General features: G+C 38.4%; 2 protein-coding genes across 6 annotated transcripts; one reads left to right on the forward strand and one right to left on the reverse strand.

Moving 5' to 3' along the window:
• The first annotated feature begins 53,580 nt into the window (after positions 1 to 53,580).
• PACRGL (parkin coregulated like) lies at positions 53,581 to 75,642 on the forward strand. Of its 2 annotated transcripts, none has more exons than XM_056130368.1 (9): positions 53,581 to 53,692; positions 55,568 to 55,631; positions 55,799 to 55,953; positions 59,328 to 59,395; positions 60,875 to 60,965; positions 67,756 to 67,890; positions 68,716 to 68,823; positions 72,630 to 72,710; positions 75,360 to 75,642. In XM_056130368.1, exons 2-9 carry the CDS (start codon positions 55,580 to 55,582, stop codon positions 75,414 to 75,416), a joined length of 747 nt encoding a protein of 248 aa, XP_055986343.1. In that variant the 5' UTR covers positions 53,581 to 53,692; positions 55,568 to 55,579; the 3' UTR covers positions 75,417 to 75,642. The 2 variants fall into 2 exon arrangements, with proteins under 2 accessions (XP_055986343.1, XP_055986342.1); XM_056130367.1 differs by lacking the exon at positions 53,581 to 53,692 and adding an exon at positions 54,094 to 54,206.
• A 3,178-nt stretch (positions 75,643 to 78,820) lies between these two features.
• Positions 78,821 to 639,285, reverse strand: KCNIP4 (potassium voltage-gated channel interacting protein 4). Of its 4 annotated transcripts, none has more exons than XM_056130347.1 (8): positions 639,104 to 639,285; positions 209,718 to 209,842; positions 113,240 to 113,309; positions 102,263 to 102,333; positions 87,583 to 87,690; positions 83,239 to 83,343; positions 81,558 to 81,620; positions 78,821 to 79,374 (listed from the first exon to the last, which is right to left on the reverse strand). In XM_056130347.1, the coding sequence occupies exons 1-8, from the start codon at positions 639,201 to 639,203 to the stop codon at positions 79,327 to 79,329; spliced, it is 690 nt and encodes a 229-aa protein (XP_055986322.1). In that variant the 5' UTR covers positions 639,204 to 639,285; the 3' UTR covers positions 78,821 to 79,326. The 4 variants fall into 4 exon arrangements, with proteins under 4 accessions (XP_055986322.1, XP_055986321.1, XP_055986324.1 ...); XM_056130346.1 differs by lacking the exon at positions 639,104 to 639,285 and adding an exon at positions 326,302 to 326,828; XM_056130349.1 differs by lacking the exon at positions 639,104 to 639,285 and adding an exon at positions 240,281 to 240,378.
• Positions 639,286 to 1,153,433: the final 514,148 nt, after the last annotated feature.

Consider the following 1,153,433-nt stretch of genomic DNA (forward strand, 5'->3'; position numbering starts at 1 on the left):
GGATCGAGTTGTGTTGGTCTGTTGGTTTACCTTGATGTCTGAGGGCGGGTGGGTGCAGCCTTACTGGCCTGGACCTTTGCAGAGAGGGTAGAAAGTCTGCATGTGAGCTGCTCATTGTACAGAAAGAAGCAGCTCCCTCTGCAGCCTAGTCCCCCCAGAGCCCCCAGAACAGAAACGGTGTGTAGCAGTCAACACTAGCCAGTAGATCTTTTACAAATGAAGATTTCCTTGACGTTTTTTGCCCTTTGAGGGGAGCCGGGTGGGAAGACAAAAGGCTGTAATGTCAAGAACTGTGATTTTTCTTTCCAATAAAGCTCCTTGATGACCCAGATGTTCCCATGTTAACATGTTTGCTGCTAAGTTACAGCGTAGCATTGCTCATGATTCATAGTGGACTGTGCTATTCCCTCATTAAAATCCCAGGGTGCCCCGTGAAGAGGCAGATGTTTCTTTCCCAAAACTTTTTTATGAAGAGAATTAGCTGTAAATGTATAATTCAGGATGCTTTGTCTTACTCCAGACTAATATCAGTTCCACTTCTGATGTTTGTACATTAAACAGATATTTACTTCATTGCCCAGCTTGGTGCTTTTTTTAGCAATTGCCTAGTATTTAAAGCTCCCACCTTAAGAATCTGCTCATCACAGTAGTACAGAAAAGCCTAGACCTTTTGTTTGCCCTTGGTTTGAGATGATTCCGCTCTTCCGTCTTGAGATTTTGGAGTGGTCTGGCAATAGGGGTTGATAGGACAACACCCCCTCTGCTAAGAAAATGAACACCTTCAAGTAATGTCCTGCCAGGGAAATTCTAAGTTAAAATATATCTAAACCATGAATGGCAATTTAGTCTGCTCCCTGCTACCCCAGCCCAGTTGAAACCAGCTAGAAAATGATGCATCCAAAATAGAGTGCCTTCATCCCCAGGAAAGAGTTGGTAATGCCAATGCCAATGTATACTCTTTCAAACAGGGGGACAGTGCTGGTTGGGTTGAGTATATGACTCATCCCACCATAGGAAGATTGCTTCGTTAAACGTTGGAAAGGCATGTCACACACACCCCGAGACACAGGCACTGTCACTGTCACTGGCATAGTGCAATGTGAACATTAGTTTATTTATTTTTACACTTATATTTTGGGGCCCAAGAGAGCTCATTGGGCTGCGTGAATGCTTTGTATGCAGGAGACCTGTGTCCATTCCCTGGTAGCATCATTTCCCGAAAGTCATCAGGACCAAACCCCAACCAAGCACAGGGCTGGAAGCATCCCCAATACCGATAGTGTAGTGCTCCTTCCTTCAAAAAATAAAATTTCTACTTTTGAGCTATGGAAATAGTCATCATAAAAAAAAAAGTATCCCCTTGACTACTTCTTCATGGGCTTACCATTTGTTCATGGAGCACAGGAATATCTGCAAAAATGGAACAACTTTGACTAGTGTTTACAGGTAAGTTGTCTGGAAAGTCACTGGTTTGGGAGGGTTGTTTTTGTTTGTTTGTTACATTTTTGTGCCAGGCACCAGGCCACAGGATGCTGATGAAATGTCTCACTCATTTTTCACACAAACCTATGGGACAGTGTTCCCTGCTTTACACAGACATAAACAACTCAAAAACAGAAGCCGAAATCCACCTGGGGACTTTCAGACTTTAGCAATTATATTTAAGAGATAAAGGCCGCTGCTCATGAGGGCACTTTTCATCTTGGAGCTTTATTTCTGCAGCACCATTTCTTCCTGATCATATCAACTTAAGACTTTTAGACTCCATGTTTGCTTTGGTTCTGTTTTTGACGGGAACATCATACTAGTTTTCAGGCTGTATTCTTTTTCCTTCCTGCTATAAAGGCAAAATGTAGAATTGGGTTTACATGGATTGGGCTGAGTTAGCAAGTTTTGTAGGGCATTGCTTGCCTTGTGATGAGACTACATTTCGCTTATGAGCTCTTCAGTGACAAAATCCAATAGACAAATAATTACTAGCAAATGAGACAAATTTAGGGCAATTATTCATGTTCCAAAAGGCTCCTTAGAAAGCCTTACCTATAGGAATACTTTAAATACCAAATGAGTCCAGAATATTTTTCCAACAGAATACAGCAATTTCACAAAAATCTTTTATAAAAATGTTTCAGAACCCAAACTACCACTCAGGAGAATATGCATATACAGAGTGAAAGATAAAGTGATTAAATATCTCGAATGTGTTTAAATTCTCATTTAGGTGATGCACCAACAAAAATGCCCACGGGGGAGGGGAGCCTGATGTGTTCCATTTCAGATGTGCTCATTAAATAATAATGATCTTAACTTTTGAGATCAGTTTCCACAACAGCCTTTCTAAAATTAGGGCCCCTTATTGACCATGGTTTTGGAATTTCTCTCAATCATCGCTCTAAATAGTTTGTTATTATCAGCAGCGATTATTTTGGCAACATAACAAAAAAATCCATTATAATTGATTCAAGACGTCAAGAATTTGAGCTTTCTAGTACTCTCTGCTCACATGGTGACCACTGTTTTAAAAGTAATGTTTGTGAGAGTACAAAGAACATACAAATTCTTAGCATCTTATATGCAAATATAAAGTCATGCTTAATATATGAGCCATTTCCATTCTTAATCCTCTCTGTGTATTAGAAGGAATATAATCACACATTTTTGTTCCCTATATCTTAGGAAGTATGAAATTCTGCCAAACTTTTGCTATGTCTTTTTGGATGAAACAGCTCCTGGTGTTTTGCTTCAGAGCAAACACTATGCAATTGGATTTGAGATGGTGGTGAGCAAGTGCATACAAGTAACCAAACTACTATACAATTTCAGAATGTTACAGATGCCCTTGTATACATACACACATGTGACAGTTCCAATAGAAACATAATGGATGGTGAGAAAGTGATTCAGAGGAAGTAACATTGAAGTCTAATCACGTGATGAAGTAGGCACTATAATATAACGGCAGATGGAAATGTGAGTAGGCCTTTCCCTCAAGTACATCCTCTGTATGGACTTGAGGGAAAGAGCTCTTATCTGCAAGGAAAGGAAAGACATAGTCTGGGCAAAGTAAGGCAAACACTTATTTCCTGTGTATTACAGAGCAGTGTGCCATTGACTCATCTCAGAATGCCCATGTGCTGGATTTGATTGAAAATTGAAACTGGTTAATTGTCTTCAATTCATTTCATCTCTACTTTAAAATGAGATACTGCTGCATATCTCAAAAATAGGAACTCTTAAAATAGCACCAGAAGTTAGGAATAATTAAGCATTACATTTCCAGGATCTCAAAGGAATATTCAAGAATGGAAAATCTGATGATTCTGGAATCAAAGGGACAGCTTCCCCATAGGTCAAAAGTTGTGGTTTTCCAAAGTGCACAGAGTCCTGCACTTGAACCCACTGCCCCAGAGTGTGACAGGAGAGTTTCCAGCCCTCAGAAGTTGAGGTTTCCCAGAGAGGAATCTCCCTTCCCTCCATATCCTAGAAGGACCAGACCTGTAAGGACCTCTTACAGGTCAGCTTGAACATCCCCACCACTCCGGGCTAATAGCATCTTAGCCCTAGCTGCAATCACTGTTGCTTCCAAAACCCACAAAAGTAGCTAGCGAGAAGTAATAGACACCTAACTTCAGAGTAGCAGCAAGTTCAGTACATAGAAAATATTCCTGGCACCAATACAAAAGTCTCTAGACAGCTACATAGTAAACATAAATTTCAACTTTGACAGGGAAGAAAGAGGCCACCAAAGGCTGAGTTCCCCCAGAGACCTCCCCAGGAGTGGGAAGGGATACTGACAGTGAAGTGAAAAGATTCGCCTCCAGACTGCGAAAGGAACGAAGGAAAAGCAGCCCGGAACTCCATCACTGTAGTGGGCAAAGACAGTAGCCGTGAAGACATAGTCAGTAATAACCACTTATATAATCTCTCTGAAAAGGACTTCAGAAAGGAAATTCTTAGGATATTTAACCAGCTCAAAGAAACTGTGGAACGGAACAGCTGCTGGTTAATCTATGCTTTGAAACTCAAGTACATTCCTTTTTCTGGACACCAATGCCACTCAGGAAATAACAAAACAGGAAGCTAGCAGAAATAATCTGTGCCTAAAGTTTTATATCAAGGGGGCTACTGCTCAATACCAAAGAAGTAATTTTTTAACCTACTAGGGTTCTTCAATTTTTATGAAGGGAATTAAAACAGTGCAAGAAATACTAATAAGACTGTTAGTGTTATATTGACCCTTGAGAGATGAAGTCTCAACAATTAAGTCATTGCAGATATAGCTCAAGCCCTTAAGAAAAGTGGATGCTTAAAATGATGGAGGGGGAAAAAGTGCTTTCTCAAATCAGAAAAAAAAATGCATTATATCCATTTATGATTAAGTTCATATAACAGTTGAGCAAAAATAAGGATGATGTAAATATAAAGGTCTTTTTGAGAAGAGGGAGCTTTTAAGTTCAAAGTTCATTGGTTGCCAAATAGAAATCTATTAGGATTGTTGAGTAAGATAACAGTTATTCTTGTTTTAGAGTCATTTTAGAGGGCAACACAGGTTAAAATGTATTGATCAGATGACATCTTTTCACAAAAGGTTAAAGTCCAGAATAAAAAATAGAAATAAATGCAAAATTAAAATAAATTATTGATTCAAAAGCAGCTACAATAGAAGAATTAGTCATTCATATGACAGTTTAGGGGCAACAAAGGAGGAGAGTTATAGGACTTACCTATTTTCAAAGTGGGAGAACTGAAACCTGGGATTGGTGATTACAGAGAGGCCTGACATCTAGAGATTCACAGACACTGAACAAGAAATTCAGAATTCAGCCCTCAACTCGACCTCTCTGTTGAATGAACATAACACATTCTTCTATGTCTTGAAAGGAATCTTTAATCAACAACTTTTTGTGTGTGTGTTTGGACCACACATGACGGTGTTCAGGGCTTCTTGCTCTGCACTCAGATCACTCCGGGCTGCTTCATGGATGTCAGGGATCGAACCCAGGTTAGTCACATGCAAGGCAAATGTCCAACCCACTGTACTACTGCTCTGGCTTCTAATCAACTGTTGTAGGAAAAAATCAAACTGTTAGTGTGAGATTCTAGATCTCTCCTCCGGTGACCTCTTCAAACCTACAGCACAGGCTCTTTATTTGACATTTAAAGGCTAGGATAGGATATTTTAAAAGCAAGGTTTGAACTGGGGTTCTAAAACTAGATAGGTTTATCCACAAAGAAATGTCATTGAAACAAACAAACAAAATGGATACATTCATTCGATGACATGAAAGAGTGAGCTTGATAGAGAAGGGAGCACCAAATAAAGGTGTTGGGAGGATCCTCCCAGGATGGGAGATGCATGCTGAAAGTAGACTATAGACTGAACATGATTGCCACTCAATGCAAACCACAGCACCCAAAAGGAGAGAGAGAACAAAAGGGAATGCCCTGCCACAGAGGCAGGGGGGGATGGGGGGATGGGTGTGGGAGGGATACTAGGATCAGTGGTGGTAGAAAATGGGCACTGGTGAAAGGATGGGTACTTGATCGTTGTATAATTGAAACACAAGCACAAAAATTTGTAAGTCTACAACTGTACCTCATGGTGTTTCACTAATAATTTTTTTTTTAAAAAAGTTTCTAACCAAGTTAAAAACAAAAAAAAAAGGAAGAAAGAGTGAGCTTGACCAAAGGAATAAGACCCAACTTTACATAGTAGGTAGTGAGCAGACATCTAGAATGGAAATATTCCAGGATAAAAATGAAGAAAAAGTGTTTCTAAAAGAGTGAGGAGGCAACAGCTGGGTAGCCCTAATTTGGGGGAGAGAAGTTGCAAACAATAGCACTCTTCACATGTCTGGTAGCAAAACTGGAGGAGAGTAAGAATAGCACCTGGAAGAAACAGTGAGGCTGTGGGTTCTCATTCAGTGAGTCAATCGCCTTTATGGTGGCAGCTTTTACAAGTGCGGGTGGATAACAGGCGGATAGTGGGGCAATAAATAGGTCAAGCTAGGGGAACAAGACTAAATTGGATCAATTATATGGCTCAGGGGAAGAATGAGAGATAAAAAGTAGAACCCAGGCACAGAGTGTTTGATGGAGCTTGATTATGAAGAGCAAGAGGGAAAGGAGAGGAAGACTCAATCCTCATCTGCATGACAGATCAGCAAGATTCCCCTTCCACCCGCCCAAGACGCTTGTCGTGTCTGGACTTAATTCACCTAAGTGGAAACCTGGCCACACTGCATTTAGAACTAGTTTCATCTTTGCATCCATGGGGGGTGGGGGAGAACGGGGCGGGGAGGGCAGTAGCTAAACTTAAAGAAAGTCAAACATAAAACACCTACACACAAAACAAAGGTAACATGCTGAAGCAGGGAAAAAACTCGCTATCATTAATCTTACTCTCTCTTTTTGAAGTGCCCAGAATTATTTTCATTTTTTTTCCTTTTACATAGATTGTGGCAGAGAGATTAAGCGACTTGCCCAAGGTCACACACCTCAGATCTCCTGACTCCAGCCATAATGCAATATTGATTTCCCAGGAATTGATAGACATAGTCTGTGCATGACCTCAAGTGGTTACACTGCAGGCATAAGTGTTTCTCAAGGGAAGGTATTTTGGAGATGGTGGTATTCGGTTGATATATATATGTATATATATATGGATACCACTTTATATATATATGGATACATATATATGATATATATGGATACTTTATATATATATACATATATATGGATACCACTTTCTTACTCAATAAAAATGCACTTTAATCTTTGTATAGCTCTCATTTGTTAAATGAATAATGAATAAATATAAATACACAAATAAATATTAAAATAATAAATACAAATAAATAGTACTTTTTTAGTGGAACTATGTTCCAGAAACTGAAGTGGGAGCATTAGAATTGTGACTTCTCCAGCATTTGGGGCCACTTTTTTGGGTCGGGGAATCTTGAATGAGCAGGAATGAGCGCACTTGTATTCAATTGCTAATAGCATCCCAAGGACAGGCTAGAACATGCATTAGCCCAGTTTTTATCAGAGGCAAAGTCAGTCATGGACTCATTGTATAACTCAAGGCTTCCTTTGTAAGGGGGATGGTGGGGGGAGGGGGACGGGGAAACAAATCATGGGGGGGGAATAGAGAGCATTTTTTTTTAATGATATGTCTGATAACATCCTTGTCCACAATCTCAGAGGCTTGCAGTATCACAGAGAGAGAAAGATGCATATCTGTGAATTACCTCCCCTGGCAGTGACTTGAACCTCCATGGCTTCTGCTCACAGTATTACCATTCAATTACCTCGACCACCAGCTCTTACTTTCAATTACATCTTCACATTGATTTTTTTTCACTCCTATTATTCCTATGTTAGGTACAATTCTTCTCTTCTGATGTCTGTCAACTTCTCCTGGGAGCTGTGAAATGAGCAGGAACACATTTCTGAATGACACAATGCTCTGGTTCATTAGGAAATAAATCTTATCATTTGGCCAAAAAAAGCAAAGAAACGTGGTGGTCTCACAGCTCAGAAAAAGAAATGGAAATTTCTATATCTCTTATATAATCCTGGTTTCCTCTCTGCTCATATAATCCTGGTTTCCTCTCTGCCCTTTTCTTTTAAATGATTCCATATTCTAAAAAACATTAACACACAACTGTATCAGTAGGAAGATATCCTGGCAATCGAGAGTTTTTAGAGTGTGACAATTCACCTCCCAGCTGTGATGACAACCTTGGACATGCATGGGTCAAGCACATACAATGAACCAGAGGCTAGACTGATTCAATGTAGTCAAACTGAGAGCAGCTTCTTGGGTGTATACATGCGTGTGTGTGTGTGTGTGTGTGTGTGTCTGTCTGTCTGTCTGTCTGTCTGTCTGTGTGTCTGTGTGTTATTTCTGAGAACAAAATTTTATATAAATACAGTAGCTCTAAACTTATAATAAACAGAGGAAAATACCTTGGTATCTCATAATCTAATCTCTCCTTTTACTTATTTAGGTAACACCCAATACTTTATACAACTGTATATATTTTAGGGGTATGATTTTATGTGTTTTTGAAATAAATGTTATCACACCACTGAGCTTTAAGTCCCAGCTAAGAACCTACATATGTAAATATTTCAGAGGTTCCAGTTCACAGACCACATTCCTCGACCAGAGATCTTAAGACCAACCCTTACCCTTTCACTATCTCCCTATAAGTTTCTTTAGTCTCCACTTTCACAAGTCAAGATTTTGCTGGAGCGGGCCCAGTAATGTCTCCATTGGAGACTGTGTTGTTACTGTGTTTGGCATACCGAATACATCACGGGGAGCTTGCCAGGCTCTGGTGTGCAGGCGAGATCCTCTCGGTAGCTTGCCGGGCTCTCCAAGAGGGGCGGAGGAATCGAACTCGGGTCAGCCATGTCGGCTGCATGCAAGGCAAACGCCCTACCACTGTGCTGAGCTCCAGTGGTGCAATCGGTTAGCGCGTGGTACTTATACGGCAGTATGTGCACGAGCCAAGAAATAGAGATTTCCTTCTCCTCACCGTAGACAAAGCTTCATCTTTACCCAAGGTCCTGACTTGGTCACCCCAAGACTTTCTACAAATCAGTGTTTCATTCCTTCAAGAGTAAGAAAGGAATTATCTAGGGTCTTAGCCTCATAACGTAATATAATAGAACCTGTTATAACAAAAGAGCATGGACTGGCAGCTTCAATAATAAACATCTGGGAACTGAGCAATAGTACAACTGGGTAGGGCACTCGGCATGCACGAGGCCTACGTACAGGCTCAATACCCGGCATCCCCAGCACTGGCCAGAGTGATCTCTGACCTCAGAGACTGGAGTAACCCCTGAGCACTGTAATTTGTGGCCCAAAAACAAACAGACAAAAAAAATAGACACCTGTGTCTTAAGTTATGTACGGTGAGAAGTCCAAGGCCCCGCTGCCAGCCAATTTCATTTCTGATCAAAGTTCTCTAATTGATTTATGCATGATCACCTCTCTTCTGTGTACTATCCTGGTCTTTGCTCTGGGTGCAGATGGTGCAAGAGACAGAGAATGGTCTGGACTCCATTGGGTCTCTAATCCCATTTTGAGGAGCCCATTCCCATGATCTCATCTGATAGTATTTCCCAAAGGCCCCAAGGTCAAATACCATCACATGGGATCTTACAGCTTACACCTATGGATTTGAGGGAAACACCCATGTTCAGTTCAGATATCTGTCGTATCTCATGAGAAAATAGACAGAAATCAAATCCTCCAGACCTTGTGTAGACCCTAAGCAGCTAGCATTGGTCTCAAGCATCACTGAAATAAGGATGCACAGGTAAAATGCTTTATGCTTACTGCTCTAGATTCCAGAGAGTTACAAGAAATCATCATTTTGTGACAAATCATTGCAGTGAAATTGACAGATCTCCCCAGAATTTAGTAGCTTAAAAATACCCATGCTCAGTTTTCTATTGGGCAGCATTGGGAAGAAACTTATTTACTAACCCTCATTGGTTGGAACTATGATCATCTGAAAGCTCTCGTGAGCTGGCAGAGGGTTAGAGGCCTCCTGTATCCTGCATATAATTTTTATCAGAGTGGCTTGATTATCATCTTTTACTGATGAATAACTTTTTTCTCTGAGAAAGAAAACTAAGATGTAGCACTGGAATGTATCATGAGACCTAGTCTTGAAAGTCATACTCCATCACTGTCACTGTCACTGTCCTCCCGTTGTTCATCAATTTGCTGGAGCGGGCCCAGCAACGTCTCCATTGAAGACTTTGTTGTTACTGTGTTTGGCATATTGAATACGTCACGGGGAGCTTGCCAGGCTCTGCCGTGCGGGCGAGATCCTCTCGGTAGCTTGCCGGGCTCTCCGAGAGGGGCGGAGGAATCGAACTCGGGTCGGCCATGTTGGCTGCGTGCAAGGCAAATGCCCTACCTCCGTGCTATCACTCCAGCCCCATACTCCATCAGTCTTGAAATATTTAAAACAAGGTTCAGTTCAGTGAGGACACTATAAAATGACGTGAACACCAAGGGGGGGGCGGGGGAGGGCAGTCACTGGTGCCATCTTGAAGCCTGACTTAGATGTCTAAGATAAATATTTGCAGTTAGTAACTATTTGCAGGATTGGACCAAAATAGTACAGTGGATGGCGCGGTTCTATGAAGTGTGGCTCACCTAGACTCTATCTCCAGAACAAAATATGGTGCCCTGATTACTCAGGAGCATACAGCCAGTAGTAAGCCCAAAGTACTGCTTAAGGAGTTAGCCCTGAGCATTGGTTGATGTGGCCAAAAAAAAAAAAAAAGGAAAAAGGAAAAAGAAAAAAGAAAAAAAAAAAACAAAGAAAAAAGTTAATCACTTGCAAAAAAAAATGCCACAGAAGCTACTGGTTAGCCGCTAATAATGGAAAGAGATATAGTCCATAAGATTAACCCAGCCCCTAGTGAAGGGAGAGACATTAAAAATAAAGATCAATTTTATGGACAATAATTGACTCAGTCATATCTACATCACAAATTGCAGGTAAAAACTTATGACAGAAGACCTCAGTTGAGTTTTCTGATTGGATGTGAGGGACTTAAAAAAAATGTAAGAAGCTGGAGTGGTAGCACAGGGGGTAGCGCCTTGCACGCAGTCGACCCGGGTTTGATTCCCAGCTTCCCATATGGTCCCCCACACATCTCCAGGAGTAATTCCTGAGTGCAGAGCTAGGAGTAACCCCTGTACCTCATTGGATGTGATGCAAATAAATAAAGAAAAGAAAGAAAAAAATAAAGTAAAGAAATCTGAGTCTGGTATTTTGCCATAACACATGTAGTTCCACACCATGGTGATTTAGTGTGAGTCTTTATTGAGCTCTTAACTATTTAGAAGTCCTCCTTCATTTAATTATTTGCTATTTAATACACATGCATCTTTTCACTCAAGACTGAGGAAAATCCTAATATGTAGTTATTCGATAGACTTGAGTGTCCCTTTGGGCTAGGAACTGGATATATAAAGTATAGGACAAAAAAGGAGGTAGTTTCTCCCCTTGTAGAACTTACATTCTAGTGGATAATGCAAAAAGTGAAATAAACCAACGAATAATTTTAAAGTGCCATCATTTCTGGAATGGATACTGGATAGAAAATAGAAAAGAAGTTGATGAACTCCATGGGTGCAAGGAGAGAGATGGTCACTTTCTCCTGATCTACCTCTGCCAACCAGTTGGGAAGACTAGAACTGATGAAGTGTTCACTGAGCCCTGCTTGACAGGGGCTTGAGCCCCACCATCCCCACCAGATGGCTGCCAAGTCAATACCTGACATCCCCTGGTCTTCTCAGTATGGGAGTTGATCTCTGTCACTAGATTTCCCGGGGAGTCACGGAATCAGGTTGGAGTGAAGATTTGCTCCTTGCAGGAAAGGAAAGTCAGTCCCAGTTCTGACCCAGGGTTTCAGGGTTCTTGTCTCGCCTGGCAGAAAAGAATTTCAGGAGTAGACAGGCAGGGTGAAACTGATGCCATGACAGGCTGCAGAAATGAAAAAACTCAGGTGGGCCTCAGGTTCAGTTCCTGGAACTGAAACAGGTTCAGTTTCCCAGCAATGCATAACTAGTCAACCTAGACCCACCTGGAAAGTTCCTGGGCCCAGCAACTGGGCTCAATTAATCAATTCTCACAATGTCCCAGAAGTTGCTTTTTGCTAACTCTAAAAGAATGAGAAGTCTATGTCATCATAAAATTGGTACCGATACTGGAAATTATTGTTTAACTGTTGTCTAACCACTGTTACCCTGGACACTTACTTTTGTTTGGTAACTAAGATTCTTTTCTGAAACAATAAGGCATGCGCTGCTTATGTAATCAAATCCTATATAAACTGCTTGCTGCCTGAAATCAGGGTCCCTATCAAGAGACCACTCTGTGGGTGAGATAGTTGACCGCTGTATATTGGAATAAAATTCCTACTGCTTTTGCAATATCGAGTTAAATGTTTCTGTCCATCTTGCCACTTGGGAACCCATAGTCCCGCGCTTAACAAAGTAAAACAGATTTTTATCTGGAGGTTTTAGGAAGAAGGAGAGAGAGGAAAAGTCAGAGGGGGAGAGTAAGACATTCAAGAATAAACATGGGCTTCTCCCAGTGTCAGAGAAGGGCCTCGAATTGGACTTTTGGACCGGCTTAGATACGGGTATCTTCTCAGAATGCCTTGGCCTGGAATCTTCTGGATTCTTCCTCAGGGTACACAGGAAAAATTAATCAGATTAAGGGAGGAGGTCAAGGGCTCTCAAGGATTTTCCTTCAGGCCTTTTCCACGAGGAGGGATCCAGTCCCCTCAGGGTCGGATGCTCAAGGTTTTATCAGGTCTTACTTTCTGTGTCCACAAGGTGGGTCAGATTTAGGATTTTACTTCCCAGAAATTTTATTGTAATCCCAGGTGGCTTAATTTCCCAGAGGCCCTTCCCTGTCTATCTACCAGATTACATACAAAGGAGGGCCATGACTGGCCTCCTTAATCATGTTTGGATTGTTTGTTTAAATAAATAGAAAATCATTGAACACTTTTAAGAGATAGGTGGAACATTCAATAAAAGTGTAGTGACTTCGGGGCTGGAGTGATAGCACAGTGGGTAGGGCGTTTGCCTTGCACATGGCCCAACTCGGGTTCGATTCCCAGCATCCCACATGGTCCCCCGAGCACAGCCAGGAGTAATTCCTGAGTGCCTGAGCCAGGAGTAAGCCCTGAGTATCGCTGGGTGTAACCCAAAAGGGAAAAAAAAATGTAGTGACTTCTCAAATAATTTTGCTTGTAGTCTATGAAAGACATCAGCTTTCTGCAACTGCCAACTCCTACCTCCATCTTGGCCTGTCCCTGTCCCCTTCAAGGAACCCTTTACTTCCTTTTCCTTCCACCCACTACAGGCAGATTTTCTCTTCTCCGGAACTCACCTGTTGTAAATCCAGTGTTTCTGCTACTGAATAAAGCTGAGATTTTGGTGGGGGCACCAGGAGATGAGGAAGAACTGGACATAGGTCCTAACAGAGTGCTTCTTGCTCCTCTGAAGAAACCCTGTCAGTCCTCAGACTACAGGTTACCCAAAAGATGAAGTTTAGTCATCATAATATTGCAGGTATTTCCTCCTACTTTTCATTCCATATCCATATTTTATCTGCCCCTAAAGTCAGTGTCAGCTTAGCTGTTCAAAATGGTCAATATGCAAGATCTGGGATGCTGCATATTTTTTTCCGTAAATAGCAAGATTGCAAATATTTTTAGCTCTGAGGCCATATGGTCTTTTTTGCTACCACTCAACTCTGCCATTGTTAATCTGTAAAAAAATAGGTTCAGATAAAGGATAAATAAATGAGAGGCAGCGTCCCAACATATCTGATTATGTACACTGAATTTTTTTACTTCATGTGATTTTCCATTTTATATGTCAGGAAATATCACTCTTCTTTTGATTCCCACCTCACCCTACCCCCACCACCACCACAAATTTTTAAAATTGTCCAAATCATTCTTAGATCATAGGTCATACTTTAAAAAAAAAAAAACTTTGATCTTTACAGCATACAGCCGGAAGAGAAGGGCCACATGGAGGGCGGGACTCACAGCTCCCGGAGAAAAGGAAAAAAACAGGTTCCAAAAAGAGTTGAGATCATCAGGAAGTCCCAGATGGGGTAGGTACCGCATCCCGCCTCCCGCAGATGGAACCCCGGTGACCAGAAGCCTCTACAAGCACAGCTCGAGTATGCGGGAACTAGGACTTTTCCTCAAAACCACGCGGCTGCTTATGCGGCCGCGCGACATCTCTCTATATACAAAGTGATCAATGGGAAGTAAACCACCCAACGTTTCTCCCTGAAAATCAGAGTTAAGTTTGGAGCACGGCCACAGTCCCAGAAACATAAGGACTTAATGCAGAACCCAGCAGCTTGGAGCAGAAAAGTGAACGGACTATGCGTTAATCCAGGCCATCATGTCTGCCCGGAGGGGAAAGGGTGTTGCTCCCTTCCGCCCTCCTCCCTCTGGAAAGAAAGATGGCGGCCACACGGGAGCCTTGTGGACAGCAGGTATGAGCCGGGGGTGTGGGGGCGACTAAAACCTCATGGGAAGGGGGGCGTTCCGGTCCGTCCTTCACGCCCTACCGAGGTCACCAGGTGCCCCCCACGAGCAGCTCTCCAGCACGGCCACAGCCCCAGAAGCACAAGGACGTAATGCAGAATCCAGCAGCTTGGAGCAGAAAAGTGAACGAACTATGTGTTAATCCAGACCATCATGTCTGCCCGGAGGGGAAAGGGTGTTGCCCCATTCGCCCTCTCTTCTCTGGAAAGAAGGATGGCGGCCGCATGGGAGCCTTGTGGACAGCAGGTATGAGCCGGGGGTGTGGGGGCGACTAAAACCTCATGGGAAGGGGGGCGTTCCGGTCCGTCCTTCACGCCCTACTGAGGTCACTTGTTGCCCCCCGCGAGCGGCTCTCCAGCACAGCCACGGCCCCAGAAGCACAAGGACTTAATGCAGAACCTGGCAGCTTGGAGCAGAAAAGTGAACGGACTATGCGTTAATCCAGGCCATCATGTCTGTCCGGAGGGGAAAGGGTGTTGCCCCATTCGCTCTCTCCTCTCTGGAAAAAAAGATGGCAGCCGCAAGTGGAGCCTTGTGGACAGCAGGTATGAGCCGGGGGTGTGGGGGCGACTAAAAACTCATGGGAAGGGGGGCGTTTCGGTCCACCCTTCACGCCCTACCGAGGCCACCAGTTGTCCCCCACGAGCGGCTCTCCAGCACGGCCACAACTCCAGAGCACAGAAACCAATATCTTAACTATCTGACTTTCAGTAGAAATACTTCCAGGGTCAATAAGTAAAATAGCAGAAATCCAAAACCAACATTTAATTCTTGAACCCAGCTGTAGAAAGCAAATCACTTCACAATGCTTTCTCAGCATGTCTGATTTGGGGGGGGGGTGTTAAACTCTATATAATAGTGGTGAATTTTTTAATGAAACAATGAATCTAATCAAAGCAGATAGAGTGTTAACTAGAATTCATCTGCCTCACAGGGACTGGGAGGGGTGGGGGTGGGGTCTTATTGGGGTTCTTCATGGTAAAAAATAAGTATTGGTAAAGGGAAATGTGTTTGATATTTGCATGACTGAGACCTAAACCTGAAAGCTTTGTAACCTTTCCCACAGTGATTCAATAAATAAATTAATTTTAAAAAAAGAACTTTTAAATTCACTTCATGTGTCTTAGTTTATCCACCCCCGTCCTGCATCAAAAGGAGAGCCGCAACTAACACCTGTCCTAGATAATTGGTAGAACTGTAGCACTGTCCTGCCATAGTTCATTGATTTGCTTGAGTGGGCACCAGTAACGTCTCTTTTGTGATACTTGTTGTTACAATTTTTGGCATGTCGAATATGCCACAGGGAGCTTACCAGGCTCTGCCATGCAGCCGGGATACTCTCAGTACCTTGCCAGACTCTCCAAGAGGGATGGAGGAATTGAACCCAGGTTGGCCACGTGCAAGGCAAACATCCTACCCGTTGTGCTCCAGCCCAGATAATTGGTACACAAAATAAATAATTAATACAAAGTAAATAAAGAAAGAGCTAACAGTCATAGTGAAGACATGACACTTGATCAAGCTGCTGCCCATAATGTGACAAATACCAGTGACACAGCGTAGACAAAAATCTGCAGAACATCAAGCAATTACTTTCAATTCAATTCAAACTTTCTGTCCCTGGATCCTCTTCTTTGCTGTAGCCTTGGCATAGCAGGTTTTCTGGTTCAATAAATACGAACTGAACTAATTAATAACAAAACCCTTATGGATATTTTTCTTTCATTTTTTATTGAGCTTCTGCAGTTTAGAATGTTATTAATAATGGTACCTCATGCACATAGTTGAATCACCAGTGTACCTCCTCCCTCTTTCCAAGGATTCCTCCCTTTTTTAAACCTCCTTGCACCCAACTCAAGTGTGTGGCCAGTTCTCCAATCACATTGCCTTTGATCTTCTGATTTCACCTTACTGTGTATCGTTAAGTACCACATATGGGTCTCTACAAGTGATCTGATAGCTGGAAATGAATGTGCTACAATAGAGCTTGTACAACTTGACTTCTGCGCACTTCCCATTTTCAGCTGGGGCTCCTCAAAGCGGGGGGGAAGCAGATAATTAAAATATTTTAACAATATTCTGTGGCAAAAAATATCAAAAATATAATTTGATATATTTAGAGTTCTTTGGACATATTGCTGTAATTCATCTCTAATATATCAGTTTTCTGTCGTTCCACCGAGGTACTGGTATAAAATTGATATATTGGCTTTGCACTCAGGGGTCAATCTTGGTGGGACTTGGGTGACTAACTAGGTTGCTGGGGATTAAACCGGATTGACCATGTGTAAGGCAAGTGCTTTACCTCACTCCATCCCAACTACAACATTTTTGTGGAAAAAAATATATCCATGGTTTCCTGTTGAGTTATTTCTTTGTTTGTCCTATGGAAAAAAACAGAGCATTAACCTTAAAGAAAGTCATTTGGGAGAAAAAAACAAGAAGGAACCCTTCCTCAGTCAAGATTTTCACTGAGCTTTTATATTGCTTAGATTTGCAACTGACTTTTTAAGAGGATACAATAAATGACAAATGTGTAGGGAGTTCCTGAGCCATTTGAGAAACGGTTAGGTAAGATGCAACATTTTAATTCCATTTTGTCTGGCTCCTCAGATCATTCTTAAGGGATTCTCATCATTAATCACCCAAAGCCTTTGTGTCTCCGTACAGGCTGCTGTCTCTGGGAAAGTGATATATCTTGAATTTTAAAGTCACAGCCATAGTCCCCCCAGATATCGGAATACTGATTTTTTGTCATTATCCACCCAGTCAACATTTCAAGACCTGTGGGACAGTAGCCATTTTCTCTCCTGGGTTATGACTTTGCATAAATATGCATGTAAGCATAATAGGACTTTGCAAGGAAAGAAGTGGCTGCAGGACCCAGACTCCATATTTCCATGAAGGAGGAATGCATCTTGGACCACAGTAGCAGCTCTCAATCCTGTGGAGTCAATTCCCTGGTATTCAAAACTCAGGAAGTAATGTCCAGATAAAAGAAAATAAAATAATAAAAAGACTTCACCTCCTGGGTCACTCATCCTCCCTTCTCCCTAACCACCATCAGCTGCTTCCCCACCGACCCCCACTCTCCTTCCTCCAGACCTCTCTCTTGGTTTTCATCTTGGATCAGCACCAAACAAATGGAGTAGCTGCCAAAGGAAGTCATCACTCTGCATTGCAGAGTTCTGGTTGCAAGGCCAAAGGATGAAGAAGACGAAAGAAAGTTGGGGTTTTTTATTGGAGAGAACCAAAGGAAGTTCTAGGACCATTAGGACCTTTGGGCCATGGTCATGACAAAGATTCTTTTCTTCGCCCAACTTTAGTCAGAGTTCTTAGTGTCCTCTTCTTTGCTGGGTCTTATCCTCTGCCTACTGAGCTCAATTTGGACAAAGAATCCTGCTAAGGTAGTTTAGCAAGAGTCCACTCCTCCTCTGACAGTCAAACAAGCTTCCCGTTCCACACTTCAGATCTCTAATCAAGTTCAGGCCAGGTTCAGGTGCTGCCCTTGCCTTGTTTGTGGCTGACACAGACTAGGCTTCCTTATGACTAGGAGTTTCCAGAAGAAAGGAATACTCTGTATAAATAAATCTGAGGTCAAAGAAGACCAAGGAAAGATGGGGTAACAGATACCCTACTCTCCACTCCGGGCTGGAGCGATAGCACAGCAGGTAAGGCATTTGCCTTGCATGCGGACGACCTGGTCGACCCAGGTTCCATTCCTCCGCTCCTCTTGGAAAGCCTGGTAAGCTACCAAGAGTATCTCGCCCACATGGCAGAGCCTGGCAAGCTACCCGTGGTGTATTCGATATGCCAAACACAGTAACAAGTGTCACAATGGAGATGTTACTGGGCCCGCTTGAGCAAATCAATGAACAACAGGACAGTGACAGTGACCCCCCCAACTCCATACCCTTGATAATCACCCCCAATACACACACACACATACACACATACACACACACACACACACACACACATACACACACACTCCAAGTCACTGGGGTATTATTGTAACATCTCGTCCCCTCTTGATACAAACTCCATCACATGAGGGAATACGCAAGGTATTAAAATTAGCACATTCCAAGTGTTCACGGCTAACTGAGGCTTATAGGAATCTGAGGCTTTTTAGACAGAATGTGTCTAGTAAGTGCAGAGTAAGAACATTTTGATGGTTACAGAAAATTGTAGGGGAAGGTTTAAGTAATAGCCAGTGCTTTGAATAACAATTCAGTCAAAATAGAGAGTGCCTTGGGCAGGGAAGGCAACATGATGGGAGAACTGATTCACAGAGTAGATTTGGATCCTTGGGTCTTTGGCTTCTTGAGGTGGTTACACAGGTGATGGGCGCGGTGTTAAAATTATGTGAATGAGAAACCATTATTATATTGAAAGATAAGGATATTGTTTATCCTGGGGAATTGGTGCTTTGAAATGTATGCCGGTGGAGGGATGGATGTTGGAACACTGTATGACTGAAACCCACTCATGAGCAGCTTTGTAATGGCTATCTGACAGTGCTTCAATTAAAAACTTTTGTAAATTTGGAGCGATAGCACAGCGGGTAGGGCGATCGCCTTACAAGCGGCCAACATGGCCGACCCGAGTTTGATTCTTCCGCCCCTCTCGGAGATCCCGGCAAGCTACCGAGAGTATTCGATATGCCAGACACAGTAACAACAAAGTCTCCAATGGAGACGTTACTGGGCCTGCTCGAGCAAATCGTCGATCAACAGGAGGGCCTTTACCTTTACCTTTACCTTAATCATAAAAAGGTTGGAAAGAAGCTTAGTTTCCTGAAAGATGAGGGTCCTCAAAAGACTATAAACTTGAAGGCAATTGCGTTAAATAGTCATTATCATAATAATTGTAGCAGCTAATGAAACATTTTCCCAGGTTCCATATTTACATGCATTCACTTATTCAGTATTTATGATCACTATGAAATAAATTTTATAATGATCCCCCCTTGATAGGAAAATAGATTACCTTTGCAAAAACAAAAACAAAAATTTCCCAATATCTGAAGCTTTTCACAATAGAAGCTAATTTCTCACTAAAGTTAATTCAGTATAAGTTTTTCTTTTTTTAAATTATTTTAATTTTTATTAGTGAGACACCATGAGGTACACTTGTAGACTTACAAATTTTTGTGTTTGGGTTTCAATTATACAATGATCGAGTACCCATCCCTCCACCAGTGCCCATTTTCCACCACCACTGATCCCAGCATCCCTCCCACCTCCCACCCCCTCATCCCACCCTGCCTCTACAAGTTTTTAATGAGCATGGAGTTCTCCTAATCAAGAACTCAACTCCTTCTACCTTGGGGTTCTGCCTTGGTCCAAAGACTTGATGTTTACCTGCTTCTCCTTGGAGAAACCAGCGTTCTCCATGGAGGGTTTGACAGACCTGCCCAAAAAAGCATTTCCTGCCAGTGGTTCTAATGACTTTCCATTGAATAGAACCTAGCTAGAATCTAGTTAGAACCCAGCTAGAACAAATCTAATTTCTAGAAAAACAAGAATTGAAAGCAAACTGTTTCCTTGGAAAGAGAGAAAATAGATTTGAGAAAAGGGTCGCTAGTTTCTGCAACATTAGGCAATTATAATGGGCATCTATAAATGTTAATGGGAGGATTTGATATGAGATTTTCTGTTTATTATCGGTATAAAGGATGCTGTCTGTGCACAAAGAGGTCAAGATTAGGTCATGGTAGCACTGTCCTCCCATTGTTCATTGATTTGCTCGAGCGGGCACCAGTAACATCTCCATTGTGAGCCTTGTTGTTACTGTTTTTGGCATATTGAATATGGCACGGGGAGCTTTCCAGGCTTTGCCGTGTGGGCAGGACACTCTCGGTAGCTCTCCAAGAGGGATGGAGGAATCAAACCCGGTTGGCCATGTGCAAGGCAAATGCCCTAACCCACTGTGCTATCATTCCAGTCCAAGGTGTTTACAATTAATTGATCACAGCAAGTTAAGGAATCCATAAGAAATGTAATTTCTGGATAAATTAATGAATAAATGAGTGAATGAATGAATGAGCATATCCTTTAAAACTCTGCTTCCAAAAGCAAACACTCTAATGTTTGCAAAAGAATCCAAAAACCAACAGAGAAAATATTGCCATTTTCGGTTAGTTAATTTTTTTATCCTGTTTTGTTTCTGTTTGTTTCACAATGAATGTACTTTCCAAGTATTACATGGATTTAATCTATCAATAAATGAGTTTTAAATGTAATGTTTATCAAGTGTCCTAAAAGTGTGTTTTAATTTATATGATGAGGAAACTTTGGACATCTCTGTTTCAGGTAATCATCTGTGAATACTTATTATGTTTTATCACAGTTCATCTTTAGATAAGAATTGCCTAGCAAGCTACTAAGTTACTCTCTTCAGAATTTTCATTCTTCTTGCTCTTGGAACTATGAGAAGTTTATAGATTACTGATAATTTACTTAAATAGAGTGTTTGTATTTAAATTTCACAAATGCAGCTGAGCAACCATGTGCAGCAAATAATGATGTGGTCCAGTACGGTTTTTTTTTTCCAGAGTCAAATGGCATTGCTCTTAAGGTGGTGGGTACCCTAGCCTGGTTGTCTGATGGCATTGATCCTCTTACTTTGTTATTTCCACTGTTATCCAGCTTATTCATTCCTTCCTGGGGAAGTTTCTCTCCAACCAGATAAAATATTATGCCAAATAATTACCGATTCCTTAAGGCTATTATTATTCCATCATAATGGAACTGCTAAGATATACAAGATCTATGATTTGTGGGGGGAAAAAAGAGTACATGCCAAAGAAAATGAAACACAATGATAAGACAAAATTCAATTATCTTCTTCACCTTGGAGTGAAACCCCTAAGAAATGATCTAGAAGAAATGTTGATTGAAGGAAGCTGTCTGTAGTATCACACTGTAGTGGGATCCACTGCAAAATGGTGGCTGTTGGTTGGTTCCCTTGTCTGATGTTCAGTTTCAAGTTCTGCCATGTGTCCTGGAGTGACCTTGGACAAGTCCAACTATCCTCTCAATGTCTCTATTTCCTCATATGTGAATTCCAGCTTTTTTTTTACATGGTTGTGATGATACAATGACTTATACTATACTCAGTAAATATTTAGCTTTTAGTATAATAAATACTGTATTCTAAAAAAATATTTTGGAGTTAAATGTTTTTATTCACAAGAGCGATTCCAAACCCAACCAGGACATGTAAGAGAAGCGACATCCAGCCCTTTGGTTACTATATTGAAACTACCTCTGTTCTTTGGTTTCCTCCTGAATCAAAACCACCCTCCTATTTTTTTTCAGAATTCCTGGGCAACTAAGTTTCCCACTAACCACATACACATCTGTTTCTTCTAGTCTCCTCCGTGTGTCTAAGCCTAGTCCCTGCCACATGCGCTGTTAAGGATGACATGATGCAGAGGTCTCTTTCTCTGTTCAAGCCCTCTGGACCACACAGCCATGCTGTCTCCCTTCCAAACCTCACCCCAAACTTTCCACTTGGCTTCACATGTTGCTGATGGCTCAATTCTCTCCACTTGAACTCTGCTTCTATATCCAGCTTCTTCATTCTTCTTGGAATTGAGCTGGGAGATGATTTGAATTTTCTCCTTTGCAGTGTTCCTTTTGCTTGCTTTGACAGTATGTAGAGTCAGCTATTTTCTTAAAGTTTCTAAATAACACTTTGTCTTTCTCTATTGGGACCAGATTAGGAAATGCTTTCAATATGAACTAAGAATTAAACTTAATGACCCATTAAGTCTGTTGGTGCTGGCTTCATGGTGTGTCACGTGTCGGAATTCCACTGGGCTCTCACATCCAGGTCAAGAGCTAGACTCAACAACTCTTCACTTGCAGGAATCTTTAGAGTTAGAAAGAATCATTATTAAAATTGCAGCTTTTCTTCAATAATGTAGCCCCCACATCCAAGTCATCCTAATAAGGATTTTAATTAGAATTCTAATAAAATCATATGTATCAGGTAGGGCACTTGTCTTACATGCAACTAACTTGGGTTCAATCTCTGGTCCCAGGAGTGTCGTACCTTGAGACTTGCCAGGAGTGTTATCCCTGAGCACAGAGCCAGGAGCAAACTCTTGAACCTCAGTGGGTGGTCCCCAAACAAACAAAAAAATCATAGATATCCTGACATTACAGGAAAAGGACATGAGCTTTCAATCCTTAATTACTAGCAAAGGAAACAGGGAGTCTTTCCCTTTTCCTAAGCCCTGGTTCTGCCCAGCCATGTCTGTGTCACGGACCTGGACGGAATTCATGATAAGATGAGTGAGATACCCAGAATAAAGACAGATATGCCAAAAGTGCTTAACAAAGACTTATGATTCTTTGTGATTTTTTGGGGGGAAGGTGTAATTTATTTTCTTAGCATGAGTCTGCACTTTTCTTCCCTTTGGACTGAAATTTGTGAGAATGGTTATCTCATGCTGACCAAACGCTGTGATCAGCCGTTATAGATGTCTGTACTTGCAGTGGAAAAAATAAATTATTTTGAGATGTATCATGAAGCAAATCTTGCACCCGATAAAGCCCATAGGTGAAAAATTACACAGGGAGTGATGACAAGTGGATGTTATTAAGGAGCCAGGGTGTTGGATTCACTGAACATGAGCAAGCTTGGAAACTGCTCTGAGACTAGGTTTCATCCTCTGGGAGGGGTGTGGAGGGGAGAGTGTCTTGCACAGACTCATGATGATAATGCACTTTGAGATCATGCAGAAAGTTCCTAGCACTGGGCGCTAGTCACAGTAGGCTTCCAACAAATATTCGCATCTTCACTCCTTCATTATGGCCAGATGGTGGGAACCACCATTGTGTCCCCTCACCCACTCATTAATGCAAATATGTCTAGGAAGGTATTTCAGATGGAAAATGGCAGTATCATGGATCATTACTAGCAGGTGATTAGGTTAGACTGCGGTCCAGGAGATGCACTGCCTACTCCCATAAACATCATTAATCTTGCCGCTCTGTCCCGATTTGCTTAAGAGGCAGCCCCTCTCAAAATCCCTCCAAAGTCTGTTCATGACTCCCCCCTTCACCCACCCTGCATATATTTAACTTGCAAAATGGACTTTGCTTCTGCTAAGTTTAGCCCGACCGTGCTCAGCTGGCTACCAACGTGCCTCTCACACTGACAGGCTCCTAAAATCCTCGTGAAGCTTTTTATGTGTCCATCAGCGTCCTAAATCTCCCCTTTCTGCACTTGAGAGAGAAGTGCCTCTGAGAGCTGAGGGAGGCGTATGTTGGGGAAAAGCGTCCGAATGATCCTGACTGAATTGGGGTTTTGCTTCAATCTTTGATCTTGGATGCAGTGAAGTGTCAGCCAGACCAAAGTGTCATCTCTCTCTCTCTCTCCCTCTCTCTCTCTCTCTTTCTCTCTCTTTCTATATATATGTATATATATATATATATGCTCTCTCTATATATTCTAAGTGAATAGAAGGACTTCATGATTAATTGATTAAAATCTTCAAAAAGAAGGTACAAGATCAAAGGGAGACATGAGCTAGTTTTGTATTTCTCTGGGGTCCCACAGCCCTTGTGACTGACACAAATGACATTGGGTGTGAGACTCTTCAAAGGCTTCTATTTGCTTATTTTTTTTATTCTGACATTGTGGTTTATTCCCAGCATTGTCTGAGGCAGGTTGCATAGTGGACTCTATCCCCAGCCTCTGTTCCAGGAGACCTTCCCAGGGACAGGGACTCTGAGTAGGAGGGAATGACCCTGTCTTGTCACCACCAGCCCTTCTTTCTGCCAAACCCCAAGAAAACAGGGCCCATTATGTTACTGGAATGCAACGACCACAGTCTTCCCTGTCTCACTATTTTTTTCCCGCAAATTTCCAGTAAGAGTCAAAAAGAGGTTCATAAAGTGCAGGGTCAGTCCCTGGCACAGACCAAAGAGAGAAAAGGCAATTTCTTTTTATTGGCACTGTCCTGAAATGATGGGCAGGAATCTACTGGACAAACATTGTAAAATGGTTTTCCAATGACAGGAAACTGATACAGAAGGAAGAAGTGATGTGATAGCATCTGCCATCCAGGGAGCATCAGAAAGTATCTTGGGGACAAGGAGCCTTCCCTGGAAGAGAGACAGCCACAGTCTCTCCAGTAGTTGCTCCAGGAAAAGCTCCCAGTGCAACATCTCCTCAGACCTTTCTTCTCATGGACACACATATACGTACACTGGCTGAGACCAGTGAATTGAGATGATTCACCCAGTGGCAGGTTGAAGCTGACGTTTGCATCAGGGTTGCCTAACTCTGAAGTCTACCTCTGGTTACTTGCCCTCATGGACTCACTCTTGCCTACCCTACAGTCACCCCCAAGCCAAATTCATATGTTGAAGTCCTAGGCCCCTCTGGGACCTCAGAAGGTGGCCCTATATGTGGACATAGTATCTTCAAAGAGGTGACTAAGTTAAAAGGGCTCAGGTGCATGAGCCCTAATATAACTTGTTCTGAGATAATTTGGTAATTTGGACAGAGAGTGGCCCAGGTAAAGACCACTGGAAGAGGCAAGAAGAAGATGGCTGTCTCTAAGCCAAGGAGAGAGACTGCCAAGAGAACCTGAACTGACCACCCCCTGATGCCTGATCTTCCCATGGATTCTTGATTATCTTGAGAAGTAAATTTCTGTTCTTTAAGCCATTTTAGCAATTTTTATTCTTTACTGCCCATAGGTGGTGACTTGTTATGGCAGCCCTAATGAGCCACTAGATATTCCTGAGGTTTGTTGCATTTTCGAGAGAGAGAGAGGTGGGAGGGAGGCACAGGATATACAACTGCCTCCCCACACACACACATACACCATGATCTTCTTCTACATTTTCTGTGTAAGACACATCCCAAAAATCTGTGGAAAAGTTGGGTTTTTATTTTGAGGCCATCCTTGGTGGTATTCAGGGCTCTGTACTGGCTCTGTACTCAGGGATCACTCCTGGATTTGCTCAGGGATCTTATGGGGTTCCAGGGATCGAACTCAAGTAGATCTTATGCAAGGCAAACATTCTCCTTGCTGTACTATCACTCCAGCCCCCAGGACTTACATTTTTTGATAAGAATTGAATCTGCATAGTTACTACTGAAAGAACAATAGTAAATTTCCTGGTTCTTTTTATCAGGAAAGCTGGGTCACAATACAGAATATAATGGCTGAGAAATTTTCATCCTGTGAGGTTCTAACATCACATCTCCAGTAAATGGCCATGAGTCTCCAATTGGGAACAGCAAAACCTGATTCTCGGTTTCTTCTTAGCCCTCACCATCGCCCTTTCCTGAGTTTACCACTTGAGCTCTCTGCATGCTATATCATACATTCTTTGAGGTCTTGCATTCCTTTGTCTTTCCAGGACCAAGCAAATGCCTTTTTTCAGTAGCATGGGTTAAAAAAAAAAAAACTCCATGATCACCTGCCATGACCAACTGTCCTGCTAGTTAGTTCGGGATGAGACTTCTGCAACTGGAAGAGAAACAGGAAGGAGGCAGTCAAGGTCCTTAGTGAGTCTGAGGGAGAGGCTGGTCTCGGCTGATCTTGACTCAGTGAGCAGGAGAGAGGCTGCAACCCAAAAAATGCAGGCACGAGGGCTTGGAGAAAAACAGCAAAGAGGCTTTCAAGGGCTCCGGTTGTGGGTGAACAGGTATGGGTCGAAGGGACTTAACAGAAATGAACAGGCCAGCAGGACAAGCCCCCAGATTGGGGCACCAACTCACACAGTCTGTCCCAGTGAGCTGTGATTTTAGAGAGGTTGAAGCAGCTTGCTTATTTTCCTTCCTTCCCTTCTTTTTCTTCCTTTCCCTTGCTTGCATTTTGACTTTACTCCTCCCTTTCCTTTGTCCTTAAATTGTCATGCATGTTCCGTCTCCTTTTGAATGTAGTAAACTTGGTGCTAAAATAAGGCCAGTCTGCATTGCTTCACCTCTGTAAAGATCACCCACAAATAGGGGCAGTGTTGACATCAAGCCAGGCTTATTTAAAGGATGACTCTGAGAAGTGTCACCTCCAAGGAAGCATCACGCCTGCTTTTGTCTCTTAAATGACAACCACAAATTGTTCACTGCTAAAAATCTTGTGGTGGGCCTGGAGCAATAGAACAGAGGGTAGGGGTTTGCCTTGCATGCGTCTGACTTGGTTCAATCCCCTGCATCCCATATGGTCCCCTGAGCACTGCCAGGAGTAATTACTGAATGCAGAGCCAGGACTAACACCTGAGCATTGGTGGGTGTGAACCAAATAGCAAAATAAATAAGACCAGTAGAAGAAGTAGTAGTTCTCCCGTTGTTCATCGATTTGCTCGAGCGGGCCCAGTAACATCTCCATTTTTTTTGAGACTTGTTGTTACTGTGTTTGGCATATTGAATACGACATGGGTAGCTTGCCAGGCTCTGCAGTGCGGGCGAGATACTCTCGGTAGCCTGCCGGGCTCTCCGAGAGGGGCGGAGGAATCGAACCTGGCTCGGCCAGGCTGGCTGCGTGCAAGGCAAATGCCCTACCGCTGTGCTATAGCTCTAGCCCAAGGTCACGGTCACGGTCCTCCCATTGTTCATCGATTTGCTTGAGCGGGCCCAGTAACGTCTCCATCGTGAGACTTGTTATTACTGTGTTTGGCATATTGAATATGTCACGGGTAGCTTGCCAGGCTCTGTCATGCGGGCGAGATATGCCGTGCGGGCGAGATACTCTCAGTAGCTTGCCAGGCTCTCCGAGAGGGGCAGAGGAATCGAACTTGGGTTGGCCATATTGGCTGCGTGCAAGGCAAACGCCCTACCGCTGTGCTATCGCTAAATAGATAGATAAATAAAATAGAAAGTGTTTTCTATTTCTATAAAATAGAAAATATTAAAAGTCCTGTGCTTTATCTTAATAAAGGTGAGTCTGTCCTTTAGAATGGAAATCAGTGATCCAAGTTTCATATTCTGAGTAGCTTAGGAAGGTTTGTCAGATGACTTTGGACTATTATTAATTTAATGTCACTTAGTATATGAATGACATAACTTTGGGGACAGGAGACACTGAGGTAGGGTGTTTGCCTTGTTTGCAGCCAACACAAATTTGATCCCTAGCACCATATGTGTTCATTTGAGCCCTGCCAATTGTGATCCTTGAACAATGTTATGTATGATGTCCCCCACAAAAAGACAGTTTTTGAGATACTTTTCTTTCTCATGTGACTCTATTCCAATCTTTTTCCAAACTAGAATATTTAGTTTATGCACTACACCTTGATATGTCATGTTTTTTCTTCTTAGTACCAAAATTTAGCAAGGGAGAAAATGCAATGATCTTCAGGCTCAACCCAATGCATATGACTTATTTTTTTTATTAATGGAAAGGCAACTTGTAGACCACATACTATCGCCAAGAGGCCATGAGTACCATAATCCCTCTCATCAATCTAGCTACCAGAAAAATATGCACTGTTGGCCTGTTCCGTTGGCCCTAGTAGATTCACTGACAAGCAAAAGGTACCAAGAAGCACAACAGATGCAGATTCTCATAGCAAGCAAGCCAGAGATGAAGACTCAAAGTTCTAAAGAGCCTTAAGCATGCAAGAGTTAAGTAACTAAACTTCAGAAGTAGAAGTTTCTATATAAAAACAGGATTTTGTGTGAGGAAGGAATATAATATAGGGCTTCAGGATAGGGTTTACTTTAATGCTTCTTCTTGTCACTCTTGCTGCCTGGAAGAGCAGGGGGTCAGAGAGATGGCACACAAGGTAAGGCACTTGCCTTGCATGATGCTGACTTGGTTTCAATCACCACCACCACATGGTCCCGGAAACACTGAAGGACCCCTAAGCATTTAGCTAGGGGCAAGCTCTGAGCACTGTGAGGTATGACTGGATTCCTCTTTTTTAAAATTAATTTTTATTAAAAACACCATGATTTATAAAGTTTTTTGTTTTATAGTTGTTTCAAGCATTTAGTGTTCCAACACTACTAGTGTGATGGATAGGTATTTCATTATTATTATTTTAATATAATAATATTTATATAATATTAGGGGCTGGAGCAATAGCACAGCGGTAGGGCGTTTGCCTTGCACGCAGCCAACATGGCCGACCCGAGTTCGATTCCTCCGCCCCTCTCGGAGAGCCCGGCAAGCTGCCAAGAGTATCTCGCCCGCATGGCAGAGCCTGGCAAGCTCCCCGTGACGTATTCGATATGCCAAACACAGTAACAACAAAGTCTGCAATGGAGACGTTACTGGGCCCGCTCGAGCAAATCGATGATCAATGGAAGGGCCTTTTACTTACTTACTTACTAATATTTAATATAATAATTATTCTTTTAATATAATAATTGTAATATAATTATTTAATATAATAATTGAATCACAGTAATATACGCATTTATAAAGTTGTTCACAATTGGACTTTAGTCATATAATGTACCAACTCCCATCCCTTCTCCGGTGTACTTTCCCCACCATCAATGGTCTCAGTTTCCCTCCAGCCCCACCATGCCAGGCACTTCTCTCTCTCTCTCTCTCTCTCTCTCTCTCTCTCTCTCTCTCTCTCTCTCTCTATCAGGCCTTATGGTTTGCAATACATATAATGAAATGTTATCAGGTATATCCCTTTACCTGTGCCCTTCACCCCTACACACTCTTGTGGCAAGTTTCCAAGTTACTTTAAACAGTCCACAAAGAATGAGTGTTGGCAGGATGTGGTGCAAAAGAAACCCCCAGACACTGTTGATGAGTTTGCCAGTTGGTTCTGTCTCTGTGTCAAACAGTATGGAGAATTATCAGTTTTTAAAACTTTAAGAGAGCTTCCTGGGCCCACAGCAATAGTATAGCAGATCGTGTGCTTGCTCTGCATGTGACTGACCCGAGTTTGATCCCCAGCACTTCATATAGTTACTGAGCCCACCAGGAGTGATTCCTGAGCACAGAACCAGGAGTAAACCTTGAACATATCCAGGTGTGGTCCCAAGACAAAAACAAACACACAAAAGAGCTTCCAGAAAACCCAGCAATGTCATCTATCTTGATCAGAGTCATAGGATTATTCTTCACCTTTTTCCAGACTTTGTCTTTAGGAGTAAAGTCTTAAATCGAACATTTTAATAAATGGTTAAAAACACGAATTTTCAAATCCTTTAAGTCACTGTCTCTTCCCAACCAGGAGAGACTGGGAGGCAGTTCTCTTGTCAAAGGCTCGCTGGTGAATTCCTCGGGGTTGCTCTTACGGCTCACAGAGCTATTCATCATTTTAGCAAGCATCCTCGGAGGGCCCTTGATGATTTACATGCTCCAGATAAATTATGATGCCTCTCATGATGTTATCATCATTTCGGCTCACAGATTCCAACACTTTCTGGGAGAGGATTTTTTTCTCATCCTTTCTTAAATGATGAACAACTCCTAGACAGATTATATTGTAGTTGTCAACTAAAAAGATATAGGTATGTTTTCTTAAAGATAAACAACTCAGCCACCACGGTTATTTGGCCTAGCAACAGGGAAGCATCCAGCAAGAGCTCACTGTTTACCCCACCTGCAAGACATCTTCGGACTTGTGAGATCTTTTATGTACTTTCTTGTACAGTTTTGCCAAGCTGGTCCATATGTAATAGAGGATGGTTTAAACAAAGCAAAAAAAAATATCTGTTTCTCCATTATGATAAAGCTGCAGGATATCAAAGCCACGGCCAGCTTTGATTTTGACCTTGAGAATTCTTGTCGGCTGCCCTGTCCTGTCTACAGATGAATCGATGAAACAGATGTTTTCCTCTCAAGTCTGCCTTGTAATTTTCATGTGGCTTCTCTGGGTGGTGCATGCCACAAAGTTTTGTAGCTCTGGATCATAAACTTGAATGAGTCTTAGGGGCAAAACAATTCCTTCCTTTCTGACAGGCTCTCATCCTAATTCAGGGAACCTATGGGATGTTATCATCTGTCTAAGGCAGTGTGTGTGGAATGGGGAGAATGTAGAGAAATTAAGATTGCTAATTAGCTGACTTTGAAATGGGTAAAGTATCTTGGATTATCCAAATGGGTCCAATGTAATCCCCAAGATCCTTAAAAGTGAAAAAGGAGAGAGCATAGAGATAGTACAATAGGTAGGGCAAGCATCTGGTCCCTTGAGCACTGTTGAATGATCCCTGAACACAGAGCCCGGAAAAAAACTCAAGCACAGCTAGGTGTGCCCTGCCCACAAAAATGGAGGGAGGTAGAACCATCTGTTAACAGTGATGGAGTGTGAGAAAGGTCTAACTGGGTAGTGCTGCTCTGAAAGAATGCAATAAGCCAAGGAAAGCAGGCATTCATTCATTTATTTTTGGGTCACAACCACTTGTACTCAGGGCTGACTCCTGTCTCTGCACTCAGCAAACACTTCTGACAAGGTTCTAGGGACCATAGCAAGTGCCAGGGACCAACGTGCAAGACAAGAACCTTACACAGACTATCACTCTGAACCCTCTAGAACCCTTTAATCACTGTGGAGAATGTGGCCTCTGGCAGTAATAAGTGTATATTTAAATCTTTATTAGGAAGAGCGATAGAATTTTTACCTAGTGGAGAAGAAACTTCTGTCATAATGCCTTGAACAATGGGAAGACAAAACATTTTATTTTTGAATTGCTTTTCACTTAGACAAACAGCCAGTACATTGCTAGAGAAATGTGAAGTCTTTTGAGATGTAAAGTTGTTAGCTCCATGGTAGGATATTAATATTCTGTTCAGCATAGACATTGTACGTGTTTGCGTTTTTCTTTAGTATAAAGGGAAGTAAGAGAAAAACAAGATCCCTAAAGTTATTAAAGTGTGTTTTAACTGATGGAATTGTTAAAATGATTGGCTTGAGGCACTAGATTCAATAAAAAAAACATTGCCACCATAATTTATATTTTCTCATATTGGTTGAAATCTCTTTGAAGCAAGCATAGCTTAAGAGGAAGGGTTAAGGTCAAATTTCTAAAACTTGACAAACTGACCTGGAGGATTATTTTGGCAGTCCTCATCATTGATCTCTCTGTGTCATTCAGAATTAATCAGGAAAAAATGCAGGAAATCAGATCAGCTGAGCCTGAGTCTAGTTCGATGACTGTTTGTGACTTGGCTAGAGATTTATTTTCTGCACATGCCATGTTCACTGATCATCAACCAAAGAGGAAGTATTGAGGTTTTCCCTATGGAACTGTGATGAAGACAGGAAGGAAGGGGAGCCGGATTTGACTTGCATTGGTGCATAAAGGTAGAAGTAACTGAACAGTCTGCAATGAATGATATCACAGAGGCTGCTTGCTGGATATTGTTGGGTCCATCATTTGAAACTAGCAGTCGTAATGATATTCTTGTCTGGGATGAATGAAATGTTCCTATGGAATTTAGTTCTTTTATGATGAACTTCTCATAAAGATGTAAGGACTTATGCATCTCACAAAAAAAATTATTCTGACTAATATGGGTGTAAGGAAATCTTTGTTAAAAATAAGTTCAGATTCAGGCCCTCAGCAGCTGCATTCTAAGATTGATAGATTTCACATAGAAAAGTATAGAACATTCAATTCAATTTAAATTTCAGGTAAACCAGGATTTTTATTTTTTAATATGCCTCTCGTATTTCATGCAACTGAAAAAAAATATTTATGTGTTATTTAAATGTAACAGGATCTATTTAAATATAATTAAACCGTTTAGTTCATAAAGCAAACTTCACTCATACTACCTGGAATATTCTGTTTTTAGTGGCTTTAAACAACAGTTCAATAGCAAGTATGTGAACCCAAGGCAATGTCCTTTTAATGACCATCTTTAATTATCTGATTAGTGGAATTATCATTTAAAGGATGATAAATAAGGATGAAGTCTCTAATGTGTTTACTAAAAAGTTAGTAAGTATAGTTTGGAAAGAAGATGACACTAAGTAATGACTCTGGGAATTGTGCTGGAAAAATTTATGACAGTTGCATTGTACTTTGTATTTCATTTGATATATGATATGGGATTACTGCCATACACGGAAATGAAAAATATACCTCTTGGATATTTTGGTAGCTGAGATGATAGAGTGAGCTTGTTTGAGGAAGTGTGGGAGTCAAGGAAAAAGCTTATGGTTGAAGTTCATCAGAATAGCAATTACCCAAGTGGGTCGACTTTTTGTAAGAAAATAGATTTTGATCATTCAAGTCCAGGAGGAAACCACCTGGTTATCCAAAATAACCTTCAAAATGCAAATACCCAAGTGATTTATATCATTTTTAAAACTCTTTATCTCTAGTTAATGGCTATTCTCTGGATTATTTGCCAAAAGGAAAAAAAATCCCAGCTGGCTCTTATAATTATTATTGTGAGATTTGAATTGATTAAAAGTAGACACTGTTCTTTTCAACAAATCTAATGAACCTCCATAAACAGCCTGTCCCCTCCACCCCAAGGCCTCCTACTATCTTGTCATTACCCCAGTTTTAATCATAGGATCTGTGTATTTCACTTGAGAGTCCAGCCAAATAGCCAAATATTTAGGGAGTCATCTGGAGGGCCTCTCTACAGGATTCCAAATATTTTTAAAAAATTTTTGTTTTGGAGTGAGATCAAAATGGATTAAAGACCTCAACATCAGACCAGAATCCATAAGGTATATTGAAGAAAGGGTTGAAAAAACCCTCCACAATATTGAGGCTAGCGGTTTCTTCAAAAATGACATGCCACTGACCAACCAAGTGGGAACAGAGATAAACAAATGGGACTATATTAAACTAAGAAGCTTTTGCACTACAAAAGATACAATGACCAAAATACAAAGACAATCTACAGAACGGGAAAGGACATTCACCCAATACCCATCTGATAAGGGGTTGATATCAAGGATATACAAAGCACTGGTTGAACTCCACAAGAAGAAAACATTCAACCCCATCAAAAAATGGGGTGATAAAATAAACAGAAACTTTCTCAAAGAAGAAATCTGAATGGCTAAAAGGCACATGAGAAAATACTTTACATCACTAATCATCAGGGAGATGCAGATCAAAACAGCAATGAGATATCATCTCACACCATAGAGACTGGACCACATCCAAAAGAACAAAAGCAACTGGTGTTGGCACGGATGTGGCGAGAAAGGGACCCTCCTTCACTGCTGATGGGAATGCTAACTGGTTCAGCCTTTCTGGGAAACAGGATACACAATTCTCAAAATATTAGAAATTGAGCTCCCATTTGACCCAGCAATACCATTCCTGGGAATTTATATCCTCGAGAGGCAAAAAAGTATAGTCAAAATGACATCTGCACTAGTATGTTCATTGGTGCACTGTTCACAATAGCCAAAATATGGAAAAAACCCAAGTGCCCGAGAACAAATGACTGGTTAAAGAAACTTTGGTACATCTACACAATGGAATACTATGCAGCAGTTGGAAAGGATGAAGTCATGAAATTTGAAAACAGGTGGTTCTAGATGGAATGTATCATGCTAAGTGAAATGAGTCAGAAAGTAAAGGGTGTTTCGGGGACTCGCTCGGGATGTGAGATACGTGCTGAAAGTAGACTATAGACCGAACACGATGGTCACTCAATACCTCCATTGCAAAGCACAACACCCTAAAGGAAAGGGAGAGCAAAAGGGAGTGCCCTGCCATAGAGGTGAGGTGGGGTGGGGGAGGATGGAGGGGTGGGAGGGATACTGGGTTCATTGGTGGTGGAGAATGGGCACTGGTGGAGGGATGGGTACTTGATCACTGTATAACTGAAACACAAACACAAAAATATGTAAGTCTACAACTGTACCTAATGGTGTTTCACAAAAAAAAAAAAAAAGGAAAAAAAATTTTTTTTTTTTGTTTTGGGCCATGACCAGGAGAGGTTTTCTGTTTTTGTTTTGCTTTTCATTGAGAATACTCAGACTTATACAGACTAAGAGGTAAATTCACAGGCCCAAAAGAAACCTGGAAATACTAAGGATTCCCTCACTTATATTTTTTGTTTGCTTTGTTTTTAGGAATGGGCCTGCACTCTCTTCACTCTCTTCAATATTTATCACCACCCTTGGTTTCCACCTCCAAAAAATTGGAGGTTCTTCATCTTCCAGTGGTGAGGGTGTCCAGATTTTGCCAAGTGGCCCCTAGGGCGGGGGAGTGGGGTGGCAACTGAGCACTATCGATTTATGCTATCTGAGGAAACGGAGAGTTTCCTCCCTGAGCTGTACCAACTAGCATGGTAGTTCGTGCCTGGGCCATGGAGATAACTCCCCCTGGTGGTAGAGTGCGTGCCTAGCATTTGCAAGGCCCTGGATTTAATGCCTGGAAACACATGCATTAAACACATGCTCCTTCCAGGGGCGACCCCTTGAGAGCCCCAGGGTTCTGGTAAGTGTCTTTTATAAAGTTGTGCTTAAACTGGGGAAGGTTAGGGCTGGAGCGATAGCACAGTAGGTAGGTCATTTGCCTTGCACGCTGTCAACCCGGGTTCAATTCCCAGCATCCCATATGGTCCCCTGAGCACTGCCAGGAGTAATTCCTTAGTGCATGAGCCACGAGTAACCCCTGAGCATCGCCTGGAGTGACCCAAAAAGCAAAAAAAAAAAACCCTGAGGAAGGTAATAGAGTGGGATGAGATCAGGTAGTGAATAGTGAAAGATCACATCATTGACTGAAAGCCCAGCTCTTTCATATTCATTCATTCACTCTTTCAGGCATGCCTCATTCATGAATTTATTCAACCTCTATGTTTTGAGAAAACATTAAACAGAAAAAATAACTGCTTAGTGGGTTGGGGATTTAATAGGAAGTAAGCACAAATTCTCTCTCAAAGACTTTACTTTTAATGTAAGAAGAGGACAATGAGTATAGGGTGCTATCACATCACTGAGAAGTCATAGTGCAGGGAAGGCCCTGACAGTACAGAGGGTCAGACTGACCAGGGTTGGATCCCTGGCACCACGTATGGTCCCCTAAACCTTGCCAAAGGGTCATCCATGAGCACAGAGTCAGGAGTAAGCCCTGAGCTCCTCCAGGGGTGGAAGAAGGACAAGGAGGAGGAGAGGGGTGGGGAGGGGAAGGAGAAGGAGAGGTTAAGAATGTAGACAACAAAGCAATTTTAGCAGTAAAAACATTGTATAGACAATGATTGTCCAGGTACTGGTATATGCCTCCTTACCCCAACTCCTGTCAGGCTCCTTGCAGCGCCTCCTGCTGGCAGAGTTTAATAGGGAACCTGCTGCTTAGAAGAAAGGCTTAGCCTAGCGACAGGGGAGAGAGAGAAAGACAGAGACAGAGACAGAGAGAGAAAAAGAGACAGAGACAGAGACAGGCTGGAGCTGAGAGAGAGCCTCACAACAAGCACAGCAAGGCTGTTTCTGTTTTTGTTTTGTTTGTTTGGGGGCATACACCCAGCGATGCTCAGCACTTACTCCTGGCTCTGCACTCACAGTGACTCCTAGCAGGCTTGGAGGACCATATGAGGCGCCAGCGGTTGAACCCGTGTTAGCTGTGTGGAAGGTTAACTCCCCACCCACTGTACTATCTATCACACCAGCTTTAGAGGAGGTCTTTTGTACCTTCCAATCCTGCTTCAGAGAATTTCTTGGTGATTTTAATCTGTGCATACATGTGCCTCGAAAGAGTTCAGACATTGTTTTATAAACGCCTCCAAGCAGAGGTATGCTGGCGCCTTACCATATCACGAAATAGGAAGTAAATGAACACAGGATGCTTTTAACATAATACTATTTCACCAAATAACTTCTTTAATATTAAAGTCTTGTAAATAGATATCATGGAAATAACTCAAGCATAGCTGAATCTTGCCCACCCCGATAAGATTGTAGAAATAATCACGTTTTCAGTCTGTGTTCTGTTAATTAACAGCCGTGTGTGTGTGTACTTCTATTTAATCTCATTCAGTAAATATTAACTAGGTGTCCACTAAATACGAACCTCTGTGTCAGATGCTATATAGAACATGAAAGAATTAAACCCCATCCCTAGAGGACTCAAAATATTGATTTCTAGTTGTGCCATCTGGCACATATCACTATTTTAAAAAAGGTCTTTTCTTTGATTTATTGCATCTCTTGAACCCTATTCTTTTGTTTTTAAATAAATTAATAATCTAGCCTGCTGCTACTTCAGCATCCAGCTTCATCTCTCTCATGAACAGAATAATAGAGACTTTCTCCAAGAAGAAACCCGTTGGTAGTAATTGTCTAAAGGGAGAAATGAACTCTTTCAGATTCCCAGAGCGCTTTTGCTCAATGTTCTAGAAAACTCCTTCCTAATTACTATCTGGAGAGATTTGACATGGAGGAAAGTAGAGAAATGGTAGCCAAATACAGATACCTTAATTTTATTCTCGGTTATCTCAAAGAGGGACATGAGTTCAACTCATCATTATGGAAAGAAGGAAGCCTTTCCAAGATGCTTAGTCATAAATAAGAATAGAGGAATGCTGTGGGCTAGGGAATTCTAGTTGCCTAACAGAATGCTAAAGTTCACCTCCTTGGATTACTTAAGTACTGACTTCACTACAGAACGGAGGCAGAGAGACTAGGGGGTGATGAAGTGACCCCTTATGACTAAATTTTAGAGGTGACCTTCCTTAGCACAGCTCTAAAAAATTCTGATAAATCTGTCAAATGCTGACAACCCTGCATCTCGCCTCTTCTCCTTTAGGGAAGCAATCTGGTGAACATAAACACTTTCTTCCCCTGTGCTTACAACACAGTTCCAAGAGCCAAGAAGTCCTTGCTCAACATTTTGGGGGGTTAGTATTCTGTAGGCTGAGCTTTTAGAGAGGAATGGCACCATATTCATTGCATGGCTTCACTATTGGTATTCCCAAGATCGTCTCCACTTATCAAAAATCTTGATGCATTTTAAATTTGGAATTCTGTCTCTGGAAATGTCTTTTAAAAATAAGAACATTATTATGTTCCATGTGATATTTAACTTGCGCTGTATCTTGCAATCAGTTCCTCATGGAAAGACCACTATAGACACGTTAAAGGTCTTACATAGGTTACAGGAAAGTCTAGTTTAAGTATAATCCAAAAGGACACGCAGGGACAAAATTGAAACCCATGGCCCCCAGACAAATAGTCTTCGGGGGACTCTTCTCTTTACTTGGAGGCAAAGATCTACTGCAGAAAAAAGTCTCTTTTGACATTTGTAAACTCTGGTATTATTCCTGGGTCCAGGAATCACAACAGCTAACGGTCATTACATGTGGTCCAAAACAATTTTTCAAAGTAGTTCAGCAGATGTATTATGTTATAGTCATTCCTCTCCACGTATTATTTGTTCAAAATAAGCATTCCCAGTCAATGCTGATTGCATTTAGCCTAGCCATATTTTTTTGCCCGTGTTTCAGTCCTGATCCTATTTTCTGCTTTTAACTGTACAAATATAGGACAATAAAGAAAATTATTTTTCCAGCAATTGAATTACAAAATGTGTTCAGTTCTCCATTAATAAATCCTCTATCTTGTTCCACATCATCAGTAAATAGCCTTTATATTTTTCCGGTCTTCAATTTGCCAGCTGACAATAGAAAACAACTTAGGTTGAAGGCTGCAGTGCCAAGTAAATAAATAAATAAATGAGAGATAGTTAGTTAGTGCCATCTACTGGCTAAGACTTAAAATATGACCAAAGTTTTTGATTCTCCCTTTAACAGAGAAGCAAATTCTGGGGACATTTCATCTGTATATTTTAAAGTATTTTTTGATTCTTTTAAAACAAAATAAACATATAAATTTAATTTATTTTAAAATATAACATATAAATTTAATTTTATTTTGACTCAGGATTTATCTTTCATCAATAACTACTCTGGTGAGATTATCTCTGTGGCTCAACCTGGGAAAACAGGAATTGAAAGTTAGCCGAACAGCCTTCCCAGTAAAGACAACTTTTCAGCAATGCTTCATTATAACTGTCTTTTCGGTTTTCATCAAGAAATATATAAACGTCGCTTCTGAACCTCTACTCTGCTCTTTGGGCTTACTCATTTAAACCCAGCACTGATTTCATTCTCTAAAACACAGGAAAATACAGAACAAATTCAGCCACCTTCTCTCCAAAAGGAACAAGTATTTCCCATGTAGTTGAGAGTTAAAAATTGGAATCACTGATTGACACATTCATAAAACTTATATATTGCGTGCCACGGTTCCCCCATAAACAACTGGAATGCATGCCTCAGCAAGGAGAAATCAGGTCTGTTTCCCAGAAAACAGAGCCATTAGGAGATATTTGTAATGGGATGATTGATAGAAGTGGGGGAGCTTCACTCTTGTAAGTTTTACAGGTTGGGCCAACAGGCTGGAGAACCTAGATATGGCCAATAATGCTCTTCAAGTCCAAAGGGTTTCTAGAGCATCATTTTCTCTTGCATGGAGAAATTTTTGTTAGAGTTAACTTGGCTCTTCAATAATTCATTGCGGCCCACTCACATTGTAGCATCCAATAAGCTTTACTCAACATCCACTTACATATTTGAATGTATTCATATGTGTGTTATAATACAATGTAACATAACATTTGTGTAAGATTAACTCATCCAAAAAGACACTTACAGAAACTTCCAGAACTCTGACTACAAAGTTGGATGAACCAACTGAGCTGATACAGAGAACAAATCATCACTTCAGATATAATGTACTCAAGGGAACTAAGGATATGTGATGATTTGGGGACATTTTTAAAATCTGCTCATTGTCTACCTCAATGAGAGCATTGCTTTGGGTCAGAGGATCTACCTAACATCTCTCACACCTCTCTTTTTTGTTTTGTTTTGTGTGTTTGTGAGGGAGGATGTATCTGGCTCTGCGGTTTATGAGCATTCCCTGCTGGTGCTTGGGTGACCATATGGTGTTGGGAATCTAATCCAAGCTTTCTGAATGCAAAGCACATGTTCAGTCTGTGAGCTATTTCTCCAGTTCCCATCATCTCTGTTTGACATTTTCTATAGGCACTATTTGGTCTGATGGACCCAATTTTATCTGTAGCACAGCTTTATCTTTTTCTGGACCCACCCAGCTTTTTAAGCTCATTCAGCATATGGACCAGAGTAATACACCCTAATGACAACTATGTTGCATTGTCTATGCAAAGTAACATGTGATACACTATGCACCTTTGGGAGTTATAGGAAGGATCATCTGCACCAGCTTATTTTCATCTTCAGAGGAAGATCTCAATGGGTCCGATACCCTTGAACTAGAAAGTCACTGTAAAGAACATCTCTAAATGTTGGTTGAGTTTATTTACTACCCATTGACAAAAAAAAAAATGTCTTGCCAATAAGTCTAGAGTAGCTGATACTTCTTGTTGAGTTCAATCAACATTTCCCTGTTAATGCAATAGGCCAGCGGAATGTCTTGTGGAAAAGAAAGGGGATCACATTCCTTGTAGATCAAAAATTGAGATAGAAGCTGTTATGCCTTGAAAGAGTGAGGTAAATTTCAGTTGTTGACCTTTCCAGCTGAGAGAAATCAATTCTGGTGGGTTACCTGGACTTTATGAAGGGAAGGGGTTTTCTAGATCAATATCTGCATACCAGAAACAAGAGGATCTGTTAATTGCTCAGCCAATGAAACTACATCTAGTTCACCTGCTTAAGTGTATGGCCATCCATTGTCTTTCTCCAAGAGCCATCTATTTGCTGCCCAGGTCAAGCAGATGATCTGAATGAGTATATGGTGAGAATCAGCCACCCAGGATTTAAGTTCTCAATAATGTATAAATCCCTGATAATCCTCTAAATATATAGTGCTGTTTTCAACTATTGTCTTGATAAACATTGTTCTGGTGGTCTCTACTTGGTCTTTTCCACTATGATCTCCCTGATCTCCCTGACTTCATTGTTCAGAGAAATAATGTACTTCTCTTCATTTCTAAAAGATATCTAGTCCAATGATGCATTCCACAACTGAAGAAATAACCAGTAATGGATCGCGAGACTCATTGGATATATATATATATATATATATATATCCAATGAGTTGGATGATACTTGGATCTTCTGGAATCAGCCTCACTGCCCAGTAGTACTGAACAGTATCATCTCATTTTCACAGTGATCATTTAGTGAATGGTCAATTTGTAAGTTCATGGGAGAGAAAACTTGGGGGAAGATCAGCAGTTTGGATTTTGAGTATGGTGAGGTTCAACCTTGGAAGGACTCATGCTGTCCTTCAGCCAGTGGGTCATTCGAGTTCTGCAAAATGTCTGTAGTTTGAGAAGTGATGGAGGGGCTATAGATCTTGGTATTGGTGTTTTGGTTTATGCTTCTGATCCTTTGCCCTATAAACTCTTCCACTTACACATAGCAGGTGAGTATTTGGGAGATTGCCATGGTCAAGTAATCAATGTGCTGGGGCTTTGAGATGAGAAGGGCTATTATGAACACTGGTAAGACTCAACTCATGGTGACTCTGTGCCCTTTGCCATCAATTGTTCGGTGGGACTATGTGACCCTACCTCCCTGAAATCTAATCATCCACCTTTGTATTTGAGGATCTAGATTTAATAGCACCAGTCTCCACTGTGATTGATGAACTGCAAAGTGTGACTACAAAATTCTCCCAAGAATGTTGGGTGTTCCCTCACAAATTTATTTCTTCTATTCATGGTAAAATGGCAGAGGATAGCACAGCAGCTAGGGCATTTGCCTTGCATGCGGTCGACCCGAGTTCGATTCCTCCATTCCCCCTCGGAGAGCCTGGCAAGCTACCGAGTATCCTACCCGCATGGCAAAGCCTGGCAAGCTCCCCATGGCATATTCAATATGCCAAAAACAGTAACAACAAATCTCACAACAGAGACGTTACTGGTGCCCATTTGAACAAATTGATGAACAACAGGAGGACAGTGCTACTCATGGTAAGAAAGTGTGTCTGACATGCCAAGTAAATTTCACCACTCTTTCAGGAGAGTTGAGCAGCATTTACATATTAAATCCACATTAATATTCACATTAACATTAATATTTAGGTATCCTTAACATTATGGATACCTTCCTCTTCGAGGCAGTCCTGGTATTCGAATGTTGTTTATCGTAGAATATCTTTCAGTCAATGTTTCAACCTCCCAAATGGTAGCACTTATAACTTATGAAACTATAACCAGATTCAAGAACTGACTGCACAAATAGGTAAGAAAACTTTTATTTTTCTTTCTCAAAGATTTTTTTTTGAGGGGCGGAGGGATCACACCTGGCAATGCACAGGGGTTACTCCTGGCTCTGCACTCAGGAATTACTCCTGGTGGTGCTCAGGGGACCATATGGGATGCTGGGAATCAAATGCCCTACTCGCTGTGCTATCGCTTCAACCCCTCTCAATGACTTTTTAATTAATTTTTATTTGAACTATTATTTATTGGGCACTTAAATGTATACTCTGATTATATAGTCTGCTTTGTAGGAGAAAAAAATATTCACTGCCTTCTCTGTTTTGCCTAGAAAATAAACTTTTTAAAACTTTATTTAAACACTGTGGTTTGCAAAGCTTTTCATAATAAAGTTATTATGGGCATTTAATGTTCCAACGTCAATCCCATCACCAGTTGACCTTCCCTTCACCATTGTCCCCGGTTTCCTACCCATGCTCCTAAAACTTCCCCCCTAAGCAGGCACAAAATCATTTATTTTGTATTGCTTGTTACAGTTAGATGGCTACTGGAATCATCAAAAAATACTTCAGTTAAAGAAAATTTGTGAAAATTATTATATTTCACCATGGGGCCATTAAATCATAGTCTGAAAGTTTACTAAGCTGTTCGTTATTTGGGCCTTCTGGTATTGTTTCTTGAGGTTATTTGGCTTCTATGATACTTCCCCATCTAATTTTGTGTGCTCCTACTGGACCATCAGCATAGTGGAACCTGGAGATGTCCCAAGGCTGCATGTGGAGTCACGCACCTGGAACTCCAGGATCTGTGGAACTAGGCCCATGAGTTCATATGTGGCTCTTATAGGATGTGCTTATGGCTTTGGGGCTTCAGGAAGTACAAGGATATACGTTTGGGGGAGGTTGCCACCCCACTCTGAGAAGACCCTAAGTTTTCAGCCTGAAGACTGCTGTAACTAAAATTTTCATTGGTTGGTGTCTCTGCAGAGATTAGTCATAAAGCAGTGGGATTAGCATGGTGGCCACTGTGGGGTGTGGGTGCAGCTGCCAGGGCTTGGCTGGTGGGGAATCAGCCTGCACTTCTCTTCAGGGTACAAAATAAGACTTTGGGGAGTCAGAGAGATAGTATGGTGGGTAGAGTGTTTGCCTTGTTTGCAGTCAAACTGCAATGGAACCCTGGTGTCCCATATGGTTTCCTGAATTCACCAGGAGTAATTCCCGAGTGCAGAACCAGGAGTAGCCCCTGAACACTACAATGTATGGTCCCAACCGCCTGAAAAAAAGAGGAAGAAAGAAAAATCAATAAAAGAAGACTTTTATGTCATATTTTGTTTTCAAGAGTCTATTATCTTTTGTGCCCTTTATATCTTCTATTTTGCCTGTTTTTTTCTTTTGTTTGTTTTGGGGTCATACCCAGCGATGCTCAGGGCCGACTCCCGGCTCTATGCTCAGGGATGACTCCCAATGGGATTAGTGGTACCCTATGGGATGTTGGGAACCTGGGTCAGCTGTGTGCAAGGCAAGTGCTCTACTGACTGGACAATCTATCTGGCCCCTGTCCTGAAATCTGTGTAAACAAAAATTTTGAAAAATTTAAAATCCTTCTATATCTGTTGACTTGATTTAAATATTGCCAGTCTGTTAGGATTGTTTTTATGTATTTTGCATTGCTCTGTTTTTGTAACACATCCAGCAGAACTTAGGCCTTACTCTTGCCTCTGTGCTCAGAGCTGACTCCTGGTGCTCTGTGCGCTGTGGTGAATGGGATCTAATAGTCATTGACCAAATGCAAGAAAAGTACCTTAACCCCTGTACTGACTCTTCATCCCCAAACACTACCAGTCTAAATTAAAGCTGTAATCATTTCCTTCACCTAGAATATTAATAAATTTTGGTCATTTTTTTACTATTCATAGTTCTTTTTATTATTTTCTTTGCCAAATTCAGATCCAGAGTCAGAATAACCATTTTTTAAAGTGTGCCTTTTGTTGACAGTTTGACAGTTTTTGGTTAGCTCTGGGTTTGTTTTCTTCCTCCTATTATTAAGAAAGAATATTAGAAAAATAATTTTAAGATCCATAGAAATAGTACATGAGTAAGGAACTTGCCTTGCTTGTGGCCAACCTACACTCTAATACCAGTACCCAGATGGTCCCAAGCACTGCCAGGAGTAATCTCTGAGCAAAGAGCCAGGAATAAGCCTGAGCACCACCAGGAGTGGCCCCAAAACCAGAGCAAATAACTTCAAAATGTTGATTAACTTCAAAATGCTTATATATGTATGTATATACATATACATACATATATATACCTTAGAGTATAAGAATTTAAACAAAGATAATTTCCATTCATCTTGGCTTGATTATATAGAGATTGTTGTAACTAGGGTGTTCACTTAATCAAGTATACCAATATAATCCATGGCAAGAGAAAAAGGAGGTCTTTATTATACCAGCTTATCAGACTGATGGGTCTAGACTAGGCAAGTACCTGAAGCCTTAGAAGAGCTTCTGTTTGTATAGGGCAACACTGCAAACTCATCATCACTTTGCTTCCTGTTGGAGCAATGCGGGGGCGTGCACACCTGATGGCAGCTTCTCAGTATGGCTACAGGGAGTTTCCTAAAATCAGCATTTTTCTAGCTTGGAACAGGGAAGTTCATTCTGATGTAGTCAGGTAGACAGGGAAGGCCCCTTCCCTAGGCAATGACAAAAGCCAGCCCTGCAGAAAATAGGAAAACAGGAACTAAGGCTTAATAAGATCCTCACTTGGCTCCAGCAACAGACCCATAGAAGTTCCTACAGGAACAAAAGGCCAGGAAAGGAACTTCAAAGAAGATCATCACCACTCCCATCCTCCCTGGTAACCTCCTTAGCAACGGACTTTTACCTGGGAAGAAGCCCCACATGGGGGCAGGTTGGAGAAAGGCGACCTTGAACAAAGAAAAGGCGCACATATGCTGCCTGAGCCCACGTGGCCGAGCACATGTGGACTGAGCACATATGTCGCCTGCATCTCCCCTCTTGAAATGTGTACTTTAATGCTTTCGTGTCTAATGATAGGATGTGTGTAGGGGTTCTCTCTGCCCTTGGAGAAGCCCGTGTTCTCTCTTGAGTACATTACTCTCTCTCTCTCCGTCCACAACTTAAAACTCCTCCAAATAAAATCTATTTGTTTCACTGCTTGTCTACTCCCGAAATTCCTTTCTGCGAGGCAAGACAAGAACCCAGTAACCCTGGGTCCTGGGTGGCAGAGGCGGTTGGGGAGAAAGTGACTGTCTTTCTCCTCCCACTTCACATAAGTCACCCGTGGGGCCCACCGACATCAATTCCATCTGCAGACAGAGTGGGCATCTTTTTAATACTTTTTACCACAAGCAAAATCATCTCTGTTAAGCACAATCTATAAATCAATTCTGAAACCAAAGATACATATAATAAATTTCCATCATAACAATTAAATGACAAAATATTACCAATATAAATACATTTCAGCAACTGTGTGATTGTCTGATTGCTTGAAAGTGCTTAGTTTTTTCCAATGTTCAAAGACTGCCAAGTTTCTCTCACGTTTTTTTCCCAAGAGAAGTTGTTTCTAGGTTTTCTGAGACCTTTTCTACAAAAAACGATCACAATACACATAGTCACGAATCACGACCATCCTGTTATTCGTCGATTGCCTCGAGCAGGCCCCAGTAGCGTCTCCTTCATCCTAGCCCTGAGATTTTTAAGAAAGTGCTATATTCAAGGCTCTTTAGGAGAATGAGACCCATCATTGTTACTGGTATTTGGCATATTGGGTATGCCACGGGAAGTTTGCCAGACTCTGCCGTGTGGGCAGGTTACATTCGGTAGCCTACCAGTTTGTCCAAAGCAGGAATGAGATAATAAGATGACATAATAAGATGTCATGCGGCCGCGCGGTTCTGGGAGCTGGTTTTCATAGTCTCTGAGTCTTGGCTGTTGATGGGATTACAGCGCCAGGGGGCCAGTTGGTGGGTATGACCTCCCCCTCCCCCTGCCTACTGGAATTTGGAGGATCTGGGTGGAGGATGCTCAACCCCCATCCGAGTAGGCTTGGAGATCTCAGCCCCAGGACCTGCTTGCCTTTGTTCCTTTGCCAGCACCTTCAGATCTGTGGAGAGTGGTCTCAGCATGGTGGTGGCTGGTCCTGGAGGTCTTTGGCTGCTGGAGCCCTAGTCGGGGCGGGGAGGAAAGCTCAACCTGCTCCCCTCCAAGGGGCCCCGGTGAGGACAGTCAGGCGCGGGGGCAGGAGACTGCACTGTTCTCTTCTGGGAGCTGGTTTTTATAGTCTCTGAGTCTTGGCCATTGGTGGGATTACACGGCGCCAGGGGGCCAGTTGGTGGGTGTGACCCCTGCCTACTGGGAGATGGAGGATCTGGGTGGAGGATGCTCAGCCCCGATCCGAGCAGGCTTGGAGATCTCAGCCCTGGGACCCGCTTGCCTTTGTTCCTCTGCCGGTACCTTCAGGTGTGCGGAGTGTGGTCTCAGCATGGTGGTGGCTGGTCCTGGGGGTCTTCGGCTGCCGGAGCCCTGGTCGGGGTGGGGAGGAAAGCTCAACCCACTCCCCTCCAAGGGGCCATACACATAGTGTCTGGGCTAAATTAGAGATGAATGAGAGACTTGGAGGGTTTTTCAAAATTCGGTACCAGCTGGCAGAATTGCCTTGCCAGCACAGACAATAGAGGGAACTTCCTGTTCCTGAGGTGGTGGGTGGTTCTGGAGGGGGGTTACTTGAGGCCCCTGATATAAAAATAACATAGGGTGGGAATAACAAATGATCAAAGACAATGGAACCAGGGCCTGAATGATAATATAATAAGTATGGAATTTTCCTTGCACACGATTGACTCTGATTTGATCCTCAGCACCACATCAAATCCCCAGAACCCATCCAAGAGTGATCCCTGAGGGCAGAGCTTGGAGTCATCCCTGAGCACAGGTGAGTGTGGCACAAAAACAAAACAACAACAAAATACAAATCTGAAACCTGAAAACTGATATACAGAACCCAATTTACTGTCAGCAGGGATGTTTGGTTGGCTGGGAAGGATCCAGAGATAATGGTGGAGGGAAGTGGACACTGGTGGAGATTGTGTTGTTGGAATGTTCATGATAGGTTGTTCACATATCATGAACAGTACTGTAAATCATTGTGCTTTAAACTTTTATGTGATATATAAAAAGGCCCTCCCGTTGATTGTCGATTTGCTCGAGTGGGCCCAGTAACGTCTCCATTGGAGACTTTGTTGTTACTGTGTCTGGCATATCGAATACTCTCGGTAGCTTGCCGGGCTCTCCGAGAGGGGCGGAGGAATCGAACTCCGGTCGGCCATGTTGGCCACTTGTAAGGCGAACACCCTACCGCTGTGCTATCGCTCCAGCCCATAATGCATAATATATATTTATGATATATATAGTTATATATGCCTCATTGTAGAATTGTATTCTATTTTATTTTAATATTGTGCTTTCATAATCATTTAGAAGGACAGAATTTCAATAACAGTACTCCCTCAAGTACTTCTACATTAGTGTTTAAACTGAAAAGTTCATTTCCTCAACTGGTAAAGTGCAGAATTTGACCCAGTGGACTTTGGGTCGGGCCTGAAATTTTATATGGCTAAAAAGCTCCTAGATGTTTGTGGTGATGTTGATGTTGATGATGATGATGACGAGAAAAGGACACTAGCAATAGAGGCAAAATGTGATTTGAGCTGTGCCAAATATTCATCATATTCTTGATATAGGATAACAAGTAAGGAAGCTAATGCACCACAGCCATTTCATATTGGCAATGTTTTAGACAGACTGGAACATTTCAATATAAAAATACATCATTTATGAAAAATTGTAAATCATGGTGCTTTAGTAAAAATAAATTTTAAAAAACTGTAGTTAAACAAAATACTAGCAAATAAATTCAACAGCTCATCAAAAGATCATACACCATGAACAAGTGGGATTCATTCCGGGGATCATTGCAAGGATGATTTAACATTCAGAAATCAGAAATCAATCGACATAATCCATCATATATCAACAAAAGAAAAGATAAAAACCATATGATCATATCAATAGATGCTGAGAAAGCATTTGACAAGATCCAGCACCCGTTTATGATGAAAAACCTCACCAAAATGGGTATAGAAGGGACTTTCCTCAATATAGTTGAAGCCATCTACCACAAACCTATGGCATGCATCATCCTCTATGGGGAAAAATTGAGAGCCTTCCCTCTAAGATCAGGGGCGAGACAAGGATGCCCACTCTTTCCAATACTGTTCAATATAGTACTGGGAGTACTTGCAATAGCGGTTAGGCAAGAAAAAGATATTAATGACATTCAGGTAGGAAAGGAAGAAATCAAGCTCTTACTATTTGCAGATGATATGATACTATACTTAGAGAACCCTAAAGCCTCTACCAAGAAACTCCTAGAAACAATAGACTTGTATAGTAAAGTGGCAGGCTATAAAACAAATACCCAAAAGTCCATGGTTTTCCATATGCAAATAGTGAGAGAGAATAAAGTGACATGAAAAAAACAATCCTGTTCACAATTGTACCCCAGAAAAACAAGTACCTAGGAATCAGCTTAATAAGGAAATAAAAGACCCATACAAAGAAAACTACAAAATGCTACTTCAGGAAATAAAAGAGGGCATGAGAAAATGTAAAGATATCCCCTACTCATGAATCAGGAGAATTAACATTTCAAAATGGCAATACTCCCCAAAGCATTGTACAAATTCAATGCAAACCCTATAATGATACCCATGATATTCTTCAAAGAAACGGAGCAAACACTCCTGAAATTCCTGAAATGGAACAAGAAGCACCCATGAATAGCTAAAGCAATTCTTGGGGAAAAAAATTGGGAGGAATCAACCTCTCTAACTTCAAACTCTACTACAAAGCAGTAATAATTAAAACAACATGGTACTGGAATAAAGGCAGAGCTGCAGCCCAATGGAACAAGGTTGAATATACTGACATCTCCCCCCAAACATATGATCATCTAATCTTTGATAAGGGAACAAGAAATGTGAAGTGGAGCAAGGAAAGCCTCTTTAACAATTGTGCTGGCAAAACTGGACAGCTATATGCAAAAAAAATTGTACAAAAGTAAGATCAAAATGGATTAAAGACCTCAATATCAGACCGGAATCCATATGGTACATTGAAGACAAGCTTGGCAAAACCGTCCATGACATTGAAGCTAACAGTATCTTCAAAGATGACACACCACTGGCCAAGCAAGTGAAAACAGAGATAGACAAATGGGACTATTTTAAACTAAGAAGCTTCTGCACCTCAAAAGAAACAGTGAACAAAATACAAAGAGTCTACAAAATGGGAAAGGATATTTGCCCAATACCCATCTGACAAGGGGTTGATATCAAGGTTATACAAAGTACTGGTTGAACTCTACAAGAAGAAAACATCCAACCCCAACAAAAAATGGGGTGATGAAATGAACAGAAACTTTCACAAAGAAGAAATCCGAATGGCAAAAAGGCACATGAAAAAAGGCAGCTCAGATAGAGAAGGGAGCACCAAGTAAAGGGTGTTGGGAGGATCCTCCCAGGATGGGAGATGCATGCTGAAAGTAGACTATAGACCGAACATGATTGCCATTCAAATGCCTCTTTTGCAAACCACAACACCCAAAGGAGAGAGAGAACAAAAGGGAATGCCCTGCCACAGAGGTGGGGTGGGATGTGAGGACTGGGGGGCTGGGAGGGATACTGGGATCATTGGTGGTGGAGAATGGGCACTGGTGGAGGGATGGGTACTCGATCATTGTATAACTGAAACCCAAGCACAAAAATTTGTAAATCTACAACTGCACCTCATGGTGTTTCACTAATAAAATTTTTTTAAAAAATTAAAACTGTAATTAGCTGTATTTATTTTTATTTTTTAAAAAGTGTACCTAAGGGATATTCATGGAATGTGTGAGGTCCTGAGTTTGACTCCCTGCATCCTCAAAATAAAATCATATACCTGGAACTGGAGAGAGCTCAATAACTGACAAGAAGTGACCCCAAACATTGCCAGTAGTATAAAAAAAACTAAAACAAAAATGTGTCTGCTATGAAATTTTAGGTTTCATATGTGATTCAGTTTTCACATCAACTGCCCTACCTACTCTTTCATATTAATCTCATTTGCATCCATCATCAGAACTTTTTTCCCCATGTGGAAAACAAGTAGATGAAAATCTTTCTTTTTCCATATGGAGACTCAATAATTAAACACTGATGTCATTGAGCAGTTTCTAACAGGGTGTACTTGAAATTACCTAGAAAATGTTGTATACTCATTTTCTGATAGTTGAGAATGATCACCCAACCTGTAAGTTAAACAAACAAAAAGAAAACCACATTTTCTTAAAAGAAATTGAGGCCTAGCTGGTAAAACCTTTGATATTTTCTTCAAATGCTTGTTGATGAAACAACATACTTAAGAGTCACAAGTGAAATAGGAATCCGCAGTAAGAAAAAGCACTAATATTTGAAATGCGATGAAATTTAGTTTGTAATTAATAAATAAATAATCCTCACATGACTATTATTATCTATGATCAGTGTGTGACATTTATTTATTTATTTATCACAAGATTTTTATTTTGAAATTTTGAATAAACCTCTGAACTCTTGGGCTTGAAAGATATTAAAACCTTTAAAGCACTTTTCTTGAAAGCTTCTGCAGCCAAGATATCGAACCCCTGAGTACTGCCACGTGTATGTCTTCCACAACCCCTATCCACTCCACAAAAAAAGCACTCTTCCTTAGAACAGTTAACGAATCAAATCAAAAACAACAGACTAGAATTATAGGCATCTCTTGGAATCCTAAAGTTGTTTTGTTTTATACCAGAGGTGTTCGGGATCATTTTCTGTGAGACTTGCGGGACCATGCAATAATAGGGATGGAGCCTGGGGCTCCAGCATGCAAAGCCTATGCTCTCATCCTTTGAGGCCATCCCCCCAGCACCATCACCCCTTTCCTGCCAACTTCCTTCTTTCCATAAATACTAAAAGCTGGAAGACAAATCTTTTTCAAAAATGATCTTGTAGCAGACATTACAGTACAGTGAGTAAGGATGTTAGCCTTGAATGTGAGTGACTCAGCTTTGATTACCCACACCCCAGATGGTCCCCTGAGCACCGCCAGCAGTGATCTCTTGAGTGCACAGCCAGGCAAACCCTGAGCACCAACAGGTGTGGCTCCAAAACAAAAATCTTTTTAAAGTACTCTTGATTTGTTTTAATGTAGGAGTAATTCTATTTATTCAGCCATTGCTTAGCTGATTGAATTGTGCATGAACTCCACTTTACTTTTTTTTTCCATTTTTTATAATTTTATTTATTGAATCACGATGAGAGCAGTTACAAAGCTTTCGGGTCTAAGTCTCGGTCATACAATGAAACACCCGTACCTTCACCAGTGCCCCATTCTCCACCACCAAAAACCCCAGTATATCCCCATCCCCACCCTCCCCCTACCTGTGGGGCAGATGATTTCCACATTGCCCTCTCTCTCTCACATTACTCTCTCACATTGAATATTTCGACACCAGACCCACCATTATTATTTGACTTTACCCCAACACTCAGATCTGCTGAAAAGGCAACAGTAGACAATTTGTGTTCTACTACTGGTTATGAATAACATACGATGTCGCGTGGCTGCAGTAGGACCATGTGATTTTGAAATTCCGAAATTTTAACATTTAAATCTGGAGGGATTTCTGCCAAAAGCCACTGGGCTTTGAGATTTGCTCCTCAGTCTCTGGGATCATGGCCGTTGAGCAGCTTGATCAGGAGCCAGAGAGGCCGTTTGTGGGAGATGACTTGGGGTCTCGTTGGGGTGGGGAGGGCAGGCCCATCTCCCGTGAGGTCCCACAAGTTTTGTCACTGTGGGCCCAAGCCTGACTGTTCAATGGCCTCTGGAGGATGATGGCCACCGAGCCACCAAGGGGGAGCAGGCAGAGGGGCAGCACCCCTTCCCCCCGGGGTGGCCCGGCAACAGTAATGTACTGTGGGGTCTTGACGCATTTCTGCAAAAGCCACTCGGTTTCGAGATTTGTTTCTGAGTCTCTGAGATCATGGCCATTAAGCAGTTCAATCAGGAACCAGAGAGGCCATGTCTCCAATAATATAGCTGAGCCGGAGGTGGTTTGTGAGTGTGTCTCCCACAGACCTAACTTTTGGCCATTTACTTTCTTGGTAAACTTTGTCCCAAGTTTTTGGGGTCTGGAAAAAGGCACAGCAGCAATTTGGGGGTATCTGAAAGTCTGACGGTGCCATCAGGCTGCTGATGCACTTGCCTCACAGGTACAGATTGACCTGCTGGCGGCACCATACCCCCTAGTGTGTGACATTTAAAGGAACAAAGCTTTATTTACAGAGCAGAGGAACCTCAGGAACATTACATTATCAAAGTTCTATCTTAGATTTCACACATTTAGTCCTTGAGTTGGTCACTTCAAAGGAAGGTGCCGTTTCCACAGGGAGGAACTAGTTCCAAGGAAATACCTCCAGCTCCCAAGGAGGAGAAAAATAGTTTAACTTTCCTCTGTCCTCCACCATTGTCCATTTTCCTCTGGGAGCTTGTCATGGCCAGATCCAGATGGACTTCAGTGGGCGTCAAAGTCTTGTTGATATTAATCCATTCAGATCACTTCTGGAGTTGAGAAGGGTGGGGAATAAGAAGAGTAGATCTGTAGGGATAAAGGGGAGATACATGCATGCAAAGACAAGATTGTGTCTTTTCAGAACCATTTATAATAATTGTAGATACATAGAAGAACCTCCTCAACCTCCTGCCTTGCTCCCTCCCCCACCCCCCCAAAATATCAAACCTTAAAGCATGCTCCCTCTTTTCAGCTTCTCACATGTGACAGGTGATCTCAGAAGTACCGGCCTGTCCCTCTGGCCTCGGTTACTATAAAAATACCTTTGCCTAGCCCTGCCCTGACACTCCATTCCTTTTTAAATTTTAAGGTGTAAATTTATTTTTATATGATTTTACTATTGATTACACTCCATTCTTAATGGGCATACCCAACTCTCTCCTAGTTAGCTTTGCCTAGATATCTCCAAGGCTTCTCAAACTCCTGTATGCGAGTGCATTCACTATCTACTGCATTCTCTGAGAAGCTAAGATGCCCAGGAACAGTTTTTATTTCTAAGGTGAGGACAGAGGGCCTCGATGAAAAGGGCAGTGTCGAGAGTGCCTCCCTCGCTGGTCAGGAGTTCAAAGCCCGGGCTCCACGTGTAGCAATTAAAATCCTGGCAGCTCTGCAGACCAAGGCAGCTCCTCCCTGGCAAGAGATTTTTAGCTATATCATAGCTGTGAGTTTTAAGCGTGACTAAAAGGGGTGTGGCTTTTGTCAAGCAAGACTTAGATGGAAGATGTAGGCGACACCCGCGGGAAGTGCGACCTCTGGTGGCCACGTGTGCGCGCGCTGCAGTTCTCACTTTACCCGCGTGTTCCTTTACCTGGGTGCTTCTACCCAGTGAAGTGAGTGGAACCCCAAGCAAGAGGGTTTGCGGAGAGAACCCCGCAGCAGCCGAGTGTGTCGGCTCCGAAACCCGCCTCTTCGGAATGGGAACTGCGTCTTTTTGTTTCCTCAGCAATTGAGTGGGACTCAGAAAATGCTTTTTGCCGCAACAATTTTATTAAAATAACCTGGAGCTTTAAAACACGCATGCTTTTCATTGCTGAAATGGAGTTAAGGAAACGGCATCTGAAGCAATTAAGCGAGGACCCGGAGCAAATCCCACAGCTGGGCACCAGGTTCTTCTCCCCTCAAGACTTCACCGTCCTCAGCTCTCAAGGCAAGATAACTGAACGCGGAGCGTTTTAACGTACGAGCTCAGGGTAAGAATTAAGAACGCGCCTTAGGAAGAGGCTGTGGCCCTGGTACCTAGAGCCAGTGCATCTCCTGTGCTCCTCAGACTCCTTGTTTATTGATTGATTTTTAAATTTTAATTTTTTTAATTGAGTCACCGTGGATAGTTATAAGGCTGATCATGACCAGGTTTCAGTTATACAACGATCCAACCGACCCCTTATTGGAAAAAAAAAAAATTCTGCACCTGGAGCCCCTATGGAACTAGAAATCAGCACCTGGAACCCAGAGCCACCCCTTGCCGCCCGGCGTCTCGTTGCCAAGGCAACGCCCCTCGCCGTCGTCTTTCCGCTTTCTTCCTATTGGCTCAAAGGACGTCGCGTGCGCGTGACGTCAATGCCCGGCGCCATCGGATCCGGGCGCCGCGCGAGGCTTCGCGTCGCTTTTCCGCGGGCGGCTGGTGGTGGCCACAGTGGCTGGGTGGGCGCCGCCGTCGCTTCCGAAAGCCCCGCCCGGGGGGCGTGGCAGTGTGTGGACCTCGGCGGCGGGAGAGCGGCGCGGTAGGGTCGGGGTCCCCGAGGCGGCGGTCGCGGGCGGCCGCGCTGGCCTGTTGCTAGGGCCGCCGGTCCCCGTTGCTAAGGACCTGGGGATGCTCGGATCCCCCGACCGGTCCTCGGGTTCTTGGGGTTGGGCTTTGGCTTCGAGAAGCTTTCCTGAGCAATCACTGTAACCCCGTCCCCTCGGTCCCCTCCCCCCATCTCTGGTTTTCTTAATTTTTCTAATTTTCACAACTGTTTTGAGATACTTGGAAATGGTGTTGCAGTGGCACGTACCTGGAAAAGTGCAAAAAACTTTTTTTCATCTTAATACTGACCCTTCGGATTTACTTTATGGGGGGGAGTGGGGTGGGGAGGGCAGCATTGTCTTTGCTGGCCGTGGACTTTCGAGAGAGTTCTAGAGAGGGCATCCAGGCTGCGCTAGCGGGACGCCCCTTACTTTTTGGAACTTTCCAGGCGCTCTGTTAACAGTCGGAAATCAAGTTTCTGGAAGCTGCGTTGAGCTTTTTAGCCCTCGGTTTAGTGCGGTGACCCCCCCCCCCCCCGTTCCCCCGCCCCGGCAGGAGGCTGGAGCCGCGGGCGACCAGGGAAAGAAAGGCTCAGTAGGCTGATCAAAACATCGACAGTTCTTCCCTAACCCTGGAGCCTTGTGGGTACCCTGCAGCCTCCAAGGAAACCCAGGGACAAAAGGAGGGCTCCACAAGTGGGTCTATAATTGATCTGTATGCTCGATGAGATTGTAACTTGTTAAATGAGTTTATGGGTTCTGGTGTGTCTGTGTAGGGACTGACCTCGTTTTGTAAAAGGATGATACACTCCTACTAAGCTAGCTTAGCTTATGCTTTTAGTGTTATGTAATATTTTAGACGAAAATGTGAATCTTTTTAGTTTCTTCCACCTACGTCGTTTTACTTTCACACCTGTTTGCTTACTAGTAACAAATCACACAGAGAGTAGTTGAGTGTGAGGATTTTTCAGCCCTTTTACCAGCAGCCCTTGCTCCAGGTGTGTTGTCAGCTCCTAGATGATGGCTTTTGTTTTCCTTTTCAGTTGAGCACAATTTGTTCACGAAGGGTGCTACTTTTAGCAATAGGGAGAGTCGATTGTTTGGGGAAGAAACGCTGGAGAATTAGGGTATTTTTAAAGTGAACATAGAGGTGTCTGCATTGACATGGTGCTGCGGAAAGTTGCCTGTTGCACATTCAAACCGCCCTGTAGTTGGAAAATCTTCGGAAACTCCAGCTTGAGCATTTTAAAAAGCGAGTGAGGTTCAGCGACTTTAGGAAGTCATGCAAAAAAGCATCAAAATACTTTCTCAGCAGCAACATTTTGAGAGAAAGGGAAACATTCAGCTGCTCCAGCACAAACCTGAGCATGGTGGGTTGACAAGTCACACATGAGCCTTACGTGGCTAACTATGCACTTTTCATGCCCGTAAACAGGCATCTGTCTTCAGCTCTGGCAGCTATTTTCAGCCAAAAGAAACAGTGTAAAGAACCATTTATGGTAGAGCTCAAATTATTAAACAGTGTTCAGAGGGGGCCTTGAGCCGCTCCCAGTGACTCGTAGCTACCTGAGGGTCCTGTGCTGCCAGCTGTCACATTATCACGGCTGGAGGGGCTGAACAGGAGGGATGGAATGGAGGGACTTCCAGGGGCCACCTGGTTGTGCTTTGGGATCTTCCGGGCTGCACCTTTTGATGTTGGGGGGACTGATGGGGTACTGGGGGATTGAAATGGGGTGAGGCAGAACCTCTCCACTATCTGTCTTATTGCCTTCGACTCTTATTTTCTATTCTATTCTAGTTATGTCTTTATATTGTTGATGAACGCCCCCACCCCCATGGCCCCCCAGATTTTGAAATTCTGTTTCCTTTAGCTGCAGGAAGCAATGCAGAAATCAGAGTGCCATGGAGGGGTGCCGTGCAGAAACAGAGTGGCAGGTACAGAACTTGGTTTTTAAACAAAGCAGTGAAATTTTTAAGTTTGTTAGTGGCACATTCTCTTGCAGAGGCAGTTATGGGGCAGAGCCTTACTGCTTTCACCTCCCTTTTTTTTTCTTCTTCTTTTTTTTTTTTTTTTTTTGTTGTTGATGATCTGTTTGGTCCAGGTACCTGTGATCCAAGAACATCATCAAGCACCCAGATAAAGCCCAGGACTCCACTTCAACAAAGCAAGTCTCCATCATCAACCAGTTCTCCAGAATCTTCCAGAAAGCTTCATCCTCGACCAAGTGATAAACTTAACCCCAAAACAATTAACCCAGTAGGTACAAAAGGCATTTGTGACTCAGTAGAGTTAGGAGACTGTTGAACTGTGTTGAGTGTTGCGCCTCATTTCGTAGTTTTCAACTTCTAATGCTGTCAGGGTGTAGTTAATGATGCGATGATGTGGGGTACGAGTGTGAGGGTGAGAAGACAGAGAGACAAACCAGCTTTTGGTTGTCCTTTTTCATTCATGAATGGGTGCTGTAGCATGTAACATGTATTGCTTAGCCACTTGAATTTTTTAATTTACACTGTATTTGATTTCCTAATAACAGCGTATCCTAATATCACTGGTATTCAGTTGCATGCTGCCATTAGTTACATAAAGGTCTGGGCATTTCTTGCTGAAGTACAAATTAGGTCCATGAGAAATCCTGACTATAGTAATTTAACCAGATTGAACAGTCCTGTTCTTCTAAAATTGCACAATTATAGGAAATAGACCTAGATAAATGAGACATTACTGTGGATCATTTCTGACGTGATCCAGGTTTTGAGGTTTTTTTTTTTTATGTAGGACTACTGCTATTTATTCAGCCACTGATTAGCTGATTGAATTGAGCATGAACTCCACCTTACGTTTTTTTTCATAGTTTTATTTATTTATTTTTCTTATATTTATGTATTGAATCACTGTGGGAAAAGTTACGAAGCTTTCAGGTTTAAGTCTCAGTCATACAATGATCAAACACCTCTCCCTTCAGTACTCATTTTTCACCACCAAGAACCCCAAAATACCCCCCTGCCACCCCTCCCAATGCCTGTAAAGCAGATGATTTCCACTTAACTCTCCTCTACATTGATTACATTCATTATTTCGACAAAAGATCCACCATTATTGTTTAGAATTTCCCCCACAACAATCAGAATTGCTGAAAAGGCATTGTGAAATACTTTGTTTTCTATAGCCGGTTATGAGAATCATATAATGATTTTGGATTTCTGCAAAGAGCCAGATAATTATGAGATTGGTTTCTGTGTGTCTGGTGTTATGGCCCTGCCGGAGAGCTGCTCGTGGGGGGCAACTCGTGACCTCGGTAGGGCATGAAGGATGAGCTGGTACTGCCCCCCTTCCCTTGAGACTGCAGTTGCCCCATCACTGCCGGCTCTTACCTGGCTTTCCTATAAGCTCTGAGGCGGTGGCCACCTTGCTGCCGGGCAGGAGGGGGGAAGTGGAAGGGAGCAACACCCTTTCCCTCCCAGGGAGGCATGGCGCTGTAGTTGAACGCATGGTCCATTCACTTTTCTGCTGCAAGCTGCTGGGTTCTGGATTAAGTCCTTTTGCCTCTGGAGCCATGGTCATGCCAGAGAGTCACTTGTCGGGGGCAACTCTTGACCTTGGTAGGGTGTGAAGGACGAGCCGGTACCATCCCCCTTCCCATGAGACTGCAGTTTCCCCATCACCACTGGCTCATACCTGGCTTTCCAATAAGCTCTGAGGTGGTGGCCACCTTGCTGCCGGGGTGGGGGAGGGGCTGGGGAGGTGGAAGGAAGCAACACCCTTTCTCTCCCAGGGAGGCATGGCGCTGTAGTTTAACACATGGTCCATTCACTTTTCTGCCGCAAGCTCTCGGGCTTTGGATTGAGTACTTTTGCTTCTAGAGCCATGGCTGTGCCGGAGAACCACTCGTGGGGGGCAACTTGTGACATCGGTAGGGCGTGAAGGATGAGCCGGTACCACCTCCCTTCCCATGAGACTGCAGTTGCCCCATCACCGCTGGCTCACACCTGGCTTTCCAATAAGCTCTGAGGCGGCGGCCACCTTGTATGCAGTCCAGATGCATTTCTGCCAAAAGCTGCTGAGTTTCAAGATTTGTTTCTGAGTCTCTGGGATCATGGCCATTAATCAGCTTGATCAGGAGCCAGAGAGGCCATTTGTAGGCAGCGACTCGGGGTCACGCTGGGATGGGGAGGAAAGGGCCGGTTTCACCTCCATCTGGTGAGGGCGCCCCCCCCCCCCCCCCCCCCCCCCCGTGTCTCGTCACTGCAAGCCCAAACCTGACTGTCCAGTGGCCTCTGAAGGATGGCAGTCACCATGCCGCCAAGGGGAACAGGCCAAGGCACGAAACCTATTCCCACCTGGAGTGGCCCAGCCCCAGTAACCTACTGTAGGAACAGGACACATTTCTGTCAAAAGCCTTTGAGTTCCGAGATTTGTTTCTGAGTCTCTGGGATCATAGCCGTTAAGCAGTTCGATTAGGAATGAGAGACGGCATGCCTCCAATTATATAGCTGAGCCGGAGGTGGTTTGTGGGTGTGTCTCCCACAGACCTAACTTTTGGCCATTTACTTTCTTGGTAAACTTTGCCCCAAGTTTTTGGGGTCTGGCCAAAGGCACAGCAGCAATTTTGGGGTATCTGAAAGTCTGATGGTGCCATCAGGCTGCTGATACACTCGCCTCACAGGTACAGATTGACCTGCTGGTGGCACCATACCTCCTGGTTTTGAGTTTTTTAAATAAATTTTTAAATACAGTATTTTCGTGACATTTCACTTACATAATTTGACTTAAAACTTTTGTCTTTTCGGGGCTGGAGCAATAGCACAGTGGGTAGGGCATTTGCCTTGCACGCGGCCGACCCTGGTTCCATTCCCAGCATCCCATATGGTCCCCCGAGCACTGCCAGGAGTGATTCCCAAGTGCAAAGCCAGGAGTAACCCCTGAGCGTCACTGGGTGTGACCCAAAAAGAAATAAAAACAACTTTTGTCTTTTACAAATCTACTTTCCCTGTGCCTGCCACCACTTCTGCCTCTAGCTCTCACCTCAAAGCTTATAGCAGGTGAAGAGATGGGAGGGTGTACTGTCATTACTCTATTTCATTCTTGTATTTATACTTAATATATTTGGGCTGGAACGGTAGCACAGTGGGTAGGGTGTTTGCCTTCCACGGGGCTGACCCAACTTCGATTCTTCTGTCCCCCTCAGAGAGCCCAGAAAGCAGCTGAGAGTATCCTACCTGAATGGCAAAGCCTGGCAAGCCCCCCCCTCCTTCCCCCGTGGTGTATTCTATATGCCAAAAACAGTAACAGCAAGTCTAGATGTTACTGGTGCCCATTCGAGCAAATCGATGAACGACAGGACGACAGTGCTACAGTTCAGTGCTATACTTGTATTGCATTCGATTTTTGGTACCTTCAAGTCTCCTAAAACCACTTACCGTGAAAAAAGTAAATACACAGACTATCTTTGTGTTTGTGATTTCTGAAAACTGTCTCGGACTGGTTCTGGGTAATTAATATGCTTGTTGCCTGTGCAGTGCCTTTGCAGAGTGTCTGCCTCTGACCCCCGGAGGATTAAAATTGATTATCAATATCACATCGTGGCGGGAATAGCAATATTTATTGTATCTTTGTTATTTCTTTGATTTCAGTTTGGTGAACAGTCACGAGCCCCTTCTGCGTTTGCGGCTATTTACTCGAAAGGGGGTATTCCTTGCAGGTAAAATCAATACAAGTTGTAACTGACCGTTTTAGTCAGAATAGCTGAGTAAGATCAATACAATATTCAGTGTAAGTAAATTGAAAGTTTTATTGAGGGAGATTGAAATAAAAGTGACTTATTCGCATTTTGCTAGATTATTATAGATCCTGGAATATTGCTGAAGAAAAGCATTTTCATTCCAAAATAGAATTACTAATAGATCTCCAGTGAACCACCAAATAATTTAATAAATTGACTGACTTTTCTAAAATAACTTAAGCACTCCCTGGCTTGGGCACGTTGTGAATAAGTAATCCTATTTTGCTTGTCAACTGAAGGCTGACATTTTCATTTGTTTTGTTATTTTTTGAAATCATATTACAGAAATACAAAAATATCCAAATTGTGTTTCTCGTGTGTGTGTGTGTGTGTGTGTGTATTGAAATACTTTTCTTTAAAGAAATTCACCTAGAGAAATGTAAGAGGAGAGAAAGAGATATGTGTCTAAGACCTGGGCCTCCCTGGAGTACAAAAAGCTACAACAGTATTTGTTTATTTCTCGGTCACTGTGGAGAGCTCACAAGTGGTGCTGGGCCAGTGTTGCCGACCTGACCCCAGGGCCCTGCACATGTGCTCTAGCTTGAGCCAGATGAAGCCAATGCAGTGGAAGAGAAACTCAAGACACATTCCACTTTGTCTTTCCTTTTACAGTTAGCATCGACTCTCAGAGCTGGAGCCTCATTTTAAGAATTTTCAGCTCCTTCCCGTGCTTGGGACTGTGTTTTTTTTTTTTTTACTGTAGCTATAAAATAGAATGTTAGCCTGGCCTCTTGTGGTTATGAAAACAGCACTAAAAAGGGAGACAGAGAGTCATGAAGGGGGGGGGGGGGGAGTTGATAAAACGACACGTTTACAGTTTAAATATGTGCAGCTTAGGCCATGTCTGTTGCGGTAAAGGCTGCAAACCAGCAGCTGCAGTGACTGACCCAGGGACTGCTTTGCGTCCCTGGGGCTGGCCTTCTCCTCTTTGACTCACTTCATGCCCGGAGTGTGCAGGTTAAGACAAGGGCCCCAGGGACAAGGCGCTTCTAGGATGGGTTATAATTTCTAAGAGCACATTGTCTGTCCACATGTTTCATGTTCTTTTCTGCCTCCTTCCTCTCTTGGAATCCTTACTGAAGAGAAACAAATGTGTCCCTTGCATTAAGACATACAGTAGCAACACATCTGGGCTTCAAAACCACAGACTGAACAAATGCATGGTAGTTTCATTTTGCCACCAAGAGTCTTGCTGAAAAATAAGACTTCGTAAGATGATAGGTATTGCATTATAAGATTTCTTTAGAGTTTATTTAAAACCACAGCATTCCTACATGTTAAAAAATATAGTTTAATACTATTATGTCCTATAAAATATGTGTATATTCATTATTGCTTTACATAGAGTACATCATGCATCCTCTTTTCCTCGTTGCTGTCACTGCTTTTCTGTTTTAGGTTGGTCCATGGTTCCGTGAAGCACAGGCTGCGGTGGGAATGCCCTCCAGAGACTCTTGCATTTGATCCTCTTCTTATTACTTTAGCAGAGGTAAATTAACTTTGTATCATTTCTGAGTGTTTTTGGAAATAAATCTCTTCAAATTGCATTCAATTTTACATTATAACTTATTACTAAACTTGAATTTTGAAGAAAAAAAAACAGCTGAACGTAAGTGTTTTTCAAAATGCCAGCTTCTGTGCCCGAGCAATAGAACAGTGGGTAGGGCATTTGCCTTCTAGGCGGCAAAACCAGGTCACATCTCTGCCACCCATGTGGTACGCCAAATCTATGCAAGTGTGATCCCTGAGCACCACTTAGTGTGTCCCCAAAACCAACCAACCAAACAAACAAACTGAATTTTACATAAACAAAAACTGTGGTGATAACTTTGACATGTATCTCAGAGGGCATAAGAAAGTAGAGCAGGTAGGGTGCTTGCCTTTTACAAGGCTATCCTGGGCACAGTCGCTAGCATTCCATATGGTCCCCTGAGCCCTGTGAGGGTCATCCCAGAGTGCAGAATTAGGAGTATCCCTGAGCACTGCTGGGCATGAGCCAAAAAACCAAAAACAGAAAGAAAAAAATATGAAAAAACAGTCCAGCTATTTACAAGGAAGGCTAAGTGCTTCCACAAAGGAATCCTAAAGCTTCAGTTAGGCTGCCTGAAATTACCCCTGTTTTCCAAACACCGATATTTTTATTTCTGCCTTGAGTTGTGTTTTAACCTTCCCCTCTATGCGTGTAATATAATGGGAGGCACTGACAGAACCCGAACTAGTAAATTCACATAACTGGGGGCTGGAGCAATAGGACCGCTGGGGGAGGTGCCTGTCGTGCAAGCTGCCAACCTTTGTTCGATCCCCGGCACCCCATGTAGTCCCCGAGCCATGCCAAGGGTGATTTCTGAGCATAGAGCCAGGAAGAATCCCAGAGCACAAGTGAAAACCTTGGTGTTGCCGAAAAGACAAAAATCAGAAGAAAAGTTTTTCATTTCCTTTTGACCTGAGATTCCTCATCTCTAAGATGAGCAGAATCTGGATGCTGCAGGTTTCACAGTCTGCTTTTCTAAGTAAGTGCGAGTGTCCGAGCATAGTTTCCTGAAACTTGAGAGCATTCAGGAAAGGAAACAAACGGCTTTTTATTGTCAATAAGCAACTTGAAGCAAAGAGTTTACTATTGAAGCAAATGCTGTTCAATCCAAACGGCAAAGTGACTGGACAATATATTTTCAGATCTTACTGTAGTTGGACTTATTCATGGATAATTAATAATGAGATTAACTGAGGGATCTTGACACAAGGGGTCATAAATAATAAATCATAAATGATCTTAATGCATCTAGGGTAAAAGGTATATTGAGAAACAATATCTTTCTTCATATTCTAATTTCACATTCCAGTGTGACCAATGATGTGAAATAGTGAAAGATTTGTCTTCTATATATTTTAGTATGTGGTAATAAAACATGTAAATAGCGCTGTAGCACTGTCCTCCCATTATTCATTGATTTGCTTGAGTGGGCACCAATAACATCTCCATTGTGAGACTTGTTGTTACTGTGTTTGGCATATCGAATACTCCATGGGGAGCTTGCCAGGCTTTGCCGTGCAGGTAGGATACTCTCAGTAGCTTGCTGGACTCTCCGAGAGGAATGGAGGAATCAAACCTGGCTCGGCCACGTGCAAGGCAAACACTCTACCTGCTGTAAGAAAAAGATAGTAGCATTATATCTCTTTTGAATCATATAAAAAGCATTTGCTCTTAAGAGATAATTTGGGGTTATATGTTTCTTTATTTCATTATTCTAGCTCAACAGTTTTCAAAATGTGATCCACAAGCTCCCGGAAATTCCAGTTTCCTCAAGCAAATACTTAATATCTATTTTCCTTCATATTTAATTACCATTACATATTTTAATACCAGCCACGGCCATTTTGGGACCACTCTCCACACGTCCGGACGGGCCTCATGCATGGAAGAACTGGCAGAGGAACCCATGCATGTGGGTCCCGGGGCTGAGGTCTCCAAGCCTACTCGGATTGGGACTGGGCCTTCTCCACCTAGACCCTCAGTCTTCCAGTAGGTAGGTGTCACACCCACCAGCTGCCGCCAGTGCCAGGTTGGTCCCATCAATGACCAAGACACAGAGACTATAAAACCCAGCTCCCAGAAGCGCGAGGCCACAAATGCAGCCACGCGACATCTTATTATCTTATCTTTCCTTTGGAGAACCTGGCAGGCTACCAAAAGTATCCTGCCCGCACGGCAGAGTCTGGCAAACTTCCCGTGTCGTACTCAATATGCTGAATACCAGTAACAATGATGGGTCTCATTCTCCTAATCCTGAAAGAGCATTGAAATGGCTCTTTTAAAATCTCAGGGCTAGAAAGAAGGAGACATTACTGGTGCCCGCTTGAGGAAATCGACATACAACAGGATGATCGTGATTTTAATACCAAGACCATCCATGGTAACTCACAGTTCCAAAAGGCTAAACATTGGACATGGGAGTCTCATAGTGGACGGTTCCACAATGAAATAGACCACATCATATTCAATCAGTGGTTTTGCCTAACCGATGTTGCTGTTGTCCCAAAATTCCAAATGGAATCGGACCACCATCCCCTTCGTGCAAAATTCTACCTCACAGAATGGGGAGAAAAGAATGTAAAGTTTAAGAAGAGATCTCCCAGAACGACCACCAACTGGGAGCTCTTTGGCTCTGTTACGGCAACATGGGAAGATGCCGTCATTGACAACATTGATGAGGAATATGATCGAATGATTCAGCACCTCCATGATTGTGCAAGGAATGCCAAGAGAGAGATAACCACACACACAAAAAAAACACCTTTCTTCGAACACTCTTGAACTTATTCACCAATGTGGCTTGGCACATGCCTCAGGCAATCGGAAGCGAACTTCCGAGCTGGCAGTGGAGAAAAGTGATCAAGGATGACCTCAAAGACAGGAGAGCAGCAGTGCCGGTAGATGCGGCAGAAGCTGGGAAAAGCATTCGTAATGCCCGCCTGTCCTTCACCAACTACAAGACCAAGATGACTGCCGTCCGACATCCTGATGGATCTATCACATTTCTAGAAGGGCAATGGAGAAGATTATTCATGACTTCTACTCATATCTCTTTAATAGCCATATCTACTTGCCCACATACCAAATTCCGCAGGATGGATATGTTGTTCCCAATGTTCTCCCTTCCGAAATCCAACATGCCATCTTGTCGGTAAAGAAACAAAGAGCACCTGGCCCAGACAAGGTCAGACTTGAACACCTGAAGAACTTACCGTCAGTACTCATCAATACACTGGCTCAGCTCTTCACACGCTACCTGTCTGAATGCAAGGTTCCATCCCAATGGAAAACCAGCAGGACTGTACTACTATACAAGAAGGGAGACATCCACGACATTGGCAACTATCGCCCAATCTGCCTATTGTCTGTCATCTACAAACTGTTCACTCGAGTCATCCTGAATAGGATTGGCAGAACACTAGATGAAGGACAACCATGCAAACAAGCCGGGTTCCGAAAAGGATTCAGCACCATCGACCATATCCACATGATAACCAAGCTCATTGAGGTTTCTCAGGAGTTCAAGATGCTGCTCTGTCTAATGTTCATTAATTTAAAGAAGGCCTTTTGTAGGATAACATTGTTTTGTCCTTCTTCCACAAGAAGCTTAGGTTTATCTGGTTACACCCATCAGTCTGGTTACACCCATCACAGTGTTCCTGAAGCACTTCCACTTCCATTGTAAACAGTCTTCCCTATGCTCTCCTTCCCACCCAGTTAATCAGCTTTCCCCTTAATCAGACAGTTAATTTGTAAGATCAGTTTCCCAGAAATCTATGATTTTATATGTATGAGTGAAATATTGCCTTTCTCCTCTCCTTATGCCTTATGAGCAGTTTACCTTAAAGTAATATCCTTTTTGTATAGATACAGGAAGACCGTTAACATTATGCTTTGTAATTTAGGATTTGATTGGCTTTGAATATTATTCACTCCCAGGCATCTGCTTTCTCGACTTAAGCCTCAGTTCCCCTTAGTTCCTAACACCCCCAAAGCAGGGTCCTGACGAGGGACTGAATGGACCCAGGGCAAGCAGTGAGCAACCCTGGGATCAAAATGGGCCAGGCCAAAGTGCCACGGTTCTTAACTATAAGAGTTTGATCATAGACAAATGCTGTCATGATCCAAAGGTAACGACGAGACTAGGATCCTGCTAGGAATGGGAAAGACTATCTGGCCTGAGCACTGTAGTCTGAGATCAAGATGGCCCTAGGAGAGCAATTCTATAAGTTTAAGATATTTCTTACTGTATCCATACAAAATGATTTATATCATTTAGGCTTATATGCTTGTTGGACAAGGAGAGGAGAGACACACCCATAGTATTCAGCTCTAGGGTGGGTCCTCATGCTGAGAGAGGATCTGTCCTAGGAGCGGCTTTCCCTGAGGCTAAGAGTTCTACCCCTATTGATTGTGACCACACCTACGTGTAATTGTTCCCCCAATTCCTCTTGGAGAGAGATATAATGAGACTGTAGATTGGGCATAGGGGAGCAGAGACAGACAAGAGAGACTGGTGTAGATGGAGAGAGGAATGAAATAAACTGCTACTAATACCAACCAGCCTGGCCCTCGTTTCCTTCCTCCGCCTGACCATCGCCATCGGCCTCCCTGGGGGGAAGAAGGGTGAGACTACCGAACGTGGGCGGCGGGAGAGATAGAGCCACCGCCACTGTGTGCCGTGCCCCCCCTTTGTGTGAGTTTACACAGCCTTTGATTCTGTTGAGACGGAAGCCGTCATGGAAGCCCTAGCCAATCGGCATACAAACTCAATACATCAGGATCCTCTGTGAGCTCTATTACGGATACACTACCAGGATCTCACCATTCTACAAAGAAGTAATCATCCATATCAAGAGAGGCGTTCAGCAGGGTGATACCATTTCACCAAAACTCTTCAGTGCCACCCTTGAGAACATCATGCGATGACTGGAATGGGAAGAAATTGGAGTAAAGATAGATGGTCGGCAACTACACCACCTCTGCTTTGCTGATGACATCGTTCTAATAACACCAAACATCAGCCAAGCAGCACAAATGCTGACCAACTTCGACCGAGAGTGTGGAAAGGTCGGATTACAACTGAATCTCACAAAGACAATGTTCAGTCTTGTTCCCGATGTTCCATTCACTCTCAATGGAACCACCATCTCCGAATGCAACAGTTATATATATACCTAGGTCGAGAAATCAACATGATGAATGATCTGGCACCTGAGTTACGCAGGAGGAAGAGAGCGGCTTGGAATGCCTTCAAGAGCGTTGAAGAAATTACTAAGAGGACAAAGAACCTTTAACTCTGAGCACATCTCTTCGATTCCTCTGTTCTTCCTGCATTAACATATTCCTCAGAGACCTGGCCCCTACGTGAACTGGATGAGAACGCTATTCGGGTCTCCCAAAGAGGAATGGAAAGAGCTATGCTTGGAGTATCACGCTTCACTCAAATGAGAGATAGAATCCGGAGTTCTGATCTCCGTTAACGCTCAAGAATCAGGGATGCTGTCTCATTTGCCAAGGCATCAAAAATCAGATGGGCTGGACACATAATGAGATTTAGAGACGACTGCTGGACTAGAGCCATTACCGATGGATTCCACAGGACGTCGAAAGATCGTGTGTACGCCCACCTACAAGATGGTCAGATTTCTTCGTCAAGACCCTGAATGATTGGTTTGAGGCTCTGCATGTTCCTAGAATGAGCAGATGCCATTGGGCTATGCTAGCACGCAACAGGGATAAATGGAGACGTTACTGGCACCCACTTGAGTAAATTGATGAGTAACGGGGTAGCAAGTGATCAAGTGATTTTAATTCTTATGTGACCAAATCCCAGTGAATGTAAGAAATGTGCAACATTATTATTTGAACAGAGAAATGGCTGTTCAAAGTTGATAAACTAAGTGAACAAAACATTTGTCTCTCTCCATCTCTCAAAATCTTGGCATCATACTCAGTAATGCTGGGACTACTCCCATTTTAGTGCTTGAGGATGTTTAAATATGAAAAATATTTTATAATCGAGAAAAATGTACATTTGCCATATGGTAGGGAATCTCTGCTATAGTGATATATTCATAAAGTGGCATTGATTAACATGTATTTTAGTAACTTGCTGTGTTTCAAGCAAAGTTTGGAAAAATTGATAAAATAATTTTAGTATCCTGATGAATTTTTATCTTTTCTCTCATTAGCTTTCCTCTCCCTTCTCCTTCTCTCTTCATATTTTATTTTTTATTTTAAAAAAGTTTTTGCTTGCCATTCCTTTCCTGTTCCTTTTATTATTTTTCTTTCCCCTTCCTTCGTTTCTTAGGGGGTAGAAATCCTAACTGTCCCACATATGTCTTTAGTCTCATGTTTTCTTTCTTTCTTTTTTTTTTTTTTTTTGCTTTGTGGGCCACACCCAGCGATGCTCAGGGGTTACTCCTGGTTCTGCACTCAGCAATTACTCCTGGCGGTGCTCAGGGGACCATATGGGATGCTGGGAATCGAACCTGGGTTGGCCGCGTGCAAGGCAAACGCCCTACCAGCTGTGCTATCACTCCAGCCCTAGTCTCATGTTTTCTAAGTTTAATTGAAATTATAATTATTGAAATTATATGTGACAATTATAAAACAAGAGTAATATATGAGTTTCATCTAGACTAATAAGGATTTAAACTTTTAGTTACCCGAATGGGTAGTCCATAGGATAGTAAACCATACTGTATTGTGTTTTTTAGTTTGTTTTTGGTTTTGTCTTCTGCAGGGCCTGAGAGAGACCAGACATCCATACACCTTTGTATCAAAGGAGGGTTTTCGAGAACTGCTTTTGGTGCCCGGTGCTCTTGAGAAAGCAGTGCCTTTGCTTCCTAGGATGATTCCTGTGCTAAAGGCTGCACTGGTAGGAACTTGATTTATTTGGACTTTTTGTGCTTCACTGAGGTTTCTTTTTATATAAATAGCAAAATTGCATTTGAAAATTGGATTTCAAAATTATATGCAAATTCTCTACCTATACTGTTGGTGTTTATGTTCTATTAGGCCTCTATGATGCAGGACTTATGCAGGACTTAATGATTATATAAAGTAATTCTTTAGGGGATGTTATAAGGTAAAAAAAAAACTGAATAGAAAAATAATGAACAATGATTGGTGACTAGAAAAAATAACCAATCTTTCTGTATAAATCTAGTCTAGGTACGGTTCAGGTCAAGGCAAAATTGTGTTCTCAGCTTCTCGATGTTCTATATTAAAGTTACTTATTTTTTTTTACAGTGCTATTTTTATTTTATTATTATTTTTCTTTTTTTATTAGTGAAACACCATGAGGTACAGTTATAGGTTTACAAATTTTGTGCTTGGGTTTCAGTTATACAGTGATCAAGTGCCCATCCCTCCACCAGTGCCCGTCATCCATCACCACGGGTCCCAGCATCCCACCCCACCCCCCGTCCCATCCTGCCTCTGTGGCAGGGTATTCCCCCTTGGTCTCTCTCTCTTCTTTTGGGTACTGTGTTTTGCAAGAGAGGCTTTGAGTGGCAATCATGTTTGGTCTATCGACTACTTTTAACTCATGTTAGCTTGATTTTCTTTTGATTTTGAATGATGAATCCTTCCTTTTTTTAATCCCCCCCTTGCTGCTTTCCTCCCTGCTTTCCTCCCTGCTTCCTCCCCTTTCTCCTCATTCCCTTCCTGCCCTTCTTCCCTGATCAACCCACGACTGCAGGTTCACTCGGATGATGAAGTGTTTGAGAGAGGACTGGATGCTCTTGTTCAGTTAAGTGTCACTGTCGGCCCTTTTCTTACGGATCATCTGAAACACCTGCTCACGAGTGTAAGTCCTAGGAAGACTATAAAGTAGTTGTGTGCATGTGTCTTATACTGCCCGTGTCTCCTCTTCCTAATGGCTTTTAAATGATTTGGAATGATTAAATACCTTATTCACCCTAATTCAAAGTATAGAAACAAAATCTAGTTCTTCATATGACGTTTTATTAGTAGAGTAGCACTGTAGCGCTGTCCTCCTGTTGTTCATCAGTTTGCTCGAGCGGGCCCAGTAACATCTCCGTTGTGATTTAAAAATACTTTTTTGATGGTAAAGTGCCTACAAGAGCAGATTGATATTTGTAATAAGTGGAATGGGCAAAAAATAATGATTGGGATACTGGCATGAAACGTGTGTTGATTAGCTATGAGCTGAGAGCAGAGCATTTCAACCCTCTTGTTATAATAATATACTGCCACAGCCGTGTTTCTTACGGTTTTGTTGTTGCTGTTTGGGTGAGTTCTCAGGTGTTTTTGTAAGGAGCATTCTGGAGAAGCTTCCCAGTCGGTGTAGTTTTAACCCTTCCCACAGATCTACATGGACACACTACAGTTTAGAAAGGCCCCAAGATCACCCAGAGATTGAAGTTTCTCAGGACTCAGAAAAACTGTTAGGACTCTTAGAGTTTATTGAATGAGTGAATATAGGCCTAACTAAGCACTGGGTACAGGGGAGACTGGGGATGGGACTGCCTGGATGTCCCCCGCTTGCTGATGCCTGGCAGTGACCTCTGGAAGGAAACCCTTCACACTCCCCCCCCCCCCCCATCTCTCCAGTCCCCCTGGCCATCTGAGATGCTGTGAGGATTTGCTGTCTGCAAGGAAGGAAAGTCCTGGATCTTACCCAGGCTTCCAGGTCCCTTGCTTTGCTTTGCAGAAAAGAATTTTGAGAGAAGACAGACAATGTACAATGTACACACTGGTAAAAACTGCTTTTATTTGGGGGAGGGGGTGAAGAAGTGATGGGGTGGGGAGAAGAGGGAGGGGAAGGAGAGTTGGGAAGGAGGGAGGGAGGAAGATGAGGAAAGGGAGAGGGAATTGGTGTGCTTGCTGGCTTTAGAGTTTTCTCCCAAGCTGCCCCAGGTGGAAGAGCCCACCTAGTTAAGAGTCCATCTCTGTGGGCCAGGCCGTTGTCAAGACGAATTGGAAACTGTTGGCGGTCCTCTTCCCTGTCCTTATCATGACCCTTGGTTACTGCTGGCGCTCTGAGAGGGGGCCCAGCCTTCTCTGGGCCTGTGCTGTCCCAGCAGGAGCCATATCAGAGCTCCGTTCCTCTCTCTCTGCCTGCTTTGCTCTGAAGTCATGGATGATAAAACGGCAAGGTGGCCGTTTCAGTCATGCTGGGTCTGTGGCACATGCAGAAAGCGTTAGCAGCCATGGATATGCCCCTGATGGGCAGTGCGCAGGGTTTGACTAGGGGCCTGTCACACTGGCAGCCTGCCCCCTTCCTCGGTCTCCTAGTCCCTCGCCTTTCCAGCAGTGGAACTGCCGTTCTTCTCTGCCCCGAGACTCTCCAAGGCTCTCCCTGTGCTTCACTGTTTGCTTAGACACCGCTAGGGCCCCAGTGCCCAGGACACAGAGCCCACATTAACAGCCAGGGGGAGGGGTTCGTGCAGACCTTTCTGTCTGTAAAGCCAATCCTTGATTGTTCACAGGATATGGTGGATTAAGTCCTCAGCACTTTCCAACAGCGGGGACTCTGCACCCTTCTGTTCAGAGATGAGGGGTTCCTACAACTCCACTTGTTTTCTCCTGAACTGCCCACCCAAAAGGTCCTCGAACTAGAACATTTCACTGTGATGGCAGGTGACAGCACCCAGGCACCACCAGTAGGGTGGGAATGAGGACCATGGCGGATCTAGGGCGAGGGCTGCGCAGAGATTAGGAATGGTGGGAGGAGGAATCCCCACCAGTAGGAAGAAGACAAGGAGAGTAGATTCAGGAGCAAAATGAGAATCTTGGCAGAAGCTTGCAGGTCACCTTCATATGCCCCTTGGGACGGGGCTGAGTCAGGACCAGAATTTCGGAATTAGTGTGTTGGGGGACTGGGGGACTGGCCTTAGGTTGCTGGCTTCACTCTAACGAACATAGCGGAACGCCAGTCTGCTGCCCTGGGCCGACTATTGTGTGCTGGAAATCATGCTGGACAGTGGGAACATAATGCTGAGCACAAGTAGAGGACACTGTCAGCCCTCGCGGTGACTAGTCTTTGGTGTGGGGAAGAGCAAAATCACAGGATGCCTGTGGAGAGAAAGATGGGCCAGAAGGGAAATAGAAAGGAACGAAGTCACATTGGGTCCTTAGACCCAGTGTTGAGCAAGGCCCAGAATATTTGACTTGGCCACCGAGGCAGGTTCGCCTTGATATTCCTTGCATCTTGCTGGGGCAGCAGTGCAGTGTCTATTCTGTTCTCCTCCCCAGCGCCCTCCTTTCCCTGAGGGAGGAATCACTGCCAGGGAAGAGTCCACCCCGGTCAGCAGGGCTATTAGCAACATAGCAGCCCCATTGTGGCCCACTTCTCAGTGGTCTGCATGAGATTGCTCCCCTTTTACAAAGGGACATTCACAGCCACTTACCAAGCCTAAGTGGGGTCTCTTTGTGGTCTCATTGTTGTCACATGCAAAGCAAGTGCAGTCCCTCCTGGGCTCCATTCAGTTCTGACTGAGAGCCCCCTGGCTGGGTCAGTGATCTTCAAGCTTGGAAGACCAGAGAGAGGACCTGGAATCCTGTTCAGATGACCCCGCCAAGATTTTAGCCCTGAGATTCTGCTTGGCTCAGAATGGGAAGAGCCCCTAAATTTACATTCCTCAGTGAATATTGTAAGATGATTCTGTGACACTCCTGGGATCTGCTGGTGGCAGCTCCAGATGACAATCTGAAAATCACCTACAGCAGAGCTGTCCAAAGGCCTTCCTATATGCCTGAGGCAATGCTAGGTTCTGCCCGCCCCTCCTTTGGCAACTGCTTTTCTCCATTTTAATTTTTGGGTTTTTTTTTTTCTGGCCCTCTGTAACCTTTGGTCCGCTGAAGGAACCTATTATTTGATACTCCCAGATTAGTGTCATATCTAGAAAGAGGGAAAACAGGTAGAGTTCAGGGCCCTTGTAGGGTCTCGTCAGTGCTTCATTTTTACCCAGACGTTCTTCGTATTCCCAGAAAGTCAAATCAAGAGCTCTGCCCACTTAGCTACTGGGTCGCGGGCACGTGTGCGCGTGCACGCGCACACACACACACACACACACACACACACACACACACACACACAGAAAGTGGCTGTGTACAGCCATGCTTCTGGGACAGATTAAGAAGGGAATCACACTTTTCCCTTTTCCTCTCCTGGGATTCTGTCATCACTTACCTTGGTTCCAGCTGTCCCACCGAGATGCCCTCAGGACATACCTGGAGCTAGGCGGATGCACTTCTAGTCTGAGCCTGCAGCTGCCACTGAATTATTCATGCGAAACACCTCTGCTCATTTTGAGTTGCTATCTCTTCTCTTTATTTCTGTTGAAAGGGATGGATGTGTTTTCTATTTAACCTATTCTTTAGTCAAGTTTTTCCTATTTTTATGATGAATCTTTTTTTTATCTGTTTTTGTTTCTGGTTTTGGGTTACACCCAGCAGTGCTCAAGGCCTCCTCCTGACTCTGTTCGTAAGAGTCCAGAGGCAGGGCTCTGGGGACCCTACGGGGGTTCTGGGGATAATCCAGTTTGGCCACATGTAAGGCAAGTGGTCTACTTGCTGAACTATTGCTTTGGTAATGAATATTGTTATTTTTTCCCAAATCATTTCATTTATCCAATTTTATTTTTTAAGCTTTCCAAGCGGCTAAGAAACAAAAAGTTCAAGGAGCCAATCACCAGCGCATTACAGAAGCTAGAGCAGCATGGTGGAAGCGTAAGTAGACTATTCTTCCCCTGCTAATGGTTTTCCAGTGCTGACCATTTTACCAAACTACAAAGATGTTTAATCTTTAGTGGTAGTACATGATCACTGCATACTTTTACAATGTCTAATTTCAGCCACAATTAAGCATATTGAGTGGATAATGATCATTTTTGTTTGGCGTCTGGGAAGCGCAACTTCCAAGTTCAGGAGTCCCAGAGATCAACTGGGCCGGGAAGTTCAGTGCTTGGGCCTGAAATGTATGCCGGGACTGCGGAGGCCAGCCGAACTAGTGTGCTGGGAGCGTCCAGGGCTCGCCCTGACTCGGAACATGCGATCCTGCAGGGCGTGTGCTCTGAGGGAGCTCCCAGGGCTCCTGCTCTGCTCTCTCAGCTTGCCTGTCCTTTGCAGATGCGCAGATTGAGGGTGGAAGTTCTGCTGGACACCTTCAAAGTACTTAATGTAACTTTTCAAATGGTGTGGCTTTGCAGCTTTTTTTTTTTTTTACCATGAAAACTTTAGGAAAGCTAAGATTTAAGTTCATTGAAGAGAGAGTTCTTTTAATTTTTTTGCTTACTATCTTTCTGCTTAAAAGATATAGTTCATCAAAAGTAAAAAATGAGATTTTCGTGTAGCTGCCTTAGGATGTCAAGCACTGTATGTGCACGCACACAACACACACACACACACACACACACACACACACACACACACGAATGATTCAGTTGACAATCCAATTTTCAGGAATATGTCAGAATAGTAATCAGGGGGATTTCGCTAGTATATTGTATCAAAGAGGCTAATTGGCATTATATCATTTGAAGAATTCACATAATCTAATATTTCCATAAAAATTTCCTCTCGTATTTTTCGGAGGTGGGGTGAGGTTTTTGGTTTTGGTTTTGTGGGCCCTCCTTGAGGGTGGTTGGGTTCCTCCTGGATTGCACTCAGGAATTACTCCTGGTGGTGCTCTGGGATGCCAGGGAATTGAACCCAGACTGGCTGAGTGCAAGGCAAGTACCTACGCTCTGTTCTATTGCTCCAGCTCCAATTTCCTGTCTTGTTTTAGAGATGGCATTTCATCAGATCTTAATGAGGGAATTCACATGCTTATCTTAATATTAGAGAACTTAGTGTCATTCTCAGTGCTTTCTAAAGGAATTTAACGAAACTTGTGTGATTATATGTAATTTTAGGATGGCAGATGTTTTAGTTCGTCTTTGCTTAACTCCTCTAATGTGACCAATTTCAGTGACTTTTACAATTGACCAGATTCTGTGATGATTGCCTCAAATAAAGTGAGGGGGAAGTCGGTCCTTACACTAGTAGTTAGGGGCCCTCAATGGAGGTGTATGGGCAAGCCCTTCCCTCCCCATCTCTGCTCTCCACAGGAGGAAATTCTCCTCTGAGAAGTGGCTGGTGAAGTGCCTTTGCTGTTTCCTTCCTTATGCAGGTCCAGTAACAGACACTCCATCACGGCAGCCCATCATGGGTGACGCTCACACATCCTGGGGATGGGGTGGGGGGACTGGCGTGAGAGGAATGGGCAGATCCTAATGAGCCTCCCCTCCTTAGAGCCATCTCCTCCTTAGAGTCCTCCTCCTTAGAGTCATGGAAGAGGGACGATCATTTGTCTATGCGTCAGTGATGTGTGGAAGTAGTCACTGAGTTTGGGAGAGAGAGAGGAGTTAGCTTCTCTAATAGAGGGGAGGGAAATAACAGGCCGGTCCTGCATCTGTGCCACCTGGTTTCATGTCGTACTAATCTAAATGAAAAAGATTTGCACATTTATGGAGACTATTGCGTTCATTTACTTCCTTCAGATTTCCCTTTTCTTTTTCTTCATTCCTTTAGTTTATGTAATATTCTAATAAAAATGGATGCCACGGTTATGCTAGGGCATTGCAGTTACATGTGTTTCCCTTGGCTCAGTAACTCTGCTTATTACTGATACTTCGTCATCCTACATGATGTTAATAAATGCTCTCCTTTCCCCTTTAAATAGTTGGCACTTAAATATCTTGAATATTGACCTAATTTTTTGGAAGATCATTTTCAGTCTTGTTAGCTTCCCATTCCTAGGCCCTGTGTCTATCACAGTGATGGCAAGAGTCATCTTCTGGGGAAACACAAATAACACTTAGAGGTAGACACAAGTTCCTTCTCTCTTAACTGATCACCTTAGTACTTGCCTGCAATTGAGAGTCATTCATTGTCAGCCTAATTTGATTTCCTTTCTAAGTGCTATATATATTTGTCTCTGGAAGAGGTTTCCCAGTGCAGTTTTTATTGAGCCAGATGGGAACTGCCTTGCTTGGTGCACTGTTGAGCAGACTTTGAATCAAACTGTGTAACTGTGTGATCATTAATGCAATCTTCACTTTTTGAATTAAGTTTTGTTTTTATTTCACTTTAATGATTTAAGAACTGAGATCCAGAGAATTTTTTTTTCTAGTTAAATATTTCTGAAAAAAAAAAAGTGAAACCACCTATATTTTATTTAATTTAGGAAAACATTCTCACTTCTTATTGTTTTGTCATTCTGTTCTCATTCTTGTTTGAATTTGGGACCAGTTTTCAGACTTGCTCATGCAGATGCAATCAAAATCTATTAAGAAAATTCTGTATGAAACTAATAAAGTTTTTTTTTTCTGTTGACAGGGAAGCCTTATCATCATCAAATCTAAAATTCCAACATATTGCTCCATTTGTTGTTAAATAGGGAATCAGCAAAGATCATCTCACTACCTGGTAACAGATTTTTAAACACTGACTACAGAAACCATGGGAATTTTCAGATGCAGCTCATTTTGTTCTCTTAAAATCATAGACAACATTCATTATTTGCTATTTAATGTGAGTTTATACAGTTCCACTGAATCATAGTAAAAGTTCGTAATGAGCCAAAAAAAATAGTTAATAATGGTAAGCTATTAAAAACAGTTCCATAATGTATTTTGTGGGGTTTATCTTTTTATATTTCTATGGTTTGTACAAATAGCAGTTATTGGTTGGTTTTACAGTAGATGTGGCCATGCTGGGACCACTCTCCACACACTTGGATGAGCCTCACGCATAAAAGAACTGGCAGAGGAACTCAGGTGTGTGGGACCCGGGGCTGAGATCTCCAAGCCTGCACGGTTTGGGACTCGACCTGCCAGTAGCTAGACAGTTACACCCACCAACTGCCGTGTAACCCCAACAACGGCCAGGATCCAGAGATTATCACACTCAGCTCCCGGGAGAGAACAAGGCAGAGTCTTCTACCCTGTGCCTGACTGTCTCCACCAGGGCCCAACAGCTGAAGACCTCTGGGCCCCAGCCAAGACCATGCTGGGAGCACTCTCCACACACTTGGATGAGCCTCACGCATAAAAGAACTGGCAGAGGAACCCAGGTGTGTGGGACCCGGGGCTGAGATCTCCAAGCCTGCACGGTTTGGGACTCGACCTGCCAGTAGCTAGACAGTTACACCCATCAACTGCCGTGTAACCCCAACAACGGCCAGGATCCAGAGATTATCGCACTCAGCTCCCGGAAGCTTATCATCTTATCATCTCATTCCTACTTTGGACAAACTGGCAGGCTACCGAATGTAACCTGCCCACACGGCAGAGTCTGGCAAACTCCCCGTGGTATACCCAATATGCCAAATACCAGTAACAATGATGGGTCTCATTCTCCTAACCCTGAAAGAGCCTTGAATATGGCACTTTTAGAAAAAATCTCAGGGCTAGGATGAAGGAGACGTTACTGGGGCCTGCTCGAGGCAATCGACGAACAACAGGATGGTCGTGATGATCGCGATCGTGTTATTATTTGTTATTTATTTTTGAACTATTTATAACATCCTTTGCAATCACTTTATAACTATGTACTTAAAACCTTTTGACATTTTTTAATTTATGTTTATCAAGGCCCTGGAAATTTAATCACTGTCACTGTCTTCCCATTGTTCATCGATTTGCTCGAGTGGGCCCAGTTAACGTCACCATTGTGAGACTTGTTACTGTGTTTGGCGTATCGAATACATCATGGGTAGCTTGCCAGGCTTTGCAACAAACATTTTGAGAATTCACTATTATTATTTGAAAATATGTATTTAATATATAGAATTCTTGGGAAGACTTTCATAATGTTGTAGTTAAAATGTATTTTAAATGTGTAAATTCTCTTACATGTTGTTTATTACAACTCATTAAATTTACCTAAATTTTAGGTATTAATTATATTTAGGTAAATATTATTTTTGTATTTTTGCAGTCTGAAGGTACTGAAGTTACTCAGTACATGAAAATACCCAGAAGTTAAGATATTAAAATTTATTTTCTTTGCTTACAGTTAATCCTCTTTATAAGAGCTTTATGTTATAATTTTCAGGCATAGTTCTGAGTACTATTGTTGAAACTGACTGGATTGTTCAAGAGAAAGGAATAGAGGAAGAGATGGAAGCAGGACTTTCAATGTAGAACAAGCAGAGGGCCACATCAATCTAAAGTAGACTATTGAAAGGGTGGAAATAAGGTGTCTTTCTTCCCTGTGGGAGTTCGCTTACACTGGAAAACACCTTTCCTTCTTCCATTCCTCACACTCTTGGAAGGAGCTGCAGTTGAAGAACTATAATTACAGGCATGGTTGACCTCCCTCAAAGCTTCTCTCTCTCTCTCTCTCTCTCTCAACTCTCTCCCTCCCTCCTTTCCCCTCTCTCTCTTCCTCCCTCTCTCCTTATTCCTCCCTCCCTTTCTCTTCCGGTCCCTGTCCCTCCCTCCCTCCCCCCTCTCCCTCCCTCTCTCTCCCTCCCTTCTTTCCTTCTTCCCCCTTCCTCCCTCTCTCCCTCCCTACCTCTCTCCTTCTCTCTCTCTTCTCTCTCTCTCTCTCTCTCTCATTGCATCCTCAGATCATTGCAGCTAAAACTGACACTCGCCACTGTTCGTGCACGTTTTACTACTAAATCATGGATGTGGGCACCAGAATGATAGCACAGTGGGCATGTCATTTGCCTTACACTTGACAGACCTAGGTTTGATCCCCAGGAGGAAAGATTTCCGAGCGCAGCGCCTGGAGTGAGCTGTGAACACTGCTGGGTGCCCTACTCCCTTGCCCTCTCCCCCAAATAATCATAGGTATGTACAAACTAGGAAATGCCAAAGGTAAAATACATAATTTTAAATCAGTAATTTTTTGTTGGAATGAAGTATTATAACATGAATAGGTAGAGTTATAAACATTTTATTTGCTTTTATTTATTTTTTTTGAAATACAAAATGTGCACGTTGAGTTTACACAAACACGTGATGACAAGTCTCAGTGTACATGTACTGTACTACTTGTAATTTCTACACTGGTGATAGCAGGGCAGCTCTCAACATCCTCTCTCTACACCAGAATAGATCACCTGATTGATTGTTGCAAAGCCTGTTGTGAATCACTTCCTACAGTGGCCTCTTTTTGTGCGTGTGATAGATAGTTCTGCAAAACCGGAAAGGTGTATGGTATCTTCAGTTACGTGGCAGCACTATAATTTCGGCTTAAAATCATTAAAAACAATCTGAATCATTGGAGCTTCATGATGAATGAAATCAAAATACAGTCCGGATGAGCTGACTAACACAAACACTCATTTTCTACTGCATTGGCATTGTGGTTCTTAGTACAAATGGAATCACTAGTGCTCTCAAAGGGGATGCTGCTACTCTTGCTTCTAGGAGGCAGAGGGCTAGGCAAGGTCTCAGTCCCTGAATGACATGTGGAAAACAAGCTGGGAGGACATCAGGGAAGGACAGAGCAGGCCTGTGATGCTGCTAGGGAGGACTGATTCCAACAGTGCTCCTCCTGACGGGGCAGTCACCCTTTGCGTCTGCCCAGAAACATCCTTCCTTTGTTTTCACTCGAAGACACACTAGAAAACATTCAACTGATGGGACTGAACATGTTCAAAACTATACACATCTTGTAGGCCTAGACTATCATGTACGTTAAAATAATCAAATACTCATTAAATAAACTTGATTGGCTGTATGCTGACATCTGATGATAAACTCAACTTGCTCAATGTTATAAAAGAGCCAAATAAATTAATTCTTGTAACAGAAGGCAGCAAATCCAGTGAAATTGGGAATGGGTTTTTTTGTTTGCTTTTTGTTTTTTTAATTGTAGCAGTCTTGTTTACTTAAAGTTTATAAATGGAATTACCGCATACAAACATGAAAGCTAATTTCTGGAAATTAAATGCAGATGCTAATAGTTTAGAAAACTATTTAAAATTCTGGGACTTAATACAAGTGAGTAGCAAAAAACACTGATACTTTAAAATCATTGATAATGTGAAAGCCTCAGTAGTCCCATGGCTAAAGAATCAATAAAGCTATGTGCCAGATTCTATTAGTTCTGCGTATCCATAGGGTATGAAATGACTTAGAACGTCTCATGGACTCAGTGGCATTAGGAAAAGGATGCAGATTTATAGCTGGAAAACAATCTTTTGGGAATTGCTTTATATTAAAAAGAAGCTTGTTTGCATAATGTGCCTCAGTGTAAAAGCTGAGCAGTCTATGCTAAAGGTGGTAGCTCCAACTGTAATGTAGAATAGTTCACATTTTTCTGCTTGATTGATGAGCTATTTGACAAGTTAAATCACGTTTTCAAAGAGCTGCATGGAGCGCATTATGTTTTCGTCCTAGAAGGGGGAAAACAGCACAGTCAGTTTCAGCATCATCTGGGAGGGAACTAGCTGCTAGTCAGCCCTAAGCACCCCCCTCCCCCCCCAACACAGGAACGTTCTAAGTGCTTGCAAATGTAAATACCATCCTACCCACAGAGATAATTATAGAATGTCCATTTTATGTTTTGTTAACACTAAGGCTCAAAAAATTTCATTGAAACACCTCTTTTTCTTTTTGGTTTGTTTTGCTGTGGAGTCACTCCTGGTAGGGTGCTCAGAGTTTACTCCTGGGACTGTCCTTAGGGATCACCCCTGGTGAGGCTCAAGAGCATATATGGTGCCATGGATCAGTATCCAGGTTGGTCATGTGCAAAGCAACCTGTACTGTCGCTCTGGCCCATTACTTGATTTGAATAGAGGGTATTCCCCAGTCAGAATATTGGGATGAAAACTAGAGAGGCACAGAGGTTGGGATAAAGTGAATAAATGTGAATTTTGGCTTTCCAGGGAGTTACAGTCTGATCTCCGGGTACCTGCAGATAGGAACAGGTTTTGTATATAAGCTAAAAGCTACTTCCCCAAGATTGGAGCATGGATTTGAGAGCCACCTTTGCAATAATTACACCTCTCTTTCTGGTTCTCTTAAGGGCTAAGTCTGCATGTCCCTTGGGAACCCTTAAAAATGAGTGGCCTCTCAGTACATGAAAAAGGACTGGGGGGAAAATTGCTTGGTGGTTATGTTAGATGTAGCCTGTTGATAAAGTTTGTGGGGACAGGTTTACTTGGGGCTTTGGAGATTGTGTGCAAATGGCACTCAGTGAGTTAGTAATAACTGGTGCTCCGGCTACTGATGGCTTTCACTGTTGGAGCCAAGGAACAAACATCACTGGTGTGGTTTTTAGTGCCTTAAAAAGACACAGGACCTTGGCAGGCTTAGAATCTCCTTGCTGGGATAATCCGCTGTGCCCCCCAGTTCTAGAATCAGCCTAGGCACTCCTACCTGATCCATTTGGCCAGTGAGATGTACATTCTGTGCCTTTGCTACCAAAATTTCTGGAACTGACCATACTGCTCCCTTCCAGGATAGGCTAAAATTACCATATGTGCATTTTCCTATCTTTATATGATTGGCTCAGGACATCTTAATATATAGATTCAAACTATAGTTGTTAAATCTCTATTTCTTATCCTTTAAATGTGATTGGCTCAGGCTATTTTACACAGTTTTTTTTCTCCTCAACATTGAATGTACTTCTCCTGCTTGTCCCCTCCCAGAACAAAGTAGTCTGTAGAAAGAAGAAGCTTCCTGCTGAAAGCTCCCCCACATACTATCAAAAGTGTTCCCTAAGGATGCTGTGCAGACTCTTTGGAGGCCTCCACTGTGTCACTGTGCTATTTCTTGTCAATAAACTGCTCTTGCTAAGTTCTTTTACTACCCTGTGGCTCAGCCCCACTGGAGTCTGGGCTTGAGCACCTCCTCCTAACTCTTCCTAAACTACGATCATCACCAAGTTAGTTTTCTCCGAGACCAGTATATTTCAATTCAATTGGGTGCCAGGAAAGATGGTAAAGTTCGTTTCAGTCTAAAAGTTGGTGTTTTAGAAAAACTAAAACACCAACAAACATTTTACATCACAATTGCGATTCTATCTACACATCAGATCAATTTAGGTAAACTATAATTGATGTCCCATAAGATGACAAATGAACCTCCTAGAATTATTTTTTTTCTGAGTCTTTCTGTGCTGTATTTTTGAGAGACTTGAAGAAATTACTTATTTAGTAAAAAAATAAAATGTCAAATCTTGGTCACAAACTCTAGTAGATTTTTTTTCTTTTTTTAAGAAATCAGATTTTAGGATTATATGGGTGGAGTTGTAAGAGATGATATAAACGTTATTTGCTAAATCTAGGCTAAAAGCTAGACAAGTCTCCAATATCTTATCCTCAATTATAAATTCCCTCCTAAGAAACAGTAAATTAGGACATCTGTATGGCCTGTCTCCTGGCAGACTCTATCAGGCTGAGCCTCAGATGTGGGAACTGGTGACTCTTCAGAGTGGTGGGTGTATCTCGCTGTGTAGAGGCAGTAAGCCTGTGCATCTGGATGTTCTCGTTTGCTCAGGTGAAATGTACCTAGCAATATTTTTAGTTCTTATAAAAACAAAAGGGAAAATTCTTAAATACTCATTGCTTACTTTTTGGCAACTTTCGATGAACTCATCAATGGTAACAACTCCATCTTTGTTTTTGTCCATTTTCTGTTTAGAAAGGAAAAAGGAAAAATCTTTGTTCAGACTTACCCTTGGTGACAGTCAGATCCACCAAATGAACAAGAAGCTGATGGAGTGAAAACCCCATCGGCATGTTATGGTAACGGGCCTTTTAGAATGCAGGTTAGGGATTTCTTTGCAATGAGAATCAGGGGAAACTTTCAAGTTTCTATGGTATTGCCTTTCTCAGTACAACAGCGTGGATCTCATATACGGCCCACAGAAAAATCCTGCTTTCTTTCTGTGACACAGCTTAAGGCAATTTGCTTTCAGAGCCTTGGTTTGCCATCTGCAAAATGGGGCTAATGAGGATTTGTAACCTGATCATATAGTTGAGAGAATTGAAAAAAGAAATGTAAGACAAATGAAAAAAGTGCTCATTATCACTCATGATTAGGAAAATGTAAATAAACACAACAGGATTTCATCTCATGCCTGTCAAAGTGGCACATATGTAAATGTCTAGAAATAGTGGTGAGAATGGAACCCTCATTCACTTGTGGTGATGTTTTCTGGTTCAGCCTCTATGAAAAGAGTTATGGAGATCTATCAAAACAGGTATAGAACTACTGCATGACCTGGCTCCACTTCTTGACATCTCTCCCCAAAACACAAAGACATACATGTGAAAGGCTATATTCATACCTATGTTCATCGCCACACTTAGTACAGTAGCCAAATGCTCAACCATGAATAAATGGATCAAGAAGTTGTTTTGATGCATTATGGAATATGATGCATCTCAAAGAACAAAATCACGCAACATGGATGGTGCTGGGGAATGTACTAAGTCAGAGAGAAGGGTTGATGCAGAAGGATCGCTCGAGATGGGACTTGCAGATACCCAGAAGGGAGCACCAAAGGGCCAAAGGCAACTTAGTAGGAGATCTCATCCACCCAATTGATTTGTTCAGGGAGGGGCAGTTGAAATGGGGGAGGGGCGTTAGAGTCTGAGGGAGGGAGGTAGATACATTGGTGATGAGTGTGGTGTTGGAATTATACTCAGGTATAATTAAAGATGTTGCAAACCACAAAATCTCAAAAAAGTAAAATAACTGTCCCCATTCCCCCCACAAGTGTGTGTAAAACATGGCAATTGCTTACTGTTCTGCCTAGTGAGTGTTTAGTAAGTGTAGTTAACCAGCCTTACGATAAATTTAAATCCAGAATCGTTACTTGGGGTGGAGAATATTGTTGTTTGGGGGCTGTGCTCTGGCTCTTTGCTCAGGGATCTTTCCTGGCAGTGCTTGGGGGACCATATGCAGTGCTACAGCTCAAACCGGGCCAGCTGATTCAAGACAAGCACCTGAGCCCTGCTACTCTCTCCAGTTTCTCTTTCAGAAACTTAGTCTCTGCATTCTTTTAACTTTTGAGACTTGGCAAATATCACAAAATTTTCTCAACGTTGTCTCATCTTTTTATTTTAGAGGGGGTACACACCCAAAAGTGGACAGATCCTACAGCTGACTGTGCTCAGGGATCACTCCTGGTGGTGTTTGGGGGACCATAGGGGGTGCCAGGGTCAGCTGCATGCAGGGCAAATACCCTGCCCCCTGTATTATCACTCTGGCCTCTGTTTTCTCTCCACTTGTATTTGCATTCCTACCTGGAAAAATGTTTCCACATGCTGTCTAGGAGCGTCTTCCTTGAGGACAGGATATGTGCATTTACCCATCATGTCATAGATCGCCTTCATTATATCAAGCATTTCCTGCAAAGTGAAAGACACACAAGGCAGCAAAACTATACATGGCAGGCAGACTGCAAATTTGCCAGATTTTTCCTATCAGATCACTCAACTGCAAAACCTTGACTTGCCTTTGAATCTTAATCCATTGCCTTGGTTGTCTCAGAAAGCCAACAGTTTTGTGCTTAAAAAACAAAATCAGAATCTAAGAACTTTGATACTGGTTTTAAGTAAATTTCCACACATCAGGAAGGGAATATTCTGGTTTTTTTTTTTGGGGGGGGGAATGGGCAAGAGATATGCTCTTGAGCAGTGCTCAGGGAGTCCAAGGACTAGTCCAGGCAGTATTTGGCCAACCAAATACTTTGTTCAATGTAGGAACCTGAAGGTGTGTGATGCTGGTTGGACTCTCCTCTGCGCGGCACCACGAAGACCATCCCGGTGGTACCTGGGCTATAGCAAAAACACGCTGGGAGAGCACCTTGAGATTTTCTTATTTTTATTCAGATCTATTTATTGACTTATTTTCCATTATTGACTTATTTTCCATCTTAGTAAAAGGTAGTATCTTTTAGAAATTTATTGTGCCATTTGTTTCCTTCACGTAAAAATCTATGGGTTAAGTTAATGGGCAGTCCAGGAGAAACAATGCTGAATCTTTGCGGAACCCGGCTTGCTCGCATGGTTGTTCTTCATCTAGTGTTCTGCCAATCCTATTCAGGATGACTCAAGTGAACAGCTTGTAGACACTGTAGACACCAGACAACAGGCAGATCAGGTGATAGTTGCCAGTGTTGTGGATGTCTCCCTTCTTGTACAGCAGTACAGTCCTGCTGGTTTTCCATTGCGATGGAACCTTGCATTCAGACAGGTAGTGTGTGAAGAGCCGAGCCAGTGTATTGATGAGTACTGACAGCAGAGTCTTCAGGTGTTCAGGTCTGACCTTGTCTGGGCCAGGTGCTGTTCATTTCTTTATCAACGAAATGGTGTGTCGGATTTCGGAAAGGAGAACGTTGGGAACGACATATCCATCCTGCGGAATTTGGTATGTGGGCAGGTGGATGTGGCTATAGAAGAGATCCAAGTAGAAGTCATGAATAATCTTCTTCATTGCCCTTCTGGAGGATGTGATGTATCCATCAGGACGTCGGAGGGTAGTCATCTTGGTCTTGTAGTTGGCGAAGGACAGGTGGGCATTGAGAATGCTTTTCCCGACTTCTGCCGCATCTGCCAGCACTGCTGCTCTTCTCTTTTTGAGGTCTTCCTTGATCGCTTCGCTACACTGCTTTGCGAGCTTGGATATTCACTTGTGGTTGCTTGAGGCTTGCGCCAAGCCACGTTAGCAAATAAACTCAAGAGTTTTTGAAGACAGGCGTCTTTTTGTGGCTATCTCTCTCTTGGCGTTCCTCGCACAATCATGGAGGTGCTGAACCAGTGGATTGTATTCCTTGCCAATGTTGTCAACACGGCATCTTCCTATGTTGCCATAATAGTGCCAAAGAGCTTCCAGTTAGTGGTTGTTCTGGCAGTTTTCTTCTTAAACCTTGCAACCCTTTCTTCCCGCTCTGTGAAGTAGAATTTTGCACGAAGGAGACGGTAGTCCAATCCCATTTGGAATTTTGGGACAACAGCGACATCAGTCAAGCAAAACTGTAGATTGAATTATGATGTGGTCAGTTTCGTTGTGGAACTGTCCACCAGGAGACTCCCAAGTCCAATGTTTAGATTCAGCCTTCTGGAACTGTGAGTTACCATGGATTATCTTGGTCAACATGATGAACTCAGACAGTCTCTCACCCCGTTCGTTCTATTCTAGGCCATGAGACCCAATTGGAGTTCTTCAGCTGATCTTTTCGGTCCTATCTTGGCATTAAAATCACCAACAATGATCTTGTAGAAGGTGTGGTCTTCTTTATAGAACTTCTCCAGCTCCATGTAGAACTTCTCAATTTTTCCATCATAACTGGTGCATAGACAACAAAGACAGAAACTGCCAGTAGTGAGCCACATCTATTCAAGTGTAATTGTCCGATTCAGGTTGTTAGGCATTCGAATAAATTAATGCTCATGGCCAAGTTCGTTTTGACAAAGACAACGACACCTCCGACACCTCTTTTGTTGCATGATCCGAGGAACAGTTCTTCTCCAGTGTTGAAAACTGCATGATGTGTTTGATGCCTTCTTGGCTTGGTCAGACCTATGATGTTGTACTTGATCTTTTGTGCTTGTTCCATCAGGTCCTTGATGGATGCATCTGATGCCAGCGTACGTGCATTGAAAGTATAGACAGTCATTTTTGTCTTTCTTCATTTTGGCAGCCTAGTTCGGCCTTGAGATTTTATCAGCCTCTCCATCCTCATCCTTCTTAACACTGCCGTATTGGTGGCTCTTTCAGGGTCAGGGGAATGAGACCCATTGTATTTACTGGTTTTGGCATATCGAATTCGCCACAGATAGATTGCCAGGCTCTGCTGTGTAGGCAGGAAACTCTCAGTAGCTTGCCAGGCTCTTCAAGAGGGATAGAGGCTTTTAGGGTGGTCTCTAATCACACTTGCAGGTGTTCCCATGGTTCAAACCATATTTGAACCCCATCAAATATGGTGCAGCAATCCTGGAAGATGGGTATTAAGTGTCTTATTATGTGTTGCGTGGCTGCTTTGCAGCCGCGTGGTCCAGAAAGCATCCTGGAGTGTGGCAGTGACTGGATAGTGGAGGTCTGCTGGTGAGGTATTTATCTGGTACCGGTAGGATGGGTCTTCTGTGTGTAATCCCTGGGTCCCTGGCTGTTGGTGGAAGCTGACAGAGTAGAGTAGGGTGGGGCTCCTCGTTTTAATCCCTTGGTCACCTGAGGTTGGTGGGAGCAGGCAGAGGATCTCTGTTTCCGGGTCTGTTGAGGCTGGAGTCCAAGGTCTCAGAGTTCCGCTTATCTGGTTCTGTGGGGCTTCACTCATGCGTGAGTCTCAGCCCAAGCATCCGGAAAGCGTCCTGGAGCATGGTGGCAGCTGGGTAGTGGAAGTAGTGGAGGTAGTAGAGATCTGCTGGTGGTAGATGTCTGGTTCCGGTAGGGTGAGTCATCTGTGTGTAAGCAGAACTCTGATACCTTGGACTCCAGGCTCAATGGACCTGGAAACAGAGATCCTCTGCCTGCTCCCACCATCCTCAGGTGACCAAGGGATTAAAACCAGGAGCCCCACCCTACCCTGCCCTGTCTGCTTCCACCAATGCTGGTGACCCAAGGATTGTTTTGTTTAGGGTTGTTTTATTGTTGTTTTTGCTCAGTATGTATTTTCGTGGAAAGCAAATGAGGCAATGAGAAGACGGAGGTATGAACATTGAATCCCTTCCTCTCCACTCCCCAGCCAGGATCCAGGCACCAATATAGTCCATCAACCTTGCTTATTCTGACTTAAGTTTATAACCATAGTCTAGGGATGGGAATTTTTTTTTCTGCCAAGGGCCATTTGGATATTTTAGCATTTCAGACCATACAATATGTGTAGCTAATCTTGGGAGATGGTCAGAAGCTTTCTTGTCTGTCCCATCATGTTCTAGGCTCAGACCACAAGATTTCACAGGACAAGTGATTTCCCACCCCTGATTTATCCCATTGCTCTCCCTTGCTTCTTTGTTTTGAGTTGGCTCATGAAGGCATCTAAAAGGGTGGGGATGCATATACTGCCCACCCCTCTGGCTCAGTCCCCAGCACAAAAGCCCCCTCCCCACTCCAGCCTCACCAAGTAGATTCTTAATGCTACCCAGCACAGCCTCTGAGTAACACTAGGAAGCCGCCAAAGTAAGTGTACTAACCCATAAAATATGACTCTCTTATTTCAGCCTATAACCTTCTTTAAGATAACTTGTCTTGAAGTATATCACACCATGTAATTTCCTATGCAGTGTAACATCATTAATAATGATAGTAAAATTGACTTTGTTTCTAGGGGGAAAATGATTTTAAGTCAAATTTTGTAACATAGTTTGGCACATTTTCTTCTCATATATTACATTCACTATCTTTATTTCAATTACGGTATTTAGTAAAATGTCATTGTAAGGTAATAATGCACTCTTCATGTTACATTTTTACGTTGGAGATTAACCATGAATTCGTCTTACACATGACAAATTTTATTTTATATTTAAATACGTAATCCACTAACATAATATTTTGGGTTTTCTGAACAAAAGTGTTTCCTTTTAGTAATGACATTCATTTTAACATTGTGAAGTTAAAAAACAATGGAAGTACTGGTGATTTCTTACCTCCTTAGTGATATACCCGTCTTTGTTGATGTCATACAAATTAAATGCCCAGTTGAGTTTTTCTTGTACTGTCCCCCGAAGCAAAATGGAAAGACCCTTGATGAAATCCTTAAAAAAAAAAAACAACCAAATTTTATGACATTTCTAAAAGAGTAAAACAAAAATCAATACATTCTCAAATGATAGAAGATCAAGTATACTCTGGACTTTGAATCAATTATTTAGTAGATGATCTATCTATTCCTGATCATCTGTTTCTCAAGATTTTTTTGAGGATATAAGCACACTCCTTTGTTGTAAATATTGTCATCTTCTGACTGGAAATCTTGATTCAAATCAGTTGTGAAACTAGAATTATTGTCAGAACAGACCCTCTAGTGGTGTGACATACATGATTAAGTGTAGAAGTGTATAAGTAGTTTAACACTGCAGGTACACAGAGCACTTTCCTGAAAAGAATGTCACGCTGTATCTTAAACATACAAGCAGACATACAGAACACACTTCCCTCACAACCATCTGCTAACAAGAAATAACAAGAGTGGCGACATGGCTGGGTGGTAGTGTGCCTGCAATATGCGAGGGTTTGGGTTCCATCCCAGGCCAAAATAACCCAGAAAAAAATGGTAAGAAATGTGGAATGGTCCTTAAGATAGGAGCCATTGTGTGTTCTTTTCTTAGATATCAAATGATAATGTGATGTGGGCTGGAGTGATAGCACAGTGGTAGGGCCTTTGCCTTGCATGCAGCCAGCCTGGCCGATCCGGGTTCAATTCCTCCGCGCCTCTTGGAGAGCCCAGCAAGCTACCAAGAGTACCCGTAACATATTCAATATGCCAAAAACAGTAACAGCAAGTCTCAAAATGGAGACGTTACTTGGCCCACACAGGCAAATTGATGAACAATGGGAGGACAGTTTGGACAGTTTGTGAGTGTGTAAGAGTCTGGAGAGGGAAGCAGAATGACTCCTCCATGTACAAATGATGAGAAATGGAGGCTTGCTGAAAGGGTCGGAGCCACTAGGTGAGAAGTTTAGAGGGAGATGGTTCTCCTTCAAAGTATTTTCCCTGTCACCTGCTGGGGGGAAATTACAAAATACACAAATGTATTTCACAGTAGACTCAAGTGTGATGGCACTTTTTGGAGTTGTGCATCTCAAAATTTTACATAGAACAGACTATATTTCCTGGGGTTTATTAAATTCCAGGCACCAGCTGCTCTTCTTGATGAAGGAAGGGATAGTTAGCATCTTTTTCTCCCTGGAAGTACTATTCCATTTTTCTTTCTTTTTTTTTTTTTCTTTCTAATGGACATTCCCATTGAGTTCTCTGTAAAACTCTGACCCCAACCTGAGAGTGATATGTATTTGGAAGACAAGGCTGGTAGCATCTGAATAATCTCATTTTAACTGCACCAAATTTTGTCTCTCTGGTCACTGGCTTTAGACAGCAAATACTGGGACATGGGTTTGGTAACCCATGGGAGCTCTTTTCAGAGACACAGCCTACCAAAATGTGTTGTTGAGACCACTTGAGCAGGCTTTTAGACTGAACCTATTCAAAGCCTATCTCTAGACCTTTAGGATTCTGGTGGGTTAATATGGAGATCGAGTCAGGTAGTGGTACCTAGGGTGGACCTCCTTTACCGGGTCAAGGTATTGAATTTGGGATTTCTGCTTTTCTCTCAGATATCCCCGGGCCCTCTGTAAGGGAGGCCAGTTCTAGATCTTACCAGGAAATTCCTCAGCCTGTGAAAGAATGATAAATCCATGGTCAAAATGTTTGAATATTGTGAGGGATGGGTACTGAATTTTAGCTTCTGCTGTGTTAGAATTAAGGCAAAAGAAGGAAGACGGCATTATGAATCGACTTACTGGACCCATTCTTGTTTAGAAGTGAGTTGTAGTTATCTACCAAATTTCTCCTTAAAGTCTCTGCAGGTCACTGTGCCAGGGACGTTGGATCTACTGCCTTCCTGCCTGGATCCAACCCCACTGTGGTACAGCTGTACCCAACAATGCTTGGGGGCCATGTGGTATTAGGGATTCAGGGTCACTGCATGCAAGACATTCACCTTAGCCCCTGGACTATCTCCCATGATATTTTCCACATTCTAGTTTGAGCTCCCTTGGAGGATTAAACCTCCACAGTGGCTGAACAAGACTTTAAGGGAGTTGAAATATATCATTTCACATACCACCTAAACTTTGTGTTACTTTACAACTGATAATGATATCAACATGTCCCCGAAACAACAAGGAATTTGATCCCCAAGATTTCTACATTGGTTTGACCACATAGAAGAGACAGTATACTTCTCCTGATGGAAAACAATACTAGCAATAAGGGAAATTTAGTGTTTTTTAAAAATAAACACTAAATTGGCATAGTACAATAGTACTAGGATAGTACACGGGCCAAAGAGAGAGCCTGGACCATGGGTAGGGCATTTGCCTTGCACCACCTGACCTGGGTTCTATCCCTGGAATCCCAAGCACCAGCAGGAGTGATCCCTGAGAGCAGAGTCTGAAGTAATCCCTGAACATCACTAGATATGACCCCCAAGCCAAACCAAAACAAAATAGCCTAGCCACAGTCACAGGAAGTCAATAGAAAAGAAAAAGTTCTTTAGATTGATGTCACTGGAGACTTAATGATGATGAATATTTATTTGTTTATTGACTTTTAGAGTCACACCCAGTGGTACTGGACGCTCTTTCTGGCCCTGTGCTCAGGGCTTACTCCTGATAGTGCTCAGAGGGCCATGCAATGCTAGGATCAAACCTTGTTTCCTTGCATGCAAAGAATGTGCTCAGCATGTTGATCTACCTCTCTGGCCCCCCAAATTTATGAATATATACATATATAATTGTACAATACTTATATGTAAATACAGTCCTTAATTTATATAAAATTTACAGAAATTTTCAGTTAAACAATCCTATCCTATATCTATTGAGCATTTGCATCATTTCATTTGTGCATGCCTTAGCATATATTTATAGCAAAGGTGAAATGAATATATATTCATATACAAATAAATACATATTCTGTATATGAAATTGGAAGCACTTAAGAGAATTTTCCCATATTACTGGAAATTCATTGTGGCATCACTTAAAAAGCACTTATTAGATGGAACCCTATGAAATTGCCAATTTAATTTTTATCTGTCAAAGATAGTAATTTTATAGTGCTTAATCTAATAATGCTATTTCAGTGACTTTCAAACATTTTGGGATCAAAATCTCATGAGAATTACATTTTAAAGGGAACCTAGTCCACACACACACACACACACACACACACACACACACACACACCAAAAACCAATTTATTTTTTCATTAACTTAAAAAGATTCAAATCATTAACTATCTAGTTGATTTTACCATCTACTAGAGTGCATCCTGGGGACTGAAACCACACTTTGTCATATGGATATAGTATAGAGCAGTTAACCATTATTACCCTTTGCTGGGTAAAAATTAGTTTAAATTTTTCTTTATGATAAATAATTTTGTGGCAAATATTTTCTCTATCATGATTTTGACTTTCCGAAAGAAGCACATTTCCTAGGCTAAGGGATCTTAATTTAATACTGTGACTCCAGATTTCTGATTTGTGTATAGAACCCATGTTGCCGAAATAATGCCAAAGAGCTCCCAGTTGGTGGTCATTCTGGGAGTTCTCATCTTAAACTTTGCAGCCCTTTCTCCCTGCTTCGTGAAGTAGAATTTTGCACAAACGGGACGGTGGTCTTATCCCATTTGGAATTTTGGGACAACAGCGACATCGGTCAGGCAAAACCGTCAATTGAATATGATGTGGTCAATTTCATTGTGAAACTGTCTACCGGGAGATTTTCATGTCCAATGTTTAGATTGGACCTTCTGGAACTGTGAGTTACCGTGGATAGATAGCCTTGGTCAACATGATAAACTCAGTCTCTCACCCTGTTCGTTCCATTATAGGCCATGGGTCCCGATGTGGAGTTCTTTGGCTGATCTTCTCAGTCCTATCTTGATGTTAAAATCACCAACAATGATTTTGTAGAAGGTGTGGTCTTCTTTATAGAACTTCTCTTGATCCATGTACAACTTCTCAATTTCTTCATTGTAATTGGATGTTGGTGCATAGACAACAAAGATAAAAACTGCCAGCAGTGAGCCACATCTATTCAAGTGTAATCGTCTGATTTCGGTTTTTAGGCATTTGAATGAATTAGTGCTCAAGGTCAAGTTCGTGTTGACAAGGACACTGACACCACCGATGCCTCTTTTGTTGCATGTTCCAAGGAACAGTTCTTCTCCAGTGTCAAAAATGGCTTGATGTGCTTGATGCCTTCTCGTCTCAGTCAGACCAGTGATGTCATACTTGATCTTTTGCGCTTCCATCATCAGATCCTCGATGGATGTATCCGATGCCAGCATACATGCATTGAAAGTACAGACTTAGCACTATTGTGGCAACATGGGAAGATGCTGTCATTGACAATATTGACAAAGAATACAATCAACTGGTTCAGCACCTCCATGATTATGTGAGGAACGCTGAGAGAGAGATAGCCAAAAAAGACACCAGTCTTCGAAAACTCGAGCTTATTCGCCAACATGGCTTGGCACAGGCCTCAGGCAACCACAAACAAACTTCTGAGCTCGAAAAGCAGTGCAGAAAAGTGATCAAGGAAGACCTCAAAGAGAGAAGAACAGCAGTGCAGGCAGATGCAGCAGAAGCTGGGAAAAGCATTCACAATGCCCGCCTGTCCTTCGCCAACTACAAGACCAAGATGACTGCCCTCCAACATCTTGTTCAATCTATCACCTCTTCCAGAAGGGCAATGGAGAAGATTATCTATGACTTCTACCCGGATCTCTTTTATAGTCACATCCACCTGCCCACATACCAAGTTCCACAGGATGGATATGTTGTTCCGAATGTTCTCCCTTCTGAAATCTGACATGCCATTTCATCAGTAAAGAAGTGAAGAGCACCCAGACCAGACAAGGTCAGACCCAAACACCTGAAGAACCTGCCATCACTACTCATCAATACACTGCTCAGCTCTTCTACCTGTCTGAATGCAAGATTCCATCCCAGGGGAAAGCCAGCAGGACTGTACTACAGTACAAGAAGGGAGACATCCACGACATTGGCAACTATTGCCTGATCTGTCTGTTGTCTGGTGTCTACAAGCTGTTCACTCAAGTCATCCTGAATAGGATTGGCAGAACACTAGATGAAGGACAACCATGCAAGCAAGCTGGGTTCCAAAAAGGATTCGGCACCATCAACCATATCCACAAGATAACCAAGGTCATTGAGGTTTCTTGGGAGTTCAATATGCTCTCTGTCTAATGTTTATTGATTTAAAGAAGGCCTTTGATTCTGTTGAGACTGAAGCAGTTGTCGAAGCCCTAGCCAAATAGGGCATTCAAACTCAATACATTAGGATTCACTACCAGGATCTCACCATTCTACAAGGAAGTGATCATCCATGTCAAGAGAGGGGTTCGGCTGGGTGATACTTTTTCACCAAAACTCTTCAGTGCCACCCTCAAGAACATCATGCGATGGCTGGAATGGGAAGGAATGGGAGTGAAGATAGACTGTCAGTAACTACACCACCTCTGCTTCACTGTTGACATTGTTCTAATAACACCAAACACTAAGCAGCACAAATGCTGGCCAACTTCGACCATGAGCGTGGAAAGGTCAGCCTAATGCTGAATCTCATGAAGACAATGTTTAAGAGAAATGGACTCATTCCTGATGTTCCATTTGCTCTCAACGGAATGAACATTTATGAATGCAACAGTTATGTATACCTAGGTCGAGAACTCAACATGACAAATGATCTGGCACCTGAGTTGTGCAGGAGGAAGAGAGTGGCTTGGAACACCTTCAAGAGCATCTAAGAAATAGCTAAGAGAATGAAGAACCTCTGGCTTCAGGCACATCTCTTCGATTCCACTGTTCTTTCTGCATTAACATACACCCCAGAGACCTGGGCTCTACGAAAACAGGATGAGAATGCTATTCGGGTCTCCCAAAGAAGAATAGAAAGAGCTATGCTTGGAGTATCATGCTTCACTCAAGTGAGATAAAGAATCCAGAGTTCCAACCTCCATCGACAATTGAGAATTAGGGATGCTGTCTCGTTTGCCAAGGCATCGAAAATCAGATGGGCTGGACACATGATGCAATTTGGAGACGACCGCTGGACTAGAGCCGTTACCACTGCTTATGTGTTACTCCTGGTTCTGTGCCCCAGGGATCACTCTTGGCACTTTCAGTGGATCATACAGGGTTCAGGGGGTCAACCCAGGTAGCTGTGTGCAAGGCAAGTGCCCTATACACCATAATATCTCTGTGGCCTCTTCCAAACATTATTTCTTGTCAGCCACACATAGCAAGAGGGACAGATAATGGTTTTATGTTATAGACAGATATTCAGAGAAATATAGCAGGTAGCAAGTTAGTATTGGAGCTGGAACTGGGAGTTTGATTGGAATTGATGTGTGAGCATCTGTGATTATACAGACACTATGATTTTAGCACCTGACATTTTTGTACCATGGACCATAAATTGTGAGCTTATATGAAACAGACTCATCGGTATTGCAGTTCAGTTGCTTATTAATATTTGTAGCAATTTGCAAGTATAGGTAAACCATCACTAACAATATTATAAACCACAGAATCTCAATAAAATATATTTTAAAGCTTCACTTTTTAAAATATGGCAGTAGCTTCTTCTCATGGAAGCTTTATATTATTTCCCAAAATGATTGAGCCACCTTCCATTCCCATCAAGAGTATATCATCAGGATTCCCTTTTCCCACACCCTGTCCAGTTCTTGATCTTGTTGCATGTGAATTATATAGGCCCTTTATTTATTTATTTGCAGTTCACCTTCAATTTTTTTGCATCAATTTAAAAATAAAATCACTTCCTATAAAGACAGAAAAGAGATGCATTTTTGGTGCTAGAACTCAATTCCCAAACCTGACATAAATAGGCATCAACCTTTTCTAAATATCTATTACTCCATCTACTAATCTACTGGTATTTCTCACACTAACCCAAAGTGAGCTCTTCACCCATCCTAGAGACTTAGCTTAAAACCTATAGTGACCCCCAGAGGTGGGTTGTGAGCTCTGTTTCATTCAATCCTTTCCGAGGTCCCAGCTCCTTCCACTGAGCAAGTGAAATAAGGAAGTTCAGACGTTACTGGGGCCTGCTCAAGGCAATCAATGAACAACAGGATGATTGTGATCATGATCTCATGCCTTGACAAGAAGGCACTCTATCTGTTCCCCCATAACAGTAGAAACCCTGAGTTTAAATACTCCACCCAGAATTTACAATCACTTGAAGACAAAGTGGGGATTAGGACCCCTCCTGGTCTTGCTCACTTTTCCTTTTGGGTTTAGGCAAGTTAAATAGAAAGCTTCATTTATTGTTGAATCAGTATATTCTCTGCAGTCCATCCCAAGATATTATTACTGCTCAAAATACATCCAATTAGTTCTAGTATCTAGCCCCTTTCTGGTCTAGAAATATAGAACTATCAGTTTACATAAATGCCTGAGCTTTAAATTTGATGGTGATTTATCATTTGTGAATTTAGTCATTAGTCTGCCTTTAAATCTATTCACCAACATGCTCATTCTATATAGCCATTACAAGTAATTTCCCAAATTATAATCAACAGCCATCACCATTACTAGACGTTTACATAAATATTGTAAGAGCAGTGTTACACTGCTGTATTATTAACACCACACTAAATTTGCATATAAAATTGGTTGCATTATGCTATAGGTAATTGATGGTGTGTTTCTAAATACATAGTTCATTTCAGTAATAAAATTACTAGGAGTTTTTGCCCGACATTCTCTGCCAACTAGCTATAGAAAGATGTAGCAGGTGACTTTGACTTTTTGACTCTTGACATTAGGGACTCCATCTTTATTCCTCTCTTAGCTTATCAGAGGATGGGAACTCCTTTCCGTTGTTCCAAGAGGCAGATGTAACCCCTTAACAAGTACAGCCCATAAACAAACTGTTCAGCTCCCAGAATCACTGCCTCCCTAAAGGCGACTGTCCTCCATAACTGCCAGCCAGTTGTTCTCCATGGCCATAAGCCAGTTGAGCATTAACTAACTTATTTTGCTTCTGTAACTTGCTTTGCTGATCACAACTTCGACAGCCCATTGTCTCACTAGGATGTAATTTTTGCCTCTTACAAAGTCATCCCTGATGTGCTCACGCCCATGAGTTCTTTGCCTGTGGTCATCAACTTCTGTAATTCAGCTCCCAATTTGGCTTCTCTGGTGCTTATCTGAGTCCACGAAACTCCCTTACTGCAAAATCTCAACTGAGACTGTGCTGGAATTCATCTGGCAAAGTAAACACGGGCCAGGGATGAGAGCAGGGATAACTGAAGCAGACAGAAAGGCAAATGGGGCAAAGGCCCCCACTATGGCAATGAGTTCTTGGGAGGTAATAAAACCAATAACCCCAAGGGTGCTCAAAATTCACCATGTGGACACAGGAACTCAGGCCCGATTCGACTTTATCTGGCACCAGCACAAACCCACAGAAGCCTGAATATGCCGTTGAGAGAAACTTTAGGAGGAAGGAAGGCCAGGGAAGGAATACTAAAGAAGACTGTCAACTACTCCCAACTCTACCCACTTGGCAACCACCCCAGCAATGGACTCTCATCTACGAAGAAAGCCCCACGTGGGGCAGGTTGGGAGAAAGCCTGTAAAAACTAATTTAAATCAAGGAAGCATGGGCATATGCTATCTGAGCCCATGTGCTGCTGTGCCCAGGGGTACCTGAGTGCACATCACCCGCATCTCCCCTCTTGGGATGTGCACTTGATAATTTCATATCTGATTCTGCCAGGTGTACTAGCTCCCTCTCCACTCTGGAGAAGCCCACATTTTCTCTTAAGCATGATGCATACTTGCTCTCTCTGTCTCTATCTAAGCATGATGCTCTCTCTCTCTCTCTCTCTCTCCCTCTCTCTCTCCCCCCCACACAGACATTCCCCCCCCCCCACCTCAAAACTTCCAAATAAAGCCTGTTTTAACTTCACTGCTCATCTTTTCCTGAACTTATTTTCTGTGTGGGGAAAGACAGAACCCAAAAGGCCTGGGAAGGTCTTAGGACAAACTTTCCTTGGTCAAGTCGAGCAAACATGGACCAGGTATGAGAACCGGGCTGTCCATCAGGGGACAACCAGAAGAAAAATATTTCAGGGATCTAGCAACTGCAAAATTATGAACTGCTTCTCACTGTTATGTTCACAGACAGGACAACTGCCTTCACCTTGCCCGTGACAGGCTCCTTACCCCTGCCCTCTGTTTAGTCATTCCAGCTTTGACTCTTTGGAGTGACGCTTCTTGGTTGGGTTAGATGACGTGGCCAACAGAGGTGCTTGGCCCAGTATGCCTAGGACAGGGCCCTGTCTGCATGAGGCTCTTTGTGTCCTGGAACCCGTGACATATGTCTCTGCGAGTGACCCATTTTTGGCTCATTTTGTCCCCACTAAGCCCTTGTGTTTGAAGAACTACAGTCTTGAACTTCCCATTCCTAAGCGGGATTTTACTGAAATGAGGAATGTGGTTGCTTCCCACTTCTCACTTCATTGCCTTCCACTCCTGTCTTCCTTTCCTTGCCAATGTTTTCACAGCAACTAGTTTCTCATCACCTCCTGTCTGGCCTCCTGGAACAGGGCGGCTGACCCCTGTCTTGTTTTTAGGAAAGCAGCTGTGATACCTCGATTTCCCTGTGAAAAAAATTCAACAACTTCTCACCTTTTACAAGAAGGTCTAGCTAGCCTGTGCATTATCCTTCCTTGGAGGTGTCAGCCCCTAGATGTACCTCTTACTCAGCTATCTGTGAGGGGAAGGGGGGGTTGGAATGGAAGGTAGTGAGTTGGAGGAGGGGTTGGGGGAAGGCCTTCCCTTTGTTCTCTAACTTCCAAGGGGCTTTGCAAATGCCTTCTCTTTGCAAACTCTCTTTGCAAATGCAAGATGGGAGAGGAAAGGGCCGGCTCCACCCCCATCCCATGAGGACCCACTTGTCTCATCACTGTAGGCCCAAACCTGACTGTCCAGAGCCTCTGGCAGATGGTGACCACCGAGCCACCTAGGGGGAGCCGGCAGAGGGACAGCACCCTTTCCCCTCTGGGATGGCCCAGCGACAGTAATCTACTGCAAGGTCCAGACGCATTTCTGCCAAAAGCCGCTGGGTTTCAAGATTTGTTTCTGAGTCCCTGGGATCATGGCTGTTAAGCAGCTTGATCAAGAGCCAGAGAGGTCATTTGTGGGCGGTGACTCAGGATCTTGTTGGGATGGGGAGGAAAGGGCTGGCTCCACCCCCATCCCATGAGGCCCCACGTGTCTTGTCACTGCGGGTCCAAACCTGACTGTCCAGTGGCCTCTGGAGGATGGCAGCCACCGGCCGTGAGGGGGAACAGGCCAAGAAATGCCTTCTCTGGGCTTTGCCTTGTCTCTGCACCAGACTCCATTGCTCCTATACTGATGCCCGATTCTCCCTTTAACTTCATTCATTTATTCCAGTGATAATTTTGCAGGCAGGAAAAGTGGGGGGACCAGGGAAATATGTGTTGGGGAGAACAGTGTCTGAAACCCAAATTACCTGAAGGCATGGCGGCCTTTGAGACAAAAGATTCATCTCAGAAGCCCTGGAAGCCACCAAGAGGCAGAATTCCAGACCAACGCACAGATGGATGCCTGAGAGGCTCCAGGAGGCACCGCACAGGTTCTTACAGGAACTCGGGACAGATCACTTGCAGTTCACGGCTTTATTTCCCTGGGAAAGCCCCATTCACTTCTACTTGGGAAAGAATTTGGGACAAAGAATGGGTGGAAAATATCTAGACTTAACCATTTCCAAGATGGTACCCGGACCTCAGTCCTTTCTGGAGAGGCCTGTGTTGTCTCCGAGTGTCTGCCATGCAGGGACTCACAGGAGACTCTCATCAGCCCTAAAGGCTCCTGGGAACTTCCCCAGTGACAGAGGTGGGGACAGTGAGTAGTATGTTTCCTTCTCAGATGCTGCCAACCCTCTCTTCCTCACTGTTCCTAAGCCCGAAGGGAAGATTCACACCAACATAACATCAATTTGCAAGAGCATAGATGTTAATATGCTTGGCGGTTATTGTGGGTTTATTGTTCTGACCAGCTCCTGCCTATCCTTCAGACTTTGTTGCAAGTCCATGGGGAAGCTTCTCTGATAGTGAAAGAGGAAGCCTCAGTTTACCCTTGCCAGCTGCAGTGAGCAGTCCTCTTTTTGACTGGCCAGCCTACATTTTTTGATTTCTTGCAAATTCCTGGTTTTTTTTAAACTCTTTTTTGTTCTTTTTGGGTCAGATTCTCCTGGCTATCACCTATTTTCTTGAGAAGAGGTGAGATCCCAGAGTCATCTAATTAACATGACAAAAGGTACTTTCCTTGCTCTCACATCTTAAAACCTAAGGTTTTTTTGGAGCTCTTATCCAGAAACTAAGATCAAGCATATATTTCTTAGTACAAAAATCATACTGATGTAGGCAGGTAGACAGGGAGGGCCCCCTCCCCTCCCGAGGCAACGACAAAAGCCAGCCCTGCAGAAAATAGGAAAACAGGAACTAAGGCTAGATGACCCTCACCTGGCTCCAGCAACAGACCCAAAGAAGCTCCTCTAGGAACAAAAGGCCAGGAAAGGAATTTCAAAGAAGACCATCACCACTCCCATCCTGCCTGGTAACCTCCTTAGCAACGGGACATTTACCTGGGAAGAAGCCCCACGTGGGGGCAGGTTGGAGGAACCCTATAAAGGCCACCTTGAACAAAGGAAGTGCACGCATATGCTGCTTGAGCCCATGTGCTGCTTGCGCCCACGTGGCCGAGCACATGTGGTTCCCGAGCACATGTGTCGCCCGCATCTCCCCTCTTGAGATGTATACTTTCATGCTTTCGTGTCTAACTTTACTCTCTCACTCTCTCTCCCTCCCTCCATACCTAAAAATCCTCCAAATAAAATCTATTTACTTCACTGCTTGTCTACTCCTGAAATTCCTTTCTGCGAGGCGAGACAAGAACCCAGCAACCCTGGGTCCCGAGTGGCAGAGGCGGATGGGGAGAGAGTGACTGTCCTTCTCCTCCCCGCTTCACATAAGTCACCCGTGGGACCCACCGACATCACTGGGAATCAAACCCAGGTCAGCCGCATGCAAGGCAAACGCCATACCGCTGTGCTATCACTCCAGAAGGGTTTTGAAAATTTAAATACTGACAAACCCTAGGCTAGACTAAAACAAAACATAAGGCAGTAATCAAAGAGAGGACATTATAACTGATGCCATAGGAAAAGAAAGAAAAATTGTGAGAGGCTTCTAGAAGTAATTTCCTATCAATATGCTGGATAACCTAGAAAAAAGTGATTCATTTTTAGAAATTTAGAACTTACAAACTATAATGTGAATAAATAGGATGTCTAGACATATCTACGATCTGGGTATTGAATCAAAAACTGCAACAAGAAAAATCCAGGACTAAATTGCTTTCATTGGCTAATTCTGCCAAATAATAAAAAAAGCTAACACAATCTTTCTAAATGCTCCAAAATTTTAAAGAGAAAAGAATACTTCCAAACAAATGTGTGAGTTTATTATGCTGCTATGAAAGTCAGATAAAAAACCATCACAAGTAAAGGAAACTAGATATTCCAGATAAATATGCCAGCAAAAATTCTAAAAAAAAAATACATTTGTAAGCACATTAAAAGGATCGTCTACCATGAAGAAGTGGAATTTATCCTTTTCCCCTGTTTCTGTTATTTGCTTTTAGGCCACATCTGGCAGTGTTCAGGGCTTATTCCTGGCTCTGCACTCAAGAATTACTCCTGGTGGGGCTCGGGGAACCATCTGAGTTGCCAGAAATCGAACCAAGGTTGGCCATATGCAAGGCAAGTGCCCTACCAGCTGTACTGTTGCTCTGGCCTCAGAAGTGGAATTTATTTTTTGGATACAAATATGGCTCACCATATGAAAATAAATTAATGTGATAGATCAGATTAACAATAAAGGATTAAAAGCACCATGATAAGGGGCTGGAGAGATAGTAGAGGGTGCAGTCCTCTATGACCCTATCAGGAGTAAAGCCTATCAGGAGTAAAGATAGTAGAGGGTGCAATCCCTGGCATGCTGTATCCTGACCCTACCAGGAGTAAAGCCCTGAGCACAGCCAGGTGTGGCCCCAAATAAACAAGCCCTCCAGAACAACAACAACAACAACAACAACAACAAAACTTGCATTATTAGAAAACATGAATAAATCTTCAGGATATTAAGCTATTAAGCTTTCACAGAACGACAAAAACTGCATAATTACATTTACATGGGCAGACACAGAGTTTTGGAAAGATAGCATAGAAGCGGAGTTGTCAGACCTTGGATTGGAAGGTCAAATGGGAGGCTGCCAATATAAAGTTTCAGTTAAAATGAATATATTCTAGAGATGTGTTATATAGTGTTACATCAACATTCAGCAATAATTCATTGTGTACCTAAAAATTGTGAGGAAAGATACTATGTCAGGTATTCCTTTGATAATAAGAATGATTTTTTTTTTCTTTTTGGGTCATACCTGGCGACGCACAGGGGTTACTCAACGGCCAAGACTCAGAGACTATAAAATCCAGCTCCCGGACGAGAACAGTGCAGTCTGCCCCCGCGCCTGGCTGTTCCTTGCCGGGGCCCGTTGGAGGGGAGCGGGTTGAGCTTTCCTCCCCGCCCCGACCAGGCCTCCGGCAGCCGAAGACCTCCAGGACCAGCCACCACCATGCTGAGACCACTCTCCGCACACATGAAGGTACTGGCAGAGGGACAAATCCACGAGGGTTCCGGGGCCGAGATCTCCAAGCTTACTCGGATTGGAGTCGAGCATCCTCCACCCAGATCCTCCAAATTCCAGTAGGCGGGGGTCACACCCACCACCTGGCCCCCTGGCGCCCTGTAATCCCATCAACGGCCAAGACTCAGAGACTATAAAATCCAGCTCCCCGGAACCGCGCGGCCGCGCGACATCTTATCAGGACATCTTTTTATGACATCTTATTATCTCATTCCTACTTTGGACAAACTTGCAGGCTATCAAATGTAGCCTGCCCACAAGGCAGAGTCTGGCAAACTCCCCATCGCGTACCAAATATGCCAAATACCATTAACAATGATGGGTCTCATTCTCCTAAAGAGCCTTGAATATAATCTCAGGGTTAGGATGAAAGAGCCGTTACTGGGGCCTGCTCGAGGCAATCGACGAATAACAGGATGATGAAATGAAAAATGAAAATGAAATTTTAAAAACTATAAAACCACTAAATCAAAATTTCCCACTAAAAAGGTTCAATTCCTTTTAGTGGGTCTAAAGTCAAGCACTTTTTTTTTCTTTTTGGGTCACACCCAGCAATGCACAGGGGTTACTCTTGGCCTCTTGGCTCTTACACTCAGGAATTACTCTTGGCAGTGCTTGGGGGACCATATGGGATGCTGGGAATCGAACCCAGGTCAGCTGCATGCAAGGCAAATGCCGTACCCACTGTGCTATCGCTACAGCCCCATAAAGTCAAGCAATATTTTTAAAAGCACTTAGGACTTACCTCAAAACTCACAGCTCCGTTGTGGTCTGTATCAAAAGCGTTGAACAGAAAATGTGCGTATGTTGTAGAGTCTGAAATATTGGGAAGGACATATCGTTAATTTTTCCATATCCTTTTCAGAAACGTTTATTATATTTCCTTTAACTTGTGCTGCCTTTCCTGACGCCCATCTTCTTTGAGTAGGTGATTTTAAATGTCAGATTCACAGGAATGAGTCACCAACACAAAAACCATTGATGAGAGGCATTCTCCTGCATTTCTATTGAAATGCTATTGACCTCTGGGGTACTCCTGCTGAAATGTTACTGTCACAAAGGTGAGTGTGAAGACTGAGAGGACTGTGGGAATTGTTTCATGATTGGCGGAGACTCTCTGTAGAAATGGAATAAGAAAACTACTAATAATTAGACAAGGATGAATTGCTGTGAGTAGTGTTGTGATCATTGGTTCAATAATTTTACAACTCAGGTATTAATATTAAAGCTCAGAGAGATGAAGAAATTTGCCTTAAGTCATGTAGATGGTAAAAAGTGGAGAAACATAATTTGTTTTTCTGAACAGTAAAGGAAGACCAAAGTCACTGATACTGACTGATAAAGCAGGGAAGGCTCTGGTGAGGGTCTGTGGCTAAGTTTCAAGGAAACTTGTTTGGTCCTAAAGGTCACCATTATTGTGCACTGGGAAACCCTGATCAGCCAGGCTGTCCTTGACCATCTCCATGATGCTAAACATTCCAGACCCAGCTCAGTTCCCAAAGCCTTCCCAAATTGCCCTGGCCATTTGAGTACTCTGAAACCGGATCCCACTCCCTGATTTGCTTCCTACAGTATTTTTATCCTGTATTTTCCCCTTACTTCCTCTACTGCCTCTTCTTTGTTCCCTAATCTCTCAGCTTCCTGCCTTTTGATATTAAAATTACATATCCTTTCTTATTTTTTCATTTTCCTAATACACTGTTTTCATTTTTAAGTGCTCTTCTGTATTTGGCCCTTGATCAAATTTACCCGATTATTTTAAATGTTTCATCTCAGGGGTTTTAGCCTTTTATTTTAACCTTTTTATATTAAAAAAAGTAACCTTTTCGCCCATTGGTTCTAGTCTTTTATCTTCGTCTAAAATCTTATCTATGTCTATTTTATGTTTTAACCTTTATTTTTATATGGATTTAAGGCAACTTCTGTTCACCTATTATGAGTCACTTTTTAAAGACAATCAAGAAACTAAGTTAGAGTAACAGGAGTAAGAAACTGACCGCTTCAAATGAGAGATCAGAGGTCATGTAAACTTGTCCCAAGTTCTAATTGCTCATAGCACTCCCTTGTCCTGCGTTCTTCACCCCATTGGCCAATACTATTAAATGCCACACATTCTTCGAGATGATTATACAATCAGTTTCTACAAAGAGTGGTGACATTTCCTTTCACCTCTTACCTTTGATACATTATCAGTATCCAATTTTAAATACATGAATTATTGACACCATTCTCAATAAACTAAACAGGTAACATAATTCGTTCTAAATAATATGTAATATAGTTATGAGAAGAGTAGATGCCCACCTTGAATCATGGGCTGCTTTTGATCCACACCAGGGGTTTAATTGCAATGGAGTTCACAGACTTCTAGAATGTTCCAGTAGAGAGTTACTAAGACCTGGCCGTCTATTTTTATCTACGAAGTTGTTTTGCTCTCAGTAGTACTTTTCCCCAGATTTCTTGAACTCTTTAATGTTCTTTGGAGATAAGAGTTGACAGGTGGTATGTTAAATGTATTTTGAGTAGAGAACAAAAAGAAGAGATCTTGCTAATTTTATAGTCAGCTTCATTAAGCAGGTCTCTTGTTACTCTATTTATATAATCAGGGTAAATTCCTCTACCTTAGCAAGCAGAACTCACTATGAAGTCCCAGAATAAGCAATGTTGGCATTTTTTTTAAACTGAAAAAGAAAATCACCAACCAAACAAAAACCCCAAACCTAAGATAACATATACACATAATACAATATATTATTCAAATGGGGTTACTCAAGCTTTAATGCAGGACAGGGAGGACATATACTATCAAAGTTTGTGCTTATATAGTATTATAGTACATATTATTTCTTCTTCCATTAATCATATCTGGCTCCATCACCCCCCCCCCCTTTTTTTTGAAGTCAAGCCAGTTTCCTAACTTAGACCTTCTTGAGAGCAGTCATTACTGGTGTAGTGGAATTAGAAAACCCAAATTTGAATTTTAGCTCTTCCAAACATTAACTAAATAATGTAGAGCAAGTTGTCTAGCCTCTTTGTGACTCAGTTTCTTCTGATCCTAGAGTGTTCATTGCATCATAATGAAAAGATGAAGAGGGTTTATAATAGTCCAATGATATATTAAAATCAATAAATATTAAAGTTCCTGTTTTTAATGAGATATCTATTTTATACCTGAGTGGATTATGATTCAATGGAACTTCAACTTCAATGAAGAATAGTAAAATTGCATCGTGAAATGCATACTGAGTATTCTGATAGAGTTTGCATTTATCCTGGAAGGCATTTGGAGATAGAAAACATTTGTAAAAGAACAGAGTCATGTGATGGGCTACTTTTAATTGGTTGAAAGGAAGGAGCTGAGACACTGGAAAAGCCTGGTGGGCACAGAACTAGATACTATGAGGAAAGGAAAAATCATCTACAAAAGTTATTTTCTAGATCTTACTTTTTTCCAACTGTATTCTCTTTAAATATTCAACAACTGGGGCTGGAGCAATTGCACTGTGGGTAGGGCATTTGCCTTGCACATGGCCAACCCGGGTTCAATTCCCAGAATCCCATATGGTCCCCTGAGCACCACTAGGAATATTCCTGAGTGCAATATTCCTGAGTGCATGAGCCAGGAGTAACCCCTGCGCATTGCTGGGCACGACCCAAAAAAGAAAAAAAATCATTAACTATTTGCTAAATTTGCTAAATTCATAGCCAGTTTCTGGATTTTAGATTTTAGTATAATTAGGACTGAAAAGATTTAATGCTTTATCTTCTCTTCATGTGATTTGTGCTCTGCTTTGTTCTTCATCAAAAAATGTCCTGAGTTATCCTCCCAGGAGGGGAAATGCATGTTGAACATGATTGCCACTCAATGCCTCTTTTGCAGACCACAACACCCAAAAGGAGAGAGAGAACAAAGGGGAATGCCCTGCCACAGAGGCAGGGTGGGAGGGGAGGTGGGGGGAAATGGGCACTGGTGGAGGGATGGATATTTGATCATTGTATGACCGAAACTAAAGCACAAAGATTTGTAAATCTACAACTGTACCTCATGGTGCTTCACTAATAAAAAAAAAAATGTCCTGAGTTAAGAATAGCAGATTGCTGTGTTGCTGATAAATTAACTTGTGAAGTTGAAAATTATAGGTAGACAATTTATGGTAGTGGATGTGATTTATGGATTCTTAGGATGAATTGGGATTTCAGATATTCTTCATCCATTTATCAATGTGTATTAAAGGTAGAAAGAAAGATGTCAGTACTTTAAGTGACTTTTCCAAGATCATGCAGCTAGTTATTGTTTGAGAAGTATAGCACTGTTTAGAGATAACACTGTCCTCCCGTTGTTCATCGATTTGCTCGAGCAGGCCCAGTCTCCATCGTGAGACTTGTTGTTACTGTATTTGGTATATTGAATATGTCACAGGGAGTTTGCCAGGCTTTGCCATGTGGGCAAGATTCTTGGTAGCTTGCCAGGCTCTCCGAGAGGGGCAGGGGAATTGAACCAGGCTCGGCCAGGCCGACTGTGCACAAGGCAAACGCCCTACCACCGTGCTATCGCTCCAGCCTTCTTAGTGCAGTAGGCCACACATCAGTCTCATAATCTGAAGGTAGAGAAGTATGAAATCAAGATATTCCTATAACAACTTTAAAAATAAAGGATGTTATACTAGAAAGAAAATCGAAGATCCTTTATGTTACATTTCATAGATGGTGTATAATTAATACTGTTCCTCATTTTATAGCAGACTAACCAGAGGAGAAAGAAGCTACTAGAACCTTATACCTTGGTGGTTGCAATTTATCCACAAGTGCAGAGCTCTTTATATAGTCTAGTGTCCTTAACTCAATTATCTCCAAACCCTAATGAGGATACTAACTACTCCTCTTATTAAAACCTCTATAAAACCAGACATTTCAGAATATCAGAATTAATAATTTTGATTATCATGTTCCAAATCCATAGACTGAAATCACTCTGGATGACTTCTTTCTTCCTGCCCCAAATTTCTGTTCCCATTTACAGTCCAGCAAAAGCTTAATGCATTTGGATGTACAATTCATAGGATCAAGCTCTGGGGAGGCAGATTTGTATACATGAATAGTATTTTCTGCTCAATAGTTTCTCTATAAATTACCCAGAAATTTTAGAATATTGCCCAAGAATAAGAATACTCAATGGACAGAGGTTTTTGTTTTCTTTTACAAATTTCTGTCTTTATGTCCATAGAACATGACCTATCCCCTCTGTTGCTTAAATTCAGTAGCTTCTCAACCAAAATTTGTTGACTTAAATTCTTCTGATTAGTTTATTCATTTACCACTTTAATAGGTGGGCATCAGATACTTGGTATAGTCAAAGTAATTGCCAATTTCCTACAATAAAAGCAAGTCACCCAGGAAACTGCAGTTTTCATGAGCTTTTAAAATAATTAGTGTGCTAAGAGCTTCCATAGTCTCATTGTATGTGGAGTTTAAAAACAACAGCAACCCAGTATTGCTGTAAGTATACAGATAATAGCATCAACAAGCCATTTCTTTTTGGCTTTGGTAGGCATGCTTTATTCCCTATAAACAAAAAGGCTTCTGTTCAATCTATTTGTGCTGACATCTGGAACACTAAACAACTTGTGCTTGGTAAAGCATCTTGCTAAGCAGTAGAGAAAACAAAAGCACTTGACAATACAGCCTTGCATGGGGTTCTGTAGATAAGACAATGCATTTTCCTGGAGGAAATGGTGAGATGTTATGATTTATGGACCAATCATTGTTACTGCTCATAATGCAAGAAACTTGTTGCTTTCAGACCATAAACCTTAGAAAAAAATAACTTCATTGAAGTGTAAAGTCATAACATGAATTTGCCTGCTATGGAAGATTCTTCCTTGAGATATTTTCTTTTTCTACCAGTGCTGCAAGATATAGCTTGCATGCATGATATGAATTTTTAAAATTGCAAGTCATCATTCTTTAAAATATTTCCTTTCTTTCAGCAATGCTTGGTATTATTAGATTTATGCATTCAATTAACATGAATAATCCAAGAATTTTTAAGAGAATAAAATTGATTTTCCCTCAAATACCTTTGGATTTTTCTAACAAGAATCCTTTGGAAAGGATTGTGCTTAACGAAAATGTTCTTCAGTACCAAATGTTATTTTTCAAATAAAGATTCATTTCTTTTAAAGGTAGAACTATATCCAACTTGCAGCCTGTTGCACCTTTAATTTTAGAAAATTAAAGAATAATTTGAAGATATCATGTGTGCTGGGGTATACTGGCAGGGATTTAGAAATATGGTAAATGCTACTATTATTTTAAAACCCCATAGTTATAAGATGATTTAGAAATATATAAGATAACCAAATGATGTTTCAAGTTGTTCATTTACATAGTCAATTGTCTCGTTGAATTCCTGGTGTCAAGTACTATGACCAGTGACCTGTATGTGGACAGTTATTAATGAATTGGGCAGTGGGGACATATTCATCCATGATATATCCAAGTACATGTAATAATGGGTCACCTTGTGTTTTCTCAGAATTTTGCTTTGTGTCTTTTTTTTTTTTAAATTTTGTCTTTTTGGGTCACATCTGGCAATGCTCACAGTTTACTCTTTGCTCAGGAATTACTCCTGGTGGTGCAAAGGAGACCATATGGGATGCCGGGGATAAAACCCTGGTTGACCACATGCAAGGCAAATGCCCTCCCCGCTGCACTATCTATCTCTCAAGCCCCTTGTTTTGTGTCTTAAAAGATCATATTTAATAGAAGTTCCCAAAATTTGAGAACCCATCTATGAAACTGTCTTCAACCCACTGAAATTTCAAAACCCAAATGGATCGAAAACTTAAAGAGAATCTATTTTTTGGATAGTAAACATGTAATAATTAATTCTTGATATCGCAAAGTGCCTTTTGCAACAATTACTGCATTGCAATTTTAAAGTCACCATGTGAAAAGAGCGCCATTGATTCATGCATGGATGTTCTCATTTATGTTATATTTACCAAATACTGCCTGTCAATCACTGTCCCAGGACCTATGTATACATTAGTGAATAAACCAGACAGAAACCTCTGTTCTCTTAGGGATGACATTTTGGTGAGGAAGTAAATACTAAACAACAACAAACACAGGTAAACTATATGTTAGTAGCTTCTCTTGATTGCTATAAGAAACTGAAGGGCCATGGGGATATATAAGGAATATATATATATATATATATATATACCATTCTACAAAGAAGTAATCATCCATATCAAGAGAGGGGTTCGGCAGGGTGATATCATTTCACCAAAACTCTTCAGTGCCACCCTCGAGAACATCATGCGACGACTGGAATGGGAAAACATGGGAGTGAAGATAGATGGTCGGCAACTACACCACCTCCACTTTGCTGATGACATCGTTCTAATAACACCAAACATCAGCCAAGCGGCACAAATGCTGAACGACTTTGACCGTGAATGTGGAAAGGTCGGACTACAGCTGAATCTTACGAAGACAATGTTTATGAGTAACAGCCTTGTTCCTGACGCTCCATTCGCTCTCAATGGAACCACCATCTCCGAATGCAACAGTTATATATACCTAGGTTGAGAAATCAACATGATGAATGACCTGGCACCTGAGTTGCGCAGGAGGAAGAGAGCGGCTTGGAATGCCTTCAAGAACGTTGAAGAAATAACTAAAAGGACAAAGAACCTCCAGCTACGAGCACATCTCTTTGATTCCACTGTTCTTCCTGCATTAACATATGCCTCAGAGACCTGGACCCTACGAAAACAGGATGAGAACGCTATTCGGGTCTCTCAAAGAGGAATCGAAAGAGCTATGCTAGGAATATCACGATTCACTCAAATGAGAGAATCCAGAGTTCTGATCTTCGTCAACGCTCAAGAATCAGGGATGCTGTCTCATTTGCCAAGACATCAAAAATCAGATGGGCTGGACACTTAATAAGGTTTACAGACAACCGCTGGACTAGAGCCATTACTGATTGGATTCCACGGGACATCAAAAGATCACGTGGACGCCCACCTACTAGATGGTCAGACTTCTTCGTCAAGACCCTGAATGATCGGTTTGAGGCTCTGCATGTTCCTAGAACGAACAGATACCATTGGGCGACGCTAGCATGCAACCGGGATGAATGGAGACGTTACTGGCACCTGCTCGAGTAAATCGATGAATAATGGGGATTAAGTGATTAAGTGATATATAGATATATAAGGAATATATATATATATATTTCTAGTTTAGGAAGTTAATCAGGATAAGCTTCCACAAGAAGGTGAACCTGAAGAGAGGTGGTGTAATATTGAAATGTGTTGGGGAAATTTAAAATAGAGGAAATTTGAAATAGAGGGAAGAGCAAGTGCAAAGTCCCAGAAGCAACAGTATGACTGAGACATTGGTGGAATAACTATAAGGCTGATGTGGTTGGGACATCAAGAATCAAGGTGGAGAGTAGGTAAGGATGAGTAATAAGTGTGACCATATCTTGTAGGTAATACTGGTGATGATTGATGAGATGCAATTTTTCGAACAGAGAAATGACATTTGAGCCTTCCATTTGAAGGCTCACTCTGGCTCATGTTTAGAACAAACTTTAGTGGGGAATCAAGAAGGAGGTCTAGAACCACAAAGATATTGTTTCAATTATTTTAGCATTCAGTGATGGTGATAACTGTTGGATATGAACCCTAAGTGCTTTAGGCTTCTTCAGTGAATTGCCCCCTTCCTTCTCCCAGCAAAGCTTACAGTGCTCTTGTGAGCATCTTTAATCCCCTGAGTTTATCTTTAACCTTCCCTTTGTGTTTTACACCTCATTGTCACAGTTCCCCAAGTCAATCTTGGTTATTTATAAGCCAAAACTTTATGGTAATTCTGGATTTTGTATTTGCAGTGAATTACTTGCTTTTCTATTTCCCTGATAGCCTTTTCATATTTTACTATAGAACCATGCTCTTTGCTTAAACGCAGAAAGATCTTAATGTTATGCTCCTAATATTTGGGAGTTTATTGACTCTGAAATATACTACTCCTGGGCATAATTACTTGGTCATAATTACTTGACTCAGGCTTCAGTTACTATAGTTCTTAACACCCAAAAAGTGAGGTCCCGCTGTGGGACTGGGATGGACCCAGGGTGAGTGGCAAAGCTATCCTGGCATAGAAATGGGACAGTCTAGAAAGTATAAATGCATGGTCTTGATGCAAGCTGTTATGACTTCAGAGACAGGAACCCCATGGGGAAGGACAAGCTGAACTGACCTGAGGACTCAGTCTGGGATTTACGGTAAAAACCTTGCTTGCTCTCAGAGTCCAGAGAACTAAGTTTTGGGACCTTTATCTCTTGCCATGTCTATCCAGATGATTGCAAGTATTGGTAAGAAGTAGAATGAATTGACTAACTGTTTGACTTAATTGCTTGACATGTACGACTGGAAGGAAAGAGAAAAGCAATATAGATATTCCTGGGGACAGAGCGTCTCTTTGAGTTTATCTCCCCTATAGACTTGCCTCTGCTGGAATGTTTTATCTCTGTAAATCATGGACATGCAGTCCTACACCTCTGACCCCTTCAGATGTCCTTTAAGTATGCTAACAGGTCTGCACTAAATAGGCAATTTTCACCATCAGGCTGTGGTCCCCATCTCTCTGTCTCTTTGCTGGGGAGCCCTGGGAAGGATGGGAGGCGGACCTCAGCCACCAAACGTACATGCGTTATCACATCACATGCACGCTGCCATGTGAACTCACAGATATCTTTACGGAAAAACAGCCAAAATGATGATGGCAAGTAAAGGGATGAAAGCTCTGCATGCCAGTTCCACAGTCATAGAAAATGAAGACCATAGTTAAGCTATTAAAAGATTATGAAAAATCATGCATGCCGGGATTAGGGACACACTTCATCATTGGGGATGATTGGACACTTTGTGTATGGGGTTGATTCAATTAGTGAGTTCAGTTTAGTTGCATAGTGCTTTTGATTTATTCCCTGCCTTCCAGTTGGCCTCCTTGTGCCTGTAACACTATCTATTTAAAATCCCTCTCTTCCCACCTATACGTAAGACTGCTCATCTGTGGTTCTTTGCTCCAACATTCTTTTGAGTAGGTACCATGTTCTATTCCTCTGATTTCTCTTACTTATTTGTACCTAACACTTTGCTGGGCACACAGCAGTTTGTGTGACATATTTGAGCTAGTTCCCTATTGAAAGGAGAAAATTTTTGAGTCCAGAAGCAAATTTATTTCTTCGCTCAACCCTAACACATATGTTATGAAAGTGAAGCATCATTATGCTCGCCTTGTTTTCTTTTCCATTTAAGCAATATCCTTTACAGCACTCAGTGTACTATTCAATAGTCAGGTTTCCTTAGATGTGAGGCAAGGCTGCATGGAGCTGGGATAGACTGTGTTCAGGTTCTCACCCTGTTTTCACTACAAAGAATCTGTGTTCTCACATTAAAATAAAACCAGACTAAGTTATCATTGCAGGTGGTGGTAGCAGCGGGGGAGTGGGGGATGGGGCTGTGGCCAAACCAGGTCATACTCAGGGCTTTTACAGCTCTGTGCTCAGGATTGAGTGGTCTCTGGTAGTATTAGGAGGCCACTCAGTACTGGGACTAAATCTGACCCTGGCTGCATATTAGGAAAGCACTTTTCCTCCTGATATAGCTCTCTTGCCCTTTAAAACATTTTTATTTGAGCAGTTAGAAATGCAGAGGAGAGATGTTTACATGAAAGGAAATTCAGCAGAAGACAGACTAAGCTCATGCCAAAATAAAAACCTGTGCTAACTCATCACCAACTTTTCCCCTCATTAAACAAACGAAACAAAATTGGTTTTAGGGCTGTCCTCAGCAGTGCTCAGAGCTTTCTTCTGGCTCTTTACTTAAGGTCCATATGATGCTGGGAATTAAACCCAGGTTGGTCACATGCAAGATAAGCCCCTAATCTCTGAACTACCTCTCAAACTCCTCCCCCCCCCCCATTTTAATACCTAAAATAACACCGAGGAAAGGAGATTGAACATGCAAGGAGGTGAATGTGGAAGTGTGCTCTGTGCACCTGGCCCATGATCCTAATAATTTAGCTTCCCATCACTACATGGGAACATGTTTCTCTTCCCTCTGTGCCATTGTTTGAGAGCCAGCTAAGCATCACCCTGTCGTTCATGCTTGTCCATGAGCTTGCCTGAGTCTCTCCTTGACCTAGTGTCAATTTCCATTTACCCCAAGTTCTAGCACAGTGAAGAGTTAGAGGAAGAGAGATGGCAGAAAGAACGCCCAGGAAAGGGAGAGGAAAATCTAGGTTCTGACCCAGATCTGCTACACAGTGGATCAGTGACCCTGAGAAAATAGCTTGACTTTGCAGAGTCCCAGATTTCACATCTGGAAATTGAGGGTAATTATATTTGTCCCAATTTGGAGAGTTGGAAAAGGAAGATGAGACCTATATAAAACATAAAGTATGAATTTCATTGGAGAACAAGGGCTCAAGACAGCAGAAATACTACATGTTGTAAATTGGAGTGCATGTTAGCTATTTGATCTCTTGCAACAAGTTAGTTCACTTTACAATACAATTTACATACTTGCCTGCAAATCTTTTTCAAGAAGATTAAAAATGTGCAGCCATGAAACTATGACCCAAATCAAGGCTGCAAGAATAATTCTAACAGAGATTCTCTTAACTAACCCATGTCTGTACTCACCTCCCTGTGGAAAGAACTGCGAGTAAATCTCTTTGAAGGTTTCTTCATTAACAACTCCGCTGGGGCATTCCTACGAAGAAGTGGTAGAAAAACAATATGAGCAAATTGTTTATAGATCTGAGTTTTGTTTCCAAAATTTAAAACAAAACTGTTTATCCTCTAAAGCTTCACCAGCCACACCCTGTCTCACACTAAAAAGTGAGGTCTTATTATTAAAAAGTGAGGTCTGTTATTACAAAGAGAATAAAAGCACCCTATAAGTTTTCAGCTGCAGTTCTCAGAAAAAGAAAATACAAATGCATATGCAAAAAAGTTGGCATAGAAGTGTCAAAGGGGTCTGGCATATATGAAAAAAGATACCATAAAAAACCCTGCTGGGGGCTGGAGAGAGAGTAAAGCAGGTATAGTATTTACGTTGCATGTAGCCAACCTGGATTCATCCTATCTGGTCTACCAAGTACTACCAGGAGTGATCCCTGAGCACTGAACTGGAGTTAGCTGGGTGTTTATCATCAATAGGGGAAATGGAAATAAGGTGTTTTTCATACAGCAAGGATACTGCAAAATGTTTACACATGGTCTTTGCTGAATCTTGGGGCTATATCCTTTAAAGGTTTGTTGGACCCACAAAATCTTTACCTTGGTTAGAAAATGAGGGTGTCCTATTTGAGTCCATCCAAGGGTGCCCTTAAAGTTGAATGCATGAATAATAATTCAATTCCTACTAAACAGTTACAAATGTACAATGACATAAATTTTAAGAAATAAACTTTTATTTTTATAGTTTTTATCACACATTGACAATAATGGCCAATTTTTGGTCACTGTATTCTGTTACTGCAACTCAACACCACCAAAGCATCTAAGATTCTCCACCAAAGTCTTTAAACCAGAGACTTTAAGTGAGTCAGGATTTCAAGGGATACTGGGAACATTGGTGGTGGAAAATGGCACTGGTGAAGGGATGAGTGTTCAATCATTGTATGACTGAAACTCAATCATGAAAGTTTTGTAACTGTATCTCATGGTGATTCAGTAAAATTAAATTAAATTAAATTAAATTAAAAAAAAGAACTCATTCATTGCAGCACTCTTTACAATAGCCAGAATCTGGAAAAAACCTGAGTGCCCGAGAACAGATGACTGGTTAAAGAAACTTTGGTACATTTACACAATGGAGTACTATGTAGCTGTTAGAAAAGATGAAGTTATGAAATTTACATACAAGTGGTACTACATGGAAAGTATCATGTTACGTGAAAGGAGTCAGAAAGAGTGGGATAGACACAGAAAGATTGCATTCATCTGGGGAACATAAAGCAACAAAATGGGAGACTAACACCCAGGAATGGCTGAGATTAGTACCAGGAATTTTGCTCCATGACTTGAAGGCCAGCCACACGTGCTAGGTGAAAAGGAAGCTCAGATAGAGAAGAGAGCACCAAATAAAGGGTGTTGTGAGGACCCTCCCAGGGTGGGAGAAGCATGCTAAAAGTAGTTTATAGACCAAACATGATTGCCACTCAAGGCCTCTCTTGCAAAACACAGTACCCAAAAGAAGAGAGAGAGAACAAGGGGGAATGCCCTGCCACAGAGGCAGGGTGGGATGGGGGGATGGGGGGTGGGAGGGATGCTGGGACCTGTGGTGGTGGATGATGGGCACTGGCGGAGGGATGGGTACTTGATCATTGTATAACTGAAACCCAAACACAAAAATTTATAAGTCTATAACTGTACCTCATTGTGTTTCACTAATAAAAAAATAAAAATAAAAAAAATTTTAAAAAGGCAATAAAACCAGATAAATATAAAAATATAAAAAAATAAAAAAAGAACTTCTCAATGTCTGGAGAGAAGGGCCTGAGAATCACTAGCCCTGGGGGTAATGACTTCCCACCTTGGTCCCCTGTAGAGTAATTTAAGACATGGAAGCTTTGGGGACTAGGAAACTATAGACTAGACACTCTAGGACCGGGGATGGGCTTCCAATCACTACTCACGGTCCCTCAGGGCAACTCACAATAGCCAATGGGGCAGGGTGACTTAATGCTTCGACTCGGGAGTAGGATTCTGCTAAGGCATTAGGGAGCAACCTTGGAGTCTTGTACATGCTGGGCTTATGCCCCAATCTGTGAGCTCTCTCCCTGCATCCTTGAGCCTGGCATCATTTATATTTTATCTTACTTTTTTACTTTCGGGACCACACCTGGCAATGCTCAGGGGTTACGCTTACGCCTGGTATCATTTTTTAAAAATAGAGAAATTACATGAAATTGTCAGCTAGGTCTTGCTGTGGAATCTTGAATCTTGCTGTGAAAAGGAGGACAGAGAAAGCTAACCATAGAGCAAAGTGAGTGTATACACTCTCCAGGCTTTGAAAGAACAGTAGCTCTGCATCAGAGGTGAGCTATGCCTGCAGCAACTTCAAACTTAATAATCCAACCTGAGGTCGCATGAGATGCTCAAGGTACATTGAAGATGGGAATGCGAAGCCCTGTCTGGTTGTTAGAGTAGTGTCTCAAGAACAGCCCTGTCTCACCTGGGGTCTCTTTGCTTCAGTTGTCACAGCACCCCCACTACTTGACATCCCTTCAGGATTCATGGGCACAGGATCTGGGCCTGCCCACTTTCTTTACTTTCAACCTTGGAAGAAAATTCTGTGAACTTTAACTTTGAGACTGTGGGATCTTCAAACATCATGTGCTGTGGTCTTGCAAGCTTCTCTGAATCCTTAATGTCCTTGTCCTCCCCGGAAGACACTTCCTTTAGTTATCTGTCCTTTATTCTATGTGCCCACAGCTGTAACATGCTTCACAGGAGGGCATTTCTATTTCCTTATTGTTGGTTTTAAGAGTAGGACTCTGATACATAAACTAAACTTTGAACCATAGTTTCAACATGAATGTGTATTCACAGAGATGGGCATTCTATAGTTCTGTCATTTGATCCTAAAAATAATTTAAGGTGGATCTAGTGCCAGGGTAGAACTGGAGGTTTCAGGGAAAATTGCTAGTCAGTGGGTGTGCTGGGTTGCAGGCTTGGGACAACAAGAGGTTCTGGTTTTGATAAATGCTGTAGAAGCAATAATAACCTCAAGGATCTAAGAAGACTAGAAAAAAAATAATTGTCCCCAAATCAAACAAACCATAATGGTTAATTTTATCTGTCAACTTTCCTGAGTCATGAGACCTATGCAAATGATCAGACATAACTCTGGAAGTTTCTGCCAGGGTGTTTTTGAAGAGATTAACATTTGAAGAAAGATAAATACTGAATAATTTTATTCAGAGTTGCATAGAAAGAAACAAAGCAAGAGAATAAACAGTGTGTAATGAAACCAAAACCTTAGACTATAGAACTGAGATTGTCAAGTGTATTTGTGTGGGGCTGGGTGGATTGAAAGGGTCCTGTGGACTGCAGTGAAAGGATATTAGCATATAATGACTGTGGTGTGGTAACACTGAACCCCTAAAGTGTGCCAACATTACACTCATATAAAGCAATGTTACCTCAATAAAGACAGATGAATGAGTCAGTGGAGTATAGTAAGTTTCCCTCCAAGGGCAGGAGCGATAGCACAGTGGGTAGGGCGTTCGCCTTACAAGCGGCCAACACGGCTGACCCGAGTTCGATCCCTCTGCCCCTCTCGGAGAGCCCGGCAAGCTACCGAGAGTATTCGATATGCCAGACACAGTAACAACAAAGTCTCCAATGGAGACGTTACTGGGCCCGCTCGAGCAAATCGATGATCAACGGGAGGGCCTTTACCTTTACCTTTACTGTTGGTGGACCAAATGTAATCAGTGGAAAGCTTTGATTGAACAAGAGATTGACCCTCCCCAAACAAGAAGGTACACTCTAGCATAGACTCTGAACTTAATTCTCAGCCACTGTTCTTCTGGTTCCTGAGCAAAAGACCAATGGACTTCATTTTCAATCTAAGTTCTTCCTAATTCTACAACACACTGCCTTCAAATTTGAACTTCAACTTTTTTCAGTGTCTCTTCTTCTGAAGTCTTTTCTATCCAAATCCATCAGGTCTAGATCTAGTCACAAAAATCCCATGATTAGATTCCTTAAAATAAAGTTCTTTCTGTTTATGACCTCATGACATGTTTGTGCTCCTCTGCAGAATCCTGACTAATATATCCCCAAACGAATAATCCATGACTTCAAATAGGAAAGAAGAGGGCCTTTAGAGAGTTAATCCCGCAACGGCTTTTGCTAGATTCATCATCTAGTTTTGGATGGTCATGTAGATAGATCAAATAACTCCCATCGGCAGCAACAGCAGCAATTTTAAGAACAAATAAGCATTTTGTAGTTGGAAACCCTCACACATGGCAATTGTGATTTATGGCTATTTATAGCCGAACCATCTGCTTGGGGTGGGAAGAAGAGAGCAGGGAGATGGCTCGCTGCCACCAGGTGCTGAATTTGTACAAGGTCAGAGCCTCCGAGATGAAATGATTCTAGCAAGAGATGAAGATGGGAAGTGAAGGGAAAGCTGTCCACAGCAAGCTGGTTGGCTGGCTTTGATTTCTAACTACAATTGGAGCAGCATCAAAGACAAGTCTAAGATCCTGCCCTATGGGATCTATATCCAAGTAGAAAAACAAAACAGGTTAAAAATCTCAATCCAAAGAGTGATGATCTTTTATGTATTCTAATTATTTCTTATATGAAATACTGCAGTTTACTGCATTTGGTTCAGAACTTGTAACCTGATTCTTTATCTTTTAGACTTTAGTACCTACAAAGGAAGACAAAAGATAAACTATCACCTTTTTCTAAATTCTTTGGTAGGGTGGTTTGTTCACAAAGATGGTTCCCCTATATTTCATTCAAGAGTGAGTTTGGATAGGCTGTGGGTAGGGCAGATGTATATCAACAATGTGGCAGTATTCACTATACTAAGTCTTGCTGCTTTCACAAACACACTTCACAACTGGTAACAGTTTGGAAAGTCTACAGTCTACCTCTTGTGTATCTAACCTTCTTGGGTGATGCACTGATAATGCCTGCATCTCCTGTGAGTCACTGAGAGACAGGGGCTAATGAAAAATTGACCACGTTTGTGTGTTTTCTAACATTCCCATGACTTTAATCCAAATGAAGGAGAAAGAACCCTGAAGAGTCTGAATTATGGTGTTTAGGGCGGAAAAACTCAGGAGTGTGCATATTCGGTGTTTAGAGTCCAGTCTTGTGTGGTACACATCACTGAAGATTCGCTGTATTTGTCCCCCTCGAACAACGTGGAAAAGCTCATGCACTCAGGGAGAAGACAAAAGCACCCATCTGGTGAACGGTTGGCAATTGGAGTTTCTTGGGACAAAAACTAATGCAAATCAAGTAACAATTTAGCAAAAAGAAAGGAGCTCTAAAAAAGTTGTACAAAGGTGAAAGACTTATAGACAGAAGGGAGCAGTAAGAAGGAAATTGTAACTAGGAAGATTTAAAAAAAAGTGGGTTATTGCCAGAATTCTTTCCTTAGGGTATGGTGGGGATCTTATAGTCTGGTGACCTAACTAGTATTGCTCAGGTACTTCTGATTGATTAGTTTAATATTACACATCAGGGGGAGCTAACACTGTAATTCAGTCTAGTTTGGTAAGATGAGACTTAGCATAAATGACTCCATTTTGGTTGTCTTGTTTTAACAGATGCTGAATATCTCTCTCTCTCTCTCTCTCTCTCTCTCTCTCTTTCTCCTACAAATGAACAAATTAATTTAGAGAGAAATTACCCACATTCCCATAATTAGAGCTAGGAAGAATAGAGTCTATTTCTCACAGAATCAGAAAGTAGAGCATTAAAGCAGCTTTAGAGATAATCCAGTTTAATGCCATCCTTGAGCTTGAAAGGTTCAGGAATTGCCCATGAACCACAAGGTGGGTTTCTGAGCTTTACTCTGAGCCTGACTTTTCTGAGGTCTAAAGTGATGTGTCAATCTCACAAATGCTTCTGTCTGTAAAGTGGTTTATATATTCTGTCAGGTGGTATTTAGAGTAATCTAGTGAAACACTTATGCTCCTGTGCTCTGGATTTAAATAGAAGACCTGGATTAAAACTATGCTGTGTGATTTTAAAACTATCCTTTCAGGTACATTGCTTAACTGAAGTTTCATTGTTCTCGCAGCAACAAGGGGATAAGTATTAATCTTAAAAGGTTGTTATGAGAATTAGTAAGATAATGTATGTTGTTATTACCTTGACCTTCTTTGCCCATTTTACTTGCTCATTGAACATTAGCTGTTAGCATAAGAGCAATAATCCAAAATTTGGCAAGCCAGTCTCCATCACACAGGACAAATCACTCTAATATCCACGTGGCTACACCAGGGTTAAATTAAATTCCTCATATTGGGTGAGCCCAGTAGAGCGCACGTTGGATATAATTCAATGGGTGTTATGAAGCATATATGAGTTATGCCTCCAACTCTAGCATTATAAATTGAATCTACTCTATCTAATACTTTCAGAGTTTACTCTCAAAGGCAGGGGAATAACTGTGATTGTAAATGACAGCGGGGAAGAATAAAGGCCACCATACTGGAAATAAATGTCAGTAGACACCCAGGAGCCTTTTATTCATTTATTTCAAGGAAAATTTTCCCTAGTAATGCTTAGCTGATTGTGTAAGAAATTCAGTAGTTCATGAAACACGTGGGAAAAGTGCTTTGAAGAGAGATCTGTGTTCACATAGGAAACTGCTAAATTATTTTCGAGGTGCATCATGACTTTTATATTTTACCTTATAAAAAATGTCTTTCAATATTTACTTGAAATCTTTCAGAGATCTGGTAGAATACGTTAGAAGTGGTTATAAGAATGTGCAAGCCAATGCATTTTCTTAATGTTTGTCCAGTCTGCCAGATACTATCTCCCATTTTATTAAATCACCTTGTTCTGGACTATATCATCTACTCAGGTTCGAAACTTTCATTGACTCTTTTAGCGATAGCTCTTCAGAAATTAAGGAAAAATCCTGGCAACAATGTATCAGGGGGTAAACAAAATGATTAAGTGTTTTTGAAAAGAAATAAAGGTGTTTTTGAAAAAATTGGTTCTTTGGGGGTTCTTTTATGACATCAATTGACATTAAACAATTATGTAATTCATCAGCTTCCATCCCCAACTCTATTGCGAAGGAGTTTATACCTGCCAATGATTTTGAAGTGCTTTAACTTAAAATCTTTGGGTTTCTATCAACAGAAGTTTCATGGTACTACGTTTGGGTTAATATCTGTCCATTTAGTTATTCTTACTGACAAAAGAAATACTTTCACCTTTTTGATAAAAATATTGTGGGCAAAACTATAGAAAGAGAATATTAATACTGAGTATTAATATTGGGCACTCAAATGGGAGAAGAAAAAAGGAGATTCATATCACTCCCCCTATAAAACGAGAAGGGATTCCCCTGGCAAAACAGGTGTCAGGTAATTTGACTGTCCTTAGAGGAGGTTACTTTCTTGAGGAGCTGAAGTGATAGTACAGTGGGTAGATCATTTTCCTTGCACGCGGCCGACCTGGGTTTGATCCCTGGCATCCCGTATGGCCCATTGAGCACCACAGAAGTAATTCCTGAGAACGGAGCCAGGAGTAACCCCTGAGCATCAATAAGTGTGACACAAAAAGCCAAAAAAGAAAAATAGAGGAATTTGCTTTCTAAAACGAATAATTCAAATTCTATACTTAAATGGGCTATGCACAAGTTTGTAAAAATAAGCTAACAAGCATTCACAACATTTCAAAATAAGGTTTTTTTTTTTATAAGGTGGTTCACAATATTTGATTGCAGTTAACATTCAAACACCAATCCCACCACCTTTACACCTTCCTACCACCAAATTTGGGATGTTTTCATCCCAAGCCCCAATCCCTGAACAAAGCACAACCAAAATAAATATATTTTGTAATGTCTGTTATGGAAATGTGTCTTATGATGTGTTGTGCAGCTGCAAATGTGGCCACGTGGTCCAGGAGTATGTTCACTCATAAGTGAGGCTTGGCCCAAGTGTATGGGAAATGGCCTGGAGTGTGTTGGCGGTTGGGTTCTGGAGGTTTTCAACTGCCAGGTCTGGGTCCCATGGGATGGGGAGGGCTCTTACCCGCCCCCCTCTGGGGCACCCCGAGTGAAAAAGCCTGGTGTGGAGTCCGGTGGCATGGCTATGGTGGGCATCATGTTGCTTCCTTCCGGGAGAAAAATCCGTGTGATCTGGATGGTGGCCAAAGAGGAGATTACCTGATGTCGGCAGGAGGTGGCTTATGGGCATGACCCCTTGGTCATTGGAGACTGGGGGGAAACAGGCAGAGGATCTCTGTTCCCAGTCCCATTGATCCCAGAGTCCAAGGTCACAAAGTTCCATATTACCTGGGTTTTGTCAGACTTCACTCATGTGTGAGGCTTGGCCCGAGTGTGGGCAACAGCCTTACGCATGTCAGTGGTTGGGTTTTGGAAGTTTTCAGCTGTTGGGGCTGGGTCCCTTGGGGTGGGGAGTGCTCTCACCCACTCCCCTCTGGGGCAATCCAAGCATTCACATTTTGAAGACAATGTAACTGCAACCCATGGCTACATAAAAAAGGAATAGCTGAGTAGGTTGAGGCCAGGAAACCAGAATTCCATATGCCCAGTCTTTAGAACTAGTTTTCAATTAGTCCTTCTGTTTTTGGAACACAGAGGCAGAGTGTTCAGGGACCCAGGGTTTCTGGGTCCCTGAAGCCAAATGCTTCCCAATGAATACAAAACAGAAGGGACATTGAGATACTATGACTTACAAAAATATCTATACTTGGTATTCTTCCTAATTTCTGGCAAAGACCTTCTAAATTTCCTTGAATTTCCTAAATGGCAAGAGAAAAACAAAGGGATCTCTTGTGTTCTAGGAGGTGTCATGGGAACAGGGCACAGAACCACATGATGAGGGGACTGGGATGCTGAAGATGAAGATTTAGACACTCATGGCTTGGTACTGAATTCTCCACCCAAACCCAAAAGGATGAAATTCAGAGAGCTTCTGGGTTGTGAACAGAACAGAAATTAGAGGGAAGAAGAGCACAAGAAGACATCAAAACACATTTTCCTTCTGCCTTGTCCTACAAATGTAACTGATTCTCTTTATTATAACAAATAGGTAATCTAGTGAGATGGAGGGTGGTTATCTGAGTTTATTTGCCAATAAATTAAACTTAAGGGAATTGGCATTAGAAAACTCTGATTTATCGACAGGTGGCCAGAAGCACAGGTACCCAAAAACCTGGGTGTGTGATTGTCATTAAACATAGAGAGTGGTCTTAACGTTTGCAAGTTGTCACTATCTCCACTCTTTCCAGGTAGATAGAATCAGTTGAATTGTAGGACTTCCCAATGGTGTCGAAAATTGCTTGGTGTTGCAAGGAACCATGTTTTGTTCCTATCAGAACTGTGATCAAAATCTTTGTAGACGAGGCACTTGAGCTTTATAGCATTTTATTGGTGATAACAGACATGCCGAAGCTCTCTTGCCTCCCTGAAGAAGCAACCAGCAGAGAGATAGTGGCTGCCCCATCAGTAGGAATTTTTGCAGACATCAGCAAACAAAAATCTCTGCTTACCAGACAGGCATAACGAGCAGGAATGAGAAATCTATGCCTTAGCACTTGTAGCCACTGTGATTTTGCTATTGACTGATATTCTGACAGTCATGTGAGGAAAGGATAAAAACAATTCTTTGTATCTATAATGCCTAAGTAGTTTTGCTGTGTACATGTTGAAGGAATATATGGAATTTATCTGATAATGCAACTGTCTGCATAAAACATGAATATATTTAAGTAAATTTAATCATAAACCATGAAGCTTTTATTTTGTGTATTTCTTCTACTGTTTATTATTTACCCTTTTTCAAAATCAGAACTTAAAATGACTTGCCAATTTTCAAGTCAGTTACACATAGGCACTATTCAATTACTATAGTTAAATTCTGACATATGAGTGTCCCCCATAACCCACCTACCCGCTCAGTCAACCCATAATGGTTAGCATAATAACTTTTTCTTGGTTACATGCTATTAGCATATTCTATAACTTTTGGTATATATTTGATATTTGGGAAAAATGGATTTTATTTTCTACATTTCTAAAATAGTAGCTCACCAAACAGAGTTTTAGCATACAATTTTTATAGCAAACAAAACGTTCTATCTTTTGTGATTTTCTTCATATCTCCCATTCATGAGCTGATTGAATTGTTAAAACATAACACCCCAGCCCCTTCCACAAAGATGCCTTTCACAAGACAGATGAATTGAATTTTCCCATACTATAGAGTTGATGGATGGGAGGTTTCATTCACAGAGACCTATAATCAGAAAGCATGACTATCTTTACATATTATTCCGCCCCGCTTCATACCTGATCCAATTGGGGAAGCATAGGGTCTTTCAAATTAAATTTCCATTTCTCCACGTCCCTCATTTGAAATGAGGCTTGCTCTGAAAAGTCACTCTCTTAGCGTGACAAGAAAGATGTCACTAGCATTCTACAATTGGAGGATTTTCACCAAGTAAATGGTGGCCTGCCCTACTCAAACGTCTGATATTACTGTGGATGTCCTGCTCCTTTTAAATCTAGGTTAATGCTTGGAAGGTGGGGATCAATCTTTACAGAGCCCCAGAGATGTTTAGAAAAGAGAGCATTGGGGAATGGAGAGATGTATAGAAAAGAGAGCATTGGGAATGGAGTGATAGCACAGCGGGTAGGGTGTTTGCCTTGTAGCCGACCTGGGTTTGATTCTCAGCATCCCATATGGTCCCCTGAGCAGCACAAGAGGTAATTCCTGAGTGCAGAGCCAGGAGTAACCCCTGTGCATCGTCAGGTGTGACCCCAAAAAAGCAAAAAAAAAGCATAGAAAAGAGAGCATTAATAATGTTGATCCTGGAAGGATATTCCACCACAGTTTTTATTTACTTTCAAGAAATTGAAAATAGGGGTCAGAGAGATAACACAGAGGGTAAGGCACTTGCTTTGCACAGATCTGACCCATGTTTGATCACTGGCATCCCATTTGGTCCTTGAAGCCCACCAGAGATGATTCTTGAGTGCAGAGCCAGGCGTAAGGTCTGAGCACACTGTGTGTGCTCCCCCCTCAACAACAACAACAAAAAACATTAGAAAATAAACCTGTCCTGACAGCTTTTGTGAAAAACCAGGTGCACGATTTTCGAGCTCCATGTAGTTCAAAGCTGGTGATTCTTCTCCTCTGCCTACCCATTTATCAGCGCCCTGTGCTATGCTGTTGGAACCCCCCACCTCCCTCACACGTGTCTGTCCTGGCTACTACCAGAGACAGCCCATGGTTATGAAGAACGCTGGGTTCAAGCTTGCCCCTGGCAGAGTCAGAGTTAAGTCTAATATGTCCCTTGAACTGAAGTCCCATGACAATGATCCCCTTACTGTCACAGTAGTCACACACGGTCAGTCTTTCTATCTTTAGGGTTCACAGTACTTTGTCTACTCTCTGATCTTCAGAAATCTTTATCACAACTCTGATCACCAGAGTGATAAAAGACCACTTGGGAGAAAAGAAACCCTCCAACGTCCACATAAACGGGAAATAAAAAGCCTTCCTGGGTTTGACACAATATATGCAGGTTCATTCGCAACTCACAGGGCTAGTGCCTCAGTTTTCCAAGTATCAAAGCTAATCCCTCATGCTGGCCTGCAAAGGGAACCCCCACACCTCCATCTCCTGGATTCTTTCCAAGCTGAGCAGGTCATCAAAACAGTAGCAGGTAGGTGAGCAGAGCAACATTCGAGTTACTAACACATGCAGGAAGAATCTTTATGGCAGTAAATTCTACAAAAATAGGGTGGGTCCAGGCTATCCCTCTCATGTTTCATGACCTAGGGCCTCACTGTTAGGAAGACTGCACATACAAGGCCATGACCAGTCTTTAAGAAAGTACAGCTGAGTTTCTCAGGGAGGACCCGTTCACTGGTAAACTTCTGGTCCCTGATAGTCTTTTTCGTCAGAAAGCGGGGAGCAGAGATTGCTTCCATTTAGGAAAGGCAAAGGCTGAGACGGGAAAGGACTTTGCTCATCCTATAAAGACTTCAGGGATCAAAACCATCTGCGTTCCTTGGTTAGTAGGACAGACTATGTGAGGTCCACAGAGCTTTGGTCTATCCGGAGTTTCTGTGTCAAGGTGATAGTAACTGAAACAGGCCGACTCGGGGCATCCTTAGGAAAGCTGATCTTTTGGGAGACCCACCTCACAGTAAGAACCAGGACTAGCTTGCAATTTCTATTTAATGCTTCACAACGTTCAAATGCGTGAACGATGATCCTCTCTTTATTCAACATTCCTCATATTCAGAACAACTCCCCCAAACACTGGAATACCCATTAAGTAAAACAGAAAAAATTAAAATATACAGTGCATGGGGGAAAAAATGAACTTGACGGATCAGAGAGAGAGCTTAATGGGATGAACACAAGCTTTGTGTACAGATGGCCCAGGTCCAATCCCTACACTGTCCCATCCCCTGAGCATAGCTGAGAGTCCTCCCTGCCCAGGTCTAGAGCCAGGAGTAAGCCCTTAGCACTCCTGGATACGACTTAAACTTCAAAACAAAAGCCCCAAAGTCAAAGCTGGAAATATCATGTTGAATATTTTGTTACTTCTAAATTCACATTAAACACCTTCTGTGTTCTCTAATACTCTCCTGGGGTCAAAGTAGTTAAATCTGGGGAGCAAAAGGACGTGGGTGACTCATGATAAACCCACATTTTCACCAGCAGCTGGGATGTCCCTCGATATCACCAGCTTTCAGTTATTTTCCTGTATTATGCAGGCAAATCTTTCTATCTATCTATCTATCTATCTATCTATCTATCTATCTATTATGGTAGTGGGGATGGGGAAGATGGAGAAGACACACCCAACAGTGTTCAGGACTTACTCTTGACTCTGTGCTCAGGGATCACTTCTGGTGGGCTTGCAGGATAAAAATGGTGTGTCAGGGATCAAATTAGCTCAGCTATATGAAAGGCAAGTGCCCTACCCACTGTACTATTGCTCCAGTCCTTTCCCTACTATTTATTTTTTAACTAATATCACAATTTATACCAAAAGATCAAATGATTTTCTGAATATTATGAACAAGACAAAAATGTACATTTTTACCATTCCTTTTCCAACATCCTATAGAGGTCTTAATCACCATTATAGACAAGGCAATAAAGATGTATAGATTTGGAAAGAAGAAATAAATTATTTCTACTTACAAAGTTCATGATTATCCACACAGAAAAATTCCAAATGAAATATATTTTTGAAAAAGCTACTAGAAGGAATAAGTGACTTTACAAGATCATAGGACATAAGGGCAATAAATATAAATCAACTATATTTTTATAAACTTACAATGAGCATTTTAAAAAATGACAAAAATGAATGTAACACCAAATGTTTAAATATTTAAGTATAAGTCTGACAAAATAAGTACAAGACCTGCATGTTCAACCATAATGAGAAAGACTGAAGAAGATATAAATGAAATTTGATCACAAATTTAGAAGAGTCACTTGACTTAAAAATTTAGATAAAGCAACATTACATCCTGAAGTTTCTGAATCTTGCAGCTGTGTACCTCTAAATTCCACAGTACTGGAATTTCATAAAAGCACACCAAATTATATGGGAAAGTAACGTAAAAGTTAACTAAACTCAACAAACAAAAACTGTAACACAGAGAGCTCAACTATCAATGAATAGTTTAGCAAATCCTCAAACACTTAACAAACCTGTGATGAAGGAGAGAGAGAGAACAAAAGGGAGTGCCCTGCCACAGAGGCAGGGCTGGATGGGGGATGGGGCATGGGAGGGATACTGCGATGGGTGGGGGTGGAGAATGGGCACTGGTGGAGGGATGGGTACTCAATCATCATATAACTGAAACCCAAGCACAACAACTTGTAAGTCTACAACAGTACCTCATGGTGTTTCACTAATAAAACAAAAACAAAAACAAAAAAGAATCAATTTTTAAAAATGTGTCATTTTACCACAAATTTAAAAAAAAAGAAAATTTGTGAAAACTGTTTTATCCTACTATTTTTTTCCACTGTGAAATTTATATTTAAACCAGGAGACCGAAATCTTGGGGGCAAGAGCAATGGTATAGCAGTTAGGGTACTTGCCTCGCATGTGGCTAACTCTGGTTTGATCTTGGGTATCCCACTGGTCCCCTGAGCAATGCCAGGAGCAATTCCTGGGTACAGAGACAGGGGCAACCCCCGAGCATTGCTAGATGTGGCCCCCAAACAACAAACAAATCATAACTTGTGCAAATTTTGTGCTATCTTGAACAAAACTGGTGCCTATACTACCAGTTAAATCTGGAAGGAAAGGGTCCTGCCAAACAATGTTCAGAAGTGTACAGAACCAGTTGTGACCTAAAACACATAGTTTTTTTTTTTTATGAAAAGCACAGGTGGAATTTGATATTCTGAGGTCTTCCTCATCCATACTTATTTCTTCAATCACCAAGGTCACTATGCAGATTTTCTGAACTAACTATATCATTTTCAAATTGGCATGACATTAGCCTAATGATACTAATTTTATGAATTCATTATATCACTCTCAAATTGACATGGCATTAGCCTAATGATATTGGAAAAAAATAAAATCTGCTTAGAAGAATCATGCAATGTTTCATTCATCAGGAATAAAACACTAAGATGATGATAGATATGTCTATGCATAAACAGGCACCATTGTACAAGGATATGTGTCCTTGAGCTTTGCAACTATCTTCTCTCTGCTTGGTTTTCCTCATTTACTGAACTGGCTAGATTTTAGCTCTTTGAGGGGTTCTTCATGTTTATGGCCTTTTTTTGTTTGTTTGTTTGTTTTTGGGTTATATCTGTCAATGCTCAGGGGTTACTCCTGGATTTGCACTCAGGAGTTACTACTGGTATTGCTTGGGAGACCAGGTGGGGTGCTGGGGATTGAACCTGGGTCGGCTGCATGCAAGACATACACCCTACTTGCTGTACTATCGCTCTAGCCCTGGCCTCTTGGCTTCTTTGTGAGTGGTCACATGTCCCTCATTGTATCTGCCTCATGAACTTGTTAGATTTTAGTTCCTGATGTTCAAGGAGAGTAATAGCCCTCTTGTTCTTTGATGACTTTCTCGACAGAAGGAGAAAGTGAAGTTTACTTTCTTGTCGGCTGACAAATATGGTAGAAGAGCTACTGGGCCAACAATTTAAATCTTGGTTTTACAGATGTGCTTAAGTTGTTGATTGGTTTAATTCAGATTTTTTTTTAAAAATCTGTTCAAAGGTGTATGCAGAGAAGTTTAAAGAGAGGTGGTGGAAGACCACGACAAGTCATGTTGAATGTTAACACGTGGCATGCTGGGCACTGAATCAGCCTATGCAGGAGATCTGGATTCTCATCAAGCCCTCTAACAAGTGGAACAAGTGAACGAATAATAATATGAGAGAGGTGGGGTTTTTTTTTTTGGTTGTTGTTTTTGGCTTTTTGGATCACACCCAGGGATGCACAGGGGTTACTCCTGGCTCATGCACTCAGGAATTACTCCTGGCGGTGCTGGAGATCATATGGGATGCTGGAAATCAAATTCGGGTTGGTTGCGTGCAAGGCAAATGCCCTACCTGCTGTGCTATGTCGCTCCAACCCCAGTATGAGAGAGCTTTAAGAAATGTCTCCAATTTCAGACTCAAGCCAGGCAGTTGGACTGGGACTTAAATGTGAAATTCATGGTGAAGCACTTCCTCAGTTGCCTTCATATAAGGCAAGTGCGAAAACAAAAATAAATAGGGGAGCTCATGGGGGCGGGAGGGCTGGAGAGATGGTATAGCAGGCAGAGCACTTGCCTCGCACAGGGACAGTTCAGGACCAACCCCTGACATATATGCTTCCCTGCCCGCTTCTCCAGGAATGAACCCTGAGCACTGAGCCAGAGGAATCCTTGAGCAGCATCAGGTGTGGTCCCCAAATGGAGTCCAACATAAATAAAACCGGACCAATGGAATTTTCTGCTAATATTATCCACCCCCCCCTCCACCTTCCTCCCACCTAAATCATTCGTTGTTTATTCATGTTTATTCAACAACTATTCTCAGACCAAGCAAGATGCTCCCCATTCACAGGGGACTTGACTCTCTCGATGGGGAATGAGACACTCATACAAACAAATACATTATCAACTCTCTTTCAGGGTAAGCAGCATGGTCAATAGAATTTCTTTTCTGCATTTTTAACATAGTTCAAGCAATATGATTATATCCCCATTAAAGTTCATAGCCTTGATGTACATACAAAGTGATTGTACACCACCACCTAAATGTCCCCATCCCTCTGTCCCTATCCCCAATACCTTTGCTCACATCCCCTGGCTCCAACTCATAATGCTTGGTAATTAGTTTTGCTATTCAAGACCAAGAATTTGTCATTGTTGAAAATCAAATTGCTCCTAATGGAAGAAATCAAACGCCACCAGAAGCAGATACATGCTAGCACGTTGCAGGCCTGAGGCCTTGCTTGCATGAGGAAGGCTCGTGTGCAAACCCAGCTCTCTGCACTCGGAGGTCTGTTTCTTTCCCTTTGCACAGGAAAATCCTGAGTCTCCCTCACACATCTGCCTCTCGGAAGTTACACATCGAGCCTTAGCCGAAGGATGCATGTTCTAGTCAATCAAATTCTGTTGGTGGCAAGTTCTTGATAGTCTCTGCTCTTTTTGCCTTCGAATGATTGTTCTCCAAAGAACTCAATGAACAAGGGGCATAAAAACGGCCTGAGTAGACAGTTATGCCCCAACTATAGTGCTTCAGAAGCTCCATCCAGGGCTGAGGAGGCCCCTCCTGCCCCGAGAATTGCCAGTTCTTTTTCAGGAGCTCAGGAGAACTCCAGAGGACTTGGAGCAAAGTCTGAGGAACAAAGCGAACCACCTCGTGCTTCTCTGCTCTGTTACAGTATCAAGACACACGGGGGCAGCAGTGCCCTCTGATAACCAGCAGCTCCAGTTTCCGTTCAGGTTCTGCCACATTCTTTCCTGAAACAGGGTATTGACTATTTTCCCTTTATCAAAGGTGACCAGGAACACTTCTGCAGCCTCAAGGGGGAATTAACTCTTTCAGGGAAAGAGATCACTCACAATTTTCTCATCTATTCTGTATATCAGATGGGAAGCAAGTCAGCCTAACATGACAGCATATTCTTCTTTTTTTTTTTTATTTTATTGAATCACTGTGAGCTAGTTACAAGCTTTTATTTTTGTTACAATCACACAATGATCAAACACCCCTCCCTCTACCAGTGCACATTCCCCACCACCAATATCCCCGGTATACCCCTCCCTTCCCACCCTCCCTCTGACTCCATGGCAGACAACCTTCCCCATACTCTCTCTCTACTTTTGGGCATTGTTTTGCTATATAGCTACTGAGAGGCCATCATGCCTGGTCCTTTATCTGCTTTCTGCACATATCTCCCATCTCGACCAATTCCTCCAGCCATCGTTGTCTCAGTGATCCTTTCTCTATTCCAGCTGCCTTCTCCCCTTTGCTCATGAGGCAGGCTTCCAGCTATGGGGAAATCTACCTGCCCCGTGTGTTTACTGTTCTTAGACAACCTCTTCTTTGGCACTGGCATCACCCTTAAATTCAGTCACCGGTAGCAGTGGATTATAGGTCCAGGGAAACAAACAGTAAAGGAACCATGAAAGTCCAAAGTTTGAATTGGGAAATCTTGCATTTTTTTTTCCTATAGAAATGCTTTAAGAAAGATTAATGAACTTATCTCATGGTTTTCATAAAAAATGTCTATACATAGAATTATTCTTAGCACTTACTAGACAGGCTCACTAGAATGTTTGGGGGTAATCATTAAGAACCTATTTAGATTTTAGGTTTTTTTTTACTTACAAAGTTTACTTTTCCTTATTAAAAATTAACTGCTTATTTAATCTCAGAGGTTATTTTCTTTTTATCAGCCCCAAACAGTCTTCCACTCTCTTAGTGATTTATTGTCCCACGGAATTTGACTTCGCTAGCTTGAAACACACTCATGCCACATACCAAGTTAGGAACTTAGTTGTTTAATTTCTGTCTCGGAGTTTTGCTTCTGTTCCTCTGTTTATCACATATTAACAAATATATATGGTATAAAGTGTCAAAAGAATTAGGGATAAAGCAATAAGGCATATGAAGTGCCTCAAGGGGAGTTTAGAGTCTATTAGAGAAGGCACATCCCAAACAGACTGTTGTGCAGTGATGGCAGGCAGGAATTACAAATGTCTGGAAGGAAGAAAGGAGGCCCTCGCCAAGACTCTGGTGCAGAAAGATTTGCCCAAGAGAATCACTGTAGCACTGTAGCACTGTCCTCCCATCGTTCATCGAGTTGCTTGAGTGGGCACTACTAATGTCTCCATTGTGAGACTTGTCGTTACTGTTTTTTTTTTTGTTTTTTTGCATATAGAATATGCCACGGGGAGCTTGCCAGGCTTTGCTGTGGGGGCAGAGTACTCTTGTTAGCTTGCTAGGCTCTCCAAGAGGGGCGGAGGAATCAAATCCGGCTTGGTCACAGGCAAGGCAAATGCCCTACCCGCTCTGCTATCACTCAGTTAAGGGAATTGTATGCAGATACCCAAAGGTTGTGCAGAAACTTTTTGGAGCACCGAGGGAGAATCCAAGGTCCTGTGTAAAAGGTTCTGTGTAAAAGGGAGAATCCAAGGTCTTGTTGGACTCCAAGTCTAAAGAGATGGTCAATGTGTCAGGGCTGATGGTCTCATGGTGGTCTCAGAGTTAGTCAAGGTCTGTCAGAGGTTAAGGACCAAGGTCTAGGATGGGGATTATAAGAAGCCTGTTTCTCAGTGCTCTGGAGGGAATTGGATAAAACTCACAAAACATCCTAAAAAAGACCTAATCACATTTGATGCAATCACAATCACTCTCTCCTCTTTATCCTGTCAGAGCTGAATTTCTAACTCTGGGAGAGTTTTTACTCTGTACACAATGACAGCAGAAACTCGACCCCAGGCTTTCTGCTATCCACGGACCAGCATGGAGCAGGGGAAGGAGAGCTGCTCAGGCTCTTGACTCGATGCTTCTCTGCTCCTCAGCTATAACGTCATGTGTATGCATGACCTTATTTTGGTTCCACAAGAGTTTCAACATAGTGAGAATTAAAGCTCCTAGCCTCTATTACTGAAAAATAGAAAAAACAGAATTAACTCAATTTGTGCTGGATTACAATGCAAATAACTCAATATTGTTACTTTAAAAGTCAGTGTTACTTCCACATTTTTCTTTGGTAAAACAGATAAAAAATGATGAAAATTTCTATAATGCATTTTTGTGCATAATACAGCTGATAAAGATGGAGTCTGAAAGCCTCTATGTTATTATTTGTGGAGCTAGCATCTTTCTACAGGGTTGTAAGTTTGACAAACTATTAAGGACCTAAGGCAAGTTTGGATACATTTACTTTAGAAATCAATTTACTCCCTTATTCTGCTCAACTTTCCTTTTCAACATGACATATATATGCCATATAAAAACCTTGACTTCTCAACAGTGTTCCTGACATACAAAAGAACCATTACACCATAAAGAATCAACCAGTATTACTTCAGGAAACAAAAGAGGACACGAAGAAATGGAAAAATATCCCCTGTTCATGGATGGGGAGAATTAACATTGTCAAAATGGCAATACTTCCCAAAGCACTGTACAAATTCAACGCAATCCCTATTAGGATACCCATGACATTCTTCAAAGAAATGGAGCAAACACTCCTGAAATTTATATAGAACAATAAGCCCCCATGAATAGCTAAAGGAATTCTTGGGTAAAAGAAAATGGGAGGAATCAGCCTCCCTAACTTCAAACTCGACTACAAAGCAGTAATAATTAAAACAGCACAGTACTGGAACAAAGGCAGAGCTGTAGTCTAATGGAACAGGGTTAAATATACTGACATATCCCCCAAGCATATGATCATCTAATCTTTGATAAGGAGGAAAGAAAAGTGAAGTGGAGCAAGGAAAGCCTCTTTAACAAATTGTGCTGGAAAAACTGGATGGCTACATGCAAAAAAGTGGGCTCAGTCACTGTCCTCCCGTTGTTCATCGATTTGCTCAAGCGGGCCCAGTAACGTCTCCATTGGAGACTTTGTTGTTACTGTGTCTGGCATATCGAATACGTCACAGGGAGCTTGCCAGGCTCTGCCGTGCAGGCGAGATACTCTCGGTAGCTTGCCGGGCTCTCCGAGAGGGGCAGAGGAATCGAACTCAGGTCGGCCATGTTGGCTGCGTGCAAGGCAAACGCCCTACCGCTTTGCTATCGCTCCAGCCCTCTCTGCCTAAACCATGTACAAAAGTAAGATCAAGGTGGATTAAAGACCTCAATATCAGACTGGAATCCATAAGGTACACTGAAGAAAAAATTGGCAAAACCCTCCATGACACTGAGGCTAATGGTGTCTTCAAAGATGTCACGCCACTGGCCAAACAAGTGAAAACAGAGATAGACAAATGGGACTATCTTAAACTAAGAAGCTTCTGCACCTCAAAAGAAACAGTGACCAAAATACAAACACAGTCTACAGAATGGGAAAGAATATTCGCCGAATACACATCCGACAAAGGGTTGATATCAAGGATATACAAAGTACTGGTTGAACTCCACAAAAAGAAAACATCCAACCCCATCAAAAAATGGGGCAAGGAAATGAACAGAAACTTTCTCAAAGAAGAAAGTCAAGTGGCTAAAAGACACATGAAAAAATGCTCCATATCATTAATTATTCGGGAGATGCAGATCAAAACCACAAAGAGATACATCTCACACCTCAGAGACTGACCCACATCCACAAGAACAAAAACAACTGGTGCTGGTGCAGATGTGGTGAGAAAGGAACCCTCCTTCACTGCTGGTGGGAATGCCGAATGGTTCAGCCCTTTTCGAAAACAGTATGGACGATTCTCAAAAAATTAGAAATTGAGCTCTCATTTGACCCAGCAATAGCACTCTTGAGAATATATCCCAGAGAGGCAAAAAAGAATAGTCGAAGTGACATCTGCACTTTTTTGTTCATTGCAGCACTCTTTACAATAGCCAGAATCTGGAAAAAATCTGAGTGCCCGAGAACAGATGACTGGTTAAAGAAACTTTGGTACATTTACACAATGGAGTACTATGCAGCTGTTAGAAAAGACAAAATCATGAAATTTACATACAGGTGGTACTACATGGAAAGTATCAGGTTAAGCGAAATGAGTCAGAAAGATAGGGATAGACATAGAAAAATTGCATTCATCTGGGGAACATAAAGTAGCAAAATAGGAGACTAACACCCAAGAGTGGCCGAGATTAGTGCCAAGAATTTTGCTCCATGGCTTGGAGGCCAGCCACACATGCTAGGGTAAAAGGCAGCTCAGATAGAGAAGGAGCACCAAATAAAGGGTGTTGGGAAGATCCTCCCAGGATGGGAGAAGCATGCTGAAAGTAGACTCTACACCAAACATGATTACCACTCAATGCCTCTTTTGCGAACCACAACACCGAAAAGGAGAGAAAGAACAGAGGGGAATGCCCTGTCACAGAGGGATGGGGGGGATGAGGGGTGGGAGGGATACTGGGGACCGTGGTGGTGGGAAATGGGCACTGGTGGAGGGATGGGTATTTGACCATTGTATAATTGAAACCCAAGCACAAAGTTTGTAAGTCTACAACTGTACCTCATGGTGTCTCACTAATAAAAATTTTTTAAAAATTTTTAAAAAATCAACCATTATTATTATTTATTTACATCTGCATATTCTTTCCTTCTAGAGTTGGTGGGTTTTAGAACATTTATTTGAAAATAAGATATCATTTTAATCTGCAAGAGTGTGTGTTTGTGATAACAATTTTTATTCTGCCTAGTGATGTATAAAACTACAGACTTTATGTTCTTTCCACACAGTGAAGGAGGAAAATGCATCTAGATATCACAGATATTTTCAATTTCTGGTTGTTGGCTGTTAACTTTAGTGATTCTCTGGAAGAGATTAGTGATTGAATTTTACAGTAACTTTACATTATACTTTCTATTTCTGTTATCATTGTTGGGACATGGGAATCTGGAATCCTTTGGCTTCCCTATACGCTCCTCAAAGATTCCTCTGTACATGTGGTTTTTCAGCTTTCAGGAAGCAGTAAAGAAGTGAATAAAGAGAACTATTGATTCATATCAGGCCTGGTCTTTTGCCATAGGAGAATTTTGATAGGATATACCACCCTAATTCCCCAATTACTATAACCAACACATACTTATATATTTTTGCATCTGTAATTCACTTTATGGAGAGAAAGAGAATTCTGTTATTTAGTGGGATACCCTCAAAACCTCCACATGTGTCCTCATAAAAGTGAAGCAGAAAGCTTTGACAGACAGCAGGGGAGAAAGCAACGTGATGGTGAAGCATTGCTATGAAGTGCTGGCCTTGAGAATGTGGGAGCACAGACACCAGAATGATACCCCATAGCAACTACAAGAGACAAGGAAAAGCTTCTCCCCTAGAGATTCTGGCCTTGTGAATTCTGACCTTGGGGACACAGATACCAGAATGACACCCCACAGTAACTATAAGAGACAAGAAAAAGCTTCTCCCCTAGAGATCTGGAAGGAGCAGAGCTCTGCCAACACTTGATCTGGGCTCAATATTATTGATTTAGGACTGTGGCATTCTAGATGGTGAAAGAAAAAAAATTCTGCTTTGTTACAACACACTGTGCAGTAGATTTTTTAGTCCCCAGGGAATTAAAAAAATGATGTGAATGTAGGAAAAGAGGAAGGGACTAAGGATGCTCAAGAGGTGATCCATCTACAGCATGGATTATTGTAGAAGTGTGGAAACTAAGGAAGGATAAGAAGGAGTCACACCATTGGCAAAGTCATGGCAAGAGATTTAGGACTCAAGTCAGGGGACCACATGGAAGTTATTGACAAAATAATGAGGTCATATTTTAAGACTTCAGCAGTCAAACAGTTTATGCAGTGATGGATCTATGTTATGCCAGGCAGAGTGACAAAGCTCTAGAAAAGCAAGCGTTCTTAGAAAAGGAAGAATCTCTGACACCCACCTAAGTGTCAGAAGTTAGGTCAACTTCCTAGCTTCCTAGCTTCCTTGCTTTTGATCAAGAGCATTTCTAGGTCAAGGATCAAAGTTTTGCTTGTGTTTGAGTTCATGGATCTGGAAGTGACAATAGGAGATTGTCAAGATTCATTGTCTATGGCTTTGTTCTGTTCTTCTCTCTTCTCAGCTTCAGGAAGAAACCACGCCCTTTGTTTCATGTAATACTGGTGACCGCTCAGTCACACGGCCCAGCATTTTCCCTAGCCCAGGTGATAGATACAAGCTTTCACAGGGGATACAGACTTGTTCAAGAAAAATTCTCCATCTCCCAAGCCACAGTGATTGATTTAGGTATATCATGCGACCAAAGTCAGAGTTTTTCTTGCTGAAGCTCCAGAGTTCTGAGAGGAAGGGGGAAAGAGGAAATCCCTCTAATGCTGGAGCATAGGGCCATTATCCAACTGTGCCTGATGGTATTAAGTATTCTCATCTCTCAGTGATGTGAATCTGTGAAGGTGTTTTTTTTTAAACTTATGAAACTTTGAATTGCACTGTAAGAATAACACTCTACAACAAGGTGATACAAGAAAGGCAAATTGCGAAGGAAAACAGAAAACTATCTTAGCTCACAGATGACATGATCATTTATGCATAAGATCTGAGCAAACAAAATCATTCCTGCAACTAATAAAAAATGATGGCAAACTTTCAGGATAAGAAGTTACTATGCAGAAGATAATTGCTTTCTTATATAACAATAACAAGTAGAAATGAAAAACAATATGATTTCATTTATCTGTATCCCCTAGAATGAAATATTTAGTTTCAGTTAACAAATGCATACAATATTTAAATGAGAAAATTACAGAACTCTGGCAAACAAATAAAAGAACCAAAGCATACAGAGAGATAGTCTCAGATCCTGGATAGAGAAATTCAAAATGGTAGAGACGCTACTTTTTTCCAACTTGATCTAGGAATTCAATGCAGTCTCAATCCCAGAGGCTTTTTAGGAATATTGACCAATTCATTCTAAAGTTTCTATTTAAAGACAAACTATTCAGAATAGCTAACATGGTATTCGAGGAGAAGAACCAAGTTAAAGAAGAATCCTGAGTTTAAGACTTAGTTAAAATCCCAGTAATCAAGACAGTGTATAATTAACAATAAAATAGACCAATGAAATAAAAAGTGTCCAGCAATAGACTGATATAAATATAGTCTACTAGTTCTTTGACAAAGGACACAGGCAAAAAAGAGTGAAGATAATGTCAGTAATTAACAAATGGAAAATAAATCCATGCACAAAGCTTGCACCCTTGACGAGCATTGACTAAAGAGGTGTCATAGACCTAACTATAAAACATACAGAACTATAAAACTTGTAGAAGAAAACAAGAGAAAATCTAGATGATTTTGAGTATGGTAATGACTTTTAAGATATAATACAAAAGACATCAAAGAAATAATTGATAAACTGAACTTCATTAAAGTTAAAAATATTAGGGCTGGAGTGATAGCACAGTGGGTAGGGCATTTGCCTTGCACGTAGCCAACCTGGGTTCGATTCCCAGCATCCCATATGGTCCCCCAAGCACCGCCAGGAGTGATTCCTGAGTGTAGAGCCAGAAGTAACCCCTTGAGCATCACCGGGTGTGACCCAAAAAAGCTAAAAAGTTAAAAATATTTACTATTGAGACAGGAATGTGACTCATTGGAGGAGTACATTTTAGCATGTAAGAAAACATAAGATTGAGCCATGTATCAGTAAGTACATTTCCTGACAACATCACCAACACACACACACACACACACACACACACACACACACACACACCCAAAACTATCTTTTGCCTGGCAAAATACAATGTCAAGAATTAAGAAAAGCAACTGATAAAAAGAACACATTTCATAAGCACTTTAGAGAGGATTCTATATTCTTCTGGGACTATTTCCTGAGCACAGCAGGGTGTTACCTTAAAACAAAAGGGACATATTCAAATTATACCAATAACTTTTATTCATTTGTTTTGGGGTCATACCCAGCAGTGATCAGAGTTACTTTTAGCTATGTGCCCATTTCTGGCAGTGCTTATGGGATTGGACCCGGGTGAGGTGCATGTAAGGCAGACACTTTACCCACTGTACTATCTCTCCAGCCCCATACAAAGAACTCTTAAACCTCAACAATAGAAAGACAAATCACCAGATTGAAAAATGGATTGAAGACAATAAAAGCACAGCCTTCCAAAAACAGTACCCAGATGAAAAACAATTATATGAAAAGATGCTGCACATCATAAGTCATTATAGAAATTCAGAATGAAATCACTAGTACCAGCTCATACTTATAAAAATGATCAACATCTGAAGCTTAGGCAACACCAGGAACAGTAACTCATGAAGTGCTGGTAGGAATGCAAAACAGTACAAATGTTTTAGAAGACAGTTTGAGGTGGTATTTATTTTATTTTTACAAAATGTAACATTCTTATCCTAGGATTCAGTTATCACATCCCTTCGTATTTACCAAAACAAGATGATAGCATGTCCACATAAAAACCTGCACATGGATTTTGACAGCAAGATTATCCATAATTGCCAAATTCAGAAGCAACAAAGATATTTTTTCAATAGAAGAATGGATAAGGAAACGGATATATCCACTCAATGGAATATTATTCAGCTCTAAAAAAAGAAATAACCTATCATATCATGAAAATGCACGGAGAAATCTTAAATGCATGTTAATAAGTAAAAGGAGTGAATAAAATAAAACTACATATTGCTTAATTGCAAATGAATTACATTTGTATCACTATGATGATAGTAAAAAAGACCAATAATTGCTAAGGGTAATAAAAGAGAGATGAATAGGTAGAACACGGAGGAACTTTAAGGACAATGAAAAGACTTTGTATTTTATATTGGGCTGGAGAAATATTACAGAGGGTAAGGGGCTTTCCTTGCATTTGTCTGACCCAATTTAATCCCAGACCTTATACGGACCCTCAAACCCACCAGGAGTGATTCTTGAGTGCAGAGCCAGGAGTAAGCCCTAAATGACTGCTAGATGTGGACCCAACGAATAAACATAACCCCAAACAAAACCAGAAAATACACTGTATATTATAATGGTAGATACATGTAATTATAAATCTGACCAAATCCACAGAAAATATAATCCCCAGAAGGGAGCTCTAAAATGAAAATGGACTTTGGGTGATTCTGATGTGCTAATATTGGTTTATCTTTGCATCAAAGGCACTGTGTTTTGTGTACGTTGCTGTAAAAGGGAAGGCTAGGTATGAATGAAGGGAAGGGATCTTATAGAAAATCTCTGTACCTTCCTCTCAACATTTTTATGAATACAATATTTTTCTAAAAACATGAAGAAAAGAAAATACATTGAATTAGGCTGTTATCCTATATTCTCCAGTCTATTCCAGTCTATGCTAGGATGGTATTTTTCTCCTTGCCCTTGCTTTTGAAGGATGGCTACAAATAAATAAATGTTTCATTATTGGTGTGCTTTTGGTGCTTCGGGAGATAATAATCAGATAAATGAGGAAAGAGTTCATATGTTTTCTTGGTTATTGTTTTAGTCTATGACCCTCGACATAAGAAATGATATATTAGTTTATTTTATGAACTTTATCTTCACAATCAGAAGGCTTGAGCTTTAGAACAGTATTTAAAAAAACTGTAGGGAACTGAGATGATGCCAGCAACATACCCCAGAAATACACCAACTACATCAACAAGCATGTTAGAAATTTCAAAAACATTCAGTTTCTCAGTTGTTCTCATTCAAGTACTTAACAAATTCAAGCATTTAACTAGTTAACATTCAATTCCTACTTAACCAGGTACATATAAATAAATAAGATCAACAATATGACTTGACTTCTCATTACAACCTAATAATTATATGGACTTCTTTGAAAAAGCACAGTAGATACTGAAGTAGAAGTTCTAATCTACTATAAATTATGCACAGGGAAATATTGATATGCATAAATATTGAGAGTTATGTTAAAATAAGATGCTGGATAACTGCCATTCAGATCCTTTTAAAGTTAGCTTAACTTTATTACTTTATTCGTTACTTGTTTTCAATGTTTGCTTCTCCTAAGAGTACTCTGGTATGGTCTTCTCCCTGTGATTCACAGTTAACCAAGCCATCAACTGATAGACTAAACGGTGGGAAGCTGTGATGCTTCCTGACCCCAGCAGGGCCTGGGATTACCCAGGAACTGGTTCAGGGCTTTCAGAACTGCAGCTGATTATGCTTCAGGGCCAATATAGTGCCGGGAATTGAACAAATGACCTCAGTTGGTTGCATGCAAGTGTCTTTACCCACTGTATTATCACTGCAGTCCCAGTTCCTGCTGAATTCCTAACTTTACTCACAAATGGAGAGTTCACATGTTCTTACCAGAAAACTGCAACAAATCTATTCCAAAGGCAATATTTTTGTGAGCCCCTACCATATAACTGGCACCGGACTAGGCAAAAGTCACTGAAGAATGAAGGGTCAGTTCCTACTCTAGGCTTCTTGGGGCAGATCAGGGGACTCACTGTGGCATTGCAAGAAATACCAAATCTACTCTATTTAGTAGGTGATAAAACTCACACATAGGTCTTCTCAAGGATAAGCAGTTAGACCATTCTTTAATGGTCTGGTTATTTTATTTTGTCATTCCAAAATGCAGTTCCTAATACCTGACCAGTTTGTATTGAAATAATTAAGATTTATGACCTCAAGATCAGTTTGTTGGCATTAGGCAGTCTCATCCTGGGATGTCAAATGGATCAGTAGTACCAGACACTAATTCCCAGCCATGTTTTATGCTGTGGAAGTTAGACATCAACAAAGAAATGTGGTTTTTCTATACTTTGAATGCCCATTTTATTTCTTTATCAATGTCCAAGACAGAGGGGCAAAATAGTTTCTTAGGTTTGTGGTGATGGGGTTCTCAAAGCTGTGAAATCTAGGATAATGTGTGCTATAAGACTGGAACTCTCAACTCTAGTCTAGCAGTACTTTTTTGTTTTATTTTTATTTTTTAAAATATGCATAATTATTTTATTAAATTTATTCTTTGAGAATAAACATTATGTTCTAAAAAGGACAATAGCATAAATAATAAGTGTAGAGTCAGTTCATTTCCAGGTCTACTGTCCAATTGTTTGGGAGAGAGACCTGGTTCCTTACATATTTATGGACTCACCACTTTATATCCAACTTCTGTAAGCTTCATCTACTATATATTTGCCACATCAATCCATCTCACTTAATCTCCAGAGATACCAACCTAATGCATATCATTTTTCTCTTACATTAATATTTACAGCAGTATCATCCTAAGTAGTTCACCTGCCCCTCTATGGCACTATAATCATCCATTCTCCTCACTGCAGTCCAAACGACTCCTTTAGTTTCTAGAGGTGTTTTGAATTATTAAAGAAAGGGTCTTCCTTTTACTTTTTATTTCTTCTCTACTTTATGTTCCCTTTGTTATGCCTCTTAAAAAATTCTTTTATTATACGTTGATTCCACATGAAGTCAGTGAGTGTGTGGAGCATGACTGTGGGCTCAGGAGTAATCAATATGAGTAAGGCACACTTCCTGCCTTTAAGGGCTCACGGCCTGCTGCAGAATGGGGATTGTGTGCTCTGGTCTCCGGTGAAAGGTTCACTCTTTACTGGAGAGGCCAGGGGCCAAGGAAGAATTTCTACAGCCAAGAAAATACCTGAAGGTTTGTTAGGATTTGTTCAGATTTTGAAATAAACAAAGGCTTTTCGGAATGAAGAACTCTCAGCGGCAAAGTCAAAGAGTCTTTTCTGTAGTCTGCTCTGCTTCCACTCAGTAGCATCTGGGACTGTCTATCAGGAGAAGATAGTTTGGAAGATAAGAAACATCATCAGACTACTTCCCTCACACCTGCTTCTCAACAGTAAGTAAAAACAGCAAAATACTGATGAAGAAAGTTGGAAATGATCACTCTGGACAAGAACTGAATGCTAAAAGGAAGTAAAGGGATATACACGATAACCTTTCAATACCTGCATTGGAGAGAGAGAGAGGAAGAGAGAGAGAGGAGAGAAGTATGATACAGAAAGGAAAGAGGAGTGAGATAGCAGAGAGATAGAGGATGGAGGGGGGGAGAGAGAGGCGGGGCAGGTGGCAAACTAGGGATATTGGTGGTGGGAAATGTACACTGGGGAAGGGATGGGTGTTGAACATTACATGACTGAAACCCTACTACGAAAAACTTTCTAACTGTGCAACACACGATGATTAAAAACAAAAAGAGTGAAAGACCATCAATGTGGGAAGATGACAATGGGGCAAGAGGTGGAAGGAGGACAGGATGCAGAGGTAAGGTTCTAATTCTTCCCTGAAGGTTAACACTTAGCGAGGGCCTACTCTTCTCTGTGCAAATGCACTTGCTCTATAGATGAAGACTCAGCACTTCTCTTCGCTTTTTCTGACGACACGCCTTTTTGACCACTGCTGTCAATCTTGAAAATTTATGATCCACTGTCTTCTCAAATGATGTAGAAACCACACAGGAAGGGAAGATTAGCATGTCCTGATGGAAAAGTAACACAGTCCAAAAACTATTATCTGGGGTGATCTCTGCTGATGGAGCTGGCAATGAACTCAGATCACTAGGAGTCTATTTGACAAGGCCCAGAGTGCTCACAAACCTTGGTTTTTAAGTTGAGTGAGATGATTTCAGAACACAATCAGGTAATGGAGTTTGAATTCATCTAATGGGCATTTTGTATGAGTTTGAGAAAAATGCTAAGTCTCTGGCTGATCCTTCAAGGAAAAATCACAATAGAGGATAGAATGCAGTGAGTAAATTCTAATTTTCTTTATTATAGTTGTTTCTATTTTTCCATCTTTCATAATGAACATGAACTAGTTTTATACTTAAAACAGATTAAATCTCATTATAAATGTAATAACATCACCGCCAGCACCAACAAACTCACTGTGGTAAGTTTCCATCATCTTCCCTTCTGAAAGTTGCAAAGATATAAACATTTCTTCCTTCCTTCTCTGGAACTTACAGTTTGGGTATCTGAAGTGTGTCTGATTATTGGAAATTCTTGCCAGTGTATTTCTATATTTGTCTTTTGCTTATATGGGGGATGTCTTGAAGAGATTAAAAGAAGACAATCATGTGGTGAAGAACAACTATTTGGCTGAAGACAGAGGATCAAGATTATTGTTCGGTACCATTTCCATCTATTATATGACCTCAGAGAAAGACTTTATTAATGCAGTATGTGTTTTTAGGTAAGATAGGTCTAATACCTTCCCAGCACTATCTAACAGGGTGGCCTCAAAGTATAAATATAACATAAACTGAGCTGCTATTTCCATGTATTTTGTTTCTAAGAGTAATTATTCCATAATAAATATTGCTTAAATATTTAAATTTCTTGTGGCCCTTTTCCATGGGGGAGATTGCTTTCCAAGTGGTACTCAAGACACCCTGGGCTTGATCAACCAACTGGTGATTTAACATAAGGGTTGGAGCCTGTGCTGCTGGGGATCCTCAGGGCTTCTGGTGCTTCTTACAATGATGCCCAGAGAACCACGAAGTGCTTGAGATTGAATCAGGGCTGGCTGCATGCCAGGTTAATAACATTAACTCCTGTGCTATGTCTTGGACCCCTCCAGACATTCTTTCACCGTACAATCAACAAAGAACATCTTTAAAAAATTAAAGTATAGGTAGGCAATTAAGATGCATGTTACTAGAAATGATCTAACTTTAATATCTTTATGTCCTCCTATTTTGCATTTGGAAAAGCAGTTACATGTGTCATCATAATAATCACATTTAAGCTATACTTATTTCCCTTTAAAATGCCTATGTCTCCCAATTGAGTGCTTCCAGTAGTTTTCCTTCAGACCATTTAATTCAGATAGCAATAATTTATTTGGAAACTGTGGAGTGCTACGTGTGATTGCTACATAAGTGTATATAATGATGCACTGTATTTCTGATGCTTTTAAAAGGTTTTCTTTTATGCTTGAAATTTTATTTTCTTTAAAAGTTTTTTTTCTAGCAACTGGTATTGGCACATATGTAGCAAGAAAGGGACCCTCCTTAATTGCTGGTGGGAATGCCGAATGGTTCAGCCCTTTTGGAAAACAGTATGGACGATTCTCAAAAAATCAGAAATCGAAAAAAATTAGAAATTGAGCTCCCATTTGACCCAGCAATATCACTCCTGGGAGTATATCCCAGAGAGGCGAAAAAGTATAGTCGAAGTGACATCTGCACTTGTTTGTTCATTGCAGCACTCTTTACAATAGCCAGAATCTGGAAAAAATCTGAGTGCCCGAGAACAGATGACTGGATAAAGAAACTTTGGTACATCTACACAATGGAGTACTATATAGCTGTTAGAAAAGATGAAGTCAGAGGAAAGGGCTATTCAGATAGAGAAGGGAGCACCAAATAAAGGATGTTTGGAGGATCCTCCCAGGAGGGGAGATGCATGTCGAAAGTAGACTATGGACTGAACATGTTTGCCACTCAATGCCTCTTTTGCAGACCACAACACCCAAAAGGAGAGAGAGAACACAGGGGATTGCCCTGCCACAGAGACGGGGGGATGCGGGGATGGGGGTGGGAGGGATATTATCCATGGTGGTGGAAAATGGGCACTGGTGGAGGGATGGGTATCTGATCATTGTATAATTGAAACCAAAGCACAAAAAATTGTAAATCTACAACTTTAAAAAAAATAAAATAAAATAAAGGGGAAAAAAAAAAGAAGAAAAGATGAAGTCATGAAATTTACATACAAGTGGTACAACATAGAAAGTATCATGTTAAGTGAAATGAGTCAGAAAGAGAGGGGTAGACATAGAAATATTGCATTCATCTGGGGAACATAAAGTAACAAAATAGGAGACTGATACCCAAGAATAGCTGAGATAAATACCAGGAAGTTCACTCCATGGCTTGGAGGCCAGCCACACATGCTAGGGGAAAAGGCAGCTCAGATACAGAAGGGAGAACCCAATAAAAGGTGTTGGGAGTAATCGCCCAGAATGGGAGATGCATGCTGAAAGTAGACTATAGACCAAACATGATTGCCACTCAATTCTTCTTATGCAAACCACAGCACCCAAAAGGAGAGAGAGAGAGTACAAGGGGGAATGCCCTGCCACAGAGGAAGGGTGGGATGGGGGGATGGTGGTTGGGAGGGATACTGGGATTAGTGGTGGTGGAGAATGAGCACTGGTGGAGGGATGGGTACTTGATCATTGTATAACTGAAACCCAAGCACAAAAATTTGTAAGTCTACAACTATACCTCAAGGTGTTTCACTAATAAAAATTTAAAAAAAATAATAAATTTTTTTTACTCTTCTTACATTGATTTTATTTTGTAGTACCATAAAGAAGTGCTCAGTGAAAAATGGTTTTGGGGATTCAGTAGATAAATATACAGCTACATTTATATAAAATTTTAAAATGTGTTTAATTTTATTGGAAGACTATGGTATAATGATTCATATTCTACCCAAATTCTAATTCTTACTGAGTCTATAAATACATTTTATTGATTTTTGAGTGGTGAGGTTATTAGAAATTTGATGAATGTTACCCATAATTTACCTTTACGTTTACAATGTTAAAATTGCTGAGAAGCCATTTACTTTTATTTCCCACAAAATTGGTTTTTAATGAAAATTCCCATTTAGAACTTTTTTTCATTCAAAAGCAAGTATGGAATAATGATTCAGTGTCCATTTGTGCATTTTTTTAACAAAGTAAAAAAAATGAATATCTGGTTATATTCTAAAACAGACTATTCTGTCACATTATAAAATTTTCCTCTTCCTCATAAGGATTTTACTAAACTTCCTCCCACAATCTTTTATTCTTCTTTTACACATGTGTCACTCAGCATTGTGATTGCTCACTTTCTCGTATATATAGCTCACTAGAATATAAACTCTGCAGAGAAAGGAAGTTTTTGTATATCATGCTCACTGTCCTATTTCTACTTTAGCGAAGTGTCTAATTAGTAAGACTGTCAAGTATCTGTTTTTCTAGGCCTCCCCAATTGTGCTTGGGCCCTGGGGTCAATCCTGGTACATTCATCTGGTGATGCAGGCCTGATGCTAACTAAGATTCCTCAGGATCACTGATGTGGTGGTACTTGAATTTGCAGTGTGTGTGTGTGGGGGGGGGCACCAGAATTATACTCGTTCATGCTGAGTGGCGAGCATGCAGTCCAAGGAATCAAACCCAGGGCCTCACCCATGCAAGATACGTGCACTTCCCCCCTTTGGAGTTTTCTCAGCATCTCTATTAAATACGTTGAATTAATGAAGGAGTCATAAGCAAAAGAGACCAGGGAAGAGATGGGTAGATAATTATATGGAGATTTCATTCACACGATGAAATTTTCATTGTGTCTAATGAAAATGTTTCAGTAATTTAAAACTGATTACATTAGACACAATGTCTAATTAATTTTGTTTGGGGGTTCATGCTTGGTGGTGCTCAAGGTTTATTCCTGACTCTATGCTCAAGGATTACTCCTGGTGGTGTTTGGGACAACATATGTGGTGCCAGGGATCAAAGTTGGGTCAGCCATTTGCAGGGCAAACTCCTGAGCCAGTGCACTGTTTCTTCAGGACTCCCAGAACAAAATATTTTAAATGATTATCCAGAAAATATTATTTCTATTTTTCTAAACATTGGACATGGGAGTCTCCTGGTGGACGGTTCCACAACAAAATTGACCACATCATATTCAATTGACGGTTTTGCCTGACCAACGTCGCTGTTGTTCCAAAATTCCAAATGGGATCGGACCACTGTCTCCTTTGTGCAAAATTCTACTTCACAGAGTGGGGAGAAAGGACTGCAAAGTTTAAGAAGAGAACTCCCAGAATGACCACCAACATGGGAAGATGCTGTCATTGGCAACATTGACGAGGAATACGATCTACTGGTTCAGCACATCCATGATTGTGTGAGGAATGCTAAGAGAGAGATAGCCACAAAGAAAACACCGGTCTTCAAAAACTCTTGAACTTATTTGCCAATGTGGTTTGGCGCAAGCCTCAGGTAACCACAAGCGAACTTCTGAGCTCTCAAAGCAGTGCAGAGAAGCAATCAAGGAAAACCTCAAAGAGAGAAGAGCAGCAGTGCTGGCAGATGTGGCAGAGGCCAGGAAAAGCATTCGTAACACCCTCCTGTCCTTCACCAACCACAAGACCGATATGACTGCCTTCCAACATCCTGATGGATATATCACATCTTCCAGAAGGGCAATGGAGAAAATTATTCATGACTTCTACTCAGATCTCTTTGATAGCCACATCCACCTGCCCACATACCAAATTCTGCAGGATGGATATGTTGTTCCGAATGTTCTCCCTTCCAAAATCTGACATGCCATTTCATCAGTAAAGAAGTGAAGAGCACCTGGCCCAGACAAGGTCAGACCCAAACACCTGAAGAACCTGCTGTCAGTACTCATCACTACACTGGCTCGGCTCTTCACACGCTACCTGTCTGAATGCAAGGTTCCATCCCAATGGAAAACCAGCAGGACTGTACTATTGTACAAGAAGGGAGACATCCACAACATTGGCAACTATCGCCCAATCTGCCTGTTGTCTGTTGTCTACAAGCAGTTCACTATAATCATCCTAAATAGGATTGGCAGAACATTAGATGAAGGACAACCATGTGAGCAAGCTGGGTTCCGCAAAGGATTCAGCACCATCGACCATATCCACACAATAACCAAGCGCATTGAGGTTCTTGGGAGTTCAAGATGCCGCTCTATCTAATGTTCATTGATTTAAAGAAGGCCTTTGATTCTGTTGAGACAGAAGCAGTCATTGAAGCTCTAGCTAAACAGGCGTTCAAACTCAATATATCAGGATCCTCTGTGAGCTGTATTACAGATTCAGGATCTCAGGATCTCACCATTCTACAAGAAGTGATCATTGACGTCAAGAGAGGGGTTTGGTAGGGTGATACCATTCAACCGAAACTCTTCAGTGCCACCCTCGAGAACGTCATGCGATGACTGGAATAGGAAGGAATGGGAGTGAAGTTAGATGGTCGGCAACTACACAACCTCCGCTTTGCTGATGATATCGTTCTAATAACACCAAACATTAGCCAAGCAGCACAAATGCTGGCCGACTTCGACAGTGAGTGTGAAAAGGTTAGAAAACAGCTGAATCTCATGAAGGCAATGTTTATTTGAAACAGCCTTGTTCCTGATGCTCCATTTGCTCTCAACGGAACGACCTGAATGCAACAGTTATGTGTACCTAGGTCGAGAAGTCAACATGACAAATGACCTGACACATGAGGCAGGAGGAAGATAGCAGCTTAGAACACCTTCAAGAGCATCGAAAAAATAGCTAAGAGGATGAAGAACCTCGACTATGGGCACATCTCTTTGATTCCACTGCCCCAGAAACCTGGGTCCTACGAAAACAGGATGAGAATGCTATTCGGGTCTCCCAAAGAGGAGTGGAAAGAGGTATGCTTGGTGTATCATGCTTCACTTAAGTGAGAGAAAGAATCCGGAGTTCCGACCTCTGTTGATGATCAACAATCAGTGATGCTGTCTCATTTGCCAAGGTGTCGAAAATCAGATGGGCTGAACATGTAATGAGATTTGGAGATGACCACTGGACTAGAGCCATTATGGACTGGATTCTATGGGATGTCAAAAGATCGCATGGCTGCCCACCTACGACATGGTCAAGACCCTGAACGATCAGTTTGAGGCTCTTCGCATTCCTAGAATGAGCAGAAACTATTGGGCTACACAAGCACGCGACAGGGATGAATGGAGACGTTACTGGTGCCCACTCGAGCAAATCGATGGGTAATGGGATGTCAAGTGTTCAAGTGATTTTTTCCATATAAAGTGGAATATGTTTGTTCTAAATCTGAGTTCTACCGATTCCAGTCTACTGAATTCTATTACCTTCTAAATTATATCCAATCTATTGGACTCTACATTTCTCTTCAAAAGAGCAAATTTTAACCTTATTATGGTAGCTCAGGGTAGAAGATGAGCTTAATACACCCAGGGCTTGAATCCTCTTAAGGATTCTAAGTGAAGTTCAGCTAAGAGAATAAAGTAAAAGTTGTCCAAGCAGGGTAGATCATAAGAGAAGTCTAGCATATTACTAAGAATATTGAAGGAAAGCAAAGACCCTAAACTAATGGAGTTAGAAATTGTCTGTGTTCACAGAGGACCCTAAATAAATTCAGAAGGAAAGACTAGGATAGTTCAGCAAATAATCAGGAAGTTCTGGCTTTTAATTTAATTAATTTTAAAGATTATAGTTTAGGCCATGTGTTTACAGTAGCATTATTGCTTATGATTTTCATGCACATAGTTACCACACCTCAACACACCAAAGTGCCCAAGATGCTCTACCATATATTCAATGATCTTATGTCACTTCCTGTACAAATTTTTCATCCCTCCCTTCTGCAGTTTCACTTGGTAAACTCCACTCTGTAATCCAGGGATGAAGAGTTCTTATTATTTGATGTTTTATATTTCCTCATTTTGTTTCTCTCTGTATACAGGTATGTGAGATCACCTTGTATTTGTCTTTCTCCATTTGACTTACTTCTGAATTGTCTGAAAAGAAAAGCCAGGTCGTAATGATGTGGCTTGGTGGTACAGCATCTGCCCATGTGAGTACAGAAGGTTCATCTCTAACACCACTCCATATGCCAAGTGTGATATTTGCCACTGCTGTTGTGATCCCAGGCAGCACATCCTTTTTGGCAATCAGCAGGCAACCATGTGTGAGGGTGTCACAACTTCGTGTGAGCATAAGGACCAAGAGTTTGAATATGGTGCATTGTGGCCAAGTGTGTGATTTCTGGACATTAGCAGAGAAGGAAAGGGAGGGTGGGTAATATATATATATATATATCAATCAATCAATCACAACCTTTCTGTTATTCGCCGATTGCCTCGAGCAGGCCCCAGTAATGTCTCCTTCGTCCTAGCCTGAGATTTTTTTAGAAAGTGCCATATATAAAAGAAAGAAAGAAAGAAAGAAAGAAAGAAAGAAAGAAAGAAAGAAAGAAAAAGCCCAAAGAAATTTTGAGAAGACAGGTTACCCAGAAAACACTGCAATAGATACTTGGTACAATTAGAGAAAAGAATATTGGAAATGTAGTACCTTAAGGAGCACATTATTTTTCAGTCACACAAAATAAGGATTTGCTAAAATAGGAGATTAATACCCAAGAATAGCCGAGATCAGTACCAGGAGGATTACTCCATGGCTTAGAGGCCAGTCGGGCATTCTAGGGGAAAGGACAGTTCAGATAGAGAAGGGAGCACCAAATAAAGGGTGTTTGGAGAATTTTCCCAAGAGGGGAGATGCAGGTTGAAAGTAGACTATGGACTGAATATGATTGCCACTCAATGCCTCTTTTGCAGACCACAACACCCAAAAGGAGAGAGAGAACAAAAAGGGAATGCCCTGCCACAGAGGCAGGGTGGGATGGGGGGGATGGGGGTGGGAGGGATACTGGGATCCATGGTGGTGGAAAATGGGCACTGATGGAGGGATGGGTATTTGATCATTGTATAATTGAAACCCAAGCACAAAAATTTGTAAATCTACAAAAAAAATTCAAAAAAAATAAGGAGTTACTAAGGGTTTAAATAAACAAACAATATACAATACAAGAACCCTGATTATTGGGTATTAAATTTTGTTTCTAAAAATGTCTTTAGGTTAAATAAAGCCAATATTTCTACTATAAAAATAAAGGAAGATAGTATTAATAAAATATTGGCCATACTCCTCATCAATTGTGTGTCCAGTAAAGATAAGTTATTTGCCGTTCTTTAGCATTCCTACTGCTGATGTTATTCAGATCTTTCTCAGTGGTTAATAAATGGATATATTTTACAAAGAACAACTTTGTTGTTCTTTTAATCCAAAGAAATCTTTGGATTAATATCATAAAATCAATAAAGACATTTTAAATATATATCTAGGAAAATGATACTTGAACTAAGTATTTATACCTAAATTCGTCATGATGTGCCCTCATCCACAGATTTTGCTCCATTTTAAAGACTACAGTATTACATAGTTTTTGAATTTATTGAATTGTGAGAATTCAATAAACACACATTAAAAATAAAAATATATTAGTAACATGTGTTATTTTATGTGTTTTTTATCCATTTGACTTTAGGACTGCGAATCCAGAGATAAGTTTACTGTGAAGAACACATTTTAAAATTCAATTTAGAAAAAGATGTTATTTTGATAAATATTCAGTCATTTAATATTTACTCTGACAAACATTTTTCATCTTGGAGTAGTTAATCACCTCATGTCCCTTCCTAGAAAGAGTCATAAATGAGTCTTTAAAAGGATATATTTTAATTAATAATTCTTTATAGGATGCTGGATGATCAAATGCATGTATTGACTATAGAGATAGTACTGTAGTTAAGACATGCGCTTGCATGCAGACAGGCCTGGTTTGAACTCCTGAGTACTTCCAGGATGATGCCTGAACAGTGAGCCAGGGGCAAGCCCTGAACAGCACTGTGTGTAGCCCAACCAATCCAGCTCCCCAGATATATTCATAATATGTAGTCTTTTTGGGCTGAATAGTGAGTTTGGGGAGCACAGATGAACCTAACATTTTACCATGTATAATAATAATGTCTGAAAAGACTCTATCTTCCCTTCAATTTCTCTTTATATATCTATGTCCATAATAGCTTTCTGGATATTTTTGCCACTTCATGAACAAAAATGTATTGAAGACTTAAAATTGTAGAGCTGACAAGGATGATAGAAAATTAAAGAATAACCTCTTAAAGTGTAGAGTTTTGATTTAAGTGACCAGATTGGCTAAATAAAATGATGGTTATATGAATAAATCAACTTTCAAGCTTATTCTTGCTGTTAGTAGATTTTAGTTCCTGCTGTTACTGAGTTTCCAATTCACTTGCTGACAACAAGGGATGACTCATAGTAGACCGCATAAGGTCTAGCCCTCTCCATCCAATAAACCAACATGAGAAAAACAACGAGGACCCAAGTTTTTCTGACTTCTTCTTTCAGTGGATAAAAAGAGCTCCCTACTTTGAGAATTTACAATTAAGGAAACCCACCAAAATAATGGTCCTGATTTATAGTCAATTGGTCTACCATGTCATATAACATTCCCTAATCACAGAATAAAGTCCATCAAATTCAGACAGCACATGTTCACAAGGGGGTAGGAAATCTTGGGGACTAACTTAACTTTGTTTATGCTGTACCCCGAAAGACTCTATTACTGTAAACTCTCAAGCATTCTAGAGTGCTGCACAATCTCGGAGGAATTTTACATTCCCAGGCATGCCTGATTATTATGCTGGAAAATCTTAGGGTTCAAAATGAATAGATCATTTTCTTTTCTCTTTGTGGTTTTAAAAATATACTTGCTGACCTTGTATCCATGCACTTCTGAAATAGCATCTCCAAGACAGAGAAAAACCCTATTACCTCCTAACATTAAATGCGAGTAGAATACAAACAGTAGACAAAACCAGAAAATATCCCCTTAGAAAACTCCAGTGAGACTTAAGCCCTTCTCAGCTTGTAGCAGGGAAATTGAGTTTTTATATTTGTCATAACAGTTGGCAAAGGGAAACATTATTACACAACACAAAGTCAGTTAGGCCGAAGTGTCTGCCCTCTTAGTATTCCAGTAATAGAGGCCATCACTTGGCAGGAGAGAAATGGAAAATACAGACTTGCTATTTATTTCAGAATTTTGCATCTGAACAAGGGACTGGGTTCTCTGAAGATAGATGTCATAAAAATGGCTATGGACTGAAATAGCTGCTATTTAAGAAACCAACCTATAATGTTCACTTATTCACTTATGAATGCATCCATTAAGTGCCTACTTTGTGCTGGTCTCTAAGTGAGAATTTAAAATTACAAGAAACTTTTTAATTTACAAGGCAATTTCATAGTCCATATCCTAAAGACCATTATTGGGATGCTGGAACATATCCAGTGTTGCAATACTAACCCTACTACTCCCCTTCCCAGATATGACCAAAACCACATAGCGTAGATACTCTGCAAGTTGGAATGCCTTGAAACAATTAAATGTACAGTTTTGAAGCTTACTGAAAAACTTGGAGAACTTATGAAAAAAATGTTGTTATCTACATTTTAAAAATGAAAGATACAGAGCTGAAGGAACAGTACAGTGGATAAGCAATGTGGCTGGTCTGGGCTCAATTTCTGCACACATGTGGTCCCCTGAGCTCCACCTGAGTAGCAAGCCAGGTCTAAGCCCAGAACATCACTGAGTGTGGGCCCCAAAATAGAAATGAGGTTTTTTTTCTTTTTGGGTCACACCCAGAGATGCTCAGGGGTCATTCCTGGCTCTACACTCAGGAATGACCCCTGGCGATGCTCAGGGGACCATATGGAATGCTGGGAATCAAACCCAGGTCGGCCACCTGCAAGGCAAACGCCCTACCTGTGTGCCATCGCTCCAGCCCCAGAAATGAGTTTTTAAGGTAGTTAATGACGGTATTTCAGTCTAAGATTTTGACTGTCTCACAAGCTTACTGAAATTTTCTTGTACTTTTCCCAAATATGCCTAGAAGTTCCAACCACAGTATCCCAAGCCACATAATTAATGACTCCTCCTCCATTCCCTCAGCCAAAAGATGCAGAGACACACAGGAAACTTCCTAGGGGTTGCTGTCAGCTAATGTTTCTCAGCTGTGCTGATGTCCACTCCATCTGTTATACAAGCCACACACAGCTGGGGAAATGAAATCCCTGGACAGCTCTGGGGTTTGCTTATTAGACTAGGAGAGTAAAAAATTAATATAGCTCAGCTCAACATTAAGTTTTATTCTGGAGCAAGAGAAAATATTGGTGGCCAAGGGCCAGGCATATAGTAACATCTTTAGGAAGCAGATGAGACAAAATACAGATAGAATTCTACACAGATGCCTGACTCTTCAGGGAAATATGGAACATCTCTTTCTTTCCTTTCCTTTCATCCATCTATTTCCCTTCTTTTTCCCAATCTCTATTCCCTCAGTTCTCTGTCTCTCCAGTTTTCCCTCTCATGTATTTAATGATTTATTTTTTGAGGGGGAGGTCCCAAATTATAGTATTGAGAAGGATATGAACTGACAGGGCTATTCTATGCCTCTGCTGGACTATGTGCTGCCAATGTGCATGCCAAATTAGGAATTCAATTGTGCCAGCCCAATGAGCCCAAATATCTGTCCTTTGTACTGCTTTTGCACTCACTCAAATTTCTCCAAGTGTGGTCCCCAGTCTAGCAGTCTCCAGCACTTCTGGAACTTATTAGCAATGCAAATCCCCAGGTCTCCCACAGACCTAATGAGTCAAAATCTCTGGAGGTGGGGTTGTGACATGGGGTCCCACCAGGAGACCCTGCACAGACGCTAATTGATCTCTCAGCCTCCAGGGTTAACCTTGTCCATTTGCAGTTCTAATTGTACCATTTTCCTCCATAAAGTGTGACACTGATGTCTAGTGTCTAATCTAGTATCTACTTTCCTTCAATGCTTATCATGCAAGCTTATTCCACCAATATTTGCCAATAGAGATATGTCTTTCCCAAGGCCTATGCTCTCTTGATACTCTGTGTTGCTCCACTCTATCCCTAGTCCTTCCTCAGAGCCTTCCTCCATACACCATCAGGCTTGGTTTCCATATTAGGTTCTCAAACCCTTGGGTCTTACTAATTGTTTTACTTTTTAAAAAGAGCCCACTTGGTAATTTTAAAATACAGGGCAATCATTGGTAATTTTTGGGTGGGAGGAGGACTTTTTTCCATACCTGGTGTTGCTCAGTTTTTTTGGGGGGGGGGTCATACCCGGTGATGCACAGGCGTTACTCCTGGCTCTGCACTCAGGAATTACTCCTGGCAGTGCTCAGGGGACCATATGGGATGCAGGAACTGAACCTGGGTCGGCCGCATGCAAGGCAAACTCCTTGCCTGCTGTACTATTAGTTCAGCATGGCCAGTTGTCACCCCCAAAGCAGAAACAGAAAGAAAGAAAGAAAGAAAGAAAGAAAGAAAGAAAGAAAGAAAGAAGGAAGAGAAAGAAAGAGAGAAAGAAAAAGAAAGAGAGAGAAGGAAAGAGTCAGCGATATAGTACAGGTGTTAAGGTGTTTTTTTTCTATTCTTTTTTTTTACATTTTCTACAATAAGCATTTATTGAATGAGAAAGTGTGCTTCTTATAAACCTGAAACTCAGTTCAGATGCACTAAGACTTCTCTAAACCTCCCAACTCAAATTGTCATATATATATATATATACAATATATATATACACACATATATATACACACATATGTATATACATACATATATATCTCCTTATCAAGAGGATCTGTCCCCTCCTTGGCAGGGGGAAGGCTTTGATGACAATCTCTTGATTGCCTTTATCCCTCTATCCCTACATTCATCCCACACCTTCTCTACTACTCTAGGGTCCAGGAGGAAGCTATAGTCCAGGAGGTGTTCTGGCATTGCAAAAAGTTTACTCATCTAATTTAAAAAACACCCAAGATGCTCTGCCCTGAATTTTAAGCAGCACATGTACTTTCTGATTCCATGTTCAAAGGCATCAGGTGAGCCCTGCGGTTAGCAGCTAACATACCTTTCACGAGCTACTGGATCCCCTCAGACCTGCAAGTCCTGCATTTCCGGGGGTTGTGAAAGTCCATCTTTGGGATTTCTAGCAGCATCTCATCAACGGGCCATCTCTGTTCCTGGTTTAATTAGGTCCCCAGAAGCTCCTTCTTGGTCTCAGAGTCCATGAAAGTGATTCTATCATTGCCGTGATGATAATGCCCAGGGCAAAGATGTCAGCCGTGACTGCGTAGTATCCTTCCCAGACTTCTGGGGTGGGGGGGGGGGGGGGGGGCGGGGGAGGGAGTCATGTAGAAGTCTGAACCGCAGGCTGAGAATAACCAGCATTTATTCATATCCACTTCTTTAAATTTTTTTTTATTGAATCACTGTGAGATAGAACCTCACAAAGCTATTCATGATTAGGTTTCAGTCATACAATGCTCCAAAACCTATTCTTATACCAGTTACATTTAGAGCACCAGTGTCCTCAATTTCCCTTTCATCACACCCATCCCATGCCCACCTGCCTCTATGGCAGACATTTCTCTCTCTCTCTCTCTCTCTCTCTCTCTCTCTCTCTCTCTCTCTCTCTCTCTCTAGACATTGTGGTTTGCAGTAGCGATACTGATAGGTTGCTGTGTATATCCCTTCACCTACTTTTAAGGCTCAGTTCTTGTCCAGCATGATCATTTCCAACTATTATTGTCTAGGAGAACTGGTCTATGGTTGGAATCTACCACATTCACATTTATTTTTTGTCTTGATTGCTCTCTTTGCCTCGGGGTCCAAGGCTGCACAGACTTTGCATCCAATAGCCCTCTCTGGTTTGCTGGTACCACATAAGGTCTTTGAGCAATGCCTGCAAGCGATACTTGGTATAGATCCAGAAGTAAGCCCTGAACACGTAGATTCCAATGGCATCCCACAAAAATGTGAGTCAGCGAAGCGAATTTTCGAGAGTCTTTGGAGTTTTAATCCCAAGTTTATCTTTCCATTGATGTCTTAATATCAGTATCATCAATATAAAGATGAGATTGCAGATTCTAGAAATAAGGAAGCTGCCTAAATTTGAGAATGTCCCTTAGTATCCTTCCCTGGAACGGGGAGCTGCAGAGTAGCCCCATTTACACCAGTGAACACCTTGCTGCCCCACTGGCGTTACCTGGTTTACTGGAAAACAAGTTCACACCTATTTAGCCGCATCAGTGCGAGTGAACATGGCTTCCATCTTGGAAGTGTGCATAGTACTTGGGGGGGGGGGGGAATGATAATAAATACATTGAAAACCAAACCAAATCAAAACACCTACTGTGTTCTGTTGGGCAAGCAATACTTCGGCTGCTGGAGAAAACTTCTCTATTCACATGGTGCAAACGTGACAGACACTTGGGCCATCACAACCCATCAATGGTATGTATATCAGTCACTAGTCAGAGCTGGCATCTCAGCCTGCTTTTAGTCCGAGGCAATTACAGAACTCTCGAGAAAGACCAATCAGAGTAATTTTTAATTCCTACGCATAAAGCAACATAATTACATTTATTAATTCATCCAATCAATTATCCTTTATTAGGGACTCTTGAGATTCCTGTCTTACCCCAGTTCTTGATAGTTCATTGCATCAAACTGAAGTACCTTCAGCCTGAAGACTTCTTAGAAGGTGGCCTGAGATGCTGAAACTTGCTTTTTATTCAAGAAATCTATGTGAGAAAATTCTGCCGTCATTGGTTAAAGCACAGCTCCATTCAAGGTTTACAGAGACAGTTTCATATACAGAGTCACAAGGTATACAAGGAGACTGAAAAGAGATATTTGAAGACTCTTCTTCTCTTCTTTCCCTGGATACACAGAACTCTTTCCTGACAGCTCAAGTCAACTTAGATTCTAAAATCAGCTGTCAATGATTTTTCTGTCTTAAGCCACCTACATTTTTTGTCCTTTCTCCTCTTGGCAATGCTGATGAGTTTCTGGGGGTAAAGGGCTCATCTTTGCATTTCCAGTCCTTAATTGAGTTTCCCTCCCCACCCCGAGCAGAGCTCTGGCAGCCAAAAACCTCCAGAACCAGCCACAACCATGCTGAGACCACTCTCCACAAGCATGAAGATACTGGCAGAGGAACAAAGGCATGCAGGTCCCAGGGCTGAGATCTCCAAGCCTGCTCCAATCAGGGCTGAGCATCCTCCACCCAGATCCTCCATCTTCCAGTAGGCAGAGGTCACACCCACCAACGGATCCCCTGGCGCCGTGTAATCACATCAATGGCCAAGACCCAGAGACTATAAAACACAGTTCCTGGACATCTTATTATCTCATTATTACTTTGGACAACCTGGCAGGCTACCGAATGTAAACTGCCCACACGGCAGAGTCTGGCAAACTTCCCGTGGCATACCCAATATGCCAAACACCAGTAACAATGATGGGTCTTATTCTCCTAACCCTGAAAGGGCCTTGGATATGGCAATTTAAAATCTCAGGGCTAGGACGAAGGAGATGTTACTGTTGTCTCCTTGAGGCAATCGATGAACAACAGGATGATCGTGATCGTGATCGTGAATTGAGTGATTGCATGAAGAGGCATCTGCTTCCCCACACAGAGAGCTCAAAGGATTTTATGGCCATCACCAGAGCCCTTCAAAGGAGGCAAATTCACGTATTCTTGTTGGGATGTATTTGACAGTAGAGTCCATACTTAAAAACCAAAGTGCCAAGAATTCTTGTCAATGAAAGGAAACCAATAACCCAGAACCATACACATGATTCAGTGCAATAGCAATATGGGCACATTGTGAGATTAAGGGAGGAAGGAAACACATGAGACTTTGGAGAATAAATTCTTGTTATTTGCCTTTGTTAAATCTCTCCACACTCCAGGAGACCACACACAAGTCCATGGTTAGCACTGGAAGAACTTGCCTTATAGAATTTCCCTATCTCTTGCTTCTCCATCTTTTACCCTCCCCTTACTCCAATCAATTAATCAATTCTCAATGACCCTGGATGTACATTTTCTCTCTGTTCCAGCCATGGTGTCATTATCAGAATGAGTTAGAATCACTGTCATTCTGCAAGATACATCTTGGTCCCTATAATGAGGAATATTCGGGTAATATATTTTGGCTATACATCATTTATGGCCATTTTATATAAAATATTTCCCTAAAACATTAAGCTCTCACTATTTTAGGTTGCTTCATATAAGCTCAACTTAGATGGGTTGTTAGTATACACACTGTTTATTCTTACCTACGTGTTCCACAGTGGGCAGGTACGCAGCCCTCACTTCTAAATGAGAGTTTCAGAGGGTACTGCCTGCAGTATGCCCACAAACATGCTGTTTAGGACAGAAGCTAAGTCAGAGAAGTCTGATGCCTTAGGAAGTGCTCTCCCTCCCTCCCTCCCTCCTTCCTCTTTCTTTCTTTCTTTCTTTCTTTCTTTCTTTCTTTCTTTCTTTCTTTCTTTCTTTCTTTCTTTTCCCCCCTCCCCTCCCCTCTCTTTCCCTTCCCTCCCCATCCTCTCCCCTCCCCTGTCTCCATTCTTTCCTTCCTTCTCCTTCTTCTTATTTTGTTTTTGGGTCATACCCAGTGACGCTCAGGGGCTACTTCTGGCTCTGTACTCAGGAATTACTCCTGGAAGGCTCTGAGGACCATATGGGATAGCGGGGATTGAACCCAGGTTGGCTGTTTGCTAAGCAAACACTCTACCCGCTGTACTATGACTCTGGCCCTTCAGCACTGCTTCTTGATCAGGAACTCCTGTGAAGTGGGTCTGACTCACTCAGTTAATCAGACCTTGTCAGTGGTGGTGACCAACTGAAGCATACAAGTATATCCACCCCTATTGAGCAACGGGGTTAATCTGCTTCTTTGTGTTCTTAGCACAGATAGTTCATCACTTGAAACAATTTCCTTCATTTCTCTCATTGCAGTTGTTATTGAAGAGCAAAGACAACAAAAGCAAACCATTGTTCATGCTACAACTAGTGTGTGTGTGTGTGTGTGTGTGTTGTGTGTGTGTGTGGTGATTGCACCAGCACCAGTTCCTTTGTCCTTTATTTTATCATGCCCTATGGCATCCATTAATGGATCTGATTTGAATTTCTTTTTGAATCTATTTTTGATAACCTCAGGTCAGAGACAATATCAAAATCAGTGTGCTTTGTTCGGTGGACTTATTTAAGTTGATAGAAGAAGGTCTAAGAAATGCAAAGGAAGGGCTGATACACACACACACACACACACACACACACAGACTGAGACAGACAGAAGAGTGTACAGCTAATTCTAAATCTAATTCTGTACAAAAATGATAAATGATTCCAAATTCTGTTTTCTCAATAACACTGTTTACAATGTAACAATAAACTTAAATATTCAGTCTAACCATAGTATTTCACAATCCAATAATACTTTATTCCACTTTCAAAATGAATAGGAAAGGTTGGAATTCGGAGGAAAGAATGGGTAGGCAGCCCATAACAGGAGTTAACAAGAGAGCCATTGGTCAGTGAAGTCGTACATTTTTTTAAAAATTTTTATTAGTGAGACACCATGAGTTACAGTTGTAGACTTACAAATTTGTGCTTGGGTTTCAATTATACAATGATCAAATACCCATCCCCCCACCAGTGCCCATTTTCCACCACCACGGATACCAGTATCCCTCCCACCACCCATCCCCCCATTCCACCCTGCCTCTGTGGCAGGGCATTACCCTCTGTTCTCTCTCTCCTTTTGGGTGTTGTGGTTTGCAAAAGAGGCATTGAGTGAAAATCATTTTTTATAGTAAGTATTTGATATTAAGTTTTAGGAAATACAATTTATTTTATTTTGTTGAAGTGAACTTGCTTCAGGTATGGATCATTGGAAATAAACACATACACACTAAACAAATGTATTTGTACAAAGACTTTGGATTGCTCCTTTGTGTAATTGTCTTAAACATTTCAACTGTGCTTTTATTGGAACTTTGGCATGCTTTCCTTAAATGCAGCTGTGTGTTGGTTAAACTCCATGGCATGGGCACTTCCATGGAAAGGGGAAGTTGGAACTTCAAAATCAAGGTCACCACAGATGATGGCTGAAGATTGTGAAGTAATGAAGAAAATAAGCTCTATTTATGTATATATAGGAAACAATTATGTCACCTAGAAACTTGGGGGTGTGGAATATTACCTTAATTTAGGGAGATAAAATAGAACATAAGTCTACTTTTTTTCCCTAGACTTTGATACTCAAATTCTATAATTTCCCCAAACATCCAAAATGATGGGTCATTCCTGGCAGTGCTCAGGGGTTACTTTTAGCTCTGTGCTCAAGGATCACTCTTGACAGGTCTCAGAGGACTATATGTTGTTATCAGGGCTTGAATCTATGTCAGAAGTTAAACCCATTGGAAGGAAGCTGACAAGGTGGCACCTTACCTAGTCTACTATATCTCCCTACTGTACTTATAAAAGGTAGTAAAAAAAAATGTGCCAGAACCTATTTTGGGCAAATTAAGCTGTTTATAGGGAAACTTTAATAAGCGCATGGACTGAGTGATATTTGGTTTAATTTTCATCCCTACTATGTACACATTAAAAAAATTCTTCCCTATAGAGGGGAAGGGGCTGGAGCAATAGCACAGCGGGTAGGGCCTTTGCCTTGCACGCAGCCAACATGACTGAACAGAGTTCGATTCCTCCACCCCTCTGGAAGAGCCTGGCAAGCTGCCGAGAGTATCTCACCCACATGGCAAAGCCTGGCAAGCTACCTATGATGTATTTGATATGCCAAATACAGTAACAAGTCTCACAATGTTACTGGACCCACTCGAGCAAATCAATGAACAACGGGAGGACAGTGACAGTGACAGTGATAGAGGAGAAGAAAACCAGCACAATTATTAAGTTGATAAAATAGATACAAATTCAAAAGATGAGGGCATTTATATTCAGTTGAAATTTTTTATCTTTCTAATGTCCATGACTTCAGATTTTAATATGCATGTAAGATTGCATGTAAGGATGCATGTAAGGATCCATGTTAAAATATACATTTTCAGGGTCTAGAGAAATAGTGTAGTGGGTAAGGTGCTTGTCTTGCACACAGTTATCCTAGTTTCAATCTCCAGCACCCCATACAATCACCCAACTCCCTCCAGGAGTGATCACTGAGCACAGAGCCATTATTAAGTGTATGGCCTCAATACAGAATAAGCAAATATAATAAGTAATACAAAATAAGCAAACACACACATACATTCTTATCCCAGCTAATTGTAATTATTTTATTATGGTGTTGTGGTAATTTGATTTTAAGCTTGTGCTCTAGGTGGTCTGATGAAGATTTTACAGGGGCCATTTTTGGCTTGTTTTGTGAAGAGCTTTCATAAGCTCTTAAGAAAGTTTTATAAATATATATATAAATATATATTACTTTTTGGGTCATACCCAGGGGTGCACAGGGGTTACTCCTGGCTCATGAATTCAGGAGTTACTCCTGGTGGTGTTTAGGGTACCACATGGGATGTTGGGAATTGAATTTGGGTCAGCTGCGTGCAAGGCAAACACCCTACCTGCTGTGCTATTGCTCCAGCCCTGAAAGTTTTATATATATATATGTATATGTATATATATGTATATATATATATATATTGCTTTTAGTGTCACACCTGGCAATGCACAGGGGTTACTCCTGGCTCTGCACTCAGTAATTACCCCTGGCGTTGCTCAGGGGACCATATGGGATGCTGGAAATAGAACCTGGGATGGCCGTGTGCAAGGCAAATGCCCTACCCGCTGTGCTATCACTCCAGCCCCTGAAAGTTATATATTTAAATATAGGAGTGGTGCATCTACATTGCATGTGTACACATTTAACAATCATACTATTATAAATTGTGAGATTCTGGTAACAGGATGTTTTGGAGAGAGACACACTGCTGATCTGGTTTTAATCTCCAGCACCCCATGTGGCACCCCATACATATATGTATGTATATGTATACATGTATATCATATATATGTATGTGTATAGATATAATGGAATACTATTCAGTTATAAAACTATACAATTTTGCATTTTTCTGTAACTTGGATAGAACTGTACAGTGCCACTTAAGCAAAATGAGTCTAACGAAAAAGGATAAATACTCAAAGTTTTCACTCATATGTAAAATATAAAAAACAATACAAGGAAACAGGAAATGATCAAAGTAACCCCTATTCCCACCATGGGGCTCTGTCAGCAGAACTGAATTTACCTTGTAAGCATTGAGGTGGGGTTTGGGGTGAGATGAGAAGGGACGTAGGGACAGTGGAAGAGGGGTGCTAGCCTTCTGGCCATATGAGTGGCACAGCTACAATGCAGGTGTACACATTTAATATTAATACTATTATAAATTGTGATTGCTCACCTTTTTTTTAAAAAAGGAAGTGTTTAACAGATGGAGATACAATGGAAAGCCCTGCATGATACATTGTTCAGTGATAGTGATGAATACTGCATAGCCACTTGCCTCAAGCTGCCCACAATCTGGTGAAGGCAGATTTGATACATAAGGCAGACATGGAGAAGTTAAAAAAGTGGGTGGTGCACAGGCTGGGCGTTTACAGATGCAGACATTTGCAGTGTGATTTGGACCACCGAAGAACCCCAATGAGATAAAGAAAGGTCCAAAAAGAATGATTATTAAATTCTGTAGAGTTTGGTACTACTGCACTTACTTTGCCAGTAGGACAAGATGCTGGGATGTATAGAGTTATAGGAGTGAATGGAAAGAAAATCAGTGCATAAAGTATTGATAAGTTTTATGGATTTGTGTGTGTGTGTGTGTGTGTGTGTGTAAATAAAATCAGAACAGAAAGAGTAATTTGAAGACATTACAGGACTGAGGAAAGGCTAGCTTTTATTCTGTTTTGCTTTGATAAATTCTTGTAAGCAGGAAAATATTTGAAGAAAAAGGGGAAAGAGAAATTGAAAACTGGAGAAAGTGATCCTTTATGAGGTTGTGAGACATAGGAAATGTGGGACCAAGTTGGCGATGAGGTAAAGAATCTGATCTTAGAAAGTGAAAAGTCATAAAGTTGAAGAAAGGGATGACCAGCTGGTACTTCAGAGCTAAGAAGGAGCAGTAGAGAAAGAGAAACTAGAATTAGGAAAATGAGTTCTATTCTGTAGCATGCCTACCAAAAGGTAAGGGTACACCTTCTTCTGTAGTCTGTAAACTATTTACATGTGGTAATGTGCTTTAAAATGGTTAGGCCTTTCCTTGTCCCAAAGAATGAGCTGTGATAGACCTAAACTCAATCTGACTAGGCATGTCCCTTTTCTGTTGCTGGTGAAAGAGTGAGTGAGCAACCAACATTTGGGCAAATATTTGTTAAGGAGAACATGGATTTAATTCAGAGAAAAATTCAAGAAAAATCTTGAGCAAACATCTCCCTAATATATATTTATTTGTCCATGAGAACATGGTGTTTCAAAGGAGGGACTCAGCTTGCTGTTATTTTTTGTGAGGAAAAAATAGGTAAAATTGATTTTACTTGGCATTTTACATTTTAATCATGCTATAAAAGATGGGGCAGTAATTTGTCCGTGAGCTCCTCTGCAAGCCAGGAGCATAAAAGTTGTTGACACACATAAGAAATATTGCCAAATAAATATATCTCCAAGTGTAACACTATGCTTAGAGAAATCATTAACATATAATATTTATAATATAAGATGTATGAAAATTCTCATTATGCATATATGTTTCTTCCAAGATGCATTAGACAAAAAACTAAAATAAAAATTATAGCACACAACATCCCATGTAGCGTAACAAAACAAAATCCAAATAATTTGGCTGCCAGCTGCACCCCCTGGACTATTTTCCAGTCCCCTATTTTGTTTTAACCAGCATGTGCTCTTTGTTTAGCTGGGCCAGCAAGCTGTTGTAGGTGTAGTTATTCAACTTTTCACTGGATTGGGTAGAAAGACAAATACAGAGGAGTGAGCCTGCCAAGTAACCAGCTTTCTGTGCAGCTGTGAGTCAGGTCCAAATGCCAAGAATTCTTACTGCTTCAATGTCCCCGGTTTGTTTTTTTTTCGTAAATTTCATCCTCGTAGTGTGTTTTCATGATAAAAATTGAAAGTGCGGGTTTTATGGGAGACTTTGCTAGCAATGCAGATTCTTGGGTCCCCCTGTAGGTCAGTTGAAGCAGAAGCTGCTTTTTGCTGTGACTCCTGGGGATGTGCAAGCATGTTGATGGGAGAGGCACTTCTCTGAAGGGTTTGTCTGTGACCCTCAAGTGATAGGTAGAGAATTATGGTTTTTTTTCCCCTAAGGCCCTCACATTTCCTAATTGTCTTTTCCTGCCCTTACACGCGGTCTCACAGCCTCATACTCTCACAATGTGTTCGCTGGAAACCACCCATAGTCAGCAGTGAGCTCTGCTTTGGACTACTTTGATGAAAGAACAACAAAGCTCTGGGAGGTGGTATAAACTTGTCTGTCCTACAGCATGGGTTTGTTCCAGGCTCTGCTTCGTAGGAGTTAACTGGCCAAGGACAAATGAACCCAACTCTGTGAGGGCATTACTTCCCCATGACAATTCATAGCAAGAGCCTCTGCTAAACTCATCTTTACTGAAATTCACTTGTATTTTTGTGCTTGTGACTTCTTACAAATACCTTTATCCAGCTAGTTATCTTTTTTTAATCCCTCCTTTTATACCTCAATCCATATGTTGTGTTAAATTCCTTAAGTTCACAGTTTTGATCAAGTAATAAATGAATGTTATTGTTATTTCTATAATTAGACTAACAACATCACTTTGATAGCTGGAATCCTTTCTACACCAGCCCACCCTGCCATTAGTAACTAAGAGTAATTCTCAAAACCCAAACAACTATCTGGATGTTTTCAATGATGAGTTGATTCCAGTAGAATCCAGTTAAAGCTAAGCATGTCTACCATTACTGTGTATGGCAGTATTTGCCACACAGAACATATTTCATGTGGCAACCACTAGGCCAGGAGAGAAGTAATGGTCACAATTTCCAGGACTTTCATGTACCATAGTACTTAAATTCTCAGAAGCTCTAACTGAAGTCAGGATTGTCAACTCAGTGTCTATGAGACAAAAGAATGAATCTAAGATAGCAAAAACTCTGGGTCCTATTTCCATCTATGGGTATTTGTACAATATAGTATAGCTCCAAACTTGCAGAACCTCATTTTAGCAGGAGTCTAATCCCAGAAATCCAGGTACTAAAATAATCCAAATCTCTTCTTGAGATAATGACTTTTTGGAAATGTTAAGCTCTTTGCAGGTAAATATTTGACAAAGAGCACTAGAAGATGTTTATTATTATTGATAGTACTAAAAATAACTGCCAGTATTTTGAAACACAGGCTTACTAATACTGCTTGGAAAATCACAAAGGCTTGTGAACATAGTGCCCTGATCATAGGATCACTTGAACAAAAGTAGAACACTATTTAATTGTTGCCCTACTGAAATGTCTCATGCTCACTTTTTGAGAAAGTGGGAAGAAGGCTTAAGGGTGATACTGTCTCTTCAGAGATAAGACTGATCAAGAGTAGAAGGTGCCCAGGGCGCTTCCATCAAAGCAAGGTCTGGGCGAAGCAGGCCAGGCAGATGAAGGGTTTTACCAGTAGCTATGAAATATTAAATAACTTTGTCTCCTCCTGGCAAGTGTCTGACTGCAAAGAAGAATCCAGCATCATTATTTCTAGTGTATTCAGTGGGGAAAGTGCTCCCAATAGAGACCGACTCATTTTCAGAGTTAAAGACCCTTTAGCAATTCTCTCATCTTGAGAATTTAGGAACTCAATAGTTTTTATTCAAGGGAAATCAGATTTTCCTTTTGCAAATAATAGAGGTATTTTCTCTTTGAAAGTTTTAAGCAAAACTTAAATGACTATGGAAATGTTTAAGCCATTTGCATTATTTTAATCGGTTGGAGAAGGTCCATGTATAGGAACTCTGGAATAAATGTCATCTTTTCCTAGGGAAGGATCAGTTCTAAGACTCAGGTAAGCAGTCTATGGTTCTTTTAAAAAATGTATGTTGGCCTGTGAAACACAGATTATCAAAAGTAATTTTAAGCAGAGAAAACCCCCCTTACATTCTGATTTCCAGGACAATGCTACAAAGAGAGTAGTTCAAAAGCTTTAAAAGACGTTGTTAGGAAGAAAACATTCCACTTTTGTGTTAATTATTCTATGAACAAATGGCTTGAGGTCAGGGAATCTGGCAGCAAATAAAACTAATATCACAAAGGTTTACCCATCACTAGGAGAGGACGGAGAATCCATATAAGACAACAACATTTACATATGTAGCCAAATCTTACTAGCGGACGTCCAAGCCACCATGGAATGTGTGACATTTGCCCAAGCTTGTCTTTGCAGTGGAGTCTTTATATCTCAAGCCATGTTTCTTGGCAGATTTCAAATGCTGTGTTTAGGGAGATTTCCTAAATTCTAATGATGAGCATAAATTCCTTTCTGTTCAGTTTCCATAATCCTTTTGAGCTGCTAATCCCAACCCCATGCAGTTCCTATCCTCCTGGGCTAAATCCTATATTATCCAATTGCCCTTTCCTTGAGGGAATATGGTGTAAGAATTTAAATCCTAAATCAAGTATCACCTTTCCCAGGTCCCTTTTTATTTCTCTAACCTAATCTGTAAGCTTAACTATTTCCACTACTTCATTTCTGCTTAGCCTGGTTTATCATGGTTTACCATGATATCATTTAATTCTTTCCATTTTGGTTACAATTCTTTCCAGGGGACTCTTCTTATCTCTTTGGTCAACGTCCAAAATTGGTTAAGTAATGGGGGCTGGAGAGAAAGTACAGGTAGTAGGGATGTCTTACATGAGGCTGAGTTCGATCCCCAGCATCCCATATGATTCACTGAGAACATCCAGAAGTAATTCCCAAGTGCAGAACTAGAAGTAATCTCTGAGCATTGCAGGGTGTGACTTTAAAAAAAGAAAAGAAAAAAATCCAAACCAAAACAAAATTTGCTAAGTGATGGAATAAACCTATTAGTATGATAATGTAATCACTGCAGATTCTTAAATCTAAAACCAAATTATTATACTTGTTAGACAATCAGATATTGTCCCTGAAAATTTATTCTTGTGCTATTCTGTGGCTCCTTTGAGGGTTGGTATTAGACAATGGTGGACCAGCTGAGGCTCACTATTCACCACTATCATAAATCCAATCTTTTGAATTGTGACAAAAAGAAAGCAAACCAAACCAAACAAACACCACGGCAATGCAAACAGAAGTAATTCTTTAGCTCCAGGGATATGCATTCCTCATGACTTGGTATTCACAGGCTTAATGGAAAATGCATGAGTCCTGCTTCTATTGAGCATCTCAAAGTGGGAGCAAGTTATGTATTTTTACTAACAAGATTTATGAAGTTTTCTCAAGTATAAGATTTCTAATGATTGCCATTAGAAATATCTGCATATGAGACATTAAAGGCCTAGTTTTACATATGGAAATCTGAGATTGAAAGATAATCAGATGGTCTTTTCTCACCCTCAGCCAGGCTTCTCCCCCAATTCCCTTCTCTTTGTTGTTGTGCACTGAAAACCATGTGGTTGGTTTAGCGTTGAGGTGCGGTACAATTGGTCATGTTATTAAGGACCATGGTGGTGAGCCAGTGATCAGCAATGTGGATATGATGCCAGAGATCAAATTCAAAGACGCAACCATAATAAGCAGGTCCTTTACCACTGAGGCTCTTCTTTGGATCCCTCAAATGATGTTTTTCATGCCAAATGTATACCAGTCAAAAGCAGTTGGTTATAGTCCTTGGTGTGAGCAGCCAGAGGATTGTCTCTGCTCTCTTAATAGCATCATCCCCTACAAACAGAATTCTTGGAAAAATTACTGCGACCAGAGGAGCTGTGCAGTGACAGATCAACTAGTGCTAAGGTCTGGGTTGCAAGAAGGAAGCCCCAAGACAAGAGCAGAAGACCACTGGTACTCTCATCGCAAAGAATCTTGGTGTTCCAACCTGAAAGAAATTGACTGCTAGTTACAACCTTAATTCAGTAAAATACCTATAGTTGGAAACCTCTGTGTAATGTGCAATGACATAAAGCTGCATCATAGCCCGTGTTCAAACAAGAATTCAGATGAGAGAACACTATGCATTTTTTGCATTGCCTTTTATTGAACACTCTGATGTAAATGGTATAGGATCATTGAAGACAGTCCAACATTTTGGGATATTTACAATGTATCAGACATTTACTATGCTAAGCATTGATTATTTATTTTAATTTAAAAAATTTTTTTGAGTCACCATGCGATAGTTATAAGCTTTCATGTTTGGGTTACAATCACACAATGATCAAACACCCATCCCTCCACCAGTGCACATTCGACACCACCAACATCTCCATATAACCCCCTTTTGCTACCTTCCCTTTGCCTCCATGGCAGACATGATTCCCCATGATCTCTCTCTACTTTTGGGCGTTATGGTTTGCAACACAGACCCTGAGAGGTTATCATGTTCGGTCCTTTATCCACCTTCTGCACAAATCTCCCATCCTTACCGATTCCTCCAGCCATCTTTTTCTTAGTGATCCCTTCTCTATTCCAGCTGCCTTCTCCCCTTTGGTCATGAGGCAGGCTTTTAGCTATGGAGTCATCTATCTGTCCCGTGTATCTACTGTCCTTAGGTGTCAGCCTCTTGTTATGTTGTTTTATACTCCACAAATGAGTGCAGTCCTTCTATGTCTGTCCCTCTCTTTCTGACTCATTTCACTTAGCATGATACTCTCCATGTCTATCCATTTATAAGCAAAGTTCATGACTTCATCTCTCCTGACAGTTGCATAGTATTCCATTGTGTAGATGTACCAAAATTTCTTTAACCAGTCATCCGTTCTAGGGCACTTGGGTTTTTTCCAGATTTTGGCTATTGTGAACAGTACTGCAATGGACATATAGGTACAGATGTCATCCCTACTGTGCCTTTTATGCATCCTCGGGATATATTCCCAGAAGTGGTATTGTGGGGTCATATAGAAGCTCAATTTCTAGCTTTTGAAGGACTGTCCATATTGTTTTCTAGAAAGGCTGGATTAGTGGGCATTCCCACCAACAGTGAAAGAGCGTCCCTTTTCCTCCACATCCACACTAGCACTGGTTGCTTTTGTTCTTTTGAATGTGGTCCAGTCTCTGTGGTGTGAGATGATATCTCATTGTTTTGATTTGCATTGCCCTGATGACTAGCGGTGTGGAGCATTTTTTCATGTGCCTTTTGGCCATTTGTATTTTTTAAGGAAACTTCTGTTCATTTATTCTCCCCATTTTTTAATGAAGTTGGAGGTTTTTTTTTTCTTGAACAATTCTACTAGTGTATTGAATATTCTGGATATTAATCACTTATCAGATGGGTATTGGGTAAATATTCTTTCCCATTCTGTAGGCTCTTTCTGTATTTTGGTCACTGTTTCTGTTGAAGTGCAGAAGCTTCTTAGTTTGATGTAGTCCCATTTGTTTATGTATGCTTCCACTTGCATGGTCAGTGCTATTTCATCCTTAAAGATGTTTTTAGCTTCAATGTCGTGGAGAGTTCTGCCTACATTTTCCTCTATGTACATTATGAATTCATGTCTGATATTGAGGTCTTTAATCCACTTTGATCTGACTTTTGTGCCTGGCATTAGACAGAGGTCAAAGTTCACTTTTTTTTTTTGCAGGTAGCTATCCAGTTTTCCCAGTACCACTTGTTGAAGAAGCTTTCCTTGTTCCACTTCACATTTCTTGCTCCTTTGTCAAAGATTAAGCGGTCATATATTTGGGGGTCTGTGACAGAATATTCAACTCTGTTCCATTGGTCTGCAGGTCTGTTTCTAGCCCAGTACCATGCTGTCTGAATTACTACTGCTTTGTAATACAGTTTGAAGTTGGGGAGGGTGATGCCACCCATATTCTTTTTCCCAAGTATTCTTTGAGCTACTCATGGGGGTTCATTGTTCCATATGAATTTCAGAAGTGTTTTGTCTATTTCTAGCATTGGTTATTTAAATCAATATCTAAAGTCTCATTTAACCTTTCCACAATTGATGACAGACTAGACATTAGATCATCATCATCCCATTTTTCATCATCCCATTTTTACCATTAAGACAACACATTTTTTAGTGTAAGTAGAACTAGCACTCAGACTATACAGTGCTGATCTGATCTATGAATTCATCATTTAAAAGCTTAAGACCAAGAAGGAACACATGAAGTGACCTCATATTATGATAGCAAAATGGACAAATGAGCCAACTATATAAAACAGCCAAAATGACTGTAAGAGAGGTACAAAGATAGCGATGGAAGTTTGGAGGAGTAGAGAGAAGCCTCCCTAAACATCTGAAACTTGGGGTGCTGAATGGAATGGCTGATTGAAAAGAATCAAATCACAAAGTTGACAAGAAAAAATATCACAGCTCTTGGGCAGAATGTTTCCTGTTCTTAAGTGACTGAAAAAATAAATATTTGATTAAAACATAAAAGAATCAGAAAACCACAAGTAATGGGGTGGGAATACAAGAAAGGCCACATCCTGAAGAACTTTGAATGTCATGAATTTTATGAAAAAGAAGAGAGTCATCAAAGGACATAAACAGTAACAAAGGAAGATCACTTTGGTTAAAGTATAGTAGGTAGAGTGGCGATGTTGAAACTAGTAAGGAGAATACTAATTAAAATGTTTGAAATTTAAAGTCTTGGAATTGAGGATGATTGATGAAACTGGAGAGAATGCATTTGAAATGTTAGAGAGCACAGCCTAATAGATAAGTATCTCCACTCTGGCCTGACTTCCTAGCTCTGCCACCTTCCACCTATATGTTCATAGGTAATTGCCCCTCTCTTTTTGATTTTGAGTTTCTTTTTGATTTTGTAGAAGTAGAGAATAATGGCATGCACTTCAGAGCATTTTGCAAATTAATGTCCATTGGTGTATAGTAATAATACATTGAGCATTATCATTTCATATTATTGGACAATTAATGTAAAGTGCTTAAATAAAATACTCAGTCCAAAAAAAGAAGAGTTAAATAAAATACTCAGTCCAAAAGAAAGAAGAGTTATGAGACATTTGAAAAATTAAAACTGCATTTTTTTATCTTATCCTTAAAAGGGTACAGCTTAGTTATTCTATTATGGTAAAGTTGTGTCCTGAAGCAAATTTAATTTCCTAAAATGAAACTCAGACTAACAAAATACAAAATATTACACTGGTTTAGAATTGCAAATTTGTATAGAAAGGAAAAGGGTAATAACTCAATTCAGTGCTTATATTTGTGTGGTCCTTTGAGGTTTTATAGTGCATGGTGCAATGAGTTTGAAATAATGCTCTAGAACAGGAAGTATGAAAGTATAAACATCGTTTTTTATTATTATTACTACCCAATACCTATAAAATGTATATAGTGACAGAAGATTCAGTCCTCAAAGACTATTAATTTACAATTAAATATATCATTACCCTAAATTTGATTAGATCATGTATTTGAATTTACTAATCTCTGGGTTCTGTATGCTTGGATATTTTTAATTTGTTTTAAAACAAAATATAAGACCATGCACTAAGGAGTCTTATTTCTGACAGTGTTTTGGAACTAAATTTCCATTAGTATCACATCTCATTCCCCAGTGGCTTAGCAGGGAAAACTTCAGAAGCAAACTAAATACCTTTGCTCAGGGACATGGAAAGTTGAGTCTTCATGACCAAAAATTAATTAGAAAAGATTTAATTTTTGCAATCTATTGTCCCAGTCGGCTTTTGTATTTTACTTGTAAGATCAGGTGCTTGGGAGAAAAATTGATTCTAATTAGACAATAGAGGTTTGAAGACTAATTTGAACATTCCCAGAAAGTTCCTAAGACTGATGATATAGTTTTGAGCCACAAAATACAGGACTGCATGAAGAGGAAGAATAGATTTGAGAAAGTATTTGAAAAAGAAATCAAATAGATGAGGTGAGTGGTTGGATAGAGGTCATTACCCCCATTGTGTAGAAGGTCATGAAATACCAAAAACAGACACTGTAGGTGAAATACTTGGGGTATAAATTACAGCATGTATACTTTTATACATATTGAATTTTGGACGTCTATACTAGAATATGTCAGAGAAATAAACAGATAAAGCATGGACAGCTTCATCGAGACATGGATTAATCTAAATCCATGGATTGATATTTATTGACATAGGTTGTATACTTGTGAATGAACATGAATTCGATCCTCTTGGGAGCAAGTAAATCAAAAAGAATAGGTCAAGGCAAGAACTTCAAAGGAAAAGAGTGGAGATGAAAGAATTTTGGATTGGAGAGACATCTTGCTGTCTTGTGAACATGGAAAGTCCAAAGTAGCAAACAAGGAAAACCTAGTCTGTGTAATAACATGTGTAGGAAGACAAATACTGAAAAACTTTTGGCATATATTTAAAATGGGAAAACATTTCATAACTAATTCCAGACAGATTTAGTGAAACATTAGATGTGACACTGTAGCAAGTTAAGAAATTAATCCTCAATAAAAATATGGAGTTAGGGAAAATAGACTCAACTTCCAAGACTTTTTGTTGAAAAGAGGAGAAGAAAGAGTAACGTTACAGAAGTGGCAGCTTTCAGCTTCCAGACATGAGTGAACTTTGAATAGGAGCAAAACTATTTCTTATCAGGGTCTGCAGGAAAGGAGCAAAATAAATCCCTATAGTAAATTACTATACAGCTGTCACGTATAGTATTATTATTAACAAGGAAGAAAACTCTTAGAGTTAACACTTGGTAATATCATTTTTCTCAGAATGTAGGAAACAAGATCTTATTAAAAGAAGTTGAAGAGGTATTTACAAGAGGAGCTGAAAAAGGGTCTCACTTTTTCCGGGGGGCAGCACACTTTGTAGTTCTCAGAGCTTGCTCCTACCTCTACATTCAGGGATCACTCTGGCAGGGCTTAGGGAACTAGATGTGTTGCTAGGGAATGATAACACATCATTAACATGCAACTCACTGTACTATTGTTCCAGTTCTACAAGTATGTTGGGACCCATAGTAGGTCCTCTTCATTGATGGTGACCATTAATGATATCACTTCCTGCAAATATAACCCACATAGCACACACAGCAAGGTCATATGTTTTCTTGTGGTCAACGGAGCACAGAAGCAATGTCACTTCTGTCACTCTTTTTCTCTTGATTTTTGGGCCATACCTGGCAGTGCACAAGCCTAACTCCTTGCTCTGCAATCAGCGATCACTCCTGGCAGTGCTGAGGAGACCATCAGTAGTAACAAGGGGAGAAATTATGTCAGGCATGTGCAAGGCAAGCACCCTACCTGCTATACTATCTTGCCCTCCCAGAAGCAATGTCATTTCTACAGCACTGGTGGATTTCCTTTGCTTTTAGATGTCAGCCACATAAGAGGTTCCTTTACTCTAAGACCACCAGACTGTGAAAAAAACCCAACCAGTTGTGTGTGCATATTCTAGGGCTCCTGTAACAAAATACAACAGAGAGTAAGTGACTCAATTAACATTTGCTTCCTCACACTGTGGAGGCTGGCAGTTCATGTTCAAGCTTCCCACATGTTGGTTTGCTCTGTGACCTCTCTCCTTGTTTTGCAGAGGGTTGTCCTTGTCCCAGGGCTGTTCTCTGAGTATGAACTTCGGCTCACTTCTCTTGACATTAAAAACATTTTGGGGGGCTGGAGGTAGTTTAGACCTGGCTGTGCTCAGGGATAACTTCTGGCAGCAGGGGTTAGGGTATTATATATGATGCTAGGGATTAAACTCAAATTGGCTGTGTGTAAGTCAAGCGTCTTACCCACTGTATACTATCTCTCTGGCTCTCTCTCCCTTTTGTTATTATACCAGTCAGATTGGATTATTGACCCACTGTAGACTTCACCTTTCAATTTACTCACCTTGTAAAGACATTTTCCCAAATACGTTTATATTTTGGGGATTTAGGAGTTGAAACTCCAAAATGTGAACTTGGAGTATGGGTGACACATGTAAGTCATGAGTAGAGGCCGAAGAAAATAGAGATTCTCAATTATTTACTACTTAATGGTCCCAACTGAGAACTGAGTGAATAAAGAAGCCAAGGAGGGATCACACTTCTGAGAAACAAGGGAAAATGAACCACTTCCTCTGAGCTCACAGCTTGAAAAACTTATCGAATTCACAGTCTGAAAATTCCCACTTTTCTGTATCTCAGATCATAATTGGAAAATCAGCACATTCTCCAAAGCTGATAATCTTATTCTCTCCTTTTAAAATATTCCTTTAGTTTTTGGAGCAACATGAATTCTAGTTTCTTCTGTTTTCTTTGTTATTTCTTATTTCTTGTTCATTGAATTAAAAAACAACAACCATCAACATCCTTCCCTATGTAAATGCTTAACACAAGGAATAAAGAATTATGATTAGGTAGAGGGAGAAGAAAGAAAGAAGAGAGAGCCGAGAAATAGATTTTTTTCTGTTGCCCAAACTTGCAAGAAAAAAAGACAGTAGTGTCTTGGTACTAATCTCAGCCACTCTTGGAGAGAGAGAACAAAAGGCAATGCCCTGCCACAGAGGCAGGGTGGGATGGGAGGATGGGGGTGGGAGGGATACTGGGACCCATGATGGTGGAAAATGGGCACTGGTGGAGGGATGGGTACTTGATCATTGTATAACTGAAACCCAAGCACAAAAATTTGTTAGTCTGCAACTGTACCTCATGGTGTTTCACTAATAAAAACTAAAACAAAATATAGTGTCTTAAAAAAAATGTTTACCAGAAATTTGTCTTACTTTCTCTTTTGTTATTGATTCTACTGTTTCAATAGTGGTGGTAGATTGTGCTGGGGATCCAGAGAATAAGTGAAGGTAAAATTAGAGTATATATTTGAAAATGGGTAAGGATTTATTTATAAATCATGGTGAAATATGTCTTGACTGAGTTAAGGATGAAACTTGTTTCTTCCTTTGTAAGGCCAGAGGCACAATTTCCAAGAGAAAGACAAAGCTCTGTCATCTTTTTCCTGGCCCTGCAGCCATTTTACTTTATTTTTTATTGAAGCTCCAATTATATTTATTTTTCACTATAACTGAATTGTACTACAATTAAGTTTTTCTTTGCATTGCCATGGTTACAGCTGTTGTTTCTCATCATTGTGAGGTGAATTACTGCAGTAAGTTCCAAGCTGTTCTACTAGCCTTTCCTCTCATTCTTCTCTCTGCTCGGTCAGAAAGATATTTCTGAAACGTAAATCTAACCATTGTGCTTACTTCCTTGTTGAGCTCATTCAGTTTAATGGAACTAAATTTGATTTAGCTATTCAGGTCACTAATATTTTTTTCTAAGTCTGGATTTCCCCCCTTGAAATAGATATGACTACTTACTCCATAACTCTCCTCACTGTCTACAAGTGTCCTAAATTCCAAACATTATAAGGCTCCTGATCTTTAGTCTGTCAGAATGTCAACCTATTCTCCTTAGTGCTTAGACAAAAAAGGTCAGAGCCATCTTTTAATAAAGCTACAGAGAAGGTAAATGGTGTCGTCAAGTTCATGAGCAAGTGAGTAGCAGAATCAGGATGTGATCCCAAGTGGTGTTGCTAAAAGTTCTATTTACTTTGACTCTCTTTTCTGTTTTAAGATGTTTCATTGTGAGAGTGGGTTGGAATTTTATGATGTGAACTAGGTGTGTCTGTTATAATACCATCTGAACTATTTGGCCATGGGAACCAACCTCCCTTCCTTCCTTTTTTTCTAGAATTTTCTCTGAGCCAGAACCTGAAGATTTCTACACCTGCCTGGCCACATGCAAGGACTGTAATTTATGTCATCTTTTCTGTACTCATGCCCCCAGTTTAAATAAATTATAGTCCTTGCAGAAAGAAGTCAGCACATAAAACAAAATGTGAACACGAATGAATGAGTAAATGAATGAACACTGATATTTAATATACAAAAGAACACAAAAATAAACCCATTCTGTGTCTGTATAAAATCCAGACTTGGGAGGTTGTTGAAAAGGGCCCTCCAGGGAAGTCTAAGTTCTGCACCCAGACCCAGCATTGTTGGATCATTCATGGGAATTTTGCAAATCTCTGGATGTTATAATTACCAGGTTAAATAATATCATCCATACAATAAATACTCCATATTATATAGCATTAATATAGAAAAATTAATTTCAATATAAAGTTACCTTTTCTTTAAGGGAAAGAGTCACAAATTTTTACTTACTGTCCATTACCTAAGTAGTTATGGAAGTACTTTTGCAGAAAATTAAGAAGTATGGGTGAATTCCTTGTTAAAAATTTCTTGATTTCATAGGAGGTATAGGCAAGATACCTTAGCACGCCTGATGAAGTTTAATACAATGGAAAGAGTTCTAAAGAGGTAAAGACATCGTCCAAAGTAAAGAAGGCAAGTATTTCATTACTTCATTGACTATTTCATAGATCATTTGATTTCAGGACAATAATCATGTGTATCAAAATATTAGTATATACCTTTGCAGGATGTGGAGAAAGTGAAATTAGCTGATCTATAGGCATGCTAACATAACTTTGGCAGTATTATTTACTTTTTCAAAAAAAACCCCAGAGAGTACCAGTATGGACTTATTCATTTGTATTAGACCCATTCAACAAAAGACTTTTGGCACACAGAACTATTATTTACTAGTAGAACTACCTCCATTAGCCATTCCTACATTTAAATACTTTAATCCACTAAGACCGCTCTGAGTAGAAAATATTATTCCCACTAACAAAGAAGGAAACTAAGATTCATTAAAGTTTCCCAGGGTAAAAAATGTAAAAGCAAGAAAGTTAAAAGGGAAAAAGTGTCAGAGCTGGGTTAGCAATCAGAACTAAGTGGCTTTCAATTTCCCCCCTCTGCATTGACTGCACATCTGCCTCGAATGTCCCAGACCATAATGGCAATTTAGGGCAAGGTCAGGTGCTACTGGAGATGACCTCACTTTGCATCAGGTTCATCCAACTTTAGCTGAGATTATAGTGAGCTGCAGAATATTCTAGTCACATCAAATTCTAATTAATTAAGAAAAGCTGGTAATTAACCGCATGCTCCCATTTGCTTTCAATAAATATAATCTATTCAATAAATCAGCATCACTTATTAATGATAATACAAAGTGTGTTCATAATAGGCTTGCCTTTCATTAGGGAACTAATCTAGGGTTTTATGTGGAGTTCCAGAAGAAACCAAGTAAGCGTTATTAGTATTCTCATCATAGCACAGATTACATGGTGCCTGGAGTATACTACTGATAGCAGTGCATTGCTTAGCTGCATATAGAGTATTAAAATGCAATCTATGAGCTGGAGAGATAACAAAGATTTATGTGCTTGCCTTGCATGTATGCAGCTAGGCCATTTTATTTCTGGCATCACGTATGTTCCGCTGAGCACCATCAGGAGTGATCCCTGAGCACATAGCCAGGCGTAAGCCCTGAGCATGGTGTAAAATAAAGTAAAGGCCCTCCCGTTGATCATCGATTTGCTCGAGCGGGCCCAGTAACGTCTCCATTGGAGACTTTGTTGTTACTGTGTCTGGCATATCGAATACTCTCGGTAGCTTGCCGGGCTCTCTGAGAGGGGCGGAGGAATCGAACTCGGGTCGGCCATGTTGGCTGCGTCAAGGCAAACACCCTACCGCTATGCTATCGCTCCAGCCCCTGCTATCGCTCCAGCCCAGTGTTACTTCCAAACAAACAAAAATGCAATATGCTCTTAGTTCCTGGAGTAACATTACTGCTCCCTTCCCAATCACTATGTATAGGGACTCAGTTACTGAAAATAATTATAGCTCATAGCTGTAATAACAAACCATACAGAAATCAATAATGTTTTTTTAAAATTTTTATTAGTGAAACACCATGAGGTACAGTTGTGCTTGGGTTTCAGTTATACAATGATTGAGAACCCATTCTTCCACTAGTGCCCATTCCCCACCTCCAGTGCTCCCGGAATCCCTTCCACCCCCTCATCCCACCCTGCCTCTGTGGCAGGGAATTCCCTTTTGTTTTCTCTCTCCTTTTGGGTGCTGTGGTTTGCAAAAGAGGCATTGAGTGGCAATCATGTTAGGTCTATAATCTACTTTCAGCATGCATCTCTCATCCTTGGAGGATCCTCCCAACACCCTTTATTTGGTGCTCTCTTCTCTATCTGAGATCGGGCGCGTTCAGGGTGGTATGGCCGTCTGAGGGCTGGAGCGATAGCACAGCGGGTAGGGTGTTCGCCTTACAAGCGGCCAACTATGGCCGACCCGAGTTCGATTCCTCCGCCCCTCTCGGAGAGCCTGGCAAGCTACCGAGAGTATTCAATATGCCAGACACAGTAACAACAAGGTCTCCAATGGAGACGTTACTGGGCCCGCTCGAGCAAATCGACGATCAACGGGAGGGCCTTTACCTTTACCTTTACCTTCTCTATCTGAGCTGCCTTTTCCCCTAGCATGTGCGGCTGGCCTCCAAGCCTTGGAGTGAAACTCCTGGTACTTATCTCAGCTATTCTTGGGTGCTAATATCCTATTTCGTTACTTTATATGATTGATAATGTTTTATCATGAAATGTGTTCATTTAAAACTGTGCTTATATCATAGATCACTCTGTATTGAAACATATTTCTAATGATAAGATGCAGTTTATGGGACAGGAGTGATAGTACAGTGGGTAAGGTCGCGACTTGTATATGGCTGCCTTGGTTGTGACTCCTGGTACCATATATGGTCCCCTGAGCCCCACCAGAAATAATTCTGTAAGTGTGGCCCGACACGTGCAATGTCTGCCCTCTAAAAAAAGTACAATCTGGATTTCAACTACAAATTTATTTCTCATTTTAATGCACCAAGTTGCTGCTTAGAATATTTTTTTGTTCTTTTTCCTAGACACTTCAACAAATATATTTTCTTTTATTTTTATGGGACAAGACAGGGTTTACTGATTTAGAAAGGTGTATAGACTAAAGGACTAGATAATTATATAATATTAAGGTGATAGAACCAGGAAGCATGGTTAGAAAATTAAATTTATATAACAATGTGTCACTGATCCATTTATCCAAAGCCAGAAAAAACAAATGAGTAAAAAAAATGCTGAAGAGTTGGCTCTGAAAAGCCGAAAATTAAATGTAAAACTAAAGATTTGTGAACTGAATTGCCTACACTTTTTCCCTGCCGTCACCGAGGACATATATTTTGTTATTTTGTTATTTATGTGTGTTATATACAAGTAAGTTTTGTCTGAATTTATTGAAAATCAATAAGTGATATATCAAAGATGAAAATAGAACGTAGTTTGTACATTATTTTACCTGTAATGGTTTCAAAAGTCACATTGGAAAAATAAGATTTTGGTTATTTCTGTGTTGACCAATTAAAGATTTCAAGTTTTCCTTTGTTAACCAAAGATACTGAGCAGTGGAAAGAAGTACTTGAGGGCAATCTCTTGATCAACCAACTCTAGAGAACTGAGAACTGACCTCGTCATAATCCCCAATGATTTATAATGCACACTTTCTTTTTATTTTCTGGAGATCACATTGTTTGAAGTTTGTTGTGCAAAGAGCAGAGGTTATGATGACAATGGACTGGAAGAATTATGAGTCCTGGTTCTGTCACCCAATTGCTTTTGATTCTGGGTCACTCTTACAAATGGGATGACCCTATTCCCTTTTCCACTAAATCTCTTATCCACTTAATATCTCTCTAATTGTAGCTTTGAAATGAGATGACCTAATATATGTGAAAGCATTTTTCATTAAAGAGTTATACAGCCAACTTTATTAACATATTAACAATATGTTCCAGTTGGTGAAATGTTTTTCTTTTTTGTAATGATAGTTTAGTGATAATTTTTAGAACGGTTATGGTTCACATTTTCCCCCTGCTTGTTTTTCAGTCTTGCTTCTCACCCCTAAAATCTACCACTATTTATTAACTGTAATATATTTCTATCATTTCTCAAAGTGGCTTTAGACCACAGTGATTCCTTGGTTATACATAAATGTTAATTTTTTGTTGCTATCCTTTTTTTCCTGCTGACCTACAATGAAGCCAGGATATTGAAAAGTATATATATATATATGTTTCATTCATTCATCATCCTGTTAATCGTCGATTGCCTCGAGCAGGCCCCAGTAACGTCTCTTTCATCCTAGCCCTGAGATTATATTCACGGCTCTTTAGGAGAATGAGACCCATCATTGTTACTGGTATTTGGCATATTTGGTAGGCCACGGGGAGTTTGCCAGACTCTGCCCTGTGGGCAGGCTACATTCGGATAGCCTGCAAGTTTGTCCAAAGTAGGAATGAGGTAATAAGATGTCACGCGGCCGCAAATGCGGCCGCGCGGTTCCGGGATCTGGATTTTATAGTCTCTGAGTCTTGGCCGCTGATGGGATTACACGGCGCCAGGGGGCCAGGTGGTGGGTGTGACCCCCGCCTACTGGAATTTGGAGGATCTGGGTGGAAGATGCTCGACTCCAATTCGAGTAGGCTTGGAGGTCTCGGCCCCGGAACCCACGTGGCTTTGTCCCTCTGCCAGTACCTTCATGTGTACGCACATTGCAGGGTGTGATCCACAAAGGGGAGAGAAAAAAAAAGGTGTGGCTGAGAGCAATACACAGCTGAGTAAAATCAAGTCTTACACTCTGGGCACATGCTCTGATGTCTGTAAGTGGTTGTCAATCTGTGATTGGCTAGAGAGGCATAGTGACTACCTTTCTATGAGCTCACCCACTGTAATAGGGCTGTCTCATTCCCTCTCACTCACTCCGCTCCACATGGCCCTTCTCTTTTCTTGGCCAATCACAGCCAAAGTCCCATTAGCTCTAGCCAAATGCAAGCCTCTCCCCTGTCAGCCCTGAAATAACCCTGTGAAATCCTCAGAGCACAGCACTGAACTGAAATGATGCAGGTTTCCTGTCGGTCACAGAGTCCCTCAAAACTCACCTAGGGGCCAGAGCTATAGTATAGCAGGTAGGGCGTTTACCTGGCATGCAGTCAACTCAGGTTCAGTTCAATGCATCCCAGATGATTCCCCAAACCCTCAAGGAGTGATTCCCGAAAGCAGAGCCAGGAGTAATCCCTGAATAAGCCAGGTGTGCCCCCCAAAGCCAAAAACAAACAAAAACACCTATACCTGGACGGGCTAGTCAGGATCTAAAGGAGACAATAGCAATTCATTTAGAGATGAATGAAACAAGGAAAGGCAATCATTTGCTCTAGTTCGAGAGACAAAGAGTCATATAAGAATTTAGAGATGTCACTTCTCCTAGGATTTCCTGGTGGCCAAGGGTTTGGGATTTGCACTTAAACTGAAATAAAATAGCTCTGCAGAGAGATTATCACACTCATTTCACAAAGAAGGAAACTGCATTCTTACCTTTCAGCAGTGCCCTTCCCCTCAAGCCCATCATGCATATATATATGTATAAATATGTATTTATACGGGGCTGGAGTGATAGCACAGCAGGTAGGGCGTTTGCCTTGCACGCAGCCAACATGGCCGACCCAAGTTCAATTCCTCCGCCCCTCTTGGAGAGCCCGGCAAGCTACCGAGAGTATCTCACCCGCACGGCAAAGCCTGGCAAGCTACCCATGATATATTCAATATGCCAAACACAGTAACAAGAAGTCTCAAAATGGAGATGTTACTGGGCCCGCTCGAGCAAATTGATGAACAATTGGAGGACGGTGACTGTGATGTATTTATACATATATATTTACAAAGTATCTGTTAGGTATTTTCAGACAGATGATTGAAACCTGTTCATTTATACTTTAGTAATTCCCATTTGTAGCGTATTACTTTTTGCAACTGTTCTGTGAAACATTTGAAAATGGAAGGTGCATGTTTAACCTTCGCATATTCCATTCCAAACTATTCTATAGACATGCACAGCCAGAGAATCACCTCTAAACTAGGTGCTTGGTGGAGAGGGGAGGAGTCCTTTGGAGGCTGCTGACCATAGGATTCAAGAATTCCTGTGATATGGCTTGTGAGGCCCAGAGTATAGTATATATGTCCCCACAGAGTTCATCTGAAAGATGGAACAGAACCTGCGTGAAGAAACAAGACTGAAAGCAGGAATTCCTAACACAGCAAGCAAATTACAAAGGGAAAAGTTAGTCTTAAGGAATTCTTAGTGCTTGAGATTGGCCCTGGAGTATTTACCAGTATTCACAGCCCTGCCCAAGGTCAGGCTGACAATTATTTATGACAGTCTTGAAAAGCATCATTGACTTAACCAATAGGTACCCATTAAGCCCAGAATGTACTAGAAATATAACTGGGGACTGGAAATATACAGGGGGAAGCCAAACACCAGAGGTCAGATCCTTATTAACACAGCATCATATGGTGATTTAGATTTAAATTAATTTATTTAGACAATGGTAACCAAAAGAAGGAAGCACACTAGATGCAGTGCTAGAGCATACTTTGGAGTAGTCACATATAATTGGGTGGGGGGTGACATTTATGAAGACAGTGAAGCATGAGAAGGGGAAGATGACCAAATATAGGTGAGGGATGTTCTGGCAAATAGCATGTGACCAGACCCTAGGAAAAGGAAAAGCCAGAAAATCATAAGGTAGTTTTTATAGTGTGGGTGGGAGGGCATACCCAGAAAGTACACAGGGGCTAGTCCGTGTTCTGAGCTCAGGAATGACCCCTGGAAAAGCTTAGGGGACCATATTTGGTGCTGGAGATTTGAACTGGAGTTAGCCACATAAAAGGTAGCAATGTGCCTCCTGTACTGTCTCTCTGGCCCTCTATGTGATCCCACCACATTCCAATGGTGAATTTAGAAAAAAAAAAAGAAATCATACAAAGGAGGTTGCGTGCTCCTGGTTTTCAGCTAGAGCACAACTTCTTCTCTTCTAAGAGTCACGTTTGAGACATTTATCTAAAGGTAAGACATGTTTAGGAAAATGAATCCAGCAGAAGTACAACATAGGAAATGACGGTGAATAACCAAGAAATGAAGGTGAATAGCCTGATCATGCTTTATTTCAATAAATATTCTGGTCACCATCATTAGTTTACTGCTTACTGGCTACCTGGAGCACTCCAGGTGCTTTTTCTCTTACAAAGCCTGGACATTTAAGTTTCCTGAACTGTCCTATTGTGGGAGCATGTGCGTTTGGTTTGGATTTAATCCATGCTGCACAGATGATGCACAGATGCACAGAACTTCAAGAAAAAAACTTGTTAGTCAGTCTAGGTTCCTGTTACTCACCATCAATGAGCCTCAATGGTACAACTATTTCTTTGCCCTTTTTTCACTTGCTGGCTAAGCCTTAGTCAACATATTACTGACTTCCTTGAGGAACACTGTCTCAGGGATTTTTGAGAAACCTCATACTCCTGGCTTCTTTGTCTATCTCTTCTCTTCTTTTTGTATTTTTTAAGAATTGATGGCTCCTCCTCTTTTATTCACTTTTTAATATGCTAGCCCCCCCCCACTTTTAAGACTTGAATTACCTCTTTGAATCATTCTCAGCTAACAGTGTGGGCTTAATTCAATCCCCAGATTTGCCACCTCCTAGGATTGAAAGTAGAAAAAAAAATTACACTCGCAATTTAAATGACCTGTAATAACATGGGAATGGAGGTTTACTATCAATTGTAACAAAAATTGTGTTTACTGAATGCACATAGCAAACTCAGTTTTGCTCGGTGTACTTTAAATGTAATTAATTGCTAACAAGAAGTAATCAATACCTGATCAATCTTCCACATATGACTATAGAAAATATCAACAACCAGGAGGAGCTTGAGATGGGAAGTTTTATCTCAACCTCCTAAATTCTAGGGGTGTGGAAATGTCATCTGCTAAATCTAATTTATTAGATGTGCATTGATGTGAAAGTACAGATTCTTTCTCATTGTCCTTTGACATATTTCTTTGTATTTCTCTCTAATAAAGTTAACCAACACAGATTTAAGATTCATAGTCTACTAAAATGTAGCAGTGGAAAGACTTCCAAAGTTTTGCCAACTTATTTTATTTTAATGAATATCTGAATGCCTGCCAGGATCACTAGAATAATTGCTAGTTAGGTTTATATTTAATGAACACTCTTAAGTGGGAGCTGTAAAAAAGGGGTGAAAGATATGATTTTATGGGGCAGGTTCACTGCCAGCAGCTTACAGTGATGAATGGTGTCCTAGATCTGTTTTTGCTTTTAACACAAAACATCCAAGTGGAACAGCAGGCTCTTTAAGAAACATGTACTAAATTTGAAAAAAGTATTTATTGGGTGCCCAGTGATATAGTTTTGTGAACCAATTAGTTCTTTCATAAAGAAAGAGGAGGAGAAACCCTGTTAAAGTTGATTTGCACAGCAGTCTCCACCACTCCTTTGTGGGGCTCGGTTCCAGGAGTAACAATTCATCCCAGCAAGCCTTGGAGGAGGCTGCTTGTGAAATTGTTACAGATCCACATCCGATCTACAGAGACAGAATAGTAGGAGACATCATCACATTCAGAAGTGGGTGATTTTCATACTTTTGGGTTCTCCATATGGTGTAAGAGTTTGATGCACAGACTTTGATTTAGTTGATAACATTGCTCACAGACCACACAAGATGTCTTTGGAGGACTAAGCAAAACTACTTTTAATCTTAAAAGACCTTCTCAAGGAAATTCCGCCAAAGGAAGTTGACTTGACTTTTCCACATTACTAGTCTGACATGTGCTCTAGCTTTTCCTTCCTATGTGCATTCAAACTGTTTGACCAGGAACAATATTTTGTTATTTACCATGGAATGGGCAGTCCATGTGACTCATGGAGTGATGTGAATTAAAGTGGTGTGTATAATTTTGTATTATCTCTAAATTAAGACAAGTGGCTTGTATTTGGATCATACTTTTTTTCACCTGAACATGAAAAAGACATGGACAGGAGAGTGAACTGGTTCACCTAGCATCAAAGGGAACCAAGAAAGAGCAAGGTGCTGTGCTGGAAGAATTCTGAATGTTCAACTGGTGCAGAATTACCCCACAATCTTGATAAAACTACCTGTAACTTGAGAGTAAAATAAAAATTGATATATCTTTCTTATTATAGATGAATGGATTTTAAAAGTTCTCAAAAGAGTTAGAAATGGAAATTTTTGCTTTATATAATAAATGATTATATTTATATATGGTTTAAAAATATTACTTGCTCTGTAGCTCGCAATATGTATTGCAAAACCACTTCTTTTGCTTTTCAAGTATTCTAGTGAGAAATATATTATGAGAGAGACTATGCATGTTTCCTTAAGAATTCAATAGACAGAGTAAAAGTGAACTACAATGAGGCATGCTGTTTTCAAATTGGTCTCTAGGTAAGGGCTGGAAGCAAAGACATTTTAAGAATAAACTTGCAGCAAATAATAAAATTCATGGGAGCAATGTGATGTTGGTGCTAATAATGACAATGGTAACAGGAATAATGATAACCAGAGTGACATTTTGAGAGCTACTGTGATTCTGTGCTTCATAGTCATTATCTTTGCCAAGCATCTCTGAGATGCTGTTTTTCCAGTTTCACAAATGAGATCAATGGAGCACAGAGAGGTCAGGTGTCTTGCTCAAGTTTAGTCAGAAGTGGAATATAATCACAAGTCATTTATACTCTAAACTTTGTATGTACTGGGTAGAAAATAGTTCCTAGTGCAGGACAAAGACTTTATTTATTTATTTATTTATTTATTTATTGCTTTTTGGTTCATACCCGGCAATGCACAGGGGTTACTACTGGCTCTGTACTCAGGAATTACCCCCTGGCGGTGCTCAGGGAACCATATGGGATGCTGGGAATCAAACCTAGGTCGGCAGCATGCAAGGCACGCTGTGCTATTGCTGTGCTATTGCTCCAGCCCCCATAAGACTTTAGATAGGCTGATGTGCCAGGCTGGCTCTTGACAGGTTTATGAGTCTGTTAGGGGTTACCAAAAATATATCACCAATTGGATTCAATGACATATATTTGAGAAGTTATTTCAAGGTTGTCAATGGACAAGCTGCCCATAAAGTTGGATCTCTGGAGGACTCTCTCTATAGTTAAATGATACCTGTACTTTCCCAATGTCATCAAATGTATTATTTTCTTTGATATTGCATCCATAGTGTCTCCTTTCTTTCTTTCTTCCTTTCTTTCTTTCTTTCTTTCTTTCTTTCTTTCTTTCTTTCTTTCTTTCTTTCTTTCTTCATTGGAGGAGGTCTGGTGAATGGAAAACACCTAGCAATGCTCAGGGATGATTTCTGCAGTGCGCAGGTGACTACACGCAGTGACAGGGAACGAGCCAGGGTCAGTCATTGCAAGGCAAGGGCCTTACCCCAGGTATTATCTGTTTGGTCCTTTTCCTCTTCTAATAAAGTTAAAAGTTTCACTGGATGAGCTCACCCTTATGGAGCCATAAAACTTTTATGACCTTTGAAAAGGACCTATCTCCAAATAGAGTCAATTGAGCTCAGAGTATGAGCATATAAATTTTGGAGGACTACAATTTAGTCCAAAGAATAGGAGATTTGGGACATTTAAGTATGGGAGAGTTCCCTCTATTGCTGGTAAGTATTGCTCCCTATATGTAAATGAAATTTTCAAACAATATGGTTTATACAAAATATTAGCTTTGCTTCTGGAGGTCTTCAATTTTGATCCATTCTTTACAGACTTTGGTACCAAGTATCCCATGACCTTTGTTGATAGATAACAATTCGTATGTATTCACATGTGAAGCTCGTTCCTGAAGATATTAAACATACCCCATGTGACTGCACTGGAAAAGGATTACTGGAAGTTTGTTTCTAGTTTCTACTAGGTGATCATCATGTACTTTCCCTCTCTGATGATTTTGCTTTTGCAACTTTTCTTGTGGGTTGGAGTGATAGCACAGCGGGTAGGGCATTTGCCTTGCACGCGGCTGACAAGGCAGATGCAAATTGAATTCCTCCGCCCCTCTCGGAGAGCTCAGCAAGCTACTGAGAGCATCTCGCCGGCACGGCAAAGCCTGGCAAGCTACCCGTGACATATTCGATATGCCAAACGCAGTAACAAGTCTCACAATGTTACTGGGCCCAATCGAGAAAATCGATGAACAACGGGAGGACAGTGACAGTGATAGATGGAAGATTGTTCCCAACAAATGGGTGGATAGAGTCCCATATTGGACCTAACTCTTATGAATTCACATAAAATTGCGAGATGAGAAAAAAGTTTGTATTTAGCCACTGAAACACTGAACTCTGTATAATATCTCTGAGTACATTAAAGATACTATTGCCAATTTTCTTTGCTTCAATTCTTGAAATATATTGCTCTTTTGAAACAAGATCTTGAGCTACAAAGATTCAGTTATATGTTTGATATGATATTTGTGGAATCTTAAATAATACAAATAAGTTATTGGGTAAAAACTCCAGATACTTTCACAATAGAAAAGGTATTCTTTATTATTGGATGAAAGTTCTTTCAATACTTTATAATAGCACTTAGTGAACCCAATAAATATGTCAAGCTATTATATCTGCTTCTTATCCCTTATATTTTATTTCCCCCAAAGCAAATTAATAGCATTCTGGTCCTCTAAGGCAGCAAAGGAGGGAATTGAAAATGAAGTGAGGACAGATAAAAAAATTATCTACAAGTGTCCCCTGAATTTTTCTTTGGGTATCTTGTTTACAAGAATAATCTAGAAATACTGGATCCAAGAGAGAACAGTGGCTGTGTTCACAGAACTTACAGGATGGGAAAGGGAATGTGGAAAGAGGAAGTCCTAAATCAGCGCAAAGATTGGGAATGAGCTAGAAATGGCTAGCTTTCTACATGCAAGCATGTCAACACAAACTCAGAACTCAGTTTCAGTCTCCTCTATCCTCACCTATCAATGCTGTCAGTCAGTAAGGCCTCTGCCGTATCCTAATATATCTTCTATGGTCTTCTAGAATGTGATGCCTGTCTTCCTCTCTTGTTACCTTTCTTATCTAAGCCGCACTTCCTTATCTCTGAAATAAGTTGCCTAAGGCCATCTCCATGTTTCACTTGAGCCCTTGAGTTCATTTTACTTCGACAATCCTGCCAGAGCTGTCTTAAACCAACCAACCACCAACCAACCAACCAACCAACCAACCAACCAACCAACCTACCAACCAACTAACCAACAAAAACATAACTTTAGAAAGTATCTGACCCACACAATTGAGTTTTTGCGGGGGGTGGGGTAGGGTAGGGATTGAAATAGAGGGGTTTGGGGTCCTAAGGTAAGGTAAGTGGGTACACTGGTGATGGGTCTGGCATTAGAATTAAATGTATGGGAAATTATCATTAGTAGTGTCACAGAACCACAATCAATAAAAAAAATTAAAACGAAGAAACTAAAAATGTAAAAAAAGTACAATAAATATTTATTGTTTTAGGAATGAATTAATTGAAATAACCTATTATTTTAGAAAGTGTCTGAATCCACATTTTCGTTTACCTATTGAGCCACATTCTGTAATGCTTAAAAACTGACCACACTCAATGCTTGGAGACCACTCCTGGCAGTGGTCAGGGGACCAGAGAAATCACACTCTGGTCTCCTCTGAGAGCAAAGCATGCTCTCTAGTCCATTTTCACTATGTTCTCCCATTCACTGTGCTCTTTAGTCCATTTCACAAACTTCCTGCTCTCAAGTTTTATCTTCCTTTATTTTTGTTGTGATTGTTATTTGGGGACCACATCTGGCTGTGAGAATCACAAAAATATTGGAAATCATACAGTCAGTGTAAGATTGGAAGAATCAATATTGATTTTTTTTTATTATTAGTGAATCACCGTGAGGTACAGTTACAGACTTACAAACTTTTGTGCTTGCATTTCAGTCACACAATGATCAAGTACCCATCCCTCCACCAGTGCACATTCTCCACCACCAATGATCCCAATATTCCTCCCACCACTTCTACCCTATCCCCCCCACCCCCACTCCGCCTCTGTGGCAGGGCGTTCCCTTTTGTTCTTTCTCTCCTTTTGGGTGTTGTGGTTTGCAGTAGAGGTATTTAGTGGCCATTGTATTTAATCTATAGTTTACTATTGGCATGTGTTTCCCATCCCGAGTAGGTCCTATGAACACCCTTTAGTTGGTGTTCCCTTCTCTTTCGGAGCTGCCTTTTCCCCTACCATGTGAAGCCAGCTTCCATGCCATGGAACAAACCTCCTGGTACTTATCTCTACTATTATTGGGTGTTAGTCTTCCATTCTGTTACTTTATATGGAATCAATATTTTTTAAAACAATTTTATTAGTGAAACACCATGAGATGCAGTTGTAGACTTACACATGTTTGTGCTTGGATTTTAGTTATACAATGATCGAGTACCCATCCCTCCACCAGTGCCCATTCTCCACTACCACTAATCAATATTATTAACATCACTATCTTACTGGTTTTTATATGGATTCAATATGATCCCCATTCAATTCAGCCAATATTGAAGAACCTAAAAAAATCAGTAATGAAATTTGTATGAAATCAGAAGAGACCATGAGTATAGGGAAGAGAAGGACAGAGAAAGAATAAAATTGCAGGAGGAAAAAAAAGATGAGAAAGAAAAGTGACAGTAAAACAGGTACACAGGTGATGGGAGGAGTGGTGTAACTATATCCGAAGCACAAATCAACAACACTGAAAACAAAAGATCCAGTAAAAGTACAAACTTTAAAATGTGCCTGTCAAGGTGGCAGACTGTGAAAAGGAGGGAGTGTGGTAGGGTGGTGGGTGACGGGTGGTGGGCAGGAAGGAACTTGGGAACACTGGTGGAGGGAAGTTGGTGCTGGTGTTGGGATTGGTACTACATTATGCGCCTAAAACTCAACTATCAATAACTTTATAAATCGTGGTTCTTTAAATAAAAATGTTTAAAAATAAAAATTTAAAATAACAAGAAAAATTAAAGCAAAACATTTAAGTAATCATTGAAAAATTTAAAGCCCAAGCACTGTATAAATGCAACAAAATATATTTAACATACACTCATACTTAAGGTAATATACCTTATAATCAAATTTTAAACTTAAGATAGTACTCCTGAGCTAAATCTCATGTGTTTTCATTATAAATTTTGGTTACTTATATAGTTAGAGGAATGAGATGAAAGAATAGAATGGTTCTTTTATGTCTATTGACAACACCCCATAAAAGTGATAGACATGTTTACGATCCAGCTGGAAAATAATATCCAAAAACTTCCAAGAAGAATTTCATGTTCAACTTCCTGAGAAAGATAGGAAATGATACTTAAAATGTTTGGATTCAAAACAGGTTTGATTCCTAGCATCCCCAAAATTTACTCCAAACCTGCCAGGAGTGATTCCTGTGTAGAGAGTAAGGATTAAGCCCTGAACATCACAAAGTGTGACCCCAACTCCAAAATCTAAAGAAAAATAATAAAATAAAATGTTCAAACCCAGGGGCTAGAGTGATAGTACAGCGGGTAGGGCATTTGCCTTTCCACATGGCCAAACTGGGTTCGATTCCTCTATTTCTCTCGGAAAGCCCAGCAAGCTACTGAATGTATCCCACCCATACGACAGTGCCTGGCAAGCTCCCTGTGGCATATTCAATATGCCAAAACCAGTAACTAGTCTCACAATAGAGAAGTTACTGGTGCCCGCTTGAACAAATCAATGAACAGAAGGACAGTCCTACAGTGGATAGTGTTCAAACCCAGAAAGCAGTGGCAGTGTGTTAGTCCATGGAAATTAGAATATCTGGAGCAGCCACATTTACCTATTTCTACCTGTAGTCAACCATTCTCTTGGAAAGCTGCCTTGCTTTTGGGGTATCTGACAGAAAACTTTGCTTGAGCACAGAGAATAATAACATTTTATCTCAGTTCTTAGACCTGGATTCTAAAGTGTATGAGTGATACTTTGCACTTAAGGAAGATCTTTTATCTGAGTCTTTCAAGAGCGAAACAAAACCAATTATTACCCGCCACCCTTCACGATTGGAAGAGAAGATCTTAATCCCTAATTTGCTGAAAGAAAGACAGAAGGCTCCAGGGATAAAGTGGTTTACTAAAAGTCACACAATCAGTCCATAAAAGCCTCCAAATATCATTGAGGGCTCACCACAAGAGCAACTTTTTCAGAGGAGCAAATTTTTACAATTATTGCTTATTTCTCTATCTCCCTGTTTGATCCCACTCTTTCCCACACATATGCTACACACTCCATGTATCCCTCTCCAACAACCTTGGCATATTTTTATGCAAAAATACTGTCAAAAATGTAGATCCTGTTGATCTAACCTTCAGTTTCTTTTTATCTCTTTTAAAAGATTTTGGTGATGAAGTTCTCGAACACTTCAAGTGAGGTGGAAAAAATTGATAAAAAAAAAAAAAACCTCCTATATCTTATTCATTCTTTTAGCCACAACATAAAACTGCTTGCAGATATTAAAAAAAAGTTTGATGACAAAATGCCCAAGGAGATGTCTGAATTACCAGCACAACACTCTAGGTTTGTGAGTGTGTGTGTGGGGGGAGGTGACTGTGCTTGAGGTGTGACTTGAGATCAAATTTAGGGGGTTACTCCAGGTTCCTGTCTCCTCACTAATAGTATTGTGAAGGACATGTGGGGTGACTCTCCAAAATCTAATCCTTTCTAAGGATCCTGCCTTGCAAACCAGGATAGGCAAAGAGGGTGAAGAAAAGCTAGATGCCTTGTACAGGATTAGTTTGCATAAAAGAACTTAGAGGGTTGGAAGAGTAGAAAGATTTTCAAAGGTGAATGTTGAGGAAGTGAATGACCATGTTATGGGAGAAATTTTGATATGACCACTGGCAAGGAGCTATGGGAAATATTTAAGAAACCAGTGGCCCCCATTTTCCACTCAGCCACTCAGAGTAGCAATCTTAAAAATGAAACCACGAGGAACCGAATTCTGGTAGTAAATAAATGTCTTCAGTTTTAGTTAAGGAGATAGTAACACTTGCAATTTAATAGAAGGAACGTTACTATATAAGTAGTTAAGAGGTTGCTAACAGATATATTTTTTTTTTCTTTTGGGTTCACACCCAGAAATACTCAGGGATTACTCCTGGCTCTGTATTTAGAAATCACTCCTGGGGGTGCTTGGGGGACCATAGGGAATGCTGTGGATTGAATCCAGGTCAGCTGCAAGCAAGGCAAACATCCGACCGGCTGTACTATCACTCTAGCCTCCACTATTTTAAATTTAAAGTCTGTGTTGATGTAATTCAATTTAAAGTAGTCAAAGGGTACTTCCACTACCCAGCCGTCACCACACTCCAGGACGCTTTCCGGACCCGCGTGGCAGCTCCGGCCGAGACCCACGCACAACTGAAGACCCACAGAACAAGATAAGCGGAACTCTCTGAGACCTTGGACTCCAGGCTCGGCGGACCCAGGGACAGAGCTTCTCTGCTTGCTCCCACCACCACAGGTGACAAAGGGATTCTAATCAGGAGCCCCACCCTACCCTGCCCTGTCTGCTTCCATCAACCACCCAGGGATCGAATTGTGCACAGGAGACCCACCCTACCCAGATAAATACCCCACTGGCAGACTTCCCCTCTCGACACTACTTCCACTACCCAGCCGTCGCCACACTCCAGGACCCTTTCCGGACCCGCACGGCCGCTTGCTGCCGCGCAGACACATCATAAGACACTAAATACCCATCTTCCGGAATTGTCGTACCATATTTGATAGGGTTCAAATATGGTAACACCTACAAGGGTGATTAGAGGTCGCCCCAAAAGCCTCTATCCCTCTCGGAAAGACTGGCAAGCTATCTGCTGTGTATTCGATATGCCAAAACCGGTAACTACAACTGGTCTCATTCACCTGACCCTGAAGGCTTCACCGACATGGCAGCACTGAGAAGTATGAGAAAGGAGAGGCCGACAAAATCTCAAGGTCGACCTAGGCTGCCACAATGAAGGAAGACAAAAATGATCGTCTGTACTTTCAATGCACGTACGCTAGCATCAGATGCATCCATCGAGGACCTGATGGTACAAGCGCGAATGATCAAGTACGACATCATTGGTCTGACCGAGACAAGAAGGCACGAATCTCACCATGTCGTTTTCGACACTGGAGAAGAATTGTTCCTCGGAACATGCGATAAAAGAGGTGTTGGAGGCGTCGGTGTCCTTGTCAACACAAACTTGGCCAAGAGCATTGATTCATTCGAATGCCTAATAACCCGAATAGGACGTTTACATTTGAATAGATGTGGCTCACTGCCTGCAGTTTCTATCTTCGTTGTCTACACACCAACATCTCATTATGATGAAAGAGAAATCGAGAAGTTCTACATGGAGCTAGAGAAGTTCTATAAAGAAGATCACACCTTCTACAAGATCATTGTGGGTGATTTTAATGCCAAGATAGGACCGAGAAGATCAGCTGAAGAACTTCACATTGGGACCCATGGCCTAGAATGGAACGAACAGGGTGAGAGACTGTCTGAGTTCATCATGTCGACCAAGACCATTCATGGTAACTCACAGTTCCAGAAGGCAGAATCTAAACGATGGACATGGGAGTCTCCTGGTGGACGATTCCACAACGAAATACACCACATTATATTCAATCGATGGTTTTGCCTGACTGATGTCGCTGTTGTCCCAAAATTTCGAACGGGATTGGACCACCGTCTCCTTCGTGCAAAATTCTACTTCACAGAGCGGGGAGAAAGGGCTGCAAAGTTCAAAAAGAGAACTCCCAGAATGACCACCAACTGGGAACTCTTTGGTACTATTGCGGCAACATGGGAAGATGCCATTGTTGACAACATTGACGAGGAATACGATCGACTGGTTCAGCACCTCCATGAATGTGCGAGGAATGCCAAGAAAGAGATAGCCACAAAAAATCGCCTATCTTCGAAAACTCTTGAGCTAATTCACCAGCGTGGTTTGGCGCATGCCTCAGGCAACCGCAAGCTAACGTCCGAGCTCGCAAAGCAGTGCAGAGATGCGATCAAGGAAGACCTCAAAGAGAGAAGAGCAGAAGTACTGGTAGATGCGGCAGAAGCCGGGAAAAGTATTCCTAATGCCCGCCTGTCCTTCGCCAACTATAAGACCAAGATGACTGCCCTCCGACGTCCTGATGGATCCATCACATCCTCCAGAACGGCAATGGAGAAGATTATCCATGACTTCTATTCAAATCTCTTCGATAGCCATGTCCACTTGCCCACATACCACATACCACATGATGGATATGTCGTTCCCAATGTTCTCCCTTCCGAAATCCGACACGCCATTTCCTTGGTAAAGAAACAAACAGCACCCGGCCCAGACAAGGTCAGACCTGAACACCTGAAGAACCTGCCGTCAGTACTCATCAATACACTGGCTCGGCTCTTCACTCGCTACCTATCTGAATGCAAGGTTCCGTCCCAATGGAAAACCAGCAGGACCGTACTACTGTTCAAGAAGGGAGACATCCATGACATTGACAACTATCACCCGATCTGCCTATTGTCTGTCATCTACAAGTTATTCACTCGAGTCATCCTAAATAGGATTGGCAGAACACTAGATGAAGGACAACCATGCGAGCAAGCAGGGTTCCGCAAAGGATTCAGCACCATCGACCATATCCACACAATAATCAAGCTCATTGAGGTTTCTCCGGAGTTCAAGATGCCGCTCTGTTTAACGTTCATTGATTTAAAGAAGGCCTTTGATTCTGTTGAGACGGAAGCAGTCATTGAAGCCCTAGCCAATCAGGGCATTCAAGCCCAATACATCAGGATCCTCCGTGAGCTGTATTGCGGATTCACTACCAGGATCTCACCATTCTACAAAGAAGTGATCGTTGATGTCAAGAGAGGGGTGCGGCAGGGTGATACCATTTCACCGAAACTCTTCAGTGCCACCCTCGAGAACATCATGCAACAACTGGAATGGGAAGGAATGGGAGTGAAGATAGATGGTCGGCAACTACATCACCTCCGCTTTGCTGATGACATTGTTTTAATAACACCAAAAATCAGCCAAGCGGCACAAATGCTGGCCGACTTTGACCGTGAGTGTGGAAAGGTAGGACTACAGCTGAATCTTACGAAGACAATGTTTATGAGAAACAGCCTTGTTCCTGATGCCCCATTCGCTCTCAATGGAACGACCATCTCCGAATGCAACAACTATGTGTACCTAGGTCGAGAAGTCAACATGACAAATGACCTGGCACCCGAGCTGCGCAGGAGGAAGAGAGCAGGTTGGAATGCCCTCAAGAACGTCGAAGAAATAGCTAAGAGGACGAAGAACCTCCGGCTCCAGGCACATCTCTTTGATTCCACTATTCTTCCTGCATTAACATATGCCTCAGAGACCTGGGCCCTACACAAACAAGATGAGAATGCTATTCAGGTCTCCCAAAGAAGAATAGAAAGAGCTATGCTTGGAATATCACGTTTCACTCAAATGAGAGAAAGAATCCGGAGTTCTGACATCCGTCGACGATCAAGGATCAGGGACGCTGTCTCATTTGCCAAGTTGTCGAAAATCAGATGGGCTGGTCACGTAATGAGATTTAAAGACGACCGTTGGACTAGAGCTGTTACTGACTGGATTCCACGGGATGTCAAAAGACCGCGTGGCCGCCCACCTACCAGATGGTCAGACTTCTTCCTCAAGATCATGAACGATCGGTTTGAGGCCCTTCATGCTCCCGGAGCGAACAGATGCCATTGGGCTACACTAGCACGCGACAGGGACAAATGGAGACGTTACTGGCGCCCGCTCAAGCAAATCGACGACTAACGGGAAGTTAAGTGATTAAGTGATTAAAGGGAAGGAAACAGGGAGAGATTTGGGACAGAAGACACCACTCATCCAATGTGTCTTGATCTCCCTACCCAAACTGTCCCTGTTAGGGAGGCAGGTTGCTGGGTCAGAGGGAAACTTGGTGTAGGGAAGTTGACACTGGTGGGTGGTGGACTTGATGTTGAAACAAAATGGAACTGAAACACTATTACATACATTTTTGTAAATTTTGGTGCCTCAATGATAAAATGTTTGTTTTTTTTTTTTATATAGGAGTATTGCTATTCAGCCACTGATTAGCTGATTAAATTGGGCATGAACTCCACTTTACTTTCTTTTTCATTTTTTATAATTTTATTTATTGAATCACCGTGAGAGCAGTTACAAAGCTTTTGGTTTTAAGTCTCAGTCATACAATGAAACACCTGTACCTTCACCAGTGCCCCTCCTCCACCACCAAAACCCCCAGTATACCCACATCCCACACCCTCCCCCTACCTGTGGGGCAGATGATTTCCACATTACTCTCTCTCTACTTTGATTACACTCAATATTTTGACACCAGACCCACCATTATTATTTTGGATTTTACTCCAACATTCAGATCTACTGAAAAGGCAACAGTAGACAATTTGTTTTCTACTGCTGGTTATGAATAACATATGATGTCATGTGGCTGTAGCAGTGGCTGTACAATTTTGAAATTCGGAAACCTTAACAATTAAATCTGGAGGGATTTCTGCCAAAACATGCTGGGTTCCGTGATTTGTTCCTGAGTCTCTTGGATCATGGCCGTTAAGCAACTTGATCAGGAGCCAGAAAGGCCATTTGTGGGCAGCGACTCGGGGTCTTGTTGGGACAGAGAGGAAAGGGCCGGCTCCACCCCATCCCATGAAGCCCCGTGTGTCTCATCGCTGAGGGCCCAAACCTGACTGTCCAATGGCCTCTGTAGGATGGTGGCCACCGAGCCGCCTAGGGGGAGCAGACAGAGGAATAGCATCCTTTCCCCCCTGGGGTGGCCTGACGACAGCAACCTACTGCGCAGTCCGGATACATTTCTGCCAAAAGCCACTGGGTTTCAAGATTTGTTTCTGAGTCTCCGGTATCATGGCTGTTAATCAGCTTAATCAGGAGCCAGAGAGGCCGTTTATAGGAGGCGACTGGAGGTCTCGTTGGGATGGGGAGAAAGTGTCGGCTCCATGCCCATGTGGTGAGGCCCCATGTGTCTCGTCACTGGAGGCCCAAACCTGACTGTCCAGTGGCCTCTGGAGGATGGTGGTCACCAGGCGGCCAGGGGGAACAAGCCAAGGCATGAAACCTATTCCCACCTGGAGTGGCCCAGCGCCAGTAACCTATTGCAGGAACAGGACGCATTTCTGCCAAAAGCCTTTGGGTTTTGAGATTTGTTTCTGAGTCTCTGGGATCATGGCTATTAAGCAGTTTGATCAGGAACCAGAGACGCCATGTCCCCAATTATATAGCTGATCCGGAGGTGCTTTGTGGGTGTGTTTCCCACATACCTAACTTTTGGCCATTTACTTTCTTGGTAAACTTTGCCCCAAGTTCTTTGGGTCTGGCCAAAGGCACAGCAGCAATTTTGGGGTATCTGGAAGTCTGAAGGCACCATCGGGCTGCTGATGCACTTGCCTCACAGGTACAGCAGGCACATTTTTAAGCTTGGGTGTTGTAGTTTGGATTGCATGTTTTCAGTGTGGCTAGCTCTGTGGTTTGCATCTATAGCTACGTCACCCCTGCATGTTACCAATGTACCTGAGGACCTGACCCCTGCTCCCCATTACTTCCTGTTATACAGATTGACCTGCTGGCAGCACCATACCCCCGAGGTTAATATTTTTGGAGCCACACTATAATAAATCATTTCATGATATTTTGTACTTAAAAAGAAACACCTAAAACTCTGCATTGGTGGTTGACAACATTATCCTAAGTCGTCAACAGTAGAATGCAGACCACTGATTTGTAGGAGACCGCCTAAAACAATCAAGATAGGGAATTGAGTCTGAGTGCCACCAAAGTTCATGATGCCTACACTAATGATATGTTACTGTGTCCCCAAACCAGCACTTTCTGCATTGCTTGGGAATTTGTGAGAAATGCAAATACTCTATCTGGATTTCAGGTTTATCCAATCATGTTCTCTGAGTTAGGACCATTAACAATATTTGTTTGGTATTAGTAAATCTTTTAGATGACTGAGTAGCACTAAAGAATGAGAAACACTGCACTACTGTAATCTCCAGTTCTCTCTGCTGCCTTCTTTCAGATGCTCTATTCAGCATGTAGAGTAGGTAATAAAAATGTGGGCAGGACTCAGTATGGAAGACTCGGTAAAGGGCTGAGAAATTTCATCTTCCATTCTAGATGAACAGTCTAAGCTGGGGGTGAGCATCATTATCAAAGAAATCGTACTGGAAAAATACTAGGGGGTTCTGACTGTCTACTTATTAGGATGTTTTTCCAGGTTGAGCCAGTTTCCGACATGGATGTCTCTTTAAGAAGCAAAGAGCAGGAAAACTGGTCTTCAGTGGAAGCTTAAATCTGGAGCACGGGTCAGGAATGGGAGATAAATTAGGGGAAGGGAAAAATTGGACTTGGGGGAGGAGAAAAGTTCCTGCCACACAGGCAAAATGGGGAATTGTGTGGGAGGGAAACAGGACACTGGTGGAGGAGAGTGGGCACTCATGGAGAGATTAGCTTGGAACAATATATGCCTGACAGTCAATTGTAACTTTGTAATTCACAGTGATTCAATAAAAATAATAAATTAAAAAGGAGTTGATGGATAATTTTCCTAGTAATTCAAAATATGTGGGGTGTGAAAGGTCTCATTTAAAAATAAAAATCCAAATTGGTTCCGGAAAATAAGTTTTTGCACCTCCCTAGAAATCTTCTTCATTCTGGGTTCACTCACAGAGGTGCTTGGTCATATGGGCTGAAAAGTTCAATGCTTGTATCCAAGAGTGCAAGTTGTTCCGATCTAGAGATGGGGGCCACCAGGGCTAACCTTAGAGTTTAGGGGCCAATGGGGGTATCTATCCAGTCGTGTATGGGATAAGGTGTAGAGTACGGGGAACTATTCTGGACTTTGTGCATGCAAAGCATGTTCTCTTATTGTTTGAGTTCCATGTCTGGCCCAGAAAATGATTGCTTTGTTTTAAAGTGTTAAAAATAATTTGTTTTTCAGGAAACCAAGGGTAGTTGGTTTGCTTCCTCTTGTGCTCTACTGGTTTAGATTGCTTTCATCCTTTAAAATATTTTTGTTGATTTGCTGCAATTTTTCATGCTACCTTCTAGGGCATATTAATTAGCGTGCACTTGATAGAGAAAGAAGCAAAAATAAAATGACCAATCTGGCACTTGCAGATATTAATTTCTTTTATGGGGCAAGGGCTGGAGCAATAGCACAGCGGTAGGGCATTTGCCTTGCGCGCAGCCAGGCTGGTCGAGCCAGGTTCAATTCCTCCGCCCCTCTCGGAGAGCCCGGCAAGCTACTGAGAGTATTTTGCCTGCATGGCAAAGTCTGGCAAGCTACCCATGACATATTTAATATGCCAAACACAGTAACAATAAGTCTCAAAATGGAGACATTACTGGGTCTGCTCGAGCAAATCAATGAACAATGGGAGGACAGTGTGTTATGGGGCAAGATGGAATGAACGGGTAGAAAACAATGATGTGAAAAGAAAAAAGTACAAGTAAAAGAGGAAAGAAGAGAATGAATTAAAAATAAAGGAGAAGATAATTGACAAGGAGGAAGAGAGAAAGAAAAGAACAAGAATGAAGAGACAGGAAGGAGGCATGAAGAAGTGAATAAGGTATAAGGGAGTAGAAAATGGGAAGAGAAAAGAGAAAAAAAGGGTAGAACAAGAAGAAAGGAGAAAAACAGGAAAACAAAAAAATAAAGCAATGAACATAGACTAAGGAGCTGGGCAATTTTTTGTGAAGTACCACTTGTAAGAGACATACTGTAGAGATGCCGGTTCCAGAGGTTAATGACGGCAGTAATCATGATTCCAATTTGCAACAAAAAGGATGGAAGGCAATTGGACCCCAGATGGAGAGACCCACAGAGATGGTCATAGAGTCATAATGAAGCGGCGGTGGGAGAGGAAAGAGGCTGAGAGGCTGTCTGGAGATCTTTCTTTTTCTTTTTTTATTTGACACCCATTTTGCATCTGATGCAAAATGGAATGCTTTCAAGAAGTGTGTGTGCTTAGTACAAGCTCTCTGAATTAGAGAAAAGAAGCCTAGATGTCCACGGATATGCTTCTGAAGTTTGTGTCTGTGATTCTTCTCCCCTAAGCATTTCTTTTGACCAGTACTTGGTCTCTTTTACACTCTCTCTTTCCCCATCCTGGCCACTCACTGGTGTTCTGTTGCCAACATCACTGCAGCTTGCACGCTGCAGAGAGGCTGATGAATTGCTAACCTCCTTTTCAAAAATCTCCCCTTCTCTTTATGCATGTTTCTTAACATTTTTCTCTTTCTCTTTCTTCCTCCTTTCCCCTTCCTTCCTTCATTCCCTCCTTCCTTCCTTTATCCTCCCTCCCTCCCTCCCTCCCTCCCTCCCTCCCTCCCTCCCTCCCTTCTTCCTTCCTTCCTTCCTTCCTTCCTTCCTTCCTTCCTTCCTTCCTTTATTTCTTTCCTCTTTTCTTTTTTTTGGGGGGGCTACACCCAGCAGTTTCAGGGTTTTCTCCTGGCTCTGCTCAGGGATCACTCCTGGTGGGCTACAGGGACCACATGAGCTGCTGAGGATTGAACAATGGTCAGTCATGTCCAAGGCAAACACCCTACCCACTGTCCTATTGTTTGGGCCTCTATTTACATATTCAATCTTCCCAGACTATATCTCATGGATCCATTCCATCAAAGTCCTGTCTGTGTGCGGTGAGCTTCTATTTCCTCAATATCTCTCCCTTCCACACTCTCAAGTTTACCTGCATAGAAGTTTGGGTGTTAGCAGAATAGCGGAGCTCCAGATTTCTAAAGAAGGAGAGAATAATTCGAAAAGCTCAGGTAAGAAATGTGGGGAGAGTCAGTGATTATTCAAATCCGGAACTTGACTTTCCCTGAGTACATGCCCCAGGTATCCTCTAAGACCGTGAGATGCTCACCATCACCGAGACTCTTCCTGTTCATCTCCAATGCTGTGCCTGGTCTTCTTCCTCCCCCAGGTCAGTCATTATTCGAACCTGGGTCTTGGCTTTCCCTGCGTATGCACCCCAGGTATCCTCTAGGACCCTGGGATGCTCACCATCCCTGAGCCTCTTCCTGTTCATACCCAATGCTGTGTCCAGTCTTCTTCCTCCCCCAGCTCAATCATTATTTGAACCTGAGACTTGGCTTTCCCTGCTTATGTATCCCAGGCATCCTCTAGGACCCTGGGACGTTCACCATCCCTGAGCCTCTTCCTATTTGTCCCCAATGCTGTGCCCAGGTTGTACCCCCCTCCCCCCACACAAAACAGGTACCCATAGGGGGTGTGCTTCTTCGGAAGTGGGCATGGCCTCTGTAGAAGTGGGTGTGGCCTAATTTTGGGCCTGTGGACACTCATGAGGCCTCAGGTAATTTGCAGCAATCTTGTGTTACATCTCAGTCTCTATACCTCCACACCAGCATGAAGAAACAACGCAAATCCTGAAGGTGAGGATGATGAAAAGAGACCAGAAGTCTCATTAGGTGCTACTCATCTAAGGGACCTCTCTGAGAAAGAATTCAGATATGAACTAATGAAGATGATCAATGAACTCAATGAAACAGTGAGACAGACATCCAGTAAATTAAAGGAGGACATGAGAAAAACAATCGAGAAAATACAGGAAGAAATGAGAGCAGAAATTGGAAAGCTACGCACAGAAATATCACGAATAAAAGATTCTGTAGATGAAATAAAAAAACTCAGTCTGTGCCCTCAACAGTAGAACGGCCACAGCTGAAGACAGAATCAGTGAGCTGGAAGATCAGTTGCACGAAGCCAGCAGGCAACAACAAACAATGGCAAGAGACCTCAAAATAGTTCTAGAGTGAATCAGAGTCTTAGGAGATGATTCCAAGAGGAAAAACATTAGATTCATTGGAGAACCAGAAGGTCAGGGAAACAATCCCGATGAAAAAGCCACGGTTAAACAAATCATTTCTTAAAAGTTCCCAGAGCTGGACAATGCAGCCATTCAGATTCAAGGAGCCTGAAGGGTGCCAGCTAAAAGAGACCCTAGCAAAAATACTCCAAGACATATCATAGTGATGGATACCATAGATAGAGACACAATACTGCAAGCAGCAATGTCAAAGAAGGAAATCATACAAAGGAGCACCCCTTAGATTCACAGCAAACCTATCAGAGGAAACCCTCCAAGCCAAAGGCAATGGTGGGATATAGTGAAAAAACTCACTGAAATGAAGGCTTCACCAAGAATACTCTATCTGGCTAAACTCTCATTCAGACTTGAAGGAACGGTACACTATTTTGTGGACAAACAGCAGCTCAGGGACTTTATAGACTCAAAAACCAAACATAAAGAGGGGGTAAAGGGGCTCCTATAAGACAAGACAAACCCTACAATCACAACAAATCCTTACTGAAAGATGACACAAAACCCCATCACAATAATATCTCTCAATGTCAGTGGTCTAAAATCACCAATTAAGAGACACAGATGGCAAAATGGATGCAGAGACAGAACCCAAAATTCTGCTGTCTACAAGATACTCACCTGAACAGTCAGAGCAAACACAGACTCAAAGTTAAAGGACAGAAAACAATCCTGCAAGCAAACAGCTCCCTCAAAAAATTTGGGGTGGCCATACTAGTATCTGACAACATAAATTTCAGGTTAAAAAAGATTAGAAGGGACAGTGAAGGCCATTTTCTATTTATCAAGGGATAGGTACAACAGGAAGAAACCACACTCTTAAATGTATAAGTACTAATGAGGGTAAAGGTAAAAGGTAAAGGTAAAGGCCCTCCCGTTGATCGTCGATTTGCTAGAGCGGGCCCCGTAACATCTCCATTGGAGACTTTGTTGTTACTGTGTTTGGCATATCAAATACTCTCGGTAGCTTGCCGGGCTCTCCGAGAGGGGCGGAGAAACAACTAAATATTTAAAACAATAATAACAGATGTAAGGAGGACATTGCTAGCAACACAACCATAGCTGGAGACTTCAACATCGCCTTAACACCTCTGGATAGATCAACAAGAACAAAACTCAGCAAGGAAACATTGACTTTGAAGGAAGAAATAGAAAAGAGAGGGCTTATAGACCTTTACAGGGCTTTACACGCCCAAAAGAAAGAATACACATTCTTCTCCAGTGCACACAGAACATTTTCCAAAATAAACCATGTGCTAGGTCACAAAACATACCTCAATAGAATCAAAAAGATAGAAATAGTATCAACAATCTTTTCAGGCGATGATGCATTGTGTGTGAAGTGAATCACACACAGACATGGAGAAACAAACCAAACATGTGGAAATTGAACAAATTCAATGTTGAACAATGAGTGGGTAAGGAAGGATGTCAAGGAAGAAATCAAAAGATACCTGGAAACAAATGAGAATAAAGACACGAGATACCAGAACCTATGGGATGTAGCTAAAGCCATGTTAGGGGGAAAATTTATAGCTCTGTAAGCATTTCCCAGGAAGGAAGAAAGGGCCCACATAAACAACTTGACTTCACATCTCAAGATCTTAGAAAAGGACCAACAAAAGGAGCCCAAACCAGGCAGAAGGAAAGAGATCATAAAACTTAGAGCAGAAATTAATGATATGAAAACCAGCTAAAAAAAAATCCGAAGATCTATGAAACCAAGAGGTAGTTCTTTGAGAAAATAAACAAGATAGATAAACCACTAGCAACACTCACAAAGAAACAGAGAAAGAGAACCCTAATAAACCGAATCAGAAATGAGAAAGGGGATATCACAACAGAAGCCAAAGCAATTCAAAAGATCATCAGAGACTACTTTGAAAGTCTGTATGCCACAAAACAAGAGAACTTAGAAGAAATGGATAAATTCCTTGATTCCTATAATCTCCCAAGGCTGAATCAAGAAGATCTAGAGTAACTGAATAGTCCTATTAACACCAAGGAAATTGAAACTGTAATCAAAAGTCTTCCCAAAATCCAAATGGATTCACTAGATAATTTTTCCAAACATTTAAAGAGGACCTATTGCCAGTTCTTCTCAAGCTTTTCCAGGAAATTGAAGAAACAGAAACACTCCCAAACAGTTACTATAAAGCTCATATCTCTCTAATACCAAAAGTAAACAAAGACACCGCAAGAAAAGAAAACTACAGGCCAATATCCCTGATGAACACAGATGCGAAGATTCTCAAAAAAAAAATACTAGCAAATAGAATTCAATAACTCATCAAAGAGATCATACACCATGACCAAGTGGGATTCATCCCAGGAATGCAAGGATGGTTTAACATTCGGAAATCAACATAATCCATCATATCAACAAAGCACTGTAGCATTGTGCTCCCTTTGTTCATCGATTTGCTCGAGTGGGCACCAGTAACGTCTCCATTGTGAGACTTGTTGTTACTGATTTTGGCATATTGAATATGCCACGGGGAGTTTGCCAGGCCCTGCTGTGTGGACGGGATACTCTCAGTAGTTTGCCAGGCTTTCCGAGAGGGACAGAGGAATCGAACCCGGGTCAGCTGCATGCAAGGCAAATACCCCACCTGCTGTGCTACTGCTCGGGCCCAATATCAACAAAAGAAAAGATAAAAACCATATGATCATATCAATAGATGCAGATAAAGCATTTGACAAGATCCAGCACCCGCTTATGATGAAAAGCCTCGCTAAAATGGGTATAGAGGGGGACTTTCCTCAATATAGGTAAAGCCATCTACCACAAGCCTACAGAAAGAATCATCCTCAATGGGAAAAAAAACTGAGAGCCTTCCCTCTAAGATCAGGGATGAGACAAGGATGCACAGTTTCTCCACTGCTATTCAATACAGTATGGAAAGTACTTCCAATAGCGGTTAGACAAGTAAAACATATTAAGGGCATTCAGGTAGGAAAGGAGAAATCAAGCTCTCACTATTCGCAGATGATATGATACTTTACTTAGAGAACCATAAAACCTCCACCAAGAAACTCCTAGAAAAAATAGACTGTATAGTAAAGCTGCAGGCTATAAAATCAATACCCAAAAGTCCATGGCTTTCCTATACACGAATAAGAGAGAAGAAAGTGATATAAAAAAACAATCCTGTTCACAATTGTTCCCCAGAAAACCAAGTGCCTAGGAATCAGCTTAACTAAGGAAGTAAAGGACCTGTACAAAGTAAACTACAAAACACGACTTCAGGAAATAAAAGAGGGCACGAGAAAATGGAAAGACATCCCCTGCTCACGGATCGGGAGAATTAACATTGTCAAAATGGCAATACTCCCCAAAGCACTGTACAAATTCAATGTGAACACTATAACGATACCCATGACATTCTCAAAGAAATGGAGCAAACACTCCTGTAATTCATATGGAACAATAAGCTCCCACAAATAGCTAAAGCAATTCTTGGGAAAAAGAAAATAGGAGGAATCAAACTCCCTAACTTCAAAACTCTACTACAAAGCAGTAATAGTTAAAACAGCATGGTACTGGAACAAAGGCAGAGCTGCAACACAATGGAACAGAGTTAAACATCTACCCCCAAACATAGATCATCTAATCTTTCATAAAGGAACAAGAAATGTGAAGTGGAGTAAGGAAAACCTCTTTAATAAATTGTGCTGAAAAAACTGGATGGCTACATGCAAAAAATGGGTTCAGAACTCTGCCTAACTCCATGTACAAAAGTAAGATCAAAATGGATTAAAGACCTCAACATCAGACTAGAATCCAGAAGGTACATTTAAGACAAAGTTGGCAAAAAGCTCCATGACTTTGAAGCTAATGGTATCTTCAAAGAAGTCACGCCACTGGCCAAGCAAGTGAAAACAGAGTTAGACAAATGGGACTATCTTAAACTAAGAAGCTTCTGCACCTCAAAAGAAACAGTGACAAAAATACAAAGACAGTCCACAGAATGGGAAAGAATATTCACTGAATACACATCCAACAAGGGATCGATATCAAGGATATACAAAGTACTGGTTGAACTCCACAAGAAGAAAACATCCAACCCCATCAAAAATGGGGTGAGGAAATGAAAATAAACTTTCTCAAAGAAGAATCTGAATGGCAAAATGGCACATGAAAAAATGCTCTACATCATTAATCATCAGGGAGATGCAGATCAAAACAACAATGAGGTATCATCTCACACCACAGAGACTGACCTACATCCAAAAACACAAAAGCAACCGGTGCTGGCACGGATGTGGCGAGAAAGAGACCCTCCTTCACTGCTGGTGGAAATGCCGACTGGTTCAGTCCTTTTGGAAAACAGTATGGACGATTCTTAAAAAATTAGAAATTGAGCTCCCATTTGACCCAGCAATAGCACCCTTGGGAATATATCCCAGAGAGGCAAAAAAGTATAGTCGAAGTGACATCTGCACTTGTTTGTTCATGGCAGCACTGTTCACAATAGCCAGAATCTGGAAAAAACCTGAATGCCTGAGAACAGATGACTGGTTAAAGAAACTTTGGTACATCTACACAACAGAATACTATGTAGCTGTTAGAAAAGAGAAAGTTATGAAATTTACATACAAGTGGTACTACATGGAAAGTATCATGTTAAGCGAAATGAGACAGAAAGAGAGGTACAGATATTGAAAGATTGCATTCTTCTTGGGAACATAAAGTAACAAAATAGGAGACTAACAACCAAGAATAACTGAGATAAGTACCAGGAGGTTTACTCCATGGCTTGGAGGCCATCCACACTTGCTAGGGGAAAAGGCAGCTCAGATAGAGAAGGGAGCACCAAATAAAGGGTGTTGGGAGGATCCTCTCAGGATAGGAGAAGCATGCTGAAAGTAGACTATAGACCAAACATGATTGTCACTCAATGCCTCTATTGCAAACCACAGCACCCAAAGGGAGAGAGATAACAAAAGGGAATGACTTGCCACAGAGGCAGGGTGGGACTGGGGAGATAGGGGGTGGGAGGGATACTGGAATCTGTGGTGGTGGAAAATGCTCACTGGTGGAGGGATGGGTACTTGTTCATTGTATAATTGAAATCCAAGCACAAAAATTTATAACTGTACCTCATGGTGTTTCACTAATAAAAATTTTAAAAAAGAAAGAAATTAGACTATAGACTGAACACGATGGCCACTCAAAACCTCTATTGCAAACTACAACACCCTAAGGGCAAGAGTAAGCCAAAGGGAATGCCCTGCCACAGAGGCGGGGTGGGGTAGGGGGGATGGGGTGTGGGGGTCGGAGGGCTACTAGGATCATTGTTGGTAGAGAATGGGCACTGGTGGAGGGTTGGGTACTTGATCATTGTATAACTGAAACCCAAGCACGAAAGTTTGTAAGTCTACAACTGTACCCCATGGTGTTTCACTAATAAAAGAAATAATAAAAAAATAAAAATATTTATTGGAAAAATATGTGGGGAGGAGTGGAAATGGTAGGGACAGACTCCATGGCATCAAATAAATGGAAGTTGTGTGTCAAAATACAGCCTAACAAGGCATCCTGGGAAAGATTTTGAAAATCAACAGCTTTCCATAACGTGTGAATGTGTGTGTGCACGCATGCATCTGAGTTTACCATAGTAGAGGACAAACTTTTCACCTAGCGTGTCTGCATTAGGTTAGACAGAGATGCCACCTGACACAATCGTATTTGCAGAGCTGGTGTAGCAGAAGCCTTTATAGTTGATCTATAGGTGTCTACAGGCCATGAAATAGGTGCTCTCTAGACTTAGGGAAAGACTAAAGCAATTAGTCTTTAATTAGGCTCTGAAGGGGTATTCTAACTTCTGTTTGACAAGTGTGAAAAGACACAATGCATGAAAGCTGTGTGTGATGTTTAATACAGAAACTCTTAATACTTTTGAGGTATGCAGGTAGAGGGTAGAACCATAAAAAGGTAGAAAGTTTATATACCTATGGTTTAGACTACTGACAGAGCAGTTTTTCAGAGGATTGTGTTTAGATACTAAGGTGATATTATAATAGAAATATTATATTTAATACATAACGTTAAATAATGTACAGTGACATTTCTCAATGGAATTCCCTAATGGGGCCTTTCTGAGAAAATTATTACTAAGATTCAAGTCAAACACAGAATATAGTTCACAAATAAAGAGACAATAGGAGCTCATTAAAATGATGCCATTAAAATGGGCCAGAGAAATCGTAAGGCACTTGTGTTGTACACTTTTGACCCTAGTTTGATCCCCAACACCACGTATGGTCCCCTGAGTGTGGTTAGGAATGACCCCCTAAACATAGAGTAGCCCCTGAGCATTGCCAGATGAGACCCATACCCTCTCCCTTCCAAAATAAAATATAAAGTAAAGTGCTCTTAGAATTGAAGAAAGAAAAAACCCAACTAAGAATAGAATCAAATAAATCTTTCTCTCATGAACTTTGCCTTATTTAATATGCTACTAAAACTCATGATCATTGTTATATCAGAGTGAGTCAAAGTCCCAATGAATGTCATCAATATTGAATCTAGGGAAGGGAAATATGAAAAGCACATTTTGTGTGGCTTGCCCAGAACGCTCATTTCCCCCCTTTCCCTTCTTAAACCTCAGTACTCCTTAGAGGGGTGAATGGAGGTGAAATAAAACAGAAGAACTCACATTCTTGAATCCTCGGTAGAGGATCTGGAGCTCCTTCTTAGTAAATTTACTCTGGGCTTCCAGCAGCTCCAGAGCCTCCGGCCGGTGCCTGACAGTGGCCATCTCCAGCTCATCTTCCACGCTGTCTGTGGAGGAAGCAACAGAAAAGTTCTTTAGTCCAGTCTCTTCCCATCACCACACACTCACAGTCACACAGAAAACCATGGAATGAAATGGCCATGGGAGGGCTGGAATTCTTCCAGAGGAAAGGTTTCACACAACAGGAATGGTGTCTCCATTGCCCAAAGGTTAGTATGTAAAATGAAGACAGTTCTACATAACATTCTTTTCTTTTTCATAAATTCTAGTGCTAAACATAGTAAAATATGAGCATTTGTACAATTTGGGAAGCATTAAAAATCACAATTATTAGAATCCAGTATAGGTGTGGACACACCAAGTATTGGCTACAAAAGTGACAGTTTAGTCAAGTAATATTCTGAAAGTGTGACACATGTGCAACGATAAGACAGATAGCTGATACACTCCAAGAAATCATTTTGCTTGGGGCTACAATAATCAGATTAGGGGCTGACATGAGTCAAGGAACCAGCCCTCAGTTTGTCACAGTGCTCCTTAGCTAAATTAGGACTAAGGGAAACTTCTAACTAGAATCTATTTTGTCATCTAGGAAGTCCATTGCTATAGATATATTCTAAAATACTATGCCTCACTTTGTGGATAGGCTTTCTCAAAGATATTCAATATAAAAAGAATTTTGTGGCCATGCAAATGTGAAAAATCCTTCAATGGTAATATTCTGTCAGCAGAATACTAGAAGGCCATGGTGTTGAGAGAATCTACAACAAATAATTTGCTTTCTTAACCCAAAAATGTATGTCCATAAAACACTTTCTCCTGACAAGTAACATCTGGTAACATTTGCATATTTGCCCCAGGCTCAGGTAGAACACAAGGCAGGGAAATGTCAGGATGTATTATGATCTCTGAATGTAACATCTGTTACAACATTTATTTAGTTTCTTGGAAATGGGATCCAATGGAGATTTAAGGAATTCTCCTGGCTACAGGCCATAGTTTAGCCCACACACGAGCTAAGGGAGCCCTTCGAAACAGATGCATGCTGGCCCAGTGTTAAAACCATGGTTTGACTGCTTTCTGTCACTCTCTCAGCTTCAGATGCTCAACTCAGAGAAGCGAGGCTCTAGAAAACAACTTCTCTTGAACTCTGGTACAAGGACAATAGTCTAAATTCCATCTTCTCTTGGAAATTTTTATTTATTTATTTATTTATTATTTTTTTTCTTTTTGGGTCACACCCGGCAATGCACAGGGGTTACTCCTGGCTCTGCACTCAGGAGTTACGCCTGGCGATGCTCAGAGGACCACGTGGGATGCTGGGAATCGAACCCAGGTCAGCTGCGTGCAAGGCAATTGCCCTACCCGCTGTGCTATCTCTCAAACCCCACTCTGTTGGAATTTTTTAAGTCCACCAGTCACTTCATCTGTGATACTTAATAATGCTGCCTCTTACTGAGAACTGTTCGTACCGACTGCTTTGTCTCATTGAGTGCCACTGAGTGTCACAGGGGCCGGTACCCTCAATGATAGGAAAGAAGGGCACTGGAAATATCATCCAGGCATGTCCTAATCACTGGCTCAAGGAATTTACAAAATACCAACAGGAGTGATGAAAAAAGTACTCGGAAGGATTGTGCCTGTCAGACTGCAACAGGAACTAGAAATAAAATATTGGCTTTATGCTTTCCATTGAATAAATACGGGAAGCTGTAGAATAGTGACTGATAGAGTGGAATAACAAAAGGGACATAGAAAGATGAGAAAGCCAAGAATAATCTCGGGCTATTAAAGATCAACATGAGAAAGGCAGTGAAGGGTGGCCTGAAGAGATGTGGAAAGGGCTAAAAGTAGCTGGAAAATATGACAGATCCACCTCACCAGATTTTATGGGGACAGAAAAGCCCTCCAAAGCCCAAATGAGGCTCCTTCTATTTTCTTCTCTATTCGATGGAATGAATGAGTAGATTTCACTCATGAACTGGAGAAGTTGAAGGAACAAGGTACCTCCTTGGATGGTATCTGACATAAGGAATTGAACTCTGTTCTGGGTACTGTAGCTCCCAATGCCAAAATAAATGCCAGAGAATAGACTTGATATAAGTAAAAAACTAGAAAAAAAACCTGTGCTTTCTTAGAAGTGTCTTCAGATTTACTCCCTTAGAATCACTAATAGTACAAATCCCTGTTCCTTTTCATATTTTCTGATCCAGTTCAATTATGGCTTTGTGGTTTGCCATGCCTGACAGAGGGTTCAACCCTAACTTCCTCTCACATAACCTAACAGATCATCATGGCATGTTCCTATTTGTTTTATCTGTTGCAGTGTCCCCTTGAAGACAGACTTAATGTCTCGTAGGCTGGAACAACGTATAATCTGGTATCTAATACACATTCCAGAATTATTGCTGCATGAGTCAATGAACCAATACAAGTTTCCATTTCTCAGCAGCACCCTAAATATTTTTTTTTCTTTTTGAGTCACACCAGGCAATGCACAGGGTTTACTCTTGGCTCTGCACTCAGGAATTACTTCTGGCAGTGCTCGGGGGACCATATGTGATGCTGGGAACCGAACCCAGGTTGGCATCATGCAAGGCAAACACTCTACCCACTGTGCTATCACTCTAGCCCACACTCTAAATCTTAAGTTACCCCTAGAAAATTTCTCAGACCAAGATTTGCAGACCACTAGTGGACCTTAAATATTTGCTTTGGAAATGCTGTCCTCTCTGTTCATTGTTCTCAGGCAGACAGCATAGAAAAAAGTAGAGGGAATTTTAATCAGATTTTCTCAGCAGCCTTTCAATCATGGCATAACCTCGTCTTAGATCTAGTGACCCTTCCTTGGGAAGGAAACAAAACAGCACATTAACTTCTCGGCCTTTGTAACCACACAGCAGTCTGATTCCCACCAACACAGCTTCTTTCTCCAGCTGTCGCACACTTACAGACTGAGCCTGAGACAAAAGACCCGGGGCTGGAGGGTCAGTGTAATTGAATTAAGCATGTGTGATAGGAAGATCATCACAGACAATATTCAAAGCGCCATGCTTGATGTGTCTCCCTGCGGGTGTGCTTGTTTTCCCACCTGACTGGTACCTTACTTCTTAATGACTGCTCGCTGCCAAGGGGCTGCTTCTATTTCTGAGGAGGCTGCCAGGCTCTAGAAACATACCTGAAATCATCAGCAATCACCAGCATATTATAAGTCAAAAAAGCAGCACCACTTAACCCAATCAAGGCTCTGATTCCTGGAGACAGACTCTGTGGAGAGCACAGCATGGTTCTGCAGGGACCTTGGAGTTCGCGGTGTGACTCAGACGCCATTGAAATCCCGCACTAAGGTGATTCTAAGTGGGGCTGAACATCTATTGAGCTCCTGTTACGAGCCAGGGTGACAGCAAGGTGCTGTACTGACTTCATCCTAGTTCTCCAAGAACTCCACCGTCAAGTATCTATCACTGTTCATTCTCAACGAGGGAAGAAGTGGCCAGATGTTACACAGAACAGGTCAAAACGGGATTCATCATCATGTCTTTGATGTCAAGCTTATGTTCTGTTTGAGTGTGTGTGTATGTGTGTGCGTGTATTTCTGTGTCGTTACATGCTCTCATCTCACTCTTAGGTTCACATATATCAACAGTAATCACAATGAGAGAAATAAGAATAGCCTCTCTCCTCTTAAGTGCTGTCAATTGCCTCAGAGATTCGACTAGATCCACTGAGACCTCTTTCCATCTGAACTTCTCCTATTTCTACACACTAGTAAGAAGATAAATTTATGCTGTTAATGGACTTGGTCTGTGGCATTTGTTGGTGGCTGTCTAAAACTCACAGACATCTTTCTCTATTCAAGTGGCGTGCAATGTCAATAAAAGTACATTTTATTATTATTCTGGTGAGTGCTGGGCAGTGTGCTAGTACATCATATTACTTCTTTCTGTCTGTCCTCCTGTTGTTCATAGATTTGCTCGAGCGGGCCCAGTAACGTCTCCATTGTGAGACTTCTTGTTACTGTGTTTGGCATATTGAATACACTTGGTAGCTTGCCAGGCTCTCCGAGAGGGGCGGAGGAATCGAACCCGGCTCAGCCGGGCTGGCTGTGTGCAAGGCAAACACCCTACCGCTGTGCTATCACTCCTCCTCACTTAATCTAATAAAACCTTTCAGGAGAGAGGGCTATACTTCTAACTTCACTTTATTTAAAATTTTGTTTTTGTTTTTTGGGCTACATCCAGTGGTGTTCAGGGTTTACTACTAGCTCTATTTTCAGGGATCAATTCTGCCAGGGCTTGAGGACCTTTTGGGGCATCAGGGACCAAATCTGAGTCAGTTGTGTACAAGGCAAGTCCAAGACCCAACGTACTATCTCTCCAGCCTTATCATCCCAATTTTCTGATTGAGACAATTGAGATATAGAAGATCTAATTTGTTCAAGGTCAAACAGTGAGATGACAAGGATGCAGACAGATATCTTTGTCACCTTAAAGTCCAACTCTAAGCCTTCTACTAAAATGGTTGATAAAAACAACCCCCTGATTAAGAACTTAAAAAACAATATATCTGATCTTATTAGAATACCAACAAAAATCCTGTCAGATAACCAATATTGCACTTATTGTATATAGAAAAAACCTGGAATTCCCAGAGCTTAAACAATTTACTCAAGGTGACACAGCTAGTGAGTGACAGAGCTGGAATTTGATCCCTGGCTTTTTGACATCAAAGATCATAGGCTTAGTCAATATGCTATTTTAAGAGATGGGAACAGTTATATAATTTGTTCCCAAATCCTAGGGGATCAACGATTTCACACTATAAATCAGGGGGTTACAGAACTCCCAATGTTTTGGGAAATACCTGTTTGAGCACACTGAATGATCACCATGATACTTATGAGGGTGGGCCTGCTGTCCGGATTGGAAGCCTATAGAATAAGGCCTGAAAATGATAGGTTCCTGGGTCCAGAAAGGACACAGAAGGGGACTTCCTTTTATGAAATGTTCTTTTCTGAATTTTTCTTAAGTTGAGGTTGTAAAAAGCTAAGGATTAACTGTTTTGTCTAAGAAGCAAAACCAGTAAGATACTGCAGCAGTTAAGGAATTTATGTGCATGTGGCCACACTGGGTTCAATTCCCAGCCAGGAGTGTTTTCTAAGCACAGAGTCAGGAGTAAACACTGAGCATAGCCCAGTGTGGCCTGAAACCACAAAATTAAAAAAAAAAAATCCTCAGGTTAGCAAGACTCTGGCCTCTGGCCTCCTAAACCTTAACACACAGATATCTTCAGTGTATAGCTACAGACAACTGCTGATTCATATACAGCCAGGGATAGGCAGAAAACAAGTCATGTTTTTAACAGATGTATCTTATAACCCATTTCATTTCAATCAGACAGCAAATCTCCAATCCTAGACTCCTTTGATTTGCTGGCTAGTTTATTTTGTTCTTTTTGTCAGATTTAAGTCTCTCTGGAATAAAGTTGTCCAATGTCTGAGTCAATGGTCCCCTCAGGCCTTGACACCATTGGACTAGAAATTGGAATTCAAATCTCTTGGGAACTACAGAATGACTTTTAAAAATAGGCACTTTTCTCCTTTTTCTCATAAGTGCTCTTAAAATGCTGAGGTGCCCAACTTCGTTTATTTGAATTTGACTCCCTTTAGAGGTCAGACCATAACTACAATAAAAAACTACAGTACAGCTTACTTGAGAGAAGCACAAATGTGAGGCATTCCTTCTAATACAGGCTTGTGTAAACAAGCCCAGTAGGGCTGAAATGAATAATGAAAAGTTTAATGTGACTTCTTTCAGTTTATCCAGAACCCAAGCCTTGTACATGGAGATGAATCTTTGTCTTTACACCAACCTGGGGTCAAGGTCTTTGCCATACATACTCAGTACAATCTGTGAAATCAACGAGTAGAGCATTATAAGCATACAAGTGGAGTAAGACTCTACAAAAATATATAATCACAGTGGTGAACTTTATGGAGCATAAGCAGACATCATTTTATAATGGTTCACACCCCAAACGCAAAATATTATATTGTAATGTTACTTCAATTTGAGTGCTGGAGCGATAGCACAGTGGTAGGGCGTTTGCCTTGCACGCAGCCAACATGGCTGACCCTAGTTCGATTCCTCCGCCCCTCTCGGAGAGCCGGGCAAGCTACCAAGAGGATCTCACCTGCACGGGAAAGCCTGGCAAGCTCACCGTGATGTATTTGATATGCCAAACGCAGTAACAACAAAGTCTCTAATGGAGACGTTACTGGGCCCTCTTGAGAAAATTGATGAACAACGGGAGGACAGTGACAGTGACTTCAATTTGAAAAGTAGGGTGCCATGGGAGGAGTTAAGAAACTCATATGTGGAAAACTCAGGCTTGATCCTAGGTACCTCATATGGTACTGTGGGAACAGTGTCAGGAGTGAGCACAGAAGCACCAGGAAGAAGACCTGAGCGTACTGCGTGTGCTGCCCCCAACCAAACCAAAACTAAAACCAAAAAACTCTGAATAATCATAAGAACAATTATTTAAGTATTTTATTTGAGTGAATATTGACTCATCTAGCTAAAAATTCACTTGGCTTGTTTTATATTGCTTTATCTCATTTATTTAAAAGATGTATTTACTCCTGTATACTCTTTATTATACTGGCTGAGCAATTACTTTTTTGATATACCTTTATGGTAATGATGATGCATACTAAATATATAAAGTTTGTTCCAGTGACCAGTATTAGAGGAGGATTTAGCTAACTTTGCCCTAGGATTTAGCTACACTTTAAAGAGTGCTGGGAGATAATTGACTATAGAATCAGACACTATAGCTCAAAACTTGTGAAATAGAAGATGTGATTGCTTGTGCAATGTTCAAGTCTGACACAGCAGGATAACTTCACCCAAGGGAAGATTTCCATAGCTACTGTATGCAGTATCAATGTAATATTTTCTTCTCTTCGACTCTAAAAATATGTATAGACATTGATAAAAGTCCATAGACTCAGAGAATTCTATTCTCAGTTCCACCCTTCACAATGTTCAAAATCAAATAAAAGGCTAGCGTGATAATTATTTGAGGAAATTGTTTTAGAGACTAGAAATGTTTTTAAAGCTCACATACTAGGGGCTGAAGTGATAGCACAGTGGTAGGGTGTTTGTCTTGCACCCGGTCGACCTGGGTTCAATTCCCAGGGTCCCATAAGGTACCCCGAGTACCACCAGGAGTAATTTCTGAGTGCATAAGCCAGGAGTAATCCTGGCGCATCGCTGACCCAAAAAACAAAAGCAAAAAAAAAAATTCACACACTTGCACAGTCAATAAATACAGCAACTTGGGATATAGAATGAGCCTGTCATTCTTCTTCTTGTGCTCATCATTTGATTTTTCTGGATGGAGAGTTCAAAGAGGGGCCAGACTCCCGGAAACGACTCTTTCAACTTTACCAACTTCAAATGCCCTAGCTCAGCAATGTGCAGGCCTGGGAGGTCTTTTCACTTCGCCTGTCTTCATAAGCACTCACCTATCCACCCACTAGGAACTATTTTCAGTTGCACATGGGGAGTATCTGAGCAATTAACTCCAAGTTGATCATGCACAGCCCACGATGAGAAAGAATCAATCCATCCCAAATACTGCTGGAGTCTGGACATTTCTCAGACCACTGGAACATTGGGATCTGGCCCTTTCACTCCTAAATTTTGGTTGTAAGACATTTTTTTAAAACCCTTACCCTGAAAGTACATGGGAACTAAAAAGCTCCTTTATAAATAGTACCTTATCCTGTTTAATATTCATATATCACACAGAGAATGAAAAGTACGTTGAAAACAGCCAATTATTTTGAACGTCTTCTGTTAGAGGTGGCTGTTGGCAATTTCCATTACAGAAGAACTTGAGTTATTTTGCAATTTCATGATTGAATTCAATCACATAAATTATTTCTACTTGAAGGAGAGTTTCTGAAACTATTTCCTCATAGGACTTATGAATGAATTGTCTCTACCTTGTGTATAAGCATAAATAATTCTTTATACAAACTTAGATACAAACTTTATACAAACTAGTTGGAATGCTTGTTATTAGTATTTACTCTGCTACCACTGAAGCAAGCCATAAATAGCCTGTTACGATGGGAATTATCATTTTATTAGTGTCAGGGTCTTGTCTTCTGGTCAATGAGGAAACTGACCAATAAAAAGTATATTGCCAGTCATTATATGTCAACTCTACAACAGAAATGCCAGGGTAGGAGAATACTGAAACAGAAATAGGATCTAACTCACAAATCAGAAAGATAAAAATGAAAATGATTGATATTCAAGTGAGGAAAGCAACTACTGAGACAGATTGTGATCAAAGTGAAAATCAAAAGTATGGCCTGTGGAGAAAGATGAGAAAAGATACCCTGTAATGGCTTGCTAAATTAAAAATGCTCTAACAAAAGGATGTTTCCCGAAATTTGATAAGATTTCTCCTTTGGTCTGAAAAAATCTAATAATAATAGCAAGCCTTTTTTTATAGCCTTTGCTTAGTGCAAACACATACCTATAGTAACTCATAATACCGTTGTCAGCACACAACACATGCTCCAGTTTGTTCTACAGTTGAAGACACTCGCAAGGATAAATGAAAAAAAACTTGCCTCTGGCTTCACTATAGCAGAACCAGGGTATCAGTTCTGGAAAGTCCCCTTCCAAATTTGTTTCATTAACTCATCTACTCTTCTATTTCCCACAGTGAAGGAGCGGGGCATAGGCTTCGCTTTCCTAGAAGTCACAGACTCATCCTATTATCAGAAAAGTAGAAGACAAGGGACCCTATACAGAAAACAGAGCCACATAACAATTGAGAGTAGCCTTGGATCCAGTTGCCTAACTTTGCCCTTGCGTATTCAAATGCAGACTCCTCCATAAGGTTGCAAGTCAAAGCATACCAATGGCACAACTGGGCTGCCACCTTAGATTCCCTGGACTCTAGTGAATCTCCTTACCTAAGACCTGTCACAAAGCCCTTTGTCAAAAAGACTATTACCATCGTTAGTGTAGCCACCATTACAATAAATTTCTGACTACATAAGAAGCAGGGAAGAGTTGGTTGGAGTCTAAGCAATAATACTTGCATTGCATGCAACAGATTCAGTGGGTTCATGTGACGGACTCAGCCAGGAATAAAACCAAAACAGTGGGTCTGTGTGGCCCTCAAACTAACCCAAAACAAAGTGTGTGTGTGTGTGTGTGTGTGTGTGTGTGTGTGTGTGTGTGTTGGCGGGGACAAGTGGGAGCCACGATAATAAAATCTAGCCACTTTAAATATTGAAACTTCATTTTTACTTTTATTTTTCAATATCTTCATTACCCATGTACAAATATCATTTTGATTTTGTAACAGAGGAATTGGGATTGAAACACTGGTGACTTTCCAGAGAACATAGGTTGTGCTGGGAATCAATCCTGGGTTAGTTGGAGAGATAGTACAGTGGGTAAGGAACTTTTCTTGCATGCAGCTGACCCAGATTTGATCCCAGACATCTCATATGGTCCTCTAAGCCTACCAGAAGTGATCCCTGAGCACAAAGCCAGGAGTAAACTCTGAGCCAGCTGAATGTGATCCCAAAACAAACCAAAAAATGTTATTGCTTCCCCTTATGTCTTTACCCAACTTTGATACTATACAATATACTTAGCTTCTTCCAACTCCAATTTTTTAACCTATAAATAGGAGGTGAAACTTATATCAACTTTACAAATTTGTTTTAAGATAACATTTGAATTCTTAATTTAATTGATAAACTGGAATATTATGATTGATGCATTATTGTTTATTGCCAGAGAGGCATTGTTCTAAGATGCTCAGGAATAATCACATTATACTTGATGTTCGGGAATAAACACTTATATTACTTGGTGAATCTTAAGACTTTTATTAGCTGTGTGACCTTAAGCACATAGTTTGCATCTCAGTTTCCTTATTGGTAAAAAAGGGAACCAATAATTGAACTTGCCACAAAGGGCTGTAACAAAATTGAAACGCAGTATATATAGCATTTTACATACAGCTTGGCCCTCCCATTGATCATCGATTTGCTCGAGTGGGCCCAGTAACGTCTCCATTGGAGACTTTGTTGTTACTGTGTTTGGCATATCGAATACGTCATGGGGGGCTCGCCAGGCTCTGCCATGCGGGCGAGATACTCTCAGTAGCTTGCTGGGCTCTCCGAGAGGGGCGGAGGAATCGAACTTGGGTCGGCCATGTTGGCTGCGTGCAAGGCAAACGCCCTACCGCTGTGCTATCGCTCCAGCCCATACAGCATGGCACATAATGTTTATAATAGTAGTTATTTTTTAAAATCTAGTTTAACTATTAAAATATCTTTTGAGGAAGTATTTTGCTCATTTTAGATACATATATTTCGGTACAGGGAGATTGGATAAATTCAGTCACCAAAGTCCATTCCTAAAACTTGTAATTTTACTGTGTTTTGGTTTATGGTTTTGATTTTTATAGGGTCTCTGCACATACAGTGAGTTTCACTGTAAACTCACTGTATGTGCAGAAACTATAGTTCCCTTTGGAACCCTTTATACTCCCACTTTTAGACCATTTTGGGGGAATAGAATCTAAGGGAATAAATCAGCTTTATTGCTTGTCATTCCCTCCTACAGTTCTTATGATTTAATATCCTGTGCAATTTGCTATACTCTCAACAAAGGCTGAATTGTCAACTTTAATCCCATGCTCACACTATCTTCTCTACGTGGCCTTGCCTTTTTCCTCACCCTCTTTCTATTCTCCTTAAGACCCAGCTGAATGGGGATAGTACTTTGTAGCTGAGACTTTAATCACACTGGCACATAACATGTATACATATCTATTGCCAATGATGATTGTATGAATAGTATTAATATACATGAATGCATGAATAGCTGTCATTTATTCTAGGATGGGAAGAGCGAGATCTATGTATTTTGTCATCATCAGTGCATAGCAGGGCTCTGAATATTAGTGACATCCAGGAATTAGAACTCAGTCAGTATCAATTGCCTGTTAGCCAGACCCTGTGAACACTGGAATGATGATAAAAAAAAAAGACAGAATTCTTGCCTCAAGGAACTTAAATTTAATTTTAAAGGTGCAAATTGGACACCCAAGTAGAATTGTCACCTGACATGATGGATGTGGTTTGGAGTTGAGTTGAGAAGGACAGTCAGGGTGGCCTAACTCTGATGACTAAAGTCAGCACCCCCCTTGTCAAATTTAATATCATGAAGTTTAATGATATCACTAAGAGGGTAATCATTGGCAGAGGATAATTAGTCCTCATATTGAAGAAAGGGGTTTGTGAACTATCTCTAAGGGCCAGAGGCTAGCACGAATTCCAGATAGGCAAACCTAGGGTGGAATATTCCAGAATTAATTAGAAAAAAATTACTTTTGTTTGTGAATATGTCTTTTTAGGAGCATGTCTCAAAGTTTTCTGCTCTTGTCTGTGTTTATCAAGAAGAAATAACTGGATTTAACGGATAGCTGTAACATTCATGGAACACAGATACAATTCTCACAATGGCCTTCATGTATTCATTATATTTTAAAAGCATTTATTCATAGAGAAGTAATATCTCTTTTCAAGATCATTATTTCTCAGTTCAGCTTAGTTGTAATTATGCTTCCCAAATAACTGCACCAAAATGAACATTGATAATGATGGGATCAAGGTGCAACCATTGTACCAAAAATCACAGACACCAAACAGAAGAGTTGAATGTGACCTGAGAGAAGTAGGGAACAAATATGTGAAGAAACAAGCATGGACGTTATTGGAAACAGGCTCTTCCCTGGCTTCATTAGACTAGAAGCTGCTGGTAGATGAAATCTGTGTTTCAGTTGTTTGTGGTCTCACCGAAGATAATGCCTGCCATATAGCAGGGGATGATAAAGTCAGCTCATCCGCAGTAGACACATCCCTTAGAAACCCTAAATCCTGAGTCACTTCACCCTCAAAATGGTGATTATGCTAGCATTGGATCAATAGCATTCCACCATTACATGGTAGAATGCCTATATAAGATTTTACATCATCTATGACTCACATACGAGCTTTCTTTCTATTATCACAGGATGATTTTGTACAATCCTTCTAACAGTGGCTCACCTAGATTAAAATTCATCTCATACTGTCATTGAGGTGTGAATGAATGGATTGGAATCCTTTTTATTTCCAGGAGTATTCACTGGAGTACAGCTCTGCTTCCAGGCAGACATAGAGAACACTTCAATGTACTGGCGATGGCAATGTTTTCCTATTCAAGCTTCAAACAAAAATGGTTCAATGCAAGGTGATAAGGTTTCCTTTGTAAAGCCACTTCCAGAATCTGTGTTTTCATTATTGCTCTCTTTTCTCTCATAAAAACTCTGCAAGCAATGATGGGCCAGTGTTTCTGCAAAGAACTTCTCCCATCACACTTTATCTTCCATACCCCCTGGCAAGACGACAATTTGAAAGTGTGAAACTTAAATTTTAATCCTGCCATCTAAGCAGCTCACATTGCAATTTTCTGTATTTTATAGAGTTGGTAGAATATAAAATTGAGTCTTAAAGTGCATGACTTCTGTTTCAGTGTCTACGAGGAAAACAAAGAAATCAACACTGAGTTGATTCAGGTTCTGCCCAAATATTACTCTTTTGTGAATAAAAGGGGGAAAGAGTTATTTATGAATCTTGTCAGAAACTGCTATTGATCAATCATGCAATTGTAAAAGAAAAAAGGAGAATGTTTTTATTTATCGAAACGTCTATGTAGTTTCTTATCTGTAGTGCCCATTTTATCTCATGGCCCTAAATAACATTGAGAAACTTAATAAATGAAGCAGAATGAAAAAAAATTATCATGAATGCCACTTTAATAAAAGTTAAAAAATAACTCATTAATAAAGTTTATTTTAAGAATGACTTGTGTTCTTTTAAGCCAACATATCTGAAACAAAATCTTTTCCTAATCTACTTCCATGGCTTTTGCTTAATGCCACACTTACACTTTTGGTAGAATCACCTTGTCCCTTTCTTATTTGATTCCACATTGTCACTTATTGCTCCATGTTTTTAAGTACACCTTTACCATATGTTTCGCATTCATCTTCTTCCTTCCATTATGATTGCGTGAATTTAGACTCTGTCCTACACTGCAGCAGTAGGGGACAGAGGTCAACATTGGCATTCTGCCGCCTAAGGTTAAACCTGCTTTGACACTTCATCATTATAGACACCTGGTCCTACTAATTTAGCTTATTTATTTAGTTTTCTCATCCAAGGGAGGATTATAACTGTGTTTTTCTCAGTGGCCTGAATATTTGTAATATGTTTAGGCTTATAAAAGCATTGGGCTGGAGCGATAGCACAGTGGTAGGGCGTTTGCCTTGTGCACAGCCACCCGGCTGAGCCGGGTTTGATTCCTCCACCCCTCTCGGAGAGCCCGGCAAGCTAACCGAGAGTATCTTGCCCGCACTGCAAAGCCTGGCAAGCTACCCGTGACGTATTCAATATACCAAACACAGTAATAATTGTCACAATGGAGATGTTACAGGGCCCGCTCGAGCAAATCGATGAACAATGGGAGGACAGTGACAGTATAATAGCACTATGATCAGTAAGAGTTAGCTATTTCTTGCACTGAATATTTTTCATTTTGGGCCACAGTTTACACTGTTTCATGACTTTTCCTGACCTAGAGTAGCTGATGGTAGTGTGTGTGTGTGTGTGTGTGTGTGTGTGTGTGTTCGTTTGGTGTGTGTGTGTTGCTCTCTGAAGTACATGTGGGGTCATGAGGTTTCAAGAATAAAATTCAGGCCTCTCTCCTCCTTATCATATGATCCATCCATTTGAGCTGTCTACCCAAACAGTGATGTTTTAAATAGTTCTTCAGCTGATTTTTATTTTTTAATTTTTTTCTTCAACATCCTGCCTGTTTTTCTGATATATATATATATATATATATATATATATATATATCTGTGTGTATGTGCCATTTTTTCACTGAGTTTTAGTTTATTAGTTTAGAAAGTCAATTTTCAACTATTCTATCAAAGCTAGCTGACATCATGTCTGTGTTTTGTATTCAAGTGTTGCTATGGTTCTTTGAATAGTCTTTTCTCCTACTTCAAATTTATCATCAACTCTCTAAGGTTAGACTGGTATTCTTTTTCTTCAATAATTGCATGTCTCTATCCAGCTCAAAACCCACTAAAACAAAGAACTACTTCCTTTTGTGATTCAACAATCCCATTTCAGGACATATTCAAAGCACAAGAAGATAGGATAACATGGTATTTGGATTCCCAGGACTTTTACAGAATTATTCACAACAGGCTAGGCAGGGAAATAATTAAAGGTCCATCCATGGGAAGATGCATTGAGATAATGTGATTTACATCTACATACAATGGAATGTATGAATTTGTGATACTCTTAATTGAAGCTAAAGACATTAAAATAAAGAAAATAGCCAAAACAGAGGGAAATAAATACTTAGTATTATTTATAGGTAGAATAGTTAACTCAAAAAAAAGTGGTTAAGACAGACTGTGGTGTGGAAGGAAACCGAGAAGCCTAGGTTAAAGAGTACACCTCCTCAAATACTAGCTGAATAAAGTTTGCGTACTAAATTCAAATTGTGAATTTGAATTTATCAACTTAAGTTGATAATATGCAGTGCATTCTCATGATACAATGATAGCCTAATGATAATGTATGACACCATTGAAAAAAATTTCTAAGAGTTCAAATTTAAGTGCTCTCACACTTACGAAAGGTAAGTATGTGGTGTGATGTGGGACTCTCTTCACAATTTGTATAATTCTCAAATTACTGTGACATATACTTTAAGTAGCATACTTTTGTATAGCAATGAGAAGTGAATAAATCAGAAATGAAAAATAAAATTTATGGGCAGCTCCCCACTGCCTTCCTTTATCAGACTGTGCTGGTGAAAAAATGCTCAAATTCTAGGTAAGGAAATCCCATACTCATCTTAATATGTTTACAATGGAAAAGATTTTGGTTTTGGAGAATTTATTTGGTTATTGTTCAGTTTATTATTTTTCACATGATGAAATGTTTTTGTTGTTGTATTGAACCATGTAGTTGCAGCTTAATTATGTATGTATATACACATACGTCACTATGACTATCACCCTGTTGTTCATTGATTCACTCGAGTGGGCCCAGTAACATCTCCATCCATCCCTGTTACGTGCTAGTGTAACTCGATGACATACTGGGGGCTCCTTCAAGATCAGGGGAATGAGGACCATTCATTGTTACTGTTTTTTGACATATCGAGTACGCCACGGGTAGCTTGACAGGCTCCGTCGTGGGAGCGGGATACTCTCGGCAGCTTGCCGGGCTCTCCTAGATGGATGGAAGCTTTTAGGGCAGCCTCTAATCACCTTTACAGGTGTTCCTAGTCAGGCATATAGGTGAGTATGATACTCTCAGTAGCCTGCCGGGTTCTCTGAGAGTGAGAACTAGAGAATAAAAGGTTGTGCGCTGCGCTTCCGGGAGCTTGGTTTTAGGGTCTCTGCATCTTGGCCATTGATGGGGTTACATGGCAGTTGGTGAGTGTAACTGTCTAGCCTCTGGAAGGTGGGGGAGCTGAGTGGGGGAGGCCCAGTCCCGAATCAAGCAGGCTTGGAGATCTCAGCCCTGAGTCTCGCACACTTGGGTTCCTCTGTCGGTTCCTCATCCAAGCATGTGGAGAGTGGTCTCAGCATGGCTTTGGCTGGGTTCCATAGGTATATATATGTGTATATATGCACACACACACATATATATATATATACATATATATATATAGTATATATGGATCAGATGGAATGCATACTCAGGAGCACACCTGGAGGTACTTTGGGGTCCATGATGCTTAGGATTGAATTTACCACCACACACATTGTAGGCAAATACTCTATCACTTGAGCTCTCATCTCCTTGGCTCTATTTTAAGCTACTTTTTTTCATGAGCCCACAGAACTCTGCCTGCATTTTTTCCCATCAGGTAAAATGGTAGTTTTTATACAAAGGGTCCTGCTGAAATACTGTCTGTTAACTAAATGCACCAAGGGGAGATTCACTGTCTTTGGCATAATTATATTATTTGTTTTCATTACTACTAATGGGATAAAAATTAGTAGAATAACAGCCTCAGCAGCCCACATGTACTTAGTTTCTGTTGTAAACAATTCACTTGCTCATTTAATCCTTTGAGCAAATTTAAAACATTTGCTGCTCTCATCTTCACTTTGCCAGTGAGAAAACTGAAGCTTAAAAAAGGTTAACAAACTTCCTAAGGTTTCTATAGTTAGTTGTGGAACAAGGATCTGGAGCAAATGGGATAGGTGCAGATTTTCCCATTCTCAATGTCTTTGCTTCAGTTCCTCCCTAGGATTACCCCTCTCAATATTTTACTTACACCTGCTCTCTCTGAGTGGTCTATGTACATGTCTGTTTATTTGGGCACAATGACAGCGTTAGTGATCGACCCATTTCTTTGTGCCTGGTCCTATAACTTTTCAAACAGTTAATGCTTCATTACCATCTTCCCCACTGAAGTAAAATCCACTACATCTGCCACCAGGAAGCAGCTTTTCCAAACTCCTGCCTCTGACTTTCCTACAGAAGATTCATTCATGATTTAATGAAGAATTCTAATAGATGTGTGATGAGCCAGTAAAGAGAATGTCAGTTTTCCCACTTGCCACTCAACAGTTAAGTGACTTTGGATAAACCTCTTCATCTGTTTATCAGTTTGTGAAAAGGAGAGTCTAACCTTTAGGACCTGTCATTCTCCTAAGACTTTTATGAGAATATACCAAGATAGTCGAGAGAAAGAATTTTATGCCTTTTAAAAACATACAAAAGGAAGGGACAAATATTCTAATCAGTAAAAGTCAATTTTCTATAAGCTAATGACAGCTCCAGTTGACATTATATCTGGGTTGAGTTTCTACTTTTTCCTCTTTCCTGCTTTTCAAAGTTAATGAAATTCCCCATGAAGAGAAAATCTTGTTATTTTTCAAAATATTCACCATTTGTCACTGCAAGAAACAAGAAATTCTGTGTCAGATGACACTGTGCTAGATTTGAAGGAGAGAAGAGGTATAGCTGATGCTTCTCATAGTAGATGATGAGAGTCAGATCCTGGAAAGATGCATTCATTCAAGGGGCCACTAATGGCCCCTGCAACAAGAGTCTATACTGGGGTACCCTATGCTGTTCAAGAAAGAGGCCAAAGAACCTCTTGCCTTTTTAAAAAATGTTAAGCAAAACATTGATCACAACTACATAACTAAATAAGCACAAAAATGCTGGAGTCGTACTACTCAAACCAACCCCTTCTTTTGTCTCTATAACTCTAATGGATGTAACGCAGATAAGCTCATTCTGCCCTCTTCTTTGCAAAGTGGAGTAATAAAGACTGACAATAAAATAGAATGATTATGTTTTCATATAGGCAGTTTCACTATGCAAGTATGAAGAACTGTCCCAGTCACTTAGTAATAGATGTTCATTACAAGAGTAAATAAAAACAGCAGAGAAGTTGAACTTTTTATAGAACTTATAAATATGATGAAATTGAAGGTCTTGCTTTTTAATTTTACTTGAAAATTAATTTTTTAAGCATTCATTGATTGTGGTTTTCCCATCCAAAGATTTTCCTGTCTATATAACCTAGGTGAGAGCTTTTAGTGAAGTCACTAAGGATTTAGTATGAGATTAATTAATTACCAGAAGCTTAAATATTTTCTTTCTCTTTCTGGGAGGTTACTGTTGTATTTTTAATTGGCAGCATGTTGACTGTTAAAGTCCCTTTTTGCAAACAATTTTCCAATAGCCAAGTGTTGATGGTGTCTCTGCCAAGAGAAGCATTTAAAACTTTCCATAATCAATTCGCTATGGGGAAAAAAATACACTGAAGTGTTACACTGTACTTGACACCAAAAATCTAAAGTTAGGAGATTATGTTTTGCAATTATCCAAGGCAGTGTACTGCTGACGGTTTATCAGTTATTAGCCTAACCTCACAAGAACCTTGTCATTTTTGCTCCCCTGTGTCTGCTCAGCTCGACAACAAAAACCCCTAGAATGAAGTTTTAATTTAGTGAATCTGTTATTTTGATTGAATGAGGACACTGAGACTTTGCTAGTAGATCCTATTAAAAGGCATATTTCACACATTCATATAAATATAAATACACATAAATATAAACACATATAATCAAGTGTTTAATATTTTAACCTTTGCATCAGTTCTCATTATCTAGTAAGCAATCCTTTTGCTATTATAATGTCCTTTGGATAAATCAGGAAAATGATTCCTTTATAAAATAAACTAGATTATAGAGAGATAAAGTGAATTACTCAATACCACCCAATGAGAAACTGCAGTATTTGTTTTTACGTAGAATATAGTAGTTAGGGATTTCTTGATACTAAGCCATTCATGTAATAGTTTGTAAATTTATCTTAGAGACAGGAAAGAGTATAAAAGGAAGGGAGAGAACTTGCCTTACACATGACCTGGTTCAATCCCCAGCACCCCAGAGGGTCGCCTGAGCACTGCCACAAATGATCCCTGAGTTCCCATTACCTACTAAGACATAATGTCCTTTGAGTAAGTCAGGAAAATGATTACTTTAGAACAATAAACTGGAGCATCAAGAGATAAAGTGAATTACTCAGCATGATCTAAATGGGAACTTCCTGAGTGCAGAGCTAGGAGTAAACCCTGAGCAGCCTGTGATGTGTCCCCTAAACCAACAAAACAAAACACAAACAAGTAAACAAGTAAATTCTTTCATTTTATATCTATACAATATCAATAAACATTTGTGAACCAGTTGTCGGTCTCCAAAATATGACATTACAACAGATTTTTCAAGAATGACTCAGGATGACTGAGACTTAAAACTGTTATTGGTTTTGTTACAATTCTTGATTTACAGGATATACAGAATTTGGAAAAAATTTTCACTTGACCTCCTGAACACCCTCTGCATTGAAATAACTCCTTATTGAGGTTGGTCAATGGTAATGTAGAGAGGAGATCTCAGAGGAGGGAAAACAAGAGGTTGGGATTTCTGTTTTTTGGGACTCCCTCCTTGGTAAAGTTTGAGCCGATAGAGGTTGTATTCCTTTTCAAAGAGTCAAATTTCTACTGAGTATACTTTAATGATGGTTACAGTTATGACTATGGCTTCCTTCATTCTCAGGTAAGGATCAACCCAAAGAGGCCAACTTTCACAGTAGTTTTGCACTGGATACGTCATCAGTCTTATTGGGTCCAAGAAGTCTAACTCTACGTTTTGAAATAGATCCTTCTGTAAACTCTCTCCCACTGTCACATTTAAATATACTTTCTGTTTTCTGCCTTGACTGGGATGTACCAAACCAGAACACAACAAAGTTAAAATATGGATTTGGAGCCACATTTCAGATTTTAAAAAATTGTGATTTTGAGCAAATGAAATATTTCTCTGAATTGCAATATTTTAGTCTTATCAAATAAGCTGTATTCCTTCCTTATTAAAAACCCCCTACCATTATAGTTTTTATTACTATGCTCTATAAAACTTAGTGCATTCAAAATACAATGACCATCATTTGTTTAGAGAAAGCATGTAGTCCAAGGACCATTCTATTCTGTGCCACTCTACAAAATTAGTCTTTTATTTTTGAACAATTTTTGTCCTTTATTTCACCTTGACTCTTTCCACTAAACCACTATGTATTGATGGAACTATTTTATATCTTAAATTTATTCAATAAATAGGTCCATACATCTATACCTAGCGACATTTAGATGGGGATTTTGTCAGTCAGGTGATTGTGCTCTAAGGGTTATGATCTTGATAGGCACCGGTTGCCTCTCTTGTAGAGATATAAGGCCTGCCTTTTTGAAAGCAACACAGATCTAACACTTTCTCATGCTCCTTCAGTGGTAAGAAAGACTTCTGATTTACATTTGACAAAGAATTGTAACCAGACATTCAGAGGGGTTTTAGTGTAGCTCAGACTAGTAAAGTGATAAAGAAAGTGGGTTTTGGAGTTAGAATTCCTGCTCTGTCAACTTGCAAAGCTACTTTATTTTTCTGTCCTCAGTTTTCTCATCTACTATAAGGACTATAATTACCTCTCTCAAAAGGTATTTGGCAGAATCATCTTCAGTAATGCTTGTCACATATTTGTACAGGCAATGCTTAGTGTACTAAGTACTGGAAATAACATATCTTGCTGAATCTTGAAATTAACCTGTTTTTTCTGATGATCATGAACACCTTTCATTGTACACTACTAATCAATTGTTCTCAGCCACATACTTTCTGTTTCCTCTTTGTCTAATTCTTCACACTTATATTTCTGGTTTTCTCTGGTTTTAGGGTTCCAAATGCAAGTGATCCCAACAGAAGTTCTTCCTCCACACATCCTTTTTCAGCATACTTGTTGAGATTTTTGTTTGCATCGAGCGGGCCCAGTAACATCTCCATTGGAGACTTTTGTTGTTACTGTGTCTGGCATATCGAATACGTCATGGGGAGCTTGCCAGGCTCTGCCGTGCGGGCGAGATACTCTCGGTAGCTTGCCGGGCTCTCCGAGAGGGGCGGAGGAATCGAACTCGGGTCGGCCATGTTGGCTGTCTGCAAGGCAAACGCCTTACCCGCTGTGCTATCGCTCCCCAATGGAGACGTTACTGGGCCCGCTCGAGCAAATTGATGATCAACGGGAGGGCCTTTACTTTACTTTACTTTACTTTACTTTACTTTACTTTGTTTGCATATTTATCATCTTTCCTCCCATATAAACTCAATGGAGGCAGTGAACTGCTATGTATGTTTCCTTACTATAATGCCAACAACTAGGATCATGCCTGCTACACAGGTCCTACATGAAAGAAATATTGTAGAATGAATGATTACATAAAACGTAATCTATGGGAGTAGAAACTATTGGAGTAGAAAATAATACAAATGGCTTTTTTATACAAGAGTAGAGAAATTAATAAATGACAAATTACATAAATGTACTTTGTTTAGTAAGATCTTGGCAAGAAAACACTAAAATCCTCTCTGTTTCCATTATTTCTTTCCATATCTCTGGTAAGAAATAATAAAGATGAGAATGAGTCAAAGCATAAGAGAATTTTGAAATATGTTAATTAAAAAAGACACTTGGGGAAGAGGGGCAGAGAGATAGTACAGTGGTTAGGGTGCTTGCTTTGCATAAGAGAGGGTTAAATTTAACCAGGGTTAAGTACCAGTGTCGAACACCTGAGTCCACCAGAAGTGACCTGATGGTGCAGAGTCAGGAGAGAGTTCTGTGCACAGCTGGGTGTGACCCCAAAAAGAAAATAAAAAAGGTAATAGAGAGACAACTCACAAGAGATTAGTTATAGATATGAGGATATGATATCCATATGATGGACCAATAAATATAAAGTGTCAAAAATCGTCTATTTTTGATAATTCAGGAGTTACACATAAGAAAGTCATGAATGGGATTGGTTGATGATGATTAGATTACTATATCTTATGGTGCCCTGATAGTCACCTTGAGATGAATTTAAGAGATGGGGACCATAAGCTTGAACAAGCTAATTCTTAACTCAAACCCCAAGTATCATCAGTTCAGTCTCTATTTATCATTTGTATTGGGGGTCATATAGAAGAGATTCTAAACCTTATATTCTTTATTAACAGATTATTTCTGTTATTCTCATTTAACTATGAGCCAGGCTACTCCTTTGAATACCAGTCACCTCCTTCTCCAAGTCATGTTTGCTATTTCTAATACCTTTTGAGTTTAATTTAATTTAAATTTTTGTCTTGAGGCCACACCCGGGGATCTTCAAGGTTTACACCTATTTCTGTGCTCAGGAATCACTACTGGCAGGTGTGAGGGAACGTATGGGATTGAACCCAGGTTGGCTGTGTGCAAGGCAAGTGCCTTTTTCTGCTGCCCTATCGCTCTGGTTCTCTAAGACCTTTCTAAAGTTGTCTCTAAGACTTTGATAATTGTCTGCTGATCTTCTTAAATACCAAACTCAGTTTTGGGGGTTTAACTTTTGGGGATTTGGGAGCTAATAATATTTTTCCCTTTTAAAAAATGTGAGTAGTATTTGATTTTCAAAAATTTTAGAAATTCTGAAGAATAAATTTAAGGGGAAAAAATGAGTGCCAAGAGAGATAGGATAGAGGTTGAGGCACTTGCCATGTCTACAGAACTGTGGTCCTAACAGTAATTTGGCTCTTTCAGGTGCTCTCTGAGCACAAAGGCACTATGATCCCTTAGCACAGAGCCAGCTTTGGTCCTCGGGTCCTACTGGGTGTGACCCATCTCCTCAAAACCTTAGATACATTTAAGACTGTGTTCTCATGCTGGTAAATTTTGTTATGTGCTACAAATAATACTTTTGTTATAGGCACACAATTAAAAACCAATATTTAAATATATCATTTAAGTGAATGACTCTAAAATATATGGTTGAGGGTATTAAGTGCATGAAACTAGAGAGATATTGTGAAGGATGTGTTTAAGTAACTGAAAAATCATCTCGGACAACTAATAACTCTCAGATAAGTTTTCATTCATGTAAGTTAACTCTTTCATCCCTATAATTTCCAAACCTAGACAAAAAAAATTTACAATGTATACTAACTTAATGCACAGAGATGCTGATTAAATTTTATATACATTCTTGGGGAAAGGGGCAAAACTTTATACATAAGCCAAGGAATAGCTTATTATAAATACACAATAGTATATTTTATTTCATGAAGAGTCTTGATAGTAAGGTTAAAACGTATGAAAGTACACACTATAAACATGTAAGACTGTAGTACTTTGATTTCACTAAAACACACACATTGGTGCAAAACAATAAAGGTATTTCTAGGTAGTTACTTCAAGGTAGAGAAGAAGAGCAGCATTGTGATAAAATGACGTGTTATGTGAGGGGCATCAGTGTGGTGGTGGTTATGTGTGTGATCTTTTAAAATAATTCCACCACTTTCCAAATTACTGATCTGAGCATGAGTGGCTTGTAAAGAAAATCCTTCCTAGAGAAGTGTGCACCCATCAGAAAAGGAAAAGCAACAGAACAATCTAAAGGGAATGATAAGAATAAGAAAAGACCATTGACAAAGCAAGACTTTTCCTGGGGAAATGCCCCCAATTAACTTTTATCTACAAGAAGGACTCTGGGCCAAGACAATATGGAGGAATTGCATACAATCTCCTCCCAAAAGCCATTCCATGCTTTTTCCCTCTGGAGAAGACCACGTTCTATGCTAAACACGGATTTTTTCCCTCTACCATCACATCTCTCTCTCTCTCTCTCTCCCCCCCTCTCTCTCCCTCTCTCCAACCAACAAAGAGAAAGAGAGTCCCATTCTCCCCAAAGATAAAAACTCTCTTTCTCTCTCTCCACGCTCCCTCCCTCTCTCTCTCTCAATTTCTTTCAACAAAAATGTTTTTTCTTCACAAATGTAAGGAAAGAAAAGAGAAAAAAAGAAAAAGAAAAATCCTTCACCTTTTAAATTCAAAGAGTTTGAGTTGTGAGAGAATAGTGTCTGACTGGAGTTTGCAAGAAGCAAAGACTTTAGCTTCTCCTCAGCATAGCATATGGAGCAATATAGTTAGAAGTCAAAGAGAAGGTGTGAAATAGAATTCTCTGTAATGTTTCAGTGACCAAACAAGTGATTTCCTGATGAAACTGTGCTGTTCCCCTTGATGACTATGTGATCTAGCTGTGAAACGTGATTATCCCATATCTTCCTATATTTCTCTCAATTTGCTTGCGCTTTCCAATTCTGCGAGTTCACCACAGTTAGCTATGTAAATGGCTCTCCCTACTATTTGAGCATACATGCCACACATTTTTAATGATTCATATAATGGCAGTACTCTATTTGGCTATTACTCAGAGAAATGAGGCAAATGTTCCATCACAAATCAGGAGTTTGGGCTGGTCTGCAGGTTTTTCTTCTTCTTTTTTGTTGGATGCAAAATATTAATGAAACTCAGATATCCCTGTCTTGAGGTATTAAGACTTCCTTTTCTGACTTACCAGAAGAAGAAAATGGAACTTAGAGTGAGTATTAGACGGTGATATTTTGAACCACCTTCCAGCTCCCTTACCATGTGTGAGGCTATGCATGGTGTGGTAGAATATTTCTTGAGCTATTGTGCTGGGCTTTCAAGTCCTGGTCTAGACCAGTCAAGTGAGCTTCACTATATCATATGGTTTTTATCTTTGGGGAGAATGGGACTCTCTCTCATTGTTGGTTGGAATGCTGACTGGTCCAACCTTTTTGGAAAACAATATGGGCATTCCTTAAAATACTAAGAATTGAGTTTCCATATGACCCTACAATACCACTTCTGGGAATATATCCCGAAGGCGCAAAAAAGCAATGTAGAAATGACATCTGCGCCTGTATGTTCATTGTAGCACTGTTCACAATAGCCAGAATCTGGAAACAACCCAAGTGCCCGAGGACAGACAGCTGGTTAAATAAACTTTGGTGCATCTACACAATGGAATACTATGCAGCTGTTAGGAAAGATGAATTCATAAAATTTGCTTATAAGTGGATGTTCATGGAGAGTATCATGCTAAGTGAAAGAAGTCAGAGAGGGACAGACATAGAAGGACTGCATTCATTTGTGGAGTATAAAATAACATGAGGCTGACACCCAAGGACAGTAGACACAAAGGCCAGGAATATTGCCCCATAGTTGGAAGTTTGCCTCATAAACTGGGGGAGAAGGCATCTGGAATAGATCTGGGCTCACTAAGTCAATGATGGTTGGAGGAATCGATTGGAGTGGGAGATGTGTGCTGAAAGTAGATAAAGGACCAATACTGATACCTCTCAGTATCTGTATTGCAAACAATAATGCCCAAAAGTAGAGAGAGAGTATGGAGGAAATTGTCTGCCACTGAGGGGGAAAGTTGGAATGGTAGGGATACTGGGGACATTAATCACTTATCACTTAATCACTTAATCCCCGTTATTCATCGATTTATTCGAGCGGGTGCCAGTAACGTCTCCATTCATCCCGGTTGCGTGCTAGCGTAGCCCAATGGTATCTGTTCGTTCTAGGAACATGCAGAGCTTCAAACCGATCATTTCTGGTCTTGACGAAGAAGTCTGACCATCTTATAGGTGGGCATCCACGTGATCTTTTGATGTCCCGTGGAATCCAATCAGTAATGGCTCTAGTCCAGCGGTTGTCTGTAAACCTCATTACGTGTCCAGCCCATCTGATTTTTGATGTCTTGGCAAATGAGACAGCGTCCCTGATTCTTGAGCGTTGACGAAGATCAGAACTCCGGATTCTATCTCTCATTTGAGTGAATCGTGATATTCCAAGCATAGTTCTTTCGATTCCTCTTTGAGAGACCCGAATAGCGTTCTCATCCTGTTTTTGTAGGGTCCAGGTCTCTGAGGCATATGTTAATGCAGGAAGAATAGTGGAATCAAAGAGATGTGCTCGTAGCTGGAGGTTCTTTGTCCTTTTAGTTATTTCTTCAACGTTCTTGAAGGCATTCCAAGCCGTTCTCTTCCTCCTGTGCAACTCAGGTGCCAGGTCATTCATCATGTTGATTTCTCGACCTAGGTATATATAACTGTTGCATTCGGAGATGGTGGTTCCATTGAGAGCGAATGGAGCGTCAGGAACAAGGCTGTTACTCATAAACATTGTCTTCGTAAGATTCAGCTGTAGTCCGACCTTTCCACATTCACGGTCAAAGTCGTTCAGCATTTGTGTCGCTTGGCTGATGTTTGGTGTTATTAGAACGATGTCATCAGCAAAGTGGAGGTGGTGTAGTTGCCGACCATCTATCTTCACTCCCATGTTTTCCCATTCCAGTCGTCGCATGATGTTCTCGAGGGTGGCACTGAAGAGTTTTGGTGAAATGGTATCACCCTGCCGAACCCCTCTCTTGATATGGATGATTACTTCTTTGTAGAATGGTGAGATCTTGGTAGTGAATCCGCAATAGAGCTCATGAAGGATCCTGATGTATTGAGTTTGTACGCCCTGATTGGCTAGGGCTTCCATGACCGCTTCCATCTCAACAGAATCAAAGGCCTTCTTTAAATCAATGAACGTTAGACAGAGCGGCATCTTGAACTCCCGAGATACCTCAATGAGTTTGGTTATTGTGTGGATATGGTCGATGGTACTGAATCCTTTTCAGAATCCAGCTTGTTCACATGGTTGTCCTTCATCTAGTGTTCTGCTAATCCTATTCAGGATGACTCGAGTGAATAGTTTGTAGATGACAGACAATAGGCAGATTGGGCGATAGTTGCCAATGTCGTGGATGTCTCCTTTCTTGTATAGTAGTACAGTCCTGCTGGTTTTCCATTGGGATGGAACCTTGCATTCAGACAGGTAGCGTGTGAAGAGTCGAGCCAATGTATTGATGAGTACTGATGGTAAGTTTTTCAGGAGTTCAGGTCTGATCTTGTCTGGGCCAGGTGCTCTTTGTTTCTTTACCGACAAAATGGCATGTTGGATTTCGGAAGGGAGAACATTGGGAACGACATATCCATCATGTGGTATGTGGTATGTGGGCAAGTGGATGTGGCTATTAAAGAGATCTGAGTAGAAGTCATGAATAATCTTCTCCATTGCCCTTCTGGAAGATGTGATAGATCCATCATGATGTCGGAGGGCAGTCATCTTGGTTTTGTAGTTGGTGAAGGACAGGCGGGCATTACGAATGTTTTTCCCAGCTTCTGCTGCATCTACCAGTACTGCTGCTCTCCTGTTTTTGAGGTCATCCTTGATGGCTTCTCTGCACTGTTTTGCCAGTTCGGATGTTCAATTGTGGTTGCCTGAGCCATGTGCCAAGCCACGTTGGCGAATAAGTTCAAGAGTGTTCGAAAAAAGACGTTTTTTTGTGGTTATCTCTCTCTTGGCATTCCTTGCACAATCATGGAGGTGCTGAATCATTCGATTGTATTCCTCATCAATGTTGTCAATGACGGCATCTTCCCATGTTGCTGCAATAGAGCCAAAGAGCTCCCAGCTGGTGGTTGTTCTGGGAGTCCTCTTCTTAAACCTTGCATTCTTTTCTCCTCGTTCTGTGAGGTAGAATTTTGCACGAAGAAGACGGTGGTCTGATCCCGTTTGGAATTTTGGGACAACAGCAACATCGGTTAGGCAAAACTGCCGATTGAATATGATGTGGTCTATTTCATTGTGGAACCGTCCATCGGGAGACTCCCATGTCCAACGTTTAGATTCAGCCTTTTGGAATTGTGAGTTACCATGGAAAGTTTTGGTTGACATGATGAACTCATACAGTCTGTCACCCTGTTCGTTCCATTCCAGGTCATGGGTTCCGATGTGGAGTTCATCGACTGATCTTCTTGGTCCTATCTTGGCATTAAAATCACCGACAATGATCTTGTAGAAGGTGTGATCTTCTTTATAGAACTTCTCCAGCTCCATGTAGAATTTCTCAGTTTCTCTTTCACCATAACTGGGGACATTGGTGGTGGAAAATGTACATTGGTGGAGGGATGGGTGTTCAATCATTGTATGACTGAAACTCAAACAAGAAAGCTTTGTAATTGTACCTCATGGTGATTCAGTTAAAAAAAAGTGAGCTTCACTCTAAGGTGCCTTGGAGTTAGTTATCAGACATCGGTGTCTGACACTGGTGGCATGCTTCTTTCTCAGGAGACTAATGATGGATGCTACTGGGTTTCTGACTCTTTTCACTGTCTCGTCTCACGTTTGCAAACTCGTTTCAGTCCTAGCACATTCACATTAGGGCCCAAATCATGAACCAGGATTGGGGATTGACTAAATTAGGGATTGGTTAAAAGCCTCTTTCTAATATAGCAATAGAATGAACATGTTCTTTCTCAGTGATCTACTTTTACCTGCTGAGGATTTCTTGTAGCTAATGAAGATGATGTAGAAGAACGTGCCTGAGAAAAGAATTTATACCTGTAAGCCTTGTAGAGTCCACAAATCATGGGACACAGCTAATGCTGGTGTGTGTCAGTCAGTTTTATGAAACCATATTTGTAAGAATAAGTCTTTAGTTTTGTAAATGAGTCATTCTGTTCATTTTTAGGATCTTTTATGATTTCATTTTCATTTCTCCTTAAGAATCTTGAGTCCAAAATTGCACTGCAGCCTCCATAAACTTTTATTTGGCTCTTGGCTTGATCTGGTATTGGTGATGGAGAGTGCTAATAGGCCATGATATTTCTAGTCTTCACTAAGTGAATATGGAACAGATCTACTTGAAAGGTACAGTTTGCCTGTCTGCACTGTACAAATGACGATGGGCTCAGGAAATACGTGGCAAATAGGCAATTTCTATTTTAACTTGAAGGCAGAGAAGCAATGGTTCTAATAAACATTCACTGACAAATAGCAGCAATAACAGTGTCTGCAGATTCAATATGTGTGGGATTAGAACCTTAGAATTATTCTGGAGTACAGCCTTCCAGGTTGCACTTGACAAATTAAGTTTGTGAAATGGTGTGTGTGTGTGTGTGTGTGTGTGTGTGTGTGTGTGTGCAATGAAGGGAAGAAAAAAATCAGATCAATATATCTTAATTATAATTTCAATTTTTTGTATATATTATTATGACTATAAATAGTATTTCATACTTCTCCCCTCTAGAGAATGCAAACTTTATATCAGAGGACTTTTGCCTCATGTGTTATTTATTTGTACAGGGTAAGAATTAACAGATGATTAATATGTATGTGCTGACTAAACAAATGCATTTTTGGGGGGAGAGTTTGGGCTACACCTGGTACTCAGGGTTTTCTTCTGGCTCTGTGCTCAGGAATCATTGCTGATGGGGCTTGGGAACCATATGGGTTGCCAGAGTTTAAAACTGGTTCAACCACATGCAAAGCAAATGCCTTACCTGCTGTACTATCTGTCCAGCCCCTGAGAAAAGGAATTTTTTCATATATTATTATATATTAACTATATTCAGAGTCACTGAAATATTTTGGCACTCTACTCTGGGATTATGATAAAATATCTGGCTTACTTGTGGTATTTTACACATATTCTCCATGTATGTTGTGGAAACATACAATTTTAAGACATACATATTTTAAAATCACTAATTGAATCCATCAGTTCCTACACGGATGTGTGGAAGAATACAAAGATAGAAAAGATAGGAGTTATAACTCACCACCTAGAATGTTTAAAAAATTTTCTAAATGCTATTTCCTCCATAGTGAACTGTACTCTGAATCTAACAGTTGTGTGATGCTTGAAAAAATTGGTGTGAAAGAATGTTTGTAAATGAAATCTGTTTGTGAATCTTCTTTGTATATTAGATGTAGCAATTTTACAGAATATATAGAGAATTTCCCCTTAGAGATTACAATCTGCTCACTTTAGAATGTCACAAAGGAGAGAATGAAAAGATGGGCAGACAAAATCTCAGGCTTTCTGAAGAAGAATGAATTCTGATTCAAGACTGCAACTGAGGGCCATAAACATAGTACAATGGGCAGGGGACTTGCTATGCATGTAGCCAACCCCAGTTTAACTCCGGGTACCCCATATGGTCTCCTCTCACCACAAGGAGTGATCCCTGGGTGCAGAGCCAGAACTAAGCTTTGAGCATTGTTGGGTGTGAGCTCCCAAACCAAAATAAATAAATGAATAAATAATATTAAAAAAAGCTAAATCAAGACCATATAAATCAACTATTTCAGTTTGCCCTCACTCTTAAATATACAAACCATTTCCTTAAAAAATTCCTCTGTACATGGTAGTATACATTCATTTGTGTGCTTGTGTATACATTATAAATTTGTGGTATGAGTATATATTTGCATATGTATGTGTATAAAAAGTTTATGTGAATGCATATATTGATTCTGTTTGCCTAGGGAACTTGGAAGTGAGAGAGTAAGCAGAGAAGAAAATATTCTAACTTCTCTAAATATTTTCTACTTCATCAGAGTTTTTTAAGCCGAGTAATTTTTCTGAAACTTGACATTATGGAAATTGCCTACCAAGTGCACCGTGAGTTAGAAAAAAAAGACAATTTTGAAACAGATACTTGCTCTTCAAGCAGGGCAGGACCAGAGCTGCCCTCCTGGGATCTGAATCTTAGTCCCTACTCCTGACAGCAAACAAATCTGCAGAACTCTGAAAACTCATGCTCTGTGGCTAGCAGTGTGCTGTCGGTGAGCCAAACGGGAAGTTCTCAAAATTCACCCCAAGTTCGTCGGGCATGTAGATGTGCAGATGTACAGATGTTCTGTTGAATCTGGGCATTTGGATGCAACAGAACTTTTTTTCTAGGATGTACTGGATCGAATCTGTTTCACAGCGGACAACTGCAATGCATGCAGACCTACACCAACGAAATACACACACACAGTTTGGGGATAACAGACAAATAAAACTTGCTTTGAACAGCAGGAGACGATGTTTTGGCAGCTGAGCAGGGCAAGAGCTTCAGGAGCCGCTCTTTAATGCTGCGCTTGGTGCTGTTTTGAGAGTACAGGAAACCTAGAAGACAGCGAGGTTTCTGTTAACGCTGCGCGCGGGGCTGCGGCTTCGTCAGCGGGAACAAGGCAGGCAGGGTGAGATGCAGCATCAGCTTAAGCAATCGCAGGCAGGGGATGGAGACCCACAAGGAAAAATATTCAATCCCATCCCCCCTTCTGCTTGCTGTTATTCTCCCCTCCCCGATTTTTATTTTATTTATTTATTTATTTTGCTTTTCGGGTCACACCTAGAGATGCTCAGGGGTTACTCCTGGCTTTGCACTCAGAAATCACTCCTGGCAGCGCTCAGGGGACCAAATGGGATGCTGGGATTCGAACCCGGGTCTGCCCCGTGCAAGGCGAACACCCTACCCGCTGTGCTATCACTCCAGCCCCATGATTTTTTTTTTGATGTTGCATTGGAGACTGATTACGTCAGTCTCCAATCATGCAAATCTATCTTTTGATGAGCAAAAGTTAACATTCGGTGGGCTTTTCTGGATGAGGACAGTTAGATTAGGTTCAAAACAAATATTAAAAGATTTAGCTGGATTGAAATTTTAATATTCAAACCAGCCTTGAGGTTTTTTTAGACTTTTGATTATGGAGAGCTAGATGTGTCCCATAAATCATTCACACCACAATCACCTGTTAGAACCTTTGCCTTCCCTGAAAGTGAGAAATGGAGATCTTTGATATGTACCTTCATTTGCATAAGCTGAGATGCCCAGAGGTGTGACAGCCATGTGAACTTTTTTCATTTTTCACATGTGGACATTAAGGGGAAAATGTACTCAAGTGGAAAGACTCAAAAGAAGCAAGGGATGTTTGTCAACTGTTAACCCAGAAGCAGTGTTGGTAATTTCAGGTGACTAGAGAGGACTCAAGAAAAATCAACAGTATGGACAAGAGGGTAGGCTAGTAAATACTCAAAGAAATGGCTGCCCTGGTGCTCAATTTTCCCACCCCCAGGCTCAGGATGCTGAATTCAAATGTTGACATAAATCAGACTAAAAGTTATCAAATATAAAGCAACAGCAAGAAAAAGCTACTTAAATGGAGGCAAGTCTGTCTTTATAATACAAAAGTGACAAATTTATTAGCTATTTCTTTTTCCATCTATAACTCCTTCCTGGTAATTATAAACAGTCCTGACCTCAGTCTGCAGATCTATTTCCCTGTGGGATCTTCCACCCAAATGCCAATGTCTATTAGTAAAAGAACCTGATGTATCTCTTGCATGATGTATGACAACGAACTAGCAGCGACATAAGCTAGATCAGAGCATTTTTTTTTTTGCTAAAACACTTCAAATTTTCATGATGTGGTTGGGAAAAATAAAGCCACCGTCTCTAATGAAACCCCCAATTTCTACATGATCTGATCTGCTTGTCTCTGACATCTTGAAACCACCCTGCCTATTGTCTGACCATAAACTATTGATTGTACTCCCCTTCTTGCCTTTGTTGGAACACATGAATCACACCCTTCCCAGGCCAAAGCGATAGTACAGCAGGTAGGGCACTTGTCTCCATCCCATACAGTCCCCTGAGTCTGCCAGGAGAGATTCTTGAATGCAGTCAGATGTAATATCCGAGAACTGCCTTGTGTGATCAAAAGACTGTCCTCCCATTGTTCATCGATTTGCTCGAGCAGGTCCAGTAACGTCTCCATTGTGAGACTTGTTGTTACTGTGTTTGGCATACTGAATACTTCACACGTAGCTTGCCAGGCTTTGCCGTGCATGCAAGATACTCTCAGTAGTTTACCAGGCTCTCAAAGAGGGGCGGAGGACTTGAACCCGGCTCATGGCCGGGACAGTGTGCAAAGCAAATGCCCTACCGCTGTGCTATCACTCCAAGAACAAAAACAAAAACAAATCCAGTTTTGATCCCCGGCACCTCATACAGTCTCCTGAGCACTGCTAGGTGTAACCTTTGAGTACAGAGCCATGAGTAAGCCCTAAGTATAACCATGTGTACCTCAAAACAACACACACACATACACACACTCACACACATGTGCACACTATTAAACTCAATTCAAACACACTTGCCTCCAGTAAGTATCTGCTGTTAGACCTTGCAATTTCCCTGAGGGAAGAAAGATCTCTCCTGCAATATCCTCTGTGTTCTCCCTTATTCTGTCATCATATCCTATACTTTTAGGCATTACTCTCTATTGCAGAGATACTTGTTTGACAAGGAACGAGAGAGAGTGAGAGAGAGAGAAAGAGAGAGAGAGAGGTTTTAAAAGTCATCTGGAGCAGGATAGACTTAGATTTACCTCTTAATTAGATCCCTAACTACAGATCTGAGTAGCCTAACTTTACAGTAGTCCCCATATTTCCAAAACTGGCCCATGGCAAAAGTTCCAAAAATATTTGCTGGTTGCTTGAGTTCCTCCCCTCCTTTTAGGTTCTGATAGCTTTCAAATGCATATCCTGTATTCCTGGCTCTGCACTCAGGAATTACTCCTGGCGGTGCTCCAAATGGGATGCTGGGAATTGAACCCGTTAGCCGCGTGCAAGGTAAATGCCTACCCGCTGTGCTATTACTCCAGTCACCACAAGCATCTGCTTTCCAAGAACCCCCAGGCCTATCCTCTACCCTCTACACTGCCTCCAACTTGGATTTCTTCCCTAGAACAGGTTTTGAACTGAATTTGAGACTAAAGCACAAATGTTGCTGTTTTTATTAGGATTAAGAAATTCCAGATTTTAGAACATAAAGTAACAAAATAGGAGACTAACATCCAAGAGTGGCCGAGATTAGTACCAGGAATTTTGCTCCATGGCTTGGAGGCCAGCCACACATGCAAGGGGAAAAGGCAGCTCAGATAGAGAAGGGAGCACCAAATAAAGGGTGTTGGGAGGATCCTCCCAGGATGGGAGAAGCATGCTGAAATTAGACTATAGACCAAACATGATTGCCACTGAATGCCTCTTTTGCAAACCACAGCACCCAAAAGGAGAGAAAGAACAGAGGGGAATGCCCTGCCACAGAGGCAGGATGGGACGGAGGGGATGGGGGGGGGGTGGGTGGGAGGGATACTGGGATCCGTGGTGGTGGGAAATGGGCACTGGTGGAGGGATGAGTATTTGATCATTGTATAATTGAAACCCAAGCATAAAATTTGTAAGTCTACAACTGTACCTCATAGTGTCTCATTAATAAAAAAATAAATAAAATAAAATAAAATAAAAATTTTAAAAAAGAAAGAAATCCTAGATTTTAGCCTCTGTTGTTTAAATGCAGTGACTTTGGGTAAGTTTTGAGAGTTTTGAAAGTTCTCTGCTGTTGCTTTGAAAAATAAAGGAATTTATGATAAAGCATTTTTTTAATAAACTTCATATGTCTGCTACCATTTTTTAAAAAGTGGTTTCTCATGAGAAAGATGTCCAGCTTGTAAACTAATGGTGGGAATATCATTTAATCCTGCTGGCCCCTCTCTCCCATTATGCTTCTACTATTGATTCTTTGATTCTTTCCCTCTCCTACTGTCACTGTCACTATCCTCCCATTGTTCATTGATTTGCTCAAGCGGGTCCAGTAACATCTCCATTGTGACACTTATTACTGTGTTTGGAATATCAAATACGTCATGCGTAGCTTGTCAGGCTTTGCCATGAGGGCGAGATACTCTCGGTAGCTTGCCAGGCTCTCCGAGAGGGGAGGAGGAATTGAACCTGGGTTGGCCAGGTCGGCCCCATGCAAAGCAAACGCCCTACCCACTGTGCAATTGCTCCAGCCCTCTCCAACAATGGTGGTTAAATGTTCAATTCCTCTTTTGCAAACCACAGCACCCAAAGGAGAGAGAGAACAAAAGGGAATGCCCTACCACAGAGGCAGGATGGGATGGGGGGAATGGGAGGATGGGAGGGATACTGGGACCCATGGTGGTGGGAAATGAGCACTGGTGGAGGGATGGGTACTCGATCATTGCATAACTGAAACCCAAGTACAAAAATTTGTAAGTCTACAACTGTACCTCATGGTGTTTCACTAATAAAAATTAAAAATAAATAAATGAATAAATGTTCAAGAACAAAAAAGCCAAAAAACCCAGCTTGGATTGAGATGCCAGTTTCATATGAACTTGGATAATAAAGTTAACTAAATGATGCCTGCTCAGTGATCAAATACTTAGCAAAAGAAATGGTGGAAGAGCCTAGAATTAATTGGAAATATTCAAGGTCAGGCCATACTGGGAGATTTTGAAAAAAAAAAGTAAGGAAGGAAGAAGGGAGGAAGAAGGGGATGAGGTGGATGAAGGGAAGGAGGGAGGGTGAAAAGGGGGAGGGAAGGAAGGAAGGAAGGTTGGAAGGAAGGTAGCAAGGAAGGAAGAAGGAAGGATGGAAAAACGTAGGAAGAAAGTGCTATACTGAGAATCTTATGTAGGAAAAAACTGCTATACTGATCATTTAATCTACTCACAGTAGAATTTCTTTGGCAGGGTGGAGGTTTGGGCTACACCCACTGTTACTCAGGGCTTAATCCTGACTGTGCTCAAGAAACATTTCTCACAGTTCTCAGGGACCCGGGAAGATATTCATTCAATAACTAATATGCGGTTGTGGGATTGAACCTGTGTGGGTTGTGTGCAGGACCAGCACCTCAATCCTTTTAATATTTCTCTGTGTCTGAAAGACTATGCTTTAAGATTCAGGGCCACCTTTTAGTTAAGTGCAAAAGCAGAATTCACCGATGTTGACAAATAATGGAAATAAAGTTAACAAAAAACACTGTCTTCCCATGGTTCATCAGTTTGCTCGAGCGGGCCCAGTAGCGTCTCCATTGTGAGATTTCTTGTTACTGTGTTTGGCATATTGAATACTCTCAGTAGCTTGCCAGGCTCTCCAAGAGGGATGGAGGAATCGAACCCGGCTCGGCCAGGCTGGCTGCGCGCAAGGCAAATGCCCTACTGCTGTGCTATCACTCTGGAAATAAAGTTAGCATGGCAAAATGATATACTATTAACAATTGAATACCTTCTAGAATTATATTCAATACACTTGAAAAAGAAAACAATTTGCTGCTGAGTAATGTTCAGAAACAAAACCAAAAACAAAAAAAGATTTTAAGGACAAAGATGGCTATAAGTCAAATTTCAAACAAAAAAAGAACCCCAAGGGTAAAGAATAGATTTGCACTGCTGAAGATGCTTTTCACAAATTGAAACAATGTTAACTCTAAGTAATTTATAATAAATAGAAGACACTATAATCTGTAAATGCAAGGAAACAAGTAAAGATGGTAAAAGGAGGCAAAACAAAAAGTGTGACTGCGAACTAAAAATGGAACTAAACTGAAACTAATTAACCCAAGTAAACCAGGATTAAAAGAGTAGAGAAATAAAAGAATGGATGGGATGGGAGATTTGTGCTGAAAGCAGGATGTGGGGTGGGGTGGGGTGGTGGGAGGTATACTGGGACATTGGTGATGAAAAATGTACACTGGCGGAGGGGTGGGTTTGGATCATTGTATTACTGAAACTCATGAAAGCTTTGTAACTGTATCTCATGGTGATTCAATATAAAAAATAAATAAGACAAAATAAAAAAAAAACAAAGAATAGACAGGTTAAGTTGAAGATAAAGAAAATAAGATGGAAGACATAATCATATTGTGTACTCAAATACCGAACCCATCTTATTCTTTACTGTATACCCAATGCCTACACACTGCCTGACACATCCAAAGCATCCAACCAAAATCTACTGAAAACATAGCACTGTAGCACTGTCCTCCCGTTGTTCATCGATTTGCTCGAGCGGGGCCAGTAACATCTCCATTGTGAAACTTGTTACTGTGTTTGGCACATCGAATACGTTGCAGGTAGCTTGCCAGGCTTTGATGTGCGGGCGAGATACTCTCAGTAGCTTGCTGGGCTCTCCGAGAGGGGTGGAGAAACTGAACCTGGGTCGGCTCGGCCTGCTGCGTGCAAGGCAAATGTCCTACTGCTGTGCTATCACTCTAGCCCTGAAAACATAAACCGACTATTTATCTTAAATGACCGTCTTACCTTATATGACTTATATGACTGGCTCATCGTAATTTGCCAATGCATTTGCCACCTGCACTGTTTGCTTCCTTACAGCATGTTAAGCAATTTCATGCCCACAAACTCATGGACAGTCATGTGTGAATACACACCATCACTGATGATATTGACTGAGCTCCCCAGTGAACAGCAGGAAGATAAAATTGATGTTGGAAGATAAAGAAGTCAGGAGCAAAGTGCTTTAGCACAGAGGGCCTTTCATCACATAGATACAAAGCTTTACTTGATAGATAATTGCCTTATACAATTCAAATATTTGTTCACTTAATCATATATATATATATTTATATATATATAGCTTTTTGGGTCACACCTGGTAATGCACAGGGGTTACTCCTGACTGTGTACTCAGGAGTTACTCCTGGCGGTGCTCGGGGGGGGGGGGTATGCTAGGAATTGAATCTGGGTCAGCTGCGTGCAAGGCAAACGCCCTACCCTCTATGCTATCTCTCCAGCCCCTGAATCAGATATTTTTATTATGATGCATATATGAAACATATTACAAATCATATTTGTTACAGCACATCTGACACTCAACGGTGCTTCAGTTAGGGATCTGAGGGTCATTTTTGCTAGTGTTGAGTGGGTGTAAGGGAGGGGTGTGTGTGTGTGTGTGTGTGTGTGTGTGTGTGTGTGTGTGTGTGTGTGTGTTTGGATGGGGGGGGACACCATGTCATAATTGGAAATAAATCTGACCTTCTACATGCAAAGCACAGACTTCAGTCTTTTGAGCCATCTCCCCAATTTAAGGAAAGTTTTAACCTAGTTTTGATTATTGGCAACTACTACAGTTTGTTAACTATATCAGACCCAGAGTCCAATGATCTAACAATGAATCTATTATTGCCATACAAATAAAACTTAAATGAACTTCACTGACTTGTGTTGGCCTCCAAAATTGAACTAGATCATGAGTGCACTAGCAAATCATGAAACCAAGTAATAAAAAAAAACACAAAATAAGAATGCAAATAAGTAAACTAACTTCTATTATGATATAATTGAAGGAAAATTCATTCTAGTTGCTTTATCAATGGGAAACATTTACAAAGCCTGTTTCCAGAAGACAAATTCTCACTGTGGTTGCTCCCAGCCTGTGACCTCACATTTCAATAGTTGTATATACCAAATGCTCATTTTTTTCACTAGCTGCTTTTCCTGTTATGTAAGATATGTCAGTTCATGTGAATGTCAGGTGTCATGGTGAGTGACAGACCATGAATTATGAATTTAACAAGTAATGGGAATGGGAATGGAAGTGGTAATTTCACCATAATGAGAACTACGCTAATCTCCCTGCATTTTTGCAGAACAGCTGATAGCAAAAATGAATATTTGCCTTGGCTTTGCCTGGGAACAAAGATTCCTCCTCTGTAATTCATGGCTCTGTTCAGCTTCTATCTTGCACATTTGAATGAATAATGGACAAATATCTGTCTCCCTAAACCCCAAGTCTGTGCATGTCTGGTGGAGGGAAATGGCTAATAATGTTTTCACAGAGGGTGTCTACCCATGAATCAATAACGGTGACAAAAACCACTGTGATACACTCTGTGTTTCCTTTGCTTCGGTGATAAATTGATGAGCTGTGACTTGATCCTGGGACTGGTGGAGACATTCTTCACTAATTGCCAATAGGAATTTATCTCTCTGCATGTCTAATTTTTCAGATGGACCTGTAAGTGCACACTTTATTTTGTATCGTCAAATTTATTCCTTAAAATCTAGAGCCCCAGATCATTTGGGGTTAATAGGATGGTGACAATTTTCAATGGAAGTTGCTGCCAACCAGACCAACCGTTGTCAGATCCTGCAGAGATACCAGTTTGTAATTGCTTGCCATTAAGGAGGAGTTTGGGATGGCTGAAAATAAGGGGGAAATATTTACATGAAATATTGAAACTTTATACATTTTGAAATCGGAATAGTGACCTTCCCAAGTGACCTGCTTTGTGTTGCCTGTGAAAGAGCTTCTTTCTTTATCAATAGGCTAATCCTGAAGGAAATGCTTGAATTTGCATGAAACAATCAAGCACATCAAAATGGAAATGGAGTAAATTGGCATCTACTCAGCATACTACTAGAGAAACATACTGCTCATCAAATGTTCACTGTTTGCTAGTCCTTTATCTCTCTCTTTCTCCCTCTCTTCTTCTCCCTCTTCCCCACTGTCTCCCGAAGACTTTTCTCTCTTTTTCCATCCTTCTTGTTTCCTTATCTGTGTCTCCTTTTTTTGAGCTTTTCTCTGTTATCCCTCCTGGTTTAGTTTTTCTTTGTCACCTGTGTCAGTCTCTTTGACTCAGTCTCTCAAGAATCAATACAGATGCCCATTTGATCTGCTTTAGGGCAATTATGTGCCTCATAAAAAGTTGAGAGTGTCAGCTGGGTCCAGGATAATTATTGTACTTTACTGCTTGGCAACTGCTAGTAGTTGGTTTGATGGTCAAAGGCTCCAATGCTTTCCAAACCAGCAATTGGGACTTGTTGCTTCCCAAGCCCAATTGTGATTGTCTACACTGCTGCTGTATTGGCAGAATCACCTAGAAAAACCCTGAAAAAAACTACAACATAGGCATCAGTTTTCTTTGGGATCCTATCAGATTCAGCATAGAAACTCAATTTTCCTTTGCTTCTCTGCAAAAATAAACAAACAAAAAACAACAGCAACAACAACAGCAACAACAACAAACACCACAACTGCTTAGGGAGCAAAATCTTTTGCATACAACTTTGGAAATGATTTAGCGTTCCCTATGATTAGGGTAACCAGATCTCTGGTTTGCACAGAACAATGCCAATTATTGACAGTTGTCTAGAGGATCACATGCAAGAAAACCCTTTTCATGTTCAAGGCATGGGGGGTGGGAGGGATACTGGGACCCGGGGTGGTGGAAAATGGGCACTGGTGGAGGGATGGGTGTTTGATCATTGTACAGTTGAAACCCAAGCACAAAAAAATTGTAAATCTACAACTGTACCTCATGGTGTTTCACTAACAAAAATTTTTAAAAAATGTAAATGATGGACAATGGGCACTGGTGGAGGGATGGGTACTGGATCATTGTATAACTGAAACCCAAGCACAAAAATTTGTAAGTCTACAACTGTACTTCATGGTGTTTCACTAATAAAAATTAAAAAAAAAAAGATTGTTCTGTCTCATATGATAAGGTCTTGGTCCTCCCTCTGATGAGCCAGTTTGATCTGCACCCATGAAACAATGTACAATCTTTTACCAAATGGACATTTCCTTACACAGCACTAGTTATTTTTAAAAGGTAGTTGAAAATTTGTTGGCAGGATGAAATATTTTTAAAAAAGAGAGCTGAAGTGTAGTATTTCTAGTCAATGGGATATTATTCAGCTTAGAAAGAGAAGGAAGCTGAGCTACGTTTGACAACATGGGCTAAGGGTTTCAGACTAAGGTGAGGGTTTCAGCCTAAAGTGGAATAAGCCAGTCGCACATGAAAAAAGAAGTACAGTTCCATTTTTATGTGGTCTCAAATAATACCATTTATAAAAGCAAAACATATAATGATAGTCACCAGGGGTGATGAGGAAATGGGAAGATGTTATTCAACTGGCATAAAGTTTTAGTTATGGGGGCCAGAGAGATTGCACAGTTCATAGGGCATTTGCCTTACACGTGACTGATGCAGGTTTGATTCCTTCATATCCCATAAGATCCCTCAAGCACCACCAGGAATAATTCCTAAGTGCAGAGCCAGGAATAATCCCTGAGCATTGCCAGGCATGGACCAAAACAATAACAATGAACACCCCCCCCCCCAAAAAAAAAAAACAATAACTGCACTGCACTGTCCTCTCATTGCTCATTGATTTGCTCGAGCAGGCCCAGTAACTTCTCCATTGTGAGACTTGTTGTTACTGTGTTTGACATATCGAATATGTCATGGGTAGCCTGCCAGACTTTGCCGTGCAGGCGAGATATTCTCGGTAGCTTGCCAGGCTCTGCAAGAGGGACGGAGGAATCAAACTCAGGTCAAATAGGTCGGCCAAGTCAGCCAAGTCTGCCCTGTGCAAGGCAAATGCCCTACCCACTGTGCTATTGCTCCAGCCCAACAAACAATAACAAAACAAAGTTTTTGTTATGCCAGATAAGTTAAGTTTTTGAGATCTGCCTTGCAAAATGGTGTTTTGTAGGATAACATTGCTTTGTCCTTTCTCCCTTGCCACAAGGTGCTTAGATTTATCAGGTCACTCCAATTCTTTTGTTTATCTATAACCAATTCTCTAAGCTCTCTTCCCCAAACATTTAACACTCAGCTTATTCCCCTAACTTGTTTCTGTTAATTTGTAAGGTCAGATCTTTCTAGGACACTGAATTTATATTGTAAGTTAATATTGCTTTTCTCCTCTCCTATGTCTTTTGAATAGTTTACTTTAAAGCAATGTCCTTTTGTATAGACACAAGAAGATAATGAATATTATGCTTTTGTAACTTGGGATTTAATTGGCTTTGAATATTATTCATTCCTGGCATCTGCTTTCTCAACTTAAACCTGTTGCCCTCTCTACCTAGCACCCCCCAAAGCAGGGTCCCGATGAGGGACTGGATGGAACCAGGGCAAGCGGTAAGCTATGTGCTACCCTGGCATTGAGATGGGCCTGGCCAAAGCGCCACAATTCTTAACTATAAGAGCTTGATCATGACAAATGTTGTCATGATCCAAAAGTAACGACAAGACTAGGACCCTGCTAGCGATAGGAAAGACTAATCTGGCCTAAGCACTGTAATCTGAGATCAAGATGAGGAAAGAGGGGTCCAGAATGGGGCCCAGAAGAGAAGGAGAGAGAGAGAGACAGACAGACAGGAGTGAATGGGGATGAGAATAGAATAAACTGCATCTGATCAACCAGCTGGCTTGGCCCTTGTCTCCTCCGCCATCTATCTGCCCCATGGCCCGGGCCGCCCAGACTGGGAGGGTAGCCCGGGTCCCCCAGAACCTGGGCAGCCAGGGGAAGAGCCTTTGGGGCCACCTCCTGGCCTCCCTCGAGTTTTTTTTTATAGTGTTTCACTTAACAATAGTAGATTATGCACTTAAAATTAAGGGGTCTGTATTCTTACCAACAATCAAAAAGGAAAATAACTAAAGGTACTTTAACGGCAGATTTGGAATATTGACATCAGAAAGAATTGGTTAGAATCTAAGCTTTGTCACTAATTGTTTATGAGAATTTTTTCACCGAACCTCTGATCTCACCCAGATGATGAATAATAACAATAATTCCAGGTTTTCATGTTTCATGTCTCATGAGGAAGGTAGGAGGTTCAAATGAGGTTACAAAAATAAGTACTGGCTACTGTTCTCTTCCCATAAACAGTCGATGTTGTAAAAATACGTTCAAGAATCTTCATTTCTTGCAGAAACGGTATTTCAAAAATGACAGCAGAAACTTTTTGGTGTAAAGACAATCAATTAATGCCATGCCCAAGAAGCTATCTTGAATATTGCCTACTTAAAGGGCTGATTGGAACAATGAATTAAACATAAATCTTACTTCGCTATTTATTTTCTTTATGCTTATATAAATAATATTTAATATAAATAATTTACCATTTTTAATAATTAAGCAATTCAATTTAAAATTTTCCTTTGGGATAAGGAAATTATGTTTGTGAAACAAGAAAGTTATTTGCAATTGAGTGAAGTTGTTTTTTATGGTGACAAGAAAATGCGAATATAATTTTAAACTGAGTTTCAATAAGGTTTGGAATTCTTAAGTTTATTTCTTATTAAAGAGTATTTTTCCATTGCCTAGTCTACACTGTTCATTTTTGGCTCATCAATATCTGACTATTGGCCCTAAAAATTCTCTTAAAATGACCTACAACATGTTTCCTTTTGTTTGCTCTATTTTTCTTTTCAAAGCATGAAATCCTATAGTGTTTCAGAGTCCATTAAAGGATCCTTGATTTTTACTTAAAGTATGCAGAAAACAAGATTTTTGAGCAAAGCAGTATTGTCATGTATTTTGAATTTTATTTATGGAACATTTTTTTTGTCTCCTACTGGGCACTGGCAAAAATGAATCGAGGACCAGTTGTCATAAAACTTATAATATAATGGGAAAGTGAGAACAAATAAATTATTAATGAATGAAACAAAAGTGTTCGTTAGATTTAATTTGAACTTGAACTTGCACTAAGATGAAGTTAAACATACACCTATCACTGCGACTGTCACTCCCATTGTTCATCGAGCAGGCCTAGTAACGTCTCCATTGTGACACTTGCTACTGTGTTTGGCATATCAAATATGTCACGGGTAGCTTGCCAGGCTTAAAAAATGTTAAACATCAGTGACTTTTCCTATATCAAGTGCTTTAAAGTAAAACATATTCTATTAATAGTGGCTCATAAATAATTAGACTCTTTCACTTATTGGATATGTTGAATTGAGTCATCTTTGGCTATAGACTATTTGTCTCATCTTGTCAAGTTTTCATTTTATTCCCTTTCCCTCAATCAGGCTTCTGATATCATCCTATCTTGGACAGAACACTAAAAACTTGGTGACCTGTATTACTTTGTGAGAGATACTGCCTCTAATTCAATTTTCTGTAGGACATCCATCAAATTCCTGGTGGTATTAAAAAATCATAATGGAGCTGAAGAGAATACTGTACCAGGAGATCCAATTTCTTCATCTGAAAAATGGGAGTAATAATACGTGACATTTACTAATCTGAAGAAGTTAGGAGATGAATGAAATAACTGTTTCTGCAAAGTTCTTCAAATGCTAGAAGAAATAACATATAATCCATTATAACTTCCATCATGAAGCATCATTCTTCTATTTTGGAAGATCAGCGGATTTAATATTAATATTTCAACAATGTATTCATTCTAGAAAATAATTTATTCAAAATCTAACAATAAGTATTGAGTACTTATTGATAAGACAGACCCTCTACTAGGCATTGGAATGAATCATGTTAGAAATGCAATCAAGCTCAAATATTTATAATTTTGCAAATTTCAATCACTTGTTTCTGGCTATTAGAGTAAACAGAATGGTTATATAAAAATAGCTATGCTTGATCACTTCAGACCAATAAAATCAGGCAACTCAAGTTTACAAAGAGCCCTTGATCTCTTTTGTCATAATCCTTTTTTTTAACAGACAGGTTTTTCTAAGAACCGTAGCTTTGTAGTTTTAATTTTGCAAAGACATACAGATTTTTCAAGGGCACCATACAATTTTGAGTATTGTTTTTCAAAGTTCATGTTCAAAATTCAATCTCAGAATAATAATCATATTTTATTGGTAGAGTCTTGAGAGATGTAACTAAGATGAGGTCATACTGAATTTGGGTGAACCCTAGATCGAATGACTGCTTGTGTCCTCTGCCTCCTACCACACTACCCCCACTCCACATCCTTAGAGGAATAAAAAACATGTGGAGCTACACATTTAGGAGTAGTGGAGTGATGTCAACCACCAGGAAAAAAAGTACCAGCATGATTCAGAAGTCCCTCCAAATGTTCAGAAGGAATTGAGCACCTTAATTTCAGAATTCTGGATCCTAAACCATGATGAAATAACACTTTTATGTAGTTTGAAGTTACACCATCTATGGTCATTTATTATAGTAGCTTCTAGAGTGACATAAAATACTAAATTCTCAGGAACAAATAACTCAAATGATATCATCACTGCATTATCATATAGGAGCTCCTCAAAATAAAAACTATGATACTGATCTGTAAACAGTCTTATTAGTATTTGTAGCTCTTGCAAGCTGCTATAAAGTGTATTGAGCCTAGGTACAAGAATCCACTACACACTATAAGTGTATTTCTTTGGTTGTTGTTGTGTTTGTGGCCACACTTCGCAGTTCTCAGGGCTTACTCCTGACTCTGAGCTCAGGGACCACTCCTGGTGGGTTTGCAGGTAGGGTGTGGGTGGATATATGATGCCTGGGATAGAACTGAGGTGGACCACATACTAGGCAAATGTCCTGTACTATCTCTGTGGCTGCTGAGTGTATTTCTGAGTCAAACTTTCCCATTCTATATTCTGTCATAAGGGTTAGACAGAGCTCTGTAAAGGATAAGAATTTACAAAAATATGAAATCAAGATAAGTATCTTTGTTTTTGCTTCAAATAAAATCAATGAGATAATTATTGAATAGCAGTCTATTTTCAATGTCACTGAGACTGATAACAGAATTTGTTCTTATGATGTGTGTACAGTTCTCCCTCCAACATTCATCTTTTAACTCTGCTTTTACTCCTCTTCTGTCCTTGCCATGTATAAATTTCTCTGCGCGAAACTTCCTTATCTCAAATATCCTCAATGTCCTTCTCTCACTTCCTCAGATATATTCTCCAGTGTTACCATCGCAGTGAAATGTCTATGATACCTTGATATATTTACTTTTATTTTGTGTTCTATTAACACTATTGGTTTATAGTCTGATGGAATTTCAGGGTGCTCGCTTCACACTTTTCTATATTCACTTTTGGACTACCAAAGTTCTAGAGACTTCTGAACATTAAAAAGTCCTTTCTGTCATTCTTTCCACACATCCTCACTCACTTGCCCTCCAGTAACCACCACCATTTTAACAGTATATAAGAGTCAGTTTTGTTGGATTTTATTAGAGGCATTGCCTTGGTTATTTACATTTCATGCGTGAATGAAAGCATCGGGTAATTATCTTTCATTTCCTCATTTATTTCTCCTCTGGTCCCATTCATTTTTTGCCCAAAGTCATAATTTTCTCTTTTTTAAATGAATGCATTTTCTTCCATTGACTGGGTCACAGCTCCATTCAATCAACTGTCCACCAAGGGGCTTTATCAAAATTAGAGCAGGTCAGACAACTGCCTTACACACAGTTGACCCAGGTTTAATCCCAGGCACCTCGTATCATCCCCCAAGCAAGCAGTGTCACATGTGATCACTGAATGCAGAGCCCTGAGCACGGTGGGGTTTTCCCCTCCCCTCAAAAAATAAAACCTCAAAATGAACCCCTCAAAACCCCATCTGCCCCTGAGCATTTAAGTTGATTCTATGCTTTGGCTACTGTGAATATTGCATCTATAAATATATGAATATGCATGGATGAACAATAAAGATCTCTTTCAGTGTTTTTATGTGCCTAATGTAAATTTCTGGGCGAAATTGATGGATTATATGGAATTCCCATTTTAACTATCTTAAGAAAACATCATACCATTTTTCATCAATATGCACTAATTTGTATTACCCAACAATCTACTATTATTCTTCCTGTCCTCCATAGCCCAGGCTGTGTTCATCTTATTTATTTATTTATTTATTTGTTTATTTACCGGGCCATGCTCAGTGGTTACTTCTGGCTTTGCACTCAGGAATTACTCCTGGTGATACTCGGGGGAACTAATGGGATGTTGGGACTAGGAGCTGGGTTAGCTGTGTACAAGGGAAGCACCCAATCCACTGCATTATCTCTCCAACCCCTGTTCATTCTATTTAAAACTGGACCCTCAACTGATAATTCATTAATCTTCTGTCTTTTCTACCCATTAACTCATTTATGCTATAGGCTAAATTTCATTCCCCTTCCCGACTTATGCTGGAGACCTAATTTCAATCAAGTACTTCAGAAAGTGATACCTTTGGAGACAGAACATTCAAAGAGAGAATTAGCACAAAATGAGATCATTAGGGTAGAATCTAATTATGTTTTACTGATGTTTTACAAAATGAAAAGATTTTAAGAGTTTGTGAACACAGAGGAAAAGAGAAGACATGGTGAGGAAGGAAGATCTTCAAACCAAGGAGAAAAGATAGAGGATTCAAGTTGCCAGACCTACCTATTTTATACCTGTTACATGCTAGACTACATACTTAGCACTTTACATCTGTTATTTCCCAGTTTTACAACAATTTGTTATCTGTTATGATACTTATTTTACATTCAAAGAATTTAGTAATCACAAAGATTTCACATCATTTCTTCTATAAGCTCCATATGAAAAGAATTATTCAAAACCCAGTCTCTCAGTGACAAAGGATAAATTATAAAATAACATAAATTCAGGTTTCTGGCTCATCAAATGCAACAAAATGATTAATACTCACAGTCAAAATAATGTACATGTTATGATTCAAATGTTATCTTCATATTGTATCAACATGGGTTCAGGATAAGTCATATTTAGTTAAACAGTATAGAAGAAATGAGCCCCAATCTTTTAATCTTGAATTCTCTATCAAAACTACAGAAAAATCAAGGACAACAAATCAATGTCTCTGAGATGAATAATACTGACTCTTTCTGCTAATTTAATTTTTAGTAACTAATACTTTAAACTGACATACAATGTGAAATATCGTCCTTGAAAATAGACCACTCTGTCTGCTGCTCAATCTTTTTATTTATTACTCTGAGTCAGGAAACTCCAATGTAAAAATTTATAACTGTCACTGAAGAAAATGCCATGCCAATTTATAGGTGTTGTCCAATACCATTTTATAAGTAACTACCATGACTCTATAAAAAATGTTGTTCTTTTGAATTATATAAGGTCACCGCTGGCATGCATATTTAAAATGGTGTCATATAAACAGGGTGTCACACCATGTGCGAACTTGGAAATAATGCTCAAACTTTGGGTGTTTTTGTCAAGAATTTTATGACTTCTATCCGGTAAGCTATTTAGTTGTAATGGACATTCTGGCTTTTCTTTTGAGCATTATAGAAACATCCAGTCAAAATCTGAAATTACTTGAGGTCACCAAGAAATGTTTTTCAAGTAAAACACAATCAATCCATCCATAATTCACACTAGCCAGATTTCATCTTAAACACAGCAGGACCAAAATGTTAATCCTGAAAATTCTAGCATCACACAATTCAATTCAGTTCTGCTGCCTTAGACTCATTAAATGCCCTGTTATACTTTCACTTCTCAGGCATCTTAGGGTGTTATTGATGAGAAGGTCAACTTATAAGAAACAAAACTGAAATAGTTTAGAAAAAGCATTGCTTCACTCCATAGACTGAGGTTGTCCCTATTCAAAACTACTCAAACTATGCTAAATCAATTGGATTCCCTGGTTCTGTTCCTACAGGTTTCGATAGAGCAGAATATAGGATTGATTAAGAAATCAAGACCTACATAGTTTTCAAAATCTGCTAAGATAAAACATTGTAAAAAGGCACATAATGAATACTATCACATAAAAATTATACACATTGCTTAAGAAGGAAGAAATTGAATTCAGAAATGTTTCTGCTTTAGATCAGATATCTAAAAAAGTGATGATATGGGTCTATAAACTTGGTACAAAGACCATGAGACCACACATATACTATGTATGATCCATTCATTCATCTGTCTACCAAAATCTTACACAATACACATTTGTTAAATGAATGAATGGATGTTGATTGATTTCCAAAATCTCCATATTATGAATAACTCATGATTTGTTTAAGTTATCCAAAACTGTCATTGCATGTGACAATCTGCTTTTGGGGCATGGTGTGGGAGGCTGGGCAGGTTGGGCCAATATGGTGGTGATTCCATACTTAGGAGTGCCTTGACCATATGCAGTGGTGGTGATCAAGCCAGCTTGGTTGCATGCAAGTCAATCTATCTCTCTACTTTTCTACATGTGACAATGTGAAGTTCCTGATAAATTCATCTGTCACTTGGAGCTAGAGAGGTTTAGAAAGCTGAACCCTGAAATCTTACAGATCCAATGCTTCCTTAATAGCCTTTATAACTAGATTGCTGGTTACAAGGAGTTGGAGGGTAGAGATGGGGTGGTGGCTTAGAATTTTCAACATATATTTTCAGTCTGAGAAAACAGCAATATTACATGATAGCCTGATGATATATAGTGATATATCAGTGATACAAAAGTGAGAAAATATATCTTGATGGAGAAAAAGCAATATTGTGCTCTCAGGGTAAAACTTCATGGGATGCTTGTGAAAAACACTTCCTGGGTATGAAAAATTCTAGATCTTATATTATTGTCTGGATAAATAAAGCTGTTGAATTCAATCTGACCTCATGATCACATGTTCACAGAATAGAGTAGAGCAATTTGTCTGGTAAACATTTTATCTGAGTCTTACTAGACTTCAGGGGGACATCGAACTGAACAAATTTGAACTTTCTCTGTATTAATGATGATAGCCACAAATACATTTGCTCTGATGAGGAGATTAATTTTGTAAAGTACCATCCAATTTGATTGCTAAACTATTTCTGTGAGATAAGAAAAATTGATAACATAGACTAAGTTTGATAAATAAAAACATGGGGAACTATAGAAAATATGCAGCTCAATTACTTGCTGTCAAACTCAGATTCTATTCCAGGTCTTCTCACAGTCAGTAATTATTTTCCTTTAGCTCTTACTACTGAAAATAGGGTACTAAGACCATCTGGGATCTTATTAGAAATGCAGACTCTTTGGACCCTTCGAGAACTACTGCATCAGATTTCCATTTTAATATAGTCCTCAGAAGTGTTATATCCACATACAAATGTGAGAAACCTCATATACTTCATGCTATATTAGTCACTGGAGTATCTAAGTTTTGGGAATTTTATCTCACTTTATTAGGAATGAGTGGGTATATGGAGAGCATATTATTCTTATTCTAAAAATAAGCTTACAGGGGGCTGGAGCGATAGCAGATCAGGTACAGTGTTTACGTTGCATGCAGCCAACCTGGGTTCGATTCCCAGCATTGCATATGGACCCCCGAACACCGCCAGGAGTAATTCCTGAGTGAAGAGCCGGGAGTAACCCCTGCGCATCACTGGGTGTGACCCAAAAAGAAAAAAACAACAACGAAGGGAATAAGCTTACAATCTAATAACCTCAAAACATTATGATGTTTATTTAAAAAAGAAAAAAAATATTTTATTATAGTTCAGGTGATGGGGTTACAACAATGCAGCAAAATCAGAAAAGTGAACAGTATTGATGTCCACCCCAGCCACTGCAGTGCACTTGACCCTCCCCTTCATATCTGTGTCCACTCTAGACAATTGAACCATTATTTGTTACCTGACAGTTATGGTTCTGATGCATGCTGTTGCTTCCCTTAGCACAATCCATGTGCTAGAGACCTACTTGGCTACCATGTCACTTCCTGGATGCCTGTTTATTCTCACCCTTCTCAACCTAGCACTCTCATATCTGTATTCTACTATCCAAGGTTTGTTATCAATTGACATTGTTATATCCTTGGTTTGTCTCTCTTTTAATCACAGATAAGTGGGATGATCCTATAATTTTACTTTTGCCTCTGGCTTATTTCATTCAGCATACCTTCCAATTCTATCCAAGTTGATACAAACTTCATGACTATTTTTTCTAGTGGCTGCATAGTATATGTGTACATATACCACAGCTTCTTCATCCATTCATCTCTTGCTGAACATCTGGGTTGCTTAATATTCTGGCTATTGTACTAAGTCTTACAATGAACATAGAAGTCCACATATCTCCTCAGATTGATGTTTCCCTGTTTTGGGGTATAGATACCAAAAAGTGAGAAAACTGGGTCAAATAGGATCTCCGTTTCTATTTTTTTTTGAGAAATGTACATAGTAATTACTATAGAGGTTGGAGCAGGTGATATTTCTGGAGGCAGTGAATGAGGGTTTCTTTATAAACCAACATTTGTGAAACATAATCATATTTAAATCATTTTGATGACACCATTAATATTGCTATAGTACTGGTTTTGCCATTTACAGTGTGATACTGGAGACATTCCTTAACTAAACTTAAGCTTTGTTTTTTTAAATGAGGGTTTATTTGGAAACAAAATAGAAGAAAAGGAAAGACAGTATGTTCATGGTGATGCTATCCTAATGTCTCTCCAACTACTATCTTATGATACCTCAGATTTATCAGTCACTTAATTGTACAGGAAAAGGAAACATGGGAAAACCGCAAGGAATTACAGGTTATTCTCTTTTCTAATATGTGTGTGGTGGGTGAGGTCAGTGTTGGTGTAACACTAGACTCCCTCTCTTTTATATGACGCTCTCTTAATGTTGAAAACTATAAAATAAATAAATAAGGTCAGAGCTATGGAGATTTGTTTCATTTTGGTGTTGGTGAACCCCACAGGTGGCTCACGTAAGTCGGGAGGAGAGGAAGACCATCACCTTCTCCCGATCTGCCTCTGCCATCTGGAGCCCAAGTTTACTGGGTTCTTGTCTCACCTCACAGAAAAGAATTTCAGGAGTAGACAAGCAGTGAGTGAAACATTTTGTTTGCAGGTTCTGAAGGGAAGGAAGAAGAGAAAGTGGAGAGAGTGGAGAGTAAAGTACTCAAGAGAGAACCCAGGCTTCTCCAAGGGCGGAGAGAGCCCATACACATATCCCAGCATTAGGAAGACATGAAAGTCCACATTTCAAGAGGGGAGATGCGGGTACCACATGTGCTCAGGGAACAGATGTGCTCGGTCATGTGGGAACAGCAGCAATTGGGCTTGGGCAGCATATACTAAACTTGTTTCTCTTACAAAAAAGAAGAACAATAGGCTTTCCAACATCACAAGGTTTCTGTGCAGGTTAAACTAAAGAATACTCAGAATTGGTGTTTTATGAGTACACAGGAATGCTCATTATTTTAACTATGCTACATAAGATATATATTGATTTATATATAATCTAAAAATATATTTTATAGGCTTTTCAACTGAGGAATTATTCATTTTTATCTATACTCTAATTTAAGGTCAAAACTAACAGGAAAATCTTAGGGGTGTAGTGACAGTATAGCAGATAGAGCACCTGCCCTGCACATGGTCAACTCGGGTATGATTTATGGCACCCATGTGGTCCCCCAAGTCTGCAGTATTGGTCCCTGAGCATAACACCAAGAGAAAGCGCTAAATACCACAAGGTATAGACCAAAAGCATACACACACACACAACACACACACACACACACAACACTCTCTCTCTCTCTCACTTGCTCTCTCTCTCGCAGGCTGTTTTCTAATTATTAGGTATTACTCAGTATCACTTGTCATCCCGTTGCTCATCCATTTGCTTGCATGGGCACCAGTAACGTCTCCATTTGTCCCTGCTGCGTGCTAGTGTAACCCAATGGCATCTGCTCACTCCAGGAACATGAAGTGAGGTATGTTATTGTTACTGTCTTTGGCATATCGACTATACCACGGGTAACTTGTTAGGCTCTGCCATTCGGGCAGCATCATCTTGATAGCTTGCTAGGCTCTCTGAGAGGGATGGAGGAATTGAAGCCGGGTCGTCTGCGTGCAACGCAAACACCCTATCAGCTATGCTATTTTTATAATTATTTTGTAGGCATTATGAGAAGAACACGATTTGGTAGCTATTTTATATGGGTGTCTTAGGATCTGTAAATCTTGTTTTTGTAGCAATTAATGAAGTTCAAATGAATTCTTAAAATTTGTCGGACAAATGAAAATTCCAGATATGTTTTCTTCTTAAGGAATCTGAAGGTGAGAAAACGGAAGCAGGTAATGTGTTGGTGCTAAGAGCTACAAGAAAGCTGCAGGAACTGAGTTCCAGGAAAATGAATCTATCACAGCAAGGTGAGATGAAAGCAAGGAACCCTGGGCTCCTCAATTCAGTGCCGAGCCCCGGTCTGCTGGTAGATCAGGGTACTTAAAGAAAAGAACTGAGATTATGTAAACTGGCCGTGTTGTTTCTGGCACATGGGGTAGAGACAAAATGAAGAACTTACATTTATTCTGAATGAGACAAGGAACAGTGGAAATCCTATATTAAAATGTGCTGGAGAGCAGAGTCATTATTAGCTAAAATTGCCCTATTGTTGCTCTTACGGAAAGTGTTTCTTAGTCTCAATTTGTGGCTTACAATTTAAAATTAAACATTGCAAGTCACTAGTATGAAAGTTTATGAAGCTAATACCACTATGAGGCTCCTCAATGTGGAATTCTTTATAAAGCTAGAAAATACTTTGAAGACAGGTTAAAAGCAAGGAGTCGAAAGTAGCAGACAGTGGCAAAGACATACAATAAATTTAATAGTCCAAGACAGAATTTAAGTAGAATACGTTAAACCCTCTTTGTGCTTTTCCTTCTGAACTTCCAACTGGTATCTTTCTGTTGATTTTTATTTTGTACACTATTTGATGCAGCACAGCTAACTCTATGCTGATTTCCACAGGGAGGATATTAGGGAGGGTACCGCCAGAGTGAGGATTTAAGGCTAGTCTTTCCTGCCAGGATCATTCGCTCCACACCAGTTCAGAGCCTCCCAGTCTTGGTAGGGGCTATGTATAATTGCCCAAAGGCAAAATATAAAACAGAACAGAACCTTCTTTCACTGTTGAATTTTTAAAATATAAATAAAAAATTATAGACCACAGACTTTTCTCTAAGATTGCTAAGATGAGATTTCTATTTTCAAAAGGAAAATGGGTATTTCCTTCAGAAAATAAAAATCTGAACAGAACTTTCAGTGTGTCTCTCATTTTTGTTTGTTTTAAAGCCACACCTGGTGGTGCTCAGGGATCACTCCTGGAGGGGTTCAGGGTCCATTTGGGGTGCTGAGATTGAATCCTGGTGGTCACAACAAGTTAAGCACACTACTTGCTGTGTTATCTTTCCAGCCCTTGTCTCTAGCTTTTAAAGGGTCAAGGATCATTCACAGCGTTTTATTCATAGTCATTTGCAACTGTTTTTAGCTATTAAAAAATATCTACCCTCTCTATTTTTGTGTGTTTTGTGGTCATACCTGGCAGTGCAGAGGACTTACTCCTGGCTATGATTTTTAACTTTTACATTTTAAAATTTCTTTGAGCCTTTAACTTCATTGAATTGTTTGGCCTTTATTTGGTTTATACTGAAAATTTGTCTTATTTTATCTCTTTTTTGATTTATGTGTGCCTATTTCCTCTGTCCAATTTATTATTTTTAACATTTTTCACCATGTTTTTAAAAATGTTTCTCCATTATTTTATTATCTTTCTTTTTATAGCTTATATATAATTTTTATATTTATCATTTCAGCCTGATATTCACTCTTATTATTAAGAAGCCCTTTAATAATTGCTTTCCCAGTGTCTGGCATATTCTATGCTAACTGATGAATAAAAAACAGGCATTGTAGGAAAGTTATAGCTTTAAAAAGAGGTTGATGGGCTGGAGAGACAGCATAGCAAGGAAATGCTTGCCTTTCATGTGGCAGACCTGGGTCTTTGGAGGAGTTATCTGTGAGCACAGAGTCAGGAGTAAATCCTGAGCACTATTGGGTGTGACTCCAAGACCAAAAAGCTAAAAAAGCACCATACCAAAATCAAAAAGAGGTTTATGCACTAACTAAACTAAGACATAAAACATTTATGTGTGAAATCTCCTACGTAAATCATTGTTGGGTAGGTAAACATAGAAAAGCCTGGGACTTATACAGGAAGTCCAAAACAAACTGCACTGTTGATTGCCTGAGACAATTCCTTAGAGAAAAATCTCACAACCCCTCTTTGGTCTGAAACAGAGCTTGCTGCCCCACTTGATTAGATTTTCAATTTTCAATTAAAAAAAAGCATCAGGCGCTGTCTGATTTCTTGCTGGATCCAGTTTCCCAAAGATTTATGAAAGCATTATTATTATTATTATTATTGTTATTATTATTACTTTTGCTTTTATGAGTCACACCCGGTGAGGCACAGGGCTTACTCCTGGCTCTGCAGTCAGGAATTACTCCTGGCAATGTTGGGGGATCATATGGGATGCTGGGAATTGAACCTGGGTTGGCAGCATGTAAGGCAAACACCCTACCCGCTGTGCTATCGCTCCAGCCCGGGAAGCATTATTTTAAAAAGAATTTTCCCATTGAGTTTTCTTCTCAGAATTCCATCATCGTTCTTTAGCCCAGAGAACAAAAACGAGAATGAAGCACTGAATCAATTAAGTAAGAATGTTCTCCATTTCCCTATGTGACATACTGCCTTCGTTTAGTAGAATAACTACACTGGTGCTCAAGCGGTTCAATTGGAATTTATATCTAAGAATTGAATGTATTTATATATGCTTAATTTCATATAGTATAATTTTTTTAAGATTATATGCAATCCCAGCAAAATCTCATCAGTAATAAATCCTTTGAATGCTTTTGGTTTAATGTGTTGATTTCAAAGCCATGTAGAATCTTCTGACTACAAGTAATTAAATAATACTGACATTTCTATTTTAAAGGTAAAGCTCTCACAGGTTTCAGAATAAACCACATTTTTAGAGGTTTAAAATTTATTATAAAGTTTACTTAACTGAGTCAAAGCACTGAATTACATTCTTATTTTTTCTAGCATCCTTGATTAGAAATCCTTAATTATATAATAAGTACAACTTTTTTTCTAAATCCTAATTAGAAAATATTCAACTAATAATGTGATCTTTAAAAAGCCAATAATATTCTTAAGTGTATAAATTTCAAGCAAGAATTCATGTTTCAAATTTAATTTTTATGTATAAACAAATCTACGAGATTATAAATCTATTCATGTTTATCTTTAGTCATCTGAAAATTTAATAATGGGCAGAACTTACAAGATCTTTGATGAAGGGAAAAGAGAAGGAAGGGAAAGAGGAAGGTGGTGGAAGAATAGGAGGAAGTGGAGGAGGAAGAATGTTGAAAATTGACAAAAAAACAAAATCCCAAATAAACCCAAGGTCAGGATAGTGCCTGGGTAGGACAAGACTAGATGGTTTAAAACACGAGGGAAGCAAACTTACACTCAGACCAAAACAGACTAAGATATTACCATGACTTTACTACTAGATTATAAAGGTGCTTGCTCATTGTATATTGCCCTATGGTCACAGCTATGTAAATATTGTGGTCCTTATTCTTAAAGTACCTGCTCCTTACTTTAATGCACCTGTTAATGAAATGAATGATGGCTCACGTGTCAGGGTGGGAGAGCAGAAATTCTGCTCAATAGATGGCCAGATTACCCTCTTGTTTAGGGCTACTCAAACTAGCTGGCAACCAGTACAACTTTTTTTGGGGGGGGGATAGATCCTGCTGAACAGAGCCTAATGTTGCCAATCAATCCAATTGGCTTATTGTGGTAAATCACTCCAGTGGAGTAGGAAATGTAAATCTTGGATGATACCAAGTGTGTTTCAGTGATACCAAGTGGGCTTCAGAAGTAAAATTGTTCCCATTACTGAAAAGGCATTTGATGTATAAGTGATGTTTTAGTTTGGTGGATCTCCCTCCCCTCCCCCTTCCTTTCCCGTCCCTTCTCCTCTCCTCTCTTCCCCCCTTCCGTCTTTCCCTTCCTTCCTCATTTCCTTCGTCTTCCTTCCCTCCTTCCCTCCCTTCCTCCTCCCTTCTTTTCTACCTCCCTTCCTTCTTTCCTACCTCCCTTCCTCCCTTCCCTACCCTTCCCTCCCTTCCTTCTGTCTTTTCTTCCTCCCTTCCTTCTTCCCTTCCTCTCTTCCTCCCTTCCTTGGTTTGGGGTAGAGGGGTGGGGGATAAGATTAGGGACACAGCCAGTGGTGCTCAGGAATTGTTCTTGTCTCTGTGCTCACGAGTGACCCCTGAAGGTGATCAGTGACAGTGTCAGGGATCCAACATACTGAGTTGAAGGAAGGCAAGTGCACTATCTATTGCTCTGGCCCTAGAAATTTATTTTCTAACTGTTCTGAAATCTGGAAATTTAAGAACAATGTCTCAGCAGTGTTTTAGTAAATTTTTCAAATTTGTGCTATTTTTTCTAGACCTGTACCTGGCGGCTCTGCCGTTATATGACTTTTCTTCTGTACAAGAGGTCATTGGAGTCTCTGTCTCTTCTAAAAGGACACCATTCAGATTGGACTGGTTTCCACCCCGATGACCTCACTGTAACAAAATAAACCCTTCAAATGCGTCATTTCCAAATACAGTTGCCTTCTGAGGAATTAGGGTGAGGGCATCAGAATACAAATTTTGTAGGTGATACAGTTTGACTCATAATAGGGTTTTTTAAAAAATGAATTATTTGCCTCTAGATATGGGATAAATGCCCAGCAACAGGGAGAATATATTGATTGTGAGAGTTGCTCTTCAATGCTATGCATTAAAGTGATGGTTAAGTGGTTTGGATCAGGTCATTTGGGATCAGGTCATTATCTAAAGGTCTATGTTATTTTATCTTCTGATCCTTCTTGATTTAATTATGACAGCGATGTTACAACTTATTGCCCAGACTTATCTAAGTTTCACATAGCCATAGATAGGTCTTTCTAGAGCATTGATCCATCATAGCTAGCTCACTCTCGTTCCTGGCAACTCACACTCAGACGCATGCTTTCCAGTGTCACACTACCAAACACCACAGAAGCAAGACAAAGTCAAAACTTCTCACTGCTTTCCATTGCTTGCTAGAAATCCAAATTCCCTAATTTGGAATTTAGTATCACTCAGTATTTAGACTTTACTCACTTTTCAAAGCTTCACCTCAAATATCCCTATGATTTAACTTCAAAAGTTATTTTTTTCCATATCTTAAAACTTTTAACTTTTAGCCTTGTATCTCTAGCTTGCCCTCTACCACTTGCATATCAGAAATGAACCACGTCCTTCCATTTCAGTTTTAGGTTTTATGTTATACACTATATATTTATATATATATATATAAAATTTTATTTTTCAATTTAAAGCCTGGCAAGCTACCTGTGACATATTCGATAAGCCAAAAATAGTAACAACAAGTCTCACAATTTGTTGTGAGACATTACTGGTGCCCACTCACTTGAGTAAAATCCATGAACGATGAGAGGACAGTGGTCAGTGCTACACTGGAGTGAGATTTTCTGTTTAATAATTTAAGCATTTCTTGGTTGACCATCTGGGTGGAATGAGAGGAAACCATTCAATGGAGACAAAGAAAGATGTCACATTCAGTGTAGGAAGCTTTATGAAAGCATATTGATTTGATCTGCTTATTAGTTTAGTTCCTTGAAAAGATTCTGTCACATGGTAACAATCATCTAGCTTAATGAATACATGCTTGGCAATTAAAAAAATGATACTAGCCAAAAGTCATGAAGAGTCAGGGAGAACCTATTTATTTCAAAAGATTCACAAATATAACAAAGTCTCAGCACTACAAAAGGAATAACTACCCAGAAGTTCATTTTAATGGAAATTGATGTGTAATTGCTAATTCAGGTTAGATGTAAAGTGATTTATTATGTCATTATGTAAACCAAAAGAATCATTATGATTTTTGGAGCTAATTAAATATATTAATTTGAGAATTTTAACTAAAAGTTTAGCCCTCAGTCTAGTTCTATTAGTCATTTCATCTTCAAATTTGATTAAGTTACTAAGCAGATATTCTTAATTCTATATAAAATATGGAGTCAGCATATATCACGTGATTATTGATTATAAAAAGCCAATGAGATAATATGGACACACTTAAAACATCAAATATTACATACGCTTGAAGTACTAAGGCTAACTGACATAATATTTTTAAGAAAAATCTGCTATTGGCAAATTTGATTAGATAATGTAATTTATTTTAATAAAGTGGATTCATTAGGAATTTAAGAGAGATTGAAAACTTGATGATTTACATACATGACAAATTAATTTCCCATTGTGTTATATCTGGAATTTAAGAAAGTTTAAAAATCAAATTTCTTTGAACAAGCGGATTTTTTCAAACAGACGACATGATATGATTATTTACTCACAACAACTTGTTCTGATGAAGGAGGTAGTATATAAAAAATACTGTATACTTTATAGTAACCTCAGTACCTGAATATAATACAACTGAAAAAAAAATTTGATGTAACTATTCTAAGAGGGGCCCTTTTGCCACTCTTTTTGAAAGCCTAATAGCTTTAATGCTTCCTATTATCATTACTATATTCAAATTCTATTATGATGAACTTGGTTTAAACCTGCTTTGTCACTATGACCCTAAAATCCCCTTAAATGTTCACTTATTGTAAAAATGATAAGATCACCTCTTAAATGGATAGATTAAGAGTAATATCTGTCTCTTCAAGAAATGGGTGTTGAGAGAACTGGCTAGTGACATGCAAAGAAACAAGGCTGAAGCTCGTTTTAGCCCTATACACAAAAGTAGATTCACTGGGTATAAGACCTCAAATCACAAAGAACCTAAAAGTTAGCATAGGTGAAATGTTCAGTGATATCTATTTTGAGGATATTTTTAGGATTTCAACCTCAAAAGCAAAGGAAAGTAAAAAAAATAATAATATGTAAAGTTTGTGTTCAGCTAACAAAAAGACAGAAAATAGAAAAACAAAAGAGACAGCCTAATGAATAGGGAAAAATACTTGCACATCATCCATGTGAGAACAGGTTAATATTCAAGATTTATAAGAAAATCCTACAAATTAATTTCACCACTAAAAAATAATACTCAAAACACAATACAAATAAGCAGGTGAATAAATAGACATTGAGTTGTCTCCAAACAGGATTTACAGATAGGCCACAGGAGCCCAAAAATCACTATCAGGGAAATGTCAAGTAAAATCACAATGAAGTTTTGCTTCACACTGGAGACTCTAGCTTTAATCAAAAGGAACACATGTGGGAGAAAGTGTGAAAATAAGGAATGCATCTGCATTCTTGGTAGGAAGGCAAATAGGTACAAACATTTTGGAAGATGCTATGGTACTTCCTTCAGAAGTAAAAAATGAAGCTACCATGATGATTCAGCAACCCAGCAATCCACTTTCTAGGTATCTATTCAAATAGTTATTTTGTGTGTGTGTGTGTGTGTGTGTGTGTGTTGGGAATTGAATCCTGAGGCTCACACAGGCAAAGAAGCTGCTCTACAACGAGCCATATCCCTAACCCCCATCTGAAGGATGAAAATATTATGATTAAATAGTATGTATGTACTTTAATTGTATTGCATTCTTTATGATAGCACAAATATGGAAGTAACTTAATGCCCATCGAATTTGACAGATTATTAGATGTGGTACATATGTACAATAGAAACTATTCAGTTATGAAAACATAAAATTTTGTTATTCAAAATGAAAATAGAAAGAGCTTGAGGGGATTGTGTGAAGCATAGTATAACAGAAGGGAGAGAAAAGTAGTGGTTTATTTCATGCATGCCTGTCTTACAAGGATATAGTATAAATGAACAGACAAACACAAAGAAAAAATAAACGAGTTACATTAACAGTAGAACTAAATTCCCAAAGAAAATAATTTCAATGGCATAGGAAACAGAACTGGAGGTAGGAAATGCCTAGAAACAGTTAGTGAGTAAAAAATATAGCTGATATATAATTAAGTCTTCAAAGAGATGACATAGTGGAAATGGGGGCTTAAATAGAAATCTCTAAGGATAATTTTCAGTGTGTTTCCTAAACAGAAATGTGGTCTAATGAATGCTCTTATTAAAAATATTCATATCAAATGGGTGCAACTCTGCTATTTTTAACACAAAACAAATAGGGGTACTTTTGCAGTTGCAAGAATGATCTACTGATATCTAAGTGAAGTCTTCCCTCGTACTCTTCTTCACATGTGGAATTGATCATGTTTTCTAACAGTTGACTTTTGTGATGCTCTTAACAAACAAATGCTGGTTCTAGAGATAGAGCCATGTTGCTTGGTTGGGTGAGGTGCTCAGTTGGCCAGGCAGCCATGCTGTTGGCCACGGATCAGTCTGTTATAGAATACATATTCGCATGGGAAAATGCAAAGAAAAAATATAATCTACAAATATTTTGCTCGTAGAATACATTGGAAAATGACATGCCCAAATGTTACTAGTGGTTATCTTTGGGTGGTAACACATATTGTTACTCTTCTTTGTTAACTTAGTTTTACATTTTCCTTCGTTCTTCATTATTTTTCATACTTTGCTATTAGTCTTATTGAGAAAAACTGTAAGAAATATATAATGCATGCCATTCTATCCAATATTTCCCATAGATATCCATATACTGTCAAATGGGCTGTACATATCACCTTGGTCTGTCCCAGAAGCTTGAGATTTTATAAAATACATCTCACTGAATTGTAAAACCAAACACAACACAGAGGCAATAATTCCTTTTACTCATCTAAATAGACACTCTCCTAGTAGTGTGACCAATCATGGGTGCAATAAACCAGAATGCACTCCTATCCCTGTTAGGCATTATGCCATTTGGGACATTGGTTTGGCCATATTTATAATCATCTATTGCAACTTTCTTTTCCCCTTGATTCCTCCACTATAATGATGGGAAAAACTTATGTACCCTGACATTTTTTCTCATTCAGAATTAGTAAATTAGTACAGTGACCCATTTATCAATGTCTGTTTTGTTAGAGTGGAAGTCTATGCATTCCTGATGAAATTACAGTTGCCTCCCTTCCTACTTGCCTCACAGCACTTCCTTTACAGTCAAGAGCAAAGGGACAAAAGATTCTCACAGATGCCGGCTTTGTGGCCTATCATTGGGCCACTCATGGTCTAGAAAAACTTCCAATTTCTGCAAAGTCTCAAGTTGAGGATCACTACCTCATGAAGGTTTAAGTAATTACCAAGTGGGATTAAGAAATACTATAACATCACAAATTTGTAATTGACGCATAATCCTTACTTAATCCCACTCAGTTCTAGAATTTATTGGTTTTCTTTTTGTGGCATTTACCAAACATAGAATCATGAGAGAGAGAGAGAGAGAGAGAGAGAGAGAGAGAGAGAGAGAGAGAGAGAGAGAGAGAGAGAGAGAGAGAGAGAGAGGGAGGGGGAGAAAGAGAGAGAGAGAGGAGAGAGGGTGAGAAAGAAAGAGAGGGAGAAAGGGAGGGGGAGAAAGAGGGGGAGGGAAGGAGGAGGGAGGAAAGGAGGGAGGGAAGGAGGGAGGGAGGGAGGGGGAGACAGGCATAGAGACAGAGAAACCAGGAGCTTGTGATCATCATCTATACATTCTGCCCACCCTTTTCAAGCATCGCAACCTTCAGATCTACTACACTATTCTGTAACCATCTTTTTTTCAGGCTAGAGCAATAGTACAGCAGGTAGGGGTTCAATCCCTGGCATTCCCTTTGATACCCTAAGCACTGCTAGGATTAATTCCTGAGTGCAGAGCCAGGAGTAACCCTAGAGCAATGCTGGGTGTGACCCAAAAAGCTGAAAAAAAATTGAGACATCTCTCTGTCATCTCTCTATCTTTTCTTCTGGCAGTACAGACTTGATTATGACCTCAGACTCTAAAGCCTATGGCATTTTACTCAGGGCATAGATAATTCACATAAAATGATCTATTTCCACATAATTACTTTATCTGATTCTACCTTTCAAATGCCACTCCCCCCTTCCCTATTACTGGTTGAAAAGCAGTACTGGTTGTGCTGCACTGAAAATAACAATTGCTTTTAGTCTTTTGAGTCTCAGGCCTGGCTCACACTGCTCTTAGAGTGACATTGGTCCCAGGGGCAGATTTGGGCGCTGGTTATTCAGGGAAGTCCTGCCTCTGTGGGGAGGGAACATTTGATTTCCTTTGCTGGAGAAGGTGTGTGCATCTTTAACATTCTGGGAATCTCACAAGGAAGATTTTGACTCAAAAAGGGAAATAATGAGCTGTAGTGCAAACCCTATTTCTAGCTCAAGAAAAAATCTTCTTAGAAAGATTAGGAGAGAAGCAGAATTCTGGTTACATTGCAACAGGATTTTCTGTTTATGTCTCACAAATCATCCTCTCACTAAACAAAAAAAAGGGCTCACTGGCATCTGAAAATTATAAATCATTCTTAGTCATACATTTATGAATTTTTATGATCAAGATTTCAAGGTAGAATAATGACCATCAGAGAAACTCTTAAATAAATATCCACTTAAGAACAATATAAATTTTGTTTGCTCTTAGCACTTGCTCTGTGTTTGGGCTCCCTGATTCACTCTTTAAGAGCCACAAACTGTTGCTTTATAAATCTTACAGAACCAAAGGAACCTTAACAAGATAGAAATAGAAATAGGTTAATATTTTTAAATTCTGTCTACTGCCTTGAGAAGGGCTTAATTCATTTGCAAAGATTCTGTACGCGCAGAGAAGTTGCAGGGACATGGATGGTGATAGTTCACAGCTTCAGCATTTTTGGATGCCGTGAGGCATTGGCAGGGATGAATGCAGTGAGGAGACTGAATCACAGTGCTCTCTCCTCCATCTGACATCTTAAGGACCGAGGCTGGCAGCCATGAGCTGAAGCTTTGCTCCTAAGATGTTTCCTATGCTCGCTTGCAGATAAGTCAGGACAGAAATGGTTTTGACTTATTGTGGCTCCATACTAGTTGGGCGCATCAAACACATTTAAAACAGCATTTTTGTTGTTGTTTCCATGAACTGATAAACAAGATGCTGAGCCTATTACCTATGAAATGAATCTAAGATTGAGAACCGCATTCCTAAAGTTCAGAAAACAGAAAATGGGACATCATTATTAAAAAAAAAGTTTTTCTTTCAATTAGTTGATTGTATGAATACAGACTAAAGTTTCAAAAGCAATAGTCTGGTCAGATCCTAAGCCAGATGATAATAATCAATGTTTCCTCAGTTGCACTCTGCTTTGTAAAATGCCCTCCCTTCATTCTGCCCCTTGTCTACTTGTTATGTCTTATCTGCTGCTACACAACCTAATTTAGGTTTTGATAATCTGTCACTTTTGTTATAAAGCAGGTCATTTTACATTCCCTGAACTATAATTATTCCTTTTGTCTATCCTGCACTTTAAGGTTTACATATATTTCAAAACTAGGATTTGTGTCTTGGAAAGGAAGAAGTAAAACCTTCTCTATTTTCAGAAAATAAAATGACATAGTCATTTGAATTATTGAAATATTCCTTACTGTTGGTAGGAAAATAAAATGGTACAGAGTTCATAAAACAGTTCATATGTTTCTCAAAAAGTAAAATATGGTTACTATATGCCAACTCATTCCAATTTATAGTATTTTGAAAACATATATTCACACAAAAATCTATGCTAATGATAACCTGTGAATAGACATAACAGCATTGCTAATGGTAAATATTACACAATCCTATTTCTATAATTAAACCGGAAAGCTGTATATTTTCAAACAGTGGGATTTATGATATGTGAATCATATCTTAATTCTAACTTTGTTGGGAAGCCTTCCAAATACTGTTCAGGGAGCTTTAGGTCCACTCCCAGAGATACTTGGTCTGGCAATGCAGGCCTGAAAGTTGGGGCTCAGATACAGTGATATACTCTAAGGCGTGGCAGTGCCAGGGGTGGAATACAGGGTTTCAACATGCAAAGATGTGTTTAAGTCCTTTGAGCTCCATTCTTGGCCCCTATACATATATATCAATTTTTATTTATTTATTTATTTATTTATTCATTTTTAGTATTTGTTTCCCTTCCATCAACTTTATTTATTTATTCTCTTGGGGTCACACCCAGCAATGTTCAGGGGTTACTCCTGGTTCTGCACTCATGAATCACTCTAGCAATACTAGAATGACCATATGGGATACTAGGGATCAAACCCAGGTCAGTCGCATGCAAGGCAAGTGTCCTACCTGTTGTTCTATCACTATGGCCCTATGTATCAACTTAAAAAAAACTCAGATGAACTACTCACTACTTTAGTGAATGATTAGCTTCTAAGTCTGCTCCCATTGGTCAATCCATGGTCATACCCCTGATAGGCCATTAGTACATCGGTTAAGTGGCTAGAGTGTAGTGCCTTTCTTAAAATTGCTCTTTATTTGCATGACTCTGGGTAATTTATCGAATCTCACTGGGACTCATTTACTTCATCTGTAAAATGGTAATAATATATTTAACTCACTACTTGTTAGAATTGTTGTTATTACTTGAATTGCTATTGTGAAACACTTGGAATCCAACTAAGCATTCAATAAGAACTCAATATATTTATTACGCTCATTAAAGAAATTGCATTATGGTCCTCATCCACGGTCTCCTCAGCACTGTACTCCTTTATCTTTAGCACGGTCATCACTTGGATTCTTTTTGTTTCCCTTCACTTATACCCAGTGCTAATTAGTACCCCACCAAGTTTCTTCAAAGTCAATCAATCCAATACAAAAAGGGAAAGTTATCTTCAGGCAAATAATATTAAGGGTCAGGATGGTGATTAGTTCAGTTGGTGAAACAACAGACAAAACTGTTGCCATCCTGCATCTTCTAAAAAGCTACATTTAACCTTGTGCTCACACAGCTACTTGCCTGTTTTCCACCAGACTCTATCAAAATAACAAGAAAGCATGATCGATAGTTCTCCCAGAAGGCCGAGACATTTAGAATTGTTAAAAGATGGCTTGTTTACACATCCTCACTGAGAGAGTCTAAGAAGAAAAATAGTTGTGTAGTAGTCTGTAATCCCTGTCCTGTAGTTTTCTCTCTCTGAATGACTATTTCTATCATTAGTTTATAATCTTCCAGCATGACAAACCTTTTTTAGTGTGCCAGCAAATGTTGCTTTACTCTCTACGTGAATATATTTTTTATGACCCAGGAAAGAAAATATTTGAATGAGCTTAGTTTCTTATCTTCTTTACCAGGCTTTGCAAGGCAGCCTATAGTACCGCTCTTTGAAGTTTTCCCCCTGATGTACAGGCAGGAGAGCTAAGTAAAATGGAAACGTGACTCATTACTTATTTGGGGGGCGGGGGAGGAGGAATTCAAAAAAAATATAATCATGCAGATATTTTATTTGCATTATATATTTTCAAAATATATGATTCATGTAAACTTTATAGATAGCTTAATAAAACTACATAAGATAATATGGCATCTTTTTTTTCAGAAATGAAAAGGTTTATATCGTAAATTCTGTTTCTAAAATATCATTCCACTAAAATAAGTTTCTTGTCTATATGGGCTAGAGCTATAGCACAGCAGGTAGGGCGTTTGCCTTGCACACAGTCGACCAGGTTTAATTCCTCCACCCCACTTGGGGAGCCTGGCAAGCTACAGAGAGTATCTGGCCCACATAGCAAAGCCTGGCAAGCTTCCCATGACGTATTTGATATGCCAAAAACAGTAACAACAAGTCTCACAATTTCTTGTGAGACATTACTGGTGCCCGCTCGAGCAAATCGATGAAGAATGGGAGGACAGTGCTACAATGCTACAGTCTATATGGAAAATAATGCACTTTTTTCTTTGTTTGAATAAAGAATTTAAGGTCTAATATAGAACAAAGAAGAAAATACCTACCTCCATCTATTTGCTCGAGCGGGCCCAGTAACATCTTCAGTTTGAGACTTGTTGTTACTGTGTCTGGCATATCAAATATGTCATGGGTAGCTTGCCAGGCTTTGCCATGCAGGCTACTCTCAGTAGCTTGCTGGGCTCTCAGAGAGGGGTGGAGGAGTCGAAACCGGCTGGGCCGGGCTGGCTACGTGCAAGGCAAATGCTCTACCGCTGTGCTATTGCTCCAGCCCACCTACCTCCATATATGAGTTATATAAGAATATATATTATATAATGGATTTGAAACAATTTGCTCGAGCGGGCCCAGTAACGTCTCCATTGGAGACTTTGTTGTTACTGTGTCTGGCATATCGGATACTCTCGGTAGCTTGCCGGGCTCTCCGAGAGGGGCGGAGGAATCGAACTCGGCTTGGCCATGTTGGCCGCTTGTAAGGCGAACGCCCTACCCGCTGTGCTATCGCTCCAGCCCACTAGTCAGTGAAGAAGTAAATATTTTATAATTTTACTTTCAGCATTTAGTATCCTTTTGCCATTCCCAATATCTGATCTCTTCTTCTTTACAAAGAAGCACAAGAAAATTTAACATTACAAAAACTCAGAGAATATTTCTTTAATATCTCAAATAATCTAAATATATTAGAGTTGATTTGCCTTTTGAATGGAAATTTTAGCTTATGACTTTATATTATTTTGTAGTAAGACTTGATGAGGCAATTTTGTTTTATTCCCTAATCTATATGACTTGGGGTGTGAGTGCATGTCTTGAGCTTCCTCCTGAGGCAGACTATTTATTTGTTTAGGGAAAAGAATGAGTGTATTTCATTTGCAATATCCCTCCTAACCCTGTCATCTGTGGTTGCTTTGTGGTCATGCTGTAATCAATTCTGTCCTCTTTTCAGAATATCTCTATCATAAGATGTTTTTTCACTTAAAAATTTTCTGACTATGCCTGACCCCCACAAATTTCTGTCTTCCACTAACATATCCTGTCTGATCCCGGGGTGATTTTTCAGAAATGCTTACATTTATGTGGCTGCCATGATACACTTGGCTGATCCTGTGAAAGAGGAGTGATGCCTATTTCTTACATGAGAGATTTAGTAGATTAGCCTACCAAACAAAAATGTATCTGTGGCTTCTGTGTGTAGCCCAGAGCGGAAGGAAGAACAGCTTGATAAAATAAATAGAAGAGAGAAACAGTGAGGAGGGAGGAGTGAATTTTCCATGAAGAGATGAGTTTGAGATTTTAGACTTTTTAATTGGTAGCCCTGAGCCTTAACTGAATCATAAATATTACTTATAATCACAGCATGTGCTGGATGAAGTTTACATTAGTGAAATAGAAATCTTGTTTAAAATTTCTTCCTTCCTATCTCCCAAAGCTGAGGGCAAAGTATGCTTTCTCCTGCAGCAACAGTTAAGCCAATTCTATAATGGACTGTCCCTTTTCTAATCATCTCTAATATGATTAGCTTCTCCAATGTGCTTGGTGAAATTGGTTAAACCGTTTTTGCTTAACCTGTGTCAATTTTACTTGTGTTTGAACTCTGCTGGCTTTTAGCTTTTCAGATTTTCTTTTCCCCCACCCCCATCCCACCCTTGGGTGGATGAGGGCATGGTCTGTGTCTTCACCCATGTTGTTTTTATCACTTATATTTGAAAGATTAGGGGTTGGGCTGAAGTGATAGCACAGCAGGTAGGGTGTTTGCCTTGCATGCAGCTGACCCGGATTCCATTCCTTCATCCTTCTCGGAGAGCCCGACCAACTACTGAGAGTATTCCACCTGCACGGCAGAGCCTGGCAAGCTACTGGTATCGTATTTGATATGCCAAAAATAGTAACAAGTCTCACAGTGGAGACGTTACTGGTGCCTGCTTGAGCAAATCAATGAACAACAGGAGGGCAGTGCTACAGTGTTATTGGGGTTTCTCATATCAACACCCATAGCTTTGAGACCACTTTTCCCTCTGAGCCAACAATTGTCCACCCAATAAAAAGGAGCTGAGTTTTGCTACATGAAGCACCTTTTCCAGACGACTTTTTCACAGCCATGTTTATAGTACCATAGTGGCACAATGTCCTGAAAGAAAAGGAATAGTTTCTGAGAAAGAACAAGACACCAAAAGGATCTGGAGTGATGATGTATTGATGACCTGTTGGGACTGAGTATGTTAAGAATGAAAGCATAAATCAGCTGGAAGCCCATGCTCGCTTGCTTCTTAGATATTAGTCATAAACCCTGTTTATTATGACAGGGGCTCTTCCATCAGCCCCTCCTTCCCTTCCCAACTTCCTGTTCTCTTAAATACTCTTGGATTTTTCTTTTCTTCTTTCTGGTTCTTGGGCCTGTCTTTGCTCCTGACACTGGTCTTTGTACTGCTCTTCCTTTCTCTGGAAGGATCTGCATCAAATGTCTGATCCACTGGATTCTTTGTCTAGTCATGTGTCTGTTTCTGGTTTTTTTTGGGGGGGGTCACGCCCGGCCATGAAAAGGGGTTACTCCTGGCTCTGCATTCAGGAATTACTCCTGGCAGTGCTCATGGGACCATATGGGATGCTGGGAATCGAACCCGGGTAGGTAGGCCTACCCGCTGTGCTCTTGCTCCAGCCCCATGTCTCTGTTCCTTAAAGAGACCCTCCTGGGCAATGCGGGAAACCAACACTTAGATGCAGGCCCCAAGATAAGGGAATATCTACGGTTAAACAAGCCCAAGGGAAAGCGTTGGCCTAAGGAGGAAATGTCCTGCTGGCAAAGCACAGGCCTTAGAAAGGCTAGAAACAGTTCTAAGATAGAAACAGTTCTAGCAGAAAAAGTTCTGGTAGGGAAAGTACAAACCAAGGCAGATTTATGGGGTCCGCGACGCAGACTGCCTGCCAGGAAGAATTATGTCAGGACACGCAGAGCATCCCTTTAATCCCAAGGCTGTTGCTGATCTACCTTGCATCCCAGCTCAGAATTGGAAAACTCATTCTGAATACTGTGATGAAAGGGAAGAAGGACATAGAGATTATACCTAATAAAAAGGCCAACACGCCCTTTGTTCGGAGCTGCTGGGGCTGCCTTGGTACCTGGGCAAGTCACTGTGGCTGCTTCATTCTTTGTGATGGACCCTGATGGCCAGAGGTCAGAAGTGCCAGTGGAACTGGATTTATTGTGGTCAATCACCCCAGGGCACTATTATGAGTCCTATGTACTGCTCTCTCTAGTTCCAAAGCATCTTTTTCACTTGTCCTGGCTTGTTCTCACCCCAGCATTCATTTGAACATTGTTTGAAATCAGCAAGTCAGAGTTTAAAGGGAGGTGAAAGCCCCCATGAGGTCTTGAGATATTGCCTTCAGAAAGGAGGAGTGTAATAAACAGTAAAATGGAGATGCAGCTAATTTGATAGAAAAATCCTCTGTAAAATGTTCCTGTGCTTCACCACCTTTTTACCAGAAAGCTATTGAACATCTTCATTCTGGCACTTTCAATCTATATCATACTTTAAGTATGTTTTAGTTGAGAATCTCTTTCTTACTAGATAGTTCATTTTGTGATACAAAGGGAAATAGGGGCACTGGAGGTGGCACATGGGTGGCACGGACTGATATTGAGCCAAATCCATCTTTTGTAAAAGTATATTCTAGGTAAAAGGTAAAAAGGTAAAGGCCCTCCCGCTGATCATCGATTTGCTCCAGCGGGCCCAGTAACGTCTCCATTGGAGACTTTGTTGTTACTGTGTTTGGCATATCGAATACGTCACGGGGAGCTTGCCAGGCTCTGCCGTGTGGGCTTGGGCCTATACCAAGCAGTGCTCAGGACTTCCCCCGGCTTCTGTAAGCAGAAATAACTCCTGGGAGACTCAGAGTATCATATGGGGTAGCAGGGATTGAACCCGGGTCAGGCTGCATGGAGAGAAATTGCCCTATTCACTGTACTATTCCCCTGGTCCTCTATTACACTTTAAAAACAGATAGAAAAGGGTCAGGGCTGTAGTAAAGGGTTGGAGTGGATACTTCACAGGTAAATGGCCCCCAATTCAATTCTGGGCATCTCATGGCCTCACAGTACTAAACAGGCAGAAAAACTATTGGTAGAAGTAAGCCTTAAGCACTGTGGGGAGATTACAAAATTAATCAAATAAGAACTGGTTGAATCAACAAGTTCATTAGAAGAAGACAAATTTGAACTTGAAAGCAATGTGAGGGTAGAAATATTTGCTAATTACGCAAGTTCCTCGTGTACTTCATGTCACATAATCAATAAAGATGGATGGGATAAATGAAACAATTTATAGTTTACTCTCAAATCCAATGGTAATTAACCACAACACCTTAGAATTAATTTTTTCAAGCAACTGCCCCATCTCTAACTAACTCAGGGTAAAAATTGGCACCAGGGGTGGGTATTGAGTCCTGCTGTCATTCTGAGGTCCCAGAACTGATGTAAAGTAGGAAGCACCCAGATGGAGAGCTATATGTCTGCTTACCCAGGCACCCTCTCATCTCTATCTGCCTCGCTACCTCCAAAGATTTCTTTTTTAATTTTTATTTTTTGTGTTTTGGGGCCACAGCTTCCTATGTTTAGTGCTAACTCCTGGCTCTACAGTCAGGGATCAATCACTTCTGCCAGGGCTCAGGGGACCATATTCGACGTCAGGGATGTGACACAGGTTGACTGTGTACAGGCAAGTGTCTTACCCACTTGTACCATGTTTCCAGCCCAAAAGATTTCTTTGCATCTAAATATGCATGTCTTGGCACTGCTTTGAGGATCAAATGAGGGCACCCGGGACATGGAAAGGTGCTCAGTTAATGTGCTTGTAAAGCATCGTCATTACATTACACTCTACTCCACCATCAAATTTTACTGAAACTGATGCAGAATTTCAATGGCAGTATGGAGTTGATAGTCCTCATTCTGGAGGATCTTTTTTTTTAATTAAATTTATTTATTTATTTTGAATACCCATCCCTCCACCAGTAACCATTTCCCACCACCACGAATCCCAGTAACGCTCCCATCCCCCATTCCATCCCCATCCCACCCTGCCTCTGTGGCAGGGCATTCCCTTTTGTTCTCTCTTTCCTATTCGGTGTTGGATCTTATTTTGAAGTTCAAGGTTTGAAGCTGATTCTCTACTTATTTTAGTCACAGAGGTGTTTATCAAAGGGACTTTGACAATTTTGAAAAAAGTGAAAAAAATAAAATATATAGTATCATTAGACCATTCTTAACTAATTTCAGAATGTAAATCTCATAGCCCCAAATTTATAGTATCAAATTATTTGCAGTTATAAGTAATTATAAGTTATAACAGTAACAATGATGGTCCTCATTCCCCTGATCCTGAAAAAGCCCACATTATGTCATCGGGCTACACTAGCACATGATAGTGACGAATGGAGACGTTACTGGGCCTGCTTGGGCAAATCGATGAACAACGGAGTGATAGTGATAAGTAATTTATAAGAAATAATTAGGGAGATATTTTTGAATCTTCTGCTTCACCAATTATTCAGTAAAATTATTTAACTCATAAGATTCTGGTGGAATAAATTAAATAATCAGTATTTCTTTACATTTTTAAACTGTGATCTATTTTCTTCCAGTGGGCACATACTACAAGTTGGCCCCTAGTTTCATGTTGTGCCACCACCCATTTATTTAATTTTCACTGTGGTCTCATTGTAATACCTTGGGAGCACACTGGGGACATATGAGCCCAGTTGAAAAATGCTGCTAGAGCCAGGAATTAAAAAATAATCAATTGTCTAGGCTAAGATATTAGAAATGATTAAGGTTTGTAAAATAATAATAATACTTTACAAATCCTCTTCTTATTGTGAAGTGCTTTTATTTTTACCTGGACATAGTCCGGTTGCATTAAGAACATCCTGCATGGAAAAATTAGCCTAGTATAGACTTAAGATTACTTAAAGATATATTTGTAAAAGTATTGTGAAATTTGTAGTAGCTAGGGCAAAAATATACAGTATGAAAAGCATGTCTAGCCTATAATTAGGTCCAGTAGATTTTGGTGGGTCATACATGATATATGGAAGAGTTTGGACTTAAAAACTAAGGACTTAGAAAATGTAACATTCATAAAAATGATTATGTTGTACTTACAGCAAAAAATAATTCTTGCAGCAGAGGTAGAGAGTGAATAAGAAAAATACAAACTCACAGAAATATGAATACTAAAAAAGAATTTGCTTCTGTATTACTGTTAAAAAAGACATTAAGAAATGTGACAACATAATAAAGAAAATGTTTTCTTTTTTTTCTTTTTATGTTTTGAGGGATGGTTTGGGCCACACCTGACAGTGGTCAGGGCTTATTCCTAACTCTTTGGTCAGAGATCTCTCTTGATGGGTCAAGGAGGATGACATGGGATCATGGGATGACGGGGATTAAATGTGTGCAATGCAAATGCCCTACCCTCTGTTTTTATGGCTTCGACCTTCTGTTTCCAATATTTTATTGAAAATAATGGAGTACTATGTAGCTGTTAGAAAAGATGAAGTCATGAAATTTACATACAAGTGGTACTACATGGAAAGTATCATGTTAAGCGAAATGAGTCAGAAAGAGAGGGACAGACATAGAAAGATTGCATTCATCTGGGGAACATAAAGTAACAAAATAGGAGACTAACACCCAAGAGTGGCTGAGATTAGTACCAGGAATTTTGCTCCATGGCTTGTAGGCCAGCCACACAAGCTAGGGAAAAAGGGAGCTCAGATAGAGAAGGGAGCACCAAATAAAGGGTGTTGGGAGGACCCTCCCAGGATGGGAGAAGCATACTGAAAGTAGACTATAGACCAAACTTGATTGTCACTCAATGCCTCTTTTGCAAACCACAACACCCAAAAGGAGAGAGAGAACAAAAGGGTATGCCCTGCCACAGAGGCAGGGTGGGATGGGGGGAGATAGGGAGTGGGAGGGATACTGGGATTCGTGGTGGTGGTGGGAAATGGGTACTGGTGGAGGGATGGGTATTTGATCATTGTATAATTGAAACCCAAGCACAAAAATTTGTAAGTCTACAACTGTACCTTATGGTGTTTCACTAATAAAAATTAAAAAAAAATAAAATCACCAACAATAAATAAATATATTAATGGAAAAAATTCAAAATTTCTACCACTTAAGAAATGTAATAATTTATAGTAGGTGCAAATTTATGTTTTCAGTTAGAGTCACTTGACATAATGAACATTTAAATAACGAATAAAGTCACTTATTTTTAAATATCTATATTAACAATATATTGGAATTTAGAATAGAATCACAGTTAAATTTATAAATTATAATGAAAATACTCTAGATCTCATTAATAACTGTAAATATACACAGTTGCTCAAGATTCATTTAAGAGAGAGAAGAAAAAATGAGTATTGACTAAAAATAATGTGTTCAGAACACCATCATTTCATATCTGATTTAGAGACATTTTAGGTCTCATAGCATTAATAAATTTAATTACCATCTCTGAGCAGCAATTTCTATATCTGAAAAATGAAATTTGTTATAAACATAAACAATAAGGAAATCTAAAATTTCTGAAGTTCTCTAGAAGTATAAAAGAATAAAAATATAAAAGTATATAGAAATATAAAGATATAAAACTTAGGGCCAAAGAAATACTACAAGGGTAAATCATATACCTTGTATGTGGCCAATCCAGGTTTGATCCACAGCAACTCATACAGGCGCCTGAGCACCACTAGGAACTCCCTGAGCACAAAGCCAGGAGTAAGCTCTGAAAACCACTGAGAGTGGGCCCAAGCCAAATATAGATATATATCCAACAACAAGTACAACTCTCTGAAAATGCTTTTTAACAAGATTTCTAAACCCCAAGATGCAGAATTCTTTCAACTGAATACAGGTTCTTTTAAAATATCACTTATATAATTTTCAATGACTTTTAAGTGTGGCTACAAAATAAGAAGGTTGATTTTCTCTCTTGGTTCATAAACAGGCTCTATAATGATCTCAAAAGAGTAATTTATCATAAAATTCTGTCAGTGTCATCAAAATCAGAAAACAAAATCTTAAGGTCATTTCGGTAAAGTCTAAGAATCATTTACATATATAAATTCTGTTGTGTTTGCAATAAAACTGTCTCTATCTTACAGTCACTAGTTATTTTTATATTTCCTCATTTAGTTACAAGAGAAAACAACCCCAAGACACACCCAGCACAAAATTAACACCACGAGCAGACCAGTAACAAGGTGATATTTGAAACGAATTAGAAATTCGCTCAAGGAACCCAACTTCAATTGTGTCAGCTTGTCAATCTTATACTACTCCTCTAATTTTCTTGTCATTTTTTTTTCTCTAGTTTCGGAAATGAGATCTCTGCAGAGAACTGAATCATCAATTCACAGCACGTTGTCTAACTCCTTCACTGTATAAGCACATCATAAAAACACCTACAAATACTTCATCATTTGCAAGGATGACTCTAAAATGGTTTTGGGGAAAGATATTCTCAGAGTAGCAATTTGAATAAAGCAAAGGGTTGCATTTTTGGAAACAATCAGTTTATGAGTCTTGCTTTTCAGCTTTATACCAACCATAGTGAATGAATAAAAAAATTATACTACAAAACCAAATATTAGAAGTAGCAGTCCAGTTCAAGCCTTCTAATTTGGAATACCACTTTCATCTGTGACTCTTTTTTCATGCTTACAGATGGCTAGCATGCCTCTAGACTCCGTACCCACATTGCATTCAAGAACAAAGGGGAAATATGAATAGGAAAAAAATGCCAACTGAGTGTATTTATCTTTTTCCTTTTCCTTCCCTTCTTTAAGTAGGAAAATAATATCACCATTGGAATTTTCATCTAGTACTAAAAGGCTAGTTATTTTTTCTCATAACTTTTGTTTCAATGGTGTCAAATAGCCACTCCTAACAGTGAGAAACTGAATCGAGGACTATTTTCTCTAGGCATGTTGCTGCTCCAGTTAAAAACGGTGTTTTCTGTTGATGAAAAAAGGAGGAGGCTGGGCAAAAACATTGTCTAGCTCTCTCATGCTTAACAGTATGCAGTGTAGCACTGTCCTCCTGTTGTTCATCAATTTGCTCCAGCGGGCACCAGTAACACCTCCATTGTGAGACTTGTTACTACTTTTAGCTTGCTAGGCTCTCTGAAAGGGATGGAGGAATCGACTCCGGGTCAGCTGTGTGCAAGGCAAATGTCTTACCCTCTGTGCTGTCACTCCAGCCCTTTTAAGAAACGTTTCCAAACTCCAGTGCACTCTGACACTCCAAGATATTCAATACGTTCCAAGTTGGTGGCATTTGTAATGTTCTCAATTGTATAAATCTCTTGTAAATCCAAAGATGACATTTATTTATAAATGTGTATCTCCTAGCACATAGTAAGTATTTTATTCCTGATAGGTTTTTTTAATTAGTTGTGTATCACTATTACTCTAGGATATATTAAAATAATCAATATATTTCTATTGACTTTTGAGAATGTATAATTTAAATCATTAGGATATTTAATCATTGGATATCCTAAACTACCAGCTAAACAGTCTTGTAACTTCTGCACTTCAAATTTAATTACCTTCATTGGATAAAACAATATATGACAGTCCATGATTAACAAATTATTAACATATGACAATATAAAACATATTTGTATTATACTAGATTATTAAAACATAATCTAGTATGGAAAATGTGCTGCTATTGGAAGGCAAACCACACTCATCACTTAGGAATTCATGAAAGAGTCACCGATGAAAGTGGTATTCCAAATCAGAAGGCTTGAACTGGACTGCTACTTCTAACATTTGGTTTTGTAGTATAATTTTTTTTATTCATTCACTATGGTTGGTATAAAGCTGAAAAGCAAGTTCAAAACCCAAGTTCCCCTATGATAAAAGTCAACCTTGGAGGTGAATCTTTCTAGAATGGCACACATAGGTCTGTATGTTAACAACTTTCAACACAAGGGAAACACCAGGCCTTTCCTGTGGAGCATGACTTAAGGGAAAGTTGGGAGGCACAAAGGGTACAGGAAGCAGAGCAGGAAGACTGGAGTCTATCTTATCTCCCCAATTCCTAGAAGAAGTTGATGAAAATTTTAGCATTGCATGGATTTGCTCTATCATCAGTTGGTCTTCCCCTTTGATCATGCTGCTCATCACATTATTAGTTAAAGAGTGAACAAGATGATGCCAAAATCCAATATACAAAAGTCCAGTGTATTGCAAAACATGTGTTGCATTCCTGAAAAGCACCCGTGTTTTAGGCTCCTTTGTTTTTTAAGCAGTGGAGCATGAAATTTAAAACCAGCCCCCATAGAACGCACTGGGTTAGTTCTGTAGAACATCTCCAAAGCTCACTTATTTACTCATTCATCCTGTAACTTCAGCGTTTAGTGGCTTGGGTGAGATTTTGTAAAGTAAGGCACAGTGGTGAGGTATTTGAACACTGTGTAAAGAATTCCCTTTCAGTAGAGTCACATTGAACTTTGTGGACATTACTTAGAAAAATGACTCTAAGATTTCTTGCTATAATCATGTGGTATTTGTGTTTTCCACTTAGCTTCTCCTACTCAAATAATTTAGCTTTTGGCCACTGGAAATAATTATATAGCTGAAAATAAATCCTTACACCTCAAATACACAAGAAATTATAAATCAACAATTAGTATCAAAATACAACCTTATTGCATTTTTCTGAAGCTATTCTTAACTGACTTTATTTTTGGTACTGTGACTAGATGGCCTTTATCCAAGAAAGTGAGTGATTATATTTTAGTGAGCAAAAGCAAAGAGAGAAGTGTGTGGGAATACAATATTTAAATTGTTGTTTTCTTTGCAGTGCCTGTAACTGGTGAACTACAATATTAGAATTCAAGGATGTTTATTATTCTCTTAAAATATTTTCTTGAGCATAATGTTTTGTATTTGCAGTTCTTTAAAACATAGCAGTTGATTAAAAGTTAAAAGGTTTTTTTCCTTGATGCATTATTTAATCTCTTCTTAGAGTAGCTTTATTAAGAAAAGAAAAAAAAATGAAGGAAAACATGTGTTTTTTTTGCTAGCAACTTGAATTCTGGAGGAGGATTTGAGACAGAATTCTAGCTGTTTGTTTTCAATATTTATTGCAGTTTAAGTGAAAATGTGTGGGATTCAGTTATAATGTCCTAGTACCTCCTCAGTTTTATACAATAGAGCAATTTCAATGCCACAGAAAAGGCCACTTTTGGCTATATTTTTAACAGTGTACTTTTAAAGCTAGTAAACAATATAGAAACTTGTTTTATTAGGCAAAACAAGATATTGTTTGTCTAACTTGTGTCATATTGAAATATATTATTTTTAGGACTTATTAATAACTGAAGACATGATTTTGTTGCCAGAGGACTAACAATCCTATGAGGAGCAAAAGACAAAAATTAGATAAAAATCTAGAAGTTTTAGTAAAACTTTGTGTATGCATGTTTGTGTGTCTAATCTCTGGACAAAGACATGGAGAAGCATATAACATACTGGTTAGTATGGTTAGTATTTTTTCCAACATATATGCTAGTACATAGCATCGTGCTATCATTTTAAAGACTCTATATGAACATGGACTATATTATTGAATATTTAGAAAATGCATATTTTTCTGAGTTGACTGTAAAATGTTATTCTCTACTTAAAATTATAGTTTAAGTAGGGGATGGAGGAATGTTACAGTTGGGTAGGGAATTTTGCTTGCATGTGGCCAACTTGAGTTCTATCCTGGGTACCCCAAGCCATGCCAAGAGCAATTCTTGAGTGCAGAGCCAGGAGTAAGCTCTAAAAACTGCTGGACCTGGGCCTTAGTTTCCAAATGATCATTTATGTAGTTGCAAGCGTGTTAAAGTTTATTGTATCAGTAGATAAAATTACTCAACCTACCATCCACAACATATCCGTGGAATTCTACCACTGTGCTCAAGTTTCTTCTGCTCTTCTCTTGTCTCCCTCATCCCTACCCCCATTGTTTGGTAAACATTCTGTATTTCAACACCAAGGATTTGCCATTGTTCAATATTATCTATAAGTGTTTCTTTTTTTTTTTTGAATAGAAACTAACTCATTGCTTCCGTACAGATTTAATCTTCAGCTTTCTGAGTGCTTCATTACGTGGGTATTTTCATAAATTAATATAAATGAATAAAGTACCGGGTTTTAATAAATATGTCATAATATAATCCTTGTTCTTCAAACACACATCTGCTTCACTGAAATATAGATAAATCCTCATAGATTATTTCTTGTCCTGTCTGGAACCCTCATTTACAAAAAAATTAAACCAAAACAACAGAGCTTAATTTATACTACAAGTGTCTATTAAATTCCTAGCAAGAATATAATATCTTTTTATCATCAGATCTTATGTTCCAGTGGAAGATAATATAGGTAAATGAATGTGTAGAATACAACCTGGCAAATGCATTGTTCTAAGTTCATAAGAATGTTTTAAAAATTAATTGATTGGGCACCAGAGCCTAACAGGTCAAAGATATGTTTGTAAAGACTTTTCTAAAGAGGTAAAAGCAATTAGGCCATTACACAAACCATGTAATCAATGTATAACTTACAATTATCCACAATTCAAAAGAACCTAATACCAATTTCTAAATATAAATAGATGTAGTATTAACAAATGTTCAATAAACACCATGGATTTATGAACAGTATGTTCATAAACACTGGATTTAGGCTAGACAATAATTTCAATGTTCCCGATCCTCACTTCTTGATAACTGCAGAAATTTTGTCTAGTTAAATAGAAGAAAGAAATGTAGTTCTGACTTTAAGTGAATGAAAAATGTAGAAAATAGAATGGCCACCATTCCTGTTTTGTTTCTGGTTTTAAAACCCTATGTTCCAGGGAAATAGAATAGTTAGACCCCTGCTCATGGATTCTGCACAAATGCTGGGCTGCATTGCTTCCTTTCTATCCACACATGTGTACTGAAGTAGGAAGAAGTTTGGCAGAGGGAAGATAATCTAAAGAATCAGAAACAAGCACTTACTTGAAATAAGTTTGGAAAACATCCCCACAACAGATTTTCTTACATAAATTCTAAAAATTTTAGGAAGCAACTCTAAGAAGACACAAGGGAAGTATATGGGAAATTAAAGGTGAAACTGGAGTTCCTAAGATAGATACATGGCTTTTTCTTCTTAAATTTTCTGCAGTCATACTCTGTATACACACAAACATGCACACACATATTAGATCCCTCTTATATTAAAAACATCATTTGTTACCCAGTCTGTTGTCATGTGACATCAGAAATCCAAGCTTATGTCCCTGGAAGATCTCCTACAATGTTCCAGAATTCCCTTTATCTTCTAAATTTTTAGATCACTTATGCTACTAGGTACTATATCTTGTTTTAATTTCTGCCATCTCATAATTTATTGACACCTAATCTTCTTTATTTCCCTCTAAAAACATCTAAGTAATTTTTTTCTCAGATTCACTTAGATTCATTTTATTTCTAATACCTGTAGTAGAGTATTCTTGACTTGTTTCTTTTTTATTTTTCATTTTGCTTTTTGGGTCACACCAAGCAATGCACAGGGGTTACTCCTAGCTCTGCACTCAGAAATTACTCCTGGTGGTGCTCAGGGGACCATATGGGGTGCTGAGAATTGAACCTTGGTCGGCCACATGCAAGGTAAATGCCCTACCTGCTATACTATTGCTCCAGCCCAGACTTGTATCTTTTAAAATTTTTTTTAAAGTTTTTATTAGTGAATCACTCTACATGTACAATTACAAACTTACAACTTTTGTAATTTCAGTCGTACAATAATTGTTTACCTATTCCTCCACCAGTGCCCATTATCCTCCACCAGTATTCCCAATATCCTTCCCAACACCCCCACCCAACCTCCCCCCCCACCTCTGTGGTAGGGCATTCCCTCAATCTTTCTTATATGGCAAAAATTATTGTGTAAGGAGAAAAGCAATAAAAACTGTAGCTTATGAACGAACACTGAAGCAATCCATTTGAGCTAGAGAAGGAATATCAGGGATTAAAAACCCTCCAACCTCAGGGGAGGACAGAAACATGCACGTAAGTTAGCATTACATCTGAAGATCAGGAACACTTCCAAAAACATAATTCCAAGATTCACAGTACCTATGTCTAGGACTGCGGCTTAATCACAGCTCTGAAAAACAAGCCCATTACCACCAACACATTAATGAATTTGTATATAGATAACTGAAGTAGAGTAGAAAACTGAAGTAGAGTAGATAACTGAACTGGAGTAGAAAATGAATGCAAAGAATAGAAACAGGACCAAGAAGTGAGCATGTGTTGGGAAAAACAACAACAACAGAAAAAGTAACCCGTACTATAAACATAAGGTTTCGCCACAGACTTTGGGGGAAGGGAGGGGCAAAGCACATGCAAGTTTTCAGGGCTTACTCCTTACATTGATCTCAAGAATCACTCTGGGGGCCAGAGAATAATACAACAGATTCGATCCTTGGCACTCCATATGGGCACTGAGCCTGCCAGAAGTGATCCCTGAGTGCAGGGCCAGGAGCAAGTTCTGAGAACTGCTGGGTGTGCCCCCAAACAAAAACAAATCATTTCTGCTGGTTCTGAAGGCACAATATGGGATGTTGGAGACTGAACCCACATCAGCCGGGTGCAAAGCATGTATCTCCCTTGCACTGTACTATCTCTCTGGCCCCTACACTAGAGGAATTTGATTCTCTAGAGCTGTGTTTCTCAACCAGGGGCCGTATAGTCCCCAGCTCCTCAGGATATTCCAGGTAAATATCCACAAAAATTGCACAAATGAGGGGACACAAGACAAGACTAAAGATCTAACTGGCACCCATAGACTTGTATCTTTTTTAATCCATACATTTTAGATATTGCTGATATAATAGTAGATTGAAACAGCAATTTCAAGATCTGTACCACTATGAAACTTAAATTTACAATGAATGGAAATAGATAGGTTTGATTTTCCACATGGTCCCACAAGCCCCCAAGGTTTGACCCCTGAGCACATAGTCAGAAATAAGCCCTGAGAACACCTGGTGTGGCCCAAACACAATACAAAAATAAAACAAAAGAAGAGGTCATAATATTTAATAAGTTTCCGTAGTAACTTCCTGTAAACAAAATGGCTTAAAAATAACAGAAATTTATTCAATCGTTTCCCCCCTTCCCTGCTCCTTCTATTTTTCTGAAATCTGCAGTCAAGCTATTGGAGAAAATAATTCCTTGTTTCATTGAGTGCTACAAGAATTTATATACAATCTCTGTTCCTGAAATCAGGTGGGTTTTCTCAGATGTGCCTGTTTCCTTTATGCCTCTGTCCAAATCTCCCTGGTCATATATGGACACCGACCATTAGCTATAGGAATCATCCTAGTCCAATATGGCACCATCATAATCTGACTGGATTTTAAAAATCTTAATTTCAAATAAGGTCAGGTTCACATCCTGGGTGTACATGGATCATTTTCTGAGACATTATTCTACCTACTGTAGAGTCTAAGAAATGTAGGTTTTACAGGGAGACGGGAAAGATGAAAGCATAAATATATATTGAACATTTTAGAGGTAAAGGTGCCTGCATACCTTGTAAGGTTGTTCTTATTCTGTGCTAGGTCAACCCAGAAAGACATGCTGGGGGTTCTGGTCAAAGTTGGCATCAACGAGGTTTGGGAAAGAATTTTATGTTTGAAACAAAAGTAAGGAATGATTGTAAGGAAATTATAATGCTATATTCCCTTACAAATTATATCTTTACCTGGAAGTGATTTGCAGTATCTCGGGGAAAATATAACCATTCCTTTTATTTATTTTATTTTATTAAACTGCAGAAACTTTGAACATAGCTTGACTTGGAATAAAAGTTAGAAACAATCTCGAATGCAAATTCTGCCACTCTTAGTAATGTTATTTCCTGTTTACAGTATATCTTTGATTTATTCTAGGAATATCCTAGGGTATTTCATAGATTAATAGGCTATAAATATACGAAAAAGTATTTGGCCTAATTAATAAACCATAAAGGGTTGTAACTCTATCTCATGGTGATTTTAAAAAAAAGTCCTTAAAAAATAAACCATAAATTTAATCTTCCTTTAAGTCTGTCTTGACAATAATGATTTTCAGGAGCAATTTTTTTTCTCTTAAAATTTTTGTAAGAGTTTAGAGTTGGTTTTAATGTATTCAGTTTCAAATCACTACAAAAGAAACAACAGTCCAAGTTTAAATAGACTTTTCCACAAATACACATCTTCAAGTTCCCAAGAGATGTAAGACACACAAATGTCACCTTGAATGTTAAATGAAGCTTTTGATGTGCTTACATAGAATCTTCTTCAGGTTTTTCACTCCAGAGATTTTGTAAGTGCATTTTTAAAATATAAGTTTACTGTTTATAGAGGATGGCATGGATCAATAAGAGTCAGTGAAAACCCAACGTGCTTGCTTCTGGTACTTACTTCAACTGAAACTCCACTCGTCTAGTTGTCTAGTCCTCTTTTCAACCAGATTTTTTCATTTGTTATTAAAACACAGCACAGGTATATTTTTCCCTAGTAAAACCTCCTTGTCCTTTCCAAATTAAATGAGATGCCATATCTCAGTAGTTTTACAAAGGTCAACTATCATATTTGTCACTTAACTGCTTTTTATTTTTTAATTTTTTAATTTTTTTTAATTTTTAGTGAAACACCATGAGGTACAGTTGTAGATTTACAATTTTTTTGTGCTTGGGTTTCAATTTTACAATGATCAAATACCCATCCCTCCACCAGTGCCCATTTTCCATCACCATGGATAATATCCCTCCCACCCCCATCCCTCCCATCTCACCCTGCCTCTGTGGCAGGGCAATCCCTTGTGTTATCTCTCTCCTTTTGAGTGTTGTGGTCTGCAAAAGAGGCTTTGAGTGGCAAACATGTTCAGTCCATAGTCTACTTTCAACATGCATCTCCCCTCCTGGGAGGATCCTCCAAACACCCTTTATTTGGTGCTCCCTTCTCATCTGAGCTGCCCTTTCCCCTAGAATGCCTGGCTGGCCTCTGAGCTATGGAGTAATTCTCCTGGTGTTGATCTCAGCTATTCTTGGGTATTAATCTCATATTTTGTTTCTTTATATTCCCCAGATGAATGCAATCTTTCTATGTCTATCCCTCTCTTTCAGACTCATTTCGCTTAGCATGATACTTTCCATGTTGTACCACTTGTATGTAAATTTCATGACTTCATTTTTTTTCTAACTGCTACATAGTACTCCATTGTGTAGATGTACCAAAGTTTCTTTAACCAGTCATCTGTTCTTGGGTATTCAGGTTTCTTCCAGGTTCTGGCTATTGTAAAGAGTGCTACAATGAACAAACAAGTGCAGATATCACTTCGACTATACATTTTTGCCTCTCTGGGATATATTCCCAGGAGTGGTATTGCTGGGTCAAATGGGAGCTCAATTTCTAATTTTTTGAGAATCGTCCATACTGTTTTCCAGAAAGGCTGAACCAGTCGACATTCCCACCAACAGTGAAACAGTGTCCCTTTCTCTCCACATCCTCGCCAGCATCGGTTGCTTTTGTTCTTTTGGATGTGTGGGCCAATCTCTGAGGTGTGAGATGGTATCTCATTGTGGTTTTGATCTGCATCTCCCTGATAATTAATGATGTAGAACATTTTCTCATGTGCTTTTTTGCCATTTGGATTTCTTCTTTGAGAAAGTTTCTGTTCATTTCATTGCCCCATTTTTTGATGGGTTGGATGTTTTCTTCTTGTGGAGTTCAACCAGTATTTTGTATATCCTTGATATCAACCCTTTGTCAGATATGTGTTCGGCGAATATCCTTTCCCATTCTGTAGACTGTCTTTGTGTTTTGGTCACTGTTTCTTTTGAGGTGCAGAAGCTTCTTAGTTTAAGATAGTCCCATTTATCTATCTCTGTTTTCACTTGCTCGGCCAGTGGCGTGGCATCTTTGAAGATACCATTAGCTTCAATGTCATGGAGGGTTTTGCCAACTTTGTCTTCAATGTACCTTATGGTTTCTGGTCTGATGTTGAGGTCTTTAATCCATTTTGATCTTACATTTGTACATGGTGTTAGGCAGAGTTCTGAGCCCACTTTTTTGCAGGTAGCCGTCCAGTGATGCCATATCTGCTTTTTATTTATCTGCTCTTTTATTTGTCAAGAAATCTGTAAATTCTTTGATAGAATAACTGATTTCATTCATGCAGGTACTCCAAGCTCTCCCACGGAGCCACACACAAAGTAAAACAAAAGACAAATAAAAATGTAGAAGGCAGTAACTTTTATCTTATCCATGAAAAACAGGGATAATATAGAGTCTATGTCAAGAGGTTGAGTATTATGAAGAACCTTATTTCTGTTATCTTCTCATATTTATTTTAAGTGTTCAAAATATAAAGCCCGTGAAATACATTTTATGTAGGTCTTTCCTCGGAAGGATTTTTAGGTTTTTGCTCATTTATTAGTAAGAGAAATTATTTTAGAATAAGCTTCTTTAGAGTATGATCTAATTGAGACTCTGGTCTCCTTAACCAACCATTTAACTCAGGGCACAACCTTTCATCCAAAGGACTGTTTCTACTATTTACTTCACCAAACACTGATCTATTATTTTGCTTCCACCAAAGGCCAATCATTAGCAGAGAACACAGACATTGGCAACTATAGGAAAGCAGGGCCAGAGTATCAAGAAGTTGGACTTAGAAATATCTATACATAGTTCTGGTGCATATGATAAACTTAGTGAATGTTGAATCAAGTTTCTAAATCACTCTAGGCCTCATTACATCCTCTTTTAAAATGAGAATAACAGTGCTATACTATAAGAATATTGTGAGAGTTCACCAGCTTATGCCTTTAAAATATTTGTCATGAGTGAATTCAGTCAGAACGAAATGAATAGAGAAATGATCTCACTCATTTGTGGGACTTAAAAATACACAGCAAAGTATCATCGAAGATCTAAAGGCAACACAGTGTTAGATCTTATCTACACAATTGAGTTGAGGAGATAGGAGTTCAAGAGAGAGTTTGTTAGGTCCTTGGGAGAGGGATGTGGATATAGTGGTGATGGGCATGGTATTGGAATTGTGTGCATGAGAAAGACTTATTAATGATATTGAAAATCACAAATTTCAATCAATAAAATTAAGACATAAAATATCTGTCATAATAATTGTATTTGTTTTCTCTAATTAAAATTAGCACACAGAACTAGATAAATACTCAAAGAACTAAACACACGTTTGACTGTTTCAATGATTTGCATGCTCTCTAATTATATTAACTCATGTAATGAGAACTTGTCAAAAGTAAGATTCTCAAATGTAAGTAATATGATAGGAATTTTTCCCTGCCTGGCTTATAATCTTATTTCTGCTTTGCTTGGCTGGTTTCCCAAAGTTTCTTACTTCACTGTACAAAAGTAGAAATTGGATGAACTTATTATAATTGTTAAAGAAAAGAACTACCCTCAAGTAAAGTTACAGAAGTTGCATATCCTTAATAGAAAGACTAACACAGACAGAAAGTTGCAGCAAGGACATTATGTTTTCAAAGGAATAGAGTAATCAGGACAAGAGGTGAGACACTTTAAGAGATAGAAAGTTTCTTGTTATAAAGACTGATTATTTAAGCCAGGTTAGTTATTTGAGACTAAGGACCTGTTGATTTAATATAGCAAACAACAAAATGATGCAGCTAATTAGACATCCAGTGAAATGCCACATTGAAAGGTTAACTATCTTAAAGAATACATGTATTCTTGTATCTAAAATGTCATTGTTATTAAAGTCAAAAGAGCTCACTGACAAAGCAGGAATGAAGCCTTGTTATACAGAAAGAGGTAGAAGTATATTTATTATTTATCCAATATATAATAACATGAAAGAGAACACCCTAGGTTTAAAACACTCATATTTGACCATATCTATGATGATTTATTGCCAGAATTATCTTGGTTTGTGCAGCTCTGACCCCCTGGAATATTTGAAAACAACATTGTCAGTTAGGGGGGTCCATTTTATACCAAGTACTGCACTGGACTATAAATTCAAGAACTCGGAAAAAAGAGTCAACAAAACAACGACCCTGGGACCCTGGAGGTGCCATGTTAATGGAGGAAGACTTACAGTAGGAAAATGAAATTAAATGTGAAGCCTGCAGCAATGGGTAGATGAAGACAGGGAGCAGAACTTGGAGGCCGCTGTTTCCCTGAGCATACACTGCCATCATAAAGGGGTTCAGGTAAAGTTCCTGTGAAGAGGTGAGATTTGAGAAGAGCAGGGATTAGCAAGTAGATATCTCAGCCAAGACTATCAGGCAGAAGCAAAACCGTGGTTGTGGCTCTCCTTACTGCAGTTGTTGCCATTACAGCTATGGGTGGAAAAGTGGGGAGAAAAATAAGATTTCATGTTCTGAGCACTGGGCAAGCCACATGATAAATGCCATCTCATTTTCCCATCTTAAACAATCTGAACATCAGTTCTCACTCCCTCCTTTCTCCAGAAAATTTAAGAGGCTTCATGAAATAGAAGGTAACTATAAAGAGTCTCTGAGTCAGTGAATTGTTATTAATCCAGTTCTCAACTCAGAGTCTTCACAACACAGACACAATACAGAGACTATAACAATACGGTAAGATACTTATAACAGAACAGCAACCCTTAGGAGATCAGACAATGTTTTCTATGTAATATCCCTTCGTTGTTCTGTACACTTCTATGAGATAAGGTGTTTTAAAAAAACAGATTATATTGCTTTATGACTGATTAACATTACTATCTGCCTTTTTGGAGAACAATATCACATTTGGAAATGTGTATATGCTTAACCCAGTCCTGTATTTATCCTTTGTATCTCGTCCTACCATCCTCCTTCACTTTCTCCTCTTTTAAACCCCATAGTTCACACAGAGGAAGATGGGCTGCTATTATTTACAATGCTGAGATCAAGAAGCAGAGCTTAGAAAGGAAGAACTTGTCTGGAGTGACAACAGACACATAATAAAGTTAATTCTAGTGACCTACTTCTAAGGATCTCAGGCAGCCTTCTGAGGTAGCTGATTTCCACTCAAACTCAGGATCAAAATGCTCGACTCAGAAAGGCCTTTGTGAAAATAACCAAATCCCCAAGTAGAGATGTAGAAGGTATAAATTTAGGTGTTGCATTTATTTTATTTTTTGATTCAGCTTATAATTATTCATATAATCATTTCAGGCTGTCATTTATTATTAGATTTCCCTTAAAATAGAACCAGCTGAATATATTTGGTGAGAAATTCAGTGGGGTGATATAGGCCTCTGTTCTTCTGAAGAGGCTGCCAAGACACTTGTTTGTTGAGCCTCAGCTGCAAGTACTCTTAGAAAGCAGCAACGTGTCTGCCAACCAGGGCACATTCTCTAGTGCCTTAGTATCTTCTTATGGATGTTGTGAATCTGTAGCCAGAGCTCCCATTTGAAGTAGAAGCAACATTTTAGTGATTAAGTGTTGTTCCTGTTCTTGCTCTACGGTTTATTACAATTTATTTGCTGCTTTCTGCAGCGTTCTTTGTTGTTGTTAAATGCTCGTGATGTTGCCGAATGCTCATTATGAGCCAGGGACTATTCCACGCACTTTACGTTTTATCTTACTCACAGTCCCATAATGGATCATAGCACCATTTTATGAAGAAGCAAGCTGATCTCAGAGAGAGAGAAAAAGAAATTGTTAATGGCCTTCCAACCAATAAGCTGCAAGGCATTCATCTGAACCCTAGGTATCTGTGATTGAACAAGTCTGCATTTCTTCATCTATAGAACACTGTAAGACTTGGGGGGGGGCGGGGATGCGATTACAGATAAAACAAAAAACAAAACCTCCTTTTCAGTTGGACATAATGCACGATCACATATAACACTAGCAACACATGTTTTCTGAATTCTCTCAAGTGATTGATTTTGATTAGTAATCCAGTCTAAAATCAAATGTGCCAGGGACATTTTCTTGGGAGTATTAGAAAAAGCATGTATTAGAGAGAAGGATTGAATATATTTGATTTAAATTGCTAGGATAGAAATTGAACGCCCTATGAAACTATCACCCTAATGATCTGCCCTTGATTAGTAGGAATCAAGATATTTGTATGTCCACACCAGTTGCTCCATCTATTGTTTAATTTCCTGCTTATTCTGTATGATGATTATAAACTTTAACTCACTGATTGGTTGCAAACATGCTTGTAAAAATAATTACAGCACTTGTGTCCATTTTCGTATATAGGGATTCATCAAGTCCCCATCAAACACTCTCCATCATTCCCAGCTGTAGTGATACGTTTGGCCTAGCCACATCAACCTGTGTAACTGAGGCTAATAGCTCCATGTTGAACATGACTTCCTTTCCAGGGAGTGGTCCTGAGAAAATAAGAGACACACCTCGAATGTGATTTCAGCTGCATTTCCATAAAGTGAGGGCCATTTCCTGCTAAAAGTAGTCCTGTCAATTTCACTCACTGTGACTAGTGGACAGTCCAAGAGAATTATATATCCTTCTGTGATTGAGGACTCAGGCACTGACAAGGCATAATGGAAAACCCACTTTACTTCACTAGATGATGAAAAACAAAAATGCAATGATTTATTTTCTCTTTATCAGTCCAGACATTTGTTTCCAAAATGCAAATTCACAGAGGCTGGTTCAGTCTGACAATGTCTGCACTCATCCTGGCAGAGACAGGAGGCTTGAGGGAATGCTTCCTTCCAGATTTCACAAGAAAAGCCAGGATTGGACACAGTCTGCCCATCTGCTATCCCATAGCCTTTCCTCTGCTTCCTCCTAAGACTCACCAAGATAAAATTAAGCCAGCAAGGTACAGAGACAATATCTTTACTTGTGTGTAAAAATGACACTTCTGGAAAACTCAAATTCTCATTCCAAAGATCTGGTGTGCAAATTAAAATTACCCTTCCCTGCTAACCCTCCATGATGTATTGCCTCTTCAGGCTCACTGAACCTCATGAATCACCTGAATCAGACTAAGTAGCTTCCCCAAAGATCAGAGCTTAAACGGAATATTTAAGAACATTCTGGGAGAACATTCTTAGTATCTGAATTATAGTAGATTGAGTAACACTTCTTCAATTCCATGATATGACACTGAATCTCAGGAGATCTTCGCTCATTCAGTCTTTCAGTTCAAAGCTTCACCTTGAAATACAACCCATGAATAAGCAATTTGAATATCACCTGGGAACAATGAATAATTATTAAAAATGCAGAGTAGCAGAACCAGGTTCAGGACTGCCATGTGACATAGCCCCCAGGTGATCCATTACACATTTAATTTTGAGAAGTATTGTCTTAGAGATTATTTTCCAAGAAAATACTTTCAGGAAAGTCAACTGAGTCTCATCAAGTGACTTTCTAAAACACTCCATGGAAGAATTTGGTTTAGATTGCAGGATTCCCATTAGCAGTGTATACTTTGATACTCTCACAAATCTCTTCAGGTCTTTGATTCCATAGATACAAAAAGTGTAACTTACAAGGGTCTTTCCTCTTCAGTATAAAATGTAACTTTTACAAAAGCAACTCATTTGATGAGTTGTAAGCAAATGTGTATCCTGTGATAGCAAAGCGATCTTAAATCCTCAAAGCCTCTATGTATGTGTGTATGAGTGCTGGGTACAGAACTGGGCCACATATGACACATTTTGCCCTACTCAATTTAGAACATAACCTAATTCTGACGAGTGGCCCAAAAAAGAATTCTTTCTCTTCTAAATCTCAGAAGAGCTCTTAAAATGGATGGGTCCTCTGGGGCTCTCTGACATGTTTTTGTTATCACAGAGTCTAGAGAGCCTGAGAATCAAAGCCCCTGATCAGGGGGCTCTTTACCCAGTGGTCTGGGGTGATGAACTCAAGGGAATAGACAAGAGATGAATGGCAGCCCCTGTTCTTTCTATTAAATTCCAGAGAATCACTTACATCAATTGTTTTTAGTGCAAAAGAGATAAGAAAATAAAAAGACTAAGGGACAAGGAAGGAGATAGGCAGAAAGGAGGGAGGGTCCTGCTGGAGCACCCAGCCTTTCTTTAAACAAATCATAGATATTTCTCTGTTAGAGACCCCGAAGAAGGTATTTGGTACCCAGGCTGCTGAGGGCCAGGAGGATGTTGTCCTTGGATGTCATATTATTCAGGGATAGTAGGAAAAGAGGCAGCCAAGGATAATCAAAAAAATAAGGGTGGAGGGGAAGTTTGGATCATAAAAAAATACTTTGAGGGACAAAGGGATTGGGGGTGGGTATGTGATCTGCTTGTGATTTCATGGTCAGGATGACTACACTGAGATGAAAATTCAAGAGTGATTTTAAAGACAGGAAGTAGATAAGGAAAAATGCTTCCAGATCAATGCCTAGGCTCCCAGGTAAGAATGAGTTTGTGGGAGTTTTGAGGGGCAGAGATAAGGGCGATGAGCAAAGAAGGTCAGAAAGATTGACCTAATTCAATTCACATCGGGCCTAGTGGGTCATGTTCACAATTATGGAATTCAGTGATATTCACTGAAAGAGGAATACCAGTCTTAGCCTCTCAGCCCAGCCTCACAAGATCCTACACAAAGAAAAACTAGGCGAGTGGTAGAATCTTCCATCAGTCTTTCTGCTTTCAACCGATCATCCTTATGCATGTTTATCAAGTACTCATATGTCAGCTTGTGGGGCTCCTGAGCTTGCATGTTGAATAATTTTCTTATGTAGCTCAGTTCATTTCAATATATTATTCCCAGATACTTAATCCAAGATAATACATGGTGCTCTGTTGAGAAGACCAAATTCCAACTTTGGTTTGTTAGACTATACAACTTTCCACATGTGTAAGAGGATCCCATCATTCCATCTATCTAGACTCAATAAGCCCATGTAAGGGTGGATCTGTCTACCTGTATTTTAAACATTCTGAAAATGTTTAAGATCTCACCCCCACCTCCTCTTGTGTCTCTCTGGAGACGGTTTCCTTTAGCAGCGCTCAGTCTTCTGAGATTCAATGTCTCTGTAATTCTTTATGGCCATCTTTGATTTGTGGTGCTCTATATGTTTGTCCTGTATATTCAGGACAGTTTAGGAAGATCTTTACTATTAGCCTCCCCACTTGGAAGTTAATGCACGAGGACTTCAACCAATTTTCATTTATTCTCTGTAGTCTCTAGAATTTTACCCAGTAAAATCATATGAAATAGTTACAACTGATGATAAACATAATCACAATACAGAATAGCCTTGAAAAGCTAGATGAACTCTGAACTTTTCCCCAGTTCCCTCTGGGGTGAAGAGAAATATAATTACAACTCTGACAACAAAGGCATTGACAATGGTAGGTGTTTATGTGCATTTCAGTCACTGAGATAACTCAGGCATCTCTCAAGAGTGTAATTCTTCCCTCATCACTTCTTCCCTACCTGTACTTCTCTGATTTTGATTTTTAGCAGTCCAGCTTCAGAGAAGGTACCTTTAGTAAATTGGCCTTGAGTAAACTTGGACATTAGTGTTCATCCAAGCCCTCATTAGCAAAGGAGTACTTTGCCAGCTGTCTTCATTTCAGCTTATGCATTAGCAAAAATGGGAGCATAAACCATTATTTTTTCCTTTTCTAGTACTGCTATGATAAAACAAGAAACTATAGTATATGCCATACTAATGTGGGAAAGGACAGACATAGAAACAGAGACAAAAAGTGATTCTGCTTCCTATAATAATATTGCAATGATTGCAGTAGAATCCTGAGTCAACAACAGTTTACTTTCCTGATCCAAAATTGAATTGGATCTTAGATATTTGCAACATTACGATGTTACTGAAGTCATCTCAGAATAGGTCATAAGCAAAAGGGAGTTACATGCACTGCAACTTTTGGAGACCGAAAAGGTCAGAAAGCAAAATTCAATAAGAATTGATGCAGGTCATTCATGTCCAGTTTTCTTTGATAATAACTTTTATTCTCCAAATAATTAAGCTAGCATTTCTCCGAGTCAAAAGCTGGGCTGGATTTGTTAGGGTACCATGTCAACCTCTGTGTCTGTGCCTCTTTCCTACGTTCTGCTTAAGAGGGCTTCTTTCTTTGGAGTATGAAAAATCCACAGCTAAGATTTCAAATGAGCATTCGAGGTAGTTTTTACTTTCTACTCAACATTGTGAATCCAAGTCAAGAGAAAAGAGAATAAGTTACTGAGATTCTAGGGAGTTCCATTACATAATGGCTATAAATGTGTCCGAGATGTGTCCATCTGTCCGACAGACTATTTATCTGTTACTGCGTGGTGACTGGTTGCTCAGGAAGGGAATCACTCTCTGTGGAAGCTGCCTTTCTGCCAGGGAAGCTCCATTTAAACATTTAAACAATGCAGGTGGTACTTCTTTCCCAAAGGTCCCCTAAGGAAAAATAGGTATATTATTATTTGAGCTGTATCAGGAAAATTTTATTTGCTTTCTTCTCAATGACTGGGGTTTGAAATTTCATTAGTGGAGATGAATCCATTTATTTTCTTCTGTTTCCTTTTTCAATAAAGGCAATGTCTCTGAAAACAATACCATGTTAAGTATTGGTACCTAAATACTTAAATAGGACCAAGTTAGTAACTGGCCTTTTTTTTTTTCAGACAGAAAGTAGCTTACAGGATCATTTCAGAGCCTGTGAAAAGACCTTTAACTGCTTCATATCAGTGAATGCCCATGTCATCTCTTGCCTGTAGTAATGGATATCAGTGCTGGTGAATTATATCTATTTAATAGGTGGCTTGAATATGTGTCTTTGTGTAAATCAGGCTTTGATTCTTCTGTTTCTGTCAGTCCTACAAATAAAATGATATTTTAATACTAATTGATTGGATGGCTGGGAGAGGCTGAGATTAGGGCTACTCTGAAAATATAAACTTGTAAAGCCTGAAACAACTAAAAATAATATCTGAGCAATAAAGACTGAGACCTTTGAAGTCCTGAGTAGAAAGCATTCTTATACTGGATTTAAAAAATAGTTTCAGGTGTCCCTTCTAGTGACTCAAACATACACTTGGTGGCAAAAATAATGAGAGGGGTATTTCTTTAGCCAGTCCTCTTTTGTGGTTCACTAATCGGTAAGGTTATCTGCAACCATCAAGATGCCAATTTTTTTTCTATACAGGGGAGAAGGAGATACACAGGTGAAAGTCTTCTTTTCCTCAGACATTTATAGCCATTATGTAATGGAACTCCCCTAGAATCTCAGTAACTTATTCTCTTTTCTCTTGACTTGGATTCACAATGTTGAGTAGAAAGTAAAAACTACCTCGAATGCTCATTTGAAATCTTAACTGTGGATTTTTCATTCTGTCCATATCTCCTTGCTACAAACCTGAATTCCTTTTAATCTCTATTGCTGTTTGCTGCTATTGAAAAGCAATCCATTTTCAGCCATTTTGCAATCAAAATCCCCAAAGCATGGAGGGGAGATCTAACTAGATTTTTTGGTGGCAATTTAGTTCTAAGTTGATGCAATCAATACTCTGTATAGGCAAGTGTGATACCATTAGAGACTTTCCCCGTTGGTAGGGTAACACACTTAGCTGTTCTAAGCAGTGGGATGGCATGTGAGAGTGAAGTCAATGAGATTAGAGCCTCCGAATCAAATTTTGTACTTATTAATGCAATCATAGCATTTCTCCAGGAGTCTTACAAACCCAACTTGACTTCCCCTAAACCAATTTGTTGTTGGACTACTCAAGGAGAAAACTAAGATTAAATGCAGTGTGCACATTTTGGATACAGCATTCTAGGTTGCTTTTGCACTTCCTCCTTTTGGATCTACATTGCAAAACACTCATATTTAGTTAAAGAATATATGTGTGTACAGTGGTGTATGGAATATGTTAGTGATGAAGTGCCTGTGTCACATGTTTTCACATGTCGAAACTCTCATTCCTAGTGTAATTTACCAGGAGATTTTAGGGGTGGGGGCCTACAAATTAAGGAAGTACTCCAAATTAAGGGAGTACTCCAAATTAAGGGAGTACTTCAAATTAAGGGAATACTCCAAATTATTTAAGTACTCCAAATTAAAGGGCACTATAATTAGGGTTAAAAAAGATCACAAGGTTGGGAAACCTGATCCCAAAGGGCTAGAGTCTATGAGATGAGAGACCAGTAAGTACTCTTCCCCTGCCCCTCTGCCCCTACCCATGGAGGACATAGCGAAAATGAAGCTATTTTGAAAAGGTTGGTAAGAAAAAAGGAGAGCCTCCACAGAAACCAGACTGATAATCCCATCCTGGATTTTTGTCTTCAGAACTAGGAGAGAATATATTTTTTGATGCTTAAGCCACTCAGTCCTTGACATTTGTGGCAGCCTGTGTTTACTAAGACACTATTGATGGGGGGAGGGGTGGATGACACATTTTATTCAATTTGGTATAGTGTTAGATGAATAATTTTTAAATCCTTGGTAATTTATTAATAATAAGAATTAAGTTATCTATTACTATTAAATGAGAAGTACTGAGAAAACAATTGACTAATTAGAAATGATTAAGCAAGGATGCCAAAGCGCAGTGGTGGTACATCTGATTCCGGAAATGATGAAGCAAATCATCTGGTTTTTTTTCTTTGCTGTAATGTCTTAAATGAAAACCGGTCGCTTCTGATCACAGACCTTTATACTCAATATGATCAGAAGTTGCTGGTTTTTATTTACTACCTTCCCAAATTGCCTCTCTCAAACACATTCATATACTTTTCTTTTTCAACTGGAATAAATTTCTTTATATTAGACTCTAAAGTCACATCACATTTGATCCTTTTGAGTGTTGGGTCTGTCTCACTGTACCTTTCTGAATTAACAAATTTGCTTAACAAATTAACTTTTCTGATGGAAGAAAGCAAAACAATGTAAGAAGAAAAATGTGAACTAAATTAAGTAGCTGAAGTTAGCTCAATGGATTTGAAAATTAAGCACCAGGATAGTGATGGCTTTCTTGGTCAATAGCTTTTTCCTTGTAAGCTTGAGACAAATACCCCCTCACTCCTCCCCCCATTTTATTAACAACAACAAGGAAAAGGAAAGGAAAAAATGTAGTTAGGGCCAGGGAAATAGCCCAGAATTCTGTTCTTGGTAATTTGTAGCTATCTCTGAAAATTGTTATCTATAGCCACACTCAGCGATTATTAGGGGTTACTCTTGGCTGTGAAATCAGAAATTACTCCTGATAGTGCTTGGGGTCCATATGGGATGAAGGGGATTGAACCCAGGTTGGCCGCGTGCTAGGCAAGTGCCCTATCTGCTATGCTATTGCTCCAGCCCCAATTTGACTTCTCAGGAGTCTATAAACATGATCAAAACTTTGTTTTCATATAGGATGCTTGAGGAAATCCGTTTAAAATTTTAATCTCAGTAGACCTGAGAGCATGGCATCTGGTATTATGAGTAATAAACTAATGATTTTGATGAAATGATTGATATTCCAAAGTAAAATCAATAGATATAAATTCAATGTAAATCAATTAGGGGACAGAATTTAGTAATGATGAAATTCTCAATTTATTTTGCTTTATTCAATAAGGCATGTTCAACATAATAGTACAAAGAAATAACCAAGTTATACCTAGGGGCCATGGTGATAGTTCAAAAAGCTGGGGTGTATATAGTGCATGTTAGAGTCTCAAGTTTCATTTCTGACACTGAATAGCTCCATGAGTACCACCAAAAGTGACCTCTAAGCACTGAGTAAGGAACAGCCCCTGGGAAGTGTGGGGTGGAGAAAAAAAAAGCCAAACCCACCCAAAAAACCTATCTACATTTATACTATACTTACGGCATCAACAATTTTACAAGAATATAAATAGCATCAAATGTTTTTCCAGGCATTGTGAGATAATGTGCTAACCAGGTTGCTTCACCAACAACTTATTTATATGATCTATCATGCCCAAATTTCTGGAAGAGATCATTAATTCGGATTACTATTTAACAATTTTCATTTGACTTAATCACTCATATATGTTACAATGCTTCTAACAGTTGACAATTAGTCAACATGGGTTTTAATTTTGAAATTGAGTTTCTTCATTGCCAAAGCAAGTAGAAAAACATAACTTTCGTCAAAATACAATTAATACCCAAGAATAGCCGAGATCAGTACCAGGAGGATTACTCCATGGCTTAGAGACCAGCCGGGCATTCTAGGGGAAAGGGCAGCTCAGATAGAGAAGGGAGCACCAAATAAAGGGTGTTTGGAGGATCCTCCCAGGAGGGGAGATGCAGGTTGAAAGTAGACTATGGACTGAACATGATTGTCATTCAATGCCTCTCTTGCAGACCACAACACCCAAAAGGAGAGAGAGAACAAAAGGGAATGCCCTGCCACAGAGGCAGGGTGGGATGGGGGGATGGGTGTGGAAGGGACACTGGGATCCATGGTGGTGGAAAATGGGCACTGGTGGAGGGATGGGTATTTGATCATTGTATAATCGAAACCCAAGCACAAAAATTTGTAAATCTACAACTGTCCCTCATGGTGTTTCACTAATAAAAAAAAAGATAAAAATAAATACAGTGCATATTGCATACAAATCAATAAGGTTGGGTTGGAGAGAGAGTAAAACAAATAGGGCACTGGCCTTGTATGCTGCTGATCCCAGCTTTGAGCTCTGACTCTCCAAACAATCTCTTGAGCTTCGCCAGGAATGATTTATGAGCACAGGGCCAGGAGCTAACTCCTGAGCATCACCAAGTATGGCCCCCAAACCAAAAACGAACAAAAATTAACAAGGTGTTTATTGCTAAAACAGAGTGGAGTGAGTGGTATATTGGATGGAGCACCTAACGGAAGCAAAGAATAAGACAAATACTAACATTTGAATAGCATCTATAACAAGAAATGTGATATATTTAAAGTTCAACTACACTTTAAGCTTCAACTTTTTACCACCTGCAACCTGAATTTTACAATCCTGGACTTCGTGCCTATGGCTTTTGCTATGGTTAATGATCTAGGCCAATCCTATCATAAAGCATTATTGAGGCAAATAATAAAATTTATGTAGCAGATCCCTGGAATGTTATGGTCATTACAACGATATTAATTGCATTGTATCCTAATTATACTAATAATTATAGTTTACTCACCCAAATGAAAAATTATATAGGTCTATCTAAAAGTAATTGTCTGTTTTGAATGTGGTCAGAAATACTATGGATATTCTCAAACTCTCAGAGTATTCTTGTTTTTTACTTCAAATCCCTATAAGGTTGCAGTCTGCCTGAGGTGAAAAGGACCTGAATCTTTTATCAGTGACCATGTGAGAAAAAAATGTAGTAAAATGTGTTCCAACTATTTCTTTTGAGAAAATTAAGAATTTAAATACTTAAGTACGGTAAGGATTCATTTATGGTTTGTGAAGCTTTATACAAGTTGGCTCTAACCGGACCTCTGGTTTCCTGAATATTTTTCTCAAGAAGCATTTATGGGAAAGAGTCTGAATAGATGTATTGCAGGAAGTGCCCGCGTGAGAATCAGTGGACTGAGATTTTACTTTTATGGCTCAGAGAATGTGAGGGGCAGGGTTCCTAATTGCCAGTGAACTCTTGCCTCAGGAGAACACAAATTTAATGTGATATCTACAAAACCTTCTATTGTGCTCATCCCTTCAGCTGTAAAATAGGATCTATAATGGAGAAGAGTAGAGAAAAGGAAGACTTCTCAGGTCAAAAGCAATTGAAACCCACATACTTTCTAACAAATGTACACTGTTGACTAAGCCAGTAAAGTTACAGATGCCTCTAGAGGCTAGAATAAGGACAGGCTTTTACTGTATAATAACAAATGATGAGAAGCAATCCCAAAAGATGTGGTTTCTATCTAGGTAGATTTACAGAAATATATCATTACCAATGGAATGACTTTTCATGAAATTGAGAGAAAATATGAGACTTTGGATCAACATTTTTCTAAATGCCACTTACTTTGCAAAGGTCTGAAACATCATTTTTTCTTAGAAGTATATTTATATATAAAGGCACCTCTAAATAAGCTCTAAGTGAAATCAGTAATTATCTGTAGCTGTCAGAACAAATAAGGTTACTAAATACCGCCCTTCATCTTTGACATAAAAGTGCATCTGGGAGACATGTTGATTTTCACCAGCAGAAATGCCAAAAATCGCAGTATAGCTATTATGGAAAATATCAAAATCAAAAGTGATCAAAATGAAAATAAAAATCTCCAAGTGATTGCTTTGACCAGATACCTTTAATCCATTTACTGCCTATTATAATTCAGGGAGTTTCATTGATGATACTCCAGAGGGAAGGGTGGTTTAAAATAAGATATCTTCTAAGTAATTAGGGTCATTTCTCAATAAAATATGGAAGAGAATAGTCATAAGACCAAATTCATGACATTGCCCTCCTCTTTGCTCCTGAAAACAGGTGATCAAAGTAGTGTCTATTTTTGTCAATTCTCGTTAACAGTGTGAGCTCATTTTATTTTATTCTACATAATATTTATCACTTAGATGATTATTAACTTTATATGGTTTAAGAGATTTATATCTTAATTTATAAATAAACTTAGGTTAAGATTTAGATTCAAAATGTTCAATCTGCATTTATAAAAAAGAAAACATAAAAGAGAAATTATTGAAAAGTAGTACAGTCTAATTTCCTGTCCTCCTGTGTTCAGTCACTACCTCCTTCCTCCACCTCAAAAACAATCATTCCTGGAATCCCACTATCCTTGCTCTCTGAAGTTTTCACCAGCTCTAGTAAATGGATATTTTCCCTTGTCCTCTATTACCATCGTACCACTTTCTTCACATTCTTTTCTGTTTATAACTCTCTTTTCCTACCTTGAGTGCTTTGCAGGAAACCTTATCTTTAACAGATGTGGTAAGCAGCTTCTAAAATAAGTTTTGACTTTTACACTGAAAAAGAAGCTACCACAAATCCAAAAGGTCAATCTTGTAACTGGATGAATATATTTGAATATCATCCATCTGTCAAGGAGTTAATATTAAAAATAGATATATGTATATAAAACTCATAACAGCAACAGAAAAACAAGAAATTCAAAAAATAGGGAACATAACTAATTACGTCCTTCTTCAGAGATGATATGCATATGGTCCACAGATACACTGATAACAAAAAAACACCTCAACATCACTTAGGAATAGGGATATCAAAACCACAGAGGTTACCTCACACCCAGGAGAAACATCTCTGTCAAAAAGATTGAAAGCAAGTACTGATAAGGATGCAGAAGTTAAGGAGCCCAGGCGAAGTGTTGATAGAATTACAAATTGTTGGTGTGGTCTCAGTGTGAACTGGATGGAGATTCTTAATAAAATTCAACATTCCATATGATGCAACAATGGCATTCTTAGGCATGTGTTCAAAGGATATGAAAAGAATAACTTTAAAAGTATATTTATACTCCTATGTTCTTAGCAAAATTAGTCACAACGTAGACTCCTCAGTCTACATTTACGTCAATAGATAAGCTAAACTGCCACTTTACAGAAAATAAGATGCTTTTGGGGAGATAAAAGATGACTTGGGTCATAAGGTGATCATGCTAAGTGAAACACAAAATGAAAGGATCGAGAGTTATCTTATGAGTGCCCTCACATGAGGAAGAGCAATTTAAGCACAAGAATGAAGAAATGTGCAAAGTATTTCAATGGGAACATCTGCTTTGTTGAGGTACATCCAGATTTAAACAGGATAACGACAACTAAAATGCTTGTAAAGCACCAGACCCTGTTAAATATTTGCCATCATTTCTTTGTAGAGAAACCATTTTCTTGCTTAATGTCAGTCACAAAGTCAATACATTATGATCGTGTATAAAAATAACACATTTTATAATAGGAATGCAGTTTTAAGTGCTTATCTTTTTCCTGTTTCTTTTGTCTATTCTTCAGAGCATTATAAAGCAATAAGAAGTATATTTTTAGGAGATTAATACCCAAGAATAGCCGAGATCAGTACCAGGAGGATTACTCCATGGCTTAGAGACCAGCCGGGCATTCTAGGGGAAAGGGCAGCTCAGATAGAGAAGGGAGCACCAAATAAAGGGTGTTTGGAGGATCCTCCCAGGAGGGGAGATGCAGGTTGAAAGTAGACTATGGACTGAACATGATTGCATTCAATGCCTCTCTTGCAGACCACAACACCCAAAAGGAGAGAGAGAACAAAAGGGAATGTCCTGCCGCAGAGGCAGGGTGTGATGGGGGGGATGAGTGTGGGAGGGATACTGGGATCCATGGTGGTGGAAAATGGGCACTGGTGGAGGGATGGATACTTGATCATTGTATAATCGAAACCCAAGCACAAAAATTTGTAAATCTACAACTGTACCTAATGGTATTTTACTAGTAAAAAAAAAACCCTAAAACAATGTATGTATACTAAAAAAAAAGTATATTTTGATGAATAGTATTTTTTTTCAGAGACTGAACTTGAATACCTTTATGTTCCCAATTTGAGTTTCTTCAATAAGCCTCCAATATTTTCTAAATGATTTTACAAGTTAGCAAGTGTATTTATCAACACACCTTTACTTTATAGAGTTCTAAAATGGAATATAGGCAAGGAAGTGTAGATACGGTTGGTCAGTAGTGTATTAAATGACTTTCTTCAGAAACACTTAGACAAAATTAGATAGAGCCTGGGAAGCAATAAAGAATCTGCTCTCTCTCATTCCCTGAAAACTCCATTAGCTGGACTCTCTTGTGTTCTGGGTGGGGACACTTGGTGCACGTTCCAGCTGTGACTGTAATGTGTACCTGTCTGGCAGTGAATGCCCCAGAAAAGATTTCATCATCTTCCTAGGAAGCAATGATCAAGGTGGTGCAATATGTGGGGCTTCATGCAAGTCTGGAACTTGACAGGAATCTCAATAGTCTTCTAAGCAGAGGCTACAACTCATGAAAAGTCTGATGCAAATATACTGATTCCTTTGCCTTCATCACTCATGTGATGAGTTTCACTGGGAATTTCTGTCTTGATTTTGTGACCAGAGGAATAAGAGTGACCACTCCAGAAGTAAATATAGAATAAGAACAAATAAATTTGAAAGCAAAAAACTGCCATGGGAGGAAAAAAAGTACAGAAAATGGACTTGACTAGTGATGCTTGAAACATTATTGGAGTTATGCAGTCTTTATTTATTTTTTATTTTTTTGCTTTTTGGGTCACACCCGGTGATGCACAGGGGTAACTCCTGGCTCTGCACTCAGGAATTACTCCTGGTGGTGCTCAGGGGACCATATGGGATGCTGGAAATCAAACCCGGGCTTGGCTACATGCAAGGCAAACAAATGCCCTATCTGCCAGACTATCGCTCCAGCCCGGAGTTTATGCAGTCTGTAAAGAGGTCAGAAGAAGCTTATGAGGGGAGCTCAGATTTTTGTTCATGTGTGAGATGTACTGAAAGCCCCGCCCCCATTTATATACTGAAACCCTAATCCCAATATGACAGTATTTGGAAATGGTGTCTGGAAGGAAGTAATAGCATAATTTCATAAAAAAGAATACTTTTAAAACTAATACTTTTTAAATATCAAAGACTATTTTCCATTGCTTTGAAACTTAATAGTCATCCTTTCTTCAAACAAAAAATATATAGGGGGTGCAAGAAAAAATAACATAGAACTTTATATCAAGTAGCTGTTCTGTTAAAAATCTACAGGAAATCATAAAATGTTGGGACTGGAAAGAAAGTACAGCGGATAAACCTCTTGTCTATCGTATGGCTGATTCAGGTATGATCCCTGGCAGCCCATAAAGCACCATGAGCCTCACTGGGAGTGATCCCTGAGTGCAGAGCTAGGAGGAAAACCCTGAGCAGAACTGGCTGTGGCTCCAAAATGAAACAAAACAGAAAAAAAGATAAGGAGAAATGAATACAATGACCTGTGTAACATGACTGCTCCCAAACTCATCAGAAGGAATGAGTGAAACTATAAGAAATGAACACACAGCATACAGTAGCGATACAAAATTTAAAAAACTGGACACTGTAACTCAGTTTTCTATTACTGCTTTAAATGATTTTAAATGTATGGCAGTCACCTAGGTACTTTTTAAGCATTCAAAGAGCTAGACCGAATCCCAAGAAATGAATTTTAAAAGAGAATTAGGGAATCTCCATGAGAATCAAACACCCAGGAGACTCAAGTCCCAGGAATCTCAGATTCAAAAAAACAATTTTTCTACAAGACAAAGAATAACAAAGTAAAAAAAAATTCATTTCAATATAAGAAAATATTAAATCACAGCGTTCACATAGAACAAAACATTTCGAAGATAAACGGTTTTAAAATTAGCAATCCATGGGTGTTAGATCAAACTCATAAACTCTGACACTTTGAATTTTATCCAGAGGTCCACAACTCTTTTGCATCTTTTAATCCCACACACAACATTGTTCCTCAAGCACCTTAGCACCACCTGAGTCTCACCCTGCAGAGAAATGACTTCTCTGGATCACTTTCTTCTTCAGTTCAGTTTTGCTGCCTGATTTTCTGCAGCAAAGAGTCTGCAAAGATTAGGATCCTCTCATGTTCTTCCAAGCTTAAGTCTCCTGGGATGCTCTGCCTTTCCCAGACTGTGGGATGCCAGATTCATCCTGGAAACACTACCTGCAGCTAAAAGCTCTCCCCTGGAACGAGTCAGCTGACCCGTGTTGTTTTCCCACTAGTCTACTATCTCTCTTAACAGAACATTTTGACTCTGTAGCCTCGACTCCAGCCTTTGTTCTTATCCTTTAGAACAAAGTAGGTTTTAAAAAGGTGTTATTTGTCTGCTTTCTTCCAACACCTAGAGTAATAAAAGGGTTATTTTCATATATACATATGGAGAGGAGCAGCAATATACATCCAACAGAGAAACAAACAGGATATGTTAGTTCCTTTTATTTGAAACATATTTAATATTTTAAATTCACTTTAGATATTAAAACCTAAAGAAAAATGAATCTAAAGCAAAACATTCAATCCAAGACATATTAAAATGTCCAAAAATACATGAATAAAAGTGCATAGATAGTGATAATATGCTTTAAAAGTAATTAATTTTCAGCTTTAAATATGTTTACTCAAATCTTTAAAGTGTCACTCAACTCATCTATTATCCATCTGAGTGGATCTATAATTAAAAAAATATACTTAGAGTATTTTGATTGAACAGTACTGGGAAGTCACTTAATTTTATTAAAAATTCAGTTTGTTCTATAAAATGGGGATAGAATTCACATCGTCATCACAGATTTCAAAATGGCAGTAAGCATAATAGTTTGTATAAAAACAAAAATAATAAGTCATTGAAGGTTCTTTTACGAGTCAGTGTTCCTTTCTTAAAGAAAGTGATTTTTTTACGTATGAAATTTCATGCATAAGTCATGTAGCTCTGTTAAATGCATTTTTTTCTGATTAAATCAACAATTAAATGTTGGTGAAATGTTACACACATATGGAAGGTGCTCTATGAGCTATGGACAAAGAAGAAACAGCTCTTACTTCCTGTAGTCAAGATGATGTTATGTAAGACAAGAGGTGCAACTAACAAGCTGGGAGTAAACCAGTAAAAAGAGAACAGAAGAATGAATTTCGTGCGGAGGAAAGTTAAAAAATAAAGTCTTGGTTCAAAGAACTTAAAATTTTTGTTTGTCTTAGTTCATCACACTGCAGTGCTCAGGGACTATTGCCCCTCGTGTGGTGCTCAGGGGAGCTCTCAGCAGTGCTCAGTGGATCATGCTGGGGATTATACCTGAGATGTCCACATGGTAACTGTGTGCTTCAGTCTCTTGAACTATCTCCCTAGACCAAAGCTTGATTTTAAAGGCATCCTAGACTCAGATGATGACGAAGAGAATAGGCGGGTAATTTCAGTGATATAGACACAAGGAAGGGGGATCAGATGGAGTAAGCTGTGGACTCCCTGTGAGTGGAAAGGAAATAGAGTGCTGTAATATATAGCAAACAGGAGCATATGACTCCCTATCCTCAATGAAGCGTTTGTTAAGAATGTAGCAAAAATGGGTTATAAGACATCCTGGGCCTGAGTACAGCAGGTAGGACATTTGCATGCAGCTGACCTGAATTCAACCCCTAGCATCTCACATGGTCCTCTGAACATCCCCAAGAGGAATTCCTGAGTGCAGAGCCAGGAGTAACCCCTGAGCATCACCAGCGTTATGTGATCCAAAAAGAAAAAAAAAACTCTAGTATTGTTTAGACCAATACTCTTGGTAACTCAGAGTTTCTAATTCATCAGCAACTTTGGTGTGGCTCATGATTCATTGCATAAGTTAAGTGAAAGGGCAAAGAGAAAGACCTTACACAGAAATATCCCCAACACCATTTGTAGCAAAATATGTGAAAGTTTTCTAAGATAAAAAAGTTCATGGTATGGATGACATGCATAAATTCTTAAGCCAGCCCTATGTGGCTTAAATTTCCCCTCTCCTACCTGTTGTTAATAGATTTTTCTTAAATAATTATTCAGGATAGCAGCTGCATCCTAAGAAAACAGACACATTCTGCAGTCCCTCGGAGGGTGGTAGGCTGATTTTGGCCTTCATGGAAAACTTTCTCCATTCACCTTTGATAGTCATTGGCAATAAAGATTCATGATATTGTACAATGTGTTTATTTGAAACACAGTATCAAGACAGACCAACTCTGTATTTTACAGAGATTTTGCAGTTTTGAATTCCTTTGCTGATCTTGCATTTCCCCTTGAATACACCTATAAAATGCTAGGCTTTTTATGTTGTCTTATTGTTGATGTATATAGAGATATACAATGATCCTGAAGCAAGCTTACTATTTTGAGCATTGTATTTTTAGCTTAAAAATCTTGTTAGTGAGCAGAAGATTTTGCAAACATCTAACAAGGAACATTTTGAAAGAGTTAGCTACACAACTCTATTGTCAGGAAGGAAACGATTGCTCAGTTCTCTCAGTTCTCTCGAAACTTTGTGTGGTTTCCAGTGAAGTGTTGTTTAGAAGCCTCTCTAATTTCTTTTTTAATGCACCAGTGATATTTAGGAAATGCAAGTACAATAAAGACAAATGTGGGGTTTCAGTATCCAGGTGCCTCAATTTTTAATGATTTCATTATCCATTTCCCCTCATAATTTTGGAATCAAGATTGTCATTTTACCTTATTTTTTGCCAATTTTTTGATTTTATGCTGTATATTTACTATAGTTTTTGACTACATTAACAATTATGAGTTTATTGACATATAATGTCAACTATAGATAATTCTACTCAAGAAGAAAGAAGATGGGAAAGCACCCCACAAAATCAGTCTCTTGATTTAGTTAATTCAAGGACCTTAGAGTTTCATGGATCATAGAGATTTAGAAAACATCCATAGTAAGGTGTGTGTATTCTATAAAGGAGGTTCTAACAGAAGAAGTATGAGTTTGTGAATTTTAAAGTCTGTGGTTTATGCCAATTCAGCTATTTAGTCGCTCACAAAGGATACAAGTTATTTTGCTCTTTTGAACAAATTATCTCATCTACAGAAGTTGTTATAGAAGATACCTAGGAAGTTTCTGATTTGGGTAAAATCTGAGTCTCAGAGAAGATGCATGACAAAATATTCAGGATTAGCACAAAGAAAATCAGGCTTGGGGCAAGACTTTAGAAGACCTTTTACTAGTAATCATATAAGTGGTAAGATGGTTATCAGTAAAATAAGGATTAAATATGGAGTACTTGCCTGACTTCACAAAGTATCCTATATATTAATACTATTCTTCTTTTGAAGATCTAGAGGTATGGATATAGTATCAGTGAGACTTGATGGTCTACAAAAGACCTCAACCAGCATCTCTCAAGGAGCAAGATTTGACTTATGCCTGACAATCATCATAGCAAGTGTTCTGTCTGCACAACCTAACTCTATTATTATTATTCACAAAGGGACTCTGTAACTCAATACTTTATCATGACATATAATAATAGAGAGTCTGGCTGGCTGGGCTTTTGTATCTTCCTACTTGAAGCATCTATGACTCATGTTTCCAGACTTTGTCACATGAAGTCTGCACCATACTTTTACTTGAGAAAAACATATATGTGCCTGTAAAATAAGGAATTATTATTTATTCTTGTCATTGAATTGATCTGAGTAAGATGCATATAATAGTAAGGTTTTGGAGTATTTTAGTGTCCATTAGAAATGATTTATACAACTCATTTTCCTTCTAAAATCAAACAGGCCTTAGAATTACTTCATGTAGAAAAAAACCTGTTCTTTTTGGGAAAATAAAAAACTCAATGTCTATAAAAGCATCAGTCCTTTTGGTTGAGATAGGTATGATGATAGATAAAAGGTTGAACATATTTTATGAAGGGAATTAAATACTGATGGACAAAAGAGAAATAGGAAGAATAGCTTTATCTACAAAAGAAATTTCATTTATGCACAAAATTAAGATTCTGAATGTTGCTTTAAAGGGCATTGAAAATCCAGTTCTCATACCTGGTTTATTAATGGTGAACTTATCAATGTGATCTTTAAAATTCACCTGGTCCCTAATCAACAGCACATAATTAAAATGCAGTGAATACAAATCTCAGGGAATTTTTCATTTCACTGGGGGAGGTTGACTTGTCCAAGTCGTTGGAAAATAATTTGACCTTACTTGTCTGTCAAGAGATTTGAAACATTTCATTCTCTTGTTCCTTTAATTCTTCTTCTAAGTCTTTATCTCAAGAGCATAATTCTAGACATACCAGCAGTTTCACAGAGATTTTATTACAGAAATTTTAAGTACTGAAAAAATGCTGATGCATATCCTTAAAATTTGCATAATATAATACACAATATTTATAGAACATAATTTTAACATTAAGATATTTATGAATAATCAGTAATCTAATATAAAATAGTTATGTATTTATGTTCATTTAAAGTGACAAAAATTTCCTTAAACATACTGCTATTAATATTGAGCTGAAAGAAACAAGTCTACGGGCAGGAAAAATGTAAATAAATAACACTTTCAATCATTCTTAGAACAGTGGGATATAGATTTTTCCTCGTATTATATTTTTATATTTATAGGTTTCACATAAATTTTTACTTTTATAATAGAAAACGTATCTATTCCCAATAACAGTGATTTCCTATGTATGGCATTTTTTGCTCTTAAATTCAGTTTTATGATTTGTAAATAAATACATGCTATTTAATGACTAGGTACCTCTACTGAGTGGTTTTTACAAGTGTGTATTTGGGAAACTAGGTGATAAGGGGTCATTTTCTGACTTTCTTGTCTTTGGGACATTTGCAGTGCCTAGAGACTTTCTTTGTCGTAATTTGATGAAAAGTCATAGTAGGCAGAAACCTGAAATATAAACAATAACCCTGTTATAGAGAGGACAGAGCCTTCCAACATACACACACACACACACACACACACACACACACACACACACATGCCATCCCAAATGTCAGTGATGTATAGGTTGAAAACAGTGCTCCAAAGTAATGTTCTTAAATCCTATTAATTCAAAACTGTCATGGAAACTCTAAAATTTTTTTTTAATGAGAACCCTGAATAAACTTGCCTATCCACCCACTCTCTCAAAGTCCTCAGAAAACAGAGATGAGAGTTTGGCTTGTGGGGTGCCTGAGATTTAGCAAAATAGAAAGACACAGAAATGGTGAGTTTAATGTAGTTTGAAGTGCTTAGACAGTGTATTTACATAAAAGAAATGAGCATTTAATTCAACTCGGTGATTTAAGGGAGGCTTTTTCGAACAGATGTTTCCTGAGCTGGGCTTCAAGGAGACGAAGGGGTTAATCAGGTGAAGACTGATGAGATCTGTGTTCTAGACCAAGAGATGTTCATAGTACAAGCAAAGGCATGAAGTATGAGACCTCAGAGAATGTTTGTGAAATGAGGAGTTGTTAGTACTGGATCATTAAATGGGCCTAGGAGTGCTCATGGAATAGGGAGAACTAGGTCTTCAGTCTAGAATATCTATTTCTGATGATGTAAATCTAGAATTGTTTCCCAAAGAAGAAAGAACATCAACCAAGAGCTAAAAACTGAAAAGGTATTTTTAGGAACACATGGATGGGAGGAAATTCTGAGACAAAGAACAGCAAAGGTCAAAGCAGAGTCATGGTTAAGGTGCATATCTTGAGTACTCTTGACCTGAATTTGATCCCCAGAATCAGATGACCTTCTGAGTATAGTCAGTGGTGACCTAGAAGCCTCTGAGCATTGCTGGGGTAGCTCTGGTGATCTCTGAACTGTAAAGCCCAAGCAGCACAGCATCCTTGGGCCATGGCACTGAGCCATCAGTCCAGTTAGCGGAGCATCTCAGGGAGTGGCTCCTGGTCCCCTGAGCTCACTTTGCAGGGCTCTTTCATAATAATTGGAACCAACATGAGATGCTCAGGAAACTTAAATGTTGCCGGAACAAAAAGTTGTGGGGGAGGGAGGCAAATGAAGGATAAATGACCATAGATGAAGAGTGAAAGAATGATATGGGGCCAATGCCAATCTTTTTTGTCTGATGAAAAGACGCTAAATATTATGCATGATTTTTTGGGTTTGTTTGTTTTGGTGCTATCTTGATGGCACTTGATGATTGAACTGGTGCTTTTTCCCACATACAAACCATCTGGTCCAGCCCTTTGAGAAACTCTCTGGTCTTCTTTGAGAGTGATTTTGATATAAACTGCAGTCCAAAGATTACTGACACAACTCAAGAAATTTTAAACCCAAGTATGGTATCTTAACTTAAAATAATGACAAGATAGACAATACAATACATTGACTGTTATTTGATGTCCAAGCACAGAGACAACTATTTTTACTTGTATTTTTGTATATTCCTGAGAACAATTTGAGAAGGTTGGACTAATTGAACTAATCTAATAGACAGAGAGAGAGAGAGAGAGAGAGAGAGAGAGAGAGAGAGAGAGAGAGAGAGCGAGCACTCTTAGGCTCAGGAATTCAGTGGTTCGGTTTATTTTCTGATCTCTCTTGAACACTTTACCAAAGAAAATGTAGAATGGCTATAGGTATACGAACAAGATTTCATCTTTCTTCACAATTAGGAAAATTTAAATCAAAATAACATTGAGATACTCACACCAGCAACAGCAGTACCTATTAAAAAGCCTGGAAATAGCCAATGTTGGTAGGGTTGTGGTGAGAAATTGTTGATGGGAATGTTCTCTGGTCAGTCTCTATGGAAAGTCATATGGAGACCTCTCTAAACAGTAGAAAAAGAACTTCTTTTGAGCATCTATTCCTCAAACCAAAACACCAATCAGTTGGAAGACTATATGCACATATGCACACCTATATTCATCATCACACTTAGTACAATAGTCAAGATGGGGAAACAACCAAATATCCAATTATAGGTAAATAGATAAAAAATGGTGGTATATCTATCTATCTATCTATCTATATATGTGTGTGTGTGTGTGTGTGTGTGTGTGTCTGTGTGTGTGTCTGTGTGTGTAATGGAATACTGTGTACCTCTAAGAAAGAACAAAATTACACAATTTGCCACAATGACAGGACTAGAGGCTATTGTGCTTTGTGAAGAAAGGTAAAATGAAAGGAATAGATAAATAGATATAGGATAATCTTTCTTATATGAGGGGTTTTCACATACACAATAAGGCAGCAGAAAAAAAAAAGTTCAAAAGCAGAATAGTGGAAGACCTTCTCCAGACAATTGAATTAGTGGTATGGTGGTGGTGGGACTGAAAGGAAGGGAGGTGTGTTGGAGTCCTAGGTGATGGTGGGTACTCAAGTGATGGATGTAGTCATGGAATTAAGTGCATGTGAAACCATCACCAATGGTATTGTGAATCACAGAATCTCAGTGGATTAACACAAAACGTTTTAAAAAATCCTTGTTTCTGTGCTATGTAGTCTACAAACACCCCTACTTTGATGCTATTCCATCTCCTATTGGGTGCAAGAAGAAAGTATCCCTGACATCCCTAGGGGACTGCCCTGGTCCATCAATCATAAACAGAAAACATTTCCCAGAACTATCAACACCAGACAAGACCAACCTATGCTTATGTTTGATTAAGGTAGCTAGATTTCATTATTAGATCCAAGCAGAAGAAAAATCAGATTTGTTTAAATCATAAGAATGACTAAATATTGTCCTTTCCATTTGAGTTAGTATAATACAGTTCTTTAGTAATTACAGTGTTAGCCTCTTTTGAGCTCTCATTCTTTATAGAAAAGATTTATTATTATGTCTAGTCCTAGGATTTCTCTGGCATCCTGACTGTTTTATTCTGTGCTGATCCGACTTCCTTAAATCATAATTGCCAGTGCAATGTTTAAAATGTACCGTCCTTTCAAAATCCTCTTACTAAGATGGCCCATGAGTTTCTGTGGTGTATGTTTTTCTTGTCCACAATGAGAAAACTCAAACAAATTTTTCAGCTACACGTGTGTATTTGGTGATCTTGAGCCAAAGAACATTGAAATGGACAAACCCTCCACTAACATTCATCCTCCCTGCTATAATTCTAGTTTTAAGTCTCCAGGTGGGATGTGGGATGAATTAATAAAGTAAACAAATCTCAAACATAGTTCCAAATTAGTACCTAGCAGATTGTCAGGTCGAAAGTTACACCTTTGGTATTTCAAAGGGTTAAGACGAGTGTTTAGAGCTAATCTGATCGCAGACAATGATTTCAGGAAACTCTCTTTTCTTTTCAAATTATAGTTTACATTCCTATTTTTGCTCTGCAACTGTCAGTGTCTTTTGATCTGTCTCAATTTTCAAATATCACCAGATTTCAAATACCACTATTTTGTGCAACCTTTCAAAGTCTTCCAACTGGATGGGATGATGCTTCCCTCTGAGTTTTCTAAAGGTCATGCTCCCTTTTGCCATATACTTTTGCATCTTAGATTCTTAGTTGTTCATAAGCTGATTGGTCTCTAATCAACTTGAAAACTTAAATATAGTTAAATGCTCCAATGTTCTCTATGGCTCTTCACTCAGTAGGTGCTTAGTACCTACTTAATCAATTTTACTTGCAAATTCAAGTTTCTTTTTCAAATTATAGCCACTTTATCAGACAAATGAAAGCCCATATGAGCTGAGAATTTTCTGGCTCACAGCTGGATGTAACATCTGAAATTATGCCTCAAGAATATAGGGTTATAATAAATAGCTGGCCAGCCAGGCTTTGGGGTTTTCTATCTCTTCTTTGTACGGAAATTTTTATGTGCATTTTCACAATATGGAAACATAAATACCTTATAATCAACTAAATAAAAAATTTTAGACTAACATGGAAATCATAGAGGTACTAGCGGCTCTCCAGTATGTCACATAAGTAGAAATGTACCAACACTATTACTTGGAATAAATGTTATACTTAAAAAAGGATCTTTTAAATACCAAGCCTTGTGCTAGAGAGGAAGTATAATTATATGATTAAAGAGATAAAAGAAAATACTATAAATTCCTTTTTGTACTGTGTTGCTCTAGGTACCTCACATTGTATGATATGCTGCTGTGTTGCTACCTGGCTCTGATCTCACTCATGGTCTTTCAAAGGGAACTTAAATAAGCATATTCACACCTTATAAATATAATAAATTATTCTACATCTTTTAAGACCCAGCTGAAAAGTCACATCCTTTAAGGAGTTATGACTGATGAGTCAAGTCCTTTCTACTGGGACTCATTTTTCATTTTCTTCTACACCTTTGGCTTGCACAGTTCTCTATATCATAATATTTTGCATCTTATTTCCTTTAAAAATACTTCTCATCACCTGTAAAATAATCAAGAAATGTTTTTGAGTGCCAGTAATGCCAACACATAAATGGTAAAGTACTGGTAAAGAGTGAAGATAGGTGATGACCATGAGGCATCTTATTATACTCTATTCTATACTTTATTTTATGTGTAAAATTTTCCAAAATGAAAAGTTGAAAATAAGTGAAGATCTTGCAAGAAATCACATATATATCAGAATATTGAAGTTCCCACCATAAATGTACTACCCACATCTATATTTACAACATATGCTGCCCATTTTTGTTTCCCTTTTTCATAAGAAAAGATATTTAAAGCCAAAGAACATTACTATGAAATAAATACAAAACAATTATTCTATTTTAAAACAGATACAGGCCAAATATATTAAACACAATTTTCTGTCAAAGCTGAAATTAGCAATTCACTCTAAGCATGTGAAAAATTTCTGCTTTGTGTTCATTCATCTGAAGTATAATACATCTCTGATACTGCTCCTTTGAGTTCATCTTTACCAACTTCCAAATGGATCCAACTGAAAACAATAGTATACTACATTGCTCATTTGTCCACCCAGGCTTGAAGACATTGTTAAGTGAGTCCTTACTTATTAAGGAGTATGTGGACACGCTCAGAATTTAACCTAAGGTACCACTTCATTTTCCACTCAATGTACACATTTTCAAGGAGGCTATACCTCTCTCCCTTATTCACAAAAAAAGTCACTTTCCCTCAGAGTTTAGAGTTGCACAGCTGAAGATCTTAGCTCTGTATAGAATGTTATCTCTCATTCTCTTATCTGGGAAATTCTTCCCAATTGTAAAGATTTAAACAACTACTTTTTATCCACAAAACTCTTCCTTGAGCCCTTTCCAGAATGAACTACCTTATCTCTGCTTCTGAAAACCACTTCTTTATAAGAACAATGGACTTATGGCCAGTACTTACTTCTCCTCTACCCCATTAGATAGTGCATTTTTATTACTAGAATGTTAGTTTACTGAAGGCCTGTTTCTTTAATATTCATCTAGCCCTTCACTCAGTCATTATCCAACAGAAGACCCTGAATACACTTAGAATATAATACATTCCATATTAAACTATAAAATGATGAGATTAGTCATGTGAGTGTTCTTCCTTATTCCCCTTATTAATCAGTGGATATGTGTAATACTGCAAATCATTATATTAAAATCCCATTAGTCATTTTAATCCTCTTTAAAAATTGCTTTTGCTTCTGAAGCCCTGAATTTCAACTGAAAAAGGATTATTTTTTAAAATAGAGCTTTATCAAAATCAGAATCTAATTTAGATAGAAGCGGAAATGCTTCTCTTAACCTTTTCCTGCCCATGGGTAATTCTCACTGGCGATTGTAGACTAATATCCATGTTACAATGGCTTATTCTGGCACTGCTAGATGCTTTCATTCAGTAAACTCACTGCTGCTTTTGCAGAAAATTCATGGAAAGTCTTACTGGAGAAAATATTCCACAGTGGCACAGTGGTGCCCATGAAGAATCAATACATCATGAAGGTAGTATGATGTTCAATGTTGTCTTTCAATAGTTCAAGGTTTTGCTCTTTAGTTTCAGCCACATCAATTCTCATTCAAAAGTAGTGGCTAATTCATTAGCCTTCTTTGGGACCTTACTTTTAGGTCATGTGATATCAATAAATTCTTTAACAAACTACATTAGAATTACCACTCACCATTTCTTTATTATTTGCAAGTAGAAGAAAACAAAAGGTCTAGGACCAGAGAGATAATATAGTAGGCAGGGTGTTTGCCTTGCATACAACCAACCCAGGTTCCATTCCTGGCAACCCGTATGGTCCCTTGAGCCTCACCAGGAGTGATTCCTGAGTGCAGAACTAGGAGTAAGTTTTGACATTGCTGGGTGTAGCCCACAAACAATCGTAAACAAAGGAAGGGTTTGATATTCTAGTATTTTGTGACTTGCCCTTTATCTTATTTTACCTTGTTCTTTCATTTGATGATTAAAAACCCTGGTTTCTATTTTTGCTGTGCTACTACAATCTGAAGAATAGGTCAGAATTCTCTTAGTGGGTCTCATTGTTGGACACTACTTGAAGTGGATATTTTTTCTTTCTAAATATAAACCACAAACTCAGTGTCACCCTTAGAGGAAGACACTTCAAAAGAGCACGTGTTTGTGTTTGCTCTAATGCTGCGTCTTCTCTATGACGAAGTTTATGATGAGCTTTAGCTTGCTTTGTGCCATGCATGGGTCCCACCCTTGTGTCAGGGTCAAAACCTTGTAGAACTTACATGATCATTGAATTTTCTATGTGTTTATTTGCTTCAGATGCTATTAGAGGCTATCAGACAGTATAGGACAAGGATTAGGAATTCAGGTATTTTCTCCTCAACACTTTCAAGAATTTCATTTCCCAGCACTGTATGCCAGAAATCAAGAAAAAAAATATTTACAATTTTAAAAAAAATACTGCTTAAGATTCAGTATTCCTTGGTATATATTTTACCTCTGCTCCTCATTATTTTTGCCTTTCAATCAATCATTTAGCCTCTCTAGATTGATGTCTATATAAAATGAGAGTTTACTAGGCCATCATCTCTTAACAGGTACTTCAGAAACAAAACGAGAAAATAACAAAATGAGTAAAGATGGGGCTATGTATTTTGTTTATGGTGATAAACTCTTCCCTGCAGCATGATAAAGCCTTCTGTGTTGAATACAAAGTTTGCTTAACTTGTTGGACATTTTATATAATATCTATAAATATGTAGGCACATCTATATATATATGTGTGTATAGAAGCATGCATTCATATATGGATATGGATATTATTTGGATTTGAATATGGAAATCTCTCCCTAGGGAGGCATTTCAGAACTACTCAAAATTCTGTGATTCTAACTGGGGGAGTCAGGTTTACATTTCTATTTTCAATTGTTGGAACTCAAATTCGAAGGTTTTTACCTGAAAACTTTTGTACAGTGGCACAAAAAAGGACTTAACGAAGAAAAGCTGAGTCATTTGCAGGGATCTTACACTTGGAACTTTTGAGTTTAAATGTCTGTGTTATCCATGTTGGCAATAAAATAACTGTGTGCTAGCTCAGAGAACTGTAAAAGTTGATTTCCTCAAATACCTCCCTATGGCTATTCTTTAGAAATTGCTTCAGCTAGCTCGGAAACTAAATTATCTTGAGCACAGTATATGAAAGGTGGGAACTCTGATCAACTAAGACAGTGATAAATAAATAATGGAGATAACAGAAAGCAGGTGTCAATTCTTCTAACCCCAGAAATCGGAATGATCTGCTTTTTCTTGAAATCAACATCAAGGCAAGGCAGGTAAAAACTTGAAAACAATGTAATACTGTTATGTTGTGCTTGGGAAAGTTTGCCTATGTACCATTTTCCTTCCAGAGGTTAAGTAAAAAATGTATGCAATATGAGAAAAGAGATGAATTTAGGTGGCATTACTTAATCCCATTGCAATATTCTCATACGAGTCCAAGAAAAATTCGTTAAAGATTGAGAACATGTACAAGAAAATATAAAAATTACATGAGAACTTCCTGTGCTCTTAGACTACTAATGAGTCCACTTTGTAAGAAAAAAAAGACTTTCACAAGGAAAGAGAAAATGACTATTATTAAAATATTAAGAGAAACTACCTGGGTTCTGGATATAATGTGGGATGATGTCATATTAGCTATCAGGACTTAACTCCTGGAATTAAAGATCAGAAGCATAGACAACCTAAATATTTTCCACCACCTTGGTCTCACACAACATGAGAAGTGAATAATCAGGAATAATAGCAATTAAAATTCTTATGATTGTCAAAAAGAAAGAGCAACTGTAGCCCCAGAAACTGTTTTGTTTTTTTAACTTGAGAAGATACGAGAGTGTGCATATAGTATTAGTGTCTTATAATTAGGGTTTGCTTCAGTTAGAGTACGTTATTTCAGTAAAAAAAAAAAATCATGCAAACAAGCTACCTACATGTGTATACACATATGCAAATTGTTAAAATATATTCAATTTGTTTAAGCAAAGCTAATCAACTTCTTTTTCTCTTTCCCCTCCTTGAATAATAAAATTGATCTGGATAGTAAATTCTACACTAGATGGATACAAAATTTATTGACAGCAATCACACGGTCACGGATTCGACCAACGAAAATGATCGAAGTGGCTCACTGGGAAATGCAAAGAACAAAAAGACACTTTTGTTCATTGTGTTCAAGCATGCTTTTGCTAAGTACTCACGAACTCCATTCCTTAGCAAAACCTTACTCATTTTATATCATCACCAACATCCCAGCTCCACCCCCATCCCTGCTCCTTCATAATGAGACACACAAACGTTTCCCTCACAAATCAGGATACTCCTTGGGAGGATGGGTTCATTAATGACATGAAGTATGACAGATGAACCCCCCTCCACACCCCACCCAGATAAAAGGAAGTAAGAAAATATATATATAAATATTCTCACCTCTTAGTAAAGAGTTCTAACTCCTACCCCCCATCCCTCCCCACAACTCCATAAATGTATGGAAAATTCATTTAACCCCTGGTAGCACTCTAAATTCAAGACAGCGTTCAGAGAGAACAATTAAGGCACAGTACCCCCTTCCCTTCCAAAGTTAAACATCTGGGCACCCAGAAATGAACTGTCCGGAGCTAGATGGCTTCAGGTCAAGCATGCATGGTTCACAACTTTTACTTGGGGGGTGGGGTGGGGGGGGTCTTAAGCCCGCTCAACTTCAGCAGTGTCTGTCTCCAAGTGCCAAAACAGCCCCGACCAAAGGCACAGACTGGAAGCGACCACTTTACCTTCGGAAAAATCAATCAGTCCCAGCAAATGAAGCAGCTTCAGAGACGCACATATAATCACAACAATGCCCACTGTTTGCAGTCCTTCCGACTCCCACTCGAGAGTCAGCATCCTTCAGGCTGGCAGAGCATCCCAGCCCCCGGACCCCTTCGGAGCCGAGGGAGTTAATTAGCAATTCCGAGCAACCTCTGGCTGGGAACAAAGACTGGGGGCAAAGTGAGCGGCGGCTCCTCGCACAAGTCTCGGGCGGAGTGGCGGCCCCCCGGGCTGAGGACCGGCCTGGGCTAAAGTCCAGCCTCTCATGCTGATGCTGGCATCTGCCCGCCGGGGTCCCCCAGCCACCGCGCGCCGGCCAGCGCCGCCTTGGACTTCAGAGGTGCCGGGGAAACATCTGTTGGAGAGCTGGAGACTTTGGCGGCGCCAGTGGAGAGCGGGGACCACTCCCAGGGAACTTGCCCGGGAGCGCTGCGCCCTAAGGATGCCCCGCCGGCTACGCGCTGCCTGCGCGGTACTTTGCTCTCGCGGAGCCTGGGCAGGTCCCTGCTTGTGCCCCAGCAGCAGCTGCGTCCTCCTCCCAGGGCTTGATTCCTCGAACCCGCACATCACAGTGCCTGCTCGGGAAACTGGGGCTGGGGGGAAGGGGGCTTGCAGAGAGCCCCCGTGGGAAGCACCCCGACCGCTTTGCTAGTAAAACTGTGGGTGTCAAAGGGCTCGGATTCAGAGACTTGGTCAAGCAGGAGCATCACAGACCCCTCCAAAAAAAAAGCCCCCAAATTCCACTCCCCGGGGACTGTTCTAGTCCCCACTAGATAAGCTCCGGTGCGTTTTTAGGAAGAACTGCTTTAGCCTTTCTATGAACAAACGTGGGGTGGGGTGTACAGGGCGCCCCCAGCAGGACCCAGCAAGAACCCTCATATTCTGAACTGCTCCCCTCTGGAGGCCAAGTGTCACTCTTATTTATCCTTCTTAGCCCAGCAAGAAATGTATTCCAACTCCACTGATCAGAAAAATCACTCCAGATGCTAGTTAGATACACAAGCTATGAAGCATCGAATTCAGAGAATTCAGAGTTTGTATTCTTCTTCTTATTATTATTTTAAATGTCTTTTTTATTAAAACACTGTGATTTACAAAGTTGTTCATAATAGAGATGTTTTAGGCATGCAGTGTACCAACCCCAACTCCACCACGAGTGTGACCTTCCCTCTATCAATGTCCCCAGACTGCCTCCCACCCTCAGGCTGACCCCTTCAGCAAGAACATAACAAATTTACTTCATATGCTTGCTCCAACAAACTTGAAGGAATGGCAAATTGTCAGAAAAATCTATCGAAAAGTCAATTTGTGATGATTGATTATTATATGATTTTATACTGTGTAAAGAAGTTTTAATCACTGAATACATTATAATATACCTATTCTCTTTTAAAAAAAATAAGTTTCCAACTCTGGCATCTATAATATATTGCATTCAATTTTATTTTGTATAATTGTGGTAATAAACACATCTTCCCTGCCACAAATAAAACTTATAAAAAAATCTTTGCTAGGATATTTTGGGGGCTGGAGCAATGGCACAGTAGGTAGGGCATTTGCCAGCCGACCGGGGTTCAATTCCTCTGCCCGTCTCAGAGAGCCCAGCAGGCTACCAAGAGTATCCCGCCTGCATGGCAAAGCTTGGCAAACTAACCATGACATATTCAATATGCCAAAAACAGTAACAAAATGTCTCACAATGGAGATGTTACTGGTGCCTGCTCAAGAAAATCGATGAACAGCAGGAGGACAGTGCTAGACAGTGCTAGAACATTTTGGAGTTCACATAGAATAGGTAAAGTCTACAAATGTAAAATTTAGTAAGAGTGATAATTTAGAAATTTTAAAAGAAAAAATCTAAAGATTTAACCTATAAAAATATAGCATTTATCCCGAGAAAGGGAATATTGGCTTTGTACTAGGAAATATTACATTATAGGAATGTTAAGAAGCCAGGGGATTCTTCCCCAAGGCAGTCTGGGTCCCACGAACTTGGATGTTTCCACAGGGAGCTCTGTCTGTCTGTTCCCAGCAGTTGATAGAGCTCTGTGGAATTGCTCAGTTACCTCTCTCTGCCCACCACAGTCTGAGAGGGGGGGGGGGAGGAGAGGGGGAAGGGGGGGAAGGGGGGGAAGGGAAGAGGATCAATCCACCAGGATCCGGTAGCTGAAGGGTTTTCTAGAGCTCAGAAATTGCAGAGAAGTATGGGGTTTAAGAATATCTTGGAGCTGGAGCAATAGTATAGCGGTTAGGGCATTTGCCTTGTATACAGCTGACCCAGGTTCAATCCCCAGCATCCCATATGGTTCCCAGCACTGTCAGGAGTAATTCCTGAGTGCAGAGCCAGGAGCAACCCCTGGGCATTGCTGGGTGTGACCCCAATAATCCAAAATAAATAAATAAATACAAATAATATTAAAAATAGATAATATCTCAGCAGCCGCAGAGATAATACAGTGAGGTGGAACCTGTTTGATCCCTTACTTACTAGTCGTGACATCTGACTGCACAGCCAGGAATGATTCCTAAGCTCAGGTGGGTGCAGCTCCCAAACCCTACCCCCACAAAAAAAAGAATATTATAGTCCACCCCAGGGACATTTTGATTCCATTTCTTCCTTGGTGTTGACATTTCACTGCTCTGAAATGCTTTTAGTCTCTAAAGGTGAGGGGCTGATCACCTTAACTATCATTACCATGTTAACTGTCATGGTAATGATAGTTAACAATTACTCAGTATTGAGTAGGACCCCTACATTGCGTGGTGACATGTCAACCATGTTCTCATCCTCACACAGTTTATATAGGAAGGCTATGGATCATTCTCATTTTACTTTTTGAGAATGAGGCTGGTTTGGGCTACACCAGGCTATGCTGAGAGACCACTCACGGAAGTGCTGCAGATTACACCAGGGTTAGCCACATGCAAGGCGAGCACCTTGCACAGTTGATCTATCTCTCAGGCTCCCCATTTGGTGGCGAGGAACATTATGTTTAAAGAGTTTAGCTTATTTATCAAAGCCATGGACACAGTACTAAATGGGTAAAGGTATTCATTCATATTTATTTATTGGTGCTAGGAGTTAGAAAGTCTATGTGAATGGTTAAATGGAAAATCACTTTCAAACTTATTCCTTGGGGGCTTTCAGGCTAATAGGAGAAGCAGTTATAGAGTCTAGCACACACAATAAATACACGTGATGCTGGGCTAGGTTTCTCGGCAGTGGACAGCTGGAGAACTGTAGCACTGTCCTCCCGTTGTTCATCTACTTTCTCGAGTGGGCACCAGTACACCTCACAACAAATTGTGAGACTTGTTGTTACTGTTTTTGGCATATTGAATACGTCATGGGTAGCTTACCAGGCTTTGCCATGCAGGCGGAATACTCTCGGAAGCTTGCCAGGCTCTCTGAGATGGGGCGGGGGGGGTGGAGGGGGGAGGAAGAATCGAACTCAGGTTGGCTGTAAGCAAGGCAAACGCCCTACCCGTTGTGCTATTGCTCCAGCCCAGCTGGAGAACAAGAAGGGAAAATTCATTCCGCCTGGGAAAAGGAAAGTGTCGGTAGCAGAAGCCTGTACAAAAGGGAGCCATCAAGGCTAGCCTCATGCAAGGCGAGCACCTTACACAGTTCACCTTACATAGTTCATCTAGGCAGGAGAGATAGTACAGAAGTCATGGCACTTGCCTGGCATGCAGTAGAGCCTGATGCCACACCTGGCTGCCCACCCACTGCCAGGAGTGATCCCTGAGTGCAGGCCAGGAGGAAGTTCTGAGCATGACTAGTGTGGCCTTCCACAATCCCTCTCTGCCCAAGGAAAACACAGCAAAATAGGAATAGTAGCATTCATCACTGTTAAAAACAGTGTGTCATACACCAACTTTGGGGTAAAGCAATCTCAGTTGAAATCAAATCCCAGTTAGGTCATTGGCTTACTGTGGCCCTTGGAAAAATGGCTCCTCTCTGAATCTTGACTTGTTCAAGATGGGGGTGCTCCTGCCTCCTGTTCAGGGCTGACGTGCGATTGAGCTGGGAGTGTGAAGAGATGAACTCAGCCCTGTGTTCCCCTGTTTAACACATGGTAGCTGTGGATGGGAAAATGACAGAAGTGCCAATTCTTTAGAAAGCTCTTATTAGAAGGATGAAGTGACTTGACACTTCTTGACCCAATTATTACCCCACCTCTGCTGCTCCTCACACTTTCGTGAACACTACTTATCCCCTCATCCCTGCCTTATGCTCCCAGGAGTATTCTTTTCTTCTGGCCATCACTAATATACTCATATCATCAAATAGACATTTATACCAGCTCTTTTTTTTAATAATTTGTTGATAGGAAATATCTTCCTAACTCCATATATAAACACATTGCGTTCGGCTCTATAATAAGTCAGCTGTGCAGGAAAAGTACATCTCAGGAGATGTGGGAAAGGAGCTTTTATGGCAACCATTCTTCAGAATGTCTACCAATGCTTATAGAGATAAGTTTTATAAAATAAAGGTAATGGTAAAGGCCCTCCCGTTGATTGTCGATTTGCTCGAGTGGGCCCAGTAACATCTCCATTGGAGACTTTGTTGTTACTGTGTCTGGCATATCGAATACTCTCGGTAGCTTGCCGGGCTCTCCGAGAGGGGCGGAGGAATCGAACTCGGGTCGGCCATGTTGGCCGCTTGTAAGGCAAACGCCTTACCTGCTGTGCTATAAAACTAGGAAGTTAACTATAGATTTAACTAGGTTAAAACAACTATAACTATCTCTTTTAATTCATCACTATTCCGTACTATAGTAGAAAAAAATAAGATACAAAGACGTTAAGTGATACGATCAAGGCCACATAGCTGGCAAGTCACAGAGCCAGAATTCAAATATTGCCTTGCTAATTTGCAAATGCATTTTTCTCCCTTTATATGTTTAGAATAATTCAGCACTATTTTTTTCACTGATCTCTTGATATATAGAGTTAGGCTCATTTTCTAAAGGTGAGTAAACGTGTCTGGAATGGGCTTCTGTAAAATATGTATGAGGACAGCCATTAGACAAGCAAACACCTAGCCTTCGGGTTTCAAGAACTGAATCTGTAAGATAACTGTGTCCATGAGGCAGGGGAAGATGGGGTAGTGACTTCCTTAAGTATCTTGCACTAAGAATTAGGGAGACAACACAGGGTATAAAGCACTTGTTTTGCATGTGGCCAGCTTGGATTTGATACCTGTGTACCACATAAGGTCCCCTGAGTATTGTCAGGAGTGATCCTTGAGCACAGAATGAAGAATGAGCCATGAACACAATCAGGTGTCGTCCAGCAGCATCCTCTCCACACAAAAATATCCAGCCAAAGAATCTTTACAATACTGTACTAATATAGCTCAAAAAAAGTTCTGATTATTTTATGAAAATGATGTGCACAGTGTATGCTCTTCATGTATTCAAACTGGCAAAATATTTGGAAATACAAGTAGAAACTTTTCCTTCTGATTTATTGTTTTTTGAAAATTTGTTTTTGTTGTTGTTGTTGTTGTTAAACACCACGAGGTACAGTTGTAGACTAACAAGTTGTTGTGCTTGGGTTTCAGTTATACAATGATCGAGTACCCATCCCACTACCAGTACCCATTCTCCACCCCCACCAATCCAAGTATCCTTCCCACCCCCCCCAGCCCCCGTCCCACCCTGCCTCTGTGGCAGGGCACTCACTTTTGTTCTATATCTCCTTTTGGGTGCTGTGGTCTGCAGAAGAGACATTGACAGCAATCATGTTTTGTCCATAGACTACTTTCAGCAGGCATCTCCCATCCTGGGCAGATCTTCCGAGCACCCTTTATTTGGTGTTCCCTTCTCTGAGTTGCCTTTACCCCTAGAGTGTGCGGCTGGCCTCTAAGCCATGGAATGAACAACCTGGTATTTATCACAGCTGTTCTTGGGTGTTAGTCTCTTATTTTGTTACTTTATGTTGCCCAGATGAATGCAATCTTTCTATGTCTGTTCCTCTCTTTCTGACTCATTTCGCTTAGTATAATATTTTCCATGTAATACCACTTGTATGTAAATTTCATGACTTCATTTTTTCTAACTGCTACATAGTACTCCATTGTGTAGATGTACCAAAGTTTCTTTAACCAGTCATCTGTTCTCGGGCACTCAGGTTTTTTCCAGATTCTAGCTATTGTAAACAGTGCTGCAATGAACAAACAAGTGCAGATGTCACTTCGACTCTACTTTTTAGCCTCTCCGTGGTATATTCCCAGGAGTGGTATTGCTGGGTCAAATGGGAGCTCGATTTCTAATTTTTTGAGAGTAGTCCATACTGTTTTCCAAAACGGTTGAACCAGTTGGCATTCCCACCAGCAGTGAAGGAAGGTCCCTTTCTGGCCACATCCACGCCAACACAGGTTGCTTTTGTTCTCATCAGGGAGATGCAGATCAAAACAACAATGAGATATCATTTCACACCACAGAGACTGGCCCACATTCAAATGAAAATCTGTTTTAACCTCCTTTCCTTTGCTTTTCTGGCTTAAACAGTGAATGTCTGGGTTCACTAATTTTAATATGAGACATTATTTTGACTCATATCAAAAAGTTTTTTAATGTGCTCTCTCTAAAATGTGCTGACACACAACACACTGAATTAGCTTTTAATGTGACAATTATTAAATATAATAATACTGATTATCTTATTGATACTAAGTGGAATGGTATTAACCCCTACCACACAAGATAGTGGACTGTGTATATAATTTAAACAATCTCAAGAAGCAAATACAGTGTCCTAAAGGGTAGGTAATATTGTCCACCCTATTTTACAGATGTAAAAACAAACATGAAATAAGCTCTAGTGACTCTTCCAGGTTATGGAGATCAGAATATGCCACTGAAAACATGTGACTTTGACATTAGAAATATGTTGAGCTGAAGGCAATTGAAATTGGGCAGAAGCATAAGAGATCTGTTTTCTTTTTATCGACCTAAAAGCTAATGTCCTTTTGTGAGGGTGGTGTACTTTTCTCTTTGCAGAGCTGTCTCTGCTAGTCCTGTCTGAGGACTCAGAGTCAGGACTGAGATGAGTTTGCATATATAAACCAAACTGAAACATGGACTGGAGGGGTAGGACAGAGGGCTGGGAACTTGCCTTGTGTATGGCCAACGTGGGTTCTAACCCCAGCACTCCATGTGGAGCCCCCAGCCCATAATCCCTGAGTACAGAGACAGAACTAAGGCCTGAGCACCACTGGGCATGGCCCCCAAACCAAATAAATAAAACAAGCCTAACTAAAATACCCTAATCTTCCTTTAGCATCTTCTTTCTAATTTCCTAGTGTCTTCCCCACAATTTACCATACCTAGAAACTCAAACTTCTTGTTTTGTTGTTAAACTACATATAAAGTTCTGAGTTTAACTGCTTAAAAGTGACGTGTTAGTCTACAGAATGGGAAAGGATATTCATCGAATACACATCTGACAAGAGGTTGATATCCAGGATATACAAAATACTGGTTAAACTCCACAAGAAGAAAACATCCAACCCCATCCAAAAATGGGGCAATGAAATGAACAGAAACTTTCTCAAAGAAGAAATCCGAATGGCAAAAAAGCACATGAGAAAATGCTCTACATCATTAATCATCAGGGAGATGCAGATCAAAACCACAATGAGATACCATCTCACACCTCAGAGACTGGCCCACATTCAAAAGAACAAAAGCAACCAATGCTGGCGTGGATGTGGCGAGAAAGGGACACTCCTTCACTGTTGGTGGGAATGTCGACTGGTTCAGTCCTTCTGGAAAACAGTATGGACGATTCTCAAAAAATTAGAAATTGAGCTCCCATTTGACCCAGCAATACCACTCCTGGGAATATATCCCAGAGAGGCAAATATGTATAGTCGAAGTGACATCTGCACTTGTTTGTTCATTGCAGCACTCTTTACAATAGCCAGAAACTGGAAGAAACCTGAATGCCCAAGAACAGATGACTGGTTAAAGAAACTTTGGTACATCTACACAATGGAGTACTATGTAGCTGTTAGAAAAGATGAAGTCATGAAATTTACATACAAGTGGTACAATATGGAAAGTATCATGCTAAGTGAAATGAGTCAGAAAGAGAGGGATAGACATAGAAAGATTGCATTCATCTGGGGGATATAAAGTAACAAAATATGAGATTAATACCCAAGAATAGCTGAGATCAGCACCAGGAGGATTACTCCATAACTTAGAGGCCAGCCGGGTATCCTAGAGGAAAGGGCAGTTCAGATAGAGAAGGGAGCACCAAATAAAGGGTGTTTGGAGGATCCTCCCAGGAGGGGAGATGCATGTCGAAAGTAGACTATGGACTGAACATGTTTGCCACTCAATGCCTCTTTTGCAGACCACAACACCCAAAAGGAGAGAGAGAACGCAGGGGATTGCCCTGCCACAGAGGCAGGGGTGATGGGGTGATGGGGGTGGGGGGGTATTATCCATGGTGGTGGAAAATGGGCATTGGTGGAGGGATGGGTATCTGATCATTGTATAATCGAAACCCAAGCAGAAATAATTGTAAATCTACAACTGTTAAAAAAAAAAAAGAAAGAAAAAAAAAGTGTAATAGAAACTGTCAGATGGGAAAGACGAAGTAAAAAGTGAGCTAATTTCCGGTTTTGAACAAAATATCAAAAAAAATAAAGTGACGTCTTTTCTATGAACTTAAGTGTAATAAAATAGTAAAAGCAGTGTGCCTTTAATTCAACAAATCCATCTTTCTTAGTTCAGTTTGCATGCCAGCAATCTCTGAATGAAAAAGTTATTCCTTCCCGCATGTCTCATAAGTGACCAGTAGTTCAGACTTGAGGAATTCTCCCTCTGGAGTCAGTTTTCTGACATCTGGATGCTGTAAGGGTGGAGGTGTTGGGGTTATATAAAGACGCCTGGGTTGTGTATTGTTTAATTCTGGCTTGTTATTCAAACAGAAGTATGATTTCAAATCTGAAATTCAGGATTAAATATAATGGTGTAGGTCTTGGGAACTTTGGGGTAGTAGTTGTTGTTGTTGTGTATGTGTGTCTGTGTGTGTGCAATCACCCTGTACATTAATATAATGAATGTTAAGACCACTGTAACCATGTGTACTTAACTATAATTTAAAAAATAAATTAATTATATATTCTCCTCTGGAAAGATATTTTACTGTGTATCCTTAGCCTGGGCAGGAGCGATAGCACAGCAGCTAGGGCATTTGCCTTGCATGCGGCCCACCCTGTCGACCTGAGTTCCATTCCTTCACCTTCGATTGTTCCACCCCTCTCAAAGAGTCCGGCAAGCTACCGAGAGTATCTTGCCCGCGCGGCAAAGCCTGACAAGCTACCCATGACGTATTCGATATGCCATACACAGTAACAAGAAGTCTCACAGTGTTATTGGGCCTGCTTGAGCAAATCGATGAACAACGGGAGGACAGTGACAGTGACAACATCCTTAGCCTCAAACTGATGTGTAAATGTTCAGTTTGAACTACCTCTCTCTTGGGAAAGAGGCCAAGAAAAATAAAATGAGGGAAGTGAATCAAAGGGAAAGAGGTAGAAGAAAATCTGGAGGGAGAAGAGAGGAAAAGAAGGAGAAGGGCCAACCAAGTGACCCTCTGTCTAGCCACTGTGAGATGCTCAAATCCAGACCTGACTCTGGTCTCATGTCTACTGGTGAGACTCTGAGAAAGTCCCTGCCAAGGAAGGGAGGTATCACCCAGTTCTGCATAGGACTGTGGGCAAGGGAGAGAATCAGCAGATACAAGATGTGGTGAGGTTCATTTCTCCTCCATTAGTCCCATCTTCCTGCTACAAAATTGTGGAAGCCCCTGTAGCTGGATGTACAGAGTATTTCTTCAGCTCCATGTTCTCAACTGTAGCTTCAAATAATGTTGGAAAGAGAGTAGGTGGTTTTCGAGGTGCAACTAATGGCATCGCTGTGGGTGTTGCACTGGCTCTTGGGTTTGTTCTTTGTTTTCCTCTTTTTGGGTCACACCTGACGATGCTCAGGGGTTCCTCCTGGCTCTGTACTCAGGAATCACTCCTGGCGGTGCTCGAGGGACCACATGGAATGCTTGGAATCAAACCTGGGTTGGCCGCATGCAAGGCAAATGCCCTACCCGCTGTGCTCTCGCTCCACCCCTTGGCTTTGCTCTTATGATGCTCTCCTGTTCCCCTGGGCTGGGTTTAAATGCCACGGAGTCAGCATCACATCCACTTGGTTCTCTCCAGTTTTAAGTGCAAGATTCCTAGAGACATGGGTGCTGTTGCAGAACTGCACTGGCTCACTGGTTGCCCAGCCCCACTTCAGAAGAGAGCTCACTGGGGTACTCTTAAGTGCACTCTAGATCTCCAGATTATCTGGACCACCTTTTAGCTTATAAAGAGTGTAGGGAGTAGATGGAAAGAATATCTTTTTCCATGTATTTCTCAAGATTCTCCTCAGAAATATTTCTGACTCCTCTTATGTTTTCAGTCTTTCCCTATGTATTTTTTCTTCTTTTTTCAAGTATGCAGTCACATATGCATGAATACATACATTCAACTATCAGTGGAGTAATTTTTCTTCATCAATAGGGTCATAGCATATGAGGCCTGAGTATAAAAAATAAGGCTATATGATAATATACATATAGCACAGCGGTAGGGCATTTGCCTTGCACTTAGCCAACATGGCCGACCCGAGTTTGATTCCTCCGCCCCTCTCGGAGAGCCCGGCAAGCTACCGAGAGCATCTTGCCCGCACAGCAGAGCCTGGCAAGCTACCCGTGACATACTCGATATGCCAAACACAGTAACAACAAGTCTCATGATGGAGACGTTACTGGGCCCACTCAAGCAAATCGATGAACAATGGGAGGACCGTGAATAATATATAATGATATCTAATATCTTCTGGAAGAGAACAACACAGAGTCTCCTGAGCCCCACGCCTGGCTGTCCTCACCTGGGGCTCCTTGGAGGGGGGCGGGTTGAGTTTCCCTCTCTGCCCTGAACAGAACCCCAGCAGTTGAGGACCTCCGGGACCCAGCCACAGCCACGCTAAGACCACTCTCCACACACTCGGACAAGCCTCATGCATGAAGGAGTCAGCAGGGAAAACCAGGTGTGCGAGACCTGGGGTTGAGATCTCCAAGCCTGCTTGGCTCGGGACTGGGCCTCCTCCACCCAGATCCCCCATCTTCCAGTAGTTAGACAGTTACACCCACCAACTGCCATGTAACCCCATCAACAGCCAAGATTCAGAGACTAAAAAAAACAAGCTCCTGGAAGCTTGACCTCTTATTGTCGAGTTCTCGCTCTCAGAGAACCCAGCAGGCTACTGAGAGTATACAGCCCGCATATATGCTTGACTGGGAACACCTGTAAAGGTGATTAGAGGCTGCCCCAAAAGCCTCTATCCTTCTTGGAGAGCCCGGCAAGCTACTGAGAGTATCCCGCCTGCATGACAGACCCTGGCAAACTACCCGTGGCATACTCGATATGCCAAAAACAGTAACAATGATGATCCTCATTACCCTGACCCTGAAAGAGCCTCCGTTATGCCATCGGGCTGCACTATCATGTAACAGAGATGGATGGAGATGCTACTGGTGCCCGCTCGAGAAAATTGATGAACAGAATTATAGTGATAGTGATCTAATCAAGGGACCATGTGGTGCTAGGGATGAAATCTGTTTAGCCACATACAAGGTATGTGCCTTAACCACTGTACTATCTCTCCACCCCCAAACGGGCCTACTTTGTGAAGACCTGGGTGTGAATCCTGGGTGCCCTTCTGAGACAGTTATACCAGAGAACTAGCATTTAGAGGATGAATGCCTTTTATGCCCCACCCTGCATGCCAGTGGCATCCCTGATTATGTAGAATTATATAAGTATATACATATTAATGGTATATAATTAACTTATAAATTATATAATAATAATAATAATAATATAGTTATCTTAGATACAATACCCAGGATTCACACCAAGGTTTTCAGAGCTTTCCTTGCTCCAGTGTTCCTTCCATCAGAAGAGGGAACTAAGAGAGAATGTTTAAAATACAAGTAAGGAGAGATCATGAGCTATATGGAAAAGAGAGATTTCTTATAGGTAAAGCAAAACAGTCCATGAGAGAAGGAAGATGCATAAATTGAGAAAGTTGGGCCAATACTGTCCATGCCCGGATACATTGGTGAATGTGATCAGGGTTAGTGCCCACACATCAGACACTGCTAGGACTGATTTTCAAGAACCACATGAACTTACTCACTTATGATTTGGAAAGTTAACATTCCAGAATGGTTATTACCATGCTAAGGTCAAAGCATTCAGCAGGGATGATTTCTTTGAGATGGTTTCAGGAAAGAATGAATTTCCTTGAATTTTGCTGTTACGATATTGTTTGGATTTGGTTTGGGGCTATATCTGGTGGGGATTGGAGCTTCCTCCTGGCTCTACACTGAAGAACCACTCCTGGTGGTGTTTGGGGGGACCATATGGGGTTCTGGTGATCAAACCTGGGTCTACTGGGTGCAAAGCAAGTGCCCTATCTGCTGTACTATGCCTCTGGTTGGTTAACACTTCCTCCATTTTTGAGGGGGTGGAGGAGGGCTTCCTTAACTGTGATCAGCATTCCCCGAAGCCTCTCACAGTGATTCCTGGACAACCAGTTTCTGAAGATGCAGCACTCCCAGGTTAGATGGGATACCTCAGTGGTGCTCAGGGGACCATGTGGTGCTAGGGATGAAATCTGTTTAGCCACATGCAAGGTATGTGCCTTAACCACTGTACTATCTCTCTACCCCCAAATGGGCCTACTTTGTGAAGACCTGAGTGTGAACTCTGGGTGCCCTTTCTGAGACAGTTATACCAGAGAACTAGCATTTAGAGGATGAATGCCTTTTATGCCCCACCCTGCATGCCAGTGGCAGACACTTATCAACTACTATATGCTTTGCTCAGCACCATTAACCCTCGAACCATCTCTCCCAAACTTGCCTATATTGTGTCCATTAGCATATGGGCTTTTTGGGGAGAAATCTTTATTCTCTGTACCATATGGTTGCCATATATAAAGTAAACTTAACAGGAAACACCAATTTAAATAATAGTGTCCTTATTAAACATTCTCAATATTTTCTTATAGGAAAGATAAACTTAAATAAAGTTCATGAATATAGACCCCACTTCATCAGGAACCACAACTTTTAGATAACCTGTGTACATACATGTGTTTGTGTTTAGTACACAGGAAAATATCCTTGCCTTTGAACAGGAAACGAACAAAACTGTTCTTGGGTTTCCAATTTCTTCAAAATGACATTGAAAAAATTGTTGAAAAGGCACCTTTAATGATTTAGAAGATGTAAGCTAGATCAAGTTTCATTTTAGCAGTAAAAAATAATTAGAAGCAGAGCTGGAGTTTCTCAGTTTCTTCTCTTATATAGAATCCTTCTTTATTTATTCTTCATTCAGTATTTACCCTTTACAGGCTGCTTACCTTATTTATCAAACTATGTCATCACTTGGGAGAGTGCTTGGTAATTAGAGAATTTTCATAATTAATTGAGAATGAATGAATGAATTTCTGACTAGCATAAGATGGGTTTATGCTGTCATTCATGCATCTGAAACAGGACGAATTATCTCAGCAGCATTCAGCCTCAGAGATTAGCAAGAAACTTATCTCTTTTTTTTTAGTATTAAAGTTCAAGAGTTTTTTTTTTTAGTATTAAGGTTCACTAGACTGAAAATGCAGAGAGGTTGTACTCTGAATTCTCACAAGCATTTGTGAGAGTTGGATGATGAAGCGTTGATAAGGATTTATGGACAGGGGAGTGGCATAGCAGTGTTATTCTGTTTACCTTAATGGCAATAATAAAAACAAAAGTAACCAAAACAATGAAAACGGAAAGAATCCAGAGAGAAAGCCAATGGGGAGGCAATTGCAAGGGCCTACCTGAGCCAGTAGATATATTGGGTTGCTGAAAAGGATGGTGCTATGAGAGACGCAAAGATAAAACCTAACAGAAGAGTCTGAAGCAAAGAAGGGAGAGGGAGCATCAAAGGTGATTGTCAAAAACAAAAAAAAATATATCACAACACTTCAGACTCTGACTACTGAATGGACTAAATCTTTGAAAATGTATTGAAATGATGCTGTGATTACTCATGAACTTAAAGATAGAATTAAACAAGCAAGAGCTAGGAAGGTATAGAATGAAGGCTGCTCTGGAAATGACAAGAACTTCTACTTGAGAAATTTCCCATTCCATGCTTGATCCCCAGGTCTTCTGGACTCAAACCTATCAGACTTCGGGACAAAAGACCCTCCTTGGGTCAGGCAGATGTTTCTGGGTTAATAAATTATAGTCAGAAGGCAGATAAACTAGTACAGAAGCACACTAGAAACTCTTATTTGTGATCTAGTGTGCTCTTAGGAGAAAATCTTTGGGGTTCAGACAATCACCCTGAGTCATCCCTGGATGGTACTAGAAACAGAAATGTGTAGGAAGATGGAGGTAATAAAATTTATAGAGAGAATTTAGTTCAAGAAATTATTTCTAGGATCAGAAGAAGCGACATGCAAGACTGATTGTCTAATGAAACCTAAGCAAGGGTATGTTTATGCGTCAATGGAAGTGAGAACTGCAAAGGAAGACTGATCATTAGGCTAACTGTAGAAACAGAATCACGTGGGGCTGGAGCGATATCACAGCAGGTAAGGCATTTGCCTTGCATGCATCCGACTCAGGTTCGATTCTTAGCATACCATATGGACTGCCAGGAGTAATTCCTGAATGTAGAGCCAGGAGTAACCCCTGTGCATCACCCGGTGTAACCCCCCCCCCAAAAAAAAAGAAACAGAATCACGTGCTAGAGAAATATATGATGCTGGCACTAAGTAGCTCAGGGCATGGTGAATATGTTGTGTGTTTATGCATATGGGAAGGGGGTGTTTTTGTACATGTGGCATGTGTATCCATGCATCCAAGTGGAATGTAGGGGAGAAAGGGAAAGATGTTGTTTGAGTGGAAACTTTGTTATTGTTACATGGTGTGAATTGAACTAAGTCTCATGCATATACATTTAATGATGAGCCAGCCACAGTTCTGGACCAACTATGATTCCTTTGGTCTTCCATCCAATGTCTGACAACTCTGTACACATATTTTTTAAGGCATCCAATATGTCTGCACATTGACCCGGGGTCTGGAGACACTGTCAAGTGAGATAGTTGTGCCTGTCTTGATGCGTATAGTCCAATGAAGAGTGAAAAATGTCTCGCAGACCCTACAGTTATTTAATATTGTACTGAGAACGCTACTAGATCAGCGTGGAAGACTCCTGACCCACTCTTGAGTTAGGAAAATTTTGCTGGGAAAAATAAATATTATCTGAGTGAAGGTATTATAGATAAGGAAAATCAAAGATGAATGAAATGTCAAGACAAAGGTATATGCAACTCTTTGAGACAAAGAGAGACCCAGCTGCATCTTAGACACTGCAAGAGCTCAGTGCTCTGTGTGAGTTTGTTTGGGCAGCAACGAAACAGGGTGGAAGGTTTGTGTGAAAATAAATTGTATTTCAAGATAAGAGGCTGCTGAGATAAGCAGAACCCAGTTCACAAAGGCTGTCTAAGCATGCGAGCAGAAAGGGCTGTTTTATCTTGAGAGCATTAGAAAACCAATGACGGATTATAAGCAGAAGCATGACAGCAGCAAATTGTACCTTAGAAAGATCGCTTAGGTTACAGAGGACTGACTGGGTGTTTGGCTGAATGGCAAACACAGAGACTAAGTGAGAGGTTGATCCAAAAGTCTAGATCCTAATTTGAAAGATAAATTAGGAATATCACCAACTGGTTGGAGAGATCTGAAAATCTGTGAGAAAACAGATTTTCAGATCTGAAAATCTGTGAGAAAACAGAGGAGATGATATCTCTAGATACTTGAAACTGATTAAGCTAAGATCTAGGAGTTCAGGATTATGCCACATTCCCAGAAACAACAACAAAACCATGTGCATGCATTTTGAAACTGAATAATAATTCAGTTAATAATAATAAGAAGCAATAATTTTAGTGACAGAATAATATATGTACAACTTCCTATTGGGAGATAAGAGAGAAATCAGGCATGTATATCACAACTTAAACTTTGCTAGTACAGGAAACTCCTTCTTCCCAGAGTATATATCTCTACTTCTAGAGCGTTTAGTCACCATTAACCACAGGACCAAGATAAAATGGTGTAGAAGAATCAGATGAACACTTATTCACAAGTCACTTGCAGTCAAATGTTTTTGCTGAGTGGATTCTCCCCACCTATACCTGTCAAAAGGTGAATTCTCCAGGTAGGTATATAGCATCTTCTTATGTAAAGCCAAGCAGGAGATTTTCAGGTTACATATACATATAAGCAAATTTGCCCTTCTCATAAACTCTTCGGAGACTGATCAATTCTCAGCATCTCCCTGCCACCCTCCTGACTGAGTCACCATCCTGTTTTCCCCCAAAATTTTGTCTGAGTCATCCATCTATGTATGTCCTGCTTTGTCATATTTTACTTTATATATAAATATTAGACAGAATAAATATTCTCAAGCACTGGTTAAAATACACAAAATCTCATGTTCGAAACCTTCCAAGTATTCTTATTTATTTGAAGGTAAAATTTATTTAAAATGCATTATATTCTTTTTGATAAATGTTGAATCTCATCCCTCATTAGGTCACTTATTCATATGATCCAATTCTACTGGTCTCTTGGATGTGCCTTGATCATATCAAGCACATTGCTACCTCAGGACCTTTGCACTTGTGCTTCCTGTAGCTGTGCCAATATTTTTAAGATTTCTTCATGCCTCTTTTCCTTGGCAGTAGTCAGGCTCTTATTATTAACTTATATATCCCAAAAGACTCTCTCAAATTGCATTCTTTGACTTCCAATTCTTTCTCCCTTCTTCCAAATCCTTTTAATCTTCCCAGAAATAAAACTTCCCTCTGTCATAAAGCCTACATATTTCTGTGTTTATTTTATCTTCCTCGGTTGACTTTAAATGCCATTAGGCAGAATTTTTTATCAGTTTCATTCACTATCTCCAGAGCTGAGAGCAGACTTGACATAGAGTAGACACTGGAAAATGAACTGATGAATGTTGCTGACATAAGGCACTCAAAGGAACAAATATTCATTCGTATGCTCATACCATTTCCCCTTAATTAACACAGTCATGTTATAATACCTTTAAATATTTTATACTTTAAAATGCAACTAGAGAATACGTTTCAAATTTTCTCTAGGAGAATACACTCTAAAATTGTTTAATGACTTATAAGAAAAGTTAAAATGTAACAGGTAACTAAAATTTTTAAAAAGTCTTTGAGTGATATGAGTAGATTATTAATTTGCCTTTTGAGACCTTTGGTCTCTGGAATGGAAAGCTTTTAATGTCTGATTGTTTTGTTGTTTCTCTCTTTGAGCTTTGAGTATTTCAATAGGTTGGGGGGATATGCATTTAGAATTTAAAATGTTGAGTAAAATGACTCAATATTGAGGGAGAAAAATGGCCATGATTTTTCCTGATTTTTATCTCTTCCATGATCAAGATCCTGTGGATTAAAATTGGAAGGGTAGAATTAGAATCATAGAAATCACCTGCCTTAAAAATAACAATAGTCATTTACTGAATGCATACTTTGCTTTGATATTATGGTATAAGAGTCCTCACATTATTTTGCTTAACTTTCATAGACACTCTTTGAGGACATATTATCTGCAGTTGGCAGATTAAAAATGGTTTAAAGTACTTTCTTCTTAGCAAAGCATTTCTTGGCACTGAGATCCAAACTAATCTCCTTATACCACTTCCTCTAAGAAACACTGCTTGTTTGTTTTCTGAACCACTCCTGTCTCTAGCCCTAAAATAGAGACATTTTTCCCCAAAGAAATTTTTTTCACAAATGGTTATTTGGTTTCAAGGTAAGTTCCTTAAAACTCTGTAACACATAACACAGCTGAAAGATCAGGACCGTTTCTATGGAAATGGGGCTTGGAACACTAAAATACCTGCTTAAGGAATGAACTTTGCGGATTTAAATGTGTCTCCCTACTCTGAGGAGAGAAATAGATGATGTGCAATTCCTCAGCATATTCCTTTTAATCATAATTTCAGATAGCATTGGGTCATCTTATATTTTCTGCTATCACTGGAGAACAAAAGGTGCAGTTATATCCTACTGTGCAGATATAACTGGTAAGCCTCAAAGCCAAGTTCTCCGCTCAGACACTGCAGATTTCCATGCATTTGCAAACTCCAAGTATGGATATAAACATGTCAGCCCAAACAGACTATTTTTCTTATAAAATAAATCTGGGGAGCATGTTTTTCTGAAACCCAGTGCTCCTTGTCTACGAGTCTCATGGGAAAAGGCAAAAATGGAGTAAATAACCCATCCTGCCCTCATTGGCACTTCTCTATTCCATCCACCATGGTTGGGATTATCTCATCTGTCTCTCTTTGTTGCTTCCTGAGAGTGAGGTATTTAAAAGAGACAAGAACTCCTGCTAGCCTGTTTGGAACAGAGTTGTCACTAGCAGCTGTACTATCCAAAGCTTCGCACCAGCAATACCTGGCAGCTTCTGAAAAATGCAAATGCTTAGGCTCATTCCAGAGCTACTGAATCAGAATCTCTGGGGTGGGCTGCTTCAATCTGTCTTGCAAATTGTGACTCTCTCCAGGTAATGAGATGCAAGTTAAAATTTGCAAGGCATAAAGGGAAGAGATTCAACATTCATCTAAAAGGATGTGAAGCAAGTATTTGTAGTATCACTGGATAAAGAATTATTGGGGGTAAACCACTGAACTTCTCTGCCTTTCATACTCTAAGTAAAATCAAGAACTTGAACTATCATCCTTGGATTTTCTATGAGTTTTTGGGCTGGAGCGATAGCACAGCGGGTAGGGTGTTTGCCTTGCACCTGGCCAACCTGGGTTCAGTTCCTCCGTCCCTCTAGGAGAGCCCAGCAAGCTACCGAGAGTATCCTGCCCACATGCCAGAGCCTGGCAACTCCCCGCGGTGTATTAAACATGCCGAAAACAGTAACAACAAGTCTCACAATGGAGACATTACTAGTGTCCACTGAACAAATCAATGAACAACAGGAGAACAGTGCTACATTACTATAGTACTATAAGTTTTCTGGGGGACCACACCCAGTATTGCAGGTGGAGGGCACTGACCTGGGAGTCACGGGGAGAAGGTAGAGGACACATGCTGCCAGGATCACATTAAGGACCTTGCTTGTGCTAGACATGTGATAGATCACTTGAGTCTTATCTCCAGCCCCTTGACATGTTTTTTAATCTAACATTAGAATATTGTATGGTTACCTGATGTTATTACATAAGCCTCTTACAACAATGAAAGGTTCAGTTACTGTTATGTGATTGGTATATATTTCAGCTAGTATATCAGTATTTATATTATAAATGATCCCATAATTATTTTAATTCTATAAATAACTCATATCATCATTAAGTTATATTGTAAATAATATGCATAACATTCTCTTTTCTTGTGTTTTTATTATTATACCTAACTTTGACCATGTACTTTCTCAGGAGTCTTACATGTTTGACTCTCTATTGCACCTTAGCTGTGATTATTTTGATATGAACAGTAAGGAGCTCTGGAGAGTTTATTCAATTTTACCAAGTTATCAAAAAAATCACAGGGTTGAATTTGAATACAGGTCTGATTTAAAAACTTCTTCCATGTAAGTTTGCTATTAAAGTACATTAAACTACTAAAAATACTTCCTTTATTTTTTCTCAAGGTCTACCTTCTAGAACTACTATGTTTTATCAGTGAAAACAATAAAAATCCACTTTAACCACGAAACAGAAATAGGGAAAACAGACAGTTTGTTTCCATTAAGAATATAAAGCAATTACTTTGAATACATTTAACACATGTATTGACTTCATGTAAAAGGCACTCTAGCTAAGACTGATCAATAAACAAGGCTGGTAGTAGTACTAGACTGCTGATTTATTGACAACTCTGGGATGTTTTGTTCCTACTTAAAACAAAAATAATAAAATGGAAGCTGTAAAGAACTTTGGGAAACTTAAAAAGGTCCAAGAGGGCAAAACAAACAAACAAACAAAAAAAAAACACCTTATAACCAAATTGATCAAATAGTTTGTCTGAGTCAGGTCTGCCAGCAATGTGACCAGGATATATCTTATTGGCCACAGGAAGGGGTGTTATTTATGACCTTGCTTGATTTCATTAATGATAATCTATCCATTTATCATTTATCGATGTTTGGTTCTTGGGCCACATATAGCAATGCTTGAGGTATTGAGGTATTTGGGAACTACATGGTGTCAGGAGTTGAACTCATGCCTATAAAGCATGCCCCTTAGCCCACCGAACTATCTCCCTAGCCGCAAACTCTGCCTTTCATACTCTAAGTAAAAACAATGTTATTGTTAAGAGTGGCCACATATTCACATGTCCACGTTCAAGGGGACAGCGTATGGAAGATGTGGTGTGCAGTCTTAAAGTGAAGCAAGGATTAGGAATAGGATTCTGGAACCAAATGCTGCCTGAACTATTAGAAAATCCCATAGTAATAAGATTTAAGAAGTGTGTATCAGAAAGCACTTGGAAATGAGGCTGGTAAGATATGGAGTGACCAGATAAAGAACTGAATATCTCCTTTTAGGTCATTTGCAATTCATAAAGAAGAATTTATGCAGAGAGTGACATGGTTTAGTTTGCATCTTAGTTCCCTCTGCTCCTGAAACCTCAACAGATAGGGTAGAAAAAGGAAAGAAAAGAGATACAGAATCCTGGACTAAAGACAGAGACAAGTTACATTCCTAATATTCCAGGTAAAAGACAAAAACTATGCATGTCTACTAACAATGAAATAGAGAAGAACCAGAATATTTTCGGAAAGCATGACCTTAGGCAAAACAATCAGTTCTTTTATAAATAAACTGGGCTTATTTGGAAACAACACAGCAGGAAAGAGAGAGCATAGCTGAGTGCATTCATGACCATCGTGTTGGATAGGTGTGTACAAGTACAGTTCCTGAAATCCAAAGGTAAAAGCTCCCTCTTTTCCCTCCACAGATCTTCTCTTCCCATCTTTCTTTCTGAGAGATACAAAACACATTGGATCTCTGCAGCATACTCATATATGCAGAGGTGCTCTCATTCTAGACTCTTGCCTACATTTAAATATGTTTTCAAAGTATTAATGCTTACAAAATGTAAAATGTTGATGATTTGGCAATTATTAAATAACAAGGGAGAGGGTAACTCTCATAATTCTGGATTGAATGATATGGAAGACAAAAACAGAATAAGAAGGAATGCATTTGATCATATTCAAATAGTGAATTTAATATTGAGGTCATTGCATCACAGGATAACCAATATAGAGTTATGATGCACAGATTGTCAAGACAGTTGTCTATTGGCCAAAATAATTGCAATATATGAGAGTACCCAAGGCAAGATGGTAGCATGGGCAAGGTTATGGTCTTGGAGAACATTACAGCGGAGAAGGAGGATTCCTTCTCTGGAGAGAATAGATAATTGCAAGGAGAGTGGAAACCCTGCTCCAAAAAGACTTGCCATACATAGGAGAAATATTATGTTCAGATGTATAGAAGCCCAGAAAAAGGAAAATCTATTTTTTTACTGAAAAAATATTACTTTTGGTGTTATTGATCCTGAAGATCAATATGAATAGAAGGTCAAGTACATATAGATACACATCTATCAATCTATCTACCTATCCCTATATATAGATATGCTTAGAAATAAAATAAGTGTAACACAAAACAGCACCAGCAGAGCAAAAATAATTCTAAGAATCTGTATTGTTTGATGGGATGTATCTGAACATGGAGTGATCAATATGTTGTTATTTGGTTCTGGATTAGAAGAATCTTGTTAACTCATGTGAATAACATAAGTATAACCATTTTCATATTAAACCTATTTATTTTATGGGAATTAATTCAATAGTGTAGCTGAAGCCTCCTTGAAAAGCACCAGGGTTTCTCATATAATAGTGTTAACTGCAAAACAGTCTTTCAAGACTTAACAAGTTTTTTTCAGACACCCATCTGATGACAGAGAAGGCTCATTCCTTACCAAGGCAAAGCTAGCTACATTCTTCCTATCTGGCAAACATATTACAGATTTTCTACTGCCAGTAGAATATATTTTGGCAGTTGAGCTATGATATAGAAAACTAACCAGTCATTATTGGATCTTTCCTGCTTTTCCCTATTTAGTTGAGTTCTTTATAAATACCAAAGGGCCTAATCATAGGAGTTATTAATTATTTTTACTTATGACCAGTTTACATATATATACATATAAATTTATATGTAAATTCTCAAGTATGTGTACTTGAGAATTTATAAATTTTGTCTTGAGAATTTATATTTAATACTTATTAATAATCTTCCTGAAATTATAGTGTGTATAGAGACAAATATCTTTACTTTTCAATATATAAATTTCTTGAGAACTCAGACTACATAGCTTCCAAATATCCTGAATGGTGGAACAAGTTTGATGAATTTCACTGTGACTGTGACTTGGCACAACTATATTTGAAAATGGACTGATCAAATTCGAGGAAGCTAGTTTCCAGCATTTCTTCATGGCTTGAATATAGAGTGAATTTAGACACAATGAAAGAGAAAGGTTAGGCTTTCACTTAGTTCCACAGATAATTTTCAATTCAATTCTAATAGTAGCCTTATCCCGAAAGGATTAGATTATTGTGAACAATTATTGTATATTAGCATGATTCCTCAAAAGTACTCTATCACCTGACAACTTAATTTTCCCTGGAATTTTTATAGATTGTTTTATTTTTTTTCCTTTTGAGAAGTGATTATATTAATAGAGTAGTAATAAAGAGTATTATTAATAATGGAGGAAATGGAGATATATGGAGGTTAAATTTTTTCCCCAGGGACAGACTGAGTAATACAGCCAAGATTTTAATTGCAGATCTTTCTAATTTGTAAGTTTGTCAAGAACAAGTATTTGTTTACCATCTGCCTAGAGCAAACGGGCTCTCGTTTGGTAGCTGACAGGACCAAGGCAGCGTCTATCCCTCCCACTCCCCCAAACTTATATTCTGGTGGAATAAGGTGAACACTCAAGCATTAAAAAGTAGAGAAGGGAAACTGATGCTTCACAAGTATACAAAGAAAAAAAATACAACAAAGTGAGGATTGGAGTTTCTTCTCCCAATTTTCTTCAGGAGGAATTTTTTCCTGCTCTTATAGAGATAAGACAGTAATATATTCTACACAAATGAAGCCTAGTGGCAAAATACCTAAGAAAATAGTCTCTCAGCTTCGAAATACCTAAGAAAATAGTCTCTCAGCTTACATATTTTCTCATATTTTCAAATGAGAAAAAGAACTCTCATTTGATCTTCTAATCAAACGTTCCTTATTTTATGTCTTGAGTGTCACCTTCAAGAGCACCTGCTGATGGGAGAAACAGGTCAGATGATAAATGATTGCATTATAGATGAAGAACTATGGTGAAGAGCTTTTCTGTAATCTACAGGAACAGAAAAATCAAAAAGAGTTTGCTGTGGGTAGAGTCTGTGATTCTACAGGAGCTAGTGTGGGGGGATGTGGCTTCATCTGAGATGATCTAGAGGAGAAATAGGCTTTTGTCTGAAACATGAAACAGGGTACCTGGGACAAAACACGGCTGTCAATGCATGGAGGCAAGGAAGAGCAGGGCGCATCCAGGTATGTGGTCACAGCTGAGTTAACAGGGTTCTGAACAGTGCTTGGCAGGGGATGTTTCAGAAAAACAAAAATGAATTTGATGGCGAGGCCTTGCACCAAGCTCTTCTCTCTGTGTTTAAGAATAAAGTTGTTGAAAACATCCCAAGTGGATTCCCTGGCTGTGTCTGTCTGGCTTTCTTCTCTTCTCTTTCCAGTCCCTCCTCTCCCCTCCCCTTCCCTTCTGGCCCTTCCTCTTTTCTCCACTCGCTTCCTTTCCGCTTCCCATTTTTGGACCACACAAGGATCATTCCTGGTGAAGCTCTGGGAACCATGTGTGGTACTAGGGATTGCACCTGGGTCAGTCACATGAAAGGGACCTGCTCGGCCATCTTTTTTTCCACCTCCCTGTCTCTACTCCGTGCCCACAATCTGGATTTTTAAGCTATCTAGATAAATGCAGTGCAAAGCACCTGTTTAAGTTAGTGGTTCTCAGACCATTAGAGTCCCTTGAAGAATTTACTATATATAAATTTAAGGACTAGTGTTTTCATCCCAGAACAGTTCGTATCAAGCCAGAGAATGGAGTTTAGACATGGAAGGTCTTAAGGGGTGGGGAGATAGTATTCCAAGGTTTTCATTTTAGAAGGATCTTCAGGGAAACTGAGTCTTCCCAAAGGCCCCATGTAGTTCCTGCCTGGAAAAATTTGTTCAAGAATCTGTCATTCACAAAAGAAGGAGTGAGCAGGAACTGATGCTAGGAGCAGCAGTGTCCATGGTCTAGGGTTTAATAAAGGCCATTTTGCAAGTAAAGCAGAAGAAGAGAATGGAATGATTATGCAACTGGAGTCTAATAGAAAGATTAGAAGTTAATGGGACCCCAGCAACCCATTGTAATTATCTCAGAAGAGAACAATAGTGTCAGAGGGAAGACCTGGTTTTGAATGGTCCCACATGGCAGCCATCTGATGAGACAGCCATCCTGGATCATGCTTTGCCTTGATTTTCCAGAATAACACCTGAAGCATGCTTGTTTGTTCTATAAACCTTACTTACACAAAGCTCCCCTTCCCAGACTCCAGGGGTTTGCCAGAGAACAGTTAGTTTAATTGGAGCTCATCTGCTTGTGTTCCTAATGAGTCCCCCTTTTCAGAACCCGCGCTTAGTTTGAAATAAAATGTCCCCCTGTCTCCATGATTAAAAACCTGTTTAAGACTTAGATATACAGTAGCTGCCAAAATGTTTCCACCAAGCAATCCAGCTCAGAATTGAGGCCTGCAGGCAAGATGGAAATAAACAAAACTGTTGATTGCTCAAGCTTTTAAAGGAAAACATTACAGCCGATTCATCCAAGTCATATTTTGCTAAAAATTGAAAGCAACAACAATGAAACTTCTGAATTGCATTTATTTCTTAAGATTTTCTAATTTTATCCCCAGTAGAACTCATCTGCACACTCTACACCCTACTTTTGTTTTGATCCTGGTTTTTCCTTGGCAAGCACAATAAATAATTTTGAAGGATCCATACCATTAAGCATAAACAGTGTATCTTGATAAAATCTGGCTGTTCTCCTCATTCAAGAGCTGCACTTCCTATAAAATGTCTTTGGTAAAAAAAAACCTCTTCTTTACATAATTTAGTTATATTTATGGATCAGAATAAGCACAATTTCATCTTATAGCTTGGGTATTTTTCTTTTAGGAAATTGCAAGATGTTAATCACTTCTTCTAGGAATTGCTTTCTTTAGGAGAGACATTTAAAGTAATTTAACTCCAATCACCTTCATCCTCTAAATTCAGTTCACCCTGAAGGCACAGATTAGAATATGGATATCTACTGCCTCTCTTATAGATTTTATGAACCAACTATTACACTAGAAATACACTAGAAAAAGCAAAATTTGCAAGGAAAATAAAAATATGTTTCATAGATCACTGTAATAAAATAGAATTAGATCCATTTGTTAATTGATATATGGTCCTTAACCATTTGAAAATCTGATTAAAAGTGTGCATCTCCATAGAAAAGGCAAATAAACATACACACATACACACTTGTTAATACACAACATAAACAGAAGTAGCAAGCTCTGAGGTCTATACAAAATAGCCAGCTCAGTTAATTGAACATGTTCAATATTCAAAAAAACGTGCTCACCTTTGGGAGACTGCATAGCAGGTTTTGTGTGTGTGTGTGTGTGTGTGTGTGTGTGTGTGTGTGTGTGTGTGTGTGAGAACCATGCCTCTGAGCCTCATTCAATCCCAGAACGACATCATCCCTGAGCATTTCTGGGTGCAGTTCAAGAGTTCCCAAGCACCAGTGGAATGACCCTGTCAGTCCCCAGAACCTTAGGGCTGGAATGGCATTGAAGCCTTGGGTCCTTGCATTGAACCAATGGCCCAGCTACCTGGGACTCATCTTCTGAATTCTATTTGGAAGACCATCCTCCACATCTTAATCAAATATGTGAATGAGCAAACCAAGGAATGAGTGAAGTTTCAGGATGGGTTTGGAGAGCTCTGAAAGCTAGATTCAATGAACTCTGCATTCAGAGTGTCCATCGGAAATGAAAATCACCATAACACCAAATTTTCTCTCTTCTTTTTCCTGTCCCTTGAGAGTTTTCCCCCACTTCTGCATCCAAGGTGGAATATAGTCTTCCCCTACACAATTTAATTCTAGGAAAATCGAACAACTTTGATTAGGTTTCCATGCAGAACATTGCAATCACTCCATAAAGATGACTGTAAATGGAAGTTTTGGTTGTTTTTAAAGTCTTCTCTTGTGCATTTAATTAAAGTCTCTATTTTCTTCCACATATCGATTGACATATGCTTTAATTTATCTTCATTCTCAGAAGACATCATTCCTCCCTCATTTCTCAAGCACCCAAGACATGCTGGACATAGCCTGCAACTGAAGACTGCATGCCGAGTTTCCTCAGGGGCTGAGGTTGTCTCCTAACCCAGAGCTTCTCCAGATATGACTTTAAAAAGACATGTCAAAGGTCTTTCAGCAGGAAAAGAAAATATTTTCCTCCTCTTAATCTATCAACTCTTCTGACTAAGTTTACACAGTTCAAATATCTTGATTTGCTTACTTATTAGTCTGCTTAAAGACAAAATGCCACAGAAGGGTGACTTAAACAATATAGAATCAGGGGCTGGAGAGATAGTACAGTGGGTAGGGTACTACTTTGCATGCAAAGAGGCATGTTAGATCCCTGGCACCACAGATAGTTCCCTGAGCTCACTAGGAGTAATCGCTGAGCACAGAGGTGGGAGTAAGCCTTGAGTAAAGCCAAATGAACAAACAACAAAGCAACAGAGCTTCCATTCTCACAGTGGTCTGAAAGGTCAAACCCCTATGTGCTGATTTATCTGCCTTTTTAAAAAAATTTTATTAGTGAAACACCATGAGGTACAGTTGTAGACTTATAAATTTTTGTGCTTGGGTTTCAGTTATACAATGATCAAGTACCCATCCCTCCACAAGTGCCCATCCTCCACCACCAATGATCCCAGTATCCCTCCCACCCACCCCCATCCCCCCATCCCATCCTGCCTTTGTGGCAGGGCATTCCCTTTTGTTCTCTCTCTCCTTTTGTGTGTTGTGGTTTGCAAAAGAGGCATTGAGTGGCAATCATGTTTGGTCTATAGCCTACTTTCAGTATGTTTCTCCCATCTTGGGAGGATCCTCCCAACACCCTTTAGTTAGTGCTCTCTTCTCTATCTGAGCTCCCTTTTTCCCTAGCTTGTGTGGCTGGCCTCCAAGCCATGGAGCAAAATTCTTGGTACTAATCTCAACTACTCTTGGGTGCTAGTCTCCTATTTTGTTACTTTATGTGACTCTTGATGAGTGCTATCGTTCTGGCTCTTAGAGGACTGGTGTCTCACAATGTCTGTACATGGCTATTAAGTGCCTCTGTGTGTGTGTGTGTGTGTGTGTGTGTGTGTGTGTGTGTGTGTACATGCATGAGTGTGCATGCAGAGGATAAGTGTAAACTCATTAAGGTCTTAGAGTCTCTAATTCCATAAAGAGGTCCTACCTCTACCAATAACTTGCAAAACTTCAGCTTCAAACTATCATCTTTTCAGAGTTAGGGTTTCGACAAAGTTGCTTAAGAGGGCACAATATTCAATCCTCAACACATTGTGACTGGAAGTAAGATTTTAAAAAATTGCACAGAAATTCTATCTTGTTTTGTTTATTTTGTTTCTGATTAACGTTCATTGATTTAAAGAAGGCCTTTGATTCTGTTGAGACGGAAGCGGTCATTGAAGCCCTAGCCAATCAGGGCATTCAAGCCCAATACATCAGGATCCTCCGTGAGCTGTATTGCGGATTCACTACCAGGATCTCACCATTCTACAAAGAAGTGATCGTTGATGTCAAGAGAGGGGTGCGGCAGGGTGATACCATTTCACCAAAACACTTCAGTGCCACCCTCGAGAACATCATGCGACGACTGGAATGGGAAGGAATGGGAGTGAAGATAGATGGTCGGCAATTACACCACCTCCGCTTTGCTGATGATATTGTTTTAATAACACCAAACATCAGCCAAGCGGCACAAATGCTGGCCGACTTTGACCGTGAGTGTGGAAAGGTAGGACTACAGCTGAATCTTACGAAGACAATGTTTATGAGAAACAGCCTTGTTCCTGACGCCCCATTCGCTCTCAATGGAATGACCATCTCCGAATGCAACAGCTATGTCTACCTAGGTCGAGAGGTCAACATGACAAATGACCTGGCACCTGAGCTGCGCAGGAGGAAGAGAGCGGCTTGGAACGCCTTCAAGAACGTCGAAGAAATAGCAAAGAGGACGAAGAACCTCCGGCTCCAGGCACATCTCTTTGATTCCACTATTCTTCCTGCATTAACATATGCCTCAGAGACCTGGGCCCTTCGCAAACAAGATGAGAACGCCATTCAGGTCTCCCAAAGAAGAATAGAAAGAGCTATGCTTGGAATATCACATTTCACTCAATTGAGAGAAAGAATCTGGAGTTCTGACATCCGTCGACGATCAAGGATCAGGGACGCTGTCTCATTTGCCAAGGTGTCGAAAATCAGATGGGCTGGTCACGTAATGAGATTTAAAGACGACCGTTGGACTAGAGCTGTTACTGATCGGATTCCACGGGATGTCAAGAGACCGCGTGGCCGCCCACCTACCAGATGGTCAGACTTCTTCCTGAAGATCATGAACGTTCGGTTTGAGGCCCTTCATGTTCCCGGAGCAAACAGATGCCATTGGGCTACACTAGCACGCGACAGGGACAAATGGAGACGTTACTGGCGCCCGCTCGAGCAAATCGACAACTAACGGGAAGTTAAGTGATTAAGTGATTAAGTGATTCACACCCAGTGGTGTTCAGGGATGGGGTCCCAGGAAGCAAGCCTGGGTTGGCTTCATACAAGGCAAGTGCCCGAACTGCCATACTATCTCTCTGGTCCCAGAATCAGGTTTTCTTTTTAAGACAGATTGTACACAAGCTCTATCTCAAGAGCCTTTTATCAAATTCTAACAACAGTAAGAAATGTCTCTGCAGATTTCCATCTTACTTTTATTTCTATTTTATTGCTTTCAGACTTTTTGCTTTCAGTCCTCATATTAGAAATGAGGACTCTGCTGTTAGAAGTTAAATAAGTTGTCTCCGATAAAAGCTGGGAAATGTAACAAGGAAATCCTCCTCTTTCCTCAATATTAGGGGTATAATAGGCTCCTGGATGAGCTGGATGTGTGAATGCCTCCTGGAGATGTTTAAATACCAGCATCTTGGTCCATGCACCCCTATCATGAAGATACAGCCTGACTAGGGATTGAGTCACTCTTCTCTATTTCTTTGAAACTCTCCAAAGGAGACTCAGATTTATGGCCTATTTGATGCAGCTTACATCACTTCTTTCCAAGATGTGTGGGGGGGGGGGGACTCAGGAGGCCTTTCACATGTGCCAGTGATCTTTGATGTCCTAAGACAACTTAGCACCCTAAAAAGCAACAAGCAGATTCAGGCAGCGGACTTTGACAAAGGTAATTATAACCAAATACCTACTGCTTCTTCAATATGTCTCTGTCACTTATTATATACTGAGGGACTGGAAGATCTCAGAAGCCATGAGAGACACAGTTAAGCCCCACAATCACAGCCTTATAAAGTACTAGGCAGCATCTTTGATTCCTTCTTGAGAGACTAGAGAGCAACATCGTTCCTCAGGCTTTCCACTCAAAGTACCCACAGCTGACAACAAGACTATGTGTTTGATTTAAATTACAAAATAAAAAAAATGACAACCTAAAGGATTTTTTTAAAATCCACTTTTGGAGTGATAGATCTGTTTATTACCTTGGTTGTAACAGTAACACAAGTAGAGACAAATATCTAAACTTACTAATTGCATACATTGCATGAATTTTTTGGTTTTGTTTTATTGTGTGTGTGTGTGTTTGTGTGTGTTTGTGTATTGGGGTGGCTGCACAGGGCAGGACTCAGAGCTTGTTCCTGTTTCTGTACTCAGGGACCAATTCTGGTGGTTCTCTGGGCACCGTATGTAGTATGAGGGGTCAAACTGGGTCCAATTATGGGCAAGGCAAATGCCTTAACCCCTATATTGTTTCTCCAGCCCAATATTATACCTTAACCTTTTCCCATTGTGTGTGTGTTGGAGGTGTTTTAAGGCTACACTGAGCAATGACTGGCGGGAACTCCTGCCTCTGTTCTCAGGTGGGACCAGTTGGCAGTGCTTGGGGAACCATATGTGGTGCCTGAGATAGAACCAGTGTTGGCAACCCTAAATACAAGGCAAGCACCTTAAGTATTGTAAATCCCTCTGGGCCCTTATGTTAAATATTGTTCACTAATTATGTCTCAAAAAAGTTGTGGAATATTTGGAAAATAGAACTAATATCTCTAAACCGTCCGGGATCTGGATTTTATAGTCTCTGAGTCTTGGCCGCTGATGGGATTACACGGCCAGTAATGAACGAGAGCAGTGCAGTCTCTGCCCCCGCGCCTCGGTGTTCCTTCCCGGAGTCCCTTGGAGGGGAGCGGGTTGAGCTTTCCTCCCCGCCCCGGCCAGGGCTACGGCAGCCGGAGACCTCCAGGACCAGCCACCACCATGCTGAGACCACTCTCCGCACACCTGAAGGTACTGGCAGAGGGACAAAGCCACGCGGGTTCCGGGGCCGAGACCTCCAAGCCTACTCGAATTGGAGTCGAGCATCTTCCACCCAGATCCTCCAAATTCCAGTAGGCGGGGGTCACACCCACCACCTGGCCCCCTGGCGCCGTGTAATCCCATCAGCGGCCAAGACTCAGAGACTATAAAATCCAGATCCCGGAACCGCGCGGCCGCATTCGCGGCCGCGCGACATTTTAACAGAACTTTTTTTTATGACATCTTATTGTCTCGTTCCTACTTTGGACAAACTTGCAGGCTATCGAATGTACCCTGCCCACAGGGCAGAGTCTGGCAAACTCCCCGTGGCCTACCAAATATGCCAAATACCAGTAACAATGATGGGTCTCATTCTCCTAAAGAGCCGTGAATATAATCTCAGGGCTAGGATGAAAGAGACGTTACTGGGGCCTGCTCGAGGCAATCGACGATTAACAGGATGATGAAATGAAATGAAATGAAATCTCTAAACCATGCATGGTGCCTTCACACACAGTCTCATGGAGGAAACACATACTAAACCCCCCAAATTTTATCAGTTCCCCAGGGCACTTTTCTGCAGAGTTCCCGGCATGCTTTTATGAATGTCTGTTGCCAAGAAAGTTCCTGACCTTTACACAATGGATCTGATGTTTGGAAATAGCAAAAATGTCTTTGGGGACAAGTTTTGCAATCAAGTGGTGATCACATAAGGCGATTCTGTCTTGGGCACAGAAATGGGAAAGATCAGACATGAATAGAAATGACTTCACCAACAGTCTTGGCAAGACTTGTTTAGGCACCAATTACAATACAGATATTTTCCACATGATAGTGAGCATAGTTATATTAGGTGTGTGAATTATAGAGAAAAAGTGGTAGGGAAAACTACATTGAAACTTAAATTATATTTTAACTCTTTTTTTGGCTTTTTGGGTCATACCTGGTGATACTCAGGGGTTACTCCTGGCTCCAAACTCAGGAATTATTCCTAGCAGTGCTTGGGAGACCATATGTGATGCCAGGGATCAAATCTGGGTTAGACGTATAAAGGCAAATGCCCTACCCGCTGTAGTATCACTCCAGCCCCCCAATTTAAATTACATTGTTTAATAGGCTTATTTTCAAGTTGACATTTTATACTTGGATTTTTATTTGAAATAAATCCAATTTCAATTGATAATAGGTAATTTAGTGTTACCAACAAAACGATGTTAAAACCATGGGACTGGAGAGATAGTACAGTGGGTAGGGCCCTTGCATTGCACGTGCTTTGATCCCTGGCACACTTCTGGTCTGATGAGTTCAACCTGAAGTCATCTCTGAGCACAGAGCTAGAAGCACTGCAGAATAAGTTTCCCCTCCCCCCAAAAAAAGACAAAACCAGTAGTCTGTCATTAAATAAGCATATGTACTATGTTATTTCACTAAATGTCTCCAGATACACTAACAAAATATTTTCATGCTAAAGGACTAATTGGGCAAAAGACAAATAATAATTTTTCTTATAATTAGGTGTAGTGAGAGGAGAAAAATGCAATCAGTTATTTCTTAAAACAGGGAAGTAATCAGCATCGCTAGCACCTTATGGAATACAAATGAATCAGTATCATGGTGATTTTTATTAACTTTAGAAGTGCTGATATTTCCATATTTATTTCCCGGTTGCAGGGCAGATCTGTTTGTACTTTGTGTGCCTGACTGACTCAAGATTTTTTATATAATCCTTGTTCCTTGTTCCTGAAATGCCTTCTAAGCACTGAGTCATAAGGGTAAACATTCTCAAATTGTCACACTTCTTTTAAGGGTCTCAGATACTAGGACAATGCTCTTATTTTCCCTAGTAATTTTCCATTATCTCATGTATGGTATTATTTACAGCCAACTTTGGAAAAATAGCACCTTTCTTGATAACAGCTTTGCATACTTACATTGCACCCACTTCTGCACTCACATGATTATTTATACTTTAGATTTATAGAAAATGTTCTTAGTAACCAAATCTCAGGGCACATATGTGCCTACCGAGTGCTTCCATTTCTAAGTTGACAATGAAAAAAATAGAGCAAATTTATTATGAAAAGGTCTTTCTCCCTTTGTTTCCAAGTCAACAAAAATTAAGCCTTTCTGTTATTCACTGAAGTGATGTACTTCCTGACTGTGGCTTTAAAGAATCCCATGAAATCCTAAACATAAAATCCTATTAAAATCTTATTCCCCAAGTGTCTTTTTAAAAAAGTTCCCTGTTTCATACTCTCCCCAGACACAACAGATGTCTCTTGGGATATACTAAATGCTCCTGTTTATTTTTCCGGAATCTAATTCCATCACAGCTTCTGTAGCATAATCAAGACAAGCTGGTTCAATTATATCCTAAGTAGTTCATCATGAAAGAAGCCCAGGCTGATCCAAAATAGTTTTGATGTTTGGAGTCTTTCAGAAAGACAAAACACAGAGTGAGAGGGATAATCAAATAGGAGCGTGATAAGAATGTGCTAAGCTAATTTTCAAGGAAAGCAACTGTGACACAATTCAACAAGAGTATCCAATCCATTTCTGTTCATAACTCCAGCATTTCAACAATGCATGGACTTGCAGAAGACTTTAAAAGGTAAAGATTTGTGACTGTTGGTATTTCTGGCCCTTAACTTGTCACAAAGTACTCAAACATTTCTTGAATATAAATCTTCTGGGTAAGAAGAAAAAGGTGGTTTGTCATTCAGGGCAAAGAATCTAAACCCTAGACTCTCCAAATACATATGACGCTTTGTGGGTGAACCTTGATCATAGAAAAAAAATTAAACTAGGGCCTGTCGCACTAAATTAGGATTATACATTCAGGTTTTTCTTACACTACACAAGAAATAGTATTAATCTATGTTGACGTTTCAAACTGAAAATGTATAAGCTTTTAAAAGTACATCTATCTTGTGTCTCTTAAGATCAGACTCATTAATGCCATGACCAGTTTGACCCATGCCATGATGCTAACAGGCAATAACAAATTAGTGCATTAGCCCTTTAGCTAACAAATTTAACATGGAGCAGAATGCTTTCATTCTAAATTTTGACTCATTCAAGTCCATGAATTACTATAATTGGGAAGTAGAATATCCTAGCCTGGGGCAACACACATAAAGGAAATGTCTTACAAGGGAGCTGGGAATGAATTAAATAGACAAAAACTGCAAGTTTGTAGTAGTTAGTGAGTTCAAGGCAGTTAAGCATGCTCCAGTCAATTCTGGGCAAAGCCAGAAATCATGTAGTAGTGAAATCTTTAGAGACTGTAAATAGCACTGGAGCTGATCTGCATCTTATTGACCCCTGGGGGAAGAAATATCGCAGGAATTAAGGTAGGCCAGGATTTCCAGGCAATTGAGAAGCCAGGTGGAGGGCAAGGAAGGATGGTGCCCAGTCACTGTAAATTGGTATGTAGTACGAGGGGTCAAAATGGGGCCAAATATGGGCAAGGCAAATGCCTTAATCCTTATACTGTTTCTCCAGCCCAATATTATACCCTAACCTTTTTCCTCTGTGTGTGCTGGGGGGTGTTTTAAGGCTACACTGAGCAATGATTAGTGGGAAATCCTGCCTCTGTTCTCAGGTGGGACCACTGTAAAGGGAAGATCTTGGTAGTCATAAGGGCATTGGGTCCATGGCTAGGTTTCCCCACTGCCTTGAGTGTTCTCCAGAAACTAGGAGTGGGCTTACCTGCCTCTTCCTAGTTGTCAAGCAACAGAACTTTAAAAAGCCTGAAATACCATCAGCCCTTTTGGTTCTTCATCAAGGAGGCAGCAGCAGCAGCTCTTGAAGCAGAAGAGCATGGCCGTCCTCCTAAGCCAAGCCACATAAGCGTCAATCTGTTCCATTCCTACCAGAGTTGATTTCTCTAGACAGACTCATGACAGGTATAGAGGAACTTATATCAGTTATTATTTCGTGGATTAGAGTCTATACTCTGCCCAAAATTGGAATTAGCTTTAGAATGAAAAATGCAAGACATGAGTTGATGGATAGAGTCTCAGACTGAAGTGCAGAGTAGAGTTGCACACACTCTTAGAAATCCCTGCTGTGTTTGTATACTTAACATGACAAATCATCTCCTTGAAACACTTCATTTTGTTCAGTTCCACAGGGTATTGTGATCCTCAGTATTCTGTTTCTTCTTTGAATTATCTAGACTTCTTAGTTTCCCAGCCTATGAGAATATAGCTGTTACCCAGTGTCTATAAAAATGTGTTTACACTGGAGTCGCTACATTTTTAATTAATTAATTAATTTGTTTTATCTAATTGGGACCAAGATCACATCTCTCATAAACACTTGGAGCTAAAGACAAGTTTATAGAAGAAGGCATATCCTTAAAGAGGTATGATACTCCCCTAAATGTGATATTTGATATCAAGATTCCCTGAAATACCTCTGATCCCCCTCCCTCATCTCCTATATTGCTGAATCTTCTCCAAAATTTCTTGAAACTTTCCTTCCCTCTCTCTTTCACTTGGGGTCAGAATTGCATCATGTTAGAAGGCAGTCTCTCTCCCCATTTTCTCTTCCAGGCATTTCTACGAATATAACTCCTGAACCTCTAATATTGTCTTGAGAACTGCTTCTTGATAAACCTAGACTAACACACACAAAATATGAGTGAAAGCTATGTAAATGTCAGAGGTATTGTGAACTGAATTTACTTAGGAAGTTAGCTTTGAAATCGAACAATACTGAGTTGAATTTATAGTTAACTACTAATTTGCTAGCACTGTTATTAAAGAGTATCATAGTGAGTTAAACATCAGAAATTAATTTTCTCATAGATGTGGAGACCAGAAGTCAAGAAGAGTTGATAGAGTTGACTTTCATATATACTATCCCTATATACTGTTACTGGTACAGATCAGGCAATTGTTTTGACTTTATCTCAAAATTCTCCCTACACTTTCTGGAGTCAATAATTTGTCTAATAATGATTTTTAAAAAAATCTCTAATAGCAGAAACAAACTTCTGCAGTTATGGGAGTTCGAATCATACTATAAATTTGAAAGGAATGTTAAAAAATACCAAATCAGTATTTACAGTTTTGTGTTCTATGATTCTCTGGTATGTTTCAGATTCCAACATTAAGAAGGTTAACACTTAAGCTCTTAAAGAGTTAAGACAAACTTGGCCTGCTTTTCTGTGTGACTTCCTCAGCTTCAAACAATCCAAATAAAACTGCTTTTTAAATTGAGCTCACTTCTGCAGTTTTCCAGAGGTGCACACTCCTCACAGTGTCTGATCATACACACATAGAACTTAGTCTTGTCGACCTTTGAGTTGGTGAATTAAGTTCAGACTTGGATGTGCTGCCTCAACTTCCTTGATGATTTTTAAATGAGCTTATTTTTATTATGTATCATCTTCTCCAAATTCACTGCAGAAACTTCTGGGTTTCTATCCTTTATAAATAATATTCTAATTATTTGATATACATTAGTTCCTCCAATATGTAGGGTTACCAATAAATATTAATGAAAACATTAAAAAAATGGAGTCATTGTCCATTTTTAATATGCACCTTCAGTTTGTTGTCCAGCATGTCTGCAGTGTTACTCCCTCTCCTGTCTCTTAAGCACATTCTATTCCCCAGGTACTTTAAATTGTCTGTAATCAACCCTTGGGAAAGGACATGGTTTCGTAGTTTGCAAAGAAAGATTCCCCCTCTGTTTACAATTGATTATAGTTCCATTATATCCTCCAACATATATGTGGGATCAAATTTACCAATAAAATAAAATAAAATAAATTACAAAAGATGACTTGGAGCTGAAGTAATAGTACATTATGCAATTTTGTACTACTTTTTTTGTATATGGACAAATCGTATTTGATCATATGTATTCCCTATGGTCTCCTGATCAAAGCCAGGAGTAATGCCTGAGCACTGCTCGGTGTGACCCTAAAAAAACAAATCACAATCACACAACACAACCATCCTGTTATTCGTTGATTGCCTCGAGCAGGCCCCAGTAACGTCTCTTCATCCTAGCCAAACTAAAGATGAATTCGGTAATCAGATAGTCAAGAAAAATATCTTTTGCAGCCTGAATTATCTTTCCTTACCAAGACTAGAAGGCAACTGAAATCTATGATTATTCATTTCTTCAGATTGTGTTAAAAAGATTGAGTGACTATAGTCAATTAAAAAAGTGATTGAACAGCAAAACTAAAGCGGAAGTAGAAAGAGGAGGAGTTCCCACCTTTTCTTCAAGCAGATTGAATTCTTTGAGTCTGTCAAGAATGGAAAATCACTTCAGGAAAAACCTGCTAAGTCTTTTATGTATGTTTAAGCTGCTGGAAATAACTTCATTTGGTGCCTCATTTTTCTCAGCCACTCCTCAATTTCTCAACAGGGTGAATGGAGCATACTAGGCAAAATCACATTTTCTATGGGCTTAGCTGGAGACCCTTTATTCTGCACAAATCTCTCAAAAATACAGAACCAAAATTTTAATAGAGAGTTGCTTGGAACTCTAATCAAACCTCATCTGATGCTCTTTGTGTATCTGTTGGTGCAGAAAAAGGGTCTTATCTTATTTGGGGGGTGAGGCGAGAAGGTGAGTACTTAAAATTTTTTCATGTATTTTTTTTTTACTACTTTGACTTTATCTATTAGGATATAGGTTGGTCACACCCAGTGGTTCATGGGTACCTGGGGTCAGAGTATTCCCTCCTCTGTGCTCAGTGGTCACTGCTGATGGTGACTGGGCGGATGATCACTTGATTCTGGGCATCTAAATGGGGTGCTCTGCAAGCAAGGCAAGTGCCTGAACTACCGTCCTCTCTTTCTGAAAGCCATTTGGATTATGTTTCAAATGGTTCCTCTGCCATGATTTTAGCATCCCCCAGATGAGAATAAATTCCAAAGAAAATTTAGTTTATTATAGATTATATTAACAAGAAAATGCAATTCAGCTACTGTTGGGTACTTTTCATAAATACCACATAAACAAACATGCACACAACATTCAGACCCCAGCTTCTCAAAAAAATTATCACAGGTGATTTTTGGTATGCTTAATTTTCACTTAAAATCCACATATTCAGAACAGCTCCAATTCCAACAGGTACAGCCCGCCCCCAAGGGCCTGGGTCCCTCTCTGGGCACGCGCAGCTAGAAACAGCCCCTAGACAGCCGGTTTTCAACCCCTGATCTGCGTGGGACGGGCACAGAGGCCCAGCTCTGGGCAACAAAGCTGAACGGCTCCAATTCCAACAGGTACAGCCCGCCCCCAAGGGCTCGGGTCCCTCTCTGGGCACGCGCAGCTAGAAACAGCCCCTAGACAGCCGGTTTTCAACCCCTGATCTGCGTGGGACGGGCACAGAGGCCCAGCTCTGGGCAACAAAGCTGAACGGCTCCAATTCCAACAGGTACAGCCCGCCCCCAAGGGCTCGGGTCCCTCTCTGGGCACGCGCAGCTAGAAACAGCCCCTAGACAGCCGGTTTTCAACCCCTGATCTGCGTGGGACGGGCACAGAGGCCCAGCTCTGGGCAACAAAGCTGAACGGCTCCAATTCCAACAGGTACAGCCCGCCCCCAAGGGCTCGGGTCCCTCTCTGGGCACGCGCAGCTAGAAACAGCCCCTAGACAGCCAGTTTTCAACCCCTGATCTGCGTGGGACGGGCACAGAGGCCCAGCTCTGGGCAACAAAGCTGAACGGCTCCAATTCCAACAGGTACAGCCCGCCCCCAAGGGCTCAGGTCCCTCTCTGGGCACGCGCAGCTAGAAACAGCCCCAAGACAGCCGGTTTTCAACCCCTGATCTGCGTGGGACGGGCACAGAGGCCCAGCTCTGGGCAACAAAGCTGAACGGCTCCAATTCCAAACAGGAGACTTTCCCAACTCCTCGCCTAGTGCCAGGGACTCTTTCCGGAGCCACGGCCGCATTAGCGGCCGCGAAATATTTTCCCACTACATATGCCATAGGAACCATAAGCTAACTTCTTAGATGGAAACTTCTCTAGTTTAGCTCAGCCACTAGAAACACAGTAGCCAATAACTCATAAGCCTATCTTAACTCACACTGCATATCAAAGCAGAATAGTAACAGTGAACGTGAAGGACTAAACCACACCTCTCAGAATGGTAAAGCAACGAAAAGCCCACCAAACTTTCATATTGAAGAGTCTAGCCCAGATGACACCAACAGTACTGTAGTGTTAGACAACCTCTCTGACAAGGAATTCAGAACGGAGCTACTTAGGATGCATAGGGAATTAAAAGAAACAATGGAAAGCAATGCCAATAGAAGACAAGAGGATCTGAAGGCAGAAATGAGGAAAATGCAATCAGAAATGTCAGACCTGAAAAATCTCGTAGGCGAATTGAAAAGCTCAGTGGAAGGCCTCAGCAGCAGAGTAACAGCTGCTGAGAACAGAATCAGTGAGCTCGAAGATGAAGTTCAGAGACTCTCCAGAAAAGAGCAGAAAATGGAAAAGAGACTCACAATTCGGGAACAGATGGCAAGAGAAGATCGTGATGAAGCCAAGAGGGGTAACATAAGAATTATTGGAGTCCCAGAGGTACAGGAAGAAAACCTCGATGAAGAAGAAACTGTCAAAGAAATCATTGCTACAACATTTCCAGAGCTGAAGAAAACTTGTGACCACATTCAGGAGGCCCGAAGGGTACCAGCTAGAAGAAATCCGAATAAAAATACCCCAAGACACATTCTGATCAAAATGACCAAAACCTTAGACAGAGACAAAATTCTGAAAGCAGCAAGATCGAAGAAAGAAATCTCTTACAAAGGAGCATCCTTAAAATTCACAGCTGATTTTTCTGATGAAACCCTCATGGCCCGAAAACAGTGGTGGGACATAGTAAAAAAACTCAATGAAATAAATGCCTCCCCCAAAATACTTTTCCCAGCAAGACTCTCATTCATAATAGAAGGAACAACACACAGTTTCACAGACAAACAACAGCTCAGGAACTTCATAGACTCAAAACCATGGTTACAAGAACAACTAAATGGGCTACTTTAAGGCAAGAAAGGCCCCTCAAATACACCAAATTTTAACAGAACAATGGGACAAAATCCCATAACAATAATCTCTCTCAATGTCAATGGGCTAAACACACCAATTAAAAGACATAGAGTGGCAGGATGGATTAGAAAATTGAACCCAACATTCTGTTGCCTGCAAGAAACGCATCTCAATAGTCAAAGCAAACACAGACTCAGAGTCAAAGGCTGGAAAACAATCCTACAGGCAAACAGCTCCCATAAAAAAGCTGGGGTAGCCATCCTTATATCAGACCACATCGATTTCAGAGTGAAGAAGGTCATAAGAGACAGTGAAGGCCATTTCTTATTGATCAAAGGATCTGTACAACAGGAAGAACTTACAATAATAAATGTATATGCACCTAATGAGAGACCAGCAAAGTACTTAAAACAACTACTCATAGATTTGGAAAAAGACATCAATAGCAACACAATACTAGTGGGAGACTTCAACACTGCTTTGTCACCTCTTGATAGATCAACCAGACTCAAGCTTAGCAAGGACATACTTCATTTGAGGGAAACAATGGAAGAAAGGGACTTAGTAGATATATACAGGACACTTCATCCACAAAAAGCTGAATACACATTCTACTCAAGCGTACATGGAACATTCTCCAAGATAGACCACATGCTGAGCCACAAAACATGCCTCCATAAAATTAAGAAGGTAGAGATTGTATCAACAATCTTCTCAGACCATAATGCGCTGAAATTAGAAGTAAATCACACACAAAAACAGAAAACTAAATCAAACACCTGGAAATTAAACAGTGCACTATTGAACAACGAGTGGATTAGACAGGAAATCAAAGAGGAAATCAAAAGATTCCTAGAAACGAATGAAAATGAGAACACAAGTTACCAAAACTTATGGGACACAGCAAAGGCTGTGTTAAGAGGAAAGTTTATAGCTCTACAAGCATTCCTCAGGAAGGAGGAGCGAGCACACATAAGTAACCTAACCTCACAGCTTAAGAGCTTGGAGAAGGACCAAAAAAAGGAGCACAACCCGAACAGGAGAAAGGAAATAATAAAACTCAGAGCAGAGATTAACGAGATGGAAACCCAAAAAACAATCCGAAAGATCAATGAAACCAAAAGCTGGTTCTTCGAGAAAATTAACAAGATCGATAAGCCTCTAGCAAAACTCACAAAGAAAGGGAGAGAGAAAACCCTAATAAACCGAATCAGAAATGAAAAGGGGGTCATTACAACAGAAACCACAGAAATTCAGAGGATCCTCAGGGAGTACTTTGAAAAGCTTTATGCCACGGAACATCAAAACCTCGAGGAAATGGATAAATTCCTAGACTCCTACAGACTCCCAACGCTGAACCAAGAAGACCTGGAATACCTGAACAGACCTATCACCATCAAGGAAATTGAAATGGTAATAAAAAGTCTCCCCAAGCACAAAAGTCCTGGCCCGGATGGATTCACTAGTGAATTCTTCCAAATCTTTAAAGAGGACTTACTCCCGATGCTCTTTAAGCTTTTCCACGAAATTGAAATATCAAAAACACTTCCGAACAGTTTCTACGAAGCAAATATCACACTGATACCAAAAGCAGACAGAGATACCACAAAGAAAGCGAATTACAGGCCGATATCCCTGATGAACACAGATGCAAAGATCCTCAACAAACTACTTGCAAATAGAATCCAACTACTCATCAAAAAGATCATACACCATGACCAAGTAGGATTCATCCCAGGGATGCAAGGATGGTTTAACATTCGGAAATCAATCAACATAATCCACCATATCAACAAAAGAAAAGATAAAAAGCATATGATCATATCAATAGATGCAGAGAAAGCATTTGATAAGATCCAGCACCCCTTTATGATGAAAACCCTAGCCAAAATGGGTATAGAGGGGACCTTCCTCAACATAATTAAAGCCATCTACCACAAGCCTACAGCAAGCATCATCCTCAATGGGGAAAAACTGAGAGCCTTCCCTCTAAGATCAGGGACGAGACAGGGATGCCCACTCTCTCCACTGCTGTTCAATATAGTACTGGAAGTACTAGCAATAGCGATTAGGCAGGAAAAAGATATTAAGGGCATTCAGGTAGGAAAGGAAGAAATCAAGCTCTCACTATTCGCAGATGATATGATACTCTACTTAGAGAACCCAATAACTTCCACCAAAAAACTCCTAGAAACAATAGACTCGTATAGTAAAGTTGCAGGTTATAAAATCAATACCCAAACGTCCATGGCTTTCCTATACGCAAACAGTGAGAGAGAAGAAAGCAACATGAAAAAAACAATCCCGTTCACAATTGTGCCCCAGAAAATCAAGTACCTAGGAATCAGCTTAACTAAGGAAGTAAAGGACCTGTACAAAGAAAACTACAAAACGCTACTTCAGGAAATAAAAGAGACATGAGGAAATGGAAAGATATCCCCTGCTCATGGGTCGGGAGACTTAACATTGTCAAAATGGCAATACTACCAAAAGCATTGTATAAATTCAATGCAATCCCTATAAGGATACCCATGACATCCTTCAAAGAAATGGAGCAAACACTCCTGAAATTTATATGGAACAATAAGCCCCCACGAATAGCTAAAGCAATTCTTGGGAAAAAGAAAATGGGAGGAATCAACCTCCCGAACTTCAAACTGTACTACAAAGCAGTAATAATTAAAACAGCATGGTACTGGAACAAAGGCAGAACTGCAGAGCAATGGAACAGGGTTGAATACACTGACATCTCCCCTCAATCATATGCTCATCTAATCTTTGATAAAGGTGCAAGTAATGTGAAGTGGAGTAAGGAAAGCCTCTTTAATAAATTGTGTTGGCATCACTGGACGGCTACATGCAAAAAAATAGGCTCAGAACTCTGCCTAACACCATGTACAAAAGTAAGATCAAAATGGATTAAAGACCTCAACATCAGACCAGAAACCATAAGGTACATTGAAGATAAAGTTGGCAAAACCCTCCATGACATTGAAGCTAATGGTATCTTCAAAGATGCCACGCCACTGGCCGAGCAAGTGAAAACAGAGATAGATAAATGGGACTATCTTAAACTAAGAAGCTTCTGCACCTCAAAAGAAACAGTGACCAAAATACAAGGACAGTCTACAGAATGGGAAAGGATATTCGCCCAATACACATCTGACAAGGGGTTGATATCCAGGATATACAAAATACTGGTTAAACTCCACAAGAAGAAAACATCCAACCCCATCCAAAAATGGGGCAATGAAATGAACAGAAACTTTCTCAAAGAAGAAATCCGAATGGCAAAAAAGCACATGAGAAAATGCTCTACATCATTAATCATCAGGGAGATGCAGATCAAAACCACAATGAGATACCATCTCACACCTCAGAGACTAGCCCACATTCAAAAGAACAAAAGCAACCGATGCTGGCGTGGATGTGGCGAGAAAGGGACACTCTTTCACTGTTGGTGGGAATGTCGACTGGTTCAGCCCTTCTGGAAAACAGTATGGACGATTCTCAAAAAATTAGAAATTGAGCTCCCATTTGACCCAGCAATACCACTCCTGGGAATATATCCCAGAGAGGCAAAAATGTATAGTCGAAGTGACATCTGCACATGTTTGTTCATTGCAGCACTCTTTACAATAGCCAGAAACTGGAAGAAACCTGAGTGCCCAAGAACAGATGACTGGTTAAAGAAACTTTGGTACATCTACACAATGGAGTACTATGTAGCTGTTAGAAAAGATGAAGTCATGAAATTTACATACAAGTGGTACAATATGGAAAGTATCATGCTTAGCGAAATGAGTCAGAAAGAGAGGGATAGACATAGAAAGATTGCATTCATCTGGGGGATAGAAAGTAACAAAGTAAGAGATTAATACCCAAGAATAGCTGAGATCAGCACCAGGAGGATTACTCCATAACTTAGAGGCCAGCCGGGTATCCTAGAGGAAAGGGCAGTTCAGATAGAGAAGGGAGCACCAAATAAAGGATGTTTGGAGGATCCTCCCAGGAGGGGAGATGCATGTCGAAAGTAGACTATGGACTGAACATGTTTGCCACTCAATGCCTCTTTTGCAGACCACAACACCAAAAAGGAGAGAGAGAACACAGGGGATTGCCCTGCCACAGAGACAGGGGGGATGGGGGGATGGGGGTGGGAGGGATATTATCCATGGTGGTGGACAATGGGCACTGGTGGAGGGATGGGTATCTGATCATTGTATAATTGAAACCAAAGCACAAAAAATTGTAAATCTACAAATTTAAAAAAAAATAAAATACAATAAAGGGAAAAAAAAATTCAAAAAAAAAATCCACAGATTCAGGGACACAGCAATAGTACAGCAGGTAGAGTGCTTGCTTTTCACGTGACTTACCCGGGTTCAAACTTGGCATCCTATATGGTTGCCTAATACTGCTAGGAGTGATCCCTCAGTGCAGAGCCCGTAATAAGTTCTGAGCAAAGACACATGTGGCCCTCAAACAAAACAAAACAAAACAAAACAAAACAAAACAAGCTAACACTTACTGTGTCTGGGTGACTCTATCATTTAATGTCAAGCAGCTACCAATAATTTTAAAATATTTGCTCAGAAGTATAAATAAAAGTATAAATGCCTCAGTAAACAATATACTGAAACAATAGTTATGTTACTATCTAAAGTAATTAATTTTTTTAAATATAGAGAGAATTATGTTTGTAGAAGTGAAAGAAACTATGACAATAACATTAAGTTGAGAGAGTGAATATTTTTTTTCCAAAAAAGAAGTAAATGGGGAGGGGGCCAGAGAGTAATGTGGATAGGGAATCTGCATGGTAAATGGCAGACTTGAGTGTGATTTCTGGTACCCTGTATGGTCCTACAAGCAGCACCCAGAGTGATCCCTAGGCTCAGGTACAGGAGAAAACCCTGAGCACCACAGCACGTGGCCCCAACAAACTCCCGCCCCTGAGAAAACCAAGTGGAAATGTTTCAGCCAAATTATATCATAATCAAAATGAAAAATTCACTTGCAGAAAGTGAAAAGATAAGCCATTAATTAGGGAATGTGTGAAAATCACATCTGATAAGGGCTTTGTAGAATGAAGCATCTTATAATATTAAAAATAAACCATTTTAAAAGAGGGACAACATCTAGAGGTTTATTGTAAAAAAAATGCCAGTGATCATTAAGCACATGGAAAAATGCTTGACACCTTAAGTTACTAACTAACTGCAGATCAAAATCAAAAGGTGGCATGCTGAAAATAGACTATAGACTGACTACGATTGCCACTCAATGTCTCTTTTGCAAACTGCATCACCCCAAAGGAGATAGAGAACAAAAGCGAATTCTCTTTCACAGAGGTGGGGTAAGATAGTGGGGTGGGGGGTGGGAGGGATAGTGGGAGCATTGGAGGTGGGGAATGGACACTGGTGGAGGGATGAGTACTTGATCATTGTATAACTGAATCCCAAGCACAAAATTTGTAAGTCTACAACCGCACCTCATGGTGTTTCACTAATAAATTTTTTTTTAAAAAAAGATGGCAACTCACACCTACCATGAAAATGAAAAAAAAAAAAGGAAAATAAGAACAAAGGCTGGAGAGGTTGTGGGAAAGAGGAATGCTTATATAGGTTAGATAATACAATGATTATTCTCTTTGGAAGGCAGTCTGTTATTACATTAAACAATTCTCACAATGGAGACGTTACTGGTGCCCACTTGAGCAAATCGATGAACGACGGGAGGACAGTGCTACAGTGCTACAATGCATTTCATTGATATATAAATTTAACTACATTTTCAATATTGATATAGCATGAGATAAATTGCATTATTGTTCAGTTGTTGCAGCATTAGCTTGTTATAATGAGTCTCTGTCCTTCTTTTGGTAATAACCATCATTCATCAGAGTTTTCTCCAACAGATTCTCTGGTTCAAGGTGATTAATACTAATGAGGCAGACATCTGGATTTTATAGTCTCTGAGACTATAAAATCCAGATCCCGGACGAGAGCAGTGCAGTCTCTGCCCCCGCGCTTGGGTGTTCCTTCCCGGAGTCCCTTGGAGGGGAGTGGGTTGAGCTTTCCTCCCCGCCCCGACCAGGGCTACGGCAGCCGAAGACCTCCAGGACCAGCCACCACCATGCTGAGACCACTCTCCGCACACTTGAAGGTACTGGCAGAGGGACAAAGCCACGCGGGTTCCGGGGCCGAGACCTCCAAGCCTACTCGAATTGGAGTCGAGCATCTTCCACCCAGATCCTCCAAATTCCAGTAGGCGGGGGTCACACCCACCACCTGGCCCCCTGGCGCCGTGTAATCCCATCAGCGGCCAAGACTCAGAGACTATAAAATCCAGATCCCGGACATCTTATCACCTCATTCCTACTTTGGACAAACTTGCAGGCTATCCGAATGTAGCCTGCCCACAGGGCAGAGTCTGGCAAACTCCCCGTGGCCTACCAAATATGCCAAATACCAGTAACAATGATGGGTCTCATTCTCCTAAAGAGCCGTGAATATAATCTCAGGGCTAGGATGAAAGAGACGTTACTGGGGCCTGCTTGAGGCAATCGAGGCAGACATTGGTATAACACTTGATTATAAGAATCTCTGAATCATCAGTGAAATATAAAATTATATTTCATACTATATTTTGCTGAGTCATTTTATTCCTGGACAATTGACAAACATTGAATAATTGTAATCATTCTCCAACAACTAAAACATCTGATCACACTTGCTGGCCATCGAATTTTTAATAGAATTTAAGGGCTTAAATTCATTTACTCATACTCCAAAAAAATTCCTATGCATTAATACCTTTTATAAAGTTTCAACTAGACAGTAGCCCTGTTACTGCACTGTCCTCCCATTGTCCAGTTGTTCATCGATTTGCTCGAGTGGGCCCAGTAATGTCTCCATTGTGAGACTTCTTGTTACTGTGTTCGGCATACTGAATACATCACGGGTAGCTTGCCAGGCATTTTTTTTTTTTTGCCATGTGAGATACTCTTGGTAGCTTGCTGGGCTCTCAAGAGGGGCGGAAGAATCAAACCCAGGTCGGCCTGAGTCAGCCACATGCAAGGTAAACACCCTACTGCTGTGCTATAAATATATCTATTTTTATCCGTACTTCGGAGAGCCCGGCAAGCTACCGAGAGTATTGGATATGCCAGACACAGTAACAACAAAGTCTCCAATGGAGACGTTACTGGGCCCGCTCGAGCAAATCGACGATCAACGGGAGGGCCTTTACCTTTACCTTTACTAATTGACTATACTGTGGCTGAATAAAAAGTTTTTCATAATGGTTTCTTCAAATTTTCAACCTTACCTCCTGGCATTTAGTGAATGTCAAGATCCTTATTTCAGAGCTGTACTTTCTGGCATGCCTGGGAAGATTCTATTGTTATTGACTTTATCCTGATATAAAGTTTTTTAACCTCATTTCTTAGAAATGGTTTTTGGGGTCAAGGTAGTTATTTTCTTAAAGTATCTGGTCTTTTATAAGACTTTTAAATTTAATTTCCCACACAAAAGAAAGTTAGATACAAAAAGAAAAATAAAAACTTTTTTTATATGAAACATTTACCTGTTGACCAATGGAGAGCTTATTAAACTACCCTAAAAAAATGAGGATATAAGAAAAGATCAAATAGAACCCAAGGGGAGATGTGTAAGAGGAAAAAAAGACTCTCAATCTTGACATAAAAATTATAAACAAACTCATTCTCATGTGCTAATATCATATTTCTAACAGCATTTAAACAACAGCCAGTAATTATTCATAATTTATCATACAGGGTCTGTCTGAGTCTATACACAGGTGAGGAGGAGGGAGAGGAAGACTTGTCCATCACTGGCACCAGCTTACAGGGACAGCATGGAGGCAAAACATAGTGGTTAGAATTTTGGTTGGCCAGAACTATTCCAGGATGGGTAATCGTGAAAGAAATTTCGGGCCAATTCTATTCTTAGATCCAAATGTCTAGCAAGGGATGTTGAAAGAGAAAACTACTGTTAGAAGCCAAAACAACTGACTAAAGTAAACTGAAAATATTCAGTGATTAGTGTTTTTTCTTTTTTCAAACATTTAGTAGTTCTTTCTTTAAGTATCTTGAATATATCAAGGTAAGGGTAAGAATTAGCACACTCTTTGACATCATCTGGCATATATCCTAAGTGAAAGGAATAAAAGTTAATTGAATCGTCCCAAGAATTAAAAATATCACAATAATAAAGTGTTATAAAGAAAAAAGTTAAATGTAGATATAATGGGAAGGAATTCTACAAAATTATTGTTAGGATGACTAATGCAGACAATGACTAATGCAGAGTCCACTAGGTCAAACCCGTGAAAGGAAGATTAAGAAGATTCAATTGGCATGTGCAAAGACCCTGAGGTGGAAGGAACATAGTAAATTGTAGCTCAGTGTGTCTCAGACACTGAACACAGTTATAGGTAGAGAAAAGAGACTGCATAGTGATTGGATGATATGAAACTAAAATGCTTGTTTTCGATAACAAGAGTAATTCCAAAGGTTATATGTTACAATGTGACGCCATAATTTTTTTTTTTTTGCTTTTTTGGGTCACACCCAGTGATGCACAGGAGTTACTCCTGGTTCATGCACTCAGGAATTACTCCTGGCGGTGTTCAGGGGACCATATGAAATGCTGGGAATTGAAACTGGGTTAGCCGCGTGCAAATCAAACGCCCTACCCGCTGTTCTATTACTCTAGCCCCAATAAGTTTTATAATCTTAAGTGAAAATTTTTAATTCTGTCCCAAGAATATTAGAGAATTTCCAAAGAAGATGCATATAGAGCTGGTTTCTAAGAGATTAGTCAACAAATTGAGAATAGTCACAGTATCTCTGCAGGATACTGGCCTGAGAGGTTAAATCAGGGGTTAGGTATTGCCTTTGGGTTGGCTGGAATTCATCATTAGTAAAGTTGTACTGAAACATGGCCACACCAACTTAAGTCCTTGTTTTAATTAATGTGCTTCTAAAATGGTTAGTGGAGTAAATGATGATTTAAGAACAGTATGATACCAAGAAGCTTGGCAATCTGCTTATAGACAAAGTTCTCAGTTAAAGAGAAGTTCTATATATTAAAAATGGTTTATATATAAATATATGTAAATATATTTGGAATGTTAAGCATAAAAGTAGTAAATATTTTCTTTCTATGATATCTATGTTTAATTTTCTAGTAGATGAATCTGAACATTTTTCGAGTCTCTTCTACAACATTTATTAAACAATTCCCAAAGCCTTTATGTATATTTTAAAGAATATCTTTAAATGTTATTTTCAATAAAATCCATTTCCAATTTATACTAACTGTATACTATGTCAGAAAATAAACTAAGAATTTTGTCATATTAGCATATAAATTGGGCTGGAGCGATAAAACTGCAGGTAGGGCGTTTGCTTTGCATACGACCCACCCGGGTTTAATTCTTTGTCCCTCTCAGAGAGCCCGGCAAGCTACCCAGAGTATTCCACCAACACAGCAGAGCCTGGCAAGCTCTCCCTGGCATATTCAATATGCCAAAAACAGTAACAACAACTCTCACAATGGAGAAGTTATTGGTACCTGCTCGAGCAAATTGATGAACAATGGGAGGACAATGCAACAGTGCTACGTCATATAAACATAATTAATAAAAGTAGGCATTACTTTAAAAGATTAAAACAATAATAATAACTTTTTGAATAATAGTGGGATAAACTAGATTTCAAGTATAAGAAAAAAATCCAAAAAATCCAAAATTTTTCCAAAATGGAAATTAGGCAATAGGCAGTGAACAACCAGTAGGTCAAGAGAAAATTTAAAGAGAAACCAAAGGTTATCTTGAGACAAACAAAAATAGAAACAACACCACAATTTATGAGACGTAGCAACCGCAAATCAAAAAGGGGAGTTCATAATGATAGTTACCCACATTAATATTAATGAGATACCCACAATACACAAGCAAACAAACTTTACATCTTCAGGAACTACAAACAGGGCCTACTAGGCCCATACTTAATAGAAAGAAAGAAATTTCAGTGTAGTAATAAATCAAGACAAACAATAATATAAAATGTCACTGACAGCACTTCAAAAGATAAAGAAAATAGACAAAATCTTTATCTAGACCTAAGACAAATAGGGCTGGAGCGATAGCACAGTGGGGAGGGTGTTTGTCTTGCACATGGCTGATCCAGGGTTCGATTCCTCTGTCCTTCTCAGAGAACCTGGCAAGCTACTGAGAGTATCTCACCTGCACAGTAGAGTCTGGGTGGTTCCCCGTGGCACATTTGATATACCAAAAACAGTAACAAGTCTCAGGATGGAGACGTTACTGGTGCCCGATCAAGCAAATCGATGAACAACGGAATGGCAGTGCCAACAGTGCTAAGATAAATACAAAAATTACTTTAAAATTATAAATAAAAAATAAGACAGCTTTTTACTTGAGAGCTTTACAATTTCTTTTTGTCACTTGTAATTGTGATTATAATGAAATAGAGTAGAAAAACAAATGTGTGTGTCTTGCTAATAGTAAATATTGTTTTGTAAAAACTATTTCAATCATAGAAGAAACCACACATACATACACATAATATTTTTGATATAAAATACCCATTTATTAGTGATATATTTCTGTTTAGGGATATTAGTAGGTGGCAAAGCCTAAAGAAGGAAAATCTAATTTTACAATGCTTCTATTGCTTTGTTGCCATCTTTTACCTTTAGACTATAAATTAAGAGTGATAAAATAAAACGAGCCTAATTGTTGCTATATAGTTATGCTTTCTTAAATTCAGTTTAACAGGCCTTAAAAGGTATTTTGTTGCAACAGCAAAAATGTCTTCTCTTTCCCAACAATTTCTCTTTTGCTCTGCCATTGCCTTGATTTTTGCACTGGCTTCACTTCTGTTTGAATGTAAAACAAAAAAAAAATCTCTGGCCTGTCTAATTCATGAAAAAGCTAATGTTACACAAACTTCAGTTCTTTGTCATCAAGTAAGTCCAACCAACTCTGCAGCTCTGGCCTTTTGCTTAGATCTGATTCTCTTTATGACCACTTTAAAATCAGAGATTAGCAACCTTTTCCCGTAAAGCACCAGAAAGAAAATACGGTAGGTATTAGGGTCTCTGAGGTCATGGCTGCCATCATTTGATTTTTGCCTGTGCTGCTCGAAAGTAGCAATAGACAACACTAAATTAATGAGGGTGGCTGTATTCCAATGAAACGATTAACCACTAGGCAGCAAAGTCAATAGAAGCTGGAGTCACTCAGAAAATTGTTCCCTAAGGCTTTTGTGGGGAGATATGGCAGGCAAACTCCACACAGTGCTTTAATTTTCTGTCTCACTGGCCCCTGAGAAACTTGGCAGATAGTTCCCACATAGCTCTTCAAAGAAAGAAAGAAAGAAAGAATGGAAGCTTTTCTGTGTCTCCCTTATCTGAGTCCATCTGAGTGGCTCCTGTTTGCCAAGCAGTGTTTTGTGTTTGTGTTTGTGCTGGGCTTAAAGGCCATGAACAGTCAATACTCAATGGCACTTTTGTCTGCAGAGCTAGAGTCCGTATGAATATAGCATTTGGGATGTACTTTCCTTTTGAACAACCAAAGTTTCTGCACAGGTTTGCTTGCTAAGGGTCTATTATTAGCATTTTTATTATAACCCTCCCAACACCAAGCTTCTTCAAAGAACTTATGAGTCAGAACAAACATCTTCTTGAGATTGAATTTGGCACACTTGATATTACTTAGGAGATACTTTTTTTTTTTTTGTAGAAACTTTCCATGAAAAACTCCCTTCTGAGCCTATTTCCGGAGCCCAGGTGTTCCTAAAAAAATAGAAACTGCTGCCTCAATGCTGAAATTTTTTAGTAGGTTTTCTCAACTGACAGTGAATAAACATCGGCTAACGTATCTACTCCCATTTGTGATGAAATTCTCTCTGGGGCTGGTGATCTGTCATTCATGATAGCTCAGCAGCTCAGACAAGAAGTTTAGAGATGCAGAAAGATGAAATATGCTACCTGGTAAAGCAACAGGCTTTGGTCCTTAGACACAATCAAGCAAAAATTGCCTAACAATCTGCCAAGGATGCTCTCTGGGGATTTACATGAAGTAATGGTTTGGGCAGATGGACACCACAGGGTCCTTCTGACTCACCTGTTCAGGAGAAGTGGGAAAGACCCCAGCCCCTTGGGACCCAGTGTTCCCCTTTCTCTCTAGTCTGCTTCAACTGGAGATTTTATGCTTGATCTGTTTTGCACTGTGGGCGTCTATGACACATTCTTTTGAAGAAAGCATTCTACTAAGATTACTACTAAGACTACTAATTATTTTTGTTTTGTTATTTTGGAGTGGGGGGCATAACAACCGGCTATAGTTAGGGCTTACTCTTGGCTTGGCAGAACTGGGAAATACATGGCTGTGAGGGATGAAACATGGGGTGATCATAACTGGGTGAGCATTGTCGTATATGCTGTATTATCTCTCTGGTCCCTACTACTACTAATATTTTCAGCAGTGGAAATAAAATTTAGATCATTAGAAACAGATTTTGTTTTTTCTAGCTCTTCAGGTTTCCAGATTTCTATATGTAAACTTAGACACCTCCACAAGAATCCTTCCCTTTCCATCTTCACCCTAGTAGCTTCCAATCTCCATTCAACCAGGATAAAATCAGTTTATTCTTGGAACATTTTATAGTCAAGTCTCAGTAGAATAGTGGATGGCCATGTCCCATATGATTCTTTTAGTAGAAAAAAGTCATCAGGTTCATGGTTTTGACCAGTAGATGAATATAAACTTTTCAGAAAAAAAAGAATATAAACTTTTCAAAAGCCAAGGAGAGCTGTGTTTGTTGAGAACTCAGCCTTTGGTAATGTAAAGAGACCTAGTTAATGCTGCCTAGTGCAGCTGGGGCCAGGGAGAGATCACTCTTTGTGCTCTTTCTTCACAAGACTTTCTGTGAATTAATAGTGAGATTCTCTCTCTCTCTCTCTCTCTCTCTCTCTCTCTCTCTCTCTCTCTCTCTCTCTCTCTCTCTCTCCTTGCCCCACTGCCCCACCTCCAACCTCCCTGCCTCCCTCCCACCCATTTCTCTCTTTGTCTTTTGATATTGGGTGGCTGATGGATGATGCTCGGTGCTTACTCTTGCCTCTGTGCTCAGGAATCATTTCTCACAGATCTCAGGAGACCTTTTGTAATGACAGATTCACCCATTATCAGCCACTTGCAAGGCAAGCATTTAAACTTTGGAGGGATAGCACAGCGGGATAGGACATTTGTCTTGCACGTGGCCGACCTGGGTTCAATTCCTCTGTCCCTCTCAGAGAGCCCGGCAAGCTACTGAGAGTATCCCGCCCGCACGGCAGACCCTGGAAAGTTACCCATGGCATATTTGATATGCCAAAATGATAACAACAAGTCTCACAATGGAGACATTACTGGTGCCCACTCGAGCAAATCAATGAGCAATGGGAGGACTGTGCTATAGTACGACTATCTCTCCAGCCCTGCAGGGTCTCTAAAATAAAAATACAGTCGTAAAACAGAGTGAACCCTGATACAGATTAGGAAAAACAAATAATCTTAAAGATAGTCTCAAATATACATCAGATATATTGATACCTGGAAAAATGGACTAAATGAATAAGTCATTTCATAGTGTAGCATTATAGAAATTCTACACTGAGAATTTCTAGAAAGAGAATTTTGAAGTAGGTTATGATTTGAATGTTGGGTCAATATGGATTTTCATAGTAACTGGGGAAACTTGTTTCTAGAGGCAAACTTTAAAGCAATTAACAAGTACTCTGCTCATGTGAAAACCACTAAAATGGGAAAATATTGATTTGTATTATTATGCAGTCTCTGAACAAAATCTACATATAACTCTCCTGGCAAAAGCTAAAGAATTAATGTGAAGAAGACATATGCTTTGTACAGTGTGTCCTAAACACATAATTACATGATAAAAAATCTCATTTGTTTTCCTAATTAATATTTTAAATATTTGCAGAAAGGAATGAAAGTAGAAGATGAATTTATGCTTCCACAACCTAAAAGCTAGCCACCGTTTGGCTGGCAAGACAGCAAAGAAGTTTTTCATGGCTTGTCACTGGAATCCAGCTAAAGCTGCTGCCAGAGCTCCTTCCTTGAGTCCCCAAATTCTGGCATGAAACAGAACCAAACTGAATTACATATCATCCAGAAGCCTCATCAGGAGAACCGCTTGTATTTATTTACTGATCACTATTAAAAACACATCAGCCCTGAGGCTTTAGCTGTCCTGGAAGGATGCAGTTAGCTTCCTTAATAACACAAGCTGTGCTGAGAATGATCTCTCTGGGCTCCATATGCCGGCTCCCACTTCGTTTCCAGTCTCAGATGTCGAGTGAATCAGATGAGAATGGCCTTTCATGTTCGCCAAGATCTCTACTGTCCTAAGATCCAAGATCTCTCTAGTCTACTTCCCGTCTTCTTAGGAGTGTGTGACACTTCTCACCTCAGAACAATTCCAAGTGCTAGGAGCTGTCTTCGTTGTCTTTATTTGTTATGTTCATTTCTATTTTTCAGACTCCAGTGGAGGACCACATTAATTTTCAAGACACATTGTAAGTTCCATCTGTTATCTTAAGCGTTTGTGGAGATTATATGCCAGACAAAAGAGTTACTCGATGAATTAAAAGCAAATGTCACTTCCTAAAACCAGACTAGTAAACACAGCTTAGGGAAATATTTCCTCTTGCCTGAGTTACAGCTACTGGAATTAGGCACAATGATGCTTCCAGATCTGGTTCATGTTTGCAGAACTTCCTATTCATTGCGAAACAGCTGTGTTGTCCTCTGGGGAATGAGATCACTAGACAGTTTTTCCTTCCTTTGCATTTACAGGAACCCAAGTAGAAACCAATGTGGGATACACAAAGAACATATGATACAGTTCAACACGATCAATAGAACTACCTGATAATGGTTGTAAAGCAATTTCCTTCTCATAATCTTGGTTCTTGGTTACATTTGCTTTTAGGGAATATGAGTCTAGGCTAGCAGGTCCTAAACACCGTGTGCAATATTTTGCATGAGATCCTAAGGTTTCACTTCTTACTGAGTTGTTACTTGTCTGGATTTTATTGCTAAGACTTTGAAAACCATTCACTTTCCTATGAGTGTGTCATCACCACTAAATTTCAGCATGTCGAATCCCTTTGTCTTATCTACAATTGAAAAAGCTGATTTTAATATGTATCAAAAATATTTGGGGATTGGAATATGACATCTCACTAATCATTCACATAAAAATATGCAGAATGGTTGTCAGGTGCTATGTAACAACAGCCAACAAGCAGTAACAGTCTCTGTTCACTGTTCCCTGAGGCAGTGTTGAGATTTACAGCCGACTAGAAATGCATAATGATAGAAGTTTTACAAGTTATGACTCATGTTCATATTCGTTTGCTTTGTACAGTGGGCCAGCTAATTCTCTTGGTGGTGATGCATAGCTATTGAAAAAACAAGAGGCACACAATTTCTAAATTCAAGGCTTTATTATTAACTGAGAGGCATAGTATGTGACACCACAGTGGAGTCTGTGTAGAAAGAGAAAACGAAGGAAACTAAAATGTCTTGAGACTCAATTAAATTATTATAGGAACACCAGTGGACCTCACCCAGGTGACCTTGATTTAAGTTATGAGTTTTATTTCCCATAACTGCCTCACTAAGCTTTTCCTTCATCTAATAACCTACAACTCTGATTCAGCTTGGGAAGACCATACTAAATATGCTGCAACTTTAGAATATTTTGTATTATATCTGCTGAAACTTTGACATGTATTATATTGCACATGCTTTGTCTTATGTAGAGTGTATTTAGTCAGCACAATTCAGAGAAAACTGAGGGTCAAAGGTTTGAATTAGTTTGCCCTATTTCAGAGACCAGTGAGGTGAATTACATGCCTCCAGAATTATAACCTTAGAATTTTTCATACTGTATTTTATTCCCAACATAGTCAAGGAATATGCAATGCATATATGTTTATTTGAAAACACATGTACTTGAGACTGATGTATTCTCTCAAGTCTTAATGCAAATGTAAACTTATCTAGAAAACATCATCTGGGTAGAAAAATATAAACACAGATTTATGTTCTACATTTTCTGAGAAACGTATCAAACATCAAGCATCTTATTTGGCACTGGCACTGAGGCTAAAAAAAATCTTGATAACTTCTACACGAGTTGGCTGATACCACTTTTAAAATAAAGCACTTAAGTTAGAGATTTCTAGATTCATGGATTTGCTAGAGACTGATTTGGCAGAGTAGATCAATAAAGTCTTCCTTTGATGACTGTTAAGAAACCCAAACAATTTTAAAGAGAATTCAGAAGGTCCTAGAAACTTTCCACTTAAACAATTTTTAGAAAATTAGTTGAAATGAATTGTCTCAAACTTATGGAATTAGAGTCAGCTAGAATATTCTCATTAACATCTTTTACTGAGTTAGGGCCACAATTAGTTATATAAAGTTGCTATGAAAGCAAACAATAAAAATTCCTCTCACAACTTCTACCTTCAAACATTCCTTAAAGACTATCATTCATCCTATCCCAATGGTTACATTATCTATTTAGTTTTAATTAATTACCTTGGGTGTTTGAGGGTGTCAGACATAGATGCTGTAGCAACAGGGCTACTATAGATAAAAACCTCAAAAGTTTTATATAATTTGTTGTGGAGATGGCTGCCAAGTTGTGTTCAAGGGACCTAGGGTCCACTTCTAGTGATGCTTGGTCAACAAAACTCTAATTAGGTCAGTACAAGGTATGAGGATGTAGAATCACTTGGGCCTGCAAGCAATAATTGGCTACATCCAAGGCTACACCCAATGGTGCTTGGGAACTGCAGTGCTGGGTTCAACCTTGGGTGCAGAGTGCCTGACTAGTGAATTATTTTTCTGACTTCTTGACTTCCTCCTCCCATTTTCCTAGAATTTCCCGGTCTATTCACACATATTCTGGTTGTTTGACATCTTATGCTAAGGTTTGCAATTTCTTCCTCAATCTTAGGAATCAATCATGCGTGTATAAAAATTGTAAAGATGATGCGCAGCTAGATCCATCTCCTAGAAGGCCGGTACTCTCCCCTGATCTGCGCAGGTCGGGCACGGAGGCCCAGCCCTGGGCAACAAAGCTGAACGGCTCCAATTCCAACCAGGTACAGCCCGCCCCCAAGGGCCTGGGACCCTCTCTGGGCATGCGCAGCTAGATCCATCTCCTAGAAAGCCGGTTCTCTCCCCTGATCTGCGCGGGATGGGCACGGAGGCCCAGCCCTGGGCAACAAAGCTGAACGACTCCTCATTCCAAGCAGGAGACGTTCCCAACTCCTCGCCCAGTGCCAGGGACTTTCCAGAGCCACGGCCACGTTAGTTAATGGGGAAATATTTCCCCACTACATATGCCATAGCAACCATAAGCTACCTTCTTAGATGGAAACTTCTCTAGTTTAGCTCAGCCACTAGAAACACAGTAGCCAATAACTCATAAGCGTATCTTAACTCACATTGCATATCAAGCAGAATAGTAACAGTGAACGTGAAGGACTAAACCATACTTGTCACAATGGTAAAGCAACGCAAAAACCCACCAAACTTTCTTATTGAAGAGTCTAGCCCAGATGACACCAACAGTACTGTAGTGTTAGACAACCTCTCTGACAAGGAATTCAGAAGGGAGCTACTTAGGATGCTTAGGGAACTAAAAGAAACAATGGAAAGCAATGCCAATAGAAGACAAGAGGATTTGAAGGCAGAAATGAGGAAAATGCAATCGGAAATGTCAGACCTGAAAAATCTCGTAGGTGAATTGAAAAACTCAGTGGAAGGCCTCAGCAGCAGAGTAAGAGCTGCTGAAAACAGAATCAGTGAGCTCGAAGATGAAGTTCAGAGACTCTCCAGAAAAGAGCAGAAAATGGAAAAGAGACTCACAATTCGGGAACAGATGGCAAGAGAAGATCGTGATGAAGCCAAGAGGGGTAACATGAGAATTATTGGAGTCCCAGAGGTACAGGAAGAAAACCTTGATGAAGAAGAAACTGTCAAAGACATCATTGCTACAACGTTTCCAGAGCTGAAGAAAGCTTGTGACCACATTCAGGAGGCCCGAAGGGTACCAGCTAGAAGAAATCCGAATAAAAATACCCCAAGACACATTCTGATCAAAATGACCAAAACCTTAGACAGAGATAAAATTCTGAAAGCAGCAAGATCGAAGAAAGAAATCTCTGACAAAGGAGCATCCTTAAAATTCACAGCTGATTTTTCTGATGAAACCCTCATGGCCCGAAAACAGTGGTGGGACATAGTGAAAAAACTCAATGAAATAAATGCCTCCCCAAAAATACTTTACCCAGCGAGACTCTCATTCATAATAGAAGGAACAACACACAGTTTCACAGACAAACAACAGCTCAGGAACTTCATAGACTCAAAACCATGGTTACAAGAACAACAAAATGGGCTACTTTAAGGCAAGAAAGGCCCCTCAAATACACCAAATTTCAACAGAACAATGGGACAGAATCCCATAACAATAATTTCTCTCAATGTCAATGGGCTAAAAGCACCAATTAAAAGACACAGAGTGGCAGGATGGATTAGAAAATTGAACCCGACATTCTGCTGCCTGCAAGAAACACATCTCAATAGTCAAAGCAAACACAGACTCAGAGTCAAAGGCTGGAAAACAATCCTACAGGCAAACAGCACCCATAAAAAAGCTGGGGTAGCCATCCTAATATCAGACCACATTGATTTCAGAGTGAAGAAGGTCATAAGAGACAGTGAAGGTTATTTCTTATTGATCAAAGGATCTGTACAACAGGAAGAACTTAAAATAATAAATGTATATGCACCTAATGAGAGACCAACAAAGTACTTAAAACAACTACTCATAGATTTGGAAAAAGACATCAATAGCAACACAATACTAGTGGGAGACTTCAACACCACTTTGTCACCTCTTGATAGATCAACCAGACTCAAGCTTAGCAAGGACATACTTCATCTGAGGGAAACAATGGAAGAAAGGGACTTAGTAGATATATACAGGACACTTCATCCACAAAAAGCTGAATACACATTCTTCTCAAGCATACATGGAACATTCTCCAAGATAGACCACATGCTGAGCCACAAAACATGCCTCCATAAAATTAAGAAGATAGATATTGTATCAACAATCTTCTCAGACCATAATGCGCTGAAATTAGAAGTAAATCACACACAAAAACAGAAAACTAAATCAAACACCTGGAAATTAAACAGTGTGCTATTGAACAACGAGTGGATTAGACAGGAAATCAAAGAGGAAATCAAAAGATTCCTAGAAACGAATGAAAATGAGAACACGAGTTACCAAAACTTATGGGACACAGCAAAAGCTGTGTTAAGAGGAAAGTTTATAGCTCTACAAGCATTCCTCAGGAAGGAGGAGCGAGCACACATAAGTAACCTAACCTCACAGCTTAAGAGCTTGGAGAAGGACCAAAAAAAGGAGCACAACCCGAACAGGAGAAAGGAAATAATAAAACTCAGAGCAGAGATTAACGAGATGGAAACCAAAAAAACAATCTGAAAGATCAATGAAACCAAGAGCTGGTTCTTCGAGAAAATTAACAAGATCGATAAGCCTCTAGCAAAACTCATAAATAAGGGGAGAGAGAAAACCAAAATAAACCAAATCAGAAATGAAAAGGGGGTCATTACAACAGAAACTAAAAAAATTCAAAGGATCCTCAAGGAGTACTTTGAGAAGCTTTATGCCACGGAACATCAAAACCTAGAGGAAATGGATAAACTCCTAGACTCCTACAGACTCCCAAGGCTGAACCAAGAAGACCTGGAATACCTGAACAGACCTATCACCATCAAGGAAATTGAAATGGTAATAAAAAGTCTCCCCAAGCACAAAAGTCCTGGCCCGGATGGATTCACTAGTGAATTCTTCCGAATCTTTAAAGAGGACTTACTTCTAATATTCTTTAAGCTTTTCCACGTAATTGAAATATCAAAAACACTTCCGAGCAGTTTCTACGAAGCAAATATCACACTGATACCAAAAGCAGACAGAGATACCACAAAGAAAGAGAATTACAGACTGATATCCCTGATGAACACACATGCAAAGATCCTCAACAAACTACTAGCAAATAGAATCCAACGACTCATCAAAAAGATCATACACCATGACCAAGTAGGATTCATCCCAGGGATGCAAGGATGGTTTAACATTCGGAAATCAATCAACATAATCCATCATATCAACAAAAGAAAAGATAAAAAGCATATGATCATATCAATAGATGCAGAGAAAGCATTTGACAAGATCTAGCACCACTTTATGATTAAAACCCTAGCCAATATGTGTATAGAGGGGACCTTCCTCAACAGAATTAAAGCCATTTACCACAAGCCTACAGCAAGCATCATCCTCAATGGGGAAAAACTGAGAGCCTTCCTTCTAAGATCAGGGACGAGACACGTATGCCCAATATCTCCACTGCTGTTCAATATAGTACTGGAAGTACTTGCAGTAGCGATTAGGCAAGAAAAAGATATTAAGGGCATTCAGGTAGGAAAGGAAGTAATCAAGCTCTCACTATTCGTAGATGATGTGATACTCTACCTAGAGAACCCAATAACCTCCACCAAAAAACTCCTAGAAACAATAGACTCGTATAGTAAAGTTGCAGGCTATGAAATCAATACCCAAAAGTCTATGGCTTTCCTATATGCAAACAGTGAGAGAGAAGAAAGCTACATGAAAAAAACAATCCCGTTCACAATTGTGCCCCAGAAAATCAAGTACCTAGGAATCAGCTTAACTAAGGAAGTAAAGGAACTGTACAAAGAAAACTACAAAATGCTACTTCAGGAAATAAAAGAGGACATGAGGAAATGGAAAGATATCCCCTGCTCATGGGTCGGGAGACTTAACATTGTCAAAATGGCAATACTACCGAAAGCATTGTATAAATTCAATGCAATCCCTATAAGGATACCCATGACATTCTTCAAAGAAATGGACCAAACACTCCTGAAATTTATATGGAACAATAAGCCCCCACGAATAGCTAAAGCAATTCTTGGGAAAAAGAAAATGGGAGGAATCAACCTCCCGAACTTCAAACTGTACTGCAAAGCAGTAATAATTAAAACAGCATGGTACTGGAACAAAGGCAGAACTGCAGAGCAATGGAACAGGGTTGAATACACTGACATCTCCCCTCAATCATATGATCATCTAATCTTTGATAAAGGTGCAAGTAATGTGAAGTGGAGTAAGGAAAGTCTCTTTAACAAATTGTGCTGGCATCACTGGATGGCTACATGCAAAAAAATGGGCTCAGAACTCTGCCTAACACCATGTACAAAGGTAAGATCAAAATGGATTAAAGACCTCAACATCAGACCAGAAACCATAAGGTACATTGAAGACAAAGTTGGCAAAACCCTCCATGACATTGAAGCTAATGGTATCTTCAAAGATGCCACGCCAGTAGCCGAGCAAGTGAAAACAGAGATAGATAAATGGGACTATCTTAAACTAAGAAGCTTCTGCACCTCCAAAGAAACAGTGACCAAAATACGAAGACAGTCTACAGAATGGGAAAGGATATTCGCCCAATACACATCTGACAAGGGGTTGATATCCAGGATATACAAAATACTGGTTAAAATCCACAAGAAGAAAACATCCAACCCCAAAACATCCAATCCAAAAATGGAGCAATGAAATGAACAGAAACTTTCTCAAAGAAGAAATCCGAATGGCAAAAAAGCACATGAGAAAATGCTCTACATCATTAATCATCAGGGAGATGCAGATCAAAACCACAATGAGATACCATCTCACACCTCAGAGACTGGCCCACATTCAAAAGAACAAAAGCAACCGATGCTGGTGCTGATGTGGCGAGAAAGGGACACTCCTTCACTGAAGGTAGGAATGTCGACTGGTTCAGTCCTTCTGGAAAACAGTATGGACGATTCTCAAAAAATTATAAATTGAGCTCCCATTTGACCCAGCAATACCACTCCTGGGAATATATCCCAGAGAGGCAAAAGTGTATAGTCGAAGTGACATCTGCACTTGTTTGTTCATTGCAGCACTCTTTACAATAGCCAGAAACTGGAAGAAACCTGAATGCCCAAGAACAGATGACTGGTTAAATAAACTTTGGTACATCTACACAATGGAGTACTATGTAGCTGTTAGAAAAGATGAAGTCAAGAAATTTATATACAAGTGGTAAAACATGGAAAGTATCATGCTAAGCTAAATGAGTCAGAAAGAGAGGGATAGACATAGAAAGATTGCATTCATCTGGGGAATATAAAGCAACAAAATATGAGATTAATACCCAAGAATAGCTGAGATCAACACCAGGAGGATTACTCCATAGCTCAGTGGCCAGCCAGGCATTCTAGGGGAAAGGGCAGCTCAGATAGAGAAGGGAGCACCAAATAAAGGGTGTTTGGATGATCCTCCCAGGAGGGGAGATGCATGTTGAAAGTAGACTATGGACTGAACATGTTTGCCACTCAAAGCCTCTTTTGCAGACCACAACACTCAAAAGGAGAGAGAGAACACAAGGGATTGCCCTGCCACAGAGGCAGGGTGAGATGGGAGGGATGGGGGTGGGAGGGATATTATCCATGGTGATGGAAAATGGGCTCTGGTGGAGGGATGGGTATTTGATCATTGTATAATCGAAACCCAAGCACAAAAAATTGTAAATCTACAACTGTACCTCATGGTGTTTCACTAAAAATAAAAAAAAATTTTTTTTTAAAAATTGTAAAGATGGTACTACCAGGGAAATAGAGTAATGCCTGTATGAAACAAAATCTATAAAATAGGGTATTATCTTAAACATTCATGATCTGATCTGAATCACATAATAGATATGATACACTGAAGCACTGTGCATTTCAGAAACATATACTTTGTTTAAAAAAAAAGGTGGATCCAGACCCAGAAGGACTTGGGGTTACTCCCAATTTTGGTGCTTGGAGTTGTTCTCAATGGTCCAAGTATCAGACCCAGGGCCCTGCCTGCAAAGCGTGTGTTCAGCCCATTGAGCTATCTCTCTGACCTGGAAGAAATACTAATAGCTTTTTACTTTATATTCTGAGCAGCAAAGAGATGAACCAGGTGCTCACTGCAAATTTGCGGAATATAATATAATATACCGAGAGTATCTCGCCCTCACGGCAGAGCCTGGCAAGCTCCCCGTGACGTATTCGCTATGCCAAACACAGTAACAACAAAGTCTCCAATGGAGACGTTACTGGGCCCGCTCGAGAAAATCGAAGATCAACGGGAGGGCCTTTACTTTACTTAATATAATGTAATATTATAGACTAACACCCAAGGACAGTAGAGACAAAGGCCAGGAGAATTGCCTCATAGTTGGAACCCTGCTTCATGAGCTAGGGGAGAAGGTAGCTGGGATAGAGAAGAGATCACTAAGTCATTGATGGTTGGAGGAATCACTCAGGATGGGAGATGTGTGCTGAAAGTAGAAAAAGGACCAAACATGATGGCCTCTTCGTATCTATTGCATACCATGTCCCAAAGTATAGAGAGAGAGAGAGTGAAAAGGAAGGTGCCTGCCACGGAGACAGGGAGTAGAATGGGGTGTGGGTGGTGGGAGGGATACTGGGGGACACTGGTGGTGGAAAAGATGCACTGGTGGGGGATGGGTGTTTGATCATTGTGTGACTGAAACTCAGTCATGAAAGCTTTGTAACTGTACCTCATGGTGATTCAGTAAAGAATAAATTTAAAAAATAAATAAAGGGTTAAAATTCTGAGCACTGACTCCACTTAGAGCTCAGGGCTTCAACTACTGTCTGTGGCACCCAACCTGGGAACAGCTGTGTCTCTGGTCATCATAGCAAATTCTCGAGGTCATCATGGCTCTGCACGTGTCTATGTAGAGGCTGGGGAAAGGGAGAGGGGAGTTTACAGTTGTGTAAGACAGTTGTAGTAACTGCTGCTAAGGAAACAGTGATAGAACATTTCACTGCTCCTCTTGTTCATGCTCACTAACAAACAATGGGCCCTGGGATTTGTCTTTATTCATCTTTGTGTGCCTAAAGTCTAACATTGTTTTAGCTACTCCACAACGCTCATTTAATAAATGTGTTGTCTAATGAAGATCTGAAGCAGCTGATCACTGGAACTGCTCCAAGGATGGTAGAGGGACAGAAGGGAGCAACTCAATGGAAAGCCTAGATTTTATTTCTATTGAAACTGAAGCCAAAAATGCTTTTAGACTTTCTCTTTGAAACAATTGGTTTTCCCGTAATAAGAGGAAGAGAATTTTGTATGTCACATTTTCTGTTTGTGGCCACTTTCCCTGAACATTTTAAAGGGAACAAGGTCACAAAGGCTTGTTTTCCAGAAAGGATTAGAGATAATTAAAAGAAATATTGATTTGGCACTCTAGGACCTACGGGGATTTGTGTTTCTTTGTTGTGGTTTGAAGATAAATTCATTATCAAAATATTATGACTGATGCCTTTTCCAGAAGAGAAAATGGTAGTGTTTTAAAAGTGCATGTTTGATTTCCTACATTGCATTTAAAAAATTGTGCCAGATCTTAAGTCATAGAAATTCTTTCACAATATAGCCACATGCCTTTATTTCAATGTTACTTTGGGCAAGATGCATCTGAAAAATATTTTTTAAAAGAAGCCATATGATACATACTTCCCTTTAGTCTTGACAAAATCAAAGTTTCAAATAGATAAGCCAATGAAAAAGATTGCAGGCATTTGAAAATACATATACATGACAAGTATCACTGTATCTCTGTCATCCTGTTGTCCATCGACTGCCTCGAGCAGGCGCCAGTGACGACTCCTTCGTCCTAGCCCTGAGATTTTAAGAAGTCCCACATTCGAGGCTCTTTCAGGGTCAGGAGAATGAGACCCATCAAGTATGTAGATGACAAGTATATAGATGGAAATGACTAAAGTTTTCAAAATTTTTGTCCAAAGACAAGAATTCTTTTTACAAATAGCACCTATTTTCCCTATTTCATTATTTTGGCTAACTTTAGATGATAAGATAAATGCATATTTTAAATTCAAATGAACCAACCTGTTTAAGAACTTAAAAATTACCATTTAAAAACCAGACCAATCTATTTTCTACACATTTCTATTTTCTCAGCTTCTCTTCTTCAAGTTTAACTCCCACTTCCTATTAGCTTTGATTCTGAATTTCTGCAGCTAGGATTTTTGATAATGCATGTGAAAATCTGCACTACAAACTAATGATGAGATAATGCATCAGAAGTGAGTGAGAGTTTCAGAGAATGTATATGGACATCTGGCATCTTCTAACTACATTGGTGATTCTTTGTGATAGAGAGTAATTGCATAGACTGGCACCTTGGAGCTGTGCCTTTCATGAATAACTCGCCCATTATTTAGAATTATCAGTCATTATGTGCATCCTTCCTACTCCCTGATAGTGAAATATTCTATCAGTGGTTTCTCATGCAATCTCAAACGTAAAGATTTTATCAGCCCATCCATACATGTGATTATGCCAAAACCATTTCAAATTAAATTAATCAAATTTGGATTGCAGAGAAAGGGAGAGAGAAGACCTTCTCAAATAAGGTAATTTGTGTTTTAAAACCTTCACATCTGGGGGAGACACAAATAGAAATTAATTCTCCGAGTTCTATTCCATGGTGACCACAGTTTAATTGCACAAAATTAAAAACTCTTTCTAGGGAAATGCAAAAGAAACTAGAAATGATATTATGTTGGTGATAAAAATGGGGGGAAATAATGAGGATTTTGGTTCTGTAGAGCACTGCAAATGCACACCATGTTTGGGGAAATAGAGCCAAAACCAACAGCATGCTCTAAAGATAGAAAGGCAAATACTGGCCAGTAAATGAAACCCAGCATGTGAATGATAGCCAAAAGCACCAGTATGTGCAGGAAATTAGAATCAGAATAGGGTTTGGGTGAGCCCTGCCACTACTGCTGGGTTCTTATCTATTAAATATAGAAAATTCTCATCCCTTTAAGGGTGTGTGTGTGTGTGTGTGTGTGTGTGTGTGTGTGTGTAGTTACATGATCCATGGGCAAGACTGGCATAATGCTGGGATGGATATTATGGCAACACCCACACTCTCCCATCCTTGTCTGCTTCCTTTCAATAAATTTTTTATACTTCTATATGTCTTAGTTTTCTCATACCTGAAATGGAAAAGAATTTAGAGATGTACTAGCTTTCCCTATGACCCTAAAAGGAGAGTGTAAATTCATAATGGTACAACTTTGTGGAGAGATGGAGATGAAGATAGTGATAAACATGATTGCCTCAGGAAGTAAAAGGAGGCCATTTCTTTCTTAAGTTCGCTAAGTGTATTATAACAATGAGGAGTTGAATAACTAGTATTTGGATCACCTGGAGCAATTATTTTATGTGTCTCTCAATGGTTCTCATACATTGTGGAGAATATTGAGCAAGCAGTTACTGAAGATATTTTTAAACATCAGAAAAGAGACTAGTGGGGTTGGAGCAATAGTACAGCGGGTAAGGCATTTGCCTTGCACACGGCCAACCCGGGTTCGATTCCCAGCATCCCATATGGTCCCCTAAGCATCGCCAGGGGTGATTCCTGAGTGCAGAGGTAGGAGTAACCTCTGTGCATTGCTGGGTGTTACCAGAACAGCAAACAAAAAAAATAGTAAAAAAATAAAGAGAGACTAGATTTCAGGAAACAAAGGCATCTTATTTTATGACAACTTCAACTCATACCAAAAGAAAAAAATCTCTTTTTATGGATAGATTTAAATTGACTTAATTTTATTGCAAAAATAAAATAAATGGATCCTGACACTAGGGTAAACACTTCTTTGTAATGATGTGTTTTTCTTTGTATTAATTGTTAAAAAGGGAGAAAATAAACCCCACAATTTTGCAAACACAGCCACAAAAATTGCCTGTAGTTTTTTAAAATTATACATCATAGGGACCGGAGCGACAGTACAGTAGGTAGGGCATTTGCCTTGCATGTAGCCAACCCGGGTTCAATCCCCAGCATCCCATATGGTACCCTAACCACTGCCAGGAGTAATTCCTGAGTGAATGAGCCAGGAGTAACTCCTGAGCATCGCTGAATGTGACCCAAAAAAAGCAAAAATAAATAAATAAATAAATAAATAAATAAATAAAATTATGCATCATAGAGGACATGCACAAAGTGCTGAATGCATAACTTGGATGAAAAGACCCCAAATTTCATTCCCGTGTGCTATATGCACCTATTGCCCCTCTATCAAACCCACATTGCTGGGTGTTGCCTTGAAAATCTTGTAACCCCCCCAGGTATTGTCCTGGTGGCCCCCAGGATCATTAGGTCCAAGCAAAATTAAATTGTTGACCCATAAACTGAATATTTGGCCCAAGTAGCCAATAAATATTTCTACGTTGAGCCCTAAGCTCCCCCTTCACCTTGCTAGGAATCCATCCCCCAAACAACAAAACATTGACATGAAAATAATATTATATATACATGTATGTATATGCACTGTTATATATATATAGATAATATATATAAAGTATTGTATTAAGCATTTTGTCAAGTATTTGCATGCATTATGGCATGTGCATATGGAAGAAAGTAAAGTTTGCTGAAAGCTGAAATAACTCATATCCATCGGCTACAGAAATCACTCTGTCTCATTACTTTTTGTTTGATCATCTATTAAGATGTCAATTTTTTTTCATTTCTATGTATTGGATAAATTATGAACAGAGTTGGGTTACATCAATGACATGTCTGGCAATTCTTGAGTGAAAATTCTACTTCAAGGCATGGCAGATATGATCTCCTCAATCATTGACTGAAACTTTATGACTGACCAGTCCACACCTGGATGATTCTAGTAAAATATACCGTAGAATCCTCAGTATCTTCAGAAAGGGCAGTTTCTAGCTTTCTACTAATTCTGTATCTCACTTTTCTTTCCCCAACAATATTTCTTCATATTATCATCATGCCTTGAACTATGTCATAATTACCTATATTAGCATAATTTCATGTATATGTTTGCCATATCATCTGAATAAATTATTATCTTGTAGGGAAAATAAATGATTTTTAATCATATAATGTTCATAAAATAACAACATAAAATGCATACATATATATCTCTACATATACATTTACTAATATTTGATTTAAAATGGTGCTAAAATCATGCAATGATTATAAAGGGAATTATCAGGTCACCCTTGGACCCTAAGTATAGGGAGGGAAAGGGCAGAGAAGGAAAGAAATTTAGGGGTGAAGAAGAGATATAGAGAGAGCAATAGGGAGCAGGGGCCAAGGGGACCAAAGTTTGTTGACAGTATAAAGGAATGGTAGAGGCAAATACCCAAAGCACAGAGTCAACAGCACTGGAAACAAGAGATCCAAACTTCAGCTACCGAAAAGAAGAAACATGCCATTGAGTACCAGGTTGGGGATGAACAGGTGAGAGGGAACCTTGGGGACTCAGTGGAGGGAAGGTGTCTATGGTGCTGAGATTGGTGTTAAAACTCAAATATGAATAACTTTGTGAGCCATGGTGCTTTTATAAAAGAAAAAAAGCAATGGCAAAGAAAGACAACACTGTACATTCCTAAAAATTATAAACATACATATACACAGTGAGAGAGAGAGAGAGAGAAAGAGAGAGAGAAGATAATTCTTGTTATTTCGAGTAATTGTGTTCTATAAAGTTGTGACAACCAGAAAACTAGCAAATATTGAACCATTATTTCTGGGGAAATAAAGGGTTAGTTAACTTTTATGTTGTGATAATGATATTTTTAATCTTTCAATACATGGCCTTATTTGAAGTCTTTCATTTTAAAATTGCCATGTTAAAGAGGTGTGATCGATTCATTACTAATGAATTCAGAGTCAACAACACTTTAACAAAGTTATAAATAACAACCTGAATAAAGTTTATCTAATACACTATGTTTTTCCATAAGCTACTCTGCAGTCTTAAGCAGAGAAAAGCCAGACAGTGTAATCACCTACGAAAAGGACAGAAATATGGACCAGAGCCATAATACAGCAGGTAGGGTTCTGGTCTCCTATGCAACTGACCAGGATTTGATTCCTGACACCCTCCATGGCTTCCTGATTTCCACCAAGAGTGATTGCTGAATGCAGAGCCAGGACTGAGCCCTGAGCACCACCCAATGTAGCCCCAAAACAAACCAAACAAAACTGGGAAAGTAAATTGATCGCAAAGCATGTGACCATGAAAGCTAGAAGTCACAGCCTGGCCTGTTGAGCCTCAGTTGGATCATATGCTTGGGGCAAGTCCTGCTTTCCGACATCCCAGGAATGCCCACAACTGCCCCCACAGTGCCCTGATGACTGCTTTGGGGGTTACCAAGACATTTTATGGATTTATTTAGTTTTGGTCTTTGGGCCACACCTGGCAATGTTCAGGGGGAACTTTTGGCTCTGTGCTCAAGGAATCACTTCGTATAGTCTTCAGGGGACCCTATGGGATTCCGATGAAGAAACTCGGGTCAGCCACCTACAAGTCAAGAGCCTACCCTGCTGCTCACTTTCTCCAGAGCACAATGTATTCACTTTAGTGGGCAGACAAATGTGCATCTGTGAAAAATAGGATCCACTATATTCATAAAGAAACAATAGAAAAGACAGTCATTTATCCAAAAATAATGCACAGATGTCCTTTAAATTGCTATATTTAGAGACATTACTTTGGACACCCAAAGGACTTAAGGTGAAAAAAAGGTATAAATCAGGGGGCCAGAGAGAGAGAGAGCTCAATGGATTAGGGTTTGTGCTTTGTGTGCTGCAGGTCTGGGTTTGTTTCCTGGAACCTCTTGGTGCCCTAGAGTACTAAACTGCAAGTAGTCTCTGAGCACTGCTGGACATGGTGCAGATAAAAAGGAACACAAACTTTATCTTGGAAATCTCAAAACCAGTGGAGAAGATCCTGCTCTCAGATTATTCAGTGAAATTCTTTCATCATGCTGTAGAGAAAACACCAAATGAACTCAAAATCTAGCCTCAGTTCTTGTTTTCAACAAGTATATCATTTTGATTTGGGGCAAGCTACAGGAATGAACAGGAATGAGAGCTCTCTCTCTCTCTCTCTCTCTCTCTCTCTCTCTCCCTCTCTCTCTCTTATTTAACTTTAAGCTTGAAATCCCTCAGTGTGTTGTATACCCTCTCTTCTAAAGAGTTTTTGAAATTCATGGCCAATGCTTATATACTGTGGATGAGTACTTCTGTTTCACAGCACACAATACCCTTGAAGAGCTTGATAAAGAGCACCCTCATTCAGGAGGACAGAAATGTGCCTAGGGAAGCTCATTCTCAAGGAATGCCCAGGAGATTTTGATGCTCCTGATTCCCTAGACCATTTAAAATGACTTTCTAATCTCTGCATCCTGCTTTATCTAAAGTTATTTCCTTCCTTCCAGTTTTACCTCTAGCATTGTATCATTAAGCAAAGTTTCCTGAATATAACAAGTCTCATGCAATTAAAGGGAGAATCACGGCCAACAACTAATAATAATTCTTGTGAATTTTCTTCTGAGTTTAAAGAACATAAATAGTATGGATATCTAGATGAAGGGCACATTTAAAATATGCTTTTAGATCATTTAACTGATGTAAATTCTTAACTCATATGTTTAGATTTTAATTATTAGGAAATATAATTATTGAAAAATCATTAGTTTTTTGGAAAAAAGAATATGAGTAAAACATTACAAAGTGCATTTTGGCTTTCCATAGACATAATATTTATTATTTATTAATCTTTTTCTATATGCAAAGCATATTGTTATAGGAATAATGAAGTACTCCAGAAATAAGTGATTGATTATCTGAGTTATTTGATAAACTCAGAGAGTTATTGCCTTTGTTTAGTAATGTGGCATTGTTGGATTGTTGTTATTTTCCAATAACTTTGAATTGCTAGGCACTCAAATAGGAGAATGGGAATTTTAATTTGATGTGGCTGACAAGGTGTTTGATGGGGTTGCCACAGTGACAACAAAGCTTCAATGCAAATATTTGTATTACCTGTGCTGCTTAACATTCAAAAGTACTCAGGATTGTTTATTTATTGACCCTGACATACTTTGACTACAATAAAAATAAAAAAGAATCATATAATCCAGAATTTTCATGATGTCTAGTGGGGAAACATATCTCAGTTGGTGCTAAGGAAGGAGGAGAATGATGAATAGAAGATAACTAGGCATATTTATAAGATAAAAAAAAAAACTCCAGACCTAATCTCAGACACATAGAATGAAAAATCATCAGAATCTCTTGAATTCTTCTTATTTAGCAGGAACATCTAAAATACAAAGCATCATTCCCAACTCAATACAAAGCATGATTCCCAACTCAATACTTGTCCTGTCTTTGATTAGGGGAGTTCTTTATGTTTTGAGGTTCAAACTCAATGCAGTAACAGAGTAGAAAGTAGAATCCAGACTTCGACATCAAGTTAGGAAATATTCCGTTTGATAAATGAGAGATCTCTGAGGGAGAGAGTCACTGTTTCATTTATTAAAGATCAATTTGATATTTTTTTCCTAAAGCTATTTTAAGATAAAAGCAACTGAATCCCAGTCACTGGAGAGCATGATCCCCAAAAGAACAAATCAGCACAATCCCAAGACTAACACTTTATCTGAGAAGACATCAGTTCTGGGTGCTGCCCTAGAATAATATATTTGAAAATTAATAACAAAGGTACTAAGGTTATAAATTTCCCATTTCTCCCTGAGAAAATAGATAACCCTCTTTATCACTCTCATCATAATATAATTGTGGTAGGTCCAGGGAGATATAAAAATAGTGAAACATGCTTTGCATGTGTGAGTCCCTAGTTTGATTCGTGGCATGGAAGAGCATCACACACTGATGTTATGTTCCAGGAGAACCCTGAAAGCCACTGGGATCATCTTAGTGCTCCCTGGCACTACAGGGCCCTAGTGCAGGGCAGTGTGACCAGTTTGGCTGAGTATCACTGGGAGAACTGGACTCTCATGTTCCTAACCACGTCCACCACATTTCTTGATGCATTGTGCTTTCTCTAAGACTTTTCTTGTCAACATATTAGTTTTAAACTTCCAATAATTTCTTTCAATATCTGTATATATAGATTTTGGCAAGAAGTTCCTAAGAGGTACTCAAGGGGCCCCAGGACACACCTGGTAATATTTGGTCAGCCAGGCTAGGTGGCTTAATGGTGAGTTTCCGTGATGCAATGTAGTTTGGGTAAGAGATACTTGGAGTTTCCAGGGAAATTCCCTGGTAGTGAGTAGGGGACATATGGGTTTTGGGGCTAAATGTGCATACAAGACATGTGCATCTGAACACTAAGTCATCTCTCTGGCCTTTTCATATTTAAAAAAATCTTCTTTTCTTAATAAGACTTTGCTCATAAGGATGAGGACCAGGTCAAAGGTGTCTTTGGCCTTCATACTGACTAGCATGAAATAGTTGGCAAGGATTAATGGAAGCCATACACATGATATTGAATAGAATAAAATATTCTGTATTTTATTGGGATCCCCTATATAACAATATTATGAGATATTTTGTGCCAATATTATACTTCATGTGATAACTGAACCAAATAATGGCATTCTTTCTTTTTTGTATTAGAAAATTTGGTCGCAGATGTTAATGGTGAGACTAATGATATAAAGAGTAATTTTCTAACCATCATCACCATTTATACTGGAGAAATATCTAAGAATATTTGAGGCAAATCTCAGAGTTCTGGTTGATTCCTGTGTTCTTAGTCCATTGTTTTGGAAACCAGCCCTAATCCACATGCTACAATAATTGTGAAATTCTATTGCAAAGCTACTCCAATCTCCAAACACAATCACAATCACAACCATCCTGTTAGTCGTCGATTGCCTCGAGCAGGCCCCAGTAACGTCTCCTTCGTCCTAGCCCTGAGATTTTTTTTAAAAAGTGCCATATTCAAGGTTCTTTCAGAGTTAGGAGAATGAGACCCTTCATTGTTACTGGTATTTGGCATATTGGGTATGCCACGGGGAGTTTGCCAGACTCTGCCATGTGGGCAGGTTACATTCGGTAGCCTGCCAGTTTGTCCAAAGTAGGAATGAGATGATAAGATGTCGCGTGGCCGCAAATGAAAGATATTGCTAAAACTATTTCTTGTCTCCCATTGGATTTCAGAATCTTACTCCACTCATTTATTTGCATCACTTTGTCCTGTTCTCCTTGAAGGCTCAACAGACCTCTTTTTCTTAGGCTTCAGCTAATAACATATGACTACAACTTCAAGAAACATCTATAACTCTCCAAATGCATGCAAAAGGTATGAGTTCTGGTGAGAAACCTAGGGATAAATTTGAAAGTTCAAGTATTTTTTGTCTGATTATTTGTTTTTGTCATTGAGGTAATGCTATTACAATAGTGTCAATATTTACACCTTTGGTATAGAAAATTACTGTACTTCACAACCACAAAAGTACCAAGAACTCTTGCCATTCCCCTTGTGTCTAGTATACTTTTGTAACAATATCTCTAAATTCTTGCTTTGTTACCTCGACTACAACTATACTTCATATAAAATTAGTTTGTGTCTCTTTATTCTGAGTATTTTTTTCCTAACATCAATTATGTATATTAGTCTAGTTAAGTAACGTTGCATTTTTCTATGGCAAAAAACATAACCCAAATTTTTACATGATAAAAATTATTCCAATAAGTTATGTTCAGATTTTTATCACAGTTTGACACAGCCCAGATGTTTTATTCCACCTCTATATTGCTGTATGATAAATGTAAATTCTAAGGAACAAAAAGAAAGGATGACTGAGTTAACCTTAAAATAATACATATCCCTTTTGTTCACGGTGTATTAACAAGTTCTAATCAGGTGTTTCTAAACTAGGGAAATATAGGGGAACTAATGCATATTTGGTCAATATTGTTGCCTATACTTATAATAATAGTGTTTACAGTGTTTGTATTTATTTTCTTTTCACATATGTCACATCTACTAGAAAATTTCTTTAAATAATTATAGAATTTATTCTCCATGGCACCAAGACCAAGAGAACAGTGGCTGTAATATGTTGGACATGTACTGGTACAGGGAGTAAGGTGCTTGCCTTGTAATTTAGGTAACTCTGACTTCATCCTCAGCACTGCAGTGACTAAGAAGTACCCTAAGCACTGTTGGGTATAGATAACCCCACCATATTCCCCCACAAATGAAACAGTTATTAAATTATTAAGTGAAAGAATAATTTCTGGGACAGCGAGCTAGAGTTAAGAGATAGGTTATTTGCCTAGCACACAGCCAACTGCTGATTCCATCTCCAGCACCCCACATGGTCCCCCAAGCTTTCCAGGAGTGATCTCCAAGCTGGATATGAGGATTACTGCTGAATGTGGACCTCAAAAAACAAACAAAATAATGTAGGTGATTTAAGATGACTCAAACTCTCTGGTCCTTCTTTCTTTGAGATGTGGGATTTATATTTTCCCTCAATGAATTTGGATGGCCCTATTCTACAATAACGCACTGTCCACTGTCCTTTCCTATATATACACTATATTGTATACTATAATATTATATATTAAAACTATATAACATACTACAGATTGTATATTTATATACAATATAGCATATATTATTATATAGTATATAATATGATATATCATATACTATAATAATAATTTGTGATGACAAACCTGTAAGAGAGCTGGGACTTTCTTCTTTCTCCCTAAGGGAACTCAAAACTACATGTAAGGAGTCAGATTATCCCAAGGCAGTCAGGCTGTTAGGAAACAGAAACCTATCGGTAGCAGGAGGGATAAGAGGGATGTCCAAATAGTGTTTTTTAGTTCTTTAGCACCTTTTGCTTACCTCAGCTGAGGTCAGAATAATTATAGAGCAGAGACACATAAACCCACCCAGATACATCAACCACAAAATAGTATGTAGTACTGATAATGACCACTTGAAGTCACTATGTTTTAGGGTAGAGTTTTACACAGCAATAGATAATTGGACTAATCTATTATGGTGAGTGATCTTTCCTGTTTAACCTCTATGCCTATAGACTTAGATCTAATGCCTGCAGTGTCTTTCAGGACTCAATGTTCTAAAATGGTGCTAACATCTTACATTATTTGCATTCCTTTTATGTGTAGGTTTTTTTTTATTTCATCTGATTTTGAGAAATACCCTCTTATCAGTTTCCTAAAGATTCTGTATACTGCATCTCTCATGGTGCTTGGAATACCTGATTATTTCTATTTCTTTTTCATTGGCTGAGATCTTCCTGGCAATTGTGACATCTTCTAGTCCACATCCCAAGGATCCCTCATAATTATCTTATGCCCAAGGCACAATTTGTAACAGTGAATGATATTAGAATGATTTTTGTTTGTTTGGGGGCTATATCTTGTGGTGCACAGTGCTTACTTCTGACTCTGCTCCCGGTGCTGGAGAGACCATATGTAGTATTTGGAATCAAGTCCACATCAGCTGCTTGCAAAGCAAGTGCCTTAACTGCTTAATATCTCTCCATCCTCAACATTAATTATTTTAAAGGTATATTTTCAATCCCCTTGGAGCAAAAACAAATTTAAAGAACAATCATTAAAAATACCTACATTTTGCAAAAATGCACTTGTGTGAGAACTTTATAACTGGTCATCATCATTCAACTCATAACTCATCTTGACACGCCCACATATCTAATAGCCCAAGGTAACAGCTGCATTTCAATATAATCATTATTTAAAAGCAATTTCATTCTTATTAGTTGTAATGCCCTTAAGGATAGGCATTCAGTATCAGTTATTCCAGAGTAAGAGCTACTCAGCTGAGGCAAATTTCAAATCCTATGTTAGTATCTAAAATTGAATAAATAAAAAGAAAACGTAAAAATTTAAAAAGTAAATATTTGGGTGTATATTCCAATATATTTTATTTTAACCTCTAAGATCTATGAGACTATTTGATAATCATAGTGTTCTCTTCAAAGGCATTATATGGACAGTACAGAAGGATCTAGATCATCTTGGTACTGGCTCAAAATCTCTTTTTTTTTCTTTTTGGGTCACACCCGGTGATACACAAGGATTGTTCCTGGCTCATGCACTCAGGAATCACTCCCGGCAGTGCTCTGGGGACCATATGGGATGCTGGGAAGTGAACCCGGTTCAGCCATGTGCAAGGTAAACACCCTACCCACTGTGCTATCGCTCCAGCCCCTCAAAATCTCTTTAGGACAAATCTGATCAAAAGGTATTCATATTGGAACTTTAAATAAATTAAGATGAAATAATTGGAAGACTTTTCACTTTTCGAGGAAATGGATTTTTGGTTACAAAATAAAAAGAATGTAAATTTTTATCTTAGTTATATGTTTATATTAAATCATACCCTATCTAAGCAAATTTGGAGATAGTACATCACAGCAAAGTTCTCGCAGGAGGAGTCTAAACAAAAGATAATATCAAGTGAAAATCGTATATTTTCTGGGATGCCCTCAAAACAGAAAGATGTCTTTCAGACTAAATGAAATATACATAGTTGCACATAGTTAGTTAATTTTTTTACAACAATATGACATTAAGGAAAATAGGGTAGTTCAAGCAGTCAAGTAAACACTGATTAAGAATTAGGAGTGATCACAGCATTAACACATCATTTCCTTTGGTTGATAACAAAGGTTCAAAAATACCAAATATATCTCAAGACATCCTAATTAGGCAAAATTCCTGGTAATTTGAGCAGTTGGAGATCAGAGGCATGCAGCCAATTAAGAAGAATGCCAGAGTGATTTTCATTTACTAGCTTCTTCTCATTTCTGTAATTTAGTTCACATTCAAAACTCCATAAAAAGAGAGTTATATCCAGACCCCATTAATTCTGCAAGACCCAGACAAATGCCACTGATATTAAAATGCCTCTTGAGTTTTTCAAAGAACAAACCCTTTTCCCCAAAGTATTGTATCACAAAACCATATTTCTGGGTTTTTTTTTGGTTTGTTTTTCTTTCTTATGAATTGCATTTCTTTCTATGTATTTGCCCTTCTATCCTGTCTGGAAATTTTTCAAGAAACAGACAAGTGTTTTGCTTTCTGCTTTCTCTATAAGGCACAGGATTTGACTCTGACATCTTTGAACACTGAAAACAAATAGTGTCAATTTTTCCACTTACTTTTCACACTTATGCCCTTTTCTAGTACTTACGCCCTTTATCATTATGAAGAAAAATTTTTAATATTGATTCATAAATGGAATAAATGATAAATATAATTATAAAAAAGAATTTTTACTGTAATAGCTATCATTTTCATATTTAGTTATTTGTATGCTGAGATCCATTTGCTCTTATGAAGGTTGTAAACAAAAACAATTCAATATCTCAATTACATATCTCCATGAACTCATCACTACATCTGGGAAACATGATAGGCAAAATAATGGAACTAATTATTTTCCATCATAAGAGACATGTAGAAGTACAATCAAAATTAGTAGTTCGTGTTTTGTTTTTATGTGTAATAAAATGGTTAATCATTCATATTTTTTGGGGGGTCACACCCAGCAATGCTCAGGGGTTACTCCTGGCTCTGCACTCAGGAATTACTCCCAGCAGTGTGCTCAGGGGACCACATGGGATGCTGGGAATCCGGGTTGGCTGCATGCAAGGCAAATGCCCCACCCATTGTACTATCACTCAAGCCCCTCTTTAATCATTCTTAGAATTCCAGTAGGGTCAAAGAAATGTATTTTATGAGTTTTAAAGTATTTTTGATCCAAAAACATAAATTGAATTACAATCTTCTCATTATTTAAGGAAGTATTGAGTTTCTTCTTCAAACAAGAATAATCAGTGTAGATGGCAGAATATGCATTGTAGAGAAAGATTAACAGATCTCAAATATTTTCCAGTAACAGTCAGATGAAGAGGGTCGAAATTGACTGCATCTCCTTCAGAAATGCAGTGAGACTTGGGTCCCAAAAAGGGATGTTTCAAACAGAAAATAGATTGGGTTTGCATGAAGAATTGTGGGAAGAATCTGGGGACTTTCTTACTGGCATTGTAGAATTTCTGGGATGTGAGTAGGTTTTGACTATTATTTGTATGGCATAAGTTCAAGTAGAATTAGAAAACAGAGGGATCATCAGTGAGATTCTGATTTCTTTAGATCTCTTATCCCAATTTTATTCTTTCTACTTCCTTCCTCCTGAGCCAATGTATCAAATCTCTTTCCTGATGTACTCAGTCCATTTTAGGTAAACATCATCACCATTTCCCTGGTGTTTGAGATTGAGTCTTAAATTTGTCTGCTTACTCTTAATTTTTACATTTTCATTTGATGTATATTTATTATTTGTTGACAAGTTTTCAAGTATACTTCGTTTTTAAAAGTATCAACTCTCTTTAGCACTACATGAAAACTATTAGTTAAAACTATGCCTGCATTTTACAAGATAAATTGTGTTGTTGATATTAGGACTACAAATAATATACCACAGTTATAAAATCATTATCACTAAGTAGATTGTTTTATTCAGTTAAGAAAGTCAAAAATTTCTGCTGTGAAGTGTATTTTCTATCACTCTTTTTCTGCATTATCTTAGAAAGCAGTTGCAATATTTTTCTCAGCACATCACCTGGGAAGGAAGCCTTTGTTAGCCTAATGTAGCTGCAACAATTATTAAAAAAAATCTTCCAACACAATACTTTCAAACCTTTTTGATCACCTCATTTTCCCCCAAAACAGGGAATATGGACTTAAATCTGTTTTTCATAAAAAAGAATTAACCATTACTTCTTGCAATTATATACCCGTGAGAGCTGAACAATAGCAACTCCATTTGAAAGAGATTTTTGCTACAGCCTGAAATTAACTTTTACTTCATTTTAAATGGTTCAAAAATAACTCATAGTGGTTATCATGGAGGCCAGAATTATCTGTTTCATTAATTCTGTTAGGCTTTATTTCACAGAAAGTTTCTCATAACTGACGAATGTGTTTCAAGCCATTGTTTGGAAGAGACAGGATAACTGAAATGATAAAAGTTAAAATATACGAAGACTTTGGAAACAGGACTTATTATTGAATTATGTTGGTGATCCGTATCTCATTCAGAAATAAATTTTAAAAATGTCTCATTGACTTCCAAACAGAACAGAGAATTTAAAGTGTTTAAGGCATTGCTTGCTACTTAAACTTACAGTGATACTATTTAATATTCATAGACATTGAAAAGGTTTTCAAAAGAATGAAAGAAAAATAAAATCATGACAAAGATCATGAATGCTTAGTAGACATGCTTCGGGTACAATTCAACATTTTGATGTTAAAGAAAAGTAGATATTCAGATTTCCTTCTAACTAATTAGGATTTAGCAAGATAGCAAATAGGAAAGATACTAACTTTCAGCTACCAATCAGGCATCACATAATAAGGAAGCCTGTATTATCTAAAGATGAGTGACCCCAAATTATAGGGGATGTAGAGACCAAATGAAACATGAACCACATTGCATGTATTATCATTGTTCACAATCCCATCTTCATGTAATTGACACTAAGGAAAATAAACCTAGGCATTTTCATGAATTAAGTGACAAAAATAAACCTAGGAATTTTTATAAATTAAAGGACAAAAATAAACCTAGGAATCTTCATAAATTAAATGCCAGCACAAGAGTCATTGAATTTCTCTTCTAGACAGCTTAGAGATAACTGGGATCATGCAAGAAAAGGAGTGCCCTGGAGTCCCAAGGCCTGGACAAAGGAATAGCAGAGGTAAGGACCTATTTACTGAGCTAAACCTTGTACGTTTAGTGTGAATGAATATATGGAGGTGAAAAAAGGACATATTATTTTTTTGTATCTAGTGGGTTTGCGTTACACACAGCCGACCCTGGTTTGATTCCTCTGCCCCTCTCAGAGGGCCCGGCAAGCCACTGAGAATATCTTGCCTGCGGCAAAGCCTGGCAAGCTCCCCCTGATGTATTCAGTATGCCAAAAACAGTAACAAGTCTCACAATGGAGATGTTACTGGTGCCCACTTGAGCAAATTGATGAACAGGGGCGGGGGGCAGTGCTACAGTGCTACAGTATTAATCAAAATTTTGTAGAGAACCATAGAAAGTCTGGAAAATAAAAATGACTTAAGTATGCTTAGTCTGATAAAAAAGAAAAGCACATTTGTCTTAAATGCATCTTCTATTTTAATCAATCATTCTCTCAAACAACATAAATTTACTAAAAAATTATACAATTCCAGCCACTGTGCTTGACATGCAGATTGAGAATTGACTAAAATCTGGCTCTTGTGCAGAAAAATGAACCCTCGCGTTTATGCCTTATTATTCAACAACATCATATTTTGTTATATGCATGCCAGTTCAATTTTTATGTTCTAACCAATCTTGCATTGCCAGGCCAACTGTAATTATAAACATTTAGGATTTATATAACCAAATATTTTTAAAAAATCAGTTTCATTATTTTAGTTGTAATTCGGAAGTTCCAATTTCTTAATGTGGTGTTCTTGTATTAATGCTTCTTGGCAAACAGTTCAAAATTTTAAAGTCATTAACCTTTGTGTTCACAGAGACTTTAAACAATTGGCAAATTTATTTACTGACTTTATTATTTTATTTATTTACAAATTTATTTGGGCTGGAGTGATAGCACAGCAGATAGGGCATTTGCCTTGTATGTAACCAACATGGTCAACCCGAGTTCGAATTCCTCTGCCCCTCTCAGAAAGCCCGGCAAGCTACCGAGAGTATCTCGCCCGCACGGCAGAGCCTGGCAAGCTCCCCATGACGTATTCGATATGCCAAACACAGTAACAACAAAGTCTCCAATGGAGACATTACTGGGCCCTCTTGAGCAAATCGATGAACAATGGGAAGACAGTGATTGATTGATTGATTGATTGATTTTTTCATTTGGGCCGGAGCAATAGCACAGCAGTAGGGCATTTGCCTTGTGCCAACTGGCCTGGCCGAGCCAGGTTTGATTCCTCCGCCCCTCTTGGAGAGCCTGGCAAGCTACTGAGAGTATCTCGCCCTCACGGCAAAGCCTGGCAAGCTACCCATGACGTATTCTATATGCCAGACACAGTAACAACAAACTCTCACAATGGAGATGTTACTGGGCCTGCTCGAGCAAATCGATGAATAACGGGAGGACCGTGACCATGACCATGACAAACTTATTTACAAATTTATTACTGAGTCTCCTGCCCCCACGCCTGGCTGTCCTCACCGGGGCCCCTTGGAAGAGGGTGGGTTGTTTCCCTCTCTACCTCAAGAGGAGCCCCGGCAGCTGAAGACCTCCGGGACCCAGCCACAGCCATGCTGAGATAACTCTCCATATGCTTGGATAAGTCTCATGCATGAAGAAACCTACGAGGAACCCAGGCATTTGTGGTCGCTCAACCTCGTATTGTCTAGTTCTCACTCTCAGAGAACCCAGCAGACTGCTGAGCGTATCCTGCCTGCATGTATGCCTGACTGGGAACACCTGTAAAGGTGATTAGAGACTGCCCCCAAAACCTCCATCTCTCTCGGAGAGCATGGCAAGCTACCAAGAGTATCCCACCTGCACAACAGAGCCTGGCAAGCTCCCGGTGGTGTACTCGATATGACAAAAACAGTAACAATGAATGGTCCTCATTCACCTGACCCTGAAAGAGCCCCTATTATGTCATCGGGCTACACTAACATGTGACAGGGACAAATGGAGACATTACTGGCAGCTGCTCGAGCAAATAGATGAACAACGGGGTGATAGTCATAGTGATAGTGATTTACTGACAGATTTAAGCTGGTTGATAACAGGCTGAAAACAATTTGATGCATTATATATACTAAGTCTATAACTGGATGACTTAGGAAGAATTATCTTTTTCTTTAAATTTTAAAATTATATTTTAGGTAACTGTTACAAAATGTTAATATTTATGAGTTTGGTAGAGGAAGGAAATTTACCCTAACACCTACAAATGCAGATTGAGAATTGCATTGAGTACCTACAAAGTACTCAAGACCCTCCATAACTGTAAAGAAATTTTTGTTTGTTTTTGGATCACACCTAGTGATTAGGTCAGGATTTACTCCTGGCTCTGTCCTCAGGAATCATTCCTGGACATGTTCTGGGTACCATATGGGATGCCAGAAATCAAACCTGGGTCAGCTGTATGCAAAGCAAGCACCCTACCAATATTCACCAATAACACTCCAGCCCTGTTAAGGAAAATTCTTCAACCTTCATTTAGCACTTATTTTGTAACATACCTTATATTTTTGATGTAATTGACAACCAAATTAACCCTATGCCTTTACAAAACAAATGGATGAGAATTCTTTCCTTCTATTACATATGGATTTATTCCTAGGGATTATGTTATACAATAAAACATATTCAATAAATTATAGATTTAATTATTTTCCCTCAAGTTTATATTCACGGTCCTCCTGTTGTTCATCGATTTGCTTGAGCGGGTGCAGTAACGTCTCCATCATGAGACTTGTTGTTACTGTGTTTGGCATATCGAGTCCGTCACAGGTAGCTTGCCAGGCTCTGCTGTACGGGCGAGATACTCTCGGTAGCTTGCCAGGCTCTCCGAGAGGGGCAGAGGAATCGAACCCAGCTCAGTCCAGCTGGCTGCGTGCAAGGCAAACACCCTACCTCTGTGCTATTGCTCCAGCCCAAGTTTATATGTTTAAACACATGTGTATCTCTTAGGGAAGATGGCGGTTACAAATCTAACAAAATTAGATTGGTATCTTCATTTAACATGGTTCATATTATTGAAAGAGGATATTTGAAAAGAGAAAAGAGAATGGAGGGAAGCCATGAAGACACGTTGACCGCAGCACCTCTCGAAGTGCCTGGGAAGCTTGGAGAGAGCAAAGAGAAGACCCAGCCTCAAGTCTCTCAGGAAGAACCAGCCCTGTTGCCTCCAATGTGAGACCAATATATCCATCATTTCAAGTCACATGAGCAACTCTGTAAAAGTAAACTTAATAATATAATACACGATCTATGCCACAATAAAGTGCAGATATTTTAAATTCTTCAATCAGTAAATTAGTTCTGCTAACACAGCAGGTGTAGTACAGCAGTAGGGTGTTTGCCTTGCGCACAGGCAGCCCGGCTGAGCTGGGTTCGATTCCTCCTCCCCTCTTGGGGAGACTGGCAAGCTACCGAGAGTATTCAATATGCCAAACACAGTAACAAGTCTCACAATGGAGATGTTACTGGGCCCGCTCGAGCAAATCGATGAACAACGGGAGGGCAGCACAGTGGGTGGGGCATTTGCCTAGCATGTGGCCGACCCAGGTTCAATTCCTCCATCCATCTTGGAGAGCCTGGCAAGCTACAGAGAGCATCCCGCCTGCCCAGCAGGGCCTGGCAAGCTCCCCGTGGCGTATTCCATATGCCAAAACAAGTAACAAGTCTCACAGTGGCGATGTTACTGGTGCCCAGTCGAGCAAATCGATGAACAACGGGAGGACAGTGCTACAGTGCTACTTGACTTTTAACATGTGGGTTAAGGGAGGAAGCCATGTCAATCTCACATATTTATCTTCCTTCACTTGCCAATCACCCTATACTCCTATTCTTTCAACAAATGCTTACTGAGTACCTTTATTTGCATCCTGTAATGTGCTCTAAAGGTATGATAAATACCTCAGTGCATAAGATTCCAATCTCAAATTTTTAATGTTGTGTAATTCTAAGGGAGGCATGGAACTAGAACCTGATAACAATTGCTGTTTCCATATTAAAGACTTCCTTAATAAGGTCAAAAGAAAGTATTAAGTTATTTATAGTTTAAAGAAATACTGAAAGGCAAAATAAATTTAAATAGCTCATGTTCATTTCAATCTTGAAATTATGTAGAAACACGAAGAACAATTTTGAGAAAAAAATCACTTCTCGTAAAATCTGAAATTCTAATAGTCCATATATATTATTTATCAACTTCATCCTAGAACATCTAGAGATGCCCCAATATATAAAACTATTGTAATCAATACTGCTACATACTAAATTTTCTAGAAATGAAATGTTACAATGAAATTCAAACTCTTGATTCAGAATTAAAAAATAATGTCAAGTAGAATGCATGATGTCTAAACCCACTCTGTCAGAATCCCAATTCTGAGAAATAACTCTCTAGTACTACTTTTAAAAAGTAAAAACAATAAGCACTTCAAGTATTTTGAAAGAGCTTCTAAAATATATAAGAGTTACTTAGAAAGAAAGCATAAAACTTCATTATTCATGTATGATGTTCTTAATCAAATGACACTTGAGCACATAGTATGAGCTATTTTTAGTCTTCACTCAAACTACACCTGTTTCCAAGCGTCACTGTCTAGCAAACAGCTCCACGTTTAGAGCTCTACAAGTTTAAAGACTCACACTAATAGCTCAATGTCAGAAAACTATAATTGAATGGAAGCTTGAATGTAATTAATTCTTAAGCTGCATAATTTTTCACTTTCCCTTTCAAGGATTGCCACTAGAAAAAGTAATTTTTTTCCTCTTGCTAATCCAATAATTTCCTATTGACAGTCTCTCATCATGGAAATTTACTACCACGTTGCAAATTTATGTGCTTTAATGCAAATATTTCTACCCTGAAATTAGATATATTGACAAGAAAAATGGTTATAAGCTAAAGATTTATGTTTCAGTTCTGCAAAAATGAAATGCTCTATTACACATCTTATAAAGACAAGTAGTTTCCAAACTTTTGTTGAAGCAAAGTGATTTTTTTATGATTACTGATCTATAATCCCTGCTTCCCCAGGAAACGAAGAGGATGGATTTATAGAGAATTGAATGGCATAGCAATTCACAGTATATGACAAGGAATATAGAGAACATTATATTGTCTCACATTTTCTATTCATTAAGCTGCATGGTTCAGGTAAGTAGTTTACCTTATTAAACTAAAGTTATACCAGCATTACATTGGAATAATTATTCACTTCTGAAGGGTTTTATAAAGACTAATAATACACTGTAACACTGTCCTCCCCGTTGTTCATCAATTTGCTCGAGCGGGCCCAGTAACGTCTCCATCGTGAGACTTGTTACTGTGTTTGGCATATCGAATACCTCATGGGTAGCTTGCCAGGCTTTGTCATGCGGGTGAGATACACTTGGTAGCTTGCCAGGCTCTCAGGGAGGAGCGGAGAAACTGAACCCGGCTCGGCCGGGATGGCTGTGTGCAAGGCAAGACATGAGTATATTACTTTCACAAACGTCCTTACCACTGTGCTATCGTTAAAGACTAATAATACAATTCATGAAAATTTAGTCAGATACTAAATACGAATCTTAGTTCAAAATAAAAGTTTTACAATGGAGGGAAGATCAAATATGTGCTCCATAATTGTTACATGCATATATTGAACATGTTTTATCCATATAATTATGATGATCACATTATTTATTTGGTTAGCATTCAGGTACCAAATAGTAGGCTTGCTTATGAAGGTATGGAGATAAGAAAGTCATGCTTCTTTCAGATGCGTGCTGATGTTGTTGCCCAATAAAATGGAGGTGACTTGTGAAAAAGGGCTTTAAAAAATAAACTCAACAATAATCAAAACTGATTTCTCAATACAGGATAGCAAGGCCTTCAGAAATAGTTCAGTGACAAAATGTAGGTAAGCATCTCACCTAATGATATTGTGGATTTGACTGGAGAGGCGTACTACCTTAACAAGAAGAGAAATCTTAGTTGGTATTATTTATTTGTAGTGGCAATATTTTCATTTTTAAAATACTGAGCACCTGTTTATTAACTTGTTCAACTGCACATTCACTCATGCTCTTAGAGTCATTTGCAAGAACCCACTCTGTCCTGGAACTCATTTCCCAGTCTGTGGAGCTAGCCAGAGTTATTTCTCAAGCATGTAGTCATTTCTTCCTCCTTAATGTTGATCTAGTCTTTACTTCATGTTTGCTCATCCAGGGATGTTTTATGGTCCACTTTGAGCAGAGGAGTTTGTGGCTTACTTAAAAACACATTATCCAGCTGAACTTTTCCTAAATCAGCAAACTACTCAAGCTAGTTGGGGAGACTACCACGAAAATAAACACCTGCTACAATTTCAGCTGAACATAAAAAATTATTTTGAGAATATAGATTTGGGCAGGGCTGAAGTGATAGCACAGTGGGTAGGGTGTTTGCCTTGCACGTGGCTGACCTGGGTTCAATTCCTCCATCCCTCTTGGAGAGCCCAGCAAGGTAAGAAGAGTATCCCACCAGCCTGGCAGAGCTTGTCAAGCACCCCGTGGTATATTTGATGTGCCAAAAATAGTAACAGCAAGTCTCACAGTGGAGACATTACTAGTGCCCGCTCCAGCAAATCCATGAAAAAACAGAAGACAGTGCTACAGATTTGGGCAGATGATAGTATTTTTTTTTAATTTTCAGATGATAGTATTAAAATATACTGTAACTGTATTTAAAGATTTTTGTCCCATGACAAGAACCATTTACTGCTGAAATTGGCTTGATTTATAGTTAAGATAATACTACATATGGGACTGGAGCGATAGCACAGCCGGTAGGGTGTTTGCCTTGCACACAGCCAACCCGGGTTCAATTCCCAGCATCCCATTCCCATATGGTTCCCTGAGCACTGCCAGGAGTAATTCCTGAGTGCAGAGCCAGGAGTAACCCCTGTGCATCGCCGGGTGTGTCCCAAAAAGCAAAAAAAAAAAAAAAAAAAAAAGATAATACTACATTTGGCAATTCAAATGCTGAAACATTTTAATTGCTCTAATTCACAATCGATTCTCTTAGTGGACCACTAAAAGAACAATTATTCCCAGATTCTACAGAGCTTAAACGACATGAGTATATTACTTTCCCAACTTGCTGACTTCATATTATCAGGGGGAGTTAAAACTATTCTTTAATGGAGTGGCATACTGCTTACTAAGAAGAGAAATCTTATTATCTGGTATTATCTCTGAAGATCTATACAAATCCAGTAATTTTAAAAACATTAAAAATAACAAACATCAAAGGAATTAATTTGCAACTTCCTATTTGAAAACTGTGTCTTTGTTAGATCTTCCCAGAGTGACCTTAAAGTAATAATAATTTCATCTTTGCAATGATGAGGATTTAGGTAGACCCTAATTGTTGAGATGCTTACATGTGAAATTTATTAGGAATGTGTAATAAAAATAGAATAAGATAGGATAGAAAAATAATAGAGTATACTATTTGAATATTAGTAACTAAAATGAGAAGAGTATACATTTTGGACATTAAGAATTAATACATATTTAATTCTGAGAATGTAAAGGTTAGAGGAATCCCATTCCACTCTTAATTTCTCCTCATGGAATTTTTACAGAGTAAATCATACAGAAGGGAAATTTAAAAGAATACATCTTACTGTAGTCAGTGCTAATGGTTCCAAGGTTTCTCCTGCCCTGAGTAGAAACTTGTGCATCTATAGGATCTATTCATTAACTTCTGTTCTTTCTTTTGTATTAATTTTTTTTAATTCTGGTTTTCTACACTTAAAAGTCTTTAAAACACAGGAAGGCAGATGCTGAGTTACAAATCTCCTACTTTAACTGAACACAATTTCATCAACTCCATCACAGAGCATGGTTCTGACTTGTGATCCAGAGGACTCAGTTCTGAACAACATCAGTTTAAGGTTCTTTCTTCTCTTTAAACATTTTCCCATAAATATAATTTATCAAGCCTTATTTTCAGTAGTTTTCCCTTCTCAGAAGTATATTTTGCTTATTGACCATTTTTTAAAAAAATAATGTGAACAATTATCAAAAATGAAGTATTTTATGTTAAAATACAGTTTCATTTTTTTTTAACTATGGTATGTGTGTTCTTTTTTATTTAAATTTATTTATTTTTTTTTGTAATGGATTCTCGTGAGGTGCAGTTAAGATTTACAACCCTTAAAAGAAAGTTTAGTTTCATTTTAAAGGGGCTTGTTTGATATTAGGAGAGGTTCTAGGACAGTGATTTGTTGTCTTTATTCTTCTCGTGAAAGGTGGATAGAGCAACCACAACACTGCAAGAAGCCAAGCCCATAGATAACAGGACAAAACCCACAGTGTCTTTCTGGCTTTGTGTGTGTTTGTGTGTACAAATTCCTCTCTTCCCCTGTTGTAACTCATGTGTTCATCGCAGTCACCTCTCATCTGGTCAACCTTATAGGTTTCTTGACTGGCCATCTCCATACCCTTATAAATTCTTATGGTTTATTCTTCACTTTAACAAAGGACTATTTTAAAAACATAAACTAGACCAAGCCATCACCCACCAAGTGTGAAGATATTTATATTTATATGCATATATATTTTCTTAAATTGTACCTTACCATCACAACCACCACTAACATGCCAATATCCATTCACCTGTTAATGGGCCTCCTTCTCCAATAACTGTTCCCTTTATTCTTTCCCTCTGGTATCCAAGAGGTCATTTTAATTTTTGGTTTTGTAAATTTAATTTCTAAAGAAATCACCAATCTCATTTTTAGATGGCTGTGCAAGTTGACATTGCCACATACATTGGTTTGTAGGGTGATGGTGGGGTCAAATTGTTTTCAGTAGAACACGAAGTAAAACTATTGTCAGAATGATGGTCTTATTTTTGTCTTTTTACTGCTCTGGTTGGATGCTCCTATCTGGTTCTTTGTACTGAAAGCACAGAATTTGCTCTGTGCTTCTTTTTTCTGCACCTCTAAGCAATTCCTAGTGACTGGGTTTATCATTATTTCATTCTTTGGTATATGTGATTCATAGCTGATCTACTTTCTTCTTTAAATATATCAGAGTCTCCTTATGTTTTTCTTACATATCTCAAGTGCAGGGTTTTTAGCTGAACCTGTTAGGATGAGTAGGAGAAATTATATATACTTCTCCTCAGAAGCAGAAGATACATAACACCAGTTTTTTAATGTGCTTATTTTTTCTAAAAAGAAAAGATGTGTTTTCATTACCTGTGCTATCAGTTATTTACAAAAAATCATATTTACCTCATTGTACATTATCACAAATTAGGGAAAAATCTAATTATCTTATTCTGTTGCACACAGTTTGCAGAGGGATCTCATCTTTGTGCCAAATTTGTACAGTTTTAATGTTTAAATTTTCTTTATATAAATATGTTGAGTTGCTATTATAAAGGCTGAAGCAATAGCACAGTGGGTAGGGCATTTGCCTTGCATATGGTCAACCCGGGTTCGATTCCTCCATCCTTCTCGAAGAGTCCGTCAAGCTATCAAGAGTATCCCTACCTGCACGGCAGAGCCTGGCAAGCTCCCCATGGAGTACTTGGTATGCCAAGAACAGTAACAACAAGTCACACAATGGAGACATTACTGGTGCCTGCTCAAGTAAATCGATGAACAATGGGAGGACAGTGCTACAGACAGTGCTATTATAAAATTATGTACTGCTTGGAAAATGCTAAATTAAATAGAAGAAAATATGATTCATTGTTCTTGCCCTGAGTAAAAACTCATGCACTTACAGCATTTCAGCATCTGGAGCATCTCAGTGTCAGTTACTAAATCTATTAAATTCTACTAATAACAGTTGTTCTGCTAATTTCTCAGTATTGCTGTCAGGTTAAATGAGTTTGTGTTTAGGAATATTTTTCTTGAATTGTAAAACTGTGTATAGGCACTGTGTATATGTTGTTGTTCTATCTACATCATCACTTAATCACCTATGACTATTTTTCTTACCCAGAAAAACGTAGCTATTAAATAATGCTCAAAGAGAGAAATAATGGTAATCACAATTATAAGCTATATAAGTAGATTAAATAAATTAAATTTTATTCCTAATGATGTAGTATTACATATATGTGTATGATAGCATTGCATGGACAAGGAAATAAGATATGACATTTCTTTTCCTGAAAATTAAAAAAAAATTGCCTCTGTATTTTGTAGACATCGAAGAAGAAAGAAAAAAGGGACAGAGTACATTTTCTTTCCTGGGCCAAGAGATCAGACATGGACAAAAGGTTTGCTTAACTTAGTGGCTGAACTTGGTCCAATCCTTGGTACTATTCATGATCTCCTGAGAGATACCTGAGCACAGAGCCAGAAATAAGTCCTGAGCATAGCCATGTGTCACCCAAAACCAAACCCATTTTTTTCTTTTTTTGTTTTATTAACATATAGAATATCTCCTTCTGCCAGGGAAGTCTCTTAAAAATATCTTGCCATCTTCTTTTTCATTCCATGCTTACCATTTCATTGTTATTTTTCATTCCCTTCTGCCTGCTCTTGAGGATTCCACCAATATTCTTACCTCCCCCATAAAGATTTTCTGACAATTCTAGTCCACTCTACTGGCAGCCTTTCCTGAAATCCATTTGCTTTTACCCGTACCATAATATTAGGCACTTAATTACACCTTGCCTCGTATTGTTTTCTAGTAGTGTCATGGCTATCTTCCCTCCCATGCTAGAGTATAACTTCTCAAAGCCATGATTCTTAAGATTTTTTGTTTCTTCTTTAACATTTAAAAAGTATCATATAACATGATGAACAACTGACCAGTAGCTATAGATTATTATATCTCTTTAACTATATAACTATATTATTGTATCTCTTTAACTATATAAAATATTAAGGAATACACAAAACAAGAAAACAAAACAATGACTATGCTAATTATCTCAATTTTGAATTCCTCTGTTACATCTGGCCTCTAGCAGCAACTACGATAAATAAACAAAACAGTTTTGGTGAACTGAATAGCATTTGGGTTAAATTATATATTTGGGGGTTATGAAGTTCATCATCACTAATTAATGAACAGATCATTTTAAAAGACATATTTGTGTTTATTTCACCATTTGCTTAAGTTTTATTGACATCAACCACTATAGCGTCTAGGCAAGCTAAGATTGTCTGAAGTGTTAATAAATGACTAAATATTGGCCTGTTTCACATATCGGTTAAATCCACATGGGACTTGATCAGAGGTTTTGACTAAGATGTCTTTGATTCTTGGACAATTCTATAAAGTTATTTACATCTTTTTTTAAAAGAAAAAGTAAAAGACAAGGATAACATTGTTGAGTGCACTGTCACTGGGCCTTCGGAATTTATCTAGCTTAGTCTAGTCATTATTTACCAGAGGTTCTAGAAGTTACCTATGAATGGCTTACAATCGCCAAGCTTTCTTGCCATTTTATAGAAAGTTCAAAATACATTATTTGTGCAATTTTAGCCCTTTATATGCCAGTCTCTGGATAGTGAAGAGGAGAATTAGAGGAGCCGAAACTCATCTCTGGCCATCTGGGTCAGTCTTTGCATTCACAAACTGTCACTTTAGAGTAAAGAGAGGATATTAGGTGAGATGCAAAGTGTACTAATTGCCTCTTGCTACTATGGCAAATCACCATAAATATAAAAGACAACACCACAAAATAATATCACTTTACAATTCAGCCAGGCCGAGCTGGGTTCAATTCTTCCGCCCCTCTCGGAGAGCCTGGCAAGCTACGGAGAGTATCTCACCCGCACGGCAAAGCCTGGCAAGCTAGCTGTGATGTATTCAATATGTCAAACACAGTAATAACAAGTCTCATGATGGAGACGTCACTGGGTCCGCTCAAGCAAATCGATGAGCAACGGGAGGATAGTGTTTGTTTGTTTGTTTATTTGTTTGTTTGTTTACAATTCTGCAATTATCAAATTAGATGGCCTAAATTTAAAGTACAGAATGCTTCTTATTAATGATCTAATTCAATGTACACATAATAGCCTTCATTTACTAATAGACAAATGAACAAAATAATGTGTTTCTCAGAAATTTAATAAATGTCTAATATACATTATCTATGGAGGTACGTAGGGCATGACGTGGCGACATTGGGCCCACAAAGCATATAATTATCTTTTAAAACAATGTTACCTTAATAAAAATAAAATAATAAATGTATATATAGAATATTTTTAAAGTTCATTCTTTTAAGATTTAAAAAGATTTTTATTAAGTCAATTTCAGTGTTAAAAATTAAAATTAATCTTGGGCCAGTGCACTATACAGTGGGTAGGAGGCTTATCTTGCATATGCATCTTATCTCGCTTGATCCCCAGCATACATACTGTCCCATGAGCCTGCCAAGAGTGATTCATGAGTGCAGAGCCAGGTGTGACTCAAAAACAAACAAAAAACCTAAAACTTAGTTTGATTCATTGAAATAGAATACAGTTTAGGCATATTGATACTTAGAAAATAAATAGTTGTTAGGAGTGATAGCTCAATGGGTAGGGCATTTGCCTTGCATGCGGCCGACCTGGTCGGCCCAGGTTCGATTCCTCCACCCCTCTCGGAGAGCCTGGCAAGCTCCCGAGAGTATCTCGCCCTCATGGCAAAGCCTGACAAGCTCCCCTTGACTTATTCAATATGCCAAACACAGTAGCAACAAGTCTCACAATGGAGACGTTACTGGGCCCGCTCGAGCAAATCTATGAACAACGGGAGGACAGTGACAGTGACATTGCTAAAAAAGAGAGAAAATCTGCTTGTTGATGTTCAGAAAAACATACAAGCTCATGGGAGTCATTCATTTTGATCATAACATTATTATTATAACAACATTATATTGTTCAGTTCCTCTTTTGAGTAGGGAGCAGTCTATTTATTAGCTGTAATACAACTGGTGCCAGCGTACAGTTGGTAGAATGCTTGCCTTCCATGCAGCTGACCCGAGTTGGATCCCCATCACCCTTTAGTCTCTGGAGCACTGCCAGGAGTTATCCCAGAATTTAGAGCCTTGAATAAGTCCTGAGCACCATCCAGTGTACGTCACCCCCACAAAAAAATGTTAATAAAGTGAACAAAGTCTCGGAACTTGACCAGGATGCAAGTACAGCATAGAAGAGAGAACCAAACAAAACTTGAGTACCAGGAAGCTGATCTGGAGTCTGGAGTTTGCGATTCAATGGCTGGATCGAAGTTGAAAAAAAGTGTCATAAATCAGAGAAACATACCAAGGGTTAAGGCTGTTGTCTTGAATGTGCCTGACTCCGGTTCAATTCTGGCACTGGTTATGGTGCGATGAGCACTACCTGCAGTGAGTCTGGGCCCAAAGACAGGAGTATACTCTGACTACCATGGAATATGACTCAAAAACAAGATAAAGGAAGTTTTTGATAGGGTCTCTGGAGACAATGTGGCATTTCAATTTTGGATGGAATTAGCAGTATGAATGTTGAATTGAGACATAAAAACACCAGTGTCCAGTATTTCAGTGAAATCGGGACTCTTATTAGGAAAAATGGGGCAGGTGGGAAACACTGATTAAAAGATCATATTTTGTAAGTGACTGGAATATGTCAGTTGCTGGTAAATAGAAATCAAGAAAAAAACTACTTGTCTAATTTGGTTAACCGAGTAGACAGATAATCAAATTGGGAACCCTAATAAAAGTATGTTTCTGAAGCTTTCCATGACTTTAAGAACCCATGTGAGACACTTTTTCAGCCACACTACTGACTCCTTTACAATTTTAAACAGTCAATTATGAACATGTCATGATTTTTGCATATAATAAACAAATCAGCTATTTTGTGGAGCCTACATATTTTTAAGTTGAGCGGGAAAAGCACTTGTCTTTTGAGATGGCCTTAGAGACAGTTATATTCTTTTTTCAAGCCCTTTGGTAAACTGGATTGCTTCAAATTTCAATACTGCCAAACTAACTGCTATGTTCCCTGCCCCCATTCCTACCTACTATTTATTGCCATAAGTACACGCCTAATCTTTTATGTAGTAGGCTGCATAATAAACCTGTGAATATTTTTACATCTTAATCCTTAGGCCCTGTGGATATTTTTTCACATGTAAGAAGAAATTAAGGTCGAAGGTCAGACTGTTTGCTAATATTTTGAGTTTAAAATAGGAAATGATATTGAGTTTCTGCTTGACTCAGCTGTAATCACAAGGATCTTCATAAATGCAAGGGAGAGAGCTAAAGAGTCAGCATGAGATGTGATAACAAAAGCAAAAAGCAAGGCCAGTGTTGCAAAAGCAGATTCTGAAGGGGTCACAGGGAAAGAGATTCACATATTCTTTCTAGCTGGGAGCGCTGTAGAAAACAGATTCCTCTAGAATTTTGTTCTTTAAATTGAAATGTGATTTAAGTTTAATAATGTATTTTAAATTTTCATAATGTGATTTTATCCCGGTGAGACCCATTCATATTACTGAATTGCAGAACTAAAACTAATACTTTTGTTATTTGAAACCACTATGTTTATGACAATATGTTACTACAGAAAGGGGGGACAAATATACTTTATACTCACCCAATCTATCCTCCTGTTCTCTCTGATGGAAGTCTTTGTATTCATAGATTATAAATTCTGACTCAGGTGGTCAACCAGGAGGCCTCAACCCCCAACACCAGACTTGCTTGTTCACTGATCACAAGCAAGATATTTAATTAATGATCTGTAAGAATGAAATTAATCATACCTTCCTTGTTCTGTTGAATAAATTACATAAGTATAGTTTTTGTAAAAGTCTTTATAAGAGTAGGCATATAGTAAACTCCTAAAATGTGCATGTTATTTTCAATCTCATTTCAACCTCTACAAATTATTTAATAAGCCAGGCAAACTGTCAACACTTCCATAGGGAAAAATATCATGCTGTTCCTTCCCTTTCTGTGTGGCAAAATTTCTCTCTCCTAACTCTTTAGAGTTTAATTTTTATTTAATTTTTATTTTTAATTTTTATTTAATGTCATACTTACCACCCTCTAAGTTATAATGAGGGTTATTGATGACTAGTTTATTTCACTCTTTTTACATTAACCTTGTAACTCCTGGTTTGTAAGCCAGACTTGTGTATGCAGTAAGTATTCAATAAATAAATGCATATTGTGCTACTGCTGTGTTTTCTATTTATGTCAACTTTAGAAAACTAAGTTCCTCATTCTTTAGTCAAGCGGAATGTGGTCAAAGTATTAATCAAAGCCTAACAGTGTGTTCCCAAATTCATAGAAAATGTTCTTCATGCATATTTGGAATCAAGCTCAGTCTTTTAAAGAAATCAACTTTAGATATTCAACCTGAGTTTAAATTGCCAGTAAAATTAAGATTTCAAAAGTTTTTAATGTCTATTTCATTATTAACTAGCCCATAAAGTAGCTGTTTTATATAATCCACTCTGAAGGTCACTTCCTTCATTAGCCCTCAGGATATAGTTTGGCAACTAACTAAATTAGAGTATGTTGCAAAACTTCACGGGAGTTTCTAGTTCTGAACCTCCAGAACCTCTCTATTAAGACTGTGTTATTTTGGAATGGAAAAAATTATTTACCCAGTACCCATCTGATAAAGGGTTAGTATCAAAGTTATATAGGATACTGGTAGAACTTTGCAAGAATATAACATCCAACTCCATCAAAAAATATGGAGATGAATTGAACAGAAACTTTCTTAAAGACAAAAATCAAATGGCCAAAAGATACATGAAAAAAATACTCTACATTACTAAAGACCAGGGAGTTGCAAATCAAACCAACAATGAGATATCATCTTACACCACAGAAATTGGCACACATCAAGAAGAACAAGAGCAACCAGTGCTGGTGCAGATGTGGGGAGAAAGGGACTTTCATTCACTATTGGTGGGAATGCCAACTCATCCAGCCTTTGTAGAAAACAGTATGGACATTCCTCAAAAAACTAGAATTGAGATCTCATTTGACCCAGCAATATCACTACTGAGAATATACCCGGGGGACCTGAATACAAACAGCAGAAACATCATCTCTACTTCGATGTTCACTGCAATACTACTCACAATAGCCAGAATCTGGAAACAACTGGAGTGCCCAAGAACAGATGACTGGGTAAAGAAACTATGGTACAGCTACACAATGGAATACTATGCAGCTGTTAGGAAATACGAAGTCATGATTTTTCCTTATAAATGACTTGACGTGGAGAGAATCATGTTGAGTTAAATGAGTCTGATGTAGAGGGATAGGTATAGAATGACCACATTCATTTTGTTGGATGTAATGTATATATAAATATTGCCCAAGAGTATGTGGGGGGTGAAGAACATAGGTAAAAGGATATACCTGATAACCTTTTTATTATCTGTATTGCAAATCAAAAGACTCAGAAGGAGAGGGAGAGGGAAAGGGAGAGGGAGAGAAAGAGAGGGAGGGAGAGAGGAGAAAGGGAGATGGAGAAATAGGAATAGAGGGGGAGAGAGGGAGACAGGGAGAGAGAGAGAGAGAGAGAGAGAGAGAGAGAGAGAGAGAGAGAGAGAGAGAGAGAGAGAGAGAGAGCCTGCCATAGTGGCAGACTGAGGGACAGGGGTTGGGAGGGAAACTGGGAGCATTGGTGGTGAAAAGAGCACACTGACTGTTGGAACATTATATGACTGAAATCTAACCATGAACAGCTTTGTAAATGTTTATATCACTGTAATTCAATTTAAAAAAGTAAGTGGAAAAAAGAAAAGTATCAAGGTGCATAAAAAAGATTTTGTTATTTTTGAAGCTGGATTTAAAAGCAAAAAAATTGTGTTTTTAAAAAATCACAATGGTCATCTAATGAGTACTTCTTAAATAGGGTTTATAAGTACAAGAAAAGGGAATTGGTATTTTAACTTTGATGATTAATACTTGTACTGTTATTTTATTTGGGGAGGGAAATATTTATTTTGGATTTCAAAAATTGACCATTGCTATTGGATTCTAGTATTTTGCCCTTGAATGAAAAAAGTAGCCAGATAAACTTCATGGTAACTTTTAAAATGTTTCTACAACTGGAAGGGGTGTGGGGGGTTGAAAGGAAGAGGATTTTGGGACAGGTAGTGGGATAACTGGTGAGGATTTTTGTGTTAAGTTATGTACACATAAAATCATCATTAACAGTATTGCAAACCACAGCACCTCCAGCAATAAAGATAAGCTATTTTTAACATTTGTAGTGAAATCATTTATTGAGGATGATAGCATAAAATCTCAACTACAACACTAATATTTAAAGACTCTAATAGTAAAACTAACTCATGGATTCTGTTTTCAGTTTTAAAAACTCCAGTGTAACACGTGTAATTTAAATATTGATAAAGGAACAAGTTGGGGTTTTTTGTTTTTATATATCTCTATACTCCTTTTATAGAGGTTGACGTTTGTTCCCACCAATAGCAAGTAATGCGAGAACAGAACACTAATGTGACCCAACAATGGTATACACCCCCAATGATATTAATTTGAAAGAATATATTAATGAATAAGTTTATTGTAGTGCTAAGTACAACAGACAGCATGTAGAAATAATCCAAGTTTACAATTCTGAATAAATGAATCAAGAAGTTTTGAGTTATATATATGATGGAATATTATGCAGCTCTAAAAAAGATGAAATCATGTGATTTGCTATTATGTGGATGGAACTGCAAGGATCATTCTGAGTGGGGTCAGTCAGAAGTAAATGGACATATATAGGACGATATCTCTTATATATGGAATATAAATATACAATATTAGGAAGAAGCAATGTTCCAAGGCAACTGAACTGGAGAGTTGATCTATAGAAATTACATTACCTGGTTGGAAGGTGGGTGTACAGGAGGACATTAGGATATTGATGGAGGGAAATGGCCATCCAGTAATGGGTATGATAATAGATCTATCATTAATAACATTGTAAACGAAGATACCACAATAAAAATGGAGAATATGTCTTTATATCAAATATTACTGTATTTATGGGAAGTAAAATAATTCTACTGATAATACTTAGACTTTAGTGAAGGTAATGATGGAACTATTTTTCAATAAACACAAGTCTACACTAATATGTTGAAGACAATCTTTGGAAATAGTACCCTTTGAGGAAATTATGCCTCTGCCTGCAAGCTTGTCAAAGTTCTGTGTTGCATAAATGGATATTCTTTACCCTGATGCTTCTATCTCACACTGAAAGAGTAATACTCTTTTGAAGAGGCTGATCACTTGTCCTTTCATGGGCCAGCAATCCATTCACTTTTAGTTCATCTGCGTTGATCCTGTCAATGCAGAAACTGGTTTTCTCAGATTTGTTTAAACTTTAGTTATAAATGACTTTTTAACATTTCTCTTTTGCTGCATGAGAAATAACTAACGCATTTTCCCCCAGTGCTGACAGTCAAATATTTAAATGGAAAGAATAGTTGATAGCTCATCAAGGCTCAGGAGATGCCCCTAAGTGTTGACAACTCCCACTTGGAGCACAATTTAGCAGAACCCTGCCTGTTCCACTGGAGGATATCATTAAGAGCACTTAAGCAAAGAAAGCTACTAAAATCTGCAACACCCCAGAGAATTTCTTTAAAGATTTCAAAATAGCCTTTGCCCATTGTTTAAAATGATACACTAGTCAGAGAAAACTCCATTAACATATCATTTGGATTACCATGAGTTACAATGAACTCAAGTCTCTGTAATATTCTAACCCAATAAATTGCTTTATTAATGCTATTTTAAAGAATAGTGCTACTCCCCTTCTATCGGATGCCACTAGGATTTATAGCATCTGGGTCAAGAAGAAGGAATAATAAAGTCTTAAAGGAAAAAAAAAGATTGCACAAGTCATAGTCAGACACTAAGCTATGATTTGCTGTAGATTAAGTCAGTATTAGATAAAAAAAGATGGCTCTGAATCAGATTTTCCCTCTTAGTCAATGTCCGTGTAACTAATATGTTCTGCACATAGTGAGGAATGACAATGTGGAGTTCTGAGACATACCATGTGCTTTAAATACAATATTTCATTAAGTGACTAACAAAGCTTTACATTTTAGGTGCTGTAGTCACATAAAAGGAATACCCTGCCACAGAGGCAGGGTGGGACGGGGGATGGGAGGTGGGAGGAATACTGGAACCAGTGGTGGTGGAAAATGGGCACTGGTGGAGGGATGGGTGTTTGATCATTGTACAATTGAAACCCAAGCACAAAAATTTGTAAGTCTACAACTGTACCTCATGGTGTTTCACTAACAAAATTTTTTTAAAAAATGTAAATGATGGAGAATGGGCACTGATGGAGGGATGGGTACTGGATCATTGTATAACTGAAACCCAAGCACAAAAATTTGTAAGTCTACAACTGTACCTCATGGTGTTTCACTAACAAAAAATTAGAGTAGCATAAGCCATCAATGAAGGTTTGAATGCCAGTTTCATTGGCGTTGGCCATCCATTGTAGAGACTAATTTCTTAATTTTCCATGACACGTTATTGACTTTTGTTTTCCCCTACTCTCACTTTCTCACTCAGGTCAAGATAGGGAATTTACTCTAAATGAAGACTCTGCTTAAGCTCTTATAATTCTCTCCCTCTTTTTCTACCCTGCCAAAGAACCTAACTTGTTCAGTGAATAATGGTCCTCAGCCCCAAATATTCCCAGATTCAAAGCCAAAAGCTGTACCTGTTACCTTATGCTCTAAAGAAGTCTTTGCATATATGATCAACTTAGAATTTCTAGAGAAACAGCTTATTGTAGAGTAGTATCTCAACCTTTCTCTTATCATGGTCTCCTTGCACTCTTGTCCATCTCTGTGGTCCTGTGTCTTACTGGTAGGTCTCTAGGCTCGCTGTGTGACCCCTTTTTACTTGATTGTTATCTGTGACCCCTTGGAATATCCATATGGTCCCGAATTGAGAACAACTATCATAAATTATTCAAATAGGTCCTAAATATAATTGCATAGAATTTTGTAAGTAAAAGAGAGATAACTGTCTCTTTTATGGGGAAAATTTAAACAGAAAAGAAAAGGCATAGGTGATGAGGGCACTGAAGCAGAGCTTAGAGTTGGGCTAGCTACAAAGTCAGAAACACCAGCACCAGAATTCAAAAGATGCTGGGAATGGGTCATACTGAGGACTTTGGGGAAGGGATGGCCTGTGGACCACAACTTTAAGACTTCTCATCTCTATAGCTATGAGAGAATAAATTTCTGTGGTTTTATGCTGACAACTTTGCAGCAATTGACTACTGTAGTCATAAAAACTTACAAACCGCCCCTCTTTAAAATCCTGATATATGTTGTGGGGCAAAAATGCACTCCAACCTCATTCTGTGTGAATTAATAGGAAATGTGGGGAAAGTTCAGGAAAGAAAAGAACAGATTAAAAATGTAGAGCTCCCAGAGCTTTGACTTCTTTCTCATTTATTTACTTTTTATTTGACAGTACCCCTAGGTTTTCAGGGCTTACTCTTAGCTGCACATTCATGGTGAGGTGGGATATCGGCGGTGCAGGGGATAAAATTCAGATCTCCTGCACATGAGACCAGGGTTGTACCCACTGTGCTTTTCTCCATTTGTCTTTTAAAAAATTTTTTCGCTTGCTAGAATTTAGCGCATAATGAATAAATATTGGTTAAGCAACTGATACTGATTTTGGAGTGACTCCAACAGAACTGCAACATTTAACAAGAAAATAGGTGACTTGACATGAGAGAAATGTGTTTTGTTTTGTTTTATTTTGTTTGGAAGTGGGTGGGTAACATACCTGGTGGCACTCAGGGCTTATTTATGGTTCTGCATTCAGAGATCAACTTCTGTCAGGGCTCAGGGGACCATATGGGGACTAAACTCATGTTGGCTGTGTGCCTTGCCTACTGTACCAGCCCCCAAGGTGTTAATTCTGGCCTAAATTCTCAGGTTTGTCAGCACATTTTCTGTAACACTTGCAGTTCTATCAGCCATGTTAGAATAGCCAGCCCTAGTGACCAACAGAAAAGAGATGGAGGTGAGAAGTAGCCTGGTGGATGTGGATGGTTCTTGGGCTGTGGTGTCAATCACAACATAGTCACCAAGGGCGAACTTGGGCATTTTTCAGTAAATAAAAACAGATTTTTCTAGAACTCCATAACCTTTGAGAAAAATGAAAACAACAGGGTTGCAAAACTAAATGGCATTACATAGAACTAATGTTCCATTCTTCTAGGTCAGTTGGAAGTTTAAAAAAGTCATCATAGAGGCAGAGAGTTTAGTGTGATGGGCCAGGCTCTCCGTTCCATCCCTCCTAGTGCTTTCTGATAGAGTCATTCTAATTCTCTCTTATATACTTTTCCTTGAAGGTCTTAATGAAAATCAAGGATCTCTAATCAGAGCTACCAAAACCAGCACTCTTTACCCGTCTCCCATTATCATCTTCCTTTATGCACAATTTCCTTCTCTGATTCCAACTCTACTAACTTTTCTGGTATTTTGCTTTTGGGGTCATACCCAGAGATGCACAGGAGTTACTCCTGGCTTTGTACTCAGAAATTACCCATTGTGGTACTCAGAGGACCATATGGGATGTTAGGAATCAAACCTGGGTCTACCTCGTGCAAGGCAAATACCCTACCCACTGTGCTATCACTCCAGCCCCTCAACTAACCCTTATATTCCCGAAATGTATCAGAAGATAGTCCTAAAAATATCTGTGCTCTCCACTCTTCTCATTCTCCATATTAATGCCATATCTTTTATATGTTAGATTAAAATATCATCTCAATCAGACATTTTTTAGTGGATAGGGCATTTGCCCTGCATGCAGGCGACCCAGGTTCGATTCCTCCATCCCTCTTGAGAGCCCAGCAAGCTAGTGAGAATATCTTGCCTGCACGGCAGAGCATGGCAAGCTCTCTGTGGTGTATTCGATATGTCAAAAACAGTAACAAGTCTCACAATGGAGACATTACTGCTGCCCGCTCGAGCAAATTGATGAACAATAGGACAGTGCTACAATGCTATCCACTATAGGACAAGTGCCATTTCCCCTTATTATATTCAATAATAATCAAAATTACTTATTATATGTGAATGAATATAATTTACTTATTATATAGATATATTTTCTGTCTCAGAGGTAAAACCATTTTTCCATTTTTTTGTTCATTTTCTAACTCAACATTGAATTTCCAGAGACCCAGGCAATGCCTGCTACAAAGCAAATATTTGTCAATTGAATAAATACATGTTTGGTAACAATATTCATTTATATGACTTCAAATCCTATTATAATTTTATAAATATAAGCTAGAAATGAAACTGAATAAAGGAGGAAATTTTAGATCATTATCCTACATAAACTTTTTGTAACTTGTATCATATTCCACTGAATTTAAAATGTTATAAGTTGCAACATCATCAAATTACAACAAAGAAAAATAAATAATTCTAAAAGTAACACTGACTAGAATTGACCAAAAGACACATATAGTATTCATAGTTTTCATATATTAAAGATTGAAAAAATGCAGACTAGAAAGGTTCTTCATATTCTAGAGCACATGCTCTTCATAGACAAGACTCTAAGTTGTATGCCTAGCACCACAGGGGCCGCCTAACATGGGAAGGTGTGAGCCCAGGGGTGGCTGTTTGTACCAATGACCTTCTTCCATGGTAGACCAAACTTCTTCTGAAGTGTTCCCAGGCCCTTTTGCACCACAGATATACACACAATAATATAAATTTAAAATTCAAATGGAAAAATGTGAATACTATAAGGCAACAAGATTCCAAAATATTATTTCCAATTTGTCTACCTTTCTCTATATGTTGTACCATCTCCTTGTCCATGAAGCCAGAACTTTATTCCTAGGCTATTAATGTTACAGCACCTGGTCTTATTTTTTGAAGCCATTTGCTCTCCACGTTTTTCCAGAGTCATAATTTCAACATGCAAACCTAAATAGACCAGTCAAGACAAAGTCTAATTTAATACCTTCTGTTTCTTGTGTCTCAACACACACACACACACACACACTCACACACATACACACAGACATTCTTTCTCTGAATCCTTCTGCTATGGTGTCTAATATATGTGTACATTTTTTCTTTCCTGAGAATGTTTTCCAGTTCCCCTAATGCCTTGGCTTATAGGTTTCCATATAAAGTTCCCTTCCTCAGAAAGATGCTTTGTGAACCTCACATTACAAATCAGCTGCCATTACTCCTCTCCCCACCATTATTCTTTTCAAGCATATGAAACTCTTACTCTATGGAACACAAGTTTTCATTAGCTATTTACTTGCTTGTCCATTTGTATATTAACTGTCTTTTACCCCAAAAGAGCTTCCTAGGAACTCCATAAATGATGCTGTATAGAGTAGTGGGCATCATGTACTGGCACACAACACAAATCAATGTGCTCAATAATTATTTATAAGAATGAATAAGGTAATGAAGAATGGAAATGACATATTTTTTCAAACAAGACAATAGAAAATACAAAAAAATTGAGGATATCAGAAAAAGGAGATACTGAGTATACTGAAGTACATGAATGATGCTAAAGCAGAGCAATATTTTTCTGCAACAATAGGTAGGTGCCTGATAGAAATTAACTTATCTTCTACAGACTCTATTCAAGAATAACACATGTGAAATGCAGTAACTCAAATGAATAGCACACTTCTATTTAAAAAATAGTCTAACTTATTGAATGTAATTTTTCAGATTTCTAGCGATAGCACAGCGGGTAGGGCATTTGCTCTGCACATGGCCGACACGGCTGACCCAAGTTCAATTCCTCTGCCCCTCTCAGAGAGCCCAGCAAGCTACCAAGAGAATCTTGCCCGCATGGCAAAGCCTGGCAAGCTACCGTGACCTATTCGATATGCCAAACACAGTAACAAGTCTCACAATGTTACTAGGCTCGCTCGAGAAAATCGATGAACAACAGGAGGATAGTGACAGTGACAATAGTCAATTTTATGTACTAATTTTGTCTTTTTAATAAAAACATTTGAAAACAAACCTCAGAACTGATTTTTATATTCAGGACCTCAGTCTCATTTGTCATATTTTATTTTGAAAAGCAATCACATCTGAAATAAAATCTGTCACCAGGCTAAAATATTACAAATGATAATATCCCTCCTCAGTTATGTCTGTGAAATAATTGAGTACTTGAATAATTGAGAAAACATTCCTATGCTAAATATGTGAAAATATCGAGCAAAACCAGGCCAATTTTAATAGAATCAGTTCCAATTACATCTTTCCCTTCTCTGGCAGTAAAAGTAAACTTGATTTTGACATGTAATTGTGTTAGGAATAATTTCATTTAGAGGAAAATTCTATTCATTTTTAATATCCTCCAGAGAGGAGGTTGGGTCAACCAACTTTCAATTTCCTAATACCTTGCTATAGTTTGTGTGAAATGACAGCAACCAATGTTTCTCACCTTTAATATTGCTAATGCATCTTTATAAAAATATACAAGTTGTCGATGCAACTTTGTAAATGTTTTTATGCCCACCCATGCATTAATTCATATCTTCACACACTTTGCTCTTACTCAGTGAATGCTATTATCAGGCACTATACTGGGCTCTGAATAAGCAAAGACAAAGAAACATAAGAGATAAATATGGCAAGAAGAAAGCACAGACATAAACAAATAATCACATTTGAAAATATTGGTAAGTCAAGAGTGGCCGAGATTAGTACCAGGAATTTTACTCCATGGCTTGGAGGCCAACCACACATGCTAGGGGAAAAAGGAGTCAGATAGAGAAGGCAACACCAAATAAAGGTGTTGGGAGGATCCTCCCAGGATGGGAGAAGCATGCTGAAAGTAGACTATAGACCAAACATGATTGTCACCCATTGCCTCTTTTGCAAACCACAACACCCAATAGGAGAGAGAGAACAAAAGGGAATGCCCTGCCACAGAGGCAGGGTGGGATAGGGGGATGGGGGGTGGGAGGGGAGGGATACTGGGATCAGTAGTGGTGAAAAATGGGCACTGGTGGAGGGATGGGTACTCGATCATTGTATAATTGAAACCCAAGCTCAAAAATTTGTAAGTCTACAACTGTACCTCATGGTGTCTCACTAATAAAAAAATAAAAATAAATAAAATATTGGTAAGTGATAATAAAAGCTGGGTAAATGGCAGAGCAAAGAGTACATGCACTGAATATCATTTCATCTTGCCTATCATTTTCAGAAATGACTAAGACTTAATTGAATAGAATAATTTGATAAATATTGTGTGGAAGGTTATTAAGAAGACACTTTCAATGAATTTACATACCTAATATTCACAAAACAATAAATAAATAGTACTATTCTCAAGCACCCTGTTTGTCGCCTGTTATCCCAAAGATGGAGTTAAAAAAAACTGATATTGCTGTTTCATAAATAGATGACTCTGCTTTTTTAGGCGGAAACTACATCATCTTCAAATGACTTTTGTAAATAAAAATTTCAATCAGAAATCTTATTTTTTTACCATCTACTGAGTTTTCCCTGTATATATTGTGATTAAAGAATAAACATTAGAGAAATAACTCAACAGGCTTCCCGGTTCTATTCCTGGCAGTACATTATCCCCTTAGTGTTACTGGGAGTGAACCTCAAACATAGAGCCATGAATAGAACCTGAGCACTACTGGTGTGGCCCCCCAAAAAAACTGAAAGCACAAAGACTGGACTTGAGTCAGTATCTGAAAATTGAGTCATCTGTTTACAATTTTTGTTGTGATTTCCCCATTTCCATTGCCATTGCCCCATATTTAGGAATTTCAAATAATACATGAAGTATTCTAGTTACATGAAACAAAAAAGAGTCTATCCAGAAAAAAAAAGAATGCATTACCCACCCCACCACCACCACCCCCAAACATTTAAGCATATGGTCTCAGATGAAGAGCATTGTTGGTACAACCAGAAAACTTAGCTTCATAATTAGGTAACTCAAGTCATGACTTAGTTCTTGGAAATCTTTGGAATTAGTGAATTAGCATCAACTTGGAAACTAGTATGGTAAAAATAATTAAATCTAATGAAATTCCTCAAGTACAATTTTACACAGAAGAAGTGGGTTAAATGAATGCACTGGGAAGTATTTATCCTATAGAAATATATAAATTAGAGTTTATCATTAAAAAACATACAACCACCTTGGCCTTAAAAATATTTCAAAAATATAAAGGTTTGGGGACAATGCTGAAAGAAAAGAGAAATAATTTAAAAAGAAATATAGAGATAGAGAAATAGCCCAATGATTGGAGGATTGCATGAGGCCTCTGTATTAAAATGGTACAGCAGGGTTCCCCAAATCCTACCTGGAGCAACAACCAAAGAACCAGGAGTGGTCCCTAATATCACTGGGTATAGTTCCCAGACAAAAGAGTAAACAAAATAAAAGCAATTTGTGCAGGCTTGCAAAAGTTTATCTCTTCATGAATTATTTTTTTCTACTGTGAAGTTTCCTTTTGAGACTCCCTCTAATAAAGAAAATATTAAGATTGAACAGACAACAATGTTTAAAAAAACAATTCTGTATTATACATGAGATTTCATCAAAGTGGAGACTGCATCATTAGTGAGTAATGTTAGAGGGTCTCTCATTCAGACATAACTGCCATCAAGCTTGCAGGAAAATGAGTTGCCTTCCTAATGACTCTTAATTACTATCAGAATGTGACTTAATGTGTATTTTAATAATAAAAATATTGGTTCTTATTTTTAAATTGGTATAAAGGGCACCATAAACTGAATGTAAAATGCCCTCTGAATTAGAAAAGCAATTGAACAAATCGTAGCACTGTGACCCAGGATGACAGATGGGAAATTTCATCACAACTAAAACACTGCTGTATCCAACAGAGACCTTTGACTTCAATATTTATTATCTCAGTGAGAAAGATGCAGAAAAAAATGAGAACTCATGATTTGGCAAAGTTCACTTAAATGTATATTTATAAATCTTTCTTTTGTGCCTCAAAAAAAGATACTGAGTTAGTATCTATGGAAAAATCATCAATTATTCCACATGAAATGCTATGGAAAATCATAAAGAAGATGATATTTTTCTTTTATAAAATTAAAGACTATAGAACATTCATGATAAAAGACATATGGCATAGGAATTAAAGGAAAATATTTTCAAATAAATTACTTTTATATATCAAAGATGTCAAAATAAATTTCAAATAAATTTGAACTTAAATAAAATGTTAGTTAAGAATAATAGATTGTACAATGTCCAAAGTACATTAGAGTTAAGAGATTTTTAACATATTTTTTATGATTAAAGATTACAACAAAATTATAAATTTGATTATCAAACATTTAAAATATTCTCATACTGTTAAATTAATGCCAAGGAAGATAATCAAAGTCTATATTAATATCTTAAATGATAAAGAGTTAATATTTGAAATGTATAAGATACAGATAAAATGATAAAAAGAGGCTCCGATAAAGGATGGAAGATAATTAGAATGTACAAAAACCAGGGAAAGAGTAAACAAATCTAATAAAATGGAAATCCCAATTTATAGCCAAAGGTTTTCAGAATACTAAGTTGGTTGGAAGAGATAGTCCAATGGTTGAACTGAAGTCCCAGGAGCTTGTTGTTGAAGCTCCTGATGTGGCAGCATAGTGAGCACAATCCCTGATGCTCAGTCTGGTAGGACTGAGCATAGCAACTATTGTGTGAGACTCCTAGCAAGCACCGCAACTGGATGATATAGGAGCATCAAAATCAAGTGTATGTGATTGGTCTCTGACCATACTCACAACAGGAGAAGAAAGAATGGAAAAAATGAATAAATAAAAGAAGAGTAAGTTACCCTCCGCTGTTATCCTATTGAAGGTTGCGTCCTGGTAGACACACAGTTATGGGAAAAGTCCTACACTGACCTGTCCTCACCAATGTGTTATCAAATAAAGAAGGTTGCTACACACGGTAGGATATAAAAGATCTTTGGGGTATCTAATTGGTGCTTTGCTAAATCCCTTGATGGCTACTGTGCTGAGGATGGTAGCAAGAGCTAAAGAAAGGTCCTGGTAGAGAAGAACTAGATCATCCCACAGTCACCGTCAATTTGCTTATCATACAGTAAAGAAACCACCAAGGACGAGAGCACAGAGACTTGCCCAATTTAATGCTGTAAAGATTCCAGATCTAGGGTGTGGGACCCAGACTCCGTGTCCTTAATCATGGGGATTCTGGGGCAAATAGTGATTTAGGAATAATAAAAATAAGAAGAGGAGTAATGAAAACCAGGAATCTGAACAAAAGTTGCCCAGAGATTTTAGGACCCAAAGAATCTTACACAGCTAGAGTTAGAAAGCAGAAATCCTAACAAGACACAGGCACACAGACACAGAAACACACATCTACACACACACACACATACACACAAACACACACAAACACACACACCATGTCTTTCTTTGTTTCTGGGAAAGACAAGTATAAAGCACAGATTTGTGACCATCTCCCCAGAAGTTTTCCTATAGAGAACGAGAGATCAACAGATCAGAAACTTGACTAGCAATAACTTGAAACAACCACCACCACCACCACCACCAAGAACAAAAAAAAATGCTAACATTCAGGAATGAACTGGATAGAAGAGCATGAGAGAACAAGACAAGGTTTTAAAGGACTGTAATTTTTTGAGCTGTACATAAAAGGGGTGTTAAATGAGTAATTAAAGAAGATAGGGATCAGCTATGACACGGACAGTTTGGGATGTGACATGCATGTGCACAGAAACATGTGTGTGGCATTGTGATCACTTACAAAGTCAAATCTGGACCAGAGCATTGTAAACGTTTCTACACACAAGCCCCTTCACCTGAGAAATGTCACATGATTGAACACTGCCAGAAACCTTGGATTCATTACACAGGTGGTTTTGAATGATTTATTTGGTGATCGTTACATTTAGAAACCCTTAACAGTTGCCAAATTATTTGCAACCCCCCCCCACATTCTGCTATGTAACCCCTATAAGGCTATAAGCGACAGTATCTGAAACTAGAATAAATAAGATCAAGAATGCAACAAGTGGGCTAGTTTGCAAATCTCTGTTTTTAGATTTCCTAAAGATAGTTAAATGCAGAGGGATCCTACTTTGTTTATAGAGAAAATGTCTTACTCTTTTTAACTTTTTTAAAAACCAGCTCATATCAATCAGTGTAGCCATCATTTATTTTTTAAACAATCTTCTTTAAAACTGTTCTTAAATCAAATACAAGTTAAATAGCACTTAATCAAATTAGCTTATTGTCAGTGGAATAAATGTAATTCAACTACCTGAATTATAACTGGAATATGAACTCATGCTCTGAATACCCTGAACTTCCTTGTTAGTGTAAAAAAAAATTCCAGTTTTCTGGTTGGAGAATCAATGTTTTATCTATTTTTCTTTCGTGGTTCCAAACCAACAGAAGAAATAATCACTTTTTGCCATGTTCATTGTCTTTTCTTTTTTTTTCTTTTGCATTTTTTCTTCCCAAATGTATGTGACATTATTTCATTTTAGTGTATCAGTCACTTTAATAAATAAGATGCTCTCTACAGGGAATGATGAAAAGGCATATGCCGCAGGTGTTACTTTGTAGAAGCTCTGAGCAGATTCACAGCTGCTGAGTTGTCATGCTCTGATGCATGTAATGGCCAAGAAAATTCAGCACAGATGCTAAAACAAAAACCCCCAAGAAGCCAGCAAAAATGAAATTGGACAAACCCTAATACATAATGTATATGCTATAAAATTCTATTGCCTATGCTTACAAATCTGAATATTTCATTCGACTTTATTTTTTAAAACTAAAATAAAATTTAAAACCCACAAACACTTTGGAGAGATTTGAGTTGATTAAACAAGAAAAGGCAAGAATGGATTTTCTTTTCTGAGAGATGGATGAAATTTACCCAACCATGACTGGAACAGACAATTGATGATGAACGAAAACTGGTGGTCACCAACTCTTCATGAGTTCTTGGTGTTATGGCATCTTTGTTCCAATTTCTCTTGACTTAAAAAAATTAAGTCTCCAACAATTGATATATTGAAGAAATCGCTTCATCTTATTTAAAAGTATAGCTGGTTGATTTCTCTACATTGTATTAATAGTCATGTTTTATTTCTAATTGGACCCTAACACTAGATAGGAAGGTATAAATTGCTATGCTCAATTCTAGGCTTCATTAACTTAAATTTTTGAGACTATGCTTTACATCCATCAAGTATGCCCTTATTTTAAACCCAAAACACATGCATAGATTTATTATGGAAACCAAGGATTATGATAAAAAGCACTAAAACTGATTCTTCAATAGTAAAATTGAAAATAGTTCTTTGGAATGTAGAAAATGAAATGCCTTATATTTTATATTTTCAATACTGAACATATTATCAATAAATATATGTAGAGATATTTCTTTTCAGTATTCTGTCTCACTTAAAATCACAATTTGAAAGAACATAATTTCACTATATTGCTGTATTGCTGTCAGCCTGTTATTCATCGATTTCCTTGAGCAGGCACCAATAGCGTCTTCTTTTTCCTAGCCTTGAGATTTTAGAAAGTGCCACATTCGAGGCTCTTTCAGGGTCAGGAATGAGACCCATCATTGTTACTGGGTTTTGGCATATTGAATACACCACGGGGAGTTTGCCAGACTCTACCATGTGGGCAGGATACTCTCAGTAGCCTGCCGGTTCTCCAAGTTTAAGAACTAGATAATAAGAGGTTTCATGGCCGTAAATGCGGCCACACGCTTCAGGAGCTGGGTTTTATAGTCTCTAGGCCTTGGCCGTTGATGGGATAACATGGCGCCAGGGGCAGTTGGTGGGTGTAACGCCTACCTACTGGAAGATGGGGGATCTGGGTGAAGGAGGCCCAGTCCCGATCCAGGCAGGTTTGGAGATCTCAGCCCCAGGTCCGCATGTCTGGGTTCCTCTGCCGGTTTCTTCATGTGTCCAAATGTGTGGAGAGTGGTCTTAAGCGTGGCTGTGGCTGGTTCTGGAGGTCTTCAGCTGCCAGGGCTCTGCTCGGGGTGGGGAGGGAAACTCAACCCATAGCTTCCAAGGGGCCCCGGTGAGGATAGCCAGGCACGAGGGCAGGATTGTAAATTTATCAATTGACAATTGATAAATCACTTTAGTATTTTCCTTTGTGTAGTGAATATATGTGAGATCTAACTGTAAAATCCTATAGTCAAAAGTAAAGGACTTTTTTGTTGTTGTTTTTGTTTTTTTGTGGGGGTCACACCTGACAATGCACAGGGATTATTCCTGGCTCTGCACTGAGGAGTTACTCCTGGCAGTGCTTAGGGGTGCTGGGAATTTAACCCAGGTCAGCCGTGTGCAAGACAAATCCCCTATCCACTGTGCTATCGCTCCAGCCCTAAAGGAGGTCTCTTATGGCTGTTATACCTGTAGAATCTTACAATCATGAGAACATAATTCAAAACTGGACAAATGTTGGAAAAAGAGACACACTTTACCAAAATGCGTTCCATTTTCATCTTGTGAAACCTCAAGTGACTCAACATTTTCAAACAATAATAACAAAATTTACCAATAGAACAAAGAGAAAGACTTAAAAGCTAGACAGACTTAACATATGGTCATATAATTTATCAATTCCTTCCTAGGTAATTTTTCTCCAAAAAAATGTGAACCTAGTATGCAGGAAGACTTATAGCAAATATCTATCTCAATATAAACTGTTATCATAATAGCCCAAGGCAAAAACAACTAAAACTACCATGCACAACTGACCAGAAAAACACAATGGAATATACCACACAAAAAATATTGCTTTATTAAAAAGAAGCAAAATATTAACAACTGCAATAACATAGATAAAATTCAAAACATAACTTTCAATGATAGGAAAAAAACAAACAGGACCACATATTTTATGGTTCTCTATGAAAAAAATTTCCAAATACTGGCCAAATTGAGAGACAAAGTAGATTAGTGGTTGATTAATGTCTAATTTGAAGAGATAATCTGGTTTACAGTTCTATCTAGATAAATATGATACAATTTATTGAGTAATGCACTTAAACATATATGAAGATTGGCTATATAAATTATATCATAGCAAAGCTATTAAATACCAAAATGGTATTAAGTATCGTAAACCTCACATAAAATGGTCATGGGAATCTATAATTTTACATATGAATCACAGAACAAGAGTTCTTAAATAGCGAACCAGTGATTTCAATTGGTGCTAAACTCAGTGTGAACGAAGTTAGCCTGTTTTTAAAAGATGCTCAATGGAAAAAATTATAAAGAAAGTGAAGGCACACAGAAACATCAGGGCACAGAAGAGGCCAGGGTTAGGCACAAGTGTTTCACAGCCACCTACATGATGACACATTGCCTGGACTCGCTGAGATAGGAATTAGGAAACATTTTCCAAAGCGAGGTGGACAAAGGACAATGCATTGCAATACGTGTTGTGTGATGTTTGCTTTTTTAAAAAAATATATAATCTTCTCAGTATTTTCATATTTAATATATCTGAGTAGCATTAGTATATATGTTGAATTTTGAGAGAGAAATATGAGTCTGCACTGCTGGCTGGCACATAGTAGATGCTCAGTACATATTTGTTGAGTAGAGAAAAAAAGAATTGTCATGTTGTCTATAAATTGCAACAGCAAATATTCATGCTGTATTGTAATGCAAGAATTTGGGTGAGAGTCTAAAAGAGGAAATCTAGAGAATAAAGAGGTTGAGGGAGTGGTAGGTGACAGTGAGGTCATAGTCGGAGAGTGTCAACCTATAAGATTTACTTAGAGCTGTTTCTCCTGTATTTCAATACATAGTTGTGTAAGGAGATACAATTCCAAAATTTACAGTCCTTTAACTCCTAAGTTTGTGATTTGAAAATCAATAAGAAATCAATTTCTTTAGAGTGATACACAAAAGAGGCCCAGGTAATTAGTTCTAATTTTAGCTTAGTTTTAAATATGAATAAAAGCCAATTAAAATCATCATACATAATGCATCTTCTTTGAGAATAACAGAGACTGTAAACAAAGCTGCCTCTATTGGTTCAGAAAAAAACATTCTCTGCTCTCTCCAATTACCTTCAGCCATGCAAAAATCCCTTTAACTAAGGGGACTCATCCTGTAGCTATTAATTTCTTTCTAGTCTCACTTTGTTGCTTTCTTTTTGAAACACCCATGTTCTGAAAAATGTGAGTTAACCCACAGATGAGTTAGTATGGAAAAGAAAATTCAACCCTTTCCCCTAATTATGTATTTGCTCATTTTCATTAAATATAAAGTTACTCATCCTCGCTGTGCAACAGTTGAATATTTCTTTCATTGGTAGATAAGGCCTTTAAAATGTATCACCCAGGGGCTGGAGCAATAGCACAGCAAGTAGGCCATTTACCTTGTATGCGGCCAACCCCAGTACAATTCCCAGCATCCCATATGGTCCCCTGAGCACCACCAGGAGTAATTCCTGAGTGCATGAGCCAGGAGTAACGCCTGCACATTGCGGAGTGTGACCCAATGAGAAAAAAAAACTAACTAAATAAAATGTATCACACAGGAATAGAAATTGTATAGGAAGAGTCATGATTTGGAATCAAGTAAACTTGAACTTGAATAACAGCTTTTCCATTTTTACTTTATGATTGTGGTTAAACTAAAATTTTTCTCATAATATGATTTCATTATTTATAAAATGTACAGATATTATTGTTCCTCCATAGGTTTTTGGGTGATGGTTGTGTGAGATCATGTACTTAAACCCACATAAATTGGTTGCTGACTTAACCATTAGTAGACAGTGACAGTGAACAGAATAATTACAAAGATTTCTTTAATCACAGTATTCTATTATACATGTAATGAGATCTTAAACCAGAGGAGACATTTTTTAGATGCATTCCCTGAAAATGGAAACTATGACTTGAAGAGTGTGTGTGTGTGTTCCTATTATTTTCTTTGCTTTTTCTTTGCTAGTTTTCTCTTCTTTTGATCTTAGCAGCTTTTAGAAACTCATGCTATCCTTGAAATAACTTTCTAGAGAAAGCAAGAACTTAGACCTTTGAAGAAAATGTGCAAGGAAAATATATGTTATAGTTAATACCTATATATTTTTACTTATCATGTAACGTAAAAATTCACTTAGAGATGATACTTGATATTTTGAAATCTGCTGAAATTTAATGCGTATTGTTTGAATTTTCTGTTAATTGCTATTACTTTAGGGTGGGATATTAAATTTTTTGCAATTTTACTTTACCTTCATATCTTAACAAAATAATAAAACTCAAATTTATGTCTTGAAGACTTTATCACTCACTGGAATATTTAAGGAAAATTTTAGGCTTAAGGATTTTGGAAGACTGTGCCATCAAAAATACAACTATAATAATCAGAATGACAGCTTGAGTATGGACTTCTGTCTTTAATCTGGTGATTGCCTTGGTAATGTTCCTTCACTTATTCCTTCATTTAAGAAGCCTAATGAAAAAAGAGTCACACCTATATTAAACAATGAATCCATAACAACACAGGCTAAATACCAGCACAGCTCACTGCACCACTGAAGGTTTTACAGAGTCTGGGAGGAAAAGCATAGAAGGGTTGAATTAATACATGACCTGTGGCAATAAACATGTCAAATGTGTACCTGCTCTTGTCAGTCAGTATGAAAAATTCTGTCATATTGATGTCACGTTATTTTGGATTTCTTTGGCACAGTCATTTTGCTTATATTTAATTTATAAGTTTGAGGCTTTTAGGTTAAAAACTCTAATATTAAGTTTTTCAGGGTTTTGCTTTCTCTATGAAATTTTATATGAAATTAAAAATATGTAATGTCATAGTCATTGCTTTAAAGGACTTTTTTTAAAAGAAAGATACTTGCGTTGAGCCAGAATTAGCCCCTGAACACTGCCACCCCATTATCCCCACCCCCCAAATGAACTTTATTACTTTATTGATGTTTGAGAAACATTTAACATTTTTTTTCATAATCCCTCTCATCAAAGTTTTCTACAAGCCCTTTCCTTCTCTTCTCTCTCTGAAAATGTAAAAAATATTCTCTGGGGTTAGGAAAAGCTAGAGCAGACTGGCCTCAGGCTTGCCATTATTGAGATCAAAATTTATATGAAATGCAATGCAAATTTTAGAAAAGTATAGAAGAAATGTTTATAAGATGTGAACATAATCAACTGTATTTTAATATAGCTAAATATTATTTAATATATTCTAGAAGCATCTGAATTAGTGCTAGTTCAGGGCTTCAATCTCTCCTTAAAATTCTTGTAGCATTTTCTTGGCTCTGATTGGGCCAGGGGAGAACTTGAGAAAATTTTTGCACTGGTAAGGACGCCAGACTCCTGACTGGCCATTGTAGACTGCACAGTAGAGCCCTGTCAGTTCCTAATTTCCTCCCTTGCCCTCATTATTGTATTAAAAATCACCTCCCTCCCTATATGAGCATGAGAGAGAGAGAGAGTACTGCAGGCAGCTTCTAGTCTTGCATGGAGCAAACCCTGACTGCAGAGCCAGAAGTAAGCCCCGAACACCACTGGATGTGGCCCAAATACAAACAAGCAAATAATACCTTCATAATGAATTTCATTCATTTTCTACACATGCAATGTTTGTTCACTGTATGCATTGAGCTCACTGTTCTCCTTCATAAATAATCATGTTTTCTGAAAATCTGCTCAAGTATGAATAAGTTATTTAGTCTGACTATTTCTGCTGGACCTAAAGCCAGACCCCTGACTCTGTGTTTGATGGTGTTCTTCTGCGCATTCCAGCAGATGTCCTGCCCAATTTACATTCAGAGCAATAAAACCCCTTCTTTCTATTTCTATGTGCTTCTTCAGATGGCATCCTAATGACATGTTGGTAAGCAGTATCTCTCTTTAAGAATTTTTTTTCTTGCAGTTTTGTAAATAATTGGCACAGTGCTCTTGGAAACTGTAGCTATATGGTAACCTGTGTCTTATATCAAGCTGGTGCATTATTGAAATCAAAATTTGTTTGAAATGCAATGCAAATCTTAGAAAAGTATAGAAGAAATGCTTATAAGATGTGAAGATAACCAAATAAATTTGAATATAGCTAAATATTATTTAATATACTCTAGAAACATCTGAGTTAATACTAGTTCAGGACTTCACATGGACCACTTTAGCTCTGCATATTGGGCCCTATCATTCAAAAGAGTTCAATAGTATTCTCTTCTACAATTATTGTAGAAGAGAATACTATTGAATGATAATACTTTGCCATTATAAAGTTTAGGATAAGCTACTCCTTGCTTCACAAAATTTGTACCACTATAATAGTACCACTACATATGCCATCTCCATGTTGTACCTTTTATGTTCATTTATGTCTTTATTGATCATGGCAGGTTTATGTCTCATAGTTATCTTCCTTCTCATTATGTAATACAATGTTAAACACAAAATAATGTCTGATAAATATTCATTCACAAAGTGAAACATGAGCCCATCAAAAAAGTTCTTGGCTCTTATTATAAAAATAACCACCATTTCCTCCATTGAATTACTGCAGCTAAAGACAATTATGTGGCACAATAAAATAAAAAAAATAAATGTGGCACCATAAAATAAATTTTAGCAGTGATGTCAGATTAACGTGTAAGAAATTGAATTATCCAGAATTTAGAAACAAATGTAACAAAGGAGGTGAAATACTAATCCCAAACTGTCAATATTAAAAGAAATAAAAGACATAGAGGAATGGAAAAATATTACATGTTGATGAATTAAAATGGCCACTCTACCCAAAATCAAGGGCTGGGGTGATAGCACAGTGGGTAGGGCGTTTGCTTTGCATGCAGCCAACATGGCCGACCCGAGTTCGATTCTCTGCCTCTCTCAGAGAGCCTGGCAAGCTACAGAGAGTATCTTGCCCGCAGGGCAAAGCCTGGCAAGCTACCCGTGACGTATTTGATATGCCAACCACAGTAACAACAACTCTCACAATGGACATGTTACTGGGCCCGCTCGAGCAAATCGATGAACAACGGGAGGACAGTGACAGTGACAGTGACCCGAATTATTATACACATATGATGGAAATTCTAACACAATTTCAGTTTCATTTTTCAAGGACATAGAGCAAACAGCAACATTTATGTAAAATAACAAAACTCCTTAAATAAGCAAAGTGATCCTTAGTAAAACAGATGGAATGTACCATCTCCTTTAACCTGTACCCTGGAGAAAGCTATGGCAATAAAAGGAATGCGGTACTGGGGCTGGAATGATAATCTGTCTCACATTCTGCCAACCTGAGTTCAAAGGCTCGCACCACAAATGGTCCCCCAGCACTTCCAAGAATGATACCTGAGAACAGTACTAGGAGTAGGCCCTAAGCACTTTCTGGATGTGGCTCAGAAATTTTAAAAAAAAAGTATTTACAAATTGAATCTATTGTCAAAAGAAACAAAGGCAAAAATAAATAATGGAAAAACTTTAAAAGTTCTTGCATTGTGAAAGAAACCAACACTATAATACAAAAAAATTCCATGTTGAGTGGGAGAGGATACTCACATGCCTTATATCTAATGAAGGCTTAAATCCCAAATAGGTCAATAATAGCACTTATAAAATTCAACAAAAAAAAACCATCAAATATGGGAAAAAGAGCTAAAGAAGCATTAAAATTGGATTAACCAAGAAAAAAACGTGATTCAACAATTTTACTCCTAGGTATCTTTGCAAATAATACATAACACTAATTTGAAAGAAAATAAATACCTAAGTATATATTCATTTTAGCATTGTCTACAATATCTGAAAACAAGATCTAAAAAGAGCCCAAGTACCCAGTATATGAGTATTTGAAGAAGTGTTTTATATACACAATGGAATACTACTCACCACAGGAAAGATGAAATCTTAGCTTTAGCTACAAAGTGAATGGAAATGCAAGGGATCATTCCAAGTCAAATAATTCAGAGGCGGAAAAATAAATATTGAACAATCTCACTCATGTGGTATATTCAAGAAGAAGAGCAAAGTGATGGACATATTCAATAAAAACATTTGGTAGAGGAATATTTGTGCTTTGCTGGTTGGTGGGTGTGTTAATATTGTATCACAAAATGCACAAATAATTACACTTTTGCAAATTAGTGTTATCTCTATCAAGATAAATAAGAAATACAACAAATAGTGGAATTATTCTATATATAACACATTCTACCACTCTATTTAGCTGGACCTAACTACTTCCTATATGTGTTTCAACACAGTCATCAATAACTGGGAAATAGTAATTGCAACTTAATTTTTTTTGTATATTAACAGGAACCACTAAAATTTAATTGTCTTAAACAACACACAGAACTGGACAAAATACATATCTGAAATGTTAGTTCTTTTGTCCTTTGATGGGATTTTTTGTGTTAAATTGATTCCTAATCATCTGAATTTTGGAACTGCTCTGATTCAAAAATACCATAGAGAAACATTGAGTCAAAAAATGTTCAAGATATATTGCTTTAGAGGGCTATTTTGGTTTATTAATCGATGCCATTTTTCATTTAGCATTTCATTATCCCTAGATGTTTCCTTGCTTTCAATATCAGCCAGAGAGAACATAGAAAAAAAAAAGAGAACAAAAGAATTGATCTTTGGCTTTGAGGTTCGAATTGCAAAGCTTCAGACATAGATGAAAGATTTAGTAGAATATCTGACGAGAGACCTTGTTACCTGCACTTTGCTCCCATCGTTAGACAGGGTCAAAATTGCACTGGGCTGAATCCAAAGATGAACAAGTAAGCGAGACTCTAAGTCCCATGTTTACGGACTCAGAATAACAGAAGAATCCAGCTGCTATTTCCAAATAAAGCCCCATAAATCAACAGTCCCCTTGGAGTACTCCTCATCCACCGCATCTGGGAAGTGAAGGTGGCACTTGGGAGATTTCAGATAAACTGGGCTCAATCTCCATCATAGCTTTTCAGATTCTTGGGTAGCAGAGGTCTCAGAAGGGATGCCAAGAAAGGATTCTGAGTGTTAGTACCCCCACACTGACACTAGGAGCTGTAGAAGTTTCCCTGTGGAACCACAGATGGCAGTGAGTAGGAACGAGACAGAGCAGAGAGACATTAGATTCTAGATTTTTGTGCTGTGTCCTTCATTTTTGGCAATTTTCACCAGTGACCACATCCTGAGTGCCCACAAGGGCCCATATGGCACCCAGTTGAGAAATAGTGGTCTACAGAAATAAGGCAATGACCAGACCCCTAAATATAATCTGTAGTCTACTTGGCTCAAATTGATTGGAAAATCAGCAAAAGAAAGCATCTTTCTGGATGTTGCTGGCCCTCCCAATATTGCTTTCAATAATGTTTTATCTGTGCAACTTTTTCTGCTCAGCACTATGAAAGAAACAGTTTTCATCCTATTCATATTAAAATAACCAATCTGCTACCATTTCTGAAACTTGATTGTGGGTGCTTTGTAATTCTTCCAAGATTGTGAACCCTCTGTCCCTTACTGCTATTCTATAAATGTAATCAATGCTTGATGCATTCAAACCAGATTCTGATATTTTTGACAATCTCTATTCCCCTGAGCTAAACTTCCGGGGGAATGTCACATCGTATTCAGAGGAGAGGCAAATGTGGGTGGAGGGAGGGTGGATGAGGCTCACTGAGCAGGGAATAGGAGGAAGAATCCCACAATTGAGGTGCAGGGAGGACTCCAAAGCAGCGGGTCCCTTCAGCAACAGTAACAAAGAAAATCTCATCAACTTGGATTTCACACAGACCCTGGGCTGTGATTCAGCAGACGCCGACAGCCTAGAACATCATTTCCTATTTACTTCAGCTGACACAGCGATTCCCCTTCTTTTGGTAATGGTTTCACTTCTCAGCTTTTGAGAGCTGGATGAAACAGAAATGGAAGGTTGTACCTGAGAGGAAAGCAAAGACATACTTGTTGGGAGAGATTGAAAGAAACACTTCAGTTTCTAGGCCAGTTTCTTGGACTTCATCAAAGTGGTTCAAATGCCATCATTTACTCTAGGATTGGGAGGAAAGAGTCCCCAGCATCTTATTTTATGGATTTATTGATTCATTTAAGTTTTAGAACCATTCTCAGTGGTGCTCAGGGACTATTTTTTGATTGTCCTCAGAAGTTGCCTCTGAATGTGCACAGAGGACCATGTGATGCAGGGAATATAACCTGGGACTTCCAATGTGAAACACAGGCTTCTGTACCCTGAATTCATTCCCTGTCTTCCCAATTTCTTTTTTTTTTCTAAGCATGAAACAACTTCACAGCTTTAGTCTATGGGTGAAAATGTGGCATTACTCTATGATTAAAAAGATGATGATTTTCATCAATGCATAGATTTTGAAAAGTTAAATCAGAATCACGGCTTAATGATTTTTTTAGTTAAAACAGAACAAAAACAAGCATGTGGGAAACATTCCAAGCCTTTCTAACTTGCTTTCCAGTCTCACAACTCATTCCATCAGATAAGTATCCCTTTACCAAACACTGCTAAAATGATACCCCAATTTTGAAATCTGAGCTGGTTTCTGGATTCTAATCTTCAGGTGTTCTACTGTGATAATGGATATTGTTTCTAATCTGATCAAACTGTCTTGCCTTTTATTCTGTTGTACCTATCCATCATCCATTTTTACTTGTTTAAATAAGAAATCAGGGCAAGCTTCACGTGAAAGCATTTTTGGGGAGGGGTCTCTTATCAAAGTTATTGAGTTAGTCAATAATTTACAGTTTCCTGGAAATGACAGTTTGTTTTATTCATATTAAGTTAAAAGATCTATGGTTGATCTAAAATTCTGCATTTTTAACAAACTGCAGTTAGTTTTTGATACATTGATGATCCGAGATACTGCTTTCAACCTCGTTTGCTCATTTGCCTTATAACGCATAACATCTTTCTTACCATTTAGTGGTTGAGAAAAATAAAAAATATCACCAAATGTTAATTCTGAAGCTGACAGGTATAGATAGGCTCCCCTGGCAAGGGGTACTTGAGAGATAATAAAAGTAAGGTAAGATAATAAAACTAAGATGCAATTTGAAGCAGTGACTCTAACACTAGCCTTAAAGTAGATCAAAACGTCATAGCCAAGCACAGAGCTAGGAAATCTGATTGATCAGACTAACTAGCACCAAGCAGACACTTCACATAAACCACTGCAGGAATTCCTCAAAGCAACAACAATAATAAAACCAACAAAAGTACCTGAAACCAAAAGGAGAGAGAGAACAGAGGGGAATGCCCTGTCACAGAGGGATGGGTGGGATGAGGGGTGGGAGGGATACTGGGGTCCGTGGTGGTGGGAAATGGGCACTGGTGGAGGGATGGGTATTTGATCATTGTATAATTGAAACCCAAGCACAAAAACTTGTAAGTCTACAACTGTACCTCATGGTGTCTCACTAATAAAAAGTAAATAAATAAATAAATAAATAAACAAACAATAAAGGAAATAAAGGAAATAACATAAAAAAAATAAAAGTACCTGAGACTCACCTATAAACAGGGGACATTTACTTAGCTTGAATATGTCATTGTAGGGGCGGGAAAATTCTGCAGCTCCAAAATATGTCCTTGGCTGAAAGGTTAATTTCTTGGCAGGGACCCTGAAAACCGAAAGTCTCCTTTGGAAACCTACTAACAGGAATCTCCCTGAAGAATCTTCCCTTAGGGAGCAGCTAATTAACAAAAGCAGGATTTAAATCTGCATACCTTCATTCCCTGAGCTTTCTGGCACTCTTCCTCCTTGAACTCCATCTCCTTCAAAATGCCCTCTGGGCAGGCTGAGCTAGTGACCTGGGGCATTTAAGACCAGGCCCTGGGGAGCTTCATCACACTTGCTGGGACTCTCCCATGCTCATATACCTGTTATTAATAAATGCCTCCTAGAGCTCCGGCTTGAGCCCTCATCTCGCATGCTTATTTCTATGTCTCTTATCTGTGTGGGCTTATGTTTTCTCCTTTGAATGCACTCATCCATCCTCTCTCTCTCTCTCTCTCTCTCTCTCTCATTCTCTTGCTTTCATATCTTTCTCAGTAAGTTTCATTCAAGAAAATCTATCGTGTTTCAAAAAACACTTCTCCTCTATGTTTTCTAGTCCATCTTCCTCATACCTGTTTGATTCTTTTTATAACCTCTGCAAAACACAGAGTGGGTAATTTCTCTTGCACCCAATGTCATAAATTGTTCCTTCTATTACCAAAGAATCAGTGTTACTTTTCCCAAAGTGTAGACCTGAGAATATTTCTTCTCCCTTTCTTTGGTCAAATCAGTGAAGCAATATGTACTGCAATTCTTTCCATAATCTGGAAAACTACCTCCACATTCCAGAATAGGATAAAGAAAGTAGAGTGAAATGAGTTTTTGAGTTTTTGAAGCAGAGCAGTCTTTCCAGCACTGGTTTTACTAATCTCAGAGAAGCACAAGGATATCATTAATTATTTAAAACAAACAAACAAACGAACAAAGACCCACAAAGTACAAACTAGTTTGTACAAGTTTGCAAGCAAAAGTACAAACTGGGATCAAGATCAAGTTACTTATTGTTTAAATTCTTGTTTTCCCCCTCATGGAAGTTGATAATACTATAGTATTATATATATTATATATAACATATAATATATATATTATATATAATACTATAGTATTATATATATTTATATTATATATAAACTCTATAGTAGTATAGTATTATCAACTTCCAATATTATAGTATTATCTATGGACCATTCTGGATTATCCAGGAACCAAAATAAAGTAACGTAATCTAAAATTTCATGCATTGCTCTTACTATAATACCAAATTACTGACTTTGTTCTTATCTTTGCCTCAATATATTTTTAAAACAAATATAAACACATAATCCTTACCCTCTTTTCATCGATGTATGGTAGGTGCTGAAATACCAATCATGCTATACTTTAATTTGAAATAATGGCAAAATTTATCATACATTGAGAATTTTGAATACCCCCAAATACCAGTTCTAAATATTTACTGTTTGTGGTTTTACTTAAAGCTCAGAACAATAAAAATCAATTGAAGAAGAAAAGATATTCACAATAATAATTTAAATATACACCTTCATATACAGTTTTCAGATAAAGAAATCCAGATTTAGGAACAATTATAGGAATTTTTTGAAGATACGCAACCTAGTAATTTGTAGAAACATGATCTAAACATGAACCTTTTTGCTCTAAATTTAGGGCTACTAATACTTTGTTAGCAAAATAAACTCTTTGCAGTCAAGAAATATCAGTGACATCATATCCTATACTGGGGCGATATAAACAAATAACCAAACAACAACCTTCAGGTGTTTGGTGATTTTGGTAGTTCTTGTTAATGTAATCTTTATTTTCACCTCCTCATACTATCAAACTGTTTTCCTCAGGCTTCCTCCTTGACACACTGTTACTACTTTTTTCACCACCCTTTCACTTTGTCTTACTTATAAAATTCTTTTGAAATATAAATACTATTTCTCCTTCTAATAATAATAATCTAATAATTAGATTATTAATAATCCACAATTCTATTTGATCTGCAGTATCTTCTAGGTCATGTTTGAAGTATACAGATTTTTTTGTGTTTTTGCTTTTTGGGTCACACCCGGCAATGCAAAGGGGTTACTCCTGGCTTTGCCCTCAGAAATTACTCCTGGTGGTCCTCAGGGAATCATATGAGATGCTGAGAATTGAACCTGGGTCTGCCGTGTGCAAGGAAAACACCCTACCCACTGTACTATAGCTCCAGATCCGGAACTATATAGTTTTAATCAGAATTAATATCATATTCTGCCTCCATAAATAACGGTCAATTTCAGGTAGCTTGCATTTATATTTTATCTAAAGTGAACACTTATCCATTGAAATCTGGGACTATGAATTGTTTGATCCCAAATGAAAATATTGAATTCAGAGAAGACTAAAACAAACTTATGACGTGAATACAAGATAATTTATTTTAAACATAAAATACAAAGAAAGTGAGAAGCCTGAATTCAATCCCTGCTATGGCCCCCTGAGCACCATCAGTAACAACCCCTATGTAGTTTTAAGTATAGTCCCCATGCCAAAAATAATATTAAATTAAATGTTCAACAATTCTGTTTTAGTAAGAGCTCAATTATAAAACTAAATCAAGCAAAGATGGAAAAAAAATCCAATCCAAAAGAATTCTCTACTTTGCTAGAAGGCAATCAATAATAATAAATTAGATTTTTAGCCCTTGAGAATAAATTAACCCCCTAAATAAAACAGACCTCAGTAAAGATATTCTATGTTACCACTACTGAATGGGACAAACTTATTCTATAATCAATATTATATTTCACTGAACTTATATAAAACGTTTTAGTATCTCAACAAGATAAAATGCTGGTATCCAGTAAAAATTTCAAACATAAACAACATTTGGGGGAATCTCCCAAGTATTGTTCTGGCTTCTGAGATTCATTCTCCCAACTGGTCAGGATGTTGAATTAATCGGGTCAGACAATCCAGTACTTTTCAGTTCCAGGTACTCCCAAGGACACCACAGTGGTACTTGGGGATAGCAGAGCCTTAGCTGTACCTAGAGGTGTCTAGGGCTATAGTCATCGATAATTGGGGTCGGGGGAAGGAAGCATGTAGTGCTAGGCATCAAAGTGGGTCCCATGTGTGAAAATTATATATTCTAACCCTGTACTAACCCCTTAGAGCTGTAAAATATAAAGTTGGGGGGGGAGCATGGGAGTACACCTAGCTGTGCTTAAGGCTTACTCTGGGCTCTGGGCTTGGTGTTCAGGGATGACTCCTGGCAGTGCTTGGGTTTCAGAGGTAACTCTAGGTATCACCTGGTGTTGACTGAATGCAAGGCAAGCACCTTAACACTATATTCATCTCTGGGGTCCAAATGTAAAATATATACATGGTTAAAGGTTTGAAAGGAAGAGCAATCCACAGTGAAGACAAGGAAAATAGTGGAAAATTGTCAAAATAGTACACACTTCTTTTCATTTTCTCTCCTCCTTTTCTTTATATCAGATTCATCATGAATCTAATGAAGATGAAATTTTATGACTCAATTTAATTAGATGCTATATACATCTGTGTTGTGGGGGTATGTGTTGTTCTATTTATAGAACAACACATAAAGCATAAGATGCATCTGTGTACTCTACTGAAGAAAGATGTTCTCTATTGAGGGGCTTGGGAGATAGTATAGCGGGTATAGATGGTACTTTCTTTGCATGTGGCTGGCCCAGGTTCCATTGTTGGCAACACATATAGTTCCCTGAGCCTACCAGGAGTGGTGATCCTTTAGCAACAACAATTGTGGTCCACACCCCACCTTCCTCCCTCCCCCCCACACATAAAAAAACAAATCTAAAGAACGTTATCATTTGAAATACATTCAACTTTTAAGATTTCATTGGAAACTAGGGTCTCTGATGCAGCCTTCCGAGATTCACCATTCATTTACTCACCAAAGCAACAGAGACTCCTTCTTGTTCTCTCCAGTCAAATACAAGGGAGAAGGATATTTAAGGGAATGCAAAGATAAGCAAGACTGTCTCAGGGTATCAAACATCAAGTTGCATTGGAACTCTTCTAGACCTTACGGAGGTGGTGACTTATTTCTGGAACAGGATGATTAAAAAACAAAGCTCTCGGCATCAGGATATGTAATCTCCTCCTTGGCAGGTAGAAATCATTGTACTTAATATTGACTGTGACTTCCTATCATTCTATGGTTTCTGCTGCACATCACTGATGACATCACTTTTTCTCTTGAGTGTCTTTTCTTACTTTGAGGCTTATGCTTTTATCCACCTTCTATGGCTCTATGGTTTTGTTTCTTCTTTTTTCTTATGTGTTTTTGGTTTTGGGGTCACAGCCTGCTGTACTAATGGCTTATTCCTGGCTCTTCCTAAGCTAATGGACCACTGCTGGTGGGGAATAGGGGACAATATGAGATGCTGGGTCTTGAACTGGGGTAAACTGTATGCAAGGCATATACTCTACTTGCTGTACTAGCTCCGTGGCACTAATATTTATTTATCTTTTTTTTAATAGAGGCCATTCTCAGCTGAGCTTGCCCTATTGTGTCCCAGCTGGCTCATTGTTCTGCCAGTGGTTTAGTATGGTTACAGAGTGAGTAGAAAGTGGACCAGAAGGCAAACTAGTTGATTTAGTCCATCACTTTAAATCTTGCCCATTGATGAGGTTTCCAATCAAATAGATAATAGGATGGCTGGAGATTGGAAATGGCAGCAGATAAAAGAAGATCCCCAGCCAGGCCTCCTTCTCCCTTTGCCTTTTCTCTTACTCTCTTTGCACATTCATCTATGGCCAAGGTGGTCTGCATGATCAAATCAGGAGGTGGGGAAGGGGCGCATCCCAGGCAGAAGGAAGGAGGAGATAACACTCATAGGCCCAGACAAATGGCAGAGTCAGGCAGGCGTTTTACGCTCAGACAGATGGCAGGGTGGAGACTTAAGGGGAGCTGGGACCGGAAGACAGGGAATACGTCTGGAAAAGGCCCAAAGTCATGGTCTTAGAAAGTGTACACTGGGTAGAGAATGAATGGCATAGGGACAAGACCAGGTTATTGCACAGTGGAAGCAGGCAGATGGCAAAGGACAGGACAAGGATGTGGAACACCGGACCGGGAAACATGGGACAGGCTGAATGACATCATTTATGGGTAAAAGAAGAGACCTGAATATTTGGGGATGGTACCAGACTCATCTGCTTGAACTTTACAATGAACTCCAATTTTCCTGAGTTTTGTACGAAACCCTTTCACACAATTCTCAAGAACCCACCAGCTCAGGAAAATCCTTAAACCTTTGGAGTCATAGTAATAGTGCTTGAGAATGTCATTGAACCTTACTATGAGGTTCCGAGCTCTATACTTTACAGAACAAGGGAGGTTGGCATTTGGCGTCAGAGATCAAACTCAGAGATTACCCATGCTCTATCTATTGAGATATCTCTGAGCTCTTTCAATTCATGTTTGAAATTTTTCTTTCAAGTGTTTTGGCTTAGTATTCTTAGAGAGATGTATAGTGGACTATAAATCTCTGAAGGTTTCCTGAGAGGTTCAAAGATAGTAAACCATGTCACTGACAATTTTTCACTCATAGATTAGCTATTTGCAGATAAAAACCTCTGCTCTGGTCAAACCTATGTCTTGACATAAAGGTATATGAATAGAACCAAAATAACTGTGTAGAAAAAGTCTTTGGCAATCACAACTCCTTCTGTGTAGAGTTAGGGAAAGAGGTTTCCTTCAGAAAAGAACCAGATACAACAGGCTCTGGGATATTCACTATGGTCTTTTGCCCCTTTGTACTCGAAAGTTAGTTATAACAAAAAGTTAACCAACTTTGCTTTTCTTCCCTGAGATTTTCCAAAAACTGTTGTCTGACCTGACATTTTAATATTCGTCCTCACCCACATAATTTACACTCATATCACCAAGCATCCTTATGAAGCAATTAACAAACAGAAGTGAGCAATTATTTCTGGCTTGTTTAAAATAAGGTTTGCAACTGAGCTAATGAATGCACCAATTTTCCTCCTCTCTATATATCATATTATAAATAAAAACCTTGAGATTCAACTCTACTATTCCTATGTCAGTGATGTCTTCTACAAGTCCACTTTGCTTTAATTTTTATGAGAATACATTTTATCTTTATAGATGAATAAAACTTCATCATTCCAAGTATAATAAACATATTCACATATTTTATTATTTATGGATTCTCATAAGGTTTAATGATAACAAAAATGATGACTAAAATTATGCCTAGATTACTCTCTGGTCCCCACATTATAGAACTGAGAAGGATAGGGAAGGAAATAAATTAAGGAGAGAAGGTGAGGCAGACAGAAAGTAACAGAGGCAAGGGATAGACCTGGACACATCAGGGGAATGAAGGTGTAGTATAGTTCTGTATAGTATACCAACAAAACTGAAAGCTTGAAGTCTAATATACAACCGAACTTAAAATGTGCTCGCCAGGAGTCACTATTAGAAGTAGGAGGGAACAATTTGACACTGGTGGTGGGACTGGTTTGGGACACCCTATGACTAAAACTCAACTATGATTTGTAAAACTTTGTAAATCATAGCACCTTAAGAAAAAGTTATAAATAAATGAAATAATGTATGTAAAATATAAAATACAAGAACCTTTAACAATTGGTTAAAATAATAGCAAAGTTAACATATGACTTATCCATGTATCAAGACCTGTACTAGTATTTTCATATGTTATCTTTGAACGCTTTTTGAGGTAGATGTTTTTCACTTCACTATTTGACAGATAAGGGAAGTAAGGTTCAGGAAGGTTAAGCAACTTGCTCAATTAACAAGCAGAATTTCTGGGACTGAAGCCAGAAAGTCTTATTCCAGTTCAGCGGCTCTAATTTTGGCTGAACATTGCAATCACCTGAGGAGTTCAAAAACAAAAAAACAAAACCTCCAGACCTTTGAGTTTCTGCTTTATTGACCTGAGGTACCACCTGGGCACAGGATATTGTTTTCACTTCCCTGGGTGATCTCCTATCCAGACACTGATGATTCTACTGCTCTACAGACTTTGGCATTAACCATTAGATACTAAATGAGTTAATAGACAATTTAATGCATTGATGCACAATGTTCTCATGTTCTATTTTGTAAAGTAAACATGTACTGATTGTCACATTTAAATAAAAATAACAGTAACTTTTTAATTGGCTACTCAGAGAAAATAATGAAACCAATTTTGTCAGAATTGATTCAACCTGACTAGACAACTTGCCAAAGAGTTAATGCTATTCCCTAAGGAGGTGTAGAGAATAGATTCTATTAATGACCAGCTCAGCCTAACTCATTTTTTATGTGGACATGGGCTTCTGGGGAAGCCACAGGTGCATTTCACACTAATTTAAGCTGTTGCAATGGACTCGTTGGTCCATTTCCATGATGTTCCTTCTTCCCTCACCCTATTATCCTTAATGTGCCATCCACACTTACTTGTCTCTACTGTGGACTAGAAGCCATGAAGTTACTGCTGCTCAGAAGATGCACTGGGGACTTTATTCTAACTCAGAGACAAATCTTTTCTATTAATTCCAATATTAATTCCTTTTTTATTAATTCCAATCATCCTAAATCATCACGGCCAAGCTGGGACCACTCTCCACACGTCTGGATGGGTCTCATGCATGAAAGAACTGGCAGAGGAACCCAGGCATGCGGGTCCGGGATTGAGGTCTCCAAGCCTACTCGGATTGGGACTGGGCCTTCTCCACCAAGACCCCCCATCTTACAGTAGGTAGGCGTCACACCCACTAGCTGCCAACAGCGCCAGGTTGGTCCCATCAACGGCCAAGATGCAGAGACTATAAAACCCAGCTCCTGGAAGCACACAGCCACATTCGCGGCCACGTGACAGCTTATTATCTTTCCTTTGGAGACCCTGGCAGGCTACAAAAAGTATCCTGCCCACACAGCAGAGTCTGGGAAACTTCCCGTGTCATACTCAATATGCCAAATACCAGTAACAATGATGGGTCTCATCCTCCTAATCCTGAAAGAGCATTGAAATGGCTCTTTTAAAATCTCAGGGCTAGGTAGAAGGAGATGTTATTGGTGCCTGCTCGAGACAATCAACAAACAACAGGATGATTGTGATCATGATCGTGATCCTAAAACTTGATAAAAGAACCTATTCAAAACTATTAACACACATCAAGTGCTATACGTTAAACCAACAGTATAAAATTACTAAGAACAATGTCTGAAGGACTAATAATTTTAGAGTTATAGGGGTTGTGTGTGTATGTGTTTGGGGAGTCATGTTTTAACTTAATTACTAATATATATGTTTGTGTCTAGAAGTATGTGATTTGCTGATGAATTTTGTGGGGCTTTTCTTTTCTTTTGGGCCATTTCTGTCAATGCTCAGGGATACTCTTGACTCTGCACTCAGGAATCACTCCAGGAAGTGCTCGGAGGACCATATGGGATGCTGGACACTAAACCCGAGTCTCCGCCTGCTAGGCAGGCCTTACCCACTGTACTATCACTCAAGCCTCCTGATGATAAATTTTGAGAAACACTGTCTTCTTCAACTAGGTAATTTGAGTTGGATTTATTTAGAAGGATAAAGGAGAAAATAATCTGCACTGCAAAAGAAAGGAAACCCTGGTTCATGGAGGCAGCACTTGGAACTGACAGAAAACAGGGAAGGGTTTTGATACATTACTCTTTAGTTTTCCTTTATACTTTAGAGTTATTGAAAGGGAGTTTACACAAGGTTAAGACAATAGAGAAAAAATCAATGACCACCTACATTTTTTGCTGGTTGACCCACTGGTTAGAAATACATTATAGAGAGGCCAGAGAGATAATATAATGGATAAAAATAGTACAGTAGTTGCCTTGCACGGGTCAAACCCAGGTTCAATCCCTAGTGCCCTCTATGATGCCCTGAGCTCTCCAGGAGTGATCCCTGACTGTAGCCAGCTGTGGCCCACAAACCAAACCATATATATATATATATATATATATATATATAGAGAGAGAGAGAGAGAGAGAGAGAGAGAGAGCTTTGATCACCCGCCTCACACAGGCATTCAACTCACAGTCACATCTGTGAACTCACAACTTCCCAAATGTGATGCTGAGGTTCTTTTGACTTTCTGCAAGCATTAAATATGTGTCTCTGTAGTTTAAAAAAATAACAGAACAGTTACTCATCTGTTGTTGGGCACATGGGTTGTTTCCAGACCTTGGCTATTGCTGTGATGAACATCGATGCACATGACTTTTCAGGTGAATATTTTATGTTTTATGTTTTTTGGGGTAGATTCCTAGCAGGGGAATCACCTGGTCAAAAAATAGTTTCATTCATAATGTTTTGAGAATTGTCCAAACCATTTTCCAGAGAGTACAGATGAATGGAAAGAAAAGTTATGCTATATATGCAGTGGAGTACTATTTAGTTGTGAGAAAAGATGAAATTTTACAGTTTTCTGCAATGAATAGAATTGCAGGGTGTCATGTAAAGTGATTCATAACGTCAAAGATAAAGGCTAAATTGATCTAACTCATATGTTGTATATTAAAAAATCAAGAAAGGAAGTAGTCCCCAATGAGTACAAATCCTGAAATATTATAAATAGAATGGAACTAAGGAGGGACAGGGCAACAGAGTTATGGAATAACAGGGGTAGTAACTTGAAACACCAGTAGAGGGATTAGTGTAGTGTCTTTGCATCTATAAAGTATCACTTGATCACTTGACATCCCGTTACTCATTGATTTGCTTGAGTGGGCACCAATAACGTCTCCATTTGTCCCTGTCAAGTACTAATGTAGCCCAATGGCGTCTGCTTGTTCTAAGAACACAAAGAGCCTCAAACTGATCGTTCAGCATCTTGACAAAGAGCTTGACCTTCTCGTAGGTGGGCAGCCACGCGATCTTTTGACGTCCTGTGGAATCCATCGGTAATGGCTCTAGTCCAGCAGTCGTATCCAAATCTCATTATGTGTCCAGTCCATCTGATTTTTGATGCCTTGGCAAATGAGACAGCGTCCCTGATTCTTAATCATCGATGGAGGTCAGAGCTCCAAATTCTTTCTCTCAATATGCCATAACCAGTAAATATGTTATAAAATATAACTTCAGAGCCTGGCAAGCTACCCATGACGTATTCAATATGCCAAACACAGTAACAACAAAATGGAGACGTTACTGGGCCCACTTGAGCAAATCGATGAACAATGGGAGGACAGAATATTGTAAACAATGATATATAAATTAAAAGTGTATAATAAAACTTGGAAAGTGAGTATTTCACACAAAGACTGAAAATTTAATTTAAAAATTCAGCTATTTTTTCATCACCTAATCTATATTTCTTAAACAGAAATGGTCTTTCTCAAAACTGTGCCCCTCTTTATCTCAAAAACTGATATTTCTAAGATTCCTCTCCTTTTTTTCTAAAAGACTACAACAGAATTAGCAGCTAGTAATTAGCAAGTTTAGTTAGAATTTAGAAACTGAGAGGCAAAGGAAATTAGAGTTGGGATAAATTAATTAGTAAAAGGTGTCAGAGTTGTGTGTGCTTGTTAATTAAGTGCTATTATTCAATGTGTTGAGACTGACAATCCAAAGCTTTGTGTGGTTTAGAAACACAAAGGAGAAAGGGATCACACCAAAGGAGTAGATTGGGAAAGGGAGAGACGAGCCCTTCCAGCCCCATTCCGCTGAGTAAGACCAACAGTGTCCACAAATATTTGTCTTGTGTACAGACAATGTGTACTGGGAAACTTGGATGCCATTGTCCTGTGATTAGAGACAGTTTGGGCCTCTTGTTGCTAGAGTAAAATGCCACTGACTGGGTGACATATACACTGCTAACTTTCATTTATCTCAGATGTGAGAGTGAACTTCCAGGACAGTCATGGTCTAGGAAAGGTCCTCTTTCAAGTTGTAGAGTCCCAACTTTTCGCTGTGTCTTCAGTTTCTTTGACAGGGTCTGCTCCCAATGGGGCTGGTTGGGGAGGTGCCACTCCTGGCAATATTAGGAGGACACCAGGGTTGTAACAGGTGAGGTCTGGGGATGCTATGTGGTGTCAGCCTAACTCCCTGGTTCTCCTAGAACATCATTTATCAGGGTACTAATTAAATTCTTGAAAACTCCATCTTCATTAACTCATCACCAGTCAAAGGCCCCAATTCCTAAAACCATGATTTTGGGTTGTCTGTTGGTTTGCACTGTGGAGCTTCAGAGGACACCAATATAAAGATCACAGTAGAAGTCATGGTTCTCCAGAGGAACAATCTGTCAGTTGGGGAGAACTTCCCTAACAAGTGTGACACTAGTGACCTAAACAAGAGAAATTGATTGCTCACTCTTCCTGAGGTTATGAATTTGAGATCAAGGTATCAACTTGGCTGTTTCTTTGGAGGACGGTTTCTCTAGCTTATCAATTCTTTTCTGAAGTCTGTGTGGTTTTCCTGGCAGCAAAACTGTCTAGTGAAGGCAAGAGAACTTGCACTGCTAGAGCCGTGAAGACCCGTATTCAACCCGAGAAGCTTACTCCCCTCAATCCATCTTTCCTCTCTTCCACTCCTACCCCGTTCCCTTCTATCCAGGAGGATAAAGAGGTAGAAATAGAAGAGCTTTCACAGGCTTGCATACCTAGAGATCTCAGAGTAGTTATTCTTTATGTGCATTGAACATAGATTTTCTTAATTGGGGGCATTTAAGTTACTCAGAAGTTTGAACATGTCTTACACTTTTTATTTCATTTTTGGATAGAGGGTAATTACATAGCCAGACCTTTATCACTGTCTTTTTATATAAGAAAATACTATAATACCACAAAAGACGGTATTCATATCTCTGCGCCTTTGGAAGATAATACCTCACCATACAATCCACAAAGAGAGATAGAGCATGTCTTTTACTTAAAATGTCACCTTAAATGTTACCTTTAACTTTGGCTGTGTGATTTGGGAAAGGTTATTTAACTTCTCTGACATGAACAATCCTCTTTGGCTCAAATTAGATAATGTAAGGGAGAAGTTAGTGACAAATTGCTTGTCAAATGAATAGTCCATTATCAACATATTTCATTTCTCTTTTCTTGGTTAATTATTCAGGTAGAAATGTGGTTAATAAGCTCTTATCAATGTATCTTAAAAATTTCAGAAGTTCCAAAATTCTGAATTGTGATTCCACAGTGATTTCTTATTTAGAGTTACGTTTCCACCCTGAATCTCAGAATTTTCAATGTTCCATTGGAGATAATGGCTGTTGTCTGAATGCTCCTGTTCTCCTGATACTCACATGTGAAAATCCCTTTCCACACTGTGAGGATACTGGAGATGGGGCCTCTAGGAGATGATTAGGTCCTGGTGGTGACCCCTGATGTAACCATGAGTGCCCTCAACAGAAGAGTCCTCAGAACCCCATGCCCATTGCTCCATGTGAGGCATAATGAGAAATTGACCATCTATAAACCAGGAAATAAATTCTCACCAGACTCGGAATCTTCTAGCACTATACTGAGGCTGTGTGTGTGTTTATAAGATTCTAATATCATTTCTTCATTTTCTAACCAGTTATAGTATTTAGTTAGGAACCCACATGAAGTGAGACAATGTCAACTCTTGACCTTAATATATGACATCAACAGCACAGTAAAAGTCAAATAATAAACAAAAGTCACTCTGCCTTGTATAACAGACTCTGTGAGAAAATATTTTCTTTTTTAGGATGAATTCCACTTTGGGGTAAAAGCCTTACTATTGGCAAGTTACTAGCAGTGTAGGAAGGGTGTGTGTGTGTGTGTGTGTGTGTGTGTGTGTGTGTGTGTGTGTGTTAACAGCAGGGGACGAGTTGGGGGATACTTAGGAAAATTATACTAAACATTTTCTTATAATTATTTTTCAGTATAACAAAAGAAACCCAAAAATAGCCTAGAAAAAGATTTCTGTGTGTAATTTTTATGAACCAAGTTATTTTTCCCTGAGTTATTCAATCTAATACAAAGATTCTGTGTGCAATGGCAATGTAAATAGAGTGAGAGTTTCTTATTTCCCAAGTTATTAGTATCCAGATCTCTGAAGCTTAAAAATAAACCTGACACTCAAATATGAAATCTTTTGGGCTGGAAACATGGTACAAGTGGGTAAGACACTTGCCTGTACACAGTCAACCTGTGTCACATCCCTGACGTCAAATATGGTCCCCTGAGCTCTGGCAGAAGTGATTGATCCCTGACTGCAGAGCCAGGAGTTAGCACTAAACATAGGAAGCTGTGGCCCCAAAACACAAAAATAAAAATTAAAAAAGAAATCTTTGGAGGTAGCGAGGCAGATAGAGATGAGAGGGTGCCTGGGTAAGCAGACATATAGTTCTCTATCTGGGTGCTTCCTACTTTACATCAGTTCTGGGACCTCAGAATGACAGCAGGACTCAATACCCACCCCTGGTGCCAATTTTTACCCTGAGTTAGATAGAGATGGGGCAGTTGCTTGAAAAAATTAATTCTAAGGTGTTGTGGTTAATTACCATTGGATTTGAGAGTAAACTATAAATTGTTTCATTTATCCCATCCATCTTTATTGATTATGTGACATGAAGTACACGAGGAACTTGCGTAATTAGCAAATATTTCTACCCTCACATTGCTTTCAAGTTCAAATTTGTCTTCTTCTAATGAACTTGTTGATTCAACCAGTTCTTATTTGATTAATTTTGTAATCTCCCCACAGTGCTTAAGGGTTACTTCTACCAATAGTTTTTCTGCCTGTTTAGTACTGTGAGGCCATGAGATGCCCAGAATTGAATTGGGGGCCATTTACCTGTGAGGTATCCACTCCAACCCTTTACTACAGCCCTGACCCTTTACTATTTGTTTTTAAAGTGTAATAGAGGACCAGGGGAATAGTACAGTGAATAGGGCAATTTCTCTCCATGCAGCCTGACCTGGGTTCAATCCCTGCTACCCCATATGACACTCTGAGCCTCCCAGGAGTTATTTCTGCTTACAGAAGCCGGGGGAAGTCCTGAGCACTGCTTGGTATAGGCCCAAGCCCGCACGGCAGAGCCTGGCAAGCTCCCCGTGACGTATTCGATATGCCAAACACAGTAACAACAAAGTCTCCAATGTAGACGTTACTGGGCCCGCTCAAGCAAATCGAGGCCCAAACCAGTAAAGTAGAATGCAGAAGTTATTAAAACTTCTTGATCTAAAACCTCCTTCAACTCTTAACAATTGTCAGCCCCCACAAAATATTTGCTGACATTATTTTTACCAATTAGCACTAATTCTTTAAAAATGAAATGAAAAATAAATACTAATAAACAACAATAACACTATTATATCCAAAATAATACTATTTCCTATGACACAGAAAAAGTATGAAGAGTAAAATTGTATTTGTGATTTTTTAAAACTTTCTGTTCAATTTAAGAGAAAAATCTGGGTCTGTGTTTTAATTCAATTTGTGATGTTGATACCACACAATGTCTGACAAACTCTAACTTGTGTGAGGGTAAAAATAAAAGAGAATATGTCAAAGAAGATATTTGGATTGTTATGAAAATAACATTTAGATTTTTCTATTTCAGGTTGAGAAAGAACTTTATCGGCTAGAAGTCAGCAGGCTAGTAAAACGACTCTTGTTCTCAAAGAAACTCTATTCCCTACAAGGTCACAAGAGGTAGTTTTTACAGAAAAATAGAGAAGCACTTTTGTAGAAAGGGAGTATCACAGACCTTTCTTTATGTGTGCCTGATGATCAATATATTCCAACTCAGACTGGTCCCTGAGACACACTCCATCTTACTTGCAACTAAGGAATGGTTCTGAGTAAGGGGTGAACCTGCTATTATCTTAGGATTTTAGAGGGAATTATATGATAAGGATAACCATTTCTACTTAAAAGAATTTAACAAATTTTCATTTTTAATTCAGCTATTAATTTCTTTGGGGCTAGTCTCATAGCTGTGATCTTTGGAACTGCAGCAGCCTTTTTGGACTATGATGGTGGAAGTCACAACCTAGTAATGGCAGCAAATCCCTTAGTCCATTGGGAGAAACATGATAACCTCTCAGTATTTTCATTGCAAACCATAATGTCCAAAAGAGGGAAAAAAGGAGAGAGGGTGAGAGATATTTGGGGGAGAGAGGTGAGGGGAGACAGGTGCGGAGAGAGAGAGTGAAAGAGAGAGAGAGAGAGAGAGAGAGAGAGAGAGAGAGAGAGAGAGAGAGCCTGCCACAGAGCAGGTTGGGAGTGTGTATTGGGGTGACAGGAAGAAAACGTGTCATCAGTGATGGGAAATGACCAGTGGTAGAGAGATGGATGTTGGAACATTGTATGATTGAAACCTAACTGTGTATCTCAGTGACTCAATTTATTTTAAAAAATCATTAACAAAATAAATAACTAAAAGCATGAGATGCCCAGTCCTAAGATATTTAGAGGTATTAATGTAAGCAGTGATCTCCTAGCCCATGGAGTAGAGTTCCAAGGTCCCATTTGGAGAAATGCTGACTGGTGTGAATGGCAGGAAGGCTTCTGGAAGACTGAGTTCTTCCCTGTGGTTTTTGGAAGTCATTTCACCCCTCTGAGCCTCCTTTTCCCTTTTTTTAAATCTGAAAATGAGTGGCTTAAATTGTGGCCATAATCTTTTCCAGCTGTGACCTTCCCTGCTGTGCCTCTCTGTGTTGATCTTTTAATATTTTAACAGAACTTTTTTTTTCCCCTTTTACATTCCCCTCACACCCATCTTTCCAGCCCAGACACTGACTGTGGAGAGGAAGGCAGAATTGGTGTGACATTCAACAAGGAAACAGCTACAGACACTTCAAAAAAAAATCCAAGACTAGGGCTATTCTGTAAAACGGGGAAACTAACTTAGCATTGACAACAAATGTTTCGACCCCACAAGATTGATATGCGTTTGTCCTCTGCCACCTCATCAGCATGATCTCATCCCCATGATCTCAGTCGCCTTCCTCTGCATCCTGGAAAACCCTTCAATGGTCTTTCAGCTTAAGGCAAAACTTTGGGAAAAGAAAGTCAGGAGTAAGATGGCATTGCTCAGGTGTCTGGGAGAACCTGGAGGAGGGAGGCCAGTGGAGTTGCATCCTTAGGGTGGTCTGTGAAATGGTGACTTGGCTTTCATCTTTGCTTGGTGAACCAGCCAGGGTTCTCACAGTTAAATTTCCATTAAAAGTAAGCTTATAAAAACTGTCTCGATACAGTCCCCTTTTCAGATTCAGTAGGTGGGGTGGGCCCCATCTGGGGTGGGTCCAAGAATGTGCATTTCAAGTTTGCAAGTAATCCCTGTTCAGCTTTGCTAGACTTGCAGACACACTGGACGTTCAGGAAGACACTCAATTTCTGAGAGAGACTTGTGCTACAGAGAAACAATAAACTCTTTTTGTTTGTATGTTTGAGGACTCTGAATAGTCATATAATCAGTTTAGAGAACACCTTATACCTTCCTTTACTCAACTCTTGTATAATGATTTGCTCTAATATAATTGGTTATTATTAGGGGGGTATAAGAGGGTCACATTACCCTTTGCATATTCTTTTAGCAGCTACCTCAAGTTTGAAAAGAATTCCCTAAGGAACACATTAATTAGACATAACACTGAGGGGGCAAACCTGCCTCTTTCCTGCTTTTCAGTCTTGTGGGTGGAGGAGGAAGATTTCAGAGAGAGATGGCCCAGCTCACTGTACAGCTGAAACATCAAAAAATTTCTTTTCATTTCTTTTCAGTTGTTAGGGCTCATAGATAAAACATTAGAGATGAATCAGGGTCTCAGTTCATGATTCAGATTCCTGAGTTTATAAGCACATTGCAATTATCTTGAACTGGCAGAGTCTGCAATCTTTCTAGTGTAGGTTTAGATTGAGTTCTTCCCATGACCTTTCACCAGGAATAAACAAAACACCAAAGATTCAAATGATTAACATAAACATAACTATTCTGTTATTTAAACCATCAGTCTTTGGGAACCCAGGACTACCTTCCCATAATTTCTGAAAACTATTATGGTCATGGTATCAGCTTGCAAAACCTTATAGGAAGAAAAGATGTGGATAGCAATAAATCTGTTAAGCATTTACTGTCATTCTGAATGGTTTCACACACAGTGTCTCCTGAAATCCTGGTGATTCTCTGTAGAGCCTGATTACAAAGATATTCCCTACTGAATGCATGAAGCAGCTAGGGTCCTGTGGAAGAATTATCTTACTGCAGGTAGCTCAAACAGAAAGCAAAGTTGAGCCCTTGTGTATGTCATTTAAAAGCCCTGAGAAGTAAAAGTGAAAAATCAATAGTCAGTGGATATTTATTTACTATGCATCTATTTTGTAGAAGAAGGTGAGAAGTTAGCAAAAATAACATCTTGCCTTCTGGATGTTCAGAATTTAGTGAATAAAATAAGCATGGGTTTATTTGGAATCAAGTCTTTCTTCCCATTTTATATAGGAGAAAATGAAGGTCCAGAGAAGCAAAATGATTTTTTGAAAGTCAGCGCTAATGCTTGTCTGTAGTGACAGTTGTCCCGACACCCACACAGCCAAAGAGAAAACTAGAAGAGTATTTTTATTTCTCGCCAAAATAAACAATCTAAGTAGAGATAAGACTGGCATCTCTGCTCTACTATATACCATCCAACATGTCCAAATGGAAGACCTGAGAACTTCTGGGTCACAAGAGTCATGGCCAGTCACCCACCCACACTGTTAAGCACGGGAAGTACTGAGGAGTTAGGGGTCATGCTTGTGACATGTGTCATGGAAGAATAAATTTTGACAAACATCACCATGGTGATATGAGGAAAGTTGGCATCATTTAGCGAGACCTCAGTGTTTCTTCCCAACTGTCAGTCTTGGTAAGTGGTTGGCCTTGGTCAGTGAGCAGATATGGTGTGAATTTGCCCCCAAGCAATACTTATCTTATGACAGAGGTGATGTGACTAGACTCCCATGATGTTGTGGGGAAGGAAAAGCTCCCAGAGTAACCTGTCATTGGGAAAGTCAAGTTCTCCAGCAGAAATGATGAGAATATGAGAGGCATTGGGTGCACCTGTTTCCCAGAACCCTGAAGCTACTTAAAGCTGCTTGAATATTATAACTTTTTTACCCCTAACAACAATAATAAACCTGGTATAATGACTTTACATATGGTAGGACAGACATGGATATCAAATTATTTTGACCGCCTAAGTCAATCTATAGTTAGGTCCCAAACTGCTCTTTTCCATTGTTGCAACACTTCAAGCTTATAGTCATATGGAGTTCTTAGCAGTTGCTATATCTCAAGCTGGATTATACTTCATTTGACCCTCACAAGCTCTATTCTTCCACAGCAACTGAGGCCTCAACTCAGGAGGAAATATCTCTGAGTATTTCTGCCCCCAGATATCAGCAAATGCCTCCCACATCACCAACCACCTTGAGAATACAGACACACAGTCCACTTACAAGATGATGGCTATCTATATCCCAATGGCAGGCAGAGAAGGGATTCTCCAGTTGCAACTGGCATTCATCTCTACACTTTCACATGCTCTTGAGATCAACTGTCAAGAAAAACAAAAACAAACAAACAAACAAAAAACAGTAGCATCCTATTCCTTGATGATATTTCCCAAAGTTTATTCTTCTGCAATGCATGCCAACAGCATGACCACTAATTCGTCAGTGCTTCCTGTGCCTGACAGTGTGGGTGGCCATGACTAACGTGATCTGGAAGTTCTCAGGTCTTCCATCTGAAAACATGTTGGTTGGTGTAATACTACAGCAGAGATGTCAGTCTTATGTCTCCTTTGATGTTTTATTTTGGCGAGAAATAGACATACTACCTCAATTTCCTCTTTGTGTTAGAGTCTGTTTCTGCAACCATGAAGACCCAAGTAATACGTGACCATATCTCTCATGGCTAGTTTGAGAAGGACTTGAGTAACACTTCCCATCTAAAGTTATCTTAGCCACCACTATTTGCTTGGCATCAACACTTACAAAACTGCCTGCCCACACGGCAGAGTCTAGCAAACTCCCTGTGGCGTACCCAATATGCCAAATATCAGTAACAATGATGGGTCTCATTCTCCTATCCCTGAAACAGCCTTGAATATGGCTCTTTTTAAAAAATCTCAGGGCTAGGACGAAGGAGACGTTATGGGGGCCTGCTCGAGGCGATTGACGAACAACAGGATGGTCGTGATCGTGAACGTGACTTACAAAACTATTATCCTACCTTCTGCCAATATTCACCCCACTACTGGGTCCAAATAAAATACACGTATCAGGGTGGCATGACTTTGCCTATCTTACTCATTGATGTTTTTCAGATTTAAAAGAAAACTTAGGACCTAGTAATTTCTATGTATTCAGTGAGGGAATACCCAAAATGAATAGATGAAGAGCCCGAATATCAGAAACCCTGTATCATGCTGGTGCAGAGGCAGCATAGCTGGAAAATCGCACTTTCCAAAGACTAGATCAATGGCATTCTCTTTGCTTCACTCCCATTAAGATACGACTGACCTCTCATTGCTGCATTCTCTCTTTAATCACTTTCTGTTAACGATGCTGCCCTGAATATTCAGAGTCTCCAAAGTATGTGTAAAATTATCCCAGGATTTGGGGTTAAGAAAGTTGTCATCCACCTCAACCTGTATTTGTAAGAGTATATTGAAGTTGTCCAAACCTGCAGTCTCTATTGCAATGACTCCTATCACAATTGCCTTGCATAACCACCTATGTTTCTCCAAAGAACTTCTAGTCTGTTTCTCTTTAACACTGACCTTCAAATGCTTGACTTCACAGGTTGAAGAATTAGCAAAAATCACACTGTCATGTTCAATCCCCTCTATTACAAAGAGCTGCAAGGAGATGGTAGGAGCACTATAAAAACAGGAAGTACAAATTGCTTCCGTGGATAGATGAAGCAGGAAAATAGAAAGAAAAGAACCTGTGTTCAGAAATGTCAAATGGAATAAAGAAAACAGAAACCCAGGGCTCTTGAGATTGTTTTCTCCCTGATTAAAAAACTCTGTCAAAGTGCAGTGAAATAACCCCTTGCTCACGAAGCAGGTGACATTTCAAAACATGGCATAGAAGGTCTGTGTCTAGTAACAGTTTTTGTTCTTTAAGTAAATAGCACTACTCAATAACCAAAAAGAACATTTGCAGCAGTTGTTCTTTAAATATGCCAAGACATACATGTATATAAATATGTAGGTATATATGCATTTAGAATATGTGTATATATATAACTATATATGTATATACATATATATCCTGTGTATGTATATATACATACACATATACATACATGTATATATGTATATATATTTATATACTTCATATTAAGGGGCTGGAGCAACAGCACAGCAGTAGGGCATTTGCCTTGCACGCAGCCAACATGGCCGATCCGAGTTCGATTCCTCCGTCCCTCTCGGAGAGCCCGGCAAGCTACAGAGAGCTCCCCGTGATGTATTCGATATGCCAAACACAGTAACAACAAAGTCTCCAATGGAGACGTTACTGGGCCCGCTCGAGCAACTCGATGAACAATGGGAGGACAGTGTTGACAGTGTTGACTTCATATTAAAGAATTCTGCATTTTCCCTGTTTTTTTCTGAATTAGTTCACTCAGTATAATACTTTCTATTTCCATCTAAGGATCAAAGCAGTAAATTGCTTAGTAAGGCAATGGGAAAAGGCAACAGAAGGTTAAAATCAACCTACTGATACCAGTTTACCATAGAAGGGAGGGGGTCCATTGATCACTGGTATTATTAGAAACTAGGGCCCTAGAAATAGTACAGCAGTAGGGTGTTTGCCTTGTAAGCAGTTGACCCCGGTTTGATTCCAAGCATCCTATATGGTCTCCTGAGTCAACTAGGAGTGATCACTCAGCACAGAGTCAGTTGCCAACCCTCAGCAGTCAGGTGTGGCCCCCAAATAAAACAAAACAAAATGAGAAAAAAAATGAAACCAGCCATCCAATCAAAAAAATTACAATGCCTGAGAGAGTGAGCAGATATGTTTTCTACCCATTCAATCATTAAAAACGATTGTTTATAATGATTCAAAAACTGTCTGCGAGATCTCTTTCCCAGGAATTGAAGGAATAAGCTCTTAAGGAAATGTGATTTCAGAAATTCGGAAACTGTAGTCTTTCGCCACACTCCACTCCTCCCTTACAGTAGAAACAATGAGGTATAAACACATTCAACATTTTCTCTCTGGCTTTCCTCACACACAACAGCTGCTGACATCCCAATCCCCATTTCCAAACCACCTATTGCTAAGTTAGAAAAGAACAGTGACTATACAAATGTTTCCGACTTTGGGGATTTTTTCCCCCAGTTCACAGAATAGAAAGACATAAGCCTTGGATCCTTAAAAATGCAAAATATTTACAGGAAGATTCTCTAAGATGGCTATTTTAAAAGTGTTTATTTAGTGTAAGTTGAGGTTCTTGGAATAAATATCTCCAAAACACAGCTAATGTAACCAGTGTTGAAACAGAAATGCTAATTAAATCAGCGTGAATATAAATGCTGTTTTAGACATCTCTGACTCAGGAGACTTCTTAAATACCTCTCTTCTACCTATTCTTCATGCTATACTTACTGAATTCTATGAAATGCAAATTTTATTTTTTTTTCCTGGAGAAATCTTAGACCAAAGAGGCAGCCTTCGATGGCCTTTGTGACTCTCCAGTCTAGGATGTTTTAAATCTTACTATTACGTCTCTAAGCCTGTGCATCAATCATAAGAAACATTCAGTTTTGTAAACCCATGAAATCAGTTGTTTCAATCAAAAGGTTATATGAGAATCATTCAACAAAACTGCAAAATTCATAGATAGTCAGGATCCTCACTGCAGATTTTTTATTTTTACTTTCCACAGGTGCCGGGGGGCTGGAGCAATAGCACAGCAGGTAGGGCGTTTGCCTTGCATGCAGCCAACATGGCCGACCCGAGTTCGATTCCTCCTCTCCTCTCAGAGAGCCTGGCAAACTACCGAGAGTATCTCGCCCGCACGGGAAAGCCTGGCAATCTCCCCATGACGTATTCGATATGCTAAACACAGTAACAACAAGTCTCACAATGGAGACGTTACTGGGCCCGCTCAAGCAAACCGATGAACAATGGGAGGACAGTGACCGTGAGGTGCCAGGGATTAAATACAGGACCTCAAACATCCAAGGCAAGTGCTTTACTTCTATGATACATCCTAATCCCCGTGCAAAAAGTCTAATTGATCCAAAGTGGACTTCAGATATTATATTGATAAAGATGTATTTGTCATTACTGCCCAAATTTATTAGGCTTGTGCTTCCTCCCCAAACAGTTTTTGCTCCACCTCCCCATCCCTCAACAACCCCCCATCCCAGAAATGCACCTTCCTTAAGTGAACAAACAGAAAGCAACTCGCAAGGCTACAGAGCAGCCACCTTGATCTTTCCTGAGACCCCATTTCCCTCAATGGCGGCATAGGGTAGTATCACCCACTTTGGGAAATAACACTAAATAATTCCAGAGACAACTAGGTTTGTGAACCACTGTGCTTTGCCAAAGTTTCTTTCTTTCTTTTACCATCTGAGCAGTTCATAGCCATTCTCCAAGAAGCTTCTTTTACTTAATAGTACTTTCTCCTTTATATCATTAAAAACAATCTACAGTTTATACTATTCTCATTAATTCTACCATACTGCAAATTCTTTGATAGTGGATATTCACTGGATATTATTTGTATCTGTACTGGCAAGATTACCTGTGGAGAAGCTACATAAAAGCATGTTAAAGAATAAATGAGTAGTTTATAAAGACTGTTAGAGCAGAGTCAGCGTTTTGCAGACTTATTCTGGGTCTAAAAATTACAGATTAACTGTATAATTCAAACATTTTATTGCACGAATACCATTAACACGCAACTTACCACTTCAGCACATAAAGCTAAAGATATGCATAGTTTTTCTCTTATTTAGTTCTCCAACAGAAAAGCACATGTGTATTCAGCATAATACATCTAGTAGATTATTCACAGCAGCACATTTTTATAACCTCATATTGAAAAAATTCCCTTTATTAATAGTATTAGTAAAATAGCTGTCATCTAGGCACACCCAAGATTCCTACACACACAAGCACAATGTGTATAAATGAGGTGAAGAATTCTGAGCAAAGGAAGTCAACGTCAGGAGTGCTTACTGCATCCTCTATATACTTCCACAGAGAACCTGAATAACAAACTCGTCCCCACTGTTTTCAGAAGTCAGGAAAATTGACAACTTGAGGGAGGAAAAGCATAGAGATGGAAGGGAGACAGGATGCTTTGGGGATGGCTGCTTCTGTTTTAGACCTGTTTGGTAATTGCACAAATTTATTTAGTTTGTGAAAATCTGTCCTAATGCGAACTTAGGATATCTACAGTTTTCTGCCACACATTATTTTTCAATAAAAAAAAATTCATGCTGTAGAGAGAGTATAGGGTTAAGGGTCCTACTTGCAATACAGCCAACCATGTTTTGATCCCTAGCACTTCCGAAGCTCTCCCAAGCAATGCAGAAGTGATCTCTGATGTCAGAGTCAGGAGTAAGCCCTGGGCAGTGCCAGATGTGCCCCTCTACCCATCAATAAAAGTTCCAAAGCTCGGTAAATGTAACATTTGAAAGAATCTATCTTTCAGATATGACTGCTCAGATGAGCCACTCAGGTGAAGCAGAGCACTCATCACTATTGATTTCCTGTTTACTAAAGTAGTTGTGAAAGGAAAATAAAGTTGTGAGAAGAGAAGAACGGGAGGTGGGAGGGAGTGGGAGGTGGGTTTGAACACTGGTGACACAGGCTCCCCTGAGCACTGAGCACTGCAGTAGGTGACTCTGGAGCACAAATTAGGGAGTCATAGCCTCCTTATGGTTGTAGACCAAACACAAAGAAAGACAGAGAGAGAGAGAAAGAGGGGCAGAGAGAAACATAATCAGACAGATAGGAATAGAGATAGGTGGTGTCAAGGGGAAGGGTGCTGGGGAGGATAGAGGATAGAAGGGAATGATTTTACTGTGTGCTTAGCTTTTTATTTTTAATTAAGGTAAAGGTAAAGGCCCTCCCGTTGATCGTCGATTTGCTCGAGCGGGCCCAGTAACGTCTCCATTGGAGACTTTGTTGTTACTGTGTTTGGCATATCGAATACTCTCGGTAGCTTGCCGGGCTCTCCGAGAGGGGCGGAGGAATCGAACTCGGGTCGGCCATGTTGGCCGCTTGTAAGGTGAACGCCCTACCACTGTGCTATCGCTCCAGCCTTTTTTTTATTAGTTGGAACATATTTCAAGGAAAAGCACTTAGAATGCTAAAATAGAGAATCCATTCTATTATTGTCCATGCTTTAGAATCTTTCATGAAGAATGTCTGCCGAGATGCCTAAAACACTCAGGATGGAAACTTCACCAGAACTGTGAGTAGTTCAGTGCCTTGTTCTTATACCATTTATTGTAGATGCTAGTCTGTTAGGTAGAATTCCTTTGCCTTGTTCTTTTGCAGCACTGCACCCAATAAATCAATGGATGCTTCCAATATTTACCCATGTCTTCATACTTATTAAATGGGCACACTGGATTAAGAGAAACCATCTGGCCTCCAAGCCATGGAGTAAACCTCCAAGGCCAGCCTCAGGGGTGTGGGGGGTGGGAGGGATACTGGGATTAGTGGTGGTGGAGAATGGGCACTGGTGGAGGGATGGGTACTGGATCATTGTATAACTGAAACCCAAGCACAAAAAATTATAAGTCTACAACTGCACCTCATGGTGTTTCACTAATAAAAATTTTTTAAAAAATGAAGAAAAATAAATGACTAGAATAAATACAAAAAAAAGAGAGAGAAACCATCTGAAGGAACATCATGTATCTGAGGAAGGTGTGAGGCTGCTCACATTGCTTACTTTGCATTTGATCGCCTTAGTTATTATAAGTGTTTTTTTTTTTAAGAGATCTCTTGGTTTGGGAAGTAAATTATATGGTCTCACTGCTTCCCAGGATTCTCCCAGATTTAAGTTTTCACATTCCTAGAACTCTGAAGATGGGAGTGTGGATCCCACAGGCTAGTACCATTGAGACTAAAACATCTTCCTAGGTTGGTAGTTGCGCAGCAGATATCACTGACAGAATGTTAGAATAGAAGTTTTTGAAACCGACAAAAATAATCCTTTTTATAGGGAAGGGAATTCATTAATTGCCTCACAGGTAATTAGCCCAGAAAGACGCCCCTTTTTTGGCGATGATTAGGAGTGGAGCACAACAAATACAGCTATTTTTAATTTAAACCTTTGTAGACTTTTAATTTTTACAACAGAGGTTGATTATTTCCCAGCATATAAAACCTTAACACTATGTTTTCTAAGTGATGATAGGTATGAATATATTTATTGAATGGATGGGTTCTATGTGCCCAGAACTCCAAATAACCCAGGAAAATTAAGGGGTGACTGGGAAATAAAGATTGTTAGTGCTTTTTCCTCCAGAATTCTGTGAATGCCTGTAGGACTCTGATTTTCTGCAGCCCCTGGACATCATTACACCCACCTTCATCTTGTCTTGCATTCCACGGAAGTACAACATTAAGCATCCTCATCCTCTCCCTGGATAAATCCTTCCTCTCAGTTATCCACCATCCTCAATTCTAATTTCATAGCAAACTTAAGTCTTCTGAATACTAGTGGTCCCTGGTAATTAAAAATAAGATACCTCCTAGTTATACAATCATCACTATCTATAGGACCTCAACTAAACTCACTTATATTTGAGCTGTTCGTATAGACTATTAAGCACTCCTTTTTGTTTAATGTGTATTTCATATCCTACTTTCTATGTTCAAGTGACCAACCCTCAGTCAAATCATCCTGATAGAAAATTGGGGCCTTAGGCTTTACAAACTAAATAATGGCCGCTCATCTTTCACTTCAAACACTCAGTCATTTTCCACACCTTTAACTTAAAGATTAGAATAAAAGAGGTCTCTCAACTTTCTTCCGGACCTTTACCTCTGAACCATTTCAAACCATTTCACTCCAATTTAATGTAATCTCTCATAGTAAAGTAAAGTAAAGGCCCTCCCGTTGATCGTCGATTTGCTCGAGTGGGCCCAGTAACGTCTCCATTGGAGACTTTGTTGTTACTGTGTCTGGCATATCGAATACTCTGCTTGCCGGGCTCTTCGAGAGGGGCGGAGGAATTGAACTCGGGTCGGCCATGTTGACCGCTTGTAAGGCGAACACCCTACCACTGTGCTATCGCTCCAGCCAGACACAGTAACAACAAAAGTCTCCAATGGAGACATTACTGGGCCTGCTCGAGTAATCTCTCATGACTTCTCAAAATGTTGTTTGGATATTTTTTCCCCAAGCTATAGATTTTCAAAATACACAACTATGCTAAGTACACTTTCACCATCACCCTGTGAATTAGAAGTTGGGCCTTTAATTCTTGAAAAATTTCACTTCTTTCAACCTCTAGTCATAGATATTTCAATCTTTGCTGCTGCCTTTCTGGCCCCAACCAAGGTAATTGCTCTATCTCTTCTATTTCTACTTTTGGGGGAAATAAGCACAGCATCTCCAAGTCTTTTCCTCTATTTGCTCCTCTATTAACGCAATTTCTGTCACTGTTATTTGAAACCGCTATTATAAAATACAGTGCTCTGGATCAATGCAGATTTCATACACAACCGAGGAAGCACCACAACTCCAGGTCTTAAACTTAAACTTAAACTGAGCAAAGAGGGTTGAGCACATCTTATAGAGTAGAACCTCCCTCCCAAGGCACCAGGAGGCAAAGTAGCAAACAGGAGTCAGCTCTCACTCTATCACGGTAGGATATACTATAGCATAAGGACTCAGGCTAGTAGCGAGTATCATGTTCGAACCTATGAAATTTGTGTAATTTCAAGGATTTCTTAAAAGTGAACCTTTCAAAAAAACAGGTGTCCCTCAAGACAGAGTTTGTGTCAGTCTTATAAAGTGGACATTTTAGAATGTCCATTTTTTACAAAATATGGTAAAATTCATTAGACTTACTCTTAGAATATGTATCACTGCTGCTCTCTGCTGGTCAAAAGTATTATTCTCAGCGACTGAGATGAGCAGAGATGTCAAAATGGGTCAAAGAGGAAGTCCAAATGCTCTCAAAAAGAAATGGGCTGGGGCCAGATAACATTGCAGTTGTTAAAATATCTTCAGAGACTACCTTACATAGCCATTTAATTCAGAAATGTTGATTCTAAAGAGGACCTATTGGACAACCAAAGAAAAGATGCATAAATGATCATCATGTCTTTATCATCATCATGGCTTAATATAAGCTCTACCCTTTGAAATTTTAAGAACCTGCCACTGCCACTGCCCTCCCATTGTTCATCGATTTTCTCGAGTGGGCCTAGTAACGTCTCCATGAAACTTTGTTGTTACTGTGTTTGGCGTATCGAATACGTCACGGGTACCTTGCCAGGCATTGCTGTACAGGCAAGTAAAATACTAATTTCAAGTTGCATGGTTGTAAAGTATTGTCACAGTACTAAGCTGCAACTATCCGGAACATATTTATCTTATATAGTTGAAATATCCCATTGAACAGTGAATCTTCACTCATCCCTTCTCTTAGTTTCTGATAATCACTGTTCTACCACTTGCTTCTGTGAATATTATAGACACTTCATACAAATGATATTATGCGGTGTGTATTCTACTGTGACAAGGTAATTCCAGTAATTAATCTATATTTTTGTAGTCCTTTAATTAATAAAACTTATGGGCTATATCATACATTTGAGCAAGCATTAAATGAACATTTTAATGGAAAATTTTCTATTAAACACCATTTGCATTTGTGCAGAAAAATTGTTAAGTCCTCAATACTTTGATAAATGGCCAAATCTTAAATTCCTTTTTAAATCCTAAAATTTACAACTGAATATTTGTCTATATAATTAATTTCACTGAAAGTTTACTTGCAAACATTTGTCAGCAGCTTTTGATTTCTCAGAACGTTTGTTTCTGTGGAATACTTCACAATCTGTTAAGAAAATTTGGCCTTAAGTACACAAGGTTAGACCCAGACCATTCCCACTTGTTAATCACATTACCTTGGGCTGCAAAATGTTGCTTCCCTTGTCTTTTCTCTTTGGTCAACTAGGGTAAGACTAAAGTCTCCTTACATGATAATTACAAATATTAATTAAAATATTTCATATTGAGTTCTGCATTATACATGGAAAAAGTAAATAAGTAAAACTTAACTGTTTACTTTAACATTATAGTGCAGTCTGAGTAGGAGAATGAAGTTCTAAAACAAAGCTATTTTATCTCAAGTTTGAAATGTGCTCTGTAAAAAAACAAAAGAAAAAGTTGTTTTTAGAGTATAGACTTAGCTCTGACACTAACTGTGTAATTTAAAGTAATGCCTTAAATTTTGTGAGCCTTGCAAATGTTTCTGATGCTTGCCTTGCCCTAAAGTCCCAGAGTATCTCTTGTTTTAATTTTATTTACAACTGTTTAATGGTCTCGGGTACAAAGCATTTGTGTTCTGACCTTTTGTTCCTCATCTAATGACTTGTCCAAAGAACAAATCACTACTGAAGAAGCTAGCAATCCTTAGGGGGGAAATTAGCAAGGAATAACTTCTGAGAGAATAATGGAAACACAAAGTATGTAGATCTCATGGCACATTATTCATTTCAACATATTACCACACTGAAATGAGACTTGATATTGTTTTATCTTTTTTAGTTCAGTATATATAAATTCGGTTGTCCCTGTGCCTGAAAGCTTGAAAAGACAGTGTGTTGAAACTGAGAAAACGGGCTAATTGTTAGAGATGGACTCTGACCAGAATGTTCCAGAAAGTGTATTCTATTTCTCCTGTAGAGAAAACTTCGGGAGCCTAAGTTGATTATAATTCTTTGAAGATACAATCTGAAAGTTGTATACTTGAGAGGTAGGGTAGGAAATGATTTCTCAACCCAGTAGAATTTATCTAGTACCAATAATGAAGAGAAAGATAAATTTTATGGAGAAAACAGCCCCTGAGTCCTGATACCACACAGGAATATAAGTGAAGCTCAGAGTGGTAAACTGACTAGATTTGACTTCAGTGGCTGCTGCCATTTCTCCTTTGTGCCTCCATTACTTCTTCAACATGAGCTCTCCTTGGTAACTCTTGTTGTTAACAGCCTTAATAATGACCCAACTCTACACAAACCTGTATTCTTAAGTTACCCCTCTGTGGACTTCTAGCCTCTTCTCACAACTAACCCTCGTCTCCATTTTCATTGATCCAGTTGATCTAATGAATAAAGAAGGATGCTACAACCTTTTTCTGCCCTATCATATAGGAAAACCACTTTAACAGTAAGGACCAGAATAGAACATGGTAAAGATCAAATCTCATGATTTATTTTTCGGTATAAACAGATCCCAGAGATCTTTCAGAATTGTGGTACCTGACTTCTCAGAACTACACGAGGAAAACTGCCCATCACAGAAAAAAAAAATTCTGAATCTTCATAGTAAAATAGCACCTTCAGCTAAAAAAGAAGCAGGTTTCAGAGATGTAACCCCAGAGTTAGTGAATAACCTGATCACAAACAGTTTTCTGAGTTTTATTTCTAAACTCTTAACAGTTCACTCTTCAAGTCTTTCAATGATGAAGAGTAAGACAAGATTCAGTTACTCCCCTGCTCACTTTTTCCTTTCCGTCTTTCTTATGTAAATATGCTACAAATGTCTTTAAGAGAAAACTGGAAGGTTTTTATTTATTTTATTTTATTTTTTTGCTTTTTCGGTCACACCCGGTAATGCTCATGGATTATTCCTGGCTCTGCACTCAGGAATTGCTCCTGGCAGTGCCCGGGGGACCATATGGGATGCTGGAAAATGAACCCAGGTTAGCCATGTGCAAGGCAAATGCCCTACCCAATGTGCTAACACTCCAGTCTCAGAAAACTGGAAAGTTTTTAAATTCTACATTTTTACCAAACTGGCAGCCTAGTTTATGTTTCTATACCTTACTTAAGTGTTTTTTGAGAGAAATTTCTTAGATCTACCATTATGCAATAATAACTAATATTTTTAACTTGTCAGAATTTTTTTCCTTCAACCTGTGTGCAGTGGGTATTAAAATTCCTAACAGCACTCACAATTACTTGATAAAAATAGAACTTGATAAAAATAATCATGCTACTAAAATTAGCTACATAGTAAAGAAAAAGTAATCAGCAAGCTTTCTATAGCAACAGAAACCTTTGGAGAATGGTTGATTATGTTTAGAAATAGTGTTTGAAGGGTAAGGAGTATGTGTCAGTAGAGGAGCACTTACTTGCCTTGTCTATGTGAAGCCTAAAACTGGTAATTCAGCTGGCAAATATGAGTAAGTAAATACAGCCAAATAGAAATAGAAACACTATTATTTAATGTAACATTTTCTAAAATGAATGGGCATCCTTAGACATTTATAAATACCCAACATCATTCTTAAGACTAATGAAAACTTTTTTTAAGTTCGGTCATCTTTTTTGTTTTATTTTTCTTAGTTACAAATTCATTCATACAATCATACAATGTTCCAATACACATCCCTTCACAAGGACATTTCCCACCACTGAAGTTTCCCTCCCCATCCCACCTCCACCTGCCTCTATGATAGGTGCATTTCTTTTCTCTGTCTCTGTCTCTGTCTCTGTCTCTCTCTTTTTCTCTTTGTCTCTATCTCATTCTCTCTCTCCATCTGTAATGGGAATTCTTGATGACCTTACATTATTCACAGCATACAGATGTCTTAATATATATTTATCATGAAGAATCAAACAGTTAAAACTTAGGAAACACATGACTTGTGTTTTATTTGAATATGCACTTTATTTTATATATGCATGTCAGTGTAAAGTAGGTGATTCAAATAAATATGGATTGATTTGGCAAGAATGTCTTATTTAAGCTCATTAAAAAACACACACAAATGAGAACAAAACATAGAATATAGGCCTCGGTAAAGTGCTTGAGGAAAGAGAACAACAGAAAATCTTAAAGGTTGCCAAGTGCTAATGAATATTAGTACTTAATTTGATAGGGAAAAAATATGCTGGACACTATGAGCTTCTGTATTATTGGCTCACCTCATTTTATTTTTAATTAATTAAATTCATCTACTGGCGGAGACTTCCAACCAGTGCCCAGGGAGCCAGGAACACCTATGGGCCATTCTTGGCAACAAGGCTGAAGCTGAATACAAGGATGTAATGCTGTATGCGGTATGTAATGCTACCCGGGCTCGGTGCTGCCAAGGATGCCTGGGTTACTGCAATGATGCAGTGCTGAGGGGCATCCTCGGCTACACTCAGGGATACTTGGGGGCCCATGTGCTGCTGGGGATCAAAACGGGGCCAGCCACATGAAAGTCATGTGCCATAACCCCCTGTAGTATCTCTGTGTCTCTGTCAGTGAATTACTTTTAAATGAAAGGAAGTTTGGCCCACGTGTGAGTCAAAAAGGGCAATAATGAATTGGCTCAGTTGAGCCCATTGTGCCGTAAGAACTTGATAAAATACTCATAAGAAATAATTACTCATAAAAATATATAAAATGGGAAAAATTAGTTATATATGGAGAGCCAGAGACATAACTTCTATGGATAACCAGAGACTTGACTCCATCTAATTTTGATGGTTCTTTGGCTATGGTGACTCCATTTTGGAGGTTAATTAGGGAAGATGATCACCTCTCTGAGTTTTTCTGGCTCAGAAATGCAACTTTAACCCTATGTCGACTGGTTCCTGGACACGTTAATGGAGGTAAGCAACAAAGACTTGAGGGCAAAAGTGATAGACTTCATTCTTGTTCATTGTCTAACCTGACTCTCTCACTAGATTTCTGTTCTTTGTTTTGCTTTTTGAGCAGCTTTTGATACCAATGAATGGGTGAACTCCTTGGAAATTGTGTAACATCTTGACTGTGACAGTAATTCTAATGCCATCTAATGACAGGAGGATTAATGGATTACCATGCAGCTGTTTTGAGTATACCAATATTTGGGTATTAAAAATCAGTGCTATAAATGAAAAAAATGCATGATTAAGATAAATCATTTGTTCTTGCTTCTAGTATGCATCTACTGAAAACACATGAGTATGAAAACTGAAACAAGAATCAGAATTTTGTTTTTTCTAGTTTAAAAAATATGAAAAACTTTGAAAATAACCAAAAGGTTGGTAGTTAATTTAATCCTGAAGCTCATTCCTCTATAATTCTGGTTTCCTGGTTATTCAATTAAAAAAGTTAGGAATAGCTATAAAGAGCTTTTGTAGAGACAATTAAATTTCTAAATTCACTGACTTTAAATATGAAGATTATCCACACAGCTATGATTTAATCACATTTCCCTCAAAAGCAAGGAACTTAGTGGTGGCAGACGGAGGAAGAAAGATTTAAAGCAGGACTTAAGGTCCATTTCTGTTTGAAATAGGACCATTTCATGAAAAGAAATATAGATGTCTAGGAGTGAAAAGTGACCTTAAATGGAGATAATTTAAAAAATGAAAACATAAAAGCTGTGTGATCTAACAGTAGAAATTTATGAAATGATGTAAAAGCACTAATTCAAAATATTGTTCATGTTACTATGTCCATAACACCAATTTAGAAAGACAAAATATGAGATCAACCTAAATGCTCATAATTGGGTGACTGAATAAATAAATGATGGCATATCTATTCAGTAGAACACTATATATACCCAAAGCAATCATAAGTCTATTGCTACCCTCTTGTCAGTCCCTAAGTATGAGTTTAGACCCTATTGGAGCTGAAAAAATTAGATTTAACAAGACTCTGAATGATCCTTGTGCCTCAGAGATGATTGAACTGCCTCAGAAGAAATGTAAGCAGATACAAAGGTGAAAGATGAAAGATCACCAGAAGTTCAAACTCCTTCTCTTTGACAACACCCTTACAACCCTTAGCAACATGAAGCCTGGGCAGTTTGGGGGAAATTCTATAAAACCAATGTTTCAAAAGAAAGTGGATATTGAGTGCCTTCCTATTATGGTGTTACCTGCATTCCAACCTATGTGTAATTCCTTTCTTTTAGTGTGCGTCTGTGCGTGTGTGTGTGTTGTGTGCATCTTTCTCTCTGCCTCTTTCTTTTTCTGTTCTCTTTTCCCTATTTCCCATTCTTTATCCCTTTCCCAGAGTATCTTCTTCTGAATAAAAATGGGTCTAGAGGGATAGCACATGAGGTGAGGCCCTTGCCTTGAAGAGGCTTGTTCAGTCGTAATGTATGAATCCTCATCACCACATGAGGTCCCGTGAGCACAGAGTTAGAAATAGTCCTTTTGCACTACAGGCTGTGGCCGAACCACCCTCTGCAAACAAAAGCCAACAAAAACTAATAAAACTTAATGAGACCCAATTAAAAATGTTTTGATTGATATAGGGAAAAGGAGAGAGTAGAAAAGATGGGCAGAGGAGCCTTTTTGGAGGTTCATTGGTATAAGAACTGTGGTGGTGGCTCTGATGAATATTTCACTCAATTTTCTGAGTTGTATACCTCAGAAAACGATTTTCCTGAAATTCTACATTATTGTTAGTCAATGGTAAAGACACTTAAAACTGTACTTTGGACAACAGTTATCAAAGAAACCAGACCTCAGTCCTATGAATGCATGGAATCAAACTTGACTAGTGACTTAGAGGATTATTTTCAGATACAGAGAACCTGGGTGATGGCTTGATTTTGAGATTTTGGGATAAGAGACAGAAATCTGAAGAGCCAAATAGGACTTCCATTTAACAGGAAGGTAAAAAAATAAATATATGTTTTTATTTCCTACATTTGTGATAATTTTAACACTTCAAGAGAATACCAATGCACTGAATATCTTAAGATCAGACTTTTATTGAAGGGTCTGCTTATAACTTTCAACTATTATACCACTCTATGTCATTGATATGGGGGAATAATACAATAATGCTTGTCCATAGACATGTAAACTAACTGTGCCTATTAGAAATAAAATTCTCATAGAATAAATTAATTATTCCTCTATTCATAAATTTATTTCAGCATTCTTTACACCATTATATGCATGGTGCTTAAAATTCTCTTTGATCCTTTGTAACAATCCAGTGACTTCCTTTCTAATTAATGAGTTAACTAAAATATTTGACATGTATTCATTTATATCTGTAAAAGAGTCAATGGTTTCCCCCATTTAAAATGCATCATTCAACAGGAGTTCACTCAGGGATTTCCAAAATGTACAGGGCAGGGACAATCACTTATTTACCTCATAACTTATGTCAAAAGGAGAGCTTAATGTTGTACTTAAAAAGCTCTTACCAAAACCAGTTAAAATTAATCTTCACGACAAATAAAGAAATCAAGAATCAGACATATTGGGAAATGTACTGCCAAGCATGTCTGTGGAATCTTTTAGCAAAGATTTAAGCATAATGGAAATTAAAGGCACCATAATTCTGTACTGTCATGACATTTTCAATGTCAAACAATGCATTTTCCTTTGACCCCAATACAATCTTTCCTTATCTATTTAACCATTTTTTGATGCAAAATATGTTTTCCTAGTCATTCAGCTCAAAATATATTTTTTTATTTTAGTCTTACCCTCAGTATCCACTTGATTATAAAATGCTGGCGCTCATATCTGCCATATATTTTGTAGCTTGTCACTCTTGCTTTTCTGCATCTAAGCATTCTAATTTTTTCCCACACTAATAGGAGACCACTCAGTGCCAGACTTAGTTTGGGCTGCTTGGTACTTTTTAATTTTTGGAAAACCATGTTAAGGAAAAAATAATGTCATAATATGTATGCAAGGTTAGTCAGTATATTAGGATGAGAAAAGAAATGACAAAAATGGATGTTTAGGTGACATGCATTTTATTTTGAGGTATCATGAATACTTATAAGGGATGTTCACATGAAACTGATTCCTTCCTGTGACATGAACACCTCTCTAAATTTCTTCAACTTCTGGCACCACAGGTACCTTGCTGATGTGGGGACCCCTAACATTGGGCTTCTTAACTTTAGGGTTGTGAGTCAATTCTTATAAGGAAATGTATCATTAGAGATCAAAACAGTTATCCAGAATTTCATGGAAAGGAGAAAATCTTACAGTCATTGGATGTCTTGAGTGCTCAGACTCCTTATTTCACCTATGTGTACAATCGGACATTTTAAAAAGATGAGCAAAGAATAAACAAAATCAGACCAGTGGAGATTGACAATAAAAGTGAGCTTATCTGAGGAGTGGTAAAAATAAAGTTTAAAGGGCTGAGTGTCAATTCAAAAGTAATAAAATAAGCTGGTGATTTCCCAAACCATATCTGAAACTCCTAAATAAAATTTTTCAGGTTGTCTGTACTTTTAAAAGGTCCCCAGTTCTAAGACTGTGGCTCAGAGGCCTTGTAGGTATGAGGCCACAAGTTATACTGTGAGTCCCAGTCCCACGTTGACAAATGCGATCCCTGCTCCTCTCCCATTATCCTTAGCTGGACACAACCTAGTGTGTGAGGACCACAAGCAACAGTGCAATCCCAAGCACATGAAAATAGGAAGCAAGAACCAGAATCACAACTGATAGAACAAAGTAGAGGGAAAAATCTTCCCTGAGTGAATAGAAAGACATTTTGTGTAGTGAAAGTTTGAAAACACAGCTCTAGTTCAACTAACCCAAAGCCATCTGATTTTGTATCTCCAAGGACCAGAATTCTTCAAATGCTATGTAGTGTTCCAAAGTTTCCTGCGCACTGGGTATATAGGGAAAACGGACACCATAAGAAAATTCAGGTGTAAAGAGTTCGTATTAAAGTCTAAAACAGAAACAAATGTTGTACTCTCTGGAGGAACTCTATTAGCTTTGATTCAAGTAGAGTAATAAGCTTAATGAGGATTATCATGGCAAAAAAGGGCCAGGTTCTCAGAAGAAATGAACAAATGATGCCCCAATATAGGAATAGAAAAGAAATATCCCCAACAGCCACATCAAATAAAAGAGTTCACTGAGCTGAGTGTGAATATTAGGATCACAGTACAGAGATAGTTACCTGCTATCTCTTATTTGCGATTGATCTAACATGGTAAATGCATACCTTTTGAATGTGTGAATGCCATCTTGTCCTTTACACATTCACTTTCCAAAGTCTATCATTCAATAATTGTTTCAGGGGGTGAGAGTGTCTCAAGAGGGGTAGCACTGTAGCACTGTCCTCCCGTTGTTCATCGATTTGCTCAAGCAGGGACCAGTAACATCTCACAACAAATTGTGAGACTTGTCGTTACTGTTTTGGGCATATCAAATACATCATGGGTAGCTTGCCAGGCTTTGCCGGGCGGGCGAGATACTCTCCGTAGCTTGCCGGACTCTCAGAGAGGGGCAGAGGTTGTGGCTGAAAAGTTTCTGTCAGCCAAGGAGGGACTACTCGTTAACAGTTAAATCCTACCTATGCCAGCTCAAATAAACTCAGGCTAGAGAAGCTCTGCTTCTGAAATGACAGAATCTATCTTCCTGTCATGTCCTGTCACAGCACACAGATTCTGGTTAACCACCCATGAGAACAACCCTCAAAATTTGTTTTCAAAGGTGCGTGTTTAGACAAGGCATGTCTCTGAGAAGTAAAAAGGAAGAGAGTAATGTTCATGAAAAGAACACACTTCCTTCAAGAAACTAGCATGAAAAATTCGTGGAACACTAAAGCAAAAACAGTTTATTCAAAGCTAGCTAAGTAGTGATTTGATGTGATGTATCATAGAAGTTGTAATAAACACATTTTGTTCCTTCATTCTGCCCATGCACACCTGTGCCAGGTTTGCTGAGAGGCGTGTCTGTTGTCCTTTGCATACTTCTATGTACTCTGGACTGCAGTCTGTCTTGAGAGAAGAGCTGAGGTGTTACAAACAGCCTTGTCCTCAGGCTTCTAGGGGGAATCCTAAGTGAGAAGCAAGAGAAGCGGGGTATAGGTATATTTAGATGCCCTCCCTATAACTACCTGTGGTGGAATACTCCGTAACCAAAGAGCCATCTCCTCTCTTAAATGGCTTTCTTTCATCAGTGATGTTCAGTACTTCTCAATTGATCCAGAGTTGTTTCATCTCTTCTTTACTTGGCCACTGATTAATATACTGTTGACTACAATTACCATAGTAAGACTGTAGCACTGCACTGTAGCACTGTCCTCCCGTTGTTCATCAATTTGCTTGAGCGGGCCCAGTAACGTCTTCGACTTGTTATTACTGTGTGTGACATATCAAATATGTCATGGGTAGCTTGCCAGGCTTTGCTGTGCGGGCAAGATACTCTCGGTAGCTTGCCGGGCTCTCGGAGAGGGGCAGAGGAATTGAACTTGGGTCGGCCAGGTTGCATGCAAGGCAAACGCCCTACCCGCTATGCTATCGCTCCTGGCAAAGTAGTACAAGGGTTTTGTAAGCCACAAGCAGGACCCAAACAGGGTCTTCTGGGTCAAAGCTTATCAGGCCCATGTCCTAGCCAGATAAAAACAAAACATCCAGGGGCTTGAGATAGCATACCAGGGAGCTGAGGTACATAAATAGTCTCAAAGTCATTAAATTTGTAACAAAGAATTTATCTTCCTTTATTATCAATATATTTTTAAAGATGTTCTCATCCTCATTTCTTTCAAAACTGGATTTATGGCAGAACTTATATTTTAAGATTATGGTTTAGACCAGCAGAATCCAACATTTTTTTGACCTACTGACCCTTTCAGTTAAAAAGAAAATCAAAACCACTTAGCACTACTTCTTCTCCCTTGAAATCTACTTAAATTATTTTAAAACTTTAGGCATCGCAGTTTACAATACTGTACTGATATGGTTTGATGAATACAATTTTCCAACACCATCTCCTCCACCATTGTCCCCTCCTCAATCTAACCTACCCCTCCATTGTCCCTCATGATGGGAAGCTCAATTCTGTAGACAAGCACTCAGCTTCTGTTGTCTATAGTCATTTGTTATTTCCATATTCTATGTCTTCATAACCACATATTGGAGAAGTCATGATGAGTCTGTTAATCCTTTCATGACTTAATTTTCCTCTGAATAGTACTCTGCAGATCCATCCACTTAGTAGCAAATTGCATGAGATGTTCTCCTTCTTTACCTGAACAAACAGAAAGTGCCTCCACTCCCCCACTTCCCATTGTGCTTAAGGCTGGTATTATCTCCCTGCAGCATGGCAGCATCGCCAAAGAGGTGGTTTCTCCCACGTTCGGAAACACTTGAGTTAATCCATTACAAATGTGCCTGTCAGGGTGAAGACTGGGCGGAAGGAAGAGGGCTGGCAGGAAAGCAGGTGAACACTGATGGGGGGAGCTGACACTGGTGGTGGGAATGGTGTTGAAATATTGTATGACTAAAATTTAAATCAAAGTTATTTAATCAAATAAGATATTTAAAAATAAAATAGCAGCAAAGACATCAAAAATATTTCTATGTATTCTCAAATTTATCCTCATGTTAATTGTTATCAACTTTTTCTGCCATATAACACACTAATTAGCACCCAATTAATCTCTTAGTATGAAAAATTGAGGATCTGCTGCTTAATCACAATTTTCAATGAATGCCTTTTGTTTGGTAGCTTAATTGAAGACAGTGTTTATATACGTTATATTCTATCATCCGCTTTCAGACTCAGAAGCCATTTCTTGTTAAACATCAGTTGTCTGAAAAGAATATCCATCCCAAATAACAGCTTTCCAAGAAAATAAAAGGGGTATGCCTGAGTCAAAAATGACTAAAGATAATAGACACCTGGATAAGCACTGGAGCTAATAATCTGGAAATATAGAATATTGACATTACACAAAGACTGCGTGTATGACTAAACACAATTTATACTTTTCATCCACTTGTGTATTATTTATACATGCAATGATGGCAGTTGCGTTTCATTTAATGTCAAGGCACCCTAGCACCAGCCTGTCATTTAATATTTCCACCAAATGATAATTATTTTACTAATGCTAAGATATTTAAATATAAACAGAATTTCTGCTGTCAAGATGCATTATTCATTAATTTTTTTGTTTGTTTCAAAAATGTTTTTCCTAAAAGAGAACTGAACAAAATTCAAGATGTGATACTCTGGGGGTTGGGGGTAAGCTGAAAGGAGACCAAGTAAAGTGACATATAATAGCAAATAACAAACAATTTATCCCCACTGAGATAACACAATTCAATTTTCTAAATTATTTTATTTATCTCTGAGTGGCAATACAAATGATCTATCTGTTTTGATGAATACTCAAACTTTGCTGAATTGAAAATTGCACTGCTTCTAACATGTCACTTTGGAGATAGTGAAAGATGTGAATTAAATTGACTTTTAGAATACTGCATTAAAAGATGAATTGTCAGCTTAGAAATATTTTACAGTGGCTTTATCAAAAAGGAAAATATTTTGCTTAAAAGGAATTACCCAGGAGTGCATATTAAAGTAATAATTGATTATGTCCCAGTTCCTACACTTGAAATGTGCTTGAACTTCTAAGTGGAGTCAAAGGCTAAGAAGATTATATGTTTTTTTTAATATAGCTTGATCAAAGACATTGACATGAATTATAAAGGTTTATGGTTTCAGACTAAGCATTTTAGCAAAATGCTGAATTTCAGTCTCTTTCTTCCTTCATGCATTTATGTGATTTACTATTTATTGAAATATTCTATAAGTGAAGTTTCTTCCTAGGTACTCTGGTTTCTATGTGACACACTTATTTCAAAGTTAGAACTGATCAGAGACTCTCATCTGATTATTTGGAAACCATTGAAAATACTCTAAGGGGCATTGTAGAATCATGCACCTGAATCACCACTTAATTTGGGGGCTTCCTGGGAAAATATTTGAGAAATGAGAAGAAATTTTCTAGGCAAATAGAGGAAGGTTATAAAGAAAAGAGTTTCTAAGAGATAGTTTAGCAAAAAAACATGAAACGTTGGAAGAAGACAGTGTTTATATATATAAAATAAGATCAGAGAAAAAAATAGAATGTTTTTGGCCCCAAAATCTCTGTGAAAAAGGAAAGAAGCTTGGTTATTTATATATCCAAACTTTTGATCGGGATGCAGACTTAAGAAATTAGATTGAGCAATGAAGTTCAAGTAAAGGAAAAAATATGCACAGGAAATTAACAGGATTTTATGATTTGAAGATATGAGGAAAACAAAAAGGGCTAGAAAAAGGAGTAGGAATAAAAGTTATTGTTTCTAGGAGGGAGGAAACATTGATTAGAAGAGGGTTTTCTTAATTTTTAATTTCTTAGGTTTTGCTGAAAATATCCCTCACCCCAAATATAAAGTATGACCCCATATCAATACTATTTCCCTAAAGACAAAATTAATATAGATTTGCATTGTTTTGTTTAAAGTTATGACCAAAGAATCTAAGTACCACCTCTTGTAAGATATCAAAGTAGAAATGGGCAGAATTACCTGTTAAAATATGTGCCTGCCACAGAGGCAGTGGGGGGTGGCAATGATGGGGTGGGAGTAGTGGGTGGGATACTGGGAAAATTGTTGGTGGAGAATGGGCACTGGTGGAGGGATGGATATTCTATCATTGTATGACTGAAATGTAATCACAAAAGTTCTTAAGTCTAACTGTATCTCATGGTGATTCATTAAAAAATTGCAAGCAGGAACTCATTGGATTTTTTTAAAATGCATTTTTAAAAAAAGCAAGCAGGAACTTGCATTTTAAAAAACTGCAAGCAGGAACTCATTGGAGAGACGTCTTGAAGATAAGATGTGAATCTGCAACCTACAGAAACTTGGAGAAGATCTGACCCCCTCACAATGCAGAGTGCCTGGAGTGGACTGAATCCTTGGCATATTAGGGGGCACCGAGCTATAGGAGATACTGTGGGTATGTAGAATTTGGAGGACAGGTGAATTTATTTAGGATGCTGGGGGTCTTAGCAGGGCAGTATTTTGGTAGATTATACTCTGGGCAGATTGTGAAGACAAGTTTGCTGAGAAGCAAGACTGAAAACAAATAGACAAATTAAGGGAAATCATGTTGGGTCACGGGCAAAGCCACTCTTGACCTGACACTTAAAGGAGGGCTCTCTTGATGGTGACCTTGATTAACCTGATCTCAGATCAAAAGCTGATATCTTGGTAAAAGTTTACCCCTTGTCTTGGAAGAGTATGCAAAAGAGTGATTGTGTGTGTCTGTGTTCATTGGTAAGAGAAATCAAAAGGAACACAAAGAAATAACAAAGCAAGTAGTTATGACTGTGGGGCAGTATGCCAATATAAATTATCACGGATCTACCCATTCAAAAAGAAAAAATTTGAAGGCTCAGTTGAGTATAATTAGAAATATATAAGTCCCAGATTTTAAAGTCCTATCTTAGTAGAGACTTGGGCCCATGTTCAGAGACTATCAGTCTTACTAAGCGGTTAATGAAGGAGCTTGGAATAAAGGCAATCGGTTGACTAGTGCTTTGAAAGACAAGCCCCAAGCTAGGCATTATTCTTTGGTAATTGGCACAGAAGCCAGTGAATAGAAAACTGACATGCCTTCCACTATAATATGTAAGTTAAGATCTCTATGCTTATTCTGTGTCATGGCATGAGTGTGTTATGCAACTATCTAAAAATCTACTTGGTCATAAGACAAATCTGGCATATCGAATACTCTCGGTAGCTTGCAGGGCTTTCCGAGAGCGGCGGAGGAATCAAACTCGGGTCAGCCATGTTGGCCGCGTGCAAGGCAAACGCCCTACCCGCTGTGCTATCGCTCCAGCCAGACACAGTAACAACAAAGTCTCCAATGGAGATGTTACTGGGCCCGCTCGAGCAAATCGATGATCAACGGGAGGGCCTTTACCTTTACCTTTACCTTTACCATAAGACAAAGAAGCTTCCTGTAACATTAAAAAGTCTCTTTTTAACAATTCCAAACACTAAAGACTGTAGTCTTAAAACTAGTGTATTAAAGGAAAGAATTTTTGTTAAGACATTTGCAATAGAAATCTTTGATCCTGAACACACAAACTTAGTTTTTCATAGGATGTCAATTTTAGTTATAGATTCTAATGACTATATCGATATGGATCAGACTCTTGATTATTTATTCAATCTGTAGAAAAGAGCTACAGGACTGAGAGAGAGAGCAGAGGTTAAAAATTTCTTGTCCTGCATGTAGTTGACCCTGGTTGGATTCCAGGCACCACATGGTCCCACTCGAGCACAGAGATAAGAGTAGTGCTGAGTTACTGATGGGTTTGAGTCCAAAACATCCCACCAGAAAAAGGTTATATATTTAAAATCATGACTGTAATTATTGTCCTCCTAAGACTCCCACAATCCCATCTGGTTCTTATCTAAGTCTAAAGAGACTATCATAATAAAATAACAAAACCAGAAGTGATTTAAGGAACAGAAATACATTTTTCAGAGTTCAGGAGGCTGGGACATTCATGCTTGAATTCTGGTGAGACGTTCTGGAACTCGTAGATGTTTTCTTATCTTATGGATAGGTAGTAAGCAATTTTTTGTGTATATGTGTATATAAATATATATGAACATGTGTATTTGATGTGGATATATCATATATATGAATATATATTCTTGTGTATATATTATATATGTATACATATATAATTTATATATGTATGCATATATAATTTATGTGTGCGTATATATCTATGTAATTTGGGGTCATGGTAGGCTCTGCTCAGGGCTAAATCCTGGCTCTGTTCTCAGGTATCATTACTGGCAGGGAGAGAAGGACTACATGGGGTGCTGGACATTTAACCCAGGCCAGTCATTCAAAATTAAAAGAAACATAGAAAACTGGAAAAAAGAAATGTTGCTTTTGTACTGGTTCCTAGTACATTTATTTATAATTTTTATTAATTTCTAATTAATATTTTATGTTCTTTTGCAAAATTCAGTGTACATTTTGCAAACTTCAGTTTAAACTATTTTGGATCTTTATATTTTATTCAAATCTACCCTAGAGATTTGGACACCGTCAGTATTTAAAGACTTCATCCTCCTTTAAACTTTCTAAAGGATACTTATAATTTATTCAACAATTCCTTTCTTAATGGGCATTTTAGTTGTCCTTACAAAAAGTACCAGTTAACTTTCAAAACATTTGACATTTAATATTTGGTTCAAGTGTATGTGAAAATAAATTCCTACTACAGGTCATTCATTTAAAGCAGGAGTGCATCTGTAATTAATTTTGCATGCAGTCACCAATTTTTTCTCTACATGATAGGGATTGTATCATTTTTATTCCAAATAACTCATGGGTATATTTATTTTCCTGAAAACTCACAACCAAGAATATTATTATATATTGTATATATAGATTCACAAAAGTTGTATTTCAGTATGGTAATAATTTTTATTCTTATAATTATAAGCAAAATTGAGTATTTTTATATATGTGTATGCCTAACACACATACATATATATATAGAGAGAACCTTTTCTTACTTTTCTATTGCTTTTTATCTGTTTTCTCAATTTCCTGTAGCTTGTTCCATATTAAAGAGGTAGTCCCACTGTTTATGAAATGACTTGCATGTCCTTAAAGTCATTGTAGTATGGAGTCACGGAGATACTCAGGGTGTGAAGTACTTATCCCTGATACTGCACATCATCACCTTCCCCTTGTGCACTTCTAGGTGTGATCCCTAAGTGCAGAGTCATAAGTAAGCCCTGAGAACAGACAGGTGTGGCCCCATCTTCTCCAACCCTGATGTTAAAATTGTTTTTACTCCTGGCGTATTACATATTTTTTGGTTGTTTCAATAAAACATGACCACCCTGTAACTAATCAAAATAATATATTGTCAGTTCTTATCTTATTTTTATCAATTGACAATTTTTAAAACAATTGATTAGATTTTCTCCTTGAAACATCTTCCTGGCTTACAAACATTTTACCAAATTTAGGATCATTCTGAAACTTTTATCTCCATTTTAAAACTCTGCATCAAATGCTAGTGTCATAGACCTAGAACCACATATGCAAAAACTTGTTGCTCAGATATATGCTCCATTGGCTTCTTTTGCCAAAACCTATTTTTATAGCAGTCCAGATCTCAGTCCAGGGAAACTGGCTGAAGTTGTTCAAAAACTCAGGAAGGTTAAAGATATCAGAATCATTAATCCTTTCCCTATAACATTCTATGTCCAATGCATCAATAAGATGAATTGAAAATCTTTTTTTCAATAAGACATCTTTCTCTGTCCATGTCTATACCACCTTATACAGACAGATACTTGTCTCTAATCAGATTGCTGCAATAGTTCCAAAATGATACCATGGCCCAAGGGAAGTGCATTTTCTGTCATCTTAATATAACAGAATGAATCTTCTCAAAGGTGAAATGGATCCTCTCATTTGTCTATGTAAAATGGTCAAATGGCTTCCCTTGACATTCAAAATTCAGAGACTGGATCTACATCTGTTGAGGCTGTTCTGAGCCATCAGGGTGAGCTCATGGAGACGGTATGGTACAGCAAGCGGGAACATAGGGACCCATGAAAATGGGCAAGATTTCCCGTGTGTCCTGATTGGTTTCAATGAGGCTGAACATCTTTTTCCTTTAAACTGCCTTCAGTAAATAATTTCATAAATTTCAGTATGTTGGAAGAGTCAGTTTTTCCTTTTCTCACAAAAGCCCAGCCTGATCTTTGATGTGTAGATTCCAGGCTCTGGCCCAGCTTACTCTTTGGGATGCAGATTTCAGGTGGTGGCCCAAGTCTTGTCTTTGGGATGCAAACCCAAGTGCTTGTAACCCAAGAAAGGTTTCCGTTTTGTATCTTCTTCAGAGAGGCCAAAATTCCTGGCCTGCAGATGCAAGGAAACAATGAATGCCATGCCTGCCTCAAAGTTCTTTCTTTAAGTCTTTCAATGGTGTCACTGTATTGCACCCTTTAGATGTACCATGATCAATAAAAGGAGATTCCCGGGCTCTCTACCTTTGTCAAAGGTCTGAGAAAACTTGGGTCCCCATGACATAAATTTATTTCGCATTCCTTGTCTCAGAGCCTCTGACTGAACGAATATTTATGCAACATACATCAACTGTTGAATCTTACCTATAGTTTTCCTTTTTTTCTTTTTCCCTCCAGGCATGCTAGCTGTTTCCTTATTGTCCTAAAGCAAGTCCAACTTCTGCCTTGTACTGGATGTTTTCTCTCTCTTTAATATTCTTCCTTCGGGTACCCACAGTGGCTTTCTCATTTCCTCTTTTCTATCTGCTTTTTCTTAAATTTCCATCTTTAAATTCCTCCTTCAAATTGTTAATAAACCATCCGGCACCAAACTTCCTTATCCACTGTAATTTCATCATTGCTTAGTTTTCTGGAAATATTTGTCATTCAGCACACTAGAAGTGTACCATAAAAATGTATATTCATAAGCATGTATAGTGTATTATACCAAATTTATAACTTTAGCTCATTGTAGGTAGATCTAGCAGTTTGTGTTCAATTTAATATATATCAACGTAATATATATCAACATAATATGTCATAATAAGACATATTATGGCCTCAAGTATAGATTCTAAAATAAAATGACTCAGCAGATGTACTTCAAATAAAAATCAAAACCTCAATTTTCTCTTCTACATAGCACCCGAGGGAATTAAAGATAAGAAGATAAATAAGATAGAACTTTGATCATAAAGGAACTCAAAGTTTAATGACAGTCAAAGGCTAACCCATTTCAAAATTTATACTTTAGTCCAATTGTACTTTAATTTGTACTTTAGTCTAAATTAACCAAGCCTTCTATTGCTTAGATTCTTATTCTATTAATGTTTTAATATTGAATAGAAAACGTATTAGTCATTATCAAACCAGTACATAGATGGATACTTCCTCAGCCAACATTTGCTTTAATATAGAAAATTTTTTTCCAGAACTGATTGTGCTTTTGCTAGAAGACTCCACATTTCCAGATCCGATGCAGTTGCATCTGACCAGATGCTAAATTTCAATTCTATGTGTTGTAAAAAGAAGGTTGTGTCTAAGAATCTGAGGAAGTTCCAATGAGAAAAGTACCTTAGCTAGAAGGGAAATATCCTTCTTGTCCATTCCTCTTTTCCCCTTTTCACTGCTTGAAATGTAAACCAACAACTAGGTTTGACCATGATGAGATTTTTATAAGAGAAATCCCTGCTCTAGGGCAAGGATGAGACCAAATATTTTGCACTTTATGAGCAAAATCTGTCTTACTGTATATCTTCTTCCTTCTTTTTATGCCTTATAATCCTTAAATTCCCTCTCGGAGAGCCTGGCAAGCTACTGAGAATATCCTGCTTGCATGGCAGAGCCTGACAAATTCCCCGTGGCATATTGATATGCCCCAAACAGTAACAATAATGGGTCTCATTCCCCTGACCCTGAAAGAGGCTCCAATATGGCACCATTGGGAAGGACAAATAAGGAGAGGTTGCTAACATCTCAGGGCAGGGATGAATAAAAATATTACTGGCGTTCACTCAAGCAAATTGATGAACAATTGGATGACAGTGATACAGTGATACAGTAAATTAAAATATCAGATTAAGTTTGTAGACCATTTAGAAACTATCTGTGCACAAGAAGTCCTGGAGGTCTTAATTTCCTGATTTCTGTTTCAGGATAGGGAAGACAGAGATGATTGGAAGTATCCTCTAATGGTGGAACTTGCAAGCCAGCCCTTTGAAAGCTTTTTCCCTTTTCTTTTCTGCTCCACACCACATTTATGTGAGGAATGACTATCAGTCTGAGTTACTATTATTTTGAATTTTCCATTTTATTCGGCCAAATAAAACGGACTAATAAATCTCCTGTTTAGGAGCCCTGTACTCTTACAAAGACCTTAGAAGAATTCTTGGTGGAAAAATGCTGGGTAAACAAAAGGCTAGAGGTGGGAGCAAATCCAAAGGGCACATTTAGGAGAGGACGCTGAAGTGACGAATTGGCTGTGGAAGTTGCACAAAGATATTTTGATAAATATTATGTTGCTGCTATATCCAGCAGAAGTTGACCGCAGGCCTGAAAGTGAGGCTGAGCAGTTTGAACTTGATTCAATAAGTAATAAAGGGTTATTTAGGTTCTTAGAGCCAGGGGGACAAAGGAAAGCCACATCTTAGAAGGAGTCATTTGTTGATGATGGATTTCAGACTGAGAAATGGAAACTCCATGCTGATAATTCAGGGGACTGACTGAAGTTTGCACATACTTTATGACAAAAATGGCAAGAAAAAGGTGATTTTGATGGATTAATAGGTAGAGGCAGAGTGTTTATATGGGTATTTGTAATGTATAGAAATATTAGAGAGGCGGAAGAAATCCAGTGCGCCTACCAATAATATATATGTAGGTAAATAACTTTCATAACTACTTTGACCTGTCTGTATGATATTTACTTCAACAGACATTTATTTCAATGAAACAAGGAATGTTTTAAACCCAGAAAATTGTGCCTGTGATCTGGCATAATCAGATTTGATTTAGCTGGATTTTCTTAATATCTTTTAATAAACAAAAGTTATTTTCTAACTAAATATAACTTTTTCCCAGATCAATAAATGGGTTTAACAATATTTCCTGTTGCTGATCATTGAGGATTCCCAAGCAGTACTGGGGCTATGGGGAGGGCTCGGGAACTTTGGGAAAATTTTGCAGTTCAATAAATAGGCCCAAAGACGTAATGGTGTTGTGTCCTTTGGTGGTTGGGCTCAGCCAGGCTCCCCGGACAGTTTTCTGGGCCTCTGAAGCCACACTCCACAGGTAATACTAATGCTCGGAGTACCACATGGCACCAGGGATGAAACTGGGGCCATCCATTTGCAAGACGCACACTTTAAACCATGCCCAAGCCCTCCTGTTCACCATTTCCCCATTTTTAAAAAAAACAGGATGATGATATGCAACAAATGACACAAGATCTTTATATATTTTCCATATATATTTAATCCTCAATATAATCCCCTGAAGCATATCTGGCAAAAACCAAACAACCTACAAAAAAATTGTGCTCATCTGAAAAGTAAACCAAAGGTGACTAGTTTAGCCAAGAACTGCATTTCTATGTATCTATAGTACTTTGGTGAAACCTTTTGATTGAGTTATTACCAGTAAATGTGAGCAAGAATGATGACTGTTACTTCTGGATTGAAGTTGTCAGAAAAGTACAAGAGGTATCTATATAATCTTCTCTTGTTTTCCAGTCACCTCAATGCAGGGTACAGAGGATTGAAGTCATCCCTGTCATCCATTTGCCAGCAAGCACCCTACTTGCTCTACTATTTCTCTGGTCCTGAAAAAGAATTTAATAAATCTCTAGTCTCCATTTTGGAATAGAAACTATCACAAAATCAGAGGCAATGGAAAACTGCCTCAATCTTATCAAAATCAATGTGAAAATTTAGAGCTAAATTAATAGTAAAAAAGTGAATTCTTGCTTCCTGACATCAAAAATAAAAAAGTGATACTTATTTTTATTTAATATCGCAAAACAGATACTAGGCAGTATATCATAAAAGAGAAAATAGAAATAAGCAGCATGATTGAAAACTAAAAAAATTAACACCAGATTTGAAGATGATGCAACTGTGTAAATTATGATAAAATCTACATAAAATCAAATAGAAATAATTTAATATGGTGTTATTGTAGAATATAATACTGAAAATATAAAAGTCATAAATACTTATTATATTGATTTGAACAAAAGTAAATTGATAAAATAATATTTATAATAGCAATGGCACTGCAGGACTGTCCTCCTGTTGTTCATCGAGTTGTTCCAGCGGGCCCAGTAACATCTCCATTGTGAGACTTGTTACTGTGTTTGGCATATCGAATATGTCATGGGGAGCATGCCAGGCTTTGCCGTGCAGGCAAAATACTCTCGGTAGCTTGCCGGGCTCTCCGAGAGGGGCAGAGGAATTGAACCTGGGTTGGCTGCGTGCAAGGCAAACGTCATATAGCAATACAAATTGAAAACTAAATAAGTCAATTTTCTCAAGATGGCTTATATATTGAAGACTATCTAAAAAATATTCTCCAAAGCAATAAGCTGATTTTAAAAGCACATGGAAATTCAAATAATTATGTATATACTTAAGGAGCTTTTTTCAATTTGGAAGAATATTATCAGATTTAAAGACTACAGTATATAGTTATTATGAGCAGTACAGTATTATATTGTTACAACACAGACAGATATGTCAATGGAACTAAAATAGATCCTCATTAAAATGGAAAATTGATTTTTAACAGGGCACACAATCGAGAAAAAAGACAGTCTTTGAGAAAGAAAACTAAGATAATTGTATACCCATTAGAAATTTTTGAAAAAAGTACCTCTAATCCTTACTTCACAGACATACAAAAATTACTTTAAAATGAGTCAGTTTTGTTTTGGTTTTTTTTTTGGGGGGGGATTGTGAATTCACACCCAGTGGTGCTCATGGTTTATTCTTGGATCACATCACGAATCACTCCTGGCAGGGACATTGTGAGGTGCTGAGGACTGAACCCAGGGTGGCCGTACATATGGCAGGCATGCAACATGCTAGATCATCTCTCTGGACCACAGTGAGTCATATTTGAATATAAACCTGAAAATATAAAGCTGCTATGAAAATAGACAACTAAAAAAACCTGGAGCTATAAAAGTATAAAGGGTAAAGTGCTTGGCTTGCATGTGACTAACCTTGGTTCAATCTCTGACACCTCATAGGCCCCTGAGCACCGTCAGGAATGTTCCTTGAGCTCCACTGTCTGAGATCCCTTTACCCTCAAAAACTTTTGACACCCCACCCCCCGCCCCAGACAGTAATCTTAGATTGAAGATATCTAGAAATAGGAAAAGATCATCATCTACTAGTGGGGAAAAATGTTTAACTTCACTTAAGATAAATATTGTTTCTTTTTTTTGAATTTTTTACATTTTTGGTCACACCCAGTGATGCTCAGAGGTTACTCCTGGCTCTGCAATCAAGGAATCACTTCTGGTGGTGCTCGGGGGAACCATATGAGATTCTGGGAATTGAACCCAGTTTGGCCGCGTGCAAGGAAAACACCCTACCTGCTCCAGCCCCAAATCTTGTTTCTTTTTTAAAAAACAAATTAGAAAAATATTTTGGAGTGGAGAGATGTGTAACTCCTGGAAGCACTTCCTCCCGAGTCCATACTCAGGGGTTTGCTTGTGGCGCTGGATTTCCAGCTCAGGTTGACTGCACGCAAGTCAAGTACTTCCCCTGCTAGGCCATCTCTCTTGCCCCAAACTTGAGTTTTAAAGACACCTAGAGAATAACATATAAACAAATTATGCATAGAGGAGAAAGAAAAAAAAACTCATAGATTACATAAAGAAATCAAACTTTAATAATAAAAATATTATTAAAAAAACAACTTGATGAAAGGGTGAAAGCTGTGAATAGACTTCACCATCGATAATATTCAGATGGTCTAGAAGCATACATAAGATGCTCATTATCACTAGTCACTACAAACATACTGTTATATTTCTAGCAAATTGACTAAAATGAGAATTGTGATGATACCAAATACTGATAAGGCAGAAATTTCAGGACTGACTCTTTGCTCTATACTCAAGGATCACTCCTGGTGGGGCTCGGGGTAGGGGGAGGCATAAGTGGTGCCAGGGAGTAAAACTGTATCAACCATATGCAAGGCTACCTGCCTTATCTATTTCTCTGATTTATTATTATCTATTGCTCGTAATTTTTCAAAATTTTGAATAATATGTTAATGTTCTATCCATCACACCCATGAGAGTTTTCTCACCAGAAAAGAAATATTCAGGCATACAAAGACTTGTACACACACTTCAAAGTATATATACATATTTACACTATGTACAATATGTGTACATTTGAACACATATTTACAATAGACCCAGACTTAAATATCTCAACTATCTAAAAACAAGAGGAGATAAACTATAGTATATCTATGGTACATTGTTGAGTATTAAAAATAACATGACTCATTAATTCATGTAGCAAAGAGTCTTGAAATAACTATGCAGTATGTAAAAAGCAGATCAAAGGGTGAATTCTGTGGTTAATCTCTAACATTTAAAAATAAACAATTACAGATTCATGAATGCCTAGGGGAGGACTAAGAAGTAAAGGTTTCTATGACACCTATGTTTTTTTTCCCTGAATGAAATATATGCATAAGTTTGACTAATTTGATTCAGTTGGTGCATGTATATGCATATATACATATATACATATATACATATATATTTATAATTAACTCTCTAAAGCTATCTTGGTGTAGAGGGCTGGGGAGATAGTTCAGAGGTAGGAGACACTTGCCTTGCATACACGAGGCCCAGTCTGACCCCTAACACCAACAACCACTCCCAGCCATACCAGTTGTGATCCTGGTAGTCTCTGCGCACCAGGAGAGGGACCCTAGTGGACTTCAGCACCTATTGGAATTAATCTATCTAGGCAGTTGGATGAGTGTCATAAGGAAAGGCCCCCTTGTCCCCTGAGTATTGCCTGGGTGACCCTCCAAAAAATAAAAAGATGCTTTGTTATTGTATGTCACAAATTTTAATTTTAATATAAATACATAAAACATAATTTGATTTCTCATTCATAACATGTAATAGATTCATGAAAATACCCACTATGCATCACTTGCTGAACCATTTGCATGAAGGCATGAGGCAACATCTAACATCTTTCCTTTTCCAGGTGCTAAATATTCTCTTTCTAAAAATTGTGCAGACACAGACAGATAATATGCACTTTATTTATTTTTTAATATTTTTTTCAACATTGGCATTCCAAGCATTGCTGCTGCTTAAAGATTCATCAGTTACTGGACAGCTATCGTCACTTTTATTTAATGCCTATTTATAAAATTACGAATGATTGTGCCTAAGAAAAATTTAAATTTTACCGAAGATAGCAGAGTGCAAAACCAAGTCCTCTTGCACTTCCTAAAGATTAGCAATGAGACCAAAGATGGCACAGATGATGAACTGCCATTTTCAGCCCTTACTAACAATTGCACTCTCTTATTGCCTTTTGTGAACAGCAAAGTACTCGAATAGAAATGATGCAGTGATTCATGGTCCTCAGGGAAGACTGCAGGGCTTTAATGAAGTCACCTAAATGTCCTCCGAAAAAAATCAGTGTCTCATCACTGTGTCACCATAATCATTAGAAAGCCATATTGCTTTTCAGCTTCCTTGCCTTCCAGGTAAGAAAAAGCAGTTTTTTAATAATGGGTCTTCCAAAAAAAAAAAAAAACAGGGCCTTTATTTATCTCTTTGCGTAATAAGAACTTTGGTTTTCTTTAAGAGAGGAGGAGGATGATAATTAGAGAAAGGATCAGTTACATGTCTGTCTCATTTATTTTATTTTCAATTTGTATGTATGATGTAATTAATAATGGTTACAAACCTACAAGTCATGAACTAGGGATCTTTTATCTCTTTGACAAAGAGAAACAAATAGGGTATACCAGCGTTAATCACCATCTAAGAAATGTGTTTAGGCTCTCTGCAGAGTCTTTTGTAATTCAGTACATATACTGGACTCTAAGTCCCAGAAGCATCAGTGAGAGGTGGCCATATCTAAAATGTCTCTTTTAGGGGACACAGATACCCCTGGTTATGCCTTCTTAGGTGAGTCAGGTAATAGAAAAGCAAATAAAGGAAGGACAGCTTGACAATCAGTAGATTTTTCTCCTACACTCAGACAACTATGGAGGATTTGTTGTCAATAGTCTTAGAAAATCACTTAATGACCACTGGTGAATTAGGAAGATACTAATATTTAGATGCTGTTATACACCAACATGGTCAAGATCTTTATAGTTTCTGCATGTTATATCTCAACGCCATATTAAATTGGAATAATACACATTGTCTCAAGATAATATTTTGTTTTGTTTTTGTGTCTCACTAGTGATGCTCAGTGGTTATTTCTGCTTCCATGCTCAGGAGGGCGTATTCCTGGTAATGCTCAGTGAATTATATGGGATGCCAGGAATCAAACTGCTTGGAACGCAAACATCATATATGCTGTACTATCTCTCCAGCCCTTAAGGCAATAATTTTTGAGCAGTAAATCTGCCTGTGCTCTAGAATTTATTGTAGCAGCTCCACAGAATCACTCCCTAAACACAGCTTGTAACTGTCTCTCAGAGTTTTCTGGTGTATCTCAGATGTGTTCACAAATACTATTATCTCAGGTATCAAAAAGCACCTGTCAGTTTGGACTTCTTTATTCAGTCTCTCCTTGATCAATGATTATTATTGATAATGCTAGAAGTCATAAAACAACCCAACTGCTCTATTCCTGCCAATAACATTAGGACTTGTGCACACATGTCCATTAATTTTAAAGTTTTTCTTTACAAAAGTTAGAGGTATGTGTGTATGTAGTTCAACATACTTTTAGAACTTTGAATATCTAAGACATTCTAATCAATAATTAAGACCACAGAACACTTTAAATAATATTACAAATGAACACTGTTACAAAGAGAGGATGTTTTTTGCTTGCCTGTTATCTTTTATTTGCGATGTGACCTTCTTAAAATGTTACCTCCTATTTTTAAAAATTCCTAAAATCTGTCACCGTCTCTGTCCTCATCAATTTGTTCGAGTGAGTCCAGTAATGTCTACATTGTGACACTTGTTACTTTGTTTGGCATATCAAATACATCAAGGGGAGCTTGCCAGGCTTTGTCGTGCGGGCGAGATAGTCTCGGTAACTTGCCGGGCTCTCCGAGAGGGTCGAAGGAATCAAACCTGGGTTCGCTGGGTCAGCCGTGTACAAGGCAAACACCCTACCCACTGTGCTATCATCCTAAAATCTATTATATATAGTATCATGAGAATCCTTTCCTAGAATAAATAAAACCCCAAGGCTACTAAAGTTGGAAGAAACTTGGAAGTTTTCTTCGTTTGTCCAATTTACTTTCTGTTGTTTCATTAGACAGTTCTCTCTGCATGGGCATCTGACATCTGGGAATGGACCTAACTGAGAGATGAGAAAGTTTGGTCCCAGGTAACACATATAATTTTGCAGCATTCTATGTCCTGAGTTTTATACTAAAATATTTGAGAAATCTCACATTTTCTTATTTTATGAACTCTTACTCTCTTGGAACTGGATAAGGCTTATTCCATTATGTCCACAAATATCTGCCCACCTATACCTTCTTATCCAATTCCTAAAAAAGAGAAAATTGGAACTTCTCCCTCCACAGAGTCTAAGTAAATAAGAGTTCAAATAGCAGAATTTGTAGGGGAAACATATTTTGAGGTTAAAGTAGCTTTAAGAAAATATCAAATTACATTAAGTTTTGCTTAAGCACTGAGGTAAAACTTTAAAATTGTCCTAATGTACAAGATAAGACTATATTCTCTTTTCATAAACATCTATGTGATGATTCAAAAGCACAGATTAAAAACATTGGATATTTATTTAGCATGATTTTTACTAAATTATACTTTCAGGATGAAGAAAATTGGTTTTGTTGTTGTTTATTTGTTATAAATTAATAATAACAAATTAATTATGTGTTATTAATCCAGTAATGCTCAGGATTAGCTCCTTACTCTACACTCAGAAATTACTTCTGGTGGTGCTCAGGGGACCACAGAGGATACCAGGGATTGAATCTGGGTTGGCAACGTGCAATGCAAACATCATACCTGCTGCACTATCTTCCTAGCCCTGAAAACTGTTATTTTTATAAAAAATACATTCATTCCATTAAAACAACTTTTTCTTGAGTTTCTAACAGAAACTTCTAAATTAACTTTTCTATAGAAATCATACCTTATTATAAACCCCTACATCTCCCTGAAAGGAATCTATATTAGCACTAAAAATTGATATTTGAAACTGTCAGGAAACATAAATCATTTGTCCCCCAAATTAATCTTTCCATTTAATAAAAAATAATCATTAAGAAATGAGAAACATTCCATTTTTATAAAAACAATGTATACATGTTACCTATATACTAAACAAGGTACAGACACCTAATGAAATCTGAAATTAACTGCATCATGTGTATTTGGGCTTTATTATAATCACGTTTCAAATTAAAATTCTTGGATTTTTCAAACATATAAAATAAAACATTAGTTTTTGAATTTTTTAAATTATGATATTAAAACTGTTCCTTGATACTAGCTGAAATTCTTTTTTTTTTTTTTTTTTTGCTTTTGGGTCACACAGGCGATGCACAGGGGTTACTCCTGGCTCTGCACTCAGAAATCACTCCTGGCAGTGCTCAGGGGACCATATGGGATGCTGGGAATCGAACCTGGGTTGGCTGTGTGCAAGGCAAACGCCCTACCTGCTATCTCTCCAGCCCCAGAAATCCTTTTATGTAAATGCCAAGTTTCCCCTTTTACCGATATGAAAGTTTGATTTTTCATTCTAATATTTTGATGCTTCCTATACTTCTAAATGCTATTTTCAATTAGGAATGGATTTGATTCCCAAGTGAGTTATGAAGTAAGAACAAGTTTTATTTTAATTTACCAAATCTTGATTTTATTCACTGTGCTATTTTTCAATTTAATTACTTTTGACAATAGAGATATTGACTAGTTCAGGTGAAAGTTACAAATAATTCAACATAAATTCTTCCATTTTCTCCATTGACTTTTTGGCAAACTTCTAATTATGCCTTTTCGGGTGATTAAATAGCCACATTCAACCATATCCATTACAAAGTGAATTTTGTGTAAACGGTTGGGTAAAGGAGCAAATGAGTTTTATGCAGAAGGAAATGATCAATACTTTCCTAAAACAACTGTTAACAAGTTCCTATGGGGATCTTTACAGTTCACAGTAAAAGTGGATTCTGCAAAACAAAATCAGACTCCTAGCTGTCAAGGGATTGCTTCTCTTTCTTAGAAACAGTGCTAACTCTCTTTTATTCTTGGATAAATATTCAGTAATGATCTTAGAATATATACTAATTACTATACATTATAAAATCACAGGTGTTAACATTTTTCCAGATATTAATAAGTACTAAACATATTTTCAAAAAGGCTGAGGAACTCAAATTTTTTTCCAAGCCACTTAGTCAGAAGAATCTAGGACTTTCACAAAATTGCAGCATGGAGTTTAAGAGCATGTCTATTGGGTCAGGAAGCAAGATCTGGATCCTGATCTTTTTCTCTTTGTACCTTGAGACTTTAACCAAGCCATGGACAAATTATTAAATGTAAAATAAGAATAATTACGTTTAACTCCAGTATTTCCCGAAGACACACACACACACAAAAATAACGGAATGGTGCAAGAGTCTTTTTTTTCTTTTTTTTCTTTTTGGGTCATACCTGGCAATGCATAGGGGTTACCCTGGCTTTGCACTCAGGAATTATTCCTGGTGGTGCTCAGGGGACAATATGGGATATTGGGATGAACCTGGGTTGGCTGCATGCAAGGCAAATGCCCTACCCGCTGTACTATCACTGCAGCCCCAAGGGTCTTAAAGTGATTGGCTCCATCATTAATATTTGCAAATTACTTGGGACCATGGGATTAAGTGACATTTGTATAAGTACTTGTCTAAGGTCTTAAGGTAACTAAGAATTTGCTTTTGCAAACTCTCAACTTAGTAGAGCTTCATGTAAATCATTGTTTAACTTTACTAAAAACCAATATAGTGAGCATTTATTCCATCCCATCCTTTGCTTTGAATGTTTTAATGTAATCAACTCACTCATAGTCAAGCATCTAATATAGAGTAAGAACTAATATTTATTTAAGATTTAAAATGCAGAACCGATTTTTAGAGGGACTCAGAATCACAGAAAAACAAAATAGCTACAGAATTTCCTGATATTAGAAGAATTAGAGACAACACTAAGATTTGCAAGAGATGTGATTGGAATGTATTAACAAATAGTCTCTTCTACTGTCTATTCTACTAAGATGCAATCTCCTTGAGAGAAACATAATTCGGTGGCCTTTTATGCCTCTAAGCATTGATGCAGCATGGATAGTTGTCTTCAAGAAATTTTCTATTTATTCAAGAGGTAGAATTTACAGAGAGGGTAAAATAGTTACATTAATAAACACTCCACTTGTTTTAGATATTGGGTTCAGTACATTATTGACCTTAATTAACTCTCTAAACTCTCTTAAGACTTACTTAATTTACTTAACTCTAGTTACTTACTTAATTTATTACTAATATATTAATAAATTATTAATATATAAGCTATAAATAAAGAAAACATTGCCCTAATTCTCATATTACTTCTTTTCCTGGAGTTTGAACTTGATACCAGGAGACCTTAACTTATATATATATATATACATATATATACATATATATATATATATATGCTCAGAGGTCAACTGTAAACAAAGATCCCACTGTATTGAGTTTGAGCAGTAATGAAACTCAGCAAAGCTTACTCAGTGGTTCTGAGGTTTTCTGTAAGATTCTGAAAACATAATTCAAAGATGTTCAGCTTGGATGATTAGAGTGTTCAGGTAGGGTCTTCATGCCCAGTATTTCACCAACACTTATACTTTTCATCTGAATTTAGCAGTTAACTTTAACTTGAGCATTCTATTAGCATGCTCTTCTGTTACCATTCCCTAGGCAGGTTTATCAAAACCATCTTTTCAGAATTAAAGCTTCAACCTACTTCAGCTACAATTCCCCATGGATTTACTTAACACAAAACACTATCATTTCTAACTTCATTACAATGTATTTTAATTATCGGCCTTAGAAATAAAGTTCTATCTCTTAATGAAAGAGATTAGTTAGTGTGGGGACTCTAAGGAGTGTAAAGCAGATTCAAAATTTGATTTTGAATGTACATACAACCAGAAGTTAGAAAATATGCTGGAAAGTTAATACAGGTTCTTTCATAAGTTTCTCTACTTGAAACGTATTTATAATAGTGAATATTTTGTTATATCTTCACTTCTTGTGTAGAGAAATGAAGAAAATAAGGTGTCCAGGTATTACCTTGGGACCTTTGATGTCAATTTCATTATTACTGCTGGAGAGAAGAGCATTCCTTCACAGGTATATTAGCATGTTTAGTTTGAGTTTTTTTTATTTTTTAATTTTAATTTTTATTAGACACCATGAGGTACAGTTGTAGACTTACAAATTTTTGAGTTTGTTTTTAATAACTGGAGAAGAAATTAAATGGAACAAAACCCTATGGATCTGACATGGCATTTCACTAGATGTCAGGAAGTTTGATTAGTATTTATATCATGTTGTTTACCTTCCCCTAGAAAAATGTTTACATATATGATTGTGTCATTATACATATATTTAAAATTTAAAAAATAAATGTAGCAACTAGAGAGATAATTTAGGATTAAGGTCTTGCATGCAGCCAACACTGGTCCAGCTTGTGGTCTCTTAAGCTAGGAATGAATTCTGAGCACAGAGCCAGGAGAATGCTGAGCACTGCTGGGTGTGACCTGTTCTTCCACCATAATAAAAATTGACACTGGATTTATGACACTCATCCAACCAAATATCACGATATAACTTCACCAACTTCAAGCATGCTAGAATATTTCCCTTAATTTTAAAGTTGGGTAGAATTATCTAACAGCCTATCTTATAATAAAGTACATCTACTACCATTAATCAAATATTATATAAAAATTGAAAAACAAGCTAGTACTAGTTGCTTTCTTTTGATTGGGAGACGGCACTCAAAACCATTGGTGAACACCTCTAGGGATTATTGCTCATAGAAAATATCAAAATAACAAAATGTTTGCTACTAAATGCCTTTCTCATTCACATCACAGCAAAGTTGAAAAAAACCAAAGGTGTACCATCTTGACTCTCTTGTTTTATTTTGCTTTGTTTTGTTTTGGATCCACACCTTGCTGTGCTCAGGGCTGACTCCTTGCTCTGTGCTCAGGAATCACTCCTGACAGGGCCCGAGGGACCATATGTACTACCACGGATAGAAACTGGGTGGGCCACATGCAAAGTAGGTGCTCTACCTGTTGTTCTATTGCCCATGCTGCAAGAGATTCTGTATTCTAAATTTTCGCTACCCAGGGTCTTGAAGTACATCCTTAATTTTCTATTCTCATCAGATAAAATTACTAATCACTAAAATTAGGATTATTATTGTTTAGTAACATGTTTAAAATAGTGTTTACATTTGTTTTTAGATTTTTAATTATACCTCAGCACCACCAAGGTGCCAAGATCCTGTACTCATGTTGCTTCTAGTTCATTTCTTCCCACCTTTCCCTCTGCTGTGTAACCTCGTTTGGAAATCTAATGTCAAGCTTTTGTCATCCATCCATTCATTTATCGACCCATCCATCCTTACATGCATCTGAAAAATCCATTAATTCATTGATCATCCAATTAACCATCCATCCATCCATCCATCCATCCATCCATCCATCCATCTATCCATCCTAAAAATCCCCTCACATGAACCTTATATATAACATAGAATTCAGCTGAATTTTATGTAATAAAATTAAACAATTCCTTTGAACCTTCAGTCTAATAGTTAACCCTAAGTCGACATATGTGTAGGCACACACAGAAATTTGATATTCAAAACTACATATATTTGAAGAAGCATACGTAGTGCCATTTTTGTGTGTCAGTGATTCAGTGATGCAGTTCAAATGACCTCACTACCTTCATTAGTTATACATATAGTTATACATATAGTTATACATATAGTTGTACATATGCAATAAATCTTCCCTTTGGGTCTTTAATATTCATTGTGAGAATATTATCAATCAAATAGCAAAAGCTTGAAACTTAATAAAACAAATATAGAAGAGATTCATGACTAACACTGGTACAATAGTGCCCTGGGATCAAACATTTCCTTTACCAAATGCCAAAATGTCCCCAGTTTCTAGCTAGAAAGCATGATTACATTTACTTTTAGCACTGCTGTAATGCTTGACTTCAGAAGTGGGATAATTATGGCAATACCTTCACTGATAGTGGATGCTATAATTGCTGTAAGTGGATATTCAGAACAATTAGAACAAGATCTGGAAAAAAACACTCAAGAGAAGGAATGCTGTTGGCTTTTCGATGAGAGAACTTGCCAAGGACACATGGGTTGTCTGCAGGTCAACTACATACAGGTGTCCATGATTTGAGAAATACTGCAGAAGCAGTGAATAGGCAAAATTATTTCTGCAGGAACAATCTGGGTGATGCAAATGATTATACTGTCTTGCTCAAAGCCATCCAGTGATTTCTCACTGTGATTTGAATGGGTCATTTCAGAGGAACCAATGGTCTTTGCAGCATCAAAACATGTACTTTCTTAGCATTATCTTTACATCATAAAGCTCTATAGGTCAGGCCTCTGATACATTATCAACTTCCTCTCCCCTCATCCTTGTTCATTAAACTCCAGCATTGTTCTGCTCCTACTCAAATTCATCTTGTCTTTTTACTTACTCTACCTTCTGCTTACCCGTTTATTCCCCCTTGATGTTTGTAGAATGGATTTTTCCTTATTTAGATCTCTGCTGCCATGTCATTTCCTCTGCAAAGTCTCCAGTCGCTTACTCTGGGAACTCCCTCTGCCTTCCTCACAGAACATCACACTCTATCTCCCATTGTTTTATTTTATTTCCCTAATGATTATAATTTGGATATTTTAAAATATTTTATAATTATTATATTATGAACTAGTTATTTTATGCTATTAGAAATAATTATGTATCTGTTTGTTGATCATGATCATGATCATCCTGTTGTTCGTCAATTGCCTTGAGCAGGCACCAGTAACGTCTCCTTCTTCCCAGCCCTGAGATTTTAAAAGAGCCATATTCAATGCTCTTTCAGGGCTAGGAGAATGAGACCTTTCATTGTTACTGGTCCAGGAAGTTTGCCAGACTCTGCCATGCGGGCAGGATACTCTCCGGAGCCTGCTGGTTTCTCCAAAGTAAAAACGAGATAATAAGATGTTGCGTGCTTCTGGGAGCTGGGTTTTATAGTCTCTAGGTCTTGGCCGTTGATGGGACCACCTGGTGCCGGTTGCAGCTGGTGGGTGTAACGCCTACTTACTGGAAGATGGGGGATCTGGGTGGAGAAGGCCCAGTCCCGATCCAAGCAGGCTAGGAGATCTCAGCCCCGGGACCCACATGCCTGGGTTCCTCTGCCGATTCCTTCATGCATGAAGCTTGTCTGGATGGTTTGTCTTGTCCATTGTGTATATTCTATTTTATTGAATAGAAGTAGAGTGCAAAGACTGGAGAAGGTCTGGAATAGGCTGGGTACGAGACGGATCTCAACCATTATCTAGATGACCATAGGAAAATTGCTTAATTACCCTATAATTCAATTTCTTAGTTAATAAAAATAGTACCTACTTCATATGATTATTGTGAGAATTAAGTAGACCAACCAAAAAAATGAGAAAAGAAATTATCAGAGTATATTACAAAATAAATGAGGAGTTTCATGGTCTTTCACTAATAAAAAAAAGGAAAAAAAATAAATGAGGAGTAATAGAAGTAGCTGTAGTAGCAGTAGTATTAGTATCAATGATAATAGTAGCAGTAATAATAGCAGTAGTAACATCGATAGTAGTAATAGTAGTATCAGTGATTGCTAGGATAGTAGTAGCAACACTAATAGTAGTAGCAATGATCATAGTGATAGTAGTAGCAGTAGTAATAGTAGTAGCAGTGATTATAGTGATAGTAGTAGCATTAGTAATAATAGTAGCAGCAATGATAATACTGATAGTAATAGCGGTGGTAGCATTTGCAGTAGCAGTTGGAGAAGCAAAGCAGTTGCTGCAGTAATTGCAGCATTGTGTGTGTCTATATTAAAACTATTCGAGTGGGGATCTTAGTCCTCTTGTTCAATATTAAATTCCTAATGTCTAGCATTTAACAATAGTGTACAATAAGTATTGGTTAAAGAAATATTTTTTAGGAGAGTGCTATAGAAGATAAGAATTTTCAGGGGACCGGATCTAGAAAAGCTATTTAAATCAGTGATGAGAAGAAAGTCATTATTACATAATGATGGAGAGTAGGGAAAGTACTGTTGGCACATTTAGCTATAACCTGATATTAATGAGGCCAAGGTGATGGCTTTGACATCTCTGCATGTTCCACTTAGGTACTCTGCTGCATTGCTTGACTCAGCAATCCTACTGCTACCTCATGCACCAGTGTCTGGAAGCAGGAGAAAGAAAATGAAAAAATAAACATTTCTGAATTACAGCTAAGGAGACTTCATCTGAAAGTGCATTCCTCAGAAAGAGTGGGGTGATATTGACAATGACAGGTTGACGAGAGATTTCGTTGCTAGCTCTTCACTGAGTTTGAGCTACCTACCACATGCAACCCCATCCAATCAGAATCCTAGTGCCCAAACTAGAATTTGGGAAACTGGGAATGTTTCTTCTCCTTCCCTGAAATATTTTCAGCGACCACCAGGTGGTACTAGGTCAGCATGTGTAGGTAAATACAATTTCTTTGTGCACGAAATTGCTAAGTGGCTACTTCTAAAACAGCAAATATTGTAGAAGGCAAAATACACATTAACCTTAAATTAAAATTTTACAACTATTAGTTTTCTATAACATTTAAAATGGTATTCATATTTGGGAGAAAATTTTATTTTTCTATGACTATTACTTTTACTGTAGGGAAACTTTTTAATGTGTGGGTGCTAAAGATTTAAGGGTTTAATTAATGGGTGATAAGGATTTCAGAGCTCTGGTGAAATTGTTTATATATTCCATGGTAAACTTATGTGGTGTTTTTAGGGAATTTTCTTCTTTTCTTTTCCTATTTTAGTCATATTTTCATGCTTTTGCCTGCATCAGTTTACTTATCTGTAAAATGGGAATATAAATATATGCCTTGCAGATTTTGTGATGTGAGAGCATATAAAATATCAAGTATTCAGTGAAAGGAACCTAATCATCATCATGCATATGGACCTTGCTAACTAATCATTAGGGAAAAAAAATCTTTCACCTATCTACAATGACAGAGGACAACTATGTGCAATATTATCAGGAAGAAGCAAATCCATTAGCTAAACAGAGTCTTTTTATTGCTTCTTTTGTTCTGTCTTCCTTTTTTCTTTTTTTCAGTTACTGTTGTCAGATACCTATTACTTTATTTATTTTTTTTTATTTAGATTTTTATTAGTGAAACACCATGAGGTACAGTTGTAGATTTACAAATTTTTGTGCTTGGTTTTTGATCTTATTTCTACACTGTAACTTGTTTAATTCTGAATATATCTTTCAAATTAAGTCTTAAAACAGCAACTTTCCTTGATTGTTAAGAAATGCCTTCTTTCCCTGATTAAAATATATTCAAATGTAACTCTTGTTTCCAAGTGAACAAGAATCCACCTCGATTTATTAGGATGCTCACATTACACATTTTCAAATCAATATCTTTAATATTCTTTGTTTATCTATGTAACTTTCCTTTCTGCTGATTGATTATTGTCTTGCTCTTCATTTCTCTTTATTAATTTCATTAGTCTAGAGTTTACACTCAAAATTTCATAAACACAATGATTTAAATCCCTGGCAATGCTCAGGGATTACTCCTGGCTCTGAATTCAGGCATCACTCCTGGCAGTGCACAGGGGACCATATAGGGTGCCAGAGATTGATCTTGGTCTGTTGCATGCTAGGCAAGAACTTGACCCCTTGAACTCCAACTCCAAGACTCAAGGACTTTTATGGGAGAAGTATTCAATTTTCTTAGCCCAGTTCCTTGAATTCAGACAAAACTTGTGGAGTCAACAAATATTTCCAACAAGACCCTTAATTGTGGCCACAGAACCTCTTCCTTATGTGAGAGGATTTTCATCATCCTCTTGTTTGGGGAAGTAGGAAATAAACCCAAAACAAAGGCACAAAAGTGAGGTAATGGAAGAATGCAAACACATTATCTTGAAACTACCTGTTAGCTTCATTAACATTTCTAAGGAGATTTGGGCTAATTCCTAATCTAATTGTTTAAAATCAGTAATTAAGTTAGTGTCTAGATGGGATTAAGCCAATATAATATCATGCATATAAACACATACATTTCTTTCCTGCCCCTTTCAATTAATTTTTTAATAGCCCAATTTAGCAGATTTGGGAAAAAGCAGACATGAAGAATTCTATTTTATAGTATCATTGGCAATTTGCTTTTTTCTAGACTCCATATGTTTGGCTTAAGGCAATGTGAGTATTTTCTCATTTCATTTTCTTCTGGGCAATATGGCAGTAAGTAATTCATTTGTTTTGTTATAACTCTAAGGAATTGCTCAACTGAAACCAATAAAAGTCCAAGTTATCATTCACATGAGTCTATAGTACATTTTTGACAGTTCTTCAGACTTCAGCATGGCACATTTTGGGGGGGAGGGAGTGTTATTTTATATGTATATTAAAGTTTCTTATTCTGAACTGAGGAAACAAAAGATTCCAGGGAGCCAATCACATGTGACAGCAGAGAGCAGAACTGAAGTGGAAGAAATGGACTTTTTAATGGCTGAAGTAATAAATATCTATTCAGATCATTGAAGTTTATTAAGAGCAAGGCATATTCAAGACATGGTGGCAAGTTACAAAGGACTGTAACCTCCAAGGTGGAACTGCTTACTCATTTCCACTGGGAAAATTGTACCAAAAATACTGAAACTCCTTTTTGTTTATTCACGCATGTCCTCTACTAGGAACAGAGGAAACTGGTTGAAAACTTAATAGGATCTTGATTACTGAAATAATCAAGAAGAATCATTTGTCAGTAACATTGCAAATAGATCACACTTTGCTAGTGAACCGAGCCCATTTTATGTCATTAAGAACAGTTAGAATCTCCTTCCTCTTTCTCTAGTACTTCTTTCCACTGTAAAGATTTAGCTGTACCTAAATATCTTACACTCTCTATGCTTGATACAACCCAACACAGTATTTTTTATTCTGAGAACCAGAACTGAAATGAGGGCACGTATGGCCAGAGCAATAGTACAGAGAGATAGGCACTTGCTTTGCATACTACTTACCTTGGTTCAATCCCCAGCACAACCTTTAGTCTCTGAATATTATCAGATCTGACCCCCGAGTGCAGAGCCTGGAGTAATCCCATATATCTGTGTATATGGGATTATGATGGATAATATATTATGGGTATTCTATATATGCTGGGTTCACTGACAAAGTTTGATCTATATGCAATATAGATCTATCTATCTGTCTATTTAGTTTGGGGCCACACCAGGTGATGGTCTGTACTCAGAGATCACTTCTGATGCGTTCGGGGACCATGTATGATGCTAAAGGGTGGCCATGTGCAAAGCAAGCATCATACCTACTGCACTATCTCTTTGGTCCTCCAAATAAGTAACTAAAATGAGGGAAAATACAGTCACATGAATATTAGGGTGGTATAAGCATAGGCTCTATTACTCATTATCCTCACAACTAAAACCTATTGGTAGACTTTCCTGACCTTTGACACCGGAAAATTGCTAAATTTTTCTTAACCTGCTCTCTTATTGTCAAATGGTCCTGATGGCACCAACAATCACTAGCATTTATTTTCAGCTCATAAGGTTGGATATAACAATAAAATGAGAAAACCTTTATAAATCATGCGGCACCTGGCAAGCAGTTGGCAGGAAAGAAATATCACTTCTCTGGATGTAGCAATAGCAAAACCTTGTCATATTTAATCACTGGCTTAGGTGCTTATCTTCAGCATGAGCTTGATTAGTGACAACATTGCTGGATAGAATTCGGCAGCAATCGCTGTATAGAAACAGCTATAAAATGGGATGGTTTAATGCTAGGTTGAAGGAAAAAGTAGCATAGGAAACGCAAATCTGCAAAGCCAAAGATTTTTTACTGAACTTGACCTGCTTTTATAGCTGCAAGAAACCACAGCTCTAAGTTCCAAACAAGTACCTGAATCTGAAAGATTGGAATCAAGGTTTAGCTTTTCCTCCTTCCAGCTCTATGGACATAAAGGCTAAAGGTTATATAAATAATTTAAATGTTATAAACAATATATATACAATTTCTTATGTTACTGTGTTTCTATAGCACATGGCAACAGAGTTCCTAAGAAATTCAGTTTAGATATAGAAAATTGCATAGCACTGCAGCACTGTTGTCCCCATTGTTCATCGATTTGCTCAAGCGGACACCAGTAATGTCTCCATTGTGAGACTTGTTACTGTTTTTGGCATATCAAATACACCACAGGGAGCTTGCCAGGCTCTGCCTTGCAGGTGGGATACTCTCGGTAGCTTGCCAGGCTCTCCGAGAAGGACGGAGGAATTGAACCTGGGTCGGTCGTGTGCCTGGCTAATGCCCTGCCTGCTATGCTATTGCTCCAGCAGAAAATTACATACTATTTACAAACAGTATTTTCAATGCTTTTTAAAGAAACATTGACTCGCCAAGAATTACCAAGTTCAAAAGTTATTCGTGATTGAGTTTCAGGCATATAATTGTTCCAATACCAATGCCTTCACCAGAAAATTACATTTCTTCCACCAATGAGCCCAGATTCCCTCCCACTCCCTGGCCTGCCTCTATGGTAGGCACTTTCCTGTTTTTCTTTTTTACATTAAAACACACAGTTTGCAGTAATTTTGGAAATTAAGTTAAAGTGGCCTACCAGGTATCATTTTTACTCTCTCTATCTTAGATTTTTTTAGTGCTACAGAGCATTCAATGACACAGAGCATTCAATATTTTTATTTATAGCATTAGCCATTATGATCATGGATTTATTACCAGTGTAATTTGTCTGAAACTGTAATGCACTAATAGACAAAATCCCTAAGGGCAAAAGCCTCTGTTATCCAGAATCTAGAAAGAAGCTGGTTCCTCACAAATGTTAAAAGAGCTAGAACAGGCCATGATAATAAGTCAGCTTTAGATTTAGAACGGCATGAATCCAGATATAATATCACACTGAGCAGAGTTGGGCAAACTGAATTCCCTAATTCTCTCCTTTGCAGTAAAGAGAAAAGTAACATAATTTTGGGGTTGTAGAACATTGTAAAGTATAAAACAAATGTATGTTAACACATTGGCTTGCACTTGATGCAATCCAGGTCTAAGAATTTTCTATATTTGTCATAATTATTACATGGATATTTATAGAATTAATGCTTATTTAGTGTGACAATGACAGTCAGACCTGGGACTATTAGAATCTTTCAAGGTATCACCTCCCCTACTTGCTTCATAATCCCTTTCACACCAGTTTTTAAATCTCCATCTAGCTCCAAATGCCTTTAAACCTAAACACAAAACAACTTACAGCATCCAGTATGATGTCAATAAGACATAAATAGCTAAGAGGCTACATTTAAGAAAAAAATATAACCAAATAATATTTTGAAGGACGAGATATGTCCTTGCAGTCATATCCACCAAGAAAAATGCTTTTCAAAAATTCTGTGCAAATCTACTTATTTTTTAAAAAAATCAATATAATGGGTTTTTAAAAATCTAACAATATGAGGCTGTCATAAGCATAGAAAAGCAAAACACACAAATACTTGTCATGTGCAATAAAAGCATTCTAAAATCAATTAAATCAATTCTCTTTAATTTTTCAGTTAGAAAAAAGTATATATATAGATGTCATATTCTTGTAATCAAAATTTTATTAACTCTTCAAATGCCAATACTTTAAAAATATTTATTCCAGGGATTTCTCTTTTCTTCCTCATTTTCCTGAAATTTAATGCACTTTTTTTTATATTGACTGACCACAGAGGACTTAAAAAATGTTTATTACCAAACTGTGGATGAACCTGAGTGTATACTTTGTAGTCAAGTTCATTCCTATTGCTGAATGTTGAAAGGAAGGCAATAATCTCATAAGACAAAAGATAATTCTTAAGTCTTAGAGATTTCAGAATTCCTTTGCTACTATAGATGACTGTGGCCATTTCATATTTTTAATTCTTAATTTTGCTTTTTCTGAAACTGCAATTGCTCCATTAACAGGACACAAAGAGGTTTTTTCCTCAACTTTTTATTCTATAACTCCATTACATTATCCTTCATTATTTTATTAGGGCTGGAGCGATAGCACAGCAGGTAGGGCGTTCGCCTTACACGCAGCCAACATGGCCGACCCGAGTTCGATTCCTCTGCCCCTCTCGGAGAGCCCGGCAAGCTACCGAGAGTATTCGATATGCCAGACACAGTAACAACAAAGTCTCCAATGGAGACGTTACTGGGCCCGCTCGAGCAAATCGACGATCAACGGGAGGGCCTTTACCTTTACCTTATTTTATTAGTTATGGGGGATGCCAGTCACAAGTTTCAGATTCTTTCAACTGACTATGAAAGGCATGATGCCTAATTTTTTCTTCACATTATTAGGTAACATGATTCCAGATGTATAAGAGGATTTTGCCCTTAAAATAAGTATGAATAAAATGTCTCTAACTCTCTTGAATTAATTCACTCATCTCATTTCAGCTTGAGGGTAGTTGGGAGTGGGTGACAATTCCCATGTTCCAGAACATGGGGGATCAGGTGCTGGAAATTCAATGATAAACTGAAAGATGAGCAGTAACTAAGAGGAAGAGTCTAGTAAATAGTTATCAACCAATTTTCTAAACTCCATGGGCTTAAGAAAGAAAGAAAGAAAGAAAGAAAGAAAGAAAGAAAGAAAGAAAGAAAGAAAGAAGAGAAAGAAAGAGAGAGAAAGGAAGAAAGAAAGAAAGAAAGAAAGAAAGAAAGAAAGAAAGAAAGAAGAAAGAAAGGAACAAAGAAAGAAAGAAAGAAAGAAAGAAGAGAAAGAGAGAGAGAAAGAAAGAAAGAAAGAAAGAAAGAAAGAAGAAAGAAAGAAACAAAGAAAGAAAGAAAGAAAGAAAGAAAGAAAGAAAGAAAGAAAGAAAGAAAGAAAGAAAAGCAAGCAAGAAAGGGGAAAAAAGAAGAAAGAGAAACCCTAATGGGCAACAGAAACACAAATTTATTTACATATTCTTCCACCTACCAAGCCACATGCAAATTAAATTTGTAATTACAGTTGGATGGCACAGCTGCTCTGGAAGTTTATCCTCACAGCATTTATTTGTGAGTTTCAAAGGTTTCATAAGGAAATCTTGAAAGGGAAAAGTAAATATTTTGAAAAGGAGTTACAATTTGTAAGCAGTAATCCTTGCCCGCATAGGTAAAGAAAGGCAAATCCTGGTAGATCAGAAAGTTGTGGCTTTCAAAAATAATAGCATTACCCTGAAATTCAATATGTTCAGATCATTTTCCAAGCAATCCTCCTATGCCTTCAATTTCTTTGCCATTTATTACAGTAAGAAGCAAAATGGTCCAAAAGAGAATTGTTTGCAGTAAGTGCAGAGATTTCTGAACTAAGATAGTATTTGGTAGCATACACAAACAAAGAGGAAACAAAGAATAACCGCATTGTTTATCTGACATTCTGAGTCACCTTCTTATTGGAGAGTGCTTGTATTTGATAAGAGAGGAAAAGAAATTGTGTTTGTGAGAATGTTAAAATGTGAGACAGGGTGGATATGATATTTTAAAGGAATGCATATCAGTCTTATGCTGCCACATATAGATTCTGGGGAAAAAAACACAAATGAGCAATTCCATGTAACTTATGGATTCAAAGCGTATGTAGATATTCAAGATATGCTCATTATGCTACAAGGAAATCAGACACGACTACAGGCAACTTGTCTTCCTCGTGTCATATACCCCTTTATGCACACATCAGGGAGATGTTTCCTTGTGATAAAAGATGGTGGTATTGTGTAATAACCAAATGCTAGTTAGCTAGAAAATAAGAACTCGGATCCACATTTATCATGGATAGTGCACCAAATAATGAAACATAGTTGTGCACTCTTGGAAAATGAACAATCTCTCACAGATAAGGGATTATTTTCCAGAGATCAGTTTAGGTTTGAAACCAATTTAGAGTCATTTGGATTAGTCACAATACCATGGTTTAGGATACATAAAATAAAGCAATGTTTTTATTCCTGATTTGTCAGTTTCGTGATGGTGATACATGTAAAGCAAAGAGCATATGATCTGGCAAATGTTAGACATACAATGAATGGTAGAAACATATGAGTTATTATTATGATCATTTCTCTTACTAAATTATGTAACAAAAACACACGGTTGGTTTGTATAATTCCAGAAATCTTAACATCAAAATCTTCATAAGCTTCATTAATTTCACAGTGTTTTCTTTTTTCTTTCCTTAGGGGGTAGACATACCAACGAAGACTAAACCTAGAACCTCACATTTATAAGACATGCAATTTAACAAGCTACACTGCCAGCCCCTTATATTATTTTTGAGGACAAGAATTGATTTTGAATCCTTTTATCTAGACTTTTTAACTTGCAAGCAGGCATCCAATTATATTCTGAAGGAAAACATATTAAAGTTCAGGAAAGAAATTTAACCATACAACATTTCACCAGCAGACAATGTCAACATTTACTTGCAGGTAAATGTTTTCATAGGAATGTCAAATTTGTGATTAATTTTAGAGAACATCATCAGTTTAGCTTCAACATTTTTTCCCTTCTGAAGAAAACACTAATGACTAAAAAAGAATAAGTATAAATGTTATTCTGGTTTTACAGATAATCTAAGATAAAAGCAATGTATGTTTTGATATAAAGAAATGATATCTTGTGAACATAAGTACACAGAAACTTGCATGATTTTATTGTCTATCAACATTGATAGAAAATAATAATATGAGAAACAACTCATGGCCTAAGTTTATCAATCTTATTAACAACAACTCTCTTCCTCAATCAAAATACAGTTTGCTCTTCGTCTACTCAAGTGCTGAAAAGTAATTGCATTGACAGGACACCATAAACAACTTTTATGTCTCACTGTTCTGGAGACAAAAGTCTAGATCACTCTGTTAAAGGTTTTCTACCTAGAGTTCAGATTTATCTCTTTTTATCCTAACCTCACATTTCTAAGAGAAGGGATGAAGAGGCCGTTCAGAGGTTACAGTGCTTGCCTTGCCAGTATCCTACTCAGGCTTGATGCCCAGCCATATGGTTTCCTGAGCAAAATAGGAGTTATTCCTGAGCATGGAAACGGGAGTAAGCCCCGATATACCTGGGCATCACCCAAAATAAAAAATATTTACCAGTCTTAGAGAGGGCTAACTCTCTGTGTCATCTTATTAGGAAATGAATATCTTTGGGGGTCTCCACCCTTGCAAAGTTTTTACCTCCTCCAGTTTCTCCCTATGATTATCACAGTAGTACTTCAACCAATTAAATTTGGAAGAATACTATTTTTGAGAAATATAAATGTTTGATTCAGCAAAATTCAATGGGTCAAGTATCTTGTCCTTCCAGTCTTCTAAATCCATTTTCCTATCACATACTAAACCCATTCATCCCATCCAAACAGCCTCAGTGGTCGACTCATTCCAACAACTTTAAATTCTTTTGTCCGAAGTCTTATCTAATCCTAGCTTTTTAAGCTGTGACCTGTGACTGCCACATGTGGCCCACATATCTTTCTAAACTTTTGCTTTAAAATAAATTTATTTATTCTTTAATGGGCCAGAGAGATTAGCAGAGCGGGTAGGACATTTGCCTTGCACGCAGCCGACCTGGGTTTGATTCGTGTGTCCCTCTCGGAGAGCCCAGCAAGCTACTGAGAGTATTCTGCCCACACGGCAAAGACTGGCAAGCTTCCTGTGATATATTTGACATGAGAAACACAGTAACAAGTCTCACAATGGAGACGTTACTGGTGCCCACTCGAGAAAATCGATGATCAACAGGAGGATAGTGCTACAGTGCTATTATTTAATATCAGGAAAGATTTAATTCTTATACCTACTTCTACATCTATATATCTGGACTGGCCTAAAAATTTCTTTGGAAGAAGGGGTTGTGAGTGGTTAAAACTTAAGTTGTGATGGAAAAAGCAATAAACAAGAGAGTGGTGAGATTTGAGACACACCAAAAAAATTTTATGTAAGATTCTCTCCAGCTGTGAGTTTGCAAAAACAAACAAGTCACGTGTATAAAGCGAAAAACATAGGAAGTGATGGTTGAGAAATCCGTATGACTCCTCTTCAAAAAGAGATAAATAGGAAAGAAGCAAAGGGCATCAAGTCTCAGATAACTCCAAGACCTTGCAAAACTCTAAGCTCTTAAGGTTGGAAAACCTCCACATTGCTGCCATGTCCCATACTCAGGCAGGTGGCAATGCTGCGTCTACTACTGAGAGGGATACTGTCTATTCTCTGGTTCTTTACTGAGCCTTAAGTGTGTCTTAAAGATTCTGCACATACTTCCCTTTCTTTCATGTGAAAAATACTGTAATGAACATCTATGTACAGTGTGCCTTTAGGTCCCTTCCTTCTGTTCTTTCAGGTATTTAAGTAAAAATGAGATGACTAGATCAACGGCAAGTCTGTGTTCAGTATTTTGAGGAACCACCAGATTGTTTTCCATCCTGTCCATCTGAAATGCCCGTTCAGTGCAATCTTGCTCTGTCCACAGATTTTGCCTTTTTCTGGCTTGTCTCATTTTTGCAAATGTTTTTCTTTCTCACTCCCAGTCTTTTTCCTCCTATGTATTGGTGAAGTCTAATGTCCAGTTGATTCATCACAGTCATCAAACTAACTCACATTAATCAAACATTCACTTCAAGTAATTTAAATGAATCTGTTACTTATGAAGAAAATTAAATAGAAAATTAAATAACTTCTATAAGGATAAAATTGAATGTCTTTTGGTAGCTGGCTTGCTTTTTCTTTGTTAATGCCATTGATCCTGAACTGTTTTTATTTGACAGTCAATGTGTTCTGTCATTCTCAAACAGCATGTGTTTTATGTCTTTATGTCAACTTTTCCCCTGCAGGCTAGATAGTAAATAGATTTTGCAGACCAGAAAGTTCTATGACAGTCTCTCAGTTCTGTCCACAAAAGTAGACTAGTATTATAGATATAAAAGGGCATCTTGGCATGGCAGGAAAACTCTAACAAAAGAGGTGGAATTGGTTTAGGAGCTATAGTTTGAGTATCCTGTGATGAGATAACCATATCCTACTGTTAGGGGCTTCTGGCAAACTTCCCATGGAATCTGCTTTACAAGGGTCATGCTAGCACAGGCTGACCTAATCTCAATTTCCTCAAGTACCTGCCCATTCTAAGAAGTGCTAGCCATGTTCTGTCTCTTGATGCAAAACTGAGTGATAAGATGGGAGTGAAGAGAGAGGTCCCTTATAAGAAACTGCTGGTCCTTTCATTAGAAAAGATTGGGGTTTTGGTATTCTGCTTGCTGTTCACTAAAGACCTTCTGTCATATGGGATGAACAATGTAAAAATATCCTGCTCTTGAATATACATACATATATATATATATATAGGTGTCTATGTGTGTACATATATACACATATGTATATAATATGTCAAAGAGAGAGACTTGGAACGCCTTCAAGAGCATCGAAGAAATAGCTAATAGGACAAAGAACATCCAGCTCTGGAACATCTCTTTGATTCCACTGTTCTTCCTACATTAACATATGCCTCAGAGACCTGGTCCCTACGAAAACAGGATGAGAATGCTATTCGGGTCTCCCAAAGATGAATCAAAAGAACTATGCTTGGAGTATCATACTTCACTCAAATGAGAGAAAGAATCCGGAATTCCGACCTCCTTTGATGATCAAGAATCAGGGATGCTGTCTCTTTTGCCAAGGTGTAGAAAATCAGATGGGCTGGACACATAGTAAGATTTGGAGACAACTGCTGGACTAGAGCCATTACTGAATGGATTCCACGAGACTTCAAAATATCGCGTGGCCACTCACCTACGAGATGGTCAGACTTCTTCATCAACCTGAACAATTTGTTTGAGGCTCTTAGTGTTCCTAAAATGAGCAGATGCCATTGGGCTACACTAGCACACAACAGGGATGAATAGAGACATTACTGGTGCCCGCTCGAGCAAATCGATGAGTAATGGGATGTCAAGTGATCAAGTGATCAAGATATAATATGTAGTAAGGATTTTATATACATGTACATTAATTCACTTATTTACTCACAAAGTATTTAGTAAATGTTGAATGATATATTATTCTCCTTTGGTAGACCCAGAGAAATGAGCAAACTTCTTGTTCTAATATGAATTTGATAATGAATAGACAGAGATACGAAATATAAATCTAACATACAAATTCAAAAATAGTTTAAGAACTTATGCTGAGACTATGGAGATGTGCCATTGGGAGATGCTTGGTCATAGAAAGAGTAGGTAGGGAAGGCTCTCTGAGCAATGAATATCTGAGTAAAGACCTAAAAGATTTGCAGAAGCAGATAACTCTGATGCAAAAGAGAAAGCATACATAAGGTCCTGGGAAAGACATGCATAGTGCATGTCCAATTTGTCAACTCTTGTTCCAAAAAAGTGGTCAGAATATGAGTAGTGATAAACAATATGGGTATTCCTTCAAAAAATAGAAATTGAGCTTTCATATGATGTGATATCTGCACCTGTATATTCATTGAAGTACTGTTCACAATAGCCAGAATCTGGAAACAACCCAAGTTCCCGAGAACAGATGACAATTTTGGTATACATCTACACAATGAAATACTATGCAGCTGTTAGGAAAGATGAAGTCATGAAATTTGCTTATCAGTAGATGGTCAGGGAGAGTATCATGCTAAATTAAATGAATCAGAAAGAGAGGGACAGACATAGAAGGACTGCACTCACTTGTGGAATATAAAATAACATAATATGAGACCTGACACCCAAGGACAGGAGACACATGGGACAGGAATACTGCCCCATAGTTGGAAACCTGCCTCATAAGCTGGGGAGAAGGTAGCTGGAATAGCGAAGGAATCACTAAAACAATGATGACTGGACAAATCATTCGGGATGGGAGATGTGTGCTGAAAGTAGATAAAGGATCAAACGTGATAACCTTTCAGAATCTGTATTGCAACCCATAATGACCAAAAGTAGAGAGAGAAAATGGGAAAATTGTCTGCCACAGAGGAAGGGGGAAGAGTTGGAAATGGGAGGAGTACAGGGGACATTTGTGGTGGAGTATGTGCAACGGTGGAGGGATGGGTGTTTGATCATTGTATTATTTAAACTCAAGCATGAAAGCTTTGTGACTATATCTCACGGTGATTCAATAAAAAATGTATTGATATAACCACAAAGCAAAAGAATCCAGATTAAATATGTCTATAAAACACATTTAACCCTGCCATTACCAGAAAGGCACTTGTTGGGGTTACACAAAGAATAAGTTACTCATGGTTCAGCAACCTTGGGCAGATGATATGACAAGTCACATGTCTTCCCATTGTTCATTGATCTTGCTTGAGTGGGCCCAGTAACATCTCCATTGTAAGACTTGTTGTTACTGTGTTTGGCATATCAAATATATCACAGGTATCTTGCCAAGCTTTGCCGTGCGGGCAAGATGCTCTCAGTAGCTTGCCGGGCTCTCTGAGAGGGGCAGAGGAATCAAACTCGGGTCGGACATGTTGGCTGAGTTCAAGGCAAACACCCTACCCACTGTGCTATCGCTCCAGCCCGACAAGTCACATGTAGCCCCAGGAATCTTAGAAACTCCAAATGTGCTTTCATGCTCTGATTTACCATCCATAAACTATTGTTATTTTTTTAAATCAGGGGCCCTTCAATTTCACTTAATCATGCAAATTATTTATCTGGTTTTACCTGGACAGTTAGTTGAACTGGAGGTTATGAAAATTCAGATCAAGTGTCTAAATTGATTATTTGAAAATCATAAGAGGTGGTAAGAAAAAATTTTCCACAAGAGAAAATAATTTGTTTACTGACATGAAACTTGGAAGAGGAGCAGAACCAGTTGATGGAAAAGAGAAACAAACTGAATGAGGGTCAATCTGTTCAAATTTTTTGTGAACACGCACTGAAAAACTCCTTTCCCCAGTTGTTTACTATAGAAGACAAACAATGAAGATCCATAAATTATCATAAATTAAGCTGCCCTATAAAATATCTGCAATTATGCTGTTGGAGTTGTGGGTAAGCCTTTTTTTTTAAGGATCAATTAGTTAATTATTTGTTGCTTTTATTATTCACAGTCCTTTTAAAGCTTTCTTTATGTATCATAGCCGAGCCAAAGGGAAAATAAATATTGTAGAAAACTCTTCAAATATAAATTCAGAAAAACTAATGGATATATCTGCTGATTGGCATGCTGTGATCTTACTCCTTTGTCGTATTCTAACATAGAAAAATGTTTTAGCAGCCATCTAACCTCAAATAACGAGTAGTCTCAAAGAATCTCACATTTTCCACTGTTGGGTTATTTCTGCAACCCCCTCGCTAGTAGCTACCCAGTATTGATGACAAACTGCAACTTAAAGTTTATTTACAACTGCAAGAGTCAAATGACAAAGTTATTACAAGCTTTTTGGCATCTTTCTCAGTAATTACTAAAGCATTGTTAACTCCTGAGCTTTTAAGCGAATAAAAGAGACTATTTCTGCAGACCTGAGTACTTTCAGTGGATAGACTTGGGACAACAAGTTACAGAAAGCAATTTAAAATAATTTAAATAATGAAATTGTACTGTTACAAATTTTACTTTATTAAATGTGTTCTTTTTTTTTTCAGAAAGAACTACATTTTGCACTTTAACAACCTCCTTATTTTCCCCTCTTTGGAATTGATAAGAATTTAATTTCAGGCACAATGAGCAATTACATTTTTCTCTCTAAATGATTATCCAAAATTTGAAATAAAAAATTAACTGTTTGTCCACATTGCCTTTAAACATGTTTTATTATAAGCTTCCCCTGCCCTATTAGTCTCTGCATGAAAATATGGTTTATTGACACTGGAATAGTACAGAGTACTAATAAATGTTCCAAAAATAAATGTACAAAGAACGAATAAATGAGCAAAGTAATGAGCCCATATCCTAACTCGGTCTCAAGTGATAAATAATCTTTGTGTTTGATGGTCTGTCTCATTTATAATCCATACAGAGTTTATGAACTTATTTAATAAAAATTAAATTTCTACACAGGTCCTTTAGCAGTTTTTTTGAAGCCTAAGAAGCTTCTTGTTGTCAATATCTGCTGGGGAAAAGACTTAAAGAACATTAAAAGGGTAAAAAAAAATGTAAAAATGTTAATGCCAACATTCACTCATAAACCAAGTTCTTGATATAGAGTCATGTTTCCAATGGAACTATGGGAAAAGCAGTTTTATTTTTTCCAGACCAGGCTAATAAGAACTTCCCACAATAACCCCCAAATTCTTATTCTTGCCCTTCTGCCACTGGAGAGTAGAGACAAATATCTAAACCACAGTCAACAACACTGAAATCAAGAGACCAAAACTTTAGCAGCTGACCTTAGGAAGGTGCCCATCAAGAGGGTAGGCTGGAGGGGAAGAGGTGGAGGAGTGGATATGGGAGGGGGCCTGGGGAAATAGGCCTGGGGCCTGGTGGAAGGCACTTGACACAGGTGGTGGGATTGCTGTGCAATATTTTATGTCTAAACCTCAAATAGGAATAACTTTGTAAATATCAGTTTTAATTAAAAACAAAATCTAAAAAAATGAAAAAGATAAAAGAAATGAAAATTGAAGGCCCAGCGTTGAATATGGCAGAACTGATTGGCCCCTTTCCAGAACAATGTGACACAGGGTTCCTTCAATCCACTTAGGTAAAGGTAAAGGTAAAGGCCCTCCCGTTGATCGTCGATTTGCTTGAGCGGGCCCAGTAACGTCTCCATTGGAGACTTTGTTGTTACTGTGTCTGGCATATCGAATACTCTCGGTAGCTTGCCGGGCTCTCCGAGAGGGGCGGAGGAATCTAACTCGGGTTGGCCATGTTGGCCGCTTGTAAGGCGAACGCCCTACCCGCTGTGCTATTGCTCCGCCCAAAGTAAAGGCCCTCCCATTGTTCGTCAATTTGCTCGAGCGGGCCCAGTAACGTCTCCATTGGAGACTTTGTTGTTACTGTGTCTGGCATATCGAATACTCTCGGTAGCTTGCCGGGCTCTCCGAGAGGGGCGGAGGAATCGAACTCGGGTCGGCCATGTTGGCCGCTTGTAAGGCGAACGCCCTACCTGCTGTGCTATCGCTCCAGCCCTTAGGAATAAAGCATTATCGTATTAGGTGCTTACATTTCAGGAATTTTAGCTGTTTTTTTTAAAATTACTACAGCATCACTTAAAAAAATAAATAATTCAGGAGCTGTAGCAATAGTACGTGGGTGCAGTTTTTGTCCTGTATGTAGCTGACTTGGGCTTGATCCTCAACACCCCCTCTGGTCCCCTCAGCACAGGGCCTGGAGTTAGCCCTGAGCCCTGAGCACTGTTGGTGTGGTCCCAAAACCAATATATATAATATAATTATATACATAATTAAATAAAATGAGATTTTAAGACAACCGCTGGACTAGAGCTGTTACTGACTGGATTCCACGGGATGTCAAAAGACCGCGTGGCCACCCACCTATCAGATGGTCAGACTTCTTCGTCAAGATCATGAACGAGCGTTTTGAGGCTCTTCATGTTCCCAGAGCGAACAGATGCCATTGGGCTACACTAGCACGCGACAGGGACAAATGGAGATGTTACTGGCGCCCGCTCGAGCAAATCAATGACTAACAGGAAGTTAAGTGATTAAGTGATTAATTCTTGGGTCAAAGAGATAGTACAAAAAGTAGGACCCTTGTCCTGTGTGCAGCTGACCTCAGTTCAATCTTCAGTATCCAATTTGGTCCCCAGAGTTCAGCCAGGAGCAAGTCCTGAGTGCAGAGCCAGGAGTACCCCCTGAAAATCACTGGGTCTGGCCCCATATCCAAATAAATAAGAAATAAATAAACATAAGCTCATCGTGTTCACACCAAACTCTCTGCCGCCAAAGGGTCTTCTATTCTTCTGGTTCTGATGGCACCCTGTTAATTCCCACATCTCCTTTAGATATGAGTACAAGTGTCAGTTCTTTTTTTTTCCTTATAAACAAACATTTATTTTAGTTTGTTGTTGTTGTTTTGCTGTTGTTGTTATTTTTAAAATTATTGAAAAATATTTTTCTTTTATTATTATTAGTGAATCACTGTGAGGTACAATTACAGAGTTATAAATTTTTGTGCTTGTGTTCCAGTCACACAATGATCGAATACCCATCCCTCAACCAGTGCCCATTCTCCACCACAAATAATCCCAGTATCCCTGCCACCATCCCCACTCTATTTCCCCCCTGCCCCTGCCCCACCACGCCTCTGTGTCAGGGCATTCCCTTTTGTTCTCTCTCTTCTTTTGGGGTGTTGTGGTCTGCAATAGAGGTATTGAGTGGCCATCATGCTTGGTCCATAGACCACTTTCAGCACATATCTCCCATCCCAAGCAGGCCCTCAGAACCACCCTTTACCTGGTGTTCCCTTCTCTCTCTAAGCTGCCCTTCTCCCCCAGCATGTGAGGTCAGCTCCCAAACTGTGGAGCTAACGTCCTGGTACTTATCTCCACTATTCTTGGTACATCTACACAATGGGATACTATGCACCTGTTAGAAAAGATGAAGTCATGAAATTTGCATATGAGTGGATCAACATGGAAAGTATCATGTTGAGTGAAATGAGTCAGAAAGAGAGGGACAGACACAGAAAGATTGCACTCATCTGTGGAATTTAAAGTAAGAGAATGGGAGACTAACAAATGTCAGTTCTTAAGGGAAAACTTTTCTTCTACCTGAACCAGGAGCATGCTGCGAATAGATTCTTCTTGGCATCAGGTTATTTATTTTTTTACACCTATCCAAGGAATTTTCATTGCCACTTTATAAGGTCACAATGAGGCTCACCTTTCAAAGAGGTCTCAAGAGTTCCTTCAGGAGCTGGGGTAGTAGTATAGGTAAACACACATAAAACTCTTCTGAAGTTATCTAGAGGTAACCAAGGGAGAAGTTTGCCAAGGGCACAGCTAGGGATATATTCTAATATAAATTCAAATAAAGCAGCCTTCTAAGGCTCTGCACTCAGTATTGACTGTATGAAAGATCTACAACAACATAGCCATCAATTAAGGAACTGTGAAAAGTTTTACATTAAGTCTCAAGGCAACCGTTTATTTATCAGGTGGTCTGGAGTCGCTCCTCTTTCATTTTAAGAGTGCTTGTCTTATGTTACTGATTTCAAAAGGGCCTTATTGATCCGCTGGGTATTGATAGAAAACAGGCATTGCGACTAATGGCAGTATTAACTGACATTCAAGAAGCCACAGACAAAAGTCAATGACTCAGTTTATTTTAGACTAGTTCGACTGAGTTTGGTTTAGCTTCTGTTTTAGCATCAAGGTTGATAGTTATTCACCAAGATAACTTCTTTACCCTGATTCCAACAGAGAAGAGCCAGGATACAAAGAACAGAATGTACCTTATTCAAGCCCTAGTAGATTCACTCTTCACTGCACTGCAACCTCATGTTCCTTACTCACAGGGACCCTTTGGTATTCATCACACCAGTTGGCTGACTTTCACTGAATTGAGAGTTAGCACAGCTTCTGTGAAAACACTAAGTTCATTAGCAGAGCCTGCATGTTCCCAGATCTCCTGATTTCCCACTATGCTTCCTACACTTTGTTCTCATGACCTCTTCATCTTGGTCTTTTAGGTTAATTACTTCACTCTGGAGTAAGGGACTTCTTAAGAAATTTGATTGTATTTACTAACATATTATCAAAAGGTATTAACAATTCCTAATCAGTGAAGCAAAAGTTATGAAAACACATTATTCTAATTAATTGTCCCTGTGCTATTTCTGTCTTTTTTTCTGGGCATGGAACTCAGTAGGCGTTTCATTATAATAGAGCAGAACTTTCATATTTGTAAGTCTGATGCTAAATATTTCCTCTTAAGGTATTCTATCTTGCCTCAGTTTTACTGTATTTCCAATGAGAAGTGTTTATTATGGGAATAATAAAAGTCATCGTATCGAAAATAGAACCATGTCTTAGTCAACTGACTTAATGGAACATAACTGGTTTAACTCAACACAATGGTTTTCCTGGGAGAACTATAGCCTTTCACCATAGTTTTTCACCATGTTGATGTCTATCTTAGCAAGACATTTTCAGTGAGCATATCTTCTGAATTATGTCCACAGGACTGACCTTAACGTTGTGAATTATATGAACGAGAAGGTCCTGACACTTGATTTAACATTCTGCCATTGCAGGCACCAGTAACACCTCCATTGTGAGACTTGTTGTTGCCATTTTTGGCATATTGAATATGCCACAGTAGCTTGCCAGGCTCTGCTGTGCGGGCAGAATACTCTCGTAGTTTGCCGGGCTCTCTGAGAGGGATGGGGAAATTGAACCCAGGTTGGCTGCGTGCAAGGCAAACACCCTACCCACTATGCTATTGCTCCAGCCCATATACTACATATCACAAAAAAAAAGAATTACTCTATGGCTTGGAGGCCAGCCGGGCATTCTGGGAGAAAGGGAAGCTCAGATAGAGAAGGGAGTACCAAATAAAGGGTTTTGGGAGGATCCTCCCAGGATGGGAGATGCATGTTGAAAGTAGACTATGGACCAAACATGATTGCCACTCAATGCCACAGCACCCAAAAGGAGAGAGAGAACAAAAGGGAATGCCCTGCCACAGAGGCAGGGTGGGATGGGGGAATGGGGGTGGGAGGCATACTGGGATCCATGGTGGTGGGAAATGGGCACTGGTGGAGGGATGGGTATTTGATCATTGTATAATCAAAACCCAAACACAAAAATTTGTAAGTCTACAACTGTAACTCATGGTGTTTCACTAATAAAAATATTAAAAAAAAAACAGATTCCTTCATTTCAAACTTCCTATAAATGAAATAAAACCTAAAACAGTGTTTGGCACCTTTTGCCCTTTAATTATTGTAAGTGAGAATTGGGATAGAGAAGGAAACTCTATGGCAATGATATTTAGAAATGATGGCTCTGGATAAGAAATATATGCTGAAAGTATGTAGAGGAACAAATATAATAACCTCACAGTATCTGCTTTGCAAACAAACCAGAATGCCACAGAAAAGGTCGGGAGGAAGAGGAAGAGGAGAGGAAGAGAAAGAGGAAGAGGGGGAGAGAGGGAAAGGAGAGAGGGAGAGAGAGAGACAGAGAGAGAGAAAGTGACTGCCATAGAGACAGGTGGGGGCCATCTTTGTGAGAGGGGGCCATTGATGGTGGGAAATGCACTAGTTGAGGGATGGGTGCTAAAACACTGTATAACTGTAACTGGATCATGAGCAGCTTTGTAATGTTCATCTCATGGGGTTATTCAACAAAATAAATAAATAAAAGCTTTTATGAAAGAATCATCCATGGCCTAACAGAAGCATTTTGTATTTTGCTGGTTAGCACTGCACTTCATGGAGTACAGTTCTAGTGATATCTACTATCTCACTGTACTTTTAAACTGAAGTATTAAGGAGGTTGTAACTGATATAAGTATTATCATTGCTGCTGTACTTAGTATGCTCTGAAAACATACAAGGCACCAGGACAAATAAAGGATATTAAAAGAGAAATACAGACAAAAAGTGTGAGCAACGAAAACATTATTATACATCCCAGAACACAGAAGTGGTGCACTGAAGACTCCTAAGTGCTTTTCTACACATTTCCATTAATTACACAATTGCAGAATATTATGAACAGTGAGCCTCTCCTGTTCATTTATTATAGCCTTTTAAAAATGGCTAAAATGCTTTCCACTTGAATTTAAAAAAAAGGCAGACTTGTTTTATAATAACAGCAACAGCTACTTTGACATTTAACACAGATCACCTTATAATTAATCTTGATGTTTCTAAGGACTTTATCCAAGGTCTTTTCAATGTTTTAAGATCCACTTTCTCATAATACTTTATACCTATCAAATAACCAGTGTTATCAAAGACCCACTGTGTAGATTGAGTTCTGTAGTGTATGATACCAACTCTAACTTTCTTAATAGCTTTACCATGATTGTAACTTTTTTTTCTGACATTTGTTTTGGGGCCACACTAAACCTTCTCAGAGATCACTCCTGATGGGGCTCACTCAGGAACCAAAAGTGGTGCCAGAGATCAAATCGGGTCAGCTAGGTGCTAGACTAACCTTAAACCCTTTAGAACCTTAAACACATGTGCAAGGCAATCCTTAAACACTGTACTATCTCTTTGGCTTTTAGGTAAATAACATTTTAAGTCTAATTTTTGTAAACTGTTTCACAGAGGTTAAGTAATTTGCACAAGACTCCCTCTATAAGACATGGTTGCTGATGGTCTCGTAAGATCTATCTCACTTGGAACCTGCTTTTCCCATAAGCTTTCTCGCTGCTTTTATCATATCCATTTTCATTCTCAGGACTTCAATAAATACCTCTGTATCTATATCTTTAAAAATCTATACTTGATTAGGTAGAAAAATTTCTTGTGATTTCACTAAATAACAAACAAAAAGGCAGAATCTAATAGTGAGTTGGTTCACAGCTCACACATGTGGGCTATGACAGAAAACTCTTAGCCTATGGCTTGTTCTCACTTTTCACACTCTAGCTCAATTCTGAACAGTAAGGAGACTAGTTTGAATATGCACAAACACTCCAGGTCTTAAGTCCTTGTACAGTGCAGTCCACAATTCCAAACAACAAAGGAAATTTGGCTACTTTCCTTAGCCAGAACTCTACACACGGATGTGCGCTTCACCATTCAGAAACTGGTCTCAGAACAGTGGCTCATGCAGATTCTGAGAGGAAGTTTAGACCACTTGAATAAGAGATTTTGGGACCCTAGGGCCTCAGAATCTAGAACAGAAGAAGGTGTGTTCACCCAAGTAGGCAGCGATTCTTGGTCCCAGTTGGAAGAGACGTGGCTGGAAGTGATTCATTCAAAGTAAGCACTGTAGCACTGTAGCACTGTCCTCCCATTGTTCATCGATTTGCTCGAGCAGGCCCAGTAACATTGTGAGACTTGTTGTTACTGTGCTTGGCATATTGAATACGTCACCAGGAGCTTGCCAGGCTTTGCTGTGCGGGCGAGATACTCTCAGTAGCTTGCCGGGCGGAGGAATCGAACTTGGGTCGACGGGGTCAGCCATGTGCAAGGCAAATGCCCTACATGCTGTGCTATCACTCCAGCTTGTTCAAAGTAAATGCTTTAAAATTCCATGACCATGATTCCCTAGAAGGTGTTTAGTGAGTAAATGGCAAAGGTGAACATGGTTTCAATAAAGGGAATAATTCCAGCAGTCAGAATAACAGCTTTATTTAATTTCTCAGGGTTGCTAATTATTCATCATCTACAAGAAAACTCCAGCTCAGTCTGCCTTAATTCCACCTGAGAACCGCCAAGTTGCAGCGCCTCATTAAGAATGTTGTCATTCTGGTTAAAGTCTCCAATGGAGACGTTACTGGGCCCGCTCGAGCAAATCGACGATCAACGGGAGGGCCTTTACCTTTACCTTTACCTGGTTAAAGAAACTTTGCTACATCTACACAAAGGAATACTATGCAGCTGTTAGAAAAGATGAAGTCATGAAATTTGCATACAGGTGGATCAACATAGAAAGTATCTTGTTAAGCGAAATGAGTCAGAAAGAGAGGGACAGACATAGATTGCACTCATTTGTGGAATATAAAGTAACAGAATGGGAGACTAACACCCAAGTATAGTAGAGATAAGTACCAGGAGGATTACTCCACAGTTAGAAGCCGGCCTCACATGCTGGGGGGAAAGGCAGGTCAGATAGAGAACAAACCACCAAGTAAGTAAAGAGTGCTTGGAGGACCCGCTCGGGATGGAAGATGTGGGCTGAAAGTAGACTATAGATCGAACATGATGGCCACTTAATACCTCTTTTGCAAACTACAACACCCAAAAGGAATTAGAGAGAGTAAAAGGGAATGCCCTGGGTGGGGCAGACTGGGGTGAGGGGGATGGAGTGGGGGTGGTGGGAGGGATGCTGGGACCACTGGTGGTGGAAAATGGGCACTGGTGGAGGGATGAGCACTTGATCATTGTATGACTGAAACGCAAGGATGAAAGTTTGTAAGTCTGTAACTGTATCCCACGTTGAGTCACTAATAATAATAATAAAAAAGAATGTTGTCTTTTCTTTCTGCCTGGGTAGACATATGTCTCCAACTTGCTTGAACCTCCAGTTTGCTTCAACTAGCTTGAAGCCCTTGAGTTCCAGCCTTCAAAAGGCCAGGCACTACTCTATGCACACACTGTTGGCTCTGGCTCTGTTGGGAGCAGGTAAGTATTCATACATCCTTCCAAGAACCATATCATATGCACAAGACAGTCCAAGATATATTTCTTTTGGATATCTCAAAAATTTTTCAACTTCATATATTTTAATGATACTAGAGGCAGGAAGGGAAAGGGGGGAAGGGATGGTAGATTGACTTAAATTTGCTAATGAGCTGTAGCCTTGGTTTTTCTTTTTGGAAAGTAAAATTATCCAAAGTTCAACTTCCTGGGAAGACTGGCCCTTTTTTCTTTCTCTCTCATGCTAAGATGGCCAGTACATGAAAGGGAATATTGATTTTTTCATGAGGAGGAAAGTTCCTATGTGCTCCTCCCAGGAGATTGGTTTTCACACCCAATCTCAGTTATTCTAATTCTATAAATTGTCTAGGGGTGTTAAAATGAGAGTACTTGGCAGAAAATTCTTTCAACATTGAAGGTTGCCACTTATTTTGGATACATCTATGCTTAGAATGAGTGGAGGAGAACTTCTGGCTTACCCAATCCCCTAATGAAGAATACTTTTGAACCTCTGAGAAATGTATTTCTCAGAAAAATAATTGCATATGTTTTCTCTTTGTACAGTATGCATTTAAGGACCAAACCCATGTATAAATGGTTTCAGATTAAGAGAATTTGTATATTGTAAATTATTTGCAGAGCAGAGTAGTAGAAATCTTGTGAATTAAGTCAGGAGACTACAGGCTCACGCCCTGAAAATTATTGGTTTTGGATTTTAAATATGTAACATCACTAGATAATTTTGACTTCTCTTAAAGGTCTCACAATCTATGAAATTAAATTGTCGAGTGTTAAGAATACAATCTAACCTTCAACCTTTCAGACAGGAAGTGAAAACCCATCTCTTTCAACTTTAAGATTTTAAATATGAAAAGGTATATGTAAACAGAAGGAAAGGTTGGATGTTGACCCTTTGCTTAAAATAAACAACATTCTCAGAAAGGAAAATATCATATAGGATTGCTCATCATTTAATTTACTTCTTCTATAAACATTCCTGGGGGTAGAGCAATCTGAAGGTGGGAATCATATGAGGTTAGGAGATATAAAATAAATTAAATTAGGGATCCCTTATATTTCATCTTAAAGGATTGCCATTTCATAGTAGAGAGAAGCTCATGAATTTACTACCGTAAGTGAGACTTGCTTCAGTCTTCATGACCAAGGAGAGAGATTTGTGAACATTACTCCAGGATATACCTGAAGAAGGAATACATATGCTCTCTGGAAGATTTTTCTGTGTATTGTTGAAAATTGCAATGAAAAACTGCTGAATAGTTGTTTTTGTGAAAAATTGTTGTGTATACACAAGAAATAATATGCGTTGGGTGAATACTGGAATGAACCTTGTTATGATGCAATTCTCTGAGTCTAATTGCATGCATATCTAGACTTAGTGGACATCCCTGCAATTATGATTTGAGAGCTTGCTCTAATTTGGACATATTATGTCTATGATAGCTGTTTAAAGAACATTTTACCTCTGCCTCTATGACTTATAGCTATTTTTATAAGCATTAATACAAAAATCCCTAACATGAACCCCAGGAAAACAGGGCAAGACATCTGATTCAAGAAGCTGACCAGTTCAGTGAAGTAAAACCTAAGATAATCACTGTATGGTGTAAGTTAAGTGCTAATAAGCATTTAATTTGACAACTTTGTAAGCCAGATACCATAATTAGATCATATTTCCAGATGAGGAACCTGGGTCCAAAAAACTCTAAGTAGTTCTACTATTGGCTTACTCCAGATAAACAGGAACCATTCTTCTGGACTATAGCCAATATACACATTTATATAATGGAATTTGTCATGCTTTCTATAGGCGTTGTGTAAACTGATGTTTTACTAATAAAGTCGTATGATTTTTTAAAGGCTAAGTAGTTCCCATTAAGAATATCTGCTATAGAAGCAGGCTGGGGGGCAGGGATGGGTGGCAGGAGGGAAACTAGGGATATTGGTGGTGAGAAATGTGCACTGCTAGAAGGATGGGTGTTGGAGTATTGTATGGCTAAAACCCAACCATGAACAGCTGTGTAACTGTGTATTTCACAATGATTCAATAATAAATGGAAAAAAAGAACATTGAATGATGTATGCATTAAAAGTACAATTAACAATATTGTAAATCCTAGTATCTCAATTTAAAAAGGTGAAAAAATGTGCAGCATGTATGGTAGGCTAGGACTAGGGACTCTATCAAATAAGGGACAAAGACTCAGTGGCTCGCCTGGACTCCCAGACAGTGATCTCAAGCATTACTGATAACAGAGAATGTTGAGATGCTGGCATTGAGGTCTCACTATAGCTCCCAGCTCTTACTGACTACCTCTCTGCTGACTCCCCACTAATCTTTTCAACCTTAGGTGCTCTATCCCTGAGAGAAACAACTGTGAGAGGAGTTCAAAGGCACTGGTGAGTTGCTAATTTAACTACCTGCACAGAATTTCCCTTTTGTGCTCCCCCAGCCCCTCTCCTTAGAGCACCAGCGCCATATGCTTTCTGGGACTGAAATGCTCTTTGCCATTCTCTTCCTGTGGCTTTAATTAAATGTTAACATTCATTTACCCTTTCCTATTGTGTTCAAGATAACCTTTGCTTCCTGTCGCGGCTCTATAAACTTCACTTCAAGACAAGCAGTAAGCAGGTTCATCCTGATAGAAAGTAAAAAACGGGGACTCTTTGACGAGTGTCAGTGACATATTTGAAAAGGCCAGGTGGGATATTTGTTTTGTCCTAACTTATTTTTTCCTTGTCAGGATAATAAATTATTCCTGGTAGCTGCAGAAGCTAAAAGGTTCAAGTCCAGATTAGTCATACTAAGTGGTTGTGTCTCCTTCCTTCTTAAGAAATCAGATCACTTTGAGAGGTTTATGTTTGTGGGTTCTTTTTAACTTTAAGTAGTTGGAAGTGCATCAAGCCAAGAGGTTCAGACTGGGATTTGGAGTGGTATAACAGACTGATTTGAAGGGAATAATTTCTCAGTACTAACCTGCATATTCTCTAGCTACTGAAGATGAAAGAATGCGAGAAAATGCAAGAAATACTTGACTGAGCTGAAGCCTTGCCTCAGTCTCTTTCTATTGTTGATGGATTCTGAGACCTTGAACAAGCCCCCTATTGTCTCGGAAGCTCGGTTGCTTGTGCTTTAAAGTTTGTGTTACAAACTTTGCAGCTTTTTATTTTAGGGAAAGAATGGCCTTGTGGCAGTGCTTAACATATATTAACTGTTATTCTTCACAAATGTGTGATACAAGTACTTTTACTTTTACTGAAGAGAAAACAGAAGCTTGGGTAAGCAATAGGCTCCAATCACAAGACAGTACCAGGGGAAGTGGGGTCAGAAGGCACTAGCAGGGCTGCTGGATCTGTAAATCCACGCTTTCTCACTATACCTCCTTAAACAGACTGCTTGTTCATTATAGAATGAAACAAAAGCAATAATCTAGCGTTGGAGAGACAGCGGAATGGGTAAGGTGCCTGTTCCAAGGCCCATCACCTACTATCCATGCCTGGCACTACATATCATTTTCTGTGCATTGACAGGAGAGACCCCTGAGTACAGAGCCAGAGTAAGACCTGAGCATCACAGAGTAGAATCTGAAATAAAAACCAAATCAAATTCAAACAAGAAAGAACTATTTAAACTTTGTAAATTAGGGTGTTACATCTTCCCCTGTACTTGAAGGCCAACTGTATGTGCATGGCTTGATAAATTCAGCCAACTGCAACCCAATTGACCACTTCTTTAACATTTGCTCTGCTAAGACAAAAAGTTTTGTCTCTGCTGAGACAAAAAGTTCCTGGCTGATCAGAAAGAGTTTACAGAAGAGTGTTATTTGAAGTTATTTGAAGTTATTCTTCTTACGAGTAAACAAAGACAGAGAATTTATAACAAAACGCTGTAAATTTATTACATTTATCTATGGATGCTAAAATTACTGAATTTTTCCATTTCTTTGAACATTGTAAGCTTTTACACAACAAATATCCATTATTTATATACAAAAATAGATACGTGTAATTACAAATGCATTTCTGTTGCAAATCAACCACAGGCTTTCAAAGGATTTCGATTAGGTAATACCTCAGACAACAACATACTTAAAAGTGGATTTCTAGGGGAGGCTAAATCCTCAGGAATGGCAGCATCAAGAAATATATGTCCCGTTGTTAATGTCTTCAATGCCATCCATTATCTTCAGCTTCATTCTACATTAAATCACCAGCGTGACATTTTCATGCGTAATGTACCTTTTAAATAACGATATGACAAGAAGTCTTAAGAGAGTTCGTTTTGATCAGTTACTCATTTCCTCTTTTAAAAGTTTATGATTCCTAAGCATGGTCACATTATCACAATACCACTCTAAGGTATATCTGGTGGGTGAATGCAAGTATTATATACCTCTGCTGATTCCCCTATTATCTGTACCTACAGAACAATCCCATCAAAATCTGCCTCTCTGATGTCTTAATCAGACTACTTGGGCAGGGCTTTTAACCTGCATGCCTTCCAAATATTCTGCTCCATGCCCCTATCCATGCCCACATTCACATGCTTGTCTTAGTATCTGGTCTTAATGTTTTGTGCGTTTTGTGTCTTTGTGTCTTGCTTTCTTTCCTTTGCCTTTTTATCTTTGCTTTTACAATGCTCTGTGTCAATCGCAGATCCCATGCATGCGTTTCCCCACTGAGTCACATTACCAACCCATTTATGACTGCTTTCACTATTATTACAGTGCAATTTCCATGCACGTTGAACTCATTCTGTTAGTAACACATTTCCCCTTCATTTTTGTCATTTAATAAATTATTATTTCAGGTATGTAGCTTGTTTATACTTACGCATATCTGTCACTGTCACTGTCACTGTCCTCCCATTGTTCATCGATTTGCCCGAGCAGGCCCAGTAATGTCTCCATTTTGAGACTGCTGTAGTGTGTTTGCCTTGTGAGCAGCCAGCCCGCCCGAGCCAGGTTCGATTCTTCAGCCCCTCTCAGAGAGCTTGGCAAGCTACCGAGAGTATATTCAATATGCCAAACTTACACACATTTACATGTATAATTCATGTTATGTATATGGTTCATGTTTTATCTGTAAATATGTTTTGACTCTCATTCCTTTATATTTCTCAGAGTTTTGCAATTTGGGGACTATAACTGATGCGGATGGTACTCCACCAAGTTATACTTAGCTTAATTATAACTAATTGAATTTAATCCCCCACCAAATATATGTGACTCTATCATTCGTGAATGACATTTTTAGTACAAAATTTCTCTACCAAAAACAACTTTAATGATTATTTTCTTATCTATTTTAGGTTTTAATCCATAAACAGCCTCATTTATGCTCAATTGCTTAACCAGTTGAAAAAGCTCTTTCCCTAACAACTTCCTGTCAAATGATTATTTAAAACTCTCAGGTGTATTGAGTTAAGAGACTGACATGATGGTGATTTAATGTCGAATGACGCCTAAATAATGGATGACAGGAGAACTATTAATAAAGGACCCTACATTGCAGTGTTCTCAAAGACACATGAATAATGGGAAAGTTATCTTAAGTGGACGAGCTGCCTGGGAAAGATTGTTGGCTCATTAAGAATTGTTGCCTCTTTTCCTTTACTGCTCTAAATATTTCCAAGCAGTTTTGTACTTAGCTGCTCTTCTTATTAAACTGCCAAAGCTAATATGAAGAAAGGGTTGTGCGTTTGGAATTTAATATTCTGATCTTCAATTTCCCTTGGTGAGATTTTCTACCATCAAAATTGCCTAGAGAATTAACATGAACATTAAAAATAAGCTCTGAGTGCCATTAAAAGCTAGAAGTCTATTATTTGCATAGATCCAGGCACACAGAGGAAGATACTTTATATGAAATAATTACAAGGAAGAATCTGATTACCATTGTCCCTTAAACTAAAATTAGTTTTAAAGGTTCTCTTTTTTAACTTTCAGAAAATGGCTAAAGGTAGGCTTTATCTAATAAATGGCATACAAGTCAGTTTGCTTATTCCTACCTAATCTTGCACCTGATATACAGAACCTTGTTGCATTAGGAAAAGTTTCTTTTAGTATTCTTCCAAAGTGCTCAACAAAAAGGCTCTATTTTCAATCCTCCTTGCGTTAGTGCTGGAAAGAGATACTATTTCCTCTAATCCATTTTTAAGTGGAGAATTAAACTGAATTTTTAACATTTTAGTTAAAGATCTAGTAAGAGATCAATGAAAAGCTTGACGGGATCATTGTAAAAATACATTCTTTTTTTTTTTTTAACAAAACAGGTATTATTTGGAGGGTTTTTGAAGGGGGGTGTAGAGAGAGAGGAGAGAGGAGGGAAGGGAGAGGAGAGAGAGAGAGAGAGAGAGAGAGAGAGAGAGAGAGAGAGAGAGAGAGAAATGCGCTCAAGAGAGAACGTGGGCTTCTCCAAGGGAGAGAGCCCCTAGACACACTCCAGGATTAGGCATGCTCAAGAGGGGAGATGCGGGCGACACAGGTGCTCGGGCACCACATGTGCTTGGCCACCTCACGGGCTCAGGCAGCATATGCGCCCAAAATTTAATATTGACCAAGGGAGTCACAAAAATTGCAACAAAAATGAAGCCGACTTAGCTTACAAATAAAGACTGGGAGAGCGTTCCCAGAGCTGGAGAGCTTGTCTTACATCTGGGAGGTCTCCTGTTTGATTCCTTATACCACAGGATCTTTTCAAACAACGTGGAAGGTGGCTCTAGTGCCACCTCACCAGGCTAGAGAACTGAACTACTCCTTGCACAGAATGTGATCGTTTGTGAGCCCGAAGCCTCTGAGCACTGCTTTGAGCAACCCCCGCTCTCCCCCACCCCCACCCTGCTCCCAATCCGGATGAGACACACATGAAGAAATGAATCTTTTTAAAAAAATGTACAGTTTTTATGTTTGAAAGATGCAAACTTGTAAGCAACAGTAAGCTTAGTTAACTTTAGATTTTTGAACCAGAAAACTTAGATTGAATTCTAGCTATACAATTGCTATGTATCTTACCTCAGTTTTCTCACTTGTAAAATGGATGATTCTTTTCATCAAGTGCTTTTACAGAAATGGAATGTGAATAGATTCTGCATCTCTGAAGCACTCTAGAAATATGCTATTTTTTTCATCATGAGCATGCATGCTCTATTCCTTGTTTTTTATGGAATGACTGTACTATACAAAATTTTTGAGAGCAAAGCTACTGGGAGAGAAAATGTATTAATTTGGGGGGGGGACTAACTAGTCACTGGAGCTGTATCCTATGATTCAATTCTCAAAATAACTCTCTTGTATGGGTGCTTTTACAAAATTAGCCTAGGAAGTTAAACAGTTGTCAAGTTCAAAGAGAATATAGCAAAGGTAGCTTGATCTTGGGCCCTGTGCTCTGAATACTGTGCTCTTCACCATCACATATTTCTAAAGCTCTAATCTTCCACTAAAGGACTGAGACCATGAAGGAAGAATCCATTTCCAGAGGAAATAAACCCTTACAATATAGACCTGAATGGAACCTGCCCATTTATATAGGCAGATGATGTAAGCTATCTTTTTATTTTTTGAACAATCCTGATTACAAATCTGCTTTATATGTCTTCCTGGAAGGGGGGAGGCACCTATCACTTCTATCTTGTATTACCCCTACTTGTACTTATTGAAACTTATTGCTATTATTCATTTTAACAAAGTACAAATGTAGGTGCAGTATATGATATAATGACTGAACTGGAAGAAAATACACCAAGGAGTAAGAGAGTAACAACTGTGTGGATGTGTGTGCATTCTGTTCTTTTAGGGGACCACACCCAGTGATATTTAGGGTACCATGCAGTGCTGAGGATTAAATCTAGGTCTCTGAACTGCAAAATATGTGCTCAGCCCTTTTAGCAAGTTCTCCAATCCACGTAATAGGTATTTCTAAGTTGCTATTATTTTTGTTTTTGAGTTATCTCATGTAATATGTCAAAAATATTCCCTATGTGGTATTATTGTCCAAAAAGAAGATATTTACATTTACATTTAGACAGATTTCGTGGAAACTCATTTGATTACAGACGATTTTCACTATCCTCCCCCACCTCTGTTATTGTCACTGTCACTGTCCTCCCGTTGTTCACCGATTTGCTCGAGCGGTCCCAGTATTGTCTCCATTGTGACAATTCTTACTGTGTCTGGCATATGGAATACGTCATGGGTACTTGCCAGACTTTGCCGTGCAGGTGAGATACTCTGGGTAGCTTGCTGGGCTCTCCGAGAAGGATGGAGGAATCGAACTTGGGTTGGCCATGTTGGCCGCTTGCAAGGCAAACGCCCTACCTGCCCTGCTATCGCTCCAGCCCACCTCTGTTATTAAATAATATAAATTTAGAGATAAAGCATAATGCAATAATAAATATTGGGAGCTGTTTCCATTTAAAGGGGGTGAAAATTGGTTCATGGCAAAAGTCCCTGATTCTTTTCTTGTGCCCTGTGTGTGCGCCCCTTCCCGGCGTTGGGCCCCTACTGCTGGGCAGCCAGAGGAGACTTTGGGAAACACCTGCCTGAGTTCCGCTGGACCACCCACCCACCTCATCAGGGCCCCGCCCTTCTCTGGGACTGGCTGGAGGTGTGGCCTACACTGTAGGGGCATGGCCTCCTCAGAAGTGGGCGTGGTCTTCAGTGTGGCGCAGTTATATTTCCCACTCCTAGCACTTTCGACTCACATCCCAGCCTTTATCACCTAATTCGGTGGAAAAAGTCCTGGCCGCCTCAAACAAAATACATCAATAATCCACTAGCCTACTCCAATTCCAACAAAAGTCCAGTACACAAGAACCTATACAAGCCCAATATAAAAGAGCACCTCCTCCAACGCTTCAGAGATGCGTGTCATAAGCCACAGAATAATGCCTGAGAGGAAGGACAGACTCAGAAGGGGAGAAGGGTGATCACCATCAGCAGACCTTATTCAGAATCCTTTCCCGCGATAAAAGGGAACAGTGATAGTGAATTTAAGATTTTACCTAAAGACCATCACAACAGCATGAAGAAACAGTGCAAATAAATCTCCACTATGAGGAGAGGACGAAGAAAAGAGTCCCGAATCCTCAACAGGGGTTACCCCAACAAATATCTTCTCTCTGATAAAGAATTCTGAGATAAAATGCTGAGGATGTTCAAGGAACTACTCAAAGAATCAATGAAGCAGACAGCCAGAAATTTAAAGAAAGAAATGAAAGACACAGTGGAACGGATAGTAGAGAAAATACAGGAAGAAATGAGAGCAGAAATAAGAAAGCTACAAAAAGAAGTGTCACAAGTAAAGGATTCGGTAGATGAAATTAAAAACTCAGTGGGTGCCCTCAGCAGTAGAATGACTACAGCTGAAGACAGGATCAGTGAGCTTGAAGTTGAGCAACAGAAACCACAGAGGGAAAAACAAACAATGGAAAAAGACCTCAAAATACCTCTAAGGCAAATCAGAGACATAGGGGATGATGCCAAGAGGAACAACATTAGAATCATCGGATTGCCAGAAGGACAGAGAGGCAACCCCAATGAAAAAGCCACAGTCAAAGAAATCATTGCTGAAAAGTTCCCAGAGTTAAAGAATGCAGACATGCATATACAAGGAGCCAGAAGGGTGCCAGCTAAAAGAGACCCTAATAAAAACACTCCAAGGCATATCATAGTCAGAATGATGGATGCTGTGGATAGAGACACAATACTGCAAGCAGCAAGGTAAAAGAGGGAAATCACATACAAAGGAGCACCCCTTAGATTTACAGCAGACCTATCAGAGAAAGCTCTCCAAGCCTGAAGACAATGGTGGGATATAGGGAAAATCTCAATGAATGGAATGACTCACCAAGAATACGTTATCCAGCTAAACTCTCACTCAAACTCAATGGAACTATACACCCTTTTATAGATAAACAACAGCTCAGGAACTTCAAAGACTCAAAACCAAACCTAAAAGAAGGATTAAAGGGGCTCTTATAAGATAAGAAGGAAAACACTTATAAGCACAGCCAACCACTACGGAAAGATAGTACAAAACCCCATGACAATAATCTCTCTCAATGTCAATGGTCTAAGTGTACCAATCAAGAGACACAGAGTGGCAAATGAATCCCGAAACTGAAACCAACATTCGGCTGTCTACAAGAAACTTATCTGAACAGTCAGAGAAAACACAGACTCAAAGTTAAAGGATAAAAAACAATCCTGCAAGCAAACAGCTCCCTTAAAAAAGCTGGGGTGGCAAAGTATCTGACAACATAAATTTCAGGTTGAAAAAGATTAATTAGAAGGGACAGCAAAGGCCATTTCCTATTTATCAACGGATACATACAACAGGAAGGAATCACACCCTTAAATGTATACACACCTAATGAGTGACCAGCTAAATACTTAAAACAACTGCTGACAGATTTTAAAGAGGATTTTAAAGAGGACATTGCTAGCAACACAATAGTATTTGGAGACTTCAACATCGCCTTATCACTTCTGGATAGATCAACAAGAACAAAACTCAGCAAGGAAACATTGGCTTTGAAGCTAAAGATCTTAGAAAAAGACAGACAAAAGGAACCCAAATTAGGCTGAAGGAAAGAAATAATAAAACAGAGCAGAGATTAACGACATGGAAACCCCAAAAACAATCTGAAAGGTCAATGAAACCAAGAGCTGTTTCTTATAGAAAATAAACAAGATTGATAAACCACTAGCAAGACTCACAAAGAAAGAGAGATAAATCGAATCAGAAATGAAAAAGGGGACATCACAACAGAAATCAATGAAATTCAAAAGATCATCAGATAATACTTTAAGAGTCTGTATGCCACAGAAAAAGAGAACCTAGAAGAAATGAATAAATTAAATTCCTGGATTCCTATAATCTCCCAAGATTGAACCAAGAAGACTTGGGATACCTGAATAGACCCATTCATTCAAGGAAATTGAAGCTATAATCAAAAGTCTTCCCAAAAACAAAAGCCAGGCCCAGATGGATTCACTAGAGAATTCTTCCAAACATTTAAAGAAGACCTGTTGCCAGTCCTCCTCAAGCTTTTCCAGGAAATTGAAAAAACAGGAGCTCTCCCAAACAGCTTCTCTGAGGCACATATCTCCCTAATACCAAAAGCAAACAAAGACACCACCAACAAAGAAAACTATAGGCCAATATCCCTAAAGAACCTGGATGGGAAGATCCTCAACAAAATATTAGCAAACAGAATCCAAAAACTCATCAAAAAGATCATACACAACGACCAAGTGGGATTCATCCCGGGGATGCAAGGTTGATTTAATATTCAGAAATCAATCAAAATAATACATCATATCAACAAAAATAAAGATAAAAAACATATGATCATATCAATAGATGCAGAGAGAACTTTTGACAAGATTCAGCACCCTTTTATGATGAAAACTCTCACCAAAATGGGTTTTGAAGGTACTTTCCTCAAGATAGTCAGAGCCATCTACAACAAACACATGGCAAGCATTATCCTCAATGGGGAAAAACTAAGGGCCTTTCCTGTAAGATCAGGGACAAGACAAGGATGCCCACTATCACCACTTCTGTTCAATATAGTACTGGAAGTACTTGCAATAGTGATTAGGCAAGAAAAAGACATTGCAGGCAACCAGATTGAAAATGAAGAAATCAATCTCTCACTATTCGCAGATGCTATGATACTATAACTCAAGAATCTTAAATCCTCTACCAAGAAACTCCTAGAAACAATACACTTGTCCAGTAAAGTCGCAGGCTATAAAATTAATGTGCAAAAATTTATGGCCTTCCTCTACACAAATAATGAGACAGAGGAAAGTGACATAAAAAAATAATCCTGTTCACAATCATGCCCCAGAAAATCAAATACCTCGGAATAAGCCTAACTAAAGAGGTAAAGGACCTCTACAATGAAAACTACAAAACACTACTCCATGAAATAAAAGAGGACACGAGAAAATGGAAACATATCCCCTGCTCATGGATAGGAAGAATTAACATTATCAAAATGGCAATACTCCCCAAACCATTATACAGATTCAATGAGATCCCTATAAGGATATCCATGAAATCTTTCAAAGAAATAGATCAAGCACTCCTGAAATTCATATAGTTCAACAAACACACATGAATAGCTAAAGCAATTCTTGGGAAAAAGACATGGGGAGGCATTACCCTCCCCAACCTCAAACTCTACTACAAAGCGGTAATAATTAAACGGCATAGTACTGAAACAGATGCAGGGCCACCGATAAATGGAACAGGGTGGAATATCCTTACACACAACCCCAAATGTATGAACATCTAAGCTTTGACAAGGAAACAAGAAATGTGAAATGGAGCAAGGAAAGCCTCTTCAATAAATGGTGCTGGCATAACTGGACAACCACATACAAAAAATGGGCTTAGACCTCGACCTAACACCATGAACAAAAATCAGATCAAAATGGATAAAGATCTCAACATCAGGCCAAAATCCATAAGGTACATTGAAGACAAGGTCGGCAAAACCCTCCACGATATTGAGACTAACGGTATCTTCAAAGACGACACTCCACTGAACAACCAAGTGGAAACAGAGATAAACAAATGGGACTATCTTAAATTAAGAAGCTTCTGCACCCCAAAACATACAGTGACCAGAGTGACCAGAATACAAAGACAATCTACACAATGGGAAAGGATATTCACCCAATACCCATCTGATAAGGGGTTGATATCAAGGATATACAAAGCACTGGTTGAACTCCACAAGAAGAAAACATCGAACCCCATCAAAAATGGGGTGATGAAATGAGCAGAAACTTTGACAAAGAAGAAATCAAAATGGCTAAAAGGCAATGAGGAAATGCTCTACATCTGTAGTGATCAGGGAGATGCAGATCAAAACAACAATGATATATCATCTCACAGAACAGAGACAGGCCCACATCCAAAAGAACAAAAGCAATTGTTCTTGGCTTGAATGTGGTGAGAAAGGGACTCTCCTTCACTGCTGGTGGAAATGCTGACAGGTTCAGCCCTTTTGGAAAAAAGTATGGACGATTCTCAAAAAATTAGAAATTGAGCTCCTATTTGACCCAGCAATACCACTCCTGGGAATATATCCCAGAGAGGCAAAAAAGTATAGTCAAAATGACATCTGCACTTCCATGTTCATTGCTGCACTGTTCACAATAGCCAACCTCTGGAAAAAACCTGAGTGCCTGAGAACAGATGACTGGTTAAAGAAACTTTGGTACATCTATACATTGGAGTACTATGCAGCTGTTAGAAAAGATGAAGTTATGAAATTTACATACAAATGGTACTGCATGGAAAGTATCATGCTAAGTGAAATGAATCAGAAAGAAAGGGACAGACATAGAAAGATTTCATTCATCTGCGGAATGTAAAGTAACAAAATAGGAGACTAACATCCAAGAATAGTAGAGATAAGTACCAAGAGGTTCACTCCATGGCTTAAAGGCCAGCCACACATGCTAGGGGAAAAGGCAGCTCAGATAGAGAAGGGAGCACAAAGTAAAGGGTGTTGGGAGAATCCTGACAGGATGGGAGATGCATGCTGAATAAAGACTATAGACCGAACATGATTGCCTCTCAATGCCTCTTTTGCAAAGCACAACACCCAAAAGGAGAGACAGAACAAAAGGGAATGCCCTGCCACAGAGGTGGTGTGGGGTGGGGGGGTGGGGGGTGGAGGACACTGGGATCATTGGTAGTAGAGAATGGGCACTGGTGGAGGGATGGGTACTCGATCATTGTATAACTGCAACCCAAGCACAAAAACTTGTAAGTCTATAACTGTACCCCATGGTGTTTCACTAATAAAATTTAAAAAATAAATAAAATGCAAATAACCAAATATATAATATAGTTAGGTCATTACTATTCCACTGACAGTAATTAGAAACTTCTAAAATGTTTTCTGAAGAGAATAATGAGGAGGGAAAAAGATCGAATGATGCAGGCATAGGAAGAGAACAAAGATATTGATAGAGAAATTTGCAGGGGTTTCTGCTTCTTTTCAAAATCAGAACAAAGTAAAAGTCATTTTTTCAGCTTTCCTGGCATGGAGGGTTTCCTCCTCTGTTGCTGCAAGAACACCCTGACTAGAGTGATGTTATTGTCTAAATGGTGCTGTTGTCCAAATTCATTTTTACCCAAGGAAAGCCAAGAAGTCCAGAAGAATACAAAGATCTAACCACTGTCCCCTCCCTCCATTCCTCTCCCCTCCCCCCCGTAACCTCTCCCTTGTCTCCTCTTCTCCTATTTATTTTTGAGCCTGGAATTGCCCAGGGCTTACTCCTGACTCTGCAGTCAGGGATCATTCCTGGTAGTGCTCACCAGGACTGTAAGAGCTGCCAGGGATCTAGCTACGTTGGCTTCAGGCAAGGCAAATGCCCTAGCCACCATCTATCACTGTAGCCCACAAGCCACTGTTTCCAAACACTCACAGCATCAGAGGAATTTGGTAGTACATAAGGGGACACATCATGACTTCTATCCACACAAAATGTTTAATATCAAACTCTTCTTTATTTTCCCCATTTATCTTTTGTGAAGAAGTCCTAGATTTGCTCTTCTAAAAACCTTTGGATTATCCTTTTTTAATTTATTTTCCCCCTCCTTAAAGTATTAATATGTTATAATGAATAGTTCACATCCTAGGCACTGCATTTACAAAAATTAAAATCCTGAGTCATCAATTTATGATTGGGTACACTTAATTTACCCTCTTTATGTAGCTCATATTTTCCATCTGTAAAAATGGGAATAGTGGTGTCTATTCACCTTCTGTGAGAAGAAAAATATACAAACATTTGGCATTTTATATGGGCATTAGAAAAGATGTGCTTAGTGATATTATAATAAATATAAAATAACCAGCTTAATCTCTTTTTATTAGGCATGGAAAAATTAATAGTGTGACCTATTAAACACGATGAATCCCAGGTCTGATTATTACTGCCTGCAAAAAAGTTTCACATCTCTGCCTGTCCCAGGAACAGTGTATCTGCCTCTCAATTATTATACAGTTTATACTGTATAGTGATGCATTTTTTCATCTCTTTTACTATGTCATGAACAAGAATTGTTTAATATATTTTCAATTTCAAGCTTAGTTATTTGTTACTGAATATTGATTATGTTTACAATAGTTTGATTATTTGTCCTGCATGAGGCTATTCTATCTTTTCATCTACATATAAAAAAGATATAGCACTTAGGTGCCAGAGTGAGAGTACATATTTAAAGACTATTCATGGCATGTGGCAAATCCTGTTTTGATTCCTGTTTCAGTTCAACATTGATTCCTCTGATTCCTGAGCTCAGACTAAAAGTAATCCCTGACCAAATCTGGGTGTGGCACAAAAAGCAAAAATGAAAACATGTACAGCATATATCTTCAAATTTTGAATATGACATATAAATTCTGACCGCTGTCTATAACTTTTTATTACACTGATATGAACCTTTGCAACACAATAAACCTTTCTTGAAATCCACATTGAAGCTAAAATTATTGATCTTAAAACATTACAACCTATCCCAGTCCATATTCCAAAGCCTGCATTTCTTGCCTTTTTATATTGTTTTCACATTTATTACTACTTTTTGTTGTTTATCAACAATCTTGAGCTTTGAGAACAGCAAAGGGAAAGTAAAGGGAATTTGTTTTTATAAACTGCCTGGTGCCTAAGAGTTGACTTTTGGTGGATTTTTTTAAAAAAAGATTCCTAGTTTTTAATTTTACATTATGAGTCCCAGAGCACCAGCACCTAAATATCAATGAGGCAAAGAATTGATGTCTGTGAGCTATGCATTAACCTCTCAGCTATAAAATTGAAATAGAAGTAATTCCTATAGGTATATACGGACAACCAATTTAGCTACTCCCATTCACAAATTAACTGGAGTGATAATGAAATATACAATCTTTGCTCTGATGCAAGTCTTGAGGGAAATCTTCCATCATATCAGGAATGAGTTTAAAAGACAATAATAGAACATCCTGGAATTGCTGAAAAGGAATTGATTCGTAATCATAGCTTATAAATTATATTCATTCTGCTGGTATACCTTTGTTTTTTTCAAATAATGAATATACTCATTTGGCAAGTGAATTAGCTTTGCTGTAACAAAATGTGAGCCTTTTTTTGGTAACTAAGCTCTATAGCCAATGCTATAATCTACGTTTCTTTGAGATTTAAGTAAAAGACACATTCATTGATTTAACCAAATGACTGTTCTTTTCTTAGTAACACTTTTTTCTTCCTTATCTTTTGAAACTCACTGTATGCATCACTTCCTCAGATGTCTTTTGGATTTCTTACACACATGGGGAGCTATTTCTCCCCTATGATTCCACAAATCGCAGAGGTGTTATTAGATTTTATCATGGTTCAACTTTTTTCTTTTATTGTTCAAAGACCACCTTTTGTTTTATTTATTTCCCCACTTCTTTTTCTTTCCTTTTTTTTTGGCATTGTGCTAATCAAGGGGATTGCTCTTACATGTGTTGCCCATACATACTTGCCAGTGATATGTCAAAGATCCCAAGGATCGCATCCTTTGTTATGACTTGGGAAACCCTAGATATTTGTACCCCTGGGCTTGGCTCACATTGGGTATGTGGGGGTGGTGCTGAGGATTGAAATAACAGTCAAGCCTGCAAGGTGTGAATCTGGAATATGCAGATTCATCCAGCCAAGAAACATGCAACCATAATTTGAGAAACTTTTATAAACTCATCAAGATGATTTATCAGGTTGAAATCCAAAATAGAATTTAACTTATGAAATATACATATATTTGCATTTGGATGTTAACTGAGTTACTCTTAGATTGAACATGAGGTAAGAGGGGGAAAGAATATTAAAACCATTTGGAAACACTAAGCTTATGGGGGTGATTGACTCAAACATAGGATAGAGAGGAAACAAATGGGCTAATCCCGGGGCTGGGTTCAGGCACAGAATGAGACGAGAAGACATGTCAAATTGATGTAAAAAAATTGATTCATAGGAATTGATAATGTTTAGTCAGAAGAAGTTAAGAACTAAAAATGCATGGTTGGAACAGAAATACATATGACTAAGTGAAGAGAACAAGAGAAAATGCCATATACTATATTATTGTAATAGCATGACATTATGTAAAAGGCAAAACTGAAGAAAACAAAATAGATTGATGGTAACCAGGTATTGAGAAGTGCACAAAAGAGAAAATGCACAGAAGACTTTTTAGGCAGTGAAAAGAGTCTGTATGAACCATAATCATGACATTGAATTGTGTTATATTATACATTTGACCCAATTCCATAGAGCATGCAACAGTATGAGTGAACCATAATGGAAACCATGTACTCTAGAGGTAATTTTTAGGTGTCTGTGTAAGTTGATCAGTTGAAGGAAGGTGTTGGAAAATATGGAGACCAGATATGGCCATGTCAGAGAGTTACAAGTAATTGCTGAGCTACCCTGCTCAATTTTACTATAAATCTAAAATTGTTCTCAAAGTAGTCTAAATTTAAAAACAGGCATAGGCTACAACACTTTAAAGAGCACAAAGGCAATTATTACATGGCAAATGAAGCTTACAGTCCAACAAATACAAATCTGGAAGCACATTCTAAGTTTCAAATTCTCTTTGAGCTGAAGTAAAAAATAATTTCTGAAGCCCATTCCTCAAGAGAGCTCAGTGACCTGACTGGTAGAATATAGTCCTGATGTTCAAAGATGTGAGCTCTTTGTAAAGTGCTTGTCAGAAACTATCTTAATAGGCAGGAATTCACAGGATAGAGATACTTTCTTTTCCATGCCAGGGTTCAAACTCAGGGCTTCATTCTATCACTGAGCTATATTCCCAACTAAAGGAGGTATACTTTGATATATGAAAATACCTGTGTGTGTATGTATGTGTGTGTGTGTGCTTACTGATTAATGACTGGACTATTTGGATCTGGGATTCCTTCTTATTACAACAAAATACAAAAGAACAAATGAAGGAGACAGAGCCCTACCACCCATTAAGAGTAAAAGGCCTACAGATCCATGAAGTACTCATAAAGATCAACAATGGCAACAATGAAAAATTTAAAAGTCTCATCAAAAAGCGGGAGAGGAAATGAACATATACTTCTCTGAGCAAGATCAGCAGATGACCAATGGGCCCATGAAAAATTCTCATCATCACTTATTATTAGGAAAATCTAAATAAAGACAGCAATGAGATATCATCTTACACCAGTGAGAAGAAAACATATAAAAAATACTGGATATAATCTCTGTGGCTGTCAATTCTACTTTTGGGTATCCATCTCCAGGACAGAAACACATTTATTCAAAAGAACATATAAACACATCATTCACTACAGCATTCAGTACAATAGCCAAGATTTGGAATCAACTGAGATATTCAACGACAGAATAGTGAATCATGAAGATGTGGTCTATAGCGCAATGGAATACTACACAACTGTAAGGAATGCTGAAACCATGCTATGCACAGCAACATGAATGTAACTGGAAGAAATTGTATTAAATGAAGTAAAACAGAAGAAGGATAAAACAGGATGGCATCACTTATATTTAGTATTTAGAATAGCTTGTTGAGGGAATGGGATGTTTTAAAGGGGGATGCCCATATCAATCTTAGCCCCAAAATACAGGAAGGAGAAGTAAAGAAAGAGTGGAGGGAGGCAGAGAAGAGACAAATGAGAAGCAATGGGGCCAGCTCAAGAGATAAAGTGTTGTGTTGTTGTTAAGGAATGACACAGACAACTATCCAAAATACAGAGTCAACAACACTGAAATCAAGAGACCCACATTTTAACAACCAAACTTAGACCAGTGCCTCTTCAAGAGGACAAGGCTGAAGATAGGTTGAAGGGGCAGGGGGATATCAGTGGGAATATTGGCAGAGGGAAGCTGACGCTGGTGATGGGACCATGCCGCAATACACAATGTCTGAAACTCAACACAAAAGGCTTTGTAAATCCTGGTGCATTAATAAAAAAATAAATATAATGAAGAATTAAAGGCCTATTAACTGTCAGTTTATACATTCACAGGTTTAGTCAGTTTGCAACTGATTAACTGAAGCAAGAAAATCCATTGAATGATATTCTACAGAGACATCAGAGAAATGAGGAGAAATGAGGGGAAACACAATGATTTTTAAGTGGAGGAGGTAAGTAGATTTATGAAGAGAGGTCTTCTGCTAGGTTGACAGGCAAACGCACTCTGAATTTGAAAAGCATCAAGCCTACTAAGGGGCATCTTGCTGTGCAGTTCAAATGGTAGAATATATACATGTGGGGAGGCCCGAGTTCAATCCCTACCACTACACCCTCCTTCTTCTGCACAGCTATACTAGAGTGACCCCCATCGCATCTAAGAATTGCCAGATGTAATTCTCCAACCAGGTAATAAAAATAGCAAGTGAGTCAATACAATTAAAGAAAATAATCACTTTAAGGGAATAATAGAAAAGTGAGATGGGTTGGTTTGGAATAAGAAATGATTGAAAACATATTGAGTACTCGTTCCATGACAAACACTGTGCCAGGTTTATTTTTGGTTAGGAAACAATGCATCAGAGCCTTTCTGAATTTAAACAATATTCTAGTTGTGAATTCTATGAAGAACATGGGGTGATATCCAAGAATAATGAGTCTAGAAAATTATTTGCTATTTATTGTATTATTTCACCAGCCAGTTCACTCACTGTCAAAAAAAAAGTGCCAAAATTTCCCTTTAACTAAATACTCTTCCCATATACACTATGATCTAACATATGGAAACATCATCAACTCTAAGGGTGAATCTTTTTTGGGTTAAGAAAATGGTTATACTGCTCATTTGATGATAATTCATCAGTGAGACTGTGTTTCAGTTCAGAACACTAAAAGTTAGGATCATAAATTGTATTAGACCATGTGTAATAGTTTTCTATGTTGTAATTTGTAGTAGCAGTTTTGAGGGCAGCACATGTGTGTCTAGAACTAAGCCTTTTAGTAGTTACTTGTAGAAGAGTCTAGACTGGGCAGGAATCATCAGCCTGAAATGCATAGAAACCGGCCGGGAAACCAGGGCTCATGGGTTCTACTTTTCAGTGGCTCTGTGCAGCCTCATCTGGAGTTTCATTTTAGTTTCTATGTTTTAATGTATCTAAAAGTTTGCATAACTCTAAAGATATTCAAATGCCCCTAACATTATTCAAACCTGCATAATTGAGTTTTCTCAAACCAGTCTTTAAATATAGCTCTATTAGAGATGTCTATAGTAGTTTATGGTCCCAAACAAGGAGAAGGTGAAATTTTCTGAAGACAAAAATGTAGGTAGAAGGATTAGATTAAGAAAAGACCCTCAGAAGCACTCTGATGAGGGAGTGTTGGGCTTTGGAGATAAATCATAGCTCAGTCCCTTGTGCTTTTTGAGTCTGTACCTTGGACTGCTTTTCACTAATGCTGTCCAGACTTGTCTTAGAGTTCATCTTTTGAACATTTCTTTATTTTAATACAGTGTAAATGAAACTTTCCACTTTCTGGCAGGCAGAACTATTTCTTACCCATGCTGATATTTTCATTATCAGGATATTTCCTTATCCTAACATCTGTCACATAGTAAATAGTTGTAGCGTTACATTGGCATTTTGAGCAGGGAATGATGTGGAAAGAGAATCAGTCTGGCAGAGCTCTCTGGCAATAGGAGGTTGAAAAGTTTGAGTAAAGATAAGAAGGCACGAAGAGGGATGCCAAGAAATTAGGCACTTTATTGTTCTAGGGAAAAATGGATGAGGACTCAGAGTCGCAAACCAACAAAATTACTGATTTCATTCCCAGAACTCTCTAGAACTAGATAAATTTAGAGAGTTACAGATACAAAAGGGCTGTGACCACACAGACTCTTTTGTCTTTCATTCCCCAAAGCTTGTTTTCCCACACCCAACTTTTATTTAAGGACTGAGATTTATAATACTGTTAATAGTAGAGTAGGGATATGACATTCCAACTGCACACCCACCACTAGAATCAGCATCCATTCACCAATGACCCATCCCATCCCATTCCATCCTGTCCTAAGTCTTGATACCCTAAGCAACTTATTATTTTTTTAATTTACTAAATTTTTGGATCCTGTGATTATAATATTACTGATGCTTATGGTTCTTATTTACTGTAACCTCAGTTTCCCTGCACCAAAGTGCTTTTGACCTTACGTCACCTCCAAGCAACGTCAGCATTTCCCACAATGCCCACTTCCTCCTTTACTTGCCCATAGTGACATTTTGTGGAAAACTAATCAGTATCTGGAAACACCTACTGAGTCAACACCAATGAAAGAGAACTTTTATTTTTTGTTTATATTGAGTCAGTCATTATAAGTATGGTCCCAAATATAAACTGGGTGCATTTCATAGAGTGATTGGAGTTACTAGAAATTAATTTTAACATATGCAAGTATCCTTGCTATACTGAAATACAAGCCAAATGAAAGACAATAATATAACCTAAAGCATGATTGAAATGCCCTAATTATCTTTCAACTGTTGTTAAAGAATGATGACTTTCCAGAAAGAGAGGGATACATATAGAAAGATTGCATTCATCTGGGGAACATAAATTAACAAAATAGGAGACTAATACCAAAAAATAGCTGAGATAAGTACCAGGAGATTTACTCCATGGTTTGGAGGCCAGTCACACATGCTAGGGGAAAAGGCAGCTCAGATAGAGAAGGTAGCACCAAATAAAGGGTATTGGGAGGATCCTCCCAGGATGGGAGAAGCATGCTGAAAGTAGACTATAGACCGAACATGATTGCCACTCAATGCCTCTTTTGCAAACCACAGCACCCAAAAGGAGAGAGAGAACAAAAGGGAATGTCCTGCCACAGAGGAAGGGTGGGATTGGGGAGAAGGGGGGTGGGAGGGATACTGGGATGGTGGCGGAAAATGGGCACTGGTGGAGGGATGAGTACTTAATCATTGTATAATTGAAACCCAAGCACAAAAATTTGTAAGTCTACAACTGTACCTCTTGGTTTGTCACTAATAAAAATTAAAAAAAGAAAAAATGATGACTTTCTACTTTGTATTTATGCAGCAGGATATTGAGAAGAGATGAATGAGAGATATTTTAGAAACTGGCTTCCATATCAATTTTCACACGTTATTGAGGATATTTTCCTTAAGGGGAAACACCCAACTCTTTTATAAAATTACAATTCTATAATTTTTATAATTTAAAAGTAATATTTTATCACTATAGGAACGTGGGCCAATTAAAAATGATGAAACAGAAAGGATAGAATTGCCCATGACTTCATCTCAATATAACGAATATCAAGACCTTTTAAAAATGTATTCCATTATTATTTATAGAATCACAACTAGACTTCTGACCTTAGGAACTATGATAAGAGTTTTTTGGTAAAAATGTTGTTACTAGTTTGTTCCAGCAGATAATGGGAAACTATTCTGCCTGCTTTGCATGTAAATGGTTTCACATAAATCAATCATCATCTATGTTTCAGTTTCCTTGCCTGTTATGTAGAGAATGAAGAAGTATGTGTTTCATAATATGTTGTATGTACCTGTAAAGCTCATAGAGCAGTTCTTGGAATGCCACAGTAGTTCAGTGAATATTAATTGTGGCAACAGTACAAATCACTAAGATAATATGGTATGTTGATAACCACGTTATTTAGTTTTCAGTATAAATATGCAATCAAGCTGTGATACATTTGCCGAAATTACTTACTGGGTACAAACTGCTTGTGAGTTGCTAGTTTAGTTTTGTTTTCTTTGTATAACAATTTTATTACACTTTTAAATAACAATTTGTCTATTTAATGAACTTACCTGCTAATGGAAAAAAACACTTCCCATTCACTCTTATTTGTTGGCATACCTTAAACTCTCTTCCCTACACTGAAGATTGCAAATTGTTTCTTTGTGTATGTGTGTGCGCACGTGTGTGTGTGTGTGTGTGTGTGCACGCATGTATGCCACATCTGGTGATACTCAAGGACTAGTCCAGGGGTCCTATACTCAGGTATGAGCCATAGCATGTTTGGGGGATTGCTTTTGGTTCCAGGAATCAAACTGGGGTCAGCCATATGCAAAACAAGTGCCTTTCCTCGTTAATCAACTCTTTGGCCCACATAGTCTATCTTTTCAAAATAGCTAAAGAGGATACCAGTAAAATTGGCATATATCAAAAACACCATAGGGGTGATGGAAGTAGTACAGGGGTTAAGGTGCCTGCCTTGATGGCTGCTGATCCTGGTTTGACTCCAAGATTAAATACGGTCCCCTGAGCACAGCCAAGAGAAATCTCTGAGGGTAAAGCAGAAGTAAGCCCAGGGCAGTTTCAGGTATTACCCTAAAACAAACAAAAGCAAGGATATTACTTCCACCCTAGGAAGATGCTGATGTACAGAAAAACATGAGTAATGAGTATGATACACAGTAGATGCTCACTTTGGGCTAGTTTTTCTCCCATATAGTAATGATAGAAGAGATTGAACAAGTTGAACTTATTGAACAATGAAAGCCCCAAAAGGTATATCATTATTTAGAAGAATATTTTTAAAGAATTCGGCTGGAGATAGAGACATAGGTTTAGTCAACTAGCCAATGTCCTAATACAAGAAGAATCACAGGAGTCATAGAAACTCAGAATGAGAAAAATGTCAATTATTATCAAGTCCAATCTCCACTCAAAAATTCCTTGCACCATGTCTTTCATAACCATGTCCTAGTTGTTCATTTCAGTGATTAACTTATAGAGTGCATAGCTTGTCTGAAACATTGGGCCAAATGCCTGATATTAGTTACTTTAAATCACTTTACTAGAATTTGATGAACACTTCACTGTGAAGATGATATTTGCAAATTTTGATAGACTGAAATATAGTCTCTTTCTTCTTAATGAACTGTTGGAAGCCATAGATGTTCTTAGTGAATTGAAAACCTGTATTTATACTTAATGAAAAAAGCATATTTATTAAATGTATAAAAATATAAACAAAATTTATAAATACTTCTCTGTAATTCCATTTAAAATTGCTTTCGACTTGACAATTCTATTTTAAGGTAAGCCCTCATTTTGAATATGTCCTTTCATAATAAATATGTCATTTTATAAAGATATTATAAAAATGGGAGGTCCTGTCTAGTTAGTTGGCAAGAGCAAAAAATTACTCATCATATTTGTTTTCTAGGACATTCAACTGGTTTGGAATTCTGTAATTTTTTTAATATAATGGGAAATATATATTGCAGTGACTGGATACTTGAAAGAGAATATTTTAATAGGAAATGCTCAGGAAATTACAGACAGGAAGACTTAATTCAAATTAAACTGAAATAGCTACTACATAAGTCTGCATGAGTTATTTTATTGCTCGGTGCCATAGTTACCCTTCCTATAAAATGGAGGCTTGGGTATTCGATCAGTAATATTCTTTCAAGTTTTATCAGATACTGATTCTCCGAAATATAGCCTTGATTCTTAGGAAACTATCACTTTGGCAACACTGCCTGGTGCTTAGAAAGAACTCAAGGCATTCAGAAGAATTCAATTCTGCATTTCACAGATGGAAACTAATTGAAATTCTTTAGGTAGACCAAGTGTAACAACAGAAGCTTGGTGAGGCCTGTCACAGACCCTCAGCCAAGAATGTTTTTAGTCTGTCAACAACACCAAGCATGTTCCAGTGATATTCAGTCATCTATCTTTCTTGGGGAAAGTTATGACTGATAGTAGAAATTTCGTGGGTCAAGGACACTATGCTATTTGTGGATGAATCTGTTCTCTGCATTTTGAAAACTAGAAGCACTTTGTACAGAGGAAGTTTAGGAAACCATTTTCATAAAGGTAATATTAAACATATGTTTAAGAGAGCAAAAGCAATATCCTCAGAAGGAAAGTGTGTTCATCAGGCAGATTTCTCTGGACCTTGTAATTCTGAAGATTGTTACAAATTCAGCCTCTCCTCTTTCTTTAAACATCTTCTCCAAAGCTGAAACACAACTGAGTCTCATTTACCCTCTTCTGTCTCTTCTTCAATCTTATAGATTAGCTCTTAATTGCTTGTGTTTACATACTTTCATTCATTCCTGTTTGTATCTGTTCCTAACTCTTAAGTTCTAGCTCCAAGTAGTCAACCTGAAACTGTTCTCCCAACATCAAATAGTGACCAATTGGTTGTGACATAAATTCTACCTCAACTAGTTTGCTGATTGTCATTATGCTCTTACCCAGGATTGAGTCTGGGATTTTATAAAGAATTCAAACACATCTCTTATCCTTTCAAAAAGAACTGATAAACTATGGGAGAAATATGTAAACTATCCTTTACTGCTATGGAACTGACTGGTTTCATAGAAAAATGTCTCAAGCTGTCTGTGTGATGAGTGAAGAAGCCAACTTTTCCCTTTCAAGTCTACTCTTTACAGATAATATTTAAAAAAAAATTTTATTAGTGAAACACCATGAGGTACAGTTGTAGACTTACAAATTTTTGTGCTTGGGTCTAGTATTTTTTAAATACAAATGAAATCTATGGATACTGTAGGTATATTGATTATTGCCATCATTTCTAGGTAGTTCTGCTTAGTTTCTACACAAAGACCTTGCTAATCAATCGCAAAATCATCCAAAAGAATTTCCAAACTAACACAGAATTGGAGCACCTTCAAACCCTGAAATAACCAGGATTTGCAACTATCCTAAGAAGCAGCAACATAAGGGGAGGGCTCTACCACCACAGTCTAAAACAAAAAATGACACTTTCAACTCACTGACTTCAGATTTATGTCACACGAAATTTTGAGACAGGACATTTCTCTGGTTTTAAGCCACCCATTAAGCAGTAATTTTTAGACCATCTCTCAGATATTAACACAGCAGCCTAAGTAGATGAGGCATATACACTTTCTCAATCATCTCAGAAAAGTCTTGTCTTTTACAATCTATCAGAGAGAACTTAATTTACACCAAATACTCTGCTCAATTTCACAAACTGAAGGTATAACTAGTCCCTGGACTATGAATTTACTCATGCTCTCTTAAAGACACTAGAAATAGGTAAATAAATTTCTTTAAGTTTAAATAAAATTGAGGTTCATCACTTTTTTCAACTATAAAACCTTAGAAAACTTTGAATAAATGTACCTTCCTTTTGTTATCTTAGGTTCAGTATTTATTTGTTAAATTTTATCCAAGGTGGTAGTTTTCAGGGAATATATTTTAACTGACCAAAGGAATGTTACAAGGAAATGTACAAATCTATGAATATGTATAATATGCATTTTACCAAAGCATATTTTTTGATAAATGTTAAGGGCTCCAATGTGTTTTAAAATTAGGTTTTAATATTGGTCTGGATCTTTAGTGAAAAATAGACTCATTACTCCTCTTACTGATAATGATAGGGAGCCCTTGAGTTCTGCTCAATGAGCTAAATGAAAATTTACAGAAAGATTTAAGGTCATTAAACTTCTCTTGAGATATGTTTTTGCCTGCACTTGAGAACACCGTTTTAGAATATACTTCACTCGACAACGATGGGTGACCATTTGTCAGGAGGGTAAGGGAGAGGATGACAGGATTCTTGGGGCTTCAGTAACCAATAAAGGTAAAGGTAAAGGCCCTCCCGTTGATCGTCGATTTGCTCGAGCGGGCCCAGTAACGTCTCCATTGGAGACTTTGTTGTTACTGTGTCTGGCATACCGAATACTCTCGGTAGCTTGCCGGGCTCTCCGAGAGGGCCAGTAACCAATAATTTGTGTAATCTCAACACAATGTTTCTCTTATGTTCAAACCTTGTGAACATTTGTCTGACTTTTTCTATTGTGGGCAATGTCAAAACACAGGTTAGTGTACACACTCAATCAGAGAACAAAAGGTGCCTGATAGAAAAGGGCATACAGAAAGAACAAAAGTAGGTTGGTAACAAGCAAAATTACATGTTCTTTACCTGAATTCTTGTATTTGTCAAGGAGAACTGCTTTTAGCAGTGACGATAAATTTCTATTTAGAATGAAAGCTTTTGTGTTTTGAGCCACTGATCAGCTGTACTTTTGTTCTTTCCCCATCTAAGCACAGATACAGATTTGGGTGGCATAAAGTATCTGTGTTACTTTGAAAAATGTACCCTCCAGAGAGCTATGCAATAAACATTCTGTATTACAAAAATGGACACATCACATGACTTTTTAACAGATACATCTAATTATGTTTATAGAACATTATTTTTCTATAAATATGTAATAGACACTTAACTAAAGTAATTATGTAGTGATATGTTTTAAAATTAGCTAGTGAGTGTATCTCATCACAATCATCCTGTTTTTCGTCAATTGCCTCGAGCAGGCCCCAGTAATGTCTCCTTCATCCTAGCCCTGAGATTTTAAAAAGTGCCATATTCAAGGCTCTTTCAGGGTTAGGAGAATGAGACCCATCATTGTTACTGGTATTTGGAATATTGGGTACACCACGGGGAGTTTGCCAGACTCTGCTGTGTGGGCAGCTGACATTTGGTAACCTTCAGGTTGTCCAAAGTAAGAATGAGATAATAAGATGTCGCGCGGCCGCAAACACAGCTGCGTACTTCCGGGAGCTGGGTTTTATAGTCTCTGGGTCTTGGCCGTTGATGGGATTACACAGCGCTGGGGGTCAGATGGTGGGTATGACCCCTGCCTACCGGAGGATGGAGGATCTGGGTGGAGGATGCTCAGCCCTGATCCAAGCAGGCTTGAAGATCTCAGCCCCAGGACTCGCATGCCTTTGTTCCTCTACATGCCTTTGTTTGTCTATCAGAGTGTATCTGATATAGGCAATTATATTCAAATTTAAGAATTATTTTAATATCAACAGTTTTTGTCTGTTATTAACAAAATATAATTCAACAAGTGATCATTTGAATCTACCACCTAACACATATAACCATATAGCTGGGGTATAGTACATTGTTGAAGGAATAGTATAATGTCTTCTTTCCTTCATTTGTGTGTCCTTTTTCCACTCAAAAGCATTGTTGGCATATAGATTCTTTGTAAATCACTTTGTTAAGAATCATGTCATCCTTCCAAGGAAGCTTCCTAGTCCAGTAAAGAATGTCTGTTATTAAAATAGTTGGGGGACTGGAAAGATACTAAAATGGGTAGATCGTTTGCCCTGTACATGGCCAACTAAAGTTTGATCCCTGGTGTCCTATATGGTACCCTGAGCACGACCAATAGTCATTCTTAGCAAGGAGTCATGTGTGATCCCTGAGTATAGCTAAAAAAACCAAAAGAAGAAAGGAAAACAAACACTTGGAAAAAATGAAACATTACATATATCATATAAGAAATGAAATTTGGTAGTGATAGATGTTTGGTGACTAGGAAAATTTGGTAACAATCTGTAGAGCAGTGTGAGGAATGAAAGAGAAGGCATAAAAGAAGTAAAGAGAACTTTCATGGAAGAGGCAATACCAAACCAGGAATCTTAAGTATAATTAGAAATTTTATAAAATAATATATGACATGAAAAACATTCCAAGAGTGATAAGTGTATTCAATAAAGAAAACATACAAAAGAAATTTTGGTATTAATGGAACTCTCTGTCACTGAAAGGAAGTGGTGAGCTACCCAGCTATGGAAAATAAACACAAATTTAAAAATTATTGAGTTAATTTCAGTTTTTGATACCGGCAAGCTACCGAGAGTATTCGATATGCCAAACACAGTAACAACAAAGTCTCCAATGGAGACGTTACTGGGCCCGCTCGAGCAAATCAACGATCAATGGGAGGGCCTTTACCTTTACCTTACCTTATTGATATTTGTATTTCATAAAAGTCACTGGTGACATGGGAAAAGTATATGTCACTGAAATCAGGAGTTCAAGTAGGGTGCATTTGGCTGTGAATATTTCAGAGGGCCAATGTGAGCTCTCGGTGCCAATACACAGATGGTACCAAGTAAATAATACCTAAATGTGCAACAGATTTATCCATCATTTAAAATGAAAATTAAAGTAGGGGGTGTATATCAGACTTCGGGAAAGAGAGTTGTTGTTCTTGGGAGATTCATATGTATATTTAAAGACTTATTAGAAGGGAATTAGAAAATTAGGATTCAGAAGAGGGAGGTTACAGAGAAATAGAACAAGAACTCAGGTAAACAGGCAGGAAAGAACTTTCATAGGCATTGATAGGAGACAGAATAGAACTTGAAGTAAGCAGAACATATTTCTTGCCAAGTGAGTTTGGTCTCGGCACTGTTAGATTCCTTAAAGATTCACTTTTTATTTTTATTTATCCTACTTCTTTCAACAACCTTCCACCTTATTCTATCTACTTCATTTTATTGAAATTATAGTTCATAGTAAGAGGTACATAATATGACTCAGTGGAGACACACACACACTTATACATACATATATATATATGTATATACATACATACATACATACTTCTTATATAAGCACTGTAGCAGTGTCGTCCCATTGTTCATCAATTTGCTCGAATGGGCACTAATAACTTCTCACAACAAATTGTGAGACTTGTTGTTACTGTTTCTGGCATATCGAATACATCACGGGTAGCTTGCCAGGCTTTGCCTTGTAGGCGAGATACTCTCGGTAGCTTGCTGGGCTCTCTGAGATGGGCAGAGGAATCGAACCCTGGTCGGCCGTGTGCAAGGCAAATGCCCTACCCGCTGTGCTATTGCTCCCTCTTATATAAGGTTTGACAAAATAGATGCAATTATGTATTTCACTTATAGGGCATCATGTACTGTTATAGCATGACTTTTGTTTAATTATAATAGATCCCTCTCAGAGACCCCGGCAAGATACCAAGAGTATTTTACCCGCACGGCAAAGCCTGGAAAGCTCCCCGTGATGTATTCGATATGCCAAACACAGTAACAAGTCTCACAATGGATATGTTACTGGGGCTGCTTGAGCGAATTGATGAGCAACGGGAGGACAGTGCTACAGTGCTATAGTAGATCATTCTGATTAAGACATAAATTATTTATTTTATTACTGTAGGAAGTATCTATCATCAGTTTTGGGGTGCATCATCACCTTTGCTGGTATGGATAAACTTCTGACACTTCAGAAGAAGGTATTTTTGATTATGTAAAAATTTAAAAGGTAAGGTTACAAAGAATATTACATTTTGACTCTATTATACTTACAGAACTTTAAAAGGTCATAATTAGTGCAGGAATAATGATGTCTTATTTAAAAGTAATGAACAATATAAATAATATTTCAAGGGATCTATTTTTGTGATGTTACATAAAATATGTAAAGTCTATTAGTTGTGAAGTCACAAATGCTACTAATAATATTATAGTGTTGCTGATTCATAATTAAAAAGTCACATTTCAGTTAGAAGTAGCACTGTAGCACTGTCCTCCTGTTGTTCATCGATTTGCTCGAGCGGGCACCAGTAATGTCTCACAACAAATTGTGAGACTTGTTACTGTGTTTGCCACATCGAATATGTGACCATTAGCTTGCCAGGCTTTGTCAAGAGGGCAAGATACTCTTGGTAGCTTGCCGAGCTTTCCGAGAGGGGTGGAAGAATTGAACCGGGGTCTGCCCTGGTCAGCTGCATGCAAGGCAAGCGCCCTACCCATTGTGCTATCACATCAGCCCCACATTTCAGTTAGCTAATGAAAATAAAAATGAAATGCCCTTCACACCCAGGTGCATAAACTCACTGAGTGTTCTTTCCCTGGTTCAGTTTCTTTAAACATTGAGCACTATCTCCTAGTTCTTCCTCTGTCTCTTTCTCTACTAATATTCACATACTGTTATCAGCTTCCAGCCTTGTATCAAAAATAAGGGTCATCTTTCTGGCTCTGAGCCTGTATATTTGTGACTCTTCTTCCTGCTACAGTCATGTGCTTCAGATATTCATGTTTTCACGGCTTGCTTTTGTATCATGTTCAGGTCTCTGATTTAATCCCTATCTTCAAAGAATTCTTCTTGACTGACTATAGTGCCCTTTGTCACATCAGACTGTGTTTCTTTAACCTGACATATTTGCATTCTTAACATTTCCTTACCTATCAGTGCATCTATCATAGACCTGTTTGTTGATGTGGATAATAACTCCCCTACTAGAATATAAATTATGTGAGTCAGGGATTTACTTGGTTTATCAACATAACCATGACCAGCTGTTAGCAAGTATTTAGTTAATAGCTCTTCAAACAGTTCACTTTAACTGTGGGCTCACAGAGGAGAGTCAGCTCTAAGGAGAAACAATTCTGTGTACACTTTTAATATTATCAGAGACTAGATAAAAGGAGAAAAATTAAACTTTCCATTGGAAAGATATCTAGGCTCCAATCCAGCTAGTCTGAAGTCATGTTTAATGAAAATAAATGGCTTTTACAGTCACACCAAAATGGCCTTGATTTTGTATTCATATAAGCTCTCTAAACTCTGAATTAAAAAATTTTAAAGAAGCAACCAAAATATGCATCTATAAATAACACAGACTGTAATGTAACTATTACAAGTTTTTGGAAAGATGACTTTCATCAACAAAGATTTGGGTGGATAGGATTGATATTGCATTTGTATGAATACAACCACATTACTTTTCAAGGTAAAATTGATTTACTTTTCCATTAAAATATATTATAACCATTCAATTCCATTAAGACATGAATGTAGGATTTGAGTCTTAGCCTGTAATCATTGATTCCACTGACATTCTCCCCTTATTCAAATGGTTTTTCTTCCTCATTCAAATTCTTATAGTAAAATATTTGGCACAGACGTGGTTTTCTGCTGATTGAAAGAGTATTTCAAGGTCAAATGTTTTAATGTCTTATATATAAAAATGTCAGATCCAGTACATTATATTTTAAACTAAATTCATAATCTGATATAATTGTAATCAGCCTCCAGTGAGTGGACAAATATTTTATAAATGGCTTTTCAGTTTGTCCTTTAGGTTGTGCATTATGTTGGAAAAATTTGTTCTAAATTGTATCTTTTGTCTTTCAAAAGAATACCACAAAACGAAGGAGATGTACCTACACAGAGAAAACACCCAAAGGCACGTACAAAACAAATCAGTACATCATTTCTCATGTACAGAAGATGCCATCGTGCTAAGAGTCAGAGAAAAATGATGATCCTTTACCTATTCAATCCTACCAAGATTATTTTTGAGCAAAGCTATCTGGAATGCCAGACAGAAGCTCAAGACATGAAGGGAAAAAAGTAGACAAGGAACACGTGTAATGAAAATTACCGAGGAACAGAAACACTGAACAAGGAAATGAACAAATGAGTTCAGATACCCAGCTTAAAAAGAAAATACAATCAAATAGTTAACAATAGTACTTGATCTCTATAAATCTTCAAAGTCCTTTAGAATAAAGTAATCTAATTTAATCCTCACTGAGTCTTCATTCTTCAAAAGTAGCTTTTTCAGAAGCAAAGAGAATTCTGATCTTCCCTTCCACAGCCTGGCCAACTGCAGCAAACAACAGACTACATGGTCTGGTCTCTTTTTAAAACTGAATCTTTCCAAAAGTTATTCATTCCCGTGAGTGTTTTAATACTAATGGGATTTCCCAAATGTTATCAATTACTTTGGTCTGTTGATACTGAATATCAGTCCTTAGCCTTAATCCTGCTGATTTGAATGTTGCTTTTGTTTTGTGAGTCACACCCAGTCAGAGGTCAGGGCTGCCTCTTGGCTTTGAACTCAGGTATTACTTCAGTTGAGCCCAGGGGACCATATGGGATCCCTAGCATCAAATTCAGGTCCGCTTCCTGCAAGACTAGCACCCTTACTACTGTACTATTGTACTGCACCCTCTGTGATTTGTCTGAAGAAATCCCAGGCTAACTATGGTCCATGAAAAGACTTTCTGGCTTAATGAAGCAGAATCTAAAGGGACAAATTAAATGAGAAAAGGCACTGTTGAAAAAAATGCAACTGGTAGACCAAGAAAGTAAGTGGAATGTCTCTTCCTGACAGGGCAGTCAACTCCAAAATACTTCCTCACTATCTGTCCCAGAGCAAGAATGCCAACTGATTTAGGGTGACTGCTGAGCAAATTATAAAGATACTTTACCCCTAAAACATACATATTTTCTTGAATAGAGACCTTTTCCGTTTCGTCAAATTGTGTCTTATAAAAGAATCAAGAAAAGTGGGTGTAGGTAGTCAAAAGGAACAAACTTTCAGTTATAAAATAAACAAATTCCGGGGGAAGGGCAACATATAACTAGTTAATACCCTGCTGTGAATTTAAGAATTATTATGAGGGAAGATCTCAAATTTCTCATGAGAATGAATTATGAGTTATGTATTCTGACTTGTATCACCATTTTGCACAATATATGTACTTATTAATATATAAATACATATTAACTCTTGTTGTTTACCTAAAACTTACTATCACTGTCAATGTCCTCCCATTGGTCATTGATTTGCTCGAGCGGGCCCAGTAACGTCTCATTTTGAGACTTGTTGTTACTGTGTTTGGCATATCGAATACATCATGGGTAGCTTGCCAGGCTTTGCCGTGCGGGCAAGATACTCTTGGTAGATTGCCGGGCTCTCCGAGAGGGAAAACTTACTATATCATATTTATATAAATAAAATTGATAATAATTAAAATTTTAGTAGGTTTTTATCCATAAAATATTCATATCACTTTTTATAATAACAAAAAAATTAAATCAACCCCCAAAAGGAAACGTTTAGATCAATTTTTGTATATTCACACAAACTTACTTATGTGGAATTGCACAAGTTCTTAACAAGTAATGTTACAGAAGGATATTTATTGACAAAAGCATGTCCTTGAGGATGTATATACATAATTATGCATAATGCAATCCAAATTGTATGTCATATTTAGAGAAAAGTTACTTTGTATATATAAAATCAAAAGTTAATCGTGTTTAATTGGGTGATTAAATTTCTTCTATGCATGTTTTTTCAGAGACTTCAAGTTTTTCTAAAGCCAACATGAGCTCCCTTTTATAATTAGCAAAATAAGTCATTTTTCAAAATATTCTTCTTTTAAGAGTGTCTCCTCGTAAAGAGGAAAGAGATTGATTCTTTGTCACTGATTTAGAGTCAAATCAGTGGCTTTTTTGTCTACCCCAGGTTTCTTTCTTTTTTTACCCCTAAATATAAACAAAGCAGAAAAGACTGAGGATGAATAAACCAGATGGATATAAAAGATTCTATCCAAAAAATGACATGAATGAATGACTGAGCTTTCAGATTCACCAGTGAAGCTTTCATTTATTTTTTGAGGGAATTCATTGTCCAGATGTGTCCTTCACTAACTTGGGCTGAGACTGTTTTGCTTTGTCGTAAGCTCCCAAGAGAACTTAGAGGTTCAGGACTAACTCTAGGTTTCATTCCTTGGTACAAGGGAAAAAAATAGGCTAGTGAAAGTGCAGTAAATTAACCTGAGACATGGGAAACTTTTGCTGAGTTCCTGCCCTGATAGACATGGCAAGTCCTTTTCTGAATACACACACACACACACACACACACACACACACACACACACACATAAAACAAGTCTAAATAAATAACAATTTAAAAAAACAAGTAATAATCTCATGGAGTGGGATTTAGGAAGGAAGTTTGGTCATCAGGTGAGACCTGGAACTAGTACTATATACTGAGGGGACTCAATCTCTGAAATATTATTTGTATAGTAATATTAGATTAGATTCAGAAGTACAGTAATGGTTTAAAAATAAAGTTCAGGTTACTTTATTCAGGATATTTTATACAACCAATTTACTTGTTATGTTACAAAGAATTATTATAACTACAGAAATGATGAAATATCCCTATCTGTGGGCTTATCTTTAATATATACAGTGGTTGGAAGCTGTGAGTCTCAGAGTTAGACTGGGTCATAGATATTATCTGTTAACCTATACATAGGAATTCCACAATAACTATCTCTCAGAACTAGAATTTTTCTTTTTTCCTTTTTTTAATTTTTATTAGTGAAGCACCATGAGGTACAGTTGTAGACTTACAAATTTTGTGCTTGGGTTTCAGTTATACAATGATCAAATACCCATCCCAGGACTAGAATTTTTCTACCTGTATTCTGATGGTTCAATTTTTCATTAGTGAAGGAAATAGCATACAAACAAAAACAATTACTACTGTACTTTAGTGACCGGTTTTACAAACCATTTTATATATCTTTATTATATGAATATATCAATAAAGTTCCAATGAAAATTAAAATTAAAAAATAAGTATTTTCCTGTGGTTTGAGGAATATATTGTAAAAATTTCTAAAGGTGTCACTGGTTGGATAAAACCTTTGTGTTGAGTGTTTTGGAGAAATTTTATTCTTTCTATGATTCTCAAAGAATGCAAATGTCAACTCATGACTACTAAATTTATGGAGGTGAGAATAACAATAGAAAATTTTAGCAAATATTGATGAATTGTGAGGAAAGCAATTCTTTGCTGAGACAGCTTTTTGCAGGTGAAGAATTTTAGCATTGATCCATTAAGTTTGCTCAATATTTTAATAAAAATCTATTTAATTTTTCACCCCTGTTCCTTATTGTGGAGAATTAAAAAAATGCTAGCAAAATATTATTCCTTATCTCACCTTTGACCAAAAACAAACTACATGTAGCTAATCTTCAAAGCTACCTTAAAATAGCTTCCTTTAAATATCTCAATAATCTGAATACTTTATTTCTGTTTTCTGGATAGATAAATGTATAGTTGCCATAATGTTATATCACAATGACAGCAGCATGTTTACATTTATACCAGTGGAGACAAGTAATTTTGGAAGAAGCCATTTGCAATTGGCTGTAGCACTGTCCTATTTATAATATTGAGCATAAACACACCAATCCCACAGAGAGGAAAATGTCTTTCCAGTTGAATTCTCTATCAAACTGAGAGATAGAATGTTAATTCTGCACCAATGTTGATGAATCCTGATTCTAAAAATATTCCTTTTAATGCATCATAAAATACTGAACTTTGAAGTTAGCTGAAACAATTAGAATTTTTTCAACTTATGAAGCACTATATTTGAATAAATATTTAAATGAGACACATTTCTAAGACCTGATCCTTTAAACTGTTAAATCCCCAATAACAATTAAACCTTCAATTTTATTACTAATAAACTGTAAGGTAAAGGTAAAGGCCCTCCCGTTGATCGTCGATTTGCTCGAGCGGGCCCAGTAACGTCTCCATTGGAGACTTTGTTGTTACTGTGTCTGGCATATCGAATACTCTTGGTAGCTTGCCGGGCTCTCCAAGAGGGGCGGAGGAATTGAACTCGGGTCGGCCATGTTGGCCGCTTGTAAGGCGAACGCCCTACCCGCTGTAAGTTGAGTATTATTTGCATACTATAAAATTCAAATTTATTTCAGAACAAATATTTTGTAATGTAATTGAACCAAAGTCGGCACAGGTTATCCAAATATATTTGATATATTGAATAAACATATTGGATAGCTTATCCAAATCTATTACTTAAGAGCTATTTAACATTAGCTAAAAGGTAGATACAAATAGAAACAAATTCATTTTTTTCTTATACAAATGAAAACTAGAGGCATTGAAAAAAATGGACTGAAGTTCTGGTCTTAAATTTTACCCTTGTTGCTAAAAGATTTTGGTCTAAGTTATTTTTAAATAAAGTTTACTTAATATGAATATTTTATTTAAATCATTTATTAGACAAACTAATTATATACTAACTTATACACTACATATTATATAGTTTAATTAAAATATTTCAATAGTTTAATAAATAGTTTATTTAAAATGAATAAAATAAACCAAGTTTATATTTAAATAAGCTTAGGCAAAAATATCTACTTTATTTGGTTCTTCCTTCTAAGGTAAAGGGAGAAAATAAATATCATCCCTTTCTTGCTCTAGTCAGTGAAGATTTCTCTAACTTTGACATCACTCTATAGTGTACACTTTGAGCACTTGGAAAGCACATGCAATTGTTCCACTATTTTTATTAAATTTTAATTTATGTAAGCAGATGGATTCCTGAATGTCATAAGACTTTGAGTGTTAACTCTCTAAATGAAGAGCTTTATATTTGTCTTGGCTCTGTTTTACTATATGCATTCATTTTTGATATTTCTTATTTTAATATAGTCTTCATACAGTATCTTTTAACTAAGCATTACAACAGCTAAAGACCTGTTTTCATTGATGATAGTTTTTTTTTCCATTTATGATAACTTTTGAGGGAGGTTCATGACCCTGAAAAATAATAGGAGTCAGATTAAAAGGATTATTATAATATGTCAAACCCTGAAACAATATTTCAAAATACACAAAATACACTACTGGGGTTATGTCTGGAATTAGAGTACAAGAAGTACCAGGACGCAGACAGTTGCCTCTAGGGGTCCTCTATGTCTCTTACCTACTGTACTTCAAGCCTTTTCCTAATGTTCTTTGCTAAATCTGTTCTGGCCCCGAGACTTGAATCAACCAAGAAAATATAAAGAAATCACTTGATGCAGTGCATATGTTTCCACTGTATAATGCCAGAATGGCTGTTGCTAGAATCTTCCTTTTTCTCTTGTTGACTTTGAAGAAACTTACTGCTTGGATTCTACAGACACAGGGTTTGAATGCTGCCAACAACAAAAGCAGCGAAGCAAATCCTTCACCAATCAAATCCTCCAGATAAAAACAGGCTATTCTTGCTCAACATCCCAAATGCTACCTTGTGAGACTCTAATCAGAAGATTCAGAGTCTAAGTTATACCCAGATCCCTGAACCTTCATATGTATGAAAAAGTAAATGTGCATCGTTGTAAACTACCAAGTTTATTTTTCTTTGTTTCAATGTACCCTTAAATCAAAATTAAGCACCAAAATAAGTTTATAGAAGCAAAATGACAAAAATGTTTCTTAAAAAGTCAAATATTTACAGGTTATTAAAAATTCATGTCAAACATTTCTAAGGCTAAAAAAATTAATATCAAGAGATTCCTTAAAAAGTCAACACCAATGTTTTTATAAATATTTTATTGTTTCCTGTTGGAGCCTGGCAAAAAATAAAGTCCACAATTCCTTGAAAATCGCACATCACAGTTTAGTTTCAGAGAGCACTCTTGCTTTCTCTGCTTCAAAGAATTGCATTAAAACAATGTGCCACGATCACAAGAAGAGATAAGCAAAGATGAGCATGAACTTTTTATACATGTATGACAAAAACTTAAGTAAAAGTTCTTCATAGCCTTGTTTTAATTTAAAAAACAATTTTTGGTGAAGAAACTTCTCAAAAAGTGCCTTTGTGAGGGCAGAATGGAGAAGGAAGGAGAGGAAGAGGTGGAGGAAGAGGAGGAGGAGGAGAAGGAGAAGGAGAAGGAAGAGGAGGAGGAGGAGGAGGAGGAGGAGGAGGAGGAGGAGTCTTCAGATTTGCAGAAATCTTATAAGTAGATAAACATAATAAAGAAATTAGAAGAATTTTAATTACTTTTTAAATTTTTAATAGAAGAATTTTAAATATTAGGATCAGAGACTATGTGGGACACAATAGCAGCTAACACCGTTGTACTTGAGACCAACTGGGGATCCTGATCCTCTCAGATTATGCATCACCAAAGTCATCTACTTCTACAGTAGTAGAAACCTGCATGGCATCAGGCCAGGGAGTTGTTTTCTGCTACATGGTAGCAGAGGTTTGAGCCTGAACTTTCTGAAAATGTTTTACTTCAAGCAACCTAGCTTTTCTCCAAAGAGTCCAGAAGCTAGCTACCATCTTTGTCCAAAGTAGAAGAGATTAATGGATCCCTCCTAGTATTTCAAGCCTAAGAAAATTTTCTTATTGTAGAGCTTAATTTTAGAATATGTGTCATGCATGGGCCATGCTGGAAAATAGTTATGAGTGCTAAGTGAGTGCTACAATATCTTTGAGGACACAATGTTTTTTTAAAAAAATCTTTTTTGAGAACATTATCAGTTTAGGGCACTTAATTGCTACTAGCTGTTTTTGGCTGATATTGTTTTTGACTTTCTTCTTTTACTCAGTGCCAGAATGTTCTGCTGCACCTAATCCTCAAAGGTACTGTGTTAGCCCTTATAATACTTGGAGGAATATTGAAAATTAATTTTTATGCCTTAAGGATGCATGGTCCCAGGTTCAGTAACTCTACTGAATTATGAAGAGTTTTGTGGTAAAAGCTAAAAAGTGATTTTAAAAATTAAAGCCAATTTTTGATGGAATAGAAAATTATAAAATTCGAGCTATTTTTTTTAAACAAGCACTAATAACTAAAGTTCTGCTCAGCAGCAAAACATATATAGTGGCAAACTATTACCACTGAAAATGCAATAAATGCAATTACAAAAATATAATAAGTAATTTCCCATTTCTTTCTGAGTTTCATTTAAGGTTCTGCACATTTTTTATTAATTAGTTCTTGCAGGAATCTCCAGAGATAAGGATTATATTACTAATATCCTGGTTGTAGAAACATTAGTATCTGCCCTCAGCCAGTAAGGTTGACCTTAAACTGGGAATAAAATTAAAAGGACGCTTATCTATTTCATTACTCTAAGAGTTTCAGAGTAGGAAGAAGCTTCCATAGATCACCAAATTCAACATTTTTAAGGTATAAAATAAGGTCAAACATATTATCAAGGATTGGCAAAAAATGTCCAAAATGCACAAATTCTGTTGTTTTTCCCTTTCCTTCAGGAAGAGCTATGGTTAACAAAGAGGTATGAGAGGAACAAAAGATGGAGAGAGTTCACTCCACTTTGGTAGAGGGTTATTGCTTTTGTGCTGGGCAACACTTGGCAGCCTATATTTGAAAGGGGATAAAAGCGGACTCTTAAAATGTATTATGTTGCAACCTAGTGTTTTGTCAGCAATTGAAAAAGTGGAATCAGTCCTAGGATGGATTTAATAGCAATTATATGTATAGGAAGTTATATATAAAATATATCGTTTATATATAAATATATGTTACATAATAGGTAAAGGTAAAGGCCCTCCCGTTGATCGTTGATTTGCTCGAGCGGGCCCAGTAACGTCTCCATTGGCGACTTTGTTGTTGCTGTGTCTGGCATATCGAATACTCTCGGTAGCTTGCCGGGCTCTCCGAGAGGGGCAGAGGAATCGAACTCGGGTTGGCCATGTTGGCCGCTTGTAAGGCGAACGCCCTACCCGCTGTGCTATCGCTCCAGCCCATGTTACATAATATAAATATATAATTATGTAATGTAATTATATATGAATCCTCCTAGTAAATATATCATATATGTACAAGTATCTTTGTGTCACCGCTGTATTGGTTCCAATACTCAAATCTCTATAGACATTGAGCAGATTCTGCAAAGTGGAGAGAGAGTCCTGCTCTACTTACATTGAAACTATGCTCACCTTGTCCTTCATGTTCCTGTGAATCTAGAGCTGAAAGATCTTACTTTTCCCTGAAGATACAAAAACTCGGATCATACTCTGCTACCTCTGTGAACTTTATAAGGAACAACCATTGTATTTATTTATTTTTTAGTTTGAATCTTTGTCTGACTTTATTTTCTACACATAGACTTTTTTCTTTTATCTTTATTGTGGTACTGCAATTTCAAATATGTGATAGTTTCATGCATACATTGAATTACCATAGAAGCAACATGTTAATTCTGTTTCCTTGCCTGCTTACTAATTCTGTGATGATAAAAATATTTTCAAACCTTGGATACTGAAGACAAATGAGGAAAAAACTTAGCCACAATGAATTCAGGTATGCATTCAGTTAACCAGGACAAGGACTGCTTCACTGGGCAAAGGAGATAATACTTAGGGTTTACAACTTACCTTGAACCCACCAACTTGACCCCAGTTTCTATTCCTAACATTCCCTAGAGTCCCATAATCACCATCAGGAGAGATCTAATGAGCACAGTGTCAGAAAAAAGTCCTGATCACAGTTGGGTGCCCCCACCACCACCCTCCAATGTCCCCTTAAAAAACACATGAACCAATGACTACTTCTTAAATTTAGAACATTGTGCCAAGTACTTTGCAACTTTTCTGACAATCCTGTAAGAGAGGGCAATGATTTTCAACCACTTCATAAAAAACAAAATGGAACTACAGAGGGATTATCTGATTTGTCCAAGACTATTTGTTTAATAGATTGAACATAAACAGGTTTCATGCTGAGAGACCTTAACCCAGGCACAGCAATAGAAAACAATGGCACTTGAACGCTCAGACTCCATCAGTATAACTGCCACACACCCACACCACTGAATCTTGGCCTTGTTCTCTAAAGTAAACTATGAAATTACTGAGAATTTCTTCTCAAATACATCAATAGCCCTCTTCATCCAGTAGTACCCCTCAAAATGGTATGTTTTTGAGTTAAATGTGGAAGAATGATTGGAACATTTTCGTATAGCCACATACGGACAGGAAGAAAATAAGCATGAAAAGATAGGAAGAAAAAGAACAAGAGCAGAAAAAAATTCCTGAGAATGGGTGGAGTAGTTGTCTCCAGGATACACAGAAGATGATTCTCTCAAACATCTTACTCTTTCCCCGATCTTTAATTTTACCATTTTGCCCAGAGCAGCGTTCATCTAACCCCCTAAAGAAAAAGGAACATGAAATAAGGTTTTTAACTTTCCTGGGCTTCTAACTGAAAGATACTCCATTCCCCAGCTTCTGAACAATTTCCTTCTTTTGTCTCAACTATAGTTTCTCCTGAATTCTGCCAGCCTGTCCTTTCAGTCCACTGCTTGCAAACCTGATTACCTGAGGACAAGAACTCAGGTAAAGAGGGCTTTGCTTTAACCATTGGAAAGAATGTGTTTGTTTAGAACATGCATGGGTATTTTTATTTAAATTTGGTCACTCTTTAAATCAACTTGATGCACGTGCAAAAGTGTGGCAACGTGCTGATAGTAAAAAAATATATGTCAGTAACATGGATTATGCTAAAACTGTGCAATATATTTTTCTATGAAAGTTTTCCCCCTCTAAATATTCAATAAGCTCATAGCCAGTGATTTAATTATTCTATGCAGGCATAATAACTTCCCAATAACCGAGAGCACTGTCTTGTGACAAAGCTTGTTCCTATGTATTTTTTAATAAGGAAAGGTTCAGAGTGGTGATTTCTTGATATCCTTCAGGCTTTGGGGGGGAAAGATCTTATCCAAGCAATATATTTTCTAAAAGTGAAAGCAACTGTAAGGTTTTCAGGATGGCTGAAGCATCATTTCTTTCTTACATTTTTATTTTCTAGGAATAGTTCTAGGCAGACCACAGGTGGTTATCAAAAAGTCACGTAGTGACACTACTGCTCAAATTCCCAGCATATTTAAAAATAAACAGAAACACAAAATTGCTGATAATTATAGTTAAAATAGCAACTGAATGCGACCAAGTGGAAAGTTATTTTTTATATGAAACAGCTTTCCAATAGGTATATAGCAAATCCTGGCCATGGGATAGCAAGAATTCTGCTTAGGTGAATGCTGAATCCTTCTGATAAGTATCAGTCACTTTAAAATGCCCAGATGCATAAACCTATGATTTGGATGAAATTTGCCACTGTGCATTTCAGGAGCAATGCATAGCATAGAACATTTGATAAAGACCTTGCCACTGTATCAAGAGTCATGGTTGTGTAAATGTAAACCTGGGCCTCATAAATTTTTAACACAAAACTTTATGTTGCTTAAAGACAAGACTCAAATGGTAATATTTGAGTAATAGATCATTGTAATAGATCTGGCAAACCAATAGGATGGCAACCCCCAAGCTGCAATTACAAATTAATTACTTGACTGACTGGACAGTTAGTCAACAAGGCAGGGTATTTGCTGTGCTAGCAGTCTATTCTGGCTCAGTCCCTGACTCTGCATATGGTCTATCAAGCACATTGGACAATAATCTCTGAGCAAAATACCAAGAGTAAGTACTGAGCACTGCTGGATGTGACTCAAAGCATGGAAAAAACAATAACAACAACCAAAAAAACTCAATTCATTTCTTATCTTGAAAAGAAAATAAAATTGATGATGAGCATTTGTAGGATAACATTGGTTTGCCCTTCCTCCCTGGCTCCAGGGAGCTTGTGTTTGTTGATTGTACCCCCAACCTGTCAATTATCTTTGCCTCCTGATCAGACTCTGCAGACTTGTAAATACTGTTTTTTCTTCTCCTTCATGTCCTCTGCATGTTCAGTCACTTCTGAGCAATTACCTTTTATATAAACACAGGATAAGTGTTAAAAAGACAAGCCTGTAACTTGGGAGTTAACTGACTCCAGATAATATTACATTCTGAAAACCTACTCTCTCGACTTAAGCTTCAGTTGCCCTTACTTCCTAGATCCCCAAAAGCAGGGTCCCAACAAGGGACTGGATGGACCCAGGGCAAGTGGTGAGCTACCCTGGCATAGAATTGGGCCTGGCCAAAGTGCCATGTTGCTTAACTATAAGTTAAGAGCATGGTCATAGACAAATTACAACATGATTCAAAAAGTAATAACTAGATTCAGACCCTGCTGGGGTTAAGAGTGATTAATCTGGGCTGAGCACTGTGGTAAGATGTCCCCAGGAGAGTTACCCTACAGGCCTAAATATATCTATTCCTTTGTCCATACACCCCTGGCGCCATCTAGTCCCATCAACAACCAATACCCAGAGACTATAAAACCCAGTTCCTGGAAGAGAACGGCACAGTCTCCTGCTTCAGCGCCTGGCTGTGCTCACCAGGGACCCTTGGAGGAGGGCGGGTTGAGATTCTCTCCCCACTCCGAGCAGAGTCCCGGCAGCTGAAGACCTCCGGTTCCAGCCACAGCCATGCTTAAGACCACTCTCCACACGTTCAGACAAACCTCACACCTGAAGGAACCGGCAGAGGAACCCAGGTGTGCGGGACGGGGGGCTGAGATCTCCAAGCCTGCTTGGATCAGGATTGGGCCTCCTCCACCCAAATCCCCCATCTTCCAGTATGTAGGTTTTACAACCACCAACTGATCCCATCTGCAGTGTAATCCGGCCACTGACAAAGACTCAGAGACTATAAAACACAGCTCCTGGAAGCACAGGGCCGCAACCTCTTATTATCTAGTTCTTACTCTGGAGAACCACATGGCAGAGTCTGGCAAACTCCCCGTGGTGTATTCAATATGCCAAAAAAACAATAACAATGATCGGGTCTCACTCTCCTGACCCTGAAACAGCCTTGAATGTGGCACTTTCTAAAATCTCAGGGCTAGGACGGAGGAGACATTACTGGCGCCTGCTCGAGGAAATCAATGAACAACAGGATGACAGTGATACAGTGATACTTTCTCCATACAGAATGGCATATATAAGGAAGCAGAATTAAGATGTTAATTGTGTTATAGGCCTAAGGCGAAGAGAAACACACCTTAAGTGCTGTTTTGCTGTAGTGGGCTGCAGGTGGGCAGGAAGGCAGGAAAAACATGTTGATTGTGCTTTCCTGAGGGAGGCATGGTTTGGGAGGTGTGGCTAGAGAAGAGGTGGTAAAAGTGGTGGCTGAGGAGAGTAGAAGGACAGACTTGAGACCGAGCAAGGTAGAGAGTTGGAGAGAGGCAGAGTGGGAGCTGCAGGCAGAGCAAGAGATAGAGTGGTGGGCAGAGTTTTGGAGAGAGTTAGAGAGAAGGTTGGAGAGAGCTGAGAGAGAGTGAGTTTCAAGTTGGGGAGAAAGTTGTGGCCAGAGGTGGAAAGCCTTGTGGAGAGAGTTTGGGAGAGATGAGAATGGAATAAACTGCTACTAATCACCAACCAGCTTGACCCTCCTTCCTTCCTCCGCCCAAGGCAAGGGCTGTCCTGGGTGGGGAAGCGCTCGAGAGCATCAACCACTGGCCGCCCTGAGAGCCTGAAAACAAACGTTAATGTGTGATCACTCCTAGCATGAAGGGGGTAAAAGGTGTTTACACACCCCAGGAAGGAGCTTACACAGCTCTGAGCGTAAAGGTGCTTACACAAACATTCTAGAAGTTTCTGATTCGGGAGGGAACTTTGGATGGAGGCTTGAATGTTTATAAGTTTTGCTTAAATCATCTTAAAGCGGTGAGGTAAATCAAACATATTGCAATATATTAATAATTTTATAAATGTTTGTGGCCATATCTCTTAAATTATACATATAAAAACTGCATATTTTATCCTAGGAATCTTTCCATATAAAATGTTTCCTTTATTTGAACATATTAATCTATATAATATGACCTAACTATAACTTATTGAAAAATTACTGAGGTACTATGCAACTTAAATGTCCAATTGTAGGGTATGTGGTTAGATGAATCACAATAAAGAAAATAAAATGATTTATACAGCTGATTTGGATTAAAGAAAATCTAAGATATATTGTTAGAATATGGAAAGTTTTAGGAAGATAATAAATAAAAGTAAGTGCTTATCATTCATCCTAAATCCTTCTCTATGAAACACTTTTCAATTTTACACTCATTACAGTTAAAATCGAACAGATACAACACATGAAAAATGCACAAAGCCAGTCTGATAATCTGATGTCCGGTATCCCAGGCATTCTATGAAATTGGGGTTTTACAAGAAAGTTTATTGACCAAAGTCCTGCTCACTCAAATCAACAAAATCATTCAATATTTTTCTCCTGGGGGAAACAATATCTATCTTGTACTACAAAAATCATCACACCTCAGTTACCTTTGACACAAACGATGTGCTCAAGTTTGCTTTATAATTCACTTTCTGTGACAGTGAAGTGAAATGTGATAAGGAATGAAACCATTTCACAACACCACTGAGGATGGCTCCTTGCAAAGATCAAATGGAATTCTAACACTATGAGTGCAACTGTGGGCCATTCCCTACAGTGATAAGAAGAAAATAAAATATGCGGAATGTTCTTGTGTTGAATACGTGCTATCGTGACCCTGATGGAAAACTCAATTGAGGCAGTTGGTTGTACTAAATTGGAAATGTCCATCTTCCATGGTTGACAGATACTGTACTTATTTATTTTTAATAACTACTACAGACTAAACTTGAGAGTCAAGGGCAGGGAGGTCAGAGGCTCAGCGGTGAAGAGGCTGGGTGCCAGAAGTCTTGGGTCCATCCTACAGAAGGAAGGATTAGCCTTAAACACACCACTTAGCCTCACTGTATTTCAGTTCTCCTGTCATCTCTAAGACGAGAATAACACTGTCACCCACCCCCTAAAGGGGTTGAAAGGCAGTATGAGAATGTTCAAGGAAAGTGCTTTGAATGTGTTAGAAGTAAGCTTTGAATGAAGTACAAAGCCTGGCATAAAAGGAAATACTCATCCCTTTCTGAGACTTCAATCATTGGTTCATGGGTAGGATAATGTACAAGTTTAACACTGAGTGTTCCTTTTATTAAAATAATTGCCAGCAAAATTTTCTTTTATATTTCATCTGCACATTATTCACATGCAACCTTGACACAAGAACATTTTTCACACACTGACCCTACAAAATTTTTGATGCCCCTTCTCAGATCACAGTGAGGGGTCCTTGAGAGTCATTTTGGCTCATTCAGAGGCATTATTGAATTTATATATATATATATAGACACACATATATATAATGTTTTACCCCCTACCTCTTTCTTTAAGCATTGCAGAAAAGAAATCTCAGTAGAGAAAATGAGAATATGTTTCAGGTGGTTGTTTATGACCCAAAGGCATGCTCTGACCACATTTAGTTAAAGAACAGAGATAATTCATTCACACCAATTATCCACTCAGACTTGCTCTGGAGATGAGCTTTTTCCCTGGTATTCAACATGCATTACTGAGCAACACCTGTGCACCGATCTCTATGGTTGAATGTTCCATGAACCCTACAAAAGGAATTTACCTATTGAATAATGCTAACATTACATTACACTTCAAACTTTTCTTCAAATCAAGATTTTGAGCAGTGATGAGCAGAGATTCTATAAATTTCCCCCATTATAAAACAATCTGAATGTTTCTCTATTGGAGGGTTAAATTTGAGTCTCTGAGACTGATGTCTCTGTAGAGATGTTTTAAGAGATCTACACTCATATGTTCATGGCAGCATGATCCACAGCAGCCAAATGGTAGAAACAGTTCACATGTTCATCACTGAATGGCCAACTAAACCATACATGAGACCAGAATCTCATGGAAGAGGAGGATAAAGCAGAGTTATGCATTTCAAATCATTCTCTGACAAAATCAAATATAAAAAAAATAAACCAGAAGTCACTGGCAACAAATCTAAGGTTTCCTGAGGGACAGAGGGTGAGCTGGGAGTACAGAGAAGGGTAGAGAGATGGTGATGAACTTTGTTTTGTTGTTGTTGTAATAAAGCCAAAAAGGCAAAACAAAAATCATTTTTCTCATGTGATTCTTATGTATTGAGAATGGAAAGGTTATGTCAGTGCCTCCTGCTTCTTTCCTTACTCATATTATCCATCATTAATAATTTTTCTCTATAACAAACTCTTTGTGAAGAATTTAAGACATATCATCTCTTTAGTCATCACGGATGACAGCCAGCCTCTTGCACAGTAGAGGAAATGAAGGCTGGGCAGAGAGGAAAATGATTCACTCAAGACTGTACACTTAGAAGAGTGTAAAAACTACAAGCCAACATCAAATCCCTCTATGCCTTTACTTCCTGACACTTGCTTCATTCCCTCCAATTACTAGATCCTCCTGGCCTCTCACTTTTCCATGGCTTGTCTTTTAGATCACTGCAATGCTTTTCTTTCTTTTTCTTTTTTTTTTAATTTTTATTAGTGAGACACCATGAGGTACAGTTGTAGACTTACAAGTTTTTGTGCTTGGGTTTCAATTATACACTGATCAAATACCCATCCCTCCACCAGCGCCCATTTCCCACCACCACAGATCCCAGTATCCCTCCCACCCCCCATGCCCCCACCCAACCCTGCCTCTGTGGCAGGGCATTCCCTTTTGTTCTCTCTCTCCTATTGGGTGTTGTGGTTGGAGGCCAGACACACATGCTAGGGAAAATGGGAGCTCAGATAGAGAAGGGAGCACCAAATAAAGGGTGTTGGGGGGATCCTCCCAGGATGGGAGAAGCATGCTGAAAGTAGACTATAGCCCAAACATGTTTGCCACCCATTGCCTCTTTTGCTGCAATGCTTTTCACTGTTAGCTTTCACTCTTGGACAGCTCATCACCTCTACCAAGGCTTCCTGAACTCGTCAAGCATAAATTCCTCTTGCCTATGATCTTTTTCTTCAAGTGTCCAGGCTTTTCTGACTTTTGGGAAAAGTTGATCCATCTCCCCTTTGCCTCACCAGACTTAATGCTCATGAAGCTCCTGTCATTCATTCTTGCCCCTCACTTAGCCCATTCCCCACAACTGTAGGTAGAGAAGCCAGCCAGTCCTTCCCACTGTGTGGCTCTCTCCCTCCTCTCTTTACTATCTTAACTCCACCTTCGTTTAAATACACTTAACGTCCACTCTTATTCCCAAGAAGCAAGTGATGTGGAATAGTTTTATCTATTTCTAAAACATTCTATTCTCTTTCCTCTTCATTGTCTTGTAGCAACTTCCCCGCTCAACTCTCCTCATAACACTGTTTCCTTCACAGTTATTCAAAATCCATCTTCAGGCCAAATCCATTTGTCAATGTTCAGTTCTTCCTCAGCAACGGTGGATCTGACATTTAATCTTCTCAAACTACCCCTGCCTTCATCTCAGAGGTGATCAGAGTTTATGGGGTTTGTTCTGTTTCTTTTTTGTCAATTAGTTCAGAGACCCATGTTTGAGCCTCAGAATTTATCTTCAAAACACACCAAAAAAGATAATTTAGGTGACTGTTATGGAGTTCAATGAAATGTGATATTTGCTGAGTGATTATATATTTGTTGAACATCTGAACATCTCTATGTGTAATATCTGCAAAACACAGCTATAAATACTAGAATATAAAGATGACAAAGATGTAGTCTTTGACTCAAGGAATCTCAAAGCAATATCTTAATAATGAGTCATGAGTTCTATGCATTTATTTGTAAAATTAACCCAACTGGGTATGCATGATACATTACATTATAAGATTGACATTAGATTCAAACAAAATGGTTGATAGATGCTATATTATATATATCATGTATATGATATACAATATATGATAGAAGATTTGTTATATATTACTCTATATAGAGATATAAATGCATATAAATATGAATAAGTAACATATGTGTTCATATTTTTATATCTTTATGCATAGTAAAGTCATAAAAGTCAAATCTAAATCTATCACTATCCTATAAATACTTATATTTTAATAGAAAAATCTACCTAACCACATAATATCAGAGAGCAGTAAGTTCGATGAAAGAAAAACAAAAATCAACAAGACATAAAGCTTAGATTTGTGTCTTGAGTTCTGGGAATATAAACTATTCTCTGAGGAAACAGCAATTTGTCTAAGATAAATGATGACAGTACAATCTGATATTCAAGGGGACTCACAGAAAGAGGAAACAGAAAGTGCCAAGATCCAAATACTTGAGTAACTCCAGCTTGTGTAAGGGCAGAAAGAAGGCCTCATGAGTTATTTTGAGTCATACAGAGGAAGTAAGATGATTTGGTGAAGTCTTGTATGCAATGAGATATAAGAACTCTGGATCAAATATTAAATACAAAGGAAAGTCACTAAGAGATCTGAAGTAGAAGAAGGTCACAATCTGGTAACTATTTTAAAAACTCATCTGAACATCCTGTAGAAAGTTGACTTAGGGATCAGTTTTGATTCCATATTAGTTGAGCTTTTTAGAGGTAATGCCTGAGATTGGGGTAGCAGCTATGGTAGATATGTGAAATGCTCAGATTGAGATAATAGTATCTGTTAGATTCTATGTGCTTGTTGATCTGCTTTAAAAATGTGTTGTGGCCTGTCCTTTGAATAAGAGGTTCCAACTTGACTCTCAGTGCCAGAGTTAGATTTCTGGGTGAAAAGTCAACAGTTCAACCCAACTGTCTATTGGCAACTGCAAGAGAAATCCAACTCACTGTTTTTTTTCTTATCAGAGAACGGGAAAGAATAGCAAATTTCCCCTTTTCCCCCTTATCTCTGACTGGGAAAACAACCGGGACATCACTTGATTTTTATAAAAGACCACAGCTGCATCTGTCTCAAGACATTTGTTAAGTATTGAAAGTGTGAAAACAAGTGACAGGTCAGAACACCTGTCTGCTGAATCCTTAATACTGTCCTATGTTCCCACGCTAGTGAGACACACTTTAGGATTACCTCTTTTGCAGATCTCATCATGATTACCATTCTGTAATAAATATGGCTTGATTATTTACAATCACAACATTTCTTGGTGGACACTTTTCATGGCAGAATTAAGTTCTTTGAGCATTTGAATTTTGTTTTGCTCATTGCTTTACTCCCCAGAATCCAGAAACATGTTAAAATAAAGTAAATGGGTTCTAAGAATTTGTTGAATAAATGAATACAAGGTGTAGATGTGGGTGCTGAGATCTCTCAGTTTGAATTTGAGGCCCTGGAGAGTGAACGTAGAAAAGAACAGCAAAAAGGTAAAGGTAAAGGTAAAGGCCCTCCCGTTGTTCGTCGATTTGCTCGAGCGGGCCCAGTAACGTCTCCATTGGAGACTTTGTTGTTACTGTGTTTGGCATACCGAATACTCTTGGTAGCTTGCAGGGCTCTCCAAGAGGGGCGGAGGAATTGAACTCGGGTCGGCCATGTTGGCTGCATGCAAGGCAAACGCCCTACCACTGTGCTATCGCTGAGTTCAGGGTTCTATTTTTTTCTTGTGTGTTTTAGCTTTATTTACTCTTTTGATCTGCAAACTCAGAAAGATTGGGATCCCTTAATTTATCCAAGTGTTGGTCAGACCAGCAGTTCCAACCGAAACTTGTTCTAGCTATTAAGTTTTTATTTCCCACCTCTGAATCAGTTTCAGACTAATTGAATCAGAAACTCTCAGAAACTCTCAATTCACTCGAACCCTTATGATCTGATACACATTGAAGGTCGAGAAGATCTCATCTCAGACACTACTGCATGTAGCTATTGGAGAGAGTTGAGCAGGGGCTGGAAAGAGAGCACAGAGGGCAAGGTGCTTGTTTCATAGGCAGCTAAACCAAGTTCGATCTCCAGCAACCCCTAGAGACCACCAGGAGTGATCCCTGAGCACAGAGACAAGAATTAGTCCTGTGTACTTCTGGGTATGGCCCAAAGAGTAAAATATAAGCAAATAGATAGGTAAATAAAAGATAGAGACCACTGAACAAAGAATGGGTAGTGTTGGGTGATAAGTGATTATCCATACAAAAAACTATTCTCTCTCATTCATTCTTTTATGTCTGTGAAATGAAACACATCTCTATTCTTCTAGATTATATAGCAACACACTTCCACAAATACAACTGCAGCCTCTCAGTAGCACTGTAGCACTGTCCTCTCACTGTTCATCAATTTGCTCGAGTGGGCACCAGTAACGTCTCCATTGTGAGACTTGTTGATACTGCTTTTGGCATACCGAATAAGCCATCACGGGTAGCTTGCCAGGCTCTCCTAGAGGGGCAGAGGAATCGAACCCAATTCAGCCTGGGTCGGCTGCGTGCAAAGCAAAAGCCCTACCTGCTGTGCTATCACTCCAGTCCAGATTCTCAGTACACTTTACTATTAGCCATGTAAGCTTTGGAGCATAGTATTGTGATGAAGAGAGGTCTAGGTTTCTATGACCTAGAAACATACTTAGCGAAAGTTCCATTATGATTAAATGACACATTTAGGCAGATATGAGACAAAAGAAATAAATATTAATTGACTAAATGACTAGTTACTAAACTGATACTGAAGGATCCAAGAATATGAAAATACACCTCAGCAAGAAGAGGGGAGAGAGAGGGGGAGAAAAGAGAAGGGAGAGAGAGGGAAAAGGAGATGGAGAGAGGGAAGAGAGAGAGAGACAGAGACAGAGAGACAGAGAGAGACAGAGAGAGAAGAGAGCTATTACAGTGTAGGTAGGGCAGTTGTTTTGTGCACATTGACTGGGTAGAGCTGACCAGGGCGGTTGATTTCCGGTACTCCCAGATCTTCTCCTAAGCCTTGGATGGAGAGATTCCTGACTATAGAGCCAGGAGTAAGCTCTGAGCCCTACTGGCTGTGCCTCCTTCTAAAATAGTAAATAAAATGAAGTAGAATGTTATGTCATTAATCTTTACATTCATTAAAATCTCCTAATAAAAAATGTGCATCCAGCAACATGAGACTATGGGGGAGAAAACATCAATCATAATTTGAATATATTGATTCTCAATTTTTCTAATATTTTAAAGAGAAACAATTGACAAAGTATTCTGTAAACAGTGCTTCCTATTTCATATCATGTTATCAATTAATTATTGGCAATTTGAAAATGCCAGTGTTTCTGTATGTGACCTGCATTGTATTACTCAGCAATGCAAAAACACTTACGTCACTATGAGACTAATTCTTGCCAACACTATCTCTTAATTTTAAAACCTAAGACCCATCTCTTCCCCTTCTGGAATGCTCTTAGCATATCAGATGCATGATGATATGAAGTGTTGCTATATTTGCATAAAGCTATATAATTTTTGGTGTGCTTTCAAAACAACTGTCCAATTTAGCATAGTTTAGGAAGCCCTAGACACAGTTGTTTTGTTTTCACTATAATAGAAATTTTAAACTGAAGAGAGGGCATTATTTTATTCCTTAGTTGGAATATTGAAACACTAATGATGACAACGTGATAATAGCAGCATGCGTATTTTGAGTGTCTATTGTGTGCCAACCATTTCTCCATTTTAATATGGATGTTAAAATTTAACCACCTCATGAGGGACGTAGTAGCTTTCTATTTTTACAAATGCCAAAATTCAACTCAGAGAGTTTTAAAAAAAATCATACACATAGTTAATAGTTAAGCTTATATTTGAGTCCAGAAACATCAGACTCTAAAACCTGTGGTAATAACCCAATTTCACCGCTTCCTTAACACAATTATTACACACTCTTGAATACCTGCCATGAGAATGAGTGGGTCCGACAAAGAGATGTTTTATTCAGTACCTTTAGTCAAATCGATCTGTCCATTTGAATTACACTGGTGTTCTTTGGGAGCCAGACTGGCATAAATACACCTGGTTGAAAATAAAAACCTTCAATGTTCCCGTTTAAGGGTTAGTGACAGTCATGTACCACTTCTTCTATTACAATTGTTGCTAATTCAAATTCTCGCACCATTTCATTCCCTCTCTAATCTTGCAATTTTCACCTGCCTACCCATCGACTCATCTCACTCTCGGCCTCCATCTACCAATATTGATGTTGGAGCTCTTGTCATTTCACCAAACAAAAGTTCTCCTGCTCAAGTAAAATAGACATATTTTCAGCATGATAGAAGTAGACATGATGCAGTCAATTTTTCACACAGTCTTATAGTAAGGTAAGAAAGGAAGCATCAGTAACTGTGCACTTGATCTTGCCATATTTTAACCTCAGCAATTTGTGAGTTGTCTTGGCTGCTACTCTGAGTATCAACTGTTTTGTTTTATTCACATAACCGCTATCACCACACATCTTCTATCTCTCTCCAAGGAAACTCTTTCCCAATGGCTGGACATGTACTAGAAATCTTGTGGTCAAACTACATGTGTTCACATGTGTCTGCATCAACACATGCATGTACATAAGCTATTTGGGTCAGAATGCTTAATTCTTTCTTATCATTATGACTAATTAAAAAATTAAGAGGCATTTAAATGATTTGTTCATATATTTGTCTAAAGAAAAGAAAATGGAATAGCTATGAATTTATTTCTATAGATTTTGACCTCATTATCAATAGAGATTGTCTTGCTTTTAGAAATTGCAACAAATTGTCCTTTACTTCTCCTTTGAAGTCTATTTAAAATATTCAGGTTTTTAATGTTCTGCTAAATTATTGAAAATAATATGTCTTAAAACTGTGTTTAAAATTATATTTTCATTTTTGGATGATCAAGATCTCCAGAATATTACATGCATAGATCAATAAAAGTATTTTTGAACTGTCTTATGCCATAATACCTTCGAATTGGTATTATATATTTTAGATGTTAACAGTTTGATATTTAATATTTGAATGTTATTCACAATATTCCGTTTTTGTGCAACAGTTAAACTGTCAGAAAATAAGATTTAAGTTAACTCCAAGACATTTTAGTTGTAATAGCCCTTTTCTAATACTTTTCACAGACAGATATCATTTGCAGGCTTATATTATTTCTCCAAATACAGAAAATGTGACAAAAAAGGATTACTCAACCTCTACATGTGGGACGGTTGTCTGGTTCACCCCTGTGGAAAACAGTACAGAAGGTCCTCAGTAAACTTAAAAATTGAGGTACCGTACTACTCAGGAATTCCGCTTTTGGGTATCTACTTCCAGGACAGAAAAACATTTATTCGAAAGGACATACAGACACCACTATTCACTGCGTTACTCAATACAATAGCTAAAATTTGAAATCCACCTAGATGTGCACACTAAGTAGCTATAAGAACTGATACAATCTTGTAATTTGCTGCAACATGTATGGAACTGGAAGACTTCATGTTAAATGAAGTAAGCTAGAAGAAGAGTGACAAACACAGGCTGCTATCACTTACATGTGGCATTTAGAGTAACTGAATGAAGAAATGCAATAGTTTAAAGGGGATGCATAGATCACCCTTATCCCCCAGAGTATAGGTTGGAGAAGGAAAGAAATGGAGTGAAGGGGAAAGGAAGAAGAGATAGATGGAAAGCAACAGGGGTCAAAGAATTCATCTACATGGGTGGTTTAAGGAATGATAGAGTTAAATATCTAAACCTGAGAGTCAACAACACTGGAAATCACAAGACCTAAACTTAAATAACAAAACCTAAAAGTTGCTTGTCAAGATGATGAGTTGAGTTCAGGGTTCTGGGGGTCTAGGAGAGGAAATTTGAGAACACTGGTGAAGGGAAGTTGGCACTGATCATGTAACTGGAGATGGAATACTGTGTGTCAAAAAACCAACTATGCATAGCTTTGTAAATCAAAGTGCTTTAATAAAATAATATTTTGAGGAAAAGAATCTTACACAATGCTTCAACCATTTACAGAATATTTGAATAGATCTGTGTGTCTATTTTCATTACTGCTATAAATTTGCCTTTCAAGAAGACAAACCTAAATCCCAGAATAGTGTTGTGACATATCCAAGGTCAAGCAGTTAAATAGTAAACTTGTTACAACAGCCAAGGTTACATGCTGTGTATACTCATTAGCTAATCAGCGGTATCAACCGTAGGGAAGGAGATGATATATATATATATATTTTAATTTTACTTCTTAGCCCTTCTCACATCAACATTAATATCAACAAGTTTCCATTCACAGATATCTCCCTCACTCCTGTGGTGATTATAAAATTTAACTGTGAACTTTGAAGTTTTTTGTGCTTAAAATTGTGTACTTCTGTTTTGTGTAATGGAATGATTCTATTTTGTTTAATGGAATGATTTTTTATATGAGACTACATTATAATATCAAATGCTATGGGAAAGAAATATTTGTAAAATTCTGTGATGAAAATATTGGTGAAATCCTGGCTTTGAATTAATTATTAACTTTAAAGGAGGAAATGAATTGATACTTGCAGAAAAAGAAAAACCAGAATGTGATCCCATTCTGTACTGGGATATAAGAGATAAAACAAATTTAAATAAGATGCTACTAGATGTGTATATGTTTACATATCACATGAAGAATTAGAACAGCTCTATCAGCGAAATTTCAGAGACAGTGAGGAGATCCCCTGTAGTGAAGTTATCATCCTCTCTACTGAAACAGTCAAATGCTTTTGTCCTGAACTATAATACCCTCTTTAAAATTTTCAGATTTAAACACAGCACTGAATGGTATATTGACAAGTTACTTACTGGCCTTTGCATTATCCTGATCAAAGCTATCTTACTGTTCTCTTACTTTCTAGTCTCTATCAGTGACCACCTCGTTTTCTCGGTTATTATACTCAGAAACTGGAGAATTATGCTCTAGTCATTCCAATCTTACTTGAATGCGCAGTTTTCTGCAAGTTCTACTTGCTTTGCTTTTAGGATATTTATTACTTAGACTTTTGTCTCCCGTATGTACCACTGTCTCATCTAGTTAATGCTGTTAGACTACTCTTACCTCAATATAATCAGTGAATCACAGACTGTTAGTTCTCTTCAGCTATTCTCCAATTCACATTCCATTAGATGATCAGTCAGTGAGATTTTTTAATAACCTGATTCAAATGATGTCATTCCAATGTTTCAAATACTAACAGTATTTACAGTTAGAGTAAATCCTAATTCCTTTGATGGATTACTACTAGGAATTTCTAGACTCTGCGTACTTGTCAGTCTTATGACATACTCCCTCTCTCTTATTATGCTCCTGACACAAAGACTGTTTTGATTCCTGACACACATTATGCTTTTTCCTCTTGCAATGCCTTCCCAAAAGTAATTTTTCTGGAGAACTCTATTGCCTTGTCCTTCACAATGCATGATTATTCTTACTATTCATGACTTAGTTTTAATATCATCTCATCTTATGAAATACTTTATAGGAAATGTTGTGAATACTTTGAAGCTATTGCCTTGGACTTCCCTTTTGTCATTGTGAACATGAACTCCAAGAGTGCTTTTATTCCCAGATGGCAGCATCTATGTCTCTTTGTTGGATGCTGATAATCAGGCCACTAAAATAGCCTGAATATATTGGGACAGTTGAAATAGGCTACTTAAGTATACACCCCTTCACTAGTTATAGCCTACACATGTCTATAACAAATGTATCAGGTCCCTTAGTTCATAAGCATCCTAAATCTGAAGCTTAAATTAAATTCCCACATAGATCTTCTATGGGACAGAGCCAAAAACTGAACACTAGGAGTCTTGGTTGAATATTACATGCATATATAATCTCCATTTTTTTCCTGAACTACTTTCATATCTCTATCAGCCTTCCTTAGAACCTTCTAATAAATCACATTGATGTAAAGTATCTCATTATCGTCTTGAAATGTGAGGGGATTGCCCACACTTTCTTTACCTGGTTTTCTCCATCTATTCATTCCGTTCATTTATATTCTTTGGTTACAAGGAATTATGATATATTGGGCTGCCTGTTCACCTGTTTGTAGGTTATACCTACTTGGAGTAAGCAGAATATAGTTTATGTCCTTATCTAGACTATCCCAGAAAAAATATCTGACTAGTAGTATTAACTTAATTGCTTCTTAGGTAACAAAGTTGCATAATAAAACCTCTCCTGATATTCCTCTTCCTCCAAATTGAATCACTTGTCTATTCCTTGGTTTCAGTAGATTTATCAAATAACTTCTGATTTGGATTAAGCTGTTCAGAGATCTTGGCAATAAAGGTAGACTATTTGGGTCATGCTGACATAAATATTCTATTAATATGACAAATAAAGTGTCTGAAGTAGAAATAAGATAATTTTATTGTATTTGAAAAATTACATCTTTGTAAAGATGATATGTCAGCTTTAAAGAGAAAACAAAAATTATATGCCTGAAGAATGTGGTCAAAGTCATGAGTGGTGAAGGCCCTGTGACATTGACTGTGAATTCCTGTGTGGTTTACTACCTGATTACTCCCCCATCTATTCATGCATTCGTTTTCTTTCTAAGGTTAGTCAAGAATGTCATGTTCTTGAAGTCTAAGTGAAAGGATTGAGCTTTAGGGTATCGAATGTAAAGGGCTAATTCTTAGAAGATGATTTCTTATTTGAGCATCTAATTAGACCCAGTTGTCCGTAAAGTTAAGGTTTTAGTTAACATTATGATCTTACAAAAGTTTATCTGACCCCAAAATTATAGTTTACATTCTGTAAAAGATAAGGGATGCTAAGGGCTAGGGTATTTATTAAATGTGTCTCCCCAAAACAATGGTACAGATATGCATATTCCTTATGTATAAGGTCCAGAATTTGATCCCGTGAACCATCCTCAAAAATAATCTACACTCGTCCTTCACGCCCTACCAAGGTCATGAGTTGCCCTCCAAGAGTGGCTCTCTGGCATGGCAATGGCTCCAGAAGCAAAAGCACTTAGCCCAGAGCCCAGCAGCTTGCGGCAGAAGAGTGAATGGACCATGCATTAAACTACAGTGCCATGCCTCCTCAGGAGGGAAAGGGTATTGCTCCTTTCCACCCACCCCCGCCCCCAGCAGCAAGGTGGCCACTGCCTCAGAGCTTATTGGAAAGGTATGAGCCAGCAGTGTTGGGGCAACTGCAGTCTCATGGGAAGAGGGGCAGTATCCGCTCGATCTTCATGCCCTACCAAGGTCATGAGTTGTCCCCCATGAGCGGCTCTCCAGCACAGCAATACCACCAGACGCACAGAAACCAATCTCATAATGATCTGGCTCTTTGCAGAAATCCATATGATTCTCCGAAACAGCTGTAGAAAACAAAGTATTTCACAATGCCTTTTCAGCAATTCTGATTGTTGGGGGGCGGGGGGGAATTCTAAACAATAATGGTGCATCTTTTGTCAAAATAATGAATGTAATCAGTGTAGAGAAGAGTTAAGTAGAAATCATCTGCCTCACAGGCATTGGGAGGGATGGGAGGGGGGAATATTGGGGTTCTTGGTGGTGAAAAATGAATATTGGTGAAGGGAAAGTTATTTGATCATTGTATGACTGAGACATAAACCTGAAAGCTTTGAAACTTTTACCACAGTGATTCTATAAATAAATATAAGAAGAAAAGAATAATCTACAAAATTCTAGTCCTAACTAATGCTAACAAAAGTTTTTTTTTTATTATAAAAAGAAGGTAATCTGGAAGTTTAGCATTAATACTCACAAGGTTCAATGCTGAATGTAAAAGCTATTTCTCTTACTCTCTAGCTGAGTTACTTAATTACTTTGTACCTATGATTTTTCAGTGCAGAATGAGAACAAAAATAAAACACCCACCTTGTAGAATTGTTCTGAAGAATGAATGCATTAATATTGGCAAAGTGCTAATAATAGTTCTGGGCATGTTCATAGTGAACACCATAGACATTTGTTCAATGAATAAATAGGATATAAAATAAATGGCAACAAAATATTTAGGACAAAAAAATAAGAGGTAAACTTAATATATTCTGGCAAGAAAATACAAGAATCAAAAAAAAAAAGAAAAAGAAAATACAAGAATCAGAAAAGAATTCCAGAAAAGAGAGACTGAGCTAAATTTTAAAGGGTGTTTTGAAATACACCAATGAAATATGTGAAAGCACAAGAAAGAGGACAGTGGGTTGGGGGTGGGGATCGGGCGGGGGATAGAAGCTGTTTCTAGTTTCCTGGTACATTTTCCCAAGGAGTAAAGCCTTGCAAAGAAGGAAGAGGTTTTCAAAATCAGTTCTCAGTTTGTTTTGTAAAACCACAATGCCTAAAATAAAATAAAGAAAATGACATTTCTCAAAAACAAAATGGAGTTTTGACTTCATGTTATTGATGAATCACCTTTATAAATGCTAAGCTAGAGGTATTTCGTGATCAGATTTTAATCCACAAAGGTCACTGTGACCATAATGAGGAGGATGAATTTTGAGGAGCGGAGACTGAAACAAACAAACTGCCTGCTGAACTTCAGGGGCAGGTCACAAAAAGCAGCAATCTGAAATAATGAACTATTATGTGAAAAGAGAGTTAGGTCTGGGAAGAAAAAAAGCAGCAGACAAAACAATTTTACTTGCAATCGTCAAATTTGTCATAGCTTATTTTGAGTGAAGATACTGACCTTGAAGCAAAGCGACAGAAACACAATCAGAAATAACCTTCACAATCAGAAATGGACATCCAAATTTGTCAGCCATTTTATAAGATGAAGTGCACTTAGATACATATTGTTGGTTTTCTGATTTTTTAACACTTGAGACAAAGCATCAATTATCTCTGTTACTTAGAACACCAAGAAAACAATTGTGCATTTTGAAGGACTTCACAACTCCAATATCAGGAATGCAGGTGAGGCCGAAGCCACGGGAGCCTGTTTGTTCACAATTCCTAGGTTCTTTAACAGTTTTAAAAATTAAAATGTTGAATAATAAAGATGCTCAGAGTTGGAAAATAGAAAAGTTTATTGGAAAGTAGAAGAGAAAACAAAAGGAGCTCCCCAAGTTGGGAGGAGCTTAGTAAAGGACTAAGTATAAAGTAAGAGTTTTGTGTAGGTCATTTTGGACCCTTTGCATCAATCAGTGAGTATCACAGGGAATGTGGGGAATCCACAGGGTCACCTGACTGTTTTGTCCTGGTCACCAGCATTGAGTAGTGTTCATTGTCTTAATTTTGTGACTTCCTTGTTCTGTGACAGAGCAATATGATGGACAATTGTTAACTCCCTGTTTATCAGAAAAAGCTCAAGAATTTTCAGGGAGTCGAAAATAGGATGGGGGAGCCAAAAGCAGGACTCCTCACAGCAGTTGGCAAGGGTAAACTGAGGCTTCCTTTTCCACAAGTAAGATAATTTGGGGTATGGAGTAATTCAACAAAATTAACAAAATTTATTGAGCGATTGCTCATTTTCACTACGCTCGTCATTTAGGTACATTAAGTAACAAAATTTAAGAGAGATTCTTAGAATTAGTCCCTTTTCATATATGACAGAGGGTTTCTTTTTTTCTTTTTGGTTCACACCCTGCGATGCACAGGGGTTACTCCTGGCTCTGCACTCAGGAGTTACCCCTGGCAGTGCTCAGGGGACCATAGGGGATGCTGGGAATCAAACCCGGGTCTGCTGCATGCAAGGAAAACGCCCTATCCGCTGTGCTATCTCTCCAGCCCCTGACAGAGGTTTAGAGAAGTGTAAATACTCATTTTAAGTCTCAGGGACTTTAGGTATCAGAATTAGAAAACTCCACTTTTTTTTCTCCAAAGGTTAGAAGGTCAGTACTGCTTGTAACTATGTAGCTGGTCAGAGAAGGCAGAAGACATTGCTTTCCTTAGTTCAGACTAAATTTGCATAAGTATCCCTTAATTTGCATTGAATGACATTTCCTTGAGGGCAAGCCTCCCGCACTCCAGGTGGTCCCTCCTTCCCCAGCCTCACAAGGGTGCAGAGCCAGCAGGGAGCCTTCAGCATCCCCACAAGCCAAAAAATGAAAGAAAACAAAGTGCCAGGCAAATAGAGGAGGTATATAAAGTAAAACAAATAGAAAAACAGACAAAACACACAACGATATATCCCAACTTATATACGTACATGATTACTTTTCAGTATCTGTGTTGCAAATGATAATGACCAAAAAAGAAGGGAGGAAGGGAGGAAAGAAAGGAGAGAGGGAGAGAGAGGGAGAGAGGGGAGAGAGAGTGAGAAAGGAGGAGGGGAGAGAGAGAGGGAGAGGACAAGAGAGAGAGGGAGAGGGAGAGAGAGGGGAAGAGAACAAGTTTCTGCCACTGAGGTAGGCAGGGGTGAAGGAAGAGGCAGGAGGAAAATGGGACATTGGTGGTACAACATGTACACTGGTGAAGGGACGGGTATTGGAACATTGTATGCCTAAAGCCCAATCATGAACAACCTTGTAACTATCTCATTGTGATTCAATAAAAGAAAAAAATTAAAACAAAAAGAAAGATATTCAAACTTATGGTCAACAATTCCATGTAAATAGAAAATAATTGAATGCAATGGTGATGACTAGGATGATGATGATGATGATGGTGATGATGATGATGATGATGATGATGATTTTTTTTTTTTGCTTTTTGGGTAATATTTAGCAATATTACCTGGCTCTTCACTCAGGAATCTCTTCTCTTAGTGGAAGGGGGTTCATATGGGATGCTGGGAATCAAACCCATATCAGCATTGCGCAAGGCAAGTTTCTTGCCCGTTGTACTACCACTCGGGCTCCGTGAATAGGATGCTCTGAAGTCACCGAGTGGAATTCAAATCTTAGCTCTTCCCCTTACTACTGGTAGGTGGTGATGATGAAAATGATGGCTATTGGCTCAAGTTTAGTTATTTGTTTTACCAAGTACTACTAACTCAAAACTTTTGTATTATTGAATTTTCCTAGCAAGGCTATCATTCATAGTGGCTGTTCCCTACTGTTTTATGTGTCCTTTTAATTGAATTTGTCTTTCATTGAAGAGTGCATTAAGCTGTCTTTTAATTCTCTCGTGAGAATAATGTCAGAGCCTGATGTTTGACTAAGGCCCTGAATGGAAAAGGTGGATTTTAGAAATCTCTTTTGAAGCTATTTTTATACCATCTATTCTGTGTACAACATAACAATTCTGCAGCTACGTTTTACGACACATTTTAAAAGGTCACTTTTAATAAATTGGGCTTTTCATGTATCAATCTTTCCACATTTACATTTTCTGGAATATCAACAGCTGAATTTAACTGAATAAATATTCAAGTCTCAGTGTGCATTTTAAATGACTATTTGCATAATAATGTTTTTAGATGAAAACAGAGTCTCTGCCTTCACATAAGCAGGTTTTACTGATCTTTTAATGAGACCAAGTACAGCAGAGGACTTTGCCATCAAACACTCCTCTCTGGATGTTTATGAATCTTTGCATCAGGCTGCCATTTCACATTGTGTTATTTACTTACTTTAATTCCAATACGATGCTTTCTCTAACTAATTAGCCACTAATGTTCCACAAAATTAATTTGGAAGATGTGGATCACTGGCAGAGTTTGAAATTAATTCGTCTGACTTAGTCTTGAGGGAAGTAAGGAAGACTGAGATTATACACATGTGTTGATCTCTTCTTTAATCAAGGAGAAGCATGTTTCTTTGGCACATAGTCTTTGAGCATGTGGAATATTTGAAATATGAAGTAACTCATTGACTAATAATTTATGAGCTCTTATTTGATATCAGGGGTTATAAGAAAATAGTCAAATAAAGTAATGTCCTTGTCTGAGGTTTACATTCTGGATAGGGAGGTTGTATGGGAAAGAGTCATTAAAGCTCAATATATTTGGGGCTTATTATAGAGAGCGTTTGGGTACCAAGGGAAGCTACCACTTTCTCCAATCTTGGGATGGTAAACAGGAAAGAATTCCCCTTGGGGAACTCCTGGCTAAAGCTAAGATGTGAAAAGGAGGAGGTTTGAATTAGCGGATAGGGTGGAGATTGTGAAAGTCATCATCAAGTAAGAGGAAGAACATCTAGATTTGAAATCTACACTATTAGGAATTAGTTTAAATCTAGCTAGAAAATAAAGCACACGATGAGATAGCAAGTAGCCATTCTGGTCCAATGAGTAGACTTCTTATTCAATAGTCTGGGTGTAGTTTTACAGAAGGGAGTAGTATAATCATATTTGACTTCACGAGGTAGATGGACAGGGAAGTTGCAAACACAATGGAGGGAAACTCTAGAAGACTTGTAATGTGTAATGGTTTCCAGTGATAAAGGAAGCAAGAGAGATCAAAAGAGAATTAGGTATCTACAATTAGATCAGAAGAGAATTAGTTTATCTACAAGCAAGGGTCAGTGATTGACCGGCTATCACAAGTAAGCTCATGGTATCTGGGCAAATGCAAGAAGTCCATCTGTAAGTTTTCACTGCCTTATTCAATGATCTTTTCATAAGTGATTATGACTGGCATACAATAAATCAGAATTTTGCAGGAAGGGAAGAGAAAATAGTTTAAAAGTTGGGGACCAAAAAAGATAGGGGCGAAAGAACTCAAGTTGGGTTCTCCTAACAGGAGCCCAACTTTCAGATTTGTCCTTGGTTTTATATGTGACCTAAAAAGAAATACTTGAACTAAGTACAGCTTAGTTCTGCCCTGTTACTTTCTGTTTTTAAACAAAGCTCATTTGCATTGATTGTATAGAGCATCCGTATGAGGTAAATTAAATCCCCTGTGTTGGGATGAAAATGAGAGTAGAAAACTTCTCATATGTCAATTAAATGGTTGAGCTACCAAGAGTAGCGTAGGTTCAAAAAATGTTTGGACTCATAATTGATCTAAACATCATTTTCTGGAGTAGCTCTTAATATTTTTATATTTATGGGTTTATTCTAAGAAGGTATGACAAAACAAACAAAACACTATCCCCTCGTTGTTCATCGATTTGCTCGAGCGGGCCCAGTAACGTCTCCATTGTGAGACCTCTTGTTACTGTGTTTGGCATATTGAATACTCTCGGTAGCTTGCCAGGCTCTCCGAGAGGGGCGGAGGAATCAAACCTGGCTCAGCCGGGCTGGCTGCGCGCAAGGCAAACGCCCTACCGGAAATGATAAGAGTGGTGTTGCTTTGGTTGGGGAAACCACAAGAATACAGTGAATGGGCCCATTCTCATTACTTAAGGAAAAGCAACTGCAATCTAACGCCCATGAACATTACTATTGTGCATACTTGTATTCGTTACTAAGAGGATACTGTTTGCTGAGTGGAGTAAAGTAATTTAAAAATGTTCAGCTAGGGGCCAGATGGGTAGTTCAGTGGGTAAGACAATTACCTTGCATGTGACTGACCCAGGTTCAAACCCCATCGCCTCTTTTATTCCCCAATTTTGCCAGGATTGATCCCTAAACACAAACTCAGCAGTAAGTTCTGAGCCCCGCTGGGTGCAAACCAAAAACAATAACAACAATATCAATAAAACTCACAAGAAAAAAATAAAGTTCAGAAAACGAAACGCCTAGAATCCATCATTCAAAATTTCATGAATTTTTGGTTTGAAATAGTCATAGATTTGATTCTAGCAGATGATCCAAAATCAATTTTGGCTGAAAATAATTATTATTTATAAATAATCATTGTCTTGCGTCAGAGAAATGGTACAATAGGTAAGCACTGTTCTTGCACATAGCCAACTTGTGTTTGATCCCTAGCACCACATATGTTCCACCAAGGCTCTATCACCCAGTTCCACCAAGAGTGACCCCTTAGCACAGAGCCAGGAGCAAGCCTTGAGGATTGTCAGTGTCCTCCCGTTGTTCATTGATTTGCTTGAGCGGGCCCAGTAACGTCTCCATTTTGAGACTTATTGTTACTGTATTTGGCATATTGAATATGCCACAGGTAGTTTTCCAGGCTTTGCCGTGTGGGCGAGATACTCTTGGTAACTTGCTTGGCTCTCTAAGAGGGGCGGAGGAATCGAACCCAGCTCCGCTGGGCTACACACAAGGCAAACGCCCTACCATTGTGCTATCACTCCAGCCCTTGAGGACATGACCCCTAAACAAACAAAAAAATCATTGCCTGCACATGTGAAGATTTAACAGGTAGCAAAAAGTGACCTGTCTGCCACTGATTCTGGTTTCTTAAGTTGTTTTTGCTTTTTCTACTTATCTCTTCCATAACTTTCCAACAAACACCAATACTCTAGACTGTAAATAGCAACAAGAAAATGCAAAAGCTCTATCTATGTCCACTCCCTCCCAAATGAGAAATGATGGCATTCTCATCTTTCATAGAGGAAAACATGTTGATTCAGATTTAAGCACTGATACTTGCCAGGGACTTGATTTAGAACCATAGTTTTAAAGAGATAACCTGATTTTAAAATCCAAGGTACTTCTAAGAGGTCACTAATTTATTATTTTTTTCTTTTTTTACAGTAATGTCAGACAGGTACATGACCAAACCCTGGAGACAGATTCCTTGATCTGGAAGACATACAGGATAACATTTCTGTTTTGCTAGAAAATATAAATTTGAACACTTGGTGAGTCATTCTGTTCATCTTTTCAAGTCAAATGGAGATAGCCAGATAGGAAATAATTGCTCTCTTCTGTAGACTGAGTTTGTATACAGGCAAGTCATACTATTGTTAGAAAAAAAGAAGCATTCTTTTTGGTCACAAAATTTTAGGTAATAAGGAATTGCTCCTGTCATTTGTGTTCTTCTTAATTATTAGTATGTGTTCAATAATGAGTCTCAGGGTATCAGTGATTATAAATAGTTATTGGGAGTCTTAGCACTTCCCAAGAACTGATGATTCCAAAGAAAGTGCTAGACAGCGTTTCCTTTCTTTGGCCATGGGGAAGGAGGCACAGGTATAAAGGGAATGAGTGGGTTTGGTCTCAGAACCATCCCAGTTTCTGGGATGAACTGCAAAAAAAAATATCTCTGGGGGAAAAAAAGCAGTTGCTTATACCTCATTTTTTTAAGGAAGAGAAACTTTGGTGAGCACAGGAAAGGAAAATAATTGTGAAGTGGTTTGGCAGTGATTTATCAAGAACAGCAAAGAAAATCATAGCAATAATTTTTAAAAGGTTCTTAGGATAAGAAAGGCAGAAGGGTAAAACTATTAGAAACACTCAGTAAGAGTGCTTATGCTTTCCTCCAGAGCACCCCATGCATTTTCACTTATTTTACTATTTTTTTGTATTGCTCTCATTATCAAAAAACTGTGGGCTATGAATAATACCTCTTCTTAGTCAGATAATGTTATTACTTGTACCAACTGCATTACTAGCAATTAATCTTGAAGCAGTTATCTTTATCTCACAAAAGACTTCTGAGTTCTACTTATAGTTAAAAAATTTGTTTTTTTTTTAAAAAACTCTCTATACATTTAATCTATCCTTTATAATTAAGAATAAAAATATGGAGAATAAAACTCCTTTGCATGGAGTTTCTGAATGAACGAAAGAGCTATTTTATTAAAAGCATATAGCTGCACATAAATAATATATGCAAAAATATATCTAAAATCCTATGAGAGATAGATATTATTTGTTCATATGTAAGAGCTACACTGAATTGTGACAATAGCTAATATTTATTGAGAGATTCCTGTGAGTCCAATATCTGACTGACTGCATGTATCATAAAAGAAACCTATTTAATAAAATTATTGTCCCCATTTTACAGATTGAGAAGCTAGACAGGAAAACCAAGGATAAAATCATTTACCACATCTTGAATATGATTTTTAAAAATTATTTTACCCAGCAATTTCAGAAATTTCCTTTCTCTTGTTTTTTAATTTCCAAAAGGATAAATCAAGAGACAGATTATTAAGATAATATTTTCTTATTTAATTCAGTTTTATAGTCTATGAGAATTTTATTTCATTGTATTCCACTTCAATGCCATCATTCTCTTAGACCACTTGTACGTGTGAATATTTTATATTTCTTCTGTTTTATTAGGATGAGGAAGGGTAGGTATGATGATAAAGTTCTCAAGTTCTCTGATATTTTTTTCTTTAGGGTACATTGTTAATGATATAATAACACATTAGAGTAAGACTCAGTATTCCATTACTTTATTTCTCTACTAGTATCACCTTTGTTTAGATGAAGTTACTTCACAGCAACAGCCTTATGAATAACATAGCTAGATTACATGTCTCATTTAATTTTGGCATAGCCAGAGAAGACAGGATGATTCTTAAAGTGCTGCTTTACAGACAATTTAGTTGTCACTATTTATTTTTAACCTCAATTGTTACAGATAGTATATCAAGAGTTGGAAGAACAAATTGATAAACATTTCTCCTATTAATTTGACCTCTTCTCAAAAGCACAGATTTCTTTGACTCAACCAATGTAATCTTTCCTTGTCTATGCTATTAAACTCAAATGCTTGCTTAATCAGTACATTTCTAGACTTAGTATTTCTACAGAATGTCCTTTGGATTGTGAATTGTTACTGACAAAAGGTATATTGGTGGAGGTGTAACGGAGAGACCGTGTTGTGTAATTTTCTGTAGAAAATTGGATTTGTTATTTTGTTTGTGGGCCATATCCTGAACTTCTCAGGACTCTGAGCTCCAGGATCACTTCTGTTGGGCTTGGGGGATCATATGGTTTCATGCAACCAAAGTCGGCATTCATGCCCCCTACTGACTATACTATCTCTCAGCCCCACATCCCCAATTCATTCTTAAATTAATATCTCACTGAAAGCTATTACCATACCACTACTTACTCAAACCAAGAAACTAAAGGTCAAGTTTGACAGTCATGGAGAGAAATGATGACAACTATTGTATTCTCTATATACTTTGACAGTGTCAATTGAAAACACTTCCTAAATCTAATTCAATTCTATTCTGGTAGATTAAAATAATATAACATCAACTTTTATCCATGTTTTAGAACTCTTACACTCCACTAATATTAAAAAACCTATGCTACTGAAAATACTCCATTTTCTTTCTCTGGCAATAAACAAAACCACTTAAGAGATATTCTTAAGATAGTCACTATTTTTAATATGTCTGTAAATTCTTCATAGTTCTATTGTTTCTATATGTATATATTTGGATGCATACACGTGCTTGTACATTTCTGTATTTCCATTTGATTGAAGAGCACCATGACAAGTTCTTGGATTTATATAACAAAATAATTAGACGAAAAATTTATATGACTTCCAAGTGTATAATATTATTTCTGGTATATAGTAGAATAGGCAGTTCTCAATATTTTTTCAAAATAAATAGATAATGGCTTAAGAAACATGAATAGAGCAATTGTAGGTTTCATGTGCCCTCTGCCCTTAGAGAAATCGATCAGCTTTTCTCTCCTTAAATTCACTCTTTTGTTGTAGAAACTCTTAATAATACAAAAAAAAAAATTCTCAACATGAAGCATGCCCTATGAAACAGATGCAGTGACAAATATCAAACTGGAGAATAACGAAAAACTTCATAAAATGCTACAAAGGACCATTCAAGTGTGTTGAGAGATTAAAATATTGAGAACCCAAACAAGGAGGACAGTGGAAGAAATTTCCATTTGAAATGTTTCTCAAGATGTATGCTTTTCAGAAACTACATTTCAGTTAATATTCAACAATTTAAGGAGGGCATTTGGAATCTAATGACACCAAGAGGAGTCTTCATTTATCTCTTTGGGATATGACATTTAACACATTAATTTAGAAGCCTTTAAGACCAACAGAGCTAAGAGGAAATTGGGAACACTTGTTCTAATCACTTCCAAGTTCTATGTAGAAGGTCATATTGCTAAAAGGTTACTACAGTGGAAAAATTCAATTGCCAGGAACCACTTATGGGCTTTTCTTATAATAGGACAGAACCGCAATGTTTTCGATTTCAATACAAATCAACATAATTCCTCAAAATAATTGTGTCTTCTTAAGCAAAATATGTCATAATGAGGAGGACAAATGCTGGATAATCTCTCCAGTGTGTGGAATTATAGTGAAATACAGCAAGGGAATGTACAGTGTCCAATGAAAATAAACCCTTGGACTTTGACAACATAACTGAGGTTATCTGTACCCACTTCAGGTGTGGGGTGAGAAGAGCTGGGCTAGGAGAGGCATGAACACAGCGATGGAGGGTCTTAATGCTAGTGTTCCTGAAACTGCTGGGAGTTTGTAGATAAAAATCATTGACTCGATGGAGTGATAGCACAGTGGGTAGAGTGTTTGCCTTGCAAACGGCCGACCCAGGTTCAATTTCCAGCATCCCATATGTTCCCTGAGCACTGCCAGGAGTGATTCCTGAGTGCAGAGACAGGAGTAACCCCTGAGCATCGCTGAGAGTGACCCAAAAAGCAAAAAAAAAAAAAAATTAAAAAAATATCATTAACACTAAAACTTCTATATACCATGCTACTTCAATATTAAAACAAGTCTTAAAATAAAAAAAAATTATTGTTTGGCATTTCTAACAGTCCTACTATAAACTAGGTACTGTAAGCATCATCAGACTAAGTGAAAATACTTTTGCATTACTAAAAAATAAAAAGTTTGAAAAAAATAATAAAAAGTTTGTTAAAATTGGGAAAAACTCATTTTTCCAAATTCAACTTCTGATGTTGAAACTTTATTCATAAAATGAACCAATTCTGCTCAATAATTAAGTAAAGTGATTAATATCTACACACACTTTAATTGAGCAATCACTGTATACTTGACACTGTAGGGTGTTTTAATGATAATCTCTCACTACCATGAAGTATGTATTAGTTATTTTTTTCTCATTTAATAGACAAAGGAAGCAAGAGTTAGCTTTTTAAACATCCCCAAATCTATGTCCATTGCATATCATTTACCCAGTTATGCAATGAACATAGATTTTGTGCTCATTTAACATAAATTCTCAGACTTGAAAATCTGAGCTTGGTGCCAAGAAATAAATGTGATCACTATGGCTGGATCTGACCTCAGGAAAGCAGGGAGCCACCGTCTATAAATTATTGGGGTGTAGTGAAATACCATTTTTATTACACAAAAAAATACTTAATCATCTGTTTAAAGCAAGAAAGCATCAGTGCAGGCCAGAAAGAGAGAACAGGACATTGAGCACCCGTCTTGCATGCTGCCAATGTAGATTTGATTCCCTGCACCATGTCTGGTTCTCTGGGAACTGCAGGAGTATCCCTGAGCACAGAGCAGGAGTAAGCCCCAAACACTGCTTGATGTGGCTCCCAAATAAAATTATATAGATGAGCTAAGCTCTTCCACTCTGTACTTTTAGCATTCTATAGCCGAAACAGCCTCTGGATCCTTCAGATATAGATACAAACCCCTGATCACTTACCTGCATGACTCTAAGAAAATTGAGAATCTTATTAAGACAAATGGAAAACATTTTTTTTACCACACAAATACACATGTACACATAACTAAATACACTGTTACAATGCTGGTTACATGGAAAAATCTTAGCCATGGCTTCATGTGTCCTTGAAAACATTTTTTTTCTTGATTTAGCTTCCCTCTTCTTCCATTCCATTCTCTTGTGGAGATTTTTGTTTTTCTGATTTTTTTATCTAAGGTCATTTTCCCCTTATTGCTATTTTGAGGTCATCCCGAGTCACATTCAGAATTTATTCCTGACTCTGTGCTCAGGGAACACTTCTGGCAGGGCTTGGAGACCATATAGGATGCCAGGGATTATATCTGGGTCAGCCACTTATAAGGCAAGTGCCCTCCCTGCTGCATTATGGCTCTAGATCTATATAGGGTATTTTAAAAATATACATCTCTCTAAGAAAAAAAAAATAGATCTACTTTACGTTCCAACACCCATCCCTCCACCAGTATCCATCTTCCACCATGATCAAAACACCAAATTTACTGAACAACATTTGTATGATGAAGTTATACATGAAACTTGGATTCAAGAATTCAAGAGGTTAACTTATTTTGCCTCACAGAAGAGAAAACTGAATATTCAAAGAGGATGATGGAACCGAAAAAAGAGAGAAGACAAATAAGAAACTTTTTTCCCCAGCAGGAAGATGTTAAAGTAAACTACTGACCAGAAAGCTTTTGTAAGAGTTCCAACTTAAATCAATTCTGTTCTAGACACTGTATGGTGTACATTAAAAATCTTTCTTCCTCACAAAAACCTTCATTAGACCCAATGCTAGTTACTGATGTTTTTGGTATTGCTGATCCATTTTAAAGACTGTGGTGAGATTGTTCTTTGAATTAACAAACCAACTATAGCCTACAAGGACACAGAAGCCTGGGAACAATAAAACTAGCACCAGCACGTACCATTTAAGAATCTATCATTCTGACTGAGATCTTGGCTTTAACACGCCATGAAAACAATGTCAAGTGCATCTCAAAGGGCACAGAGATACCAGTTTATACCTGGGATGCATTGAATAAACTTTCTCACTATGGCCTGAGTCAGGATTGCTAGGAGGATTACAACCATCTCCACTTCCCCCACCCCCACACCCCCACACCCCCAAATATGTTTAAGGCCTAGAACCTAGAACATATGAGCATGACACTATTTGGATATTTAGTTCTTTGCTGGTGAACGAAGAGAAAGTCATTAGGGTGGGTGCCAAATATGACCAATGTTCTTAACAAAAAGGATATTTAGACAAACATTCAGACATGTGTATAGGGGAAGTTATGGGACGATAAATTAATGTCAGACCAAGAAGTTTAAGATTCCATCTAAAATCTGAAGAGAGAATAAAATTCATTCTCCTTCAGAGCCTGATTTCAGATACTTAAATACCAGATTATGAAGCAATATATCTCTGTTGTCACCCACTGGTGAGCATTTTCCTCTGGCAGATCTAACAAATTTCCCGAGGCAAGATTACTTCAACCCTGGATCTTAATTTCGGTTACTTAATGTCTTGCATAATCTCACTGCAATATTCATTCTACCCATTTTTTTCTTAATAGCTAAATTCTATCACATGCTTACTGGCAAAATATACTTATGGCTCATTTAACCCCATATCAATTGTATGAGCCGAGCCCTTCATTATTTTTATTACTCCCCATTTATGAATGAAGCACTAATATCTTTAAAATATGTGCCTATGGTCACACAACTGGATTTTTTACTCAATGAGACCGATATCAGAGAATACTGTCTTAGAAGGAGTTCCATCATCATTTTCCTGCCTTTTCATCAATTTCAATTCTAACAGCCCTTATGAAAAAAAATATATACTTAAGTTTTCTTCTTTCTTTTAAAAATAAAACTGTACTGGTTGATAGTGATAAGAAATTTTTCCTTCCTTCAGTTTTTCCTTCTTTCCTCCCTTCCTCCCTCCCTCCCTCCTGTTCCTTCTCTACTTCTCCCTCTCCCTCCCTCACCCTTCTTCCTTTCTTTCTTACTCCTTCTCTTCCTTCTTCTCTCCCTTCCTTCCTTCCCACCCTCCCTCCCTCCCTCCCTCCCTCACTACCATTTAAAGTATTCATTGTAGTGTGAGACAGAAAAATAGCTCAAAGGGCTGGAACAAATGCTTTGCATATAGAAGGTTGTCTAGAGTTTGATCCCTGGTGAGCATTGCTAGGTATGACCAAAAACAAAACAAAACAAAATAAATGGCCAAATAAAAAAGAACATGCCATTTACACAATTTAAATACTATTTTCCAGGCCAAAAGAAAGGTACTGAATTTAAAATTATAAATACATTTCAGTCACCCCAGTATAGGAGGTTGATTATAGTAGTTAAAGTTTGAATACTCTTAAGTAAAGATATGGAACATTATGGAACATCTAACAATCTCTAACAAACTTTTCTACATAAATTCTTTCTAATTTTAGTTCTAATCTAAACTCTGCTCTGTGAATCTGACATCTATGATCTTGGCCTCACCAGTAAGCCCCATATCTCAAGGTGGGACCAACAGAAACTAAAGATGTGCAAGCCCTGTGGCCTGGGGTTTGACATATGTGAGCACAACAGTTGCTTCTGGTGAGCACTACAACATAAAATACAGGAGTACTTCGGCTCAACAGCGACATCTGACAAGCAGAAGGACAAGCACTGCAGCTCAGAGGAGAATACCATGGGGCTGAGTATTAGCACAGCTGCTAAGGCGCTTGCCTTGCACCTGGCTGACCTCAGTTCAATCCTTGGAACCTCATATGGTCCCCTGAGCTCATAAGAAGTGATTCCTGAGTGCAGAGGCAGGAGTAAGCTTTGAGCACCAGCAGGTGTGGCTCCAAAATCAAAGGAGAGTACCATAACTCTGTGTGTGTGTGTGTGTATCAATCGTCATTGTAACAACTTCAATACAGGAAGTGGGGAAAGAAATAAAAAACGAACTCAGTCCCAAAGTAATCCTTTTCAAACTAATAAAGACTGTTCCTCAGACTTTCAAGTTAGGTTTTGAGATTGAAAGCAAATGCCAAGACACAGAAGAGTGAGAAATGAAAAATCCACACTGATGTGCACATTTGGGCTTGTTACTAAGAAGAAACACTCACCCCGTGCAACCAGAAAAGAAAGAACATCTTCAAGAAAAGTTATGGCAGTGACATTCTGACATTCATAAACAATATCCTGGAAAGTGAAAACACGTACAGGAAAACAGTTCTCCAACCTAGAAGTCCAACATGAAGGAAGGTATGGGACAAACGTGATGGCGTCATAGCTTGTGACTGGCCCCACCAGTGGAGTTAAGGTCACTGCATGCAAAAGTTACTCTGGTACTTAGGCCTGGTAAGGCTGAGACTACCAGGCCATCCCCCACAATGCTCAGGGGTTCGATGTGGTTCTGGAAATCACACTTGGGGCCTCCTGAATGTAATGCTTATGCTCTATCTTTTGATCTATTTCACTGGAACCTGGTGACATTTTTCTAAAGGAGAATGAAAAACTAACTGAGCAGATTAAAAAGAAAAGAAATAGGGAAGGTGGAAGAAGAAGAGGCAGAGGGACCGTAGAGATAGTACAGGAAGTAGAGCATTTACCTGGCATCTGTCTTGCCTGCAGTAGACTCAGGTTCAATCCCTGGAATCCCATATGGTCCCCTGAGCAATGCCAGGAGTAATTCCTGAGTTCAGAGTTAGGAGGAAGCCCTGAGCATCTCCTGGTGTGGTCCTAAAACTCTATGGACAAAATGGAAGAGCAAACTCCATTGATTGGAGGAAGCAGCTAACACAGAGTAGCCATGTAATGCTGTCCAAGAAACAGGCAAAAGGAATTCTTTAAAAACAACAACAAAAAAGAATTTCTAACTAAGCTCCAAATGGAGGTTTAAGCAGTGGACCCAGAGAAAAACAGCAGCAAATTGCAAAGAGGAAGGTCAAAAGGGATTTCCCAATGGGGAAATGGATTTAAGAAAATGGGCATTAGAATCCGAATATCTGTATGGGTGAAGCAAATTGCCTTTTCAGATAGAGTTGGAGATTGGGAAGTCACGTCTGCATGGAAAAATCTAGCCAACTAAAAAGAGAAGGATGTGATGATTAGCTTCAGGGGAAAGGAGTCAGGAAAACAGTCAATGCTGCACACCCTTGTGAAGAGATGCAAGCACTGTCCCGTGTTCAGATTCATTGTTGTATAGCAAAAACATTGACCGGAGATGAAGGGGCTTTGGTGATGAGGAGTGAAGTTGTCAGATGAAGAGTAAGAGCTTTCTTTCTAACGCAGGAAGCCAATAGGTAATACGTGAACTAAAAAGTCAAGAAAAGCATGAAAACACATTTATTAAAGTCTGGCATAGGCCTGTATTGTAAAGCAATGGTAAATTGGTAAAGTGGGATGTTTTTGAAAGTCCATGGTTGAAAAAATAGCAGATATTTAAAAAATGAGTCTTGCTGGCAGATTGGAAAAGTCATCTCTCTTAAAATGATACTTTTTCATCTTATTTGACTATTTTTCTCTTATAGTCAAAAGTATAATATTATTTACATGAAACCCTTGTGAATCTTCAAAAAACTTTGAAATAAATAAAAAATACATTTTATTGTATCATGCAATATTGATTTACCATTTGACACTTGATCATTATGATATTAACCTATTACTTTATCTTTGAGAGTGTATTAAATATCATACCTATAAACTATTTATAGATACTTCTATTTTACTGCTATGGATGTATAATAACACTTTCTACACTGCTAGTGACCTCAGGACCTAGATTCCTTTTGTTTTAAGTGATTTCTTCCTCTAATCTTGGCATTTGTGACATCCACTTATTCCTTAATATTTATTCCTTAATATTTATTCGGGGCTGGAGCGATAGCACAGCGGGTAGGGCGTTCGCCTTACACGCGGCCAACATGGCCGACCCGAGTTCGATTCCTCCGCCCCTCTCGGAGAGCCCGGCAAGCTACCGAGAGTATTCGATATGCCAGACACAGTAACAACAAAGTCTCCAATGGAGACGTTACTGGGCCCGCTCGAGCAAATCGACGATCAACGGGAGGGCCTTTACCTTTTACCTTTAATATTTATTCGATTTGCTCGAGCGGGCCCAGTAACGTCTCCATTGGAGACTTTGTTGTTACCGTGTCTGGCATATCGAATACTCTCGGTAGCTTGCCGGGCTCTCCGAGAGGGGCGGAGGAATGGAAGTCGGGTCGGCCATGTTGGCCGCTTGTAAGGCGAACGCCCTACCCGCTGTGCTTTCGCTGGAGCCCTGGGCCCGCTCGAGCAAATCGACGATCAACGGGAAGGCCTTTACCTTTACCTTAATATTTATTCAGTCAGGGCTGGAGCGATAGCACAGCGGTAGGGCGTTCGCCTTACATGCGGCCAACATGGCCGACCTGAGTTCGATTCCTCTGCCCCTCTCGGAGAGCCCGGCAAGCTACCGAGAGTATTTGATATGTCAAACACAGTAACAACAAAGTCTCCAATGGAGACGTTACTGAGCCCGCTCGAAGGCCTTATTCAGTCAGCACCCACACAGTACTGCAGATATAGCAGTAGACATAATAGACAGCAGTCTGCTATTACAGTTTTCACTGGGCTATGCTGAGTTAGTGCAAACTTGGTCAAATTAGGAAATGCCTTTGAACCCAGAATTCCTCACGTGTTAAGTGGGATAACATTACCAGCTTTTTAGCTCAAAATGAACTATTAGACCCAGATAAGCTATTCATATCAAAATGTTCCCGAGCTAAAGACAGAATCTATAAAGTATATTTTAATATTTAAAGAATAATTTCACAATTATTTCTAGCACTCAACAACTGAACTATTAAGACTAGGACTATCTGTATCTCAAAACAACTGCCACAATTCTAAGGCCAGTAGACAGGTCACAGAATCTCCATCATTTGTACAAACATTGCAGGATTTTTTTATTTGCTATTAGCATAATATGAAAACCACATAAGTCCATCCTTTCTCCCTGCCTATGCAAAAAAAGTAATGGAACTGTTTAAAATCAAAATGCACTCAACTGCATATGATGCAAAAGAATGATTCTGCTGAACACTGCAACTATAAAATGTACCTCATTCCCTGCCCATCAGCGTGGATACTGAGACTATTCTGTACGTTTGCAGAAATTAACATTTCTTGTATTTTGGAAGGTCAAGAGTTTGGAAAGTGGAATATAAAGCAGAGAGGAATATATTTGCACTAGACAACCTATTGAAAATAAAAATTGACAAAGCTGGAGCGATAGCACAGCGGTAGGGTGTTTGCCTTGCATGCAGCCAGCAGGACTGAGCCGGGTTCGATTCCTCTGCCCCTCTCGAAGAGCCCGGCTAGCTACTGAGAGTATCTTGCCCGCATGGCAAAGCCTCGCAAGCTACCCATAACGTATTGGATATACCAAACACAGTAACAACAAGACTCACGATGGAGATGTTACTGGGCCCGCTTGAGCAAATCGATGAACAACGGGAGAACAGTGCTACATTGCAAAGTACAAAGGAAACCCCCTTGACTTCTGCTCCCCAAGTTTATGCTAACAACAGACTCCAGACTAGGCTCTTCCTTTTTCTGTCTCTTCCTTCTCCCTTACATCTCAAAGCCGTCACTTGGACAGATTTAAAATATAAAGCCAAGTCATAACCCTTTACTGTTCTAACCCTCCACTGTCTTGCCCAGAACATCAAATAATGTATAAAATGCATTTGTTCAATAAAAGAATCAGTGCATCTCCAGTGTGACTTGAACCACACATTTGACCCAATTGGTGCATTCAGTGACTTGCGACATATGGAAACCAACATGAAAAGCCTCGAGAGCACTGAAAAGCAAACTCGTTCCTGGGATCCAGGAAAAACTGTGCGAATAAGAACTTTTGAGGCAATTCAGAGGGAAAATTTATGGTAGTCTGGTCATTTAGATTCTTTTGAAAGTAGAAACATGGGGAGGACCTGGTGACCACTGTGGTTATGCTACTTTATAATAGAGTTGATAAAGGAGGGGAAACACCTCTTGCATATCTGTAAGTCCCAAACCCATAGATACCTGGTACTTAGTTCTAGGCAATGAAATGTCCTGATTCAATTCTCAGTTTAAATTTGTTTTGAAAAAGGATGAAAACCAAAAAAGAAAAAAAGAAAGATTACACCTGTGATCAGTAGTGACTTGATTTTCTTAAGCACCTGCCAGCTACTTCTGCTAATTATATAAAGAGTATAGTAAGACACACACACATATGGGAGACCCTCCTATGACCAAATGAAGACAGGACTCCTTGGGCTACATTTAGAGCAGTTTCTGGCCTATTTCTATGGTAACCAACAAACTTGAGCTGAAGGAAACTCAATTATCTAGAGTACAATAAATTGCAACTTAATTAAATTGTATGCTTGCACATTTATGACACAGATTCTATTGGTATTCTTGGTACTACTTTGAGATCTGAATTCTCATGTGATTCAAGGAGAGATTAAATTATACACAGCATCAAGATTGTTGAGGCTATTTTTGTTCTATTCTGATTATTTGGAAATTAGCAATAAATGTACATATGGCAACTTCCCATTGACTTGAATATTGGATTTAGTGAATATCGTGTCGTTGCCAAATAATGGGGTTGATTACAGCTAATGAGATAGAGATGTATAACTATTATGGGCCTTTCACCTCAGGGTGGAAATTTTCTGCAGATTCCTTGGCAAAGAAAAAAGTAACATTCTATGAAAAAGTGTTTGCAAAGCAGGCCTATCCTTTCATGAGCAAATCTCTGTTCTAGACCAGAGTGTAATATTGCTCAGTTGGCTAACTTCTAAAATAAATAGGCTAATTCGCAGACAACTAAAAGTGATCACTTTAGAGGCAAGAGTGATTTCAAAAGAAAATTATTTTAGTTATCAGGGAAGCTGTGATAATGGAAAGACACCCTTACTTCATCTGAAACTTAGAATTATCATGTCCTACATTTTCATAACTTTTGATATTTTGTAAGTTCACCAATGTCTAATGAAATCTATACTTCCCTTTTGTTAGTTTTCTTCAGTTAATTCATTTAATATACTTACAAGCATTATCTTCACTTATTTATTTATTTTTTTTAAATTTTAGGTTTCACCTGGCATTGTTCAAGACTTCCTCCTGGTTCTAGGTTCAGGGATAAGTCCTGGCAGCTTCTGGGAACCATATACAGTACCCAGGATCAAACCCCAGAGAGATATATGGAAGACAGGTGCCCTACCATTATATTATTACTCTGGCCCTAAAAGAATTATTTTTAAAGAAACTATTAAATATCTACCATATATCAATTACCCATCACAAGTGATAAAGAAGAAGCTATAAATATCAATAAATCAGTTTTCAAATTTAAGTCTAATTTAAAAACTATTGTATCTTTAATAGGAATAGACATAATCAAGTATTTTTGCTATGTTAAATGCAGGTATCAAAAGGAACTACATTACGTCTAAATAAAATGATAAAATTGACATTATACAGGGTATAAATTTCTCCTGCATCATACAATGTTAGTAATTATTCCCATTCTAACACCTGAAAGCATCTTGCATCAACATTCCATTTTTATCAAACTTTAGAAAATGATGTTTTAAAGCAATGGCTTTATGTTTTTATTAAAATATAACCCACTATTCACATGTCAAGAATTATATATATAACTGAAACAAAAATCTTTATACCAATATTTAACCTTGAAATAAATCCTGAAACCTTTCCTATTTCATTAAAAAATGATAAGAAGTACACAAAAAGTGGCTTATCTTCCCAATAATAATAGCATATGGCCAACAGATTGTCAAGCAACACCTTGGAAAATGATATTGAATAGTTAATATTTATAAAAGTAAAGGCCCTCCCGTTGATCATCGATTTGCTCAAGCGGGCCCAGTAACGTCTCCATTGGAGACTTTGTTGTTACTGTGTCTGGCATATCAAATACTCTCGGTAGCTTGCCGGGCTCTCCGAGAGGGGCGGAGGAATCGAACTCGGGTCGGCCATGTTGGCTGCGTGCAAGGCAGATGCCCTACCCGCTGTGCTATCGCTCCAGCCCTAATATTTATAATATTAACAAAATGCAGTTTTCTCTGTCAGAAATGTAAACTGCACATTGGTCAGAAATCAAAGGGAAAAAATAAGTTTATAAATGATGACATTATCTTTATAAAGAGTAGGTTTTTTTTTACATTTTTATTTTAATTTTTGTTAATGAAACACCATGAGGTACAGTTGTAGATTTAGAAATTTTTGTGCTTGCGTTACAACTGTACAATGATCAAACACCCATCCCTCCACAGTGCCCATTTTCCACCACCACGGGTCCCAGTATCCCTCCCACTCCCCATCCCCCCATTCCACGCTGCCTCTGTGGCAGGGTATTCCCTTTTGTTCTCTCTCACCTTTTGGGTGTTGTGGTTTGCAAAAGAGGCATTGAGTGGCAATCATGTCTGGTCTATAGTCTACTTTCAGCATGCTTCTCCCATCCTGGGAGGATTCTCCCAACACCCTTTATTTGGTGCTCCTTTCTCTATCTGAGCTCCCTTTTCTGCTAGAGTGTGTGGCTGACCTCCAAGCCATGGAGCAAAACTCCTGGTACTAATCTCGTCCACTCTTGGGTGTTAGTCTTCTATTTTGTTACTTTATGTTCCCCAGATGAATGCAATCTTTCTATGTCTATTCCTCTCTTTCTGACTCATTTTGCTTAACATGATACTTTCCCTGTAGTACCACTTTTATGTAAATTTCATGACTTCATCTTATAAAGAGTAGTTTTGAAATTTTTTTTTTAATTGAAAGAGCCACTATTTACAAAGCTATCGATAGATGAGTGAGTCAGGCACACAGTATTCCAACACCAATCTCACCACCAGTGTCCCAGTGCCAATTTCCCCCCACCAGAGTTGCCATGTCTGCTCCTGCCACTCTGCCCCCTCCCACCACGTCACCCCACCACTTTGAGAGGATCATTTCAAAATTGGGGAGTTCTATAGTTTTTATAAAATTCCTTTTCAGACTGTCATGTCAGAACCTGGTATAGAAAAATTACATATGCCTTAATTAAAGTGCCTCTGTGGGACAGCAGATTAATCAAATGTCAATGACATTAATAAAAAGAGATTGTACAATTATTTGTGTATGTAAAATATCAGGTTCAACAATATTTTTAAAATTAACATCTTTAATACAGTTTTTCAGAAACTTCTCATGCTAATGAAGATTTTTATTTACAGGAGGAGAGGGCAACATGTTAGCCATGGTTTTTGGGACCATGAAACATTTCCTAAATCAAGTATATCAGATGACAAAACTCCTAGTAAACATGAGCACACCCGGAGATTTTGAGCTGTTTTTCATTTCTCTTGATGACTCTATGCCCATATGGCAGAGTCTGGTGAGCTATCCAGGATATATTCAATGTGCCAAAAACCGTAACAATAACGGGTCTCATTCCCCTGACTCTGAAGAGCCTCCAATATGGCAGCACTGGGAAAAATGAGTAAGGAGAGGCTGCTAAATCTCAGGGCTGGGACGAATGGCGATGTTACTGGTACCTGCTAGAGTAAATCAATGAACAATGGGATGACAATGACAGTGATTCTCTGGGCAATTTTGTATCTGCTAAATGTTGGCCATGCTTTCTTAAACATATCATAGGTTTCATTACTTGATTTCTTTGTTTTGGGGCCACACCCAGCAATGCTCAAGGGTTACTCCTGGCTCTGCATTAACGAATTACTCCTATTGGTACTTGAGGGACCATATGGGATGCCAGGTATCAAACCCTGGTTGGCCCCGTGCAAGGCAAGCACCCTGTCCACTGTGCTATCTCTCTGGCTGCACATGGTACAGACGTTTCATCTTTATTCTCTACTCCTTGCACTTTCTCATTGGGATCTTTTATTCAATAATATAATCATGCCCAAGCAGATAGTCCAGCAGTAAAGCACTTGTCTTATGTGTGGTCGATGCCAGTTTGACCCCCAACACCCCATAAGGTTCACCAAGTGTCACTAGGAGTGATCCCTGAGGTTAGAGCCAGGAGTAAGCTCTGAGAACTGCTGGACGAGGTCCCCAAAACAAACAAACTAAAACAATAATACATCCATAGCCTGCACCACACACACACACACACACACACGCACACACACACACACACACACACACGCACACTACCCAGAGTGGACACAAACAAAATGTCCACTAAGAGAATGGATGAATAAATCAACAGATCTATATAGTAAGATACTACTGAATAAAAATGAATACTTTTTTTTAGGTACCAAGGACTACACCTGGCTCTCATAGATGAAAGCATATGCTTTACTGCTAAACTGTAATCCCTCCCACAGTAAGTTACTGATATGTGCTATATCACATCTCAAATATGCAACTCAAGACCCAAAAAGGTATGCTATTGTACACAAATTACCACATAAAATGCTCATAAGAATATATAAAAGAAAACCATAAATTAGTGGTTGCCTAAAAATGTGGGTAGAAGTAGGACTTTAACTCTAAATGGGCAGAAAGGAGCTTTTTGGAATCACATACATGGTTGAAATGTGGATGAATTTATTTCAAAATTGGGAAACTTACTCAAATTCAGTGAAGTACATATATATAGTGGATAACTTTGGTGTGGGATAAATTATTCCTTAATAAATGTATTTTAATAATTCCCAGCAGATAGCATCATTATCTTTATCCACTCCATTATTGTTTTCTTCAAGAAACTCATGTGACTTCATGTAAATATGGTCTTTTCTCATTTTGAAATACACCATGCCATTTAAAATATATCTTAATGTTAACCATTTTAATCTGCCTTCAAATCTATATTCATATTACATTTGAGTATTTTTCTAGCATCCTTACAGGACTGTGAGGCTTTGCATGCAACTACTCTAGATTAGTCCATGTCAAAGGACATACTTGTGAAAATCTAAATACAGAAAACAAATTTTAAGTGACAAAGGCTGATGATCATAAAAACACATGTTACATTGGGGATATTCTTAAATAGTTGACTCCGAAGCTTGTTATTTTCCCTTTGCTATTCAACTTTTAAAAAAGTAGTCTGATTCTTAAAGATATCAGTGACTAATACATGCTGCAAGAATATTAGTAACTGCAAATAAAGTCAGCAAAGTCAGAATCTACATCAGTTACTAGTTTCTTATTCTGGGATGTTGACAGTATGACAGTAGAGGAGGAGTGGGGAAAGGAATTTAGTAAAGTTGGTCCTCTTGAGTTTCACCAGCAAGAGAGGTAGCAAGACAGATAAAAATGGAAAACAGGTAATGTGTCCCTTCGTGACCTTCAACTGTGCTGGGGGAGATGGTGGAAAACTGGAGTTCCTGTCCAAGCATCCTGAGAATGAATGAAAGCTTGAAAGAAAATCTTGAGAGGCAGCCTTGAGAGCTGGGTCACGAAGCCCAAGCAACAGAACATTAGCAAAAGGTCAGGAGGGCAGTGCTGGACTCGGAGAGGCAGGGCTACTGAGACTAGTGGAGACTTCAAGAGTTAGATAGAACCAGTGAGAGACCAGGGTGGACAAAGGCTGTCATACCTGGGAACCCACTAGAAGAAACCTGAGGCCTGGACTTAGGATACCAGGGGACCCAAACCTACCTTAAAGATGTTCGGTAAATAACACCTTAAACATCTGGACTTTTATATGTAAATACCACAAACAGTGACTCAGGAACTACATCAGTTTCTCAGTAAGAAGGGTTCTGGATGCTTCTGTTGTCTATGTGTTAAGAGTATTTACTAGACACAATAAGAACACATTGTGGTTCAGGGGAGATGCAGGCTCAGAGGCAGATTTTCTATGACTATCAAAGGGGACAGTAGAAGTGAGGTTCAAAAGGTAAGAAAGGAAAAAGCATGCCTAGTTCAGGAGAAGGTAGCATTAGTCCAATCACTGGAGGACTTCGGAGAAAAGACAAGTTGATTCAGTCTGGCAGCAAGGATTAAATGTATCATGGCAATATGGAGCAACAGCACAGCGGTAGGGCATTTGCCTTGCCCGCAGCCAGCCTGGCCGAGCTGGGTTCGATTCCTCCGCCCCTCTCGGAGAGCCTGACAAGCTACCAAGAGTATCCCGCCCATGCGGCAAAGCCTGGCAAGCTCCCCATGGCATATTCAATATGCCAAACACAGTAACAACAAGTCTCAAAAGGAAGACATTACTGGGGCCACTCGAGCAAATCGATGAACAACAGGAGGACAGTGTTTGTTTGTTTGTTTGTTAATATGCAACGTGACAATGTAGTTTGCCTGATGCACATTGACATGAGTTCAATTCCCTGAATCCCATAGTGTCTTTCCAAGTCCCTTTCTAAGTGATCCTGAGTTCCGAGGCAGGAATAAGCTCTGAGCAAATGAAGCATCTTCTCTAGCCCTTGGATCAAATCACATAATCAGTAAGAATAACGGAGAGTCTGCCTCACTATTTCTGATGCCATCCACATTGTCAACCACTTCCCCCTATTTTGCTCTGGTTTCACATACTCATTAATGTTTTACCTTTGGGCTAGTGAAATAGTACAAGTATTAAGGCCCTTTGCTTGCATATGGGTGACCCCATTTTTTTTCTGGAACTGTATGAGGTCCCCTGAGCACCACTGGAATAATAAATGCTCAGCACAACCAGGTATAGCACCCAAACAAACAATAACAAGAAAAAATGTTTTGATTTTAAGATACATATGTAGAAATTCAGCCCCTGCCCCATTAAGTCATAGGCTGATCCATTTGCATCCACTTGAACTTAAATGTTAAATCAACTAGAATAACAATGTCAAGTATATTTGATGCCATTCTTCAATCATACTTTTAATGAATAGATTAAAATGTTTAATTGCATGCATTATTTAAAAGCCATGGAACTGGAAGGTTGCTAAAAACAGTTAACTTCTTTCAGCATTTTAGATATTTTTACTCCAAAACATCTCTACACTAACACATTTATATTCTTTATGAATAAAGATTTGCTCAGAAACTCAGTCAACTCAGATAGTGTTCTGATCTATACAGATAAGGTGCCATAAATTTCAGAGTAATCACAATGTAGTCTTAATGTCTACTTTTGTCAGAGATAAAATAACAAAGGCAAGAAGAGTTTGATGTGGACAAGAATGTAAATCTCAGGCAAACAAAATCAAAACAGGACAAGCTGCCTGTCACCCAGCACCGCAAAAGAACTGGCTTCCTTCCTGCAATGGTACAACTTATTGCAATAAGCAGACACTGCACCAATTAGAAGTAATGACAAATCCTCAATGAAAATTACTTGCATTAGTCCCTGGAGCTTCTGTCTGCCAACTCTCCAGTACCAGGATATACACCATCCTTTCTGCTTAAGTGTAGATCAATGGTGACTTTCATGACCCTTGCTTGCCTTTATATGTGTGTGTGTGCATGTGTGTGCATGTGTGTATGTGTGTATATATATATATTTCCTATTCTCTGATTTTTCTTTTGCAATTGAATATAGTGTGTACACCCTCATAGGTACAAAAATTCTATTCTAGAAATCTGTCTATGATATGGCTACTATGTCCTGCTCTGATGAAACATAATTGGTTGGACAGGTGAAAGAAAACAGAGCGTGAATATCTTACGTGCCAAATGTTACCCCAAACTGTCTCATTAAAGAACTTCAAACTGATCAAATGGGAGATACAATCTATTTCGTCAAAATAGAAGTTTGAGACAGAGAACATAACCCAGAAATTATGTTCTCTGGAAAAGAAAACTGGATTGAAGTGTCTCAAATGCTTTTAAAAAATTTGGTTTGAAATATCAGGCCCCTACCATCCCCCCCCTTTTTTTTTTTGCTAATCTAATTGGTGCCTTAGACCTCTGCCCAGCAGGGGTCAGTCACAGAGACAAACACACAAGAACTGTCTAAGTTTTTGGGTCATCTGGGAAGCCCCTAGTGGGGTTCAGAATCATATAAATCCCCATCCCTGGATCCTAACAGATAAACTGTTTAAGTTCACAGAGGTTCAGAATGATTAGAAAGCACATCAAAATTCTGGGGCCCCAGCAAATGTATAGCAGATAGGGTGCTTGCCTTGCATGCCATTGACCTGGGTTTCATTCTCAGCACCCCATCCCTGAAGCACACTGCCAGGACTGATCTCTGAGTGCAGATCCACAAGAAAGCCCTGAGCAACACCAGGGTGCCGTCCCCCAAATTCAACGATGACAGTAAGAGTAGAGACTGGAATATTTTATGTATATAAACAAACAGCAAGCACCCCCCAATGTTAGAGTGAAGTTGTAACAATTTTCTCTTCTATCTTTACCCATCGACCTGGATTGGATTCCTCCATCCCTCTCTGAGAGCCCAGCAAGCTACTGAGAATATCCCACCCGCATTCTGGGTCAATGGCAAGCTCCCTGTGATGTATTTGATATGTCAGAAACAGTAACAACAAGTCTCACAATGGAGACTTTACTGGTGCCCACTTGAACAAATTGATGAACAATGAGAGGACAGTACTACAGTGCTATCTTTGTCCATGTTGTCCTCTACATATAAGCGACGCTAACCTGTTTAATTCTATCCTTTCCCAGCTGCAATTTTGCTACCTGTAAGTGCATTTTTGCCTCCTGATTATATATTTTAAAACCTAAAATATTTTTCCCAGGGCCTATAAAGGTCTTAGGGTTTTGATAGAGGGACAACCAGTTTATAATATCACACCCCTATATTGCTTACATTGGTAAAATAATCTAACAATTACTATTTTTTTCTGAATTTGGCTTTTTTGCTTTATAATAAATTCCTTTGAGCTTCTTTCATTTGTTGTGAATACCAAAACATAATATAGTGGCAGAATAGTTGTACGTTGATTAAATTGACCTCACCTTCCTTATCTAATTGTTTATTTGATAGATACTTTGGTTCCTTTTATATTTTAGATTTAATAAATAATACTTCAATAAACATTGACTTGGGCACCCAAGTATCTATTGTTATGGTGGCTGTATCTGTTGGTTGAAAGAGATCCAGTACCAGGGATTAATCCCAAGGTTTTACATGTGCAGAGCTTGTACTACACCATTTGAGTCACATCTCTGTCCTCAGTGCAAATATTTGTGTTAATATCTTATATCAATTTAATCCCAAATCAAAGACAATGTCTCTCAAAGTTTTCCCTCTGTAAGCTATTGCACATAGACCTTCTTGAAGTCTGTTAGAAGACTCTCTATAAATTTCTTTCCAGCCATAAAGAGAAAGAATCAGAGAAAATATTTTGACATATTGTTCACTTTTAGCTCTTTATTTTTTATTGCCACAATAAATCATTGAAGATGCAACATAATTGTTATTCTGTGGCCAAGAAATTTGAGACAGTACTTTAAAAAATGAAAATATCCTAATACAGATCTCACCAAGGAATCATTGGCATCAGATCTGATCTTTTCCACTTGAATCTTCATCCTGTCTCTACTCTTTCATTCTTCCTATAACTTAACACAAAACTTAAATGTATTCTGGAGAATATTCACAGGATCAAAGCATTGTTCAGGATTCAGTACACATTTTTATGAGATATTTCAACACCTTTAATATGTCCAATTATAGTTTAAATCTCAAAGCCAAGCTACCATACAGTGTTTCTAGAAATATGAATTTTTCCCAATTGTCCTTAAAGTTCTACAGACAAAACTTCAGCATCTATCATTTCTAGCTGTATGCTGCAATAGAAGAGAGAACTAGAAAGATTGAAGTTTTTGCATTCTTCTGCAGTGGCCCAAATTTGATGAGTTGTCATTAATTGTGGAAAGAAAAAAATAAAGTGCAATTTATGTAAATCAAGATAATATTGTAATACTATAATACCATCTACTCAAATGTGTTTGTAAGTTTATGAAAATAAATACTAAAGTTCTGTATCCATTATCATCATTATGTAAAAACTAAATATGAGGATATATTGCTTTAATGTTTGGTGACTATTATCATAATAAAGTACTGACAGGGTTATGTAAGATGTCTAAACGCACAGTATGTATTAGTTCATTTAATCATCATTACAATCTCCTGAGACAGATATTATGATTGTTAGATGAGAAACATGAGGAACCCAGGGCACTGGCAACTTAGCTCTCCTTCTGAAACTTCCTCCTAGTGACTTGACCCAGCAAGTGTGAAGCAGAACCTACTACCAAATGCTTTCCTACCAATTCCATACTTCTCAGGACCTGCATTGGAGGCCTATTCTGCAAAGGAGTTGAGATGTCCTTGGAGGGCTTCCGTAGCTTAGGGAAGCTCTAACTAGATTTGCTAGTGTGCTGTTCCCCTTCATTAATTTTCACCACCCTTTTCCATCTTCTGGTATTTTTGTTAAAGAGGAAACTATTATATGTCTGATACTCGGTACCACATGCTTGAGAAAATATTTATAATCCCATACATCGCAAGGAAATATCAAAATAAGACTTAGAATAAACTCAATTCTATTTAAATATTACTTTGCTATGTAAAAGTAATATTATTTGGGAATCATTTTTCTATTTTTCAAATCCATTGTGGATTGTTTAAGTACTGCTTCAGGGGAGAGAAGCACTAGTTAGAAACACTAAAAATCTTGAAAACTTAAATATATATATATATACATATATATATATATATATGTATATATATATATATTTAAAGATGTCTAGAGTTTCCTAGTGAGAAAAGATGTTTGGCTTCCAGAGGCTGGTTCACTCCAGCAGTGATAGGACTGTGTTGATCTGTGCATAGCCTCTTCATAGGATTTCTGTAGCACCAGAGGCACAGACACAGTTCTGTGATGCCTAGCCCAGGTGGAGCTGTGAACTCAGCACTGACTCACAGCACAGTTATCCCCCAAAGTGATAACTACACCTCTAACCTGTCTCCACTGCTAGGTTTTCCCATCACATAGATGTGGGCTCAGACCAAAGACAAAACACATGAAACAGCGTTGAAAGGAAGAGGCTTCTAAGTTAAAACAGAAACCACTCTACTGCAGCAAAATACTGTTATAAATAATAATAATACCTTCTGAAAAAAAGGGGAATTAGCCCAACCAGATGTTGAAAACAATGAATCAATAATCAAAAATAACAAAAGTAAATTATTATATTGAGATTATCTTGGGCCAGACCCTCAGAGTAAAAAGGACGTAATAAAAGCAGAAAATATGTGGATCATCCTTGCGGCCAAATTTTAAAGTACTTTTGAGAAAGAAATATAAGAGGTACTTAGAATTCCTAGCCAGGGAGACACTTAATGGGATCTATACAGGTTTTGAAGCTTCTTGAAGCCTCTTTTTATCACCCCTTTCCTGTTAATCTGTTCCCCATATTAAATAATCCTTACTTAGGTTTCTCGCATGAATGGTGCCCAGTGAGACGCAAGCAAGCTGCTGCTCAAGAATAAATTACTGAAGCCCAAAGTGAAGGAAACCTGAATTGTGCACTGCAAATTCCCTCCTCATATAGCACACACCCGGTTCAAATTCCCCATTCAGAGGAAATGAAGCAAGACAAATGAAGTAAATGGTTTATTCCCAAGAGTCATGAAACTATAGTTTCTTATAAAAGGTGCAGAAAATGAATTTTTCTTTCAGGGAAGTGAGACTCAAAAGCAAAATACCCAGGGTTCTTGATAACTTTCTTGACATTGTAGTGTTTATAGTGATAACTCCTTTTCTACCTTATAGAAACTGTCTTGAAGTTGAAAATTGAATTCAAGGAAGAAAACTCAGTCATTAGTTCCAAGATATTTGAATTATCTTTAAAAAGAAAAATATAGTTTCTTAATTTTGAATGTATTTCTGGATTATATGTGTATTTATTTATTGGGTGGGGGGAAGCTTGTGCCACATCTGGCAGTACTGTGGGATTACTCCTGACACTATGAACAGGAATAATGTCCTGTATGTCTCACATAACCATGCATGGTAACAAGAATCAAAATGAGGTTGGCAATCTATAAAACAGGTTACCCTAACCTCTGTTATATCTCCTGGCTCATAAAAGAGACTTTTAAATTGGTAAATGATGATATTCTCTTGGGCACTGCACTTTACCTATTGCACAAAATCAACAAGGCTGTTCATTTCACGTTGACATTCTGCTCATTTTAAAATGAACTTGTAAAAATAAAAAATTAAAAATGTATGCATGGGCTCCAAAAGACTATATTCAAAACAGAAATAAAAAATGCTCACCCTCAGAGTCTTCACTGTTTTTTAAAAGGAATCATTATTTTAAAACTTGTACCTTTACCGAGAAATTTATTCGAACATGTTTGCAGCAAGAGGGTATATTCTAGTCTCATGGAAGGTGTGCTGGGTAAGCGGGAAGATTTACCAACATGTAGATGAAATAACTTTCTTGATCAAGTAGCATTTCATTAGCACTGAAGCATATCTAAGGAATATGAGATCTAGAAGTTGAGGAGGAATCCAAAAGGAGGTTTAGTAGCAGGTTGGGGACTGATGAGAGGCAGCCAGGAAGCTGGTAGTCAGTGCCTTTCTTTCTCAGGGAGGAGCAAGATCCAGTAATATAGGACTGTCCAGGTATAACATCATATTTCTGCTTAGATATTATGGACAAAAACTAGTCATTCTACGTGGTTAATTTCTACTAAATATGTCATGTTTTAGTGTCTATTAAATGGGTCCAGCAACATATAAATATTTCCTGTTCTGTTTTTCCATGAGAAAAGATATAGAGAGATCTCAAAAAAAGTAACACATTTCATGTGAAATATTTTTCACTTCTTGACATTACCTGAGAACATAAAAACATTGATTCAGAAAGATACAGACACATTTTTGTTCATTGCAGGGCTATGCAACCCAAGTGCTGAGAACATATGACTGTTTTTATGAAACTCTGGTACATCTACACAATGGGATAACATGAAGCCACCAGGAAAAATAAGGCATTATATTCATTATAAGTGGATGGACATGGAGAGTATCATGCTGAGTGAAATGAGTCAGAAGGAGAGGGAAAGACATGGAATGATTGAAATCCTTTAAGGGATAATATAAAGAAACATAATATGAGACTAATACTCAAGGACAGTAGAAACAAGGACCAGGAGGGTTGGTCCACAGTTGGAAGCTGGCCTCAAGTGCTGGGGGAGAAGGCAGTTGGGATAGAAAAGGGACCACTAATGACAATGATAGTTGGAAATGATCATTCTGGATAAGACCTGCTTTCTGAAAATAGGTAAAGGAACAAATATGATAACCTCTAAGTAGCTGAATTGCAAACCAAATGGAGAGAGAGAGTGAAAGAATAAAAGTGTCTGACAAAGAGACAGGCTGGCAGTTGGGGGAGGGGGGTGGCAGGAGAGAAACTGGGAATCTTGGTGGTGGGAGATGTACACTGGTGGAATGATGGGTGTTGGAACATTGCATGACTGAAACCCAAACATGAACAGCTTTGTAACTGCATATTTCACGATGATTTATTAAACATTTTTAAGAATTTATGGCATATATACACAATGGATCCTATGCAACTATAAGAAAGATTGAAATCATGCAATTTATTTCTACCTGTATGGAACTGGAGGGCATTAGTTAGTTGGGAAGGAGTGAATACTGGGCGATCTCAATCATATGTGGTGTATAGAGAGACAGAACAAGGAGGAAAGTAGTAATAAACAATGGGTAGACCTCGACCTTGGGCTACAGAACTCGGATTACCAAATAGTGGGGAAAAGAAGAGGGACTAGAAGTGGCATAAGAACAGAAGTGTGGACCTTGGACACTGTGATATTGGTGAAAGTGAAGTAACTTTAATATCAAATTCATTAGCATTTGCACTATTGCAACCCGAATAGAGGAGGAAAGTCTTCAGTGTTTTTGAATTTTGTTCCCAGGTATGCACTTCATGCACAAACTCAAAGAATTCATGTATTATTTGAAGAGCAATGAAACGGTATTTTGCCAAACATTTTCCCTAAATAAGATAGCATTTATTTCTAAGTACTTTGTGGAACCACTTACTGAGTAATTTGACCAGTTATTTTGATTTATAGTTCACAGTTGTTGTGTCTACACAATTGAGAAATGGAATTTTTATTATCTGACATCTGCTGGGATAAAATTCCCAGCTTTTTCCATTTTAAGTTTCCCTTGATTGTACGTCCACAGCCTGAGCAATAGCTTTGCAAATTTGGAAGTGTTTCCTACTTTTATGCTGTTGAAATTCTGGTTTGTCCATCCTTTTCTTTACGACACAATTCTGCATTTTTCTTTGGAAAGCTTTGAAAATAATGACACTGCAGTAATATACCCAGGAGAAAGTGCTGTTCTGAATATGACTCAGGGATTCTCCCTCAAAAATTATGACCACATATCACAAATAGACACTAAATCTACCCAGCCCTCACATTTTCTCTGTAAAGTCACTTCCCAAGCTCTGGAAAGACTATACTGCACATACTCTCTTCTTAAAACATCATTTATTCTTTCTGAATTCTGCAAATGTTTATTACCTCACCCAAGTTCATATCAACTGAGATGAAAAATGTACTCAGCTACAAGGTATTCCAATTTTTTATTTAAAATTTACTAGCATCCTTGTTTTCTATTCAGTCTATTTATGCTAGAGGAAGGAGTATCTTATTTGCAATAAAGACTTATACACTATTGGAGACCTCACCTCCCTGCTTTTAGTTCCCTGTATCTTAGACCAAGATCAAGTAGGAATCCAGTGAATATGTAAGATGAAGTCATGAATATATAAAAGTTCATCTATCCTACGTGGATAGTAGGTATATACAAGTATCAATGCTGAGATTTCTAAGTTGTTTTTCCAAATCTGTTTCTAGTTAGATTTGCTCGAGCGGGCCCAGTAACGTCTCCATTGGAGACTTTGTTGTTACTGTGTCTGGCATATCGAATACTCTCGGTAGCTTGCCGGGCTCTCCGAGAGGGGCGGAGGAATCGAACTCGGGTCGGCCATGTTGGCCGCTTGTAAGGCGAACGCCCTACCCGCTGTGCTATCGCTAGTTAGATGATCATTCATAAAACAAATGCTAAATAAATCATAGGTAATGTCCACTGCTAGTTCCCCAGTCTTTGTCCTAAGTGGCTTTTATAATATATCTAGGAATTAATGGTCATATTTATAAAAGCACATTAGGAGAGGAAGCACTTCCCATTCATTTGTATTTGTAATTATAATGATCAATTGATGTACAATGAAATGGAAACTAAGAAAATCAATGAAGTTCTTAGATCAACTAAATAAGTGAGTAAGGTTAAAGTTTCATTCTGATGTCAGGAGGAAGTCTGTGCTCACTCCACCTAGCCATCATGCCCATTGGTTCCTAGTACCTTCCTATCAGACATAATTCCTGAGCCAATCCATAGCATATAATGAGCACATTTCTGCATCTATTGCTTAATACCTAAGAATGGCTAATGATCTCATGTTCAGTGTATAAGTCATGAAATAAGGGTAGCTTTAGATATCCAGAGAGACATGGGGATCCCTAATGAGAACCCCGTATGTGACTTCCTATCTTGGAGAATGAATGTTGATCACTCTATTTATAGCTATACAACTTGATGATGCCGGAGAAGACAAGATTCTCTAAGCGTATAAATAGTGAATCTTGCTTTTGTGGTTCCCATATCTTAACATATAGAAAGAGTCAATAAGAGAAAAGTCACATATACTATTTAGTATGAAAATTAATATTTATTTCTAGGGTCAATGGGAAACAACTGAAGCATTTAAGTTATTCTTTAGCTTTACATACATTTATTTCACAAAAATTCTTTCTTGTACTATGATCTGGCTTTTCCTGGTGCAGAATAGGTTTATGATGATTGAGAATCTCTCTGTGCAATCTCCAATGGTAGCAGGGTTTTGAATCCTAGCAAGATCTCTAAGTATGATTTCTTAGGCAAATGACTGAAACATTTAGAAATGATACATTTCCTCCTCATTTGATAAAACTCTAATTACCACCAGTTCATAGAATTGATTTTACAATTTATTATCATTATGACATGGTCACAATACTGTCAACATTTATGCTTTCTTCATTAAAAAAAGTTACTGCAGAAGGGAAGTTACAATAGAGAAGGGACCACTATGACAATAACAGAAATGATCACTCTGGACAAGAACTGAATGTTGACAGTAGGTGAAGGGATATATATGATAACCTTTAAGTATCTGTATTGCAAAAACCATAATGCCCAATGGGGAAAGAGAGAGGGTGGAGGAGAGGGAGAAGGAAAGAGAAGGAAAGAGAGGGAGAGAAGGGAGAAAAGTATCTGTCACGGTGGCATGCTGGAAGGTGTGGGGACTGGGAACATTGGTTGTGGAAAATATACACTGGTAAAAGGATAGGTATTGGAATATTATATGACTAAAAACTGATCATGAACCATTGTATAACTTTGGTTTGTCCTTGCTCTTCCCTCAAGACTCTCACAAAAGTGTTCCCAAGGAATAATTCTTTCAGGCACTAATAATCCTATATTGCTTTTCTCTTTCCTCTATGTTCTTTGCGTGGTTTAGCAATGCACTTTTTGTATAGACACAGGAAGACAGTTGATGCTATGCTTTTGTAACATGGCGTTAATTGACTCTAAATACTACTTGTTCCTGGGAATGCATCATACTCACCTGACTTAAGCCTCAATTACCCATCACTCCCTAACACCCACAAAAGGAGGGTCTCAGCAAGGGATTGGATGTACCCAGTGCAACTGTAAGCTACTCTGGTATCAAAAAGGGAAAGGCTAAGTGACATAAAAATTATAATAACTTAAGAGCATGGTCATGGACAAACACTGTCATGACACAAAAAGAATTAATTGAATGAGATCACTGCTGGGGTTAGGAATGACTAACTTGACCTGAGAACTGTAGTCTGAGATATATACCAAGATGTCTCCAGGAACAGTCACTCTTTAAGCTCAATGTATCTTACTGTGTTCATAAAAATGACTAGAAATAAATGGATTACTAGCTAAGGAAAGGAGAAAGCAATACACCCTTGTTGGAATCCCACCCTTGAGTGAATCCCCTAGTAATCAAGAGAGCTGAACCCACAGATAAGATTTTGTCCCTGAGTTAATTTCCTGGAGGAATGACCCCTAAAGGAGGGGCTATATCTGTTTATTGCTATGATGATGTTAAACCCCACCTTGGTGTACCCCCACCCTTTATAATTTCTATATAACTACTCTGTAAGAGAGAAGTGAAGAGAGGAAAAATGAAATAAACGGTCACTGATTACCAACCACAATGAGCAACTTTGTAACTGTATCAATGGAGTTAAATGAAAAAGAAAAGTTACTGCACAGCCACTACTATCACATCAGTATCCAAATCTCTCCAACCACTGTCCTTCAGTCTATTCTTGTCTGTTCCATCTGAGCACCTCACTCTACCACATGCCCCTGTTTGGGAACTTCAGTTCTGTTGTCTGATTTTGGGGGTTTGTTGGTTTGTTTTTTTCAATTGGTCACTGCCCATTCCCTTGCTTTGTTTCTTTACAAACCATAAATGAGTGAGATCATCTAACATTTATCTTGCTCTCTCTAATTTATTTTAATATGCTCCAGCCAAGTTGCGTCCAAAGATAAGATTTCATTTTTTCTTATACCTAAGTAGCATTTCAATCTGTACAAAGACCATATTTGCTTTATCCAGTTATGTCATTGGACAATTATTTTCTGATATTGGATTCTGTAAATATTGCAGCATGAACATGGGTGCACATTCATAATAAAATTATCAGCATAAATTATGTATAATGTACATGGCATATATTCAACAGAGTACTATTCATGAGCTATTGATATTATTAGCATCCAGAACACTCTTCTATTCATGAGCCCTAGGATCACCTAACTTGTCTTACTACTTCTGTAGTATTTCATGTCAGCCTACACAAAGGGAATTGGCCTCAGTCCTTCTGTGTTTTCACCTATAACTGAGACTAGGATCCTACCTCCTGGTGGTACAAAGATTCTTCTTTTTCTTTTGGTACCATACCTTGTCTGAGTTACCACAAATTTGATTATCTCACCAGGTATCTTGTTTCAACCTATGCAGTAAAGAAATTTCACCATCATTCTGTACATAAACCAATAAAATTAGAAATAGCAATGTGATGAAAATCTTCTCATAATATATTCCTAAGTAAACAATGAGTAAGGATTCTTGCAATTATGGATAATAAGATTATCTTACAGGGTTTTTAAAAATTAGATCTATAAATATGTAAAATTATTACCTCCTCACCTAGAATATAATTTATCGCTCTATGACAGATGATGCAATTATTATGGTATCTAATGTTACCAATTAGTTTTGTCATTTCTAACAAGTCAATTAACCTTCGTGAGCCTCAATTTACTCATAAAATAAGGGGGGTGGACAACAGTCTCTGTGATTCTTGCTCGTCACAAGACATGTGTTAGTGTGAATATCTGGGATGACAATGTATTATTCCCATCTTTAATCAGAATATGCCCAATTTGAATATTTTTCTCTTTTAGCTAAAATAAGGTCAAGGAGGCATTCACAAAGAAAATCAGAATGGAAATCTTTTTTTTTGAAATTAGTGATATTAGTATTACTTCCTCCATTGTCATAATACTTTCATTATAGCATGTGGTAAAAAAATTAAATATTTTGTCTCATCAAGTTTTATTTAGGCAATTTACTTTTGTCCCCAAAATTCAATTAAAAGTAGATTTTATTTTCCAGGATCTAAAAGCAACCTCATAGAGAAGATAGGAATGTTACACTTGTTAACCCCACACATATGGCAAGAGGAAAGACATATTATGTTTAATAAAATTGAAAATGAAGTTTTTAACTTGGGAACATGCTAATGATTGTTCATGGGAAGTATAAGGCAGTTTTTCATATAAGAGCTGCCTGCACAGCTAATCAATCACCATTTGAAAAAATCTAGGACAAGGTAAAGAGAGGTCAGGGAGCAGAAGCTGCGCCAAGATTGGGGCAGGCAGATGTGGTTTCTTTTTTGGGGGGTCACACCCAGCTGTGCTCAGGGCTACTCCTACCTCTGCACTCTGCAATCACTCCTGGCAGTGCTTATAGGACAATCTGGGTTGCCAGGAGTTGAACCCAGGTCAGGCACATGCAAGGTGAGCCCCTAACTGCTGGACTATTTCTCCAGTTTCCAGACAGTTATTTTTGGAAATATATATTAAGGTTAAAGGTAAAGGTAAAGGCCCTCCCGTTGATCGTCGATATATTAAGGTTCATGAAAGAATCTAGAAATCAGAAACTTCGAAAGACCAGAAGCCAAAACCCCGGCATGCTCCCTGTGATTTCCCTCATTTGAGCCCTCTGTCTAGTCCCACTGGCCATCCTGTGCCCCTCGCACAAAAGAGGTGCACTTAAAACCAAAGGCTCCTTTAACTTTGTCATCCATTTCTTGAAATCCTTTTATTCTCAACTCTATTGTGTCTTACTCGTGTCTTTAAAAATGTATGGAAGTCAGTTCTTCTGACAGACCACTACATCCTGTTTTATACAACCCAGTTATTCTACATATATATTTATTCTTGCTCCTATAAAATACAAGATTATATATTCTTTATCCATTTACATTTTTGTCTTGCTTCCTCACTAGTCCATACATTATTTGAGGACTTGGTTGGAATAATCACTGTGGCTAAAATACTGTGTGGAACACTGTAAAAACATATGAATAAATGAACGAATGAGTGAATTTGACCATAACTATCTTGCCTTCTGTGCATTTTGTATATTGCAAATTTTACAAGATCAGTTTGCAACAATGAGATTATATCTCTTTGCATTAGTTGCCTCCCAGTGTCTAGTACAGTGGCTGGTATTCGGGAGTCAGTAAATAATCTTAAATGTTATTTTCTATGAAAACCAAAAGACTCTATCCTACAGTTTTGAGAAAGAAATAAATTTTGATTGCACAAATAGAAGTTGAACCAATATTACAACAATTCAATCAATAACAATCCTATTAGTGATAACCACACTTTGGGAAGACCAAATCTGCTTTTCATAACACCAGCAACTGTATTCTACATGTATATCTCTCACTTGCTCAACAAGCAATGAATCCAGCTGTTGGTTACAGGTATCGAGTGACAGCCCCCTTCTTTTGTAAATAGATAGATAATGGAGTTTCATGATGATGGTTTATTATACAGATCATTTGTATTATCCAAGACAACATTCTAAGCATGTACAGATACTAACTTCTATGAATTCACACAACAAACCGGAGAAGGAAATACTATGATCATGACAATTTCCATTTAAGATGGACATCAGCTTCTGTATAGGAAAAAACAGTAGGGTGCTTATCCAAGGACATATAATAAATAAATCTTAAATTGTGATTTTGTTATTATTAATCCCAATTATTTTGACCTTCAGAGACAATTCTTAGTAGTTCTATTCCTTGGCTGTCTAAAATCTGAAACACACAACTGGTATTATTTCATCAATAAGCTTCTCTCGTAATAAGTCTTCTGATATGTTCAAAAAACTTCAGAAGAATCATATGTAACAATCTAGAGAGAGAAGGTGAGTTTCAAGCAGAGAGGTCAGTGTTGGGCTCTTTGAGACAGTAAAAGTAACAGGGAGGTAAACCACTTAGTTCTAAGATTTTAATCATCAGGAGGGTGAAAATTAGTTCAACTTCTTTATTATTTCTATATTATATTATATATAAAACTTGGCTTTTTCAGAACATTACTGAGTCTGTGACTGTCTGTGAGTGTTAATAACTCTCTACTACTTATTCTGACACATCATCAAAGAAGGAAATGTCTCTATCTATGATCAAGTCCCTCCACCTAAGGATTTCTTGCAGCAATACCTATATCTATATTATCTATATTACTATAGTGCTATGCTTAAAAGCAAATTAGTAAAATAACATAAAAGAAGTGATTTGGATAAATATTTTGTGCTATCTATGCTATCTTTGAACTTAATGTTCTTGGTACACTCCCTTAGGATCTGTTCTGCTGAGATAAGCTCTATGAAAATCAAGTTGTTGGAAAAGTCATCTGTCTGGGACTCAGTTTCCTCATCTATGTAAAGATCAAGCTGACATCACTAATTTTGCAAATTTTTAAATACTCTAGATATTGATAAGTCAGAAGTTTAATTATGTGACCTTTAGATTCCTCTTTTCCTCATTTTATGCTGTTTTCATAGGTGATATGTCTTACTTTGGGTGAAATAATATATTCTATTAAATAAAACTTTACTTCATAGATCTAGATGAAAAGTCACTTTCACTGTCACCATCCTCCCTTTGTCCATTGAGTTTCTCCAGTGGGCACCAGTAAAATCTCCATTGTGAGATTGTCCCGGGTAGCTTGCCATGCTTTGCCGTTGGGGCGGAATACTCTCAGTAGTTTGCTGGGCTTTCCGAGAGGGACAGAAGAATCAAAACTGAGTCGGCCTCATGCAAGGCAAATGTGCTACCCGCTGTGCTATCGCTCCAGCCCAGATAAAAAGTTAGTAAAATAACATAAAAGAAGTGATTTGGATAAATATTTTGTGCTATAGTGTGTTGAATAATTTCAAATGATTTTTTATGTTTTGTAGGCAGAATATCTAGGAAAGTTTAATGTTAAATTAGGGTTAAATTTATCTGTGTACATTTATCACACTTTTCAATATTTCTCTCTGTAGTTACAGAGAACGCCACTTGTGTTAGTACCACTTGAAGATACAGAACTTATTCAGATTCCTTCATGTATTCAGATGTGACCTTGAACAAATAAACTTTCTCTCTGAATCCACAGTTTAGCCAACTGCAAAACAGAAATAGCACCTACTATATTCCTTCACAAAGGCAAATGTCATTTACTTTTCAGCCTGTTTTCTCTACTGTGGAATCTCCATTAAAGCAATCTTCCTTCCCCATAACTAAGTCTATCTGTGCTTTATACTCTCATGCTTTTATGCATGCTGGTAAAAGCTGGAACATATATTTTCTATTGATGATCATCAAGATCAAGCCAAAATTCCGCTGAGGTTGATGTGTTCTCCTCCTGTTCAATGCAAAACATAACAACCCTAAAATCTTACTCCAGTGTCCAAGTTCTTATCACATTTCTATGTCAGGCTCCTTTCAATCATCTCCATAAATCTCAGATTCTTTCATATCACATATAGTCTCCTCACTAGTGTCTGTGCTTTATCTGTATATAGCAACATTTTGTATTGATTTTTCTTTCTCCAGAAACATTATCCTTCTTTGGTCCAACTGTTTCTGTCAGTCTTACCTATTACAGACAGGTAAACAGATAGACATTGGTCTCAGAACAAACACATTTATCCACATTTCTTCATATTTACCCCATAGGCCAAGTAAAACTGTATTCGACTGACAGGAATCCAATGTAAATACATTGATATTACCAGATTTTACATAATTTTAAAAAAGGGCCTTCGTAATATTCTTACATTGTACTTAGAAAGTATAGTCAGTGTGCTAATATAAAAGCTGGTAAAAGCTGGAACATATATTTTCTATTGATGATTAATATAATATTAATTTATTAAACAATTCTCGTGATTGAGAACATCATTCCTTGAGTGGCCACGAAAATGTGTTCAAGAAAGTTTGTAGAAGTTAAAGTATGCTGTACCACTTTATCCCCTTTACCAAATGTTTAGCCATTGCTATAGCCATTGCTGTGCCATAATCACAGATATTGCCATGATAATTAAATTTACGAAGTAGGATATAAAGCCTAATGAACTGGGTCTGAATTTTAGCTATGGCTCTCTGATTAAGTAAACCTAATCCATGACTTATTGCTATAGGTCTAAGTTTTCCTTTCTTTCTCTTTCTTTCTTTCTTTCTTTCTTCTTTCTTTCTTTCTTTCTTTCTTTCTTTCTTTCTTTCTTTCTATCTTTCTGAGAGAGAGGGCGAGAGAAGGGGGAAGAGGGGGAGAGGAAGAGAGGGAGAAGGAGAGAAATACAAATATAGAGAGAATGTGTTCAAAGAGAAGCAGGGTTTCTCCAGAGGGGGAAAGGCCTGAGGCCTATAGGTTTAATTTTTCTCATCTCTGAGAATAACAGCATCTATCTCAAAGGATCATGATGAATATCAAATAAAATGCATCTATATGAATGTTAGTCATTTTCTAATAAATTAACTTAAAATAATTATAGTTAAAGTAATGTGATTACAATGATGTTGACATGTATGGTCTTAGTATACAGTTACCTTACCTCATAACCATCAAAGTGCCCAAGACTCTCCACCTATGGCCTTGTGTGACCTTTTGTCCACCTACTCCATGTTACCCGAATCTAGTGTACTCAGAAATATATTCCTTCATGCTAAAACTATGCATTGCTACACACTTAATTATATGCCTACTACATAGTTTTTTGAAATTTGACACTTGTGTTAATGCAATCCTCAAGACATTAATACAATTTTTCATTATTCCACTTTATGCATTTATGAATTAAAATAATATTTATAATTCCTGGCATCACATATGATCCCCTGAGTGGCCACTAGGATCAAAATTTGAGCACAGAGCCAGAAGTAGCCCTGAGTGCTTCAGTGTGTGGCCCCAAAGAAGCAAAACAGAAAAGAGCTTGACATATATCCCCAAGTGTAAGAACAATTAAAAGGTGAAGTTGCCCTTACTGAGTCCAAGTAAAATAACTCAATATCCTCTGAATGTAGTCATTGAATATACTGATTTATTTTCTTCCAATATTCCCTTCTTAGAAATAAATGTTCTTAAACTGCTAATTATAAGGAAAGATTTATGGTATATGTATTCCCTTCATTACCATTCAAAGTAGTATAAAACATAGTAACTTTATGGTTTTTATAATTACTAGAAGTAAATTTTATCTTTCTTAAGCATTACAGCTCAGAGATTTTTCTGATGACATAAATACATATCAATTCTGGTATGCCTTTGTATTTAGGGAAAAAAGATTATTTTTTCTGATCTTCTTTATAACATGCCAATTAAACTACTTGAGATGGAAAAAGTGTCTACTTTTTAATAATTTCCAATATCTTTGTTTTAATTTGCCATCACATGGTAGTACTGTTTTCCAGTTGGTCCATTAAACTGATAGACTCAGTACATTAGCAAATCTCAAGAGTACAGAATAAATATTAATTTGGGTTCCATCTCTGTGTATACAGAAAATACTTGTTTTAACTTCTTGAGGAAACTTACATCTATAATAAGACTATTAAAGATATAAGCTAAATAAAGTGAGTTGAATACATTCTAATGAAACCATATAAAGTCTTTTATCAGTTAATTCTATTTTTGTCTTAGCAAAGGCAATTCACAAAAAATGGTTTTTACCCAAGATTTCCAGTATTGCAATTTTTTGGAAAAGTTTTTGCTTTTACTAAGGTTGGTTGTGGAAGGATTCTGTTACCATTTCAGCATGATTTAATGCATTTTTAAAGTAGATGTTTTCTCAGGCCAACATAGCATATAGAGATAATGAAATAGCTGTGCCATAAGAACATTGACTGTTTCCCTCTAAAATGTGTTAACAGAAAACTATTTTAATATACACATCTGAGAAAGAGAGGCAGTTAACTGTTGTGGAGTTCAAAGAGTATTCCAAACAAGCATAACTCTGGAACTTCCTATAACTTCTCACAAAGTGGAAAATCAGTGTGAATTCAAACCACTGGTATTGTGATTAGCCCCCAAACTTTGCTCAACACAAAGCTTTATTTGCAAACATACGGGCTGGAGCGATAGCACAGCGGGTAGGGCGTTCGCTTTACACGCGGCCAACATGGCCGACCCGAGTTCGATTCCTCTGCCCCTCTCGGAGAGCCTGGCAAGCTACCGAGAGTATTCGATATGCCACACACAGTAACTGACCTAATATTAAAATTATTTTTCTTAACAACAGCAACAAAAATCCCCCAAGCATTTTCTTAACAACAGCAACAAAAATATCCCAAGTATATTAAAACTTAACTGAACTAAATAAAAATAAAGTAAACATCTAATATTTGAAAAATTAATAAATTATAACATGATGAACTGATTTTTATTAGAACTTCATGAAATTTTTTTTAAAAACTATTTGCAAGGATTCCTAAAATAGCAGACCCAAATGTAAAATCTAGAGCTACAGGAAAGGACATTTTCTCTTGAAATACAATGAAAACCTCCCCTGAGGTATGACGAATTAAATTATCCTACTATGCAAGAGGAAGAGACCTTAGTCTAATATTTCAGTGTATATCAACTCCAAAGTAGGCCAATTATACTTTTTCATAAGAAATTATATGTATTATATGAATTATCAAATTCTAGTTACCTGATAACCCCATGGAATCACTCAAATGGAAACTTCATGGAAACTTCAGTGATCAAGTTCGATTTTTTCTCTCTTTTACATTAAAGAGGTAAATTGGTTTTTACAAGGTTAGAAAGCAAGAGACTAATAGGGAAGATTAAGAATTATATTCCTACCATTGTTTTATTTTCTCATGTTAAAGAATGTCATTCACTACCTATAACTTTTTGTTTTAAATGTATTCCATGAAGTTATATACTTATGCATGACACACTTGACAGGAACGAAGAACCCAAGATGAAGGCACAACTACTAGGTTCTTAAAAATAAAAAGAAAGTATTCAAAGTCCTCAAAGATAAGAAAAAACAAGTATTTCAGGATTTAATGTTACCAATTTATTGAAATACATTTATTATACACACATGCAAGGCCAGAAAATTACTAAATATGCAAACATATTACAGTATACATACCACTGAGGACACAATGCATAGACACTAATATTAAATAATGCAAAATAAGCCTGCATTCTGAATAAGAGCTGGGCTGAAAAACATGAGGTTAAATACAAAGGTTTAGTTGTTTAAAGTAAACAATTGAAAATCATAGCAATAGGGCCTCAAATCTAGCTTTTAAATTTCCTGCTCAAAGCACAAATTTCTTTAAAAGGACTTTAAGTGGACAGAAATCAGAAAAGTGAAAGGAACCATTATCCTCTACTTACATAGTTAAACTGTAAGGAACAAACTCCACGTGAAAATAAATCAGAGTTAAATGATAATCAGAGCTGTTTTTCAAGAAATACAGGAAATCTATGATATTTTTGATATTAAGTGCTTTTTATTCTCTTTTTCAATAACCAAATGAGGCTTGACTTCTGCATCTACACACTCTCATCTATAGATTCGATCTGTATACAACAAACAAAATATTTTACTCTGTTCATTTGTTTTATATCTCCTGTGATGAAAGTATGCAGCCAACTTAAATCTAGTCTCAAATGCTTACTGACTTTAGCATTCACTTTGGAAGTAACTCCTATAGAAACTTGAACATGAAAAGCACTATATTGTTCTGTCTCAGCTTTAGCCAATTAGATGTAACAATCATAAACATTGATCGTTGTCTTCTTGGTATTAGCATAATGTTGGTCTGGAAAATATTGATACTGAACATTATAAAATAAAAGGAAGCAACTGCTCACATAAATTGATGCAGGCTTGAAATAGATAAAAAGAAAAAAGAATTTAAAAAACAGCTTCATCAAGGAGTTTGTTTCTTAGAAAAAGGAAACACAAAAACTCATTGGAGAGAGTCAATGTTAATGTCCCTGAAACAAAGGCTAAAGTAGGTTTCATCACAAATCCACAGGGAAAGACCTCAACAACAGACTTTGAAGAATGACCACACTTCATCCATAAAACAAGGAAAAACAAAGCCATCAATGTAACTAGGAATGCCAAAACAAATCCATATTACCTGTCAGTCTCTGAGAGAATACAAATCAGTGCATTAAAATAGGCGATTCCTATCACATTTGCCAGTCAAAATAACACACCATAATGAATAGAGAAGAGAAGCCGACTTATTGATTTCATGACAATGCACAAGATAAAGTCAACTTTAAAAAGCAAACCACTTTCAGAATTTACAACTAACCCTCTTTTTAGAAGTACAAATACTTCCATCAGTTAAAGTTACATGACACATTCAGCAAACAAAAAGGACAAGCCTGTTCACCCTCCATAGAAGTTACAAAGGTGGGTTTCTGACTGTTTACACTGACTGATGCACACACTGTAACTTGACATTTGCAGTTTGTGAATGCAACCTTATTTATGTTACATGTGACTGGCAGTCTCTGGAGGACTGGGGTAGTTGGAGAGGTGAATACATTTATAATGTATTTGCATTTTCCCTCCAGTTGAAAATTTGGAGCAAGAAATATATCAGAGAGTAACTACGTCAGCCATCATCTTGGGAAGCTTTTAAGAACTGCTCTGACAACTTTACAGAAACAATAACTGGCTATGTGCAAATATACTCTCAATGTGTTCTGAGAAGAGAGAAAATAATAATCAAAATGTACCAAAATTCTTAAAGAAGCAATTCATAGAGGATACAGGCAAGTGCAAAGCTTACTCTTTTTCTTTCTTAAAACTAAAGAATTATTGCTCAAGAGAGTAAGTCACTTATTAATGAAAATAGCAAGTCTTGAAAAACAATTGGCTGTTTGGAATTTGAAGTCTGGCATGTGAATTGAGTAATCAACCTTTTAGACCTCTTTGTTGGGATGAAAAAAAGGGGTCTTATTAAAATACATCCCAAGGTAATCTTATAAAAAAGCTTTTTATTGCCTCCAATCTGAAATGATAAGCAATTATAATACATGTATATACGTCTCTCTTTGATGCAAATAGTTACATAGCAAGAAATAAGTGGACCTCACAATATATCCATATAAAATTCAACAATATTAAATAAGAGGGATTAAGTGATCAATCAATCTAAACTTCATGTAGTTTCCATGCCTTCAATTTAAGCAAATACCTACAACAAACCCTTATTTTTTTCAGTATTATGCTAACACTCTTATTTCCGGTGTTTCTCGCATCTTTAAGATCCTTGGCTCTTAAAACATTGTTGCAACTTACAAAAAGTTGATTGAATTCATTCTTCCCTACTCTGCAAAAGCTACAGCTCTGCCTGTCCACCCCAGAGTCACATTTCTCTGATCTCATTTCAGGTACCTCTTGCCTTCCCCCGCTAAGACATTTTTATTGCAAAACAGAATGTGCAGAAGTCACTAAAAAGCACTCCCTTACCTTCTAAACCTGCTTCAATCAGCCCAAACTGTTCCAATAATTTAACAAAAAGCACAATGACGATCAGAACTGCTATCATTTCAAGCCCTTCCAAGTTCATGGTTAGCTAGGTCATGATCCGACCACAGCCAGAGAGAAGTGCTCTTCTGCCTCGCTTTCTTTGTAAAGCCATTAAACTACATTAAGAAGGCTACCGAGAAGGGGAGGAGAGCGAGGGAGAGAGAGAGAGAGAGAGAGCGAGAGAGAGGAGAGAGAGAGGAGAGAGCATGCAGGCAAGAGAGGAGAGAGAGAGAAAGAGAGAGGAGAGAGGGAGAGGGAGAGGGAAAGAGAGAGGGAGAGAGAGAGAGAGAGAGAGAGAATATTCCTCTGTCTACAGTAGCAGAGAACAGAAGTGCAGCCAGATCAAGCCGGGCCTGTCGGAATTATCAGCATCCTCGTTATCACTCTTGCAGAGAGACAGCCAGGCAGGAAGTAAAGCGCAGATCACCCGAACACCCGGGACGTTACCACGAAGGTCCCTTGGAAACGTGACTCGCGGCAGTGGGAGCTCAGTGGCCCCTGAACTTGCTCTCCCGCGCCCGCTGCGCTGCTGGTGGCTCACGGGGCTGGTCAGTTGCCTTGGAAACGGAAACTAAGCAAAGGCTGCTCCAGCGCCCATGCAGGACCAGAGCTCTGCTTCTTGAAAGAGGAAGGGAAAATCAGAAAATGCCAAGAGGCGAAGTGACAGCTTAGATTCAGCTGCTTTAGAAAGGGTGCTTCCTAGTCAGCAGAAAGAAAGTGGGGTTTTGTCCCAACTAGCTGGGTACGGAGAGAAATAAGGTTTAAAGATGATTATTTGACGCTGAGTTTCTTCTTTGCAATGAGTTGCCTTATAAGGCTCAGTCTGACTCACGTGGGGTCAATGATTCTCCTTTGCGGCTTCACTCTCACACTTTTCATTTCTCAGTTTTAAAGATCAGAGGCATGAACTCCTCCCAACTCCTTAGACCAAACTATCGACTTTCTTTTCCAACTGCCTGGCTCTGCTTTCACAAAACATAATGATTTAAATCAACTCAGGAAAGTTTGAGGAGGTTTTGCTTTTATCCTGCAGAGTTTTTACTCCTGGTCCTAGCCCCTTTTGCAAATACACGCATCCCTGTGTAAATAGATTGGGTCCATGGGAAAATATTGCACTGTGGCACTGTCCTCATCGATTTGCTCAAGCAGGCACCAGTACGTCTCACGACAAATTGTGAGGCTTGTTGTTACTGTTTTTTGGCATATTAAATACCTCACGGGGAGCTTGCCAGGCTTTGCCGCGTGGGCGAGATACTCTCGGTAGCCTGCCAGGCTCTCTGAGAGGGGCGGAGGAATGAACCCAGGTTGACTATGTGCAAGGCAAAAGCCCTACCTGCTGTGCTAGCGCTCGGGGAAAATATAGGATTCAAAATTACAAGTTAGAAAGCATCTCAGGAAAGCAACTCAATTGTCCTATTTCATGGATGAACAAACTGAGGAACAAATGAGAACCAAAATGATCAGGCAGAAGCAGAGCAGGGTAGAATGCAGGCAACCTTGGTATGGTTGGTTTAGGGAAACTTGGGGTGCTGCTGATTCAGTCTGGTGTCCAAAAGGAGAATTCTCAGTGAATGACTATGGATCAGCACTTGACAACTTTCATTCTCAACTATAAATATATTCTTCTGTAACAAGGGGAGTGGGTATCGCTAAATCCGTTGGAGTATTACTAGAATTGATGAGAACTGCTTTTAGAATTGAGATAAAATTTCCAAATCATTATTCTGTAGTTCAGCCCTCACTGTTCATTTCCACCATCAAACACCTTTCATGTTTCTCCTAATTAGCTACTAAATAATTCCCAAGTTCTTTGGAGCAACATCTTGGTATCTATGATCTGATACTCACTGGAAGATTCTATCTCTTTGACTCTATTTCATGAGGGTCATCTGTTGGGCTTTAGAGCTGAGGCCAATGCCTAAATCATTTTTACCTTCCCCACCTGTACATCTAAGTTCAAATCAACCTGTTTGGAAACAACAACAATATCAAAACTTCTCTCTTTGTTTTTGCCTGTTTTTGGAGTACACCTGGTGATGCTCAGAGCTTAGTTCTGGCTCTGTATTCAGGTATCATTTCTGTTGGAGTTCTAGGATCATAAAGTGCCAGGTTGGCACTGACAAGATTTCTGCTTCCTCTGCTTTCTCAGTAACAAAACCCTTCATAACATCTTCCTATCAAGTGCCTATAAGTGTTCTATAAAATTTCTCCAGTGAAATTTGAAGGAAATCATTTTATTTTAAATGTTCCATTATACATTTTGCTCATTAGATATACTACATTTTAGATATTTAGGGTAAATGTCTATGAAACATAAGGAAAATCTAGGGGCTGAAAATCATGCCTCCCTTATCTTTATATACCAACCATGATTCTAATAGGATGCACATCTTCTTAGATATAGTGCAGATGTTTGCTCAATCCCATAACTAATTAGGTAGTTGCCAAATCCCAGGTGTTTCATATACAATGCTTTTCCTTCTTAACCACTCTTATAGTAGGTCTAATTAGATAAGATTTATAGAGAAACAATCCTCCGAGTGTTTATATAGCAGACTCAAGTCAAAACCTGGATAAATGATTGGTCAATATTTATTTTTTTAATAATTTTTTTATTTATTGAATCACTGTGGGAAAAGTTACAGAGCTTTCAGGTTTAGTCTCAGTCTTGTAAATATCAAACACATTTCCCTTTACCAATACTTATTTTTAACCGTGAACCCCAATAGAACCCCACCTCCCACCCCTCCCAATTCCTGTGAGGCAGATGAGTTCTAGTTAACACTCTATCTACTTTGACTAGATTCATTGTTTCGATAAAAGATGCACCATTATTATTTAGAGTTTACGACCCCCCTCCCCCCAAATCAGACATGCTGAAAGAGCGTTGTGAAATGGTTTGCTTTCTACAGCTGGGTTTTAAGAATTAAATGATGTCATTGGTGCAATAGCGGCTGCGCGGTTTTGGATTTCTGCTATTTTACTTATTAACCCTGGAAATAATTCTATTAAAAGTAAGATAGTTAAGGGATTGGTTTCTGTGCTCTGGAGTCGTGGCCGTGCCGGAGAGACGCTCGTGGGGGCAACTGGTGACCTCGGTAGGGGGTGAAGGACGGACCGGAACGGCCCCCTTCCCATGAGGTCCCTGCCACCCCCACCCCCGGCTCAGACCTGCTGTCCACAAGGCTCCCATGCGGCCGCCATCTTTCTTTCCAGAGGGGAGAGGGCGAATGGGGCAACACCTTTCCCCTCTGGGCAGGCATGATGGCATGGATTAATGCATAGTCCGTTCACTTTTCTGCTCCAAGCTGCTGGGTTCTGCATTAAGTCCTTGTGCTTCTGGGGCCGTGGCCGTGCCGAAGAGCCGCTCGTGGGGGGCAACTGGTGACCTCGGTAGGGGGTGAAGGACGGACCGGAACGGCCCCCTTCCCATGAGGTCCCTGCCACCCCCACCCCCGGCTCAGACCTGCTGTCCACAAGGCTCCCATGCGGCCGCCATCTTTCTTTCCAGAGGGGAGAGGGCGAATGGGGCAACACCTTTCCCCTCTGGGCAGGCATGATGGCATGGATTAATGCATAGTCCGTTCACTTTTCTGCTCCAAGCTGCTGGGTTCTGCATTAAGTCCTTGTGCTTCTGGGGCTGTGGCCGTGCTGGAGAGCCACTCGCGGGGGGCAACTGGTGGTCTCGGTAGGGTGTGAAGGACGGACCGGAACGCCCCCCTTCCCATGAGGTCCCTGCCGCCCCCACCCCTGGCTCAGACCTGCTGTCCACAAGGCTCCCATGCGGCCACCATCTTTCTTTCCAGAGAGGAGAGGGCGAATGGGGCAACACCCTTTCCCCTCCGGGCAGGCATGCTGGCGTGGTTTAATACATAGTCCATTTGCTTTTCTGCTCCAAGCAGCTGGTTTTCTGTGCTAAGTCCTTGTGCTTCCAGGGCCATGGCCGTGCCGGAGAGCCGCTCCTGATTGGTCAATATTTAAACTCCTATTTGCCCAATTCAAAGTCCATTATTTATTCCCATAATTATACAAGCATTAAATGGAATAAGAAACCCAAGCATTAGTACAAATATTTATCAACCCAAGATTGAAGATTACACTTAAAATGATTCTCTCAAATATACCAATCAATTTCTTAACCCCAGAAACTTTTGAATAAGAAAATTTTTTAAACTACTAATTAACCAAATTCAGACTACCTTTCTGGATCATTAACTGGATTATTATTTAAAGAAACAGTATACTACCTCTGATCTTCTGATGAGAATATTTTCCATTTTTTCTATCCCAGGGAGCTCTACTGCTAGTTCCATAAGGAAATGTCAATGACCACATTATTTGAGTTAACATTCAACTTAAGGCCTTGGCAATAACAGCAAAATAAAAAGGTGAATTACTTAAACCTCAAAAAAAGTCCTGAAAACAAAATACTTTCAAAATTAAAAAGACACGTTAGAACTGAAAAATAGAATTGCACATTATTTTAATAAGAGATAATATATTCACAATATATAAGATACTCAAGTTCCTTTGCAAAATAATGATTTGATTAAAAAGTAAGTAGATAAGTGAGTAGATGCTGTTTTCCTTTTTTTTTTATTTTTGGGTCATACCCAGCAATGCACAGGGGTTACTCCTGGTTCATACACTCAGGAATTACTCCTGGTGGTGCTTGGGGGACCATATGGGATGCTGGGAATCGAACCGGGGTCAGCCGCGTGCAAGGTAAACTCCCTACCCACTGGATGCTGTTTTCCAAAGAAAGCAAACAAATGGCCAAGGGGGTAAGTTAAATGTCCACAACAAATCACTAATCAACCAGGAAGTAAAGTAAAGTAAAGGCCCTCCCGTTGATCATCGAATTGCTCGAGCTGGCCCAGTAACGTCTCCATTGGAGACTTTGTTGTTACTGTGTTTGGCATATTGAATACGTCATGGGGAGCTTGCCAGGCTCTGCCGTGCGGGCGAGATACTCTCGGTAGCTTGCCGGGCTCTCCGAGAGAGGCAGAGGAATCGAACTCGGGTCAGCCATGTTGGCTGCGTGCAAGGCAGACGCCCTACCGCTGTGCTATCGCTCCAGCCCTCAATGCAAATAAAAACCACAGATAGGTATTAAGTCACACTTTTTAGGATGGCAAAACAAAGCAAAAATATAAATCCAAGAGCCAGCAAGATAGTATAATTGATAAGGTGCTTGTCTTGCACATGTTTGACCTGTGTTTGATCTGTGGCACATATCGTCCCCTGGGTCCAACTTCACTGAGCACAGAGCCAGGATCCCCTGAGAATAGCTTGGGATGTGATGTCAAATATAAAACAAGCAAACATAAACTACACAAGTCTAATATATCCTCCTCTTACAGAACCTAGAATTCACTTTTTAAAGCAAACTATTAGAGAACACAATAAAAAAGGAGTTAATCATTGATGTAATTCATTCCTTACTTAATCTCAGTTTCCTGGTCTCAAGATAATCAGTATCCTTTTGGTATCCCACAACTGACACAGGAGTGGCAGTAGAAAGGAGACAGATCACTCTATTTCCTAACTTCAGAACCTCTGTGAATTTTGCCTGGTTAAAATTAAGCTTGGGACTGGAGACATAAAATAGCAGGTAAGGCTTTTGCCTTGTACATGATGAACCTGGTTTTGATCCCCTCTACCCAGTTTGGTCCCCTGAGTAACACCAGGAGTGACATCTGAACACAGAGTCAGAAGTCAGCTCTGAGCATTTCCAGGTGTGGCCACTAGCAAAACAACTATAAAAACAAAACTTTATGCTGTTTCTTATTATTCACCCTATATTACTTTGTTTCTTTTAAGGTCAAGGTATTAGAGAAGAATATATGGTTAAAAAGAAACACAATAAAATAAAGTGTTCTCAGTCCTTGCATAGCTCAAATTTTATTTCATAAATTGCTGAGCGATCTGGGAATGCAGATGAAGGGTAAAATCAAGCACTCATATTTCATGTGTGAAGCTTCAAAATAAGTGCATTGATTACTAATTGATACTAGTCCACATTTGAAGCAAATACTATTTAAGAAATCAGTCAACTAAGCATTCACATGGATTTCATGGCATCATCGTAGATGAGGTAGTTATTGCTATTATCTCTATTGGACAGGAGAAACTGGGAAGCAGAGGTTTAATTGACTGCAATAGTGAAGAGTTAGCCTAAGATTTAAACCTAGATCTGACTCCAGAAGTTGTCCAAGAAGTGATTTAATCCAAGTGCAAATAAAGCCTTAAGGGTAATGGGTAGAAAACTCAGCAGAGATACCACATAACAGCTACAAAAGTAGAAGGGATATCAGGGAATCAGAATGAACCTTTTTTGCATTCCTTTATACCAACTAGGTTATTAGGTCTCATGTTTTTTCTTTATAGCAATGTTTGCCTATTTTAACAAGAGGAGAAGAATAAGATTCATCTTTCCTTAAGAATCCACCCAAAGTCTGAGAGATTCAAAGCTATCCAAAAACAACAGTCTCATTTTCAGGACATCTCCCATTCCTGGTGTGTAAATAACCATTAGTCACCGGCTTCTACCTCCCTCTCCTTTGTCAGTTACTTCATAGAACAGAAACCTATCTTTCCATGTTGGAAGACATAGGAAAGATATTGAGCCCTTCAAAATTAATTGAAAGGAAAATAAAATGTACAGCATTAAATAAAAAATGTATTTCAATGATAACATGAAAAAATGAAATGATGACACACAGTTAGTGTAAGTGATGGGATGGTGCAGATGTTAGGTGGTGGCTGGGGATCAATTCCAGGTTTTCTATTTCACAGCATTGTGCCTTTGGGCAAGAGAAGACTCAGACAGAGCACTTAGAACGAAGACCAGCACAAGGTAAGTGCTGGCGTAATTGAAGCTACTACTGCCATTAATTACAGACTCTTTGCTACATAACATTCCTCTTGCATTTGCCTAACATTATCTTAATAAACTCACAATGAGCTATTATTGAAACTCACAATGAGCCATTATTGTCCCTGGACACCAAGTAGATAAGAAGTATCTTCAATGCAGTTGGGTTCTAAGGCAGCACATTCTTCACATCTACCCATTACATTAGATTTACAACCATCTTCCCCACAAAATAGGAATGATTCATACACATAGAGCATTAGTTTTATATTTCTCTTCATAAATAAAATTATATATATATACATACATGTGTGTATTCATATACACTGCTAATGCAAAACCAAAGCAAATCGGCAATGTAAGTAGCATGAAAGTAACATTTCCTCACTCATTCCTATATACTGCTTATTAGCTGTTTTTGAGGTGACATTAGTTACCTATAATTCTGAACCATCCACAGGATAAACTGGATATAGATACAAAGGATCTAAGGTGTTAGTGTAGCATACCACTATAGACTCAGATTCCACTGGAATTTCAAAGAATCCTGTCAACTTCTGAAGACATTCACCTTCAAAGACACATTAAATTGTTATTTCAATCACTTGCCCATATATATATATATATATATATATATATCACATTCAACTTTCCAAAAGCAGAAAATTCTTTAAGGAATCCACAATTTATCAAGCATTACCACAAAACCTTGTCCTGGGAATACATAACAGAAGTAATTTGATCAGTGGGTAAAGGTGCTTTGGAAGAGGAACAGTACACTACAATTCTAAAATACTTTGATGCTGTACCTGAGTGCATTCCTAAAGGATGGGCTACAAATAGAGGTTGTTATAACAGTAGTAAAGTTATACACTGGCCAGAGAAACCAGATCATTGTGAAACATACATATAAACACAGGATACTCAAGTATTACTGTGAAGAGGTTAAATTGTACACCAAGATCTGCATAAATGTAGATCCTTAGACCTTCCTCAGAGAACCTTCTGACAGAATCTACACATCTCCATTTTGTTTGTTTTTGTTTTTTTGCTTTTTGGGTTACACCCAGCGATGCTCAGTGGTTACTCCTGGCTCTGCACTCAGGAATTCCTCCTGGCAGTGCGGGGGGCGGGGGGGGAGGGTGTGAGGGGTGGACCATATGGGATGCCAGGGATGGACCCCAGGTCAGCCGTATGCAAGGCAAACGCCCTACCCGCTGTACTATAGTTAATGCCAAATCTCCATTTTGATCAAACATTCCAATGTTTGCAGTGCAGGGCTTCTCTGGACCACTGTGAGAAATACTGCATTAATCTGTTCTGAAAGTCTTACCTGTGTAAGAACCACAACCTCCAGAAGATGTTATTAACGCTTATTAACCAAGAGTCACCCATTAATCTTACAATTGACAATTTAAAAATAGAAAGGGGTTCCATTGGGCTCTCCAACATCCCTAGAAAACTTTTCTTTCACTAGAAGATTTTATTTTAGTTTTTCAGGTATGCATGCAGTTATGGAAATACTCTTAATTTTAAAAGACCAGGATATCAGTTATACTGAGGAGAGGGGTTGGATAAGGGGTTTATGGAAACTTCCAGAAAAGTCAGTGCCATGGGGTAAAACTCTCGGGGGGGGGGGGGCGCTCTTATCTCTGTTACCTCTTCTAGAGAAGATTCCTTTGAGATACATCCACTTCAGCGACTTTTGCACCTAAAGCCACTAGTCCCCTGTATAAAAGATTAATCTCAGTAAGATGAGCATAGATAAGCAAACTCAATAAATGTTTCCTCTTGCTCTTTCTATGATTGTTGTTATAAGAGAATAAATATGGACTGTGATGGGGAATTGGGGCTCTCAGTCCCTAATGCTGTGAGACCCCTGACCTCATGTTTTTCTCTCTTATGTCTGTCTTGTCTTCTTAATACTCATGCTACCCCTGTTTCAGACATGTTCACCAAGGACCGGTCCTCAGAGTAATTTTATTTCGTGGGGCCTGCTGAGAGATAATTAGAGGTAGAGGGTAAACCTATAATTCTCAATCAGCCTGGATGGTGTTTCAATACCAGGCCCCAAGAGGTTTTGCTGCTTGAAAACTACTGTGTTGGGGATTACCCAGCACACCCCGTTAATTCTGCACCTGGTGATGCTTGGAAAACCACAGGGTGTTTGAACTCAAACCCAGCCTGCACTAACCACTGCACTATATCCTGATTCTCATCCTCTAGAAGTAAGCCAGCTTAAAACCATTTGTGAATATGCAGATTTACATTCTGTGTGGTCTAAGTGATTTTTTATAATATATTCCCTGAATTCATCACAAGTTCACTATGAGCTTCAGATGAAGAAACTTAAATGGAGAAAAGACTGTGAACCATTCCACAGGTTTCTACATTGTTTCATGATATACTGTCCATCTTGGAATCTATTCCTTGAGCTTCCTCCTTTAGTAGGATCACTGGAGACGGACAAGAGGGGTAAAACAGTTATTGTCTAAGGAAAGTGAAATAACTGCCAGTGAATAAATCTATGTTCAGAAGTGCTGAGCTTATTTGAGATAATAACAAAAAAAAACAACAAACAACAACAACAACAAAAAAAAAACTGCAGCCGCATTGGGACCATTTCCCATTATGCCACTGGAACTCATATTTATCTAAATCAATACTGTAAAAGTAACAAAAGACACAAAGTTGTCTAATGCATAATACATTTATTATGAGCTAGCAAGACCCAAATAATTGAAACAGGATTATTTATGTGGTCATTAAACCCAAGGCAATTTCTTCAAATTTTAGCTCTGCTTAATGGAAGTCTTAGTTACAAATATATATTTAGTCAGATTTCATTCCAAATATTATTCCTTTCTCCAAATTATTCCTCATTACAATTGACATGTTATACTTCCTCATTGTAATAGCATATAAAATCTATTTATTTTTTATTACATCAAAGAAATAAAAAATATAGCAAGTAAGGTCCAATAACCCCCTTGGCAATTATTTATGCTATTTATATGTTGTAGTTTAATTACTAACAACTCGAACTTAATCACTTTTAAAGAACTGTGCTTTTCTACAGGACTATTTCAAATATAACAGCCTTGGTATTTACATCTTGCTAGAATCAATTTTTGTATAAAATAATACTTATGTTTATATAGAAGACTAGCTGTTAGCAGCACCACACAGAGTAAAACAAAATATCAACACGAGCCTGATTATGGATTATCTTGGTTCTCTACTGGAACTATGATTATATCTGAAATTCTGGGTTCTCTTTGCTGTGATTCCTGGTAGTTGGCTGGATTTATTTCATCATGTTTGTAAGAATAAGCTCCTTAATTTCTTATTAGCTGTTGGATCGCAATCACTGTCAGCTCCTAGAGGTTACTAATAGTCTTTGCCCGCTCTACTACATGGGAATTTGCTGCTTCAAAAACAGTAGGGGGGGAAAACACATGTGTCAAACCTCTATTACATTTGTTATTTTTTGGAATTAATTTATTAAGCCAGACCCATTCAGGTTAGTCTCCCTTATAGTAATCTTAAAGTCAATGGACTAAAGAGTTTAATTATATCTACAAAATCACTGCTGCCAATAGAGAGTATCATTATTATTCATAATCATGTCACTATTAGAATGATTGTCTATCATATTTGCAAGTGCCACAAATAAGGATTTTACAAGTATTTTATAGGGTTTGATGCCAGGACAAGGAATTTGGGGACCATCTTAGAGAGTGATATCTACCAGACTATATTTTTCTCTATCAATTTTACATAACCTATGGCTATGTGTGGCTACAGAATGCTGAAGGACAACTTTCATCTCATAGTTTTGTTTCAAACTAAATTTATGATTAGGTTCAGCACATAATTACTGAACAATGAGTTGCTCAATGCACAAATACTCACAGACAGATGAGATATATAGGAGTGAAAGCTGTTGATCAGACACTAACAACAACAACAAAAAGAGAATTGCTAGAGAAAGTCATGCCAAAACTTTGTTTTCTCACCATGCCCATGAATCACTGACTTTATTTACTGAAGTGATTTCAGAATGAAACTTATATATGAAAGGACATGAAATAATGTGCTGGTAATCTTTACACTATAGCTTCCAGATTGTATCCAGAATAGTACAGTTACTGCTTATACACCTTTCCCCTAATATGACTTTCTTGTTGCTCTAGCAACTGTGAGCAGTGGTCTTGCTGTGGTCATCTTTGACCTTAGGCCTCTCCCTTTCACTCTTTCCCCAAAGTAAAATCACTGCTTGGATGTGGATCCTAATTTTGCATTAATCTTGTATTTTACTGATCTGGATATACTCATCTTTCTTTCTATGCATCAAAATTGTGCTGAAATACCTAAAATAGTTTAAGTACCCAGAGCAATTGTGAGCAAACAATAAATAATGTTAAGGTTGTTGCTATTATAACTATAAAAAGTGGATTGTTGTGTTTTTTCTGCTCCCAAAGTATTGCTTTATACATTCTTGAATCTAAATTCCAGTACCTGACCTATTGTGTTCATTTAATATGTGAATATTTAACATTTGTTAAATCTAGGGCCGGAGGCATAGTACAGCGGGTGGGTGTTTGCTTTGCATGTGACCAACCTGGGTTCAATGTCCAGCATCCCATATGGTTCCCTGATTATTACCAGGAGTAATCCCTAAAAGCAGAGACAGGATTAACTCTTGAGCATGACTGAGTGCGGTCCAAAAACAAATTGTTAAATCTAAGTGACAGACCCATTTTATGGAAAATGTGTGAGTCAAGAACCTAATTCTGATTAAATAATAGCTCACAAACCACTCAAAGGTGCTCCATGTTACAGGCCAACTCCCCCCCCCCCCACACACACATAAATCTTATTTTTGTTCTTACCATGGTAACTATTCATAATCCATATATTTAACTCTTCCACATTCACTTATTCTCCCTTTCAAACACCAAATCACTCCTGTATATATCAAAATTAAGTTTACAGTGGACTTTTCCCCCCAGTGATATGATAGTACATTCTCAAATGTATCTTTTTTTGTTTATTTTTTTCCTTAAATTTTTATTAGTGAAACACCATGAAGTACAGTTGTAGACTTACAAATTTTTGTGCTTGAGTTTCAGTTATACAATGATCAAATACCCATCTCTCCACCAGTGCCCATTCTTCACCACCACTGATCCCAGTATCCCTCCCACCTCCCATCCCTCCATCCCACCATACCTCTGTGGCAGGGCATTCCCTTTTGTTATCTCTCTCCTTTTGAGTGCTGTGGTTTGCAAAAGAGACATTGGGTGGCAATCATGTTCGGTCTATAGTCTACTCTCATCATGCATCTCTATTAAGATTTTCTGGCCTTTCTAGATATTCTCATTTGGCATTTCTGGTCAGAGGGGTAGGAACATACTCTTCTTTGTCTTCTGTTGTTGTTGATTGGGTCACACTCAGAGATACTCAGGGGTTACTCCTGGCTCTACACTTAGGAATTACTCCTGGTGTGCTTGGAGGAACTTGTGGGATGTAGATGATCCAACCTGGGTTGGCTGCATGTAAGGCAAATGCTCTACCTGTTGTACAATCACTCCAGTCTCGGCTTCAATTTTTAACTTGCATCTTTCTGACTGCAGAATGGAATCTCTGAGCCACAAACAGGCCAAGTTCTTTTCCTCAGATGAACTCTCCATGCTCCCGAGCATCATGTACCAACAGTCTGTCCTTATGCTCTATATTCTAGTAACACTGAACACCTATTAGAGTATAAATGCCAGGTTCATATTCTCCAATCTCTTCCTTTTATGTCTGAGAAATTATTATTGACTACTTAAGAACCTGATTTGATGCTTCCAATGGGGCTGGTGTATTACACCAGTTTTCTCCCCAAACCAGAGAAGATGGACTTCCTTCTTTATTCTGAATTTTTAAATTTCAACCTCAACCTTTTCAAGACTTGGGGTTGTTTGTTACTGAGCTACACCTGGCTGTGCTCGGGACTTATTTATGGCTGTGTCCTCAAGAATCACTCCTGGAGGGCTCAGGAGACCTTATGGGGTGCTGGGGATTGAGCTCAGGTCAGCCGTATGCAAGAGAAGCACATGACCTCCTTACTGCCTCTTCCAGGTCCCTTTCCAGAATTTTGAATTGAATGGTATATCACTTTCATGAAAATATGCATCCTTCAGAGACATGATTTATGTGATCCAATGTATTCTAGTGTATAAAATACATTTGTTGACCAATAAATTTGCACTAGGTGAAGAAAGTATGGAAAGGAGGATTAAAAGAAAGAAATAAAAGGTAGGCTTTCTGTAGAATAAAATTATCACTTAATTCAGATGAATAACCCTTCAACAAGAATCATCATGCTTAGTATCCCACCATTAAGGATTTCATTTTTCACCTTAAACATTCTATTTATCCTAAAAATCACTGGGATGTCAGAAAACATTAATCACTAGTACTTTGCTATGAAGATTTTACTTATAATATTTAAATAGAAGTGCAGCCATTTACAACTTAACAATTGTCTAATCACGCTAAAATATGAAAGAGCACATTTTCAGATAGTCAGTATTAGCAAGTATAGAAGTTCATTCAATAAAATAGTTGAACTGAAAATAAAATAGTTGAACAAAAATAGTTGACCTAAAACAGTTGAACTAAAAATTATGAATAATCCTTTGAGACAATCCGGAGTTTCGAAAATACTAATCAGCAAAACTCCGTCTTCCTATTTCCAATTATAATAATATGTAAAACATTTACAATTCACATTGTTGAAATAGTTTCCTAGCTATTTTTGTATTATTGTATTCAGCCTTCCCACATTATCATGCCAATTTCAGGGAACTGTCTTTTGGTATTGTGATAAACTATTTCAGAGCTTGAGAGATGTTCTTTTGACAGGGAACCAACTTCTCAGATTGGCATTGTGTATGCCAGTTAATCAGCATGGGTAACTCATCAGTGAGCAACAGCAACTGTTTAGTGGTATGATCTGATCTGAGCTCACTGTTGTTAAATAGGCAGCCATTCGAGAGACACTGAAAAGATGGTTTACTATTCATGTGTGGTGGAAACGTAAGCAGCTGGCACGGGGAACGATTGATAGCTGGAATGGCGTACTGAGCACTTCAAATAGCTGTTCTTGTAGGGTAAATTTTAGCAACGTCCAGTTCTCACACCAACTGTCCCTTTCTCATATTTTTTAAATGCCAATAATTTTATGATAAAATTATCACATTTTTATTAATGAATATGAAAATTCTACAAACAATAAAAATGTACTTGCTTCTCAGTGTGCAAAAAACCCCACTTTTAATATTGCTCCTATTTCTTTACTTTTGGCAAATGCAAAAAATATGGAGAAAACTAAGATGAACATTCAATTTATAATACTTATTTATATTTATGTTATATAAATGCATATTTTATCAGTCAAGGCTTTTTTTCAATTGGATTTTTGACAACACTGTGCAGTGCTCATGGGTTATTCCTGGCTTTGTGCTCACAGGTAACCCTGGAGCTTGTGATAAACTTAGGAGAACAAGTATATGTGGTGCTGATATTGAAACCAGTGTTGAGGTCACCACAGCCACATGGAAGGTGAGTGCCTTATCCCTGTACAATCTCTGACAGGTTTGTATTCTTTGCAGTTTGATTTCAGCAACCTGGTAAACAAGGATTCAATGATATTTTTTAAATTATATATTAATATATATACATATATATACATTATATAGTGACAAAGGCTGGAGTGATAGCACAGCAATAGGGCATTTGCCTTGCATGCAGCCAACCCGGTCAGCCCATGTTCGATTCCTCCGCCCCTCTCGGAGAGCCCGGCAAGCTACTAAGAGTATCTCGCCTGCACGGCAAAGCCTGGCAATCTCCCTGTGACATATTCGATATGCCAAATACAGTAACAAGAAGTCTCACAATGGAGACGTTACTGGGCCCACTTGAGCAAATCAATGAACAATGGGAGGACAATTACAGTGACAGTGATATAGTGACTAGTTAAAACTACAGAGAATATTATAGAGAAATATCTGTATTTGGATATATTTTTGTATTTATATATTCTGTAAACATATGTACTATTTCCCAGCAAAATGTGCATATCCAAATGGATTTTCTATGCTTCAAATAAACTTTTTTTTGGGATATTAACTTGTCAGTGGATTCAATAGTTCTGCCCTTGCTCGGATACTTTGTAGCTTCTCTTTCGGGACTTGATCCCCTTTCAATGCTGATTAACATTATATTCAAACCTTTAGATCCTCTGCACAGGAGAAAATAAGGATGGATGGCCTTTCAAGAGCCCTATTTTTATCAACAACCTTTCCAGAAAAGGTGAATGGTCCTCACACAGATGTGTTGTGGATCATGGAGATGTGACTAGTACCTTGGCAACACATCTCTTGGTTCACAGGGAATAATGCTTATCTCTTTCCTCACCAGAAGTGTCAGATCTGGATCACCAGAAACAATGGGATCCTGCAGCTTGGAATGATTTACCAAAGTTCCACCTGCAGTTGTTGCCACGTGCATGATACCAATAGGACATGGAATCTTTCCATGTTTGAACCTAACTCTGCCTTCAATGTTTTGGGCATTAAAAAAAACACACTTGATCTTTAATTGACTACACAGGAATCACATGGCCCCTTCTCAGAACATTTTGAAGAGGAGTACATGCAGGGAGAGAGATAAAATGATGTACAGGCCACCGGGTTTCTTTCTACTGAATTGTGCAATGTTTTTTGTTTGTTTGTTTTTGTGGAAAAAGGTAGAAATCCATGGTTAGAATTTACCTCCTGTGTTAGTATTGGATTGTAATGATGTTCTATCTTTGCTTATATGACCTGGGATAATTTGAACTTGACAGCATCATTGTGAGTCAAAGTGGTCCTAATAAGTTCTTGCTACATGGGATAAAATGAGCCTCTAAAATTCTCTTACATTTGGAAAACACATCTTAGATGTACTGATCGCTTAAGCTTATGACTCTCTACTTTTGAAGTAGGATTTTAAAGGTCATTTTTCCTCTATATTTCAAAAGTTATTGACTTTTGTATTTTTTGGAGACGTATGCCTTGTGAAAGTACTTTGCCACCATTGTACCACAGAGTGGAAGAGAAAAATTGCACTTTAGTCTGTGCCTTCTTTCTTTCTTAAACTTTGTGACATTTGTAGCTCTTGAAATGTGCCCTTAGTGGCCACAACTTTAGACATTAACTTGGAGTTGTTTTGTTCAAAAGTTGGAATATTATAAGAAGCTCATTTTCTCTTTATGAACTTTAAATTTTCAAGGTTAATACAATTTCTCTCAAGCTTATATATTTTCTGGACAGTAGAAACATAAGGAATCATAGACTTCACAGAAAAATAATTCTATTTAGAGCACAGTTATGGATAATACTCAATGTAATTTCTCCTATTAAAATCAAGAGAACTCTAGGCAGGAGAGATAGTACAGGGAATAAAGCACCGGCTGTATATGCAGTCGGTTCAGGAGCTATCCCTGGCATTGCGTATGGTCCACTAAGCAACACCTGGAGTGATCCCTGAGTTCGTAGCATGAAGTAAGCCCTGAGTATACCAAGTTATAGACCAATTCACTCCGACCATCGCTCCCTCAGAATAAAATAAATGAACTGGACTATAGCTAATTTGATCCTTAGTCTGCACACCTGGGATGAAGGAGAGAAAACTCACAAGTTGACAATAAGACAGAACAAGTTGAAGAGAGGGCTTGTTAAACATGAATAATACTGGTGCAGGTACATACCACTGGTGGCTCACACTTGGATTTTACATTGGACAAACTGTTCCTACTGAAACGGCTATGACTGCCAACATTTCATATTACTTTACTCTGTCTGTCCATCAAAGCAGAGACTACTAATGAATGCACCAGATGGTGACAAATACTAATTACAGCACTAGCAGCAATGTGAAAAAATACATTTGTATTTTAGCAGAGGTGTTCAGCCTCTGTTATGTTTGTGTGTTCATCGACAGCAAGTGGGAAATGCCAAGAAAATATGTTCATTCCATGTTTGTGTGTGTGTGTGTGTGTGTGAGAGAGAGAGAGAGAGAGAGAGAGAGAGAGAGAGAGAGAGAGTGCTAGTGGTACTCAGATGCTCCTGGCTCTGTGCTAAGGGATTAGTCTTACGGGGTCCCCTAGGGGTACTGGGGATCAAACCCAGATTATCCTCATGCAAGACAAGCTTCCTACCCACTATCCCTCTCTGCCCTCCCCAACTCTGTTCATTTCTTGCTGCTTCAAACTGGCTGTCCTCGCCAGGGCCCCTTGGAGGGGAGCGGGTTGAGCTTTCCTCCCCACCCCGACCAGGGCTCCAGCAGCTGAAGACCTCCAGGACCAGCCACCACCATGCTGAGACCACTCTCTGCACACCTGAAGTTACCGGCAGAGGAACAAAGGCTACTGAATGTAACCTGCCCACACGGCAGAGTCTGGCAAACTACCCGTGGCATACCCAATATGCCAAATACCAGTAACAATGATGGGTCGCATTCTCCTAAAGAGCCTTGAATATAGCACTTTCTTAAAAATCTCAGGGCTAGGATGAAGGAGACGTTACTGGGGCCTGCTCGAGGCAATCGACAAACTGGCATTGCTTGAGGTAGTGATCCCCTGGTTGCACTCAGCCTAGCTCTTCCTCTCACACTGGGCCTATGTCTCGATAAACCTGCGTTGAAATACACCAAAGGTAGAAAACAGATTAAATACACCTATTAACACCACAGCTTAGCTTAACATAAATGTACTGAACATATTTACATTAGCCCATAGTGGGGCAAAATAATCGCGCAGCCCATTTTATAATAAACTCTGTACTAGCTCATGTCATTTATTGATTATTGTCCTGAAACAGTAAAAGCAAAATCATTTCATGGGTTCTTCCTTAACTTCCACTGCTCAAATCACACAAGGCATGAAGTATTTGTGTCATTCAATCAAGATTATTTTATAGTTCATGGGGATGATAGAGCAACAAGACCATTCCTTTTCTGCCTTCCAGTGGGTGTCATAAAAGGTGAATAGAAAGCAGCTTGCTCTTGTGATGGTGGGATGGACTGGGAGCTGCAGCACATGGCCACTAGGGCATGTCCACTAGAGCACGACCACTAACATACGGCTCCTGGTCTCCTGTACTAGGACAGGGTATCAGAGCATATTTCACTGGTCTAGGGCAAGACAAAAAGTCAAACTTCCAAGTAGAGTTTCTATTGGATGCACATTACTTTCACACCTTTGTAAGCTAAAATTCTTAAAATGAATCTTTTTAAGACGATTCTGTCTTACTTCCGACCTATCTGTAGGAAAAACCACCAGTCAGCATCCAGACACGTGCTAATGCATGGAATGGATTTTACCTGAAACTCTCCTCGGCTCTTTGGATCCCATTTATTAGTTTCCTCCTTCTATCTATTCACTTTTAACTGTGATGCTTGTCTATGTTACCAGATGTTTCTGTGTAAAAGTCCAACTGCCGCCCCAAAATCTCTAGAGATTGCCTTTTTCTCAGTTTGCCAGCAGGGTACTCTAGCTGCACAACCAATGTGAGCTCCATTACCTCCTGAATTTTCCTGATCATTGAGTAACCCAATCATCTGTTTAATTCCTGTGCACATGACATAATGATATCCCCACCAAGAAGCCTGTCCTTCTCCCGTGGTGAAGGCAGCCTGGTATTATCTCAGATTACCCTGTGCAGGCAGACAGAAAAGCATACCTATATGCTTAAAAACTTTAGTTCAAAGTCTGAGTCACAGCCACACCCCAAGTTCCATTTAAACACTGTCATTTTGAGTATTAACAAAGAAGCAATCTACCATAATTAATCATTGGTAAAAATCAACATTACGGTTGATCAAAAAGTTTTTAAACAGATCAATTGGTTTAGAACTAAGTGCACTGGAAAAGAATGGGATGATTACTCTTTCATGATAAGAAAAAAATAATAGAAAAGAATAATCTAGACTAGAATAGGTGCTTTGAAAGTGTAAGGGGTTAGGACTCTTTTACTAAATCCCTTCTAATGACATTTATATGGCTTTGCCTATATATATATATATATGCATATATATGTGTGTGTGTGTCCTAAGTCATTATAAAATCTATGTACTACTATTTTAATTATCAAAATAGTTTATAAGTGTCATACAAGAGATGTAGATATTTTGATGGTATAGCTACCAAATACTTTAACCAAATCACAGACTTGTGATCTATTTACCACTATTTTAATGACAAACTAGTTTATAAGTGCCATACAAGAGATGTAGATATTTTGATAGCATAGCTATCAAGTACTTTAACCAAATCACAGATATGTGACCCTATCTGGATCACATATTTAGCTAAAAATTTCCCTAAGACACTGCCTGAAACACAGCTTCAAAGACTAGTGCCTTCAGATACTGGAAAATGGGATAAAATCACCAAGTTTAGAGAGCAAGACTTGAAAGTGCTGACGCCACAGCCTAATAATTCCCCTGGGAGTGAATTGTGTGCAGCTGGAAACTGGGTGAAGAACTGGTGAAGAATAATCATGACAACACCTGTGTTTGCCATATCTTCATAAGTTCAGGGCCTTTTCACACGTTTGTATCATTTGTCCTCAGGAGAAAGGATGTAACTAACATGGAACAAATAGGTACATGTGACAACAGGTGCCTAATCAGGGATGCTACCAATACCCTAAGCACTCGGGATACCTCACCTAGACCGGTCCTTTCCAGAAAGCACATGGGATTCTTTCCCTGGTAGAGAGAAGGAAAGTTAGTAGCAGAGAATCTAATGGCAAGTGTGAGAAATAGGATAGAATCATATTAATAGTTGGTTCCTGACTTTGGGGAAAAATATACTCAGAAAATTTCAGTAGAGATTCACCCTGCAAAAATTTACAAAATTATAAATCAGCTAGAGAACTACCATTACTAACTTGTTAGGAAATGCTTCTACAGGGGAAGAAAATTGACAAATGGAGTCAAAAAGATTGTAACCTTGGATTCTTGCATGAAGTCAGAATGGACTTCTACTTAAAAAAAAATGATCCACACAAGTTAAAATCATTTAGCAACAGATGAAGATATGGTGAAGGCAAAGGAAAGTTTGATTCATGAGGCCAGATTAAAGTAGATAAAAGCCTAATGTTTGGCTTTGTGATAAGCAAATAATAGAATAACAATCTATAAATATTGGAAAAAAACATAAGGATACAAGACAGAACTAATAAGATTGGGGAGAAAATGTCAAATAAGACAATAAAAAAAGGACTTTGGCAAGAGGATTCACTTCATAAACTTACAAAGTATAAAATAGGAGGGAGAAAAAAGGAGCAATAAGAGAGAGAGAACAAGAATTATGTGGAGGAAAAGGAAAAAGAGAGAAGCAACAGAGGATGAAGGGAGTGAAGGAAGGATGGAGGGAGGGAATGAGGGAGGGGAAAAATAAAATAGGGCTGAAGGCACCAATGCCTTCCTTTGCCAATCTTTCTCTCATAAACATAGCAGCTTTCCTGAAAGATGGTGCAGAGGTTAAGGTACTCACCTCACATGCAGCTGTGGCTGCCTGATTCTAACTCAGTCACTGTATATGGTCCCCAGCACCATCAACTCTGGCTCTTCAAGCAGAAAACCAGGTGTGGCCACTCAGCACCACTGAGTGACCCCCCCAAAAAATAAATAAGTGAAACACAAAGCAACCACACTGGCAGTACCTTATGGATAAAATTTTTTAAATTATATTTACAATGTATATTGCAATTTAATTTATATTTTAATGACAAGAATCATCACACCAATCCTCATCATTTTAACAATGAGCAGTGATGAATAGCTAGGATCCATAATATACCAGGAATGTTTTTGTAAAGTGGTTCTGTTTTGTTTGAACAATAGAAGTTAGAAACACAATCAAGAACACAATGAGAGAAAGAAAACTATGTCTTCTCACTTCACCTGATATCAAGACACATGTGAAATGAATTTCTGGCCATTCTCCAGGAGAAAAAAATGAACATTTCCCCAGAAACCTAGGCCTATCAAAGAAACAGTGTCAGTACCGTCCTTTAGGGAACAAGTTCTGTCATTAAATCAGAAGGTGACAGTAATGGGGAGCTCTAGGAGCTTTGCAAAGCCATTATAGCTATAAAGTCTAGGAGTTGGGCACGGGGCATTAACTAACCTTTGGCTGGTCTGATGCAGATAATGGTGTCTCCAATTGAAACAGAATGATATAACTTCTTTGTCACACACCTTCTTTTAAAACCCCATCCAACACCACCATTAGACAAGGCCATCTGGCAAGCAATTTTCAATTGTCTGAGGTTGGGACCCACTTTCCTAAGGAGCACTTCAAGGTTTCATATAATGGAGAATGAGAAAGACTTTGTTTTGCTGAAGCTCAGGTTGAATTTTTGAGTACCCTCGAGATGCCAAATATTATGACACTTTTGTCTTTTTTATAACCTTTTTGAAGACTGAGATTCAAATCCTCCCATTCAGAAATTGAAATTCTATTTCGGCCACAGAGTTATCTCCATGGACTGAATGCTTAATATGCATGCTGGAGGCCTGAGTTTGTTTTCATTTGGGGGCCATGCCTGACAGTTCGTAGTCTTACTCCTGGATCTGTGCACAGATCATATGGGATTCCAGGGATCAAACCCAGCTAAGCTGCATGCAAGTCAAATGCCCTATCCACTATATTATTGATCTAGTCCCTCACAGCCAGGTTTGATGGTCCTCTGAGTAGCACCAGAAACATCTCCCATGCAGAAGTGGCCCCTGAGAACCACTGGGTATAGAACAAAATTTTTAAAGTCATAGAAATAATAATCACATTATAAGGACAAAGAGGTTAGTTTTGCCTTAGAGGTTATTTTGCCCTTAATCACTAAATAGTAGATGAAAGAACAAGGGTTTAAGATAATTCTTGTCTGCATACCTTCAAATTATTTACACTGTTCTTTATATGCTCTGCTATGTGAATAATGGATGACAGTAAGTATTTGATTAGTATGCCCAATTGGAATTAAAGGGAATTGATGGCATAATTGAGATCTAAATCGTATATCCAACAACTTTGGGCATGAATTAATAAAGCTTTGGCAAAATTTCACCAAGTATTCAATTATGTGGAAGCCAATGATAGTTGTATGTATAAAATAGAATCATTTAAGCATAAAGAGTTTTTTGCCTCTTTGGTGCATATGTTACAAAAAATATACTATGCAAGGAACCTTGGTTTCAATATTAGCAAAGAAAAAAACTACTAATTGAAGTACTTCAATAAATGCTAACCTTAAGAGAGGTAATGTATATAACTACTTCAAGCATTATGTATCATTCTAATAAATAAGATTCACATTCAATATAAAGTATTTTATTATCTCTGATATTAAAACTTATGTATATGGGGATTCATAAGATGCCATGAAATAAAAGGTCCAATCTTTTTACTTGCAAATAGCCTATAATTTCATGAAAGTTCAGATATAAATCATGAGCAACTAAATAAATCAAATTTAAAAACTACATTTGAGATTTTATTTCCAATAGATTTATTCGGCTTTTTTTTAACGGACTGCCACATGTGGCAGAACTTGTGCTTGGCATTTGCATATAAAGAATCTCACTGCTCTGAATGATTCACAGTCAGTATGAAATAATACTCAAAATGTACAGCTCCAAACAATGCAATCAGTACTTTGGATAAAGATCCTGGGTACTTAAAAAGAATGCAGGTGAGGAAAGGGGAGATTTAACTGACAGTGGACTGAAGATATTATCAGGGTTTAAACTCCCCAAAGAAGATGATGCTCCAACTGTACTTTGAAGGACGAGTCAAGGTTTTCTGGAACAATAAGGAGGAGCACTCCAGAATAGAAAGAAATGCAAAACCATGCAGGTTAACAAATAACAGAGCAATATACTGTAAGGAGGAAGCCCCATTAGCACCATCACTAATATGGGTGATTGAAGACTCTATAAATGCTATGTAAATAAACATTCTATAAGTTTGCTTGCTGGTTTTATGTCCATCAGATGTTAAAAAAGAATAGCTCAGGTCTCTTCAAGAAGCCCTTTTTTGTTGGGGAGAGGGCTTTGGAATGTTGGGCACATCTGAGTGTGCTCAAGGTTTACTTCTGGCTCTGTGCTCTGGGAACATTCCCAGAAGTGTTTGAATCAATGGAATCACAATCAGTGAGGAGTCAAATTAAGGTCATTCACAAGCAAGGCTAATGCCTTATCCACCGAACTATCTCTTTGGCCCTTCAAGTGGTAATTTAATAACTTACCCAACACATTGGTAAGTTTTTTCTTCTCCATTCTGGAGCGATAGCACAGCGGTATGGCGTTTGCCTTGCGCACAGCCAGCCCGGCCAAGCCGGGTTTGATTCCTCCGCCCCTCTCGGAGAGCCCGGCAAGCTACCGAGAGTATCTCGCCCCCACGGCAAAGCCTATATGTAATCAATATGCCAAACACAGTAAAGACAAGTCTCAAAATGGAGACATTACTGGGCCCACTAGAGAAAATTGATGAACTACGGGAGGACAGTGTTTTGTTGTTTTCATTCTGGAAAACTCATTAAAAGCATTACAATTTAGACTATCTTAGCAAAAGTTTTTTTTTGGGGGGGGGCACTGGAATGAGATGTCCAAGCCTTCTCTAACTGGGACTGGGCTTCCTCCACCCAGATCCCCCATCTTCCAGTAGCTAGACAGTTACACCCACCAACTACCAAGATCCAGAGACTATAAAACCAAGTTCCTGGAAGCGTGCAGGAGACCTTTTATTGTCTAGTTCTTGTTCTCAGAGAACCCGGCAGGCTACCGAGAGTATCCTGCCCGCACAGCAGACTCTGACAAGCTCCCCATGGCGTATCCAATATGCCAAAATCCAGTAATCATGATGGACCTCATTCCCCTGACACTGAAAGAGCCTCCAATGTGGCACTTGCTAAAATCTCAAGACTAGGATGAATGGAGATGTTACTGGTGCCTGCTTGAGGAAATCGATGAGCAACGGGATCAGTGATAGCGAAAGTTTGTCTTATTTGTATAAATTATTCCATTAATGTATTTTAAAAATAATTAGACACTATTCAGTTAAGCTCTAGTATATATGGATATACACACATTTTGGAAAGCAGCAATAATTATATGAATTTATAATAATTATAGAATATTGACACAGCAAAAATTGTTTAATAGTACTAATCATATAATAGTAATATAAATGCATAAGCATGACTGTCCTCCCATTGTTCATTGATTTGTTTAAGCAGGCCCAGTAATGTCTCCATTTTGAGACTTGTTGTTACTATGTTTGGCATATAGAATATTCTCAGTAGCTTGCCAGGTTCTCTGAAAGGGATGGAGTAATTGAACCCGGCTTGGCTGGGCTGGTTGCGTGCAAGGCAAATGCCCTACCACTGTGCTATTGCTCCAGCCCATGTTGGATAAATTTCTGAAGCTGAACAAATCTTAGAATTTCAAGAATACTCTTTTTTTCTGGTGGGAAGAGCTTCAGCAATACTCTGGGGACCATACTAGGTGGTGGGAATTAAACATGGGTTGGCCACATGCAAGGCAAGTGCCTTACCTTACTATTTCTTTGGCCCTTCGAGAGTCCTCTCATGATGTATTCTTTTGCAACACTGTTTGTAAGGAACACTAAGAAATTAAGCGGAAGGACACAAGACATTATTCATAGCTATAGAGTTCTGATTATATAAATCCTGAGTACTAAACAGTTGTGGTTATTTGTGTATATAAAATTCAGATTATATGAATTCCAGGAATTAAAGTGGCACACTATCCACTTGAAAATGGATTGACACCATTCATTTTTTCAATTTATAGTGTTAGGAAAGCTTTCTGTAATAATTCAGAGTGAGAACAAGGAATAACTTCACATTTAGTCTGGCACAAATTTAATTGAAACCTCATAAAACATTACACGAGTGGTTTTCAAAAAAATGTGATGTCCCTAAAGAATAAAGAGTTCTATCACTTTCTCCTCCAACATAATCAACATTGTCATTGAACTCAACCACTCCTATCTTGAGTGAAAGATTACTTTTTGCAAATGAATGTTCAGAGAAACTCACTACTTCATCTTCAGTGGTGTCTTAACTGCTCTCCAGTCCTTATGTTGATTTGGAAAAGTGCTCTCTCTTAGCCATCCGTTGTACATCACTTCTGACAGAGCTAAACTGTAGTTTTAAGATATTGAGTGGATGGTTTAGAGAGAAAAGAAAGCCAAACTGGAATCAGACACTGAAATTAAGTGGAATTAATTTCTAATATTTTCAGACTCCCAATTTTTAGAGTTGACTGTGTTTCTTCACCAGTCTCTCCTGGTCACTGTGTAAGGCTGCGTACTCCTGGTCTCTACTTGATGGAGTCTCTCATTTTGACTTCCTGTCATAAACTTTGATTTTTTATTCTACTTCCTTTGGCTTATATCAATATTCAGGTATGATTTTCCCTTCCTGAGTCTAATCATTTGTGGTTCCTATTTCACAGATTATGCCCTGAGTCACCTTAGAGCAATTTCCTTGAATGCTCATTTCCCTGAAGATGCTTTTAAAAAAAACATTTTTTGAGGCCCAGTGATGTGGCTCAGTGGCAGAATACCTGCTTTGCATTCATGAGGCTAAAAATTTGATTCCTGGTAACACTAACCATTGCTGAGTGTACAACCAGACTACACAAGAACCCAGGCACTGTGTAATCTTCAAGGTACTGCAAAAACAATCAAGGCAAGGGAGAAATAGGCTTCTAAAACCTTTTTTCTCTTCCATCCTTTCTTTCTCTGTACTTTCCTGATTGTTCTTTCCAAACTCATCCATAAATTTAAAGCAACATTCTCAGACATTTATCTTGAGGAAGTTTCATGTGCACTATTTACCATGGGCCAAATGTTATTACATATAATCCAAATATTAAATGGATTTATTTATTTATAATCAAATATTAAATGTTATTTTTCACTCTTGGTTCAGAAATTAGAGTCCAGTAATATTGTGTTGCTCGTAAGATTGGGCTCAGTCATTCATATATTCATTAATCAGATATTGACTCTCTGCTAGTATCAGGCTTCTTTTTATGTGCTACATTCAATATGTGATTATGTCACATGAATTCTTATGTTTTTCATTCTCTGTTTTGCATATCTCTTCCATGGTGTACTCTCTCCTATCTTGTCTTTGCAGAAATCTCAGCCCACCCCTCATGATTGAACTTAAATATCATGTATTTCAAGAAGCACTTTCCTAGCCTTTTGAAGTTTATCAGCCTTTGATTTTTAATCTCTCCTAGAATATAGGTTATGCCAAATTTTAAGTGAATTTTTCTTTAGAAGAATCTCTTCCTGGATGAGTCATTGGTGCAGTGATGGATGTCAGTTTTCACACTAGTAAGAATATGTGATACAGAGAACCTCCTTCATCAGCAGTCAGAAGAAGAGCATCTTCATGTATAATGAAGTGTGGATAAAGAATACATACATGAATTTAGTATAAAATCATCATCCTGTGGTTTAATAGTTTTATGTTAGCAGACATAATCAAATGATTTGAGAGACCTCCAAGATTTATAATCAGACAGTGTTAATTCATACCTTTCAATCCATAGAAAAGCAAAGGCAAAAACAGGTTTGACAATCTTGATTGCAAAATGTGACATATTGCAAACCCATTAGAAACTTATATTAAGCATTCTGCTTCCTTCAGACATAATGGATTTTGTAGATTAAATTAGCAAGAATCAACTCTAGGGATTCTGAGTACTCCTTAGAAAAACAGATCTACCACTGTTACTTACCTATAAAAGTTTAACTTTACTATTTTTATGGTTATGACTCCTGGATTATATATTTCAAGTTTAGAACTCTCTGCACTTCACATTTATTTTAGCCTAATCCAGCGGAATGTTTGGGAGTCCTCTGATAGATGTGTCCAAAAGACAGCTCTCCATTCAACTGTTAATCTGTTAATCTTCCTGCCAGTGATGTCTGCATCCAGCAAAAACTTGATGTGGTCAACTTGATAATATTTTTTCTCTCTACACTCATCCAAACATAATAAACACTGTATAGTTTTTATTGAAATTAATAAAATTGCACACTCCATCTCCATCAAGCACTGAGTATCACATTAGTAAAGATTTCCATTTTCTGTCATACTGATATAGTTTCCCATCTTCGCTTCCTTATTTCTTCGTTTACTCCTTCACTCCAAAATACTTTTTTTGTATTTTTAAATTGTTCTTTGTGATGCCCAGGGACTATACTTGGTGCATGGGAATGAACTAGGGTCAGCCTCATGCAAGACAAGCACTTAAATCTATGTTCTCTTCTCTGCCTTCCAAACAAGTTTCTTATACTTTGTGTTTAATAACCTTTTTATTTGAAAGCATTAAAAGCTCTTTATTTTATTTATAATAAAATTAAATTTCTTATCCTTTTCTGTCTTATAACATTGTTGTTAGTACAGACTCATTAATATCCCATGAAGTCCTTCAATACACATTCTTTACTTTCTCAGAGTGAAAAAAAAAACATGCTGTTCCCTGTTTCTGAATGTTCTTCCCCCTTATTCCTATTATGTTGTTTCTTTCTCGGGATTTTGTCTCTGTTGAAATATTATCTCCACACAGAGACCTTTCCTAACCATACTATATACATCTCTGATCATTAATTCCATATTAATACACTTCAAAAAAGTTCAGTCTTATCATCTCATTAGCTTGCTTATCTTACCTGAACACAACTTAAAATTCTTGTTTATTAACCCTTTTCTTGATTCAGGTCTTATCGTCCCCAGTAATAAAGTTTTTTTTCCCTTTTGGACCATCCTGTGGTAGTATTCAGGATTTATTCTGGCTCTGCACTCAGGGATCACTCTTGGTGAGCTGAGGGATCATGTGTAGTGCTGGGGGTCGAACTGACAAGCTGTGGGAAAGCAAGCATCCTCACTGCTGTACTATCATTCCGGCCCAAAGTTTTCTCAAGGCAAATGAGCTAACTCCTATATACCATTTCAACTGGACCACTATAGAAAAAGCACTAAAAACAATGTGTTGAACAACAAAGACATGAAAATAAATATGATAATTACAATTAAACTCTACAATGAATTTTTTAGTCTGAACATCATCTGGGCCAACAGATATATTCACAATCCCATAGATCTTTAATAGTCATAACACTGAAGGCATGTGGTTTAATTCTTTGCCAATGAAGATTAATTTCTCAGAGTTTTAATTACTCCCCTTCCTTTCCCTCTAGGGCTTTAGCTGTGATGATGAAATTTACACAACACTTGGTTGTGTTATTTGCTGAGGGTTCAGTGTCTGGTTGTAGAACTTGTATATGTGCTTATCACATTAGTTGTGGTACCTATGCACACTCTAGTTGTAGTGTTTTGCAGAATTTGTGATGGTGTCCATATTTGAAGGGATTTGTATTTTCAGTCACACTGTTTCTGTACCTGTAGTTGTCGCTCTTGTGGAGAAACCATACACCACTTTTAGTTGTAGTGTTCACACTTACCTAACTCTGCAACTTCACACTAGGTGGTGATGCCAGGGATACCAGCATCCATCAGCACCGAGGATTGACTCATGGCCTCATGCTAGCTCGACAAACACTTTCAGCCACTGAGTCATTCTTAGCCTCTCCCCCATCAAGTTTTAATATCAATTTTTTATTTGAACCTAAATTACCAAATATAATCCCAGTGCTTTAATTTTATACACAATATTATCAAATCCACAGAATAATTTTTAAATATTTCTTTTGCTAGCATTTTAGTACAACATCCTTTTCAACTATATAAACTGTTTATTCAAGGAACAGTCAAAGAGAGAGAAAGAGAGCAACAATCCATAACATACACAGGCATTTTCTCTTTAACACCACCAGCAGCAAAATCCTCATCAGTAAAAATCTTCACCATAAACATGTCACAGTGAATATGTTAAAAAGAAAGAACTGATCCTTCAGGTTAATGGCTAGTGGCCGAAAGACAATCATTTGCTTGTTCTCTAATAGCCTACTGAAAAATCGTAAAAGATTTTTATAGATCTACTTAATCATATCACTTTAGAAGTAAATATCAGGATGTAAGAAAAGAATTAGTTTCTGAAATGCACTAAAGCAGTGACAGAAAGAGTTCATCATACACAAGTGCTCACTTGTATTGTGTCACAAGGGCAGTTCACAAAAGCAGTCCCTAAACATTATTCTTTCATAGACTAACATTCACAGAGCATCTATTATGGAAGCAAAGGTACGTGACTGAGCATCAGGTACTCAGACACTGGGGTTCAAGTCTCTCTGTTCAGCTCTCTACACGCTGTGTCACATTAACCAAAATGATTCAGATTCGCATCATGAAAACAGGGTTGATGTAATGTCTACCTTATAAAGCTGTGAGGAGGAATAAAGAAGAAAGCTAAATGAGTAAAATGTAGTGAGACATGATGTCGTGAATCTATGAGACATAAACTCATAAATGTTTGATTTTAGCCACAGGATGAATTGTTCTGGAGAGCTTACATTTCAGAGTTCCTGTTGTTCAGAGATCCAGAGTCCTAACCCAACAGTGGGACATTGTCAGGATCTCTCCTTCCTGTCACCACCACCAAGTGATTTATGCCCATAGGTATCCGCTCTTTTTCATAAAGCCAATCAGTCACTATTTGGTTTGCTGTCCTTAGATTCACAGGTTTTTCATACAAATGCAATCATACTGTGGATGGGGTTTTGTGGATAACTTTTTTGTATTGGTGAATTTTAGTCCTGTAGCAGAATTTTCAGCTTCTTTGTTTCATTTCCTTGCAGAGCCTTTATCCATTCTTTCACCATCTCACATTGCTTCTCTATTTGCCCATTGACTGACATTTGACTTATATCTGGCTTTTGACTACCTCATATAATAGCACGGCCATCAACATTTGCATTCAAATTCTTCCCATACACATGCTTTTATTTTCCTGAAGCACATACCTAAGAGCTTCCTCTCCCTTAGCTTAAGAGACAGAGTGACCCTCTAGCCCACTGAACAGGTTATTAGTGAGAAGAGGAGGGTATTGAATACAGAATAAGGCACACAAAATTTTCAGGTCTGACTGGCAGCATTATTCTACATTTTAGCCCTTCTAACGTATTACACACATATTTCACATGCTATCACTTGATAACGTGACATCCCGTTACTCATCAATTTGCTCGAGCGGGCACTAGTAATGCCTCCATTTGTCCCTGTTGCGTGATAGTATAGCCCAATGGCATCTGCTCATTCTTGGAACACGAAGAGCCTCAAACCTATCATTCAAGGTCTTGATGAAGATGTTTGACCACCTCGTAGGTGGGCGTCACACAATCTTTTGACGTCCTGTGGAATCCAGTCAGTAATGGCTCTAGTCCAGAGGTCATCTTCAAATCTCATTATGTGTCCAGCTCATCTGATTTTCGATGCCTTGGCAAACAAGAGAACATCCCTGATTCTTGGCTGTCAATGGAGGTCAGGACTCCGGATTCTTTTTCTCATTTGAGTGAAGCATGATACTCCAAGAATTATTCTTTCAATTACTCTTTGGGAGACTCAAATGATGTTCTCATCCTGTTTTCGTAGGGCCCAGGTCTTTGAGGCATATGTTAATGCAGTAGAATCGAAGATATGTGCCTGGAGCCGGAGGTTCTTTGTCCTCTTAGCTATTTCTTCGACGCTCTTGAAGGCGTTCCAAGCAACTCTCTTCCTCCTGTGCAACTCAGGTGCCAGGTCATTCATCATGTTGACTTCTCGACCTAAGTACACATAACTATTGCATTCAGAGATGTTCGCTCTGTTGAGAGCGAATGGAGTGTCAGAAATGAGACCGTTTCTCATACATTGTCTTCGTGTAATTCAGCTGTAATCTGACCTTTCCACACTCATGATCGAAGACGGCCAGAATTTGTGCTGCTTGGCTAATGTTTGGTGTTATTAGAACGATGTCATCAGCAAAGTAGAGGTGGTGTAGTTGCCGACCGTCTATCTTCACTCCCATTCCTTTCCATTCCAGTCGTCGCATAATGTTCTTGAGGGTGGCACTGACGAGTTTTGTTGAAATGGTATCATCCTGCTGAACCCCTCTCTTGACATGGATGATCACTTCCTTGTAGAATAGTGAAATCCTGGTAGTGAATCCGTAATATAGCTCACAGAGGATCCTGATGTATTGAATTTGAACACCCTGTTTGGCTAGGGCTTTGATGACTGCTTCAGTCTAAACAGAATCAAAGGCCTTCTTTACATCAATGAATGTTAAACAGAGTGGCATCTTGAACTCCCAAGAAATCTCAATGAGCTTGGTTATCGTGTGGATATGGTCGATTGTGCTGAATCCTTTTCGGAACCCGATTTGCTCTTATGGTTTTCCTTCATCTAGTGTTCCGCCAATCCTAATCCACTACCTCCTCTACTCAGCCACCTCCATGATCCAGGACGCTTTCCGGACACTAGGGCCAAACTCCCACATGAGTGAAGCCCCACAGAACCAGGTAAGTGGAACTCTGTGACCTTGGACTCCAGGCTCAATGGACCCGGGAATAGAGATCCTCTGCTTCCAGGATGCTTTTTGGGACACATCATAAGACACTTAATACAAGATTACCGCACCATATTTGATAGGGTTCAAATATGGTTTGAACAATGGAAAAACCTTCAAGGGCGATTACAGGCCACCCTAAAAGCCTCTATTCCTCTTAGAGAGTCTGGCAAGCTACTGAGAATACCCCACTCCCATAGCAGAGTCTGGCAAGCTATCCGTGGCATATCCATTATGCCAAAACCAGTAAATACAATGGGTCTCCTTCCCCTGATCCTGAAAGAGCCACCAATATGGCAGTATTAAGAAGGATGAGGAAGGAGAGACTAATAAAGTCTCAAGGCCGAACTAGGCTGCCAAAACAAAGAAGGACAAAAATGACTGTCTGTACTTTCAATGCATGTATGCTGGCATCGGATGCATCCATCGAAGACCTGATGGATGCACAAAAGATCAAGTACATCATTGGTCTGACTGAGACATGTAGGCAACAATCATATGATGCCGTTTTTGACAATGGAGAAGAACTGTTCACGCGTCATAATTTTATTATTTTAAAGTTTCTACTTCCCAAAGAAATATAATGAGGACATGCTTGTCTTCCATGAATATTTATTTTCTAGGCATTTGCCTTACAAGCGACCAACATAGCCAACCCAAGTTTGATTCCTCTGCCCCTCTCGGAGAGCCCGGCAAGCTACCGAGAGTATCTCGCTCACACGGCAGAGCCTGGCAAGCTACCCGTGACGTATTCAATATGCCAAACACAGTAACAACAAGTCTCATGATAGAGACGTTACTGGGCCCGCTCGAGCAAATCAATGAACAACGGGAGGACTGTGACCGGTCTGATTGTGACCGATCATGAAAAATCAAATCATTCTTTCTAAAGCAAATTTTTCTTAAACAATGCAGTATCACCTGCTATATACTGCACTGTACATGAGATCCTCAACTCTGATTCAGCTTAGAACTAAAATGCATATCCATTTTTATTAGATTTTATTAAACTTCCATGATTTACAAATTTATTCAGAGCTGCCTTTACACATACTATATTCCAGCATAAATCCTACCACTGGGGTCTTCTTCCCCTTATGCTGCCAGCATTGCCAGGTTATCTCCCACTCACCCCACCCCCATCCCCTGCCCGCTACCTTGACAGGAAAGTCCTTATTTTTGGTGTTGACCCTTGGATCTCTTCTTTTCAGTGTCCCAAACTCTGTACCACCATGCACTCAGATACCCTCAACCCTGTTCCCCATTGCTTCTCATCTATTCTCGTCCCCTCAATTTCTTTACTTTTCTGCCCTTTTCCTCCCCGTACTTGGAGACAATAGTAATCTGAGCATTTTATAGTTTCACTCTCATTCTTTCTATCCCTCCTTTCAACTGAAAATCACTGCTCTATTCTCTTTATATGAATTAAACTGATTTGTTTGAGGTTTCTCTTATAAGCAATATTGTACAGCATTTGTTTCTGACATTATTTTCATTTAGCACAAAGGTCTCCAAACCTATCTATATTGTAACAAGTGAAAGAATGTCCTTGAAGTTTGAATACTATTGCACTCTAAACCACATAGTGTTTTTTTCTGCAATAATAAACTTGGTTTTGATACTTTGACTATTCTAAATACTGCTGCAGCAACATATAGCATTTCTGTTCTATTGTTGGGTACCTTACATAATGGTTTGCATTATGTATCAGCACATTCCTACTAATAATGCACAAGGGTTTTCTTTTCTTTCTAATTTTTAAAGCATTTATTATTGCATATTATTTATGATAGTAGATATTCTAACAGTGAGAAGAGATATATCATCAAGACTTTGATTTGAATTTCCCTCATGATAAATGATGGGAGACATCTTTTCATCTACCCATTGACTTTTTATATGTCGTTGTAGCAAATTGTCAATAGCAAAAAATGTTTTTAAATTTATCACATTACACTAAAATATACCTCCATAGTATGAGAAACAATCAACAAAACTAAAAAGCAACTTAGGTAATAAGTGAGCCAGTTGTAATCCACAACATAAAGCACGCATGACTGTAAAATATTGCTAATATTAACTAAACAACAAAATAGTAACATAAATTAAAATGGTAATGGATCCTAGTGTATATCCTCCCACTATTCTTGGTATGTAACTTGTTCTTAGTTGTTAGACACTTCCTTTAAAACTAACCATTGCTATGTGTCTGTGGGGGAAAGAAGAGAAAAGAACAAAATCTCTTTGTGAGACTGCATTTTTATGTAAAGAACACATTACTCCAATAACTGTTACTCAGATTAATCAAAACTAAGAAACATGCATATTTTAATACTTTTCCACAGAAAAAGCAGGGAGATAATGTGTGTATATGTATGTGTGTGTGCATGCACATGTATGTATGTGTTTGTGTGTGTGCACCCGTGTACATGCACCCACAATCACAAACATGGCATGGTAGATCAGGAATGACATGCAGAATTTTACACATGCAGGGTAAGAACTCTACCACTGAACCTTTTTCCCAGTTAAAGAATAACTTTAATGATATATGTGCAAAATAATATTTCCATCTGATAACAATTCAATAATATCTATCACCCAACATTTATAGCAATGTATAATATCTATTCCATCATGAACAATTTAACTTGGTTTAACTCTTCATGGGCTGGAGCGATAGCACAGCGGGTAGGGCGTTCGCCTAACACGCAGCCAACATGGCCGACCCGAGTTCGATTCCTCCGCCCCTCTCGGAGAGCCCGGCAAGCTACCGAGAGTATTCGATATGCCAGACACAGTAACAACAAAGTCTCCAATGGAGATGTTACTGGGCCCGCTCGAGCAAATCGACGATCAACGGGAGGGCCTTTACCTTTTTAACTCTTCATAGCTCAGACAATGTTTCATCCTTACAAAAACCCTTCTTTGATTCTGTTACTCATCTCTCTCATTATATTGGATATATCATAATTAATCTGGGGCCAGAGATATAGTAATGTACTTGCTATTCACATGTCCACCCAAGATTCAATCCCTGGCACTGCATATGATCACCTGAGCACTGGAGGAGTGATTCCTGATCCCAGAGCCAGGATAAAGCCCAAGGCACTACCGAATATGGCCTCAAAACAAAAATAAACAAAGCATAATTTTTACAGCCAAGCTGGAAACGTTTGCATTAGAAGGATACAGAACTAAGAAGAGCGGAATAAGAAAACTCAAATGTCAAACCTGGCAAACTCAAGAACCCGAGGAAGCTTTAAGAAAGGAAACAGTAGGATGGTTTTGTTTGAGGTCTATGAGCTAGTACAGAAGAAAGAAACCCTTAGATCTCATCAAGTTCAAAACTACAGTTACTACCAAATTAGTCAAGCGTTTTGAAGCAAGAGATATATTGTGTATATGATTCCTCTCTACTGCAGTCAGAGGCACCTAAATAGTTAACTATGGTCAACTGACAGCATGATAGCTTGGATATAACTATCCAATTACAGAAATAGCTATTGTTCATCTTAGTGCTGCTAAGTACCCATTGATTGAGTGAGAAGAAAATTGTTTTAGAGTAAATGGTGTAAATCAGTATAGAAATAGTAATTCATAGTTCCAGTTCCGAGGGTGACAGGTAGAATGCTTTCGTTTGAAGGAGATAGAGAGACCATTGTCAGATTTAATAGCAGAAAATGTAATACTATTATTACAAAAATGAACTATATTTAAGTCCTAAAACAACAAAATCAGACTTATGTATTTGGAAGTTTTATCTCATATGTTAAATCTAAAAAGTGGAGATAATTGATTTCTATTTCTTTAATAAAAAAAAAAATCTCTGTTAACCTAAGTAATAGATCTGAACTCTAGATGAGCATAGATTCAATAGGGAAGGATATTAGAAGAATCTCAAATATAAAATGAAATTATAAATTCAGGATTATTTTTCTGAAATAGAAGTAAAGTAAAGGCTCTCCCGTTGATCATGGATTTGCTCGAGCGGGCCCAGTAACGTCTCCATTGGAGACTTTGTTGTTACTGTGTCTGGCATATCAAATACGTCCCGGGGAGCTTGCCAGGCTCTGCCCTGCGGGCGAGATACTCTCGGTAGCTTGCCAGGCTCTCTGAGAGGGGCGGAGGAATCGAACTCGGGTCGGCCATGTTGGCTGCGTGCAAGGCAAACGCCTTACCCGCTGGAAATATTAGAGAACCCCTGTAATTTTAAGCTTAGCTAGCCTGTTGCTGATATGAAAGGCAATTCAACAAGAGTCTAAAAAAGCCATAAAAAGAAGATATAAAGTTACATTTTAAATATCCTGAGATTAGTATGTTCATTTATTTTTGAATGCATACAGAACTCGGAATCATATAACATGCACCGGGGGAGAACAGAGTTGTTGGTACAGAAAATCTTTTGAAGCATAAGAATTTTGATAATTGTGTGATGGTTATGCAAAGATAAATGTTTAAGGCCATACTCATGAATTTGTGCAGAGTATTATATACAAATAGTGAATCAATAGTTTTATTTTTAAGTTCTTTGCCATTTTCATAATGTTTTACATATTTGTCTAGTTTGCATAGTATCATCTTCAATTACTGTGCATATTTTATTGCATAATTTCTATATCCATCTATTTGTTATTTCATGAGTTCCTCCAAATGGTTGCCATGCTACAATATCAGTATTATTGTATTGCATATTTAATTTTCTTCTTCTTTTACACTGCCAGGTACTGAAGCCAGGAATTGAACAAGCAATACAAGGGCTCTATTGCTGAGCTTTATCTCTGGCCTGATTTATTTATTTATTTATTTATATAGGATCTTGGGGATCATCTACATATTTTAATGTAATAAAAAGTGAATGCTAATTCTTTTAATTTCCTTTTAGAGACCTCTGGATAAGATATTGGGATTGTGAAAAAATCCTATTATCCTTAACTGATTCTCTTTCAAAGATTCATGGCAGGGGCTGGAGCAATAGCACAGTGGGTAGGGCATCTGCCTTGCACGCGGCCGACCCAGGTTCAATTCCCAGCATCCCATATGGTCCCCTGAGCACCGCCAGGGGTGATTCCTGAGTGCAGAGCCAGGAGTAACCCCTGTGCATTGCTGGGCGTGACCCAAAAAAGCAAAAAAAAAAAAAAAAGATTTATGGCATACAAAAACTGTTCAGGTACTACAATCTTTTCTTTTCAGATCAATTTCTTCACATTTAGAGTAGCACATTTAATAAAAACAATTTTAAATTAATTGCTTCTCATTTTAAGCAGTATATTAGGAAACATCAATCAATAGCAACAACATACTATAAACTACGATACTAGGCATATGTAAGGGTGGCACTCTGCCCAATTAAGAAGGTGGTCAAATTGAGGCAAAACTGGTCCAAAACCGGGGCTGGAGCGATAGAACAGCGGGTAGGGATCTTGCCTTCCACGCAGTCAACCCGGGTTCGATTCCTAGCATCCCATATGGTCCCCTGAGCACCGCCAGGAGTATTTCTTGAGTGCAGAGCCAGGAGTAACACCTGTGCATTGCTGGGTGTGACCCAAAAAGCAAAAAGAAAAAAATCAAAAATGGTCCAAAACCATAGCAAGTTTGGAACAGAGAGTGGCAATAATGATCTGAAATACAGTTTGTCCAATGCTCTTTTGAGACACAAGAAAAAAACAGCAGACTACTTTCAAAAACTTTTGATTGTACATGTAACTTTTACCATTTGAAACTTTCAACCATGTGAAACAGAACACATTCAGAATTCCCAGGAAACAGCAATGGGAGATGCAAACCAGCATTATCAATATCCTCAGAGGCAAGCAAAACGAATGGGTTATTTATCATCGTCCTGACTGTAACAGCAAACAGTATGAAATATTATATTAAAAAAATCTATCAGGGAAATTAGTTGAATGATATATATCCAAAATCTAGAATATCAAGTCACCATGAAAAGGAATTAAGAAATGCTCTCTGTGTTGATTTGAAAATATGCAATGCATTAACATTGAAATTGATTGCTTACCTGTATCTTTAACCCGTCAGAGAATGGGCATTCATTAAAGAAGTATAAAGTAAAAAGTAAAGGCCCTCCTGTTGTTCATCAATTTGCTCAAGCGGGCCCAGTAACGTCTCCATTGGAGATTTTGTTGTTACTGTGTTTGGCATATCGAATACATCATGGGTGGCTTGCCAGGCTCTGCTGTGTGGGGGAGATACTCTTGGTAGCTTGCCGGGCTCTCCTAGAGGGACGGAGGAATCGAACTCGGGTCGGCCATGTTGGCTGCGTGCAAGGCAAACGCCCTACCGCTGTGCTATCGCTCTAGCCCTAAAGGAGTGATATCAGGGCTGGAGTGATAGCACAGCGGTAGGGCATTTGCCTTGCGTGCAGCCAGCCCGGCTAAACCAGGTTTGATTCCTCCGCCCCTCTTGGACAGCCTGGCAAGCTACCGAGAGTATTCAATATGCCAAACACAGTAACAAGAAGTCTCATAATGGAGACGTTACTGGGCCTGCTTGAGCAAAGGAGTATAAAATGTGAAATATATAAGCACATCTAATCTTAGTATATGCACAATTGTGGTATTAGTCCTATCTGTAAAAATTTAGTTAAGGGTGCATATTTCTATAATCTTGTTTTTGCATGAATAACTTTCAGAATTGAAATAAATTGAATTCATTGAAAATGGAAAGGGTTTGCTAGACAAAGGAGATAGGAGACATTCTATGACATACTTCTTATAAACAAGTTCTTAAAAAAATAAATATTATCTATTCAATATAAATAACTTACTAGTTACAATCAGATGTACCTAAAAGTTACATACTGACAAAGACATTTCTACATAAAAAATCTTGAAAATGATTGTTTGTCATGCAGCAGTTAATTTCAGAAGACCATGAAAGATACATCAAAATCAGTGATAAAAACAATTTTTAAAAAGTGCCTCCCCCCGAGACAGCCGGTTTTCAACCCCTGATCCGCGTGGGACGGGCACAGAGGCCCAGCTCTGGGCAACAAAGCTGAACGGCTCCAATTCCAACAGGTACAGCCCGCCCCCAAGGGCCTGGGTTCCTCTCTGGGCACGCGCAGCTAGAAACAGCCCAGAGACAGCCGGTTTTCAACCCCTGATCCGCGTGGGACGGGCACAGAGGCCCAGCTCTGGGCAACAAAGCTGAACGGCTCCAATTCCAAACAGGAGACATTCCCAACTCCTCGCCCAGTGCCAGGGACTCTTTCCGGAGCCGCGGCCGCGTTAGCGGCCGCGAAATATTTTCCCACTACATATGCCATAGGAACCATAAGCTAACTTCTTAGATGGAAACTTCTCTATTTTAGCTCAGCCACTAGAAACACAGTTGCCAATAACTCATAAGCCTATCTTAACTCACACTGCATATCAAGCAGAATAGTAACACTGAACGTGAAGGACTAAACCACACCTCTCACAATGGTAAAGCAACGCAAAAGCCCACCAAACATTCATATTGAAGAGTCTAGCCCAGATGACACCAACAGTACTGTAGTGTTAGACAACCTCTCTGACAAGGAATTCAGAAGGGAGCTACTTAGGATGCTTAGGGAATTAAAAGAAACAATGGAAAGCAATGCCAATAGAAGACAAGAGGATCTGAAGGCAGAAATGAGGAAAATGCAATCAGAAATGTCAGACCTGAAAAATCTCGTAGGCGAATTGAAAAGCTCAGTGGAAGGCCTCAGCAGCAGAGTAACAGCGGCTGAGAACAGAATCAGTGAGCTCGAGGATGAAGTTCAAAGACTCTCCCGAAAAGAGCAGAAAATGGAAAAGAGACTCACAATTCGGGAACAGATGGCAAGAGAAGATCGTGATGAAGCCAAGAGGGGTAACATAAGAATTATTGGAGTCCCAGAGGGACAGGAAGAAAACCTCGATGAAGAAGAAACTGTCAAAGACATCATTGCTACAACATTTCCAGAGCTGAAGAAAACTTGTGACCACATTCAGGAGGCCCGAAGGGTACCAGCTAGAAGAAATCTGAATAAAAATACCCCAAGACACATTCTGATCAAAATGACCAAAACCTTAGACAGAGACAAAATTCTGAAAGCAGCAAGATCGAAGAAAGAAATCTCTTACAAAGGAGCATCCTTAAAATTCACAGCTGATTTTTCTGATGAAACCCTCATGGCCCGAAAACAGTGGTGGGACATAGTAAAAAAACTCAATGAAATAAATGCCTCCCCCAAAATACTTTTTCCAGCAAGACTCTCATTCATAATAGAAGGAACAACACACAGTTTCACAGACAAACAACAGCTCAGGAACTTCATAGACTCAAAACCATGGTTACAAGAACAACTAAATGGGCTACTTTAAGGCAAGAAAGGCCCCTCAAATACACCCAATTTTAACAGAACAATGGGACAAAATCCCATAACAATAATCTCTCTCAATGTCAATGGGCTAAACGCACCAATTAAAAGACATAGAGTGGCAGGATGGATTAGAAAATTGAACCCAACATTCTGCTGCCTGCAAGAAACGCATCTCAATAGTCAAAGCAAACACAGACTCAGAGTCAAAGGCTGGAAAACAATCCTACAGGCAAACAGCTCCCATAAAAAAGCTGGGGTAGCCATCCTTATATCAGACCACATTGATTTCAGAGTGAGGAAGGTCATAAGAGACAGTGAAGGCCATTACTTATTGATCAGAGGATCTGTACAACAGGAAGAACTTACAATAATAAATGTATATGCACCTAATGAGAGACCAGCAAAGTACTTAAAACAACTACTCATAGATTTGGAAAAAGACATCAATAGCAACACAATACTAGTGGGAGACTTCAACACTGCTTTGTCACCTCTTGATAGATCAACCAGACTCAAGCTTAGCAAGGACATACTTCATTTGAGGGAAACAATGGAAGAAAGGGACTTAGTAGATATATACAGGACACTTCATCCACAAAAAGCTGAATACACATTCTTCTCAAGCGTCCATGGAACATTCTCCAAGATAGACCACATGCTGAGCCACAAAACATGCCTCCATAAAATTAAGAAGGTAGAGATTGTATCAACAATCTTCTCAGACCATAATGCGCTGAAATTAGAAGTAAATCACACACAAAAACAGAAAACTAAATCAAACACCTGGAAATTAAACAGTGCACTATTGAACAACGAGTGGATTAGACAGGAAATCAAAGAGGAAATCAAAAGATTCCTAGAAACGAATGAAAGTGAGAACACGAGTTACCAAAACTTATGGGACACAGCAAAGGCTGTGTTAAGAGGAAAGTTTATAGCTCTACAAGCATTCCTCAGGAAGGAGGAGCGAGCACACATAAGTAACCTAACCTCACAGCTTAAGAGCTTGGAGAAGGACCAAAAAAAGGAGCACAACCCGAACAGGAGAAAGGAAATAATAAAACTCAGAGCAGAGATTAACGAGATGGAAACCCAAAAAACAATCCGAAAGATCAATGAAACCAAGAGCTGGTTCTTTGAGAAAATTAACAAGATCGATAAGCCTCTAGCAAAACTCACAAAGAAAGGGAGAGAGAAAACCCTAATAAACCGAATCAGAAATGAAAAGGGGGTCATTACAACAGAAACCACAGAAATTCAGAGGATCCTCAGGGAGTACTTTGAGAAGCTTTATGCCACGGAACATCAAAACCTCGAGGAAATGGATAAATTCCTAGACTCCTACAGACTCCCAAGGCTGAACCAAGAAGACCTGGAATACCTGAACAGACCTATCACCATCAAGGAAATTGAAATGGTAATAAAAAGTCTCCCCAAGCACAAAAGTCCTGGCCCGGATGGATTCACTAGTGAATTCTTCCAAACCTTTAAAGAGGACTTACTCCCAATGCTCTTTAAGCTTTTCCACGAAATTGAAATATCAAAAACACTTCCGAACAGTTTCTACGAAGCAAATATCACACTGATACCAAAAGCAGACAGAGATACCACAAAGAAAGAGAATTACAGGCCGATATCCCTGATGAACACAGATGCAAAGATCCTCAACAAACTACTAGCAAATAGAATCCAACTACTCATCAAAAAGATCATACACCATGACCAAGTAGGATTCATCCCAGGGATGCAAGGATGGTTCAACATTCGGAAATCAATCAACATAATCCACCATATCAACAAAAGAAAAGATAAAAAGCATATGATCATATCAATAGATGCAGAGAAAGCATTTGATAAGATCCAGCACCCCTTTATGATGAAAACCCTAGCCAAAATGGGTATAGAGGGGACCTTCCTCAACATAATTAAAGCCATCTACCACAAGCCTACAGCAAGCATCATCCTCAATGGGGAAAAACTGAGAGCCTTCCCTCTAAGATCAGGGACGAGACAGGGATGCCCACTCTCTCCACTGCTGTTCAATATAGTACTGGAAGTACTTGCAATAGCGATTAGGCAGGAAAAAGATATTAAGGGCATTCAGGTAGGAAAGGAAGAAATCAAGCTCTCACTATTCGCAGATGATATGATACTCTACTTAGAGAACCCAATAACTTCCACCAAAAAACTCTTAGAAACAATAGACTCGTATAGTAAAGTTGCAGGTTATAAAATCAATACCCAAAAGTCAATGGCTTTCCTATACGCAAACAGTGAGAGAGAAGAAAGCAACATGAAAAAACAATCCCATTCACAATTGTGCCCCAGAAAATCAAGTACCTAGGAATCAGCTTAACTAAGGAAGTAAAGGACCTGTACAAAGAAAACTACAAAACGCTACTTCAGGAAATAAAAGAGGACATGAGGAAATGGAAAGATATCCCCTGCTCATGGGTCGGGAGACTTAACATTGTCAAAATGGCAATACTACCGAAAGCATTGTATAAATTCAATGCAATCCCTATAAGGATACCCATGACATTCTTCAAAGAAATGGAGCAAACACTCTTGAAATTTATATGGAACAATAAGCCCCCACGAATAGCTAAAGCAATTCTTGGGAAAAAGAAAATGGGAGGAATCAACCTCCCGAACTTCAAACTGTACTACAAAGCAGTAATAATTAAAACAGCATGGTACTGGAACAAAGGCAGAACTGCAGACCAATGGAACAGGGTTGAATACACTGACATCTCTCCTCAATCATATGCTCATCTAATCTTTGATAAAGGTGCAAGTAATGTGAAGTGGAGTAAGGAAAGCCTCTTTAATAAATTGTGTTGGCATCACTGGACGGCTACATGCAAAAAAATAGGCTCAGAACTCTGCATAACACCATGTACAAAAGTAAGATCAAAATGGATTAAAGACCTCAACATCAGACCAGAAACCATAAGGTACATTGAAGATAAAGTTGGCAAAACCCTCCATGACATTGAAGCTAATGGTATCTTCAAAGATGCCACGCCACTGGCCAAGCAAGTGAAAACAGAGATAGATAAATGGGACTATCTTAAACTAAGAAGCTTCTGCACCTCCAAAGAAACAGTGACCAAAGTACAAAGACAGTCTACAGAATGGGAAAGGATATTCACCGAATACACATCTGACAAGGGGTTGATATCCAGGATATACAAAATACTGGTTAAACTCCACAAGAAGAAAACATCCAACCCCATCCAAAAATGGGGCAATGAAATGAACAGAAACTTTCTCAAAGAAGAAATCCGAATGGCAAAAAAGCACATGAGAAAATGCTCTACATCATTAATCATCAGGGAGATGCAGATCAAAACCACAATGAGATACCATCTCACACCTCAGAGACTGGCCCACATTCAAAAGAACAAAAGCAACCGATGCTGGCGTGGATGTGGCGAGAAAGGGACACTCCTTCACTGTTGGTGGGAATGTCCACTGGTTCAGCCCTTCTGGAAAACAGTATGGACGATTCTCAAAAAATTAGAAATTGAGCTCCCATTTGACCCAGCAATACCACTCCTGGGAATATATCCCAGAGAGGCAAAAATGTATAGTCGAAGTGACATCTGCACTTGTTTGTTCATTGCAGCCCTCTTTACAATAGCCAGAAACTGGAAGAAACCTGAATGCCCAAGAACAGATGACTGGTTAAAGAAACTTTGGTACATCTACACAATGGAGTACTATGTAGCTGTTAGAAAAGATGAAGTCATGAAATTTACATACAAGTGGTACAATATGGAAAGTATCATGCTAAGCGAAATGAGTCAGAAAGAGAGGGATAGACATAGAAAGATTGCATTCATCTGGGGGATATAAAGTAACAAAGTATGAGATTAATACCCAAGAATAGCTGAGATCAGCACCAGGAGGATTACTCCATAACTTAGAGGCCAGCCGGGTATCCTAGAGGAAAGGGCTATTCAGATAGAGAAGGGAGCACCAAATAAAGTATGTTTGGAGGATCCTCCCAGGAGGGGAGATGCATGTCGAAAGTAGACTATGGACTGAACATGTTTGCCACTCAATGCCTCTTTTGCAGACCACAACACCCAAAAGGAGAGAGAGAACACAGGGGATTGCCCTGCCACAGAGACGGGGGGATGGGGGGATGGGGGTGGGAGGGATATTACCCATGGTGGTGGAAAATGGGCACTGGTGGAGGGATGGGTATCTGATCATTGTATAATTGAAACCAAAGCACAAAAAATTGTAAATCTACAACTTTAAAAAAAAATAAAATAAAATAAAGGGGGAAAAAAAAAAAGTGCCTCCCACAGACTCAATCTGAGGGCAGTGGGCAAGAAACTCAGGATGTGGTAGAGGGAAGTGGATAATGGTGATGAGATTGGTGTTAGAACATTGCAAACCTGAAAGTCAATGATAAATAAATGCTCAATGCATGGTGATTCAATCTGAATTAAAAAAATAAATAAAGAGCAAAACTGAAAGGGAACCAAAGACTAAAGTCATTATCTTGTAACTCAGAAGCTTATGGTGACAAAAAGTTAGCTTTGGGGAAACTGTGTTCTGTTGCAGAATTCTCTCAACTTTCCTCTACTACAGTATTCTTTCATCATAGCATAATATCCAGTTGAGGGCATTTGAACAATTCCAAATTTGGTAGGTCTATTTTGAACCATCTCCAAATGTTGCATAAGCAATGTCAAAAGTATCTCCACAAATATCGTTCTGATAGGTAATTAAAAATTAAATGTCCAAGTTACTCAAAGGATGACATAAAATTCCACAATTTAAGAATGGGCACTGGTGGAAGGATGGGTACTCAATCATTGTATGACTGGAACATAAGCACAAAAGTTTATAAGTCTGTAACTGTACCCCACAGTGATTCATTTAAAATTAAAAAAATTAAATATTAAAAAAAGATGATACTTAAACAAAAACATTCATGAAATCAACATTAAGCATTAAATAGTGTTGGAGAGATAGAAGAGTGGCCATTTTTCTTGCATGTGGTCAACCCAGGTTTGATCTTCTGCCTCCCATGCGTTCCTCCAAGCCCCACCAAGAGTGACTCGAGAGCAGAGTCCAGAACAAGCCCTACACACAGCCTGGTGTGGCCCCCAAATCCAAAACAAACAAAACATCTGTTCTCCCCTCCTTATCTGCTAATTTCATATTTGAAATAACTTTTTTTTTAATTTGCTGGATTGACAGTTTTGCTCTTCGTAGTGCTAAGAAGTAAAATGCAGCACATATGCAAGGAGACCTAAATCCTGCTGTGGAATACCTCTTTCCTGATTCAAGCCCTCCTTTCTGCTAAGGTGTTTCAAAAATCTACTCATCCACTGAAAAGAGGAGAAGCAGCTCCTGACTGGCACTCTTGGCCTCGAACCAAGAAATAATATGTGGCATGATAAGCTCTGAATGAAATAAAAAGTTCATTAGTTCTGAGGTCTTTATTTTTCTCTGAAGATCTACTTCTTGCCATCCATTCCTTTAAGGCAATGTTTCAGCCTGTTTGGAGCTCACACTATGTGAATAGAGAGAGAAAGGGTTTGTGAAAGATAGGCCCAATTATAGCCGTCTGCATGTTCTTATAATCCTGGCAACAGCAAGGAAGGTTGAGAAACTGTTTTTAAGGCTATGATGAATAGACTCAAATAGAAAGAGTTCTGCAGGTCTAACGTCAATAAAAATGTACATAATGTACTTGGAGTTAAGGTGGTAAACAAGGTCACAAACACATTGAAAGCAGCAGCAAAACTCCTGGAAGCATTTATTTAAGTAGACTGCTAAAAAAAAGTTGGAAGAGAGGACAGACATTTCAGAAAGATATATATTCATATGCTTTATAAACCTTTACTGTAGACAGGAAACAACTCCTTCGGGAGTTATCCATCCCCGTTTTCCAAGAACATTAACTCTCTTCAGTTAATGAAGTGGTTTCTATCTCAATGAGCTTATTTTTAATTATTCCAGCACAATTCAATACATAGAATAAAAAGGTTACTAGTTTATGAATCTCTTTACTAGGATTCTTAAATTCATGGCATTTCCCTAGACACAATAGCCCTCTAAATTTATTGCTCATGAAAATCACCAAAGGATTCCAACACACACTGTTTTAAGTCTACCTCGGGGATTTTTTAGAAGAGGTTCAACATGCATATATGAAAATCCCTTAACCACACCCTGGGCTATTCAGCCCTTGTATATTAATAAGGAACTGTTGAATTTAAGTCATTTAATTTCCAGAATGTTGCTCTAAGATAGATATCATTAGCTCCATTTAAAAAATGAGATTATTGATATAAGTCATCGTTGGTAAATGGCAAGTATTCAAATCTTGGTCTAGCTATACCACTGCCATGTTCTTTACATTACATCACATGGGAGTAAGGATGCTGAAGGAAAGAGGTGAGGTGAGCAGAAGAGATTGGAAATTTAAGGGCCAACCCATTATTGGAGAGTTCAAGCACTTATAAAGGACCACAGGCTGAGTTTGAAAACAAGTAAGACATATTCCTATAACCATAGAATCTGTTATGTCTAGAAAAAGTGGACTTTGGCAAAAGACATACTGTAATACTTTTGATATTGACAATAAAAAGAGCATTCAATTGTCAAGTAGACTTCAGAGTTTGATGTGGTTAATTTACTGTGGAAAATAAAAGGTCAAATGTTGCAGAGAATAAGGAACAAAGTGTGTTCTGAGGATATCCGGGGATTTGGCAAGTGACAGAGCCAGGAACTCTTTCCTTAGTAGAATTTTAAGTACATATATATATATGTATATATGTATATATATAAACATTTACATATACTATATATATTTTGGCAGTATTTAGCATTTAATTCTGGCTCTATACTCAGGGATCACACTTGGTGGGGGTCAATAGACCATATGGGGTGCTATGGATTGACCCCTGCTTGTCTTTGGTAAGACAACCACCCACCCACTGAACTATCTCTCTGACCCCTATAATTTTAAGTTTTTGAATCTATTTACATCGGGGAAACCTTTAAAGCAGTGCTCAGGAGGTCGATGTCATTCATGGTCCTTCATGGTGACACTTGGACAACCGTATTGTATGATCAGGGGTTGTGAGCTGGGGCAAAGTAAGAACCACAGGTGTAACTCATGAGCTTCTTCTGATTGTTCACTTAGAAACTGATATTTTTTTTCTAAAAGGGGAGGCAGGTCACATAAGTTTGGGAAACTGGCTATAGCCTGAAACTGTCTATGTAATCTGTGGGGATCCAACAGACCAGGTCAAAGAACTGTCCAGAGGGAGCTTAAGCCACAGAGAGGACACCTTTATCAGAGACAGTGCTAAGGCAGGAAAAGGGAGATCTAGTCTGAAGGTGACCTTTTGCTCTACACTCCTTTCCAGTTTGTCTTCTCCCAAGGACTACACTCATCCATTGAGCTGGCAACAGGAAAGTCTAAAATATATTTCCTTATGCTTGATAGGAGGGCAAGGAAAAAGTAGGATTTGAGAGTCAGCTGGTAAAGAATCATCAACACAGGTCTCTAAAGCTCTAAGCAACACTTCTAGCTCTGCATCTTATGCTGGAACACACACCTGAACATGGGTGTTGAGTAATATAAATGAGACATGTTACCTACTAAGCCCTTAGTTTGTCACTAGTACCTTTAATGCATCATTTTCACTAACAGCATTGACAGCATAATTGTTATCAGCATGTTTCTACGGCACAAGAACTATCTCTTTTTCTCCTTCTCTACTCTCACCCATTATCCTGTTAGTACATGGTCACGGGGCGTTAGAAACAGTATTCATAATATAATGATATGTCAAAATTACGCCATGAAATATATATTGTAAAATAGTCTGTTTCGTTCACAAGTAGAATCAGAAAGACTTAAAGTCCTCAACCGTGAGTGCATATGAACCCAACAAGTTCTCAATGAGATGAGCTCAGGAGCAACATTTACAACTGCAAGGTCTTTTCAGGATCATACTTTGTACTGTTCTCAAGGTAAAGGGTTGGAATGCAGGGCTCAAGGGGAAGAAAGAGCAGCAAAGGAGCAAAATGAAAAATGATGTTTTTATCGTCTATGGAATATGACATGCAGATTGATGCAAAGAATGATCAGGCCTATATGGCATCTTTTTATGGATTCAGATTCAAGTGTTGACGATGATTGGTCTTTTCCGTTTCCTCTTGACTAAAAGTAGATCAACATGCTAGGTCTGAAACCAAAGGCAAACGTTTTGTCTATAGCAGAGTTGCTACGTTATAAACAAGACACTAACATCCTTAGTGATAAAAACGAATTGATTTTCCTGTAGATTAGTTCTTCAATATAAGTTATCTAAAGCTTATGAAATAGACACAGATGTCTCTTCTAGGTTATATTGCAATGAAATGCGAGTGCTGGCATATAACTCCTTTGTGATAGAAAATATAACCAAACCCGTTTATACTCTATCCTGAGCTCTTACAACAGAGAAAATGCTACATTCTGTTATTAGTTCCATCACTGTTCATCATGTTTGGAAGTCAGTAAGCAAATCCCACATTGAACATAGTAGTCCCTCTCTGTAAATGATCATCAAGCCTCTATGCAAGCTCAACTCATCCCAATATTTGTCTGATTTATCTACATACACATGGATATCTCTGTAAAACAAGGAATATATGAATATTTATGGCATCATGATTATAAACAAACCACCAAAATGTCTAATTTCAGGGTACCTCAGAGTGACATTGTAATGTTTTATTTGTTATACATTTCTTGAGTTCAATTATGATATCACAGGGTGTCCTAGAGATTTCCACCATCTGTCATATACTAGGTGCCAAAATAATTGGTGCAGAAAATGAATGATATGATTTCTTGGAAATAAATGTTAGTTAAAGGGTTGAGGATTTGGGATGTCTTGGTGGAAGAAGCAATATGAAGCTGTGCTCTAACAGGCTCGTTGTAACTGGTCAGATGGAATGCATGGGAATGGTGCTTTGGACTGAAGGGAATAGTCCCAACAAATGTTCTGTGTGGTGGAAATAGAAAAGTGAGTTGAGCATACAGAGACTAAAGATACTACAGTCCTCAGAAGTTTAGAACCCACATTTAACCTGGTTAAGATAGAACTGTAGCTCTTTTAGTAATTCAATAATTAATATTAGCTAAGTCACTTCCATGCTTTCTCAAGTGCAAAATAGGCATAACAGTAATGCCTGATTCAAGGAGCTATTACAAGAATTGATGAAGGGCACAGCCAATTTTAGTGCTCATTATTTCATCACTGAAAAACAAACTAAATTTATTTCTCAGTTCTATATTATTATCTGGAAGGTAAACGAGTAAATGGAATCTGAATATAAAATGCTTTGACAGTAGGGTATGGTCAATATATTGTCTTGTCGAAATAAAAGCATCGTTGTCAGCATGAAAAATTGGGCTGGGGCACCCTGAGGAATATTTTTAAAAATTAATCAAGCAATATCATATGTACAAGCTGCTATTTGACAACTTCTTTTACAAATCCTTAATGAAGCAATAGAGGAAACTGAGGAAGGACTCTTTTGGCACAATAAAATGCATTTAAGGACCCAACAATAAATCTATGGGCCCTTAAAAATAACTGAGACTCTCCCCAGAGACTGACCACATTTTATGGAATGTAAGGACTGCCAAAAATTGACAGTCACAGAGTTTCCTGGGTTCTAAGGAAATTTAAATTGTTAGGGGAGATTATTTTGGGGTTATTTACCCACAGTTCTCCCATAAATTAAAATGAATACAAGGATGGGAATTATAATGGCGAGAAGCTGGTATCAGAATGAATATTTTCATCAGCTTTCTGGGGTTTTAAAATATGAGGGAAGCAATCATAAGGGGTAGAATTCTTGGGAACATTAGCTTTAATCTAAGAACAGAACAGTAGTTCTCAATCTTATGTTTCTGTGCTGATTTAAATAATTTAAAAAGTTTCTAGTGTAGGGAAAACCCCTGTGGGTATCCCCATGTTCAATGTAATTCCAGGCCAGCTGCCTCTAACTTCACCTCTGTAAGCATTTTCCAAAATGTTAGTACTAAAGGGAAAAATAATCATTTATTAAGGTATCAATTTTGGTATGTTATTGTTAGTGTACATTATTTTAGAAACTTTAGAAAACTGAAATAAGGACAATTGTATGTCACTAATATTTTAATTAAGATGGGCAAATTCCAAGTCATTGTGTTGTCTTCTTTATTTGTTCCTATTTGTCTACACTCCATTCTTTCTAGATTTCTTTGCCCTGTGCTCAAAGCCAGTTGCTCAAAGTTGTCTTGTCAAAGTAGTAGAACAAACTTTTGTATTCTTCCTTACATAAAGACTACAAAAATAAATGCTGAAAGTCTCAGACAGTGAAATTCAGAGGAGAGTGACTTATTAGAACCAACAGAGACAAGAAATCTCTAGCCTCTGGGTTCGAGTGGGACATTCCTTGATGAGAAGAGTCTTGGTTAGTTCTATTCCCCAGATGAAGGATTTGATGTCCATTCTGTGAGATGAGAATTTCCATCTTCTCAAATACCCACAACTATTACAGAGCTACTAAAACTACGTGCTTGACACAGGGGAAAAGTAGATTTGTTCTTCTGCCTGGCTCAGAATCCATCTATCCTTAAGAAACCACATTGCCACTTCACACTTCTGTCTAGGATCTTTCAACAATTTTTACCTTAATAAAATTTAACTCTAATGAAGAAATAATAATAGTTTATAATGGAATGAAATCTGGCTGTGGATAAATAACAAAGAAATTTATAATGGAGGGAAATTTACATGGAAGGAAATCTGGCTGTGGAGAAATAACAAAGAAATAGTAGCTTACCAAACTGGGTGATTCAGATGATTTTAAGGATTATTTTTAGCCGAAGACCTTCAGAACCAGTCATCACCATGCTGAAACCACTCCCAGGGCTGAAATCTCCAAGCTTAATTGGATCGGGGCTGAGCATCCTCCACCCAGATCCTCCATATTCCAGTAGGCAGGGGTCACACACACCAACTGGCCCCCTGGCATTGTGTAATCCCATCAACGGCCAAGACCCAGAGACTATAAAGCCCCAGTTCCTGGAAGCACGCAGCCGCATTTGTGGCTGTGTGACATCTTATTTTCTCATTCTTACTTTGGACAAACTGGCAGGCTATTGAATGTAATCTGCCCACATGACAGAGTCTGGCAAACACCCTGTGGCATACCCAATATGCCAAATACCAGTAACAATAATGGGTCTCATTCTCCTAACCCTGAAAGAGCCTTGAATATGGCACTTTTTAAAAAATCTCAGGGCTAGGACGAAGGAGACATTACTGGGGCCTGCTCGAGGCAACCAACGAACAACAGGATGGTCGTGATCATCGATTTTCACTATAGATAAAAATGAACATATAAAAACATTATAAAGTAACAATAATGCTGATAAATTATACTCTTAAACATATTAAAATATTATATTGTTATAATTATACAATATTAAATTATATTGTGATATATTAATACAGTATAAAATAATATAATCATAACTTAATTTGTAATTGCATTTATAGACATAATATATGATCAATATATAATTTTACCTACTTTCCATAGCATTAACTATATTTTGATTTTATTTAATGTTATTTAATATTATTAAAATAACCATAATTAATTGATGAGATTTTGAAATGAAGTAGAAGTCAGTGATGATTATACAGAAACCACAGACTTCAATGGAAACTCTCTGACCAAGTAAAGAGAGTCACCGATCCTCCCTGTGTGAACTGAATTATATCCCGTCCCCAACTCATATACTGAAGCTCTAACTCCCACTGCTTCAGAATATGCATGAAACTGACCCCAGAGTCTTTGAAATGGGTTGTTTCTCCTTTATCAAAAAACATCAGACTCTGGGGTCAGAGTGATAGTACAGCAGGTAGGACGTTTGCTTTGCACGTGGCTGACCTGGGTTCAATCCTACGCATACCATATGGTCTGCCAAACATTGCCATGGGTAATTTCTGAGCACAGAGCCAGGAGAAACCCCTGAGCATCGCTGGGTGTGACCCCCAAAATCAAAAACAAACAAAAAAACACGTCAGATTTTTTATCTAGTGATGAGCACTCATCCACGATCACTGACATCTTTATAAGAAGGGAGAACATGCACACACAAAAAGAGGAGTCTGAAGTCAAGGAAAGAGGACTCAGAAGTAACCTAACTACCTAAACCTTAATCTGAAATTCTAGTCCCAAGAACAATGACAAAGTTCATTGTTTAAACCACCCTCTGTCTTTTGTCAACCCAACTATTGCATTAACTGTAGTGATTTTTTCATGTAAATATCACCCTTGGACCTATTTCTCTCTTAAAATGTGTCTCTGTAGCAGAAGGGGTGAATTTGGATTAGGGGCTTGCTTGGCTGCAGAGTTGGTAAACTTTGAGAGCTTTGCCCTGTGGGAACTCTATCTGCCTGCCACAAGAAATAATTTTTTCTCTCTTCCCATGACTGCCCAACAGTAGCTAATAGAAAGAGTTTCAAAACGAAGTTAAGACTAGCTCAGGTCTTTTCTCTGACACATGTTTATAAAGCATGTGCTTAATACAATAAATTCTCTGAGACTTATTTATTTCCTGAAGTCCAAAACTTCACACATGTCCTATTTTAAGAAGAATGCTACTCAACAACAAAGATCCAAACTGTGATGTAAATGATCTATAACGTTAGGGATAATTATCTTAACAGAAGCTATCTTATAGGGAAGCCATTCACTTAATTTTCTGAATAATATGTAGGAATAAAATTAGTGGCACCTGTAAAGACCTGGTACCTCCTGAAATGATCAATAAAAGTATCTCTGATCTCAGACATTTATACATCACTCATTACAAGTTCTGATTTTACTGATAAAAAGCACTTCTACAGAAATATGCATATTTTTATGTAATCAATAATTTCTACATTCAAAATCTTCTCTTAAAGTTTTCTGAAAGGTATATTTGTGGACTTTTCAGTAATTTTATTTTATAAGAATGGTTAAAAATGTGTATATTATTTAATATGTTATTATCTAATAGGTTTTATTTGATGAGAATTTATATGCACATTTTAAATTTATAGCATAAAAGTGGATCTTAAACTAGGAAATATTTTATTCTTTCCTTATTCATAGCACTTTTAACCATATTCAAGGTGAGTCTGACCTTGATTTGCATTTTTTCCAGTCCACTCATCTCTTGACAGGGAAATTATTCTAGCTAAAATCAAGAGCAGTCACTTAACCTTGGTCCTCCACTTCCAGGGAATATTCCTGTGGTATGCAAGACCTCTGAAGCAGCTGAACCATTGAAGCCAGTCTCTTAATCTTAAATTAGGTTGTATGGCATGTGGAGAGTTCATATTTGGTAAAGGCTAAGTGCTCACTCTAAGCATTGCACACATGTATGTTTTAGAATGCATCATATAGTATTTTCAGCTCTCTCCAAGGTGAGATGATGATTGAGAGTCTTGTAAGAAAATGACTAATGAAAATGCAGGGTGACAGTTTTCAATTTTCAGGAAAGGCCACAGAGTAGAACAGAGCCCATTAATGTCGAAGATCAGAACACTCACTGGCCCTCCATCTTACAGAGAAGAAAATCACCTGTTAATAAGTCAGCGCACTTCTCAATCATTTTTTCAACAAATATTTATCTGAGCATGTATTCTGGTCTAGTTACTACTTTTGCTACTAAAGATAAAACATTGAATAACTGTCTGAGAAATCCTATTCACGTGGAGACCAGCTATTAGAAAAAGAAGCATAAGAAAGGAAATATTTTAAAGTTGATTCAAATTGTGGCCCCAGTCTTTACTGGTGGGTGTGCTTATTGTTTGATCTCTTTGATTTTAAGTATTCTACATTATTCAATTCTACATTTCTCAACATGGAGAGTATATTTACTTCACTGAGTCACAAGGAATTCAATACATAAATAATATACAAATATCTGGCATATAGATGCCACTGATATTTTTTTTTTAAATAATATCCTTTGGAACACTAGTGAAAGAGAATTGACACTAGTGGTGTGATTACTGTTAAAATATTGTTCATCTAAACCTAAACTATCAATAACTTTGTGAAGCACAATATTCTTTAGTAAAAATAGTATCCCGTTATTTACATCTTTAAAGGCATAATGAGTTAAATTGTGCCTGAGCCTAAATATTTGCTGAAATAGTAACCTCTCATATCTCAGAATGTAACCTTACTTACAGAGAAGGAACTTAACAGAAGTCATCAAATCAAAAAGAGGTCAGGAGTGTAAACTTTAGTACAAGATGTCTTGGTAATTTACAAAAAGAAAATGGGACACACACACAAACACGAAAAATATGATGTGAGAATTAAGACATGAATCAAGGGATGAATATATAATACAAGAAAATCCAAAGATTCTAAGCATATCACTCTCTGTATCTTAGAAATCAAATCAGACTCAGAGAATTTCTTTCATTACCCATGATTCAGTGTGTGACTGGGTCAGGAGTCTAGGACAAATATTTTTCACAGGTCTCAAAACAAACCAAAACTTATGACAAACTTGACGTCATGCTCTAGAACTATGCCCAAATAAATTTATCCTGTTGGCGAACTACTATGTGTGTGTTTTTGCTTATATCAACTTTAGCAAAGTAATATAAAGGTTTAACCTTTCAACTTGAACTTGGAAGCTCATTTTTTAATTGAATACCATGAAATACACAGTTATAAGGTTGTTCATGATTGTATTTCAGTTATATAATGTTCTAATACCCATACCTTCACCAGGGTACATCTCTTAACACCAATGTCCCCAGTTTCCCTCCCACCACCCTTCCCATCTGAGCCTCCCTCCCCCAAACACACATACACCAGCCTGCATCTATGGTAGACAATTTTCTTCTCCTCTCTCTCTCTCTCTCTCTCTGTCTCTCTGTCTCTCTCTGTCTATCCATCTCTTTCATTTGGGGCATTATGGTTTGCAATATAGGCACTGAGTGGATATCATGTATATCCTTTTACCTACTTTTGACATTCAGTTCTTGTCCAGGGTGATCATTTCCAACTATCATTGTGTTACTGTTCCTTACTTGAGAAGGTACAAGGGACAGAAAGCATTTTCAACCCTATTTTCTCACAGAAGAGTACATATTTTCTTCTTTGAAGTTTTTCACTGCAAAAATAGAACTTTATAATATTGCATACATTTTAGTTTATATAAATTTTAGGTTTATATAATTTGGCACCGGTGCGTGCTATATTAGAATGACCACCAAAATCTAGTTTTCATATGCCATCATACAATGAAGTCTATCTACTCCATCCATCTTTTCCCCTTCTTTAGTAACCACCATCTAGTTCTTATAGTAAAGTTGTTTATTTAGGGGGATATTTTTTGCTTGTTTGTTGCTTAGTAGCATGTGTTATACTTTTTATATATGCATATATATAAAGCGCCCCATTCACTCTCAACGGAACGACCATCTCTGAATGCAACAGCTATGTGTACCTAGGTCGAGAGGTCAACATGACAAATGACCTGGCACCCGAGCTGCGCAGGAGGAAGAGAGTGGCTTGGAACGCCTTCAAGAACGTCGAAGAAATAGCTAAGAGGACGAAGAACCTCCAGCTCCAGGCATATCTCTTGGATTCCACTGTTCTTCCTGCATTAACATATGCCTCAGAGACCTGGGCCCTACGCAAACAGGATGAGAACGCTATTCAGGTCTCCCAAAGACGAATAGAAAGAGCTATGCTTGGAATATCACGTTTCACTCAAATGAGAGAACGAATCTGGAGTTCTGACATCCGTCTACGATCAAGGATCAGGGATGCTGTCTCATTTGCCAAGGTGTCGAAAATCAGATGGGCTGGTCACATAATGAGATTTAAAGACGACCGCTGGACTAGAGCTGTTACCGACTGGATTCCACGGGATGTCAAAAGACCGCGTGGCCACCCACCTACCAGATGGTCAGACTTCTTCGTCAAGATCATGAACGATCGGTTTGAGGCTCTTCATGTTCCCGGAGCGAACAGATGCCATTGGGCTACACTAGCACGCGACAGGGACAAATGGAGACGTTACTGGCGCCCGCTCGAGCAAATCGACGACTAACGGGAAGTTAAGTGATTAAGTGATATAAAGTATTGGATTTCAGTCATATAATGTTCCAATATCCATCCCTTCACCAGTGTACATCTCCCATCACCAATGTCCCCAGTTTTGCTCACACCACCCTTCCCTTCTGACCCCCAAACACACAACTCCAGCCTGCCTCCATTGTAGGCACTTCCCTCTCTCTCGCTCTCTCTCTCTCTTTCTCTCACTTCAAACATGCATATGCTTGCCTGTTTTGTTTTATACCACACTTGATGGTTCTCATATCTTACTCTTAATTCTGTGCTCAGGGATCTTTCCTGGCATTGCTTGGGGGAACCATACACAGTACTGAAAATTGAGCCATGGTTTGCTGCATGAAAGAAAAGCACCCTACCTCTATATATCTTTCTGGCCCCACCTACTTTATAGTCTATTTTCCATATATGCTATATTATGGTCACAATCACAGTTTATCACGGTTTATCACAGTCCTCCCATTGTTCATCGATTTGCTCGAGCAGGCCCAGTAACGTTTCCATCACGAAACTTGTTGTTACTGTGTTTGGCATATCGAGTATGTCACGGGTAGCTTGCCAGGCTCTGCTGTGCGGGCGAGATCCTCTCGGTAGCTTGCCGGGCTCTCCGAGAGGGGCGGAGGAATCGAACTCGGGTCGGCCATGTTGGCTGCGTGCAAGGCAAACGCCCTACCGCTGTGCTATCACTCCAGCCCTATGGTCACAATCAAGAAACAAATATTGTTTTCATCTTCCTAATCCCTATAGACATAATAAACTAAATGAGGGTCAGAGAGTTCATAAGTATTTATAAACTTTATAAGATAATTTTCATTCTGTAAACATGGTGCTCTCTTGGGATGTGGCGAATGAATCAGGGAAGCATATAAAATTACACTATAAACATTCAAGATTCAAGATCATTAAACTACTTCTACTGTTTTTAAAGAAATTCAGCCCTGGAGCCCATGGAATGCTCCTTTCCAGCAGTGTGAGTTTAATTTTTGTGACTTTTGACCACTTCTTCGGCTTATTACAGCATTGTCAAATACTTTTCTGAGTCCAAACATATCCAGAAGAATATGTGAATCATGGATTAGTCCCGTTTCTTGTTCGTGTTCTCACGAAGGCAGACTTTACGACGCAAAAGCAGGCTGTATGGGCTGTGACCAACTATACAAGTTGTGGATCTGTTGAACAGATTGTATACCTTGTTCATTGTGGCATAATAGAACCATTGATGAACCTTCTAACTGCAAAAGACACCAAAATTATTCTGGTTATTCTGGATGCCATTTCAAATATCTTTCAGGCTGCTGAGAAAATTGGTGAAAATGAGAAACTTAGTATAATGATTGAAGAATGTGGAGGTTTGGACAAAATTGAAGCTCTACAAAACCATGAAAATGAATCTGTATACAAAGCTTCATTAAAATTGATTGACAAATATTTCTCTGTAGAGGAAGAGGAAGATCAGAACATACTCAACAGTCCACATGAGTGATGATGAAGCAGGTGCCAGTTCCCTCCTATTTTTCTTATATTTCTACTTCCTCTGATTGTGGGATGCTGCATTCCAATAGCCATAACATACTTGTCGCATACCCTGAGTATATCTAATACAGTTATATATCCTTCTCAAATTGTTGTTCTGAACCCTGTTCCCCATTTTATGTGCCGTCCTAAGCCTGTTTTCTGGTTCCCCATGGTCCTGATAGCTGTGGATAAAAAATGTTTTCCAAACACTGCTCTTACCCTGAGGGATGTTTTAGAATAGTTATAGCTTTATGACACAACAGATCAGGAATGTTTAAAGCCCTTCGTTGTCATCAACTGCACTGACATAAGGAAAATTACTGGCAACACCATTTTTTTATTGGCAAAATAAAAATCTGCAAAAAAATTAAAGTTATATAGATCTTCTGGAAAAGAGAAAATTAAACTTTTCAAATTGTTGTTTACGAACTATACTACAAAGATAATTACTGATTATGTATATGCATATATACTATATGTATAGACACACATATATAATTTCTAATCTTTGTATTTTAGAGGTAGGAGTTTTAACTATGCTCACATTTGACTATCAGCATGAAAAGCAGGAAGACAAAAAATTGAAGCCTATGATACCTCCTTCAATTTTTTCTTTTATTTTTTTATTGAATCATCATGAGATATAGTTACCAAGCAGCCACGTTTAAGTTTCAGTCACACAGTGATTGAACATCTGTCCATCTACCATTGTATATTTTCCACCACCAATGTCCCCAATTTCCACCTCCTACCACATTCGAACCATCCCCTGCCTCTATGGCAGACAATTTACTCCAGTAGTCTCTCTCTCCTTTGGGGCATTATGGTTTACATTGTAAATACTGAGAGGCTATCACGTTTGGTCCATTATCTACTTTCAGTACACATGTCCCATCCTGAATAATCCCTCTAACCATCATTGTCTTAGTGATTCCTTCTCTATTCCAGCTGCCTTCTCTCCCAGGTCATGAGGCAGGCTTACAACCATGGTGCAATCTTCCTGACCTTAGCAATCTCTACTGTCCTTAGGAATTAGTTTCATATCATGTTATTTTATATTTCACAAATGAGTGCAGTCTTTCTATGTCTGTCCCACTCTTTCTGACTCACTTCATTTAGCATGATACTCTCCATGATAATCCACTTATAAGCAAATTTCATGACTTCAACTTTCCCAACAGCTGCATAGTATTCCAATGTGTAGATGTATCAAAGTTTCTTTAACCAGTTGTCAGGCACTAGGGTTATTTCCAAATTCTGGCTATTCACAATATTCACAATTGTTGTTGTTCACAGCAGTGCTGCAATGTTCAGGTATAGGTGTCATTTCTATTGTGGGTAGCTTCTTCCTACCTAGAAACTGAGTTCAAAGGTTTTCTTTGGGATTTGAAGAACATAATTAGGCGTTATATCTATTTTATTAATAATGTTTTGGAAAGTGTAATGATGTTAACCACAAAGGCCCTAACTATTAATATGCTACTTCTGCATATTATGCAGATAATGAAAGTAAATTATCAAGGTTCAGGAGAAACACATATTTCAGCCATGACCTTGAGTCAAAAAATCTATTAGATTTTTATCAGAGTGGCTGGGAGAATAAAGTGAATTTAGTCATTCAACTTCAGGTGGGGAAAATATGAGACCCTTTATTTTTCTATAAATTTGCTATGCTACTTTTGCAATTAAGATTTTAAAAAAATTGCCTTATGAAGAGTATACCCTTGATTGGACTTTATGCACTCAGTTACAAAGAAATCATGTCACATAAAGAAGATTCCTAATTAATTCATGTGTTATTTTTTAACCATACTTATAACTTAGGCCACCATACTACCTGTGTTTACAGAATGGATATTTATTGAAAGTCTCTCAAGTACTTGTGCTAGAAATACCAAACTTAGAGGTGTGATTTTTTTGCCAAAAAATTATGTTGGAAATCAATGGAAAGCAAATTTCTATGTATAATATTGAATATTATAAGAAGTATAATAGTGGTATAGTATAATAGTGGTATCTGGGTGGAGGAGGCCCAGTCCCAATCCGAGCAGGTTTGGAGATCTATGCCCCGGTCCCGCACACCTGGGTTCCTCTGCCGGTTCTTTCATGTGTGAGGCTCGTCCGAACATGTGGAGAGTGGTCTTAAGCATGCCTGTGGCTGGAACTGGAAGTCTTCAGCTACTGGGGCTCTGCTCGGGGCGGGGAGGGAAACTCAACCTGCCCTCCTGCAAGGGGCCCTGGTGAGGACAGCCAGGCGCAGAGGCAGGAGACTCTGAGCTGTTCTCTTCTGGGAGCTGGGTTTTATAGTCTCTGGGTCTTGGTCACTGATGGGATTACACGGTGCCGGTGGCAGTTGGTGGGTGTAACGCTTACATACTGGAAGAGGGGGATCTGGGTGGAGGAGGCCCAGTCCCAATCCGAGAACTTTCTAAAATCTCAGGGCTAGGATGAAGAAGACATTACTGGTTCCTGCTCGAGGAAATCGATGAACAACAGAATGACAGTGATACAGTGATAATAGTGGTATATAGAAAAAAGATGTGGGAATTATAGTAACACAGTAAATATTAATACATTTAGTTCTGTTGCATGACAGAAAATGTGACAAAAGTTCCAGGTATAAGGTTTTAAAGAAGATAGTTTATAAATGAAATGTTTACAATATGGTATGCACATTTCAATATGCTAAGAATGAATGAACACATGAATGACCAGCGAATGATGATATCTGAAAAGTTTAAGAAATAAAAATACAAAATAGCATCTCAATAAGGTAAAGGTAAAGGACCTCCCGTTGATCGTCGATTTGCTCGAGCGGGCCCAGTAACGTCTCTCCATTGGAGACTTTGTTGTTACTGTGTTTGGCATATCGAATACTCTCGGTAGCTTGCCAGGCTCTCTGAGAGGGGCGGAGGAATCGAACTTGGGTCGGCCATGTTGGCCGCTTGTAAGGCGAACGCCCTACCCACTGTGCTATCGCTCCAGCCCTCAATAGCATCTCAATAACAATACAAAATATGTAAATAAATCATGATGAGACACAAATTAACTTTAATAAAATAGAAATGATGTATAAAGAATGAGAACCAATAGGAAGATAATAGTATGAAGAGTACTATAGTAGGGACTATTCATATTGAAAAGTTACTTGAGTTGGACATTGAAGAGTGAGCATTCTTTGCAAAGTTTCAAAATTAGAAAACAACTCTGCTTGGATATATTATAGGAAAGCAAAGGAAAGGCAGTGAAGAATTGTGCCGTTTGTAAAAATTGGCAGGAGTTCAAGATGGAAGGAACTCTCAAAAGGTAGTTTTATACCAAAGTATGGGAGAAATTTCTTCTTGGGATATGAATGTGAAGATAAAAATCAATAGTACGTTATCAAAATACATTGGTTGCCAAGATAAAGACTGTCATGATTGGTGGCCGCCACCTCAGAGCTTATTGGAAAGCCAGGTATGAGCTGGCGGTCACGGGGCAAATGCAGCCTCATGGGAAAGGGGGTGGAATTGGCTTGTCCTTCACGCCCTACCAAGGCCATGAGTTGCCCCCCACAAGCGGCTCTCCGGCATGGCCATGGCACCAGACTCACAGAAACCAATCTCGTAATTATCTGGTTCTTCACAGAAATCTCTACAGACTTAATTAGCAAAATATCAGAAATCCAAAATTCGACCATATGATGTCATGTGATAGTGGCTGTGTGACATCATATGGTTTTCACAAGCAGCAATAGAAAACAAATTATTTCACAGTGCCTTTTCAGCAGTTCTGATTGTTGGGGGGAAATTCCAAACAATAATGGTGCAACTTTTGTCAAAATAATGAATTTAACCAAAGTAGAGAGAGAGTTAAGTGGAAATCATCTGCCTCACAGGCATCGGGAGTGGTGGGAAGGGGGTATATTGGGGCTCTTGGTGGTGAAAAATAAGTAATGGTGAAGGGAAGGGTTTTTGATTATTGCATGACCAAGACTTAAACCTGAAACTTTGTAACTTTTCTCACGGTGATTCAAAAAAATAAAACTAATCAAAAAAAAAGATTGTCATGATTTTTTACCATAAGCAGTCTATAAATTATAATGAAAATGAAATCTTCTACATATCCACAATGGTCTTGGTTAGTCAATTTGTATAACATAACCTATGGGAATTAAGAAGTATATCTTAGCTATCACAACCAATACAAAAACAAAGCCTTTAACATACCTAATTCATTGTATTTTTCCATTTTATTTAGTTGCTATTGATCTGAAACCATATGCAATTTATTTTTATACAATTTTGTGTGCTCACCCAGTAGCTATTTATTCCATATCCATTGTTGCTATTAACCTTGGCAAAGAGTATTTATCTAAAACACTTTCAGAATAGAAATTATTCATATTGGAAGTTAATTTCAAGCCTTGAATCTATACATGTCCATTAAGAAAACACTCAAACCTCAACTATGACTAGTTCAGATGCATCCACAAAAGTTGAAAATACTCAGCTTCCAAAGTATGTAGGATTACAAATTGAAACAGTTATGAAAATTACTAATATGATTTTCTATCATGCTGACCACTCTGTTAAAGCCTAGCTATGAATAGCTAATGGCGATCTTTGGGTATAAAATATCTTATGTTCATAAAGACTATCCAATTATCTCATGAAAATTCTTTGTTTTGTTTCTTGGGTTACACATGGCAGTACTCATATTAATTCTTGGCTCTGTATTTAGGAATCACTCCTTGATGGTGCTTTGGGAACCATATGCAGTGCGGGGGGACAAAACACTGGTTAGTTTCAAGGCAAGCATCTTGCACATTGTTCCATCTCTCTGGCACAATAACATTATTTTGAATATAATATTTAGGTTTAAGACTTAGAAAATTTCCACCTATTAAAAATAATAGTCATTATATTGCCTAATGATACAGCATATTCTCAACAATGCATGAGCTGAATGATATTGGTGAATGCATTAATTGCAGCAAAGTTCTCCTTAGCTGACAAAGGAAGAACTATTATATGGCTTGGCAGATATGGAGTCAAATATTTTTTTTTCTCCTGGACCTATAACATGCTCAGGTGCCCAGAGGTATAAGGGATTGAGCCAAGGTCAATTCCTAGCATTGTATGAAAGGCAATAACCTTAAACCCTGGGCTAGTAAAAATGTTCTCCTTTGAACATCTTTAAAACATTCTACTCCAAAATCTTCATTGAGATGTATTGCGAAGCAGCTATAATAAGATCTTCCATGCTTTCAGCTATTCAAGCAGTTCCCATGTTATTCCCTCCTATAGAAACAGAACTTGAAGCCTTATCTTGAAAAAAGATCTCAAAGGGAAACAATGAGAAAAATCTGTGGTTTAAGAGATCAAAGTAAGATTCTTACATTGGTATTATAAGAATGGAACAATATGAGAACTGAGGATGAGTACAAATGCTTCACTGGGTAAATGCAGAAAGCAATTCAAAAGGATCTGTACACCACTAGACGTGTTATTCATTATAGCATCAGTCACAATGATTGAAAGACGAACCTTCCGATTATTGGAATAAAGGGTAAAAAAGATGTGATACATACAGACATGTGCATGCACACATGCACACGCGTGCGCACACACACACAAATGGAATTCTGCCATCAGCAACAGTATAAATAAACGCTAGAGAGCATTACATTTAGTGAAATGTCAGAAGCAGAAACACAAGTACCTACGATTTTACATATACAGTGAGTATTTTAGAAAAGTAAACAAACTAACCAGAACCAAAGCAAACCAAGATTCAGAGAACAGATTAATTACTGCAAGAAGAACAGGATGGAGGTTGAGAGACAGAGATAAAAGGGGTCAGTTACAAAAAGGTGGGCAGAAACCAGATTTTAGGTGGTGAATAGATGCTGAATTGCAATGCTTTCCATCATGCTCAGGGAATGTTAACCAAGGTGACCAATATTTTTTTTTCTTTTGTTTTGTTTTGTTTTCTTGTGATGAAAGGCTTGTTACACAAGCTAGCCCTTGGACTGCAAAAGCAGTTTTTGTTCTAAGAATAAATCTTTCATTCTCCAATTAGCAAATTTTAAGGCCAAGACAAAGGAGGGAGATCACTCCCAAGGCTACAGTCCTTAGTCTTCACCTATTTAGAAAAGAAAGTTGGAGAAGAGTGAGGAGGAGGAAGAAAATAAAAGAGAAAGTATAAAGAGAAAGATTTTTTTAAAGGAGGAACAAGAAAAAAGGGGAAAAGAAAGAGAGGATAAAGATGAGAAATATGGCAAAACAAGGAGAAGAGAGAAAAGGAGGAGAAAGAAAAGACCAAGAGTTCCAATTCTTCTTTTCAATTTGTCTGAAAATAACAAAATTAAGAGTTCTTTCCTTTTTCCACATGACCCTACAGTATACTTGGAAATTAAATTCGTTATCTGATTTCTTTTTCCTTCTAAACCTGTTCTGTTCTTGACAGATTGGGATAGGCACTATTTTATATTTCTTTGTTTTATTCTCTTCGTCAATGTTTTGACCAAACACGGTTGTTCATGGCAACGTCTCCATGAAATTAGACATACAAACCATCTTTCAACAACTCAAAATACCACTGTGATCAAAGCCAAGACTCAGTCAGGATAGTTATTTCTGGCTTTCTAAGACAGTTTATATCCCAATGCATTTTACATCTTCACAATTGTCACCATTCTTAAGAGACTTTGATAAGAATTTTTTCCAACTAGTAGCCTCATGAAAAACTAAACTCACAATGGATACCGACAGATCCATGGGGAGTTGGCAATAGAAAAATAATGTATCTGTGAGGGGGTTTCTATTAAAAGAAAACGCATAGCTACATTTTACCTGTCAGGAAATTTATAAGTCTACATATGCAAAGTCAAGGCTATTACTAGCTTGTAAACACAGATTCTGCTGGGAGCATCCTCAATCTGACATCTTTTCGTGTCTGCTACATATGATCTGAGATAGCAAAAATGCAAGCTATTCCCTACAGACTCCTACCATAAGCAGGCATGGAGCTTGAGTTTGTAACTGACAATGATTCTGAAATAAAATACACATGCTTTTAACTCTCATCACCTCCTGGGAGGCTGAGATAAAATGTCATTTCACACTGGCCAGCCCAGGATTCTGGATTCCAGATATAGGTTTAGAAAGATGAGTTTGAAGCTATACTTGTCATTGTCCAGAGGAGAGTCCCCAAAGTGAAATGATACCAGTTGGGTTTTGGGTGATGGACAGAAATAATGCATAAGAGAGACTTGGAATACAATATGCCCAGCATACACCTAAGAGAAACATACCCAAAGGAAAACAGAGCATCGTTACTTAGACAATACTATATGCAGGGACTTGCCCCCAAACAATTTACAAACATTACCTCAGTTATAGTCTACTAAGTTCAATTATTTTCAAATTATGCAAATAAGGAACTATGCAGGACATTAGAAAGCCTATGTTCTAGCTGCCATTGAGAAAATTCTAACAGGGAAGAGGTCAAAACACACTGAGAGTAAGGAAATCAATCCTCTAGCTTGAAATAGATAGTGAAGAAAGACTAAGGCGCCAGCTGGGAAGGGGTATGGTAGAAGTGAGTCACAGAGCTTCCTCCCAGACACATTTCCAGGTGGGGGGACTGAATTACAAAGGCCCACAAACGAAGGTGTGGCATAGGCAGAAAGTCAGGGATATGGTGGCAGAAAGGGCACTGGCATACTTGACAGAAGAATTTTGAAACTATAGGTTTGAGGAAAATTCCCTAATGACAGTCCACAAAAAAAGCAAGGGTTATCCAAACACTGTGGACACAACAACAGCTTTGAAGGAAGCAACAAAATAAGAAGTGCAGTGAGGTTTTACAGTTGAACACAAAGAAAAATACTCTGAGAGTTGAGGGTATGCGTGGTGTGTGTGTGTGTGTGTGTGTATGTCTGTGTGTGTGCATGTGTGTTCATATGCATGTGTGCTGTGTGTGCATGTGAGGTGTGTGTGTGCATGTGTGGTGTGCGTGTGCAAAGTGTGTGCATGTGTATTCATGTGCATGTGTGTGTGCATGTGTATGTGTGTGCATGTATGCATGCATGCATGTGTATGTGTGTATACATGTGTATGTGTATGTGTGTAGAGGGGACTAGAGCAAAGTCCTTAAGTGCAGGGAAGAACAGGGTTTCCATTAACTGGAGTGCAAATTATGAGCATATTGGCACAGTGGAGGAGAGCAAATGGCTCAGGTGGTCTGAGATTTGACATGGGTTTTGGGAGGAACAAATCATGATGTCTTTCCAAGCCAAGCCCAGATACTTGCACTTTGTCCTTTGGACAGAGAGACACTTAATGAATTTTAGACACACAACTGTAATGTTCCAAATACCTTCACCTGGAGGGAAGTTTCTACTGAACTTAGAGACAATCTTAAGGAGTTTGGATAAATAAAAGCATAAAGAGTGAATACTCTATGCAAACAGTTTAGCAATAGTATTAATAGGAGTGAGACGGCATTTGGTATATGGAAACCAGTAAATAATGAGTTCTTCTGAAATGAAGGATCCCTGGGGTAAGACCCACAGAGTGTACACTGTCGGTTTCTAGGGTCTAACCATCACTTTCTGTCTGTGTGACCTCAGGTTTGCTACTAGCTTCTCTTTTTCTAGTTACTCCCTATTTTAAAAATTAGGAAGAATATCATGCCACCTTCAGGAAGAGAATCATACTTAAAATATGTCTGTGTTTCCATACTTAAAATATGTTTGTGTAATCATACTTAAAATATGTATGTTACCTTTGTGTTCAACACACAAAAAAATTCTCATGAAAAGTCAGCTGTTTATGTACAATCTTGGGAGATGGAGCAACTTTTTCTTGCTTTAAGAAAAGTTGGACACCAACTGATGAACTATAATAGAAGAAAACATGATCAAAGGCACTGGGACTTCAGGAAGCTTATTTAATTACATAAATCTAAAAATTGATCCTTATTATCCAAATTCATTACTTAAAAGGCCACAGCTTATCATAGATTCATCTCGACTCACCTTTTGATAATACAAAGGTCAGATTAGCTCTTTACTTTTAATAATTAGGAAATTTGAGCCCTAGGGAATGTAGTAAAACATCTTAGCAGCTCTTAAAGCAAAATGTGTCACAAATTTAAATAAACACCTTGTGTATCTCCCAACTGCTGCCAACTTTTCAGGTTTTATAAACTCAAATGGGCTAGAAACATAATTCATGGTCTTAGAAGAATGTTTGATGGATGGATACTTCTCTGTAATGAGTTGTTTGAATATGACATCTGGCATCAACATATTTAAAAGCTCTTAAAAACCTCTTACAGCACATTTTATATTTTTAAGTATATTCTTGTAGATTTTTATTCACTAGAGAGGGGTCTTTGTATTAGAAGGCCAAATCCAAAATAGAAACTTATCACATTTATTATGAGAATAGATTGCTTTCTCTGCATTCATCAATTTCCTCTTAAAGTTACCTTTATTGAAGCTAATATGTGCCAAAAGTATGATACTAAATTCTTATTTTTTTGTTTGTATATTTTATATCTCAGTGGCAAAATGTATCTATAGATCTAAATTTTTATCTGAGGAATATCCTCAGTTATATCCAATTCTGATTTTTAAATTAAATATAATATTAGGAAGGTTTAAAAAATGCATTCACAATTTTCTGTTCTCTTCTGTTCTGTTCTACTTTCTGCAAGTAGAAATGAGAAGAGACATTAATTCAGTTTGGGGCTAATAGAATCTACTTGAGACACTACAAACTTTCCTCAAATGGGAATCTGAGTGGCCTCTACTGAATTTTTGAAATGTCATCATTTCATCAATAAGCATCTCAAGGAATATGAACATAAGTTATAAGAGGCTGCCATGAAGGAACCACAGTGTTCCAAGACAGAAGCTTTCTACTCAGTTCCCAAAGACTGGCTATTCTAAAATCTTAAGGATACATATCAACACAGCAGTGTTAAAATTTCAAATAAATAGCATTTCAAACAAACTGACAGAGCTCTGGGTTAAAAAAAAATCAACATCTGAATATTTACTTTGGTTGTATAGAGAGAAATCTACTGAAATGAATGGAAGTCTGCTAGATTACGGTATGAAATTTAGGATATGAATGTAACTTCTCATTCATTGATTTTAATGGATTAGATAAAATATCCCAGTAAGCTGACTATATTGAAGAGTACACTTTTTTAGTGGCAAAAAGTCTACATGCATATCTTTAGAAAATACTATAGGAATTTTTTAAATGTCTTTAGAAAGTAACTGGTTTAATACAACTTGCAATTAAAGTGATTTGGGGGACCTTTGTATAATGGACAGCTCTTTTTTGCATGCTATTTTTTCTTTTAGAGAGAGCAGCTCTGTTTTTCTTGAGGAATTCTCAAGTGCACTGTACCAGGTTGTGTTTTCTAGTCATTAGTGTCACATAGGATCACAGGAAACAGGTCAGAAAACAGAGCTAAGACCAAACTCTGACCTGAAGGACCTGCACAAGGTGCATAACTTTTATGAGGATTTTTCTCTTTTTGTAATAAAAATACTAGTACTATTTCTAATGAAACACAAATACAGATAGTCTCCTGCATTATTTTGATGATTACTTAAATTGCATGTGAAAAAGGATTTCCACAAATATATTATGAATGTCACTGAGGTACTAACTAAACTAATGTACAAAACCATGACCAGATCTAGTAGCAAACTTGCTACAAATCAGGAAAAACAAAGCAGATAATGAGTAAGTCCTAAGGGAGTACAGAATACCTTAATAGGTTATTTTTTAAATGATGAGTTCATTTCCACTGTGATTGCTGTTTATTATTTACATTAGGATAATAAGTGCATTTTATATAAAATGAAGGGGTATATTAGTGGCCATTTCACAGTCCCCACAAGCAGTCTGGAATTACATCTACAGATGCACATGGAAACAGATACACATTCAAATAGAACTTAAGGAGAGGCTGAGTGAGAGTCCAGGGGGGTTCACCACCCATGTCTTCATGTCTGGTGGGCAAGACCATGGAAAGCTGTTCTTAGAGTTGCTAATTCCATTAAAACCTATTTTATTTTTCATTTATACATGAGATGGAGACTGAAGCGATAGCACAGCGGGTAGGGCATTTGCCTTGCACATGGCCAACCTGGCCAACCCGAGTTGGATTACTCCGCCCCTCTCTGAGAGCCCTGCAAGCTACTGAGAGTATCTCGCCCTCACGACACAGCCTGGCAAGCTACCCGTAACGTATTCAATATGCCAAACACAATAACAACAAGTCTCTCAATGGAGACGTTACTGGGCCTGCTCAAGCAAATCAATGAACAGGAGGATAGTGCTACAGTGCACTGTAATGCTACATGAGATAAACCACTGGCCCAAAGCATGTGCCCCTAAGGATAGGGTACGGCCTTGTGATAAAAAAAAAATTGTAGTTTACTTTGTCTTACCTTTTAAATTTTTTTATTTATTAGTAATTAAGAAATTTTTACTCTACACAAATATCTGCGGCTAAAAAAGTTGACCTTTTAACATAGACATTAGACAAGAAAGCACTTACATCAGCAGAGTGTATTTTGCACTCTATTATAGCAGAGTTCTTCTACCGTAATAGAAGTCTTCTGGGGATCGGAGAACATGGTAAGCAAGGAGAGTTGCATGAGCTAGACATTCACCAAGGGGCTGTTAGTTGATTTATAGTAAAGCTTGTTCTCAGCACATGTTTCATCCTCCCAATTTTAACAGACGAAAAACAGAAGCTCCAGTTTCATAAGGCCCTGTAATGAATTACTGATAGTAATTCTTCTAGCTCAAATTTAGGTTTCTCTGAAACCCAGGTACATTCTCTCCCCAAAAATAGCAATGGTCCAGAATAGACTAAACCAGTGTTTGTCAAGGTGGGCATGACTGACATCTAGGGGCAATGAATGATCCATGGGAAAAGTTAGTGACTTCGGGGGCACTTTTTTTTATATTGAAAACAGGTAGATATTCTTGGAATCAGAGAGATGGTAAGTGGGGCAGGGAATTTACCTTACATGCATCTTACCTAGATTTAATTCCTAACTCCCCATATATGATCCCCTTAAGACCCACTAGGAGTGATCCCTGCGTACAGGGCTAGGAGTAAGTCTCCTGAGTATAGTATGATCCTGTGTGTGGTCCCACAGAATAAAATCAAAAATGAAAAATAAAGTTTATTTTCAAGGAATACCAAGGGATTTTATTTTTTTTGGAAAGGGGGGAAGGGATTCTTTACTTTTTAAAGTAACCTTAATCATCGACACAGAGAAGTGGTAGACAATTTGGAGGTAATGGGGCACAAAACACACTTTAGAGTATTCATTTAAGGAGTTTGTGTAAACTCTATTCAGATCAAGATTTCCAAACAGCTGGCAAATTGGCTTCTCAAATATTTAAAAGCAGAAGTTGATGGAAGCATGAGAATCATAAAAACACAGAATGTAGCTGTTTCTGTTTATTGTTTTCTTTTACATCCTGTCCAACACTATGCCGATAGTCTAATAGGATAGCACACATGTGCTCATTACCACCAAGATGTGCACAGAAGCATAATCCCTCCCTCCAATAACAACAAGGACCTGGAAGTATGAACAACCTGAGATCAAACATGAGCCATGAGTTTCCTGTCTTCTCAGCTGGAGGGTGGAAGCTTGGTCTTGAGCCATTTATTTCAATTTTCTGACTGTTACTTTCTCCATTTGTAAACTAGGGGATCTGATAATACTCTTCACGATGGAGGTGAAAATAACATGAAAGATTACATCTATATGTGCATTATTTTCAGTTTTTTTAATAAACTGCAGAGTAAAAAATAATGTCATGTTCTAAGAGATACCTGCCAAATGAGTCATGGAAGAAAACAACCAAAATCAAGTAAGCAAACAAAGAAAACTACATATTAGAAAGGGTGCCCAATCACTTAGGAAATCCATTTAATCTTCAGTCTTCCAGATATCACTCAGGAGCAACTTAGATTCTGGGGAAAATATTTGCCACACACAGATTTAGTGTCTGTCCAGATTATTATTATAGAACTAATATTTTTTACTTTCCTCAAAACCTATTTGGCAGGTATTTTTTAACTAAAAGTTTAAAAATTAATAACTAAATTTATCAGTAGTGAAATTCTGCTAGCACTAGTGTACTCCTTTCTTTTTGTTTCCTTTGGAGGTCACTTTTTAATTTGTGGTAACAATGTTTTAAGTGACTTTATGTTTTAAGGAGCATATTCTTATCTATGTACAAACATGTTATTTTTCCTGAATGGCAGAATGGTTCCTAACTATGACCTTTCAAAATAAAACTGATAATCTTAGGATGATAAAACTGGTTCTTTCACAATGTGTGTCTGATTTCATATGCTAGCCCTAAAAAAAGCATTTTTAGTGTCCTGACACTCCATTTATTTTCAGTTTCTCAAGCACTGTCTGGTATTTCAATGGTCCGTGTCTTTCTATGTATTTTTTCTTCTGGGCATTTGTCTTTCTGCCACTTCAAGCTAATAAGTTACAGCCTATCCTTCAAAATTTATCTCAAGTACACCCTCTTCAGGGAGTACATTATATATATATATATATATATATATATATATATATATATATATATAATTCTCATGTCTTAGCAAATTCCCACCAATTTCTCTTGTAGAAATTCCCACCAAGAGCCAGCACACAACCAAGCGACACTCTTTGAGAAGTGGATGAACTCTTTATTTCACTAGTGGAACCAGTTAAGCTTCACTCTCCAAAAACTGGGCCCAAACAAAAGCTGGGAGCTCAGTTTTATAGAGAAATATTTGATTGGGAGTGGAGAATTTGCAAGCAGCTGGTGGGAGAGTACAGAGGCAAAAGTCTCCAAGCAAATGATTTTGCAAACAGACTCTGGACAACCTCAAGGACATTTTGAGCTCATTCTGTGGTCACCAGACCAGAAGGATTATCTCAAGGATGTCCCAGTCACACCTTGTAGTCTAGGAGAAAAGTTCATCTTTTGCAGCTCTTATTTCGCTGTTTCCCTGTTCATGATGGGGGTAGGAGGTACAGGATCCTATTTTCAGCATCATGGAGGAAACAGGGGTATATTTTCCTTATAACTCACAGTGAAACATATCATGCCAACCTGTACCACATATGTTTTTGTGTTAGACTTGCCTATTCACTTATAAATGTCCCTAACTCTACATGCATATGACAGTAAGGTACGTGATTTCATACGTGGCTTTATACCCCTATAGAGCAGACATGTAGATTTAGTGGTTAGTTCTGTTTGGCCTTAGGTTATATTTAATATGAAGCTCTTTGTGGGCATTGTGAATGCTAAGAAACGTCGGAGGAGTCACTGGATAAATGAATACAGCAGACTATTATATCCATGGCAGAAGAGGTTATTTTAAGAACTACCTGTTTTGTGTCTGAGCAAAGATGAAATATAAAAGATCATTTCTTTACAATCAGTGGAGGCTTACTTCCATGAGAGGTGCTCCCTCTCCGTTTTTAAAGCAAGGAATTAAATTAGAAGAAAGCATTTGCATTTTCACATTAGTCTTCTCTGAATATGCATGGCAGGTTGAATTCTGTCTGACACCTTCACAGAACTCTCTCAAGTAAGCTTTCCATTACTAAATAAATTGCATCCATTCTAATTAAAGCTACACAGAGAATACTATCCTGACAGGAGAAGTAAGCTGGGATGAGAAGCTAAGACTTCCATGGAAACCCTGCCAGGGACAATGTAATTGATTCATATGGTCCCTTCAGCCACATATTGATTCCATGCCAACCAGCCTTGAAAACTGTCCATCATTTCACTGAGCTATTTATAGACTAATTTCAGCTGTGACAAATGAATGGCCATAGGGCAAATACAGACAATTATGGAAAAAAAATAGCAAATGGGAGTTGTACTATTTTCCTCACTAGCCACTGATTATCAATAAGGTTTAAATAATTGCCTAGGAAATAGATCAGTATATATATTTTGGGGAAAAAAAGTTAAAAATTGTGCGCGATCTTTATGCACAAAGGATCATCCAGGGGAAACAAACGTAAAACAAAACCAACTATAAAACTCTTACAGCCTGATGTTATAGTAACATATCATTGCAGGTCACTGTACCTCAATTTCATTTCAATGCTGGCTGCTGGTATTCAAACTTATTCAATTCTTTGTTGTAATATTGAATATACATAAAAGGAAGCTAATTAATTAAGCTCAGATGAAAATAAAGAATCTGAAATGGATGCAAAACTTGGGTATCTCAAGCCTCTGTTGGATCCCTTAGGGAAAATTATAGAAGAATCCAGATTAGCCTCTGGTTGAGAAACTGGTGAGGGAAAGAAGTGAGTTATTCCCGAACTCTTGATTTTGATAAACCAATCTCCAAACTACTTCCAAGATTCCTGACATCCGGTTGACTTGACCTTTGCCAACAGTGCCCACGGTGATCAGTTTGACTTTTAGTGTAAAGGTGTGTTTGGAAGGGTGTCAGGGTTGGTGATCTGATGATGGTCGTGATATATTATGGAACACAGGCACTCTGGTTTAATCAGCTTGTTCAAACACTCTACTCCAAGTTTCTTTTTTTTTTAATTTTTATTATCATTTTTTTTATTAGTGAAACACCATGAGGTACAGTTATAGACTTATAAATTTTTGTGCTTGGGTTTCAGTTATACAATGATCAAGTACCCATCCCTCCACCAGTGCCCATCCTCCCCCGCCACGGGTCCTAGCATCCCTCCCACTCCCTATCCCCCCCCCATCCCACCCTGCCGCTGTGGCAGGGCATTCCCCCTTGTTCTCTCTCTCGTCTTTTGGGTACAGTGTTTTGCAAGAGAGGCATTGAGTGGCAATCATGTTTGTTCTATAGACTACTTTTAACATGCTTCTCCCACCCTGGGAGGGTCCTCACAACACCCTTCATTTGGTGCTCTCTTCTCTATCTGAGCTTCCTTTTCACCTAGCACATGTGGCTGGCCTTCAAGTCATGGAGCAAAATTCCTGGTACTAATCTCAGCCATTCCTGGGTGTCACTCTCCCTTTTTGTTGCTTTATGTTCCCCAGATGAATGCAATCTTTCTGTGTCTATCCCGCTCTTTCTGACTCATTTCGCTTAACATGATACTTTTCATGTAGTACCACTTGTATGTAAATTTCATAACTTCATCTTTTCTAACAGCTACATAGTACTCCATTGTGTAAATGTACCAAAGCTTCTTTAACCAGTCATCTGTTCTCGGGCACTCAGGTTTTTTCCAGATTCTGGCTATTGTAAAGAGTGCTGCAATGAACAAACAATTGCAGATGTCACTTCGACTATACCTTTTTGCCTCTCTGGGATATATTCCCAGGAGTGCTATAGCTGGGTCAAATGGGAGATCAAATTCTAATTTTTTGAGAATTGTCCATACTGTTTTCCAAAAGGGTTGGACCAGCCTGCATTCCCACCAGCAGTGAAGGAGGGTCCCTTTCTCGCCACATCCGCGCCAGCACCTGTTGCTTTTGTTCTTGTGGATGTGGGCCAGTCTCTGTGGTGTGAAATGATATCTCATTGTTGTTTTTATCTGCATCTCTCTGATGATTAGTGATGTAGAGCATTTTCTCATGTGCCTTTTTGCCATTCGGATTTCTTCTTTGCGAAAGTTTCTGTTCATTTCCTCGCCCCATTTTTTGATGGGGTTGGGTGATTTCTTCTTGTGTAGTTTAACCAGTACCATGTATAGCCTTGATATCAACCCCTTGTCGGATGTGTATTTCTAACACTCTCTCCACCTGCTCAAGAAGAACTCTTGGGACTCTACTGAATGGGATGTAGATTTAAAAGTAAAAGTGTGAAATACTGGTCAAATTGTCAGCCAAAAGGTTTAAATTAAATCTAGAGAATTTTCGGATTAAAACCATAATAATTCTCAGATTATAAACCCATCATAAATTCTTTTAATAAAATGCTTCAATGAATTTAATATTTTTGTTTTGTTTTTGTTGCAATTGAAATCTCCTGGCAATTGAAATCCTCTTTCAAGAGCAAGTTAAAAATATGGACAAGTTTCAAAATATTTAATTTTATAAGTTTTACAATAGTTAGTCAGTGCTTTCCTGTCTTTCCTCTACTTTTATTTGTGGATTTATTTGGGTTTTTTTTGTTTGTTTGTTTTTTGTTGGGGACTACATGCGGTGATTCTCAGAGCAAATTCCTGATTCTGCTCAGGGCCGTTCCTGGTAAGCTCAGGGGGCCATATGTAGTACTGGTAATAAAGCCTATGATCAAAACCCATACTGCTGCCGTACTATTGCTCTGGCTCTTTTCTACATTCTTAACTGTTGAATATCCCGAAATATTTAAGAACCACCTAAACCTCTCCTCTTCACTCTTCTAGTTAATTATATTTCACCAGGCTATATTTTGGAGCCTGAAGACATTTAAAAAAAAGTTTCCAGATATCATTTAAGATGACTTATTTTGTTCTATGTATCTCTGAATGCTATTTAGGTGGTTAGCTCTGTCTATGAGAGATGCACACTAGACTACACTCAGAGCCTATTACTCATTCTGTGCCCAAGGGTCATTCTTGGCAGGGACAATGTGTGATAGGATTTGAATCAGAGTTGGACAGGTACAAAGCAAGAGCACTACCTCTTGCACTTTCTCTCCAGCTCTTCATTTTGATTTGGTTTAGTGCTATGTCTGACAGTGCTCAGAGGATACTCTTGGCTCTGTATTCAGAGGACCATATGTGATGGAGATTGAACACTGGTCGGCTGTGTACAAGCAAGCATCGTACCCTCTGTTCTCTCTCTCTGTCTCTCTCTGTCTCTCTGTCTCTCTTTGCCTCTCTCTCTCTGTCTTCAGATGTTTTTTTAATTAAAATGTGGAAAAAGTATTGAAAAACACAGGATTAATACTATATAGAGGTGAATGTACTTATTAACTAATGCTATTCAGAAGTCTATGCACTTATTGACTATATTTTTCAAATTTAAGAAATGCAATATACAAGTAGGATCTCATTTTCACTCATTTCTAGTTTAATTTATTTTTCCATACTCTCTAACTAGGTATAAACTCTCAATAATTTAATGTATTCACCTACAATTTACTATTAACCACCTATGGACATACAACTCTAAAGCCTAAAAAATAAGTTACTGTGAATTTGAAATTTTAGTTATATAAATTCTATGAGAAATGTTATTTTAGGGGGTTGGAGAGATTGGAGAGTGAATAGAGTGCTTGCCTTGCATGTGGCCAATCTGAGTTTGGGTGGTACCATCCCATATGGTACCCTGAGCCCCACCACACAGGCGTGATCCCTGAGCACAAAACTAGGAGTAAGCACTATGTATCTCTGGTTGTGGCCCCCACATGATAAAGGTATTATTTTACACACTATATTAATGCTAATAATGTTTGAATAATTTTTATAATTTTTGAGATTAAAGTTAAGTTAATTTTTATACTTTATCTCAGTATGCTTTTTCAAGATTTCAATATTATTGTCCTATCTTAGAATATGACCGCATCATGATCCTTGTTGTTACTACTCTAAGTCATAGAATCATTTGACTTTTCTAAATTATTGAATTGACTTTCAAATAATCTAGGTGTGTTCTCATAGACACTCCTCTTATCTATCCATAATGCAACAGTTTAAGTGATACTTTTAATGTAATTTAGATCATGCCACTAACCTCTCTAAAATTCTCCAGTAATGTCACCTGGCTCAACACTTTATCATTACTGCACTGAACCTTTTCTTTCTAAGTGGGAGAGTTTCATTACAATCAATTCCTTAAGTAAAATTCTGTTTCTTAGACAACAGGACATATTTAAATTTTTTTACTAAATTATCCCATAGTATCAATGGGGTGTAACAATTTAAGATCACCCTCGTAATTAGTAAACCAAGTTTGTGATTTTGTACCATCCTGGTATATGACTTTGTAGACAATGGATTGTGAAGAATTATTTATTTAAATCATTTGAGTTTCAAAAAGCAGCTCTATATTTAATAAAAATAGTTAGGTACTTCTATGACCCCTGCCCTTTGATATTTATAACATTGCATCTAAATCTTTGAGAGTACAATGAAAATTTTCAATTAAGGATTACCATGATAATCATAGAGGAATTGTCATATATAACTGCATTTTCATACTTACACTCATTATTTGTAATAGGCATTGCAACTATACTCATTTTACACATGAGGAAATTGGGGGATTAATTTTATCCTATCACAGGATTAGGAAAAAACAGAATTAATCTTTCAACTATGCCAACATCCAAAAACAAAGCTCTTCCTAACATGCCATATGATTCTTTTAACTCCTGTGTGGTGCACATTTGTTAACTAAATCCCTTAGTGATATGTAAATATTGTTTGATTCTGATCTTTTCAGTCAACAGAATTTTTGTTAATGTTTTATTCTTTCTAATAATATTTTTATATTAAGATTACCTCAACTACTCATGAAAATGTAGTCCACGTGCCGTGTGTGTGTGTGTGTGTGTGTGTGAGAGAGAGAGAGAGAGAGAGAGAGAAAGAGAGAGAGAGGGAGAGAGAGAGAGAAAGAGAGAGAGAATAAGAGATCTAGTAGAGACGTCAAGAGTGAAAGAATAAAAGAGATGAGAACAGCAAATTGCTTATAGTTTCTACATTTAATTACACTTTTAATTTCAGAAATTTTAATAGTTAATGATAGGTTTACATGAAAGGGTTCTGGACATATTTAAAAAGATAGGGCATTATAAATCTTACAACAACTGAGTCTCTATTAATGAGCAAAGTCAGACATCTTTTACATGAACTGGTATTTACACTTTTAGGCATAGAATTACTACTTACTGCTTACCATACTGAACAATTCTATTCCATTAATCTTTCATATCCACAGATAAGTTAACTTCATTTTAAGTGTCTTTCCCGCCATTCATATATATAAAATATTTCCACAAGTATGATATACATACAAGAGCACGGATTAATTTGCAGAAATGTATACACAGGTACAACACAGAACGAGACAGTTGAGACAATTTGCAAAAGAATGCTTCTCAGTCCACCCTGGAAGCCTGGGTGGCCAGCTAGAAAGCATAGCTTTCTTCCATTTTAATCCAAAGTATCAATGTTCTTATTTATTTCTAGTGAAAGACAGCAGTGGGTGAAATCTGACATATCTCTGTCTCCAGATTTGGAAATGGGCTTAACTACAGAACTAAGAGGTGCTCCAAACCTTCATTAATAACTCAATGTCAATTTTTGGGAAATGCCACTGTCATTTTCTTCAGTCACCCCACTGGCTTTACTGAAAACTCAGTTTTAAACAATAATTCTCTACCTTTTTTCTGTCACCTAATTAAGTTGAAAGTTTTATTTTATCAAGACCTGCATGTATCCAGAAAGAAAGTGGCACAAAATGGATAGTTTTCATCACATTGCAGGCAGATAGAAGATTTGTGGTGATTAGCAATGACACATGCTATTTTAGAGCTAGATTTATCAGCTATATGCATACACTCCAAGTAACATTTTTACTTAGCTTTTCAAAGTACAGGATATTCTTGGTTGATTCATGTACATAGAAATTTAGCATTATGTCCACTAAAATATTTTTGTTATGTTAAATGCTGTCTCTGAGATTGAATTTCCATTCCATTAACCATGCCCCTCCCCCACCCAGCATAAAATTCAAAAATAAATTTTAAACTTTGAGAAAAATGTGTTACATGTAAAAAAAAACTCTTTCCACTGAGTTGATTTAGTTGAGTTCAAAATTTTATTGACTGGTTGAATTTTTCTTAGTTTTAAAATCTAACTGGGGCATCACAGTATCCCAAAGTTTATTTATAACCCTAACAGAGGGCTTAATGGCATTGGGAGCTTGGTGTTTGCCCTCATTGCTTCTGAATTACTAATGAGTTGATATGTGTCTCCATGACTGCCAGCTTTATTTTCTGTCAACAGTTATTCATTGAGTAACAACTAAATGTTAAATAGATCATCCTTAGAAATACAAACGTGAACATAAAGAAAACCAGCAACTCACATGTGGTGCTAGTAGTTTAGCATGAAGGCATGAGATAAAGACGTGACTATTTAAGTACATAATTGAAAGTACCAAAGTTCTGTGAAGGAGAACAGAGAATTTACAAGAGATAAAACATTATAAACCAAATGGAGCGTTTATACGAGTACGAAGCAAAGGTAGTCATCTCAAATTCTCAAAAAGTTGTCTTAAAGCTGTGTTGCATAGCTGAGAATGAAAATTGTAGGGTTGCTTTTTCTGACAGAGATGATAAGGAATGAAATGTTTGCTGTTAGTTTTGTCGAATAGGGCAGATCTAGTAAATGGAAGGATGATAGGCTGAGAGCCTATTGGGTTCAATAGAAACACCCACAATGTCATAAATCATGGTTACAACTTTCATGCTAATTGTAATGGGAAACACAGTGCATGAGCTAGAGCAGTGATCTGCCCAGTTCTGTAAGAAAAGAACTTAACTGGCTGAAAATTGGGGGTAAATACTTATTACAATGACATTTTTGAAGAACTGGTGTCATAATCCAAGATGCTCATAGAGAAGAGCTCAAATCAATACAAAGAAGTAAAATGTGTAGGTACCTAGTAGAGTTCCTCCAAATACAATCAAGATGTGATTCTAACTATGAGAGTATTTGCTTTACCCATTATCTAAAATCATGCATCAATAGTCAAATTTTAGAATATTTTTAAAGACAGCCATTTATGGGCAATTTCATAATTATGGACAAAAATACATAATTGACAATTATGGGTAAGATTTAGCAATATATCCATCAAGAGAAATCATTTAAACTTGATGATAGAGAAGCTTATAGTCACATAATTTGTTATCTACTGAAAAGTAAGCTAAATATACAGTTAAAATACTGAAACAGGGATCAAAATTTCAGCAGCTATGAATAAAGTTCTTATATTTGACTTTTTCTATAGTTATTATTTAGATCATGATAAAGAAACAAAGTTAATCAAACCACACTTACTGATGGCCTAAAGTATTCCAGATGCAGTGACTATTATCGTCTCCAAGAAAATGCTATTGGGATATCCCAACTAAAGGGAACTCAGAATGTAACTGAATTTGGAGAAAAACATATAAATGCACATAGCAAGTGCAGGTAAGACAGTTCCCAATCCAATGAAAATTACTGTCCTTTTTAAAAGAGGAAGTTTTCCACTAGGGACATGTGAGCATGGAGAAAGGCCATGTGAGAATACAAAAAGCATAAAGAATCCCACCGCAACATGAGGAAAGAGCCTTAAAGACACCAGCCATGCTGACACTTTGATCTTAAAGTTTCAGCCTCCAGAACTGGAACGGATTTCATTTTAATTGTTTCAACCATCTGTATAATCCTGCTAAAGCAACCTTACCAAACTAGAACAGGAGATTATAGACATTTTACCCCAGCAGATTATAGTCTGACAGGTATTAGAGAAACAAAAGATCAAAAAGAGAATGAATTCTATAATATAGAAAATCAAGAGGAGTAAGGTTTAGTTACTGACTTTAATATAAATATCAGGGAAGATTCCTAGAGAAATGGATGCCTCAGTTGAATACTGTGTGTGTGTGTGTGTGTGTGTGTGTGTGTGTGTGTGTGTGTGTGTTTCATTTATTTGCTTACTAGTAAGTGCTACAAGTGGTACTCAAGATGCCTCTAAATAAGAGCTGTAAGACAAAGATGAGGAAAGAGTTTCTTGGTCTGCAGGAGTGTTTATAAATGCCCAGAGAACAAGGTGGGAGAGAGGGAACTTAAACAACTGGCCTATCAGGGCACTTGTGATTACTTTTATGGAAGTTTCTATCCTATTGTGACCAAATTATCCCAGATTTTAACTGGACTGATGCAGAGGCCAAGTATCTCCTCTGCTTCCATTCTTGTACTTGATCAAACTGTCTTGCCAAAGACATGAGAGTGTGCTTCAGAAACCTGAATTTGATGTGACTATCCTCTTTGATATGACTATCCTCTTTAAAAACCTTGAGTACTCCTTGTACCACTTGCAACAAACAAATAAATAAAATACTAAAATACATGCACGCACACATAAACACATACACACACACACACACACACAAATTCTTTATCCACAAGGCACTATGAACTAGCATGCATGGTCCTCCTTTTGCACTCTCCATCCTGTCTTATCTCACCCCCATACCATGTCACACTGGCTTCTTGTTGTTTCACAATAATATACCTCTGCCAATCTTATTTCTACCTCAGGGTATTTGCATTTGCTCTTAACTCTCTCTAGAGTTATATGTTTCCAGGTGTTGGCCTGATTACCTCCTTTTTATCTTTTATTATCCACCTGAACACAATATCAGTAAGGTTATACCTATTTATTCCTCCTTACAACTCCTCCATGATGTTATCTATTCATGTCACCATCCTTATTTTTAACTTTTTTTGGAAGGGGCAGATCCTAAGTAGTGCTTAGGGGAGCCCAAGTGTCACACTGGGAAAGTTTTGCAACAATGTTGCAAGGTTGAATATAACCTAAGGATTCTGTGCTTCAGGGATTCTATGCTGCTGGGGATCACCAGGGGACCATACTCAGCAATGATCACTTGATGACACTTGGAGGAGGTGCTGTGGATCAAACTTGGGTCAGAAGCATACAAGGCATATGCTCCAAGCCCTACATTTTCCTCTCTCTCTCCTGGTCTTCTAATTTTATAGTGTTTATTTTCTACTATGCCATAATATTCACTGACGTACCCCATTTTTCTTTAATACTGTTTTAGTTTAAACTTCACTGGGATATGATTATCTCTTTATTTTGTGCTTTCTTCAAATGACTCGCTGTAGACATTTACCAATCTAGATCTTTTTACAAATATGTATAGGATGACTAATGTCAAGTCATCCAACTGACAGTGAATTCACATCATCCATTTTTAACATCAAAATTTGAAAAGTTTGAACCATTTCTACAGAATAGTGATAAATATATTCTGTGCTTTAAGATAAAGGCAGCAGTAAAATCTCACCCTAGATCGATGTGGCATAATATGTGATGTACAGTTAGACTTAGAATATTAGAATGCACTGAAAATTTGCTGTGTACCCACAAATCACTGTGAAACAAAATAAACAGACTTGATCCAAAGGATTTGCCAACTGGCACTGTGACTCTAAAAAACATCCTAAACATATAAAGTGTTCTGTGAATTAGGGATGACAATACTGGCCATGTCTCTATCACAGAGTAATAGTCGGGAGGTAATGAAATTTCATTTTAAGTACCAAACACTCTAGGGAGAAGGTTAAAAGGGGAGATAAAATAGACTGCACACAAGTATCATTAACTCTAAATATTAACACAATATATACAGATTCAATGACTATCATTTGACAGGAGTAGGGATCTTTGGCTCTTTTTGGAACAGAGTCTTCTATCCTGGATCGAAGTATGGCTTCCAAAAACTATTGACGTAAATATTCTTATACTGAAAGATAGGAAGAATGGATAGAGGCAGTTTGAGTGAAATAGAAGAGAGTTCCACGCGCGTGTCTGTGAATCTCTAAGTGATAAGAGGCCCAGACAGGAAAAGAACTTCAGAATAAAGAACCATGGTTTGATATAAAATTAACTTGAATTTCTATTTCTTAGTGTATGACATTAAGTAACTTTTCTTCGAGACTCAACTTTTCCATTCCTAAGACAATCTATAAAGTATAAGAAAGATAAACTAATTCAAATGTTTAATGTTTAAAACATACTGATTTGATCACCTCTGGATAGATCAACACGAACAAAACCCAGCAAGGAATTATTGGCTTTGAAAGAAGTAATAGAAGAGAAAGGGCTTATGGACTTATACAGGGCTTTACACCCCAAAAAGAAAGAATACACATTCTTCTCCAGTGCGCACGGAACATTTTCCAAAATAGACCATGTGCTAGGACACAAAACATACCTCAACAGAATCAAGAAGATAGAAATAGTATCAGCCATCTTTTCAGACCATGATGCACTGAGGATAGAAGTGAATCACACACAGACACGGAGAACCAAATCAAACACCTGGAAATTAAACAACTCGATGCTGAACAATGAGTGGGTCAGGAACGAAGTCAAGGATGAAATCAAAAGATACCTGGAAACAAATGAGAATGAAGACACAAACTACCAGAACTTATGGGATGCAGCGAAAGCTGTATTAAGGGGAAAATTTATAGCTCTGCAAGCCTATCTTAAGTCGATAGAAACGATGCACATAAACAATTTGACCTCACAGCTCAAGACCTTAGAAAAGGATCAACAGAAAGAGCCTAAATCAGGCAGAAGGAAAGAGATCATAAAACTTAGAGCAGAAATCAACGACATGGAAAACAAAGAAACAATCCGAAAGATCAATGAAACCAAGAGCTGGTTCTTCGAGAAAATAAATAAGATAGATAAACCACTAGCAACACTCACAAAGAAACAGAGAGAGAGAACCCTAATAAATCGAATCAGAAATAAGAATGGGGATATCACAACAGAAACTAAAGAAATTCAAGAGATCATCGGAGACTACTTTGAAAGTCTCTATGCCACGAAACACGAGAACCTAGAAGAAATGGATAAATTTCTGGATCTCTACCATCTCCCAAAGCTGAATCAAGAAGATATAGAGTACCTGAATAGACCCATTCACATCAAGGAAATTGAAACTGTAATCAAAAGTCTTCCCAAAAACAAAAGCCCAGGCCCAGACGGATTTACTAGCGAATTTTTCCAAACATTTAAAGAGGACCTATTGCCAATTCTTCTCAAGCTTTTCCAGGAAATTGAAAAAACAGAAACTCTCCCAAACAGCTTCTATGAAGCCCATATCTCTCTAATACCAAAAGGAAACAAAGACACCACAAGAAAAGAAAACTACAGGCCAATATCCCTGATGAACACGGATGCGAAGATTCTCAACAAAATACTAGCCAATAGAATACAACAACTCATCAAAAAGATCATACATCATGACCAAGTGGGATTCATCCCAGGGATGCAAGGATGGTTCAACATTCGGAAATCAATCAACATAATCCATCATATCAACAAAAGAAAAGATAAAAATCATATGATCATATCAATAGACGCAGAGAAAGCTTTTGACAAGATCCAGCACCCATTCATGATGAAAACCCTTGCCAAAATGGGGATAGAGGGGACTTTCCTCAATATAGTTAAAGCCATCTACCACAAACCTACAGCAAACATCATCCTCAATGTGGAAAAACTGAGACCCTTCCCCCTAAGGTCAGGGACGAGACAAGGATGCCCACTCTCTCCACTACTGTTCAATATAGTACTGGAAGTACTTGCAATAGCGATTAGGCAAGAAAAAGATATTAAGGGCATCCAGATAGGGAAAGAAGAAATTAAGCTCTCACTGTTCGCAGATGACATGATACTATACTTAGAGAACCCTAAAACCTCTACCAAGAAACTCCTAGAAACAATAGGCTTGTATAGTAAAGTGGCAGGCTATAAAATCAATACCCAAAAATCCATGGCATTCCTATACGCAAATAGTGAAAGAGAAGCAAGTGACATCAAGAAAACAATCCCATTCACAATTGTGCCCCAGAAAATCAAGTATCTAGGAATCAGCTTAACTAAGGAAGTAAAGGACCTGTACAAGGAAAACTACAAAACGCTACTTCAGGAAATAAAAGAGGACACGAGGAAATGGAAAAATATCCCCTGTTCATGGATGGGGAGAATCAACATCATCAAAATGGCAATACTTCCCAAAGCACTGTACAAATTCAATGCAATCCCTATAAGGATACCCATGACATTCTTCAAAGAAATGGAGCAAACACTCCTGAAATTTATATGGAACAATAAGCCCCCACGAATAGCTAAAGCAATTCTTGGGAAAAAGAAAATGGGAGGAATCAACCTCCCTAACTTCAAACTCTACTACAAGGCAGTAATAATTAAAACAGCATGGTACTGGAACAAAAGCAGAGCTGCAGACCAATGGAACAGAGTTGAATATACTGACATTTCCTCCCAAACATATAATCATCTAATTTTTGATAAGGGGGCAAGAAAAGTGAAATGGAGCAGGGAAAGCCTCTTCAACAAACTGTGCTGGCAAAATTGGACGGCTACATGCAAAAAAGTGGGCTCAGATCTCTGCCTAACACCATGCACAAAAGTAAGATCAAAATGGATTTATGACCTCAACATCAGACCAGAATCCATAATGTTTATTGAAGACAAAGTCGGCAAAACTCTCCATGATATTGAAGCTAATGGTATCTTCAAAGATGTCACGCCACTGGCCAAGCAAGTGAAAACAGAGATAGACAAATGGGACTATCTTAAACTAAGAAGCTTCTGCACCTCCAAAGAAACAGTGACCAAAATACAAAGACAGCCTACAGAATGGGAAAGGATATTCACCAAGTACACATCTGACAAGGGGTTGATATCAAGGATATACAAGTTACTGGTTAAACTCCACAAGAAGAAATCACCGAACCCCATCAAAAAATGGGGTGAGGAAATGAACAGAAACTTTCGCAAAGAAGAAATTCGAATGGCAAAAAGGCACATGAGAAAATGCTCTACATCACTAATCATCAGAGAGATGCAGATCAAAACCACAATGAGATATCATTTCACACCACAGAGACTGGCCCACATCCACAAGAACAAAAGCAACAGGTGCTGGCGCGGATGTGGCGAGAAAGGGACCCTCCTTCACTGCTGGTGGGAATGCCGGCTGGTCCAACCCTTTTGGAAAACAGTATGGACGACTCTCAAAAAATTAGAATTTGATCTGCCGTTTGACCCAGCTATAGCACTCCTGGGAATATATCCCAGAGAGGCAAAAAGGTATAGTCGAAGTGACATCTGCAATTGTTTGTTCATTGCAGCACTCTTTACAATAGCCAGAATCTGGAAAAAACCTGAGTGCCCAAGAACAGATGACTGGTTAAAGAAACTTTGGTACATTTACACAATGGAGTACTATGTAGCTGTTAGAAAAGATGGTAAAAGGTAAAGGCCCTCCCGTTGATCGTCGATTTGCTCGAGCGGGCCCAGTAACGTCTCCATTGGAGACTTTGTTGTTACTGTGTCTGGCATATCGAATACTCTCGGTAGCTTGCCGGGCTCTCCGAGAGGGGCGGAGGAATCGTGAAATTTACATACAAGTGGTACTACATGGAAAGTATCATGTTAAGCGAAATGAGTCAGAAAGAGCGGGATAGACACAGAAAGATTGCATTCATCTGGGGAACATAAAGCAACAAAAAGGGAGAGTGACACACAGGAATGGCTGAGATTAGTACCAGGAATTTTGCTCCATGAATGGAAGGCCATCCACAGGCTCTAGGTGAAAAGGAAGCTCAGATAGAGAAGAGAGTACCAAATGAAGGGTGTTGTGAGGGCCCTCCCAGGGTGGGAGAAGCATGCTAAAAGTAGTCGATAGCCCAAACATGATTGCCACTCAATGCCTCTCTTGCAAAACACAGTACCCAAAAGAAGAGAGAGAGAACAAGGGGGAATACCCTGCCACAGAGGCAGGATGGGACGGGGGGGGGGGGATGAGGGTGGGGGGGATGCTGGGACCCATGGGGATGGATGACGGGCACTGGTGGAGGTATGGGGACTTGATCATTGTATAACTGAATCCCAAGCACAAAATTTGTAAGCCTATAACTGTACCTCATGGTTTTTCACTAATAAAAAAAATTTAAAAAAAACATACTGATTTGGGGGACAGAGAGATAGTACAATGTTAAGCATGCTTGCCTCCTATGCAGTTGGTTGACCCTAGTTTAATCTCCAGCATCGCATATTGTCTCCTAAGCAATGCAAGGAATGGCCTTTGACCATAGAGCTAGGAGTAAGCCCTGAAAACTGCCATGACCTGAAGGCCTCCACCACCCTCCCCTCAAAAGAAAATATCCCGATTTTAGCCACATAATAAACACTCAGAAACTAATTCCGATTTTCCCTTATCACCATCCTTATTATTAACATCATCACCTCCAAGAAACTGGGTGGACACTGAAACTTAAAGAGATAATTAGATGGGTCATGTAGCACTGTAGCACTGTCTTCCCATTGTTCATCTATTTGCTTGAGCGGGCACCAGTGACGTCTCCGTTGTGAGACGTGTTGTTACTGTTTTTGGCATATCAAATACGCCACGGGAAGCTTGCCAGGTTCTGGTATGTGGGCTATCCAATAGGGATGGAGGAATCGCACCCGGGTTGGGCGTGTGCAAGGCAAACACCCTACCCACTGTGCTATCACTCCAGCCCATGTATTGGACATAAATGTTGTAAATGAGATGCTACAAGATTTACAGATAAAAATATAAAAATAAAAAGCATACTTGAGAAATAACATCATCCCCAAAGTACCACTAAATATCTATTTTCCTTATAATTCTGATGAGCACATCAAATTAGCTCAATCAAGGTACTGAGAAAATAAAACTAAAAGAAGTAAAAGAAACTGCTTTGGAAACTTGATAACCAAATACTTATCAATCAAGGAAAGCATGCCATTAAACTGCTTTCTAAAACTATAGCTAATTTTTAATAGATTGTATATTTTAGGGAATGGCTTTTTATGGCAGATATTCTACAAATATAAAACGCTGACTATTAAAATAAAGAAAAAAAAAGTTGACTATTGCTTTTTAAAACCTGATGGTAATTTTGATAAAATGCATTTTTGATAACTTGCACTTGATAATTATGTAATCTTTTTTTGAAGTAGAATTAACTCCTATCTTATACAATAATGGGAACTTGAATAGTTGCTGGGAAAATGAGTTTCTTCCCATAATAGATATGCATCTCATTAAAAAATATCAGAGATGAGCTTTACTTCATCGTGAGATCTTTACTCCACCATGTTTGTCATTTTCCTCCAAATCTCTAAACTAACCTGCACCAAAACCTAGAATCAACTGTTGTTTGTATTACTAAAAAATGCATAGATTTAAAAGAAATCTTCGTAAGTAAAATTAGGGCAGTCTTCTTCATAATTTTTATACTTCTTGTTACCAAAGTATATAATTTCTCTTTGGCATCCCAAATAATTAAATTATGAAATATTTTTAAGCAGTATAGTTACATATTACTAGATAATGCTGGGGGTATAGATAAAGGATAGTTTAGGTTCTGCCTATATAACAAGGTTCTGCTTCAAACAGAAGCAGAATACCGAGGCCAAAATACTTTGTTCCCTGCCCAAAGATGAGGAAGGGGGAATGATCTTTTCCCAAACACTTACTGTGGGAATTCATTCATTTAAAAAATTTGGGGGGCTCCCTAACAAAAAATGATGGAATATGCCTCTAGGTAAGATATTTTAATCTTAAATGCAAAGCATTTTTTAAAATGCTAGGAAACAATAATATAGCAGGAAAGATCGGAATAATAGCAAATATCCCCCATGCAAACATGTGCCAGTCAAGTACAGAATACGACTATTCAGGGTCTTTCAGATGTAGAGACTACATGGGCAAAAATAGCTTAGGAAACTCTCAGGACTTAATATTTGAAGGGTGACTTCTAATAGCTATGTAAAATCCCCAGCCTCTGATCTTCAGGTACCTATTGAATGCTGATATGCTCACCAGCATTCTTTAATGTCTGTCAACAATGGTTCACCTGTTGGAAGCCCAGGACTACAGCAATAGGGGAGACTTATTGTATTGAATCAATGACCAGCCTGTGAGCTGGCAGAGGGCTGCCCAGGTGACCCTAAAGCTTGCAAGTCCAGATGTGTTTGTCTGTCTCCTTATGTGATCATTTGTCTCATTATCTGTGACCAACCCAGGCTGTACAGAGATCACAGATGCCACTGCAGTTGACTTTAGACATTTTCTACACTGAGAAAATAGCGAATTTTTGCTATGCTCACTTACCCTCTATTACAGGACACCAAGGCAACTAGCTCATCATTCCCACGGCCTTTCTGTTCTCATTCTTGTTAAGGAAAATATTTCCATGAACATAAAAAATAGAATATTTAGCAAGTTCATTTCCTAGAGACTCCTTTCCTTATGTACAAAAGAAATGTAACCTTTGACTTCTTAGTGGACAAGCCCAGAGACAAATCAATTACTTTTTATAAGAGATGTAGAAGGTGAATCAGAACCTTTAAGAGGCCAGAGACAGAAGATGGACTCATTTAATGCCAACACTCAGGCTATGGAATCCTTAAATAGAGCTGGCAGCAGAGGATACGGAAAGAACTGACTGATGCTATTGCTTTCACAACTTCTTCACAGATAGCTCAGTAGAAAATAAATAAGGGGTAATAGCTTTGTGTTTTACCACTAAACCATAAATGAGTGTTCATAGAAATGTCCCTTTTTAGTCAGGAGAAAAATAACTAACAATAATCAGCTTGACATTTTAAATAGAAGATATATTTTTATTTCACTCAATGTAAAATTCCTGTGCAAACTATATTTATATTTTACACCAGATTTCAGGTGTGCTTAATTACTGTATCAACTCTTTTGTTGATGTCTCCCAAAATACACTCTTTACTATTCTGAGAATGTCTTTAGCCTCTCTTCATAAGCTTGTCGCTCCAATCAACAAACAACATGTCATCAAAAATAACTTAGAGAAAAGGTTGAGAATTAGAAATTGAACCTTAAAGATTTTCTGTTCTGAGCTGGGATTGGGGGTGGGTAGAGACGTGAGGGAGAAAGAACAGTTCACAATGTCAAATTCCTAGATCAAAAAGGGCAGTTCAATACAACTCCATCTTGAAGCTGAACCACTGTGTTGGTTTCTCTGGGACTAAAATGTTTGAAGGATGAGATTTTCAGTGCTTAGAAGGCAAAGTCCTCAGTATATCTGAATTTTTGGTTATTCACCTCTGCAAGGTTTTTTTTTGCCCTAATATATGAATAAAAGAATGTCCATTTAAAAGGCATATTAAAATAAGGGTTTAAAAACATTACTAATGTCAGCTATTGTGAAAATACTTATTAGAGGCAAACTGTTTGCTAAGCAATTATTTTTGCCTGAGGCTTCTTTACTCTTGACTATTTAAGCTTGATGTAGGCAGATAGGGAGGCCCCTTCCCAAGGCAATGACAAAAGCTGACCCCTGATAGGGCCTTAGCTTATCTATAGCAACAGACCCAGAGAAGCTACAGCTACAGGAACAAAAGGCCAGGAAAGGAATTTCCAGAAGACCATCACCACTCCCAGCCTTACCCTTTAGGCAAGTAGGCAACCTCCTTAGCAATGGACTTTTGGAGAAACCCTATAAAGGTCACATTGAACAAAGGAAGCTGCACAAATACGCTAACAAGATCATGTGCTGCTTGCACCCATGTGGCCAATCATATGTGGTTCCCAAGCACATGTGTCACCTGCATCTCCCCTTATGAGATGTGTAATTTCATGTCTGATGTGTACTTTCATGTGTACTTTCATGATGGGATGTGTGTAGGCAGTCTTGCAGCCCTTGGAGAAGCCTGGGCTCTCTCTTGAGCAGGTTACTCTCCACTTCCTCCCACTTTCTCTTCCTCCTTTCCTTCAAAACCTCCAAATAAAATCTGTTTTACTTCACTGCTTGCCTACTTCTGAAATTCTGTTCTGCAAGGTGAGACAAGAACCCAGTCACCCTGGATCCTGGGTGGCAGAGGTGGATGGGGAGGAAGTGATCATCTTTATCTTCCCCGCTTCATGTAAGTCATCATTACCGCCCACCGACATCAGGCGTACATAATTCAAGTCAAGAAGCTTAGAAGTGAAATGAGAAGGTCCATCCCTTTCTCTGGGGTGAGATGAGAAAAATCCACACATAAAATCGTAATGGTAGGATGACCTGAGGGGCATGGGCCGGAGTGTGTTCTTATTTTCTAAGACTGATTTCCTGAGCCAGAATAAAGGAAGCTAATAATAACTCAGAGCTAAGTAAACTATATGGATTACTCATGCTTTAAATATAAATTAAGAACTATATTCTTTCCTCTACATGCACAATCTATAAAACAAAATGAAAATCATAAGGACAAAAGAGTGGTGGATAATCAGAGAGTAGGCAAATGAGTGGAGGGATAAGAAATACAAAATCCAGTTTACAAAGGAAGTCTAAAAGAGCTCATCAGCAATACAACTGTTGTTGCATTAAAAATTTGAAGATTGCTAAAATGATAAATTTTCCCATTGGAATGTTCATGTTATAATGCATAGAAATAATCATGTGTTCCACGCCTTCAACTAAACATCATGTCAATTATTCTCTTCTAAAATGAAATGAATTCAGATTCAGTTTATATAAAATAGCACATAGTACACTGCATATATAATATAACCATACACAATACAATCACTAAGAATTCCAACCATCCCACTACCTAGAGAGTCTATTTTCAGCCTGTAAATGTTAAAACTATCCTTATTTGATAGGCAATCTTGATTCAATACGTAAAAGAGATAAGATTAAGTATATCCCCTTTTATATATTTAAGTCCCTAGTATATACACAAATTACTTTTACTCTTTTGTAACTACGATATGTAACTGAGATTAGTTCACATACTATACAGTTTTCACTTTTAACATGGATTGTATTGAGTGGATTTAATGTTGTTTTCTATAAATACAGCTATATAGCAATCACCTCAATTGATCCTGGAATAAATTTTTTCTACCTCTGCCACTCCCCTCAATAAAGTTGAACCATTTAGCAGTTACCTTCATTTATCACCCAAATATTTAGGCCTATGCAATATAAATATTTATTTGGGATATTTGTATAAATTTTGCCCAACTTCAATATGGTATGTGGTATTTTGTAACTAGATTCATTCACTTAGCATAATATTTTCAAGGTTCATACAAGTGGGGCCACCTGTGATTAATTCATTTCCCTTTAATTCCTAATACTATTTCATCGCATGTATATAGCTCATTTTATCAGTTGTTGAGCACTTGACTTGTTTCCACTTTCCTTCTCCTATTATGCTTAATGCTACTATGAATATTTAACTGCAGGTTTTGTGTGACCATTTGTCCTCCTATCCCTTGGGGATATTCCTAGAATGGAATTGCTGGGTCATGTAATAACTCTGTGTTTAACCTTTTGAGAAAATGCCAGTTTCTTTCCAAAGGGACTGAACCGTTTCACACTCCAGCAGCTCATGGGAGTGCTAATTTCTTTATTTCCTTGCCAACATTTGTTTCTATCTTTTTTTTTAAATTTAAGCCATCCTAACCGAGAGAAGTAGTCTGTCAATGTGGCTTTTCATTTTCGCTTTGCTGATAGCTAGTGATGTGAAGCATATTTTCATGCGCACATTTTCCATTGTCTGGAAAAATTCATTTTCTTTGCTTCTATAAATCTATTTGTTGGGTATCAAATACTGTTGGTGTGTTTCTATAGGTTTCAGCAGTATTTAAAAAGTTATTATGTTCCAAATACTTGATATTTATAAATATGGCATATAGGAAGTAATCTTTAAATTTAATGTTATGACTCCAGTTTTTTTTTAAATGGGAAAGTGGAGGAAGTTATTTTGCTAAATATTTGGCCACTTTAGAATTAGGTAACACTGAAGCTCACACATTAATCTTTCTAGTGCTAAGGGACCATCTTATCAGAGAACACAAGTTCATCCTCTGTTTTGCAGCCCTTCCTGATCTTTCAGTTCCAATCAGAAATCTGCATTCAGTGCCTGTTTGGATGGCCTCTTTAGCACAGGATTAGCATTCAAATTCCTCAGCTTGTGCATCTATGCCAACCCTGCATTTATTCCTATACCCGGCACATCAGACATTTGGTAAAATTCACATTTCTAACTTTTCTACAAAAGAAAACAGAAACCCCTCTCTTTCCAAGCATTGAAGATATTCCAACCCAGAAAGCTTAAATCTAGTCTGTGTCTATCTTTGCCAAAATGCTATCAAACAAGGTCTTAAAACCATTGGCCATGGAGTAGTGGCTGCCCACAGTTGTAGGGAGGCTAAAAACCAACGATCACAATCATCTGGGGCCAAGAGATAGTATAGCAGTTAGGGTGCATCTCTAACATGCTCCTGACACAGTCTGAGTTTAGGCACCACATGGAGTTCCCAAACATAACCACATGAAGCCCTCTAGACACTAAGGACTGCTGGGGATGGCCCTGAAAGCCCCCGTATCACTGGAGTGGTCTTGGTACCCACAGCATTGCAGGGCTAAGCCACATTCCATCCGTGGGCCCATGCACTGAACAAATGGACAGTTAGGTGAGACTCATCAGTGAGTCACTGGATTTTGTACCTCATGATCACCTGATGGGACAATACCCAGAAAGAGAAAAGATAACCGTTGGTGTACTTACTGTCTTACTGCCAGTCCATGGACCAACATTCAAAAAAGCTGCCAGTCCAGAGTAACAAAAAAGTTGAAGAATGTTGAAATAAACGTATCAGCTTAGGTATCACATCAATTTGCTCACCACTGTAGTCCATAAAAAATAACTAACCTTTAAAAAAAGTTATTCAGATATATACTGGAACTTCTGATATTCATACATTCCATAGGAAGACAGAATCTTTGACTAATAAACAAGAAGAGACCTTGCCAATGTAGTCCTGAGAATTACACATCAGCATTTCCAAGCTAGCTGCCACAGGAGTTTTAGAAATAAACAATGTAACCCAATGTGAAGGTGTCAGTGCACCATGAATATGCAAGGCTGTGAATGAAGTGATAATTTTCTGTCCTGATTGTGTGCACTAACTATTAAGAAGATTGTAATTAAGGATGCATTTCTTATAGTACCAACAAGCATTTTAATCAACCTGTGTAGCATTAACTCCAATTAACATTAGTAAACTATGAGGATTCTGTTCTAAATTGCAATGAGTCAATAGATGCAAGATGGCATCGGGGAAAGTAAATGTTAACAGGACCTTATCATTTTCCCGAGCACTCACTGAGGCTATGGATGGGGGCTGCTTGTGGCAGAGAGAATAATGAATACATGAAGAGCAACTGAACTCCACAAATGGCATTTGTAGTCTAATGTGAAACAGAAAATTATTCTTAAAAATTTTTAATAATTATATAGTTGATGAATTTTAGCTTTCTATGTTTAAAACAGGAAGTTAACTAAACAAATTATTAGATTAACAAACTCAAAGACTGATAAAACAGTGTCCTTTGAAATTCTCATCATTGGCTCACAATATTTGCATAAATTTGAACGAAGATGGATGGCTTTAAAAGACTGTCACTAATTAAGAGAGTGAAACAAACAAAAGACTAATAAAACATTATGTACAAAGACAAGCACATTAGCATATTCTATCCAATATCTCCATTGCAATGGCATGAAGACAAATATTCCTGATTACACCTGAAGCAATAATGTAACTAAGGCAATAAATCATTTGAGGAAACTTAAAGGGGCCTCTTTTTAAACATATTGATATAAGTATTAGGTTTGTCATTGAAATTTAAACGTAAAATGGAATCAAATTTCTTGTAATGATATGTTGTTCGAAGATTTCTCTCGCTTTCCCAGAAAAAGAATGAATCAGTAGGCAAACGTTTATTTGAGAAGTAGCTGTTGAGGAGAACTGTCAGATCATTATCAGAAAAATTTAAAATGTCTGCCATAAGAGATATTTATTGCTAGCAAGGAACATCATAAGATCTAGCATCAAGTAAAAAGGCTTTTCACGTTTAGTGTTGCTTTTCCTTTCTTTATCGTTCCTTTAAGGCATATCGAGAAGATATTTTATCAATTTAACTCTGAATTCTTAAATTCCAGTTGAAGATTATAGTTTACATTATAAAATAAAATTTGACTAAAGAGAAACAAAGAAGGGAAAGGGCACCACTTGGCTGTGAATTGTGTAATAATAGAGGTGGCTCTACCTATTTTGCAAAAGGCTGCCACAAAAAGGGAAGGAAGAAAGTCCTCTACCTAATAAACTCTTCCAATCTCTGATTCAGTGTCCAGTAGTCTAGATCTGAAATTGATTAAGTCACTGATACATAAAATAGAACTGTCCTCTTATAGTCAATCGTACCTGTCCTTTTTTTTATCCACATAGCTTTTTATTAAATTATTTTGAAACCCAAGCATGAAATTTGTAAGTCTACAACTGTACCTCATGGTGTCTCACTAATAAAAAAAAATAAAAATAAAAAAATTTAAAAAATAAGTTATTTCAAGATAAAATTAAAAAAATGTTACCTTAAATTTTCAAACTAACTGGAGCAAGTTATGCTGACTTTTGCATAGTATATAATTTTCTTTCTTTGGTTGTGATTATCAGATTGTCTACTGATGTTATTTAAATTTTCAATTGTTCTGATGTATACAGCACTTTAAATTTACATAACTAGTGTTTTATACAGTCCAGTAATTAAGAATGTAGGAAATAAGAATTCACAGCATCTGAATGAATAGTCTATGGTTCCAAATATAGTAATCAAAATATTTGATTAATCCACTTCTTTAGCAAGCATGGCATGAACTAAAAAATCACCTTAGTATACTATTTTAAAAATACAATCAAACAGAAGTCTTCTCTAGGTTTACTCAGATTCACCCTAGGCTAAATATGCTCTCGTAATATGCCAGATTGCTAACCTGAAAATCTGGAATTTTTGTGTCCTATGCTATTTAAAAAGTCTAAGACAGTAGGGTACAACTAATCCAAATAGAATGGGGTACAGAGAAAATAAACTATGAGAAATTTGTAGAGAGAAAAAACTCTATTCTTGAAATACAATTCTAGTCTCTAGAGCTCTTATCATGCTATCACCCCTTCTTTTGAACTAGTCATAAATTATTTCCAAGTTATATCCAACGCGGGCTGGAGCAATAGCACAGCGGGTTGGGCATTTGCCTTGCATGCAACCAACATGGTCGACCCGAGTTTGATTCCTTCACCCCTCTCAGGGAGCCTGGCAAGCTACCAAGAGTATCTCGCCCACAGGGAAAAACCTGGCAAGCTACCCATGACGTATTTGATGTGCCAAACACAGTAACAACAAATCTCACAAAGGAGACGTTACTGGGCCTGCTCGAACAAATCGATGAACAATGGGAGGACAGGGACAGTGACCCAATGCACTTCTCATTTACTCAGTTCTTTTTTCTTCTTCATGAACTGGAAAATCTTAGATGATACTTCTCTTTAACTGTGGAATAAATAGGCTTGAATGTTTTGACTTTCTTTTTTTAAATCTCATCAATCACACAACACATTCAGTGAGCATCTACAATAAGTCAAGCCCTAGGCTCAAAAAAAAACCAAATACAAGCAATGAAAATTCTTATCCTCAGAAAACCCTTAAACATTGGGAAACTTACAACTAAACCATTAAGTAAAATAAAATATGTTAAGATCAGAAAGATAGCTCGGGAGACAGCACACATGCCTGGAATGTTACAGTAAAGAATTTGATCCCTGCATCACACCCCCCACATTGCTAATTGGGCCCTAGAGCATGGCACACAGCATACTCTGTGAATGTGGTCATGCTGTGGATCTTTGGTCTCTGAACATGGATGTCAGAGCTTCCACAGGGAGAATCATATAGACATATGTTTTCATCACCGTCATCACCATTTCATCAAAGCACTCCCTTATAAATGACATGGAGAAAACTGACCTTCAAAAACCCTGTGATGAATCTTCACTTGACATTTCCAGTCATTTCATAGTTCTGTTACCTATTTGTTCGAAATTAACTTTCTTCTTCACAAACTTTTATCCTATTCTATTTTCTAGAATCTCTCAAAATGGAAACAGCATTTAATTTTGAGTTGTTATGGGTGGCCTTTATGTATGAAGATATACTTATATATTTTCCCTTTATATAAAAAACTGACATTATTGATTATAAGTTAAACAGAGATGAATCTACCAAAAGAAGAATGGGAGATATACAAAAGTATGTATGTGATTCCATACAGACTGTCTGACTGGGTTAAGGTAAGCACTATGATTACTACAGGAGGGAGGGAGCGAGGTCTGGGTAAAAGAACTATACTGGTAGAAGACTAGTAGCAGTGAGGGGCATTGACAAAAGAATATTAAGATAAGAATTTTTAAGCTATTAGAAGAGAAATAAGAGATACTTTCCTAGACAATCCAGAAATTGGTCCACTTCTTTTTTTATTTTTTATTTAATTTTTAAAAAAATTTTATTAGTGAAACAACATGAGGTACAGTTGAAGACTTACAAATTTTTGTGCTTGGGTTTCAGTTATACAATGATCAAATACCCATCCCTCCACCAGTGCCCATTTCCCACCACCACTGATCCCAGTATCCCTCCACTAGTGCCCCTTCTCCACCACCACTGATCCCAGTATCCCTCCCACCCTGCCTCTGTGGCAGGGCATTCCCTTTTTTTCTCTCTCCTCCTTTTGGGTGCTGTAGTTTGCAACAGAGGCATTGAGGTCCACTTGCTTTTTTAGTTTAATTTTGTTTTTCTTTTTTGGACACATCCAGCTCTGCTCAGGGCTTAGTTCTGCCACTCAGTTCAAGAATCTTTTCTGACAGTGCTCAGGGGGTCATTTGGGATGTAGAGAATTGAGCTGTCAGCTGCAAGCAAGGCAAGTACCTTACCCACTATACTATTTTACCAGTCCCGTGTCCACTTTCTTTTTACTCAGTGAAACTAATTCAAACTTCCAATGCACAGAACTATCAAGAATACATTAGTGCTTTTTAAGTCATTCACTATGGAATAATTTGCTACCAATGTAATAGGAAACTTTTGTGCAATTTTACATCTTTGCCAGTTTAGGAAATGGCATGAAATATCCATATAGTATTAAGAATGGGGTGTGTGTGTGTGTTTGTGTGTGTGTGTGTGTGTGTGGCGGGGAGGAGGGGCAGAGGAAGGTGATGGGAAGAGGGTCCTTCAGAGAATATTTAGCCAAGGCATATAAGGAAAAGTTATTTGTAAGGAATAGAAGAGAGAAAACAAACCACTTTTAGCTCTCTTAAAACTTAAATATGAGATAAAAGAATTTACACTTGATATTCTGTTAAGAAAGATAGTGTGAGAATATAGCCGGAGAACTGGTCTGCAGAACTCATCTTACCAAGGGTGGGAGGTTGGAAGAAAGAGCGGGAGTGGTTGGGAGGAGATACCAAGACAGTTCCAGAAGGAAGTGAGTTCTAGTGGAGGGCATGATGATGAATGTCATTTGTATGAAGCCCTTACTTATTCATATTGTAACTCATGGTGTTTTGAATAAAAAGGAAAAGAAAAGATGACTAGGAGTGATTCCTGTGCATCTGTAAGAAAAAAAAACCGAATACCACTAGGTGTGGCCCAAAAGAAAAACACAAAGGAAAAAAAAATCATGTGAAAGGGCTAAGAAAAAAATGTCTAAGGAAACATCAACTTAACAAAAGCTCTGGTGGTACCTATTTCAAACAATTTCTTGGCATTTCAATTATTTACAATTATACTGGAGATACTTGAGATGAAACAAACATTGAGATTCCATTTGGAGGGTGTGAGGGGCCATACTCAACAGGGAACAGAGATCACTTTTTGCTGATTCTTGAGGGAACCAGATTGAGTCCTGGGGATTGAACCCAAGGTGGCTGCACACAAGGCAAGCATACTATCTGGTGAATGATGACTCTGGTCTCTGAGATTCATATTTTTGCCTATAATACCATTAGATCATATTTCTTCCCCCCCTTTTTTCAAAAATAAATGTCCATGAGATACATAGTTACAAAGTTCTGCACAATTGGGCTTCAGTCATACAATGTTCCAACACCTGCTTCTTCACCAGTGTACATTTTCCACCACCAATATTCCCAGTTTCCTTCCCACCACCAACCGACCCCACCCCCTACCGTAGTCAGCCTGCCTCTGGGTCAAGCACTTTTCTTCTCTTTCTCTCTCTTTTTTCTTTCATTTTGGGTACTATGGCTTGCACTGCAAGTACTTAAATGTTATCATGTTTAGCCCTTTACCTATTTTCAGTACTCAGTTCTTGTTCACAGTGATCATTTCTAGCTCTCACTGTCATAGTGAACCTCAATAACATCTGATAGCAACATTTTTAACAATTCTCCAAAGAGATATTGAAGACATTTAATGAGTCAATAAATAATTTCAATATTTTCAAGATATAATGTTTACTCCATATTATCAGTTAATCTAGAATTAGTTTAATGAATTTGATGATCTTTTTCAGTACTAAATATTGTAGATTGATGATCACCTTAGCTCTGAAAGATTTAGGGCTGTATATCAAAATAGACGTAGGAGTTCCTATTTTTGATGACTCTCTGCCCTTGGGTATGTCATTCTTCCATAAATGGGGTCTGCTCAGCACCTATAAATCGAAAAGAGTTGATGGACTACATGATTAGAAGTCATAAAAATGACACGTTATTCCAAGATGACTGGGTACAGAAAGCCCCAAGTCAGCTCTTATTTAAGCTATTTGCCAAAAATTGGAAGCAAACACAAACACATCCGCCACAGAGTGCATCCCTATAGGGACGATTTGGGGAGTTAGCCGAAGGAGGCTGAGAGGCCAAACCTCACAAGTTTATTACAGGCAGCTGCAATTTGAGCCAAGACCTTGGCTGGTCCACTCTTTTTCTTTCTCTCTTTCTCTCTTTTCTTTTATTTTCTTTCTCTCTCTTTCTTTCTTCTTTCTTTTTTTTTAATCAAGGTTAAATTTGGCCATGTCTACTGAGGCCAGTTCTTCTACTATTTAAATCAAAATAATGAAGACTTGTTTAAACTTGAAGATTCAGTGGTAAGAAAATGAATAAAATGACATCTGAAGGAGGGGAACTGACTCTTCATCATTTGAACCTTCAGAAACACCAATAATTGGATTTTTTATTTTAAAATATAACTTAATTCCCTTAATCTAAACGTTTCAAAGAGCTTTCAAAAGCTCACACAAATTATATTAATCCCATGACACAAAGATGATCTATGGCATTTTAATGGTAGGCTATGTTGAAACAAAATTACAAGAGTTTGATAATTCCTTTGAGATTTCATTTTTTCCTTTTTTTTTTACTCTCTAATAAATTAATCTGGAGAGAAAAGTCAACTTGATGTCAATGCTGAGCAGTAATTTTAATGCATACACAGACATTCACAGAGACAGTTACATTGATTTTAAGTAGCTAAAAAGCAGAGAAAAATCTAACAAGTGAACATTCATCATGAATAAAATATGGCCCATTTATAGTAAGCTTTCATTCCAGCATCAGCACTAATTATTTTCCTTCCTTTGTTGCTGTTGTCATTGCGATATGTGTCGCATGTGTGTCCTCGCAGTGCTTGGCAGCAGGTAACATCAGCACATTTATTCCACATACAGAAAAATATTGCCTGGGATACCTATTGTATAGATTATTTTCTCATAAGCTCCCTCTTACAATAAATCATAGTATTCAGAAAAGTGAGAACAGAAAGAATCTCAGAAATTGCCAGTTACCTGTGATTGTGCCACTTCCTCCATTTACACGTGTAGAATCTGACCAACAGTTCAAAGTGGGAGACCAGCCAGAATTAACACCAGGGCTCTGCTCTCATCTCTCTCGAAAACTCCTCAAAACTGCATTAAGAGGTTTGGTAACCTGTAGCTGCTGCGATGAGTGTGATTTTAAAGGTTAAAACCTACCACCCGCTCCTAGACCTTTATCCCCCACCATGCATTTTCTTTGTGAGTAGTTAAGTGACTCAAACTAGTAAGAAAGTACACACTGTCGCACATCCCAGGCACTTCTCGTAGAATTCCAGTGTAGTGCTTGGCCCTCAGATCTCAGGGATGCTCAGGCCAAAATGAACGAATGTCCAGAGTGGAGGTTTGTACTGAGTCTCATCAACAAGGTGAGAAAGCAGATTACAAGTCTAGAGTGGGGCATGTGATCTGAGCTGACCAATCAGAATATGGCACTGCTCTGGCCAAAGTGCAGGCTGGGAATGAGGAGTGTCTCCCAGAGAAAGCTGTAGAGCAAGAACCCACGTGGGCTGGAGGAGCCAAACAGGAGGTAGCTGCTCTTCCCTAGTGCAGTTGACGCACACAACTGTGAAGCAGGGATGGACTGCAGTCGGCTTCCACCATGCGAAGGCAGAAAATAAAACCAACAGGGTAGAAGCCAGAGCTGTGACATTAAACAGGTTGTTACTGACATATTAAATTCAACCCACCTGAAGTCCAGAATTACTGCCTGCATCTTACACGTATGTGGACCAACACATCCTTGTTAGCGTTACTGCTGCTGCGGAATCTCATTTGAGTTGGATTTCCAGCCCTTCTGGCACTGTATGTTATGGCCAGAGACAATGCAGGTGTCTGGTTAAATTTGAAGTTCACATAATCCCCAAATTTCTTTCCTGTGTTAGATTTCCCACACTGTATTTAGGGGAAATCTGACAACTCAATTACTAACTTCTGCTATAAACTGTGTAAGAGAACAACAGAAAGGTGGTGAAAGAAAGAAAATCTGGGATCAAAGCATAGAGACAGATAATAATGTGTGAGGTAGTGAGGTAGCCTTGGACGGTCCTTGTTAGAAGAATATGAACTCATTACACATAACAGAAACAAACAAACACACAAACTGTCCTCCTGTTGTTCAACGATTTGCTTGAGCAGACCCAGTAACATCTCCATTTTGAGACTTGTTGTTACTGTTTTTGGCATATTGAATACATCATGGGTAGCTTGCCAGGCTTTGCCACGTGGGCAAGATACTCACGGTAGCTTGCCAGGCTCTCTGAGAGGAGCAGAGGAATCGAATCCGTCTCGGCTGGGCTGACTGCAGGCAAGCCAAATGCCCTACCACTATGCTATCGCTCCAGCCCACAGTTAACAGAAAAAAATTTTATTTTATTTTATTTTAACAGACTGCCAAAAGTCTACTTTATTTCCTGTATCTCTCTCTTTACTGGTTTGAAATCCAAGTTCCTGGAATCAGTTTTTGGAAGGACGTAGTAATAGATTCTTTGTGAAGCATGCCATTCTGGGAGTTCACTTTAATTTATATCATTTAACAATCTATTCACAGAGGATGGCCTATGGCTAAAATATTTTGCAGAGCACTATGAGGACAGGATATCAGTAAGAAGGTCCTGATTCTTCCATGTTCAGAGGTCTTACTCTGGGCAGTAGAACAAACACATACAGACAAAGAGAAGTGTGACAGACACAGCCTCGGAATAGAGAGAAAACAAAAAGATCAGCCCTGAGGACAGGGCCCAGGAGCCTAAGCTTGGAGATGAATTAGGGTGTGCGGGAGTGGGTCAGAATTTTCACCTCTAAAATTGTCCTCATACCCATTCCTATGTTCTACCCACTAAATCTACTCTTTCTGACCTGAGATTTTCTGTTATGTCAGCCTTCCTTTCAATAAAAGTAATACTCATCACACATGTTTGAAAAACCATGGGCAGGGGTTTAAATGTTGCTGATTTATGACTCCAGAAAACAGAATTTCAACTCTATGAGACCTGTATTCAGAAAACCTTTGCTGCTTTGGCATTATAGACAGGAGTTCTCTGGGATTACTCATGGCTCCAAGCTGAGGGGTCACTCCTGGCAGTGCTCATATGTGGTAGCAGGGATCGAACCTAGATTGGCTAGGTGCAGGGCAAGCACTTTACCTGATGTACTATCTCTCTGACCCCAAATGCTATAATTTAAAGCTGAAATTGACCATTACAAAATCAGGAAAGGCAAATCAAGATCACAGTTGAGATGCAACCTTATATCCTTATAGAATGATCTACATTGAAAATTAAAGATAAGAAATATCAAGGGTTAAGATAAAGTGGAGAAATAAAAATCCTCTTACTTCATTGATAGTAATGTACATTGAGCCAGGTTCCATGGAATGGAATAAGGGTAACTCTCAAACTATTAAACATGGTAGCTCTGTTGTGCAGTAGATATCACATCGGACTTCAAATTACTCAGCAGGATTCATGATATGACCCAACAACTTTATTCCTTTGGCATTTATATAAACAACAACAAAAAACCCACATTAAATCAAAATTATATATGTATACCTATGTTTGTTGCATCATTACAACAGCAACTATATGAACATAATTCAAATGCCAATGATAGAGAAATGTAAAGAACATGTAGTATAGAGTTTCAGGAAGAGATTCAAGTAATACAAAGGTTCAACTAATACAACATGTCTTTTATATGCAAGGTCTCATATTCAATTCTTGGGTATAATCCACAGTACCTCATGCCCCATTAATACTATCATGACTCTGGCACCCACACCCAGTGACCACAAAACAATAAAAGAAAATACAGTATTTACTCAGTGTAAAATTTTGCAGCTGTTCGTAGGCAAGGGAATCATGCTTCTTTCAAACATTAATGAGACTGGTGCAGGACATGTTATGTGACTAACTTATATGAAGTCAGGAGAAGACAAATATTCTGTGACATACATACAGGGACTAGAGAAGCAATACACAGGAAATGATCAGGCCAGCCTTTAAATGGGACCAAGTCATCAACTCAGATCTCAAAGCTGCACTTACTGGAGGAGGGGGGAGGAAGATAAACTGAATGCTGTTGGCATGTTAATCTCTGGTGGTGGTTGTAGTGTGGTAACAATTGCTTGTATTCTGAAAGACTAAGGTCATGATATTAGTGTTACCTCCATTGAAACCAAACAAGGTTTCCTCGGTTGAAGAGCCAGTGAAGTGGAGGTTGGGGGATTTAGGGTAGGTAAAGAGGACCCAGAGAAACTGGGTCTGGAGTTCAAGATGGTTCAGCTTCCCTCGGAGAGCTTGTAGTGAGCAGGCTCTCCTTGGCCACCTCAGCCTCTCACTCGGATTAGCAGCAAGTGCAATCACATTGCTGACCTTTGGTTTTGTTTTATTTCCCGTTTGTCCAGAATGATGTCCCTTGGATTTTTCTGAGATACGGGAAAAACATGGGCTTTCTCTTTAAGGATATGTGCAGACTGTCCCATTTTACAAATCTCTGATGCCCAAGCTCCAAGGGAAACCCAAGAGGCTCCCCAAATGCTTCCATTTGTCTTTTTCTGGGGCAGACCTATTAAGGGGTCACTGTTAAAAACTCAGCAGTAAGTGAAGTTGTCTGCCTTGGATGTGGGTCTGCTAAACTTGACGCAAAAAACCTGACATTTCCTAATTCAGAGGTGAAAGTAGCAAGGGAAGAAATCATGTTTAGGTTCTGAAAAACACTTGGACTGATTTACGGGGAAAAAAACTGGCAACAGAGAATTAATGAAGGCAGGATCCCATCTGCTTTTACTTATGGCAATGAGATGCTCACTGTAAAATCAGGTTACCAGTGAAATGAGTCTGATGTGCTAATTCATAGCTCATTCTCTATCCCTATGTCATGAGGCCTTTATATAACTGAGCAGGATTCTGGGACCTTTCTCTAGGGAGTTCAAGTTCAAAAAAACAGGTGCTTCACAAGCATGAGGATATTTCTTTAATGGAGAGAGAATTTGGGTCTCTATGTTTTCAGAAGTCAACACTATTATATATGCCAACGCTTATATGATAACCATGCAATATTGGAATTGAAATACACACTGCTCCCCAAAGTACACACTTCCCCATGCAAGGGAATCCTTCAGAATGTCAAGGATGGAAAAGCAAACATCTCTAATTTTAAAATAAGGCAGTAAAGGCTCTTTGAAGTGATTCCTATTTATTTTAGCGGGATTTGAGGCCACAGCTGGTGGTGCTCAGGTGCACAGGAGTAAGCTCGCTTACTCCTGGCTCACTGTAAAATCAGGTGCTTAGGGGGACCAAATTGGGTGCTGGAGATTGAACCCAGGTTGAAAGCGCAAGGCAAATTCCCTACTCACTCTACTATCCCTCCAGCCCCAGAAATGATTTCATTTGATTTCAAATGATTTCATTTCATTTTAAATGATTTTCACTTAAATACATATACTTTATCTTCAAGTTACTTGTTATGGACAATTCCTAACAGCTTTGAAATGCAGAGTGGGGATGAAAAAAAAAAAAGGTCTTCATGTTCACTGGGTAGATGAATTCTCTAGTTTTACTTTATTTCACCAAAATCTGAATATGCCATTTTATAAAAGACAGTGGGGTTATTCAAAAATAGCTTTCTGAGGGTTGCAAATTCAAATCTCTTCAATGAAAGTACAAATGGCTCTTTTTTTTCTTTTGAAGAGCAAATGAATCTCAGAAAATTTCTATCTGCTGGTCTGTCTCTTCCTATTACCACAGTCAGGGATATGATAGAGTCACAACGAACATCTCATCATAAAAAACTTTGTAGAGAAAGAACAAATTATAAGTGGTCATGAGGATCTAATGGTCCATGGAAATGCCCCCAAGCTCCTCGGTAGGTAGGCAGAATGCTTTCTCAAACTGCTTTCCAAGCACGGTTAGTTGAAAACATAAATAAAACTTTCATCTTCTTCTCTCCCTGCATCTTTTTTTGCTATTTTCAAAAGGGTAGATTCAGCAATGTCACCAACAACCTTATCACCAAACCCTCTGACCTGAATCTACTTTTAGAGATTTCTCATGTTCTGGACTCACAACTGCACTTAAATGTTAGATATACTCATATTCAGTGTTTTATCTCATTTCTTCTCCAACTGGTACTTAATCTGTTACATCACTATTGCCCAGTCTTCACTGAATCATTATTAAATAGCCTTCTAGTAAAATACCACTTCAGAAGCTGTCTATCTTGAGCCTTTTTATCCCTCTAGAGTCAGGGAGTTCTTGTCACCACTTAAAATTTCACATGTTTTCTTCCATATCCTCTATTACTCATATCCTCTATTACTCATTTACAGTAATAATTTAATTTACACCATGCCATGGTCAAATTCAACATGACAAATTCAAGGATCTTTTCCAGTGTTCATCTTATTGATCAGAAGCATTTGGCACTGTTCTAATTTCTCCTTCAAATAATTTCTTCTTAGGGGATATGGTGCCACCAGCAGGTCAATCTGTACCTGTGAGGCGAGTGCATCAGCAGCCTCATGGCGCCTTCAGACTTCCAGATACCCCCAAATTGCTGCTGTGCCTTTGGCCAGACCCCAAAAACTTGGGGCAAAGTTTACCAAGAAAGTAAACGGCCAAAAGTTATGTATGTGGGAAACACACCCACAAACCACCTCCAGTTCAGCTATATAATTGGAGGCAAGGCCTCTTTGGTTCCTGATTGAACTGCTTAATGGACATGATCCCAGAGACTCAGAAACGAATCTCAGAACCCAGTGGCTTTAGGTAGAAATGTGTCTGGTCTCTGCAGTAGGCTACCGGTGCTGGGCCAACCCAGGTGGGAATAGGTTTCGTGCCTTGGCCTACTCCCCCTGGCGGCCCAGTGGCCGCCATCCATCTGAGGCCACTGGATAGTCACATTTGGGCCCCCAGTGACGAGACACACAGGGTCTCACGGGATGAGGGTGGAGCCGGGCTTGTCCTCCCCACCCCAACGAGACCCCAAGTCATCGCCCACCAATGGCCTCTCTGGCTCCTGATCAAGCTGCTTAACGGCCATGATCCCAGAGACTCAGAAACAAATCTCAAAACCCAGTGGCATTTGGCAGAAATGCATCCGGACTCCACAGTACGTTACTGTCGCCGGGCCACCCCAGGGAGGAAAGGGTGTTGTCCCTCTGCCTGCTCCCTCTTGGCGACTTGGTGGCTGTCATCCTCCAGAGGCCATTGGACAGTCAGGCTTGGGCCCACAGTGACGAAACTTGTTGGGTCTCACGGGATGGGGGGGGGGGGGGAGGTGGAGCCGGGCCTGTCCTCCCCACCCTAACGAGACCCCAAGTCATTGCTCACGAATGGCCTCTTTGGCTCCTCATCAAGCTGCTCAACGGCCATGATCCCAGAGACTCAGGAGCAGATCTCGAAACCCAGTGGCTTTTGGCAGAAATTCCTCCAGATTTAAGTGTTAAAATTTCAGAACTTCAAAATCACATGGCCCTACTGCAGCCACGCAACATCATATGTTATTCATAACCAGCAATAGAACACAAATTGTCTATTGTTGCCTTTTCAGCAGATCTGAGTGTTGGGGTAAAATCTTAAATAATGGTGGGTCTGGTGTCGAAATAGTGAATGTGATCAAAGTAGAGAGAGAGTAATGTAGAAATCATCTGCTCCACAGGCAGGGGGAGGGTGTGGGATGGGGGTATACTGGGATTTTTGGTGGTGGAGAAAGGGCACTGGTGAAGGTACGGGTGTTTCATTGTATGACAGACTTAGACCCAAAAGCTTTGTAACTGCTCTCACGGTGATTCAATAAATAAAATTATAAAAAAATGGAAAAAAAATAATTTCTTCTTTTGACTTAAATAAGGTGTTCTTATCTCCCTCTCCAACTCCAGCTTATTTTTTTCAGATCCCACTACTCATCAGCTATCAGTTATTAATCTGTATATAGCAAAAGTTTCCTCAGATCTACTATTATCTATCTGTACACACTTTGGTGTGTTGGGGGTAACATACGTTTTGCTGCAGGACCCTTTTTGTGACATGTTATTAAACTCATGTTACTTTGCTGTGCTGGTTTGTATTTGGAATTATGTTTATTAAAAATTTAGGACCCATGATGTAGATCATTGTCAAAAGGAAGTGCACTATCATATTTTTTATGATTCACTAATGAGTAATGTGTACGCTATTTAGGAACTTCTTTGGGTAAAGGTCAGTGTATGCCCAGTGAGATCCCATATCTGTTTCTTTCTTCTGGATTCTGGGAGCTGTAATGTCTGAAATCATGTTTATCAGCTTCACACTGCTATTGTATACTATAAGTCTACCACTGATAATAAGAAACATAATTTTTTATAACCTAATTTCACTTTAAAAATAGTGTGATGACTGGAAAAAAATTTAGAATTGCTTTGTTTTGTTCTTGGGTCACACTTGGCTGAGTTCAGCTGGTGTTGAGGGGTCTATAAGAAAGTCTAAGTATGGAACCCAAGTGGATATATGCAAGACACTTTCTATGCTGTACTATTTCTGTGGCATTCAGAGTTTTAAAAAAATTGAGTGTGTAAAATTAATCTTTAGAGGTTATACATTTTAAAATTCTTAATACAGATCAAATACACCTGTAAAAATTTAGCATAAGGATTGAGGTAATAAAAATAATATAGTAGATTTTTAATTTTTAGTTTATTAGAGTGTATTAAAATTCATCCCTTATATTCTTATTTTTGATCCAATGATAAATTATAATACTTTGGGTAATAAAGCTAAATAAATTTAATCTTTTATTCATAAATAACTAATGTGGCTATGAAAAGATATTATGATAGATAACAAGCTGGATAAAATTGAGCTAAACGATATAATTGGGTTAAATTAATGTCTGAATATATCTGAACAGCCATAACTGAGGGTACCATGCATAACAAATATATCAATCCACCTTTGTGGAAAGGTCAATTTTGAAACTGCTTATTATGTATGTCAGGCGCTGAAAAGGCAGCACGTGAAGGAAGATGGTCTTGGTAAAGCCATGGAAACAGCAATAAAAATCCAGTCTTGGAACAGTGAGAAGACTGACTTGGTCGAATTGGAATTTATTTTGGGATACTGGAAGCAAATGTAAATCAGCAGCATTTGTAATAAATAACAGTCGATCAACTCCTACACGAGCACAACAAATTCTTTCCAGACTATTCTAAAAATCTAGAAATGCAAAGAAAATGATGTGCTCATTATATTCCATAAGGATTAATAATGATACCTATTCCTTTAAATGTGGATATAATTTTACAAAAGATGTGCTGGAAATCGAAAACCTGATATTGAGCATATTCCTGAAAAATGCAATTAAAAGTTGTAGTCGTTTTAAGATAGTTCTATGACTTCTTTGACAGATCGACCTTCCAAATGCAAAGCTTAATTCGACTCCCTGGACTCTAATAATGGCTTCTCTCTAATTACAGCACGCAGCAAAGTGACTTGCTTTGCAGCGATCACAGGCAAGATCGCTGACAGACTCTAGCGGCTGCCTTGCTTTCCTCTCTAGCATTCTATCTCTGGGGGAAGGTCAGCTTTCAAGTTGAAAAGCAGCAGCCCCAGGGAGAAACCCCCAGCACGAGGAAAGGAATGGAGACTTGCTGACAAAAATCAGCCTCACCTTGGCAGGGAATCATCTTCAAAGTAGATCACGCAGACACAGTTAAATCATTAAATGACAGAAATGACTGCAATCTGGACCTCCACTTTCACGGAATCTTAGGAAAGATGTAGATGGGTTGCTCCAGCTAAACTGCTTCTAAACTTTAGCTCCGGGAGGCAGAGAGACAGTGAAGGATGTAGGGTGTGTGCTTTAGATGCTGTTGATCCGGTTCAATCCGTGGCACCTCACATGGAGCCTCACCAGGAGTAATCCCTGAGCACAGCACCAGCTCCGAGTACCACTGGGTATGGCCCAATTTTAAAAATCAGGTCCATAAGAATCTGTGTCCTAATTATTATTGATAATAAAAATAAGTAGTTGAGTAATATTTATCTGAAGTTCTATATAATGAAAATTCAATGACTAAAAATAAACAGCCTGTGTTTTCTTTTCAGACACTCTAAAGGCCCTTAAAATGGGGACAGTAATGATGTTGGGGTGTATCAATCTTAATAATCAGGAAACATTGACAAAAGTATCAGATAGTCAGAGACAGATAAACACTGCCAGATGGTGGGCTCTGTTTTAGTCTCCAAGATTAGAGGTGACCTGGGGAAGAGCAATCCCAAAGGGAGAGAGAGAAATAAGAGAGATGAGAACCTACAAATGTAAGGAATTACTTATTCAAAGATGGCATATTATTTTTGAGCTAGAGTCTCTTTGTGATTGATACACATAGAAGAAATATCTGAAGGAAATATCTGTAGGTGCCTGGGAAGAGGAGTTCAATTTGGGACAAAGTGAAATTAGAACAACAGACATAGTGAGACTGAACAAGGTGTCAAGAGTTTGCCAGTGAGAAATCAACTTGATTTATCAATATATTTAAATGAAAATTTATACAAAAGTAACTCCCAATAATGAGAACATATATCAATATTTGCCAGTGTTCTGTCTATAATATATTGCTTATGATATATTCAGATCAAGAGTGACAAAAACTCTACCAGTGATTCTTTGATTATTATAAACAAAGTTACAAAAATTCATGAAGATCAATAGCACTGATTGTTGGAGAACACTGGCTTGATCTTGCTCCTCTGGCAGGGAGCTTAGGTTCCTTGAGCCACTCCCACAACAGAGCAACTGAGGCATACCCAATTTCATCTGGCACTAATAATCCTAAATTGCTTTTCTCTTACTTTATGTCACTTGCGTGGTTTATTTAGTAATGCCCTTTCTGTATAGACACAGGAAGAAAGTTTATACTACACTTTGCACCATGGGAGTTAATTGACTCCAAAATAATATTTACTCCTGGGCATCCATATTTACTTAACTTAATCCTGAACAGCCCTTAGTTCCTAGCACTCCAAAAGCAGGGTCCTGACAAAGGGAACTGGATGGACCCATGGATGTCAGCTACCCTGGCATCAAAAGGAGACAAGCTAAGCACTATAAGTATAATATGAGCATGGTCATGGAACAAACTCTGTCATCACCCAAAAAGAAATAACTGAATTAGGACGTTGCTGAGGTTAGGAAAGATTAACCAGGTTTGAGAACTATGGTGTGGGATATATAGTGGGATGTCCCCAGGAAGAGTCAACCTTTAAGCTTAATATATCTCTTACTGTGTTCATACAAAATGAGTAGAAATATTATAGGAAGTAAATTAACTATGATTGTTTAAATGGATTAATAGCTAAGGAAAGGATAAAACAATACACCCTGGATGAAATCCTGCCCTTGAACAGATCTCCTAGTAACCTGGAGACTTGAACCTGCAGATGAACTTTTGTCCTTGAGTAAAACTCCTAAAACTTCCTCTGAAAGAGTGACTTTACATCTGTTTGTTGTCATGAAAGTGTTTAACCCCACCATTCTGTATCCCCACCCTTCATGATTTCTATATAACTATACTCTAAAGGGTATGAGGAGACTAGAAAGTCAACAACTAGAAAAAGGGTGAGAACTGAGACTTTGGAGACTTTGGGACTTTGAGGTTTTTGAGGACTAGAGGGTCTGTGAGAGAAAGACAGATAAGATGACGACAAAGACCAGAAGTAGAGGAGTATGAGACTATGACAAGATGAGGAAGAAGATATAGCCAAGTAGAAGACTTTGAGTTCTACTAGGAGACTAGGATGATGGAACTCTGATGACTGAGACTATGACCAAAACTATGACTACAATCGCTCCATAAGGGCAGAGACTGGAAAATGCTGGGGAGGAGAGGGAAATATACTTATTACTGACCAGCTCCAGGCCCAGTTTCTCAGTTCCTCCCATCTTTTGTCGCCACCACTGTCCAACCTGGGGAGGCAGCTCTACGCCACTGCACGCTGTAGTCCTGCTTGCCCCCATCACGCCTTTTTCTTTGGAAACTCACAACTGATATTATCCAAGTGCAAAAAAAGTCAAAGAAACATATTTCCTCATCCTTTTGAAGGTGAAATCAAAATATTCTTAATATTCTATTAAATTTTCCTGAGTTCTTACTGAGTAGTGAAAATCTGACTTTGTATTAATTCACTTGTTTTAGGTTTGGAGGAAGAAGAGGGTAACTTGGATAGACTATATATATTTTCACCAAATAGAGGAAATTGTGTATATTTATTTTAACTACCTTTTGCTTTTGAACTTATATAATTTTTAACATGTTATAGAATTGATTTTTCACTGGTTCAAATAAATTTTTTAGGTATCTAACTTTGCATCTCTATTTAAGCATCTCATCTATTCCCAAGTCTTATTACATTCCATTTCCAGATATATAACCTTTTTGTATTCTTCATCACCATATTTTTCACCAAGTCTGGGACTGAGTTTTGATTTTTATTCCAAGTTCATTTGTTCAGTTATCTATATTCCACATATAATTGGAATTACCTACTTATTTCTCCATTTAATTCATTGTGCTTATATTGGGACATCAGCATTACATAATTTGGAGGTGTTGCATGGCTGTGTATCTTGCTATGCATCTCAGAATCTCCAGGATCTCTAGAACTGGGTTGATGGACAAGTTTACATGGTGGGAGATGGGTGTGACTGCCACTCTGAGAAGACTCCAGAATTTTTCACCTTGAAAATCAGTGCACCCAGAATTTTCATCTGTTTGGTAACTAACTACTTTTCTATCCAAAAAAAAGAAGCAAAAGAAGGTGTTTGCTCTTGTGAAGAAATGAGGAGACTGAGTAGAGTATAAAAGGAATAAAATTTCCAGAGCCCTGATTGAACAAAGTAATACCTTTCATCTTACCATTTTGAGCTCTTTGATGTCTGCTTATTATATATACATCAGCTTTGGTGCCCTCTGTTCCTGTTGATGAAATGTTCTTATCTGAACTTGTGTCTGAACGCCTGCTGATTCCCTCTCAGGAGGAATATCTTCTGCTTTTACCACTAATATTTGTTTATTCAACTCCCAAGTTTCTCTAAGTTCTTACTTATTCTTTGAAATCCAATTCTCACAAAACTTTACCTAACTTCTAAATTAAAGTGACACAAATCTCAACAAGGAAGTACTTGCAGTTGCTATTTTGTTTAATAAACTTGATGGTCTACATGGCTTTTGGGGAAGGTACCCCTTACATGAGTCCCATTGCTGTGTGTTCCTCTATATTCACTGATTATTGGTAATACATTGCTTTCTATGCTTATTTGAGTAAAAATAAAAAGATAAAATATTTTGAATATTCTCAGAATCACTACATTCACTTCCATTATATATAGTAATATGTCCATCATATCTTTGCCCTCATTTGGGATCTATATCCAGACACCCCATTAAAACCTATATCCAAAATATTTTCATACCTTAGTGCCTACCATCTAATATTTTTATGACTTTCATATGGCACTTCTCCTATATTAGCATTTATTTCATCTGTGAGCTCCCTGGAAAGCTCTTTGTGAGATCAGAAGACCTATTGAAGTTGCTATAGAATCAGGTGTTTCTCTTTTCCCATCTATGAAGCTGACCTCTGGTCAGGAGCACCCACAAGAAAATAGCTCTTCCTAAACAGCTGCGAATCACAGAACCTAACTGCTCTGGGGACAAGAGTAGAACCAAGTAGGGGATCCAGATATATGGCAATAACATTGTGGCAATTTTAGTGTGTTAGCCTTGGATGGATAAGTTAGATAACCATGTATTTTAGTCAATAGTAGGGGGCGGGGAGAAATATACTCTTTGTGGATAGTGAGGCAATAGGGTGGGCATATTTGAAGCAAAGTATCGAGAAAGCCAGTTAGGGGTAAATCTACCACAGAGAAGAAACTAGATGTGAGAGACAGAGTGAAAATATGGGGCTTTGTTCTATGGCTTAAAGCCTATCTCTGGGTGTTTCCAGGTACTTTAGCTAATAAATCCTTTAATTGCTCAAGCTCAGTGGAGTTGAGCTTTCCATTATTTCAACATGTCTTGAACAAAAATACAAATGAAATTGAACTTTTATGGTTTGATCCCTGCTACACAGATGCCTTTAGACTTCTCAGCTTGTGGACCAGAACTCCAGCCCCCGCACCCCCCCCCCCCCCCCCCGCCCAAATGAACTTTGCTCAGAAAACATTCATCCATTAATACTATGGAAGCTAACACAACTGACAGGAGTAAACCCTGAGAACAGCTGGGTATTTCCCCTAAAAAAAAGAAAACAAAGAACAAAACCAAAACACACAAACAAAACAAAAATGGGGGAGTGAATTGAATTCTTCTATCTGCTCTCTTAGTAGAATCTGAGTTCAGCAATAGAGACTATATATATTTTAGCAATATATTCCTAGAATCCCTTGTACACTGCCCGATTCTTTCAGAAGCCATCAATACATAAATAGATAAATCACCAATTCTTTTATCCTGTTCCTTATTTCAGCCATGACAAGAACCAATATGCTCAATAGCTGGGGGAAATTACAGCTTAAGTGAAGTGTCTGGACTGATGTAATGCAGTCTGCAGTGTTTCTACCTATTTATCACAGGGTTATTAGTCTCTGCCCCAAGTCACCTTTATACCAATTCCATTACACTCAATTTCCTTTTGAGATTACTTACCGCTTCTACAGAAGAGACCAAGTTCAAATTCATTCATTTGTTCAACAAATATTTATTCCATATCTATAGCATGCTGTTCCTCAGTCTGGGATATTATAACAATAAACAAAATTATTTCCCTGTATTTGAACAGGGAGAAATCAAGCTCTGAGTGAGCAATCTGAATAATGAATACTTAAATCAGTGTTTCTTAACTTTTCCCAACCATGAACCCTTTCCAACTTCATTTTCTTCCTTTGGCCCCTGTCCTGTGAATCAGCACAATCTCCTGCCATGAATCAGCACAATCTCCTGCCATGACTCTTTCATGTCTATGTACATGATTTTTACCTGTGATCTTTATAGAACATTAAGGCCCCCAGAAGGGCTATATGGTCCCTGGCTGAGACGCACTGTTTTAGATGGCAGTAACTTCTATGGAGAATGAGCAGAGACATAAGGTAGGCAGGTATGGAGATGGTTGGATTCAGTCTGCAATTAAACGATCAGGATTTACTCGGAGTCACCAAGACATGGAATAGGTGGAAGAGATATGAGCACATACTAAAGATGACAACAACAAACAACAAACAACAACAACCACCACCACCCCAGCATGTGAAGGAGAGGAAACTGTAAGTAAAACAAGTACAGTGGGAGCCACTGATATGGGAGAAGTCAGGAGAAAATGGATGCTGGAGCAACGTGAGTGAGGAGATGGGAAGATTTGTAAGAAATGATAATATCAGATAAATAACACAGATTGGTGAGCCATTCAAGTCATCTGGACCTGACAGAGTAAAAAGAGAAGATTCTAGAAGGATTTGACTGACAACAGAGATGACAGAAGGCTGAGATGCTTAGCCATGAGCCTTATTTGGAGGCTAAGCAAAGCAGTTGCTTAGCTTCATTAAATGAGCATTCAAATTTCATATCAAGTTCCTCTGTTTCCTTCCAATAAAGCCCAATGTTTTTGTTCTCATTAAATACTATAGTTAGTATCCCAATCACATCGTTTTAATATATGGGTGGTAGCATATAAGTGGAAATGAAATATACAGACTTTCAAATTATGCACAACTTGGTATTGGGATTCAAAAGTATCTTGTAAAGGCACCCAGTGTCTAATGTTTCACTTTTTTTTTCCTGAGATGGAACTGCATAATAGAAGCACTTTTTTATTTTCTCCTCTTGGAGGCCTGCTGTCTGTGATTGATAGCTATTAAATTAGGTTTTACCTCCCCAGTCTGGTCTAGATTAAATACATTTATAGCACAGCAAGTCACCAAAAGACAAAGGAACAAGTGACAATTATTTTGTCTATTTTGGTCTTATCCATAGTTAACCATCACTTAAATATATAAAGGAAACTGGTTTTGAAAAACAAGGACAATTAATAAAATGTGCAATTCATTAAACATTTTAAGGCTACATAGACTTGCAAATATAAGCTGGTACAGACTTAAGTTTCTTAATAAAATTTATTTCTAATGTAGAAAACAGGGAGTAAATCTGTGGAACATATAATGGTCAATTTTCCCACTATGTCAGGGGAATATAGATCATTTGTTTCAAGGAGAATTGATTTGGGAAGAATTCCACTTGCCCTGTACATTACGAAGATGTTCCTTAAACAGTGATGCCAGGGGAAAGGCTAAGAAACAAGTAGGGTAAAAATCATGCTAATAAGAAACATCTTCCTTCCGTGTGAAAATGTGTTGCCTTTAGTGAAAAATGAATCTTATGTGCTATTGAAAAGTGTTTTTGCCTTCGGTGTTTGTTTAGGAAACAGCAGTCTCTACTTTCTAAGCATCTGAACTGAAACTCACATGCAACATTTTTCCCCTTTGGAGATGGAGCTCCCCCACTCCCTCCTCTTTCCAAGGAAGCCAAGTTGAACATCCTGCCCCAACCTCACGGAAGAAGACTGGGCAAAGCACAAGAAAGGAAGAGATAGAAGGTTTGTATTTGCATTGCAACATGAAATGTTCTGCTTCTTAAAATATAATGGGAGCAAGTAACACGGGATTCCAAAGAACTGAGCTCAAGATAAACAACAGACAAGAGAAAGTCCCATGTGCAATCAGCTCTAAAGATCTTAGATATATAACCTTTGCTTTGCTAGATTAAAACTTGTGTATTGTACAAATGTAATATTGGGGTTCAGGATAAGGAAAGAGACCACTCTCGTGATGCGAAAGCAGGGAATTTTATTGCTAGCTCAAGCTAATGTCCAAGTCCTTACAGATGCAGCGGCCTCAGGACAAAGAACCCACCTTTAGTTTCAGAGGGCATTATATAGCATATGGTTATATAAACTACTCATTCTTTGTGACAAAAGACAATTTCTGGCACTAGTTATTGCTGATATGGCACATGGTGACTGATTGACCCCACATGCTGGGCCCAAGAACTTTCCAAGTGGAATCTTGGTTGGCTAGTTTTGCATTGTTTCATTTCTGGGAAATGAAAATGGTTTCAGTTTCAGGAACTGAACCTGAGACCTAGCTGATTTTTCTCATTTCTGTGACCTGTCATGGTGTTGCTATTGCTTATTGTGTGGCTCATCTCTTCATTCTACCTTTTTTCTTGTCCCTTCAAGAGTAATCATAATTTTGCATGCTTAACTGTTCTATGAACTTTGGATTCCTGGCCAATAGTTTATGGCTTTAAGACCATAAACTGTACTGTATTTATCCTTCCCTTAACAGAAAACACTAGCTTGTTCAGGGTTTGATTTCATCCACCTTCAGAGAAATTGGTGTGGTCAGGATCGTATAAGGACCTTGCCACTGAGGATCACAGGTAGCAGTCTTATGTCACCTGATCCAGAACAAACCTCCCAATGTGTATGGATGAGGAGTTATTGGTTCCCCTTCACTCTGGTGGTGTGCTCCAAGCCCTGCATGGAGCTGGGTCTTGATACCTGCAGGGGCTAGTAACGAGTGAGATCATATATTCTGGCCTACACTTCAGTGTTAAAAAGGAAGGAGAAAAATATCTACTCTAACTGGTTAGATTGCAACCGAACATCTTCTGGAGGAGAGAGAAAGATGAGAACTTTCACCTCCCTAAATTTCCCCACAGTTAGGGTCTCTTGGGAAACATTTCACCAATTCCTGGTATATTTAACCCAGAAATTAACTGTAAAGATATCAGAGATATTAAAATATTTGTAAAGAGTTGCTTTCCTACAAGAGTAGGAATAAGAATTTGGAAGCAGGGCCCCTAAGGAGTGATTAGAGAGCTCCACAGACCCACATGCAGTGAAACAGTTAACTACCTGGAAACAGAGTGCAAGCAACACAATACTTCTGTCACAACTGTGTTGAGAACCCCAGATATGCAGTTGTGGCAAATGGGGTTCTGGAGGAAGAGGGGGCTAGAATTCAGGTCCTTGTACACACCAAGAAAACATCCTGATCCTTCAGCTATCACTCTGAGCCTCCAAATTGTTTTTACTTCCGAATAAGGTTTGATGCTAGAAAGAACTGTCAAGAGTTGGAGAAAAGACGCAAAGGAAAAAAAACAAACACAAGTAAGGCAAAAGGCGGCACACACTTCTACAAGCCAGTTGGGGGAGCAGCCATGCCCAACAAAGTGGCCTTTCATGCCTGCATTTTCACCTCACCTGCACGCCCTGCAGAGCTAAGCTCTGCATCCCTCCACTACAACTGAGAGCCAACTATTTCCTAACCAAATAGAGGTTGCTACTTTCCACTGCAATGAGACAGAAACTGACTCCCAGTTGGCTTCCCAGCTCAGCACCAGACACTGCATCTGGAAAGTGAACCCTGTTGAAAATGTTAATGATTCAGAGCAGGGCTTCAACTTTTTTTACTCCTGACCTATGAAAGGCAACACAAGTAAGCACTGCCAAAAAAGCACTTCGGATTCAATAGGTGCCTGGTGCTGTGATAATTTTGATTGTGTGTTCAGAACCTTCAACTGTCACCAGTTTTTTTGGTGACTCCTATTAACTGGCCCACGTGTTTTATGAAACTTGCATCTGAGTTGGAGAAATAAAAGTGGGTAGGGCGCTGATTTTGCAAAAGCCTCCCTCCCCTGCCCCCAAACCCAGATTCAATGTCCAGCATCAGTTGTTCCCCCAGCCCTGTGAGGAGTGATTTGTGGATGTGGAGCCAGGAGTGAGCTTCGAGTACCACTGGATGTGACTCAAAACAACTCAAAGCTAGAATTTAAAACACTGTGCCCTTTCATTCCCAGAAATAATTTCCTAAAGAGTGGAGAATATTCCTTATTCTCAGGATCAGGATGAGCTATAGACACTAAAATAAGGAGGTAAGAAAAAGACGGAGGATTTTTGTGAAATAAAATTAGCTAGTCTAATTTTATTAGACAATCAGAGAGTAAGAGACCTTAGTGTCTCTTGTTATTAATTGGTTATAAACAACTTCCATGCTCATCTTTATTGTAAAAGTTATACGTATATCTAAAAATAAAAGACTGTTCTGAAATAACTAGATAAAACACTTTTCCTACTTTACTTAAACATGGGCTGGAGTGATAGCACAACATGTAGGGCTTTTGTCTTGCACGAGATCAACCCGGGTTTGATTCCTCCATCCCTCTCAGAGAGAGCCCGGCATGCTACCGAGAGTACCCCCAGCCACATGGCAGAGCCTGGCAAGCTACCTATGGTGTATTTGAAATGACAAAACCAGTAACAAGTCTCACAATGAAGATGTTATTGGTGCCCACTCAAGCAATTTGATGAACAATGGGATGACAGTGCTACAGTGTTACTTAAACATCATGGTTTATAGTTGTTCATAATGATTTGTTACAGGTATTCAATATTTCAACACTAATCCCACCACCATTGTCACCTTGCCTCCACTATTGTCTACATTTCCAAACCACCTTTCAAAGTTTATGTAATATAAAATAATATACGTTGTAATATACAACATATTAACTACATATGAAATAGATTATATCAGATACAATGTATTTTATATTGCATATAACCGCTAAATGGCTATTGGAATAATCAAAATATTTTATAGAAGAAAATTTGTAAAATCACTGTATCTCACCATGGGATATAAAGTCCTTGTTTGAGGTTTTACTAAACTGTTGTTGCAACCTAAGCCTTGTGTGTTAAAATTTTTGATATTTGAGATTGGTTGATTTCTACATTACATCCCATTCAATCTTGAGTGTTCCTACTGAGATGTCAGTGTTGTAGAGTATGGAAATGTTAGCTCCAGAAAATCCAGACAAATTGGGCAGTCCAGTGAGAGGCCTGGTGAAAGCAGTTTCTAGCACTATGAGTGGATGTGGGCCGGCCCCCTTCCAAGATTGCATCAGAGTTTCAGGCAGGAACAAGTGTCTAATAAATTAAATAGAACTATTTTTATATATAGCACTTTTAGCATGCTGCCCAGCACCTTTCAGGGTTCAGAAATGATTAAGTATCAGTTTTCCTTATTGATTTAAAAAAATCTTTTACTAAAAATATAGGAAAACAAGCAAAGAGGAAAAGGAAAAGATTTGAGTTGTTTAGTTTGATTCTATTTGACTTTGCCCTTTACCAAGTCATTATATAATTAATCCAAGAAGATATGGAATGCAGAAGAAACTTAAAAAGGAAATATGAGAATAAGTCCTCCAAATAAATCTCTGCACATAAAGAAATTGTACTGCCCACAGCAGTTATATTTTGACAGAGACGGATGGATAATTACTAAGGCACTCTACTTTGATTTTTTTTCTAAATTTGCACAGAGGTCATTGAAACACCAAAAATAATTAAAAGCAAAGACGTTTCACTTAGAGCTTTTCCCTTCCACAGAAGCTGGGTCAGACCTCTCACCTGTGCCGTGGCCTCACATTTCTCTATTTGAAAAAGCTGCCTCTATGGCCTTGAAGAGACCCACACTTTATACCTAATTGTCCATGTTGGTGGAATCTTCAAGGTTCACTTAAAGAAATCAACTGAAACACTATCAACGTTGACAGATGCATTGTATTGGATATCCAAGGAGTTACTTTTAATTTTAAAATAATACATTAAGCAGGCAAACCTTATTAATGTATTTCTCATAGTCTTGCCTATCTCTTCTTCCCTCCTAACTCCACTCTACTCCAATTTAAGCAGAGTCTCGAAGATCAGTAGTTTCTCAATCTCTACAGACTGTGACCTCATTTGTGACCTTGTTTCATTTTGTACTCTTCCTGTCTTACTGGTTTGTCACTTAATCTGATGCTACTCTCCCCATTTACATAACTGATTTACACCCAAAGCCACATTAGAACATCCTGAGAGCTCTATTTAGACCAAGATATACTACACCAGTGCTCTTTAGGACTTTCTCTTCATTGTCTTGTTCTGTTCTCTAATTCAACTCAGTAAATCTATTCCCCATATAAGACTTGGAAATATGTATACCAGATACTAAAACATTTCTAATGAAAGGTCTTTGTTATTTTTCAATTAGAGAAGCCCAAATACCAGGTCATATGAGCATTTCTTCCCAGAAAGCCCTTCTTCTCCCACAATCCCTCATACTTTTCACTTTTCATTCTTCACCCATTGGAATATGTAACTCTAGGTCTGGTGACTTTCACTCACTTTTACAAACTTTACTTGGAGCTTGGGCTGGAGCAATAGCACAGCGGTAGGGGATTTGCCTTACAAGCGGCCATCATGGCCGGCCCGAGTTCGATTCCTCCACCCCTCTCGGAGAGCCCAGCAAGCTACCGAGAGTATCTCGCCCGCACGGCAGAGCCTGGCAAGCTACCCGTGATGTATTCGATATGTCAAACACAGTAACAAAAAGTCTCATGATGGAGACATTACTGGGCCTGCTCGAGCAAATCGATGAACAACGGGAGAACCATGACTTGGAGCTTAAGAGGGTCATTTTCTAACCGAGTATGCGGGATCCCATGAATGAGATCTCCAAGCCCACTCAGATTGGGACTGGGCCTCCTCCCCACAGCTCCCCAGTTTTCCAGTAGCTTGGTAGTCTCACCCACGAACTGCCCATAGTGCCATGTAATCTCATCAATGGCCAAGACCCAGAGACTATAAAATAAAGCTCCCAGGAGAGAGCGCCACAGAATTTCCTGGAGCACATGGCCACATTTGCGGCTATGCAACCTCTTATACTCTATTTCACTTACTTATCAAAAGTAGCACACATTTGTTTGGTTTTAATATCCTTGCTTGTATCCTCTTATATCCAGGTTTAAATGGCTCTAGAATGAAATACAACAATCTTCACACACACACACACACACACACACACACACACACACAGAGTCATTTTCTTTGAGATGTCAGTCTTCATTTAAAATCAATGTAGGATATACCCAAGGTGTGTCATTTTCTCAATTAGGAGCAATAAAACAGTGGTAGGGTGTTTACCTTGTATGCAGCCGGCCCGGCCAAGCTGGGTTAGATTCCTCCACCCCTCTCAGAGAACCCGGCAAGCTACTGAGAGTATCTCACCTACACGGCAAAGCCTGGCAAGCTCCCCATGATGTATTCGATATGCCAAACAGTAACAAGAAGTCTCAAAATGGAGAGGTTACTGGGCCCGCTCAATCAAATCGGTAAACAATGGAAGGACAGTCATTTTCTCAGCTTTAATATATCTCCTTTATTAAATCAAGCTCTGCATAGCATTGGTTATGCAGAGTCTGTGGTCTCTGATACATACATTGTTCAGTTCCCTGAACCTAACCCCACTGCTTCCTGAGTTAATGATATGGGTAAGGTTGCAAAGAATGTAAATAGCAAGAGACAATATTAAGCTATAGAGTTCATAAACAAAGACTTAAAAACCACAGTCATAAAAACCAAGTTACATAAACCTATAGAAAGAAATTTATTTTTTGATTCAAAAATTTCTTCAGTCTACCTTACAAACAAGTTTATTTTAAGCTTCAGGCTGGAGAGAATTGACAGTATTGACGTAAGGGGGCTTCAATAAGATCCAAAGAAGAATTAAAGAGATTTCCATTATTGCTGACCAGTGACCAACCCCCACGCCTGCGCCCCATCCCTGTACTCCAAGGAAAGCTCTTCCCAGCAACTCAGCTGACCACACACCTCTGACAGTCACTGCCTTTCCAGTGCCAACCTAACTTCCTTCTCCAGGTGTGTGAATCTCCCTGACTGGTGATCCAGCGCCGGTTCCTACACCCTAGCCCTGTATCCAAAGGCAAGCTCCTCCTAACATACCGCTGTAAACCCAAACACCAACCTTATCTCCTGCATCACTTGCTTGAATTGCCCTGGCCAGAGACCCAGCCCTGAGAATGCTCCCCAGCCTTGTACCCCAAGGCAAGCTCTTTCCAGCATCACAGCAGCCCCCCATTCCCTGCCAGTCGCTGGCCCTCAAGTGCCTGATCTTACTTCCTGCATCAGGTGTGTAAATCACCCTGGCCTGTATCCTGGCCTGACCCAGCTCCTGGCATCTGCATCTCAGCCCTGTACCTCAAGGCAAGCTCCTCCCAGCATCTTACAGTATTCATAACCTCCTGTCAGTCACCTCCCCTCCAACGCTGACCTTACACTTTGTCCATTAGGTGTGTGGACCCATATCTACTCTTCCACATACACTTTGAGCCCTAATCACAAAATCACGTGGACACGAAGAAATTATTTTGTCTGCACCCCACATTTCAGGTACTAGTTAACCAAGGTCTCACACACACATCTATTCAATAAGCCACGGCAACACAAAAAGATAGCCTAATTGCAGGGGTCAAAGCATACAATTACATGAGAAAAAAAAAACTCCAAAACACAAAGGTCACTATTGTAAAACAATGCAGAAACTCACTAAGCTAAAAATTGAAGTTGCTAGCCCATATTGATCAAACAGTAACAATGAACTCTATAACCTCTCATATTAAAGGAAAAGACTCTTCAACAGGTGGTGCTGGGAAAATTGGACAGCTACATGCAAAAGAATGAACTCAGACCTCTGTCTAATGCCAAGCACAAAAGTCAGATCAAAATGGGTTAAAGACCTCAATATCAGACCTGAATCCATAAGATACATGGAGAAAAATGAAGGTAGAACCCTCCATGATATTGAAGTTAAAGGCATCTTCAGAAACACCGCTGACCAAACAAGTGAAAACAAATATAAACAAATGGGGCTACCTTAAGCTAAGAACCTTCTTCAGCTCAAAAGGAACAGTGACTAAAATACAGAAAGAGTGCACAGGATGGAAAACAAAATTTTTACCCAATACCCATCAGATGGGGGCTTAATATCAAGGACATACAAGACACTGGTAGAACTTTACAAGAAACAAAACCTTTAACTCCATCAAAAAATGGGGAAAAGAAATAAATAGAAACTTCCTCAAAAAATAAATTCAAATGGCCAAAAGGCACATGAAAAAAGGCTCTACATCACTAATCATCAGGGCAATACAAATTAAAATAACATTGAGATATCATCTCACACCACAGACTGACACACATTCTAAAGAACAAACAAACACAACCGGTTCTGGCACAGATGCAAGGAGAAAGTGACTCATTAATTGTGGTGAGAATACTGACTGATCCAGCCTTTTTGGAAAACAATATGGAAATTCCCCCCCAAAACTAGAAATTGAGCTTCCATGTGACCCAGCATTACCAATCCTGGGAATATATCCTAGAGATGCAAAAAAAAAAAACACATTAGAAATGACATGTGTACTTGTATGTTTATTGCAGCACTGTTTACAATAGCCATAATCTGGAAAAATCTCGAGGGCTAGAGAACAGAAGACTGGTTGAAGAAACTTTGGTACACCTACACAGTGGAATACTATGCACCTGTTAGAAGACATAAAATCATAAAATTTGCATTTAAGTGGATGGATATGGAGAGTATCATGCTAAGTGAAATGAATCAGAAATAGAGGGACAGATATAGAATGACTACATTCATTTGTGGAATATAAAGCAGCATAATATGAGACTAACACCTAAGGACAGTAGTGATAAGGGACAGGAAGATCACGTCACAGTTAAGAAGGTGGCTGCACATGCTAGGGGAAAAGGCAGTTGGGATGGAGAAGGAACCACTAAGTAAATGATGATTGGAGGGATCACCTGGAATGGGAAATGATGTGCTGAATGTAAACAAAGGAGTAAACACGATGGCCTCTTAGTATCTGTATTGAAAATCATACTGCCCCAAATTAGAGAGAGAGTAAGAAGGATTGTACCTGCCACAGAGGCAGGGAGTGGGATGGGGTGGGGGTGGTGGGAACAATGGTGGTGGAAAATGTGCATTTTGAGGGATGGGTGCTTGAGCATTATATGACTGAAACATAATCATGCAAGTTTATAATGATATCTCATGGTGATCCAATAAAATGTATTTTAAAATAAGAGACTCCCATTATTTAAAGAGAAATATATATGAAAGAGTGATGGAAGTTAGATGTAATTGTCACCTTCCTCTCTTTTGGTGATATTCTGAGTGAGTAAAAGAAGCAGTCAAATCAATTTTCAATTTACATGGTTGTTGGAAACTTCTCATCCCCGTGTGCGTGTGTGAGAGAGAGAGACAGAGGTAGGGAGAGGCAGAGAGAGACAGAAGCAGAGAGAGACAGAGACAGAGACAGACAGATAGACAGACAGAGACAGAGACTAAGACACACAGAGAGAGCCCCAAATAAATTATTGTCTATGCTAGAAATATTTAAAATATCAGTAACATTTCCCCCACAGAGATATCTGGGAGTAAAAACCATGAGGCCCACTTGATTGCGCATTGTGTTTCAACAGTAAATTTATTGTTAATTAAAAGTCACTGACTTGAAAAAAATGTAGAAGACACCACAAAAGAGAAACTTGAGTTATATGCTTACCACTATTATTAGTGAGTACATGATTTTGCTTACCTGATATATACCTTATATATTTTTATTTTGCTCTACTTTAATGTCTGTGTCCCCATTGTTTATATTTTCATGTGTACCCGTGCCTTATAAGCCCTTGCTGATGACAAAGTGAATGAGTGGTGTGAAAGAGAATAATTAAGCAGCTCCTATCCCGTTTCTTTACAGCTTCCCACAATCCATCTTTCTATCACCCATCCTATGCCTGCACTCAAAGACCATGTAGTATAGTCAATCATTTGTGCATCAATGTGCTGCATAATATATTTGAGCCATCTATTTTAAGATATTTCTTATTTTTCATTCGCAATTCCTTGCTTTGCTGGAGCAGAATGAAAGACAGGTAAAGGGATCTGGAAAGGCATATCTACATTTCACATCTATAAAATGCCTCGGTGTTTGGACTATCCATCCTAATATGTTAGGTGAAATAGTAAAAAATATCCTCTTTTCTTTCTCTAGGACTATCCCCTAATTCCCCTTTTCCTTCTAGGACTATCTCCTAATTCTTCACACTTAGTTACATTCCAAAAATCTAAAAGGGAAGTGAAAAGACATTTGCATGCCTATATTCAGTGCAGCGCTATATACAATAGCCTAAATCAGGAAACTACTCAGATGTCCAAGAACAGATAACTGGATTAAAAAACAAATACTATAGTACACATACACAAGTGAATCCTACTTAGATAGAAGAAAAGAAAAAGTCATGTGCTTCACTACTATGCAGATAGATCCAGAGAGGTTCCTGCAGAGAAGCACGACAGATACAGAATGAGCACCCTCATCTCTGGGATATAAAGAAACACAGCAAAAGAATAATACATGGTCTATTGAATCACCGTGAGAACAGTCACAAAGCCTTTCAGTGTAAGTCTCAATCAGTCATACAAAGGCCAAACATCCATCCCTTCACCAGTGCACATTTTCCACCACCAAGGACCCCAGTATACACCCCCTCGCACCCATCCCCCTGCCTGTGTGGCAGATTTGCACTTTACTCTGTCTCCACGTTGATCACATTCAACATATGACAAAAGACCCACCATTATTATTTGGAATTGCCCCCAACAATCAGACCTGCCAAAAAGACATCATTAGATAATTTGGTTTCTATTGCTGATTATGGAGAGCATATAATGTCACGAGGCCGCTATTGCAGCCACACGATTTTGGATTTCTGATATTCTAGAAATAAGTCTTCAAATATGCACAGAATTCAACTAAAATTAACTTGTTTAATATGAAAACACTTGCAACTCAAGTAACCACTGGTCTGAATCTAAATAAACCTGAAGCCAGCCCACAATCTTGGTGTTGCTAGAGTTTCCAAGAGTTATATACAACATATGATATGATTCCTGTTATAATGGTGTAAATTTATGAATAGAGTAGAGTGTACGAGCCTACATAGGATGATTCTTACCTGCATTTTTCTGTTCTGTCACCAAAGAGCTTTACGAGATATATTTAGCTAGCTCATCATTCTTCAAGGAAAGAAAGCTTTCAATTTTGTTAACATTTGTTACTCACATGAGAAACCTAAAATTAATTTTGTATTCTGTGTTATCTAAGTTTCCTTCAGACAAACTCAACATTTTATTTGTCTTCTAGGGAAATAATAATAAAGCATTAGCAGGTTCTGTTTAAATGTTCAATAAAAAAAGAATAATACATGGTCAAAAGCAAGTAAAACAAAACTGAGAACTGGTCTTTAGTAAGAAGCTCATCATATTCAGGGGAATCACGGGGGTGGGGTACTTGGAAAGGGAATGAAAACAGTTGAACAATATATTTTAAATGGGTCAACTTAAAATATGAAAATTAAACCCTAATAAAACTATTTAGAAGTCTGTAGTCATGCTTTGGTGAGGCAGCCAAATACTTAAATGACTCGAGAAGGAGAAACTACAATAAAACAATATTTTGCGAAGTCTGGATACACTCATTTTTGCAGTGTTATTCACTGGGAATGATAGCACAGCGGGTAGGGCATTTGCCTTGCACAAGGCCGGCCTGGGTTCGATTCCTCTGTCCCTCTCAAAGAGCCCAGAAGCTACCATGGGTATCCCACCTGCATGGCAAGCTCCCCATGGCATATTCGATATACCAAAAACAGTAACAAGACTCACAATGGAGACGTTACTGGTGCCCGCTTGAGGAAATCTATGAACAACGGGAGAACAGTGCTACAGTGCTATTCTCTGGGTAAAGTGAAGACATCAATATGAAAGATGCCTTAAGATCTGTGTTCTATGCAATTTAAATTGTATTTCTATGTTTTATAAAAAAATTTATTGAGTATTCAATTCCAATTTTTGTCTTCTTTTCAAGATATCAAATTGCCTTCTCATTGCATGTCACATCAATCATTACTTACCTTTATAGTACCAGAAAGATACTCTAATTCAATATAAGGATAAGATATTCCCCTTTTTTGTGTGGGAGGTAGTGTTTTTCAAAACTGAGATTGAAATTTCTATACAGGGCTAAAGAAAAGAATTGTGGCTGAACAACAACAACAAAAAAAAACTTGAGCCTCAATATTGGGCCATTAAGTCAGGGAATGGGTGTGCTCATCAGGAAATTTTAGATAACTAGTGTATTTTTCCTTAGCCTATATAGCATCTACTTCACTACAAAAAATTAGATACATAAATATTTAACAAATATTTGTCCTTTATGTACTATGGATCAAACTGTTCTTAATATACTGAAGACAAAACCGTAAGAATATAAATCCAGTTTTAAGCTTTTGATTTTTAACCCACTCCAAACCTTCAAAAATGCAATGTTTAATTCTGCTTCTAAAAATTGAGCTATATATAACTAACCTATAATACTATATTAGTTTCATATAAATAATAAGATTGGACTATATATATACATAATGTAGTGATCTCTACAAATATAATTAAAATTTATCTTCACATAGAGTTGCAAATTTTTTCTTGCAATGAAAATGTTTAAAATATTTTCTGAAATGCTTCCAAAATGACAATGGAAGTATTTTTGCCTGGTGGTGTGGGCAGTGAAGCAAAGGACAGCTTTTACTGTATCTGGTCTTCTCTGCAGTCATCTCAAAACAAGCCTCCTGACAAGTAAATACAGTGTGCAGGACTTCTCGAGAATTCCCTCCAGGGAAATAGGCTTAGCTTCTCGCAGAGTCTCAGGTTTTAACTGTGTACCTCATTGTGATCTGGTTGGAGAATAATAATGCTCGAATTCGGGGTTCAAGTATAGTATTTGCAGTCCCCTTAATACAAGGATTCCTAAGATTCTCCCAACCTCAGGGCTATGTGTTAATGTAATATGCTGGGATTGACAAAGTACTAAAGAAAGATGACTTCAGAGTGAATAGTGCCTACATATTGTAAAGAGGGCAGAGAGAAGATTGGATTGTAAAAAGGAAACTTATGGCCAGACACTAATGTGGCAAACACACTTTCTCTTGGTGCAAGCATAAAACAAGCTAAGATATGGAGAAGGATTGATGACTGTCTTCCTTTTCAGGGAAATTGGATAACATGCCTGAACAGTAATGGGTATTGGAACCTAGAGAAGGAGTTGGAGCTGGCAAGGGTGGGTAAGGGCTTGCCTCTGGGCATGACTCAGAACAGATGGCAACCGAAACTAAATGCTAGCAAAGGCACTCTTAACTTGTCTTCAGACCCTTACTTCTGAATCAGAGAAATGCATGTTGATATTCTAATTTTTAAATAGACACAGAGGAATTCCAACTTGATTTTTCTGCATTCCCTTTAAATGCAGTGTCTGGTTGTACCAGCAGTTCCATTGCTTGGTAGGGGTATTAGGCCACTGTGACACTGAGAGGTCACGATGAGAAGAGGTATAAAAGTCAACCAAATCAAAAGAGCTTATTTTCCGAGCTTATTTTATAGCATCCACGCTTGAGTAGGCCAGTGGTAAAATCTGTCTATGTTCTCAAAAATCCCTGTAGCCAACAGGAAGGTACAAGGTTTATAATTTATCTTGGTGATGGGGAGAAGCTCTCATGGAATCTATAAAACTTTTTGGATGAATTACAAATGAGATCCTCATGAAAATAAATCTACTGGGCAGCATGGAAGAATCAAAGTACTACATTGTTATCTATCTGTTGAAGATGAAGGGTGATACCCAATGATAGAAACGGTGAGTATTAGGGAACATGCCTTCAAAGATGAATTTAAATTCAGCTAAGCCGGGGCCAAAGAGCTAGTACAAAGGGTAAGGCACTTGTCTTGTACCCAGTCAATGAGGGTTTGATCCTGGCATCCTGTATGGTCGCCAGAGCCCTTCCAGGAGTAAGCCCTGAGTACTGATTCAGATATAAGCCCTGAGCACATGAGTGAGGCCCAGAGACCACAAATTAATAGATAAGTAAATAAATTCAACTAACTCTCTCAAGTATATTGAAAAACTAGAATAATCTCTGAATATCACTTTTTATGTGGGGCATTTCTAATTCTGTAAGTTCATTTAAAACTAAACTGGAAAGTGAAAACATTTTTAAATGAGCTCTTGCTTTTTGATTTTTCATTCTTGTGAATAACAATATATCTAATTTCCCTTGCTGTCCAGCAAGAGATTACAATGGTCATAAATGTGTGCATAAAAAACAATAATCTCTAAACCAACATTAAACCTATTCTTTTTTTCAATCTTTTCCTTCATCTGACACAACTTTCCAGGTAGCATTTTAAGTTTCTGAGAATGACATGACATTCCAAGAGTATATTCCACTGACTTATCCTTTGGGGGGAGGGCAGGGGAAATTTGGACCACATCCATCACATTCATTATTGCTAGGGTCTAACCAAGTTTCTTACACTCAAGTGTCACTCTTGACAGTACTTGGGGAACCAGATGTGTTGACAGAGATCGAACCAGGGTTGTTTAAATGCAAGGCAAGTGCCCATGCCCCTGTATTATATTTCAGGTTCCCTCCTCTGAATTATTTTTGACAGAGTTAAACAATCTTCCATTTTAAACAGTGTCTTGCGCATAATATTCTCTCAGAAAATATTAATGCAGAATCAAGGAGCTTGTCTCCTCTCTTCGTCAAATCTTCTATCATTCTTGGGTTTCTATAGTGCAATTTATTTCTCCTTTGACATAACCTTCATCTTAATGAACTGACATAAAATGACGCCAGGGATGAAAGAGAGTCTGATGGGTTGGGTGTGTATCTGGTAAGTGGCACACTTGGCATGGCACAGTCCACCCAGAACTACTCAAAGAAAACCCAGGAAATAAAAAAAAGCATTAAAGCACTGAGGAACATGATCTCCCATAGAAAAATTGCATACTTCCAGAGTAGATTTGTCTTTATCAAGGATTTCATGTTTTATGCTTACTAGCATATATTTTAGTGGCTTGTACAAATATTTGGATGTGGAAAGGACTCTTTCTAAAGTCTTTTCTTCAAAGGGTAGATAAACTAAAAATCCTGATGAGGATAAAGTTATCAGCAATATTCCATTAGAAAAATTTTAAAAGGTGAACAGAACATGCAGGAGACCAACCAGTTATCTTCAGGAAAGTATGGTGTGTGCCCACAATTAGAGTCAACCATGAAGCAGAGAGTAAAGAAATCCTAGTGAAATCAATAGACTCCAGATGCGTTCATTGGATAATGACTCAAAGAAATGTCCTGAATACTTTCACATGGGCTGGAGTGATAGCACAGCAGGTAGGATGTTTGCCTTGCAAGCGGCCAACATGGTCTACCCGAGTTCAATTCCTCTGCCCCTCTAGGAGAGCCTGGCAAGCTACCGAGAGTATCTAGCCTGCATGGCAAAGCTTGGCAAGCTACCCGTGATGTATTGGATATGCCAAACACAGAAACGACAAGTATCACGATGGAGACATTACTGGGCCCACTCGAGTTAATCAATGAACAACGGGAGGACAGTGACGGTGACCTTTCACATAGCAATCAGCCTTATTTCACCATCATTTATGAAGTCTACACTGCATATCAGAAAGTTTTCTTTAACTGTGTTCACAATAGCCTGGGAAGGTTAAAGGCCCCATGAATACAGAAAATGAAAAAGTGAGAAATCTGAGGTTCAGAGACATTCAATAACTGTAGCAAGGTCATATAGGTAGTTAAGTGGGCTGATCTAGGATTCAAAACCTGAGATTGAGTAAATCCAGCCCTTTCCACTTCTCCAATACTGCTTCTAAATTGGATCATGAAATACAAGTGCTGAGCCAGTGATAAAAATAGTCACACTATTCTAAATAGATTCAAGGACCTTCAAAAGAAAGGCACTGATTAAAGATAGTGTTTACAAAAAAAATTCAAACAAAGCATCAAAACAATGTTTAAAATAAGTGATGGAATGTGTTTCTGGTGTGTGTTTCTACTAAGTACAGTCTAATTAGATATAAAAAAAAGTGAGGAATGAGGCAGGTTATTGTCAGGTCGCATGCACATTTCTTCAGCAAGACATACTGAATTAAAGAAGAACAGAAGGGCATGGTCAGAATATCTACCGACTCAGATGAAGGGAGGGTAAAGAAGGCAGACCTGTGTGTAAGAAAATTCTGAAGAATATCAGAGAGGACCATAAAATATTCAAGAACAAAAGAAATTGCAAGAAAAATAAAGTTTGGAGCATGGCATTCACTACAACATGAGCGAATACATAATGCATAATTTAAATGATATGGTTACCTATAATATTTAGAAATATATTTTATCACAATTCTTTTGTTTGCTCTGATTTTTATTTCCTCCAGTCTGAAGGTCATGAATGTATGCATACAAAACAATAAGATGCGTTTATAAAATGTTAATAAATAACATTTTGTCATATATAAATTCAGAGCTGGTCCCACTATGTAATTTGGTTATAGATCATGTATTATATATGTATCTCAGATTCACTCCAAATGAAAGCAAGATATTATTATAGTGGTACAAAACAAATATTATAACTTGAGGATGATTGCAAATCTTCAAGAAAATACAGGTGATACCTCAACACTGTCAAGTCTCAAGATAAATGAATAAATTGTGCAAACATATAGCCATTTTATTAACTTCAAAACACTTGTTGTTAAAACAAATTAATACTAATGAAACCAAGAAAGACATAGGAACTGTGATGTATGTTTGAAGTACTTATCACAACATTTGGTCGACTGTATCCTAAACCACAATGATTAGTAATTAAATTATATGATATTGACAAGCAATGTGTCAGCTACTGAGTAAACACAGGAATAAATACCTTCTTTCACATTATTTTTATAATTTCAAAGTGGAGCAGAATTGTAATAATATACACAATACATTCAGAGTGATTCAATAGAAAGACACATATATGTATGTAGCACTGTTGCACTGTCCTCCCATTGTTCATGCTGAAGAGCTTGCCGGGCTCTTCGAGATGGGTGGAGGAATCGAACTGGGGTCGGCCAGGTCGGTCACGAGCAAGGCAAATGACCTACCTGAAGTGCTATCGCTCCAGCCACATATATGTATGTATGATGGATAGATAGATAGATAGATAGATAGATAGATAGATAGATAGATAGATAGATATGTAGAGAGAGAAAGCCTAATAGAAACACACATATCTATTTGGAAACAGAGAGTGAGTTTAATTTCCACTGCTGAAAGTTAAGTTAAAGTGTCAATATGCCAGGTGAAACTAGAACTAAGCAAAGTGAGGAAAAGCCTAGTTAATCTCAATCTGTTCAATGGATAATAACTATCATTTCTTAAAGAATCAGCAGAAGTTCCTAATAAAACTTGGTCCAAGTTGCTTCACACTCTTTGACCATAAAAATTACATCAGTTTAGTAAATCATAACGGCACCTGTAAAGCACTTTAACCAGAATTAATTCCACATCTATTGATATCGGGGAAGACAGGCACTGCAAATGTTAACAGAGGTGAAGATGCACTGACAGCCCTGAGTGCATATACCCATAAGCACAAAATACAAAGATATATAGTGTGATTAAACCTTAACCATCTCAGCTCAAACTAAGCAGCTGGGCAAAAGCTCAGCATCACTGGGGAAATGACTGATCTTTCTGTATTATGCTTACAAGAGCAGCTCAAGAAATTAAAAGGAAAGCTAGCCATGAACTACTTGCAGGGGGCCGAAAGGGAAGACAAATGGATGAGTAATCAATAGTTCCATTACAGTGCTCGGGCAAACTTGCTAAAAGCACACAACTAAGCCTCAAAGGAAAGCAAAACATTTCAAAGTGGCACAGCAAAAGCAGGTCATATGGACCAGGTCAAAACATTGTACCACATTAATATTCAGGCTCATTTGTGTTCCTTTTGCCTGATGCAACATTCATTCTATTTCCAAAATTAAAGCCTGTCAACTTCAGCCTAAGCTCGAGGTCTAACTTTTGTAAACAGACTCATCCTCTGTGAAGCAGCCAGACAACCTCTAAATCAATAGCTTAAGAGCTTCAGTGATTTCTAAGTCCTAAAGTAACCCCAAATGTTAACCATTGTGTGGTGACTTATTTTTGATCCAGAATGTTCATTTCACTACCGTTGTATATACATAATACTGTCTGACAATGAATAAAGTCTAACTCAATCTGTGAAGCCATATGGTTTTCTTTGGCCAACATGTATTAGAAGACCTGATGTGAGCTGAAGATTGACAAGGGCAACTCCTGAAAACCAACAAAGCTCAGTGCACTTCCTCTGTAATGACTTCATGAAACTGCATGAGAAGAATATCCAGGAACTGTTGCCCAAAAACAAAGATGTATGGAATAGATTGTAAACAGAACCTTCATATTTTTGCCAAGCCTCGCTTACCCACAGCATTAGGCAGATATATCATTACTTATATCATTTTAGTTCATTTAAATGAGTGTGAGAATAAATACTTAAATGCATCGAATGTGTATGAGAACAAACACTCTAATATTTGTATTTCAGAGCCCTTTCTCTGGATTTATCATGGTGGCAATATATAACTGATATATATATATATTCTTTCAAGTTCTAGTAATTGTTTCCTTAGTTATCTTTCTGTTCTCTATCAAATCCAACCTTTTATTCTATTTTCAAATATCATGTGAAGATGACTCTACTCAGTATCTTTCCAATCTGAGTCCCTTTGGGTGGGTTCTGGTAATTCTGTGTCACACTTTCCCAATATTATACTTCATTGAAACCTATTGTCTAAATTATCCAACATTAAAATTAGCCAATAATTTATACATGGTGCAAGATAAAGAAATTACAATGCACATGACTATTAATAATAAGTTTTAGGTTGGCTTTGCAGTTTCATACCTGTAAATATACTTTTCAATGAATTCAATAACAGTTTAGAAATTGTTGCAAGGAAGATTTTGTTATAGCCACTTTTAGGGTTCAATTTGTTATTTATTGTTGTTTATGCTACAGGTTCTCAGCTCAAAAATGGTAACTAAGTTCAAATTAGCCAAGCAATAAGTACTAGGGCCAAGAGTTAAATTAAGTGGTTACTTTTCTATAATATATATTTAGAATGGAAAGATGAAGTTTTGAAAATATTTTTTATTCATAATCAATTCTTAATAAAAAAATGTCTATTTAAACCTTTAAATAGTCATAGAGCATCTTGGCTCATGTAAAAGTAGCTGCACCATGTCATCTGGCAAGTGTGGTCAGACAAGCAAGGTGGACTTAGATAAGCAATGCTTTTTAAAATTAAAGCTGCTGGGGCTGGAACAATAGTATAGAGAGTAGCGCATTTGCAGAATCTACTCCGGGTCCCCTGACCAACTCCAGGAGTGATTCCTGAATGCAGAAACAGGAGAGATGCCTGATCATTTCTGGGTGTGTCCCTGTCCCCACCCCACCCCTAATAGTAATGCTACTAAGGGGTGTGGGTGGGGGGGTCATTAAAGCACTTGCTATATACATGGCCACCCTGGTTCAAATCCTTGGCACCACATGGAATCCCAAGAACACTCAAGAGTCATTCCTGAGCAAAGGCAGAAATAGACCCTGAACACCACTAACCACGGTGTAATACTTGCCCTTTCCTTACAAAAAGAGTCATGCTATACTAATTGCAGCTATTCTAGGAATGCACAGAGCAAATTTTAGTGTTTGACATTTTCCTCCTGGGAGACTGACATGACAGTGCTCTTAAGTGAAAGACCCCCGAAGTCTGATCCTACTTGAACATAAACTGCCTCACAGAGTTGAGAAAACGGACTGAAAAAAAAATAAAAACCAAACATGTCTTATAAAGTAATTTAGTACTGTATCCAAGATCGATATATTGTGGCTGCCTGAAAGTATATAGTGTCTAAAACATCATTTAAAGTGGGAATTGCTCTGCACTAAAGGAGACTGTACCTTTCAAAACCATGCACATACTGGGAAGAAATGGAGAAAAAATTTAACTGTTTTATAGTTGATGTGGAAATATCGTAGACTAGGGCACAATGAAGAAAATATGGACAAGCAAATAAATGCATGAGGGTCCATAGAGTGAAGGTCATTGAACAGCATGAGGATTTTGATTACATTTCACAGAAGCAACCAGAACCTATTACAATTGGGGACCCAGAATGTCATTGTTTAAAGGTGAATAGAAGCAATTTAAAAAGCAGTTACTTCCACTTTGTACCAGGGAGATTAATCCATGTTTTGAACTGCTGTTTTCACCTCTTTATTGTTTATCAGGTTTCCGTGTAAATGGGCTTGATTGGAATCCTGGGAAACCACTAATTAAAATGATTAACAGTATCAATAACAGCAAAGGGAATAGAAAAGGAAACCTCTTATTTTTAATGGGCTGAACACTGATTGTTGCTGGTTGAATGAATAGATGTTAATTGAAGAGTACACTGGATAACAGATTTCTAAAATATTTATATTTGTAGTCTTACGAAAGGGCATATTCTGGATGACAGGAATTATAACAAAATCAGAAATAAAGGCAAGATGATTTTCTCTCCTACTAGCTAAATAGAAACAACTGCTAACCTCACATGTGTGCAGACCCCTTGTTTACTAAGAATGTCCACGACCTGCTTCATACTACTTATATTTCAGTTTTCTTGCTGACCTTTGCGCTCCTGTACTTTTATTTACAAATGGAATTTCTGCAAATAGATTTTGAATGTGACAGATTTTGGACACAATTATCATACACAATACACAGTGAAGAAGAAAGAGAGAGAAGTATAGACCTTGAACCTCTCCTTACTACTATTTCCTGACATTGCCAGTGATTTGATTTGTAGGGATAGTGAAATAGGTCTATTTCTCCACTTGAAATTACTGTAGAGAGGTAATGAGTTTCACCTGAAGCTGGGTAGTCACTAGCTCAGAAACAGCCTACAGAAAGAAAGATCACATACCTTTGAGATGTAAATCCCGAGCTCTTTAGATCTACAGAAACTGAGGCAGCACTCAGAGAAGTATTGACCCAATCAGATTAGGAGATACTTCAAGAGAATATAAATATCTAGGATAACAGGAAGGGCATCAAAAGTACAGGGCATCTTTGTCCTGTGACAAAACCAGATTAACTTTTTTTTGTATGTAGAAAATTTCACACCAAGGCAGCTTGAAGAAAATCCATATATAAACTTCTCCCCAAAATCATTCAAAGTGTTTCCTCCTCTGGAGAAGCCCAAGTTTTCTCTTGAATGTGGGCTCTTTCTTTACCCTTAGGCTTCTCTAAATAAAACTATTTTTGTCATTATTCTGTTTTCTCCTGAAAATGTTTTTCACTGAGGGCAGATGATGTTTCTGGAAAACCTGAGTAGAGATTACAACCAACTATCTCCTTCCTGCAAAGAGGAATTTTCCACTTCAGCACGAGTGCAGGGGATGGAGACCCATTTCCACAGCATGTGAACCAAGTGGATTTCAAAAATAGATTGGTCCCTCATGGACCTGGTAGGATACCAGCACCCACCAGCCCCACTAGTGCTCATGGATGACTTCACCAGTCCTAAATAACACCAGGTGTTTCCCTGAGAGACTGATTAAACAGAAAAGTGAAGCCTTTATTCAAGGCTACCTTTTTCACTCTCCACGTCACCTAACTCTCCTACATCATTCTCAAACCACCTGGGTAAACCACATTTTTTCTCACTCTCTCTTCCCCCCTCTTCTTTCTTTCCCTTCCTCCCTCCTCCTCTCTCGTCTCTCTTATCTCTCTCCTCTCTTTCCCCCTCTCTTTCCCTCTCTCCCTCTCTCTCCCCCTCTCTCCCTCTTTCCCTCTCCCTCTCCCTCTCCCTCACCCTCTCATGTAAAAAACATTTGGGAATTAAAGAGAAGGAAGGAGACAGGTAGAGAAAACAGGTCTCCCCTGTACACACCCCAAGCAGAGATGCGCAGACCACTTCCTCAGAATGGGAGGAGGAGTGTTGAAATCTATATCTCAAGAGTGGAGTTGCAGGAGAAACATTTGCTCTGATACCTCACATCTTTGGTGGGAATTACTTGTCCTAGCTACAAGAGAGTGTTTAGTTTCTAATTCAGGTTTTCCTTTGAGATACCCAATTTAAGTTTTATTTTGGGGGTTATATTTTATTTGGGGGTCAGACATATTCAGTGTCACGAAAGTCATATGTTTTTACATTGATCCTCTAACTGTTGAAGATGAGTTCTAAGTAGAGGGAACTATGTAGTCTTTTCCCCCCAATTAATATTTTATCTGAAAGGGATAGCCTAAGAAAATGCAGAAATACTTAAATAAAATATTACTAAATTCTAGAAACGTAATATAGACTCTCAACATCTATATATTTAACTTATTTATAATATTTTAGACATTCTGATTGTGAGTTATTTAGCTATTTTTATAATTTTTTCTTTGTTGTTGTTATTTTGACTTTGGGGCTATATTCAGAGATGTTCAGGGATTAATCCTGGCTTTCTGCTTAGGGATCACTCCTGGTCCTGCTCATGGTACATATGAGGTGCTGGAAATGGAGTTCTGGTCAGTCGTGCTGTACTATCTCTCCAGCCCCTGAATGACTTATTTTCACCTAATGATAAGTTATACTAGCAGGTAACACCATTGTTTTAAACATGTACTCACAAAATTATATCGTCTCTTCTTCCCTGAGCTCTTTGATTCAAGAAAAACAACAATTCGAGATTATTTAGGACATGCACTAGAAATTTAGACTAAGCTCAGAAACATCTCAACATTCCCAGCTATGTGACATTTCTAGATCTCCTGTGATAAAGAAAAACAAGTCCCAAATGGAGTCAGTCATTCATTCTAAAGACCTAGTTATTCATGCTAGGTCACTGACCATTATTCACTATCTAAGTTAATGACAGTTTCAACCTCTTCAAAGGGAGACTTCAATACAGTCTGCAGTTTTCTGCTCAGCTCTTGGGAGATAATCTGCATAAAACCTCTCTACCTTTCTCCAAGGCAAGGTGGTGTTGCCAAAATAAACCCCCCACCTCCATCCATCCCCACTTCTAATAATTGTATTTCATCCTCTTAGGAAAATCACATTCTTGTATTATTTTAGGACTTCTTGTAGAATCTTCTGCTTGCTTAATGGAAGTTGGCCCAATCATGAATCTTTTAATTATGCCAATTACCCCTCTAAATTTGAATGGATTTTATTTTAAAGACTATAAAATAATTCCATATACCTAAAGAAATTTAAAAATATTAAAGACATTTCTTATTGAGGAATTCCTACCATTGTTCATTTCAGAGCAATTAGTCTACAACAGTTAGTTGACCACTGGGATGATTCCCAACATTGTGACTTATTTCAGGGCATAGCAGTAGGTTCAGTATATGTTGAGATCCTCAGAATTTAATACACTCAAAGCAGGTCATTAACAGGGGCCTACACTGTCATTTCACAAACAAGCATGAAAGCTCTAAAACACAGTAGTGCTTGTGCTCTTCCTATCTTTAATGGAATCAGAAATGTTAATTTTCTTTCTTATCCATTTCAGGTTTTTAGAACACAAGGAGTGGAACTCAGGGGTGACTGCAGTTCAGTTCTCATGGGTTTTTCCTCCAATGCCCACAGATCACAAAGTGTCTGGACTTGAACACAAGCCTCTCACGTACAAAGAATGCATTTAGCCCTTTGAGCTATTGAAAGGGAAGCCTCAGTTTCTCCGGCCAGTTTCTATAAGCCGCTTGATTTTAGTTGTTCCCTATATTTTTAAACATTCCTGCAAATTCCTGGGATCTTTTTGAGACTGGATGCATTTAAAACTTCCCAAGACCCTAAATTTTGCCACATACATTGGGGTCACTGGGGACAAAGACAAAGATGCCTGGGCATTTGGTGAAATATATATCCTGAAAGATCTTCTAAACAGACAGTCCCCACCGGCCTCAATAGGAATGTAAACTGTTCACCTTTTTTGGCAACACAAATGGGATCTAAATTAATATCCATTTCTAGAAAACAGAAATAAATTCTCTGATATTTTGTCTGATATTAACACAAAAACCCAGTTTTCCCATAAAAACCCAACAACAACAAAGAACCTTACTTATCTTAGTCTTACATTAAGTTCCTCCCCTGCTTGGAGTTTCTTTCTCTTCTACTTTCCAATAAAGTTTTCTGTTTTCTAATTCGGAGTTGAAGTATTGTTTATTCAAGAATATTTTTATTCCTGAAAATATTGAAGATCCTAGGAACCATGGACAAATGCAGGGACCGCCACCACAGCTCCTGAACCATTATATCCCCCATTTCAGAAAACTAAATTTTTTAAATATAGGCAGTACCCTTTAGCTGTCACATTAAAATATTTCTTTGGTAAAAGGATAATTTCCCAGTAGGGATCCTGAAGGCAGAATGGGTAATTACCTTTCAAGAGATATTTGCATAGGAATGATTCCCTGGAAGGGGAGATCTAATCAATGGATGAGAATGAAGAACTTTCTCTGTACCCTCCTGGTAACCTTCAAACTGACCCTCCCTCTCTCTTTCCAAGCTACCATGGTGTTAGATGAAGATGAAGAGGTATGATGTGTTCCTCTTTTGCTGCCTCCTATATGTAAAAAGTATGCGTCTTATTCATAAATATCTCTTTACCCTTTCTCTTACTAATCTGTTCTGCGCATGTTAGATTATTTGTCCATCCTACTGATATAGAAGGAGCAGAAGGGTAGGGTTGCCAGGTCACTTTATATCTCACCCACTGAACAGGTAGCCAATCATAGTAGATAACCAGATAGCTGGGGGTGCGATATGGCAGTAGATAAAAAGGAAAACCTCAGCCCCATCTCTGTCTATCTCTCTTGCTCTGAGCAGACTCTGATCTCTCTTTCCAGACTGCCAGGATCAGGCAGAATCATGCCCCTGGAAATATGCCCAGTCCAGGCAGGCCACATAGGACCAGACAGGGGCAGAATACAGGCAGAGCTCATATGCCCAGGTAAGCTTAGGTTCAGGCCAGGCTTGGATTTCCAGGCAGTGACAAGGTGATGAGCACAGTTGTCTATTCCCACATGGCTGTGACCACAGAGTAGAAAAGCCGGGACAGGATGGAGTCCCTGCCAGAGTACAGCTGGGAGGCCCAGCGACAGGGACAGAGCATAGCTATCTCACCCACACACATGTGGCCGTTCTGGAGACACACACAGGCACAGGACTTGCCCATAGCTCAGGGGAAATGAGTATACTATGCAGGATGAGATAGGTAAGTCCCTCACAAGACAGGGCAGCATCAGGGACAGGAACAGTGATATCGTTCCTAGGTAAAGGTGAGGTCTGGACATGTGGGGACAGATCTGGTCTCATCTATTTTATCTGTATAAATAAACTTTTAGTCTTTTGAGTTTTGTATGTAAATCTTTCATACAATTCTCAAGAAACTATCAGCATAGGAAAATTTGTTTCTTTGCTAACACTGTGAAGAAGAGGAAGGAGGGGTTTCTTTTTAGACAGACAACACTCTATTTTCTCTTGATCAAGAGTATTAGGGGCATTGGATAGTTCAGCCATTGCTTTCTCAGTTGCATTTTCAGAAGCCATCTTGTGTTCAAATCAAAACAGAAGGTATTAACTATCCTACTACACCTGACCACATTTTCTTCTCTTGGCAGACAGCAACGAAAATCTTAAAGCAAGGCCATCTTCTTCAAACAAGATGGTTTATAAAAGTAAAACCATAAATAAAAAATTATTCTGGGCCATCTCTATGGATGGACAAAGCAAGAATCCTGGTGTCTCTGTCTCACGAGGCAGCTGCTTCTTTCCTCCTGCTTCCATCTCCAAAGTCCCGGGGCAGTTTTCAGGATTTGGGGAATACCATTTTAAATTCAGTGCCCTGAGCCAGTTTAATTTAACTTCCTTCCATGCATTAGTGGTACTGATTTCAAAAGGGTAAATTGAAATATGTTAACATAGTACTGAGGTTCTTCCTAAGTAGCTTAATGAAACATAAAGCAGAGGAGTTGCTAGACAAGATAGCATAGCATCCCTAACTCCTTTTACAACAATAATGGATGATAAACCTTTTGTTCATTTAATCTCCTTTTAATTAAAACTGCTGTGGCTAAAATGATTAGTCAACCTAAAGTCAATAGAATAAGCCTTTATGTCTTTTTATTTTACAAGTAGCACTACATGGTTTTTTAATTGTTTGGTTCCTTGTTTATTGGTCTGAAGAATACTGACTTAATTTCTATATGACACTTCTTTTATTTTATTCTTGTTCAGTCATTTCCCCAGCAATGAATTCCCTATAAGTTGCCCGAATGATCATTATGAAAAAAAATCTGCTCCTAAAATTATTAAAAACTCCTTGCCATATATGTTCAAAAGATGTTCTTCTACCACTTAAGTTTCTCAATCTTACAAAACAGTTTGCTGCTTCAATTCAAAATGACCAGCAGATGATTATCATACACACTTCTAAGAAAATATATCCCCCTAAAAAACAGATACTAAGCGATGTTGATGCTGGTGACAGTAATATTTCTTTCCCAGACTCTAAGTTCTATGTAGACAATTTTGTGGGCTTTCTTAAAATTATTATTATTATTTTTATTTTGGAGAAGGGTTGGTGTTGGCTAACACTCACTGGTGTTCAGGGCTCAGGTAACTTCTGGCTCTGTTTTCAGGGGGTCACTCCTGGCCATACTTAAAGGATCATACTTAGTGTCAAGAATTGAACCAGTGCCAGCTTCATACACTATGTTAATTCTTAATATGATTTTATGCAATGTGCTTGATGTAGGCAGGCAGATAGGGAAAGCCCCTTCCCAAGGCAATGGCAGTAAATCTCCTAGGAAGCAATAGCCCTGACCTCATGGAGAACTAACTGGCACCAGTCCACAGTCTGTGACAGACCCTGTGGAGGCTGGACACTTACAGGTATAACCGCAGAAGATATAGAGACTAATTAAGGACCAGAAAGAGATTCACCAGAAATTCCAAAGTTGTTCCTTTGACACCTGACCAAGCCCCTCCAACAGAAGCTCTTGCAGAAACAAACAAAAGTCAGGAAAGGAATTTCAGAGACCATCACCACTCCCAAACAAGACAAGAACCCAGTAACCCTGGGTTCCAGGAGAAAGTGACTGTCTTTCTCCTCCCCGCTTCACATAAGTCACCCGTGGGGCCCACCAACATCATGCTGATGTATAAAATTGTAGAGAGTTAAATGTTTTGTGGCATGTCTATTTCTAGGCATCAACTGTCCATTTTTAGGTCAGAATTGCTATAAATATGAATTGGTCTATGAACAATTACTTTGACATTGATAAATACTGAGTAATAAGGAAAAGACTTAAGGGACCTAGGTGGAAATATGAAATGAGATCTATAATAATCATTATTAATGAAAATATTTGAACTTATGTGAACATGCAAATAAAAGAATCAAAATTGCAGTTTATTTCTATGGTAAATTTAGCAATTATAATTATTTTATATAATTATTTTAAATGTTTTTAAAGCTATTATTCAGATAAAATTGTTGCTTTTTTAAAAAAAAAACATGTTTTTTCCCCAAGCACAAAAAATTTGTAAGTTTACAACTGTACCTCATGGTGTTTCACTAATAAAAATTTTTAAAAAATTAAAAAAATAAAAAAAACATGTTTTTTAAAAAAAATTCAAGAGAATTTCAGAAATCCATCAAGTTATATGAACAAAACCAGGAATATTTCAAAAGTAGATAAAGGGCTGGAGAGAAAATCTTGTATTTTTATCTGACTGAGTATGTACTATGATTATTCTGAGCTCATTTTTATCATTCCTCATTCAGCATCGGACCAGGATATCTTCATTAGTAAACACTTTTCCAAATTATAGGGGAATCTTCAATATGATTAAATCTAGGTAAATAAAAACTCTGGGGATACATGGAAAGTCTTTGGATAATTCACTGGTTGAAACAAATATGGTGTACTGACTCATGTTAACTTTTCTTCCTTCTCTGTTTCCAGGAGAGATACAGTAAAAATAATATATCTACACAGATTCTATATAAACTGGGTTGGCAACATGATATATCCCCAGTCACTGTGATGTAAAGAATGATAACCTGACAGCTGACCGAGTTTGTGCTTTGTGACACTTGGGACTGAAATACTCAGAACTTACATCCGCCTTTTCCCTTGTTCTTGAATAGTCTTTGATATACTCTGCAATGGCGATTACCTCAATAACTCAAGTTCACAAGATGGCAATCTCCAAACTTCTTGCAATATGTAGATGCTGTTTAAGACAATATTTGTTGCCTTTTCTATTGAAGAGGTACACTTACTTCATAATGCCTTATGACAGAGTATTATTTATTTCACAGGACATCACTTTCACTTTTAAAACCAAATAGTTGTGAATACAGCTAACATGTATTCACATGTCTGACCCTAAAAAGTCACAATCCAAGCTCAGACTTCTCAAGTACTCAGGGTTGCAAATAAAATCAACTTGTTCATTCTCTCACTCAATTACAAAGGAAAACAAAAGCCTTGCATGCCATACTCTCTCCGACAACAACAGTAAGTAAAAGGAATTGAAACTTCCAAATACACTAATATCCAGCACAACACTGTGGCAATCATGTTCACAGCACAAACAATACAAACTCATTGTTCAAAATGTGCAGTGACACATTTTAACCATATTTGTATCCTATATGTTCACTATAATAATCATAACCTTCTCCCAGGTAACCTACTAAGTAGAAGTACAGATCAATACTCCTAAAGCACCTAAAGCAGAGAAACCATTTCAGAAAATATCAGAAGCTATCAATTTTCAACTAATTGGGAGATTGTTTCTCTAAGTGGCTATAAAATTCCCACTATTCAAATCACTGTAATCATTTTATTTGTCCTAGTCTCTAGAGGAATTTTAAACAAAGCCGGCGAGTGATTGCTTTGTTATTTCAAATCTGCCTAGTAATTTTCCGGTGTATTAAAAGACATTCAGTGTTGACACTGGAAGGGGAAAAAATTGGGCATCTGCCTGATGGAACCGTTCATTTTCAGTCAACATAATTACTCTGTATTAACATATCTGCTATTTAAACACTATCGCACTTTCTCTCTCTTGGTTTTGTTTTTATAATAATTTGCTTGAAAGGACTATACATCTCTATTCAACTTGAATAAATATCAGGATCACTTCTATACTGTGAACATTGTGCTAAGCCTGATGAAAAGATTGGGTTGTAGCTATTTGCAGACACATAACTCAATTTCATGACCTCCATGATAAAAAACAAATCAAATCAAAATGGACTGCTTCATTCCTAGAATGTATAGCAAATAGCAATTTATGTAATACTGGAAAAATACAAAGAGATCACCAAATATGAGATATTTTTCTAAACCCTCCAACACTGGTTTATATTATGAAACACCCAATCAGTACCTAAGGCTGTCAAAATAATCTTCCTTGCCTGTCTTTCTGACCACCTTCTTCCTTTTTGCAAACCTCCAGGGGAGCTTGTCACGTTCTGTATCAAATTCAAATTATTCTCACTGCTTCAGGGCCTTCCATCTGCCCTTGTTTACAATGCCCTTCTCAGTTTTGCTTTCCCAGTCCTTCCCTGGGTAGAGTATGTCACAGGACTTTCCATACAGTATATAATGGTCTGGAAGAAGAATCATCAGAAAACGGAGAACTTGAGCAATTTATAAAACTCCTCACAAACCCCACCCTCATACAAAGGAAGATTAAAAATCCTAATTAGGATCTTTCCTCACTCTTTGCTTCTCATTGTTCAAACCATTCATTGTCTGATGAATTGTTTGAAGTCTACTGTAAATTATTCTTTAATTTCAAATATTATTTCGAGATCTACCTCTCATGGACAATGGTGAGCTGTGTTAAAATCTTCTGGGGAAAAAAATCTAATATTTATTGAAACTTTATCTCTGCTGACAGCTTGATTTCATTTTCAAGTACCTACAAGAACCATCTACTAAAATAGGTAAACTCCTTGAGATAAATCCTATAGTCTTGTTTTTTGACTGCTTATCAAATTATATTTTATTTGTATCTTTTCTAGAATTGTATTTTCTTTTTTTCCAATTGTTTAGTTTATAGAATTGAGGTCTGGCTTTTTTTCCCATTATTGCAGAGGTTAAGTAATTGTTTTCAACAATAGTCTTTAACCCTAAGCCTTGCCAGTAAGAGATGATAACTGACAGCTTTCATGAAGATCCATTGAAAAAATTTTATAAAGCTACCCTGGATGATGCCGGGGACAAGGCGGCTGTGCTCAGACCACCTGGCCACATGTCCCTCTGCTTGGTAGCCTCTCTCGGTGCTTGGCGAGCAGAGCAAGTGGCTCATTTGTGTTTGTTTCAATGAGATGGAGCGGTGGGTTGTCTGGGAGAGAGTGTGGCTGGCGTGGCTTATCACTCATTCTTGGATGCCCACAGTCTGAACACAGGGCTGGAGGGTTCCAAATGCCCCTCCCCTCATCTACGACACAAGCGGATGTTTCCACAGCTAGTCTGGGCGAGGCCAGTCCTAAAGCCGAGGTGGCCTTCCAAGCCAACCACTTGCAGTGGCCAACACGGCCATGACCTGTGTCAACTATATCATGTCTCAAGGGAAGGGCATGGTGCACAAAGAGCTCCACCAACCTGTGCTGGTGAACAGACTCAAGTCTGTCTTTCTTTGTTGGTGGACACAGCCTGCTGGGCAGGAAGCTCAGGTTGCTGGTCTTCTCCTTCACCCACCAGGACTGGGAACCTGCCACTGTGCAAAACCTCAAAGACCCGAACATCTGTATCCTGACAAAGTCCTTAATGAAGGTAATGATGCATGTAATGACCCACATCTAGTCAGCTGGAATGACCCTGGGCATTCAGAAAAAAAGTTCTCCCCAGAGGTGATTTGCCTGTGTGCGAGCAGAGCGTTGGTGTGGATACTGTGTGGGTACTTGGCCAAGGTGCTCATGACATGAGCACCTTTTACCTGCAGGCCTCCAGTGGCTACCAAATACGTGGGGATGGTCATCAACCTGCTTGCAGGGTGGTCTTCAGCTGTGACAGCTACTACGTGGTCCTGGCCAGACCTCATGTGCCCTCACGTACTTCATTGTACACTCTCTACAAACAGCAGCACTGGGCCCTAATACCATGGGGGGTCTCAGGGCAGTACTTCTATGTCTACCTGTGCCAGGGCCTGGCAACCTTCCAGCACCTCATCATCGACTGGCTCACCTTCCATCATGACTCTTGTCTCTGTGCTCCTGTCCCGGATATTGAAGATTCATCTTCCTTCAAGGAAAACAGAATAAAAAGCTATCATGAAGACTTACAAAGATTTCCAGAAAGAAAGGAATATAAACCCTTCGATAATTCTTTCTTGGAACCTGTAATTTATAATGTCACAAATGATTCCACTGATTTTAATCCTTGGGGATATAAACCAATTACATTTCAAGAAGATCCATGTTGGGGATGTATGCTTTGTCTAATTTCTTGACGGTTTTCTTTTCAATTCATTCCAATCCCAAACTTCTTTAGAAATCGCAGTGCTAGCCCTAAATCATTATCTTGGTAATCCAGAGCATTTGACTCAGCTGACTACTTATGTTTCTTGTAAAACTTGTTTTCTTGTAAGACATAGGTACTAGATACTTCTATTCTCACTGACAACCCTATTAAAAATTATTTTGGGGGCTAGAGTGATCGCATAGCTGGTAGGGCATTTGCCTTGCATGCAGCGCCCCTGGTTTAGTTTCCAGCATACCATATGGTCCCCCGAGTACCACCAGGAGTAATTCCTGAGTACAGAGCCAGGAGTAACCCCTGTGCATCACTAGGTGGGACCCAAAAAGCAAAAAATAAATAAATAAAAATGTTGCTCATTCTGTATCATTTTATCCTCTCAGGTTTCAATTTCTATCTCACCCTTCGGCAACATTTATAGATTCCCTTACAGAACTAATCTTGGTTCGCAGTTTTAAATGGCAACAACATGCTAACAAGTCCCAACTTCATTTTCAGCTCAGGATTCATAGCCTACTGCTCTGTGATATCTAATAAGCATTCAGAAGTCCTGACAATCACTGTCACAAACGTAATTTTGCCTTTCCAATCTGATATTAGATAGTTCAATGTATCTGAATATCACTGTGTCTGCATTTCCATGTCTCACCTTCAAAGTGAATTTGGTAGTTAATAGTTCTAATACCTACTACGAGGAATATTATAATGACAGTTTAAAAAGCATGTGGAGATATTAGACAATTTACTATTACTATATTTTTATGACATTTTCTCTGGTTTTGAGGCCATAAATGGCTGTGCCACAAGCTTATTTCTGACTCTGAGTTCAGGGATAACTCTTGGCAAGGCTTGGGGAAACATATGTGATGTCAGGAATTGACCTGAGCCAGTCACATGCAAGGCAAGAACTCAACCCACTATTCATATTTCTTTAGTTCCTCATGCAGATATTTTGTAAACATCCAACCCTATGACAATCTATTTGTGGTTATTTCAAAATATGAATAATCTGCAGTTTACGATATTGAGAATCTAAGGACATTGGGAATTTATATATTTTGCTTATAGATATGAGAATAGGTAGCTTTAAAACTGAGAAAAATGCATACAGGTGAATGATAATAGCATAAAAATGATTAAAAATTGGAGGGAGTACTCAATATTCAAAATCCTAATTGCAGGCAATTGGAGAGTTTTCTTAGATATGTAAAAATAACAAGTGGTTCTTCATAATCTGAAGCTAGTTTGCATTCCATGGCTATTGCTGTTCCTGAGTAATGAGTAACAAAATCACTTTCCCATCTGGCATTTTGTGGCTGAGAATAGCAACAGCATACGGTGAAATGTCAGTGGTAAGAAACAGTGGATTATACCATTTGTAAACATTCAAACAATCATGGTGACATGGTATTCCAGAAAATATTTGACTACAAATGAATCTAACTCCGTAGGATTACTGACAGAGTCATAAAAATGAGTCTGAATTCTTTGTCATTATAGGTATATAGAGCTTTGCCTTTTTTTCTAGTTATATTTATAAAATTAAAACCTTCATTAATCCTATTTTTCAGGGTTATTTAAGCAACCAAATCAGGTAAATATCTTTTAAGTTGTAGCCAGCTTTACCCAATTCAGTGGTTACTGCTATTTTCTGTAACTGGGAGCATAACTCAAAATATGATAATTTCTTTTTCCCATTATGTCAGTTGAAAGTTTCTTTAATAGCATCCCCTTGTACAGATTCAACATTGCCACATATCAGTGGTGTGGTCACAGTAATCTACACAATCTGATGGTGGTCTCAGTAATTTTCACAAAAATATGTGTTATAAAATCCAGTGAAAACATCCTTGCTTCTAGCAATATGCCAAATAGATTTCAAGTCTATTTTCAGGCCCAAAGTTTAATATGGATGAAGTGAAAGCAAACCACATGTGAGCATTTCTAAGGCAATGAGGGGAAGGGATGGGTCACATCTGGTTTTATGCAGGCTGTGCTCAAGGGACCACGTACGGTGTCAAGGACTTGAACCAGAGTTACAGCAGCTGCACACAAACCAAATGCTTTACCTCCTGTACTATCTCTCTAGACCCATAAGAGCAAAGATTAGGCTATCCCAACAGTCAAAGTGATTGAGGATTCTTCCTAATTTAAGAGAAAAAAATATCATTTCCAAAATCTCAGCTAACTAAAATCAGATATTGACAGCTAAATGCAAAAAAAAATAAATTCTTTTCTTAAAACTTCCAGAAGCTGGCAAGGAGAATGAATGCACTTTATTACTTATTTCAACTACTGGGAGCTTAATTATTAAGCATATTAAGCATCACAACTGTGCTTATTGAACATTATAACTAATGCATATACTTTTAAAACTTAATTTACAAGAAAATTAAAAAGCAGAACTCTATCACAGGAAGCATGTGTATGTTGAAAGTCATTAGAAATTCTAGGGAGGTTAATCCTCGAAAGTGAAGGGTAGAAATTTCTGGATGAATATTTACTTACCTGAATCGTCACTGCACAAGGGTTGGGTGTTTGCTGTCATCTTGCCTACTCCCCATCCCAGCTTTCACATTTACCAACTACAAGGTTTTTACCTAACTCGAGTAGGGGTTATGATAATAGCATTTACCTTGCAAGGCAGTTCTGACAAATTTCTGAAGCAAAACAGTGCTCAAAACAACACAGCGTATTGTTACTGTTTTTGGCATATCGAATACGTCACGGGTAGCTTGCCAAGCTTTGCCATGCAGGAATATACTCTCGGAAAGAATAGTATAAAAGATAAAGTACCTTTACCACTTTAACAAGTATTTAACCATTTTGAAAACACAATAACCAGCATTTAAACTCTGGCACCACATAAGATCTTCAAGTCACACCCAAAGAGATCCCCAAGCTCAGTATCAGGAATAAATTCTGAGCAGAGCTAAGAGTAGCTCAAAAACTGAAAAATGAAAGGTTAAATAAAAGATTAAGGATGCACCTCAGTGGTACAGCACATATATTGCATGTGAAACTCTAAGTGTGATCCCCAGATACTGGGCAGAAAAAAATATTAGTTGTGTGCATGCATATAACTATTTTGTGAAGTTTACAAAGACCACTAATGCACAAAGTGACTCCTATTTTGCCAGACTCTTTCAAAGTAAAGATGGGGCCAGGACGTGACTGACTCAATTAGTGCTTGCTTTCCAAGTGCGAGGACCCAGGTTCACTGCTAAGCATAATCACAATGCCACCCATCCCTCCTAACACACAAACAAAAAGAATGTAGAACCATGGAAGGGGCTGGACAGTACAGTAGTCTTGGGGCTCACCTTATACATGGTTGACTGAGTAAAATCCCCGTAGCACCCCAGAGGGTCCCACCAGGAGTAACCAGAGCACAGAACCAGAACTAAAACCTCAGAAACACTGGATGTGACAAACACACACATAAAAATATATTTTTAAAAATATATATATTATTTAAAAGATACTATATCTTTTGTCTGCCAACAAAGCAGACAGAAGATATAGTACAGCAGGCAAGGCATTTGCCTTTCACAAAGACAAACCAGGTTCCATCTCAGCAATATATATTCCTCAAGCTCTTCCCACAGCGATGCCTGAGTACGAAGTCATGGGTAAGCCCTGAACCTTGCTGCATATGGTCCAAAAGCAAAAAATCAAAAATATACAAAAAAACTGTTACAAAATATTAAAAAATGCAGACTACAAAATATTTTCTGAAGAATACAACATGGCAAACCACTCATGGAGGAAATCACTATTGCTTTCTGGAAGTTTCAAGTCACTTATTGCCTGTTCAATTACATTAAATCACATGACAGAACAAGTCAATAAATGTAGCAGGCTAAAATCACTGTAGTCCTGATTCAGTATGTTTTGTCAAGAAACATGTATAATCAGAATTTTAAAACAGCTATGACATCATTTTCAGAATGAATCATCAATGCAATAAAAATTGCCAGTGTGAGGGTTGTATTTCTTGATAAAGGAAATGTACATTTGAGGTCTTATTTTAATTAGCACAATAAGCCTTTTAACTTTTGATATCTCTGGTAAGATACAAAATACTTTTTTCTTATTTTGGGATGAGACATTTTGGGCTATGCATAGTTTTGGTCAATTTTAGGGGGTATGATTGTGGGAGGGATTAAATTCAGAGCTTCCTACAGAGTCCACCGCCCACAGCTCCTAGGTTACTTATCACATTCAACAGATTATTTCTTCCTATCATCTCTGAAATATGGTCTCAAAGGAAAGGCCTTTTGTTTAGGAAGCAGCGCTAGTCTCTCAGTAATGGGTGAGTCAGCTATAGGGGAGGAATGTGCAGGCTTGGGAGTGAGACAAGTAGATGCTTGCTTACATTTATGGTCCCTTCTACAGTTAAGATTTCATAATTAGCTGAGAGAGGATGATGACTTCAAACTCAACATTGAAAGAAAATATAAGTAATCTTGGTGGTGAAAAATGAGTACTGGTGAAGGGAAAGGTGTTTGATCATTGTATGACTGAGACTTAAACCTGAAAGTTTAGTAACTTTTCCCACAGTGATTCAATAAATAAACATAAAAATAAAAAATAAATAAAATTGTGAAAAAAAGTAGGTGGAGTTCATGCCCAATTCAATCAGCTAATCAGTGGCTGAATAAATGGCAATTCTCCTACATAAAAAAAAATAAAATATAAGTAATATTTAAGTTAGTGTGCTACATAAGGGCCTCAACCTCATTCAATTCTTCCAGAAATGCTAGAAAATGGGGTTTAGTATTTGTTCACTGGTGGGTCTGTGAAATGGATCCTCTTTATGGTGGGCATTGCTTTTGCATATATCTATTTAAAATTAAAAAAACCCTGGAAATTAGCAGTCGGAATACTTTCAGTCTAGACTGATATTTCTTATACACTGGATAAAATGCAGATCATTCTAAAGTTTAAATAGAACTCTTTCAGAAATGGTATAGTTGTGATGCATAATATAAAACAAAGAAGTGCTTCTATCAAAGTATTTCTTCGGTTTGAAACCCAAGCACAAAAATGTGTAAGTCTGCAACTGGACCTCATGATGTTTCGCTATTAAAAAAAATTTAATAAAAAATAAAATAAAATAAATAAATATTTAAAAATATTAAAATAAAAAAAGTATACAGAGCTGAGGGATAGTAGAGTAGGCAGTAGGTAGTAGATAGATAGTAGCCTTGTACACGACTGACCTGAGCTTCATCCCCAGCACAGCATGTAATCCCGCAAGCATTGCTAGAAGTGATCCCTGAGCACAGAGCCAGGAGTAAACCCTGAGCACTTGCAAGTATAAACCACCCCCACAAAAAAAAAAGTATATAACTGGAAGCCCATGATTTTAAAAGGAAGAAAACTGAGGCACAACTAGTGATATCTTTGCAGAGAACCAGTGTGACCTCTAAGAATTCCTAGGAGGGGTAAACCAAATTACAAGAATTCCTAGGAGGGGTAAACCAAATTACAAGCCAAAACCTCAAAAACAAGAACTACTGTTGCCTGTAACTAAGATCGTAACATGTCTTTGCTCACAATCTCTACTTGGCACCAATGCTGCTGGACCAGATCACACTCTTGAGTAGCAAGGGGCCCAAGGACTGAATGAACATTGACTCTGGAACCTTTACACAGACTCCGGGGAGGAGACCCGGGAGATTAAATGCTTAATTCCCTCTTAGAGAGATGCTCAGGCACACTGATGCTTGAGAGAGCCCTGAAAGATGCTTCAGTTGGTTCTATTAACATTATTTGACAGTGCAATTCACTGGAGACATAGGCTGATCGAATTCTTGATTCATCATCATGACTTCAGGGTAAAATGCTTCTGATACTAAGACACCCTCATCCCTTTCTGTAACAGAGGTAATGAGACAATTTTCCGAACAGAGTAAGTAGATAATCCTTCTCAATTTACTAACGTAATTCACCAAATATTAAGGAGTATTAGAAAAGGCATTCTTTTTCCCCCCAAGCTTCACTAAACTGTAGCTTTCTCACACTCATATAGCGGGCAATCACAAATTTTATTCAAGGTTGACAGCTTAAGTTAACAGTTTCTACTTCATATTAATATTATCTTCTTTCCCCTGTTCTTTCAGAATTTTTGAAAATAGCATTCTTGGTTTCATTTTGTAAATCTATTACAGTTTAATTCTGAAGAGTTTAAGTTTAAAGCAAGCAGTACATTGAAAGTATACAGAGACATTAATAAGAAAGATGGAAAATTCACTCTCATACTAAGAAGAACCAGAGTACTTTGTAGGTTTAGTTAGCACCATACTTTACTATAAACTGTCTCTGTTTAGCACAGGAAATTCCAAGGTGTTTTGGTTTCCTTTGTCCCAGGCACACAAGAACAGTTAGCTGCACACCTAGCAGAAACTTTGCACCAGATTTGTCTATGTGGCAACTAATATCAGACTCCATCATTTAGTTCTTTGTCTTTTTTTCCCAAATTGTACAGGATGAATCTGGTGTGTATTCAATCAGGCACAGGTAAGAAACAAATGTGTGTCCATTCCCCAAGAGCTGTAATTGCCCCAAAATGCCATGGCTGTAAACTCAAGACTAATTCCCAGAAAAGATAAAATTCAGGCAATGACTCCTAAGGGCGTTCCTTACAAGCTCTTGGAAAGTATCTCTGATTATTATAACTATCTTGTAAATTCACTTATCTTTTCCTTTGTTTTTATAAATTAGCCAGGTATAACTGACATGCTGAAATCAAGCATGTCTTATAAGATCACAGTGCAGCTTGATTATGATGGAGAGAACACCTGAAATATCACTGCCTGTCATTGAGAACTTAAGTGATGCAAGTTAATAGGTTTTGCCTAAAGAAGACACTGAAGAAATTCTGTCATTATTGCAGATATTAGGAATTTTATTCTCTCCAAATGAACCAATATAATGATATATTCAGAAATCTGCTGGAATAATTTGATTCTATAATTGCTAGATATGTAGATCCATAGACAAGAGCAGGTAGACAGAGAAAACAAAGAAATCCACTGACGTGGGTTCTGTTGCTTTTCTTTCAAAGCTGAGGGCATTGGTACTTCCTTCCACTTTAAAGGCTAAGAATTGAATCAATTGTTCTAAGTCAACAATCTCCCCACATCACCCCAGTTTGCCTTCCATCCTCTTACTTTCTAATGATTTCTGCCCCTCTCTATCTAGTGCTATATATATACCTGAGTCTTATTCACACAGGGCTGGAGCGATAGCACAGAGGTAGGGTGTTCGTCTTACAAGCGGCCAACATGGCTGACCCAAGTTCGATTCCTCCGCCCCTCTCCGAGAGCCTGGCAAGCTACTGAGAGTATTCGATATGCCAAACACAGTAAGAGCAACATATGTATATATATATGTATCTTTTCCGTATATATATTACTATAGATAGAATTTTTCAATATCACTAGTAAGAATTTTCATGCCAGACTCAAAAAGAATAAATATATTCATTAAATCTAACACTTCAGTTAGCAGAAAATGCTTGGTGCAGCATATTAAACAAATATTTTCCTCTATATCTCATTCCTTTTGAATAAAATATTTCTATCATATTTCTGAATATATCCTTATATTAGTTCATGCAGAGAGAAGAAAAGTCCCAATATTTGCAATAATGACAAAATTTCTTCAGTGCCTTCTCTAGGCAAAGCACTTGCTAAGCACTTTATATCACATTAGCCTAGCCTTAAATAAAAATTAATAGTCACAAAGACATCAAGTAATTTACATAAACATATTAATTACTGGGGAAGCACAGTGAGAATAGTAGACACCTTTAAACCTAGACTCATAATGTACAGAGTCTTTGTTCTTCCCTGATGCCAAACTCACTTTCGTGGTCAGGTGAGAGGTAATATACAGAGAGTTGAGGCAGCTCATTTTACTGTTGTTATTCATGTTTAAACCTATGCATTTTTATTTAATTTGCATCATATATATAAAAATACATATGTATTATTTAATGGTACTTCAATTCATTTTTAAAATGTAGACTTGCCCTAATAATAATATCCATGAAATCAAAACTTTGCTGCAATTATGGGAAAGGTTGGTTTATTTCTTCTTTTTTGCACACATTTTATTTTAAAAATTATTAAAATGCTATGATTTACAAAGTTATCCATAGTTTGGTTTCAGACATACTATGTCCCAGCACTGGGCTGGAGCAATAGCACAGCGGTAGGGCATTTGCCTTGCACACAGCCAACATGGCCAACCCGAGTTCGATTCCTCTGCCCCTCTCGGGGAGCCCGGCAAGCTACCGAGAGTATCTCGCCCGCACGGCAGAGCCTGGCAAGCTTCCCGTGACATATTCGATATGCCAGACACAGTAACAACAAGGTCTCCAATGGAGACGTTACTGGGCCCGCTCGAGCAAATCGACGAACAACGGGAGGGCCTTTACCTTCTACCTTTATGTCCCAGCACTAACTAAGCACCATAAATGCTTCCTTCCCTCCACCAGGGCTCCTGGGTTGCCTCCTGCCTGTCCCTGCCCCAAATCCCATTCCCAGCCTGTCACCTTGACAGGAACCTTTTTAATTTTGGTTGTTAGAAGTCTGAGTCTTCTGTTTGCAGTGTTGTTAATGTTGTGATTTTGATTTTTAGCTTTCCCTTTTCTTTGCACCCCTATGTACTCGGGTGCCCTTGACCCCTGTCCCTCATTGCTATGCATTTATCTCTTCTTCCCTCCTCCATGTCTTCCATTCTCTGCCCTTCTCCTATATCTTGGACCCAGGGTGAGGTATGCGTACCCTTTCAAATACTGCATTCCCTTATCCATTTATTCTATATTCTACATATAAGCAAGATAATCCTGCATTTGTCCTTCTTTAGACTTACTTCATATAAGACATTTGAAAATACTTTCAAAAACAAACAAGTAAGATCTGTATGATTATTTACGGGCGAAGGTAGCGTGAGTCAGTATCCAAAGTCCCTTGTAGCTTTTCCGTTATGGGATTAATATCAAGTCCCAATGCCATGGGAGTCCTTGTTGCATTACAGAATTAGATCAGCTCATAATAAGGGGCAAACTGCAGGCTCTGATGTTATTCATGAATTTTCAGACTTCCTATGTTCAAAAAATGTGAGTTTAAAAACTTCAGTGGGTCTCTCTCTCTGTGCTCCCCCTTGCTCACCCACATTCTGAAATTTTCCCACATCCTCCCTTCCGGTGTATGTTTCTCATTGGTTCGGGATTTCACCGGTAGTCTTTGTGATCCTCATCATGAGTGTGACAGTTCATATTTTTTTGTATTTTACTTTTCCATTCTTACCCTCCTTCCATTGTACATTCTGCTTTATTAAAAACATCATTTACAGGCCCATGATGTTCTTACTTTGCCTTCCATCTTCATTCCCCACTGAATTAATTTGGTCTCAGCTTATGATCATTTGTTATCTGCTGCTGCTTCTCCTGGAAGGCCCCTAGCAGCCTGACAGAGCACTGGGCTGAATTCCATGATCTCTTTTAATTCCTTGTTGGCAGTTTGCTGGCCCTTTCTCTTTACCTCCCTGCCAGGTTTAATGCCTTTTAGCATGCCAGCTATGTTTTTCTGACTTTTTTCAAAGAGAGATGAAAATCAAATCTCCAGTTCCCAATTCTCAGTGAGCATTTTTTAAAGATAATCCTTCACCATCATTAACTATCTCAATTGTTCATCTTCTAAACTATTCCCTCCGTGCAAAAAGACCTTATAAAACAGCCAGAAAACAATCAGAAAAGACTTTATCTCAATAATGAAACTCTTCTGGTCCTGAAGAAAGACAAGGCTTGGAAAATATAGCCCACAAATCGTGAAATAGGCAGCCATTCGTGCAGATAAAAATCACACAACCTGGCCAATGTCCCTCTTTCCCGCAGATCTAGCTCACATAGAGAGTAAAGGCAGATGGAAGCTGGTGAGAAATGGAGAGTTGGCATATGGTAGTACCAGAACAAGTTTACTCAATAGCAAATGCCAAAAGCATCTTATATAGAGGGTTTCTGGAGACAAACTCCTTCAATGAACTAAGGGAAAAAAGAAAATATCTCCTCAAATATAATACTCTCTGGACCACATCTGGAGTCATAAAAATATCTACTTATTCATGATTATTAATGACAGTCAACAGATTCTCCACCCCACTCTTATGTTTTGCCTCAATACTGCATGCTGATGACATAGTAACCTTTCTTTCTTCTATAAATTTTATCATATCTGTGCCTTCTGGGCTGGAGCGATAGCACAGCGGTAGGGCATCTGCCTTACAAGCGGCCAACATGGCCTACCCGAGTTTGATTCCTCCGCCCCTCTTGGAGAGCCCGGCAAGCTACCAAGAGTATCTCGCCCGCACGCAGAGTCTGGCAAGCTACCCGTGACATATTTGATATGCCAAACACAGTAACAAGTCTCATGATGGAGACGTTACTGGGCCCGCTCGAGCAAATTGAACAACGGGAGGACCGTGCTTAGACTGTGCTCTGTGCCTTCCATAGAGGCAAGCTTTGGGGGCGTGCAGGAGGGATAGGGGGATATTAGTGGTGGGAAATGTATACTGGTGGAGGAATGGGTGTTGGAACATTGTGTGACTGAAACACAGTCATAGAAGCTTTGCAACTATCTCACGGTGATTCAATATTTTTTAATTGATATATCTATGTCCTGCCTAACATCTTTCACCTATGGTATTGGTCAGTGAGTACTTCATAAGGAGTTTTGCCTGATGGTACAAGAAGTTTTGCACGAGAAAGATTAGTATGATTGAACCATGCAATCATGCTGCCATATTTCACTTCAGGCTTATGGTCACTAACCCAAGACCATCAGAGTTGTGTGTCATACAGACAGCATTGCTTTAGACCAACTCTCCCATACTCTCCCAGACAACTGCTTCATGTTATCCCTCATCACAGATTTCTTACACTTTATCCACTCTCATTCTTGGCTAGCAATATCCTGAGAGATCAGAAAACCAACATCTCTAGCTTCCACAGTTACAGACACTTACTCACTTTCATTTATGTTCATATATGTTCCTCCTTTCTACACTGCTAATGCTAAAACAAACTTAGCCACTTATTGACATAACTCTATTTCTTCCCACCTATTTAAAGACATCAATTGTCCCCTAAATCATTATGCCTCTTTACACGTGAACTTGCTGTGAGTTTTTTCATTACGATCACTCTTATCTTTATCATCAAAACCTCACTTTTCCACATTTCCTTTCTGGGTATAACCACAGACTCTGTAAACAAATTTCTGTGGTCTCATCTCTGCGATCTCTTTCCCCAAATTCCTCTTGAACATATTTAATTCAGGCTTTCAGCTCTGTAGTCACTAGAACTTTTCTTATGACACATCAACACTATCCACTTTGCTAAATTCCAAGGCTACTTCTCTTAGAATTAACTCACTGTCATCTATATTTGAAAGGGTCCAGCACTCTATTTCTTCTTCCTCAAAACACACTCTTACTTGGTTTTAATGTCATCAAAGAATATTAGTTTTTCTATTTCTAACTTGAATCTTCTCTTATTTTCTCTTTCTCCTCGCCTCTCTGGATATCATAAGGTAAAACCCCCAAGCCATAGCCATTAAACTGCTCTATTAATTTTAGACCCACACTTTTGCTGATATTTTCTATACTCATACTTTTAAGTATAAATATGAAAAAGGTTGACAACTCCCAAAGGTGTATCTCCACATGATACCTCTTCCTTATTCTCTGGACTTACAAATCCAATTACTTCTTTGACTTCTGCAGCTAAATGTTTACTTGGCACCTCAAATTTACCAAGTTTGAAAGCAAATTTTTTAAATTCACATTCCAAAATCTCCTTCAAACATTCACCCATTCTGCTACAGCTAAAATCTAATGGTACTGCTCAAACACTTTAGTGGCATCTTCTCCTTGTCGTCTTCCAATTCTACAGCCGGTCAGTGAACTATCAAGATGACCACAAAGACATATTCAGGATATATTTTTACCAACTACTCTGCTCACACCTCACTTTGAGCTTTGTTTCCACCTGAAGCTTGAATTATTACAGCAACTTCCCGCCATCTCCCCACTTTAAGTTTCTCTTCTCTTTAATCTACAAAGGAACCAAAATAGCACCGTACACACACAGGTAGGATGATATCAGTCCTCTGATCCAACTTTTCAATGGCATTGAGTTCTACAGATAGTGAAAACATCATATGGAGTCTACAAACCCGTATCCTCTCTGGAGATTTTATTTTTTCTCTTTTTTTCTCTCTTTTTTTTTTCTGGAGCTTTTAAGCCTATGCCTTTCTTTCTTCAGGTTCTTATCCCACTATAGATATTGATCCCATTACAGACAGCCTCCCACATCAAGCATGTGCACATGTCACACCCTGTCTAGTCACCCATTCTTTTTCACCCGAATTGAAAGCCTTGATTTGTCACATTTCTGTTTCTTACACAGTGCCATATTTTCAGAGGCAACTGATATCATTGAAACACCCTTGCTGGTCTTTATTTCTCCCTCACTTGTCACTCCAGTATTATTGACTAATTCACTCTAATATTTCCTAGTTACTTAGTTCACTGGTGTCTCTCACCAAGACATAGGTACACACGACAAATGTTTGATCTGCTCCTCAGAACCTGAAATTTTGCTGAACAAAGGATAGGGTCCCAACAAATGTTTTACAAAAACCAAAATGAGCACTGTGATCATCAATAAATAAGGGATAGCTTATCTCTGTCTCTGTCCTCCCGTTGTTCATCGAATTGCTCGAGTGGGCCCAGTAACATCTCCATTGGAGACTTTGTTGTTATTGTGTTTGGGATATGAATACATCACGGGTAGCTTGCAGGCTCTGCCGTGCAGGCAAGATACTCTTCGTAGCTTGCCAGGCTCTCTGAGAGGGGCGGAGGAATAGATCTCGGGTTGACCGTGTTGGCTGCGTGCAAGGCAAACGCCCTACCATTATGCTCCAGCTTATAAACATCATTTTTAATAAATTGATGTCTATTCACTTATTTATTACTGTAAGGAGAATCACTTGAGAATACAGATTATGTGTCTACTACAGGATAAGAGGATCAGAGAAAAGCAATCACTGCTTCCCTGCATTCCTGGTCACTAGGCTCTCCAAAGCATTTGGGGATATATCAGATCCATGCGGCTCCAAGTGTTCTTGATGAACCAGTGCTGGTTTACAAATTTTGCATTATTCATCTCAATGACAAAAATACAGAAACTTGGAGTAAATATTAGGAAATTTTAAAGTCACATGAGGTTATTCCCCAAAGGATCAATGAATTCGTGGAGTTTGCATTTGTTTATATTTTCTCATTTATGTTTTCTAGTAATTCCTTATTCGCTATTGATATTAGTCAATCATTATTTTGTTTTGGGGGCCATGCCCAGTAATGCATATTCCTGGCTCTGCACTCAAGGACCACTCCTGACAGGACTCCAGGAACCATATGTGGTACCCGGTATCAAACCTGGGTCAGTCACTCGTAAGGTAAGCAAGTACCCTACCTGCTATATGACCACTCAGGCCTTAGCAAATTATTGCTATGTTTGGAGAAAAACATTACTATGTTTGGAAAAGTATCAGCTCATGACAGAATAGCAAAATAACAATGACAACTATAAATCCTGTCCTTACCACAGATCATTATTAAAGCAAATCAGGCGAGAGCATGGCATCAAAGGCAGAGGCACTTTAAACTCCAGGCGTGACTTCTGTGTCTGTTACTTCCTTGCCATCTGCACCCTGTATGAAATTCAACTTGATTTTCTCTATCTTACACTTCCCCAGGCTCCTTAGATCCCCGAGGAGCCTTTGTCACCCTCTTGTGTCTCTGACACTTCAATTTATCCTTCAAAATTCAGTTCCAAAGGTTAACAGTTCTGTTGAGAAGCCTTATATTCCCCTGCACAGATCTGGGGGGGAGGGTTGCTCCTGGTGCTTATACAGATTTCTGCTAACCTTTTCCCCAATTGATGCCCCGACTGAATCACTATCTATACCACAAATTTTTTTTGCCACCTGTGGTTAGAGGCTCTAAAATTTCACTGATGGAAACAAGTCTGGTTTGTTGCTTCAAAGCAAGCTGCACTAAAGTTATTTCTCAGAATATTTTTTTCTAACAGATTGAGAGAATTTATATATCATCCAATTTAGCTGTGATGTTTTTTCATGTATTCACTGAATTACGTCCCATGACCACAGCCAACTTCAGAACATCGCATTCGTCCCTCCTCCCTCAAACCTGCATCCTTTAGACATAATTTCTCTTTGCTTCTTTCTCCAAACCCCATCTCTGGGAGACATTCATCTACTTTATATCTCAACATTTTGCCTATTCTGGACATTTGTCTGAGTTACATGATGCAGGATACTTGGGCTTTTGTGGTTTGCTTCTTTCAATTGGTACACTAAGTTTGAAGGACCCAGCAGGTTTTAGCATGGATCCACAGCGGGCATGCCGGGTTTTATGGATTCATTCATAAATGAAGGGCTTTGTGCTTATTTTCACTATTAGAAAAGTACTGCAATGAAAATTGGGATATACATTCTTTTGAGGTAATAGTGGGTTCTAATTTATTTCAGGGATGTTGCAAGGGAATCACTGAGTCATAAAGTGAGGCAGATTGAAATGTATCTGCAAAGACATATCTATGTTCTAACCACCAGAGTCTATGAATATGAAAGTATTACAAATAAAAGTAAGTTAAAGATGTTGAGGAGAGATCACTTTGATTAATCAACAGGCTCTGAAGCCAATGGAAAGTTTCTTCACAAGAGAAAGAAAAGAAAAAACACAAAAATAAAAGGTCATATGAGGATGAAAATCAAAATTATAATTATGTAGCCATAGACAAGAAGATTTGAAGCCAAATATGAGAGAAAAAGAATCTGTCTAGAGTTTTCAGATGGGAGCTCCATAGCAACAATTTCATTGCATTTGTTTGTCTTTAGATACATTAAGGAATGATCAGCTCATGGTTTAGTCTATCAAATGTATAATTTATTCAGGTAGTTCTGGGAAACGAATGTATATGACAATGTTATGATATATATTACAAGAAACTAACAGGCCAGATGGTTTTCCAAAACTGTTGTATCACTTTCCACTGCCATGAGACATGTGTGAGGGGTCCAATATTTTCATGTGGTTTCCAGCAGTTGTTGTTTTTGTCTTTCTTATTATTATAGCCTATTTAATGAAAATGAAGTATCATCTCAATCTGTTTTAGATTTGCTTTCCCTTGAAGATATATCTCTTCAGATCTTTTGTTTCTTTTAAAATTAGATGATTTGTGTTAAGTAATGATTTGTAAGTCATTATTACATTATATAGATAAGTATTCCTGATCTTAGACATGACTTTCAAACATTTTATGGACCGTGTTCTCAATTTTTTGATGGGCTCTATTAAAACAATGCTTGATTTTAGCACACACCAATTTGTCTAAATCCTATTGTTTTAACTTTAATGTCATATTTATGAGTATTTTACCAAATTTCAGTTACAAAGATGTATTCCTGTGTTTCTTTCAGAAGTTTAAGGTTTTTGTTTATACTTTTGTTTATACTTAGTCCTATCATCTCTAAGTTCATGTCTATGATGTAAGAAAGAGATTGTATTTCATTCTTCCTTTAATTGAGGTTGCGTGGTGTACAATAGGCTTGATGCATCATCACCCAACACCAAAGCACCAGAATCCCTCCCTATTGCCCCATAGGATTCTTCTTGTCTCTTCTTTTCCTATCTAACCCTACCTTCTCTCATCCACAAATCCACATTATATTAATTTAAGGCCTTTTTTTTTCTTGATCATTCTACATAAAAGTATGTTATTTTTGATGCTGTTATATTATTTTTGATATCTGGAGCAATAGCACAGAGGGTAGGGTATTTGCCTTGCACAGGGCCCACCCGGACGACCCGGGTTCAATTCCTCCACCCCTCTTAGAGAGCCCGGAAAGCTACCGAGAGTATTTTGCACGGCAAAACCTGGCAAGCTAACCTTGACAATTTGATATGCCAAACACAGTAACAACAAGTCTCACAATGGAGACGTTATTGGGTTTGCTCGAGCAAATCAATGGGCAGAAAGTGACAGTGACAGTGATTTTTGATGATTCTCAAAGAAACATAGCTTTATTAATATCCCCCAGTTTGTATTTATGTACTAAATTTCTTCTCTTTTATTTATTTGGGTTTTAATTTTCCTTATGTTTATAGACATATATTTTAGGTTTCCATATTTTAATGGACAGAATTATTTTTATAATATATGCATTAATAGGAATACATTTTATACCAACAAGAGCTTTGACTATAATGCACATGTTTTCAAATATGTCTTATTTTTTATTTGTCTGAAAGAATTTTCTAATTTTACTCATAAATTTTGGCCCATTAATTATTATTTAATAGTGTGTTTTTAGTTATCCACATAATTGTGGGTTTCCAATATTTATTTTTATTGTTTTCTAAGATCATTCCATAATGGTCTAAAACTATAATTTGTATAATCTCAATTCTTTCACCCTGTTTTATATTGTATCATAATATTTATCCTAAAAATAACTCTGTTTTGTAAGTGAAAAGCACATGTCCCACAGAGATACATTAGTTCTCAACAACTTACAATATTACTTATTTAAATCTATGTTCTCTATATTAGTATATTTGCTCCATGACTTGAAGGCCAGCCACACGTGCTAGGTGAAAAGGAAGCTCAGCTAGAGAAGAGAGCACCAAATAAAGGGTGTTGTGAGGACCCTCCCAGGGTGGGAGAAGCATGCTAAAAGTAGTCGATAGACCAAACATGATTGCCACTCAATGCCTCTCTTGCAAAACACAGTACCCAAAAGAAGAGAGAGAGAGAACAAGGGGGAATGCCCTGCCACAGAGGCAGGGTGGGGCGGGGGGGATGGGGGGTGGGAGGGATGCTGGGACCCGTGGTGGTGGAGGATGGGCACTGGTGGAGGGATGGGTACTTTTCATTGTATAACTGAAACCCAAGCACAAAAATTTATAAGTCTATAACTATACCTCATGGTGTTTCACTAATAAAAATATATATATATATAAAATAAAAAATAAATAAAATAAAAAAATGAAAAAATAAATCTATGTTCTCAACTTCCGCTAGTTTTTATAATTTACTTTTTAAGTTAATTATAACTTATATTATATTAAAAAGTTATTTATCTACTTTTCTCATACAGGAGTAGTATCATTCATACCTTTAAATAAATCACCATATAAGGCTAAATGCTTTGGATACCTATAATCAAGATGTTCTCATGGAATACAAATTTGTCTAAGTCCTTCACAAGCAGCTGATGTGGCAGAATTGTGACTTTTAGGGGAAGCAGGTGAGTGATGCCTGGACTTCTCTGCTTGAAGCTAGGGGCATACACAGAAGTAGAGTTAGAAGCATTTGCTCCCTTCAGAGATGAACACTTATTTAGTCATTCTTGAAGAATGAATGAAACCCTAACATGAGTCAAACTGTAACGCTATTTACATTCATTTTACTATGCTGTAAAAAAAAAAAGCGTCTGGAGATCAATTTCTTGGGGAATTAAGAGTGATAACCTGGCATAGTCTGCGGGTAGAAGAGCTTCCTCATAAAAACAGAACTGGTGCCTGATGCTTTCTGCTGACAGGATTCGCAACATACTCTTTCTCTTGAAAAAATGTATCAGTTCTAGATATATACAAAGGAAGTTTTCATCTACTGGTTTGCTCTATAAATCTGTAAGATGATAAGTGGGTTTACATAACTCTACTCAGTTGTCTAGGACAAATGCCCCATGGTCCTTGAGTTGTTTTCCCGCCTTCTCCTCTAAATTTTGTTACTTGCTGTCTTAGATCAGAAAGACACCTCGACACAGAAAAATCAAGTCATGTAAAACATGACTGTACGGGTATCACCATTTGCCTAAGGTTTCTATTCCTGGGATTCTAATCTGGAAATGTAAACTTCTCAGAAGAGGCAGCAATACCAAAATATGATGAAGTCTTTATAGTACCTGGCACATTATTGACTGTCTCTGCAAATGGTAAGCTAAAGTGTACAAGTGATCACCCTCACCTTCTTACTGATTTCAGTCCTTCCTCTCAAACCTTTAGGAGTTGAGCTGTGAAGGTTGTTGGCTTATTCTCTCTTCCTGCCCTGCATTGACACTCTTTCCTTGAAACAAAGTCCGGTGGGAATGGAGTGTTCACCCCCTCCCCCCATTTCTCTGGCTGTCCTACGAAGCTCTGCTGTGAGTGAAGTCCCCTGCTGACCCCACACTGCTGATTACCATTAGCACTCGGCCCTGCCAACACTTACGTCTCATCATGCTCATTTTGTCATGCTCCTTTTCGTTCCGTCAACCTCCCTTATACATACTGCTCCCAGAGATCAGGATTATTCTCCTCAACCCATTGGTTACATATTAGCTCAGCAAAATTGAGACAATAAACTCTGAACTCAACGCTCTCATTCATAACATGCACGGTTGGCAACAGATAGAGTCAACCTGTATTAAGGCACTTCAGAGAACTTAAAGTGACTCAACAGTGACCCAGATGGTCCCTTAATCTAGGACAGATGGTGAATTGATCATTAATTTCATTCTGATGGACTTGTTTTGCCCCAAAATGAGCTATTATAATTAATTATCTGCTATCTGGCATTTTATCAACAAAGACCATCCATTAACTAACATTCTCACTGCCAGTTCAATGATAATTAATTATCTGAGTGCTAACCTGTGGCACTAAAGGATTCTGAAAGCATTTTAGAATAAGAGAGAGAGAAAAGGTGAGGACAGAAAGAGAGCCAATGAGGATGGCAAGACAGGTTAAGTCATGATCAACAAAATATTATTTACTAAAGGTATAAATTCTACCTTTGTTAAGGTTCCAGACACCCATCCCACCTACAGATAGAGAACATACCCTACAGGTGCTCTCACACTATACCAAGAACTGTTTGGATCATTACAAAGAAGCAGACCCTCATTCTAAAATCATGTAGTGGCCCCGTGAGGACAATGGGGAGTAGATGTAGAGTAAATCCACACTATCTAAAAGAAATAACATGTCTGTCATGATAGTTACTAACTAGGACTTGAAAAAGAAAAACGTGTGTCTTTTCTGCTGATGCTAAATCTTCAGATTCTATAAAATCTTGACTGAAATATTACTTTAAGATTGTTCATTCGACAGAAGTATTCACTTTTTGGTTCGATCTAGAAGTCTGAGGGAGGAAATGTAGTAAATACTGGAATCAAATCGAACTAAACACTTTCTCTAGATTGGTATTTTGAAGGCCCTCTCGTTGATCGTCAATTTGCTCGAGCGGGCCCAGTAACGTCTCCATTGGAGACTTTGTTGTTACTGTGTCTGGCATATCCAATACTCTCGGTAGCTTGCCGGGTTCTCCGAGAGGGGCGGAGGAATCGAACTCGGGTCGGCCATGTTGGCCGCGTGTAAGGCGAATGCCCTACCCTCTGTGCTATCGCTCCAGCCACTATTTTGAAAGGGAACTTTAAATCACCAATTGATGGGACTGAGAGATAACAGGAGGTAAAGTTCTTGCCTACATGCAATCAATCCAAACTTGATCCCCTGCAGCATATGGTCCCTGGAGCACCACCACTGATCTCTCCTGAGCCAGGGGTTCTCACCTGGGCACCAATAATAATGTCCTCAACCCCCCAATTAAACAAATCAATGAATTATTTGTATATAGTCTCAATCTGAACAGCTCTCCCTGGCAATTGGAACCCTCTTTTCAGTGACAACAGACCCACTTACGAGTTACCGAGTCAGGCAGCATCAATTGGCCTCAAAACCAAAATTATCCCCCTCTAGAAATATAAATGGAAAGAAATATCCAGGTGGCTATAGCATGCTGCAAGAGAACACATGTGAGAGATTCTGATAGAGGAGAAAAGAGGAAGAGGAAGAGGAAACTGCCCTTTGCAATTGGGATTTTGAGCCCACTGGAATTCTAGCATCCTAGACACAGTGGCTTTTCAACAAAGGGTTCATGAGCTGCCCCGAAAGTCTAAAGACCATCCTGACTCATTTATCAGGCTTCAGTGGTCCTCTCCCGTTTTAAGGTGTTGAACGGGAATGCCACAGAGAACCTTGGAGTTAGGAACAGACCCTCAGACGCTACATGGAAAACCCACTCCGACTGTGACAAACCTGGGGGTTCAGGCCCATAGGATCTGTGAGAATCACAAACAAGGCAGGCTTCACATCAATGAGATTACTGGGTAATCACATACTGGGTTTCTTATTACCAGGTCCTAAGAGATCAAGCAAATTATATTCCTAGAGGCATAGTCCAAAAAAGCAAGAGAATCAGAAAGTAGAAGTAAAAATGATGTGATTAAATATTAAAATACACACAAAAAAAGGTGAGAACACTGGAAAGGAAGGTGAGGTCTTCTCTGGGAAAAAAAATAATAATTGAGATCGTGCATACGTGAAGCAACGGCAAAGACATGAAGCAAGGCAAGCTGTGTCGCCTACCCGAAACTGTGAGCTCTGGTCTCTCTGGTGAGAGAACTCTGAACACGAATGACTGTGGGCTGTGTAGAGCAGGCAAAGACCATACAATCCCACAGGAAAAATCTCAATCCAAGAGCAAACGGGGTGAGTTTCGCTCCGATCCCGCTAATGATATAGCACACCCATGTGCTTGCGTTGCAGACTCAGGAGACCCACGTAGAGGATGCTAGGGCCTGCGGGCGGTGCTGCTGACCCTCCAGCCTCAGGCTTCGTGATAACGGTATCAGAATAGGGACCGCACAGTCACTCTGGGGACACGCAGAAGAAGAGGAAATCGAGGATGAGCATTTTTCATGAGAGCCTGTAGGAAGACCATGAACTCCGCCTCTTAAACCAGTTTCGCTTGGAGTGCAGGGTGATTAAATTCAGATGCTCCGGGTTTCCAGGGCTAACGGATTCTGGTTTAATTATATGAACTCTAAACTGCTCCGCAGAATCCCAATGCACTCTCCGCCCCACACCATGAATTAAAATTCTTAGCTCAAAAACAATTTCTCATTACATTTGAAATTTGTATTTTTGCACGAGTTTTTCTGTTTCGAATTGCTCAATATCATCTATTGACTGTTTATATGCAATCCCAATTTTCCAGAACTATTTTTGCCCTTCTCAATATATATTGACAAATAGATGCAGACGGAATACAATAAAAAATATGCGTTTATAAAAATGCAGCAAATAGTGTCCTTTTAAATTTTACCTCTGGATTTAATCACAAGTTAACAATCAGTCTAGAGTATAAACACTTTCCCCTTAGTAAAAAAAAATAAAAAATAAAAAATAAAAAATAACAGCAACATATCTTTTATATTTGAAATATGTCAGGAGGAAATATTTTCATAAAAGCAAAAAGGCTACTACTACATGCCCCTTTTAAAACAACATCTTTTATGAGAAATCTTTGTTGAAATCACTTGGCAAAGAAAAATGTTTTTCCTGGTGAAAGGGAATTTTCAGCGAGCTCCTCTACTGCCCTCTAAAGGTCAAGAACAACAGTGCAGCTCGATTTTGCAGACAGTAACAAACCATTGACACGCCAGATCCATCTAAACCCCAGAGAAGCGGCCTTGACTCAGTCTCAATGCACGGTGAGCGTGCACATCTCCTTGAGTTTAGAATTTGCATTTAAGATGAGACCTGACACAGAAAAAAGCATGTGTAAGATATTCTATCCCTGGTGGCAGAGTTGCATGTTTCTCTTACCCATAAATAAATGCATGATCTAATAACACACGCAGACTTTTCCTTTATGCAATCTTATTGCAATCTTTATTCAATCTTATTGCATAAAGGAAAAGGTGCCATTAATATATTTAATTTGTATGTTTTTGTTACATTGGTCATACGTATGAAATAACGATATCGCATGGGGGGAAATTGGAGCACAGTATAGGTACTTGGAAATGTGTTCGGCTGAGAAATAATACATAAAACTGTGTTTCTGTGTTTGTCTGATTTACTTTTAATTGTGCATACTGGAACAGAGAAATAACCCGAGTCTTTACTTGTAAGCAGATCCTTAGATGTTGAGGATAGACAGAACTACTTCAGACAAGAAAAATGTTCTGTAAGTCAAAAGTAGATCTATCAACACCAGAAGGATTACTCCATAGCTTAGAAGCCAGCCAGGCATTCTAGGGGAAAGGGAAGCTCAGATAGAGAAGGGAGCACCAAATAAAGGGTGTTTGGAGGATCCTCCCAGGAGGGGAGATGCATGTTGAAAGTAGACTATGAACTGAACATGTTTGCCACTCAAAGCCTCTTTTGCAGACCACAACACTCAAAAGGAGAGAGAGAACACAAGGGATTGCCCTGCCACAGAGGCAGGGTGAGACGGGAGGGATGGGGGTGGGAGGGATATTATCCATGGTGGTGGAAAATGGGCACTGGTGGAGGGATGGATATTTGATCATTGTATAATCGAACCCAAGAACAAAAATTGTAAATCTACAACTGTACCTCATGGTGTTTCACTAAAAATAAAAAAAGTAGATCTCCTTTACTGAGGTTCTCAAAAGGGGTTGCATAAACTCATGTCTGTTCTAGAGGTTGGAACTCAGCGAAAATTTAAAAAAATGGAATTAAAATAAATGAGATAGAAAGGGAAATCAAGAATAAAAGCAAGTACAGACTATTTATTATTATTCTGTACTAAGTACTTTCATCTGTTCACAGAAACAGGTGAAGTGCTATTATCTCTACTCCTACAGAAGAGAAGAGTAAACTTCAAAAAATAGATAACTTGGTCAGCTCTGCAGATGATTAAGTGGAGAAGTGAATTGTAGCAAATGAAGAAGTCTGCCCCAGACACTGTTTCTTTAACAACTCTCAGTGCTTTAGCCAAGTCATTCTCTGGGTCCCAGCCAGGGAACCAGCAGATTTGAAGAAGCATAGCAGCGACACTGAGGGACAGGCAATCATAGACTAGAAAGGAGTAAGAGTAATTACATTGCTAAGAGGCACTGGTGACACAATGAAAACTCCCAGGGAAGCAGTTACAAGAAAATTATTGGCCAAATTCCCAATTCAAGACCCAGGTGTTAATAAAAGTCAAAAAGAAACATCCCTCTGGAAGCTTATAATCATTAACCTATAATCACAGTGCTTTTAACTCAAGCTGTGTCACTGGTTGGTTGGGAGGAATAGGCAGAATCACAGATCAATGCTTTAGGTGTGATTCTCAAAATGTGGTCCCTGGTCTTAGCAGTTATAGTTAATGTAAATTCTCAGCATCCCCTGACTTTCTGGCCCCATTAACTAACAGTGTCTCAGGGAATGTCCTCAGAAATCTGTTTTGACATTTATCATGTAGGAGATACAGGCTCAAGTTTGAGAACTAAGTTTGGATCAATTCTTGAATTTGATTGTCTAACAAATTCTCTGGGTTACCTTCATTATTCATTGAGTTGAGAAGTCCCATTTTAAGTATAGGGAAAATGTTTAACACAGAAACACAGTGTTATTTTCAAGTGTAGCAAGATATAACAATTCAGAATCATATGTCTCATTTTAACTGGGACATAATGCAAATTAGAAGAGTCCACTACCAAATCCCCATGTCCTAGTTGCCTTGATTAAGAATTCAGGTGAAAGAAGGGAAGGTGGGTAATAATAGAGAAGTTAAGGGATTAGAGAGGAATTATGTGTAATTTACTGATGAAACTAATTTTCACTTCAATTCTAGTAGATGAAACTTGACATTCATATGACTATACAGTTGGGTGGGTTCCTTTAAATTTGCACTTAGTGTTAAGACAAAGACCCTACAAATATTTATGTTCCTTTATTGCTATGGATTACTGGAGTGGGGAAAAAAAGACTAACATTTGGGCAACTTATATGACTTTTTTATAAGAACTTTACAGCCAATAATTTAAATTCTGAGTCATAGTATGAATACACGTGGCCAACATGAATATATATGCATTACATAATATCTATTATAATATACATATATACATATATGTATATATTCTCTATTTTGGACTTGGTATTGAACTGGAACAGGCTCATGTGTTGGGAAAAGGCTAGCTTATACAGGTAGACTCTCAAATCTCCCCTCTCTGCCTCATAAAAAGTTATCCTTGGATCTGGAATATGTCCAAGAGACAAAAAACTCTGTGCCCAACTTCTCACATTGTGTGGAAATGTTTTTCCTGTTTCAGGCAAATAAGTGACTTGCCTCTATTTTAAGTGTGTGCATGCATGACACAGCACCTGGACCAATATCACTATTAGATATGCATTGCCCAGGAAGGGGAACAGAATCCTCCCATCCTAACATGAGTTGGTTACTCATAGGCAAAATGCCCCTTAGGAGGCAAAATGCCATCAGGAGACATCTACTGTCCAAGACCTGCATGGCCAAACCCATCACTGTAGCAGATTAAGCTTTCTCTCTTCATTGGGTAAAATAAAGCCTTGTTTCATTCAGTGTTTGGCTCGTATCACGTTTGTGTTGAGATTCCAATACTAAGATGCAAAGACCACTGGGTTGAAAGACCTATGCTGGAATTTTTAATAGCTACATGGTGCACTATTTTGTCTGGGTTGATTATGAGTGTAAGAGTATACCATCTGATACCAATGCATCCCTTTGAGGAAAGAAAATGTATAATGACCTAACAATATGTAGTAAAACAATTAGAAGTTAATTTAACATATTGCTTTACAAAAATACAATTTTTATCGATTGCTTTTGGAATAAGAAAAACAACACATATTTTGTGAGTTAAATGTTCTTGCATATGTACCTGGTACTAATGATTTTGTACTTCAGATCAACATAAAAAATGGCAATTCCTTACATATTAGAAATCAACAAGACTTTATGAGCCCACCTTCATAATTTTGTATTATTTTGATCAGCTGCTATCTTGTTGGAGATTATATTTCTAAAGCAATCTTACACATAAATGAGTTCATATGCCTAGTTCTTGTTAATGGCAGGAGAACAGAACCAATATGTATGAAATATACAGGATCATGGATGTGAGTAGCACGTATGACTACACCTTCTATTTCTTATGTCCTGAATGAAGAGGATCTAGAAGTCTCAGATGGTAGTAGAACAAGTGTTGAACAAGTGCCTGGATTCTGCATTATTCAACTAAGAAATAATCTCTAGTTCTTTAGTATTTTTTCCCACTGAACAATTACATGAGTGCAAAATAAATTTCATTCCATTAAATACTGACATCTGGTAGTCTGTAAGTGCTGTAATTATCAATACCCTAATTAATGTTTTTCATTTCCCCTTCTTCAAGGAGAAAACTGATTATAATGAATCTACCATTTGAGATGCAGCTCATTGAGAAATTGGTCTGTTCTTAGCATCTTGTATCACTAAATATGCAAGCCTAAACAGCTGATCAACTCTTCTTTTCTGCAAAGAATTAAAAGTCCTGATAGTCCAATGACAAGGATTAGAATCATTCATAAATGCCTGATTTAGTTCCTGACACACTGACAATAGTATCAGCTGGTTGTAGACGTCAGAAAATGTTTGATACTTACTTCCCTAGGGGTAAATTATCCCTTACTACCTCATGAACATTGAACGTAGTGACATAACTAGCTAAAGAAATGTGGTGGGAAATGAACTATCACCTGTGATTTGAATTCTTATCTGTCTTTTTTTTCATGTTTTTTTTTCTTTTTTTATTAATGAAACACCATGAGGTACAGTTATAGCTTACAAATTTTGTGCTTGGGTTTCAGTTATACAATGATCAAGTGCCCATCCCTCCAACAGTGCCCATCATCCATCACCACGGGTCCCAGCATCCCCCCCCACCCCCCATCCCCCCCGCCCCATCCTGCCTCTGTGGCAGGGTATTCCCCCTTGTTCTCTCTCTCTTCTTTTGGGTACTGTGTTTTGCAAGAGAGGCATTGAGTGGCAATCATGTTTGGTCTATAGACTACTTTTAGCATGCTTCTCCCACCCTGGGAGGGTCCTCACAACACCCTTCATTTGGTGCTCTCTTCTCTATCTGAGCTTCCTTTTCACCTAGAACGTGTGGCTGGCCTTCCATTCATGTCTTTTTTTTTTTTTTTTGATGGGATGCCTACCCATGGCACAGTGGTAGGGCATTTTCCTTGTACGCAGTCAGCCTGGCCAAGCCGGGTTCGATTCCTCCGCCCCTCTCAGAGAGCCCAGCAAGCTACCCAGAGTATTTCGCCCACACAGCAAAGCCTGGCAAGCTACCTGTGACGTATTTGATATGCAAAACACAGTAACAAGTCTCAAAAATGGAGATGTCACTGGGCCCACTTGAGCAAAATCGATGAACAACGGAGGACAGTGTTTTGACAGTGGGATGCCTAGAAATATTCTAAATTGACTTCAGTAATTCAGTATTTTAAAATGGAGGAGACATAAAGAAAGTGAGAATTGGCCCACAGTAGGGTAAAAAAGAAGACCCTTTTTATTGCTGATGACATGAAAATTTGGGGGGAGGGTGGTGTTACTAGGGCATGATCCAGTGTGTTGACAAATATATGCCATATACAATTTTCAACCTAAAAATATAGTAAAACTCTCTAGTTGTCTAACTCCACCAGAACAAAATGGAGATGTGCTTTTATCTGTTCCCCCCTCCCTGTTTCCTATGAATGAGCACTATTAATGACCACTCACACAAATCACGTGTGCACTGTGTTGCTCCATTGTCAGGAAATTTAAAACTCACAGAAAACAAATCATCCCAATAGTCATTTATGAGTTTAGAAAAACAAAAGGACTAAACAGGGGATCTGATTTCCATCTCGTCTTTCAGACTTTCATATTTCTTAAAGTTTTGTGGCAACTCAACTATTATCACCAGGTTACAAACTTTAGGGAACGCAAAGGAAAATCTGGAATGAATTTTATACTTTACAACATCAGAGTTATAAGGAGTTAACACAGTACCTCGCTATTCTTCAAACGGCTGTGGAGTAACTGTGGAGCAACAGATATTGAGAGAAAACTGAATATTTTGAGAGAAAATGTTGAGAGAAAAATAGAATATTTTTTGAGAAATATTCTAAATGTTTCCAAAATATGGAAGAATCTCAGGGTAAACACATTGTCTTTAATCAGCTTTTGTGAATGATAGTGCTGGAAAAAAGTTCCCTGAATTTCTACTTAATAGTAGGCAAGATGAAACAAGAAATGAAAGCCATTGAGATTTTTGCCAATTACTCTAGTTTCCCCACTATTATTCATGTTATTACTGATTTGCTTTTGAAATTGTCATAGTACGCCTAGTAAATTGCTATCCCACACTCCTGTTAATTCAGAATCTGAAGACAGAGGGAGAAAAGCAATGCTTTCAAGCTAATTTTACTGTAATCACAGCGAAACACTGATGATCAATTCCTTAAACTCTCAATATGTGGGCAATTCATGCCACAGGCTATGTTCTCACTTTATGAGGCTTTCTTTGCAAAATCAAAGAGTTACTTAGAAATTCCACATTATGGAATTCGTCCTGTCCTCCCTGAATAATTGCAGTTTCTTTAATAGGAACACCTTTTATGAACCGCATAATATAGAATTATTATGCTTTACACAGAAGAGACCTGGGCAGGTAAAGTGTGAAAAGACAGAAGATGGACAGTGTTTTAACATGAGCAGAAGGCACCAAAGAAAACAGCAAAGCTTGTCCTTGCCTTCCCATAACTAGAACTATCACTGCCTTTTGTGCAATATTGTGACATATTTTTGTTAGCTGCTTAAATAAAATCATGCCCATCTATTCTCCATAAAATATTAATGAAAGGCTTTCTGTAGAATAAATACTTACCGACTTTAATTTAAACATGTCTTAAGCATATAATTTGCCTCATGTTTCCACATTAGAATTCAATTTACTTCCTGAGCAACACCTCATGCATGCAGGTGGCTGCTTTTCCACATCTTGCAGATTAAAGGCAGAGATGTGGGTCTTGAGTCTCCACAAGCAGAGGTCCTACTACGTGGGAAGTGCAATTTCATATATGCATGCAACCAACATTGAAAGCGTTCTGAGAGTCAACCCTCCAGTAACCTAACCGACACTTCCTAACAAATGCTGAGTCATGGGTCACGTGCTGTCATTAAGAACAAATCAGAGTTTGGACTGAAGCAATAGTATAGCGGGGAGAGTGTTTGCCTTGCAACAGAGCATCCAGGTTGGAGCTCCAGCATCCCCTGAGTCCCCCAAGAACTGCCAGGAGTAATTCCTAAGTGCAGAACTAGGAGAAACACCTGAGTATTGCCAGCTGTGACATCAAAATCCAAAAAAAAAAAAAAATTTAAGAAGAAAAAAATCAGAGTTTAAAAATATTATACTAATAATTAAGAGCTACTTAGAGGATACATTTAATAGTGACCATTACAATTACAATATACTTTACAAATGATTTTTTTAAATTGTACTTTATATCACAGGCTGGAGCCATAGCACAGTGAGTAGGGTGTTTCCTTGCACGTGGCCTACACAGTCGACCCAAGTTCAGTTTCTCTGCCCCTCTCAGAGCTACCAATTGTATCTTGCCTGCAAGACAAAGCCTGGCAAGCTATCCATGACATATTCAATATGCCAAACACTGTAACAACAAGTCTCACCATGTTACTGGGTCCGCCTGAGCAAATTGATGAACAAAAGGGAGTACAGTGAGAGTGACAGTGGTTTTTTATCACATGAATGGAGGAGTGATAACTATTATGGTTTTCCACAAGATTACTATACTTTCATCAACAAAGTGCCCAAGATGTTCCACCACTGATCTTATGTCAACTCTAGCTTATCTCTGACACCCCCTCACCTTCTCTACTTGGTAATTTTAATTTTGTGCTCAAAAGAAAAATGAAAAAAGAAAAAAAAAAGAAGGAAGAAATAGAAAGGTTTATCACCCATCAATATCGCCCACTCCCTTGTTTTATTCTATACCACAGATGAATGATATCATCTATTATTGTCCTTCTTTCTCTGACTTATTTGTTCTCCAGTCATAATGCCCTCCAGACCCATCCATGTTGTGGTATCCCGTTGCAGCTGGTGGTTGAGGGGGTCCCTAAATCACAACTTCCAGTTTCAGATCTTAAACTTAACTTTTATTCTTTCCTTGAAATGCAAATTTAGCTGTATGGCCCACTGCATAGAAGAAAGCTTTGTAAAACTGCTACTAGAGTTAACGAATGATTAATCTCCATTACACTAGTGATGTCTGATTTTGACATGTAAAAATTATGTTCAGATTTTCATCCAGAACTAGAAAGTTTAAAACCACAGCGTTCTATCTAAGTTATTTAATTTTTAATTTCCAAAAGTCACACTTTATAAAGCATGAACCACTTTATCATGAACAGCATCTTTCTCTTCAATGCAATGCTATTAAATTCTTATTCCTGCACTGAATTCTCACAGACTAGTTCTTTATAGAAGAGGGAAAAAAAATCATTGCTTTCCATATGGAGACTCAAGTTTCTGCTTCTAGATGAATGGATTTGGTTCAGTCTGGTATTTAATAAATAAAGGTTTAGTTCAAAAGCAAAAGGAAGAGCCGACCTCAAATGTTTCTTTCTGTTTGGAGACGCCATTTGCATTTTACAAGGCAAAAGCAAAAGAAGCAGATCCATGAGACTTGATTTTCTTTTATCTTTAATCTTATGCATCTATATAGCTGTATTTCTTTAACATCGCAGCTGTATTTCTTTAACATTGCAATCACTGAATCTATTAACCCTATTTTAAAAAATATTAAAATGAAAACATTGATATTTTCCTTCAGCCTATATATTCTAGTCTAAAACCTGCTGGTCAAACTTGAATTGTCATTCTGTAATGCTGTTATTCAGCGGGTTTTCATTGAACTCCAACCCCTTGCACTTGCATTTGCCCTCCTTGAATTGTATTTATTTTTTTTTTCTTTTTGGGTCACACCTGGGGATGCACAGGGGTTACCCCTGGCTCTGCACTCGGGAATTACTCCTGGCAGTGCTCATGGGACCATATGGGATGCTGGGAATCAAACCCAGGTCAGTTGCGTGCTACCACTTCAGGCCCCGAATTGTGTTATTTTTTCCCTAGAGTAGAGGGACTAATTTTCACTCTTTTTTGTGTTCCTGTCTCTTATTTCCTCTGGTCTCTTCTCTTCACTGCTTCTCTAGAGTATAAAAGACACCCAGACAGAGTCCTAACCCCAGGGATGGCCTATCAGAGTGCTTATCACCCACAGTTTCTCACCCAAAAGAATATTTGAAACTTTTCAAAAAATTAACGTGGATTTTTAAAAGTTCTGTGCTACTGTTCTGATCGATGGTTGCTATCGAATGAATCAGATTCCTATTATTTATGTTGACCATATTCTTAAAGCCAATTACTCTCCAACTGCTCTAGTCAGGTTTTCTTTTTCTTTTGCAAACAACTATCTTTACTAAACTTCATGTAGCTCCCTAGGGCAAGTTTGCCTTGCCAAGCTATTTCTCAGAATTGTGCCTGACACCCCTGGCTTAGTGTCTGAAGCAAACTTAATGAGCTCATTTTGCAGTCTCTCCTCTAGGTCTTGATGAAAATATTAAATTCAGCAGCCAAGACTGAATCCCTAGGAATATCGTAGACTTTTCTTGCATTCTAAGTAAAAAGTAACTAGTCTCTGGATAGGACATCACAATCGATAGCCTATCAACTATCCTTGAATCATGGGGCCACAATTTTCTAGTTTATATCAGAGAAAATCCAGCATTCTTGCTATGCATAAATATGAACTTCTTTGGCATTTCCTTGACATGTCAAACCTGTTCTTTACTAAATGAAGAAAAGAGGTTTTACTACTTGAAAAATCATTTCCCTGTTACCAGATTTGTCAAACATTAGTGAACAGAAATTATATTAATTTATTTTCTGTGGGTGTACTAAGTAAAGGTGCTAAATTCCATTGGCATCTCTTTCTTCTGAATCTAAGCTACTCTGAAATTCCCCCGCCCAAATTTCACCATAAAGTAAAATATTTCAGACCAAGAAAACAAACCTGGAGGTATTTTTCCTGCATGATTCAGTATAGACTTCATTCACATTTTATTTCCCTTTCCCTTTTTAAATTGTGGTTTTGAAAAAGAACATTAAACAAAAATATCTTTTTAATGACTCTGGTACATTAGTATCAACCTGGCAACAAATCTTTTTGCCATTTCAACATCTTCAAAACCTCAGTTATTCTTTTTTGTAAGAGGCGTTTGAGTTTCTGTTTTTCATTCTCCTTCTATCGTTAATCCTTTCTGAAGTGATTTGCTTTGCTCAGTCTGTAATCATGCTAATTTATCAGTTTTTGAAACACTGTAAATTACCATTGAGAGGCATAGAATCCTTGGCTGTTCATAGCATTTGTTTCTTTGGCCCTCTCTTATGTATGTAGTAGTGTTTGTTGCAAAGAGAGATATCATATCCTCTTTCTGCCTGGGATCTTAGCCACTTGAAATCTCCAAGGAATTCTGTTGATGAGTCCCAGTTTGGCTCCTGTAAATTTTGCTATACCATCTCAGCTAAAACTTAAATAACAACTTCCTGTTTTCAGCCACATTGCAAATGATGGCTAATGACAGTTTCTCTAATGTTCAGAGCGCCATTTTCCTTGATGCCTTCTAGAGTCTTAACATATAATCTATATTGTATAGAAAACAATTATCTTTAAGACTGTAAGAGTATCCTTAGCAAGTGGGAAATCAACAAAGCAAAATAAAAGAGAATCCCACTGAAATTTTACTGATAAAAGGATCTTTTATCGAAGCAGTGAGGAGGAAAAAAGAATTGGGTTTCTCCCAGTGTGGATTTCTCCCAGTGTGGCTTTCCAGCAGATTCCAAATGATGCAATTAATGGACTTTCCAGGTCACTCTTAAGGCCCAGAAGTTGGGGTGGACCTGATTGTGGCTGTCTTTACTTAATTCTGAGGAGAGGTATGTCTGAAAGACGGCAATAATGACAGAAATATGGTGTTTGGTACTTTTTCTCATCTTTCTAGCTTGAAGATGAGTTTTCTAGATTCAATCTGAATTGCTTATTCGTTTTTGAAGAGCAGTTTTGTCAGCACATGAAATAGATACTAGGTTTTCTAGATAGTAATATTCTACAGAAAAGAGAATTAGACTTCAGAGCTCAAAAAGTTGAGATCCATTTACCTCATTCTCCTAATTTTAAAATGGAAGGAAGAGGGTGCATTTTTATCTTCTTGTTACTTCCATATGAATATCTTATATCTTATGCCAATGAATTTTTTTTTTGCTTTTTGGGTCACACCTGGCAATACACAGGGGTTACTCCTGGCCCATATTATACATAATAATATATATAATTTATATATATAAAACCCACAATCATTTTAGCTTACGTGAGTACTATAAGCGCTGGGAATTAAAACTGGGTCCTCTGTGGTGGTGCTCGGCGGACCATATGGTATGCTGGGAATCGAACCTGGGTTGGCTGTGTGCAAGACAAACACCATACCCACTGTGCTACCGTCCCAGCCCCCATGACTGTGACTTTTTAAAAATTGCAGTAGATATTCTCTAAGATCTCTACTGGTCTTTCTCTCTAGAGACTTGTATTTTATCTCTAAATATTTATAAAAGCTTCTGATATAGAAGAACAATATGGACAGTGTCTGCAGATTTGTGTCGGATACAAGAGACTTACTAACCCCTGCTCTTCATACTATTGTGATCCTAAAAGAACAAAAGCCAAGACAAAATAGAAAATACCTAAAGATAAAACTTACAGGATAGAATATAGAGCATAATGATAGTAAATTTTATTTTTCTGAATGTTGACCATGTGCTTAACACCATAAAAAGCCATACTGTCTGAGAAAGTTGGGGTTTGGGGTGTTTAAAATATAAAATATATACATTTGCTCTTTTAGTCCCTTTTTCAGGCACAGAGATTCTAACATATTTGATATTTCTTAATGGATAAGATTGATCAAGATGTGCTTCATCATGTTAATAAGAAAATTGAATAGGACAGTGCTAAAACAAGCATTTAAATGTCTGTTGTGACATAGATATTTAATCAGATCCAAATTACATCAAAATGTCCAGATCACAGTAATGGAAAAATCCATTAATATTTGTAAGAGTAATTAAAATGATAAGTACATATTTGTAGGCCATAAGGCAAAAATTTTAAAAAAGACCTAAATAAATGGAAAAACATAAAACACTTCTACACAAGGATGATTATTATAAGATGCGGGCTACCGTTTCACCTAGTCCTTTATAAATTGCTCACATCCCAAGCAAAATTATAATCAGTTCATTTTATTATATTCTGTGAGACCAACAAAATAAGACTAATAAATGCAGCAAAAAGCAAGAGTAATTTAACCAAATAGTGAGGAAACTACACTATCATATACCAAACCAGTATTTACGGTAGTAAGGTACTGATACAAAAGTAGGAAAAAAGATCATAGGGGAAGGAAAGACATCTGTGAAAGAAAACAGTGTGGGTTGGGAAGTCCAAATGTTTGCAAAATGCTTAAACTGCTTCAGTAATACCATTAAAATGACTATTCAAGTGAGATGTAGAATATAAGATCCTGAGGTGACATCAAGGGAAAAAGATCAGATTTGAAATGGAGATGGAAAGAGACAGAGCAATGATAAAGGCCTTTGTCTTGCACACAGAGGACCCAGTTTTAATTCCCAGCGCTTATAGTACTCACGTAAGCTAAAATGATTGTGGGTTTTATATATATAAATTATATATATTATTATGTATAATATATAATAATATATAATTGCATATATGTGTAAACACACAAGGCTCAACCGTATTATAGATATATAATGCTTATATATCATATATGTGCATATTTATTCTACATATATATTTTTACATATATTTTAAGAACATATTAGTGATCTCATACAACAATCTTCACACTCTTTCCTCTAAAGAATCTTTTTTGGAGCATTTTCAGTGTTTTTTCATAACAAACAATACACAATAAGTTATTTTGCTTCTTCTCTGGGGCAAGGGTTGGGGTTCGGGATGGAACTATCCCATCTATGGTGGTGGGAAGGTGTAATGGTGGTGGGATTGGTGTTCGAATATTAAATGTAATCAAATATTGCGAACTCTTATAAAATAAAAAAATAAAAATAAGATGATTGTGGGCTGCCAAACAATGTGGCATAGGGTGCATATTCTGCAACTTCACTACTCTGAGCGTGGAGAATCGAGGGCAATATTCTCACAGACTCTGATGTGAATTGAACCAGGGAGGTCTTACTAATATTGTCCAACTGGAAGGAGCAATATTGCGGAGCTCCTCCTCTGCTCTCCCTCCCTTCAGACCTAAAGTCTGCACAAATGCTCTTTTTTTCTCATCCCCATCATATGCATACGATTAGCATTTAGAACTGGATCTCAAATCCATTTTCTCTAAAAGGCTTTCCTGGCCTAATGCTGATACCGAAGGCAAAACTGGCAAACCTGATGTCTGTCTTCTCTGTCCTCCATGCACTACTCTCAAGAGGACTCTGACCCCTCAGCTTGTGTATTTATTTACTCATCTGTTTCCCATACCAGATCTCCAGCCAGGTGACAGCATGGTAAACTTCTGGTTCCTTCTTGAATAAATGGCTCCTGGCATTGTGCTTAGTAAAGAAGAAGCATTAAAAATATAATTGAATAAGGCCATCTAGAGAGACATTATCCTGCACAACAATATACGAGATAATCATTTTATCTGTTCTCACTAGGCAGTATCAGACCTTTCTTTGAAGCACTGAAATGTGGAGAGGGTTCTTAGGGACCTTATCACACACCAATTAGCAATGAGGCAGCTCTCAGTTGTAGACTCTTTACAGATCACACTCAGCACTCACTCCAGTGGAATAGACTAGGCCTGTAAAGACAAGGTTTATGACAATACAAAGAAAGCATGATCAGGGTCCAGAGACATAGTATGGGTGGCAGAGTTCTTCCCTTGCACATGACTGAACCTGCTTCAAACCCCAGCATCCTATATGGCCCTTCACCCTACCGGGAGAGATGAGTGAGAGAAGAGTTACAAGGGCACTGATGGGCATTTCCCCCCAACCAAATAAATAAATAAAATGATTACCAAAAACATAGTTCAACCATTCATGGTCTACTGTCCATTTTTTTTTAATTCTAAAAGGTTGTTTATAATCTGGTTCTAGCATACATCTTTGAATTCTCTTCCTGACAGTCCTTTAATTCTCAATCTTCTTTCTGTGCCACACCATACATGTTCCCTAAAACTCAAAATGCAACTTGGCACCACCACAGTTCAATTCAGGTTCCTCACATCATCTCTCATGACCATGGTTTTGGCATATTTTGTCCCTTCAGCCAAAAATGTTCTTTCAACTTTTGTTGGATTGCAAGCTTTTATTCTGCATTATTCTCAGCTTGAAAGCTACATCTCATTTGCTGAAAATCCTCCTTTCTGCAATTTTGGACATTTCACGAAACCCCTTGCCCTATATGTCCTTTCATGTCCAGTTTCACTACAGAGATTATTGTTTATTGGTTCCACTTCCTACCTCCTTGAAAGCAAGAATTGAACCTTCTTCACCTGGGAATCCAAATTTTCCATAAAATTCGTGATAGCAGGGCTGGTAGCCAACTAACCGGTGAGAGATAAAAGGATGGAAGGGTAAACAGGATAGCCTGGCTCACTCAGGAAAAAATTCTCCATGGAAAACTTTCTCTGCTATCTTTCATTTCTTGTCCAGACCTTGTGTTTTTATGTAATTATTTGTATTTCCATAAAATAATGTCTGAAGAAGAAAACTCTTCAGACACTATCAGTATTTTTCTGGAAATTCAACTGTTCAATTTCCCTATGCCTGTGACTTGCATAACTAGAAATTCATGGTAGAAATCTGGAAAAAAAGCAGCAGAAGTGAGATTCATTTTACCCCCTTTTTATATATTGATGTGGGGAAGAACACTGGCTGCACTCAAGGGTTACTCTTGGCTCTGTGATCAGGAATCAGTCCTCACAGTGCTCATGGACCTATATGTGATACCAGAGATTGGACCCAGTAAATTGCATGCCAGGTAAACATCCTATTCATTACACTATATCTCTAAGATCTATTCATTATCGTTCATTTTTTGCATCATTTCTAATGATCTTTGCTCATTACAAAGAATCTGCTGGGTGGACAAAATGACCCAATGTGTTTCCCTCTTCCTTATTTACAGAGAATTTTTGAGATTTTTTTACCATGCTGTGCATGAGAGCTGCAAGCAGCCTGGAGGCTGGGGAGTCTGCCTTAGGCTTGGATTAGGACACAGACCTCATAATTCCCCAACTCAGAAGCAACTGCCCAGATAAAAGCTGAATTTATAAATTGAAAGATGCTCTGAACATTGGAGATAAGAAATAAGTAATGTATTTTAGGTGGTTTTAGTGTTTTATCTCTCGATCTCCCAAGATCAAAGGAGACAGAAGGATTCATCTCAAGAAACATCAATGAGACTGTGAGTTTGACTCAGGTATGTTATTTTGTGTCAATGTAGAGCTACTTAAATTATTGACTATTAAAAATATTAAAATATGCTAGAAAAGGTCTTTTATATCTAAAAAAATCCAATTTACTGAAGTAAGCACTTATCATTTGAGTCATGCATATTTTCATTCTAAAGATTTTTCCCAAATTTCAGTTCCTCAGTTGTGTAAATGTTTTAAGTATTTATCAAAATAAATTTCCCAGAAATTTTAGAATAAAGAGTTGTCTTATTTAATACACATTTATATCACATTTTCAAGTGTGTGAACCTGAAAGATAGTACTGGAGGAAAGATATTTGTGTTGTGTGTGGTCAAGTTAGTTCATAAGTTCTGGTACTGCATAAAGTCCCCTGAGCAACAATCCAGGAATAAACCCTGAGCACAGTCAGGTGTGGTCCCCAAATTAAGCAAATTAATACAGATAATACGCCTATAATATGATTCCCCCTTTCAGAATATTATGTTACTTTTCCAATTTTTCTGGACTGGAGCAATAGCACGGCAGGTAGGGTATTTGCCTTGCACGCTGCTGGCCCAGATTCGATTCCTCCGTCACTCTTAGGAGAGCCTGGCAAGCTACCAAGAGTATACTGCCCACATGGCAGATCCTGGCAAGGTTCCCGTGGCATAATCAATATGCCAACAGTTCTCACAATGGAGACATTACTGGTGCCTGCTCGAGCAAATGAATGAACAACGGGAGGACAATGCTATAGTGCTACAATACCAATTTTGCTACACTGATTTATATTTATTAATGATAGTCCATACTTTATTTGAATGTCTTTACATACTGACTGTCTTAGCATCCAGCTGCTCAAACCCATCTCACTGTCACGTGTACTCAAGCTCCTCCAGGGGCTGAATTTCTCACAATGACACTTTGTTCTTGATATTTTATTTTGAGAAATATCGGTCTGCTATTCTGTGCACTATATCTCCACTGGGATTTGTTTGTTGCCCTGCATGCTTATTTATCATAGGTCCTGCTATCAGACTGGGGTTATATGATTTCCCCTGCATGGAAACTGTAGAGATAAATTACTATTTTCATCATACCACATCAGAGGAAGGAAACATATGTCAAGGTGACTTATCCCTGTTTATATTAACCATGACCCTCTGAGTGAGGAAGTTCTGTAGGATTCATTTTCTTGATGTTACCCTCCACTCTCTATTCTCATTTTCTTTACCATACCCTTTGAACCCGCGTGACTTTGTCCCTCTGCCAGTACCTTCATGTGTGCGGAGAGTGGTCTCAGCATGGTGGTGGCTGGTCCTGGAGGTCTTTGGCTGCTGGAGCCCTGGTTGGGGCGGGGAGGAAAGCTCAACCCGCTCCCCTCCAAGGGGCCCCGGCGGCGAGGACAGTCAGGCGCGGGGGCAGGAGACTGCAGAGGGACAAAGTCATGCGGGTTCTGGGGCCGAGATCTCCAAGCCTACTCGGATTTGGGCCGAGCATCCCCAACCTAGATCCTCCAAATTACAGTAGGCGGGGTCACACCCACCAACTGGCCCCCTGGCGCCGTGTAATCCCATCAGCGGCCAAGACTCAGAGACTATAAAAACCAGTTCCGGGAAGAGAACAGTGCAGTCTCCTGCCCCCACGCCTGACTGTCCTCGCCGCCGGGGCCCCTTGGAGGGGAGCGGGTTGAGCTTTCCTCCCCGCCCCAACCAGGGCTCCAGCAGCCAAAGACCTCCAGGACCAGCCACCACCATGCTGAGACCACTCTGCGCACACATGAAGGTACTGGCAGAGGGACAAAGTCACACGGGTTCCAGGGCTGAGATCTCCAAGCTTTCACGGCCGCGCGGCATCTTATTATGACATCTTATTATCTCATTCCTACTTTGGACATATTGGCAGGCTACCGAATGTAGCCTGCCCACACGGCAGAGTCTGGCAAACTCCCCGTGGCGTAGCCAATATGCCAAATACCAGTAACAATGATGGGTCACATTGTCCTAAAGAGCCTTGAATATAATCTCAGGGCTAGGATGAAGGAGACATTACTGGGGCCTGCTCAAGGCAATCGACGAATAACAGGATGATTTGTGATTTGTGACCCTTTGAACAGAGGTCACTGCTGTTGGAGTACAAGGAGTTTAGGTTTATCTCCTTACACCCATTAATCTGGTTACACCCATCGCAGTGCTTCTGAAGCACTTCCACTTCCATTGTGTTTATCTGTAAACAGTCTTCCCTATGCTCTCCTTCCCACCCAGTTAATCAGCTTTTCCCTTAATCAGACTTTGTTAATTTGTAAGATCAGTTTCCCAGAAATCTATGATTTTATATGTATGAGTGAAATATTGCCTTTCTCCTCTCCTTATGCCTTATTAACAGTTTACCTTAAAGTAATATCCTTTTTGTATAGATACAGGAAAACCGTTAACATTATGCTTTGTAACTTAGGATTTGATTGGCCTTGAATATTATCCACTCCCGGGTATCTGCTTTCTTGACTTAAGCCTCAGTTGCCCTTAGTTCCTAACACCCCAAAGCAGGGTCCCAACGAGGGACTGAATGGACCCAGGGCAAGTGGTGAGCTACCCTGGCAGCGAAATGGGCCAGGCCAAAGTGCCACGATTCTTAACTATAAGTTAAGAGTTTGATCATAGACAAATGTTGTCATGATCCAAAGGTAACGACAAGACTAGGATCTTGCTAGGGGTGGGAAAGACTATCTGGCCTGAGCACCGTAGTCTGAGATCGAGATGGCCCTAGGAGAGCAATTCTGTAAGTTTAAGATATTTCTAACTGTATCCATACAAAATGATTTATATTACAGTCTTATATGCTTGTCGGACAAGGAGAGGAGAGACACACCCTTGGGATTCTGCTCTAGGGTGGGTCCTCATGCTGAGAGAGGAACTGTCCTAGGAGTGGCCTTCCCTGAGGCTAAGATTTCTACCCCTATTGATCTTCACCCCTATTGATTGTGATCGCACCTATGTGTAGTTGTTCCCCCAATTCCTCTTGGAGAGAGATACAAGGAGCCGGTAGATTGGGCATATGGGAGCAGAGAGACAGAAGGAGAAGGGGGCAGAGACAGATGAAGAGAGAATCAGAATAAACTACGACTAATACCTACCAGCCTGGCCCTCGTTCCTTCCACCGCCTGACCATCGCCATCGACCTCTCTGGGGTGGGAGAAGGGTGAGACTACCGAACGCGGGCGGCGGGAGAGATAGAGCCACCGCAGTTGTGTGTGTGCTGCGCCCCTCTTTTGTGAGCTTACACAACCACCTGCAGGTCACATGGAAGGAACGAGGCCCTATGGCCCATCCTGATGAAGGCAGATTACCTTATAAATTATTATACTTGAAATTGGTCTACAAGGATATTTCTTCAATCCCTTTTATTTATTATACAATTTCTTTATTTCTGGACTCAAATTATTTTATACGCTAGACTATAATAAAAGTAACACATTTTTGTGTGGGACAGATTGTATAGAGAGTAAGGTTCTTGCCTTGCACTTTGGCTGAACCAGGTTTGATCCCTCACACCACAAAGGAGGCCCCCAATTCTACCAGAAGCTCTGAACACTGCCCAGTGTGACCCCCAAAACAAAATAAAGACTGAAACATATTGTTAATTTTGCTATTTAAATTATTCCAACTGTGGTTATTGCAAGTTAATTAAAGTGACTTTTGAGGGCTATATTTGGTGTCATTGTATTATTTTCAGGACACTTATCCAGAGACACTCAGGTTTATCCCTGGATCTGCACTTTGGATCTTTCTTGTAGTGCTTGGGGAACCGTATGGTATGCCAAAGATCGAATTCTGGGTTGGCCTTGAACAAAGCAAGCATCCTACTCACTGAACTATATTTCCAGTACTTGTGTTTTAATTTGGTGTTCTGATAATTTCTTGCAGAACAATATAATCTGCACTCATCTTTACTGTGTTTTGCTTCAGTCATGGAATCAACTATTTCTCTAAGGACCCTTGCTTCTCTTTATTGAAGAACACCACCAATAACCAAAAGCTAGTAGCTGATGTGACCATTGTTTCTGCATATTCTTGCTTCTAACACTTAGCTGGAAGAGTAAGCAAATATACCTCATAACCCACATGTATACATACATATATGTATATATACACACATATATATAGCTTTATATATTTATATATATAAAAATAGGCATGAGCTCATATTGGTACACATGTCATTCTAACATTCTCACTTGCTTTCTGTATCATCTCCCACATGAAAGTGAGCAATTTGAATCCTGTAAATCATCCATATATAATTTTTCAAGTCAATTAAATATGAATAACAAAATTATAATTGGAAATCTTTACCCCTAAAGAAGCATCTCACTTATTCTTTTATAACTTTTAATGTTCTTAAACCTGGGAGAATCTGCATGGGAAATACTTGAAGATAATTCTGAGACTATAAACCAAAACTAAAGAATATAGATTACATAAACCCTCACCTCATGAGAAATAGCTTGCTGTTCTATCACATTTCATTTTATTTCTAATTTTGCATTTTCTCAAGCCCAAGAGAGTCTTCATGAAAAAGAGAGTAGAGATAATACTAAGACAATTTTAATGAACCAAAACTAAAGAATACAGATATGGCATAAAGTTCCATATTAAGACAGGTATAAAATTAGGAAATGTGATAAGGGATGTGGAATAAGATATGTGGATTAATGTCAGTTTTATTAGGATTTTTACTCTGCTTACATTTATGATATATTTCATTTAAATAACATGTAATAAGAATTTGCGAGAAACATTCATCATATTAAAAAATAAAAAATCTTATTGATAAAGGATAGATACATTGTAGAAAATTCCTAAAGTTAAAAAGGCTCAGTCTCTAAGTACAAATTAAATCAACTAAATTTAAAAAAATAATTTTTTTACACATTAAACAGGGTTGTCTTTATAAGAGAGGTAAAGAGTCTTTATAAAATAACAAAAAATATCAAATAATGAGTAGTTCTCATATTAGCTGACAGATAATTGCTGTTCCATAGTGTCTGGCTGGGTAAATTTTACTCTTATTTTTAAAGATTACATTTTAATATAAAGTAAGTAAATCACCATTAAGTATAGGAGGCAGGAATTAGGATATACATGGATAGCGTTATTGGCAGTGAAAAATGAACCCTCCAAATACATTTTTGTACATATGTAGAGCAGTTATTCTAGACAGCAAAATCAAAATCCTAATAGGTAAATAGTCCAATACTAGATATACACCAAAAGCAAAGAAGTCGAGCTGTAAATTTGGTATATCAGAATCCAATATGCATAACATAGAACTTGAGGATTGTAAATGGTTCCTATTGTAGGGATGAATAAAACTTATAAAAAGACAAATTTAGAGTATCTGGCTAAATAGCATTGAATAATATCCTCCAGGATAAAACACAATGTTTTTTTTCCTAAGAAGTATTCTGATGCTACCATATCTATGCATATCTGTCATATCTATATCATATATAACTGTATCTATTTATAAGTTGCATCTTCTAATGCATCTCTATATCACAGTAATGATTCATATTTGTAAGTGTGCCTTCAATTATTATAATACTTTCTTCCACTTTTCTGAGCTAAGTCTGAGTAAGTCTGAAGGTTAAGGATCATGTCTAAATTCCTTTGAATATTAGCTCTTGGCGACAATGGTAAAATCAGGGCATGCTGCATGAATAAGAAGAGGAGAGAGAAAAAGTATTCCAGATCATGAGAATTTATGAACAAAGAGAACAAACTCCCTCTAGCATTAGATGAATGGCATCCCTGACGTTTAAAAGACCTTTGCCCAGCATGTTCTCTTTTATAAAAGCAAAACTTTTTTTCTCTGTCATAATACATAATTTGGTAATATGTCTAGACTGACTAAATTTTTTTAATGAAATAAATTTTATTATGGCATTTAGAATTGCTATTATTCTGCAGCCCCTTCCACAAGAAACCATGTATTCCATGGTTTTATTTTTCAAAGAGAAATAGCTAAAGGATTATATTATTAAGTACTTTAGTTATATTTTATTTATAACACAACAAGAATACATTTAATTTCCTTATCTGCTTTAGTTTAAAGAAAATTCTGTCTTTAAAAATTGCTTTGGTGGATACAAATGACCTGAAGACTCATAGCTATGCTTTATCCTCTAATTAAAGGGCATCCTTAGTTTTCTGTACACTCAGAACATTGGAACTTTCCTTGCGGGGACATTTTTTATTCCCAAACTATTCACAGAATGAGCTGAACTGTACAAACATTGAGATTTTCACACATCTTTCCAGAACAGATAAAGAAAAATATGACATCCCAAAGTTTTGTGAGAAAAACTCAGCTTTGATAAGTTCAGGAAGTCTTTCGACTTCTTGGCTGACTCGTTTACCTTTGAACAGTTTCTTAAACTTTTACAGAAACCTATATGAAATATTTGAGGGTACAGAATACATAGAAAATGCTTAATCTTTTTTGACTTTGATGGATATTTTTAATTTAACCGAGGTAGGCTATATGTTTAACGAAAAACTTGGAATTCATGAATTCAAGTCATTCTCATAAACTTAGGTTTGGATTGCTAATATTGCTAAGTATTTTAGCATCCTTGACTCCTGCCAGCTCATCTGTAAAAGGAGGGTAACATTAACTTGACTCGATTCCTTATTTGATGAAAGAATGATTTGATTAGCAGCTGAGAGCTCTTCTTCCACTTGAATTTAATAAAAGAGACATCAGCTAAGGTGAGACATTTATCCACTTTCCTGAAGCCCAGACAACTCTATTGCTTGCAATTTCTCAAATCCACCCAACATATATACGAAGACTTCTATTATTAAGCCTTAAAATACTTTTAAGATAGCAAGACTGAAGGAGGTTAAAGAACAAAACAAACTGTATATCTTATAAACAATGAAAATATAAATTGACTAAACTCACACGGGGCTGGAGAAATAGCCCAGTGGGTAGGGCATTTACCTTGCACACAGCAGACCTGGCCGACCCAGGTTTGATTCTTCCACCCCTCTTGGAGAGCCCGGCAAACTATCAAGAGTATCTCGCCCGCACAACAAAGCCTGGCAAGCTACCTGTGACACATTTGATATGCCAAACACAGTAACAATAAGTCTCACAGTGGAGATGTTACTGGGCTCACTCGAGTAAATCGATGAACAATGGGAAGACAGTGCTACAGTGCTAAACTCACATGATAAAAACCCCCAGGTCATCTCGGAACCGTGGAAGACAGCATACCCTCACCATCATTCTTCTAAGAAGCCCTGACAGCCACACTCACATCCTACAGCTACTGCCAAGTGGACCCAGGTTCTATAGGTCATTGAGTTCCTGGAGACACCTTCAAATTCCCCAATACTGACATCCCAGGAGGAGCACACCAAATTCTACATGCAATTAACAAAGAAGCCAACTAATCTCAATGAACAAAATCAATAATGCAGAAGGCTCAACTAGGAATGAAGAGTTTAGTAAACTCTCAGACAAGGACTTAATGACTCCACAATAAGATACCACAATTTTCACAAATTTTCTTTTACTGAAGTATGTTTTGATAATTCCATTAGTGTTTAGTTGTAACAAGTAATATCAAATAAATTAGTTTGTGCTTGCTAAGGGAGCAGGCTTTGTGCATGGTTGGAAAAATGGGGACTTTGGTGGAGGGGTGACTCTGGTGGTGGAATTTGTGCTGAACACTGCATTTTCATAAAATCTATTTTATAAACAGGTTTATAAATCATGGTGTTTAAATAAACTTAAAATAAATAAATAGAACACCTCTCCCAAAGTTCTCAAATAATATTGGATGCATGGTAGCATCTTAGCAAATGATTCTCCAATTGTCATAGTATTTCATAAACTCTTCATTTAAAATCTTAAAGAAAAGGAAAGGCCCAGAAGACTGAAATTTAAAGATTTCTAGAAGAGCGAGATGCAGTCAGACAATCTCACCTAAATATTGTTTATCAAAGGGAAAAACCAAGCAATGCAATTACAGGTATGGGTCATCTCTTTATAGGTAATATAAAAACATATTTTTAAACTAAATCCTATGTTAGGAAAACTGTAACTCATATTCCCCAATGGACTTTAAATATGTAATATTAAGAAATGTGAAGTTGTCATTTATCAGTAGATCTCACAGAGTTCTCACACCCCCCCCTAAGATTAACTCAAGGTCTTATGCTACTCTTTTATGTTTTCCATTTTGTGTTTTATCACTCTTGGATTTTATCTGCTCCTTATTAAGGTTATAGTTATGGAATATTATTCTAACTTTCCATTTATCACTTATTACAACTTTTATATAATTTCTGGTAACCACGTTATGTTAATATTATATAGATATATTATTTAATAAGATAACTCCATGAATGGATAACTGGGTTGCTAAATATAAACAAGGTGATGATTAGTACTAAGCTACACTGGTACAATGGACTGATTAAGCTCAGCCATGGCTCATCAGTTAGCAGACTCAAATGCAAGCCCTTTGAGGTAGTGTTTTCTCCAATTCCTAGACCCCATTTACAACCATTGGAAGACACCTCCAGCAGTTTAATTTGACTTGAGTGTGCAGAGCAATGAAAGAGTTGAGTGGTGGATGGGCTACTAAACATATCACCTGTACTTGTTTCAAATATGGTGTTAAGAGCATTTAATGGCTGAAAAATGAACTGACGATAATGAACTGACCCATAAACAAGAAAACAAAGCAGCCGAATCTACTTGGAAATGTACAGCTAGGGAAGTATCACTCTACTCCCTTGGTAGCTTATGCAATAAAATTACTAGTATGCTTTTCATTATAAAAGTCCCTTCCGTATGCCATTGAAAATCATTAAATATATGTGATTGATAATGATTCAAACTGATAGTATAGGTGATAGTATAGTATATACTATCTATATAGATAGTATATAGATGATAGTATTGAAAGATAGTATAGGTGATAGTATAGTATATACTATACTATCTATATAGATACCATATAGATGATAGTATCAAAAATAGTCTTTAAAGATAAATTCATTACAGTGTTATATTTCTTTGATAAATGCATGAAATATAAGCTCATATAAAATGAGAAATTATTTGGGTATAGGCTAAGATATTTTATATCTGCGTATATAGAGAGATTCTACAAGTATATAGTGTGCTAGATATTTCATTGTCAGAAACTAATAAAACCAATAAGTACATGGACATTTTGAAATGGAACTTTTGATACATGGAAAGACACTTATTTCAGAGTTGATAAATGTAGCCATGACTTTAAAGAGCTTCTTTATCTTCCAAGTAATAGCTTATTTCTTTCCCTGACTTCTTCTTTCAATCTTCTACAACATGCACATAGCATTATTCACAAACTATTCTCAAACTATGGTGAAACAAATATCCAAAAAAAATACAGTCATTTACAACCTCATTGATTTGAACTCATCAGAAAGCAAAACCCAGGCATAAGATCAGTATGTTGAATTCCTTTATAAACCCCAGTGTGTAGGAAGCAAATCAAAAGAGCTCTACAAACAGAAAACTACAAGAAGAAGAAGAACCGACGGAAAGACATCGATGAGTTCAGTTATAAACCAGTAGAGTTTCTAAGGAGCATTTCATCTTTATCTTGCAAACACATATTTTTATAACATCGCTGAGAAAACAAATACCAAAATTTTATTTAAGTTCAATCACCTAAATTTGAAGCATGCCTAAATGGGGGAGAGGGTTGAGGTGTCAAATGACCTTGGTCTCACCTTCTGAAATGTAGCTTATTTCACTTTTAGTGATCCTTAGTTACTAAGCCTCAGGGGTAGGGGGTTGAAGCTGGTCTCAGGAGGACACAAAGGGAAGAGCTCTTTGTGGAATCCTTCTGTGAGGAGGATGAGGGCTGACTCACTGTCCTCAGCTTGTCTTTGAGAATTAAGCCAGAGTTCCTATTAAAAACCAAACCTCCCTGACCAACCAGCTAATGAGAAGAAAAGAGGAGGAGCAACCTCCCTAGAGAGTTCACAGGCAGAACAGCTGCTGTTCCTTAGTTAAACAATGATTGCGTCAAGGTCATCCAAGGTTCTTAAGACATTCACCTGTTGCTCATCTAACTAGAGCAGCAGAAGGTGGTAACCTTTTGCACCTTCTCAGGAAACAACCAGGAGATTGGTTCAGTGGGTTAAGGGGAAATAAACTGGGATGCAGTTGTTCTTTTATCAACCCATCTTACTCCTGAAATGTAGGCTGATACATATATTCAAAATAGAAATAACAAAAACTGTATTCAACATTCATTTAGAAACATTCATCAGTCTTCTTGTTGCAGAAGATTATAAAAAACCAAATATATGGGGTGGCTATAAAATTTAATAATTAGTATTTCGGATACTAAAATACGCTAGAAGTTTAAGGTTCCAATTAGACACTTATAAATTTTTTATTGTGTTAAATTCTGTTTAAATGATGGAAAATAAATCTAGGAATGAAGAGAATTATTTATTTTTGATTCAAACTAGAATCTAACACAAAGTGCCTGAGAGTTTTCTTCTGATAATTAAGACTTAAAATTTCACCTGAGATCATGTCCACATAAAGATCTATTCAATTGCTGGAGTCAGATTAAAATTGGTGACTATGCAGAGTTGAAAATGCTTTCTTAACTCGGTACTGATGACACTGGCCACAGATTAAACTCATTCTCCATATGTATAATAAGTAGTATTTTTCTTTGCCTTATGATTTTAACTCCTGTGCATTTGTGAGAAATCAGAAAATAAAGGAAAATATCTTTAAAGGACAAGTATAAAATAACATAGAATTTAGGAAAGAATACTGATCTCCTAAATTCTGGATTTCTTATCACTTAAGGGTATTTCTTGTAGTTTTTAAACATTTTGCCATACAAGTCCATGTTCCTTGACTTCCCAAGATATTAATTTTATGGTTAATAATGAGATTCTGCTGAGTCATCAAAAATTTTAAATATGAAAAATAGTTAAATTGACAATTTTTGTACACTAATATCTATCCTGAAATCCCTCAAATTGTATCACTTGATCTCTCTTTCTTACACACACACACACACACACACACACACACACACACCTTGCATCAAATTTGCTTCCAGACTACAGAATTTGTGACTACTGTCCTCATGTGAGAAAAGCACATAAATCCCAGACAGAAAGGTACTGGAACTAGACCCTTACCTTTAACTTGTCCCCTTGACTTTATTGGTATGAAAACAGTCACCATCACATTTACCATATTCTCATTCATGTCTTAAATGTCTCCGTTCCTCTAAAAACCCTGTATTTGAAAAAATTCACTAGTTTCCCACTTAGAAGTAAAAATAAAAGTGGTGGGAAGTAGCATGGTGAAAGGCACAAAAGGTTTTGCATTTCTCGAAAAGTTTCAGTATCTTTCCCAGTCTTGAATGATAATCGTTTTCCACTCTGCTGCAAATAAGTGTAGGGATTTTCAAGTCTCACATATTGGAAATGAAGAATTATATTTTTCTCAAAAGAGTCTACTTGTAAACCTGTTATTGGTAAAAAGCTATATCAGCATTCTTACATATTTCCATAATCACTATCCAACTGTGGAGTACAACTACTCCCTCAAGTATTAAATTCAAACTTTCCCTTGCCAAAAATATATGAATTTCTCTGCCTATTGCTCTTTTTGTTTCTTAGACAGAGATAAACAGGTGAGGTCTATCATATAAACACACACCATAGCATATGGCAGATGGTTCGCTGAACAATGTAAGTGTGATATCTGCAAAATTCTCCCGGGAGATACAAAGTAAAGATCAAAATTATAAAAGCGGCGCATAGAAAAACTATGATATTGTATTCCAAAATTCCTTTATTTGAAAAATGAAACTGTATACAGGGCACTTTGCCTTCTATTTCAATGTCTGATAGAATCTCAAAATGAAAATAGGAAAATGAAAATGAGCATTTTCCCCTAATTAGCAGCCTGGCCTAAGAGGAGAAAATTGGAATGAGGAGGGAGTTCTCTTTTGATGAAAGAATTAATAAAAAGCACAAAATAGGTTAGATCTTACCTAAATGAATTAAAACCGAGCAGTTAGCATAGTAGAGAAATGATCAGAAAGTTACTCGCAATTATCAGCTATTCTCTCAAGAATACAAAAGTGCCCGTCTCAGATGTTGAAGGAGTGTGTCTTTTTTCAAAATTTTTCTTTTAAAAAGTAAGATCTTCTGGTTTAAGCCAAAACCTCATCTTAAACATTCTCTAATCCACGATGATCTTTTCCTAAAATCTTGCCTAAACTTTTCCTACAATTTTGCTAAAATCTTGCCTAAAATTTATCTCATTATCTGAAAGCTGATACATTTTTATATAATATCTCATTTTTAGGGATAAACTATGAAATTAAAAGTGTGAACTTTGTCTTTAATATGAAGTTAGTTTTTCTCTTTTTTTTTAGATTTTTTTTATTTTATTGACTCACCATGAGATAGTTACAAAGCTTTCATGTTTCAATTTCAGTCATACAATGATTGAACACCCACCCCTTCACCAGTGCACATTTTATACCGCCAATGTCCCCAGTATCCTCCCTCATCCAACCTTCCCTCTGCCTCTATGGAAGACAATTTCCAATTAGTTTTTCTTGATTAAAAATTTAAGGATAAAAAAAAGTCTTTGTGAGCTGACATGCAAACTCAGAAGTGTAAGCCTGATTTCATTTTTTTATTAGAAAACTTCACATTTTATTTGATGGAATTTAGTCATGTTGACTTGAATGCATGTTGTATGAGCTGTTGTGATACAGACTCAAAACAATAACAGAAAGACCCTCCCTTCAATAAGCACTTATAATGATTCACTCATAATTTTTTACAAAAGCATGCCATTCAAACCTGATTTCATTTTATATATAACAAACAGTCCATTGTAAAGTTCTTAATATAACTAAAAGATTCTTGAGTTTTCTTATAATATCACATAGCTCCTAACACAATCTAATCAGCTGGAGGGGGATGTTAGTCAAGACAGTGCTCTCAGGGGCTACTCTTGACTCAGTGCTCTGGAATCATTCATGTCTGTTCTTAGGGGGACCAAATGTGGTGCCAGAAGAGAACAGGGGTCTCTCAGTTCAAAGACAAGTGGCTTACTCACTCTATATCACTCTGGGCTTGCATCCTAATATTTAAAAAATTTATAGCCTTATAGTTTATGGATTCTGTTTTTATTTTGCCGAGAATCATCTACATTCATTGTAACTTAGACTTTACTCCTGGCTATTCATCGGTAACTCCTGGGGGTGATGAGATGACCACCACCATCAGGTGAAAGCACAAGAGATCAAACTGGGCTTGCATACAAATAAGGCAACCCTCTGAATATCCCTGTTCTATCTCGCCAGCCTAAATCTTTGCCAGATTTGGATAAATAGCCCTGTTCTATCTCTCCAGCCTAAATTTTTGCCAGATTTGTATAAACAGCTTTTCTACTTTATTAAAAGCAATTTTAAAATAACATACCCATTTTCTCATTATGCTGGCATAAAGTCAATTTAATCTGAAAAAATGGGACTTTTTTATGGTACTACAATTCAGCATCTTCTCTTTTATTGAGTTTAGCATGTGACATTAAAATGTATATTTCTATATTTTGTATTATTTCACGAATCACGACGAATCACGACCATCCTGTTATTCATCGATTGCCTCGAGCAGGCCTCAGTAATGTCTCCTTCATCCTAGCCCTGAGATTTTTAAGAAAGTGCTATATTCAAGGCTCTTTAGGAGAATGAGACCCATCATTGTTACTGGTATTTGGCATATTGGGTACACCATGGGGAGTTTGCCAGACTCTGCTGTGTGGGCAGGTTACATTCGGTAGCCTGCCATTTTGTCCAAAGTAGGAATGAGATAATAAGATGTCATAATAAGATGTTGTGCGGCCGCTCTGGGAGCTGGTTTTTATAGTCTCTGATATGTATGTATGTATGTAGAGTGAAAAATAGGAAAACCCAAATTAATATGACAACAAAAGATCATCTTACACTAGTGAGAATGGCACATATCTAAAATATTGGGAACAAGCTCTGTTAGCAGGGATGTGCTATAAAAAAGGAGCTTTCGTTCACTGCTGGTAAGATTGTCGTACAGTTCAACCCCTATGAAAATAGTATGAAAAGTTACTAAGAAACTCAGAATTGGGTTCCCATATGACTACAATTCTATTTTTGGGTAGCTATCCCCAGGACAGAGATGTATTCATTCAAAGGAATGTATGCACACCATTATTCCTTGCAGTACTCAGTAAAATATCTAAGAGTTTGAATCAACCTAGATGTCTAACGAAAGATAAATGAATTGTGAAGTTGTGACATGTATACACAATGGAATACTACACAGTTGTAAGGAATGATGAAATCATTCAATTCACAGTAACATGGATGGAAATGGAAGACATCAAGTTAAGTGAAGTAAACCAGAAGAAGAAGGATAAACACAGAATGATATCACTTGTATGCAATATTAAGAATAGTAAATGAGGTAACGCGATAATTTAAAGGGGAGTTGCCCAGATCAATCGTGTAATCCCATCAGCGGCCAAGACTCAGAGACTATAAAAACCAGCTCCCGGAACCGCGTGGCCACATTTGCGGCTGCGCGACATCTTATTATGACATCTTATTATCTCATTCCTACTTTGGACAAACTGGCAGGCTACCGAATGTAGCCTGCCCACATGGCAGAGTCTGGCAAACTCCCTGTGGTGTACCCAATATGCCAAATACCAGTAACAAAGATGGGTCTCATTCTCCTAAAGAGCCTTGAATATAATCTCAGGGCTAGGATGAAGGAGACGTTATTGGGGCCTGCTCGAGGCAATCGATGATTAATAGGATTGTATTATTTAAGGGAAGAAAAATTTAAGCAAAATGTAAGCTGAGTTGTAACTTCATATTCTGTAATTTACTCAAGAAGTAGACTTTCCTTGTATTTTCTTGCTTTGAATACTTGTCTGGTCACAATATTCCTTAAACTGTGCCTTTCTTGGTGTAAAAAGTAGTCATACCAATATTTCTTGTGGAGTAGGGTAGAGATGGAGGAAGGAGTTCCAAACCAAAAAGTTAGCACCTGCTAAGACCTATGACTCTTAGAAGTCATTTGCAAGTAAAAAACCAAGATATAGTTCTATCATTCCAATAAATCACAAATTATAGAAAAGCAATTGTTTTATAGTAAGAAACAGCATCTGTTATACTTTTCACTTAAGACATCAGACATTCAGCATAAATCTATCTACTTATTGATGAAAATGAAATTTAAATGAACTGTTCATTCTAAGCCATATACATGTCATTTTCTTTGCTTTCCAAAAAGTATACTCTGTGGCTGAATATTTCTTTAATGGAAGAACAGAGAGCATTCCCCAAACTTCTATTGAAATATATTAGACACATATAATTATATTAATTTCAGATATGCAGCAGAAGTTTCGATATCTTGATGTACATAATGAAGTGCTTACCAACATAATTCTAGTTAACAATTCATCACATATTGTTGTTTTTTGTATGTGTTGTGAGAACCTTTAAGATACACTCTCTTGACCCTTTTGTCTCTTACAGCAGGAAAGTAATGGATGGAAGGATTGGCAGAATGGCCAATGAGTCAGGAGATCCTTTAATTTTAATTCCCTAGACTACTTAGTAAATGGGCTGGAGCAAAAGCACATTGGGTAGAGCGTTTGCCTTGCACTCAGATGACCTGGGTTTGATTCCTCTGTCCTGTCGGAGATCCCGGCAAGCTACCAAGAGTATCCCGCCCAAATGGCTGAGCCTGGCAAGCTCACTGTGGTGTATTTGATATGCCAAAAACAGTAACAACAAGTCTCACAATGGAGATGCTTCTGTCGAGCAAATCGATGAACAATGGGAAGATAGTGCTACAGTGCTACTGAGGAAACATGAAATCAGATGGGTCAGGGTACAGTGATGAACTTCTGATTCAAATGTCATGCTGTGTCTTTGTGTTTGTAAGGAAGAAGTTGTATCAGTAAAAACCTCCCACTCTTGATTTTTGGAAAATAAGTTAGAATTCTGATCTTCAATTATACTGTTGTTCAATTATACAGACTATCTGTAAAGCTAAAATCTGTTAAAATAATGATTCATATTTGCTAAGAATTCCAGGGCCAGAGAGATGGCTTAACTGGCTGAGTGAAAGCGGAAAGACTGGGGTTTTCCCACCATGTGGTCTACTGAGCACTGCTGGCCTGGGCTGTAAGCAAACGAACAAGAATGCCTATTCCCATGTACCAACCCCACACACCCATTTCTGGTCTTAGAGGACTCAAGGATGTGTTTTTTGAGTACCAGAGAGAGCATGCAGTGGTTAAGGTACTCCTCTTGCAGTGGCTTACTCCAGTGCTAGATCCTGCATCATATGGTCCCCAAAGCATGTTGGTGCATCCTTGGAGACTCCTGAGGACTATTCATGTGTCCTGGGTAATATTTAGCACCCAATGGCCCAAGCAGCACATCATTGAACCGCTGTTTTGAACCATTCATGATGTTGACCAAAAACAGCCAGAAGAGGCACAGGGCATCCTCAGCACAGCATTGGAGAACCTCTCCCACAATCAAGATATCTAAACATCATAGGGGAAAAATATTCTGCCCATCCTCATGAGTGTTATCGACTGGTATTCCAACTGAGATATCAGTGCTGAGATTAGTGACTGTTAGACCCATCCACATGCCCCTGCTCTGCATGTCTAAATTGGGGGTGAGGTGGGGTAGGGTTCTGTCTTCAACTCTAATTTACCTGTGTTCAGTATGAGAAAAGCCTCGACTAAGTCTTTCTAACTCCTGACATTGACATTTATTTGGGTACCCCATTCTCAAAACATTGTTATCACTTGGGGCTATTTACGAATAGTTTTTCAAAAAGTCATGAACCGAAACAAATGTGACACTTTTATTTGGATCTAGTCTGCACATACGCATCTTCATGCAGACCATTTAATCAAATTTCCTGATTACTTAAGTCAAAAATACACATCAGAGAGCTTGGAGAGTTAGTACAGCAGATAAAGCTTGTCTTACACGTGGCTGGCCTAGATTTGATCTCCCAAATCCCACATGGTTCTCATAGGAACCTCCAGGAGTGCTTCCTGAGAAACCCAGGAGCAAGCTCTGACTGCTGGTTGTGGCCCCCAAAGAAAAGCAAAACAAATCTACGTGCTCATTTGCCAGATTCTAAAATCTCAGAATACTCCCCCTTATGCTGATGCATCTAAGAAAGGTGTCTCTAGACGTTAAGGAAATTTTTAATTTTTAATGACCTGATTCACTTAGCTCCAAAGCAACAATAATTATCAAAACTATAACTCTATGGCATTGGTTTGTTATTCAAATAGTGTCATCTATCTGAGATTATTTGATCTCCATAATGGGTGTTCATGTTCTTCAATCATAGCATCGACATTTAGAGAGACATATTCTTGAACTATTTGGACTATAGTTGCCCAGATGTTCCATGAAGCATTTTCATCTTACCATACAAAATTATGATATTAAAGGAAAAACATTTTTAGATCCAACCGACCCAGATCTTGATTCCTATGAAAAATTATTCCCTCCTTCTCTGGATAAGAGTGAGTCTGGTGCATTTCTGGGATAAGTCTAGAGTATAAAACACCTCCGTGAGTTCCCCCATTAGATCCACCCCCTTAACTTTTTGGTTTTCTCCATGTGTCACACATTTATATGCCTCTGTGACTTTACCCAAATTATTCTCCCTGTAGGGGACCTATGGATTCTCGTTTTTCTGCCTGACATATTCTATTTTTCCACCCCAATTCTGCTTAAAGGTTATCTCCTCTGGGGGTCATTCTTTTTACTTTATCTGTATTACTTATTTATAGATCTTGCTTCCCCCAAATTCGTAGCACCCAAAAGGCAAATCATTTGTCTTGTTCATCACAGAGTTTCACAGTGTGGAGCTAAATGTTCAATTGCCAGCCTGAAACATAGTCTTAAATGACTACATTCACTTCTGCCAATTTTCTATCTTGGAGATAGTCTGGATCAAAATGGTTTTTCAATGGCAGTTCCCCTCGACCCCCTTGGCATTTTTTTCTTTTGTCTTTTTTTTTTAATTATTCAGAGGACAGAAGCACGGGTTAAAAATGCATACTCCAGAGCTATCCTGTAGTGCAATCATAGTGTTTAAACCCTGTGAGCTTCGACAAAACATTCAGCACTCAGTTTTGTGTAAAGTTAGGAATATAGCAACGATTGTCTCAGAGAATGTTTGTGGGGATGGAGTGAATAAATTCATGCAGGATTTTTCAAACAACATCAAGAACTTAGTAAATTATCAAACGGGCACTGCAATAGTGAACCAACTCTATTACGTTCTAGAACAGAAGTATACAAAGGAGACCTGGGTATATTCATTCCAGCACTCTCTAAATATGACACAATATGCCCCTTGCATATATTCAGATGATCTATACAGCTTTGTTGTCCTCACACTTTTCCAAATAATCTATCTGGACAATATTACCAAGTTTAGTCTTTAAGCAGCACTATCTTGTACAAGTATAATGCCAAGTACCCGCATTGAATCCTCATCAATATATAAGTAAAATGAGTTTGAATGATAGATTCTGTTTAAGCAAAATGATCAGAAACTGCCATTTTAACATGTACAAAATATTTTAAAAAATGATGTAATCCTATTGATTTTTGCCTATTGTAAATCTCAATCACTATCACTCCTATTTCTAGGTCACACTGATTGCCGTGACCAATGGCCTATGTAGTACACGGGTTATTGAAGTCTGAGACACTGGAACACAAATGCATGCAATTTTTAGTTATATCGCTGGGTGGTGCTGTAGCCAAATACTGTTCTCACATAAAGTAAAAGATGCAGCTGAGGTCTCTAGAAAGCAGAGACTTTCCCATTATTTTATAATTTTCCCATTATTTCCAAAAAGAAATAATGGGAATAAAAATATCCTTTTATAAGAAGTCAGTGACACTGAAAGCCAAGCAAATCCAAATTCTTAAACAAGTATTTGGAAGTTTTCCAGGCCTATGCAAGTTGATTAGGTTATACAATTCATATGGAAGTACTTTTCATAATGTGCTCAATTTCACTAGATAGATTAGATCTAGTGTGATGTTATTTCATTCTATATCTTACATTGCTTTATTGTAGCACAGCAGGTAGGGTGTTTGCCTTGCACATGGCCGACCCAGGTTCAATTCCTCTGCCCCTCTCGAAGAGCCTGGCAAGCGTGATGCTCTCAATATGCCAAAAACAGTAACAACAAATCTCACAATTTGTTGTGAGATGTTACTGGTGCCCGCTCGAGCACGGGAGGATAGTGCTACAGTGCTATTTCCTTATTATTATTTTTTTGGTTTTGATTTTTGTTTGGGGGCCACAATCAGTTTTGCTCAAGGCTTACTCCTGGCTCTGTGTCCAGGAATCACCCCTTATGGGACTCGGGGGACCATTTGTGGTGATGGGGATCAAGTCCAGGTTGAATGCATGCAAGACAAGCACCTTACTCACTGTACCATCTTTGCATCCTCAAATTGCTGTTTCTTTGGCCAATTTTTGTTCAGTGACATTCTTGAGCATCTCAGCATTTAGACATGTTGTTATCTGTCCTGCATAGTAAAGTAAATGACATTTGTTTTTTGAAAAACAAGCATGAAAACACACTTGGATTAGGAGCAATGTGACACTCTCAACAACAGCAGCAAATGTGCTATCTTTCCAATAGAAACAATTTGTAAGGGAGCTGTTATTGAAGCAAGTTTCTCCCTTTTCCCTATATAACAGATTCAAAATTTTCCCGCCCTCCACTATTCTATGTTCTTGGACTATGAGTTCCAAAATAGCCCACAAAGAACAGAGAGTTCCAAGCACAATGATACTGTGTCATGATTACTTTATAGTTCTTACACCTTAGCTCCATGTGGCCCCTTTGTCAGCAGCTCTGAAGAAGGCACTATTTCAGGAACTGTGAGCCATCTACCCAGCCATTCTGCCCACAGCCTTTGTTATGAAGCAGATTTTGCTTTGAGTAGCACGTGCCTAATTAATATTCATCATCATGATGTTGATTACAGCCAAGAGAAGCCAGCTGATGTATTCTAGCTGATAAAACATTAAAAAATAAGTTAGCGGATACCAGGGAACTTTTTTTCTTTATAAGGAACAGATAGAGCTGCCTCGAGCACAGCTGTAGGGTGTTTGCCTTGCACGGAGCCCAGCCAGGCAGAGCCGGGTTCGATTCCTCCGCCCCTCTCGGAGAGCCTGGCAAGCTACTGAGAGTATCTCGCCCAATATGCCAAACACAATAACAACAAGTCTCAAAATGGAGATGTTACTGGGCCTGCTCGAGCAAATCGATGGACCTCTGTCATGGTAATAGATAAAGGAGCCCATTCATTTATGCGGTAACCAAAATAAGAATAAAACTATCTGCAAATACTGTTTATTTAACTCCACAACAACTTTGCACAGTAAGTATGAATCATATCTGTACAAGGTGAAAATGGAGTCCTGAAAGGATATAAATAAATCCGATTGGTTCAAGTTTCCAGTCTGATAAATGTGTTCCTGGAGAAACTTATTCCTCTGATCAACTTATTTGGACAACAACCTAACTAGAATTGAATCTACTTAATTCCATTGCTTGCAAGGATGAGAATTCACTGTCACCGTCCTCCCATTGTTCATCGATTTGCTCGAGCGGACCCAGTAACGTGACCATTATGAAACTTGTTGTTAATGTGTATCGGCATATCGAATACGTCATGGGTAGCTTGACATACTTAGCCAGGTAGGCGAGATACTCTTGGTAGCTTGTCGGGCTCTCAGAGAGGGGTGGAAGAATGGAACCCAGGTCGGATGGGTGGGCCGCATGCAAGGCACGCCTTACTGCTGTGCTATCACTCCAGCCCTAAGGATGAGAATTAAGACTTGTAAACATCGAAAAGGGATATTAAACTACAAGGCTTCTGCTGGTTCAAGAGTTTTACATAAATTATCTTACTCATTTCTCACGGTAATCTTAAACCTTAGGACTAGTATGAACCTCAAGTCATATGGGGAAAGACAGGTTCTATGCAGTGGTAATTCACAAACTTCAACTTCACTTATGCTACTCTTGCCTAAACACCTGCAAAGGATAATTGTACCCATCAGTCCTTATAGACTGGACTTGCCCTTGGGCCAATAGAGACCTGCAGACCCAGACTGTCCTCATTTTCTGCTAGTTGTTTGCAGTGTACTTCCTCTGCCACCGAACCCTAAATATCACACATATTTAAGATTACCAACCACCTGCTTTCCATCCTGAAAAGATTTAACACTAAAATATTTTTGACTTGACTTTCCTGTTGAATTCATATTCATGAATTCTGCCTCAGAAAACTTGTACTTCAAAAGAATTCCTTGGTTTCCTGACTTTTAAATGAGCTTACAATTTGCTTTCACCTTCAAAATGAAGGCTTAATTTAAAATGTACTTAATGAAAAAGTGTGCACTTCAAAGATAAGCAAATGCATTTTCATATGGTTTAACACAAGGTCTATTTTACTTATCTGCCTGATGCCACAGATACCATATTAGACTTAAAAAAAAAAAAGGAACGACAGGCAGATTTAGATAAAGGACATTTCACTTGTATGTAGGTATTTTAAAGTTTCCTTATGATTCTAAGATATGGAACACGATGACTCTGGATTTATTCAATTCCTCTGTTTATTAATTATGGGACCTTGAAGATGTAAAGGAGATTGTTAATCCTCAATGTCTTCATCTGTAAAATGAAGCTAATATAGCAAGCTCCGATTGGAAGAGTATTGTTCAAAAATAAAGACTCAATAAAAAAAAATAAAAAGAACAGACTATAAATAATCTGTCATGTACCTGTGCATAATACTCAACAAATAGTAAATCATTCTCTTTTCCTTTTAATCTTCCTAACTAATATGAGCTTTTCAATCTTATTTTCCAGATTTGCTAAGCCTTGAAATAAGCATTTACTTATTTGATCTGAAGAAACAATATTAGAGAAATAATAAATAAATGTTATTTTTAGAATATAGTTATATTTTATGCCAAAGAAATGGTAGATATTGAATATTTTCCCATTTTATATTTGTTCTTTAGGCAAGGTTTTATTTTTGTTTTATTTTTATTTTATTTTAATTATTTTCCAACCCATTTTTAACTCCTCATGCCTGTTCTTTATTTTGAATGTTATTCTTGAAGATACTTAAAATAAATAGATATATTTTATAATATACACAATAAAATATGTGATCAAACCGAAGCATATTTGTAAAGAAGTATGGATATCACCATCTTGCTACATAAAGCTCTAAGTTCTGTCAATGTTTTTGAAATAGCATTCATTAAATACAGAGATGATCTGGTTATTCATAACTGTTCTTAGCCCCTACCCATTTCAAATGCCATCAGCTATAGATAACAACCACTTACTCTCACCATGAGGAAAATAACAGCAACTCATGTCCCCTGAAGGCAGGACCCACTACAGTTATTACAGGATAGGATTTGTCACTCCCAGAGAAGGGTCAGAATCTGCTGTAAATAATTGAAACTGTCCCTGGAGGCTGTTCTTATAAAAGCCTCATGATATTGCGTGTGACGCATCAGAAAGCCTGCTTTATGTTGTGATATTTACTGCTTCATGAAACATCCCCACATAAATCCAAAGATGAGGTTAATTGATTTGGTATTAATAATAATCAGGCTTATGTTTTCCACAGGGTAGTAGGTACTCAATAATTTTAATGGAAATAGAAAAGGAAAAAGGCATCAGAAAAAAGAAAAGAAAAAGTAAAAAGGAGGAGGGGAATGTTATTACCTTATAATCAGAAATAAAATTTCTTATTTTGTTTCCCTATGACAGGCTGGAAATCTCTATTCTAGGAAAACATTTTTAAATGAGCTGTAATAAAATGTTCTCTTAAAATTAGGGCTGGATTTTTCCACTCAGGACAAAACTTGTTCCTGTGAACACTTATTTCTCTCTCCTCTCACACTTCTCTAAGTAATTTTTTTAAATAAAAAAATAAAAACTATTTTGCTTTTCTATAAAGTCACCACATCCATTTGTAATAATTTTCACCTTCATTTATAATAATTTCACTGAAGATGAATCTTTGTAAAAAATATGTTTTTCAATTGAATTTAAGACATTTAAACGATAATTGCTCCCTGGAGAGAAGACAAAAATTATTTTTGAAGCCAATGTTTTATCTTATGTTCTACCACCATGTGGCAGCAGAGACTTAAAATTCCAGATAAACCATAAGCAAGGTGATGTGGAACAAGTCGCTGAAGATTCTAATCTCTGGAGACCCAGGGGTCAGAGAGGGTGGTCTCAACAGGGATATCATGAAGACTGTAGGGCACTTGGTTAATTTGTGTGGAAATCTTTGATACAATAGATACTGGCTAATGAATTATAGCTCACTGACCTCACCAAATGCTGGAACTTTTTTTTTCTAAATTTTTGGGGGGAGGGGTCACAACCAATGATGCACAGGTATTACTCCTGGCTTACACACTCAGGAATTACTCCTGGCGATGCTCAGGGGACCATATGGGATGCTGGGAATCAAATCCGTGTTGGCTGCGTGCAAAGCAAACGCCCTACCCACTGTGCTATCACTCTATCCCCAAAGGGCTGGAACTCTTATCTAACCTTTCATAGGCAAATACAGTGGGAATGTTAATATGTGGATTGAAAGAAGAATAAGTAAACATTGTAGGTTGATGAGCCTGGTAAGAATTAATGGGAAGAGTGACTAATTAATTATAAATAACTTTCTTTGGAGTGATAGCACAGTGGGTAGGGCGTTTACCTTGCATGAGGCCAACCCAGGTTGATTCTTCCATCCCTCTCAGAGAGCCCGGAAAGCTACCAAGAGTATGCCGCCTGCACAGCAGAGCCTGGCAAGCTCCCCGTAGCATATTCTATATGCCAAAAACAGTAACAAGTCTCACTATGCAAACGTTACTGGTGCCTACTCGAGCAAAACGATGAACAACAAGAGGACAGTGCTGCAGGGCTACACAATCAGGACCTAGAGAGATAATGGGACAGGTGAGGGCCTGCTTTGAATGTGGCTTACCTGGTTATGACCCCTGGCAGTGCATATAGTCTCCCGATGACCAGGAGGATTGTGCTCATATAGGAGGAATCCCTGAGCACTGCTGTGGGTCTCAAAATAACAAACAAGAAAGAAAATAAACCAATGACAGTTCTGTGAAATAAAAATAAAAGAAACCCTAGATGGTTGTTACAAAAAGTAGATGAGATATTTCACACGCATAAAGTGCATGCCATCTCACATATGGGGAGTGAGCAGTAATGAAAAGATATCATATGATTACATTGCTTCCATTACTGTTTTTATGATTTCACCATCACTGTTATGCTAACACTTAGCTCCAGGAGGAAAAGCAAAAGTGTCAGGAGGGCAATGCTACTGTGAAATAGTTCGTGTTCGTTCCACTAGTATAGACAAGGCTGTTGTGAAATAAAATTTCTACTTTGAATCATGAGAATACAACCATCTAGCTCTATAAAAAAACTTCAATCTCAAATATTGAAACAACTACCTTTTACATCACTGAGCTATAGCACAGCGGGTAGGGCGTTTGCCTTGCATGTGGCCGAACTGGGTTTGATTCCTCTGTCCTTCTTAGAGAGACTGGGAAGCTACCAAGAGTATCCTGCCCGCATGACAGAGCCTGGCAAGCTCCCTGTGGCATATTCAATATGTCAAAAACAGTAACAACAAGTCTCACAATGGAGACATTAATGGTGCCCGTTCGAGCAAATAGATGAACAACAAGAGGACAGTGCTACAGTGCTGCCTTTTACATTTAATATAGTATTTTTATTAATCTTTTTCCACTCATTTGCATACTTCCTGCCTGGAGACTCAACTCCAGGCAAATAATGTGAGAGTTTATTATAGAAACTTCCTGAAAGACCAGTCAACTCCTCATCAAGAAGAACCAATGAATAATTTATACCCTGCCTCTATATCATCTAGATCTGGATCCAGACTCAATCTCAATCAAAGCTGCTCATTGAAATACCTGCGTTAAACCAAAAACAAATCATCAATGAAATCACACCTTGTTTCTCTTCAAAGATACTTGGAAAACTCACTCAAAGAAGTGTTCTCTGGTATAAAGTACACAGAAAATACTTTTCTGCATTGTTTCAAACTACTGTGGTGACATTTACGATGTTGGGGTTAGAGACGTAGGTAATACAAAGCAACTTACATAAAATGATGGGGGGGTAATTTTCCCTGAAAATCCATATTTTCAGCTATTCAAACTATTTGAATACTTTGAATCTCTCTTATTGGATTAGAATAGTCATATTCCTCTTCTTCAATAAGATAACATTATCTACAAAGACTTCACTACATCTATAATGTAGCCATTGCTTTATAATTACAGTTGAAATCAACATCATTTTCAAGAAATAAATTGCTGTGTGAACAGAACTTATTGATTTAAGAAGCTATCTTTTAAATGAAATATTACAAATATTCAGTTTCCTTATAGCTTTCAGATGAAGAATTGAGATGCATAGGGGTAGTGCATTATATCCAATACCACATAGTGTATAGGAAAAAAAGTGGGTCTATTACTCTTACTTGGAAGAAGTAATGTAATATGATGGACCATTTTGAACTTAAGTAACAAATATCTTTTCTAAATAAAATATATATATATTATATTTATATATATGATGTATGATATATATGTATTAAAGGCCATATCTAAATCACCTATAAATCTTCTACCACTGGCACAACAGAATAAAAGTCAGGTTTCAATCTCAGATCTCTTCATTTACCTACATTACAACTTTAATAGAATATGGTTTGAACTGAATCCTAAAGTATAATATAATATATAGGATTATATATAACATGTACTAATTACATATTAACTTCTATGATATTCTGTGTGTTAGTCTCCATTATTGCTTTGCATTATAGCACAGCGGTAGGGCGTTTGACTTACAAACAGCCAACATGGTCGACCCGAGTTCGATTCCTCCGCCCCTCTCAGGGAGCCTGGCAAGCTACCAAGAGTATCTCGCCCGCACGGCAGAGCTTGGCAAGCTACCCATGATGTATTCGATATGCCAAACACAGTAACAAGTCTCATGATGGAGATGTTACTGGGCCCACCCGAGCAAATTACTGGGCCCACTCTTTTTTAAAAAAAATTTGGGGGGTCAGACCTGGCAATGTCCAGGGGTTACTCCTGGCTCATGCACTCAGGAATTACTCCTGGCGGTGCTCAGGGGACCATATGGGATACTGGAAATCGAACCCGGGTCAGCTGCATGCAAGGTGAACTCCTTACCTTCCGTGCTATCACCCCAGTCTCTGTCTACTTATTTTTTAATGTCCCCACTTAAGTATTCTGAGTTCAATTTTATTTTTATGACAATAAAATGAAAGACTGGATAACAAGTGCAGGAGGCAAGTTTCTTGCCTTGCATACAGATAACCCAGGTTTAATTTCTGCCACCTTCTATGCTCCCCCAACCACCACCAGAGATCACTCCTGAGCACTCATGCAGGAGTAATCCCTGAGCACTTCTGCATGTAACCCAAGCCTTGCTATGGTCCCAACATAACAAAGAAAAATAAATCATGTGACGGACTTGAACAATAAGTAAAGTAAAGTAAGTAAAGGCCCTCCCGTTGATCATGGATTTGCTCGAGCGGGCCCAGTAACGTCTCCATTGGAGACTTTGTTGTTACTGTGTCTGGCATATCGAATACGTCACAGGGAGCTTGCCAGGCTCTGCCGTGCGGGCGAGATCCTCTCGGTAGCTTGCCGGGCTCTCCGAGAGGGGCGGAGGAATCGAACTCGGGTCGGCCATGTTGGCTGCGTGCAAGGCAAACGCCCTACCGCTGTGCCTTAGCTCATTGGCAGGGTTTATCGGTAAGACTTGGAAGCACAATGAAGGTTTAGAGGAGAGGTCGGCTTACTAATCAGTGTAACAGAGTGCAGAAGTAACACACCTTGTACAAGAAAACATGTTAAATATCTCAGACAGACGAGCAGATGGAGATGGCTTTCTGCTCATGAAGTAGAAACAGGTCATCTCCAGAAAAGCCATATAAATCGCAGGAGATAATAAAGCCCTTGAGAAAAGTGAAACTATTAGCCTATGTCATCACCCGCTATGTCATCACCTGCTATTTCCATTGTGGGACTGTCAGCTTTGAGAAACAAGTGGTTTTTATTGTCAGCTGCCTCTTGACCCTTCTATAATGTGACCTTCGGCACAAACCCTGTGAGTGATTTGCATGTGCTGAGACTGTTTCTAAGTTGTACTCATGCCTTCAAAAATGACAGGGACATCACGTCACCAGTTATATCTCCCAAGGTAAACACATTTCCAGACCAGCTGAGAAAAGCATGTTGTCACTAACTCAAGGCAATTGGATTGCTACAAGCCTAATGCTTCTCTCATGGCACACAGAGGAAAAGGGTAGATCTTTTAGAAAAGTCATCATTGGATTATTGATATCCACACAATAAAACATAACCACTTCAAGCTGAGCATATGTGTCCACAGGGGATGGAGAGCATACAAAGACAGCTCTAATGGGGAAAATCGTAACTAAATGACCATGGCTTCCTTTTCCTCTAAAGAATCCAAATTACATTTCTGGATAAGCAAACCAAATTAGTGCAGGGCTGTCAGAAGAAATGAGACACACACACACAAAGAAATAACATAGGATGAATAGATTAAAGAACAATCACTAAATATACAGTTTTAAAACGTTAATGTGAAGGAAAGGCTCTCTCTTCATTAGAATCTCTTCATTTATGTATTCCCAAATACCCACCTTTTGATGTAAGTGAAGTAAGTGAAACACATAATTATCAAAACCCTATCTGCTTAACTTTTCAGGGGAGATGGTTGAATGTAAGAAGAGTGTATATTCATTTTACATATTTCCGTATTCAGCTGTTTATTCTTTTAACTCCCATTCTAAACATGACACAGAGGTTCTATTTAGTCTCTACCTAGTTTTGTTTCATTAACCCACTATCTAACCCAACTCTTTCCCTATATTCCCCCATTCTAATTTTATTCCCTCGGTATGTTTTCCTCTAGTCTACCTACATGCTATTGCTCCTTTCTTTACTTAATTAAAAGTTATCTACCACATACCTACTTATCCATCATTTTGTGGAGAGGCTTTCTATAAAACCCTTGGCAAAGCTGGGTATCACTGAGGAATCCATCTCACCTGGAAGAACTCTGTTTCTTTAGTTTCAGACTCATTATAATTTTGTCTCTTTAGAAGCCACTGGTCTTTTTATGAGTGTGCTCTCATCTCCATACCTGCCAGTCACATAACAGTAGCTTATTGTGTGGCTTTATGTCAATAATAAGCTAGAGATTGATAAATGAATAAAAAAGTACATCTTTTTACTCTGTTCTAGATTATTGAGCTGAAAATAACACCTCAGGTCCACATTAGCTAGTGCCTGATGGTAGTCTGAAGAACACTGGTGACCTAAGAAGTCTCTCAAGAGGAACTTACAGTATATTTTGGAAGATAACATGAAGATTTATTTCAAGTCTATGAACACTCAATGAATGTCTGAGAAGATGTCAGTGGTCTGTGCCCCTAAATGAACAAGAATGAGGTTTCTGGGGTTGCCTGAATAGTTGATAAGTCCCTACAGAACCAAAGGTCCCTCAATAAAACTAAACATCAATTTCCAGTGGAATCATGAGCATCACATGTTCAGAAATAATTATTATGGAGTGAAGGAAAAAAGTCTGTCAGCAAAGAATAATCAACATGAATACAGTCACAGAAATGGAAAGGAAGTACAGGCAGGAAAGACTTAAATTCAAAATGCTACATAGAGAGGATCTTTTTTCTTTTAAATTGCATTTTGGCAAAAGGTTAATTTCAAGAGGGGCACTCTGATGGTAGGATGGAGTTTGATTTTGAAAAAGGTATTTAAGTGTAACCTTCTCTCTATAAGTTCATCATTCCCAGTTTATCACGATCACAATCACGAACATCCTGTTATTTGTAGATTGCCTCAAGCAGGCCCCAGTAATGTCTCCTTCGTCCTAGCCCTGAGATTTTTTAAAAAAGTGCCATATTCAAGGCTCTTTCAGAGTTAGGAGAATGAGACCCATCATTGTTACTGGTATTTGGCATATTGGGTACACCACGGGGAGTTTGGCAGACTCTGCTGTGTGGGCAGGTTACATTCAGTAGCCTGCCAGTTTGTCCAAAGTAGAAATGAGATAATAAGATTTCGCGCAGCTGCAAATGTGGCCGCGCGCTTCCGGGAGCTGGGTTTTATAGTCTCTGAGTCTTGGCCGTTGATGGGAATACACCACGCTAGGGGGCCAGTTGGTGGGTGTGACCCCTGCCTACTGGAATTTGGAGGATCTGGGTGGAGGATGCTCAGCCCCTACCCGAGTAGGCCTGGAGATCTCAGCCCCGGGACCCACGTACCTTTGTTCCTCTGCCAGTACCTTCATGTGTGTGGAGAGTGGTCTCAGCATGGTTGTGGCTGGTTCTGGAGGTCTTCGGCTGCCAGGGCCCTGGTCGGGGCGGGGAGGAAAACTCAACCCGCTCGCCTTCAAGGGGCTCTGGCGAGGACAACCTGGCACGGGGGCAGGAGACTCTGCCAGTTTATCAAGAGAAAATTAATCTTCTTATCTTTAAATGTAGCAGGATAAAATTAAATCTGCATACTCTTTTGAACTTTTTCTACAATAACCTCATTAATTGACCTTCCTCTTTCTCTTTCCCAATGCCCTCTGTGTTTTAGCTAAGCTACTTCAAGATGGGATCTAAAGCCAAATGCTGAGTTACACGCATTTTCTGGATTTCTCCCACAAATTTACATATGATTAATGTTTCTCCTTAGTTTATTTTGTTGAGCATAATGTTTGTTTAATTATTTGCATAGATTCTGAGGAATGCAGGAAGAAAAAGATGATATCCTTTGCCTATAGAGAGTTTCAAAGTACTATACTTTATGAGGGTATGGTGCCACCAGCAGAGCAATCTGTAGCTGTGAGGCGAGTGTATCAGCAGCTTCATGGTGCCTTCAGACTTCCAGATACGCCCAAACTGCTGCTGTGTCTTTGGCTAGACCCCAAAAAATTTGGGCAAAGTTTACCAAGAAAGTAAATGGCCAAAGGTTAGGTATGTGGGAGACACACCAATAAACTACCTCTGGCTCAACTATATAATTGGAGGCATGGCCTCTCTGGTTCCTAATCAAACTACTTAAAGGTCATGATCCCAGAGACTCAAAAACAAATCTCGAAACCCAGTGGTTTTTGGCAGAAATGCATCCAGACCAAGCAGTAGCTTACTATTGCCGGGCCATCCCAGGGGGCGAAAGGGTGCTGTCCCTCCGCCTGCCCCCCCTCCCCTTGGCAGCTTGGTGGTCACCATCCACCAGAAGCCATTCAACAGTCAGGTTTGGACCCACAGTAATGAGACATACGGGGCCTCAAGGGATGGGGGTGGAGCCTCCCCATTCCAACAAGACCCCAAGTAGCCGCCTATGAGCGGCCTCTTTGGCTCCTGATCAAGCCATCTAATGGCCATGACCCCAGAGACTCAGAAACAAATCTCGGAACCCAGCGGCTTTTGGCAGAAAAGCACCCGATCCCTGCAGTAGGTTATCGGCATTGGGCCACCCCTGGTGGGAATAGGTTTCGTGCCTTCGCCTGTTCCTCCTGGTGGCCCAGTGGCTGCCATCCTCCAGAGGTCACTGGACAGTCAGGTTTGGGCCCGCAGTGATGAGATACACGGGGCTTCATGGAATGGGGGTGGAGCAGTTCCTTTCCTCCCCACCCGAATGAGACCCCGAGTCACCACCCAATAATGGTCTCTCTGGCTCTTGATCAAGCTGCTTAATGGCCATAATCTCATAGACTCTGTAACAAATCTTGGAACCCAGAGGCTTTTGGCAGAAATGCGTCTGGACCCCGCAGTAAGTTACTATTACTGGAACACCCCAGGGGGAAAGGGTGCTGTCCTTACGCCTGCTCCCCCTTGGAGGTTCGGTGGCTGCCATCATCCAGAGACCATTGGAGGATCAGGTTTGTGCCTGCAATTATGAGACACATGGGGCCTCATGAGATGGAGATGGAGCCGGCCCTTTCCTCCTTGTCCCAACAAGATATCAAGTCACCGCCCACGAACGGCCTCTCTGGATCCTGATCAAGCTGCTTAATGGCCATGATCCCAGAGACTCATGAACAAATCTCGGAACCCAACAGGTTTTGGCAAGAAATCCCTCCATATTTATTTGTTGAAATTTCAAAATTTCAAATTGCGAGGCCACTACTGCAGCCACATGACATAATATGTTATTCACAACCAGCAATAGAAAACAAATTGTCTACTGTTGCCTTTTGGGCAGATTTGAGTGTTGAGGTAAAATCCCAAATAATAATGGTGGGTCTGGAGTCAAAATATTGAATGTAATCAAATAGAGAGAGAGAGAGAGAGAGAGAGAGTAATGTGGAGATCATCTGTCCCACAAGTAGGGGGAGGGTGTGGGATTGGGGTATACTGGGGTTTTTGGTGGTGGGACTGGGCACTGGTAAAGGTACGGGTGTTTCATTGTATGACCAAAACTTAAACCTGAAAGCTTTGTAACTGCTCTCATGGAAATTCAATAAATAAAATTATAAAAAATTGGGAAAAAAAGTAAGGTGGAGTTCATGCAAAATTCAATCAGCCTAATCAGTGGCTGAATAAGTAGCATAAAAATACATAAGAAGTAATATACTTTAATATCTGAACTTAATTAGAAAATTAATTGTCATAATAGAGCAAGAAAAAAGGGAATCAAGTAAAAATAAAGTTGAAAAACCTCTATAAAAACAATATGCATATTTCTTAAAAATTAAGAATTCTCATACAACCCAGCAATATGACTTCTTTGACATCTACTCACAAAATACAAAATCATTCATTCAATAAACAGTTGAGTTTATTGCTGTGCTTAATACAATGACAATTATATGGGAACAACCCAGATGCCCAACTATGGATGAATGAATGCAAAAGCTGTGATATATTTGTACACAATGGAATACCAAGGAACTATTAAAAGCACAAAATCATGTAATTTCCTGCTACATAGATGAAATTAGAGGGTATTATACTGACTGAAGTCAGTAAAAGAGAAAGATGCAGAATAATTTCTCTCAAGTGTGGAGAGAAACAGAATACAGGAGTAATAAGTAGTCAAGGCAACAGAACTGAAGAATGGACCCCAGCATTGACTGTGGGGCTGGGTGAGTTGCGGGGAGAGGTCTTTAGGATCTTGGTGAAGAGAGGTGGCCTGTGCATGAGGCGTTGGATAGAATGGTGCACAGAACTGTTATTAACTATTATGAAACACTGTGCCTCAATAAATATTTTTAAGTTGAAAAGTAAAATTTTTTGAATTTTTTCTTAAATAAACTTTTAAAAAAATGAACTGGTTATATTTCTATTAAACAATGAATTTCAAGTTGCCAAATCAAGGATTTTATGTTCCCACCTTCGTTCAAAGTCAAATATATTGTTTTCTAATTCCCATATGTGTACTATTTAACCCTATTGCTGACATATTGACAGTGAGAAGTTGCTGAAGTGTAAAGACTGTGTTCATAAATTTGAATTTCTCATAACAGAGAGTTCAGGAAACACACAGTCACCTAATGCTATTCTCCTACTCAGGCACCCAATATACCATTCCTTCTACTCAGCTTCCTGTCTGCTTTGATCCATGATAGAAGACTCAAGTATGGGATTTCCAGTAGAAGCACCTACTGTTTATTGTGGGGTAAATTATATGCTCAACACAATCATTTCCCACTAACTCTACGCAAAATCTCATAACAAAGCATTACTCTTCCTTTTCTGCTATTTTCCTACATGGAAAACTAAAATTCTGAAATGCTCAGAGCAAGTTTATACAGTTAGTATAATATACCTTTGGGACACAGAAGTCTTTTTTATTCCAAACCTTCTGCCATTCCACTCCACAATGTGCTGCTTCTCTGAAATTTGAATGTCATCAAATACATCAAATACTGCCATCCACACTATCAAACATGCATTGCCATTCCATGGGTCCAAGAGAGTGGTTTGTGCAAGTTGATAAAGGAGAATGAAAACTTAGGAGTCACGTCTACTATCACTCCCAGGAGTTAAAGGATAATTTATTCTCTTTTCCTTAGTGTCAGTTCTAAAACATCTGGGAGAAGCAATCTTCATCTTTTCAGCTTTAAAAAATGTATTTCTTTACCTTCTACATATATAAAGAGTCCTTAGTTCCTTGTGGGAACTGTAGAGATTGTGTAGCACACATTGCCTTGGTCTTCTGTCCTGCTCAGAAATGCCTTTCCACTAGGCTTGTATTTGACTTTGTACAATAAAATCCCTTGTAAGTGCCAATTCCAAGCAGTCTTAGTGTCAGGGTGTGTTTTGAGGTACTGAAGCAGATTGTTGAAAATCTGCTTCAAAAATTGGGTTTAGATTTAATAACACCTATCAGACTGAAGCACAGTTAACAGTATCTCTAATGGATCAGGCCACATTTTCACTACTTTACAAATTTCCACTACTTTACACACATATTTCAATTCACAGAAAGTCTACTACGAGTTACCATTAATGTGAGAGGGGCTTTCTAGTGGGTCCCCTGTGAGGTAACTTTTAGGAAGAGGTTAAAAGTCATAAATCACATAAGAAATGTTTAGAGAGACAAGATATATTCTGTAAAGGAATCCACTAATGTCATCCCAGAATGAAAACTAGACCCTGTCCATATATCAATTGATAGCCAGGAATGGTACTCTGATAAGTATGAGAAAAAAAAAGAAAATAACACGAGTAAGAGACATTCTTGAGAACCCCTTAGTAATGACCCTCAGCCATGCTGGAACAGGTTGGAAAAAAATAAACAGCAACAACTATAAAATGAGATACAAAAGAGGTGTCAGTCAGTCCTGGACTTTCCCACATCTCAAACTTGGGTTACTTATCAGCACTCCACTCTGACGTTTCCTGTGCTTGCCTTTTAAGTTTTACTTTTCTTTATTTGAAGGAGTCTTTTCTTTCTTTCTCTTCACATATTTTCTAAAAATACTTCACTGCCTGTCTTCTTCAGAAACTCTATTATGTGATATAAAGACAAGAGTATGAACCCAGATGCAGATGGAAACTGACTCTTTACCAGCTCTGATCCCTAAGAGACAAGTGTAGCCATTTAACCCACCAAGCAAATCAAAGGAGTAGGCAGATTCATTGACCAAGGTCACTCAGCTAGGAATTCAGGGAGAAGAGCCAATGTTTAATTCACAGAATCCTTATCTTCTGCAGAGCATTCTAGCAAGATGAACTCAGTACTGGGCTTGCTGTCTTAGTACAATGCTGAGCATTCACTAAATAACAAATTAAGGAGGAATAAAAATAAGAGATTGTTCATTCTCTTCTCTTTAATCCACTTCATTTTTAAATAAGAAAATGCTGTATGCCCACCACCTGAGAAAATGACTTTAGCAAATAATTCCAGAGCTTTATTTCAGTAAAATTTATCTTAAATGTGTGATATTTATAGACTGCTTCAATTTGGGTATGAAATATTCCTGGGTTAGCTTTGATGAAGTGAAAACGTTCACTCTTGAGGCATTCAAAGATACTGGAGAATTCTTAATTTATTCCATTATCTTTTAATTAAATTGCCCTCTATTATCATTTAGTGGAGTGGAAATGTGAACTGTTGGAGCACAGAATGTGGCAGGACTTTTGTCATAATCACTGAATCTTCTTCAATGCAAGTGTCTTATGAGGTTTACCTGTTTTGCACTTGTAATTGCTATTTACAATCATACAGGGGTTTGAAACAGAATGTTTCTGACACTCAAGCAGCTAGAGGAGGAGCCAATGACATGCAAATTATCAGTGAGTATTCTAAGAAAAACATGTAAGGGATGCACAGTTCACAGATTATTATTAGTGCCAAGGACAGACCATAATTTGGTTTAGCTTTATTCATATGCTCATTTTCCTTTATGTGAAAGATGAGAGTAATGATTGTCCCTCTAATTATGATGGTTATCATAACAATTTAACAAGTCAAGATGGAAACTTTGTGAACAGACTTAGAATATCACATGTTCTATGCAGAGTTGTTTCACGTTATTTTTTTATCTTTGAATTCTTTATTTGAAAGTCTCACAAGGATCTCAAAATCAGCATGTTTCAACCTTCCAAAGGCTGTCCGATCCCCCTCTTGTCTTTTCTTCCTCATGAGTCAGGTGGTATAGTGGTATCTCATCACCAGCATCACATCGACATCTCCAATCATCACCCCATCATCATCATTGTCCTCATCATCACCATCTAACTTTTATTAAAATCAGAGTGCAAAAATGTCATCTAATCATTCCTTTCCTCATTGCTGAGCAAGTCTCATAGTGCCCATCTCCAAAATACACCGTTACTCAGTTCATTGTTTTAGGTAACATTATCTCTGTTCTGAATAACTGAAATGGTTTTCAATACAATACTCTTACTGTATTTGATCAATGTCACCTTTATCTTTAGAACAGAAAGAACAATTTCTATGCATAAAGAGGAAAAAATGTGTGTGCGTTTTGTAAATTGCCTAAGTGGTTTCATATGCATTTTTGTCATTTTTATTGAGGCACTCTGTTTTATAATATCACTAATGGTGCTTTTCACTCTCACATTGTTCCAACAGTATCCCGACCACCAAAGTGTCTGCTTCCGTCAGGGACCATACGGCTGCTTCCCAATGTTCCAGTGTCCCCTGCTCTACACCTACCCAGGTAAATTCAGTTCTGTAAACAGAATCTTCAGTCCTTATGTTTTCAGCCATTTATTGTTCTCTTACTATGTTTCTGCATATCCCACCTATGAGTAGAGAAGCTTTACAATGTTGTTGTTGCTTCACTGTTGTTCAGAGGTTTCAGACCATCTGGGAACCTTTGGGAATTGCATAAAAGCATACTCACCTGTGGCGAGCATTACAATTAAAAATGGGCTATTTAAATAGCTCTGGAAGCCTGCTGTCTTTCAAGACACTGTATCAACGTATTATCTCCTCCAGGGGAGGATAGGGGAAATGTAGCACACGATTTTGAGAGACATTTTAAACACTAATTACTTCAACTTGTGTCTGTCATCATTAATGCTGCATTAACAGAGGCAAATGAGTTGACAGGTGATTGCAAATAAAAGTATATTTTAATATAATATGCATTAGGATATGTTGCTTCAATCTACAAATTATCCTGTCTTAAGCCAACTGACTAGGGAGTTGCATTTAACCCTTTAGAGATTTCAGGAAAGTAAGAACAAGAGGGGCTTGATTTATTTTTTTATTTGCTGTGTTTCGGGGGAGGCCACATCCAGCAGTGCTCAGGGCTTGCTCTTGGCTGTGCAATTCTGGGTCACTTCCAGTGGGGCTTGGTGGACCATATGGGATTCAGGGGATTGAACCCAAGTTGGATGCACACGAGGCAAGAGCCATATCCACTGTACTATCACTCCAGTCTAGGTGCTACACTTTGAACTACAACAAGTTCTACTAAAAGCAGAACAATGAAAAATGAGAAAAATATGTTAGTCCCTAAATTTTCCCACCATTCCTCCATCTGTCTATAGTCACACCCAGCGAACATATGGATGACTAAACAACTTCAAAATTTCCTATAAAAACCACACAAATAATATATTAGATAGCTACTCAGTGGTAAGGAGGGATCTCATTACTGATATATGCAATATCAATTTATTTCTAATTAAATAAAAATTATTTAATCCTGAGATGATACTCCATGTTGCTGTGCTACTGTGACAAATATTTTATTTTTCTGTTTTATTGTATTGTGTTTTGACACTGTTGATCTGTTGTCTTTTCCAGAGGTGAGTTTTTTTTTCAATTGCTGGATTTCAGTGAAAAAGGAATAAAAAATGGACAATAAAAGTAGAAAATAGGATCTGGTCATAAAAATGCCATTGGATGGGGAGTTTTATGAACCAAATAAACTAAATCCCTAATATTTTTCATTTGGCAGATTTTATTTTTGGTATTTTTTTTTTAATTTGAGGAGTTATTTGGGAATTACACCCAGTGGTGTTCAGGTTTACTCCTGTTTCTGTTCTCGGGAATAACTCCTGGCAGGCTTGGGAACTATATGAGCTGCCAGGAATATAACCCAGGTCAGACATGTGTGTGGCAAGTGCCCTACCCAGTACTATCTTTCTGGCCCCTGGAAGGTGGATTTTTTTTTTATCATTATGAATTCATAGACTATCTCTAAAAGGAAATTTCATTGAATGATAGAAAGTTGAATTAAAATTGCTTGTAACAATGGTTCTTCTATTGACTTAGTGATAAGAACCCAGTGCTGAAGGGCAGAGAGGGTTAACTAAATATAACGTGTTCTATTATATGCCTCCTGCCCCCATGCCTGGCTGTCCTCACCGGGGCACCTTGGAGGGAGGCAGGTTGAGTTTCCCTCCCCTCTCCCACCCTAGAGAACCCCAGCAGCCGAAGACCTTTAGAACCAGCCACAGCCATGCTGAGACCACTCTCCACATGTCTGGACAAGTCTCATGCATGAAGGAACTGGCAAAGGAACCCAGGCAGGCGGGTCCCGGGGTGTAGATCTCCAAGCCTGCTTGAATTGGGACTGGGCCTTCTCCACCCAGATCTCCCATTTTCCAGTAGGTAGACGTCACACCCACCAGCTGCCGCCAGCGCCAGTTTGGTCCCATCAACAGGCAAGACGCAGAGACTACAAAACCCAGTTCCAGGAAGTGTGTGGCTACACAGGCGACCCCTTATTATCTCATTTTTCCTTTGGAGAACCCGGCTATCAAAAGTATCCTGCCTGCACGGCAGAGTCTGGCAAATTTCCCGTGTAGTACTCAATATGCCAAATACCAGTGACAATGATGGGTATCTTTCTCCTAACCCTGAAAGAGTATTGAATATGGCTCTTTTAAAATCTCAAGGCTAGGAAGAAGGAGACATTACTGGTGCCTGCTCGAGGCAATTGACGAACAACAGGATGATCGTGATTCGTGAAATAAAAATACAATAAGTATAATGTTTGTATTATCAGTGTAGTAAATATTTCTGGGAATAGTATGTTTTCATGTTTTGAATGCACTAAATCAAAAATCATATACATACACGTATATGTATGTACATAAATCATAGAACATTGCTTTTTTTCAAACCTTTGAATAAGTGGTATGTTTTATTATTTATTTTTAATTGAATCACCATGAGATATACAGTCACAAAGCTGTTCATGATTCAGTTTAAGTTCTACAGTTTTCCAAAATTCATCCCTCCACCAGTGTATATACATCTCCCACTACCAATCATCACAAATGTCCCAGTATTTCCCCCATCCACCCCCTCCCAGCCTACCTTTATGGCAGACACTTTTCTTTCTTTCTTCTCTCTCTCTCTCTCTCTCTCTCTCTCTCTCTCTCTCTCTTTTGGACAATATGGTTTGCAATACAGATACTGAGAGACCATCATGTTTGGTCTTTTGCCCACTTTCAGCTTGCATGCCTCAAGTGGTGGGGGAGAGGGCAGGTGGGATAAAGAAGGGACCACCATGACAATGATGGTTGAAAGGGATCACGCTGGATGGGAACTGCCTGCAGTTCTTTGTTTCTTACATGAAGAAAATCCTGTAATACTTGAATTACTATAGCAAAACAATATTCAAATTATTGTGACATATTTTCATAAATTAACAGTAATTATTTCCTGTCTAATCCTTACACTCATTATTAATCAGGAAAGCGTTGTCTTGTTTTGAAAATTAAATTATATGTAGCTTATAAATGAGACTACTATAAATAAAAAGAAAATCATTCTTCATATTACTAAACAAGAAATTAAAATTTAATGACCCATTTCTTGGAAGGATAGATATACCTTTATATCGACAGATATATGAATATTCCAAGAGTAGATACACAGAAAACCTATAAGAATTTTAAATAAAAAATATAAGAAAAATGTAAGAAAATATAATGAAATATAAGAAAAATGAGCATCTAAGAACATTTTTATTTGCATTTAAGAAATTTTAAGTGATATGCCTTTCCTGTATCAATATGTCCAATATATATATAATACAAACTCATTTTAACAATCATAAATTACTTTTCATCCAAAGCCACATGGGGCACAACCAAAAATTGGAATTCTGTTACATCTAGTGGGCTCATATTTTAGGACAATGGGGGTCATATTTATAAACACTATGTTTAATGCATGGTTTTCAAACCTCCATTGAATTTCCCCACATCAAATATTCTGCATTGAAATAATTGGGAGATTCTTTTCACTTATTTAATTTATTCTACAACACATCACAAGATTGTTATTTTTTTATATCTTTTTTTACTGAGCAAAAGTTGGCTTACAAAACCTTATGATTTTTCAGAATACAGTTTCACATCTCTTCAAATGTCTGTTATTATACATTACCTGTCACAAAATACCAATATCTTTCCACCAGAGCCCACTCCGTCCTCCGTATATCTCTTCAGTTCTCTCCAACCTCCCACTTTTGGAAACTCAGTATTAAGATCAGAATCCAAAAGTTTGTTTTTGCTTGGCCTTGTTTGTTCCCTCGCTTTTATACATAACATCACACATGAGGGAAATCACTCTGCATTTGTTTATCAGCTTCTGCAAAATTGTTCTTTTTAATAGTATTTGCAAGGGACAGAACTCTCCATATGCTTAAGTGGATGATGTTCCTTTATACCTTTTCTATGTGCTTCTATATACCTACATGGACAGATACTGGTCTATAGTCTGTTGTCACTCATTAATTAAGAATTTGTTTGCTCTTTGAAGGTTTATGGTATTGATAATACCTAGGCTGACTTTTCATAGTTCTCATCAAAGGTAGAAAATGAATACTATGTCCCAAGGTAATGCTAAACACATTTAATTGGCATCTTAAGCATATTCAAAATAAATACCAAACTAAAGAGAACTTTCAAATATTTCACTTTGGTTGCTCTGAAATCACTCCACTCACATTTAGCTTTTTGCCTGTATTTTTTTAATAAGCTATCAGATAAAGACAAACAATTCAAAACCTGGTTAAGAAGCATGCTAGGCATATACCCTAACCATTGCACATTCTCCAAGACCCTATAACTTGAAAAGAATCAATCTTCCTAAGCTTTACATATGCTCGTTTTCTCTCAGAGAAATTTTAAATATGATAAAGTATTCTTAGATCTCCTATCATCCTTGTTAAACTTTTTAATATCACCCAGGCCATAGTAAATCATCATAGTCTGTTGAAGGGTGTTAAGAGGATAAAGTTGGGAACAACTGTCATGAGAGACATTATCATCAACATTATGTTCTCTGATGCATAAACCCAGGTATTATGAGATTTTAAAAAAGTGTTACTGTTTTGTGATTTTGAGAATGTCTGGTATTTCGAGACATTAAATGTGTCATGGCATATCCAATAGATGTTCAGTGAACAGAGATGACAGAACTTTTCCTCATTTTAATAATTTTTTATTCAAAATTGGCAGTAAATTCACACCTTTTGTTTTAGTTTTTTTCTCTCCAATGCAATAATATCTAGCATATTGATTACCTACTAGGTGTCAGAAATTGTGCAATGCACTTTCTACAACTGACCTAATTTGTCTGCTTATGTCCAGTAGGAGTTATTATGAAAATTTTTCAAATTCATTGAATCTTGGGTGACAAAAGATAAATCCCTTAATGAAAGACTCCATAGGAATGAGATTTTGGGGGTACCAATTATATAATAAGTCCAGTATTCTCTCATTGCAAATTTTGGGAATAAAAAATCTTCTGACACATGTGCACATCATACCTTGTATTCTAAAGTTATACAGTGTTAGATCAAGTTTTCAAAAACCTAACCTTTAGAGTAAGTCAGTACAAGAAGAATAACTATACATTTTCTAAGCTTGTAAAGTTTTTCTTTTTTAAATATTTGCCATATTTATTTACGGGGACATAACAACATTCAGGATTACGATACACTGTCATACTATACAAATTATTTCAATGATATTTAAAACAACTGTCACTGTCACTGTCCTACTCTTGTTCATCAATTTTCTTGAGCGGGCACCAGTAACATCTCCATTGTGAGACTTGCTTGTTATCGTGTTTGGCATATCCAATACGTGACTGGTAGCTTGCCAGGCTGTGCTATGCAGGCAAGATACTCTTGGTAGCTTGCCAGGTTTACCGAGAGGGGCAGAGGAATCGAACCCAGATAAGCCACATGCAAGGCAAATGCCCTACCTGCTATGCTATCACTCCAGCCTATTTAAAACTTTATAACACGAATTATCACTTATAGCTTATCACAAACATTTTATAGTGGCACCAAATTATTGATAATTTTTCAAAATAACATACTACGTTAGAATAAATGTCATTATTATTACTAATGGATAAAAACAGAGGTCGTGAACTGCCAGATATCTCATCTTATAATGTCTTAAACACATGGAACTCAGGGTGTATGTTAATTCTAGGTGATTAAAATAAAAGGTTACCAAAAGTGTCTAAGGTCATTACATTATCACACAGAAATTCTCAAATTATTTATTCAATATTCATTGAGAATGCTTAAAAATCAGGTCAGAGGAGACAGGTACAAAATCTACTTGTTTGTTAATTACACATCAGTAGGCAGTTGCACACATGTTAGAATACTTGAGATGTTGCATGAGTCACGAGAGATAACAAAGAGCTTGAATCTGGTCTTCCAGAACAGAAACTGGGCTAAGTGAGCTGTGTATAAGAAAAAGATGTAGGATTACTTTCTCTAGGTGGCCATATAATTATGCATTTGGGTGAAAAGTTTACAAGTGGGGTTGATGTCCATAAATACATGTTCTTGTCAAAATATGTCACCCGGAGTCACTATAAGAACCAAAGTTGCTTGGGCTTAGCAGGTAAGATGCTTGCTGAGTTTAATTCTCAGCACTGTGGATGATCCTGTGAGTGATACCAGGAGTGATCTCTGAGTTCAGAGAGAGACAGGAGTGAGCTCTGGCTAGAGCCAAATGGAGCCCTCCCAAAAGAACAAACCAAATAAGCAAAGAACTGTAGCAACTAGCAGAAGAAAATGGAGACTAGAGCTTTTATTTATTTATTTATTTATTTATTAGTGAAACACCATGAGGTACAGTTGTAGACTTACAAATTTTGTGCTTGGGTTTCCGTTGTACAATGATCGAGTGCCCATCCCTCCACCAGTGCCCATACTCCCCCTCCACTAATCCCAGTAACCCTCCCACTCCCATCATCCCCCACATCCCATCCTGCCTCTGTGGCAGGGCATTCCTTTTTGTTCTCTCTCTTCTTTTGGGTGCTGTTGCCTGCAAAAGAGGCATCGAGTGGCAACATATTCGGTCTAGAGTCTAGTCTCAGCATGCTTCTCCCATCCTTGGGGGGATCCTCCCAATACCCCCCCCCCATTTGGTGCTCCCTTCTATATCTGGGCTGCCTTTACCCCTAGAGTGTGAAGCTGGCCTCCAAGCCATGGAGTAAACCTCCTGGTATTTATCTCAGCTATTCTTGGATGTTGGTCTCCTATTTTGTTACTTTATGTTCCCCAGATGAATGCGATCTTTCTATGTCTCTCCCTCTCTTTCTGACTCATTTCGCTTAGCATGATACTTTCCATGTAGTACCACTTGTATGTAAATTTCATGACTTCATCTTTTCTGACAGCTACATAGTATCCATTGTCTGTTCCTTGCAGCACTGTTTACAATAGATAGAATCTGGAAAAAACCTGAGTGCCCAAGAACAGCTGACTGGTTAAAGAAACTTTGAGATTAGAGCTTTAACTCTTTCTGACAATGTTATCCTAGCCTTCCATGGCACATTCGTCTGTTCCACTTTTCTCAACTAGACTTAAACGGGAAAGAAGGAACAATTTTAAAAGTGATTTTACACATTAATTCAAAGATATGCATAATGTCTATTTTATTGTAGCACTAGTACAGTAGCCAGAATAAGAAAATACCTAGTGTAATTTGCTGCAACTTGGATGGAACTGGATGCATCATTTGAAATGAAATAGGTCCAAGGAAGAACAAGTACCAGATGCTCTCATTCATCTATGGTGTGTAGAGAGACCTAACTTGGCAATAAATTATAATAAATGAGAACAAACCCTTCACCTTTTATTGCAAAGCTGAGATTACAAAATAGTGCAGAGAGTGTTGAAAGAAGAGGTGGAAGAAGTGGACACATGGTGACACAAGAACAAAGCTGGAGGTTCTGAGATGCTTTGGTGGTGCTGAAGTTCCAGCAACTTTGTTGATCAAGCCCGCAAAGTTATTACAATTCAATAATGTTAAACAACAATAAAAATGGATGAAATTTTAAAAATTATTTTGGAGCCATCGAAAAAATACAGAAAGTAAAGCACTGGTCTCCATATGACTACACAAGCTGTGACCCTGATTCAAATTCCCAGCATCCCATGTGATTCCCTGAGAAGAGCCAAGGCTTCTGAGCACTGGAGCAGGAGTAGTCCCTGAGCACTGCTTGCTTACCCCTCCCTCCCAAAGTGAGTTTGAAAAGTGTTGTTTCTTATTTGGTTTGTTTTGTGGGGCCACACCTGTAGGAGCACAGGGGCTATTGTTGGCTTGGTGTTCAGGGAACCTCCCTGGTATTGCTATGCCTCTAGAGTGCAAAGCACACTCCAGCCTGTTGATCACACTCTGTGGTCCTGAAAATGTTAGTTTCTTTCATTTCTAATAACTGCACACTCAGGAGACCCAAGAAATCTTGCCTTTGGAAACTAAATGACTCAAAGGAACTTAAAAATGAAAAGATCATTATTATGTATGTTGAGATTCATTTCTCTCATTTACTTTTCTAAATGTTCTATGAGGGGCCCTCGTGATACAGTTCAGTGGTTGAACTCCATCCTTGGAGATGTGAGACCTCAAATTCCACCTGCGGAACCGCTCCACATACTAATCCCAATGACACTGTTGCTAGGACCCCTGGCACCATGATTGTGCAGCCCCTGGTAGTCCAAACCAAAAGTGTGCAACTACCACAACCAAAAATGAGACCTACAGACATAGCAATAACAACAATAAAGGGAAGGGTGGGCAAATATATATCTTAAGTTCTATGCTTAAAAAACATTGATGTACTTAAAAATTTAAGATTAGAGTTAAGGGGTTGGCGTTGGAGTTAGAGGGTCAATGCTGGCATACAATATTATTTAATTCTATTTTGGGTGAAATATATCAAGTAATGTCTTCAATACTATTACGCATAAGTCACATTATGAAATCCCTCTGCTTTTAAATCTTGATATAAAGGACGGTTGCTTGACACAAGTTAAAATTTATGTGGGTAGGAAATTGAGAGCGCATTGCTGTTTTTAGAAGTCAACCCTCAGTGTATTTAGAGTGTGGTAAGAAATGCCAGAGCATTTTCAGAAATTTATTTCCACAAAGTTGGTCTTCTTTATATTCTGGCATACCCAACTTCAATATTAAATCGTTATGATAGAGAATTAGGCATGCATATATCAATATAAACAGATAGATAAAAATCTCCAAACAAAAAGAAAATGACATTTGGTTTCTCCCACTCAGAAACAGAATTTTGAGGTTCTCAAAATTATTATAAAAGGTCAATGTCAAAAATATATTTGTTTTGATCCCCCAAAGCTTTGAACACAACTGCACTGTTCAGAAAATGTATGCTTCTAATGTTGGGGAGTTTCTCAAATACTTGTAGATCTTTCACCATATCTTGACTTCATTCAGTTACATCCCATTGAAATATTATTTTAAGAAAAACACCAATCTCAGGATGTATAGAGTGAGTGTGATACTTGTGTATTGGCTGTAAGAAAAAGAGGGGGTCAGCAGATGGAATGAAGAGAAGTCTGCACCATGATTAGTCTCACAGCTCTCCTGAGTTTCAAGTCCGCAGAGCTGGCTCCTGTAGTTCGGTTTTGGGGGAGAGGGAGGTAGGAACACTGAAGGTGGGTATAACATTGGAATTATGTGCATGAGAAATCATCCTTAATAGTATTGTCAATTGCAGAGAATAACTTTTTTTAAGCTATGGAAGTGCTTAACATTACTTTCACTTTGGAAATTTTTTACATGAAGAGTATTAAGATGAAACTACAAGTATCTACGTGCTGATTAGCTAAGTTAACACTTTGTCTTTAAGTGTTTTTTTGTTTCTGTTTTTCTTTTCTTCCCCCTCCCCCAGTAGCTGATGGGCAATTAGCAATGTTAATCCTGCTGACAAATTGAAACCATTTTCTAAATTATACAGACCTCTGGAGGAGTTGCATTCTACTTAACCTTGGCATTTGTATTAAATTACAGGAATCTACCACATTATATTATTCAAGATTTTAGAAGCAGCTTCCATTTCTATTCTAATTTTTATCTCAAGGTGGTTAGATTTCTCACTGAAAACTAATAAATTAAGCAATAAAAAGTGTATTCTTCTCTCACATGCCAGCCTAAATCAATCATAACATGTTTAGAATAATATACAATATTTCTTCAAATGAGTTTACCCTTTTAGATGACTAATGAGGAATATTTAAAACCTGTATTTCAGAGAGCAGCAAGACATTTAAGTATCAAAATGGAAGCTATTATATTGTGTCATACTTTGCACATGGAATTGCTTAGCTAAACCAACTACTAGAATGTTCTTGCGGAAAATTCCTGAGTGGTTGCAACAGATGCTGACACTAAAGTCTGAGATGCTACTTCCAGTATATAGCATTGCTCTGAACAGTATACACTTGTACCCCTCTGCTGAGAATGAACCTGGCTAAAAAAAAATCCGCCAGGGTCTGGAGCAATAGTAGATTGGGTAGGACATTTGCCTTGCAGTTGGCGAACCAAGTTCTGAGAGAACTGCCAGGAGTAATTCCTGAGTAGAGAACCAGGAATAACCCCTGAGCATCACCGGGTGTGACACAAAGGTGTTCCCTCCCCACCAAAAGGAAAACAAAAAGAGAAAAAGAAAAATCCTCCAGACATGACCTTCTGCTAAAGGCCAAATGAAATGTATTTTTGTGGGAGTGGGTAGTGAGGAGGAAGGAGTAATTGATAACTCTGTCCCCCAGTGGAATAGCCCTAGAATTTGCCATCGGATCACACTTTAATATTTACAACTGATTCCAAACTCAGTTTATATTTCATATTTACAAGTCATTGAATTTTCACAGCAACTTTGGAGCTGATCAGCTATCCTGAGATGATATGATTACCCGGGCTGTAGAATTTCCCGTGTTAAAACCAGAAACTCTCAAAGACCATTGGTCACTCTGTCTTATCTTCTGTGCTTCTCTTTCTCACTTTCTTTCTTTTTTTTGGGGGGGGGGGGCGGGAGGTAGGGGTGGAGCACACATCGGAGATGGAGATGCTCAAGGGTTACTCCTGGATCTGCTCTCTGAAATTATTCCCAGTAGTGCTTGGGTTATCATTTGTGATGTAAGGGATCGAACATGGGTTGGTTGCATGCAAGGCAAGTACTCTACCCACTATAGTATTGCTCCAACCCCCTTCTCCCTTTCTGAAGAATGGAAATTAGCAAAGATAAATAACAAAGAAGAAAACGGGGTTTAGCATCCCAGTTCAAGTTTGTTTGACGTGAAGGTTATGCCTGTGATCACCAGGTGGCAGCTTAATAGTTGCAGAATTAATTCCCATATTATTTGCATTCAAGATCATCCTCTTTTATGACAGTATTACTAATTGAATACAAAGTAAATTGCTAGTTTTCTTGATGGATTGACTCATTTTTAAAGACCTAAAGAGACCAATAGAAGATGACAACAAAATATAGATCCAATGACTTCTCTGGCCTGCTATCTGTCTTACTGTCCACCTCATTTTAAGCCATTTTTAATCTGTTATATGTGGACACAAATTCAATATCCAGTAGGAAGATATCAGGATCAATAATAACAACCTAGAAAAAAGCCATGTTGTGTTTCAACAACTGAAATTGATTTGAGTGTGGATTGATAATGAAGAGAAAGCAGAAAAATTAATGTCTGTTTTATTACAGGGCCTCTGTTAGCTTAGTATTTTATTTCCACATTTAGAAATACATACTAAGAAATGCAAACTGGGCAGATCAAAAAAAATGCCGAAGAAATAAAATTTGGACAAATTTCTTCAAAGAATTAGGACATTACAATAAAAAAAGAATGCACAGAACAGCAAATATTCTGGATACATGCTGTGCATTGGGTAATTGAGGGGGAGAAAACTCTCTGGAAACAGAAAAACTAAGATACCTATGTTACTAGTAATAACATGAAAATATAGTAATCTTAATATAGTAATTATAATAATTATCACAGGACCATAGCTGAATATGATCTTTGACCAAAACTTATGAGTTTTCCTTATTACTCACGAAAACTAATAAATTAAAGAATATAAAGTGAATAAAAAGGGAGACTCAAACTCTTAGACCCAAAGTCTAATTATTTGCTTCTTTTTAAAAAAGATTAACATTTTTGGCCACACAGATAGTGTTCTGGGATTACTCCTGACTCTGTACCACTCAGATATCATGCCTCAAGATGTTCAGGGGACCATATTAGGTTTGGGGTATCAAACCCAGGTAGGTCCTGTGCAAGGCAAACATCCTTCCCACTGTGCTGTGTTCAATCTGTAATTATCTCCTTTAGCATATCATCACCCCTATCAAAAGGGAATAGAACCTGCTGCATAGAATATTTAACATTGTAATAACTAAATGCCCATTCATCTCTTAGCACGGTTCTGCATTTAAAAGCATCGTGTCCATGATCTTAGCCATAATTATTTCTATGAAGGACCACGGATTATTTGCAATTTCACATTTTAGGGAGTCCCATGCTGGCTTTAAAAAAAAAAAAGTAAAGTGCATAGGAACGTGGCGATGGTAACATCTTGTCCTCAGTCCAGTGGTGTTTCAGCCACTGGTCTGTGGACCAGCATCACCTCTCTGCTTCTTTCAGTCTTTGAGTGTCTCATCCATCTTTGCTAGTGGAATTCATCAGAAGAGGGGAAGAGGAGAAGCAAGAGACAAGCCAGACAGAGTGACAGATGTTCTTGAGACCCCATATACAAAACTCTGAGCCCCTTCAGATGTGATCACTTAGCTCAAAGCCAGAAGGGGTCCTGAGCATTGCCCGGTGTGTCTCCAAACCAAGAAAAAACATAAAAGAATTATGGTTCTCCCAAACAGTGCTTAGGAGGCCCAAGGTCCCTCTGCTTCAAAGGCAGTGATAATGATAGAGTGATACTCAGACCACGTGAAGTCTGAGAGAACCACAGCTCTGCTGATCTGAGGCCTCTAGACATGGCCCCAGGGATGCTCACCAAATGGCTATGAATTCTATAAAACACAGAGATCATAAATCCCACCCAATGCATAAGACCAGCATTTGGATCACCTCAGATGCAACAGTCAGCCCATGTTTCCAATTCACCTCTTCCATCGTACAATTGACGCATCTCTTCCCACACTCTGGTATTAACTATGATGAGAATAAGCTGCTTATTTTAAAGGTACCGAAAGAAAGTACTCAAGTTAGAGATAAAAAGAAGTAAATATTGAACTCACGGCTGCTCCTCCCAGAAGGAAGTGTAAAATGAGACCCCCATAACCATGCCACTAGGCTCCATGCCAGGCTGTTTTCACTCAGGGAACCCAGAGGAGGTCAGGGAAGAGCCCTCTCCACCCCAAAGGACCTAGTCCCAGCAGCTGACCTCCACTACCCAACTGCCTTCATGCTCCAGACCCCTTTACACTTGCTCAGCTGAGCACACAGGAGTGAAGTCCCACTGAACCCATATAATGCAGAATGTGTGACCTTGGACTCTGGACTCAATAGGATGCAGGAGCAGAAATCCTCTTCCTGCTTCCCCCAGTCTCCAGTGACCCAGGGGTCACACCCATAAGCCACATTCTGCCTGAATCAGATAATCTCCTCATCAGACCAAAGGACCACCCACCAGAAATCACGGCTGCTCTTCCCAGAGGGGATATAAAATGAGGCCCCCATAACCATGACACCAAACTCCACACCAGGCTGTTTCCACTCGGGGGGTCCCAGTGGGGGCTGGACAAGAGCCCTCTCTGCCCCAAGGGACCCAGCCCTGGCAGCCGACCTCCACTACCCAACAGTTGCCACCGTCCAGGCTGCTTTCTGGACACGTCATAAGACACTTCCTACCCATTTTTAATGATTGCCACACAATATTTGGAGTTTAGACTGTAAACAACAAATCAAAGGGAGAAATATATATAATATATATATAATATACATATATATACCTCTTGGAGAGCCCGGCAACCTCTCGAGAGTATCCCGCCCACAAAGGCAGAGCCTGGCAAGCTCCCCATGGCATATTCGATATGCCAAAACCAGTAACTATAACAGGTCTTATTCCCCTGACCCTGACAGAGCCTTCAATTGTTGAGATAGATGAGTCCCAGGACTGGGACAAATAGAGCCACACTGACGCCCGATAGAGTAAATCGACAAACAACAGGATGACAGTATTGACAGTGATAGAGTGAAATATTAATAAATAGGTAGGTAAAGGTTACCTTTACCTACCTATTTATTAATATTTCACTCTATCACTGTCAATACTGTCATCCTGTTGTTTGTCGATTTACTCTATCGGGCGTATGTGGGATAGGAGAAAGAATAAGAGATAAAAATCAAGGCCATAGATGCACGGGGCCAAACTGGGTTGGATCTCCAACACTCCATATGCTCTGATGAACGCACCAGGAGTGATTCCTGAGCACAGAATCTGCAGTAAACCATGAATAGAGTCATGTGAGCTGAAAAATTAAGGGATCCTTCAAATCCTTAACTTTGAATTCTTCTGGAGTTTTAAATTAAGAAAAGTTAATTGGCATAAATTCCAGTAGTTATAAATTCATACGATCTAAATATTGGAAAAACACAGTCCTTTTTATATTGATCTTTTCTTCTTTATTTAGTCACTTGATTAAACAGCATTTTATATGCTTTGTAAGAATCTTGAGGACATTTTGTTCAGCTCCACATTTCAATTTCACAAAATTAGGTACAGAGTTTACTAGTATTAGGCAGTTATGTACACTATTATGCAAACTAGATATATTATTTTTATTTCAGATTTGAAAATCTTAAATCAGCATTTCCCAATGTGGTGATACTGACCTTGCATAATCCAAGGATCACTAGAATAATCCAGGGGATTACTAGTATGCTATAACGTTGCTACATGACAAACTAATAACAAAAATAGAGAACCTCACACACATAGAGCATTTAAGCAGAAGTTTTCAAACAATGAGCTAGAGCGAAAATATCAGCATTGATACAAACCCTCTGCTATATGCGAGAGAGGAGGCTCTCTCAAATGGGATAATGGAAGCCATTGCTTATTACAAAGAAATTGTTTCATCTAAAAGTGACTCCTAGAAAGCAAAATCCTTCTACTGTAAGAGTGATGTAAACACAGTGTTAAACATATATTTAAAAAAAGAATTTTGTAATATAGGTACAAGAAATACTAGGAAATTCTGGAAGTAAAGTGTTATAGAACAGGAAACCTGAGTTGGCACCTGAGCTGGGACAGGGTGGCAGCTTCTGCCTGCCCAACTGTAAGACTGCTCTGTGGAAGTCTTGGTATCTAAGTCATCTGTTCTAGGGCACTTGGATTGTTTACAGATTTTGGCTATTGTGAACAGTACTGCAATGGACATACAGGTGCAGATGTCATTTCTACTGTGCTTTTTTGCATCCTCGGGATATATTCCCAGATGTGGTATTGCGGAGTCATGTGGAAGCTCAATTTCTAGTTTTTGAAGAACTGTCCATATTGTTTTCCTAGTGCACATTCCCACCAACAGTGAAAGAGTGTCCCTCTCTTCCCACATTCACGTCAGCACTGGTTGTTTTTGTACTTTTGAATGTGTGCCAGACTGTGGGGTGTGAGATGATATCTCACTCTTGTTTTGATTTGCATCTCCCTGATGGCTAGCGATATAGAGCATTTTTTCATGTGCCTTTTGGCCATTTGTATTTCTTTTTTGAGGAAACTTCTGTTCATTCTTCTCCCCATTTTTTGATGGGGTTGGAGATTTTTCTCTTGTACACTTCTACTAGTGTCTTGTATATCCTGGATATTAATCATTACCAGAAGGGTATTGGGTAAATATTATTTCCCATTCCGTGGGCTCTTTCTGTATTTTGGTCACTGTTTCTTCTGAAGTGCAGAAGCTTCTTAGTTTGATGCAGTCCCATTTGTTTATGTTTGCTTCCGCTTGCATGGTCAGTGCTCTTTCATCCTTAAAGATGTTTTTAGGTTCAATGTTGTGGAGAGTTCTGCCTACATTTTTCTCTATGTACCTTATGGAATCATGTCTGATATTGGAGTCTTTAATCCACTTTGATCTGACTTTTGTGCCTGGCATTAGACAGAATCAAAATTCATTTTTTTGCAGGTAGCTACCCAGTTTGCCCAGATCCACTTGTTGAAGAGGCTTTCCTTGTTCCACTTCACATTTCTTGCTCCTTTGTCAAAGATTAAATGGTCATATATTTGTAGTCTGTGGCAATATTTAACTCTGTTCCATTGGTCTGAAGGTCTGTTTCTAGCCCAGTACCATGCTGTTTTAATTACTACTGCTTTGTAGTACAGTCTGAAGTTGGGGAGGGTGATGCCACCCATCTTCTTTTTCCCAAGAATTGTTTTAGTAATCGTGGAGACCCAAGATTTCTAAAGGGAATTTAGACAGCCTTCCAGGGTATACCTTAATATAAGATAAAGGTATATAATAATTAACAATGTATTGTTTATAGGGGCCAAGTAGGAATGACAATTCTACATTTTCAAGAAAAGAATTATTTCCTTTTTAGACACACTGTATTTCTCAATACAAAAACATTTATATGTGGATGCAAAGCATGCTTTGCCAAGGGAATGTGGAAAATTTTAAGTCATGCTTCAGCTAACATTTGCTAACTTAACAACTACATAAAAGCAAGAACACTGTTTTTTTTAACTTTCAAATTTCAAAACCTAGAAATTCCTGACATATGTTAGAATCCCAATAAGTATTCATTCAGTGGTTGAATGAATAAGCAAACAGGTACATGAATGCAATTAAGTTGTGTAACTCATTCTCATTATTCACAGTTTCCTTATTTTCAAATGAGCATACTTGTTCAAATTTACATGTAATCACAGAGTTGATGCTTATGGTGCTATTATGACCATTTATAGACTCGCACAAGTGAAGATCTCCAGAAATTGAAGTCATATTCTGTATACCTTCTTAGTTGATATGAAATAAAGTTACACTCTACCATCTAATATCATATCTCATAGTTAATGAAGAATATTCTCACAGAGAATATAGGTTAATGCTTTTTTTGTTTGTTCTAATGTTTTTGTTTTGTCACTATAGATTTATCTATTTAAAATGGTCCCATGTGTAATGTCGAAATTCTGCCTAGTGACCAAGAAGGTTACAGTATGACTTGTGGATAAAATAGATGTGTTGGACAAGTTTTAACAAAGGATGATGGTAGTATTCATTGAAAGTTTGATGACAACGGACTGATACATACGCATTAAGTATGGTTGTTTAAACATTAACATACTTAAACAAGATTATAAGATTATGTATTGATGAGCTGATATAAATGTTACGACTGGTAGCTCTCAGAGGTGTAATCTATATTTCCTTAGAAACAATGGTTAATGTTTGCTCATTTAGAGTTTCTGATGACCTTATAGAACATAACTTCTAAAAAATAATAAGAATTGATTGTACTCCATCTCACTTTTAAATAATCAAAAATCCTGAGTTTATTAATGTTTCAAATTTTCTAGTAAAATTAAACTTAAGTCAGTCTAATTAAGTAAAGTTCCTCAATGCTACGTTTTGTGTTTTTACTGCGTAATATTTTCCTTAAAGGGAATTGTAAAACTACCAATATTTATTTATGTGTATGTATTTGTATACATGTCAAGTAAATTAGTTATATTTAGAAAGTATGAGAGAGAAGGAGATATTCTGATAAATGAATTACATGACCATTACATACCCAATTTGGGAGATTCCAAAATAGAATGTGCTACTGTATACCTATGTGAGTGAGTTTAGTCTTGTGTAAACTACAAGGCTAACTGAAAAAATAGAGATATTGAGAGGATTATGCAATTTTTTCCAAGATAGCATGCCTGTTCTGACACATAAAATTATTTCTGACAATACATTTAGTTTTGTGAGAATCATATGCACAACAGTCTTAGAACATTCATTCTATATTGATGCATATTCAATGAACAAATTGAATATTGTTTCCTGATCAAAGCATTATTTATCATTTCATAGTTATAAGTACAGAAGTCTATGTAGGCTTGTCTGGATTCTTTAACCTATAACTTCTTTAACCTATAACTTGCAAGACAAAAATCCAAGTATCTGATGTGAGGTCTATTGCTATTAAATCCCACCAAAGATTTTGGCAGTATCTAGTTTCTCATGGTTGTAGGTGTAAGATACCATGATCTTTGGTGGCCTTTAGTCTCTTCTTAGGCTGCTCTTGTCCAAGAGACTGTCCATAAACTTCTTCTTATAAGGCCCTTTATCCTTTACCCATCAGCCATATACTGAGTCTTCTCCATACCTTCATTCTCTCTGTCTTGTCTATTACCAGCTGGAAAGAGACCTGTACTTTTGAGAAAGCTGGTCATCAGATTAGATGCATTCGTATAAATTCCTTAAATTGAGATTATTTATGACATGTAACATGATAAATCTACAGGAATGATACTTGTAACATTATCATCATATTGAAATACTCTACCCACCTAAAAGGTGGGGAGCAAACAGAATTGGTTGGTCATTGAGGACCATCCCTGGACTTGTGCCTATAACAGACATTTTAAAGGAGTTATAATTATATTTCCTGTGTATTCTAGGCAAGGGTGAGGGAAATTTAACTTATTTAAGGAGCCTGAACTCTAGTTTATGTGAAATTATAAATAAGTCAGAGTGAGAACTTGAATAGAGATATAATTCAATAGAGTAGAAGAGAGAAAAAGTGAGAAATAAATTTGCCATGACCCCAAGTAAATATGTATAATGATCATGAATATTCATATAGTTATATATTCATTTCCCTCTCTGACTTGCTAATGTTTGCTCTCTAGAAAAAAGACAGAAAACATTTTGGAATATTTGTTTCCTAAAAAGTTATTTGCATTCCTAATTGGTATGTCGTTTCAGAATTATACTCTGAGGTTTGAACCATTCTCATGTCTTCCTTCCTTATTAAGTTGTTTATGCAGGGGAACGTCTGAGTCTATAATTAAATTATTGTCTCTAAAAATTTACCATATCCATGCATATATTAACATAAAATTAAAAATGAGGAAAACATCGATGTGTGTCATAGAATGCCAAGCTCAACCATACTGCACAAAACTGGGAATGATTTTCTAATGAGCAGTCTCAATTCTGATGAGAAAGAGAAATAGAAAATGACCTTAGAAAAGAGTTGTAGTCTTTACTTGAAATAAGGAGAAGGTGTGGATGACTAGTAATCTTTTCAGACAAATATATATTTCTATTGATTTTTGTTTCTGACCATGAGGGAGAAATAGTTTTTCAGTACACTGATGTTGAGCTTGGCAAATATCTGACTTTGGATTTAAATATGACTCCACTCGTGAATGTGATAGGAAAAGGACCAATGGTGTATGAATGAGGTTTGAATTGGTTCCTGTGTAGTGAGGACTAACTGCTACAAACAAGCTCCTTTAAACTGCAAACTGAAATGAAGGACACAGACAGAACTGACAGAGCCTGCAATTCATCTGGGAAGCTCAACTGGCCACTGAACCAGTCACCTGCACACCTGTCAGAGGATAAGTACTTGCTGTTGCAAATTCACTGAGTTTGGGAAGACTCATATTCAAAATATAACACTACTATAAGGACAAATATTCAAAAATATAAAAACATCCCGCAACTTAAAGAAAATACAATTAAATGTTTAAAATCTCAGCATCTAAGTGAATGTTTTTAAGAAGACAACCAGATGGGAAGCTGGTATCTGAAAAGGTGCTCAATATCACTAATTATTGGAAAAATGCAAATTAATGAGATATAAATTAGATATCACATCAAAATTGTTATAATGACTGTAATTCAGCTAGAGAGTTCATGTTCTCTGTTTGTGAAATCCTGGGTTCCATCCCTTGAACTGAAAAAAATATAGAGTGACTATAACATAAAATATAAAAATAAAATAACAAATATTGGCAATGATGTGGATATAAGGGTCCCTTGAGAACTACTGCTGTGAATACAAATTGATACATAAAATACTGAAAGTAATAAAGATGGTTCTCAATAAGGTAAAAATATATTTACCATGCATTACAAAAATTAGGGTATTTAACCACATAATTGAAAATATTAACTCATATAAATATATCTGCTCTCCCTGTTTAATTGAGCTTTATTTACAATATCCAAACTATGGAAACAAAGTCTTCACTGATGGCTAAGTGGATAAAATATGTTATTTCATTTGTGTCTATGACATACTATATTTCAGCCAGAATAAAGCAAAAGAAATTTTACCACTTACAAGGATGCTGGAGGCAAATAGGTTAAATGAAACAGGTTATATAGAGAAAGGAAGAAAGAGAGGAGAGATAAATGAATTTCTTAGACATAGGGAACAGATTAGTGGTTACTGTGGGGCATGAGAGTGTGCTGAGAAGTGGGGATGACCGGGTAAACTGTGTGAAGTAAATCAAAGATAACAATAAATAAGCCACAGAAATTCAATGTGTAGCAGAAGCACTGTAGTTAATAATACTATACTGTGTATGTGAGCGTTGCTAAAAGTGTAAATGTGCTTTCTGTTATGAGGAAGCATAGAACAGGAAGCACTTGGGGGTCACTCTTGGTGATAACCAGGAGCCATCTGGTACTGGAATAAAATATGGGTCTCATTGCATGCAAGATATGGACTTCACCTTTTGAGTTATCACCAAAGCGCAAGAGAATGAATCTAACAAATTCCTAGAACTCAGGGGAAAGAAACTATGGATGGTGATATTTGTTACCTAGAATTATTATGTTGATCATTTCCCAATAAAACAAAAATGGAATCAGTTGTGGAAAATAACTGTCAGGCTTCATATAAATAATACTTTGAAAGTAGCGGAATATGCATTATCTTATGAAAATTTGCATTTGAAAACCTTAGCTTATTGAAAATTACTGAATCCAAAGAACCATTGGCTAGGGCAAAATACTGAGAGATTGGCAATGAATAAATAAAAAATATAGAGAGACCTGAAGAATAAAGGATGTATAAGAAATGTCAAGTGGTTGAAATCAGGAAACTCTGTCTCATGCTTGTTATTTTTTATCTAACTGAGTAGAATGAAATAATTTAAGAACTGGAGAGATATCTGGGGAGTGAGGGACCAGCCTTTCCTTCCTAAGATGCAGAGTTTGAGCCACAGCAACTGAGAGGCCCCATCAGTACTGGGCTTGAACTGACCATAGCCCAATTAGCCAACCATAGGCAGGAGTGGGCCCAGACCAACTGAGTCTGCATGAGCAGAACTGCCCAAATCATTATTTTAGATATTGTTTTCACTGTAAACTCAATTTCAGTATACAGCCCAGATTCAAATTATTATTTCCTTTCAATCTACATGATGGTTCCGCAGTGTCAGCCCTTCTGCCTTTTGATTTGGATAAATGTGTGTGTGGGAAGTGAAGCTGACCTACTCATTACAAGATTTTCAGAATCATCCCTGTTAGATGCCAGAAGCATTCTCAAAGCTGGTGCTGCCACGTCTGAAAAGGCCCCCGATAAGACCAGTGTCCCCTGGGGCAGCATTATCCCCAGCAGAGAATTTGTGAGGAAAAACCCTTCAGATACTAGATGTTAATCATAAGCACAAATCTTGGTGCAAAATTACCTAATTAAATGATATTTACTATTTTTTTAAATTGAATCACAGTGACACACACTGTTACAAAGTTGTTCATGAGTGGATTTCAGTCATATAATGTTCCAGCACCCATCGCTTCACCAGTGTACATTATCCAAGAATGATTCCCCAGCTTCCCTCCTGCACTGCCCCACATCCCCTGCTTCTATGGCAGGCACTTTCTCTGTCTGTCTGTCTGTCTGTCTGTCTGTCTGTCTGTCTCTCTCTCTCTCTCTTTCTCTCTCTCTCTCTCTCTCTCTCCATCCTTTGGGCATTTTGGTTTGCAATACAGATAAAATAAAAGGTTATCATGTATATCCCTTTACCTACTTTTAACACAGTTCAGATATAAAATGACTGCATTCATTTGTGGGATATAACAAAATAATAATATGAGACTAATATCCAAGGCCAGGAAAAACAGGGGCCAGGAGGACTGGTCAGTGGTTAGAAGCTTGTCACAAGTATGTGTACGGTGAAGGGCTATAGGGATAGAGAAGGAACCAGTATTACAATGATAGAAATGATCACTCTGGACAAGAACTAAGAACTCTTAGTTACTCCAAAGTGACTATGTAGTAGTATGATTATCTCTATATCATTGGTAAAGAAACTGAAGCACAGGGAGTCTAGTTACTTACTCAGGTCATAAGCAGGGTCTGGATTTGAAACTGCAGAGTGAGTCTTTAAATGAAATGGGCTTCCAGACAGCAGGATGCATCTGACAACTGAATGCTGTCCTCTAAGAAGTCTCCTTCCTAATTTTTGGATTGGGAAGCTGGGCTAGCTCTGCAGCTGCCCCTTCCAGTGTTAACAATCTGTGCCTTTCCCAATTACAGACATGTCTATTAGGCTGGATTTATTTCAATAAAGCTAAGCTGATGACATATCAGATAATGTCCTACTAGACCAGTCTCCTTCCTAATGGCAACTATCCATCTTCACTGACTTAAATTTGTGGGTTTTTAGAGGATACATCTTCTCTTAAAACTGTCTGCTGTGAGAAAATCCTGTGGAAAAGAAAAGCCCACACTTCTCCAAATTTCTATGTTTCGTTAGAAAGTTCTTCAAGGTCATAATAATCATAGACATGGTTGGAGCAAATAACACAATTTTCCCCTTCCAAGGGAGTCAATGGGAAAAAAAATAAGAGCTAATGGCTGCCAGATGTGGATTAAGATTGAGATTTGAAGAATATGCCAAAAATCATGATCAGTCCAAGAGTGCTTATAAAATGAATAACAAATGCTGAGAGAAGTAGCTTAGTATCACCTAAGGTGATGGCTATTATTCCCAGGTTTTTAGCCAATTATATTACTGTGCACAAAAAAATCCTTAATTCCATTTCATAATCTCAATGAAAACTTCTCTTCACTAATTTATCTTTCTCTGACTGCTCTCTTGCTTTAATTAAACCATTAAGATGTACAGAAAATCAGATTTTGATTGCATTAACTATTCATTTTAAATAATTCTTGAAGGTTTATTGCCATACATGTCTCAGATGGGTCAGAATCTTTGACCACTTATCCTCAAATCTAAATAAGGGACCCTAATTCCATTGTATTCTTACAGATTCTAATGGAAAGATAAAGCTGCATATGGTTACCCACATGGTAGATGGACTTTTAAATATTAGGAGATTCAAGAACTGTCCCATAGCTAATATGAATTTTGCAACAGTACAAATATACATCATAAAAGTAGCCAGAATGTTTTATTTTTATTATTTTAAGATTTTTTGATTGAATCACTGTGAGATAGACCCTTAACAAAGCTATTTGCGATTAAGTTTTAGTCATACAGTATTCCAACACTGTCCCCAGTTTCCTTCCCATCACCCTTGCCCCAGTCTGCCTCTATGGCAGGCACCTTTCTCTCTGTCTCTCTCTGTTTCTCTCTCTCCCTCTCTCTTTCTCTCTCTCACTTGTTCCCTCACTCACTCTCCTTTTTGGCATTGTGCTTTGTGATACATATACTTGAAGGTTGTTGCTATATCCCTTTACCTACTTTTAACACTCAGTTCTTGCCAAGCATGATCATTTCCAAGTATTATTGTCATACTTATCCTTTCTCTATTTTACCTAACCTCTGCTCCCCCCACACACACTTGTCGTAGATAACAACCATTAACCAGTCTTCCTAGACCCTCTTTTCTCTGGCCTTGGATATGAGTCCTCTACACATCCAAAAGAACAAGAACCACCAAGAACCACCCATGCTGGTGCAGATGTGGGAAAAAGGGACGCTCATTCATTGCTGGTGGGTATGTCAACCGGTCAAGCCCTTTGGGAAAACAATATGGACATTCCTCAAATACTTAGAAATTGAGCTCCGGTTGGACCCAGCAATACCACTTCTGGGAATATACCCAGAGGACCCAAAAGCAAACAGAAGAAATACCATCTGCACTCCTATGTTCATTGCAGCACTATTCACAATACTAAGAATCTGTAAACAACCTGAGTGCACAAAAACAGATGAATGGATAAAGAAACCATGGCACACCTACATAGCTATTAGGAAAAATGAAGTCATAAAATATGCCTATAAATGAATGGACATGGAGAGTATCATGCTGAGTGAAATGAGTCAGAAGGCGAGGGACAGATATAGAATGACTGCACTCACTTGAGGAACATAGCCGTGGGGTACTGCAGGGGTTTGGGGGAGCAGCTGGGGTCAAGGATGAGCCCCCTGACTTGGCTCAAGCTACCAGCATTAGGTGACCCCAGCAGGACCCCTCGGCATCACAGCAGTGATGGTTCCCTCCCTTCTCAGCTGACTGCAACACCCAGCTACCACTGTCCTACGTCAGGGACTGTTGAGGAAGCTAAATGTCAGGCAGCAAGGAAGAGTGAAGAACCAGAACACCCTTTTCAGCTGCTTGTGGGGTTGTGCGGGAATCTCCCCCCTGGAGATGTCCATCCATTGGTTCCCCTTTTCTCTTAAAATTTATAAACCTAAACCTGATTGCAATAAAGTGAATCTTCTGCCTGCAGAGGCTCTGGGATGCATCTTGTCTTTTTTCATATGGCTCCATGTACTCATCCTCCTTCTAGGGATTGCCCTCCTTCTCTTTGTGTGTGCAGCTGGTGGGGCTAGGTAGACTGCCATTGCCCTCTCGTTAGCCAGTCCCATGAACCCAGTGTGTCAGAATGACATATAGCCAGAGTTCTTACAAGAGAAGGTATAGCTCTTGATCTTTCAGAGTCTGTCAGATAGCCAAAACCTAGCCCCAAAGACTCCCAATTCTGCGTTCCACACTCAGAAATACAGTCCTACTTTAAAATGGTCAAGAGAGTTCTGATGATCTGCATAGTTTTGTAACCCTATTTTTTAAGATTTGCAAACAGTGGCCAGAGAGACAGGACAGTGGGAAGGGTTCTTGGCTTGCATGTTGCTGACCCAGGTTTGAGCCCCAGGACCCGTTATAGTTCCTGGAGTTGCATGGGGAATGATCCCTGAGTGCAGAGTCAGAAGTAAGTCATGAGCACCCTCACCAAATTTTTCATAACAGAAAAAGTATTTAAAAATAAGCCTAATCAGTAGCTGAATAAATAGCAGTACTCCTACATAAATAAATAAAAATAAAAATAAGCCTGGTGGAGGGATGGGTACTCGATTGTTTTATGACTGAAATGCAAGCACGAAAGTTTGTAAGTCTGTAACTGTACCTCACAGTGATTCACCAATATTTTTTTAAAAAAATAAGCCATGCATATTATTATATGTGATATATTTTTATACATGGCATGGATTAATAAATTGCTGTAGATAAGAATGTGGGCTGGAGCGATAGCACAGCGGGTAGGGTGTTCGCCTTGCATGTGGCTGACCCAGGTTCGATTCCTCCCTTCCTCTCAGAGAGCCCAGCAAGCTACTGAGAGTTTCTTGCCCGCACTGCAAAGCCTGCCAAGCTACCCGTGATATAATCGATGTGCCAAACACAGTAACAACAAATCTCATAATGTTACTGGGCCTGCTTGAGCAAATCCATAACAATGGGAGGACAGTGCTACAGTGCTATAGACTAATAAAAATTTTAAAAAAAGAATGTAGTCTTTGGGGCCAAAGACAGTCCTTCAGGTTAAGTGCTTCCCTCATATTTTGCTGACTCTGGTTGAATCTCTGAGCACAGCAGGTTGATCTCTGAGTGCAGCACAATGAGTCGGCACCCAGCACCACCAGGTACAGCCCTAAAAACATTTTTTTTAGTATGTAAAATACAATTAAGTTAAATTGTAAGCTTATAGTGATACACTACACTGCAAATATATGCTTTTTTTCACTTTAACTTCTGTAAATATTCCGTAATGGTGAATATTATATTTGGAAAACATTAAATATACTTTGATTATTCAGGAGAACACAGACAATTAAGCTGGTAAAGGATGCCTAATTGAAACTCAGATTCTTCCAGTTTTTTATGATAATTTTTTTCATTTTTAATCACTGTTATTTCTACCTGCATAAAATTCATTTCGTCTCCTATCTCCTGGCCATTACAATCCTAGAAACTTTCCCTACTGAATTATTAAATGATCTTTGGAGTTGGCTACAGTTCACAGAAATGTGACAGTTCAATGTGTCTTAGTACTGTGAACTGTGACCAAAAGACTAAACATCCTTGACAGCTTGATAAAAAATTAATTATTATTCTTTCAATGGAAAGGTTGTGACTGTGCCAAAGCCTGTTAAATGTGGGACTTTAGAGTTCTCAATTTCTCTTTTGGAAAGAGTGCAGTAGAATTTTTCATGAGACAAACTAGACAGACAAAATATGCAGTTTTGCCTGGATACACTGGGATTTTTTGTCATGGTTCTTTCTATTGGCCTAGGAATTTATTATTTCTTTTCTTCCCTCCCATATAATAATAATCCATATTTAAAGAATAGAGGTAGCAGTGCAAAATTATAGAAGAAACAATGAGTTGTAAGAGAAGAAGTCAGTTTAGATATATCTACTTCAGACACAGTTAAAATACTCATAGTCCCAGCAAGTTTATTCAGTCTTCAGCTGAGCCCCTGTCTCCTAATAATTAAATTGGCTTTATCCTCTTCATTTTTACATGTTCACTTATTCTTGTAGACTGGGGAAAGCTTAGAGAAAGGGTCCAGTGGTACAGTGCCTCTTTCCAAACATTAGGCTTTAAGTTCTAGCACTAGCACCCGAGCAGAGCCCACTGCAATTCTCTGGACACTGTAGCTTGAGATCACTACCACAAAAGAAAAAGTTGCCACAATATTGGGTGTATTACAACCATCTTTGTGTGAAGGCCACAACTAAAAATGTGGAACCTCCATCAGCACCACAACCAAGTGTGCAACTTTGATCTTTGCTATTACCAGAAAGATAAAGAAAACAGGATGAAATTAAGAAAGAGGTTTTAATTGATTTTATGCAAAAATAAAAGGTACAGGAGGGCCTGACGTGATAGCACAGTGGGTAGGACGTTTGCCTTGCATGCAGCCAACTCAGGTTTGATTCCCAGCATCCCATATGGCCACCTGAGAACCACCAGGAGTAATTCCTTGAGTGCAGAGCCAGGATTTAACCCTTGTGCATTACCGGGTTTAATCCAAAAAGAAGAAAAAACAGAAAAGGTACAGAGGTCTGAAAGGTGTGAGGCTTAGCAGTAGACTCTTACCCTGTGTGTGAAGCCTTGCTTTTGATTCCCAGGGCGCACATGTGAGCGTGTGCAGAAACACGCACACACACACACACACACACACACACACACACACACACACACCCCTAAATAAAATCTTAAGCTACAAAATATAGGTACTCTCATTCTATCTACAGCTAGTAGGTATGGTACAATTATATCAATGAGCCATGTAATTAGAAATGGTAAAATCAATATTTGGTTGCCCAATTTTCATGCCTTTGGAGAAAAACAAGAAGTTAAACTCAGCATTTACTAATGATTCCTACAAACTATAAACACAAGTTCTGTGAGTAAAATCATGTGTTGATTAAATGGCTTTGTAAGAATGTGACTGGATGCAAAAGAAATACAAGTAAACACGAATTTGTTTAACAAATAATGAAAGACACCAGCCTTTACTCTGTGAAAAACAAAAGGACTGAGGAGGTTTATAAATCTTATATCAAACAGTGTGCGAGAAGCACTTTGCTTTTCAATTTCTCCAATTATTGCAGTGCATAAGAAATTCATATATCTGTAATGTACCTTTTTCCATCCTCTCGGAGAGTCCGGCAAGCTACCGAGAGTATCTCGCCTGCATGGCAAAGCCTGGCAAGCTACCCGTGATGTATTGGATATGCCAAACACAGTAACAAGTCTCACAATGTTACTGGGCCCACTCGAGCAAATCGATGAACAACGGGAGGACAGAGACAGTGACAGTGACCTTGCTCCATACTCTGCTTGGATATAACTACAGAGTCTTGAAATCTGTAGAACTGAGAACACTGATTTTTTCAGAAGTGGAAAGAGGTGGAGGAGATATGAAGGAGAGAGTGTTATCTGTACTTGCCACAGCAAAGCATATTTTTAATACATCATTTTTTTAGATTTCTCTCAGACGACTGACCTTTCCTTGCAGTAGCTTATCTTGCTGTAGGACAATTTTCCTAGCCCTCCTGGGGTTCACACGGGTATGAAGAGGCAGGTCAAGTAAACAGAGTGAGCTAGGAGGGAAGGATACAAGCCAAAGTTTCTGCCAAGTTAGAGAAGGCTATAAAAGTAGTACTTTCAGTTTCACATTTTACTCAGCGAAAAGAGAATAGAAGCAAATTCAATCTCCTTGCAGATAAGCACGGGGGGGGGGGGGGGGGGGGAGGCTATTGGGTGGGTGTGGGGAGTGACCAGTAGGACAAATTATGCAAGGGCAGAGATTCCAATGACCAAAAAACACCAGTCCAAGATTCTATAGCTATAGAATTCTAATATCTCTAAAAGCTAAAATAAGGCATAAAAGAGTTGGAATAACTGATTTGGAGTACAGGGATGTGTGGTCAAAAACTATTTATTTTGAAGATTCATGAAGTTCTTCAGTCAAACATAATAGAATTCAAAGAATACTCTCCATCTCACTCCAGATTTTATGTTTGCATTTTTATGTCTCTCAATTAAAACCAATAATAGAAGACTCAGAAGTTTCCAGAAAACAAAATGATTATTTATTTCCATTCTAATAATGTCAAAGCAAGAAGTTCCAGTTCTACTACTCCGACCTCTGTTTGATATAGCACACTAGGAGCTACATGATTGGTTTCAGGAAATATTAGTGATATTTCCGGGGCCTTCATTCCAAGCTGTGAATTGAGATCAGAATAATGTGATTATCAGAAGCATTAAAGGACAAATTGAAACAGATGTATTGTGCACTATAATAGTATCTCAGTTACTTGTCTGCCTTTGCACCATGCCCCTTCTCTGATGACCCCCGTTCTGCCATCAGTATTTCTGGATTCAGAGTTTGGAGATGGCACAGGGGTCAGTCATGCACTGCATACACAGAACCCCAGTTAAAATCCTAGTTCTACATTTTCCATCTCCCCCTGGTACTGGGTATGGCCCTAGTGCATACCACTGAACATCAAATGGGTGTGGCCTAGTGGTCTTCAGTACTGCAGTGCCTAAGCACTGAAGCTCCTTTGATATTCTTTTTGATCTGTTTGTTGGGTAACTCGAGCATCTCTGGAAGCTCTAGTTACCGAAGCACTACTTGAGAAGCAACAACAAAAACTGAGTGAAATACTACAGAGTTTAAGGCACTTGCCTTGCAAAATCAGACCCCAGTTCAATCCCTGACTCTCCTACAACTCATTTGATCCCCAGAGTACAACCAGGAGTGATCTTGAGCACAGATAAAAGAGTAAGCCCTGAACACTGCAGGGATTGCTCTTCCTTCCTCAAATAAAACCATATTAAAAAGCCAGGGTTTGTCTTCATTTCCATTTGCTCATTTGCTTTATTTATCCTGCATATCTGCATGAAAATATATTGTATTCATATTTTTCTAACCTATTTACTTCATGTTCCCTCCGGGTTATATTTTAGAGCAAATGTAGACATGGACCTAAACACTTAAATATTAAGCTCTCAAGTCATTCTTTCTAGTAAGGAGACAAAATTCCAAGAGTAACCTTTGGATTCCTCTAAATCTTCCCAATTTCGAACTCTTTGGGTTTTCTTACCCTGCCATAGGTCATCTTGTGCTCTTCTGAACATGTCATGTGTTTGCATCAAGGTACTCTTCTGCCTGGTGCCCTTCCTGTGCATCTCCATCAGCTGTGTTTTATGTTCGGTTGTCTCACCTCACCTGAAAAGGGCCCTCTTCTTTCTCCATGCTACCAGTCACACATTTCCCAAAGCACTTCATCACTGTACTGTGGCCATCTGTTTCCACCCGCCAGAGTGGCCAGACTTTTTTGTTTGTTTGCATTTTTGTGGTAACTTCTATATCTTTATTATCCTTGTAGTTTCAGAAAGCAGCACCTTGTACAATAGACATTGGCTTAACACTTATTGAATGTTCAAATGAGCCTTGAACTTGGTTTGATTTTGCCTGGATATGTTTATTTTCATCTCACTACTTTGTATAGTTAAACACTTTGTGCAATTAAACACAAAGTCCCTACTGGTATTTAAAAAATTTGAGGAGAGTTAGTGCCAGGATATAATCTAAACATTTTTCTAATAGTTCACTAAAAATTTTCTCATGTGTTGGCATAGAACTCTAGGCATGCAATGGTCTCCTTGTTGTATATTTGGGACAATAAAGTAGGAGTTTCATTAGCCCTCCTAAGACCACGACAATTATTGCCATGTCTCACCAACTCCACCATTCAGGAAGCTAAATTTGTCTCTCACTGTTGTACACTGAGCCAGGTCACATGTACAGTGTTCTCTCTCACTCTTCCTCTCTCCTCTCTCTCTCCTCTCTCTCTCTCCTTCTCTCTCTCAGTCTCTCTCTCAATTTCTGGTACACACACAGTGAAATGTGTCTAATCACTTCAATTCTCCATTCATAAATGGATGCAACAGCTGCGACTTTCAGAAAATCTTCTCGGACAATGGGGTCTTGGGAAACAATATTTTTTTGATGCATTCAATTCTGTTCATTGTACTTTATCTAACGGAAAACCCTGGGATGTATATTTAACTGAGTTAAAGCATAGTAACTAAGCCAACTTAGAAGCTTGGTCTTTCTCATAGAGATGAGAAAAAAGAAACATTTCAGATGAATTTCTATATATTTAAATATATATATATATAAATCTTTATTTAAATAATTGTTGACTAAACCATTAGTCATATCATTTGAACACATATCTCCATTACATCTATACTAACATGAGATCAGTCAGACCACATCACTGGTTATTATCTGTGCTTTAGTGTTCACAAAGCAAAGACTGGAAGCAAGCTGGGCCAAGTGCAACTGTGGACACAGCTGCCGGTTGTAAAAACTGTGCACTTACAAAATGGAATAATTTCAGTTTCCAAGTGTGGTGAAAGAAAGAGCATCCTTTGGTGTGTTCTGTCTTATGTAGTACTGAGACAAGTACATTTAACTTGGGAAGTGTTTTAAATTAACTTATTTTTTAAAGAAGCCATTTTTTCATAGCTGGCCCTAAGTGAAAATGAATTTTGAGAATGCTAGGAAATGGTCAGAGATTATTGGCTTCCATGTTGGAGAGCTATTAAGGGATAATTATAGTGGTGTTAAATGCGATGCCAATTTTATTTCTACACAGCTCTTTCCTTTGATGAAATGTTTTATCCACAAATATGCAAAGGGTGTGATAGTGCTACCACATCTCCAATTTTGAGATTAGATCCAGGCAGCATGGAGATCAGTAATTTGTCCCAATTGCTATGCTGACATATGTCAGAGATTGCACTCAAATTCAAGTAGACCATCTCTTGGTTACATCAGAATAAAATCTCAAGCTCTGTGAGACTGTAAGAGTCCTCAAGAATGGACTGGACTGGGGTTTGAGCAATAGCACAGCGGGTAGGTTGCCTTGCAGGCAGCCAACCTGGGTTTGAGTCCCAGCATCTGATATGGTCCCCCAAGCACCACCAGGAGTAATTCCTGAGTGCATGAGCCATGAATAAGCCTTGTGAAATGCCAGGTGTGACCCAAAAAGAAAAAAAAATGGGCTGGATGTTCTCCCTTAAATTTTCAGAAATGCTTGTCATTACTGGTTACTCAAACTCTGTTGCCATGAATTAAGAATTCTGTAAGAATTTTCTAAGGAAAGCTAATTCTGAACTATATCAGTAGTGTTTCTCTTCAATGCATTATAAGATTGCTCCCGGAAAAATATCAGGGAAACCTATGAGAAATATTTCTTCACTTTAATATACTCCACAACTTCGAATATAGTTATATAATCTGTAGATATCTGGTGGGAGCATTTTACATAGCTCTTCCTCAACTTTTGACCATAGGAATTATTTTATTATTCTTCCTCTGCATACCATCTAGGTATGTTTGCTATAGAAATTTTAATTCTCTCTAAATAACTTTGTAAATCACGGCAATTTAATAACATTTTTAAAAAGGTTATTTTAATCCTCTTTAGTAATGAACTTTCTTACATTTAATACACATTATAGGAAATTATATTGCCATGGTACTCGTGTTAATACCTTTTCTATGATCACCATAGATATTATCAGCATCATATTATTTCACTTCACACTCCTTAAGATTGCAAGAAAAACAAAATGAGTAAAATGCAGCAGTGGGAAAAATAGAAATTAAAATGAAGAGTGCCACTAGTTTTTAATATGCTTATAGAAAAATGCCTGGTTAGAAATTATGACCAGTATTATACAAATCATGGGAGAGAGTGACAGCTATCCTGAGGGAAACTTTGGAGGGAACCAGCTACTAGATAATGCGTTTAGTCTTTCACCCCTATACCCAGATCAACCACCGATTTGCACGTCAGGACCGCTATGAACCTCCACCAGAGTTTCCTCTGGCTTTGCCCTGCCCAGGCATAGTTCACTATCTTTCAGGTCCTAACACTTACGGGTCCTAACTTTCCTGCTGGAGCGATAGCACAGTGGGTAAGGCATTTGTCTTGCATGCTACTGACCTGGGTTCGAATCGTCCATCCCTCTCGGAGAGCCTGGCAAGCTACCAAGAGTATCTTGCCTGCACAGCAGAGCCTGGAAAACTCCCCATGGAATATCCGATATGCCAAAAACACTAAGAACAAGTCTCACAATAGAGACGTTACTGGTGCCCGCTCAAGCAAATCGATGAACACTGGAAGGACAATGCTTATTATGGAAGGGGTTATCTTATTAAGTCTTTTCATTTTAATCCTTGCATATAATAAAAATCCCATATGATTTAGTAACAACATTCAGATACTTATCTAAATGATAATATCTAAAAACAATAATTTGGAGGAAAACATGCATGCCCATATTCATAGAAGCATCATTTGCAAGAGTCAAAATAGAGACTCAGAGGCTGAGCATAAATGCTCAATAGATGGTTGGAAAAAGAAGTTAATGGTCCCTATAATCAACAGAATACCACTTTGCCATTAAAGAGGTAAGGTCTAGGACTGAAGGTATAGTACAATGGTTACAGTATAAGGTTCACTGATCTCACTTTATTTCTGACCATTACCTGATCACTGGAGGATTGCCAGGGGCATCCTGGGGAACTCCAAGCACTGCCGGGGTATTCTATATAATCCCACTACCCCAGAGTCCAAGCATAACCTCATATCTGGGACCTAAAAATTAACCACCAGATGATTTATGAAGAATACTCAGAAGGATTCCCAAGTTTCCTGAGTACCATTTGGGAGAATCTTCAAAAAGATGAAATCCAGCCTTTGAACATCAAAATCCACAGAAATCATGTTAAGTGCTCAGTGCCATATGTGAGGAAGTAAAGGACAAATAGATTGTTTCACTCAGAGGTAAAAATAAGTTTGATGGAATGAAAATTACTAATGCACATGAACCGTTAAGACACAATAAAATTACCTGAACCCTTAAACCAGAGAACAGAGGTCAAAGAAGGAGAAGAGGGACTTTGAGGTGTCAAGATGGTGCTAGGACTAAGGCAACGGACCTGGTTACAGTTACAAACTTATGGAGGCATGAAGCTAAACTCCCAATACCACGTAGTATTCAAAATCAGTAAGCCCATGAGAAAATAAAAGACAACTGAAAGAAAACGATTTTATTAATATGCTACTATGTTTTTTCCCTAAAAATGGAAAATGAGAAAGAGCAAATGTAAGCTGGCATTCTGGAGGGAAGACTGGTTCCAGTTACTAACTTCCCACCTTAAGCTCCATCAGCACTGTTTTATTCTGTGGCAGTGCTGTGAGGAGATCCTTGATATGGTGAACTACCCTTTTCTTCCTCCTATTTCCTAATGTTGTTTGTTTATTTTGGGGGAGCACCCTGAGGTACTCAGGGCTTCCTCCTGGTGCTCACTCAGGGACCAGTCCTGGTACAGTGGAGGGGACTGTACAGGATGCTGTGGACTGAATTCAGGTGGGATGTATACAAGGCAAGAACCTCAGTCACTGCACTATCTCTCTAGTCCTTCCAGTTTTGAATCCAAAGTCAAATGTTTCCCCAATGACTTTATTTTTATTTTATTTTTATTTAGTTCTTATTGAGTCACTGTGAGATACACTTACAAAGCTTCCATGATGGAGTTTCAGTCATACAATGATCAAACACCTATCCCTCTACTTAGTGCACATTTTCTACCATCAGTGACCGCAGTATCCCTTGCACCGACCCCCACCCACCCCACCCCCTGCCTCTATGGCAGACACTTTCCTTTATACTCTCTCTCTCTCTCTCTCTCTCTCTCTCTCTCTCTCTCTCTCTCTCTCTCTCTCTCTCTTCTTTGGGGCATTATGGTTTGAAATGCAAATACTGAGAGGCCATCATGTTTGGTCCTGATGAAAGTACATAAAGGTCCAATGACTTTAATAAACATATTGAGCTAGGGTGAGGAAAATATTTACCTGGGTTTTGTAACTGAACAAAAACAAGCTAGGGTGTGAGGAATAGGTGAGAAAGGTCAAAATATACAAGGATGCAGTTATGAGATACGTCAATTTGAGAAATGACACGGAAGTCTGGTAACTGTCATTAGCAATACTGTATCATAAATTTCAAAGCTGCTGAGAGAGTGCATCTTAAAACTACTCATCACAAAAAAAGCAAGTTTGCAATTATATGAGATGATGGAATGGAAGTTAGCAGAACTTACAATACACATATCAAATAGTTACTTCACACATGTAAATGAATACAGTGCCATGTGCTCATGAAGTGATCTCAATTAAAAAAAAGAGGAAGAAAAAAAACAAAGGATTAAAAACCGCATGAGAATTTCTCTTCTGCAGGCAGTCAGGTACCGTAGCAGCAATGTGAGCGCACTGTCGCCTTATAAGCACAGAGGAAGGTGAGATGACAATGCTAAGGTTCAGGGAAAGGCGCCTTTGAGCTTTCTGATTTCACTGGCTGCTTAGAAGGTGACTCGGACGAGAGGTGCCTGTGGCCAGGAAGTCCCCATTACCCAGATTGTACTCCATTCAAACACTGCGATACAAATCAGCTCCACTTTGGACATTAGCAGACATAGGGCTTGCCCCCTTTAGTGAGATGCAGTCTGAGTGTTTCAGGATTTAGATTTGCCAAAGTAATGCAATCCATAAATCACTGCCCTTATTAGGAAGTGATGTCTTATTAGGGGACATTAAAGAAATATCTTGATACAAAGACAAAAGACAGCAATTCCCCCTACTTAATACTGCCATTGAAAGTGATGCTGAGGAGAACAATGCTTTTATCGCCTGTTCAGAGACATGTCATTGTAATATATTAATGAGGAGGTGACACAAAGATTATGTAGATGGGGTTTTACTAGATGCTGAAGTTTTAGGACTATGGTGGTCACAAATAAAGAGCTGAGTGTATAAGTGGTTCCTTTGGGTCATGGATTTATTTACAGTCTGATTTCCTAAAACTTTCTCTTCTGTATAATGCATTTCAGAGGGTATTCAGATAATTTTTAAAAAAAGTAATCACCATAAATTACAGTTAGATAGTTATTTACTATTAAGTTGTAGGCATTACAACACGGATTCCTTCACCAGAGTCAACTTTCCTTGCCCATGTGCCCAATTTCCCTCTCATTTGTCTACCCCAGCCTGCCCCTGGGGCAGGCACTTGCCCCTTCCCCATTGTCCTAATGTTCTCTCCATAATTTACCTCCCCTACCTCCAATCTAGTGGCAAGTTTCCTATTGAAGAATAGTTTTCCTGGTCAACATCATCATCATCATTTCCATTGCTTTTTGGGCTTTCTTATTCCCTTACAAAATTTCTTTGTATTACACATAAGAGAGATATCTGTGTCTGTATATGCAAATATATATATGCATATGTGTGTAAGAAATACTTTAAGGGCTCATTTTATTTTTAATTGTATAAAGTTTTTTTTTAATTTACTTTTTTTTTAAAATTTACCAGAGTGACAGCTCTGAGGGTTAGAACACATGGTTTGCATGTGGTAGGTCCAAGTTCCACTGGGAATGATTATAGAGCATTAAGCCAGGGACCTGCTAGGTATGGTATTAAAATGAAAGGAAAAGTTAATTTAGCCCTGGATACACAAGGCTCTCGCTCTGTGCCATTTTTCATTTTTAGGTTTTTTGAAGGTGTGACAGGTTATACCTGATGGTTAACAGAGGCTACTCCTGGCAGAGTGCTCAGAGGCCCTCTTGGAGGTATTTGGGGGATCATATGTAGCACTGGGATGAAACTGGGTGAGTCACATCTAAAGCAAGGTCCTTACCTCCTGCATTTTCTCTCCAGACCCTGTCTTAGTTTTCTGTCTTTCAGTTTCTAACCTTTATTTTCCCATCGTCAAAAAGCATGATAATGAAAGCTACTTAAAGAGTTTTTTATGACTCAATAAAATGAATAAAAAGCTGTAGGAATTTATGCAGTTCATAATCAGCAAATAAATAGTGAGAAATCATTTTAATAGTAATTATTAACTACCTTCATGTGTAGAGTGGTACTCTATAATTTATTCAATTGAACTCTTTTATAATTTCAATGAGGACACCTATTTGCTTGTTGCAAAACACTGTATGAGGTCTCAAGATATATCTCTGAAATTTTATTGCACTGATAACAAATGACAAATCAAGTTAGGAAACTTTGACAATGTGTTGTGGACAATATGTTGTACTATGTTGTTGAGTCCTGTAATTGCCATCAGTAATTCAAGACAAAGATGGTCTCCTCAAATGTGTATGTAAATTTATACATATATAACATATACATACCCATATTATATCATATTACATTATGTTAATAATATTACACTTTACAAATAGTACCATATTACTTTTAAATTCAAATGTATATATAAAAAACTTATCTCTAGATTTATTTTGGAAATAACTGAGGCAGTTTTCTCTTTAGTTTTAGTCTATGTAAGGACAGAAACACATGTGACTTCTATGATGTCAGGAAATCTCTTTTTTTTTTGATGTCAGGAAATCTTAACAGCAGGGACAATAAACAGAAGAAACATTTCTATCAGGAATATCACTACACAGAAAATGTGATTTACTTGGTGTGCAAAGAAGACAAGGGGAAATGTAGATCATTATTCTGTTAAGATGGCAAAGGGAATAACAAACCTTATTTTTACTAAAGAGAAAAATCAACAGTTTAAAAAATAGTTTATCGACTGTCTATAGTCCTGTAACAGAATAGGGGCAGAGTTAGGATGAAAATCCATAACCCATTACCCATTTATGAATATTTTCACTCTTCCTTCCATTCTCTCTCTTTGTCCCATTCACCCAAATAAATAATAGCAAAATGTGGAGGGGAAAAATGGTTTCAGCACTTTAATTCCATTTTTTAAAGCTAATTTGTAATTATTCATGGAAATTTTTTCTCTTACTTGATCTATTTCATCACAGTTTGTCCTTATCCATCTTAATGAAGTGATTCATTTCTCTTTTGAGAGTACTTCATTCTATCTTTGTATACGGCAATTTGTGTCTCCACTCAGCCCACCCTGACTTCATGGGAGCAAATGTGTGCATATTCTAAAAATAAGTAAATAATTAAAATGCAAATAGGTTTCTGAAAATACTCTATGGAGGGCCTAAGTTGAACTTTGAGGCACCCTGTCCTGACCTTAAGGTCATGTCCCTTTGGGCTTGTCTAATTGTAAAATGAACTCTGCATCTGAGTTTCAGATTATTGGATCTTCATGTTTACCATAACTCTGATTAAAGGCCCTTACAGCAAATGGACCATAGCTGCTTCTGCATTTGAGCCTTATTAAAATTTAAAGTGCATCCATAAATACATAAGTGCCTATTGTGGATCAAAGTTCCAAAAATTAAAAATTCACAAATACAGCTCCTTTTATAAAACCACAGGCTCAAAATGACTGAAAGTCAAATAACACTTGGCAGAAAATAACCATAGTTATGTCTGTGGTGAATATGCTCTTTTAACTGCTAGTGAACTTTATAGCAAGAAGGAAAACTCCATTCCAAATATCTAAGCAATGATAAGGTGCCATCTACTATCATATTTTAGTCCATCGATTAAGATACAGTTGGAGCTCATTTAGCTCAGTGACAGACTTGATCCTGATCCTTTGAAAAGGTGAATAAGTCTGAGCATTTTCTCTTTATTATTGCTCACAGAGGAGATCAAGCTTTCATTTTTAAAAATTCTCCTAAACGGTTCAGTCAACAAACACAGGACTTTGAATCATTGTGGAATGTTAAGATCAATGTCTCTACTAATGAACAATGAGCCTCATTCAGATTGGTACCAATAGATTATACTACATAATTGAGAAGAAAAAATCAATAGTAGAAAAAGAAAACAAGTGATACAATTAGAACTACATTTTGATTTGTCTTGAAAACATTTTTTATCGTATTAAAGTTACTGGTCTATTAAATTGCAAAGAGAAAAATAATAGAACTCATTACATGGAGTGTTCTACTTTGCCACAGCTGGAGTCTGGGCTGCACACTTATTAGTTATGTGCAGTGGAGCAAGGTTAGGAAACACAGATTAGGAAGGAAATAACCTTTTATATCAAGGGAACTTTTACGTCCTCAGGACCTGTTGGAAGTTTACTGACAACAGACAGAAGATTAAAGTTTGTGTTTATTACTCATTGTTCAAGGCAAACAATAAGCACTAGACTATTTCTTTTCAACATCCTACCCTAGTAGGAAGAAAAGAAAGAAAATTAATAGAAGATACTATTAAAAAAAAAACTAAAAGTAGAGGATATATAGACACAATGTTTGTAGACACCATTGAGACAGCAAAGTCTCTTAGATCATTTCCTAAGACCAAAGACTAAATGGAGCTTTAGGAATTGAAAATTCCTTTTCTCCATTAAAGAATATTTCAGACACAGCTCACAGGACATTCCATTTTCTTTTTATTTATATTTTGATGTCAAACAATAGCCCCAGTGGTTTTCCTTGCTTTGGGAAATTAGTCAATTCAAATGCACACTTTTATCACCGAAAGCACCAGAGCAAGAATATTAACCCTGGATACATAGGCTAAAAAAATGATATTACTTAATAGCACACTTAATAGCCAGGTGGTCCCATCAACGGCCAAGACCTCAAGACTATAAAACCCAGCTCCCGGAAGAGAACAGCACAGAGTTTCCTGCTCCCGTGCCTGACCTTCCTCACTGGGGCCCCTTGGAGGGGGCGGGTTGAGTTTCCCTCCCCGCCCCGAGCAGAGCCCTGGCAGCCGAGGTCCTCCAGAGCCAGCCACAGCCATGCTGAGACCACTCTCTACACGTCTGGACAAGCCTCATTCATGAAGGAACGGCAGAGGAATCCAGGCATGCGGGTCCCAAGGCTGAGATCTCCAAGCCTGCTGGGATCAGAACTGGGCCTCCTCCACCCAGATCCCCCATCTTCCAGTAGGCAGACATCACACCACCAGCTGCCGCTGGCGCCAAGACCCAGAGACTATAAAACCCAGCTCCAGGAAGCACGTGGCTGCATTCACGGCTGTGGGACCAATTATTATCTTGTTCTTACTTTGGAGAACACAGCAGGCTACTGAGGCTGTCCTGCCTGCACGGCAGAGTCTGGCAAACTTCCCGTATCATACTTAATATGCCAAATACCAGTAACAATGATGGGTCTTATTCTCCTAACCCTGAAAGAGTATTGGATATGGCTCTTTTAAAATCTCAGTGCTAGAAAGAAAGAGACATTACTGGTGCCTGCTTGAGGCAATCGACGAACAACAGGATGATCGTGATCGTGAATAGCACACTAAAGCAGAGAGTCAATAATACTGAAAACGTGAGATCCAAACTTTAGCAACCAAAGTTAAAAATTTTCAAACGCCATTCTGTTCAGGTGGCGAGTTGGGAAGGAGGAGGTAACCTGGGAACACTAGTGATGGAAAGTTGACAATGGTGCTGAGATTGGTGCTAGAACAACATTGCATCTAAAATTCATTTATGAATTTATTTGTAAACCATTGTCCTTAAATAAAATATTTTTAAAGAAAAAAATCAATGGAACAAAACTCCATGTAAATATCCTTAAAAAATGCAGCACTACTAAATAAAGGGTTAAAATTGGTGCCATTAATTGAGCACTACTCTTTATGGAGAGTCACTGTCACTGTCACTGTCCTCCCGTTGTTCATCGATTTGCTCCAGCGGGTCCAGTAACGTCTCCATCGGAGACTTTGTTGTTACTGTGTTGTTACTGTGGCATATCAAATACATCACGGGTGGCTTGCCAGGCTCTGCCGTGTGGGCAAGATCCTCTCGGTAGATTGCCGGGCTCTCCGAGAGGGGCGGAAGAATCAAACTCGAGTCGGCCATGTTGGCTGCGTGCAAGGCAAATGCCCTACCACTGTGCTATCGCTCCAGCCCTTATGGAGAGTAGTAGGAAATATTTGACCAATGTGATAAGGTTTACTTCTTCATTTTAGTGGATTCAAGTAATACTTTTGAAGGTAACAGAACAGATTATTGCTTGCTTTTTGGAATATCAGCCTATAGTACAATGTTAATTCATGAAGAAAAGCCTCATTCCTTAGCTAGAGAAGTAAAATATGAGACCACAGGCTAAAGAGTATTCTAAGATAATGATTAATTTAGATGTCATTATCTGGTCAATGTGACTCAAAATAAGATTTTTCCGTAACTCTCCTATTTTTAAAAAATCCTTTAAGTGTCCTCTGCATACTTATGACTAGTAAGGATTTTTATTTCATTTCTCTCTCCCTAAATCTCTATTACTGCCCTTCTTAAATATACTAGAAATTACTTCATTTGGCATAAAAATAACAGGATAGTCATTTTAAATGCAAAAGAAATCAATTGAAACTGATAAACTTGTTTTGAAAATTTGATGAATCCTGAGATATATAATAGTGTCAAAATATTTGAATATCTAAGTAGTTCTAGAAGAGTCAGGATGAATGATTCAAGCTTAAGTAGTTATCATTAAGATTTAATTTACAGAGGTGGATAAGCCATTCAGCACTGATATTAGAGACCCATTACCAAGAGTGAATGTATGGATGCATTACATCTAAATGACTCCTCCATGTTCTTTGAATAGCTTGTAGAAATATAACTAAGAGGGCATTAATTGTTTACTTCCAAAAAACATTCATACTTAAATTTCTTCAATGAAATCCTATATATTGGAGCATTTATCATAATGTGATGTTTTCTAATATCAGAACCAAATAATGATTCATATCACATAGCAAATAGAATTTATAAAATGTATCCCTGATAAACACAAAAAAAGTAGAAATAAAAAAATGTTGTCATCTATATAACTGGCATAATGTACATGATAATAACATACATTTTAATTAGTCTCTATTGTTTTAAAATTCAAGATATTGTAAACAAACATGATATTGTAAAGACATACAAGAGTGCATAACCATATCTCAGGCTTTAACTCAGTTTGAAAAAAAAATGTTGTGGTCTAAAAATTATTTCAAGCTCAAATACCAAAGTGAACAAAAATACTTCCACATTTATATTCCACCTCTCAACACTTGCGCAAATACACAGAACCCAAAATATCTTTGGCAATTATCTTAATTACTGTTACCTTTGATTTATCTTACAAGGGTAATGCATTTGAAATTGTAATTTCTCATTAATGTCAGCTACATTTTACTGTGCTTTAAAAACATTACTTCTTTGTTGATTGCTTTGATAGTTTAAACGTTTGATTCAATGACTAGAAATGTTAAAATGACCATTTATTACCTCAAAAGATCAGTGTCTGTAAGGGCTATGATTATTCAGTAGTAGTAATAATTAGCTTGTGTTAAAGATGGATGTATTTTCCCACAAGTACATTAGTAAATGCAGGTAAAGTAATATACACTAGTCAAACTCAAACAGACTACTGTTAACTAAAGAAGTGTTTTGTACTTTCTATATGTTTGAAGCATTTATCACTACAATAGAAAAATAGACTGTGTTTTCATCAAAGAACAGGAAACTAAATCTATCCTAATCACTGTGCTGTGTAAATTTTGGTATTTTGTTTAACCTCTCTGACCTTAAGCTGTCTCCAAGTACAGGGGACAAGAAGATAGTACAGTGGTTACAGAATTTCCCTTGAATGTAGAAGTTTGATCTTCAGCAACACATAGTATTCCCCTGAGAACCACCAGGAAAAAGCTCTGAGTCCAGAGCAAGGAATAATCCTTGAGCACCACTGGGTGGGGCCCAATACTCTATCCTACTGCCCTTTAAAAACCATCAAGGAAACTCTTTAATTTGAGAATACTTACATTTTCATCACACATATACATGTAATTAGCAGAACACTAGATGAAGGACAACCATGTGAACAAGCTGGATTCCGAAAAGGATTCAGTACCATTGACCATATCCACACAATAACCAAGCTCATTGAGGTATCTCGGGAGTTCAAGATGCCGCTCTGTCTAACGTTCATTGATTTAAAGAAGGCCTTTGATTCTGTTGAGACGGAAGCGGTCATGGAAGCCCTAGCCAATCAGGGCGTACAAACTCAATACATCAGGATCCTTCGTGAGCTCTATTGCGGATTCACTACCAAGATCTCACCATTCTACAAAGAAGTAATCATCCATATCAAGAGAGGGGTTCGGCAGGGTGATACCATTTCACCAAAACTCTTCAGTGCCACCCTCGAGAACATCATGCGACGACTAGAATGGGAAAACATGGGAGTGAAGATAGATGGTCAGCAACTACACCACCTCCGCTTTGCTGATGACATCGTTCTAATAACACCAAACATCAACCAAGCGGCACAAATGCTGAACGACTTTGACCGTGAATGTGGAAAGGTCGGACTACAGCTGAATCTTACGAAGACAATGTTTATGAGAAACAGCCTTGTTCCTGACGCTCCATTCGCTCTCAACGGAACCACCATCTCCGAATGCAACAGTTATATATACCTAGGTCGAGAAATCAACATGATGAATGACCTGGCACCTGAGTTGCGCAGGAGGAAGAGAGCGGCTTGGAATGCCTTCAAGAGCATTGAAGAAATAACTAAAAGGACAAAGAACCTCCAGCTACGAGCACATCTCTTTGATTCCACTATTCTTCCTGCATTAACATATGCCTCAGAGACCTGGACCCTACGAAAACAGGATGAGAACACTATTCGGGTCTCTCAAAGAGGAATCGAAAGAACTATGCTTGGAATATCATGATTCACTCAAATGAGAGATAGAATCCGGAGTTCTGATCTTCGTCAACGCTCAAGAATCAGGGACGCTGTCTCATTTGCCAAGACATCAAAAATCAGATGGGCTGGACATGTAATGAGGTTTACAGACAACCGCTGGACTAGAGCCATTACTGATTGGATTCCACGAGACATCAAAAGATCACGTGGACGCCCACCTATAAGATGGTCAGACTTCTTCGTCAAGACCCTAAATGATCGGTTTGAGGCTCTACATGTTCCTAAAACGAACAGATACCATTGGGCTACGCTAGCACGCAACCGGGATGAATGGAGACGTTACTGGCACCCGCTCGAATAAATCGATGAATAATGGGGATTAAGTGATTAAGTGATTAAGTGATATACATGTAATTAGTATGAGAACCAAATACAAAAATAAAACTAAGAGGCAATAAAAATTACAAATGGCTAAATTAGCAGGTGATTCTGTCCATTATTTACTGATTTGAATGGAATATAAAGACATTTTAAGAAAATATGGATTATTCAGCAAGAAATATTCAAATTTGATGACTAAAGAGATGAAATGTATTAACTGCTATAAGAATTTGTTCAAATGCAATGGGAGTTGATGGGTCATAGAGATAGTACAGAGGGGAAGGTAGATGCCTTGCCCTTGCCTACATCTTACTGCATTTCAGTCCACACATCCCAGAACCACACATCCCTGAGACACACAGAGCCAGGAGGAAGACCTGAGTAACACCAGGTGTGGCCCAAACCAAAACAAAAACAAGCAATCCAATTTAAAAAATTCTATAGGAGTTGAAAAAACAGGAAAGATAATTTTTATTAAAAGAGATGTAGAATAATTATTCTGGATAACTTTTGTACTAAAAGTACTAAAACTAAATGTGCACAAGTTTAGCCTATATATTGAAACGATATTATACAAAAACTCAAAGTATATGAGCCATGTGTTATTGTATTAGCCTAGCTATAGCAGAAATCTAATTCCTTATAAATATTGTAATATATTGGTATAATATAATAAAGGATAATTATACAAAAATGGGCTGGAGCGATAGCACAGCGGGTAGGGCGTTCGCCTTACAAGCGGCCAACATGGCCGACCCGAGTTCGATTCCTCCGCCCCTCTCGGAGAGCCTGGCAAGCTACCGAGAGTATTCGATATGCCAGACACAGTAACAACAAAGTCTCCAATGGAGATGTTACTGGGCCCGCTCGAGCAAATCGACGATCAACGGGAGGGCCTTTACCTTTACCTTTACCTTATACAAAAATACAAATTTTTTTTTTATTTTTGGGTCACACCCGACAATGCACAGGGATTACTCCTGGCTTTGCACTCAGGAATTACTCCCGGAAGTGCTTGAGGGATTATATGGGATTCTGGGAATTGAATTTGGGTCGGCCATGTGCAAGGCTGTACTATTGCTCCAGCCCCATTAGTGTTTTTTTTATTTATTTCATTTTGGGGAGTGGATTTGGGTCACACCTAGCTGTGCTCAGGATTGATTAGAGGCTCTGTGCTCTCAAAAATGATATACAAAATAGAAGAGATGTAGAGGGGCTGGAGAGACTGTGCAGTGGGTACCGCATTTGCTTTGCACGCAGCTGACCAGGGTTCGATTCCCATCATTCCATATGGTACCCTGAGCGCAAAGCCAAGAGTAACCCCTGTGCATTACCAGGTGTAACCCGAAAAGCCACAATAAATAAATAAATTAATAAATAAATAAAATAAAAGAGACGTAGAAAGAAAAAAATCACACTTTCTTTTTCAAAGTTTTTTCCAATTTTAATTTTTTCTTTTCGAAAAAACTTTCAATTTTAATCGTATTTTAGGTCACATGTTTACAATAGTGTTAAACTTTTAAATTCAGATGTAAAATGTTGTTACCACCAAAATACCATGACTTTCCACCACTGTAAATTACTATATTTTAAGTAAAAAATTATACTGGTTTTGCCATTTATTATTTCGGTCCATGTAGTTAGCTCACTTCACCACCACAATGCCCAAGATCCTCTACAAAAGTCCTTGTGTTAAAAACTGACACTATTTGAAATAGGTCTTGGTAAAAGCTACTTGGAACTCCAATCAGAATACGTATGGAAGAGAAGGGAGGGTTGGAGTTTTGAAATGACAGAATTATAGAGTTTCTTTTGACTATACAACATGACTATTTAACCTCTTCATTCAACTAGAGCTATCAGTTATTTTTGATAGAATAGGAAGAGCACTAGAAGGATTTTTTTAAAGATCAATCTACACCCTGCATTGGATTTCCAATATGTATAAAATATTATGTCTAGCTGGAGGTTGGTGCTGGCACAGGTGATGCCCCTCTGACCTGGGGCCCTCTTCAGCCCTTCAGTCTCCTTCATCTGACTGTGTGATCAAGTGCAAACTAGGTAGTTTCTTTTTGTCTTCTTTCTTTCTTTCTTTCTTTCTTTCTTTCTTTCTTTCTTTCTTTCTTTCTTTCTTTCTTTCTTCCTTCCTTCCTTCCTCTCTCTCTCTCTCTCTCTCTCTCTCTCTCTCTCTCTCTTCTTTCTTTCTTTCTTTCTTTCTTTCTTTCTTTCTTTCTTTCTTTCTTTCTTTCTTTCTTTCTTTCCAGCTCCCGGAAGCGACATCTTATTATCTCATTCTTACTTTGGACAACCTGGCAGGCTACCAAATGTGACCTGCCCACACAGCAGAGTCTGGCAAACTCCATGTGGTGTACCCAATATGCCAAATACCAGTAACGATGATGGGTCTCATTCTCCTAACCCTGAAAGAGCCTTGAATATGGCACCTTTTAAAATCTCAGGGCTAGGGCTAAGGAGACATTACTGGTGCCTGCTCGAGGCAATCGACGAACAACAGGATGATCGTGATCCTGATCGTGATCGTGATTATATCTAGTACTTTTTTATCCAGCACCTCAGCTTTGTGACATAGTATTATTGCAATTATGTTAATTTATATATTTAAAGGTGGAAAATCTTCCAAGGCCTGAGTTTAGATTCTTGCCTTTGAAGTACTGTTTACCTCTTTGTGAACTGCATTGTGTTGCAAGTAAACTGTGATTAATTATGTTTTCACAACTTTAAACATTGTTACATTCATGTTTAACACTAGTGATTGATGAGTGCAGATATGTCATGCCCCTGTGCAAGAAGAGAAGTGGTCTTCCTCCAGTGGATTTAATCAGAAATCAGGGCTCAAGAAACAAATGCATATAAGCACCTGCTCAGTTCTCTCACCCGCAAAAATCTAAGCATTTAAGCATTTAATTAAATGTAAAATCATTTGCACCTTGGAGGAATATAAGCAGATGATTTCCTTTTCACATGCCCCGAGAATCAGAGATATCTGTGAATCCTTCATCTGTCCATTACACACTCAGTTTCCTCATTAATGCCACACCTGCCATGCTTCTGAGTTAGGGATGGGGAGTGCATTCATTCACAACAGGAGCTTTCACTCAGACAAATGTGATGACTAGCTATGCACTATACCAGGTTATGCAAACAGATAAAAATAACATATCATGCCCCAACAGAGCCAACCCCGGCAACCAAAAACCTCCAGAACTCAGCCACTGCCATGCTTACTGCCACTCTCCACATGCTCAGAGGAGTCTCACCCATTAGTGAATCTATTCCTGGACATCTAATACTTTACACCACCAATATACCAAGAGTAGCACACCACATTTGATAGGGTTTAAAGTAGAAGACAACCAATCATAGGGGGAAATATACTTATACAGGTATATGTATAAGTACACAAGGCTTAACCTTTAACAACATGTTGCTAATCTCTTATAGATGGGCTAAATTGTCCTGGGTGAAATTCAACAATCTTCACACACTTTCCTCTAAGAAACCTTTTTTGTCTCATCTTTTGGTGAATTATTCATAACAAGCAATATAAAATTAAATTTTTCAGTTCTACTTAGGGGCAGGGTTTCGGGTTTGGGATGGAAATAGGGTGTCGGGAAGGTGTAATGGTGGTGGGATTGGTGTTTGAATAATGAATGTAATCAAATATCGTGAATAACTTTCCAATGATAAAAATGGATTAATTATAAAAAATAACATACCATGATTTGAAGATTATATACACATATAAATAATTCTTCAATATGTCCAGTTTGTATTTTACACTTATGTGGCTGTTCGCAATACTTTTTCATTTTTATATATTTGGAACCATCTCTTATTATAATGCAGAGTTACAACAGTTTACTGGTACATTAATGATATAAATTACGGTTTCATTGCTATTCAATAACTTACATGTGTCAGTCAGTGTTCTTGAGATTGGGAAGAAGAAAGTTTTGTGTAAGGTAAAAATTTTACCCTTGAGATGTCTATACATTGCTGAGATATAGGCATACTTTAAAGAGATTATTGGCAAAGAAAATGATATAAAATAATTTGGGAACTTGCAATATCTATTTAAGCAAATTAACAAATATATGAGTGACATAAAAGGATCCTGGCAAGCCACCCATGATGTATTCGATATGCCAAACACAGTAACAACAAAATCTCCAATGGAGATTATATGTATTCACGTGGAATTTCTTTACCAGATAACACAAAAGGGGAAGGGTGTCCTAAATAGAGAGCATGTTTATCACATGAGAGCAGGAAAAAATAAATACTAAGGAAACTTGAGATCTTAGAACTTGTTGGACAACAGTCAAGTCTGGGTAAAGATGTAGAAAAGAGCTGATAAAATAGTTGCACTCAATGAGTCATCCTCTATCACAATAAATATACTGGAGTAAGGTGAAAAGCTATAACAAATAATAGGTAACTGTTATGCTAACAGAGGCTACAGAAGAAATGGTAGATTTGTCTGTGCATAGATTAGCAGAAAGACAAGCTAAGAGTATACCACACATTATGGGTAGATTGATCCAAGTTGATGGAAGTTAAGAGAGAATAGGAAAGACTGAGACAAATAATGGAATCGAATGAAGATAGAGCCTTGCTTTTCAAAGCTCTATTCTCTCTTGAACATATATCTTGTTGGCTTGTCTCTATGTTTATTGCTGACCTATTTCCACTCTGGAGAAGCCTGTTTTCTCTCTTAAGCACATGCATCTCTTTTTCTCTCCACTCACATCTTTCTAAATAAGTTTCAATAAAACCTATCTGGCTTCACATACAGTGAAAAGGATGAACTAGATTGGCAACTACATGTATGGCAAGAGAAAAGAAAATAAGATTTCAAAGAGTTAGTAAAAGAGAATGTGCCCGCTACAGAGGCTGGGGTGGGGGTGGGGGTGGCGGGAGGAATACTAGGAACAATGACGATGGAGAAAAAGCACTGATTGAGGGATGGGTACTCCATCACAATATGACTTGAACATAAGTACGGAAGTTCATAAGTCTGTAACTCTACCTTATGGTGATTCATTAAGAATAAAAATTTTAAAAAAAGATTCCCAATCTTTCTTAAAATCAGTCATATGTATGGGACCAAGTCATATAAATCACTGTCACTGTCACTGTCCTCCCATTGTTCATCGATTTGCTTGAGTGGGCCCAGTAACGTCTCCATTTTGAGACATGCTGTTACCGTGTTTGGCACATTGAATACTTCACAGGTAGCTCACCAGGCTTTGTCATGTGGGTGAGATACTCTAGGTAGCTTGCCGGACTCCAAGAGGGGCGGAGGAATCAAACCTGGCTCGGCCAGGCTGGCTGTGCACAAGGCAAATGCCCTACCACTGGGCTATTGCTCCAGCCATATAAATAAGAAAATTAAAATTTGGAGTTATATCAGCCTTCTTCCCATATTTCTCTGTTCCCTAGACCCATGTATATAAGTAAACTTCATGTTTTATTATATATGTCTGAAATGTATGTATGCCTGTCTATGTCAAGTTAGAGTTCTGAATTTATTATGAGTACAGTTAAAATTATATAGTTATATAGTAGTTCTTACTGTGAACTCTACACCCAGCCATCAAAAAATATAATATAATTCATATTTTTAAAATATTGTGCCAAATTGTTCAAAAGAAATCATGAGAATACTCGAATTAGCCCAGTGATGTAAAAATTTCCATTTGTAGGTGAAGAGATTTAGGTCTACTGGAGAGCCCGGCAAGCTACCAAGAGTATCTCGTCCACATGGCAAACCTGGCAAGCTACCCGTGATGTATTCAATATGCCAAACACAGTAACAACAAGTCTCAAAAAATGGAGATGTTACTGGGCCTGCTCGAGCAAATCAATGAGCAATGGGAGGAAAGTTGTTTTTGTTGTTTGTTTGTGGGGAAAATCAACAAATCAACATTTGTTGCTGTCACAGAAGCTGGTCTATATGCATTTTCTCAGATATACAGGACATAAAGATAAAATTAAAAACATAATGCTTCAAAATGTCTCAAGATTATGGCTTATTTTTATGGGGGGCTGAAAGGGTGCAAATATCTCCAAATTGTGTTCTGCAGATGCATGTGCAAGTCAGTAAGGTATAAACTGCCAATATCACAAAAAAAATTCATAATGCCTAATAGTCTTGTGACTGCCAGTACAGAAACTGGAAAATCATATCAAAACCTTTCATATTAACAAAATTTAATTTACTAATTATATCACTATCACTGTGAAAGAAATAACTAAGCATCTACTATCTCTTCTTGCCTACACTTTGCAAACAGAACCCCAGATTGGTGAACAGTACAGCTTTACACATTATCTAATGCCACTAGGAATGATCAGTGAGTTACAAATGGACATAAATATTAATCAGTGAGGGGGGACAGGATCAGTGAAAGACTTTGAAGGGGAAAGAGAACCCTTTTGCCTTCCTCCATTCTTCCATCCTGCTTCTCAGAATGTATCTGTGAAGATCAGTGCTGCTGAAGAGTGGAAGCACAATAATAGTAAAAGGACAAAAGAACAGGAAGAGTTTAAGTCTTTCACATATACCTTTCCACAGCAAATACGATACAATATAATATGGACTTAGGTTAAGCCAATGCTATTTGGATTCTCTGAGGTAGGTACTCAAATCTAATTAATACATAGGACAGCCAGTCGTAAGCTTAAAAACCAAATCTGAGTAAAGGCCATAAGTGACATAGAAGACTTTAAAATCAAGATTGTTCTTAAAAAATTTTTAAATCTCTACAACAAATTTAGTAAAAATTAATTGTCTGTGAGGAGGCTGGGATGCATGGTTGGTCAGTTAATGTATGAATTCCCTATGAAAACTAGGACTGACTGCAAGAGAAAATAAAACCAATTAAACTCTGTCACCTATAATTATTTAATATGCACAAAAGTGTGCTGGAGGAAAAAGTATAAAATAACGACTAACATGAGGCAACAAAAATGTAAAACTTCCTTTTGATAGTATGATACGTAAGTCATTCTGACTCCATAAGCATAATCAATTTTCAGTGTGTTTGAAAAACAGTTCGGCAAAACTTTTATGAACAAGTAGCATTCAGTGATCATCATAAAACATATTACTTACCCTAGTAGTAAAATACATGATTTTATAAGTAGTAGTACCATCACAAAACCCATTATCACCACCTTCAACTTCACTATTGATTTGTTTATTTGTGCTTACTTTGGGACAGGTGTTGAAAACTTTCCTTAATTGACATAGGATGCAGTTAACAACGTGATGGATAGGTTTTATGAATCTCTTTATCAAATGAGGAAAAAGGAGGATGTAGAATGGTAAGTTTTTAGTCATGGTCATATTGATAGCAAAACTGGGAGCTACAACCAAATCCATTTCACTTCAGTATTACACCCCACAACATCTTCGACTCCAATATTCCCAATATTCCCAATCACAAATCACAAATCATCCTGTTATTCGTCGATTGCCTCGAGCAGGCCTCAGTAACGTCTCCTTCATCCTAGCCCTGAGATTATATTCAAGGCTCTTTAGGAGAATGAGACCCATCATTGTTACTGGTATTTGGCATATTGGGTACACCACGGGGAGTTTGCCAGACTCTGCCATGTGGGCAGGCTACATTCAGTAGCCTGCCAGTTTGTCCAAAGTAGGAATGAGTTAATAAGATGTTATAATAAGATGTCGCGTGGCCGCAAATGCGGCCGCACGGTTCCGGGAGCTGGTTTTTATAGTCTCTGAGTCTTGGCCGTTGATGGGATTACACGGTGCCAGGGGGCCAGTTGGTGGGTGTGACCCCCGCCTACTGGAATTTGGAGGATCTGAGTGGAGGATGCTCGGCCCCAATCCGAGTAGGCTTGGAGATCTCGGCCCCAGAACCCGCGTGACTTTGTCCCTCTGCCAGTACCTTCATGTGTGCGGAGAGTGGTCTCAGCATGGTGGTGGCTGGACCTGGAGGTCTTTGGCTGCCGGAAATATTCCCAATATTCCCACTATTCCCAATCTCCCAGTCAGCAAGGTCACTTCAAGACTCAAGTACCACCTGGTAGCTTGAGTCATTTTTCCAAATCCTTATCTCTGCTTGGTTAAAATCCCTTCTGAATATCATTTTCCTTCCTTCTCACTATTTAAGCTTTGTCACAGTTCTCTGAGATGACAGGCTGAATGATGGTAATGAGAATGTGGATAATACAAAGTCCCCAAACAGAATCCGCTGCCAGGAGTGGGCACGAAGAGGTTACAGAGGACACATCTGTGAGCCAGCCAGCCCAGCTGCTCTGATATATGTACACCTGACTTGTGTGTCACACACATTTGTGCAGATCTGACCACAGTGGCTTAGGAAAAAGAATAGCTGAACGCAGACACATACACGTCTGGGCCTGGGCGCTAGTTGCTTTATTTCCTAAGTCTTAATAAGTTGACTCTTTAGCTTATACAGATAAATGCAGTAGACAAAGCCTCTGCGTAAATAACAGCAGGTGCACTGACATTTTCTTGCCAAGATAATGTGCAAGTATTAAGCTGAGCTCATCGGCGGAAGCGCATATCCGCCGGTTTCGCTGCAGAAGGTGAGAGGAGGAAGAGCTAAGCAGACAGGTTAAATTAAAACTCATCTGGCTTGCAGATGGTCCACTTAGGCCCTGAGTTGTAAGGTGTCCAGGAGCAGAAGAGCTATAATTGCTCTGAGAGAAAGGCCAGTGCTCATGAATTTTAGTATGCTCAAGATTTAATGGAAAGTGGTCTATGTGAGAGCAAAATCACTCAGGCAATATAAAGCAAGAGCAGTAGACTTAGTACTATGGCATATTTTATTTATATTAATATCCCAAGATCACATTAAACTTACAGCATGTGTAATTAAAACTATTTTGTTGATGTGGAAAATAAATCTGTGAGAAACAGAGTAATTATTAACAGATTATGCATACAGAAATTTCAGTCAGGGAAGGACCACCTTTACAAAGTGATCCCCAAGACAGCCTAGGGGTGTGGTAGGCTGTACCACCTACATTTGTATAAGCATACTTTATGGCATTCACATGACAAAAATCACCTGATGAAATTTATCAGAGAGAATTTCTCTTATGAAAAAATGCATGAATATATAGATACAGGCTAGGTATATAGTGATGCCTAACTATACATACAGAACATATAATGTATAAAGACAATTCAGAACTTCCTACAACAATAATTACTATAATGAGCTGACATAATTATTTTATTTTGTACAGCTTGATGACTTAGAGGGACATACTGGTTCACTAAAGCACCTCCATCTATTTCTGAGTACTTGTGAACAGTTCAGCAAATGTGTTTGGGGTTATAATGTTTTATAATCAATTTCAACCTGTCATTTTAATAAAATTTTCCACTTATATTTTAATTCTTTTAGATTTTTTCAGCAAGTTTTCATTTGTCCTACCTAAAGGCTTCAGAGTGTACTTACTATCGCTTCTTTGATTTATCATGTAATTCATGCAAACCCTGGGGCAAAATAAAACAAAACCCAGGTAAAATCTTTTTTAAATTGTGAATAAGCTATCACAGTTAAGCCAAATAAAAGCCATGATAAAACTATTTTGTAAAAAAGGGTCTTAGTGTGTTAATAAATGCATTTATTCTGAAACCTGAATTCATTATAACTCAGCTTCTTTTTGAGTCCCCATGCATATTTTATATTAGCAAATGCAAAATAGTTAGGTCCAACAAGGTATCTCATCATCTCACTCTGCCTTTCTGAATTTTCTCTGCTCATCACCTGGTTTCACCATTTCCTACTTTCACTGATTCAGTTTGATCTTCATTATTTCATCAAACCTTTGCTTCTGCAGCTAAGACAGATGTCACTATCAGCAATTTCAAGAGCATCCTAGGCTGGGTACTATTACCACTATACAGTTATACTCATGATATTTTTAATCAACACTAGTAGTAGTAGAAATATTAGCATTAGTATAATAGTAACAAGAGTAGTAGCAGCAATATCAATATATAAGATATATAATCTGCATTCACATTATCAGAAATAGGCAGCAATTTTCAAGAATTAAAAGTTTCATAGGTGCCAGACTCAGAACTAGATTTTAATATACATATATGTATATATATGTATATATAATCCATTAAAGTTCCATAATTAGCATTAATTTATTATTCCCCACTTTGTAACCAAGGAAAACTATTTTTTTAAAATGTCTTCATTAGCAGTTTTTATTTATTGCATTTAACTGTTTTACACTACCGCTTTTTCTTCCTTAAATGATTTCACTATATAGTTGCATTTATTTTCCCAAAATTGTCTTATATTACTTTTATTTTCTGAATTCTAATTTATTGATTTCTAATTTTCTCTACTAAATTAATATTTTTTATTCCTTAGATTTATTTTTTGAATTAAGTCTGTCTCTAAATGCTTAACAGATTTCATTTATTTGTATCTTTTATTAATGCTAGTATGATTTTTACTGTAGGCAGTGATATATATTGTATGCATGTGTACATACTTTTTCCCCTAACATCTCAATCTATATTTCACCAATTATGTAAACAATGTTTAGGACATTTCAACGGACAAATCTCAGATTCAATCAATGTCTAGTGGAATTGCTTTCCAGGTCGCCAACCTACCAACTGTGGATGTGCAATATCTGCACTGTAGCACTGTCCTCCCATTGTTTATTGATTTGCTTGAGCGGGCACCAGTAATGTCTCCATTGTGAGACTTGTTACTGTGTTTGTCATGTTGAATACACCACAGGGAGCTTGGCAGGCTCTGCTGTGCAGACAGGATACTCTCGGTAGCTTGCCGGGCTCTCTGAGAGGGATGGAGGAATCGAACCTGGGTTGGCTGCATGCAAGGCAAATGTCCTACCCACCGTGTAATCAAAACAAGACACCCTTGAAATGAAAAACACCCCCAAAATGGAAAAATTCTAGCCTTTACAGAACAACTTAGCATACTTTGGTGGGTACTTCTTTTGAACAAATAATGTTTAATTTTAGGAAAATATCTTTTTAGAAAAGTAGTCACTTCCATTAATGGTCAGTGAAAAAGGAAATTCTGTGTTTATACAGAAAGAATTTAAAAAGAGATAATAAAAATGGAAGCATCAAAATTGTAAAAAATTTACCCTTCCCATACTTCTTTTCTCACAGAATTTGTGAGCTCTGGCTTGCATTTTACTAATTTCTATTATTATTGTTGATTTTGGGGCCACTCCTGGAAGTGCTCAGGACTTACTCCTGGTTGAACTCAGAGATTACTTCTGGTGGGCCTAGGGAACCTTATGGGATGCCAGGGACTGCAGCTGTATTGGATGTGTGCAAGGTGAATGCTCTCCCTACTGTATTAATCCTCTGTACTTAAAAAAAAAGTACAATATCACCTTAACATAATGTTCTCTATATCTTTCTCTATCTCTTTTCTTTTATTTCAGATTTCTCATCAGAATTAGTATCCTACCCCTCTCTACTGCTTTTCTTCAAAACAAAAGGCTGCCATCACTAAGGATAAACTTAGGCATGTTTAGGTCCATTCTGGTTAGATCCCAGTGACTCTCAGCCACGCTGCTTTCCAGAACATCTGCCAGCCTCAGAGCCAACCAGTACCAGGCACACGGTGGTCTTAGCTGCCATCATCCCCATTAAGTTGTACGCTTTATTATTGATGCAACAAGAGCTTAATTCAGTTGCTATTCTGAATACTTCTATTTTGTCCTTTGACTGATAAAATATTTAATAGATGTAATCTAAAGAGATAAGATGATAAGAACAATCACAAAACTTTTAAAAATTGGTGTCAGTGTCTTAGCAAAAACTCCTAAGATATCAATAATGCAATCTTTTGAGTAAACATGGAGTTACTAAATGACCTTGCCTGAACAGAAGACAAAAATTCTGCAGGTCTAAAAACGTTGAATTGCAGTTTACTGGCATCAACTGTATTCACTGTGAATTCATTGTGAACTTTAATTATTGTGAATTCAAAGAGATCATTTTAGCTTTCTTAATGAGTATTCACGGGCCATGTAGATAGCTCAGGTGACTGAATGTATGCTTTATAAGTGGAGAAATCAGAAATCCATCTCTGGCATTATGTGGTTCCTCATACACTAGCAGGAGTGACCACTGTGCATCTTCTTGGAAGTAGACACTGAGCACTACTGCGTGTGGCCCAAAATGAAAGAAAATCAAAACCAAAAAAAGAAGAAAAAAATCATCTCACAACTAACACTGTTTTGGAATTGATAGAAAATAAGGTTTTGGTGTCTTTATGATGTTATAGAAATTAAAAATCTTTCTTCAAGTAGTGGTGGCAAGAGTTTCCAAGTGATTCTTGGGGGATCTAGGGCCCATCAGTCTAGTGGTTCAGTGCTAGGTCCAAGGATGTGGAACTACTCAGATCCTGTGGGACTGGGTTTTCCTGGGGCACCCTGGTATGCTTGGGACCCTCCAGAGTCACACCCAACTGTGCTCCAGGCCACATGGTGCCAGGGGTAGAACCCAGTTCAGGTGCATGGTAATGCCACATCCTAACCACTGTAAAGTCTGTAGGCCTTGGCTATATGTATTTATTTTCATTTCTCTGTATTTCTTTAAGAGACATCTCCAAGACAGACCAGTCTTTTGTTTTTCAGCTTTGTTTTTAATTTCCAGATCGATTGTATGGAAATAAGAGAAAGCTGTCTAAATAATTTATATACTTAAGCAATCTACTGAGAGTCGAGTTTTGTGGCTCTTCCTGTGGCCAGTCTTTTTAATGTTTCATAGGCATTTGAGAGAATATATTTTCCCACTTTTGTGGGAATGTAATCCTTATATAATTTTAGGAGACTCTTGATAGTCTTTATTTTAAGGAGGATTATAAATGATATAAAATTATATAATGCTAGTAGAAGTTTAAAAAAATCAGAGGAAGAAGGGACACAATTTGAAGGAGAGTGTCATAGTTGTTGAAGGGAACGATTCAAACCAGGTGTCTAAGGCTACATTTGTCCTAGAGGAACTGGATAAAAGAAATTAATATTAACAGAAAATAGCACTAGATTTGGCAAAGAAATCATAAAGAGGTGTTTCTGAAACTGAATGCAACCTCAGGTCCAATCTAATTACTCTTGTTTGCCTGTCCTTGACTGTCAGCATTTCCAGGATTTTTGCCTCAAAATTGTTTTGCTTCTGAGAAGCTCAGATTTATCTCCGCTGTTAAAAACTTCCTCTTTTAAATCCATATGATTTCAATTGACCTCTTCTATGGTAGTGTCCTAAGTATCCCAAACTAATGGAATGAAACAACATGTGCATATCACTAAATATGACTATAAAAGTAGAGTATACCTTAGAATAATGTCTCCCTTCCTTTGTGCATAGCACTTTGAAAAACACTGCATAATGAGGAGACAGTTTGTATTTAGTCTGACACCTATAGTGGAGTTAGTATTGCCTGAAAGCTGACTGAAAAGAATGTAATAATAGTTGCAAATCCAGGGTAGAATGAGAAGTTTACTGAACTCAATAGAAATAAGCAAAAAAGAAACTAAGGGTATATTAATTGTTAATATAAGTGTCCAAGCTGATTCAAAAGGGTTAAGATACAAAAGCTTTGGACATAATTTACTTTGTTCATAATCTTCAGACAAAAATCACTGTTATGAGTGAATAAGATCATTTTGTTTATCATTCTAGTTTACAAGTAGTTATCACTTGTATGGTATGTCAGGAAAGCTGGAGCAGGAATACAAATATTTTGATTTTGTCAACAAATATATTACAAGCTAAAATAGGTTAATTAAAATACTCAGAGTCCAATAACTAGTAAATATCATAGCTGGGGTTGCAAAACAAAGCCCAAAGCTTAGGATAGACATGTTGCTCCTAGGACTCAAAATGAAATGCTACATACATCTCAAACTGCATTCTTGTTACCCATGTTGCAATCAATGCTTCAAGAGGTTCTTGGAGGGGCTGGAGTGATAACACAGTGGGTAGGGTGTTCGCCTTGCATATGGAATCCCAATATCCTGTGTGGTCCCCTGAGCACTGCCAGGAGTAATTCCTGAGTGCAAAGCCAGGAATAACCCCTGTGTACCGCCAGGTGTGACTCCAAAAAGCCAAAAAAAAAAAAAAGAGAGAGAGAGATTCTTAGAATGTCATCTACTCTGCAAATCCATAGCAAAGATGAAATTAAATAATATGATCAAATACGTCTATTAGCTTGGCTGGATCTTGGAAGTTCATTGGACTTGAATTTCTTTCCTTCTTTGGAATCAGTATGTTGTCTAGGTAAAGACTTCCCAGTGGACACAGAAGTAGAGGACATCTATCCACCTAGCAGTGGCCACAGGCTAAATGCTGAGCAAAGAGAAAGTGAAGGTATTAACCATACCACTCTCATACTGACTCATAATGATGTCTATATCTGCTTTTCCAATGCAAATGACCTTCACCATGTCCTTGGCAATCACTGTGGAAGATGATGGATTACAAATTGCAAGAAATTTGCTCTCTGAGCTCCCACCTAGAAAAAAGACTAATAAAGTCTACTTTGAGTTGATAAATGAGCAATAAATTAAGCTTCTATTTGTTTAAACCACTAACATTTTTGTTTGTCTCTGATAGATAATGGTTGATCATGTTACGCTATGGATGTCTTATTGCTGAAAACAATCCAAGATCCAGAAACAATTAGATCTGGCTTGCCAACTAACTAAAACCACCAAAGCCCCCAAAGTATTTCTGCTTATTGCACTCAGAAATACTACTCAAAGCTATTTCAGAAAACATATTTCAGAGGTGAGTTAGAAGTCTCTGATTAGTAATTTATCAAAATTTAAAGACAACTTCAAAGTTATTTAATTTCAATGATTCACTTTGTGAAAGTATTATTCTTAACAAATTTTCTTCTAAATCCTGAACTCATAACACATAAAGTGCTATGATTATAATTATCTTACATTAATATGCTAATTTCTTCAGAGAGTATACTCAATTGATACAAGTTTTTAACTACTGTAGACTTAATTAGGTTAATTTAAATACTACTGAATTTTATTTTTATTTTATAATTGTTCCATTATCATTGAATTATTCTGGTAATAGAAACAGAATTTATCATTTACTAGTCATACTTTATTTTTCCCTAAAATATTTATTTTTAAATTCATTTTAAAATAACAGTCAAATGCATTCCATTGTGGTGTTACCGTTTTTTCTTTTCTTGTTTTTTTGTTTTGTTTTGTTTTGTTTTTTGATTTATTTGAGGCCACACTCTATTTGTTCAGGGCTTACTTCTGACTCGGTGCTCAGGGATCACCTATGCACCTATGTAAACCATATGTGATAGCAGAGATTGACGCCAGACAGGACACATGCAAGGCAAGGATCATACTTTCTTTACTACTGTGTAGCCCCAAGTTTAAATCATTATTTTAAGAAATTCTGTCCAATAATGTCAACTGTTCTTTTCCCCATTAATCAGTTATGCAATAGCAAGTCTATCTAAGAAAAAGTGTGAAATGTTAGACCTGCAATTTGCTTCATGTTAATCATACATGAGATTAAGAAGCACATCATGTTTATAAAACCTTTCAACGAGCAGAGAACTCATCATCCCTCTCAAATGTCAATTTTGGAAGATTGTGCCGATTTTGAGATCCCTCATAATCCCATCCTGCTGCGCTCCTCTCCTTCCTACTTAGAGAGCAGTAGTTCTATAAATGCATTATGTTATCTGGGATTCAATGCCCTTGAACACACTTCCCCTGTTGCCTTGATTGTCATTTTTATCTTGGCCACTCACTTAGCTTCTTTTAAGCTCTGAAAAAATGTTGAGAAAATCTCTTTCATGGAGGAACTGATAACTTTTTCCTTGGTATTATCCTTTTCACCTCTACCTGCTTCTATAAGTAATGTTTTCTAACATCGACTCAATGCCAAACTCTAAACCCCAGGTTTATTCAGATTGTTCACAACTCTTCCAGAAAGTGTAATATTGTCATAACAGTTTATAGTGAATGAGTATATTTGTTCATATGTTACCTGGGAATTTATGCTAAACAAAAGTTTTCTTGATTCTTCCTATGGTGTTTCTGATTCTAAAGCACATAACTCTTATGTGGTTAGGAAAACTAGCAAACAACTATTAAAATATACATGCAATATTTCATGGATACTTACACACATAAACATATAGGTATATATAAATTGGCAGAGCCTGGCAAGCTACCCGTGACATACTCGATATGCCAAACACAGGAACAAGTCTCATGATGGAGACGTTACTGGGCCCGCTCGAGTAAATCGATGAACACCGGGAGGACCGTGACCATATATAAATATACATATATATATATATATATTACTCCTGAGAAATGTGGGGATTAAACTAAGATATAGGGATTAAGAGAAATATGAGAAAGGGGATTAAGAAGGATATAAAGGAAAAGATTAGGGAGCTAGTGGAAGTATAATAAGAAAAATTTAATGTAAGATTTGTTAACCCACCATTCTACCCATTTAAAGAAAGATCAAGAATGACTCAACATAAAAAGGCGATGTGACTGATGCTCACTACATACTTCCATTGCCACTTCTGGGACCTTACAGAATGTGTCTTGAGTACTAAGTGTAGATCTAGTCATCAAACCCATCAAGTGTTGTGTAGTTTCTGTTTCTTAATACCAAAAGGAAGTAATCCTCACCTGGCACTCAAAGTAATGGCGACCTCCTGGAATTCAGTTGATAAATCCCACACTGGACAAATTGAAAAACAATCCCTCTCTGAGCAATGGAGGACTCCAAAGCATCGATCCTTGCACACCTACATGAGAATCCCACTGTTTTCTCATCACAGGTGTTCAACAACTATATGTAGAATGAATACCGAAGAGCAATAAATAAGTGCTATAACTCATCAACATTTAGGAGGGGGTGGCTCATACACAGCAAGGCTGGGTAACTTCTGGCATTGCTTGGGGGACCATGAGATTGGGGTCTAAACCCAGGGGCTAAAACAGAAACCCCGGCATGAAAGCACTCCAGTCCTGTTAGCCATTTCCTTGGCCCCCTTAACATTCATTTTGTATTCCTAATGCATACTTTTTAATGTTTCCTTTTCTCCACCTTAAGTAGTCATGCATCGAAGAATCTCCAGGATCAGTTGATTTAATACTGTATCCTATAAAATGTCTTTTACAAGTTGGAAACTCAAGAAGTATAAAAGTCCAGAGCTCCTCTCTGCAACTTTGGATGACTTTCTTGAGCCTACTGAAAGCCAAGATTGCACCAGCACTAAGCCAGAACATGCTACATCATGTTTTTGAGAATGTAGAAAAATACAGTTAAAGCCTTAGTTCTGTCTGAATGCAACGTAAGTGCGAGATAAGAATGCAGTTGAGTACAAAAAATAAATTAATAAAACTGCATTAAAGAAAAGCTACCTTACATTTCCTACCAGGATGTATTAAGAATAAAACATGCATTATTGCTCATATTGAGATTTCTTGTTCCATGTGAAATATTGATTTTATCTTATTTATTTGTCTTATTTGTAAATTGCTTTCTATAAAACCTGTTAATTTATTTTTAAATTAAATTACTTAGTATTGGTTTGTGTTTTAATATGCATTTCCTTCTTATATATTTTTTCAAAATTACTAACCCAGTCCTTTATTCCCAGTTTTCGCACCACAACTAGCAGTACTCAAGACTTACCACTGGCTCTGGATTCAGGATCACTCCTAGTGGGATTCATGGGACCAGAGAGGGTGCTGGGGATTGAACACAGGTCAGCTGCATGCAAGGCAAGTAACTTATCCATTCTATCTCTCTCGCCCAAAATTCCACATTCCTAATTCTGGATAATGTTGACAATTAGCTCCACCAGCCTGGTTTTTATTATTAAAATTCCTTAGACTAATTTGAGGGCAAGTCCACTGATATTGTAGAATCAGTAGAGATTTATTAAAAATAGAATGAAATGATATTCTGTCTATTATCTTCCATAAAATCCCTTTAAGCATAGAGATAAAACCTAATTAAATTAAAATGTGAATCTATAATGTTTTATGTTGAAAAAGAATTTATAACAATAAAATTATTTCTGAAAAAAATTTCAGGTAATGTTGACGCTATTCAACAGAGTTCACAGTATTTATGCAATAAATCTCAGATGTGTTGAAATCCATTATTTTTATAACTTATCAACTGAATTCAACTGCAACTAATGTGTGACTTCTAATTATAACAAGTACCTGAATCTATGGTATAATAAAATACATTTATTTATTTTTTTTTATATTGCGGCAACATGGGAAGATGCCGTCATTGACAACATTGATGAGGAATACGATCGGATGATTCAGCACCTCCATGATTGTGCAAGGAATGCCAAGAGAGAGATAACCACAAAAAACCGTCTTTCTTCGAACACTCTTGAACTTATTCGCCAACGTGGCTTGGCACATGCCTCAGGCAACCACAAGCAAACATCCGAACTGGCATAACAGTGCAGAGAAGCCATCAAGGATGACCTCAAAAACAGGAGAGCAGCAGTACTGGTAGATGCAGCAGAAGCTGGGAAAAACATTCGTAATGCCCGCCTGTCCTTCACTAACTACAAAACCAAGATGACTGCCCTCCGACATAATGATGGATCTATCACATCTTCCAGAAGGGCAATGGAGAAGATTATTCATGACTTCAACTCAGATCTTTTTAATATCCACATCCACTTGCCCACATACCACATACCACATGATGGATATGTCGTTCCCAATGTTCTCCCTTCCGAAATCCAACATGCCATCTCGTCGGTAAAGAAACAAAGAGCACCTGGCCCAGACAAGATCGGACCTGAACACCTGAAGAACTTACCATCAGTACTCATCAATACATTGGCTCGACTCTTCACATGCTACCTGTCTGAATGCAAGGTTCCATCCCAATGGAAAACCAGCAGGACTGTACTACTATACAAGAAAGGAGACATCCACAACATTGGCAACTATCGCCCAATCTGCCTATTGTCTGTCATCTACAAACTATTCACTCGAGTCAACCTGAATAGGATTAGCAGAACACTAGATAAAGGACAACCATGTGAACAAGCTGGATTCCGAAAAGGATTCAGTACCATCGACCATATCCACACAATAACCAAGCTCATTGAGGTATCTCGGGAGTTCAAGATGCCGCTCTGTCTAACGTTCATTGATTTAAAGAAGGCCTTTGATTCTGTTGAGACGGAAGCGGTCATGGAAGCCCTAGCCAATCAGGGCGTACAAACTCAATACATCAGGATCCTTCGTGAGCTCTATTGCGGATTCACTACCAAGATCTCACCATTCTACAAAGAAGTAATCATCCATATCAAGAGAGGGGTTCGGTAGGGTGATACCATTTCACCAAAACTCTTCAGTGCCACCCTCGAGAACATCATGCGACGACTGGAATGGGAAGGAATGGGAGTGAAGATAGATGGTCGGCAACTACACCACCTCTGCTTTGCTGATGACATCGTTCTAATAACACCAAACATCAGCCAAGTGGCACAAATGCTGAACGACTTTGACCGTGAATGTGGAAAGGTCGGACTACAGCTGAATCTTACGAAGACAATGTTTATGAGAAACAGCCTTGTTCCTGACGCTCCATTCGCTCTCAACGGAACCACCATCTCCGAATGCAACAGTTATATATACCTAGGTCGAGAAATCAACATGATGAATGACCTGGCACCTGAGTTGCACAGGAGGAAGAGAGCGGCTTGGAATGCCTTCAAGAGCATTGAAGAAATAACTAAAAGGACAAAGAACCTCCAGCTACGAGCACATCCACTATTCTTCCTGCATTAACATATGCCTCAGAGACCTGGACCCTACGAAAACAGGATGAGAACGCTATTCGGGTCTCTCAAAGAGGAATCGAAAGAACTATGCTTGGAATATCACGATTCACTCAAATGAGAGATAGAATCCGGAGTTCTGATCTTCGTCAATGCTCAAGAATCAGGGATGCTGTCTCATTTGCCAAGACGTCAAAAATCAGATGGGCTGGACACATAATGAGGTTTACAGACAACCGCTGGACTAGAGCCATTACTGATTGGATTCCATGGGACATCAAGAGATCACGTGGACGCCCACCTATAAGATGATCAGACTTCTTCGTCAAGACCCTAAATGATCGGTTTGCGGCTCCGCATGTTCCTAGAACGAACAGATACCATTGGGCTACGCTAGCACGCAACCGGGATGAATGGAGACGTTACTGGCACCCGCTCGAATAAATCGATGAATAATGGGGATTAAGTGATTAAGTTATAAGTGATTTATTTATGTATTAACACTATTTAATCCTACTTAATTTAACTTCTATGTAACTTAAAAAGTACAGAATTTCTCAATATATGACTTCACAGTAAAAAAAAACCAACACTCTTTTTATTTATCTGTATTCTTGAACAAATTACTCTTTTATGCCTTATTTATCTTACTTAATATCCACAGTAGAATTCTTTGTATATAGTTTCACCACTAATAGGCAACTGATACCACAATTGACTCCATATGTGCCCTAAAACCAGTACTCTTTGTATAAAAATGTTTTGTTCAAGATACTGTTATTAAAATTCCCTAGAAAATAAATATGGTATAGCTAATAAACAATAGTAATATTAGTTAGACATTATTTTAATGATAAGTTAATAGACATTATTGAATAAAAACTATATCCCTAGTGGAATGTAATAGACATTCTCTCCAACATCCTGATGTGTGATGTTTTATGCAAAGTAAACAAATGCTTAGAAGTGATTATCTTCAGTGTTCTCCCAGTCTCATCAGCAACTGCCAAGTACAATTGCCAAGTGCACACTTTAAGAGTATCATTCCATTAAGGATGGTGAATTTTTAACTTGCCTTCCCTTTCCTCTAGAAAAATCAACTCAGCCAGTGTCAACAAGTACTTTATACACTGTCAGAAGAGCCATCAACTCTGTGATCTACAGCAATTGGTTTTCCTTCCCGAGAATCACAGTGAAGAATGAGAGAAGAAAAAAAAAACAAGCTAGCAACATTTGTGCTTTTGTAGGAATATGTCAGCACATTCAGAGAGCAAATGACCAAGTTCAGTGAATAGACTGAGTTGAGCCATAAGAACTGACATTCAACCTGAGCTATGTTTATAACTAGAGTGCACATCCAATTTATTTTATGATCTACGTTTCACTCTGTCATCCTGCATAGTGATAATAAGTATAGACATGCAGAGAAAACAGTATTGATTTCAAAATGTTTGTGTGGCACCTTTATACCTTTATATTTCCAAACAAATTTAAACATGCACTTTGGCAGAGAAAGCTAGAGTAAAAGAAGATACATACATATATAAAGATAGATAGATAGATAGATAGATAGATAGATAGATAGATAGATACACATTATATAAATATATATATATCTTGCTTTTTTTGCTCACACCGAGTGATGCTCAGGAATTACTTCTGGCTCTGCACTCAGAAATTTTTCCTGGTGTTGCACAGTGGACCATATAGAACGACAGGGAAAAAACCCGGGTCAGCTGTATACATGGAAAATATCCTATCTGATGTACTATCAATCTAGCACCCAGGCACAACATTTTTGAGGAAAAAGAAATAGGTATAGAATGAAGGAAAAATTGGGCTCTAAGTTCATAAGGCTGCTTCAAATTATGACTTCGTCTAATTAAAGAATATAAGATATGGGGAAAATATGTTCAAATCTGCAGTTCTTAATCTATAAAACATGTCTAATAAATTATGTCTATTAACATGCACAACTATTAAAGGGCTATGTGATAAAATGCATTCAAAACTGTTTTTCAGAAGGCACTCAAAACATTTAATAAAAAAGATGACTCATAATAATTTTATGGATTGCCTCATACAGTTACCATCCCTCCGGCTCCTTCAGTGTGTCTCTAAATCTTGTCATTTCCCTTTTTATTCACTTCTGGCAATTACCTACCCATTTACACAGTTTCTTCTTCAAACTTGAGGTCATGAACCTCTAGTGGGTGATAAAATCAACTTAGTGATCAATCAAGAATAAAATATAGAAAAATACAATGCTTTATTTTTTATTCTTTATTTATTTATTTTACTTTTTAGGTCACAGCCAATGATGCACAGGGGTAACTCCAGGATCTGCACTCAGGAATTACTTCTGGCGGTGCTTGGGGTACCGTATGGGATGCTGGGAACCGAATCCGGGTCAGTTGCCTGCAAGGCAAATTCCCTACCCACTGTGCTATCACTCCAACCCTGAATGTTCTTTTTCTTAATCAAAAGGATCAGGGATGCAATTAAGCTGTCGCACAACTACCTTGTATATGGGAAGACTTGGATCACATCTCAGGTACCAAAAAATAAATAAATAAATAAGAATGGGATGAAAAGATAAATAAATAATAAATAAATAAGAATGGGATGAAAAAGAATTGGAAGAGAAAATAATATAGAGGACTAGAACTTGAATAGAACAGAATTAAAATAGGTCAGATACTAGAGTACATCTCATCATAGAGATGGTAAAACTTATTTTTTTTATAGTAACGGTATTTGTGTGTATATCTTAGGCTAGGGTATAATGTGTAATATGTACTTTCTTGGTTGGTGATTAAAAACATCTGAGAAGCAATGGACAGGAAGATGTCCAGGCTTTGGAACACTACACACATATGATCCTAGATAACTACATGCTCACAATGCTGTGCACTGTGGATGGGAACTGAGAATCCTTCGTCTCCTTTCACAGTAGAAATGTAATCATTAAGCTTGATTAGAACTGATGCAAAATTGGATTCTGATTATATATGCTAGTAGTTTTGTATCTAAATTTGCTGGCTCATTAATGGAAATGTATATAATTTAGACTTCAAATAATAATAACCCACATCATGCCACTTCACACTTCACTCCCACAGAAAAATGAATATAACCTAATAATTGCTGAATGTACAAACAGCATGAAATGAAGAGTTTAAAATTTTTGTTGCCTCAAAGTTTCAAGTAAACAGGAGATAAATGACTTTTTTTAAAATTCATTAGGGAGTTTATTCTTCACAGTTATATTTTTACAGAAAGATGTTTTCAATGCAAACCTATGCATCAATATTATAAATAAACCATGAACACTTGACACAAAGAATGCAAACAGGGCATCAGGCATCAAAATGCAATCCCCTGAGATAACTCTGAAATCTCCATTTTACTTTAAGACAGTCAGTCAAGCATGAGGAGAATGTCTTTGGGGATAAAACAAGAAAACAAAAGATCAAATATGTTTAAAAAATTAATGGGTGTACATCTCTCCAGATCACTTTTCTTATTTCAAAGACTTGTATTCATGTAAAATTTAGAGATATCAGTAAAGAGTTACTCACTATACTAGAACATGTCTCAATCAGCCCTTAACTAAAAATCTGCAACTGTACTGATACAACTGGTAAGAGAGAATTCAACTGCAAAATCATACTTAATGACATGCTTTTTGTAATTTCATTTCCTTTTTGGATATACTTCCCTTTGAAGAAAAATTGCCTTCTGTGAAAATGAAAGTATTTTTAATACAAGCTCATCTTTTAAAAATTTAATATGCTACTCAACTATTATGAACAATGTATAAGAACTACCAGGTTCTAAGGGGGAGCATATACCATGATAGAAAAGGATACATACATTTTAAGTTAGTTTAAAAAGTTGAAATTCACATACAATTGTAACTCTTTTCTAATTTTGTGAATATGGGAAATTTCTCTGTGCCTTAGCCTCATTCTGGGTACAATTAGGACAACAACTACTTTATAGGCTAGAAATGAGGCTTAAATAAGGCAATATAGATGGAAGCATCATGCCAGGACTTGGCATATAGTAAGAGCTCAATAACCATTAGCGGTTAAGATAAGAATCATTTTCAGCAGCACATAGAAACAAGATTATTGGGGCGATTCCAGGAGCATAAACCTTGCCTTCAACAAAATAAGTAATATTCAGGAAAACATTTTAATATCAGCATTAAAAATATGATACATTACTTCAATATAATTGATAGGGTTTTACTTTTCAAAGATATATTTCATGAATAAAATGCTGAACACATATCCATTATGAAAATGCTTTTATTCTACTTGTTGCTTCTGATTTCTAAGCTGGGGAGAAATAAGATCAAATTAAACAGACAATATGACTTTATTTCGATTTAATTTTATTTTGACTTTATTTTGATCATGTTTTCACGATGCACAGAACAATCTTAGTATAGTTAGAATGAAAACAGTTTACTGGATGATGGGTCTGCACATGTTTCATTGTATGATTTATTTTTGGGGGGTCTGATTCTTGTTCTGTAAATTCCATTTTGAAACATATAATCAAGTCCATTTTTTACTTATTAGGTTTGTTCATTTGGGGGACCATACCCAGCAATGTTTGGTAGTCACAGCTAAATCACTGCTCAGAGGTTGCTCCCAGCTATACCACGGGGACCCTGCAGTGCTGGGGTTTGAGCCCAGGCCTCTCACTCACAAAGCATGTGTTTATCCTTGGAGCTATCTCCCAGGTCCATGGTTCATCATTCTTTTTAAAAGCCATAGGGAGCTACTCACATCAACCTTCACCAAATTATTCTAACTTGGGAGAACTCACATATCATAATACAATCCGCCTCCAAGAAACTTACAATAAAAAGTCATTCTTTAAGAGATTTTACTAAAAATGACAAGGTAGAAAATGATGAAATGACCATTTTTTATATTTTATAAATACCCTGAATTGGGAATAAATATCATTCACTGATCATTTACTGCTATGATTAAAGATCATCCAGCATCAGGCCCAAGTTAGAGGAGAGAAAGGCAGAGGCTCGGTGACTGTCTTGCTTGAGTCTCTCAATTAATGAGGGCCAAATTCTAAATTCGACTCCAAGTCTGCCAGTCTCCAAAGCGTGGTTCCTTCCACTATACTTCACTGCTGAAACAACAGTTTGGAAGGGACAAAGCAAAGAGAAAGTAAGATTGATAGTGATGAGGGGGAGGCAGAGATTTAAAGGAAAAGTGAAACAACAAATTGAATGGTTTTAGATTTCTATAGAAGAACAAGACATATTACCTCTTCCAAGCAAGCCTGAATATTTCCTAGGATCAGCTGAACTTCAATTTCCTTCAGATTTAAGATGACAACAAACTGTACTGGAAAAGGCAGTTGGTCTAAGGTAGATACAGCTCAGAAAATTCTAACCTCAGTCAATCTTTATAGTTAGCACAGGAATTGGCAAATGACTGTTTCATAATATTCCTTAACTACAACAGTCATAGCAAATGTGCACTATGTATTTACTGTGTAGAAGGAACTGGTTAAGTATTCTACAAATATTATTTGAAACAGCCCTCCTGATAATACTGCGAAGTGAGGTAGGTGTTTGTTATCATCTCTTTTCTGTATAAAAGGAGATAAGGAAGCTGGCATAGACTATATGCTTATACTCAAAGTATTAAAGTAGATGGAGAAACTGACCTGACTCAGGACCCTTGCTCCAGTCCTTACCAAATGAATGGAAGATTTTCTTAGGCTATTCGGATGACAAGTAAAAAAAATTTTATCAAGACATATATTGCTTTCCTAAGTACCACTTTTGCAACTGAAATAAAGTAAGATAAAAGAAAAACAATTTTTATTTCACCATGTCATAGGAATGAGTCATTGTCAGATCAAAAGGGTCCTCTTTGCTCTTTAAAAAGAAAGCTGAGAGGTTGTGAAATATAATACAACCTCAAAATACATTAATGCATATAAGATAGAAAGTGATTCCATTAAACTGTGTTGAATTTATAACAAACATTTCTGTGTATGAAGTCTATTATATAAAAATTATTAAGGGAAGGAATTCAAAGAAGCTTAATTCCCTGACTCTTAATTTATTTATTTTATAAATAAAGCAGAGGGAAATTCAACCCGCCCTGCTCCAAGGGGCCCTGGTGAGGAAAGTCAGGCAAGGGGGCAGGAGACTCTGTGCTGTTCTCTTCCGGGAGCTGGGCTTTATAGTCCCTGGGTTTTGGCTGTTGATGGGATAACACAGTGCTGGGGCAGTTGGGGGGTATAATACCTACCTTCTGGATCTGGGTGGAGGAAGCCCAGGCACAGGGGCGGAAGACTCTGCCGAGCAGAGCTTCAGCAGCTGAAGACCTCCAGAACCAGCCACAGCCATGCTTAAGACCACTCTCCACATGTTTGGACAATGCATGAAGGAACCGGCAGAGGAACTCAGGCAAATGGGACCCAGGGCTGAGATCTCCAAGCCTGCTCAGATCAGGAGTGGGCCTCCTCCACCCAGATGCGCTTTCTTCCAGTAGGTAAGCGTTACACCCACCAACTGCTCCCAGCGTCGTGTTATCCCATCAGAGGGCAAAACCCAGGGACTATAAAACCCAGCTCCAGGAAGAGAATAGTGCAGAGTCTCCTGCCCCTTAGCCTGGCTGTCCTCACCAGGGCCCCTTGGAGGGGGGCGGGTTGAGTTTCCCTCCCCACCCCGAGCAGAGCCCCAGCAGCTGAAGACCTCTGGAACCAGCCACAACCATGCTTAAGGCAACTCTCCACATGTTCAGATGAGCCTCACATATGAAGGAACCATGAGAGAAACCCAGGCAAGCGGGACCTGTGGCTGAGATCTCCATGCCTGCTCGGATTGGGACTGGAGCCTCCTCCACCCAGATCTCCCATCTTTCAGTAAGTAGGCGTTATACCCACCAACTGCCCCTGGCACCGTGTTATCCCATCAATGGCCAAGACCCAGGGACTCTAAAACCCAGCTCCTGGAAGCATGCAGCTGCATTTGTGGTCGTGTGACCTCTTATTGTCCAGTTCTCACTGGCTACTGAGAGTATTCTGCCTACACAGCAGAGTCTGGCAAGCTCCCCGTGGCATATTCTATATGCCAAAACCCAGTAACAATGATGAGTCTCATTCCCCTGACCCAGAAAGAGCCTCCAATGTGGCACTTGCTAAAATCTCAGGGCTAGGACGAATGGAGACATTACTGGTGCCTGCTCAAGGAAATCGATGAACAATGGGATGACAGTGATACATTGATAAATAAAGGAATAATGATATAAATATCATTCTGGAATTATGGTACATAGAAAAGTAGTACATTACAAGTTTCAGATCAAAACACTGAAATAAATTATAATTCTGATTGGATTGAATTCTCACCAGGGATATTCACTAATAAATTAGCATTTAACCTAAAAAATAGCATGAGCTTTTTTTTGGTAAAAGATATAAGCAGAGTTGAAATATTTGGATGATCATACCGTTAATTAATTATAATTAACATTTTCATTTAACTATCTCAGCAATAAGGTATCAATATCCCCACTGTATAAATTATGATGCCAAGGTAGAAAAATACAAACAAATTTTGTATACTGCACATTTCAATTGTAGAACATTTACAAATTTTAATCTTTATGCGTTAGTTATTTAAAGTCTTTATTCATTTTAGGCTATAGTTCATGAGAAGAAGGACAGTGAATTTTGTTTATTTCTCCATCTTCAGAATCTGGCTTATAAGCGGTGCTCAGAAAACAAGTGTTGATTAAGTAAATGAATGAAAGAGGTGAAACTTGAGTTCTTCTAGCATCATAAGCATAAACATTTTCAAGCTATTTTCTCTCTCACTGTCTCCGTCTGGATGAGTATGAAGGAGACAGGTGTTAGGAGCAGCACTTAGATTGCAGAGTTACTTAAAATGTTCAAAATAAATCAGGAGAATGTGTGACAGGAGCTAATTAAATGACAATCAATAAAAAGGAGGTCAAAAAATAGGATCTCCACTTTGTACCAATCAACTGGAGATGACAAAGGATAAAGAATAAGCAATGTATCAGTGAGCTCGAAGATGAAGTCCAGGGACCCTCCAGAAAAAAAGCAGAAATGGAAAAGTGACTCACAATCCAGAAACAAAAGGCAAGAGAAGATCACGATGAAGCCAAGAGGTGTAACATAAGAATTACTGGAGTCCCAGAGGGACAGGAAGAAAACCCTGATGAAGAAGAAACTGTTAAAGACATCATAGCTATGACGTTTCCAGAGCTGAATAAAACATGCGACCACATTCAGGAGGTCCGAAGGGTACCAGCTAGAAGAAATCCAAATAAAAATACTCCAAGACACATCCTGATCAAAATGACCAAAACCTTAGATAGAGACAAAATTCTGAAAGCAGAAAGATCAAAGAAAGAAATTTCCTATAAAGGAGCATCCTTAAGATTCACAGCCAATTAGTCTGATGAAACCCTCACAGACCGAAAACAGTAGTGGGATATAGTGAAAAAAACTCAATGAAATAAATGCCTCACCAAAAATACTTTACCCAACAAGACTCTCATTCATAACAGAAGGAACAACACACACTTTCACAGACAAACAACAGCTCAGAAACTTCATAGACTCAAAACCATGGTTATAAGAACAACTAAATGGGCTACTCTAAGACAAGACAGGCCCATCAATTACACCAAATTTCAACAGAAAAATGGGTCAAAACCCCATAACAATAATCTCTCTCAATGTCAATGGGCTAAATGCAACAATTAAAAGATACAGAGTGGCAGGATGGATTAGAAAACTGAACCCAACGTTCTGCTGCCTGCATGAAACACATCTCATGTCAGAGCAAACACAGGCTCAAAGTCAAAGTCTGTAAAACAATTCTACAGGCAAATAACTCCCATAAAAAAGCTGGGGTAGCCATTCTAGTATCAGACCACATTATTTCAGACTGAAGAAGGTCACAAGAGACAGTGAAGGTCATTTCTTATTGATCAAGGGATCTTCACAACAGGAAGAACTTACAATACTAAATGTATATGCACCGAATGAAGGACCAGCAAAGTACTTAAAACAACTACTCATAGACTTGGAGAAAGATATTGATGGCAACACAATATTAGTGGGAAATTTCAACACCACTTTATCACCTCTTGATAGATCAACCAGAATCAAGCTTAGCATGGACATACTTTATCTGAGGGAAAAAATGGAAGAAAGGGACTTAGTAGATATATACAGGACACTACATACTCAAAAATCTGAATAGACATTCTTCTCAAGTGTGCATGGAACATTCTCCAAGATAGACCATATGCTGAACCACAACACATACCTCCATAAAATTAAGAACATAGAGATTGTATCGACAATCTTCTCAGACCACAATGTGCTGAAATTAGAAGTAAATCACACACACACACACACACACACACAAACAGAAAACTAAATCAAATACCTGGAAATCAAACAGCTCACTATTGGAAAACGAGTGGTTTAGAAAGGAAACCAAAGAGGAAATCTAAATATTCCTGGAAATGAATGAATATGAGGACAAGCGTTACCAAAACTTATGGGACACAGCAAAAACTGTGTTAAGAGGAAAGTATATAGCTCTACAAGCATTGCTCAGGAAGGAGGAGTGAGCACATATAAGTAACCTAACTTCACAGCTTAAGAGCTTGGAGAATGACCAACAAAAGAAGTCCAATCCGAACAGGAGGAAGGAAAATAATAAAACTCAGAGCAGAGATTAACGAGATGGAAACCCCCCCCCCAAAAAAAAAATCCAAAAGATCAGTGAAACCAGGAGCTGGTTCTTCAAGAAAATAAACAAGATTGATAAGCCTCTAGCAAGAATCACAAAGAAGGGAGAGAGAAAACCCTAATAAACCGAATCAGAAATGAAAAGGGGATCATTACAATAGAAACTACAGAAACTCAAAGGATCTTTAGGGAGTGCTTTGAGAAGCTTTATCCATGGAACAAAAAAATCTTGAGGAAATAGATAAATTCCTAGATTCTTATAGTCTCCAAAGGCTGAACCAAGAAGACCTGGAACACCTGAACAGACCTATCACCATCAAGGAAATTGAAACGGTAATAAAAATTCTCCCCAAACTCAAAAGTCCTGGCACAGATTGATTCACTGGTGAATTCTTCCAAATCTTTAAAGAGAACTTACTCCCAACTTTAAGCTTTTCCATGAAATTGAAGTATCAAAAACACTTCTGGACTGTTTCTATGATGCAAATATCACCCTAATACAAAAAGCAGACAGAGATACCACAAAGAAAGAGAATTACAGGCCAATATCCCTGATGAACACAGACGCAAAGATCTTTGGATAGCGTCTTCCCTAAAGGTAACAAAGACCACACAAATACCAGGCCTCACATGTAGTGGCTGTGAACCTCATGCCACAGTTTTCTAAACAACTGCGAGCAATAACAACCAAGACCAGTAGAGCCTGATCCCAGGTCTGCGTTGGAAAGTTCAGTTCTGTAAACCATTCCTCAGGTTCTGTTTTCTTTGATCATATACCTGCATTATGCTTCTTTATATACCACATATGAGAGAGGTTATTCTGTATCTGTCCTTTTTTTACTGATTTCACTAAGTATAGTACCTTTCAGTTCCTTCCATGAGGCAAGAAATTATATGATCTTGTACCTTCTTAGAACTGAGTAGTATTTCATTGTGCATATAAAATTGTGTACACTCTCCTCTACATGGTAACCTCAGATTTTCTTAGTGACATAATTGACAAAATTGCTAATGTTTATATTTTTGGTTTACAAAGTTACTATATCTCCACCTCTGCCCCAAACAACTTTCCATATCAATACAGGGCTATTCAGGTCCAAGGACATAAGCAGTTGTGTTCAGGGCATACCTCTGGCTCTGTGATCAGGAATTGTCCCTGGTGATACTCGGGAAATAGTCACAGGGATTAACAGGGGTCTGCTTCAAGCAAGACAGGCTCCTTTACCTCTGTACCATCAGTGAGTTATTATATAAATCCAACAAGTCACTTTAAAGATTAGCAATGATAATTTAAAATAATTGCCTTATAAAAGGAACAATGATTTAAAAAATACAATTAATAATTGTCATTGAAAAACATTTTGTCTCTAATAAAAATTATTGGACACTTAACCAAGAATGATAAGCTTTTTGGTTGTTTTTTTTTCCCAGCCATACCCAGCAATGTTCAGGGGAAACTCCTGGTTCTGCACTTAGGAATTACTCCTTTCTGGCTAAAAGGATGATATGGGATGCCAAGAATTGAACCCTTGTTGGCTGCATGTAAGGCAAGAGCCTTATCCACTTTTCTATTTCTCTGGTCACTGTCATTCTCACTGTCCTCCCGTTGTTCATCGATTTGCTCGAGTGGGCACCACTCTCAAAACAAATTGTGAGACTTGTTGTTACTGTTTTTAGCATATTGAATTTGTCACGTGTAGCATGCCAGGCTTTGCCGTGTGGGCGAGATATTCTCCATAGATTGCCGGGCTCTCCGAGAGGTACCCAAAATAATATTTTTACAGCAATAATATCCCAACTTCTGTTTTCATTTGTAATTAGCAATTGCAATGAATGATACAACATGCAACATTAGTATTAAACAATCATAATTTGAAATATTTCTCAATAGTTAAATGCAGAAACATGACATATTAATAAAGCCAGTCTTATTTTAGTCATTCAGAAGTTCTTCAGCCTCTCCTACTAGGACCCTGAAGCTATCATTTATCCTGAAAATAGAGATTTTAAAAACTGCTCTAAGTTTGTAACTCCTTTATGAAGCTTCCTGCTGCCTTTTTTTTCAGTCTCTCTCTCTCTCTCTCTCTCTTGCTCCCTCTCTCTCTCTCCCTCTGTCTTTCTCTGTCTCTCTCTGTCTTTCTCTCTCTCTGCCTCTCTTTTTCCCTCTCTCCCCAAACATTTTACTCTGGAATATATTTAATCTTCTACCTCATTTTCTCTTTTACCTTATACATCCTAAAAATCAAAGCAATTTCTCAAAAATAAAGGCTCTCTGATAGAACCAGTGGGTTCAGTTTGGTAAGAAAAGGTAATTAGATATAGGTTACAAAAAAATTAAAAGCTGAACTGATTCTTGAAGGACACAAAAGCACATAAGGCATTGTCTAGACCCCAATTTAATTGAGTGAGCAAGAAACATTCATAAAAAGGAGTTGAATTAAATAAGCAGACTGTAAATATTACAAGCAAGGGTGATAAGTAATCAGATCGGTGCCCAGAGCTTACTGTTACCTCTGAGCTCAGGGATTACTTCTGGCAGTATTGGGGGACCATACATAGTTCAGAGGATTAAAACTGAGGTAGGCTATGAAGAAGACAAGCTTCTTAACTCCTGTACTACCTCTCTGACTCTCAACTTTGGACTGTGTATGAGGTCGGAATAATCAGAAGGAAAGTAATCTTTTCTTAATCCTCTCTTGTGATTCTTAATTATCTTCATGATACTTTAAACAACTAAGTTATTATTAAATATCACGAACTTTCTCTAAACTGTACATTTTCTGAGGGTAGAAACCTGGTATGTCATCATTCATTGCTGCCATTGCTAACTTAGTGCATGTCAAAGAGTGTGTGTTTACTAAATATTTATTAAAAATGGAATGATTAAATTAATGAACTAATTTCCTGAAGTGGATAAACATTTAAGACAGTTTAGTACAGTTTGATGAAGTAATAATATGCAGATGAAAGAGAGAAAGAGAGAGAGTGAGAGAGAGAGAGAGAGAGAGAGAGCCTACTTTAGATGGAAGCAGCGTGGAGGCAGGAGGAAAACTGAGGACACTGATGGTGGGAAATATACACGGGTGAAGGGTTTGGTGCTTCTACATTCCATAACTGAAACCCAATCATGACCAACCATGTAACTGTGTACCCCACTGTGATTCAATAACAAAAAAATATAAAATTAAATAGTTTGGAGAAACCACAGGACTCAAGTAAGGATTAATTCAAAGGAGGGGTCAGATCACTATTTGAAGATCTGGAAAAAATACAGATGATTTAGGAAGTCTTTTGGAGCAGGAAAAAAATGTGCTGAGAAAAATAATGTCAAGGATATTATTTAGCAGGTCCTTTGTGTCCTACGGACACTAAAGAAGCAGAGGCTGAATCTGACAAGCTAGATAGCTGGTCTTTCAATCCACCTGGAAAGAGACAAAGCTTTATTCTAAATTGTTTCCTGGGAGGAGTGCATAGGAAATAAAGAAGTGGCAATCAGAAAAATAAATTTTTGTGAGTAGGATGCACAGAGTAAATCTGTTAGGCAGAAAAATGACAGTGCAGTAGGCCATGTTTAAAATGTATTAGTGATTTCAAGATACCCTTGGAGTATATTCAAGTGTCAGATTTATTCAAGCATGAACTTGGAATCCACACCCAGGATGCTGGTCTTATGGCAAACACTTAGAAGGAAGAAAGGGGGGGAACAAGAAAGAAAAGAAGGAAGGAAGGAAGGAAGGTAGAGAGGGAGGAAGGGAGGGAGGCAGGGAGGGAGAGAGGGAGGGAAGGAGGGAGGAAGGAAGGATTTTTATCCAACTATGTTCAATTAATGAATTATGTTTACTCAAATTCAAAACACTTAAATTATATGGACTGTCTCATATTTCAAGTTTGACTAATATATAATAGTAGTGGGTTATCTCTGTCTTTGAGCAACACTAGATACTTATATTTTCTGGATTTGTACAGAAGTAAATCATACAACACGCTTGTACTAATATATACATAAAGCTATATTTGTACAGAAAATTTCCTCCCATTCTTAACTCAAAAGCACGTCAAACCATTCTAAGCTTCCTCAACAGAAACAGAATCTAATAAAGGTCTATAAGCATTCCACTACATCATCGATATTGCTTCTTTCTTAACTACTGTGACCATGTACTTAGAAATATTTTTCTATAAATACGATTACTTGTATTTTAATTTAAATTTTATTATAAATTCATAGTTTTCCTTTGATAAAGAGAATATTAATTGATTAACTGCTTAGAGTTTTTAAAAGTATTCATTGCTTTGTTAGTGTTTATAATCCATGCTCAATTGAAAAGAAAATTGTAGTTATTCTGGCTTCTTTTGAATGGAAATATCATAGTGGTTTGTATTCCACGAAGTTTTTAATTCAATTCCAATCCTGACATGATCTTAATTACAAGGCACATATTTATCAACCAAGATTCAAACTTTGATCTTGCGGAAAATGTTACATTCCAGCAAAGCATATATGTATACCATTTTAAAACATTAGTTTTTTTTCTTATAAATGCAGCAAAAAAATAATTGAAAGAATACTCTAACCTGAGTAATGTTAATCTTCTGAAAATTCTGAAAGTAATGTGCCATCACCTTCCAATTCCCTTTTCTTACTCTAAAACATTGCATTGTTGTAATGTTTATTTTTCAATTTAAATTCATTTTTTTATTTTTAGAAAGTGAAAAAATATTGCCTAGAAGCTCTATAGGTACAGAGGCAAGAGGCAGAAGAAACATGCAAACATGCTCAAACTATAAAATCAAGAATAACATTTTCATTCTCCATTGTCACTCCAGGGCTGAGGTCCTTATGCTGATTCACTTTATCTTAAAATTGCAGGAATTGAAAATATTTTGTACTTATCATCTGTCTATAGACAAAGACAAGACTATGAGTCTACAGAGGTACTTTGGTTGGGCACTGGGCTTCTCTGCTGATAAACTGTTCCCTTCCCTTCTTCCCTTCCCTTCCCTTCCCTTCCCTTCCCTTCCCTTCCCTTCCCTTCCCTTCCCTTCCCTTCCCTTCCCTTCCCTTCCCTTCCCTTCCCTTCCCTTCCCTTCCCTTCCCTTCCCTTCCCTTCCCTTCCCTTCCCTTCCCTTCCCTTTCTTTTCCAAGCCTGCATTTGAATTCTCCATTCAGAGGCCAGGATCTATTCTACATTGCCCATTCTGGTATGTGGATCTGGGATCAATAGGACTGTGACCTCATCAAGTGATGTATTATATTTTCTCACTATTAGCTTTTAGTCCTGCAGCTTCTTTCCAGTCTTCGCACCAGATTTCATCTCCCACTCTTCCCTTTGCTCACCAACACATTCAAACCAGCTGGCGCAAGATTCCCCAACTGGCTTTAAAGGACATTAATATTTGGCACACCAAGACACATCAAGACAGGTACATGCCCTTGAGTGAAATTATGCCAATATCTGAAACAGGGACATTGTTTAATTTTCTCACCAGGGAACCTTTGGAAAACCTTGTTCCTCACAGCAATTGATTCATGACAACATAAAGAGAAACAATGCAAAAAAAAATCATTGTGTGGATCAGAGAGATAGAACTACAGTTAGATTGCATGTGCTGAACGTGGGTCTAATTGTCAGTTCCATATATGGAACACTGCCAGGAGAGATCCCTAACCATAAATCTAGGGCTAACCTTGAGTACAGTTGGGGGTGGTTCAAAAGCAAAGAGAGAGAGAAAGAGAGAGACAGAGACAGAGACAGAGGCAGAGACAGAGACAGAGGGAGTCAGAGGAAGACAAAGGGAGATGGAGAGAGACAGAGAGAGAGAGAGACAGAGAAAGAAATTATTATGAGTGAGGCAGTTATTCTAAGCTGAAGAATCTTTGGTTCTACTTGTTAGATAGGAAATTGATGTGTCCAAAATAAAGGTAAGGTAAAGGTAAAGGCCCTCCCATTGATCGTCGATTTGCTCGAGCGGGCCCAGTAACGTCTCCATTGGAGACTTTGTTGTTACTGTGTCTGGCATATAGAATACTCTCGGTAGCTTGCCGGGCTCTCCGAGAGGGGCGGAGGAATCGAACTCGGGTCGGCCATGTTGGCTGCATGCAAGGCGAACGCCCTACCCGCTGTGCTATCGCTCCAGCCCAAAATAACTTTATAAAACTTTATATTGCTCCAAAATAACTTTATAAAATCTACCACATAGTTTTTGCTTGCTTAGCTTGTTAAAATCTCTGTAGAGATTGTTGGAAGGAAAGAAATAGAGTTTGTGAACAAGCTGAAAGATAAACAACACAAAACATTTAAAAGTATGCAAATACTTTATTGAATCTGAAGCTATTTCACAACAAAACCTAGCAAGGAGAGGAGTGTAGTTATGTTTGTGCAAACAGAGCTATGTACTGGGCTTCATGCAAACCTTGGATATGCACCATGTATTGGGATGTTATATACTATTTATGAACTGTAGGACTTAACCATTTGATATGTTTTTAAATGAACTATCCATCAAGATTGCAAGTTACTTCAGTCATGAAAAAACAGTGAAGGGGGGCTTGATATTTAATGGATTTAGGCTGGAAAAGTATGACACGTTAAGAGAATACCTAACATTTATGAGATCAAAACAATATAAATCTGCAAAGTTGGTTGGTAGAACATATGAGATGCGAAAAAATAGGGAAATTCATGCTTAGGATCAGGACACAACAAATACAAACTACAATTATAAATTGTAATGGAGAGGACAGGATATAGCACAATGCTGAAGGTGGTGAAACAGGCAATAAAATCTAATCAAACAGAACAAAACAAAAATGTGTGTGAATGTTCAATTGAATTTCAGAAAGAAAAAGTCTTCCTAAGATTAAAGGCAAGAGAAAAAAATCACAAGAGATAAATAAAAAGCAAGCCTGCATAACAATTTAAATTTTCTGCACATAAAAACAAAACATAAACAATTAAAAAGCAAGTTAATCAGCATTATTAGTACTAATGTCTTGGGTAAGAAGAGATGGGAGTAACCAGAAAAAGATTGTAAACTATTTCTTCTCTCATGGTGCATTTATGTGGAAATTGGAAACACAGAAACATAAAATAATTTATCATCCTGGAACATTATAAAATGCAAATATTAAAAGAGTAGCAATGTATTTGTCTGATTAAGTATTGGTAGGGACCAACCATAGGTAGCTTTCCGGAGTTGAGTAAATCATAAATGACATACAATTAAGTGCTATTTGTTCTTCGACCTGATCCTGGCATACTGCATAGAATTCCTTGCTGTCCCACATGATCACGTTTTACGAAGTCCAGGAACGCTCTTGCATTTAGAGTTCTTCTTCCCTTCTTTTCTATTTTGAGATGGTTGATCACTTTTCAAAGGAAAAAAACTCTATATTTTATGAAAATTGGGATTTAAAACTAACCTAAAAAAGGTCATGGTTTATGATCATATATATATATATATATATTCTCTTTGTATCTCACTCCGAGGTTGTAGAGCATTTGTAAGCAAATGCTCGATTTCAAATAACTGTAGGGCAAGCAAGGCAATATTTAGAATAAATAGACTGCTTTTGCTAATACACTTTAGAAATCCTTCATTGAATTTTTGCCTACACTACAGTTTGTGCCTTTTAAACTTTGCTTCTAAATTTACAGTTTGATCTACCTGACAGTTTCTCAGAAATGGTAGATAATTTATAATCTTCCGGTTCCTTGCTGCATTTACACTAATATATGGGACTTCATTAATTTCCCATTTTCAAATTGTCTTTATTATTTGGCTTATGTAGCAAATTCTCTCCTATAATATTTACTATTATATATGCATATATATAAAATATAGACAAGTCTCATATAGTATAATGCATTTAGCTGCTCATGTATGAGTTTAATTAGGAGAATTATTGCCTATAACACTCATATTTCAGCATCCTTTTGACTTCCTGAGGTACAAACCTTCCAGGAATGCCTGATTTTTTCTTCATATATTTTATTACAGTTGTAGAATGAGATTCACATCACATGAACCTTCAATATGTTTGGTGGATTACTAGAGTTTACCTACAGAGATACAAGACCACTTTAACATTCAAGAACTGAATTATAGCTTCAAAAAAGAGGTTCATAACATAAAAATAATAGTGAAATCTATAATAAATCATTGGTAAACTAACAGAAAAAAGCATTAAATATTGGATTAATCTCACAGATAAAGCCTCTCTGGATTCACAAATATATCCTCTTGAAAACCTTCTCTAACCAGACCCCCCATCTTCCAGTAGGTAGGCGTCACACCCACCAGCTGCCGCCAGCGCCAGGTTGGTCCCATCAAGGACCAAGACGCAGAGACTACAAAACCCAGCTCCCGGAGGAGAACAGCGCAGAGTCTCCTGCCCCCGTGCCTGGTTGTCCTCACAGGGGCCCCCTAGAGGTGGGGGGGTTGATCTTCTCTCTCCTCCCCCCACCCTGAGCAGAGCCCCAGCAGCTGAGGACCTCCAGAGCCAGCCATGGCCATGCTGGGACCGCTTTCCACACGTCCGGATGGGCCTCATGCATGAAAAAACTGGCAGAGGAACCCAGACATACGGGTCCCGGGGCTGAGGTCTCTAAGCCTACTCGGATTGGGACTGGACCTTCTCCAACCAGAACTCCCATCTTCCAGTAGGTAGGCGTCACACCCACCAGCTGCCACCAGCACCAGGTTGGTCCCATCAATGACCAAGATGCAGAGACTACAAAACCCAGCTCCCGGAAGAGCGCGGCCGCATTTGCTGCCGCACGGCATCTTATTATCTTATTTTTCCTTTGGAGAACCCGGCATGCTACCAAAAGTATCCTGCCCACACGGCAGAGTCTGGCAAACTTCCCGTGTCGTACTCAATATGCCAAATACCAGTAACAATGATGGGTCTCATTCTCCTAATCCTGAAAGAGCATTGAAATGGGTCTTTTAAAATCTCAGGGCTAGGAAGAAGGAGACGTTACTGGTGCCTGCTTGAGGAAATCGACGAACAATAGGATGATCGTGATCGTGGTAGTGAGAACTTTTAAAATAGTATCAATGTCTTGGTTGAAAACTGACTCTAGTAGGTAGCTGGTGTTGAGAATAACTAACTTGATATTTGTAATATTAAGAGCCAATTTGACAAGGTAAATGATTTAGATCCTTAAGAACTCTTAGTAATCGTGCTAACCAAATAACAAATGGCTTTGGCATAAATGACTTGTCAGAAGCTGCCATATTTGACCAAAAGAAAGTGTTAATGGGAATAGTGAAGTTGTATCTTTGGAAACTATGGACAAAGTACATCCAAAGGACACACAGGTGATTCCTTTCTATGTCAATTCTTAGACTCTTGCTGAGCATGCTGTATGTTTCAAACACCTTTTATTTTAACAAACAAGCAAACAAGCAAACAAAAAAAGAGCTTTTTTCTTCTCTTCACTATCTGGCAGAAGAATATACAATATCATTGTAGAAAATCATTGTACAAAATCATTGTAGAAATCAGAGTACAGAGTGAATTTGGGGGCAGATGAAAATTGCATCTTGGCTTCTATATTACAGTAATAATAAATGTATTATTCTGAATGCCCCCTCATCCCCACCCCAAGCCCTAATTGGGTGTGGTTCCTATTTTAAAAAAGTTTTTTCTTTACTCCCCAAATCTCCTTGGAGTATCTTGTCACTGCAGCCTCATTGACTCAGAATAATTTGGCATTCCCTGTTCCATAATGAGTTTTCTGCTACCATGAAAATCAATACATAAAAATCTCCTAAAAGGGGAAATGTCTGTGCCCTCTATTCTGGTCCAGCCTGGTTATATCTTGGCAGAAAGAATATCCTAAAGGAAGTTTTATAAAGTATCTTCCATGAGAGTTTATTTTAATAAAGTTTTTTAATGAAGGGCAAGAACCATTTTTGCGCATTATCAAAAACCAAGTCATTAGCAAGCATGCTTACTTTGTTTAGTAGTCTACTGATAAAACACTCAATAACTATTTCTTTCAGGACTTATCACTTCTAAGATTACCTCCCAAATGGAATCTGTAATAAGACCAAAGTCTGAACAACAACAACAAAAAGAAATACCCTACCATACAGGAGAAACTGGAAATCTACTTTAACAGGTCGATATTTTTTTTCCCATTTTTTCCAAAGAAGCTGTCAAATTTCATCTCAGAGACTTCCTCTCCTAAACCGGGGGCAAGTTGAAATGGGATGTTTCATACAATCTCACCAAATGTCTTCAATCACTCATCAGAGCAACAGATTGGCTATCTTAAATAAGAAAGAAATTGATTGGTTGGATTTTATATGGTATGCTGCCTAGATAAGAAGACTTATTTGTGAACAGAAGAATTGAATGAAGGTAATGATGCAAGTCAAAATCCCACTAAGCTATCAATAAAGTGGTCAGAGTACCACAGTTGGAGTAAATGATTTCCAAATAGTTTCTCCTTCTGAACTACTTGTAATATGTTAACTTCAGTAGTTATAATCTTTTATTCCCTCAGTTCAGGTTTAGGAGTCAAGAGAACTTGTTTTGCTGATACATTAACATAAACTTCATCTTCCACTGACTGTAAGAGTCAAAGGTTTTCCCCAGAACCAAGACCAGAGAATGATATTCTCAGCTTGCCAACCCTCCATGTTGGACTCACCCTCAGAAAAAAAGCATAGAAACAGAAAGACCTCTATTTGAAATGTAAAGTCTGAGAGTTGAGAAGGAATAGTTCCTCTAAAGAAAAATGAAAAGCAGACAGGAGCAATATTACAGTGGGTAGGGCATTTTCCATGCATGCGGCCGACCTGAGTTCAATCCCTGGCATCCCATATGGTGCCCTAAGCACTGCCAGGAATAATTCCTGAAGGGCTGAGTCAGGAGTAACCTATTGGCATCGCTGGGTGTTATCCAACAAGAAAGAAAATAAAAAAGTATTAGTTATTTGAAGATGGTTCCTGATAGAGCATTCAAGAAAGTGCCAGATCCTGGCAAGAATGGGCTCAGAATACAAGAATTCTACTGCTCAAGAGGAAGGAATGGAAAAGGGAAAGAAGGGAGGGAAGGAAGGGAGAAAGGAAGGGAGGGAGGAAGGAAGGGATGGAGGGAGAAAGGGAGGGAGGGAGGAAGGGAAAAAGGGAGGGAGGGAAAAGAGGAAAGAGGAAAGGAGTAAAGAAAGAATGAAGAAAGGGATGAAGGAACTTTAAGAAGTTTATCTGACTATATGCTCGAGTTATATATTATAGGTATATAAAATTCAAAAGAATCTTAAGTCATACTGTCAGTCATATGTTTCAGTGAAGCCGAGATGTTTTCCGTGACTTGATTCATCATTTGATACCACTGAAAGGTTTTATGTATTGAGTTTGAACTCCCTAACAATACATCAGGATCCTCCATGAGCTGCATTATGGATTCACCACCAATATCTCACCATTCTACAAGGAAGTGATCATCAACATCAAGAGAGGGATTCGGCAGGGTGATGCCATTTCACCAAAACTCTTCAGTGCCACCCTTGAGAACATCTGTGAAAGAATGGGAGTGAAGATAGACGGTCAACAACTACACCACCTCCGTGACATCACTGATGACATCATACTAATAACACCAAACACTAGCCAAGTGGCACAAATGCTGGCCAACTTCGACGGTGAGTGTTGAAAGGTCAGACTGCAGCTGAATCTCATTAAGACAATGTTTATGAGAAATGAACTAGTCCCTGACATTCCATTCACTCTCAATTGGGCTACACTAGCACACGGCAGGGACAAATGGAGCCATTACTGGTGCCAGTCCAGCAAATCAATGAGTATAGGGATTTCAAGTGATCAAGTGAAATCAAGTGATCAAGTGGCTTACCTTTCCTCATCATTCAGTACTTCATTGTCTTGTAATGTTGAAGAAGATGGTCTACACTTTAGTACATCTCAAGTAAAGATAGGCTAGTTTTGTCATAGTGGAAATCAGTCTATAGCCATAAAACTTTAGTTAATGTTTACATTTTACAATATTATCCCGGAATTTTCCAGTGCTTGGATTCATTGGAAATCTATCATAATAGTTGCTCAATAGCCATTTTATTCACAGACATATGTAAATATAATGCAAGCAGTCTCTTGATTCCTAAATGATGATCACAGCTAGAATTTCATTTCCATTTTTACTCTTGCTTTGGGGAGTTTCCCTGCTCTCATGGAATAAAGATGATCTCGTTTACCTTGAAATTTACCTTGCAAAAGCCCTACTCATACCAATTATATGTGCAATGTTATGAAATTCTCCCCATCCACTCCTCTGGGAAGAAGGAAAAAAGCATCGCCTCCACCTGGCTCTGAGGCAGAGCAGAACAAAATCAGAGAACAAAGTCTTTGTTATTACTCCTATTTATAAGCTTGAATCCCTTTGTCAGAAAAAAAGTGGAGTCTAAACAGGGTCTGGTCTTTTGTTTTCTTTCCTCTTTTTTTTTTTTTTTTTGCTTTGTACACATCACATACTTCCCCCCAGTACAGATTTTACTAAAGTTGGTATTAAACTGTAGTACCAATTGGAGACTCAGGGTATGGGGCCAGAAGCTGAGGATGGACTAAGTGTAAAGAAGAAATAGAGGGGCTATAGTGATAGTACAGACAGTAGGGTGTTTGCCTTGCACCCGGCCAACCCGGGCTCGAGTCCCAGCATCCCATATGGTCCTCTGAGCACTGCCAGGAGTAATTCCTGAGTGCAAAGCCAGGAGTAACCCCTGTGCATTTACAGGTATGACCCAAAAAGAAAAAAAAAGTAGAGAATATGAGTTTTCGACACAGATTAAAGAGAAAGAAACAGAAGTGAATGAAGAAGGGCCACCAGAGACCGGATATAATAGGGCCTATTTGAGGAGAGTTCCTTTAAAGGCCATTCAGTGAATCAGTATGACAGGGATGAAGGTACACTCACCCACATAGGTGATTACAAATGCCTCAGTGCCTCTTTGTGGGAAGAAGGGTTTGCTTGAAAATTACCACAGGATGAACTCAGGCTTTTATCAGGAAGCTGAAATGAAAGCTAGGCTCATAAATGCAGACCTCACAGGCGCACAGATTTATCACAGTGCAAGGAAGTAGTTTCTTGGGACTGGCTTCTTCATTATCTCCTCCTCACTTGGGGCCCATCTGCATCAACTGTATTTATCTAATTAGTTTCCTTTCTCCAGGAAGGTGAACGGAATTTTCTAAGAAAATGCTCTTGTGCTCCTTCAAACTGATCCAACAGACCGTCAGTTGGGTCTCATAGGCCTTCATAACTATTGTGCTTTTCAGAAGAAATGAATGAACTCTCTGTGCTACATGAAAAAAAATAAAAGGAAGACTTGTTTGGCTTAGAGGAAAATAGATAGTTTCCTAAAAAGGCGAGAAAGCAAAAGGCAAGGAAGATGATTTAGGAACATCATAAATCACTATAAACTACTGATTCAGTTGGGAGAGTAAATCATTTCTGTATGTTGGAAAACTTAGAGAGCCACGCATTCACCAGTTGGCATAAAATGCCCTATTCTGGATTAAAGTAGCATCTGCTACCCATTAGTGGAGGAAGAGAAGAAACATGAAATGTCATGTTTTATCCAGAAACCTTATTTCAGTTACTATACTAGACTATGCAGATCATTTCTAAGTTTGGCATAATGTTCATTTTAGCGCAGAGGAAAACTAGATCTCAGGGAGATGATTCATCTTGCGTAGCTTAAGTGGCTAGTTTACATTTCGAGCCCATTCAGAGTTATTAAGGAGCTGGAGAGAGTTACAACTGTGGATCAAGTGATTGCCCTGCACCTGGATGACCCAGGTTGAATTCTTGGCACCCACATATCGTCTCCAAACAGGAGTGATTCCTGAGCACATACCATGACTAGGCCCAGAGTTTTGCAAGGTGTGATGCCAAAATCTATTTTTTCTAAATCAGACAAAAAATAAAAGAGTGATATGAACTCTCTCTGTGCCAGATTATTTGTATGACTTAGGTGAGAAAACTTTTCCTATAAACTCTCGATTGTAGGTATGTCAGTGCTTTGTTGCAACACTCACTTTGTGGGTCAGCAGACACTATGTAAATGAATGAGACATTGTGTGGTTGTGTCTTAGTAAAACTTTATTTAAAAAAGAAGATGGTGATCTCAAAATGAACTGGGATTTACCAATCCATACTAGTATGATGAGGACATATTGATGAGAAACTAGGCTAAGTAATACATCAATAAACCCATCTAATGCTCTTTTTTCTTGTATGTGTTTTGTTAAGTAAATCAACAACCCCTTCCTTCAAAACAAGACATGTAAAATTTTGTAGTTAAAAATCATTTCACAGGAAATGTAAATATTTTCAAAGTATAGATTTGCCTCTGCTCCCTTTCATTCATGCTTCAAAGGGATTCCACTACTTATACAGTATGAGGATTTTCACTCTGCTTCTGTTTCTTACCACAGTGGTGTGCAAAAAAAAAAATCTCCTTTTTTGATGTATTTTCTGTGACAATGGAGAAATATCCAGGTTCCCAGATAGCACATTGGCTGGGTCTGTTACACCTCTCTTTGGGGAATAAAGATCTCTTAACAGTTAAGAACTTATAAAGCTGATTAGTTTGATTATCTGCTTCACTCCTGCAGCACTAATCCTGGAATATCATTTTTCTATCAATACTATCTAAGCACGAGTAGTATTATTTTTAAATATAATTTTAATATAATTGACCTTCTACACTCCGCTCTTAGGTATGTATGGAGACCTGTTACCTCCTAAGTTGGTTTAAAATATGCTTCATCCCCTGTTAACATGCCAAACGAATAACACATGGTAAAATTAATATCCATTTTTGAGATAGCACAGCGGTAGGGCGTTTGCCTTGCACGCAGCCAACATGGCCGACCCGAGTTCGATTCCTCCGCCCCTCTCAGAGAGCCGGGCAAGCTACCGAGAGTATCTCGCCCCCACGGCAGAGCCTGGCAAGCTCCCCGTGGTGTATTCGATATGCCAGACACAGTAACAACAAAGTCTCCAATGGAGACGTTACTGGGCCCGCTCTAGCAAATCGATGATCAACGGGAGGGCCTTTACTTTATTTACTTTACTTTATGTTTTTGTGATTACAAGTATTCCTTTCTCTTTACTTTCCATTTCTATAAAGGTTATAAATCAGTACGATGATTTAATACAGAATTATTATTAAAATGATTTATTAATGTCATCGTATCTTAATTTAGGAAAAATTTAAAGAAATTATTTTCTAGTTTTACAGTTTCCCCTTCTTGGAAAAAATGCAAATAATAACAAGAGAAATTAAGAAGAATGATTATAGCTACACTGTATTAAGTATGTAATAGGTACCAGAGATGGAGATAAGGTATAAATACATTAATCATGTTTATGTGCAAACATAAGCAGAGGCAAAGCAGAAAATGAATTAAAGGAAAATTTTTTTTTCTAGAAAATGGTTTCCGGATTCGGATTTTACTAGTGTAGTTCTCTTTTTGAGGTGTGAGTTAATTCATTGTTTAGAGCAGACATATTCTAGTCAAGCTAACTGCAGAGCTAACCCAGTTTGTTTGCCTACTGAAGATGAATTGTTCCAGATGTCAGATAGGTTAATTTAAAATAACAAAAATTGTTGGCACATTCAAGGAGATTTTAGGGTGTATCAAATATATGGTGTGATTATAAATACATTCGTATTGTCTGAGATCATCTAGAGATCTGTGCAAAATTTGGAGATACACATCATGATGTTTTTAGCAGAGATACTTGGATATTCTGCTTTAGTTGGTCCTGGAATCCATTAAAATATGAAGTTGAGGCTAGAGAGATAGCGTAGAAGGAAGGGGACTTGGTAGGCTGCTGATCCAGGTTCGATCCTCAAACCCATATATGGTTGCATGAGCCCTGCCATGAGCAAACCCTGAGCACTGCCATATTTGATCAATAGACAAAAATAAGTAAATAAATAAAACAAAAAAGTTTCATCTATGTAGTACTATCATAAACTGATTATCTCTTTACTATGTCTACTAAGTAACTCTTCCTATTCAGTCTCTTTGGGGGCACCTATACCACCATGCTGCAGTGCCTTTTTGCTCTTGAAGCTTAGAAACAATAAGCAATCATTCAGGAAGAATCAAGGTGTTAGCTGAATATCAATTCAGTATCACCTTTTGAGTTTTGCACCTACATCCTAGACTCAGAACAGCCTATATTTTGATCAATGCTGTTTAAACTCTCTTCATTATCAACTTAATTGTTAAACTTATTTTTCAACCATACCTAGATTCTTGAAAAAGTACAAGAGAAATAAAACACTAATGCATTACATGTTTACAGAACACTCTATTTTCACCTGACTTGGAGCTATTTTTCAAACACTGGTACCTGCATAGATTAACTCCAGATCACTAGATTCTGCCTTTGATGTTTACCATAAGTACTTGTTGACAAATTCTTCCTTACATCGAAAACCTTGTACTCAAAGCTTTACATTATGATTCCTTTGATATAATGTAGAACGCCTGACCTAATTGGACATTATGCCAATGGGCAGATGTTGGAAATTCTATAAACACATTAAACTCATCATCTTACCACTTCATATATAATTTTCTTTTAGAGATCTCTTTTTGTGAAAACTAAATCACAAATTATTCCATCACTCATTTAATCACTAATGTCAAACAAAACCAGGTACTACTATAGATTCTTTGTATTTTCTGATACCTGGCATCTAACACCCCTCAATCCATGTTGTCTTTATGTTATTTCAAAGACACACCTTCCATGTAGTGGGCACCTACCCTTTAATTTCAGCTGTTCACATTTTTCAAAGGCACCAGTGCCACAGGGTTCTCTGTGGTTTCCCCAGTTTCAGTCTCCCTTCTCTCAATTCCTTTTCCACAGTGCAGCTTGAATATGATTGTCCCGAATCTTATATCCTATTTTCTTCTTTTTCCTCTAAAGTTATTTTAATGTTTTCATACTGCCAAATGAATTCAATATCTATACCTTTAGAAGTGCATTTATAATCCAAGTCCTGCCAATGCATCTAAAGTAATCTCCACCTTGCTCCAAATATATATTAAATACAGACAAATTCAGACAGAATAAGTACTTATAATGATGTAAATGCACTTTGCTGCTTCAATCTCAAACAGTTGTACTTAAAAAGCCATCATTTTATTTTCCATTCATTTCCAGACACTCCTTGTTCTTCCTTTTCACTTTTAATATAGTCTCAACGCAGTCCCTATTATGAATCTTAAAAATATTATTCAATCTTTTTGGTCCAAAGTCTGCCTCTAGAGCAAACCCTATACTTCCTCCCTTGGTTATATGCCTCTAAGCTTTGACTTTTGTCTACCCTCTGTCTTCCACACTGATCAGTAAGTTGAACTACTCCAAACAAACTGACCTTTTCTTTGGGGGGGGGGGGGGGTATAAGGATTCCTGCAATTGAACCCAGGTTTCATTCAAACAATGAATGTGATCTACTGTTAAGTCATACTCTGTCCCCTGACCTTTCTGATTTTCACTTCTCATTTAGAAAATTTGCACTTAGAATCTTTCTGTTTATTTTGCAAAATCGCTCTTAGATTGCCTATGTATTCATCCTTGACTCAACTGTAATATGTCATCTCACAGAGTCTAGCTCAAAATGTATTTGTTCCAAAAGTATTTGTTGAATGACAACATCTCCATATATCATTCCTTCCTACTTAGAACTGGACCATGTGCTAGTTTCTCAGTCATACTCCAACGATGTTTCAAACAACTCTTCTACTGGAAAATAATTTCACTCCAAATAGGGCTGATTCTGCAACATATAGTCCATGCCTCTGTTACAGCATCAGTTTCAGAAAATTTATTTGTCTGCCCTTCTACCTAGAACCTAGAACTTTCTATAATAGAGAATGTGCCTTTTCCATCTCAATAGCACAGCCTACTAAATTGACATTATTATCGTATAGACAACACAAACAATCAGATTTACATTTTCCAGAACAAAGCACTTATCATCTCTATTTGTTGTGTACATACCATTAATATATGGGAAAATAATCATAGACGATGTAAAACATGCATAAGCCTCAAACTGAATCATTCATCATTCAGATATATGCAATCAATCTTTATTCTATAACTAAAAGTATAATTTAATATAACAGTAATTTACTCACAATTATACACTGATTATATGTCAAAATAGCAATATAGACTTATCTTGTTGGTTTTTAATGTATATGCTCTCAAAAATGGTAAATTTAGTATTAAAAATAGTAAGATTCGATTAATATATATAATACTTAGTCCATAAGCGGTACTTTAAAATGCCATTTAACTGAGTAAATAAATGCAAGTATTCTGGGAGGAAGAAATAATTGGAGTTAAATTCTTCCATTTCAAATTTTATGAAAACAATTAATGGATAAGAAATAATTTCCACGTTTATATGCATCCCCTTAAATGTTAAGTTCATGCTTGCATCTGCAGTTCTATTCAGCTTCAATTATCTTTTCTTTTGGAAATTGCATTTAATATATTTATTTTCAGAAAAAAAAACAACTTTAACAATCCTTAAGAGACTCATAAGCGCATCTCTCCTCTGTTGGCACTGCCAAAGAGCTTTAAAACATCCTTGATCATTCCTTCATTACATGGATGAATAAGCTTATTTGGACATTTATTTACTTTTAACGTTTGGGAACCTTTTAAAATTGTGTTTTGAAGCTCTCTGTTGTATCAGTTAGATGACCTTGATGCAAAATTGTATCCACAAGTTTGGCAGAGTTGAAAGAGATATCTGAAATTCTTTGCAGTGTCTATGAGAATGTATGGTAGAAATAGGAAACCTCAGCACTCAAAAGGAGAGAGAGAACAAAAGGGAATGGATAAATACCCTGCCACAGATGCTGGATGGGATTGGGGGAGATGGGAGGTAGGAAGGATGATGGGATCATTGGCGTTGGAGAATGGGCACTGGTGGAGGGCTGGATACTCGATCATTGTATAACTGAAACCCAAGCACAAAAACTTATAAGTCTACAACTGTACCTCATAGCGTTTCACTAATAATTTTTTTAAAAAAAATTAGGAAAGTAGGATGGAAAGGCAATGGAAAAGAAATTAAAGGAAGCAGTGGAAAGTGGAGGGAAAGAGAATGAAGAAGGAATGCAAGCAATAATGAAAGAAAAAGAAAATGCAAGAATTCAAACAACAAGAAATACAATGCAAATACTAATCTAGTGAGTTACCTGACTAGTAGGTAACAGTGGATAAGGAATGTATTATATAAACTAAGAGACCAAACCAGCTCTATAACATACTGTCAGATAGGTGCTTACTCTATTTACAGATGAAGAAACTGGAGAAGGAGGAATTCAAGGAAACTCTTCAAGTTTATGTATTGAATCATTTCAGGAAGCAAGAATTTTATCCATAGTAGGGTCTTTCAAAATAAAGTGCTTAGACTGTCACTGTCACTGTCACTGTCCTCCCTTTGTTCATCGATTTTCTCAAGCAGGCCCAGTAACATCTCCATTGTGAGACTTGTTGTTACGGTGTTTGGCATATCGAAGACATCATGGGTAGCTTGCCAGGCTCTGCCGTGCGGGCGAGATACTCTCGGTAGCTTGCCCGGCTCTCCGAGGAGGCGGAGGAATAGAACTCAGGTCGGCCATGTTGGCTGCATGCAAGGCAGATACCCTACCCGCTCTGCTATCGCTCCAGCCCTAGACATCATAATATAGTAGTATAAAATAATAACGCCTCTACTTGTTTCGATAGCACAGCGGGTAGGGCGTTCGCCTTACACACGGCCAACATGGCCGACCCGAGTTCGATTCCTCCGCCCCTCTCGGAGAGCCCGGCAAGCTACCGAGAGTATTCGATATGCCAGACACAGTAACAACAAAGTCTCCAATGGAGACGTTACTGGGCCCGCTCAAGCAAATCGACGATCAACGGGAGGGCCTTTACCTTTACCTTACCTACTTGTTTCACACAAAAATATTTCTCCCAAGCTATCAAGTATAAGTGACACTAGGGAATAATATTAAATCATAGGTTTATTTGCCACTGGCCTCTTTAATTGGTGAACAAAGACATAGTTAATCTTTGTTTCAATAGAGATTTTCATATACTGACTGTATTTAAAGTACACCCAACTTTTACATGAGCTACTTCTGAAAAAAGATGAATTATCTGCTATTTTGTCTCAAGAAATTAAGATGAGTTTTGATATCCCTCTTAGCATACTAAGTTTAGACAAATTCAAGTAATTCTTTTGAAAGTCGCTGTGGGATAAAGAGATTGAAAGACAAACTCTGAAAAAAAAGAACTGAGTGGAAAGAGCTTTCACTTTGATCAATTATTTCAAAAGCCTCAAACATGGTCAAATTACTTCCCTCTAGACCTGCAGTTGTATCTGAGCATTTCCACTGTCAATGACATCATAAACTTGTTAGTTGGATCCGAGTCCAGTGCCTGTAGCATTCTTTAAGTTATAAAGAACATGAGTGTTCCTCAAAACAGTAAAGGAAGGCTAGTCTTAAACAGGCTGAAAACTGGAAAGAAATTGTTATCTTGACTTAAATAAGGAAAAACTCTGTTTTAGGCCCAGAAAGTAAGAGACCAAGAAAGCAGCTGTCTCTTAACAATGAACACCGCTGCCTCCAGGGGACAATGCCATCTGGTTTGCTGTAGACACATTTGTCAGAAAGAACAGACTCCTGTGGTCAGCGTTGTTTTGTTGGTCTAGACTGTGTTTACAAGCTCATCTTGGGGCAAGTCCAGTAATATTGTATAGAAATAAGTAAATTTTCCTTGAAGGTTACAGGCCCTACTCCAGTTGAAATAATACAGGTGCACTTTAGAAAAGCCATGGGACAAGGCCAAATGCTCTCAAGGTGTGATCAGCCTCAGAACATTCTATGCTAATTATGGTCTTAAAAATAATTGCTTTACTAACTTAGGTAATCAGTACAAGGGATCTAGGAATGTAGTTCTATGCAGAGTACTTGTTCACAGAGAGAAGACCCTCTGTTTGCCTTCTAGAACTCATCAATATACTACAAGTTATTTTTCATATAAAAGTAAAGATAGTTCCCTAGCTTGCAAGTCCCCAAAAAAGGGGAAGGAGAAAGTTTATTTGTAATGTAAGTAAGGTAGTTATATACCTCTTTCTTTGCAAACACGCAGAGAGCAACAAAAAATATAAAAACATTTTTATGAAAATGCCTTCAGAAAATGTTTTCCAAAAATACTGGCCAGTACATTTTCTTTCTCCTATTTTCCTCTCTTTGGGTATGTAAATGTGGACAAAAGATAAAGTTTGGAGCTAGAGTGATAGTATAGTGGGTAGGCACTTGCCTTGCCAACTGAGTTTTCAACATCTCTCAGAACAGCCAGGAGTGATATACTACTGTGTAAAAGTTAAAACAATCAATCTATCAAACACACAGTTATGAGACAGAAAGAGGAAACTTCCTTAAACATTAAAACTAGCATACTTGGATCAGATGAGGGTATACTTTGATCACATATTTAATAGTCAATGAGGTCAGAGTTTGGACAGTAGTCACTCAAATGTGAAACTTAGAGAACTGTGGTGCTTAAATAAACCAACTCCACAACATTTAACTTGAAACTTTCTTTGAAGCCCGGTAGGCTGTTCATCTCCAGACACTAGATATCAAACACAAAGTTTTTCAGGTAACCTGTGGATTTGTGTGGAACATATGAGTTTTCTTTCTGAGAAAGCGGTGATGAAATGGCACTAGGTGAATTAATTTCCTGTTGTTATAGCACCACAAGACATCACACACTACAAAGTGGATAACCTCAACCAACATCAAACGGCATCATATAGTTCTACATCTCAGAAGTTGCATGAAGCTCAATAGTTTAAAATAATAGTGTCGGCAGGCTGAAGCAACAGCACAGAGGGTAGGGCGTTTGTCTTGTACACAGCCAACACCACCTACCGGAGTCAATTCTTCCACCCCTCTCAGAGAGCCTAGCAAGCTACCGAGAGTATCTTGCCCGCATTGCAAAGCCTGGCAAGCTACCCACAATGTATTCGATATGCCAAAAACAGTAATAATAAGTCTCACAATTTGTTGTGAGATGTTACTGGTGCCCACTCGAGGAAATTGATGAACAACGGGAGGACAGTGACAGTGACAGCGTCGGCAGCCCTGCATTTCATATTCTGTGACCTCATTAGTGTTCAAGGAACCTGGAAGCCTCAGCTCCTGATTGAACCAGATGTTCACAACCACTTTGATGCCCTTGGATACCTTGTCTGCATTTCTTCTCGAGAGATAAATGTTTCTTTATTTTTCTTTTAACAATAGTACTGCTAATCTGTGAAAAACAGTATCTTTGGACATACACTGTCTATATTCAGCCTTCGTACCTTACTGAGCAACCAGGGGTTAAAGGCATCCTTCCCATGGCTCAGTTTCCTATTAAAAACTGTGGTTAACAGGAAAATATTATTTCCTCAAGGTGCGAATCTGCAGGGGTTCTTATATAATAATAAAAAGAGTTATTTATGAAATGTGCTTGAACATTACAAGATAAGCATTCCATTAAAATGAACAATTCTAGGGGTTGGAGAGGTTGTGTAGATGATAAGCTGTTTGCCTCGATATACCTGGCCCTAGTTTTATCCCCAGCACTGTATATGGTCCATTAGGGACTGTCAGGGGTCACTCCTAAGCCCAAAGGCAGGAATAGTCCCTGAATTCTGCAGAGTGTAGCTCAAAGCCAGACACATTTTTAAAAAATTCAATTCAATGAATCATCATGCTGTCAGTCTACCTTTCCAAGACTAAAGGTGGGATCATCAAATATATGGTTTCTGTTTACGGGCCAATCAACAAAAAGAATGGGGTGTTCATTTATGCACAGTATGATATGCACAGTAATGTAACCCATCTCAACATTCTCTAATTGTCCTTGAATAGCATTAACCAAAACCTGACTTGTTCCTAGAGCTCATGAGATGTTCATTTGTGTTGATAATACTTGCCCATGAAGGGTATCTGAGGGATGTGAAAGTACCTGTGTGTAACTCTCTAGACATCCTTTAAGTAGGTACCTCTACTGAAGGCTGTAACTCAAGTCCTCAACTTCCTGCTCAATTGCCCAAGTTCTTGCTATTATTTCAACCACACCTCTGCAGGCTAGGAATTCTTAAGCATTTTCCACTTGGTATAACTTTTTGCATGACAATTGCAAAACAGGGTAAGCCCTGCCCCAAAGACCCCAGACTTATGATGCAATAGACTTAGAATTAGATTTTGGTTCTTAAACATTCAGGGCACTTTACCCTCATAGAGTTTTGTTGAGTCATCCACACAGCTTAAGATGCTAAATTCTGTGCCATAAGGAACTCTGCGTTTACACTGAACTTCAAGGAGTATCTCCACAGCAGAAATGACATGCTCCCAAGGACACAATGATTGCCACTGCCTGCCATCCATTTTCTTCACATACAAATAGACTTCTGAGAAACAGAGGCAGGTATGCTTCCAGTGAGCGTGGTACTCAGCTAGGAAAGGTGTCCAGACATCTCCCCCGGTTTCAAACTCAGGCTTGGATAATCTCAGGAGCCAAATTTTTCTTCATGGTATTTTTCTTTTACAGATTCCATTATTATTTTTTTCATTGCCATCACTATTATTGAAATTTTCTTTTTATCTGATGCATATTTTTTTTGCTTTTTGGGTTACACCTGGCAATGCACAGGGGTTACTCCTGGCTCTGCACTCAGGAATCACTCCTGGCGGTGCTCAAGGGACGACATGGGATGCTGGGAATTGAACCCAGGTCAGCCGCGTGCAAGGCAAACACCCTACCCGTTGTGCTATCGCTCCAGTCTTTGCTGCATTAATTTTATCTCATGGCTTTTATAAGTAACCAAAAGCCTAGTAGTATAAAGGATCACTAATTTATTGTCTCACGTTTTACATAGTTCAGCTCAGCTGTGTGACTATAGAGAATTCTATAAGGGAAAGCAAGAAGAAAATGAAGCTACCCTATTATATACAGACTCCAGGGGAAAATTCTTTTCCTTGCTGTCTGAGTTCAGTATCTTCGTTTGTTTGTTTGTTTGTTTGTTTGTTTTTCTCTTTGCTTTTTAGGTCACGTCTAAAGATGCTCAGAAGTTACTCCTGGCTCTGCACTCAGGAATCAATCCGACTTTGCTTGAGGGACCATATGGGATGCCGGGGATTGAACCTGAGTTGACCACGTGCAAGACAAATGCCCTCCCCGCTATACTATCACTCTGGCTCCTTAGTGTCTTGTGTTGCTGGGAATGAGCCCCTATTTTCTGGAGGGTGATATCCAGGTCTTACCTATGCAAAGCATGAGCCACTGCCCAGAAGATGTGAAGAAAATTCTTCTACTTTTATTTTTTAATAAAAGGTCATAGCTATATTTAAAGAAATTTGTTTAAAGAAATATGAAGGGAGACAAAAACACTTTTACGTTCAAGAGAAAACATGGGCTTTTCCAGAGGGGAGTAAAGGCAACTGTACACTTCTCAGGTTGAGATGAGGACCATTTTCCAGACTAGATTATCTTGCTGCCAAAAGTGGGTCCAAACATATTGCTGCTGGAGCTAAATCAAAATTATTGATCAGAAAGTTTATCCCATTTCTACTATCCCTCATACTAGCTCAGTAATATTGCTATTTAGAATGAGTAATTTGCAGAAACCAGACAGGAGTTGCTACATGCTTCAGATAAAACAAACTGTAGATATTAGCATTGCTATGATGTGAATCTCTTCTAGAATATAGAATCATGTAACTGCAAATCACTTTTATGCTGAAAATTATGATGGGTCATACATTTCATGCAACTGCAGGTTTTGGGATAATAGGATTTCTTATCTTAACACTGCACATGCAATATTGGCATATAAAGATTGGTAAAAGATATGTGGAAAGGAAACAGTTTGAAGTTTTATAAAGCCTGCCAGAGGATTTGTCTATAGAGTATAGAGATGTAGAAGCACAGTGTATTAGTATGATACTGTTACTAAAACAAAGTGCCTCATTGATAGGATTAATGGACCGAAATAGTTTGCCTCAGAGTCATGGAGGCTAGGAGTTCAAGAACAAGTAGGACTAGACTCTTCTGAGGACCATTAGAGATAATCTCTTCACATCATCTTCCTGCTACATATTTCTGAGGCCAAATTTTCCATTATTATAATGATACCAGATTAGGGGACACTCAATGATATAAAATTGCCATTTATTATGTTGTATTGAAGGTTAAGACTTTAACACACAATTTTTCTCTGGCAATCTATGACACAAAGATAAAAGAAATCACATTAGAAATTGAATCCCTATAATATTAAATGTATATATTCAAATATATAAAGTATAAGATATTGATGTAAGTACAGAGTATCAGTACAACACCATTCATATAAAGGATTAATAAAAGAATTAACGAGGTCCTGTTATGGCCTTGTACATATGATGGAAAAAAGACATATGTGTAGTCATTAATATCAACTCACGATATAATCCCTTAGTCTGAGCTTTTATTTTCACATTAAGAAGTGCTCTGACTCTCCATTCCAAAACAACAAGAAGAGTTACATAGATATTACTTATGTTTTTCTTGGGAAATAACATCTTTTACTGTCACTTGGATTTTGTTAGAACAGTTCATGTTCAAAGCTGTATAAAGAAAAAGGAGATCAAAAGCAGAAGAATCAAATGCATCGAAGCATTACATATAGAATAAAGTAAAATAAAGTTCTGGTTCACTGTTTTCTTACTTAGAAAACTAAAGAAGAAATTTCATTTTGTCTTTTCTCAATGTTTAAGCTTTCGCAGCTTACGCTCTTCGTTTGCCATCATACAGAAAAATCATTATTGTCCATCCATCTTTACTTTTGAATTTTAATTGACTTTTATATTTTTATTTTGATAGGGGTTACAACCAGAAATTACGTGGACTTGGGGCTCAGGGGAATCTCCGGTTATGTTCAGCCAGTAGTTCTATGAGCCCTCAAGCTATTTCTTGCTTCTGGGGCACATGTGGAAACATGTAGTCCTTGAGATTGAACTGAGGATCTGAAACATGCAAGAAGTATGCTCTACTCCTTTGGGCCAACCTCCATCATTATCTTTTTAATAACAATACCTGATATCATGTAATACCCTCCTATCAACTTAGTTATGAGTGAATATTTCACTTTCTATTTATTTTGTAAGAGAAAAAAAACAATCGGCTCTTTTTAAAATCAGCAAGTTTTTATGTGTCGTTTTGTTTTAGCCTGAAATTGTTTGTCAGGAATAAAGTAGGCTGAAATATTATGTGCAGTGGATAAATGGATCTTTTATAGTATGTCCTAAAAAAGTGAAAACAAAACAAAAAAGTTTTTATAGAGGAAACCAGAGTGTCAAATATATTACATTGATTTGGGCTCAATTTTCACATCACTGAACCATGGAATTCCCAACCTGCAGACCAATATACTTGTTGTCTGCAGTGGACACTTAATTTAACTAAAGAGATAGAGGTACTTGATGGAAACAATTAGGCCATATCAGCATATTTCAGATTGGCATATAATGCCCTATGGCTCTTTAATGGAAAACTGAGTATTCTACTTGACAGATCAATTATTCATCAGAAAGATGCAGCAGAAAGGGACACACAGCATCAAAGTTAATTAACTCAGCTCAGTCTTCAATAACATTGTCACTTTTTATCAAAGTCAATGGCCTCAAACACACTGAATTAAGAAAGGGAAGAAGAATCACAATACAAATCATGAGAAGCACTCTTCAGAGACTAAAGAGAGAATAGTGGCTAGGTTCTTTCACCTGGCCACCAGGGTCGAATCCCCTATAGTTTCCCTAGCACCACCGGGAGTGATCCCTGAGCAGAGAGAGAGGAGTAAGCTCTGAAACATTACTGGGTGTGGTCCCAAAGCAAAATCAATCAAACAAACAAACAAACAAACAAAAAAGCACTATGCTAAGAGATTCAGGAGAAAAAGAGGAGGTGTGGCTTGCTTGGCAATATCAGGAAAAGTTTTCTTCCATTAGAGGCAATAATTGTTCTGGTTTGCATGATGACACACAAAGCACACATCTGTTGGCAATTTCAAGATTAACGGAGGTTTAAAAATGGACCGATTTAGTGATCGAACCAATTTAGTGATTCCAAGACATGTTTGCTACCAACTATAAAATGAGACCTAATTAAACTTCTTTTTCAATCCAATATATCCTTTAACAGCATAGATAGACTGTTGCAGTCATGGTCCCTGGGGGAATAATCTGCCTATGTCCTTGGATAGTCCTCTAGTACAATGTGAAAGAATAAAATGCTCTACTTAAAGTATATGGTAGAGTATGTGACACCCTTGCTTTTTTTTGTCCCTATAAAATATTTATTTGCTTCATATGTAAATACACATTTGAAGCAAATAAATATTTTTCTCTCCTTTTGGAGCACCCTTGCTTTTTATCTGTCGGTGATGTCTACTATGTTAACATGTTAACCATGTTAAAAGGGCATTAAAGCAGCACTGTAGAAAATGCCACAAGGAGGAAATTGTGCCTTCTACCAACCACCAGTACCAAATTATTTGAGCATATGAATGAGAAGCTGTGATAGAGGATGTCTGGACCCTGTGAAGCCTTCAGATCAGCAACTCATGAGAAAACATAAGGCAGAAAACACCTCTCCTCCTGGATTCATGATCCACAGAACCTATTACTTAGTAAAAACTTCTGCCATTTTAAGCCACTATATTTTGAGATTAACTGTATGGCATTAGAAAACCAGGACAAATACTTTAAGTCTAAAACAATCTTTGAAAAAACCTTATTGTTGTCCAAGTGAAACCATAACATAGGCCCTGGGTTTTTGCATAAATGTACGTGGGGCATAATATTCATTGACAAATTTACATTTGTCTTGGAAGAATGTATTAGGAAGAAGAAATTCATCCATTTTTCAATGGATCCAGGTATTGGCCCATCAACACCTTAATGTATCCTGCTGTTCAGAGAAAATTAATTCAGCCTTGAGCTGAATAGAAAAATACAAACTAAAAAGATTATTAGAGTGTGACTTTGTATTCAAGCAAATGACATTCTCCTTGACATGAGGGCTGCAAGTGTAAGGCATATGATATACAACCTGTCAGGGTGTATAATCATGCCAGAAAAACATATTTTGATCAAACAAGCTCACCATGCTTAAAAGCAACTCTTTAACAGTTGACTAAAAATGAATGTATTCCTACATTCATTATTGCCAATCTCCTATCTTCCAGATAAAGTGATAAAGAGAGGGTAAAAGGACGTAAATGGGTGAAATCTAAATGTACCATACATACATATCCAAAATTGCACAGCCATAATAAATCTTAAGAACTCAAGGGAGTGTTTTTTAAAAAGAGTCTTAATCATTGAGACAGAAGCTCCATGGTACATTGATTGTTTATAAAAATATATAACCATTGATTATGTCACATGTAACTAACTCTGAAGCTATTCTACATTTCTTTAAAGCACAGAACAAACATATGGCTCTGGGAGAAAAAGATTAGGCTAGTATTAAAATGACAAACCCTATGGGGTGATCTTCCATGACTAAAACCCATCAGTTAAAAGCAGAAAACTAGGGAGCCAGAGAGATATTAAAGAGGTGAATCCACTTTTCTTGCAAGACACCAATCCAGATTGGATTCCCAGTACCCCATAATGGCAGAGCTGGGAGTAAGCCTTAAGCAAAGCCAGGTGTGGCCCTCAAACAAACAAAAACTAAACAAAACTAGGAAATTAGGAGCAATGGGAAATAAAAAAATAAAAAAAGGGATAGTGAAGGAGTTAAAGAGCCATTGGATTGTAAAAAAAAAGATATTAGAACTGGCTGTTAAATTGAACATGCCTATGAATGCAAAGGCAGAGAGTGCTTTATCCTCTTTAAGAACTGAATCACTGTCATCTAAAGTGTGGTGGCAGGTAGAAGGGGAGGGTACAGGGATGTTCTTGAGTTTTAAAATGTACTAGATTTGTTAACACATCTTTTACAAATTCTTATCCCTCATTTTTTGCTCCATTTCCATTTTGCACTCTAGTATCTAGATTTATGCTTTTCTGTAGCATTTATTTATTTATTTATTTATAAATTTATTGGCTTCTGGGTTTACATCCAGAGATGCTCAAGGGGACTGAGCTATCTCTGCACTCAGGATTCACTCCGGCAGTGCTTGGGGGACCATACGGGATGCTGAGGATCGAAACCAAGTCTGCTGTGTGCAAGGGAAACACCCCACCTGCTGTATCATCGTTCTGGCCCCTGTAGCATCTATTTAAAGAGAAGAGCTTAGATTATAACTTTTAAAAAATGTCATTTTTATGTTCAGGGGAAAGTGAAAGTTCTCATATACCCACTACCGCTGCCCCCATGCAAGGGGCATACCCACACCCTCCCAATAATTAGTATCTCTCATCACAGTAATGATTTATCACAATTGCTGAACTTTAGATATGTCATAATCACCAACATTCATTGTTTACATTAAGGTTCACTCCTGGTTTATCTATTTAGAAATATTCGGTGACATATATCTATCAGGGCTGGAGCGATAGCACAGCGGTAGGGCGTTCGCCTTACAAGCGGCCAACATGGCCGACCCGAGTTCGATTCCTCCGCCCCTCTCGGAGAGCCCGGCAAGCTACCGAGAGTATTCGATATGCCAGACACAGTAACCACAAAAGTCTCCAATGGAGACGTTACTGGGCCCGCTCGAGGAAATCGACGATCAACGGGAGGGCCTTTACCTTTTACCTTTTTATATCTATCAGATGATATCATACAGAGTACTTTCACTGTTTTACAAACCTTTTGTACATGGCCAAATGGATAGTTACATTTTTCTAACACTGTGAAAAATAGTTTATCATTTCATTTACACCCATATTTAATATGTTAGGACATTAAAATTATACCAGCTCTTTCTCTAATTCAAGCGTTCTTAACTTCTTCACCAATAATCTTGGCCTGAGACTTATTTTTTTATTTTTATTTTTTTTTGCTTTTTGGGTCACACCTGGCAATGCACAGGGGTTATTTCTGGCTCTGCACTCAGGAATTACTCCTGGCTGTGCTCAGGGGACTATATGGGATGCTGGGAATCGAACTCAGGTTGGCCGCGTGCAAAGTAAACGCCCTACTCACTGTGCTATTGCTCCAGCCCCAGAGACTTATTTCTTGACTGAATAATTGAAATAATCTCTCCGACTTGATCCTGGATTCCAAACCTTGCCCTTTATAGCTAAGGACACACAAAAACCATGCTTTGATTAAAAAGGAAGACAGCACAATGTCTTGCCTCCATTTTAACCTCTAATGACTTCCAAAACCATATGTTATATAACAATAGCTCTGACTCTCCAGGAGAAATGAGGCACATTCTCCTCTTCAGACTACCCCTGTAGGTGAACTACAGTCTACTTTATCCTAATTATTTTTATGAGTGAAATGACACATCATCAGGTCCTTTATATGCGAGTCAATTTAACATGTCATTGCAAACGTTGTCATTATAGCTGTTACTTGACATCAGTATAAATTCAATTGCGTTTAATTTCACAAATGTCTTGTAGCTTTGCTTTTAAATTACCTGCCACAATAATGTTTTTATAAAGTTTTAAATAGTAAATCATTATTAGGTCATAATTAGACAAATTATAAAATATTCTACAAAGCTCATGTTGATTTTACAACTTTTCATTTTAGTGCTGAATATTTCGCCTTAATTTAGCATCTATACTTATGAAAAGCATTAACTTAATTTCAAAAAAAAAGAATTTGAAGCTAGGAATAGGGAATAATTTATTCCACATTCCATAGACTGAATAAACATATTCAATGTTTATTGAATAATCTCCACCTCCTCCTAGCTCAGAGACATTCCTTCCAGAAAAACAGATATGACAACTGAGCAATTCTTTTAACCTTTTTAATACTAGAAAAGTTTTATGGAGAATCCAAAAGACTATATATTACTTCAGACTTCTGTGAGAGTAAATTTCCTAATATCTGAGAAAAATATTTCATTTTTTGTCGTTGTTGTTTTGTTTTGTAAATTACAAAATATAGGCAGCAAATTAACAATAGAAGAAGATAATTCATAAAGGACATCTGTCCCTAATTTTTCCAAATTGATATGGCCTGGGTATCCTGATGGTATATAAGATGCTTTGAGATGGGCCAGAGCAATAGAACAGCAGGTAGGGCATTTGCCTTGCATGCTGTCGGCCCAGTTTCAGTCCCTGGCATCTAATATGGTCCCCTGAACCAACCAGGAGTAATCCCTCAATGCAGAGCTAGGAGTAAGCCCTGGACACTGTTGGTTGTGGCCCCCTAAACAACAACAACAATAAAAGAGATGATTTTAGATAGCAACACACTTATTTTTAAATGATTACAATGGACAAATTTGCCTTATATTGGTGCTATTTTACTATTATGAGGTCAAAAAATATTCAAAACTAGTCTGCAGTATTTCATGTTTCCTGTTCAGGCAGAGAATCCCCCCACAAATTTAATTTTATTAAAACACAATGAGTTACAAAGTTATTTATTGTTGGGTTCTTGGCATAAAATATTCTATCACCAATCCTGACACCAGTATCAACTTCCCTCTTCCAGTGTTCCCAGGTTCCCTCTCCTACTTCCTAGCCCTCAATCTAGTCCCAATATGCCATCTTAATAGGCATCTTTAATGTTTAGTTGTTAAAGTTTGGGCCTTGTGATCTTAGTTTTTTTGACACTGTGGTTAGGATTCTTGACTCTTTACACTAGTGATGTACCTGAGTCCCTGACCCTTGCTCCTGATGCTTCTCATCTAGCTCTTCACCTGTTTTCACTGCACTCTATTTCTTTCCTTCTCCTGCCTGAACTCTGGGGCCTTGAATGATCTAGGCATGACCTAGATCACTGCATTTCCTGATTGCATTTCCTCATTATAGGGTTTATCAATAGTAAACATTGAGGTATAAGAAAGTCTATTGAAACTAACTTCACAGAAGCTTTTTAGTGTTAAAAATGACATATATTATCAGTTATATTAATGGTCAGCTATATTAATGGTCATTGAAAGGACACAAATCATTTAAGAGCAATACTTAAATTTATAAATATTATGTAGATGGTACCAAAATGACTGAAATTTAAGAAACATTGATCTACAGATATACAAAGAGATGTTAAGAGAATCCCACGGAAGTGAACCTCCATAGTTGTAGAGAGCAAACCATTCTTTCTCCTTGGTTCTTTCATTGTCTCTCATATTTTTTCTTATAGTTTTCCCTTAATTATCTTTGTGTACACATGTCTTTTTATATTATCTATTCATTACCTGTTGTTGACATGTGCATTTCCTCTACTAAACAGAGGGCAAATTGATGACTCTACAATACCACTTCATTTATCTTTGTGTGACTACCCACAAATGTAATGTCAGAGAATAGAAGTGCACAATACCTGTTTATTGAATGACAGATAAGATAATAAGAGAAATGAAACTCAGTCTGAGGTCTCTGACCTCCTTCCCTAGTTCATCGACCCACTCCCACCAAGGCCAGGATTATTTCCACTGTATTATGTGCCCTAAATGCAACGCTTAGATATTTTTCCAAGCAAAAATTCAGATTAATAACGATGCTTTCTATAATTTTTAAAAGTTGGATAAAGTACAAATGATTATCTAACTAAAATATTTTAATGTGTAAATTTAAAAAATAGTGCTTGATTAAGCAAATATTAAATATGTCATTGCCACTGATTCAGAGCAAGCAGAGTAGGAAAATCATAATCTGTATTTATTATTTACACGGGCTTTGATCATATCCTAGTTGTTAACCTATTTTGCAATCTTCATAAGACATGCACTCAGACAGGCTAAATTCTAATTGAAGTTTGACTATTAAGACTGTCTGTGTTTGTTTAGGTCATTAGCACTTTTCAAGAGCTGGAGACTCAGACAGTAGTAGCAATCCCAGGTGACCTGAGCCTGTGAGAAATCAATAGATACTTAGTCAAAAGGCCAGGCTTTTGTGTTGATTGTATGTTCAACTACATAAATAAAATATTTAACAATTAAGCCTCTGCTCATAAACCAGATGTTGGCTAGAATGGAAGACACTAAGATGGATAAGTATCATCCATTGTCTTTAATTTTCACAGTCTAATGGAAGATGAACATGTTCCATATTAGGAATATTGTACTCACTGTCCTCCCGTTGTTCATTGATTTGCTCAAGCGGGCACCAGAAACGTCTCACAACAAATTCTGAGACCTATTGTTATTGTTTTTGGCATATTGAATACGTCACAAGTAGCTTGCCAGGCTTTGCCATGCGGGCGAGATACTCTTGGTAGTTGCGGGGCTCTCTGAGACGGGTGGAGGAATCAAACTCGGGTTGGCTGTGCGCAAGGCAAACACACTACCGGCTGCAGTATCACTCCAGTCCTCTTGGAATATTATAAAACGATATTACGAAGATCTGGCTGGAGCAATAGCACAGCAGGTAGGGGGTTTGCCTTGCACGTGGTCGACCTGAGTTAGATTCCTCTGCCCCTGTCGGAGATCCCAGCAAGCTACCGAGATTATCTCACCTGCACGGCAAAGCCTGGCAAGCTCCCTTGACATATTAAATACACAAAAACAGTAACAATCTCACAATTTGTTGTGAGCCATTACTGGTGCCTGCTCGAACAAATTGAAGAACAAGAGGACAGAGGACAGTGGACTGCAAAGATCTATATTAAGCAAATGTATTGAATACCTGACTACTTCAGGATGATTCTATCTTTAAGAGAGTAAGAAGATTGGATACTAGCATATCAAAAAGATTTTAACTTTAGGGCAACACATTGAAAGTAAGAAATAGTTCACCATTACCTTTTTAGAGTAACTGAGAAAATATTAAGAGAATTGCCATTTTAAAAGTAAACAATTCATGTCTCTGAGATTCAGTCTTGGCATCTATATAATGGACATGATAATAATATCCCTTCTCTGAGACTGGTAGAAATTTAGGAAAGCAGTCAGGTAGGGGGGTCCTTGCTAGGAAATTCTAGGGAGACATAAAACCACAAAGTATTTGGAGATAAAATCAGAGAAGGACTTATTCTGTGACCAGATCAGGACTTCAACTGGCCACTGTTTGAAGATCATTGACTGGAGGAGATTGGGGTGAGGGAATGCCCTGACAAGACTTGAGATCATGAAGACAACACTAGAGCTGAACATTTTCCTTAGCAACCCCTTCCCAAAGACACTTGGCCTAAGCTTGAAAAATAGTGCAAGCAGTCTTGGAGATACCAGCTTCCAACCTTGGGTACAAATTCACTTTGCATTATGGATCTCCTCTATACAGGGGAAAATCTTCCTATAATAATAATACTTTATTTTGATATACTATGGATTGATTTGTTTCTTTTGTTTTAGGGACATACTGGTTGCGCCCACTGCTTATTCCTGACTATGCACTCAAGGATCACTCCTAGCAGGCCCAGAGAATCATATTTCATGCCAAGAAAATGTGGTCCCTATGTCAGCTAATTGCAAGACAAATATATTACCCATTGTACTACCTCTCCAGCCTACTCTACTGTTTTATCTAAAATCACTTTCCATGATCAAAGACAAGGACTTGGACCCCACTGGTGATTTGGACTGACTTCTCTTTTCCTCCCTGACATCCAATCCATCAACAACAGGAATAATAAAATGAATGAATGAACATAGAGGGTAATAATAAAAAGTTTTACTGGAAAAGAAAAACTAGGCAGCAGTCACCAGTAATTCTAGGTACAGTCTGCCTGAGTCCATTAGTAATCAATTCAGGAAACACAGACGATAAATCGATAATAGAAATCAGAATGTATGCTTTAAAAAATTATTACTAGAATTCAAATCTAAAGGACTGATATTATAAAGAAACTGAGGTAAATAGTCATATAAGGAGGCTCTTGCAATGAGTTTCCAGAAGTAATAATACCAACACACGATCTTGCTGATGGTAGCAAAAAAGTTACTGTTTCAAGTTTATTTGCCAAATCCCAAAGAAAAAATTGCATATCCCCAATAGGATAAATAGGAATTGAGGACTAGTGAGCGTACAATTCCTAGTCCTAGAAAGGCAGATCTCTTCAGGATGAAAAACTTTGTAGCGAAAAATGGCACTGACAAGAATATGAAAGAACCCATCAAAGTTGTCATAACAATGCCTTAGTAATGGACTCTTACATTAAAATCTCCAAGATGGAGTAGTCTTTTAAAACCCATGTAATGCCAGGATCAGATAGATAGTAAGAGGTTTGCCTTGCACACAGCCCACCAAGGGTTAATCCTTGACATCCCTTGTGTTCCCCCAATTTTCGCCAAAAGTAATCCTTCAGTGCAGAGCCAGGAGTAACTCCTGAGCATAGCTGGCCCAAAAATAAAACAAACCAAACCCCTATAATACCAGTGTTGAAAAAGCAAGCACAACAATTCTAGTCTCTTCTGCATCCCAAATGAATACCTATAATTTCTTTCCTTTACTCCACGGGGTGCCTTCTTTCTTCTCTCTTCTACTTCTCACACTTCTCTCTCATATTTCCTAAGTAAAACTATTTCTTTGCACCATCTTCCCTTTAAATAAAATACAAGTACATCACCCCCGCACCCATTAAAGAAAGGACATGTAACTAAAAAAAAAAATACAGTAGGCTTCAGTTCATAGGCTTATTTATCTCTATTGAAAAAGTTATCTTGATGTGAGATAAATTTAATAAAGAAAGGAAGAAAAAACAAAAGAAAAAAAAACTAACAGTCACTAGTACCTGATAAATAACAAAATCCACTTGTTCCCGGTAGGTACCATCTATCTTATCATCTTATCACATAATATCTATCAGTAAAGTGGACAGGGAACATGAAAAGGGTGATACAGAGTGGGGTGGGACAAGGACAATAGAAAAATTGACCTTCCTTCTAGTAGTTATGCTCAATGTGGGTGTGGGTGGGTAAAGTCTGCATACTCTCCTATACAGCAAGAACAGTACAATTTAGTCAACCTTACCAAGTTAGGCATCAACTGGCAGTGGAAACCCACTAAATGTGTATATTCTAGGAGCAGGCCCAAAGGACCCAGATTTTTCACGGTGCAGTATTTCTCACGCTAGGAGAAATGATAGTGCTCTTTTCCGATAAAGCTGTCAGTTTCAACCCCCAACTGGACCCTGGTTCTCTGTTTTATAGAAAAAAAACATTTTCAGAAGACAACAGAGTGAAATGGAAAAGTTCTACTAAAGAAAAAAAAATACGAGAAGTCTCCAAGAAATACAGGCCTCTTCAGTAAGAAAATAGAATCCTGAAAGAAGGGGAAGTGAAGCTATACATCCACAGTAGGGACAGAGGCAGTTTCCAAGTTACTGTGGGAAACATTCTGTGAGAGTCTTTTCCAGCTGCTTCAGACTATAGCTCTTCACACAGGTAAGTGCCTTTGCTATGACATCACCAAGAAAAAAGATTTTGCACAGTGGAGGTCTCTTCATTCTTTATCTTCTCAGGGTATTTGTTCTGCTGAATTGTTTCCTGATTCTGGCTTCAGGGTCTCCAAACATTTTTGGTTTCAGTGCTTACTGAAATCACAGTCAAGTATCCTGAACTTGTCCCCCTCGGCCTCCCGCCGCCCTGCGCGCACGCGCGCGCGCGCGCACACACACACACACACACACACACACACACACACACACACACACACACACACTTACTTGACTACCTGCCTTGTCACAACAGGTTTTCAATCTGAGGGGAGAATATAGGAGAATCCCAAAGACATTTTGTCTAGTTCTGATATGTGTTACAGGTTCACTTGACCAGTTTGCAGATCCATTATCCAGCCCCAAACATTCATCACTGTGACTTCAAGTCCTTCCTCTTCCACCACTTCTACCACCAATCTATCTCGATCACACCTCTCTCTTTAAGCTCCTCTATCTCCAACCTAGCTGTAAGGCCTGTTTCCCTAAGACCTAGACTCTAGCAGTTTAACTACTCTACTTCCAAATTTTCTCTTTATATGCAGATAATCATGACAGGGTCACACAATTTTATCAAGAGTCACATTTTAACACTGGAAACACAGACAACTGCCTGCAGTGCATGTGAAGTGGGCCAAAGAAAAAGCAAGAAAGAGTTTCAGAATTAAGGCAAACAGAAGTCATGCCTCTAGCAAAGATATTCAAATTCAACTTTTAATGGCAAAACTACTTGGGAGCCAAACAATGCATGTCCACAGACCCAGAAGCTCCATCTGCAAACTGAGATAAACTCTTAGTGACGCCCAGAACACTCAGATGAATTTGCAGCCACCTCTGACCCACAAGGGCAATTATCATAGGAAACTATGCCACACATTTGCTTCTTACTATTTTAAGTTAAAGACTAAAAGCCTCAAAATTTAAAAAAAAAATCAAAAAAGATGAAAAGGCTTAAAATGACATTCACGATAATCTGCAGGGCTTCAGCTGGTTTCCAGAGGATCCAGGCCAACAGGCCTGAGAGGGGCCCTCCAGGGTTAAACCACGTAACAGAAAATACTGTTTGATTCAGGCACAGACACTGTCAGCATTCAGGACTGTTCTGCTTCCAGTACAGGTAGGAGCCTATCCTTTGGGGCAAGCAGATCTAAAGGTTAAAAGGACCCAGTAGGCATAACTATAAAAATGACAAAAACACATATTATAAAGACCCTAAAGGGATTTGTCTTAAACAGGGATTGCCACAGGCAACATGAACCTCTGAGACTTGAAGATCAGAAAATCTTTTTTTAGGAGGGTTGGGGTCACACCAACTGGAGCTGTTCAAGTGTTTGTGCTCAGGTCAAATAAACCTCTGGCAGTATTGGGGGGACCACATGTAATGCCTGGAGCAAGAAGTGCTCAGACGCCTGCCAGGAAAGTGCTTTAACTCCTATATGGGCTGGGATCTGGAACTCTCCATCATTGATTGAGTCTCTGTTGCTGACTTCAGCAGGTGAAGTTCTTGTGTCTTTTCCTCGTATCCGTTGCCAGCACCCATTGGGAATTTGTTGTCAATCATTGTCACCCAGATAGCAACTGCTGGGTAATTTATTCACAGATGTACAAATGGTATATAATTAAAAACTGCTTGCTACTCCTCTTTTTAATGACTTACTAGGCGGGCCCCTCAATTTATTGCCAGAGTGAGAAAAAAGCCACTTACAAGTGTGCTAATTGAGGCCATAATTGCTTGGTACTTATAATCAGTTCTTGCATGCATTTGTCCACATTTTGCCCACCTATCCTGACACCCACCTCAATTAAAAAAAGCAATTTATTAAGTGTAGTTTATTTTCTAGTAAAATTGTTGAGTGCACAGATTATTATAGAAAAGAAGACACACACCAGAAATCCCCCAGTGGCATTACTAATTGGAGGGACTTAGAAAGAGAACAAAAATGCCAGATGATCTCATTTATATGTGGGGTGTCAAGAAACAAAGCTAGCAAATAGACAATGGCAAAATAAAAACATACCCCGAGATTCTGCCAATAAACCTCGGGCTGCCAACTCAGTGGGTGAGTGGCTGAAAAGAGACTTACGGACTGTGATGGCAGGATATGGGCAGTCACTGCTATTAGGTGTTAGTACAACAGCTTTGGAAACCTAAAACATCAATGTTCGTCTTAGAGTATATCAACGGCAACAACAAAATGATTAGATTAAAATGTTCAAAAAGGGCTGGTTGCCTGAGGCACACTACAACCTATCAGAAAACCTATGACCAAGGTTTTTAGTAAGGACAGAACTTGTTCTTATCTTGCACTTTTGAGAAGACAATATGAGGAAAATCATCCCTGACAAGAAGAGCTGCTAATCTTTCATTTCTTTTGAATTCAGCTTTTAACTTCTTTTGGTTTGGTTTCAATATCACTAGAGCATGACTTCTGCATATAAAAGAAGTTTGTGTGAGTATGCAAAAAATTTAACTTTTTGTGAAATTACATAATGCTTTTATATAATTTAAAAAATTCTAGTCAAAATCTGCATTAGAGGTTTCATCTTTAAAAAGTTGTAGTAGGGCTGGAGAGATACTACAGTAGATGGAGGATTTGCTCATGATGGCTGACCTGGATTCCATCCCCAAGACTCCATATTGTCCCTCAGAAACATCAGGACTGATCTCTGAGAATAGAGCCGTGATTAAGTCCTGAGTCCCACGGGATGTGTCCCCTAAATCAAAATAAATAAATAAATAAGAATAAAAGTAGTATTTTGTTATCAATTTCTTAAGCAGATAGATCATAATTGTCATGCTCTGTTCGTCTTAGTCTTCAACTGATTTGGAATAAATGGTCAATTGATTAGATCAGCAATACCTTTGAACCCCAAGAGAGAATTAGAGTTGTTAGACATAGCAAAGAAGAATATAAGCTGCACATTAAAATTTTAAATCCAAATAAACAACCAATAACTGAAATGCATTTTAAATTCAAACCAAAAACAACATACAAGTTTTCTAGTATGCACCTGTTCCAAATGCCATACTTCTACTAAATAGTATTTATCTGGTATTCACATTTACCTGTCTATCCTAGGTTTTACCTGGCAACACTAGTAAAGCCTATTTCAGAAATTTATTTTCCAGGGCCAAATACCTAACAATGGGAGTTGTTATGCATGCACTGAATATATTATATCATCCTTCTTCCCCATATTCACTGTGCAATGTTGAACTTCCAATATGATCATATTTTGATATAGACTCTTTGGGAAATAACTGGGATTAGATGAGGTTCTAAGGTAGGAACACATTATGTGGTTAATGTTCTCATAATGAGATTTTAAGGCTCTCTCTCTCTCTAGCTCTATCTCTCTTTTTCTCCCTCTCTCCCTCTGCCTCTTTCTTTCTCTGCACAAAGAAGGGGTTATGTGAACACTGAGAAAGAGGCTAAAGAGTGTGATCGCCTATAGCCAAAATAAGATGATTTAGGGAGAAACAAAACCCTTCCTTGCTGATAACTTGATCTTCAAATTTAGAGTTTCCAGAACTGTAAGAAATCAATGTTTAAGTCACCCTGTGTATGCTATTTGGTTATGACAGCCTGCACAGACTAAGGCATGATTGTATCCTCTGGAAGCTACAGTTGCTTCCTACAAATGGTGGCATCATTTGAACCCCAAATCTCACCAAGGTGATGGCAGCTTGTATGTTTATTATTCCCTATCAGCATTCCTTGGGTTGGTTTATTATTCCCTACCAGCATCCCAGGTTCAGCCACTAAAAAAACAAGCTTCAGGGTAGAGCCTCATGTTCTTTTTTCCTGCTTCATTCAAAGTATCTCTTCAGGATTGGCTCCTCTCACCTTCCATAGTTGTGCTATGCATTTTGAAAATTTTTCCATTTCACCTTTCCAGAGATCACATTCTTCCACATTCTAGATTCTTCCATTGCGTCTTAGTCTGTCTTTATTTCTGAGTCCCAGCACCAATTGGATTTAGCTTTATAATGACCTGCCTCTCCGTTTTTATGTCCCATTCTCTGTTTCTGCTTTAAAGGTTGTTTTTTCACCAGACAGTGAATTTTGTGGATTCAGGCAGGACTAAGGCAATTACCCTAGGCTTGTGACTGCATGCTGAATTTCAATTTTTGTTTCCACTTCAAAAAGCATTTATTGTAGAACTATTGGAAAAGTCTGTCTAGATTTCAACTGATTCCATAAATTTTGTGTGCAACCTCCCAAATCCCTGGTTTGTCAAGTAAACTTTTCTGATTACATTAGCACACACATATATTGATCTAGACCTTTAGGATATTTTTATATTTCAATCTCTTCTGGACAGTATTCCACTTAGTTGTTGATTATAAATTAAATATTTTGTTTTTCTCTCATTATTAACCTATTTTTCAAGTTCCAATCTCTCTCTCTCTCTCTCTCTCTCTCTCTCTCTCTCTCTCTCACACACACACGCACACACACACACACATACACAAACACATTTTTTCTTGGTTCTTGAATTAATAAAGATAGCGCTAAATATGTAACAGAAGGTTAATATATTTACTGTGACTGTTTTCTAACATTATTCTGAATTGTACTGTTATTTCTGATTTGCAATTTTTTTCTGAGTTTTTCGCTTCTTACTCTAAGAAGAAAACCAGAGAAAGATTCTCCCAGTCTCAAAAAAGAATAACATAATACACTACTGCTCCCCAGCTCAAAAACGAATAATAATAATAATACAATTATTCTCAAGGGACTTCCCATAAGGTACTTGCAGGAGCACAATATAAAAAGAAACGTGGTTTATGAAATTTACTTTAGGCTCCACTATGTTGATCTTTGTCTTCCAAACCTGATTTCATTTTGGCCCTCAGCTTGTAAGCACAAGATAATTTGCTTGTTTGGATTTTCATTGAGTATAATAAGTGTTGGTTGTTTAATAAAAACTTTTCAGAACATGATAATAGCCTGGGAAAAGTACATTTATATAGGAAAAGTGGAAGGAAAATGATTCTTCAGAGGAATATTTTCAGAATTATGCAAAGAATGAAATTTACTCACCTTTTACAAATCCAATGGTAAAGACTATGCATACAGTATGTTTGTTTAACTGACTAGGGTTGAGATTTTGCACCCAAAATAGATACATTTTACATAAGAATGCTATACATTGGTGTATTATAAAACGAGGGAGCCTGGTTTCTTCTTTAACTGTTGCTTACCTCATTTCGAATTCACTCTTTAATTCATAGAACCTTTGTTATTTTTTTAGGAAAAAACAAAGATATTTCCCAATGGATGCATTTTGCTTCCTTTCAACTTGCTTCTTTACCTCCTCCAAAATTCTAAATTCTGACTATCAAATATGATATAATGAACTGAGAGTAGGTGTGCTCATCTTCTGTGATTATCCAGTGCCCCCTGCAGACTTTAATCCTGCTGGGTTGCAATCATTGCTCTGCTGGGCTTTATCCTCCTGCAGTAGCACAAGTTTCTCAAAATAATAGCCTGGTTGTTCCTATTCAACATGCACGTGATCTAGCACATGACTGGTACTTGAGAAGTGTCCCATAAACACACAAATAAAAATAGACATTAGGTTTTAGAGAGAGATTGCTGTGAGGAAGGTGCTCATAATATTCATGACTGACCCAGGTTTGATCCTCACCACCCCATATGATCCTCCAAGCAGTGCCGGAAGAGCTATCTGAGCACAGTGCCAGGAACAGGCCTTGAAAACAGCAGCTGTGGCCCAAAACATAACCAAACCACAAAAAAGTAGGTGCAATTACACAGGTATTCCAAACATAGAGAACGTATATTAAAAATGGTGAAAATGAAACTATCTCAGCAGACAAGTTTCCCAATGAAGATACTTTATTGCTTCTAAAGAAATCCCACCTTTAAAAGTCCCCTTCTTTTCTGGCATATTATGTCCTTTTTGCTAACTATAATCATATTTATCCTTTTCTTTTAACAAAAATAGCTTTTCGCATCTATATTTAAAATAATTTCTAAGACAATAGTATAGAAAGAAAATATATATCCTGTCCATAATATGAGTCACATAAGTAATATTTTTAATAAGAATTCAGTTTTACCAAGTCACCACTAAACTTGACATCTTTATAACTACATTATTACCACTTATCTATGGCTATTACTTAAAGATGATGGCTCCATTTCATATATGCCGACATTTCATATAAGCAATCTTAAATAGTACATAGTCTTTATTTAGTTTAGTTTCATTTGGAGTCACATGTGGCCGTGTACAGAGCTTACTCCTGATTTTGTGCTCAGGGATAACTCCTAGTGTTACCCAGAGTACCATAAGGTTATCTGGAATCAAATCTGAATCAGCCACATACAAAGCAAGCATATACAGATATTTTTAAAACTATGAACTAGGACCAGAGAAATAGTACACTAGGATCTGTGTTTAGGGCTATTAAAACCGAGGGATAGGATTCTAAAAATTCAAAAGGTAGCATTTCAATTAACTTCAAATAATGAAATTCTATTTTCACATCCCCTTCCCCCAAATGTTAAATGGTACATACATCAGAAAATTAAGTAAATCAAGAAAGTTGGCATAATAGAGGAAATAATCAGGAGGATTAGTCTCCAGAGTAAGACACTTGGGAAACCTCAGCTAGAGTAAATAATTTATTTTAAAAGAAAATAATTGTGTCAATGGTTGTACGATGAGTCTTTTGAGTTTAAACAAACTAAATTAATGATAAATCAATGATCAGCTCTATTATATGTAACTGAAGGTAATGTACAAGAAAATTATCTGGGCGGAGCAGGGGAGATTTATCCTACTTTTGTGGCTCCTTAAGGAAATAATAACACTAAACACTCTCAGAAGCAATGAGAAGGCTATCAACCTGCAGGTCTTTCGTGCGAAATGCCCTAATTTGATGGCCTGATAGAGTCCAATTCACTGCTAATGTTCTTAACCTAAATACTCTAAGAATAGTGTGGATCTTGCCATCATTTCTTAATTAGTAGAAAATGTTAATATGTTCTTCTGATGAAACATTTAAAATGGCATGTGAGTGGTGACATTCTGAGCAACTTATAAAGCAAAACAAAACAACTTTTAAATTCAGAAGCAACTGGACACTTTCAGAGAATTGAGAGAATGGGCATTTCTGCTCTGGATCCTGTCTGACAGATGAACGCATATCATAGATCTGGACAGTTCATCCATATGAATTACTAATGATTTTATGTCAAACAATTATATTTTTCTCTAAATATGCTTCAAGTTCATCTCCCTTTCTCCAATATCACCATAATCATGTTATACTACCCAAAGAATAATTCTAGCTTATATGGACTACTTACTCTGTTCCCTACAATGAAATTATTTCTCCATTTCCTGCATTACTGGTTTTGCTTTAGACCATCAATAATCTGGATTAAGGGCCAGAGAGATTACGTAGGCTATGCAAGATGTGCTGTTTTTGTTACTAGAAATTCTCTCAGTCTCATTTCAAAACACCGACCTGTTTTCTTTCATTGTTAATCCTTTCTCATCCTGTTGCTCAGACATGTGAACTTTCCGAGTAATAACTCTCCAGGCACATGAAAACATACTTCTTCATGTTTTGCATTATTTCTCTTATTTCTATTAATTTAGGAACTGGCCTGATTCTACTTTAAGATGCAAAAATGCTCTTTGATCACAAACTCTTATCACCCCTTTAAAAGGGTCTTCCTCTTTTCCTTTTACAATTTCTTTTTGAAACTTTATGATGATATCAGTCAGTACCTACGAAACTGGCTACAATGGTTTAGGCATCAAGTTAGATTGAAGACAGATAAGAGATGAATCCTGATTTTTGTTTGTTTGTTTGTTTTGCTCTTTTGCTTGTTTACTTAGAGCCCACACCCACCCAGAAGTACTAGTGCTCATTCCTAGCTCTGTGCTTAGGGAATCACAGCTGATGAGTCTCAGGGGTCATATGCCATGCTGGGGATTGAACTTGGGTCAGCTGTAAGCAAGACAGACAAGTGGCCTACCTCCTGCACTATCTCTCCAGTTCCTGGAATCCTTTCCTAATAGGAAAGTGTTAACAAGAGCTATAACTAATGAAGGTGATGGATTAAAAAAATCTATATTATGTGAAGGTCAGCTGATTTCAGTAGAAAGTTGTCTACAACTGAATACAGAATTGCAGAGCAAAGAAATATGTGTGATATTTGGGATACATATTTATAGAACTTCCAAACAACTTGTCATGAAACCTAAAAGCTTCTAACCAAAAAATTCTCCCAGTTTGTATAATACTCATTGGATGCAATGCACAGTATTTTATATTATAATTATTATTAGGAGCTTCATATCTATTTCTAAATATCAAATTCCCCTAGTATCTTGGTTAAAACATTGTTTTTTGAATACAAACCTTTAGAAAGCCTCACATAATTACGCTATGAATTAATTTCTATACAGTTTTAAAAACTCATAATCTGTTTTAGAAAACCCTTTAATGGTATTAGAGCATCATATCTATTTACAGATGAAGAAACCGTCTCTTACCTAGCTAGTAAATGGTGATTAGACCACTATTTACATATGACAGAGACTTAAAACCAAAGTTAATTTTTATTTCTTTCCAAGCACAGAGTTGGAATAGTTTTATTCTAGTCTTTGAGCTGGTTTTCAGCATGAAATTGAATTTTAGCCCATGTAATCTGAGTGAACCTTGGTGACAGTTCAGATTCTAGTATAATCTGCCACTTCCACTCCTCTGTGCCAATTCTCTTGTCCAGATAACTGGGATACCAATGTTCCAGAACAAATTTGAAAATCAAATTCTAATAATGGCAAAGCCATATCACTCATTGAGTTGCTGAAATGTCTTATATGAAGGCTTTTTTCTACTATATTCAACAATAGACAATTAGATAAGAAGAAAATAACTCTCTCAAAATGAAAAATTAATATGAAATGTAAGCTTTACTACCCAATCTATCCTACTCCAAGGAATATGCCCACTAAGTCAAACAATTTAATTTCACAAGAGTCTGGTACCCATAAAGAACTATTGTTCATACAGTTCTTATCTGTTACTATATATCATATTAGTATTTAAACAGAGATAAAAATTAACATATTAATTTTTAAATAAGAATACACTTATGTGTTCATGTGACTAGTTTTTTAAAATGTGAATTTATTTATGTTTATATGAATATTTGTTTCAAAACCTAAAATGTAATGGAAAAATGATAGTTTTACATATTTGCAACTATTTTTAATGTTTGACTAGTAAAAGGCCTAGTAAAAGACAATTGGTTCCTCTGATCTGTTTCTTCATTTCATCTTCCATGTGATAACACACTTTACCACGCATTTATAGAAATGATTGAAAATAGAAAGGGAACATATCCTTTCAGTTTTGCTAGGAAAGTAGATTTTACTTCTTAATCTATCTGAAAATCTCTCAAGGAACATTACTGTCTATCTGGTCCTCTTTAAAAAAAACACACTTTAAAATTCTAGATTCACAGAGTCTTCAATTTTATTCATTATGTATATTTTATGGATTATCTTCTATAACAAAAAAGAGAATACATACAAACCTAGTTTTAGTAGTTTCCCAAGTGCATTTTTCAAATATTTACATGTTTAAACATATGCTTCTAATATGATAATATTGATGATGGGGTTTTGTGATGATCAAGATTATGGGAATAGAGCCCTTACTTGATGTATTTTTAAAAGGGCGTCAAATATTATAAGATTTGATGACCTTATAAAATATTTTCTCCTGAGACTTATCCATCCTTCCTTTGCCATTGAAGACACAGATAAAGGACAAAGATAGCTATGAGTTAAGAAGTAGACTCTTATAAGACGAGGTACTTTCAGTGCTTGATCTTGGATTTGCAGCCTCCAGTATGGTGATAAATAAATTTCAGTGGTTTATAAACCACCTTTTTATGGTATTTTGCTGTGGCAGTCATTAGTATCCATCACGTGTCACTAGTGGAGGTTGAAATCTCTCAAGGACCATGTCAGGTCTATTTCACTTGGAATCTCCTATATATTGAGAATCACCTACCTTATATTTATGCAACTTCAATACACACCATAGATAGGAAATATTATACTGAACACAATTTATTTTTACATTCAGATTTTATATAGCTGGGTAAACACTCTCTTCCAACACATAAACAATGTAGATGTGACAAATAAGCTCTGTGGAAATTAAAATGTAGTCTTCAAAGTTAGCATATATTAGGTGAGAGTGAAGTTAATACTCTATAACTCTAAACTCTGTACCTCTAAAGAGACAGAAATGAAAAATAGAAACTTATTCTATGCCTCCCAAAAGACAAAAATGAAAATGTAAGCCTATAACTCCAAAGAGACAAAAACTTAAAAATATAAATTATCCTTTCAGAATTTTAGGACTCATAGAGCTTTTCTACTGAATTGTCTTATTTGTTAAAAAAAAAAGTTACAGAATACAGAAGAACAAAATTCTTTCTCCAAGTTGACAAAATGGTAAAACTTTGGTTGCCCTTTAAAATAACTCACATTTTTATAATGCGTTAGTAATGATCATTTTGCAGCAAATTAATAATAGGAATATACAGTTTTGAAGGCAAAACTGTCAGAAAATACAAGAATATACAATAATCAAGGATATATATAGATATAAATATAGATATACGTATATAGGTACACATTTATATTTAGCTTCTCCAAACCTTATAAAGAGAGTTGAGACTGGGAAGATTAGTAATCTAAAATTCTATTATTTTTTTGTCAAAACAATATAACACTTACATAAAGTTATTTTGAAATAGATTGCTCTGGCAAGTTAGTACCTTGACCCAACAAAGAGGTCATAAAACCCAGTGCTTCCCCATACTTCATTGAAACTTACTCAAATCACTGTAATAGATTTTCTACTTTAGGGCAATGAGCAAATACATGGCTGCATCCTTCCTCATGGCGCTTCTCAACATTCTTATTAAAGTTCAGTGTTAGGTGCCCAGATACATTAAATCAATCCATTGTTTCCCATCCACACAGACAGCCCAGAGTTCTGCAGAACAGAGAAAGGAAATCAATCACCGGAATGTGCTCCTTTTAACACATTGTGCTGTTGGTTAATTGGGTTTTTAAAATAATCTGATAAAAATTTGGATTTGAATTCAAAGTCCTTAACAGAACCATTGCCACAAAATGAAAAAAGCAATCCTGTCCTAAAATGATTCCTTGAAAATCTTGACAGAAATTACTTCTCCACAATGAATTAATATTTTTCTCCTTTGAAAGCAGCAAGTTCCAGGACAGGATGGCCAAATAAAACTTTTATGTTGTACATTGTACTTAGGCCCCTGCTGTGGGGGTCCACATTTTCCCTGCTGAGAAGCAGACAATGAGGTGTAATATTGACATTCTCTTTGAAACTCTCCAGAGTATACTAAAAAACTCACTTTGCAGATGCAGAAAGTTCACTGAGAACCCCCAAAAGGCACACAGCCACAGTCAATCCGTTATGTCAGATTTTCGATTTTTTCTCCCAAAAACTTAATATCAAAAAGAAAGCAACTGATTGTATATTTTTATGAGGAACAAACAAGAAACAATTTAAAATAAACTATTATGTTTGGTCCAAAGCAACCATTTTAAATTATTTAAAACAAAGTCATAGCAATAAGAAATCTCATGGCATTTTGAATATCTTTATTGATTATGGAATCATTTTACTACAGATATAATGGAGAGTGATTTCCTTTATATAGGAAACATAGGGAGTAAACTTGGAAATAATTCAGTAACAGTTGTTGCTATTGTGGCTGCTGTTGGTTTGGAAGTATCAGTGAAGAGAGAAAACTAGTATATATTATATTCATCAATGACTAAATGCCTTTTTTGGCACTTTGTGCCAGTTTTAATTGTCAATAGCTCTTTTCTATGCTAAGGAGTACTTCATTAAATGTGCTTACATATACAAGAGATATCTGATAGTTTACATAGAAAATGAAAAAAATAAAATGTGGGTACTGCTAAGGAATCGGCCTATTAACATAGTAAGTGGCTAAATGGTGACTAAAACTAAGGCTAATAGACAAAACAACTCCAAGCTCCACTACTAACTACTATTCTATATGCCTGCTAAGTTTAGTATCCATGCTCTTTCCTACATACAAATTAGGAGCAAACAAATAATGTTCACATGTTCCCATTTATCCTCTTCCTCTCTTCCAGTCCTTCAAACAGTCAATCAAATAACACATCAGTGCCTTTGAAGATTCAAAAGATGCTAATGAGAACAAACCAAAGAGGCCTTTCTATTGTCAAGGGAAATGCTTTTGAGAAGAATAAAATAACGTATATGGAGCAGAACTTCATCCATCTTGATGGATATTGGAGTAATAAATTCCCCAGTCATGATCCAGTCCAATCCAGTGGTAATTCATCTGCAACGCAAGAGACAGCAAGAAGCCAAACGCTATTTATAAGCGCCTCCACGTGGCTGTTCTATTGGAGTCTGTTGTAGATGGAATTCAATGGTCAGTTCGAGTTTTAAGATTTTTTTCCTAGTTATAGTTGGAAATGGCTCTCTGGTCTACTTTTCTAAGTATCCTTCAGAAATTTAAAAAGAAGAGAGATTCTTGAAATATCTCCCATTTATAAGGTTTTTATATTTTTATTATAGTACTAAAACTCTACAAGATCGTGATCTTGACAACCTTTTCTGCTGCAGCTAACATTCCTTGAGCATCAGAGAGTTCAATTTTCACACTCTCTTTTTTAGAAACTGTTCTGGATTGTTGTAATTGAGCTTTGACAGCCAAACAAATCTACTGCAAGGAGTGTAGCACATTTCATAAAAATGTTTTATCTAAACATACATATTTTCTCTGTCACAGCCCAAATCTCTAAGCAAATCAGCACATATCTCTAACAAAATCAGCAAATACCTGTAGTTTTATATACCTTGAGTGGGAACCAAGACAAAAGAAAAACTCTAAAACATGCCCACGCTACTGAGTGACGTGGATCCTATCATCAAGCAGAATTAATGGTGTTTAAAGTTCAAGGGAAGGGAGGCATGTTGTTTGGAGTCTTGGCAGGTATCTACAGGTGACAACACATCCTTAGAAATATGGAGCAAAGACTTATTAGCCATTACAGAAATTTTCCTTTTACTGAACATCTTTTGGCTTGCTGCTGGATATCAGTACAGACAAATTGTTTCACCACTGGCTGATTACTAAATCAGATACTGTCTTAGTATTGTTAGCTTCACAATACAATATTTAAGATACAACATTTATCTGAATTTAAAAAAATAAGCATCAGCCAGGAATTTCAAGATTTTTATATCGTCATCTAGTGGATAATGGACTTTCAGTGTACACAAGATTATACAATACAGAAGAATTGTTCCTCTATTTTTTCTATTTGGAGATGATGTATAGTTGATATGTTGAGAAGAGGTGGCCCTCACAATGTAGATTTTTGTCAGTTTGACAAGGTCAAAGTACAGAAATTTGGTCAGGTATTGTCTGAAATATTTCTGCAAAGATATTTTAGATGATATTAATATTTCACGCCCTCTTGAACTCTCTCTTCAAAGTTCTTTTCAACTTTCCCTTACAGTACTTGTTGACTATCGGATTCGTGCCGGTATTTAGCCTTAGCTGGAGTTTACCATCTCCTCCTTGGATCGGGGCTGAGCATCCTCCAACCAGATCCTCCATATTCCAGTAGGCAGGGGTCACACCCACCAACTGGCCCCCAGCTCCGTGTAATCCCATCAACGGCCAAGACCCAGAGACTATAAAACCCAGCTCCTGGACATCTTATTATCTCATTCTCACTTTGGACAAACTGGCAGGCTACTGAATGTAACCTGCCCACACGGCAGAGTCTGGCAAACTCCGCGTGGCATAATCAATATGCCAAATACCAGTAACAATGATGGGTCTCATTCTCCTAACTCTGAATGAGCTTTGATATGGAACTTTTGAAAAAAAATCTCAGGGCTAAGACAAAGGAGACGTTACTGGGGACTGCTTGAGGCAATCGACGAACAACAGGATGGTCGTGATCGTGATTAAATTTAAGTCAGTAGACTTCGAGTAAATCAGATTGCCTTTCAAAATGTGTACATGCACTATCCAATTACTTAAAGGCCAGAACAAAAGGGCAGACTCTTTTTTAGCAACTATTCTGTATATGAATCAATAAAGTATGCAATATAGACTGAAAGTATTGATATTCAAATATAATTGTGCATATGTATACATGTGATATATTATATATATGCATATATTGGGCTGGAGCGATAGCACAATGGGAAGTGCATTTGCCTTACACGTAGTCAACCTGGGTTTGATTCCTCCGTCCCTCTCAGAGAGTCCGGCAAGCTACTGAGAGTATCTCGCCCACATGCCGGAGCCTGGCAAGCTCCCTGGGGTGTATTTGATATGCCAAAAAGAGTAACAAGTTTCACAATGGAGACATTACTGCTGCCCACTCAAGCAAATCGATGAACAATGGGAGGACAGTACTACGTACATATTATTCATTATGTTTTCTGTACAGTCCTAGCATATATCATCTGATGTTCAGTGATTTTTAACTATTGCAAATTGCATATTGGGTCTCAATAGAAACATTTTCCTGGCTTTAAAAAAAAACAAAACAAATCTTTGAACCTATTATCAATCAGTTTTCCTTGTGCTCTATGTTCTGAGCACAAACATACAGTTATTACTGTTAGTGACACAGGGTTCACTTTGGCTTCTAGAATGGGAAGCACACAAGCAGAATAAACTTCTACCCTCTAAATCACAAATCAAGTCTAATTTTACTTCTGGAGGGAAAGAGTCAGAGAAATTCTGATGGGATGCACTTATACAAACCTTGCCCAAACCATGCCATAGATTATCTTTTCAGAAGCCAAAGTTATTAGGTTGATGGAAGGCAGTTTAGGGAGAAGTAAAGCATATGGGGAGGAGTAAAGCCTTGGATTTAATCCAAGTGTGAATTACAGGAAAATTATATGCCCTTGGCAATATGAATTTCCATTCTAGGAGTTGATTTTATCTGAAAGCTGAAGAAGCTACAGGAAGTAAAACCAGCAGATACAGAAAGGGCAGAGGCAGATTCAAAGCTACCCAGATCTGCACACTATTTCTGCTTTGTTTGTTGTAAGCAAGGCCCTGATTTACGGCAAAGCTTCAGAACCCTCAAAGGTCCTGGGTTGAACTCATCCCTTTTCCCATAAACTTCTTAGTCTTTTCAAGTCTTAAGTTTTTTGTTTTGTCTTTATTCTCCTTCAATTTTGTTCTTAAAATAGAGAGCATATCTTCTGGTACTATATTGGCTTCTGAATTGTAAGATTAAGCATATGTCCATAAAATATTATACCATTCTAGAAATAAAAACATTAGTATCCTAGAATCAGAATAATGAAACTGTTCCAATCAATTATAGATGCTATGATTTTAAACAATTGACTAATAGTTCTTGTGCTACAGAAACTTGTGATCTTGCAGTAGCAAATTATGATATATTACCTATACATACGTATTATATATTATTGTTGTAGCAGAGTTCACTAATGTTAATGTATGTCCAAATTTATACTAATATTCATTCCTTTGTCACCAAAACTTTTCTTAGAAACCTGCTCTTCAAACCTGCATTCTCCATTGAATACGTGTCATACTTGCTTGGCTGTTGCCTTGCTTGCAAACTTCACTCTAGAGAAGACCAGGTTCTCTCTCAAACACATAATTCTCCCCCCCCCCCCTCTCCCCTCACATCTTTCTAAAAAAGATTCAATAAAAACATTCTAGCTTCACCAAGAAAAACTATTCTTAGAGAAATGATAACCATTGAATACTTTGTTTCATTATATAATAAGCACAAGGGTGATGCTTATTTTTAATCCAGAAAAACTTCCAAGATATTAAAATAATAATTCATGCAATCTTGATGATAACTTTATGAAAATGTAAAAGAATTTTGTATTTGTGTATATGTTACTATACATGGAGAAAACATTGACGCCACAAACTTGGAAAATAGCCAAATAAAATCCCAACTAGAAAGCAGTTCTCAATCTTTGAGTCCAACCATTATATAACGTGATTAAAACAATGTTTTCAGTAGACATACACTATTATTACCCTTCACTAAAGATATTAAAATTCTAATCAAATTCACTTTTAGCAGCTTGCTAAAATAATAGATCCTAAAATGTTGATGGCAAATACTCAACACAAATAGTGAAGCACCGAAGTAAGTCTGTGGTTTTCACTATCACAAAACTCTATTTATTTAAAAGGTGAAAAACCAAACAAACTCTGTTTAAAGGTGAAATGCTAAAGGTCTGATGAATTTATCAAAACAATTGTGGAAGAAAATGACAATGTACACACAATTTTTAAAAAAAATCCTGTGCTTGCTCTTGTTACAAACAAGATATGCCCATGTGCCCAGAGCAAATAAAGTGAGTTTGAATCCAGATACAGCAGAATGGCATTTTGGTTGAGATCAGCAGGCCCATTGCACTGTGCTCTGATGTGGATAATTTGTAGGAGAGCATCCATAGTTTACTGTCACCCCAGTTTTTCTCAGTTCCTGAATGAAACCCCCAGTTCACTTTGGCCAGGAACTCCCTTACTTAACTGGGATTTCTACAAACCTGCTACTTCAAAAATAGAGACTTCTATCTCCTACCAAAGGTAACAGAGACCTAATTATTGAAATATTTGTCGGACTGTTAAAATAGGAGCAGAAAACACTTCTGCTTAAAAACAATTAGTAAAGTAAGTAAAGGCCCTCCCGTTGATCATCGATTTGCTCGAGCGGGCCCAGTAATGTCTCCATTGGAGACTTTGTTGTTACTGTGTCTGGCATATCAAATACTCTCGGTAGCTTGCCAGGCTCTCCGAGAGGGGCGGAGGAATCGAACTCGGGTCGGCCATGTTGGCTGCGTGCAAGGCAGACACCCTACCTGCTGTGCTGACATTAATCAGATTCAGGTAATTTTACCACATTTTGTATTTAAATACTACAGTGTTACAATAAATGTCCTCACTATTCACTCTTTTGTATTTTAATACTTCAGTGTCACAATAAATGTCCGCACTATTCACTTTTTTTCTACATCTATGTTGCCATGTCATTTAATCTGCAAAATTATGCCTAAATGTCATTCATCTCTATGAAATCTTCTCTCACTCCTAGAGCTATAATAGCACAATCTTTTGTTTGAATTTTAATAAGCAGTTTCCATATCACTAACTTTATCCTCTAATGTATCCTGATGTCTTCATCAAGAAGAAAATCACTTATGAAGATTATATACTCACCATAGTCCCCACTGGCAAGTATAACATGCTAAATGAAATTTCTTTCTGGCTATCTTATTTACTGTGCTCTTCTACGACAGCTAACTTCAACTCCTCTTTGCCCATTTCTTCATGAGTCACTTGATACTGGTGCCCTGCTTGGCATAATACTATGCTTCTTACTTATTCCTATTTATAATTTATAAATAATACTATGCTTATAATACTATGCTCCTTACTTACTTAGTTATTTATAAATAAGAATAAGTAGGAAGCAGAGTCTATCTTTTAGAGTTGAAATATTGTATCTCTATATTGAATTATAAGGGGAATAATTCTCAAATATAAATTTATACTTCCAACCTGTAGCTTTATTTTTCTGCAATGTTTGATAAAAAGTATTTACTAGAAACAAGTAGGTGTTTTTTAATAAAAATAGTTTTCAAACTGTTTTGCATTTACATTTTTAATTCATCAGTTGTTGAAAAATGTAGTCATGTGTTCTCTGTCCAGCAATATATATATATATATACTGTACACATATATATGGGACATGACCCTCTTGTATGTGGCAATAGTATACATTCTCCATTGCCTAAAGGTTGCATGGTAACCCTTATAGCCCCATATACTGTTTATGAACATGTACCCCTGACTATAAGCATGATATCAATTATTTGATTATCAATTGATTTAACATGGACAAAACCAATTCTTGCAACAAATTGAAAATCATTTTAAGAAGTGATAGTTTTGGGGCCAGAGAGATAGTACAGAATGTAGGGAGCATGTTTTGCTTTCAGTCAACCCGGGTTTGACCTTGGGCATTCCATATGGTCCTAAGAGCACCATTAAGAGTAATTCCTGAGCACAGAGCCAGGAGTAATCCCTGATCATCAATGGGCGTGGCTCAAAATAAAACATGCAAACAAAAAAGAAAGCATACTCTTGCATGAAAATGCAAAAGCTAACATTGCCCAAACTCTATTTCCCATTCTTTTTGCTTAACAATTAAAGAACCATAAGTGTTGAGAAAAACAAAACACAAAGTACAACTTTAATGCTCCAGAGCTGTATAAGTTTAAATGTTATATATTTTTAATAAATATCTGGTATTATTTCTTTGAACCTCAATAGGCTAATTTCCATTTTATAGTTTAAGTGCCTGCCATTACACCACATTATATAATCCAGAAGAAAACATATTATATATGCACACATATGCAACTTTTCTTTGAGGGATGACAATAAACTTACATGTTGCCAAAGTTGTCCAAGAAAATTGCTTCCTCTTATGTTTTCTAAACCTAAATTTTCCTTAAAATTTAATTTTTTTTTTCATTTATTTCCTATACTATTATCCAAGAGCTGGAGCAATAGCACAGCAGGTAGGGTGTTTGCCTTGCATGCGGACTACAAGGCTGACCCGAGTTCGATTCCTCCACATTTCTCAGAGAGCCTGGCAAGCGACTGAGAGTATCTCACCCGCATGACAAAGCCTGGCAAGCTACCTGTGACGTGTCTGATATGCCAAACACAGTAACAAGTCTCACAATATTACTGGTTCCGCTCGAGCAAATTGATCAACAATGGGAGGACGGTGACAGTGACAGAGACTATTATCCAAATATGATAAAACAATATCTTAGCCTTATTATGCGTAAGGGATCAACTTTTCATGAAACATTATTCTCTGCCTACCATAAATTGGTAGGCAGAGAATAAATTTTATTCTATTCTATTTTATTCTATTCCACTGCTCAAAAAGAGCTTCACTTACAGATTAATATTACAAAACAGTTGACTAAAAAAAAATCATGAACAGGTGAAAACTAAATGAACAGTATACATCAGAGCAAAGGATAATATTTCAAATTTTTCTTGGAGTTTTTTCTCACATTTTTAAAAATGTATTTATTTATTTTTATTATTATTAATTTTTATTAGTTAAACACCATGAGGTACAGTTGTAGACTTACAATTTTTTGTGCTTGGGTTTCAATTATACAATGATCAAATACCCATCCCTCCACCAGTGCCCATTTTCCACCATCACGGATCCCAGTACCCCTCCCACCGCCATCCCCACCCTCCCATCCCACCCTGCCTCTGTGGCAGGACATTCCCTTTCGTTCTTTCTCTCCTTTTGGAGTTTTTATAATGAGCACTTACAATACCTCATCCTCTCCTTCCCACTAGCTCTTCATCTCTCCCACAACTTCTCCTTACACAAATCAATCATGTCTCTGTTGTTCAAAACATGTTTGCCCTGTTACTCAAGTTGTCAGCAATATGTGGGAAAAATAAATCGTAAACCCCCACTATGAAAGACATAATACTATGCTGATAAATAGCTTCAAATAAAAAAAAGAATAAATGAACTGTTCTCAAAACTAATTCCTGCAAGTTTAAAAAATACATATGAATATGTATCTAAGTTGATTCCTTCTCCAAGCCATTTCTCCTTCAAGTCTATTGTATATAAATCAACATAAAATGCATTGAATGTAAGTCAATATAACATGCATTTCTGATATGCACTAAATATTGATTTAGTATTCAAATGAGAACATAAATATTCAAAGAAAGGGAGATATTATATATGTATATCTGAATAAACTGCATTTTTAGAAAGTAGATTCAAGATTGTGTAGAACTTATTTAAATGTATTTAGATAGACTGGACTATAGTAGTTTAGGTTCAGAAGAAACATATCAAATTAATTAAATAAATAATAAGATTTTATACATTGTGAATGAGTGTCAGATAGGAGGAGGGTTCAATAAATTTGGTTAAAGGACCAATTACATGGTAGCACTGCACTGCTTTCCTATTGTTCATCAATTTGCTCGAGCAGGCACCAGTAATAATGTCTCACAACAGATTGTGAGACTTGTTGCTACTGTTTTTGGCATATCAAATATGATACGGGTCGCTTGCCAGGCTTTGCTGTACAAGCGAGATACTCTCAGTAGCTTGCCAGGCTAGAGTAGCAGAGGAATCGAACCCTGGTCAGCTGCGTGCAAGGCAAACGCCTTACCCGCTGTGCTAAGAAATAGAATTGGACTTTTGTTGGAGAACTTCATGGAAAATATGGAGATGCTGATTTACAAAGAAGTGTACAAAATATTACATAATGCAATCTTACTTCAACTTAAAAGATCATTAAGGATCTCTAGAGGTAGTACAGTGGGTAAGGTACTTGTAAGTGGCTCACCGAGGTTGATCCCTGGCAACTCATATGGTTCCCCGGAGCATCATCTGGAGGAACTCCTGAGTGCAGAGCCAGGAATGACTCCTGAACATCACAGGATGTGTCTCAAAATTTTTTTAAAAAAATCATTAAATTGATTTTTGAGAAATATCCAAACTTAAAATTTGCTACATATGTATTTTAAATATTTTTGCATGCATTGTAGTGCTAATTTAAAAGAAGCATTTAATATTTTGTTAAAGGTAAAGGTAAAGGCCCTCCCGTTGATCGTCGATTTGCTCGAGCGGGCCCAGTAACGTCTCCATTGGAGACTTTGTTGTTACTGTGTCTGGCATATCGAATACTCTCGGTAGCTTGCCGGGCTCTCCGAGAGGGGCGGAGGAATCGAACTCGGGTCGGCCATGTTGGCCGCTTGTAAGGCGAACGCCCTACCGCTGTGCTATCGTTTAAACCCCATACTACTGAAACATTGTTTTGAAGTGCCATAGGCCTTAGTCATGGTAAGTTCTTTCAGAAGTGGAAAGAAGGACTAGACAGGTTTTTCATTGTCTTTGGTGCTAATCCATAAATATCCAGTAAATTACATCAATATTAAATACAAGAGTATAGCACTTAGAAAAAATACAACAGGAATAAAGAACTGCATAATACCACTCCTGGGACTATAACCTGGGGGCCCAAAAGCACACAGCAGAAATGCCATCGGCACTCCTATGTTCATTGCAGCACTATGCACAACAGCTAAAATCTAGAAACAATTTGAGTGACCGAGAACAGATGAATGAATAAAGAAACTGTGGCACATCTACACAATAGAATACTATGCAACTGTTAGGAAAAAATTATGAAATTTTCCTATAAATGGATGGACATGGAAAATTTCACGGTGAGTGAAATGAGTCAGGAGAGGGACAGATATAGAATGACCGCATTCATTTATCATATATAAAATATATAGATATTTTACATATATATGACTAATATTCAAGGCCAGGGAAAACGAGGGCTAGGAGGACAAGTCAATTATTGGAATTAAGTGTACTGAGGGCAAAGGGTAGATAAAATAGAGAAGGACTAATATGACAATAATAGTTGAAAGTGATCACAATAGACAAGAGTATAGTGTAAAAAGTAGGCAACGGAATATACACATAAACCATTTCAAGCAATATGGTCTGAGGGAGAGATGCTTCAAGGATGGGGAGATAGTTCAATTAGCTGGAGCATGTACTGAGCATGAAGGGGACAAAGGTCAAATTCCTGTCACCACATGGTCCCCTGAGTTCCCCAGGAGCAATCACTAAGCACCCAGTCAGAAGTATTTCCTGAGCACTGCTCGGTGCAGGGTTCTGTGAAGAAAAAAAATGAGATATATTACTCATATCGTGTCCTAGTTCTGCAAGATCAAATGCAGTTCAATACGAGAGAGAAAATGCTGTCAAAATTTCCCTTCTACATGAATGAAGACAGGCCCTGCACATCTTAGAAAATCAAATATTTATTAATTTGATAATGTTATGAAATGATTTTAAATTTCTCAGTCTGTTTAATGACACATTATTGTCCCTGAGTAAACACTTTATAGACTATTACTTCAGTTGTGATTAATATACTCAAGCTTTTAGTACAATACTGAATCAATAATGACTTACCATAATCAATCAATTTAAATAAAAATAAAGATCAGAGGTTAAGCAACCCTTGGACTTATGGCTTACAATTAAAAATGAAAAATGTTGGCCTTCTGGTGAGCTGATACTTTAAATCCCATTTATTTCCGATTGGCTTCAGTTATACTGAAGAATATGTATCAAACTGTATTGGAATGGCATGAGAAAATCATCAGAAGATCAATATCAAACAAATTAGTATACAAGTGTTGCAACAGATATAGATCTGCTCTGGATTCTTGTAAATAACACAGAAGATTACTCACATTTTCTCCATAACAGAACTGCCTTCTTCATGTGCACTTGGCTTATTTTTGAATTTCACTCTTAATAGCCAGGTGAATTAATAAGTTAGGAGAATCTAGAATCCTCTGGAAATCCTCTGGAAAGCCCAAAATTTCACCGCGATTTATATTCAACAAACATTTCAGTATCTACAAAAATGTAATATATTATACTATATACTGAAGGCACAAAGAACAGATGAAAACCATAAAGGTTTATAATTACCTCTGACAGCCATAGTTTATGTGTTTTCAAAGTAAGCATGTGTCTCTTGATTGCTAAAGATATCATGGAAAACAGGAGTATCTTTTAGGTGAGCAAGTTCTTTAAGTCTAGGATATTTCCAAGCATATGTTATAGAACTACTTTTTTTTGTTTTAGAGAATGGTGTTGGGCTGGAGCAATAGCACAGTGGGTAGGGCATTTGCCTTGCATGCAGCCCACCCGGGTTTGATTTCTCTGCCCCTCTCAGAGAGCCTGGCAAGCTACAGAGGATGTCTCGCCCACATGACAAAGTCTGGCAAGCTACCCATGATGTATTCGATATGCCAAAAACAGTAACAACAGGTCTCACAATGGCGATGTTACTGGGCCTGCTCGAGCAAATTGATGAACAACAGGAGGAAAGTGCTACAGTGCTTTAGTCAATGGTGTGAATAAAAATTCCTGTATATTTTTTAAATAGTTCTTTCTGGGCTAAAAAAAATGATTTATTGGTCATTAGAGTCTCATTTATTTGATCCTTTTAAGTCCTTTTTGCAAATGCTCTTCCTTTTTTTTTTAACGGTAATATCAAGATAATTCTTTTTCAACTGCACTTGTGTGTGTGTGTGTGTGTGTGTGTGTGGTATGTGTGTGTGTGTGTTTAATCACTCTGAACTATAGAGCTGAAGCAAGCAATTGTGGGGAATGTGCTGAATGTCCATCCATAAAGGGAAAGGAGATTGATGACCTCTAAATGTGAATGGGCAAAAGCAATTTACAAGAGTGAGTGAGGGTCATATTTTATTATAGGCAGGTAGCCTTTTCCAAGTTTACAAACAGTTACCCATAAATGCACACAACAACAAATTTTCAGTCTTTCTAGCCCTGTGCACAATTACTTGCATGTTCTGGACAAATTCAGTATTCATATGTTAATGAAGCCTAAAATAGATTGCTAGAGTACTCCTTGAAGCAGAAACCCACAGAAAAAGCACCTTCTCTGCCATCCCACTCCACAGGGTCTGTACTTCACACAGCAAGAAAAGGAGCATCAAATTGTGTTTCTCACTATGCACAAAACCTTTAGTTCATGGTCCACTCATTTTGCATTTTTTAAATTATCTTTCACCTTGGATATTGTCCTTGTTCTACCGACCTTGACTTCTAATAGGTGTATCATATGGTGTTTGTTTTAGCTTTCCATATGTCAGGGCAGGGGGTGTTAAGTAAGAATGGGATGAGAAGACACTGACAGAAATTATCTAGACCAAATTTTAAGACAAATACAACCCCACTTATTCTGATGATCTCAGGTCCCCATTCCTCAACTTTACATTAATGCATCAGATAGGTTGAAAATTCACTCTGGCACACACTTAGAGACCTCTGGGAGTAACTCCATTATGCACATTTAAGATGAGAGCTGAAGACTTAAATATTCAGAACTAAAGTAAAGTAAAGGCCCTCCCGTTGATCATCGATTTGCTCGAGCGGGCCCAGTAACGTCTCCATTGGAGACTTTGTTGTTACTGTGTTTGGCATATCGAATACGTCACGGGGAGTTTGCCAGGCTCTGCCGAGGGCGAGATACTCTGGGTAGCTTGCCAGGCTCTCCGAGAGGGGCGGGAGATAACTTATATATCTTGGTTTTAGTTCTGAATATTAAATCGAGGGGCGGAGGAATAGGAATCGAACCCAGCTCGGCTGGGCTGGCTGCGCGCAAGGCAAACGCACTACCGCTGTGCTATCACTCTAGCCCAAGGTATATAAGTTATCTTCTACCATGTAACAGATGGTGTAAAATTTAGCACCTTCAAACAAAACCAATTCATTGTTTCTCTTTCCATGGGTCTAGGCAAAGAACTATTGGATTCTCTGCTAATGGTCTTACATGGTTAAAAGTATGTTATCAGCCAGGTTCCCTTTTTTGTATTTTGGAATTATTTTGCTATTTCTTCATTCCGCTGGAGCGATAGCACAGCGGGTAAGGCGTTCGCCTTGCAAGTGGCCAACATGGCCGACCCGAGTTCGATTCCTCCGCCCCTCTCGGAGAGCCCGGCAAGCTACCGAGAGTATTCGATATGCCAGACACAGTAACAACAAAGTCTCCAATGGAGACGTTACTGGGCCCGCTCGAGCAAATGGACGATCAACGGGAGGGCCTTTACCTTTACCTTTTTACTTTGGTGAAACAGGTCCCCATTCCTTTCCAGCTGTCAGCTTAAGATCCACTCTTAACTCCCTGAAACTACCCATTGTTGGTGGGACCAAGAGAGGGAGGACAGGAGGCATTGTTTTCCAGGCAGCCAAGCCAGGCTCATCCCCTGGCATCCCACATGGTCCTCTGAGCCTGCCAGGAGTTGAACCCTGAGCACAGAACCGGGTATAAGCCCTGAACACCACTGGGTGTAGCAAAGAAACAAAAACAAAACAAGGAAAAGGAACTATCCATCCTTACTTGCCTTACTATCCTTACTTATTTACCCTGAACCTCTGGATTCATGTAGATGCTTTATAACATAGATTCCTTGAACATCACACCTGTTTGGTAGAAAAACATCCTGCATTCTAAGTTTCAAGTCATTAAACACATGGACAGAAATTCACCCAATTTGTATTTATGCTTTTTTTTTTTATTAGTGAAAAACCATGAGGTACAGTTATAGGCTTACAAATTTTGTGCTTGGGTTTCATTTATACAATGATCAAGTCCCCATCCCTCCACCAGTGCCCGTCATCCATTCCCATGGGTCCCAGCATCCCCCCCTCATTCCCCCCCCCGCCCCACCCTGCCTCTGTGGCAGGGCATTCCCCCTTGTTCTCTCTCTCTCTTCTTTTGGGTACTGTGTTTTGCAAGAGAGGCTTTGAGTGGCAATCATGTTTGGTCTATCGACTACTTTTAGCATGCTTCTCCCACCCTGGGAGGGCCCTCACAACACCCTTCATTTGGTACTCTCTTCTCTATCTGAGCTTCCTTTTCACCTAGAGCCTGTGGATGGCCTTCCATTCATGGAGCAAAATTCCTGGTACTAATCTCAGCCATTCCTGTGTGTCACTCTCCCTTTTTGTTGCTTTATGTTCCCCAGATGAATGCAATCTTTCTGTGTCTATCCCGCTCTTTCTGACTCATTTCGCTTAACATGATACTTTCCATGTAGTACCACTTGTATGTAAATTTCATAACTTCATCTTTTCTAACAGCTACATAGTACTCCATTGTGTAAATGTACCAAAGTTTCTTTAACCAGTCATCTGTTCTTGGGCACTCAGGTTTTTTCCAGATTCTGGCTATTGTAAACAGTGCTGCAATGAACAAACAATTGCAGATGTCACTTCGACTATACCTTTTTGCCTCTCTGGGATATATTCCCAGGAGTGCTATAGCTGGGTCAAATGGCAGATCAAAATCTAATTTTTTGAGAGTCGTCCATACTGTTTTCCAAAAGGGTTGGACCAGCCGGCATTCCCACCAGCAGTGAAGGAGGGTCCCTTTCTCGCCACATCCGCGCCAGCACCGGTTGCTTTTGTTCTTGTGGATGTGGGCCAGTCTCTGTGGTGTGAAATGATATCTCATTGTGGTTTTGATCTGCATCTCTCTGATGATTTGTATTTATGCTTCTTAATGTGAATTTTATTGGTGGAAACAATATCAAGCTCACTGATCCCCTAGCCCTTGAGGCATAGAAAATGACAAAAATAGAGAGAACTACCCACTTCTTTCCTGTTAGGAATTGGAATGAGAGGTAGGAGAGAGAATGGCCATTTTATGATTTTGAAACCAAGACAAAAGGAAAGCTACAAGCTTAGAATGGCAGCCTGGGGGTGGCTGGAAACGACCTGTCGCACTGAGGGTTTTAGAACCCGCCACTGCAATACTGGACAAGTTATTCCTGGACTTTCTGATATGTGAACAAAATGAATGCCTGCTTGGTTAAATGACAAACATCACATTTCTGGCCGACTCGACCAGGGACAAACTGATATGCAGCACTGAAGAGCATACATCACCAAAGTGCCCGAAGTGTGGAGTTAATCCATATTAAAAATGTCACCCCTCTGCCACTAGATGATACATAACAGGATAGAAAGCCACAGTACAAGTAACTGAGGTGGGGGTGAGAGGAAGCAAAGAGAATAGTGCCTGCGGATATGCTTGAGCATCACTTGAAGCAAGATGGAGCAATCATCCATTGCTGGGCAGCAGAGTGGTTTCAGTTTAGCATCCCTGTTTGCATATGATGTGCCATCTAATTCAATCAGCCTGCTGGGAAAATGGGACCCACAAACAGAACAGTGTAAATGTGGTACAGGCTTCACAAGAATAATAATAGAATGTGTATTCAGCAGAGTCATCATGCACTAGGATTTTATGAAAGCAAATACGTACCCAGTTTTATGTGCTGCATTGGGCACATAAGTGTTCCTGTACACGAATATACATACAGAGAGATAAAGTGTTCCTCAGTAAAATTCAGACTACTGCTGCTAGTGAGAATAAAGATCAGGGATAGATCTGAAATGGGCTGCATGGATTAAAATTGTTTTCTGCAGCATATTAGGTCCACATTCTCCTCTGTGGCCTCAATTTTCTGATGAGTTATTCAATCTACCCACAGGATCGTAGTAATGATACTCTGAGTTAGTTAATGCATCGGACAGGATTGAACAAGCAGATATGCATTTGCCAAGATTAATGTTGTAATGTCATAAAAGTAAATACATTCTTGATTATACATATATGTATGAGGGCTCTATCTATGTCTATATAGATAAATGGAAAATCCACTGACTTCATATAAGTAATACTAGTTTACATGTTGAAAATTCTTATGAATTTTAAAAAGTACCAGAAGCATCAACCAGAGCAGCTGCCACTTGCTGAATATTTACTAGATATTGGCACTATACTTAACTCTTCACTTGCATTATCATGTTTAATCCTCAGAACACTCAAAGAATATAGTATTACTATGAATCCTGTGAAGGATTAGGAACTCGCCTGCAGTAACAAATGAAAAATGGGTGGAGAAAAAGAAATTAAATTCAGCCCTAATTCTTTCATTCTCCATATCCTGGATATTTTTGTGTGGTTCTATTATTTGTATTTTTGTGCACAATTTATCAACTTAGATGACCTAAAGGAGACAAAGTAAAGGACTAGACAGTGTCCACTGAAAATACATCTTAAAACTCTCAAGATAGAACTGAGGTACCAAGGGAGGTGAGATGAAGGGGTCTATAGACTGTAACTGAGGGATACTAGGGGTGAGTGTGGTGATGGGGGCAGTGTGGCACCATGGGCCCCAAAAATATATAAGCACTTCAACTCTTGTAGACCAGTAACCTCAGCAAAAAGAGAAGGATAAACAAAGACATTAGAGCGATAGTGTAGCAGCTATGTCACTTTCCTCCATGTGGTTGACCAGGGTTTGATCTCTAGCACTACATATGGTCTCTGAGCCCTAACAGGAGTGATCCTGCAGTACATAACCAGAAAATAGTCCCAAGAATGACTGGGTGTAGCACTCCCTCCCATCGCCAAAAAAAAAAAAATGGAAAAGAAAAAAAATAATATAAAGTTAAAACAAAACAAAGAAACAAAAGATATAAGTCCTCATTCAGGATAAGTATCTTTCCACTAATATAGGGAATTTCTTCTTTTACCATTGATATAACACTGATATGATTTAAGGGGGGGATATAAAATTCATTGAACTCCTTTCTTTAAGTCCAGTAAGACAGAGTTGTACTAGCTAAAATAGAAAAACTTTTTAATTTTATTATCTTTATTATTAATTTCTTTGTCTAGGGGCTATACATGGCTGGGCCCAGGGATTACTCTTGATTCTGTGCTCAACAATCACTTCTGGCAATGCCAGCAGGTCGTACAGAATGCTGGAGATTGTACCAGCACCAACTGCAAGCAAGGCAAGTACCTGACCCATTGTACAATTACTCTGGCCAAGGAAAGGAGCATTTTAAAATATTTTTCAACTTTTATTTTTCTTGTTCAGCAATTAAGAAAACTCTGTCTCACACACCTTAAGTCTAGGACTATATTCTATTTCTTGTTCCTCAATTGTCTGGGGAATAATCCTGTTCAGAGTAAGTCAGTACATTTTAGATTAAAAAAAGAAAAAAAGAAAACCTAAGTGACTGCAAATTGAGTAAAGAAAAAAAAATCACTCTTTTTCTCTGCCTCTTATACAGTTTGGGGCTAATGCCACATCCTGGGAAATTCTCATCCAGATTAACTATGCAAAGTTGAGAAAATGGAAGGCCTAGGGCCGAATGTACTATTCCATCCAGAATGCACAAGTAATGCCCGCAGCATAACAAATAACAAGTTTAGATCCTGTGTGATTTCGCTTTTGCATAATAAAATCCCACATGTTAAAATGCAGATTTATTTTAAGCCCTGGAAGTGCTGACCATATGCCTCCGTGGTTGAGGAGATGGCTACTTAATAGATAATCGGCAATGCAAGCCAAAGAACTAATCACAGCCATCTGATCATCATGCCCCATCAAAAGCTAGAAATGAGGAGCCAGGGAACAGAGCCAGAACCCACCAACACAGCTCACAGACACAGAGACACCAAGAGCCTAAGAGGATGGTTGACAAAAAGAACATCTCCCCCACTTAGAAAAAATAGCTAAGTGATAGCAGAAATCGTAAAGTTGTAACATGGAGCACTGCACTGTAGCACTGTCCTGTTGTTCATCGATTTGCTCAAGTGGGCACCAGTAAAGTCTCACAACAAATTGTTGTTCTTACTGCTTTTGGCATATCGAATACATCACGGGGAGCTTGCCAGGCTTTGCCATGCGGGCAAGAAACTCTCAGTAGCTTTCCAGCCTCTCTGAGAGGGGCAGAAGAACCGAACTTGGGTCAGCCGCGTGCAAGGCAAGCACCCTACCCGCTATGCTATAATAATAATAATAATAATAATAATAATAATAATAATAAAAGGCCATTACATGTTTGCAATGAAACATGAATCCCAATAGGTATAATCTTGTTCTAATCATATTTATTCACTGACCTTGAGGAAGCTGATAAGGATATTGATTGATTCCCTGAGAGAAAAATCTATAGCCTTCAAGGTAGGGTCTTTACTATCTTTACTATCTTTCAGAATGGGGCACATTGTCCATACTGCATTGTTTATCAAATCACTGAAGAACAGGAGGAAGCCAATAGTTGCCTATTACATCAATTTAACAATCATGAGGCATAACTTCTTGCATCACAGTGCTCTGTAAGTCATTGTTCAGGAAGAATAGACTGAGCTACTGTAAGTCATTAGCCAAACCACTTTCTTCTAAGATCATAGTTCTTGTTATCCTTTGCTCCAGCTAGAAATCTAAGATTAAGACATCAGTAAAATTGAGTTCCTCTGATGAAGACACATACTTCATTTTGCTTCCCTAGATTCTGGCAGTTTCCTGGTGACCTTGGGTACCCAAGGGTTCCAATCATATCAGATATATGGAAACCACTCTTGACTAACCCGACTCTAACTCTACCCACGCCAGCTTTTTGTTTGTAATACTCATATTAAGAGCACTGGTGGGGAAGAATTTCAACAGAAGAACTTTTGGGAGACACAATTCAATTCATCATCATATCTTTCTTTTCTGTGACTTTGAACAAGCTTTTCTCCTAACAGGATTCTCGCCCTGACATTGCCCCCCTGTCTCAGATATTCTCAATTGGCACATTAATTGTTCAGGTCACTGCTACTATTTTGCTTTTTTCAGGGAGTCTTGCCTGACCCAGCTCAATAAATGTCAGCTAGAATTATGAATAATAATATGAATAACAGCAGATGAATATGCATCTTGTTGAGCTGTCATGTAGCAAAGATAGAAAGCACTATTGAATTCTTTCCAATCCTGTTCTGTGATGATGTGCTTTTCTGTCCTCTTACAATACCTTTGTCTATTTTCTTTAATTAAAGAGAACTAAGGTGGCTCCCTACTTTTGAATACTAGGTTGGTATTTTAACCAAGTTCTTTCATTTTGGTCATATGTTGTGATTACAGATCTATGAGGATAGATCAGATGTATCAGATAACCCCTTTCCCCACAGCCTATATTAAGTGGTATACCACAGGCCGGTAGAGCATGGTTGATCTTCATTTCCACATATTTAAAATCAGAACAAAATTCTTAGATTCAGAATTTCTATTATGTTTACAGAAACTCCTGAGACACTACTTGATTCATGAGTACTCAACTGTTCACTATTTGATTGGTACTATAGTTGATCATTATAACAATAATATATCTTACACACAAACAATAATAATATTCTCATTGCATAAAAGCATCATTTTAAATTTTACATATAGTCTACAATGCTAAAGCATATCTATTAGACCCACCTGTAAAATTAGGGTAAAAAGTCCCTCCTAGAGGTTCTTCCTGTTCATCACTGTGGGCACTTTTTGCCACAAGTCTGTGAAAACTACTGATGTTTGGAAACTCTTTTGGCCTGCTTTGGCCTATAATGTGAAGGTGAACCTTTCACAGTGATATTAATCTTTCACAAAGGTTTTTTTTTTTTTGCTTGCCTTTTGGGCCACACCTGGGGGTGTTCAGGGCTTACTCCTGGCTCTGCACTCAGGGATCACTCCAGGGATCATTCCATATGATTGAGAGATCATATGGAATTCCTGGAATGGAACCCTGGTCAGCCACATGCAAGGCAAATGCCTTACCTAATCTACAATTGATCACTTTGGCTCCTCATCAAATATATTTAAACATAATTTTACTCTAAAAATAACAACATCCTGGAAAAATTTAAAACAATAAAAGCCATATAACTACAAAAAATTGCAGGAACATAGTTTAAAACACCCCATGAAATACTGTAATTGTACAAATTTCTATAAGATCTTAGTTTTATTTTTAAATCCATACTGTCCTAAGTAATGTTCTCCATACGATTATACTATATTATATGTAATAAGACATAAAGCTTCAGACTAAAAGAGAGTATTACACCATTTTTAATCTTAACTAAAATATATTTTGGTCTTAAGGGAAGTAGGGCATTAGTATGTCACAAGAATTGAACAGTAATCTCTGAAATCTCTTCACTTAGGTGCACCATGACTTCTATCTCATTTGTTAAATGTTAGTTATTCTAGACTTTCTACTTAGTTTTAGGAGTTTAATGATTTTTCTAAGCAGTCCCCCCATAAATCCCCCATAACCCCCATCTGGGTTTTAGAGTAGAAAGCCAAGACAGCATCACAGATATACTATAAAAAAACTCAGTATAAAGAACAGGTGAAGTCCAAGTAATATATGTAATTTATATGCAGTCCATTGGTTATTGGGTGAGCCTGGTGAATTTCACCTGAAAACTGATTTGAGAAAATTTAGCTTGCATTGTTTTCCAATAAATTAACTATTTCATACAATAAAAAGTGGGCATAAAACTTGAATAAAACCTATGTGGTTAAATTATTCATTTTCAGTGAAAAAGTGTTAGAATAAAAACTTTGTGATGCAATATTTTTTAGGATTGGAAATGAAATAGTAACTTGTTTAACCAGACAGTTCATCCTGGTCTACTGACATCTTTAGCAATTTACATCTAAGAACTATTTTAAAAATACTGTTGACTTAATGTTAAGTCAAATTTAAGGTTCTTTGAAGCTTAAATATCTCATTAGTATGGTACACTACAAGCTCATTATACTAACATTTGTGACAGAGAATAATTTAGCTTTTTAAAATGTTTTCCACTAAAGCAACTTGCAATATGGCTCAGGATTGGGGCACAATCCTTGCAAGTACGGGTTTGATCCCAGCACCAGGAAAATAAATACAAAAACTCTACCGTGCTGCCATTTTGAATTGATTTGATAACCACAGAAAAATAACATGAGATTCTAAAATGTAATTCTTTTATACACTGAAGACAATTGACAATAACATATAGGGACACTGAGGTATGATGATGCCTCTTCTTGATGAGCTGAAATGCACTGAGAACAAAGTACATTATTGAGCAAATGATAACTGGAAATATTTCCAATGGTAATATAACTATCCACAATAAGTGATCAACTGACTACTTTCCCTCATTGATTCTTTGAACCAACTTTTACTGATATCTTTTTTATGTCTTCCATAAAGAAATGCGCATGGTAAAAATTCTGAATATAGTAAGATCGTGTACCAAAAGCAAGCTAGGTGCTTCTCTATTATCCTTTATCCCAGCAACTGGTATCAAAGAGTAGTTATGCAGTAAAGAAACTGTGGAAAACTAAAGTATGGTTGCATGCATATGATAGTTATATTTATTAAATTGGTAATATGTGCTTTTTAAGCTTCTTTGTACACATATCTGGTTTACCAAATTTCCTTCTAAGCTTGTGTTAGATTAACATCAAAACATTTTTATATAAAATATATATTCACTTAGATACTTTGAGCTTAGAAATTACTTAGAAAATATTTCCATTCAAATATTGATTGAAATTTGGTTTCAAACGCCTTCAACCATACGCTTCAAAAAAAAATCAAGGGGACTGGAGAGATAGCACAGCAGATAGGGCGTTTACCTTGCACACGGCCGACCTGGGTTTGATTCCCAGAATTCCATATGGTTCCCTGAGCACCACCAGGAGTACCTCCTGAGTGCAGAGCCAGGAGTGACCCCTATGCATCTCCAGGTGTGACCCAAAAAGAAAAAAATAATCTGCATCAACACAGAGGACAGAGGTTTGATACTAATACCCCAAATGGTCTCCCCAAGTACTGTTAGGAATGATTTCTGAATACAGAGCCAGGAATAAACCCTGAGTATAGTCTATGTGGTATTAAAACCAAAATAAATGAATAAATAAATATAAACAAAAAGAACTGGAGAGATAGTACATTTGTAAAATCCTTGCCTTGAATGCCCAGATTTCATATGGTTATTGTACCCCTTGGTCCCACCAGGATTCACTCCTGAGTGCAGAAATAGGAGTAAGCCCTTAGCACTGCTTGGTGTGGCTCACAATTCAAAAAAGAAAAAAATAATAATTTAATTTTTCTGTATTTACAATAATAGTTGAATTGTTTTTCTAAGATTCTGAAACATTTTGTTCTTGGCACACATGTCATCTTTAGGTGTAGACAAATTTTAATATTTATACATATACCAAAGTGATCCACACAATGTTTTGCTAACATGTATCTATCCTCAAACAAGCTTGCCATTTTCTGTTCCTGGCCCTGGATGTTGATGAGTACATGAAGCCTGGCTAAGTCCTGAGCTCAGTGCCTTGGCCATCCCAACCGGGGGTTGGCTTGGACAGGCTGGGAACAACTTTTCATTTTTATTTTTTTGCCACACCTGCTCCTGACTCTACACCCAGGAATTTCTCCTGCAGGGTTGGAGGAGGGGCAGAGACCATATGGGATGCCATGCTGGAATCGAACCCAGGTCCACCGCATGCAAGGCAAACACCCTCCCAGGTGGACTATCTATAGCTCTGGCCCCTGCTGAGACCCCCCCACCCGCTCAGTGAGCTCAGTGGGAGGTACAGGAGGGGAGTCCAGGACTACCACCCCACTGTCCTGGGACGAGCCATGCCCCCATTCTCTGCAGGACAGAGCTCAGTCCTTCTGTATATCCAGGCTCCAATTCTGTGAGTGAGAGTCTAGAGGGGGAAACAGGTCAGACACATGAAAATGCAGAGATGGAGTCCCAGGCATTGGGTTAGTTACTCTTTGTTTCTGTTTTGGGGCCACACCTAGCTATGCTCAGAGTTTGCTCCTGAAGCTGCTCAGGGATCACTTCTGGTGGGGCTTGGGGGACCAGATGGAGTGCCAGGGATCTAACCCAGGTCAGTTACGTACAGAACAAGTACCTTGTTGGCTGTACTATCACTCTGGCTTGGCTCATTAATCTTTGCCTTAAAAAAAGTAAATAATATAAAGTGAAGAAGGAAAAACAAGTGGTGCTGGGAAAAACTCAGGGGGGTGGGGCGGGGAGCAATAGTACAGCTGGGAGGGTGCTTTCCTTGCAAATGGCTGACCCAGGTTCGATCCCCATATGGTCCCCTGAGCACCACCAGGAGTGATTCCTGAGTGCAGAGCCAGGAGGAATCCCTGAGCATCGCTGGGTGTGACCCACCCCCCCCCCAAAAAAAAAGCAAAAAAAAAAAAGAGCTCAGCCAGAGCTGGAGTGATAGCACAGCGGGTAGGGCGTTTGCCTTGTGCACTGTCAGCCCGGCAGAGCTGGGTTAGATTCTGCCCCTCTCGGAGAGCTCGGCAAGCTACTGAGAGTATCTCGCCCCCACAGCAAAGCCTGGCAAGCTACCCGTAGCGTATTCAATATACCAAACACAGTAACAACGAGTCTCACAATGGAGACGTTGCTGGGCCAGCTCGAGCAAATCGATGAACAATGGGAGGACGGTGCTACAGTGCTGTAAAGAATTTTAAGATTCACTTTCTTAGAAATTTTTAATTATGCATTACAAAATAACTATTTATAGATACCATGTCATATATAACATTGCTCCAATGTATTTTATAGTTGAAAATTGTGTGCTTTCTGGCAATCAACTCGTTTTTATGACAATCAACTCATTTCTATCCCCAAGGTTCCCTAGAATTTAATTTTCAAACTAGATTCTGGTTCACAAAAAAAATGAGGAGGGATACAGAGATTACCCATAAAAACTCCATATGTCTCTATTCAACATCCTTTTTGTTATCAACATGCCTCATCATTACATGTTTTTTGTAAAGATTACACCTAAGAGCAACCAAAGACTACGATTTGCTCTGCAGTTCTTTCTTCATGCTGTTCATTCTTAGGTTTAGAAAATGTCTAGTACTCTATATCCATAATTATGGTTTAATAATTTGTCCCCCAAAAGCCCAAGCTCTACCTTTCATCTCTCCCTCACCCCAAATCCCTAATGATCACTGATCTTTTTATTCTCCTTGTAGTTTCTTCTTCTCTAAACTGCAATTTAGTTGGAATCATACAGTACATAACCTTTACATACTGGATTCTTTCACTTAGAAATGTGCATTTACAGCTCTCCATGCATTCAGTGGACTTGAGAGCTCATTTCTTTTTCGCAGTGAATAAGATTCTTTTGTTTGAATGCACCACTGTTTATTCATTCACCAACTTAAGGGAATGTTCGTTGTTTCCAAGTTATTGCAATTAAGAAATGAAGCGGTCAAAAATCAGTTGATAGGTTTTTTTGTGGAGGAAGATTTTCAGCTTAAGTAAATATTAAGAACCTGGTTGTTTTTTCTTATGATAATAAAAGTATATTTAGTCTTATACAAAATTAACAAAGTTTTCCAAAGTTTAGACTGTTAACTGTAACAGGCAGATAGAGATGCTACTCCCGGCATCATTTCAATTGCCTGTTTTACAGGCCATATACATAATAAATAAACCTAATTTCCATTAACTAAGATTATTGGGTTTCCACTGCCAGAGTTGTGGCATAAAAACATTTGCAAAACACAGGGCTATGTGGTTATTAGCCACTGGTGTGCACATCAGTGGTCAGATCAGTGATTAGTGATCAGTGTTCAGGTGTGAAAAGGAAAGTTGAAAACATCTTCCATTACATAATAACTCTTTCCCATCTAAAGTAATGGCTACCTCTTTGAGTATCCAGCTGAATGTAAATTTCATTTTTAATTGGTGCGTCTGAAGAGGAAAGTCTGGTCCCACTGTGATGGGAAGTCTGATTCTCAGTTCACGAGAGCAAGGCTCTTCTCCCCCTGTCTGCTTATTATCACAATCAGGGCAAGCACGACTCCAAATCCTGCTTTTACAAAATCTATGCATTATTTCACTCTGACACACTGTTTAATATATCTCTCACTTTTCATGTGTCCCAGACCTTCACATTTCCCATCCAGCTGCAGTGAGACCTGATAGAAGTATAACCAAAGCTTCCAACTAGTGCTTAGTCCGGGGATCCCTCTGCTGGGCCCACACTGGAGGAGAATAAACAGTGTTTTCCCTCATTCCTCTGGGTGCATGTCATTTTTTCTTTTTCCAGGCTATTCCATTACATATCCACTCTTCTTTTGAATTTTATCCTGAATATGTAGGATCATGGCTAGAAGACAGTAAAAGAAGAGCAGAGTGTGTGAAACTCTGGAAATTTTAGTGGTGGACCAGTATGCCCCTTTTTCTGGGATTTGAAATTTAAATATATATATGCATATATATGTATATCAGCAAAGGAAAATGAAAGATAACACTGACAACTTGGATATCGCAATGTTAGTCCGTGGGGTTTTGAGTTTTCTGTCCACTACTCTGACTTGTGAACTCTGTCCCTAAATAAAGAACTAAAAATTGTATGATCTTAAAACACAGTTCTTCTTTTGCCAAAAGGCTAAAATAAAACTTCCAAGCAAAAGAAATTGCCAAAGAGCTCTTGACTCTGAGGGAAAAAAAATAATGTCTTGTCTGAAATAAAGAAACTTTCTAGGTGAAATTTCAGTCCCTGGTAAGGCTTAGCCAAATGATGTCCAATGATGTCCGGGATACAGCCCAATGATGTCCAGGCTGGTCAGAAGCAATATCGTGTGCGAAGCTCCTCTGCAGAAGACTCTTAGGCTGTCTCATTACTTGGACCCAAGGTACTGGACTGAACTTGTCATTTCTGATATTTTAAATATCTTGCTAGAAGCCCACCAAGCTCAGTGAGCCTAAACAGTAACACAGAAGGCTCAACTAGCACTAACCAGTACCTTACATACTCAGACCATGACTTCTGTAATTCTCCTGCGAGATATAACAGTGATCACAAATCGACTCTGACTGATTTCAGTTTTGATAATTTCATTTGCCTTTGTATTGTAACAAATGAAGTAAATGTGTTTGTGCCTGTCGAAGGCAAGCCAGAGTGATGAATGGGATTCTGAGGGCATTGGTGGAGGGAAGGCTGCACGGATGGTAGGATTGCCTGAACAGCTTGGTAAGTCACGGTTATAATAATAATAAAAAAGATAAATACCCTGTAACCTTCCTTTGAAGATTAAAGGAACCTAAATAAAGAGTCTGCAATGCCCCAAGATAATACTGACATCACAGGCCTGTAGAGCTTGGGGAGATATTGGCATTTTTTCTTTGTTTTGCTTTTGTTAATATCCTTTGCAGGGATGAAAATTCTATCTTGTCATATATATTTATTTATTTACTCTTTTTTTTCATAAAATTTTCTACAATTACCTAGTTACTCTTTTGGTACATGTTTTATCGTGTTATAATCCACAATGAAGATTTTTTCCAATCTGCTTAAACTACCAGTAAAGTTGCTCACTGTCCTGAAAGGTGAGGTGCACTTGAATATCTGCCTACTAAGTGATCCTCTAAACAGCAATAGCAATGTGTCTTCGGTTATAAATGTAGTATTATGTAATCCACCCAGAATAATGAGAATAGCACAAAAGCAGCACTAATTAGGACCCTATTCTCTCTACTTTAGGCCTCCTACGTAACATTATCTGCAAGTTATTTTGGTTTGTGGTCCAAAATAATTGCTTCTATATAAAAGTGATTGTAACAGCTTTGAAGTTATATTTGCTCATGTTAAAAAAAAGAAAAACACAGATCTCATAACAGAACTAACAGAAGGACTAAAATATTAACCAAGAAATGATTCAAAATGGTATTGCACATATCAATGTTTGTTACATCTGAAGAAAGCAGGAGGCATAGAGGAAAGGTTATACTAACATCCTCAGTTATTTTCTATTTTACAATTGGAAACTTAAATAGTAGCCCTAATAATTTGGTCTGAGGGCTACTTGAAAAGGAAAATTAAACTCAAACACATACATTTTACTTTGATATACTAAATTATGTACAAAATAAGAAATCCTGAATCCATTTGAAAATGTGGTTATGGTAATTATTTATCTAGAAAATGCTGCAAAGCACTCTTATTTGGGGTAGGCAAGTTGATAAGGTTAAAAATATAGGCTGAGGGGTGTTTTAGAAGTATCAAGGGAAAAGTAAATGCAATTCTTCTAAGCTACAAAAATATTTTACAACAAACACTCTTTAAAATGTTAATGTAGACCTTGTGAACTAGGTTCTTTTTTATTTTCATTTTCTTTGTACTAGATTCTTGTTCGTCTTGATCTTTTTGAGAAAATTAATTATACGTGGATAAACATTAAAATACTTTATAAATGACTATAAAATTTTTCATTCTATAACTTTTTTTCTTTTGATTGGTTCAACATTGGGTGATAACACATAATATATTTTAGGTTCATGCTTCCCTAGGGAACATCCTTCCACTCTTCGTTGTTCATCCCTCATCCAACCTCCATTGTCAGAAATAAGGGTGTGTTTCAGATTGGCTGAGTCAGTCCCTTTCTACTGTGTCTTTCTATTCCTTCTGCTTGGATGATTATCCCGTATTAGAACATTTGCCTTTCTCTGAGTTTTTCAAGGAGCTTGAGCTCCTTGAGTTCAATTCTTCATTGTTAAAATCCTTTTTCTTTTTTTTTTTTTCAAAGAAGTGTGTATACTGAGTTTTGATGAAAGTCTCTTAATTAGGAAAAGCTGATCTTGGTCCACCATGGTCCACCATGGGAGAAGGAAAGGAGCTAGCACAGTGGAAGTTCACCACTTCACACTACGCAGTTCAGAGGTCAGCTGGGACTTAGCAAAGAATATTCCATGCACTCTGCATGCGATAAGTTCTGACACTAGTCTCTTGAATCTTGATAATAAATCCCTATAGGCCATGAACTTCGTCACAACCTAATGGTGCTAAGATCATGATATCTTTGAGCATAATACTGCTTCATTTCTAAAGGGCCTACAGGGTCCATTAGCCTCCCATCAGAACCTCTGCATGTACTTTGGGGCCCGCTGAGATAAAATCCCTTTTGTTAGACACCTTTCATGGATTTTTCCAAAGCCCTGCATAGCTTCTGACACCTCATTCTCATACACTCACTCTTTTGTAAGAAAGAAATCCAAGGCATTCTCCTATCTGGGATTCAAACTCAGAGCGTCTGAGTTCATGGCAATGAACTGTTTTAAAACTGTTCCATAGCTGTATGCACAAGTCACATAGAAAATCTTCAGTGGGCATATTTGTCAAGAAAAAGCAAGGCACCCAAAGAAACATCATCTATTATTTAGTACTTTTACTAAGAGAGATGGGTTAGCATTTAAGAAAAAACCTTGGGAAATTGACAAAGCACATATTCCCATAAATAAATGTAAGTCAAACAAACATTTACACTTATTTGTTTGATATTTGAGGCTAGCAATAACTTACAGCAAGTAAAATGTTCTCTTAGATGTGACCTACCTAAGTGAAGGAGAATAACGGAGCTGTTGAAAGCATAGAACTCAGGGTCAGACATGCGGATTGCCTTTTAGCTTTGCTGTTTACTAGTTGTATGACTGAAGCAGCTTAACTAATCTCCTCGCAGAGCAATGCACAAGAGATCAAAAATTACAGTAAAATATAAATGTGATTTCTGTTTTGACACTGAAGCATACATCTATAATCTTCAGAGACATATGCATTAAAGATTGCATTCTAAAGATTATATACATTATACAATTTTATTGCATTGCTCTAAAACTTTTACTTTGCTACAAAGTTTCAAAATTATCTTTTTAATAAATCAAAATTCAATTTTACATATATTGAAAACTAATGGCATAGTGAGATCTTGGTAAATTGCTATTGTTTTGATTTTTGCTGAAAGGTAACAACAGAGGTTAAATCAAATGTTTTTCATTTGATGTTTTACAAGTGGTCTTCAGATGAACCAACTTACCTTCCAGGTTCAGAAAAGGTACTGCAAGTGACACTGTTATAAACTTCACCCATGTCAGTATTAAGAGCAAGGTTTGTTCGACTTCATTCTCATGTCTCAAAATAGGATAGTATCAGAGAACTCATATAAGACAGGAATAGGTAAGGATGAATTGTGTGGGCTTGAATATATTCCAGAGGTGGTACACTTTTATAGATCAAATTCTCAAACATACTGCCACCTTAGAAAGAGTATTCCTTTATCTTAAAAAAAGTATGTATGTATCTACATATATATTTAGATAAATATATATAAACATATATACACGCCAATGTTTACCATAGAACTAAGTACAACAACTAGGATATGGAAACAAAGCAAAATGCTCAATGAGAATCAAGTAGATAAAGAAACACTGGTATATATACATACACAAAGGAGCACTATGCAGCTATAAGGAAAGATAACCGTGGATTTCACTTACTGTACAGTGAGAAAGTGTGAAGTTAAATGAAGTCAGAGATAGAAGAACACATGCCCAATAATCCAACAATCTGTGATACGTAGAGCATCAAAGCAAATAGTGTTAAAAGATGACAAGCTCCTGGCCTTTAACTGAAACTTTGAGGTCAAGCAAACAGTTATGGGGATAGGGTGAGAGGGGGTCAGGGAGCAATAACAGTCTACAAGTAACACAAGGAAAGGAATAGGTTGTCTTGCTCAACTTAATGATGGTGAAGGAACATATCAAAATCATGAACAATAACATGTTTACAACCATTTTACCTAAATAACTGTTTAAAATTAAAAATGTAACATGTAACACTGTTGTCCCATTGTTCATCGATTTGCTTGAGCGGGCACCAGTAACATATTCATTGTGAGACTTGATTTTAGTGTTTTGGGTATATCAAATACGCCACGGGTAGCTTGCCACGGGTAGCTTGCCAGGCTCTGTCATGTGGGTGGGATGCTCTCGATAGCTTGCCGGGCTGTCTAGGAGGAATTGAACCCAGGTCAACCGCATGCAAGGCAAATGCTCTACCCACTGTGCTATTGCTCCAGCCTCCAAGTTAAAAATAAGTAAAGAAAAGTGGAAGAATCATCAATATGTTTCTTTATATTCCAGTCTCTGTGTCCCATCCTCTATTTATAAATAAATGTACACACATTCTTTGAAGCTATCAACATGAATGACAAAAACATCTTACTACACAAAGAAGAACTAAAGGTATGGAGATGTAAAACAGAGAAATTTAAACCTGAACAGAAAAGCAAGCATTAGGTAGGCATCCAGAGAACCTGTCTTTGCTGTGGAATTTCCTTAGAAGCATTAAGTGGTGCTGCTTTGCAAAGCACAACAAGCTATATCAAAAAGAATATAAGGTCCTCAGCAAAAGTGCTGGCACTCTCAACTCTGCTGGATAAAATGACCCTCTGCTTATCAGGTCATTATTTTCCACTTGCGGCCCATTGTGCGCATGCCTGAAGGCTTCAGCCTAGTTCCCCCCAGGTTGGCGCTTGCTGAGCTTTCATCATTTTCAGTTACAATCAAGCTCTTCAGGACAGCATGACAGAATAGTGTGTCTGTCGCTTATGCACCACCTACTCCGTGGTGCTCCCAGACCTCCTATTGCCATCGCCAAGCTTCAATCTCCCACAGTTCCTCTTACCAAGTCTTTTCAGAGTACTGTATTTCCTTGTATCTGATTTCCTTTTACATTAGCTTGTTCACGGCAGCCCTGAAGTGTACACAATTTACTTCTGATGTTGTGTTGTGGAAAGAAAATCACCTGGTGGCATATTTCTCCAGAATGTTTCCTTATTAAGAGACATATATAACTCTTATGGATCAAAACAGTAAAACTGGTTTTAAGATCTATCTGCAGAGGCAAACCTTAACAAGAAAGCTTCATTAGTGTCAAAACAATTGAGGGCTAAAGTTTTCTGTTCTTAGAGCACTACTTTTGGCTCAAAGCAATTCTTTGTCTATATACTACTTTTGCCTGATTTCTGCCTATGGAATACTGTTATTTTCTTTTCAAACATTTCACCAAAATAAGAGATTGCCTTTGAAACTGTAGCATTGTAGCACTGTTCTCCCATTGTTCAAGTGGGCACCAATAATGTCTCCATTGTGAGATTTGCTGTTAACTGTTTTTGGCATATCGAATATGCCACAGGGAGCTTGCCATGCTCTGCCATGCAGGCAGGATACTCTTGGTAACTTGCCGGACTCTCCGAGAGGGACAGAAGAATCGAACCCAGGTGGGTTGATGCAAGGCAAATGCCCTACCTGCTGTGCTATCGCTCCAGCCTTTGAAATTACATGCATAAAAATAAATGTATGCCTCAGCTGATAGAATTTTAAGATAAGTTTTTAATATGTTCTTCAATATTTCCTCTAATTTTTAAGGAATAAGATGTATGCTACTTTGTCCATAATAACTTTAATAACTTTTGTTTGCTTTATGTCATCAATTTGGCAGGATCTTTCCCAGATTAAGGCCTTTTCAAGTGCATCATTACAACAGATCATCTCTCCACATTATTGCATTCATTATCTGTACAGCAAATTCACTTATTTTCCCCAGAAGTTCTTGGTAGTATCGTAGCACTGTCCTCCCATCGTTCATCAATCTGCTCGAGCAAGCTCAGTAACGTCTCTGTCATGAGACTTGTTGTTACTGTGTTTGGCATATTGAATACATCATGGGTAGCTTGCCAGGCTTTGCCGTGCAGGCAGGAAACTCTCAGTTAGCCGAGAAGTTCGTGAAAAAAAAATGTACATGCAAGTTTATTTCCCCATACATCAGTATAATTTAATGCTAATATATAAGTCCAAGTATTTTTATTTTCTATGACCCTTCTATTTGCTTAACATATGCACTAGGAAAGTTAATATTCTTTTGAAAAACTCTGCTGTGGTCTCTACTGATTTCAACATAAAGTTCAAAAGATGGTGGTATCTTATAAAGACTCTAAGCTCACTGCATTGAATTAACCATACTAATCTCTGTGTTTCACATGGTACTTACACAGAACAGTTTTACAGACATTGAGTAAAAATGCCAAAGCTGTCTTTTAGGTAAAAGCAATAAAAGGAACTCCTTAAGACATCCCTCCAGGTCTTTTGAAAGGATGTACTGCAGTCTGCGCTGGTGAGAAAGGGTGAGAAAAGAGAATCACAAATCTTCCCCCCCCCCCCCCCCCAACACACACATTCCTTGCCTTTCTTCAACTTTATCAACGTCACTGACCTGAAAAAAAAATAAAACTAGAACAGAGAATGACAGCAAGGAGGATGAAACATGGGCAACCACTCATAAATGTACAAGAAACAAACCATCACAGGCTTAGGTAATCTGTACAGAAAACAAGACAACTAGATCATTCCGCTGTCGATGTACCCCAAGCAATTGTGTGTAAGGGAATGAAAGTTGGTATCACACAAAAGGGAAAAGCTAGAGTAATGAGGCATGATTCTCTTGACTTGTGTTAGTCCATCTGACAGCTGTAACGAAATTCCCCAGGTTGCTTGGCTTTTATTCAATCAACCTTTATTTGTCACAGTTCTGAGGTAAGAGAACATTAGATCACAGTGAGGTAGATTCTCTGTGGTGGCAGATGGAGGCTCCCTTTCTGGTTAATGAACTGAGCTTTCCATAGGTGGCACCAGGGAGCCCTGGAGAGTATCTTTTACAAGAGCAAGAGCATTAACCCCTTAAAGAGGATTTCACCTTGATGGTATAAAAATCTCCCAAGACAACACTTACTAACACCATTACATAGAGATTCGACTCTCAGCCTATGCCTTTGAAGGGACAAATTCAAATCACAGCAAGAGCTTAATAAATTTTCTATTGTATTCACTCAGTTTTCCAATTCTCTTTTATCATATTTATATGATGGGATAATATATGCATTAATATCCATATATATTCATATATGTGAATATTTCTCTGCAGTGATAGCCACCTCTATTACTATTTTCATGTGTTAACAAATTAAAAATAAACAAAATGTTGACCTGGAGAAATAGGGCAGTATTAAGGCATTTGACTTGCACTCAGTCAACCCCATTCAATCCCTGACACTACATATAGTCCCCCACACATCACCAGGAATTATCCCTGAGCACAGAGTCAGTAGTAAGTTCTGAGAACCAGCAGTTGGGCTCTCCACCAACTAAAACAAAACAACAACGCAACTGAAAATCTACTATATACTTAGCTCTGATTGCAAATGAATACATGAATGATGTCACCATCCACTCAACTGACCTCAAGATCTTCGGACTACAGCATTGAAGGAAGGATGCAGGTGAGGAAATCCAGGAGAGAAAATCACAATAGCACAGAAATAAGAATTTGCACATTGTGTTATGGAATTTCACTCAACACAAATTACCCAGAAGTGACACTGTTTCTGTACTAAAACATAAAATCCATGACGATTCTCTATGTTCTCAGTACTGTTAAGTTTCTTTCCACATCAATATGAAACAAGGACCACTCACCTACTCCATACTTCAATGGCCTTCACAGTGAATACGGATAAATAGTAGGAAGAAAGCCTTATCAACTATTATAAATAATGCTTCTAATTATTTTGAACAGACAATTAGCCTCCAACAACTTAATGAGTTATTGATTGTATGTCACTAAAGCAGTAAGTGCTCAGCAGAAGGAAAGAGAGTTCTAAAGTATCCCACAGGTAACATATCTTTATTGTTGAATTTTGTCAAACATGATACTCTTCATGAACAATATTGGGGACGAGAATCCAGAATGCTGGAACGCTAGATGGAGTGTCACCCCTGGAAAGATCTCCTAGAAGAATGTTCCCTGAAGGAAGCGCTTTATATCTGTTTATATTTATTTTCAATGAAATCTATGATTATATTTATGCTTAACTAAACCTATTTATATTTATATTGACCAAACCCTCAAACATGTAAAAGTCTAACCCAGCTAAAGAATGTTTGTAGGTCTCCTGATATTTGCTGGTTCTAAGCAACAAACACAGCAAGCTGAGGAGATCCAAGCTCTCTGTCAAAGGGGTTGTTAGTCCCATGATGCCATGCTTTCTTTCACTTATTTCTGTGTTTTTTATTAATTTTTTTATTTGTATTAGTGAGACACCAGGAGGTACAGTTGTAGACTTACAACTTTTGTGCTTGGGTTTCAGTTATACAATGATCAAATACTTAACTCCCCTGCTTCAGGCCTGTTCACCCTGGATTGGGTCCCTGCAAACTTAAACCCTGAAGCTGAAAAGTACTTGGGGTGAGTTTCTTTGTCCCTTGTATATGACATGAATACAACTTTTTTATGACAAGCTTATATAAAATAATTATTAACTATAAGTTTCTAATTTTCCATAATAGTAACTGCATATGCTGAAATATCTATTTGTTTTCTCTATAAAATATTCATATCTTGTTATGCTTCCTCTTTCACTCAATTGTTCTTTTGCTTCTAATAAAAAAAAGGCTATTCTCTGTCATTTTATTTCTACTCTGTTTCTTATAGGGCATAGTCAGAGTTGACTGAGCAACATAAGTGTTCAACAGTTTTTGATTTTATTTTTATTACATGTCTCATAAAACTGATTTAGGAACCTAAAAATGTGTCACTAAAATATTGAATTATGAAGAGTCAGAGTTTACTGAATTCTCAAATCTAATGAGAATGGTTGGCTATGACAAACAATACTTTTACAATGTAGCCAGACACACTTAATACATTGTTATGTGGATCTAGAAGGTTCTATAATATTGAGATCATGTAAATTTTTCAGAAGCCAATAATCTGATTTTGGAAGACATGCTTCTTCATAAATGGCTAATGCAATTTCCATCACAAAGTCATTTTGATCACTTTAATGTTACCATGTAGTTCAAATAAATTTATTCTACCAGGGGGACATTTGAAGTTATTTTCTTCATGAACATCTTTTCTACATTTTCCTGCTTCCCAGAATCAATCACCATCACATTTCAATGGTGAAAAGAATTCAGGTTTTCTCCTGGCTATACTTCATCATTTTTCCATTGCTAGTAATGGATCTATATATTATAAAGTTCCTTCTCCTCATATTACTCAGAAGCAGGGGAGTTTTAAAGTCTTTACTAGATCATCAACCTGAAACTTATGTTACATGGCATACATTATGGGTAAGTTGGTGAAATCCTACTGGCCTGCACAAACACTCATTTTAAAAGCTAATGATTCTCAAGATGAAAGTAGTTTCCTGCATAATTAAATTATACCCTGGCAATGTCCCTCTAACTCAAAGGTCAGACTTCAAGGAAACGCATCTCTCTAGAGCCAGTCTGAAGCTTGAAGTAAATGAAACAAATTCCCTAAATGTACCAAGGGCCACTTAGTAAAGCCGCATTCTTCATACACATTCCTTTAGGGACTGACAGATGCTTATTAAATTGTGATATTAGCAAATGTCTAATTTTAAATACTAGTTCTATAACATCTGTTGTGTCATCTTTCCTTAAATTTTTGTACTCTAAGGAAGGAGATGATAATACCCACTCAAGAAGTTATTGTGACCCAGTGGTATTTGGGGCTTACTCCTGGCTCTACATTCAATGATACCCTTGGAAGGGACTCCAGGTAGCTGAGGATCAAACCTGGGTTCGCTACATGCAAAGCTAATACTCCACACATCATTGCTCAAGCCCCATGAAGTTGTTGGGATTCTTAATGGGATGCCAAATGCAGTACTTAGAAAAAGAAAACAAAGACACAGTATATATTAAATATGTTTTGCTTTTAGCTGTTGTTTCTTTGGTGCCCTAGGCAGTGCATCAGTTTCATGTGTCATAAATGTGTTTTGTTTACATGAACATTGCATAATTGTTGGTAGTTAAACTTTCATTTTTAAACCGCTTATGTCTAGTTTAGATTTCAGGGAAGAACCATAAGTGTCCTTAAAATGAGAAAAGGGCAGGTGACTTTTGAAATAAAATGGATGTTCTGGTTTCTAATTGCTGGATCACTACTTGCCCTCAAATAGTGAATTAAAATAGCAAAGATTTACCTTAGTTTATGTGGGACAGAACATTGGAAGTTGTGTACCAGGGTGGTTTCCTATTTTGGTTTGTTTGTTTGTTTGTTTGTTTAGAGGTTGAGTAAAATAAACATGCCAGGGTAACAAATTTCTGAAGACTTGACTTAGCTGGAGGTTGTCCTTCCAAAATGGGTGCACAACCAGGATGTTAAAAGGAGACTTTGTTTTCTTACAAAGCAGGTTTCTCCAAAGATGAACTTCAGTGATAGTCTAGCTGGGAGCACCACTGGAAGTAATTCCTGCAGGCAGAGCCAGGAGTAACCCTTGAGCATTTCCGGGTGTGACCCAAAAAAGTCAAATAAATAAATAAATCATTTTCAAAAAAATCCAAGACCTTGCTCAGATTGACCAACAGAGAGACTATTACCAAAGTAACTACCATTTATATCTTAACCTTGAAAATCACAAACTATCATGTTCATGTTTGCAGACTGCTAATGGCCACCAGACCAACCCTCACAGTGTGTGAGGAGAATTCATGAAGATATTCATATTAGGGAGTGAGGTTCACTGGAAATTTGTTTGAAAGTATTTGTATAGCACATATCATTATAATACACCTGATGTATAAAACAACACAGATAGCACAGTGGTAGGGCGTTTGCCTTGCACGGAGCCAACATGGCCAACCCGAGTTCAATTCCTCCACCCCTCTCAGAGATCCCGGCAAGCTGCCGAGAGTATCTCTCCCACACGGCAGAGCCTGGCAAGATACCAGTGATGTATTCATATGCCAAACACAGTAACAACGAAGTCTCCAATGGAGATGTTACTGGGCCCGCTCGAGAAAATCGATGAACAACGGGAGGACAGTGACAGTGACAGTGACTGTTATAACAGTTATCAGAAAATTGTACTTAAAGTGACTAAAAAGTGAATGTCATTACATATTGCTTATATACTCTTGGGTCTCAAGCTACATTGACTTCTACTCTGACACTACATGAGTCAAATAAACTAGATCCAGGACAATTAATGACAAAAGTATAAATAAAATTCCATGCTTCATTATAATAGAAAGGTAATTTAAATAAACTACAGCAATCAGAATAAAATTGGGGGCCACAGATATACTATAAGAGTAAGCCATTTGCCTTGTAGTGGTCAACCCCACTTTACTTTCCAACACCGTATATTAATGAGCACAGAGCCAGGAGTAATCCCTGAGCAGAACTGAGTATGATAAAAAAAAAGATTTTTAAAGTAGAATATTAAATGAGCTTCTACTATTATAACATGACTGTACTCCAAATGAAAACATTCTAAAATTTTCATTTATTAAATGTTAAAAATATTCAATATGCCAAATACAGTAACAAGTCTCACAACGGAGACGTTACTGGGCTGCTCGAGCAAATCAATGAACAACGGGAAGACAGTGCTACAGCACTAAAAAAATATAAAAGAGGAGGATAGATGTGTTATCCAATATACTATTTTTAAAGATATAATTTCTATCCTCATTCAATAATTGGCACAGCACTACTATATGTAGGTGTGTGGAACTTTCCTTTGTTATTCCAAGTTAACAGGTACTTTTTTTCCTTTTCTTTCTAAATTAAATTAAAACTTAATTTTCATTTCAGTCACTATTATTTGGACTAATGTAAAGAATAGGATTTCATGCATAAAAGTTCCAAGACCAAGGCCCTCATGATCTATTCTGTCCACCAAAAGCCTCAGGTTTGGCCCGGACCCTCTGTCTCACTATGGTAAGCTCAGTTCTTTAGATCAGTTCTCAGATTCTGCTGCCTTGGACTATTTGCTATTTATTTACTATACTTATTTATATTTCATATATAAGAGAGATCTTTTTGCATCTCTCTCTCTCTCTCCTCAGCATGATACTGTCGAGTTTCATTCATATAGTGATAAATTCCATAACTTTATCTTTTCTTAAAGTTGAGAAGTATTCCACTGAGTATATGTACCATAGTTTCTTAATCCATTCATCTGTACTTCGGCACTTTGAGTTTGGCTATCTTGAAAAGTCTTCCCTGAATAAAGTTTGTGGGCCCTTGGGGTTAATATTCAGAAGTGGAATTTCTGGGTCATATGGAAGCTTGATTATTACTTTTTTGTAAATTCCCATATTGCTTTCCAAAGGGGTTGAACCAAATGACATCCCCTCAAGCAGTGGATGATGGTTCCTCTCTCCCCACATCCATACTAATACTGGTTGTTTCTGTTCTTTTTGATGAGTGTTAGTCTTACTTGTATGGAATGATACCTCATTGTTTTCATTTGCATTTTCCACACATGCTATTTTTCAGAGACATAGACTTTGATGCTACCAAAATTAGTCTGGATTAATAAAAATTCCCAAATAGCTAAGGGAATCCAAGGTTAAAAAAAGGGTGAGACACTTCTCTTTTACCAACATGATAACATACCATACTATAAACTATAGTAATCAAGATAGTGTGGTACTGGAACAAAGGCAGACAAATGAAATAGAATTCAGAGCCGTGAGACAGATCTTTAGGTATATACCAAGAGCTATTCTTTTATAAACAAGCTAAGAATTTGAAGTAAAGCTAGGAAATTCTCTTCAACAAAGGGTGTTGAGAAAATTGATCAGGAGCATGTAAAATAAATAAACAAACGCAGATCCCTATCTCCAACCACGAATAGAAGTCAATTCAGACCTTGATTAATGACCTTTATACCTTTCCTCAATCCATAAATTATATTGAGGAAAATATAGGCAGAGGCTTTCATGACTTTGATTCTGGAGATAACATAAAAGATTCAATACAGTGGGCCAAGAAAATGCAAGCAACGATAAATAAATGAGACTACTCCAAATCAAGAAGTTTCTGCACTGCAAAAGAAGTGATGTTCAGGAGAAAAGGAAGAGACATTTATAAACAAAATTTTTTTTGCCTAGCACGCATTTGACAAAGTTAATATCTAAGTTCTATAAATCACTTGTAAAATTTAGGACAAAAAACATCAAACCTAATAAAAAGTGGGGAGAAAAAATGAACAGATAATACCTTAGTATAGACATCTAAGAGGCACATGAAAAAATAACTGCCTTTAAAGAATTTTTTTTTATTTTTTAGTTTTAGTTTTTAGTTTTTTGATGGTGCTCAGTGCTTATGCCTTCCTCTGAGTTCAGTTATCACTACAGGGATGGAAGTAGGCTTGAACGCAGGAGCTTGGAAGACAAAACCTTACCTGCCTAACCCTCCTGTCTTAACCTTTAAACAAACCTTAACCTGCTGATTTTCACCAAAGTCTTAAACACTATCGAACCCTTTCTTTGTATATCATGTCTGATTGACTAATGAAAGTCACTATGGCTAAAGAAAACTTAGATTAAAGTTAATAACAAAATTATTATTTATATGCTTTTCTATATGGGATTTAAAATACTAACTCATGTAGTGTAGACATGTTTGGAACAACTATATATCTGAATCACAGAACCAAAAAACCTGAAAGAATTAAATCAAAGTACAACAAATAAACTTAAAGATCTGAGATCTGTCTGTCAAGGAGGCAGGGCGCAGGATAGAAAGGAAACTTGGGGACATTGACGGAGGCCAGCTGAAACTGATAGTGGTATCGGTGTTGGAAAACTGTGTCTGAAACTCAACCATAAATGACTTTGTAAATCCCAGTCCCTGAGTAAAAATAATTTTATAAAACAACTTGTTTTAAGACTCAGAGAAACAAGCACATATTTGTATGCCTTGCAGGGAATATTTGAAAACAGAAATGTAAAACAGTGTCCTATCAGCAGACTCAATATTTTAAACACTTTAGCATTAAATATTCTAACAACAAATCAGATTTAGAGTAGAGAATATTAATGACTTCTTAGTCAGGCTAAAGCAATACTTATAGATCTTTACTATATTTATTGAATTAGATCTGAGTCAAAGAATTCAGAGGGATAGTTCAAAATTTAGCCCTCAGGGTGATGAAAGTTAAACGATCATGCATTTTTCTAACCTATTTATAGAAATAGAGATGTGGCTTTCTCTACCCCTGGTTCAAAAAAGATTTCTGTATTAAATTGTTATGTAAACTCTTGGTTGAATGTCACTGATGAGATAATAGTATTTGGTGATTACTAGGACAATTTAGTCCTTAATGGTATGATGAGTGAGTAATGTTCCTTAATTGTTTTGAATATCATGTCTTGAAGAGAAAAGTGTTTCACCTTTGCAAGAGAAAACTTACCTGTTCCCAGTGTATTACTTTTAATTGCACCTTTGAAAAAATAAAGCTTGCAGTGTATCTCTTTACCCAATAAGAACTATTTTTCTTTTATTTCAATTTTTGCACCACATGGTGTCATTAGCCTCTTCAGATTGGGCAGCCTTCACCATGACTAGAAAAGTCTTGAGGTATTTGTTAGTTGTTGTTTTTGGTACTAGGAATTGAAGTTAGGGCCCCGAAATACTCTACCACTGAGTCAATATCCTGAGAAGGGTTCCTAAAAGCTAAGTTATTCCTGGACCCTATTCATGATTCAAAGTATCTGTGTTCCAAAAAATTGTTTTTTATTTCCTGCCTTCATAAATTTTGCCATATCTGTAAAAACTCTGGATTAATATTTCATAAGAAATAATCTAGGTAAATAAATGTAGTAGAAATACTTAATTCTTATAGAAATTATTTTGCTGTGAGCAGAAAACAGCCTTTTAAAATATCTTCTAGGGCCAGAGAGATGGCAGAACAGATAAGGTTCTTGCCTTATAGGCAGCCAACCTGGGTATAATGCCTGGCTTTATATATGGCCCTCTGAGTACAACCAGGAATCATTTCTGAATGCAGAGAGCCAGGAGTAAATTCTGAGCACCACTAGCCATAGCCTTGAAACAAAGCAAACAAAATACCTTCTAAAAAAATGTTATCCAGATCCTAATATTTTCAAATTTTAGAGTTATCCTCTTGAGTTGGTGAAAAGTGGGCCTCTAATATGTTCTTGCTAAAAATGGAGTCATGAGTTTTCAAATTGTGTTAAAAATATATTTGAATTAGCTTGAAGACATCCATTGGTATGATCAAAAGACCAAAGGGGGGAGGGGCATTAAAATGATCACCTTCATAACTATGTGATAAACTGCTTTATAAAGCCAAGGCACATGTAACATAAAATCAGCATATTTTTTATCAATGCAAGCATTATATACTATGAAGACTTGTAATCTAGACTCTATCTGAAAGAGGAATAGGTTGTGAGACCAAAAAGGAGGTGCTATGTCAGTCACAGTAACTATTCTTAGATAAATCTGGTAGAACAACTAGGATACTGAGAAAACTAAGGCAAGTAGTCTGGTATTCAACAAACTTGTCTTCAAGGGGCCATAGTTTGTTTTGCAAAATGTTAAAGATATATCAAAGGGCCATTGACTCCATGTCTTGACTATGTATGTATTCCCCTGATTTTTCTGTTTTTAACATTTATTTGTGAAATATTTGCATTTTTATCTTTCAAATTTAGAGAACATTTAAGACATTACAATAGTTCCCTTCACCAACATTAAACTTCACTGTCACTGTCCCCCTGTTGTTCATCGATTTTGCTCAAGCGGGCCCAGTAACATCTCCATTTTGATACTTCTTGTTATTGTGTTTCGCATACTGAATATGTCATGGGTAGCTTGCCAGGCTTTACCGTGTGGGCGAGATACTCTCGGTAGCTTGCCGGGCTCTCTGAGAGGGGTGGAGGAATCGAACTCGGCTACGCCAGTCTGGCTGTACACAAGGCAAACGCCCTACTGCTGTGCTATTGCTCCAGACCAAACTTCATTTTTAACAAAGATAAATGAAACAATAAGAAATGAATTTCATTTTTCTAAGTGGTTTATCTCAACAAATATTTAAGAGTGAAATTTATGAAGTGAACTAATAAACTGTGTAAGATACCTGTCATCTTGTCCAAAAATGATTCTTCCCTTGGATATCCTAGGCAGAATATCAAACTATCTTTCTCTTCCTCAGAAAAGATTGTTTATTTTAATTTTAATTTTTTAAAATTTTTATCTTTTTAATTGAGTCACCATGAGATGCATAGTTACAAAGCTGTTCATGATCAGGTTTCAGTCAGATCCAACACCCATCCCTCCACAGGTGTATTTTTAGAGTCATAGATCTTACTGTCTGTTCTTCAATGCAGCAGATATTTAACTAAGTTCTTTTAGTCAGATTTCTTTTAACTAAGTCTAAATTTAGAATATAGCTTTATCTGAATGATCTATTCATTCATAAAATGCTGTATTTCAGACATGAATAAGTCAGCTCTGGGTCTGAGGTCCATTTTATATTATGGAACTATTTGTTTTTAAAGATATCAAGCTTTTTTTCTAACTTCAGATTCATTTATGTTTTAGGCTTCTTTGCATTTGGAAAATGGGACTCAATAAATTTGAAACATATATGGCACAAATCAAACTCATATAACTTTAGACATGATGCATGAGTAAATACATTAGATTATATAATTAAAATAATAATCACATTTTATGACAATGAAGTTTTTTTTCTTTTGAAGGGTCAAACTTCCCTGTGAAATATATAATTGAGGAGATTTAAGGAATTGACAAAATTGAATTAAATGTCTTCTTGTCAATCAATCTTCCAAAACAATACTGCAAAAAAACATGACTCAAATATATTAGCAATGATAATGTATGTTATAGAACTATTTAAAAGTAAGATTTGTGAATAGATTATGAAAGTAACTCAAGATATAAACAGTGAATGCTAACTTAAACAAAATCCAGATTGAGAATTCCTCCCGCCACATATAGAATTCTTTAGAGTTCCTATTTTCAATATCACACATCTTAAAAGTCTAAATTGTAAAAGGCATCCGGCCTGATTCACTTGAAGAACTCTATTTTAACTCATAGGGTGTATAATTAGAATACTAGTATTCTAGCACTTTGGATATTTTTAAAGTTGTTTGAAAACTGCTATATTATCACAGAAGGCTCCTCACAGGCACAGAAAATGCCAAAGCTCCTTGAGTTTGGGGGGGTTTCATGCTTTTAAATCTCCTTTCATTGTCCTTTTTCCTCTATTTTCAGACTAACATCGCCTCTTGACTTTATCTTTGCAGTTAATCCCTTGAAATCACTTCTCAATCAGGCATCCTAAAATGTTATAGCTATAGTGTACATCTCTACCCACAGACCCCTGGACTATTCTCTTATATGGCCAATAATTAAGACCCCACAACTTCCCTGCAATGTACATTTCCACTCAGTCTTTCCAATCACTCATTTGGCTTCACTTGGAATATAGTCACTTCCCACACTGATGGATATTATAGCTAGCACCACGCCTGCCCACTATTTCTTTTTTTTTACTTTCTCTTGCAGGGGTCAGAGCTTATAAGTATGATCAGATGTTAAATATTGAAGATTTTGCATATCAGATAGCTTCCTTTCTATTTGTTCAAGTATGATGTTATATCACAAAAGCAGTCACAGGTAATATGGAAGTGAGTGACATGTCTATATTCCACCAAAACTTTATTTTTGGAAACAAAATTTGAATTTTATATAATTTTCCAGCATCCTGAACTCTTATTCTCTTTTTTGATGTCTCTTCAATCAGTTAACAAAGCATAAATGATTCTTAATGGATCATTAAAATAGGCAACAATGGCTGGATTTGACCCGTGGGCTGTAGTTGTAGATTCAGATTCTATAGTACATCTCAAAAGAGCAGTGAGTGATTTGCATGATTGAATTGTAACTCCTGCTCAAAATTCTGCAGTGGCTCACAATTCCACTCAGAGAAAATCCTTGGGTGCTCACCAGCTGAGAAGCTCTTATGTTTTTCTCTTCCCCTGTGGTTCTCTGCTTTAATCTCCAATTATTCCAAGCTCTCTCTTTTATTTTCCTTTGCTGTAGCTGACCTGAGTTCGGACCTTTGAACTCTGATTACAAATATGCCTGAGGACCTTCTTATCAGCTCTTCTTACTCTTGGAATCTTTTTCTCCATATGTTTCCATGCTCTTTTGTTTACTTGAAGATTATGACAGGCCTCAAGTGACTATTGTATTTAAATTATAACCACTCTATTACAGGTTGATCGTGTCCCATTAAATTTCACCTTCTGAAAAACCTAATCGTCAGTTCTTGAGAATGCAGAGCCTTTAAAGAGGTGAAGTGGTTAAGGGCGGCTGTAAAAGTAGTCCCCAGCGCACAATGATTGGTATCTTCCTTTATACCAGAAGGAAGTGTAGACAGATGTGTTTTCAGAGCAAATACCACTCCAGGAAAGGTAAGGAGAGAAGATTCAAAAGATTTAAAACTGTCCACTCCTTTATCTTGGTTTTCAGATTTCCAGAACCATAAGAAAATAAATTTTTATGGTTGAACATGGGTGGCATTTTGTTATGGCATCGTAGCATCTCAAGACTCAGAACTACTTGCCTAACTCCAATGCTAGCACCAATTAGAATCTTTCTCTTGCTCCCCAGGAATACAGCTCTAGTTCCTGAGCACAGCCAGGGATAAATCCAAGCACCACAACAGCAAGGATTTCATCAAAAAAGATCTTTCTCTGGCCATCAAGAGAGTCAACTCCCTCTTTGATTTCTCTTTGTGCTATCTGCACTGCCCTCCTGATGTTTAACATATTAAGGTCTTAGGATTTTTTTAATTAATACAAATATGCTTGTATTTCTTTTTTTTTCCTTAAATTGTTATTAGTGAAAGGCCATGAGGTACACTTGTAGACTTAGAAATTTTTGTGCTTGGGTTTCAGTTATACAATGATCAAGTACCCATCCCTCCACCAGTGCCCATTCTCCACCACAACTGATGCCAGTATTTCTCCCACCCCAAAACCCCCACCCCACCCTACCTCTGTGGCAGGGCATTCCCTTTTGTTATCTCTCTCCTTTTGAGTGCTGTGGTTTGCAAAAGTAAAGTCTTAAGATGTTTTAAACCTACTTTCACCTATTCTAAAATTTTAAGTTTCTTGATGATATAGTTGCTATCTTATGTATAATCAAGTCCCTTACCATAGCTTCTCAGTTAACACGCACACAATAAAATACTTCTTGATGAATAATTGCATTGGAATATCTTATTTGTACAATTAGCAGAAGTCTTGAGAATGTGATAATCATAAATGTTTTTATAGCAAAGTTACTGAGCCTAGTAGATGACAAAACATTTGCCCGGAGTCATGTTAAGGAGGAGTAAAGCTGGATTTCAAACACAGGTATATCATTCCACAGAAGTCAGGATCTGAGTATGTTGACTCATGACTTCAAAGAATAAAACAGGGGTTGGAGACATAGTACAGGGGGTAAGGCATTTGCCTTACCTGGGTTTGATCCCCAGCTCCCCATAGTGAACCCTGAGCACTGCCAGGTGTTGTCCCAATATTAAAATGATAATCCAGGGCCAGAGCAATAGTACAAGTGGGTAGGGCGTTTGCCTTGCATGTGGCTGACCTGAGTTCAATCCAGACCATCCCACAATGTCCCCCAGGCACCGCCAGAAGTAATGCCTCAGTGCGGAGCCAAGAGCAACCCCTGAGCATTGCCAGGTATGACCAAAAAACCAAAAAGAAAGAAAGAAATGATAATTCATTTTAAAATAAAACATTATCTTCTAAAATTAAATAAAGATAAAGCAAGACATAGTATATCTCAAAATTACTTTATATTGAGGTATATTTGCCATCTCATATGACCAAAGGATAAGGTATAATTAAGGTAAAAATGTGATCTAGTTTTCATATGATATATAACATAATTATTTTATCTGTATATATTTTGATATGATTAACACAATAAGTCTGAATAACTTGTTACCATATAATTACAATTTGTCTTATGATAAAACGTTTTAAGGTGAACTCTCTTAGCAACTACTATTTGTTATATATTTTAGAGGCTTAAGTCAACTTTCTCCAAATTTTCTTATGACTGTTCTTTTTATGTATATAATTATTATGCACTCTTCAAATTTATACGTGGATTGAAATTTTTCAAACTCATTTTTATGAAAAAATCTGGATTGATTTTTATTGGTAATGAATTTTGAAGTAGACAATTTCTATTTTCATTCCTGTTTTAATTTAATGCTCTGTATAACAAGGAACAGTTGAGATTAATATAGTTAAAATACTATTGATTAAGACGTAACTGAGTATGTACCTTTAAGAATAGTCTTTTAAATGTTATCACCTTTAAAAAATTTAACTTTTGACCTTGATTCAAGACTACAAGACCACTGAATGTTGGATGCTATAATTTCCATTAATTTTTCAATATGCAAAACAGATCTTAATATTACTATAATAATAGTGATTCAAGCATTATTGTTTAACATTTTGCTGGAAAAGAATGTTTAGGAAGTTTGAATCTGCATCGTCTAATGTTCCCGATGAGGAAATATTATATATTTTCTTAGTTTTTATCAAGATCACCTACTAGTGCTAAGATGTAAGATTTAGTATTCTTGACTGTCAAGATAGATATTTCTATCAGATCAAGGCTTCATTATAGATACTCAACAATATACAAGGCCTGAGAACAATGTGTTTCTACAAGAGTAGATTATGTGGACTACAATAGGACTAACGACACCCTGATCTTGGGTAAATCATTTTAGTAAAAGATTGCAATATTGTCATCTTAAAATAAAAAGTCAGGTCAAAGATTCTTAAAATTCATTGAATACTGACATGCCTATCATCCAATAATATATTCAAATTACCTCTCTCTATATATAAAATATGATATGCAGAATATAGTCATCATCAGTGATATTTTAGTTTCAATCATTTGAATCAGGTAGTTTCTTAACCATCAGAAATCAGACTATCCTTTAGCTTGGAGATGACCAAGGAAAGCATTACTGGATGGTGCATTTGCATGGATTTGGGTACCTGCCCAGAAGTTGGCTGTTTAGTTTCTCCAGGGTAACTTTAGTAGACAAAGCATAAAACTAATCTTTAAAGTTCTAAAAGGCTTTAACAGAATTGGCTGCACAGCTCTTTGAAGGTTTTTGACTTTTATTTGGCTCAGAAAATTTTTATAAGACAGAAAGGAAACTATTCTGTGCACACTCCCTAATAAATAGACTATGTATTGGAGAAGAGGATTTGAACTGGCTGGGTAGGCTTAAGCTCAGAATCCCCGTGATCTTGTAAAATGAAAATGGTACATTTTGGAGGTAGTGATAGTGATGAGGAAAAATTAGTAAAACTTTGTCAAAGTGATAAGCAAATTAGAGAAGAAAATAACATATAGAAAATACATTGAAATTCTGAACATCAACATTTTTTTCTAAAACCTCTTTAAGGATATGAATAATGGTATCCTTTTGCTTCTAGAATTTTATTTGTTACTGGAAGTGGAAGTTCAAAAGAATCTACAAATTTCGAAAGAATCTATACATTTATTTATTGATTTTACATTGAAAATTCTGTCACTGTACTATGAGGACTAGAGAAAAATAAAGAAGGAAATAAAAAGTAACTAATCTAGTTCTAATAGTCAATCATATACATGGCTTTCAAATTAAATGAACACGTAAACAGAACCTGCATACAATTAGAGAGAACTGAGATCCAGTACACCAGGTTGCCAACAGGAATTTCTATATGGGAAGAAGTATGAGGTAGCAATGAAAAAAAAAACAAACAAACAACCAAAACACCAGCAAAACTGAGAAGAATCAAAAATCAGTATTTAATGCGACTAAAATTAGAAGAAAAAAAGGCACTCCCGTTGATCATCAATTTGCTCGAGCGGGCCCAGTAACGTCTCCATTGGAGACTTTGTTGTTACTGTGTCTGGCATATAGAATACTCTCGGTAGCTTGCCGGGCTCTCCGAGAGGGGCGGAGGAATCGAACTCGGGTCGGCCATGTTGGCTGCGTGCAAGGCAGACGCCCTACCCTACCCGCTGTGCTATTGCAGTGTCAAAAGTGATATCAGTTATTTAACTTTGGCGCTACAAATGAAGAATCAGAGGGAAGAAATGGGGCAGTTTTGTCCCTAAAAAGGACTGTTAAATAATTTAATCTTGTTTCCAATGAGTGCTCACTGAACATGTATTATGTACTATTATTATAGTCTAGACAGTGACTGGACTGCAGCAATGAGCTAGAAAACATAGTCCTTTAAAAGAAATTTGCATTTCAGTGTCACAGACACAAATAAATCAAAATTACTTCAGGTAGTGGTAATTTGTAGGGATAAGGTGCCTCAATTTGTCCCAACTGGTCTTGGTTTACATCTACTTTCCTGCTATGATTATTAAGATTGACCTCTTTAACTCTCAAAGTGTCCCAATTTTACCCCTTAGTGTAAAACAAAATTTTTTAAGATGGTAATAAAAGGTCTTGATGGGAGGGGCATTTTTGATCGCATGGTCAGGAAATGGCTTGCAATAAATGACCTTGAGTTGAAGAAATTAATGTCCCAGATCTTGAGAGAGGCTTGCGGTGGAATAGTGTGTAGTAAAGCAAGTGAAGTACACTCTAAAACAAAGGAGACTGGATTCTGATAAATGTATTTTGTATCTTAATCTCAACACCTGCCAGATTTGGCACCTAAGAATAGGCTCCCCATAGGGTACTCCTGTAGCGCAACTAAAGTCTGATAATTTGACTCAGTGAGGAACATATAGTTGTATGGAAAAGGAAGCTAACAAGTATCAGATTCCCCTGCCACGCAATAAGACATTAATCTTTATATTGAAAAGATACTATACAATAGATGCTGGTAAGGTAGTTCTAGAGAATTTAATATTATACGATTTTGAAGATTTTGATTTACTTAAGATAGAATCGTGAATCCATTAAACAATGGGGCACCTGGATGCATTAAACAATTCAGGATTGATGAGTAATTAAGTACCAAACAGTAGGAATTAGACAACTCACATTATGAGAGCTCAAAAAAAATCAATTGCTTCAGAGGGTAAAGAGGGTTGGGTTTGAAGGGAGAGGTAGAATATGAACAGGTGCTTAACTGAGAAAAATTAACATTCACCCCCTGAAAACTCAACGAACCACAGGACTATTCATGAAGACAAGAAATAGAATTTTCAGATGGGCTTTTTTGGAAGTTTCTGCAACAATCTGGTAGTAATAGCTAACTTAGCTTGTGAGCAAATTGAAAAGAACCAAGCCCAAATTTGATACTCCTCCCACCCAGACCACTCTTCAGTTCTTCTCTCTGACTCACTGTCCCAGAAGGTGAAAAATAATGATGCATTGGTCCTCCATGACTATTATTTTTTGTTGGTCTGCTTCAGAGACCAATGCAATCACCTTTCAAACAAATGAAGAACACTGGTCCCAAATAAAGAATATCTTGAAACATCCTGTTGTTATTGCAGTATCTCTAGCAGGCAGAAGAAATACTAGGCATAGAGCCATACCTTGCAGAGGAGACTTGATAAAAACTAGTTTGTTGTCAAACTGTTTGGCATATACTGCAAAATAGATCTTTGTACCGACTGCGTTTATGAGCAATTGGACTTTGTTTTCTTCTATAAGTAAGGCTGATTTTTCAGATCTCAGCCTCCTACTGAAACAAACAATTGGAGCCCAATGCTGAACTAATGAGCTTAGAGAGAAGACATACATTATCAAAGAAAATTCATCATCATTCTTAGCAAACACAATCCATAGATTTATTAAACTCAATAAAAGACCATCTTTCTACACATCAGATATTACATAATCTTATATTTATCAATTCAATTGGATGGACTATAGGGGCATCTCCTCAGAAAATGGAGTATATTTGTTTGAAGATGCAGGTCTGTTTAAAACGGCTTAAGAAGCACAAGGAAAAATTTTGGAAAGAGACTTTAGGAACAAAGTAAAAGACCAACAATGATAAACAATGATCTCAAAAGATGGGATCCTATCCTTATGAGTCATACAGGGTTTGATTAGCTTGATCATGCCAGTTTTAATATTTCTGAGGGGAAGCAACATGAATACTGTTAAAAATTGTAAACAGAGAAAGTCTGCTCAGTGCTTATTCCTTTGATTGACATCGATTCAATCATAAATATGGCCCTGGGCATATTTATACTACATAGAAAAGTCTTCAAGATGCTCTTGGGGATGGGAACAGCCAATGGACTGGATATAGTAGCAAAACAATACAAAGGTAGAAGGAAGAAAACAACATTTTCCCCACTGAGTTCCTTCCTGTAAACTTCCTGTGGGTTGACTGTTTTCTGGTATCAAAACCTGGGACCCTTGTCAAAGAGTTTTGTGCATATGGTTTCCCTCTCTTGGCTCCCGGAATAAATTCCATCTCTTGCTTCTTCAATAGTATCCTAGTAGTAATGTCAGTTTAGTATTGTTTCTTGTTAATTTTCTGACTCACCACCTACTTAAATGGTTCCCTTATAAAATCTTTTTTTGTCTGAATTTAAGGCCTATTTCTTGCCATCAAATAATCACAGTCAGTGTAGCATATCCTCAATATCTTTGCCTCAATGGTCTTCAAGTACTCAAATGATTCACTAACATATTTACCTTTCCGCTAGGAAAGTGATGAGTTCACATTTCCCCATTTCCTTACATATAAAATATTGAGTAAACATATTAATGCATCAATACAAGTTTTAAGATTTTCTTATCTAAAATTGTGATAGCGGAACATTCTGTTTTGAATATCTTAGAACAATTTTTTTAAAAAGTCTCACTGAAAGAGTTTATAAGTTCTATACCTTTACCTAGTAAGTGTAGTACCTACATAACAAAGAATATGATAAATGGGTCAGAGAGAGAATATAGTGGGTAGAATTCTTACTTTTCACACTATTTGATTCATGTTTGACCCCCAGCACAACATATGACTCTCTGAGACTGTCAGTAGTAATCCCTGAGTGCAGAACCAGAAGTAAACCCTAAATATAGCTGAGTGTGGCCTCAAAGCAACAGTGACAAAAAAAAACTATCAAATATAATATACAAGATTATTAATGTTGAAAACCCAAACTTTCTTCTGAAATTGAAAGGATAACCAGCAATGTGCAAATTTTATCCACTGAATTCAGGGAGTCCAGATCCTTACTTCCATCAAAACTTAAGAAGATTACACAAGATCCTGAATTCTTTAAACTCTCACCTCACTCCTGATGGAAAATAAACTTATTAAGAAAAGGCAAACTTTACTCATAGGAAGTGGAACGTGTTATTGCTGCAGGAAACACAACACAGTGACATAGATTCCTTGGCTTTCACCTATAAACAACAGCATCCTTGCTTTCTACTCTGAGGGCAGCTTTAGGGGAAAGAGAAGCACAGGAAAGCTGAGTAGAATAGGGTATCGTTCCAGATGCACTTTAAGAATACAAATTGCATATGCTGTTACTGCAGTTATCACCTCAATTTATCAGCAAAATTTGAGGAAATTAAAAAGCAAAAAACAAATCACAGGTAGCGTAATGGAGTTGGCAGGTCAGGTGAATTGATCACATGAACAGGGAAATAGTCTTTTGCAAGGATTAACCGTGCATCGGTGAATTTTAATCATACAAGGTTTTCGGAAATACATCCTTTACATTAGGTACATCTGTTTTGTGTCAGACTGTGGCAGGGATGTGTGGCAGGATGTCAGGAAAAAGACGAAACTATGATGGTGTGGTTTGTAATCAGGAGGAAAGGAGGCAAAAAAGAAAGCGCATGTGTCTGGAAAGACGTTGTGTTAATTCTCTGATTTTGTTAAGATCATCGTTATGTTTTTTTTCCATACCCTGAAACTACAATGCAAAAACATCAGATTTTACATCACTAATAGTGAGGAAGGCTTGATCCGAAGTGTCTTGGACAATTATAAAAAGTTAATAATTAACTAGATACAAACACGGGAAATAATTTCTCCTTCCTTCTCCCCAAAGTTCTCACCTTCACCTCCCACCCTTCATGTCTCTGTATCTACACCAGTCCCAACTTCCGCCCCAGTAATTTTTGGTACTATATACAATTCATAGAAATTTGTAAAATTTAAAATATCTTAACTTATTAGTCAAACAGCAGTTCAATGCTTAACTTTATTCCCGTTATTTTGAAAACCGAAATGCTTTTAACCCCAACCACTTCCCTCCTCCTCCCCTTCCCCACCTTAAATAAAAATAATAGCCACACCTACAGATGGCTTGCAATCTTGCAACCTCCAAGCAATACCACCTTGGTTTATGTCTGGGGAATATTTGCCAATAGAAAAATGCATCCAGATCTTCAAATTTTCAAGCAAGTTATGCATAAAGAATCGACGAATGTAAAAGAAAAGAAGTTTCAAAATGAGTGTCACAAAATATTCTGATACTAAATCTCACACCTAAAGAAGAAGAGGTTTAAATTATGAAATCTGTAACAGCATTTATCCTTTCTGACTATGTCAGCTTTTCTGATAGGGTGTGCCATGCATTCCTACTGCAAATAACTCCCTTCAGTGAAGAATGGGTAATGAAACCTATATTATATTATAATCTTCATTAATTAATTCCATTTGTTTGAACACATAAGAATATTTGATCAAGTTTAAGCCCCACCTAAAAATGATCATGGTACATCAAGATTAGGACCCAAATTGAGAAGAGGTTGGGATAATTAATGTTCCATTGCACTGCACCGTGGATATATATGATTGCTATTCACTTGTAACATTTAATATGTATTTCTAAAATGTATCAACCACAGCAAAGTCTATTGCTTATAGTTTCATGATAATTAAATGCACGTTTTTGTAAAAGGCATGTTTAAAAATATAACTTTCATCAAAGTCACTCTGAAAGGGATTTGTTTTGAAGGGGTGGCAATGTAGCTCAGAAGCAGAGTACTTGCCTAACCATATTTGAGACTATGAGTTTGATCGCTGGCAAAGCCAAAAAACAAGCAAACAAACAAGAGTGATATGCCTTGGTAAAATGTCAAAAGTCACTAGATAATAATAAAATCATCTCCTTGTTCTTAGACAAATCTTTACCATTACATTTTCATCCTCTAACAAAATATTTTTAGAAACATCACTAATTACATTATTTATGTATAAGCCATCCTCAGCATTGCCAGAACTTACAGGAAAAGCACTCCGATAAAAGGGCAAATACTTTCCTAGAACTTTTAATAATACTAAGACACAACCAAAGTCAACCTTCTAATAAAAATTTCTTCACACTTCTAATATTTTTATTCTTCTGAAAGGCACAGACATTTTGCTATCAAATGAAAGACACCTGACAATACACAGCGTGTGTTTCAGAATTATTTTGAAACAAAAAAATATCATTTTCTTGGATCACATGTAATTTAAAAATTAAGGCTAATGAACATGTGCTTAAAAAAACCAATCGATTGATATTCATGTTGTTTTAAATTTTTGATAACCGCAAAGATATATGCTGATTGTTCATGATACAATTAGCAACTGCTTGTATATCCAACCTTAAAGCAAATTTTTTAAACTAATTCAACTCTGCTTTCTACTTCTTCATTAATTACTAGCTAAGGGACTTGAAAGTGCCCTAATGAATTTTACATTAGATTCTGCATTATGAACAGTGTATATTATTACAGCATCTAGTAGATGCAAAACTTGGCCTTTTCTCATTGCTTTTGGAGCAGTTGTAAAGACTCTGACTGAATTTTAGAGCATCTCGTATTGAAGACTAAGGTGAAAAGAATATTTACAAGAAACAAGTTGCTATAATCACATTTCCCAAGTCAAAAACCAAACCTTCTACTTGATAATCATCTGTCTATTCCTATTTCTCAAACTTTGAATTTTTTCTCTGGTGGATCAAAATGAGGTAATCCCACCTACACCAAGTTCTAAATATACATTGAAGAAGACTTAAAATAGTGCTTAAAGCTACACTAGCTTTTCATAAATTCCATATTCCAAAATATCATTTAGTTTTTAAACATCTACTATATTGTTAACTCAGTAATTATAGTGTAAGAGTTCATAATCGTACACTTTCTTTATAAAATTATTTGAAATCCAGAGTATATGGAAACTCTTCTAAAACACACCAAACCATCAGGACAAAACACTGCATCTAAATCCATAAAGAACAGATCAGAGCTTCACATTCTGAGAGAAAAGATAAAAGAAGAAAATACAGACTTTGACCCTAAAAAAAGAAATTATAGATTTTCTTAAAAACCTAACGGAAAGTTTTTCTTTTACCAAATAGTTGTGTAACTTCATAGCAACATCAACAATCACATATCAATCACGATCTAATGAGGCATGATATCACAACTGGCATATCATTCAAACTGAATGTTGAATACAAATAGCATGTTGAAATTACTGGTTACATTACCTTTAATGGGACTAAATATTTACATTTGTAACAAACTGGCAATACTGGACGGAAAAAAACCACAGAGGTCCAAGTTAGCAAAAGTCACACACAGACTCTCAGTAATTAATTCTTGAAGGATCAAAAGTCACAAGGTACTAATTCATGACTAATATCTTATAACTATCTTATTAATAATTGTTAAAACTTAATAAAGCTTTTAGAAAATTAAAATACTTCCATAGTGATTCTCTCAATTTTAAAATCAGGTTGTCAGCATAATAATATATGGACTTCTGTTTGACTTTACAATTAACCTCCTAGGAAAATGTTCCCATTTCTCTCTCAATCTGGCATTATAATGTATATAGGTTGCATCACTGACTCTCTTTTAGATCAACAAAAACAAATGTAGTTTGGGAAAAAAACACACACACTTTAATTCTGGCTTTTTCCCTGATCCAAATCAAAATGTAGTATTATCCACCAAGCTTTGCCTCTCAGAAGTTTGATGAGCGATTTAAAATATCAAGGATCAGAGCCAAATAGTTTGGATCCCACCTGTCACTATATTAATGATAGCTCTGCCTAGGCATTTCATGAGCAGCAGAAATGCTGGGTTGAGCTCATAACATGGGATCATCTTTAAAATATCCTCTTGTTATCAACATTTAGTTATAAATAGATTTTCTATTTCAATTGTGCAAATTCTTATACATCGGAATCCACAGCAATGATACATATATCAAATCTCTCATGGGCATTTTGCTGTTGAACTGTTTTCACATTTTGGTCACATTTTGTAAAGAATTCAGAAAGGGAATAAATGTTTGTAACTCTTTCTCTGCCAAGCTCTCAGATCAAGTACTGGAAACCAGCTCTAGATTATAATGATCCAAATAGTTGTAAAGAATTTCTAAATTCCTACCTGTAGGAAGGACAGATAGGTGATTACACAGTAAACTGCAGCATACAGGGGAGAGGGGGACAATCTGCCACAATAATGCACTAAAAAGAAAAAAATACTCTGCAGACACTGCTTCCTTAAACTCAGGCACATTTCAACAGCAATGCTCCCAGGAAGACAAACAAGATACATCCACAGAAGCCAGCTCTTGCCCCCAAATAACTGCACTGCACACATTTTTAGAAACGTGATTCTCAGCAAACCCTCACAACTGTATGTTATTGACAACATTAAAAATAACCACAACACAGAGTGCGCCTTTTCTATCCTTTGCAACTTCCTTACAATGCTCCACCAGCATCTAATTAAAAAAAAAAAGTCATTACCTGTATGAAGAGAACCTGTTAATAGTCTGAGAAGGTACTGGGCAAATTTCAATATTTCACGTTTACACCGTTTTCTACAGCCACTCATCTTAAGCAACAAGGTATTCCTCTGTAGAGAGCCAGAAGTCTTTGCCAATAAGGGAAAGCAAAAAAAAAAAAAATTAAAAAATGACTGTCTCTGCGGGGAAACTTCTGTCTCAGTTTATGTCACAGGCTGCCTTACAACTCCTTTGGCATGAGCTCTTAGCGTCTGAATCAGAAATTCCTTGCAGGAGCTTAAAGATGCTGGAGACAGAGAGAAGAGGCTGATGCTCAAGTCTGATCACCAAGTTCCTCAGTGGCAACAGATAGACTGCCGGCTCGCCCTAGAAGTGCCAAGCTCAGCTCGCTCCCCTCTCCAGTAGCAGAGCCACCTCACAGACCATTCGGAGGGAGGCGGGGCGTGCGGGGCCAGCTCATCAATGAATCAGCATGCAAGCAGGTGAGGGGACCCGCTGACGGGTCACCGGGGCACAAAGCCTGCCCCTGCTCCGTGGGGGGAACAGGAGAGAGGAGATCACGGGGTCCAGAGCGGTAGAAAAGGGTTCTAAGAAATAAAGAAGCATGAAAAGGAAACTAAGAGCAGGATGCTCAAGGTCAGACCTCAGACAATTCCCGGGCTGATCTGGACATCCCTAAAGAGTGAAAACGCTCCTTCGGGAAGCTGCCCCCGGTTCCAAAGACTTCCCCGCCCATGGAGGCTGGGTGTTTTGTCAGAGATAGATATAATCCCACTTCACGGGCACAGACGTGGAAAATCAGCAGTTAGCTGAACGTGGCTCTTGTCAGCACCGTCCCGGCTCAGGTATTTGGAAATTGGAGGAAAATCATTGTCTCTTTTCAAAGACAGTAGCTGGGAAACCACACTGCATGATGCCTCTCCGTTCTGCCTCCAGGCAACGGAGCTCCAAAACTAATTTGCTGCATTCTCCCAAGAGAAAGAGCTGCCTCAGTTTCTTCCTGCTTCTAAATGGGAGAGCAACTCGCTAGTTCCTCTCCCCCCCTCCCGCCTAGTTTACTAGGAAGAACACTTGCAAGACTTTGAAATCTAGACAAAGTACTTTTGGATTACAGACAGTGGCAAGAGATAGGCAGTTGCTAAGAGAGCAGAGAAATGCAGGCTGGCTTTCTCTGAGGCTGCGGTTGTTCCTTCTTCCTTTTTTTTTTCAATTCTTAAATGCCTTAGGCATTTTCTAGGAATCTGTTATACACTCTTATTCTTATTCTAAAGGTCTGTGTTTATATGTCTCTTCTTATTTTGTAAGCACAAATATATCTGTGTGGTTAGTCTTTATGATATGTAGATGCATCTTATTTTAGACAACTAATAGGGTATTTTCTTTTCCTTCTTATGAGTTATCACAATTCCGGTGGAATACTTCCCAACAATATTAGGCAATATTCTGCAATAAAGAAACAAGCATCCTTGAAATCTGGATGGAAAAAGATTGAGCAACTTCCTACAGTCCCGCTGGGTTCAGAGGGTATAGTCATTTAAAAGGGATAATAATTCATGCGTTTCAGGAATTTCCAGAACTTTGGTTGAATGTGTCTGAGATAAAAATCAATTAATATGCAGAAGCTCACAATACACTTTTTGAAGTCTTTGCTCTAGGACATTTGCATGAAAGATAGTATCTCTTAGAGTAGGAAGAGGGTCTGGGATATCATCTAGGTAGAGCACAGCCTTGAACCTGTGAGATTCTGTATTCAATCCCCAGCACTGCAAAAACAAATACAATATGCAAAAGAAGTATACTTACTATTATAGTTATGTCGATGACATAATGACTTGAACATTTACTTTCTTAACCATTAAAAATGGATCCAGAGACACCATTGTGTTAGAGAATGGAATAGAATATAGATTAAATTAAGGATTCTCCCTTTATCAAGCTTCTGTGTCAGGATTGAAATTAAGAAACTCGCCAAAAAATATGAATAAGAGCCGTGGAGATCATTAAAACCAACTTGATAGAAAGTGCCAAGGATGAGTATTCAGAGAACATATCTTTAGTGAAAGATAATTAAACCTAAATATGCATTACAAAGAAGACCAAACATCAACTGTGATATGTTTATGAGAAATACTTTGTCAAGTAGATAGAAAAAAAAATTGGGCAAAGACCCTGAGCTGGGACTGTGCTTGACATTCTCAATGAACAAAAAGGAGATGGATGTTGAGTATTTTAAGTCAGGGGAGAATTGTTGGGTAAGTTTTCAAGCATGAAGAGAGGAGCTAGAGTTTAAGAGGTAGGATAAGAAATGTGGGTTTTGATTCACATATGCTAGGAAGTCACTCGAGGGAAGGGAATCATATGATCTGTCTACTACGTCAGAAATGAATCACGGGGAGCAGGAAGGAACACCTCGAGGGAGCACGACAGTGGTCAAGGTGAGAAAGATGGTGCTCTGGCCTGAAGCAGAAATGAGAGCTGTTTGGTTTCTGGGAATATCTTGAAACAGAAATAGTATTTTACAGAATGCAAGGAAGAGAATTAATTTTGCTTGAGGCTTCAACAATTAGATTAAAATTTTTAATGATGTAATGAAATAGATAAACTTTAGTTCTCATTTGGACATAACATTAGGGGCTGGAGCAATAGCACAGCGGGTAGGGCGTTTGCCTTGTACGTGGCCGACCCTGGCTCAATTCCCAGCATCTTGTATGGTCCCCTGAGCACCTCCAGGAATGATTCCTGATTGCAGAGCCAGGAGTTATCCCTGAGCATTGCCAGGTGTGACCCCTGAGCATTGCCAGGTGTGACTCAAAAAGAAAAAAAAAACCATAACATTATAGGTGTGTGTGTGCAGTGTGTGTGTGCTTAATGAAATTTTTTAATATCTGTTTTTAAAATGTTAATAATCATTAAAAATCAAGAAATCTATTAAAGGTAAGGTAAAGGTAAAGGCCCTCCCGTTGATCATTGATTTGCTCGAGCGGGCCCAATAACGTCTCCATTGGAGACTTTGTTGTTACTGTGTCTGGCATATCGAATACTCTCGGTAGCTTGCCGGGCTCTCCGAGAGGGGCGGAGGAATCAAACTCGGGTCGGCCATGTTGGCCGCGTGTAAGGCGAACGCCCTACCCGCTGTGCTATCGCTCCAGCACCTTTTTATATTAAAAGTAGCTTTTATATTAAAAGTAGCTTTTTACAAGGAGGGTATTGGGCTGAGAGATAGCGCAAAGGATTGGAGCTTAGAATGCATAAGGCACCGGTTTAATCCTAATGAACCATATGCCTTAAGAACGCAACTGGGTATATGTCAACAATTCCCAGTATGGTTGGAGAGGCCCCAAAGAAATAAAGTAGTGACATTACTATAAAATTTTTATATGTCATAGGGTAGCAAGGGAGTAGCAGATAAATCCCTATAGGCATAAGTTCAATGATTTAGGTGATACAGACCAAATCTGTAAAAAATAAGTAACTGACCAAATAAGAATTAAATAATTTAACTCATCCCATAACTAAATAGATTGAACTTAATAATAAGAGTCCCCCCACCCAAATTCTTCAGGTTATTTGCCTTCATTGGAGACTTCTAATATATTCATAAAGAATTGTTAGCAAAATTTAATTAGATCATCCTAAACATATAAAATATATAAACATATAAACCATTTCCTAATAAATTTCATAATATTTTTGTATTAGCCTAATATGAATTCCAACCAAAAACAATAGCAAAATGAAAATGGACATATAACTCATTTATATAGACTGACGACCCAACAAAATATTATTAAATGGATACAGTAACACGTTTACAAAGAATTATGTGACATAAGGGAAGGGTTCAGTCTAGGGTCCCAAGACTAATACAATATTGAGAAATCAAACTTATCTACCAGATATAAATCTGATACTACTACAGTAAAAGATTCCATAATCTTTTCAACTTTAAATCCATATTAAAGAATTCAACACAAATTAATAAAAAAAATCAAGGAAATAAAAACAACGAGCAACTTCCTTAACTTGATAAAGAACAAAATCCTACAGCTAATGTTATTTTTAGTGTCAAATTAGCTGAATGTTTTCACCCTAAGATAAGGAAAAGAGCAAGAATATCTGTTTCAAGCAGTGTTACTCAACATGGTATTAGAAGTGCTAGTCAGTGCAATAAAGTAAGAAAAAATGAAAACATACAGATTATAAGTGAAAAAACTAAAATATTATCAATTATAGATAATATTACACAGAAAACTCTAAAAAATCTACCAAACGGGAAAAAACAGAATAAATAAGTTCAATGAGTCTCATAAGATATCAGCTAAACACTCTATTTTATACTACCAAGACATCAATTGTACAAGCAGTGAATATTTGGACAATTAAGTTTAGTTTTGCAGGTTTTTCAGTGCTTTTTTGTTTTTCGGTAATACTGTAATACATGGTGGTGTTCTGTAAAGCTTGGTGGACCATTATATGCTGGGGCTTGAACCAAGGCCCCTACCTACAAAGAATCTCCAGCCTCAAGCATTTAATTTTAAAATACAATGTAATTATCAATCGCTCAAAAATGAGTACCTTGATAGGTCTAAATCTAACAAAATGTGTAGCAGTTTAAGCTGTAAATTATATCTTTAACACAAATAAATTATAAATAAGCAAAGTAACATAACATGTTTATGTATTGACAGTTTTATCAGCATTTTTCTAAATGTGAATTCCTCCAACCCTGTTTCCATCCTGTATCCATTGTCCAGTTAGACTCCAGTCTCATGCAATGCCCCCAGTTTTCACAATTTTGACCTTGACTTTCATTCCTGTTGTCATAGAGGGTCCCTGGTTTACAAACGCTGTATTAAAACACATTTTTTCCACAGTTGTATTCTAAACTTATAAAAATTTTAATTTTTCTCAACTTGCTTTTAAGCAGTTCCAATTAAAATTTTAGTAAGTTTAGCTTACTATAATATTTTTTTAATTACATGGCAGGATCAAAGGATATTAAATAGTAAATTAGTGTTGAAGAGGGTTAGTCTTGAACTCTGTGATCCTGACTTCAAGATTTCTATAGCTGCAGTAATCAAGACTGTGATATTGATAGACAGAAACATGGAGCTTTGTGGAACAATACAAATCCTAGAAGGACACTGACATGATTCTGAATGATTGATTTTTTGAAAAAAAGATGCAATATAATTCACTGGAGAAAAGGCTGTCTCTCAACAAGTGATGCTGGAGCAAATGGATATCAAGACACAAAGAATTGGATCTATAGGAGAAAATAAAACATTACCAGGCAGATGAAGGTAAAATATTAGGGAGTTAGTAAAAAGAAAAATATTTTATTTATTTATCTTTTATTTATTGAATCACTGGGAAAAGTTACAAAGCTTTCAGTTTTAAGTCTTGGTCATGCAATCATCAAACACATTTCCCTTCACCAGTACTTATTTAAAAAAATATTTTAAATTATCATAAAAGTTGTATTAATATAACATAATATTTTTTACCAGTTAAATTCAGCAGTGTGTGTGTGGGGGGGGGGCAGGTAGAATACCAACTTTAGTGATCCTAGCATTAATAAGTTCTGATAACACACTACCATTGGACCAGCCTTCATAATAATTTTGATAATTAAAGTTGCAAGTTCAAAAATAATTTAGCCCTTATTGTTTCAGAAATGCTCAAAGTCACTGTTATTTGCAATGAAATGTGAGAGAACTTTGCAACAGCTCTTTAACCCTTGATATTTTTCCGGATAAACTTGATAAGAACTTTAGTTTATACTACAGATGAGAGTAAATATTTTTGAAGTAAAGTTACAGGTAAATTAAAAAGGATGACAAATCAACAGATCACATAGTAGAAACTACAGGTACTATGACAGGACATGATTCTAGAAGCAACCACTGATTCTGCTAGTATATTTTAAGGAAACATCCCTACTCATTTCAAGATGAATTTTTCTAAACCGCATTTCAGTAAAATGATTTTGGAAAAATTGTCTTCAGCTATTTCTGAGGAGGCCAAGAAAAGCTAACTCTCATTGTTTCTACTCTGGGTGGAGGACCAGGAATTAATGTCAGTGATTGATTCACATAAGAAGGTCAGCTTCTCTTCAAGGGAACAAAACCCCTAAAGTGAATCCCAAGAAGACTCTTGCCACAGTGGAGTTTTCCCCCCAATACAGCTTATCTCAGTACATCTTGGTGTATTCTGTGTGTCTCAGTGGGAACAGACATTGTTATGCTTTTCAAATTGTCACAAGTTGCAAAATTAAACATGTGCAGCTTAAAAATAGCGCAGCATGGGGCTGAGAGAGGAGCAGAGCAAAGCCTCCCGGCAAAGTCACAGGTTTTGAAATTGGGTCTTGAAGAAATATCAGACTTGCTGGTACCCACTAGAGTGGAATATCCCACTGCCCTGTCCATTGTTTTGTTTGTTTGTTTGTTTGATTTGTTTTGTTTTCCCAGAAACATCACTAAACACCTATTTCAATGAATCAATAGCAGACCAGCATAGCTTTGACAGTCACTTTAATCACAGCTTTGTAAAATAAAGTAAGTCAAAATAAGCCTTAAGGCTGGAGGAAGTTTGGCTAAGTCTAAATCAAGCATAATAGAATTTAACTACAATTCTAGACAATACCAAGACACCACAATTATTCCGGCTTTCTGCTGTAAGTTCATGTCCAAAATAATTAATAAAATGTGAGGACTTTGTATCACACTGGCATTAAGGAGGCAAATAACATATATTCATGTAAATTAGCTCACAGAAGCATCTACTTAATAAAAATGCTTAATATAAATTATAAATTTCATCCAATAAATACCTTGAGAAGTAAAGGAAACCTCTGCCCCATTGAGGATAAGCTTCTAGCTCTGTTTTGTGTTGTTTGTGTTTTGACTTGTGATTTAAAAAATATTGGGACAGAGTGATAGTAGAGCAGGTAGGATGCTTTCTTGAACACCACTGACACCAAAATATCTGGTACCCGATACGGGCCCTAGAGCCCATGATCCCTAAGCACAGAACCAGGAATAAGCCCTGAGAACTGCCATGTTAAATGCTACAACAATATCAAGAGTACAACTTCCTTGCCATGTAATAATGCACTTAATTTTAAGGTCAAGGGCTCCTACTTGACCACTCAGATGCATATTTTAGGAAAACACTACATAGGCAGGAAATGAGGGCTCCTTCCATAGTGCTCCACCAATCTGGAGTTGAGTGAATGATTTCATCAGTGTTATCTCACCTTAGGACGGTTCTGAGAGTCAGAATGAGATGTGTGAGTCACATTTAATAAAAAACATATTTGAAAGTCCTAAGAAGCAGACATGTGACTGGCATTGTGGGCATGGGGGAGGCAAGTTCTGGGGCCAGCATGCTGAAGACCAGGGAACTGAAGGGCTAGCAGGAATCAGTTTTAGATTTATTCTTAGCTTTTATGTGTATTACATTATATAAATAATTTATATATTACATTATATATAAATTATTTATATTACATTACATATAAATTATATATTACATACATATATGCGAAGGATTTAATGTGTCCTTATGTGTGTTCTTCCACAAAATTGAGATAAAACTTGTTACCTGGAGCTGGAGATAGTGCAGTGTTAATGTCGTGCTTTTGCTCTTGGCCAATGTCAATTCAATCCTCAGCACTCCAGTGTATTTCTGGTACCAACAGGAGTGAACCATGAACACAGAGCTAGGAGTAAATCTCAGCATCACTGGGTATGACCAACTAACCTCCCACTACACACACACACACACACACACACAAACACACAATGTCATGTCCTTAGAAAACTTATATTAGCTTATTTCCATTGTGAATAAGCAACCCAGGTCTTAATTTATTAGTGCAACTACACATTAGTTTAAGTATTTTTACTCAGACTTATACTCAAGTCTTAAGAAGTTTTGCAGTACTTTATATAATAAAATAGGTGATTATTCCGAATGGCAAAAAAGCACATGAGAAAATGCTCTACATCATTAATCATCAGGGAGATGCAGATCAAAACCACAATGAGATACCATCTCACACCTCAGAGACTGGCCCACATTCAAAAGAACAAAAGCAACCAATGCTGGCGCGAATGTGGCGAGAAAGGGACACTCCTTCACTGTTGGTGGGAATGTCCACTGGTTCAGCCCTTCTGGAAAACAGTATGGACGATTCTCAAAAAATTAGAAATTGAGCTCCCATTTGACCCAGCGATACCACTCCTGGGAATATACCCCAGAGAGGCAAAAATGTGTAGTCGAAGTGACATCTGCACTTGTTTGTTCATTGCAGCACTCTTTACAATAGCCAGAAACTGGAAGAAACCTGAGTGCCCAAGAACAGATGACTGGTTAAAGAAACTCTGGTACATCTACACAATGGAGTACTATGTAGCTCTTAGAAAAGATGAAGTCATGAAATTTACATACAAGTGGTACAATATGGAAAGTATCATGCTAAGCGAAATGAGTCAGAAAGAGAGGGATAGACATAGAAAAATTGCATTCATCTGGGGGATATAAAGCAACAAAATATGAGATCAATACCTAAGAATAGCTGAGATCAACACCAGGAGGATTACTCCATAACTTAGAGGCCAGCCGGATATTCTAGGGGAAAGGGCAGTTCAGATAGAGATGGGAACACCAAATGAAAGGTGTTTGGAGGATCCTCCCAGGAGGGGAAATGCATGTTGAAAGTAGACTATGGACTGAACATGATTGCCACTCAATGCCTCTTTTGCAGACCACAACACCCAAAAGGAGAGAGAGAACAAAGGGGAATGCCCTGCCACAGAGGCAGGGTGGGAGGGGGGCTGGGGGGAAATGGGCACTGGTGGAGGGATGGGTATTTGATCATTGTATGACCGAAACTCAGGCACAAAGATTTGTAAATCTACAACTGTACCTCATGGTGCTTCACTAATAAAAAAAAATAGGTGATTATTACATATATTATTTATTTATTTTTGCTTTTTGGGTCACACCTGACGGTGCACAGGGGTTACTCCTGGCTCTGCATTCAGGAATTACTCCTGGTGGTGCTCAGGGGACCATATGGGATGCTGAGAATTGAACCCGGGTCGACCGTGTGCAAGGTAAATGCCCTACCCGCTGTGCTATCACTCCAGCCCCTATTATGTATATTAAAATAGACCCTATAATTATATAGAAAATTTTAAGTGATTATTATTATTATTATTTTAAATTTAACTATGCTTGCTTTATTTAAAAAAAATCAAAATCCCTGAAGCTTATGCACCGGAATTTTAACCAAATTCCTACCTATATTTTTCCTCAAAGCATTAACTTTGATCTATCTGCATCAGAATTACCTAAAAGTCCATTTTAAATGCAAATTTCTTGAGTTCCCTTTGAATATAGAGACTGAATTGCTATATGTATCAAGGAATCTCATCATTAGTATCTCCTGATTTCTCACAGAATTTTGGTAAACAATGTAATGGAAATGAACTACATGTCTGAAAGGAAAAAAAAGTCAACTTGTTATTTAAAGAATATGATATTAGGCCTCCAGAAAAGCTCCAATATCCCACCCAATACTTCATACACAGTCTCTAACAAGGCAGGATGAACTCATTGAGGCATCTAAGGCTACTCATTCCAAAACAAACCATGAGTCAGGGAATCCTCAATTTCACTCTATCAAAGGAAATCAATATGTAGGTTTTAAAGCACAGGTGGCTCACATTCTCCTGTGAAAGTCATCTACTGCAAACAATCCTGTCATGTCTTCTTCAATATAATGGACATACACAAGCTTTGGTGACATGGAACTTTTGCCACACTTTATTGGAAGAGTCAATATGTTTAACAACAAGTAAGCCACAAAAGAGATGTGAAACTTTAAGTTTCAACCCACTCATTCCTTTCCCCTGCTTATGGAATTTTTTGAAGATTAGTTCTTTATTTTCATATTCAGGTATAGAATTTTGTTCACTAGCATTATGTGCAAGCAGAATTCTACCAATACTGTCTCTGCCTTTTTTCTTTGGTAACCTGTGTAGGGAGAAGCATGGGAATTTTTTTCTTCCTTCTCTCATGAGGTTAGAGTTCTGAAAAGACAATTTTGAGTTGGAGACAACTAAGTGAAAGCAGGATATTAAAAAAAAAAACAGGACAAAATGGAACAATAAATTTGCTGACCTCCCTAACTTCTTCTATAGTGAGTTGGTTAAGAAGATTTTTTTTTTGGATTTCTAGTACATATCAGACACAGGTCAGAAATTAAGTTTCAGAGGATGTTAAGATACATACTACTGATAATTTAGAAATGACAGTCTGGTGTAAATTCAAGGGTCACAGGCAGAAGTCAATCCTGCAGAAGTGACTTAAAACCGAATATATGGATAAAGCCCCTGAAAGGAGAAAGAGGTGACTTAAAAGGTGCTGTCACATTGTCAACTGGATGTGGCTTTGTTCAATTTTTAATTTAATACTGAGCCACCCCTGCTAATGTGGTCATAAAAGTATGATGCTGGAAATTTTTTAAAAGAAGAATAAAAAATGAGACCAGGAAGATGTTTCAAGTGAGACAGTATCTGTCTGGTGTGTGTGAGTCCCTGAGTTCAAACCCCAGTGTTGACACCCACTGCTAGTGTGGCCCTGGGTATGACCCTGGTGGTTGCCAGCCCTGCCAGATCAACCACCAAATCACAGCACTTGAGAGCAATACCTGGAGTAGCGAGGTCCATCTTCCCACCTCACTCACCTTCCTGTACCAGTGGGTGTGGCTCCTGATTAAGAAAAATCCAAGACATATCTAAAATAAGAAAACAACACAGTAAAGCATATGTCTTAAAATTATATTAAGTGACAGTGATATGAGAATCTAAATATTTGTTCCCAAAATCTGTGCCTTCTCACATATGTGGATATCTAAAACTATTGCATCAATGACAATAGATAGAATAACCTAGTAATCTAGAACCATCTTCTGTTTCTCTATAGTACAAGACACCCCATTGTAAAGTTCCTGCTAAGGCATTCACTGATAATTTTATAACTGCAATGATGCTACAATCCTGATGTGAACGAAAGAAAGAAAAACCCAGTGCAAATTCTCATCCTGTAGATCATCATTCAGCTCCAGGACGTGCTAACCAGGAGAGCTACCAGTTCATGCAACCTGCTCCTTACACAGAGCTGGGGACACACAGGGGTATGCCATTATGGGACACACTGCAATATTATAGCAACATAACACAACTACCACCATATTCCCCCAAGCAACATATTTAGGCTTTAAGATGCAATATTCAATTAGGCAAGAAATGAAGTCTTCTTTTAGACTTGTCTCCATTCTAAATCCAATTTTGATGAGCTGAAGGGGAAACATGCCGCCATGTCTTTGGAAGGTCCTTGAGTGTGCCCCCAGGATTCATTTGCAGCTGCACACTAAAGAGGAGAGAATCACATGCTCCCTGGACCCTGTACCACTCCATCTTCTCATTGGCCGAATTCAGTATTCAGGAGCCCCCGGTGTGGTGGTTTGGGTCAAAGTGAGGGATGGCTCTGACCTCTTTCAGGAAACATAATTGAGGAACAAACGCATGACAACAGGTGACATGAAATTTGCACTGGCCACTAAACACCAGGTGCTACCTTTACATTACATGCTCTGCACTACAGAAAGTGCTCTGCCAGCCTCACTGCATAAGTCACGCTAAAGCCTTTGTGACACACGCTGCACATTCAAAGTCAGCGCCATCTCCTGCCTGCTGCCCCACTGCCGCTCCATGGAACTGCAGTGAATGGCAATGGGATGAGCACTGGAGTAGGAGTAAGGCTTGCTCTCAGTTTTCCTAAATGACTGACAGCTTCATCTTTCCATTTGCTGCTATGCACAATCAAGGCTTTGTTTCCATGATTCCTGCCTTCTTTTCCAACACCAAATATATATTTACACACAGTGAATGCATTTGTTTATGTCATATAATGTTCCACGATATGTATATGTTTCAGTTTACTCACATACAGTCTTTTAGGAAGATTTTTCAGCATGTTTTCAGTTGTCCTGATACCAGAAACAATACTGTAATATATGTCCCTATGCATGCATTGCTATAAGATGAAACTTTTGTTCTTGTAGTGTTGTGTCATTCATTTAAAAGCATGGCTAAATATTGAGAAAACGAGCTGCAAAGATGTTGCTTATGTTTATATATATGTGTGTGTGTATATATGATCTTATTTTTGTGATTTGAAACCATATTTTATATATCATGCATATTTCATTGATCAAAAGCAACTTCAAAGGAGAAGAGAGAACATAGATTAAAAAAAGAAGATACAGATGGTGAACTATCACACTGTATGACAGAAGTCTTCATAACGCTACAATTCAGTTTCTTCAGTTAAAAAACACTTAAAGGAGACCATAAAACAATGGAAAATCTCGTGATAAAACACTAACACTTAGAATATAAAATTGAAAAATCTATGAAAATATTAGCTTAACGTGCATCTAGAGAAAGTTAAGAATATGTAAAATGCGGGAAAGAAAAATACTACATTCATTAATAGATGGGTATGTATACAATTTTTTATGTAAATTCTACCAACTGTTTTAATTTTCTTTGCACAAAAGCATATACATGAATATGAAAATAATGATTCTGTGGCAGAAATGCATTGTAGAGGCTCATTTTCAGAATACCAATCTTATCTGATTATTAGACATCTTTTTATGAGCAGGACAGTTGGTGAACAATTTTTTTGTATGATCACAGAGAAAAACGTGGGTTGGTCCTGTTCAAGGAAATATTAGGAGAACGATCTTAAGAAAAATGATCTGGGCCAAATCTGGCTATTATATCATAAGGGAATCCCACCTTTAGTCTGCCCAAAACATGCATCATCTGAAATATTGTAGGATAGTCTACCACTTTCTGTCTTCTGTTGAGAAAAATGAATGAATAAGTAAATAAATAAAGCACTGTCTCCCTCCATTAGTCATTGATTTGCATTAGAATATTTTAATAAATTTCCCCTCTTCTAGTCTGGCAAATATTAAAACTCTAATACCTGAAACATTACTTAATGATTGCTAATAAAAGTAATTATTACAAAATAAAACCATCTTTAACTTTCTACACCGATTTGGAGAGATTAATCCTGTGGTACTCACTGGACACTAGCTCCAGTTATGCTTATTCTCAGCATTGCTGTGTGACCCACTGATGAGGTACGGAGGCTATATGGGACCAGGGGTCAAACTCTAGGCCTTTATGCACTCATCCCTACTCCTATAATGAGACTTTCTTAAAGATTTTTTATTTAATTTTCAGTTTTAAAAATTGAATGTCCATGAGATATACAGTTAAAAAGTTGCTTATGATTGGATTTTAGTCATGCAATATTACAACATCCATCTCTTCACCAGTGTAATTTCCTATCACTAATGTCCCCAGTTTCCTTCATGTTCCCTGCCCCAGTATATATGGCAGACACTCTTTCTTTTATTCCTCTTCCTCTTCTTTCTCTCCTCCTCCTCCTCCTCCTTCTTCTCTTTCTTTTTGGGCATTGATGGTTTGTTCAATAGAGAAACTAAAAGGTTATCTTGTATAACCTCTTCTCACTTTCAGCACTCAGTTCTTGTCCAGAGTGATCATTTCCAACTACTATTATCATAGTGCTAACTTCATTCCACCTTCTGTTTAACTTTACCCCACCTCCCCATATAATTGGGCAAATTCCCAACCATGGAGCAGTCATCCTTGCCCTTATTTTACTGTACTTGGGTATTAGTCTCATACTACTTTTTTATATCCCACAAATGAGTGCAATAATTCTATGTCTATCCCTCTCCTTCTGAATCTTTTTACTCAGCATGATATTCTCCAAGCCCATCCATTTATAAGCAAATTTCATGTCTTCATTTTTTTACTTATGGCTTTGTAGTATTCCATTATGTAGATATAGTTTCTCATAAAAATTTTAATGGATACAATGGTTTATATGGGTCCAAGATGCCTACTATATTTAAGCTATTTCATAAAGTCGGGCTTAGCAAACTGAACAGAATTTCTTTTCAGTTAGCTTAACTATACTACTACTGGTCCTATAGAAAACTAGTTGTGTCTCAGTAAAACAGAATTAAAGAGAACAAAACTTTACACTATCTTTCATCAGTCAGAGAACAATATTCCCAATATTATTTCAAAATTCAACTTCCACAAAAGTCTTATCTCAAACATAGTTGAACATATTTTGAAGATATACTACCCAGAGTGCAGATCCAATTTTTTTTACATTATTTTTACTAATATTTCAATTGGGTACCTTTTACTCTAAAATAAAATTCTCTCCATGAATTCTTCCTGAGATAGTCTAAAACCTTAATTTTTATTTTTCTGCTGCAACATTGGTTTATTTTTACAAATATCTGCTGGGGAATTCATAGAATAGAACAACACCATGGACAGCTGCTGTTGAGTGGGATGTAAGGACAATTTTTCCATTTAGAGACCTAAAAAACTCTGGTAACAGCAGCAATGAGACAATTTTGTCTTCTTTTTTATATGTTTAAAATTTCTTGACATTGTATAGTCAGAAGGTAAGATTACCTGGACATTCACTCCATCACTGAACACGTAAGAAATAACTGGGTGCTAGAAAGATAGTATAGCTGTAAAGGCACTTGTCTTGTGTGTGGCTCCCTTAGGCCTCAGCACCACATATGGTCTACAGACATAACCAGGAGTGACCCGTGGGCACAGGGTATACAATATGTCCTGAGCACTACAATATGTGGTCCCTAAATTAGAAATGTTTTAAAAAGAAGATGAAGAGTAAAAATAAAAATAAACTATGTTCATAGATCATCCAGTGTACTATGCCACATTTTTACTTATGATATACTAAATATCTAAACTTGGAATTAATCATGTGTGAAGAAAACTTGTAAAACTCACATAATTCTTATGAGAATTAAATGGGATAATGTAACTGAAATACATCTGTTATTCAGGATACATATATATATATATATATATGAAATACATTTATATTCCATTAATGGTGGCAACTCTTGCTGTTTTATTATAAGATCCAAAATTGTAAAGAATATTTTCCCAAAACTATTATCAAGGAAAGATTGAGACTTCATTAAAAGTTCTAATTTCCTGACACAATCCCTGGAATCCAACTATTATTATACTTTGGATCATAAGATATACCAGAGTCTCCTGCCTCCATGCCTGGCTGTCCTCACCTGGGCCCGTTGGACAGGGGCGGGTTGAATTTTCCTCCCTGCCCCTAGAAGAGCCCTGGCAGCAAAATACCTCTGGAACCAGCCACAGCCCTGCTTAAGACCACTCTACACACACTTGGACGAGCGTCACGCATGAAGAAACAGGCAGAGGAACCCAGGCATGTGGGACCCGGGTCTGAGATCTCCAAGCCTCCTCCACTCAGATCCCTCATCTTCCGGTAGGTAGGCTTGACACCCACCAACAGCCGCCAGATGCATGTAATCCCATCAATGGCCAAGACCCAGAGACTACAAAACCCAGCTCCCGGAAGTGTGCAGCCACATTTGTGGCCGTGCGACATCTTATTATCTAGTTCTTACTCTGGAGAACCCAGCAGGCTACCAACAGTATCCTGCCCTCACAACAGAGTCTAGCAAACTCCCTGTGGCATATTCAATATGCCAAAAACCAGAAACAATGATGGGTCTCATTTCCCTGACCCTGAAGGAGCCTTGAATGTGGCTAGGACGAAGGAGACGTTACTGGTGCCTGCTCAAGAAAATCGATGAACAATGGGATGACAGTGCTACAGTGATGAGATATACCAGCATTTTAATTAATCGGGTATTTTATAGACAACACTTCTTTTTATCATGTAAACATATTGTAATCAATTAAAATGACCATATCTCACAGTAGAAGATCATAGACTGGCACATGGATGAGATTCAAAAGTTTATAAAATTGGATGAAAACGGCATGAGGACATGCAAACTTCCTGATAAAAGAGTCCAAACCTTCTATACAAATATGAAAAGTATATAAGTTTAGAAATATGCTAAATTAATAAGGAGTAATTAACTTTTATAAATATCAACTTTTTCTGGTAGAAACCTAAGTAATAAACTGAATATATGCTCTAGCATATATAGTCTAGTAGCATATATTTTATAATCTTTTGGGAATAATTTTTCTCTTAGGAAATGATTTTCTCCTAGTAGGAAATTTAGAATTCTTCTCTTAAGATGAATGGATGATAGTCAATAGTGGTAAGCCTTAGCTGGTTCCTGGGGCATTTCCATCTCTTACAGACTAGGAATGAGACTTCTCTCCTTTCTTGGACAGAGAGACTGCCTTATAGACTTTCCCAGCAAATATGAGAAATTTCCCTTGTTTTTTGACAATAAGTCACAATAGTGAACCATTTGTATTTTGACAACTAAGCATTTGCAATGGAATCAATGTTGAAATGGAAAGAGAGAATGAGACAAAGAAAGAAAATCGGGACACATAAACCAGAATATGATGAGGATATGGACGATGGAATGAGGAAAGGAAGGGAAAAGAAGGGGCTAGGAAGGAGTAAAAAAAAAGTAACTGTCACTGTCACTGTCCTCCCGTTGTTCATCGATTTTCTCGAGCGGGCCCAGTAACGTCTCCATCGTGAGACTTTGTTGTTACTGTGTTTGGCATATCGAATACATCACAGGTAGCTTGCCAGGCTCTGCCGCACGGGCGAGATACACTCGGTAGCTTGCCGGGCTCTCCGATAGGGGCGGAGGAATTGAAATCGGGTCGGCCATGTTGGCTGCATGCAAGGCAAACGCCCCACCACTTGCTATCGCTCCAGCCCGTGACGTATTCGATATGCCAAACACAGTAACAACAAAGTCTCACAATGGAGACGTTACTGGGCCCGCTCGAGAGAATCGATGAACAACGGGAGGACAGTGACAGTGATTGAAAGAAAAGTAAGAGGAAGAAAAATGGACAGGAGAGAAGTAAAGAGTAAAAAGAGAGGAAAAAGAAGTGAGATAAAGAAAAAAGATTATGCTTTGGCATGTGAATTAATATGTGTATTTCTGAGAAGACTCTCTTCCAAAGCCCCTGCATTCCATCTCAAACCAGTACATTTCCTTGAAGTAAAGAAAAAGCAACTTGGGTATTCTGACCCACACTATTTATTTTTATTTTTAGACTGTTTTATTGCAGTAATATTGCATGTTAAAGTAATATAAATTTCATAATAACACAAATAACCATGTTTATCATAAATATACATATAGATTAAAAGTTCTAACAATTCGACAATATTTTCTGGTCACGATCATTACCATCCTGTTGTTCGCCGATTGCCTCGAGCAGGCCCCAATAATGTCTCCTTCGTCCTAGCCCTGAGATTTTTTTTTAAAAAGTGCCACATTCAAGGCTCTTTCAGGGTTAGGAGAATGAGACCCATCATTGTTACTGGTATTTGGCATATTGGGTATGCCAGTGGGAGTTTGCCAGACTCTGCCATGTGGGCAGGTTACATTTGGTAGCCTGCCAGTTTGTCCAAAATAGAAATGAGACAATAAGATGTCGCGTGGCCTCCAATGTGGCCGGGAGCTGGGATTTATAGTCTCTGAGTCTTGGCCGTTGATGGGATTACATGGCGCCAGGGGGCCAGTTGGTGGGTGTGACCCTGCCTACTGGAATTTGGAGGATCTAGGTGGAGGATGCTCAGCCCCGATCCGAGCAGGCTTGGAGATCTCAGCCCCGGGACCCACATGCCTTTGTTCCTCTGCCAGTACATTCATGCGTGTGGAGAGTGGTCTCAGCATGGTGCTGGCTGGTTCTGGAGGTCTTCGGCTGCCGGAGCCCTGGTCGGGGTGGGGAGGGGAAACTCAACCCGCTCCCCTCCAAGTGGCCAGGGCGAGGACAGCCAGGTGCGGGGACAGGACAACATTTTTCTATGAATAATTAATAATTATCTAAAAAATAAAATTTAAGTGTCTATTAATTATATGACTTCTAATATAGCACCTTTCTTAAGTGTGATAGTTTATATATTCAAGTTATAAACCTATGTATGTCAATTTTCTTTATATACTGTCAAATGAATCATTTGTTAGAGAATGAATCAGAGCGAAATATTCTCTTTAGAGAGCTACAACAAAATGTTTATATTTAATTGTTGTCCCATTGTCTCGGCAACATTTTATATTGTTTGTTGTTGCCATTTGTACTACAAGATCGTAGAGTAGAGAGGCCCTCCCGTTGATCATCGATTTGCTCGAGCGGGCCCAGTAATGTCTCCATTGGAGACTTTGTTAGCACAGCGGGTAGGGCGTCTGCCTTGCACGCAGCCAACATGGCCGACCCGAGTTCGATTCCTCCGCCCCTCTCGGAGAGCCTGGCAAGCTACCGAGAGTATTCGATATGCCAGACTACAAGATCAGTTCTTTTTAATTTAGTGTGAGAAATTTAATGATATCTTTATGGTTTCCATGATATCATGTTATCAAGCTCCCTCAATAGAAGAATTACATATGCTCTAGAAATAATATGTATCTTAAAATGCCAGAATTGAAGTGTATCCATCATAAAAGTATAAACTGGTAAAAAAGTAACTTTATGAAAATTGATTTGTCTTCCTCTGGAGATGATATACAATTTTTATAGTGCAGTCTTTATTTTTACTTAGAGATTCTGATACCATAATTGCAAAACATTTTACTCACCTCTTACATTATTTATTTACATGCTCACTCAAACATTTATTAAGGAGAGTACTGTCAAATCTGGTAACTTTGATCCAACTGATCTGACTTTTTTAAAAACAGCATTAAAGTGGAGATCTATCTACCTGGGAATTAGTGTGCAAAATAAATGGCCTTGTAAAATAACCTTTCCATAATAATCCCAAAGTTTTAGGAGAAATTAAGGTTTAGAATGAGACATAGTTTCAAGGGCAGTCACTGAGGAGATGCCAACTTTTAATTTTATTTGTTTGTACTTTGGCACCATGATTTACTATTAATAATAAAGTTTCATATACACCATATTCTAACTCCATACCTACCACCAGTGTCAGCATCCCTCCACCTATGTCCTATGGTCCCCAACTAGACCTCTACGCCCTTGTTAAATACTTTTTTGATCTGATTATTATAGTTTGATGATTACATGCTTACAATAGTATCGACACTTATGCATTTGAATTTCACAGTTTCCCCACCTCTTAACTATCAAATGTTCAAGAACCTTGATTAATATTCTCATGTCACCTCCAGTCTATCTAATCATCCCCACCCTCAAGTCCCCCTCAATTGGCAGTATCAGTTTTGTAATTCAGAAACAAGGAGCACCATCGTTAATACATTCCAGCTCCTTATCTTTCTACTGTATGTACCACGGATGAGTGACATCATTGTGTATTTGTCCTTCTCCCTCAAACTTACTTCACTTAGTCAGTAAATAGAGTAAGTAGCACCCAAGTTGCATTTAACTGCATGATTTCATGTTTTTATCATAAAAGAATAGCATTCCATTGTGTATATATATCACAACTTTTAAAAATTCCATTTGTCTCCTATTGGACATCTGGGTTGTTTCCATACTCTAAGTCTTTTACTTAGCATTACATAAACACAAGCGTGTGTGTGTGTGTGTGTGTGTGTGTGTGTATGTGTGTGTGTGTATGTGTGGAGAGAGAGGGGCGATTATTATTTTTGTGTTTGGGAAGAAGACACAAAAATTGGGATTACCTGGTTATGAGAAAGTCCTATTCTTACTTTTTGAAAAATCCCCGTTGTGTATTCTATGGAGGCAGAACTAGAGGACATCTCCATCAACATGAATGAGGGACCCTTTTTCATTATATCCATACCAATACTTTTTTCCAGGGAGTTTTTAATATATATCATTCTCACTGGTGTAAGATGGTATCACATTGTCTTGGTTTGCATTTCCCCGATAAAAAATGATGATAAACACTTTTTCATATGCCTATTGATGAGACATCCCTAACTCTATTAGCCAGAGTGGCTCAGTACACAAATGGTGCATTAATAATATTTTTAGATAGGTGGTAGAAACTTTGAACCTTAAAATCTTATAGTGATGAATGATTATTAAATAAAGTTGGGGGGCTTGATTTTTCAGATATTCTGATAGACATGAATACCACAATTAGTTATTCAGTTGGCAATAAATACATCTTCCTCCAAACTAATTACGCCATCCAAATTCCCTTATTTCCAACACTGATTATGAATCATCCCTACCATCCTAGTATGTCTTTGCTGTAGAAGTCAACGTTATTTTTCTGCCATTCAGTTAACTACCTTATTCATTTCTTCTCCAATATTATTATGAGGAGTTGACTGTAAGTAAAACCTGAAGTGTTTTCTAAGAAATTATGATAATATACACCCAGTAAAGTTAGTGAAACAAGGACAAGTGTTCATTTACTTTATCTATAGTCTCTCCAAGAGGAAACCATCATACTGGTTACTTAGTTTATACAAGCCAATGAAATCATTAAGTCTTCAAGATGCTTGGCTAGCCTACCTTCTCCTTATACTGATATGTTTTTATGTCAGTGTTTCTAACAAAGTGTATAACAATGTTTGGAACTACTCTAAATACTATAGAATGATTAGGAGAAATCCTGAATCTTTACTATAGCACTGTCTTCCCATTGTCCATCAGTTTGCCCGAGCGGGCACCAGTAATGTCTCCATAGTGAGACTTATTGTTACTGTTTTTAGCATATCAAATATGCCAAGGGGAGCTTGCCAGGCTCTGCCATACAGGCGAGATACTCATAGTAGCTTGCTGGACTCTCCAAGAGGGATGGAAGAATCAAACCTAGGTCAGCCATATGCAAGGCAAACACACTACCTGCTGTGCTATGGCTCCAGCCCTTGCTATTGCTCCTCTGACTATGGAATCCTTATTAAGTGAAAGAAATACTCATCCAGTTGGAACAACTATAAACATTTTCATAGATTTTATTATGTTTTTTAGGAGAATCTATCCTTGATTAAGAACCAGTTGTAAGTCTATAAATTTGATAAATGGGCACTCTTTGTATTCCTGTTGAAAGCCCTCTGATTCACGTGATTTTGATTATGTTAATTGCATTAATTCATTATGTATTAACTATATATCTGTAGAATCCAATAAATAATAAATAGTAAATCAAATCTCTGTGAATTTAGCATTGAACATTAGAAAGGTTATTTTCCTTCTGGAAAATTAAGCCACTGTCTTTGTAAGAATTAGGATGTATGAGAATTAATGAGACTATAAAATCGTGTATTTTTTAAATAACTTTTTAATTGAAAATCCACCATGCATGTTGTAGCTACCTATACTCAGTCAGGAACCTAAGACTAGGGCAAAGAAGTAATTGGGAGCAAGCCCAATTTCACTGTTGCTAATTTGAAAACTTTTTTTTAACAGGGTTGAACTGATCAGAATCTGCTCACGTGGATCCCTTAAACCTGAATTCTTACAATTTTTGTTTTATGCTGTATGGAACCTTGAGCACAGCTGTGTACTGTGTTTTCTTTTAAAGCTCCCACTCCAAGTTCCGCTTTCATTCTGAATCTATTTCTTTTTTGTTTCAAAACATTTTGCCAGTGCTACTTGGATTCACTTCACTAGTCATAGTCCTGGCATTTTCTGTTTCTTTTGTCTTAAATTCACTCTGATTGCTGCATGCTAGAGACCTCTCAAACACAAAGAAGAGATTTACCAGTGGGACAGGCAGAGATAAACTAAAGAAAACTGAGCCAATATTCTTAGGAATATCCCTGTCTACTTCATGACTTTTGAGACAATTTCATTGTCACATAGAGGATGACAATTTTTATCTGCAGTAACAAATTGGAGCTTTCAATAAAGAAATATCTGTACTCTAACTAGACAAGAAAGAAAAGAAGAAACTGTGCTTTGAAATTATTCCATCATATGTGGTTAATATGAAAGTTATAACACTTAAAATTACTTTGGTTATGTATAAATTGCATATACTTAATGTACCACTTTACCTAAATATATATGAACTTTTCTATATTTATATTAAAATTTGTCATAAAATGTATACCACTGAATTTATACATTTGGTTTATGGCCCACAATCTGGTAGTACTCAGTACTTCTGTTTCAGGAATTATTCTTGAAAGTGCTCTGGTGACAATATATGGTGCTAGCAATTAAATCAGAAACAACTGCATGTAAAGCAAGTGATTTAACCCCTGCACTGTATATCTGGCGCAAACTTAGGGCAAATATTAACAACTACACATTTAATTCAAATAATGCTAAAAATTGTTAAATATGAAAAGTCAGTGCAAATCAGCAGAACCTCTTTCAAAATCGGGCATGTTAAGAACTTAATTAAATTTATTTGTTTCTAATATGCTAATATTTAATGAATTATCTCTTCATACATTGTATACTTATGATCATAAAAACTCAAGAATGATATAATGCACAAACGATTCTTCCTGAAACCTCAAAAAAATTTTTTAAGGCTCTTTTAATTTTACTGGTCAATACCTGTAGTTACAAATTTAAATCTCTTCCAGATTATCAATATCATAGCTTTGTCATTTTTAAGATGACAGCACCCAGCAAAAAAATCCTAACAAGACATTCCAAAAAGTGTTTTTTGTTTTACAACACAACTTCAATTTTAATAGGGCTGATACATGACTAAAAACAACAACAACAACAACAAACTTTTCTGCACTGAAGTCCCAGAATTGCTAAAAACTTATATTTATAGTCTTGAAATAATTAATACACAACTTCACATGAATGAGACAGAATATGAGTGTGTGTCAGAGAGAAAGAGAGCATGAGAGAGACAGTGTGTGTCAATAAGGAATAGAAAAGGGAAACAAGAAAACTGATATTTAATACCCAGGAACCTGAACTCAATTTATCTCAGAGGAGCTTAGAGATATATATAAGAGAGTCAACTTGAATTTATTGTATGCCTGCTGTTGCTTCAGCTGCCGCTAGCATATGCTCCATAAAGAATCTATGGAGACAAAGTGTGCTTTATTTACTCTTCTCTTAAGAACCTAGGGTGCTGGTACTGATGATGCCTGTGTGAAAATATGGTATTCGTAAGGGTCAGGTTTTGTGTAAATAGTGCAATGCAACGAGGCAGAGCAAAAGTTCAATAAACATTTTGTGAATGAATGTAATGAATCCCAAACCATCTATAAATTGCTAGTTAAAGAGAGGATAGTATTAGGTCACAATTTCATATTAGTTGGTAATGGAGACAAGAAAACTTTGTGCCAAATTAAAGGAACAATGATTAAGGGCCCAGTAACTGGATCCTTTTTCTACCAACCTGTGATAAGAGTTCCCTGCCCATCTTCCAGGCTGTGTTTTAATTCCATTTGTTTTTTTTCTGTCTAATAAATGCACATTGGGCAACTATATTTAATACCATATCAAGAATTTTCTATAGTAAGCACAGTACATATTTCTTTAATTTCTTGTGAAAAAGTGAGAGCAAAAGAAAATATTCAACTTTCGAAGACAAATGGAGCTTCACAACCAATACATGTCAAGAAAATATACACTAGTCTCTGTCATCTTGATTTTAATATTAAAATACTGGAAAGTTCCTTTCTTAAAGTATTTTTTTAAATAATCTATGCCTGCTTACCAGAAGCTCTTACAGATTTAAATGATGGTGCTTCACAGTTAAAGGAGATGATCCAAAGCTACAATATAACTTCAATGCCTTATTCAGACTTTAAAATATTCAGTGAGCTCCAATGTTTATTACAAAATCATTTTCAGGGAAAGCATTATAGTATAATGATTTAAAGTTGATGCCTGGCTTTGCATCTTCTCTCTGCCTTTAGGATTAAGGCAACCGACACTGGCCAAGATACTTCACTACCTCAAAAGATTATGTCATCACTTCTACATTTGGGGGAACCTATAGTGGCTTACACATTTTTATTAATATCTGTTTTACTTTTGTTTTTGTTTCTGAGCTTTCTAAGATCCCAACCACTGTTAAAGTGGAAAACCAGAAGTTCTCACTGATAACAAGAATTGTAGCATAAAGGAGGCAATTATTACAGGTACCAACTTTATTGCTAAACTCTACAAAGTTCAATGTCATTATTAATCAACATAGCACACATAGTGCCCACTGTTTGAACAGGAAAGGACGGTGCAAATTAGTGATTTGATTTTTTGCCATTAAGTAACCTTGGTGCAAGTGTAAGTTCAAGTTAAATTCTCAATCAACTTATTGAAATATTATATCATAAATTCCTTTCCTCTCATTATTTACTTTTCATTCTAGTATTAAGTTCTGGATGAAAAGTGATCACCAATATATTCAATAACTTTTGTTTCCATATCATATCGCTTATTGACATAGTACCTATTATTTAAGTTTTCTACACAATTCTCTCTTTGTCATATAACAATAGAAAAGAGCATAAAGTCAACTTTCTCCCAAATTACAATTCAAATGCAGACATGACTGCATTTAGAGTATTTATTCTTTAATATACTCAAAATTCTATGTTTTATTTATGTAAATGTTTTATTGATGTAAAACTTACTCATATAAACTATATTAAAATATTTGCATGATTATGTGAAACTCATATTGGCAGTATAGAATTTTTATTTCAAAGGTATCTATCATCTGATTTTCACTAAAATCTTATAGACCTTATGTTTTGAACTATCATTCAGTTAAATTACTATTTCCATTGAACTCATAATCCAGCATTTCATCAATGCAAAAAATATTTTATGTAAAAAAATTCCATGTACTCAATTTACTGCAAGACACTAAAAACACTGTAAAATGAATCTAAGCCAGGCTTGAATACTGGTTCACATTGGGAAGAGAGACAGAAAAACAATGCAGAATATCTTGGGGGAAGTAGGTCTAACCCTTGGGTGCATGAATGGGTCAGGATTAAAGAGGGAAAAGGAGTCCAGGATTTGCATCACTAAAAAGAACTTTCAGTGATTTGGGGAAAGTCTTTTGATAAGATGAAACAGGATGCCCCCTCCCCAAACAGGAAAGAGAAACACCCAAACCTCAAGAATGATAAATGAACTTGATATAATTGAACCTGAAGAGGAAAAGAAAACATCACATAAATTCAAATTTCTCATTTGTAGAGTCAATGTAATTCCTCATATCACTTGGGGCCACTGTCAGAATTTTCTGTTGTGAGTAGACAAATACAAATCAATTCAAATTATGAAAACAAATTCAGCAGCTTTCCTTGGCTTTCCGCAGCGCTGCTTCCCTGACTTTGGAGGGAAGTTCAGAAGTCTGTCTCTTCCTTTCTTGGTCTCTGGACCGCCTGCTCCATCTCTGGAAAGACTCGCTAAAATGAGTCATCGAGGCCACATTACCGTGAATATTGCCTTTTGCTATTTCCATACCCTACAGTAACATTTTTGTGCTGTTCTATGATTAACCTAATTATTATTACTCTGTAAGTTGGTGTGTCTAATGATAGAGAGTAAGCTGTGAAGGATTATGAGCTACAACAGAAAGAAATAATATCTTCAGACACAAGATCAAAGTCCATAAGAATTAAAATTCTTTTTCCCTCTCTCTCTCTTCCATCTCTTTATCCATCCATCAAACCACCTAACTACCTACTTATATACTTCCTTGCTATATACCTTGCTATATATTTCATATGATTAAAATTATAGAGATAAACCCGAGTGGTCAAGTGCTATTCTAATTTTAAGATCAAACGTGTTTTCTATAGGATACAATTTAATGTCGATTATTACAATTTTCAGATATGTTAACTCAGGACTAATTTAAAAAATAACATAATGCTTGTCTGTGATGGCTAAATCTCTGAAGCCTGTGTTCTCTCTTCAACCCATATTCCGCATGATTGTTTTCTCTGGCCCCGTTCATCCTTGAAAATCTGTTTCTGTTTCTCCCAGGCTGTCTTTCTGCCCTCTCTTTCCCTTCTAACATCTTTCTTAGTAAATTTCATTCATTTAAATCTCTTTCTTCATTTAAAAAAAAAACAAAACTGTGCTGCTCCAGTTGATGTTTCCCAAATGTAAAGACACTCCTCTAGGTTGGTATGATCCCTAGGATCCAAATGAGGGAGAAGGAACTGCTAGTGGAGATTTTCATTTGTCTCCATTGCAGCAAGTTCACCGTAAGAACAGTTTAAGTCTATAGCTGGTTAAACAGGACTTAAAAGGCTTTTCCCTTCTTGCTCTCTCCTGGGATACGTTTGAATTGTCTCTGTCAAATACTGAAATAATGCCCTGGATCTACTATAGAGAAAAAATGACCAGGAGGATTACTCCATAGCTTAGAGGCCAGCCGGGTATTCCCGGGAAAGGACAGTTCAGATAGAGAGGGGAGCACCAAATGGAGGGTGTTTGGAGGATCCTCCCAGGAGGGGAGATGCAGGTTGAAAGTAGACTGGACTGAACATGTTTGCCAATCAATGCCTCTTTTGCTGATCACAACACCCAAAATGAGAGAGAGAACAAAAGGGAATGCCCTGCCACAGTGGCGGGGGGGATGGGGGGAATGGGGTGGGGAGGGATATTATCCATGGTGGTGGAAAATGGGCACTGGTGGAGGGATGGGTATTTGATCATGGTATGACCGAAATTCAAGCACAAAAATTTGTAAATCTACAACTGCACCTCATGGTGTTTCACTAATAAAAAATAAATTAAAAAAAAATATCAAAAGAACTTACAGAGACATAGTTTAGGAAAGAAATTATGGTGCCCCCTAGCAGCCCAGTTATGTACTGCTTAAGGCTTGACACTCAAATTCGTGGTCAGATACATGCTGAGTATTTCCTCCTGAGTCTTTCCTCCAATATTTCATATGAACATTGATGCATCAGATTTCCAGACAAGTGATCTGGCTGAAGTGTTTTTTATGTATGTGTGGACTATAGAAAAAAATAAGCAATTTTCTTAAGTTTTTAAGAAATTTTTTAGGTTTTTTTTTTCTCATTGATTGTTAAGACCCCCAAAATATCACGATCTTTAGGGAAAAAACTAACAACATTTTCTCAATCAGTTTTATATGTAGGTCTAGGACTAGAAAGAATTTAATAATAGTCACGCAATTTATATTGGATTCTGACAAGATAATCAGAATGAGTGTATGAGTTATGGATTAGAGAGACGTTTATAAGGAAGCCATAAATTAAAATAGAACCTACATGAGTTATGGCCAAGGAATTAAAGATTCCAGACAAGTATAGCTCTATATATTTGCCCAAACATAACTGAACTGTGTCACTTTCCAGGCAATAGATGCACACAAAAGTTGTTGGTAGAGTCAATGAGATAAAAATGTATGAGAGTGAGTATTAAGTCATAGAAGCAAAATATTGTACAATGCAAAGTCCCAATTGAATAGTTACACAGAATCAGAACACTTATACCTCTTAAATGTTCTGTATAGCCCTAATGTGCTAGTTAGAACAAGAAGCTAGAACTGTAACTGTAAGATAGTTGGCAATGTTTTATATGTAATTCAAATAATCATTACAGAAATTAAAACTTAGCATGCGGGTAAATTGTGCACATAAGATAAAGTGCCATATCTATATTTCATTGATCGTTGGTTTATAATATTTTGGTATTTCTAGAGTTTATATTAACTTCCCCCCTTATGCTTATACAATAACCATAGTTCCACTACCAATGACCACCGAAAATGACCACCATTCCTCCTTCCCTCTTCCTCTTTCCCTCTAGGTAAACATCATAGTTATCATCATTGATTCTGGGAACTTATTTTGTTGTTCTTTGCCAGTATTTTTGCTTAAGTTATTCATATGGCACATAAAAGTAAACAATTTTGCAAGTCTTTTGCATTTCTTGCTTATTTACTTTTATTTTCTAGCTTATTTATTTCTTGCTTATTTACTTTTACTTTCTTGCGCTTATTGTTTGTTTAGTATGATCATCTCAACATCTGGCTATTCTGTGCCAAAAGGCAAGATTTCACTCTCATTTTTAAAATATCACTGTAATATTGCATCAAGTCTTTATATCACAGTGTCTTTCCGTTGTTACCTGTCAATGTGCATTTAGGTTTATTCAATATTTTGGTTATCACAAATAATGCTGCTATAAATATAGGAGTAAAAATGCCTTTCTGAATTAGCATTTTCATATCATTTAGATAAAAGCCTAGGATTGGAGTTACTAGATCATATAAGATGTCCTTTTTTAATTTTAATTTTTAATTTAGCAGATTTCATAGATAATGTGCCAATTTAAATTTCCACCAACAAATCGCTGCATTTATTTACATAGCTTATAGAGAAATTCATCATAGTACTTAACTGACTTCTCTTATACCTTTAAGGTTCTGAGCAGGGGAGTGACTCCTGTTTTATCTATAAACTAATAAGGCACTATTAAATTCTTGGATTTGGCATGCCAGTAAGTGTTGATTTAGTATTGTAATGCAACTTCCATGGGACATTTCTTAATATTTTCACTCCAAAGTAAAAAGAATATGAATATTTGAAGGATATTTAAAGGATACTTGAAGGATATTTAAATACCTACAAGTTAATGAGGAATAAGATAAAGTCCATAACAATGCCTGCAATATAGGAGGACAGAATACACACTGACTATCAAACACATCAAAACTGAAGCTATAGCTCTTGGAGTCCTGGTCTCCTTAGTCTGTTGTTTCTCTGCATTATTTTGAGCTTCATGTACTCAATCCTCCTTCCCTTATGGAGTTGCTTTTTAAAACCTTTTAGCTTCATAGAAGTTCCTGTGAGATGTCAAAATATTCCCACTCTGTATTTACTCAACCTTATTCAGTGTCTAAACCTAGTAAATCATAGACACAGCTTGTTTGACACCTCTGCCTTCGCTCTCCTATGAGTCCTAATATTATTGTTAAGAAATCACTGGTTAAAGTCAATAATTCTTCATCAAAACACAAATCCAGAAAAATAAGACTTCTGAGTAAATATTTCAAAGCTATATATAGAAAATAGCCCCCAGTTCTCTTTCTTTCTTAGATTTCCTGTCATAATATTCACACCATTTATGAATAACTATCTGAAACTGCAGTTTGGGAGTATGGCTGAAAAATTGGCTACTTCAGATTCACATTTTGAAGTCATCCATGAAGAGCACACTATAAAAAAGGTAACAACAAAAAATCAATTACAGATAGGTCAAAATTCAATGAAACAACAACTAGTAGACTACAATGTGGAGTCAAGAGACACTAAGATGAAAAATCTCTCTCTTCTTTCTCTGTCTCTGACTCCCTGTCTCTGTCTCTCTGTGTCTGTCTCTGTGTCTTTGTCTGTGTCTGTCTGTCTGCCTGCCTGCCTGCCTGCCTGCCTGCCTCCCTGTCTGTCTGTCTGTCTGTCTGTCTGTCTGTCTCTCTCTCTCTCTCTCTCTCTCTCTTTCTCTCCTTCACAGAGTGACAGGCATACACTGCCCCCTAACCAAGATTAGTGGAGGCTTATTGCCTTGAAATTGAGATGAGCACCATTTTTCCCATGCTTTCACACAAAAAAAATCTTTGCATTATCAGGACTAAAGAGATTATATGGATTACTGAAATAAATACCTTTTTAATACTTTATTTTATGGGTTCCTAGTAAAAGGAAAGACATCAAAAACACTTTGGGTAATGTTTTTCTTTATAAGGATGTATATTACCTTTGAGATGATTCTATATTCACTACTGAACTCTGATTTAAAATTGTATTTTTCCTATCTAGTTGATTTCCAGTGACAAAAAGCACTTAACTGATATGAAATGAAGTAGACAGGTAATAATGATAGGAATTTGATTTTCTAATAATTAATCAGGAATCTATAAATGAAAGTAAATGAATATATTTCAAATGAACATTTCTGGGAAAATTAAACATAAAATTGATCGCTGCTTTTTCACTGATTTACAATAGTTTTGTTTGTTGTGGGTTACACCTGGTGATGCTCATGGTCTATACCTTTGTTTGCACTCAGGAATCCCCCTGGCAGACTTGAGAGACCAAACAGGATACTGGAGATGGGACTCAGGCTGGCACTTGCAAGACAAGTATCCTATCTGCCCTACTATCACTCCAGTCCAACATGTTTTCTTAAATTACAGCAAACAAATGTTATTTAGGGTATAAGTGAACATATAGAAATAATGTGATTTCTAGTCAGCTCATTTGCATATAATCTACAACCAACCCAGTAGGAGTCTATGAAGAACAAGGCTATGTCTCATAATGTTATTAATTTTGAAGCTTAGCTACAAAGCAGTGAGGTCATCATTAGCATACCATTAGGCTGGAGGAGTTTACTTCTCCTACAGAAGACCTCCTCATGTATAAATAATAGAATGTTCCACTGAAATGACTTGCTTCTGAGCAAGTAAAGAAGCAGTTATTTTCTCAAAAGTCATATTCAATAACTTTAATATTCTCTTAAAGAAGCATGTGTTATGCTTCCTAATAAATTGTGTTTTAAGAATGGAAAAAAGCAAGATATGAAACAAAAACTGGAAATGTCTAAGCATAAAAACAAGTCTGGTCTGCACAAGACATTAAGTAATAACCCTGCAAGACTGTACAATGGTCTAAAGCACAAACTAGGAAAAACATGATAAAACAGGAATTTAGAAATCAAGCATGTGTGTAACAGAAGTCCTAGAGAGTAAGACATTTAATGATAGGATTGAGTCAAAACTTCTGGGAAGGTTTTCCTTAGACCTTAAGGTGAAATTCCATATCCTTAATATAAGCAACATCATCCTATGCTTTTACAAATAAATCACTCACCACTTGCTCTGTGATTGCTTAGACAATTGTCGTTCTCCTTCTCAAATGCTTGCCTACTACGCAAGTTATCGCTTCCCCCAGTATTCAGTTGGTGACCAGCATAGCATCTAACACAGAGCAGATACTAAATATAAGTTTACTCAGTCAGTGAGAGGTTCAATCCTAATTTGTACCAATCATACAAGTAAGTCTGCAGCATCAGTATATTCAGGGAAGCAAGTTAATATTATGCTTATGGTTGAGCATTGCAAAGAATTTAAGTTTATTTTATATATTCACTTACTTTTGGTTAATAAATTCTATTTTTGAATCATAAGCTGCAGTTAAAAATATTGTTTCCTTTTGTTAAGAAGGCTTTGCAAAAACAGCAGCCTCTAGACAGAACAACAGCCTCTACACAACCCATCTTGCACCATAACCAATAAGGAGAACAGACATTTCCCGCACATTTTCTTTCCTTAGTTTCTAGAAATCCATACTGAACTGACTTAGATTGGACTTGATGTGGATATCTCCATATTGTATCCAACTACACTAAACTTCACAGTGATCTTTTCCCAGTCTATGGGCAACTTTCAATTAGACATCTTCAGGGTGAGACTCGTAATCATATATTTACGTGTCAACATAACTAATGTGATATGCAATGAGCATTTGTTACAATGAAAGAAACAAAAGTTAAACTCCAAATCTCCCTCTGCTAGAATTGTCCCAAACAGTCTTTCCATTCTCTGTAAATGGCAATATTACGTTTTTTTAAATGTTACTTACTCATCAGTCTTTATTATATCCAGACTTTGGTTAAAACAAGACCAACTACCCTTCTACTTCCCATATAACAAATGAGGTTGACTTAAAGTTCAAAACTAACTGACTTCTCACCATGGTTGCCTCCACACCCTTGCCATGAGCGACAATGAATTATTGTCTATTTACCATAGTATCCTTTTAACTGGCCTCTCTACATCTTAAATGGGAATCTGTCATCTCTTACAAGTCCGGCCAGAGTGATTCTTCAAAAAGAAAAAGTCAATATAGTGGCAGACCTCTGCTTTTCTGTGAACCCTTACCACTCTACATTGTGACCATTATTCAATGACAATTTAGTAAAAATTAAAACACCTTTTTATGTTTTAATTTTTTAAATATAAACACCTTGGAACTCCACACCAGGCTATTTTCACTTGGGGTGCCCAAGTGAAAGAGGGGGGCTGGCAAGAGCCCTCCTCACCCCAAAGGACCCAGCCCCAGCAGCCCACCTCCACTACCCAACCACCACCATGCTCCAGACCGCTTTCCAGACCACGTGACACATCATAAGACACTTCCTACCCATTTCCCATAATTACCACACCATGTTTGATGGGGTTCAGACAGTAGGCAACAAATAATATATATATATAGCACAGCGGGTAGGGCGTTCACCTTACAAGCGGCCAACATGGCCGACCCGAGTTCGATTCCTCCGCCCCTCTCGGAGAGCCCGGCAAGCTACCGAGAGTATTCGATATGCCAGACACAGTAACAACAAAGTCTCCAATGGAGACGTTACTGGGCCCACTCGAGCAAATCGATGATCAACGGGAGGGCCTTTATATATATATATATATATATATAGAGAGAGAGAGAGAGAGAGAGAGAGAGAGAGAGAGAGAGAGCGCCTGGCAAGCTACCGAGAGTATCCTGCCTGCACGGGCAGAGGCTGGCAAGTTCCCTGTGGTGCATTCAATATGCCAAAACCAGTAACTATAAGAGGTCTCATTCCCCTGACCCTGAATGAGCTTCCAATAGTTGGGAAAGACGAGTAAGGAGAGGCTGCTAAAATCTCAGGACTGGGATGAATAGAGACATTACAGGCACCCGCTCGAGTAAATCGATGAACAATGGGATAACAATGATACAGTGGTACAGTGATAAACACCTTATACTACTCATTACTAGCTTTCAATATCTTCCCAACCGCATCTTACTCACTGGCTTCCTAGTTTCTCTGTTCGAATGTAGGTGATAAGAAGCCTTTAAAAGAACTACCATGTCTTACTCCAAAAGCCTGATCTTCTATCTCTCTACTTGAATTTCCTTTATTAGGGGAGGAGAGACTCCGAAGCAGTGCTCAGGTAGCCAAGATTTCCATGGAATGGTACTCCATTTACAGAATCAGTTATTAACTTCAGGTGATTCTATAGCCCTGCCATGTAGAATACTCACACCACCCCAGCGGTGCTAGGGGCAGGCACCAGGGCTGCACCCAGTGATGCTTAGATGATCATGTGGTGGCAGGAATTAAACCTGGGTCCTATGCATGCACCTGAACTGCAATAACTGCCACACAATTCCCCTACCTCATGCAATTGCTCCTTATAGACATCTCAGTGTTTCTGTCTTAGCTCACTTGGGTTTCTACTCACACATCAGCTTTTGGGCAATTGTTTTTCAGATCATTTGATTAAAACACAAACCCCTCAAACTGTATACTTCCTCCATCCTTTGTTATTTTGTTTCATTCCCCACTTATTGCAATATGACAACACAGACACAGGCATGCATTCTTCTTTCTAGGGCTCATTTGTCTTCTGTCTCTTCTCTAGAATTTAAACTTTGTGTTCACAGACTTTCAGAGCTTAGAGTGATATACCGAACACTCAGTACAGTGCCTCTCTAAATCAGTTCCCCAATAAATACTTTAAAAACAATTCACTGTAGGCCTATGCCCATTTAGAAATCATTTGGTGTCTTGATTGATTTTTGCTTAGTCATATATTCTAACCAGTGCATACTAATAACCACACAATCCTCATGTCATTATTGAAACACTTGTACATTTAATTTTCCAGGTTCAACATAAATTAAAAGGAAACAAGAAATATGCCACTGAGTACTTTGAAGAAATGCTACTATAAATTATTTGATCCCGGCACTAATCTAGAAAACAGAATTTGTTGGAAGCATATTATTATTCCGCCAGCAATTCTTATAGTCAAGAAACCATACTTCTTGGCCAAGAATTTCACTATGCACCCTCAAATTAATGCAGAAAAAATAATAGTTTTAAATGAAGTTACATGTGCAGTTTTACATAAGTACAACAAATATTTTTTCAATGAATGAGAAAAATATTAGTACAACTCTAAATAATTTAAAACAATAGGTGAATTTTCTACAAGAAAAAAAAGGCTTTGAAAGGATTAATTTTAACAAAGATTATTTTAAAAGTTTATTCCTAAATGAATTTTATGTATAAGTCCATTTTTACTTTTATTCTAATATATTAAAATGCTGATAAATTCATAAATATAAACCTATTTTGCTTCATGAATTATAGCCATGTACTATTTTAAAATAATATATACATTTCAATAAACTATAAATCAGATACAATGTAGGCTCATTAACCCAATTGCTTCGACAAAATCTCCCTGAACACAATGGAACACTTTCCCCCAATCTCACTGAGTCACTTTCCTTCACTGTCTGATGTCTCAGCCTCAAAAAGGGTCATTTATTTAATTTTGTGTGTTATTTATTTAGCTCATATGGAAGGTAGTCTGTCTAATCCAATTTGATCTCTTTTTCCATTTTTTTGTGGCAGTTCAAATGACATTTCACTTATATTCTAGATATGAAATTGTCTAGAAACTAATGTAAATGCCTAGCTAAGATTACGAAGGATATGTAATCTTATATGTAATTTATAATATGTAATATTGTAATATGTAATATGTAATCTTATATGTAATTTGAAGGAATATTCAAATCTGTGTTCTAGATTCTACACACTGTAATATGTTTTCTATTTCACAAATGCATATTAGCATTTACCTAGTATGCTGATAGTTTCTCTGATTAAAATATTTTTTTCTCTACTGTGAGTTCCTTGAAGGATATATTCCTTGTTATGTTTCACTCTGCAGTCAAAGAGTGTAGAGCAGATGCTGCTTTGGCAATGTCAGGCAAGCTACTATCCTGTACCAGGGAGAGCAAAAAAGGATATTGATCAATGCCCATGGTCTTTGCAAGGAAGTCTATGAGGCTTAATCACTTAATCACTTAACTTCCCGTTAGTCGTCGATTTGCTCGAGCGGGCGCCAGTAACATCTCCATTTGTCCCTGTCGCGTGCTAGAGTAGCCCAATGGCATCTGTTCGCTCCGGGAACATGAAGGGCCTCAAACCGATCGTTCATGATCTTGACGAAGAAGTCTGACCATCTGGTAGGTGGGCGGCCACGCGGTCTCTTGACATCCCGTGGAATCCAATCAGTAACAACAGCTCTAGTCCAACGGTCATCTTTAAATCTCATTATGTGACCAGCCCATCTGATTTTCGACACCTTGGCAAATGAGACAGCGTCCCTGATCCTTGATCGTCGACGGATGTCAGAACTCCGGATTCGTTCTCTCATTTGAGTGAAACGTGATATTCCAAGCATAGCTCTTTCTATTCTTCTTTGGGAGACCTGAATAGCGTTCTCATCTTGTTTGCGTAGGGCCCAGGTCTCTGAGGCTTAGAGAGATTAATAATCTCAAGGAAAACACAGTTCAAAAATGATAAATGCAATCTTGGGATGACCCTCTGAGCAAAGAGAGTGTAAGCATGTCAAAAGTATGATTTAAAAGTTTATCTAGTTATTTTATCAGCTGAAATTTTAGCTCCATTCTGATTTATCTTAAAATAAGGAAGTGTTCAACGTCACAAACTCACTAGGTAGAAGGTAGATACATATGGGTCTTGTGTCAACTTAATTTAGGATTCTATCCTGAAAAGATTAAAATCATAACTGGGACAATGCTGTATAGCATTCATCTCACATGTCTGAGGACCTGGGTTTGTTCCCAGCACCACTACATCATCAATTCATTCATTCGTTAAAATTAATTTTGAATTCTCAAAATTACAAGGGGTCATTATTTCTGAGTTTCACTGTTAGGCAATATTGTCATAAAACTTTGCTTTATATATCTCATCCTCTTAGTGTTCACTGGAGATACATATATGCATAAACTTAATTCAACATGAAATATGACAAATTTATGACAATTTTTTAGACAAAGGTATATGTATTTTTACCAACGTAGACAGGCGATGTAAAAAAAGGTACGAGAGGAAATAAAAAAGGTCAAAGTAAAATATTATGTGAAGAATAGTTTACTGCAAGCATGCTATTTGGATAGCAGAGAAAGTTCTGAGAACTTAATACAAAAATAACATGTTACAAATCCCATGATCACTGTAATGCCATGATATTCTTCAGTCAAGATATGTTTAGCTGCCACTCCTGTATTTCACTCCCAAATCTTAATCTACGGACCCTAAAATTATAATCTTCAGAATTCAACGACACATATTTTTAGCATATTTAGATACAAAGTGTCCAGCAATCCTTTGCATTAAATTCTCATATCCAAGACATAAATCATAATTACTTATCACAATATTTACTTACTATTACAATTATGATTCAATTTTTCTCTTTGTTCTCATGCTTTATCTAAAGTCATTCAAGAAACAAAAACTTCTTGGATATAATTATAAACCTCTACAAAATTCAAAAGACATAAGACAGATGTACTCATGCACTTCAGAACTTAAGACACATAAATAAATTAAAAAATTAAGAGTTTATCAGAATGTCTTATTATTTATATTACATAATAGTCTAATTCCACTAATTCTAATAATATATGCATATTAATATATCAAAATAAAGAATAGCTTTTATAGTCTGATTAGTTCTGATTTATAACAAAAGTTGTTATTTCTTGGAGTTATAATTTTATAAAATATATTAAATTAATATTAATGTTTTTAAAGTATCAGGGAATGAGATTACTTAAAAATCTACTGGCAAGAATAAACATTCTACTTTTTTATTTATTTTGTTTTTTTGGGCAACAGTCAGCAGTGCTCAGAATTTACTCTGTCTCTGAGCTCAAGGGGTCCCTCTTGGTGGGGCTCAGGGATATATGAGATGCTGGGGACAGAAATTAGGTCATACACATGCAAGGCAAGTGCCCAATCCATTGTACTACCACTATAGCCATAAGTATCTTACTTCTAAGTCAGTTCATTCATAATTAGATTATCCTTGAAGCCACAGTGCTACATTATGAGATAAAATGGTGTATAATTAGGGAAATGACTTGAAAGCTATCAAAGCAACAGTAGCATATCTTAAAAATAAACGTCCAAGTGATTGCTCAGTCTGTCCTTAATTTCTAAAGCAATTCTAGAAGAGTTTGACAAAAGAGAATTATTATTGATTACTATTTATTGTGTGATGTTCTCTCTTGGACTACTCTAAAGATTTACATCTTTTATTTATTCCTCCTGCTAGGTCTAAATATCTGAATTGGCCTGAGGTCAAACTAGCCATTGAACAGCAGGGAAGAAACCAAGCCAGCGCTGATGAAGGGCTCCAGTTCTGAGGAATCTGCTGAATGGAGCACTTTCTCTCCAGCATTACCATGAACAAGTTGTATGGTCGCCTCAACAAACTGTTAGTAGTATTGGTTTGGGGTGGGGAGGCATAATCTTGTGTGCTCTGGGTTTACTTCTGACTCTGTGCTCAGGCACCCTTTCTGGTGATGCTTGGGGAACCATCCGAGGCACCAGAATTGAGTCAGTGTTGGCCACATGAAAGGCAAGTGCCGTAATCCCTGTATTATTTCTCCGGCCTCAGCTCATCAATGTTTGCCTCTATCTATTTCCTTCTCAAGGTGAAGTCAGAGGAGAGATGACTCCTAAGCTGAAAGCTGTGGCTTATGTGCTGGTGCTGCTCACCAGATGATGGTACATGGAAGAAAAATCAATGCAAGATAAATGGTTTAAAGATGTACCTATCCCCCAAACCAGTTCTCTTTCTATTCTATTTCTACATAAACCAACCTAACTAAAAATATTTAAAAACTCTGATAGATTTTATCTTCATATTAATAAAATATATTGATATGATAGATAATAATTTTAATAAAATACGGTTAACTTCTAACAGTTATGCTCTCTTCACTGGTATGGAGAACTCAACTCTGGGAGAAAGAGACTTTCCAAAGGCATTCTTATCTTCTTCCAGCCTAAAGGCAGCTTACCTCTGCAATATCAGCCTGCAAGGTGCTGGAATGATTCAGTGGGTGGGAGCCTTATGCACAATTGCTAGAAAGACTTTCTGTTGTTTTTAAGCACAGTAGATCTCTGGGAAAGGGCACTAGATCATTTGTTTGTTTTTGAAAAGAGTACAGTAGGTCAAATAAGTTTGGGAATCTCTGATCTATACTATGACATTCTCTCTCTTCATCTTTTGCTCAGTTAATCCTGATTTTTTAAAAATTTCCATACAGTAGTATAATAAAGTTTTTATTTAAAATTCCATTGTAAAATATTTATTGTTTATGTGATTTCTCTTTAGTAAGTATGAATGAAATACACTTAGACATAAGACGTTCAATAAACACACACAGACACAAGCACACACACACACACACATAAATGTTCATTTTACTGTAGGATTTCTTGCATCTCTAAAGCATGTTACATTATAAAAAATAAAGCATATTACATTATCAACGCAAAAGAAGGATCAAATGTATAGAAAAATTCACAAGCTTTTATTAACACAGACACTCATCCCAGCCCCTATAGATGCAATTACTGAGTAATAGTATTCTGGGAGCATTCATGGGAATACAGATATTTCAGCTCATCTTATCAGTGAATTCCCCTAGTAGACATCTGAGACCAATGATTCTTCATAGGGAATAGCTAGCATAATTTCAGAAAGTCAACACGTTTCTTTTCATTTTTTTGATTAAACAAACTATGGAATAATGTTTGTAACATTCCCCTGTCCTTGAACACCTGACACAGCACCTGCTCATGAATAACCATGGATTTCAATAAAGCCAGAACAAGAATTCTTGCTCAGAGAGGACACAAGACACTCTCCCAGTAGGCAGAGAATGTACAGTGTCAAGGGGGAAAGTTGGGGAGGTAACCTTCCAAGATCCATTTCATAGTTTATATTGGATTATTCCAAATTCAGAATGTTTGGGCTTCCCCAAATCTCTCTGACATCCTTGGAATGTTGCAAGCATAATCAGATTTTGACTCTTTGTAGCTTGAGACAACATCATTTGCAAAAAGGCCTTGCAGAGACTTAGGCTTTTGGAAATATATGCCTTAAGTAATAAGTGTCAGACCCTATAGGCATCTGGGGCCCTGACATGTTACAGGACAGAGCACTGGAACCAGTTATTATTAACTTTATGTACATTCACCAAAATGTTGTTAAGGAAATGTGATTACCATTAGAAGGCTCATTTATCCAAATTATCCTGGGCTACCAAAGAACTCTGATATGCAAACAATTTAGATAAAGATTCTAATAATCTAACTCTACCAAGTCACTGTAATTTGTCAAAGGATACTCCTCTTACGTGGTGCTGTCTATTGTCCTTGAAGTGTCAAATGTTGTCAAGATAGACTATTTTAAGCCAGTGTCAAAATACTGAATTTTAATCCAGCTAAACACACACATACACACACAAAAATGAGATGTTAATCCACTAATTTCAAAATGGAGTTACATTCTAATGGTAAAGATTCAGCTAATTCAGTAAGACAGAAAAACCAGCAGATGAACTAAATCTAGTTGTGTATCTAGATATATTAGATGCAGCCTCTTGGATAGAAGTGAAACAGTCACATAGTAAATGCACTGAGTCACTATGATATGAACAGCACTATCTTAAGTAAAAGCATAAAACATGAGTGCTATCTTTATTAACTTAATTTCATTTGAGAGACAAAATGCAATAGCTATTCTTAGACTACATGAAAACATGTAAAAAGTAAACCTCAAAAACAGAAAATAAAATAGAACCTTCTAATGTTCTGGTTCTGGTCTCATTTACTTGGAGATTTTTTTTAGTGAAACTGACATTCACCCAAGAACTGAACAGGTATTAATATCTGGGCAATTGCAGGTAAGAAGAGTTTAGTTTCAGGTCAATTGGCTAAAGTGGAATAACTTTCAGATATCTTTTTCAAATGTTGCTAATTTTATGATTTAAAGAAGCTTTAAGTAGTTCATTTTCTCGACTGGTATCTGTAATATTTTTTTATGATCCAAGCACCATATTAAACACTAAAGATCTCTACAGTGAGACAATGACCTCTTCCTTGAGGATCTCATTGTCCCAGCAGAGAAGACACATGAGTCCATGAATAATTTAAAAGTGTATATAAAGTAATAAAAAGGACAAATACACACTGTTGTATAGCACTGTTTCCAGCCTGTGAGAATTTATGGCCGGCAACGCCCAAATTTTCAGAAAATTTGTAATCTTGTCACTGAACACTTTCAATGTTAATAATCAAATTAGACACAGTTACAATAAAAGATAGTTAAAATAACTCATAAATACTTTAAACTTAATAATTTCTAAATTATTTATCTACCTGTTATTGTTTGCTATGCACATGAGGATATTTAGTGCTATTGTGCGTCTATGGTAGAAAATCCAAATAAAACAATGATAGATTACTGAGCTTCTATTAGCAACATTCTTTACTGGTTTCATGTGGGAGGCTTGGAATTTAACATGGGGGTTGGGAGTGTTTATATTTATTTAATCAACAAACCCTGACCTGCAACTACATCCCCACCAAAGAATCAGTCATTGAATATGTATCAGAAAACAGGTGAAAGTGGCCCACCTAGATCCCTGTCCAATTATTGTTAGATAAGTTTCCTGGAAGAAGAGAAAGTAAAGAATAGAAAAACTTAGTCAAAGAATAGGGACCTGACTGCATAACTAAAAATACAAGTGGATGATAGCTCTGATATTCTCACCAACTCTCTATCATTGTTCCCTTGCAGTCTATCTGTTGCAATGGTAAAGATTTTTGCCTAAATTCTAATATACATTTTTAGAGTTGATCGAAAAGTGTCCTGGGTTTTTCCCTTGAAGAAGAACATGGGCAAAGGACTTAATTAGGTCAACAGAATGAATGCAGAAATGTAACGGTCACTTCCAGGTCGAAGCTGCTAATGATAGTCTGTGTTTTGCCCTGTTTATTTAACCCTCCAATATTGATATTGGAAATAGCCAAGCCTAATCCCAGCCTCGTTATGATGAACAAAGTATGTGTAAGGTGCCCTGTAAATGCCTATTTGGGCAGTTATGCATATTGAGTGAGAAATTAACTTTTGAGTGAGATATTAACTTTTGAGGCACTAAGTTATTGCTCTTTGGGACTATACTCACACACCACACGCATATACCACCCTCAATCATACAATTGTCAAGTATGATAGAACCTACACTTGAAATAATTTTTGTTTGTGTCCACCCGGTCTTGGCCTCAGTTCATACCTAAGCATCTATCACTTGAATATTACAAAAGTCAAACTTCCCTTCCCGATGCCATTTCAGCATACCTCGATTTGTACCCCACCCCAAACCCTCTATACTTCATTCAAATGCATTCACTATGTACAAGAGAAATCTAAATAAATAAAAATAGTATATTTAAAAGGTCCTTTAATATGAATATTTCAATCACACAGAAAAAAATTGTTTCACCGATAAGATTCTGGCAACAGAACCCAAATCTTGAACCTTTATGTTCTCATCTCAACTCCTTTGACCATTTCAACTGCATATGTAAGAACCAGTAATTATGAGATAGTGTAATAAAGTCCCTTCATAAAAAGTGCTCCTTTCCTTTTCTTTCTGCATTTTACAATAACACTTTGCTTATATTTCTAGAATCACACTGATCCTATGACCCAGTATACAGTTCTGTGATTTTTCTCTTCTAATCTTAGCTTTCTTGGATACAGCTTGGAAAACTCAGGGCTTGACACATAGCACTGATTAAAAGCTAGCAATAAATACATAACTAATCTTTGGTGTCCTTTATTTGAGAAACTAATCTTTGATTTACTAAACAGGGTCAGCTAGAATTGAACTTACCCTTTGATTTCTTATCTCTGATTTTAATTAAGATTATATTTCAGACTGCTGCCACTGGTAAGAACAAAAGTTTTAATCACTTACTCCAATCCTTTCACTTGAGGGATATCTTGAGTGTCATGTCACAGTAATACGATTAGCATAATATGCACTAATCAAAAGTTCACATTCTCATCATTCATGCCAAGTCATTCCTAAGAAACAGCCATTCTTTTTTTTCTACTACTTTTTTTCAATTGATTTTCATGCCACGCTTATACTGCTAACCTCAAATAAACTCTTCCCATGTTCCTCACCCCCAACCCCACCAAAACACACACACACACACACACACACACACACACACACACACACACACACACACACACACACCTCTGCTCAGAGCTTACTCTTTCCTGGGTTTGTGCTCAGTAATCATTCTTGGAAATGCTCAGGGGACCATATGAAGTGCCAGGGATCAAACTGGGATCAAAGCCATATGAAGGAAGTATAATTCCCCCTATCCTATCCTGTAGTACTGTCCAACTGCTGCTCTTCAATTTGCTCAAGAGGGCCCAGTAACGTCTCCATTGTAGGTGGAGACGCCATTGTGAGACTTGTTGTTGCCGTGTTTGGCATATAGAATACGTCCTGGGGAGCTTGCCAGGTTTTGCCATGTGGGCGAGATATTCTCTGGGTAGCTTGCCAGGCTCTCCGAGAGGGATGGAGGAATCGAACTAGGGTAAGCTGGCCCTACCACTGTGCTCCAGCCACTCCAGCGATAGCATAGCGGGAAGGGTGTTTGCCTTGCACACAGCCGACCTGGGTTCAATTCCTTCAGGTCTCACAAAGGAGACATTTCTAGTTCCTGCTCGAGCAAATCGATGAACAGGAGGACAGTGCTATACAGTGCCATGCTAATAATTCCCCCTATCCTGTGTCATTCCCCTATATCATTACTCTTTTATATTTTGAATTCCCTAATATATTTCTTAAAGTAGTTTAACAAACAATAAAACTATCACCCGTTGTTCATCGATTTGCTCGAGCGGACCCAGTAACGTCTCCATTGGAGACTTTGTTGTTACTGTGTTTGGCATATCGAATACGTCACGGGGAACTTGCCAGGCTCTGCCGTGCGGGCGAGATACTCTCAGTAGCTTGCTGGGCTCTCCGAGAGGGGCGGAGGAATCGAACTCGGGTCGGCCATGTTGGCTGCATGCAAGGCAAACGTAAATTTAAGAATTCCATCTGAAGAGACCAGAAAATGTACCCAGATGAAAAACTTTCCATTTAAAATATTATTCAGAAAATAAAGCAGCAATATGTGATAAAATTTTAAAAAATGAACATGGCTACATAGAAACAAACTTCCAGGCAAGCATTCTTCCTCTTGACAAAGGCAGGTTTTTATTTTGTGATGAAACTTGTCATCACTGCCATTCATTTCAGGGCATTTCCATTTCTGCTGTTTGGTTAGTGTTTTCTACAAACAATCATATTAATTCACGTTAAATTTTATATTTACACATTAGGATCAATTTTCTCTGCAACTTGTGACAATTGTCCTACGATAATTATCTTGTTTGTTATCATCTAATTAACATACAGTACATATAAAATGTGCATTACCTTAATATTTTAAGGGCATAGTGAATTTAAGAAATAAAATAGATAAAGTAATGTGTCAAATAAAATACCATATGTAACTAACTGAATAAATATTTCAATCCATGCCACATTACTACACTAGTGTTCTTAATCAGTAAACTTACTCAGCTGGCAAACATTTTTGCTCTTTAGTTCACAGATTTGAACTGACTATACAATTTATTTTGAATATATACAGTGTCATAGTAAAATGTATGTAGTTGCTTAGTATTTTAGACTTTATAGCCTATTTTTCAAGCTTTAAAAACTGAATCAAAACTCCCAAGAAAGGTTTTTCCATTGTAAAGCTCTTAGATTGCTTCATTTCTATTTTTCATTTCATATCAATTTAGGCAGGATTATTTACAGACAGTTGTAAAATGACTCTTCTTTTTCAAGGAGATATTAGAAAAATTATATGGAAATATTTGCTTGCCTCAGATATATATGACAGCTTATAATTGTTTGAAATAAATTTCTGTGTTATGAAAGAACTTTTATTTTCATGAAATAAAAATGAATTGCATATTCACTGAAAACTTCCAATTCTGTTCACATCAATATTTTATGGGGGAAATTATACTTTTAAAAATACATTTGTGTCCAAAAATATTTTCCTGATTGTCTTTAATAGCTCCTTTGAAGTCAATCCTTTATGTCACTGCCAATTTTCTGTTCTCTAATTAAAATCTAAGGAGCATTATAACAAAGAAGAAAAAGAGGATAAACAAAATGCTTAAACAGTATCCAACGGTTGACTGGCAGAGAAACCCAAAATGATATCTACAAGAAAGCAGGAATTTCTTATTTAATTTTCTTTCATAGTCACTCAATCATTAAATCCTATGGTTTTAATCTCTCTGTAGGGATTGAGCTATAAAGGGTTTCAAAGTTTGGATGGAACTGCATATCTTCAAGTATCTATGGTCAAACAAATTTGCAAATGTTTAACTGTATATAGGCAGAAACTGAAAAAAGACCAAAAAGAAAACTTTTAGGTTCTTTTTATGTTTTCCAGTTTCTTACAGTGCAAATAAACTGGACTTTTCTGGATAGGTATTTCTTGATCTATCAATTCCTCTCCATGCACAGAATCAATAATGATTGGGAGGGGCTGGAGTGATAGCACAGCGGATAGGGCATTCGCCTCACACACTGCTGACCCGGTTTGATACCCAGCAGCCCATATGGTCCCTCAAGCACCGCCAGGAGTAATTCCTGAGTGTATGATCCAGGAGTAACCCCTGAACATCTCTGGGTGTGACCCAAAAAGCAAATAATAATAATAATAAATAACTGAATTCTTTGGGACAACTCCTTCTATTGGAAAATGGGTGCTTTCTTTTTTGTCACCCATTTTTGTTTGGGTTTTATCTTTATACTTAATAGGTACTATATTTCTGGATACAGATGTTACAATATCACATAGATGCACTCAATTTATTGAGATAATTTTAATTTCCATGAGTGGAAATGTTTATATATTTTGGGATTTCAATGTTCTTTTCCCTCTTTCCCTATCACCTTCTCTATTTATTAAAAAAACTATTAGTCAATGTGTTTTCTAATGAAATTAATAATGTCACTTTTGCACTTCATCACTGGGATGACAAGAAAGCAGTTGCAGAATTCATTCTAAAAAAAAAAAGTAAAAATTTCTTCTTTTTTTTTTTATTGAATCACCATGAGAACAGTCACAAATCCTTCCAGTTCAAGTCTCTGCTGGTCATACAATGATCAAACACCCGTCCCTTCACCAGTGCACATTTTCCACTACCAAGAACCCCAGTATACACCCCTCCCACCTACCCCCTGCCTGTGTGGCAGATTTTCACTTTCTCTCTCTCTCTCTATGTTGATCACATTCAATATTACAACAAAGGACCAAACACAGTTGTTTGGAGTTTTCCCCAACATTCAGACCTGCCACAAAGACATAATTAGAAAATTTGTAAAACTTTCTTCTTATGTGTATAACATTCTAAATGAGAAAATATACCTTCACCCATGGTTAGCAGAACTATGTTAGTTAACAGAGTTTACATGCTTAACAGAGCCAGGGTAATTGATATGATAAAGTCATGCTTTGTCTGATTACCTCAGGAAACTGGTCTGTAAATAGAACCAGGTTAACAAAAAAACCAAGATGACAATATTGACAACCAAATTTTGGAGAAAATTCTGTTAGTCAACTAAACTATTGTGTGGTTCATATTTTGTAGACACCCTTCAGACATATTCACATTAAACCCAATAAAATCCAATGAAACTCGCCACAGTCATCTCTATAAAGGGTTTTCTTATTGCGATTTTTACTCTCGTTCTTGTAGAGTACTGACCTTTGCCTTCTTTGAGGGTCCTCAATACAGACTTTGCTCAATCATTCATGGTGTACCCCTAAGTAACTCTGCTCCCCCACACTAATTCAGTCAAACCCCAAAGTACGGGATGCTAGATTCATTTTTATTTATTTTGCAGATAATAATGAAGGCAGGCATACAGTTATAATTTGTGAGGGGTATATGAAATTCCTCAATGAATAGCCCTTTCCTTTAATCCACACAGGACTTACAAATCCAGCACTAAAGGTACAGCAAGGACCATCTGAGATTCTGTTCTTTAGTAATATCCAGGGCCCATTCTGATTGGTCGGTAGCTATGTTTTATAGAAGAACTGTGCTCCTAAATTTTGGGACAGTGCCTGGTTTGCAGTAGATGTTTGGTTAAAATATATCAAAATGAATAAATGTTATCAATAGATTTAAATGTTTAAACTTGGCTAATAAACTTCTAAGAGCAGAGAAAAAGCATCTTTGGTGGAAATGAAAGCAAAGAGAAATATACATATACGCACACAAATGAAAAAGCTATATGTCTATAAGATGAAACCATGAAATCAGCTACTGCATGAATAGCTCTGAAGGGTATCCTCTTATCATGCCAAGTTATTCAGAAGGAAAGAGGCAGATACAGAATTATCTCTTTCATGTGTGGTACATGCATGGCTGAGCCTGGCAAGCTACCCGTGCCGTAGTGGATGTGCCAAAAACAGTAACCATAACGGGCTTCATTCCCCTGACCCTGAAAGAGCCTGCAAAATGGCAGCATTGGGAAGGATGAATAAGGAGAAACTGCTAAATCTCAGGACTGGGGCAAACTGAGATGTTACTGGTGCCTGCTCCAGCAAATTGATGAACAACTGGACGACAGTGATACAATGATACAGTGATATGTGGTACATAAAAAAACACAGTAAGGGGATAACAAGTAGCCAAAGGCAACAGAGCTGGAGTAGTCTACATACCAGAGCTATATATAATGACCACCTTATGGGAGGAGCGGCACTCTGGGGGAGGTGGTGGTGTTGGACAATTGTTTGCATGAACCCCTATCCCTAACGGTACTGTATATCATAGTGCCTAAAAATAAAGAAATAAATAATTAAATAACAATGAACCTTAGTAAAAGAAATGAGAACACTTTTTCACTGTATTTGGGGTGATAAATTGATTTAACATGATGGAAAAAACATAGTTATTAAAAATTAAATATAAAACTATACACAGTTCAGAAATTCTACCTCTGGGAATATACTAAAAGGAAATTAATATAGTTTATTGAAGAGGTATATGGACTTCCAAAGTTATGCAATGCTATGCCCAATATTTAAGATCTGTAAATAACCTATGTTCATCAATGAATGAAGAAGATGTAAAGAAGAGTAAATGGAATGTGATTCAGTCATGATAAATAAAAGAAATTCTCCCATTTCAAACATGAGTAGACCATGAGAACATTGTGTTAACAGAATAAAGAAGAGAAGAGTAGATAGTATAAGGTATCTCTCGAAGAAGAATTCTAAAATATGAATTCTAAAAAATCCAAACTCAGAAATATAAACTTGAATACTGACTATCAGGGATAGGGGTGAAACTACAAAATACAGCTAATAAATAAATCTGGACTCCTAATAAGTATACATCATTTATAGATGGCGCAACTATATCATACACATTGAATTTGTTAGAGTCAATTATAATTGTTCCCCAAAGGATAATAATTATATGATGTAATGGTGCCATTAACTAGTGTTACAATAGCAATTGCAGCATTACTGTATCATACCAATGTGCTTTATACTATAATTTTTAAAATATTGTTTGTAAAGTACATATAAATAAGTGAAAAGGTAAACATTTTCACCTCTTTAGCTTTTAAAATCTTCAATTGTTTATTCCAAGTAATGTTTTAGCCTCTACTTCCTACTATTCAACGTGAATATAAGGTGGTTCAAATCAGAAGTAATTCCCCGATGGTCAGAAAATTTTATACCATAAATGGAAAAGTTTTCATATGTTGAATACTACCAACAAAGAAATGATGATCAGTATCTTTTGATGATGCTCTTTTGATGAATCTCAAAGCAAAATTTGATGATATAATCACAGATCTCAAGAAAAGAGAGAATTTTCTTTAACATTACTAGAAATATCTTCAAAGGGAAAGATAGTAGAAAACTTAGGTAAAATGGTCCATTGAAAAAGACTTTAATTTTTTTCTTAGCACAAGAACATAAATGGAAATGAGAAAAATCAGAAAGGATTTTGTTCTTTCATCTTGCAAGAAAACACAGACTTCACTTAACTTATATTCCAGTAGAATTTCAAAGACAATGAAAAAATTTCAGAGAGCTATAGCTATCTTCTGCTTTTATATGCTTTGTCTTTATAATTCTCAATATCAATAAAATTGTTTCAAATGCATTTCAAAATTTACTCTCTTCTCTCCTCTCTCTCTCTCCAGCCCTTCATGTAGACTCTAAACTGAAGTAACAACCACTTAACCAAATAAAAATTCATCATCTTGATGATTTGAAAATAGTTTATTTTCAGATCCCTGAAAATAAAAACTATAGATCATTGATCGGGACACACACAAAGGAAAATAAATTAAAGAAAATTTTACTTTCATGGACCATAGCTCTATTACAGTGGGATGTGGTCTCATAAGCCACATAAGGATCTCATAAATGAAAGAAAAAAAGAAAAAAAGAAAGAACAAGGAAAGAAAAAAGAGAGAAAGAGATAAAAAGATAGAAGGGAAAGAAGAAAGACAGAAAGACAGAAAGAAAGACAGACAGAAAGACAGACAGACAGACAGACAGACAGACAGAAAGAAAGAAAGAAAGAAAGAAAGAAAAGAAAGGGAAAGAAGGAAAGAAAGAAAGAAAGAAAGAAAGAAAGAAAGAAAGAAAGAAAGAAAGAAAAAGAAAGGAAAGAAACAAAGAGAAGGAAGGAAAGCATGGAGGGAGGGAGAAATAAAATCTTGCTGTATCAATTTGAAATTGTTACTTTTGTAAATCTGCTCTCCTAAACATGAACAACAGTTACATAACACAATTCACAGCAAACCACATAAAAACTAACAAAAATAGAGCTGACTGCATGTCAAATGTATTAAGGGAGAAGACTCTGTAGGCTTTGAAGTATAGAGGAGACAACATAATGGAAAGATGAATAATTGAAGAAAAGCAACAAAAATGGCAAAGACATGCAGCCCCTCCAAAAATATGAAGATGAAGAAAATATGACAAATGGAAAAAAATCACTCTGTAACCACAGATAAAAGGAAGTAAGTATGTATAAGCTAAAAAAAAAAGCATGTGTACACTATTAAGGAAAATGTATGTCACTCTTATAAGTCGATTGGCAGGGAACATTTTAATAATTTTTGGAGCTTCCATAAGAAAAAAAATACAGACAGGGTGGCTTGAAAAATAGTTGGTTTTGGTGTTGTAATTTTTTCTCATACTTCTGTTAGCTAGTTCTGAGATAGTTTCACATAGTTCAGGAAGTCTGAAATCAAGATCCTGGCAAGTCCAGTGTCTTCGAAACCTCTCTGTGACTTGCAGCTATCTTTCTCCCCATGACTGGCTCTCGCTACCTAGTTCTTGCTCCCTGGTTTTATGCTATGTTTGTTCTTATCTTCTCTTACTCAGTAAATCACCATGGTGAATTCCTGTTTTCATATATCATTTCCCTTAGAAGATCTCTTTAAGACCTTAGCTTAAAATGTGGTCACATTCTATGCTTCTCGGAGTTAGCAATTCAACATAGGGATTTGTCAGGGGGCACTTCTTAGCCCATAAGAGACAATGGCATTTTTTGCTTGTTTATTGATTTAGGGTTTGGGGGGCATGCCCAGCTGTGCTAGGGGTTGGCTAATGGTTTTGTGCACAGAGATTAGTCTTAGTGGATCTTGTGGGGCCAAATGTCATGAGTGGTATAGAACCTGGGTTGATGAGATACAGGCTAGTCTCTAGGGTGGAGAGTGAACCTGGTCTTTTTATAATATTTCTTATTCATAAGTTTTTTCAACATGACATGCCAGTTTTCACTTCAGCCTGCACCATTCAAAATTCTCATTGAACACAAATGTTGGTAGCATATAAATGCTAAAGAACAAAATGTTATTTTTTAGGCATTAGTTACTTGGTAAGCAAAAAATAGGGTCTATTTTACCTTTAAAAACATCCTTCTTTTATTAATAATGATATACATTTTATATAGCTTTTCAGACAATATTTTTCCCTTTAAAACTGCTTTAAGGCCATGGTCAGAGAGACAGAATAGTGTGAAAGGGACTTGACTCACATCCAGCTGACCCTGGTTCAATCTGTGGCACTGCATATGGCTCCCCAAGCAGTGCAAGTATGATTCCTGAGCACAAAGCAGGTATAAGTCCTGCATATAGCCCGGTGTTTCCCAACCACCTCTGTCAAAGAAAGATTAATACTCCATGTAGATAAATACATCAAGAAAAAATATAATCAAATTTTATCTAGAGATCAGTACATTTACTTCTGTGAAGTAATTCCGGGAGACATATATTTACTACTGGGAGATATCCTTATTCCATATTAATCATCTGAGTATTATTTATAATATATAAAAATGCTTGGAATGTTTAAGTGACTATAATGAAAAAAACTTTTACATAAATATCTACAGATGCTGAGCTGTTATACAGCAATAAAAATTTATAAAGAAGATGAAAGGCATAAAAGATCCACATTTTTTGTGAGTGTTTAAGGGGTCCCACACCTGGCTGTGTTGAAGACCAGGCCTACTCTGTATCTAGGAATCACTCTGGACATGGGCTGAACATATTTGTTGCCAGAGATTAATCCCCTGTCTGGCACATGCAAGGCAAGTGTCTTAGCTGCTGTCCTATCTCTCTGGCCCAAAAGATCCATAATTTTATGGACAACAGAAGATGCAATAGTCTATTAAAAAGATGGACTGTATTAAAAAAACAAGAAAATAAGTCTATAGTCTATAAATTGAAATGATTTTGTCTTTTCTATTAACTATTTCCAATTTCAAAAATATATGGATTTTATAACTGAGAAAAGCTATTTGAACTTAAGTAAAATTGGGCTGAATTTGACAAATTTTTGTGTTAGTTCAAATTTTAACCATGTTAAAAGCATGGTTTAGAATGTCAATTGCTTGCTTGGGTGCTTTTCTTTCATTTTGCATTATTATGTTGATATAGTGATACCTTTGCTCACCTATTTCCAACTTTATGCATTCCGTTCTAGTCACTGCAGATAAAATACAAAGTAAAGAGCTAGGTCTATTAAGAAATATGATAGAGAAATCACAATATATGGATTTGAGAAACATTAGCTTTCCAGGGTGTTTGAATAAACCGCTCCTTGTTTAATCTGCCAAAATGAGAATATGAGCAGTATAGTCTGAAAGTCAGAGACATACTTAAGTTCTTTAGATAATTCTAGGTTAGGTGACACTGGATTCCGATGCCCGTTATCATTCTCTATGACTATGAGGAAAGTGCACAGCAAGTCATGGCAAATCTCAACACATGAAAATCAGCTCTTAGCAAGTTCGGTGTATAGAACACAAAATCTGGCAGAGTTAAGATAATGGTTTATTTTACTCTCTCCTAAAATAAAGAATGTCAAAATACACATGATCTTTAGTTCATAAAGTTCCTCATGAGTGATCCATTGTCCAGAAAACAATACTGAGACTAGGTCGACTGATTTTCTTACTAGAATATGTGTAATACATATAGTTGCAAAATGTTAAATATTAACCCCAGAAAATTTACATCGTTGGGCTCCAATTTGAAACAGAAGTAATTATTGTGAGGATAAAGTCATGACTGTTCTGGATTATTAGACAAGACCAGAATTAAGTGAGAGTGTTTTATACAAGTTAGACTAGAACACAAAGTACAAGATAAGTAAGCCATGCAAAGACAGAGATAACATTTTTTAAATTTAATTTCAAAATAATGTGCCATAAATAAAGTAACACTAGGAGACATGGGGAATTGAAAGCGGCAAGGAGGAATCTCTCTTATCTCCGTCCTTTGATTTTCAAACCTTTAGTTTTCAGACTGGGCTGGAGCGATAGCACAGCGGTAGGGCGTTTGCCTTGCACGCAGCCAACATGGCCGGCCCGAGTTCGATTCCTCTCGCCCCTCTCAGAGAGCCCGGCAAGCTACCGAGAGTATCTCGCCCGCACAGCAGAGCCTGGCAAGCTTCCCGTGACGTATTCGATATGCCAAACACAGTAACAACAACAAAGTCTCCAATGGAGACGTTACTGGGCCCGCTCGAGCAAATCAATGATCAACGGGAGGGCCTTTACTTTACTTTACTTAGTTTTCAGACTGAAAAAATATATATCTGTTGCTTAAGTCAAGTAACTTGTGTTTATGTGCTATGGAACCCCTAGGAATCCAGTAGAATTCTTTCATGTAGAGAAAAATCGGTGTCATATTTCACAAAATGTCTCCCAGGGATTAATGGAAGCAGAAAGACATGGTTTGAAAAAAAAAGGGAATAGCTAGAGTCTAAATATCTAACTTCTATTTTGAAATTTTCCAGTGGGCGAGTCAGTTAACCTTTCCAAATACACATTTAACCATCTCTAGCAGACATGGTTATACTACAAATTGCATAGAATTGTTGACAGAATTAAATGACAGGGGATGCATGATAAGCATCTGATAAGCATTAAAGTGACTTGAAATGCTGGTGTTCCATTGTTGTTATGCTGGTTCAAGAGTAAATGTGAATTTTATACTAGATAGCTATAAACTAGGAGCGCTGAAAAATGGAATTGATATAAGTAAGCATTTTGATAGGCATTTTAACTTCTAGTGCAAAATCTTTTGTGCCTAAAGGGGAGACTTATGTCCTAAAGGCTGACTTTGGACTCAAATGTGAATCATTTGTCACATTGACATGTGAATTATTAGGAATATTTCAAGAGGGGAGTAACCTAGGGCTTAGCTATTTTTAGACTTGTTCAAGTGTCATTAATAATCATTTATTGTATTTTAGTCATCAGAATTAGGATAAGAAATAGATGGGAAGACTATGGTAAGACATTTTCAGTATTTCTGATTGAAAACACAGAATGCCAGACAAAGAACTGAAGAATAGACTTTGCCAAAATGTCCCACTCGGTATCCCCAAGGTGTCCAGAGCTGTGTCAACTTGGCATGTAGATCATTAGGATCTAACTTTGATCAAGGCTCTGCAGACTTCAAGAAAAATACTTATTATATTAGTGACCTAGAATATCAAATATTTTCAGGGTAGGATCCAGGTTTCAGGTTTGCTCCAGAAATAAACTTTCTATGTAAGGAAAATTATGCTTTAAAAAATGGGATCTACTTTCCTCCTCATTCCTTACAACACCTCTCCTCAGGCAACAGGAGACACATATGTGGTGATGACAATGGAAAAGAAGGAACTTGATGATCCTGAAATGTCACCCTGTTCTCACTCATTAGTATGGAATCTCAAACACTGTTGGAAATGTCACTGGTATGTTCACATCATGAAGTCCTTCATCATTTGACTTCTGTTGACATGTGTCATTATTCCCATGAGCACACATGATGCTGCCATTATGGTGAGAGTCAGGGAAATCCCCTGACCGACTCTGACCTTTGAATGGAAAGGACATCAGTCTGTGCCAAGAGCTCACAAAGCCAAGATCCTTGATTGTCTACCCTCACCACTAAATTTCCTGTTCTCTCTGGTCTCTTTAGTCTTACCTCTCAGCACGCTATAATTCATAGTCAAATTCAATTTTCAAACGGTAGGACTGTATTTTCCATTGTGAAAACCTTTTCTCAGTATAAGAACAACACAAAGAAAGTGTCTGAAGCAGCTTTAAATCAGCCAATGATACTAAAATTTGCATTTATTTCTTTTTCTCTGCATTCAACAAGTTATTTATATTTGCTAGACTTTCACTCTTGCTGGGCATACAGTTGCTGTTTATAGAAAAATCATTGAAGGATTAAATGATATTTATTAATTAAATGATGTGTACCATAAACTTTAAAATTCTATTAAATGAAAAAATTATCATTTATATTTATAAAATCTCCACTGGCTCACTACTATACACACATTTTATTGATATTTATGGGAGCGGACACAGAAACCACCTTATTGCAGTTATATTCAGAGAATTTGGAAGTCTCTCACATATTTCAGGACTGTATGATCCAGTTTGGCCAAGGAAATGAGGACTAAGAAATAGAAAAGAAAAGGGATGAGGCAAACCTCAAAGAAAGTGTTCATAATTATTTCAGAGCTCAGGTATTTTCATTACTATTCTGATGTCAAGTCTGAAGTTATTGCCAGAAATCCTTTTTCCTTCAAAATACACCCCTCCTTTATCTCTGGGTCTAAGGTTATGCTGAGAACCAGAGTGTAGATGGTTGAGCTTCATCATGATTCAAATACGTGAAGTATTGACATCCTACTAGAAATATATATAAATATATATATATGCACACACACATATATGTTTTCAGTATAAATGCAAGTATTTATCTCCACATTCACTAATTTATTGAGTAAGCTATAAGTTTTGCATACATCATTCTGTAAAGGACAAGACTAAGTTGTAAGCATGTGGTAACTCTGAGATAAACTCATGGTTGTTACTTTTTCCATAAAATCTATGTGGACGTGAAATAATGGGTTTATAAGCAAAGGAAGGAGAAATTAGTCTTCTGGTACATTCTAGCTTCAAACAATCTCTCCTCAACCTAAAATTCATAATCTAATGGGGCAAATAGACTCAGTTTTATGGAGTCACACCACCTCTATATAGAGAAACATTCAGTTATGTCTATTGTTCCGTAAGACCACCACCCCCACCTCCCCTGGAGTGTAGAAAGTAGGAGATCTTATACATTTTCCCAGAGGAAAATACTGAGAGCAATTTCCTGAAAGCAAATCAGAAGTCTAGCCTAAGACGTTTTCTCTTCAAAGCCCTGCTGCAGCCTGGTTTATGACCCAGGCCTTGAAGAATGACAAGAACTTGATCTAATCCAGCCTATGAAAAGGGCAGGCAAGGTGCAAGTGAGGTGAGTGACAAACCCATAAAAAGAGAACCCTCACACCTAGAGAAAAGTAGAAGACAACAGAGCAAGCAGTTAATATACAAGAGTCAAACAGAGTAAAAGACTTTTGTTTGGACTACAGATATAAACAGAATGTAGGACAAAATATTAATAGACAACTCAGGAAATTTGAACAGGTCAAAATGGAGTAAGTATTACTTTAAAGAATTGCTTCCTGTTTGTCCCCAATGTTGTGCCATGTCTTCTTCCCTCCCAGGTTATACACACCCCACACAATAGGTACCAGTAGGGGGCGTGGTCTGATTTTGGGCTGGCAGCCCCTCATGCAACCACAGGTTTTTTACTCATTCCAGCAATCTCATGCAACATCTCAGTCTCCATACCTCCACACCAACATGAAGAAACAACGCAAATTCCCACCACAAGGGGAGGACAATGATAAGAGTCCAGAAGCCTCAGTAGGTGCTACTCACCTAAGGGACCTCTCTGAGAAAGAATTCAGATATGAAGTTATGAAGATGTTCAATGAACTCAATGAAACAGTGAGACAGATATCTAGTAAATTAAAGGAGGACATGAAAGAAATAATCGAGAAAATACAGAAAGAAATGAGAGCTGAAATTGGAAAGCTATGCACAGAAATGTCACGATTAAATGATTCCATAGATAAAATAAAAAAAACTTAGTCTGTGCCCTCAACAGTACAATGACCACAGCAGAAGACAGAATAGTGAGCTGGAAGATCAGCGGCATAAAGCCTACAGGCAACAACAAACAATGGCAAGAGACCTCAAAATAGTTCTAGAGCGAATCAGAGTCCTAGGAGATGATTCCAAGAGGAACAACATTAGAATCACTGGAGTACCAGAACGTCAGGAAAACAGTTCTAGTGAAAAAGCCACGGTTAAACAAATCATTGCTGAAAAGTTCTGAGAGCTGGATAATGCAGCCATTCAGATTCAAGGAGCCCCGAGGGTGCCAGCTAGAAGAGACACTAATAAAAACACTCCAAGATATATCATAGTTAGAATGGTGGATGCTGCGGATTGAGACACAATACTGCAAGCAGCAAGGTCAAAGAAGGAAATCACATACAAAGGAGCACCCCTTTGATTCACAGCTGACCTATCAGAGGAAAGCCTCCAAGCCTGAAAGCAATGGTGGGATATAGTGAAAAAACTCACTGAAACGAATGCTTCACCAAGAATACTCTCTCCAGCTAAACTCTCACTGAAACTCGAAGGAATGACACACTATTTTGTGGATAAGCAACAACTCAGGAACTTCATAGACTCAAAACCAAACCTAAAAGAAGAGCTAAAGGGGCTACTATAAGACAAGACAAACCCTATAAGCACAGCAGACCCTTACAGAAAGATGACACAAACCTCCATAACAATAATCTCTCTCAACAACAATGGTCTAAATTCACCGATTAAGAGACACAGAATGGCAAAATGGATTCAGAGACAGAACCCAACATTCTGCTGCCTACAAGAAACTCATCTGAACAGTCAGAGCAAACAAAGACTCAAAATTAAAGGATGGAAAACAATCCAGCAAGTAAACAACTCTCAAAAGAGCTGGGGTGGCCATACTAATATCCAACAACATCAATTTCAGGTTGAAAAAGATTAGAAGAGATAGCAAAGGCCATTTTCCATTTATCAATGGATACATACAATAGGAAGAAATCACACTCTTAAATGTATATGCACCTAATGAAGGAACAGCTAAATATACAAAACAACTGCTAACCAATTTTAAGGAGGACATTGCTAAAAACACAGTGGAAGCCAGAGACTTCAACATCGCCTTATTACCTCTGGATAGATCAACAAGAACAATACTCAGCAAGGAAACATTGCCTTTGAAGGAAGAAATAGAAGAGAGAGGGCTTATAGAACTATATAGGGCTTTACACCTCAAAAAGAAAGAATACATACTCTTCTCCAGAGCACATGGAACATTTTCCAAAATAGACCATGTGCTACGACATGAAAAATACCTCAATATAATCAGGAAGATAGAAATAGTATCAACAATATTTTCAGATGATGATGCACTGAAGACAGAAGTGAATCAAACACAGACACGGAGAACCAAATGAAACACCTAGAAATTAAACAACTCAGTGTTAAACAAAGAGTGGGTCAGGAAGGAAGTCAAGTACGAAATCAAATGATACCTCGAAATAAATGAGAATGAAGACACAGGCTACCCGAATCTATGGGATGCAGCTAAAGCCGTGTTTAAAAAAAGTATAGTGCGGCAAGCATTTATCAGGAAGGAAGAAAGGGCCCACAGAGGGCCCACCTCCAAAGAAACAGTGACCAAAATACAAAGACATTCCACAGAATGGGAAAGGATATTTACCCAATACCCATCTGACAAGGGTTGATATCAAGGATATACAAAGTACTGGTTGAACTCCACAAGGATAAAACATCCAACTGCATCAAAAAATGGGGTGACAAAATGAACAGAAACTTTCTCAGAAAAAAAATTTGAATGGCAAAAAGGAACATGAGAAAATGCTCTACATCATTAATCATCAGGGAGATGCAGATTAAAACAACAATGAGATATCATCTCACACCATAGAGACTGGCCCACATCCAAAAGAATAAAAGCAACCGGTGTTGGTGCGGAAGTGGCCAGAAAGGGACCCTCCTTCACTGCTGGTGGGAATGCTGACTGGTTCAGTCCTTCTGGAAAATAGTATGGACGATTCTCAAAAAATTAGAAATTGAGCTCCCATTTGAACCAGCTATACCACTCCTGGAAATATATCCAGGAGAGGCAAAAAAAGTACAGTCGAAATGACATCTGCAGTTCTATATCCATTGCTGCACTGTTCACAGTAGCCAAAATCTGGAAAAAAACCCAGTGCCCAAGAACAGATAATTGGCTAAAGAAACTTTGGTACATCTACACAATGGGGTACTATGTAGCTGTTAGAAAAGATGAAGTCATAAAATTTACATACAAGTGGTACTACATGGAAAATATCATCTAAGTGAAATGAGTCAGAAAGAGAAGGACAGACATAGAAAGATTGCATTCATTTGGGGAACATAAAGTAAGAAAATAGGAGGCTAACACCCAAGAATAGACGAGATAAGTACTAGAAGGTTCACTCCATGACTTGGAGGCCAGCCACACATGCTAGGGGAAAAGGCAGCTCAGATGGAGAAGGGAGCATCAAGTAAAGGGTGTTGGGAGGATCCTCCCAGGATGAGAGATGCATGCTGAAAGTACAAAATCTATAGACAGTACATGATTGCCACTCAATGCCTCTTTTGCATACCACAGCACCCAACAGGAGAGAGAGAACAAAAGGGAATGCCCTACCACAGAGGTGGGGTGGTATGGGGGGGATGGGGGTGAGAGGGATAACGGAATCTTTGGTGGTGGAGAATGGGCACTGGTGGAGGAATGGGTACTTGATCATTATATAACTGAAACCCAGGCACAAAAATGTGTAAGTCTACAACTGTACCTCATGGTGTTTCATTAATAAAAATTTTAAAAAATAAATAAATAAATAAAATTTAAAAAGAATTATTATCAATTGTGTTAGTCATACTAATAGCAGCAGGTTCTATGTATAAGCAAGTTCATATTACACATACATAAAATTTTTCATCAGCTAGGAATTATATCTATCTTTTATTTTTAATATTCTGCCAAATAAATTATTATCTGAGATAAGATTAATTGCTGATCATTAATTAATCTCAGTTACCGAACAGACTATCACTATTTTTCTATGCTTGAAATCTTTTATGATAAAAGTTTTTTTAAAAAAGTAAACAGATTACTTTTATTTCTAAAGATAGAGTTCCACCAGCCAGGTAATACTGACTAAGTTTTATAAATATAACTCCACTACAAATTCACTTTAAATCATAATTGGGTTAAGCACATATAGAAAAATAAATCATATAAGTAGGTTAAAGAGTCTTGAAGAGGAAGTATATTAATAGACCATCCAATAAAACAATCAATAATTATATGCACAGGCACACAAGAACGATGATAATAGACTCCAGAAAAAAATAAAAAGGTCAATAAAAAAGCAAGTAACTATTAAGTTGAACAATCCCTCTTTCAAAATTTTCAAAATTTTGTTCACACATCCTCAGTCTTTTAACTCTCTCAGGGAAAAAAAGAGAGAATATTCTGGTTAGTATAAATCTGGAAAGGTGGTACATAGGTGTGGCAAAGAAATCTTAAAGAGGGAATGATATATACAGATGCATGAAGAAGAGACAGGGGGTGAAGGATGGAGGAAAAGAAGGATGGATTCCTTTCTGGAAAACAAAATCAATGAAAGTCAAGTGTTGCTATTCATATCTGTCATCAAATAACCAAAGCATAATAACCGCTTTCCTCCAAGTCCAAAAAAGAAAGAAAGAAAGAAAGAAAGAAAGAAAGAAAGAAAGAAAGAAAGAAAGAAACAATTGCTGGCTTGAATCTCGTATTTTGAGTGATATGACAATCACTCTCAGGAAGCAGACACATAGATATATATTTTTATTGGTATCAATAAGCCATAATATTACAGGTATCATTGTAAGATCCCCAGACTCATGGACAGATAGTGGATGCTATGCAATGAATGCATTTTCATATTTCCTTGTCACCCTACTAAATAACTCACCCAGGATGACATTTCTCTGCCATCTTCATGCACACGGTATGATTACGTATGTTCACTGTGTTTTCCTTGACCACGCATGCACATCACTCTCCATTATAATTGTGCATCACTTTCCACAGAAAACTCCTAAGTTTGTATGAACTGTTATTTCATCTAAATTCTACTCAGTGTAAAGTCAGTCCTCAGAATCCCCATAAACACACTTTTCCATTCTAAAATGTGCTCTACAGCCTGTGCCAGTGAGACTGCATTCCTATGCTCCCAATTTATATGTTGTTTTCTTGACAATAAAGTCTTTATTTTCTATTCAGCTGTTCTTGGGATTTTTGAATGACATATTTAAAGAAGACCTGCATTTAAATATTCCAAAAATCAATCTGAATCAGTCCTAACTTTCCTAGATGCCAACTACCAGGCATTTTTTAAATTTTGTTTTAGCTAGACTAAATCCACACATTCTCTTTGTGCAATCAATTCTTAAATATGTCAAGCTGTAAACAGCTGAGATTTTTTATCTCCTGTTGAGAAAAGAAACTTTTCATCGAGCTATCACATGCACAGTTATTTTTATTTGACTCTAGTTGAAATACCCCTGCTGCATAGCATATTGAATACTTTATTGACCATAAAATGTGCTGTAGCAATTAGAGTATTTCGAAAAAAATTCCCAAGCATTTTGCTTTTCTGGAAGCATGTGGGAGGCTCGTTCCTGTTTATCAGCTTTTTGAGGATGTTTGCAACTTAGCAAAATTGAATCTGAAATTCAGTTAAATATCTGGCATCTCGGGATATGCGTTCTTGTGCATATACAAGTCCAGAGTAGTACATGGCAAGGCTCCAGACTCTTACATAATCTAAAATGGTTTTATTACACCAGTTTTTGTCCTAACACATTACATTTTTAATCTAAATCAGAAGCAAATCTATTTAAGACACTGTCTTTTAAAACACTGAGTTTTGTTGAACCAATTGTGGGTGCATAAGATGTTACTATATTTTATAATATTGTAGAGCCAATCACTTGGATTTGGTTTCACCAAACAAAACTGCATAGAATCAATGGTGAAGCTAGATACACTTTTACATGTTACCCTTTAATAAGCACAGATTTCAGAAATATGAACGGAGGGAAATTCTACAAGTCAAAGGACTCAGTCAATAGTAATTGAGTGAATAAAAAGAAAGCTATTATGGTCTCTCAGGGATATGCCTGTATTATGTCTAGCAAGCTAATAGCAAAACAAAATATAATTCCTGACTTATACTACTTCTATCCATCCTATTTAGATTTCCCTATTTATTTATTTATGTATTTATTTATTGCTTTATGAGTCACACCCAGGGATGCTCAGGGGTTACTCCTGGCTGTGCACTCAGGAATTACTCTCGGCAGTGCTTAGGGGACCATATGGGATGACAGGGATTGAACCTGGGTTGGCTGCGTACAAGGCAAAAGCCCCACCACTGTAATATCAGTCTGGCCCAATTTCCCCATTGTTGAGTTCTCTCTTTCTATCACCTTGTTTCCAGTTTCATGATTCACTTGTGTTATTTTCTATAGATCATATGTGGTAAAGGAAAATTACCCATCCGTCCATCCTACCAATATTTCTCTTGGATAAACATGTATCACATAAGAGTTGGTCAAAAACTCTTTTTCAGGTAGTAAAAATAAATCCAGCTAAGTGTGAATAAAGTTTTGTTGAATATAACATGAAATAGCAAATAATCTTAACTCACTGTCAAAAGTCACAGAAACTACTTGAATTTCTTCTTTGAGGAGGTTTCTGTTCACTTACCCCAGTTTTTGATGGATTGGATGTCTTTTTCTTTTAAAGTTCAACCAGTGCATTATACGTCTTTGATAGTAACTTCTTATCTTATCAGATGGGTATTGGGCAAGTAATCTTTCCCAATGATCTATATAACTAATCAACAGGGAGATGAAAATCAAAACAACAATTAAATATCATCTCACACCACAGAGATTGGCACACATCAAAAAGAACAACCAGTTCTGGTGCAGATGAGAGTAATGCTGACTGCTCTAACCATTTTGAAAAACAATATGGACATTGCTCAAAAAACCTAGAAACTGAGCTCCCATTTGACCCAGCAATATCACTTCTGGGAATACACTCTGGAGTACACAAAAATGCACAGCAGAAAAGCCATCTGCAATTCTATGTTCATTGCAGCACTGTCATAATAGGCAGAATCTGGAAACAACCTGTGAACAGATGATTGGATAAATGAACTGTGGTTCAACTACATAACGGAACACTACACAGCCACCCAGAAAAATAAAGTCATGAAATTTGCTAATAAATGGATGGACATGAAGAGAGTATCATGCTGAATAAAATGAGCCAGAAGGAGAGATTCACACATAGAATGATTGCATTCATCATATATAAGTATATATATCACTTATCACTTAATCCCCATTATTCATCGATTTATTCGAACGGGTGCCAGTAACATCTCCATTCATCCCGGTTGTGTGCTAACGTAGCCCAATGGTATCTGTTCGTTCTAGGAACATGCAGAGCCTCAAACCAATCATTTAGGGTCTTGACGAAGAAGTCTGACCATCTTATAGGTGGGCGTCCACGTGATCTTTTGATGTCCCGTGGAATCCAATCAGTAATGGCTCTAGTCCAGCGGTTGTCTGTAAACCTCATTACGTGTCCAGCCCATCTGATTTTTGATGTCTTGGCAAATGAGACAGCGTCCCTGATTCTTGAGCATTGACGAAGATCAGAACTCCAGATTCTATCTCTCATTTGAGTGAATCGTGATATTCCAAGCATAGTTCTTTCGATTCCTCTTTGAGAGACCCGAATAGCGTTCCCATCCTGTTTTTGTAGGGTCCAGGTCTCTGAGGCATATGTTAATGCAGGAAGAATAGTGGAATCAAAGAGATGTGCTCGTAGCTGGAGGTTCTTTGTCCTTTTAGTTATTTCTTCAATGCTCTTGAAGGCATTCCAAGCCGCTCTCTTCCTCCTGCGCAACTCAAGTGTCAGGTCATTCATCATGTTGATTTCTCGACCTAAGTATATATAACTGTTGCATTCGGAGATGGTGGTTCCATTGAGAGCGAATGGAGCATCAGGAACAAGGCTGTTTCTCATAAACATTGTCTTCGTAAGATTCAGCTGTAGTCCGACCTTTCCACATTCACGGTCAAAGTCGTTCAGCATTTGTGCCGCTTGGTTGATGTTTGGTGTTATTAGAACGATGTCATCAGCAAAGCGGAGGTGGTGTAGTTGCCGACCATCTATCTTCACTCCCATGTTTTCCCATTCTAGTCGTCGCATGATGTTCTCGAGGGTGGCACTGAAGAGTTTTGGTGAAATGGTATCACCCTGCCGAACCCCTCTCTTGATATGGATGATTACTTTTTTGTAGAATGGTGAGATCTTGGTAGTGAATCCGCAATAGAGCTCACAAAGGATCCTGATGTATTGAGTTTGTACGCCCTGATTGGCTAGGGCTTCCATGACCACTTCCATCTCAACAGAATCAAAGGCCTTCTTTAAATCAATGAACGTTAGACAGAGTGGCATCTTGAACTCCCGAGATACCTCAATGAGCTTGGTTATTATGTGGATATGGTCGATGGTACTGAATCCTTTTCGGAATCCAGCTTGTTCACATGGTTGTCCTTCATCTAGTGTTCTGCTAATCCTATTCAGGATGACTCGAGTGAATAGTTTGTAGATGACAGACAATAGGCAGATTGGGCGACAGTTGCCAATGCCGTGGATGTCTCCTTTCTTGTATAGTAGTACAGTCCTGCTGGTTTTCCATTGGGATGGAACCTTGCATTCAGACAGGTAGTGTGTGATGAGTCGAGCCAATGTATTGATGAGTACTGATGGTAAATTCTTCAGGTGTTCAGGTCTGATCTTGTCTGGGCCAGGTGCTCTTTGTTTCTTTACCGACGAGATGGCATGTTGGATTTCGGAAGGGAGAACATTGGGAACGACATATCCATCATGTGGTATGTGGTATGTGGGCAAGTGGATGTGGATATTAAAGAGATCTGAGTAGAAGTCATGAATAATCTTCTCCATTGCCCTTCTGGAAGATGTGATAGATCCATCATGATGTCGGAGGGCAGTCATCTTGGTTTCGTAGTTGGTGAAGGACAGGCGGGCATTACGAATGTTTTTCCCAGCTTCTGCTGCATCTACCAGTACTGCTGCTCTCCTGTTTTTGAGGTCATCCTTGATGGCTTCTCTGCACTGTTTTGCCAGTTTGGATGTTCGCTTGTGGTTGCCTGAGGCATGTGCCAAGCCACGTTGGCGAATAAGTTCAAGAGTGTTCGAAGAAAGGCGGTTTTTTGTGGTTATCTCTCTCTTGGCATTCCTTGCACAATCATGGAGGTGCTGAATCATTCGATCATATTCCTCATCAATGTTTTCAATGACGGCATCTTCCCATGTTGCCGCAATAGAGCCAAAGAGCTCCCAGTTGGTGGTTGTTCTGGGAGTCCTCTTCTTAAACCTTGCATTCTTTTCTCCTCATTCTGTGAGGTAGAATTTTGCACGAAGAAGACGGTGGTCTGATCCTGTTTGGAATTTTGGGACAACAGCAACATCGGTTAGGCAAAACCGCCGATTGAATATGATGTGGTCTATTTCATTGTGGAACCGTCCATCGGGAGACTCCCATGTCCAACGTTTAGATTCAGCCTTTTGGAATTGTGAGTTACCATGGAAGGTTTTGGTTGACATGATGAACTCAGACAGTCTGTCACCCTGTTCGTTCCATTCCAGGCCATGGGTTCCGATGTGGAGTTCATATATATGTATATGTATATATATATGTATATATGTCCCACAATGGTGCATGGTGCAATCATTCTATGTGATATATATGCATTGTATATATATGATGAGACTAATATCCAAGGACAGAAACGAAGAGTGTCAGGAGGACTGGGCATTGTTGGAAGAAATAAATAAGAGTTCCCTGGCCAGAGGGGACATCTCTATTTTGTTTATTGCTTCACATAGACAAAGCAGGGAACTCTTACTCCAGTGGTCTAAAATGATCATCTATCTATACAGGGTTTCAGTGGTGTGAGTTGAATAAAATATAGAGTCCTTCTACATAGCATTATGTGTCTGGTTAATAATGGATTAGAGTCTACAATTTGTTAAGAGGATAAACATCATGTCCACAGGTTTATCAAAATCAAAGAGATAATAAAAATATTCTTAGAGATAGATAAATTACATGATATATATATATAAAACAATGGGCATATGATATACAAATACATTGACCAGAAGCAGATATGAGGAAAGAGGAAGAGAGATAGAGAAATACAGTGTGTATGTGTGTGTGTGAGAAAGAGTGCATAGGCAAAAAATAAAGATCAATAGCTTATGATGGGTAAATGGATGCATGATTAGATGAATAGATAGGTAGATAATAAATAATTGACAAATTGGTGAGTAGATAATAAACAGGTAGGAAGGGGCTGGAGAGATAGCACAGCGGGTACGGCGTTTGCCTTGTACGCGGCTGACCCGGGATTGATTCCCAGATCCCATATGGTCCCCTGAGCACCGCCTGGAGTAACTCCTCGGTGCAGAGCCAGAATTAATCCCTGTGCATCGCCGGGTGTAACCCAAAAAGCAATAAATAAATAAATAAATAAATAAACAGGTAGGATGTAGATGGTGGATGATGTACACAAAGGATCAGAATGCTCCCAACACCATTCAGCTGAAACACAGTGAAATTAGGGCTCATATCTGGTTCTGCACAATAGAATACCAATCTTCATAATCATTGCTATATAAGGCTCCCTTTAGAGAACCATTTACTTTACATGACTAATAATTGAAGCTTCCCTAAATGCTCAGCCTCCCGGGAAGAGATTGAAAACACTACAGAGAAAAAACAGTCACTGAATATAATATAGGAGAATACAAGAGTAAAACTGCAAATGCAAAGCTGGACCACTACCAAATTAAACTGAAGACTCTCATCTGGTACACAGTTAACACAAAATGAGTGCTGTAGAAAGAACAAAAAGTTTAATCAAGATGGATATTATTGGTCCACTCAGTTTCTCAAAGTCAGCTTACCTATCTATAAAGAGGGCATGCTGACTCATCTACCACAGGAAGTTACTGAAAGAAAATTGACTAAAAAATGGAGGTTCTTGGACTGAAAGAGATACTAAGGTGGATAAGGTACTCGCCTTGAATGTGACTGACCTAGGTTCAATCCCTAGTATGCCATAAGGTTCCCTGAACACCAGCAGGGATAATTCCTGAGTGTAGCCCCAGGAGTAAGCATTGGGCATTGTTGGGTGTAACCCAAACACCGAAAAATAAAATGCATCTTCTAGCACAATATTAAGTATAATGAGTGACTCATTTAGTCCAAGTTATTCATTGACTAATGCACCCCATACAAGCACTGAGTGGGGCAATGCTATGAATCTCAAAGAACACTCAATGTTTATGGGAAAAGGAGCTTTGGCAATTGTCTCTGATGTCATGGAAGATGTCCTAAATTTCATTTTCTTTACTTATGATTAACTATCCAAGATATCAGACTGAGGAAGTGTGGATTAGCAGCATCCAAAGATTTACTTAAATGTAACCAAGGAACTTCACAAGAATTCTTAGGGAAATTAACTAACCACCAGATAGCCAAATATCTGGTTGAAAAAACAATGGAGTTGGATGAAAGATCTTCACTGAAAGTGAAGATAACACCCAGTGTGTTTTCAGGAGACACACTGAATACATACGAAGAATTTTCAGAAAAAAATAAACGTTCTAACTCAAATGTGATTTTAGAAATTTAGTGTCTCACAATTTCTATAGTTGCTGGCAGCAAAGTAGTAACGATCTTCTGATGTGCTATGGTTGAGTGGGTACAATAAATTACATTTTTCCTTATAACTGTAAATGGCTCTATCACCTCTAAAATAGCCTGGGGAATGCAATACATTTTTATTTTTATGGGCCTGTCTCCTTATTTTTTAGATTCAGAATTTTTGCTTGACAACCTAAAATCCCTGTCTACTTTCAAAGAATATCAGCTGTCATAAAGTTAAAAACAGGTTTTTATCTTCAATTTCTTTGTCAGAAACATTTCTGCTTATTTAGCCAATTGAGTATCACTGGATGGTTGGTTTCAGTTTGGATTTTTTGGTTGTTTTGCTTTGTTCTATTTCTATTATTGAATGCTTCTAAGTAGGTACTGATTATATAGTTGAACTAAATAATATTACACAATATCACTTGCAGCCTTTCTCTTGAGGGAAGAAGTGAAATCCAAATGTATATTAGTTTAGTAACTATTGGACTACTTAAAGTATACATACCTCTGCTTTCCTATTTTCTAAAGTAACCTTGAAATTTTTCTGTATCCTGAAAGCAAATCGATGAGAGCTCCAGAAATTTGTCAAATGACATTTAGGGATACTGAAACACAAATAAAAGACTCACTGTGCAAGAAAAGAAATTCTAAGAAAATCATTCAGGACACGTCTTTGTCTAGGTTGGATCTCTGCCAAGAAAGAAAGTTAATTCCCGTAAAGCTTTAGACAAAATAATGATCAAGAATCTATTCTCAAATATTACCTCCCCTAAGAGAGCAATTTACGAGAGAATTGCAATATTTACGATGAAATAATTCTTCCTCTCAATAGAGTTTGGAAGTCCTGCTTAGGAAATACAGAGCTGGGAAGGTGATTTCTCTTCAAGAGACAGTCCTAACTTTTTTACTATAAAATGTGCAGAGAACTCAACCTCAATAATCCTGGTTTGTCTTCTGGTTTTACCAATTATCACAGTAATATCATTATTGCTTATCTAAAATTTCCTTTTCCTTTTTTTCCACCCCCTTTTGAAGTCAGACTCATGACAATCTTGACTCTGTTTAGTCAATGTTAGTTGCTTTTAAATCTTTCCTACAAAGTATATAATGCAGTCACAAAAATAACTTTTTTGGAAAAAACAAACAAAATAATGAAATGATTTAGTGTTCTCTCTCTCTCTGGGTCTGTGTTTATGTTTGTTTCTTCTTTCTCTTTCTTTCTCTCTCTCTTTCTTTCTTTCTCTCTCTCTCTCTTTCTTTCTTTCTTTCCTTCCTCCTTTCTTTCTTTCTTTCTTTCTTTCTTTCTTTCATTTTAGTTTCTTTCTTTCTCTCTCTTTCCTTTTAGTTTCTTTCTTTCTTTCTTTCTTTCTTTCTTTCTCTCTCTCTTTCCTTTTAGTTTCTTCCTTCCTTTCTTTCTTTCTTTCTTTCTTTCTTTCTTTCTTTCTTTCTTTCTTTCTTTCTTTCTGTTTGCATGTCTGTCATCATAATGGAGGCCAATATTGAGAGGTGGTCTTTCCGTGTTGGCTTTGGCCTCTTCACTACTAGCTCTGTGTCCTTATATAAGCAATGAGATCTATTTGCCATATTTTCTTCATCTGCACAATGGACTGAGTAACCGTTTCATTATTAGAAATAAATTCAGGACACAGATGCTTAACACAGAACAAGGCACATAGGAAACTTAGCAATAAAAAATAGCTTCTTTATCAATCTTAATGAGAACACTAAGCAAAACCCATTCATTTCATAAAAGTGTCAGGTTATTAAGGCTAGAGTGATAATATAGTGAGTAGGGCACTTGCCTTGCATGTAGTCAATCCTCTGTCAACCCCCATCACCATATATGGTCTCCTAACCCACCGGGAGAGATCCCTGAGCGAAGAGCCAGGGGTAAGCCTGAAGCACTGATGGTTGTGACCCCAGAACAAAATAAAAGTGTCACGTTGTGCCGAGGTTGTATTCTATTATAAAAATGTGACACTGTGTCTACCATCCTCAGTGCTGGAGGTGGTACTGTATAAAACCAGAGAGCTGTCTGCTGTCATTAATCTATTACCCTGAATAGAGGAGAAGGGCCAAAGTGGACCAAGTCAATCAACAGTGATTGCCACTCTGAAGACAACAAAAATGAGTCACATGAACAGAGTGATAAAAGTGGAGGGCTCTGTCTGTTTGGGAGATGTTTTCAAAATGTAAGTGATTCCAAAATGTCTCTCTGTGGAAGCCAGGTTAGAGTCGGATTTAAATACCAACTCAGCTGTATCTCATGCAAGAGCGAATAGGACTCTGACACGTGTTTATTCAAGATGCATTTGAGACTTTTATGATCGATAGTCCTCTAATCTCATTGGACTAAATAAGATCAAGATTTCAATGCTTATACTTGGCTCACTCTGTTTCAACAGAAGGATTATGTGCAATTGCATAACAACCTAACAGAGAGAAGCCTTAAAAGAGAGAATCTATGCAGATCTTTTCAGTTGGCAGTGCCTAGAAGGGAGAATTATTAGCTGTGTGGAAATTCAACTTGTGTAAGCAAACCGAGTTCCAGTGATCTCAACCATAATATAGACCCGAAGGATCAAAGCAAACTAAAGACTTTCTGCACAGTGAAGGAAACTGTTATTAAAACATAAAGACTGAGTACTGAATGGGAGAAAATATTTACACAGCATCCACCAAACAAAGGGCAAATACTGGAGACCTACAAAGAACAAAACTCAACAAAAAAACAAACCTGATCAAAAAGTAAGAACAGAATAGATTGAAAGAATATATACATAAGATCTATCTAAAGAACATAGATGTACATCAAAAGAAAATATATAAATAGTCTAAAAAACATTGATAGATGTGTATCTAAAAAAGACCTACTGGGCCAACATAATAATACAGAGGGTAGAATGCTTGCCTTAAACAGGATAACCCTGGTTTAATCCCCAGTACCAAATATGGTCCCCTGAGTACTACCAGGAGTAATTCCTGAACAAAGATACAGGCGTAAGACCTGAGCACTGCTGAGGGTGGTGCAAAAATAAAAACAAAAAGATATACAGAAACATTAAAAAATGTGGATCCACTCTTATTATCAACGATGAAATGCAAATAAAAATGCCAATATTAAGTGAGAAAGGCATATATCCCAAAAGGGAAAAAATAACAATATGTCTGGCAGTATGGAAGGAGAGGAACCCTCATTTACTATTAGTAAGAATACTAATTGATTCAGTGTCCATAAAAATAATATGGATATTTCTAAAAAAATTAATCAAATTTTAACATAAGATAATTTGTAAATTACATCCCAAGGAATCTGTGGAAAGAACACAAAAACACACATTCCAAAAGATCTATGTGCACTTATGTCCACTGGTGTGTCATTTATAATAACAGCCATGAATTGGAAACAATTCCAGTGCCCAAAGGCAGACAAATACATAATGAAAATTTAGCATATCCACTCAGTGAAATATAACCATAAGAACAGATGAAACCTATTGCCATCTGCAGCAAACTGGGTGCAATACAGAGAAGCAAAGCACGGGAACTAATGACATGAAGCCAAAAGAAAATAAATCTATGAACTCATATCACAGAACTGATGCCCTCAAAGGAGGAAGGGGAGAGGAAAATAAGGAAGGAAGGGTTCAAAGGCCTGTGGTGGAGGGAGACTGCACTTTGGGTGGAGAGTGGGCTATAAAAATTTACTTTGTGGCTATTTATGTTGAAGAGGAGGTGTGAAATTATACCTATACCCCTGGTGGATAGGATAGAGGGAGCACTTCCTTTGTGCTTAAAGGGGATTGAAAGAAAGAGAAGGAGGAAGAGCAGGAGGATCAGGAGGAAGAGAAGGAGGAGGAGAAAGGGGAAAAGGAGGAGAAGAAGAAGTAGGAGGACAAGGAAGAAAAGAAGAAGTAGGAGATGGGGAACGAGGAGAAGGAAAAGAAGGAGAAGGAAAAGGAGGAGAAGGAATTGTATAATGGATAACAGTCCATATAAGTTTAGGAACTTCGATGCAAGCAATATTACATTGGGGAAAATATTCAAACCCACAACATCTGAAAGAAGGCCACTTATGGAATGCCTCTGACAAAGTGCCTGGTATAGAGGAGACTGTCACTGTCACTATCCTCCCGTTGTTCATCAATTTGCTTGAGCTGGCCCAGTAAGGTCTCCATTGTGACAATTGTTACTGTATTTGGCATATTGAATACACCACGAGGAGCTTGCCAGCTTTTGTCCTGCGGGTGAGATACTCTCCATACCTTGCAGGGCTCTCTGAGAAGGGCAGGGGAATCAAACTCAGGTTGGCCATGTTGGCCACTTGCAAGGCAAACGCCTTACCTGCTGTGCTATCACTCCAACCCACAGAGGAGACATTAAGCAGTAATTACTGTCAATGTTCGGGACATCCTTGGTAAAAGCTCTTCCTTCCTTCTTTCCTTCCTTCCTTCCTTCCTTCCTTCCTTCCTTCCTTCCTTCCTCCCTCCCTCCCTCCCTCCCTCCCTCCCTCCTTCTCCCTCCCTCCTTCCTTCTTCTTTCTCTCCCTCCCCTTCCTTCCTTCTTTCCTTCCTCCCTCCCTCCCTCCTTCCTTTTTCCTTCCCTCCCTCCCTTTACTTCCTTCTTTCCTTACTTCCCCCTCCCTTCCTCCTTCCTTCTTCTTCCTTCCCTCCCTCCCCTTCCTCCCTCCTTTCCTCTTTTTCTTCTTCCCTCCATCCCTCTCCTTCCTTCCCCTCTTCCTTCCTTCTTCCCTCCCTCCTTTTTTTCCTGCTGGCCTTCTTGCCTGCCTAACACTTTCTGTTTTCTCTCTCCTCTCTCTCATTCTCTCTCTCCTTCCCTCTCTCTCTCCTTCCCTCTCTCCCTCCTCCTCTCCCTCTCTCCTTCTTTCCTTCCCCTTTTTTGGGGGTTTGTTTTCAGTCCGTACCTACCCTCTGGTTCATAGGGTCTACTCCCTGTACTGTGCAGGACCAACTCCTAGCAGTGCTTGGGAAACCACACGTGGTGGGTGAGCACCTGGACAGAGCATGCACTCAGCCTGTTGCCCTGTTCCTGCAGCCTAGCTTTTAGTTCTTAATTTTGCACTTTTATGACTTAACTGTAACAAAGATAAGACACTGAAATTGAGTAGTTTAGTGAAAAAATATTGACATTTAGTGCTCTGTGTATATTAATAATAAAGCGAAAAAGTACAGGAAATATCTGGCATCACTTTATTATTGAAATGGGCTAATATTACAAATTATTAACAGTGGAAAAACAACTTGGCTTAAGTTCAATATTGAACTAAATAGAGGTTTTCATTAAGTTCATGTTCTAAATTTCCTAAATAGTCAATGAAAATCAATGTGTATGCTAAAGTTGACTTTATGTAGTATATCATGCAATATATAGCACTGTAGCACTCTTCTCCCATAGTCCATCAATTTGCTCAAGCGGGTCCAGTAATGTCTCCATTGTGAGACTTCTTGTTACTGTGTTTGGCATATCGAATACATCACAAGTAGCTTGCCAGAGTTTGCCGTGCGGGTGAGATACTCTTGGTAGCTCGCCAGGCTCTCCGAGAGAAACAGAGGATTCGAACCTGGGTCAGCCAGGTTGGCCTCTGCAAGGCTAACGCCCTAACTGCTAATAGCATGATGATTATAGAATATAATGCATACACATGTGTGTTCTCACAGAACAGCAAAGTGAACGGAAATACTGGAAAGCATGAGGTTTTCATTGATTTCATTGTTAAGAACTCCCAAATTTTTAATACTGTAACTTCACACGTGAAACATGTGAGTTTGAAATGTATTATTGATATTTGTGTGCTTTTTTCTTAAATTTCCATATAAGATTAGCTAGATCTATGGAGCACTGGAGCACCGGAGCACTGTCCTCCCATTGTTCATCGATTTACTTGAGCAGGCACCAGTAACATCTCACAACAAATTGTGAGACTTGTTGTTACTGTTTTTGGCATATCCAATACATCACAGGTAGTTTGCCAGGCTTTGCCGTGCGGGCGAGATACTCTCAGTAGCTTGCTGGGCTCTCTGAGAGGGGTGGAGAACTCGAATCCGGGTCGGTCTCATGCAAGGTGAGCGCCTTACCGCTCTGCTATCACTATGTTTTGGGGGATGTTTTGGGGGAAGTGGCATTATTTATGATTTTTCAAAACTAAATTCAACGTAGAGAGTCACAACAAAGGAGATAATTTACTCACTAAATTATCTCTAAATTAAGCAGAAGATCGTACAGTCTTTAAAATAGTCTTTCACACTCTTTTTGTACTTCGGTTAAGCTGTAAGAAAATGATGGATATACATAAAATTATTATGCTCAATAAAAAAGAAAAGAAATCCAACATATAATAGTTTTCAAAAACAAGAAACCATAACAAAAAAAGAAAACTGAGTACAAATTAATAACACCAAAATGGAATGGAAACTTCCTATATATTCCTACATAATTTTCAATAATTCACTTATATTTTTCCCCTGAAAATTTATTCCAGTGGGGTGAAAAGGAGAAGATAGTATTTGCTAAAAAGCAAATTAAGTTTATGTTCAATTTCCTTATTTTCAAAATTGAAAATTACCTAAATAAACTGGAACAGAACAGGATGTGGTTAATCGACTATTCATATAATGGATAATCATGAAGCTATTAAAAATCACAGTTAAAAATACTTAATGAAAAAAATACTTTTAATGATATCATCTCAAATGCAAACTTTAGTCTATAAATCTCTATATAAAAGTCCCCAAAAGGATTAGAAAAACCACAAAAGAGTCACACATACACAAAAAACATTATACGTATAATATATTTTAATTCTTCTATCTGCATTTTAAAAGCAAACAGTACAATACTGTTAGTACTACTATATATATATTTAATTTAATATAAAGTATCCAGAATATTATTTGAACATGAGACCAATAATAGTTATTCATGAGGCATTTGTTATTTTTGTGCTAATTTTTGAAATTGGTATATTTGTCACATAACATTTCTACTTTTCACAAGTAAAAGGTTCATAAGCCAAAGGAATGTACACGATTGGACAGCAATGCTCTAAGGAACTCAGGGAAGATTTAGAAGTTGCTATGTTGCTATTAATTTTTCCCTATAGTTTTTTGTCTTTTTCAGACTGATCAGTAAGTAACTGCTGTTTACTCAGTAAACAGTGTCAACAGTTATAAATAAAGAGATAAAGAAATAAATAACAACACCAAAAGTGGGAATTATTATTTATTTTGTTATCAACCTTTATAATTGGTTGCCCATTATATATCCACTGTTTTCCTTTCTTTATTTTTCTCTTAGGGAATATTATCGTACTACCTAGCTATGCTAGTCTTAGATTATTTCATTCAAAAGTGCTTCCCCCAAATAACATAATTTACTGTAAAGATTTACTACTCCAAATTTAAAAAAACATAGCAGCCTGTGCTTAATGCTTGATGATCATCCATGACTGACAGACTGGATATACAGCTCCCTGTACTTAGTACATACTTAGTACACAGGGAACATTTGGCAACTATTGGTAAGAATGCACAGACCCAGGCACTCACTGATTGAGGCCTCTTGTCAGAACACCAATGGAGGCTTCCCTAACAATGACAACAAGCTCCCTGGGTAACCCCTCCTGAATTCTGATTGGGCTTAAACAAATGGAAGAAGTAGAACCATACCCAACGACTAGACTATTTCCATGATCATGTTAAGTACTGCTGTCAACTGCATGTCAAAATAAACAGAGGCATGTTTGGGTCTTTTTTAAATCATGTGCCGTGCCATCTGCTGCTCATTAGACAGGAGTGACTGGTGATTTGGGTCCCAAATAGCACCCAGAGTTATTAGGTTAGACTGGTAGTAACTAATAAATGCATCTAGCTTTGCCCTCCTCAGAGTCAGTTGGTAATTTTTTTCTTTATCTTTTTTCTTTCACTGAAGAAAAATAACTGATTTAAATTTGGCCTCCAATTATTGAACATTTTCAGTTGGCTACTGAAAACCAGCATTCAATTTGAGAGTATTGGGTAAAATTTCTAGATTGTGTTAAAGAGTAAATTTTATTTTGTTTTTATTTTATTTATTTACTAAATTTTGTTCTGGGGCCACATCAAGCTGTTCTCAGGGATTATCTCTGTGTTCAGGGATCACTACTGGTGGTCTCAGGGGACTATATGGAACACTGGGAATTAAACCTGGAATATATGTGTGTCAGGGAAGTACCACTATACTATACCTCTGCCTTCTAAATTTGCTATTTTTAAAAGTATCTTCTCTGGTATAGAAGATTAATTTGTGGCAATATGTATAAAATTTTGTAAAAAGCTGATAATTATCTGCCTACTTATTTCTCTTCCCCAAATGTCAATTTTATTAGCAAAGAAGATTTATTTTTTAAAGCAACTAAGTTTGCAGTTTAATCCTGAAGATTAAAGAGTGTAAGTAGAGTACTTCATTTGTTTTTAGTTTTGTTTGGCGGCCACATCCAGCAGTGCTCAGGGCTTACCTCTTACTCTGCACTAAAAAATTACTCTGGTCGTACTCAGGGGAACACATGGAATGAAACCAGGGATTGAACCCAGATCAGCCACGTTCAAGGCAAGTGACCTACATGTTGTACTACCTTCCCAGCCCCAGTAGAATGCAGTTTTCTACAGTAAACATTAAATTTCTCATTTCAAATTTGGTACATATGTCTTTATTTAATGAACATGGCAAAAAGAAGAAAAACAATTTCTGATCTACCTCAAATTGTAGAATTTCCCAACTTCGCTTTTTAGGGTTTGAAACCAAAGAAACTTGAAACAACACATAGAATTTATAAACAGTCCGTGAGTTATAATAGGTTTACTGGGAAAAGACTCAAGTGCCTGGAATTCAGATCAGAAGAAAAACTGACACAATTCTATCATTTGACCCAAATGTGATTATACACTTAAGTGATAAAGTAGGCTGTAGGTATAGTCAGGATAATGAGGAAAGTAAGAAAAGATTCAATTTATTCCAGAAGTTTCACAGACCTGCAGAGATGACAATCTTCACTGTATTATAAGCAAACATTTTCCCTGAATATCCAGCGAATGATTTCACATAGGAGAACAGAGAGGATGCAGTCAAGAAAATTTCAGATCATGACTATTAAACCAGCCAGCAAGATAAATTTTCAAGTTCAGAAGAGAAAAGGCTAAGAATGAAAGGTGTCTTCTTTGGTAAGCGCCAATTACAGGGTTTAGCCTGCAACTCACTAAAGGCATAAGAAAAGTCCAATAGAAAATTTAGGAATGAGCTGGTCTGATTTGGACTGGAGGTAGAAGAGCCTTGGGCTATATCATGACACCAGGGTATGTGTTTCCAGTAATGCACCTATCTAAAAATGAAAGAATGTGTCAACTCTGGCCCCAGGGTTGGGAATGATTAATTGGGTCCTGTGGGGATCAGGATCATGAGTATTTAAACCAGGGTTGGGGAACGCCCAGGCTCCAAGAGACACTCAAAGACAGGATATTTGCTCTTGCAAATCCCCAGAGCCTTCATTCCCCCATTCGTGAATAGACTGCACCGCATGGCAGTCATAGAAAGTGCAGCCCTTCCCATGAAAGTCTCAGAGAGTGCAAGATGAAGAGACAGCTGCCCCCTCTACCGCCTGAATGCTTCTGGAACCAAGAACTGGCCAGAGGCTGGTCCTCCAGCCAGCAGCTGAGGTAGACAGGCACGGCCAAGATGCTCAGCACTTGCATGAGGATTTGTGGATCTCCCTGGCAGAGTTTGTCTCAGTCTTTATTTCATGACCCCTGGGCTCTTCTCTCATCCTCTCATTGCTGAACCCATGACACTGTGGGGATCCCTTCTGAGCCCACCTGGCACAGATCCTGGGGATCCTGGGGTCTTCCCCCCTCAGCAGCAGGCTGGGGCAGAGCAAAGTTGAGCAACCCTCAGAGAACAGCTGCTCTCTCCCCAGCGGCCAAGTCCTAAGGATGTGGATAGAAACAGCGGGGCGTACCTGCTACCTCTACTGCTTACCTGTCAAGGGACTCGGATCTTGTCACAAAGTCATTGAGTGTCCTGGTTCTTTATTGAAATGAGCGCCAGGCGGCTGCCCAGGGAGAAATCAGTAGTGACAGCCTGTGAATGTGTGTGCATGAAGGAGCAGAGCAGTGCCGATGCATGGGGGCACGCACACAGGACTGTGACTGTGTGGGACTTCGCCAAATGGTGTCATTCCTTCTTTGGAGAGGTGGACCCCTGGGAGATGTGAGCAAGTGGCCAAGGACAGGCCAGTTCCAGGGGAGACTCAGGACACAAGGCAGACAGAAGACAAGCTGTGAGTGCAGTCAGACACAGCCTCTGGGGGCCCGGGAGGAGGGCTAGAAATCAACCCTGCATGCGGTTGACACTTGGAGCCCCTCAGGACAGAGAACTTACACCAGGCTGCGGCAAAGCCTTGAAGATCCCAGGGGAGGACAGATGGCCTGTGTCCTAGAGCCCAAGCAAGAGTTTCTGAAAAGGGGAAGCGAAGTGGCTATTGGTGTCACGGAATCCTTTGAAACAGCGACACTGCGTGGTCATCATGTATAACTGCAGATCTTAACTAAACAGCTCCACTTGAGAGTTTGTTGTTTAGAGTTCTGGGATGACTGAAGGATGAAAAGAAGGCGGGTGGGGGTGGGGGGCAGGAGGGATACGGGTGATATTGGTGGTGGCAAAGGTACACTGGTGGAGGGATGGGTGTTGGAACCTTGTATGACTGAAACCCGATCAAGAAAGCTTTGTAACTGTCTCACTGTGATTCAATTTTAAAATAACAATTAAAAAAAAAAAAGAATGAGAAGAGGAAGTCCAAGAAAATCTGAGAGTAGCTATGCAAAATAGGTTGTTCTCAGAACAATCAAATGGCTTAACAGTGAGAAGGTAGGACTGGAGACTTTGTACTGTGGTTAAGGCCCTTATGTAGCCGTGATGCTTCAGAGCCAGAGACCTAATGATGCTCTGAGACAGAGCTTGTTCGGCTATCAGCAGTGACTCGAAGATGGTGGACTCAGTCCTCAAAGTCGCCTTCTGCTGTGGCCTGCATGACCATAAAAAGCAGTTTTATAGGAAATGAGAACAGGAAAGCTGGCTTTTAGAAAGGCTGGTTACAGGCTGGGGCTGCAGGTAGGTCAATAAATGCTCTCAGGAGCTACTGACATGAACCTCCCTTCGGATGGGGCTGCAAATGGATCCAGATTACGCTTTTGGTTTGTAAAGTTAAGTCCAACTCCTCATGGCTTTGGGTCATTTTCAAGTTCATGAATAACTAGAGCCACACCCTCTGATGGCCAGTGAATCCCTGCTTGGGTTCAGTTAAAGAAAGGTGAAATGGGACTTTCAGTGAGGAAGACCCTGGATTTGGGGGAACTATCTTATTCTTTCCCTATTTCTCAATTATAAAATAAAATTCGAGTCATTTTTATATACGCCATTAAACCGGAAAGATCGAAAAGGAAGAACCTGGCTAACCTAGTAGGCATGAAGCAAGGCAGTCATTGCTACTTCAGATTTTTCGGTTTACTACCTGGGTGCTCTGCATTCGAGTAGCGGGCAGCGGGGACGGTGAATGCAGAAAAGAGGGCATTTGCTTGCAGCTATCGGTTGGTGAGAGAACAGCAGTTGGAAACCCAGGATTTTGAAGATTTAAAGAAAGCAATAAAAATTCAGAACTTCCACGTGAATGCCGCTTGGTCTCCTGCCTCAGGTGGCTTTTGTTAAATGTTTCAAACTCCTAGTCTTCCTTTTGCCCATGGAAATCAGGTAAATAAAGGGCTTTGCCTTGAGGACTCTGAGGCGCTGTTGCCAGGAACCTCCTTTATGATTGCCAACCCAAAATCTGAATTCACTCTCTCATTTCAAGTTTTTTAAATTTTTTAAAACTTTTTGTGGGTTTGTTTGTTTTATTGTTTTGGGCCACATCCTACTATGCTTAAGATTTACTCATAACTTTCTGATCCTGGATGTGGAAGCCTGCAGGGACCCTAACGCTGTGCTGCAGACGGAATCCAAAGAAAGTACACAATAAAACAGTTTGATCAAGTGGTGACCATTGCAAGGAAACAAAGTACCTGGAGAGAGAGCAGAGATTTCAGCCAGAGACTCTCACTCGCTCTGCAGACATTCAGAGGACCAGACATTTTTGTATGTTCATATTCATAAGCATTATGGACTAAATTAAAAATGGAACATAAAATAGTCATTTGAAACTAAAAGTACATGTATGTGCATGTGTGCGTGCGTTTGTGTATGAGTGTGTGCTTGTGTGTGCACGCACAGTATTCCTTACAACCAGATGTGGGAAATAACTGTTTTAAGCGTCCAAAGGTCAAATTGGAGATCAAAAGAACACATATTTGAAATAATCTGACTTACTCTGAGACATATTTAAGATCTTTTAGGACCTAACATTTGAAATTAAATTTGAATTTTAGTACAAAAATAATTGATTCTAGGTAGATGAGCAATGATCATAAAATGAGCATGTAAGTGTGTGAAATACGAATTCTGTTCCCTAATTGTGAAAGTTCCTCCAGGGCGTTTTCTTTGGCTCATTTCATCTCTGATATATTTACATTTAAAGATAAATCCTGATTTAAATACAGGAATAATTACAAACCAGAGTAATTACCTGGTGTGGTAGTTATATATCTTTCTGCTTATCTAGAAAAATGGGAGAAACTTTCCTATCCCAAACCTGGTCGCTTATTTCTGAAACACTGCTTGTTTGTTACTGCCACCTGCTGGTACATATCAAAACTAACTTGCAAAAGTACAAGATTTGGAGAAGATGGAATGCAGGGCAATTGCCTTTCACGTGGCTGACCTCAGTTCTGATTATGGTCTCCTGGGCCCTGTCCAGAGTGATTCTTTAGCACAGAGCCAGGAGTAATCCCTGGGGACTCGTCCCTGCAGACTGAGACCCCCAAACCAAAATGAAGAAACAAAACAAACAAAAATAAGAATCACATCCTTTCTTCCTTGGCTTAGTTTATATTCCTAGATTTGTATCGGTGTGGAGAAACTTTATTATATGTTTGAAATTATCATCTTTTCAATATTGTATTTAAACTCAAAAATAGACAGTTACACCCACTAACTGCTGTGCAACCCCATAACGGCCATCCTGAGACTATAAAACTAAGCTCCTGGAAGAGAACAAGGCAGAGTCTCCTGCCCCCGCGCCTGGCTGTCCTCACCGGGGCCCCTTGGAGGAGGGAGGGTTGAGTTTCCCTCAACTGAGCCAAAGCCATGCTGAGACCACACTCCACATGCTTGCACGAGGAACCGGCAGAGGAACCCAGGTGTGCGGGACCCGGGGCTGAGATCTCCAAGCCTGCTCTGTTCGGGACTGGGCCACCTCCACCCAGCTCCCCCACCTTCCAGTAGCTAGGTAGTTACACCCACCAACTGCCATGTAACCCCACCAACGGCCATCCAGAGACTATAAAAGCAAGCTCGCATTTGCGGCCATGCGACTTCTTATTCTCTAGTTCTCACTCTCAGAGAACTGGGCAGGCTACTGAGAATATCATAGCTGCCTATAAGCCTGACTAGGAACACCTGTAAAGGTGATTAGAGGCTGCCCCCAAAGCCTCCATCCGTCTCAGAGAGGCCGGCAAGCTACTGAGAGTATCCCACCCACACGGCAGAGTCTGACAAGCTACCTGTGGTGTACTCGATATGTCAAATACAGTAACAATGAATGGTCCTCATTCCCCTGACACTGAAGGAGCCCCCAATATGTCGTCGGGCTACACTCGCACTTGACAGGGACAAATGGAGATGTTACTGGGCCCGCTCGAGCAAATTGAAGAAGCACAGGGTGATAGTGATAGTGATTGTATTTGCAAATATGCGTACGAGTGAGAATCCAAAGTAACCTCTCTAATTATAGAATTTTTGTACTATTAGTATATAGAATACATCACAGTAGATTTCCAGGCTTTGCTGCACAGGCGAGATACTGTCGGTAGCTTGCCAAACACAGTAACAAGTCTCAAAATGGAGACGTTACTGGGCCTGCTCAAGCAAATCGATGAACAATGGGAGAAGAGTATATAGAAAGCCAAAATGAAGAAAGAGTAATTCTTACATTGCCTCTATTAAGATAAGTCCTGGAATATAGATTGCAAAAAATATGGTTGTAAAATTTGATATTTTGCACTTAGAAGATATTCCCCAAGCTTATACCACTTATTTTTTAAATTACCATATAATATTTTACCATGTATCACTGCATATTTGCATATTTGGCTTTCTTTTTGGTTATGTTCTAGAATAATTTCTATGCAACATACGAACTTAAAAAGTTTGAGTTGACCTCTTATTTTTATATGAAGGGCTATTTGAAATATACCTTTAGTAGAAGGATGTGAAAATGGGAAGATGATTAACAAAAGCCAAGCTCATTTCCCAAAATTCTATACCATTGTATTCCTATACAAGCACCTTTCCCTTCAGGCCCGACACCCTCTTTGATATAATTTGTATATTTTTAGAAGCCACTTCAAGTGAATTTATGAAGGAAATAAAAAATGACTGTTTTGGATTCCTCTTTGGCTTTTTAAAAAAATTTAATTTGTTAATAGTGGGCATTTCTTTCTATGTTTCCTGGTGAGTTATACTTCTGCATTTCTAAAATGCCTTAGATCTATGTGATAGATATTCTACTTTACTGCTTATATAGAATTTTTAAAAAATTAATAAGGGGCCAGAAATATAGTTTAAAGGTTAAGGCACTTGCCTTACCTGTGGTTGACGCTGATTTAATCCCCAGCATTAAAGATTTATATTTATATTTATACATCCCTGAGTACCACAAGGAGTCACTCCTGAGCACAGAGTCAGATAGAGTCCATAAGCACTGCCAGGTGTAGCCCCCAAATAAAATAAAATGACACCAAAGAAATCAAATAAATACTTTTTTATATGCATTTCAAATATATATCCTTTCATGGATTTAATTTTTATCTATGATACTTTTAATATGCAAGCATTCTGATTTTGACTTAGCCAAACATGTTAATTTTTTCCTTCCCAATTTTCCTCTTGTGACTTTATGCTTAAAAATGACTTTCTGGAGCTGAAGTGATAGTACAGCGGGTAGGGCGTTTGCCTTGCATGCTGCTGACCTGGTTTGATCCCCAACATCCCATATGGTCCCCCAAGCACCGCCAAGAGTAATTCCTGAGTGTAGAGCCAGGAGTAACCCTGAGCATTGCTGGGTGTGACCCAAAAAGTGGAAAAAAATGACTTTCCTACTCTGGAAAAAAAGTGACTTCATTGGAAGGAAAATTGTTCACATTCCCTTTTCTATGTGAGCGGTCTCTATTGCTTCTATCTAGTTCTGCTTTGAATTTTTTTGTTGCTATCTCTAAGAAGAAGAAAACTGCACTATAAATTATGATTAAATCATATCCTACTTCTCTTCCAAACCTGCAGAAATGACGACACTGATGGGCAACATACCCTGTCATCTTATCAATGCTCTCTTGCCATATCCACTAAGAGGTTGGCCAGCGCTGCAGCAGAGCACCCGGTGTTCATGCTTAGAAATTGCTCAATTATCAAAATAAAATAAATGGATTCTTTGTATCAGTCAAAAGCTTCATTAAGTCACAAACAAATGTGGGATTATATTATTGCAAGGCTCATGATATGAGAGAAATGAGAAGGGTCTGGAGATGGGAGAAAGATGCAATGCTTGTCCATCATCACATAGCACAATGTGAACTCTGTACCATGGAAGGGGTCTGCTGGCTTGGGAACATGCTGCGGAGGATGAGAAGTTGAAATGTGAGACTCAGGCAACACTGGAACACATAGAAAATTAGGGGGCTTAGGGTCTTGTTTCTAAATCTAATTTTTGGGGGCCTTTTTGGGTCACATTTGGTGATGGTTAGGGGTTACTCCTGGCTCTTCACTCAGGATTATTCTTGGTGATGTTTAGGAAACCCTATAGGATCCCTATAGAATACTTATTTAAACCCAGATAAGTCACAAGCAAAGCAAACAATGTCCCTGCTGTACTATTGCTCCAGCACCCAGACTCATTTTTTTTTTTTGCTACAAAGAAATCTAAGCTAATGACTTCAAAGTTGTTTTCTTTATCTGTGTCTATCACCATGAGAGCATATCCCAGACACACTTGGATAACATCTCCAATATCCAGTTCAGTAACAAACATCACTAATCAATTATCAACCATAACAACACGGTAATTTCAGAAGGCACCCTCATACCCTACAAAGCTTTTACAATAGTTTTAATTGAGAAAGCAATTTGAAAAAGGTATTTTTATTAGATGGAATAGGACAAATGGATAGACTCAATTTCTCAAACAGGATCTATAGCACCAAATATACCAGTAAATGGGTCTAAATTGCCTATTGTTTCATATCAGGATCATATTAATAAGCACATAGATAGATATTGACTAGACAGTCAATATGTGCATCAGGGTTCGTAACACAAAATCTATCACTAGCAAATACAGCTGGATGGAGGCAGAGAGAAAGGCAACATCTTTCAGTTCTCTTAAAGAGCCACTGCAGAGAAAACATTTTTCACTTACATTATTTTAGCTTTCTAACTGGGGCTACGCCTTGCATATTTGGGGGTCCTTGGGCTCAGCAGTGTTGGGCGTCACAAGGGTCATACCAAGAGATGCTTAGAGGGAACCTGAGGCCCGGCCCCAGGGTTCACACATACATGTGCTCTACTTCTCGAGGAACATTCATGGACTCTTCTATGGACATCTGTGGATACACACATACACATTTAAGCTCTTTATCTCTTAAATAATGTTATTACAATTTAACATGCTTAGGATTTTTCTTTTCCACAGTGCTATAGACCACACGCTTTCATCCCCTTCATTTTGCACGTTGTAATCCTAACTTGATAAGAGGAGGAAAGGAAGGTTTGGGAACATTATGGGAGTTGAGCTTCATGGTTTACTGTCCTACAAACCTAAAAGCCTCTGCTTTGATCCTGGCACAGTATATGGTCCCCTTGCACACTGCCATATGTGATCCTGAGCGGTTTCTCAGCACATAGTGATCCCTGATCCCTGATACTTGAGCACAGACACAAAATGTGTATTGTGTATCCCTGATACTTGAGCACATACACAAAAATGTGTATGTGTGTATCCACAGATGTCCATAGGGGTGGCACAAAACAAAACAAACAAGAACCAATAAATGTCCAAAAAATTGAGATGGCTGAATGCTATTTTCATATCTCTGGAGCCTATAGAATAATAATTAAAAAGTGAATTCTGATGTATTACCTCACATGGAATCTTGCCTATTGAATGCACCCAATGGGAAAGGATTTTTCAGTTTTATCTGGAACAGTTGTGGAAAGAGACAAGAAAGACATGACGTGTAGGAACTCCTGAGAGAAATCTTCACTACTGTCCTCGAAAGAAGGCCGTGTCCACAGAGTAGAATGCCTTTCCTCTGTTCTGATAGCTGGGGACATTGAAGAAAATCTGCTCTTTCTAGCTAATGAGCCAGGAAAGAAGATGCCCAACCAGTAAGGTATTTTAGATATGACCTAGGGATCAGAAAAAAAAAACATGTCTCTCTCCCTGCATCCTGACCATGGAAACAGGAACCCCTCTAAGAGTGCTCAGAGGAGCTGGGCAGGGAACCCACATTCTCGGTCCCTTCCCTCTACTTTCTCACAGGTTGGAAGAAGAGAATCATAAGACCTTTCTGAAAAGATTAGTGAGAAGAAGACATTAGCAGAAATAAAATGGACAAAGGTATGTTCAAACATCAGGAAGGAGAGCCAGGGAAATAATTTACTGGGATGGGCGCCAGTTTGGCTTTCCACTTCCGGCACTGTGGCTGCTCCAAATGCTGCCAACAGCAGCCAAGGTGGCCCAAATTTAAGGGAAAAATCAAGAAGAGAAATATAAGTAAAAAAGGACAAAAAATAGGTAAAGGAAATAGATGTTTATTTTATACAGATGCTACTTATTTTTTTTAATTTAATTTTTATTAGTGAAAGGCCCTCCCGTTGATCGTCGATTTGCTCAAGCGGGCCCAGTAACGTCTCCATTGGAGACCTTGTTGTTACTGTGTCTGGCATATCAAATACTCTCGGTAGCTTGCCGGGCTCTCCGAGAGGGGCGGAGGAATCGAACTCGGGTCGGCCAACATGGCCGCTTGTAAGGCGAACGCCCTACCCGCTATGCTATCGCTCCAGCCTATTAGTGAAACACCACGAGGTACAGTTGTAGACTTACAAAGTTTTGTGCTTGGGTTTCAGTTATACAATGATCAAGTGCCCATCCCTCCACCAGTGCCCATTTTCCACCACCACGGGTCCCAGTTTCCCTCCCACCTCCCATCCCCCCATCCCACCCGCCTCTGTGGCAGGGCATTCCCTTTTTTTCTCTCTCTCATTTTGGGTGCTGTGGTTTACAACAGAGGCATTGAGTGGCAATCATGTTAGGTCCACAGTCCACTCTCAGCACGGATCTCCCATCCTGGGAGGATCCTCCGAACACCCTTTATTTGGTGCACCCTTCTTTATCTTAGCTGCCTTTTCCCCTAGAATGTGCGGCTAGCCTCCAAGCCATGGAGTAAACCTCCTGGTACTTATCTCGGATATTCTTGGGTGTTAGTCTTCTATTTTGTTACTTTGTGTTCCCCAGATGAAAGCAATCTTTCTATGTCTGTTCCTCTCTTTCTGACTCATTTCGCTTAGAATGATACTTAATTTTTTAAATTGATGTCTAAAGCCATATATATGCATATATATATGCATATATAAATAAATCGATGAATAACGGGGATTAAGTGATTAAGTGATTAAGTGATATATATATGTAAGGTAAAGGCCCTCCCGTCCTCCCGTTGTTCATTGATTTGCTCGAGCGGGCCCAGTAACGTCTCCATTGGAGACTTTGTTGTTATTGTGTTTGCCATATCGAATACGTCACAGGGAGCTTGGCAGGCTCTGCCGTGGGGGTGAGATACTCTCTGTCGCTTGCCGGGCTCTCCGAGAGGGGCGGAGGAATTGAACTCGGGTTGGCCATGTTGGCTGCGTGCAAGGCAAATGCCCTACCGCTGTGCTATCGCTCCAGTCCTATATATATATATATATATATATATATATATATATATATATATATATATCAACGGGAGGACAGTGCTATCCTCAGTGCTATAGATACCATATATATATATATATATATATATCCACATATATATGGTATCTATAGCACTGAGGATAGCACTGTCCTCCCGTTGTTCATCAATTTGCATGAGCGGGCACTAGTAACGTCTCCATTGTGAGACTTGTTGTTACTATTTTTTGCACAGCTGAAGACCACCGAGGCCCAGCCAAGGCCATGCTGGGACCACTCTCCACACACTTGGATGAGCCTCACGCATAAAAGAACTGACAGAGGAACCCAGGTGTGTGGGACCCGGGGCTGAGATCTCCAAGCCTGCACAGTTTGGGACTGGACCTGCCAGTAACTAGACAGTTACACCCACCAACTACCGTGTAACTCCAACAATGGCCAGGATCCAGAGATTATCACACTCAGCTCCCGGAAGCTTATCATCTTATCATCTCATTCCTACTTTGGACAAACTGGCAGGCTACCGAATGTAACATGCCCACACGGCAGAGTCTGGCAAACTCCCCGTGGTATACCCAATATGCCAAATACCAGTAACAATGATGGGTCTGATTCTCCTAACCCTGAAAAAGCCTTGAATATGGCACTTTAAAAAAAAAAATATCAGGGCTAGGACGAAGAAGACGTTACTGGCACCTGCTCGAGGCAATCGACGAACAACAGGGTGGTCGTGATCGTGACTGAAAAATCAGTAGGAGCACAGGAGACATCAAAATCAACCTTTACCAAGATTGGAGTTGCAATTTTAATTCTGATAAAATCTAAAAAAAGGTGCCTAGAAATAGCTGATAGAAATATAAGGGGAAAAGGACTCAAAAATCCTAAACCCTGAGTTGTTCCCCTATGACTGTGTATGTGTAAGATTTTTTTAATTGTTTCATTATATTGTGGACAACATTAAAATATTAGTATTGAAAAAAAGATATATGGGAGAATGTGCTGGTGTATTTCATAATAAACTTTCTAAGGACCTTTACTTAGTATATTATGCATTTTTTTTTTCTTTTTGGGTCACACCTGACGATGCACAGGGTTTACTCCTGGCTCATACACTCAGGAATTACTCCTGGCAGTGCTCGGGGGACCATATGGGATGCTGGGAATCGAACCCAGGTTGGCCATGAGCAAGGCAAACGCCCTACCCGATTGGCTATTGCTCCAGCCCATATTCAGTAACGGTCACGGTCTTCCCGTTGTTCATAGATTTGCTCGAGCGGGCCCAGTAACGTCTCCATCATGAGATGTTGTTACTGTGTTTGGCATATCGAATACATCACGAGTGGCTTGCCAGGCTCTGCCGTGCGGGCAAGATACTCTCGGTAGCTTGCTGAGCTCTCCAAGGGGGCAGAGGAATCGAACTTGGGTTGGCCATGTTGGCCACTTGTAAGGCAAACGCCCTACCACTGTGCTATCGCTCAGCCCATATTATCCACACTTAAAAAAAAGTACACAATGGAGTCCCAACTACGTCTCTGAGGAAATGCATGCCAAGCAGTTAAAACATACAAACACCTGTCCCTCTCTGTCTGAAAACTCTGTGGCAGTCTTGGGAGTAGGAGGCTATATCCTGTCCCGCCACTGCAGTCACAACAAAGGCTTAATTGCAACGCTTCACTAATATTCTCTGCAGATATGCAAAACTAAATAATTTTAGCTGCCCTGGTGCCCAGGTTGAGAACTCTGGGGTCTTTTTGGAGTCCAGGTGAGCAGCCTGAAATCTGTGCAGCTTGCATAAACCCTCCTAATTCCTAAATACAGAAATTTCAGTAGGTGGGAAATTAATATTGAGGTCAAATAAACTCCCAAACAAAAATAATAACACAGCAGGCTCGCTAGCAACAAACAACTTGTAAATCCTTAGACAAGGACTTAACAACCCCTTGATGAGAAATAACAATTTTCAAATAAAAACTAATTTTTAAAAACTTACTGATTTTAATATTGGAGTTTTCATATCTAATAAATTCTTACTCTAGATTTGTACCAACAGTTTGGGGTTTTGTCTACATTAAATAAATTAATAAAAAGTACACACAATGGCTCCAACTAATTGTCTTATCTACCATTCTATATATAACAGTACTTAAAAACCTTAAAATGACCAAAGAAAACTTAATGTCCAAAGAAACTATTCTTAAATTTATAGAAAACATTCCTATTTTGAAAATCAATTCACATTTTAAATTAAAATGACATTTTAAAAAATATTATGGAATCAATGGTTTTATTTTTTACTTATTCAGATTCTTAGATGTCAGCCTGACAAACTAAGAAACACTTGAACAAGAATGTCTCCTTGAAATCAGACATAGTGATATATTTTGAAAGTGGGGGAAAAAAGTCCATAAATGTCAAAATAAAAGTCAAATGCTTTTTCCCAAAATAAATTTTTATTTGGAACAATCTGATGAAAACCTGTCAAGCAAAAATGTACAATATATCAAGTACAACTTCTAACTTTCTCACATAGCATATTCATTTATCTTATCCTAATCATTTCCTAAATTTAGTTTGCCATTATTCTTTCCGTAGTAATTTGATCAATAGCCTTTGAGTCAATGTTGAGTTGACATTAACCTAATATTTTCAAAACCTTCATGAGCAAGCATCATTTTTCGCAATCTATGGTCCTTTTAAGCTAAATTAGCAGATATCAAACAGAAGATAAACAGTTTTTGATAGTATTTATACCTATAATCTATAACTGTATCTGTGCCTAAACCTACATATCTGTTTTCCAATATTTATCAGTATTTATATCTTTGCTTGCTACACAGGACTTTACCTTAATTTTCCTCTCTCCTAACTTATCTCTTGATCTCAAATCTTAAATGACTAAACTGCATAATCAATAAATACTCACTGCAGTCAATCAGCCTAGATACATACAGTAGAAACATCTAGCTTCTTCCTGGATTCTATTCTCCTCAGCTATTTCCAATTAAGTTTGTTAACAAGCTCCAACTAAAATGCTTTTTCTTCTCTGCAGCTGGGTTTCTTTCACTGGAGTCAAGTCTTCTCATCTATAGCCCCGTGGAAGTACTTTAGAATACTTTACACCATATTTTCCTTTTCATTTATTTCTCAAATGGCCCTGTGAAGAAGGTAGCTTTGTCTCAAGTTTACAAATGAGTAGGTGAGGTTTTAAATGGTTAACTCACACATGGTAGAACCTAGCTAGAGCTTTCCCCAAGATGATTTGCCTACTGAGTTGCTGATGTCCTTATTAATGCAATTAGCTCCTTAGAAATAAAAAATAAAATTAATGAAAATAAATTTAAAAAATAAAAATCGATCAATCAATACATAAATAACTCCACACGTAGCTGAGATTATATTGGAGATTATTCTCATTCAAAGTGTTTTTAAAATACCATTTCCTTGCACTATGATTACTCTTCTTTATGTTGAGCCCATTCTATGCATGGTGATAAGCGTGAGATATATATAGAATAAGATGTTGGTCCTCTTGGAATTGAGAGTCGAGTGGAGGGAACAAATATCAATTCAATATTAAAAAATAAAAACCTAATTATAAACTGTGATTTTAAAAAGAGATACACACAATTTTTTAAAAAGGTATACAGTGTTATATAGATTCCTCACAGTAGTATATTTGTGTAGAAACTCTATGTCTGCGTGGAATGATCTATTTACATTTATTTCCATTGGAAACTCTGTCACCCCCATTCAACAATAAATAGGCTGGGCAAATCTTGTCCATCACAGCATTCCAAATGTGCTGGAAGGTCAAACTGTGACCAGCCGGATAGTCTAGGAACAATCTGGCCAGAGTCCATGTGGAAAGATGACACTGAGTCAGACCCTTTCTTGGTCTAATTCTAAACAGGGATGACTAGGTTTGGCCTGAGTGAAAAACAGAAAATTTTAGCAGTTTAAATCAATCAGTAAAGCATAGCTCACTCACTCTCATTCTCATACAAGACCCTCTTCACTTTCTCAATTCTGTTCAAGGCTCTCTCAATTCAGTTCAGGAGTCGTGCCATCCAGAACACTTCTGCGAACCCACAGGAATCAGAGAACAAATAGCAAGCTGAATTTTCATTGCAAAGTTCACCAAAGAGAAACACTTGGTTGGTTGAAGTTAAAGGGAGACGTTATGAATTCTACAAGACTCCAATTTTTCCTTTTAACTGACTTAAACCGAGATGCTATAAGCCCAGTACTGTCTGAAACTATTCCCAGTTAACTTCCAGGTGAACGCACCAGCCTAATGAAAAGGAACTGAAAAAAAATCAAAGCTGAGAGACTATGTTCAGGGGGCGTCCAGAAGGTTCCTAGTTATAGTTCATTGTAACCTTGCATTTGCCTGAAATGTTGGTTCTTTCACCCTTAAACCAATTAGGTAAATTTCTATTTCTTATAACTGACCTTTTTCCAGGCTAAACTTGACTGGATGTTATGAGTGTCATATTCTGAACTGTCATGTCCAAAATGATCAGGAGAAAATGCCTCTGTAAGTCAAAATTAAATCAGTTTAATATCCACATCTGAACAGAAAACTTTGGCCTTATAAGCACTGACCTTGTAAGTCCTAAGGATAAAATGAGCATTCAAACTCTCCAAGTCTCCATCTTTTGCCTAGAAAGCACGCATTATAATGGAAGTCTCTTTCCTTCTCTCCTCCTTAACATGTCTTCCTCAGGTTAAGAAGCCTGGAGCATTTCATCTTCATATTGCTATCAGCCAGAAGTGGTCACTAGTTTTAATAAAACTCTATGGAATGAATAAATGAATGGATGAAGATCAATAAGAGATGGAGCCAAGGGCAAAAATGCTGTAAGCACAAGAAAAATCAAAATAAATGGAGCCTTGAGTTCAGAGACACAAGCAATTGAAGAAGATCACATCCAAGGGTATTTCAGCAAAACCTGATTCATTACATCAACTCATGGCCCATAATAACAGACATTGGATGATTTTCCTCCTTCTTACTAATTGCTTCTGCACTCTTTCCCTGGGGATCAGATCAAAAAGGATTTTCACTCAGGCCAAAAGGATAATAAATCATAGGTTCAGGGGAATCTAGTATTAATTTCAACACATCATTGGATTTTAAAATAATATAATTTAGATAATATGTTTATAATGTGAATGCTTTTTTGCTTCGTATGTGCATAGTCATTTTATCACAAGAGAACACACAATCCTTCAACAATGTCTTCTATAAAAAACTGAATCATAGTAGTTTACACCAAATGTTTGTAATAAGGTTGTGCTTGTAATAAGGTTGGCATTTATGGTGTTGGTATATAAAAACCTAACTATGATACATTGTATTTAATTCAGAGTATGGGTTGTACCAGGTGCCTTGAGAGGATTCAGTTCCAGCGAAAAAGTGACAATGATCAACAAGATTCTTGGTCAGCACCAGAATAAAACTAAAAAGCACTAAAAATGCAATTACTTCTTCTACAAAAAAACATATTGTATCTGTTTTACAAGCTTGTATATATAAATTTTTATGTTCATTTTGAAACTCCTCATTTCTTAGTAAAATTCTCCCTTCATTTCCTGAAGGTCAAATTCATTGCCTGTTCTTTGTCTGCCCTGGAATTTAAATTGAAGAAAGAAAACCTATTTTATATATTTATTTATATTTTCTAGTGTGTTTATTTAATAAATGGTTATAGGGAAGCAAGTCAGAGATTGTCCTATAATGTATGCATTTTTATATAAACTTTTTTGTTTGACAGTCAAGACAGTAATAGTAATAAGTGAGTACATCTTAGAATGCTTTAAAAACTTAAAATACATCTGTACACACATATTTCCTATTTTTATTATTATTTACTATAGTTTAGTAAGGTAAAAGAATGTTCGAATTTATGGTGTTAACATCACTTGATCACTTGACTTCCCGTTAATCTTCGATTTGCTCGAGCGGGCGCCAGTAATGTCTCCATTTGTCCCTGTCGCGTGCTAGTGTAGCCCAATGGCACCTGTTCGCTCTAGGAAAATGAAGAGCCTCAAACCGATTGCTCATGATCTTGATGAAGAAGTCTTACCATCTGGTAGGTGGGCGGCCACGCGGTCTTTTGACATCCCATGGAATCCAGTCGATACCAGTAATTACAATGGGTATCAACATACAAAATTACAATACCTCATCAAAGTGCCCATGACCCTCCACATGATTTTATTTCTTTAAACTTCTAAAGAATATAGAATGGGAATTATCACTCAGTTATGAAATTTGCCATAAGAAAGTCCCAGGAGAGCTGTGAGGAATTTGCCTGCAGAGGCAACACCAATGCACAGACCAGCAGCTCTACAATCTTTTGTCTTCTCTGACCCCCTCTGACCTTGCATTCATCCTGTGCACCCTGTATTACTTACTGGTTGGCCCCCTAGCCTCATGCTGTGGACCCACATTTATGCTTTTTCACCTGGAGACCCACGGAGGGGCCACGGGGAGGAGGCTCATGGCTGAGAAATGTGGTTATAGACTAGAGAGTTGCCGTGGGCAACTCCCATCATCATGTGACCAGACCAGGCCACACATGTTCTCATCTGGAAGCTCAGCATCACCCCATGAGCAGAGAGTCTCCGGGGACAGAGGAAGTGCTGAGTAAGTCCTCTCTCTTGCTCTTTGCCCAGAATCCTCTCACTATATCAAGTCAACTCAAGAGTGAGGTGAGTTGACTTTCAAGTATTTTGTGGATCTGAGACATTAATAAGTCTGAATTTGAATGTTGACCCTGACACTGATTTATTAGACTTTAGGTAACTCACACAAGCTTTGGAATCTCACTGTCTGATCCATAAAAGAGAAATAAGAGCCAAGATGAACAAATGCTCTCTCTCTCTATTAAAAATGGGAATGCCACACATGATTTTGCAAGTTCTTAGCATGGGGGTAGCACATTACCAAGGAGAGCTTGGCATTTATGAGCAATGATACTCTTTTGTTAGGTCCCAGGGCCTCGAACTTCAAAGAGAGTGAACTCAAATGACTACTGAGAATCCTAAAGGTCATCGGACATGGAAGCTTTTCTAATTAACCCCATGGCCTCTCTCTCTCCATCTTTGTTGCTCTCCAGTGGCAGAAGTAAAAAGCCATCGGGTAAAGAGCCAGCTCCAGACAGGCAGGTGGAGGAGGAGGGGCAGGATGATTAAGAAATCATTTCATCAAACATTCATGATTGGTCAAACTAATCATGACTCTAAAACTTAAAGAGGGCTGAGTCTAGAACAGCAGGTAATGTGCTTGCCTTGCATGTGGCCAACCTGGGTTTGGTATGCAGGAGCATATATGGTCCCAGAAGGCCTTCCAGGAGTAAGTCCTGCAGAACTAGGAGTAAGCCCAAGCACCATCGGAGGTGGTCCCAAAACAAAACAAAATACAACTTGAAAGAAGGAATGAAACCTCGCTGATCACTTACACCATGAAGATGAATTCATATACTTGTGTGACCATCCATACTATAATATAATATAAGAATTTGGAGTGCCTGATTCTATCCTTCCACAATTAAAACTTCAGAAGGGAAGTACCTTGACTCTTCGCATGAAAAGCAAGGTAGGGTGATGATCCAAGCGGGCCAGTAGCAGTGTTGGAATTCAAACCTAGAACAGTTGATCCTCTAAGTGAGTGACAATCCTCATAGCCATTTCGTTTTCAGCAGTCCAGCTCTCTGTCCGCTTCTCACCTTCACTAGCAGAGCTATCTTCTCCATAAAATGTCTCAGGAGCCCTACATTCCATTTCAAGATAGTTGGCTTCAGTAAGGTCACTTATTCAGGGATTCTGAGACTCTGGTCACTTGTACTCCTCCAGCCTTGCAATGTCTGATGTCGCAAAGCAGTCACAAAAGAATGACAGCGAGCCCAGAGAGAAAGCTTAGTGGACTGCATGCCTGCCCCACATGTGGGAGGTGTGGATTGCTTCCTTGAGCACTGCAGGAGGAAACCCTGATCTCCACTGTGAGTGACCGCAGAAAAAAAATTAAAAAATAAAACATGTGTTTACAAAGGCATCGAACCCAGGATAGGACTCAGCAAGAGGTCAGCAGGACACTGCTTGCCTTATGCTTCATAAGTGAGAGACCCAAGATTCTCTCACCCCAGGGGCAGAGAGATAGAAAGACAGACAAACAGACAGAGAGGCAGGCAGGCAGGCAGATGGACAGACATCAAAACTGTCACAAGCAGCACTTTCAGAGTGGTAGCATCTATTTACTGCAGAATCTCTAAATAACCGGAAAGGAAATACTTCAGAGAGGAAACTGAAAGATGTGGCCTTTTACGTGACAGAAGAGGAATGGCTGATGATCAGACATCTTTTTAGAATGAAACACTTTTTTGAAGGAAATGATCAGGAAGAAGGGTTATGTGGCTGACAATTTCCCAAATCAGGCAACAATTTCTACACCACTCTCCGGCTTCTTTTGTTGTTGTTGTTCTTGGCAAATAGGCAATAGTTTGGGCCACACCCCAAGCTTGTCAGGATATTTCCAGGTGAGTGCTATTGGGAATGGAGTGTGTCTGCCTGCTGTGACAGGGAGCATGTGATTCTGAAGATTAAACCCTGGCTTCCCACATGCAAAGCAGGCTCTCCAACCCTAAACGTTATCTCCCTGACCTTAACTTCTTCAGGCTTATATTTCTATTTAGAATAAATGAGCCAGAGACAGGAACAGCGCACTCATTGACCGTGCCATGGAAACTTGCTTTGTATTATTTATCTCTTGCTCTAGGAGAGATGAAAAATAAATAGAGACACAGAAAAAAAATCAACAGATGTGTAGACAGGCCTAGCAACAAATTCCCCCCCGCCAAAATTTAGAATTAACTCAGAGTTGTCAAGAGCAAGCCTTGTCAAGCCCACTTCAACCAGAGCTGAACCTTCTTTGCAAGTCAACCACTGTGACATTTCAAAATTTGGGTGCTAATGGAGAACATAAAAATAGCTCTATTATTTTTCTACGGATACATGTACATCAATTTAAGAGTAATGCAATTAGTGGTGATTAAGCAATCAACGCTATAAATAAGGACTTGAAACTTTATGGGAAATGAAGAATTTTTAAAGAGTGGGAGAACTGTTCAGTTTATGCTTGAAGTGGGACTTCATTAATTAGCTGAATGACATTAATACTTAGCCGAACGAGAGTAGGTGGCACATCATTTTCAAAATATCAATCAAAGATTTGCAACTACCAAGCTGGTCCCATACCTTAATCTCTTTGCTGCAAATTATGTGAAATACTTGGGGTTTTCTCCCCAACCCTTACTTCCTGAGGCAGCCTAGAAGGCAAGGTCCAGGGAGAACCATGATTCTACAGACACTGACTCTGTCCTAGGGATGGAGATAAGTATTCTGGGATACAGAGACAGAAAATGGTAGTGTCTTCATGTCCAAATCTGGAGAAAATATTCCTACAGAAGGCCAGAGAAAGAGCAGGTGACCACCAACGACCATTCAATCCCCAGAACTGCATAGGATCCCCTCAACATTGGCAGAAATTATCCCTGAGCATGGAACCAAGAGCACTTAAGAACTGCAGGATATAGCTCTACAGTGAAATAAGGCGGGAGGAGTGGAGGGAAGAGTCCAGTCTGAGGAAGGTAGGGGAGGAGGAAGGGAGGGACAGAGGGAGGGAGGAAGGAAGGAAGGAAGGAAGGAAGGGAGGGAGGGAGGGAGGGAGGGTGGAAGGGAGGAAGAAAGGGAGGAAGGAAAGACTGGGAGAAGAGATCAACTTTAAACTTATAACTTGAATCTTCAATTTCTGAATTTCACATCATTAGACAAAAATGAGACTATTTAGAAACTACTAGAAAGCTAATAACCACTCACACATCTAAAAATCATTAAGTATCTACCTACAAAGTTTCTCTGACAAATGTAATATAAAAACAACAGTTAGGTTGGAAGTACCCACAGTTGAAGAAGCTAAATTTTAGGAAAAAATACAAAAACTTCTGAGATCACGGAAAAATTTTATTATGCACTTTGGCATATAACCACGAGATGGCAGTAGCTCCCCATTCATACTGTGAAGAGCCCTGCTGGGAACAGCGCCTTTTCGGGAGTCAGTGGCTTGCTTCACATAGGAGCATTTCTTCTTGGATAGTCTAGGAGTCTAAGATTCCATATTACTGTTATGCTCAGAGGCGGGGTACCACGAGGCATACATTTCAGACAATACAACAATGTCGTGGCTATCTCCGTGTAAAGAACTGGATGTAGAAAGTTCATATGCTCACAACTAAATAAGTTTTGTCTGTACTGTTCTCTAAAACACACACACGATTCTCTCTGTATAGATCCTTGCTTTGTGTACAAAACGAGTATGATATTCATGCTCACTTTTTAATCTTTTGTTCCGGTCAATAGTTATAATACTGTTTATGTTATTGATGGTATTGATGGTACTCAGATACTGAAGCAATGTAGCACTGTCCTCCCATTGTTCATCGATTTGCTCGAGCAGGCACCAGTAACATCTCCATTGTGAGACTTGTTGTTACTGTGTTTGGCATATCGAACGCACCTTACGGAGATTGTGAGGCTCTGCGGTGCAGGTGGGATACTCTTGGTAGCTTACTGGGCTCTCCAAGAGGGACAAAATAATCAAATCCGGGTTGTGCAAGGAAAACACCCTACCCAGTGTGCTATCTCAGATACAGTCACACATGTAATATATGTTATATAATATATAATTATATATATAATAATTATAGTAGCACTGAAGCACTGTCCTGCCATTATTCATCAATGTGCTAGAGAGGGCACCAGTAACATCTCACAACAAATTGTGAGACTTGTTGTACTGTTTTTTGCATATTGAATACATCATAGGTAGCTTGTCAGGCTTTGCTGTGCAGGCGAGATACTCTTGGTAGCTTGCTGGGATCTCCGAGAGGGGCGGAGGAACCGAAGTTGGGTTGACTGCATGCAAGACAAACACCCTACACGATCTGCTATTGCTCCAGCCCAATAATAATTATATATAATAACATATGTAGTCAACATGACAAAGAACCTGGTACCTGAACTGTTCAGGAGGAAGAGTGGCGGGGAACACCTTCGAGCACTTCGAAGAAATAGCTAAGAGGACAAAGAACCTCTTGCTCCGGGCACATCTCTTGGACTCCACCTTTCTTCCTGCATTAACATATGCCTCAGAGACCTTGGCATTACGAAAACAGGATGAGAATGCTCTTTGGGTTTCCCAAAGAGGAATTGAAAGAGCTATGCTTGGAATATCACGCTTCAATCAAGTGAGAGAAAGACTCCAGAGTTCCAACCTCGGTCGACGATTGAGAATCAGGGACACTGTCTTGCTTGCCAAGGCGTCGAAAATCAGGTGGGCTGGACACGTAATGAGATTTGGAGACAACTGCTGGACTAGAGTCATTACTAACTGGATTCCACAGAACATCAAAAGATCACGTGGCTGCCCACCTACAAGATGGTCAGACTTATTTGTTAAGCCCCTGATGAACGGTTTGATGCTCTTCATGTTCCTGGAGCCAGAAGACGCCATTGGGCTACACTAGCACGCAACAGGGACAAATGGAGACGTTACTGGTGTCCAGTCAAGCAAATCGATGAGTAACGGGATGTCAAGTGATCAAGTGAAGTGACTATATATTAAATAATATATTATACAAAAATAATGGACTGGAGCCATAGCACAGCGGTAGGGCGTTTGCCTTGTGCACAGCCAGCCTGGCCGAGCCGGGTTTGATTCCTCTGTCCCTCTCAGAAAGCCTGGCAAGCTACCAAGAACATCTTACCCGCACAGTAAAGCCTGGCAAGCTACCCGTGATGTATTCAATATGCCAAACACAGTAACAACAAGTCTCAAAACGGAGACATTACTGGGCCCGCTCGAGCAAATCAATGAACAACGGGAGGACAGTACAGTACAGTACCTCTCCATTATCAAAGTATCCACTGTGCTCTACCGCTGTCCCTCTGACATCTAGTTTGATCATTACTCCTCTAACTCCTCATCACCTTTTGAATCTCCAGCACCTAGCTTTTGCTGTCGATTTGTTGTCTATTTTGTCTATTTGCCATTTTGGTCTCTATATCCACAGAAGAGTGAAATCGTCCCATATTTGTTCTTTTCCATTGCACTTACATTACTAAACATGATACCCTATAGTTCCATCATATTGGAGCAAATAGCATGATTTCCACCTTTTCTTAATTCTGCATTGCATTCCACTGTATATGTGTATCACAACTTCTTGACCCATTGATCTACCATTGGACATTTACATATTCCGGCTATTGGTGACAAAGTGCTGCAATGGTCAGGTGGAACCACTTTGGAGATCCTTCCTGCAGTCCCTTTAATGTAAACAAAGAAGAATTTTGTCCAGTTGGGTCCAACTGGCTTTGCAACAACTAATTAGGAAGATAAATAACAAATATGCACTGTGTTTGATGTAAAGAAAACTGAGGGGAGAGGTAAGAGACTCAGTGGAGCAGTTCAGAGGTTGGCCTTGCACACAGCCAACCCAGTTGGATTCTGCACCCTATATGGTTCCCTGACGTGCTACAGGAGGGATCTCTGAGCACAGAACAGGAGAAATCCCTGAGCACTACCAGATATGCCCCTCACCCCAAAAGAAGAAAACTGAACCTTAGCTTCCCCCACACTGAAATTTGGTTTCAAAACAGCTTCAGAACATGAACATACATTACTTTGGTGATGAAACCACCTTGGGAAGCCAGATCAGCTTGTCATTTATGCAAAGGCCACCACGGTACAAATATTCTGTGGAAGGAAGCAGCCAGAAATTGCCCACGTGCCTCGCTGTCTGGGTTACAGGCAGAGAGAACAAGGCTGGAATGGAAAAGGGAAGGTCAAGAGCAAGTCCATGCTCGCTTTCCGAATGAGCCCAGCACAAACCAACACTTCTCTGTAAGTGCGTGCTGTCATTTTACAAATGATTGTCAGGTTAGAAAGATATTTCATGATTGCTGAGCATCTTTGTCAGCAGCATCTTGAAAATCAGACACTCTGGTCACACTCAAATTCCACGTGTATCAGAATACAAGAATTTAGCTTTCCAGAAAAGCAATAGGCTTTTCTAGAACTTCACATAGCCTACTCGAGTGCTTTTGACAATAATAATAATAATAATAATAAAAGGCTGGAGCAATAGCACAGCGGGTAGGGCGTTCGCCTTACAAGCGGCCAACACGGCCGACCCGAGTTCGATTCCTCCGCCCCTCTCGGAGAGCCCGGCAAGCTACCGAGAGTATTCGATATGCCAGACACAGTAACAACAAAGTCTCCAATGGAGACGTTACTGGGCCCGCTCGAGCAAATAATAATAATAATAATAATAATAATAATAATAATAATAATAATAGTGTGAGGACATGCTTAGTGTGATACGGTCATTTAAACACCAAATTTTAAAAAAATGTCTTCATACTTGAACAAACTGTCCTACCCAATGTACTATCTTTCACATCCCACAAGTATACTTGTTTTTTTCACCCAGGTGATTCTTCCCAGCAGGGTTTTTAAAAAAAATGTTACTTTGTGGACAAGAACACACTTACTGGCCATCTGGACCCTTTAGATGTCTCCCTGTTTGTTTGTTTATCTGTTTGTTTGTTTCTGAGAGGCCACAGTAGGCTGTATGCTCAGGTATGATTCCTGGCAGTGACCTTGAGCAGTGGATCTGGGTTTGATCCCTGGCATCCCAGTCAGTAACCCAAGCAGGAGTGATCCAGGAGTGATCCCTGAGTGCAGAGCCCTGAGGAAGTCCTGAACACTGCCAGGCCGTGGCTCCAAACAAAACCAAACCAAAGAAGAAAAAGAAAAGAAAAAGAGAACTTTGCATTTTGCATCACCAGAAGAGGACTCTAGCCCCAGAGCCAAAATAAAAAGCTCTTTGCTCTGACAATTCTTGCATGCTAATCTTAAAAGGAGGCGGCCTTGTCTTTCTAGGGTGGGATTGCTCTTTAGAATGTCTTCAATTACAATACAATAAAGTCATTATTTACCTAATTCAATGGCCAGAGATGCCAGAAGCTGCCATTCTGCCTCATCACATCTCAATCTTCAGCATGGAAGGAAAAACAACTAGGGCGGCCTTCAGCCACCAGCAATGTGCCATTCCTTTATTTGCTTACATATCCCACAAAAATCTGCACTCAGTAGAATTTTCATGAGCACTGTGATTTTCTGAGTGACCTGAAAAATTCAATAGACCTGCGTGTAATTGCAGAAAGAAGGCCAATAGATACGTAGGGCTCTCCATCTTTGTGAAGCAATTTTGGATTATTCTAGAAAGTAACACTAGATTAAGAATAATTGGGGGGGGGAGGTGGGGAAAGGCTAAGAGAGCGGTGTCGGGTCCCTCTGGAGAAGGAGCCAAGGATGCTCCAGCTGGTGGGTGAAGCCTGCCTGCATTGTTCACTGCTTGTCTGACTTGGAGCAAGTTACTCAAAATGAGACTGTGGAAATTTTTCCATCCATGACTCCTTGTTCCAGAGAAATGTTTATCTGACCCCTCAAATATAGATTTATATAATAGATATACACATCAAACATTCACTGATAATAAATCATAAAGCAGCTAATCTTCAAACAAAATTTTAAAATTTTATTGCAACCCTACATTCTGTTGTGACACAGTCAAAACAAAGACTAAATACACTTAATCTTCCCCTTTCCCATCAGCAGAAACTCTGGCATAAGGGCACCTACTTCTACCATTTTTTTGTTCTTGGAACTTCTGCATTTTTTAAGGCACTACTTTCTCATCTTTTCCCACTTTTGTCATATTAGTTAATTTATTTATTTTCCCCCTCTACAAGTCATACGTTCCACCAACACATAGATCTTGTTTATATAGATTTTCATTTTCTCTGGAGTGTCTGAGGCCCAGAACACACGTTAGCTGGAGGACTCAGAGAAGGGCCGTGGGTGTCTGGACATAATACTGACCCAGAGTTGGCACATAGTAGGCCACCAGAATTCCCCTAATGCCTCTTCTCTATTATGTTGATTTTCATATTTACTTTCTACTAGCACAGCGGGTAGGGCATTTGCCTTGTACGCAGCCAACATGGCTGACCCAAGTTCAATTCTTCTGCCACTCTCGGAGAGCCTGGCAAGCTACCCGTGACATATTCAATATGCCAAACACTGTAACATGTCTCACAATGTTACTGGGCCTCTCAAGCAAATCTATAAACAACAGGAGGACAGTGACAGTGACAGTGACTTTCCACTATGGGCCAGTGGGACAGGTTGTTTTTGTTCATTTTATCTTTTTATTTAATTAAAGGATGGTTGGGAAAATGTTGATAATGGTGGAGGGAAATTGACTGAGGTGGTAGGATTGGTGTTGGAACACCAAGAGCCCATAACAAAGTATAGTATGAACAACTTTGTAAATTATGATGTTTAAATGAAGTAAAAATAAATTGAAAGTCTGTGATTGACAAGGCTACTGATAGTTGGGTTTCAGGCAATGTTTCAAACCAGTCCAACCACCAGTAGTGAAATTCAGTTACCTAAAAAAATAAAATAAAGGCATCAAAAGGAGAGAGAGAGAGAGAGAGAGAGAGAGAGAGAGAGAGAGAGAATAAAGTGCCCAACATAGAGGGAGAAGGGAGTGGGTGTGGTGGGAGGGAAACTGGGTTCAATTGGTGGTGGGAATGTACACTGTTGGAGGGATGGAACATTGTATGACTGAAATCTAAGCACGAACATTTTTGTAACTGTGTATTTATTTCATGGTGGCTCACCATGAAATACACAGTTACAAAAAATAATAAAATAAAGTCATGAATTCAAAACTTACCAATGTAAAGAAAACCAATAAGTAATGATATAGGAGTGTGGTCATGGTATGGAAAATTAGCATGGCCAGACGCTGGGGGGGAGAATGAGTGCGAAGACCTGCTGGGAGTGAGGGGAGATCCTTTGTCATCAGGGTGAAGAATCTTGGTTTACAGTAGCCGCTTATTACAATTCTATACTTGCAGTGACCCTACACCGTCCACCAGCAGCGTGACTGTGATCTTCCTCTTCTGAGTCTTGACTCTTGTTCCTCTGCACCCTTTCCAGTCTCAGTTTATTGTTCTGTTCACATGTCTCAGGCTTTCCTTCTAATGAAAATGGTCTATTGTCTTGCTTTGTTTCATTGTATTGCACATATAAATAAGATCTTTTAATTTTCTTCTTACTCATTTTCCTTAGCTTGGGTAACATGCCTCCTTCAAGTTACAGCAAACAGCAAGATTTCATTTTTCTTACTGCTGAGTAGTATTGAGTGTCTCTCTCTCTCTCTCTATATATATATATATATACACACATACATATATATACTACATTGTATGTAGTATTCTAGTCTATACACACATGTAAATATATATACTTATATGTATATATATATCATTATGTTTTATCCACTCATCTGCTACTGGGCAGTTGGGGTGTTTCAGATACTGATGATCATAACACTGTGACAAATAAGTGTGCATCTATCTTTGCTTAGAAATGTTTTTGAGTTCTGTGCCTAAGGGCAAAATGGCTGAATGATATTGGAGTTTTATTTTTGATTTTTTTTAGAAAAGTCTCCACACTTTTTCCAAGGGGGCTGAACCAGACAATAATCCCACCAGTAATAAAAACTTTCTTTCCCACCCACATCCTTGTGGATAATAATAATAATCCCACTGATTATTTCTGGACTTTTGGCACCTAGACGATTGTCTCTGAGATAATTATTTGCTGTTTCGATGGGTTTTCCCTGATAATTCATGATGATGAATATTTTCTATAGGCTTGTGGCCATTTCTTTGTCTTCATAATAAATGAAGGATGTGTATAACACTTCTCCACATTTGTGACAGGGTTTTTGGTTGTTTTTCCACCAGTTGTAGATCCTCGCACCCAGCGTCAGGAAGGTCTCAATATAATAGCTGAGTAGAGAGCGTCTCAGGGCAAGAGCAAGAACTTGCTACCTAGGTGAGTCCTTTGAGCAAGTAACCTCCAAACCTAGGGTTGCACCTAGAGCTTTAAGCACCATCCTCAGTTCCTGGGGAGGACATTATTCTATGGACTCCATCCCGTGCCAATGGAAGCACTGATTTCAATATAAATACCCAATCTGAAAAAAACCCTACTCTTGATGGCAAAATACATGATTCTAAATGAAAGCAGTAAAAGAAATTTGGAGAGAATGCCATGGCTCAGAGTCAATTGTTGGGAGAGAGAAAACTAGCACCTGTGTGTTAGGAAGCAGAACTTTTCCATTCCTGGGAAGCAGTTGGAGGGAGCCAGGGGGAGGTGCAATCTCTGTTTCTGCTGCACCATGAAAGGAAACAGTGCAGAAAATGGGTTCCTGGAGAAAAGGAAGCTGCCTCGTATATAAATGGAAATCTGTAAATCCAGTTACTCAAAAAATAGTAGCAGTGTTTCTGCAGGAAGTATTGTGGGAGTGATCTGGTTTAAAAAGAAGACAAGCAGTTAATCAATAATAGGGAGACAAAACAAAAATCAAGCTCCTAATTGATTTTTCAGGACATGAAAGGATAAAAGTACCTAAGTCCTTCAGTTATGTGGACATGTTGATGTCCATATAATGATAGACAATCCCCATAAATATGCTTAGATGGAACCTCAACTTCTAGGCATAGAATGATTCCAAAACAAATGAGTTACTTAGAATTGTATCCAGTGGACCGAAATTACAGACTGAGACCTTAAATATTCTCCCTACTGGAGTAATAGAGCCAACTCATTACTAGATACCTTTGCTATACAACACATTTTACTACATCATTCTGCCTCAATTCACCCTGAAAAAAAGATTTTTTTTTTTGCACAAAGAGCAATATAAGCGTATATTACATAATCTCTGGCATATTTTGCAACTAAGAGATTCTTTCTTATTAAAAAAACAAACCCTTTAAAACATGAAGAATGCTATATTATACTTTTTGTTTCATGCCTTCTGTTCAGAGGCAAAATAATTTTCTTATTCAATGAAACTTGCTTAGAAAGACGTTAGGATAGAAAGAGAAACAGAGGAAAAATAAGCAAGATACATGTTCACGGGACAACATAGGTTTGAAGAAAGAAGCCTGTGAGTTACATAACATTTTAAAACATGTTGAAGTGAATTTTATTCTTTCCCCCCATTTCATATAACATGTGAAAGTACTTTGTTCTTGGTGCCTGTAACACAGATTGTTACAATTTTTCTCTTCCCGCGTTATCTGCAGCTCAGGGTCTATGGACCCTTACATTCCCCATGAAGCAGGTCAATTATGTTCCTGAGGAAATTTCTCTTCAAGATAATGAGCCAATTTTTCAAGGCTACCCCAGAGAATTTTATAAAAGGAAGTGTCCATCTCTGTGAAATTAAAGCTATGTGGGCACTATTCTTATTTTTAAAATTACACCTCTACCATATCTTAATGATGGTGACGATCATAAAATCACACATCTTTGTACTATTTAGTATAAATGTGGACTAGGAACTTTTTATGTGGAAGAGTTATTCAGGGTATGATCATGGGGCCGATACATTTGGTAAGGATTTACTTTTGTGGTTTGCAAGTGTCCTGGAAAAGGTCCAGAAAAAAAAAAAACAAAGTTGGTGAACCTCTTTTCTTCTCGGTGATTTGCAGTGGGATTTCAAAATAGTAAGGGAGGTAGATTTCTAAGCTCACAATAGGTGTGGGTGAGACCAGGTGACAGGACTTAGAAGGGCAAGAAATGCCAAGAGACTTCCCAGAAACATGCACCAGTTCGAAATGATGTGAACAAAATCTAACCAAAGGTATCTAACACCCTGCAAAGTTTAGTCCTAGGTTACATTGGGGGTGGGGGAGGCAAGCACAAGCTTGTCACAGGGGACAGTTGAGCAATCGCTCTCGTCACACAACCATTGTACTACTTGAAAATATGAAAATTGACCTATCAGCTCTGGTTACCTAAGACCCCTTGAGCTTGGCTGTGTATGGTCATGACTTCAGAGCCCAGCTAACCTTCCTATTTGGGGAGGGTGGGAGGGGATAGGGAAGGTAAATGGTTTGAAACCTTTTTTTTTTTTTGGTTTTTGGGTCACACCTGGCTATGCTCAGGGGTTTACTCCTGGCTCTTCACTCAGGAGTTACTCCAGGCGGTGCTCGAGGGAATATATGGAATGCTGGGAATCAAACCCGGGTCTGCTGCTTGCAAGGCAAATGCCCTACCTGCTGTACTATCGCTCCAGCCTAGTCTGAAACTTTAAAGAGAGGGGAAACAAAACTCCTTGGAATGCCACCCCTTACTCCAGCTCTTTGCAACTGCAGGGGATTCCTTTCTAAAACCTTCCTTACATGAACACAGAATTATCCCCAGCTGGGAGCTAACTTCACTCGCTCTCGTAAACCTTTTATCTCCTCTACCTTTTGCTTCTTATATTTTTAATTTTTACTTCAGACACTGTGATTTACAATACTGTCAAAAATAAGGTTGTATGCATTCAACATTCCAGCCTAACCCCCGCCCCCAACCAGTGTCCATTTAGTTCAGTTCTATAAACCAGTTCTCAAATTCTGTTGCTTTTGGCCATTTGTTGTTTGCTATTTATGCTTCTTTCTATCCTGCATATGACCAAGATCATTCTGTATCTGTCCTTGTCTTTCTGACTGTCTTCACTCATCACAGTAACCTCTGATTCTTTCCACAGAGCAAAAAAAAAAAATGCATGATTTTGTGTTGTCTTATGGTCAAATAGGATTCCACTACCTTTTAAAATGCATACATAATTTAAAAGCTAGAAGGTATTTCTCTACCTCTTGGAATACATACTTTAAATAGTCTGTGCTCCCTAAAATCCTTCCTGGGGAGCACAGTAATCAAAGAACTGTGGGATGGTGCTTAACTCAGCAACCTCATGCTTTATCAAAATAAGAAGCCCCATCAGGAAACATTTTCATACTAGTGAATGCCTAGCATGCTCCTTTTAGATTGCATTTTTTTCACATTGGCAAAATTCACACTTACTCTGAGACAGGGCCCAGCTACATTTGTGTTTTGCATGAATATGTGGCAGGGCAATGTTTCAACAGGTGCCCATGGCCTCCTCCAGAACCCTGGGGGTATCTCATGGGTCTCAGAGGTGAAACCTGCATGAATGAGCAATCACTGCATGAGACTATGGAGCCCACTGGGAATACAGGATTGCCCTGAGAAGGAAGAAAGGTGAGAAGGGGGTCATCTAAAGATGGTTGAAAAAGCTTCTAGATTTTTCCTATTACTGGTACCAGAGATGAATATGTCTTCCCTGCTTCCCAAGAGCATTGCATCACTGTTCATCTGCACTTTCTTGATGATCATTTTCTCAAAAAGACTTTTTAGTCTACTTTCATTTCCTTCATTTCATCTGCTTATAACCTGGGTTTTGCTTTTCCTATACTGTACTGTACTCCAGTTCTATAGAATGTGAATGGAACACAAACTTTGTACATTTGAACATTTACTTCCTTTGCAGTCCTTTTGTATTATTGTATTTGGCTTTCATTTTGATAACGATAATTTTTGATCTTGGAACTATACTGGTGTTGCTGAAGGGCTAGAGACTCCTGGCTCAGTGTTTGAGGGTCTCTCCCAGCACACCACTCTCCTATGTGGTGTGGGTTCAAATATGCTCTTGAACATTAAAAGTACTCCATCCTGTTGAACTATCTCCCCAACCGATTGCTTTAACTTTATAATGCTTGTTTTGGTTTATTCTTTTGGTAATGTTGATAATATAATCTTGAGATAAGAGATTTATCAATTTCCATTCTTTTAATTTGTTTTTGGGGCTCATCTAATGGACCTCAGGGAAACTGTATGGTACCAGGCATTGAACAAACGTTCCCCAGTTTTGTGAAATAACTCTCTGGCCTTAGAATTCCAATTGTTTGAAAATTAACTAAAATGTTGAAGAAATATGTTCACAGCAAATAGTTTGTAGGACGGTAGATGCTAGCTTGACATAATATTTGGATAAAGTTTTCACATGCTTTTCATTTCATCAGTATCTGAGACTACTAAAGACAAGATAAGAAAAGTCAGTGTCATGGTATAAAAAAACATTGTTTTTTTTTGTTCTGTTTCGTTTTTATTTTGTAGCCACACTTGCAGTGCTCAGAGTTTACTCCTGTTTCTGCACTCAGAAATCACTTCTGGCAAGGCTCAAAGAACCAAATGGGGTGCTAGGGATCAATTCATAGTTGGCCACATGCAAGGCAAATGCCCTTCCTGCTATACAATCTCTTTGACTCCTAAAGAAGACTTGTAAGATGTCCAAATATAAAACTTTTTACAGGAGAGAGACTTATGACTTCTCCTCTCCGCTCCCATCTCAACAAGAATTATAATGCTGCTGGAATTCTCCCCTTCTTTCTCCCAATCATAGATAATGCATTTTAAACATGAACATAACTATATACTTTATACAAACAACATCTTCTAGTGTGGGGCCTTAAGTACAGACTTAAATGGAAACATGTCAGACTTTTACATGACTGGAGATGTATGTAGAATGCACTGAAGATTAGAAATGTAAACAAAAAGCTGCTCTTTGATTGAAGCAACAAGATATGAGCTAAGTACTGTCACTGTCACTGTCCTCCTGTTGTTCATCGATTTGCTTGAGTGAGCCCAGTAATGTCTCCATTGTGAGACTTGTTGTTACTGTGTTAGGCATATCAAATACACCATGGGTAACTAAACAATTAAGCAATATATACATAAAGATAAAATTCTCTCATTGCTTATATCTATATCTATATATTAAAAAGATGTGACCTAGTGAGGGTGAAACTAATACCATGACAAGCTGCAGCGAACATTAAGTCTCAACTAGACCTCAGTTTCTGTTTCCCTGGAGCAGGACTTGCAGTTTCTGATAAACTCCCAGTTGATCAATTTGCCAAGATAAGGAATAGGCCAGTAAGGTCTGGCCGGTCATGAACGGTCACTATACCCTCCTTAGAAACTGTTGCTAACCATTGTCTAATTGCTGACCACCATTGTAATAGGGCCAATGCTAAAAATAGACCAGTATGTAAATTGCTTCTTAACTCTGAACCCTATATAAACTACTTGTGATTTGGAGTCGGGGTCCTTGTCAAGACTCCTCTGTGTTGGATGACACTTGGGCCCTAGCTCGAGCTAGCGCTGGCTCAAGCTAGTAATAAAGTTCCTTTGCTTTTTCATTATTGTGTGTGGACCTGGTCTTTCCACAACTGGGGATCCGAAACTTGGGCACAACAATATGTGTGTGTGTTTTCTAAGGCTCTTTGGAGAAAACATAATGTGAAAGCAAAGAATAGTCCATTTTTGAAAGTCATTAAAATTATGTTGGTAAAATCTTCAGTAATGAAGTGTTTTATATTACTGAATATTTAGCATACATATACAACAAATAATCCAGATGGACAAAATCTTTCCTATTCCCAAATAATTAGCTCTTAAAGTTGGTGAAATACAACCAATACATCAGACGTACTTAGCCCATCAATAATTGCACCTAAATAAATAGTAAACTTTATTTTCAATCTTTTGCCATATTGTCCCCCAAATTGAATTTGTTGACTTTATGTTTACAGTATCTCAGAGGGAGGTGAGTTTTTATAGTCAATATATTTATAAGATATTGTATGCCATACATATTTGTAATATATTCATATTTTACATAATAGTTTATCCATTAAAAATTAACAACTAGAATTTTAACCTCATTCTTCAAAATTTGAGCATATAAAATTAGTTATTTAATGTCACATCATTGCTGATCATAGGTAATTTTATAGAGTTCTCACACAAAGTTCACTGTGCTGTGTGATTTTAAAAAATGTAGTTCTTTTCTTTTAGTATTCATAATAGTAGAGTGATAAGGCACTTCATTTTACTCTGTGTTTTTTATAGCTGGATAATGAGTATATGGAGAAATGAAGTAACCTGGTCTAGGGCTAGCAAGTGACATTTGGAATAGATATGAGTAACTCAAAACTAAAAATTTATCTTATATAGTATAAAAATTACAAAGGACTTATTCAGGTGCTAAATATGAGATATTTTTAATAATCATTGGTATCAGTATTGGTTAAGTGTTGTTCCAACAATTAAGAGATGTGAGATTACTATGGGAGAAAAGAGAAACAGCTGCTAAGAATTCAGCACATCACCCACTTAAATATTAGCACATACCAATTTTCAAATTGTTTCCCTATTTCCTTTTAAATATTCTGACCTCAAATTTTCAGGGCTAAAACTAGGATACTAGGGGACTGGAAAGATAGAACAGAGGCTAAGATACTTGCCTTGCATATGACAGGTTCATTCCCTGTCACCCCAAGAATGACCCTTGATTTCAGAGCCAGAAGTAAGCCCTGAGTACTGATGAATATGGCTACAAGATTTAAAAAACAGGACATTAAGACACTGACATTTTTGGATGAGTATAAAGTAAGGGATATAGTAGACTGCGCATACAGAACAATTCTGTATTCATGCACAGAAAGGCAATGTAGAAAGACTTCTGGATTTTTTTATTGTGATTTGTATTTTCAAAGTCAATCACGTGGCAGAATGGAGTGGGTTCTACTCCTCTATCTCCTAGGAAAGCTATGAACAAATATATGTACTAAATTCAACAAATTAGCTCTTTTAAAAAAATAAATATTATTAGAATACAGCCACATCCTTTCATTTGTGTGTTGTATATGGTTGATTATGACCTGCCAGGAAAAAGTAGAACAATTACAGAGCATAAGTGACCAAAAGTCTAACATACTTTCCATCTCTATGACTATTAAAAATTCTGGTTCTTCTGTGATGCTATGAAACACAAATAATTTCTACCAAAGGGAATGAGAACATATCTAAAGACATATAAAGGAATTTGGTTCTGCAAAGGCAAAACTCATAGTTTCCCTGTTTACTATCTTCCAATTGTTTTCTTTCCTGAACATTATAAGAGTAATAAATATTGGCTTTACTTTATTTGGGGGTCAAGGGTTTTGGACCACACCTGGAATTATTCGAATTATTCCAGGTATCAAAACCTAGGTCACTTGCATCCAAAGTATTTGCTCAGCTTTTTGAGTTTTTTCTTAGTCCCATATCAGTTATTTATCAAAGAACATACAAATTATGATTAGATCTGAGAACATAAGAATGGATGCTCAGTGTTCATAGCATTAAGAAATGTTTGGTGAGAGGAGAGGAAACACGTGTGCAAATAATTAAAATGCAATGCTTGTGATGCCATGCTCTATAAGAGACTGCTGCAATTATTTAAGGGGTCGGCATATGTACCAGGATGGAGGAGTCATTGTCTGGTGACAAGTCTTCCTTCATCAATGATGAAAATTTGACTCAATACACCATTAATTTGAGACTCAGGTACCAAAAGACTCAGATTATGACTTTGATAAGATATTGAAGACAGTAGTCTAAACATGAAAACTCAAAATATTCTTTTTTTTTTTCTTTTCTTTCTTGTTGAGTTTTAGAAACAAGTAAGTTTTCTTGCTGTCCATGTCTACAGACCTCGGGCATTCCAGGGATCTGTTTTTATATTCCTCACCTTGTATTGGTTCTAGGCTATTTCTTTCTCTCTGGGCACCTACTGCCATCCAAATAGATGTCAATGGTCAGAGGCCTGAGGCACAGAGAGCAGCTGTACTGAAACAACTCTTCACTTCCAAATTCAGTTCCTTCTTCAGTTTTGAGTTCTGAGGATGTCCTTTACATCCTTGTTAGCTGAGCAATAGATTTGGAAAACAATACATTATGTATGTTTATTATTTAATATATTTAATTTGTTTTGTGGTAGAAATATGTCCCTTTGTCTCTATTTGAAAAAGAATTCTCCATAGAAGAAAATCATTACAAAGGGGCTGTAGATGTGGCTCAGCAATAAAGCACTTACATTAGATAATCTCTACAAGGAGTATCACGGTATCACGGTCCTCCCATTGTTCATCGATTTGCTTGAGCGGGCCCAGTAACGTCTCCATCATGAGACTTGTTGTTACTGTGTTTGGTATATCGAATACGTCACGGGGAGCTTGCCAGCCTCTGGCGTATGGGCGAGATACTCTCGGTAGCTTGCTGGACTCTCCGAGAGGGGCGGAGGAATCGAACTCGGGTCTGCCATGTTGGCCGCTTGTAAGGCAAACGCTCTGCTGCTGTGCTATCGCTCCAGCCCACAAGGAGTACAACAATATCTTTTATTTACAGGGGTGGCAGTCCAACCCAGATATTCACACATGCAAGGAAGGCATGGACTCTACCACCGAGTCACAACCCAGGTCCTTAAGTACATACTTTAACCCCTGAGCTTAGAAAGCTGCCTGAAGGGCTCCAATCTACCAGTTTTGTGTAAGTTCCGACTCTTAAAATTTTTCATACTGGTCCCGTTCTGTAATAGTTAGAAATGATCTCTCTGGACAAGAACTGAGTGTTGAGTGTTGAAAGTAGGTAAAGGGAAATGCATAATAACGTTTCAGTAACTGTATTGCTAACCTTAATGAGAGAGAGAGAGAGAGAGAGAGAGAGAGAGAGAGAGAGAAGTGTCTGCCACAGAGGCAGGAGGAGACAAGGGAGGGATAAATGGAGAAACAAACTTGTAACTGTGTATCTCACTGTGATTCAATAAAAAAAAACTAAGTGTTCATTTCACAACCCACTTAATAAAACGCAGCTCCCAGTGCATGCCCAGATTATTTGACCAGTGTATTCACTGCCAGACTCAGCACTCTAGAATTATTTTTGACTCTGCTATGAAGCTTTATAGATAGCTTTCATTGCTAGCTTTATTGTTTTCAAATACAATCTGAGGCTGCTATTCATTTCTTACATATGATTGTTGGTTAATGATTGTTAGATCCAGTATAACTATGTCTAGCAAAGGGCCCGTAACCATCCTATTCTTTCCTTTTCTGACCCAAACAAGGATTGCATAATGAAATGTATCAAATCGATTCAGAATGTGAAGCGATACTTTCTAAAGAAAGCACACACAGACAGATAAATACAAAGAGACTGTGACTCCAAAAGCAAAATGTTCCCAAATACAATAAAAGTTTACAATAAAAAGGAAGTAAATGAATGATTAGCCTTGAGACAACAGCCCACTCCTCAAAGATCGGCTTCCTTTGTTTCTGATGAATGTTTTTTTACCTTTCATCATTGTTCACAAGGCAATCTGGAAAAAATGTAAGTAAGTCACTAATAAAAAAAAGCCTAGAGGAATTGTAGAAAAATATATCAGCACTGCTTACTTTAATTTAGAATTCCTTATCCAAACTCTTTCCCAAAATAAACTGCAAATATAGTACAATACAATATTCTGCCAAATAGAACGTGCAGTACTGTGATGGAGAGTGCAAACCCTCCCTAATGCCTCAGGTAATCAAGCATGCTATAGCTTCTAAAGGGATTTCTACTAAGAACCTTTGCCAACACATCTCATGAGAAATCTCCAATGCTTGCTTTTGTCTGGAGCAAAAGCTTCCGTTGCATTCATTCTCTAAATTAGGAACATTGCAAGACACTAATTGGCTCTTGAAGATATCCTCTCACTGATTTCTCGAAGTACACAACAACAAAAACCCTGAGAGTTTTTATGCCCACTTTACAGAAGCAAAAAAATTGGACAAGTTTACCTATTTTCTTCCAAGTAATTAACTGGGAAATGGAAGATCATTTTCTAATAGAGATTTTCACATCTCCATGCCTAAGGTGCTATTTGTATATGCCAGTAATAGAAAGTATATAAAAGGAGATGAATTTTAATAAATTTATAAAATAAAGAAAATAAAAGAAGTCTCCAAAATGGGTAGATAAATGGAAAAGTGCAGCCATGTAATGAGCAAGAATAGTAGACTGGTTTTGCTTTTTGTTTTTGTTTTTGTTTTTGTGGCCTGGAGTGATAGCACAGGGGGTAGGGCTTTTGCTTTGCATGCAGCCACCGAGTTCAATTCCTGCATCCCTCTCAGCGAACCCAGCAAGTTACCCAGAGTATCCCGTCCACGTGGCAGAGCCTGGCAAACTACCCATGTCATATTCGATATGCCAAAAACAGTAACGATAAGTCTCACAATGGAGTCATTACTGGTGCCCATTCCAGCCAAATCAATGAATAATGGGAGGACAACGAATAATGGTTTTTGCACCATATCCAGCAATGTTCAGGACTTGTTCATGGTTCTGTGGCCAGGTATAACTCCCAGAGATGCTCAGAGGACCATGGAATGCCAGGGATGGAACCAAGGACAGCCACATGCAAGGCGAAAGGCAACTCATGTAATATCATTTAGGCCCTAAGAGAAGTAGTTTTTAAAACTTAAAATTTAAGCTCAAAACTTTAACTTAAAACTGTAACCAGTGACCTGCTGTTCCCCAAGCTCCGTTCCTATTTTGCATCAGTGGTAGGATAGAAAGGGACAGAACATCATGGAAAGTACACCATGGAATAGCTTTGTCCAGTATGAAGAGATTCATGATGAGAGAAATTCTGGTTTGAATACAAGAAATAAACTGTTTGGACCACTGCTTGAAATGTGGCATAAATGCCACAGGAGCGATTTGCTTTTATTTGTATTAGTTGAGTGATTAATTACTACTGTGTTATACAGAGCATGCCCACTGGGCCAGAAGCTCTGATGACGCTCCCTTTGAATAAGTTAAACGTACAGAAATCATCAAGAAGGGGAAAAGGGACCAGAAACAGATTCCAAGTCATTAAAGAATAGTTATTTTACACAGAACAAGAAGAGTACAGAAGGGGTGTACGGCCAGAAATGTTTCCAGGGAGTGTAAATATTTAGTGATATTGAGGGGGGGAAATAAAATCCTTTCTCTAACTTTTAAATTCCAACTATGAAGATCCAGGTAGGCTTATAAAATAAACATTAGCATATTTTGCACCGTGTAAAGCATGTTGCACTATATTATTTTCTTCATTAATAAATATTCCTATTTTCTATCTTTTGGCACTTTTTAGGACTGGTAACTGGTAGTCATTGTTTTAGATGACTAGAATACAGTACAGTTCTATCCGTCTTATCTCATTTGTCCAGAAAAACTTGGGTGACTTGCAATATCTCCCACATGTTCCAAGAAATCAAACTGCATGGCATATGAATTCTTCCCCAATGTCACCCACTGGTTGAGGCACACCTTCTTTTCTGTGTTTTTTTAAAATACAGATTGTTAGCAAGGAGGCAATCAAGATTTGTATTGTTTAAATTCCCATACTGCTGGTAAGGCAAACATGGTTAAAATGATATAAAGTGTATAAACACAGTTAAAGGTTAAACATTAAGGCTCAATGTGTTTTGCCAAGATTGAAGACATCAAAATGACAATGAAATTCACAGATCAAATGTATTTGACCACAATCAAAATTATCCTATCGAGAATGGACAACTTTGGGCCTCTAACCATTACAGAGTAATAGGTGTCAAGGTGTCAAGGGGAGAGATCTCTGTGTATAGTCAACACCCCGACATGTCCTTAGTCATGCATGTGTTCCAGGTCACAGGTAATATACTAGATGAATAGCCAGTCTAAAGTGATCTTTAACCCAATCATGAATAGCTTTATAACTGTGTATCTCATGGTGACTCAATTTTTTAAAAAATTAATAAAATTATGGTCACGGTCACAGTACTCCTGTTGTTCATCAATTTGCTCGAGTGGGCCCAGTAACGTCTCCATCATAAGACTTGTTACTGTGTTTGGCATATTGAATACGTCACGGGAAGCTTGCCAGGCTTTGCCATGCAGGCGAAATACTCTCAGTAGCTTGCTGGGCTCTCTGAGAGGGACGGAGGAATAAAATAATAAATAGAATAAAATAAAATGATCTTTAGGGTATAGTTTAATGGGTATGTAAATAATGCTATGTCACCATTTTAGATTTTCCTCTATATTCTACTCCACAAACAAAATTCTCTGAGCTCTACATCTGTCAATACAGTGATGATTATCTTGCTTTGACTACACTTGGTTCTAGAACCGGTAAGGTACTCCTAGATACTCCTAGGTACTCCTAAGGTACCGGTAAGTACTCCTAGGAGGCAGGAGTTAGTTAATAAACTAAGTTAGAGAATTTCTGACTTAGTTAATAAACTAAGTTAGAGAATTTCTGACTTGGCTAGCCTGATTTCACAGATCAGTCATTTTTATAAATCAAGTTATCTCTGTGGAGCAATAAGGTGCAAATACTTGGGCCAGAGGAATAGTAGAGTGAGGAGAATATTTGCTTGGCAATTGATCGACCTGGGTTCAATACCCAGCATCCTGTATGGGCTCCCTGTGCACCACCAGGAGTAATTCCTGAGTGCAGAGCCAGGAGGAATCCCTGAGCATCTCTGGATATGATCTCATAAAAAGCAAAATAAATAAATAAATAAATAAATAAACAAGGTTCAGGACAATTCTCTCTGGTTGTGAAGATCTGGTTTCACCTAACAAGTTTGGAATTTAGATCTCTGACCATCACAGATTTCCTTAAGTCTGGTTGCACATTCAGTGGCTATCAGGGACTGAAGAAACGGTGCACTATATCCCTCACAAGACAGCACTCACAGTTCATTTCTGTGCTTAAGTGGCAGTGCATTTTCATTCCAGTTTCTTTACATTACTCAACATCCTAATCTTAGCTCTGAAAACTATTGTAATGAGTTTACTTGTTAGTGTACCTTGGATGGGTCAGACATTGTGCTAATCACTTGGGATTTGAAAGGGAATTAATTAATGGGAACCAGGTCTGGTTTGTTTAGACATGATTCCAGATAAAAGAGAGACACAAAACAAGAGGTCTTGCAGACCTTGTCATTTTCTACAATGTTTAGAATCTGTGTCTCTTTTTTTCATATAAGACAGGTGGTAGCAACAATTCGTACAACAACAGAAGATTTCAGAGTCTCCATTATGACCAGAGGTTCACAAACCCATTTTTCCTATATACCTCTTTTCAGGGGCTGGAGCAATAGCACAGCAGGTAGGGTGTTTGCTTGCACGTGGCTGACCCAGGTTCTATTCCGACGTCCCTCTCAGAGAGCCCGGCAAGCTACCGAGAGTATCCGGTCCGCGAGGCAGAGCCTGGCAAGCTCCCCGTGGTATATTTGATATGCCAAAAACAGTAACAGAAAGTCTCACAATGGAGATGTTACTGGTGCCCGCTTGAGCAAATCGATGAACAAATAGAGGACAGTGCTACAGGGCTTTTTCAGAATTACTAATTCAGAATTACTTTTTTTCAGAATTACTGATTCAGAATTACTTTTTTTCAGAATTACTAATTCAGAATTACTTTTTTTCAGAATTACTGATTCAGAATTACTTTTTTTCAGAATTACTAATTCAGAATTACTTTTTTTCAGAATTACCTTTTTCAGAATTTCTAATCACTGGCCCCCCTCCTCCACTATCAAAAAAGGAAATTTACTTTTTTTGAGGTAACAAACACAAATTACTCTCCACTGAAGTGTACTGAGACTACAATCGCAACCCCGCCCTTATCACCCCAGTGCCTCCCAAGAAGAGTGCTGTTCACTTTAGAAAACTGATTTTTTCCCTGAGTTCCTCAGGGAAGATCAGGATTAAAGGAGCAAGTGGACAGACAGAAGCCCGGTGGAGAGTAATCCTGAAGGAAGAGGCATCTATATAACCTGTGATAGACAAGGAGAATTCTTTAGACAAAAAGGATAAGGATATTGAGAAAAAAATACAATGAAACCACTAATGACATAATTCCAGCTTTGCATCCTAAATTTGATGTATGTGACCCATTTCATGTCATCCTTCTAAATACATAAAATAGACTCCTCATGACATGCAAAAAAGGATTCAATTGCACAAAATCAAACCAAAATAAATCATATACCAGGTATGGGAACCCTTACTACTACACCCTTCCCTTTAATTTTTTAATATATTTTTCTCCTCCCAATCTCTCATTAAATCTCCTTTACCCAAGTGCCCTTACAAACCTCAGAATTCTTCCTGTCACCAACGAACTTTGGGTAAGGAGGAGGAACTAATACTGCTGATCAATCAAGATCTATGAAATATTTCCAAAGAGGGAATAAAGAATTTTACCTCCACTCCTCTTGGAGAGCCCCGCAAGCTACCAAGAGTATCTCGCCCGCATGGCATAGCCTGGCAAGCTATCTGTGACATATTCGATATGCCAAACACAGTAACAACAAAGTCTCCAATGGAGACGTTACTGGGCCAGCTCGAGCAAATCTATGAACAATGGGAGGACAGTGACAGTGACAGTGACTATATTTCAAGACCAAAGCAATGAGTGACCTTTATGTGAGACAATAAATAATTAAACAAATTCAGAATTATGGTTATTGTGAAATGAAGGAGAAAATGGAAGTTTGATTGCTCAAGAAATTGCCTAATGGGTAGGGTGCTTGCCTCGCATGAGTTTTACCTGTGTTTGATTCCTGACATCTTATATAGCCCCACAGGAGTAATTCCTGAACACAGAACCAAGAGTAATTCCTGAGCTCAGAGCCAGAAGTAAGTCCTGAGCACCGTTTTGTATGACTCAACAAAAAAAAAGAAAGAAAGAAAGAAAGGAAGAAAGATTTGATCATCAACTAATACTAACCAATGACTTAATATTCAAATGTTTTTGTAGACCCAATATAAACAGTTCCAGTTTTTCACTTAAGGTTTGGAACAAGGGTGGAAAATTAACATCATTCATATTTAGCAGAAAAAACTAATTATTCTATGTCTAACTTGAGCCTCTGACTTGAAAGTTAGGAGACCAAAGTAATATGAGAATTGGGAATTCCCTAAAATACAACATCCCCTTTAAGATTTATAGTTCTAGAAAAAACTAAGATTCCTAGTGTCATTTAATTCTCCATACGAAAGCTACTTCATTGTCCAAAGTTAGGAGAGAATGGACAAAGATAAGACTCAACATCTGATTCTTTCTTATTTCTTGTTTTTGGTGGGCACACCCAGTGTTTCTTGGGATTTATCACTTTTCTGTGCTCAGGGATCAATCCTGGTCATGTTCAAGGAACCAAATGCAGTGCCAGGATCAGGATAGCACAAGAAAAAAACCCTACCCACTGTACTATCTTTCCAACCCTTTACACCATCTAATGTTTTCTAATGTTTTCCCAAATTTAATTTTATTAAAGCATTGTGAGTTTTTATAAAATTATTTGTTGTTGGGTTTACAACATTGACATACAATCTCCCATCACCAATCCCTCCAAAAGTGTCAACCTTCTTTCACCGGAATCTCTCTCCTATCCTACCAGCAGCCCCGGCCCCAACCTGCCATCTAATTCTTCAATGAAGATTCCCTTCTTTTCACCATGGGGCAAATGAAGTTGGTAAGAATTTGGGTGAAATAATGATGAAATTTTTTAAAACTTGACAAACCATAATTCTAGTGCTAAAGATAGCTTCTAACCCAATGAATAGAATATTAATAATATAATGACATCCATGTGATTATTTTTTAACAAAAATACCTTTCCTTTTTATGAAATCTTTTTACAATTTGTGATATTTCCTGGTAATTCTCTTGTGTGAGGATAGTAGAATTTTTTCAAAGGAT

Source organism: Sorex fumeus, unplaced genomic scaffold (assembly GCF_029834395.1).
Source record: "Sorex fumeus unplaced genomic scaffold, SorFum_2.1 ptg000077l, whole genome shotgun sequence".
Taxonomy (NCBI): domain Eukaryota; kingdom Metazoa; phylum Chordata; class Mammalia; order Eulipotyphla; family Soricidae; genus Sorex; species Sorex fumeus.

Excerpts from the sequence above, each read along its gene's own strand:
- PACRGL (XM_056130368.1), top strand. The coding sequence starts at position 55,580 with ATGCAGAAATCAGAGTGCCATGGAGGGGTGCCGTGCAGAAACAGAGTG. Across the intron at positions 67,891-68,715 it reads CTGTGCTAAAGGCTGCACTG|GTTCACTCGGATGATGAAGT; the intron begins GTAGGAACTTGA and ends CCACGACTGCAG. Across the intron at positions 68,824-72,629 it reads TGAAACACCTGCTCACGAGT|CTTTCCAAGCGGCTAAGAAA; the intron begins GTAAGTCCTAGG and ends TTATTTTTTAAG.
- KCNIP4 (XM_056130346.1), bottom strand. The coding sequence starts at position 326,413 with ATGCTGACTCTCGAGTGGGAGTCGGAAGGACTGCAAACAGTGGGCATT. Across the intron at positions 113,310-209,717 it reads TCTACCGAGGATTCAAGAAT|GAATGCCCCAGCGGAGTTGT; the intron begins GTGAGTTCTTCT and ends ACTTCTTCGTAG. Across the intron at positions 79,375-81,557 it reads TCATCGAAAGTTGCCAAAAA|GACGAAAACATAATGCGCTC; the intron begins GTAAGCAATGAG and ends TCCCCCTTCTAG.